At 38.7% G+C, this 1153433-nt stretch overlaps 18 protein-coding genes and 2 long non-coding RNA genes across 34 annotated transcripts; 10 read left to right on the forward strand and 10 right to left on the reverse strand.

Moving 5' to 3' along the window:
* The first annotated feature begins 51712 nt into the window (after positions 1–51712).
* Positions 51713–52692, forward strand: LOC110675606. The gene is made up of 2 exons (XM_021841033.1): positions 51713–51912; positions 51971–52692. The coding sequence occupies exons 1-2, from the start codon at positions 51854–51856 to the stop codon at positions 52683–52685; spliced, it is 774 nt and encodes a 257-aa protein (XP_021696725.1). The 5' UTR covers positions 51713–51853; the 3' UTR covers positions 52686–52692.
* A 32634-nt stretch (positions 52693–85326) lies between these two features.
* LOC5575449 (E3 ubiquitin-protein ligase TRIM9) lies at positions 85327–626203 on the reverse strand. Of its 2 annotated transcripts, XM_021844680.1 has the most exons (10): positions 624478–626203; positions 171291–171386; positions 165059–165190; positions 164867–164968; positions 149940–150099; positions 148459–148491; positions 128902–129041; positions 100648–100786; positions 98936–99169; positions 85327–86922 (listed from the first exon to the last, which is right to left on the reverse strand). In XM_021844680.1, the coding sequence occupies exons 1-10, from the start codon at positions 625270–625272 to the stop codon at positions 86633–86635; spliced, it is 2121 nt and encodes a 706-aa protein (XP_021700372.1). In that variant the 5' UTR covers positions 625273–626203; the 3' UTR covers positions 85327–86632. The 2 variants fall into 2 exon arrangements, with proteins under 2 accessions (XP_021700372.1, XP_001661965.2); XM_001661915.2 differs by lacking the exon at positions 148459–148491.
* On the reverse strand, positions 192761–194256 carry LOC110676511. Its single transcript, XR_002500468.1, has 2 exons — positions 193814–194256; positions 192761–193127 (listed from the first exon to the last, which is right to left on the reverse strand). It is a non-coding gene; the product is annotated as an uncharacterized LOC110676511 (long non-coding RNA).
* LOC5575450 (60S ribosomal protein L36) lies at positions 287086–287574 on the reverse strand. Its single transcript, XM_001661916.2, has one exon. It carries the CDS (start codon positions 287539–287541, stop codon positions 287200–287202), a length of 342 nt encoding a protein of 113 aa, XP_001661966.1. The 5' UTR covers positions 287542–287574; the 3' UTR covers positions 287086–287199.
* On the reverse strand, positions 505325–507751 carry LOC5575451 (probable cytochrome P450 9f2). Of its 2 annotated transcripts, none has more exons than XM_001661918.2 (3): positions 507571–507751; positions 506874–507142; positions 505325–506811 (listed from the first exon to the last, which is right to left on the reverse strand). In XM_001661918.2, the coding sequence occupies exons 2-3, from the start codon at positions 507083–507085 to the stop codon at positions 505428–505430; spliced, it is 1596 nt and encodes a 531-aa protein (XP_001661968.1). In that variant the 5' UTR covers positions 507086–507142; positions 507571–507751; the 3' UTR covers positions 505325–505427. The 2 variants fall into 2 exon arrangements, with proteins under 2 accessions (XP_001661968.1, XP_021700373.1); XM_021844681.1 differs by having other exon boundaries at positions 506874–507149.
* On the forward strand, positions 512575–514437 carry LOC5575453 (probable cytochrome P450 9f2). The gene is made up of 2 exons (XM_001661919.3): positions 512575–512871; positions 512933–514437. Exons 1-2 carry the CDS (start codon positions 512660–512662, stop codon positions 514314–514316), a joined length of 1596 nt encoding a protein of 531 aa, XP_001661969.1. The 5' UTR covers positions 512575–512659; the 3' UTR covers positions 514317–514437.
* A 9154-nt stretch (positions 626204–635357) lies between the features above and the next one.
* LOC5575455 (zonadhesin) lies at positions 635358–646845 on the forward strand. Its single transcript, XM_001661921.2, has 3 exons — positions 635358–635499; positions 642540–646521; positions 646588–646845. The coding sequence occupies exons 2-3, from the start codon at positions 642540–642542 to the stop codon at positions 646764–646766; spliced, it is 4161 nt and encodes a 1386-aa protein (XP_001661971.2). The 5' UTR covers positions 635358–635499; the 3' UTR covers positions 646767–646845.
* Positions 646846–675461: 28616 nt separating this feature from the next.
* LOC110676512 lies at positions 675462–695343 on the reverse strand. 4 transcript variants are annotated; one of them, XM_021844686.1, is made up of 4 exons: positions 694839–695340; positions 694440–694631; positions 676658–677917; positions 675462–675565 (listed from the first exon to the last, which is right to left on the reverse strand). In XM_021844686.1, exons 1-3 carry the CDS (start codon positions 695049–695051, stop codon positions 677909–677911), a joined length of 414 nt encoding a protein of 137 aa, XP_021700378.1. In that variant the 5' UTR covers positions 695052–695340; the 3' UTR covers positions 675462–675565; positions 676658–677908. The 4 variants fall into 4 exon arrangements, with proteins under 4 accessions (XP_021700378.1, XP_021700374.1, XP_021700377.1 ...); XM_021844682.1 differs by having other exon boundaries at positions 694839–695333; XM_021844685.1 differs by lacking the exon at positions 676658–677917 and having other exon boundaries at positions 694839–695343.
* Positions 695344–698304: 2961 nt separating this feature from the next.
* On the forward strand, positions 698305–734121 carry LOC110676513. Of its 3 annotated transcripts, none has more exons than XM_021844688.1 (3): positions 698305–702862; positions 703070–703261; positions 713414–713839. In XM_021844688.1, the coding sequence occupies exons 1-3, from the start codon at positions 702527–702529 to the stop codon at positions 713819–713821; spliced, it is 936 nt and encodes a 311-aa protein (XP_021700380.1). In that variant the 5' UTR covers positions 698305–702526; the 3' UTR covers positions 713822–713839. The 3 variants fall into 3 exon arrangements, with proteins under 3 accessions (XP_021700380.1, XP_021700381.1, XP_021700379.1); XM_021844689.1 differs by lacking the exon at positions 713414–713839 and adding an exon at positions 734018–734121 and having other exon boundaries at positions 698310–702862; XM_021844687.1 differs by lacking the exons at positions 698305–702862; positions 703070–703261; positions 713414–713839 and adding exons at positions 731641–732923; positions 734018–734121.
* LOC110676514 lies at positions 706602–707323 on the forward strand. The gene is made up of 2 exons (XR_002500469.1): positions 706602–706815; positions 706881–707323. It is a non-coding gene; the product is annotated as an uncharacterized LOC110676514 (long non-coding RNA).
* An 8993-nt stretch (positions 734122–743114) lies between the features above and the next one.
* On the forward strand, positions 743115–743890 carry LOC5570960 (barrier-to-autointegration factor). Its single transcript, XM_001659374.2, has 2 exons — positions 743115–743464; positions 743553–743890. The coding sequence occupies exons 1-2, from the start codon at positions 743339–743341 to the stop codon at positions 743697–743699; spliced, it is 273 nt and encodes a 90-aa protein (XP_001659424.1). The 5' UTR covers positions 743115–743338; the 3' UTR covers positions 743700–743890.
* Positions 743891–762072: 18182 nt separating this feature from the next.
* On the forward strand, positions 762073–907860 carry LOC5567173 (striatin-3). Of its 5 annotated transcripts, none has more exons than XM_021844694.1 (7): positions 762073–762220; positions 785381–785916; positions 895632–895833; positions 895906–896133; positions 896897–897109; positions 897198–897254; positions 906072–907860. In XM_021844694.1, the coding sequence occupies exons 2-7, from the start codon at positions 785560–785562 to the stop codon at positions 907223–907225; spliced, it is 2211 nt and encodes a 736-aa protein (XP_021700386.1). In that variant the 5' UTR covers positions 762073–762220; positions 785381–785559; the 3' UTR covers positions 907226–907860. The 5 variants fall into 5 exon arrangements, with proteins under 5 accessions (XP_021700386.1, XP_021700382.1, XP_021700383.1 ...); XM_021844690.1 differs by having other exon boundaries at positions 762074–762220; positions 897198–897311; XM_021844691.1 differs by having other exon boundaries at positions 762074–762209; positions 897198–897311.
* A 24034-nt stretch (positions 907861–931894) lies between these two features.
* LOC5566533 lies at positions 931895–951598 on the forward strand. Of its 3 annotated transcripts, none has more exons than XM_021844695.1 (9): positions 931895–932014; positions 932083–932573; positions 932642–932748; positions 932814–932877; positions 949507–949944; positions 950011–950172; positions 950232–950421; positions 950495–951065; positions 951346–951598. In XM_021844695.1, the coding sequence occupies exons 2-9, from the start codon at positions 932434–932436 to the stop codon at positions 951420–951422; spliced, it is 1749 nt and encodes a 582-aa protein (XP_021700387.1). In that variant the 5' UTR covers positions 931895–932014; positions 932083–932433; the 3' UTR covers positions 951423–951598. The 3 variants fall into 3 exon arrangements, with proteins under 3 accessions (XP_021700387.1, XP_021700388.1, XP_001650922.2); XM_021844696.1 differs by having other exon boundaries at positions 932088–932573; XM_001650872.2 differs by lacking the exon at positions 931895–932014 and having other exon boundaries at positions 932477–932573; positions 932798–932877.
* LOC5566532 (transmembrane protein 147) lies at positions 951504–959677 on the reverse strand. Its single transcript, XM_021844697.1, has 3 exons — positions 959490–959677; positions 959248–959389; positions 951504–952110 (listed from the first exon to the last, which is right to left on the reverse strand). The coding sequence occupies exons 1-3, from the start codon at positions 959564–959566 to the stop codon at positions 951640–951642; spliced, it is 690 nt and encodes a 229-aa protein (XP_021700389.1). The 5' UTR covers positions 959567–959677; the 3' UTR covers positions 951504–951639.
* A 4149-nt stretch (positions 959678–963826) lies between these two features.
* LOC110676515 (protein SCO1 homolog, mitochondrial) lies at positions 963827–967727 on the forward strand. The gene is made up of 2 exons (XM_021844698.1): positions 963827–964269; positions 967079–967727. The coding sequence occupies exons 1-2, from the start codon at positions 964032–964034 to the stop codon at positions 967633–967635; spliced, it is 795 nt and encodes a 264-aa protein (XP_021700390.1). The 5' UTR covers positions 963827–964031; the 3' UTR covers positions 967636–967727.
* Positions 967728–986738: 19011 nt separating this feature from the next.
* Positions 986739–1002901, reverse strand: LOC5578148 (syntaxin-5). The gene is made up of 3 exons (XM_021844699.1): positions 1002106–1002901; positions 998289–998569; positions 986739–987592 (listed from the first exon to the last, which is right to left on the reverse strand). The coding sequence occupies exons 1-3, from the start codon at positions 1002608–1002610 to the stop codon at positions 987116–987118; spliced, it is 1263 nt and encodes a 420-aa protein (XP_021700391.1). The 5' UTR covers positions 1002611–1002901; the 3' UTR covers positions 986739–987115.
* A 6888-nt stretch (positions 1002902–1009789) lies between these two features.
* Positions 1009790–1043504, reverse strand: LOC5578149 (cullin-1). 2 transcript variants are annotated; one of them, XM_021844700.1, is made up of 13 exons: positions 1043309–1043504; positions 1037630–1037729; positions 1037384–1037469; positions 1023449–1023543; positions 1022892–1023381; positions 1022474–1022831; positions 1022147–1022410; positions 1015693–1016040; positions 1015501–1015632; positions 1015356–1015437; positions 1015161–1015287; positions 1010598–1010817; positions 1009790–1010532 (listed from the first exon to the last, which is right to left on the reverse strand). In XM_021844700.1, the coding sequence occupies exons 2-13, from the start codon at positions 1037684–1037686 to the stop codon at positions 1010452–1010454; spliced, it is 2340 nt and encodes a 779-aa protein (XP_021700392.1). In that variant the 5' UTR covers positions 1037687–1037729; positions 1043309–1043504; the 3' UTR covers positions 1009790–1010451. The 2 variants fall into 2 exon arrangements, with proteins under 2 accessions (XP_021700392.1, XP_001663720.1); XM_001663670.2 differs by having other exon boundaries at positions 1037630–1037734; positions 1043309–1043503.
* Positions 1043505–1053389: 9885 nt separating this feature from the next.
* LOC5578150 (hepatoma-derived growth factor) lies at positions 1053390–1079696 on the forward strand. Its single transcript, XM_001663671.2, has 9 exons — positions 1053390–1053646; positions 1053714–1053769; positions 1054001–1054148; positions 1067524–1067595; positions 1067707–1068142; positions 1071864–1072001; positions 1072066–1072246; positions 1078738–1078864; positions 1078933–1079696. Exons 1-8 carry the CDS (start codon positions 1053566–1053568, stop codon positions 1078826–1078828), a joined length of 1203 nt encoding a protein of 400 aa, XP_001663721.2. The 5' UTR covers positions 1053390–1053565; the 3' UTR covers positions 1078829–1078864; positions 1078933–1079696.
* A 6409-nt stretch (positions 1079697–1086105) lies between these two features.
* Positions 1086106–1096106, reverse strand: LOC5578151 (transcription elongation factor SPT5). Its single transcript, XM_001663673.2, has 4 exons — positions 1092573–1096106; positions 1088771–1088902; positions 1088378–1088708; positions 1086106–1086630 (listed from the first exon to the last, which is right to left on the reverse strand). The coding sequence occupies exon 1, from the start codon at positions 1095955–1095957 to the stop codon at positions 1092691–1092693; it is 3267 nt and encodes a 1088-aa protein (XP_001663723.2). The 5' UTR covers positions 1095958–1096106; the 3' UTR covers positions 1086106–1086630; positions 1088378–1088708; positions 1088771–1088902; positions 1092573–1092690.
* Positions 1096107–1124550: 28444 nt separating this feature from the next.
* Positions 1124551–1136313, reverse strand: LOC5578152. The gene is made up of 5 exons (XM_001663674.2): positions 1136141–1136313; positions 1135739–1136077; positions 1134356–1134708; positions 1125080–1125365; positions 1124551–1125012 (listed from the first exon to the last, which is right to left on the reverse strand). The coding sequence occupies exons 1-5, from the start codon at positions 1136310–1136312 to the stop codon at positions 1124678–1124680; spliced, it is 1485 nt and encodes a 494-aa protein (XP_001663724.2). The 5' UTR covers position 1136313; the 3' UTR covers positions 1124551–1124677.
* Between the last annotated feature and the right edge of the window lie 17120 nt (positions 1136314–1153433).

Genomic DNA, 1153433 nt, shown 5'->3' on the forward strand with positions numbered 1-1153433 from the left:
AGCTAAACCGCTTGCACGTGGGCAATCGCATCAAATCTTGCATCAAACATTATCTTCAGGATCGCAATTTTCGAGTTAGCTACGGCGGTTCACTTTCGTCACAAAAATCTTTAGACAACGGTGTTCCGCAAGGATCGGTGCTGGCAGTTACGTTATTTCTATTGGCCATAAATCCAGTTTTCGAAGTAATTCCAGAAAATATTCAAGTTTTGGTTTATGCGGACGATATAGTGCTAGTGGCTTCTTCGAAACAACTCTCCAAAGTACGACAACATCTCTCGAACGCAGTTAAGGCGGTAAATGAATGGGCAAAAAGCGTTAAATTTAGCCTCTCTCCATCTAAATCGTGCATCTTGCATGTTTGCCAAAGAACGGGACACAGAGGATACCGATCACTACCTGACATTTGTTTGAACGGTGAAGTCATACCCGAGGTAAACTCGGCTCGATTTCTCGGAGTCTGGATGAATCGAAGAGGAAAATTTTCAATCCATGCTGCCAAGACCAAAATAGCTCTTCAAAACCATATTAACTTCATCAAAGCTATATCGCCAAAAGCCAGCAGAGAATCTTTATGGAAAATTTCTAATGCAGTTTGTATATCGAAGCTGTTGTACGGAGTAGAATTATTCGGAAATGAAATCACCACCCTTCTACAACCTGTTTTCAATCAACTGCTAAGAATCTCTTCTGGAGCTCTTCGTTCTTCTCCCACACATAGCTTGGCCGCTGAAGCGGGGGAACTTCCATTACAATTACGGGTAATTGAGTTGTTCGTCCGAAAATACTGCAAGATAACCGAAAAAAGTGGACGAACATATACGCACTATCGAAGAACTGTTGATCTCACTCTCTGCGAAGTCGTAGGTGTTGAGCTTCCGAATATTGCTAAATTGCAACGTGTTGGCCGCCGCCCTTGGAATTCATCACGCATTAAGACTGATTTGTCTATTAAGCATGCCTTCAAGAAAGGGCAGAATACCAGAATTGCCAGAGTTATAACCGAAGATCATCTCATCTCTAAATACGCCAACTACACGAAGATTTTCACTGACGGGTCAAAAAGTGGTTCCGAAGTCGGTGTTGGAGTTATCGGGCCCACCTTTTTTGTCGAAAGAAGTCTTCTATCACAGTGCAGTGTCTACACAGCAGAAGCTGCCGCTTTACTAACTGCAGCTCATCATGCTCCGAAAACTGAAACCGTGATATTGTCTGACTCTGCAAGCTGTATCACTGCTATCGAAAAAGGTGAATCAACTCACCCATTCCTACAAGAGTTTGAAAATATATCAGCGCATAAAAATATAACAGTTTGCTGGATACCAGCCCATTCTGGTATTCAAGGAAACGAGCTAGCAGACAAAGCGGCTGAACGTGGTCGGTTGTCTAGGCTCCTTTGTAGATCGATACCCGCTTCAGACGTCATCTTCTGGGTTAAACAACAACTTCGCAGAAATTTTCAGGAGCAATGGTCCAACAACAAAACAACTTTCCTGCTGTTTTGTAAACCAACAGTTAGTAAATGGATAGATAGAGAGAATCGACTGGAACAGAAAATGTTAACAAGACTCCGCATAGGCCATACCATAATAACTAAAAAACATTTGTATGATAGAATGAGCCCCCGAAAATGTGATACCTGTAACATGGATTTAACAGTTGAGCATATTCTTTTGAATTGTAGAAAGTTTGAATTGATTAGGGAAGAACTTGCCATGAGTAACAATATTGAAATAGTCTTGGGAAATTCCAAGGAAAACGAATCAACACTAATCAAGTTCATCAAAAAATGTAAACTAGTCGATAAAATTTGAAGTTCTTTTACCCCAGAAATAAAAGAGGCGAATGAACCATAAGGTTTAAAACCTCTATAATAATAAAAAAAAAATATATATATATATATATATATATATATATATATATATATATATATTATGGATCAATTTTCATATTATGGATCAAATTGTGACATATTACGGATCAGTGCGCAAAATCAAGAGATTTTTAACTCAATGTATCTGTATTCCATGATTTGGTGAAAGTTATCAATATGTCACATATTACTGCAAAAAAAAGCAGTGTTAGAGCTGGGAACAAGGGTAAAATGCCATTTTTGTTGTGATACTGCATTGTAGTAAGTGAGACACGTACTGTTTTCGCTCCACACCAAGTCTTCCACCAATTTTTGTCTGCTAAATGTAAATTGACAAACCTTTATGTTTTATTAGTTTTATCCTTACTGCTATTGTCTGAAAATGTCGAATCCAATGCTTAAAACGGCAGAAATCTACATTATTTGGAAGTGATCCATAACCGTGGTAAACAATCATATCTTAGTCCATATTATGGATCACTATTTAGAAGTGCTAATATTCGGTATTTAGAATCAACAATCGAGAAAAATGTTTTCCAAAGATGAATTCATACTAAACCGAAACGAACGAGCATGTTTTATAGTATAACATTTGAATTTTACCACCTGTGGGAGCTTATGAATGCTGATGGCACTTCTTACAGAAAACGACCATATAAGGATAGCTGTGTGGTATCAACTAAACATTTGTCAAATACACCGTTATTTAGCGGTTGAATGTTGTGCTTAACATTACAAATGGTAGAAGACAAATAGTATAATATGGGAAAAATATGTTTCAGGTCAACCGTTATGTTTTAAGCGAGTTATCCGATGTTGTACGCCAAAGTGATCCGTCACTGTGGGTGATCCGTAACTGTGTGGGCATGGTACCATCCGGATCCAAAGCGATCACTATCTGCATAGTATACTCTATACCTATACCTATAGGTAATAGTCTGGCATTTTTGCAACATGCCCTGCTTTTCGTATTCTTCCAGTTTCAGACATTTTCTTCATACTGGGTGCGCCGGTCGAGCTCGTGATTTATGCTTCGCCGTCACATACTGATTTGAACTCCTCAATCTGGCTAACTTGAGCGATTAGAATGATTATTTTGTCGACGTGGCTTGAGCAGCTGCCGTACTCGCATTCAAGCTGCACATATACTTCGAGCACAACCTTCTTTATCGATATACCTCGCACTCATCACAGCAGACAGAATTAAACATCGGGTACCTTCTGATTGATGCATGGCACTTCTACGACTTTAAACCGTCTACCAACAGCTTAATTTTTTCCACAAAAAAATATGGGGCCCAGATAGCCGTAGCGGTATACGCGCAGCTATTCAGCAAGACCAAGCTGAGGGTCATGGGTACGAATCTCACTGGTCGAGGAACTTTTCGGGTTGGAAATTTTCTCGACTTCCCAGGGCATAGAGTATAATCGTACCTGCCATACGATATACACATGCAAAAATGGTCATTGTCATAGTAAGCTCTCAATTAATAACTGTGGAAGTGCTCATAAGAACACTAAGCTGAGAAGCAGGCTTTGTCCCAGTGGGGACGTAACGCCAGGAAGAAGAAGAAGAAAAAAAATAGAGGGAGTTTTGTGTACAAGACACGACCGCATGACGTTAACTACGCCAAGTGATTTTTTGCATTTGTATTTTAGTCGATTTTCATAGTTGCAGCCTTCCTTTAGTTCAAACTCTAACATAATATCGTGACGGTCGCAACATTTTAGATTTTTAATTGACACCCAGTATATTGCCGTAAGATGTAGTTAACATCAAAAGAAGAATGAGCGAAGAAGCAGAAAATGGTCTCCCTTTATAGTGCACTAGCCAACCCAAAAGAATCGTGGAAGACAATATGAACGAGTTTGGTTGCGTAAGAAAGGGGTCGACGTTTTCCCAATTTTCGACAGTCTATCGTCAAAAATCAAAAGTTTTCTCCATTTGAGTAAAATGTTGTATAAATTTCCGACTGATTGGTGGGAAAATATTAAAAATCTACTGATAAATGGCTGAGTTATTACCATTCAAAATCTTACATAACTTCGTGACGGTCGTAACATTTTAGATTTTCAATTCTTGATGGTCAATTGACACCCAGTATATTGCCGTAAGACGTAGTAAACGTCAAAATTCAAGCTGCGCCAGCTTTTTTGTTTTTCGACATTCTTGCACAATTTTTCCTCAAACCTCTTCTATTTTCAGAATCTGTGTCAATAATGATCATTGGTCACCTGGTTTTGAAGATATTCAGATATGCAATGGGGGGCCGACATTTCCAGACTAGCTGAAGCTATCAAAATTATAACTTTATGAGTTATTTAGTTTCGATTTTTTTTGTAACACTGGTTGTTATAAATTAGATGCTAGATGTTATTAAAATAACTAAACTTTTGCACTACAGCATATCAAAATTGTAACATATATTTTGTTACAAATACCGCTTTGAATAAAAATTAATTAGGGTAAAAATTATAAAATTTTACTCATTTTTTGGGTAAATAACGGGAATCGAACCCTCAGCTTGGTCTTGCTGAAGAGCTGCGCGTTTACCACTACGGCTATCTGGCGATAAACTTACTCATTCTTGGTGAATGTTCTTCATACAATAAAACACAATTATATTATGTCATGCTATCATAACAACCTATGATATAATTTTGTTGTAATGATGAATGTAGCTAAAATTCTGTTCCAGTTATAGCATTTCAATGAACACCTGAATGGTGATGAGGCATCTACTAGTAAGGATACCATCAGAGCTAAGTAAACTGATCAAGATGATTGCAGAAAGGTTGGCCATTTACGAGCACCGGTTGATAGGTACAAGTATACAAGCATGATCATGAGCATGAGCATAGATGACCGTACAATTCGTAGTTACCAATCCGTGATTGATCAGAAGAATCGAAGTTGAACAGAGATTTAATGAATGTAGGTTGGGATTAGCTTAAGTTTTCGGAAAAGGAAAGGAATGTTAGTTAGACAACCATTTCCAAGTTTTTGATTCTTAATAGTTTATTTTTTCAAGTTTACAATATGTTTATTGCAGAATATGCAGGGTTTACAGTAGTTTTCATCCTGTACAAATGATCTTGGACCGTTTTTGGTGGTGGTGAATAGTCATTCTTCAAGAATAATTCTTCAAGAATAATTCAGATGTACCACATAAAACTTAATTTGAAATAAGAACAAATGACTTTGGCAATAGTTTTATGATACTCTCGTAATTATCTCCATGAACTCGCTCTTGAGCAAGAGTGAGAGCTCTTGGTTGAAAACATAACATAATTCTCCACCATCAATCAGCGCATTTACATTTATTGATTATATACCGTCAAACGGGGTGACTTGCAACACTTTTCAACTTCTATCAACCAAAACCATGATCTAAACATCATCTGAAAATCTAAATTCCTTTTGGAACTTTTAATGGCCGGCCCACCTACAGAACGGGATGACAGAAGATTGAATCGAATATTTTTGTCATATAAAAAGTCATCAAAATGATGATTTTTTTTAAATGTCCTTATGCGGGGTGACTTGCAACACTCAATGCTAATTTAGTTTTTGCCAACAAAATGTTGATATTTTTTATTAGTCGCACTTGTTAAGTATTGTTATTCATGTATTTAAAGCATTCGAAACAGTACAAGAGCATTTTGAATACCTTTTTGTAAGAAAATAATTGAGCTATTTTTGTGTGGGAAAAATATGTGTTAAATCATCAAGGTCCAATATCTCAACTGAACAATGTTTTTAATGAGTGTTTGTTGCTGATTGGTGAATTATTACTCTTTTGATTATAAAGTAGACCTAACACAAAAGGTTTTCACTTTAATATAACTCTAAATTGCTTAAAAATAAAGTTTTGCAAGTCACCCCGCATAGGTACATATTTATAAAAAGGATTTTTATTAAAAACTTGTTGCTACAATTTCGTAAAATAAAATTCGTCATATTATCACTTCTTAGTTATAGAAACACCATGTAGAGTATTACTTTTGTAAATTAAATCTATCTCATGTTTTAAGATCACGATCAAGTATCAGTTTTAAGACATTTTAAAGAATTATGTTTATTTATGATATTTATGATAACAGCTTTAATAGTGACTCTTACTTGACTTGTGTGTCAAAAGTATTGAAGCACCGATTTGAAATTAATTTTCTTTTGAAATATGTGTTTTATAGCAAAATTTAGTTGTAAATTACAATGTGTTGCAAGTCACCCCGCCGTTCAAGTCACCCCGTTTGACGGTAATCATAATTGTATCGTTTATAGGGGCGCCTTTAGCGTGGTTTGGCGATCTGTTCTTCACGAAATTCTTTATTGAACTTACGGTCTATAACTTTCAGATAACGTATGCGATCAGTTACAGTAGTTTTCATGCTATTGACCATGATGTAGTAGCAGAAATTTACCGTTGAATTTCCACTGATTTTCGGCACTACATGTTTCATGCAAAAATAATTTATTTCATTTCAATTATTTTATTATCTTTGGCGAAAATACAGCAGAGAGCTTGAGATGAGCAAATGGATTACAGCAGAGTTGTAACAGATTATGTTACTCTGTAAGCATGTTTTTTTTAAATGTGTTATAATTTAGTCTGGTTAGTAGTTAAAATAACAAAAAATTCAACAAAATTTCCTAAATACGAAACAATATACACACCAAAAAAATCTTAGATTTACACGTAACGTAATATTAGCCTCAATCATGCAAAGCCATTTCTCATGTATTATTCAATGATAAAACCTATAAACACATCTATTATATACAACATTGTTACCAAAATCCTTAATATTGAACGCGAAACGTCTTCTCTCGAAGAATGTTGCATGCAAAAGGGCACGGTTAACATGATTTTCACGCTGAAAATTCAATCATAAATAATGCACATCAAATGACAAGCCGTCGATCCATCCATGTGCATTATTTTTGACAGAATATTCATCGTAAAATCATGTAAACCGAGAATTCTTGTTTGCAATTTCACTTTCAAGATGCAAGAAAGCATGCAACATTGGCGAATGTTGGATGGAAGATCATGAAATGTTTCAGTTTCACTCAAGTTTGCAAGCATTATCGAATGCAATAAGACAGTTTACATTAATTATCGTTGAATGTTCAGTTGCAACTCGTTTTACATGATTATCATAAAGAATTACGTGCCATGTAAATTTGAGAATTTTTTGCTATGTATGTTTTATTTCAACAAAATCATAACTCACTATTTTTCAAACTAAGCAAAAATATAACTGAAGTATTCAAAATCATGAAGAATGAGACGTCGCATGCCTAGTTTTGGGGCCCAGATAGCCGTAGCGGTAAACGCGCAGCTATTCAGCATGACCATGCTGAGGGTCATGGGTTCGAATCCCACCGGTCGAGGATCTTTTCGTAAAGGAAATTTTCTCGACTTCCCAGGGCATAGAGTATCTTCGTACCTGCCACACGATATACACATGCAAAAATGGTCATTGGCATAGTAAGCTCTCAGTGAATAACTGTGGAAGTGCTCATAAGAACACTAAGCTGAGAAGCAGGCTCTGTCCCAGTGGGGACGTAACGCCAGAAAGAAGAAGAAGAAGAAGAATGCCTAGTTTTGGTACAAAAACTGAAATGTCCCACAATACGCACAGCAAAAAAATCTTAAATTTACATGTCACGTAAACTTTCATGATTGTCATGTGAATCGAATTATCATTTGACATTAAACGATAAATAATGTAAACTGCCTCATTGCATTCAGGAATGCTTGCAAACTTGAGTGAAACTGAAACATTTCATGATCTTGCATCCAACATTCGCCAATGTTGCATGATTTCTTGCATCTTGAAAGTGAAATTGAAAACAAGATCACTCAGTTTACATGATTCCACGTTGAATATTCTGCCAAAAATAATGCACATGGATGGATCGACGGCGTGTCATTCCATGTGCATTATTTATGATTGAATTTTCAGCGGGAAAATCATGTAAATCGAGCCGTTTTGCAAGCAACATTCTTTGAGAGAAGGCGTTTCGCGTTCAATATTAAGGAATTTGGTAACAATGTTGTATATAATAGATGTGTTTATAGGTTTTATCATTGAATAATACATGAGAGATGACTTTACATGATTGAAACTAAAATAACGTTACGTGTAAATCTAAGATTTTTTTGGTGTGCGGGTATCTCCGGTGGTCATTCCTGGGTTATTTCGGTGGTCCATGAAAACCGAAGGGGCCCAGATAGCCGTAGCGGTAAACGCGCAGCTATTCAGCAAGACCAAGCTGAGGGTCGTGGGTTCGAATCCCACCGGTCGAGGATCTTTTCGGGTTGGAAATTTTCTCGACTTCCCAGGGCATAGAGTATCTTCGTACCTGCCACACGATATACGCATGCAAAAATGGTCATTGGCACAGTAAGCTCTCAGTTAATAACTGTGGAAGTGCTCATAAGAACACTAAGCTGAGAAGCAGGCTCTGTCCCAGTGAGGACGTAATGCCAGAAAGAAGAAGAAGATGAAAACCGAAGTCATTTATCTTTAATTTAATTAGAAGAGCCACAGTTGAAGTCAATCATGAAAATTGAGCCGTCGCATGCCTAGTTTTGGTACTAAAACTTAGTGGTCCCATATTACTAGTTTCCCGGTGGCAATTCCGGTGCTCCAAAGGGACCATAATACCCGAGCAAAAGAAAATAACTACTGAATACCGGTATTCCATACCAAATAATCTCCAATACTTACAACCTGAATGAGGTATGAATGAGCCCTGCATAAGAGGTAAAATACCTCAAATAATACCTTCTGCATATTCTACAAATACCAAGCTGATAATCAGATCAGGTATTGTAATACCAAAATAATACATGATGGGTTTTCAAATAAAAGTGAAATTTTTCAATAGTAGTTCAATACCCCAGTGGTCCTCAATAGCTTTAGACTGAAATGAAGTATTTTTAATTGTTTTAAACATTTTTTTTTCAAATACCATTATAATACCAAAATGAGGTATTGATAACTGAACAATACCTAATTGTGGTATGATACCAAAATATGGTATGCATAAGATATTGCGAGTTATTCTTTCCTCCTCGGGTAACTATCCTGTCATCCTTTTGGCAAAATACATCCAAACATAAAAAATCGTAAAAAAATGGACGCAATTCATTAGGTTTTGGTCTCCAAAGGGACTTTTTCCAGATGTAGCAGGTTCCCGGTGACCACAGTGATCAAATCTGGATCTCCGGGAGGATTTCTGAAACTAGACATGTGTGTCTTTCATTTAAGCCCAACAGAGCTGAATTCGGTGAACACACTGATTTTTGCAAGCTGTTTGAATTTTGGGGTCGAAAACGACCCTAAGTCACAATTTATAACTTTTTTTTATGGAAGCTCCCCTAGGGGTCATTCGAAACTTTTGTTTCCGCATAAATAAAATTTCCCACAAAAAATAATTGTTAGAAAATTTAAAATTGCTAAGTCATTCTACTCAAAAGTTACATTGATTTAAATTTTGAAATGGGTCGAAAAAGACCCGAAGTTAAGGTTAATAAGGTTAATAATGGCTATGTAAATACACGAAAATCCACAATCGGTTGTATGACATTTCCCAGAATAGACCGTTCCCCAGAAAGATCATTCGCCAGAAAAAAAAGTAGGGTAGCTGATCCAGTGGTAGTGTGTGTTCCGATATTAGAGGTAGTGCGGTTTCAAGCGTGTTATAGGCAATTTATATTTTTCTGACATGGCCTTTGTTAAAATAATATGAATGTGTATAAAAAATCTTGGATATCAGTAAGGGTATAAAAGAAATCAATTGAAAACCTTAACTTTTTTGCTCCTTTGCACCAGTAATAGTGGGGCGTTCCTATAATAGTGAGTCTCAATGGAAAATTAATGTAAACCACTATCTTACGAACACAAGTTTGCAAACACCACTACTACTGAAACATGTTTCAGTAATGGAGGAAATGATTTTTTAGAAGATTTAATGATTTTGCCAGTCTAAGATTATTTTTCACGTGAAATAGGATAGAATAGCTTTCGAATGTCGTATTCAGATATAAAAAACGACCTTCCGTATTTTTTTGGCAATTTTTTATTTCTCAACCCGTTACTACAGTCGCCCTATTGCTTCATAATTATGATAATAAATCGTCAATCTGTTAAGTATATAAATGAAAAACCGACTTTAGTGCTACACAATTTAATTCCGAAAGAGTATAAAATACGCGCATCTGTTCAAAGGATACAAACTTTAGCGGAATTAAATAGACTGTATATTAAAAAGTCTCTGCCCAGAACTCTTCACCGTGGGTCATGACCAAATCCAATCTTTCAATCCCCGGTAGCAGATTGCCAGAACCAGTGCTCCAAAATGTCAAAGTTTTGAAAAAAAAAATAAGATGCTTAGCACCCTTCCATGTGAAATATAGCATCAGCAATTATTATCAACTTATAGTAATTAGGAAAAGGTCACCAGTAAAAACAAATTTAACGAGATTTAACAGCCCTGGTCAAAATTTACAATCAAGGCAAATACTGAAATTTGAAGTTTTCCATCAGTCTGTCGAAAAAGGTATAAAACTTCTATAAACCAAAGTTAACGCGGTTTAAATTATTTTTTGGGTATTTGGATTTAGAAAGATAGGCTATTCTTTGAAAAATATATTTCAATCTTAATTTTCTCTCATTTCAATGGTAGACTGTTCTTTTGAGTTATTTTGCATTATTCCGCAGAGATACACTATTCGGTTAAACATCTATTCGACTAAACGTTGTGCCAAACGTGACAAAATATGATAACCTTACTTTAGTTCCAACGCACATCTTAAATGTCTTGAATAGAGTTTTCATTCCCGGGAACATTTCCCGGGAATTGAGATTTCCCGTTTCCCGGGAAATGATTTTCTGTTTCCCGGGATTCCTGTATTTCCCGGGTAGCTTTATAAAAAAAGAAATAACTATCTATTTTCGAACGAAAACCATCGCACCATTTACTTATCATATAATTCTTACCAATGAACTCACTACATCACTAGTTATATTTCGATACTGATTTTTTGTTTTTTTTTTGTAATGAACAAGTTGTTTATAAAATTGATATCGTTTTTGAAGAATATTGCTCAATAAAATAAAGGAATTTTCAAGAGATCTTCTATATGAATTCAGTAGGTTTCTAAAGTTTTCATGAATGTAACAGTTACAATTTTTAATATAAAGACTCTAGTTGGATCAAGATTAAACTCCACGAGGACTTTTGCTTAATGCTATAAACTTTGTTGTTTTATACCAGTTAGCTAACAGAGAAACATGAATAAATTACTCACAATGAAGAGAAATAACCAACAAATTTACTGGTATAAAATACATATAGGGTCGATGAAGCCGCATGACTAAGAACAAATATTCGAATAAAATCGAAAAATAAAGCCAGTGGCATTGTTTCTACGTCTGAAAGCTTTTTATCACGGTTTTGTGAAAAAAAAACACGAAAAATACGAAAACAAATAATGATTGATATAAAAAAGTTCTTATTCAATTAATTATTTTGTTTAATGAAAAATAGTTTTTCTTAGTAGTGCTACTACAGGAACATTAGGTTTCCTATAGATGCAAGGGAACTTAAACTATAAGCAAAACTATATTTCGATATTTCGAGTTGTGTATCAATGGTACTTAGGTAAATGGTTCCTGAGCTTCATGTTAAAAATATTTTGCAACAATTTGTAGCAAAACGGCAGTAAAAAGCTACTAGTGCGACAATAGGGGACTGTCTACTAAGGGAATACCGACCCTACATGAAATACGAATCATTAAAAAAATAAAATTCCACCAAATTTGCTTTATTTTCACGTTTTTTAGAATTTCCCGGGATCCCGGGATTTCCCGGGAAATGGCAATTTTATTTCCCGTTTCCCGGGAAATCAAATCCCGGGAAATTTGAAAACTCTAGTCTTGAATATTGTGTGAAATTGTATTTGAAAGGTTAGAATATAATAGACTAAACAACATAGACTGACCAACCACATTATTTTATACATGTTATTACGTTGATTTCAAAGTCACATTAAATAGCGACCGTAAATAAGATTTTATGCATTGAAAAAATATGGTAAAAATCACTTACAAAAGTGATTTAATGAAACGAACATGACCAAAGCCATTGCAAGCCTATAAGTATGTGTATAGACCATAGGTTCCCAAACTTTTTAGGTGCGCGACCCACCTAGCCATCAGGCGTCTTTTTCGCGACCCACCAGGTATAAATTATTGAAAAAATGAATTCTTTATTGTAACTTGCATGGTATTTCGATACTTTGTCTATGATCAATGACAAGGCGTGAAAATCATACTCAAAATCAATTGAAACTTTCAGTGTTTGAGGAAAATTAAATATTTGAAAGTCATTAGTTTTCATTCTTCTCTTACGGAAACTCAAACTACAGCAACATTGTTCATCAGGAATTTGTTACTACCTAACGACTTTGACAGTTAAGATTAAGATAAATGTTCAAATCAAATTGTGATCATTATTTAGTATTCTCTGACCTGCATAGTTCATCACCACAAGATTTATTTTTTTAATTAATGAAGATAATGTCTGTTATGAAGTGGCTAAAGATCGAGGAAACATTCAAAACTTAGAAAATAGATAAAGAAAGATTTTTTTTTCGCGACCCACCAAACACTAGCTCACGACCCCCCCTGTGGGGGTCGCGACCCACAGTTTGGGAAACTATGGTATAGACAGTAGCGTAGCTAGTGGGGTGCGGAGGGTGCTGTCTGCACCGGGCCCCGAGTTCATAGGGGCTCCCAAATTGAGATAAGAATGTCATTCAATATTATGATATTGATTTCTAGAAAACTAACACGTAAAAAAGCAGATAAAACATCAGTTTGAGAGTAACCTTGATCGGCAATGTGTAGGGGCCCTGTTCCCGCGGATACAATCCGGTAGGGAATAATTACACGAGAGAGAGATGTGTTCGAATTCACGGTTTATTTCAGACTGACTTGGTATGTTACATGGTGTTGTATTTATAGTCCTCTACCCTATTGTACTTGCATAGAATATTCTCGATGTGCTTTATTGTATACAATAATGTGTTGTGTCTAAACTGTTATACAATTGACGGATTGAATATTCTGGAACTGTCAGACAATAGAGAGAATGAAAAGGTAAATAAACAATTGGAGTTTTCGATCTGGAAAGATCGAAAGGTAAGTTGAATTTAACTTATATCAATTTAATGATTTGATACTAATTGTTTTGTCTCTTTTAGGTATGCAACAGATGAATGGACTATATTGTACTACAGGTGAGTATAGTGTTGCCAGTATGGCGAATTTGTGGTGTGTTTGTGGCCTCAACATGAGGCATGTTCGTCCACCGGTGTGGTGCGGTATGATGCACCCCGGTGGCTTGTTGTTGGCCACAACATTCCGCCCACCAAATTGGGCACAATTTGAGTTCTTGGTCGTATTGATGACGAAGATAGTGGGGATGATATTTCTGATGGGTTTTACGTTGGCTTGCCGCTCACCCTGGTAGAAGGCGGTTGTAGATGATGAAATGATATGCCGCCCACCTTGAGCGATCGGGTTGGGCGATGATGAGAGATGAATGAAAATGAAGCTTGCATGCGAGTACACTGGTTGTTGTAGCTGTGATGTTGATCTTTGATGAATGTACGTTGATGAATTGGTTGAAAGGATTTTGATCTTTGTTTGAGCTTCGATGCGCTGCCCACCGTGACGATCGCATAGGCAGCATAATACGATGTTGAAACGATGAAGTGGGTATTCCGATGATTTCGATTAATTTTGGTTGTTCAAATGTATCCCAAAGGCATTCGACGCTGGCTGGCAGCGGCCGCTTCGGCGATATGGGGTGTTGAAGAGGATGACGCTTATCCCGAAGTAATAGTCGCTGTCTGGCAGGGACTGTTCGGCGATTTGAATTGTAGATGACGATGACGCACACTTCGAAAGCAATAATCGCTGGCTGGCAGGGATCGCTCCGGCGATGTGAGGTCGTGGAGGATGAAGTGAATCCCAAAGCAATAGTCGCTGGCTGGCAGGAACCGTTCGGCGATTCTTGTGTATTTGTGCAACGAATTGTTGCACGATGCGAAACGTGTCGGTATTGAACTCGAAGGCATTAGCGCTTGATGAGGCCGCTCCGATGTTGAAGTACACCGTACATGTAATGATATCCAACTCAAAGGCTCCACTGGCTGGCAGTGGCCGCTTCGATGATGATGAGCTTACGAAGGCAATAGTTCCGGCAACGGATTGTTGCACACTGGGAAACTGCTCCGACCAGGATTAAATATGGACGTGATGCACAGCAAATTGTTGTCGTTGACGATTACGAAGTTCTATCGCCGACATGGGTGTGTGGAGGTCCGAACATAGTTGATGTCAAGGGATGGACATGCTTGTGGTGGCGGATACTGGATTGTAGAGGGTCCATTAGAGGTCGACGTCAGTTGGAGCATCCTCACGGTGGATCAAACTAGGTCGTTGCACGTGATTTAGCACTACCCGCAATAACTGCGTAACTTCACAATGCACCACTACTACTTGCACTCGGATGCTAGTTACGAACTAGCATCCTGTCTACAGCGCCAAACTGTTCCCGCGGATACGATCCGGTAGGGAATAATTACACGAGAGAGAGATGTGTTCGAATTCACGGTTTATTTCAGACTGACTTGGTATGTTACATGGTGTTGTATTTATAGTCCTCTACCCTATTGTACTTGCATAGAATATTCTCGATGTGCTTTGTTGTATACAATAATGTGTTGTGTCTAAACTGTTATACAATTGACGGATTGAATATTCTGGAACTGTCAGACAATAGAGAGAATGAAAAGGTAAATAAACAATTGGAGTTTTCGATCTGGAAAGATCGAAAGGTAAGTTGAATTTAACTTATATCAATTTAATGATTTGATACTAATTGTTTTGTCTCTTTTAGGTATGCAACAGATGAATGGACTATATTGTACTACAGGTGAGTATAGTGTTGCCAGTATGGCGAATTTGTGGTGTGTTTGTGGCCTCAACATGAGGCATGTTCGTCCACCGGTGTGGTGCGGTATGATGCTCCCCGGTGGCTTGTTGTTGGCCACAACAGGCCCCATTATCAATGTTATAAGTTATTAGAGTAGCCTAAATACCTGTTCAAAATTCATTCTCGATAACTCGGTTTAACCTATATGTGCGGAGCTCATAAGTGGAGGTATGTTAAAGACCACATTCCTAAACTAGCAGATTTTCAAATCAATCATAGTTGAAAAATATATCTGTTACTATCTTCGGGACATAGTACATGGGACACGGTAGTAGATCTCATTTTAGGAATTTAGTCTCTATTTTAATGCAAGTCTCTTTTTTAACGGTAAATCTTTAAAGCCTGTTTGCGATTAAACGATCACTCGCGGCGATTGGCTCAGATCACGGCTTGTGATATGATCACAACGGAGCAGCTTTAGGGAGGAAAAAACGACGGCGAAACAGTATCGAAAAAACGGGACACTAAACTTGGCACTTGGGCAAATTCGGGATGACCGACCGACACGACGCGAGAAAGACAGAACACGTGCGTTCTATTTGAAATGGTTTATTCGACTGACTAACTGAGCTGTACGCTCGAGGGTTCGATCTCTATAGATATAATTCGAGTTTCCATGATCCTATTGTGAGTGCATGTGTAGTGTGTTATACAAGGTTTGTGTGTCGAAGGTGTTTGTGGTTTATAAATTTAAATGCGATCAATCAAGGCAAATTCTTTCACTTAACAAAGCCTTTTAGGCGAAATTGTCTTTAAAGTCACTTTTTTCTTTATTCTACTTGTAGTGAATCTTGCTTCGATGGGTTCCAGAAATACCTACCTTCAGAGACTATTACGAGATTTTTTTCACAGGTTCTTCAGGAATTCCTTTTCAGATTCCTTGAGGAAAAACTTTAGGAATTCTTCTTGTGATTTATACAAATATCTCTTCATGTATACTTTTGGAATCTCCTTCAGAAATGTCTCTATTGATTCCACCACCAAGTTTCTTAAAAATCTTCAGCCGTTGTTTTAAGGCATGGTTAGAGGATATACGATTTTCTTGATTATTTCGATTTCCCCAGTTGCAACTATAGAAGATCTTCCAGTTCTACAATTATTAAAGAAATTCATTTGGAGATTTTTCCAGGAAGATCTATGAGGATTCCTATACCAGTTCCTCCAGTTATCTTTTCAGGAAATATATGGATTCCTTCAAACATTTATCCACATTTTCCCTAGGAGTTGCTCCCAAATTACCTCCTGGGATTATCCGAGAATGTAGGAGCTCGTAAAGGAAGGGATACTTTCAAACTAAATCGAGTTTCATCAGATGTTACTTTGAGATTTCCTTTTGAAATATCTCTCGGATTGTTGAAAAATTTCACCAATAATTTCTTAAAAAAATCCATGATTTCGTTGGAGATATTCCTGAAAAAATGACTGGGGGAATTCCTTAAAGACGTCTTTGGGAAATTTCTTTATAATTTTTAAAATAATTCCTGAAGGAATTCTCTGGTTAAATTTGAATGATAATTTTGAAGGAAATTCTAGATAATTCCTGGAGAAAATAATAGTTGAAATATCGAAGATGTTGTTAATGAGAATCTTGATGAAAGTTTTAAGAAAATGATGGTAAAATTATTGGATATATTCCTTGAGCACTTTGAAAAATTTCAGAAAGGATCTTTGAAGGAATTCATGATCGAATCTCTGAGGTAACTTCTATGGTTACCCTTAGAAACATACTATGTTGAATTTTTGAAGGTTTTGAAGTCCGTGAAAATCACAAAATGAACTCCTGAACCTTGGGCAAATTTATAGATCTTAAAGGCATTTCTTTCATCAATAATTTCAAAATCAATCCCGATTCAAAAACACAAAATTGAGGAAATGTATAAACTGTCTTAGAATACCTAATAAAAGCTGTAATGAATCATTGCTTGCTAATATTTCCACTTCCATGTCAATTCACTGGAAGTCCTCTCGATTATTTCCAGTAAACTAATGTTTCTGAACAATAATTGAAAATAGAAGAACTGTATACTCATTAATTAACATTTTTACCATTAAACTACTACAACAACATATCAACATAAGTATATTTCAACAGTCAGTTTCAAATAAGCGTCATACATTTAGGCGGCATTCACCTTAATTTTAAGGGGCCCCTTAATCAAACTCCGCACCGGGCCCTACACCGGGTAGCTACGCCACTGTGTATAGGATTATTTTCCTGGACAGATATCAATTGATACTTATGTTTTGAAATGGATTTAATCATAAACAATAGTTTTTAACGTATTTTTTTAATTAAACGAAATTGATAACTAAATGAAACGTTACATATCTTGAGGTAGTAAAGGTTATATGGAAATTTCTGATATCAATTACAAAAAAATCCTTAATTTGTTAAAAAAATGTTTGTTGCTAAGAGATTTAAGATCAATTAGAAATTTTGTTATGATGAAAAAAATCCACTTTGATTTTTGTCTTTTAAATGTTGTATCATTTGCTGTACAAAAAAACAACAGTGCGACTGGTGAAGTATTGATTTTCTGGGGAATTGAAACTATGCAGACTACACGGGTAAAAATGCGGCACGTTTTCAATTTTTAGCGGAGAAAAATGGCAAATAAAATTCTCAAATCATGAAGCATGTATGCTGGAACCATGAATAAAATTCATGGATTTAGTCATCTGTCATTTATGATTCCTATTTTTGATACGAAAAGTGGCAATTTCGGTCATGATATCATGAAGCAGGATCTGATATCATGAACACAGGTCATGAAAACATAAGCACTTTTCATGTATTCAGATGCCTGTCATTTATGATTCCAATTTTGGTGCTGAAAAGTGGCAAGTTGAGTCATGAAATCATGAAGCAGGATCCCTGAATCATGAACTCAGTTCATGAAAACGAGACACTATACGTCAATTTAGATCCCAGTTTATAATTGCCATTGGTAAACAAATAAAACAAAGATTAAAATTTGTACTGCTTTTGTGCCGATAGTTTCGTAATAAACCGTGAAAACATTCCACAAATGTCAATCTAACGAGTGTGACATCTTTAGCAGGAACGCGAACATTCGGTGGTTAGGTTTGTACGCAAAATGTTGTTTCGAGCATCAATTGAATTGATAAATGGTCCTTGGGCTGGTGGATTTCATGGAACTCTCCTTAACAACTCTGCGGATGTGGAAAGTGGAACTGGATCATCCAGCTGCCGAAGGCCTTTTGTGACCTGCTCTTTTATAGGACGTGGAGTATGCATCACTTCCGAACAGTTAAAATCTCCGACGAGCTTGTCAAGCAAAATCTTCGCTCAAAGTGAAACATTGCCCGATTCTGCAAAGTCAGGATTAAGTAAGTACATTGATTGTGTCGTGAAACAATGTTGGAACTCACGAGAATTTCACCAAGAATGTCATCGATATAATACAAGGTTCCGAAGAATTTAAACTTTTTCAAAACAAAACTTTTTTTATAATTTCACTAGAAAAGATCACCGATCGCCACGAGACACGTTGACTAAGGTGAAGAAAGTGACAGTTAGATTTGTGTAACGCCCTGAGCATACGAATTCTTGCATAATAGTCACGATTTCATGATTTTCAGTCATGATATCATGAAACATAAAATTTTATGAAATCATGACTTTTTGTTCATGAATCCGACATCGGATTTTTTTTTCCGTGTATTTATATGATTTTTCCTCACTCTCTTTGATGACATTTCTGTTCTGAGATACCTGATCCTTTGATTTTGATCGTTCTCGACTAAATCAAATAAAGGAGTATAAACCTCTAACGGTAAAGGTTTGAGATCCCAAAATGATGCTTTTCACTCAGTTGTGCATTGTACTACATTATTATTTCATTATTGAGTAACAGAGATCATTTTGTTGGATTTCCAATTAGTAGTAACAGTAACATCGCGAAACCACTAGACTGAACCTTTGACATTGATAGTCAATCAAGCGTGCTCTCCAGTCTGTCGTCTGCTCATGCTCTGGGAACAAAACTTAATTGAAAATACCGTAAGAGCTCATTAAATTTTATAACGGTCGGACACACGTGCACGTTACTGTAATCCTCTACATTCGAGTACCTCACCGCAGCTCTTTGGTTGTCCTGTCAAGATTAGAACTTCATGGGGAAGGACGTCGTCACTTTACCGCACCCCAGTGGCTTCGGAGTACGGAAACAGTGCCAGTTGGCAACCAAAAGACATTCCCTGATGCTCCTTCTGGGACATACATTGGGCAAAGCCACAAAATGTGCTGCCTGTGGGGGAAACGAAATTTATGGAAAGAAAAAGATTATAGCTCTTACTGAATATGCGAAGAATTTGGTGCGCTCATTTGAGCTTCGTCCTGTTCTGGTTCAGAATCATTTACCACACCAACCATTTGCCTGTGGGTTAAGGGAGCAATTCTACACGATTTAGATGGGATAAGGAAAATGGAAAGTCGGTTCCAACACCAGTGGAACTTTTATTTTCCACACTAGTCCAGTTACACTCGTCGACTGTTAAATAAACCTGAAGTCCGTTATGACAAATGAATGAAGTCGGAAATTTTATCACCTGGCGTCGCCTTTCGTGGAAAAAGTTACTGTTTTTTACTCTATCGTGCAATTGTATGACCGAGAATAGTTCATTGCTGTGGTTTACGTTTTTGTTGCGTTTCGTTTGCAACTAAGTTAAAAACAGAGTTCCATACGCACCTACAAATGAAAAAGTCCCTACAAACTAGCTAATCAAATTTCTCGGTCATAAACAATTATGAATTTTTATTTTCATTCCTAGCAGGTACTGCTCGTGAGAGTAGAAAATTTTATTTCCATCGTCACTAGTGCGCTGGTATAACAGTGAAACTCAATTATAAGTTTTAATTAATATTCTGAGTTACTCTAGGTATAACACCACATACAGCTAGATGACTGTTGTGCTGATAAAACTTTCCACACCTATCGATACAATGTAATTTATCCGTTACGGTTTTCAAATCAGACAGTGGATTTCATTTTTAGTATCGCTTGAAGCTTACAGTACTACACAATTTTGTCTCAGTAGGCCAAGTCGATCTTCAAACTGAAATGCGAATGGTTTCAAATTACCTCAAATGATTTCCCGTGAAAAAAGGTTTAATATAAGAAAATCAATTATTTGCAATATCTCATCGTAATATGCTTTTTTTTTTCATCACGCCATGGGTTTGAACCAATTTTCACAAACTGGAAGTCGCCATCTTGAATTCCAAAATGGTGTCGAACTTCGATTTCCGCCATCTACTCGTTGATCCCATTTTAAAAATACCCATGTTATAAGGTAAAAAAGCCCAATTTGCGTGCACTTTGGTATGTTTTGCCACCACACTCCGTCAACATCGCTTTTTGCGCTCTCTTTGAGTTCATTTTGCGAGCCTCTATCTGCTCAATAATCTGCTCAATAATAGTAGGCTTTGGCTAGTTTGGTTAAGACTTTTGGTCTTGGTAACTTGAACATTTAAGAAAAAAACTATACTAATGCATGTTTATCGAACTATGTAAAGAAAAAAAAACATAATTTGTAGTAAACATTAAACTAATTTTAAAATATAAAATGAGGAATTCGATTCTGGTTGATCAATTACTTCCGTATGTTTCCAAAAATATTAAAGTTTGGTATCCTCTCAAACTGAATCTCAATCAAATTGCATAAATCTTGCACGACTGGTTGATAACTTGATAAGTCTGAATATTGCACCTTTCGATTCCGCCCTTATTGGTTATCTTTTGACAGATACACCGGTATTTGGTCTGCTACTTGAAATTCACACAAAATTAATTGAACATGATGGGTCAAAGAACGTTGAAAAAAAAGGAAAGTGGGTTCCTCACGTCGCTGAGAAACGACTGATTGAAGAATTAGTTCCTACTTTTTCCTATGACGGTAATCCACGCCCTTTTATACCCCCTAATCTAATCAGAGTTGTAGCAGAAGATGATGAACATGATATAATGATGTGTTGCGGATCATGATTCTTACAGAGAGCAATAAGTGAGATATATTCTCAATTCCATTCCTGCCCGGTTTTACGTTAGTTGTTCTGTATACCACATTTTGACTATCAATAATCCTAATCAACTTGCCTAGCCTATCTTAATAAGTTCAGCATCAACACCATCTTTTCGAGCTGCCTTGTTGTTCTCAAGTTGTTGGAGGATGCTACCTTAGATTCACTTAACGTAGAAGATGGCACATCGCCCTCGTCTGCCGTACTGAGATAACTGATGATGCCTCTTGCCATCTATGTGTTCAGCCTCGACGCCATTCAGATGTTCATCGCAGTACTGCTTTCACCTTTCAATCACCTCACGATCGACCGTCAAGATACCTTAATCCTTTCCCGAAACCCTACTGGTCGCGATACGAAGACTTTGCGGGATGCTTTAAGTTTGTCACTAAATGCAGTCATCATATGCTTTACAATGGTTTATGAATTTATATATACTATTGATACATTTCGGATGTTCAGAAGCCCTTTATTGTAATTAATATAATCAAGGTAGGTAATGACTTAGGATAGATATGACTGAATTTGTAAAAGGACTTATAATCAATAAATTTTCTATGCAACCTTCTAACCTACGGATTGAAAGTACAAGGTTTTGTTCACGATTTTATTTACTTTGGGCAGGTCTACCGCATATTGATAGTATAAAGAATGCACCAAAATTGATTGCACTTAGAGAGATTCTATAATTTTCCAGACTGTCAACCACCTTCCGAGTCTCGCAATCATCGCTGAAATGGGAAAGAGAAAATTCAGGCATTTCCTCCTATTTCCTTCAGTGAAATTGCATCAACCGGCGGCTGGTAGGTATCAAGCGTAAATTTTACGGTCTGATTCGATTAGCATTTTGCAAAACTTTCGCACGTTTTGCACTGGAAAACGATAGAAATAAATGAAACTAGATTCGTGTAGCGTGCTCTTAGCATGATGGAATTTTGCACTCATGCATAACTAGGTGGTAGGTACCTGCATTACCGACTCGGTTGTTTAACTTTCCGTTGGAAGTATTTGCCTTTCATCGTCACCGTAATTTCTGATAACATTGACAGAAAGACTGAATGAAAATGTATTCAATTAAGTCTGCGATAGGAAAGTAAATGCAATTCCAATGATTTATATCTACTGTCGTTGGGGGTGACATTGAATGACATCTTGAGCATGAGCATAAGCATTAGACTTATGTAAGTTTTTGCTCCCCTATGCTTATATGGTGTCAATTATGATGAAAATCATTCTCCCAAAATTTGAAGTGATTTGGAAAAAATTTGGTTGTGCACAGGCCATTTGAAGTTTCTAGGGAAATTACTATGGAAAAGACAAACCTTTTGTGTTCAGTCCTCTAACCGCTCGAAATAATAATTTATGAAAAAGTGAACAAACTCTACTCATGTCAAATCTTCCCAGCTACAACTTTGCCGAAGACTACATTTTGATAAGACGTAAGGATAATTTGTTTTTTTTTTTAATTTCTTTATTAGTATTATTCCAAACATTACATTCATTTCTTATATATAGGTGTTCAGTGTTATTAGACAACACTATCATCCTAATTTGGTAAAACAAATTTAAGATTTTATTAACATTTTGTTATCAACAAATTACATTTCATTTGCCGTAGCAATTCAGATTTTTTACAGGTGAGTTGATTTCACCTGCCTATAAGAGAAAAAAAAATAACGTTTTCAATTTACTTAACCTAACTTAACCTAAACATATAACGCATTAATCGTGGCAATAGAAGATTGTAACGATTTTTGCCTGAAATTATTGATTATTTTATTTGACATTTGTTTCAATGTTTCAACATTGGATATTCTATGTAACTCATTGGTACTATACCAGGGAGGAAGCTTCAGAATCATTTTCAAAATATTATTTTGAATTCTCTGCAGAGCTTTCTTCCTGGTATTACAAAAGCTAGTCCATATTGGTACAGCATACAACATGGCTGGCCTGAAAATTTGTTTGAATTTCAAAAGCTTGTTCTTAAGACAAAGTTTTGATTTTCTATTAATACATTTTACATATTTGTTACATTTGGCTTGAATGCCCTCAATGTGAATTTTGAAAGTTAAATTCTTATCTAGCATGAGCCTTGGAGTTTTGGAAGCATTAGGAGAAATCTTTCATTTTTGTATGAAGAAAAAATATTCATCGATTACAGATGACACGCAGACTTCGTCCTTTGGCAAAGAGGCCTGTGTCATCCGCAAACAATAATTTTTGACATCCCTGAGGTAACTCAGGTAAGTCAGATGTGAAAATATTGTATAATATTGGTCCCAAAATGCTGCCTTGAGGAACACCAGCTCTTAAAGGAAGTCTTTCAGACCTGGAGTTCTGATAATTAACCTGAAGTGTACGATTTGACAGATAACTTTGAATTATTCTAACAATGTATGTTGGAAAATTAAAGTTCTTTAATTTTACAATCAAACCTTCATGCCAAACACTGTCGAATGCTTTTTCTATGTCTAGAAGAGCAAGACCAGTAGAATAGCCTTCAGATTTGTTGGAACGGATCGAATATGTTACACGTAAAAGTTGATGAGTGGTCGAATGTCCATGGCGGAATCCGAACTGTTCATTGGCAAAAATTGAACAAAACGGTATGTTGCGATCAGGATCTTACTGGCATCATTATTGATATGCCAGTTGGCACTCCTGTTAGTTAAGACCTGAGTGTTTTAAGCGGCACAGATCACTTTGACAGAGTTGCCTTCGGATTCGTGTGTGTGTTTTTCACATCCTGGAGAATTTATCAACTCGCAGCGGTCTTGGTAGGGGAGTTCGATTAGTTCCAGGAATGTTACATCGGCTGAAGTTGACTTATAACTGTCGTGCACTTTGCTATAGAACTAATTCATGAAAGCGCTTGGTTGCTGACCTGTAGCTGATCCTAATTTCCAAATAGCATTCAATTACACCGCGTGAAAATCAAAACTCACATGTTTAGCAAATGTTTTCGTATGATTTTTCTTCTTTCTGGCGTTACGTCCTAGTCGGAACAAATCCTCATTCTCAACTTATTTTTTAACGATTGGGTAAAAATTAATGAAATTTTGGGCAATACTAGTTTAGACTGTTATGTTTATGTGTGCACAATTTTATTCCGATCTGTCAAGTAGTTTTCAAGATGCATTCGAAACAAGAAGAGCTACACCAGTAAATCTTGGGCGTGGTGATCGATAATCTTGGTCAGTCGCACAGATAGATCGGCAAAAGGCTTGGAATCCACCATTCCACCGTGTCTCGTGTTGTGAAGATGTTCCAGGAGACAAAGACCACCGAGCAGCGCGCTGGTAGCGGCCGAAACCCGAAAACGGAATACCCAGAGAAGGCGCGGAAGATAAGGCAGTATTTTAAGAATAACTCGTACCTTTCCACCCGAGACGTGGCCATAAAGGTCCAGCAGACCATGGCTGGGCTACGTGTTTTTAAGGTCAGGAAGGTGCCAAACCGGACGGACAAACAAAACACGGTGGTCAAATTGCGTGTGCGGAAGCTGTACCGTGAGTAGCTGGTCAAGCCAGGCTGTCTTGTCATGGACGACGAGACATACATCAAGGCGGACACCAAACAAATCTCCGGCCTCGAGTTTTTTGTCGGTACGTCCCGCATGGAGGTTCCGGAAAAATTCCGGAAGAGAAATATAGACAAATTCGCGAATAAGTACTTGCTGTGGAAGGCGATCTGTGAGTGCGGACGGTACAGCAAGCCGTTCATTACAACCGGCACCATAAACGGGCAAATTTTTCCGAGGGGAATGCTTGCAGAAGCGCTTGCTGGCCTTCCTCCGCTCTCACCGTTTTGACCGGATCTCTCCTCTCCCACGCTGTTCTGCCAGGATCACACTTCGTGCCATTACATACGTCCAGCTTGCTTGAAATGGATTAAATCGAAGCGAAGTTCGTTAATGTGGTCCCGAAGGAGGAAATCCCTCAAAATACATCGGAACATCGTCCGATACAAAAGTTTTGGGCGGTAATGAAGAAGAAGTTGAAGAAAAGCGGAAAAGAATCCTAAACTGATGAAGCTTTGAAGAAAAACTGGGAGGAATTATGTGAGAAAGATGGGCAAAGCCTCGCCCAAGATCTCATGAGCAGTGTTAAGAGTAATGTGCGAGCATTCAGCTTGATGGAGGATATTCAATAAATAAATTATGCCAAAACATAACTAATACATAGTTATTTATTCCCTGAAAAGAGATGTATCCGATTTACAACGAATTTTTGGTGATCATATTTGTGTGTCTCAATTTTTCGAGTCCAGTATTTACTGGTGAGATTTGTAGCTGGGGGTAGCTTGTTTTAACCCCTCTACTGGCAGCTTCATTTCTTACCGCAATAAAAATATGCAAACCTTGATAATTTTTTTTTTAAATATTTTTGCACTATTTTTTTTTTACAAGTTTTCAAAAAAAAACTATTCTAGTTTAAGCATTTATGTCGATATCTGTTATTGGTGATCTAGTTTTAAAGATATTCCGATGTTCCTTGGAGGACCAACATTCTCCATATAAAATATCTGTTCACTATCGGGCTTAATCACTGGGTCTTTAGTCGTCGGATTATCGCACTAACTTGAAACGCATAGCACTTAGACGGACTGAGCTATGAACTCTTAGTTGATTGCACATCACCTTGTTCACAATTGTATAACATGCAAACAAATTAACCCGCGGTGTGTGAGAAAGGAAACGATCGTTTCGAGTGTGTGGTTTATTGCAGACTGATTAGATACAATTAGGTATCTGGATTGCCTACTGACCGGGTGCGATGTTTTGGGGCATCGGATCGCTACGTGCAGTTGGCCTTATCTTCGATCGTGAAGCGATCGATACGGTATGGGATAGACTTATAATAGGCCATTTCCGTGAAAAATTTTTATTTGCTCATTAGCTTTCTTTTAATTTACTGGACAAACTCTCCCAAAGAACTCATATGTTTTGAAGCCTCTAACTATTGAAAAACAACGAAAAACTGGTGGCACACTAATTCACCCCACGGTCCCCTACAATTTATATCTCTCCGATCTTTTAGGGAACCCCTTTTTCCCCTATGAATTTGTCTCCACGTTGTGGTGAATTTTGATCAGCTGTTCCTCCGCGGTCTACACTTTGTTGTTCTTTGATTCGTGCATGGTGATGTCACGAAAAATATTGCTATCTCTTTTGCCCTAACTATCCTGCTCTTTGACATTCCTTGCAGGAAATGTTTACATTTTGTTATAAGGAGTTGACGTTCACTGCAGAAATCGTGTGAATTTTTTTCATTTCAAGTTTCGAAGTTATGTCGAGCAACATCTATCTCCTCCTGTTATGCCACTTACACAGTGGCTGGAATCCCTACCATCTTGCTTGTACTGGCCGACAGAATTTCTATATTAACAGGTTCTTCAACGGAGCCATAATTTTCATTGTGCCAGCATAAATGTTTTCCCGTTTTTGTTTTTATCAACACTTCCCAAATCATTTGCCATCATCAAAGTTCAACTAAATAATTTGATGATGGAAGAGAACCATCACGACAAAATCCTTCACGATCAAGATCCTTCATATCAGTCGAAGCTGCTGTGGTGTTCCAGTTGAATGGTTCTCAAGAAGAGTCCTGCTCTCTCCTGGTATTGTGACCAGTGGAAAAATGGCGACGAAAACTTTACTGCGTATCAGTATACCTTTTAAAGCTGTTTGACCCCAACTGTGAATCCGGAGGAGTTCCCGTTTCGAGGTTGCAAGAGCTCCTCAACTGGTATTTCATTTGATCCGGATTCTACCTGAGTATCTATTACCGATTAATAACAATATGCTACCGCACAGTTAAATCTTCGGCAGTTTTTTCCGCTGGTCGCGAAACCGGAAACGAGCAGAACCCTTCTCGGAATCCATTTCGAGGATAATCGCGGAGCACCACAGCAGTTTCAGGAAACGAGATGGAGGCGATGTAAATTGAGGTCTTGTAGGATTTCGTACTGGAATGCAGCTATGATGATGGCCGTTTATAGGGTAGTCCTTGTATCATTCCGATGACAACGGTTTGAGGAAATCAATATCAAACGAAAATAATTGCTAATCATTGTTTATGGGCGAGCGAGTCAGTTTTTTGCTGGTGCTGGTAGGATCAATTTTGACATTTCATCATGTCTACAAGCATTCATTGCAGGGGTGTTATTGAACGTTGTGGAAAAATCTCCACGTTGAATGCCCATAGGGTTGAAACAACTGTGCCGCACGACGATTTTCATCTGAAAATGTGGTGAATATCCATGTTTTCAAAAATTTATAAGAAAATCAGGAGCGTATATAAACAAAATCTGAAAGCGTTAATATTCATTAAAAATGATTGTCTTTCGAAGAAAAATACAAAAACTAGGGGTTAGATCTGACGGAAATGGTCTATTTACATGAGCAAGAAAAGTACAACTATAGTTTATCTGCTCGGACACTAATGAAGGAGTTAGTGGTCCTGTAGTGGTATGTAATGGATATCGTCGAGGTTTATGTGTCGAAGCAAAGCTAAATGGATTTGTGTCCTATAAGCTGATGGTCATCGGCGATCGGCGTAAACAATATCTTTGGCGGCCATTTTGTTTTACTTCAATTTAAAATAAAAAAATAACACAAAGCTAGGTGATAAGGGGCTACTCTGAAAAAATCATACAAATCGGTTGAGTATTCTAGGAGATATCTGAAAATTACGATATGATGTTTTTTGATGTTTTTAAGATCTTTATTTGGCCAACGTGGTACTCAGACACATGAATGCTCATTGCTCAAAAACTGCTGCACAATAAAGTTATCGAGGTTTGAATATTTTTATTGCGGTTAAGTATCCCATTTGCTCTGATTTTGTATTACATATCCCTAACTCGATGGTTCCTGCAGTATCGAGTTATAAAGAGTTGGCTGTAATATCAAAAGGAAATAATATTGGAAATAAATGATACAATGTTCGGTGTTGATTAGGATATACATATTTAGAACAAGCAAATCAAATGTTCGAACAGATACATTAATTCACGAGAGGGGTTTGAAGTAAGTGACAAAAAACTACTTATGAGACAAAACGTTTCGAAGTTCCACAGCTTTTTTGCACCTTTCCAAAATATAGTTGAAAAACATAGAAACTGTGAAATTCAGTATACTTAACTCAAAATCAGCCTAAATGTGACTTGCTTTTGGACCCTCATTTAAAGTTGCATGGTGTGAAACCAAAAAACTAGCCACATACTAAATGCCATGCTGTCTTCAGAAAAAGCTATCACATGCATACAGCTAGTGAGTGTAGCAATGTGGAGCTCAAAGTTAAACTACTGATTCTGCTGGAAAATGTCCCTGAGGAAAACACTTTTCTCACTTCATTCTTTCAACATTCATTTTGTCCGTGTTCATGTACTAGACATAAGCCCAAGGGTGGTTTGAATACCCAAAGGCGAGCGAGCAGTATAGTCGTTCATATAACATTCAATAGATTCTTTGTTTTGCAGCATGTGCAACATACAACCATAGAGTAATGGCTACGTGAAGCTGCCTCTGGCGAATGTTGTATCATCTTTTGAAGGCATGCTTCTTGGATCTCCCAGCCCTCTCTCCTCTGCTCCTTTTTGGCTCTGCAGGGAAGTGCGAAATGGCATCGTTTTTACATCCACAGTGCTAAGTGTTGAGTGTCTGCAACACATGTCTGAAACGGTCTCCAGGGGCACAATAATGACATGAAAAGTTTAATAAACAATGCTATACGCATGCCACACGGCAAATGGTCGGAAACGATAAGGTTGCCTCTCGTGTAATCTACTACGGGGTTTATACCATAATTACATTTGAAACAGTTTTCTTTTCACAATAAGTGATGAAAACTATTGTTGGACAATGTTATACAGAGGAAAAAATTGAAACATTAATTTAATCATTAAATGGCTATCGATTCACTGCCACATCCGCCTTAAAAACGTGAAGAGAAGGCAATTTCAACGCATTCGCGATCCTGCTTTGTAAATTATATGGCAGGATTTGCAGAAAAAAATCAAAAAACGTTTTTCATAATTAAGAAATAAAAATTTTGAAAATAAAATTTCTCAATTGGACTCTAGCTCTAAGCCATTTTGGAAATTTACTAAAATTTTGAAAAAACCTCAGAAGCCAATACCGGCATTGAAAGAGGAAAACAAATTATTACTAACTAATTGCGAAAAAGCTCAAAAACTTGCTATGAAGTTTGAAAGCGCGCACAATTTTAATTTAGGACGTACAAGCCCAATAGAAAACCAAGTTTCTCAAGACCTCGAAAATATTCTCAATCAAGAGAACGTTTTCGAAGATTCCAGCGAGACTTATTTGGAAGAAATGAGTACTATTATTTAAATATCAAAAATATGAAAGCTCCTGGCGATGATGGAATTTTCTTCATCCTCATCAAGAAACTTCCAGGAAGTAGCTTATCATTCATAGTTGATATATTTAACAAATGTTTTCAATTAGCATATTTTCCTGACAAATGGAAAAATGCTAAGGTTGTTCCAATTCTAAAACCAGACAAAAATCTTGCAGAAGCTTCTAACTATCGTCCAACCAGTTTGCTTTCCTCCATCAGTAAACTTTTTGAAAAGGTCATTTTGAACAGAATGATGGTCCACATCAACGAAAATTCAATTTTTGCCAATGAACAGTTCGGTTTCCGCCAGGGTGTTTTTTCTGCGTCTGTCAAGATTTTTTCTCGTAAAATATAGAAAAGATGGATTTTCAACAGAATTTTGAATATTTATAGTGACTACAAGTAGCCAATATGTGCATCATTCCTGTGACCCGGAGTGGTGCGGGTGTGTATATGCGAAACTAGATGTTGTAATCTGGGTCGGTACGGAACAGGAAGCAAGTGAATGCCAAGGATGGAAAGCCACTCGGCAGGATCGCAAAGTTTTTCCCGACAAACAAAACCAACAACGACGGGAACAAGTTCAATGTTGTGAAATTGTCTCACCGGTACAGTGTACTGTCAACGTTCATCAAGGGAAAATACAGGCAGGATTTGATAGCAGCGGGTTGAGCGATCCGAAGCTTGTGATTTTGATGGGAAACTACAAAATGGCAACGTCGGTAGGTATTTATGGTGTCGATGGTAAACGGATGTGATGTATCTACCCAGGAGATGCAGAGGTGATCACGGTATCTAGTAACAACGGTAGTCACACTAACATTATTTCTATCATTTTACGGTAAGATACTTTATTAACACTATATATGATATATTACTATATATTGGGTGTTGGGGAGGGGTAGCCTAAGGGAGTTAATTGAACTGTTGACTGGATGAAAGTGCGTGGGGTCGCCAGCCTTTTGTCATGAGAAAACAGCCTTAGTGTTGTCTTCCAAAGGTCTTCAAAGAAATTAACTAGCCCTGCTACAACAAACCATCAGGTAGATCATACCATCCCGGTATGATTCTGCAGCCATAGGTAATCCTTGCGCTGATGGTGGCTAAATAAACATCATCATCATGAACAGTTCGGTTTCCGCCATGGAAATTCGACCACTCATCAACTTTTACGTGTAACAAATTTGATCCGTTCCAACAAATCTGAAAGCTATTCTACTGGTCTTGCTCTTTTAGACATAGTAAAAGCATTCGACAGTGTTTGGCGTGAAGGCTCTTACTCGAACAGCATTCGAACCACCATGACATTTCTGGACAAACATTTCAAAAGGGCACATCGACATTGGTAAACATTAGCTTTGCAAGACGCTGTTGAGCCAAATTCAACTCGATCACGCTCACCAATACCACTATCAGGAAGAGCTAACACCAATCTTTCTGATAGTGGTGTTAATTTGCGTGGGCGGGCGAGAAAGGGCTCAACAGCAACCAAGGCTCAAACCCTTTTCAAATGTTTGTCCATATTTATAAGTTTTGTTTTGAATTGAGCTAGAGAGAGAGCTAAGAAGAAACTCTTGATTTGAAATTAAAAGATTCGAACGGTTTCCAGACGGAAGAAAAATAGGTTGTGAATGAGCATGATTATAATTTACCTGTTGGGTATGATCAATGAGCAAGCGATCGTTAACTGAAAAATGAGAATTGTTGGAGATGCTCCCTGGGGAATTCCGGCTATGAAAAAAGTTGCCGTTCATCTGCCTGGCACACAACGATTAGTTTGCGCGAAGGGTAATCCCAAAAGTTAGATTTATGGTTGCTCCTGCAATTTGCGCAAACACACTTTCTGGTATCTTCCTTTACAGAACAGACGTCATTAGCGTGAGAAGAACCTCCACAAATCATGCATTTAGCATCCATGCGGCAATGTCAAAACATGACCCCATTTTTGGATCCGACGGCTTTTAGTGGGGTTCTGGATATTTCCTCCAGGTTTCTGGAATTGTTCCTATGTCACACGGACATCGAACATAAGTCTTGCCTTTTCTGAAGCTTTAATATTATTTAGATCTTTTTTGTTAAAGTGAATATTCTTGAGAAAGCCCTTTCCGAACAATGCCAGATTGGGTTGTCTTTTATATAATGATTACCGTGGTGAATCAATATCCGGACAATCTGATGATATTCAATAATTAAAGGAAAAATAGAATGTTAAAATTACTATTTGAATTCACAACTTTTTGCTATGAATATAGCTGTTTTATTTTACATTCATCTATAATCTAGTTATTATTGGCAATGAGTTAAAAACAACAAAAACTAAAAAATTGTTCCAGTTGAACGTCATTCCTTCGCGGTGCAAGTGATTCTGGTGATAGCGTCGATGAACGCACACACAACGTTTAGTTGACGAGAACATATGTGAATTAAACAATTAATGTAGTGATTCAATCTGATTTATTCACGAAGTTATGGGTTAAGTGTTCAGTTACATCCCAGTGAAGAAGTATGGAGTAATTAAACATTCGAAATAGGTACAAGATCTAAGAAAAGAGGCCGTCCGGAAACGAAGCCAAGTGATTATAAACCTGGACTTCATTTACTTTTTTATTTACTTAGCACGAGAACATAATTTACAAGTGAAACTGATAGAAAACTTTCAAAATCATCAAATTATTTGGAATAGTGATATAAGTTGCTGTGCGTCATGCTATGCAGAAAAAATGAACTAATAAGTGATTGTTGCAGCTCAAACCATAGTCATAACAGTTCAGGTAACAACATAACAAATGTGGCTTACATTTAAATATTTTATTCATCACAGAACACGCATATGGTCCTTAGACGGTAAAAATTGAGTTTATTTAGAAAGTTTTGCATTTTTAATATTAATAATTGCATGTTTTGAAAGATGTCCGGATTTTGATTCAAAAGTGTCTGGATTTATAGACATGATTTATGCAAGTGTCTGGATTGAAAGACAATACAAGCTTAATTGTTTCAATTATTTTCACCATAAAATCTTCAATTTATCGGAAAACTTATCATTTTCACTTAGTTTAGGCATGAAAGTGTTCGTTTCATAATAAGACATAATAAGAATAAAACCTATTCAAAACGTATTTGAAACATTTATGTCGGTTTAAGTGTCCGGGTATTGATGCAGCACGGTACTTAGACTGGGGAAAACCCAAGTAAACCATTTATTTCATTTTTGATCTTTTCAGGTAACCAGAGTGGATCTAGATAAGAGTGGCGTCAATGTCAAAATTGGAATAGCGGCGAACTGTCATTTCCATACAAATCCGCGTTCCAATCGAGCAGGAGACCTGTCAAAACTGGAACATGACGTCACTCTTGTTTACAGGCACTCTACAGGTAACTTATACCGTGATGAATTAAAAATCTGGACGGTACCAATATCCGGACACTCTGATAATATTCATTAATTAAACGTAAAATTAAATGTTATTCTGCCTGTTTTTAACCATTTTAAGTAATTATGATACTTCTGATCATTTTACTGATAGATGTAATCTAGTTATCATTGCTAAATAATCAATAAACTGTAAAATAATTATGCCGCTCCGTCTGGACGTCATTTTTTCGCATTGTTAGTTTATTCGGTAGAGGTGTTGACAAACGCAAGTCGAATGATTTTCTTGTGATAATGTGTTTCATTCGTATTGTTAGTGAAGAGATATAAACGGAAATAGACTCAAAACGATAGTTTTACGTTTCGGGGACACTAAAGTTGTGGAATATAGTGTAAATTTGTACTAAGAGGTGTATTAAGAGGGTGTCCGGAATTATGGCCAAATTTTTTGAATCTGGACATTGCATTAGAAACCCTTGAACGGATGTAAAATTATTGGTAATAAAGGAAAACCTGTTAAACAGCTACAGAAGGCATTATGAGGAAAACAAAGTGATTTATACGGAAAACTGTGTGAATCTATGATTACTACCATAGAACCAAGAGGACGTGCATCGCAGGCAATTCAAATACAAACAATACTCATTTGTCGTCTATTTGAAGCACTGTGAGTCGGAAAAATGCTTTATATTGTATGATATATGATGTGGAATTTGAATTCAATACAATTTTCGTGAATTTTGTGCAAATAGTTAAAGTTTTAACAATTGTCCGGATTTCGATTCAATAGTGTCCGGATTTAAAGACACAACCTACTTCAGGTGTCCGGATTTAAGGACAAGACATTATTTTAACGATTTTCATGATAAAATCGTTAATTTTAAGGAAAAATTTATCACCTACATTAAAATCTGATTAGAAGTTGCTCATTTAGTAACAGAACTTTGATTGTTTACCCATGATTCTCATCAAAAATACAATTTGAACATTTATCGCTGCTTAAGTGTCCGAGTATTGAAGCATCACGGTAATCACTTGAGAGACCTTTCAAGACGACTTGAACCCTTGAAAGTGTTTTTTTTGTTTGTGAAGAGCCAAAATTGAAATTGTGGGCATCAGAAGAGACATTTGCATAGGTAGGTCTGACAAAAGTCGACACCGCATCCACAGTTATGCCCATTTCAGTAGTATGTACGAAATAAAGAGGGAGCGCTTGGCATCACTGTTGAGCAGCAGTCGTGGGCTTGTATCGTGTCCGATTATTTATTAAATTTAACGTGTTTTCGCCATAGTTTAATCACGATTTTCAGTATTTGTGTTTTCCATGAGTGTTTATTTACGGGAATAAGTTGAAAATGAAGCATACGAAGTGATAAAACCACAAAAAAAGTGATTCCAAAAGTGATTTGTTTTTCATTCCACCGTGGATATTTTTTTCTTTTCATGTTGCGTGCGTCGGGTGGTGAAGAATGTTACATACATCATTGTGGTAGTGCAGCTATACTAATTGACAGTGAACGTATGCATTACGAACACATGATGCAAAGCTGAATTTTTCCAAGCGTTTGTTCAAGTGATAGTGTGTCCCGTAAGACAAGACAGACATGTCAACACAATGCGAAGGTGTCGCCGAAACCGAAGCTAAGTATCGTTTTCTTCATTTTGCGTGGTTGTAGGTAGCTAGATTATTTTGTGGATTTCGATTTAAGGCCGTGATGCAACTGTATTTATTGCTGTTTTCGTTTGACGTGCAAGTCCAGTCTAACTGCGCTTCATTTGCGGTAACACAAAGTAACCAAAGGATATTGAGCATTTTGCACCTTATTAGACTACTGTGCAAAAAATATTTGCACAGTGAATATTTTCACACCTCACACATAACAGTTACAGTTGCTTAGAAACCAACGTTTTTCGGCTCTGTTTTGATTTTTCTTTGTGAGAATGTTTGTTATCACCAGTTTTGCAAAATCAAGGGTAATTATTAAGCTTTCGTGTTTTGTTTGAAATTTGATGTGTTGAGTGATATATGACTCCCAAAATTCATTTTGCATGCAATCGGAATGCAATCCGAACATTACCAGAAACGAAATGAGTAGTGACTACGACTTGAATCTACGGGAAACGGAACATTTCCTGGCATTTGAAACGATGATCATCCGCCCCTGACATAGGGAACAAATCTACCTTCCTTCCTTGTCAGCATACGACCAAAATTCCCACCTAGTTGGCTACCCGTTCTTCTCTAAGGTTGTTCGTACCCTTGGGAAGTAGGGATGCTGGGCAGGAGACTACACTATTTTATATTCCTGCAGCTATGCGAGGTACTGATGGTACGTCATAGCCAGCATTTACGAATAGCAATACGATGCATATTGTGGCCAAATATGAGCTCAATACCTTCATTTTAAAAGAACGCCGAAGTTAAAACGTGCTGGAAATAAACAGGTTTCGATAATATCTATCTAACTGCTTTGAGTATTTTGGAAACGTCATAGCTTTTAAAGCATACGCCTACTAATAATTTCACTAGAATCTAAAAATTCGAGCAATGGTCAATACTTAGCAACCATGATTTTTATCACCACCAACCCAGCAAAGAAAATAAAATTTTGACTTCGCCTTCCTTGTTAAAAATCTTACCGCATTTGGTGTTCCCGCATTTGATATTTGCATTTCAAACGCACACAGCAATATTACACACGTACACGGTTAACTTCGGTTACGCGTTGGATGTGTTGGTTTCTTGCGGCGCCCGGGGGTATCTTTGTCTTTTTGCGCGGTTCTGTGTAGTGGTGGATCGACACATCATCAATGTGTAGATGTACCATTGCGTAGTTGTGTGGGGGGACGGGGGAATTTTCGGGCGTCGTGGCAGGCTTGCGTATTTGATGCGTGGCCGGGGTTGACAATGTGGGTGTAAAATTTCACTCGCTTGAATGTAGAGCGATATCGTGAGAGTGTAGTAGGGTAGATGTACCAATAGTGGAGGTACTAAGCACGATTGAACTTCATTTAAATGCCCAAATTCAAGATGCGCAATTAACGTACATGTTAATGTTGTAATGGGAAGTAACGACCATTGACTTAATGAGGAAAATGATTTCATCGCAGTAATCCACGGCATGTCAGTGAAAAATAATACCTCCACTATTGATACACTGTTCCTTTAGTTGAGGTAAATTTTTAATTTGTTTTCCTGTAGTTACGGTATCCGTTGTTTTCTTATGGAATCCTCTACTATAGGAGCATTTTACCGCAACTATTGGTACAAGCAAGTAAAGTTTTAACAATTTTAGTGTTATTTAATCAGTTTTAAAGCAATTTGAACGCTTTTTTCAACTATTTCGTGTATCAACAAGCCAATACGTCGATTGGCAGTGTCGGTTCTGTGGTTTATGGAATAAAATTAGTGAAAACGACACACCGCAACTATAGGAACGCCCACAACTAAGGGAACACTTACCCTAGATGAGTTCATTTTTAGTAGGCGCGTTTTGTTTAGATTTCTACGCATTTTCGGTGCGCTATGAATTGCTTCTATGTGAACGTTTTGACAAATTATTCACTAGAGAAACGCGTAAATTTGTTGCTCTCTGCACACTTAGTGTGTGAGCGGTAAATGATTACACATTTTATCGTCAAAACGATGGGACGTAAATTGAGTAGGGTTTGATCCTTCGACATTGACGCTTGTTTCTGCGGGGGCGAGCGATGGGGGCAGGATCGAACATATCGCGCGTAGGTAGTACAGTAGTGAAAAAGTGCGCGGTCCGTTAGTAGTGTTTGATCTAATGATCGTGTCGCTTGCTCCTGCGTGGCGAGTGACGAACACTTGTTCGGCGTACAATTCGATTATTGAATTATTTCGCGAATCCGGTTAGGCGTGATTACATCATGGATCGCATCACCAAACATTGGTGAATCCCAGATCTCTACCTTATCCCACTAACCCAATATCCTTTCCATGACAACTGTGGAGATGCAGAGGTGATCTCGGTCTCTAGTAAAAACGGTTGTCGAACTAACATTCCTTCCCTTCCCCGATGACCGTAAGGACGTGGCCGGCGCCGTTATTGACTTATAAAATTTGAGCTCTCGATTTGTGCACATTGAGAATGGTAAGCTAATCCCAAGCCCCATTCAATAAATCTCTGTGCAACTTCGATTGTTCTAGTCAATCACGGAGTAGCAACTACGAATTGTACGGTCATCTATGCTTATGCTGCTATGCTTATGCTTTCAGTAGTATGTACGAAATAAAAGAAATTCCCTTCATGAAAAGATCCCGGGAGTTCGGGAGTTGCTACCGTCCACCTTCAGCATGGCTTCGCTTTACAGCCATGAACGTTACCACGAGGTTCAAAAACGCCAATGAGTGAAAATCATTTAGCATTAAAACGTAATTCCGTTGGAAACACCATTAGCGCATTATGCCTCCCTCAACTGCCACGCACTACGCGATGGGCGTAGTTCATGTCCAACGAATCGAGCATTGCTGTTGAGAGGGCCTGGCACTGCCGATGCTCTATTCCCGTTGTACATATTACCACCTGGTTGTGGGGGTGTGTGTAGTGCTTTAATTTTAATGATTTTAACTGTTAAGGATAATGTTTTACAAATGATTATGACAGCAGCCTTTATGTTAAATCTTCAACTTGAGATTATTAAAAATATTTTGAGTTATCTATAAACATATAGATACCAAATGATGATTTCATTACTCGATGTCCAGACATGGTTTTTATTAAATTAGAGTAGTAACTCGTGAGATATAGTGGCAATATGGGATAACATTCTGTCAAATGGACTGTGGCTTTATTTGCACACATCACTGCCACATTTTACAATATATTGCCAATGTTTAACAATATTACAAACAATTTCCGCTTTGGTGTTCGTGATTTACGTTCATTATACCGTAGACGCTTACAAAAAACTGATTATTTTCTGGAATTTGCATATTTTTTCTATGATCATCTGCTCTACTAACAGAAAATAGTAAACACCTTGTAGCTATTTTTGCTCGAGAATTTTTACAATTTTAAACAAATCATACAAAACCTTACAAGCATCAGCATCTGTTGAGAGATGTTGTTTTCTTCTAGAAATAAACCTAGAAGATGCCACGTGCCAACCTGCCAAACATTCAAAGCTCAGGCCAAAGCAAAATCATAATTGAACTATGCAATCATCATTAACATTCATTAACTTATTGTTCCGAATGTTTGATTGGATTCACTCGCTTCAAGATTGTAAACTGTCGCAACAAGTGAGGAATTTCTAGTGAGTTTGTTTGAACTAGATTTTGCCCCCCTCAACCAACTCAGAAAACGCCTCTATCTAAGATGAGCTACATCCCTCAAGATCATCACTCACTAAACGATTGTAAGCTATAAAAACATATTTCGCTTCCCGCTTTTTGCGTCTACAGCTCCGAATTAGATAAAAAAAAATCAAAATTGCGCCACTATTATCCACCTTTTGCTCACACTCTCGACTTCTTTCGGTGGAAAGGGCGGTCTTCCACTTTCGTTCACATCCGCTTGGCCGTTTCGTTGTTTCGTTCGGCCACTCGGTGCTACCTACATGGGTTTTTAATGTTTGTTGTGATAGTTACTACACAGATGAACTACGCGTCGAACGGTGTTAACCCTATTCACACGACTTTGCCGTGTCACTGGCTAGCCGAACGGTACCGACGCTTTAATTATTGTACGATGAACCTGAACCCCTAACATTTCGACTAGATTTTCGCTCGTGTTTTCATTTTCGGCAATGTTTTATTTTTTTTCAACATTTCTCTTTACTGCACCATTGCACAGTGAGTAAAATCGGTCCCGTAATCGGCATTATTTAGAAGCAGCTGAATTATAATCTTGAGATGATGTATTTCCTATTGGAGTTCAACAGGTGCAGGTTTCATCCAGTGCAGACATCAGGAAGTTCAAACTTGTCTTTATATGTGTGTCTTTTCAGCTGTTTTGTTTGTATATAAACTGTTTTTTTTAAACTAGTTGTAACGTTGTCTAAAAGACTGATAAATTGAAAATGTTCGTTTGTGCCACACTTGCTCCAACAAAGGTTGGCTTTTTACCATATATCCAAGTTTATAGGTCTCTACATTTCAACCAATAATTGACATATCATGTATTTAAGTTAAAAAAAATGTACCAGTAAATGAATGTTTATATCATATATTACCCTATTTTAGTTTATAGTAAGTTTTATCACCGATTTTCTTTTTTAGTTACAAAGCTACGTTTTTTCTCTATATTTGAATTTTTTATGTTTACTTCGGTGTATGTTCAATTACAGTAAAAAAATCAACTGCGAACGGAATGAATCATCAGTCCACTAAATATGTTACTCATTTTTTCAAGTTGGTGTCGTGCAGTTAAGTTCAAGATCCTAATTCTGCGGCTTCCGAAAAAGTCCAATTACGGGTTCGATTTCCCCCACTGTGATAGTTCGAAATTGGATTCGCTTTGGGTCGGGTGGAAAGGCACTGTGTGTGTTTTGGGATGTTCCATGATTATGCAAAACGAAGCTTAGGATATTATAGGGAAATGTTAAAATCGCACTTTGCGATGCGCAATCCATCTTCGCGCGTTAGACGTAGTATCAGGCGTCGGTCATAAGAACGAACTCGTCGGGCAAGTTTCCTTCCAAATTTTTGGCCATTATGTGTGGCATTTCCTTATGTTGTAGGCACACGTTGATGGAAACCAGTGATTCCCGAATCATTTCTAACCCATTGAATTTGAAGTCACCAATTGGTGAACATCGTTTGGGTTCGTCGATTGAATTTTCATAGTCAACGGAGTCAAAAATTTGATACTGAACTCTCAAAGCTTGCACGCGATCTGTATTCAAAACAATACACCTCTTCAGTGTAAGCTGCTCTATAGTATTACTGAATGCATTACTTCTATAGATTATTATGTCAAGGCGTTTTTTATTCAGTTGGTCATGTTCTGCATGCAACATTCTCTTGACAAGTAGCTTCTAAAACTGCAACAATAAGTTTGTTGCATTTTAGAAATGTTTCCGAAGAGAATTCCTGCTAAGCTTGAAGAGGTCCATTAGCAGTCGTCTTTCGGTAAAAGTTTTTGTAATAATTACAGCAGTGAAGGATGGACATCTTAACTTGCTTATAGAATGCATAGTTTAATCAAAAATCCTGAATTTTGATATTTTTATTGATTGTTTATACTTCTAAAATGATTGAGATAGACAAAATTTTGCACAAATTCAAATGCTTATAACTTTTTGAATGATGAAATTGAATGCATTTGGCAACCAGACACCGGAGTTGTTCCGGATTTTTGGAGATTATGTCCAGATCACGTATCCCAGAAAAAAAATCCATACTACAGAATGGGCTGAAAGGAATTTACTCAACTATTTTTTTTTTTTGACACAAATGATCAAACATTGTTAGATCAATAGAGGGCACAGTTACAGATATATTTGGAATGTTACAGATAACAGATTTTTTTAGGAAAGATGTAAAAACCATAATAAAACCATTAAAAACGTGTTTTCAATAAAATGTATGCTTCATGTTATTATTTTATTTTTCACAAGAACCTTTAGTTGATTTAGATTTAATTAGGTTTTATGATCATTTTTAAGAACAATCGAATATCGCTTGAAATATATTAAATGACGTATGATATTGAACGAAAATTTCAGGGCTTTATCGCGGTTCCACACTTTTGACCATATTTTGTAAAAAAATGAGTATTTTGAATGCAAGAATTCCTCATGGGCTTTAAATGGGTGCATGACGTTGGGCATAAATACGATAAGCATAATGGACATGGGCGTAAATAGCCATCAGATTTGAGGGGGGCCACGGCCCCTTATCATGAGAAATAAAAGTTTTACATTAGATTTAGGATTTAGATAACTTGACAATGCTTGTTTCGATATTATATGTGAACCGATTATAGTGGAGCACTTTCATACAAAGGTTGGTATATGAAAGCTTGAATATGGTTCAACATCGTCAACTTTGTTACCAAATGTCATTTTTATGGAAAAATAGTATATAGTGTAACGCTGCGTCGTTTTATATTGCCAAGATGACGTATTCAACCCAATCATATATATCTCGAATGAAATACAAAGATTTAAAATTCTACTTTTCATCAGGATCAATCAGGAAACAAATTTACCTTTCCAATTCGATTTGAAAAGTTTAGCAGTGTTATAAAACAAGATAAAGTTTCAAATGTATCAGTTCGATTAAGGTGGCAAATCAATGTGAAATTCTAACCTCTCGAAACCGAAAAGCCAAAACAAAACCCAAACCTTCAAACAAAAAAACGCTTGCTAGTTTGAAAATTTGGATTACTGTTGCTCAGTATTTCAGTAGCGAGCGATTCTTTTATCTTAACCTCTCGAAACCAAATTTTTAACATAGGATTGAATAATACCTTTTTTGTTCGAGTTGAAGACTTGACATCCTAAAGCTGCTAGGCTATCGTCATATTGAAGGATGAAAATTTTCTTTTCAAATGAATCTGTCGTCATCAAATTCGTACAATAACAGTTGTTTGAAGAAAGCAAGATGGAAGGTATGTTGCTAAAGGATTTAATAATATTCAATTAGAGTAAGGTAGGGAAAAGGTTCGGCCTTAGTGGTATAATCAAAATTTTCATAAATACAATAGCAGTTGAATAGAAATAAATACCACACAGTGAACCTCATTTGCTATAATTTTGCTAAACAAACTTATGTTAAAATATTTACCAATTTTTAGTTTAGTTAAAATATTTACCAATTAATAGTTTCAAAATTGATTGTCTTCGCTGGCCGAAACACAAAATATCGACACTTTTACGACAGAAATACTTTATACCAGCCATAAACTTATGTTTACCGAAAAATACACACTAAATTTTCATCAAAAATTGCCCAAAACAAGGTTATTTGTAATATACCAAAAAAACAATTTTTCGCAAAACTAAGTGGAAATGTGAAAAATGTTGGTCACTTTTTTCGCACAATCAGGCAAATTTCGCTAAACTTGAAGATAAAATGTGGGTTCCGACTTATTTGTAAATTTTGCCGCCCCACTATGGGCCAAAAATTACACTTTAGAGCATTCTTATGATAGGCCTAGAAACGCCTAGAAGGACGTTTGGCATAAAGCAGTTTCATACAAGAACAGGTAGCATTTTATAGAAACCATATAATTCTCATTATGCCAAAAGTCCATTATGTCAAACGTCCATATGCGAAACGTCTTTATGTGAAATGTCCCACCACCCCGAAAAATTCATGAGCTCATTCTTAAAAAAAAAAAAAACAATCGGTTTTTATACAGGCGATTGACATAGATGTAAGTAGAGGTCGCCTAACAAACGGCTGTTTCATTGGACTTGGTAAAATAGAAAATCTGAGCCAAGAAAAATTCAAGAATATTTTGTGATTTTACATGCAAAAAATTCTAATATAATTGTGACTTACAGAAAATCGTTTGCAGTCACTAGATTCGTTCAAACTTTAACTTCTAGGTTTGTTCTAAACAAACAAATAGTAACATGGTCTTATTACCTTACCAATATAAGAACTTCAGAAAATTGGTGTTTAAAAAAATCGTTGCGACATTACTCATTACTCGGTTCGATGTTGTTTTTTTGTACGTATCCGCCGCTATCTTACTATACATAAAGAAATTTCAATGTTAACAGTTTTGTTGTCAAATTTGAATGCAATTGCTTCGCTGTCGTTTACTTACCAGCAGTTCATATCTGTTCCCGACGTCTCAGAGACAAATTTATCGAATGGCTCATAAATTTAAATATACAGTATTTAAAATTTCGCTAAAAAAATAATACAAAATAAAATTTGCTTGCTGCATCATTGTTTACTTTTGAAAAAAACATTTTTTTTTGTAAAATTTTACCATTACTCATATAGGGAAAAGCATTAATGTTCGACCCACAAGAATTCTGTGCCAATTTTCGGATTTTCATACAAAGTATGCCAAAATCGTATGGATGGGTCGAAAATTAGTGATGGGTCGAAAATTGCTGCTCTTCCCCTACACAAACTTTTTCACAGTAACAATGATTCGTTCTAGATAATGGATCATAGCTGATATATGCTTGTTTTAAAATTTGAAGAAACTATGGTTTTCTAATTAACATAGGAGTATTGTTAATGAATCAAATCAGTTCTGCTAAATCTTAAACGTGTTTCAATCAATTTCAATATCGGGAAAGGCCAAAAAGTAAACAGTATGGCAACAATTGACGTTTTAAAACTATATTTTTCTATTGCCTGTCATCAAACGCGTTTAGTATCACAAGGGCATGTTTGATACTGAACACTAATTTCAACTATATTGTCATTTCTTTTCCATTTTTTTTCGGGGGGGCCAAGCCCATGATTCAGGGGTGCCATCCCCCCCCTGGCCCCTCCCTATTTACGCCAATGATAATGGACGTCAGGCATAATGGATGATGAGTATAATTTTCGAAATAAAAGTTAAAATCGATCATGTAAAAAGTAAGCTGACTATTTTTGATAATTGTGAAGGGCTTCTTTTTAAATGCGGGTAGCCTGTAGTAGTCCCATAGTTATAAATCCTTTAAGGTCAATATCTAGGACGAAACTTGATTAAATGATCATGCTATGCTGGAAGCATACAATGATGTAAAATGCCTTCTTTAGCCATGCTAAAAGTACATTAGTTTGTTTCCTAGTCGATCAAGTATCTTTTTGTTTTCTTCACTTCCTTGGCCATGAAGTATAATCGTGCTCGTGTATCGTATACAAATAAGAATGCAAAATGGTTACTTCGGCAAAGCAAACTTTTGGTTAGTAACTGGCGAAGTGCTGTAATGTCAAGAATAAGAACGACGATGTACATGACCTGTTGCTCCTAATTTGAGTTTGGTTGTACCAGGGTGGGTGTACGGCTGTCAACTATAAACAAAGCTCGCCTTACAATCATCTCTCGAGCGGACCGGCCCAAACAGCATCATCTCTCACGCGGGCCGACCCAAACAGCACAGGTCGAAACGCGGGCCATGCAAGGCAGCAAATGCTGATGCATTTCAACACTCAAATAGCGGGATGCCTATTAGGCAGCGTCCATTTATTACGTAACGCTAAAATTAGAAATTTTCGACCCCCTCCCCCCCCTCCGTAACGCTTTTTGTATGAAAAATTTAAAAATTTTGTATGAGCCGTAACGCTTGAGCCTACTCCCCCCCTCCCCCTAGAGCGTTACGTAATTTGTGGATGCCGCCTTAGCGTTGTGAGCCAAACGAATACACCCACAAAACATGAACGGTAGACGCATCTCGTTGCGTATACCTCCCCTGGGTTGTACACATATAGCTGGCAATTTTTTCATCAGAGTTCATCCCTTCTTTAAATTTAAGGTTGTTCTTTATAATTATACTGTCGACAAAATTATTGGACTTAGCGCTGCTAATGTTTCAATCAGATTCAGATCAGAACCAACTCAGTTATCGGGTCACCAAGTGGCTCGGTAGCTTAGTTGGTAAAGCGCGTGTTTAGCATACAAGAGTCCTGGGTTCAAATCCCAGCCGAGCACGTAGATTTTTTTCATAATTTCACCCATAATGTGTCCATCTTTACCACGCGTAATGAGTTAATTAATTTAATAACCATGCGGATTGGATTACCGAACAGCTCAATTCTTCTTCTTCTTTCTGGCAGTACGTCCCCACTGGGACAGAGCCTGCTTCTCAGCTTAGTGTTCTTATGAGCACTTCCACAGTTATTAACAGTTAGCGGTAAACGCGCATCTATTCAGCAAGACCAAGCTGAGGGTCGTGGGTTCGAATCCCAACGGTCGAGGATCTTTTCGGGTTGGAAATTTTCTCGACTTCCCAGGGCATAGAGTACCATCGTACCTGCCACACGATAGACGCATGCAAAAATGGTCATAGGCATAGTAAGCTCTCAGTTACTAACTGTGGAAGTGCTCATAAGAACACTAAGCTGAGAAGTAGGCTCTATCCCAGTGAGGACGTAACGCCAGAAAGAAGAAGAAGAAGAAAAGGCTGTTAAAAAACCTTCTTATTCAATATGCGGTTCTGGGGTTTCTTTATGTTCTAATAGTTATTGGAATTGTAGATGTAAATATTAACATCCAAAAATTCTCGTTTCGACTTGCTCTTCACTGATTATGTGGAACACTTGGGTATCAGATAAGTTGAAGGAGCTCTATGCAATAAAATCGGGAATTTTATTTTGAACCTGAATGCACGCCATGCTAAGTGCTGAATACTGTACTAAGGACTGTTCATTTTATAAAGTGTACACTTTGTTTATGATATATCTTTTTTATTTATTGATAAACTCGTAATCGTTTTTTTATGTATCGTTCAACTTTTATTCAACAATGCTATGAAAATACAAGATCTTAGAAAATGCTTTTGGTTGAAGAGCTAAATTGTTTTTCCAACAACTCCTAAGAAAAGCTGTTCGTCAAAGTTTAACATTATTTTTCGCAAAACAAAAATCCTCATTTTTATGAACAAATTGTATGTTTGTATCCTTCACTATTCTACTAAAGGTAAAGCTTTATAAAATCAATTATATTCCACCATATTCTGACATTACCTATTGTGAATTATCGATTTATGGCCAAATTTGCTGATACACCATCAAAAGTAAAAAGCGTGTTCAAAACTAGTTCAGATTACTTAAGAACTTCAAAGGAACAATGTTCCCTTCAAAGGAACAATGTTCCACTGGGATTTCACACTGTTTGTATATGTTATTAAAACCTCCGCGTATTAGTTTAAAATAGCTTTTCACAAGTTAGTGTCCACTACCAGGGGGTTCTCTGTGTGAGCTCTTTGGTGTGGGGGTCAGTGTATAAATTTTACTCTTTATGTCAACTTTTTGAAACAATGATTTCCATGGTTAAGGATGACATTACCGAAGATTCATGTCTCACATAAGTTCTACAAACGATATGAACAAGGAAAATGCGTTTCTTGCTATAAATAGCATCGCCAATAACGATTGCGTTGTCAAAACTTTCAAATGTATGCTCAATTAGGTAACATTACCGAATTACTGTTGATAATGCAGAATTCCCTAAGCCAGTTGCCTACTGTTAGGCATATTCTGTGTTTCGAGGTGTTTTTAATTTTAAAATAACTCAATAAGTAAATGACTTGTAAGCGTTTGGTCTTCATATTCGGCCTCAGGGGCCTTGATTTAAGCAAGTAACGATATTTTTAATATTACCGAACGTTCTTTACATGGGTGATCAATGTTACCCCATATCAGCTAAATCAAAAAGTCGCTCAAAACATTTTTTAAAACATGCTTGAATCTTCCGAAAAACAAAATACAGTATACAGCCACGAGCTATAGGTGGCAGTACTTGTTTCAAAAATATAAAATTGGCGACATTTCCATTTTCAATCGAAATATTTGATAAATATTCAAAAAAATGATCAATGTTACCCCGGATTACGGTAATGTCATTTGGGGCTATAAGCCATTTTATGAGACGTTTCAAATCATATGTTTTTTGTTTGTTTACCAGCTTTGAAACTTGCTGGCGTGCCCATTTATTTACGTTTCTTCTAGCGCCACATTTGGGAGGAGCTCATTCATTAATGGCGTGCAACGAGCGTTTCAATCTTCCCCAGTAAAATTAAAATCAGCAGGCAGGGAGAATTTATTTTATTTACTGGTAACATCAGACATGTAACCGCGTAAAAAATATAGCCAAGATGCAAAAATGTCATCACCAACAAAAACGTTGCCAGCGCCATTCACATATCATGCTAGTTTTTAAAACAATAACAATGAGCGGCCCGCCAGAAAACGTCAACCGACTGTCTCGTAAAATGGCTTATGGGTCGTTCGGGGTTTTGGAATTCGGGTAATGGCATTCGAGGTAATGGGGTAGGGCCAAGGAAATTATCCTTTACGAAAAGATCGTGGACCGTCGGGAATCGAACCCAGACAAATTCAGCATGGCTTTGCTTTGTAGTCGCAGACTCTAACCACTCGGATAATGAATGCCTCAAACTTCGGTGTCCGGTGGCCAAGTTAATTACTAAAACTAGACCAAATTTGCTGCGAATGCTTCTCGATGCATCCAAATTCCTCTTTTTAAATGTTGTAAGCATTTGAATTTAGGCAAAAAATTGTCTTTATTTTTAAAATTTTCGAAACAATGTTGTTCATTGTTCGTAAAGTTACATGACACAGAAAAACCAATCCAAAAGATATACGCTTTGACATAAAAGTCAGGCTTAAGACTTACTTATACAGTCAACTTTCCATAATTCGATATTGAAGGAACCAAGTTAGGGAGGTATCGAGTTATAAAATACAAAACCAGTGCAAATGCGATCCAAGTAGCTATGGTAGCCATGAAAACCAATTACTACTATGGTTCTCTTGTAATATCGAGAAACGGAATATCGAGTAATGGAGATTTGACTGTACATCATGACGTGTGATCTCTGATTATGTACAAATGGAGTAAAGAAAAACTTACCAACTAATTATTGCGACTTTTGCACCCATTTAGACTCACCCTAATTTTTTTATTATCACAGTCGAATCTCACATGAAATTTCGCAGTGGAAATGTATGCAAGGAAGGTTGGCCTACCTAGCTAAACAGATCTTCCTGTGCGCGATTGTGTGATTTGTGCGCAATAAATTGCACTGTGATAATTGTAAGTTAGGGTTTTACTAAGGAGGACGCATGCGACTCACCTGGTGACTCTTCTCAGGGGTTCCTGGCTTCCCTAATCAAGAGGACAATTTATGTTGGGAAGGGGGTCCTTCCGCCGCTCTTCTCGCCGGACAGCCTGCCGACACTCACGCTCTTGCACGACGGCCGTGCGGTTCTCGAATCTCGACCGCTCACTTATTTCTCACTGGGGGACTCCGCTCATAGTTTTCCTCCCCTTGGCTCACCGAATCTCAGACCACCCCGTGATTTTCGTGGTTCACTATGGTCGTATCAGACTCCTACCCACTGATCTTCTCCGACACGCGGTTATCCCGATCATCGACGGGAAATCTTCCTTGAGACGCTTTCACCACCCGCACACGGGTTTCTTCAAAACTGTCTCGTCAGATTCTTGCACTACTGGGATTAATCCCGGTAGTCACTTGATTTTTCGGCCCTATGGCCCACAATTTGCACACTTGGCCGGACTGACGGACCGGTCTTTGCCACGCAGACTCTTCTCACTTACGGGGGTATATGTTCGCGGAGGGACTTCTCGACTACGATCCGATCACTTCGATAGCCAGAATACAAGAGAGCGACCCATTCTCGCTTCGCTAGGCAGCACCCTTCTTGAAGATCTCCGGGTTGTCGTTGGGCGGAAACCCCGACTCGAAATCTCGATTTGTACGTTTCCCCCTTATCGTTTTTGTAATAGGAGCAGCTAGCGTTTTTGAGTTGTCGGAGTGAGGTATAGGCGTTTTGCGGCGCTCCGAAAAAGGGTTTTTTGTTATAAAATTAATATATTTAACTCCTACATTCTTGCAATACAATACAATACCAATTAACTATGGGACATTTTCCAAATGTAACATAATCGTTGAGTCTAATCGGGGGAAAATGTCGCAGTAAAATCATGCATGGAGGGATGTCAAAATTATCACAGAAATCTAAACACTCGTGCAAGACTCAATACTAGTCATGAATTTTTTGCCCTCTTGGAAGTATCCGCTACAGATCAACGAGTTGCATTTGTAGAACTGCACCAATATGACGGTTTATTTCGGAAATAACAATTGCACTTTTAATTTAGTTTTGGTCGTGCATCCAAATGTTTTCACTACAACACATTTCAAATACCAACTTCACATGGCATCATGAAAAAAAAAAAGTTTAATGCCGCATGAAGCGAAATCTAGAGGATAAACTACATTTTCAATTCCCATTTCGTTTGTATATTATTTAATCACCAACGTATTTACTAACCATTCGCGCATCTGTAACAAAAACAGCATTATAGTCACCACAAATGAGTTTTTGCAGAAGTTTTACAAGTGGTTACGAATAATAATGAATATTTGATAAATGACTTCTGCTAAGACGATGAAACACTCGCGACCGTCTTACTGCAGCCATGTTCGAAAATGAAATGACGCCATCAACAAAGTTCAAAATCATGTAAATCCACGTTTTGATATACCGTAATCCGGGGTAACATTGATCAGTGGGATAACATTGATTGGAATGAATCATCTCGTAAAAAGTTCGAATAAACATATATTGCTGAAACATTTTAAAACCACGAATGGTTCTTCTTTTTCTCATATTCATGAGATATGAAAATTAAGGTTTTTGCAAAAAATACGTTTAGTTCATGCGTAAATTTGTCATCATTTCCGAAACAATGATTTCTATCATTATGTATAAAACTAGCAAAAATTAATGTCTCACATAAATGCTGCAAACGATATGAACAAGGAAGATGCGGTTGTTACTAAAAATAGCATCGCAAAAACGATTTGTCAAAACTTTTATAAGTATGCTCAATTAGGCAACATTAACGAATTACTATTAAGAATGTAAAATTACTTTAGGGAATTGCCTACCTTTAGGCGTATTCCACGGCCCAAGCTGTTTTTAATTTTCAAATGACTTGCAGAAGTTTGGTTTTTATATTCGGCTTCATAATAGGGGTTAAAAGTGTACCAAAGACACATGACACACATGAGTTCTGCAAATGATATAAGCAAGAAAAATACTGTCTTTACTGAAAAAGGCATCGCCGAAAACGATTCCGTTGTCAACATTTTTATAAGTGCAAAATTAATCAATTATGATTTTTATTTTTGTTTAGAAAATTGACTACCCTTAGGCGTATTCTAAGATTCATGGTTTCATATTTTTCAAAATATCTCAAAAATTGAATGACTTGAAAGGGTTCCATATTCGGTCTTATTGTTTATATGGGTGATCAATGTTATCCCATATCAGCTAAACAAAAAAATACAATAAAATTTTAAGATAACAAAATACGGTATATAGTCACGAACGATGGTTACCAGTACTTGTTTTAAAAACATAAAACATGCAACATTGGCATTTCCAAATGAAGTATTTAGAATTATTAAAAACTCTGATCAATATTACCCCAGATTACGGTTTTTACGGTAGGTTATTGTTAGCTTCGGATGGTTGATGGTTCGAAAGTTGTAAAGGAAAAAAATCTGATCTTGCTATTGAGTTAATCTTTTCCAGGAAAATGATAAATCGGGGGTAACATTTACAAACATGGATTGGTAAAGTTCGATTGAACGGTTGTTATAATGCTACCAATTAAGTAGTCTTGGAAAAATTAAACGACTTCGACCACTATTCTGGTCCTCGTAGACTAATCAGATCGAATTATTTAATTAATCATCAATATCCGACAGGAACACTCACCCACAATTGAATGCATTTGGTATATGACTAAATTAATTAAATTTTGGAGAACTTCACTGAAGTTCAGACCAAACATAGAACCGTAATGCTACATTCACCGCTCACTGAATTACCTTTGAAAATCTGAACAAATTTTCGCTATAAAAGTTATCAGCATGTATTAGTATACCAAAACTGATTGTATCAAGGTGAAATTTATCTGATTTTATATTATACAAGTGGTCCCGGCAAACTTCGTCTTGCCATCAAGTAGGCTGTTGCAAAACGTCATTTAATCCCCTATACAAAATGACACCTGCGTCTTCTCCCGTTTTCCCGATTATTCCCGATTATTTCCCAAACTTTTTCCTTGCACGGACACGTCGCATCCCTTGTCGAGTGCAACAGTGAAAAACTTACCTCAATCCGTTGATCCGTTCTCAAGTTATTTCGTGGCATACAAACACCACTCCATTTTTATTTATATAGATATTATTGATAAAAAATAGTTTTATGCTAGAACATGAGTTAAACAATGATTTTACTATGACAGATCGAAAAATGCTTCTTAGCATTCATGGTTTAGTATGTTGTCGTTCTATAGTACAAAGATAACAACCAGCTAATCAAAGTAAATTAATTCCAACTAGTGCCATATAAAGGACCTCATACTTAGGATGAACGGTGAAAGCGCCTTAAACCTGTATCATTGGCATACATGTTACCCGAGCAAAGTTGAATATTAAAATGATAACAAATCTTGTTACCTGGTTATCATCATTTGATAACTGACTTTGTTATCAACTTGGCTGAATTAACAGCCAACATAACAAAAATGAGAACTAAAATTTGCTCGGCGTATAACATATTAATAGCAAATTATGTTATCATTGAGTTCAAGTTGATAACTAAATTTGCATCATCATATATTTTTGAATTTTATGGTCATACATCAAGGAAATTTTTTTAGAGATGACTGTTTTGGATTAAAATAAAGCTTCAAATAAGTTTACAAAATTTGGTATGACGAAAAGTCAACTTTATTTAATAAAAAACACTTTATAAAAACGTTATGGAAGAGATGGGTGATAACATATTTTGTTATCAACCTGTTATCAAACATGTCTGTCATGGATACTATGATAACAAATGTTGTTATCATTCGGTTATCATTGATAACAGAATATCAAAATGATAACAGCGATAATGAAAGTTGTTATCAATTTGATATCATCCAGTTATCCGACTTTGCTCGGGTATTCGGTACCATTATACATTATCCACATTTCAACTTTTTTCCAACAAAAACAAATGTTTTATTTTGCATCTAGCGCAAAAAGTTTTTTGACAGAATTAAATATGTGAAAATGCTGTTAAATTAGCGATGAATGGAGTCCTTACGGTATTCGATTGTTCTAATATCTTTTTTTTTCACCATTACTTACTGATAGCCAATCTTAGCCACTGATACACCAGATTGGGAACATCTGTCCCATTGAGCGAGTTTGTAGCATTTTTCTTTCTTTGCGCGAGGCACAACAGTTGGCGATTGGAGCTCAATCATGCGTTGATGTACTTTAGTCGGCATGAGACCGTAAACCCTAAACATCTTTTTTTGGCCGTCTTTAGATCTACTCATTAACGGAAGGGCAGCGTTCGCAGGTGGATCGTTTCAGTCTGGAATCAGAATTGATCGTGTGTGGCAGAAGCAACATGTGGCGGAGTTTGGTACTTTTGCTTGCTTTGAGCATTGCAGATTTGAGCGCGAGACGGTGATAAATTGTTAGTTATATTTTAGTAATTAGTTATTAAGGTTTGTGCTTTTTCTAGTGTCCCGGAAAATACTTTGCGTGCTCCGCCTAATATGCATTATTGGAAGAATCGGCGTGATTACTCATCGATTCCGCTAAGACGATACGTGGATCATAATAACGGTGATGAATGCAAATGTATCAACCAATTGCGCCTTTTAAGGAATCCAAAAGTGAGAGCGGTAATTAGAAGAAGTGACATTACAGCTGCAGAATCTGAAGAAATGATTGAAAACTATATCGAAGACTATTTGCTTCGATTGTACTTGAATCGAGATTTTGTCCGACCACCACCCTTCAAAAAGAGCGCCAAAGCCAAATCGCGCACAGAGAAACAAGTTCAACGACTGCCGGCTTTCCAGCATGAAAAAGCCGAATATTCCGATGAGGAAAATTTCAGGATGTCACATAACAGTCGATTCTACAGCCAAGAACCTGTCCCGGGTCAGCTTTTGTATCCACCAGTGTCTCCGAAATTCCAGCCAATGGCAAAATCGTATGTCAATCCATATGTTAGTGGTATGACGAAACCCCGGTACGTTTCGTCCATGCTGATTCCCCATTTCCTGAATCAAACTATTGCGAAACCGAACGAAACGGTGCGAAACATTCTACGATTAAACTCATCGGAAACGGAAAACCATTCTGTGGCGCCCAAACGAATTCGGTATGGTAAAAATTCGGGTTATATAAACATGCAGAGCTACAATAAAAGTGAGACTGTTTCAGTGTAGTAGTATATTTAGAAATCTAGTTACTAAAGCCAGTTGGAATAGATATATCACAGCCACAAAACATATATTTTACCGTCAATTTGATAATTTACTATTGGGTACAGCAGGAGGAGTTAATCATCAATATTATCTTCCTTTTCCTGATCAGCTTTGGTTGTCGTATCATTAGCTGTTGTTTCAATTAGCCAAGTATTAACATAACGGGCTGCCTGTTCTGGTGGTAAAAGTCAGACCCCTAACTCATGGTGTGCTACATACTTACAGTGCCTAGGAATTAATGGTTAGGGGCTCTACATAAAACCTAATCGCAAACAGAGCCTGTGGAGTACCAGGGAGCCCTCCACAGCAGTATGGCCTTCCTGCGCTAATCGCAATGGTGCAGATGACTTTGTGTTTCTTTGAGATTATCTTTGAGATCTTCAGTCTCAGTCCTGAGGCTAAAGGTGGGATTATGAATATGTTGTTATTTAATTCAAATTTTTATGTTTATGGTATCACATTATGCGTTTTACATAGTGTATTCTGTGTTTTTTTGCCGTTAGCGATTTTTAAAAGATATCGCAATGCAAACGAAAGACCATTTGGTAACAATACAATAATATTGAAACTGTTTCAGTGTAACAAAATTTGTTAAACAAGTCACTAATGCCAGTTCGAATAAGTATATCACAACTATAGAACATATACTTTGCCGTCAATTTAAAAATTTTCATATTCTGGGTAGCAAAGTACAGATAAATACCGTGTTTTCAGAAAATCTGATAACTGATGCCTAATCAAACCCATGTGAAGAAAATCCCTTTTCCGGATGAAATTGCCTATCAGATCACTCAGGTGAACAAAAAAGGCAGCAAAGCGTTCTACGATGTGTAATGTAATTTTCCCTCAGCTTTTAACTCATCTTCGGTCAAGGTAATCAGTTTTTCCATCGAGGCCCAACGGCTTATCGTTTCGTCCTCCCATTTGCGACTGTTGGTTTCTCCGTCGAGGATGAGTGAAGAAAAAACCCACTAGATCCTTTCCTTCTCTGATATAGGTTCGTCTACCCACAGTTTGCACACGGTCCGGCTTTTTGACGTTGGATAACGTCTTACGGCAACATACTGGGGTACAATTTCGAAAAACGAAAAATCGCTCGCGTCACGAAAAGTGGTTAGATTTTGACTGTTAATAACTTACTAACGCCCGCATAAATTTTCAAGATTCTTGCACCAATCGATTGCAAATCTTTCTACGAATCTACTCAAATAATGAAAACTATTGATTTTCATGACTAAACTATTGAAAAATAGGTAAATATCGAGGCATGTCTTATTTTTCATAGAAAAGCACATTTTTCTTGCTGTTATAAGGTTTTGACGTTTTGAAGTTTACATGTGCCGTAATTTCGAGTGAAATTGATCATTTTTCATGGTTTTTCGTGTCTGTTTTCAATCATGTTGAAAATGCCAAACAACTGAATACAAGTACGACGGTCAACCTCTTTGGCTCATGTGCCAAAATGTTATAACAAATGTGGTTTTAGTGCTAAAAATCATCCCTTAAATAGAAAATCGGGAAATCCCATTTCGGGGTGAAATTGATCACTTGTCAATGCGATTATTGTTATTTTTTGAAACGACTCTACATAATGAATATGAGCTCCCTGAATTCGAATATTCTTGCAAAATGCTTAATAATGCAATATGTAAAGAAATAATGAATAGTTAATTTCTATAATTGTGATAAAAACGCCTAGATGTAGGCAATTTCTTAAGGAAAAACCTGATATCCAACAGAAATTTAATTATTTCAACCGTATGAGCTAATTGGTACCAGTTTAGAAGATGAAATCGGGCTCGGGGATATATTTTAAGCATCCTTACAAACTTTACTTACAGTGACCCCACAGTTATGGATCAACTAAGGGTCATTTTTCATTTTGTACCTAGAGGACCTAGATCGTTCGTAAATCTGCGTAAGAATTTCTGTACTTGTGTGCTACTTTTCTCCGAATACTCATAGTTTTTATAACGTCATACATTTCGGGGTGGTAAATAAATTGGTGATTCGTTTTGCACCCTTCTTTATTTGATTTATGGATCGAGGATGTTGTTCGTTACCACTGAGATAATTAAGAGGACCTGGGAACCCAAAACGATGGGGTAAACAGATAAGAAGCACCCGAAACCGATCAATATAAGCTCTACAGTATGGCGTGATTCTAAGCTGTAGCCATCAAAATATCATATTATTTTTAAAACGAGTATGTTTTTAAATATCAATGATCTTGATGGAACAGCCTGGATAATAATAATCTGGATAATCTTCTTAAGACTACCAGAATCCTCTTTTTCCATTATGTTCAGGATTTTCATGCATTTCTTTTAGGATGTTAATTACAAATTTATTCCAGTATTTCTTTACAAATTCTCCCAATAAAGATGGTGCACTTGAATTTATTTGTCTTAAATTTGTGTATGAATATTTCTATGATGAAGTTTGGTTGAAATACCAATAAAGTTGATTGTATTGAAATCGCTAATTTTTAATATTCTTCTTTTTCTTCTTTTTGGCATTAACGTCCTCACTGGGACAGAGCCTGCTTCTCAGCTTTGTATTCTTATGAGCACTTCCACTGTAATTAACTGAGAGCTTTCTTTGCCAATCTTGCCATTTTTGCATTCGTATATCGTGTGGCAGGTACGATTATACTCTATGCCAAGGGAAGTCAAGGAAATTTCCATTACGAAAAGATCCTGGATCGACCGGGAATCGAACCCAGACACCTTCAGCATGGCTTTGCTTTGTAGCTGCGGACTCTGACCACTCGGCTAAGGAAGGCCCCAATTTTAAATATTACAATTGTTATTTTTTCTCTATCTAGTTTGCTGAATGGATTTGAATTTAGCGAATAATTACGGAAATCCTTAACACATTGAGGTATTTTGTTGATCATATTCACTGAAATCTGTTTCTGAACCACGAAAAATTTAAAGAAAATCCTCTAATATAGCAAAATTTCTTTTTAATATATTTTGAACTATTACTCATTGCTGTTAAATTTATCAATCTGAACTAGTTTAAGGTTTAAACAATATCAAAAGTACTACAAATCAAATTTAACCAAATTATGTAAATTAAACAGAAAATAAGTTAGTTTAATCTGTTTTCCAAATGATTTTTAAGCGCAACGGTAAATCAAACTATCATTCGTCAGATTATCCTGACATTTCAGTCAGTAATTAATATCAAAATTTAAAATTCTGGATATTAATGTTTCGTTTTACCACAACCACTGAGGAAAACAAATTAAAAACTGAAGGGGGGGGGTGTGCATGATATGCTACGTATTTTCCTAGGAGGGGTTTCAGCGTTTGTGACGAAATGCTACGAGGGGAGAGGGGGGTGTAAAAAATCAGAAAAAAAGTAAGAGGTTGTTTCCGAGATACAACCGCCAAGTTGACGTTGGATAACGTTAGCTTCATCTATTTCCTGGCTCGAGACCGGCACAAACTTATGAGAGATTTCTACTGATAAAAATCCAATCAATTTTCATATTATTTGTTGCATGTCAATTCCGTCCTATTGTGGACATTGTGTGTTAGCACAGAAAATCTGTCGTGTAAGTTTGGTTCGGATAACACTTCAACACCGATAGACCGTTATACTCGAAGAAGTTCCGCACCATGAAGAACTTTTTCTGCTTCGTAGTGGTATCCGGAGAAATGTAGAGACAAATCTGCGATTCCAGAGCTCGGCCGTCATGGTCCTGCAGGAAGCGAATGGCCTATCTGATCGGTTTGTTTAGGATTACCAACCTGTGCGCGATCCAAGCCAAGCGTGTCAGCATCATACCGAAGGACATCCAACTGACTCGTCGTATCCGTGGAGAACGCGCTTAAATTGAATTGCAGCACAATTTCCAACAAAACGGGTCATTCGATGTAAAAGAGTTACAACCAGAGACACTTCATCTATAACTATTAATTGATTTATTAATTTATTTATCAATTATATTGTTGGTTGATTAGTTTTCTAGTTAGCTGTTGCTGATTAGTTTTAGCTCTTTGTTTGACAAATTGATACTCTGATCGCTCTAGCATGCATTTGCATGTAGGTAGCGACGATGACAACGGAATTTTTCAAAGTACAGTCACCCCACAATTATGGATAGCACACAGGTATGGATCAGAGTTGGAATAAAACGGGAATATCTCATCAAATACAGGTGCAATTTAGCAGAACACATTTTACCTACGTTAACCATAAATCTGTACAGCATCGTAATCAATCATAATATGCTTAAGTATATTTTTTCCGTCCGTATGAAATAAAATGTCAACCGTATTCCCAGAAGCGTTGATTCATATCTTTGGGGCATTGAAACCCATACCACAGTTATGAATCAAAGATAAGACGATTCCGAAAGAAACGCCAAAACGTATGCTTTCACTAACACACCATTCGTTTACTTCGCAGATAAATTGCTGTTATAGTGTTTTGATCCATAATATGAGTCGATTTGATCCATAAGGGGCCGTCCACAAATGACGTAGCATTTTTTTCTGATTTTTTACACCCCCCTCTCCCCTCGTAGCATTTCGTCACAAACGCTGAAACCCCTCCTAGGAAAATACGTAGCATATCATGCACACACCCCCCCCCCTTCAGTTTTTAATTTGTTTTCCTCAGTGGTTGTGGTAAAACGAAACATTAATATCCAGAATTTTAAATTTTGATATTAATTACTGACTGAAATGTCAGGATAATCTGACGAATGATAGTTTGATTTACCGTTGCGCTTAAAAATCATTTGGAAAACAGATTAAACTAACTTATTTTCTGTTTAATTTACATAATTTGGTTAAATTTGATTTGTAGTACTTTTGATATTGTTTAAACCTTAAACTAGTTCAGATTGATAAATTTAACAGCAATGAGTAATAGTTCAAAATATATTAAAAAGAAATTTTGCTATATTAGAGGATTTTCTTTAAATTTTTCGTGGTTCAGAAACAGATTTCAGTGAATATGATCAACAAAATACCTCAATGTGTTAAGGATTTCCGTAATTATTCGCTAAATTCAAATCCATTCAGCAAACTAGATAGAGAAAAAATAACAATTGTAATATTTAAAATTGGGGCCTTCCTTAGCCGAGTGGTCAGAGTCCGCAGCTACAAAGCAAAGCCATGCTGAAGGTGTCTGGGTTCGATTCCCGGTCGATCCAGGATCTTTTCGTAATGGAAATTTCCTTGACTTCCCTTGGCATAGAGTATAATCGTACCTGCCACACGATATACGAATGCAAAAATGGCAAGATTGGCAAAGAAAGCTCTCAGTTAATTACAGTGGAAGTGCTCATAAGAATACAAAGCTGAGAAGCAGGCTCTGTCCCAGTGAGGACGTTAATGCCAAAAAGAAGAAAAAGAAGAATATTAAAAATTAGCGATTTCAATACAATCAACTTTATTGGTATTTCAACCAAACTTCATCATAGAAATATTCATACACAAATTTAAGACAAATAAATTCAAGTGCACCATCTTTATTGGGAGAATTTGTAAAGAAATACTGGAATAAATTTGTAATTAACATCCTAAAAGAAATGCATGAAAATCCTGAACATAATGGAAAAAGAGGATTCTGGTAGTCTTAAGAAGATTATCCAGATTATTATTATCCAGGCTGTTCCATCAAGATCATTGATATTTAAAAACATACTCGTTTTAAAAATAATATGATATTTTGATGGCTACAGCTTAGAATCACGCCATACTGTAGAGCTTATATTGATCGGTTTCGGGTGCTTCTTATCTGTTTACCCCATCGTTTTGGGTTCCCAGGTCCTCTTAATTATCTCAGTGGTAACGAACAACATCCTCGATCCATAAATCAAATAAAGAAGGGTGCAAAACGAATCACCAATTTATTTACCACCCCGAAATGTATGACGTTATAAAAACTATGAGTATTCGGAGAAAAGTAGCACACAAGTACAGAAATTCTTACGCAGATTTACGAACGATCTAGGTCCTCTAGGTACAAAATGAAAAATGACCCTTAGTTGATCCATAACTGTGGGGTCACTGTAAGTAAAGTTTGTAAGGATGCTTAAAATATATCCCCGAGCCCGATTTCATCTTCTAAACTGGTACCAATTAGCTCATACGGTTGAAATAATTAAATTTCTGTTGGATATCAGGTTTTTCCTTAAGAAATTGCCTACATCTAGGCGTTTTTATCACAATTATAGAAATTAACTATTCATTATTTCTTTACATATTGCATTATTAAGCATTTTGCAAGAATATTCGAATTCAGGGAGCTCATATTCATTATGTAGAGTCGTTTCAAAAAATAACAATAATCGCATTGACAAGTGATCAATTTCACCCCGAAATGGGATTTCCCGATTTTCTATTTAAGGGATGATTTTTAGCACTAAAACCACATTTGTTATAACATTTTGGCACATGAGCCAAAGAGGTTGACCGTCGTACTTGTATTCAGTTGTTTGGCATTTTCAACATGATTGAAAACAGACACGAAAAACCATGAAAAATGATCAATTTCACTCGAAATTACGGCACATGTAAACTTCAAAACGTCAAAACCTTATAACAGCAAGAAAAATGTGCTTTTCTATGAAAAATAAGACATGCCTCGATATTTACCTATTTTTCAATAGTTTAGTCATGAAAATCAATAGTTTTCATTATTTGAGTAGATTCGTAGAAAGATTTGCAATCGATTGGTGCAAGAATCTTGAAAATTTATGCGGGCGTTAGTAAGTTATTAACAGTCAAAATCTAACCACTTTTCGTGACGCGAGCGATTTTTCGTTTTTCGAAATTGTACCCCAGTATGTTGCCGTAAGACGTTATCCAACGTCAAAAATGCTACGTCATTTGTGGACGGCCCCTTATGGATCAAATCGACTCATATTATGGATCAAAACACTATAACAGCAATTTATCTGCGAAGTAAACGAATGGTGTGTTAGTGAAAGCATACGTTTTGGCGTTTCTTTCGGAATCGTCTTATCTTTGATTCATAACTGTGGTATGGGTTTCAATGCCCCAAAGATATGAATCAACGCTTCTGGGAATACGGTTGACATTTTATTTCATACGGACGGAAAAAATATACTTAAGCATATTATGATTGATTACGATGCTGTACAGATTTATGGTTAACGTAGGTAAAATGTGTTCTGCTAAATTGCACCTGTATTTGATGAGATATTCCCGTTTTATTCCAACTCTGATCCATACCTGTGTGCTATCCATAATTGTGGGGTGACTGTACTTTGAAAAATTCCGTTGTCATCGTCGCTACCTACATGCAAATGCATGCTAGAGCGATCAAAGTATCAATTTGTCAAACAAAGAGCTAAAACTAATCAGCAACAGCTAACTAGAAAACTAATCAACCAACAATATAATTGATAAATAAATTAATAAATCAATTAATAGTTATAGATGAAGTGTCTCTGGTTGTAACTCTTTTACATCGAATGACCCGTTTTGTTGGAAATTGTGCTGCAATTCAATTTAAGCGCGTTCTCCACGGATACGACGAGTCAGTTGGATGTCCTTCGGTATGATGCTGACACGCTTGGCTTGGATCGCGCACAGGTTGGTAATCCTAAACAAACCGATCAGATAGGCCATTCGCTTCCTGCAGGACCATGACGGCCGAGCTCTGGAATCGCAGATTTGTCTCTACATTTCTCCGGATACCACTACGAAGCAGAAAAAGTTCTTCATGGTGCGGAACTTCTTCGAGTATAACGGTCTATCGGTGTTGAAGTGTTATCCGAACCAAACTTACACGACAGATTTTCTGTGCTAACACACAATGTCCACAATAGGACGGAATTGACATGCAACAAATAATATGAAAATTGATTGGATTTTTATCAGTAGAAATCTCTCATAAGTTTGTGCCGGTCTCGAGCCAGGAAATAGATGAAGCTAACGTTATCCAACGTCAACTTGGCGGTTGTATCTCGGAAACAACCTCTTACTTTTTTTTGTGGATATATCTTTCGTACCTCCTTTGATTGACACATGTTCTTCGGCCTACTACACCCCTCCTAAACTTTATAAAATTTTAATTTGTTTCAGTAACATTCAATATAGAAGTGTGTAGCAGTCGATTTAATTAGTATTATAATTTTTCAAATACTCAGGCATTCGTCGTTCTCGTCTTGGTTTCTTGGCTAATCTGCTGGTATCATCCCGGCCGTCCTTTTCACGATGCTTAGGATTACTAGAAGCTTTGTTTTGATTAGGATCGAAGAGATCTTCAGTAGCAGCTGTTTCAGAGTTCTGAAAAGGGCTGCTTGAATTCGTTTAGCATGGTTAACATGTCAGTCGCTTTCTGCTTCGGTTTTGAGATCCTTAACCGTAAGCCTCGTCCCGTTTCGTCTTAAAACTATGTTAGGCTGTGGATTGAAATTAATAGTAAGTTTGTTTTTCTTCATTTGGTTCTTCAGTAGCGCAGTATCGCCGACGTCAATTTCCGAGTATTTAGCTTTCCTTGTAAAATCACCATATATCCTTTTTAATTTGGTCAAATATAAGCTCAGTAGCTTTCAAAAGATTCTGCTGACGTGAAACAAAAGTGAAAAAATAATATACATTCTTTAAATTCCAAATCCCACTAGCTTCTCAACAAAAATATTCCCAGGAGTCAATAGAGTCCTAAGGCCCCAATTTTAGTACCAAACGTTTAAGTTCAGGGCAGAAACACATATTTACTCAATATTTAAATGCATTGGTTTACGGTCAAAAAACATGTTTTCCTGATTTATGAGATTTTGTCACACCCCTTGGTTTATACTTAAATTTCGGGTGTATTTTGTTTTCCCTGTCCCTTCTGAAATGTCAGATAGGAATAACCCCAATGCTAAAAACTTGAGCCCCTGTGGCGTGTTTGTCGACTAAGTGAACGTCAAACATGATCAAAAGTATCAAGATTCAAAATTAAACCCATTTCTGGACAAACATTTTAAAAGGGCACATCGACTTTGGTAAACATTGGCATTGCAAGCTGCTGTTGAGCCCAATTCAACTCTTACACACTCACCAATATCACTATCAGGAAGACCTAACACCAATATTTCTGATAGTGGTGTGGCGAGCTAAAAAGGGCCCAACAGCAAGGTTTCTTAAAAAAAGGCTCAAGACGTTTTGGGCCCTTTTCAAATGTTTGTCCAGATTTTTTAAAATAAAGTTTAAATATGATATAGCTGGTATTTGCGCAGGAGAATTTCCCAAAATAGTAACAAGAACACGCCCTACCGTGTTATTTAATAACAAAAAAAGTTTTTATCAAAAATTTTAGGACCCAATTGAAGATTTCATCAGCTTTGGATACTCTGCTTTGAATATTTTAACAGACTTGCTAATAGGCTTCTATGCTTCTGCTATGGGGAGAATTTGTCAAAAGTTTCGCCAGGAAATCTTCGAAAGCTTTGTCAGATATCCGAGAGGAATCTTCGCAGAGATCTTTTAAAGATCACTGCGACGAAAATCGATCGAAAATTTTACTTGAAAATTTAATGAAAGATTCACAAGACTTCCGCGAATGGTTTTTGTAAAAGCTGTTAAAAACTTGCTCTGTTCACTACTTCCAATAACCAACAAAATTCTGAGAAATTATTGGAGGATCTTGCCAGGAAGCTGGATCACACTAAATTTCACTGGAACGGATCAGCGTTAAGTAATCATCTTTGGCTTGCTATGTAGGGGGACATGGGGCAAGAAGGACACCTGGGGCAAGAGTGCCACCTCTAATTTCACGTAGTTTAAATCAATTTTTTGATGTTTAACGCACGATAAGAATAAATTGAGTACTAATTAAGGGTTGTGTAAATATTACAGTTAAAAATGTTTAGTACAAAAAATAAGAAAAATGTATTTAACTCACCAACGCAAAAAAATGCGAAATATTATAAGAATGTAAGACTGGAAAATAAGGTTTGACTCCCAATAAATACAAAACATATTTGTTTTTCCGCACAGTATTGATGATTTTCAATTGTTTAATATAGCTGTGAGGATTTTTTTTTCGAAAAAGTTCTTTTGACATTAAGTTTTACATATATAAAAACAGTATGTCTTATGGGGCAAGAGGGACACCGCAATTTTCTCATATGAAATCACATGAACTTTTATTTTTCTTGTTTAATATTGCATTAAATCAATGCTTCCTACTAAATTAAATAAACATAAACTATCTTGGACATTCAAAATGGTTTCTGAAATTTTTTACTATTATTATTACAGTGAAATAAGATGAGAACTAAATTAAATTCGTAAAATTACTTTTTAACTATAAGTCAACTTTTATTCCTCAGTTTTTATCTTTACTTACTCTAGAATTTATCGTTTAGGAGGGGAAAGATTAATATACCAAATTTGTGGCATTTTGTTCTGGTGGTCTTCTTGCCCCATACGAGTGGCACTCTTGCCCCGTGCCTCGTTGAAAAACCTCATCAGAAGGGACATTTTCAAAAATCTCAAATGATCATGTAATTCTTATATTTTTGAAATCTATCGATAACATCATTTAGAACAAGAGGTGAGGTTGCCCCTACACTGGAAAATCTTCAAAAATTGTGCTAATCAACCATGATTTGAACCTATATATCTTAAGGTGTCCTTCTTGCCCCCAGCCCCCCTACGCCGATAGAGTGACATTGAAGGTAATATCCTAGTATTATCACAATTGATAAAAAAAAACAAAAAAGGTTGCGGCTTAAACATATTTGAAAGACGCAAAGTTTTCAACTGGGTAACAAGACAGCGTCCATTTATTACCAAATTCTAAAATTAGAAATTTATCACCCTCGTCCGTAACGCTTTTTGTATGAAAATTTCAATTTTTTGTATGAGCCATAACGCTTGAGCCTACTCCCCTTAGAGAGCTTCGTAATTTGTGGACGGCGCTCAATATATTAGGAACAGATTCCTCATAAAGAGAAATTACACTTATTCTCGATGGCTTCACGGACTCCCTTAGAGCTCGTTACGGCCCCCTAGGGGTCCGTGGACCACCGGTTGAGAAACCCAGTACTAGACCCTTCTGAAATGGTGTATAAGGAATTCACCGTATAACCGAATATCATTTGATGTGCAATAATCGTTTAACTCATATGACTGAAATGGTGGACCATTATCGCTCACAATTTCTTCTGGAAATCCGTATCTTGTAAAGATGGTGCGTAATCTGAATATCGTTAGAAGTCATGATTGCAATCTCCGGAAACCTTGAATGGTAGTCTACCGCAACCAAAAGATGAATGCCATTTATTACTTCCATAAAATCTATGGAATTTTTTCTCTATGGTTTGGATGGCATTTCAATACGAGTCATAGGTTCCACCAATGGATGCGAAACAAGCAAACATCCATGACATTCCTTAACAAAACCAAACTTTCTCTCTCAATCGCCGCTTTATTGCATCAATACCAAGATGTGATTCATGGGCAAATTGTAATTTTTTGACGTTGGATAACGTCTTACGGCAACATACTGGGGTACAATTTCGAAAAACGAAAAATCGCTCGCGTCACGAAAAGTGGTTAGATTTTGACTGTTAATAACTTACTAACGCCCGCATAAATTTTCAAGATTCTTGCACCAATCGATTGCAAATCTTTCTACGAATCTACTCAAATAATGAAAACTATTGATTTTCATGACTAAACTATTGAAAAATAGGTAAATATCGAGGCATGTCTTATTTTTCATAGAAAAGCACATTTTTCTTGCTGTTATAAGGTTTTGACGTTTTGAAGTTTACATGTGCCGTAATTTCGAGTGAAATTGATCATTTTTCATGGTTTTTCGTGTCTGTTTTCAATCATGTTGAAAATGCCAAACAACTGAATACAAGTACGACGGTCAACCTCTTTGGCTCATGTGCCAAAATGTTATAACAAATGTGGTTTTAGTGCTAAAAATCATCCCTTAAATAGAAAATCGGGAAATCCCATTTCGGGGTGAAATTGATCACTTGTCAATGCGATTATTGTTATTTTTTGAAACGACTCTACATAATGAATATGAGCTCCCTGAATTCGAATATTCTTGCAAAATGCTTAATAATGCAATATGTAAAGAAATAATGAATAGTTAATTTCTATAATTGTGATAAAAACGCCTAGATGTAGGCAATTTCTTAAGGAAAAACCTGATATCCAACAGAAATTTAATTATTTCAACCGTATGAGCTAATTGGTACCAGTTTAGAAGATGAAATCGGGCTCGGGGATATATTTTAAGCATCCTTACAAACTTTACTTACAGTGACCCCACAGTTATGGATCAACTAAGGGTCATTTTTCATTTTGTACCTAGAGGACCTAGATCGTTCGTAAATCTGCGTAAGAATTTCTGTACTTGTGTGCTACTTTTCTCCGAATACTCATAGTTTTTATAACGTCATACATTTCGGGGTGGTAAATAAATTGGTGATTCGTTTTGCACCCTTCTTTATTTGATTTATGGATCGAGGATGTTGTTCGTTACCACTGAGATAATTAAGAGGACCTGGGAACCCAAAACGATGGGGTAAACAGATAAGAAGCACCCGAAACCGATCAATATAAGCTCTACAGTATGGCGTGATTCTAAGCTGTAGCCATCAAAATATCATATTATTTTTAAAACGAGTATGTTTTTAAATATCAATGATCTTGATGGAACAGCCTGGATAATAATAATCTGGATAATCTTCTTAAGACTACCAGAATCCTCTTTTTCCATTATGTTCAGGATTTTCATGCATTTCTTTTAGGATGTTAATTACAAATTTATTCCAGTATTTCTTTACAAATTCTCCCAATAAAGATGGTGCACTTGAATTTATTTGTCTTAAATTTGTGTATGAATATTTCTATGATGAAGTTTGGTTGAAATACCAATAAAGTTGATTGTATTGAAATCGCTAATTTTTAATATTCTTCTTTTTCTTCTTTTTGGCATTAACGTCCTCACTGGGACAGAGCCTGCTTCTCAGCTTTGTATTCTTATGAGCACTTCCACTGTAATTAACTGAGAGCTTTCTTTGCCAATCTTGCCATTTTTGCATTCGTATATCGTGTGGCAGGTACGATTATACTCTATGCCAAGGGAAGTCAAGGAAATTTCCATTACGAAAAGATCCTGGATCGACCGGGAATCGAACCCAGACACCTTCAGCATGGCTTTGCTTTGTAGCTGCGGACTCTGACCACTCGGCTAAGGAAGGCCCCAATTTTAAATATTACAATTGTTATTTTTTCTCTATCTAGTTTGCTGAATGGATTTGAATTTAGCGAATAATTACGGAAATCCTTAACACATTGAGGTATTTTGTTGATCATATTCACTGAAATCTGTTTCTGAACCACGAAAAATTTAAAGAAAATCCTCTAATATAGCAAAATTTCTTTTTAATATATTTTGAACTATTACTCATTGCTGTTAAATTTATCAATCTGAACTAGTTTAAGGTTTAAACAATATCAAAAGTACTACAAATCAAATTTAACCAAATTATGTAAATTAAACAGAAAATAAGTTAGTTTAATCTGTTTTCCAAATGATTTTTAAGCGCAACGGTAAATCAAACTATCATTCGTCAGATTATCCTGACATTTCAGTCAGTAATTAATATCAAAATTTAAAATTCTGGATATTAATGTTTCGTTTTACCACAACCACTGAGGAAAACAAATTAAAAACTGAAGGGGGGGGGGGGGGGGGGGGGGTGTGCATGATATGCTACGTATTTTCCTAGGAGGGGTTTCAGCGTTTGTGACGAAATGCTACGAGGGGAGAGGGGGGTGTAAAAAATCAGAAAAAAAATGCTACGTCATTTGTGGACGGCCCCTTATGGATCAAATCGACTCATATTATGGATCAAAACACTATAACAGCAATTTATCTGCGAAGTAAACGAATGGTGTGTTAGTGAAAGCATACGTTTTGGCGTTTCTTTCGGAATCGTCTTATCTTTGATTCATAACTGTGGTATGGGTTTCAATGCCCCAAAGATATGAATCAACGCTTCTGGGAATACGGTTGACATTTTATTTCATACGGACGGAAAAAATATACTTAAGCATATTATGATTGATTACGATGCTGTACAGATTTATGGTTAACGTAGGTAAAATGTGTTCTGCTAAATTGCACCTGTATTTGATGAGATATTCCCGTTTTATTCCAACTCTGATCCATACCTGTGTGCTATCCATAATTGTGGGGTGACTGTACTTTGAAAAATTCCGTTGTCATCGTCGCTACCTACATGCAAATGCATGCTAGAGCGATCAGAGTATCAATTTGTCAAACAAAGAGCTAAAACTAATCAGCAACAGCTAACTAGAAAACTAATCAACCAACAATATAATTGATAAATAAATTAATAAATCAATTAATAGTTATAGATGAAGTGTCTCTGGTTGTAACTCTTTTACATCGAATGACCCGTTTTGTTGGAAATTGTGCTGCAATTCAATTTAAGCGCGTTCTCCACGGATACGACGAGTCAGTTGGATGTCCTTCGGTATGATGCTGACACGCTTGGCTTGGATCGCGCACAGGTTGGTAATCCTAAACAAACCGATCAGATAGGCCATTCGCTTCCTGCAGGACCATGACGGCCGAGCTCTGGAATCGCAGATTTGTCTCTACATTTCTCCGGATACCACTACGAAGCAGAAAAAGTTCTTCATGGTGCGGAACTTCTTCGAGTATAACGGTCTATCGGTGTTGAAGTGTTATCCGAACCAAACTTACACGACAGATTTTCTGTGCTAACACACAATGTCCACAATAGGACGGAATTGACATGCAACAAATAATATGAAAATTGATTGGATTTTTATCAGTAGAAATCTCTCATAAGTTTGTGCCGGTCTCGAGCCAGGAAATAGATGAAGCTAACGTTATCCAACGTCAACTTGGCGGTTGTATCTCGGAAACAACCTCTTACTTTTTTCTGAAAGCTTCTGGGTATGACAATTTTCTGATTCTTCAATAATATCTGCCCGTCAGTTGATAGATCATTTGCAACTAATCTGTATCTAGCTAATGTCTTCGGCCATCGTTTGTGTGGGCAGGGCTGTTAAATGTCATGAATATCACGTGACTTTGACAATTGAATATTGCTAATATCATCGTTCCCTGTGGAAAAAGTCATCGGAAAATGTTTTTCCCGGTGACCTTTTCCGAGTTTCTATCGGTTGGCAATATTTGCCGATGCGATATTTTACATGTGAGGCTGCTATAAAAATTTTATTTTTTTTGAAAATTTTGACATTTAACAGTACTGTGTGTGGGTAAGGCAACCATTTAATCAAAAGTCTAATCGACGTACACTGCGATAATCGTATTATTTCGCGATTTCGATTAGGCGTGATTATATCATTGATCGCATCACCAATTATTGTTGACTCCTAGATCTTTACCTTATCCCACTAACCCAATATCCTATCTATGACAGCTGTGAAGATGCAGAGGTATACTTGGTCTTTAGTAACAACGGTTGTCTAACAAATATTCCTTCCCTTCCCCGATGACCGTAAGGACGTGGCCGGGCCGTTATTGACTTTTAAAATTTGGGCTCTCGATTTGTGCACATTGAAGAATGGTAAGCTAATCCCAAGCCCCATTCATTAATTCCCTGTGCAACTTCGATTGTACTGATCAATCACGGAATCAATTCACTTCAGGACGCAAGATTGCATCACTGCCTAACGTCTTGAAGTGAAAAAATGCTAACAAACTCGCATCTTGTCACCTTTATTCACAGAAGAGAGGATCGATGTAGAGAAATCGATCATGCGACTTACGCCCTTATTCTAGCACACGCTTGAATTGTACGGTAATCTATGCTCATGTTCATACTCATGCTCAAAATGATACTCCTGAGTATTGGCTCCTGCCCCTTTCACAAGTATGTTGGGCGGCAGTTAAAACGATGCTTTATGACACAAAAAATCAAGGAATTTTTTAGCTCGAAAACTTAAGATTTCTTCTATATATATGTACTTTTGGCAATGTTCTACATTAAAACTACAGATATCACTACAAGATTTACTAATGTCCCGGTGCGCAATTTTTAAGCTTCATTCAATAAACAACGATGCATATGATTTAAAAAATGTATGTTTATTTTAATCAATAGTTTTAGAAGGTTTTTATTTATTGAATTTATTATTTCTAAGTTCAAATATATGTCGAAAAACCATTCTGTTATAAAGAACGTTTGAGAAAAGAAAATTTCTATATAATAACCTGTTTTTATAGCTAATTAAGCCGAGTAACATCTGTTTCGGTAGGGACGTAACACCAGGAATAAGAAGAATAAGAGTAAGCGTAATCTGTTTTAGTGGTAGCCTCGAAATTCAACATGATGAGTGCTAACAAGGTGAAAAACTCATTCTACTACTTAAAATCAAGATGGCATCAAAATCCAAGATAGCCGCCGGATATTTTCGCCTTAATTAATGCTCTTATTCTTCACTCGAATCGAAAGAAACACCGATGATTGATAACACGTTTCTTTGTTATACAAAAAATCATGTTTTCAATGATTGCACTCGTCGTATACGTCAAAATCGTAGTACATAATTTAGACAACCGTTCTTTTCATAGGGTAAATACCATTGCTGACCTAGCTTTGGAGCCTATCTTACTCAGTTTTTTCTCAGCTTTCTGATGACTTCATAATTCTTAACGAGCGGTACACTAATGGTGACAAAGAGGTGTTTCTAAGCAAATTCAAGATGGCGGCCAACTTAAAAATGGACGCCAATTTTTTTTAAATCTCATATGAAAGCTATATTATGTGTTTGTTATGCGTTCCAAGGGGAATATGAGACATACATATCACGTGAAGAAATATCTAAGGTTCATTACAGAATGGGCTTTTTCGCAAACAGTATGGCTAGCTGGCTTTAGCTTTTAGCTTTCGCATATACACCCTTTAGCTTTAGCATATACTAGCGATCAGTCCCAACTAACATTTAGTGCAAATGTAAACATTCTCTAGGCCCTCTTTATACGGCTTTATGCTGAGTAAAGACGCTGTACATACGAACGAAAGCTTCTATGCGATCCTTTTACCAACAAATCTGGCGAATCTACTCAGCTACTTTTAAGGTGTGTTGGCAGCTCTTATTCATACCGATCATTGCTCTATCTCGACAGTTATACGACAAGTAGCTGTGTAACATCTTCGGAAGGCGATTTCTCAACCATGTCGCAACTGTTGAATAATTATTATACAGCTTCGCTGTATTATCGATTAAATATTATTTTCAAGCTGTTTCACAGCTTCCGGAATTCATATCATAAGTATCTGAATTTAATGTTCCCAACGTTACCTGCCATCGCTTGGAATGGAACTCACGATCTCTGCATCCACAAGTCTCGACGCTGTTTTTGTTGCCACCACAAGGCAAAGAAAACACACCGTTTTGTTCTACATCGAAAACGGTTCACACAATATTTTATAATGATCGTAAAAGATGCCATAGCCGCGCTTACACCACTTCATCAAGCTGTAAAAGGGTGCGAAACGTCAAACGCAATGTTTACATCCAACAAGCTGAGTAGATGCGCCACAAGTTGTTGTTTTACAGCATACTGCTGTATGTTCGCTGTATAACTAACGACAAAGCGCTTCTTAAATATATATTGAGTAGCATAACAAATTATATTGTATAGAAGCAGCCGGATTGATGATGACGAATTTTATTCCACAACATTAGGTTGCTATCTTTTACGGTGTTGAATTACAGCTTAGTGAAAGCAGCAAAAGCGATAACTGACGAAATTTATACAGCTAAGATTTGTAGCTGCAAAACGTTTGCGTTAGAGCTGTATTAACGCTAATCGTTCTATTTTTTTACAGCTTTCATTTTTTGCTGCGTTCGCTGCTTCAATTCAACAGTTATACAGCACAAAGAAAATAATCTTGGCTTATAGCGCTAAAATTGTTGGTTGGGAGTGGCATAAAATTGGAATTCAAACGATGGGAGCCGATAACGGCTTAGTTTCAGCGAGAATTGCTCATTAAACGACAAGACAGAAGGAAATTTTGAGCTAGGACTTTCCTATCAAGAGACAAAACCTATCTATATAAGTTATCTTAATCAAATACAAAGGGATCGAAATGTAGTGCAACTTATTCTAAAATACTTTGTCGGCGATTCCAAATTTCTAGCATGCATATCCAAAACACTGAATGTTACGAATGCGAAATCCGCAAATCTGCCTTGTTAGGGATGCTTGAAATGTTTTTTTTCTGTACGTGCCTTATTTTTCTAGTTATCTAGGGTCATTCAGGGATTGTATGACATTTGCCAGAAAACCATTTGCCAGAAAACCATTTGCCAGAATCAATTTGCCAGAATCAATTTGCCAGAATGATTTTTGCCAGAAAACTATTCCCCAGAATGTACCATTTGCCAGAAAACCATTCCCCAGAATCATTTTTTGTAATTCGTTTTCAACCTTGATATCAATTGATCGACATATTTGTGAAGATGCATCGAAGCCAAACCTCAAATTTTCAAGAGCGCAAATCTAGAGACCCAAACAGCCATTCCAGCTGAAAATTTAATCTATTGGTCACCACCAGCGTGTGACCAATCGATTAAGTTTTCAGCTCAAACCGCTGGCTGGTTCTCGAGGTTTATGCTCTTGAAAATTTGAGGTTTGGCTTCGATGCATCTTCACCTCAAGCCTACCGAAATTTTCGATATTTGTCATTTTTGTATCTTGAATATACTCATATTATTTGCACTTATAGCATGAAACATTGTGTAGTCAACTTTCACATTATTTACATCAAGAGGATTGTGCGATATTTGCCAGAAACCCATACGCCAGAAAACTATTCGCCAGAAAACTATTCGCCAGAATGACATTGAGCTTGAGCTTGAGCTTGAGCTTGAGCTTGATTGGCCGCCCGTGGATGCACTCCAGTATTGCCAGATCAGCTGCACTTACACAAGGAACCAACCGAATGACTGCTTGGGACTAACAGGCAATCCTCAGTGTATAAGTGCTGGTGATCTTCTATTTTTAGGCAACAATGGCACCTGCCACGTCAGAATGCAGACCAATGAGGGGAAGGGGGAGGAATTGATGATGCATTGAACTGACTCCCACGTAGACCGTATATTCCACTGCATCCACGTCAGTTCATGCGGAGTATATGGATTGGGGGAAAGGCATGGCAGAGAGGTTTGCTTTTGTGGTTAGCAGACTGCCTATGTATCAGGCGTAAGAAAGGCGTGCGCGTGGAAGTAGGAAGCGTTAGGGAAACGGTTTCTTGTCCGTCTCTGGTTCTAGCGTTTGCTATGAACGAATAGTTTGAGTGTGATATATTTAGAATGGAAGATAGAAGCAAGTGAGAGATATACAACTACAAAGTACGAGGAAAGGGACGGGCCTGGGATTGAACCCATGACCTTCTGCATATGAAGCAGAAGCGGTAGCCATCAGACCACCAACCCCGTCTTATTCGCCAGAATGACATTCGCCAGAAAGTACCATATGCCAGAAAACCATTTGCCAGAAAGTACCATTCGCCAGAAAACCATTCGCCAGAATGTACCATTCCCCAGAATTTACTATCCCCTAGATTTTTTTTATTTTATTTTCAGGTAAATCAAGTTTGCAATTCTTCTTCTTTCTGGCGTTACGTCCCAACTGGGACAAAGCCTGCTTCTCAGCTTCTTATGAGCACTTCCACAGTTATTAACTGAGAGCTTTCTATGCCAATTGACCATTTTTGCATGTGTATATCGTGTGGCAGGTACGATGATACTTTATGCCCTGGGAAGTCGAGAAAATTTCCAACCCGAAAAGATCCTCGACCGGTGGGATTCGAACCCAGGACCCTCAGCTTGGTCTTGCTGAATAGCTGCGCGTTTACCGCTACGGCTATCTGGGTCCCTTTGCAATTGTAGAGCCTTAAAAAAATGTGTGAGATTATTTTGGTTAATATACTCAAAAAAGTTCAGGGTCTCTTGGACACAATCTACCGTTGACTTAGTGAGCCAGCAGTATTCTAATTGTTGGACTCGGTACATATTATGAAAATATCGATTTCTAGAGCATTCAACGATCAACATCAATATTTGAAGTTTTATAAATATGAATTGAAAAAGCAACACTTAATACTGAGGGACCGTGGAACTAGAAAGAATATACAATAGAATAACAGTTGCATTCATTAAAAGCTGCTTCACTATGAATGAAAGAAACTGCTTACTGATGTAAAGTTTAATACTTAGCATGACTGATAGCATAGTGAGTTTTTTTTAATATACGTTGTCCTTGTAAAATGGTATTATGGTTTGAAAGGCTTCACAAGAGGTTCACCCTTCTTTTCAGCATAAGCTGTTCTTCAAAGTTTTGTTGCTTCTTATGGACTAATTCATTTAATATTTACGAGATTTCAATATATGTTGCAACTATCGTTCTACAGATGTTATAGCATGAGATTATGCTATTTTATAATTATTAAATTCCATCTTTTTGTTTTTTCAGTTTCAATTATTTTTTAAAAATATTATTAAGTTTTACAGGGAATTATGGTTTGGAATATTTCACAAGTATTGCTACCTTCTTTTCATCATAAGCTGTTCTTAAAAGTTTTGTTGCTTCTTAAGGGCTAGTTCATTGGATATTTACAAGATTTCGATATACGTTGCAACTATTTGTGCCGTCAGTTCGATGAAGTAATGAATGCCTCCACTCGCAATCCAAATTTACATTTACTATAACATTTTTCAGGAGGAGGACAAATAAGACAGTTGTAAAATTAATAAGAACATCCTATATATGGAGAATGGAGAACTCTTATTTGCCAAGCACCATGTCAAGTAGCGGTAAGCAAATACTCTTTCTTGAATACTTTTTCATGTACTGAAATTTAGGTGACCATTATTACTAAAAACCTTTTGGTCTATTTTTACCCGAATTTTGTTCCCTCGAATATTGTTTCCCCGAACGCCAGACACCCGAATGAAACTTTTTCCTGCAATCCATTATCCCTAATGACCCAACATTTGTATGGATCGTGGTATTATGATAGAACCACCCACTTCTACTCCCTCTTGAACGACCACGTGATTCATGGACGGCCCCAAAATAGATGTAGTTCAAAATGGATAAGAAACAATCTTCAGAGACAGAGTGGTAAACTTGAAAGAACAATAAAGAAAACAAGAAAAATGCTGAGTTCGGAGAAACTTTAATGAACCGCTGATCAAAAAAGAAGGGTGTATTTCATATGAACCGTTCATCACCCTGAAATAATCGATAAGTTCTGATAATTATGAGTGCCAAAACATTTTCGAGGAAATAGGCCCTTTGAGAAAACGGGGTATTCAGGGAAACGACATTCGGGGTATCGATATTCGGGAGAAAGTAGCACAACCCCAATAAGCTGTCAATTGAAAAGCAAAAAATATCTGGTAGTTGTACAAGAAATTCTGTGCAATACATTATTCTGGAGAAGAACAGCTCGCGGTGACAGGAAATGAAATTTTCTTAAAACTAGGTAAAACAGCTTAAATATTGTATCAAAACCTCATAGCCAAAAATCTCGTGAGAGATGTAAAATAACAGTGTTATATTGTCTCCGCTCTGTGCACTAGCAGAAAGCTTAAAATGAGAAGAACGAGATAGTTACCGTACTATTTGTTCAATTTGGTGCTTTTGAACATGTGAAAAGTGGCACAAGTCGAATATTGTGACGGCCATCCTTGGTTTCCGAGATGTTTCATGATCAAAATCGACAAGAAAAATAATTCCGGGGAATGGTACTTTCTGGCGAATGGTACATTCCGGCAAATGGTTTTCTGGTAAATGGTACATTCTGGCGAATGATTTTCTGGCAAATGTCATTCTGGCGAATAGTTTCCTAGCGAATGGTTTTCTGGCAAATATCGCACAATCCATCAAAAGGATTGGACTACTAGCACTGCACAGCTGCAGCGCAAAATTAATTAAAATTTAGCGTCACTTCTACAGTACCGTAATTTCGGGTGAAATTGATCATTTTTCGCTGCTTTCTTGGTATGCTTTCTAAAATGTTATCAATACCACACAACTAAATGCAGTAAAACAAGTACGACGGTGAACCTCATTGGCTCATGCACCGAAATTTTCTAACAAATGTAATGTTAGTGCTAAAAATCAGCTCTAAAATTAAAAATCGGGGAATCCTGTTTCGGGGTGAAATTGATCACTTGTCAATGTGATTATTGTTAGTTTTGAAATTAATTTACATGCTTAATTTGGGCCTCCTGAATCCAAATATGTTTGCCAATTTCTTAACGAGACAATATTTATGAAAATAATCAATAATTAAATTTCAAGAAAACCGCGAAAAACGCCTAAATGTAGGCAATGTCCAAAGGATTTCCCTACTTAGCAGCAGAAAATCAAATTTTTCAACAAAACAAGCAAATTGGTAAAAGTTTTGTTAGTAAAATCTGTTTTGGAGATATATGTTTAGCATCCTCACCAACTTTTAGGTTTACACTATGTCCAAATCCCTGTTAAGAACTAGAAGTTTATGGATGTCTATCAATTTCACACCAAACTTGATTCTGGAATTTTTAATTATTTTCACGGAAAAAACATTCTGTGACATAAAAAAAACTTCACTATACACAATTAGACTTTATTTAAGAAAAATAACGTTTATTCATTATAGGTTGCAATGAATTTTTGCGCACTATTAGTGAGGAATAAAATCGCGTGACATGGTGATCAATTTCACCCTACTGATCAATTACACCCAAATTTACGGTACTTCACTCGCATCGTAAATATTGCTCCAAATAATGTTTATATCTTTGTAATATTATAACAAGTATTAAACAACGCAACTGATCGATCCGTGTTATTTAGTCTATGTTGTTAAAATCCTTCGCATAAAATTTTATTCAATTTTCACTACTTTGGTTTTATTGGTCTGAGAACAAAAAAGCTGAAACGTTTGACACGAGTTAGTTCAGTTGAATAATTTCTGAAATATGAATAGTGTATCTTTGCGGAAAAAAATTGCAAAACAACTGAAAAGAACAGCCTTTGAGTGAAAGAAGGGAAAATTATGTTTGAAATATGATCAGTTTAGCACCAATAATCATTGGAACAATAAAACTCAAATGACTACCCAATGTTCTTTCGGTCATATATTTAAATACATTATTCAGTCCTTGAAAAGAACGTTAAACTGTTTTACTCTTAATAATAATTTGAACCGCATTATTTATTGTTTTAAAGTAGTTTTACAACATTTGCGACAGGCTGCCGGAAAACTCTTCAATCTTCAGTGTTTACCCTGATTGCTAGTTTTAGCTATCTGGAACCGGAGATATTTTGAAATTCTTAGCAGGACTGCTATGTGGCCATGATTAATGGTGGAAACCAAAAAACACACGTATATTGGTTTCTCATATTCTGTCGCTTGCTCTACGAAACAAGTCGGTTATGAAGATTAATGTTTTCGGAATCACTCGAGTAATCTTCAATGAGAAATTAGATGAAGGTCATGATAAATATTCCATTATTGAATCACTTTCAATTTAGTTTTTTTTTATTTGAGGACATATATTGATTGTCCATTTCCCGAGTTTTGCATTTTTTTACATAAATCCTTTTTACATTTTTATTGACAGCAGTCCAATATTGATTTTTTTTAGCTGTAATTATTTAAAATTGAGATGACATAACTTTGTTTACATTACTTCCATTCCTTCTGTTAACTGCAGGCAGAAACACACAGTACAATTATAATGACTAGCCAATAATATAAAGAAGGGTAAATCTCCTATGAAGCATATAAGTCCTTGAATTAGTTAGCCCTAAAGAACAGCCTAATCTTCAAAGAAGGGAAAATCATTAATAGCATGTTGAAAATACAGTTGCCTATAAGGGGTTGTCCATTAACAACGTGATCAATTCTTTCGGATTTTTTACCTCCACGGCGTCTTTCGTCCATACAAAAATTCAAAAAGAATTGTTTGTATCGAGCCAGGCCCCCTTCCATCCTCCCATAAATGATCACATGGTTAATGGACGACCCCTAATAGCTTGTATAAAATTGATGACTATTTTAACATAAAAAAAGAACAGTTATTTTTCAGAAACTATGAAAACCTTGGAAATCTATTACACCTTCTTCTTCTTATCTTGTGTTACGTCCCAACTGGGACAGAGCCAAATCTCAGCTTTGTGTTCTTACGAGCACCTCCACAGTTATTAATTGAGAACTTTTATTGCCAACTGATCATTTTTACATGTGTAAAACGTATCGCCGATATGAATATGCTCTATGCCCTGGGAAATCGAGAAAATTTTCAATCCAATAAAATCTTCGCCCGGTGGAATTCGAACTCACGTCCGTCAGCTTGCTGAATAGCTGCATGTTTACCCCTACAGCTATCTATATAATAAGTTTATGATATCATTATTAGTTTAAAACATTTTATCAAACAAAAAACTTAAAAACTTTCGTCACAATTATTTTGCATATAATTATGTATCGTACGCTGAAAATCATAATGATTCGAAAGATTTTACACACCTAAATATTGCTACACAAAGCAAAGTAATGTAGATAGTAATATTTTTTTCTGGGAAATGGTCTTTCTGGGGAATGGTCCATTCTGGCAAATGGTTTTCTGGCAAATTGATTCTAGCAAACGGCTTTCTGCCAAATGGTTTTCTGACAAATGTCATACAACCCATTCAGGTTTGAGAAACCTCAAATAATAACATTTACCATAAAACATAATTTTCATGCCGCTTCAGAGTGCGCAAAAAAATTGTATTGGTATGGCTGATTTAAATATATGGTGCAACTGACAATTGATTCCGGGGCTCCTAGTGTTAACGTCAGATGAAACTAATGGCACCACCATTATTGAATATTTATTCAAAGATAGCGAACGGATCATTCATAATAAATAAGCTGTGGTAGATGATGTTTGAACATGGTTGTCTGGTGAAACTAATAAGACTGATTATCTGGTCAGAAATCAATTTATCGCTAGATGGTTCGAAATTAAATCTTCGGATGGCAAACAAAGTGTCAATCTTGTTTAGGAAGTTAAGCGGTTTAATAGACGGAGATTTAATGTCCAACTAAATGAATGTGATATTTCCTACTACTTATTGATTCAAACGACCAAATTTTGTAATCTTTTTCATTTCATTTTTTAATAATTCGATTAGACTGATGAAGTACAACCATCTCTTCGCTATTCAGCTAAGTGAGTTGCTGCTGTCTCTGATTTCGGTACACTAGTTTATATAGGGAGTCATGTTAATAAATTACCGTAGTACCTACCGATAAAGTCGATTCTTTCCGATCGTAAAGATTCTTGCGCACTATATTCTCATATTCTCAATTCAGTTAAAATTCGATAAACACTATATCAAAGCTAGTCATGGACATCGTACGTTGTAGTTTGGTTTCAGTGGCGATTCAAAATACCACACGTGGTTTTTGGGAATGTTTGGAGTTTTACACATGCTTCATAGAACCTATGTTTTCAACCTGTATGTTTTGATTTGCAAAGTGCTGGTTTTGTAGCACAGTAGTATGTCTATTAGATTTAAATCGTTTCATATGTTTCGTAATGATTTTGTGGGAACCGCACTGTTAGTTGTTTATTGCATATAATTTCCGACTATTCACTATAGGTGATGACTCTTTTGTGCTAAGCTATTTACTTGATTCTATTGCGTGGTTTATTTTTTTCATCTCGCGCTTAAAACAATAATCACTAATTGAGTGTTACAATAAGTTACGATTAATTTACAACTGTACTGCCCATAACTGCAAAACAGTAACATTCGACATTTTTGACAAAATGGAGTTAATACCATGGAGTGTCATCAAATGATAAATACTTTCGATCAACTTACTGATATCTGTGAGATTGTTCTAGAAAATTCGAAAAAAATACCAAGTTGTTTTGTCACATTGATAATTACAGTGAGAGGCAAAATAAAGTGCCCACCTTACCAGTTTTCGAATTTCTCTCATTGATTTGGTTCAAATTAAAGTTAACACACCTAAATCTTTTGTGATATTTTATTTTTGATGTTCTTTTAAAGTTGCACTTACGAAATTTTGATTAAAAAAAGAATTTTACTTAAAGAAAAAGAAAATCAATTTGTATTGAAAAAAAAGTAGTGACAAAAATAAGTGCCCACTTCCTTCTTGGCCCCAGAAAAGATGATTTAAGAAAAATAAAAAGCAATTTAATAGTTAATGTGTCCTCCTTTGGCCTTAAGGACTTGCTGGAGGCTCTTCGGCATGCTTTTCACCAGGTTTTGTAGGTGTTGTGGATCTAGTTCTTCCCAGGCGCGCTCCAAGGCTTCAAAATAATTATTTTTGTTGGTAACACCAGTTTTTTCAACCCTAGCATCGAGAATCGCCCACAAACAGGCATAACAGTCACATTGAGATTATAAATGGGCCTAGTAATGTGATAGCAATGAAATTTCAATCAGAATTATTTTCGTACAATTCACCTAGTATGCGATATGAGTTGTACAAAATATCAGCCTCAAATAGGCACTTTTAAGTTCCTGGTAATTTTTAGAAATTTTAGTTTCCTCCCATACTGCCATAAAACGCACACTTGGTATTCCATTTACTCAATGCCTACTTTTGTCGAATGTTACAAATATGCAGTTATGGGCAGTGTACAGAAACATCATGGATACTTCTATTACAAAACCGCGAATCGAATTCGATTGATAATTATGACGATGATAACGATGACCGTTGGGTGTTTGCATTTAAAATGGTGCATGTTGAGGCAGCAGCCACAGTAGACTGTAGGTTCGGGTTTTTGATAGGTTATTTGCTGAAAATTAAAGGGGCGCACTACATTTCGGAACACATTCCCAATATTGATGACATGGGCATAGCATCATCTATCCCGAATAACAAATTGACCATCAATTAAACATTCATACAGGATCGGAATTTTGATCCCATTTATGCTTGCAATAACTATCGGTAATGATGTCCGATTAATTGGTTGGAAAGCAGAAATTGTATTATTTTTGCGAAACCTTCTATAAACGAGTCCATATTAGTTATATTGACAGGCAGAAAACCTTCAATTTAGAAAATTTATTTACTGCTAATTTCATCTTTGGAAAGGATTTTTCAGTGAATTATTTATTAAATATTTTTCTATAGCGAGATGTGACCATGTAGCTTTATTGCTGTGAATTCTCTCTCATTTCATACCTTCGACGCATTTCAATGTGACATATATTTCCCATGTCATTCCATCCCAGCAATAATTTCACACATAAACCTACCGAACCACACTACTGTACGCATTGCGCGCCAATGAAGTCATACCGCACCACCCACCGAAGTAAAAATACCACCGCAGGTCATCATTCATTTATGATACAATATTTACAGTTGATTTGCCGCAATAATTTATTCATTGGAGAGTAATTTAAAAACTTCCCTATTAATTTTCGCTCATTGATTATTCGATTTCGATTTTTCGTCTGGGCCCCCCTTGGCTGGGGTTTTCTCATTTGTAAAAGTGCTTTCACACACGGGTTGGAATTGGACATGTTAACCGGAAGGTAGCATCAGCCAGCAGCAGACAGCAATGGTATTGTTGAGGGTCATGGAAACCGTTTCTGATAACTGTTGTGATGACAGGTTACGTTATTCATTCAAATACAATTCTTTGATTGATCATTTATTAAAAGGTGCATTCGAAAAAAAGAATAGATCGACAATTTCTGGACGGCCTGAACTCTCACTTATTGTTCACTAGTACATGAATCAATTGTGAAGATTATTCGAAGTCCTACTTCAAATTTTCATGAGCGCAAATCTAGGGAACAAGACAGCCGATCATTCTGAAAACTTGGACAATTAGTCACCGTTATCTGGGTCTCTATATTTGTGCTCTTGAAAATTTAAAATATGTCTGCGATTCAGGAATTTCTCCAAAGTCACTCCAGGGGTCCATATGAAAATTGTGTAAGACATAGTGCTAGAGAATTCTTCAAACATTGTGTTCAGAAACACACTGAGGAATCTTCGGAGAAAAACTGGGATATTTGAATTGTCTTTAAGCAATTTTAAATTGTTTATTCACGGATTTTTTTCTGAATAAATATCGGAAGAAATCCTTGCAAGGGAAAAGGACTTGGACGATTTTTTGCTTGAAATCATTTGGCGAGGCTCTTGAGGAATCTTTGAGAACAGTAAGAGCAGCCAATGCAGCTGAGAGCACCGTCGGGTACGTGGGAAGGAGTAGACGGAAAGATTGGTTCGACGAGGAATGTAGGCAGATTCTGGAGCAGAAGAAAGCAGAGTGGGCGGTCATGCTGTAACAAGGGACTCGACAGACCGTGGAAAGTTATAGACGGAAACGGCAACAGCAGCTTTGGGAGAAAAAACACCACCTGAAGGAGACGGAGTGCGAGGAGATGGAACAGCTGTGCCGGTCTCAAGAAACACGCAAGTTCTATCAGAAGCTCAACGCATCCCGCCACGGCTTCGTGCCGCGAGCCGAGATGTGCAGGGATAAGGATGTGAGAATTTTGACGGACGAGCGTGAGGTGATCAAAAGATGGAAGCAGCACTTCGACGAACACCTGAATGGCGCTGAGAGCACAGGCAATGAAGGACGGGACAACAGAGGAAATGACTTCGTCAGTACTGTGGGGGATGGAAACCAACTAGCCCCCACTTTGAGGGAGGATAAGGATGCCATTCATCCGCTCAAGAACAATAAAGCTGCTGGTAACGATGGTATCGGAGCTGAACTCATAAAGATGGGCCCGGAAAGGCTGGCCATTTGTCTGCACCGGTTGATAGGCACAATCTGGGAAACAGAACAGCTACCGGAGGAGTAGAAGGAAAGGGTAATATGCCTCATCTACAAGTAAGGCTACAAGTTAGATTGTGAGAACTTCCGAGCGATCACCATTCTAAATGCGGCCTGCAAAGTATTATCCCAGATCATCTTCTGTCGTCTGTCACCTGTAGTAAACGAGTTCGCGGGAAGTTTTCAAATCGGCTTCGTTAACGGCCGATCGACAACAAACCAGATCTTTACTGTACGACAAATCCTCCAAAAATGTCGTGAATACCAGGTCCCAACGCATCACCTTTTCAGCGATTTCAAGGCGGCATACGATAGTATCGACCGCGTAGAGCTATGGAAAATCATAGACGAGAACAGCTTTCCCGGGAAGCTTACGAGACTGATAAGAGCGACGATGAAAGATGTGCAAAATTGTGTGAAGGTTTCAGGCGAACACTTTAGTTTGTTTGGATCCCGCCGGGGACTACGACAAGGTGATGGAATATCGTGCCTGTTGTTTAATATTGCGCTAGAAGGTGTTATGCGAAAGCAGGGCTTAACAGCCGGGGTACTATTTTTATGAGATCCAGTCAATTTGTTTGCTTCTTGGATGATATGGACATTGTCGGCCGAACATTTGAAAAGGTGGCAGACCTGTACACCCGTAAAAGTTGGACTGGTGGTGAATGCGACCAAGACAAAGTACATGCTAGCTGGTGGAGCCGAGCGCGACAGGGCTATTACGATAGACGGGGATACGTTCGAGGTGATCGACGAGTTCGTCTACCTTGGATTATTGATGACGGTTGACAATAATGTCAGCAGTGAAATACGGAAGCGCATCATCAGTGGAAGTCGGGCCTACTATGGCCTCCACAAGAAGCTGCGGTCAAAAAAGATTTGCACCCGCACTAAATGTGTCATGTACAAAACGCTCATAAGGCCGGTAGTCGTGAAGGCCGGGCATGAAACGTGAGCGATGCTCGAGGAGGAAATGCAAGCACTTGGAGTCTTTGAACGTCCGGTGCTTAGGACGATCTTTGGCGGTGTGCAGGACTAAATAAATGAAATGAATGAAGTCTCATTTGTGGTACAATGCAGTGTACCCCTATACATTTGCAGGAAATGGTTGATCAGTGTTGCCAAAGACTTACTACGGTTGCCGGAGCCTGCTAACATTGAGCTTGAGCTTGATTGGCCACCCGTGGTTGCTACTCCAGTATCGCCAGATCAACTGCACTTACACAAGGAACCAACCAGATGACTGCTTGGGATTAACAGACACCCTCAGTGTATAAGTGATGGTAATGTTCTATTTTTAGGCAACAATGGTGCCTGCCACGTCAGAATGCTGACCAATGAGAGGAAGGGGAAAGAATTGATGATGCATTCAACTGGCTACCACGATAGACCGTATATACCACTGCATCTACGCCAGTTCATGCGGGAAGGATGAAGGTGTGGGGTAATTTCGAGGCTTGCTCTTTTGGATAGCAGACTGCCTATGTATCAGGCGTAAAGAAAGGCATGCTACAATTATGAAAGAATGGAAGCGTAGAGAAACGATTTATTTCTGTCCGTCTCGGGTTCTAGCAAATGCTACGAACTGTAAAAGATCAACTGTGACATATTAAGAATGGTAGATAGAAGCAAGTGAAAGATACAACTACAAAGTAGCAGGGACTAAAAGGTGCTAATCTGGTGCGATCAATGAGTTCCAATGATAACTATTTGGTCAACGGATTGTCGACCCTGATACCCTAGCTCAGCTTCAAATGCTCTTTTCGGTGTAGCCTCACTATCGGTGTAAAACACCAAATTACCACCTAGAATATATTACGGAAACTATCCTAATTGGCTTTGAGAGAACGCTTCTGAAATTATCTTTATCGGCGATCCTGTATCCATCTAAAACTTCGTCATACGTTCATTGACCGTAAAATTCACGAAATAAGGTCCAAAGCAGCCGATTCTGATCACTTCTAAATGATTGATTTTGCTGTCATTTCTTACTGAGTTCTCCTTATATTTCTTCGGACGGAATTGTGACCTTTTTCCTTGCAAATTCTACAGACATATCTAGTTCCGGTACTGGCAGCTTCGAAAATTTTTATTTTTCTTGTAAGTGACCATCGCCGGGCAAAATCTTCCAGTCTAAAAGTGCGCTTAGTTCGTCTTCTCATTTGGTTATGAAGGATGGCAAATGTTCGTCACGGTTTGATAGACTTCTAGTGAAATTGATGTTAGAAATATAGTGGATATTTGCTTCTTATCTACGTCCGCCGCCAGGAAGTAATTTTCCAAACGCTCTTGATACATCTCTCGCTGGTCTCTAAATGAAAATCTTGATGGGCCAAACCATTTCAAAATAATATTATAGTTGTGTATCGAACTTATTAAAAATGTGTCTGGTTCGTTTGAACGGAATGAATGTTTTTTTTAATCAACAAAGTAACTTAATCGTGGACGTTGCTTTACGGCTGCTAAAACTACTTGAATCTAACGTGCTATAGCACAATATCCATAGAAAGTAGTATTTTGGATTGATACTGAGAACATAATTCTTATGTTTACCGCAATAATAGGGAATACCGCGTTAATGAGAAATTTACCCAATGTTAAAAAATGCAAGTTTTATTCCAAAATTAATATTTGTTCTTCACTATGATCAATATAAATGATTGCCTTAGCAAGGCTCATGAATGGTTGGAGACGATACACATTCGACGAACTTGTGAGACCTACACTGAGAGGAATGAACAAAACGAAACGTATCGATATCTTGAAGCTTTTAGTGAAATACATGTGCCATGTTAATGAGAGTAACGATAGGATTGATGTTGATTAGACTGGCCCAGCTCAGTATGGGAAAAAATAAAGTTGTATGATTCCACGGGGCACCCCCCAGGATTATTTCTTGGGATTAGAGGAAGCCTTTCTGAAAAATTCAGCTCATTTGGTCGTGCCATGAGCTGGCGCATTTGAATTGAAGTTAATATGGGATTTTCAGCTCAAACATATGAGCAACAGCACATCATCTACTGTTTGGTTCAGGAAAATTGATTATCGCGTTCAATTGGACCCAGAATGTCAAAAACACTACTTGATGTAATAGCGAAGAATATTGTAGAAGATTGTACCATGATCAAAATGAATAAAGTCGGTGTTTTAACCATCTGAAGTATATCATGCAATACTGCTTGTATTTCTTCAACATAGCTTGGAGGTAGCCACTAAGCGCATCATAGCCACCTATGACGCTGGGCAAGCTGAGGCACATGTCGCATGCATATAAGTGACTGTACGGGAGGCTGATCTAAGCCTAACTTTCAACAACTGAAAGAGTAATGAACATGAGATTCAATCCAGATAGAACCTTCTGCAATTATGTTCATTAGGGTATCAACTAGTGTATTTGTCATTCTGGGCTTATTTGAACGCGAACAATTAGTATACGGAACGAAACAGTGACATAGTATCAATTTTCAATATATTTGAGACGAATATCCCATACAAACATCAAATCGAATGCGCCAGCTGGTGGAGCAACCAAATGAGTTGAAATTTTGAGAGAGCGTTTCTCTTACCCTAAGGCCCCTAAATAGGGGGTGCCCCGTTGAGTTTCACAACTTTTTTGTTTAAGGGCCAGTCTAATGTTGATGCTTTGAACTTCTTGTTAGATTTGAACAATTAAAATGTATATAGCTGTAAACGAATTTGACAAATAAAACCTAATTTTTAAAACATAAAAAAATTGTTTCAACACAACAAATTGCGAAATAAAACAATATATAGGTTTTGAATATTGGAATTCAAATTAAATTCAACACTTTGCACAGGTCCTCCATAATGGGATGGATACCCTTCTTCATATATGCCCTGATAAGTCGAGGATATTCCCAACCCCAAAGGCTCCTCAACCGGTGGGATTCGAACCCACGACTCACAAATTGATCTTGCTGAGTAGCTGCGCGTTTGCTGCTGCGACTATCTAGGCCAGCTTTCTTACACCTGATATCTAATTGATAATTAAAAGCCATTGAACCCTTTTATCTTATATCCAACTAAACACTCAAGTTGAGGATTACAGAAATGATATATACTTTTGAAATCAATCACGAACAGTTATCAGTCATTGTTTTTAAACTAATTATAATAAACCAAAATGAATTCAAATGTTTCTTCATGCCCTAGGAAAAAATGTCAATACCTTTCTACGAATAGGAAAAATCCTCATCTCAATACACAAATGCTTCAAGTCAAATGTCCCACATAAATCTGGGTCTTCGATATCGAGTTACAGCATTTCCCATTTCGACTCGTTTCTATATTTATTGCTGCAGCGCCAGAACAATTTAATTCGATCGGAAATTTCCCGGATACCGTTTTTGCTACTGCTATCTGCTGCTGCTGTTTCTACTGCGGTTACCATGCTGTGTCGTTCCACCCACTCGATCCCACATGCACTCACTATCTCTTACCGTTTTGTACAACTTAAAGCCATGTCTGTACATTATAAATAGCATAAGCATGATTATGTTTTTTCTTCTCTTTACACACGTTTCCTCTGTCTCTCGTATTAGTTTTTGGTGTCCCTGGGTCGCAAAATTATCTCTACCGTGCATCATCGCCCCCAGCATCGAGTAATAGGCCCTTGATGGCAGGGGAGGAACTTACTTTGTGTGACCCTGACTGAGCGTTTTGTCTACCAGACCACACGACAAGACTTGGTCTGCTACTATGGAGACGGGCGACGATAGAGTTGCAAAATAATTTAAATAGAATTTAAATTAAAGAAAGCTCTTCCAATGCAATGATTTGCAAGCTACCGCCTCCATACACAGTGGTTCAGATGGAATTGTTTTGACGGATTCCATGCAGTTGGAATTATCAGATCTGATTTAGCAGGAAAATGGGAAGTCAGACAAAAGACTGAGCACAGCTACGACTCGGTCCAATTTAACAGTCAATCTAAATTACTATTTTAGACCACTGTGAATCAACTTTCCACTCCGTGCTTTACTGGTAGATCATGCGCCAGCCCTGATGACCCTACTAACCCTAGTGGTAATCCATGTGCGGTGCATCGAGTCCAGTGTGAAGTGTCAGAGTGACGCCACGATTAACGCTGACGGCCGGATAGAAGACCCCATAGAGATCTCGGAACGCGACCGACCCCTGAGGCATCTCGTTGACGATGAAGTGTAACGTGTGACGCTCGAGATCCAACAGGACGCCGATGGTGCTGCCGGTGGAAATGCCTCCCTCTACCCGACGTTCATGTACGGAATTGTGCTGGAACCATGACCGCTGACGATCGATGTACATCGCGAAACCTTTATCGTCCTTGCCTGTGATTTGAAAAAAGAAAAACGACTTCAATGAGCAACGGCACGTATACAGTGACTCAATTACATATTCGTACATTTTACTGTTTAACCATTATGTTGGTAAAAAACTATCAAATGATATCTCTGTGGAACAGTGTATTGTGTCAAGCTCCCAAATACCGCTATTGAAATTATTTAGAATTACTGAATTTATTGCCGTTTTAAAGTTATCATAGCTTGTCTAGTTTTCGTGATATTAGAAATTGAAAATGCACTATTTAACGATTTCAGTAAACTTGCATGCAGGTTTGGCGGTATCACAGGATTCCAACTTTATGTATTGAAGAATACTTATCAACATCGTTTATAATACTTTCAAAGCCTCATAGAAGTAACAAAGATTAATTCGATTTAATCGAAATTTTATCGTGCAATTTAAATCAAAATGTATTCTGCTTGAAAGATTAAGTTCTATTCCGTATGTTTGATGAATTATATCACTAATAAGCTTGATTAATCAAAGTTCAAATAATATGTAAATATTAACGAAACCTGTATTTCATATAACTTTGGTGGCATACATACATTTGTGACATGCTGGTACATTTCTGAGAACACCATCAGATTCATCTGTCGCGTACACTTCAGGTTAATTATCAGAACTTCAAATCTAAAAGACTTCTTATAAGAGCTGGTGTTCCCCAAGGCAGTATTTTGGTACTAATATTATACAATATTTTCACATCTGACTTACCTGAATTATCTTAGTGATGTCAAAAATCTTTGTTTGCAGATGACACACGCCTCTCCACCAACAGACGAAGCCAGCGTGTCATCTGTAGTAGATTGCAAAAGAGTTCATGCTAGGGTTCATGCTAGATAAAAATCACGTTAGGCGCAGTCAAGCCAAATGTAACAAGTATATAAAATGTCTGTTTCCACTTATTAACAGAAAAACGATACTATGTCTTAAAAACAAGTTTTCTATTTTCAAACAAATTTTCAGGCCAGCCATGTTGTATGCTGTATCAATATGGACTAGTAGGGCGGTTCAAAATTTAAAAAGTTTGAAAATCCAATCTCCCATATCTTTCTTACCATCCTTACCATAAAAATAGTGTTCTGTGAAATTTACAGCTGTCTAGGTGGTGACTTAAAGGTGGGCCAAAGACAATGTAGGTTTGTATGGAAATTAGTATGGGGAAATTTTGAAATAATGTTCCTAACACGTTAGTACTAGACTGTAAGTTCACACTTATCATCCCATAGTGAAAACTCATTCTTCAAACGATAATAAAGAAATTTGTTGAAGAGAGTAAATCAATCCGACGGATAGGAGAAGAGACATTCTGTTGGAGAGCAGGTACATTGAACTGGGATTCATTGATTTATATCCACTTACCTTGACATCTGCTCCACATAAGACTGTGTGAACATCATCAACAGCAAGGGAATAACTTATTGACTTGTCTGAATAAGGGCTATGTGAATGGTTGCATTGAGGCTGGAGAAGTGATAACAGTACTAGGCAACTACGCTTAATTAGCTGTCAAAGTGTGTTGTGAGTTTTGTTTTTAAATAGAACGCCCGGTAATCTTTAATTACTGCTGTTTAATTATTGTCAACGAAATTATGTAGGTAACGATTACGACTTAGTACAGTTAATTAAAAATGTGACGAAGAAATCTGCGTAATCGAGTGTAGTATTAGGGCGATTCAAATTTTAAAAATGTTTGAAAATCCAATCTCCCATATGCTCTTTACCGTCTTTACTATTGAAATAGTAATCTATGAAATTTTCAGCTTTCTAAGCGGTGGTTTAAAGGTGGCCCAAAGACAATGTAGGTTTATATGGAAATTACTATGGAGAAATGTTCCAAACACATTAGTACTGTAATGTAAGTAGAAACTTATCATCCCATATTGAAAACTCATTATTTAAACCTTAATGAAGGATATTGCTGAAGAAACAAATCCCTCTTGAGCTAATTTTGTTTGGGATTTTTGTACATGTATGCAGGGCTATACATTTAACGTCCTGACATTCCAGGTACCGAGTTTCCAATCATAGTCCTTATTTCGTTGCCAGGTCGGTTGCCGAAAATATCGTTCGTTATTTCTCCTTTCTCCATTTTTCGTGGTAGGTAAGAAATTCGATATGCTACCTTACCAGGGTCGCGATACCTACATCACGATGGTGGGGCTGCCACCTTAGGTGTAGCTGACGTGATACAGCATTTCATACTCAGCCGCTGGATGCCAGAACAGACGCTGTTTGAGCCGCACCTCCTTGGTGGACAGACGCTCGAGACGCACCTCCTCACTCTAGCTGATGTCAGAAGGACAACAGTGCCCAGGCTGCACAACCAACTAAGTACGCAACCCTTAGCTGGCGGTCTTTGTCATCATTTGACCCGTGGAAGCGTGAGGTAGGAACTTGTGAGGACCAGAGCTATGTTGGACGCTCCTTCCTAGTTGTCGGCTCACCATTTCACAGCCCACTCGGCGGTAAACAAGAAAATGGCATCTGGCGGCGTCGCATGAATCATGAGTTGTACCAACTATATAAAGAAGTGGATATTATCAAGCTCATAAAACACGGCAGGCTGCGTTGGGCTGGTCATGTGGTACGAATGCCGGAAGAACGACAAGCAAAAATAATATTCAGTAGAGAACCCGGACGAGGCCGTCGGATTCGTGGTAGGCCACGCACACGTGGGCTTTTTGCAGTTGAAGAGGACTTAAGGGCACTTAACGATTGGAAGCGATTGGCTCAGAACCGAAGAATTATCCATTTGGCGTAGATTCAACGTAGCGGATTGTAGCCCATCAAGTATCAAGTAAGTATGCAGTTACTATATTACTGCTATAATCCCATATTAGGCTAAATAATAGCATACTAGCTCATGAATAGCTCTTCTGCTCTCCTTCGGATTGAATTTATCTCTTCAGCAAATATCTTTATTATGGTTTGAAGAATTAGTTTTTACAATGGGATAATAAGTTTGTACTTACATTACAGTACTAGCGTGTTTGGAACATTTCTCAAAATTTCTCCATAGTAATTTCCATGTAAACCTACAATGTCTTTGGGTCACCTTTAAATCAGCATCTAGAAAGCTGAAAATTTCACAGAACACTATTTTTATGGTAAGGATGGTAAGGAACATATGGGGGATTTTAATTTTGAACCGCCCTAGTGTAGTATTCTATCTTGTTACCCAAGGTAATCAATGCCGAATTCAAGAGTTTTTTTAATGACGAATGATAGGCCCGTGTGCTTTGAAAGCATGTCCGCTTCGGGATGTGAAAATTTGTTGTTCGATGAAAGAGTTTTCTAATAATTTATTTAGTATTTGACCCAAACGTTGGTGTGTATATTTTTGGCAACCTACAGCTGGATAATTTTTCGGCGATGGCTGTTGATTTATGTTTATTTAAGCTTTAAATAACTTTTTATCAATATCATTTAGCTTGGCTGAACAAAAGTGAAAACTGTAGATGGAAAATATTCAGCTTTGAGTATACTGCTGAATAAGAGTGTTTAATAAGCTTTTCTTCAAATTATTGTTCAGCTGTCACGGTATTCAGCCTTGTACACCATTAATCAGCCAATGTTCAGCAAATACTCTTGCTGTTCAGCGTTCATCGTTACTTGGGACGTTTGTTCAGTTGTTGATTAGCGTACCATGCACTATGGGCGACTAGGTGGCCGATAATCGAAAAATTGACTGTTTTTGATAGCTTTTTCTTGTACATCAATGCATAGTAAACACTTCAATTAAGATGTTCTTGGAATATAAGAGCAAGATCTTCCATAGTTGCATTGATACAGTATGTCAAATTTAGAGTTTTTAATAAAAATAAAAAAATTAATGCAAACACAAGGTATACTTTGAGTGAAATATACTGCATAATCGTAAGAGTTTATATAAATTTGTATACAATGTTCGAAAGCTTATGAAATGCTATTTTAGAAAAATAAAATAAAACAAAAATACTTTAGTTCCGGTGAATGTGAGGACTACACTGAAAAAAGTATAATCGATTTTTTATCGAAACTTTATACATCCTATACTTTTTGTAACACACGAAATTATTCGGGAAATAATTTTGACTTTTTACGAATGTTTATTATAACAATATTCGGCAGTGGGGTTTTTGAAAACTACAAAGCTCATATTTGGTCAGAGTATGCATCGTATTAAAGTGTTTCTTATTGCAAAGTTTCAGACAATTTAACTGAAAAAATCCCCCTTGCCAAAGTGAATTATGGAAGTGCCTATGTAGCTCTACACCCTACTACAGAAATAGTGATCATAAAAGTGAACAAACAAAGTCTTCCATATATTTCAATATGGCACATGTGTATTGTATAAGATGTAGTAGTTACAATGCTCAATTCTCAATATTTTTCAAGCTCATTTATCCATTTCATTATTATGATTTATGTTATGTTTGTTATGTTGCCTGCTTATTCAACCAAAATGAAAACAAACTAAGATATATAAATGCATGCTTAGAGTTTTCAATCCCGGGAACATTTCCCGGGAAATGAGATTTCCCGGGATTCCCGTTTCCCGGGAAATGATTTTCTATTTCCCGGGATTCCCGTTTTTCCCGGGAAGCTCTGTCTCAATGATGAATTGAGCACATATATATTTAAGTAAACTATCGCACAATTTACTTTTCACATCATACCAACAAATGTCCTCACTAGATTACTAATTATATTTTGATGTTTATTGGTGTTTTTTCCGTAATCAAATAGTTATTAATGAATGCATATATTTTTGACGATATGTTTTTCCAAGAAAGTTCATATGCAATTCCTAAATGTTGGCAAGTATGGGCCCTGGACTGGAGTCTCTGTCGACCACAAATTTCGCTCGACTTGGCTCGGTCACTCGAGTTTATCGACAGTTGTCACTCTATGTGACTGGATTACTATGGGAGCAGAGTTGCTCGCTATTACTATCAATGCTTAAAATTTGCTGATTTGTACAGGCCGACTGCGATACAATTCGGATCAATCTACATCATATCAATATCATGCTGTCTACTCCATCACAAGTGCATTGATGGCGACAGACTATGGATATCACTGATGGGTTAAGTTTAGCATTAAATTAAGCAATTAAAATTGCATTTTATCAGTATGATATTTTTGACAGTGTTGCAGATACGTTGAAACTATTTGTTGGTCACTGAAAAATAGTAATAGCATGGATAATTACCACGTGATCACTCATTCCACAGTGATTATGATCTAGAGTGCGATGTCGCATCACTGCTGTTGGGTGTCAAATCAAAGTGATATAGATAGCTCGCAAGTGATAGTGATAGTTTTAGAATGATATGATATGATTGATATTAGGCAACTCTGTATGGGAATCGACGGGTGACATCTGAAGTATGCATGCTTACTTTGATCGACAATGACTATTGACGAGTCACGTGAATTACAAAATAGACCCCTATTATTTGAATTTAAGATGATTTGTCTAGCATGACCTGATGAAGGCTTCAACTATCAAAAAACGAAGCCAACAGAATTTTTGTAGAAACATAGATAAATTACTCACAAATAAGAGAAATAATCGTGCTTATTTACTGTTCTAAAATATAGGGGTCTATTTTAAAAATCGAGCAATCTCAAGTGACTCATCTGTAGTCATTGTCGATCAAAGTAAGCATGCATATTTCAGATGTCACACTTCGACTGCCATAGTAATCCGGTCACATAGAATGACAACTGTCGAAAAACTCGAGTGACAGAGCCGTGTCGAGCGAATTTTTTGGTCGACAGTGATTTCAGTCGAGTCATTTCGATCGACTCGACTTATAAAATAGGGCCCATAATATACATACATTAAATGTAAAAAAAACAAAGAACTGCATCAAATTAGCTTAATTTACAGGTTTTAAGGATTTCCCGGGATCCCGGGAATTCCCGGGAAATGACAATTTTATTTCCCGTTTCCCGGGAAGTCAAATCCCGGGAAAATTGAAAACTCTATCAGCGTTTATCTTTTTGTTATTCAGGTAAAGAAAATAATTTCTTTATGTTATGCATTTTAGAAAGCTTTTGAACATGCTTAACATTCAGTCAATCAGATGTAACCGTAATAACTGTTTACAATATTCACACAGTATGATTCACCAAGAGGGACATACATTCCAACTAACAAGCAATCTGTTTGTAGAGGGCGGCAACATAACAAACATAGTAGTATATAATATACTAATTAAATGAATCATCGATTTTGGAAACAATCTAGAAATGAGCATTGTTAGCAACTGCATTTTCACTTTTTCTCTAGTGTATGATGGCAATTGAAATATTGTACTACCAAATATCCGTAAAAAGACGAAATTATTTCCCGAATAATTTCTTGTAAAATGCAATTTAACTCTCATGAAATTACTACAGTAGTGATTGTGTAACTAACCTGTTGTGTAATTTGTTTCAATCAGAAAAAAACTGCAGATGGTTTCTTGGTTTCATTTTTGTTTTTTTATTTGGTTATTTTTTTATTTGTGTGTAAAAGATCCCCATAATCTCCTACGTTTTATGCTTTAAATATTGTATTAGATACAGAATAAACAAATCAGTACATAATAAATTTAATTCGGAGATATCTGTTCAATTAATTCTGATTAAATCGTTTTAAGGGGAATTGGGGCAAAAATAGCCAAACAAACTATATGCTCCCACTACCTGCTATCAATGAGGCTAACGGTAATCGATCATTTAGATCAATATCGTGTACCCAAACTATTGCATATCGTTTGGAAATGTTTGGAATTTGTGATATAAGAAGGTAAATTATTCACAATATTGTGCATAGAGCATAATTAATAATTATCATACATTTCTTATAAACTTCACTACAACTTATTTCTGCAAGCTACATTAATGGTAATTTTACTATTTTAGTATTTATTTCAATAAAAAAACATGTTGAAAAAACTAAAAACAATAAATCCTCTTAAAAATATTTCATTGTTCATTTAATCCCCTACATTTCTATGTTTTTAAAAAGGTTATCTATAAAAAAATCTTGAATGAGTTAGGGATGATGGAATTCATCGGAAATATTCTTCACAATAAAACAATTTTACACAAAACAACATGAAAATCAAAAATTTTCAAGGAATCGGGGCAAAACGGGCACCATAGCTTATCCCAGAGCGGTCCCACATTCATGAAACCATCACCAACCGATTCCTGAGAAAATTTCCCTTCGAACAAGCTATAAAACTTATTTTTTATCTTTCTATTGTGAAAGTTATAAATTTTTTCCACCTTTGGGATCGGATTTCCCCAATGTGCAGTGCTTTTGAACAATTTTCAGTATTTTTGACCATTTTCATCTTATAACATCTAAGGATTATTTTAGGGGATAATTGAATGTCGCAATATGATTCATGTCATAATAACCATGTGAGTTCGAATATTTATAATGGTATTCACAGCGTTTATCGCATAAATAGCCTATATGCATCTTTAGTATCAAAACTCAATATTTCAATATAGGCCCTCTTCACAAGTTTATCTCAGAAACGTGTTTTTTGAAAACAAAACATTAAATTTGCATCATACAACTCATATATTTGACATGATTTGGTAAACATATTTTTTTCCATCAGTTTATATGATAGCTGCCCATAGTGCCATGTGTTGATTAGACATTGTCAGATAGAAGCACAAACATGATCAATATTCAGCTATTAGAAGTATGTGTTTTGCACTGGACGGTGCATTAGACTGATGCAAATTTTGAGGTTTCAGTTCCCCTATGCTTAAACGATGTCAATTATGATGAAAATCATTCTCCCAAAATTTGAATTGATTTGGAAGAAAATTGGTTGTACACACGCCATTTGCAGTTTATATGGAGATTACTATGGAAAAGACAAACCTTTTGTGTTCAGTCCTCTATCTGCTCGTCATAATAATATATGCAAAAGTGAACGAACACACTCTTCCCAAGTGAAATCTTCGCAGCTACAACTTTGCCGAAGACCACATTTTGCTGGGACCTAAGGATAATTTATTATTCTTGATTCCAAAGTCTAAACCATTCAATTACTTTCAGAGCAACACTGCTTTTTTGCTGTAGAACATAGTAGCCTGGATTACTTTGATCTATTCTACCCGCCAGGAGCACCACTGTTGCCTGCCGAGCAGTTGGTTAACGTTCAACGCTCCTTCATCGTAATCATTGTCATCATAGAAACTTCAAAAGCAGTTTTTCTGTTGAAAACTAAAAATTATTCGATGAAAGTGTGTTCACTGTGTTTCGTTTGGAGAATAGAATACAGTGAACACATTTTCTTGTAAATTTTCTCGATATTGAACGAAAAAACTGCTTTTGAAAACTCCGAAATCAATTACGGATCCTGCCCCCTTAACCCGTATAGGCCTGAGTGAAAGCAAAAATACTAAAACTCTCACCGCTCAGCGAATACATAACGGATTCAAATAATATTTTGTTAGTATACTGGCTCACATATCTTGTTTCTAAAAGTGGCCAGAGGAACTCGGGAATATTCCTGTGGTCAGAGTTATTCCAGTGGGTCACTGGGTCAAGTCGGATTAAAAAAATCCGATTTTTTTGGGACATGCCAAGTTAGCTTAATTTATTTGTAATGGCAATTATTTTAATTTGCATAAATCATCAAGATCTGTTAAACAACATCTCAAATAAAGAGTTTTTCACCGTTTAGAGAGTACCAGATGTGGCTACTCGGACTTGATGCCCGGAAGAACCGGGTATAGATTTGTTGGATATTAAACCGTTTCAATTCTCTTAAAGTAGAGATCAAACGTAGTAGTTCACTGAAATGCGTTCCCATAATCTTGGCACAGATGTTCAGATACAAATTGGCCACTTTATCGTAAATTTGAGGCACCCAGGGACCCGAAAATGATCATTTGAAGGATCAAACTAATGCAGGTCATATGGTTATCCCATTCAATCGTTTTTTAAAATGTTTACGCTGATGCGTTTTACTTAAAACTCCTTGATATAGTGGCCACATTATAGACGATTCCGGAAATTATCTGTGACATGAAATTTGCCTACTTACAGGGGCACAAAACCACGGCACCTTTTTCACCCGACCTGACCCAGTGACCCACCGGAATAACTCCGGCCACAGGAACATTTTCGAAATCCTCTGGCCACTTTTAGAAACTAGATATGTGAGCCAGTATACTGACAAAATATTATTTGAATCCGTTAAGTATTCGCTGGGCGGTGAAAGTTTTAGTATTTTTGCTTTCACTCAGGCCTACACTGGTTAAGCATGTAAAATGCAAACTCACTTTATGATTATAAATAGCAATTTATCCTGACGTCCAATCAAATTGTGGTATTCGGCAAAGTTGTAGCTGCAAGGATTTCACATTAGTAGAGATTGTTCACGTTTTCATAAAATATTATGACGGCGAGATAGAAGGCTGAACACAAAAGGCGAGCTTTTCCATAGTAATCTCCATATAAACTTCAAATGGCGTGTGCACCGTCAAATTTCTTCCGAATCACTTCAAACTTTAGGAGGATGCTATTTTCTATAATAAAAATCGTTTAAGATAGAGGAGCCAAAATTTCAAAATTTGCATCACTCTAACGGTACATTCATTATTTCTAGGATGGCGCAGATGGCAAGGCATTCCCCTGATTATTGGAAGGTGTCGTGCTCGAATCCAGTATCCAGGCGATTATATAATGATAAATGGTTGGGTTGTTATATAATGATAAATGTGTACACTGCTTTTAATAAAGTGGCTAGAAAAAATATTTTTTATTTGTTTTTAATTATGTTTGCACCAGTCGTATAAAAGCTGAACAAAATGCTTGTAAAACGTTTTTAAAGCTGAAAAATAAAGTGGCTATTCATCGACATGCTTTACAGTTTCTCCAAAATTGTGTGAATAATGCCTGAACAAAGGTTGGCCTTGGAAATTATTAAAATGTTATTGTGATATCGGAGACATATCTAGTTAGCCTTGATACGATAATGTACATGAGAGTCAGTTTGAATCAGATATGAGTTGTACTATTCCTAATCGAGTTTAATATATTCTCTTGATATTGCCGAAAATGGTTATTGTGTTTTCTGGTATTTCCGAATCATCGATTCTACAGTTATTAAACATAATGCTGAATAAAACTGCCATAATGGTGTTTGTTAAATGAGTGAATGTTAATTGGATAAGACTAGCAAAAATCATGATTGTTACAAATTAATCAGATGCATGTCGAACTTCAACCAAACCTAACAGAATAATGAAAAATAACAAAATTTCAGTAAAAAAATTCCCCATCTCCCCCAAAATAATTTCCATGTTAGGAAACTGAACTGAAGATGAAAAATATTGAAATAATGAAAAGATCGCTCCATAACATTTTCAAAATCTAATACAAATTCACACAAATTGTGCTGTTTCTTAAAATTTATTGTTTTATTTGCCACATAAAATAAATAATAATACTGCAGATTTTGCGTAAAGCTTAAGGTACTGGTGATGATTTTTCGGAAGGTTACATTTTTTAAATAACTTTAGCATTTTTGTACAGTCACCCCACAGTTATGGAGCAACTAAGGGTCATTTTTCAGAACAATATGTGATGAATAATCATGGTGACGCTGTACAAAACAAAATTACCTTCCTGGCACTGCAGAATATATTTGTTTTTGGGAATACATCTTAAAATTCCCGATTATTTACGAAAAAGTATCAATTTTGCTAGAAATTTCAAACGATGTCCACCCCACAGATGTGGATCAGTGGGAGAGGAGGATCCTTATTATGGATCAAATCGACTCATATTATGGATCAAAACACTATAACAGCAATTTATCTGCAAGGAAAACGAATGGTGTGTTAGTGAAAGCATACGTTTTGGCGTTTGTTTCGTAATCGTCTTATCGTTGATTCATAACTGTGGTATGGTTTTTATTGCCCCACAGTTATGAATCAATGCTTCTGGGAATACGGTTAACATTTTATTTCCTACGAATGGAAAAAAATATGCTTAAGCATATTATAATTGATTGCGATGCTATATAGATTTATGGTTCACGTAGGTAAAATGTGTTTTGGGTAATTTCAACTATATTTGAGAAGATATTCCAGTTTTAATGCAACTTTGATCCATATCTGTGTGCTATCCATAACTGTGGGGTGACTGTACTATCGTACAAAATTGTTACTCAATTTCAATATCACATGCCTAGATCGTATTATTTACTAAGATTAATCAAGTTCAGTAGAATAATTGATTGTAGCTTCACGTATAATATTCCTTGTATACAGTTTTAATAAATACAAACCAAAATTATTCATATTCTTAGCCGGTACTGAAAATATATTTCATTTATTTAGCAATTTGTGAAATTCTCCGTTCTGATTTAAAAAACAAGTTGGAATAATTATATAATGTCAAAAGTGAAAAAACAGTTTTCGCCCTTGAAATCAACAAATCGGAAAAAAATAAAAACACACAGCCTTTTTATTTTAGAAATAAAACACCTGTGTGTTTTTATTTTCTCGATTTGTCGGTCTTAACAGCGAAAACTGCTTTTTCACTTTTGACATATGCTCCATTTTTACTTGGGCCTGAAGAGTGGAGAATATAAGCAAGTGATAGATACAACTACAATGTACGAGGATAGGTACAGGCCTGGGATTGACCCCATGGTCTTCTGCTTAAGAAGCAGAAGTGGTAGCCATTAGACCACCGTCTAAAAATGGAATTGGATCAGTTTTAAACACAACTCCAATACTTTGTCGTTATTCCATTGATGAATGTAAATAAAAACAGTTTATGATTCCCGAACAATTGATGACACCTATGACCATTATTATTTATGAATTATTTCGAAGTAGATATATCATTTAATAGTTTTTTTTAATAGTTTTATATCATTTAATAATTAATAGGCTGGTTAGCTTGATGTTAGCTTGAACAGTGCCCTGTACGATATGAGTTTGAATCACTGTAAATTGAGGACAACTTACCCAGCATCTTATCTCGGGCTACATCAATCCGGGCGATTCCGAAGGCGGGATCCGTGTCGGCCGTGTATTTGTCGATGGTAAATTCCCAGTAGTGCACCCCGCGAGAGAAACCAACGGAACCGAGGGCCACCCGGTGCTCCCATCCGTCAGCCGAAACGGTCCGGTTATCGTTGATGAAGTTCAGTCCAGAGCAGGGTCCGCCGCTGAGGGCCGAGTCAAAGGTGAACCACGCCACTGATGATGAAAGTGAAAGGGACAGAAGAAGGAAACGATAAAATCAGCAATTTGTTACAGTTTCATGGAGACAATGCTTTGATAAAATGAGGAAAAATGCATATAAACCAATCTTGGGGAAGCTATGAGCAAAAATCACGTCAATGATAAATGTACACCAGCATAAAAAAATAATCGGTAAGGTTTGAATGTTGACCACTGCTTATTAGAATTATCGCTTGTTACAATATGCAGCCATTTAGGAGGCTCAGGATATATCACCGAATATGTATTTCCACTCAATCGTAAGTTTTATATTAACAAGGCTTTTCAATATAACGCTTAGTATTGTAAAAAACTAATACTAATAACAGTAAGACGATTGTTTTTAACGATATTTTTCCACCTTATTGCACGTAACTCGACTCCTGCGACTGATGCGAGGACAACCCTCTGCAAACTCTCCAAGACACCATAAGTTTTTAACGACCCTTCATGTCATCATTATCATCCATTAAGTCCGCAGTAGCCATGTCAACGTGAAGCCGCGCGAATAAGCACGTCACGTCTGAGTATCTCGTAAAAGAGAATCTGTGCAAAATGCATCCTTGATTTCCCTTTTTCCTCGATGAAAAATATAAAAATCGCCACGTTGCAACCCTAATATACAATATTATTGAAATACAATAGATTTTATTGTAACAATACCTTTTTTGGCAATGGGTTTGCCATAAAGCGAAACATCAATTTTACTTTACTTCCATAGTTTTGTACCATTGAACTAATCGTAAATTGCATTTTAACAATAAACAACAGGGTCGTTATGAATCTTTACAATAGAGTTTTGAGTTTAAATCAGACCAAAATTATTATAAGAAGCAAAATTCGATTACAAAAATAGAAAAAGGCAAGCTTATATATGAGCACCAGAAGTTAATTTATTGAAGTATACAATACAGTTAACTCTCCCTTACTCGATATTGAAGGGACGATTGAGTTAGGGAGCATCGAGTTACAGAACACAAGACCATCGCGTTAGCCATGAAAGCCAACTTTTACTATGGTTCTCTAGGAGATGGTACACAAATTATGTCACCCCCCCACTTTTTGTATGACTCCTCCGAAAATTTTGTAAGGCTTGTCACGCTTGGCTCGACCCCCTCCCTCCCCCCTTAGAGCGTGACGTAATATGTGCATGACCCCTAACTCGATATCGAGATACGGAATATCGAGTAAGGGAGAGTTAACTGTAATACTTTCCATGAAAATCAGGACATATCATCAAATATTAAAAATCTATCAGTAAAATCAGAATCACCTTTTTTGCAGAACCATTCAACAAAAAATATACTCTTTAGTACACCACAGCTTTTATGGTTTTTGAAAAGGCCCATGTATTAAATGAATGGGTATTTTTTATTCGGGAACGCAGAACCAAGGAGTATGAATATGGAAACGGATCCAGGAGAGGACATAATGGTGGCGACAATGAAACTCACCTTCCGCCGTCTGCAAGCCAATAAGTTCCGAGTATTCGCCCTCTCCGGTGCTGTTGAAGGCTTTGACTCTGGCGTTGTACATCGAGTTGAAGTGCAGCCCATCCACGGTGCAGATTGTCTCTTTTCCGCAGTACACTTCCTGTGGGTTTATTCGTTCATTCATTCGTTCGTTCGTTTGTTTGTTGGTTTTGGGGTTTTCGCGTCGACGAGCAGGGTTCCGGTGCAGGAAAAGCGCGTTTCCAACGGGAAGTAGAAGAGCAGAATAAAAATAGCGTGATTATTTTGTGTTTGTGTTATGGAAATGGGACGAAGACGCAGGACAAATATAAATGGGTGAATTCCATGATAAAATTTCAGCCTTGTGTAGAATACTGGAAAGAGTTCTTGGTTCCATTCCGAGGGGATGAAATTTTCCGGAAAAATGAGTTTGAGATTTGAGACTTAGGTAATAATTTATAATAGTTTAGGTGCGGAGTAGTAGATGTGAATCACCATCAATTTTTAATATTCTAATATAAAGCTTCGAGATTTTAATTGGGTTACCGATTGTTACATAAAACGCTAATTGAGCTCTTATCCAATTTCTTTTTTTTTAAGAAGCTTTGAAATACCCTAAAGGACATAGGCAACCCGAAGTGTACTAATACTCGACGCGTTAGTGGAATTGTATATTTTACAAAATACGTGGTAAAATATCAATTAAATCTCGTGATAGTGTGCACGGAAAAAACAGTTTACCTAATTTTTGAGTTGACTTTACCCAAAAATAAGTATATCGATAGGTCTGTTTTAACTGTGGAAACTTTATGCACACGAAGAAAAATGGCTCTATGACACTACCCCGAATGCCACTACCCCGAACGCCATTACCATTCCTCCGGCGGCCAATCAAGCTCAAGCTCATAAGGATCGCTATAAAATGCACAAAATTAGGATGTAGTAAAGTTTTGATTGTACGTCGGTACTTATTTCCTTTACTCATTTTTGTAGGTGTCGGACTACTAGCATTGAGATCTTCTTAAAAATTTTGTTTCGTAAACGATGGTAATGGAAGATCATCCTGAGATAGTCACTGCAAGTGTTGTTCTATGGAACCTGCTTAAAGACCAACCTGATAGACAACCGTTCCGCTATAGCAAGGAATCGTTAATACCAGAAAACCGGCGGCCTCTGATTGATTTTACAGTAGAAACTTTTGTTTGGATAACCACAAAAAATGTTGTTAATTCAAGACAATGAAGAAATGATGATGGCAGAAACGTGATGAGCAAATCCATAAGACACCTGTCTGTTTTAATACAATAAGATAAAAGAAAGGGAAAATTTCTTATTTCAATTATATCCGAATTCACTTGTTACGTGCTGTAAGCGTGGTGGGAACAAGATTTTCTCTAAATGGAGTAAACTAAGAACAAAAGTTAGGGTTTAGCAGGCCATACATTTTATTTAAAAAAAAGCTAATGTTATGTAATTTTCGTGCACTAATTTCGTTTTATTTACATTTTTTACAAGTTTGGGAGCTCACCGTTGCGGCCGTTTGATGTGATGGTCGACATGCTGGAACCTCGTACGGGGGGGGGATCTTCTTCTTCTTGCTGGATCGTCTTCTTCTTGCTTCTTCCTCTTATTCTTCTTCTTCTCCTTCTTTCACTCTTACTCCAATTTGAATTAGAACTTCCTATTCTTATTTTCCCACACTTGGCAAGGGAATCTTCACGGTTTACCGACGGTTTGGCCAATGTAACGGGGGCCACAGTTCCGAGTCCGGGGAGCGGTACCAATCGCGCGCGCACTTCACTGTGTGGTCTTTTCCAAGCGAGCTAGCACCATTTTGAGCACGACAGTTCAGTCTTTGCGAAACACCACTTTTTCTATCGGCTCGACCACAATTCTTCACTGCAGCTATTGTTCATTAAAAGTCTTTCACCACTCGCTCGCTTGATTTTTCGTACGTTGGTGATCAAAGAGATATTAACGCGGTTGAGATTAACTTCACAAACATTCGGTGCACATTCTCAACCGTTCGTGGTGATTATCTCAATTGATCCGTACTGTTTAGCTTTTTAGGTGTTTTAATTCAGTGGTGTTTTAGCTGTTTTTAATTACACCTTTTAGTCCGTAAGTTTTATTTTAGATTTAGGATTTAGTTTTAAATTTTATCCATTGACCTTCACTTACGCGAAACTACTACGGTTAGTTATAGAGGCGAACTAAACCGCGAACCGTCACTGTCTTCGCTCCTCCGGACTTTGTACAAAATAAGAGAGCGCACCCTATTTCGAGTGCGCTATTTATAGTTCATGACGATCTTCCATTTCATTGTCAAGGTCTAGACGATCATGATGACGATGACATACGTGGACACGAAGAAGGACGAACGATGACAGTTGATGGCAAAAGCTTACACTCTAAAAGGGGCTTGGTTGATATCCTATACTAAATTACACACTTACTCCGACAAAGTGGCTGCATGCTTTGCCTTAACAAAATTCAAATTTCCTGCTACTTGTTTCCGCATAATTTAATAATCAAATATATGAATGTAAATAAATATTCTGAATAAATAAATAAATAAATATATTCTTGTAAATAAACAATCTGAGTAAATAAATAATCTGTGTAAATAAATAATCTGTGTAAATAATAATGTAAATATATTATCGAAATAATGTAAATAATCTAATTAATAAATGAATGAATTAATAAATAAATAAATAAACAAATAAATAAATAGGTAAATAAATAAATAAATAAATCTAAACTACGATCGGAGTAAGGTGACAAACAAAATAAATATTTTTCTGAAAGACATCAACCAAGAGACTACTAAATACAAAATAAACGTCACTCAAACACTAATTGAAGCGGAGACAGACATTTATTTCACATTTAGACATTTAAATTTTTAAGACAGCACAAAACATATATTACATCATATTGTTGCTAAACCTCTAACTTGCTTTCTCACCAAGTATTTTATTGTGACCCGAAATGAACGGTCACAATCTTCCCGGAGTCGGGGTAAAAAAAAACAAAGTGTTTTTTTTTTCTCAACCTGGGCTGCCAACCTTCGATGCGACTACTGCTCCATTAGTTCCTGTTACAATTCGTTGAATGATTTTTCATGGAAACCAGAGGAGCTCTTTCCAACTAATTGTAAGAATCTAATGGAGTGAGCCTGTCCATCAGATGCGACTACTGCTCCACCAGTTTCCGTTACAATTCGTTGGATGATTTTTCGTAGTAACCAGAGGAGCTCTTTCCAACGAATTGTAAGAATCTAGTGGAGTGAGCCTGTCCACCTTCAGTTTCGAGCAGTTTCCAGGGAACGGTCAAAGTCGGTGGGATAGTGGATTGCCAAATTTTTCATTGCTAGGATCGTGGAGTTTGCGTATGTTAGATTGTTCATGGTGCGTCAGAATAAACTACATGTATAGGCCATCATTTCAGTTGTTGAGTTCAATTACAGGTTAGAAATTCTCCCCTCAACCGTTTTGTGGTTGATTTTAAATTATCATCTTAGAGACCAAACTTTCTGCATCGTCTCTTTCAACTACAACTGTCACAAGATTCGCCTTGGACAACAGAACACTTATTATACTACCACATTCAACCTTTCTCAATCATTCTAACTCATTCATAAACCCCCATCATTCACACTCACATTCATTCACTCCATTTTACACGAACATTCTTCTTATCAATGCTAGATCTACGAGCTAAAGTTCATTAATGGTAGGGCGCCCTATAACTAATTTCGTCATATTATCACTCTCCTAGGATAGAGTGACTATGACTATCAGTTAAAATTAATTGAATAACATCCACTCATTTCGTTATTTCAATGAACTCGCTTGCTGTTGCAAGAGAAAAATTAGAAATCCCATTGAATGGTGCTATTCTAATTTCCGTGTACCCATTCGGAACTCCGACATGGATGTGGCTGCGTGCTTTAATTTTGCACACCCCTAGTAGTTGTTTTGGTTTTTTTTTATAGAGAACTGTCAATGAACTCAACGACTACGATGACGGCACAATATAAACAAGAGACTTATGACGAGACAGTGATTCTGCTTGGTTTGCAACTATTTCGGGTAAGTATACTTTTAATCATTAGATTTTCTGCTTATATTTTTAGATTTTGACGGTGAAATCCCTTTGGACAGTACGGATTTCCTCTAATGTGCACAGATGGCATCTTATCAAAGGGATTCAAAATGTTTGTATACTCCTGGTGTAAGCGATGATTGGCGAGATGACTGTTATGCAAGTGTAGCTTTCAATGGCAATAAATAAGCTGAACATGAATGGATGTTTATTTACTATCGGAGCAACGAAAACGAACAACGGTGGGACAAAACTGTTTATCCTGGTTTAAGGTGCACAGCCGGCCAAATCCCAAGAGGTTTTCCGTTCAAGTCCTCCAAGTCATATGACGACGAGCCAATTTTCTTTTTAACGCGACAGGGAAGAAATTGTGGGCCGTATTTCGCGTTGTATTTTTCGGCAGCATTAGAAAGCTTCATGTTTTTGCGATATACGAGTTGACCCTCAACAAATGATTTTGAGAATCGGTGATGACGCAAGTTGTAGTGTTCGCGGGATGTTTGATGAGCCTTTTCAAGGTTTTGGCTAACTATTTCGTATATTCGAGTGAACATTCTCTTTCTTCGCTCCTTTTGCTCTTCGGCTGTTAAATTTTCTTCGTGACGTGCTAGTTTGTGATCCGCTCCTGATTCTGATAGCTCATGCCCATGAGTTATAAAATACGGTGTGAAACCGGTTGAGGCATGCAGGCTTGTATTGAGAAGCACTTCTATCTCAGCAGTTCGAGTGTCCCAGAGCCTTTGGTCCTCCTTTACGTACGTACGAATGGCAGCATTGATCGTACGGTTGACCCTTTCCACAGGATTGGCCTGGGAATGGTATCTAGAATTAAGCCAATGTGCTGTCTGAAACTGGTTCAGCAATTCTTTGAAATCTTTTGACGTGAAGCAACTACCGTTATCGGTGATGATCACTTCGGGTGCTGAGTTTCGGAGGAACCATTGCTCTTTAAGGATGGAACAGAGACTCGAACTGCTTATGCTTCGTACTGGTTGAAGTAAAACCCACTTGGAAAAGTAGTCAGCTACAACCAGTAGGAATTGGTTTCCTCTACGACTACGCGGAAGTGGTCCCACGTAGTCGGCAGAAATAATTTGCCATGGACGAGTGGCGATTCTCATATTGCCCATTTCAGGAACTACTGGTCGCGAGGCCGGCTTGACTTCCTTACACGTAGTACATTGCTGAACGTAGTGTCGAATTTCTCCAGCCATTTTCGGCCAGTAGTACCGCTGTCGAATTCGCGAAAGCGTCCTCTCGTAGCCAGGATGAAGGCAGGAATCATGGCATTCATGGAGAATACCGGCGATCTCCGATTTTAGAGGGACTGCTTTCCATTCAAACCGCGAATCCCCTGGGATATCAGACGCGGAAATGAATTTGAAAAGGCGATCATTTTCCACCCTGAAGTCTACGTACTCATCTGGCTGACTCAATACCTTGCTGACCATAGTGGAATACCAGGAATCTGAGGAGTCTACGGCAGCTACCACACTCCTGGATCGAGCGTCGGCGACAACATTATCTTTGCCCTTTCGATGGACCACGGTCATATCGAATTGTTGCAAATTTAATGACCATCGACTGCATCTAGATCCTACTTTCCACTTGGTCTTCAAGATATGAGTCAGCGCAGAAGAGTCAGTAACCAGGGTGAAATGGTAACCTTCTATATACCCCCGGAAGGCGTCAATGGCCAGAATTGCAGCCAGCGCTTCCTTCTCTGCAGCGTGATAGTTTTTCTGAGGCGTGGTGAGTTTGTGTGAGAAGTACGCTATCACTCGCTCTCCTTCCTCATGCTGCTGCGTCAAGATTCCCGCTACAGCGACGTCACTTGCATCGGTTTGAATTTGAAATTCCCTCGTAAAGTCAGGGCTTCCCAGTATGGGAGAAGAGATTAAAAGCTCTTTGATCCTGCAGAAGGATTCTTCTGCCGAATCATTCCAGTGGATCATCTTGGATTGGGTTTTTAGGAGATCGCTCAACGGAGCAGTCACTCCGCTAAAGTCTGCTATGAATCTCCGGTAATAGTTCACCATTCCTAGGAATCTCCGGAGTTTCGTTATTGTTGTTGGCCGCTCGTATTCTACGATTGGGCGTATTTTATCGGGATTTGTCCGCAGACCGTTTGTGCTCAACAGATATCCTAGGAATGGGACCTCAGAGACTACGAAGCGGGACTTCTCCAGATTGATGCTTAGGTTTGCTTGGCTTAGACGACGCGCAATTTCAGTGAGGAGCTGCACATGATGCTCGAACGTTTCTGTCACCACGACGATGTCGTCGAGGTATACAAAAACGTACGGTTCCAGTACACCATGACCTAAAACAGAATCCATCAGCCGAGCCAGTGTGGCAGGACTGTTTATGAGGCCGAAAGGCATCCTGGTGTACTGGAACAACCCTTTGCCCTGCACACTGAACGCTGTGTACTTCCTCGATTGTGGGTCTAGAGGGACTTGCAAGAAAGCCTCTGAAAGGTCGATTGTGGAAAGAAATTTAGCTTTCGGAAGTTGTCCTAAGATGCGTCCAGGGTGAGGCAAAGGGTAAGCATCACGCACAGTTCGCTCATTGATTTTGCGCGCGTCTAAGCACAACCTCACCTTATTTGGTTTAATTACTGGAACGCAGTTCAAAGACCAATCCGAGCTACTCCTCTCGATTATCCCTAAGTCCAACAGCCTTTGGAGTTCTATGGCAACCATTTCTTGCGTTTTGGGCGACATACAATACGGAAACTGCCGAACAGGTGGCTGATTCCTCCACTCCTCTTTCAGAACAATCTTGTGTTCGGCTAAAGGGGTTAGTGTGAGACTACCCTCTCGAGCTGGAAGAAATTTCGTTTTAACCTTCTCAATCAGCATAATCTGCTCTTCTGTTAGGACGGATTCATTTGACGATTCTTCTAGCGTGGAAACAATTGCCTCTTGCCCATTCGAAAGCATGGTAGGTTGGATATTGAACTTTCGCCAAAAATCCATACCACATAAGCAATCTATGGAGAGGTTTGCTACTACTAGAGTAGGAATTACTCGTACCTTCCCTTGAACAAAGAATGGGAGGTGAGCTTGCCCAAGAATCTTCAATTGGTCCCCGCTGGCAGAACGCAGTGAAATACTTCGTGGAGGTTTATGCAGACGCGTGGAATTCAGTTTTGAGTAGATTTTCTCACTGATTATCGTGTGATTACTCCCACTATCTAGCAGAGCGTGAATGTGAAAGCCATAAATTTTGACTGGTAAATATGGGCGATTATCATTTTGATAAGGATATGTAATATGACACACTTCAGACGAATCTGCGTATAGATTGGATGGAACGAACTCCCAAAAAGGTGGTGGAGTTCGTTCAGAACTAGAAGTAGTTGAGTTTACGCTTGTAGGTTTTGCGGACGGCGATTTTCGTTCGCATGTTTCCCGTTTTTTATACAAAAAGGGCAGAAATCAGTGGGAAAACCGCGTAATCCACACGTGCTACAGAATGTTCCACGGGGCTGTCTACACATAACAGTGTGATGCCCAAATCTACCACAGTTGTAACAGGTGTTGTTAGGGGGAGGAGTGTGGTTATTAACCACCTCTTCTAGGGTAAGCGCTGGACGAGATTGACTGCCAGATGGTCCTGCTACAGACGAATTGTACAACGGATCATTCGACGAATTCCGTGCCTGCGCATTTGAAGGCTCTGAGCGTTGATTGTTAGGAGGGACTTGTTTGTTGTTCGCATTTTGTGGGGGATTTGGTGGAGTACGGATATTTCGATTTGGATGGTATTGCGGAGACGACCCTACGCTAGCTGTTTGACTAGATTCATGAGCATCAGACTGGGCACTAGGATTTTTCTGTTTTTTCTTCGCCGTTGGTTCTTTGTTACCGATCGCTTGGACCGTTTTATCCGTTCCAAAGACCTTGTTGTAGGCGGAAAAATTTAAAGCGTCGAGTTTTTGGCCAGCCGCTACTAGTGTTTCCAAATCAGCTATCGGAAGGAAAGTCATTTGACGCTTGTAATCAAGACGCATGTTTTGTTGGAGAATTTGCATTTTCTCCAGATCTGGGATCTGGGTACTCATGGTACGAAACAACTTCTCCATCTCGAAGAAGAATTCATGAAACGACTCATACTTTTGTTGACGCCTCTGGTAGATTTTCATCTTTATCAGGGCGTCTAAATCGGGGTGCATGTACGTTCTACGGAGTTCGAAGACAAGGTGCTGCCAATTCATTAACCTGCCAGTCGAACGTTGTGACATGTACCACTTCAACGCCGATCCAGAGAACAAATGCACCGCCGACTCAAATAACTCTCTCTCCGAAACATGCTCCGCTTGAGATAATGCCTGAACATGCTCCAGGAACTCATTCAGTTTCAGACCTTGATCATCTCCGCTGTACTTTGCGATATTCCACTTGGAAACAGGCAGAGTATGGCGAGTTTGATAAGGCGCTGCATATTGATTGTAAGGGTAAGGATTTGCAAAGGATTGATAAGGCACTTGATTGGGAACAGATTGTTGGATGGGTGGTGTTGGTATGGTTGGATGTTGAGGGAACGGATCTACTACTGGTCTGCTAAAATATGGATTATTAGAAGTAACAGGGAAAGTCGTATTAAAATTAGGATTACTATGAATGTTACTGAATCGGTTTTCTAAGGAACCTGTTCCCTGGGATTGCTTGAATGGATTTTGGAATGGGAGGGGATTTTGAGGTTGGGAGTGGGACAAAGGAAAGGTATTGAAGTTATGGTTCGGATTAAAGTAATTAAGTCGGGGTGGTTCCTGTGGCGGAATAATTTCATCAGAAGTTTGAGTGCCCACATCTTTTCCTTTCCTGCGTTGCAACTCAAATTCTAAATCCATTATTCTGTTTTGCAGAGAATGAATCCAATCGAGGTCGTCCTGACTTAAAACAGTCATTCTAGGAGGCGGTGTGACATCCAACTCTACCCGTTCATGATTGACATTTGCTTGGCTTGTTCCTGGCTCATTATTTTCTGGGTTTGCAGTCAAGGATTCATTTAGGGATGACTTGTTCAGCTCTGGTCCCAAAATACCTACTATATCTACCAACACGTTTTGCAAATTGCTATGGAGATTAGGTGAATCTTTGGCCGAAGTTAAAATCACTATAATACGAGCTCCTAAATGTAGTAGACGAGCACTGTAAAGTTTCCTTTCATCCTCGCTATTTATTAAATCCCACTTAGCCTTGAATTCGGAAAGTTTTTGCAAAGATGTTTGAATTTCGTGTTTTACATCGCCTTTCAAAATACCCTTCAAACTATTTGCAGAACACTGTTTCTCGTTTTTAAGACTATCGCGTAGCCATTTTCTTTTCTGGGATAAACTCAAATTCGTATCTATCACTATCGATCGCGATTCCAGCTCCCAATCTAATTCATCGACTTCAAGAAAATCTACTCTCATGCCATAATACCATTTGATTATGAGCTCACTAGCTTGATCGAATGTTGGACGAGCTAAAGCCATTTTAGCCTTTTATCAAAATTAGAAAAGGAATTTCGCAACAAATATTTACAGAATATGTAAATAAATCTCTGATAAATAAGTAAATAAATATTGTAAATAAATCTATCTAATAAATAAATACATTAAGAGACAAAACAAGTAAATAAATCTCTTAATAATTAAATAAATATTGTAAATAAATCTATCTAATAAATAAATACATTAAGAGACAATACAAGTAAATAAAGCTCTTAAGTAAATAAATATTGTAAATAAATTTATCTAATAAATAAATACATTAAGAGACAACACAAATAAATAAATCACTTAATAAATAGATGATGAATATGCCAAATAAATATATCACAGGAAACATAAAAGAAAATAAATAAATAAAGCTATCAGTTTCCTTGAATAATTTAATTCGAAAAATTAAATCTTTCACAATTATTCACAATAAATAAGAAAAATAAGCATTTATTGCTAATTGAATACATGCAACATCGAACATTTGAAATTGACGAAGTTCCAGTTTGAGCTCGAAAATAATAAAGTGGTTCGAATTTCAGATTTGTAATTCAATTCAACATCTGAAATGAATGGCATTTATGTAGTGGGTTATCATCACTCGCAACAATCCGCAATTTGCTTTTTCCACAATTTTCACAATAATTAATAAGGGTCCACTATTTCCACTCAACGACCACGCGATTATTGAAATTAATTTAATTAATTGAAATTCTCCGGGAGACCGATTAAAAAAAGGGTTTTACTTCAGGCCGTGAAGTAAAACACTTTTTTTTTTTTTTTTTTTTTTTTTAACTTTTACGTTGGGCGCCAATTGTTACGTGCTGTAAGCGTGGTGGGAACAAGATTTTCTCTAAATGGAGTAAACTAAGAACAAAAGTTAGGGTTTAGCAGGCCATACATTTTATTTAAAAAAAAGCTAATGTTATGTAATTTTCGTGCACTAATTTCGTTTTATTTACATTTTTTACAAGTTTGGGAGCTCACCGTTGCGGCCGTTTGATGTGATGGTCGACATGCTGGAACCTCGTAGGGGGGGGGATCTTCTTCTTCTTGCTGGATCGTCTTCTTCTTGCTTCTTCCTCTTATTCTTCTTCTTCTCCTTCTTTCACTCTTACTCCAATTTGAATTAGAACTTCCTATTCTTATTTTCCCACACTTGGCAAGGGAATCTTCACGGTTTACCGACGGTTTGGCCAATGTAACGGGGGCCACAGTTCCGAGTCCGGGGAGCGGTACCAATCGCGCGCGCACTTCACTGTGTGGTCTTTTCCAAGCGAGCTAGCACCATTTTGAGCACGACAGTTCAGTCTTTGCGAAACACCACTTTTTCTATCGGCTCGACCACAATTCTTCACTGCAGCTATTGTTCATTAAAAGTCTTTCACCACTCGCTCGCTTGATTTTTCGTACGTTGGTGATCAAAGAGATATTAACGCGGTTGAGATTAACTTCACAAACATTCGGTGCACATTCTCAACCGTTCGTGGTGATTATCTCAATTGATCCGTACTGTTTAGCTTTTTAGGTGTTTTAATTCAGTGGTGTTTTAGCTGTTTTTAATTACACCTTTTAGTCCGTAAGTTTTATTTTAGATTTAGGATTTAGTTTTAAATTTTATCCATTGACCTTCACTTACGCGAAACTACTACGGTTAGTTATAGAGGCGAACTAAACCGCGAACCGTCACTGTCTTCGCTCCTCCGGACTTTGTACAAAATAAGAGAGCGCACCCTATTTCGAGTGCGCTATTTATAGTTCATGACGATCTTCCATTTCATTGTCAAGGTCTAGACGATCATGATGACGATGACATACGTGGACACGAAGAAGGACGAACGATGACAGTTGATGGCAAAAGCTTACACTCTAAAAGGGGCTTGGTTGATATCCTATACTAAATTACACACTTACTCCGACAAAGTGGCTGCATGCTTTGCCTTAACAAAATTCAAATTTCCTGCTACTTGTTTCCGCATAATTTAATAATCAAATATATGAATGTAAATAAATATTCTGAATAAATAAATAAATAAATATATTCTTGTAAATAAACAATCTGAGTAAATAAATAATCTGTGTAAATAAATAATCTGTGTAAATAATAATGTAAATATATAATCGAAATAATGTAAATAATCTAATTAATAAATGAATGAATAAATAAATAAATAAATAAACAAATAAATAAATAGGTAAATAAATAAATAAATAAATCTAAACTACGATCGGAGTAAGGTGACAAACAAAATAAATATTTTTCTGAAAGACATCAACCAAGAGACTACTAAATACAAAATAAACGTCACTCAAACACTTATTGAAGCGGAGACAGACATTTATTTCACATTTAGACATTTAAATTTTTAAGACAGCACAAAACATATATTACATCATATTGTTGCTAAACCTCTAACTTGCTTTCTCACCAAGTATTTTATTGTGACCCGAAATGAACGGTCACACACTTTAGTAAATGCGTTCAGTATATATTCCTTTAAAAAAAGCTGTTCTATATGGAAATATTAGTGACTAGCTTATCAAACGAAAACTTAAAACAACAGCATAATTAAGAAAGAAGGGCAAGTTTCTGGTGAAATGTTTGCAGCTATGACGTAAATGTTCACTGTAACAACGTGATGCGATGGCACAACCTATATTCATAAGAGAGTAAAATATTGACTTGAAAACAAAATTTAAATATGAACCCCACTAAGAAGTCCGAATACCGGTGATCACGCAGCTGTTCAGCAAGACCATATGTAGGGTTATGCATTCGAATTCCTCCGGTGACGGATCTTATGCATTGAACATTTCCTTGACGTCCCTGGGCATAGAGACTAGAGGCACATGTTCAATAATGGTAAATTGACAACGAAAGCTCTCAGTCAGGCTTATTTTATTAAAGGCCCATTCATAAATTTCGTAACGCTGAAGGAGGCAAACAATGTTGTGGGTGATTCTCCTCAAAATTTTACAGCCCATACCGTGCTGCATCAATACCCGGACGCTTAAGCTGGGACCTATGTTCAATCTCGATTTTAAATAGATTATCTCTAGAATTAAACAATGTTCTGTGTTGCAACATATAGATTCATATCTTATTTAAGTAACAATAATGAGTTTTTGATTGAAAATTAAGATTTTATCATTTAAATAGTTAAATCAATAATTCTTATCTTGTCCTTAAATCCGGACACCTGGAACAAGCCTTGTCTTGAAATCCGGACACTTGTGAATCAAAATCCGGACAGCTGTATAATTTCATGAAATATTTTCGTTAAATACGTGATAAGTGTTCCTTTATCCAATTAAACTGCACCTTGTTATGTTATTGATGTACTCATTTACTCTACGTCGCTCAAAAATATATGAAATATAAGTAAATTTGTGTTTTTATTACCTCAATTGAAGTCATAGAATTCCTGTGAACGCTTGTGTTTAGAACTGTGGTTTCACATAAATAATACAGGTTTTTAAGAGGAAAACGGAGTGAGGGGTCACATAACACTTTAACTAGATCTTCTGCAAGTTTTCTCTTCAAGATACTATCAAAATTTTCGTTCACATATGCCAATTTCAGCTATATTTTATCGCGTCCGGATTTCGAGCCACTCGTCTTCAAACCCGGACAGTCAATTTAAACACTTAAATAATAGCATTTTACCAAATTTATAAAGTTTCATGCCACTGTATTGTTAATTAATAATTCCGTTCGCACTTATGTTGAAAACACCTTTGAAAAACTTGAAATCAATCACAATTTTATCAACCCGAACTGGATGGAGCTTCCATCGACGCGTAACCGAGAAGAACTTGCACTGCGAAAAAATTGTGTCTGACTGGAGCAAATTTTCTGTTTTTGTTTTTATCAATCATTTGGCAATGATTACTAGATCACAAGTTTTAGTAAAATGATAAACAATATTAAAGGTAAAATTGATGCATAAAATTAAACATATTAACATATATTTTTTCCTTTATTTAATCAATGTTATCAGAGTGTCCGGATATTGATACCGTCCGGATTTTGATTCACCACGGTACACAATATGTCAAATTTCCATACAAGCGGGTGGGTAGGTGCCTAAATGAAAACAAAACAGACGCCATTTCCTATTCGCAAATTGTCTTGAACTCCTCTAGTAACCTTTGATAATGGGCATATCGACATACGAAGAGAAAATCGGGAACGAAAATCACATCGAGATAGGGAGATTTGGAGATAAGGAGGATATCGAGATATGAAGAGTGAAAATGTATTCAGCTTGAAGGGACCGAAGGAATCATCGACATAGGAAGAGATATCGAGATAAAGTACATCGAAATGTGGAGAGTCGACTGTATTTCGAAAGAATTGATGACATATAAAAGAAGGGAAAACATATGATGAACATTTTACCGACGAATTTTACGTGCCATTGATTACCAGTTTTCATTAGAGACGCTTTTTTGTTCGCAAAACAAGATACTGCACTGTATCTCATACTATTCGGGGTAATGGTTCATTCGGGGTAGTGGCGTTCGGGGTAATGGCGTTCGGGGTAATGGGATGGAGCCAGAAAAAATGTACATAAGACAAGATTTGCTTGAACTGTTCACAAGCTCATGACATGGTGGAAGGCGTTGCATGCCCTAATGTGCCGTTCTTCAAAAACTGCCGTGGGAATCACTTTTGTGTATCGAAAGAATGCTCAGTGTACGCAGAGGAGGAAAAAATAATCACACTTCGAATTGACCAAGGAATCACATTCGGCGAGGCTCGCAAGCAAATTAAGGAGCAAAAAACGCGGACAATATACGCAAGCTGTGTGCAACACCGAATGTCGGCTGTCGGAATTAGGAAAGGATGAAATAATACAAGCGCTCAGAGCAGAACTTCAAACGGCCAGATCTGAATTCAATCAATTGAATGAATTGTACAAAAAATCAATCCATCAATTACAAACCCACCAGCAACAGTGTGTTCTACACCAAGAAGTACAGAAGAAGCAAAAACAAACAACGTCTTAAATCAAAAAAATAAAAGTCTTCATCCAGTCAACCTGCCCAAATCACAAGTGAATCAGCTACCCAGGCAACCCACATTCCCAAGAAAGATCAACCGTAAAGGTCGCCACCGAAGGACAAAAGGAACAAAAATGCTCAAGGCAATAAACTAAACGATCAACATACAAATTGAACTTGGTCTGCTAGAATCCGGAGCCGCAGCAACAAACGGTCGAGTCAAGCGTCACCTTCAGAAGCTGACTCTACCCTCAGATGTGCGAAAACGTTTGTCGCTCAGGCCATATGCAATCCTAATTATGGACCAAGATTCATTAACGAACATCTCAGTCTATAACGATGAAAACTCTGCTACGAACATGGCCATGAACATGGACACTCAACGAGATCCCACCACTAACGATATTTGTGGTACCATGTTGACCGAGGTGTTTAATGTGACTTGCCAAAACATGCAGGAAAGTACTAACTTCAATTACCAATCGAACCCTCGCTGTCGGCTTTCCTCAACGTTCCCAGATGCATCGCGTAGTATCTTCGAGATTGATCTGCACCATAGAAGAGTCAACCCCGCCCTTTTACACGACGATGCTTCTTCATATGACAACGTAGGCAATGAAGAGGTGCAACTTCGTAATATCAGCTGTAATAACAGTGAAAACTTCCCACGCATTGGCCCATTTTCATCCGATGAAGCTACCACTTGAAACCAGAGGTGCATTATTAGTTTAGTTTAGTTTAGTTTAGTTTATTTCACACATGACTTAAGACTAATGTCTTTAACAACGTCAATTAACAACGGGTCATGTGGACCAAGGCATACCATATGGTAGCACCACAGTTTGTTTCAACTCAATAATAAAATCATCTCTTGAAACTAATCAGAGTTGTCAATTGTTAAAAATATGACTTATAATTACACTGAATAGCAACGCAAAAAGCGCATGAGGCGGAGTCTGTTTGCAACATAATTGAGATATCGAAATTGCTGATTTGTTGCAAAATACTTGAAAGAAAAAAATGAAAACAAAAAAAAAACAACAAAAACGAGAATTGAACTTCCGACATCAAGATCAGTATTCTTCTCCTCTACTTACTACTCCACCAGCTTTCTTCGAACAAATGCTTCGCCAATGCACTATAAAAGCTAACACACATTGCCTAATCAACATTTGTTGCTTACAACTTTATTGCACCCTTCGGAATACAAGTTCATTACTAACGAAATAAGGCCACGCCTGAAATAATCTAAAGCTTTCGTAAAAACTTTTGTGCAACACATGAGAAACACCATTCGAACAAGCAACTGTTGCTAGACCATGTGTTCGTTAATAGACACGGTGTGCCAGGAACCGTTATCAACCCAAAAAAAAAATATCCAAGAATTCGGCATATACCACTCGAAAGATATAGTACTGAAGCATCTTCTCCGTAAATTTGAAAATATTCTCACAAGGGAATCGAAAGTTATCGGGATTTGAAGGTTGCATGAGATATCTGATTCATCAGATATCTCATGCAGTGCGCATCGTACCTTCGTGCTGTGCGTACACGAATTCTCTCTGCTCTTGGAAGTTTTCTTAAAAACTACCTAAAGCAATAAAACAGTACTTTTCAGTGCTAAAATTAAAAACGGTACTTTTCAGTGCTACTTAAACAGTACTTTTCAGTACTATTTTTTCTACTATTGATCCCTTTACGATCCTTGTTTGGAGCCGTGCCTTCGATTTTTCGTTGGACCCGTTGGCGAAAGCTAGCGGTGGTAATCCTTCTTGGACACCGTCTAGGGAAAAAACCTCTCGAAGGTCACGTCTTTCTCGTTTATTAACTAAACATGGTATCAACAACTAACAAAAGGAAGGGTGAATCTCTGAATTCACTACTTCCTTCCAAAAAAGTGGGTTTTAAAACTGTCACTACACGTGGCAAGAATGGAAGAAAGGACGCTTCCCCGGAATGCGAAGTTTCTTCCAAGGGTGAAATGAATAATTGTATCGAAATGAGCAATCAGTTCGATGCTCTAGACAAATTTTCCGAACACCAAATCGAAGCAGCCTCTAGCCCAGGCTCTTTGATTCAAGTGAGGAAGCAAAGAGTGCCGCCTATCGTGGTCAGTTGTTCCGAATTTGGAGGATTTAGGCAGGAGATCTTGAACTCCATTAGGGGAATCAAGGTTTCCTTCCAAATCGCAAAGAAAGGAGACTGTCGCGTTTTGCCGGAAACTATTAAAGATCGTGAACTTCTTCTCAGATATCTTGAAGAGAAGAAGCACAATTTTTTTACTTATGACGACAAAACTGAACGTTTGTTCAAAGTTGTCTTGAAAGGTCTCTCAAGTGACTATAAATCACCTGAAGAGATCAAAAATGGAATAAATGATATACTTGGATTTTCCCCAGTCCAAGTAATCATTATGAAAAAGAGAACCCAATCTGGCATTGTTCGGAAAGGGCTTTCTCAAGAATATTATTTAGTTCACTTCAACAAAAAAGAACTAAATAATATTAAAGCTTTAGAAAAAGCCAAACTTATGTTCGATGTCCGTGTGACATGGGAACATTTCCAGAAACCTGGAGGAAATTACCAGAACCCCACTCAGTGCCGTCGGTGCCAAAAGTGGGGTCATGGTACAAAAAATTGTCGCATGGATGCTAAATGCATGATTTGCGGAGGTTCTTCTCACGCCAAAGACGTCTGTCCAGTGAAGGAAGATACCACCAAATTCATATGCTGTAATTGCGGGGCTAACCATAAGTCCAATTTTTGGAATTGTCCTTCACGCAAAAGGGTCATTGAGGCTCGTGCCAGGCAGATGAAAGATAATATCCGTTACGATAACGGTCGTTTCCGGAATTTGCCTGGTAGAGTATCGAACAATGCTCATTTTTCAGTTAACGATCGCTTGATCATGAATCATACCCATCAGGAAGATCATAATCATGCTCATTCACAAACTAATTTTAATCCGTCGGGTAGCCGTTCGAATCTTTCAATTTCGAATGTATCTACCCACGGTAAATCCTTTGCCGATATCGTAGCAGGAAATTCGAACTCCTCCCCTGTTCGATCCATGGGTACCCATTCTACTTGTTTCAAATCAAATGGAAAAAACCCTACCGCCACAGGTAACTCCGCATCTTCGTCTACCGGAAATTCCAATGGGAAATCACATGACATGTCTGCCTCTGATTTTAATTTTCTAACTGAACAATTGAATCTAATGATTGATGCAATGTTCAAAGCCACCACTATGACTGAAGCAGTCCAAGTAGGTGTAAAATTTACAAATCAAATTGTTATTGGATTACGCTTTTCTAATGGATCCAAATAATAATTTAAATATTTTAAATTGGAATGCTCGTTCTCTGAATGGTAAAGAGGACGAGCTGTTTAATTTTCTTACGGTTAATAACGTGCATATAGCAGTTATTACCGAAACGTATTTAAAACCTGGATCTAAACTCAAAAGAGATCCAAACTTTTTTGTTTGTCGTAATGATCGACTTGATGGGTCATGTGGGGGAGTTGCAATCATCATTCATAGGCGTATAAAACATCAACTGTTTTCATCATTTGAAACTTTAGGTGTTTCTGTTGAAACACAGTTTGGTAAATATACTTTCATAGCTGCCTATTTGCCGTATCAATGCTCTGGGCATCAAGTTAATTTGCTCCAAACTGACTTGCGAAAATTGACTCGCAATAAGTCAAAATTTTTTGTCATTGGTGACTTTAATGCCAAACATCGGTCATGGAATAATTCTCAAAGTAATTCCAACGGCAGAATTTTATTTGATGAGTGCTCTTCAGGATATTTCTCAATTCAATACCCTGATAGCCCCACATGTTTTTCCTCTTCTAGAAATCCATCTGCGATTGATTTGGTCTTAACCGACTCTAGTCATCTTTGTAGCCAACTGATTACTCATGCTGATTTTGATTCTGATCATGTCCCTGTTACATTTCAAATATCCCAAGAAGCGATTCTCAATCCTATCAGCTCCACTTTCAATTATTTACGAGCCGACTGGAATATATATAAAACGTATGTTGACTCTAATCTTGATGTTAACATTTCTTTAGTAACGAAACTTGATATTGACAATGCTCTTGAAACTTTAACAAATACCATTGTTGAAGCCCGGAGCATTTCAATTCCAAAATGTGAAGTAAAATTTGAATCCGTGATTATAGACGATGATCTTAAACTCTTGATCCGTCTTAAAAACGTGAGGAGAAGGCAATTTCAACGCACTCGCGATCCTGCAATGAAAATTGTATGGCAGGATTTGCAGAAAGAAATCAAGAAACGTTTTGCTCAATTAAGAAACAAAAATTTTGAAAATAAAATTTCGCGATTGGACCCTGGTTCTAAGCCCTTTTGGAAATTATCTGACATCTTGAAAAAACCTCAGAAGCCAATACCGGCATTGAAAGAGGAAAACAAATTATTACTAACTAATTGCGAAAAAGCTCAAAAACTTGCTATGCAGTTTGAAAGTGCGCACAATTTTAATTTAGGACTTACTAGTCCAATTGAAAATGAAGTTACTCAGGAGTTCGAAAATATTCTCAATCAAGAGAACGTTTTCGAAAATGCCTGGGAGACTGATTTGGAAGAAGTGAGAACTATTATTAAAAAATTCAAAAACATGAAAGCTCCTGGCGATGATGGAATTTTCTACATCCTCATCAAGAAACTTCCAGAAAGTAGCTTATCATTTTTAGTTGATATATTTAACAAATGTTTTCAATTAGCATATTTTCCTGACAAATGGAAAAATGCTAAGGTTGTTCCAATTTTAAAACCAGACAAAAATCCTGCAGAAGCTTCTAGCTATCGTCCAATCAGTTTGCTTTCCTCCATCAGTAAACTTTTTGAAAAGGTTATTTTGAACAGAATGATGGCCCACATCAACGAAAATTCAATTTTTGCCAATGAACAGTTCGGATTCCGCCATGGACATTCAACCACTCATCAACTTTTACGTGTAACAAATTTGATCCGTTCCAACAAATCTGAAGGCTATTCTACTGGTCTTGCTCTTCTAGACATAGAAAAAGCATTCGACAGTGTTTGGCATGAAGGTTTGATTGTAAAATTAAAAAACTTTAATTTTCCAACATACATTGTTAGAATAATTCAAAGTTATCTGTCAAATCGTACACTTCAGGTTAATTATCAAAACTCCAGATCTGAAAGACTTCCTGTAAGAGCTGGTGTTCCTCAAGGCAGCATTTTGGGACCAATTTTATACAATATTTTCACATCTGACTTACCTGAGTTACCTCAGGGATGTCAAAAATCTTTATTTGCGGATGACACAGGCCTCTCCGCCAAAGGACGAAGCCTGCGTGTCATCTGTAGTCGATTGCAAAAAAGTTTGGATATTTTTTCTTCATACTTGCAAAAATGGAAGATTTCTCCTAATGCTTCCAAAACTCAACTAATAATATTCCCACATAAACCATCCTGGGGCCCAGATAGCCGTAGCGGTAAACGCGCAGCTATTCAGCAAGACCAAGCTGAGGGTCGTGGGTTCGAATCCCACCGGTCGTGGATCTTTTCGGGTTGGAAATTTTCTCGACTTCCCAGGGCATAGAGTATCTTCGTACCTGCCACACGATATACGCATGCAAAAATGGTCATTGGCATAGTAAGCTCTCAGTTAATAACTGTGGAAGTGCTCATAAGAACACTAAGCTGAGAAGCAGGCTCTGTCCCAGTGGGGACGTAACGCCAGAAAAGAAAGAAGAAGACATAAACCAAAAGCTCTTTATTTGAAACCTTCAAGTAGACATGTTGTCACCAGGGATTGAATCCTGAGAAAATTGAGAGAATCTCTCACGTATCGCTCTCTGTAACTATCATAACATGCTGCACATTATGAGAGACTGTTTATCGTATACTGCTACAACTTTGATCAGATTGGGGGGATAGTAGTGCATGATAAAACCCCTCTAAACATGCTCCAAGCCTGGGGGACACTGTTGTTATTGGAAGTTCGTGGATTGTTTATCGTGCCAGTAAAGAAAAACACCTATCCCCAACGGTGAACAAGCGAGAAAAATGGATTTTATCATCGCTCTCTCGTTGGGGCTCTCGCTCGCTGCTTCCATTTATCAGACTTGTTACACCTTGCGATACAATGACGATCGTGGACCGCAACAGATGGGATGTTTTTCTTTGCTTGCTTTGATCGTGCTTCATTCTCAAATGAGAGCGAATTCTGCAACGCCTGGTTGTCACGATTAGAGGGGTTCCAATAAATTGGTCAGATGAAGTTAAGTATCTAGGGCTCATGCTAGATAAGAATTTAACTTTCAAAAATCACATTGAGGGCATTCAAGCCAAATGTAATAAATATGTAAAATGTCTCTATCCCCTTATTAATAGAAAATCAAAACTTTGTCTTAAGAACAAGCTTTTGATATTCAAACAAATTTTCAGGCCAGCCATGTTGTATGCTGTACCAATATGGACTAGCTGTTGTAATACCAGGAAGAAAGCTCTGCAGAGAATTCAAAATAAAATTTTGAAAATGATTCTGAGGCTTCCTCCCTGGTATAGTACCAATGAGTTACATAGAATATCCAATGTTGAAACATTGGAACAAATGTCAAATACAATCATTAATAATTTCAGGCAAAAATCGTTACAATCTTCTATTGTCACGATTAATGCGTTATATGTTTAGGTTAAGTTAGGTTAAGTATATTAAAAAAGTTTTTTTTTTATTCTCTTATAAGCAGGTGAAATCAACTCACCTGTAAAAAAAAAACTGAACTGCTACGGCAAATGAAATGAAATATGTTATTAACAAAATGTTAATTAAATCTTAAATTTGTTTTACCAAATTAGGATGATAGTGTTGTCTAATAACACAGAAAACCTAGATATAAGAAATGAATGTAATGTTTGGAATAATACTAATAAAGAAATTAAAAAAAAAAAAAAAAAAAAAGATATCTCATGCAAACTCATCATCCACTAATCATACCCGAGGTCCTAAAATTGCTATACTGTGGAATATCAATGGTCTTTACAACAATTTAACAGTACTGCAAATCCTCATTCAATGTAATTAACCGCTGATACAAGCATTGCTAGAACTTCACCACCACACACCGTCTGCATTAAATCATCTCCTAAGAGATGAATATAACTGGTTAACCTTTACGTTACCGGCCTCCGACAAGGCATTTTCAAACAGTTGCCATTTCGTCAATTCCCATTCGATTAATTTTAAACAACCGTCAGTTTACTTTAAAAAGGTTTCAGTTATTTGTCATAATGCTGAATTCGGAACCATACCGGAGATATTCCGGATTGTACTGGGGTCACGAGGGTGCCAAATTTGGGAAATGTGATTATTTTTTTATTTATTGTAGTTACAACACTGAAGTTTTTATGTAAAATATAAGATAATAATCTATTGTCATCATTTCAACATAATTCGAATAAGTGAACCGTTCCGGAACATGGTAGCTGGTTCCACCAGGGCCAGTTTGGGGACATTTCCGTTTCATGTCCAAAACATACTATGCGACGTCTCAACCTTCATGAATTCGGGAGAACATGTCAAAAAAGAAGAAAAACCCCGGTACAAACAAATGTGGCCACTCCAGATCTCCTGGCACAGGTTCCACGTGGGCCTCTTTGGGAACATTTCCGTTTTATGTCCAAATCATACCGTGCGACGTCTCAATCTTCTTCAATTCGGGAGAACATGTCAATGAATGAAAAAAAAAATATTCATAGATGTGGTCACCAAAATTAATTATTTCCTTCTATAAAAATCAGAACCATCACAAAATTACTACATGGCAAACTTATTTCTTACAGATTTTGTGTTGTCAAATTATTATTACTATTTATTATCTTTTGGTGTTGGTGCCTTCGAATAAGCTGCAAATACCGCGTTTTGTTATGTTCTTGTTTTAGTAAAAAAGTATTTCGTGATATATGCATGATTCAAATTTCTGATCGCCATGCCTAGAAAACACAGTGATACAACAGTAGCTACAATGTAGTTCTACAATGTTTTTCTTGATTGCTAGAACAAACTTCAAACGTTTCACGGTAAACTCTAGAAGCACACCATCAGTTATTTGTTGCTATGCATGTTATAAATTTAAAGTCGAATAAATGAGGCTTCATACTTGTTTGGCCTTTGCGTTTGCCTTTTTCGATGATCATCAATATAACATTTAATCATCTATGAATACTTTAAAAGGAGATTAGGAGGAAGAGGAGATCTCTCCACTGGGATATCGTATAGATTATTGTTTAAATTAGAACTCGCTCATTTTTCTTTTTTGTATAGTTTTTAGCTCGTTTTCATCTCGCTCATAAACATAGGATTTTCTTCTTATTAAAAAGTGTTGCTCAATTTTGCTGAGAATAGATGCGTCCACTACCAGGAGGCTCATCTATCAATATTTTGTTTTTGTGATATGAGCTTTTTGATGTGGCGGTGAGTGGTGGGTAATAAGAAGAAAAAGAAGAAAAGAAATCTACAGTAGTGATGCGCAGATACACACGAAACGACGGCTGAGATGGAAATTCGATGAAGCTAACTGGAACGGTTTTGAGGAAACTGTGCTATCTTGCATGGAATTAGCTAAGCAGTACAGCACAGAAGACCTGACGGACATTATAGGGGAACTGGGTGTAAAATGCGCCGTTGGGGTAAAACGCGCCACCCTTGTTTTGAACGAACGACGTGCTTTGGGACGCTGTTTTTCACCCGAGATAATGGAAAATGTATTAAAATGCTTCTCTATATATATATATTTGAGTGTTTTCTTGGCAAAAATCGTGAAAAACTCGAAAAAACCTTTTTCGCTGTTTTCGTTGTAATTTTGTGTTATTTTCAAGGCCATTTTTCAGGTCGATAAACAACAAAACTATTGAAACTATCACCGAGAATCGACTTGTGCACTCCCATAGTTCTTATTCCATGCGAAAAAAGTGTTGAATTTATCCTTGAAAAGCGTATTGAAGGACTTAAACTTTAATCAACTCATGGGGCAAAACGGCCACTCCTATTTCATAACATCAAAACAGCCGTTTGAATTCAAATTCCAGCAAACGTAATGCCAAGCTGTAGTTACGTGCCAATTTGAACCTTACAAATGCACATTTTTCGAATCAGCATGTATACTATAATCGAACAATAACATCTGATCAAACGCCCTTATGTATGCAACGTATTTGCAAGCATAATTGCGCATGCGTGCACGCGAATGACTAACGCCGAGATCAGGTGGCGCGTTTTACCCAGCAAAAAATAAAATTGCAGATAAGCAAGCATTTTTTAAAAATTGATATATTAACTCCAGAAAAAAGAAAATGGATGGCTGTTTCTACTATTTGATAGAAAACATGTTTGTCTATGAGATAATGAATAAAAAAAGGCTTATAATAATGTTCTTCATAGCTAAAAACGCTTCCTTCCTTAGGGGGCGCGTTTTACCTCCAGTTACTCTACTACTAGCAGCAAAATCAAATGTACCATGCACCGCCAAATTGCCAAAGGATTGAGAAAGAGGCAAAAATGAAGTCATGGGAAGAGTTCTTCAACGGTATAAATTCCACCCTGACGACAACCGAAATCTTGCGTGGATAAACGCCATCAGTTGGAAAAGGCGAACAAACGGATTATGTTTTTGGAACGATATGGAAGTTACTCGTGATCCAGTTAAGGTGGCAAATATCTTGGCTAAGGTACTTCGAAGAATTATCATCGAGAGCTGCCTACAGTGACTCTTTCGCTTCAAAAAATTCAGCAACTGCACTTTCAAATGTGGCCATCCCCGAGGATCCAAAAAAGTCTGCATACAATCGACTATTCTTATCTACGCATCTACGAAGCAAGTGATGGCAAATCATGTGGACCAAATGAGATAGGCTATCCCATGATTAAAAGATTACTTTGAAAATTGATCTGTTAGACGCCATCAATAAGGTTTGGAAGACAGGCACAATTCCTGAACCATGGAGCAAAAGCTTAGTAGATCCAATACCCAAGAACAGTGCAGCATCCACAGATGCTAAAAACTACAGACCAATCTTTCTCTCAAGTTGTGTCTGTAACATTGTGGAAAGAATGGTTAATCGGTGACTCACACTCACAAGCAAATCTTCATGTAGACTTCGCAGCTTTAGATTTATCTAAGGCTTATAATAGAGTGTGGACTCCAGGGGTATTACAACAACTCATTAAATGGGGTATTACTGGCAAAAATTCATCAAAGGTTTCCTCTCAAACAGAACATTCCAGGTGATTGTTGGAAATGGTAAATCGGAGGTCATGAAAAAAGAGACTGGTGTACCTCAGAGATCGGTGTTGGCAGTATCCCTTTTCTTGATAGCTATGAATACTGTTTTTGATCGGCTACCCGAAGACATATTTGTGTTTGTATATGCAGACAATGTACTCTTGGCAGCTACTTGCGCACACTCAAAAGCCTTGAGAAGAAAACTATTGGCAGGAGTACGCTTTGTTGCGAAATGGGCGGATAACGTTGGCTTTCGGATGGCACCGGATAAATGCGCTATTACCCGTTGTTGTGACCATCCACATCACCCGTGGAGATTGCCACTGACCGTTGGGAACATGGATATACCGTATAAAAAAGTCTTACGTGTGCTTGGTGTAATGATAGACAAGAAACTTACCTTCTCGGTACATTTTGCAAGCATCAAAAAGGAATCCGTAAACCGAATGCGTCTAATTCGAGCAATTAGCAGTCGACATCAATCTTCGAATGGAAGAACGATTTTGCAAATTTCAAATGCCCTCATAACAAGTCGTTTACTCTACGGAACTAAAATTACATTCCGAAGTTCTCATCAAAACTCTAGCACCTATGTACTTACAACCGCTTTGTCAGGCGCGCCTCTGGATTACTTCCAAGTTCTCCAACATTGGTTTCATGTAACGAAGCTGGTGTACTCTCGTTTGAATTTATTGTTGCAAAATCGGTGCCGGATAGAGCAATTAACTTCATTGAAAAAACTTACGGAGGCAACGAGGAGGTCTTCCTCCTGACAGAGGCAGAGAACCTTCTTCAGAAATACGCCAACGAAACACTCCCACCGCTTGCAGGACTCCATGAAGTAGGAGACAGGCGTTGGGATACAACTGCTCCCAGAATAGATTGGGAAATGAAACAGCATGTTAGAGCTAAAGACCCGCCTTGGAAAGTCTCTTCGTATTTCAACGCGATGTTAAAAAGGAAATATAAGAACCACAAACATATCCATACGGATGGTTCTCGTGATAATGGTGAAGTAGGTATAGAAGTGTACAGTCATCAAAGGTAGCAGCCAGATTGCCTAACTGCTGCTCCTAACCGGTAGTAATCTTTACGGATTCCGCTAGTGTTTTGTCAGTCCTAGATAGTGGGAAATCTAGTCACCCCTGGGTACAAGAAATCGAAGAGAGAACAATCGCAACTACAACTCTATGTTGGGTACCAGGGCACTGTGGGGTGCATGGTAACGAAGAAGCAGATCATCTTGCGGCAACAGGAAGAAGGATAAACCAAAGAATCACGACTTCCCCTGGAGTTGACATTAAAAAAAACTGAAGGAGCACCTGATTTTAAACAATACCACTCAATTCGGGATATCTTAAGCAACGATCGAGAAGAAGAAGAGTAATTGTTACTGTTTCTAAAACAAATTAGATTGTATGACAAAATTTGTTTATTTTTGCGGAGGTGAACCGACTTCGAAGTAAAACCTCTTCAATAAAGATAATAAAAATAATAAGAATATAAAGCTTCGAATGTTCCTAGATTACAACGACATAGTTTCAACTTGAAGTGTCATACTAAAACCATATACTTTTGCATTCATTTTGCTTAACTGATTAACAGAAATAATGTTTTTTCGTTTAGTATGCTGTGGGTGCCGCATCAAAGTTGTTCTTTTTTACAGTGCGCACCGTACCCTCGTGCTATTCGTACACAAACTCTTTCTGCTCTCGGAAATTTTTGAAATAACCTAAGGCAATAGAATAGTATTTTTCAGCGCTACAAAAACAGTAGGTTCTTTTCAATACTACTTTTGTCTATCTATTCAATCTTTGTTTGGAGTGTACTTTTTAATTTTAGATAGAAATGTTTGCAACCTTATACTCCTATTATATATGCTTTAATTTTTATTTTAAGTTCGATTAAATTAACTGAAAGAGTTTTTTCTCTTATAAATAGGTGAATTAAATTCACCTGTAAAAATTCTGAACTGCTAAGGCAATTGAAATGTATTTTGTATGTTGTTTACAAAATGATGATGAATATATAATATCATTTGTTGTTTAAATTATTATTTCCAAAATTTTGGAATATTCAATCTAATAATTCACAATGATGACTACTCGAACCTCGATCAACTAATAGATTAAGTTTTTAGCAAGGAATTGATGAACAATTTTATAGCAATTACAAAAACCACAAACCACGTCACCAGTCTTAGCCCTTCCCAAGTGGGGAAAAGATTTATGTGTCATGATGATTTATGCACTCGAAAATTTACGAACCAGATTGTGCGTTCGACTGCTCCATCCGCCCGTCTGGTTTGCCAGAGTATTTACTCATAAAATATGTTTCACTGTGGTAACCCACGCCCCCAGTCAAAGGCCCCGGAAAATTTGCAACTAATGCTATTCATCCTTTCTCGCTAGTCAAAATACTGTCCAGCCAGGCTTGCAACCACTTGGTTATCCGCAAAACCCCCTCCTACCTATAGACATTCTACGTAAATATTTAAACATGCTTTCCCCCATTTTCAATCCGCCTCTCAGGATAATGCATCCCGCCAACACAGAGAAATGTCCGGTCCTGCAGAACGATCTTTTTTTCTTCTTTATTTCCGGAATCTTTCAACAGCAACGGATGGGTCCTTGGTGAGTACTTGCAACGTACCTTCTGACCAAACCATCCACACTTTCCTCTGGTCTAAACAGATGCCTGACTAAGGCTATCTAAAACGGTTTCTTTGCTTTCTTTCATCCAGGTTGAGTGAGCTGAACACACAGTCCTACCTAGAGTTCAGACTAAACGGGTCCCAACGAGACCGAGGGACTGCAGAAGATGTAAAAATAACAATTATCACAACCTGCCATAAAATATGACGGAGAGGAAATTCTTTTGGTTGAGCTACTTTTCCTGGTCAGGTCTTTCGATTAGTTTCGTATGGTTTGATGCGCTGACAGGTGACCGCAATTTAAGGTGAACACAAATTGGAACCATACCTCGATTTTTTTTAGTTCATACATAAGGAATCGAATAGCTGATCACGCTGAAAATTACTAATTATTCTTTATTATCTTAATCTGCAGAAGATTGCCATGGAATTTTTCTTACAGTTATTTAAGAATTACTTTAAGTTATCTTTATTGGAATTTTTTAGCTCACTGCTTATGTTCTGATCAAGAGCCAAGCTCATGTTCTGTTCAAAATGTATCTCTGGTGCTAATGTTAAACTACTAAATTATAAAGCTCTTTTCAAATAATGGAAAGGATTATATTTTCATTGGTTCAAACTGAGCATCAACGTCCCAACCAAAAGCACTTCACAATCAACAAGTGCACCAAACTTCCGTGTGCACACAGCGGGGATGGATGTTACTTACCCTAAATTCGCCGCCACTTCCGTCGTCCAGCTCCAGAACGTATCCCTGCACAAAGGAGTGGTTCGGTGGCTGCCACGCAACAGTTACCGAGTTGTTTTCTGCGGAACAGTCCTCCGGGATGATGATCGGTGCCAGGGGAACTGGATTGGGTTGACGTCCGTTCACATACAAGCACCGGAGAGCATATCGCACAGAGCGGAGAAGGAAAAGGGAAATAATTTGAATTATTAAAATGGTTGCTTTTGGCAAAGGAATCCGAAATGAGAAAGTTTACTGTTTTCAACAGATGAAACAATGAAACAAGAATAACAAGCGAGCGCATAGCTAAATCAATATGACGTGAAACAGATGGAATATGGGAGAGCTTTCATGCATAAGACAAATAATAAAGATAGGATGTATGTTGGAATGTAGATACTCAAATCAATGAACGAATTCAATCAATGAACCAAACCTTCAATGGAACGTAATGGGTAACTAAATTGCATTATACCTTTTAAGGCCAAACCTTCTTAGCGTGCCTGAAAACGATGGCCGTACAAAGTATGCCAGCGACAGAATACCAAACCGAATGGATGGAATGCACCTTGCCTTGATTCCGAAAATCCATGTAAGCAGTCGAGAAGTAAAGCGCCTTCGGGATGATTGATCAATGGACGGTTGGATTTCATTTATCATATTGGCTCCAATGCTTGTGCCATCGTCGAGCAAGCGAACGCCACAAGAGTAGGAGGTACGTTAAGTGAGCTTTAATAGAACCACAACTATCACAGCAACAGCTTTTGGTAGGAGTTCTCAAATCATATGCTGATCATCAGGAATCAAGAAAACGTTGAGTTTTTTTTCTTTTAAATTTAACATTAGAATCAGTTTAAACATTTTTTTTATTCTCTTTATAAGTATCGTTTCGAACATTTCATTCATTTTTTATATTATATTATATAGCATTAGGAGAAATCTTCTTCTATACAAGTATGAAGAAAAACTATTGTTTTTGCAAGATGACACGCAGGCTTCGTCCTTTGGCGGAGAGGCCTGTGTCAGCGTTAGCGTTAGCGTTAGCGTAGTTTAATAATCTCATCCTGACTACTTTCAAGAACAAGGCAGGGGAGTATACCTTGTTCAAATCATAAACAAGAATACTAAAAGCATGACTATCGCTATTCCCGGCCACGCCCATCTTTACCGTAACTTGGGATAGGGCCCCTATCATAGGGGAAGGAAATGTTGATGTAGCACTTACTTAATGAGAGGCCACCGACTCAGTGACACCCTCATAAGTGCTACGGAGTTGGAGGTTGGGGAAGGTATATTGTCAGGATTCGCCTAGAAAGCTGGCGATAGAACATAAATATTTGTTGTTTAAGCGTTTTCAAATTAATCTTTTGAATGCCGGCAATCAAAAAAGAAAACAATAGCTTATTTATAGTATAAATAGTATTTCGCGAAATGCTTGTCGATTGTGCAGTAATATTTTTGCTCAATAACCAGTAAAAAGCAAAACCGATCCCTCCAGGGTCATCGGATTGTATAAAATAACGATACGCGTAAAAAAAAATCACGCCTATTGAAAAACTGTACTGTGCTCATTGAAAAACTGTACTGGGTGTATTTTTAGATAATCGAAAAATGAAAGGAACGCGTTCGAACTAAACACCCTACACTGAGAACAGCGTTGCGGTTGAAAATACTATATCAGAGGGTTAAATTAAATACACAACGCCACTTGATTTGTGCAGACTAAATTCGCATTTATTTAGAATATTTTGTGCATTCAATTTTACCATGGCACCATTTGTATAGTAAAAATTACTATATCATGGTTAAAAACTTGCAGCAGACCAGAATCGAACCGAGGATCTGGCGATTGTCAAGCGCGAACGCTAGCCGCTCGGCTATCGACGCGGTTGGATTGAGAGGGAACAAAACGCAAATAAAAAGCGTTAATGGTAGCTCAATCGTGGTTGGAATAGTAAATTTAAAAACACGTTCATGGTTCTCATTACTGCAACGCTTGTTTCAGTGTAGGATAACACAGTCGGTTTTTCTGCTCAAAATTATACGAAAAGCAGAATCGATCCCTCCAGGGTCATCGAACGGTTAAAAAGCATCCACAACCGATTGTTAGTTGCGTAACACCCGCCCGGACAGAATGCGCAATCTGAACATAATTATCAAACTCCGAAAATAACATTTTCCGTTCAAGAAACGATCAGAAGTTCCACGACGCGGACAAAAACGATCCGGAAGGCTCACAAAAGAAAATGTATCATACTGGAACAAACTCACCGGATTGATTCTCTAAATTTATGTGCTGCCTGTAACTTCCGGATGGTTCGGTGAACTTAGGGCAGCCAAAAACCAACAGTTCTGAGAACACAAATCAAACAAATCACTTTTTCATTTTTCACTTTTCACTATTCCATTTCTGAATGTAAAAACTGTTCTGCTTGGGCTTCACGAAGCACTACCCAGCAAAACGCTCCAAAACAGGAAAAAAAAATCTCCGGCGACGAAAACATGCGCGAAACCGTAAGCCAAATCTATCGGACGACGCAAAACCGAACTGTCCTGCTTGGGCTTCACGAAGCACTACCCAGCAAGACGCTCCAAAACATGAAAAAACAAAAAAAAAAAACTCCAGTTACGAAAACACGCGCGAAACCGTGAGCTAAATCTATCAGACTAGTGATCCTTTATAGAGAGATAAGCGGAAGTAAAATGGAATGATTTGGCAACAGACCAGCAGTGCTGATTTTGCTTGGCGTCGAGAATAATATTGTAACACGGACATGACTTCCTAATTGCTATAAAGTGTATTTTGTTTCGTTATAGATCTTTGAGCTTCATATCAAAACTAATAAACAGCCAAAAATATCAAAAACTAAAAATCGCATTGACAAAAATTCAAAAAAAGTAAAACATTTCATATTTTTGCTTCATGCAAAATTGCTTTCACCGAAATAATTTCAAGCGGATTACATTACTCCTCAAGAAAAGTTCAAAACAAACATAACGCATGTTCGTTTGGCTCACACTTTGACAGCTCTCGCTGCTCGATTGGCTCACACTTTGACAGAAATGTCAGCTTCCGCGAATCTCTCTTATAAAGGATCTCTATATCAGACCCATTCATCAAAATACAGTCAACTCACTCAAAACTCGATATTGAAGGGTTCATCTAGTTAGGGAGGTATCGAGCTATAGAACACAAAACCAGTGCAAAGAAACTCGAGATAGCCATGAAAGCCAATCCTTCTTTTCCAGTAATTTAGAAATTTCTTCTTCAGTAGCTTGCTCGGATTGTCTCCAGTAACTTGGAGGGTTGTTCTCCTGAAACTTGAAAGCTTCTTCTTTAGAAGGTTTTTCTCCAGAAGCTTGGAAGCATCTTTTCTAGCAGTTTGAAAGGAGTCGTGATCGTTCACCATCTCTCTACCGAAGGTTCATCCCCAGTAGTGTACAAGTATTTTCTTTAGAAACTTGAATGCTTTTTTTGAAAATTTTAAAACTGCTACTTCTTTAGCCTAGAAGCTTCTCCATCAGAAGCTACTTGGGGGCATCTTCTCCAGAAGCTTGAAGGATTCTTTTTTAGTATCTTTATAGCTTCTTCGTTAGCTAGTGGAGTAGCTTCATTGCTTCGAAGATTTTTCTTTAGTAGCTTGAAAGCTTCTTCTCCAGTATATTGGACGAAGTTTTTCTCCTGTAGCATGGAAGCTTCTTCCTCAGAAGCTTGAAAGGTTTTTTTTTCAGTAACTTTGGAAGCTTCTTCATCAGTAGCTTGGCAAGTCATTCTCCAGTAGCGGGAATGCTTTTTTTGCGGCATCTTAGAAGCTTCTTGTTCCTAAACTTTGACAGCATCTTTTCCAGATGCTCTAGAAGTTTTTTTCAGTATCTTGGAAAAACCAAGAGCTTTGAAGGTTCTAGACATGATAGTTTCTTTGATTTTAGCTAGGAAGCTTCTTCTCCAGTAACTTAGAAGTTTCTTATCCAGAAATCTGAAAGCATCTTTTTCAGCAGCTTGGAAGCATATCCTACATAATTTCTAAAGGTCTTTCTCAGGTAGTTTGGAAGCTCTTTGGCGGAGAGGCCTGTGTCATCCGCAAACGAAGATTTTCAATATCCATGAGGTAATTCAGGTAAGTCAGATATAAAAATATTGTATGATATTGGTCCCAAAATGCTGCCTTAAGGAACATCAGCTCTTACAGGAAGGCTTTCAGACCTGGAGTTCTGATAATTAGCCTGAAGTGTACGATTTGACAGATAACTTTGAATTATTCTAACAATGTATGTTGAAAAATTAACTAGGTTAAAAACTAAAGATGAAGTTTTGTAGGGCAACTCAATGGCTTTCATTTGAGGTGTTATCTAGGAACGCCGTTTCAATAAATTACGTTGTAGTGTTTGAATTTAAACAGGAAACCAATTTACTATAAGCACAGCTTTAAAGCATGTCAACTATCTTTGCCTGAAACTCAAAATTGAAAGCGATGGCATAGGGTAAAAGCACCTGTTTTGGCCAGTCTAAATGAGATTGTCAATATAAATTATATGGGAAGCCGTATTTATACGACAACTATGTCAAATGCAAGCTTTCAATCCATATTATGTATGTAAAATGTCGAAACTGAGCTGAAACCATTTTTTCGCTTTGAAAATCTTATCGGTCAATATAGGCCACCAGAACCAGCTTTGGCCAGAGATTTAACTTTGGTTCCTAAATTGGCCAATCACATTGATTTCTCACGAGAGTGGCCAAATTAGGAGTACCCTGGCTAAATAAGGTGTATGGGAGTTAAAATTATAAGAAAAATTAATTATTTGTCTTATGTTTTGAATCAATTCGGACGAGTAAATGAATGTTGCTCCATCTTGTGAATGTGATCTACTAAACACAAAATGTTTCATTTTTTTTTCTAATTTCTTTATTAGTATCATTCCAAACATTACATTCATTTCTTATATCTAGGTGTTCTGTGTTATTAGACAACACTATCATCCTAATTTGGTAAAACAAATTTAAGATTTAATTAACATTTTGTTCACAACATATTACATTTCATTTGCCGTAGCAGTTCAGTTTTTTTACAGGTGAGTTGATTTCACCAGCTTATAAGAGAAAAAAAAAGTTTTTAATACCGTAATCCGGGGTAACATTGATCAGTTTTTGGGATATTTCTCAAATTTTTCATTTAAAAATGCAAATGTCGCTGGTTTTATATTTTTAAAACAAGTACTGGCACCTACCGCTAGTGACTATATACTGTACTTTGGTTTTAAACAGATATAAGTATGTTTAAATAAAAGTTTTAAGTGATTTTTTTATTAAGCTGATATGGGGTAACATTGATCACCCTTGTAAAAAAAGGTTCGGTAATATTGAAAATGTCGTTGCTTACTTAAATCATGGCCCCTGAAGCTGAATATAAAGACCAAATTCTTACAAGTCATTTACTTTTTGAGTTATTTCAAAAATAAAATCGCGTTGAACCGTGGAATACGCCTAAAGGTAGGCAATTTTCTAAGGAAATTCTGCATTCTTAATAGTTGTTCGTTATTGTTGTTTAATTGAATAAACTTATGAAAAATTTGACTACGGAATCGTTTTCAGCGATGCCATTTTTAGTTACCATCGCATTTTCCTTGCTCATACCATTTGCAGAACTTATGTGAGACATGAATCTTCGGCAGTGTCATCCATAATGATAAAAATCATTGATTCAAAAAGTTGACAAATTCACGCATGAGCGAAAACCAATTTTCGCAAACACCTCAACATTCGTTAGCTTATGGATGTAAGAAAGAGAGGCACCGTTCATACTTTAAAAATATTTCATCAACAAATGATGATTCGAACTTTTTACGAGAAGGATCATACCGATCAATCTTACCCCGCTGATCAATGTTACCCCGGATTACGGTACCTAACCTAACTTAACCTAAACATATAACGCATTAATCGTGGCAATAGAAGATTGTAACGATTTTTGCCTGAAATTATTAATGATGGTATTTGACATTTGTTCCAATGTTTCAACATTGGATATTCTATGTAACTCATTGGTACTATACCAGGGAGGAAGCCTCAGAATCATTTTCAAAATTTTATTTTGAATTCTCGGCAGAGCTTTCTTCCTGGTATTACAACAGCTAGTCCATATTGGTACAGCATACAACATGGCTGGCCTGAAAATTTGTTTGAATATCAAAAGCTTGTTCTTAAGACAAAGTTTTGATTTTCTATTAATAAGGGGATAGAGACATTTTACATATTTATTACATTTGGCTTGAATGCCCTCAATGTGATTTTTGAAAGTTAAATTCTTATCTAGCATGAGCCCTAGATACTTAACTTCATCTGACCAATTTATTGGAACCCCTCTCATCGTGACAACATGTCTACTTGAAGGTTTCAAATAAAGAGCTTTTGGTTTATGTGGGAATATTATTAGTTGAGTTTTGGAAGCATTAGGAGAAATCTTCCATTTTTGCAAGTATGAAGAAAAAATATCCAAACTTTTTTGCAATCGACTACAGATGACACGCGGGCTTCGTCCTTTGGCGGAGAGGCCTGTGTCATCCGCAAACAAAGATTTTTGACATCCCTGAGGTAGCTCAGGTAAGTCAGATGTGAAAATATTGTATAATATTGGTCCCAAAATGCTGCCTTGAGGAACACCGGCTCTTACAGGAAGTCTTTCAGATCTGGAGTTCTGATAATTAACCTGAAGTGTACGATTTGACAGATAACTTTGAATTATTCTAACAATGTATGTTGGAAAATTAAAGTTTTTTAATTTTACAATCAAACCTTCATGCCAAACACTGTCGAATGCTTTTTCTATGTCTAGAACAAAATGTTTCATGCTGATTGGCATCGTAAAACGGTGTTTAATTCACTATGGCTGAAACTGGCGTATGGCCGAAACCGGTGCTTCTACCCTATAGTTTTTTCGACATAGAATTGGTTATGAAAGTCATGTGAATATGTTTCAGTAAAAAAATGAATTTCCCATAACACGCAAAATTTATTTTATCCAGAAAATCAAACAAAAAAACGTATTTCTTGAGCTTTTTTGTCTGTAAATCAAAATTAAAGGCAATGACATGTGGTTTTTTCGACACGAATTTACTTGCAGAGGTCAAGTGAATATTGTGGAGGAGAAAAATATTTTTTTGACTACACTCAAAATAGTTTTAACTACAAAACAACATAAACAACTGAATTCCCGAGTTTGTTCGTCTTCTTCTTCTTTCTGGCGTTACGTCCCAACTGGGACAAAGCCTGCTTCTCAGCTTAGTGTTCTTATGAGCACTTCCACAGTTATTAACTGAGAGCTTATTATGCCAATGACCATTTTTGCAAGCGTATATCGTGTGGCAGGTACGAAGATACTCTATGCCCTGGGAAGTCGAGAAAATTTTCAACCCGAAAAGATCCTCGACTGGTGGGATTCGAACCCACGACCTTCAGCTTGGTCTTGCTGAATAGCTGTGCGTTTACCGCTACGGCTATCTGGGCCCTGGTCTGTTTGTTCGTCTGTTGTCTGGTTTGTTCGTCTGTAAATATAAACTCAATGCTATGACATGTAGTTTTTTTGGCATGAATTTACTTGTAGAAGTCAAGCAGACATTTTTGAGCAGAAATTGAAATTGATGATTACACTCACATTTTTTTACCTGAAATATGAGGAAAATCCCTATATATTGGACCCGTTTGCCTGTAACTCAGAATTCAATGTGAGACATGTAGGTTTTTCGACGTTAAATTGATTGTGAAAGTCAAGCGAACATGTTCGAGTAAAAGAATAAATATCCTATTACACTCAAAATTTATTTTACCCAACAACACTAAAACGGGCTTTCCTTCGTTTTTTCGTCTGTTAATCAAAAATTAAGGCGATAACGTATAGTATTTCCGTAATGAATTTGCTTGTAGAAGTAAATTGTACATATTTGAGTAGAAAAAGAAAGTTTTGATTGCACCTAAAATTAATTTTACCTAGAAATCTACACAAAAACGTATTCCCAGAGCTAGATCGTATGTAAATCGACATTGAAGGAAATTTTGAGTGTGATCGAAAATTTCAATTTCTTCTCAAACATGTTCACGAGACTACTGAAAATTATTGCTTGCCGAAAAAAAACTACACGTCAAGGCCTTGTGTTTTTAAATACAGGCGAACAAATTCAGGACTTATTTTTTTTGTGTTGTTTTCAAAGTTAAAAACAGTTTTGAGTGAAGTCAATATTTGTCTTCTCAGACATATTCACTTGACTTCTACAAGTAAATTAATGCTGAAAAGACTACAAGTTAAAGCCTTCAATTCTTATTTATAGAAAAACAACTCAGGAAATAGCTTTTCTGTGTGGTTTTACGAGTGTAGTTAATTTTGAGTATTAACGGAAATGTTTTTTACACACAGACATGTTCAGTGGAATTACAGGCAAAAAGTAGGAATATTCATGAAATTTTAAGTAAAAGAAATTGAGGGTACAATAAATTTTGAGTGTAATCGGATATTTATTGTTTTACTCGAACATTTTCATTTGACTGTAACAATCAATTTCATGTCGAAATAATTATATGTCATCGCTTTGATTTTTTAATTACAGGATAGCGGGTCCAAAAAATAGGGTTTTTCGTAATTTTTCGGTTCTATCCCGTTAGGCCGAATATCGTTGGGCCGAAGTCCATTAGGCCGAATGCCGTTAGGCCAAAAGGATCGTTAGGCCGAAAGGGTCATTAGGCCGAAAATGACCGATAGTTCTAAAGAAAATAGAAGCCGTAAATAACTTCTGTGAAATATAACTAGAAAGAACAGCCTTTAACTACAAGAAGGAAAAAACACTGAAGAATGTGTTAGCCATTTGGAATACAGGTCGGACTCGATTATCCGGAGTATCGATTTTTTTTCACTCCGGAGAATCGAATCCTCCGGATAATTGAATCACTAAGAAAAAAATGGATATCTTCGATAAAAGAACCTAAATATTATCTTTTTTCTTTGTTTTATTTATATTATGCGGTGACATAGCCAGAAATTATTTCTAGGAACAGTAAGGGTCTATACAAGAAAAACAAAGAAAAATTGATCAGCATACACAAAAAACACTTTTTTAACCCTCTTTTCCTTAAATACGTTCAAAACTGCAAAACCATTCATATTGTATATTGCAATACCAAATTATCTCAGATTTGTGCATAAAAATTGAAATACAAGAACATCAAAAAACAAATTTCGGAAAATCGAGTCTAAAATTCCGGATAATCAAATCCCGGATAATGGAGTCCCCGGATAATCGAGTCTCCGGATAATCGAGTCCGACCTGTACTAGTAAAAGATCAAATGTTATTTTGGCCTAACGACTCTTTCGGCCTAACGGCCCTTTCAGCCTAACGGCATTCGGCCTACCGACCTGCACCCCAAAAAAATACATGTCATCGCTTTGAATTTTTAATTACAGGAAAGCGGGTCCAAAAAATATGGTTTTTCGTAATATTTCAGTTAAAAAAAATTATGAGTGTAAACAAAAATTTCAAATTCTGCTCACACATGCTCACTTTCGTTCTACAAGTAAATTCTTGCCAAAATATCCAAATGTCTTAAATTTTAATTTATATTTACAGACAATAAACTCGGGAGTTAAGTTGTCATAGCCTTCAGTTGTGATTTACAGAAAAAAATAGCTCAAGAAATTCGTTTTTTGTGTGGTTTTGTGGGTAAAATAAATTTTGCGCGTTATCGGAAATTTATTTTTTGCTTAAACATGTTCACTCGACTTCCACAATCAATTTCATGTCGAAAAAGCTATATGTCATCGCATTGAATTTTGAGTTACAGGCAAACGGGTTCAAAAATTAGGATTTTTCGTGATATTTTAAGTAAAAGAAATTTTGAGTGTGATATAAAAATGCAGTTTCTGCTCACTTGACTTCTACAAGTAGATTTATGCCAGAAAATTACATATCATAGCCTTCAGATTTGATTCACAGACAAAAACTCAGGAATTACGTTTTTTATGTGGTTTTCTGGGTAAAATAAATTTTGAGGGTTATCGGAAATTCATTTTTTTACTAAAACATGTTCACTTGACTTCCACAATCAATTCCATGTCGAAAAAACTATATGCCATCGCTTTGAATTTTGAGTTACAGGCAAACGGGTCCAAAAAATTGTTTTTTTTTTCGTAATGATTTCAATTTTTGCTCAAACTTGTTCACTACACTCAAACAAACAAATTAATGTCGAAAAAACTACATGTCATTGCTTTTAATTTTGTTTCATTGTTAAATTTGTGAAAAAATGCGTTTTTTTTTAAACTTAGGAGTGCCTTTTGCTTAACAACTTTGGTAGACGCATCTATTTCCCAATAAAATTTCTATTTCTCATAGTGTCCGGTTCTATTGCTGAAAAATGTTTAAAAATCGAAAACGACAGAGATATGGATGTTCAAAGCTGCACTTCCAACTTTTTTTTAGACCCTTAGTAGTGGCGTAAGTTGTCTTCCCCTTGGTAGAAGAAGAGCAAAGTAATGTTGGAATTATCTGAAAATTACGATAGATGTTTTTTGAAGTTTTTATAATCTTTATTTGGCCAGCGTGGTACCAGAAACCTAAATGCTCATTATTCAATGACGGCTTCACAAAATTGCTTCATTTTTTCATAGCATACTCTCAATAATGTATTGTTTCGAAGAGTGAGTATCCGAATACAATAACAAATCTGTAGCTTGAGAAATTCACGTGGGTTATGGCTACGAATCGGACCCTCAAAGAATTTTGGAATATCCGAATATAGATTACAAATGATCAATATCGTTACAGACCCTAAAACTAGAAGAGTTTTTTGAGAACTTGGTGCAAAAATATCGAGATTCAAAAAAGTTTTCGCAATTTGAATATTTTTTTGCGATATAAAATGAATCTGCTAGTAGAGGGGTTAATAAAGTGTATTCTTTTCTTTTATAAGCAGGTGAATTAGATTTATCTGCGACAAATCTTAATTGTTATGGAAAATGGAGTGTAATATGTTGTGAACAAAATGATAATAATTGCTTAATTTAGTTTTACAAATTTAATGCTACCTAACACAGATTACCGAGAAATAAGACATGAGTATAATATTGAAACGATACCATTAAAAAGATTTAATCGGGATATTAATGTTTTAAGATTACTACAAATGGAACGCATTGACAAGACAGTGAGAACCGCGGTGGGCAATTCGATTTAATTTTGCCTGCAGCAGTTCGCATAGTTGTTGGGTTCGATTACCAGTCGGTCCATTTACAAGCTGAAGGTACGATAAATGTCAGGCAATTACAAACAGCAATGTAAACGATTATCGGCTTGCGTTTCGAGGTCGAAACTGTTTGATGTTGCAACGATCCTAATTGTACCCCATTTCATGAATAATTTGGGTGAATTTTCACATTCGCAGTAAAACAAAGACTCGCTGCTGTAGGTTGCCTTGCAATATCGCAATCGTGTTGCAGAACAATTTCAAAATCCAGTCACATCAACGTGCACTTGTCGATTAGCATTCCACTCTCGCATCGTTCATCGAAGATGCAAGGAAAATCCCTCTGCCAAATCCACAGGACTATCACCAGCGCCGATGATGATGATGCTTAAGTATCGTTGAGCTGTTGCGGTTTGCAAGCTCTGTGGATCCACAGAGAATGTGTTTTTATCCATCCATGGGTTGATGTATCGCAACCGAGCGAGAGCTTTCATCCATTTCGATGGGTTGAAGGTACAGAGATGTACAAGGGTCAGAAAAAATGAGGAAAGAAATTTCGTCTGTATGAAATAGATGTGGAATAGATACACTTACGTACAATTTTAATAATGCTAGATTTTCAGAACAATTTCATTGTTTTTTTTTTAATTTCTTCATTCATATTATTTTAAACACTACATTCGTTTCTCATATCTAGGTGTTCTGCGTTAGGTGACACTTTTGTTAACAACATATCACATTTCATTTGCCATTCATTCAGCGTTTATGAGCGGAAGAATATCCATATCGGAATCCGAACTGTTTATCGGAAAAAATTTCTTGATCAAGAATGTTTTCGAAATAATTAAATAATTGATTTTCAATTTAAGTAGTGAACCCATAACATTGTACACACTTTCAAACTGAGTGGCAAGTTTTTGAGCTCTTTTACAATTTATTAGTAATAATTTGTTTTCCTTCTTCAACGCACATTTTTTTATTACAATTTCTGCTTCAATTTATATGGAATGAACATTCTTGAGCAGTCTCATATGTCAAAATAATATTCAATTACCACCTTCAAAGGTTTCCGGAGACGCCCATGTAAACTGCTGGTAAGCACCGCACAATAACCATGAATGCGCAGAATATTCGATTAAACCTAACCCTAGGCGAAGAAATTCTAGGAGAACGATGCAAGTGATGCATGAGAGTACTATGCAGTTGTGCATGATGCTACAAAACAACTCTCGGTGCAAACGAGTGCATGCACTTGACGTGTTTCCATGGATACACAACACACTCACTCCAGCCAGCCATCACTGTTGCAATTTGCAATTACCAGTTGTTGGTAGCTGGTGATGCATCAGTAAGCCTTTACACACAGGAAGAATTTCTGCAGAAGGACTTCACGGAATATGTAACAAGAGCGTATGCTCGGGGAAATTTTGCTTTTAGTAGTGATCCTTGTCATTATCTTTGTAGGACTTCTTGTTACTGTTTCTTGAGGAAATAATGATTTTCCAAATGCATTCATGCGTATGAAGCCACAGTTGACAATTAATTGATTAGCTTTTACTCTATTTATTTAGGATTGCTTTAAACTTTAATGATTTATTGTACTTCTAGCTCTAAGACCGGATTCGTCAGCAGAAGGTAATAGGTTCAATACCAGGTCCATCATTTTACTCGTACTTTGTATTTGTAATTGCTTAATCCATTCATTCATAGCACTCACTAGAATCAGAAACGAACAAACACCGTTTCTCTTACAATTCGTTGTCGCTCGCTGCAGATTCCAGATCGATAAGGTACCGTTTTGATTCATATTACGGACACTTAAGGCCTCAGGGAAGTATAGCACAGCATAGAACATACAAAATAAATCATTCTGTATGATTCCTCAGCGTTATCGAGCGCCAGAAACCCTTAACTTTCGAATCGTGGGTAAAGAATACGCTTCCACATTTTGAATAATTTTAAAATTATCAAAATATATGGCCTTTTGATGATTCTTATTCCGGACCCGTCCTCACTTTTCCCTCATATTCCGGACACTTTGATTCGATTTCCGGACATCTCATGAAAATCATTAATAGAAAAGTCAAATCATCAAATGAAATTGTTAAACCACTAAAGATACGTCTAAGGAAGTTGTGCATTATAAATTTGCATAGATATTTATCAAAATAGCTTATCAAAACGAGCCTCGAAATTGTGAACTTTCGAACGGCAAAAATTGAAACATTTCGTGTGAAATGTTTCCCATACAAAGAAGAGTGTCCGGAATTAAAAGCTGTCCGTAATATGAATCAAAACGGTACTGAGGTCGGTTCAGCAATTCAGGGTTGAAAATGGCTTCCGGTCGCTGGCGCCCCCAGATCCTGTTAACAATAAGTTTGTCACAAACATTGACATCTCGACATGTTTGAACGGTTGATCTAGTAGTCTTCTAAGGATAGTTCGTGCTGCCTGTATCCTCTTCTTAGACGAATTCTTGGAAGGTGTCGAGGTTATGTCTGGAGGAGCCTGGTGTCCAATTTAACGGAGCGCGTTGATAATTTGTGCTGTTTTACAACAGTTCTGGTAAACTAGTTACTAGTCCCTGGTCGTGGTTCTTAGTTCTCGTGTAAAGAGAGATTTTTCATAAATTTCGGTTCTTCGTTTTTCCGCGTTCTATTCTCACTATTGCTGGTCGGTTTAACAACCACGATACACTATGAGGTGCTCTCAACACTGAAAAACATGTTCCAACTTTCCTTGGCCGGAACTCCACCTTCCGGTACGCTTGAACGCCAGTAGAAACTCATTTCATTTGGCGTTGGCTGATAACTACCCTTCGTGGAAGCAATGTTTGCATTAAGATGGCGGTCTTACAGATACATGGACGTATAATCCACGAGTACTAGTTGTAGAACAATGATAGTGATGGTCATACACGGAAAAGGTCCATCCAAAATGGCCTGGTGTGCACAACAGAGATCACCATGGAGGCTTCCCGAAATAAGTCTGTTTTGAGCCTTCTGGAAAATATGTAGTTTATGTACTAATCAACGAGTACTCGATCCTGACAATAGTTGTTCAGAACTCAGCACAGGTCTGTAAACTGGCGCAGTTGTTGACGTTCCTGATGTCGACAGTTATAATGACAGCGAGCCGATTGTCGCTTCTCTTCTTCTTCGACGGATTTTCTGCACTCTTGACGACTGACTGGATCGCATATACCTTCGCGAGTCCCTTACGAACTCGAAATATTTTTTAAACTGCTATCGATTTCTTTGTTTGGCCTTTTGAGGATAATACTTTCCAGCAACTTTCTTAGAGTGTCCCACAGGCACTGGACTCTCATCTGTCCGGCAATTGACCTTCTTTCAGTAATTTAGGCAGCAGATGTCCGGAAATATCAGATCCGTAGTTATTGTAGGAAATCTACATACCGTAAAATCGGGTGTAATTGATCAGAAGGGTGAAATTGATCATCGTATCACACGATTTTATTTATTCGTAATGGAGCACAAATATCAATGTAAGCTGCAATAAATGAACGTTGTTTGTTGTAACTATTGTCGAATTGTGTGTTGTGAAGTTTTTTTTTGCGTTGTTTGTTATTATGAAAATAATGGAAAATTTCAAAATCATGCACGGTGCAGTATTGACAAACACCTATAAACTTCTATTTCTAAGCAAGGATTTGAACATGGTATAAACCTAAAAGTTTGTGAGAATGCTTGAGATATATCCCTAAACCAGATTTCATTACCAAAACTCGTACCAATTAGCTCATATGGTTGAATTAATTGAATTTCTGTTAGATATCATTGAATTCCTTAGGAAATTGCGTACATTTAGGCGTTTTCCGCGTAATTGTTTCGACATCAGTTACTTCTGTTCATACCGGTTCGGGATCCTTATGTACCGAAAACGGATCACTAGTGATATGATTCTTCGCTCCGGGGCTGCAATCTGCATGCTGTTGGAAGACGATGGTTTCTCTCCTGCTTCACTCACGAAGGTGACATCCCAACTCTTGATGATTTTCTTCGATTTCGGGTTCCACAGACGATATGGTTTTGTATCCTCGTCAAATTTAGTGAGAATACATTCGAATGCCTTTGTATCCCACTTTTTGCTCTTCAGCTTCGGAACATGTGCCATAACTCTCGAACCGAAAACACGAACGTGTGCCACTTTTCTTTCTCTACCGCTCCAAACTTTCTCTGGGGTCGCCGAGTGCCTTTTAGTCAGTGACCTATTGAGGAGACTGCTGTTGCTGTAGCTTCTGCCAAAACGCTTTCGGGAGATTCGCTTAGAAAAGCATACACCATCGTTCGACGATGGTTCTGTTGACTCGCTCCACTAGACCATTCTGCTCAGCAGCGTAGTCCGCCGTTGTTTGTTGACGGATTACCAAACGCTTCAAATGGTCCCTCGGTATCCGATTCGTAAAATCTTTACCGTTATCGATGCATATCGTCTTCAGTTTTTTCCCTGTGTGTCGCTTAGCTATGCAACGGAATGTTTCAAAAGCTTCATATACATTCTGCGCTGATTATTCTTCCTGGAAATAGACGAAGATTCGACGAGATTAGTCATCCGTGAAGGTCAAGTAGTAGCGGCTGCCACCCAGCAATTGGACCTTTTTCGGCCCGCAGATATTCGAATGGGCCAATCCATTCGACGCTCGTAAACCGCATTTGCAAAATGGTATACGTGTCTGCTTGCACGTACAACACATCTTGCACTTGTCGTTGCTCCTGGGTGGCTTTACATATTAAATGCCGGAAACCAAACCATGCTTCATCCGATGTGAGCATCCATAGTTAATGTGATCAAGTCTCTTGGGCCACTGAGCTGCAGTTGGATTCGAAGCACATGCCAGTGCTCTGGAAGACTGCACCAAGTCCAACTTGAACAGGTAACGCTTCCTACTACCAGTTGCGATTAATTTACCACTCTGATTGATTACCTGTACCCCATGCTTGTTGAACGTTTCTCGTGTGAGTGAGCTTCAACTTCATGTTTCCATTGGCAATAATCTTCATCGCACAGGGGTTTGCGGTAATACATGCTGAGCTGACTTAGATTAGGTTAGATTCAGTTTTTAACATGCTTGTTGCTAGCGTCTTGTCTTGATGCCGTCACCGGTAATCGTCGCTCCAAAGTTTTCAAGAGCCATGATCAGTGGACGATATTTTTCAGATAAATCGTCCAGCAAACCGTCCACTCGTCGGTGATCTCAAAGTCGTTGCTATGATGTTGGTACCTAACAAACGTCTTGAATTGCAGGTTGCCAAGGAGGTTGTCATGAGTATTCTCAACAGGCCGACTTTCCGGGTTATTTCGGTGTCCTCGAATGCTGATTCCAATTTCAACTACCCGTCCCATACTGACTGCTTCCCTCAAACGCACGTAGTTCATTGTATCGAGCAAACGGATGATTTTTGTTCGCGCTCTTTGGTCCTTCAATGCGTCCGCCACCGAAAGGGTCCCGTCTGCGTTCGGCATTGGCTTCACGACTTCCCACAAATCTTACAGTTTCAGGGACGTTTGCACCGCGAATTTCCACGTCGACTAGTTTTCGCGGGCGAGCAGAAGTTCGATTGACGGTAGTCTTGCTGAACCGTTGAAGGAATAGATCCGATTCTGGACCGCGTTTCCTTTGCCTCATGGGGAGTTTCCGCCGGGTTATCCATTTTGAAGGACTTGAGAACTTTTCTTGAATCTTGCATAAATAATCTTCTTCCTATCTGAACTCTCTAGAAAACCTTTTGGTACAATTTGAAGAGAGCCAGCGACCAAACAACTTAAGTTGGGAGTTGGAATAAAAATGACAATTTGATTTTCTACTACGAGTAAGCGAATTGGTCACGATGCCGATGTCAAAAAATAACATCTCTCTCGCTTTGATGTAAACATGTACACGACGATGTATGTGTCAAATGTACATCTCATACATGAATTCATGTGCTTTGGGGTTATCGAGTTAAGTTGGCTTCGGGGTCGCTCAAGGGGCTCCGCAGCCTGTAGCTTGAAGCGCCCATTTAGCGACTAGAAGCCGTGGTTTCGATCCTTACCGAAGCACGTGGTTTCAATTCCAATTTGTACATTTGACGTGTGTTTCGTCCTGTACCGTAATTCGGGGTAACATTGATCCCAATGACCCTCCTCGTCAAAACTTCAAATCTACAGTTATCGATGAAATATTTTCAATGCATGAATGATGATTCTCCTATTTCTATTCATGAGCTAATGAACATTAAGGTTTCTGTGAAAATTGAGTTGTGTTTAAGCGTATTTTTTCAATTTTTGGAAAGAATGATGTTCATGCTTATGGATGAAACGATCAAAGAATCAAGTCTCACATGAGTTCTGAAAACGATACTGCCATGAGATGACCAGCCTAGGGCTGAAAATCTCAATAATAAAGAAAAAAAAAAGATACTGCCCATAACTGCATATTTGTCACATTCGACATTTTTGACAATTTTGAGGAAACCCTCTAATACCCAACCCCGCCTTTAGACGGAGTACACTTTGGAATTTTGTGGTTATTTTTTCTAGCTCGGAAATCAAAATTATTTTATTTTTGGCTTAAACCTTGACTCATAACACGCATGTAAGAAAAGTTTTTTATGACTTTTGAAACTTTTTTGTATTTGTGAAAATTGTTTGAAAAATTGTGTTCTTATATAACCTATAAATGCCCGGGGTTAATTTAACGTGTTATATAAAAAATAATACCTTTTATATTTTTCTACGATCGACCTATCACAAAAGAAGAGCCTGGTGGTATCAAAATAATTCCAAACCTGTTTTTCCGTTAGTTACACGGAAAATAAAATACGCTCCGAAAAAAAATTGAAAATTTAATATTTTTAAAAGTACCGCAAAAATTTAAAATTTTATTATTGCCAAAAATCAACAACCAGAAAAGGCTTCAAAAAAAAAAATGAAAAAAGCTAGGGATTTTCAAAAATTAAAATTATAAAAATCAAAAACCAAAATTCACGAATAAAAAAAATAATTGCCCTGAACGTGTTTAGAACGATTTTAGATGACGAAAAATAATATTGAAATCGAAAATAAAAATTTGGGTATTAGAGGGTTAATACCGGGGAGGGTCATCAAATGACAAATACTTTCGAGCAACTTACTGAAATCTGTGAGATTGTTCTAGAAAATTCGAAAAAAATACCAAGTTGTTTAGTCACATTGGCAATTGTAACCGCATAACAGTCACATTGAGATTATGCATGAGCCTCGTAGTGTAGTAGCATAAAAATTTTTAGCAGAATTATTTTCTGACTATTCACCCAATATACGATATGAGCTGTACAAAATTTCAGCCTCAAATAAGCACTTTTGAGTTCCTTGTAATTTTGGGAAATTTAGGTTCTTCCTGTACTGCCATAAAATGCACACTTGGTGTTGCATTTACTCAATACCTACTTTTGTCGAATGATACAAGTATGCAGTTATGGGCAGTATAGCTGCGTTTAAATTTGACTACTTTGAATTATTTGAAAGATTATGTCGCAAAAACAGTTTTCACCCAGTAGATAAATTCATTTGAGCTGAAAGATTATCGTCCATCAGTTTAGTTCACAATCTGGTGGGCTGATTCGAAGAAGTATGTTACAAACCTACACTGCTGCGTCGTAGACGTTTAAAGATACAGATACTTGTAACAGGGTGGATGATCCCATTTCAATGGAGAAGCCTTTCTTCTTCGAACTTGCGTGCTCGCTCACTGATAGTGTGTGGCATGGAAACATGTCCCATACCCGAACTCACGTCAATCTTCCTACTTTCTAAAAAAACAAAGTTACACACCAGGTGTTCATTTTAACACATCCTAAGAAATCGATTTTTTTGTTGATTTATGATTAGTTTTCACGATGCACAGTATTGTGGAGCTTCTTTTTAGACACACTTTCCGAAAAAAAAAAAGAAAAATAAATCATCCTAGGAGCAGGCTTTTCAGCATGTGTTAAAATACACACCTGATGTCTTGGCCCAGAAGAGCTTGATTTTGTGCGAATCGTACTCAATTTTGTGAAACTTTGCTTAACCGTGTATGAGTGGAAATGGATGCGCTCGGTAGCCTGTGAAATCTGAAGAACGTGCTCGGAGGGTAAATGATACTTGAATAAATCATCGCTACCGAAATCGAAGGTGTATACGAAAGAAGGTATAAAATCAATGTAGAAGGAGGAGAACCAAAGGGGGTGGTAGATGAGAGGGAACAGAAACATTTGAATGCAACTGAAGTTATCCAAAACATGGAGGAGCTCATTCGTTAGCGCCCCTATCTTGTCATCGTTTCTCTCACCTGCTGGCAGTCGTTCTTCTCCTTCTTTAGCAGCTGCATGGGAAGATAATTGCAATTTTATTTATGCGCAAAATCGAATACGTTCATTTAAATCGTGAGCAATATGCATGATGTTCGCTCGCCTTTGATGGGGCGGGGGGAGGGATCAAGGAATCAATGGAGGGTGTTGACACTCTTGACTCGTTCTAGGGTAGCCCTGGATGGGAGGCCTATAGAGTGAGGACAAGTCTGGTTGGTTCAGCGTGACGCTTTTTCGCATCGTGTTGAGCATGAGAGCGCTGTCGAGTTGATTAAAATTCAAGTGCTGTTGTTGTTATAAGTACAAGTAGCTCCAGCAGCATAGATAATGTTATTGTAGAACACACACACTTCTAGCTATAGGCATTGACTAATTAATTTGCTTCGTCTCCTTTTTTCGTCGCCTTTTCGTTATTCCATCCCAGCCTCTATCATGCTTCCCATTTTTCGTCCTCTGATTGCCGCTGGGCATCGTAAGTTTAAATATAGCCTTCTTCTCAGCGAAGTTAGTCCCACTTCGAATAGAGAAGGAAGCTTTCCTTCATACTTGCTGATATATTGCAGCACGCTGGACTCACTTTAACAGCTTGGGAAATGGAAAAGCAATAAAGCAAGAACTAATACCAGGCTGCTTGAATAAAGTTCAAACAGGCTAATTTTGGGTGGACCCTCAAGCCAAAATGACAAAGTGCGGCACAGCGTGACATGATTAAACATACCCGAATGGAGATCATCATCCTGGAAAGCAGAAGCTTCTATTAAAGCTTTACAATCTTCAGCTCGAAACGTAAATTGCCTAGAGCTATTAATTTAACTTTGCACGTGTATTAGTTGCTAAGCATTAAAACATTTTCTATGAAAAAAATGCTTCAGGAAAAGCATACAAAGAAAATTACAGTTGAAGCTCATTTTTCAACTAATGCTCCAAAAATCGTATACGCAATCGCCAAATTTGATGTTAAGTGTTGCTCAAGAACTGATGCCAAGTTTAGTTTTGTTTTAATTTTTTTCATCAAGACCATGATGTCGGGTGAATCTTTAATACAAATACAAATTCAAAATTCCGAAAGCATTCATCAAAAATATAACTTGTTTTCTATTACTTCCTGAAAATTTGATCAGATATTGAAGGTATGTGTAAGATGATCTTTTCGAGAAAAAATGTGTTTGCTTATCCTCAACTATGATTAGTGCCACTCCGTCTTAACAGATAGATTTTTAACTGTACGCTAGTTATGGATATATCATTCAGATTGCAAACTCTCTTTTCTCATGCAAAAATATCCCATTCAGCTCAACATTGACGTTCATTATGAACGGAACCTGCCCCTTGTCCCGTAACTAGGTCGTACTAAACTAATGAACCTAACCAGCACAATAGTTAGTAAAGCGACCAAACCGCAACGTCACGCTCAACCAACGCTTGAGGTTTGCTCTCATTTCCAGCATCTAAAGGTACTCACGTTTCATCTGAATGAAGTTAAGATTATCGATCGCCCGGATAACCGAAGTGTCGTCCAGCGTGAGATCGATGATGGGAGAAACTCGGGGCGCGGCATTCGTCACCTCCTGATGCCACGTCATGTCGGTGTTCGCTACCCTGTTGATCAGCATCGAGCCAACCTGTGAAAGAGTGAATATTAGGATTAAGTAAACGTGAGATGGAAAAAATGGCACTGATGAAAATTTGTAATGTGGTTTACAAACTATGGGTTATCGCCATGGACGTAGCCGGGATTTATAGCAAGGGGCGGGAATGGGAATAGCCTGTTGAAACAAGCAACCCTAACAGTTTATTCACAAATTACACGCAATTGGACACCGTGGACACCGTCTTAGGAAAAAAAACCTCTTAGGAGGTCTCGTCTTCTTTCATTTATGCACTAAACATGGTTGCAACTACAAACAAAAGGAAGGGTGAATCTCTGAATTCACAACTCCCTTCCAAAAGAGTGGGATTTAAAACTGTCACTAAACGTGGAACGTGGCATGAATGGAAGAAAGGACGTTTCCCCGGAATGCGAACTTTCTTCCAAGGGTGAAGTGAGTAATAAAGATAATTGTATCGAAATGAGAAATCAGTTCGATGCTCTAGACAAATTTTCCGAACACCAAATCGAAGCAGCCTCTAGCCCAGATTCAAGTGAGGAAGCAAAGAGTGCCGCCTATCGTGGTCAGTTGTTCCGAGTATGGGGAAATTAGGCAGGAGATCTTGAACTCCATGAGGGGAATCAAGGTTTCCTTCCAAATTGCAAAGAAAGGAGACTGTCACGTTTTGCCGGAAACTCTTAAAGATCGCGAACTTCTTCTCAAACTGAACGTTTGTTCAAAGTCGTCTTGAAAGGTCTTTCAAGTGACTATAAGTCACCTGAAGAGATCAAAAATGGAATAAATGATTTACTTGGATTTTCCCCAGTCCAAGTAATCATTATGAAAAAGAGAACCCAATCTGGCATTGTTCGGAATGGGCTTTAGTTCACATTAACAAAAAAGATCTAAATAATATTAAAGCTTCAAAAAAGCTAGACTTATGTTCGATGTCTGTGTGACATGGGAGCATTTCCAAAAACCTGGAGGAAGTTACCAGAACTCCACTCAGTCCCGTCGGTGCCAAAAGTGGAGTCATGGTACAAAAAAATGCCGCATGGAAGCTAAATGCATGATTTGCGGAGATTCTTCTCACGCCAAGGACGTCTGTCCAGTGAAGGAAGATACCACCAAGTTTATATGCTCAAATTGCGGAGGCAATCATGCGTCAATTTTTTGGGCTTGCCCTTCGCGTAGGCGAGTCGCCGAGGCTCGTGCCAGGCAGATGAAAGATAATATCCGTTACGATAACGGTCGTTTCCGGAATTTACCTGGTAGAGTATCGAACAATGCTCATTTTTCAGTTAACGATCGCTTGATTAGGAATCATATCCATCAGGTAGATCATAATCATGCTCATTCACAAACTAATTTTAGTCCGTTGGGTAGCCGTTCCAATCTTTTAATTTTGAAAATCCTTTGCCGATATCGTAGCAGGTAATTTGAACTCCTTCCCTATTTATACTATGAGTACCCATTCTAATTGTTTCAAATCAAATGGAAAAAAAAAACCCTGCCGCCACAGGAAACTTCAACTCCGCCTTTTTGTCTACCGAAAATTTTACCGGGAAATCATCAGATGATGTACCCACTTCAAGTGATATGTCTGCCTCTGATTTTAATTTTCTAACTGAACAATTAAATCTAATTATTGATGCAATATTCAAAGCCACCACTATGACTGAAGCAGTCCAAGTAGGTGTAAAATTTACAAATCAAATTGTTGTTGGATTACGTTTTTCTAATGGATCCAAATAATAATAATTTAAATATTTTAAAGTGTAATGCTCGTTCCTTAAATGGTAAAGAAGTCGAACGTACATATAGCAGTTACAGTGGCGCAACCACGGGGGGATTTGGGGGTCAAACCCTCCCCCCCAGGGCCGAAAAAAAAGAATTACCAAGTATATTTTTGGAATTCATCACTACACATCCTACAAATACGGACTCACTACTTAGTTTTGTTCATATTAACATTGTGAGTTTCATTGGTTTTACAGTTACATGTTCAATTTTTTTTTTTCAATTGTTAGACAACTGTCGTGTTGAATAAATACAAAGCTAACTGCAAATTGTTACTTAAGCTTGTTATAAAGCTACAAAATAACGTTTTTTTTTGCCTTTGCTGAATAATAAACTGAGTGTTTTGTGTGAAAAGTTTGTCGAATATTCAAATAGTTTGGGAACTTTTTGAAAACTTTAGTAGTAGCGCTGTTGTATTTTGTAAAAAACAAATACAAAAACCTCGCTTTCCGTACTCAGCATTAGCGAGGTACTTCTGGCGATGGTCAACGAGAGGTTAACATAAAATGCAATATCCGAAGCATTAAAATATTTTAGCCAGCTCAGTATTAAGCCAAATTTTTCAACTATTTTTCAGAGCATATGAATTTTCTGAGAAGCCATTCTTCGGGTTTTAAAAATTGCGGAGAAAAAGCCATAGAATGTTATCGACACATTTGGCTGCCGATTTCTATCATATAAGGCATTTCATTTAATCCGAGATTGAAATCCACGTAGTAAAAGCCAAACTTGTTTTTGGCATTTAGATTAGATTCTCCCGATTGTTAACTTTTTAAAATAAGCTAATAATGCTTCAACTTGCAGTTAAGTTTTACAATTTTGGTCTGCTTCCGATAAACTGCAACAATATAGTAGCAATGATTTCTTTCTTCAAGTTTATGCATTCTCATCGTTAAAAACTTTAAAAAAACATTTAGAGAACAATACAGTTAAACGATTACACGGTGTCACGTCAAAGTATTATATTCTTGTTTAATCAGTTTGTACTATGCGTGTTAAAATAGTGAATTTTACTTACATTCTTCAAGTCGATTTTTTCTACTGAAAATACCTTCTCAAATAGCATTGCTTTGGAGTTAACAAATTTCACAACATCCCGTAACATCTATGAGAGGTCGTAGAGTTCACTGCATCTTTCTTCAGTAGGTGTTCAATCAATCATCCTTTCCCATTCCCCAGCTTTCGCAAGGACGTGGCCAGAACAACTCTCGACTATTGGACGATGCGTCAATCTTGTCAACGATTTAAAGGTTAGTCCCAAATTTTTAACTTTGGTAACGGACGGGAAGAAGGCAACCCTCACTGTACTGATGACAATATTAAAAAAAAAAACATAAAATATAGGAATAATTTCCATTGCATTTTCTTCCATCAGCCAGGGGGAAGATGAGATATTGGATTGGCAGATGAGATGAGTTTGGTTCAACTCATCCCCCCTCATTTCCCCAATCTATCTACGCTCATGTGAGTTGTCGACTGCATTCGAGAGTTTTGTGAGTTGGCACCAATTCAAAGGCTGACGATAGTCGTGTACTCAATAGACGTTTAAGAATTGCTGAATGGTACTCCACGCGTTCCATGCAAAACCGCATGTGATTTATCATCAGCCAGTCGTTCTTCAGCATGACGAATCCTCTAGGCGTGTGTGAAAAAGGTCCAACAAACGAGCCACTTAGGAGAGAAGTGTGGTGTTGATTAGCTGCAGTACCAGCACCGTGGATTGAGACTTGCCAATAAGTTGATGTGGCTCCGAAGGCGGGGAACTCAAGCTGGGTGTCGCTGTCAGGCAGGCTAACGATATCGAAGGTCGCCACTGATTGTGTTCTCATTCCAAAGCTGACCTTTCTGTCATCAGAAATGTTACCCATAATCCGGCGACATGATTTTAGCCATACAAGGAAGAGGCGTTGAAAGTGCCTATCAAAATAGATTGGCTCGGGCAACATGATATGGCGGTTGACGGCGCACTAAGGGGTATTGGGTAGAATTAACTGGTCAAGTCATTTTGAAAATTTGAATGTTTTTTTATCGATCACTACAACACAAACTTTAAAACACACACTTTGTAACATTTGACAAAAGTAGGCATGGACCGATGCACGAGTTCACTAATTTGACGTTTGAGCGGTGCCGAATTCACTCGTTGCCATGGTCACGTAAATAACACGACACCGCTCAAACGTCAGATAGTGAACTCGTGCATTGGTCCATTGAGAAAATGGAATAGGGGAAGTAGTGGTAAAATGAACACCGTGCCTTTTACCGAGAAAAAACAAATTTCGATGAATTTTTTCACACACGGGCGAATTAGAGCATAAATCTGAGTGTTAGAGTTGATACGTAGGTCAATTGAAGCGAAAATATCAATGGAAACTAAGATTTTAGAAAACCACGCTTGAAAATCAGAACTGACGTTACTTTTAGCTCGGAAGACTTGATGCTTTTCAGTGAGGTGAATATCGTTATGATATGATGTCAAATCTGATACCTTTAGAATTCTTTTTGAATGGGTTACAATCATTAATGGATGTATTTTTGGTGGGGCAATGAAAATTTTCAGAAATGTTTATTTTGCTCACGTTTTTTGCATGGTGTTCGTTTTACCACCAACCGCTGTTCATTTTACCCACATAGTGCTGGTAAAATGAACATTTTCATCGTTTTTTGATAGCGATGAAAATATGTGAAAATTTAGCTATTTTAGTCTGAATACATGGGGCTGCTGTAGATTACATCCCTATGTTTGATGTTGTGCGATAGAACTATACAAAATTCTCGTTTTTCGATCAGAAACAAGATGATTTCCTTAAGGTGTTCATTTACAAATTTTACAAATGTGCATTTTATGCCAGTTTGAGAGGAAACTATAACTTCTGAACATTTTCAAGAGCCCAAAAATTTTCATTAGAAGCTGAAATTTTGAGCAGCTCAAAGCACATATTTCTGCGAATAGCTATTTCCCTGAATTTACAATTATCTTGACATGATGATATTGATGACATTTCCCCATTATATTGGAATTCGGGGTAATGTCATTTGGAGTGATGGGTCGTTCGGGGTTTTGGAATTCGGGGTAATGGTCTTGGGGTAATGGGGTAGAATCGATTTCAGTAAGTTAATCGAAAATATTCGTCATTTCAGGACTCTCCCCGATATTAACTCGAAATGTGGGCATTACAGATAATTTGAATATTATTATTTTTATTTTTTCTACCGCTAAATAAATCCGCAGAAAGCGTCGAAAATAAAAAAAACTGGTTTTGAGGTTATGTAACCAAACTACTATAACTTTTTTTTTCATAAAAAAGCCAAACTTGTTTGGAAAGTTGCTAGAAATAAAAATTCTACAACTTTGCTAAAGACACCATCTATTGCTCTGCTAGTCATGTTAAAGTGGCATTAACAGAATGAAACAATCCTTTGAAATTATTTTGAAAAACATATTTTTTGCTCAGGTCAACCTTAAGATTTACCCTCAAAATAATTTGCTACACATATTTTGTAGAACATTCTAAACAATTCTCTAAAGACACAGTTAAAACGCCAATTTTAGACCCCTTAGATGTTTTGATCGTTTTTTCCTGCAATGAGCCCGATGTCCGGTGTTTTGTGGCTTGCATATGTTTCTCTCGAAAGGGTAAAGAGAGGCACGAGGCTTAGTGGAACGGTTTCGGCACACAATAGCATATATGCAGATAGGTATGTCACGTTAACTGACCAGTCCAAAATTCCGATGTCGGAGACAATGGAGATTTGATGGAATACATGTGTCTTTGAGTGCCTGCTGTCGATGGATTGCGAGGAGCCATGATTAAATGCGGTCGTGATCTTTTATCTCCTTTGTTGGTTCTATAGAATTGAGCAAACATGCAATTGCCATGAAGTTCACTCCCGCAAACCTATGTTTGTGAAGATATATTTAACAATTGTCATAACTTTAAGAGCACTCGTATGGCAAGTTTTGCCATCGGTGTCCCATTGAGAATAATAGTGTTGCGACCCTGACTCAGTTTCTCAACTTGTTGAAATTATTTTCAGCTAGCTCCAATCCCACTAGAATATATATTCTCCAACTATTACGATAATTTAATCCAACCACTGCGGTTCGTTTCATTTCCGTTCCCATTCCACTTTCGTTATTCCAAAGTGTAACCGGAACCACCATATGAATAAGGATATTTATTCACACACAAATCATAAAATATATTTAATGTGTTTTCGTATGGTCGCTCGATGGAACCCGAATGTATGTTCAGTAGGGTGCGACTTAATTTACAAAAGTTCAAAAAACCAAAAGTATGTGTGCTCTTCTGTATTCAAATTGCAAGAAAGCTCAAATTTTGAGCCTAAAATAATAAAATGTGGTGACTTGTGTGAGCTTCACTGAAGGTCATTTTTCAAAACTTGAAATTTCATCAAGAAAGCTCAAAGTTTGAGCCTAAAATAATAAAATGTGGTGACTTGTGTGAGCTTCACTGAAGGTCATTTTTCAAAACTTGAAATTTCATCAATTTCGAGATGATTCTTTTTATGCGATTTCAGAAGAGTATTCGAACTTTTGGTTTTGAGAGCTTTCGAAAAATGAACCGCACCCTAATGCTCATATCTATCTGCATGCGAAAAGGCAGCTCACAATAATGGAAAATATCGGAGCAAACGCACAGAGATACGGAGTGCAATGTAGAGGCAATGTTTGGTGACCCCAGCCAACCGACAGCCGGCGGCCACAATAATGGCGAACAAGGGCAGGAAAATACTAAGTGCAAAAAGACCGGAAAATTCCTTCCGATATGTGACTGGTGACCGTAAATCTTTTTGTTTTCCACTAACAGCTTTTTTCGCGCCCGGCACAATCTGGCGCAAGTCCTGGCTCGTTGTTTTCGGTCGCATCGATGAAAAAATATGGTTAGTTGCTGCTATCGCTTCATTGCTTTTATGGCTTTCAGTGATGTTGTGCGTAGAACCAACAGTATTTATAGTAGGAAAATTTAAGAAAATATTGAATTGCCACTGTTATATCGAGAAACCAAGCGCAAAGAATGGTTTGGCTTGGAAAGGTCCTACGTACAAAATATGTCGATAGTGTAGAGCTATCAGCGGTCTATAGCTTTAGAATAAAATGAATAGGTACTTATCATTGTAGTAAATTGTCAAGAAAATAGACAACTTTCATGGCTCTTATGTTATCATTATTCATTTCTTTTTGTGATCAAACTGGATAGCTGTGATTCGTCGCTCAAGAGTCCAATATTTAAATATTGATAACTAGCGGGATTTGGGGCAAGTGTGCCACCTTAAGCAAATTGTTCTCTAACTTTGTCTAAAGCTTAAAAAACCCGCCAATTCAGCCTCACGATGTTAGTTTCACATCTTTTCATAAGCACCGTGCCATTTAAAAAAAAAAATTCAAAAAGTATTAGTTTTGGAGCACCTCAAATATCATCCAAAATACCCTGATTTTCGACACTATGGGGCAAGTGTGCCACCCTTATGGGGCAAGACGGCCATCGAATGAACATTCATGTAATTCTACTTGTAATGAAATTTTCATTAGTTTCTGTTAATATTGCTAACAAAGCAGAGCCTAATTGACAATTTTAAAAATATTTTTAGGTTTACCGTCATGAGGGGATGCTTTATAACAAGGTTCATCACATGTGGAACTCTCTACTAGTCAACTCGAATGACTCAATTTGTTTTGTTTTGTCTCCATTCAATGCGATATATAAATTACTCTTTGATTATGGAGGATCTGTATAATATTACACTAAATCAGCACTAAATAAAGGTTAAATATTGATGAAAATAAGTAAAATAGTTCTTAAGACGCCTAAAACCATGTTATTATCGAATATTTGGAGAAAAAAATCATTGTGGGAGCAAAAATGTTCGCTATTCCTTTTCTACACTTCAAAAACCACTACTGGTGCCTCATTTTGGTTCATTATCATGATTTTGTTGATGATGTTTACATTTTTATGAATTTCACCCCAACCATTTTTGTTTACCAAATAGGTGGCACACTTGCCCCAAAAAGTATAGGTTTCAACCAAAATGGATTTTGTATGTAAAACTAAATATTTTTTTCGTTCAAATGCAACAATTACTTACACATTTGTAAAGCTTCACAATGTACAGTACGTTTGAAAAATTCGTTATTAATTTACCTCTCAACATGCTATTTAGAAACAACGAAATCTTATAAAAAATCACTGAAATTTTATGGTTTTCACAAAAGTCGATGTAAATACGTGAAAAATAAAGCAATTTGCGTCATATTTTGACCTTTGTATTATGGACTATAAGGGAACATATTGTTAAGCTCAAATAAAAAATATAGTTTGTAGTTTTTACAAAAATCAGGGGTGACACACTTGCCCCTATGGCACACTTGCCCCAAATTCCGCTATTTAATATTTATCCAAATTTGCAAAAAATAGCTGTAAGTTAAAAAATTCCGCCCATCATTCACAATATCAAAAAGGTAAGAATACATTCGACAATAAAAGTAAATGTTATTTGTCCTGTATGTGCTTTGATCAACACCTTCGTTTATTTTTTAGTTTTGTTTCAGCAATCAGAGGCGTGGAAAGAAGCTGTTATATAATGTGATTGTTATTGTGCGATCATTATTTTCAATTCGACTCACACAGTGTTTTTCCAAATAAATTTACGCCATCTAGCGGCCATATCGAATTTTAGTCCGCATATAATACTACTAGTTGCAATTTGCAACTGAGTAACTGAATGAACCGAAAATTTATTCAGATGGTTCACCCTCTTCTTCAAAAGGATTGTAAATGTATCTTATCGTACTATCATCGTACGCAAACTTCGGAATTTGCCTAACTACCTCATGAAATTATATTCTCCTTTGATTTTACGCTAAGTAATGTCATATGTATGCAATCTTTATTGTTATTTTTTTGTGTGTTAATTAATATTAACAAATTATACTTTACGCCTACTGTTTCGGAAAATAATAACTTAACTGTAAAAAAAAGGGGAGATGATTGAAACAGTTTCTGAAGGGAACAAAGTTTCTTGATTCATGTTTTGGGTTACCTGATAGGTTTGTCGTCGTCTGCTCTATCGACTGGACGAACTGCGTGAACATGGGAAAGATGACTAGTTTTCTTTGAATCGGGTCGGCGAGTTAGTGAAACCATAATCGATCGTGTGAAAAAAAATATCTACAGGAATAAGGCAAAACAAAATTGTGAAAAAAGTGATGAGTTGATAAGGATTGTGGTGGAGATTGGTGTGTGAAGGGTTTAATTAACTGTCATTAAAAACCACGGAAGAAATAACAGTAGCCTTCTTTATTGAAGAATGGATCACTGCCGTTTGCCGACGCGGCGAGGAAGCCAACAAGGGACATCTCGAGCGACGTGGCTGCCTATCACATCGATGTAGTTTTTTGTTCACTTCGCTACATAAGCGGTTAGAGTAAGGTTAACCAAAAGTAAGGGCAAAAGTTCGAGCTTAGTGGTATAATCAAAGTTTCCAGAAAAACAATAGCAGCTGAAACAAAATAAATACCATACAGTGAACCTACAAAATATTGGCTATAATTTTGCTGAAAAAACTTGTGTCAACATATTTACCCGTTTTTAATTATAACAGTTTCAAAATTGATTGTCTTAAGCGAACTTTTGCCTCACCGGTGGGGCAAGAGCTCGAATCTAGTGTGGGGCAAAAGTTGGCTACCTTAAGCACAAAATATTGATAATTTTATGACAGACATACTTTATACCAGCCGCAATGTTATGTTTGCCGAAAAATACACACTAAATTTTCATCAAAAAATGCCCAAAAGAGGGTTAATTGCAATATACCCAAAAATAACAAAACAAGCAGACGGCTATGCGATAAACACTCATAGCTGTTGGATATATTTGAACCCTCGTTTGGTCGGGTAGTCGTTGCACTTTTGCGCAACACGACGGAACGTCATGTCTAATGTCGCGCAACAAAACCAGTTAGCTTTATTTTTTGTAGCATGATTAGTTTTGGTTACAAGTCTTAAATTTGGCTAATTAAAGAATGAAAAAATCCAAGCCTACATGAATTTTGACGTTGCGTTTGAATTGCACGCATATTATCTGCGCGTTACCTCCACCGCTGGACGTGGATTTAAAATGAGCGCCGCTGTACCACGCATATAAATAAAAATGCAGATTAGCACACAATTTTTGAAAATTGATTTATTGACTCCAGATAAATTAAAACTGATGGGTGTTTTCACTATTTATAATAATGTATTTTGCAGCTAAAATCGCTTCCATTCGCAACAGGCGCGTTATGCCTCCGCGTTATGGTTTTGCTTCATTCTAAAACTTGAAGCGCACATTTGTTCTGGCGTTGGAAGTTTCTAGGCAAATCAAATAATCATCTTTATTTTAGAATCTCGCAACAAAAAATCCGGTCGGTGCTTGCCATTTCCATATATTGATAAGAATAACAAATTATTAATTTTATCTGATTACCAATTGGATTCATCAAATGCTCAAAAACCGACATCTCTTCTCGACATTGCGTCAAGCAGCGATTCGAAAATTGAGTGTTTGCGGATGCCCCCAAGGGGGAGTCTTGTCACCACTTTTGTGGAATCTCGTAGCAGATACGCTATTGAGGCAACTCAATAGTAGCGGTTTTCCAACATATGGATTTGCCGACGACTATCTAGCTCTGATAGTTGGTATGTGCATAAGCACCCTATTCGACCTGATGCAAAGTGCTCTTCAGGTAGTCGAGAGTTGGTGTCGCCAATATGACCTTTCGGTTAACCCGAATAAAACATCTATTGTTCTTTTTACGGAAAGACGAAACCGCGATGGAATTCGACCTTTACGTCTTTTTGGCACTGAGATTAATGTGACTGATCAAGTAAAGTATGTCGGAGTTATTTTAGATTCCAAACTTTCATGGACACCTCACATTGATTTCAGAGTCAAAAAAGCTTGCATGGCCTTCGGTCAATGCCGGCGAACCTTTGGTAAAACTTGGGGCCTCAAACCCAAATATATCAACTGGATTTACACAACAGTTGTTCGACCAATATTGGCATATGGATGTCTTGTGTGGTGGCAAAAGGGCGAAGTGAGAACAATCCAATCAAAATTGGGCCATCTCCAAAGGATGTGCTTGATGGCGATGTCTGGTGCGTTCTCTACAACTCCCACAGCAGCGCTCGAGGCCCTTTTCGACGTTGCGCCACTACACATATATCTTAAACAAGAAGCACTTTCTTGCTGTTACCGTTTATGGGTACTGGATCTACTGGAGAAAAATCCAGTGAATCGTAGATCTACACACACTTCGTTGCTTCCACTTTTGGTGAATTGGGACAAAATTGTCCTTGCTCCAAGTGATGTCACAATTGCTTGTCACTTTCCTTACAGGACATTTATCACACAATTCCCTTCACGGGAAGAGTGGACGTCTGGCTATTTGGAAAGAAGTATATCAAACAATATAGTATGTTACACTGATGGCTCCCTTCTTGAAGGTAGAGCTGGTGCAGGAGTATATTCTCGTGAGCTAAGGCTGAATCAGTTTTACTCACTTGGTAGAAACTGCACCGTTTTTCAGGCGGAAATATTTGCTCTTATGTGTGGAGTGCAATCAGCACTTCAACAGCGCGTAATGGGTAAAGTCATATACTTCTGTTCAGATAGTCAAGCTGCTATAAAAGCTCTCGCTTCGGCCAACTCAAGGTCGAAGCTTGTTATCGCATGTCGAACTCAAATTGAGGAACTGAATTCAGTCAACTCTGTAAATCTTGTATGGGTACCTGGCCATTAATCCATCGCTGGAAATGAATTGGCTGATGAGCTAGCTCGCGATGGAGCATCACATGACTTCATTGGCCCTGAGCCGGCTATTCCAATTTTCAAGTGCTGGGTGAAGCTTCAGATAAACTCTTGGGCGGCAACTCAGCACAAGCAATATTGGAATAGTTTGGAGTCATGTCGTCAAACAAAATTGTACATTACTGAGCCATCTCCAAGGGTGGCGAAGTATTTAACAAATCTGTCAAAGCAGAATTGCAGTCTCTTGGTCAGAGCGTTGACAGGCCACTGCCGACTCAACTATCACATGGCAAATATTCAGCGTGCTGACTCATTTGTGTGTGATAGTTGTAACTCCGATTATGGAACTTCGTATCACCTGATATGTAACTGTCCAGTTTTTGCGCAAATGCGATTCCAATTACTTGGTAAACACTTATTAAGTGAAACTGAATTCAGAAGCCTGAATCTTCAGGACATTCTGTTATTCTTAACCCGCTGTGGTAATGAGCTATAGGCTCTCTTTACGCTCTTGCGTTTTGCAGTGTTTTTTTAGGGCGCTGTTCGAACCCATTGTGGTATGGAGCTACATGCTCTCAATTCGCTTATGCGATTTTCCCTCTTCAAGGGACCCCACTCCTATTTCCTCCCATCTTTCCCTTCCCTTTCCTCTCCCATCGGGTAGATGATGAAATAGGCTCAAATATGGCGATGGCACAAATCTCCCAACTGGTGGGGAACGTGCCTTTGGAGCCGGCCTTCTGATACCTGATACCTGATACATTTGTTCTGGCGTTGGAAGTTTCTAGGCAAATCAAATAATCATCTTTATTTTAGAATCTCGCAACAAAAAATCCGGTCGGTGCTTGCCATTTCCATATATTGATAAGAATAACAAATTATTAATTTTATCTCTTGGCAATTTAAATCATGGACAATGTTGTGCATTAGTGTTTTTGTTAGTTCAGAAACATCTATTGACCATACTAATTTATTTCAATGATGTTCTTCAATACAGTCGGGTCTCCTATTAAACGCATTCCTGTAACATGCACTCCTATAAGACACACCAGAACGTTATAGGAGACCCAGGGCTTATAGGATTTCATCACTTTGGGGGTGTCGTTGAATATCTCGTATGCCAAAAGAGATAGCACAGTACTGTTTTCGGCTAAGTTCCAGTGCTAAGAACGATCTAACTTTAGGAGTTGAGAATCATCCTTTTAGTTGAGAACTTGGCCGGTAGGGGCACTTTTTCTGATGTGCACTATATGAACCATGAGGAATAAGAATGCAAAATTTTGTAACGTATGATATCTCTGGATCCTGATGTTTTGGAAGGTTGGTGTCTTGGGAAGAGTTGTTCAGTAGCTCAAGGGCTGACATGCGGTGGTCATTCAGATTCGGAATAACGCCACCACGCGGGCATGGAATTTTTATTTTGCGCATAGCTCAGTTGACTGACCACTTAGAAAGATGGCGTCGTCGGCAAAGTTGCTCAGTATCCCAAAGGCTAACATTATTTGAGCCAAAAGTTTCCAGATTTTATATATACGTAGAAATTGGGAGAAAAAGTTTTTCTATAGGATTGGTTTATCGTTATAAAAAAGAAGGTTTATATTTTAAAAATATTCAAACAAGAGTGTCGTGCAACTAAAGAGATTAGGCCAGTCCTAGTTATCTCATCAAGATTTTTATCGAATGGATTTCCCATTTTTTTCAATAATGACTAACATTCCAACCTTACTTCATTTCTATCCAATCTATATCTTGGAAAATGTGGCGTTCATGCAATGACGAAATAAGAATAAACATACATATTTTTTTCTTTGGCTCGTATAAATAGCAAACGATCACTCATTTGAGTAGTAAACGGACCCTCACTCATTCTCATATCAAATGATTGATCAAAAACTCTCCCAATTCGTCGAAAATACTAGCCACACTTTTATCCCATTGTAGTAAATAATGTATGTATTTTTCTCTAGGCACTTTTACTTAAACGTGCGAAGAAAATCGCCCTTGTCATTCTGAACAACTTTGGTCAGGCTACTGAGCTTTCCGCAAAACAAAAATTCTTTGCTCACTGGCGCTGCCTTGTGGCAAAATTTCGAAAATTTCGGGTCAAATAATGTTAGCCTTTGTGATACTGAGCAACATTGCCGAACATGCCATCTTTCTACAGGGTGTCCGCAAATTATCCGTACAAATTTTTAAGGTATAGCTCTCTGCAATAAAGAGGAATTAATTCAGTATCCCTGCATAGTTTAATATATTGACCTGTTATATTCTTAAGCAGTAAGTATGACACATTTCCGATTTTAAATATTTGTAAAACCAAGCTCAATGTGCTGATCGGTCTTAGAGAGAGCTATTTTTTTTAACTTTATGACGGAAGAGAAATTTCAATAGAACTCACTGGATTTGGACCGCATAATTTTATACTTTCAGCTTACCTTAAACCAATTTCTTATAGTTACTCCAAAATATGATAGGATATTTGGTACAAAGAAGAACACCATGATGCTACTGTGTACGGAATCCATCACGTCCAAGGAGCATCTATGGTCCATGAATTTGCATATTTTAAAGACCCATATTGTAAAATGCACAGCTATCCCAAAAAAAATCCAAAACTTCATAATTTGTTGAATTTCGGAAAACTTGTTGCTTGATAAATAAGAAATTTGTTATTGAAAGCGCAGCAAACTTTGTGAATACATTTTGGAACATTACACACTTCCTTATCATACTACCATTCGGTCATTAAAACAATATTTCCTATAAAAGAAATCGACGCTTAAAACAAACATTGGCTTCCAAACAATATAGGTACACTGACTTGCCTCACCATAGCTTTTATCAGTTGGTTTCGTTTGGCGGCCTGTGGCTGTCGTTTGGTGGAAGAAAAATAGCCAGTCCACTAAAAACGGTAGGTGGCAGGGCTTCAGTCACGATTGTCTCTCGCACCTACAACAATGTGTCGAGTATTTGACCGTGTACGACAAAACGATTCGACGGCCCTATCACCAATAGTGGCACATCACACTGGGCACCAAATCGAAAACGTCCATCGTCTGTTGGCGGGTTGGATGGTAGGGCCGTCACTTGACAAATGCAGCAGTCAAAACAACAATACCAGACCAGCACCAGGGCATCTGTGCTGAACAAATGTGAAGCAATCAGCGGAAATTAAATTTAAGTACCTGTAAAAATGCCGCACTATCAGTCTCTTTTAACGCTTCGATGCAGAACTGTATTAATCCTGTGGTTTGCTGCAGTTTCCCTGTACAACTCGCTTGTTGATCCTGTTCGATGTTGGGATGATGAAAAATCAAAAAGAATATGTTATTAGCCATAACAACGGCGAAAGAAACTACAGTGAAAAGGATTCTTACCTTAAGTGTTCTAATTTTGGTATCTTTGTCTTGTCGGATGGCTTCCAGTAGGACCTCCCTCCGCGCGGTTATCGACTCTATCAGCGCTTCACACTGTGCCGTTACCACTCGTTCGAATTCGATGCAGGATTCCTGTGGGGTAAAATTGAAATGATAAGTAATGATGAAAAGCTACATGTGACGTGGAACTATATTTAATTATCTTTAGGAGCTGAACAAGTGTGAAAACCTAAATTCATGCATGAAATATTGTGTAATCTGGCCTTGGAACATATTCCACGCTACGCATTCAAAGCCTTCAATGATTTTCAAACATACTTGCTACATTTCATTTATTTAATAAGCATCTAATCAGATAAAACTTAATCAACGATTTTACACCACAATACTTGGTTCGTGGCCACATCCCTTGTTCCTCAGTTCTGCCCCACTCTCGCAAAATCGTTGTGCACTTGGTCCGCCTATGAACCTAGCTCGTTCCGCTCTGCGCCTTCCTGTATCAACCGGATCTGAAGCAAACACCAACTTTGCAGAGTTGCTGTTCGGAATTCTTGTAACATGCCCTGTCCATCGTATCCTTCTAGCTTTGGACACCTTCTGGATACTAAGGTCTCCGTAGAGCTGGGCGAGTTCGTGGTTCATCCTTCGCCGTCACACACTGTTCTTCTGCACGCCTCCGTCCTTAGCACCTGGTGTTTGAAAATCCCAATAGCTTGCAAGTCCTCCTACAGCATTGTCCACGTTTCATACTCATGGAGGAAAACCGTTTTATAAGCTATAAGCGTTTTGTAAAAGGTACATGTTGTGCGGGGTTAACATTTTTTGATCACAGATTCTTCTGGAGCTCACAGTAAACCCAACATCTACTGATAATGTGCCACCGTATTCTACGACTCACGTTACTATCATAACGGTAAACTCGCAGCTATTCAGCAAGCACCTTCCTGAAGTTTGCTTCAAGTATTTCGCGAAGGGCCATAAGTCATGGAGTTGCAATGGTCCCGACAGAAGTAGGATGTGCAGAAAAATGCGGCACCGAAGACCATAGGGCAAGCGATTGTAAGCAATTCGCCAAGTGCTTAATATGTGTCGACAGAGCAGACAAAGGACACTTAACTGGCGGACCTAAATGTCCGGGCACAAGCAGACTGTCAAACAAGCCAAAACGGAAGTAACACAGTTAAATTTATAACATTGTGATGCAGCTCAGCTGCAGTTGCTTTGGCAGTCAGTCTCGGAAACCAAGACTGACGTGGTGTTACTATCGGACCCATACCGCATACCAGCCAACAACGGGTACTGGGTGGCGGATAGGTCTCAACAGCTTGTAGCTATAGGGACGACAGGACGATACCCAATCTAAGAAGTAGTCTTTATCTCAAATGACGGTTTTTCGGTAGCAAAAATCAAAGTCGTGTACTATTTCAGAGGTTACGCACCCCCTAGGTGGTCGATTAAGGAATTTTCTCACACGGTCGACTGGATGATAGCCGAACTAGCTAATCAGCCAGAAGTAATAACTTGTTACTTTAGTGCATGGGCAGTGGAGTGGGGTAGCCGCTGCACCAAAAAAGCCAACTATTGTTGGAATCCCTGGCCGCATTAAATGTAGAGCTGGCAAATGTGGGTGAGTACCTTCCACATAAATGGTGCAGAATAAAATACCGACGTGACGTTTTGAAGTCCCAACTATTTAGGTACCATGAACTGGTGCGTAGATGACGGTTATTCTCATAGCGATCATCAATCGATTTGGTATAGTATAGTACCAGGCGGGGCAGTGCGATGTAACTCGACCCAAGCGCGATGTTAGAAAATAGCGCGCTGCGATAGCGAAACATTCAATGAAGCCTTGAGGCGCGAACGGAATACTCTTGACTTAAACGGTGAATGGCTAGTTGCTGTGATATCACGAGCGTGTGATGCTTCCATGCCGAGAAAAGTCCCTCTTAGAGAGAACAGGCCACCGGTGTACTGGTGGTGCGAATCAATTGCAAATCTTCGAGCAATCTGCTAGGGCTAGGCGAAGATTGCAACGCGCACGCACAGAAGCACAAAGAACGCAGTGAAGCATTCAGAGAGGCAAAGATAGCTCTCAATAAGGAAATGAAGAATCGAAAACGGGCATGCTTTATTAGTCTATGCCAGAGTGCCAGTTCGAGTCCGTGGGGTGACGTCTATAGAATGGTAATGGCTAAGACCACGATAAAAAGAAACAAGGTATTGTATTGGAATGATTAAAACGAGTTTTATTTCAACCCAACGATTCGACACGGGGATTGTGTCTTCCTCAAGGGATCTGTAATTTGTTCAATTTAAAAAAAAAAATGGAAACAAGGGTTTATATTCCGAAAAATGACACTTGGTAGTGACGTCATTCCTATCGCAATCTCGGACGAGTACAAGAGAAAGCAAAGCCTGCTCTCTTTTACTATCCTTCTAGCCCCATGCTTGGCAATTTGAATGACGACACAAAATCGTTGTTTACACGCGGGAATAGCCTACCTTGTTGTGTATACCGTGGGCTAAGACCAAAGAAGCCATAGCGCCCCAAGAGAAGTCGCCCGAGTTGCTGCGATCGATAATCGATGTACACTTCCCGCATCATCCCACAAGCCCATGGTCCCCATCGCCGTATGCGCCAGATGAAGGAGAAAAAGTGGCGAGGATGACGAATGAAGAGCTGGCAAAAGTAGTGAAATCATTCGCGTCAAACAAGGCACCGGAACCCGATGGAATCTCGAATGTTGCCTTCAAAGCGGCAGTGAATGCGGACTAGGGCAATTCAAATTTTAAAAATGTTTGAAAATCCAATCTCCCATACGCTCCTTACCATTCTTACCATAAAAATAGTGTTCTGTGAAATTTTCAGCTTTCTAGGTGGCGATTTGAAGGTGGCCCAAAGACAATGTATGTTTATTTGGAAATTACTATGGAGAAAGTTTAAGAAATGTTCCAAACAAGCTAGTACTGTAATGTAAGTAGAAATTTATCATCCCATGCTGAAAACTCATTCTTCAAACTTTAATGGAGGAAGTTGCGAAAGAAACAAATCCCCTTTGGGCTAATTTTGTTTGCGATTTTTTTACATGTTTGCAGGGCTATAATTCCATATTTAGCTAAATAATATCAAACAAACTCATGAATATCTTTTCTGCTATCTGTCGGATTGAATTCCTCTCTTCAGCAATTTTTTTTATTATGGTCTGAAGAATGAGTTTTCACTATGGGATAATAAGTTTGTACTTACATTACAGTGTTAACGTATTTGGAACATATCTCAAAATTTATCCATAGTAATTTCCATATAAACCTATATTGTCCTTGGGCCACATTTAAATCATCACCTAAAAAGCTGAAAGTTTCACAGAACACTATTTTTATTGTAAGGACGGTAAGGAATATATGGGAGATTGGATTTTCAAACATTTTTAAATTTTGAACCGCCCTAATGCGGACATGTTCAGAACCACGATGCAACGCTGCATAGATCAAGGAATCTTCCCGGATGTATGGAAACGACAGACGTTAGTGCTACTACCAAAGGCAGGGAAATCACCAGGTGACCCGTCGGCATATAGACCTATCTTCTACTAGATACGACGGGCAAGTTGTTGCAGAGGTTGATTTTCAATCGGCTAGTAGCGTATACGGAGAGTGCGGACGGCTTGTCCAACAACCAGTTTGGATTCAGGAAAGGTAAATCTACTCTGGACGTTATGAAGTCTGTCGTTCAGACAGCTGAAATGGCAATCGAACATAAAAGGTGCGGCATCCATTACTGCGTGGTTGTCACTCTGGATGTGAAGAAGCTGGGAAGTGATAGCCCACGCACTTCACCGCATCAAGGTACCGGTGCCGTTGTGTAAGCTTCTAGAAAGCCATTTTTATGGTACAATTCTATTGTATGGCACTGAGGCGGGCAGAAAAGCGTTCGAATTACCTTCAATCCTGGGCCCTATGCTATGTAATACGAAGTACGATGGGGTACTGAGGATGCCCTTTCCGACGGGTGTTAAGATTGTTGGCTTCGCCGACGATATCTCCCTAGTGGCCTAAGGCGAATCGATGGAGAAAGCAGAATTGACAGCAGCGCACTCTATTTCCATAGTTGAGGAATGCATGAAGCCTAGGATACTAGGACTGGCCCGTCACAAGACTGAGGTGGTGGTGGTCAATAACCGCAAGTCCGAGCAACGGGTGCTTATTTCGGTAGGTGATTGCACCATAGAGTCCAAGCGATCCCTTAGGCACACCTCAAATTTTCAAGAGCACAAGACTTGAGAACCAAACAGTGTTCCGATTTGAAAATTTATCCCATTGGTCACCAACAGCAAGCAAGCAACTTGATTGGTTTTCAACGCGAACTGTTGTCAGATTCTCCAGTCTTGTTCACTTGGAAATTCAAAGTTTGGCTTCGTTTTATAATCACCTTAACGTTCGCTCGGTGAATATGCCTGTAAAAGGGCAATTACGGCTATATCGGAGCTTTCGAGGATGTCTAACAGCTCTGCTGTAATTGTAAGCTGCTGGCAAGCGTAGCACTATCCATACTAAGGCATGGAGAACCAATCTGGTTAACAGCGCATAGAATGGGCAGAAACCTAAAGCGGGTACAGGATCATGTGCTTAAGCGTAGCAAGTGCATACCGAGCGGTTTCTATAAAGGCCGTGAGCGTCATAGCCGTAATACGGCGTCAATTAATGACGCCCATCGGGCTCGTCATCAAGGAAGATGTTCAATGCTTCAACCAAATAGGTACCAGAGGAGTTCGCGACGCGTGTAAAGAGGCAACGCTCAGAGGTTAACAGCAGGAATGGGATAACTCCATTGAAGGTAGATGGACTCATCGGCTAATACCAAATTTGTCAGATTGGTATAAAAGAAACCATAGGGAAGTGAACCTTCACCTGACGCAGTTTCTGTCAGGACATGGTTGTTTTAGGCAGTACCTGCATAGGTTCGGGCACTCAGAATCTGCTGGGTGCCCAAATTGTGCTGGCGTGGAGGAAACAGCGGAGCACGTCGTGTTCGATTGTCCTCGTTTCATTGTTGTGAGAGATCGCATGCTCGCTACATGCGGAGGGGACACGTCCCCCGACAATATAATAGAGCATGTGTGTGGATGCCGAGTGCTGGAATGCAGTAACTACGGCTATTACTCACATTACGCTCGAATTGCAGCGCCTATGGCGCGCCCACCAAGAGTTGACTGCAGAGGATTAGCCCTGCCGAGGCTGGTCCCTTGTAACATTGTTTAAGTCGTCTAGGAGAAGCAGTTTACCTAGGCTAGTTCTGCTACATGTGTTGTGTTACATGCACTGGCCTCTCTTCGAAGAAATACCGTAAGGTGAAGGGAGATGAGGGTCTAAGGCCAAGAGTAATGTCGGTACACTCTGTACACCACTTGAGAAGTTCAGCGAGAATAATTGTTCATGTACATTGCATGGGCTGGTTTTAGTGGGTCGATGTTGGTGCGCTCTCTGAGTTACCTTCTCAGGCGACTGTTTGCAGATTTCCCCCTTGTCAAAAAAAAAACTTAAAGTTTATGTTCTAGTAGCGGTAACTGAAAGTTTATACTATAAACTTTATAGCGTTTATTGGATTGATGCCTGTCACAAACAGATAGGGAGACTTACGGCTTCGGCACCATTCGACTATTATCGGCAACCAAAATATCAAACACCAAATATACAGTATTTTTCTATCAAAACACATCAGTGGAAACATTCAGATGATTCATTGTTCTGCCCGCTTCCCGCTGGCGAGATTTCCGAGACTAAACAAACGATATCGCCGGAGATTTCATCAATTCAAATGAGCACGCCTCGTGACTGATTTGCCGAAGAGATTCGCCAGCAGTTGTTATGGAAAAGTTGCCGAAGAGAATGAGGCTGCCGACAATAGTTACACTGAAAAGGGATGTTCGCAGCGTTGTAAAAACGTTTCCAAGAGCGTTTTGACAAGTCTGTCGGTGTGAATCGATAGAGGATTGAGCAACGCATAAATGTTAATAGACAAACAAGGAATTTGTCTGCTGATGTCCGAGAAAATTACAAAAGAAGCACGGCGTAGGCTTAAGCTGCCGAGAATACGTAATTTCCCCTAGTTTCCAAAATCGATAATCTTTTTAATGAACAATAATATACCTCACAATGGAGTTGGAAAAGAATTTGGTTTTTGCATGGAACGGAATTCAATTTAACTGTTTCATTTAGGTTTATTACTCACCGTTACTTTATCACTCATTCCTTTCAGTCTTTGGATAAATTCTGTCGTCGATCGCGCTTTCTCTGACAGTTGTTGCAGGTTATGTGATAATTCAGTCTGAAATAAAAAGGTAAACGAAAAGAAGCATTAGTAATCAAAACATTTGATATCAATACAGTGAAATCACAGAGAAAAAATAGAACAAATTCAGGGATCAGATGGGAAGCAACACCAATTACGTAATCTAAATTATCATTACATTACTGCAACGGCTCTGATTAGACCGGTCGATTATCCCAGGAAATGTAAAAACCCCAAAATGTGGAACATCACCGGAGTCGTAAATCTATCCGCATCTTGTGAAGGCCACTTAAAACTAGACAGCCACTTGACGACTGAAGTCATAAATTTCCACCCAATCAAGCTGCGGGAACTGCGGAGGGTTGCACTTATCGTCAGCTGTGCCGGCCGCCGGTGAATACATTTACGCCAAAGTCTATGATATCCGGTAATTTAGAGTAATTGCCCGGACGGGCGATTTATCGGCGCGAAAGTGCAAATAAATTCTTTCTGACTGATTTATGGTGCAATTGATCTGCATTTTATAGCGAGCCACTGCCACGTTGCTGCTCACGACACGTTACAATGCAGTATATGTAGCTAGGCTTCCCCCAGTCGGAAGCAGATTTAGTTGGCATGAAAACCGAGAATTCGGCTCTAATCGCAGTAAGCATGGACGTTACTAGAAGGGGCAGGGATGGCCGTTGCCGCCCCTGGTCGATGGAGTATGAATTCGAAATTCACAGATTTGTTACGAAGGTTAACATTTTGTTTGAAGTTTTCTAGCGTTCATGACTAATTTTTTGGAGTTCCAACTAAAAATAAAGCTACCAAACGTTATTCCAATATAACGTCGCGAATCAGCAAAGGATCTTGCAGGGAATCGAAAACTATTATCAAATTTACCTCAGAACTCTGAATGGTGCCAAAGATCTTGCCAGCAGAGTTATAAGTTTTTTTTTAATATATCAATTCAATAAGCATGAACGATGGTCTCCATATTTATTTATTTATTTATTTATTTATTTATTTATTACAAAATACATTCATCGGATTTAGTAGCCTAGTGAACAAGGCTTAAAACTATTTTAAAATTGAAGACTAATGACAAAGATTTATGAAGCTCGCAAATACTCAAGGACTCTGTTTTTGAAAACACCGGACGACGAATTAAAATCAAATAAGTGTTGAACACGAGAAAATTCAGCAATCATTGCTGGTAGAGGAGCGTTGGATCCGTAATTAGAAAGTAGCATTGGGGCATCAACTTCACCTTTCAGTAGTTTTGCAACGAAAAGCGCTTGGTTCGCTCGCCTCCGGTTTTCCAGGGTATCCATGTTAAGGAGTCGACAACGATCAGTGTAGGGAGGCAGGTTCGCAGGATTGTTCCAAGATGTTGTTTCAGGATGAAAGTTATGCTATGAGTTTCCCAGAAATACCTCCATCAGGCATTGCAGAATTCACTCTCATTTGAGTATGAAGCACGATCAAAGCAAGCAAAGAAAAACATCCCATCGTCAATGTATCGCAAGTTGTAACAAGTCTGATAAATGGAAGCAGTGAACAAGAGTCCCAAAGAGAGAGCGATGAAGAAAAAATCCAATGAGAAAATCCATTTTCTCGCTTGCTTACTGTTGGGGGTAGGTGTTTTTCTTTACTGGCACGATAAACAATCCACGAAATTTCAATAGCAATAGTGTCCCCCAGGTTTGGAGCATGTTTAGAGGGATTTTATTATGCACTACTATCCCCCCAATTTGATCAAAGTTGTAGCAGTATAGGATAAACAGTCTCTCATAATGTGCAGCATATTATGATAGTTACAAAGAGCGATACGTGAGAGAATCTTTCAATTTTCTCAGGATTCAATCCCTGACCTCCATGAATCATTTTCAACATTTGTTTTTTCAGAAAACATTTCGAGTTTCTTGTGAGGGCCCTCAACGATTCCATCAGGAATTTTCACTGAAATTTCTTTGAGAAGTTGTGGAACATCTTTCATCTTTTTTTCCGAGAAATTTTGTTTATTTTTCTATACATTTGAAAAATATGTTTAATGATTCATTTGAAAATTAATTTAAAATTCTTGGATAATTTTGCTGCCAAAAGAAAAAGAAACTACTTCATCAATTTGCGAATAATTTAAGCAAAGATTCCTTCGAAACCTATTAAAATTTTTAAAGATTTTGTCTATCAACTATACTGCCCATAAAGGCATATCTGTCCCATATAGAATCAGTAGGCATTGAGAAAATAGCGCTTTAAGTTTAAAGTTTGCATTCTCATACAAATGATTAAAATTTTCTAGTAAATTTTTGAATGTCATATTTTTTTGGATCCCACAGAATACTCATTTTGTTAATATTGAGCAATAAAATATATGAACTTGAACATAATTCCAGTTTTATAGCTCCAAAGTTCATATAGAGACTGTTATGCCTTTATTTTTCAAAATGGGACTGCACCAACTTTATATTTTTCCACATCATTTTCAAACAAACATGAATGTTGCGATGAAAACAGATGTTGGTTTGAAAATCAATATGGGACAGTTATGCGTTTATGGGCAGTATACCAATAAACTGCCCATAAAGGCATAACTGTCCCATATGGAATTAGTAGGCATTGAGAAAATAGCGCTCAAATTTTAAAGTTTGTTTCCTCACACAAATTTTCATATTTTTTTTAGTATATTTACGTTTTGCAGTTGCTAACTGGGTTGAAAGTTCATATAGAGACTGTTATGCCTTTATTTTTCAATATGGGACTGCACCAAGCTCATATTTTTTCGAAACATTTTCAAACAAAGTATGTACATTTTTATATGCATAGTAAAGTATATATTAAACCATACATATGTATTGCGATGAAAAAAGGTGTTGGTTTAAAAATCCATATGGGACAGTTATGCTTTTATGGGCAGTAAATCCTTTAGGTAATTTTTTACACATATTGCAGAAAATTTAAGATATACGAGCTCGCACTCGTCTATGAACTATAATTGATATTTCTCACACGTGTTTCTCTTATTCCTGCAATATGACCTTTTAGTTGTTTTTGTTTTTTGCAGAAATTCCTTTCTGGAATGTTCAGAATTTCTTAATGCCAATGACTGACAGCAGATCTTGGTCACTATTTTATTGCAAGTCTTTAAAAGGTCTCTATTTAATGGAAGGTCTCCAAAGTCGCTTTTCTGCTTTCTTTTTTAAGTGATGCAAAATTTTAGAGGCTCTAAGGAAATCTTCTGAGGCTCTTACGCGATTATTCTCAAGGATGTTTCCTTTGATTCCTCGAAAATAGAAAAATTTCAAGATAAATTTATTTTGGGAATTTTCTTTCTGGAACTGTAGAATGTTCTCCATGATTTTGCTCATAAACTCCTACAGAGATTATTTAAAGAAATTTCTTTAGAATTTGCTTCAGGAAATCCAACGTGCATTCAGTAACTTCTACTAATCCCTAGAGTTTTTTGTTCACACAGGAAGCCGGATCAGTAGTGCTTCTTATTACAAAGTTTCAAACAATTATGCGGAGAAAAAAACTAACATTTCATAGTGTTTCTTAATGCAGAATTCTCTCCAGAGATTTTTCCACCGATTTATTCAGTAGTTACTTGTACACCATGATTACCAATCATGTGTAAAGCTTGCTGAGGTGAGCCCTCCTTGTAATCAGCTGTTCCGCTTACTGTGGTTGAGAAACAGTGCTCTAGCAGATCTACCAAAAATTCGCACAGTCCACCAAGATTTATTTTAGAGTTTTTTTTAAAGAAATTTGTTAAGGGTTCTTTTAGGAACCTCTACTAGAATTGTTCAAGGAGCTGCTACGCCACTTTTTATAGTTTTCCAGCCCTTTTTTGTGGATTCCTGCGTGAATTAATTTATAGGTTTTCTAAGGAAATACTGCGAAATTACTTCAGATTATTCCAGGAAAAAATGTTTAAAGAATTTTATCAATAAATCCAACCAGCAATTCCTCATAAATTTCTTCGAGGTTTTTTTTAGGAATTTCAACCAACAAATACTACCGCAATTATTCTAATAATTTCTAAACATTTTTTTTCAGAGATGTTTCTCTTGGAATTTCTTCCAAAAAGTCTAAGAACAGGGGTTGCCTATAATCCATGTCATGAAATAACATCTATCAATTCCTAAAGTTCCTGCAGAAATATCGGCGGAAAATTCTCCATGATTCCCACAGCGTTTTTTTTTTTCTATGAAACTCGTGATTACTTTATTCCTGAAAAATCCTGACAAAGTTCTTCGGAAAATAATTCAACAATTTGTTCAGATGGTATCTCTCAATTCTGATCAAGACAACGGATTTGTCGGACTATCTTGTCTTGATTTTTTATTTCGATAAAATACCCACATTGTTCTAACACTCAAATAATGCAGAGATATTCATAGGAAACAATATCCTTTTTTCAGTATCCCATACGGAATTCAACAAAGGATTCTTGTAAGAATACATTAAAACTATATTTGTACCCAGCAATTCTTCAAATTTCTCACTTGTTCTTTTGATTCCTCCAAATATTGAACGTAATAATTGTAATTTAAGTAAGAAATTTCCATACAACGTTAAACGCTTATACATTATCAAAGTAACCCCAAAACAGAAAAACGACTTGCGATTATATGAAAAATTATACATCCATTCAAAATAAATCTTTTGGCAATCTATCAACTGCAATAAATAGCTTGGATGCCAGTACTTGTTTTAAAAATATAAATTGTAATTCAAGTTTTCTTCGAAAAAATTATCATGATGAAAAATTCATTAGAGCAATCTTTCGCCGAATTTTTTGCAGGACTCCTTTAGAAATTTCGAATTTATTTCTGGAAGGATTTTGAAGAATTTCTCCTGGATATTCACTTAAGGTTGATTTTTGACCACTTTTGCCAACTACCGAATGTTTTGACTGATTCCAATCCGTCCATAACCCTTAGCTGAGTCCGTTGCCTAATCGAGAAATTGAATAGAATCATGTTTTGGAGCCACCTTTGTTCATTGTTATAGAATAAGAAATGCTTACGTTCTCCATAGTATTATGCTTCAAACAAAATACACCACTAAGCAAGCAAATAACCGCACAAAAAGGATGCAGAAAGTGAAGAAAATTGAGCAATTTTCAGTTAACCTTAATACTTCAGTCGTCGCGCTGTTGTATCTTATACAACACTGCTGAAAAAAGCTCGCTATTCGTTCACAACAACCGCGCGACGACTGGAAGGTGAATAGGGTCCTAAAGCCCTGTTCCGGTTTTTGTGCCAAACGCTTAAGTTTAGGCCAAAAACACATGTTTACTCAATTTTCTAATGTTTTCCGTTGGTTTAAGTCGAAAAAACATTTTTTTTAGATTTTGCCACACCCCTAGGCTTAAACTCAAATTTTGGGTGTATTTTGATTTCCGTGTCCCTTCCGAAATGTCAGATAGGAACAACCCCAGTGTTGAAACTAAAACCCCTGTGGTGTTTTTGTCGACTAAGCGAACGTCAAACATGATCTCAAGTGTCAAGGTTCATTTATGGACCCAATTTTTAAATTAAAGTTTAAATATTTTATAGCCGTTATTTGAGCGGGAAAAAATGCTAAAATATTGAATTAACATGCTCTTTCGGTTTTTTAAATAAAAACAAGATTTTATTAAAAATTTTAAGACCCAATTAAGCCTTACTTAACACAAATTAACTGTTATAAGGTTATCTGAGGCTAAATACGTATTATTAGAGGCTAAGGTTTTGAAGAATTTTGGGCAAAAAACAATGACGCCAATCGAGAGATCAGACAATTTCCAATCTAAACAAGGATCGAAGCTTTAGATTTTGGTTGAAATTTTATAATAATTGAGAAAATTTTGAATTCTATAATCAACTTGCATGCAAGTATAGATGCTTCAAAAATCAAGAAAAAAAATGGTGGCTAAGGTTTGAACTAACCAAATGGAGCAAATTTACACATGTGAAGTTAAATGGGACGAAGAGCAAGCCATTTCCACTTCAAAATTAGGAGTCCTTGCCGGTTTTCACAAATCATTCTCAGTAACACCAATGTAAGCTTATATTTTTTAGGAATTCTACGAATTTTTACAATCACATAAGAGTTTTAAGCATGGGTCCCAATATTTAACTTCCCATACTTTCGATGCATCAATTTGCTTTGGCAAAACCTTAGTCCCAAGCTTTTGTGGGACCCATGCTTGAAAGTCCTATAAAATTGTGAAAATTCGTATATGAGAGTATGAGCATGAGCATTGATGACAGTACAACTCGTAGTTGCTACTCCGTGAATGACCCGAATAATCTACATTGCATAAGGAACCAACAGACGGAGCTTGGGAGTAGCTTACCGTCCTCAGTGTAGCATTTCATTAATTCCAAATATTATAAAGTTGATAACAGTGCCGGCCACGTCCTTACGGTAATCAGGGAAGGAAATGAATGTTAGTGTGACATCCATTGCTACTAAAGACGGAGTATCTTCATGGTTGTCACGGGAAGGAGTTTTTTTAGAGGGAAGGATTCAGAAGCTACACAACCTGAATTCACCTTGGTAAGTGTCTCGATGCATGAATCCTCAATTGAAAAAGTAATCTATTGACATAGCTGAAGATTAAATATAAAATATGAGGACACCTAAATATAAAACAGGCATGTGTGTTAGAAAGGGATGTTTGTGATATCCATTTTCATGAGAGAATAAATACATCCCCATGATTATCACAGGAAAGGCTTCATTTAGGATTTATTAGTTACAACATATAGTTTTACTAGATAGACCTTTATAAAGTGGCTAAAGAAAACATTATCACTCTTAGTATCAAATATCCAAAAAAAATTTTCATAATTACTAAACAAAAGTATAGGTATATTTATTTGAAATTGTTATGTAAAACATGGATAAGAACGAACTAATGCAATTTTTTTAATAAAGAAAAAACTGTAAACTTCAAACCGTTGTCATAAGAAGATCTTATTTGAAATAGAAGCATGACACGAGCTCACCAATTGATAATCCATCTTTGATAGAGCAGTTGTCAATCACTTTCCATTGTTTAGTAATAAGGTAAAACAAAGCCAAAACATTCCGGAGGTGAAAACAAAGGAACCGCTTGCATGGGCTTTCGAATTATTCTCTTCATTAAAATAACCTAGAATGTTTCTAAATTTAACTCCAGAAAATAAGCCGGAATTCCATATCTTTCAAGCCGGAATTCCACAGCCGGAATTGAATATCTTTCAAGCTTTTCGTTCAGGGCATTATTAAGAATAATTGCTGTATCAGAAATAGTCCCTGGATGAGTTGCTGGATAAATTTCCGAAGAAAATTCATCAGGAATCCTTGACCGAATTGATTGAGGAATTCATGGGGAGGAATAATACCTGAATATCTCACAAAAAAAGGAATTCCTGTAAGGTTTCCTTAAGAAGACTACGGAATAAATCTTTGTGAGTGTTGAAGATCTCCTAGAGTGACAACTGGATAAATCTGGAGGAGCATTACTAGAAACATCAGTAAATAATAGTCCCAGGGAAAATTGTCAACGTAACCCTGAGTATCTGCAGATAGTTCTATTGCTTGGAGTGTCCAAGAATGTCTTAAAACAAATATTCTTTCAAGTCTGCCTTGAAAAAATGCATGAGAAATGTCAGAACTCTAGGGGGATTTCTGTAGGGATCCCTGAAAGTATTTTAGAATATATCTCTGGAGAAATTAATGCAAGAGTTTCTGTAGCATTTTCTCGAGAAATCTGTAATTTGAAAAATGTTTGCGTAAGAGTCTCTGAAGGTTTCATTAGCCTCCAAAAATGTTTCACCATGATACATTGCAAGCAGAAAAAGGAAAAAAGTGACTTTAGAGACCATTTTTATAAAAAAAGAGATTTTATAGACCTTCCATTAAAAATAGAGATTTGCATTGAAATGGTGAACAAATCCTGCTACCAACCCTGTGATTCCTATCAATTAAGACATTATAAAAAGACAATTAACACCGTCTTCATCCAAAGGCTGCACAGACTGAACGATCACTAACATTAGGCAACGGACAACACGGAACACCCAGTAGTTCAGTGATGAATTTTTCGTTTGACGAAAAGTTTCCACCGACCGGAGCGGGACGCCGCCGCTAACCTGACTCCGCTAACCGCAAGGCCACGAAGCCCACATTCCCGACAATTTCAGGTATAATTTTTTAAGAAATTCAAGAGGAAATATTTCTTATTATTAGTGAAATTAGTATGCCTTGTGCAATTCTTAGGAAATTCCTGTCGAAATCTTTGAACTACTTCATGGAATCTTTGTCAATACTTTATGGAAAATTCATATATCTAACAGAATTTTATCCTAAAAGACTCTCTAGTTTCTTGAGCAATGTTTGGAATAATTCCTGTCAAAGTTTGAAATAAAAAGTCTGCAAAATGGATCCGGAAAGTGTCCAAAATTGACATTTTGGAAAAAATGATGGAAAATGCCTTCGAGGTTCCCCTGATGTAAATCACAGCTACGCCTTAGGCAGCAATCCAGGCTTATATCGCCCTCGTGCATCGTGACTGCAACGCATTTGTGCGGAAAATGTTTCCCAAATTCGTCCGCAATTTACTAATTTAATTTAGCATTAGCGCAAAATGTAAGCCACCAAAATTAAAGCCGAGTGGGCCGAGATTATCTAAATTTAAGGGGAATTTTCGATAGCGACAGTTCGGATGTCCCTCCACTCCGCCCATTGACTGCTGGCCACGCAAGGATGGTATTTCCAATGTAGGTCAACCGGAAACGGCTATCGAGATAACGCCGGTCGCTGTCCGTCCGATAGAGAAACCACTTTCCGAATCGCTCACGCCCTCCGCAGGAAATAGCTCCTTCTGTTATCCTATTTCCTCCCCCCTCGTTGCACTTTCCGTTTAGTGAGGATGGTCTTTTAACTTTTGCAAGCGCAGGATGTCGCAAGATTGTCTTGGTCACAACTTTGTAACGATGTTGTGTCAGCCGGAATGGTCGGTCGTGCTTTGCATAATCCAAAACGTTTGGGGAATTTGAATGGCACCGCCCTGCTGGAAACGCTCTCCGGAATGCCAGTCAGGAAATTGGATGCTTGTGGAAGTTTGGAAGTGTTTACACTCCTGGTAGTCGTGACGATGTGATGGTGTACCTACTGCATAAACTGCTGTTGGTTGCAGTGGATTCCATAACTTCAATGATTCCAGAGAGGAGTGTGAATAGTGCAGTGATAAGAAATTTTTCAGTGAAGGGTCTGAGCAAGGATAAACAATATGTTATACTTTCATGAATGCATTTTTGAACATTCATAAATTTAGAGACAATATAGGATGCTACTTTCAACACATGTATTTTTATGTCGAATACTTGATACGCATTGATATCGATTTGAAAAATTGTGTAGATCTGTAACTGGATCGGTCATGACTTATGAGTCTACTTTTTAAAAGTTTCTGCTTGACTTCCTTTTCAAACCATGTACTTTTAGGTAAACTTTAAACCCATATGCTTGATATTGGATATTGGAAACTAAAATAAAAAAAAATATTTATACACTTGCTAATATATCAAATATATATTTTTTGAGGTTCATTACGTGCCGAACAAATTATTTTTTATTTCCATACAAAAAATCTTACCATGGGGGGAGGGATGGTTGAAAAACCACCAAAAATTCTTCTTCTTTCTGGCATTACGTCCCCACTGGGACAGAGCCTGCTTCTCAGCTTAGTGTTCTTATGAGCACTTCCACAGTTATTAACTGAGAGCTTACTGTGCCAATGACCATTTTTGCATGCGTATATCGTGTGGCAGGTACGAAGATACTCTATGCCCTGGGAAGTCGAGAAAATTTCCATCCCGAAAAGAACCTCGACCGGTGGGATTCGAACCCACGACCCTCAGCTTGGTCTTGCTGAATAGCTGCGCGTTTACCGCTACGGCTATCTGGGCCCCAACCACCAAAAATGTCTTACGTAATTAATGGACAGCCCCTAACGTGCATTTTTTAAACGTTTTGAAGTATGCAGGTGTACTTTCAAATGTATTGTTCAATAGGGTAGATCAACGATACTATCCCCACAAAGAAAGGGAGCAAGGATAAAATTGATTCTCAATTCCACTAAACGAAGTATGGCCTATGGGTGTTGGTGCTGTGGTAGTGTTCGACAGAATAAGTTTGAAGATGTAGAAGAATTTGGTAATCTTGGAATTCTTGTGACAGATGTGAGAGATATGTTGCGAATACGAGTAAAGCAATTTGCGGATTACATGCCAGCTTAAGTCCTGAAACTTGCAAAACGAAGTATCATCCAAGATCGATGTAAGCGAAGCTCTACAATACAATCGGAAATGATGTATGTAATGCTAGGCTGTAGACAACGAGTTATGAGAAAGGTAATGGAAATGACGTTAAATGTCATGAATGCTCCATATCTCAACATACTACAATTATAATTATGCACCGAGCCAAATCGACCCCATGCAGTTCAACTCACCGCACGCACCTCGTTATCAGTAGTGATGAAATGATGTAAATATTTATTTCTGTGATTGTCGCGAGATTTACCTCATTGATTGAACCCAACGCCACCCCTAGTTATAAGTACTCTAATGGAAGCCACGAAATCGACTGACCGCAAACCAGTGGCAGCCACCCAATCTGAATTCGTTTATGTTTGTTTTATATTTCAACGATTTCAAACCTCAACCAAACCCAAACCTTCCCAACCGCTCACCCATTCTAGTCGGAAGGCAAATTGTGGAGTGGTCTCGATTCGTTTATCTTTCAATTTAATTTTATCGACTAGGAAATTGTCAATCGGTGCATTTGGCTGCGGAAACAATGGTGACAATTAGTGAGACGGGTGGGCGATGCTGTGGGGGGAGATTTTAATTTCGATACGACGCGTTCATTTGTCACATTTTAAATTGGACCCACAAAGTTGATGGGGAGGTCGGAATTTGTTATTACATTGGGTTATCGTAGAGTGGAGTTTTTTTGGTGGAGCTCTATTTAATGAAGTTCATGTCACAGGTATTGGAAGTTGCAACATTCTGTTTCTGACTCGCAGTTTTGGAACTATTTAGCTAAGTGAAGCTTATGCGATGATATGGAATTGCTGACAGCTTCTAGTTTATTTTATTACGCAAATGAGAAGCTTGTTGTGATATGGTCATCTAAACATGATATTGACTTGATCGATATAAGAGATAAAAGATCTCAAAATGATTTCTAAACGTTACTTCTGGAATACCATATTAAGCTTTGTAAAATTCTAACCAATATCAGCTATCTTTTAATTACATCTGCAAATATCAAATTTGCTATAGTTCAGAAGTTTCAGGAATAAAATTTAGATAATATCTGCAGATCTTTAATCTCTCATGTCATAAATTTATCTCGATTTGATGGTCAGAATATTTATTCGGCTCATATAATAGGTTCGAACTGTGCTTTAAAAACGCGATCTTCTTATTCTTGGCATTAACAGAGCCTGCTTCTCAGCTTAGTGTTCAATGATCACTTCCACAGTTATTAACTGAGAGCTTTCTTTGCCAAAGATGCCATTTTTGCATTCGTATATCGTGTGGCAGGTACGATGATACTCTATGCCCAGGGAAGTCAAGGAAATTTCCATTGCGACAGGGAAATTATCGTGATTTGAATGTTTTTAGTTATTCTTGAAAAAATATCACTATGCTTCAAAATATTTCATAACAGTGCATCCCAACAAATATTTTTGCTGAATAATAGGTCAACAAGTTACTCTCAAGCATACTTCAGTTATTAGGCTGTTTTTCAGCTACAAAAGTTACTTGGGATCATTATCAATTAGTAAACTAATCAAGAAATCAGTAGATTTGAAGGACATTTGGCATAACATTTTAAAGAGACAATTTACACCGTCTTCAGCATATAGGCTGCACAGACTGAACGATTTTCTCATCAAGAATAGCTATCTTTTGAAGGATATAATTCGGGCTATGCCAAATAGCACGCTACCGATTCTCCTAAGGCTCCGTGAGGTGCCAAAAAATCTGCGTCTTTTTGTATAGAAAACTGTTTCGTACACTCCGGAAGTACTTTGATATGGCCCAAGAAAACGAAACTGTTTCGTGCCTCGTTGGTGTTGTTTTGCGTTCTCTCTGTTTATGCGCGTTTTGCAGGGATTCCTGGGGAAATCCCTGGAGAAACCTCTTGAGAAAATCTGAAATAATCTCTAGAGGAATCACCGGTGAAATTCCTGGAAAAATCCTGAAGAAGTTTTTGTGGGAGCCTTTGGAGGGATTCCCGAGAAAATCTCTGGATGAATTCCTGAAGAAATACTTGGAAGATAAAATACGTTTCTTGGCTACGCAGTCTTCATTATTTCAACGGCTTTTTATAATAAATACTACATAAACGAAAAGCATATTTCATTATAATAAATAGTCGATTTTCTATCAGCTCATCCCTGGGACAATTTCTAGAGGAAACTATTAGAGATTTATTGGAGCAATCCTTGGAGGAATTCCTGAAGAAAAAGCTGAAGAAATCTCTGCATGAATCCCTGTTTAGATTTTCCTTGAGTAATCCCTGGAGGAGTTCCTGGAAAAACTCCAGCAGGAAGGATTATCTATATAAGTTAATTACTGAAGGACTTCTGGAGGCATCTCTACAGAAATCCCCAAAGAATCATTGAATGTATCCCAGGAATAATCACTGTAGAGAAATGCATAGAAAAAACCCAGGAAAACCCCCTGAAGAGATTTCTGTTGAAATCCCAGGCAAAATCTCTGGAGGAATCTATGAAGAGATTTTCAAAAGGAATCCATGTGGGGTTTTACTGAAGGAGTTTTTGTAGACATTTTCCTAAATTAATCCATGGAGAAATTGTAATGATAATTTCTTTTCAAATTCCTGTAGAAATTCAAGGGAGAATCTTTGGACGGATTTCAAAAGTAATTCTTTAAGGAATCCCTGGATATTATTTTGGAGGCCCAGAACGAATCTTTCGAGAAATCCCTGGAGAATCACTGTAAGATTAACTGAAGAGATCGTTGAAGTAAGTTATGTAGCGATATATCTGATGGTAACTCTGGTTGCATTCCTGGATGAAACTCTTGAGGAATCCATTTGTTCGTAGAACACATGGAGAAGTTTCTAATGAAATCCCTGGAGGGATGCCTGGTTGAATTCCTAGAGCGAGCCGTGGAAGAATCCCTAAAAAACTTCGAAGTAATTCATAAATCTCGAGAGGACTATTTGGGGATATCTTTGGAAGTGTCCGTGGAGGGATCCTCGGAGTATACTCTGGAGAAAGAACAACATTAAGTATTTCTTGAAGAGATTGTCTTAATATAACTCCTGGAACAATTCCTGGAGAATGCCTTGAAGATATCTCTGTAAGAATCCTTGGAGAAGTCTCTGAAAGAATTTCTACACGGATATAAATCTGATCCCCACACCATGATTTACAAATCATGAAATTTATAAATTGGTTAGGTCATAATGTCAGGATCACAAATCATGGTTCCTGGAGTCATAATCAAGATTCCTCATAAGCGTAACATCCAGTGTTAAAACACTAAGCGGCACACTTTGCTTCATCTCATTCGTATCGATCGCTCTCATTTCAAGATGACGAAGCGGTTGAGTGGTAGAGTACGTGGCTCACAATCGAAAGATTCTTGGCTCGAATCTCATTATATGCTATTTTTAACTTTTTTTTTTATTTTGTCGATCATAAACGGATGCGCGACTCAGGATTTTTGGCATTTGAATCATGATTCCGAGCAATCAGCTACAAAAACCTCACGCGTGTGTTGCGTTACGGCAATCTGACTCATGATATCATGAGTCCAAATCATGGTGTATTTTCATAAGACGAAAACACGCTGGAATCATGATATCATGAGTCATAATCTTGTTTTTGGATTCTGATTTCTACCCGTGTACATTCTTGAATATAATGAGAACTACAAAAGACGTAAACCAATTTGTACTTAAATATTATGCAACTCAAACTGAAATATGACTCAAATGTATGTTTTCTCTAACGATCTTTTCAATTTCAATTTAATGTACAACTTTTTTATATGGCTCCATCCCATTGCCCCGAACGCCACTACCCCGAATAGTATGAGATACAGTGCAGTATCTTGTTTTGCGGGCAAAAATGCGTCTCTAATGAAAACTGGCAATTAATAGCGCGAGAAATTCGTCGGTAAAATCTTCATCATATATTTTCCCTTCTTTCATATGTCAGCTATTCTTTCGAAAGATCTTGTTGGCAACTATCGTCTTCTCATTCTTTTTGAGACAGTGCCTGTTCATCAGCTCAGTGGGCACCATTTTTGACACCTACCCACCCCCCTCGTACCATTTTTTGTATTGGCTGCAACATTTTGAGGACATCCACCCACAACATTTTTTCCCCTTCAGCGTTACGAAATTTGTGAAAGGCCTTTTTATAAAATAAGCCTTTTATTGACTGAGAGCTTTGCTTGTCAATTTACCATTCTTGTACATGTGCCTCTATGCCCAGGGACGTCAAGGAAATGTTCAATGCATAAGATCCATCACCGGAGGACATCGAACCCATAACCCTCAATATGGTCTTGCTGAACAGTTGCGTGATCACCGGTATTTGGACTTCTTGGTGGTGTTCATATTTCAATTTTGTTTTTAAACAAATATTTTCCTTTCTTATAGGTTGTGCCATAGCATTACGTTGTTACAGTGATCATTCACGTCATAGCTGCAAACATTTCACCAGAATTTTGCCCTTCTTTCTTAAATAGGTTGTTCTTTCAAGTTTTCGTTGGACAAGCTAGTCACTAATGTTTCCATATAGAACAGCTTTTTTTAAAGGGACATATCCTGAAGGCATTTACTAAAGTGAATCCTGCAATAATTCTAATCAGAAATTTTCCCTTTCTTTTATCTTCTTGTATTAAAACAGACAGGTCTCTTATAGATTTGCTCACTCGTTTTCTGTCATCTTAATATCTCCATTGCCTTGAATCAAAAATATATATATTTTTTTGTGGTTATCTCATAGAAATTCATATTAATGATTCCATAAACGATTGAAAGTTTTTACTGTAGTGGCAATCAGAGCCGCCGTTTTTCTAACACGTACAAGTGTATTAACGTTTCCTTGCTATAGCGGAACGGTTGTCTATCAGGTTGCTCTTTAAACGGTTTCCATAGAACAACGCTTGCAGAGACTATCTCAGGGTGATCTTCCATTACCATCGTTTACGAAACAAGATCTTTAAGAAGAGCCTACACCTACAAAAATGAGTAAATGAAGTGGGTACCGACGTCCAATAAAAGATTTTACTGCATCTTAATTTTCTGCATATTATAGCTACCCTTTTCATAATAAATTCACCCTTCTTTTCGAAATAGGTTGTTCTTCAGAGCATTGTAATGTGGCTGTTTGAATCTCACAAAAATTAAAGGACAAATCCATACAAAACTTAGTATGTAAAAAGTATTTACTGAAAAACTAGCTGATTTTTTATCTTCTAATATTTGAAATAAACATTGTAGAGCCAAACTCGTAAAATACTCAAAAGGTATCGTACAATTCTCTCCCCACTCTCTATTTAGAATAAGTCTCAAAATGTTATGCATTCAGGGTAATGGCATTCGGGGTAGTGTCATAATAGTTATTTAGGCAACAAATTGCAAAATGATGATTTTTTCAGCACGAGTTGTACATTTATCCAACGAGGCTCGCCGAGTTGGATAAATACAGTGAGTGCTGAAAAAATCAAGTTTTGCAACGAGTTGCCTACAACATTTTTTGCTATTTCGAAAAATGCCGTTTCAGCTGGATAAACTCTAAAAGCACAAACAAACATTTCAAGAGAACCCACATGGGCACACGTAGTAGAAGCATTAACCTAAGAATGCTAATGTCGCTACTGTTCGTGTTACCAACATCTAGTTTGCCACGCGCTGACAGCTTGAGTACCGGTCCTCAAAGTGTCAAATAAATTTTGAAATCATCCACTACAACATGGCATCGAACAAACAATGAAAAGATACCGTTAATGGTGATAATAAACTAATTCAGTTTTGAGAGAACAGCGCCATTAGCGTTCTACTACTAATAGGGGAAGTGGTGGTTAAATGAACAGGGGTGGTAAAATGAACACCGTTCCTTTTACCGAGAAAAAACAAATTTCGATGAATTTTTATCACGCACGGACGATTTAGAGCATAAATCTGAGTGTTCGAGTTGATACGGATGTCAATTGAAGTGAAAATATCAACGAAAACTAAGATTTTAGAAAACCACGTTTGAAAACTAGAACTGACGTAACTTTTAGCTCGGAAGACTTGAGGTTTTTCAGTGAGGTGAATATCGTTATGATATGATGTCAAATATGATGCCTTTAGAATTCTTTTCCAATGGCTTACAATCATTTATGAATGTATTTGCGGTGGAGCAATATTTTTTTTCATAAATATTTGTTTTACTCACGTTTTTTGCGTGGTGTTCATTTAACCACCAACCGCTGTTCATTTTACCCACATAGTGCAGGTAAAATGAACATTTGCATCGCTTTTTGATAGCGATGAAAACATGTGAAAAATTTGTTATTTTAGTCTGAATCTATGCCACTGCTATAGATTACTTCCCTATTTTTGATGTTGTGCGATAGAACTATACAAAGTCCTCGTTTTTGTATCAGAAACAAGATGATTTCCTTAAGGTGTTCATTTTACCACCCCTTCCCCTATTTCTATTGCACACGTCCATGCGTAGTATCAATTCATTATTTTTCAATCGCGTAGGCTGTGATACGGTAGTATTTACCCATGAATGTCAAAAGTTTTCACGCTCCCATCGGTATCAGGTAAGACAGCACAAACAGTAGCTGACTACAAATGTTGGACAATTCGATTCCAAATCAGAATCGCCAGCCTGTGTGGGGTCGTCCATAAATCGTGGTCATTCACGAATTTAAAATTTTAGATATGGACAAACGTCCACGAGGGGGGAGTGGGTGGCCTGGAAACCCAAAAAAACTGATCACGTGGTTAATGGACAGCCCCTAACGGAATCAGATCGCACAACGGATCTAGAATCAGATGCAATTGTGCTTATTCTGCGCGGCATGTGATGTGAGACGAGTCGAATGAGGGACAATTGTCGACTCGTTCCCATTGGATTAACATTAGCCGCTTCAAATCATCTGAGGTGAGAACGACTCGTCTCGATTCACACGCCGTGCAAATAAGCACAAATGGATAGGACACTGGATAGTGAATAAAGTACAATATATTAACGCAACCTTGAAGATCAGAATCCTTTTAACGGTAGCTAGACGGTAAGTGTACCTGATTCGTTTTTGTTTTGTTTGCCTTGAGCAATACAAAGCACACGGCATGGCAAGAAATCTATATGACGATTTATTTTCACGTCATGACGTAGAAGTAGGGTAACTGGGGGCAAAACGCGCCCCCTAAGGAAGGAAGCGTTTTTAGCTATGAAGAAAATTATTATAAGCTCTTTTTTTAATCATAATCTCTTAGACAAACATGTTTTCTATCAAATAGTCGAAACAGCCATCCATATTCTTTTTTCTTGAGTTAATAAATCAATTTTTATAAAATGCTTGCTTATCTGCATTTGTATTTTTTGCGGGGAAAACGTGCCACCTGAGCTCGGCGTTAGCCGCACGCGTGTGCGCAATCATGCTTGCAAATACGTTGCACACATAACAGCGTTTGATCAGATGTTATTGTTCAGTTATAGTATATATGCTGATTCGAAAAATGTGCATTTGTAAGGTTCAAATAAGCACGCAACTACAGCTTGGAATTTCGTTAGCTGGAATTTGAATTCAAACGGCTGTATTGGTGTTATGATTAAACCTTAAGTCCTTCAATACGCTTTTTAAGGATAAATTCAATACTCTTTTCGCATGTAATACATACTATGGGAGTGCACAAGTCGATTCTCGGTGATTGTTTCAAAAGTTTTATTGTTTATCGACCTGAAAAATGACCTAGAAAATAACACAAAATTACAACGAAAACAGCGAAAAACGTTTGAGTAGGGGGAGGTCCCCCAGTGCCGGACAGCACCCAATACCGGACAAAGTCGAAAAATTGAGAAATCATGGTACAATTAAGATGGTGTATTAGTAAAAAAGGAAGCTATTATGGAGACTAATGTTTGCGTAGAATAACACATCCTTGAAATATGCATGCCTTTTTAAAAAAAATAAAATGTTTGAAAATTTTTAAAAATTTGACGTTTTGCCTTAATTTTGAGCCTATTTAGTAATTATTTAAGATATGAAAAAATAATTTGAATCACGCAAGCATGTTCGAATCTAATCCTTATTTGATAGTATGAATGTATTTTGTACCAAAATTGAACTAAATATGGACAAATTACAATTTTGGTTGAACGCTTCCTGTCCCCCAGTTTCGGACAGCTTGATTTGTTATATGATATCTTTGTAATTATTGCACCAGTGTCTCAGAATACTTTCATTTTTCATGGATTTCGTCGATCCTGGTATCGAACATGTAATAAAATTAAGAAGAATGAACATTCAGAACAACATCGTAAAATGTGCTATTTTTGATCATATATGAAAGAGGTTTTTGATGGACATCTTGCAAACTAAGAAAAACTCAAATTGTTCTTGTAAATGTTGCAAATGCATTGAATTGGCAATTATGTACTATTCCTATAGTAAACACATTCAATGATATTCAAATTCACATTATTCGAGGCATTTCCGGATCGTGTCCGGTATTGGGTGCCACCTTTCAAGATCGATCAATTTGGTTCTGAAATACATCATCAAAATGCAATGTCAAAATTCATATTTATATTATCAAATTTGTTTTTGTACACTATAAAAATGATAATATTGATCATAAATGGGTAACACGAGCACATGTAACCAATATTTTTCGAATTATGAATTTAGTGGCTTAAGTGTCCGGTACTGGGGGATCTCCCCCTATGAATTTTTTTTAAATTTCAACAAGTTTTCACTGTGGATACTATAAGTAAGATGTATTTCATCGTATGAGCGATAAGATTTTATACAAATTAGATTTTTTTCGATTTGTTCCAGTCGAAACCCAAATGCACGGTGAATGGACCCTTTTCAATATATATGGTTCCTATTACCGTGCATTATTGTAAAAGGCATAAAACTATTCGGCAATATTAGATATATTGTTATGTTGTCATTGAACTACTTCATATTTAGTTTTTGGTGAATATGGAATGGCTTGAACAATACAGTCAAACCTCCTATAACGGTTTTAATGGAAAAATAATGATTTAGACAATTTTAATTTTTTTTTTAATTTTTGAATTTACATGAAATTTAATAAGAGTGTAGAGGAATCTCTGAAGGAATACCAGGAGAAATCGCTTTAAAAATCCTATAAGAATCTCATTAAAGATTTCATAGGAGAAATATATGAACGAATTATTGGAGACATTCCTGCTAGGATTTCTTGCCAAATCTCTAAGTAAAGGAATCTCTGTAGAAATATCCCGGCAAAAATTCCTGGAATAATTCTTAGATGATATTGGAATTGCTGAAGGATATCCTGGAGCCCTATCAGAACCGCTAGAGCGATCTCCAAATGAATTCCTGGACAAATCTCTGGAGGAGTCTCGAGATATGTTTCGAGAGGAATTTTTAAAGGAAACTCTGGAGGTTTTCCTAAAGGAATACCTGGAGCCCCATATAATTTGGTCCCAAAACTGAGATTGCGGTCAAAAGTTATAATTCGTCAGCGATAAAATGCAGTTTTACTTATACAGTATTGGACAAAACATTTACAACTCATTTACGGATCAGATTTCAATTGTTTGTGAACCGATTTGAATGAAATTTTCACAGCACTTTAGACATAACTTAATTTTTTTTTCAATCATATGTTCATTGGGTTATGGAAGAAAAGTGTACGTGCTGTTTTCTTTGAGGAAGCCATTAGGGTCCTCTGCACTTGCACGACAGATCACTGGTAGTTTGGAAAATGGGAAGGGGTTATATTACAGCATTCGTCTTGATAAAAAACGCTTAATTACAAGAATCCTAGAGATCATCGCATCATTTTCTCTGATTACACCTCTCACCAAACATAAGCCAACAACATAATGAATAAAATAAGATAAAAATCATCCTTTCAAATGTACAAAACTTGACTGGACTTGAAATGTACAATATGACGACACCTCTGACGACGAACCATTCAAAGAATTTGCATGATGCGAGTCATGCAACATCAATCCAAAACACTATTTTAGACGATTGAAAAACAAATCTTAAAGACAGGTCAAAAACTTCAATACATTCCAGTTATGCTGGCTTTCGATAAAGTTTTCTCAAACTAACTGCGAGTATGCTTGACTACTTTAGGTTGTGGATGCCGAGTGTCAATCATATGGACATTTTTATTTGTAAATTATGTACGTTAATATAACAAAGCTGTATAAATAAGTTTCTACTTCGTAGAAATAACGGTAAATATTCAAATTACTGTAATTTCAAATTTACAGAGAAGATGCTTGAATACCACATGTTTTAAATGATTAATGCAAAGCTGATGGTTACTTGGCTGGTTTACAAATGAATAATGATGCACCATTGGGGGAATATTTGTATGTATGCCTTCAAAAATAGCTCAAAACTTTCAAATCACGGTAACTTTCGGTAACCTCGTTAGAATATTTCAAAATTCACGAAAAAGATGCTTGAATATTATATGATTCGAATGGCAGGTTTCAAACTCTTGGATTTTTATTGCTTTAATAACGGTTTTGGAACACCGTGTAATCGGTATGGCAGTATTAACGGAATTTATCGTATTTAAGTAAGCCCTAGTGACCCCAAACTTTTGCTTGGCGAAAAAATTACCTTTTTGATTCATATAACTAGGCGTCATTGAAGTATAACTCATCAAAAAGCATGTAAAATAAACGATTCCGTATGATTCCTCTACGTTATCGAACCTACAAAACACTTAATTGTTCAATGGTGAGTAAAGATTTTGTTTCCGTAACATGAATAATTTTAAATAAATAGAAATGTGTGAACTTATCATGATTTTTATTACGGACGCTCCATCAATTTTGCCTTAAATTCCGGACACTTCGATCCGAATTCCGGACAGGTCAAAAAAACATAAATAGAAAGGTTAAATCATCAATTGAAATCCTCAAACTACTCGAGAGACACCTAAGGTAATTGGACATTATCAATATTCATAGATATCTATGGAAAATGCTTAATAAAACGAGCCTCGAAAGTGAGAACTTTTGAACGGCAAAAATTGAAACATTTCGAGTGAAATGTTTTCCATACAAAGTAGAGTGTCCGGAATTTGAAGCTGTCCGTGATATGAATCAAAACGGTACTCCTCAAAAACACAAAGTTAAGTGATAATTCTCCTAATGACAAATTTCACTGTATTTCGAGATTTTTCTTATTTGTTCTACTGTCAAATAGCGAATTTGTATTGTTCCTATCTGTATGATTCTCACAAACTTTGTCACGCATGCAAAAAAAAAAAATGTATTTCCCAATCTGCATGTTGCAACATTGTTCGATGAATGTATTCCGAATAAAAAATGTAATCGAATGTCACACATTCAACCTTCATTGCAGACATCACGCACTGCACGACGACGCATAAGATCCATCCGCAACAGAAATCCAATATGTGTCCGTTTGTTTGCCATTTCTGTCCGTTCTGTCGACGCTGGACGATGCAACCGATGGACGTTCAAGCGGACGGGAATAAGGAGACGCACTGGTTGGGAGCGATTTGTCAAAAAATTAAATTCAAATCAGATCCGAATGAAGTCAGACTAGTAGCTAGGCAGCCAGAAAAATGCAACTTGAAAATAACAAAAACTTTTTGTAAAAAATTAATAAGTTGAATAAAGCACAAGATAAGGTTAGGTTGAGAGTATAGTAGAGTAGAGCATATTGGAGTAGAGTAAAGTAGAGTAGGGTAGAGTACAGTAGAGTAGAGTAGAGTAGAGTAGAGTAGAGTAGAGTAGAGCAGAATAGAGTAGAGTATATTAGATTAGAGTAGAGTAGAGTAGAGTAGAGAAGATTTGATTAGAGAAGAGAGTAGAGTAGATTCGAGTAGATTAGAGTAGATTAGTGTAGAGTAGAATAGAGTAGAGTAAATTCGAGTAGAGTAGAATAAATATGTTCAACTTGTATTTCTGATGAGTTGATCTATGTTGTACCCGTTACATTTTTTCTGTATTAATATTCCATATTTGATTTGGCATGCACGTTTTTATCCTTGAACCATCAGTAGTCGCGTTCTGGCGAAATGGGTTTTTGATTGAGACTTATGCAAACTCATATCGCGTGCAATTTTGCGGCGTCGCTCACTGATGCATGGTCAATTGCGCATAAATGTTCCGGGTGCACAATCTGAATGGCACAGAACCCTACTGACTGTTCGCGACAGAGCCGTACCTCGAGATTCCACATCATGTAGGCGGGCAGATCCATATGGATGCGGCTGACTGAATGGATGGATGGACGATAATGAACTTCTTCTGCTAGCTGGGACCCTGCTATACGAATTGACACTCATGCTGGTGGTGGCCGTCGTCTTGTGGTGGCAAAAAGTTTATTCGTGACGGTTGAATGAGAAACCATAAATCATAGCCCTGCATGACGATGGGTGATTGTTGGCCTTAGATGGGTGGTGAAATGTTTGCTGTTACTTAGCCTTGACATTTGCCCGTGCCTTTGAAGCGAATCGTTGATTTATTTTGCATGGCAAATAATCACTCACTCACAGATATGAATGCGTTGAGCTAGATCTTCTAGAAGAACAGTTTGCTCAAAGCTAATCTGACTGACTGTGACAAGTTGGCGATTTGCTTTCTCCTTTTTGCACCTCGTTATTATTCTATTCTTTAGCGGAACCCATTTTTCAATTACTCGCAACGCTTTCAACCCAAACACCTCTCGTTTCTGTTTGAGCAGGCGGAAGCAATTTAATAGTTTGCAAGAAAAATATTATTTCCTGATAAAAGCAACCGAAAAGTTTGCCCATTAAAAGTTCAACGATATACAAAATGGCAACAGCGATAAGAGTCATTCCGAGAGAGCTAACGAAGGAGCACAAAAATGATTTCCTTTCTTTGAAGACTGTTTGCCTGCTCCATACACTCGGTCATAAGTTACCCGTGGCTCCCCCTCGATTCGGAAGAAATTGTGGCATATCTCGATGACTAATTTGAACAAAAGTAATTTGGTTAGCGTAGCACAATAAAAAGGAAGGACCACCATTAATTACAGCTGACCCAAATACAACTTCAACAATGGCTCGATTTCCTGTCCTGACTCCGAACGGTGAAACGAAAGCGCGCGCCTCCTACACGGTCGAAATACGGTCATCAGCTGGCGGCCACGAAATCACGAAGCAATTTCATACTCGCCGGTGATGATCGTTATTATAACGCCTGGAATCGAAATGCAGCAAGGACGGCGGTGGCGCTCGTCTCGGTACAATACGTGGATACTAGAGTGGAAATCGAATTTGCTCCACATCGCTCATTCGATTCTATTGAAGATTCTTAGTGTCCGCAGAACAGTTCAATTATTATTGCCAACGTTTTTTCATTCAAACGAAAACCAATTGATTATTACTAAAACTTCCAGTTCAAAAACGGCCTTTCGCTATATCCGATTGAATAAATTGTTTTTTTTCGATAGTAATCCCATATAAATTTTAAAATGCTTGTGCAGTCTCAATTTTTATCAAAATCAGCTGATATTTTGGAAGGACACTCACAATCACCTAGAATCGATTGAGCGTTATGGAACAAACATGATATTTTGATCCACCCTAGTGGACACGGCAAATAATTGCGATAGCGCCAGGTCTCCATTTACATTCATGGACTCGGAAAGATAGAGGGGATATCATTGTGATACAAATACTACTTCGAGTAATCATGCCAATGATTACAATCTGGGTCACTTAAGGCGTCTGCCTGACAAGCGAGACACGAGTGGAATGAGCATGATCGGTATTCGTAGGTGGGTTGTTCTGAAGTAAATAATTTCATGATTAACTGTTTTTCCCGGTTGTGCTACTTTTCCCCGAATGTCGGTTCCCCGAATGTCGTTTCCCCGAACGTCAGTTCCCCGAATGCCAGTTCCCCGATTATCCCGTTTCCCCGAATAGCCCACTTCCCCGAAAAGTTTTTGGCACTCATATTTGTCATAACTTTATACATTTCAGGAGGGTGAACGTACTGGTCATCTAATATGCACCCTTCTTTATTTGATTGGCGGTTCTTACGAGTTTTACCATCCTCGGCATTTTTGGCAACATATTTTTAGTCGAGAATGATTAAATGCCTCCTTCTTTTGTTTGCTTATCGTTCTTCCTAATTCACCATCCTGCCACTGAAAACTATTATAGCACCTATTTGAACTGCTACACTTTTCGGGGAAACGGGTCATTCGGGGAAATGGCATTCGGGGAAACGGGTCATTCGGGGAACTGGCATTCGGGGAACCGACATTCGGGGAAACGACATTCGGGGAAAAGTAGCACAATCGTTTTTCCCAGTGAAGGGTGACGTCACATAAAATTCTATGGAATATGAATAAAAGGGTCAGAAGGCCGGCTCCAGAGGCACGTTCCTGCCAATTGGAAGATTTGTGCCATCAGTTGAAAACAGAAGGTCTGACTTTTTGGCGGTTGAATTCACCTGAAGTGACAACATGTATGCCTTAGGTTTTAGAATACAATGTTATTAGTTACGTTTTGGAAGCGTTAATAAAAATCTTCTATTTTGGAAGCACGGAAAAATAATCCAACTTTTTTGCAATCTACTAGAGATGACATGCACGATTCTTGCTTTGGCGGAGAGGCCTGTGTCATCCGTAAAGAAAGATTTTTGACATTCCTGAGTGAGTCAGATGTGAACATATTGTATAACATTGATCCCAAAACTCTGCCTCAAGGAACACCAGCTCTTACAGCAAGTCTTTCACACTTGTAGTTTTGATAATTAACCTGAAGTGTACGATTTGACAACACCGCTAGCGCATGCATTATGGGCGATCAGGTGGCCAATAATCGAAAAAATGACTTGTTCTGATAGGTTTTCCTTGTACATTATTCCATTGTAAAAACTTCTAATAAGTTATACCTGGAATATCAGGGCAAGATTTTTTATATTTTAATTGATACAGTAGTATGTCAAAGTTAGAGTTTTTAAGAAAAATGAAGATTTCAGTGCTAACACAAGGTACACATTATATACAATATACTGCATAATCGTAATATTTTATACAGATCTCTATACATTGCCCGAAAGCGTATTCAAAAAGCTATCTAAGAAAAAAAAATGAAATAAAAAAATCGTACTCTAGGTCGGAGTGCGGTGAGTGCACTGATAAAAATATATTTGATTTTATATCAAAACTTTACACATCCCATACTTTTTTGTCCCAGGTTAAAATTGATTTCCAAGGGTAGATCATTTCACGAATTTTTAGATTCTAATGAAATTGTTCATGTGCTAGATACAATTTGCACACTCACAAGCATCAGCAGGCGTATGCTTTGAAAGCTATTCATGACGTTTCAAAACAATTCAAAGCAGTCAAATAGATTGCATCATAGCTTCTTCATCGTTATATTTATTTGAAAGCAACCAGTATCGGTGTTAAAAAAATCCACCGTATTGCCAGCTACATCCCATCAACAGACTTCATCTCTCGACGAATGGTCCTTGAAATCACGAACGGCAACTAATAGCCAGCAATCGTAAAGATCATTGGGAAGCTTGAGAAACTCCCCAATGAGCTTTATTGTCGTCTTTGGAATCAGATTCGTTTCCCGTGGCCAGATTCAGGAAATAATCGATTAGCGATTAAGTATTCCGACTAGCGAAAGCACTTTCAGAGGCCCGTTCACAAATTTCATAACGCTTAAGGGGGTTGGTGTGTGTCCTCAAGCTATTAAATCACATTCATTTTTAGGAGAATACCCATACAAAAAGTGTTGCAAAAGGGTTGGGTGGGTGTCAAAAATGGCATTTTCAGCGATATGAAATAAACCCTCAGCAACTTCATCTTCGTCGTTGTCTATCGATTCATCCAAGTACTCCACGTTGAGGATTGAGGAACTAACTGAATTCGTCATCTAGAGGTATAAATTCTCTGGGTACTGGAGCATTCTTCCTGCGGTGTTTCTGGCAATATTCGGTTTGCATTCTTAAACCAAGTGAATTTAGTTCACCGGTTGATAAGTCAATTATGTTACGCTTATCGTTCGCACAAAATCAAAACAAATTTGAAAAAGTTAGCATCAAAGCAGCCGTCAAACTGTAATGTAAGTGTATGTGTGCAAATGTCTTCACTGTGCAAATATTTTCTGCACAGTAGTCTAATAAGGTGCAAAACGCTCAATGCTTTGAGATGTAAACTAAAGGATCGTGAAGAATTTAGCTGCACAAATGTGTACTTTTTTAATTTAGGGCTTTTTGATTTTTTTTTCAACATTTTTAACTTTTAAAAACAGCAAAAATAAATTCAGAGAATAAATGAATATCGCTAAACCATTCATATCATCATTTCTATGTAAGTTCTAACATTTATAATGGTTTGTACAACGTTAATCGCATAAATGGCATTTATGCATCATTAGTAACAAAACTTATTATTTCGCTTTAGGCACTATTCAAAAGTCAGTCCGTGGTCATCATGTAAAGAACAAATGGACAATGCTGTATCGTGTCAGCATCGAGGAGGCAGCCCCTCTAGCACGATTTAGGTAGCGCAACCATGGTTAGGTGGCCTATCTAAGACTCTTCACCAACCAAGAAAGGCAAAAGTAGAGCAAACGGATTATTTTACGGCAACAGACCCGGCAACGATTGGAAAGTTGGATCTTGGAACGTGAGAACTTTGAATGAACCCGCGCATGTTGGGCTCCTGGCTCGTGAACTGAGGAATGTCGGCGTGAACGTGGCAGCTATCCAGGAAATACGCTGGCCGAGAACCGGAGCACGCGAATTCCGATCGGTGGACCCCATAGCCAACACTTCATTCAAGTACCACATCTACTACAGCGGTGGCGACAGAGCAGAACGTGGAGTTGGCTTCATAGTGATTGGGAAGCAGATGAAGCAAATTATTCGGTGGAAACCGATAAGCGACCGAATCTGTGTGTTGAGAATGAAGGGCAAGTTCATCAACTACAGCCTGATCAGCATATACATATACGCGAACGAACGGTAAGCACGATGGCATGAAGGATGAGTTCTATAAGAGCCTGGATAAGGCCTACGGATAGTGCCCAAAACAAGATGTCAAGATAGTCATCGGCGACGCAAATGCGCAGATCGGGACAGAAGATTTCATCTGATCCGTCATTGGAACGGAAAGCCTCCATTCCGTTACCAATGATAATGACCTGCGGCTAGTAACCTTCGCTGCTGTTACAGGAATGGCGATCAGCAGAATATCCGCACTGGCGACACTCGAGTGACGAAGCCTGTTCCCAAATAGACCACATGCTGGTTGATGGGCGACATTTCTCAGATGTCATAGATTTCAGGACCATTAGATGCCCTAATATCGGCTCGGTTCATTATCTCGTTGTAGCTAAAATTCGGGCGCGGTTATCCAGCGTGACGAGTTTCACAACAAACAGAACGCTGCGCTTCAATATACAACGATTGTCAACTGATGGGGTAACAGTAGCTGCACAGTACCGCCAGCAGCTATACGAGCAGTTGGGAAGAATCAACGTTGCTGGAGAGGTCGACAGCCTGTGGGCCCTATCCACGAAGCTGTGACATCAATGGCGCGGGAAGTGATTGGCACTGGTCAACGACTGGTTCAATGTAGAGTGCCAGAGAGTGACAGACATGAAAAATGTCGCCAGAAGCCGTATGCTTGTGGCCGGTACCCGGCAGAGAGCGGTACAGGGCAGCGAGAGCCAAAGAAAAGCGAATCCACCGCAGAAAGGAAAGTCAGCACGAAGAAAGTGTGGTAGCTGAAGCTCAAGAAAGCATGAACCGAAATGATATGCGGAGATTCTATGCAACGGTCAATGGTGCGCGGCACAATACCGTACCAGTGCCCGCCATGGAGAAGGCAATGGCTGCCAGATGGAAGGAGCACTTTCAGCAATTGTTGAACGGTGAAAATAGAAATGTAGCAAGGAACAGGATGAACATTGATGATAACGACCAAACTGTGAACCCGCCGACCATAGGAGAGGTTAAAAAGGCTATCAGCAAAGGCTAAATGAAGAACTGTAAGGCTGCTGGGAAGGACAAGACCCCGGTCGACCTTCTCAAGCACGGAAGTGAGCAGCTTTACCAATCGATCCACCGAGTACTTCTGAAGGTATGGGAGGACGAAAAATTACCCAACGGCTGGTTGGATGGCCTCGTACGTCCAATCTACAAGAAAGGCCACAGACTGGAGTGTGCCAATTACAGAGGAATTACCCTGCTGAATTCGGCGTGCAAAATTCTGTCACGCATCCTTTTTAGCAGACTGAGACCACTCGAGGAGTCCTTCGTCGGCGTTTTAGTGAGGGTCGTTCAACAACGGACCAGATGTTTAGCTTGCGAATGATCCTAAATAAATTCCGGGAGTACAACTTGCTGACTCACCATCTGATTATAGATTTCAAGACGGAGTGAAAAGAAATGAGCTGTGGCAGATAATGTTTGAACATGGATTTCCGGCGAAACTAATTAGGCTGATACGTGCTACGCTGGATGGTTCGAAATCAAGTGTTCGGATCGTAGACGAGGCGTCAACCTCGTTCGTGACGTTAGACGGTTTGAAGCAGGGAAACGCACTTTCGAATTAACTGTTCAACTTTGCACTCGAGGGTGCTATTAGGAGATCTGGCGTGCAGAGAAATGGAACTATTAGCACAAGGTCGCACATGCTCCTTGGCTTTGCGGACGATATAGACCTAATTGGAATCGTTCGCAGGTCAGTGGAAGAGGCCTTCGTGCCTCTGAAGAGGGAGACAGCGAGGATAGGCCTGACCATTAATTCTACCACAACAAAGTACATGGTTGCAGGTAGAGATAGAGTCAGGCATGGTGGTGTCCCAGACAACCAGAAGTCGCATGGAAGTTCACGTAATAACTCGTTTATTCATGCAAACTACATCAAACCCGCAAAACATTGTGGATAAAATCGTCAGATTGATGTGTTTCCTTGCATAAAACGCTATTTTTCTGAGTTCATGTGTACATTTTGTTTCGTCCCGTACACTCGTGCAAAGTAAGTCGAATCAATTCGTAGCAGCTGTCAAATCAACATTTGTTATCATAGGATAAGTCGCATAAGATCACAGGTTAGTTCAGTAGAAAATATACACTCTCGCATTGTATGCTATTATTCATCACACGCCTCCATTTTTTTACGTAGAAGGCCTTTTCATGACATTTTATAAGTGAAATTTTGCACATACAAAGCCTCCAGGTGATACGTACATTTTGGTTGTCTGGGGTAGGTGCTGAGGTAGTGTTTGATGGGGATGTGTTTCAAGTTGTTGAAGAATTTGTTCACGCTGGCTGTACGCAGTGGAAGAGGTCCTGGCGACCCAAATCGTGATCACTTTACGGATTTTTAATTTTTACAATTTAATTTCAGAAAAAAACTACTAATTGAACTTTAACACTTCACTTTCGCAAAAAAAAAACTGGAAATCACTAGTAAGGCGAGCAAATACCTTTGAACACTAAAATGTTGCTTATCTTGAAAAATCATCGCGTAGCATACTGGTCCAGAGTTTTCGATGACTAAACGTGATTTTAAATGGGTGGTGTCTTCGAAGAGTTGGAGGGTATCTCATAATCTTTATTTTGAAATAGAAATATAAATCCACCTAGCAGTGCAGTGCGAAAATATTTTTCTATTTTTGCTCAAATTGAGTAGCTGTCTTCAGTAAAGTTGCAGATAATTATAATTGCAGATTTTTCTCTTCAAACACCAACTTTGTACAAACATCACGAGTTACAGAGCATTTTGTATAAAATGCAATAAAGAGGCACCTAAAGATTAGTTCGTAATTAGTATTGGAAAACGACGGAACAAAATGAAATAATGTGTGATCGTTACTCTAAAAGAGTTTCTTTCAGATGGAAATTGTTTGATATGCCGCGTTTTGTCGCTTTCCGTGATATTTTGAGACAAAAAGTGGTCATTTTTTGACTCAAATCGTTGATAACTTTTAAAAATTAGATGAGATAGAAAGCTTCGAGAAAAATAATGGTTTTCCTATTGTTGACAACTTTCTGGAAAACACTTTTTTGCTAGAATCATTTTAAAAAAGTTATTCTAAAAAATCCGATTTAAGGATACTTTATACAAAATGTTCTGTAGCTCTTGAACAAATGTTTGTACGAAGTTGGGGTCTGAAAAGATAAAACTTCAATTATCATTATCTACAACTTTGTTGAAGACAGCTACTCGATTTGAGCAAAAATAGAAAAAAAAAATATTTTCGCAGTGCACTGCTAGGTGGATAGATCCCTTATACTGTTATTTCAAAATAAAGATTATGAGATACCCTCCAACTCTTCAGAAGACACCACCCTGAAATCACGTTACACGTCTGAAATCACGTTCTGAACCAGCGTGGAGCTTTCTCTGAAATCTTAGTTTCTGATTCCCCGAATTCTATTTTTCAAGAAAAATAGTCTTCAAGATATATAAAAAAATTTATATGTGAAATAAACAACTCGCGAAAATGCACCAACGTGTGAAAAACATCACAAATCATTTTACTAACAGAATTAGTGATTATTGATTAACTTTTTAGTATTTAATGATTGGCCTTTTGATTAATCATTATCATTAATCCCTCTACAGGCAGCTTCATTTTTTACCGCTCAAAAAATATTCAAATCGCGATAACTTTTTTGTTTCTCGATATTTTTGTAGGTACCATTTTTTCACAAGACCTCAAAAAACTCTTCTCGTTTAAGAATCCATGTCAACATTAATCGTGAGTGATCCAGTTTTGAAGACATTCCGCTGTTCCTTGGGGACCGGCATTCTTCATATTAAAATATCTTTGGCGGCCATTTTGTTTTTGGTCAATTTATCAAAAAAAAAAAATGTTTAGTATACAATGCCAGGTAATGAAAAGAAAAAAATCATACAAATCGGTTTAGTATTCTTGGAGAAATCTGAAAATTACGATATGAGGTTTTTTTTGGAGATTTCAAGGTTTTTATTTGTCCAGTGTGGTTCAAGAAACATAAATGCTCATTACTCAAAGACGGCTGCACCAAAGTGCTTCATTTTTTCACAACATACTCGGTGTTGTGGGGAAGTCGTCCAAAGTCCTGAATAGCAAACCAGTTTTTATGAATGGTTAGGATAAACAATAAGTTATAGTTCAAAAAGTATTAAGCCTAATTTAGATGAATTCACTAGTATTTTAATCAACTTTACGTTAGGATAAGAAATACAAGTGAAATTGGATTGTGTACACTAAATCTATTAGTCATTGTTTTCATCCTTATCTCATTCTCCTATGCTTCTTTAAGATAGCTACCATCAGACCTACAGTCACTGTATGGTCGAAACAATCGGCCGCTGTGGTGTCCACAGTATTCATCGCCCACAGTTGAACTGTTGCAGGGGCGTGACGTGACATCCATCCTTCTTCTTCTTTCTGGCGTAAAGTCCCAACTGGGACAAAGCCTGTTTCTCAGCTTAGTGTTCTTATGTGCACTTCCACAGTTATTAACTGAGAGCTTTCTTTGCCGATAGACCATTTTTGCATGTGTGTATCGTATGACAGGTACGATGATACTCTATGCCCTGGGAGTCGAGAAAAATTTTTTTACGAAAAGATCCTTGACCAGTGGGATTCGAACCCACGACCCTCAGCATGGTCATGCTGAAAAGCTGCGCGTTTACCGCTACGGCTATCTGGGCTACGGCTATCATTCTCCCTCCCGTGGACTTTAGTAACTTCCTGTTCATCTGGGACTTCCTTCTTAGGTTCACTGCTGGTCGTCGATGAATGCCAGATCACCGCCTCCACTCGTCCTCGAGTCCTCTGATCCTTCGATGTCCCACCTACTACCAACACCAAATCTCCATTTATATATTGAACATCATTGAACCACTTGGACCTACGCGTGATCACTGGCAAATATTATTTTACCCAGCGTGCCCAAAATCGTTGTGTAACGGCCTGTGCCAGTCTCCAGCTACTTCGCAGTATCACTGATGAATCAACAGGTTCGGTCGGTGGCAACTTATCTTCGTTTGAAGTTCCCAAGAGAAAATGGTTGGGTGTTAGGGCTTCTTCGTCTGCTGGTTCAAGTGGAATGTACGTATGTGGTCGAGTGTTTATTAAAGCCTCGGCCTGGAGTAAAATCGTCTCGAAGACTTCGTCGTCCGGTTTACGTGAGGCTTCTGCTATGGCTACCGTAACGGAACGCACGAGGCGTTCCCAAACACCTCCGATGTGTGGGGCAGACGGTGGATTGAAGCACCAGCGTGTTTTAGCAGTCGTGAACGCTGTAGCTAGATTCTTGTTGCGATTTTCCATTTCCCTTCTAAATTCCTTACTCGCACCTTGGAAACAAGTTCCATTGTCCGAGTAGAACTCAGCCAAACCCCACGGCGTGCTATGAACCGTCGCACTGCCATAATGCAGGACTCGGTGGACAGGCTGTGGACTACCTCCAAGTGAACTGCGCGAACGGTTCGACAAGTAAACCAGGCTACCCATCGTTTTACGCAGCTTCTTCCTACTTTAACCAATATTGGTCCGAAGTAATCCACACCAACAAATGTGAATGGTCGGAAGAAAGGCTGAAGTCGGGCTGCAGGTAGTGGCGCCATTGTTGGGGCACTTGGTCAGGTTTTGACGATCATTGACACACGAGCCATAATTTCAGCCCATTTATCCGCCTGCAATCATACAACATGCATGACATTTAACGTTCGTTGAAGATTGCGAACCATGAATGAAAACAAAACAGACACACACCACCCACTGTTTGGCGCCGATCACTGTGTGTCAACACTTGTAACATTCGCTGACCCACACTCATTCTGATCAAGAAACAGAGGCGAATATTTTTTATTTTCTGTGGTATGTTGGCAACCAAAGGGGTGAGAGTTGCTGCTCGTGAACGCTCTCGTGCCACGTACCAAACGAGAGAGTGAATGTTTACATTCATAGGGCTCTCCGAATGCGATGTGCCACGAACTGTTATGGTTCACGAACTGTAACACTTTCCGAATATGGTTCGATCGGCTTATTTTGATCGAAATCCAAACACTGCACTTGGTAGAGCTTGCTTTATTCGACACATCATGCAGTTCCTCGCCACCTTTGACACCAGAGAACGTAGTTTAGCAAATTTCAAAGCGTTGCCGCATTTCATTGGTGACCTTTTCTCGATTGGCATGGCAGAAACGACGGTGATACCAGTCCTTGATCAGGTAGGTTAGCTAGTTTTTGTATATCGGACTGGATTTAGCGCCACGACGATGACGTCCATCAGAGCTCCCTTGAGTTTCCAACAGAACAGCGATTTCCTCAGGATAAGTTTCGGCCTGTGCTATCTTCCAGAGGGCCACTTCAGCACAACTTAGCACGTCTCGGTTGAATACACCCATTTGTAGCGCTGAACCATTCCGCTTGCGACGTAAATTATCGATGACTCGGATACTGCTATGCGACTTCTGGTTGTCTGGGATGTGTTTGTTGAGGCCAAAATTCTTGCGATTGGTACAGAAACGACGGCCCGTTAAACCAAGGATTACCGTAGATTAAATCTGGCTACTTGGTAGCAAGGTCAGCAGTATTCATCCCGGACGGGACCCATCTCCATTCTTTTACGTCGGTTACGGTGAGAATTTCGCCGATACGGACTGCCACGAACTAATAGCGTAAGTGTAGTAACCTTCGATGGATTCTATCATCCGAACTCCGAGAACCACCGCCTTCAACTCCAATCGAAGGACAAATAGCACTTTGGGCGGTGCTACCTTAGACTTGGAGCAGATTAGCGATATTTGGACGCCATTCTCCGTTTCCAGCCGATAGTAAGCCACGCAGGCGTAAGCAAAGTCGCTAGCATCAACAAACACATGAAGCTCCAGTCGATCGAAGTTTGTAGGGAACGGATAACTGAAATAACAGCGAGGTATTCGCAAGGTGTCCAGTCGGGGGAAATAAGTAACCCATTGTCGCCATCGGACGTAGAGATGCTCGCTGATATGCTCATCCCAATTGATTCCCGAGGCCCAGATGTCTTGCATTAGCACTTTGCCGTATACTAAAAAGAATGAGACGAATCCCAAAGGATCGAAGAGACTCATGACCACTTTCAAGACTTCGCGCTTCGTTGGGATATGATCATCGTGCAAAATAGGCTGTAAGTCACCGCGCATGTCAAACGTGTATGTGAAGACATCGTCCTCTGGGATCCATTGTAGGCCCAGAACGGATTCTACTGATTCAGCACGGGTAAGAGGAAAATCTTTGGACGAGCTTTGCTCGCCCTCTCCAGTTTGCTTTAAAACTTCATTTTCGTTCAACAGAAAGTTTTGAATTTCGAAACCTCCTTTTGAGTGCACCAACTTCACATCATTCACCACCTGTATTGACTCTTCGATTGTCCTAAAGCTTTCCAGGTAGTCGTCAACATAATGGTGCTCCTTGATTGCGGCAGCTTTAGGACAATCGAAGAGGCAATACAGATGGTGAATGATGTGAAGTTGATGCACACAAAAGAAGGTTTCGAAATTGCTATTCAGGACTTTGGACGACTTCCCCACAACAATCTTAAAGATACCTCTCCAACTTGGAAGTTCACCAAAATATCTTTAAGATTGTTGTGGGGAAGTCGTCCAAAGTCCCGAAAAGCAAACCAGTTTTTATAAATGGTTAGGATAAACAATTAGTTATAGTTCAAATAGTATTGCAGGGGGTGACGTGACACTCGCAATAAAGTACCATTCCGAGGAGTGAATATACGAATACGATAAAAATTTTGTAGCCTGAGATATTTACGTGGGTTATGGCTACGCGTTGGTACCCCAAGGAGTTTTGGAATATCTGCGGATCCAGATGACCAATTATCAATATCGACACATATTCTGAAACTAGAAGAGTTTTTTGAGAGCTTGCGAAAAATATCGACAAACAAAAAAGTTAAAGCGATTTGAATATTGTTTTAGCGGTAAAATATGAACCTTCCGGTAGAGGGGTTGATAATTATGAAGGGGGCAGGATCCGTCATTGATTTCGAAGTTTTCAAAAGCAGTTGTTTCTTTCGAAATTAGGATAATTTACAGGAAAATGTGTTCACTGCATTCTATTCTCCAACCGAAACACAATGAACACATTTTCATCTTAAAAATTTAAGTTTTGTGCAGAGAAACTGTTTTTGAAATTTCGATGATGACGATGATTATGATGACGGAGCGTTGAACGTTAATTTTATGATGATTCAATAACGCTCTGATTTAAAGGAAAGAAGCTTAAATTATCTGCGGCAATATTGGCATAGGATTTTTCAAAGGTAAATCCATTCAAAGTTAAAAGGTTCAAAAGGTAGGAAAAAAAAATCCGTCATTATTAAACGTAGTTGGTGGACAGCCTGTAGTTGTAATTATAGGAATCCAAAGTAGTTGCAATATTTCAGGCGCGATAAGTTTTTTTTTTCAAAAATCAAATTTTCAAACTTTGATATATAGTGAAATATACAAATCTAAAATTTATATGGCATGATGACATTAGTGTTCCCACTTGCTTTGGCACGAGCCAAAAGAAACCGAAAACGACGAAACGATGCAAGAGCAAAGAGCACGTGTTTGAGCTGCTTCTGTGTTTACATATTATTAAATCCTCTTTCGCCTTTATGGTTAGCCTATTTCTCATCCATAAGCTCATTTTTCTTCCCTTTACATCTCTTTAAGTTGTACAAACATTGGTTTCCCGAAAAATTAATGCAATGCACCGTCGTCGTCGTCGTCATCGTTCGACAAGAAAAGAAGGACTACTCGTCGCTTGCCACCCGGTTTTCGATTCGGAGATGTTTACGCAGAGGTACACGAAATGCATGAATTAGACGAGGAGATGAACGCTTGAATGCAATTTTGTTTCCTTACATCTTTTATGAGCCTCATCGCGCATAACACAAGATAGAGTTGAGAAAAAAAAACTCAACGATTTAATGAGGGTGGTGACTAACATAGAAGAGCAGAGAACTTCACCATCACTCACGGAGTCCCGCATAAATCCTCCAATCCAGAAGTATTAAGCACTCGTCTAGCGAAGAACTTGGTCCGGAGCGTGGCCTAAACAAGAAACACATGTGGCACTCTTAATGCTGCTTGTCGCTGCCACCATCGCCGGGGGGAAAAACTGTTAAGTACCTCCTCTCTAATTGATATTATGATCCACGCGCACATTTCTATAGAGTAACGTGGGGCGAAATTTCGACCTGAGTGGAATAATGAAAAGTTCCAGAAAATCTTTAACAGTTTAAAATGAATAAATGCCACACAGAAGACATTTAGCATATTGACTACAATTTTGCTGAACAAACTTGTGTCGAAATATGTATACGCTTTCAGTTATGACGAATTCGAAATTGTCTTATGATTGTCCTACGAACTTTTGCTCCACCGATGCACAGTGGTCGCAAGCTGACCAAAAGTCAGAAAAATGAAATATGAAAAATCCTTCGCGTATATTTTCTTGATTTCTTTAGTATTGAATAACAATTCCTCATATTTTCAGATCGATCGGTCTATATTTCGATTTACCACACCATGTGACCTTTAGAGATGTCAGCTAAAAATGATAATTTTTTTTTTTCCAAATTTCTTGAATGCAGTTCTATCTAAATGGTAGTTTCTGTACTAAATCAAACCAACCACCTTTTGCCCTGGCTGATGAGTCTAGGCTTAAGCGCAATTGCTCGCTTTCAAACATATTTTTCAAACATTTATTCAAAAACTAATACACATCAAAGCCACCTTGTGATATGGCTAGTCACGCTCTTACATAAAAAATCGAAAGAGATTTCTTTTAAATTCATTCTATTCAATTGAAGTTCGACCAAACTTTACAATTCCCATGCTAAAAAGTCCAAATAGCCATAACTTTCCAATCGATTTTTTTTATATTTGGCATGAAAGTCTCTTACTTGAATAGCATATATAAAATTTATTTTGAATTCAGCTACAAACCTTTTAACTTTTGCCCCACCTTACACTACTCCGCTGCAACTTAGACTGAGTCTGTCGGGTGGGATTGCGTGTGTCATGTGTTACTCTGCTGTTAGACTTGCCCCGTTCAAAACGCTCCTTCACGTTATCTACACATTTAATGGACATTAGACGAGCTGTGCACTATGGAAGAGTGTTTGGGTGTGCAGCGAAAAAAGAAGTTAAATGTAACGTGCTTTAAAAAGGCATTAAAACGGATTATGTCGGAAAATCCTTTTTGATTCGAAACGTTCGTGTCGGAAATGTCGAGCGTGCCCAGACGCAACGGTAGATTAAGGTTCGTCGGATACGGATTTTCCTGTTTATCGGAGAATGTTGTGGGGTTGTGTCAGAGCTCAATTTTTATGTAGTTCGATGCACAGATGATCTTGCTATTCCATTGGAAATATGTACTAGTACAAAAATGGGTCAGAAACGGGCATAACACACGTTTAAGCTATGCTGCTACACATACTACTATTGGTAGTAAAACTAAAAGATATAATCAGTTACACTGCCAACTCCTAATTATCCTGGTTACCAATCTTCTTGCTATAGTCGTCTTCGTTGAAGCATAAACAATTTTAATGCCAACAATTGCTGTAACAGCCTAGCCCTTCGAGTTTGAATGAAGACTAAATTTTAAATACAAAAATATTTAAAAAAGTTACTTTTAAAGCTGGGGGACATTGTAAATGAATTACAAAAAGGTTCCATGCGCAGAATTATTCCAAATCCGATTTTGTACAGTCAGTTCACCTTCTTCGCCGCAGAACGCCAGTTTGTCTTAAACTGCTTCTCATCATCAGCAGTTTTTTGGTCTTCGGAGCTCTGGCTTGTTGGGAGGGCTCTTGTCCTTGGAAACCACCTGTACGTTGTTGGCGGCGTACCACTCCATGGCCTATTTACCGTAATGGCAAGATGCCAAATCCGGCCAAAACAGTAAGGAACAACCGTGTTTCTTCAGGAAAGACAGCAGACGTTTATTCAAACCTAGGATAGGACGTGATAGCTCGACTAAGACTGCGCCGTTGTTTTTCAGTCGATTGACATATCGACCTTGACGACCAGTACTATCAGTATGTTTTTTTCAGCAAATCTTGTGAACAAATTCAAATACCAAGGCTCATAATTTTATTGCTTCTTGCTCGTTTCATTCATTCAGTGCAATAAAGGATGCCAGCTTATTTAAAAATCAGGTTCATATTCAAAACCAGCGATATTTTTAGAAAAGAAATGGACGCAATTTCTAGTATATTTCTTTCAGTTAAGTTTTTTTTATTATTTTAGCATTGTAGGAGCAAATGCGGTAAACCTAACATGGAATATAAATGGATTTGAATCAAAAAGGTTTCATGAAAATATTTCAAACTTTTGATAAAAACTCTAATGTATGAACTAGCAAAAGTGCCCTGTTGCAAATAAACTCAACGATGTGAGAGTAGGCCTTTGCCAAAACGACCAATGAGAAGTGGTCTTTTTGGACAGGCAAATTGGTTTCATTTTTGTACCTTGACCTGACAAGTCAGTTCCGGTTGCTATGAAAATGCTGCTTTTCAAGTCAGACGTACAGATGGCTTGACAAACCAGATATGTCTTTGCGAACTTCGACAGTTCCATTTTTGCAAGTGTATATCGTATGGCAGATACGCCTACGGCTGTATGGGCCTCCCACACATAAAATTATCATACTCGAATAACATTTCCGTTACGGCCAAATTAGAAAAAAAAATTATCCTAACAATTATTATTAACTAATCCTACAAAAAAGCCTCCTGTAAAATCTCTACTAAATTCGTTTTGTAAAATCTTTTTATTAATTTCTCCAGAGATTTCACTTGGGATTTCTACAGAAATTTCTCCATGAACTCATTCAACGATAATTCCAGATATTTCTTTAGAAAAATCTCTTCAGGGAGTATTCCAGGATTCCACCAGCAAAATCTCTGAAGTGATTCTTCCTGGGATACCTACAAGGATTCTCCAGGGATTCCTCCAGAGATGCCTCCAGGAGTGATTCAGTAATTAACTTAGATGATCCTTTCTAAATGAACACTCCAGTTTCACCGGGGATTCCTCTAAAGATTACTCTATGTTTTTTTTTTTTTGAAGAGGTTCCTTCAGTGATTGTTTCAGGAACCCCTCCAAGAAATTATCCAGGGATTTCTCAAAAAACTTCTTCAGGACAAGTGCTCCTGGAAAAATCTCTAAGAAATCGCAGTGGATCCTCTGGAGAACTTCTTATTTTCTTAGATGAAATCCCTGGAGTAATTAATTCAATGTCTGCAGAAAATTACAGCAATCTCTGAAGAATGGCCTAGGAAAAGCATTACAATACTGCACGTAGTGATATTCCTTCGAGAATTCTTCAAGGAAACTCTCGCAATAGTAATTTAAAGAGTTATTTCTCATTGAATCTCTAATTGGATACTCCGGAAGAATCCTTGGAGCGATTTCTGGAGGAAATCTTGGGAATAATTCCTAGAGAATTATCGAGAGGACTACCTGAAGAAATATCTGAAACAATCTTCAAATAAATTGTCATAATGTAACCTGAAAAAAGCCTTGAAGTCATTTTTTCAAACATGCTCATAGAGATTTTCTTAGAGGAATTCTTAGAGGTGTTACCAAAAGAACTTTTGGAGGAATATCATGAGAAATTGCTCTTTGGAAGAATCTTTGAAGGAGTCCTTGAAGTAATCCTGCAATAATTCTAAAGTTTCCTAAGGAATCCTTGGAGAAATTCCAAGAGAAATCCCAGTAAATATTTTATTGCAGGTGGTGGCTTTCCAGCAGAAACTCCTGGTGAAATTTCTATAGAAATATCCCTGCAAAAATTCCTGGAATATTTTTTGAAGGAATCCCAGGAGTAATTCCTGGCGAAATTCTGAACGAATTGTTGAAGGTATTTATGGAGCCCTATCGGAACCTGTCTTGAAAATCAGGTAGCGAACAAAAGTTCTTTCTGGAGGAATCTCTGGCAAAACCTACAGGAGAAGCCCTGGAGAAATCGCTGTAGGGATTACGACAGAGATTATTTTGGAGCAATTTCTGGTAAAATCCCTGGGGGAATCTTCGGAAAAGTTCCTGGAAAAGTATCTGGAAGAGTCTCTGGAGATATTTCGAGAGGAATTTTTCAAGGAATATCTGGAAATTATCTTGCAGTCACCAGTTTTCACCATCAGCGGAGTGACTAATGAGTTAAATTTTCATCACAAACGGTTGTCTGGTTCTCTAGATTTGTGCTCTTGAAAATTCATGGTTTGGCTACGATGCATCCTAATCTTAATGGACAGTCCCCCATAGTTACACTAGTGGCTGTTTACGGACGTTCTGCAATAAATCGTTATATATTATACATAATATTATACAGTCAGTGACATAAGTTAGTAACCAAATGCTGTTTTTCCATACAAAACGCTCAAGTTTGGGGTCCTGTATCTCAACTTCTGGTAGTCCGAATTGGCTGAAATTTGGATGACGAACTACAAACAACCTGAAGTTTTTCATGTAAAATATTATTACATTGCAATCATTTTCCATAGAGTTTCAGAGGATTGTTCAAAGACAAAAGTAAGTAACCGAGAGACTTTTTTATTTAATTCGAAAACGGTAAGTTGTGGATTGTTGGTCTGTTTCACAAAGTTGTTCAATTTCAGAAGTCACACAAATTTGCAGAACACACCAACTTCCCAAGACTTACTGTTTTCGAATTAAATAAAAAAGTCTCTCGGTTACTTACTTTTGTTTTTGAACAATCCTCTGAAACTCTATGGAAAATGACTGCAATGCAATAATTCAAAACTTCAAGTTATTTGTAGTTCGTCATCCAAATTTCAGCCAATTCGGACTACCAGAAGCTGAGATACAGGACCCCAAACTTGAGCGTTTTGTATGGAAAAACAGCATTTGGTTACTAACTTATGTCACTGACTGTATGGTGGTAGGTCATTTGGCATAAAGCCGTTTCGCATAAAGTCATTTGGCATAAATTCGTTTGGCGTAATGAGTCTGAAATCAAGATTTTTTTTTTAATGACATCCATTGTATTCAAACAAAATTATTGCCAATAGTATATTATGATCAATCCAGAAATCACCCTTCTCTCAAATATTCATTCATTTTTTGATTTGCCCTATTGGAATAAATTTTAGCACTGGAGATTAGTTTTGCTTTCTAATGTCACAATCATTTTTGACATCCATAGCTTGGCAAATCTTTGAACGAAATCCACGCTTGTTGAGTACATACCTAAAATGTTTGCGACTATATGAGCTCCATCTACACTAATAAATTTTCTCCCCTTACTCTTTTACCGGCATATCAGAATCCAACTGTTTCAGTTCTATTCCTCTTCTATATTGTTGCCGAAGGTTGACATCGACGTCAATCACCCATTTTCACCTCATTAATAGAGCCGAGAGAAGACAGCACGACAAAGCTGATGCAAAAAGAGTTGTCACTTGATCAAGATAACACACCGAAAGACCTCACCGCCAGCATTTCAGCATTGGGGATCTGGATTTGTGGCGGCGGCGGCAGAGCTTGACACAATTCAACGTAGTCATTATAGGCAAAAACATGACCCCATTAGTCGCACCTCGAATCACAGCAGGCGCAGAATTGTGTGCATTGTGAGACTCCTTCTTGTGCTGTTCCCATAGTAGCGAGAGCGGACACTCCCTCCCTCTTCTATGCCGAATTTGGAAGCGCGTTGCCGTCGGCCACCTCTAGTGCACACTTAGGTCTGTTAGCGAGCTGCTTGCTACACTTAACCTTCTGTCTGTGCCAAGAACAAAGTTACGCTGTCTGTGACTAACTTGATTTTGCTGGGGTAAATGGGAATGTGAAGCTTTGTAACTTTGTTTCCATATGAGCAATCGGCATGAAATTTTGGCAGTGAACTACAAATATGCTCAATTTCATTATCACAAAATTTTAAAATTTTCACACTACCGGCGTAAAAGTTAAGCACCAGGTGAAATCTGCTCAAAATAATAGTAGTTTTAATAATTTAAATATCTGCTGTATTTTGAGTTCTAGAATTTTTCTTTACACATCGTTTCAACCATTTCCACCCAAGCTTTAAATGTATATACAATACCAATTTTTACTAAATTGATGCTGAACAAAAATTTACAAAATAAAAACTACTATTATTTTGAGCAATTTCACCTTTATAGCCGGTAGTGTGAAAATTTTCAAATTTTTTGATAATGAATTTGAGCATATTTGTAGTTCACTGTCAAAATTTCATGCCGATTGCTCATATGAAAAGAAAGTAACAGCATGCCAAAGTTGAGCATTTTGTATCTTTCACTACTATTATTCTGAACACAACTGTAAATAATAGGGTTGCATATTACACATTGATTAGTTGGATATTCCTCCACATGATAGTGCAAGCTCAAAATATATGATTTTCTGATTCCCTATATCTGTATTCAGATAATTTGGAAAATTGATGTCTTCGGTTAAGTTTCTCAATAGTTCAAAGGTTATCACCCCTAATCTTGAGTACGTTCGAATGCTTTTTCGTTCGAATACTGTTTTGCATTCTTGTTCACACCAGCAAAATCAAGTGGGTCATGGATTCGAACCAATAATATTCGATCGAAAATTGGATCCACCGTAAACAAAAATGAGGTTGCATATACTGTATATTTGCTTAGTTCAAAATTCTACATGTAGGGCCGATAGTGAGCTACATGTATTTTAAACTTGTATAAATCTAGAGCCAGAACAGCTGGAAGGCCGATGCTTTTGGTAACGTTGTTCTTTAGGTTAAGGACTATTCGTAGCTTGATTGGTTAGTTCGATATACTACCAGGATGCGCTATTCAGCATTGAAAAAATGAATCTCATAGGGTGCAGAACTACTTGGGCACTTCCATGATTCACTTTGACATGGAGGGTTTTTCTCGACCGCACTGCCTGCAATTTTGCAATAAGAAGCGCCTCACTACAACGCATATTGTGGTCAAATATAAGCTCTGTAGCTTTCAAAAAGGCCCACTGCCGAATTGAATCAAAAATGTCAAGAATAGGATCCGCCTTCCTACATCGGTTGATAAAGATCAGATAAAAAGCTGGTATTTTCGGTAAAGTTGTTCGTTAGACTATGTTCTTTACATGTCCTATACGTTTAACATTCTACCACTAGGAGGCGCTAGTGAGTATTTGAACTCATATCTCACGATGCTTAACAGCATGAAACAGTTATTCATTTGGTTTACGGTTACATACTGTACAATATCCTTTTGTCATTTTGAAGCCAGAACCCAGACAAAGGGTTAATGCCCGCCAGTCGCGTTCGACTCGACGTCAGATGCTACAGTGAGATAACTTCACTCAGCGTTAGCATAATTATGTTTTGATTTGTTTTTATTATTAAATTTTCCGATGTTATCGTTTCCCCAATGTTTTGACTACCGGTCTCGCGGTCGGTGACTGAGATATATGTTGCAGTGAGCAGAACAACAGAAGAAATAACAGTAACCAACCGTCCGACGACAAGACTGCTCGATGCACGCCGAAAACAATCCAGACCGTAAAGCAGCCGACAGACAAAGCCGGAGAAACACTATCTATACAATAAAGATGAAGAATTTACAACCGCAGTGCGAAAGATAAAGTGCTACGGTGTGAAGCATTTCACACCCAAGCCCTGAATCGGAAATGATCCTAGAGAGAACCATTTGTTTCTGTGAGGCCGACGCACTGAGCGTAGGGTTAAGCCAAGGAAAGGCGTTGTTGTCGTGTGCCTGCTGAAAGCAGATGTGCAACTTTAAGCTCAGTATATCACATAGTGAACGCATTGATAATAATGTTTTCTTCTTGTTTCTGGCGTTACACTCCAATTGGGTCAGAGTCAGCTTCGGGATGCTACACAAATTATGTCACGCTGAATTTCGACTTTTTTACCACCTTCCCCTTTGCCACGTGTTTTGTATGAGACCTTCGAAAATGTTGTAAGGCTTGTGACGCTTGGCTTGACCCTCTCCCCCCCTTGGAGCGTGACGTAATTTGTGCATGACCCCTTCTCAGTTTGTGTTCTTATGAACGGTTAACTACTGTAACGGAGATATTGCCAATTGACCGTTTTCCATGTATTTCTCCATTGTCACACGATAACAAATACGCTGCTGGTGGACAAGCCTAGCGTCGTTGCCCAGCTCGATTGGTTGCTCTTCTGTTTTCACGCTAATAAATGCCATTTTGACTAATATTTCGAAAACTTATGGCTTACAATTCCGTCACAAGCCGTAGCGACGGAAAAATTAAGGAGAATTTGAAGAAAGCTTCTGTCATTGTCTCGCGGTTCGATGACTGCAATCCAAAATTTCTATCTCTGTTCAAACATGTTCACTGAACACGTATAATTCAATTTATACTAAAAAAATCTTCTTGTCATGGCTCTAAATTTTGATTTATAGCAAGCAGGAAAAAACTAGGGGTAACGGGGTTGGTGGTACAACAGCTACCGTTTCTGCTTCATAAGTAGAAGGGCATGGGTTCAATCCCAGGCCCGTCCCTTACCTCGTACTTTGTAGTTGTATCTATCACTTCTTTCTATCTTCCACTCTTGGTCTATCACACCTTATTTATCCGTTTTTAGCAATCGCTAGAACAAGAGACGAACAAGAAGCCATTTCCCTACGCTTCTTCATTTCTTCCATCATTATAGCACACCTTTTTTATGCCTGATACATAGGCAGTCTGCTAACTAAAGCAAGCTTTTCGGCAATAAAAAATGCCTTGCCTCTAAAATATCCATACTCCCGTATGAACTAGCATAGATGCAGGGGTGTATCTGGTCTAGAGAGGATCAGTTTCAAATGCAACATTGTTCCCCTCCTCCCTTTCCCTCATTGGTTTGCATTTTGACGAGGCAGGTTCTCTAGATTACTGCAATCAAATAGAAAAGAGTGGAGCAAAAGTTCAAGTGGGGAAAGGGTTTCTTTGTAAGATTGCTAGCACAATGCAATACCAATGTTATAAATTTCATTAAAGGTCGAATGCTATTCAAGTCTTGGATTTTCACACAAAATATTATAGAAATCGATTGAGATTTGGAAAATTTGGAAATGTGTGGTGTTTTTTAAACGCGAAAATTATAATTTTCGGTCGAAATTTCATTGCATGAAAGACAAGAAAAATCAATTCTTTTTAGATTTTTTATGTAGGGTAAGTGTTTCCTTAGTTGTGATTGTTCCTGTAGTTGCGGTAGTGCCGTTTTCACTGATTTTATTGCATTAGCTACAGAACAGACACTGCCAATTGACGTTTTGGCTTGTTGATACACGGAATAGCTGAAAAGAGTAATTGCTTTAAAATTGAAGAAATAACACTAAAATTGCTAAAACTTTTCTTACTTGTACCAATAGTTGCGGTAAACTGTTCCTATACTGGAGGATTCCATAAGAAAACAACGGATACGCCAACTATAGGAACACAAATTAAAAATATACCGCAACTAAAGGAACAGTGTACCAAAAGTGGAGGTATTATTTTTCATTGACATGCCTTGGATTACTACAATGAAATCATTTTTCTCATTAAGTCAATGGTCGTTACTTCCCGTTACAACATCAACATGTGCATTAATTGCGATTCTTGAATTTAGGCGATTAAATGAAGTTCTATCGTGCTTAGTACCTCCACTATTGGTACATCTACCCTAAGGGCATTTTTTTGCCTATCATAAGGAGCTGTATTAGTTTTTGCAATAATGTTTGAGAACCGTTTTTGGCCCATAGTAGGCTAATCAGCGAACAAAATGTCGAACCATATATTATCTCGAAGAAAAAGGCAAATTGCTTAAAACTTACATATTTTCTTTAGCGAAATTTATAACTTAAAATGGATAAATATTTTGATACAAGTTTGTTCAGCAAAATTGAAGCCAATATGCTGAAGATTTCCTTTGTGATATTTATTACTTTTCAACTGTTATAGTTTCTTTAGAAATATTTATTGTTCCACTAAAGTCGAACTTTTGCCCACAAAAACCGGATGGATCAAAATGTAGTGCAACTTATACGAAAATTTCAAATCTCTAGCATGATTTGCAGAGCGTTAAATGTTTCCTTTTTTCTTCAAATACATGCATTATTTCCTAATTATCAACGGTCGTTCGTCTCTAAGAAACTAAAATTACAACATTTGCATTAGGGTAAAAGCACCGGTTTTGGCCAGGCTAAGAGAGAATGTCAATAAAAATTAAATGGGAAGCCGTATTTATACTACAAATATGTCAAATGCAAGCTTTCATTACATATTATGTGTGTAAAATATCAAAACTGAGCTATAACCATTTTTTCGCTTTGAAAATCCCGTTGGTCAATATAGGCTAACGGCACCAGTTTCGGCCAGAGATTTATCTTCGGTTCCTAAATTGGCCAATCGCATTGATTTCTCATGGGAGTGGCCAGATTAGGAGTGCCCTGGCCAAATTAGGTGTATGGGAGTTAAAATTATAAGGAAATTGAATTGTTTTTCTTATGTTTTCAATCAATTTGGACGAGTAAGCGAATGTTGCTCTATCATTTGAATGTGATCTACTGAACACAAAAGGTTTCATGCTGATTGGCTATGTAAAACGGTGTATAATCCCCTATGGCTACAACTGGCGTATGGCCAAAACCGGTACTTCTACCCTAGGAAATGATTTTTTTCCAATCGTGCGAAACTATGGAATATGGACACGATATATGTGAAAGAATTTTGAATATCGGGTGAATCATTGCTGAGATATGACTGTTTGAAATTTTAGATCCCGGGGCTCGGAGCTCTAATCAGCTTTCATATACACTGCCCATACTCGCAATACAGTCCTATTAGGAAAATAGATTCCAAGGCACTTTTCCTTTGGCTACTATTAGTGCTCTGGCTCTCATCTTTCAATTAGAATACTTCTTTTGTAATATATAACAATACGATGGCGATAGGGAAGAACAGTGAAGAGATAGTCCTGAGGCCATTTCTGAGTTTGATGTTAGCGTTACGAACGGCCAATAGGAAAATTACTGTGGGTTTACCTGCATCACGTTTATGTAGGCGTAGGATCTGAAATACAGGCAGCGGGTAAGTTTTGGTTAGCCTGATTTCGGCAAAACTGTTGGACATTTCTTTGATATCTAATCCATAATGCTGTCTTCCTATTTCTCAGCATTAGATGTCGCTAACACCAGTCGGAGGCCAGTGGAGATATGCGTATTCCCATGTTGGCCCAAAAATCCTCCCCCTCCATGTCGTTGGAAGATGAACCTACCGGAGATTGCTTTGGTAATTAGCCAAAAGACGAGAGGAATGACAGCTGTAGGTTTGATGTGGAGGAAAACTTTTTATCTTAATTTTAATTTAAACTCTTATAAGGATATTTCTACCACTTATGGCAGCAGAAGCACACTGGAAAAAACATTTGTTATACAATAAAGTAAGCCACTGTAATTTGTAGATCTTTTTTACTTATTGGGAAGTATGCACTTCAACAGAAAAGTAATCGCCTATCTCGATGCGTGGTAAATTTCTTGCAAGAAATGCTCAAGAAAAGCATTTTTCTTTGATCGCAGTACGCAGTTGAAAAGAAATGTCAATTCAAATTGGGCTCACTGTAGAAAATTTCTTGACCATTTCTTCCGCAGAAATTTTTACTTTTCTTGAGCTTAACAGCATACCTAGCTTATGTTATGAAAACTATGATGCAAGATTACAGAAAACGTAACAAGAATAGGTTTGCTTGAATTTTGTCGTAAATTACTAATAGGACTGTAATGCCGTTACTTTCAATATGGGACGCTCATGATTTTATTTTTTTTTTTCGCATTTTGTAAAATGCTCAAAATAAAGTAAAAATTCCTGCGGAAGAAATGGTTAAGACATTTTCTACAGTGAAATAATATTTCTTTTCAACGTATCATAAAGATTGCAATAGAACAGTGCTGTGAGTCTGGATCAAGGCAACTGAAGAAGTATCAAATTGACGAATATTGAGTAGAGCTAGATACGTCTGGCTCTTGTAATACAGGTTAGCGCTGCTATATTTTGTGGCTCTACAAAATATATGCCACAATTATTTGAAGTTAGTAAATTACTACTTATGTGTGGTACATGTTTAGCCACCATAAACTCTGAGAAGTATTTTTCGAAACAACAGTAATGGCTACTTCGTTCCTCGTTCGGCAGCAAGTAGCGAAATAATATGAATTAGGCAAACTTTTTTTATGGTTAAATGTCACGAAGGAAGGTTACAAAGCCAAACAGGAACGACATCCGGAAGTGGAGGGCGGGTGGTCAGGCGAAGGAGAAACAACTTCTGTTCCAACTTTCTCCAGGGACAACTTCTACTGTTTGGGTTGGTTTTGGGCTTCGAGCCTTCGAGAGCAGAAACAGAGCTATTGCCTCGGGGCCTTCATTTAATAACTCAAATATTGCATTCATTCGTGGGGTGGTATTGTGCAGAACTTTGTCTCAAGTGGAACCTGGGACTGCGGTCGTCCCGAGCAACTTGCTATGGACGACCGTTCGGATAATAAGCAAGGTTGATTTTCCGCAAATTCTAGGCCTATTGTTTTTGATCAGTTGGCGTGAATTGTTTAAGCAAATCAATCATCGGCTTTCCAAAATGTGCGATGAATTCGAACAACTTCTTCCGTTCCAAGACAGATATCGCAATTTCGGATGCAATCAATCAATATTTGAAAAAACTTCGTATATTAAAAGTGGTGCAATAAATAGAGAAAAAATAGGCCTAGTAGTGGTAAAATTAACAGGGGTTGTACCACTATGACTGAAGCAGTCCAAATTTGTGTAAAATTTACTTATATAATTGTTATTGGTTTACGTTTCTCTAATGCGTCCAAATAATTTTGTGATATTTTAGGTTAGAATGCCCATTCTTTAAATGGTAAAGAGGACAAGTTGTTTAACTTTCTAACAGCTAATAACATAATATAGCAGTTATTACTGAAAGTTATTTGAAACCTGAATCCAAACTCAAAAAAGGTCCAAACTTTTTTGTTCATCGTAATGATCGACTGGATGGAGCATGTGGGGGAGTTGAAATCATCATTCATAGGTGTATAAAATAACGTTATTCAAAACTAAAGTTTTTGAAACTTTAGGTGTTTCTGCTGAACACAGCTTGGTAAATATACTTTCATAGCTGCCTATTTGCCTTTTCAATACACTGGACAGGAAGTTAATTTGCTTCAAAATGACTTGCGCAAATTAACTCGCAATAAGTCAAAAAAAATTGTCATTGGTGACTTTAATGCCAAACATCGGTCATGGAACAATTCGCAAAGTAATTCCAAAGGCAGAATTTTATTTGATGAGTGCTCCTCAGGATATTTCTCTATGCAATACCCTGATAGCCCTACTTGTTTTTCCTCTCATAGAAACTTTGTAGCCAACTGAAGATTTCTTACGTACCAGGCAAATTATTTTAAATTTTCATACATAATGTCTTATCTGGGGGAGGGGTTCCAAAAATCGCTAAAATTGTCTAAAGTAATTAATGTACAGCACCTATCATGTAAATTTCCAATACTTTTTCTAAATCTGTGTTCTAAATTCTCGTTCTCGTTACTTCCAACCTCCCAACTAGTGTTTTAGACGAAACGCTTAGCCGTGAAACGTAAGCTAGTGTTTGGAAACACATGGTGCCTAATGAAATTATTACTCGTAGAATTGGCCCAAACTCTGTGGGATACCGACAACAGACGGACGGAGGGCAGCGGAGAAAAACTCGCCAGTGGCCTACATTTCATCGGAAATTCATCAGAGTCTATTGTTTCGTGGTGATTTGGCCCGGGACGAGGAAATTGGATTCTTGGCTTATACTACTTTTTCCCCTTCGCACTTTGTGTAAGATTTATCGACACGCCCAGGCGTAAGGTACCTAATGTTAGAGATATTTTTGGTTGTGGCACCAGGCCGCTCCCTTTCTTGCTGCAACTGGGCGCGATTTAAGTAGTTGCAGTGAGTAACACTATACCGGTTTTATTGGTCGGTTCGTTTGAAATTCCATGCATTCTGTTGCGACTTCCCCTTCTCAGTCGCTCAGTAGCGTTTATTCTAGAATGCTTTTCATGACTGAGAATTAGTTTTATTTTCAATCAATAGCTTCACTTTTCATAGTTTTTGGAAACGGGGGAAGAAGGCAAGCGTGTCTGTTTTATGCGTTTTTGATTGAAACTGCAGTTCCCATTAATTTTTTTAACGCTCTTGAAACTTAATTTATAGTTCAAGTGGTGTATTGAAGTACAATCAATATGAAGGCAAGGCCACACATTAAGATTCACAAGAAAGGAAGAATCATATTTTTATATATCGGTATCACTCATTCATTCGGAATAGAAATCGAATCAAAGTCTCTTTATAATTTTTCTTGTCTAACAAAATGAATAGAAACACATCTTGGAAAACCACCACGAGCCGGAACGTTAGAAGTAATATAATAATCCAGCTTCCATTCAATCTCAACCGGAAAAGCCAAAGGAACTTAATCTAATAGTCAAGAAATAATTTTATTAAAGTAAAAGAGATTATAGCTGTATTGAATGACTTTGAGATATACTATAAAATAAATGTACACCGGGACATTGTATCCCATGAGTGCAGTTTGAACCACTTTTCCCTACAACATTGACCTGGAATTTGTTTCAAACAAGGCAAGAACGAAAAATGTTCAGCGGAGATTAAAACAAAAGCATTTCCTAGAAATTCGTGAGAATGGTCCAAGCGCCACGAAGTGTCCAGCTCGGGCAGTGCGCGATTAATTGTTTTTGGAGCTCGACGCTTATTGCCACAGTAAAATGGCCATAACTCATTATAACTACCTTTGTTAGCACGCTCAATATAACGGGCACGAAGTCTCGCGAGTGGCGGCGTCTCAACTGTCACATCTATCAAGGCCGAAACGACATCTGACCCGGCCGGCCAAGTCCAGCAAGAAGATTGCGTTGATCTTACCTGGAAACAACGAGAAAAGAGAAGCAAAATAAAGACAGCAGTTAGTATAAATAAGTCATAACGGCTCGACATTAAATTCATTTATTCATTTCATCCAGTGTATGAATATTCAATGGCACATTTTGCGTCGGCCAGCAGTCAACGCAAACGCTCGTTGTTAGATCTCGATTGTTACAGGCAGTGGCATAGTTTTGGACATTTGTCGATTGCTGCAAATTCCCCCCGAGGGGAGTTTGAGGCTTTTCATTATTGCAACTGACATGACGTAGTCAGAAGGGGCCCCTGGTATATGAAAAAAAAAAAAAACGTTACGAAAAATCAACTGGTGTTAGAATTTTGCAAAGATTGTCTCCAGCATTAACATAATTGTGTCATTAGATTTTTTTGGAAGAGTCCTCCAAATAATCAAACTGTTGAAAAAATATCTCTCCGATGATTTTTCTAATAGTTCGCTGTGAATTCTGCCAGAAATCTGGTTTAAAACTGACAAGAATATGATTCGTAAATTATCCGAACAACAAAATATGGGAAAGATGATCTCACATTTAAAACGGACTCTATGACACTACCCCGAACGCCACTACCCCGAATGCCACTACCCCGATTATTTCAAAAATCATTGCTGGGAGTACCATTTCAGCAATATTTTTTGGGAATGTTCGTTAGTATTCTTCCAGAAATTACTCCATGAATTCCTACAGTCACCGGCAAAATAAAGTGCCTACTGGCTTGTAATCACGCAAAGTGTCAAAATTCGAAGTCGAGTCTAGTACACGACACTGAAGACGGCCTTATAGTTGAGGTCGAAATACGCGTATCTGTCAAAGGATACAAACTCTACAAAATTAAGTGATCACTTGGCGTTTACTTAACGCAGCAATATTTTACTCTTACTCGTCTGAAGTTTTTCATCAAAACAGCATCAGCTATTCAATAACTGTGGGAGACGTTTTGAAGTGAATTGGTGATTTTTTTGGTAAAACCGTTTCAGTTGTGCTGTGATATGAATGAAATTTGTCAAATCAGCCTTGTTGTACAAAATAATCTAAACACAATCATTAAAAGTATTTCTTAAGAGTTTTCCGTTGGGTTCAAATGACTTATGTGAGTGCACAGCTGTGTTTTCTTGATTTTTCTTATACTACATCTTTCGAACCCCCGAAAAAGTATAAAACAATAATGAGTATAGATGTTATTGAATTAATTACTTTATTCAAGGTTTTAGCTATCAAAATCGGACATAAAACTCAAATATCGCATAAAAACTGTTGTACTGCAAAGGACAGTAAATGCTTTCATACTTTGAGTATAGCATAAAGTTAGTTGATACATCATGAAATGTTTTTAGCCTTTGTTCCGTGGTATAAGAGATATAGATTCACCAATATTATTTTCAACGACTACTGGCCAAAATGACAGTTTAATACATTGCACATTGGTCCCAAAGCCATATCTAGGAAGACAAAAACAATTGCGCCTTAAACGTCAATTTTAGATATATGGTGTCTTCGGCAAAGTTTCTCCATATTATTCAGACATTTTTTTCAGAGATGTGAAATTAGGGTGGCCCACATGGTTTACGAGATCAGCACATAAACTTTTTTGCTGACGCATTTAGGACTACACAATGTTCTACAATGTTTTAGAACAACCGATTTGGAGCAACTTTGCCGAAGAACCCAAATTTCTATCTCTTATGGTTCGCGAGTTATTATTTTTTGTAACAAAAAAGTTAGGGTGGTACTGAAAAATCAGTTTTTTCTTGATAACTTTTCATACGATAATTTATCGCAAAAACTTTGTTCCGAGCACTTTTAGAACATTTGATTGCGCAACTTTTTGACGAAGAAACTACTGTTCCATCTCTTATGGTTACAGAGTTATAAGAAATTTTCTTCGGAAAAATGGTTGTTTTCAAATGCCGATATCTCCAAAAGGCGCAAACGGATTTTCAATCTTTTGTCGGCATTAGAAAGATTATCTTTTTCTCTGTTTATGGTGAAAAAACTGTGAGGACGTTTCTTGTTTTAAAAGATTCACAAAATTTTGAAAATAATATGTTTCTTAACCGAAAATTGTCCATAACTTGAAAAATATTCGAGATACCTCTTCGGTGCCTTCAGCAAAAATGTGCAAAATTGAAAGTTCTGAAAGTGCTTCATACAAAGCATTCATAAAAAATCAACACTTTAAGATATATTCACCATAAACCGAATTTTATATGGTAAAGAAAGCGAAAAAATATATATTTGCTGGAACAATCGAAATAACTGTATGTAAAGTCATTTAAAATTGATTTAATCGATCATAGTAAGCGGAATCTAAGGAGTTGAAAAAAGGAAAATTATTTGCTGAAGCAGTTTTCAAGTGATCAAGGCCCACCTTCTGGTTCGTTACCTTAGACAGATATTTGGGATTTATATCTGGCTCTTGTTTAAGATTCATGCATTCTTCAACAGGCGAATTCTGCCCTGACTTATTCGTTGTGGCAGATTTGTTGGATTTGATTGAATTGAATGGGATAAGTTGGATGCCCAGATAGAATAATTGCAGATACTTCTATATTTCTATGGAAGGATATCACGGGAAGTAAGGTTTTGGTAATTTGAAGGAATTCTTCAAAGTATACGTTTTGTTATCGTTTACGGATGGAAATATAATAAACGGGACAATTAGCAATTTATAACCAACCACGGCATAGATTAGCTGGACAAACAATATGTCGCGTGAAATAACAAGACTTCGTTTATGGATTAATGTTCCATGGATCACTGTTAAAACTGCTTCAGCAACTAAATTTCCCTAACTCCTTAGATTTCGCTTATTGTGATCGATCTTATTTCATTACATATATATTCAATTTTAAATGACTTTACATACGACGGAATTCATGCCAACTCGACAAAGGGATTGGCAGCACCCCTTCAGAATTCAATGAAACATTCTGGGTGTGAAGACTATGTGAAACTAAGATACTTTACATACTTTGTTTTTTCAAAATCGATCCAGACTAACATTTGGAAAGGGTCACAGTTTTTTTTTACTTTTTTTATAAACCCGTACAACTCAAAAACGGTAAGACCTACAAAAAAGTGTTGTATGGGGGACTGTCGTGAAATTTCTTGACATTTTAGAAAAAAATATTGAAAAAATAAAAACACATTTTCTACACTGAAAAAAAATTCAAAACTTTTAAGTCGATTTAAAAAAACGGCCATTTCAGATTTTAATCATCCTTAAGCAAAAAGTTTCGTAATTAAATTTACTAAAAGTCGTCCATACATTGCAAATTGGGCATATTTTATGGAAAAAAATTTTTCCATCGCAAGTTCATGTTACAACTCGTTTATTCATACTAATTACATCAAACTCACAAAACACCGTTGATAAACTCGTCAGATTGATGAGCTTCCTCGCATAAAACACTTCTTTTCTGAGTTCATTTGTACATTTTGTTTCGTCCCGTACACTCGTACAAAGTAAGTCGAATCAATCCGTAGCAACTGTCAAATCGACATTTGTTATCATAAGTTAAGTCGCATAAGATCATAGGCTAGTTCGGTTGAATATTTATACACCCGCATTGTATGTTATTATTCATCACATAATATATGCACGCATATCGCCTCCACTTTTGTACGTAGAAGGCCTTTTCGCGACATCTTATAAGTGAAATGTTGCACATACAAAGCCTCCAGGTGATTTCGTTATACGTACATTTTGGTTGTCCGGTTCACTGGCGCTCCGACGACACAAGCCGGTGGTACGTTACGTAATACTCAGAGTAGTCATCCTACTCCGAAGATTTCCCCGGTGGCGGAAGATATCCTGAATGTATGCTATCCCGGCAAATGCCAAGGTCGGTCCTGCGAAACTTTCAGTTCACAGGCGCCCCGACGACCATTTGCCTGGGCTGTTTCGCGAATTACTCAGCTAGACCCCGGTGGTGATGAGTCCACCATTTCGACTCAACGTTGGACGGCCAGGTGCCAGGGTTGGTTCTGCAATTCCGGTTGGAAGATGACTTCTAGTTTACAGCACCCCGACGACTTATTACCGATACTACGCTACGCCCGCTCTAATTGATCTAGCCTAGTTTCGAGTAAGTTGCCTGACTCCAGTCATCCATGATTCAATGATGTCTATCGATTCCACCGTCAGCATCTCTACCTTCTCCACAGTCTCGACAATTATCGCAAGAACGACGTCATCTGCGAACCCGATGATCTCAACTTCATTCGGCAGTGACAAGGTTAGTACTTCATCGTACATCATGAACCACCAAGTATGGAACCCTGTGGATCTCTCGCCGTTGTTTTCGTTGACATCCGTTCCTGGTTTGTGTTGTAAACCAATACCCGGTTTTGAAAGTAGCTTTGCAGAACTTTACACAGATATCCGAGAACCCGCATTCTGTGTAGACCTACGGCGATAGCCTCCCAATTGGCACTGTTGAACGCGTTTTGAACGTCTATTGTTATCACTGCGCAGTATCGTTTGCCTCTCCTCTTCTGCCTGGACGCTTTTTCTGCGCACGCGATGACTGCCCGAATAGCATCCACCGTCGAAATATTTTTACGGGATCCAATCTGCCTTTTCGATAATCCGTTGTCGCCTTCCGTGCAGATCGTCAGCCTGCCTGAGTTAGTTGATTCAGTTAATTTTGACGATCACGAAACCCTCGTATGAGCGTTCGACTACTTCTTACTTGGATTGTCCGTCGTCTCTGCTCTGTCTGCTACCCAATTGCCGTTATTGAGAGGAACCCGATATGGTTTTGCATAGAGACGTTCCGATACTTCCGATTTATCGGAATATCGATATTTTGTTTTCGATATTCGATATTTTGGTATCGATATTTCCTATTCAATATATCGGTGGTATCGATATTTCCTTCCGATATATCGCTAACCAATATTTGGATAACAATTGTAGAGTTTTCTCGGAAAACAATCGATTTTTAAATATTTGAAAACGGTTCACATACCAATTGTTATATGATGTATCATAAAAGAAAATATTAATGTCCATATCTATCAAAATAACGATAATATTGAGGATTCAAAAAAAAAGAGCGAATCGTAGGAAACTCAACGTCAGGTAACTAAGCAATACAAGAATTTTGCGCCCTTCAAATATATCAAATGATATTGCGATATATCGATATTTCGTTTCAACATATCGGTGGTATCGATTCTTCGATTCGATAATTGTATTGAATCAAATATCGAGACTTCGCTATTTCGAAACGTCCCTAGTTTTGCAATGATCGTAATGTCGCACTATGTCTCCATTTTCGACTGCCACAGCCACAACAGTTGTTGTGCGGCGTCGCAATGATTGAGGTTCACTTGCGTTATCTTCATCATCATGACTGCCCTGCCTTCGCCTTCTGATATTTGAAGCCTCCCGATGGCGTTACCATCCTCCGCTTTACCCAGCATGCACCTAGGTGTCTTCAGACAGTCCCTGCCGACGTGGACTTTTCACATTTTTTTGGCATAGAGTATCTTCGTACCTGCCACACGATATACGCATGCAAAAATGGTCATTGGCATAGTAAGCTCTCAGTTAATAACTGTGGAAGTGCTCATAAGAACACTAAGCTGAGAAGCAGGCTCTGTCCCAGTGGGGACGTAACGCCAGAAAAGAAGAAGAATACCCCCGTACGCTTTCCTCAGCCGTATGGATTGCGGTGCTTCTTCCCGGTCGCATTGGGACAACAGTGCACCCGTCACGTCGTCTTCTTTTGTTATCTCGTCCAGTTCCCTACATTCGATCACTGTCTCCTGGGATAAGGCTCTCACACTTTTCTCGTTGCCCAGCGACTTCGCGACGAGTTCCCGGCAGGCCAAGCTCTTGGTCGACGGATCTTGTTTGAGCTCAAAGAGCGTATCTCCTTTCTAGGTGCGTCTGGTTCTCACCACGTTTTCACCCAGCTCCTTCAGCTCTGGATCCTCCCTCACTCTAATTCTCCAAAAAATCGTAGATTTCGCATCATTGATATGAAAATTCAGAACTCTGAGCCGTATCAACCTCTTATGCTGCGTTTCTTTCGTGTACAGGACATTGTCTTTCAATCTATAGTGAACATCTGCCCAAAAGCTTTCGTTTTGCATAAAATAGTTTATAATAATCGAAAAAGAGCATGAGAGGAGAGAATCGCTCAATGTTAGATAGATCCTTTCGGAAAGTAACGCGAGAGTAGTTCTTTGTTGTGTTACATTGATAACCGAGCAGTAACAAGGCAAAGTAGATGGAAATTCAATTGCCAAACGTTAAGTAATCAATTGCCTAATATTAAGTAGATGATATTCTGTACATATACTGCATATTCTGTACATATAGTGAATGAAATGTATTGTCAACTAAACTTAAATAACAAATTGTGAGATAATGATTTGTGTCAGGAAATGTTTTAGGAAATGTGTAGAAGAATAGCTAGAAGTGTTGTACAAGGATTTTTGTTATTTCTGGAGCAACCAATAGAGGAATGAAATAAAAAAAATTTTTTATGGATTTCCAAAAAAACTAAATTCTGTGTGATTCTACATAGAAAATCTAAAGTAATTTCAGGAGGAATAAAGCTCCTAAGTTTCTTGAGAAATTTTCAAAATGCTAGATCCAAGACAAAACGTTGATGCAATCAATCTTCGAGATTTCGGATATTCTTAATAGCTTAACGATTCACGTAAAAAAGGTGCAGAGACTGTACGTAATGATAGTTTTTGCGTTAAATTCTTGAATTATTTTGTGATGTTCCTCGCAACTATACCCACCACCCCCCTCTCGGATGGCTACGCCCATGGCAACTGATATAAATTTCCATTCCTAGAGCTGGAACCATTTGTGTCCATTTTTACTACAAGTTGTACAAGTACGGATTGCTTCTTACTTCGCCATTCTTTTCAATCATGTATCATGGGTAATGGGCATCCAACCCCTCCCCCTCCCCTCATTCTACTTCAGAAGGACACAAAGCGAAAAGCGGTTCTTTCGCAGAAATATGAATCTGCATCCAATAAACTTAATTATTTATACGAAATGAATTATAATACGAAAGCTCAAAGCATCGACTCTGGCTGCGGCTTGAAGCTGACGACGTCGAAGACGGACGAAGGCTCGATTGGACGGTTTGCCGTACGATGGGGATGTCCATTAGCTTAATTAAATTTCATGTAAATACACTGTTCCGACATTTTTCGCTCCTTTTACGTTCTACTGCCTGAACAGTGTGTTGTAATATTTCAACCTCAGCAGCGCACAAAGAAGCAATAATTCACCACCACTTGGAGTTGGAGCATATGGAGTCGTTCGGGTTCACTTAGCCTTTGAGGGGGGTTGGAGGGGGTCGCTGTAACTGGAAGGCAACCAGTGAGCTTCAATAAAACGGGAATGCGACTTTGATTAATACATTAAAGCACACGAACATCTGCTGAAGCATTCTGGCAAGCACAAGAGTGGAAAAACAGCCAATTCATTACAACTCCATTAGCGACATTTATCAGCAGGTTTGGAGACTTGAGGTAACGAACTTATAAACGTTAAAGGGATATTTCATCAGTATTCACTACTGAAAGAGCTCTGGTAAAAGGCACCCACTTCGGTTCGCAATCTAATTAGCTATGATTGGAGTATTAGAAGCAACGGCCATTGCCCAAAGCTCCATAAAATACAGTGAAACTGAACCCGTAAATTTAGGAATTGACCGCTCGTTAATCAGCAAGGGTTATAAAAGCTGAAAACAAGACTCATTTGAACTGTTCGCTCACGCTTGACTCATTACTATTTCAGCAGTCAACCACGGTAATGGTTTTCGATTGAACGATGCCATTTTGACAAAATATTCATACGAGGGGACATTCCCGACCTGACCAGGCGATCAATAATTGATTGATGTCAAAAGGTGTTGCAATCCGTGCCATTTTCATGCGACTGTTTAATTGATGGCTGGATTAGCCAAATCGGTTGCCAAACTGGAACAAAGCATGGGTTTTAGGGTGGTACTTCGAGTTGTTGACATGCTGGGAATCCGTAGCATGTTAGAAAGGCGCAGTTAAGGCTGAGTAGCCCGTCATTCGTTTTGGCAACCAATATTGATTTTGTCGCTCGTAATTTCGAAGTAATAAAACGCAGTCCTTGTACCGTTAAGTCACCAGTCACCGTGCGGCCTCCATTCACCGTGCACATATACAAATTCCTACAGAATATTCATACAATTTTCACAAATTATTCTTTTGTCAGCAAATTATGATAAAACTGATGAAATGAAGTAGTTTTTGTCACAATGCATTTTGAAAAACCTAGTTTATGTAGTCAAAATCATGTGAATTCTGTTTGATAATGAAATTTTCCAACACTCTTAGTAGAAACGCCAAAAATTTACATTTTTCATTTTAGTGTTAGAGTACGAATTTTTTCCAAATTTCAACTAGTTTTTGCTGTGGATACTATAAGTAAGATGTATTGCATCGTATGAGCAATGAGATTTTTTGCAAATTAGAATTTTTTATTGTGTCTCAGTCGAAACACAAATGCACGTTGAATGGACCCTCTTCAATATATATGGTTCCTATTACCGTGCATTACTGTAAAAGGCATGAAATAATTCGGTAATACTAGATTTATTTTTATATCGTGATTAAACTACTTCATATTTGTTTTTTTTTTTGTGAATATGGAATGTCTTTGACAATACAGTCAAACCTCCTATAACGATTTTAGTGAAAAAATAATTATTTAATCATTTTTTAAACTTTTTAAGGTTTTAATTGTAAATATAGATTTGAATACTCTTAAAAATGACTGCGCACACTACTAGCTGCTTAGTTGCTCCATCAACAACGTTTTTTCAAGATACGAAATAAAATCACGACGAAAACTATACGCACGGTGAATGGTGCACTAGTGTGCACGGTAAATGGTGACATAGAACAGTACGAGGCGACCTTAGCATGACATTTTCAAACATAATTTTTGAGTAATTTTTTGTTATGCATCACTAGTTTTAGATTTTTCCCTGAATTATAATATAATTGCACGCTACGTAGTGGTATTCTAGTACGCTTCAAATTATTTGGAAAAGTTGTATAATTTTTTGAAGAACATTTTTTTCTTAAATGCACGGTGAATGGTAGCTTGACGGTAATTGACATTGATTTGAAAAAGATTCGGTACATGTGACTATATGCAGAAAGTATGCTGATACTTTTTACAAAGCAAAACCAACCGGTTTTCATTACTTTTAAATCGTGAGATTAATTAGCATCAATCAGTAATGACGCGTGCACATTTCAATAACGGCCTTTTTCACCTTAAACGATGGTTTAGGGACAAACAGTGCTGGATTTGGATCAGTCGGTGTAGACCAACGGCCAACCTCTTTAAACTAATGGATGGCATCTTAACTTCTAGTGGGAAACTCACCATAGGCGAAAAGTCACTTGATTAGAGATAAATAATAATCTTTAATTCTTTCACGGGAGCACATTGGTTTTCATTATTCACGCTACACATTGATCCAGTTTTGAAAAATCATGGCATAAATTGCGCATTCTCAATATTTCACTACTTTTATCCATTACAAGTGGTTTGAAACATGATTTAGGGATGAAGACTCTACTTTGGACATAGTCACAATTTTTGGGTTGTCATAGGGCAAAATTATAACAAAAATGCTGTTTTTCATACGTTTTTTGGCTCTCAACTTTTTCAAACAACTATCGTTTAGGTTCCACCTTTCAATTACTTCAAGCCCGCATAGCTATTCAAGATGAGTCGGTCCATCCTTATCCCTGTACAATCAGGTTTCCAATAAGACGCTGTCATCCACTTTCCTCTCACAGCAGTTTCTCAGCACTTCTGATAAGATGAAGCTGATTTTTCGTTTGTGGCTGAAACTTGATATGAACCAAAATGCTATCAAATTTTCCCTACACCGATTGTATGACAGATGGGAAATTATAGAGGGCATAAAGTGGATAGCATTGAAACCTGACTAAAACATTTCCGATAAAAAAGGCCTTCCTTAGCTGAGTGGTTAGAGTCCGCGGCTACAAAGCAAATTCATGCTGAAGATGTCTGGGTTCGATTCCCGGTCGGTCTAGGATCTATCGTAATGTAAGTGGGAATAGAGGATCATCGTACCTGCCACACGATATATGAAATGGCAACTTAGTCAATAAACTTCCAGTTAATAACTGTGGAAGTGCTCTTAGAACTGAGTTTATGAATGGTAGAGCTTAGTAGCCGGCTCTACCGTTCATAAGTGATGACGTATCGTATTGAGCACAGTTTGACAAACAACAGTCTACAAAATACCACATCTGCAGGGCTACTTGCTACAAGCGACCTGGTATCGCTTTCAAAATGGGGCGGCCCGGAAGGGGGACCCAATCGAATTGAGCTAATAATCGATTTAAATGGAGAAACTAGTGGAGGAAACGAAGACGCGATTGTATTTGCAAGGAGCGGAAAAAAGCAGATATCGCCAGTGATACTACAGACGGCAGCAGCCAGCACTAGCAGATGCAGCACACCGAATGAGTCACCGGGAAATCAGCGGGATGCAGACTTCCTAAGTCAAGTGTTCACACCAATGTCACACCTTACACATCAAAAAAATCTTAGATTTACACGTAACGTAATTTTAGCTTCAATCATGCAAAGCCATTTCTCATGTATTATTCAATGATAAAACCTACAAACACATCTATTATATCCAATATTGCTAGCAAAATCCTTAATATTGAACACGAAACGTCTTCCCTTAAAGAACGTTGCATGCAAAACAACTCGGTTTACATGATTTTCACGCTGAAAATTCAATCATAAATAATGCACATCAAATGGCGTCGATTCATCCATGTGCATTATATATGACAGAATATTCAGCGTAGAATCATGTAAACCGAGCATTCTTGTTTGCAATTTCACTTTCTAGATGCAAGAAAGCATGTAATATTGGCGAATGTTTGATAGAAGATCATGAAATGTTTCAGTTTCACTCAAGATTGCAAGCATTTTCGAATGCAATGAGACAGCTTACATTATGTATTGTTGATTATTCAGTTATATCTCGTTTTACATGATTATCATAAAAGTTTACGTGTCACTTAAATTTAAGATTTTTGCTGTGTAGGATCAAGCAGCCGGTCACAAGTCCGCCGTTACATCAGCAGAACGTGGACAGAAATAATTGCGCTTTAGAGCTTAAAACGCGGTGAACGTACTGATCGTGGTGAGAGTAACAGCCGTGTCACAGGAGACGCATAGGAATTATCCGACCACCCGCTCGGCGAAAAGAACGAAAGATACACCAGGAGAACAAAAGATCCCAAAAAGCAGAGAAGCGAGCAGAATAACGGCAGTGAATGGAAGAAGAACGCAGCACGTAAGGAGAGAAAGAGTAAAAGAAAGGAACCAAGGAGGAAAGAAAACTGACGGTCACCTCGTGAGAGGTTCAAGTGCTCTTGTCATTGAGGCAAGCGACAAGAAAATCTACGCGGTCATTCTCAGGACAGTGAGAGAGGATCCAGAGCTGAAAGAGCTGGGTGAAAATGTGGTAAGAAACAGACGCATCCAAAAAAGGAGATATGCTTTTTGAACTTAAAAAAGATCTGTGGATCAAAAGTTCGGCCTGCCGGGAGCTTCTCGCGAAGTTGCTAGTCAATTAGGCAAGTATTAGAGCCCTATTCCAAGAGGCAGTGATCGAATGCAGCAAACTGGACGATATCAAAAAAACAGAAGACGACACCTCACGTCGAGTAGAATTGTTATTGAAATGCAACCGGGAAGAAGCACCGTGGACTGCGCTGAGGAAAACGTACGGGGGTATGCAAATAGCGACGATCCGATCCCTCGGGAAACAATATCGGTGGAGATATGCTTCAGATGCATGGATTTCGGACACTAGGTAATCAACTGCACAGGCCTAGACAGGTCCAAACTCTGCAGCAAATGTAGTGAAGAAACTGTCTGAAGACGCCCTGGTGCATGCTGTGTAAAGCGGAGGATGATAACCTCCATACGACGAGCGGCTTCAAATGCCGCAAATATCAAAAGGCGAAGGCAGGTCAGCAGGGATTGAATCCTGATAAAATTGACAGTACCTCTCACTAGTTGCTCTCTGTAACAACCATGATCAGCAACACATCATGAGAGCTTGTTTATCATCTTCTGCTACATCTCTGATTGAATAGGGAATAACAGTGCAAGATAAAACCCCGTCTTAACAAGCACCAAATCTGGGGGTATATCAGATGTTCGGGGATTGTTTATGATGCCAGTAAAATAAAACATCTTCCCCTAATGGAAAATAAGTGAGAAAAATTGGGTATTATAGGAAAGAACACTAAGACAATTCCAACTCCAGGATAGCTTATTCTAAACACAGAGAAAAAAAGCTGGTCTATTCTCTGTAGACAGCTACTGACTGATAAACCAACTAGTAACTGCCACTCCTTTTATTCAATCCAGGTATCTACAATTAATACATTTCCATTAGGCACAGCATAGCATACGTCTTAACACTACCACCGACGATGCCCGTATATTCTACTTACGGGTGCGACATTACAATCCGACATTACAGTTTATCTTTCTATCTTTCAAGCACTCATTCGATGCTGTTTTTTATCAAGTTTGTTACAATTTGCGAAACATTGCCGATCATGGACCGATACAGATGGGATGTTTTTCTCGCTTGCTTTGATCGTTCTTCAAAGTCAAATGAGAACGAATTTTGCAATGCCTGCAGGTCAATAATGATGATGAAGATAACGCTGGTGAGCCTCAATCATTGTGACGCCGCACAATAACTTTTGTGGCAGTCGACAACGGTAACAAACTGCGACGTTGCAATCATTGCAAAACCACATCGGGATCCTTCAGAAAATGGCAATTGGGTAGCAGACTGAGCAGAGACGACAGATCAAAGAAGTAGTCCAAGAAGTAGTCGAACGAGAGTTTCGTGATCGTCAAAATTAACAGAATCTTCATGTATAGCTGTTACGCTCTCCCGAGGTGGACACTGGAGCAGTACAGCCAGATGTTGGATGTGCTAACCAACAAGCTGATCGGTCCCACGCCGGAGAAGACTTCAATGCTTGAGCCGTACAATTTGTTGGACGCTTTGGCAAAGCTGGATGCAAGACTGCGCAACGACGGCGTCGCTAGCACATTTCGCAAATACGGTAGGGAATCCATCATCGACGTGACCATTTGCAACCCGTCAATGATCACCAATATGAACTGGAGAGTTAGCGAAGGATACACCCACAGTGACCATCAAGCGATCCACTACTGCCATGGCCAAAGAAATTGTGCAGAGGAGGAATGGAGAACGAAAGTGGAAGACGAAGCATTTCGACAAGGATCTTCGGAGCAGTAAGCGACGCTCCAAACATGGATGCAGCGGAGCTGACAGAAGAGTGCGTGTGACACAACTATACCGAGAAAATTTGAGCCAAGGAATCAGCGGCGTCCTGCACACTGGTGGAACGACAGACTCAGCACCCTCTGTGTAGCCTGCTTAAAGCCAGAAGATGCGAGCAGATAGCTAGATTGGAAGCCAGCATGGAAAGCGTAAGATGATTTACCGGCTGGCCAGATCCGTGTTCAAACCGGGAGATAGCGAGTAAATCGAACTGCTACAAAGAGTTGTTCCGGAAAGCTGACGCAAATCTAGCCTATCGAGTAGTGATGGCGAAGATCAAGGGCCCAGTAACACCAGCTGAAATGTATCACGACAAATTGAAGGTGATAGTGGACGGTCTCCTTCCTACGCATGCTCCCACCGCATGCTCCCCCAAGAAAACATCCAACCAGGAGAGGAGAAGCAATTGATACTGCGCAATGGTAACCATGCGAGGCTATCGCCAGTTGCGGGTCCCAAAGCTACTTTCAAAGTCGGGTACTGGTCTACGACACAAACCAGGGACGGATGTCATCCAAAGTAAAGGCAGGATTTCTACAGAGATTCGCAGATGACGTCGTTCTGGCGATAACTGGCGAGACTACGGAAGAGGTAGACGGTGGATGCTGACGGTGGAATAGCTAGACATTATTGATAGTGGATGATTGGAGTTAAGCTGCAGTTGGCTTATCATAAAACGGAGGTATACAGAAAAAAATATATAATTTTCAATGTGATGTAAACTGAAGTCTACTGTAAAAATAAATTAAATTCGTGTGTTATTACAGCATCATGTAAATTTAAATGAATATTCATCCAATTTTCAACTAAAAATGGTTGAATATTACATGATCGTGTAAATTTAAAGTGAATTCTATTGAAAAATAATGGATTGGTCGTTGAAATTCAAAATATGTTCATGAAAATAAACTTAAATTTACAACATATTTTTAGCTGTGTAGTGCAGACTGGTCAGCAACTGCAAGACGGTTCAGCAGTTCGAGATCAACGTCGAAGAATACTCATTGATGCGTTCTCTGAAGCATTTTGGTGTAATGGTCGACAACAGGCTAAGCTTCTATAGCCATGTAGATTATGCCTGCGAAATGGCAGCGAAAGCAACTAACACTGTAGCTAGGATCATACCACATTGAAGGACCAATAAGCAGCACAAGGTGTCATCTGGCGACCGTATCATCGTCCATATTGAGAAACGGAGTCCCGGCTTGGGCTGCAGCGTTGAGAACCAAGCGCAACCGAGAGAAGCTGTCAGGTACGTTCCGGCTCATGGTTTTACGGGTGGAGAGCGCCTTCCACACTATAACGTAGGAATGATCCCTATATGCATCACTCTGACTGAGGACATAGCCAGCGAAGGGACACAATAAATGTGAGGAATACCATCAGATTAGATACAATAGACAAGTGGAAGCAGATGATGATGATGATGATTATTTAGCCACCATCAGCGCAAGGATTACCTATGGCTGCAGAATCATACCGGGATGGTATGATCTACTTGATGGTTTGTTGTAGCAGGGCTAGTTAATATCTTTGAAGACCTTTGGAAGACAACACTAAGGCTGTTTTCTCATGACAAAAGGCTGGCGACCCCACGCACTTTCATCCAGTCAACAGTTCGATTAACTCCCTTATGCTACCCCTCCCCAATACCCAATATATAGTAATATATCATACATAGTGTTATTAAAGTATCTTACCGTAAAATTATAGAAATAAAGAAATTAAAGATTATTTTCAATAATTGTGACAAATAAATAAAAGAGTACATACACATCTTTGTGTTTTTTTTAAACAGGAATAAGGGCACATGCCGACACTTAAAGTGACGAACCATCCATAGTTTCTCTAACGATTAAATGAATGAAACATTGCGATATAAATTTGAGTTTTCACAAGCATGAAACGAACTCGCTAAAAGTTGGTAATCCATCGTCAACTGAAGTCACAATTACGGCATCAACCCCACTCTATTCGCTTGAATTCTTGATTATTATATGAACTGGAGAACATTGTCATTGGCGCCGTTTACTTAACACTTCCGCAGTTTAAATAAGATAAAACATTATGCACTGTTCTTACATGTACCAACGTCTGCAAAACGTTTTTGCAATCTTTTCGATTCCTTCAATTATTTGATTTTACTAATCTTTGAAATAACAAAAGAAAAGACGAAAATCTGACGGGAACAACAATTTTCACTTTCGTTCACAAGCGATCGTTTCGTTCATCTTCGATCTGAGACAAGTGGAAGCAGAAGTGGATAAACTCAAAGAAAGGAAACTGGACTTAGGCTTATTCCTAACGTGCCTGTGTGGACGATCAGAAAACATGGAGAAGCTAACTTCTACCATGGATGCTCCCGAACATATCTGCACAGATTCGGACACGCAGAGTCTCCATATTGTCCGGCCTGTCCAAATATCGAGGAGACACCGAAGCGTGTTATATTCGACTGCCCTCGATTCAGCGTTATACGAAGCGAGATGATGTCAGAAACCGTAAGCGTCGTTAATCCGGTGCAGAGCATGTGCCAACGTAAAAGCGATTGGAATGCGGTGAACAGAGCGATAACGCAGATTATGTTGTCGCTGCAAAGGAGATGGCGCGAAGACCAGAGAGCTCCGGCCGCGATCGGAGTAGAATAGTTACTCCGTCGGAGTATAGACCGAGTAGAGCGGGCGTAGCGTAGTATAAGATATATGTCTTCGGAGTGCCTGCAAACCGAAAGTCATCCTCCACAATGTTGCCACATTTTTTCCGAATCTCATCTGTGTTTTCGACCGAAAAAAATCTTTTTCATCTTAGGTTAACCTTCAAAAATCTTGGTAAAAATCTGTGTTGTGCAAAAATTCAATATTATTTTTTTAGATCAAAATAAACCTTTGCAAACGGCTATATTTGCCTGCCAACAATTATTTATTTGAACTGATTCTATTAAAAGTAAGATAAAGATGCATAATTGTTTCTAAAATTTAAAAATACTTAAGTTTTTGAGAAAAAATAAAGAGAGCAATAGCATTTCTGCGTTACATCTTTCAATACTGTATCCTACACTCGTGAAATATCCTAAAATCTTTAAAATTTTATTTATCTCAAAAATCTGTGATCTGTGATCACAGGCAAGAACAGGGAAAAATCTGTGAAATTACAGATAAATCTATGTATGTGACATCACTGATCCTCCGTCTGGAATTTCAGGACCGACCGTGGCACTTGGTCGACCAACGTCAAGTTAGAGTAGGCTGAGTCTACCTCCGGGGTCTAGCTATGTAACTCGTGAAACAGCAACGCCAAATGGTCATTGGGGGTGCCTGTGAACCGGATGCATCCCTCTACCGGAATTGCAGGACCGTCCTCAGCATCTGCCCGGATAGCATCGGTTCGGGGGGTCGCCAGGGAAATCTTCGTCGGAGTAGGATAGATCCACCACCGGGAACTACTTTCAGTAGTACGTAGTAGTAGTACTGGAAGCCGTTTCTTTAATATTCCTACGTTGGAGAATTCTCCGCTGGACTAGACAAGCTCACAGGTCAACCTCGAAAGCATGGGGACAGTAAATTGTCATCAAATAGTCGCAGATTAACGAAACTTCGTTAGCTAGCACGAAGCCGAACAGTAGTCAAAAACAAAATGTGTGTTGTAAATTGAAAATCTATTTTACAGCTTTGAAGCTAGATATCCCTGCAAGGCTGTGTTTTCAACATTCCTTTACATTCTGTAACCAAAGAAGCTTAAGAATCCAATCTAGCTCTTGATATTTACATTAGATCAAGAATAAAATATTTTAAGTGGGTTTTCCTATATTTTGTTTTCACCGAGAAAAGCTCCAACTTCTGTATACCATGTCGGATAGCGAGATTGCCCAAATAAACCCCGCCAAACAGCACAATTTCAAAAGCCGAAAGCCATTAGAAGCAAAACACACCATCATCATCATTACTGCATTTCATCCGATTATCCCTTGATCCAATATTTATTATTTAATTTTCGTGCACACAAATTGGGCTTCAGTTTGAACCTGAACTCCACTGTTCCGTGCAATGTTTATGTGTACGCTGTCTGGCCTGGTGGGATGGCTTCTTATCTTCGGACGACGAAACCCCAAAACAGCAGCCAGTGCATAGACCGACATGGAACACGAATTTGCTTCCCCAGTCCTGGCCGTTGTTTACGCATGGCCTCTCTGCGATAGGGGGATGGGATCGATCCATGTCCCTGCCACACAGTGGTCACTTTTTAAGAGAAGTTGGCTAGAACTGAATTTCGAGAAGTCTGTAATTGCAGATATACCAGTACCCTTCCAGTATTCATTGAAAAAATATATTAGACCTTTTCTTCTTGTGCTTCAACGTTTTGTCATACTCTTTATTATAGGTTTGTCAGATAATGAAAGAACAGCTTCTCTATACAGAAAAAAATCGCTTCCCAACGCTCCTCGCTGAGATATTTTGCTTAAATAGTCCTTCAGGCCTAAGAAATCGATTAGAGAAGAATTCTTGTGCCTCTTGCCAAAAACCAGTGAGATATTAGGTATGGAAAGTTTTTTTGCCATGAATTTTCTAATCTGGGCCACTCTGTTCCAGTGTGTCCTTCAATGATCAATTTTTGCCGTAATGACCGGGTGGTAATGGTTGGACGAGTATAATCTTTGGCGATTTAATGGCAGGCAGACGCCTCCTCTCTATAGGACAGCTTTCATTCATAACTGTTTATGTGTCCCTGCGGAATTGGGCTGACTTTTACCATTGGGCTATGTGTTTGCAGTGATGCAAGTTGAGGAATGATGTGTTTCTAGCTGATAACGCGCTCCAACAGGTCCTTGTTGGCAACACTGAACGCATGCGGCACCGAAAAGCTTTCAAAATGATGCTAATGAAACAGCATTTATTCCCCATGGTTGCATCACTGACTTTGTCTGCTTGCTTGCGTGTTGCTTGGCTAGTGGATTCACTCGTTAAAAAACCACGTTGCTCGCTAGACCAGTATTATCAGAAAAAACAAAATCTCCATCAAAGCTCGACTTCCATAAATTATCACAATTATATTTACATGGTAGAAGATGAAACATACTGGGAGTATCACAATATCCGTAGCTTGCCTGTATCTACCATGCAGAAACATTACTGACCTACGTGGAACTGTAGAGAACTTCATCCGCCAGCTTCCAGAACCAAGAATGATAGTCGGAGACCTTAAGGCCCACCCAGTGCCGTAGCGTGCGGTTGGCCAGGTTGGCACTTGCCAAGGGCGCCAGACTTTAAGGGGCGCCAAAATGCGTGACGCGCCTGAGAATTTTTTTGGAGATACATATTTAGCAAGGGCGTTTCTGAAGTCAGAATCCAGAAAAACAATCGTAGACATAAACAAATAGCGACTAAATGTGTCGTCACATACAAAATTGTGTCATTTTTCCTATATAATTTATTAGATCCATCCGTAAACAAAGTAGATTACTATTTATGGAACGATTTAAAAAATATTTTGGAAGCATCTCAGACGTTATTGAATGATGCGCCAATAGAAAAATCCTGAAATGCGGACTTAAAAATCATTCGAGAAAAAGTTCTCCATCACAATAATAAATCAAGTTATGTACAGTGCCTACTTTAAAAATGTCTATAAAACCATCTACAAAACGAATATTCCGACATTATAAACTGATAGTAAGAATAGTAGAATTCCACAGAATGGATGAAAGGATTCTCAACTCACTTTTCATACTAATTCATTGCGCTACTTTGACAAAAATTCTTAAAAATGGTTCTTGAATGATTCAAGACCAAAAAGTTTGACAAATTCTTGATTGTTAAACGAATTGATCAAGATTTTTTTCGAATAATTTCAGCAATCGTTCCTAGTTTTTAAGATCAACAAAATATGGCTATTAAATATCATTATCGAATTTTCTTGAATATTTCTTTTGAAATATAGAAATGAATGGACAATGGCACAAACAAGACTCGATGCAATGTTCTGGGTAGTGAATTCTGTAGTTTCTTTAAATTTGTATCTGGTCATATAATAAACAATTTTATTTAAAATTCCTAAAAAAATCTTTGAATTCTTCTGTAAATATAGCTGAATATAGATATAGAATAAGGGAGGATTTAGACATAATACCTTTGAAACAGATACGTGAGATTGAGTATGCTTCTTGTATTCATGTACTTTTTTAAGAATCTCGATGAACAATATTTACAGAAATTGTTCTAGAATTTTTAAAAAACAAAATTTGAAAATTTTCCTAAATTTTACATAAACCTGCAGGTTAAAGTTTTAAACAAGGGGCGCTCAAATCGTGCATCGCCAAGGGCGCCATGAGACTACGTTACGGCTCTGGGCCCACCATTCGGCATGGGGCGGTTTCCGTTCAGACGCAAGAGGCATATTGTTGCTTGATCTTCTCGAGTATAGTGATTTCACGATTCTTAATGATGGCCTACTTTTTAAAGGGCTACTACTCAACAGTAATTGACGTTTCAGCTGTTACCCGGTAAGAGATCCGGTGTTATTAGAATGTCAACTCGGATCCATGCGGAAGCGATCATCATCCTTTGCTAATCTCAGCAGCCGCCGAGGCTCCTGCCACCACTAGACGACCCCCCGTTGGTTGTATGACCAGGCGGATTGGGCCGCCTATAACAACAACATCTACGCATCAATCAGTAATCATCAATCAAGTAGCATATCTGAGTTTTCGGCTATCCTAACCCAAGCGGCAAGCGTATCAATCCCCAAAACAAGCAACACACCTGGCCGTAAGGCTCTCCATTGGTGGTCCCCGGAGATTAGGAAAGATATCAAAACACGTAGAAAGGATCTCCAAGTCGTTAAGAGATTAGACCTCAATCATCCAAACAGGGCAGCGGCTTTGGACAGATACCGATATCAGAGCAACGAATGACGCCAAGTCATTCGGGATGCTAAACGGGCTTGTTGGGAAGAATTTCTCGACAGTATCAATGCTTCACAATCAACAACTGGGCCAAGGTCAACGCCCTTAGCGGCAAACGATCCACCATCCCGCCTACTCTTCTTATTGACGGAAACAACACAGTGGACCCAACTGTTACTGCGAACGGCCTAGGCAAATATTTTACCAGCCTGGCTGCCTTTGGTAGTTACGACCCGGAATTCGTACGACGTTCCACGGCTACCGCCGGCGACATAATAAATTTTACCGTGCCTGCGAGCAACTCGCAGCTCCACATCACCATTCTCAGCAGGTGGACCACAGCATGCCTTGAGCCGAAATAATGGCAAATTCACCGGTCCTGACGACATCGGCTACCCAATGCTAAAGAAACTGGAGGGACCAGGGAAGCTAGTTTTGCTCGAACAGATCAATGATCTTTGGCTGGGTGACCCCTACCCGCTAGATTGGCGAGAGAGTTTCGTTATTCCGATCCTTAAGCCCGTAAATCTGATACAGGAACCAGCAAGCTACCGTCCGATTGCGCTCACTTGTTGCCTCTCGAAGGTAGTAGAGCGAATGGTGAACCGCCGGCTACAGCAACACGGTCTACTCGACCACCGGCAGCACGCTTTTCGACCTGGTTATGGCACAAACACCTACTTTGCAGTTTTCGGTGAAGTGCTGAAAGAGGCAAGTGCCAGGAACCATCACACTGAGATGATCTCTCTGGATATCTCCAAGGCATTTAATCGGACTTGGACACCATTTGTCCTAGAAAAGCAAGCCAGCTGGGGCCTAACCGGCCACATACTGCACTTCTTAAAGAACTTTCTCACCAACCGGTCCTTTAGGGTGGTTATCGGTGATACCAAGTCCACCACCTTCAATGAAGAAACCGGCGTACCACAGGGATCCGTCATATCGGTAACCCTATTTCTAGTTATGATGGACGGGGTATTCGATGGTCTGCCAACCGGAGTGCAGATTTTCGTCTATGCGGACGATATAGTCATCGTAGTATCTGGACCAACAATCGTAGCTACATGCAGAAAAGCACAAGTAGCTGTCTCTCGAGTGGCAAAATGGGCTGTCTCCGTAGGCTTCACCATGTCGGCATCTAAAAGTATTCGATGCCACATATGTCCATCCGGGCATAGGGTCAGTGAGCTCCCGATCGTAATCAACAACCAAGCCATCCCTCTTCGTAAAACAGCAAAAATCCTTGGGGTTACCTTCGACCGTAGCCTATCTTTCAAGCCCCACTGTGAAGCAGTCAGATACAACTGTCTTAGCCGCCTAAGTTTAATTAAATCTCTCTCAAGACCACACCGCCGCAATAATCGAGCTATTCGGTTTCTTGTTGATGCAGCTCTAATTGATCGTCGGCTTTTCTACGGCCTGGAAACCACATTCTTGACGATGAACAGACTGAATGACACACTGTCTCCCATCTATAACCGTTACGTGCGAATAGTTTCAGGTGAACTCCCATCTACCCCGGCCGATGCAGCCTGAGCCGAAGCCAGCCTTCTGCCTTTCCGTTACTTCATTACTGCGACGCTTTGCATGAAGGCGGCTGCCTTCGCAGAGAAGACTGCTGGTAATGTTAGAATTCGCCTCCTAGAAGAGGCCGACAATCTGCTCGACAGCATAGCTGGCACGAAACTCCCCCCAGTCGCCAAGGTCCTCTGGTACGGTGAGCGTGACTGGCACCGCTCATCACTCAAATTCCAAAGTAGAATAAAAGACAACTTTAGGGCAGGAGACTCGGCAACGCGGCTGCGATAATTCGTCGCTGAGGTCTTGCGGACAGACTATGCAGCACATCAGCGGCGTTACACCGATAACTCTCTCTCTCAGTGCAAGGGATTGGAATAGGCATCGCGAACGACGAACTTGCGGTAAGCCTCAGTCTTCTCGGACAATGTTCGATTTTTTCCGCCGAAGCCGCTGCTATTTTCTTTGCTGCTTCTGAACCAACCACTCGTCCGATCATCGTAATAACCGACTCAGCCAGTTGTTACTTCGCGCTTCAATCGGAAGCGTCATCCGTGGATTCAGGGAAGCATCAGACATGCATCACCCGATGTCACCATCATGTGGTTTCCAGGGCACTGTGGAGTGGGGAGTGGACTAACTCACGAGGAGCCTACCTACGAAAAACGAAGGAATGCGTTGATACTTGGACGGACCTCAAATCAATGAAGGACCAAAAATAAATCTCCAGTTTAAGAACTGGTCATACAAGGGTCTTCCACAACCTAGGGGGCACCTTTCCACCGAGTCTGCGAGATTTGCAGTACAAACAATACTGTCGAGCACGTAATTTGCGTATGCTCGCTGTACGAATATTTGAGACAGATGCACGGAATTCCAGGAAGCATCTAAGACGCCCTTCAAGACGACCTATCCTCGATAGCATCATTGATATCCTTTATCAAAGGCGCTGGATTATATTTCAAGATTTAAGCTTTAGGCAACCGGATCTAACGCTTTAGTTACCCCACTATATGGTAGTTTGTTATGTTTGACTTCCTCGGATTCTGTTTGTTCTAAGTTTTAAACCATGTGTGATAGTCCCTTAGTTATCTCAGGAGCCTGACCACTTAGAAAGATAGCGTCTTCGGCAAAGTAGTTCAGTAGCTCAAGAGCTATCATTATTTGAGCAAAGAAATAAGATATTTTGCCACCAAACGGCGCTAGTGCGCATGAAATTTTTGTTTTCCGGATACTGCAGGATCTTGACTTTTTAGACATGCACCTTCGGCAAAGTTGTTCAGAAGCTCAAAGTACAACGCGCGACTACTCGCGTTACAAAAATTCACCCGACGACCGAAAGGTTGAAAATAACTTTTAGACCTACCTTAGCCTAGTGGTTAGAGTCCACGGCTACAAAGCAAATACACGTTGAAGGTGTCTGGGTTCGATTCCCGGTTGGTCTAGGATCTTTTAGTAATGGAAATTACCTTGACTTCCCTGGGCAGGTATTGGTATACCTGCCACGAATGCGAATGTATTTTTATATGTATTTTGATAGTCCATTTGCCCTGCACTGAGGCACAGAAATCAAGTGTCGAGCACATGTATGATGGTGATTTTTATCTTATAGTAACGGTCAGGAGAGCACCGTGAAAGCAGTTCCCTTTCCGCTTCCCCCTCCCCTTGTCAGGGAATAGTCGTCGGGTATCCTTCCGGATTCGAGTTCGAGCCGGTGCAATCCGTCAGGCAGCCTTTTTGCTCGACTAAGCCGTAATAAAACGGGCCCTATTTCCCCAGAGAGGACCTGGATTCCATTCCACTTAGTCATTGCAACATACATTCCCCAGTTATGACGAACGACTGGTCGCCAAAGGAGGGTCAATATGAAAGTAATAAAATAAAATGCAAATAGACATTAATTCCAGGCGCCAGAATAACAACCGGTGCAGTAATCTCTTCGTGGCAGTCCTCATTGCTTTCGACTCTTCAATGACACGACGAGATGGGCGATTATTGCGACACCATTCATCGAGTGGAAACGTTTTATGAAGTCATACACGGAGGAATTCTCATCTCATTATGTTCAAACTGTGTACATTAGGATCAACATTAATGATGTGATAACTTGCTAACTTATCGACTGGGTGCTCTTAAAAAGCACTTATTATCCGACAGACAAATAGGCGGGAGATCAGACAATCGTTATTTGCTAGTTAATGAAACCCTCGTCACTGGGAAATCCCACCAGAGTTGAAGGCGTCAATTTTCTAGTAGGGAATTTGTAGGTCGCGCGGTTGACTTGCTCAATGTTTGTTGAGCTGGAGTTTATTGGTTTCAAACCACTTCCGCTTACACTCACGCGGGTGGCAAAAGTTTGACTCTACCTCGCACACGGAACTTAACTTATAGCTTTGCTTCACTGACTAAGAGCAAAGTCTGGGCAAAACAAATAAAACACGCATCTTATGGAAAGTGCAGAGTAACAAGCCGCGGCATCATGAACGTAAGTGAGAGTTTCCTAAAAACAAAAGTCCTAACTTCTTCTTTGGTGTGACGTCCTTACTAGACAGAATTTGCTTCTGCGGTTAGTGTTCTGTGAGAATTTTCGCATTTATTATCTGAGAGTTGTCTTTGCTAATTGGTCATTTTGCATTCGTATATAACGCGAAAAGCACAAATATATTATTACACTGTAACTTCAATTTACGGGGTGCGTAAATTGAATCAGTACGTAAAACGAGGGAGCTCAGTTCGTAAAACAAGGTTTTGAGTTTCGGAGTGTACTGGTATGAAATTAATTTATATTATTTACATAAATTATGCTCATTTAGCATCATTAACATATTATTGATATACTGGGTTCTTAATCAGGCTAGAATGAGTACAAGTTAAGGTCTTTCAAAAACTCTTTGGAGTTATGGAATATAATTCGACATGAGAAAACGAGCATTAATTTATCATTTCTATGTAGAATAACGTCTCACAATACTGGATCCAAGAAGATTGTTATAATTTTAAGAAGAGTTTGTATTCTCAGATCTGAGTTTGGTAACTAAGTTAGTAAAACAGGTGTTCTAGTTCGTCCAAAAACTTCCGGGAATATATACCTAATATGTACTGGCTAAATACGATCCATTGATGTTTTTTGTTATGGCCTTATCTATTCATAACAGTAAAATGAGTATTGTTAAAATCTGTACCGATATCCTAGGTCATCCAAAGACTTCATTTAGGTCATCGGAATATTGTATTTGTTTGTACGGATGTTTTTGGTCCTCCAAGGACTCCATAGAATATAGGCCTTGGGATCTACGACTGTAATAAGTGATCAGAGGATAGTTTTCAAATACTCCAAAGGCCCATTAATGTGAGTAAACGGTGTTTTGTAATAATATGTGCGGTTGAGCTAGGTCCTCCAAGGAATCCATAGAATATAGGCCTTAAGATCTACAAGCGTAACCAATAATCAATAGATAGTTCCTCAATATTTCAAAGGCCCCTTACTTACCATATTAGCAAACGAAGTATTGTATTGAGTTGTGTCGATGTTTTTGGACTTCCAAGGACTCCACGATATATAGGCCTGAGTATCTACAAACGCAAGTAGTTGTATATTGATGATACTTATATATAACATAAAATCCTAACTCTTCTTATAAGGAAATGGATCAATGTACTAATCTGTACTGATGTTTTTGAGTATACTTCGCAAGTAAATGACGTCAACAAAATTTTGCCTTAACACTTCAGTCGTCGCGCTGTTGTATTTTGTACAACAGTGGTTAAAAAACTCGCTTATCGCTTACCGATGATTGGGAAGTTCAGCGCCCACCGGCTGACGAACGATATATTTTGCCTCCACCAATAACATGGCCATTCGCAGCACCTACTTTCTGCACCTGGAGATCACCTCAGATGACAGAATCGCAAATCGATCACGTTTTGATCGATGGACGGCACTTCTCCGACATAACCGACGTCAGAACCTATCGTGGCGCTAACATTGACTCCGACCTGGTGATGGTAAAATTGCGCCCAAAACTATCCGTCACCAACGAGGTACGGTACCGACGCCTACCTCGATATAATCTAGTGCGACTGAAACAACCGGATGTCGCCAATGCGTACGCGCAGCATCTTGAGGCAGCGTTGCCAGATGAGGGCTAGCTCGATGGGGCCCTTTTGAGGACTGCTGGAGGACAATCAAAGCAGCCACTAACGACGCTGCCGAAAGCATTGTCGGATATGTGGAATCGAGAAACGATTGGTTCGACAAGGAGTGCCAGGAGGTTTTGGAAGAGAAGAATGCAGTTGCAGCCCGCGCTGCAGCATGATACACGGCAAAACGTGGAACGATACAGACTGAACCGAAAACAGCAAACCCGCCTATTCCGGGACAAAAAGCGCCGCCTGGAAAAAGTGGAATGCCAAGAGGTGGAGCTGCTGTACCGTTCTCAAGAAACGCGGAAGTTCTATCAGAAGCTCAACACATCCCGCAAAGGCTTCGTGCCATGAGCTGAAATGTGCCGGGATAAGGATGGGAGCATCTTGACGGATAGACGCGAGGTGATCGAAAGGTGGAAGCAGCACTACGACGAACATCTGAATGGCGCAGAGAACACAGGCACAAAAGGTCAGGACAGCAAAGAAGATGGCTAGGTAAGCACAGCGGACAGTGGAAACAAACCAGCTCCCACGGGAAGTTAAGGATGCCATTCAACAGTTCAAGAACAACAAGGCCGCTGGCAAGGATGGTATCGGAGTCGAACTCATCAAGATGGGCCCGGACAGGTTGGCCGCTTGTCTGCATCGGCTGATAGTCAGAATCTGGAAAACGGAACAGCTACCGAAGGAGTGGAAGCACGGCGTTATATGCCCTATCTACGAAAAGGGCGATAATTACCAGGTCCCTACGCACCATCTTTTCATCGATTTCAAGGCGGCATACGACAGTATTGACCATGTAGAGCTATGGAAAATCATGGACGAGAACAGCTTTCCCGGGAAGCTCACAAGATTGATTAGAGTAACGATGGACGGTGTACAAAACTGCGTTAAGATCTCGGGCGACCACTTCAGTTCGTTCGAGTATCGGCGGGGACTACGACAGGGCGATGGACTTTCGTGCCTGTTGTTCAATATTGCGATTGAAGGTGTCATGCGGAGAGGCGGACAACAGTCGAGGCAAAATTTTCAAGAGATCCGGACAATTTGTTTGCTTCGCGGACGGCATGCATATTATTGGGAGAAAATTTGGTGGCAGCTTTGTTCACCTGCCTGAAACGCTGGTTGAACTGGTGGTGAATGCATCCAAGACAACCTACCTGATAGATGGTGGGGCCAAGCGCGACAGGGCTCGCCTAGGTAGCAGTGTTATGCTAGACGGGGATACGTTCGAGGTAGTCGACGAGTTCTTCTAACGACGGTTGACAATAACGTTAGCCGTGAAATACGGAGGCACATCATCAGTGGTAGTCGGGCCCACTTTTGCCTCCACAAGAAGCTGCGGTTAAACATTCACACCCGCACCAAATATACCATGTACAAAACGCTCATAAGGCCAGTAGTCCTCTACGGGCATGAAACGTGGACGATTTTCGAGGAGGACCTGCAAATCAGTGAAGCTTATACTCCATTTTCATGCTATTGTCGCATCGCTGTTACATTCACATGCAGGGGGTTTGAAAACATTAATTCTTTTTGCAGCCATGAATATATCACCTGATATAGATAAGAGTAGCGTGTCATTCTTTTCAGCCTACCATGAACTTATGCTGTCGTGTATTGCGGGAGTGCAAAATGAATGTAAAAACTATCACGATGCTGCTTTAATCGTAGCAAGCACTCTTCTCGCATTTGTTTCTGATCCAAGTTACCACTTTATCACAACTCACATACGCCGCCTTCAGAGATCGTTCAAATATTACGTGACGCATCAGGGGAGGGCGGGAGTCTTCCGTAGAGTTACGACCCATATAAAAATTTCAAATTTTCCATACAAAAGCTGACAAAGAAAAAAAAAATCCAATCGATGCCATCGGTGCATATTGTGAGTGGCACATTACGAAAGTACACGGTAACGACTACTACAGTAATTCAATACAACCATGATACATTTACAGCTAATCAAAAAAAAAGGCACTGTCACGCGTGACTTTTATTTTCAGCATCGCATGAATGTTTTTGTTGCATGAAGGTTGTGGTAGTCAATGCGTGATTTTCACACTCACTACAGTTTTTGACGGTACATTATTGTTCACTGCTTGGAGTCTTCGAACGTCGGGCGCTTAGACGATCTTTGGCGGTGTGCATGAAATCGGTGAGTGGCGGCGAAGGATGAACCACGAGCTCGCCCAACTCTACGGCGAACCCAGTATCCAGAAGGTGGCCAAAGCTGGAAGGATACGATGGGCAGGGCATTTTGCAAGAATGCCGGACAGCAACCCTGCAAAAATAGTGTTCGCCCCATATCCGGCAAATGAAGTGTGCATCGATTTGGTGAGCGTGGGGCAGAACCGAGGATGGAGAGGTGCAACCACAAACTGATTATTGTGGCGTGAAATTGTTGATTCAGTGTTATCTGTTTAGATGTTAACTAAGTAAATGAATGAAATGCCATTTTTTGGCAAAAGTATGTTCAGCATAATTGTATTCAATAGACTAAAAATTTTCTTCATTTCATCCGCTATAATTTATTTAGAAATGTTGATTATTCTACCAAGAAGGTCTAGTCGAAACCCTGTTTTCTAAACAACTCTACCGAATAAGCAACCTTACAAACACCACCTATGAAATAAAATTTCCATTAAATCTTGCCCCCCAGAGCAATGCAACAATATAGCAAAAAGATGGTTGGGGAATAAATAGGTAACAGCCATTGCATAATAGCGCAAATGGTGGAAATAGCAGGAAAATCCAAAAGCTTCTAGGCACTCCCGGGGAGCTCAGCTCGATTCTTCCGCCCATTGCCACACCTGTCGCGGGACTCAGATCTGAGAAAATAAAATAACAAACGGTAACGGTGATGAAAACGATGACGTTGATTGTGATGCTAATGCCTGTTAAAGTTGGAGCATTGTTTCCCGCCCAAGGTACTTTACGTTCGCGTTGTATTATTGGGGTGGAAAAGCAAACTCCCCGTTGCGAAAAAGGTCTCGAATCGATAAACCAATCCCCTGGCATTGCGTCAGAGAGACGGTGCTTTCGGCTGCCTGGCGGAATGTCACTTTTCGGCACTCGACTGATCTTGTGATGGCATATCGATTGGATGTTCAATTGGATAAATTTAGGCACCAGTGACGTGAGCCAATATAGACTTTTTGCCAAAGTGTGACACAAAACAAATTTGCTTATGGTTTTGTTCGTTGGGTTTCGAAATGTGGATCTGTGGAGCAGATTGAGTCAATAAACTGTCCAAATAATGACATCAATGGTACAAGGGATGCATGATTTGTTTGATCTATTTGACCAGGTGAAATCATTAGTGTTCTATTTTTCGTTCTGCTATTTGTGCACAATTAACATTTAGCGCTGGACAAATTTCAATCATCACCATTAGCATAACAAAAAGTGAGAAAAAATTATAATCTCTTCCACCTGTTATGAGTTTCATAGTTTAATTCGAAGTTGCTAAGTATTGAAAAAAAAAATGTTAGAAATAAATATTTCCCAAACATACAGACAAACATTAACAACGTTGTCAATTCTAGGAGTCAGAAGACTTATACACTCCCGTGCAAAAGTTTGGGTTCACCTCCTCAAAAACATACAAAAGTGTTCTGTACATATCTCTGTGATTACACGATCAATTGAAACTCTAAGAAATCTCTAAGTCGCATTCGAAAGGCAAAGAGTTATTCTTACTTCGTATGTATTTTTCCAGAAACATTTTTTGAATTTTGTATACTAAATTTTTACTTAAAATTGTTACATTTTTCAAAAACACACTGAAAAATCATATCTAATTTCCTGAGCATTGGGTCGACCAAAATTTTAAATCAAAGTGTCATTAGAATCGTAATCTTATATTCTTTGAAGAAACTCTACGAAATTTTGGCGGAAAAATCTGGAAAGTATTCAAAATCAATGAAACAGTCAGTCAGGTCATCGTGCAAAAGTTTGGGTTCACCCCTCAGTATGATGCAAATCGTGCAAAAGTTTGGGTTCACCTGAGCCGCACGCACATCATTTTTGTCAATATCTCTGCCATTATTCAACCGATTTTAATAGTTTAAAGCTTTATTGAGCGCAAATAATGGCGCGTACATGATCGGTTTGAGATTTCACAGATTTAAGTAAGTTCAGGTGAACCCAAACTTTTGCACGATACACCATACTGAGGGGTGAACCCAAACTTTTGCACGATGACTTGACTAACTGTTTCATTAATTTTGAATACTTTTAAGATTTTTCCGCAAAAATTTCATAAGTTCTCTTCAAAGAATATAAGATTACGATTCTAATGACACCTTGTTTCAAAATTTTGGTCGATCCAATGCTGAGGAAATTAGCTATGTTTTGTCAGTGTGTTTTTTGAAAAATGTCACAACTTTAATTAAAAATTTAGTATACAAAGTTCAAAGAATGTTTTTGAAAAAATACATACGAAGTAAGAATAACTCTTTGCCTTCCGAATTCGGCTTAAAGAGTTTCAATTGATCGTGTAATCACAGAGATATGGACTGAACACCTTTGCATGTTTTTTAGGGGGTGAACCCAAACTTATGCACGGGAGTGTAGATCCAAACCTAAACACAATTGATCGAATATCCAACAGTTTAATTTGTCGATATAATGTGCTTGTTCTTTTATTATCCCTTCATTATCAAAATTTGTATCCAAGATCTTATTAATCGTTTCAAAATTTCTATCAAACGACGGCGAAGGTAGAGAGTTTTGAAACTTTGATGTTGGTACACAGTACTGTAAAGGATAATAACTGTGAAAGTGCTTGTAAGAACACTAAGAAGAAAAAGCAGGTTCTGTCCTATTTGTTGGGTAATGTCAGAAGGAAGAAGAAGAATAACTCAACCAACATTTGATTTTCAATAGAATCTTGCCATTTTTGTCGTATTCTTGAAACAATCTACCCACTCTCTCACCTTCAGGCATCGGTTTAAGGCCAGTAGATTTAACTTTTGACATGAACACAATCCATTATCACCCCTGGCGAAAACTGATGCCATACCCATACCTTTACAAACGCCATCGCAACTATGTCTTTCAAGTTGACCGTATTGACTACAGGTTGAAGTGAAAAACTTTCTACAAGGCCAATAGTCACATACCTGGCTACATTGGGTTTTCTAGAAACACAAGTAGCAAGATGGAATCTGTGAGCACTCATGTGGGATGGCAATGTGTTACACTGCAGGTCGATTTGGCACCCAAGCGGAATCGTCAGGAACGTGTCGATGGAAGATAAATGATGCAAGGGCTGCAGAGGTGGACACAGAACGCCATACACTCCAGGTAAAGGGCACGTACGAACTTCTGGGCCCACTACTCAGCTCAAAGTGCAGGTATCATCGAGTTAGCTGTATCAAGGGATAATAACAGCTAATTAGAAACTACATTGTGGAAGTAATGTCTCAATACATGAGACATTATTATCTGGATCCATTCCTAACTGAAAAATGTTATTTTATGTTTGATATGTGTACCATAGTTTTAACCAATGTTTTTCAATATCGACGTTGGAAATAATTGCATTTCTACTAAAGTATCTTCAAGAACCTTCATTGAATCACGAGAACAGAATATTTTTAATTTCAAAAGCATAAAAATTAATCAAGATAAATTTCCTATTTTTTTTTGCTCTCGAGGGATAATCTCGCAAAATAAAAAAAAAAAGATATTGTAAGGTACTTACTTACTTTTGCTGGCTCTACGTCCTTCAAGACATGACATGCGCCACAATGTTACGCCAACTAACTCGGTCCATGGCTGCTAACCTCCAATTCCTCGATCGCCCCACACTTCCAAGATCCTGCTCCACTTGGTCAAACCACCTAGCTCGTTGCGCTCCCCTTCGTCTTGTACCGGCCGGATATGAGATGAACACCATTTTTGCGGGATTGTTGTCCGGCATTCTCACAACATGTCCCGCCCATCGTACCCTTCCAGCTTTGGCGACTTTCGTGATACTGGGTTCACCGTAGAGTTGCGCAAGCTCGTGGTTCATTCTTCTCCTCCATACGCCGTTCTCACATACTCCGCCGAAGATCGTCCTAAGCACACGTCGTTCAAAAACTCCTAGCGCTTGCAGGTCCTTTACGAGCATTGTCCACGTCTCATGCCCGTAGAGGACTACCGGTCTTATAAGCGTCTTGTACATGGTACGGAAGTGAAGTTTACCAGACCGCAAGGTCTTGTGGAGTCCATAGTAAGCACGACTTCCGGCAATGATACGTCTTCGGACTTCTCTGCTGCAGTTGTTATCCGATGTTATCAATGATCCGAGGTAGACAAATTCGTCCACCAGCTCGAACTCATCCCCGTCGATCGTCACGCGTCTGCCTATGCGAGCTCTATCGCGCTCGGTTACTCCAGCCAGCAGATATTTCGTCTTCGACGTATTTACCTTCAATCCAACCCGATCTGCTTCACGTTTCAGCTTGGTATACTGTACAGCAACCACCTGGAACGTTCTTCCGACAATGTCCACGTCGTCAGCGAAACAAATGAACTGGCTGGATTTATTGAAAATCGTGTCCCGCATGTTGAAGCCCGCCCGTTTCATAACACCTTCTAGCGCAATATTAAACAGGAGGCAGGAAAGACCTTCGCCTTGTCGAAGTCCTTTGCGTATTTCAAACGGGTTCGATAATGCACCCGATATCTTCACACAGCACTGTACACTATCCATCGTTGCTTTGATCAGTCTAGTCAGTTTCCCGGGAAAACCATTCTCGTCCATAATCTTCCATAGCTCTTCGCGGTCGATGGTATCTTAGGCCGCTTTGAAATCGATGAATAGGTGGTGCGTAAGGACTTGATATTCGCGACACTTTTGGAGGATCTGCCGCAACATAAGGATTTGGTCTGTCGTCGATCGCCCGTTCACAAAACCGGCTTGATAACTTCCCACAAATCTGCTTGCCAGTGGTGATAGACGGCGGAAGATGATCTGGGAAAGCACTTTATGGACTGCGTTAAGAATGGTGATCGCTCGATAGTTCTCACATTCTAACTTGTCACCCGTATTGTATATTGGGTATATTATTCCCTCCTTCCACTCCCCCGGTAGCTGTTCTGTATCCCAGATCCTGGCTATCAATCGGTGCAGACAAGTGGCCAACCTGTCCGGGCCCATTTTAATAAGTTCCGCTCCATTACCATCCTTTCCAGCTGCTTTGTTGTTCTTGAGCTGTTTGATAGCATCCTTAACTCCACCTATTGTGGGAGTTGGCACGTCTTCCTCATCCGCCGTACTGATGAAGCCATTCCTCCTGCTGTCCTGATCTTCCTCCTCTGCGCCGTTTAGGTGTTCATCGTAGTGCTGCTTCCACCTTTCAATCACCTCACGTTCAATGTTCAATGTTTATTACCATGCATTTAGTTTCTTGTAGAACTTTCGTGTTTCTTGAGAACGATACAGCTGCTCCATCTCTTCGCACTCCAACTCTTCCAGGCGGCGCTTTTTGTCCTGGAATAGATGGGTTTACTGTCTTCGCTTCTGTTTGTATCGTGCCACGTTTTGACGGGTACCTTGCTGCAGCACCATCGCCCGCGCTGCATTCTTCTCGTCCAAAACCGTCTGACACTCCTCGTCGAACCAACCGTTCCGTCGATTTGCTTCCACGAACCCAATGGCACCACCCGCAGCGTTGTTTATGGCTGCATTGAGACTACTCCAGCAGTCCTCAAGAGGGGCTTCGGTGAGCTCTCCCTCTACCGGCAACGCAACTTCAAGGCTTTGCGCGTAATCAGTTGCGACTTCGGGTAGCTTGAGTCGTTCCAGATTGTACCGTTGCGGGCGTCGGTACCGAATGTTGTTCACAACGGAGAGTCGTTGGCGCACTTTAACCACCTAGTGATGAGTGGTCCAAATCGATGTTTGCGCCGCGATAAGTTCTGACGTCGATAATGTCCGAGAAGTGTCTTCCATCAATCAAAAAGTGATCGATTTGCGATTCAGTTTGTTGGGGTGACCTCCAGGTGTACCGATACGGGAGGCTGTGCTGGAAGTAGGTACTAGGTATGGCCATGTTTTTGGAGGCGGCGAAAGCAATCAGTCTAAGGCCATTTTCGTTCGTAAGCTGGTGAGCGCTGAACTTTACTATAATCGGTCTAAATTCCTCCTCCTGGCCAACCTGAGCGTTGAAATCTCCGATAACGATTTTGACATCGTGGCTTTGGCAGCCGTCGTATTCACGTTCCAGCTGCGCGTAGAAAGCGTCCTTATCGTCATCGTCACTTGCTAGGTGAGGACTTGCACGTTGATTATGCTGATATTGAAGAAACGACCTTTGATCCTCAACATGCACATTCTGTTGTCGTTTGGCCACCACCCAATCACGCGCCTCTGCATTTCGTCCATCACGATAAAAGCTGTGCCCAACTCATGTCTGTTGCCGCAGCTCTTGTAGATGGTATAACCATCCCTATACGTATGTACCGTCGACCTTTTCCAGCAAACCTCCTGCAGCGCTACGATGTCGAATTTGTTTACCCTCAATAATTCGGAAAGAATGCGGGTACATCCCAAGAAATTTAGAGTCCGAGTTTCCAATCGTTAGACCGTTTTCGATGCCTGGGTCTATGCCGATTGTTCCGGTCCGAATTTACATTGTATGCTTCCTGTACTGATGATTTTTACGGCTGGCTTGTAAGACATGCACCAACCCCCTGTCTCGCCGGAGGATCATCGTGCACAGCACTGTTTAGAGTCTCACGCTGGCACTAGGACGATGATCAGCCTCTCCTAACATGGAGAACAGACGCTGTTTTGAGCCGCCCCTAACTTGGAGAACAGACGCTCTGATAAGCTACACCCTCAGAAGAGAGGAGCCCCCCTTCCCTGTCAGCATACGACCAAGGTCCCACCAGGGTTGGTTACCCGATCTTCCCTACGGTTACTCGTACCCCAGGCGGCACCACGGGGAGGTAGGGATAGGAGTTACTGGACAAGAGGCTAAGGACCACAAATGGGATCTATTTTATACCTTCAGGTACCTTCAGGTACGCGAAGTACCAATGGTACGCATTGTCCAGTCATTTACCACCCATATATTGTAAGGTATAACATACATATAAAAGTTATTACTGAAACTTATTCGAAATATGGATTTAAAATCAAAGGAGATCCAAACTTTTTTGTTTATCTTAATGATCGACTGGGTGAAGCATGTGGGGGAGTTGCAATCATCATTCATAGGCGTATAAAACATCAACTATTTTCGTCATTTGAATCCAAAGTTTTTAAAACTTTAGGTTGCAACTTGCAACTTCTATTGCAACTCAGCTTGGTAACTATTTTCATATGTTCTTATTTGCATTTTCAATGTACTGGGCAGCAAGGTAATTTGCTTTAAATTGACTTGTGGAAATTGAATTGAAATACGTCATTTTTTGTCATTGGTGATTTTAATACAAACCATCGCCCATGGAATAATTCGCATAGCAATTCTAACGTCAGAGTTTTATTTGATGAGTGCACTTCAGGATATTTCTCAATGCAATACCTTAGTCCTACTTGTATTTCATCTTTTAGAAACCCTTCTACGATTGATTTGGTAATAAGACTTTAGTCACCTTAGGAGCCCATGAAACGATTATCAATCCTATCAGCTACACTTTAGATTATTTACGATCTGACTGGAATACAAATAAAACAAACATCGATAGTAATAATGATTTTAACATTTATTTGCAAACAAAACTTGATATTGACAATGCTCTCGAAACTTTAACAAATTTCATTGTTAAAGCAAGGGAAAAATACCGTTACAGTTGGATTAATTCTTGGGGCATAAACATATTTCAAGAAAACCCACATGAGCATCAATGTGTAGTAACAACTCAGTGTTCCTCAATCAGGTAGGCTGTGACATGATTGTCACAAATTTTCACATTTCCGTTGCTCACTCTATTTTCAGGCTGATATTCAGGCAAGCAAATATATTTTTGCAATTCCGTTACAAATCAGCCTACTTTTTATCAAGAAAATGGGCAACATAACAGCCTACTTTTCCTACCGAAAGAAACAGTGCTGAAAAGTGCTACTTTTCAGCACTAATATCAGTATCGAAAAGTAGCACTTTTCAGTACTGTTTTGGAAGTTATCAAAATGACGTCGGATTGCATCCATACGTCATTTATTCAATTGTTTTGAATTTCTCAATGGCTTAGTCAACTAGGTTCTGATTCTTCATCCGTTTGACGAACCAAATTGGCTCGGATTCGAATCGTAGATTCGGATGTACAAGCAGAAGTTAGTTGACTGTTAGGGATTCTGAGTTGAAGTAGAGGAGGCAGTAGAATATGAAAGTTCACTACAAAAAAGACGGGAGCTTTATGGGGCGATTAGTGTTCACGTAGACAATTTGTGTGTTTATAGACAATTCAGCACCTGAATGACTTATAATTAGACTGAAATTGTATATAGGTTCTGATTCTCCGACGATCCGTATTTAGCCGGGCTTGGATAGTGCAACGGATATAGAATCGGAAGTCAGTTGACTGTGAGGTATTCTATGTTGGAGCTTGGAGCACGATCGTCTTGCGGACATAGAGGAGGCAGTAGAGTTTGTTGGTTCATTCTCAAGAAAGGCGGGAGCTTTATGTGGCGGTTCGTGTAGGAAATCCAGCACATGCAAAATAGCTTTAATATTATTAAAAAATTTCAAGCGGCATCTTACCTGATCAGCCTGAAAATAGAGTGAGCAACGGAAATGTGAAAATTTGTGATAATCATGTCACAGCCTACCTGATTGAGGAACACTGAGTTGTTACTACACATTGATGCTCATGTGGGTTTTCTTGAAATATGTTTATGCCCCAAGAATTAATCCAACTGTAACGGTATTTTTCGTAATTGCAAAAAATGTTGTATGCAACTCGTTGCAAAACTCGATTTTTTCAGCACTCGTCGTATTTATCCAACTCGGCAAGCCTCGTTGGATAAATGTACAACTCGTGCTGAAAAAATCATCATTTTGCACCTCGTTGCATAAATAACTATTTTATTCGAAAATACAAAAGGTAATGATAAATTTCCTAACATGCATTTTATGGCCCTGTTTATTTTAGTATCCCAAAGCGAGGTTGGGTATTAGAGGGTTAAATAACTGATAGAAATTTTCGTTTAATTTAATTTATCGTGATTACAAGAAATCCATCTGACTCAGTATTTTATCTCTATATATGTAGATAATTCAAACTTCCTTTTCACAAAATCAAACAATAACCAGAAACTGCACAAACTGCACTTTTCCTGAGCGATATTCGGCTTGATGATTGAAAAATATGCCATCAGGACCATGCAACCGGTCGTCGACAGCCGTGACGTAAATCATCCAACCAGTAGACGAGTTTTATTAAATCAGGCAAATTGATTCATGTAATCAGAGAAAGATTATTCGACGTAAAAGTTGATGCGTTCCGCTGGCGGCTGCTACGACGTTAGAGAGCAAAATGGCAACATGAAGGGGGAAGTTAAGAGAAGGGAGCCAAGAAACTTTTCTAGAAATCGACAGAATTGAGTCAACAGTGCTGTTCTCGAATCGACTGTCGGCGGCAGACTGGTGGCTAGGAATCGATGCAAAAGTAAAGCAAGAAACAGAAAATCAGGATTTGCATTCCATCAGCTTCCCGGAGGGTAAATTTCATTTATTACCAAGAATGAATCCTTGACGGTGCAGGATTTTCTTTACACTTCTAGATGGGTACCGGCGCTGCTTTGAGTCTATGGGTTATTGGCTGTGCTTGTTGCGCTTGCAGACGACGACGAGAGTGGATAAAAAATAACGAGCAGTGTAATGAAATAACCTGGCGACATACCGGAAACTATTTCCTGCAGTTGGTCGATTGTACTGTTTCGGTTATGCGAGAAATATTTTTCTCTGTAGCACTAGTGGAACTTCGATTAATCCATGTTGAAAGTTTAAATTTTAAGAAGGTCGATGCAGATTTTAAAAATATTACGAATATTTCTTATATCAAGGTGTTCTGTGTCAGGCAACACTATCATCCTAATTTGGTAAAACTCAAGCAAACTTTCATTCACATTTTGTTAACAAAATATTGCATTTCATTTGCAGTAGCAGTTCAGAGTTCATTCTGAGCATTCTTCCTGGTATCAGCTCATCCAGATTGGTACAGAACACAACATGGTCGGCCTGAAAATTTGTTGGAAGATCAAAAGCTTGTTCTTAAGACAAAGTTTTGATTTTCTGGTTATGAGTGAATAAATACATTTTATATATTTGTCACTTTTTGGCTTGAATGCCCTCATAATCATAAAAATCACATTATTACTTTATTATATTACTTTCTCCATTACTTTATTATAGAGACTTTCAACCCTGAACCGAGTCGTCTCTGTTTTTGAAAGTTAAATTTTTACCTAGCATGAGTTATAACTTTATCTGACTAATTAAAAAGAACTTCTCTCATCGTGAAAACATGTCTACTTGAAAATTTCAAATAAAGAGCTTCTTTTATAAGCTGAGTTTCGGTAGCATCAGGAGAAAACTATAAATGTGTGTGCAAGTGTGAAGAAAATATATCCAAACTTTTAACAGTAAAAAGTTGTAACGGTAGCCTTTTTTGTTATTTGTTTATTTACTTATGATTTTCTATTAAAAATTAGTCAATCAAATTGAAATGCATTTAAATATTTTTCAACAAAAGTGACATAGACATGATCAAAACCAAAATGACACGAACAATCCGGAAAATTGCATACAACTGCTTCAAGCGTAGATAGGTTATCCGATACGCAGCGTAGATGCGCAAGACCGAGAATCACTGTTCGTGTTTTCGTTACCGTGTTAAAGAACCCCGAAGTAGTCAGCTTTTGAATATTTAGCTTTGTAACGGAATGGCAAGAAAAGGCTATTCAATCGCGACGGAGAGTTCAATAACTGGAATCACACAAACATAATTAACGGAGACCGTCGGGTTTCTGTTTCCGGGAGCCATACCATGAGATCCTATCTGAGGAAGAACAGAAATATTCTCGTCCACTTGGTTCCAGATCGTGGTAGAAGTATTTAAAACGTGAAGTGTCCTTTAACTGTTATTGATTGTCCCCATATCCCCGTTTAGGCCTAAAATAGTAGCTAGATTGTGCGGTAAACCGTTGTGCGTGTTGAACTCGAGTTGACCAGTTCAAAGGTAAACGACATTCATTGTGTGTCCTATATGTGCTAATTGGCTTGTTTAGGGGTATCAATATTCTTACATATTCTGAATCAACGTTAAAAAATAAACTAGAATCCAAAGTTTCACAATTTTCCGTTACCTGGAACTATTTTTAAAACACATTTGAAATTAGTATGGAAATCACTTTTGAATCACCCCTCGGCAAATTTTACTTCGGGACGAACTGTCATTGTGTAAATTGAAATGTCATTGATTCGACGGATTGAAATCTTTTTTAATCATTTATAATATCAACATTGAGATATTGAAGTGCAATAAAATCGTGTTATACTTAGAAAAATGAGCTCTTTCGATCTAGCTGGAACAAACAGTGAATTTTTCTTCACTAAACAACCCAATTGTGTCCGTCTAGCCAAGCGCAAGCTTCGGCTGTTTTTATCTAAAAATAGAGCATACGTACGTCGCACAAAGCAACGAGCGAAAACGTCCCGCTGCACCACATCACGTCGCGCGTCCTTCACGTTCTGGTGCCAAAGTTCGCCGGCGTCCTGAGGCCAGAAAGGAGTTGCGAACGTCACCAACGCACTCCAGGTATAATACCATTCGCCCACCGTCATCCCGTTGGGACCAGAATCCTGTAAACGCCTCAACGCCCTCGTGAATGAGCGTGAAATCGTAGGAGCAACGTAAGCCATCAGCGTCAACCTGAGGTAGCCTACGTCATCGGCAACGCCATCATGCCGTAAGTTCGGAGAGTGAGCTTCGGCAAACCGTGAGTAAAACGCAACGTTGCATGCAAGAAGATTAGCACGGACACACAAAAAGCGCTAGAGAGTAGAGATTAGAACCGCACACGTTAGCTAGGAAGGGGGATAGTAGAAGACGAAGAAAGGTCGGCCGAAAAGTCGTTAACGAAAATGTAGGTTAGTTAAATGTTAATAAATGTCCTTTTTGAAGTACTTGTTTTCCTAAAAGCCATGTGTTAGTGATAGTTGAGAAAGTTGAAGTACGTTTCACGTTTCGTTTTGTTTTGAGTTTTCCCGTTTCTTGTTGAGGAATCCGCCTTCCAAAGCGTTATGGCGTCGAAGTGGTTGGGAGATCTCTGCCCGTGATGAGAAAAGGGTTCATTCAAATATTACGTAACGCAAAATATGTCAATTTTAGACCCACTCCCTCCCCTACGTAACAGCTTTTGTATGGACAATTTTAAATTTTTGTATGGACCGTAACACTATGTAAGACCCCCTCCCTCCCCCTGTTGCGTAACGTAATATTTGAACGATCCCAAAAGGGTCAAGTCGAGTTCTAGGATTCGGTTGTCTGTCGGGATTTCTTGGTTAGGTTTGTATGGTCTCAGTTTTTGAAATGTTAGATTCCGTCGAGGCCAGGTTGAAGCAAGAGTCTGCTCACTTGTTCCCAAACACTGTTGAGTATTTGAAAGCTGACTCTTCGGTCTAGCCGGGCATCGTAAACACGACGAGTGGTCCTCCTCGGAGGTGGCGCTCAAGCCACTCGTTTAAAATCCAGTCCGGAAGTCAGTAGCAGACCCCGAGTCGCCTTACCCAGACAACCAGAAATCGCATGAAAGTTCACGTTTTAACTCGTTTATTCGTACTAATTACATCAAACCCGCAAAACACCGTGGATAAACTCGTCGGATTGATGAGTTTCCTCGCATAAAACACTTCTTTTCTGAGTTAATTTGTACATTTTGTTTCGTCCCGTACACTCGTACAAAGTAAGTCCAATCAATCCGTAGCAGCTGTCAAATCAACATTTGTTATCATAAGTCAAGTCGCATAAGATCACAGGTTAGTTCGGTAGAATATTTATACACTCGCATGGTATGTTATTATTCATCACATAATTAATGCACGCATATCGCCTCCACATTTGTACGTATAAGGCCTTTTCGCGACATCTTATGAGTGAAATTTTGCTCATACAAGGCCTCCAGGTGATTTCGTTATATGTACATTTTGGTTGTCTGGGTAAGGCCGCTACAAAGTTTTATTATCATGAGCACAATTTGTTTTTTTTTTATGGAAAATTCAACTTGTCATCTTATAGGCTGTTGGAAAACGCTACGAAGCCATATGGTGACATACAAACACCCATCCATTTTTATTCATGTAGATTAAGCTGTTAGATCGAACTTGCCATCGACGGGTGAATGACGTCAACTGTTTGTTATTATTATTCGATCTTTATGACAAATAGGTAATGAAATGAGTAATCAATGGAAGAAATTCTATCTATAACAGAACTTGTCTTTTTTGATATTTTATGATTACATTAATATATATTTTAGTTATTCTATTTGCTATGTTGCCAGTTTATTCAACCCACCGAGATGAGCCAGCCTTGGTCTGCAAATCTCGTTAATTAAGATAATAGAAAAATATCCAACCAAAATTATAACTAACTAATTCACCAAATTCTTGTTAACAGATAACTTGTGTGTTATTTTTTTGTTATTCAACTTTGCTCGGGCAATGGCTTAAGATCGTAGTCTACGAGTTTCATTTCACATTTTGGTATATCAATGCCTCTTGCTTCAGCAATAGAATTTGTGAAAATGTGGAGTGCATTATCCATACCGTAATCCGGGGGCAAATTGATCACTATTTTACAACTTTCCGTTGTGTTATCCTTCGGAATTCAGACATTGTCGAATAAATTTCGACAAAACCAGTACTTCATTGACTGGAGAAATTGCTTGAGAATTTCAAAAATAAGTTGCAATATCTTAGTAACTCTGATGAAAAAATTGTCCAAAAGAATCATTACCCAACTAACATTTAGTGCAAATGTAAACATTCTCTAGGCCCTCTTTATACGGCTTTATGCTGAGTAAAGGAGCTGTACATACGAACGAAAGCTTCTATGCGATCCTTTTACCAACAAATCTGGCGAATCTACTCAGCTACTTTTAAACTGTGTTGGCAGCTCTTATTCATACCGATTATTGCTCTATCTCGACAGTTATACGACAAGTAGCTGTGTAACATCTTCGGAAGGCGCTTTCTCAACCATTTCGCAACTGTTGAATAATTATTATACAGCTTCGCTGTATTATCGATTAAATATTATTTTCAAGCTGTTTCACAGCTTCCGGAATTCATATCATAAGTATCTGGAGTTTAATGTTCCCAACGTTACCTGCCACCGCTTGGAATCGAACTCACGATCTCTGCATCCACAAGTCTCGACGCTGTCCTTGTTGCCACCACAGTCTATATCGAAAGGCAAAGAAAACACACCGTTTTGTTCTACATCGAAAACGGTTCACACAATATTTTATAATGATCGTAAAAGATGCCATAGCCGCGCTTACACCACTTCATCATGCTGTAAAAGGGTGCGAAACGTCAAACGCAATGTTTACATCCAACAAGCTGAGTAGATGCGCCACAAGTTGTTGTTTTACAACATATTGCTGTATGCTCGCTGTATAACTAACGACAAAGCGCTTCTTAAATATATATTGAGCAGCATAACAAATCATATTGTATAGAAGCAGCGGATTGATGATGGCGAGTTTTATTCCCCATCATTAGGTTGCTATCTTTTACGGTGTTGAGTTACAGTTTAGTGAAAGCAGCAAAAGCGATAACTGACGAAATTTATTCAGCTAAGATTTGTAGCTGCAAAACGCTTGCGTTACAGCTGTATTAACGCTAATCTTTCTATTTTTGACAGCTTTCTTTTTTTGCTGCATTCGCTGCTTCAATTCAACTGTTATACAGCACAAAGCAAATAATCTTGGCTTATAGCGCTAAAATTGTTAGTTGGGTAGTGAGGTTTAAAAAAAAATCTGGAATATGAATCACTGGTATTTGAAGACTTGAAGACATTTTTAGTGAGACTTATAGAATTTTTTGTACTATTATTTAGAGATATCCATAGTAATTCCTGAAAATCCAAAAACAAATTATGAATGAACAAATGGTGGAAAGTTTGAACTAACTATTGGAATTTACATATTATAAGTACGTAGAGGACCTTCCAGGAGGAACAATTAAAAGAATGCTATAGAATTCTCTGGCGGAATTCTTTAAGAAATTTTTAAGCGGTTTGTAAGAGACTCTTCGAGAAATTTTCTGGTGAGATCAGAAAGTCTGGGATTAATTTTCCGTGGGAATCCCAGGACAAACTTGGAGAAAGCACAGACAAGTTCAAAAGTAATTCATGAAGAATGCCCATTTTTTTTCTGTTCGGATGCGCCACTGCGACCATTATTGTGGCATTACCCGTATCCTTAATGTATAGTGCATGTCGCATTACTCCATTTCCATTGATAGATAATGAAGCATCGATTTCTGTACAGTTCTTGTTTTGATTTCTCAGAGATTGATAAAAATCGAATGGGATGAAAAGGTCCCGCTATTTACACCCTTCATAGAGACTTACATCTCAGCGAAGGCGCGCCCCTTAGCAAACATAATCGATTTAATTTCGGAGGAACCAAAACGGTACTACTGATATTTGACCATGCAACGGAACTCTAGTCCCATCTTTGTTTCGCTTTAGTCCCAGAAAAATACTAGAAAAAAGGGACTTTGTACTAGCAGCGACACTTAATGAAGCTAGAAAATATGCTTAGTAATCACATTCACGTGAGTCCTTGAATTACCAGTATTTAGGAGTTCTTGTTGAGTTAATACTCATGATTGTTATCCTGGCTTCAAGTGTAGTCTCGGGACTGGCAAACTCCGAGTCGTTAACCATCTGCTAGGTAAAATAGATGCAATTTCAGAAACTGTTGCCAGTAACAAGGACTTTGTACCGCGAATCCTCGAATTACCAGAACATATTACCCTACCCGAGTAACACATATGTTATAATTGTGTACTATCAACTTATATATGACTAGTTTTGGTTATATATCAGTTGATAATACACAATTATAACATGTGTGTTGCTGGGGTAGCCCGACAAACAAGATGAGACTAGGGTTCAAATTGGTAGATCTTACCCCGCAACGCACCACGAAAAGGTGATCTACCCGCGTTACGGGTAAAGAATGCCCATAGGAATACTCTGAGAAATCTCTTCAATGCACATAGTTCAATATCTGAAAAAATCATGGAAGAATCACAAAAGACATTCCTTGTGAGTTTTTATTTGCTAGAGTTCTTGAAGAATTTTTTGACTGGATTACAAAAAGAATAAATCTTTTCCGTAGCGAAAATAAAAATTTACAAATATAACTGATGTGCCGCGAAATGAGACTAAATAACAAATCAATACAAATCTGTTAAAACTACGAAATTTAAAACAAGTATTTGCTAGCCCCCCTCCAAAAAAAATCCAAGCTGCGCCAATGTTGATTGCTTCGTTAATTTTTTGATTTTACGTACCTTTATTTAATCATAAATATGGCAGTAACTTTTAAAAACGACAATTCGCGAGGCCTTTCATCAAAAGGACATAACGGAATATGACCAAGAACCCCATGAATAGGTAAGAGTCACTACCACAAATGTTTTCCAATGTAGTAGAATTTAAATTTAGCTAAACAAGGAACAACTTGAGCGAAAACGTCCCAATTGTTGCTTCTATGCAAATGGAATTCATAACTACAAGCAGAAGCAGAAATATCCGTACTAGCATGCATAGTCCCTCGCCAACATTAGTGTGTCCGAACGTGTCTGCCCCACTGACTAGGATGGTATATGGAATTTAACTATGAATTCGGGTGGCTTTCTGGAGCATAACACAGCGTCAGCGTCATCTGGTTCGGTACATCCAGCAGCCAGTTAGCAGCAGCTTGCTTCCCATCCTGCGAACAACTTCCGTATCCGACGAATCCGTTGTGCATGTAAAACCAGAGTGAAAATATCTGCTCTGTAGACCAGTAGAACGAATCCATATCGCGGAGGATGGCATCGAGGCGTGGTCGAAGAGATGATGATGATGATGATGTAGACACAGAAGCTGCAGCTCCCGAGCTCTATGCTGAACACGTGCAATCTGTTCATTTTCTGTTCCGTTTGTCTGTCCATTGCCTGCGATGAAGGCGGCGATCTGCGCTGATGTTCACTGTAATTTATCATTTCATTTGGAATTATTAAAATTTTCCGGTGTTTCGCTTGGACCGGGAGCATGCCTAATATTTGGAATTCATTCGCTGCTGCTGTTTCTGCTCTGCATTGTTTATACATTTCGGACGTACGCGGGTGGAATTTTTAATAAAGGTGCAGAGCGCTGTCGACTGAAGTCAAACAAACCAGTTAGACCGTCCATCCGTCGCACACAGGAGTGATTTGGGTCAATCATGAACGGAATTGGTCTTTGTTCTTCTGGACTTCCTCTTCTTATTATTGGCATTACGTCATCATTGGTGCAGAGCCTGCTTCTCAGTTTAGTTTTCTTATGAGACTTCAACAATTATTAACTGAGAGCTTTCTTTGCCAAAGTTGTCATTATTGCATTCGTTAGTCGTGTGGCGACCGGGAATTGAACCCAGACACCTTCAGCATGGCTTTACTTTGTAGCCATAGACCCCAACCACTCGGCTAAGGAAGGCCATAACACACTTTTAGCGAGATTAAAAAGCTTTATTTTCCGAATTTTTAATTATAACCACGAATTTGTATAAGTTACTCCTATTTACATCGGGCAAATTCAAGCATTCGGGCGGAAATTTCGCCGTTTGATGTTTACAAATCTCGCAGGGCACAAATTTTCACGTGTTTCCCGTAGATGCGACATCCCGAAATGAGATATGGAACACATTTAAACCCTTTCTGGCGCAGTGATTATCCCTTCCATCATCCGGAACGACGCGACGGAAAGAGTTTGTGTCATCATTTGACATGGAAGTAACGAAATAACAAGCTCATTTATCGGAAGGGGATCTGGCCATTAGCTTAATGGAGTTCAAATGGACTGCACGTTGCCAGTTTCAGTGCACTTGTTTGGAGCAGTGGGTACTAAGTGACCATGAGCTTCACTTTGTCTGAACGGCTTTTATGATCCGTTACGTTATGCTATATTATGTCATGATACCAATAATCACTCCATCACAGTAGATATGACAGCTGGAGCATTATGATATCGCAGTTTTCGTTGCAATAAATGCAATAAATTCGTTGATTATATGGTAATTATGACACACGATATAAAAAATACTAATGAGCTATTAGTAATCGAATAATTCCAGATGAAAAATCAATTGTCAACCCACTTACCATAAACAGTCGTAGCGATAAAGGTACAACTTTTCATCAATTCAAGGCCAAGATTTTTTCAAGTTGGTACTTAGCTCGATTTCTCGGGGCATAGCATATAATTTTAAATGTTCTAAGTATTCCTTGAATATTAATCTAAGATGCATGTTCTATCCCAGATGAGCCGTAGCGCCAGGAGAAGCAGAAAGCTTACCTATCCATAAAACCGATTCTCAGTCCTCTAATCTCCCCCTCCTGTTCATACGCGTCCCTCGATAATGGAGCCTACTTTGGGTAATTATATGCAAATTAGATTTAATACATAATAAACAGTTCCATGGAAATCTAATTAACCGAAACACGACGAGTTTCCATCACCGCAAGTGGGCTCCAAATGAACATCACTGAAAACACCGATAGCCAGCCACGGTGTGCCAGAAACCGTTATTAACGTAAAAAAATGTCCATGAATTTGGCACCTACCATTCGAAAGATATAGTATTCAAGCATCTTCTCCGTGATTTTTTTAACGGGGGAATCGGAAGTTATCGTGATTTTAAGGTTTTGAGCTGTTTTGGAAGGGATTTCTACATACTTCAAAATGTTCCTCAACAGTGCATCATTATTAATTTGTAAACAAGCTAAGTACCCATCAGCTTTGTATTAAGCATTCAAAACATATGCTATCAAAGCACCTTCTCTGAAAATTTGAGACAATATCTTCGAGAAAATCAGAAGTTACAGTGATTTGTATATTTACCGTTATTCCTATGAAGTTTAAATAAGAGCTTGTTTATATGGCTTTGCTATAATAAACTACATAATTTACAAATAAAAATGTTTATATGACTGACACTCGGTATTCAAAAGATATAGTAGAATCTTCGCAGTTTGTTTGATAAAACTTTATCCAAAGACAACATAACCGGAGTACTTTGAAGGTTTGGGCATGTCTTTAAGATTTGTTCTGCAATCGTCTAAAATAATCTTCGCCACACGCACTTTATCGTTGCGATACAAATTAACTTCACAGATTTGTATTGAACCTGTATTGTCTTTGTCTTTGTATTGAACTTGTATTGACTAGTCTTTCATTCAAGAAAGGCAGTGCTTCGTTACAACATAAGCAAATGAGTTAATTTTCGGCGTTTTGCTGGGCAGTGATTCGTTATGGCCCATATACGCGTATTGGTTACCCTGAATAATTTGAAAGTGATTCCTTGTTGCTCAGTCGAGGATGGATTATCAACTGGTGAGATCGTTATATGCTACTGTTCTAAATATTCTAAATACGATTGTTCAGAATTAATTTGGGCAACGAAAGGGATACGTTTATATATTTGTTCAAATAATAGTACATAGTCGATAATTATCGAAATAAACCTTATTTCATGTTTTTCAAATATTTAAATGCAACAAGTCTTATATTCGGTTCAGTTTTACATAATAACACAAGATCCTTTAATTTTTAGATACTATAAACATCGACTTTTCATTTAGATACTGATACATTACGTTTTAGATTGATGTTGCATGATTCGCATCATGCAAAACCTTTGAATGGTTCGTCATCAAAGATGTTGTCATAGTGGGTCTTCAGTCAAGTTTTGTACATATGAAAGAATTACTTTTTATTTTATTTATTGGTTTGATGACTTTATTATGCTTGGAGGAAGGTGTAACCAGTGAATATGATGCGATGATCTCTAGGACTCTTGTAGTTGAGCGTTTTTTATACCAAGACGAATCCTATAATAAAACTCCTTTCCATTTTCCAAACTCCCAATGATTTCTCGTGTAAGTATAAAGGATCCCAAGAGCTTCTTCAGAGATAGCAACACGTAATACATTTATTCCATAACTCTAATTGACCTGTGTTCGGGTGCAGCCGGTGCCAATATTGCTTAGTACAGGGAATGAGAATCACATTACTTACTCACTGAGAGTGATGCAAGAAATCCTAAGTAGCATCCGTTGGTTCATTGTGCAAGTATAGTTGCTCTTGTAATAACAAAGAAGCAGCAGAGGGCGGTCAATCACGCTCTTTAATCACATTGATTAGCATATTGACAAGAATTCGTTGGATTTAGTAATAGTAAAACATTGAACGTACAAATTAAAAATATTCCAAATTTGCTGCTCCAAAACTTCAAAGTACTCTAGTTATGTTGTCTTTTGATAAAGTTTTTTCAAATCAACTGTAAAGATGCTAGTCAAGTGTGTGTAGTCAACTATATCTTCTGAATGCCGAGTGTTAGTCCTACAGACATTTTTATTTGTAAAATATGCGCATCAAAACAAGTTCTTATTGAAACTTCATAGAAATAATGGTAAATATACAAATCACTGTAATTCTTTTTTTCTCGCAGAAATTATCTCAAATTTTCAGAGAAGATGCTTAGATATCATATGTTTTGAATGCCTGATGCAAAGCTGATGATTACTTGATTAATTTACAAATTAATAATGATGCACTGTTGGTGAAAATTTTGAAGTATGTAGAAATCCCTTCCAAAACAGATCAAAACCTTCAAATCACGATAATTTTCGATTCCCTCGTTAAAATATTTTTAAATTCACGGAGAAGATGCTCGAATACTATATCTTTCGAATGGTAGGTGCCAAATTCTTGGACATTTTTTACGTTAATAACGGTTTCTGGCACACCGTGCAGCTGTATGATAAACGGACCATGAATCTCATTTTGCTGGCGGTGGTTTGGATAGTTGCCGAGGAAAATGCGATTATTTATACAATATTAACAGCGTCATTGACGGACAGGCCATCAGTGGATGTCATCGTAATTATTGGATGATTAGGATATTTCTCAGCCTCGGAATTGTGCATTATAGATGCCAAATTGGACTAGGTGGAAATAATCCAATGCTCTCAGGGATCAATCAGAGATTTGTGCCAATGGCCATGAAAGGAAGTATATGATTTAATATGTTTAAGTACTACCGAAAAGCTAAACATTACATATAATTTGCAATTGGATTAGATGGACAAATTGATGTGAAGATTTGCGAAAAAGTTACACGTCTTCTCAGTGAGAATCGAACTCACGACTCCCCGATCTCTAGTTGGGGCGCGTTAACCACTACGCCATGAGAGGACTCATGAACGCAGAAGTTAACCTGAATTCGATTTCAGCTCAATAATCACGTGGTCCTCTTTCGCAAAGTGCACCTCTTTCGGAAGAATTAGATGCCCATCCAAACACAACGCTTTCTATATATATCCAATGCCTAGCCCGAGAGCGCATTGTTTTTTAGATATAGGAATAGCACACTACACTAGCCAGCAACTGCGCTGGCTGAGGTTTCTATTGTGTGGGCTTCCAATGGGTCGCGACGTTCTCAAACGACCGGTTACGGAACATGAGTCCGTTGCTCGATAAATACTTGTTTTAATTATGAATCGTGGTTTACGGCCAACCAGCCGAGTGGAAGTTTAACAACTACCGAAAAGCTAAACATTACATATAATTTGCAATTGGATTAGATGGACAAATTGATGTGAAGATTTGCGAAAAAGTTACACGTCTTCTCAGTGAGAATCGAACTCACGACTCCCCGATCTCTAGTTGGGGCGCGTTAACCACTACGCCATGAGAGGACTCATGAACGCAGAAGTTAACCTGAATTCGATTTCAGCTCAATAATCACGTGGTCCTCTTTCGCAAAGTGCACCTCTTTCGGAAGAATTAGATGCCCATCCAAACACAACGCTTTCTATATATATCCAATGCCTAGCCCGAGAGCGCATTGTTTTTTAGATATAGGAATAGCACACTACACTAGCCAGCAACTGCGCTGGCTGAGGTTTCTATTGTGTGGGCTTCCAATGGGTCGCGACGTTCTCAAACGACCGGTTACGGAACATGAGTCCGTAATGTTTAGCTTTTCGGTAGTTGTTAAACTTCCACTCGGCTGGTTGGCCGTAAACCACGATTCATAATTAAAACAAGTATGTTTAAGTAGTTTAACTGTTTTACTATGGGTTATTGAAATACTTACGGCATTTTACTTTTTCAACAAATCATTTGTATGTGCATTCAAACTATCTTTTATAATACGGCGAATCTAAAAATATGCGACTATCTGTGGATAGTGACAAAAAAAGAATTACATTTTACAAATCTACAACTTATAATGTTTTTTTTTAATAAAACCCAATTCAGCCATTGGCTATTTTAATCATTCCTGGAACACGTTTGAAAGTAAACATCTTCATCAAACGCATTGAACTAGTCGTTGACATAATTTGCTTGAACCTAATGCAATTGTTGGTTGTTTCAAACACACCTTGTAGATTAATTTAGAAAAGATTATTTAAGATCTCCTTTAAATTTGAAATTAAAACTGAATTTAAATGTTATTCCAATACATACACTAGAGTGGTTCAAAAAATCGTTTTTGCTCCACACCGCTCATTCGATTCTAGATCAAATTCTGAGTATCCTCTCAAAATTTGAGATCATTTAGATGAAAACTGAGACTGCACAAGCCCTTTAAAGTTTACATGGGAATTATTATGCGAAAAGCAACCAAATCATTCAATCAGTCATAGTGTTTGCCCATGTGCTCTTGGAGATTAGAGCTACGTTGATACTGTGAGATACATTCATCAGCTACAACTTTGCCGAAGACCGTTTTCAATTCGGACGCCTCAGTAATTGGTTATTGATTCATATCCAATCGCAAATTCTTCAGCAGTGCTCAGTTAACTTCTGAACAGGCAACATTGCTGCACCTAGCACGCACAAATCATGGCTACTATGTTTTACTGCATATATCCAGTGATGCCTGCAGAACAGCTCAATAATTGTAGTTAAAGTTTTACAACTCATCCAAAAATCAATAACTAATTACTGGGGTGTCCGATTTAAAAAAGGTCTTGGGCAAAGTTGTAAATGATAATTGTATCTCACAGTATCAATATAGTTCTACTCCCCAAGAGCACATGGGCAAACACTATGACCGGTTGAATGCTTGCTTTTCCCATAGTATATAAACGATACAGGGCTTGTGCAGTCTCAGTTTTCATCCAATTGAGCTCAAATTTTGGGAGGACACTCAGAATTTGATCTAGAATCGAATGAGCGGTGTGGAGCAAAAACGATTTTTGAACCACTCTAATATACACATCAATATTTTGTGAGTAACTTTCATTCAATCAATATTCACTTATCACTGACGTTTCTCTCTGCGTTATAACTAAACGATATAGTTACCTGAAATATGAATAAAAAAAAATATAGAAATCAGATTAGTAAAACATGTAAAACATATGACTGTAACAAACAAAAACGGATACAAATTTAGCGAAAAACAAATTTAATGGGCTTTAAAAATAATAAAGAACTTCAAGGCAATTGATTTCAGAATTGGTGTCATTTTATGCAAAAGTAGACAGCAAACGAACGGTTCCACCAAAAATCCAATTGCATGATTGCAAAGGTACAGGTACAAGAAATTGTAATTTGAGGCTTAAGTGTAAAAACAAGTTTTAAGTTGTAGAAGGCGTTGTGACTGCAAATAAATTATTTAACAAACATAATAACCATGCCCCAAATTTCATTTAATATATGTAAAGAGATAATGTTAATGTTAACTATATATGGCAGTGCTGTGCGTACACGAATTCTCTCTGCTCTTGAAAGTTTTTTTTAAAAACTACCTGATGCAATAAAACAGCACTTTTCAGAGCCTAAATAAAAAAAGTACTTTTCAGTATTACTAAAACAATACTTTTCAGTAATCTTTAATTGGACCCGTGCCTTCGATTTTTCGTTGGACTCGTTGGCGAAAGCTAGCGGTGGTAATCCTTCTTGAACACCGTCGTGGGAAAAAACCTCTTAGGAGGTCACGTTTTCCTTCGTTTATTCACTAAACATGGTTGCAACTACAAACAAAAGGAAGGGTGAATCTCTGAATTCACAACTTCCTTCCACAAAAGTGGGATTTAGAACTGTCACTAAACGTGGCAAGAATGGAAGAAAGAACGTTTCTCCGGAATGCGAACTTTTTTCCAAGGGTGAAATTAATAATGTTGATAATTGTATCGAAATGAGCAATCAGTTCGATGCTCTAGACAAATTTTCCGAACACCAAATCGAAGCAGCCTCTAGCCCAGGCTCTTTGATTCAAGTGAGGAAGCAAAGAGTGCCACCTATCTTGATCAGTTGTTCCGAATTTGGGGGATTTAGGCAGGAGATCTTAAACTCCATTAGGGGAATCATGGTTTCCTTCCAAATCGCAAAGATGACTGTCGCGTTTTGCCGGAAACTTTTAAAGATCGCGAACTTCTTCTCAAACATCTTGAAGAGAAGAAGCACAATTTTTTTACTTATGACGACAAAACTGAACGTTTGTTTAAAGTTGTCTTGTAAGGTCTCTCAAGTGACTATTAGTCACCTGAAGAGGTCAAAAATGGAATAAATGATTTACTTGGATTTTCCCCAGTCCAAGTGAACATTATGCAAAAGAGAATCCAATCTGGCATTGTTCGGAAAAAGCTAGACTTACGTTCGGCATTGTTCAGAAAAAGCTAGACTTACGTTCGATGTCCGTGTGACATGGGAACATTTCCAGAAACCTGGAGGAAATTACCAGAACCCCACTCAGTGCCGTCGGTGCCAAAAGTGGTACAAAAAAATGCCGCATTGAAAGATGAAAGATAATATCCGTTACGATAACGGTCGTTTCCGGAATTTGCCTGATAGAGTGTCGAACAATGCTCATTTTTCAGTTAACGATCGCTTGATTAGGAATCATACTCATCAGGAAGATTATAATCATGCTCATTCACAAACTAATTTTAATCCGAAAGGTAGCCGTTCGAATCTTTTAATTTCGAATGGATCTACCCAAGGAAATCCTTTGCCGATATCGTAGCAGGTAATTTGAACTCCTCCCCTATTCATACTATGAATACCCATTCTAATTGTTTCAAATGAAATCAAAAATACCCTGCCGCCACAGGTAACTTCTACTCCGCCTCTTCGTCTACCGAAAATTGTAACGGAAAATCATCAGATAATGTACCCACTTCAAGTGATATATCTGCCTCTGATATTAATTTTCTAACAGAACAATTGAATCTAATGATTGATGCAATGTTCAAAGCCACCACTATGACTAAAGCAGTCCAAGTTGGTGTAAAATTTAATAATCAAATTGTTATTGGATTACGTTTTTCTAATGGATCCAATAAATAATAATTTAAATATTTTAAATTGGAATGCTCGTTCTTTGAATGGTAAAGAGGACGAGCTGTTATTTTCTTACATCTAATAACGTGCATATAGCAGATATTACTGAAACATATTTGAAACCTGGATCCAAATTAAAAAAACGATCCTAACTTTTTTTTATCGTATTGATCGATTTGATGGGGCTTGTGAGGGAGTTGCAATCATAATTCATAGGCATATACAACATCAACTGTTTTCGTCATTTGAAACTAAAGTTTTTGAAACTTTAGTTGTTTCTGTTGAAATACAGCTTGGTAAATATACTTTCATAGCTGCCTATTTGTTATTTAAATGTTCTGGACAGCAAGTTAATTTGCTCCAACCTGACCTTCGAAAATTGACTCGCAATAATCGATGTTTTTGTCGAATGTCAAATTTAATGCCAAATATCAGTCATGGAATAATTCTCAAAGTAATTCCAACGGCAAAATTTTATTTGATGAGTGCTCTTCAGGATTTTTGCCAATTCAATACCCTGATAGCCCTACGCGTTTTTCCTCTTCTAGAAATCCTTCTACGATTGATTTGGTCTTAACCGACTCTAGTCATCTTTGTAGCCAAGTGATTACTCTTGCTGATTTGGATTCTGGTCATCTCCCTGTTACGTTTCAAATATCGCATGAAGCGATTCTCAATCCTAGCCAATTGGAATATATATGAAACCTATATTGACTCTAATCTTGATATTAACATTTCTTTACAAACAAAACTTGATATTGACAATGCTTTTGAAACTTTAACAAATTCCATTGTTGAAGCCAGGGTCATTGCAATTCCAAAATGTGAAGTAAAATTTGAATCCGTGATTATAGACGATGATCATAAACTCTTGAAGAGAAGGCAATTTCAACGCACTCGCAATTCTGATATGAAAATTATATGGCAGGATTTGCAGAAAGAAATCAAGAAACGTTTTGCTCAATTAAGAAACAAAAAATTTGAAAATAGAATTTCTCAATTGGACCCTGGCTCTAAGCCCTTTTGGAAATTATCTAAAATCTTGAAAAAGCCTCAGATTGGCATTGAAAGAGGAAAACAAATTATTACTAACTAATTGCGAAAAAGCCAGCAGTATGCGGCGCCGCCATCTTTTCGAATCCAACATGTTCTAAGCAACCGTTGGATACTCAAATGCATTTCAATGCGGATACTCAAATGATCTTGGCTGCTGTCAAATCCATTAGGTGGGATTGGGGTTGCCATATACGTGGAAAAAGCTCAAAAACTTGCTATGCAGTTTGAAAGCGCGCACGATTTTAATTTAGGACTTAATAGTCCAATTGGAAATCAAGTAGCTCTGGACTTTGAAAATATTCTCAATCAAGAGAACGTTTTCGAAAATGCCTGGGAGACTGATTTGAAATGAAAGCTCCTGACTATGATGAAATTTTCTACATCCTCATCAAGACACTTCCAGAAAGTAGCTTATCATTTTTAGTTGATATTTTTAACAAATGTTTTCAACTAGCATATTTTCCTGACAAACGGATAAAATTCCAAGGTTGTACCAATTTTAAAACCAGACAAAATTCTGCAGAAGCTTCTAGCTTTCATCCAATCAGTTTGCTTTCCTCCATCAGTGAACTTTTTGAAAAGGTCATTTTGAACAGAATGATGGCCCACATCAACGAAAATTCAATTTTTGCCAATGAACAGTTTGGATTCCGCCATGGACATTCGACCACTCATCAACTTTTGCGTGTAACAAATTTGATCCGTTCCAACAAATCTGAAGGATATTCTACTGGTCTTGCTCCTCTAGACAAAGAAAAAGCATTCGACAGTGTTGGGCATGAAGGTTTGATTGTAAAATTAAAAAACTTTAATTTTCCAATATACATTGTTAGAATGATTCAAAGGTATCTGTCAAATCGTACACTTCAGGTTAATTATCAGAACTCCAGGTTTGAAAGACTTCCTGTAAGAGCTGGTGTTCCCCAAGGCAGCATTTTTGGACTAATATTATACAATATTTTTACATCTGACTTACCTGAGTTACCTCAGGGATGTCAAAAATCCTTGTTTGCGGATGACACAGGCCTCTCCGCCAAAGGACGAAGTGTGAGAGCAAAATGTTAATGAAATCTCAAATTTGTTTTACCAAATTAGGATGATAGTGTTGTATAATAACACAGAATACCTAGACATACGAAATGAATGTAATGTTTGGAATAAATTTAAAAAAATGATAAATAAGTGATTCTTCTAGATTCTAGAATATAGGTCATGCAGTTTTGTTTCTTTGCATTTTCCAGCAATTCAGGTATGATTCACTTCATGTTCAAGCAGTTTAGGGCTGATTCACTTAATTTTCAAGTGATTAAGTTATGTTCAAATATTTGTTCAAGCGACTAAGGTCTGATGCTTTTAATTTTCAAATGATTTAGGTTGAATTTTCTTCATTATCGAGACTGATTCGCTTTTTCTTCAAGATTTAAAGTCTTCATATTTAAGTGGTCCAGATCAGATTCACTCCATACACAAGTGATTAAAGTCTGTTTCGCTTTATATTCTAGTAATACAGGTTTGAATTACTTCATATTTACGGGATTCTGGCCTGATAAATTTCGAGTTTAAGGGCCAATTTCTTCACCTTCGCTTAAGCCGTAAACCACGTTTACTCATATGGTTAAACTAGGTTTAATGCCTAAGCGGTGGTGAAAAAACTGCTAATAAGTTATACATTTTTGTTTCACTCAATTTTCCAGTGATTCACGTCCTTCAATCAGTTTATCTTCATTTTCTCATGATTCTGGTCTGATTCACTTCATGTTCAAATAATTTAAGACTGATCACTTCGTTTGTAGAAGATTCAGGATTGGTCTATTAAGATTTTAGTAAGTCATGTCTGGTTCACCTCATAATTAAGTGACTCAGGTCCGGCATCATATTCAAGAGTTTCGAATCTGATTCACTTCATATTTCAGTGATTCAGTCCTGATTCGCTTCATTTCCTAGTGATTCAGATCTGAAGGGGCCCCCCGAGGAATTAAAATTAATAACAAAAAACATTTTGAAACACCTTACAGTATTTTTTCTTTACACATTTGGATATATAATTCTAACATAAAGTTTACTTTCCAATTTTTAATTTTAGAGTTTTTTTTTGTTTGCCTAATCTCACAGTATGGTTTGGTCAATTATCTTGCTTCAATATAGCATAGCATAGCATAGACTGACTGTACATGTCAATGGTTGCTACTCCGTGATTGATCGGAACTGGTAAGAATTGCACTACGATCCAAATGAATAAGGGATGGGAGTTTCCGCTTACTCTCGAAGTGCAATTTTAGCAGATCTAATATTATTGATCAATAACGGCGCCGGCCAAGTCCTTACAGTCAGTTGGGATGGGGAAGGAATGTTAGGGTGTAATGATTGTTGCTTCTAGAGACCGAGAATACTTCTGCATCTCCACAATCACCACGGGGAGGGTGTTTATTAGTGAGGGAGGAAAAGATCTGGGAGTCACCATTGGTCAGTGATGCGATCCATGGATAAGGAGGGAAAATACAACTTAAACTTAAAGCTAGTTTTGCATTTTGTCTCGAGAAGTTTTCGGTAGAAGATATAAAATATACGTCAACATCCATTATGTCGAACCATTCAAAAGATGTTTTTAGTAATGGCAAAAAGAAAAAATATATATGTATATATTTTAAATAATATGAAAAAGGAACGATGCCGACACTTTTAGTGACGAACCAAACATAGTTTCTTTGAAAATTACAGAAGAGTAACGCTGTACATTATTGTCTCGAGATGATCAGTTTTTGATAGGAGTTTTAAAATATACGTCAACATCCATAATGTCGAACCATTCAAAAGATATTTTTAGTAATGTTAAAGAGAGAAAATATATGTATATTGAAATTATATAAAACAGGCATAATGCCGACACTAATAGTGACGAACCATTCAAAGTTGATTTGAACATTAAATAAAATAACGTTTTCATGAAAATATGTGTCATTATAAGCATGAAACGAGCTCACCAGTTGGTAATCCATCCTCGACTTAACACGGATATCTTTTCGCACTCACACAACGCGAACCGTAAAACTTCTCGGCGTCCCGAAAACGAACCGTCTTGTTTGGGCTCTCCGAAACACTGCCCAGCAAAACTCGCGAAACGAAAAACAACTCCCGGCGTCCCGAAAACAAAGCGTCTTGCTTGGGCTCTCCGAAACACTGCCCAGCAAAACTCGCAGAAAGAAAAACAACTCCCGGCGTCCCGAAAACAAGGCGTCTTGCTTGGGCCCTCCGAAACACTGCCCAGCAAAAATCGCGAAACGAAAAACAATCTCCTGGCGTCCCGAAAACAAACCGTCTTGCTTGGGCTCTCCGAAACACTGCCCAGCAAAAATCGCGAAACGAAAAACAACTCCCGGCGTCCCGAAAACAAAGCGTCTTGCTTGGGCCCTACGAAACACTGCCCAGCACAACTCGCAGAAAGAAAAACAACTCCCGGCGTCCCCAGTCAATTATCTTGCTTCAATATATTACAAAAATATGAATATTAAACCAAAATCTTCTAAATTCTACTCTAAATAGTTTTCAAAAATATTGGAATTAAAAATGCGCTTAACGTTTTTGCAAGATCTGAAGAAAAACGGCTAAACCTGTAAAGCACAGCTCCATTCAAAGAATTTATCTGGTTCCAATCAGAACATAAAAATTTAACATATATGCAATTCTATCAGAAACTTGAAGCGTAAAGGAAATTCTTATTTTTCTATTTTTATTCTTGTATTTCGTAGTTGATGAAGTTTTCATTGAATTCAGTAAAGGCTTAGAGTAAAATTTGAATATAATAAATAGAATATACAGTACTGCCATGAATAAAGATCGATTATCATACAAAAATGGTCAAGTTTAGGGAACTGTATAACAGCTTCTAACATGAACTACTTCTCATAAATAACTTGAAATTCGATTTAAAGAAAATTTATAAAATTATATTCAAGAGTTTGGAAGCTGAAAAAAAATATTATTTTGAGAAAAATGACAAAATTTCCAAATTGGAATATTTTTTAAATCTGAACATTTAGGAAAAGGCATGTTTTCTGTTTGCAAAATATCTAAGTATCAACATTTTGACATTTTTGTCAAAATGTGTAGAGTTTAAATACTTAGACATATTTGCATAGAATTTGATGATATATTTGAAGCTACAGTTAACTCACCCTTACTAGATATCGAGTTAGAGAAATCATAGTAAAAGTTGGTTTTCATGGCTAATTCGATGGTCCCTTAGATCGCAGTTGCACTGGTTTTGTGTTCTGTAACTCGATACCTCCCTAACTCGATGGTCCCTTCAATATCGAGTTTGGGAGAGTTGACTGTATTTCCAACATCCAGTTCAAATTTCAGGTCAATCGGTCTTGTGTACTTTATTTTTGCTAGTAGGGGAAAAGCATTTATTTTTGACCTACGAGAAATCTGTGCCAAATTTCGGACTTTCATTTAAAGTAGGCCAAAATCGTATGAATGGGCCGGAAATTGGTGCTTAATCCCTCCTGTAAATACTTTATTTAATTATTTATTTTCAGAGATTGCGGCAACCAGAGAAAAACTGGAAACTTGTTCTGAATAGAATCAAAAGGAGCTTTGGAAAAAACGGCTTTGAAGATTTTAGGGGATTTTTAACTACATACAAATTATATAGAAGCCAATTTCCTAAGAATTATTATATTTTTTCCCTTGCACGCAAAAATGACATCAAAACATAATTGGAAAGCTTAAAAACAATCGAATTTTTCAATGTATATAGCTAACAAACGGAAATGTCACTTACACTACTTTGAATTTGGGCCTCTCATATGTTTGGACCGACCATCTCGATCAACGCTCAAAATCAATGCATTAGTTTGTCAAATCCCAAAACGTGCCGAATTCTGTATAAAGGGGCCCCCTTCATGAGATCTGACCTGGGCCCCCCGAGACCCAAATCCGGCATTGACTACAGTCACCTCTCCACATCTCTCTATCGATGGGACCATCGAGATAAATCATTTAAATCTGGTCTAGTAACCTTTGATAATTTTCATATCGACATATGTATAGAAAATTGGGAACAAAAAATCAACAGGAATCATCGAGATATGGAGGATATCGAGATATGGAGAGCAAAATCGTATGCATAATAAAGGAACCGAAGCAATCATCAACATAGGGAGAGATATCGAGATGTAGAACATCGAAATGTGGAGAGTCGACTGTATTTACCTTCCGGATGTCCTTGATCCACTGAAGAACTTTGCTGAACATCACGTCTTTGCAAATCATAAGGATCTCGATGTATAGCAATGGCAATTTACCCGTTTTGAGGTGATGCTAAACTTGTTAGGGGTGATTCAATATTCAACTGAGTGTTGCAATATTTATTTTAGTGAGTCCGTATTTATGACGCGGGAAGTTGAGAAAATGTCCCTTGCTTAAAGGTCCTTGACCGATGGGATTCGGGCCCACGACTCTCAGCTTAGTCTTACTGAATAGCTGCTCGCTTACCGCTACCGCTATCTGGACATTCTTTAAATTTGAAATGTACACAAATACCTTAAATACATTCTTTTAATTAAACATATTCTGTGATAAACTTTATTTTAATAAATTATAACTTACGGTTTTCTCAGCATTGTTACTCATCTAAGCGATTAAATTACCTGAAAATAAAGAAATAAAAAAATATATTTTTAAAACAGTCAAACCTATGTAGATTATTAGAACTAATTTTAACTTTCACAAATAAATTCAATTTTAATTTTAAAACTGTTTTTAATTTGATCAAACGTTGAAGCCGTTCATTGAAAAAATGGTTCATTGATTGCAATGAGTTAAAAGACCAAACAATTTATTCAATTGTTTGTCAATTAGTAAATCGAAAGATGGTATACACTTGAATATGGTCCTTAGTCTGCATCGAACTTATAGGCTATATAGAACTAATTGAATTACAGTCGTGGGGTTATAGATGATATTTTCATCTCAAAAGTAATATCAAACAAATAATTAAAGGTAGAGATAGAAGCAATGATGGATCACAGCAAGAGCGATACTTGATGGAAACAAGTTTTAGGTATTATCATAATCATGCACGAAAATGCATCCTGTTGAAAACAGATCAGGAAGTATTTGGTGTTTGTACCAAAAAATGTTGCAAACAACACTCAGTGGGAATTTAAAAATAGGATGTCGAGGATACGCAAGAATTACGTGTTTTAGCGCACAACAATGCTAAATAAAACTAAAACGAAATTCGTCCTGTACACACTAAGTTTTTTTTCACGAGCTCGGCTGTGCGAATCTCGGTTTCCCGATTTTAACTGAGACTCAGCTAACAAATTGTCCGGTTGCTAAGCAACGAGGCACGATTTACTGATACTCGGCTTTTATTTGCTGAGATCCCAGGGAATTTGTTTGCCGACTACTCGGCTGTGCGGATCTCGGTTAAAATTAACCGAGATTCGGCATTCTGAATTAAGTGTGTATGAAACATTTATTCTTCCGTTGGCTCTCTACGGGCACGTAGCGTGGACCAGGGTTGTTAACGTTAATCAACGATTAACGCCGTTTACGTTACGATTGTAGAAAATCAACGTCAACGCCGTTGCGTTGATTTTCAAAGATGTTAGCGTCAACGTCAACGGGTTGCGTTGAATTAACGTCAACGGATAGCGCTAAGGTAGCGTTGATGGACCAATGCACGAGTTCACTCGTTAACGTTTGAGCGGTGCCGTGTAATTTATGTGACCATAGCAACGAGTGAATTCGGCACCGATCAAACGTCAAATTAGTGAACTCGTGCATCGGTTCATTGTGTGATTTCTATGGCTGCTATGTAAGTTTTTGTTGCATAGATAAACAAACCGTTTCCATGTAAAACCGTATCTAAGGAATATTTGAAAACATATTTCTTTATAGAAATCTACGTCATTATGGGTCAATGCACGAGTTCACTAATTTGACGTTTGAGCGGTGCCGAATTCACTAGTTTCCATGGTGACATAAAATAACACGGCACTGCTAAAACATCAAATAGTGAACCCGTGCATATGTCCATTATCATTCTGCATCCAGCAGTCAGCCTGTGCGATCACATTCATCCAAAATCCATCAAATCATTATTTAAAAAAGAACGTGTCTTCCTTCGTCTTCATCAAGCAATCGTTAGGTTCCAAACAATTGCAGTGAGCCGTCGTTCACCCAAGAATAATTGCAAGAATTTTGGCGACTGACAAAGTCATCAAGAGGGAAGGATCACAATGAACAAAGAGGACCCTTACTTACGGATGAAGTTGTCGCGAATCTCAAGTGTGCAACTGTCGTGTCAAATACTGTCATTGAAACCCGGAAAAAATGTGCACCAAGAGCACCCTGATAACCGAGGAGTTGCTCCAGCGGCTTTTCCAGGCACTAAATTGTTCAAACCCATGAAACCAGATAATTAGTAAGTAAGACACAAGTAAATATTGGTCCACCAACGCATCACAACTTGTTTTTCCTTCATTAGACATGACGCTGGGGGATAGTATCCACTTCCCAAAGTACGTGGTAATGGAATTCACGCCGAGTGTCGTCTATCTCCAGTTTGCCTGCTTTTTCAAACAGGATCACAATGACTATCGGAAATGGAAACCCAGCAGAAGGAACTCAAAACTAGAAACTACAATTCTCCATTGCCTTTGGCCTGGGGACTTTGACTCTTCCAAACGTAATGCACACTTAGCCATAGAACAATTATTATTTTCAATAATATATAATACTAGTGATCCCGGCAAACTTCGTCTTGCCATCAAGTAGGCTGTTGAAAAATGTCATACAATCTCCCAAACAAAATGGCACATTAGTTTCCTCCCGTTTCTAAGACTATTCCGAAGACTTACCTAAACTTTTTCTACGCACGAACACGTCGGAACGTTTGGCTAATGCAATAGTGAAAGAGTTGTGACAATCCGTTGGACCGTTCTCTACCCATTTCGTGACATACAAACACCATTCCATTTTTATTTATATAGATAGATAGATTACAATAAAGATCGTCAGATGTTGCGATAAGTGTTTCTTCAATTTTAAGTTACCCAGTTTGAAAAAAAAAACTTGCGCAAATTATGTTACGCACGTAGGAGAGATCGGGTTATGAAAAATGTAACGAGTCGTACAAAATTTGGAGAAGGCTCATATAAAGTTCCTCCCTTTAGTCGAAAATGTCTAAATTTATCGTTACAAAATACGTGTACCATCCCCAAGGTAGATTTTGATTTCTTAAATCTAGGTATCACAATATGCAATAGCTCCTTTAAACTGCGGGTAATCGATCCCACACCAAATGCAAATCTTAAAAATTAACGCGAAAAATAACGCTTTATCGTTGACGTTAAATCAACGCTACACGTTAACGTTATCGTTGATTAACTATTTTAAATAATCAACGATAGTTCCGTTAAGCGTTAACATCAACGTCAACGAATCAACGAAACGGCGTTAAACGTTGATTAACGTTAACAACCCTGGCGTGGACGTTGAAAGAGTCAGACCGGAAAGCTCTCGGTGTTTTCGAGCGTAAAGTGCTGCGGACAATACTCGGTGGGAAACTCGAAAATGGTGGGTGGCGCAGACGCATGAATCACAAGTTGTATCAAGTGTACAAAGATGCGAATATTACCAAACGTGTAAAATTCGGCAGACTTCAGTGGGCTGTTCACTTAGTGCGAATGTCGAAGAAGGAATTGCCAAAAAGGATATTCAGCAGGGAACCGTGCAGAGATCGGCGGCTTCGGGGAAGACCACGAATACGCTAGCTGTACGCAGTGGAAGAGGTCCTGGCGACCCTAAACGTTCGGGCAACTGGAGAAGTTTCGCCCAATACTGACGAAGATGGAGTTCTACAATACACTGTACAGGAATCGACTGTGATGGAGTTTATGTTTTTGGGTTTTCGGCTTCCAATCGTAAACGGATTTCCGTTCTACACCTGACGTTTCGCTCACATTTATTGTACCTTTTTCGAAGGAAACACTTCAAACAACACTTTGAAACACTCCGTTCACTCGTTTCATGTATGTCTTAAACATAATTGTATGTCGAACCATAACTATAACGAAACACATGATCATAAAGGTATCAGTTTGTGAAGGAGGTGTTAAGAAACTCACGTGTTTCGAGTTCTCTTCTTTTACGCTCGTTTTTAAATCTACCGGTTTAATTTTGGTGTACCTCCTACGATAATTCACTACCGTCACTTTCGCGCCAGATATCAATTTCATGTGTGTGTCGTTATAGCTATAATACTATTGTGTGTTATCTCTTTCTGTTGTTCTACGTGTTGTGTGTTGTATCGTTTTGGCAGTGTGTAACACACCAGCGTACGTGCCACTCAAGTTATCGGTATCTGTACGCTTTTTGACAGTGTGTGGTGTGTTCAGGATGTGGCATGACTCTAATATGGCTAAATTTTGTTTCTTGCTAGTGGAATCCATTACTTGCACCCTGTCTAGAAGAAATGGGTGGTTGTTGGTGATGCAATGATCCAGTAGTGCTGTTCTCTTCCGAAGCCTTTCCATCTCGTAGTCCGTCGCGTCCTTCCCTGCTTCTCGTAATTCTCTCACTTTGTTGATTGTCGATCGGTGGCCGGACACCCGATCTTTCTGTCGGCATGATGTCATACCTACATAGCTTGCTTCACAGTATCCGCACGGTATTTTATATATCACGTTTGATCGTTGGTTGATCTCTACCTTGTTCTTCACTCCTGGTATGATTGACTTGACAGTTTTTCGTTGTTTCGGACAGATTATGATTTCCGGATAATCGTTCTACAATACGCCCGGCAATTGCGTGACGCTACGCTGTTGCCATCAAGGTATCAAGGTAATTAGACGCCTTAGATAAAGCAGACTTTAGTGGGAAGGTCACATATTTTAAAGGGTACTTTTTCTTCACAGAAGGTTTTTGGGATGTAGTAATCCTTAAATTACAAACAGAGCGAACGGTGTAAAGTTCTCACACACAAGCCAATGCTGCAGCAGCTTACTTGTGGGCGGCCTTACGCATATGGGCCAGGATGTTGGACAGTTCCTCACGCTTCCTCTTGGCGCGGATGTGCGTTCCGAGGCGACGCTTCAGGAACTTCAGGGCGCGCTTATCCTTGGACACCTTCAGCAATTCCATACCGCGCTTCTCGTACGGGGCATGACCAACGACCTCCCGGACCAAATCGCGGAAGAACTTGGTGTGCTTGGTTTGGATTCCCTTTGTACGGGACGGGCGGATTCCCTTGACCTTGCGATCGCCGCGGTACTGCAGCTGCCTCAGCTTCGTGGTCTTGTGGCCTTTGTTAAGACCGACACAGATTTCGTATCGGGGAGCCATGTTTTCCTCCTCGGTGTAAATGACAGCCGGAATAATGTAGGAGACAAAGTTGAGATCAGGACCCAATCAAAGGCAACAAATACATAAGCTGACGTGAGGGATTGAAGAAAGGTTTCTGTGTGCTATGTTGGCTTGGGAAAACTAGAAGAGCATATCCCAAGAACTACAAACATGGAGCTCTACTGTACGCTCGGCTCTAGTAATGTGGTACATTGTAATGTCCAGCTAACTAGAATTTCTAATTGGCAATGTTTCTGCCGAGAACTGTCCAGCTTTATTACCCTTCCATTTTTTTTCAAATTAAAAAGTTCTTTTCTGTAGTTTTATTTAATATCTGTCTGGCAATGCATTACTTCACTTTATCCCAGGAGTCCCAACATCCCCACTAGTCGATAACTTTATTCACTTATCATCCTTCTCCATTACTATACTTTGTCCTCGCTCAAAGGCGTCAATAGAGCATGGACAATAAATTACATTACGCTTGCACACAATCGCTAATCGCTTAGGGAAATTGACGTTCTTGCGCTGAAAACTTACGCCATTTCTCATTGAATTTACATTAACTGTCAATGCGATCCATACCCTTACCAAGTTTCGCTCACTATAGTTTGATAATCTCCGGGGCATTAAGTTACGCGGAAGACATCTTTGGTGTATAGAAAGTGGAAGAATGATTTTTCTTTCTCCTTGCCTGACTGGGCAAACGATTAGGGCTTATCTGCCTTTAAGCTGCACGTCAAGCACTCTTGTAGTTGATTTTTTCGTCTCTACTAGGTCCGAGTCAGTGATGTCTCTAAGGAAGGGAAGTGATGGTAAAAGCTGCAAGAAATCTATATACTGCGCCTGAACTAATTACACAATTGCTTTGATTGCAAGACTAATTTCATGTTATTTTTTTCAAGTGGGAATTTATTGGTTTAAAACCCCTTTTGCTGCTTACTTATAACCTTTTCGCCTCTGTTGTGGGCCGGCTACTTGAGCTTGTTGTTATTTTTTCTCCGTCTCATGGAGCTCTTTATTGATTTAATAAACCGGAAAAAGACACCAACTTTCACAACTCCCTCCGCACATGCCCTACATTCGTATGACAAAAAAAAAACCGAACGACTGCGACGGCACGTTTCTACGTAGAAAAAGGTCGACCTTTATGTGCACCCTCAAGTTGTATGTGTGCTCCACTCGTGTGAGTGTTTGCCAAGCCCGTTCTCCACAAAAGTTTTTTTCCGTGAACCATTTCCCTTGAAATTGGAAACGTGTCGTTTGTGGGGAAAATTCCCATAAGAAAATGGTCTTATCTTCTTGTCTTCCTATTTCCCGCAGTTGTCAACAGTGTCCCGGATTGGACGGATAAACCCAGGAGGCGCCTCCAAAAGGCTGCTATGCTGGAAATGTGACACATGATCCGTTCATTGAAGAAATCGGAAACAAGTGGCTTTGGAGTGATCCACCTTGGAGGTAGGAATAGGAGGTTTCGATGTATTGTTTTCATTCTAAAGGTATTCTAGTCCCCACATTCCTGTTAAGGTGAAGATGCATCAAAGCCAAACCTCAAAATTTCAAAAGCACAAATCTAGAGGACCAGACAGCGGTTTGAGCTGAAAAATCAATCGATTAGTCAAACGTGGTGGTGACCAATCGATTAAGTTTTCAGCTTAAACCGCTGTTTAATTCTTTAGATTTGTGCTTTTGCAAATTTGAGTTTTGGCTTCGGTGCGTGAAGATGTTAAGTAACTGTTAATAAAAGAAACTCTTCTTTCTCAGTATAAGAAGTAATGCTCGGAAGATGTAGAATATGAAGGAATGTAACAGCTGAACGCGCAAATTCTACAAGAAAGTCGTCGCATCCCGAACGGTTTCGTGCATAAATTTGGATGCATCCTAACGGATGAGCGTAAGGCGATAGAAAGGTGTAAGCAGCACTAAGATGCACATCTGAATGGCGAGTCGGTTGAATGTCAAGGATGCATAGTTATATTGGTGCATCAGATGAAAGCAATGTGTCGAATAACACGTTAGATGATGCTAAGGATGCTATTAAAATCAAATAGCTTAAGAACTATAAAGCGAACAGAAAAGATAATACTGAAGCGGAACTTTTTAAGATGAATCCGAATAAGTTAACTAAGATCGGTTTGGAATCATGATTTGGGATACAGAACAGCAACAGGAGGAGTTGAAAGAAAGAGTAATATGCCCAAGTTATAAAAAAGTGACAAGCTGTGTTTTCCTACATATCTTCCACCGTCTATAGCCACAAGCAAATTTGTAGAGAATTAACAACGTAGGAAATTCTACAACGGGTCAAATCTTTCTAACTGGAGGGTAAGTGAGGAGTAAACCCATAGCGATCACCAGGCAATCCGCTATACCATTGGTCGACGGAGCTGCGCAGTAACGCCGGGAAGCACGACTATCGTACAGCAGTGGAAGACGAAGGCCTTCAACAATGACGTTTTTTTCGAAGCACTTCATGTAGACAGCGATATCCCGGATCTCGATGCGGTGGAGCTGACAAGGACGATGGTCAGTGCGTGTGACATAACAATGCCGAGAAAACGCAAGCCACCAAACAACCGGCGTCCCGTATACTGGTGGAATGAGGTACTCTGCACTCTTCATGCTGTTTGTCTTAAAGCCAGGAAACGATATCAGAGAACGAGAAACAAGGAAGTCCAAGAAGAGCGGAGAATTGTGTTCCAGCTAGCCAGAGCGGCTTTCAAACGTGAGAATAAGCTGAGCACACACTCAATCATGATTTGCTTTTTCGGTAATTTTTAATACTGGGTACGAATTGTAAATCATAAAAAATACCGAACTTTCAGCTTTTTGATTGAAAACTTCTGATGTTCAGTAATAATTTTTACTTTTTACTGAATTACGGTAGCTGTCAGACCCAATTTTGCAACATTACCGAACAGACCGAAAAGTCAGTAAAAACAATTACCGACTATTCAGTAGTTGATATTTTTTACTGACTTGTCGTCAAAATCAAATCAAAACAAACTGATGCGCATGCGGGAAAGTGTCAAATGAGAATCTCCTGCTGTTAAATCGTCCGGCGCCGGGAGACACGGCTATGGCATCCATAAACTTTTCCTGCATCTATTTTGCGCTTTCTCGTGGTAAGTAGTCGAAATTTAGTGAGAAACTCAACCATTTTAAGCAAACCAAAAAGGCTCAGGACGATTTAACTGCTTACGTTGGTAAATTCGGTTGGTTTCCATACAAGAGGTAAATTCATCTGCATCATTGAGTTTGCCTCTTGTATGCAAACCAACCAAATTATGATTTTGTCACACATTTTTCGATTACTTCCACTGAGATATGAGCATACCGTAGATGTTTATTTGCACGAAAAATGCATGTCGATGTCCATGTTCATGTCGATTGGGTTTTAATTTGTATTGATTTCTGAAAAAACAGTATCCGGAGAAGCAAAGCATGGGAAACTGGAAAGCCAGTAAAAACGCTCTACAATTTTACTGACTAAGTCAGTAATTTCCATCAATCAAAACATATTTTGGTTTACTGGGTTTTTTCGGTAAGCGTAAAAATTACCGAAAAAAACCGTAGTTCCAAAACCCAGTAAAATTTTACTGGGGTCGGTAATCTGAATTGGCTGTGCAAGTCTAGCTGATTTAATGAGCTGTGCCGAGAAGCTGATGCTAATCCATGGGGGACGCCTACCGAGTGATAATGGCGAAAATCAAGGGTCCGTCGATGCCGATCAAAACGTTTATTCCAAAAGCATGACCCTATAATGTGGCTTGCCACACCATATGGCAATGAATTGGTAGGAAATGCCAAATCTCGCCAGATCTCCAACGACGAGCATATAACAGCGGGGAAAGCGCTGAAGCTGAACAAGGCCTCGGGTCCGGACGGAATCCTTAACGTGGCACTTGAAGCAGCGGTCCTTGCGTATCCAGATATGGTTAGGAAAGTTATGTAGAAATGCCTGGATGAAGGTCAATTTCCAGAAATATTGAAAATTCAGAAACTAGCGGATCCAGGATCATCCTATATGTTTACTGGATACACTCGGTAAACTTTTGGAACGGGTATCCTCAACAGAGTGATGAAATGCACAGAAAGCGGAAACGGACTATCAGGAAGCCAGTTTTTATTCCGGGAAGGAAGGTCGGACGGTGCTGGAGAGGACCGAAAAAGCATTGAAACAAAAGAGTAGAGGGGATCGTTACTGTGCCGTGGTCACGATAGATGTGAAGAATGCGTTTAACAGCGCCAGCTGGGAGGCCATTGCCAGAACATATTGTCTTTGACTACCCGAGGTTCAACATGGTACGAAATACGACGGTGACTGCTTTTGATGAGAACTTCAGCGTCGAAGATGTGGTACACGAAATTATAAGTGATCCCGATTTTTTGGTATATGATGATCAACATGGTGGTGCAAATAATGTATGCCTTACAGCGCAACTAGAGAGCAAAACAGCGAAATGAGACGCAGAGAGCAGCACTTCACGTCGGGTCGTCAGGGTGCGGATAAACCGGAAGCCAACCTACCACCGGAATCATCGGACCGACCTCAGCACTCGACAAGTCAGTTTGTTGATGTGAGGAGACCATCGCACGGTCAGAGTAGGCTTGATCCTCCGTCGGGGGCTAGACCGAGTAGAACAACCGTAACGTAGTATCGGTTATATGTCGTCGAGGCGCCTGCTAACCGGAAGTTTCCATCCAACCGGAATTGCAACACCGATCCCGACACCACCATCGATTCGAAGTAGGCTAGATCATCCACTGGGGACTAGCTAAGTAGATCGCGCAACAGCACCTGCAAATGGTCGTTGGCACGCCTGTGAACAGGAAGTTCCCTTCTACCGGAATTGTAGGACCGACCTCGGCAACTGCCCGGCCAGATTCGGAGTAGGCTAAGTTCACCGTCGGTCGGGGACTAGCTGAGTAGATCGCGGAACACCACTGACAGATGATCGTCGGGCGTCTATGAACCGGAAGCTTCCTACCACCGGAATCGCAGGACCGACCTCGGCATTTGCCTGGATATCATTGGTTCGTAAATAAATCTTCGTCGAAGTAGGATAGATCCACCGTCGGGGTCTATTCTGAGTAGTACGAGCAAATCACTGATCTCGGCATTCAACCGTTCCGCCCGTAGAGCATGACGAGCAGAGTAATGGAGTCAAGCGCATCAACAAACACAGTAGCATCTATCGAAAAAAGTCTCACATAGCCCAGACTTGTGGCCGGCCCCAAAACCGAGAAATAAGGTTGGCAAAGAGAGTCTCGTCATCGGCAAACTGTAAGACCTAGTCGCGCAGTTCATTGCTCCGTGTGACGAGGCTTAGGTGGTGTATTGAGAAGGCAGACTGGGACGGTTTCGCCAACTCCCTGACGGTCACAAGGTGCTTACCCCCACCGAATGGTGTGCACTGATACGTGAGGCCGCACATCGCAATATCTCTATACCAGGCAGTAGAGGCAGTCGCAAGACCGTTTCTCAGAGGGAGTACCGATGTCCACGATCTCTCGAAGGCTAGTAAGAAGGACAATAACAATATAGACAATCAACCGAGTTGGAGTGGCATGAACGGATCCACCCACAGCAACACCCATGACGGTGCCGCTACGGGTCGGAGACGTTTTTCTCAGAGTTCAATCGTTTATTAGACAAGGCCTCGTCGCACGATTTGCAAGTAGATGTAGTCTCCCTCGATTTGTCCAAGGCCTACGATATGACATAGCGGCCTCCAATCTTAGATACATTCAAGAAATGGAACGTCCAGGGGCACATGTTTAACCACGTGGAAAACTTTCTACCGAACAGATCTTCAAGGTTTGGAATGCAGGCACGACTTCATCCTCGAAAACGCTAGAAAATGGCATCCTACAAGGGTCTGTCATCTCGGTGACGCTTTTTCTCATTGCGATGAAAATCGTCTTTGAAATCAAGAAGTTGTAGAATCGTTAATTGTTGGGCGGATAGCGTAAGCTTTGTGATTTCCCCGAGAAGTCTATGCTCATGCACGATTGCTTTAAGGTGAAGCGGCGTGTAACTCAAAGAATCATTAGAATCATCATTGATGTAATAGTAGTAGTGTCGCCTTTCCATGTATATTTTCAAAACAAACAAACAAAAATATAACATTTGTGTTAAGCATATTTTTATGTAAACACATGGGAAATTTAGTAGATTGACGAGTATTGGAAATCAAAATCAACTCTACAATCGTACTATCAAAAGAAAACATTACAATTTAATGAAGGGCAACGGAATTTCTCTGTTTTTAATTGGATTTATCGCATATTTTTGTTATGCATCGGTACGGTTTATGTTTGCAAGGGATGACGGTGTTGCCAGGTGATTGGTGACAGATTTTTCTAGCAATTGTTATATTCTTGTTTTCGGAACATTTGCTGCATATTATAAAAACTTATAATTTTGCAAATAGTTTTCCATCACAAGATCACTGATTTAATAAAATTTTAATGATTTTTGTGATCAATTCACATTAAGTGCTATGATTTTACAGATAGCAACTCTGACATCACTGCGCTCAACGATCGCGATGATTGTGCACACACGATAGACGCGTCCCGACGCACCCCGACGCATCGCACTGTGGAGCTTTTCAATTATTTTGGGTGGTCCAAATTGATAAACTCTTGGTATGATTTTATGCTTCGTAGAGATGGTTTTTGTAATTTGAAAGAATCGAAAAACAAACAACGTATGAATTTCAAGTTTCTATGCTTTGCCCAACCTTTCCGCACCGAAAATTAATACAACAGAAAAAAAGTTGGATATTTTAGACTATAAACACAGGCATGTCTCAGTGTGCGGTGGCGGCGTCGATTCGCAGCAAGTGAAAACCACCGCCATAATAGTTTTGAGTGTTGCGGTTGATAAAACTTTATAAATATTTGATTCCCGTTTGAAATGTGTTCCTTTAAGGAAAGTGAATGAAAGATTTTTTAGTGGAAGTGTAGTGAACGCAATATGAAATCCAAAACACAAATGTTTGCAGCAGAATTACATTGGAAAAGGTAAGCACCTTCTATTTACAAGTGTAGTTGTGTGAGGCAATGAAATGCGGCATAAAATCGGAGATTTTTTTTTTTTTGAGAATATAAATCTCATGTATATTGTCGCTAAATTGATAATGCTGTATCTGAAAGTGTTGATTAAATATTGAAATACCACCTGAAGCATTTTTCTTCGCATAAAGTATCCATTAAATCAGGTGATAAGCAGTTATATTTCATCGATGTTGCAAATACCAATACTATCATAACAATATGTTAATGATTTTGGAAGAAGCCATTTTGTGATGACGCACCAAAAGGCCTTAACCATCACCACCGGTCGAGTCCCCCCATCATTAGCATCGGCGAACAGGCAGTCAAAACAGTGCATGAGACGAAACTGCTCGGCGTGACTACCGATAACAAACTCACGTTTGTTAAGCACGCTAAGCACGTTAAGCAGTTAAGAAGTTAAGAATTCTCCAGACCCTATGTGGTCTTTCATCTGAGGCCTCCTGTTGTACTTTGACTAAGGTTGCTAGGGCATTAATTGTCCCAAGCATGCTATATGGTTCGGAACTCTGGAATAGAGGGGACTTATGGTGTGTCTAGAGGTGCCGTAAACCACTGCGGCCGGCTACCCGGCCAATGTTGCAGGCTTGTTAGCTCGCTAACGGGGTACAGGCTGTCATCTTCTCAGATTCCGCGAGCTGTCTCTCCCCTATTGAGCATGGGCGGTCTATTCCTCCCTGAGTAATAGAAGTACAACGGTTCACGAACATAACCTTTGTCTGGCTGCCATTTCATTTCTTAGTAATAGACCACCAATATCAATGAAACCTATAATAAATTATATTTGTTTGTCTGATGTAAGCTTTCTGAAGGTTTTGTAAATGTTAATAACAAGAAAAAAAAATGATAGAAACCGGACCTAAAAACCTGTGAAAAATATTCAATTTTTTCCAACTTCCTTCAGAATTCATAAATTCGTCCTTTCGATAAATTCATCCAAAGTTGCTATTTTCGCATTCGTATATCGTGTGGAAAGTGCAATCATACTCTATGCCCTGGGAAGTCAAGGAAATTTCCTTTACGAAAAGATCCTGAACTGACCGGGAATCGAACCCAGCTACCTTCAGCATGGGTTTGTAGCCGCGGACTCTAACCACTCGTCTGAGAAAGGCTTCATCTTATATAATATTTCAGATAAATGAAACGTGACCGTAGTGCCTCAAAAAGAAGCCGTTACAAGTATACTTTTGGAAGAATAAAACCCAACAAACGCACGTGGGCTTTTCGTATGGTTTCGAAATAAATAAACCTAATACTGACACATCGACGATGGAATCACGTGCCTGAAACGTATTTCACTTCACTTTTCCACCCTTTGCTGAGATGGACAAAAACTTTTACGATTCCCTTGAGGTTTCAGTGGCGTTCGGAGTAAAATATGGCCACCATCACCACACAGAGATAATCGAAAATGAATCGCTTCTCGTCGTCGCAATCTTCAACGAATGGCTTCGTTGTGTTTTGGAGCTGATGTAGAAGCAATTTTCGTGGTCCTAGAGCTCTTCCGTAGCTATCCGTTTAAACTTTCAACTTTTATCGCTTTATCATCCGTCTAAAACTATCCAAACGACAACCATTACGCCCCCAAATTACTGCATCGCATGAAACTCTGAACCACGCCAGATTGACTCTTATCAGGTATCGAGCAACAATGTATCCCGTTAAAAGGCTCACCCTCAGCCAATCAACCATATTCGGTATCGTTTTTTATTTCGAGTGGCGTCTCTATCACCGCGACCCCATCAATCATCATTACTAGGCGTAGTCTTCAATGGAATCAGACCCCCATCCAAAAATCTCTTCACGGCGTTATTAATATTTGCATAAATACCTGTTTATTCGGTGTCAATATAATATCACTCGGATTACTTAGCTTCGGGGCCAATACGACAAACAGCGGCCGAAGCCCTTCCCTACGTTAGGAGCTTTGCCATCGTCGCGGCTTGACTAAGGCATTGTTGAAAGGGGTAACTTTGATAACGCAGATAACTTTGATAGTACGGTTGACACACAAGCCTTGACGGAACAATTAACGATGAAAAACGTAACTCGCGTGTATCGAAGCCTTACAAAGTGTTTCAGAAATGTTTCGAATTTTCCGGTTCTTGTTTCAAGGTTATGGAATTACTCTTTTTTTGTTAAATTGATTTGGAGAATGAAAAACTTCAAGATAAAAAGCAGAAATAAGTATTCAGATTTTCATCTGAAAAAAGCTACCACAGTACCCCCGTTTTACGGTGCGCATAGAAGGGTGGTGGCACGGATCTTGTTTGGCTGGGAAAAGTGCGACCAAAGGCTTACATAGTATCCCTATCAAGGCACTCACTTTGCCGGAGGCGTGTTGCACCTGAGCTAGAAAGGTACACCTATATTGAATGCGATTATCTAATATTGCTGGTCGATTGTATCGGCTTATTTCATTTTCCTTTCTTCCAGGGATTATTTACAACCTGTTTGATTTTTTGGTAAACAATTGTGGGTCGAAGCCAATTGGCTTTGCAGAACGCATGAGTGATGTTTGTGGCATCGGAGTTAAATGCTATTATGTGCCATTTGTGTAAATTCTCAATGCAAAATGAAAGCAAAAATAGAAGCTTATCACTTATTCTGGAAGCATTGTGAGTATATGGAGTTAATGTAATTTGTGGAAATAAAATAGTTAATAAGCGTTGCATAAATTATGCAGTCTATGTTATTTAGACAGTCATGCAATAACATTTTATGAAATTTATACATATTTTGGAATGTAAATTATTTCGCGATATTCAAAAACCCCCTAAAACAATCTTTTAGCTATGGAATGATGAACAAAGAAAACCTATCAAAACATTTTTTTTGTTAGATTTTTGGTCACCTGAATTGTCAAAAAAAGCATTGCACAGTTACAATGCTAAGTGTGTACCTAGAAAACAATTCATTCCCAGCTACATTCGATAACTTTGATCGATTTGCCAATATCTTTGCTCTCAGGATGGCAAATTAGTATTGCTTGGGATCCGAGTAAATAATCCTTTCTCCGAATCACTTATTATGCACCGAGGAGCTTCGGCAGATGTTTTATGCACCATGATATGTCTTCGATCGACCAAACGACTGCCAGAATGTGCTTCAACATAACGCAAGAATGCTCCTGGTTATCCCAACCAAACAATCATCACTGAGAGGTATACACTACCGTGCCCAAGTTTGGGGTCACTCCCTGAAAAACATTTAAAAGTCCATATATTTGTGATCACCCGTCGGGTTGGTATTATCTTGGTCAATTCGGAAGACAATGTTTACTGAATTTTCAATTGAACTTGCCACATATAAAAATAGAACTGAAGACTAAGGCCAATATTCTCAGCATTGTATCGTTCAAAACTTAAAAACAATGTGGCATTAGAACCTTTTGAATAAGGGCAGAGTTTCAACAAGCTGTGTAATCATAGAGATTTGGACAAAACACCTTTGTATGTTTTTTAGAAAGTGACCTCAAACTTTTTCCCGGGAGTGTACGTACCTACTGCTGACTCTGACTCTTATTGCAAATTTGCCGCACGGCTGAAACTCACTTTCACACAGCATCTGGTGGCGTATTTGCTGCTGCTGCTGCCTCTGCTTTGAGTGCAATTTATGATCCGTAAACTTTCACAGAGTCATTCGATATTGCTGTCGGAATTAATATACGGAATTATGGCAGGGTCGGTCGCCTCGCCAGCATTTGCAGCAGCAGATCCCAGTCAGACATTCATTTCCGAACCATGATGATGATGATGATTGCAGTCGAGCAGTCGTTTTATGACATCGAGTAAAGCTCGTGTAGGACGATAAACGGACTTTGAGTGGCGAGCGAATACCATGAATCAGGATTAAACATACAGACCAGAGACGAAGAAATAAAGTGTAAGCACTGAGGTGACATTATATCGCAATTGACCTACTTTAGGAACTCTTTCCGTATTGGGTTGTCCATTTATACACATTAAAGAAAGCTGTGCAGTACATTAACTCACATTTCCAAAAAAATCTGGAAATCAATAAGCGTGGACAGATTTAGTAAGGTATTATGAAAAAATACGAAGTCAATGTACCCGGGCAAAGTTAGGTAACAAAAATATAACAAGTTGTGTTATCCGATAACAAGCATTTGATAACATAGTTTATTTTCATTTTGGTTGAATAAGCAAGCAACATAACAAACGTGATAACAGACAAATTATACTACAGATATCATATAAATATGTCATAGTGTTATCATTTGAAACACATTGATAACAAGTTTTGTTATCCAGCCAATTTCCCTCATTGATAACTCATTATGTTATCAATTAGCTATAAAGATCGAATAATGATAACAAACATTTGACGTCATTCACCCATCGATGGCATCCTCGATCGGACAGCGCCAATTTCGTTGATAACAAGAGTCTTAGTATTGATAACAAAAAATAACTAAATGAAATCATGCTATACATCTTGTTATCACTATGTTGTGCGGTTGTTATTCGACTTTGCTCGGGTATTCTTCCATAAGAAAATCCGAAAGATATTCCAGGTTCCTAAATCTTTTTGATTACTTACCTTATGATCAACGAGAATAAGATGATTAGATATTTGCCATTGTTAATCCACTTAATCTGCTTTACCATGAAATGTTTAGTTCATTTCACTAAGAGAAAAAAATCAGAGCACTATATTCACATAACATATAAAGTCAAATTCATACAATCGCCCTAATTCATAAAAAAAATTATGGAAATGATGCAATTTTTATTTAATTTGTCTTACACGCTATTTAGCCAGGGTATACGTAATTTCCGTTACCAATGATAATGTTGCAGCTTGCTACTTCGCACGCAAGAATATTAGTAAGTACACCTCGCAACCCCCGAGTGGCGATGCCTGCTCCCAAATAGACCACGTGCTATTTTTTTAGTTTCTTTATTAATATAATTCCAAACTAGAGGGTCTTGTTTCCCGGATTCGAAAAAATCCCGGGATTCGGGATATTATTTTCAAAAATCCCGGGATTTCCCGGGATCCCGGGACAAAAATCAAAGGCTTCCAAAACGACTATAGAACGGCCGGATCTGGTATTTAAGCTATGTTTCATTTTAAAGAGCGGGTTCATAATAACCGAATCTTTTTACAAAGGTTAAGCTGAATTATAATAGACAAAAACAATGCTGTCTTAGATTTCGTTCAATCATATTTCAGTTATCTACAGTTTAAGTCAATGGTTATTTATTCTAGTTAATTTGAAACGAAAATTAATTGTGATGTAAAATGTATAGGTATAAGTGATACCAACCAATCTCAAATTTTACCATATCTTTTAAAATCTTCTCATATAATTATGCAACTCCCTTACATTGTTATGTGATATGGAATCTTCATGCTACTAAATTATTGGAATGACAGGCATGTAAGTCCTGAAAAAGTGTGAGGTACAACGGGCAAACTAAAACTGTTATGGGAAGATAAAATGGCATCGATAAAATTTCAATATTATGAAAGAAACAAGCATTACAGCATTTGTTGCAAATGGAATGCACTGTAGAGAACCCTGCTATAGTTTATTGAAAATTACGTTACTAACATACCAGAAAAAATAACAAGTTCAAGCATAAGTGGCCGTAAACCTTAATAAAAACGCTTACTGAGTAAGCTGCAATTACTAAAATACATTATTAACAGTCACCAGGAAAGCATTCTGCTTCCCAGTGAACCACGTATCGTATAAGAATGTGCATCCAAAATCACATATTCGTACGTCAGAAATCAGAATCGCACAAGATGCCAAATTAAGCGGTATCAATGTTAACACAAGCTGTACATAAATCCCCAATACGATTCATAAACGACAATCTGTGTTGACAATAAAACATTTCGTAAATGTGCAACATAGAATCGCGTTATGTTGTATAAACTGACAGATCATATATCAATCCAGAAAGCATCGTATGAAATCTTAAAAACTTAGCAAAAATTGCCACCCAAATTCGGTATCTGCTGACGATGGGCCTCAAAGAACATCATAGCAAGTGTCGCTGTACATGAAACATGTATTAATATTGGCAAATAATCGCACAGCTGATATGTAGCCCTTGGTGGTACAGTGGTAAAGTATCCGATTCCTAATCCAAAGGTCCTGCGTTTGAGACTTGCTGGGAACTTTTTTTATTTTCATCCAAATTTTGTGGCATCGTATATCTGATCGCAGAAAGTCTGACAAAGTCGTGCCAAGTACGCATATAGCCTCCATTTTGGTAGGTATATAGGCTTTTCATGCATTCTATACGATTGAATTGATTCATATAGAATGATGTATAATAAAAGTCATACCAACCAAAATGTTGACTGGGTTGCCATTTACCATTATTTGAAAATAATAAAACAATATTTCCTTGTTTAACATGCTATTTCGGGAAATCCCGGGATTTTCGAAAATATCCCGGGATTCGGGATTTTTTAAATCCCGGGATTTCCCGGGATTTTTGTCCCGGGATTCCCGGGACAAGACCCTCTATTCCAAACATTACATTCATCAACACCTAGATAGTTCTGTGTTGTTAAAATGGGCGACATTTCTCAGGTATCAACAACTCCAGCAGTGAATGTCAACTCCATATAAACAAAATCTAAACAATTCTAACAGTGAATGTCAAAGAGCAGGACAGTTAAATGAGCGTGATGAAAGAGGGACAGAGAAGAAGAATATCTCGTGACGTCATCATGCACTCTTCTATTATCTCGTTGTAGCTGAAATTCGGGTAGGGTTATCCAGCGTCACGAGTTCCAGAGCTAACAGAACGTTGCGTTTTAATATCCAACGCTTGTCGACGATCAGTTGGGAAGAATCCACACCTCTGGAGATGTTTACAGCCTGTGGGACCCTATCCACGAAGCTGTGACAACCAGGGTCGAAAATAATCATGCTCACTATGGACCTATGCACGGGTTCACTATTTGACGTTTTAGCGGTGCCGTGTTATTTATGTGACCATGGCAACCAGTGAATTCGGCACCGCTCAAACGTCAAATTGGTGAACACGTGCATCGGTCCATGGACCAATGCAGGAGTTCACCAATTTGACGTTTGAGCGGTGTCGAAATCACTCGTTGCCATGGTCACGTAAATAACACGGCACCGCTCAAAACTCAAAAAAATAAGCTCAAGCATTGGTCCATACTCAATTCACTGACATTTATGCCACTCGTTTGTCGTTGGTGGTTTTGGTCATCAGAAGCAGAAGAGTGTCAGTTTAAAAAAAAATTAAAAAGGTTCATGGTGGTTCATGGTAATTAAAAAAATATAGTGAGCATGGAATCGATAATATAGACGCGTCTTTAGTGTGCTTCGTCCAAAAATCTACGGTCCCAAAGCGGAATGCAATAAAGTCAAGCTGGCTCGAACAAAACCCCATGTTTTCGTTCCCGATTAGTTGGTTGAGTATCAACACGTTGAAATGAAACTGACAATCTTGTGGCAAGCGCTTTGCCAATCTTTGTTGTGTTGTCAAGATGAGGTTAAAAACAAATAAAAATCTAGGAAGATTCTGCTCATCGAATGTGAATATAGGAATGAATAGATTGAGTATTTTCGTCCCTGGTGACAACAACTGCGCGGGAAATGATTGGCACTAGACAACGACGAAGGCGAAACGACTGATTCAATAAAGAGCGCCTGAGAGTAACAGACATAAAGAATGTCGCCAGAAGCCGTATGCTTGTGGCCGGTACCCGACAGAACAGAGAGCGGTACAGGGCAGCGAGAGCCTTAGAAAAGCGAGTCCACCCCTCAAGAAAAGCCAGCACGAAGAAAGTGTGGTAGCTGAAGCTCAAGATAGCATGAACTGGAATGATATGCAGAGATTTTATGCAATGGTAAATAGTGCGCCAGTGCTCGCAGTATCTAATGGTCGATAAAAGAATTTGGATAGTTTCATACGCCCAATCTACAAGAAAGGACACAGTCTGTAGTTTGCCAAATACAGAAGTAGAACTTCCCAGAAGCTCCCACGAAGGCAGCCAATATTGTTCCACCCTATATCAGGACAACGGAATTGCCGTTAGCCACCACCAGGGCTGCGCTAAACCACACGTAAGGGCGACCATGGAGGTGGCGACTTGGGTGGCCATGATGAGGTGGATTACATCATGGACGAGGATGGCTCAACGGCCATAGGTTCGGGGTCAACGATCACCAGAACGACACTTCATAAGCCTGGTGATCTTTGAAGACAACAGTCGTGCTCTATAGTAGTATAAAAAGTTCGGAGAAGTTTCATAAAAGTTCACGTAGTGAAAAACGAAACCAATTAGCAAGAAGTTTGAAAGAAAGGAACAAGGAATTGAGAGAAAAACTGAACATCCAGATAAATTTCGGTCCCCAAATAATTCCGAGCCTAGCCCAATCATACCGCGTCTTAATTCTACCATTTAGCATCCTCGATATGTCCACAGGACCTCGTGGTTTTTATTTTGAAACCCCATTGCGGTTTCCACTTCAATCGCTAGTCTAAATGCGTTGACCCCACTCACCAGTAGTGTGTCTGTAAAGACCTGCTCCTCACAGAACAATCGAGTGCGCGTAGAAACCCAGGTTTTCCAGTGATTCCACGGATATCTAAAGCCTCAAGTACATACTCGAGGGACGCACGGGACAGGCAGGAGGTACACGAGATGCTGCAGCCGAAGAAGTAGAGAGGTGAAGGAAGAATCGTCTGCCCCTGTCCAAGAGAGAAGAAGTTTGAGCTGTCGACGAAGGAACGCTGGAGAAGGCGCTGCAGTGCGCCCTGAGCAATAGAAGATAGAATAAGGTACACAAGGAAAGATCAGAAGAAAGAGGAACAGGAAGTAGGACTTCAAGGAATAAAGTGGAAGTAAAAGAGGAGACCAGGAGCCACGAGCATAGCGTCGACCCTGAGGCTTGGAGACGGGGTCTCATCCTAGGCTGGGAATAACACGGCCTGAAAGTTACAATAAAATCCTTGAGTTTAACGTGCAGACTCACCATCTGTTTATTGATTTCAAGGCGGCGTACGATTCAGCGAAAAGAAATGAGCTGTGGCAGATACTGTCCGAGCATGGTTTTCCAGTGAAACTAATAAGGCGTTTACGTGCTACGCTGTATGGTTCGAAATGAAGTATTAGGATTGCAGACGAGGTGTCAACCTCGTTTGTGACGTTGGACAGATTGAAGCAGAGAGATGCACTTTCGAATTTACTGTTCAACATTGCACTGTATGGTGCTATTAGGAGATCTGACGTGCAGAGAAATGACACTATCATCACACGGTCACACATGTTCCTTGGCTTTGCGGACGATATCGGCCTTATTGAAATCGAGCTCAGGTCAGTGGAGGATGCCTCCATGCCTCTAAAGAGGAAGACAGCGAGGATAGGCCTGACCTGGGAGGGAGGCACCGATACTATACACGAAATATAAGACAACGTTATTTTGAACTGCAAGATAACTCCAGCTTGCCAACAACAATCAAGGCAGGCTTCCAGAAAATCGGTTGTTTTCTTTTGTTGTGCACATTCGATCTTTCCTGACAAACATGAAAAAAGGGCCACAGTTTTCTATGCACTAAATATTCATTTTCATTGGAAAAAGTAGAACGATGCGTTTTTCAATGCTTTATGTTCAATCAGATTAAATGGTGCTCACGTGACATTACTTGAGTTATGTGCATGAATTGATTTTCATTCGATTTTTATCACTTTTGAAGAAATACGAAAATGTGCTTTAATCAGTTACGCGCTGTTTTCATGTTAGTCCAATGTTTGAGATCTGGGCTCACAGTGACAGTTCGTGACAGCGGAATCTCGGCTCACTATGACGTACATAAATTTTGTATTGGTTTCTCCCTCCCAGGGCCTGATCATTAATTCTACCAAAATAAAGTACATGGATGGAGGTGGAGATAGAGGCAGGTTTGGTGGTGTAGGTGCTGAGGTAGTGTTTGACGGGGATGTGTTAGAAGTTGTTGAGGAATTTTGTTTACCTTGGAACACTTGTGACATGTGACAAAGACGTTTCCCGCGAAGTGAGAAGACGTGTAGCGTCTGCAAATAGGCCCTTTTTCGGACTACGTAACCACCCAGACAACCATAAATCGCAAAAAAGTTCACGTAATATTCATGCAAATCACTCAATCCCGCGAAACACGTAAAATCGTCAGATTGATGAGTTTTTTCGCATAAAACGCTTTGTTTTTGATTTCATTTGTACATTTTGTTTAATCCCGTACACTCGTACAAAGTAAGTCGAATCAATCCGTAACAACTGTCAAATCAACATGTTTTATCACAAGTTAAGCCGCATAAGATCACAGGTTAGTTCAGTAGAAAATCTATACACTCGCACTGTATGCTATCATTCATCACAAAATATATGCACGTATATCGCCTTCAGTTTTGTACGTAGAAGGCCTTTTCGCGACATCTTATAAGTGAAATGTTGCACATACAAAGCCTCCAGGTGATTTCGTTATACGTACATTTTGGTTGTCTGGGCAGCTTAGGTTCCGCAACTTACAAGCGGAAACAAAATTCGTCCTGTTTAAAATATTGATTCTTACGGTGGCTCTCTACCGGCGTCGGATTGTTGCGTTAAGTGAAGCTTATAGTGGATTTTGGCTGCTCAATCATGGATGAAGGATCCATTGGTGAGCTTGTTTCATGCTTTTATTTCAAATCTGTAAAATTTGTATGACTTCACTTTTAATAGTTAAGTGGTTGGACGTAAATATGATTTTTCAACAAACTATAAATGGTTCGTCACTGTGAGTGTCGGTATAAACTCTTGTTTATAAATTATTTATGTTTTACATATTTTTTCAAAACACCCCTTTCCTTATACCTTTGTTTTTGTAATTGAAGAAGTACTTTGAATGGTTCAAGAATATGAGTGTAGATTTGCAAAATTTTCACTTCATTCAACAAATTTTGAATAGTTTGTCGACATAAAAATATGTAGTGGTACTTGGTAGTTGATACCAAAGTCGGCAACAATATGGTAGACAGTTTTCCAAAATTTTAAACGACTCGCCGAAGATAATTTGTATTCGTTTATTACTACGGCTTGTGCGTTAAATTTTCCCTGTTGGGATACAATAATGCGTTTGATACATTCAAAAAAAGAAAAATTGTCGGATTGTTCCATAATGAAAAGTAATCGTATATCAGTCCCTCTATAGATTTCCACACCATGTAACTCAAAAATTAATCATATGTTGGACGTCTTTATATTTTTCTCGGAAAGGTATCAGAGTGAAAGCAATTTGAGGAAGTATCATTGAAGTTCAAATATGTTTCAATCATCTGATATCTTTCCAATATGCCTCCATACGCAGTTTGTAGACTTCACAGTCCATTTTCTCAAAGTCTACTTTTTACAGATGGGACTGACCTGCGTTTCACTGTAATGGTAGCCTTAGATAACCTTTTTATGGCGATGAGAACAAAACTGCTGAAAATACACAAGTTCACCTAAATAATAATATACGGTTTATGGCTTCCATTACAGCTTCCTATCTTACGAAGAAAGTTAATCTACTCCCAAAAAGATAGGGTAATTTGTCCATTTTTGTTGTATTCCGTATTATTGCAGCATAGGAATCAAATCCTCATTTTTTTTCTATCTTTATTAACGAGATTTTTAGCCCTGGGCTAGTTCATCTCGGGACCAACGGCTTTACTTCCCTTCCGAAGGAAGTCGTCACTGAAATTTTTTGTGACTATCTCGGGGATGGGACTCGATCCCAAGTCCTCGGCGTGAGAGGCGTGTGTTCTAACCACTACACCAGGTCCGTCCCCTAAATCCTCATTATTAATTGGAAACTCCATATGGATATTAGTGATGATGATAAAAGCTTTTGATAATCCTAAGCTGAAACAGATGAATGCTTTCAAAATTAAACGATTTTGATCGTTGGAATGTTTTGAATGATGCATCAAGAATAACCTAGAATTCACCCGGTACGAATTTCATAAGAATGAATTTTGAGGTTTAGAAACAACTACATGCAGCAGGTAAAGGGAGCCGGATCCTATTCTTGACACTTTTGATTAACTTCGACAGTATGTTTTTTTTTTTTAAGATACAAGTAGTGATGTTCCGCCACAATATGCGTCATACTGAAACGCTTCTTATTGCGTAGTTTTAGACAGTTAGGCCGAGAAAAATCCCCCATGCCAAAGTGAATCATGTAAGTGTCCAATTAGGTCTACACACTATCAGTTAATGATAGATGGAATTACATGGTGCACGTCGAATTTTGAAGAAATTGTCAATATTTATGAGAACAAGCATAAACCGCAATAAAAATTGTTTTATATATATTTTAGACCCTCTGGGTCAATTTTCAACTATTTTCCCCGCTTAAATCAAAAAGAGCAACTCAATTCGCAAGTCATTTTGATAAATAGGACTTCCTTAGCCGAGTGGTAAGAGTCCGCGGCTACAAAGCAAAGCCCTGCTGAAGGTGTCTGGGTTCGATTCCCGGTCAGTCCAAGATCTTTTCGTAATGGAAATTTCCTTGACTTCCCTGGGCTTAAAGTATCATTGTACTTACCACACGATATACTAATGCGAAAATGCCAATTTTGGCAAAGAAAGCTCTCAGTTAATAACTGTGGAAGTGCTCATAGAACACTAAGCTGAGAAGTAGGCCTATCTTAGTAAGGACTAGAGTGTCCATTTCCCGACCATTTTGCTCATCTCGGGATTCGGGACAAAAATCTAAGCTTGTCCAGGGAAATTCCGGCATTTATCAAATTTTCCATAAATCTATCATTTGGGTTGAAATGTAAGTACAAATTAAACAAATCAATGAAATAATCAGATAATGTAACTTTCCAAGATAATATGTTAGTTATTGAAAATCAAATTTCAGATAAGACTTCATTATTTTGATGAAGTAACCTAAAAAAAATCAAACCTTAGCTTGACTAATTACGGGTTTGCTATGGATTTTCTTTAAATTCGCTATAATACTTATGAATTGAAGTATGGTGAAAACTTAAGTCATAATTTTAAAATGCCAAACATTTCTAAAGTCATAAAAACTTTAAAACAAAAGAATCGATAAACATCATTGAAGGTATTGTAGATTATGCTAGAGGTTATTACTGAAAATTATTGACTGAAATTTTTTGTATACTTTCAAATTTGCTATCTCAGCATAGGCTTATAAAAACGGCTAATGTTGAAAAGAAAAGCATTAAAACTTTGCAACTAGTCAAATAAAATATGTATTCCTTACAAAATCTTTTGTCTTTTTATGACATAATTACTCGTTTATTTTCTTTTTCATGATGGAGGAAAAATGTCATTGAATCATTACATAGAAATTTAGTTGTTTTCATCAATTTTTACGTTCATTTCGGGCATCCCGAGATTCCCGGGATGTCATAACTAAAATCCAGGGAAACGGGAAATCCAGAAATTCGTCAAATCCAGGGATTTTTCAAATGTATAGGAAAACTATTTTCAAATAAATGAGCTCATAAGCTAAATTTTTTCCCGTTTTCCATTGGCAAGCGATTGATGAAACTATGCAGCGAGCATATTTAACCAAAAGTTTCTTTGACTTAGTATCCAGTCAAATGAAAACGCCGGGGTCCAAAATGTATTGGGGTGTACAAAATATTAAAAAACAGTGCTTTATAATTCAGATACTTTTTCACGAATTTTGGACTGAATACTACCGTGTGAGCATTTCTATTTCACAGAGGAAGCTTCTTACTACACTTTGGCATATTCATTGACTTGGTTACGCTGAACTCTTTACTATGGGAAGTTCAGCCCGAAGCTGGTTCACCCCCGTAATTGGTTACGCTGTGTAAATAATAAATTTTCTGTGTATTTTCTCTTATTTGCAACAATATTTAAAAAAAAATGTTATAACAGTCTGTACGGCATGAGTCGATGACGGTGAATCAATAAATAAACAACAAATCATGAAAAAAATGTGTGAACATCGATACACAAGCCAGAAATTTGTTAGAAAACTATTCGCATTAGTGAAAGTTTGTGGAAAATCTATTGACAAAAGAATTGAATTGTAAGCTATACCTAAGTCTACAAATTTATTCATTATTTAGCGACTAGTGGTCTCAGATGAAAAACACAATATTCGCAATGTCTAACTACGACGGAAAAGGAGACGAAACTGACAAAACGAAAACAAATCAGCAGAATCGAATGATATAAAGTATCAATTAACATAATTTCAATGCTCGAACATTGTATGACATTGATTTTTTTGCTTTGCCGCAATAATAGGACAAAGAAAGAGCTTCAGATAGGTATGTGTTAAAAAAATGTAACTTTGAAATTTACTTCACTATACTCCAAATAAATCAACATTTTCATTGCTAAATACAACAATATTTAGGTTTTGGACTCTTAAATTGAACGGATGACCTAGTCGGGATAAAACAAATGCCAAATCTGGTAGTGGTAGGGTAACGGTCGTATTTTGGACCCCCTAAGGAAGTGATTTTACATTTTTGTCCCAATTAATTAATTGCAAAGCGTAACCAAGTCAGAGAACATACAAAAATGTAGAGAAAAACTTCCTCTACGAGCTAAAAATGCCCATACGGTCATGTAGGATCCAAAAGACGTCGAAAATAATTGAATTGTGATGCAATGTTTTTCATTATTTTAGACACACCAATGCATTTTGGACCCTCAAAGTATATATTTTGGACCCCCGGCATTTTTTTTATCGTTTGGCGACAAAGTCCACGGCACTGGTTGTATAATATGCTTGCTCATAGTCTAATCAATCGATTGACAATGGAAAAGCGAAGAAATTCTACGCTTTTAGTTCAGAAATTAGAAAAAAGTTTTTGTTTACATTTGTAAAATTTCTGACGTCTTCAATTTCTGTGTGTAACGTGTTGTAACGGTTGCATGGATGAACCGATTAAATTAAATTAATTTCAGATAAAATAAACACATTTTCCATGCACTTGATGCAAGTTGCAGAATGGTCCTATCTTTCCAAATGGCATGCGGATTGTATTGGTCTTTCGATTTAAACTGGAAAATTTGCAGGAAAATGGCCCAGGGGGTCCAAAATATATAGAGGTCCAAAATATATTGGTTACCCTAGTTGTTGGATTTTCAGCAAGAGCGCTTGATTAGAATGAGTTACCATAAATCTAAAAAGAAAGATCATAGATTGCAATGCGACAATCGAATACGCGCAATGCATTAAATCTTCGCTGCTGTTCAAAAACGAAATGAACAGCTTTTCCCTTAGGGATGGTACACAAATTATGTCACGCTAAATTCAAACTTTTTCGAACGCCTCCCCCCTCCGAAGTCCTCCGAAAATTTTGTAAGGCTTGTTACGCTTGGCTTGACCCCCCCCCCCTTGGAGCGTGACGTAATTTGTGCATGACCCCTTAGTCTTAGTCGAGATGCAAATCTGCTCAGCAATCCACTGCCCATGGTAGATTAAAGCAAGGAATGCAAATGGCAAGAGCATCGGCGTCATGACAACACTCCGTACGAGGTTACACAAATCTAATCAATAATCTCTGCAGATGAAACAATAAACAACCATCCATCAACGGCCAAAAGCATGGCTGCTGCAGTTGAACATTCACAGCTCGGTACAACAGTTGGACCTTGCCACCTTCAACCTCTCACTCTAAACTAAACTAATACATACAAACACGAACGCATCGATAAATCACCGCCGACAGAGTCATGATTGACTATAAAATTCATATCAAAATCTCATCATTAGCATCGTTGCCCGCGGTCTCTTCTACGGCATACTGGTTGGTTTACTAGTTGTCGGCAATATCAGCGAAGTGGATAGGGGAAGTGGTGGTAAAATGAACAGGGGTGATAAAATGAACACCTTGCCTTTTATCGAGAAAAAATAACAAATTTCTATAATGTTTTATCACGCACGGACGATTTAAAACATAAACATAAAGAGTGTTCGAGTTGATACGTAGGTCAATTGAAGTGAAAATATCAACGAAAACTAAGATTAAAGAAAACCACAATTTAAAATTAGAACTGACGTAACTTTCAGCTAGGAAGGTTTGAGGTTTTCCAGTGTGGTGAATATCGTTATGACATGAGGTCAAATCTGATACCTTGAGAATTCTCTTTGAATGGGTTACAATCATTAATGGATATACTTTCGGTAAGGCAATCAAAATTTTCAGAAATATTTGTTTCGCTCACGTTTTTTGCACGATGTTCATTTAACCACCAACAGCTGTTCATATAATATATGCAGGTAAAATGGACATTTACATCGCTTTTTGCTAGCGACAAAAATATGTGAAAATTTAGCTATTTTAGTCTGAATTCGTGTTGCTGTTATAGATAACTTCCCTGTTTTTGATGTTGTGGGATAGAACTACACAAATTTCTCGTTTTTCTATCAGAAACAAGATGATTTCCTTAAGGTGTTCATTTTACCACCCCTTTCCCTACACACTGTAACTCTAGACATCGTACCATATCTCCGCAGCACCAGATTGACGGTGGTTTTAGAGCAATGTATCATTTTGCTCTGATCGTTGTACAACGATGCATATGGGGGCACATACAAATATGCTTTGATAGCTTCGATAGAACATTGAGCGTTGGAGCCAAGGGTACACTGAAATCACCATTTACGTAAATTTCTTTCAAGTTCCTACTTAAATGGAATTTGAGTGCATATGAGTTTATGCGGCATTAGTGAAGTTTAAACAAATGAATGTTTTGTAAAAGCGGAACATCATTAGGCAAACTTGGAAGGCCCCAAATCAGAGGTACCATGCCCACACAGTTACGGATCACCCACAGTTACGGATCACTTTGGCGTTCAACATCGGATAACTCGCTCAAAACATAAACGTTGACGTAAAACATATTTTAACATACAACCGCTAAATAACGGTGTATTTTACAAATGTTCGCACAGCTATCATTATATGGTCGTTTTCTGTAAGAAGTTCAGAAGCTTCGCAGTTACTTATCTTCTCTAGTACCCCTTTCAATCCTTACACACAGGTGGTAAAATTCAAATGTTATAGCATTAAACAAGCTCGTTCGCTTCGATTTAGTATGAATTCATCTTTGTAAAATATTGTTCTTGATTGATGATTCTAAATACCGAATATTAGCACTTCTAACTAGTGATCCATAATATGGACCATGAAATGATTGTTAACCACGGTTATGGATCACTTCCAAAGAATGTAGATTTCTGCCATTTTGAGCATTGGATTCAGCTTTTTCAGACAATAGCACTAAGGATAAAACTAAAAAACAGCAAAGTTTGTAAATTTATTTTTTAGCAGATAAAAATGGGTGGAAAACTTGGTGTGGAGCTAAAGCAGTTCATGTCTCAGTTACTACAATGCAGTATCACAAAAAAGGGCATTTTACTCTTGTTTCCCGCTCTAACACTGTTTTTTTTTTTGCAGTAATTTGTGACACATAGTTAACTATCGCCAATTCATGCAATACAGATACATTGAGTTGAAAATCTATAATATGAAAATTGATCCATAATATGGTTTTAAGAAACCGATACAATTTTTAATTTGTATGCAATCCTATGTAAATATTACACTCAAAACAGTTTACTAACCGAAGTTCCAATTTGAAACGATTCAATTCGTGCTTTTAAATTACAATTTTATGTTTTCCATGTCGTTTTCTTGAATTTTATAGGTTGGACCGCACACTATTTGATCCATAACTGTGGAGTCATGGTATGTATCGCCATGACATCGTAAAAAATAGCTACATGATTGGATTAACTAGATTTGTGTCAAGCTATTTATGCAGCGGCTCAGTGCTAAAATTGTGGACTTATGAAAAAGAAATAGGATAGAAGTACCAATCATCGCTACAGTACCGGCAATAGTAAGAAGAGAACTAAAAGCGAATTATATAATTGTTTCACTAGAATATAACAGCAAATATTGGCAGGAGTGATAAATCTATTTGTCTCTGATGATAATGAGCCTTAATAAGAATATTCGTGCATTAAAAACATTTCGAAAAATTGCATCACGCACATGTATCCTTCTTAGCGTTTTGCTAAGGGGCACACGCACCGGAATTTATTTATTCGTCCAGTAAAACTACTTCAACCATGCAATGGTTGTTGCCTAGTAAGAACAAATGAACAAATTTAGATGATGAGCAATCAAAGTTGTATATAATTTTATATCCACTATGGCGATAATTGGTACAAAAGTGTATGAGAGCCCAGTTATGGCGATACTCTGGAGATGATTTGTTTACATTTTTTGTCCGGTGAAATAAAATAAGTAAAGCTATTTTATGGGTGATTTCCATGACGAGACGGTTCGGTAAGGAATTATCTTCCAGTTTTGTGCTCATTTGCTAGGATTCCTCATTCATACGATCGAAAACGTCCGCAAGCGGCAGCTGCTTATTTCACGGGAAAGAGAGCTGTTTCAGCAATAGGGTGGCTGATCCAGTGGTAGTATGTGTCCCAATAATAGTGGTAGTGCGATTTTAAGCGTGTTATAGTCAAATTATATTTTTATGTGTATTTTTCTAACATGGCACTTGTTAAAATAAAATGAATGTTTATAAAAAAAATCTTAGATATCAGTAAGGAAATAGTAGAAAACAATTAAAACCTTAACTTGTTTTACTCCTTTGCACCAGTAATAGTGGATCGTTCCTATAATAGTGAGTCTCAATGGGAAATCAATGTAAACCACTATTATAGGAACACAAGTTAGAGGGCGTCCACAAATTACGTAACGCTCTAGGGGGAGGGGGGAGTAGGCTCAAGCGTTACGGCTTATATAAAATTTTGAAATTTTTCATACACATAGTGTTACGGACGGGGGGAGGGGGTCGAAAATTTCCAAATTTAGCGATTTTTTATTCTTTAGCCCGTTACTATTGCCTCTATCACTGGTACAGACGCCCTACTCGATTTTTGAATGTTCACTTTTTTTTCCCCAAGTTCGCGAACCGGAAAGGTAATATGTATTCATTAATGCTGATTTTTTACCCCCACACCAAAGAGCTCTACAGAGTCCCTTGATAGTGGACACTATTCATTAGATATTAATAACGATAAAAACAAGACAGAGTAACATTGAAATACGAGTAGAGAAGTGAGTTGAAGTTCCAGTGGATAAAAATCCTTTCAAGGAGCTCCGAAGGTCATATTTCGAATATTCACAAAATTTCGACTCCTTTTTGATAATTTATCTACTCTTATCTACATTGCAAAAAAGTTACCTTATTTCAGTTTAACACAACATTTCTGAGAAATGTTTTAAGTAGTCACTTCATTACTTCTTTTTATTTAAGGTACATTAAACAGGATTACTATTAATCAAATAACGAAACTGAATTATGGGTTTGTCGCTGAAACCTTAAATTTTTTAAGACAAATTCATTAAGTACCCAATGATCCACGGATTTATATTTAAGGCTCCCACATGCTCCCTTAACACACAAGACTATCTAAGCCTGAATGTAGGACGATAATCATCATTAGCTACAAAAAAAAACTAATTTAAATTGTCTAGCAGGCTAGCAGTTTTTACTGTTAATGTTAATGAGAATGTTCGGCAGGTTTTCTTTTTTGTTATTCGTAACTTCTTTCTGGAATTGATGGCTCCATCGTCAAGAATAGTACCCAAACGCAACATTTGTCAAGGATTTTTGTAAGAATAGATTAAAAGAATAATATACTATTAAGGCTCTAGTAAAAGCAAATGTCCAAAGTGAAAGAGCAGTTTTCGCCGTTAAAATCGACAAATAAAAAAAAAACACACGGCTGTTTTATTTCCAAAATAAAAAAGCTGTGTGTTTTTATTTTTTCCGATTTGTTGATTTCAACGGCGAAAACTGCTTTTTCACTTTTGAAATTTGCTTCATTTTTACTTGCACCTTAATCTCTGGGAGGGCTTTCTTGGCCAAACCTATCAAAAATGTACGGAAGTTGATGCTATGCGTTTATGTCGTCTATTGAAGTAGACTAAGGGCGTAAGAATATAGCGTACGGCTGCTTCCCATGGACCTTAGAAATTGATAATACGTTTAAAAACATTACTTTTCTTGCTAAGAAACTTTGTTAATGAAAGCAGCTGTTTTTATACAAAGTTTTCATTTTCTTCCGGATTACCTCTGAATATATTTTCTCGATAGGTATTGCCTGTTTCATTCACAACTTTCGAACAGACTAAAAAAAATCGTCGCCAGCAAACCAATCAAAGGAGGTGCTTTGCCTTTGTGTTGGCAAGACTGGTGAAACGTCAAAGGCCAGGAAAAAAAACGAAGGAGGTGATATACCATTGTGTTGGTAAGACTGGTGAAACGTCTAATTCACAGTGGTTGCTTGGCTGGCGACGTTCAAATTACAAATCGTCACGTCCGATAGGGTGCAAAATTTACAATAATTGATTAAAAACGAAAATCGGTGGACAATTTGGTAGCCAGCTTAAAGTGCATTGAAGAAAAGCGCTCATTATCCAATTCACCAATTAACACGATTATCCAAAAAAAAATGTCTGTAAATTTGTTCACACCTGATAATTTGCAATGAATCATAATCAAATTGATTGCCTAAAATTATACAAAATTATTTAAAATTATAAGAAAATGGGAAATGTAAATATAAGAAGTTGAATACGAAAATTACGTAGCTAAAATTTTATTTTGAATTCTCTGCAGAGCTCTCTCCTGGTATTACAACAGCTAGTCCATATTGGTACAGCATGCAACAAGGCTGGCCTGATAATTTGTTTGAATATCAAAAGCTTGTTCTTAAGACAAAGTTTTGATTTTCTATTAATAAGGGGATAGAGACATTTTACATATTTGTTACATTTGGCTTGAATGCCCTCAATGTAATTTTTGAAAGTTAAATTCTTATCTAGCATGAGCCCTAGATACTTAACTACATCTGACCAATTTATTGGAACCCCTTTCATCGTGACAACATGTCTACTTGAAGGTTTCAAATGAAAAGCTTTTGGTTTATGTGGGAATATTATTAGTTGAGTTTTGGAAGCATTAGGAGAAATCTTTGTGTCTTGTGTCATCCGCAAACAAATATTTTTGACATCCCTGAGGTAACTCAGGTAAGTCAGATGTGAAAATATTCTATAATATTGGACCCTGTAAGAGCTGATGTTCTTAAAGCAGCATTTAAGGAACGCCTGCTCTTACATGAAGTCTTTCAGACTTGGAGGTCTGATGAAATGTACGATTTGACAGATAACTTTGGGTTATTCTAACAATGTATGTTAATGTTTGATGGCTGCTTGGTCGTTCATAGAAGTTAATATTCAATGTTATCTTCTTTTCCAAGCAGCCTAGATAGCCGTGTAGTGTCGGTAGTGGTTGTCTCAACTGGCTAAGAATAACACTACGGATTGCCTGATCCTGTAGTAAAAATCTACTAATCAGGTAACCCCAATCCCAAGGTGTGATGCGACCCGTGCTGATGGATGAATGGTTGAGGGGGTTTAAAATATGCTCAATCGCTAACGGAGCCTGATGAGCACCAGGGCGAACTCTCCAGTATGTAGCTCTTACTGCATTAGGGCGGGGCAATGATGCAGCGGACCGTCTTTCCCCAGCGACTCGTGGGTCCAAAAAATGAATGCAAATAATCAAACCAAAATAAAAGGTGTCGACTGCCTCCCTCAGTTCGAAAAAGGTGACGACTGCCTCTCCCAGTCGGACGAAACGGAAACAGAGAATGCTTTTGGTAAGCTTGGACTGACCGAAGATGAGCTTCTCAGTAGTTCGCATGAAAACATGGAAACCGACCTCCCTCTGACACTCCCGAACGACCCAGGACTCCATCCTTCGGTTGAACCAATGGACGACGAAGAGGATGGAATTACAGTCACAATAAACTTGACAGGATCGCAGCCATCAATCACAGGATCGAACGTCACCTCGGGTCCTATTGATGGGAAGACCGATCAACATCCAACAGATGACGCGAACAAACAAAAACCTACTGGCACCAAAAAGATCACTCGGAGCCAAAGGAAGCAGCTAAAAGCACTCCGACAAAGTGGCTTAAGCCGCCCTGAGGCCCTATCCAGAATCACGGGGGGTGAGGCTATGGTGTCAACTCCTTCGAAACGCACTCGGCAGGACCTTGACAAGTCTACAAATGCTGAAGAAGAACATAAGCAGAAACGGATGAAACAACACCTGAATCCGAGAAAGCGCGTTGGGCAACAGGAAACCAACAGCTCAACAGCCTCGACGATCAACAAACCCCCTCCAGAAGATAAAAAACAGACTAGTCTAAGCTACGGTGAAATTACCAGTCGCAGGAGAGTCGGAATAATCCCAAAAGACTTCCCCATGACCCAACTTTCAACGACTCAGCTGGACGTTCTCCAGGAGGCACTGCTGCTTCGGGTTGAACAACAAAGGAACGCGACAATGAAGCCCAAGTTCTCTAACCTTATCTACAAGTCTGGCCATATGGTTCTTATTTGTGAGGATCAGGAGACTGCGGAATGGGTAAAGGAGATAACACCTGCAGTAAATCCCCTGGAAGGCGTTGAGTTGGTTGCAATGGATGAGGATAAGATTCAACGTCCAGAACTGATTCGAGCCTTCTTCCCTCAAAGCGCACAATACACCGATGATCGTATCAAAGCTCTCATCGAGAGTCAGAACGATCTGATAACCAACAACTGGCGTGTCATGCAACGGCTCACTCCTAACAACAAGCATGTGGTGTGGGTCTTTAATGTAGATGGACCGTCCATGGAAAAACTCATTCAATCCAAGTTCATCCTCAACTACCGCTTTGGAGAAATACAGTTGAGGAAAGTAAAGAGCACAACCCCAAACTCCAATGACAATCCAACTGGACAGCCGACCCAAGAGAAATCTGAGGAGGCCTCTAGTAGCATCCCACAACCAACTCCCACCATACAGGCTAGCTTGTCTTCCTCTGATGGAAAAGATGCATATTTGACCTCACTTCCTGGCCCAAGCGGTGTCACCTCAATGGCTCCCAATAAGGGCAGTGGAAATGTCAAAAGTGTAAAATTGACCACAGGGGATAAGCCAGCAGGCCTAGGTAAGGGAAAGGACAAAAACTAAAATCTAAGACATCCCCCAAAATCAAAAGTTGATGATCCGCAACATCCAAAGAAGGACGGCAAACGTCCGGAAAATGCGGAACGCCTCAGCAATGATTAAAATCCTCCAAGTGAATCTCCATCATGCTCAGTGCGCAACAGATGTGCTTTGCAGGAGATTCACAAAAGAACACCTTTCCGTGGCACTGATTCAAGAGCCATGGGTCAATAAAACTCGAATACAAGGTATTCAACTAAACTCGTGTAGGTTGGTATATGATGACAGCCAGCTCTCTCCCAGAGCAGCTATTCTAATACGCAATGATACTAAATGTGTTCCAATTACAGAATTCATCAAAAGGGACATCGTGGCGGTCAGGATGGAGGTTTCTACTGCTAGGGGCAGTACTGAGATCATTATGGTTTCGGCGTATTTCCCTGGCGACGCAGAAGACATTCCTCCTCCAGAGATGGCTGCTCTTGTCTCTTACAGTCAAAAACACAACATCCCCTTCGTCATCGGTTGTGACGCCAATGCTCATCACCTTGTATGGGGAAGTACAAACACAAATATCAGAGGTGAGCATCTTTTGCAGTTTCTTTCCTCCAAAAATATTGACATATGCAATGTCGGTGATAAGCCTACACTTGAAAACATCTTACGACAAGAAGTCCTTGATCTGACTTTATGCAGTCAATCCATCTCGGATAAAATAAAAAACTGGCATGTTTCTAATGAAATATCTATGTCAGACCATAAACATATAGTCTTCGAGTGGGAAGGGGGTCTAATGATTCAAAAGTCGTTTAAAGATCCCAAGAAAACTGATTGGGAAACCTACTCAGCTATTCTCCGTTCTGAAGACTATATAATAGAGCCGAATATTCAGACTATTATACAGTTAGAAGCAGCTTCGGGTTCTATTAAAAACAAAATTCTAAATGCTTATCAAGAGAGCTGTCCGATCAAAACAGTTAGTTCGAACAGAGATGTTCCATGGTGGAACTTCAACCTTGATAAACTCAGAAAAACTGCTCGGAAGGAATTCAACCGAGCCAAACGCACTTCTGATTGGAGTCTATACCGAAAGGCTCTGACAGAGTATAACAAAGAAATGAGACGAGCAAAACGGAAATCATGGGTTCTCATGTGTGAAAGCATTGAGAAAACTCCCGTAGCTGCTCGACTTCATAAAACTCTTTCGAAGGATCACTCCAATGGTTTGGGAAGTCTTCAAAGGACTGACGGTTCACTCACTGTGGAACCTCGTGAAACACTGAGTGAAATGCTAAGAGTTCCAATCCCACAAATAAGTCTAAATGCTGAAGGTGCCAGACTTGACGTCTCAGTTCCACACGGGTTCCTATCAGGGGACTCAGGAGCAAAAAGGGACGCAATAAAGGTTGCCAAAGAAGCTTTTACTCTCGATAGGGTTGTTAGGGCAGTGAGATCTTTCGAGCCATTCAAATCTGCTGGCATGGATGGAATCTTCCCAGCGCTTATCCAAAAAGAGGAAGAGACACTGATTCCACACATGGTAGAGATTTTTAAGGCAAGTTTAGTTCTGGGACACATTCCAAATGATTGGCGTCAAGTTCGAGTTGTCTTTATTCCAAAAGCAGGAAAAAAGGACAAAACCAACCCTAAAGCATTCCGACCGATAAGCCTATCCTCGGTAATGCTTAAAATCATGGAGAAGGTATTATGCGAGTATATAGATTCTAAATTTATGAAAACTATGCCTCTTTCTAAATCCCAATTTGCTTATCAAAGCGGAAAATCAACGGTCTCAGCACTGCACACGCTAGTGAACAAGATCGAGAAAACCTTTAATGCAAAAGAAATCGCTCTTATAGCTTTCTTGATATTGAGGGCGCGTTTGATAACGCTTCTTATTCGTCTATAGGTTCGGCAATGTTGAGGAGAAACTTCGACCCATGCATTGCAACCTGGGTACATGCTATGCTAGCAAATCGACAGATCTCATCTGAGCTGAGTGATTCGCGCATTACTGTAATGGCTACAAGGGGATGCCCTCAACTGGGGAGTACTATCTCCCTTATTGTGGTCATTAGTGGTGGACGAACTGCTAGATAGCTTAGAAAGAAGGGGTTTTGAAGTTGTTGGATACGCAGATGACGTAGTCATTATTGTACGAGGCAAATTTGACAGCGTTATTTCATCAAGGATGCAAATTGCTCTCAATCACACACTCTCCTGGTGTCAAAAAGAGAAACTAGGAATAAACCCTTCAAAAACAACAATTGTACCGTTCACAAAAAGACGAAAGGTACAACTCCACCCTCTTTTCTTGAACCAAATACAATTAGTTTACTCAAATGAGGTCAAGTATCTTGGCATCACACTTGACGCAAAACTAAATTGGAACACCCATCTTCAAACAATCATAAATAAAGGTCTCAATTCACTCTGGGTTTGCTCAAAGACCTGTGGTAAAACATGGGGTCTAAAACCCAGTATGATCATGTGGATCTATAAAACAATCGTTCGGCCTAGAATAACCTATGCGTCCCTTGTTTGGTGGCCTAAGACAAAGGAAGCTACGGCTAGAGCTAAGCTGAACAAAATTCAACGTACTGCCTGTATTGCCATAACCGGTGCAGTTCGTAGTACCCCCTCGTTTGCCCTAGATGCTATACTCAATCTGCCCCGGCTGGATCAATTCATAAAGCTGGATGCTGAGAAAAGTGCTCTTCGGCTAAAACGATCAACAGTCCTACTGTCAGGGGACTTAACAGGTCACCTCAGTATATTAAACGAATTTTCGATAAATCCTATTGTTGAAAAATGTAGTGACTGGATGGAAAAAGTGGTAAACTATGACTCGCCATTCACGGTGGTCTTTCCTTCTCGTGAGGAATGGGAAGGAGGTGGACCCACCATTTCACCGGGATCTATTAAATTCTACACAGATGGTTCAAAAATGAATAATTTGACAGGGTCTGGAGTATACGGACCGAAAACCAAAATCTCTGTCTCTCTTGGACAGTGGCCTACAGTATTTCAAGCAGAAGTCTATGCAATCAAGGAATGTGCGCAGCTGTGTCTGAAAAGAAATTACAGACATGCCACCATCTGTATTTTCTCTGATAGTCAAGCAGCGCTTCAATCTTTGAAGGCTTTCACTTGCAACTCAAAACTTGTGTGGGAATGCATTCTTGCACTGAAATCCCTAGCTGAACGCAATCGAGTTAAACTATATTGGATCCCAGGACATACGGGTCTAGAGGGTAACGAAATTGCCGATCAGCTAGCAAGGAATGGATCAACCAATATGTTCATTGGTCCAGAGCCATTCCTTGGCATTTCAAACTCTGCACTAAACACGGAATTGAACAACTGGTTGTTCGGTCAAATTCAATCAAATTGGAATACAGTTTCCAATGCGAATCAGTCCAAAAGGTTCGTAACAATGAACACGACACAAACACAAAAACTTATAGGTCTCAACAAAAGGGATCTTAAAACATACATCGATCTAATAACTGGTCACTGCCCAAGCAGATACCACTTATACAAGATCGGTGTCGTCCAAAACACAAATTGCCGTTTCTGTGACGAGACGGACGAAACCTCACAACACCTTCTCTGCTCTTGCAGTGCACACATCCATCGTAGGTTCAAAATATTTGGCAAGCACTACTTACAGCCAGCTGATATTTGGAACGCATCCCCCAGGGAGGTGGTTAGCTTTATTAGGCTGATCACGCCAGATTGGGGGAACTACAACACTGCAACCTAGGACTTCTGCCCATCAATGGCAGATGGTTCAAAGTTCAGTCAAATGCGCAAAGTATTCCGGAGGCACATTTGCTACTGGAAAACATTGTGTACATAGAGTAAAAGGGTATATCACAATAGTCCTAAAAAATGGACGCAGTGATCCCACACCCGACAGAAGAAGAAGAACAATATATGTTGGAAAATTAAAGTTTTGTAATTTAACAATCAAACCTTTATACCAAACTCTGTCGAATGCTTTTTCTTTGTCTAAAAGAACGAGACAAATAGAATAATATTCAGATTTGTTGGAACGGATCAAATTTGTTACACGTAAAAGTTGATGAGTGGTCGAATGTCCATGGCGGAATCCAAACTGTTCATTGGCAAAAATTGAATTTTCATTGATGTGGACCATCATTCTGTTCAAAATGACCTTTTCAAAAAGTTTACTGATGGAGGAAAGCAAACTGAATGAACGATAGCTAGAGGCTTCTACAGGATTTTGTCTGGTTTTATACATGGTACAACCTTAGCATTTTTCCATTTGTCAGGAAAATATACTAATTGAAAACATTTGTTAAATACATCAACTAAGAATGATAAGCTACTTTCTGGAAGTTTCTTGATGAGGATGTAGAAAATTCCATCATCGCTTTCATATTTTTGATTTTTTTTAAAAATAGTTCTCATTTCTTCCAAATCAGTCCCCAAGGAATTTTCGAAAACGTTCTCTTGATTGAGAATATTTTCGAAGTCTGAGTAACTTGATTTTGGTTGTAGGACATTGCCCAGAAAGTCGAACCCCATAATTCCATTCCCCAGAAAGGGACATTCCTCAGAAAACCATTTCCCAGAATAGGACATTTCCCAGATTAATATTTATACACTTTTGAAAAGCGGAAAAAATATTTTGTTTAATTCAGGTGTTTTTTTTATCAAAACGCATTTATTGATTTTTTTGAATTGCCCAAAAGCTTCAAAGACCAGACACCGACTTCAATTCACCCAAAAAATATATTCTTCATAATCATTATTATGAATCTCGAGCGAATAAAATCAGAATTGAGTCTTGAAATATCATTTAAAAGGCGAATGTTTACTTCCCTTGCCGCTCTGTTCAGTCAAAATTGATGCGTTACTTTGAAAGCTGCCTGACAACCCTTCTTCAACTTTGCGTTGGATAGTTCGTTTCAGTTTTTCATTTATTTTGAATAATACTGTCGGAGTCGGAGTCTGTCGGAGTAGACTATTATTCTTCTTGAAATTCTCTGAGAACAACATTGAATTTTTGATCTCAACGCCTTTGTAGAATAAATTCAATTGATTATAGAAGCCTTCTTTGACATTCTTTGAGCATCCTTTTGGCCGACCATAAACCACTTGGTCATCTATGGAGAAAAGGGTTTGGCCGAAAATCACGGCACATACAAGTTTTAAGGCGAAGTAGGCAGTCATTGAAATTTGTACGCGTCGTTGATGATTGTTGCTAATTCATCTCACGATTTCGAATTAAAGAAAATCAGTTGGTTTTGCACTGACACAGCTGAAAAAGTATCAGCATACTTTATGCATGTTAGCGCGTACAATGATACTTTTTCAAGTCAATATAAACTATCAAGACTGAGTTTTATCACTTTGAAATGCAAGCTGTAAAGTCATCATTGATGCCAAAACGAATGACGGGCTACTTAGCCTTAAAACATTTGTATAAACAAAAGATCACTAAGGGGAAATAAGGTGGTCTTGAAAATCCAAAATAAATGACCGCGGTGTTCATGGACAAACCCGACCAGAATATTTTGAGAAAAACGCTGTTGAATAATTTTGCAACTGTTTGACATAAAGTGTTCTTATATAGGTCATACTGTGTTTTAAGTGCAAACTTGGCCCAAGCTGTGAGAAAAAATAAACATTTTATTGTTTTCATAGTTATTTTAACCAATTAGCCAATACTTTTGAAAGAGGGAAAAACCCCTTTGAGTGATTTCCTTTCGAAATCTTTCTCAAAGAGGCACAAAACCTCTTTATCTTTTCTTATAACGTTACAAAACTAAAACTAAAGGCTCATATGGTAGAACAAAAACCATTACAGAGCCATATACTGCAACATAATCTATGCTTCCTTCTTTCAAAATAAGCCTTTCTTTCTAATTTTAGAAAGTACTAGAGAAATATTCTTTCTATGCAAAAAATAAATTGATGGCATTTGTAAGTTTGCTTTTATAACATATTTTCCCTTCTTTTGAACAATGGCTATTCTTCCTAGATTTATAATGAAACACAAAAGGTTTGTTTAGGGGTACCCAGTTTTTGACATATTTTGATTCTACGGTATAAAATTAACTAGAGCTTCGTGAAGCCCAAGCAGGACAGTTCGGTTTTGCGTCGTCCGATTGATTTTGCTCACGGATTCGCGTGTGTTTTCGTTGCCGGAGATTTTTTTTCTTCCTGTTTTGGAGCGTCTTGCTGGGTAGTGCTTCGTGAAGCCCAAGCAGGACAGTTCGGTTTTGCGTCGTCCGATTGATTTTGGTGACGGATTCGCGCGTGTTTTCGTTGCCAGAGATTTTTTTTTCTTCCTGTTTTGGAGCGTCTTTCTGGGTAGGGCTTCGAGAAGCACAAGCAGGACAGTTCGGTTTTGCGTCGTCCGTTTGATTTTGCTGACGGATTCGCGTGTGTTTTCGTTGCCGGAGATGTTTTTTTTGACGTTGGATAACGTCTTACGGCAACATACTGGGGTACAATTTCGAAAAACGAAAAATCGCTCGCGTCACGAAAAGTGGTTAGATTTTGACTGTTAATAACTTACTAACGCCCGCATATATTTTCAAGATTCTTGCACCAATCGATTGGAAATCTTTCTACGAATCTACTCCAATAACGAAAACTGTTGATTTCCATGACTAAACTATTGAAAAATTGGTAAATATCGAGGCACGTCTTATTTTCAATAGCAAAGCACATTTTTCTTGCTGTTATAAGGTTTTGACGTTTAGAAGTTTACATGTACCGTAATTTCGAGTGAAAATGATCATTTAATGGTTTTTCTTGTCTGTTTTCAATAATGTTTAAAATGCCCAACAACTGAATCCAGGTTAACAAGTACGACGGACAGCCTTTTTGGCTAATGTGCCAAAATTTTCTAACATTTGTGTTTTTAGTGCTAGAAATCATCCCTTAAATAAAAAATCGGGGAATCCCATTTCGAGGTGAAATTGATCACTTGTCAGTGTGATTATTGTTATTTTTCGAAACGACTCTACACAATGAACATGAGCTCCCTGAATCCACCTAAATTCTTAATGATGCAATATTTAAAGAAATAATGAATTGTTAATTTCAAGAATTGCGATGAAAACGCCTAAATGTAGGCAATTTCCTAAGGAAATCTAACAGAAATTTAATTATTTCAACCGTATGAGTTAATTGGTAGGGGGATTGGGGGCATAATGAACACCCGGGGCGAATTGGCACCCCCTCAATCTCTGATATTATGCATACTTCATCAAAAGTTCATACACTGCATGAAATCTGTATTGAATTTGAAATGTTTGACGGTAAAAAAGTTTATGTTTTGCTTCAATTGACGTTAGAAATTTGACCTTAAGTTTTTCTCTGCTTCAAATTGACATATAAGCAAGGCGGTGGGAGAATCTAAGTTTTGAACAAAACAACGAACCCATAAAGGTTTTTTAAGCTCTTCTGATAGAGGGAGAGCCCTTTTACACATCGGAACGACTTACAGAAAAATTTAAATTTAAATATTTTGGAATCATTAAATTTCATGCAAGTGTTCATTTTGCCCCGATACCTTTTTACTAGCCTTGTTTTGGACCTAATTTTCTATCTCACTTTTCTGGCATATGATATTATTTTAATTACCATGAATGAATGTAGCACGTCGTACTAATATCAAACATGGAAACTAGCCGGGAGTAATTTGAAAATAATTTCATTGTATGGTCTTAAAGTAAGCATTTGCTTGATGTGTCCATTATGCCCCGAATTCCCCTACGAGTTTAGAAGATGAAATCGGGCTTGGGGATATACTTTAACCATCCTTACAAACTTTACTAACTTTTAATAATGCCGTTGTCGTCGTCACTACCTACATGTAAATGCATTCTAGAGCGATCAGAGCATCAACTTGTCAAACAAAGGGCTAAAACTAATCAGCAACAGTTTTGTTGATGTTTTGATGTGGTAAGAAATTGTCGATCGAATCGAAATACGCGCACAGAGAAGACTGCAGAAATGCTACCGCCGCCCGACCCGAGCAACGTGAACCTAGAACTTTGTTTGTCATTTCTCACCGTTGAAAACTAATCAACCAAAATTATAATTGATAAATAAATAAATTAATTAATCAATCGATAGTAATAGATTAAATGTCTCTGGTTGTAACTCTTTTACGTCGAATGCATTGTTGTGACCCTGAAAAGGGCCGTTTTGTTTGAAATTGTGCTGCAATTCAAATTAAGCGATTCTCCACGGATACGAGTCAGCATGATGTCCTTCGGCATGATGCTGACACGCTTGGCGTGCCTCGCGCACAGGTTGGTATCCTTAAACAAACCGATCAGTTAGGCGGGGGTGACCTATTTCGCATTAGGACATTTCGCATACGGACGTTTGGCATAATGGACGTTTCGCATAAAGCATTTTCATAAAAGAACAGGTAGCATTGCAAAGAAGGAATATATGTAATTCTGATGCCAAATGTCCATTATGCGAAACGTCCCACCTCCCAGTTAGGCCACTCGCTTCATGCAGGACCATGACGGCCGAGCTCTGGAATCGCAGATTTGCCTCTACATTTTCCCGGATACCTCGACGAAGCAGAAGAAGTTCTTCATGGTGCGGAACTTCTTCGAGTATCAAAAAGAGATCATGCCAATCATCGTGACTGGCAACTTTAACATCGATTTGAGCAAAGAGGAGAACATGGAGCTCGCGGACTTCATGGAGAAGTACCTCAACCTCAAACTGGCTTCGGAACCAACTAAAGCAATCAATCTGGATCATGGATCATGCGTGAACCTAACGTTCGACCGTAATACTTGTTTGGGAAACAAGAGTTACCGCTCATGCTTCCTCTTCTATCGACCGATTCTATCGGTGTTGAAGTGTTAACCGAAACAACCAAATAATAACACACAATGTCCATAATAGATCAGAATTGGCTTGGAACAAATAGTATGAAATTTAATTGGATTTTTATCAGTAGAAATCTTTCATAAGTTCGTGACGGTCTCAAGCCAGGAAATAGAAGAAGCTAACGTTATCCAACGTCAACTTGGCGGTTGTATCTCGAAAACAACCTCTTACTTTTTCTTCCTGTTTTGGAGCGTCTTGCTGGGTAGTGCTTCGTGAAGCCCAAGCAGGACAGTTCGGTTTTGCGTCGTCCGATTGATTTTGGTGACGGATTCGCGCGTGTTTTCGTTGCCGGAGATTTTTTTTTCTTCCTGTTTTGGAGCGTCTTTCTGGGTAGGGCTTCGAGAAGCACAAGCAGGACAGTTCGGTTTTGCGTCGTCCGTTTGATTTTGCTGACGGATTCGCGTGTGTTTTCGTTGCCGGAGATGTTTTTTTTTCTTCCTGTTTTGGAGCGTCTTGCTGGGTAGTGCTTCGTGAAGCCCAAGCAGGACAGTTCGGTTTTGCGTCGTCCGATTGATTTTGCTCACGGATTCGCGCGTGTTTTCGTTGCCGGAGATTTTTTTTCTTCCTGTTTTGGAGCGTCTTGCTGGGTAGGTATTTGAAAAGTTTTGCTGTCAGTGTCAGTTTTGTGTTCAGTCGAGAATGGATTACCAACTGGTGAGTTCGTTTCATGCTTATGATAACACATTTTTTCTTGAAAGCGTAATTTTTATGTAATATTAAAACAAACATTGTATGGTTCGTCACTATAAGTGTCGGCATTATGCTTTTTTCTTATACAATTTCAATATACATATATTTTTCTCTTTTTGACATTATTAAAAATTATCTTTTGAATTGTTCGACATTGTGAATGTTGACGTATTTTCTAAAACTTCTACCATATCGAGACAAAATGCACAGTAATACTCATTTGTAATTTTCAAACAAACTATGTGTGGTTCGTCACTACAAGTGTCGGCATTATTCCTGTTTCATATAAGTTAAAATGTATACATGTAATTTTCAGTTTTCGTCATTAATAAAAACGTCTTTTGAATTGTTCGACATTATAGATGTTGACGTATTTTTTTCCAAAAACTTCTCGAGACAAAAATACAAAACTAGCTTTAAATATAAGTCGTATATTTCCCCCTTGTCCATGGATCGCATCACCGACCAGAGGTGACTCCCAGATCTTTTCCTCCCTCACTAATAAACACCCTTCCCGTGGTGATTGTGGAGATGCAGAGGTATTCTCGGTCTCTAGAAGCAACAATCATTACACCCTAACATTCCTTCCCCATCCCAACTGACTGTAAGGACTTGGCCGGCGCCGTTATTGATCAATAATATTAGATCTGCTAAAATTGCACTTCGAGAGTAAGCGGAAATTCCCATCCCTTATTCATTTGGATCGTAGTGCAATTCTTACCAGTTCCGATCAATCACGGAGTAGCAACCATTGACATGTACAGTCAGTCTATACTATGCTATGCTATGCTATTTTGATTCTACGGTAAAAAATTAACTAGAATCTAAAGTTTAAGAACTGTCCGTGCCCTGGAACTATTTTTAAAACACGTTTGTAAAGGGCCATCCATTAATTACGTAAGGGATTATGGGGGAGGGGGATTTGATTTCTTACGCGTCCACATTATTTTAAGTTACCGTACACAAAATCTTACCGCAATACCTCCCCCCCCCCCACGGGTTGAAAACCCGCTAAAATTGTCTAACGTAATTAATGGACCGCCCCTAATTAGTATGAGAATCACTTTTGAATCATCCCTCGGAAAATTTTAATTCAGGACGAACTGTCATTATGTGCATTTAAATGTCATTGAGTCAACAGATTAAAATCTTCTTTGGTCATTTATCATATCAATATCAAAATATTGAAGGGCAATCGTGTTATACTTAGAAAAATGTGTTCTTTCGATCAAGCTACTAAAAGCTGTATACTATAGAATTTTCAATTACACCTATGAATGATGATAGACAAAAAAGTTTGGATCGTACATCATATTTAATTTAAGTACCCCCTACCAATTAGGTAAATGTAGGTTCAGTGTATTGTTCTAATGAACAAAGAGTCAAGTCACGTGAGGAAAATATGGATAGGTATCGAGCAGCAGGCTGACCAATGACAATGCCCTCACTCACTACGATAGCAGGGACATCGAAAGGCAAATGTCATTTATGAGGAAAACTTACTAATTTTTGGGGATGCTCGAAAGGAGAAAAGTTAATATAGGCTTACAAATATGTAAGGTATTTTGCTGGTTTTGTTAAGTACATTAAACATTTACCTGTCCATATTTCCAGTTAGTTTGAAATATGATTTCAAACTTATCAAATTAACCATGAACATCGCTCGCCAAACTCGTGACGACGCACATACGCACTCACAAATTACTCGTACTACTTTGACTACCCTCGCATGGCATCGTACCACAGGCTCATCATGAATGGGCAGCCTTTTCGATCATCATCCAGCTGAACGGCCAGCAGCTGAAAAGAAATATTTTACCCCATTGCCCTGATGGACCTCCTTTGTAGGAACCTATACACTGGACAAATCACGGTGACGACCCAAAGCCAGTCAGTCAGTAGTGGGCATTGCGCTCCACAGTGTACTATTTTGGGAGAAAAGGCGGACGCAATTCAGTGGATGTCCGAATGGTTTATAAAAAAAAACACAATATTTTTGTGAAAAAATCCTATTTTGTACAATGTTAACGAATGAACAAGAGAAATAATATTGCAGAAACGACTACAAAATTGGAGTCTTCGTGATTTTTTTTACTCTAGTTATGTATCTTATTTTTCATAAGCCGGTCGATCTGGGCTAAATTTAGTCCGTTCTGTCTCCCAAAACAGTACACTGTGCGCTCGTTGCGTGAAGTGAAGCGAGATGAATTTATGAAACCGATGAATATTGATTGATCAGCGATGATTTATTACGGCACCCATTGTCACGAGGCCATTATTAGTTCATCAAGCCAGTTGTAGGCACTTCTCCCAGTGACGGGCAGCAGCGCCAACAGAAACGACGACGGCCGTGATGGACTTTAGCTTACTTGAAACATGTGTTAACTTTGGCGACTCCCCCGTTGCAGTTTCCCCAACTGAGGATTGATTGATTGCAGATTAGTTGGTGCAAATACCGGGCATTGATACAAGGCGGTAGATATCGTGGACAATGTCGACAGTTTTGCGATTTTAAGTGTCGATCGATGGCGGTCCATAAATGACAGTTGGTTTAAAACTTTCAGATACCTAATAAATCAAATTCAGCATCATGAGGTGTGCATCTTGCACAAGTTATTATCGTCAATTATCGTATTGAAGGAATTCATTGCGAGAAACTACATAACATAATCTTCCTGAAGTTGTACGTTAAAATTTTCATCATCAGTAGGTGCTTTGTTTATTTTTTTGATAAATGCCAGACATGTAGAAAATTTTCATTTCAAATTTAATACAGCTTTGCTCCAGCAGTCAAAGTTTAAAATCAAACCAAATCTCCACAGCGCTTACAATCATTCCGATCAGCAAAGAGAATGAACTGTTAATTGTAATCTGATCTCACATAATCACTGCAGCATGTTTTGGGCCTCGGGATAATTGTCTGGCTCGTGTGAGCTCGTTCCAACAGAAGAAAAAAAGAATGTAATCAATAATGCCCAAATCAGATACACATCGTCCCAGCATATCGTCCCAACATCATCTCAAAGGCAACCGCCGTCAGGATCGGTCGAACGGTCCAGCGTTAGATATTGCTCGTTACGATGATGCTCCCCCGTCTTCTATGGATGGGAACTCTTCTCAGAGATGGATGCTGGAATGGAGCGATAAGACCATCTAGAAAGCAAACACATCCATTCGGGATCGGGATGATGATGAGATTGTTGCCGCGCCGTGAACTCAGGCCAAGAAGATTTGTTGTTCAAAACCATCCGTAGAAGATTGCGGGGGCAGGTATTTGCCGAAGCTCCAGTTGCCGAAATAGATGTGTGTACACAAAACACTGGTTAGTCTCATTGGCGTAGCCAGAGGAGGGAAACAGGTGAGTTAATTCAAAATAAACTGGTTTATTACAAAAACTAACATCTATTTTGATTTTTTGATTAATTTCTTGGAGATCAACTAAAAATCTTCTGTCAAAGATAAATCAAAAATTTTGTCAATAAAGGGTATTGCGAGAGACTTCCGAAAGTTATGAAATTCATCAAAATCTAGCCAGCAGAACTATTAGTTTATTTTTCATTTCCAGGAAGGATAGACGATAGATTTGTCAAGGAATATCTTAAGATGTGTCTAAGGAATCCTATTTTTTTTTTTCGAGGGGGAAATCTGCAATCAGAGTGTGGGGATGCCGCACCCTCGACGACCCACTAAACCCAGCCCATGCACTGTAAGTAACCTATTCACGATGAATTGCACAGGTGGTGTACATAATGCACACAAACATTACCCTTTTCTCCCCGAAATCACCTTACGGTATTTCTTCAGAGAGGAGCCAGTGTATATAGCACTACACATGTAGCAGAAGTAGCCTAGGTAAACTACATCTCCTAGCCGACTTAAACAATATTTCAAGAGACCAGCCTCGGCAGGGCTAATCCTCTGCAGCCAACTCTTGGTCGACGCACCATAGACTTGTGCACGAGCTCACTAGTTTGACGTTTGAGCGGTGCCGAATTCACTCGTTGCCATGGTCACGTAAATAACACGGCACCGCTCAAACGTCAAATAATGAACTCTTGCATCGGTCCATAGGCGCTGCAATTCTAGCACAATGTGAGTGACAGCCGTAGTTACCGCATTCCAGCACTCGGCATCCGCGCACATTCTCTCTGTAATATTGTCGGGGGAGGTGTCCCCTCCGCATGTAGCGAGCATGCGATCTCTCACAACAATGAAACGGGGGCAATCGAACACGACATGCTCTGCTGTTTCCTCCACACCTGCACATTTGGGGCACGTAGGAGATTCTGATTGCCCGAACCTATGCAGGTACTGCCAATAGCAACCTGACAAAAACTGAGTCTAGAGGACGTTTGCTTCTCCTTGATTTCTTTTATACCAATGTGACACATTTGGAACTAGCCTCTGGGTCCACCTACCATTAGTGAAGTTACCCCATTCTTGCTGCCAATCTCTAAGCGTTGCCTCTTTACAAGCGTTGCGGACTCCTTTGGTATCTCTTTGGCTGAAGTATTGAACATATTCCTTGATAATGATCCAGATGGGCATCATCCTGGCTAAGATGCACACGGCCTTTTTAGAAACCGTTTGGTATGCGCTTGCTCCTCTTAAGCACATGATCCTATACGGGCTTTCTAACAGCTTCCTGATCGTAGCGGTTTTGACCACATTGATACTCCATACCTCAGTATAGATAGCGCTACGCTACCTGTTTGCTGCCATTTACAACAAAGCCGTTTGACATCATCCTCGAAAGCGCCGCTATAGCCATAGATGCCCTGTTACAGGCATATTCAACGTGGCTAGTGAAGCTGAGCTTGACATCGACCCCAAGATGTCTAAGAGATCGCTTAGTCTCTATGGTTCAATCATCGACCGAAGTAAGCGCCCGTTGCTCGGACTTGCGATTGTTGACCATCACCACCTCTGTCTTGTGATGCACCAGCCCCAGTTTCCTAGACCTCATCTATTCCTCAACTATGGAGATCCATCAATTCCCCATAGACCAATTGTCGTAACTAAGACTTCGGCTGATTCCAAATTCGAGAATAGCACAACACGCGTCCTTCTATTTCCAACTCAAAACAAAGAATGACTTTTATTTCTCTTATGATCAATGACGTTATCCATAGATAGACCGGTTATACAAAATAATGAAGGTTATCAAATGAAAGGTAAGACAATTTATAACATCTCACCCCCATTTCTTTTGTATTAACAGCCATAACATTTAGGAATAGTATGTTAGTCATACACATTATTAGTCCAGGTCTTCCTTCTCTAAAAGATTTACGAATAGTATTCGTTCCGGCCTCTGATGCTTTGATTTTTACGCTCCGCTTATTACATGGACTTATGTTTGATCCATTTCCCCTAATTGCAATGCAAACAGGTGTGCGTAAGGTCTCGTCAGAATTTTTGCTTAGGGAAAAGTTAGTTGTAACGTCAATAGTAGGGTTGGTTTTGTCTAGTTCAACTTTTGCTTGAATGTCGTGTTGTTTGTGAGGTGGTGTATTGTCTTGTCTAAGTCTATGTTGACTGCGCACTGGTTCATATCCCGACGGATCTTGTTCATATCTGACTCCAGGTCTTAACTGATCAATGTGCCGTTTCCACATCCTTCCATCATCTAGCTAAAACATGTAATGAAGTTTTCCAAGACGCTCAACTCCCCACGAGAAAGATTCTGGTTGCTTGTCTTCGGAATATTTAAATCAACTTTGGATCTGATTTGACGGCCGAATACCATCATCGATGGGCTCTGTCCGGTGGATGGATGCTCATTTCTTCTGTACGTCATCAAAATCTTCAGAAGAGCTACATTGTAACCGCTCGTGTAGCGAAGCCTTAGAAGTGGTCCGAAGCAATCCAGCTCAAAGCGCTTCATAATTCAATCTGGATTAATTGAGCGCTACCTCGCGTAACGCATCCAAATTAGTCCGACTGTTATTTTAGCACGGACATAAACCAAGCCACGCGAACCGTTTGATTTTAATTTTTGAGCACAGAAATGCTACTCTCAGAATTATCTCAAATTTATTAACTGGATTAACCAATCAGGAGGCGACACACTTTGGCGCAATCCTTTCCAGAGGTCTATTGAAACCTCAAAGGCAGGCAAACGATAATTCCTAAATTGACTGATTTTCCAGAAGAACCATCATATGCAGATATGCTTGAGCGAGATCCAACTTGGTAAATTTCTCTGGGTGCAATATATTTTATAATATATTGAACAGAAATTTCGTTATATTAGAGGATTGTTTTTTTTAATTATTAGTTGTAAGGAAATAGATTTCAATGAAGATTGTCAACAAAATGTATCAATTTAAAATGAATCATCGGTAATATTATCCAAATTCAAATCCATTTAGCAAACAGTGGCCAGATACATATAATGTTACACTTGAAATATTTGGAATGTTTAGAATTTTTTGGCGATTATTATACAAATTATTCATCTCTATTAATATGTCAGATGAACATCATTATCGTTCCCATACAGAAATAGTCTTACACAACTTATTATGAAACAGTTAACCAATAGAAATTCTTCAAATTACCGAGTTATTAGGAAAATTGAATGATAGGACAATTTTGATAACACTCGAATCTATTGTCCTCATTAAAGGATATTCCATCAAGAGCATTGATATATCAAAACAATTCGATGAGTTGATTGGGTGTAGATCTTCCGCAATATTGAAGGCATAATTCACGGGATAAATAGCTTGTTTCAATGTAATACTTACCAAAAAGAGCAAATTTTATTTTCTTGAAAACATAATGCCCCATCAGAAAATATGGATAAAACTTAAACGGCTGACTTTATGTCATGTTAACAAATGGCAAAACAATGTGCTCCAAGTTGTTAAAGCATTGATTTTTAATCAATTTATTAAAATTTATTTTGTTTATTTATTAATTTATTAATTTAGACACGAATATAATATAATATTCACATACTTATTTAAAGCTTCAAAACGTCTGTTTGATTGCATTAACAAGAAAATCTAAAGTATCATAGATAGTTTTTCAATCTTGTCATATGAATGTTTTGAAGCTGAATCATAATTTTATAACACAAGTTTATTAGTCGAACAAAAAAAAAAGAAGTTTGATAGAAAATAATGGTATGCCATTTTTCAGCGCCTCTCTTTTTACCGTCTTCAAAATGCTACGTCCCCTGGCTAGGACCCCCCTCCCCTCGTCACACTTCGTCACGAATTCGTGAAGCCCCCCTCCCCCTAAAAATCTACATCATTTATGGACGACCCCCAAAGGATGTACATCCACCAGTAAACATTTGTTGATTGTGAGCTTATAATCACCGCAGAGCCGTACCTTGTTATTCGATTTAATCACAACGGGTGTTGCCCATTCACTACGGTTCACTTTAACCCAAACACCATTTTCAACCAAACTGTTGATTTCTTGCTCGACAACATCCAAAATGGCAAAAGTAAGAGAACGCGCTATGAGAAAAATCGGCTTTGCCTCCGGCTTCAAGTGTAAGGAAGCTTGGATTTTATCAATTTTACCGAAGGGGAGAGAACTTTTCTAGTGAACCTTTCATAGCACCGGGCAGAGAAGTACGCAACGTGATTCTATTGACATCTCTCATAGTGCCACCCATGACCTCCGCATTAACAACACCAAACACCCCAATTTCATTTCTACAGTAATTTCGCAGTTCTATGTTAGTCGGTAGTAACGGTAAGTCTTTCAAGTGCTTTAATCCGTAAGCATTGCGAATCACCCCCTGAGGAAGACACAATACCCGTGTCGAAACGTCGGGCAAATAAGCACCTCGTTTTACTTTAATAAAGACTGCGTTGCCGGAAAATTAAGGACAAATTATTTTCACCCTTTTCTAGCTTACAAACCTTTACAATTTAAAACTTATCATCATTTGAGCTGTCGGATTCGGACCCATTGTCACGAGCTTACTCCTTGTGTCATAAGCACCACCAGATTGCTTGTTATCATTGTTGGAGCTGAGACACACCCGCTTAAGATGACCTTTCTTGTGGCAAAGGCCACAGATTTCGTTAATGTACTCACACTTATTCGTCAAGTGAGTCTCGCTCCCGCAACGGAAACAATAACATGTACCATAACCCCACAGTTATGGATCAAATAGTGTAGAGTCCAACCTATAAAATTCAATAAAACGACATGGAAAACGAAACTCAATGCATCTGTATCGCAAGATTTGGCGAAAGTTAACTATGTGTCACATATTACTGCAAAAAATAGCAGTGTTAGAGCTGGAAACAAGGGTAAAATTCCCTGTTTTTGTGATATTGCATTGCAGTAACTGAGACATCAACTATTTGCGCTCCACACCTAGTTTTCCACCCATTTTTGTCCGCTAAAAATGAAATTTACAAACCTAACATTTGAATTTTACCACCTGTGGGAGCTTATGAATGCTGACGGCACTTCTTATAGAAAACGACCATATAATGATAGCTGTGTGGTACCAACTAAACCTTTGTCAAATACAACGTTATTTAGCGGTTTCATGTTGTGCTTAACATTTCAAATGGTAGAAGACAAATAGTATAACATGGGAAAATATGTTTTACGTCAACGTTTATGTTTGAGCGAGTTATCCGATGTTGAACGCCAAAGTGATCCGTCACTGTGGGTGATCCGCAACTGTGTGGGCATGGTATTAGTATGGTTAGTTACCTTGCTGGAAGTAGCTGTCTCCTTGGGACCGCGTCTTGGTTGGAACTTTGTTCTATCCATCAGATTGACATCATGCATCTGCCGGTTGAGTACTTCTGCTGCCTCGCCTGAAGCTTCCATAGAGGGCGCGATATGCTTCGCTTTGTCGAACGTCAACTCTTTCTCCTCGATCAAGCGAGTGCGGGTACGATCGCTCCTCAACCCGAAAACCAGCTGGTTTCGCAGTCCCTTGGATAAGTAGTCACCGAAGTTACAACATTTTGCCTCTCACTGCAATGCTGTGATATATTCGGCGATCGATACACCTTCGCGTTGCATTCGTTGGCGGAACTTCCATATTTCCATCATCTCCAAAGGTGCTGGATCGAAATACTCGTCCCGTGCTGTAACAATTTCCGCATACGTTTTCGTCTCAGGTTCGGTTGGAGATAAATGATCGCAGAGTACATTGTACGTTTTAGCTCCCATGTAGTGGAGCCTCCAATCTTTTTACCCACCGAGACCATTTGCTTTTGGTTTTGTCAAACGGCTCAAACGCAAATGTGAGTAAGATCACTGCCACTTGAGCAGCTTGGGCCGCTTCGCCTTGCATTGTTGTTTGTAGTTGGCTTAACGCACATATTCAAGTAGCAACAGCGTCCACCTTCTATACAAACGTAGTCGTACTGTTTGCAGCAGCAGCAGCAGCAATGTATGCTACGAACAGCTTCGTCACCTTGCCCATTGCGGAGCACCAACCAGGTAAGTTGCCTGTGGCCTTCGATCCTAAAGCGCAGATCTGAAGCTAATCTCGGTTTGGAAGATTGTACAGTGGAATTCGCAATTCGCTCGTCACCAAACTGTCGTGACCACGGTGTACTATATTTAAGAAAGTGATATATTCCGAAAACTGACAGCTACTTGACGACGTCATTCCTATCTACCTCGAACAAATTTGCGAAAAAAATGATCTAGTGGTCCGGAAGGTATATGGTACGATAGGAAAGACGTCACATGTTTACAATCAAACTTGATATTTACATCAGTGAAGAGCCTGCCTTGTTGATTTTTATGCCGTGGTCGTGACTAAGACTTCGACCGATTCCAAATTCGTAAATAGCTGAGACGAGACTCGCGAAGTCGGTCTTCTTTTTCTGTGATTGCTGAGTTTTTTCTTATTCCACTTTGTGTTTATACCAATTATGCGCAAGCCGTTCAAACCCTCACATGAACCTCTCAGCAAAACATGATTGAGTTTGCATCACATCGAATCATAAATAGCCGTTTGAGTGAAATTTCATGCCAGCAAATGTAGTAGACATTAGACATAATTAATCTTCTGCTTAGATTTATCAGCAGCTTTGGAAAAAACTGCTCCGCTGACTGAGGTTTTTAATAACAGTTTACTTTGAACACAATACTTTTCACTTTTTCAGCCATAAAAACGGTGGGCTGCATTTGACGTTTCGTGAGAGGGGAATCTGGGCTGCATATGACGTTGATATTTTTCCTCTTCGCGAGTCTCTCTCAGGTAAATAGTAAAACCCGAGCTCGCTGTCACTATTAACGCTTAAAATTCGCTGATTTGTACAGGCCGACTACGATACAATTCGAATCATTCTGTATTACATCAACATCATCCTGTCTACTCTATCACCAGTACATTGATGGCGATAGACTATGGATATCACTGATGGGCTAAGTTTGGCCTTAAATCAAGTAAATAAAATGACAATTTACGATATATTTGACAGTGCTGCAAATGGATTGAAACTATGTGTTGGTCACTGAAAAACATTAATAGCATGCAATATCGCATCACTGGCAGGGATGGGAAATGTACTGTAGCAAACATTAACCACCTCTACATTTACATGTTTCTACACGACCATCAAAATCAAAAGCAAATCATGACCGTTCAAAACAAAAAAATGTTTTAACATTTTTTTCAATCATTCACCTCGAGAAGGCTGCCCGAAAACGATCATAGTGGAGAGACAAAAACATTAAAGCAGTTTATGAACCGTTAGCACCACAACGCTGCTGTATTGATGCTGCTGCTGCTTTGTGTTTTGGTTGACTGGCAGAATCGATGAACTGTGGTAAATAGTGGTCACAGTTCCCAAGCCTGATCACTGACGTTGGTTGTCAAATCAAAGTGATATTGATAGCTCGTAAGTGATATTGATAGTTTAAGTATATCAGCCATCAGCTGAAATGACTGATATTGAGCTACTCTGAGTAAAACACGCGCCCTTCTATTTCCAACTCTAAACAAAGAATGACTTTTATTTCTCTTATGATCAATGGCGTTATACATAGATAGACCGGTTATACAAAATAATCAAGGTTTTCAAACGAAAGGTAAAAGACAATTTATAACACCAATAGAGTGATGTAGTCTGCGAAGCCAACAATCATAACACCCGTCGGAAGGTGCAGTTTCGTACATCGCATTCCATAACACCGAGCCCAGGATTGAACCTTGAAGAACTTGTAACCTGCCCACTGGCTTGATTGTTGCGGTGAGTATCCATTGCTCTCGTGGATTGAGCTTCTGATGGTGCTCATAGCCCGCCAATCAAAACAGAAGTTTCGGGCCATGTATATCATGTCAAATCACCACACAACAACACTAACAACAGAACAAATTCAACGGATCAATCGTTGTCAAGCGTCGATTGATCGCGCGCATGCCTCATGGATGCTCCGCTGGGCGCAAGCTGCTAAAATTTAAAACTAATCAATAGTCTTATATTCCACCGACATCAACCAACCATTCTCACACCAATATCCAGTCAAAGAACTATCTTTGCCTAAAGTACCGGTATTAGGAACCCTAACACAGGGGAGCTCATTCTCTGATAAGAGATTGAGACGCATCTCTCGAGATCACGAAGGCCGATCTGAGATGAGCACCACTCCATCATACACGCACCGATAGCAAATATAGGGGAACATGGTCCAAGACGCAAAGATGGGGTAAAATGGCCCACCTCATTAACTCATTCCTAGAACGTTTCAGTTTATATTCTTTGTCAAACGATGTTAAAATATGTTTACCCAAGAGTTGCCGCTACAACACTTGGAAATAAACTCATAAATTTTTTCCTAATTTTACGGTGAAATTCAACATTTTTCCCGTTTTTGCCTAAACATTAAGGTTTTCCGATGATTTTATTAAGGAATAAGCGTTTCCATACCACAGAGCAAAATCATGGAGAAACATGGTTGCTAACTATTAGTTCTCCATACTAAATGGCATTTTACCCCATCCATTTGATCATTTTGAACCACCCCCATTTTTCAATCAACTTTTCTACACGATTTAACCCCGTTAAAAAACTCAATTTTGGGAAATGTTTTTATGATTATAGCTAGCAAAATTACTGCTAGTAAAGTTACTGCTAGGACTTCGAATGGCGTTAAAATGTGGATCTCATTAGGAGAAAACGACACAAATCCTTAAGGTGGCATTTTGGACCATTTGACCCTAATCTATCCACACTTATGGGAAGCTATCAGTTGTCGGTTCATAGTCAATCAGACCGTGTGGTATAGTGCTATCCATTGAATTGTTTAAGTTGTGCGTAGTGTCTGACCGATAACGTAGTCTAGCAATGGCAGAGTTAGAGTCCCTGATGAGTCAGCGGGGCTAGAGATAAACCTTGAGATCGGCCTTCTCTTTTTCAACCAGCAAACCCATGGTGGTGTATTTTGCCATGGTGGGTGATGTGTCGTGGTGTGAGCATGTCAATGGCGTGCGAAGCAGCGGAGTTGCCGGCATGGTGCCGGTGGTCTTTATTCCCCAAACTATCCGGACAGACCAGAGCTTGCAGACGCCGAGTGATACACGCCCACACATCCACATCACACTCCAACAGAACCCTAGGATAAGCAAATTTAGGCTAATTCAACAATAAACGTAAGTAAAAAAACTCATTTGATCATTCCATTTTGTGAAACCAGAGCTTCTATCTTGGTTTGGGGTGGCTTGGATCAGTTAGCGTTGGTTCCGCTTTATCGAACCTGGTGCTTTCTGTGGGTCAAGTACGTGGGTCGGGGGACCAGTGCTCGCAGAAGCCATTCTAGATTATTACAAATTTGTCTCCTAGTCTCATGCGCCCTCTGCGGAGTGGTGACAAACTCTCGCGATAATTCAAATGCTTTTCTGCCCCTCCTCTGTGTCATGTAGTAGAATCCTACCACCAAAATAGCTTTCTAGAAGCCTACTCAACTGCACCGGTGCCTTGAGGCGTTGAAGTGCGTGGGCTATCGCTTCTCAACTTGCGCTGTTGAACGCATTCTTCACATCTGCCCGAAGGCAGATTGCTCCAAGATTTGCAATTGATTCCCACAGTACACCGGCGGCCTCTAGGAGGGGCTTTTCTCAGCATGAAAGCATCACAAGCTCGTGATATCACAGCAACTAGCTTTTCATCGTTTTACGGTACATATATGACACATAAAAGAGCTCCGCAATACCAAGAATCTATGTGCGTCGTGAAGTTTGAGAAGATTAAGTATAACTCAGCCTAAAATCCATGTTTCAGGATGTGTGAGAATAACACACAAGACTGTGGGCTCAGAAGACCCTATGTTGTGTTACTTTATTTAAAATATCGGTCGTTTTGCTATAGATCGTTGCAAAAATTATTATTCCTATAGTAGCCCTAATAAAAGAAATAAATTTTTATTTAAAATCATTTCATTTATTCTTCATATGAAAAATGTAAAAACTTTGGGAATGGAGTAGTGTTTGATCCTTCGGCCTTGACGCTTGCTCCTGCGGGAGCGGGTGATGAGGGCAGGATCAAACATGTCGCGTGCCGGTAGTGAAGCAGTGAAAAAAGTGATCGGTTCGTTAGTAGTGTTTGATCCTTCGACCTTGACACTTGCTCCTGCGGGGGCGGGTGATGAGGGCAGGATCAAACATGTCGAGCGTCGGTAGTGAAGCAGTGAAAAAAAGTGATCGGTTCGTTAGTAGTGTTTGATCCTTCGACCTTGACGCTTGCTCCTGCGGGAGCGGGTGATGAGGGCAGGATCAAACATGTCGCGCGTTGGTAGTGAAGCGGTGAAAAAGTGATCGGTTCGTTAGTAGTGTTTGATCCTTCGACCTTGACGCTTGCTCCTGCGGGAGCGGGTGATGAGGGCAGGATCAAACATGTCGCGCGTTGGTAGTGAAGCGGTGAAAAAAGTGATCGGTTCGTTAGTAGTGTTTGATCCTTCGACCTTGACACTTGCTCCTGCGGGGGCGGGTGATGAGGGCAGGATCAAACATGTCGAGCGTCGGTAGTGAAGCAGTGAAAAAAAGTGATCGGTTCGTTAGTAGTGTTTGATCCTTCGACCTTGACGCTTGCTCCTGCGGGGGCGGGCGATGGGGGCAGGATCAAACTTGTCGCGCGTCGTTCGCTCAGAGAAATGAAAAAGCGCCGCGGATCGCTAGTAGTGTTTGATCTATTGATCGCGTCGCTTGCTCTTGCGTGGGCGAGTGACGAACACTTGTTCGGCGTTTAATGCGATTATCGAATTATTTCGCGAATCCGGTTAGGCGTGATTATATCATGGATCGCTTCACCAAACATTGGTGACTCCCAGATCTTTACCTTATCCCACTAACCCAATATCCTCTCCATGACAACCGTGGAGATGCAGAGGTGATCTCGGTCTCTAGTAACAACGGTAGTCACACTAACATTCCTTCCCTTCCCCGATGACCGAAAGGACGTGGCCGGCGCCGTTATTGACTTTTAAATTTGAGCTCTCGATTTGTGCACATTGAAGAATGGTAAGCTAATCCCAAGCCCCATTCATTAATTCCCTGTGCAACTTCGATTGTTCTGGTCAATCACGGAGTAGCAACTACGAATTGTACGGTCATCTATGCTTATGCTATGCTTATGCTTAAAATGTAAAAACTTTGGGAATGTACGATTTTCAAGCGAAATTTATGATTAAAGGCCTCAATTCGATTGTCCCCTTTCGCCCCTCATTGAAATCCTAGGTTCCGCCCCTGCTTACTCTGCAGGGCACGATGTGGCTTACGGTATGATGTGTGGAGAATCGTGAAAATCACCGAATGATTGGACTACTAAAGGTTGTTTATAAATACGTTCCGGCCGGGGCTCATCCTGTCCACCTGATTGGCATGTGATTTGTGTGCCTGGGTATGCAGCATGGGTATGGGTAGGGAAAAGACAGATTCCGGGTCAGTGATGTTCCGGACTATTTGTCTCACTTATTTCTCAGCTAGCTAGAAGGAAGCCTTTTTTCTCGCTTTCACGCTCAAGATTGATACAGTGAAAGAAACGGCCGAGTGGGATTAAGAGCTATTGATGCGACGACGCATTATTGAGAAAAACGCCTTTTGTCATATTTGTTGACTGTACGTGTTTGAATAAGTCCTTTTTTTGATCTCCTTTTGGAACGATTGTAATCATAGACATAGTGACTCAAAGGCTTGCGATAGCATTCGACAACACTAGTTGGAACCTCTCTAGTGGATGTAGTGCAGAATTTACACTACAAGAAAGCTCATTTTTAACTCATGAAAAGATCTAAAACACTCATACTATAAATGAAATATCTTCCTGTCATGCATATTCCAAAAGATCAGAAACTCAAAATTGTAATCTATGTCCCATGAAAACTTCAATTTCAAGCTTGATTAACGGCAGCAAATCGACTATATGCCGTTACAAATGACGCGATAACGTGCTAATATGTGGTACATAAATCCCATTACGGATAAAATCAAGCGCAAGATTACACGCATTAGACAAAATTAGGTGAGAGAATTTTCCGCCAAGAAAAAAAAATGAACCAGAAGAAATCACGTTCTCACTCGACAAGACGAAGTACAGCGAGCTGCTTGTAGTATTTGTATTACATACTTTCTGCTGCCTCCTTCGTCAGTCAAAGCGATGGAAGTCGGAATCATTCCAAGGTGCGTGAGTTTTCTTGGCACCGTCATGGCAGAAAGAACGATGAAATATGTTCGTCATTAACGCTATCGGGATCATTATCAGGAATGTCGAAAGGCTATGCCACTGACGGGAATTTCTCTTGAGGTGGTGCCAGCTGAATTGATTGGCGGTTTACTTGGTCTCATGGTAATAGGGTCTTAAAGCCCTGTCCCAATTTTAGTGCCAAACGCTTAAGTTTAGGTCAAAAACACATGTTTACTCAATTTTATAATGTTTTCCGTTGGTTTAAGTCAAAAATACATTTTTTTAGATTTTGTCGCACCCCATGGCTTAAACTCAAATGTTGGGTGTATTTTGTTTTCCGTGTCCCTTTCGAAATGTCAGATAGGAACAACCCCGGTGTTAAAACTAAAACTTTTGTGGTGTTTTTGTCGACTAAGCGAACGTCAAACATGATCAAAAGTGTCAAGGTTCATTTATGGACCCAATTTTCAAATTAAAGTTTAAACATGATATAGCCGTTATTTGATCGGGAAGTTGCTAAAGTAGTTGCAGTAATATGCTCTTTCGTGTTATTAAATAAAAACAAGATTTTATTAAAAATTTTAGGACCGAATTGTAGATGTAAGATAGTAAAATTTTAGTCGAAAAAAACCAAAACTTTTATCACACATTTCGCTCATTTGCAATAGATTCAATAGGATGCAGACCGTGACATTGAAGCTGTTCTTTAAAGTTACAAACACGTACAGTTTTTGAAGGTTTTTTAATCACTATTTTCAATATTTCCAAGTAAATCTGATCATCAAGCTTATTTTATTTAATCACTTGAAACTTTTGTTTTACAACTATAATTTTCGAAGCGGTCTTTCAAAAACTTTGCACGGATTTCATTGATAACACAATCGTGTTTCACTGTTCTGAAAACAATGAATATTACTCTAATTTATTAAAGTAGTGTTTTCAGATAACAAAGAATTTTGTACGACGTTTCTGCTGATCGGTTGTGGCCTTCTTTAACTCACTAACGCCCGAATTATTTTACATTTATAGTAATCACCTGATTCTTTCTGGAGTATCACAATGTGATAAAAGAATGCAAAAAACGTCATTAAAATAGAATTCTAGAATCATGAGATTCTCACAATTCCCGCAGTAATTCTAAATAAGTCCCACATAATACCTAATAGATTCGCATAAAGTTCCCAGAGAATTCTGCATGTTAAGGCTAAGTAGCCCGTCATTCGTTTTGGTAACAATGATGACTTTCCAGCTTGCATTTAAAGTGATAAAACTCAGTCTTGATAGTTTATATTGACTTGAAAAAGTATCACTGTACGCGCTAGCATGCATAAAGTATGCTGATACTTTTTCAGCTGAGTCAGTGCATAACGAATTGATTTTCTTTGATTCTCAATCGTGAGATGAATTAGAAACAATCATCAACGACACGTACAAATTTCAATGACGGCCTAGTTCGCCTTAAGGAATAAATTTTGATCGCTATCAGACCGGTTCCAATTGGGCTCCAGAAATACCTTCAGCAATTCGTTCAGGAATTTTACCAGGAGTTCCTCCAGGGATTCCAAGGATTATTCCAGAATTTTTTGCAGGGATATTTCTACAGGGATTTCACCAAGAATTTCTGAAGGAATTTCTGCCGGAATGTCTCCGTTACTAGGATTTCTTCAGGAATTTCTTCAAGGATTCCTCAGGGAACTTTTCCATAGATCACTTCTGGGATTCCTCCTTATATTCCTCCGAAAAAATTGCAGTGGCCTAACCAGAATCACACAATAAGATTATTACATATTTTGACACAATCTGTTAAGTTGATATAATTTTGTTATTAACATGGCCTTGTTCTTTACTTGTCACATATTTTGTAACAGATTTATTACAACATTTGTTATATTTTTTACATGAGTTGGTTGTAAATAACATCTAAAATTATGAACAGTAACAATATTTGCCATGGTTTTGTTTTGTTGTGACATATCTGAAACACATTCTGTAATAATCTTGCTATAATTTTAAAAGGATTTGTAAATTTTATTAGAACTTTTGTTATTTTAACTACTAACGGTATATGTTTTATAACAACTGGTGATATAATAAAATCATATCAGAGCAACACATTCTGTTATAATCTTGTTTCTCCAGTCTGGTCAGAGAACCCTCAAAGGATTTTTCCAGAAATATCTCTACAGGGATTTATGCAGAGATGTCTTGAAGGCTTTCTCGAAATTATGACGATTTCTTCAAGGATTACTGCATATATTTCTCCAGTTATTTCTTCAGAATTCATGAATTTCTATAGGGAATACATGGATTCCTATAGAGACTCATCAATGAGTCTTCATGAATCCCTATAAGGACTCATCAAGAGTTTCCTTTAGGAATTCTCTTAAGCATGCATCCAGGAAAATCGCTACATGAGTTATTCTAAGGATTTTTCCAGGCAATCTTCCAGCGATTCCCCTTAAAATTTTTCCAAAGAATCCTTCTGGGCCTCCAAAATGCTCCTGAGATTTAATCAAAACGAATAAGAATTCATACAGAATTTCATCCCCGATTTTTTGAGAGATTCCTCTAGGAACTCTTTTCCTGAAGATTTTTTTTTTGAAAAAAAAACCCTAGATAAGTTCCTAAAAGGATTCCTGGAGCAATCCCTGGAGAAACCCTTTTAAAAAAATGCCTTCACGTAAATACTTCCAGTTGATGATTTGTCCATTGAAGGAAGAACCACACCAGAGTCTGACCAGACAACGCTCAATTCCATAGTCAAAACATGTTCCTGACAAAAAAAAATTCCGGACTGAATCGGGAATCGAACCCACAATCCTTGGTCGATGCGGATAAATGCTTTGTAGCTCTAGGGGCCCAGATAGCCGTAGCGGTAAACGCGCAGGTATTCAGCAAGACCAAGCTGAGGGTCGTGGGCTCGAATCCCACCGGTCGAGGATCTATTCGGGTTGGAAATTTTCTCGACTTCCCAGGGCATAGAGTATCTTTTTACCTGCCATACGATATACGCATGCAAAAAATGAACATTGGCACAGTAAGCTCTCAGTTAATAACTGTGGAAGTGCTCATAAGAACACTAAGCTGAGAAATAGGCTCTGACCCAGTGGGGACGTAACGCCAGAATGAAGAAGCTCTAGAAAATTGAGGAATTCCCGGTTTAATTCTTAGAAGAATTCCTGGAGAAATTCTTGCAGGAGCCTATCGAAGAATTCTTGAGGAAATCTATGGAGGAATTTCTGAAGCAAATCCCAGGAACATCAAAACTGCTTTTTGAATACGCAGTCTTTATTTTTCCAACGGCTTTTTTTTAATAAAGACTGCGTAGACGAAAAACATATTTCATTAAAATATACAGTTGATTGTCTATCAGCTCATCCCTGGAACAATTTCTAGAGGAAATCATTTAGAGATTTTTCTGAATCAATCCTTTGTGAAATTCCCGAAGAAAAAGCTGAAGAAATCTCTACAAAGATCGCTGTAGAAATTTTACTAGAGAAATCCCTGGATGAGTCTCAGAAGAAACTCCTGCAGGAATCTCTGAAGGGCTTCTGGAAAGATATCTGAAAGAATTCCTGCAGAATCCTTGGAGGTATCTCGAGAAGAATCATGGTAGAGATTTTGCTGGTGGAATTTGTAGAGAAATCCCTGAAAAAACACCTGTGGAGATTTTTCTGGAGAAATACCTGGAATAATTCTTGGAGAAATCTCTGGAAGATTCCATGAAGAGATTTTGCGATTTCCTAAGAAATTTCTGCTGGAATTCAAGGGAGAATTTCTTGAGTTCCAGAATTGGTAACTCTGTGAGAATTCCAGCAAGAAATTCTTGAGCAATTTGTGACTTGTGGAGGCTTTAGGACATTTGGTCGAATGACGTTTGGTCGAATGACATTTGGACGAAAGTACATTTGATCGAAGCGACATTTGGTGGAAATGTTTTAGTACATTTTTTTCGGAAAATACTAGTAATGGTTAACCAAAAATTCGTTTAGTTCAACAGAAAACCAAACAAACATTTTTGAATAATGGTACTTTTTATCAGAGTTCAATAACAAACCTTTTCACATGATAATTAACAACGTTGTTAGTATATGTTCTAGTGCCGAGATAAGATTAAATATTCTTGTAAAGTCTTTTTTTTTGTTTTGTTTTTTTATTGGAAGACGGAACGTTTTATTTTACTCAATTTTGTAGAAGTTCAAAGGTATTTCAAAGGTATTCGTCGCTTACTTAGTCGAATAAAAGGATCAATTTTGATGTCCAAAAGTGATGAAGCGTCCGAAATAATAATCATGAAAAGGCCACACATTTCGACTTATTTAAAAATTATTCAAGTTGCGGAAGCGTATTTTTTACCCTCCATTCGAAAGTTAAGCAGTCTTCAAAAAATCCCTTTCCAAGAGCCGCTGAGAATTAAAATCACCAGAGCAAGATTTGTTTCGCGCGCATTTTTGGTTCAAATCCAGGCATGCAATGAATCATGCCACGTGTATGGAAGGATTGAATTCCAGGATTAAATCCTAGATCAATTGTTTGATGGTAAAATAAATCGAGTCAGCATTGATATTTCTGGCAATGTTAACTGAAAATTCCTCTCTGACAGGACATTTGTGATGAAAATCTATCGTCAATTTTTACAGCCCAGTCTTCTAAGATCATCCTTCTGCTCCAAGATTTACTTTGAATTCATCTCAATTCATCTGAATTCATCTCAATTCATTCCTTACTACTGCGCCTCTCATTCCATAGGTTTAGTTCATCCCAATCCTCATTGAAAGTTGAATATTCATGTTGGAAACGAGGAATATTTTGTACCATTTTATTCGGGGAGCTTGTTGTATTCTTACATTCAATTGATCTCCTGTGATCTTATGACAGTCATTCAATCCTGAGATTGAATCCTGGCACAAATCCCGCACGCTGAGATTGAAAAAATCAGGATTCAAAACGATCCCGCTCTGAGACGAGACTCGCGAAGACGGTCTTCTTTTTCTGTGATTGCTGAGTTTTTTTCTTATTCCACTTTGTGTTTATACCAATTATGCGCAAGCCGTTCAAATCCTCACATGAACCTCTCAGCAAAAAATGATTGAGTCTGCATCACATCGAATCATAAATAGCCGTTTGAGTGAAATTTCATGCCAGCAAACTTACCAGACATTAGAAATAATTAATCTTCTGCTTAGATTTATCAGCAACATTGGAAAAAACTGCTCCGCTGACTGAGGTTTTCAATAACAATTTACTTTGAACACAATACTTTTCACTTTTTCAGCCATAAAAACGGTGGGCTGCATTTGACGTTTCGTGAGAGGGGAATCTGGGCTGCATATGACGTTGATATTTTTCCTCTTCGCGAGTCTCTCTCAGACCTCGCTCATTGAGATGAATTCAAAGCATGCTTGTTTAAATCTTGGAGCAGAAGGATGATCTCAGAAGACTGAAGTTAAGGGTTTCCGACACTCAATAACGCTGAAAATTCATACAGAATGATTTATTTTGTATGCTGTATGCTGAGTTATACTTCATAAAGGCCTTAAATGTCCGTAATATGAATCAAAATATACGCTAGTTCCTTCTGAAACAGGTTCCAGGTTTTCTTGTGCCCTTATGCCCAGAATGGACATACTCACAGGGCTCCAGGGTTACATTAGAGAGTTCCATGTCTTTAATATAAAGCAAAAAATAGAGGGGGTTAAATACAAGACACGATCGCATGACGGTAACTACGCCATATTATTTGTTGCATACTAATAGTTTCTGAGTTCGGTTCCCGATAGACGGTCCACGATTTCTTCATAATGTAAACTTTCTTGACTTTTCAGGGCATGATATCACGTATCCTATACGATATAAGTATTGTACAACTGAGAATAAAGCTCTGTTCGAGCGGGGACGTAATGCCATGAATAAGAAGGCTGTGATCGAAATTGTAAACTTTGTATTATTATTTATTAAATCAGTATGTTTTGTAAGTAATATTATGGTTTGCGCTCTTTGATCTGGCAGATATGGTATATGAACCAGATGTCTTGGCAAGGGATGTACAAGATGAGCATTATGCTGTTATTTCATCCCGACTACAGCAGTGTCCTCGGAAGCATTCTCAAATTGCCGTATAGTCAATTAGTTGTAACAAATCATATATTGTATAATGCTACGAGATGGATTAAGAGATTATAGCAAGTATGAGTTATTAGCGTTCAAAATCTAACATAATTTCGTGACGGTCGCAAAATTTTAGATTTTTAATCGGTTCAAACATTGATTTCTCAAGTGTCATTTTTGTGCCTTAATGCATAATGTGTAACTTTTTCTTAGTGCATAAAAAGGTCAAGTTAATTTCGTACTAAAACTGTTTGGTTCAACTGTGTTGTATCGCTTTTAACCATCAATTGTCAATTGAATAAATTGTTATTCAATACGCAGTAACAAAGACATTGTCCTTTCCTATCCTTGTTCCAACAATCCTTTTCCGCAATAACAGTTTATCATCACTCGCACAGAATATGATGATGATCGATCACCACGTACCAGGCGATTTTCTAGGCTTTACATTGCAATTTTCGAGAACTTTCTACACATTGTCACATTGTCGAACAGCATCCATAAAATAAATTCGCTTATGTTTTTTGTCAATAACTGATTAACCACGAGTTGTAAAAGCTGCAACAATATTGTCTCTTACGATTGTCATGACAATTTTTCTTTTGATTGTATCGCAATTCAAAAAATTGGGACACACGGTTGTGAGCGCGCTTGACTTGTTCTTTGTTTTTCGTCTGTGTTGATGATAATTTGATTCCCTGCTTCAAACTAATAATTAGAATCGACAATTCGTGGTTACGTTTCAGAAACGCGGTTAAAATCTGATTTTTATTGATTTAATTATTATTGAAAATCTTGAAAAAATGCGGAAACAATCGCAAAACAAATTCAAGACATAATTCCTGGGGTATAAGAAGAACAGGCTACCGAAATTTCTAAAGAATATGTAGGGGAACTATTAGGGTAATATTAATGTAATCTTTTGATGGATATTTGGGGAAAATCCGAAAAATACTTCCAAGAACACTTTTCAAAAATTTGTAGCGCTATTCACGGAATAATAAAAAAAATCAGCGGTACCCAAATTAAATAGTAAAGAATTTTACAAAGGATTTATTGTGATGTTTTTGGAGCAGTTATTTTGATATGTGAAAGTGAAAATTTCGAAAAATTTCCTCATAGGATTCATTAGAAATTGTATAAGGAAAAAATTGAAACAGTACAATTTTGTGGTTTACCTTATAAATTATCGAACAAGATGTCATTTTTCTTTTGGACTCATAATATGCAATTTTTATAAAATAACTCCAACAACTAATTGATCGAGATAAACTAGATAAAAAAGCTTTAAAATAGTGATTTATTAAGTAAATTTTATCGAGTATGCCGGTCCGCCACTGATACCTGGAAAGAGAAGAAATGGAATTCAATTAGTAAAGAAGCTATAGAATGTAAATAAAGAGTAGAACTAGTTTCAGATGTAAATCACAAAACTGCTTCTTCTTTCTAGTCTTATGTCTAACATGGGACAGAGTCTCCTTCTCAGCTTAGTGTTCTTAAGAGCTCCTTCACAATTCTGTACTGAGAGCTACTTGGCCAATTGACTATTTCTGCATTCATATTAGTATGGCATACACGAAGATACTCTACGCTCTCGGAAGTCAAGGAAATTTCCAATCTGAAAAGATCGTTTACCGCTACGGCTGTTTAGACCCCCCGTTAATAGGGATAATAACAATACAAGATTAGGAAAATTAGGATTGCCTAACCCAGATAAGCTAGATTTAAGAAATTAGTATAAGCTTTAGAATGATACTAATGAAAAAAATATTTAAAAAAGAGAAGTTGGATTCCAATCCAACGAAAAACTCTTATTTACCACAAGAACTCATTTACAATAACACGCGTTCATAGATGACGCGATAATTCATATGATTTGAAACTCTCCTTCAGACCATTGCCATTACCGTATCAAGCTCCATATAATTTCGATCCAACATTGCCCAGAGATGGAAGGTGACGATCCTGCTTGGACCGGAAGTTCAATCGTTCGAATCTAATGATACCCATTAGCACAACTGTTTCAGACACGTGCAATCGTTCTCAGTGCGTATGATAAATGCTGAACACTCCTACATCGTATCCGAAAAACGAACGTTTGTAAGCACTAGGAAAGCTTCTAAGCTCGTTCTAAATTTGCCTGGTGCTTTCTGCTAATCGTCACATCGGTTGGGTGGTAATGCCTCCCATTGGTATAATTCGGCAGTAATTTGCCAAGCAGCACCCGAAACGAAATGAGAACTCGCCAATCAAGTTGACACATTTCCATGCGACAAAAGTGACCCATTTGCGCAAATTGACCGAACACACCCCCGCAAAATGCTAATTCCCAAGGCCTGGAGTTTGTGCGCTTATTTGTATGTTGTTTTCGCGCTAATTACACATCTGCCAGCTACGGTTGGATTACGTTTCATTTTGACCAGAAACAAAACCTTTTTTTTTCTCTTGCGGTAATCGTGCCCCGGAGAAGGACGAAAAGATAAAAATCGCCAAATGTGGCTCGTGTCGTCTCTCCGGGAGTTACCGGAGTGGATAATTGAAAGCAGACGAGTCTCTTCTCTTTCTCCGTCTGCTGCTCGTGTTCATCGAGTTTCAATCCTGGTCCTGTGCCTGAATCGTACTTGTGCATGCAGAAGAGCTCAGATACAGAGCACTAATCGGTTGGGTTTTCTTTTCGGGTCTGCCATCAGGACAAATAAGAATGGGCTTTTACAAATGAATGCATCTGAGCGTAAACATCTGCACAAATTTATCGCCTTTTGTTTCGAAACACTCGCAGAGCGAAGTGGGTAAACTTATCTCGGGATGAGTGCCCGGTATGTTTTTGCGGTGACGTAGGTAGGACATGTTGATGGCAGCAGAAAACATTGCGACACTTACACGATTTGCTTATGGAAAAATTATTGCACATTTTGAAATCATCCGCGAAGGCTCGGTACACAACACTATCTAGCTTAATATCGAACAACAGGCATGAAAGTGAAGTCGCCCCACAATAGGGTCCTAAAATGTTCAATGAAATCTTGTTTTCATTCAATAACACGGAAGAGCATGTTACTGCAACTACTTTAGCAATTTTTCCCGCTCAAATAACGGATATATCATATTTAAACTTTAATTTAAAAATTGGATCCCTGAATGAACCTTGACACTTGAGATCATGTTTGACGTTCGCTTAGTCGACAAAAATACCACAGGGGTTTTAGTTTTAACACTGCACGGAGACGGAATTCAACTCAATTTTGGGTTGTTTCAACGCAATTCCGTAGTTGAGCCCAATAACTCAATTTTGGCTAAATTTCCAAGGTCCCCACTAGGTAGTTTGGCTTTAATTCCATTAGAAAAATATACTCAATTTTGGATTGATTTAACGCAAAATTGGGTTCTTTCGACCCAAACATAAGAAAAGTTGCATTTACCCAAATTTGGCTTATTGGGCCAAAGTACCCCCAGTGGGTAGATGCAGCTCTCTCTATTTTTGACAACATTCGTGTGGGAGAAAGAGAAAACCGAGAGATTTTGGGTTGAAACTATAATCGATATACTTAATTTTGGGTAAAGTAAACTCAAAAATTAGGTAAAAATATTTCTCCGTGTGGGGTTGTTCCTATCTGACATATCGGAAGTGACACGGAAAACAAAATACATCCAAAATTTGAGTTTAAGCCAAGGGGCTTGACAAAATCTATAAAAACATAAAAAAATGTTTTTTGTAGTTAAACAAATGAAAAACATTAAAAAATTGAGTTAACATGTGTTTTGACCTAAACTTAAGCGTTTGGCACTAATATTGGGACATGGCTTTAGGACCCTATTATAGATAACACACTTATGTGAACCAGAGTTATTAAACGGAGAGTATCTCATCAAATACACTTGCAATTGGACAGAACACATTTTATCTACGTGAATCATAAATCTATGTAGCATCGCAAGCAATTATCATATACCGTAGAACGAGGTATCTCAGGGCTGGTAGCAAGTCACTTTTTAGTGACTTGGTCACTTTTTTCGACCTGGTCACTATTTCCAACAAAAAGTCATCAATGTCACTTTTTTCAGAAAAAATGGTCACTAAAGTCACTATTTTCATGATCTGATGATAAATCAACCAGATCATCGCCAATTTCTTAAACCTTAATGCCAGTCCAGCAATGTCTTACTGGTTTTTATTAGAAATCCTTTATAAGAGAGATTCGCGGAAGCTGACATTTCTGTCAAAGTGTGAGCCAATCGAGCAGCGAGAGCTATCAAAGTGTGAGCCAAACGAACATGCGTTATGTTTGTTTTGAACTTTTCTTGAGGAGTAATGTAATCCGCTTGAAATTATTTCGGTAAAATTAATTTTGCATGAAGCAAAAAAATGAAATGTTTTACTTTTTTGAATTTTTGTCAATGCGTTTTTCAGTTTTGGATTTTTTTGGCTGTTTATTAGTTTTGATATGTAGCTCAATGATCTATAACGAAACAAAATACACTCTATAGCAATGAGGAGGTCATGCCCGTGTTACAATATTATTCTCGACGCCGAGCAAAACCAGCACTGCTGGTCTGTTGCCAAATCATTCCATTTTACTTCCGCTTATCTCTCTATATAGGATCACTAGTTTTTATTATTCTAATTCAAACATTTTTTAAGATCAATGAAGTGTCTTAAGAGGACAGGATTCTGTGCTAACTTTCTGGAAGAATTCAGGTGTATACTACACAGACATTTTTTTACAGAATATCTGGAATTTATTTGTTGGGTCTTGTGAAAAAAAGTTCTGATTTTATTTTTTTTTTTAATTTGAATGACGGCTCAATTTCTGACAGACCTGCTGAGTATATTTATATGAATTTCTGGAGAAACCAACGGAAAGACTGAAAAGATCTATAGCCTACCTTTGAAGAAAGCTCAGCAAAAGTGATTCAATATAGAAGCCTGAGACTTCTCTGAAATTTTAACTAAACATAATTTAACAAATTTGTCAGAAACTTGTTCAGGAATCAGATTCAGTTTTTCTCCAGTTAAAGATAAAGCTTCGAAGCTACCTTTGGAAAGTGAGGGTTAAATTATAAATGATTTCTTGCTGGGATGCTTTTCTCTTCTATTTTAAATTCTCGATTCTGCCAAAAATTCCACAAGATTTCGCTAAACAATCTTCCTTTATCATCGTAAATTTACTCTCGAACTCTTCCTGAAATTTCCCAAGAAACAACTTTCAAGAATTTTGGCGATTGAGTTCGCCATTAATGACAAAGAATTTTGCCATAATTTCTTTCTTCAGAGTTGATGAATTTTGAATTTCCAGGAGATTTTCTGTACTGACCTGAATCCGAGTTTAAAGTTATAGCATATGCCTAACTCTGCGGCTTAGCGTTTATGCGCCCCGTACAAGATTTACCAGAATTTTTGATAGGCACGTTCTGTCCCTTGATGATGTTTCATATCTATTGTAATTCAGTGAAGTGATTTGTATACGTTTCAAGCATTCAACTGTTGAGACATACTTCGAATTGCTTAAGCTCATTTAACATAATGTGTGAATGTGGTAATATTCTTAATTATAGAGTCCGTGTTTTCGCTTTTGAACTTAAATTTTGCACTTATATTTGTAGTTATGAAGTCATCATTTCAGAAATAACATTTATGTTTATTCTGCGCGTCGCGTGTGTTGAGACTAGTCGCTCTCACCTCGGGTGACGCGAGACAACTAATGTTAATCAAATGGAGCGAGTCAACAATTGTCACCTCATTCGGTTCGTCTCATCTCATACGCCGCGCAGAATAAGCACAACTAGAAATTCTAAAAAATAAGCAATACACGACTTTGGTCAACTATTTCTATACAAAAAACACGTATGTGTAATGAATGCTTTAACATTTTTGGCTATTCTCTAACGTCAAATCTACCTGTTCATGAATTTCAGCATTTCTATCGTTTACTGCATGCTTTATAATCTAAGTATGCAAAATTAGTCAGTGTGCCGCCGATAAACATTCCAATGACTTCGCCGCTAAAAAATCTATCACGGTTTGTTTACCAGAGCTAATGTATTTGATTTTTTTTTTTGTTTATTGTTTTGACTGAAATCAGAAATATAACATACTAACTTTTATCAAGCCAATGTTCGTCTCTTGAAAAAATAATAATCTAAAATGCGCCATCTTTTTTAACCATTTATGACAATCAATTCTCTCAATCTCGGACAGATAACTGTTAGGAAAGATTTGAAATTACTGCAGTTTCCTACATTCTACATTCGCGTACGTATTTTCATTTCTTGTCATTTTTATGACTAAAACTTGTTGTTTTCAAGTCACTTTTAGGTCACTTTTTTGATCATTTTGGTCACTAAAGTCACTATTATTTTGCTGTCTGACTGTTACCAGCCCTGGGTATCTTTGCAAAGGCGGCATCCACAAATTACGTAACGCTTTAAGAGGAGGGGGAGTGTAGGCTCAAGCGTTACAGCTCATACAAAAAATTTAAAATTGTCCATACAAAAAGCGTTACGGAGGGGGGGAGGGGGTCGAAAATTTCCAATTTTAGCGTTATGTAATAAATGGATGCTGCCTAATGCGGGTAACTTTGATAGTGCGTTACCCACCACATACCAAACCAAATATCATAATTTCTGTTAATCGATTAAGTAAAACGAATGTAAAACTAAAGAATATTAGTATGACACTTCATGTAAAAGCTGTTTTCATTCGAATTGAGAACATTTGAGGCTTTATATACGAATTTTAGAAATTGAAGCGATTTTAGCATTTTCGAAAAGCTTACAATCTGTTCTACGATCACTTTTTTGTGTAGTTTTGAATAGTTGATCACTTGTCTTTGACAGCCTAGTTATCATAGAACATGAATATGGTCTCAAATCTCTTAGCGAATATAATTTTCACAAACTGGGACCATTTTTGTAACCTAAGTCAGAAAAGCCCATAAAACGTTAAACGCCTAGAGGTATGTAATGCCCTATAAATGTAACGTAATTCATTCATTTTTATTCGATTTATACTCCATTATCAAAGTTACCTCAAAACCGAAAGCCGACTTTCGTTTGTATGAAAAATTACATATCCATTCAAGATAAATCTTTTTGCAAGCTATCAACTGCAATCGGTAGCCTGAATGCCAGTACCGTAATTCGGGGTGTAGTTGATTAGTGGGGAGAAGTTGATCATTTCCATAGCCACCTGTACAATCAGTCAAGGGAGCTATAATTCAATTTCAATTATCAACATTACTGTGTTGTTGCATTGTCTAGTACCTGTACTTCATTTTCCTTTATTTGATTTGACATAGAAAATAATTACACCATGGAAAAACAGGTTTTTAAGGAAATGTTTTATGAACTGTTGAAGGGTTCTTCTCTAAACAATCGACTATTTCTAAGACCATATGAAGACACCACTTAAATAAACTGTCGCATTCATTCCAGATATGTTTTCTTTACCCAGTTTCAAATATGAGTTGAGAATAAACAAAAATTTCTAGTGAAAATATTGCTCTCTTCGTGAACAGGATGCCAATTTCAATGGAAATTGCCTACATTTAGGCGTTTAATGTGGTTTATTCTGTAAATCACAACATTAAATTCTAAAATATATCGATTTACCAACAAGTTGTAAGATTTTTGAGTCTTGATTCAGATTCAGTGATCCCATATTTAGTGAATAGCATATCTTTTTAGTTTTGAAAACCTATCACAATAATTGATCAACTTCACCCCGGAATCTTTTTCACTTTTTGAAACTTCACTTTTTGATTTTTAAAAATTCAAAAAAAACTTCACTTTTTGATTTTTAAAAATTATTTTAGATATGTTTATTAGATTTTGTCCAAAATTCCTTTACGTAATTCTATAAACATCCAACCAGTACTGGTTTAAAAAATATCTGGATGATAAAAATGGCATCCACCGCATTTTATTGAACAAAATCGCTCAAAAGTGATCAACTTCACCCCAGTATACGGTACTTGTTTAAAAAATATAAATTGTGATTCTTCGAAATAGCATGCATTAATATTCAAGTTTTCTTCGAAAAAAAAACTATCAAAGCTACCCCGTATTACGTTACGTAACCTATTTCTTTCATCCGTAGGAAATAAATTGTCATTCATAGAAAGCAACATTGATTCAAAACTGCGGTGCATTGAAACTATAGAATCGCCCAACCATATGCTTTCACGCACACCATTCGCTTACCTCGCAAATAAATTGCTGTTAAAGGGTTCCGATCCATTATAAGAGCCGATTTAATCCACAATAAAAGATCCTCTTTTCTATGTGCTCCACAGCAGTGAGATGGACAACGTTTGAAATTTCTGAAGATGTCGACACTTTTGACGTTGGATAACGTCTTACGGCAACATACTGGGGTACAATTTCGAAAAACGAAAAATCGCTCGCGTCACGAAAAGTGGTTAGATTTTGACTGTTAATAACTTACTAACGCCCGCATAAATTTTCAAGATTCTTGCATCAATCGATTGCAAATCTTTCTACGAATCTACTCAAATAATGAAAACTATTGATTTTCATGACCAAACTATTGAAAAATAGGTAAATATCGAGGCATGTCTTATTTTTCATAGAAAAGCACATTTTTCTTGCTGTTATAAGGTTTTGACGTTTTGAAGTTTACATGTGCCGTAATTTCGAGTGAAATTGATCATTTTCATGGTTTTTCGTGTCTGTTTTCAATCATGTTGAAAATGCCAAACAACTGAATACAAGTACGACGGTCAACCTCTTTGGCTCATGTGCCAAAATGGTATAACAAATCTCGATTACTTTTTCAAATCGACGTAAGTAACTTGCATACGATTTTAAGAAAATTAATTCAGAAGAATCACAACCTGTCTTCTAAAACTGGTTTAAAATGAACCACTTTTTTAACATTTTTTCGACGTGTACATTGCTTAAATTTTGCATACAATGAGCTCGCGCTCAGAATCTGTGGAGTTCCTATTATTTCACACAAGATTTTTATGACAAAATTATAAGCCGTTTTATTCAGTTACTTGCGACGTTTTTCTACCAGTGTAAAATCGACTCAAGTAGTGTTTTGTTTTGATTCGTGGTTAAGTCACTTTGTCTCTCCATACATACGGGGCGGCGAAAGTAGTGGTTAGGTTGCGAAAGTTGAAAATCTTACTTTCGTCGTTTTGTAAATCCAGAAATTAAACGTTCTAAAAGTGAAAAATCGAATTGGTACAGAGCGAAATGGGTATAATTTCGTCTGCAAAACACGTAGGATCGATAAAGTAAGTTTGCATACTTTTTGACTTGAGTCTGTATGAATAAGTTTTCGAGAAATGTGGTTTTAGTGCTAAAAATCATCCCTTAAATAGAAAATCGGGAAATCCCATTTCGGGGTGAAATTGATCACTTGTCAATGCGATTATTGTTATTTTTTGAAACGACTCTACATAATGAATATGAGCTCCCTGAATTCGAATATTCTTGCAAAATGCTTAATAATGCAATATGTAAAGAAATAATGAATAGTTAATTTCTATAATTGTGATAAAAACGCCTAGATGTAGGCAATTTCTTAAGGAAAAACCTGATATCCAACAGAAATTTAATTATTTCAACCGTATGAGCTAATTGGTACCAGTTTAGAAGATGAAATCGGGCTCGGGGATATATTTTAAGCATCCTTACAAACTTTACTTACAGTGACCCCACAGTTATGGATCAACTAAGGGTCATTTTTCAGAACAAAATATGATTAAAACACATGGTGATACTGTACAAATTAAAATTACCTTCCTGACCATGCAGAAAATAGTTGTTTTCGAGAATACAGCTCAAAATTCTCGGTTATTTACCAAAAAGTGTCGATTTCAATAGAAATTCCAAACGATGTCCACCCCACAGATGTGGATCAGTGGGAGAGGAGGATTCTATTAGGGGTCGTCCATAAATGACGTAGCATTTTAGGGGGGAGGGGGGGCTTCTCGAATTTGTGACGATGTGTGACGAGGGGGAGGGAGGTGTTTCAACTTGTGGACGTAGCATTTTGAATAATTTCCTTAAAAAGTGTAGAAAAAATTGACAGATTTTTTTATCAAACTTCTTTGTCTGAATTTTTAAACTAAGATATAAATTCAAACATTTAAAAGATCAATATGATAAGATTCAAAAATTTTTAATTTTCCTGACAATCAAATAGATTTAAATAGTTATGTGGATTTTATATTGTATTTGTGTCCAAAATATTTTATTTATAAATAAATAATTTAAAAAGTTAAGTAAATCAATGCTTTATTGACTTGGAAAATATTGTTTTTTAATTTTTTAACGAGACTTAGAATCAACAGTTTTACATCAAATAACATTTTTTATTAGAGCTTTATTTCCTCAAAATAATATACTATGCTCATTTAGGTAAATTTTAACGTTTTTATAGTAAAACAAAATATTTAAGTGTTACAGGAGATCTCCACTCAGTCAACTCATCAATTCGTTTTTAAATATCAATGATCTTGATGGAACAGCCTGGATAATAATAATCTGGATAATCTTCTTAGGACTACCAGAATCCTCTTTTTCCATTATGTTCAGGATTTTCATGCATTTCTTTTAGGATGTTAATTACAAATTTATTCCAGTATTTCTTTACAAATTCTCCCAATAAAGATGGTGCACTTGAATTTATTTGTCTTAAATTTGTGTATGAATATTTCTATGATGAAGTTTGGTTGAAATACCAATAAAGTTGATTGTATTGAAATCGCTAATTTTTAATATTCTTCTTTTTCTTCTTTTTGGCATTAACGTCCTCACTGGGACAGAGCCTGCTTCTCAGCTTTGTATTCTTATGAGCACTTCCACTGTAATTCCACTGTAATCTTTGCCAATCTTGCCATTTTTGCATTCGTATATCGTGTGGCAGGTACGATTATACTCTATGCCAAGGGAAGTCAAGGAAATTTCCATTACGAAAAGATCCTGGACCGACCGGGAATCGAACCCAGACACCTTCAGCATGGCTTTGCTTTGTAGCTGCGGACTCTGACCACTCGGCTAAGGAAGGCCCCAATTTTAGATATAACAATTGTTATTTTTCTCTATCTAGTTTGCTGAATGGATTTGAATTTAGCGAATAATTACGGAAATCCTTAACACATTGAGGTATTTTGTTGATCATATTCACTGAAATCTGTTTCTGAACCACGAAAAATTTAAAGAAAATCCTCTAATATAGCAACATTTCTTTTTAATATATTTTGAACTATTACTCATTGCTGTTAAATTTATCAATCTGAACTTGTTTAAGGTTTAAACAATATCAAAAGTACTACAAATCAAATTTAACCAAATTATGTAAATTAAACAGAAAATAAGTTAGTTTAATCTGTTTTCCAAATGATTTTTAAGCGCAACGGTAAATCAAACTATCATTCGTCAGATTATCCTGACATTTCAGTCAGTAATTAATATCAAAATTTAAAATTCTGGATATTAATGTTTCGTTTTACCACAACCACTGAGGAAAACAAATTAAAAACTGAAGGGGGGGGGCGTGCATGATATGCTACGTATTTTCCTAGGAGGGGTTTCAGCGTTTGTGACGAAATGCTACGAGGGGGGAGGGGGTGTAAAAAATCAGAAAAAGTGAGAGGTTGTTTCCGAGATACAACCGCCAAGTTGACGTTGGATAACGTTAGCTTCTTCTATTTCCTGGCTTGAGACCGTCACGATAAAAATCCAATAAATTTTCATACTATTTGTAGCATGTTAATTCTGACCTATTATGGATATTGTGTGTTATTATTTGGTTGGTTCGGTTAACACTTCAACACCGATAGAATCGATCGATGGAAGAAAAAGCATGAGCGGTAACTCTTGCCCCCAAACAAATATTCCGGTTGAACGTTAGGTCCACGCATGATCCACTAAGATTGGTTGCTTTAGTAGGTTCCGAAGAAAGATTGAGGTTGAGGTATTTCTTCATGAAGTCCACGAACTCCATGTTCTCTCTTTACTCAAATCGATGTTAAAGTTGGCATGATTGGCATGATCTCTTTTTGATACTCAAAGAAGTTCTGCACCTTGAAGAACTTCTTCTGCTTCGTCGTGGTATCCGGGGAAAGGTAGAGGAAAATCTGCGATTCCAGAGCTCAGCCGTCATGGTCCTGCAGGGAGCGAGCGTGGCCTAACTGGTCGGTTTGTTTGAGGATGCCAACCTGTGCGCGATCCACGCCAAGCGTGTCAGCATCATGCCGAAGGACATCCAGCTGACTCGTCGTATCCGTGGAGAACGCGCTTAGATTGAATTGCAGCACAATTTCAAACAAAACGGGTCAGAAGAATGCATTCGACATAAAAGAGTTAGAATCCGAGACATTTCATCTATTACTATTAATTGATTAATTTATTTATCATTTATAATTTTGGATGATTAGTTTTCAACGGAAATAAATGGCAAACAAAGTTTTACCTAGGTTCCCGTCGCTCGGGTCGGGCGGCGGTAGCATTTGTGCAGCCTTCTCTGTGTACGTATTTCGATTCGATCGACAATTTCTTACCAAATCAAAACATCAACAAAGCTGGTGCTGATTAGTTTAGCTCTTTGTTTGACAAGTTGATACTCTGATCGCTCTAGCATGCATTTACATGTAGGTAGCGACGACGACAACGCCATTATTCAAAATAAGTAAAGTTTGTAAGGATGCTTAAAATATATCCCCGAGCCCGATTTCATCTTCTAAACTCGTACCAATTAGCTCATACGGTTGAAATAATTAAATTTCTGTTAGATATCAGGGAGTTACTAAGGAAATTGCCTATATTTAGGCGTTTTCATAGCAATTCTTGGTATTAACTATTCGTTATTTCTTTAAATATTGCACAAAGAGGCTAACCGTCGTACTTGTTTGCCTGCATTCAGTTGTTTGGCACAAGAAAAACCATGAAATAATCATTTTCACCCGAAGTTAAATACATGTCAACTTCAAAACGTCAAAACCTTATAACAGCAAGAAAATTGTGCTTTTCTATGGAATATAAGACATGCCTCGATATTTATTAATTTTTCAATAGTTTAGTCATGAAAATCAATAGTTTTTATTATTGGAGTAGATTCGTAGAAAGATTTTCAATCGATTGGTGCAAGAATCTTGAAAATCTATGAGTGCGTTAGTAAGTTATTAACAGTCAAAATCTAACCACTTTTCGTGACGCGAGCGATTTTTCGTTTTTCGAAATTGTACCCCAGTATGTTGCCGTAAGACGTTATCCAACGTCAAAACTATCAAATTACCCCGTTTTACGGTACCGTAATCCGGGTAACATTGATCATTTTTGACGTAGAAGTACGTCTCTCTTCTCTATACAGGAGTGAAATTGGAATTTCAAAACCAAGAGCGTTACGTTGGCATGAAATATTTTAAACGTTTATAACTTTTCGCTGGCTTAACGAAATTTCTTGATTAGCATCTCAATCGAAAGCCAAGACATCAAAGCTTCATGTCGTTTACTTACTGAATCCCACATACCTGTCCAAATAGTTTAATAACTGTTTTAAAAGAGAACGTTGATTTCAAGCAAATCTATAAATAGGGGTGGCTAGAGAAAATTTGACGTCATTTGCTTTTCACTCTCCGATTGGCTCGCATCTCAGCAGGCGACAGATCGGCTTGTTCTGACCGGGCGTGCTTCTCAGGCACAGACATCGATAGCGAAGGACGCCCCCGTTTGTCTTGCTTCGCTCAAATCAAACTGTCGAGCGAGCGAGAGAAGATGCCGTCCGAAGATAAAGCCATCACCGCTGCCGCCGCCAAGAAGAAGAAGAAGAGGAAGCAGTCCACAGGAGAAATTGCGGTCGAACTGTGAACACGGTCGGGCGAGTCATTCTCGCTTTGTGGTTCACCGCTTGTTTGCGTTCACCCAGCCATCGTCATCGCCGCCGCAAATTTCATCGGCCGAGGAGCTGTTGACTCGCGCTTCAAAATTTCGACTCGTGATGAAATCATCATTGGTGGTCAAGAAGCAATCCCGTTAGGAGCAAATACCAGAAGCCCCCTGAGTTTTGCTGGTCCGAGCAGTGTTATTTATCCGTAACAACATCGAAGCTGACAAAGCCATCGGTTCTTTTCAGAGCCATCAAATTTGTGGAAAAGAGTTAAAGAGAAATATTGCGACTTTATTTATAACTTCTAGTATTCCTAAATCAATTTCACGGCCTCATACAAAATTTCATTTGTCGTGAATAATTTATGACTCAACCATTTGAGATTGTACTCGCGGACGCTGCTGCAGTGCCGTCGGGGTGAGTGCACAACATTTCACAACGATTGCAAAATAGAGTGGCTTTTCCAACAGCGCCTTTTATGTTCCATATTTTATGGGAACACTTTGATTAGGAAATTATCCCATGTGACAAAATTGCGACATATTTAGAATGCTTTTGAAAAGACATTCTCATTGAACAATTGTAATAATTTTGGCACCCATGGATCAGAAATTTACCGTCATAATAAAGAAAACTATTAATTATCAATAGCTCGTATTGAATATTTAGGGAATGCCAATCATTCCAACAATTCATGTTCGACCAATTTCTCACGTATTAGTATTCTCCGCAATTTTCAAATAATTCCAAGCAAAACACATTATTGGCACATACCCATTTCCCAGATTGGTCGATCAGAAAGCGAAGAGCACAAAAGGGAGGAGCATCATCTGCTATTCCAAGGTTATAAAACATGCTGCCTTCGTTGGATTCAGTTTCATTCCATTTCCGCTTTCGAGCTGGTAAGAGCTCTTGCTTAGCGAGAAGTACCTCGCTGCTAGAAGCATGCTGAGCTGTTAATCCAGAATCTGGTTTGTGAAATCGCTCAAGATTTCAAAATTGAGCTACGTTTCCAGATTTCAACTAAATCCCTGTGATCCGCTACCCTGTTGCTGTTGTGCACCCATGAAATATTTAGCTGGTTTGTCGAATAAACTGAGAACTTATTCACATTTTTTTCTTCTTCTTGGCATTAACGTCCTCACTGGGACAGAGCCTGCTTCTTAGCTTAGTGTTCTTATGACACTTCCACAGTTATTAACTGAAAGCTTTCTTTGCCAAAGTTTCCATTTTTGCATTCGTATATCGTGTGGCAGGTACGATTATACTCTATGCCCAGGGAAGTAAAGAAAATTTCCATTACGAAAAGATCCTGGACCGACCCGGAATCGAACCCAGACACCTTCAGCATGGCTTTGCTTTGTAGCCGCGGACTCTAACCACTCGGCTAAGGAAGGCCCCAACTTATTCGCATGCATTTGCAACTTTTTCGATTTTCCATACAAAATGACCAACTTTGGAAAGTTAGATCTCAGTTATTTATGGAAATATTTTCGAATGAAACATTCACAGAACATCAGATGTAACTTGAATTTTAACATATATTTTTGAAATTTTTCCAATCACAAGTTTATAAGTAATAACGGTTTGACTAAACTGTAATTTTCGACGAAAAATTCAAAACTTTTTATCTTAAAATCTGATAGCCTTACACAAAAACTGTCTCCAACAAACTTATTCATCTCGTCAAAATCTACAACGTTTCTGAAGATTCCATGAAGCTATTCCTTCAATATGTTTAGTTATGTCAACCATAAAAAATCGTCAAAAAATTCTTTTTAGTCAAACCGTTATTGCTTTTCAACGTGTGATTGGAAAAATCACTCAAAAACATATGGTAAAATTTAAGTTATGTCTGATATTCTGTTAAAATTTCATTCAAATCAGTCCATAAATAACTGAGATATAGTTTATCAAAGTTGGTCGTTTTGCATGAAAAATCAAAAGAGTTGCAGTTTTTATTTCTCAGCGAAGAATCACACCATCAACGAAAATAGCGCGAAAGCAATAACCAATCGCGTGCGAGTAGCGAACGAAGTGACGAAACAACCAAGCGAGAGCCCCACCACTCGCCATCGGTGAACGGAGCTCGAGCAAATAAAACCACTGGTTGTTCTGTTCCCAGCTCATTCACAAATCGAACGGCATAACGAACGGATCAAGCAGCGGAGCAGCAAAGAAGAGCGCGTGAAAGCCACAGCAGTGTGCGAGTAGCGAACGGAACCAGAGAGCAAAAGCAACAACTGAAAATCATTCAGTGGACGGATTAGTAGTCAGCGCCAACCGGCGACCTGTTGGAAAGTAACGCCAGCAAAATATACACCATCTGCCTCTCCTTACCATTCATATTCTTGTACTTGATGAATTCAATGAAATGGTTTGGTTTGGCGATGGAGCAAAGAGTTATTTAGGATGATTTTACTTAACAAAGAGTTCTTGATTAATATTCCAATCAATAAGAGTTGTTTTGAAAAAGTTCACTTTTATCAGAAATTTCTGCTTTACCAAAGAGTTGTTAATGAAATTCCAGCAGCAAAGGGTCGAGTTTCTCCCCACGAATATTTCCAGCCAGGACCAGTCATGGAGGACAATCCATCCCGAGCATCACGGCCCCCGCTTCTAAAATTCTCGAGTACGGAAATTGGAAAATTAATGCATAATGCTCATCTTGTACATCCCTTGCCAAGACATCAATTTCATATAGCCTATTTCTCATATTAACGCAATAGACTAACATGTAGAAAAATTTCAGATCAATAGTTGCTTATTACAATTGGTCAGGAAACAGTTTATTGAACAGTATTTAAACTCTGTCGCAATTTTAATACATTTTCCAATATAATACTCGAGAATTTAGGAAGTGTTCCCCCATTATATGATAAATCAACGATGCTGTTAGAAATATTGCTGTTTGCGTTTGACGTGCAAATCCAGTCTAGCTGAACTTAAAATGCGGTAACACCAAGTAACCAAAGGATTCTTAGCAACCATGATGCATATCACCGCCAACCTAGCAAAGAAAATCAAATTTTGACTTCGCCTTCCTTGTTGAAAATCTTACCGCATTTGGTGTTCCCGCATTTGGTATTTGCATTTCAAATGCACACAGCAATACCATACAATGCTGAGTAGCATGATGTTATTACGGTCCGACGGCGCTGCAGTGGTAAATTCTCAAATTCATATAATTATGTGGGGTAAATTAGGCTGATACAAATATTAATTTTCTTTTATGTCACCCCCCCTTCGAAAATACGAAAATTTTGAAGGGGAGAAAAAAAAAAGATTCATTATTTTTTTGATATCAGTTAGGTTTTTTCAATTTACAAAGTAAAAAACAAGTAAAATAATGATCCAGAGGGCGATGAAAAACAGTTTAACAACTATCATTAAAAATAAAAATTCGATAAAATACCTTTTTTTTTCATTTTTATTTTTTTGTTCCTTATTTATTTTTATCCCACCCCCCCCCCTCGTACCTTCCAAGTGGTCTCGGACATAAAAGAAATTTAATATTTGTATCAGCCTTATGTGAAACAAATTATAGTATACCGCGATATTTAGATCATTATAGATAAATCAGTAAATATCATCCAATAAACCCTTTTATGAACGTATGTTGGCCCAGAAAAGGGCCGATTGAGCTTGGATGCTGTGACCACGAGTTTACCACGAGGCGAAATCTAGAAGCGCGGATCGGTCAACCTAGAAATCTTGAGCGATTTCACAGACCAGATGCTGGATTGGCAGCTTGAAGAATGACAGCTCAGCAGATTTCTAGCAGCGAGGTATTTCTCGCTGAGCAAGTTCGGAGGAGCTCTTACCAGCTCGAAAGCGGAATTAGAATGAAACTGAATCCGACGAAGGAAGCATGTTTTATAACCTCAGAATAGCAGATGATGCTCCTCCCTTTTGTGCTCTTCGCTTTCTGATCGACCAATCTGGGAAATGGGTATGTGCCAATAATGAGTTGGGCTTAGAAATTGCGCAAACCACAGAACGACAAATGGTTCTTTTCAGGACTACCAAAATGAGTCCAAAAAGAGTTAACTTCTGAAAACTTCATCCGATCAATAACAACACAAAACTAGTACACTTACAAATTCATACACATGACAAATCAAATTATTAATCATCGTAGTTCTACGTCAACCCCGCGGTAATGTAATAGACATTACCCACCCCAAATTTTTTTTAAATATTTCTTTAATATTTCGTTTGAAAATGCCAATGTTGCAAATTTTATATTTTTAAAACAAGTACTGCCACCCATAGCTTGAGACTATATACTGCATTCTGTTTATTGAAAGATTGAAGCCTGTTAAAAAAATGTTTTAAGCGATTTTTTGATTTAGCTGATATGGGGTAACATTGATCACCTATGTAAACAACGTTCGGTAATACTGAAAATGTCGTTACTTACTTGAACTTTGGCCCCTGAAGCCGAATACTTTTGACGTAGAAGTACGTCTTTCTTCTCTATACAGGAGTGAAATTGGAATTTCAAAACCAGGAGCGTTACGTTGGCATGAAATATTTTAAACGTTTATAACTTTGCACTGGCTTAACGGAATTTCTTGATTAGCACCTCAATCGAAAGCCAAGACATCAAAGCTTCATGTCGTTTACTTACTGAATCCCACATACCTGTCTAAATAGTTTAATAACTGTTTTAAAAGAGAACGTTGATTTCAAGCAAATCTATAAATAGGGGTGGCTAGAGAAAATTTGACGTCATTTGCTTTTCACTCTCCGATTGGCTCGCATCTCAGCAGGCGACAGATCGGCTTGCTCTGACCGGACGTGCTTTTCAAGCACAGACATCGATAGCGAAGGACGCCCCCGTTTGTCTTGCTTCGCTCAAATCAAACTGTCGAGCGAGCGAGAGAAGATGCCGTCCGAAGCTAAAGCCATCACCGCTGCCGCCGCCTAGAAGAAGAGGAAGCAGTCCACAGTAGAAATTGCGGTCGAACTGTGAACACGGTCGGGCGAGTCATTCTCGCTTTGTGGTTCACCGCTTGTTTGCGTTCACCCAGCCATCGTCATCGCCGCCGCAAATTTAATCGGCCGAGAAGCTGTTGACCCGCGCTTCAAAATTTCGACTCGTGATGAAATCATCATTGATGGTCAAGAAGCAATCCCGTTAGGAGCAAATACCAGAAGCCCCCTGAGTTTTGCTGGTCCGAGCAGTGTTTTTATCCGTAACAACATCGAAGCTAACAAAGCCATCGGTTCTTTTCAGAGCCATCAAATTTGTGGAAAAGAGTTAAAAGAGAAATATTTCCGACCTTATTTATAACTACTAATATTCCTAAATCAATTTCACAGCTTCATACAAAATTTCATTTGTCACGAATAATTTATGACTCAACCATTTGAGATTGTACTCGCGGACGCTGCTGCAGTGCCGTCGGGGTGAATGCTCAACATTTCACAACGATTGCAAAATAGAGTGGCTTTTCCAACAGCGCCTTTTATGTTCCATATTTTATGGGAACACTTTGATTAGGAAAATTATCCCATGTGACAAAATTGCGACATGTTTAGAATGCTTTTGAAAAGACATTCTCATTGAACAATTGTAATAATTTTGGCACTCATGGATCAGAAATTTACCGTCATAATAAAGAAAACTATTAATTATCAATAGCTCGTATTGAATATTTAGGGAATGCCAATCATTCCAACAATTCATGTTCGACCAATTTCTCACGTAATAGTATTCTCCGCAATTTTGAAGTAATTCCAAGCCCAACACATTATTGGCACATACCCATTTCCCAGATTGGTCGTTCAGAAAGCGAAGAGCACAAAAGGGAGGAGCATCATCTGCTATTCCAAGGTTATAAAACATGCTGCCTTCGTTGGATTCAGTTTCATTCCATTCCCGCTTTCGAGCTGGTAAGAGCTCCTCCGAACTTGCTTAGCGAGAAGTACCTCGCTGCTAGAAGCTTGCTGAGCTGTTAATCCAGAATCTGGTTTGTGAAATCACTCAAGATTTCAAGATTGAGCTACGTTTCCAGATTTCAACTAAATCCCTGTGATCCGCTACCCTGTTTCTGTTGTGCACCCATGAATTATTCAGCTGGTTTGTCGAATAAACTGAGAACTTATTCACATCTTCTTCTTCTTGGCATAACGTCCTCACTGGAACAGAGCCTGCTTCTCAGCTTAGTGTTCTTATGACACTTCCAAAGTTATTAACTGAGAGCTTTCTTTGCCAAAGTTTCCATTTTTGCATTCGTATATCGTGTGACAGGTACGATTATACCAAAGACAAATTAAAGACCTCCATGTCCCTTGCAGTTGCCCAAAATTTTATGGCTCATAAGGTAATCTAGAATGCCGTGAAAAGTGTACTGCGATCTGTCAAACTTGGGTACCTTTTGTACTACCGAGGGACCAAATGCAGTACTAGAAGTGGTACCCAATCTGAGCCCGAGTGTGACGGACCTGATTATACTCTATGCCAAGGGAAGTCATAAAAATTCCCATTCCGAAAAGATCCTGGACCGACCGGGAATCGAACCAAGACACCTTCAGCATGGCTTTGCTTTGTAGCCGCGGACACTAACCACTCGGCTAAGGAAGGCCCCAACTTATTCGCATGCATTTGCAACTTTTTCGATTTTCCATACAAAATGACCAACTTTGGTAAGTTAGATCTCAGTTATCATGGAAATATTTTCGAATGAAACTTTCACAGAACATCAGATGTAACTTGAATTTTAACATATATTTTTGAATAATTTTTCCAATCACAAGTTTATATGTTATAACGGTTTGACTAAACTGTAATTTTCGACGAAAAATTCAAAACTTTTTATCTTAAAATTTCATAGCCTTACACAAAAACTGTCTTCAGCAAACTTATTCATCTCGTCAAAGTCTACAACTTTGCTGAAGATACCATGAAGCTATTCCTTCAATATGTTTAGTTATGTCAATTATAAAAAATCGTCAAAAAATTCACTTTAGTCAAACCGTAACTGCTTTTCAACGTGTGATTGGAAAAATCACTCAAAAACATATGTTAAAATTTAAGTTTTGTCTGATATTCTGTGAAAATTTCATTCAAATCGGTCCATAAATAACTGAGATATAGTTTATCAAAGTCGGTCATTTTGCATGAAAAATCAATAGAGTTGCTTTTTTTTCTCAGCGAAGAATTACACCATCAACGAAAATAGCGCGAAAGCAATGACCAATCGCGTGCGAGTAGCGAACGGAGTGACGAAACAACCAAGCGAGAACCCCACCACTCGCCATCGGTGAACGGAGCTCGAGCAAATAAAACCACTGGTTGTTCTGCTCCCAGCTCATTCACAAATCGAACGGCATAATGAACGGATCAAGCAGCGGAGCAGCAAAGAAGAGCGCGTGAAAGCCACAGCAGTGTGCGAGTAGCGAACGGAACCAGAGATCAACGAAGCGAAAGCAACAACTGAAAATCATTCAGTGGACGGATTAGTAGTCAGCGCGAACCGGCGACCTGTTGGAAAGTAACGCCAGCGAAATATACACCATCTGCCTCTCCTTACCATTCATATTCTTGTACATGATGAATTCAATGAAATGGTTTGGTTTGGCGATGAAGCAAAGAGTTATTAAGGATGATTTTACTTAACAAAGAGTTGTTGATAAATATTGCAATCAATAAGAGTTGTTTTGAAAAAGTTCACTTTTATCAGAATTTTCCTCGGAAAATTTCTGCTTTACCAAAGAGTTGTTAATGAAATTCCTGCAGTAAAGGGTCGAGTTTCTCCCCACGAATATATCCAGCCAGGACCAGTCATGGAGGACAATCCATCCAGAGCATCACGGCCCCCGCTTCCAAAATTCTCGAGTACGGAAATTGGAAAATGTATTAAAATTGCGACATTAAAATCAATAAATTGTTTCTTGACCAATTGTAATGAGCAACTATTGATCTGAATTGATTTTTCTACATGTTGTCTATTGCGTTAATCTGAAAAATAGGCTATATGAAATTGATTTCTTGGCAAGGGATGTACAAGATGAGCATTATGCTGTTATTGCATCCCGACGGCACTGCAGCAGCGTTCTTGGAACATCCTCAAATTGTCGTATTGTCGATTATTCGTGATAAATCAGATATTGTATGATGCTACGAGATGAATTAAGAGATTATAGCAAGTTTTTGGTAAGCACATTAAGAAATATTACTAGCTATATTATCACGAGAAGTTCTTACTAGCTCGAAAGTGTAAATGAAATGAACCGAATCCTGTTGTTGTTACAGAGGGATTTTAATCCGAAGGTCATTCGTCCCTTAAATGAACCGAATCTGTCAAAGATAGTATGTTTTACATAATTTGAATTGCAGATGATGCTCCTCCCTTTCGTATTCTTCGCCTTCTTCTGATGGACCAATCTAGGATAAGGTACATGAAGTTGATGTCTTGGTTAGGGATTTACATATCTTGGAAAATTCACATGCGCGTTCGTATGGACAGTAAAAATATCAACATTATTTTAATAGCTTACAATAAATTAAAATCACGCATGATATTCAATAGTTTTCTTTATTATGACAGTAAATTTCTGATCCATGGGTGCCAAAATTATTACAATTGTTCAATGAGAATGTCTATTCGAATGCATTTTTAAAATGTCGCAATTTTGTTACATGTGATAATTTTGCTAATCAAAGTGTTCCCACAAAATATGGAACATCAAAGACGCTGTTGGAAATGCCACTCTATTTTACAATTGTTGTGGAATGTTGAGCACTCACCCCGACGGCACTGAAGCAGAGTCCGCGAGTACAATCTCAAATGGTTGAGTCATAAATTATTCATGACAAATGAAATTTAGTATGAAGCTGTGAAATTGATTTAGGAATATAAGAAGTCATATATAAAGTCGGAAATATTTCTCTTTTAACTCTTTTCCACCAACTTGAATGGCCCTGAAAAGGGCCGATGGCTTTGTTAGCTTTGATGCTCTTACAGATAAATAACACTGCGGGATGTTATCAGTTGATTGCCATGGTCAAACGGGGAATCCTCAACTCAAATGTATAAATTTGAGCAAGTTATTTGCTTATACGACGAACCGAAAGATTCGTGGCGTGGATGACGCACAACAATAACAGGTAGTGGATCACCGGGCTTAAGTTGAAATCTGATGATGGCGGCGATGACAATGGCTGGGTGAATGCAAACAAGCGGTGAAGCACAAAGCCAGAATGACTTGCCCGACCGTGTTCACAGTTCGACCGCAAATTTTCCTTTGGACTGCTTCCTCTTCTTCTTCTTCTTCTTGGCGGCGGCAGCGGTGATGACTTTGGCTTCGGACGGCATCTTCTCTCGCTCGCTCGACAGTTTGATTTGAGCGAAGCAAGACAAACGGGGAAGTCCTTCGCTATCGATGTCTGTGCCTGAGAAGCACGCCCGGTCAGAGCAAGACGATCTGTCGCCTGCTGAGATGCGATCCAAGCGGAGAATGGAAAGCAAATGACGTCAAATTTTCTCTAGCCACCCCTATTTATAGATTTGCTTGAAATCAACGTTCTCTTCTAAAACAGTTGTTAAACTATTTAGACAGTTATGTGGGATTCAGTAAGTAAACGACATGACCCTTTGATGTCTTGTCTTTCAATTGAGGTGCCATTCAAGGAATTTCGTTAAACCAGAAAACAGTTATAAGAGTTCAAAATATTTCATGCCAACGTAAGGCTCTTGGTTTTGAAACTCCAATTTCACTCCTGTATAGAGAATTTTTATTTTACTTTCAAACTGTGCGGCATAATCAAATGCAAACGCATTCAGTTCCCGATGGTTAGCGCCTGTGCTTTTACTGTTCATAAGTCGCAAGGTGGAACTTTCCCCGAGGTCGTGTACGACTATGACAAAAGCCAGGATCAGCAATTGGTATATGTTGGTTTGTCGCGGGTTACTTCACTGCAAGGGCTATTTTTGACAAACTCTTCCAATTTTTTTGACGTTGGATAACGTCTTACGGCAACATACTGGGGTACAATTTCGAAAAACGAAAAATCGCTCGCGTCACGAAAAGTTGTTAGATTTTGACTTTTAATAACTTACTAACGCCTGGATAGATTTTCAAGATTCTTGCACCAATCGATTGGAAATCTTTCGAATCTACTCCAACAATGAAAACTACTGATTATCATGACTAAACTATTGAAAAATTGGGAAATATCTAAGCATGTCTTATTTTTTATAGAAAAGCACATTTTTCTTGTGTATTCCTGACACAGACATCATTGCGCGATATCTTAGCCACTTTCGTCATTCAAAGGGAAACGCCCCTTTCGGTCTTCTTCTTACTTCTCTTTATTATCTCGTGTTCAGTTGAAGCCAACCAAACTCGACTTCACGCGCGCATCAGTCAATCGTTGACCAGCAACCGGAGAAGGACTCATATCGGAAAAAAATTTACACGTTCGTCGCTGCTGCTGCTGTTTATTCCCAAGCTCAAAGCTGCGGGTTCCGTGTAATCGCTCATCATGGCCCTTGGCATCCAGCTAGCCCATCGAATTCGTGGAGAATGCGTCCAGAAACCTTGATAATTACCGTCGGAGGAGTGAGCAAACCATCGAATACAAGGATGGACAAGAGAGCACAAAATTACCGACCGCATTTTAATTTAATCGTTTTCGGTGATCTTTTGGTGTGTTTCTGTCTAACAATGGAATGAAAACCCAGTTTGATCGACGGTGACTACCACCAACCGTCCTTTTCAGGACGACAATTTCATTTTAAAAGAGTTGTGAGAATTTTCCACCGTGAAGAGCGACATTACTGATGATTGAATGTGATTGATTCAGATTTTGGTCAGTCATTTGCACGCAACCATAAATGGGAAATAAATTTCCCATTGTGCGCGCGCGGGGCGATCCTCGACAGTGTGTGCATGAGTCGGATAAATTGCGAACGGCACTTGAATGAAGAATTCCTCCCGGTTTGTTTCGCATTTAGAGATGATCGCATAATGCCGTTGTCGCCATCGCTACCTAAATGATACTAGAGCGATCAGTATCAACTCGTCGAACACAGAGCTAAAACTAATAAGAAACAGCTTTGTTGTCTTTCGATTTGGTAAGACATTGTCGAACGAATGGAAATACGCACACAGAAAAGACTGCTACCGCCGCCCGACCCGAACGACGGGAACCTATGTTAAACTTTGTTTGCCATTTATCTCCGTTGAAAACTAATCATCCGAAACTATAATTGATAACTAAATAAATTATTGAATCAATTGAGGCCCTGAAAAGGGCAGTTGTTTGAAATTGTGCTTCAATGCAATTTCAGCACGTTCGCCACGGATACGACGAGTATCGAAAGGCTTCGGAACCCACTTAAGCAATCAATCTTAGTGGATCATGCGTGGACCTTCAAGCGGAATATTTATTTGTTGAGCAAAAGTTATCGCTCATGCTTCTTCTTCCATCGACCGGTTGAAGAGTTAATCGAACCAACCAAATAATAACACAAAATGTTCATAATAGGTCAACAATGGCAACAAATAGTGTGAAAATTGATTAGAAGAGCACTTATTTTCGACCTACAAGAATTCTATGCCAATTTTCGGATTTTCATACAAAGTAGGCCAAAACCGTATCGAAAATCGGTCGAAAGTTAGTGTTGAGTCGAAAATTGGTGCTGTTCTCTCAGAAATCTTTCATAAGTTCGTGACGGTCTCAAGCCAGGAAATAGAAGATGCTAATGTTATCCAACGTCACTTTGGCGGTCGTATCTCGGAAACAACCTCTTACTTTTTAAGTTCAATCACGCCAAAGGCAGCAATTCTACCAAGAGGGTTGACTTGAGGAATGAGCTGCAGCGCTTAGGCAATCATCGATTAGTGACGCTTTGAGACGAACTGCGTGAAATACTGGATCATAGCGGCCAAGCCTGCATATTGATGAGTATCAATGTACAGAGCCTAAATGCTCATGCAATGGATATTGCTACAAACCAAAGCACTGGACCGATTCTATCGATTATCACGATCGAAGCACCCGAGCTATCAAACATCTAATCTACTGGAGGAGTTTGGCGAAACCGGCCAGAAACCGATCACCCAACCAAGCAACACAAGGAAGCAACGACCAAACAAACAAATTCAATCATCTGGCATTATTCCTGAAACACCAAACACTGGTTCTCGGAACCACAGAACGACAAATGGTTCTTTTCAGGACTACCAAAATAAGTCCAAAAAGAGTTAACTTCTGAAAACTTCATCCGATCAATAACAACACAAAACTAGTACACTTACAAATTCATACACTTGACACTTCTACGTCAACCCCGCGGTAATGTAATAGACATTACCCACCCCAAATTTTTGAGTTATTTTAAAATTAAAAACACCTCGAACCAAGGAATACGCCTAAAGGTAGGCAATTTCCTAAGGGATTTTTACATTCTTAACAGTACATGTAAGCTTCAAAACGTCAAAACTTTATAACAGCAAGAAAAATGTGCTTTTTCTATGAAAAATAAGACATGCCTCGATATTTACCTATTTCTTAATAGTTTAGTCTTGAAAATCAATAGTTTTCATTATTGGAGTAGATTCGTAGAAAGATTTCCAATCGATTGGTGCAAGAATCTTGAAAATCTATGCGGGCGTTAGTAAGTTATTAACAGTCAAAATCTAACCACTTTTCGTGACGCGAGCGATTTTTTGTTTTTCGAAATTGTACCCCAGTATGTTGCCGTAAGACGTTATCCAACGTCAAAAAATGCTACGTCATTTGTGGACGGCCCCTTATGGATCAAATCGACTCATATTATGGATCAAAACACTATAACAGCAATTTATCTGCGAAGTAAACGAATGGTGTGTTAGTGAAAGCATACGTTTTGGCGTTTCTTTCGGAATCGTCCTATCTTTGATTCATAACTGTGGTATGGGTTTCAATGCCCCAAAGATATGAATCAACGCTTCTGGGAATACGGTTGACATTTTATTTCATACGGACGGAAAAAATATACTTAAGCATATTATGATTGATTACGATGCTGTACAGATTTATGGTTAACGTAGGTAAAATGTGTTCTGCTAAATTGCACCTGTATTTGATGAGATATTCCCGTTTTATTCCAACTCTGATCCATACCTGTGTGCTATCCATAATTGTGGGGTGACTGTACTTTGAAAAATTCCGTTGTCATCGTCGCTACCTACATGCAAATGCATGCTAGAGCGATCAGAGTATCAATTTGTCAAACAAAGAGCTAAAACTAATCAGCAACAGCTAACTAGAAAACTAATCAACCAACATTATAATTGATAAATAAATTAATAAATCAATTAATAGTTATAGATGAAGTGTCTCTGGTTGTAACTCTTTTACATCGAATGACCCGTTTTGTTGGAAATTGTGCTGCAATTCAATTTAAGCGCGTTCTCCACGGATACGACGAGTCAGTTGGATGTCCTTCGGTATGATGCTGACACGCTTGGCTTGGATCGCGCACAGGTTGGTAATCCTAAACAAACCGATCAGATAGGCCATTCGCTTCCTGCAGGACCATGACGGCCGAGCTCTGGAATCGCAGATTTGTCTCTACATTTCTCCGGATACCACTACGAAGCAGAAAAAGTTCTTCATGGTGCGGAACTTCTTCGAGTATAACGGTCTATCGGTGTTGAAGTGTTATCCGAACCAAACTTACACGACAGATTTTCTTTGCTAACACAGAATGTCCACAATAGGACGGAATTGACATGCAACAAATAATATGAAAATTGATTGGATTTTTATCAGTAGAAATCTCTCATAAGTTTGTGCCGGTCTCGAGCCAGGAAATAGATGAAGCTAACGTTATCCAACGTCAACTTGGCGGTTGTATCTCGGAAACAACCTCTTACTTTTTCGTAATTAACCGCGAGTTTTGAGATGTGCTCCCGTAACCAACTATATTCTGCAGTGACAGGGAAGAAATTTTTGTTGTATTCGTTTTTGAACCTAGGTTAGAACTAGCGCAACCCGTTCATAAACAAAGTTTCAGCCCCAATCCGATTCAGGTTCGACCGAACTACAATTTGCTAGACGTTGATTTTTTTACGTGTTGATCATCGACCCAGATCCTAAAAATGATAACAACATTTGTTGCGTACAGCGTCACGAAGACATGACACGTGTTTCGTTGTGTACATGTAAACTCCAAATCTTCAAAACCTTATAACAGCTATGATGAATATATTTTGTCATATATTTTGTCGTGAAAATATATGCTAGGGAGACTTACGGCTTCGGCACCATTCGACTATTATCGGCAACCAAATTTCAAACGCCAAATACACAGTATTTTTTGACGTTGGATAACGTCTTACGGCAACATACTGGGGTACAATTTCGAAAAACGAAAAATCGCTCGCGTCACGAAAAGTGGTTAGATTTTGACTGTTAATAACTTACTAACGCCCGCATAAATTTTCAAGATTCTTGCACCAATCGATTGCAAATCTTTCTACGAATCTACTCAAATAATGAAAACTATTGATTTTCATGACTAAACTATTGAAAAATAGGTAAATATCGAGGCATGTCTTATTTTTCATAGAAAAGCACATTTCTCTTGCTGTTATAAGGTTTTGACGTTTTGAAGTTTACATGTGCCGTAATTTCGAGTGAAATTGATCATTTTTCATGGTTTTTCGTGTCTGTTTTCAATCATGTTGAAAATGCCAAACAACTGAATACAAGTACGACGGTCAACCTCTTTGGCTCATGTGCCAAAATGTTATAACAAATGTGGTTTTAATGCTAAAAATCATCCTTAAATAGAAAATCGGGAAATCCCATTTCGGGGTGAAATTGATCACTTGTCAATGCGATTATTGTTATTTTTTGAAACGACTCTACATAATGAATATGAGCTCCCTGAATTCGAATATTCTTGCAAAATGCTTAATAATGCAATATGTAAAGAAATAATGAATAGTTAATTTCTATAATTGTGATAAAAACGCCTAGATGTAGGCAATTTCTTAAGGAAAATCTGATATCCAACAGAAATTTAATTATTTCAACCGTATGAGCTAATTGGTACCAGTTTAGAAGATGGAATCGGGCTCGGGGATATATTTTAAGCATCCTTACAAACTTTACTTACAGTGACCCCACAGTTATGGATCAACTAAGGGTCATTTTTCAGAACAAAATATGATTAAAACACATGGTGATACTGTACAAATTAAAATTACCTTCCTGACCATGCAGAAAATAGTTGTTTTCGAGAATACAGCTCAAAATTCTCGGTTATTTACCAAAAAGTGTCGATTTCAATAGAAATTCCAAACGATGTCCACCCCACAGATGTGGATCAGTGGGAGAGGAGGATTCTATTAGGGGTCGTCCATAAATGACGTAGCATTTTAGGGGGGGAGGGGGGGCTTCTCGAATTTGTGACGATGTGTGACGAGGGGGAGGGAGGTGTTTCAACTTGTGGACGTAGCATTTTGAATAATTTCCTTAAAAAGTGTAGAAAAAATTGACAGATTTTTTTTATCAAACTTCTTTGTCTGAATTTTTAAACTAAGATAAAAATTCAAACATTTAAAAGATCAATATGATAAGATTCAAAAATTTTTAATTTTCCTGACAATCAAATAGATTTAAATAGTTATGTGGATTTTATATTGTATTTGTGTCCAAAATATTTTATTTATAAATAAATAATTTAAAAAGTTAAGTAAATCAATGCTTTATTGACTTGGAAAATATTGTTTTTTAATTTTTTAACGAGACTTAGAATCAACAGTTTTACATCAAATAACATTTTTTATTAGAGCTTTATTTCCTCAAAATAATATACTATGCTCATTTAGGTAAATTTTAACGTTTTTATAGTAAAACAAAATATTTAAGTGTTACAGGAGATCTCCACTCAGTCAACTCATCAATTCGTTTTTAAATATCAATGATCTTGATGGAACAGCCTGGATAATAATAATCTGGATAATCTTCTTAGGACTACCAGAATCCTCTTTTTCATTATGTTCAGGATTTTCATGCATTTCTTTTAGGATGTTAATTACAAATTTATTCCAGTATTTCTTTACAAATTCTCCCAATAAAGATGGTGCACTTGAATTTATTTGTCTTAAATTTGTGTATGAATATTTCTATGATGAAGTTTGGTTGAAATACCAATAAAGTTGATTGTATTGAAATCGCTAATTTTTAATATTCTTCTTTTTCTTCTTTTTGGCATTAACGTCCTCACTGGGACAGAGCCTGCTTCTCAGCTTTGTATTCTTATGAGCACTTCCACTGTAATTAACTGAGAGCTTTCTTTGCCAATCTTGCCATTTTGCATTCGTATATCGTGTGGCAGGTACGATTATACTCTATGCCAAGGGAAGTCAAGGAAATTTCCATTACGAAAAGATCCTGGACCGACCGGGAATCGAACCCAGACACCTTCAGCATGGCTTTGCTTTGTAGCTGCGGACTCTGACCACTCGGCTAAGGAAGGCCCCAATTTTAAATATTACAATTGTTATTTTTTCTCTATCTAGTTTGCTGAATGGATTTGAATTTAGCGAATAATTACGGAAATCCTTAACACATTGAGGTATTTTGTTGATCATATTCACTGAAATCTGTTTCTGAACCACGAAAAATTTAAAGAAAATCCTCTAATATAGCAAAATTTCTTTTTAATATATTTTGAACTATTACTCATTGCTGTTAAATTTATCAATCTGAACTTGTTTAAGGTTTAAACAATATCAAAAGTACTACAAATCAAATTTAACCTTAATTTAAACAAATTATGTAAATTAAACAGAAAATAAGTTAGTTTAATCTGTTTTCCAAATGATTTTTAAGCGCAACGGTAAATCAAACTATCATTCGTCAGATTATCCTGACATTTCAGTCAGTAATTAATATCAAAATTTAAAATTCTGGATATTAATGTTTCGTTTTACCACAACCACTGAGGAAAACAAATTAAAAACTGAAGGGGGGGGTGTGCATGATATGCTACGTATTTTCCTAGGAGGGGTTTCAGCGTTTGTGACGAAATGCTACGAGGGAGGAGGGGGGGGGTGTAAAAAATCAGTAAAAAAATGCTACGTCATTTGTGGACGGCCCCTTATGGATCAAATCGACTCATATTATGGATCAAAACACTATAACAGCAATTTATCTGCGAAGTAAACGAATGGTGTGTTAGTGAAAGCATACGTTTTGGCGTTTCTTTCGGAATCGTCTTATCTTTGATTCATATCTGTGGTATGGGTTTCAATGCCCCAAAGATATGAATCAACGCTTCTGGGAATACGGTTGACATTTTATTTCATACGGACGGAAAAAATATACTTAAGCATATTATGATTGATTACGATGCTGTACAGATTTATGGTTAACGTAGGTAAAATGTGTTCTGCTAAATTGCACCTGTATTTGATGAGATATTCCCGTTTTATTCCAACTCTGATCCATACCTGTGTGCTATCCATAATTGTGGGGTGACTGTACTTTGAAAAATTCCGTTGTCATCGTCGCTACCTACATGCAAATGCATGCTAGAGCGATCAGAGTATCAATTTGTCAAACAAAGAGCTAAAACTAATCAGCAACAGCTAACTAGAAAACTAATCAACCAACATTATAATTGATAAATAAATTAATAAATCAATTAATAGTTATAGATGAAGTGTCTCTGGTTGTAACTCTTTTACATCGAATGACCCGTTTTGTTGGAAATTGTGCTGCAATTCAATTTAAGCGCGTTCTCCACGGATACGACGAGTCAGTTGGATGTCCTTCGGTATGATGCTGACACGCTTGGCTTGGATCGCGCACAGGTTGGTAATCCTAAACAAACCGATCAGATAGGCCATTCGCTTCCTGCAGGACCATGACGGCCGAGCTCTGGAATCGCAGATTTGTCTCTACATTTCTCCGGATACCACTACGAATCAGAAAAAGTTCTTCATGGTGCGGAACTTCTTCGAGTATAACGGTCTATCGGTGTTGAAGTGTTATCCGAACCAAACTTACACGACAGATTTTCTGTGCTAACACACAATGTCCACAATAGGACGGAATTGACATGCAACAAATAATATGAAAATTGATTGGATTTTTATCAGTAGAAATCTCTCATAAGTTTGTGCCGGTCTCGAGCCAGGAAATAGATGAAGCTAACGTTATCCAACGTCAACTTGGCGGTTGTATCTCGGAAACAACCTCTTACTTTTATCAAAACACATCAGTAGAAACATTCAGGTGATTCTTTGTTCTGCCCGCTTCCCGCTGGCGAGATTTCCGAGACTAAACAAACGATATCGCCGGAGATGCCATCAACTCAAATGAGCACGCCTCAAAATGCGACTGATATGGAGCTGCCGAAGAGATTCACCAGCAGTTGTTATGGGAAAGTTGCCGGGAGAGAAAGAGGCTGCCTACAATAGTCACACTGACAAGGGATGTTCGCAGCGTTGTCGAAACGTTTCCAAAAGCATTTTGACAAGTCTGTCGGTGTGAGTCGATAGAGGATAGAGCAACGCATAAATGTAAATAGACAAACACGGAATTTATCTGCTGATGTCCGAGAAAATTACAAAAGAAGCACGGCATCGGCTTAAGCTGCCGAGAATACGTAAGTTCCCCTATATATCTATGGCAATAAACTCATAAACGTTTCTTAAATTTAAATTTCAATTTTTACTCTGGGATATCCAAGACATTGCTCTAGAAAGACAATGGTGATGTTACAACAGAATAATATTGTCTCTTTTTGTACATTTTTGGAACCGATGACTGCAAGCTGGTCGTTGGTCGTCCTGCACGCTCGAAAAAAAAATCCAGAAAACGTGAACTGTCAAAAATACACCGTGAACTACCGTCGCGTTATCGTGAACGTTCTCGGAAACAAGGCAACACCTTCATCTAAACATGATCTAGTTCACGGTGTATTTTTGTTTGTCTCGTGTACATGACAGCTGTTCACGGATGTGAAGAATGGATTTTTTTTTCCGTCTGGTACTCATACATATTTCAGAACGACATTTTGTACATCTGTGCGGAATCTCAACTTATCCTCTGTTTTTAGTTTCCGAACATGAGGTAGTAAGCTTTTGAAAAAACCTATATCCTCATAATCTTCCCCAGCGCTTGATTTACTTGCTATCTTTTCAAGTAGTCTCAGTTTTTGAGTTTCAATTTCAAGCAGTTGCTGCTGAGCTCCTCGTTTCAGACGTGATAAACGTGCTCAAGACGAATTAGGAACAACTTCTGCAACTGAATCGATCTCGAAATTATCACGATTAGGAATATCGTTCTGCTCATCGGATGTGATGGTGATCTCTTTGTCGTCAAAATGATCTTCATTGTCTCGTGCTTTTCGTGGTCTCATTTGGTTTCTCGGAAACATCATTGATTTCAAATATGGCCAAGTGGTATATGTTTCAAAATTTGATGGACTTTCGTCACCAGATCAGAAGATCAGGAATCTTTTACAACTCCTTTCCAAAAAAAATCCGGTTATTTTTCATTTCATTTATTCATTTTCCATTTCTTGTTTTACATCATTTGCTGTAACAAGCATGAACATACAACTGATTATAACTGATATAATACTGCCGTTCCAACACCAATCTTTATTTCCGTGTGTTCATATTCATTTCTACTGATTACTTTTAAACATTACACGGAAACGTCTGAAGCAGTGTTGCATCATAGTTGCAATACAGTACACATTCCACGTTTTGTTTAAGTGAATATAGAGAAAAAGCACCGCTAGCGCATGACGGCTCACCATGGTAGCATGTCCGAAAGAACTTGAAACTATTGAGAACCAGAGCTACAGGTCCAAAGCCCTGATAAAGGTGGATGGTTGTGATGGCTATGACCGTGGTCATCAAGTAAAGAACAAGCGGACGATGCTGTATCGTGTCAGCTTCGAGGAGGCAGCCCCTCTAGCACGATGTAGGTAGCGCAACCCTGGTTAGGTGGCCTATCGAAAACTCTTCACCAACCAAGAAAGGCAAAAGTAGAGCAAACGGATTGATTTTACGGCAACAGACCCGGCAACGAATAAAGACGCCCGGCAATGGCGTGATGCTACGCTGTAGCCATCAAGGTATCAAGGTAGGTAGAGAAAAAGCCTTCTGAATGCAGCCAACGGGTTGCTACTCACACACACACCAACACCCCTTAAAAGTGGTGTGAAATTTCGTGGGTTTAGATATTGAATATAATATACTGCTTCGCTTTGAAAAACATACATTTTGTTGTTTCTTTCGTAATCGTCTTAACTTGGATTCGAAACTGTGGTATGGTTTTCGGACGAAAAAAAAATGTTTAAAATATTATAATTTATTGCGATGCTTTATGGAACATTGTTTACGTAGATAATGAAAGCTTACGCAACAAGTTGCAGAAGTATAATTTTTACAGCACGAGTCGCAATCACCCCTCAGTTATGGATAGCACACAGATATGGATCAGCGTTGAAATAAAACGGAAATATCCCAACAAGTTGCAATTATGAAGAACACATTTTACCTAGGTGAACAATAAATCTGTACAGCATCGCAATTAATTATAATAAGCTTAAGCATATTTTTTCCCGTCCGTAGGAAATAAAATGTCAACCGTATTCCCATAAGCGTTGATGCATAACTCTAGGGTTTTGAAAGCCATACCACAGTTATGAATCAAAGATAAGATGATTCCGAAACAAACGCCAAAACTTATGCTTTCACTAATACACCATTAGTTCACCACGCAGATAAATTTATGTTGTAGTGTTTTGATATGAGTCGATTTGATCCATAAGGATCCTCCTCTCTTACTGACCCACATCTGTGGGATGGACATCGTTTGATATTTATATCAAAATCGACACTTTTTGGTAAATAATCGCGAATTTTTGTATTCTCAAACACAACTGTATTATGCAGTGGCAGGGAGGTGATTTTGGTTTGTAAAGCGTCTCCATGTTTATTAATCATATTTTGTTCTGAAAAATAATACTTTGTTGATCCATAAATGTACATTTGGATAATTATGACGACTGTTGTAAAAATCGAGTTCTGCAATTTCGTAGTAGACCACTTGAAGAAATCATATCGGGATGCATTTATTATTACTTGGTAATTTTGGAAAATTGTGTGAACATTCATTGCGCAACTCAAAACAGTTGTGTAATGAAAAAGTGTTGCGTAATAGCCATTAGGCAACTGATTTCAGTTGCGTAATGACTATTACGACATTGCATAATTCAGTGCAGTAAAGTAGGCCGTTTCACGCTATATTGACGAGATAAGCCTATTACGATGAGAAGTTGCAAGAAATTGCTTCCTGTTTAATCGCAACTTTGTTAGATGAGTTTTTTCTCCGTTTAATCCAACTCTGATCAATATCTGTGAACAATCCTTAACTGTAGGACACTCGAAAAATTTGGGGTGGGTAATGTCTATTACATTACCGCGGGGTTGACGTAGAAGTGTCAAGTGTATGAATTTGTAAGTGTACTAGTTTTGTGTTGTTATTGATCGGATGAAGTTTTCAGAAGTTAACTCTTTTTGGACTTATTTTGGTAGTCCTGAAAAGAACCATTTGTCGTTCTGTGGTTCCGAGAACCAGTGTTTGGTGTTTCAGGAATAATGCCAGATGATTGAATTTGTTTGTTTGGTCGTTGCTTCCTTGTGTTGCTTGGTTGGGTGATCGGTTTCTGGCCGGTTTCGCCAAACTCCTCCAGTAGATTAGATGTTTGATAGCTCGGGTGCTTCGATCGTGATTAATCGATAGAATCGGTCCAGTGCTTTGGTTTGTAGCAATATCCATTGCATGAGCATTTAGGCTCTGTACATTGATACTCATCAATATGCAGGCTTGGCCGCTATGATCCAGTATTTCACGCAGTTCGTCTCAAAGCGTCACTAATCGATGATTGCCTAAGCGCTGCAGCTCATTCCTCAAGTCAACCCTCTTGGTAGAATTGCTGCCTTTGGCGTGATTGAACTTAAAAAGTAAGAGGTTGTTTCCGAGATACGACCGCCAAAGTGACGTTGGATAACATTAGCATCTTCTATTTCCTGGCTTGAGACCGTCACGAACTTATGAAAGATTTCTGAGAGAACAGCACCAATTTTCGACTCAACACTAACTTTCGACCGATTTTCGATACGGTTTTGGCCTACTTTGTATGAAAATCCGAAAATTGGCATAGAATTCTTGTAGGTCGAAAATAAGTGCTCTTCTAATCAATTTTCACACTATTTGTTGCCATTGTTGACCTATTATGAACATTTTGTGTTATTATTTGGTTGGTTCGATTAACTCTTCAACCGGTCGATGGAAGAAGAAGCATGAGCGATAACTTTTGCTCAACAAATAAATATTCCGCTTGAAGGTCCACGCATGATCCACTAAGATTGATTGCTTAAGTGGGTTCCGAAGCCTTTCGATACTCGTCGTATCCGTGGCGAACGTGCTGAAATTGCATTGAAGCACAATTTCAAACAACTGCCCTTTTCAGGGCCTCAATTGATTCAATAATTTATTTAGTTATCAATTATAGTTTCGGATGATTAGTTTTCAACGGAGATAAATGGCAAACAAAGTTTAACATAGGTTCCCGTCGTTCGGGTCGGGCGGCGGTAGCAGTCTTTTCTGTGTGCGTATTTCCATTCGTTCGACAATGTCTTACCAAATCGAAAGACAACAAAGCTGTTTCTTATTAGTTTTAGCTCTGTGTTCGACGAGTTGATACTGATCGCTCTAGTATCATTTAGGTAGCGATGGCGACAACGGCATTATGCGATCATCTCTAAATGCGAAACAAACCGGGAGGAATTCTTCATTCAAGTGCCGTTCGCAATTTATCCGACTCATGCACACACTGTCGAGGATCGCCCCGCGCGCGCACAATGGGAAATTTATTTCCCATTTATGGTTGCGTGCAAATGACTGACCAAAATCTGAATCAATCACATTCAATCATCAGTAATGTCGCTCTTCACGGTGGAAAATTCTCACAACTCTTTTAAAATGAAATTGTCGTCCTGAAAAGGACGGTTGGTGGTAGTCACCGTCGATCAAACTGGGTTTTCATTCCATTGTTAGACAGAAACACACCAAAAGATCACCGAAAACGATTAAATTAAAATGCGGTCGGTAATTTTGTGCTCTCTTGTCCATCCTTGTATTCGATGGTTTGCTCACTCCTCCGACGGTAATTATCAAGGTTTCTGGACGCATTCTCCACGAATTCGATGGGCTAGCTGGATGCCAAGGGCCATGATGAGCGATTACACGGAACCCGCAGCTTTGAGCTTGGGAATAAACAGCAGCAGCAGCGACGAACGTGTAAATTTTTTTCCGATATGAGTCCTTCTCCGGTTGCTGGTCAACGATTGACTGATGCGCGCGTGAAGTCGAGTTTGGTTGGCTTCAACTGAACACGAGATAATAAAGAGAAGTAAGAAGAAGACCGAAAGGGGCGTTTCCCTTTGAATGACGAAAGTGGCTAAGATATCGCGCAATGATGTCTGTGTCAGGAATACACAAGAAAAATGTGCTTTTCTATAAAAAATAAGACATGCTTAGATATTTCCCAATTTTTCAATAGTTTAGTCATGATAATCAGTAGTTTTCATTGTTGGAGTAGATTCGAAAGATTTCCAATCGATTGGTGCAAGAATCTTGAAAATCTATCCAGGCGTTAGTAAGTTATTAAAAGTCAAAATCTAACAACTTTTCGTGACGCGAGCGATTTTTCGTTTTTCGAAATTGTACCCCAGTATGTTGCCGTAAGACGTTATCCAACGTCAAAAAAATTGGAAGAGTTTGTCAAAAATAGCCCTTGCAGTGAAGTAACCCGCGACAAACCAACATATACCAATTGCTGATCCTGGCTTTTGTCATAGTCGTACACGACCTCGGGGAAAGTTCCACCTTGCGACTTATGAACAGTAAAAGCACAGGCGCTAACCATCGGGAACTGAATGCGTTTGCATTTGATTATGCCGCACAGTTTGAAAGTAAAATAAAAATTCTCTATACAGGAGTGAAATTGGAGTTTCAAAACCAAGAGCCTTACGTTGGCATGAAATATTTTGAACTCTTATAACTGTTTTCTGGTTTAACGAAATTCCTTGAATGGCACCTCAATTGAAAGACAAGACATCAAAGGGTCATGTCGTTTACTTACTGAATCCCACATAACTGTCTAAATAGTTTAACAACTGTTTTAGAAGAGAACGTTGATTTCAAGCAAATCTATAAATAGGGGTGGCTAGAGAAAATTTGACGTCATTTGCTTTCCATTCTCCGCTTGGATCGCATCTCAGCAGGCGACAGATCGTCTTGCTCTGACCGGGCGTGCTTCTCAGGCACAGACATCGATAGCGAAGGACTTCCCCGTTTGTCTTGCTTCGCTCAAATCAAACTGTCGAGCGAGCGAGAGAAGATGCCGTCCGAAGCCAAAGTCATCACCGCTGCCGCCGCCAAGAAGAAGAAGAAGAAGAGGAAGCAGTCCAAAGGAAAATTTGCGGTCGAACTGTGAACACGGTCGGGCAAGTCATTCTGGCTTTGTGCTTCACCGCTTGTTTGCATTCACCCAGCCATTGTCATCGCCGCCATCATCAGATTTCAACTTAAGCCCGGTGATCCACTACCTGTTATTGTTGTGCGTCATCCACGCCACGAATCTTTCGGTTCGTCGTATAAGCAAATAACTTGCTCAAATTTATACATTTGAGTTGAGGATTCCCCGTTTGACCATGGCAATCAACTGATAACATCCCGCAGTGTTATTTATCTGTAAGAGCATCAAAGCTAACAAAGCCATCGGCCCTTTTCAGGGCCATCAAGTTGGTGGAAAAGAGTTAAAAGAGAAATATTTCCGACTTTATATATGACTTCTTATATTCCTAAATCAATTTCACAGCTTCATACTAAATTTCATTTGTCATGAATAATTTATGACTCAACCATTTGAGATTGTACTCGCGGACTCTGCTTCAGTGCCGTCGGGGTGAGTGCTCAACATTCCACAACAATTGTAAAATAGAGTGGCATTTCCAACAGCGTCTTTGATGTTCCATATTTTGTGGGAACACTTTGATTAGCAAAATTATCACATGTAACAAAATTGCGACATTTTAAAATGCATTCGAATAGACATTCTCATTGAACAATTGTAATAATTTTGGCACCCATGGATCAGAAATTTACTGTCATAATAAAGAAAACTATTGAATATCATGCGTGATTTTAATTTATTGTAAGCTATTAAAATAATGTTGATATTTTTACTGTCCATACGAACGCGCATGTGAATTTTCCAAGATATGTAAATCCCTAACCAAGACATCAACTTCATGTACCTTATCCTAGATTGGTCCATCAGAAGAAGGCGAAGAATACGAAAGGGAGGAGCATCATCTGCAATTCAAATTATGTAAAACATACTATCTTTGACAGATTCGGTTCATTTAAGGGACGAATGACCTTCGGATTAAAATCCCTCTGTAACAACAACAGGATTCGGTTCATTTCATTTACACTTTCGAGCTAGTAAGAACTTCTCGTGATAATATAGCTAGTAATATTTCTTAATGTGCTTACCAAAAACTTGCTATAATCTCTTAATTCATCTCGTAGCATCATACAATATCTGATTTATCACGAATAATCGACAATACGACAATTTGAGGATGTTCCAAGAACGCTGCTGCAGTGCCGTCGGGATGCAATAACAGCATAATGCTCATCTTGTACATCCCTTGCCAAGAAATCAATTTCATATAGCCTATTTTTCAGATTAACGCAATAGACAACATGTAGAAAAATCAATTCAGATCAATAGTTGCTCATTACAATTGGTCAAGAAACAATTTATTGATTTTAATGTCGCAATTTTAATACATTTTCCAATTTCCGTACTCGAGAATTTTGGAAGCGGGGGCCGTGATGCTCTGGATGGATTGTCCTCCATGACTGGTCCTGGCTGGATATATTCGTGGGGAGAAACTCGACCCTTTACTGCAGGAATTTCATTAACAACTCTTTGGTAAAGCAGAAATTTTCCGAGGAAAATTCTGATAAAAGTGAACTTTTTCAAAACAACTCTTATTGATTGCAATATTTATCAACAACTCTTTGTTAAGTAAAATCATCCTTAATAACTCTTTGCTTCATCGCCAAACCAAACCATTTCATTGAATTCATCATGTACAAGAATATGAATGGTAAGGAGAGGCAGATGGTGTATATTTCGCTGGCGTTACTTTCCAACAGGTCGCCGGTTCGCGCTGACTACTAATCCGTCCACTGAATGATTTTCAGTTGTTGCTTTCGCTTCGTTGATCTCTGGTTCCGTTCGCTACTCGCACACTGCTGTGGCTTTCACGCGCTCTTCTTTGCTGCTCCGCTGCTTGATCCGTTCATTATGCCGTTCGATTTGTGAATGAGCTGGGAGCAGAACAACCAGTGGTTTTATTTGCTCGAGCTCCGTTCACCGATGGCGAGTGGTGGGGTTCTCGCTTGGTTGTTTCGTCACTCCGTTCGCTACTCGCACGCGATTGGTCATTGCTTTCGCGCTATTTTCGTTGATGGTGTAATTCTTCGCTGAGAAAAAAAAGCAACTCTATTGATTTTTCATGCAAAATGACCGACTTTGATAAACTATATCTCAGTTATTTATGGACCGATTTGAATGAAATTTTCACAGAATATCAGACAAAACTTAAATTTTAACATATGTTTTTGAGTGATTTTTCCAATCACACGTTGAAAAGCAGTTACGGTTTGACTAAAGTGAATTTTTTGACGATTTTTTATAATTGACATAACTAAACATATTGAAGGAATAGCTTCATGGTATCTTCAGCAAAGTTGTAGACTTTGACGAGATGAATAAGTTTGCTGAAGACAGTTTTTGTGTAAGGCTATGAAATTTTAAGATAAAAAGTTTTGAATTTTTCGTCGAAAATTACAGTTTAGTCAAACCGTTATAACATATAAACTTGTGATTGGAAAAATTATTCAAAAATATATGTTAAAATTCAAGTTACATCTGATGTTCTGTGAAAGTTTCATTCGAAAATATTTCCATGATAACTGAGATCTAACTTACCAAAGTTGGTCATTTTGTATGGAAAATCGAAAAAGTTGCAAATGCATGCGAATAAGTTGGGGCCTTCCTTAGCCGAGTGGTTAGTGTCCGCGGCTACAAAGCAAAGCCATGCTGAAGGTGTCTTGGTTCGATTCCCGGTCGGTCCAGGATCTTTTCGGAATGGGAATTTTTATGACTTCCCTTGGCATAGAGTATAATCAGGTCCGTCACACTCGGGCTCAGATTGGGTACCACTTCTAGTACTGCATTTGGTCCCTCGGTAGTACAAAAGGTACCCAAGTTTGACAGATCGCAGTACACTTTTCACGGCATTCTAGATTACCTTATGAGCCATAAAATTTTGGGCAACTGCAAGGGACATGGAGGTCTTTAATTTGTCTTTGGTATAATCGTACCTGTCACACGATATACGAATGCAAAAATGGAAACTTTGGCAAAGAAAGCTCTCAGTTAATAACTTTGGAAGTGTCATAAGAACACTAAGCTGAGAAGCAGGCTCTGTTCCAGTGAGGACGTTATGCCAAGAAGAAGAAGATGTGAATAAGTTCTCAGTTTATTCGACAAACCAGCTGAATAATTCATGGGTGCACAACAGAAACAGGGTAGCGGATCACAGGGATTTAGTTGAAATCTGGAAACGTAGCTCAATCTTGAAATCTTGAGTGATTTCACAAACCAGATTCTGGATTAACAGCTCAGCAAGCTTCTAGCAGCGAGGTACTTCTCGCTAAGCAAGTTCGGAGGAGCTCTTACCAGCTCGAAAGCGGGAATGGAATGAAACTGAATCCAACGAAGGCAGCATGTTTTATAACCTTGGAATAGCAGATGATGCTCCTCCCTTTTGTGCTCTTCGCTTTCTGAACGACCAATCTGGGAAATGGGTATGTGCCAATAATGTGTTGGGCTTGGAATTACTTCAAAATTGCGGAGAATACTATTACGTGAGAAATTGGTCGAACATGAATTGTTGGAATGATTGGCATTCCCTAAATATTCAATACGAGCTATTGATAATTAATAGTTTTCTTTATTATGACGGTAAATTTCTGATCCATGAGTGCCAAAATTATTACAATTGTTCAATGAGAATGTCTTTTCAAAAGCATTCTAAACATGTCGCAATTTTGTCACATGGGATAATTTTCCTAATCAAAGTGTTCCCATAAAATATGGAACATAAAAGGCGCTGTTGGAAAAGCCACTCTATTTTGCAATCGTTGTGAAATGTTGAGCATTCACCCCGACGGCACTGCAGCAGCGTCCGCGAGTACAATCTCAAATGGTTGAGTCATAAATTATTCGTGACAAATGAAATTTTGTATGAAGCTGTGAAATTGATTTAGGAATATTAGTAGTTATAAATAAGGTCGGAAATATTTCTCTTTTAACTCTTTTCCACAAATTTGATGGCTCTGAAAAGAACCGATGGCTTTGTTAGCTTCGATGTTGTTACGGATAAAAACACTGCTCGGACCAGCAAAACTCAGGGGGCTTCTGGTATTTGCTCCTAACGGGATTGCTTCTTGACCATCAATGATGATTTCATCACGAGTCGAAATTTTGAAGCGCGGGTCAACAGCTTCTCGGCCGATTAAATTTGCGGCGGCGATGACGATGGCTGGGTGAACGCAAACAAGCGGTGAACCACAAAGCGAGAATGACTCGCCCGACCGTGTTCACAGTTCGACCGCAATTTCTACTGTGGACTGCTTCCTCTTCTTCTAGGCGGCGGCAGCGGTGATGGCTTTAGCTTCGGACGGCATCTTCTCTCGCTCGCTCGACAGTTTGATTTGAGCGAAGCAAGACAAACGGGGGCGTCCTTCGCTATCGATGTCTGTGCTTGAAAAGCACGTCCGGTCAGAGCAAGCCGATCTGTCGCCTGCTGAGATGCGAGCCAATCGGAGAGTGAAAAGCAAATGACGTCAAAATTTTCTCTAGCCACCCCTATTTATAGATTTGCTTGAAATCAACGTTCTCTTTTAAAACAGTTATTAAACTATTTAGACAGGTATGTGGGATTCAGTAAGTAAACGACATGAAGCTTTGATGTCTTGGCTTTCGATTGAGGTGCTAATCAAGAAATTCCGTTAAGCCAGTGCAAAGTTATAAACGTTTAAAATATTTCATGCCAACGTAACGCTCCTGGTTTTGAAATTCCAATTTCACTCCTGTATAGAGAAGAAAGACGTACTTCTACGTCAAAAATCGGCATTTGTTAATACTTACTACATAGTTGCTACTCAGTCTAACTCTGTTGGAACTAGTCGATCAACGAGAATCTCTTTTAAATAGGGTCGCTGTACCAATAGCCGCATAGCTAAGAACAAATATTCGTATGAAATCGAAAAATAACGCTGGCGTCATTATTTTTACATCATCTGAAAGCTTTTTATCTTGGTTTTGTGGGAAAAATATGAAAACTACGAAAACTCATATGTTTGTATTTATTGTCGCTTGTGCCACTATAGGAATACATGTGCCTATAGTAGCACTATTTCTAATTTCTGTTCCTATAGTAGCACTAGCATCACGACGTTGGCAAAATACTAATCAAAACCGTATTTTTTACAAAGTTTTTGTATTTTTCCTTCAAAGTGTGGATCAAAAGCTTTCATTTGATGTAAAAAAAATCTTAATTCATTAATTATTTTGTATGATAAAAAATAGTTTCTCTCAGTAGTGCTACTATAGGAACAATAGGTTTACTATAGGCGCAAGAAAGCTCAAATTTTAAGCAAAACTAAATATTTCGATCATTTTTCTAACAAAATCAAGCTGTGTATCAATGGTACTTAGATGAATAGCTCCTGACCTTTATGTCAAAAAATATTTTGAAAAGATTTATAGAAAAACGGCCGTAAAAAGCCACTAGTGCAACTATAGGGGACTGTCCACTAAGGGAACACTGACCCTATTTAATTGTTTTTTTCCCACAATGCTTTCGCTTTCCTTTCAAAAACAAGGACGTTTAAATTTTCAGAGTAAATTTCCATTTCCACCCTTCCAATATGTAAAACGGAATTAACAAGATTTTATTTTTCTAAAAAGGCCAAAATGAATCCTAATTTTGACGTTAACAGCTCCGTTTGTCATGTAGTAATGAGCCTCTGTACGTGTCGTTAATTAATTTGTTCAATTGATCTTTACTGTGAGCCATGTGTTGGTGCTGTCTCACTCTTTCGCACGGGCAACTAGACAGTTAAAATCAAACGTCATATATACTAATATGTCAATATATACCGTAAAGCGGGGTAACTTTGATAGTGCGGGACTCACCACATACAAAACGAAATAAGATAATCACCCCTATTCTTATTTACGTTCGAATGCGCTTTCGATCGAAAGTCACTTCGCATTCCCGTTTACGCCAGCTAAATCAAGTGGGCCATGAATTCGTTCGAATAGGATTCGATCGAAAGTTGGATGCGACTTAAACAAGAATAGGGGTGAATATCTGTTAATCAGTTAAGCATGAAGAATGAAAAAGTATAGAATATTAGCATGACACTTCATGTCAGAGTATTATCATTTTAATCGAGAACATTTGAGACTCAATATACGATTATTGATTATTGATATACGATAGATTGATTGACGATTATGTAACTATAGCAATTTCGAAACGTATACGAACAAACTGTTCTAAAATCACTTTTTGATTTAGTTTTGAATAGTTCGTCACTTATATTTGACTGCCTAGTTATAATAGAACTTCAATATGGTCTAAAATCTCTTAGCGAGAACCATTCTTACAAACTGGAATAATTTTTGTAATCAAGTCAGAATTTTCCATATAACCATAAACGCCTAGAGATATGCAATTTCCTTAAATGTTCGTAATTCATTCAATTTTGTTTGATTTATGCTCCATTACAGAAAACCGACTTTCGAAATAAATCCTTCGGAAATCTATCAACTGCAATCGATAGCCAGTACTTGTTTTAAAAATATAAATTAAAAATTGGGGTGGGTAATGTCTGTAACATTACCGCGGAGTTGACGTAGGACTACTATGGACACAACTTCGATCAATTCTGGGTCAGACTCTAACAACAGTATGATGTTAATTACGACATGTGATTTGCTGCATTTAAATTTAAGTCAATTGTCATAATTGAAACCTTCTTTAGTTATAATTCAAAATGTAATGGTTTGTGAATTTAAGAACAGTGAGGAGCTCTCCGTACGAAGAAGTGTCACAGTCATCGATATCCTCATCGCCACCGTAAATTTCAATTTGCCGTATTGTCAATTCTTTTTCTTCTTCTTGGCATAAAGTCCTCACTGGGACAGAGCCTGAAGATATAGTATGATGTTACGAGAAGAATTAAGAGATTATAGCAAGTATGTGGTAAACACATTAGGAAATATTACACAATTAACGCTATAGCACACATTTGTTGGCCGCTTGAGATTAGAGTAACACGGACACACCAAAGATGCATTTGAACGCGTTCTGTTCATGTTCTGTTCAAAGCTTGAGCTCAAGAGAGCTGTGTTCAAGTTCAAACAATTAACGTTGTTTGATCACAGTGCACTGTTCATCACGTGGCAACCATGTTTATCATTCGTTGTTTTCTCTGCCGGGTGTTGCAAAGTTGCAAATATTCGTTAACACCCTTTCCCTGAAGATTAACTAAGAAGTGGCCTCATTTACAATGTTTAGACAATTTTTTTTATATTTTCTTCAATAAATTGTATGAAATACATGTATAACAATGCACTTTTGTCCGATGCAAATGTTGTTTGCAAAACAATCGACATTTATGGTATTATACTTGTACTATTCAAATGACGATCTGCCCTGTTACCGATTAACTTCCATTCGTTCGTTTATCTTTTTTAAATTATTACGATTCATCCACGTAGAATCATCCGACTTTTGGCAGCGTTTTTTCAAACGGCAAAAGTTGTTTATGTGCATTTAGTGTGATTGTCCAGAATTTATCCCAGCATTTGAATAGTAGCAAATAACACTCGTTTGTTGGAGTGCAGCCGTGACCCAACCAAAGTATTTGCGCTGTAGATACTCACTTGATATGGTGTATGGAACGATAAGGGGCGGTCCATTAATTACGTAAGGGTTTATGGGGGGAGGGGGGGTCTGAGATTTCTTACGCGCCATACAATTTATTTTTAATTTTCATACAAAAAATCTTACTATGGGGGGAGGGGTGGTTGAAAAACCCCGAAAAATGTCTTACGTAATAAATGGACAGCCCCTAAGGTCGAAATACGAAAATGCATGTTTTATGATTTTGCAGAACATGACGTCGTGTTCAATCTAGTGGCCGTGTGTTTGTTCAAAGAACTGAACACGAACACGAGAGCGAACAGAAGATCATTTGCGAACGCTCACAGAACATGAGCGTTCAGGATGCGTCCATTTTGACGGCGCACAGGTTGAAATCCTCCTTACCCGATGAGGTTTGCGGTGGTGGCTTCTTCGGGGTCTTCTTCATCGCGGCGGTCTTTGAAACTTGGTGGGGTTTTTCTTAGGAACTGCCTTCTTTTTCTTCTCCTCCTTCTCGGATGCCAGCCACAGCCACAGTTTCACTTCACTCTTGCCAATCTTGCCGACATCGCAGTTGTAGTTTCCGCCGATGTATTTCTCGATCACCTGCAGGAAGGAGCTGTTCCGTTCGTTTAGGGCTGCGATGGCGGCCACAACCAACTCATTCTCCTGTGGACTGCTTCCTCTTCTTCCTCTTGGCGGCGGCAGCGGTGATGGCTTTGGGTTCGGACGGCATCTTGTTTCGGACGGTCGACGGTCAGTTTGATTTGAGTGGAGCAAGACAAACGGGGAGGTCCTTCGCTATCGATGTCTGTTCCTGAGAAGCACGCCCAGTCGGAGCAATCCGATCTGTTGGCTGCTGAGATGCAGTCCAAGCGGAGAGTGAAAAGCAAATGACATCAACTTTTCTCAAGCACCCCTATTTATATATTTGCTTGAAATCAACGTTCTCTTTTCAAACAGTTATTAAACTATTTGGACAGGTATGTGGGATTCAGTAAGTTAACGACATGAACCTTTGATGCCTTGTCTTTCGATTGAGGTATTGATCAAGGAATTTCGTTAAGCAAACATTTAGAATATTTCATGCCAACGTAATGCTCTTGGTTTTGAAATTCCAATGTCACTCCTGTATAGAGAATAAAGACGTAGTCCTAAGTCAAAAAATTTGAAACAACATGCATAAATATTCAAGTTTTCTTCGAAAAAAAAACTATCAAAGTTAGCCCGTTTTACAGTACTATGGTATTCAAGAAGTATGAAATATGTTCTGATAGGCTTGTACTCGAGTATCAGTTACAGCGTTGCCTTCCAATACAGTCACAGTTTCTTTGTAGGGATCTAAATATATCTTCAACGGTGGTAAATCTTGATCTTTGGAAATGCTTTGAACAATCACAAAGGACATAATGACGAAGAAGATTGGAATCGCGTTCTGGATGATTAGCGTACCCCACGAACAGCATCTTCTTCAAAAATTGACCCTTGATTTGACTGAGCAGAAGGTCATTTCCCGTCAAAAGGTTCATGTTGTTTAACGAATCTGGAATGAATGGAGTCACAAAACTGTTTTGTAGAGTTCTTATTATTAAACTTACAGTTTTGATTGGTCGTCTCAATAGACGTTCCATTAGAATGGTCTGTTTCCGAAAGTGTATCGTTGCCGGCTCTGAAAGCATTCATTCAAAGATTAGTTATCAGAAAACAGATTGTCATGTTAAGCATACTTCAAAAATATCTCCTCCATCGTGGTCAGAGAAATACCAAAGCTTGTTATACCGCATACCGCAATCCGCCGTTCCAACTCTTCCAGCATTTTCTGGAATACTCCAATATAGTCCTCCTTCAACACGAACGACAACTCCGAACCAATATCGGTTTCGACCCGAACATCCGGAATGTAGTTTCTTAAGATCTGACAAAGCAGATCTCTGTTGCAATATGGCCCCTTAACGCAAATCAATCGTTTTCCGCTGAATGTCTTCTTGAGGAAGAACGGAGATCCAACCGTTTTCAGGACTCCATCGGCCATGATCGCGATACGATCACCCAAAACATCCTCTTCATCCATGAAGTGCGTGAACAGCAGCATTGTGCGATTCTTCTTTTCCTTCTGTAGTAAATCCCAAAGAGCTCTCCGTGCCGAAGGATCCATTCCTGACGTTGGTTCGTCGAGCAATACTACTTTTGAACCACCACAAAGAGCGATCCCCACAGCCAGCTTTCGTAATAGCAAAACCAAAAAAAAATTAAACAAAAATTTTAAGCATCAATAATTCACACCAGGAGAGAAATACGCATCGAGATACTACTACCGTCAATGTTACTAACGCAGTGGCTCAAAACGATGCTAAAAATCCAGTTGTTGAAAAAATTGCAAAATTCGTTCTCTTTTGATTTTTAAGAAGGTAAGCAAAGGAAAACATTCCACTTATAGCGTTTATCGCGCACTGTTATCCCCTGATCTAATTAGAGCTGTAGTAGAAGATGATAAACGGGTTCTCATGATGTGTTGCGGATCACGATTGTTATACGCTTAACTTTGGTTACGCATCAGATGACTTACACATCACATCATTTCCCGACTTCCGAAAATTCCTTTGTTTTTTTACGTAATTTTGCGTGCGGGTAGATCTATACATTGATAATTGCAAATCGAGAGCTTGTTGTCAAGGAAAGGATATTGGGTTAGGGGCGCCCATTAAGTACGTCATGCAAGAACTGACTATTTTCCATTCGATCATTTATCTTTTCACCTTCTGTCCTTTCGAATTTTCGTCTATTCATCTATTGTCGCTAAACTGCTAAGGTGGCAAACATATATGGAACTAGTAAGTCTGTTGTTAAATAAAACAAGACATCCTTTTTTTCGATTCTCGATACGCCGCTGAATCACTCTCTCATATAGTGTCCGACATACTATACCCCACTGGATTTTCGCCTGTCATAAAACTTGGATTGGATTATGGTTTCATTAAAGTGTTTCAACAGATTTTCGTCTCCTGTTTCCCGTGTTCTTGTTTACCCAAAATCGAACTGTTCTGAAACTGTCGTGGCAATTGTTTTGTGGTCACTCTCTGCCGGTGGGGTGGCGCAAAACAATAAATCATCCATTTCTCATCGACCACCCACCCGCACCATCGGCCTTCGAAGTCTTTCGGACAGTTTGGAAAATATGACACAGAACTGATCGAATCGATACCGGAAGAGATACCTTCTGGAACAAAGTTTCGCCTCGCCCGACCCCGAATGGCAATATCGAGAGAGGCCACAGCTGGAAGACAAAAGTTTCCGACGGCGCCAACTGGCAACGGAACGAGTGCAGCTTTTTTATCTCAATTATTCAATTGAGTTGTTTTGAAGCCTGGCCAACGAGGAAAATCTATTAGGTGCTTTGGATGGCACTTTGGACAGTTGGATGGTTGATGGCACACAAAGTTTTATCAATTGCATGGTCAACTTCATAGCGATTGGTATATTTATCGCATGCACTAGGGATATTTGAATTGCTAAACTTTGATTAGATTGAAGATCATCACTTCTAAGGAAGATTTCATACGAGAAGAATTTGTTCATTTTTCCATAGATTATTATGACGAGCATTTAGCGGACTAAACACAAAAAGTTTGCCTTTTCCATAGTAATTTCCATATAAACTTCCTTCAAATGGCGTGTGCACAACCATTTTTTTTTTAATCCTTTCAAATTTTGGGGGAATGATAACAATTCTTCGGGCTGTTTAGTGGAATACCTTTAAGTAAATGAAAAACCGAATTTAGTACTATATCATTCAATTCCACTAGAGTTTGTATCCATTGACAGATACTCGTATTTCGACCTCAACTGTAAAACCGTCTTCAGTGTCGGGGAATAGACTCAACTTATCGACACTGAATCCGGCCTTACTGAACGATCAAGCTGTTCAACGGTGTTGTGATGTCCAACTGGAGACTAAAACAATATTGATCATTGTTTTGAGTTATGACCTATGATATACTAGCTTGCCCCCTTTGTTCAACATCAAACGAGTACAAATGGATATATGGCTCTCACGAGGATTTTTTTTCTGCTCGAATGTGTACTTTTAAAACCTTGAAGGCAGCAAAAAAAACAAGAAAAAATAAAAGCTTTCAAGAAGCGGCCCACTTTCGGTAGCAATATTGTCATCCCAAAAATGGTGTGATCTCATAAAACGAGGCTGTTCGACAACGACCACTACTGCTGCGCGAGACAAGAAGCTCTCAAAGATAAATCTCTTCAGTACAATGAGTCCATTTGAAAAGGCTCACCATTCAGCCAATTGCCCGAAAGCCGCTACTGCTTTATTTATTTTCACACTGACCACAGTAGCAGCACTTCAGATTCAGAGGGGCTTCCATCTATTCGCATGTTCTCGATGAAGAATTTAATATCTTATTCCACGAACACGGAGCCCGTCGTAAACATGTTGAGAAACAGGAGCTAATTCAACATAGGATTAGCAGGGCACTGCGTCGCTTTAAATTTAGTAAGGGACGACGAGGTAATATGAGCCTCCTTAGAAAAAACTCAATTTTACCTGTGAATTTCGCCGAAAGCGTCATTCGTATGGGGTTTATGGGGAAGTCGCATAAATAAGCTCGCAATTACTAAAACAGTCATTTAATTGAGGCTAGAGTGTCCATCCCGGGACATCCCGGGATTTGAAGAATTTCGGGATTTCCCGTTTCCCGGGATGAAAATTATACCATCCCGGGAATCCCGGGATTCCCGAGGTGACGGAAAAAAATTATGAAAACCGCTAAATTAACAAGCAAAACAATGACATACTTTCTCAGAATCAAAGTTTTCGTAAAAAAAACTGAGATTCGTGATTTTTAAAACACCGTCGGCTGGTTTAAGCCGCAAAAGACATGACAACCATAGTTGCGTAAACTTTTTTCGATAAAATAAAAAACAAAAAAAAATCATGAAGGGAAGGGAATAAATGGGAAATTGTTTTCATAAAAAGGCTAAATTACCAAAAAAAAATAAAACAGGTCGGACTCGATTATCCGGAGTATCGATTTTTTTTCACTCCGGATAATCGAATCCTCCGGATAACCGAATCACTAAGAAAAAAATTGAAATCTTCGATAAAAGAACTTAAATATTATCTTTTTGTTGTTGTTTTATTAATATGAAGCGGTGGCGTAGGCAAAAATTATTTCTAGGAACAGTAGGGGTCTTTACAAGAAAACATTTTTTACCGGCATACACAAAAAACCACTTTTCCAACCCCCCTTTTTTAAATACGTTCAACACTGCAAAACCATTCATATTGTATATTGCAATATCAAATTATTTCAGATTTATGCATAAAAATTGAAAAACAAGAACATCGAAAAACGAATTCTGGATAATCAAGTCTAAAATTCCGGATAATCGAGTCCCCGGATAATCGAGTCTCCGGATAATCGAGTCCGACCTGTAAATGTTATCATTAGTCTACTCATTACGTATCTTTACAGCATTGGCCGTTTCCATAACCCTAGACTGATAAAGCTAATCTGAAAGTAATCAAAATTCCCATTTCTTAATAATTAACTATTACTATGATCCACTACAGTACCTTCAATGGTTTTAAATCTTTCTTTCTCTTAGAAAGTGATAATGATGATGTTTTTCAAATTTTCTGGATAGAATTGTATTAATATTATTATGTTAAATGTTTATTATTCTTTCATTTATAATAGAGAATTTGTTAACTTACCCAACATACCCGTACCTAATAATTCAAGGTAAGCTTTGATATATATTAAGTAAGCAGAACTTTATATGAATAAATTCGCTGTAATTAATTTATATATTTCAACTGTGTTTCTCGAATGTAAAACCATTGTAAAATGGAAATTTCCCTTCCTTTTCAACAAAAATACAAGTTTTAATGAAAATCCTAAAAATCCCGGGATCCCGGGATTTCCCGGGATAAGCATTAAATTTGTCCCGAATCCCGGGACAAGCAAAATGGCCGGGAAATGGAGTAATTAAATCAAATTAAATGAAATCGTTACAAAACAGCGGAGTATTGCGCGCCACCTAGTACTTTGTTGCTAAATCCAGCTAGTTTCCAAGCTGTGTAGTTCTATGTCTTGTTTGAGTTTGGGTTTTAATGGCATAATTTGAAATTCACCTATGGATTCTGAACAACCATTTTTGCGCAATTTACCCCACGTCATATGCTACCAACGATGCTAAAATAGTTTTTGATTTTTTTTAAATGCGAAAATTGGGAAATCTTTTCTCCGTATGAAATGATCGAATTTATCTATAAAATCTTTTATCTTGGTGATGTCGTCAAACGTGCATTTCACACCTAGTTCCCCAAAGAAAAGCTTCACAGAAACTAACGAGATGTTGCATTCGCAGAGGAGGAAAAGCATGCAAAGCAAGAAAGCAGCAAATTATTGATCTGCATGAGAGTATGTCTCTCTGGACACAGTGCCTTATTCGATTGAAGCCGGATAGAATCGTTCCCCATTCCGTTTGGAATGGTATTTTGCTGCGCCCGTCCCCCCCTCCCTGGATGGATGGATGTGCAACCGAAGGAATCCCGAAGAAATGCATTTTTAATGCCAATCGATTTCTGTGACTCGAAACTGTCTGTCGAGCTATTGCCACTGCATCTGGAAGATGAAATAAGCATGTCTAGTTTTTTTTTCTCTATTGAATTTGTTCCAATAAGGGAAGATGAGTTCTACGACCAGCGGTGATTAGGCAAACCACAGCAATTTGCTTTTTCATTTCCACCATCAGAATTGAGTCAGATTGGTTGGCATGAGCACTAGAAGAAAGAAACTGTATAACCGGCAACTGGCAAATAAGGTGCATCATGTATATATCATTGAAATGAAATTTTTATCTTAAAATCTATATAATATTTTCGATAATTTAGGGATGGTACACAAATTATGTCACGCTAAATATTAACTTTTTTAACCCTTTTCACGTTTTTGTATGAGTATTCCTAAATTTTTGTAAGGCTTGTCACACTTAGCTTGACCTTCTCTCCCCTCGGAGTGTGACGTAATTTGTCCATGACCCCTTACATGGCAGCATTTGGTTATCTGACTTCTCTGAAAATGTAATTGTAGGAATCTCTCAAAGGATTAATGTGGACCATCTGTTATGTATTTATTTTTGACGTAGGACTACGTCTTTCTTCTCTATACAGGAGTGAAATTGGAATTTCAAAACCAAGAGCGTTACGTTGGCATGAAATATTTTTAACGTTTATAACTAGCACCTCAATCGAAAGACAAGGCATCAAAGGTTCAAGTCGTTTACTTAGTAAATCCCACACACCTGTCCAAATCGTTTAATAGCTGATTTAAGAGAGAACGTTAATTTCAAGCAAATTTATAAATAGGGTAACGGTCGTATTTTGGACCCCCTAAGGAAGTGATTTTAGTTTTTTGTCCCAATTAATTGATTGCATAGCGTAACCAAGTTAAAGAACATGCCAAAATGTAGAGAAAAACTTCCCCTACGAGATAAAAATGCCCATACGATCATGGAGGATCTAGAAAATGTCGAAAATAATTGAATTGTGAAGCACAGTTTTTCATTATTTGGACACACCAATACATTTTGGACCCTCAAAGTATATATTTTGGACCCCCGGCATGTTTTTACCGTTTGGCGACAAAATCTACGACACTGGTTGTATTATATGCTTGCCCATAGTCTAACCAATCCATTGACAATGGAAAACCGAAGAAATTCTACGCTTTTAGTGCATAAATTTGAAAAACGTTTTTGTTTACATTTGAAAAATTTCTGACGGCTGCAATTTCTGTGTGTAACGTGTTGTAACGGTTGCATGGATGAACCGATTAAATTAAATTAATTTCAGATAAAACAAACACATTTTTTATGTACAAATGGTTGATGCAAGTGCGGAATAGTCCTATCTTTCCAAATGGCATGCGAATTGAGTTGGTCTTTCGATTTAAACTGGGAAATCTGCAGGAAAATGGCCCAGGGGGTCCAAAATATATAGAGGTCCAAAATATATTGGTTACCCTATGGGTGCTTGAGAAAAAAATACGTCATTTGCTGTCATTGGCCTGTAAAAAGATGCTTCTCTCGCTGTCATCGGATGGCGAGACAATGACAGAGATTTTTTTTCAAACTCTCTTTCATTTTCCCTTCGCTACGGCTTGTGACGGAATTGTGAACTTGATAATTTTTAGTTCATTGTAATGTATAATTGTTGTTCATATCGCTGGAATTATAGAAGGATATTCACTCAACTTATCAAACACATTTACTTCCCAAAATTTTCCAAAATGAGATAGTAATTTTAAAAAGCAAAACAACATTAAAATTGCTCTCGTGAAAGCCCGTTATCGCGACGTGACGAAATGAGCGCATGAAATATAGCTTCGTCTAGTGACAGTGAGGAGACTCGTTTCGTCAGTGTTGCAAGTCGGTCATGAAACTTAACAGCCCTGATCACGAAGCAGCTCACGAGTGAGTTGTGTTTGATCCTTCGACCTTGACGCTTGCTCCTGCGGGGGCCGGCGATGAGGGCAGGATCAAACATGTCGCGCATCGGTCGAGTAAAGTGAAAAAGTGCCGCGTTCGATAAGTTCTTTTTGATCTTTCGACGTTGACGCTTGCTCCTTGGCAGTGCGTCAAGAAAGCCCGAGCAGTCGTCAGTTGTTTTCCCTCTCGGGTCGCGCGCCTATTTTCTCTGTGTGTTTTTATATAGCCGAGCAAACGAGTGAAGCTGAAAGTGGATTGTTGCTGCTCAAGGATGACGGATCAATTGGTGAGCACATTTCATGCTACTATATCTAATCTATAAAATATGTATGATTGCACCTTTAATCGTTACAACGGTGAGACGTAAATATGATTTTTCAACAAACTATGAAAGGTTCGTCACTGTGAGTGTCGACATAAACTCTGATTCATAAATTATTTACGTCCATTTTTTTTTTTCTCAAAACACCTTTTTCCTTTTACTTTTATTTTTGTAATTAAAAAAAACTTTGAATGGTTCGACACTACGAGTGTAGACTTGCGAAAGGTTCACTTTATTTAACAAACTTTGATAGGTTCGTCACCTCAAGTGTCGGCATAATTTTTCTCTACATAGATATTGTTCACACCAAATGAAAATATTATATTTACATATAAGCACATTTATAGCTCACAAATAATTATTTATCATGGTCTAATCGCTTATCAAAGTGAATCCTGTGACCCAACGATCCTCCCCATTAACAAACATCCCTCCCAGTAACCTTTGTGGAGATGCAGAGGCAAACACGGTCTCCAAATAGCAAAGGTTACACACTAACATTCCTTCCCCCACCTGACTGCAAGGACGTGGCCGGCGTTGTTATTGACCATGTATAAATAGAGGCACTGAATTATGCACACTGAAGAAGATTATGGCCAATCCCAGCCGATCTTCTAGTTGATTCTTTGTGCATTTTCACTGACCTCGGTCAATCACGGAATAGCAACCATTGATATGTGTAGTCAGTCTAAGCTAAGCTGATCACGAAGCAGCTCACGAGTGTATACCAACGCATTGAAACATGACAGACTCGCGAACTGGCTAGGTGTGAGTAAGTTCGCACCCGTCTGCTCGGAAGAACATGCCAAAAGAAGTAGCAACAAGCTCGGGATCGTTTACTCACGAGTAACCGAGCAAGGTGTGATTTATTATGGTTTTGACAGACAAATTTATCGTATAACCTTCAAATCGACAGAAAACTACCAGCTTGCAATCAAAAAAAGCTTGTAAACCATAAATCTCTGAGAGGAAGCGGCTTTTTCCCCAAAACCACAATTCTGGACAAACATTTCAAAAGGGCACAGCGACATTGGTAAACATAGGCTTTGCAAGACGCTGTTGAGCCCAATTTAACTCGATCACGCTCACCAATACCATTATCAGGAAGACACCAATCTTTTTGATAGTGATGTTAGTTTGCGTGGGCGGTCTAAAAAGGGCTCAACAGCAACGTTTCTGACCTCTTAGGCCCTTTTCAAATGTTTGTCCAGAATTGACTCTGAACAGCTCCGAACACGTTCACGAATCACTTTTTGCTTCGGTTACTCGGGAGCACGACAGATGCGACTTAACCAGCGCTCTGACGCTCGGAAGCAATTGGTTTTGTTTTTGTCCCAGTTCAGCAGAAATGATTCCCACTTTTTATCACTGGCATGTGCTAGAATTAGGGCGAATTTGAGCATGACTAATTTCTCTCCATCGATCCTCTCTTCTGTGATTTAAGGTAACAAGATGCAAGTTTTTTCTGTATCAATTTTGCTAGTCAGCGAAGCAATCTTGCATGCATGAGATAGAAACATGCCAACAAACTTGTATATTGTTCAGTGAATAAAATTGTCATCAGTACTGATCGCCAACTGAAGTGTTGATGCTCAAAAAAGGGACTTATTTTCAACAAAATTTTATGGAAAATAAAATCTCAATCAGAACAATTTAATATCCGTTTCATTCAACAGTAGTTATTTCCCAGACAACCAAAATGTACGCACTCAAAAGATGTCGCGAAAAGGCCTTCTACGTACAAAAGTGGAGGCGATATGCGTGTATATTAGGGTGCCAATGGAATGTATGGGAAAAATTTTGCCATCGAATTTCAAAAAAGGTAGTGCTCAAAAGTTTTGTCTCCTCGAAAAAAGTCCCCATGCAAAATTTGAGCTCAATCGGACTTCATTAAGTGGACCCCCAAAGCGGTCAAAGTTTGGCTTTTTTGACCCATGAAAAATCTCCAAAGGGGGGGGTACATGAAATTTCCGAAATCGAAATTTTTTTTGATGCCAGATGTCTTAGAAATGCATGAAACGTCGAGATCTGGTGTTATTTGGAAAATTTTTTTTTGAAAAAATCGACCTTTTGGGACTTAGGCGGCGTCCACAAATTACGTAACGCTCTAGGGGGAGGGGGGGAGTTGGCTCAAGCGTTACAGCTCATACAAAAATTTAAAAATTTCCATCCAAAAAGCGTTACGGACGGGGGGAGGGGGTCCAAAAATTAGCAATTTTAGCGTTACGTAATAAATGGACGCTGCCTTAGTAATTTTTTGAGTTGGGGAGTGAATTGAATTTGAAATGAACGATTTGAATTCAATTGCCTAGAAATTCAAGGCAATAGTATTGAAACATATCCTATATCATTGTTGGCCACTGAAAGCATATTATATGTGATATTTCATTAGGGTGGTTCATTTACTTTCCATTAGGGTGGTCCTTTTTGTTAAAAAATAAAAAAAAAACAAAAAAAATTGAATTTTAATTGAATATTGAAGACAATAGTATTGGAACATCTCTCACATTATCGTAAGCCATTTTCTACATTTAATATGTGGTATTTTATTAGGCTGGTTCACTTATTTTCCATTACGGTGGGCCTTTCTGTCGAAAAATCATAATTTGAAGGGATATTAAAAACAATAGTATTTTATCACCACTTTCATCATCGTAGGCCATTTCCTTCATTAGATTCGTGATATTTCATTGGGAAGGCTCACTTATATTCCATTACGGTGGTCCTTTAAAAAAAATTGAGAATTTGAATGGAATAGAAAATATAAGAGTAATTAAACAACTCCTATGTCATCGTAGGCCACTGTAAACATATAATATGTGATATTTCATTGGGGCTATTGTCCTCAGTTTTGCATAAGGGTGATCATTTAATTTGTAAATTAAAAAAAATATTCTCAACAGATCTAAAAAATCAACTTTGTTTGTATAGTTTTGAATCATGATTCTTCATTGGCATGCAACTCTTCGTTAAGATATTTTCATTAAGGTTTTCTTTTGAATAGTTAAAATAAAACGTTCCAATAACAATAATCAGTGAATTCAGTGAAGCACAACTCTAACTGCCATATTCAAAATACAGATAAAAAAGGAATGACATAATTTTTGACGTATTCAAATTATGACAATAGCTTGATGGGCGACGATGAAGGGCAACAAAAGTGTTTAGTTTATATTTTCAAAAGAGATTCTCAGCCTTGGGCTCCTTCATTCCCGAACTAAAAGTACCGTTTTGATTCATATTACGGACACTTAAGGCCTCAGTGAAGTATAACCCAGCATAGACCATACAAAATAGATCATTCTGTATGATTTTTTAGCGTTATCGAGCGTCGGAAGCCCTTAACTTTCGGATGGTGGGTAAAGAATACGCTTCCGCAACTTGAATCATTTTTAATAAATCAAAACGTGTGGCCTTTTCATGATTCTTACTCCGGACGCTCCCTCACTTTTGCCTCATATTCCGGACACTTTCATTCGAATTACGGACAGCTCATGATAATCATTAATGGAACACTCAAATCATCAAAGGAAATCTTTCAACCACTTAAGAAACGTTTAAGGTAGTTGGGCATTATAAATTTGCAAAGATTTTTATGGAAAAAACTTAATAAAACGAGCCTTGAAAATGAGAACTTTTGGACGGCGAAAATTGAAACATTTCGTGTGAAATGTTTCCCATACAAAGGAGAGTGTCCGGAATTTGAAGCTGTCCGTAATATGAATCAAAACGGTACGTTGCCTTCTGCTTGCTGTATGGGGGGGGGCGAATTGTATTCGAAATATTATTTGGAATTTCTTTCGAAGCATTGGAATTTACTTTGAAATTTTCTTTGGAGCTTTCTTCGGAATTTCATTTGGGATTTCTTTTGGACCTTCGAAATTTAGTGCGGAATATTCTTAGAAATTTCCTTCACAATTTTCTTTGGAATTTCTACAGAGTTTTCTTGAGAATTTCCTTACAAATTTGCTTTGGATATTCCATAGAAAATTCCTTAGTTATTTTCATCGAAATTTACTTTGCCATTTGCTTCGGAATTTCTTCTGGAGTTTCCTTCGGAATTCTTTTTGGAGCTTCATGCTAAATTTGATTAGGAATTTCATTTGGAATTTCTTTTGAAGCTTTGAAATTATTTCGGAATTTTCTTCGGAAGTACCTCTACAATTTTCGTTTCCTCTGGAATTCCCTTCGGTATGTCCTTCGGAATTTTCTCTGGAATTTTCTCTGGAATTTCCTTCGGAATTTTCTCTGGAATTTCCTTCGGAATATCCTCTGGAATTTCCTTCTGAATTTCCTCTGGAATTTCCTTCGGAACTTCCTCTGGAATTTCATTCGGAATATTCTTTGGAATTTCCTTCCGTATTTCCCCTAGAATTTTCTTCGAAATTATCTCTTAAATTTCCTTTGGAATTTCCTCTGGAATTTCTTTCGGGATTTTCTTTGGAATTTCCTTCACAATTTTCTCTGGAATTTCCTTCAGAATTTTCTCTAGAATTTCCTTCGGAATTTCCTTTAGAATTTCCAGCGAAATTTCCTCTGTGTTGCATTCCGAATGAAAATCACGCAAAACTTTTCAAAAGGACCTTTCTAACAATGAGAGGCTTTCTAGAAAACTCTTTTGTTGTTAACTAAGTTACCTTTACATTTTTCGTCGAACATTACGCAAATATTATGTAGTAGTCCACACCATAATCTTTCGGTCTGTAGATATTAAGGTTGAAATTTTTACAATGACACCATAATTAAGGAAAGTGAACGAGACTTTTGCGAGAAAACATAGTTTCAAACTATTCGAAAAATGAGGCACCCTAATGGAAAATGAGAGAAACTCCCTAATGAAATATGTTAACAGTGTCCAAATGGAACTAGAGGCGCATGAATTCAGAGGAATTTAAAGCCTCTCAAAACAAAAATGAAGACAATGGCCTACGATTATAAAAGAGGTGTTAAAATACTAAAAGGATCAAATTCAAAATTTCTTGATTTTTTTTTTAATTTTCGGCAAACACCAATGGAAAAAAGTGAGCCACCCTAATAAAACATCACGAATGTAATGAAGGAAATGCCCTACGATGATGAAAGAGGTGATAAAATACTATTGTTTTTAATATCCCATTCAAATTATGATTTTTCGACAGAAAGGCCCACCTTAATGGAAAATAAGTGAACCACCCTAATAAAATACCACAATTTAAATGTAGAAAATGGCTTACGATAATGTGAGAGATGTTCCAATACTATTGTCTTCAATATTCAATTGAAATTCTATTTTTTATTTTTTTTTTATTTTTTAACAAAAAGGACCACCCTAATGGAAAGTAAATGAACCACCCTAATGAAATATCACATATAATATGATTTCAGTGGCCAACAATGATATAGGATATGTTTCAATACTATTGCCTTGAATTTCTAAGCAATTGAATTCAAATCGTTCATTTCAAATTCAATTCACTCCCCCAACTCAAAAAAATACTAAGTCCCAAAAGGTCGATTTTTTCAAAAAAAAAATTTTCCAAATAACACCAGATCTCGACGTTTCATGCATTTCTAAGACATCTGGCATCAAAAAAAAAATTTCGATTTCGGAAATTTCATGTACCCCCTTTGGAGATTTTTCATGGGTCCAAAAATCCAAACTTTGACCGCTTTGGGGGTCCACTTAATGAAGTCCGATTGAGCTCAAATTTTGCATGGGGACTTTTTTCGAGGAGACAAAACTTTTGAGCACTACCTTTTTTTGAAATTCGAAAAATCGATTTTCATTGGCACCCTAGTGTATATATTATGTGATGAATAATAGCATACAATGCGAGTGTATAAATATCCAACCGAACTAACCTGTGATTTTATGCGATTTATCTTATGATAACAAATTTTGATTTTAGCAAAGCTGCTACGAATTGATTCGACTTACTTTGTACGAGTGTACGGGACGAAACAAAGTGTACAAATGAACTCAGAAGAAAAGCGTTTTATGCGAGGAAACTCATCAATCTGACGATTTCATCCACCGTGTTATGCGGGTTTGATGTAATTTGAATGAATAAACGAGTTATAACGTGAACTTTGATGCGATTTCTGGTTGTCTGGGTTGCCATTCTGTTTTAGTCCTTCAATTCGTCTCAGAATTTAATGATAATCTTTATCAGAATTCTGCAAAAAATTGTGCTAAAGATAATTTTAGCGTTATCTTTAGCACAATTTTTGCAAAAAAAAGGGCTTCTAAACCCTACGTCCCAGATTCAAAAATAATCCTAGCTCAGATTGAGTGGTATCCTGACAGAGATTTTGCGTGAATTTTACCCAACACACTGTAAGAAACGTAAAAATTATGTCCAAGAATTTATCGAAAATTTTGCCAAGGATTTGGCGTGAATCCCTTTCAAGATTGCGAGAAACTAAGCCCACAATTATAAAAGAACAAGATCTTTTGTTTCAGAAAGATAATGTGAAGCATTTTTGCGATAAGATGTTAGATAGTGATAGAAATTCAGTTTTGTCTATAGTCATGAAAAAAAATGTTGTTAGTATGTTCTAACTTCAGGTTTATAGATCATGCAAAGTTTCATGCTCACTAGCGCCACCTGGTGGCAATATTTTGAATGAATTACCTTTAACAACTTTACCCAAAAATCTAAAATATCAGGATCCTGAGATATCCGAAAAAAAATTATTGCGAAAATTCACTAGCAAACTTAAATTTTGCTACTAGCGCTGCCAGGTAGCAAAATTTATTTATTAATTTTTTTTGGCTCAAACAATGATAATCACCTGAACAACTTTACCGAGGACGCCATCTTTCTAAGTACTCAGGCTCCATAGATATCTGCAAAACAAAAGTTAAAGTTTCATGCACACTAGCGCCACCTGGCGATCAAATTCAGAATTAAATGAGGATCCATCAGATAGCGTCCCACCTTCAGCACAACTTTATTAAAACCCCAAGTTTTGAAATTATCTGGATTGTGAGATACACCGACTTCAAATTGTAGTATACTTGAACTCAAAGGTTAGCACTGTTTTGGACAATCTATCAATGAAAATTTAGTATGTATTTTACTGCAAACATAAGTTTATGCCTGGTTCAAAGTATGCCTGTCGTAAAATAATCGATATTTTGTGTTTCGGCCTCCTCAAAATCTTAAGTTTTCAAAATCATTTGTTAACATTTTTTAAAGACTTCTCGTACCATAGAGTAACTATTTCCTAAAATTTTGGGTTGATCATATTTGTTTTAGATTTTTGATAGCATCGTAAGTGTGGAAAAGTCAGCAACAGTTGTATCTTAATGAAATCATAACCGATTTGAGCTCATTTTGAAACGTAGTCATAAGCCATTGATTTGATATGGTAACTACTCAATTTTTAACGTGTTGAATTGTTATTTGTAACAAAAATGTTTTTTTTTTTATAATCTTCTTTCAAAATTTTGGTTTGAACAGAGTTTAAAACTGTTCGTATTATGTTAAATGTTTCAGGAAAATGAGTCAGAATCAGCAAATAATCCAAACTTTGAAACGTAATATAGAGTAAAGTGGGGCAAGAGTTTCTTTTTAAGATTTCTAGCCCAATTCAATACAAATGTTGTAAATGTTATGGTGGTTCAAATGCTATTCAAGTAAAAGATTGTCAGTCCAAATATCACAAAAATCGGTTAAGATTTGGAATAGTTACGGCTATTTGTAGTTTTTAAACGAGGAAATTGATATTCAAGGTCAAAATTTCATTGCATGAAGAAACTAAATTAAAAGAAATCTTATTTCATTTTTTATGTAAGAGCGTTTCTAGACTTACAATAGAGATGTCTTGAAAAGTAACAATTCTTGCTTGACTACCATTTTTGGCCCACTTGCCTCACCGGTGAGGCAAAAGTTCGTTTAAGACAATTAAAATTAAAATTGTTATAATGAAAAATTGGTAAATATTTTGATACAAGTTTGTTCAGCAAAATTGTAGCCAACATGTTGATGGTACAAAAAAGAAATAAAAGAAATTGTGTGGTATTAATTCCATTCCAATTGCTATTGATTTTCTGAAAAAAAAAATGATTATAGCACTAAGGTCAAACTTTTGGCCAACCTTGCTCTTTTTTTCTTGCCCCTCTTTACCGCTAGACGTGAAAATTGCATTATCTGCATCCTGTTTCATTGCTCGTTTAAAATGACTAAAAGGAATATGAATTTGTATCTCTAGCCAAGATTTATGTTTAGATCTTTTGCATTACAATCACATTCTTAGTAATAATTAGTTTAATAGAATAATTATATATTTTTTAGATTGACTCATACCAAATCTAAACGATATCCTAAATTCATTTTTTGTGCAAACTCAAGAAAAACTGTATAAAAGTTTTTAAAAAGGCATTTTTCCTTTTCCACGTTTAAACTTGTGTCATTTTTAACTAATAATAATCACTTTATTCAAGCTGAAGAAACAGACAGCCGTTCACTAATGCAGGAGGACACTAAATAAATGATAAAATTTCTAGTACATAGTGCAGCATTTTAGATGTGTGCACTTGGAACAACGTGATATTGTTTCATCAATCAAATTCTGTCATCTAAAATTTCTAACTCAGCTGTTTAAGTGATTCTAATTTGCATCAGGTGAAAAAGAAAAAAATTCCGACACTTACCGGAGTGCCAAACAAGCTCAGTTTGTCTTTGCACTTATGCTCGAGTGCAAAATGCCTCACATCGCAACATGCAAATTCAATAAAGAGCACACAGGTTACGGCCCGAATGCAGCTACAAATGGGCCAAAAGCTCATCAATGATGCACATACCAAATGAGAAAAGTCCGACATTCGCCAGAAGAATTGCTGAAACAAACCCCGGGCCACATTCGACATTTCGCTTTTCCATCCCGGCAAACGCCCACTTCATTGTCTTATCTGTCAAGCCGAGCAGCCAGCATGACAATATGGTTCACGCAAAACCTGACCCGTTGGGAAACATTGGTTTTGTGGCACCTTTCTCAAGCTTGAGGACACATATGTAGATCAACCTATACTAATGTGCAAAAACCACTGGAACTGGAGCGGCATGTTTTCCGATCAAATGAAGGACTTTCGTAGGAAAACTTTGTTTTGTGTTCCGTCCGCCCAGATGTTTTGCGATGGTCGATACCGGGAGGATCTATGAAGCAGTGTTCCCAGAAATGTTAGAGGTCGATACCAACACAGGTTCTCCTTGATTGGAAGATAATTTTTATCATGTTATTATTGGGTTATCATGAATGTTTAGATTTATATTTACAATTACACACAAATTTCACAATATAGTCCAGAAATGTTGGGCATGAGCATAGATAACCGAACAATTCGTAGTTGCTACTCCGCTAATATTGATACCTACCGTGAATGCCGTGGAGTCAATGACGACATTTATATTCAAGTGTGGTATCGAGTTATGTGGTTTTCTTATTGCGCAAATCTGTAAGTAAAACATACAACTTTCACGTGTGGATTTTTTCAGTGTTCAGTGTATACCATGTCTTTATGGCTCTTCAGTATGCAATTCAACGGCTTTTCCAAGGAACGAATAAACTTCTGTTGACGATCAGTACCGTAAAACGGGGTAACTTTGATAGTTTTTTCGAAGAAAACTTGAATATGCTGTTCCAAAGAATTATAACTTATATTTTTAAAACAAGTACTGGCATCTTAGCTTTTGATTGTAGTTGATAGATTGCTAAAAGATTTATTTTAAATGGATTTATATTTTTTTAAATAATCGAAAGTCCGTTTACTGTTTTGGGATTACCGTAATCCGGGGTATCATTGATCAGCGGGATAACATTGATCGGAATGACTCATTTCGTAAAAAGTTCGTATCATCAATTATTGATGGAACATTTCCAAATCATGAACGATGCTTCTTTTTCTTATATTCATGAACTAATGAAAGTGAACATTTTTGCGAAAATTGCTTTTACCTTACGCGTAAATTTTGTAACTTTTCGACACTATGATGTCAATGGGTAAGGATGACACTACCGAAGATTCATGTCTCACATACGTTCTGCAAACGATATAAGCAAGGAAAATGCGGTTCTTACTAAAAATGGCATTCCGTTGTCAAAACTTTCATAAGTATGCTCAATTAGGCAACATTAACGAATTACTGGTAAAAACATAGAATTCCCTTAGGAAATTGCCTACCTTTAGGCGTATTCCGTGATTCGAGGTGTTTTTAATTTTGAAATAACTCAAAAAGTAAATGACTTGTAAGCGTTTGGCCTTCATATTCGGCTTCGGGGGACATGATTTAAGTAAGTACCGACATTTTCAATATTACCGAACGTTAATTAATGAATTAATTAATTAGTGATCAATGTTACCTTATACCAGCTAAACAAAAAAATCGCTTAAAACATTTTTTAAACATCCTTAAATTCTTTAAAAAAAAAATACAATATATAATCACGAACCATGGATGGCAGTACTTGTTTTAAAATTATAAAACTTGCAACATTTGCGTTTTCAAACGAAATATTCAAGAAATATTAAAAAAAATGATCAATGTTACCCCGGATTACGGTACTTTGATAATGGAGATTAAATCTAACTGAATTATATGAATAACCTAACATTTATAGAGCGTTGCATACCTCTAGGCGTTTAACGTTAAATGGAAATTTTTGACTTAGATTGCAGAACCTGTTCCAGTTTGAAAAAAAATTCGTCAAGAGATTTGAGACCATATTCTAGTTCTATTATAACTAGGCTGTCAAATATAAGTGACGAACTATTCAAAACTACATCAAATAGTGATTGTAGAACAGATTGTTCGTAAACGTTTCGAAATGGCTAAAGTTGCATCAATTTTTAATATTCGTATATTAAGCCTCAAATGCTCCCGCTTCAAATTGTAATAGCTCTGGCATGAAGCACGCTATGTCTAAACCAGCAGATTATGCAAATCGAATGTACCTCGGATTTTTTTACGCTAGAGTTCAGTATTTGGGTTATATTTTCATAATCGTAAGCTTTTAAATTATTCCATTGGTGAAATTTTGATTCTTTTTTTTTCACTTTTTAGCTATTTCTTTCATATAACGACTATGAAAATCAATGAAAATCATGTTTTCCTACACATTTCAGCCCATACAAAATGTATGGGAAAAATTACACCGATGGAATATTTTGAAACCTTCCGATTATGAAAATATAACCCAAATACTGAACTCTAGCGGAAAAAAATCCGAGGTAAATTCGATTTGCATAATCTGCTGGTTTAGACATAGCGAGTGAAGTGTCATACTTATGATCTTTGCTTTTGCATTCGTTTTGCCTTATTAATTTACAGATATTATCTTATTTCGTTTAGTATGTGATGGTTCCCGCACCCCGTTTTACGGTATTCCATTTTCGATCTCTTCTACAGGAATCAGTAGTAGAAAATAGTACTGAAAAGTACTAGTTTTGTAGCACTGAGAAGTACTGTTTTATTGCTTTAGGTAGTTCTAAAAACTTCCAGGAGCAGAGAGCCGCACAGCACGAAGGTACGATGCGCACTGATAATTCGTACTGCGTTTCTATACTTTTCAAGGTCTTTTGCTTAGGTGGCCCATACTGATCCTATCGACCCTACTATTCTACTGTAGGTATACCATGTCTTTATTGCTCTTCAGTATGCAATTCTACGGCTTTTCCAAGGAACAAATAAACTTCAGTTGACGATCGGTATCAAATTTTCAATTTTTTTGTTTGAGTTCAAACCAACATACTAAATCACATTTTATGAAAATAGAGCTGTGGCTGTAGCACAGTGGGGATTCGCTCGTTGGGGCTCCGCTGCATGGAATGACTCGATGGTTGGAAAAAAAATCCAACTAAAAGGTACTCGAATATTAAGACTTTGACATCTAAGGATAATATGTGCATTTCATGACGATTTGCTCTCCACATGCGTGAGTATGGAGCATTTTCACCAGCTGTCAGTTGTTCTAACTAACGGGTCGGATTCGCTAATTAGAAGGCGTCCGGTTACAACCAGTGAATCCCCGCGGCATTTCAATATATCTCGCCAATTTTCATATACTTTTTTAATTTCCTTTTTTATGTGATCTTCCCGTTTGAAATCTTAGAAATCCAGCACGTTACTTTCTCTGCAGTGCTTTTCATGCTTTTCTATCTATAAAATCCTTCAAAACAAAACACTTGCAAAACGTTTTTCTTGGTTGGGATTTTGATTAGAAAAAAAAATCCTTTTTTGCTGACCCAACTAAAAATATTTGATAATAAGAGCGCAGAAATGTTCCGACCGTTGTCTATTTTGTCGTTATCCAAAACAAACCCTCTTGCAAGCCTACTAGGAAAAAATTTCCTTGAGAAGTGTTCCCAGAATTAGAAACCTCAATAAAATTTTGCAATTGTACTTTAGGAAAAAAAAATTCCCATAAGTTTTTATTGTGTCATGTTTTCTGGACATTTTCAGGACCTACACAATATGGGCTGTAGGATTGTAGGTATCAGTGAAAATAATATTTTTAGAATTATGGGAGCAAGCATTATTTCATCCGCGATGAACAGCTTGTACTTTCCATAGTAATTTTCATACAAAATTCAAATAGCGTGTGCACGGTCAAATTGAAAGCAAATAAATTGAATTTTTCAGAATATCATTAGAACCCCAAAAGGCATCGTTTAAACATAAGAGAGCATCAATTATTAAATTTTCATCAGTCTAATGTACAACTTTGAATTGAGAATGTTAATCAAAAGCAGAGAACATCAACTCGAAACTGGCGACAAAATTGCGCCAACGCAAAATGCGAAGAGCACAAGTCTTGAGAACCAAACAGCGCTCCGCGTTTAAAAATTATCCGATTGGATACCACCAGCAAGCAATTAGTTTGATAGATTTTCAACGCTAAGGTGATTATAAAACAAAGCCAAACTTCGAATTTTCAAGTGCACAAGACGAGAGTATCTGACAACAAATCGCGTTGAAAACCAATCAACTTACTTGCTTACTGGTAGTGACCAATGGGATAGATTTTCAACGCGGAGCGCTTTTTGGTTCTCAAGTCTTGTGCTCTTGAAAATTTGAGTTGTGGCTTCGTTTTATAATCACCCTAAAGGTTGTCAGATTCTCCAGACTTGTGCACTTTAAAATTCAAACTTTGGCTTCGTTTTATAAAGATCCGCACTACCTACATGAAAATCACGTAGGACAATGATATGAAACCTTGTTAAGCACATGGTCAAATTGCCTGTAAGTTTTGTCGCCCCACAGTTCTGGACGAAGATTTCAAAAGGGCACATCGACATTGGTAAACATTGACTTTGCAAGACGCTGTTGAGTCCAATTCAACTCGATCACGCTCACCAATACCACTATCAGGAAGAACTAGCATCGAACTTTAGGATACTAGTGTTAGTTTGCGTAGGCGGGCAAAAAAGTTTCAACAGCAACGTTATTGAAAAAAGGCTCAAAACCTCTTGAGCCCTTTTCAAATGTTTGTCCAGAGTTATGTATAGCACACAGCTATGGATCAGAGTTTCAAATCTGTGCAAAGTTGCAATTAAGCTGAATACATTTTACTTTCGTAAACTATAAACCCATATGCAATCAATCGTCATATGAAGGGTTGAATCCTATAAATCAAAGATAAGACGATTCCGGAAGAAACGCCAAAACGTATGCTTTCACTAACACACCTTTGGTTTACCTTGCAGATAAACTGCTGTTGTAGTGTTCTGATCAGGTTTGGGAAAAATCTCGAAATTTACTCTACAGTAGCCAAGCAAAGCAAGTCACAGTCAGCGGAGCCAGTGAAACTCACGCCCATCGCTGCTGTAGGCAAAAAGCCCTGAAAATTGCATGAATTCTGTTGCTAAAGGCAATCCAAAATTACTGTAGAAAAATGTTCTGTGCTGGGAAGAGCCACGTGATTTTCTCGAAATTCAAGCCTACTACTATTACCATTCCCCGCACTGGTTCTGATCTGATCCATAATGTGAGTCCCACAATAGGGTTCCAAACATTTTAGAATCAATCTTGTTTTATTTAATAATAAACCAAGCGTGTTATTGACAAAATTTCCTACTCAAATAACAGCTAAAGCAAATAAATTTCAGTTTCGAAAAATGGGTCAACATTTCTTTATTGACACTTTGTACATCCTTGACGTTTACTTTGGCCACTAAACTCATGGAAAACAAAATTCACCCAAAACATGAGTTTGAATCAAATGGTGTGGACTTGAACCAACAAGTGTAAAATATTTAGGAAATGAGTAAATATGTATGTCCGGCCTACGCTTAAAATTAAATTTGCAAGAGCACAAAGTTGGAGAACCTGACAAATGTTTACACCAGGAGGGATGCCGAGTCAATTTTTCAAAAATCTGGAAGATTTTGAAAATTTGTCTGGAAAAGTCTGGATCTCCTATATCGTACATGGAGAACCTTACTTATTATTTACAAAACCTTACAAATCCCTTGCACATTTTATCAGGAACTTCCAGATTTTTGTAAAATGGGGCCTCAACAATCTGGAATATTCCAGACAAATCTGGAAGGTTGGCAACGCTGGTGGCCAGTGAATATCTGATTTCAAATTCCCTCATAATGATTAAATTCAAGTTATTTCTGAAAAATATTCACACAAGAACAAGAATTCTTTGCTAGAAATTTTCTAATTACCTATTTTAAAAGTTCTACTTGGTCACTTAAGTGACTAACATTGACTTGAATTTTTTGTCTGAAACCTTGCAATAAGAAGCAGTTCAATACGACGCACATTGAATATGAGCTCAGTAGCTTTTGAAAAACAACTGGTGAAATTAATCAAAAGTGCCAATAATAGGAACTGGTTCCCTACCTGACTGATTTAAAAAATTCATTTATTATTTTTTCATTAATTATAGCTGCTTGAAATACGTTTGGATAAAATCAGCTTATCATACTTGAGATCCTTAAACAAGTGTCAAGCAAATTATTTTTCCTGTTGCAAGGACATGGCCAAGGTATTCATAGGCCGTACACCAAAATGAAGCATTTTCCAGATAGTCATTGAAATTCCAGTATATTTCCGGGTTTCTCCCGGTGATATAAAATTTCCAGATATTTCCATGTTTTCCCGATTTCCCGGTTCGCTGGTCACCCTGTTACGCTTAAAATGTAATCGATTGGGATCGGCTTAGGGTTTTAGGAGGAAAGACGAAACTTACGCCTTCAATTGTAATTTTACATAATAATTGTGTTCTACAAAGTTGCTCCTATTAAAAAAATAACAATTTTTGATCGGTGCGAAAATTAGAGTGGCCCTCTTAGAATAAAAATAATTATAAAAACTTTTTTATTTGGAGAAATAATGGTATAGTTTGTTGTGCAAAGTAAAAGATCGCATACTTTTAAGCTGATTAATAAAATGATTCTAGCTCTTAAATTGACCGTTTTAGAGCAGTTTTTGTGTGGAGTGGCCCATCACATTTTTTTGGCTATTTTTTTATTTTAAGCTCCTCAGCAAAGTCCCCTCATATTTAAAGCTGATTGAAATGCATGTTTTGATGCCTTTAGATTCAATAAAAATTTTGTTGGTGAAAAGTTATAGACATTTTTCTATGATTGATTGATTGATTGACTCCCGACAGCCCGAGGCTGGTTCATCCCCGTATATAAAGGGGGGGGGGGTTAATTTGCAGGGATGGAGGAGGAGAGGGAAATTTTTCTATAAAAAATATTCATTTTCTCACTGGCTTATAGAATAAGGCAACATTTTTTTTTTTTTTGCATTTATTTTGTTCACTGTTCATTGAAATGTATTTCAGAATTAAGGCCGCACGGGACGTCATTATAATCATCCTATCCATTTGAAGAAGCAGATCTCAAGTACCACTCCATATATGGATGTGAAAAATTTATCACTATATTCTTTATATGTGGTGCACAATCGATTAAATTTTCAGCTTCATCGGTTCACTAAAACTCGAGATTTGCTTCGGCAAAGTTTTGATGATAATTGTTAGAGTGAAACAAAAGATAGGGAAAATAACACGGTCTCCCGTGTCCCCTTAAGTTAAAAGAGTATAGCATTAAACACTAAAGGAAAAATGGGGATTTCACCATGTATTAAATTTTTATCAACTGGTGTTGACGGACTTCTGTTAGGTAAAGATATAACTGGATCAGAGGTCAATAGAAGCCTATCGAATACATCCTCTAAATTAATTTCACGGTTGAACGTCCTGCCGTGGCTCTCCCTAAACTTCCGAATGCTTTTGTTTCGGGATTCATTAGCCTTTTCCGATTGGAAGTAACGAATGTTTAATAACCGTAAATCCGTGTACGAGTAATGTGTGCACCGTAGGCGACATATTATATCTGAAACGGTCGATGTATGCTTTCTAATTATGCTGACATTCAAAACTAGATTAATGAAAATAACTATGTGCATTCTTTGCTCACGTGTAGCTGTTTTGATTCACACGTACACTTTGTACGCATCGACGTATATTTCTGCCCTGCTGTTAACCAATTTTTCAGGATCGTCGCATTCAATTTCGTCTATGGCTGCGTTTTATTGCTTAAAAGCATTTTTTTCCGGACTGAAAAAAAATAAAATATTTTTGGGAGTGTGTTTTGGTCAAATCGTTGATTACTTTTGTGAAGCACATTTTGGAAGTTATGGAAACTTTCCCAGTTTCAATTGGTACTGACTTCTCAATCTCTGCATTTAACTTCGAAACTACTTCGTTAGTGAGCTCGTTGCTCTCCTTCGCAAAAATCATCTTCATCGGACGACATAACCAAATTGAAGAAGGATAATCATTATTCCATATGATTTGTTTGATGCTACTTATTCACGTGTACAAACGCAAAGGAACGATCGAAAACGCGAATATGTGAGAGCCATTATATTCACGAAGTGCTCCATTATCATCCTCATCGAGAAAAGCTTGTTGAGTACTATAAAGTTTTAAGAGACAAGGTTTAATAGATCAAAACACGTAGCGTAAATCATCGAATAATTTGAAATAATTCTAAGATAGTACAACTTTTGGAATTATAGTTTTATATCATGAGACATTTTATATAAGATTATTGAATATGAGGACCATTTCCATTTGTTGCGACCCAGCATCATACTTGAAAAACTCAAAAAGGCGTGTCGTGGTGTGATCGATTGAATCCTGGAGCTTAAGAAAAAATGATGCAAAAGTATCAAGAAACAAAAAAGTTATCTCGATTTGAATATTTTTTTAGCGGTAAAAAATGAAGCTGCCGGTAGGAGGGTTAATATGATTTTGTCAAGATCATCATATGATATTTGTCAAGATCATCACAAGATGAGAAGATAGTATCATGTCAATGTGCTTCTGGATTAAGGGTAATATCTTCTAACCAACAAAATATGATCTCTTGGATCAGATGAGATTGCAATGCCTAGTTGAAATTGAATATGTTGTTTGAATTAATTCTAGTACAGTTATTAAAAAGGCCAAACCTAAAAACTGTCAACCCGGCCGAATCATACGACTACCCGCTGCTGAGATCGTTACTACTTTCGACGTGATTAAAATGTTAACAAGCGAATGTCTCCGGAATCGGATGCTGAGGCACGAACCGTTGTCGGCAGCAAACATTCGCTCACATGCATGATTGGTTGTCGGTTGGACCTTCCCGGAACGAAGAGCAAATCCTCAGCACCTTCTGCAAGCCGGTGATATGCGGCTCCGTTCGATTCGTCGTAGACCCGCGCCCTCTTGAGCATAATTAATGACGCTAGAATGTCACATTCACCTTCCAGGGGGGACAGCAAGGAGGCTGAAATGCCTCCAGTTAGGTGCCCTTTGTGGCCCGAACGATCCGTTTATCAAAGCCCTTGGCACCATCATCAACGAATCGGCATGTCCTTTGGTTCTCACTAGAAGGGGGTATGCATAAGGGGAGTTCAAAAAACAGCATATTTGGAAATCTCATCTCATCTCATCTACATATGATAAAAAAAAGAGTTTTGACAAATTTTCAGTCATTTTTGTGAAACTTGAAGGATTTTCAAAGATGTTGAAAATTTGTCTGAAAAATAACATGAAAAAACTGAAATGATACTTTCTACACTAGTAAAGCTATCATATACACGTTAATTTTTCAATACATTAGAAAATATTTCATGAAAAAAGTAAGAGGTTGTTTCCGAGATACAACCGCCAAGTTGACGTTGGATAACGTTAGCTTCATCTATTTCCTGGCTCGAGACCGGCACAAACTTATGAGAGATTTCTACTGATAAAAATCCAATCAATTTTCATATTATTTGTTGCATGTCAATTCCGTCCTATTGTGGACATTCTGTGTTAGCAAAGAAAATCTGTCGTGTAAGTTTGGTTCGGATAACACTTCAACACCGATAGACCGTTATACTCGAAGAAGTTCCGCACCATGAAGAACTTTTTCTGCTTCGTAGTGGTATCCGGAGAAATGTAGAGACAAATCTGCGATTCCAGAGCTCGGCCGTCATGGTCCTGCAGGAAGCGAATGGCCTATCTGATCGGTTTGTTTAGGATTACCAACCTGTGCGCGATCCAAGCCAAGCGTGTCAGCATCATACCGAAGGACATCCAACTGACTCGTCGTATCCGTGGAGAACGCGCTTAAATTGAATTGCAGCACAATTTCCAACAAAACGGGTCATTCGATGTAAAAGAGTTACAACCAGAGACACTTCATCTATAACTATTAATTGATTTATTAATTTATTTATCAATTATAATGTTGGTTGATTAGTTTTCTAGTTAGCTGTTGCTGATTAGTTTTAGCTCTTTGTTTGACAAATTGATACTCTGATCGCTCTAGCATGCATTTGCATGTAGGTAGCGACGATGACAACGGAATTTTTCAAAGTACAGTCACCCCACAATTATGGATAGCACACAGGTATGGATCAGAGTTGGAATAAAACGGGAATATCTCATCAAATACAGGTGCAATTTAGCAGAACACATTTTACCTACGTTAACCATAAATCTGTACAGCATCGTAATCAATCATAATATGCTTAAGTATATTTTTTCCGTCCGTATGAAATAAAATGTCAACCGTATTCCCAGAAGCGTTGATTCATATCTTTGGGGCATTGAAACCCATACCACAGTTATGAATCAAAGATAGGACGATTCCGAAAGAAACGCCAAAACGTATGCTTTCACTAACACACCATTCGTTTACTTCGCAGATAAATTGCTGTTATAGTGTTTTGATCCATAATATGAGTCGATTTGATCCATAAGGGGCCGTCCACAAATGACGTAGCATTTTTTGACGTTGGATAACGTCTTACGGCAACATACTGGGGTACAATTTCGAAAAACAAAAAATCGCTCGCGTCACGAAAAGTGGTTAGATTTTGACTGTTAATAACTTACTAACGCCCGCATAGATTTTCAAGATTCTTGCACCAATCGATTGGAAATCTTTCTACGAATCTACTCCAATAATGAAAACTATTGATTTTCAAGACTAAACTATTAAGAAATAGGTAAATATCGAGGCATGTCTTATTTTTCATAGAAAAAGCACATTTTTCTTGCTGTTATAAAGTTTTGACGTTTTGAAGCTTACATGTACTGTTAAGAATGTAAAAATCCCTTAGGAAATTGCCTACCTTTAGGCGTATTCCTTGGTTCGAGGTGTTTTTAATTTTAAAATAACTCAAAAAGTATTCGGCTTCAGGGGCCAAAGTTCAAGTAAGTAACGACATTTTCAGTATTACCGAACGTTGTTTACATAGGTGATCAATGTTACCCCATATCAGCTAAATCAAAAAATCGCTTAAAACATTTTTTTAACAGGCTTCAATCTTTCAATAAACAGAATGCAGTATATAGTCTCAAGCTATGGGTGGCAGTACTTGTTTTAAAAATATAAAATTTGCAACATTGGCATTTTCAAACGAAATATTAAAGAAATATTTAAAAAAAATTTGGGGTGGGTAATGTCTATTACATTACCGCGGGGTTGACGTAGAACTACGATGATTAATAATTTGATTTGTCATGTGTATGAATTTGTAAGTGTACTAGTTTTGTGTTGTTATTGATCGGATGAAGTTTTCAGAAGTTAACTCTTTTTGGACTCATTTTGGTAGTCCTGAAAAGAACCATTTGTCGTTCTGTGGTTTGCGCAATTTCTAAGCCCAACTCATTATTGGCACATACCCATTTCCCAGATTGGTCGATCAGAAAGCGAAGAGCACAAAAGGGAGGAGCATCATCTGCTATTCTGAGGTTATAAAACATGCTTCCTTCGTCGGATTCAGTTTCATTCTAATTCCGCTTTCGAGCTGGTAAGAGCTCCTCCGAACTTGCTCAGCGAGAAATACCTCGCTGCTAGAAATCTGCTGAGCTGTCATTCTTCAAGCTGCCAATCCAGCATCTGGTCTGTGAAATCGCTCAAGATTTCTAGGTTGACCGATCCGCGCTTCTAGATTTCGCCTCGTGGTAAACTCGTGGTCACAGCATCCAAGCTCAATCGGCCCTTTTCTGGGCCAACATACGTTCATAAAAGGGTTTATTGGATGATATTTACTGATTTATCTATAATGATCTAAATATCGCGGTATACTATAATTTGTTTCACATAAGGCTGATACAAATATTAAATTTCTTTTATGTCCGAGACCACTTGGAAGGTACGAGGGGGGGGGGGGGGGGGGGGGGGGGGGGGGATAAAAATAAATAAGGAACAAAAAAATAAAAATGAAAAAAAAAGGTATTTTATCGAATTTTTATTTTTAATGATAGTTGTTAAACTGTTTTTCATCGCCCTCTGGATCATTATTTTACTTGTTTTTTACTTTGTAAATTGAAAAAACCTAACTGATATCAAAAAAATAATGAATCTTTTTTTTTTCTCCCCTTCAAAATTTTCGTATTTTCGAAGGGGGGGGTGACATAAAAGAAAATTAATATTTGTATCAGCCTAATTTACCCCACATAATTATATGAATTTGAGAATTTACCACTGCAGCGCCGTCGGACCGTAATAACATCATGCTACTCAGCATTGTATGGTATTGCTGTGTGCATTTGAAATGCAAATACCAAATGCGGGAACACCAAATGCGGTAAGATTTTCAACAAGGAAGGCGAAGTCAAAATTTGATTTTCTTTGCTAGGTTGGCGGTGATATGCATCATGGTTGCTAAGAATCCTTTGGTTACTTGGTGTTACCGCATTTTAAGTTCAGCTAGACTGGATTTGCACGTCAAACGCAAACAGCAATATTTCTAACAGCATCGTTGATTTATCATATAATGGGGGAACACTTCCTAAATTCTCGAGTATTATATTGGAAAATGTATTAAAATTGCGACAGAGTTTAAATACTGTTCAATAAACTGTTTCCTGACCAATTGTAATAAGCAACTATTGATCTGAAATTTTTCTACATGTTAGTCTATTGCGTTAATATGAGAAATAGGCTATATGAAATTGATGTCTTGGCAAGGGATGTACAAGATGAGCATTATGCATTAATTTTCCAATTTCCGTACTCGAGAATTTTAGAAGCGGGGGCCGTGATGCTCGGGATGGATTGTCCTCCATGACTGGTCCTGGCTGGAAATATTCGTGGGGAGAAACTCGACCCTTTGCTGCTGGAATTTCATTAACAACTCTTTGGTAAAGCAGAAATTTCTGATAAAAGTGAACTTTTTCAAAACAACTCTTATTGATTGGAATATTAATCAAGAACTCTTTGTTAAGTAAAATCATCCTAAATAACTCTTTGCTCCATCGCCAAACCAAACCATTTCATTGAATTCATCAAGTACAAGAATATGAATGGTAAGGAGAGGCAGATGGTGTATATTTTGCTGGCGTTACTTTCCAACAGGTCGCCGGTTGGCGCTGACTACTAATCCGTCCACTGAATGATTTTCAGTTGTTGCTTTTGCTCTCTGGTTCCGTTCGCTACTCGCACACTGCTGTGGCTTTCACGCGCTCTTCTTTGCTGCTCCGCTGCTTGATCCGTTCGTTATGCCGTTCGATTTGTGAATGAGCTGGGAACAGAACAACCAGTGGTTTTATTTGCTCGAGCTCCGTTCACCGATGGCGAGTGGTGGGGCTCTCGCTTGGTTGTTTCGTCACTTCGTTCGCTACTCGCACGCGATTGGTTATTGCTTTCGCGCTATTTTCGTTGATGGTGTGATTCTTCGCTGAGAAATAAAAACTGCAACTCTTTTGATTTTTCATGCAAAACGACCAACTTTGATAAACTATATCTCAGTTATTTATGGACTGATTTGAATGAAATTTTAACAGAATATCAGACATAACTTAAATTTTACCATATGTTTTTGAGTGATTTTTCCAATCACATGTTGAAAAGCAATAACGGTTTGACTAAAAAGAATTTTTTGACGATTTTTTATGGTTGACATAACTAAACATATTGAAGGAATAGCTTCATGGAATCTTCAGAAACGTTGTAGATTTTGACGAGATGAATAAGTTTGTTGGAGACAGTTTTTGTGTAAGGCTATCAGATTTTAAGATAAAAAGTTTTGAATTTTTCGTCGAAAATTACAGTTTAGTCAAACCGTTATTACTTATAAACTTGTGATTGGAAAAAATTTCAAAAATATATGTTAAAATTCAAGTTACATCTGATGTTCTGTGAATGTTTCATTCGAAAATATTTCCATAAATAACTGAGATCTAACTTTCCAAAGTTGGTCATTTTGTATGGAAAATCGAAAAAGTTGCAAATGCATGCGAATAAGTTGGGGCCTTCCTTAGCCGAGTGGTTAGAGTCCGCGGCTACAAAGCAAAGCCATGCTGAAGGTGTCTGGGTTCGATTCCGGGTCGGTCCAGGATCTTTTCGTAATGGAAATTTTCTTTACTTCCCTGGGCATAGAGTATAATCGTACCTGCCACACGATATACGAATGCAAAAATGGAAACTTTGGCAAAGAAAGCTTTCAGTTAATAACTGTGGAAGTGTCATAAGAACACTAAGCTAAGAAGCAGGCTCTGTCCCAGTGAGGACGTTAATGCCAAGAAGAAGAAAAAAATGTGAATAAGTTCTCAGTTTATTCGACAAACCAGCTAAATATTTCATGGGTGCACAACAGCAACAGGGTAGCGGATCACAGGGATTTAGTTGAAATCTGGAAACGTAGCTCAATTTTGAAATCTTGAGCGATTTCACAAACCAGATTCTGGATTAACAGCTCAGCATGCTTCTAGCAGCGAGGTACTTCTCGCTAAGCAAGAGCTCTTACCAGCTCGAAAGCGGAAATGGAATGAAACTGAATCCAACGAAGGCAGCATGTTTTATAACCTTGGAATAGCAGATGATGCTCCTCCCTTTTGTGCTCTTCGCTTTCTGATCGACCAATCTGGGAAATGGGTATGTGCCAATAATGTGTTTTGCTTGGAATTATTTGAAAATTGCGGAGAATACTAATACGTGAGAAATTGGTCGAACATGAATTGTTGGAATGATTGGCATTCCCTAAATATTCAATACGAGCTATTGATAATTAATAGTTTTCTTTATTATGACGGTAAATTTCTGATCCATGGGTGCCAAAATTATTACAATTGTTCAATGAGAATGTCTTTTCAAAAGCATTCTAAATATGTCGCAATTTTGTCACATGGGATAATTTTCCTAATCAAAGTGTTCCCATAAAATATGGAACATAAAAGGCGCTGTTGGAAAAGCCACTCTATTTTGCAATCGTTGTGAAATGTTGTGCACTCACCCCGACGGCACTGCAGCAGCGTCCGCGAGTACAATCTCAAATGGTTGAGTCATAAATTATTCACGACAAATGAAATTTTGTATGAGGCCGTGAAATTGATTTAGGAATACTAGAAGTTATAAATAAAGTCGCAAATATTTCTCTTTTAACTCTTTTCCACAAATTTGATGGCTCTGAAAAGAACCGATGGCTTTGTCAGCTTCGATGTTGTTACGGATAAATAACACTGCTCGGACCAGCAAAACTCAGGGGGCTTCTGGTATTTGCTCCTAACGGGATTGCTTCTTGACCACCAATGATGATTTCATCACGAGTCGAAATTTTGAAGCGCGAGTCAACAGCTCCTCGGCCGATGAAATTTGCGGCGGCGATGACGATGGCTGGGTGAACGCAAACAAGCGGTGAACCACAAAGCGAGAATGACTCGCCCGACCGTGTTCACAGTTCGACCGCAATTTCTCCTGTGGACTGCTTCCTCTTCTTCTTCTTCTTGGCGGCGGCAGCGGTGATGGCTTTATCTTCGGACGGCATCTTCTCTCGCTCGCTCGACAGTTTGATTTGAGCGAAGCAAGACAAACGGGGGCGTCCTTCGCTATCGATGTCTGTGCCTGAGAAGCACGCCCGGTCAGAACAAGCCGATCTGTCGCCTGCTGAGATGCGAGCCAATCGGAGAGTGAAAAGCAAATGACGTCAAATTTTCTCTAGCCACCCCTATTTATAGATTTGCTTGAAATCAACGTTCTCTTTTAAAACTGTTATTAAACTATTTGGACAGGTATGTGGGATTCAGTAAGTAAACGACATGAAGCTTTGATGTCTTGGCTTTCGATTGAGATGCTAATCAAGAAATTTCGTTAAGCCAGCGAAAAGTTATAAACGTTTAAAATATTTCATGCCAACGTAACGCTCTTGGTTTTGAAATTCCAATTTCACTCCTGTATAGAGAAGAGAGACGTACTTCTACGTCAAAAATGATCAATGTTACCCCGGATTACGGTACCGTAAAACGGGGTAATTTGATAGTTTTGACGTTGGATAACGTCTTACGGCAACATACTGGGGTACAATTTCGAAAAACGAAAAATCGCTCGCGTCACGAAAAGTGGTTAGATTTTGACTGTTAATAACTTACTAACGCACTCATAGATTTTCAAGATTCTTGCACCAATCGATTGAAAATCTTTCTACGAATCTACTCCAATAATAAAAACTATTGATTTTCATGACTAAACTATTGAAAAATTAATAAATATCGAGGCATGTCTTATATTCCATAGAAAAGCACAATTTTCTTGCTGTTATAAGGTTTTGACGTTTTGAAGTTGACATGTATTTAACTTCGGGTGAAAATGATTATTTCATGGTTTTTCTTGTGCCAAACAACTGAATGCAGGCAAACAAGTACGACGGTTAGCCTCTTTGTGCAATATTTAAAGAAATAACGAATAGTTAATACCAAGAATTGCTATGAAAACGCCTAAATATAGGCAATTTCCTTAGTAACTCCCTGATATCTAACAGAAATTTAATTATTTCAACCGTATGAGCTAATTGGTACGAGTTTAGAAGATGAAATCGGGCTCGGGGATATATTTTAAGCATCCTTACAAACTTTACTTATTTTGAATAATGGCGTTGTCGTCGTCGCTACCTACATGTAAATGCATGCTAGAGCGATCAGAGTATCAACTTGTCAAACAAAGAGCTAAAAACTAATCAGCACCAGCTTTGTTGATGTTTTGATTTGGTAAGAAATTGTCGATCGAATCGAAATACGTACACAGAGAAGGCTGCACAAATGCTACCGCCGCCCGACCCGAGCGACGGGAACCTAGGTAAAACTTTGTTTGCCATTTATTTCCGTTGAAAACTAATCATCCAAAATTATAAATGATAAATAAATTAATCAATTAATAGTAATAGATGAAATGTCTCGGATTCTAACTCTTTTATGTCGAATGCATTCTTCTGACCCGTTTTGTTTGAAATTGTGCTGCAATTCAATCTAAGCGCGTTCTCCACGGATACGACGAGTCAGCTGGATGTCCTTCGGCATGATGCTGACACGCTTGGCGTGGATCGCGCACAGGTTGGCATCCTCAAACAAACCGACCAGTTAGGCCACGCTCGCTCCCTGCAGGACCATGACGGCTGAGCTCTGGAATCGCAGATTTTCCTCTACCTTTCCCCGGATACCACGACGAAGCAGAAGAAGTTCTTCAAGGTGCAGAACTTCTTTGAGTATCAAAAAGAGATCATGCCAATCATGCCAACTTTAACATCGATTTGAGTAAAGAGAGAACATGGAGTTCGTGGACTTCATGAAGAAATACCTCAACCTCAATCTTTCTTCGGAACCTACTAAAGCAACCAATCTTAGTGGATCATGCGTGGACCTAACGTTCAACCGGAATATTTGTTTGGGGGGCAAGAGTTACCGCTCATGCTTTTTCTTCCATCGATCGATTCTATCGGTGTTGAAGTGTTAACCGAACCAACCAAATAATAACACACAATATCCATAATAGGTCAGAATTAACATGCTACAAATAGTATGAAAATTTATTGGATTTTTATCGTGACGGTCTCAAGCCAGGAAATAGAAGAAGCTAACGTTATCCAACGTCAACTTGGCGGTTGTATCTCGGAAACAACCTCTCACTTTTTCTGATTTTTTACACCCCCTCCCCCCTCGTAGCATTTCGTCACAAACGCTGAAACCCCTCCTAGGAAAATACGTAGCATATCATGCACGCCCCCCCCCCCCTTCAGTTTTTAATTTGTTTTCCTCAGTGGTTGTGGTAAAACGAAACATTAATATCCAGAATTTTAAATTTTGATATTAATTACTGACTGAAATGTCAGGATAATCTGACGAATGATAGTTTGATTTACCGTTGCGCTTAAAAATCATTTGGAAAACAGATTAAACTAACTTATTTTCTGTTTAATTTACATAATTTGGTTAAATTTGATTTGTAGTACTTTTGATATTGTTTAAACCTTAAACAAGTTCAGATTGATAAATTTAACAGCAATGAGTAATAGTTCAAAATATATTAAAAAGAAATGTTGCTATATTAGAGGATTTTCTTTAAATTTTTCGTGGTTCAGAAACAGATTTCAGTGAATATGATCAACAAAATACCTCAATGTGTTAAGGATTTCCGTAATTATTCGCTAAATTCAAATCCATTCAGCAAACTAGATAGAGAAAAAATAACAATTGTTATATCTAAAATTGGGGCCTTCCTTAGCCGAGTGGTCAGAGTCCGCAGCTACAAAGCAAAGCCATGCTGAAGGTGTCTGGGTTCGATTCCCGGTCGGTCCAGGATCTTTTCGTAATGGAAATTTCCTTGACTTCCCTTGGCATAGAGTATAATCGTACCTGCCACACGATATACGAATGCAAAAATGGCAAGATTGGCAAAGATTACAGTGGAATTACAGTGGAAGTGCTCATAAGAATACAAAGCTGAGAAGCAGGCTCTGTCCCAGTGAGGACGTTAATGCCAAAAAGAAGAAAAAGAAGAATATTAAAAATTAGCGATTTCAATACAATCAACTTTATTGGTATTTCAACCAAACTTCATCATAGAAATATTCATACACAAATTTAAGACAAATAAATTCAAGTGCACCATCTTTATTGGGAGAATTTGTAAAGAAATACTGGAATAAATTTGTAATTAACATCCTAAAAGAAATGCATGAAAATCCTGAACATAATGGAAAAAGAGGATTCTGGTAGTCCTAAGAAGATTATCCAGATTATTATTATCCAGGCTGTTCCATCAAGATCATTGATATTTAAAAACGAATTGATGAGTTGACTGAGTGGAGATCTCCTGTAACACTTAAATATTTTGTTTTACTATAAAAACGTTAAAATTTACCTAAATGAGCATAGTATATTATTTTGAGGAAATAAAGCTCTAATAAAAAATGTTATTTGATGTAAAACTGTTGATTCTAAGTCTCGTTAAAAAATTAAAAAACAATATTTTCCAAGTCAATAAAGCATTGATTTACTTAACTTTTTAAATTATTTATTTATAAATAAAATATTTTGGACACAAATACAATATAAAATCCACATAACTATTTAAATCTATTTGATTGTCAGGAAAATTAAAAATTTTTGAATCTTATCATATTGATCTTTTAAATGTTTGAATTTATATCTTAGTTTAAAAATTCAGACAAAGAAGTTTGATAAAAAATCTGTCAATTTTTTCTACACTTTTTAAGGAAATTATTCAAAATGCTACGTCCACAAGTTGAAACACCTCCCTCCCCCTCGTCACACATCGTCACAAATTCGAGAAGCCCCCCCTCCCCCCTAAAATGCTACGTCATTTATGGACGACCCCTAATAGAATCCTCCTCTCCCACTGATCCACATCTGTGGGGTGGACATCGTTTGGAATTTCTATTGAAATCGACACTTTTTGGTAAATAACCGAGAATTTTGAGCTGTATTCTCGAAAACAACTATTTTCTGCATGGTCAGGAAGGTAATTTTAATTTGTACAGTATCACCATGTGTTTTAATCATATTTTGTTCTGAAAAATGACCCTTAGTTGATCCATAACTGTGGGGTCACTGTAAGTAAAGTTTGTAAGGATGCTTAAAATATATCCCCGAGCCCGATTTCATCTTCTAAACTGGTACCAATTAGCTCATACGGTTGAAATAATTAAATTTCTGTTGGATATCAGGTTTTTCCTTAAGAAATTGCCTACATCTAGGCGTTTTTATCACAATTATAGAAATTAACTATTCATTATTTCTTTACATATTGCATTATTAAGCATTTTGCAAGAATATTCGAATTCAGGGAGCTCATATTCATTATGTAGAGTCGTTTCAAAAAATAACAATAATCGCATTGACAAGTGATCAATTTCACCCCGAAATGGGATTTCCCGATTTTCTATTTAAGGGATGATTTTTAGCACTAAAACCACATTTCTCGAAAACTTATTCATACAGACTCAAGTCAAAAAGTATGCAAACTTACTTTATCGATCCTACGTGTTTTGCAGACGAAATTATACCCATTTCGCTCTGTACCAATTCGATTTTTCACTTTTAGAACGTTTAATTTCTGGATTTACAAAACGACGAAAGTAAGATTTTCAACTTTCGCAACCTAACCACTACTTTCGCCGCCCCGTATGTATGGAGAGACAAAGTGACTTAACCACGAATCAAAACAAAACACTACTTGAGTCGATTTTACACTGGTAGAAAAACGTCGCAAGTAACTGAATAAAACGGCTTATAATTTTGTCATAAAAATCTTGTGTGAAATAATAGGAACTCCACAGATTCTGAACGCGAGCTCATTGTATGCAAAATTTAAGCAATGTACACGTCGAAAAAATGTTAAAAAAGTGGTTCATTTTAAACCAGTTTTAGAAGACAGGTTGTGATTCTTCTGAATTAATTTTCTTAAAATCGTATGCAAGTTACTTACGTCGATTTGAAAAAGTATTCGAGATTTGTTATAACATTTTGGCACATGAGCCAAAGAGGTTGACCGTCGTACTTGTATTCAGTTGTTTGGCATTTTCAACATGATTGAAAACAGACACGAAAAACCATGAAAAATGATCAATTTCACTCGAAATTACGGCACATGTAAACTTCAAAACGTCAAAACCTTATAACAGCAAGAAAAATGTGCTTTTCTATGAAAAATAAGACATGCCTCGATATTTACCTATTTTTCAATAGTTTGGTCATGAAAATCAATAGTTTTCATTATTTGAGTAGATTCGTAGAAAGATTTGCAATCGATTGATGCAAGAATCTTGAAAATTTATGCGGGCGTTAGTAAGTTATTAACAGTCAAAATCTAACCACTTTTCGTGACGCGAGCGATTTTTCGTTTTTCGAAATTGTACCCCAGTATGTTGCCGTAAGACGTTATCCAACGTCAAAAACCTAGCTAAAAACTATTTTTAACTTAATTTATTTGGATTTTTTTGTAGACATTCACTGAACTATACGTAAATATGAACCAAAAAATGGAATACAAATTTATGTTTTTTTCTTCTCATATCCGTTATGTTGATTTTCTCTATTGAGCAACTTTCTTCTCTATGATTTGTAGAATAAATTATGATGTTGATATGATAAGTGTGTTACATAAAAGTTCTACCGTATTTTGAACATTTTTTTTCTAAATTTCACCATAGTTGTAATATTGGCCACTTTTAAATCATCATAGAAATTGCAGAAAAATTTGACAGATCTCTGTTTTCATCATAAAGATTGCAAAAAAAAGATAAAGGACGGCAGTTTTTCAAACTTTGAACCGCTCTAATGCGCATCACATCATCGGAGAGACACAGCGCAAATAGTTCAACTTGTAATTTCACGACCCAATGCATGTTTCATAGTCCATGTGGGTTGACCTCTCAGACCAGCAACGGCTCCATTAACGAGTCATCTCATATCAACGACGGGCGCGTTTGGTCCTTGGAGCGGGCAGATATTTACGCTTAATAGAACATGAAACCGTTTTCATCAGTCGAAGGTGAGCTTTTGCGTTTGATAAAAAAGACAAATTATTGCTTCGGATGCATTTGACTGTTTTGATATGAAAAGTATTATTATTGCTTCAATGCAGTTTAAATTAACCATTTAATTGACGTTTCAAAAATAGATTATCTATATAAGTACTACCCATATCAGGAAGGGAAGTACAGGATAATTTAAAAAATTTAGAGCCTTTTAATGCTCTCAATGTGATTTTTGTTTGTTAAATTTTTATCTAGCATGAGCCCTAGATAGTTACCTTCATGTGACTAATTTATTGTAACCCCTCTTAATTTTACGATCAAACCTTCATACCAAACACTGTCAAATGCTGTTTCTATGTCTAGAAGAGCAAGACCAGTAGAATAGCCTTAAGATTTTTTGATTGAATTTTCGTTGATGTGGACCATCATTAGGGTTACCAGACGTATTCTTTCAAGAGTATAAATATAGTATTTTAACTTAGAAATGTGTGTACTATTCTTTTTTGCTAAACGGGTCAATTGTACTCTTTTGTTGATATCACTGACGGTTGCTGAACAAATCAAATAATCTTTTCAAGAAACCAAATTAACCTCTTTCTCATAAAAGAAAAGATGAACTAAAAATATTCGACAAATACTAGCTAAATTGAGTTGGTATGATTTGTTCAATAATTATTGATAATGATTAAACAAATATGTATACACCCAGTTATCTTATTAAGTATACAAAAAAAAACGGCGAACTATTGATTTAAAAAAAATGAAGTTGCTTTGGACAATTTGCACAACTTATGTTCAAGGCTTAAACTTCAAGCACTTTTTCGTCTTGGAGATTGAATGGTTCAACAATACTGCGGGAATACAACAAAAATAAACAATAAAATCAACTAAACTCAATCTTTTACAATGTTTTAACAATTCGATACTGATTTTTCATAAGGGCTTACTTGCAATGTACGATTTCTCTTCATCGTTGCTCTCTTCGCAACACTAATGGTGAATCATATCGGAATCTAAAGATGGCCGTCACAATGACCGGCTTATGCCCCTACTCACTTTTCCACTAAACTGAAAAAATGTTTGGCATACGTTTTTGATCTTCTTATTTGAAGTTTTTTACTTGAGCACAAAGGCAAATTAAAAAGTGCACTTTTGTAAGAAGATTTCTTCACAAGATTAGTGCATTTAAAGCTGTAGTGCAAGCGTAAAAGTTTGGTTGCAAACTATTTCTCCTTAAGGTGAAGATGAATCAAAGCCAAACCTCAAATTTTCAAGAGCACAAATCTGGTGAACCAAACATCCGTTTAAGCTGAAAACTTATTCGATTGGTCACCACCAGCTATTGACCAATCGATTAGGTTTTCAGCTCAAACGGGGGTTCGGTTCTCCAGATTTGTGCTCTTGACAATTTGAAGTTTGGCTCCATATTTCTTCTTCACCTTAAGCTTGAGATTATTCTCATATTCAAGGTTTAAATATTTGTTTTTCTCAGTTACTCTGTTTTCCTTTAAAAACATATATTGTTCTAAATATGAAACATATGGTCAAAAGAAAGAAATTAAGACAAAACAATAGTAAAAAGTGCGTTTTCAATATTTTGGTTGTACTCTTTAGTACTCTTTTACAGAGTTGAAAAAATGTACTCTTTCCGGTGAGATCGAATATGTTAACCCTAACCATCATTCTGTTCAAAATTACCTTTTCTAAAAGTTTACTGATGGAGGAAAGCAAACTTATTTGACGATAGCTAGAAGCTTCTGCAAGATTTTTGTCTGGTTTTAAAATTGGTACTTAGTATTTTTCCATTTGTCAGGAATATATGCTGATGGAAAACAGTTTTTAAATATATCAACTAAGAATGATAAGCTCTGGATGTTTCTTGATGATGATGTAGAAAATTCCATCATCGCTAGGAGCTTTCATGTTTTTGATTTTTTTTTAATTATAGTTCTCACTTCTTCCAAATCAGTCTACCAGCAATTTTCGAAAACGTTCTCTTGATTGAGAATGTTTTAGAAGTCCTAGGTAACTTAATTTTCAATTGGACCTAGTAAGTCCTAAATCAAAATTGTGCGCGCTTTCAAACTGCATAGCGAAAACTCCATCAATCCAGTGATCTCAGTTTGCGGCGTTCAATGATTTTCTAAATTCCTCAGCTCTCGAAGATTTTGTTACTATACCTTCCGAATCTTTGATCTTAAACCACTCCTCGTTTCTACATTCTAAACTTCTACCAAAAGTTAACATCTTCACTTGTGAACTAGATCGTGTCTTCTTTTTCGGAAACTGTTGGCTTACGCCTCTCATATACAATTTTGAATATACGTTCTTGTATTTAATGTCAAATCCTTTGACGTTTTTGACTTCTTCATTGGATAATGTCAGCTCGAAAAGATTCCCACATCTCTGTACGTCTCATATTGCAGACTTTATCTTCAGATAAATTGGCAATGTTCTGCCACTTATTTGCAGCTTAATCCGGAGTTTGAGAGTATTCTGAGGATTCATGAAACGCTCATTGAACTGGTTTGAACTGATTTTGAACTGATTTTGAACTGATTTTGAACTGATTTTGAACTGATTTTGAGATCACAGTCGTATATTCTACAACGTCCTGTATCTCTTGACTCATCGTTCTCACGGCATGTAAATTTAAGTAGATCTATCTACTACGCTTCTTTTGGTCAGATCCGTAAATAGTTCATCCCATCTTCGATCTGACGGCTATCGGTTCGTTAGCTTTTCCGATCCACGATTCTAATGGTGCAAACAAATGGTGTTCACGTGTTGAACAGTGGAAACTTTGCCTTTGATCATATCAACTGTTCGGGAATTGTTTTCTAGTCGCTTTATGTTTCCGGTCCACGTGACGGTTAGCGGTTCGGAAATACCTTTTGCCTTCCAACGCTTGGCTACTATATCATCTACCAACGTAGCGGATAACCCTTCATCCAAAAATGCCACCGTGTCATACTGCCGATCTTCGACGTGAAGCGTAGCAATCCAATTGTGTTTTCAGTAGTCTCACCGTTCTTATTCAAACAGATTTGGCAAAGCTCTTGTCTCTCGACTTGCTCCATTTGCTCCTCGATGTTCATTTGACTGAACTCAACACAGTTCCTGACAACATGATTGTTTTTCCCACAAATTCAACAATGCCGGTTGAATGTTTCGCTATGATTCCCTTCGCTTCTTCTCTGGTCAAATTCGTGCACATGTACAAATTCTCTCTTATTGTTCTCTTTTAACAGGGTACGATCGTTCACTGTCAGTGCAGATGAATCCACCACTGAACCTTAAGTTGTTGAGCAGTATGTGGACATCGCCAATCATCCAGTACAACTCCGGGGTCATGAAAAATGAGCCCACCTTTTACACTTTCCGCATTGAAACCAGTCAACATCTTCGGACATTGACTACGACAACGAGCAGAATAAGCATTGCTCATTGTTGGAAGGAGAAAGGGTCATTTCTGAGAATCCGATGTAAAACTCTTTGATTTTGCCTAGGTGTTTCAACAGTGTTAAAAACTTTAGTTTCAAATGACGAAAATAGTTGATTTTATACGCCTATGAATGATGATTGCATCTCCCTCACATGCTCCATCAAGTCAATCATTACGATAAACAAAAAAGTTAGGATCTCTTTTGAGTTTGGATCCAGGTTTCAAATACACAGTTAAAAATAATGAAGATTACACGTCATGTAAACTTCATTCGTGAGATGTAAACATGTCGTCATGTGAATTTAAGTTATAAATCATGTAATAATGTGTTATATGTCATGTAATCACACAGGATCCTGCTGGATTACATGACATATAATTGAAATTTACATGACATATCATGTAAATATCCATTATATTTCACGCTCCAATTATGTGCATTATATGTGTCAGAAATTTACACGTTTCGTTCGAACTGTGTAGGTTTCAGTAATAACTGCTATGTGTATGTAATTAACTGTTAGAATAAGAATTAATCAGCTTGTCCTCTTTACCATTCAAAGAACGAACATTCCAATTTAAAATATTTAAATTATTATTTGGATCCATTAGAAAAAAACCTAATCCAATAACAATTTGATTAGTAAATTTTACACAACTTGGTCTGCTTATGTCATAGTGATGGTTGTAAACATTGCATCAATCATTTGATTCAATTGTTTGTTAGAAAAATAAAATCAGAGGGAGATACATCACTTAAAGTGGAAACATTACCTAATGATTTTTCGTTAGAATTTTCGGGAGACGAAGAGGCGGAGTAGAAGTTTCCTGTGGCGGCAGGGTTTTTTTTTCCATTTGATTCGAAACAATTAGAACGGTTACTCGTAGTATGAAAAGGGGAGGAGTTTAAATTACCTACTACGATATTGGCATAGGATTTTCCTTGGGTAGATCCATTCGAAATTAAAAGATTCGAACGGCTACCCGAAGAAATGAAATAAGTTTGTGAATGAGCATGATTATAATATTCCTGTTGGGTATGATTCCTATTCAAGCGATCGTTAACTGAAAAATGAGCATTATTCGATACTCTACCAAGGGAGTTCCGGAAACGATCGTTATCATAACCGTTACCGTAATTACTGTTCATCTGCCTGACACGAGCCTCGACGACTCGTCTATGCGAAGGGCAAGCTCGAAAGTTAGATTTATGATGGCCCCTGCAATTCGCACATACAAACTTGGTTGTATCTTTCTTCACTGGACAGACGTCCTTAGCGTGAGAAGAACCTCCGCAAATCATGAATTTAGCATCCATGCGGCAATGTTTTGTTCCATGACCTCACTTTCGGCACCGATGGCACTGACTGGGGTTCTGGAAATGTTCCCATGTCACACGGACATCGAGTATAAGTCTTGCTTTTTTTCTAAAGCTTTCATATTATTTAGATCTTTTTTGTTAAAGTGAACTAAACAAAGAATATTAAGAGAAAGCCCTTTCCGAACAATGCCAGATTGGGTTCTGTTTTTCGTAATGATTATTTATTCCATTTTTTAGGGGGGTCTGTAGCCTTGAGGTTACGCTTTCGCTTCATAAGCAGGGTCACGGGTTCGATTCCCAGCCCCTCCACAAAAAAACCCGTCCAGCCACCATAAGACGCCTCACGGAGGACCGTGCTTTGCGCAGCACATCCATCCTCCGTCAGTATCAGATGGTGACTGAGACAAACTGACCCTCTTCGCTGGCAGCTAGCCTCACTAATAGCAGAGCTCTCTCCTACCTGCTCGGTGTGAGAGTAAAAGAGTAGGAGAGAGTGAAACTAGATGAAAATATAGATAAGTTGAAAATAGATCTGTATCGATAAAGAAGCTACAGATCAACTGAGTCCGGCACAGTAATGGCCACGAGCACGGAGTGCCTATAAAAAAAAATTATTCCATTTTTAATCTCTTCAGGTGACTTATAGTCACTTTTTCAAGACAACTTTGAACAAACGTTCTGTTTTTTAAAGACACTGACACGTTAATGCTTCCAATGGGCATTTATGCCCTTTGAAAGAAGCACCACACTAGACAACGGACTAGCATGCAACGCCCAGTGGCACAGTCGGAAAACATTCCTCACGAAAAGTTTACCGGCCTGAGGCGGGAATCGAACCCACACTCCCTAGCACGATACGGCTAAATGCCTGGTGACACTAACCGCACGGTTACGAAGCCCACAGTTTTAATCGTCATAAGTAAAAAATGTGCTTCTTCTCGTCAAGATATTTGATAAAAAGTTCGCGATCATTTAAGAGTTTTCTGCAATGCGCGACAGTTTCCTTCCTTTGCGATTTGGAAGGAAACCATGATTTTCCTAATGGAGCTCAAGATCCTCTGCCTAAATCCCCCAAATTCTGAACAACTGACCACGATAGGCGGCACTCTTTTGTAGCACTTAAAATACGGCTAAAGTCTCCTATTTCGTTTCCTGGCTCAAAAAACAGACGGCTTTAACGCCACCTCCGAAGAGGACCGTCTGTCGAGTTATGTTTGCCCGGCAAGAAACCCAACCTCAGGGCGGGTTTATTTTATAACCACTCACGAGTATCATCACTGGAAGAACTCACTAATTGGGTCCTAAAGCCCTGTCCCAATTTTAGTGCCAAACGCTTAAGTTTAGGCCAAAAACACATGTTTACTCAATTTTCTAATGTTTTCCGTTAATTTAAGCCCAAAAACATTTTTATTAGATTTTGTCAGATCCTTTGGCTTAAACTCAAATTTTGGGTGTATTTTGTTTTCCGTGTCCCTTACGAAATGTCAGATAGGAACAACCCCAGTGGTCGAACGAAAACCCCTGTGGTGGTTTTGTCGACTAAGCGAACGTCAAACATGATCAAAAGTGTCAAGGTTCATTTATGGACCAAATTTTTAAATTAAAGTTTAAACATGATATAGCCATTATGTGAGCGGGAAAAAATGCTAAAGTAATTACAGTAATATGTTTTTTCGTGTTATTTAGTAAAAACAAGATTTCATTACAAATTTTACGACCCAATTCAAGTTTTCCTGTCCGCTTCAGACACGTGAGTGGAGAGACTGATTTCCCAGGCAGTCTAACATGGCGTACAAAAAACAGAAAAAGAAACAGGTAGAACGACGCGGAACGTGGGAAATCTCGAAGACCAAAAAAACTGTTACAGGGAAAGGTTTAACATACTACAAAAATACATAATTTGGTTGAGAACAGCAAAAACATTTAGAAGCTTATTCAAATTTGATAACCTAGGTTTTTATTCATAATTGTGTGTTCATTCCCTCTTCATTCTTCTTCCTACTTTCCCTAATGTGTGTGTGCGGATTTCTAATCTAATTCGACACTTATCGATCATCTTCTTCTTGTCTTCGAGCTCGGTTAGTTGTGTGGAGTTTTAATGCATGCGCATGGTTAGTTTAGTTTGGTTTATTACTCACGGACCCTTTTGCTGCGATGAATGCCACCGGCAAATCAGAAGCGACGGTGATGAATGCGCCGGCAAAGCAGAAGTGCAAGACGAAGAATGCGACGGCAAAGAAGGATTCCGGATTTAGCGCATCGACGATGGTGGTATTACGACTACCACCCCAAATACAGCAACGAACTGCGACTTTTTGAATTTACCCCTTGATGAAGTGTCGCACGTCGGAAATCACATGCGTCGGTGACGGATGACGCAGTTGACGACGGTGGGGATCGTCGGGGGCATCACACGTGGCATGAGGTAATAGAAATGGTGGTGGCCGCTCTGTTGGAACGGTTTGTTCCCTTCCGGCTTTCCCCTCAAACCGAGACTTTTAAACGCTGAAGCTTGGGGTCGAGAGCAGCGTTTAGCGAGTTGATGCGGTGTGCCGAGCTTGGACCGTAGATCGCTAGATTTTGATCCTAAATAAAAGACGCATTCACAAAAAATTCTTCACACAACAAAAAAAAAATCACAATTACCTTTTCTTATTCACAAACGTACAGACAAACTAGCTTGACCGCACGTAACCTTTGAACTTTGGCTAACGAACTTTACTATACTACAGTCACCCCACAGTTATGGATCAGCTAAGGGTCATTTTTAAGAATAAAATTTGATTACAAATCATGATGACCTTGTACAAAACAAAATTACCCGCCTGGCAATGCCGAATATAGTCGTTTTTGAGAATACACATCAAAATTCGCGATTATTTACGGAAAAGTGTCGATTTCGATAGAAATTTCCAACGTCGTCCATCCCACAGATGTGGATCAGTGGAACAGGAAGGTCCTTATTATGGATCAAATCGACTCATATTATGGATCAGAACACTATAAAAGCAATTTATCTGTGAACTAAACGAATGGTGTGTTACTGAAAGTATACATTGCGGCGTTTCTTCCGGAATCGTCTTATCGTTGATTCATAACTGTGGTACGGGTTTGAATGCCCCACAATTATGAATCAACAATTCTATGAATACGGAAAACATTTTATTTCATACGGACGAAAAAAATATGCTAGAAGATATTATGGTTGATTGCAATGCTGTACAGAATTATGGTTCATGTAGATAAAATGTGTTCTGCGTAATTGCAACTCTATTTGATGAGATATTCTCCATTTAAGCCAGCTTTGATCCATATCTGTGTGCTATCCATAACTGTGGGGTGACTGTACAGAAAGGAACAAAAAGTAACATTATTTCTAATCTAAAAAGACTCGCAATCAATTATAATATGCTTAAGCATATTTTTTCCGTCCGTAGGAAATAAAATGTTAACCGTATTTCCAGAAACATTGATTCATAACTGTGGGGCAATAAAAACCATACCACAGTTATGAATCAACGATAAGACGATTCCGAAACAAACGCCAAAACGTATGCTTTCACTAGCACACCATTCGTTTTCCTCGTAGATAAATTGCTGTTATAGTGTTTTGATCCATAATATGAGTCGATTTGATCCATAATAAGCATTCTACTCTCCCACTGATCCACATCTGTGGAGTGGACAGCGTTTTAAATTTCTAGCAAAATTCTCGCATAATCTGAGATAACGCCCTAAAAGCCATTGGTAACCACCTGTGTAGCTCGTTGTTTCTGAGTAAATGAATGAATAAGCATCCAAACCAACACCACTGGCAGGTAGAGAATGATCCTTGCTTCACCATAGAGTTGTTAAATAACGTGTAAATCCATTCCAATACTCAGAAATAACGAGCTACACACATGGTTACCAATGGCTTTTAGGGCGAGATCATAAGTTATGCGAGAATTGATACTTTTTCGTAAATAATCAGGAATTTTAAGGTGTATTCCCAAAAACAAATATATTCTGCGGTGCCAGGAAGGTAATTTTGTTTTGTACAGCGTCACCATGATTATTAATCACATATTGTTCTGAAAAATGACCCTTAGCTGATCCATAACTGTGGGGTGACTGTACGTAAATTTACCGAAGTAATTTCACGACCTTTACAAACGACGATCCTCATCAACTACGAATGAGAACCGATTGAAGCGCTATCTCTTTCGCTACCATTCCATCTGAATGACCTGTATCGTTCCGTCTATTTTTGGACTCCAATCTATTTATACCGATCGTTTCGGGCTTGAACTTTGAACGTTAGGCTTATTCGTGTTTTGTGGTGTAGTGTGTAAGGCGACAGGGACTTTTATTTGATATAGTATTTGTAAATGGCGACTTGTATGCAAGTTTTGTATGCGGTTTTGGAAAGGTGCATTTCATTTAGAACTGTGATATTGAATATCGCATATATTTAAGTGAACTATTGAATTTGTTAATTTTGACAATGAAATAATGTATGATAAAATGAAAAAATAAATTAACACGGATAATAAATTAACATTGAAGAACATGAAAACAAAATATAATTGTATAACAATTTATGTACATCTCTATTTATATTGAACAAATCTCAAAATAATATTTACACAAAAGTGACCATGCTACACTTTGTTTCCTCACTTGAGACTGCTTTGATTTGATGTTTGAAAAATTTGTTTTAAGGTGAAGATGAATCGAAAACAAACATCAATTTTAGCTGAAAACTTAATCGATTGATCACTAGCTGGTGGTGACCAATCGATTAAGTTTTCAGCTCAAACGGGTGTTCGGTTCTCCAGATTTGTGCTCTTGAAAATATGAGGTTTAGCTTCGATTAATCTTCACCTTAAGCGTCGCTAACGGGCCCGAAAGCGCGGGTCCAAACAAGGATCAATACCTATAAAAAGTAACGGCAATGTCTCCAATGACAAAATATTTAAACTTACTGCAAGTCAGTATGAAAGCTGCTTTTTCAGCAGAAACATCCAAAGCTTCCCAAAGTGGATCGATTCAGGATTTTTGTCAACACCAACTGCCGATGCAAAAACATTTGAAGGTGGGCAGGAATTTTCAATTTGTTTCGCATATTTTAACACATTTCATTACACCAGATAAAAGCGAAATAAAAATGCTTCCGTTCGATGACGATAAGCCCAGCCACAGAGCATCCGAGCCAAGAGTGTTATTCAGTGCGAATGGGTGGACAATTTTTCCGCACACCTTCATGCCGATATTGGATTTTATTACTGAAGTCCATTCGGAAAAACAACGGCGTAGACATAACACAATCGCTATCGGTGCAAATTTTATTCATCGTTTGCATATCTGAATATTTATCGTCGGAATAATGCATTTCGCTATCTTGCCCTGCCACGTGGCAGGCACCTGTTTAGTGTGAGCATTATGGATGATGCTGGTTAATTCATCGTCTATTTTTTTCTACTCACGCTCGACAATCAGATATGCAATTTTAGACACATGTTTTTCTGAGGTGTTAACATTATCGAAATTAATCAGCTATAATAATTTGGATGATCTATTGATTAACCAGTTCAGCTTCGAAACATGTATTCATGCAATCCTCAAAAACACATTTAGGAAAAAAATCTTAAAAAGTTCTTGAAGTACACTTTTTAACACTAAAGGTGCTCGCAAACATAGGTACAAGCGTCATGATCAAAATAACTTGATGGAATTTAAGTCCATTAAAAATTTGAGACACCAATGGAAATTTCAGAGTAGACAGTTTATTTTTTGAATTAATATATAATATCCAAAATTATGTGAAAAATTTGGATAAACACTCTTGTTTGTTTAAATTTTGCTAGGGAAAACCAAAAGGTTATGGACTGTCGTGTCTATTTTTGAAATTACGCTTGCAACGGAAATTTTCGCTATTTCCCAGACCATAGAGTCTTCGTGATTACCATTCATTCAATTTATTTAGTTAACATCTAAACAGATAACATTGAATCAATAATTTCACGCCACAATAATCGGTTCGTGGTCACAACTCTCCATCCACGGTTCTGCCCCACGCTCGCCAAATCGATACGCACTTGATCCGCCCACCTAGCTCGCTACGCTCCACGCCTTCTTGTACCAACCGGATCCGAAGCGAACACCATCTTTGAAGGGTTGCTGTCCAGCATTCTTGCAACATGCCCTGCCCATCGTATCCTTCCAGTTTTGGCCACCTTCTGGATACTGGGTTCGTCGTAGAGTTGGGCGAGCTCGTGGTTCATCCTTCGCCGCCACACACCGTTTTCCTGCACGCCGCTAAAGATCGTCCTAAGCACCCGACGTTCGAAGACTCCACACGGGTAGAAATCAGAATCCAAAAACAAGATTATGGCTCATGATATCATGATTCCGGCGTGTTTTCATCTTATGAAAATACACCATGATTTGGACTCATGCTATCATGAGTCAGATTGCCGTAACGCAACACATGCTGTTGCTGGTTGCGGAATCATGATTCCAATGCCAAAAAAGCTGAGTCGCGCATCCGTTTATGATCGACACAATAAAAAAATATAAAAAAACAAAAACCGAGAATCGAACTAGGAACCTTTCGATTAAGAGTCCTGTATCATACCACACTACCACTGCATCATGTTGAAGTCTAGGTTGATCGAAACGAATGAGTTGAAGCAAAGCGCACCGCTTAGTGTTTTCACCCTGGATGTTACGCTTATGAAGAATCATGATTATGATCCACTCCAGGAACCATGATTTGTGATCCTGATATTATGACCTAACCAATTTATGAATTTCATGATTTGTAAATCATGGTGTGGGGATCAGATTTTATCCGTGCAAGTGCTTGCAGGTCCTCCTCAAGCATCGTCCACGTTCCATGCCCGTAGAGGACTACCGGCCTTATGAGCGTTTTGTACATGGTACATTTGGTGCGGACGTGAATCTTTTTTGACCGCAGCTTCTTCTGGAGGCCATAGTAGGCCCGACTTCCACCGATGATGCGCCTCCGTATTTCACGGCTAACGTTATTGTCAGCCGTCAGCAAGGATCCAAGGTAGACGTACTCGTCGACCACCTCGAACGTATTCCCGTCTATCGTAACACTGCTACCTAGGCGAACCCTGTCGCGCTCGGCCTCACCAGCTTGCATGTACTATGTCTTAGTCACATTCACCACCAGTCCAACTTAAGCTGCCTCGCGTTTCATGGGGTGTACAGGTTTTCCTCCTTTTCAAATGTTCGGTCGACAATGTCCATATCATCCGCAAAGCAAAGAAATTTACTGGATTTCGTAAAAATCGTACCCCGTCTTTTCAGCCTGGCTTTCCGCACACCTTCTAGCGCAATATTGAACAACAGGCACGAGAGTCCATCACCTTGTCGTAGTCTCCGGCGGGATCCAAACGAACTGGAATGTTTGCCTGAAACCTTCACACAACTTTGCACAACTTCCATCGTTACTCTTATCAGTCTCGTGAGCTTCCAGGGAAAGCTGTTCTCGCCCTTGATTTTCCATAGCCCTATGCGGTCGATACTATCGTATGCTGCCTTTTTTTTTTTTTTTTTTTTTTTTTTTTTTTTTTTTTTTTTTTTTTTTTTTTTCTTCTAAGCAATGGGGGGATAATCTGCTCAACAGACGCCGTGTGGGGTTAGGGACCATTTACTACATGCAAGCAGTAAACAGGACTACACCCCCGACCCACTAAACCATTTCCATTGCCGCCAAACCCTTCGTCTCTCCGGGACCACCAAGAAGGCATTGCATGCTGCCTTGAAATCGATCAAAAGGTGATGCGTTGGGACCTGGTATTCACGATATTTTTGGAGGATTTGCCGTACAGAACTGGTCCGTTGTCGATCGGCCGGAAACGAAGCCGGCTCGATAACTTCCAACGAAATCGTTTGCTACAGGTGACAGACAACGGAAGATCATTTGGGATACAGTAATTTTGTCAGCCCCATGCTGCATTTAGGGTTGACAAAATTGGGAAAAAGCTAAAATCGGGATAAAATGTTTTGACTGGATTCAAGTTTTATTTTAATTTAAGGACTTAGTTTTATGATAATGTTAATATAAACATTATTTTTTTACTTTCATTTTCTATGAACCGTAATCCAAGGTAACATTACCCAAGTAACATTTTTAGTTTTTTCATTTACTACAAGCTGTTGTTACCACCATATCCTTAAAACTCATTTTAGAACTTATTAGTCTTAAGCACCTTAATAAAACTTTGATACAACTCCGTTAAGCCCCGAAAAGGCCCACACTACAGAAGGTTGTTAAGACTATACTTCAAAACCGTTTTTAAACTTCTTAGTTCTGTATCGTATGAATACATCAACCATGGTAGTATGCTATAAAACATTCATAAGAGCTATCGTATAACTTTATTGAGCTCAACTAGCGGTATTAAATCTTTTACGGCATCCTAATACACGGAATAAAACCAATATTAAGAGCATATGATTGAACAAACATCAACCAATAAGTTGTTTATAATCCATAACCTTTTTTTAATATTGAAACCATCATGATGTCTGCCGACTCATAATAATCAATTAAAATAATATTTTTTTGCGTGGCATAAAATTTCCTTACGATCGCGTGAAATTCCTGCCAATAAAAATTTACTAGTGGAATGACATAAATTTTTTCGATTTACAGCAACGCGCCACAATTATGACATCATAATAGGCTATCTAATATTTTACTCCATTCCATTTTCAGAATGATTTCATGCTCATCTCAATCATAAATTGAAATTTTCCACGCATATTGTAATTATCAATCCGAAACGGCGACAATAAAAATGGATTCCATTAAGTTAAATCTTGCTGGTCTTGTCTGGGTTTAAGGTCAATTGGTGATTATTCCGAACAATATAATCATTCATAAACGCTTTTGATCTTAAGAACCCGTGCGCGAAATCCTTCACTGGCTTAAATATTCCTAAATAAGAATATTTTTTCAGTACTAAGAAAAATAGGTTTTTTGGGAGCCTTGACTTAAACTTAATGCACTCAGGAAAACTAGTGTTGTTAAAAAGGTAAACAAATTGGAAGATTGAATTTTGTAATGCAGTTCATTTTATTAAATTCGTTAAAACTGTTTTTATTGGAGTGAATTGTTATAATAAAGCTCATCGTTCTTGATCGGTTGTACTGATGCAGAAAACGGTAAGTGATAAGCGCCTGAAAAATGAAAGCTTTTTTCGCGTAACTCAGCTGTTGTGTGCAGCATAATTGTCCCACTAGAACGGGAAGTTCAGGCAAGCATTGGAAATATATGCTTTATGCGGTAGTCTGATAATTCTACGAGAGGAATGTTAGTCATTAATATGCTTGTGTTCTGATTAACTCATAATTCACTACATGATTATCATTACCAACATTATCGCAGACTGCATTCCAATAACATGCATCAGACAGTTTAGATTTAAGAAGGCTATAACACGACTTAGTGCAGTCTTAGAAGTTTTACCTATGCCTTGATAAGACAAGCAAGATGAGGTTTTAAGTATAAGTTTTAAAAGAGGGATTCCACGGAGGCATGCAAGTCGATTCTGATCGACCATTTCAAAAATATCTGAAACTTTGCACAGTTTTTCAGTTCCATCTAAATCGTCATTTTCCGATATCAAATCTTCAAGTTGAGTCACGACTAACTTTTCAAAAGGGTGTATGTGAAAATGGTTCAAAAATATTCAAAAAGCTGCACAGCAAAAAACGGTTCGTTCGATTGTTAGACAACTAAAGAAACAAAGTTAGACAACTAAATAAAGATTCAAAAAAAAATACACACAGTAAAAAAAAAATTTTTTTGCATTAAAAAACATCATTTTTGTCACAAAAACTCAAATATCTCAAAACCCTATCGGAATACCAACGTAATTTTTTGAGAGAAAACGGTCCATTATATTAGCTATCTACCATAAAAATTTGGTGATGGTAAGCCAATAAACAAAAAAGTTATGACATTTCAATTATTTCACAAATTTGACACTTAGTGAATTTTTTTTTTTTTATTGTTAATTTTTTTAGGACCGCAGTTTGTTGCTGAATTTTTTGTTAAGGGTACCACATGAGGTTAACAAGTTGTTTTCATGATATTTTATTTAATTATTCATAACTATTATAGCATCTATTAGAAAGTTAGACGCGATCCAGTGTTGTGATCTAAAGCGTTGATAGTGTCATATTTTTTATTGTACGTAACTGAAGAAAAATTCTCTCAATAGTGTTGAAACCTTTTGATAAAAGAAACCTATAAGAAATCTAATATTGAAGACAAAAGCTACAAAAAAAGTTTTCTATACAGGTATACGACTAGTTTACCTGCAAAAAGTTTACCTCGTAGAGAACAAGGCGGGTCTATACCCAGGTGATCTAGTATACGTAAAGCAGGTCGGTTTTCTCGGCGCTGGTTTTCTCCACAAAGTTAAAATCTGATTACACCTGGGTATAGACCCGCCTTGGTAAAGAATAGACTTTGTTAATCATATTTGGGAGAAAGCGAGTAACATCAACAACATCAAAAACATGATAGGTACATACCATGAACATACTCACGAAAAAGCTAAAAATATACTACCACTATGGTTATAAAAGATTTAATTGTAAAATTTTTCTTCAGTCAAGCAAACGACACCAAACTAGTCAGTAAAAACTTAAAAGTGATTTTGTTTATTAAAATCTAACGAGCAACATGAGTAGTCGCTTTCTCAACTGTTGCAGGCCGTTTGCAAAAAAAAAGTGTTCGAAAGAGCTACGAAATCTCACCGAAAGCACCATAGATAAACTGAAAGCGGCTGGTTATGCTCCAATGTCTACATTGAATACAAATTTACGCATTTGTACGTCCTGCCGTTTAAACGTTGACAAACGGGCAATCTGTACATCATCGGTGGATCAGGTTGCAGGAAGTTCGAAAACAACAACAACTGAGGAATTACTAGATGCACCGACAAGGAGTTACCAGAAGTACCAAGTGCAGATAGTCTTGCCACGGTACCATCTGCGACATCTGTTTCAACAAATCAATCACAAGATGAGTGCATCCAGAAGGTCAACATCGAACGCTTCAACGAAGGGATAGCTGGAATAAAAGTGACTCCGATTAAATGGACGAAGATGGGTTACGTCAATTATCCCGAGAAAAAATACCGTGAAATCAACGAAGCTGTACGAAGAAACCTCTTCAAATTAGGACCTGAGGATGTGGAAAATACAGACTACGATGAGGTAATTATGAATATGAAGGAAAGGTTCTCGAATCTATCCACGACAAGGAAAGAAAAATTATTGATTTTGTCGATGCTGCCAAGCTCGTGGTCTATTCAAGACGCCATTGATGAGTTCAAAACCAATAGAAATACAGCAAAAGAGGCAAAACAATTCAAAAATAACTGTCTTGCAACCAAAAATGCTAGGTCGAGTACTTCATTAACAGATGAGACAAAAGAAAAAATAATTCAATATTTTGAAGACGATGAAGTAAATAGAGCTATGCCTGGCCAAAAAGATTATGTATCTGTAAAAAAAGATGGAAAGCGTCAAGCAATCCAAAAACGATTAATGATGACTACTTTGAAAGAAGCGTATACACGCTTCAAGGAAATTAACGAAAATATTAAGGTAGGTTTTTCCTCATTTGCAAGCCTTCGTCCAAGGCAATGCATGCTTCTATCCAATTCAGGAACACATAATGTTTGTGTGTGCACAACACACGAAATTATTAACCTAATCTTACATAGTTTGAAAAGAATCAATTTATCAAAGGATATTAAAATGTTAACTGGTAGACTTTTGTGTGAAAATACAACATCAAATTGCTATCTACGATCTTGTTCGGATTGTCCAGATTCTTCATCATTGGAAAATACTTTATTCGCTGAGTTTGAAGAAAATTATATTGATCAGTTATCATTTGAGCAATGGGTGACCACGGATAGGTGTGACCTAGAAACTATTGTAAAACCTGTAGATGAGTTTGTGTCATTTTTTTGCTTGAAATTAGAAAGTTTAATTCCTCACGACTTTATTAAAACAGAGCAATCCCGCTTTTAAAAAAATACGAAAAATACATTACAAGATGGTGAATTTTTAGTCATTTGTGATTTTTCTGAAAACTATAGCTTTGTATTGCAAGATGAAGTGCAGTCCCATCACTGGAACGTATAACAAGCTACAATTCATCCATTCGTTATTTATTTCAATGGAAGTACGCAAATTGAACATTTTAGTTTTATTGTAATTTCCGAAGATTTAAGACACGACTCAGTATCTGTAAATTTGTTCATTGCCAAAATGATTAACTTTTTACGCGTTGATAAGGATAAAGAAATCAGAAAGATATATTTCATGTCTGATGGAGCAGCATCGCAGTACAAAAACCGTAAGAATTTTTCGAGCCTATGTCAATTTAAATCAAAGTACGGAATTGATGCAGAATGGCATTGCTTTGCTACGTCACATGGCAAAGGTCCTTGTGATGCTATTGGAGGAACCATAAAGCGCATGGCCACAAGAGCAAGTTTAGCCAAAGAACGTGAGCATCCAATTAAAACTGCAAAAGAACTATTTGATTGGGCGAATCGCAGAAAAGAAGAAGATTTAACAAAATTATCATTTTGTTTTACTACTACTGAAGAGTACGAATTAACGGCATCAGAGCTCAGCGAGCAATATAATAACGCGAAAACGATCCAAGGAACCCAAAAATTTCACTGTTTCATTCCATTGTCAGAAAATAAAATTAAAGCAAAACTATACTCGAACTGTACTGATAATGATGCAAAAGTGTTCGATATTGTAAAAAAATTGAATAACAATAAATAAATAAATAAGTGTTAATAAATTGTTTTCATGATCTCATAACGCATACCCAAATCCATAACTTTTAAAGTTTATATATAACATTTAGAAACTCATCAATCATACTCTAAAAAAATATCCTGGTAAAAAAATTTTTTTTTTTCGTGTAATCTGTTAATTCATTTTAATTTATACATATATACATAAACATATAATATTTATACATATACATAATATTTATACATATAATATACATAATACTAATGAATACATGAAAACGACTTGTTTAATTCACGCAAGGCCCTTAACAATAAAATCAGCAACAAACTGCGGTTCCCGTAATAATTTACACCGAAAAAAAATTTTTTTCTACTAAATGTGAAAATTGTGACATGTTTGAAATGTCATAACTTTTTTGTTTATTGGTTTTACCATCACCAAATTTTTATGGTAGATAGCTAATATAATGGACCGTTTTCCCTCAAAAATTACGTTGGTATTCCGATAGGGTTTTGAGATATTTGAGTTTTTGTGTCAAAAATTATGTTTTTTAATGCAAAAAAAAAATTTTTTTTACTGGGTGTATTTTTTTTTGGAATCTTTATTTAGCTGTCTAACTTTGTTTCTTTAGTTGTCTAACAATCGAACGAACCGTTTTTGCTGTGCAGCTTTTTGAATATTTTTGAACCATTTTCACATACACCCTTTTGAAAAGTTAGTCGTGACTCAACTTGAAGATTTGATATCGGAAAATGACGATTTAGATGTAACTGGAAAACTGTGCAAAGTTTCAGCTCAATAGAAAAAAATGAATTAAAAAATTTACCAAATTTGGTGCTGTTGCTTGGAATCACTCATACACATAATGACAAATACTTCTGAAAATATTCAAAAATCATTGAATTATAGATTTGAATACTATTTTCTATTACATACAGCATCATCATAGTTATATTATTTATTTATGTTGGTTTTACTACATTCAACTACAGTAAGACTCACCCTTGACGAAAAATTATCTTCGAACATCTTGCAGTTTCCTCTGTAATAGATTCTAATCCTTCAAGTATTCGCATATAAGTTGACCTTACCTGGAAGAAGAGAAAAATAAATTGTCAATGTATTTAAATCAACATTAAAACCAAACTAATAAATCGATATATTTCGAAGTTTCACATATTTGCAAAAAAAAATTAAACATTACAGTTCGTAGAAAATTCCAGCTTCCCGTATCATCATAATCGCAAAGTAACTCAATGAGTCAAGATAAACCAAACAACCCCTCAACGGGGACTATTATCACAATTCAGCACCAATCACCAAACGAGATCTCAATGGCGAAAACGCTTCAACAAAAGAGAAGAAACTGATGCCCAAGGGCACGTGCGCCAAAACGTAACTTAATCCTCCTCCGAAAGAGTGTATCGAATAGCATTCGAGTGATAGGTAGAAGAGAGACATCATCATTCAAATAAATCAAAAGGCACGGGACACACGAGCCACAACACACCAACCCGCTACGTTGCAGCTGCTTATTTGTGTCCTGCAGATTTCTTTCAATCAATGAATTTCTCGTATTTACCAGCATATAACCTTCTGGTTGCCTTTTGAAGGGGTGTCCGTCCTTTGTCGATTGCGTTTAATTGATGCGAAAAATTGATCATGAGCAAGTCATCGTAAATCTTACTTGATGACAGTCAAAATTAGAAACATGAAAACATGAAGTTTTCATGTTTTAGTTTTTAGACCTTTTCAACGGCCGTTAAGATTATTGAGTGGTTAACTCGCCAAGGACGAAAATTTACTATAACAAAGAAATAATAGTATTGATTAAGGTTAAATTATATTATTGAAAATGAAACGCTTGGATATTAAAAAGTTTGAAGCATGGTCTTAGAACTCTCCAAAATGGCCATTCAAGTTTTCAAATCCTAGATTTAGATGGCAACACTGTTTGATTGTAATGAAAAGAGCATACCCAGACAACCAGAAGTCGCACCAAATTTCACTTAATAACTCGTTTATTCGTACACATAACATCAAACTCGCTAAACACGGTGGATGAAATCGTCAGATTGATGAGTTTCCTCGCATAAAACGCTTTTTTCTGAGTACATTTGTACATTTTGTTTCGTCCCGTACACTCGTACAAAGTAAGTCGAATCAATTCGTAGCAGCTGTCAAATCAACATTTGTTATCATAAGTTTAGTCGCATAAGAACACAGGGTAGTTCGGTAGAAAATTGATACACTCGCATTATATGCTATTATTCATCACATAATATATGCACATATATCGCCTCCACTTTTGTACGTAGAAGGCCTTTTCGCGACATCTTATAAGTCAAATGTTGCACGCACAAAGCCTCCAGATGATTTCGTTATGCGTACATTTTGGTTGTCTGGGTATTCTATACTATATTTAGATTCGAGAGGTCCAGATAGCCGTAGCGATAAGTGCGAAGTTGTTCAACAAGACCAAATTGAGGATCGTGGGTTCGAATCCTACTGGTCGAGGATTTTTTCGGGTTGGAAATTTCCTTGACGTCCCAGGGCATAGAGTATCTTCGTACCTGCTAGCTACACGATATACACATGCAAAAATTGTCAATCGGCAAAGAAAGCTCTCAGTCAATGACTGAGCTTCAAGCTCTTTCCCAGTTAATACGTAACGCCAAAGATAAGAAGAAGAACCATTGCAAAATTACAGAATAAACAGAAAACGTTCTTGTAAGTCACATTTTAACAATCGTGCAAATTGACGCCAGCTACCTTCGCTTCAATTCCCAGTCCTGCTGATTGTTCTCGCCCTTTTTTGTATGGCAAGTCAAACATCATTTTTATCGACGTCATCTAGCAAATGTCTATCAGTAAATTCCATCGTGCCTTCCAGGCATTACTGTCGCACTAAAGGCCTGTTACTTTGAGGACGCATGATTCGAATGTATAACACTTCATCCTTAAGCATCCTCAGGCGTCGGACCTGGAGAGGAAATTAAACCGAATCAATAAAGAAAATTGCTTTTCTACAATTTCCTTCTGTGTCCCCTTTTCGATCCGCGCCGAGGCAATGAAAGCGAACTGACTGCGAATGCGACTTCACAGGACGATTCGAAATAACACGCTTCACTCGTAACTCTTCTCACGGTTTTTCTCGCCCTGGTAAATGGAGAAACCCATGAACCGTGGCATCCGCATTTCGAGTATCCCCCATTCCCCTTCGGTCGCTATTCCCTACATTCATGATAGCCTGAAAGGGTACCGCAAAACGGGATTTATTTGATAGTGCGAGACCAACTGGACGATTTCAAAGAGTTCGTTATTTATAGTTGAAAGTCTAGTTATAGTTGAACGTCAATACGTTCATCATATATTTTCAAATTGAGGACATTTTTGTAATCAAAGTCAGAAACATTCAATGATAAACGCCGTTTTGTCTCAAATTACTGTTATGTATTTATTTATTTGATTCTACATCAATTAACTTGATAAAACCTCGCCAACAATATTTACACCAATTCACTCGGTTCTCTCCATCCTCGACTGCAATACACGCTTTCCAGGTCCTGGTGCACCTGGTCAAACAACATAGCTCGCTGCGTTACACGCCTTCTTGTTCCGACCCGATTCGAAGCGAACATCATCTTTACAAGACTGTTGTCCGGCATTCGTGCAACATGCCCTGTCCAGCGTATTATTCCAACTTTGGCCACCTTCAGGGTTCGCCATAGAGTTGTACGAGTACGTGATTCATTCTTCGCCGTCACGCACCGTTCAGCTGCAGGCAGCGGAAGATCGTCCTTAATACTCGGCGTTCAAAAAACCCCAAGAGCTTGCAAGTCCTCTTTGAGCATAGTCCACGTCTCATACCTGTAGAGGACTAACGATCTTACGAGCGTTTTGTACATCGTGCATTTGGTGCGGGAATGAATCTTTCTTGACCGCAGTTTCTTCTGGAGCTCATAGCAGGCACGATTTCCGCTGATGATGCGCCTTCGTATTCCCGACTAACATTGTTGTTAGCCGTCAACAAGGATCCAAGATAGACGAACTCGTCCACCACCTCGAAGGTATCCCCGTCTATCGTGAACACTGCTTCCTATGCGGGCCCTGTCGCGCTCAGTTCCGCCAACCAGCATGTACTTTGTTTTCGACGCATTCACCATTAGCCCGACTCTTGTTGCTTCGCGTTTAAGGCGGGTTAACAAATCTGCCACCTTTTCAAATTTTCTCCTAATAATATCGATGTCGTCCGCGAAGCAAACAAATTGTCCGGATCTCGTGAAAATCGTGCATCGACTGTTAAGTCCGGATCTAAGTGAAATCGATGAACAAATAGTGCGTAGGAACCTGGTACTCACGGCATTTCTGGAGGATTTGCCGCACGGAAAAGATCTGGTCCGTTGTCGAGCGGCCGTCGATGAAACCTGCTTGATAACTACCCACGAACTCGTTTGCTATAGGTGATAGACGACGGAAGAGAATCTGGGATAGCACTTTGTAGGCAGCATTTAGGAATAGTGATTGCACGATAATTTTCACAATCCAGTTTGTTGCCCTTTTTGTAGATAGGGCATAAAACGCCTTGCTTCCACTCCTCCGGTAGCTGTTCCGTTTTCCAGATTCTGACTATCAGCCGATGCAGACAAGCGGCCACCTGTCCGGGCCCATCTTGATGAGTTCGGCTTCGATACCATCCTTGCCAGCGGCCGTGTTGTTCTTGAGCTGTTGAATGGCATCCTTAACTTCCCCTATCGTGGGAGCTGGTTGGTTTCCACTGTCCGCTGCGCTGACGTAGCCATCGCCTTTGCTGTCCTGACCTTCTGTGCCTGTGTTCTCTGCGCCATTCAGGTGTTCATCGTAGTACTTCTTCCACCTTTTGATCATCTCGCGTCCGTCCGTCAAAATGCTCCCATCCTTATCCCGGCACATTTCAGCTCGCGGCACGAAGCCTTTGCGGGATGTGTTGAGCTTCTGATAGAACTTCCGCCTTTCTTGAGAACGGTACAGCAACTCCATCTATTAACTTTCTTTCTCTTCCAAGCGGCGCTTTTTGTCCCGGAATAGTCGGGTTTGCTGTTTCCACTTCAGTCTGTATCGTTCCACGTTTTGTCGCGTTTTATGCTGCAGCATCGCAGCCCGCGCTACATTCTTCTCAAAAACCTCATGGCGCTCCTCGTCGAACCAATCGTTTCTTGAGCTTCATTCAACACATCCGACAATGCTTTCGGCAACGTCGTTAATGGCTGCTTTGGCTATCCTCCAGCAGTTCTCAAGAGGGGTCCCTATCGAGCTCGCCCTCAGTAGGCAACGTTGCCTCAAGATGCTGCGCTTACGCATTGACGACATCTGGTTATTTCATTCGAGCTACATTGTATGGAGGTGGACGTCGGTACCGTATATTGGGCGCAGTTTCACCATCAACAGGTAGTGGTGAGAGTCAATGTGCGCGCCACGATAGGTTCTGACGTCGGTTATGTTAGAGAAGTGCTGTCCATCGATCAAAACATGGTATATTTGCGATTCTGTCTGCTGAGATGATCTCCAGATGCACCGATACGGAAGGCTTTGCTGGAAATAGGTGCTACAAATGGTCATATTCTTGGAGGCGGCAAAATCTATCAGTCGTAGGTCGTTCTCGTTCGTCAGCCGATTGGTGCTGAACTTTCCAATCGTTAATCTGAATTCCTCCTCCTCCTATGATAATCTTGACGTCGTGGCTTGGGCAGCGGTCATACTTGCGTTCGAGCTGTACGTAAAATGCTTCCTTGTCATCATCAGTGTTTCCGGAGTGATGGCTATGCACGTTGATTATGCTGAAGTTGAAGAATTGGCCTTTAATTCTCAACTTGCACATTCTCTCGTTGATCGACCATCACTCGATCACGCGCCTCTGCATATCGCCCATCACTATAAAAACTGTTTCCAGCTCTAACCTCTGCAGCGCTTCGATGCCAAAAACGCGGACCTTCAGTACATCGGAGAGTATGCGTGTACTTCTGATGAAGTTGAGAGATTTGCAGTTCCATGTACCGAGTTTCCAATCGTCGATGTGCTCTTTGCCGATTGTTCTGGTCCATATTCTCTCGTTGACGTGCTGATGTGTTTTTACGGTTGACTTGCAGGACCTGGCCCCAACCCCCTTGATTTCCGGATGACCATTCCCCCTAAATGTTCGGAGAGCCATAGTGCACAGCTTAGCTTAAAGTCCTGCTCTGGCACTCAGACGGTGATCAGCCGTCTCTAACGTGAGGATCAAACGCTGTTGGAAGCGGCTCCTGACAAGGAGTACAGATGCTCCAGGGCTGCAAAAGCAAACCCCCCTCCCCTGTCAGCATACGACCAAAGTTCCCACCGGGGTTGGTTATCCGTTCTTCTCTAAGGTTGCTCGTACCCCGGCCAGTACCACGAGAAGCTAGGAGTTGCTGGGCAGGTGGCTAAGGACCACACCAAAGAATCTATTTGATTCCTTCAAGTACGCGAAGTACCAATGGTACGCCATGCCCAGCATTTACTTTGCCCAAAAGCAATCATATTTGAAGTTAAAAATAAGTAGATCCTTTTTCGGGGTGAAGTTGATCATGTGCTTGACCGATTTTCAATTATTTTGGACGAAATGAAAGCTTAAGATTTTGACTTCTCCAGAAAAAAAAATGTTTTTTTTTACATAAAAGAAATCAATAATTTCCGTATTTTTATGTTTTGACGGCCTCGGGACCAAAGGGGCTATTGCTGTTCTATTTTTTATTAAACGATTCTTCAACGATGTATGTGTTTTATTTTTAGAGATATATTTTTTTGAAAATAATAAATCAGTCATTTTTCTTCGGCACACACTGTAGGTCTCAGCGAAATAGATTTTTATATAAAAATATCATAACTTTTGAACAGCTCAACCGATTTCCATTTTTTTTATGAAATGGAAGCTAAAAATTTTAACTTTCAGAAAAAATATAACTCTGAAAAAAAAATTTTACATGAAAAAATATAAAAATTTCCTTAAAAACTAGAATTTTTAATATTTTTCACTTAAAAAATCGGAGTTTTATATTTTTTTCTGAAAATTTGAAATCTTAAGCTTTCATTCCATAAAATAGAATGGAAATCGGTTGAGCTGTTCAAAAGTTATGATTTTTTAAAACAAAAAATCTATTCCGCTGAGACCTACAGTGTGTGCCGATGAAAAATGACTTTCAAAAATATATATCTCAAAAAATTAAAAACATACATCTCTGAAAATTTGACAGTAAACGTAAAGTTTTCTGAACTATCAAGAAAAAAATGAGAACAGTAATAGCTCCTTTGGTCCCAAGGCCTTCAAAACACGAAAAAACGGAAATTATTGTTTTTTTTTTAATGTAAGAAACAATTTATGTGAAAGTTTATATTTTTCTTAAAAAGTCAACATCTCAAGCTTTCAAGAAAATTGAAAATCGGTCAAACGGTTCAAAAGTTAAGATATTTTTTTAAACACAAATTTTTAAAAATCGCGATTTTTCTGGTCACTCTATTTTGGAAATGGTCACGCTAATAAAAAAAATCCAAAAACACGTGTATTCTTATTTCGGATAAGGAACAAAATAGCAAATTTTCACGGAATTCGGTGACTCACTAGATCAATTTTTCATGGAATGGCTGTGAATGTTGGGTTGTTCAACATATTCGAGCTTGTCAAATTGGTAACAATCTAACATTTGAATTTGTATTTGTATTACAGTAATTACCCCCGATTTAAACACCCTTTTTGACCCGATTTTGTCAGCCTAAAATGTATATTTATTTTAATTAAACTAAACACATCTATACTGGCCATATTGGGTGCATAAAGCCAATTATGAACTTGGCCACGTCTATGCAATCATCTAAAGATTGATTTTTTTGAAATTTCTAATAATTATCCAAAAAACTTATCGATGTTACCTTGGATTACGGTATATAGAAAATGGAAGAAAAAAATAATGTTTATATTAACAAAATCATAAAACTAAGTCCCTAATTTAAATTAAAGCTTGAAACCAGTCGAAATAAAATTATCCCGATTTTAGCTTTTTCCCGATTTTGTGCAACATGGGACTGACAAAATCGGGACATTACTGTATTATTTATTTCACTTCGTCTTCAGTATTGCTGTACAGACTGTATTGGTCTTAATCTAATGTAATAATCTCATTCTAGCTTTAAACTTATTTCTACTCACATCAAAGTCAAAAACATCAACATTTAACAAATTAAAGCATCTTTCCATCAGGTGATTTTGTCCAAATAACGTACAAATTATAACGTAGAACAACAATAACGTAGAAATCAGAATCCAAAAACAAGATTATGACTCATGATATCATGATTCCAGCGTGTTTTCGTCTTATGAAAATACACCATGATTTGGACTCATGATATCATGAGTCAGATTGCCGTAACGCAACACACGCGTTAGGTTTTTGTAGCTGATTGCTCGGAATCATGATTCAAATGCCAAAAATGCTGAGCGGCGCATCCGTTTATGATCGACAAAATAAAAAAAAAGTTTAAATAGCATACATTGAGATTCGAGCCCAAAACCTTCCGATTGTAAGCCACGTACTCTACCACTCAACCGCTTCGTCATCTTATAATTAAGAGTGATCGATACGAATGAGATGAAGCAAAGTGCGCCGCTTAGTGTTTTCACACTGGATGTTACGCTTATGAGGAATCATGATTATGACTCCAGGAACCATGATTTGTGATCCTGATATTATGACCTAACCAATTTATGAATTTCATGATTAGTAAATCATGGTGTGGGGATCAGATTTTTATCCGTGTGTCTTGCGGTTCAGAACAATGAACGTGGTCGTGATCTCCGAGCCGGAACGAAAAAGTTCGCTTGTCGCAGAAGATCAGGGCAATCAATCTGATTCGTCAAGACATCGAAAGCAAACATTCTTTGGAGAAATACACGACGTGTTTGCAAAGGCTCAAGCTTGATTAGTTCACAGCGGTTCTCGTAAGGAGGCAGTCTGAGCAAATCGTTCTCCGTAACGCAAACCACATGAAACAACGTTGCACCCTTTCTATGCGAGTAATATGCGTTTCTTGATATGGTGCCCAGATTTGAACAGCATATTCGAGAAGGCTACGAACGATTACGCAGTAAACGGTCTTCAGGGCGTAAGCATCTTGAAACTCGGATGCATTACGACGAATGAAGCCCAACACAGCGAAAGCTTTCGTTGTTGTCTTTGAGATGTGTTCAGTGAAATTCAGCTTACGGTCCGTTATCACTCCCAGGTCTTTTATCGACGTTACACGTTCAAAGCTGACACCATTTGCAGTGTAGTTAAAGCTCAACTGCAACCGTGATTTAGTGAAGCTTATCACTTTGCACTTCAACGCATTCATTTTCATCCCGTTCATTACGCACCTGCGGGCTACAACGTCGATGTCTTGCTGAAGAGCACCACAATCGACCATGGAACTGATGATACGGTATAATTTCAAATCGTATGCGTACATAAGGTGCTTCGAATTCAGTCGATGACTCAAGTCGTTGATGAAGAAAATGAAAATCAAAGGACCGAGGTGGCTACCTTGCGGCACGCCAGACGGAGTAGCGAAACTAGTTGATATGGTGGATCGTAGATTAACAAAGGCGGTTCTGTCTCGTAGATATGATCGTAGGCTACTTGACCAACCAGTCGGGAAATCCTAGCCGCTCAAGTTTACGCATTGCTAACTCATGGGGAAAAATCTACGTAAACGCCATCCACTTGGCAGCGTTTTTCCATGCTAGGGTTTACAGCACTAGCGTACACCATGAGGTAAGTAGCTGTTGACCGATTTTTCACGAAGCCGTGCTGATATTGCGATATTACTGGCATAGCCGCAGCGTACATTCTACTGAGAACTAAGAGTTGTAGTGTCTTAGCTAAGCAACAGAGAATCGAGATGGGTCTATAGTTTTTCACTTCATGGATATTTTCGGCTTTGTGAATGGGCGTTATGGCAGCAACTTTCCAAGCATCCGGAAAAACAGCTTCCGACAATGACAGGTTGAACAACCGACAAACAGGTGGTCCAAGTACTTCAGCGCATCGTTGAATGAAGACCGGAGGGAGTTTATCAGGTCCAGGACCCTTGGAAGGATCGACAGAGTTGAGAGCATTTACAAATTCTGCCACAGCAAACATTGGAAACGGCAAATGTATGTCGAAAGACGGCAGGGAATTCAGCATCTCATGCGGATCCGGTGGAGTTTCAACGTTATAAACGGATTTGAGATAGTCGGCAAAAAGTTCGACAGACCCTTCGATGTCGTAACTTAATGAGCCGCCAAAAGACATTTCTGATGGGATTGCCTGCGCATTTTTTATGCTTTTGAAAAATCGCCAAAAAGAGGAAGGATCGGCCTTGACCTCATCTTGAATACAAAAAATATACACACGGAATGAAGAAGACACACATTCATTATACACAGATTCAAGACTACGGAGATAACCCCTGTTTTCTTCAGTGCGATGGCGGAAGAAGCGACGGCGAGCTTTGCTAAGAATGTTTCTTTGGTGTCGAAGATCCGAATTCCACCATGGCTGATAGTTCGACCGCTGAGGATTAGTGCTGCGAAACGGAGTGTGTCTGCTGATGATTCCGAAAACCAATGTATAGAAAGTATCGACCGCTTCGTTTATATTTGCCTCAATGAAAGTTTTCCTCCCAATTCAAAAGATGTAGATCATAAATAACGGCTTCATAGTTACATCATTGAGAATTTAAATCTTGGCCTACTGCAACGTCTGGATTCTCGCTGGCACTGAGCGTGGCTAGGCGTAGCACAAACGGTTTATGACGGCGGTCAGTTGGAAAAATTGCTGATAGCGCTTCAAGAAGTTCAACCTCACTACTGTTTACAAAAGCCAAGTCGAGCAATATGCAGTTGGAATTACGCACGTTACAAATCTGCTGTAATCCAGTAGCGACCATGTTTTCAGCAAAAGAAAGCTCTTGCTCAGTCGAGGCATTCGTCGGAATGTAGGAGTTCACGTCGTCATCGTATGGCCATAGTAAATGTCACCAACAATCACTACAGAATCGCCGAAACTTGTTTTGTTGATAATTTGCTCAACACAGTCGGAATGTGCGGCATATTTACCGGGATCGCTGTTGGGTCTCAAATAGATTCCACAAACATAGACGGATTTGTTCGAAGAGGATACTTTTACAACAACCTGTTCCAACGAGTCAGATCTGTCCAGCTGAACAGACGTGCTAGCAACAGACTTCTTGACAGCGATGAGTGTTCCCCATCCTCTTTGGGAACGACTGGTCATACTGCTTCGGTCGTATCGATAGATGTTATAGTCGGACGACAGTTCAGTGTTCCTCACATCGCTGCGAAGCCACGTTTCCGTCAGCACGATAACGTCATAGTAACAAGAAGCGGTCAGTAAGTGAAAATCGTTAGTTTTCGTACGCATTCCGCCGACGTTTTGGTAGTAAACAGTAATTGGATGTGGAACGATAGGTGCTCTCGGGAACGGCCTAACGATGGGCGATGGAGGAACGGGGGAGTTCGTCTTCAATTACAAAAATTGGACAGAATATTCTCATTGTATTCTCCTTACTTAGAATTCTGTTAGTTGCAAGAGCTCTGCGCAAACAATATTTCCCTCAAGAACGTCAAACACGAACAATCGTTTGTTGTCTATTCGTCGATCTGACAATGTATCCAGCCCAATAAGCCTGCAACGCGCTTGGAAGTCTGGTAAATTTACAGGGTCCTTCCACGGAAGTAAGGCGAATCGAATAAATTTCAGCCGAACTCGCTCTATGCAGATGATGTTCGTTGGAATGGAAATAAACATCCAAGAATACTGCGTAAACGCTTAAATGTGGGTAATTTCGGAAGGAAATTTTTAATATCTAACAAAAATTTGTTTTTTATCATCAAAATCAGATTTTCTTCTAAGCTAAGCCACAAAACCTTCAAAGTTACCCCGTTTTACGGTACCAGCAGTCGAATACGCGAACCGAATTAAACGCAAAGTTTAATCCTTTGCCTTCGGGTCACACTGGCCCACTGACTGAGCTGCTACTGACTGCTTCTCGCTCGCTACCTTCTAACCATTCACCAGCCCACTGCTGTAGAAGAGCAATATTGGGGGTCGTCGTCGTATATCTGCATTGCCGGTTCGTTTCCCTTCCACATTGTCTGGAACCTGGTTCCTGCGAATGGCAGCTTAAAAAATCCACTCCCGCAACTCTATCGTCATTCCTTGCTGTGCGCTTGAACAAGCCAGTTCAGTTTTTGGCAGTCGGTAGTTTTTTGGTTTTTTCTTCCACCGCCCGTGTGGTTTTTACCAGTGCAGTATTGTACCGTAGTGCTTTAAACCGCGCATCGTGAAGGAAGCGAACCAGATTGGCAAGGGTCAACTGGTATCGTGCCACGAGAAGATATTGTCACCATCATCCCCTGGTGATTGGATTCCCCGTTTGCATCAGCAGCAAAACGACGACACGTTTTTTCTGCCTACCTACGGTGTAGAAGACCAGCTGCGGTCATCGAACGGGAACGGATAAGTATCAATTGTATACCTACTCCACATCCTTTTGAATTGCTTTCGCATCTCCGAACAAACAAGGTTGAGTTCAAGGTTGTTTTTCGGTTCACTTCTGTCTCTCTCCCGGTGCCAGTTTTGCCCGAATAGGGGAGGCTTGTACAAAACAGCCCTAATCGGTTAAGTTTTTTTTTCTCGATATATTTTTTTTTTTTTTTGGTATTATTTTTTTTTTTTTGCCCGTATAGGGGAGGTGTGTACAAAATAGCCCACTGATAAGTTAACTTTAAGCATTTTTTGTTTTTTTTTTTTTTTGTACTTTATTATTATTATTTTTCTTTTTTTTTTTTTTTTTACTTTATTGTTTTTTTTTTTTATAATTATTTGGTTGCGGTTGATTTTTATCCCGCATGGACGAATCGGATGGAGGCGATACGCCTCCTAAAGATCTCGTTGCTCGAACGCGGTTTTATCAACCGTCTTCGGCTGGGCCTTGGGTTGTCTATTTCCGGCGCAAAAATAAGATTTTGAATGTGCTCTCGATCTCTAGAGAGCTGACGCGTAAATATCCTGGGACCGTTATTCACCAAGTGAAGCAATCCAAGCTGCGTGTAACTGCACCTAGTTACAAAGCAGCGAATGAGATTGCTCAGCATGAGGCTTTTACTGTGGAGTATTTTATCTACATACCTGCCAGAGAGGTCGAGGTGGAAGGGAAAATTATCGACGCGAGTCTGACATGCGAAGACATTAAGACTGGCAAAGGTGTTTTTGAGAACCGGTCCATTCCTGATGTGGCTATACTGGATTGTAAACAATTACAATCAGTTTCCATGGAAGGAAATAAAAAAGTGTTTTCGCCGTCAGCCTCGTTTCGTGTAACTTTTCCTGGTTCCGTTCTCCCGAAATTTGTTTGCATTGATAGTGTTTTTTACCCAGTGCGCCTTTACGTGCCGAAGGTATTCAATTGTACCAACTGCAAACAGCTTGGTCATAGTGCTAGCTTTTGCGACAACAAGCCCCGTTGTGGCAAATGCAACCAAGCTCACTTGGAAGATGATTGCACACAGGAAGCTGAAAAATGCAGCTACTGTCGTGAGGATCTTCATGATTTGCAGAAATGCCCGGCATACAAAAGGCGCATTCGAAATGAGAGTCGCTCCATTGTGAAGCGCTCCAAGAAGACGTATGCGGAAATGGTGAAAGCTTTAAATCCGCCTGCAAAAGAGTCTTCATCAGCCATCCCAGTTGGTAACTCTTTTCAAGAGTTGTCTTCCGACGAAGCGAACGACGACGAAACCGATGGGGGAGATTCTTCGGAGGTACACGCACCCGGAAAACGAAAGTCTCCATCTTCTCCGGGACTGCGCCGTAAGGTAATGAAATCTTCCCTCAAAAGTTTGCCGAATTCTAAAGGAGGTGGGGCAAATTTGAAAATCCCGAAGAAACAGGTCTTTGATGCTTCCGTTCCGTGTTGCAGCAAAGATCTGCCGCCCCCGCCTCCGCCGATTAAATATACTTCGAAAAGATGCTCTAGACAAGATAGCAAGAAAAAAGCTACTGAAGTTCCTCGCTCTTCCTCGAAAACCCCCCGGGCCAAGCGAGGACTGATAACTTTTACGGCCCTTGTGGATCGCATATGTGATGCCCTCGGAGTTTCAGACTCATTCAGAGGCATACTCGACCTTTTTCTCCCCGCAATAGAAGAGTATCTCAGGGAATTGACTATCTCGTGGCCCCTCCTTGCTTCGATCATATCTTTCGATGGATAATTCATCGAGTGAGGTACAAGATATGATCACTGTGTTACAGTGGAACTGTCATAGTCTAAAACCTAAATTAGACACATTTAAGTTTTTGCTTCACAATTCAGATTGTGATATATTTGCACTTTGTGAAACATGGCTTTCTTCTGAAGATGATCTTAACTTCTACGATTTTAACATTATACGCCAGGATCGAGATGATAATTACGGGGGTGTGCTTTTAGGGATCAAAAAGTGCCATTCATTCTACAGAATCCCCATCCCGACTCATCCAGGCATAGAAATCGTTGCTTGCCAAATAAACGTAAAGGGTAAAGATCTTTGCGTAGCTTCTGTTTATATTCCTCCAAGAGTTTCAATAAACCGCCGTCATCTTTGGAATGCAGTCTCTATGCTTTCATCTCCAGTTTTAATACTGGGTGATATGAACTCACATGGTACTGGATGGGGCGAATCTTATGACGATTATAGAGCGGCTATTTTCTATGACTTATGCGACGATTTCAACTTGAACATTTTGAACACAGGTGAAGTGACACGTATTTCATCCGACGGCAAAGAAAGCCGTCTTGACCTGTCTTTAGGATCAAGTTCACTATCATTCGATTGCATGTGGAAGGTGATCGATGACCCCCATGGTAGTGATCACTTGCCCATAATAACCACTATCAGAACTAATTGTGAAAGGTCAGAACAGTCAATTCAGGTTCCTTTTGACCTCACTAGGAATATCGATTGGCAAAAATTTGCATCAGCGGTAACTTTTGGTATCGAATCATTCAACACTCTCCCACCGTTGGATGAGTATCGATTCCTAACAGAATTGATTTATAAAAGTGCATTAGAATCCCAAAAGCAACGAGTTCCAAGTGCATCCTTCAAAAGACGACCAGCCACACCTGGTTGGGATGATGAATGCACTCAGTTGTATCGAGAAAAATCTAATGCCTTTAAAGCTTTTCGTAGATATGGTACCTCAGAACTTTATTTAGAGTACTCGAAGCTCGAAAAAAGACTGAAGAATCTTATTAAAGCGAAGAAGCGTAGCTATTGGCGACGTTTCATCGATGGCCTCTCACGAGAAACTTCAATGACGACGCTTTGGAGAGTGGCTCGCAACATGCGAAACCGCTCATCCTCAAATGAGAGTGACGAATACTCCAATCGTTGGATATTCAACTTCGCAAAAAAGGTCTGTCCAGACTCAGTTCCAGCTCATCCGCCTTTTTGGGAAACTCCAAGAGACGATGCTTTGGATAGACCATTCACTATGCTGGAATTTTCTATGGCTCTTCTTTCATCAAACAACTCCTCTCCGGGAAGCGATATGATTAAGTTCAATCTTCTTAAAAATCTCCCTGATATCGCTAAAAGACGGTTGCTTGACCTGTTCAACTCATTCATGGAACACAACATTGTTCCACCTGAATGGAGACAGGTCAAAGTAATAGCTATTCAAAAGCCTGGGAAACCAGCGTCTGATCATAATTCGTACCGCCCGATCGCTATGTTATCATGTTTAAGGAAATTGTTAGAAAAAATGATCCTATCCCGACTCGATCACTGGGTCGAATCAAACAACATGCTTTCCAGTACACAATTTGGCTTTCGCAAGGGCAAAGGAACAAACGATTGTCTAGCGTTGCTTTCATCAGATATTCAACTAGCCTTTGCGGACAAGGAGCAATTGGCTTCGGTTTTCTTGGATATTAAGGGCGCTTTTGATTCAGTTTCCATAGAAATATTGTCAGAAAGCCTGCACAATAGTGGATTACCTGGAATATTGAATAATTTCTTGTACAATCTGTTGTCAGAAAAACACATGAGCTTCACTCTCGGTCAACTGACAACTTCCAGAATTAGCTATATGGGCCTTCCCCAAGGCTCATGTCTGAGTCCCTTGCTTTATAATTTTTATGTTAAAGATATTGACAACTGTTTGGAAGAACCATGCACGCTTAGACAACTTGCAGATGATGCTGTGGTCTCTATGAAGGGTCCACGAGCGGAAATCCTGCAAAGACCATTGCAAAATTCCCTTGATAATCTATCCACTTGGGCTAGAAACTTAGGGATCGAGTTTGCTCCGCAAAAAACTCAACTGGTTGTATTTTCTAGGAAGCGGAATCCTGCCCAACTGAAGCTTAAGCTTTTGGGAACAGACATCGACCAGTCTTTGACTTCAAAATACCTTGGGGTCTGGTTTGATTCAAAAGGCACTTGGCGAACCCATATTAGGCATTTAACGGAAAAATGCCAACAAAGGATCAATTTTCTACGAACAATTACCGGAACATGGTGGGGTGCTCACCCGGAAGACCTCATAAAACTCTATAAAACAACCATTCTCTCTGTTCTAGAGTATGGCTCTTTCTGTTTTCTCTCAGCAGCAAACTGCCACCTGATTAAATTGGAACGAATTCAATATCGTTGTTTGCGTATCGCCTTAGGGTGTATGCACTCAACACATAATGCGAGCCTAGAGGTTCTGGCAGGGGTTTTACCGCTACAGAACCGATTCTGGGAGCTCTCGCTAAGAATACTGATTAAGTGTGGAGTGAGCAACACACTCGTTATCGAAAATTTCGAAGAATTGCTCAAACTGAATGCTCAGTCAAAATTCATGAGAGTTTATCTCTACTACATGTCATCTGACATTAGCCTTCCATGTTACAACCCCCCACGTGTACGCTTCACCAATGACAGTTCCTCTGTTGAATATGATCTATCCATGAAACAAGCTATTCATGGAATTCCAGATCAACTTCGATGTATTACTATCCCACGTATTTTTAACGCAAAGTACCAGAATGTCGATTCCTACAGGAGATATTTCACTGACGGGTCCCGTATAAATGGATCCACTGGCTTCGGTGTCTTCAATGAAAACTCTTCCGCCTTCCGAAAACTTCAGGAACCTTGCACGGTTTATGTTGCTGAGCTGGCAGCAATCAACTTCGCTTTGGGGATGATCTCAAACATGCCCGCAGACCACTTCTTCATCTTCTCGGATAGTCTCAGTTCTATTGAGGCTCTCCGATCGATGAAACCTGTAAAGCATGCATCTTACTTTCTTACAAAAATAAGAGAGCAGATGTGTGCACTGGTCGAAAGATCATATAAGATTACCTTTGTATGGGTCCCCTCACATTGCTTAATTTATGGCAATGAGAAGGCGGACTCTCTCGCAAAGGTGGGCGCTGAGGAAGGTGAGATTTATGATAGACGAATTTCACACGATGAATTTTTTCATTTAGTACGTCAAAATTCTCTTCACGGTTGGCAAAGCGATTGGCTAAATGACCAACTGGGACGGTGGTTACATTCCATAATTCCTAGAGTTTCCTTGCGAGCCTGGTGGAAAGGTTTGGACATAAGTCGAGATTTCATTCGCGTGATGTCAAGACTTATGGCCAACCATTACTCGCTAGATGCACATCTACATAGGATTAACCTCGCGCTGAGCAATATTTGTAGTAGGTGTGGTTCCGGTTATGATGACATCGATCACGTAGTTTGGCAGTGCCCGGATATGGACGCCTCCAGAGCGCAACTTTTGGATACCCTTGCGGCCCGAGGTAGACAACCCTATGTTCCAGTTAGAGATGTGTTGGGCACCCGCGATTTCACTTATATGGTCGCAATTTACGATTTCCTTCGCTTGTCTTGTATAAAAGTTTAATTCTCTTGTGTTCTCTTCTCCAGTTTTTTTTTCTCTGTGTTGTCCCTTTTGTGTTGGATTGAGGATCCTGGCCATCCGGCAGACGAATACCGGCAAGAAATTGGTACCAACGCCATGACACGATAATAGAGCTACCACGCTATACCTCCCGGATGAGCTGCAGAGAACCCTAAACCCAATCCTTACCATGTCCTTCCCTTTCAAAATTGTGACCATTAACCTCGAGTTGCCACGAGTACCCTGGCTCCATCCCATACTAACTTTGGTAATGAAAATGTAAATAAATTGTAAATAGTACAAAAATGAACTTCGGCTCCGTAAAGCGTTACACGCATTTGAGCCCCAAATAAACGAACTAGTAAAAAAAAAAAAAAACTCTATCGTAGTAACGACGAGAACCAAAGGCAGAAAAAGCGGCGGAAGTTGCTCGGCGCTGATGATTGCTATTATACACTCTCCCGGTTCTACGGTTCTGCTTCCGAATTGTATTACTACCATCAGTTGGACTGCGAGGAAGGACCTAACGGTGCGGCGTGAGGGTTTCGGATTTTGTTCTCCGTTTTTCTCTGCGGGCGTTGTATCTCTGCACCGGACCGCCGTCGTCATCGTCTGAAAGCTGAAATTGAATTCCTTTGTTTTTGCAATGTAATTTGCGCTTGCAGAAGCTCTGGGCTGACTTTACTAGATAACTGAACGATGAATGAAGATTTTGTATATTTAAGGGTAAAATTATAACATTTAAGTGCAAACAATATGCTCTGCAGCATGAATGTCCAATACAACTTATCAGCTTCCATCATGCGGAGTGGCATCATATATGTATTAGAAGGCCAGCCTTAGAGACACGTTCTCTATACACGGGAAAAAAATCTGTGATAAAATTACTATTTTAGCCATTATAAAAACTACCATGGAATTTCAGAGAAAACTACTGTGTTTGTAGTACATCACACCCAAATTTCAAATTCAATACAGGTTTCAAGTTGTGTATGAACTTTTGATGAAGTATGCATATTCTCAGAGATTGAGGGGGTGTCCATTTCGCCCCGGGTGTTCATTATGCCCCTAATCCCCCTACATTTGACAGACATCTTTTTCATCAATCCGGTTTCGACTACAGACACGGTAAAATCATGTGCATTTTTGATCTGCTGAAAAATGTCGGTGTGAGCGCTTAAGTTGACCCCCTAAAATGGTAGTTTCTACCGCACTTTTTTTTTGCGTGTATACCGAGCTTATTTTATCATCCAGCTGGATGTAAGAGAAAAGGAGATGGACATATGAAAAACAACACCTTCGAGAAAGGAAAGCTCCCCAAAAAGGAACACTTTTAAATGCATGAGCTTAAAGAGAGTTCACAGGTATTTACTAGGTACAACGAATTAAAAACAATAAAATTTCAGGAACAATCTGGTAAACATACTGGTGAAGTAAATTTCACTTCACAGTAGTCACCTACAGTCGAAGCTCGTTATAACGACAACTTTTATAACGACAAAAGCTCTCTATAGCGATATATTTCGGTCCCATAAAAAATATTTCAATGTTACATCTATTCTCTATAACGACTTTTCTCTATTGTGACGGTCCCTTGCCATGTCGTTATAACGCACTTCGACTGTACTATCTTTGTATAGTTTTACGGAGTTACTTTCAGTACTGAGTACTCATATACGATACGAATCTAGAAACTAGAAATGTAAACAATGCCAAAATGTTAATACCGTAATCCGGGGTAACATTGATCATTTTTTTGAATATTTTTTTAAAAATATTCTTAAATATTTCGTTTGAAAATGCAAATGTTGACAATTTTATACTTTTAAAACAAGTACTGCCACCCATAGCTTGTGACTCTATACTACATTTTGTTTTTTGAAAGATTTAAGAATGTTTAAAAAAATGTTTTGAGCGACTTTTTGATTAAGCTGATATGGGGTAACATTGATCACCGTTGTAAACAACGTTCGGGAATATTGAAAATGTCGTTATTTACTTAAATCATGGCCCCTGGAGCCGAATATGAAGGCCAAACGCTCACAAGTCATTTACTTTTTGAGTTATTTTAAAATTAAAAACACCTCGTACCACGGAATACGCCTAAATGTAGGCAATTGCCTAAGGGAGTTCTGCAGGAACAGTGCATCGAGAACGCCCGAGAAGTCGTCAGATTTTTCCCTCTCGGGTGACGCGTTCTTTTCTGCCGGGCAGTGCATCGAGAAAGTCCGAGAAGTCGTCAGTGTTTTCCCTCTCGGGTGACGCGTTCTTTTCTGCCGGGCAGTGCGTCGAGAAAGCCCGAGAAATCGTCATTATTTTTCCCTCTCGGGTGACGCGTTCTTTTCTGCCGGGCAGTGCGTCGAGAAAGTCCGAACAGTGCATCGAGAACGCCCGAGAAGTCGTCCGATTTTTCCCTCTCGGGTGACGCGTTCTTTTCTGCCGGGCAGTGCATCGAGAAAGTCCGAGAAGTCGTCAGTGTTTTCCCTCTCGGGTGACGCGTTCTTTTCTGCCGGGCAGTGCGTCGAGAAAGCCCGAGAAATCGTCATTATTTTTCCCTCTCGGGTGACGCGTTCTTTTCTGCCGGGCAGTGCGTCGAGAAAGTCCGAACAGTGCATCGAGAAAGTCCGAGAAGTCGTCAGTTTTTTTTCCTCTCCGGTGACGCGTTCTTTTCTGAGTGCTTTTATATGGCCGAGCACACGAGTGAAGATGAAAGTGGATTGTGGCTGCTCAATCAAGGATGAAGGATCAATCGGTGAGCTCGTTTCATGCTTTTTTTTCAAGTCTATAAAATATGTGTGACCGCACATTTAATCGTTACATAAATATGATTTTTCTACAAACTATGAATGGTTCGTCACTGTAAGTGTCGGCATAAACTCTAATTCATAACTTTATTGTTTTATATTTTTTATATAAAATCACTCACTCCTTTATTTTTATACATAAAAAAATGCTTTGAATGGTTTGGTCTGTGCTAGAAGTGTAGACTTGCAAAACGTTCATTTTATTCAAAAAACTTTGAATGGTTCGCCCCTGTAAGTGTCGGCATAAGAATATTATGTGATGGTCTAGCCAATCGATATTTTTTTTTTTTCAAATTGGGTAAAATATCCTGTAGGAATGTTGCTTTTAGCTATTTGTTCAACAAACTTTGAATGGTTCGTCACTTCAAGTAACGGCATTATTTTCTCATACTTGAAAATTTTTCATGTCAATCGAAAATTTTATATTTCTAAGTATGTTTATATCTCACAAATAATCGTTTATCATGGTCTAATCGCTTATCAAAGTGAATCCTGTGACCCAACGATCCTCCCCATTAACAAACATCCCTCCCAGTAACCTTTGCGGAGATGCAGAGGCAAACACGGTCTCCAAATAGCAAAGGTTACACACTAACATTCCTTCCCCCAATCCCACCTGACTGCAAGGACGTGGCCGGCGCCGTTATTGACCCTGTATAAATAGAGGCACTGAATTATGCACACTGAAGAAGATTATGGCCAATCCCAGCCGAACTTCTAGTTGATTCTTTGTGCATTTTCACTGACTTCGGTCAATCACGGAATAGCAACCATTGATATGTGTAGTCAGTCTAAGCTAAGCTAAGCTAAGCAATTGCCTAAGGGAGTTCTGCATTCTTAACAGTAATTCGTTAATGTTGCCTAATTGAGCATACTTATGAAAGTTTTGACAACGGAATCGTTTTTGGCGATGTCGTTTTCAGTGAGAACCGCATTTTTGTTATTCATATTGTTTGCAGAACTTATGTGAGACATGAATCTTCGATTGTGTAATCCTTAACCATTGAAATCATTGTTTCGAAAAGTTGACAAATTTTCGCATAAGGTAAACTCAATTTTTGCAAAAATCTTCACTTTCATTAGCTCATGAATATGAGAAAGCGAAGCACCATTCATGATTTGGAAATTTTCCACCAATAAATGATGATACGAACTTTTTACGAGATGAGTCATTCCGATCAATGTTACCCCGCTGATCAATGATACCCCGGATTACGGTACGAATCTGTAATGTAGTTAACGCGATCCCAATAAGGTTGCATACCGAATTCGTTAATTGCCATGAAAATTGGAGAAAGAAGAACACACAAACGATATTTTCGGCATCCGACCTGGCAACTAAATAAGGACTATGATTGGAAACTCGGTAATTCGAATGTCAGGACCTTAATTGAATCTGAATGAGTGAGCCCTTACGACAAAAGCTTACGTTTAGTGAACTTTGCTGCTACCAAAGGAATGGCCTCAGTAGCACTTATTTTACACGTAAGTGTATCCGTAAGCGTACCTGGAGACACCCAAATGGCGAACTTTGCTATCAAATCGACCGTGCCTAGGCGACGGCCAACACTTTTCCGATGTGATCGTGGTCAGACTCTTAGGAGTCCTAATATTGATTCAGACCACTATCTCTTTGTAAGCAAGAACATGGCCATTCGTAGCACCTATTGCATTTCAATATCCAACGACTATGAGCAGATGGTGTAGTAGTGATCTATCACACTGCGGAACACGTTTTTGTCTCCAGCACCAAAATACCGCTATTCACTTAATTAAGGGTTGCTGAATCCATTGTCGTTTTCAGAAATATCATAGCACGTCTAGTTTTTGAGATATTGACTGTTGAAAATGCAAAAAATGACTATTTCAGCCAACTTGCATGCAAGTTTGCCAGCTTGTAAGATAATATATTGGCTTAATTTGCCACAGAATTCAAACTTTATGTGTATAACAATACTTATCATCAAAGTTTGTATTACTTTCGATACAGAAAAGTTATTTTTTAATGGTTTAGAGAATTGTTGTATTTTGCCAAATAGAAGAAACGAAGAATTTGGTATGGAGACTGCAAGCATGTTGAAAAAAAAAACGGTTTAATCGAAATTTAATCGCGCAATTTCAATCAAATTATGTCTGAAATGAAAGTTCAAGTTCTATTTTGCATGTTTGGTGGATTAGATTACAAAAAAAAGTATGATAAATTATACTTTAAATTTCATGTAAACATTAATAAAACAAGTGTTTTATACAACTTTGGCGACCTGCAGCTAAAAATTGTGACGTACTGGAACATTTCTGAGAATGGCACCAGATTCAGCAACCCCAAATCTACTAGAGACACATAATTTGATCCTTGAGACACGCAAAAATGTCATTTTTGTTACGCTGTGTCATCAGAAGCTCGACGAGAGGATTAATGAATCCAACAAGAACATCAACCTCAACATCTATTCCCCAGGGTCGGCTGATCATCGTCCGAGTCCCAGAGGACGATCCTAGGCTAAACTGTGCATTATGGCCCTGCAAACGTTTAGGAGGAATGTTCATCCGGAAATTTGGGAGGTTGGTGTCAGGCCCTGCAGGCCAACAGTAAAAATACATCACCACAGGAACGTCAATGAGAGAATACGGACCAGAACAATCGGCAAAGACCACAGTGACGAATATGGACTAGCGATTGGAAACTCGGTATGTGGTACTGCAAATCTCTCAACTTCATCGGAAGTACACGCATACTATCCGATTTTAGAGGTAACCATACCATCTACCAGAGCTGCGGCAACACACGTGAGTTGGAAACAGCTTTTATAATGATGAGCGACATGTAGAGGCGCGTGATCGGGTGGTGGCCGATCAACGAAAGAATGTGCAAGTTCTGAATCAAAGGCTGATTCTTCAACTTCAGCATAATCAACGTGCATAGCCCACACTCCGGAAGCACTGATGATGACAAGGAAGCATTTTACGCGCAGCTCGAATACGAGTACGACCGCTGCCCAAGTCACGACGTCAATGTCATCATAGTAGGTTTGAACGCGTAGGTTGGCCAGGAGGAGGAGTTCAGACCATTGAACGATTGGAAAGTTCAGGGTGGGCCGGGTTCAGGGTTGACGAACGAGAACGGCCTACGACTGATAGATTTTGCCGCCTCCAAGAACATGGCCATTCGTAGCACCTATTTTCAGCAGTGCCTCCCGTATCAGTACGCGCAAATCCACCACGTTTTGATCGATGGTTGGCACTTCTCCGACATAACCTATGTCGGAACCTATGCGCCATTGATTCCAACCACTACCTGGTGATGGTAGCATCTTGAGGCAGCGTTGCCGGATTAGGGCGAGCTCGATAGGGCCCTTCTTGAAGACTGCTGGAGGACAGTCAAAGCAGCCATTAACGACGCTGCCGAAAGCATTGTCGGATATTTGGAACGGAGCTCAAGAAACGATTGGTTCGACGAAGAGTGCCAGGAGGTTTTAGAGGAGAAGAATGCACCACGGGCTGCAATGCTGCAGCATGGTACGCGACAAAACGTGGAACCGCGGACTCTAACCACTGGGCTAAGGAAGGCCGAGTATCTAGACATGGAATAAAAGAGAGGTGCAGGCTGGTAGCGGTATCAGTCAGTAGCCTGCGGTTGAAACAGAAGTCTCGTTTTTTTTTTATTATTTATGGACGAGGAGGAGAATCTCGATGAGGAGGTAAATCCTGGACAGGTGCAGCGCTGGCTGATCGGAGAGGACAAGCTTGGAAGTGCTGGAGGAACTCGAAAGTCAAGAGGAGCTTGGAGGACGGTGCGGTTGACCAAGAGGATGATGGTGCAGCTGGTCAGGAAGAGCTCAAGGCTAGGAGGAGCTCGATGTTAGAAGGAGCTTAGAGGACAGGAAGAGCTCGGTGGCAGATATACGGTTCGGAGGTTGTGTGATGAGGAGGAGTGTTGGAGAGCAGGTGCATCACACACCCTGCAATGGAGATGTCTATAAGTAAGAATTGTTGGGGTAACGCTTAGCGAGTAGGATTGTAAATATGTTGATACCCAGACATGGAATAAAAGAGAGGTGCATGCTGGTAGCGGTATTAGTCAGTAGCCTGCGATTGGAACAGAAGCCCAAATTCCGATAATATCACCAAAATACCAAAACTCTACGTTTTTCATCAGCATTCAATATTCTTTTTTTAGAAATTCTACAGCATTTATTCAATCTCAGAAACCCAATCGTAATTTTACCGAAACCTTATAGAAATTGATCCTTGATCCTTGATCAACGGATTACGAAACCACCACTCTCATCGTCTTCTTCTTCTTCTTGGCATTAACGTCCTCACTGGAACAGAGCCTGCTTCTCAGCTTAGTGTTCTTTTGAATACTTCCACAGTTATTAACTGAGAGCTTTCTTTGCCATTTTCGCATTTGTACATCGTGTGGCAGGTACGATGATACTCTATGCCCAGAGAAGTCAAAGAAATTTCTATTACGAAAAGACCCTGGACCGGCCGGGAATCGAACCCAGACACCTTCAGCATGGCTTTGCTTTGTAGCCGCGGACTCTAACCATTCGGCTAAGGAAGGCACCATCACTCTCATCGTGGTCTTGCTGAATAGCTGTGCGTTTACCACTACGACTTGTGGACCCATAACGTAGAAAAAATCAGGTATAATTGCCTTCATGAATTCAACAATTTCATTAAACACAATTAATTTAAATTCAACCCCATCAACATTCAAAAAGTTTTCTACCTTTTACCCGCAGATTTCTACATTTGTAACCATCAATAAAACATTCAACAGATTTATCCCTCAACAAGCTGAGGAATTAAACCGAACATCAATTCCATTACCATTCGTGTCCCTGCCCATAATTCCCAACTGGGGCATATGGCTGCCAGTCAGGCTTTATCGCAACTGCCACTGCCAATTCACCTAAACATTCGAAATCCCATTAATAAGCTTGATCCTTAGTTTTCAAACTCGTCCCTCCTCCGCCGATGTTCGGTTTCGTGCCGTTCGCCATTCCTCGTGAAAAGCCATCAACCTGAAATAGCTTCCGCCCCCTGCGTCCATTTAGTTCTACCCTGCCTCCGCCCTCCGAAACACAGCTCAACCGAGATTGCGAGTGGTTCGCATAAAAGGAAAATTACAATTTTGCATGATGGAAAAGGATCTCGTTTCGATGTGTGGTGGAAAGTCTTCCCGGTATGGTGGAAATGGGGAAACACAGCAGCAGGAAAGAAAAGGGCACGGTCCTTGCAGTTTGTTATTGTGGTTGCTTCCTGCCCGTTGCCGTCGCCCTTCGGTTGGGCCGGCCAGACTATGCCAATGATGATGGAAGCACTTTCCCCTGCTGCCACCGCAGCCAAGTCGAGCAAAGGCCCATCACACAGGTTGATCGTCGTCCTGTTCGGAGTTGTAGACCTGATGGGTGTTGTAAATCTCACTCCTAGCATGGTGGTTGAGTCCGTTGATGTTAATGTGGTAGAGAGACGAGAGGGAGAACAAACCGGCGCTTGTTGATAGGGTTACCATGTTGGGAGAATTTACCATTAAAGGATTATTTATGGTCCTGGCGGACACTGAAATTGAAGAAAGGTTCACTTTATTTAAGCCATTAAGGCTCAATGATCTCTTTTGAGATCAATTACTTTTATGCATACAGTTAAATTTCTAGACAAAATAGATGGATGATACATTCGGAAAAGTTGAAAAAGAGATCAAGGGCAGTGTAATGTCACGATTTGTATTTCAGATTTCTTCCACTAGGATGCGCTGTAAGCATAAAATATTTCAAGTTTTTGAGTTGTTTTGTCATCAGCTCTTGTCGGCATCACCACGCTCGTCTTATGTTATAATAAGCGTGGTTTCCAAATCAGAGATTCATGAAACATTGTAGAATGCATCCTAGAAACCAGTAAGGATTCCTGGGATTTCAAGATGGATCATGGGGTTCCAGTGTGGCTCCTGGTATTTCAGTGTGGATTCTTTTGTTCCACTTTGGATCCTGCGATTGTAGTGTGGATTTTGGGATTTCAGTGCTGACCCAGGGAATGTATTGTGGATGGCAGAATTTCAGTGTCGATCCTGGAATTCCAGTGTGGATGTTTTGATTCCAGTATGGATCATGTGGACCTTGTGACTGTAGTGTAGACTGTAGAATTTCAGTGTAGATCCTGGAATTTTTATGTGGATCGCCAAAATTCAGTGTGGAGCTTGCAATTGAAATGTGGATCCTAGAATTCTAGTGTGGATGCTGGAACTCCAGTTTGAATCCTGGTATTTCAGTATGGACCCTTTGAATGCAATGTGAATCCTGGGATTGTAGTATGGATTGTAAAATTTAAGTGGCGATCCTGATATTGTAGTGTGGATCGCAGGATTTCAATGTGGATCTTGGGATACTAATGTGGATCCCAGAACTATAGTGTGGATTTTGGTATTTCAGTGTTTATCATTCATTTCAAGTGTTAATCCTGGGATTGTAGTGTAGATAGAAGAATTTTAGAGTGGATCCTAGGACTGTGATATGAATCGTGGGGTGGCAATGTGGATCTTGGTAATCCAGTGTGTATCCTTGAATTCCAGTGGATTCTAGTGTGGATCCTGGTCTTCCAGAATGAGAATCCAGTGTGGATCCTGGGAACGTATTGTGGATCCTAGCATAGCATAGCATAGCATAGACTGACTGTACATGTCAATGGTTGCTACTCCGTGATTGATCGGAACAGGTAAGAATTGCACTACGATCCAAATGAAATTCCGCTTACTCTCGAAGTGCAATTTTAGCAGATCTAATATTATTGATCAATAACGGCGCCGGCCAAGTCCTTACAGTCAGTTGGGATAGGGAAGGAATGTTAGGGTGTAATGATTGTTGCTTCTAGAGACCGAGAATACCTCTGCATCTCCACAATCACCACAGGAAGGGTGTTTATTAGTGAGGGAGAAAAAGATCTGGGAGTCACCTCTGGTCGGTGATGCGATCCATGGACAAGGGGGAAATATACGACTTATATTTAAAGCTAGTTTTGTATTTTTGTCTCGAGAAGTTTTTGGTAGAAGATTTAAAAAATACGTCAACATGTATAATGTGGAATAATTCAAAAGACGTTTTTATTAATGGCGAAAACTGAAAATTACATGTATGTATTTTAAATTATATGAAACAGGAATAATGCCGATACTTGTAGTGCCGAACCATACATAGTTTGTTTGAAAATTACATATGAGTATTACTGTGCATTTTGTCTCAATATGGTAGCAGTTTTTAAAATACGTTAACATTCACAATGTCGAACAATTCAAAAGATATTTTTTATAATGTCAAAAAGAGAAAAATATATGTATATTGAAATTGTATAAAAAAAGCATAATGCCGACACTTGTAGTGACGAACCACACAAAGTTTGTTTTAATATAACATAAAAGTTTCGCTTTCAAGAAAAAATGTGTTATCATAAGCATGAAACGAACTCACCAGTTGGTAATCCATCCTCGACTGAACACAAAACTGACACTGACAGCAAAACTTCTTGGCGTCCCGAAAACAAACCGTCTTGCTTGGGCCTTCCCAAATACCTACCCAGCAAGACGCTCCAAAACAGGGAAAAAAAGTTCTCCGGCGACGAAAACACGCGCGAAACCGTGAGCAACATCTATCCGACGACGCAAAACCGAACCGTCCTGCTTGGGCTTCACGAAGCACTACCCAGCAAGACGCTCCAAAACAGGAAAAAAAATTATCCTGCGACGAAAACACGCGCGAAACCGTGAGCAAAATCTATCCGACGAGCCAAACCGATCCACCCTGCTTGGGCTTCACGAAGCACTCCCTGAGAATGCATTGTGGATCCTGGGATTTAAGTGTGGATCGTGAGATTCCTGCCTGGATTTTGATATTTTAGTATGGATCCTTTGATAACAGTGTCAATCTTGGGATTAAAGCGTGGTTATTGAAATTTCAATATGGATTCTGGGATTCTAGTGTAAACCTTGGCTTTCAGTGTAGAGCATGGATTTTCAGTATAGATCCTGGAATTCTTGTATGGTTCCAGGGATTGTAGCGTGGACCGTAGTATTTTGATGTGAATTCTTAGATTGTAATGAGAAGTGCCAGTATGCCAGTGTGGGTTATTGGATTCTAGTGTGAATCCTCGTGTTCCAATGTAAAACCCAATAATCCAATTTAGATCCTGGGATTTCAATGTGGAACCTGGGATGTTGGAATTCCGGTATAGCTACTTGAATTCCAGTGACTGATATTCGAGTGTGGATCCTAGGATTCCAGTATACATCCTGAGAATCTATTATGATTTAGGGACTGATGTATGGGCAGATGTATGAATTTCAGTGTAGATGCTGGGATTTCAGTTAGGACATTGGAGTTCCAGTGTGGATCCTGGTATTCCAATATGGATCCTAAGATTGTAGTGGGGTAGTGAAATTCCAGTATGGATCCTGATATTCCATTGTGGATTCTGAGATTCACGCGTTTGTTCTGTGAATCCAGTGTGCATCTTCGTATTCCAATGTGAATACTGGTGTCCTATTGTGAATCCTGGGATTCACAGATCTTGGGAGTCCAGTGTTGATTCTGTGATTTCAGTGTGGATACTGGGATCCAGTGTGGATCATAGGTAATCTGTGTGGATTCCAGTGTTCTAGTATGGAATTTAAGTTTGTAGCGTAGATCATGGGATTTCGGTGTTGGTTCTGGAATATTGAGATTCTAGTGTGGATCCTGAGATTCCAGTGTGGATCTTGGTATTCCAGTAGTATGGATCCAGTGTGGGTCCTGGGATTGAAGTAAGGATACAGAGATTCCAGTAAGGATGATGGAATTTTTATTGCGGATTCCCGTGTGGATTCCGGTATTTCAGTGCGGATTCTAGATACTGGGATTACAATTTGGCTTTTAGTGTTTCAGTCTGGATCCTACGGTTTTACTGTTGATCCTAGAATTCAAGTGTGGATTGTGTTATATCAGTGTGGATCCTAGGCTTCTAATGTAGATGGTGTAATTTCTGTGTGGTTTATTTTATATCAGTGAAAATATCGTTCGTAAGACTGCAGTGTGGATCTTGGGATCTCAGTGTGGAACCTGAGATTTCAACGAGAATCTTTTGATTCCAATGTAAAACCTAATATTCCAATGCAGATCTTGAGATTCCAGTTTGGACCTTTGGAAACCAGTGTAGATCTTGCGATTTCAGTGTGGATCCTAGGATTTGAACATGGACCATTGATTTCCAACGTGAATTCTGGGATTCCAGTGTGGTTTTTGAGATTCAGTTTGGAATTCAGTATTTTAGTGTGGATTCTGGGTTTCCAGTATGGATATTGGGATTCCAGTGTGAACCGTGGGATTCCAGTATTATTCCTGGGATTCCAGTGTGGTTCCTAGGTATTCCAGTGTGGCTTCAGGTATTTCAGTGTGGATCTTGGGACTCTAGTGTGGATCCTGGAATTTCAGAATGGATCTAGTATGGATGCTGGAAATACAGTGCGACTGCTGGGACTGCAACGTGGATCCTAGTGTTTCTGTCTGTATGTATTGTGTTACCTCATAGTAGATACTAGGCTTCTAATGAGGATATTGGGATTACAGTATGGATCTTGGAATTCCTTTGTGAATCTTGCGATACCAGTGTGGATTCTGGGATTGGAATATGGATCCTTGGTTTTCAAGGAGAATTATGGGATTCCAGAGTGGGTACTGAGAATCCAGTATGGGTTATGCATTTCCGATGTGGATCCTGTTATTTAGGTATGGATATTGGAATACCAATTGCGATTATTAGTTTCTTTGGATTCTGTGGATCCTGAAAGGGGCCTTCTTTAGCCGAGTGGTTAGAGTCCGCGGCTACAAAGCAAAGCCATACTGAAGGTATTTGGTTCGATTCCCTGTCGGTCCAGGATCTTTTTATAATGGAAATTTCCTTGACTTCCTTGGGCATATAGAGTATCATCGTACCTGCCACACGATATACGAATGCGAAAATGGCAACTTTGGCAAAGAAAGCTCTCAGCTAATAACTGGGATTCCAGTGTAGATGCTGGTATTCCAGTGATGATTCTGGCATTCAAATAAGAATGGTTGAAATGGAATCCTAGGGTAGGATGGAGCTTATTTCCCAAAATATTTCGTAGTCATAATTTACAAAGGGGAAAATAATCATCGATCCCAAAATATCATTCTGTGAAAAATTGAAATTTTTTGCTTACGGTTTAGAGGTGGCGCAAAGGGCGTAAGTGCAATTTTCCCATTCTAGTGATTTTATTTTTAAATTTCGCTAGCTTTTGGACAAAAAATCACTTCAAAATTGCGATATCTCTACCCCCTTTGATGATATTTGACGAAACATCTTCTACGAATGCGGATTTCGGCCCTTGCATTAGTTACTTTGACTGACTACTATGAACAGGAGTAACTATGCTTAGTTGAGTTGAAAAAGAACAAAGAAGAAAGATAAGAAGAAGATGAACATTAGATAAAGTAGGAGGGTGTAACTGCTGGTATTATATTAAGATGAATCGCGGAACCATGAAAATATCTTTGTTTGATTTACGAGATGTGATTATACGCAAGTTAAACTCAAATTTAATATTATAGAATGTCCGTTTGAAATGCCTTCAGCAATTTTACTTGTAGTAGTATTGACAGAAATATCCTTTGTAGTTCTGGAACAAATTAAACCCTGGTAAATTTATGGAAAAATTATGACTTCTGTCATTTTTTATGAAGGCACAAATTTTGATATATTTTTTGTTTAAAAGACCACTAAAAATGCATACATATTTTCTGATTTCTAGCAATGACACTTCCTCTGAGAATCTGAGAATAACCGCAGAAATTTCAAAAATAAGGTACAGTGGGGGAAGTGTATCAGTGAGGTAAGTGGATCATTTGTCAATATAAAGCCAAAATACTTGGATATGTTGAATGTTTTCGCACCATTGCTTCGTTTTAGGTTATATTCTTACGCCCACACTGATACTATTGCAAAACTGGTACTACACGTACACTAACACAAGCAAACTTGTTAGCTGCAAAAAGTAATTAATTTGAAAATTGTTTTCCATCAATCAAAAATCCATTGTATCTCTGTCTAAAATCAAATTCTATTATTTTTTTCGACACATGGTGAGCATTTCAGTTCTAATTGAATGCATCACAATGAAAAATATGTCATTTTTATGAATAAATATAAATATATTTGACATGGTACACTTACCCCTACTTTTTAGTGGGGTGGGGTAAGTGGATCAAGAATAATTATCATTTATTGGCAGACTGCTTAGGAGAATTTTAATAAACTTTAATACCCGCAAATGTTGTTTTCCTTTATTTTGTTTCATTCCCAGCTTGAATTTGTTAAATTGACCATAGAAAATTTGAATTAATCCACCTAAAAGTTATTTTTCCTGGTATAAAAAAAATATAAAAAGAATAATAATTTCAAAATTCACACGAAACTTTTCGTGGTTTATCTTAGCTGAGTTGTAAAAGAGCAAAATATACTAATTTTCCAATCGAAAGCATAGTCTCGTACTTGATTTGACCATATAAATTGTTCTAGACAGATGATACACATATATTCATAAATAAAACAGAAGGATTTCAGTTTGTTATTCAAAAGTAAATGTAACTAATATTTTTAAACCAAGAGTGCTTTTCGAAAATATCGTTAGGAATAATCCTACAATACTTCTGTATAACTTATGCGTACAAATGGTTGAATTTTCTCCAAATTTTTCTAGTTACAATGTTTTTTTTTTGTTCTTATTAGTATGAACTAATATATACATACTTTTTATTATATTTTGATTAAATAAAGATACTTTTTAATTTTAAAGAAATGAAATGTAACATTACTAGCACTAATAACAAGTGCGAGGGTAATATCATTCTTAATAAACATAATCATACTACATTTGTTTCGAGAACAGATTTTTTTTAATGGTGATCCACTTACCCCACCATGGTGCGGCAAGTGGATCATTTGGCGCAAATTTTTAAGTCTCTCATTCTCAATACATAACAATCAGAAACATCGAAATAAATGACGATTTGAAGTATAATAGTCCCTTATTTGTTATCCACAGAAAAAAGTTTGAGTTAAACTATTCACGTTAGCTATACATAACAATGAAGTTAACTATTGATTTTTCTGTATCCACTTACCCCACGGTACCTTATAAGGTAGTGCTATTCCAGCGGAAAAGCGTTCGGGCTTCCTTAATTTTACTTCTGCTGCAACACGTTTAACATAACTTAGGCGTTAGAGAAAGTGCATTAGACGTCCAATACATCGTTCAACATCTGTATTTCTATTCGATGTATATAAAAAACAGTATAAAGAAAATATCAGAAGTCACAAATAGTGCACAAGCCACTGTATGCAAGATAAAGCACATTAGGTTGAAAGCCTCTCATATAAAGCCAAAATTAATTCTTCACAGTTGTGCAACAATTTTATATAGGCTTCATGCAGAATTTCTCATAGGATTTATAAAGTTATACAATAAATTTAATAAATACTACGTGATGTAGAATTTCCAGCATATTTTGCAACGGTCTCTTCAGATGAATTATTATAAACATGAGGGAAACAAACATCCAAGCGATCATAGATCTGAAGCAGTAGGGGAAAAGCAGTAATTTTCGACCTAAAAGAAATCTGTTTCAATTTTCAGATTTCCATACAAAGTAGGCCTAAATTATATGATTTGGTCGAAAATTAATACCAGGTCAAAAATTTGCATGAAATCTATATAGGGAAAGTGTACCAGTTATGGCCATAGTGGTTCCCTATTTGGCCATTTGCACAATTTGGACAACTTTTACATTTTTAATTTTCTTGAATGTGTTAACATGAAGATTTATCCTTTATTTTACTGCTAAAACATAAAAGATTTTTCAAAATGTGAAGGCTTTCTAGATATCACGTATGGCGAAATAGGGAACCACTATGGCCACAACTGGTACACCTACCCTATAAAGTATAAATACAGTCGACTCTCCACATCTCGATTTTCTACATCTCGATATCTCTCCCTATGTCGATGATTGCTTCGGTCCCTTCATTCTGCATGCGTTTTCTCTCTCCAAAATCTCGATATCTTCCTTATTTCGATATCTCCATATCTCGATGTGTTCCTGTTGATTTTTTGTTCTAATATTCTCTCCATATGTCGATATAAACATTATCAAAGGTTACTAGACCAGATTTAAGTAATTCAAAACAATTTAGAAACTCGAAATGAAGTTTTTTTTTGTTTATCATTTTTCTAGTAACGGAGTGATTTTCAATCTAGTGTTCATTAAATTAATGTTCTTTGTCTCGAATTCTCCCTATCTCGATGGCCCCTTCGATATCGAGATGTGGAGAGGCGACTGTAATATGAACATGCATGAATCTATATCAGGAGAATAATGATAAAAGTTCTCATGCAGGTGTTGATGAAATTTCAGCCATTACTAGGAGAAAAGACCTAATGTTAGACCCACAAAAATGCTGTGTCTATTTCCGGATATCCATAAAAAGTAATCTAAAATCGCATGAATGGGTTGAAAACTTGTGATGGGTTGAAAAATGATAATATTAAATAGAAATTAATATATTCATCGTTTTCTACTGCAACTTTTTTCCATTTCGTAAAATCGAGATTTTTTCCAAGACTCAAGATTTTTTTCAACTGAGTAGACATTCAATATAATACTAGTTACACCCTCCCCCCTGTTGAACCCACCCAGCTCAAATTGTTCGGTGTTCTTCCTTCTTTCTCTCATTCTTCTTTACTCTTTGTTCCATTCTACTACCATAGGAGTTAGTAGGCTCATAGTAGTTAGTCAGAGTAACAAATAGAAATATTAGTAGTAGAACGCTAGTAGCGCTGTTGTAACAAAACTGATTTTAATTATTCTTACCTTTAATTATGGTGTTTCATTGTTTGTTCAATGCCTTGTCGTTGTTTATGTTTTTACAATTAATTTGACACTTTGATGCCCGGTACTCAGGCTGTCAGTTCGTGGCAAACTAGATGTTGGTAACACGAACAGCAGCGACATTAGCATTCTTAGGTTAATGTTTCTACTGAGTGACATATCAAAGGGCCAAAAATCGCATGCATAAACCACATTTGGTCAAATAGTGGAGATATCGCAATTTTGAGGTGATTATTTGCCCTTAAGGGTCATAAAATTATCAAAACGACCTGAAAAGCATAAGAAACTGGAAATGGACTTAGCGGCTGATGTAGTTATTTTGAAGTATGGTTCATGTTAGGAGTACAGTACTGACTTGATTTTGTCAGCCCATATTTGCGTAGATCCTTTTCCTGACGCCGTTTCATAATGTAATTTTCTGCAAATATTTTTTATTCTGTTCAAGTTACTGTGAATGTGCATAACATAGGGAGCCGGATCCTTTTTTTGACAATTTTGATTCACTTCGGTATTGATTTTTTTTTTAAGATACAGTCGACTTTCCACATCTCGATGTTCTACATCTCGATATCTCTCCCTCTGTCGATGGTTTGTTCGGTCCCTTCACCCTGCATACATTTTCACTCTCCATATCTCGATATCCTCCTTATCTCGATCTCTCCCTATCTCGATGTGGTTTTCATTCCCGATTTTCTCTCCGTATGTCGATATGCCCATTATCAAAGGTTACTTGACTAGATTTTGGGGATTCAAAACAATTTGCAAAGACGAAATGACGTCTGTTTGTTTTTAATTTACCTGGTAACGGAGTGATTTTCAATCTAGTATTCATTAAACATTTATTCTATGTCTCGATCTCACCCTATCTCAATGATACCGAGCTGTGGAGAGGCGACTGTACTTCTGTGTGCAAAGTTCCAGAAAATTAGTCCCAGAAAAACCCCCCATGTCAAAGTGAATAATTAAAGTGCACAAGTAACTCTGCACCCTAGGGAGCTGAAAACGGTTTGAAGAGAGGGCTGACAATATCGGGTATAGAAAAGCTCTTTTGAAGACAATCAAGCAGTGTTGTCATTAATTTGGTACCATACATGGCAATTCTGGAGAGTCCTAAACCATATTTCAAATTTGAAGATACTACGCCATAAATTTTCATTCCTGACAGCTGCAGGTCACCCTATCATCGCCACCTATTTACGACTAAACACTAATACAATGGGCACGAGTGGAAGGGAAAAATCTGTTCGTTTCCTTAAAAAAAAACTTTCCCTTCCTTTCAGTTCTGCAACACAGCGGATAGCTATCCCTCAGCCCTTCCATAGCCAACCTATTCCTATTCCTACGGGGCAGGGCGAAATTTTTATTGCCCGGATAAAGTTGCAGTTGTATGTCGTGTCGTATCCGAACGGACAGAACGAGCCTGATGATGTTAGAGGTATGTTGTGCTGTGCAGTGTTTTGTAATGGGGTCAATGATCCTTTTCTCTCCGTCAATGTTGCGGCGGTGTTTTATGTGCTCGTCACATGTTGTACTCCCGAGGCTTTCTGCCGCCTGATATGACGATGATGATGATGGGACTGAAGAAAGCGCAAAAGCGGCTAGTCATGCTTATTTCCTCTGTGGGTAAAATGTGCTTCTTAGAGAGAGAGTCCCCCCAAGGGGGATGGCTTTCGGTCATTAAGATTGAGATCTTTGTTGGACGTGTTTTCTTGATCAGTTAACGTGCTCTGCTCGGAGGCTGGGCAAAATGGCCATCGGAAAGCAGTGCCGCCGGAACATTGGAGCAGACGGACATCTTCCAGAATTTGCTTAACAGACACAATGCCCATTTTCCTGCAGAGCCGAAGCTAAATTGGTTAAATCTGATTTCCTTGTTCGGTCAGCGGAAAATCTGTTTTGGTTTCTTTTGTCGTGTCATTGTGTTTCGTCTGCTGTTCTGTCTTCCCTTACAATGAGAGCATTAACAATCTCAGGAAGAATGATTCGAATAAATCTGATTGCTGAAGCTAATTTCCTTGAATTCAATCTAGGGGAAACTTATAACCTCAAATATGTGTCTATTTGCTTGTTTTATGTTAGAGTAAGGTGGGGCAAAAGTTCGACCTTAGTGGTATAATCAAAGTTTCCAGGAAAATAATAGCAGATGAAACAAAACAAATACCATACAGCGAACCTTCAACATATTGGCTATAACTTTGCTGAACAAACTTGTGTCAAAATATTTACCCATTTTTTGTTATAACAGTTTCAAAATTGATTGTCTTAAACGAACTTTTGCCCCACCGGTGGGGCAAAAGTTCGAATCTAGTGTGGGGCAAAAGTTCGTTGGCTAAAACACAAAATATCAATACTTTTATGCCAGGCATACTTTATACCAACCGTAAACTTATGTTTGCCGAAAAATACACACTAAATTTTCATCAAAAAATGCCCAAAACAGGGTTAATTGTAATACACCCAAAAAATAGCAGTTTTTCGCAAAACTAAATGAAAATGTAACATTTTTGTGACAGTTTTCGCACGATCAGGCAAATTTCGCTAAATTTGAAGATAATATGTAGATTTCAGGAAATTTGAAAAATTTTCCGTGGTTTTATACATGGGTCGAACTTTTGCCCCGCAGATTCGAACTTTTGCCCCGCTATGGGCCAAAAATTGATTCCAACTATTTATGGAAAAACTAATACACGTCAAAGCATCCTTATGATAGGCCTAGAAACGCCCTTACATAAAATATTGAAAAATATTTTATCTTTATTTGGTTCCATGCATCGAAAGTTTGACCAAATATTACAATATTTACGTCGAAAAACAACAAACAGCCATAACTTTTCCAAATCTCAATCGATTTTTATGGTATTTGGAGTGAAAGTCTCTTACTTGAATAGCATTCGAACCACCATGACATTTCTAAGTTTTGATTTGATTTGAGCTAGATATCTTAAAAAGAAACTCTTGCCCCACTCGAACTTTTGCCCCACTTTACTCTATATGCGTTACATAGCGACAATAAGCCAGCTAGGTGTGAATTAACTAACATGTTTTGAAATATATCGGGTTTCGAGCAATGCGATATTGTTGCATAAATTTGGGAAAATTCGCCGAACCAATTCGAAAATTTAAGGCTAAGTAGCCCGTCATTCGTTTTGGCAACAATGATGACTTTTCACCTTGCATTTCAAAGTGATAAAACTCAGTCTTGATAGTTTAAATTGACTTGAAAAAGTATCACTGTACGCGCTAACATACATGAAGTATGCTGATACTTTTTCAGCTGTGTCAGTGCAAAACCAACTGATCTTTTTTGATCCAAAATCGTGAGATGAATTAGCAACAATCATCAACGACGCGCACAAATCTCAATGACGGCCTACTTCGCCTTAAGGGAAAACTTTTTTCAGGTATCATGCATCAGAAGCGCGGTACCAGTGACACATTCCCCGTCAATTGGGAGATTTGTGCATTTGAGCCTATTTTATCATCTACCCGATGGGAAGGAGAAGGGAAAGATGGGAGAGAAATGGAGATGAGATCCCTTGAAGAGGAAAAATCGCATAAGGGGTCATGCACAAACTACGTCATGCTTTAATGGGGGAACAAGCCACGCGTGACATGTCTTACAAAATTTTTGGAGGACTCATACAAAACACTTGACAAAGAGAAAGGTTGAAAAAAGTTGAAATTTAGCGTGCAATGCTCCATTGCGAGCAAACTCATCAGCCAATTAATTTCCAACGATCGAAGAATGGCCAAGTTTATAAAGCTGACTAAACTCAGTTCCTCACTTTGACATGGGATAACTAGCCTCAAGCTTGAGTTCGCCGAAGCAAGAGCTTCTATTGCTGCCTGATTATCTGAACAGAAGTATATTACTGAATCAATTATGTGCTGTTGAAGTGCTAATTGCACTTCACACATAAGAGCAAGTATTTCCGACTGAAAAACGGTGCAGTATCTACCAAGAGACTGAAACAGATTCAGCCTTAGCTCACAAGAATAAACACACCGATACCAGCTCTACCTTCAAAAAGGGAATAATCAATTTTTTTACAAGAAGGAATTTTGAAATCAGACCCCTGAGATGGTAACTCAGGGAGTGTGAGGAATGAAGATGCCGTACCTCTGACGACCCACCAAAACAAGCCCATGCACTGTACATGAGCAATTCTCGCAGAATTGCTCAAGTGATGTACATAATGCACAGACATTACCCTTGGCATCAGACCCTTGTCTGCCTGGAATCACCTTACGGTATTGCTTCGGGCAGGGCCAGTGCATACAGCACAACACATGTAGCAGAAGTAGCCTAGGCAAATTGCTTTTCCTAGCCGACTTAAACAATGTTACCAGGGACCAACCTCGGCAGGGCTAATCCTCTACAGCCAACTCTTGGTCGGCGCGCCACAGGCGCTGCAATTGTAACATAATGTGAGTGACAGCCGTAGTTACTGCATTTCAGCACTCGGCATCATTAGACACAAGCATGCGACCTCTCACAACAATGAAACGGGAGCAATCGAACACGAAATGCTCCGCTGTTTCCTCCACACCAGCAAAATTGGGGCACGCAGGTACTGTCTATAGCAACCATGTCCTGACAGAAACTGCGTCAGGTGGAAGTTCACTTCCCCATGGTTTCGTTCATACCAATCTGACACATTTGGTATTAGCCGATAGGTCCACCTACCCTTAGTGGAGTTATCCCATTCTAGCTGCCTACTTCTGAGCGCTGCATCTTTACACGTGTCGCGGACTCCTCCAGTACCTCTTTGATTGAAGCATTAAACATCTTCCTTAATGATGAGCCCGATGGGCGTCATCCCGGCTATGATGCACACGGCCTCTTTAGATACCGTTCGGTATGCGCTTGCTACTCTTAAGCACATTATCCTGTACGTGCTTTCCAACCACACTAGGTTTCTGCTCGTTCTAAGCGCTTTTGATCAGATTGCTCCTTCATACCTTAGTATGGATAGCGCCACGCTTGCCAGCCAATTACAGTAGAGCTGATAGTCATCATTCTCGAAAGCGCCGCTATAACCGTAGAAGTTTTTTACAGGCTAACTAAGCTGAGCTTGACATCGGTCATTACCCCAAGCTGCCTTAGGGATCGCTTATACTCTATGGTTCAATCACCTGCTCGGACTTGCGGTTGTTGATCACCACCACCTCAGTCTTATGACAGGTCAGTCCTAGTTTTCTAGACCTCATCCATTCCTCAACTATGAAGATAGAGTGCGCTGCTGCCAACTCTACTTCCATCATCTATTCAGTGATCGATTCGGTGATTTTATTGGCGAAACCAACAATCTTAACAGATTCTACCCCATTACCCCGAATGCCATGAACCCGAACGCCATTACCCCGCATTCCAAAGCCCCGAACGAACCATCACCCCGAATGACATTACCCCGAATTCCAATATCGTGGGGAAATGTCATCAATATGATCATGTCAAGATAATTGTAAATTCGGGGAAATAGCGTTCGGGGTGATGGAATTCGGGGTAATGGTACATTCGGGGTAATGGATTTCGGGGTGATGGCAATCGGGGAAATGGCATTCGGGGTAATGGGGTAGAATCATCTTAACACCCTATCGGAGGCAGCAACCTCCGTACGTCATCGAACATCGTATTCCACAATATTGGGTCCAGGGTTGAACCTTGAGGTACTCCCACAGTAATTTGAACGCTTTTCTGCCCCTTTGTGTCATATAGAAGAATCCTACCATCAACATAGTTTTTAAGACGCTTACAAAAGTGCACCAGCACCGTGAAACGGTAAAGAGCGTGAGCAATCGCTTCCCAGCTTGCGCTGTTGAACGCATTCTTAACATCCAGAGTGACGACCGCGCAGTAACGGATGCCGCTCCTTTTATGCTCGACTGCCACCTCAGCTGTCTGAACAACCAACCGGATAGCGTTCAGAGTAGATTTACCTTTCCTGAGTCCAAACTGGTTGTTGGACAGGCCGTCCGCACCTTCCGTAGAGTAAAGTGGGGTAAAAGTTCGAGTGGGTCAAGAGTTTCTTTTTAAGATTTCTAGCTCAAATCAAATCAAAACTTAGAAATGTCATGGTGGTTCCAATGCTATTCAAGTAAGAGACTTTCACTCCAAATATCTTAAAAATCGATTAAGATTTGGAAAAGTTATGACTATTTGTTGTTTTTCGACGTAAATATTGTAATATTTGGTCAAACTTTGGATGCATGGAACCAAATGAAGATAAAATATTTTTCAATATTTTATGTAAGGGCGTTTCTAGGCCTATCATAAGGATGCTTTGACGTGTATTAGTTTTTCCATAAATAGTTGGAATCAATTTTTGGCCCATAGCGGGGCAAAAGTTCGAATTTGCGGGGCAAAAGTTCGACCCATGGATAAACCCACAGAAAATTTTTCAAATTTCCTCAAATGTACATATTATCTTCAAATTTAGCGAAATTTGCCTGATCGTGCGAAAAATGTCACAAAAATTTTACATTTTCATTTAGTTTTGCGAAAAACTGCTATTTTTTGGGTGTATTACAATTAACCCTGTTTTGAGCATTTTTTGATGAAAATTTAGTGTGTATTTTTCGGCAAACATAAGTTTACGGCTGGTATGCCTGGCATAAAAGTATTGATATTTAGTGTTTTAGCCAACGAACTTTTGCCCCACACTAGATTCGAACTTTTGCCCCACCGGTGGGGCAAAAGTTCGTTTAAGACAATCAATTTTGAAACTGTTATAACAAAAAATGGGTAAATATTTTGACACAAGTTTGTTCAGCAAAGTTATAGCCAATATGTTGAAGGTTCGCTGTATGGTATTTGTATTGTTTCAACTGGTATTATTTTCCTGGAAACTTTGATTATACCACTAAGGTCGAACTTTTGCCCCACCTTACTCTATACGGTACTAGCCTGTTGAGGATCAACCTCTCCAATAACTTGCTCGTCGTATCTAGTAGACAGATAAGTCTATACACCGACGGGTCACCTGGTAGTTTTTCCGCCTTTGGGAGTAGCACCAATTTCTGTCGCTTTCATACATCTGGGAAGATTCCTTGATCTATGCAGCGTTGCATCGTGATTCTGAACATGTCTGGATTCACATTCACTGCCGCTTTTAAGGCAACATTCGGGATACCATCGGGTCCCGGTGCCTTGTTTGACGCGAATTCTGCTAGCTCTTCGTTCGTTACCCTCGCCACTTCTTCTCCTTCATCGGCCGCATACGGCGCTGGGGGCCATAGGCTTGTGGGATGATGCGAGAACATCAATTATCGATCGCAGCAACTTGGGTGACTTCTCTTGGGGCGCTATGGCACCTTTGGTCTTAGCCATTACCACTCTGTAGGCGTCACCCCACAGACTCGAGTTGGCACTCTGGCATAGACTATCAAAGCATGCCCGTTTTCGACTCTTGATTTGCTTTTTGAGAGCTAACTTTGCCTCTCTGAATGCTGCACCGCGTTCTTCTATTTGTGCCTCGGTGCGTGCGCGCTGCATTTTTAGTCTAGCTCGAAGGCAGATTGCTCGAAGATTTGCAATTGATTCGCACCACCAGTACACCGGCAGCCTATTCTCTCTAGGAGGAGCCTTTCTCGGCATGATTCTCGGCATCACAAGCTCGTGATATCACAGCAACTATCTCTTCGCCGTTTAGGTGCAGAGTGTTCAGTTCGCGCCTCAGGGCTTCAACCAATACATCACATCGCGCTGCCCTCCGACCGCCTGGTATTATACTACAGCGAATCGATTGATGATCGCTATGAGTATAACCGTCATCAACGCGTCAGTTCATGGTACCTAAAAGGTTGGGGCTACAAAACGTCAAGTCGATAATCGATTCTGCACCATTTCTGCATGAGATACTGACTGTACCCACATTTGCCAGTTCTACATTTAATGCGGCCAGGGATTCCAACATGGCCGTATAAAGCAACTGGAAGGATTAGTGTCTGCAGGCTACGCGACTAAAGCTGGTTACGGAGCCCATCAAAGGCTCTATTCATACCTGCAAAACGCCTTTTCATCATTATCGCACACATCACTAATGTACCAAGATAGATAAATTCTTCCACTACTTCAAATTTGTCACCACCCAGTGCTGGTGCTGACGGTAAGTACAATCCTTGCAATATCCCTTTTAAAAGGCACGAATGCCTCTTCTACGGCTCGACGATCAATTCCGATTATATCTATATCGTCCGGAAAACCCAGGAACATATGCGACCGGGTGACGATGGTGCCGCTTCTTTGCACGCCTGCTCTCCTAATAGCTCCTTCGAGAGCAATGTGGAACAAAAGATTCGAAAGCGCATCTCCTTGCTTCAATCCATCTGAGGTTACGAACAAGGTCGAAATCTCATCCGCAACCCGCACACTTGATTTTGACCCATCTAACGTTGCACGAATCTATCTAATTAGTTTCGTCGGAAAACCGTGTTCTATCATTATCTGCCTTAACTCATTTCTCTTTGCTGAATCTTTGCGAACCTGCAAGTTGTATTTCCACAACATTTCAAGGATTTGCCGCAAGGTTGGTCCGTCGTTGATCGGCCCTTACGAAAATCAGCTTGGTATTTACCAACGAAGGACTCCTTCAGCGGTCTCAATCTGTTGAACAGAACACGCGACATTATTTTTTACGCCGAATTGAAGAGCGTTATTCCTTGGTAATTGGCGCATTCCAGTCTGTGTCCCTTCTTATACAGAGGACAGATGAGACCCTCCAGCCAGCTAGAAGGTAATTCTTCTTTCTCCAATATCCTTAACAGAGTACGATGCAGTATTTCGTACAGCTGCTCACAACAGTGCCGGAAAAGTTCGGCCGGGAGCTCGTCTTTTCCAGAAGTTTTACAGCTCTTCAACTCCTTGATTGCTCTTCTAACCTCAACTAGCGTTGAAGGCTCCACAGCTTGTCCCTTGTGGCTGATGGTTAATCTGTTCTCAGATTCGCTCGTGTTCTCTCCGTTCAACAAATGCTCAAAGTGCTCCTCTCATTTGGCATCCACCAAGATTAAGCCTGTCAGCAAGTTTCCTTCACGGTCATTGCACATGACGGAAGATGACGCTGTTTTTCTCCGTATGCCATTGACAGTTGACAGTTCCATGTTGTTTTGCACCTCAGTAATGATATCTTCTTAATACTGTTCTTTTCTTTCTGTCGTGAATTCTTTTCTCGGCTGCTATCGCTTCCTTGTACCGCTCTCTATTCTGCTGAGTACCAGACTATAACAGCCGGCTTTTGACAACATTCTTCTCATGCACCACATTCTGGCACTCCTAATCAAACCAACCATTTCTGGGTCGTCTCTGAGCAGTAATCCGTGGCTAGATTCCCACAAATTGTCTAGGTTATCGCCTACGCTGGTTCCCCTTATCCGCTCATCAAGCTTCCGGCGGTACTCGTATGCTACACCTTCTGTTGATAAACGCTGGATATTGGAACACAACGGTCGCTGTGCTCTTGTGTTCGCCATCATAGACAACCGTGCACGAATTTCACTGACAATGAGATAGTGATCAGAGTCAATGTTTGGACCTCTGAAGGTTTTTACATCGATGACATCCGAGAAAGGTCAGCCGTCCACCAAAACATGGTTTATTTGGTTGCAGAGCTCGCCATTTGGGTGCACCCAGGTGTGCTTTCGGATGTCTTTGCGTGCAAAGTAGATGCTGATGCTGGCCATCCCTCTTGCTGTAGCAAAAGTTATTAGTTTTAGGCCGTTATCGTTGGTGAACCATTTCATAGCCCTGATTGTTTGATGTACCTCTTTACAAATATTCAGGCGTCCACTTTTCCCGTAAAGAGAAATGTGTTGAAAATTTCCTATTATTAAAGTATCAAATAATTGTGTGATCACTTGAAGCAAGGACAATTTTGTCCCAATTCATCAAAAGTGGAACCAACAAAGTTTGTGTAGATCTATGAATAATCTAAGATTTCTCAGTAAATCCAGTACCCATAAACGGAAAAGTGAGAAAGTACTTCTTGTTAATACTCCAAATACCGTAGTAAGAAAATAAGTGAAACCTAAATGCTCAAGCAGCTAGTTCTCAGCGACCTGTGAACCGATTTTTGATTTTCTTCCAATGATCTTTGACGCAGAGAGTAGCGTGAATCAGGAAGGTTTTTATCGTACGGCATACACAAAATATCTTAACCAACGTTACCATGCTGTATGTATTCGATTGCTAAAACTAACATTATCTTAAGGTAAATGTTACAATTTAATATCAATTACAGTTAACTCTCCCTTACTCGATATTGAAGGGACCATCGAGTTAGGGAGGTATCGAGATACAGAACACATATTTTTCAAATTTAAAACTTTTCATTATTTTGACAAAATACATTCAGAATAGTTATTTTCACTTGAAAAACAATACAATTTTACCACATTTACTTTTGTGACACCTTTTTACCGATTAGCAAAAATTAAAAATTTTACCACCCAGAAATTGACAGTAAACTCTAATTTTACTATCAGTTTAATCATTATAATCAAATTCATGAAATTTATTAACGTTTGGAGGACATTCGGAACTTTTCATGAAAATATCGAGTTAGAGAGGTAAACTTACTTGGGAAACTGAAACAGGTAGCATCGAGTTAGGGAACATCGAGTTAGAGAGGTACCGACTTACAGAGGTATCAAAGCATGCTAGATTGAAGGGACCGCGGATTCCATCGAGTTAGGGGAAATATCGAGATACAGAATATCGAATAATAATTTAGATTCTGTTGTGTCCTACGGCGTCTGAGTCTAGAAATGCATTGCTTACGTTTAAAATTTATAGTGAAAATGAATCGAAGCCAAACCTCAAATTTTAAAAGAGCACAAATCTGGCGAACCAAACATCCGTTTAAGCTGAAAACTTAATCGATTGGTCAGTAGATGAAGGTGACCAATCGATGAAGTTTTCAGCTTGAACAGATGTTTGGTTCTCCAGATTTGTGCTCTTTAAAATTTGAGGTTTGGCTTCGATTCATCTTCACCTTAAAAGAAATTGCTTGTTGGGTTCAGTTTGTGTTTGAAACATCCATTTATATCTTTATTTGATGATGATCGATATTGTACCCTATAAGCTATAAGCACTCCAGCTCACATAAACACACCAAATGACCTGTTATAAATATCGGATTTGCTCGCAATAACCATCAGTAATTACCAGCTTTATGACCATTACCTTCCATTATCCCTGTCGCCGGGACTATACCTGTACCACCAGCAGCAGAAGCAGTAACTAGACTAGATTGACTATACATCAACGGGTTTCAATTTACTGCGGAATCGCCTAACGACACTTTTATGAACATTCCATTTCATCCCCTTTAATGCTTCGTGAGTCGTTCCGTTCGGTGTCATTTATGTTTCTAAGCGCCGCGTAGCGTCAGCTCCTGGGTGGGTGGTCGACTCTCGCAATATGGTAGGTGGTTAAACGAAACGCACACGCAGCCACGATTGAGTAGGGGAGACTTGATCCTACAATATTTTCTCGGAATCTCAAACAGTTCTGATCTAACTAATTTTGTGCAATACTTCGTCTATACGAAAGACAATGTCAGAGCTGGAAATGTATCATACGATATGAAAAATAATGCATTGAGAGCAGTTTCAGGATACACTCAAATTGAATTCAACAAAAATCTTTTGAACGGCTTAAAAATATTAAAAATTGCTTATATTTTAACAACCGGTCTCAAATTTTCAGAACTTGGAGAATAAAATAAGTAAAGTCAAACAATAAGCTTATCATTACCTTTTTTTTTAGACGTGTTTCTGATCTCTCAACTGATATACAGATATTTTATTTGTGGTCTAATAAATTTCTAGTTGGAATCATCCATGCAGTGTACATAGTAAAAAAATCTAAATAGTACACCAAACATTATACCATTTTTACGATCCCATAAGGCTTGCCATTGGACAAACTTTTAAATACTTTTACGTGATGTATAAACATTTTGTAATGAATGATTTTGCGAAACATGTTTACTTTAGAGCCTGTGCAGAACTCTCGTCTTATGATTTCCCTGCAGTGTTCATGCACATTTAAAAAGGGAAATCAATTCTCCCCAGTCTCCCCTATTGACTTGCCACTGCACGTGGGGATAGACGGAGGCCTCGAAACAAATGGAAGAAAGTGGTCCGATGTACAGAAAAAATAAACAAATAAATTACTCAACTACATATCTCCCCCCTTTCTAGTTCGCTCTTTACCACAGAATGGTCACATTCCGTGCGTGAAAGGATCTGGCGTAGGACTATTCAAAGTTTTCCACCTACTGTTTGACGTGGTTGGTCCTCCTACATCGTTCCTGCACAGTGGAAGGATGATAGCAGAGCCGACAAAAATACCTAATTGGTAGAGTAAAAAAACTGGAATTTGTCAAACGTGAAAGCGCATTGAATGTTGCTTTCAACCACATAAACAAGGACCGCCGTTGCCCCTCCCCAACCATGGTTGATAAAAAAAATAACAAAAATTTACTACAATTATTGATATATTGTTTGAATTTTTCACAGTTTAATTCTTGGAGGCTGATTTAAAATCGGACTTCTGACAAAGAGCTTTCCAGAAATCAATCAACTCCTTATTTTTGGAATTACGTCCTCACCGGGACAGAGCCTGCTTCTCAGCTTAGTGTTCTTATGAGCACTTCCACAGTTATTAACTGAAAGCTTTCTTTGCCAAAGTTGCCATTTTTGCATTCGTATATCGTGTGGTAGGTACGATTATACTTTATGCCCAGGTAAATCAAGGAAATTTCCATAACGAAAAGATCATGGACCGACCGGGAATTGAACCCAGACACCTTCAGCATGGCTTTGCTTTGTAGCCGCCGACTCTAACCACTCGGCTAAGGAAGGCCCCAAACACAAATCAATCAAAAAGATTTCAAATCAAATTTTTAATTAAAAAAACATTCCCAGGTCGTTGGAGAATTTTGCAAATCAAATCAAACTTGTGATTGTATTTCTTGAGTACAGCATTTATATTTATGAATAAATTGCGACCTAATTTTCGGATTTCACCAAAATCTTATTTTTAGACAAAGATCTCACCGGAAATCATTTGGAGGTTGAATGAATGAATGAATTTTCTTTATTAGAGAGACTTTCAGCCCTTGGCTGGTTCGTCTCTTACAATTTGGAGGTTCTATCAACATTTCACAATATATTTTAATTCCATTGGCAGGAATTCAAGAGGCTTTGGCCAAATAATTGCCAAGTTATCACAAAATAAACTCGTCCAGAAATGCTTGGAATAACAAGGTCAATAATAATTTGATTAGAGATTGCTTCACATATACCCCATGAATTCCGCCTTCTCTAGAGTTTTTTCTTACGATTCTTCAAGAAATTCATTCAATGATCACTCACTCTCTAGAGTTTTTTTCTTACGATTCTTCAAGAAATTCATTCAATGATCACTCAAGGGGTTTCCAGAAACTTTGTGTATTTTGGAAACCTAAGAGAAATTTGGATATCCTAAGGCATTTTTTGAATGCATTGTTGAAATCCTAACAAAACTTTCTTCAAACCACACACCATTTATGAATTGTTTCAATAGTTCTAATAAAGAACTTACTAAGAAGTTGATAGAGATTTCTCCAAGTATACATCCGGAATTCCTTAGAATTATATTGTTTTAGGAATAACTTTGAGCTTTCTTTTTTTATGCCTTGTAAGAGTGGTCTAGTATGTTTGTTTAGTTAGATATTCCTTTGGGAATCGCTCGTGATAACTCTTTTTAGATTTATGAATAACTCCATTTGCTCCTCCAAGGATCCACGTAAAAATCCCTTTTCATGATGATCCTTTTTTTTCATTTTTTTTATTAGTATCATTCCAAACATTACATTCATTTCTTATATCTAGGTGTTCTGTGTTATTAGACAACACCATCATCCTAATTTGGTAAAACATATTTAAGATTATATTAACATTTTGTTAACAACATATTACATTTCATTTGCTGTAGCAGTTCAGATTTTTTACAGGTGAGTTGACTTCACCTGTTTATAAAAGAAAAAAAATAACGTTTTCAATTTACTAAACCTAACTTAACCTAAACAAATAACGCATTAATCGTGGCAATAGAAGATTGTAACGATTTTTGCCTGAAATTATTGATTATTTTATTTGACATTTGTCCAATGTTTCAACATTGGATATACTATGTAACTCATTGGTACTATGCCAGGGAGGAAGCTTCAGAATCATTTTCAAAATTTTATTTTGAATTCTCTGCAGAGCTTTCTTCCTGGTATTACAACAGCTAGTCCATATTGGTACAGCTATTGTATGCTGGCTGGCCTGAAAATTTGTTTGAATATCAAAAGCTTGTTCTTAAGACAAAGTTTTGATTTTCTAATCATAAGGGAATAGAGACATTTTACATATTTATTACATTTGGCTTGAATGCCCTCAATGTGATTTTTGAAAGTTAAATTTTTATCTAGCATGAGCCCTAGATACCGTTTTGATTCATATTACGGACAGCTTCTTATTCCGAACACTCTACTTTGTATAGGAAACATCCCAACTAACATTTAGTGCAAATGTAAACATTCTCTAGGCCTTCTTTATACGGCTTTATGCTGAGTAAAGGCGCTGTACATACAAACGAATGCTTCTATGCGATCCTTTTACCAACAAATCTGGCGAATCTACTCAGCTACTTTTAAGCTGTGTTGGCAGCTCTTATTCATATCGATCATTGCTCTATCTCGACAGTTATACGACAAGTAGCTGTATAACATCTTCGGAAGGCGCATTCTCAACCATTTTGCAACTGTTGAATAATTATTATACAGCTTCGCTGTATTATCGATTAAATATTATTTTCAAGCTGTTTCACAGCTTCCGGAATTCATATCATAAGTATCTGAATTTAATGGTCGCAACGTTACCTGCCACCGCTTGGAATCGAACTCACGATCTCTGCATCCACAAGTCTCGACGCTGTCATTGTTGCCACCACAGTCTATATCGAAAGGCAAAGAAAACACACCGTTTTGTTCTACATCGAAAACGGTTCACACAATATTTTATAATGATCTTAAAAGATGCCATAGCCACGCTTACACCACTTCATCAGGCTGTAAAAGGGTGTGAAACGTCAAACGCAATGTTTACATCCAACAAGCTGAGTAGATGCGCCACAAGTTGTTGTTTTACAGCATACTGCTGTATGCTCGCTGTATAACTAACGACAAAGCGCTTCTTAAATATATATTGAGCAGCATAACAAATCATATTGTATAGAAGCAGCCGGATTGATGATTGCGAGTTTTATTCCACATCATTAGGTTGCTATCCTTTAAGGTGTTGAGTTACAGCTTAGTGAAAGCTGCAAAAGCGACAACTGATGAAATTTATTCAGATTTGTAGCTGCAAAACGTTTGCGTTACAGCTGTATTAACGCTTATCGTTCTATTTTTGACAGCTTTCATATTTTGCTGCGTTCGCTGCTTCAATTCAACTGTTATACAGCACAAAGCAAATAATCTTAGCTTATAGCGCTAAAATTGTTAGTTGGGATTTCACACGAAACGTTTCAATTTTTGCCGTTCAAAAGTTCACTTTTTCGAGGCTCGTTTCAATAAGCTATTTCCTGTAGTTCCGTTTGATCTTTCGACCTTGACGCTTGCTTTTGCCGGAGCGAGCGACGAGGGCAGGATCAAACATGTCGCGCGTCGGTCTAGTAAGTGAAAAAGTGGCGTGATCGGGGAGTTCGGTTGGAGTAAGTTAAAAAGTGCCGCGATCGGTTCGTTCTTTTTGATCTTTCGACGACCTTGACGCTTGCTCTTGGGAAGTGCGTCAAGAAAGCCCGAGCTGTCGTCCGTGTTTTTTACGGGTCGCGCGCCTATTTTTTTTTCTGAGTGCTAGCCGAGCAAACGAGTGAAGCTGAAAGTGGATTGTGGCTGCTCAGTCAAGGATAACGGATCAATTGGTGAGCTCGTTTCATGCTACTATTTCTAATCTATAAAATATGTATGACTGCACATTTAATCGTTACAATGGTGGGATGTAAATATGATGTTTCAACAAACTATGGATGGTTCGTCACTGTGAGTGTCGACACAAACTCTGATTCATGATTTATTTATGATTAACATTTTTTTTTCAGAACACCCCTTATATACCTTTATTTTTGTAATTAAAAAAACTTTGAATGGTTCGACACTACAAGTGTATACTTGCGAAAGGTTCACTTTATTCAACAAACTTTGGATGGTTCGCCACTGTAAGTGTCGGCATAAGAATAAGAGTGTTCTATGATGTCCCAACCAATTGAGTCTTTTGTTTCTTTTCAAATGAGTAAAATATAATAACACATGTTTTCGTACTGACAGCTGTAGGAATGTTACATTTAGGTATTTGTTCAACAAACTTTGAATGGTTCGTCACCTCAAGTGTCGGCATAATATTGCTCTACATAGAAATTATATGAACAATTATATTTACGTATAAGCATGTATATATCTCACAAATCATTGTTTATCATGGTCTAATCGCTTATCAAAGTGAATCCTTTGACCCAACGATCCTCCCCATTAACAAACATCCCTCCCAGTAACCTTTGTGGAGATGCAGAGGCAAACACGGTCTCCAAATAGCAAAGATTACACACTAACATTCCTTCCCTCAATCCCACCTGACTGCAAGGACGTGGCCGGCGCCGTTATTGACCTTGTATAAATAGAGGCACTGAATTATGCACACTGAAGAAGATTATGGCCAATCCCAGCTGAACTTCTAGTTGATTCTTTGTGCATTTTCACTGACTTCGGTCAATCACGGAATAGCAACCATTGATATGTGTAGTCAGTCTAAGCTAAGCTAAGCTAAGCTCGTTTCAATAAGCTATTTCCATAAATATCTATGCAAAATTATAATGCCCAACTGCCATAGACGTCTCTTTAGTGGTATAGCGATTTCAATTGATGATTTGACCTTTCTTACCATGATTCTCATGAGCTGTCCGGAATTCGAATCAATGTGTCCGGAATATGAGGCAAAAGTGAGGAAGCGTCCGAAATAAGAATCATCAAAAGGCCTTACATTTCGATTTATTTTAAATTATTCAAATAGCGGAAGCGTATTCTTTACCCACCATTCGAAAGTTAAATGTTTCCGGTGCACGATAACGTTGAGGAATCTTACAGAATTATTTATTATGTAGGGGGAGATCCCCCAGTGCCGGACAGCACCCAATACCGGACAAAGTCGAAACATTGAGAAATCATGGTCCAGTCAAGATGGTGTATTAGTAGAAAAGAAAGCTCTTATGTAGACTAATGTTTGCGTAGAATAACACATCCTTGAAATATGCATGCCTTTTTAAAAAAGTATAAAAGTTTGAGAATCTTAAAAAAATTGACGTATTTTCTTAATTTTGAGCCTATTTAGTAATTACTTTGAATATGAAAAAATACTTTGGATCCCGCAAGCATGATCGAACACAATCCTAATTTGATAGTATGAATGTATTTTGTAGCATAATTGAAGTAAATATGGACAAATTACAATTTTGGTTAAGTACCTCCTGTCCCTCAGTTTCGGACAGCTTGATTTTTTATATGAAATCTTTGTAATTATTGCACCAGTGTCTCAGAATACTTTCATTTTTCATGGGTTCCGTTGATCATGGTATCAAACATGCAATAAAATTAAGAAGAATGAACATTCAGAACAACATCGTAAAATGTGCTATTTTTCATCATATATGAAAGAGGTTTTTGATAGGCATCTTGCAAACTAAGAAAAACTCACATTATTCTTGTAAATGTTGCAAATGCATTGAATTGCTAATTATAAACTATTCCTATAGTGTACACATTCAATGATGTTCAAATTTACAGAATTCGAGGCATTTCCAGATCGTGTCCGGTATTGGGTTCCACCTTTCAAGATCGATCAATTTGGTACTAAAATACATCATCAAAACGCAATGTCAAAATTCATTTATCTATTTTCAAATTTATTTTTGTACACTACAAAAATGATAATATTCATCATAAATGAGTAACACGGGCCCATAAAATCAATATTTTTCGAATTATGAATTTAGTGGCTTAAGTGTCCGGTACTGGGGGATCTCCCCCTATGCTCTATGCTGTGTTATACTTCCCTGAGGCCTTAAGTGTCCGTAATATGAATCAAAACGGTACTTAACTTCTGACCAATTTATTGGAACCCCTCTCATCGTGACAACATGTCTACTTGAAGGTTTCAAATAAAGAGCTTTTTGTTTATGTGGGAATATTATTAGTTGCGTTTTGGTAGCATTATGAGAAATCTTCCATTTCTGCAAGTATGAAGAAAAAATATCCAAACTTTTTTGCAATCGACTACAGATGACACGCAGGCTTCGTCCTTTGGCGGAGAAGCCTGTGTCATCCGCAAACAAGGATTTTTGACATCCCTGAGATAACTCAGGTAAATCAGATTAGAACTCGTTCTTAATTGATTCCAAAGCACGATCAAAGCAAGCGAAGAAAAACATCTCATCTGTATTGGTCCATGATCGACAATGAATCGCAAGTTGTAACAAATTTGATAAATAGCAGCTGTGAAAGAGGGCCCTAAAGAGTGAGCGCTAATTTACGATTGGGAGTAGGTGTTTTACTTTACAAGCAAGATCTATGATACCAAACATCCCCTTCGGTTTGAAGTTTGTTTAGGTGTATTTTATCATCAACTATAATCCTCCCGATATAACCAGAGCTGTAGCAGTAGACGATAAAAAGACTCTCATGATGTGCAGCGGATCATGATTGTTACAGAGAGTCATTAGTGAGAGATATTCTTAATTTTTTTCAAAATTCAACCCCTGGTAAGGATAAAAGCAGACTTGGTGGTGCAGGTATTGAGCTGTCTTGTGGTTATTTCCTTCAATTAAATTATACAATAACTATTATAGAGAAGGTTGATAAAGTTATATAATAGTTCAATTTGGCTGAAAGTTGTATGTTGTAACTTTTTTTTTCCAAAGTATTTTTTATGATTACAAATTTTCCTTATCTGGCCTTTAGATCAATCCAAACTTCGCCTTCAGCGGCCACAACGGTGAATCCTTTGCGTAGCTTCAGTGGAATTTGAGTTTTCCTGTTGGCTTCGAATGAAAAATGCAACAGCAGATAATACACGATGGCTTTGATTTCCATCAGAGCAAAACGCGATCCGATACAGTTTCTCGGTCCAATTCCGAACGGCAAATACGTCATCGGATTGATGGCTGCCTTGTTTTCGTCGTTGAATCGTTCCGGGTCGAATCTCTCCGGATTCGGATAGTACTTGGGATCCATGTGGATTCCTTGTACTGGAATCCAAACGGCAGTCCCTTTGTCGATGGTGAACTTCAGGCCTTGTCCGTCATCCAAATCATAGTCGTGAATGCAAACGCGATCCATAAATGGTCCCGCAGGACGCATCCGCATACTTTCCGAAACGACCATATCCATGTATTTCATCTTCTGGAGGGTGTCGTAATTCAGATGCTTTCCTTGGAGATACTCGTGGGTACTCGCTACTTCCTCGTACAATCGATGTTGCACGTCTTTGTTCATTACAAGATCGTGAATTAGAAAAGTTAGAGCGGTGGACACCGTTTCAAATCCAGCCAAAAAGAATACGAAGGCTTGGGCGATCATTTCGTTGTCGGTCATATTGAACGTAACGTTGGTCTTCCCAATGCTAGATTCTTTGACTGTAGCGAATCCTTCTTCGACTTCCTTCTCTTCTTGATGCTTCAACGTACCTTTTCGAGCTTGAATGAGAAGCTGAATCATGTCGTGTCGAATGATATCCTTGGTCTGGCGTTGTTTCACGGCGTCCTTTATGAGAGCACTGAAGTATCGAACTTGATCCCGATCGATGACATCGATTCCCAGTTTACCCATCAGCGTAGGGCAGAACTTAAACATAACAAACCGTATAGCGACACTCAATCGCTGAAAACGCCTCATTTTTATGCCGTTGTTGTAGAAATCGTTATCTCTGTCTCTTAACGAGTCCATTCGGATGCCGAAAGCACAGCTTGCGATCACATCAAAACCGAAACGTGTTAACAAATCGGTGAGCTCCACTTCATGCGTTTCATTCGACTGAGTCTTGTAGAACTGTGCAACACTGTCGCTACACTCGATGACCAGTTCAAACATCTTCCGCATTTTGCTACCGGTGAAGGCAGGACTTAGAGTTGCTCGCATTTGGCGCCACTTTTTTCCGGTCAAGGCAAATAAAGTTTTGCCGAAAATAGAGTAAGGATTATCGTTTTCACTGTTGCCGAACATGGGCAGATGATCGATGAAATGGTCAAAGTCCTTGACGGTAATCTTCTTGATCAGCTCCGGATCCCGTACGACGAAGATTGGTGTCAATGCATCAAAAAATCCAAAAACTCTGAAATTCGTAATAAACTTTCATTGATTAATCTTGCAAAAATAAGTTATCCTCAAACTTACTTCACATTTGGGTACTTTTGATAGATGTGACTGATGAACCCATTCATCGAGAATGATTTGAAAACGAGCGGGGCTATGCCTCCGAAGAACGGTTTAACTGCCATCGAGGGTATTGGTTTCTCGTGAAAATAGTCATTGTTACGGGTTATCCACTTGTAGAGCAGTATCCCAATTGAAATGACCGCAATCCAAAGTTCAAGGTTGATTTCCATATTGTGATGTTAACTTTTTTCGTTCTAGCGATATCGATGGTTCAACTGAGACTGATTCTGTTTTCTAAATCAAAAGTGAGTCGTAGATAATTGAATAAATTATTCGATCGTAAATTATTATCAATAAAGGTGGGTCTGATAAGAGAATATATTTCGCAAGCTTTTCTCAACGTTCTCTACAGAAGAGAATGATATCAATTTCATTCGTTTAGCAAGACTTTATGCAAAAGAACAATAAGAGGTCGTAGGAGTGATCAATTTCTATCGAGACTACTAAAAACAGGCGGAATCATTGTTGCTTTGGAGCTATCTAACATTTTGCATCGAATTCAAAACAGATATATCTATAAAACGTTTCTCAATCTTTCATCTGATTCATTCACTCAAGTAACAATGATAAGATAGCGCAGCATCATGGACACAATTGGAGATTTGCATTTCTCCCAAAATATCTCCGCTTATAAAACCTCCAATCATTTTCTTACATTCCAGTATATCTCCGTCAACATAACTTTAGGCACCACGCAGATTCCGCTTCCAGCTCACATATGGTGCTAAAGAAATTAACGGAAATCAATAATTTTCGCTTGCGACAACCGCACTTCGCAAATCTGCAGTTGTTGCCGTTTTGGTTGGAATCAACTCACTGACGCCAGTATATCGGCACTGCTGCTGTGAACTAGGGACCAACACGAAAAGCAATTTAAACTGGATGAATATGGAGGGGAGGCTGGGGTGAAATGGACTATTTGGGGTGATAGTAAACTTTCATGAAATAAATTATCCCAAAGCTTGATGAATCACACAAGATGTCTTGGATGGATCTTGTGATAGAATGATCATTCAATGCTTCATGACTGTGTATGAAACAATAGATGGTTAGATTGTAACGTAAATTGTAAGAAAATGTGAAATTGCATGACATTATATACCGTAAAGCTGTGCAACTTCATAAATGTCATCTTTCAGTTTAACGCTACGACTCATACGAAAATTTAAATGTGGCCATTCTGGGTTACTTCTCAGATTAACAAAACGTATTGAATTGGATTATCTAATCAGTGTTTTGCCTCGCTTCTCTCATGAAGATGAGCTAAAACGAACAGGTGCAATACTAGCGCAAAATAGATAATAGTGGTCATTGTTGCTCACACAGATCTACGATCTTCTGAAATTCTATCAAACAGTGTCAACGAGGGTCTGACAAACTTTCGTCAAATTTTCGTTTGATGGATTTGTGAAATGTTAGATATCACAGGCAAGGTCCAGAAAAAATATAGAAATGTAATGAATAAACAAGAAAATCGAAGGTTCACTGCATATTTAAACTCAATTTTCTTGACTATAGTTTACTATAGGTGCAAAGGGGTTTTAATTTTAGGATTTCGATCATTTTTTGGACAAAATCGAGCTGTGTAGCAATGATACTTAGATAAATAGCTCGTCTTTCATGTCAAAAAAGCAAATGTCATAGCACAATGGCCGTAAAAAGCCACTAAGTAGTGCGACTGTAGGAGACTGTCTACTAAGGGAACACCGACCCTACTGGTCTAATAATCATTGGCATGAAAATAGTTGGTAATTTTAAAGCTAATCTCGACTTCTTATCATCGTTGGCACTTCTTCGAAGCTTCGCTATGTTAATATTGTTCTGCTTGCACCTGTTACTGATTTCATCAGAAATTTACCCTTCTTTCATTAGAAGGCTGTTCTTTGAAGGTATATACATCAATAAACACAAAAATAATAAAAATCTACTCTTACTCTAGTACTACTGAACTTCGTGGACGTGCGGTTAGCGGCGTCAGTCGTTCAGGCGTATTGCGCCACGAAGCGTGGGTTCGATTCCCGCTCCAGTCGGTGGAAGCTTTTTGTCAAACGAAAAATTCATCACTGGGCTACTGGGTGTTCCGTGTTGTCCGTTGCCTAATAATGTTCGTGATTGTTCAGTCTGTGCAGCCTTTGGCTGAAGACGGTTTAAATTGTCTTTTTTTTAATAAGATTTATTTTCAAATAGCCAATCAACCAGTGTTACAATTTCTATCTAGATCTTTGTCCAGCAATGGCGATCGCCAACGATTCAAAACAAATCGATGACTATCGAAAATCACTGTTTGGTTGACCGAAAGGCAATTTTTTCTTTTTAAGGTGAAAATAAATCGAAGCCAAACTTCAAATTTTCAAGAGCACGGATCTGAAGAACCAAACATCAGTTTAAACTGAAAACTTAATCGATTGGTCACTAGCTGGTGGTGACCAATCGATAAGGTTTTCAGCTCAAATGGATGTTTGATTCTCCAGATCCGTGCTCTTGAAAATTTTATCTTTGGCTTCGATTCATCTTCACCTTAATTAGTGATTATTAGCAATTTGAGTATCAATTACTAGCATGCTCACTATATTTGAAATTTCCTACTAGATGACCCATCTAGGAATGTTTCAGCTGAACTGAAGTTCGGCAAAAAAATTTCTATCCCAGACATAAAACAAGATATTTATCTAGATATATGGAAAACTGATATTGATTGTCAGAAAACCAATAAAGAAGTATGTTGTATTTTAAAAGTATCTAGAAAGAAGACTCGAGGCATAATTATACATAGTGCAATATATAATAGATTCTAAGGATCAATTCACTCACTGTAGCTACTGCTCCTAAGTATAATGAATAAAATCAAGTTTACACTAGTTGACATATGGCATGAGGACGATTGGCCGAATTAAACATCTTTGCGTAATAATGCGAATATTATCAACTAAGTGTCACTAAATTTTGGAACATTATAAATATAAAGAACAGCCTAAAATTCTAAGAAGGCAAAACTAAGCCGAATATTTATTCGGCTAAATGACCAGTAGTTAAATATCTCTAAGCCAAAGATACCGCTTCCAATGAAACTGCCTATCATGTGCTCGCTTTTTTCATCAGGCTATCACAAAAAACTAAGTTTATTTGAGTGACTGCACGTTACACATTATTTTGAACATCGGTTCCTTTGGACACATGGATTTTATAACAAATCAATCAATTTTTAGCTATTCTTACATCAGCTACCATTTTAAATACTTTTTGGCAACAGGATCTTGAATAATTTTCAGTATGTCAATTACACTGCGATTTTGTTCGGGGAAATGGTACATTCGGGAAAATAATTTTCGGGGAAACATTACATTCGGGAAAACATCATTCGAGAAAATTGCATTCGGGGAAATGATTTTCGGGAAATGTCGGACAATCCAACAAACAACATGCGGAAATCGCTTAATTATTAATGTATTTTTGAAGCATGAGAAATATATCCCATATTTCATGGTCCTACTATGAACATTATTCAAGAACGTCTATAAAAGTTTTGTTTTTACATTCTTGAGATCATAATTGATCAATGAAAAGGTAAGAGAGTGAAAAACAAGAAAATTCATTCTACGGTTTTTTACCTGTGGGCGGTACCACTGTCTGTAGTCGTACCTTATTCATGGACAAACGATACATCTCGTAGAAGTCTGGAGTCACTAAATACTACAGGAAATAATTCAGTTATTTCCAACAAACATATCATGAAGTAGTTCCCTTGTGTTTAAATTGTAGTTTTAAGTGTATTAGCGTATTTTAAGTTAATTTAGTGATACTTGAACATAATTGAATTCGCTAGATAAGTAGATGTACACAGTTTGTATTAACTTTTCAGCTATGTATGCAATAAAGAAAAAAAAATATGATCGGAATATACTAGTACCTTTCCATAGGAATCTTCAGACACATTTTTTTATGATTTTTTGGAAAAACTTCAAAATATTTTCGAAGGAATTTGATAAGTATTTTTTAGAAGAATTCTTAGTGGCATTACTACAAAAATACATAAAGAAATTGTTGGAGATTCCTTAAAATCATTAACATTCCTGGAAAAATATCGAGAATAACGTTTAGACAAATTTGGATATTTATCCATTTGTATAGCTGGAAGAAAGGATAAAACAACTCCCAAAGCCTTTAGAGCTATTAGCCTTTCCTTTGTTTTCCTTTCCTTCATCAAGTCAACAAGTTTTATAGAAATGCCTCTTTACAAATGTCAATTTGCGTATCAATCAGGTAAATCTACGATTACCGCATAGCAGTTGCTTGTAAATAAATTCGGGAGATAACCTTCAATACCTCTATGAGTTCAGCCATGGAAGCAATGGGTTTGGATAAAAGTATGAAAAGGTGATGGTTATGGTTAAAAAATCGAACAATTTTTGCTGATCTGGGAGGTGCACAACTTGTATCTATAAGGACTATTGAGGAATGCCCTCAAAGAGAAGTGTTATCGCCCTTACTGCGTTGAATGTTAAATGTACTCTCAAATGGTGTAGTAGTGAGCGTTAATTGTAAACCGTTCAAAAACTGTTATCGTGCCTTTTACCAAAAGGAAAAAGGTAAAGTTCATACTGCTTTAAATTCAATTCTCGGAAGAAGTTAAACACCTTGGAGTTACTTTGGATAAGAAATTTAACTGGAACTCTCATCTGAATGAGGGTACTAATGGCCTCCGCAATAAAGCCTTAGGAAAAACCTGAGGACTGTGGCCTAATATGGTAAACTGGCTTTATTCAGCAATAACATAGCGTAACGAAAATTACATTTTGATGGGCGACAATACCGGAGCAGGAGTTATAGCATGGTAATTGCTATGGGGCACAGTTCCACTGTATGACAGTTAGTTGAGACACAAAGTCAAATTTGTATTGGCCTAATAAAGTTCTTTCAACTGGAGCAAAGACCACAAAATACAAATCTAAATCAAGGCTTTGAAGCGAAAATAGTTGTGTAATGAACCAATGAATCGAAGCCAAACTTCAAATTTTCAAGAGCACGGATCTGGCGAACCAAACTTCGGTTAGAGCTAAAAACTCAATCGATTGGTCACTAGCTGGTGGTGACCAATCGATTAGGTTTTCAGCTCAAACGGATGTTTGGTTCTCCAGATCCGTGCTTTTGAAAATTTGAACTTTGGCTTCGATTCATCTTCACCTTAAACCTAAAAATTAAAATTAAATTCTAATAAAAAAAATTCAAAAATGGTGAAAAAACGCTGGCTACGAAACTTTTTTACGAATCTAGCGCATTATAGCGAGACATAATCAATATAAATCCTTAAATTTTGCTTTGTCATGTGTATATACATCTAACTTATCATTGTTGATGGATTTAAAAAAGACACAACAACAAACGCAAAGGGTAAAGTTGCCACATATTTCATTTGTGCCTATTCTCGATTGGCAATTCAGCACGAAAGTTATATATGTCATGACTCACGACAGTTCTAAAATGAGGTTTTATTTTATGCTTTGGCGCCAAAACAGGAACCGAATTCCCATCTAAACATCTTTAATTGGCAATGCCTACCTAAAGCTGCAAACCCCAACCGATGCGCATTTCACTGATTCCCCGCCGCGGCTTCCCCTTGGCGCAAAAACCAATTTAGTCAATTGGCACTGCGCTCTTGAAATTGAACGTAATCACGGTCGGCTATCAGTCGTAGGTGAACCGTTGATAACGCAACTACCCTTTGATGAAACAAGAAGCAAACAAAAATGGAAGTCAACCTTGGGGCGGTGATAGTTATACTTTCCACTGTCATACTGATCTACAAGTGGATTACCCGTAACAATGACTACTTCCATGAAAAACCGATACCCTCTATGGCAGTTAAACCTCTGTTTGGAAGTACGGGTCCTCTGATTTTGAAACAGTTCTCTCTGCATGGATTCATCAATCACATTTACCAAAAGTATCCCAATGCCAAGTAAGTTGAATACATGAGAACCGTTTGTGCTAATCACTAACGATCGATTGAAACCTTTCAGAGTCCTTGGGATATTCGACGCCCTGACGCCGATCTTCGTCGTACGGGATCCGGAGCTGATCAAGAAGATTGCCGTCAAGGACTTTGACCATTTCATCGACCACCGGCCAATGTTCGGCAACAGTGAAAACGACAATCCGTACTCCATTTTTGGCAAAACTTTGTTTGCCTTGGAAGGACAAAAGTGGCGGGATATGAGAGCTACTTTGAGCCCAGCCTTTACCGGCAGCAAAATGCGGAAGATGTTTGAACTGGTCATCGAGTGTAGCGATAGTGTAGCGCAATATTACGTAAAGCAGTCGAAGAAAGTAGTTGAAGTGGAACTGACTGATATGTGCACCCGTTTTGGTTCCGATGTGATTGCAACTTGTGCTTTCGGTATCAAAATGGATTCTTTGAGAGAACGTGACAATGAATTTTATGATAATGGTAAGAAGATGATGCGATTCGAGCGGTTGAGTGTAGCATTACGGATGTTTGCGTTCAAGTTTTTCCCAACGCTGATGGGACAAATGGGGATCGATATTATCGATCGAGAGCAAGCGAAATACTTTAGCGCTTTAATTATGGATGCCGTTAGACAGCGTCAAACCAAGGGTATAACTCGTCCAGATATGATTCAGCTTCTCATTCAAGCTCGAAAAGGTACGTTGAAGCATCAAGAAGAGAAGGAAGTCGAAGAAGGATTCGCATCAGTCAAAGAATCTAGCATTGGGAAGACAAACGTTTCCTTCAACATGACTGACAACGAAATGATTGCTCAAGCTTTCGTATTCTTCCTGGCTGGATTTGAAACGGTATCCACTACCTTAACTTTCCTAATTTATGATCTTGTCGTGAACAAAGATGTCCAACAACGCTTGTACGAAGAAATAGTCGCCACGAACGATTCTCTTCAAGGCAAACTTTTGAACTACGACACCCTTCAGAAGATGAAGTATTTGGATATGGTACTATCGGAAAGTATGCGAATTCGTCCGGCAGCAGCCACATTGGATCGACTGTGCGTTCGCGATTACGAGGTGGACGATGGACAAGGTCTGAAGTTCACAATCAATAAGGGAACGGCGGTTTGGATCCCAACCCAGGGAATCCACATGGATCCCATGTACTATCCGAATCCGGAGAGATTCGACCCGGAACGATTCAACGACGAGAACAAGGCAACCATCGACCCGATGACCTATTTGCCGTTCGGAGTTGGACCGAGAAACTGTATCGGATCGCGGTTCGCATTGATGGAAATCAAAGCCATTGTGTATTACCTGCTGTTGCATTTCTCCTTCGAAGCCAATAGGAAAACTCCTATTCCACTGGAGCTGCGCAAAGGTTTCACTATCGTGGCCGCTGAAGGTGAAGTTTGGATTGATATGAAGGCTAGATAGTATTTCAAGGGAACGGAAAAGATTCTATGTTAAGTTCAGTTGTCGTTAATATTAGTTTGAGAAGCTGCATAAAATCTATTAATTAACAAGAATGCAATAAAATACTCGAAACGATTTCAAATTTTTTCTACTTTCTATTGTTGATTACATCTTGAGCCTGCAGAACACGGAGTCAAATCTTTACCAGTTATTATACTGAAAGATAACACTACGGAACACGTTTTTGTCTCAAGCACCAAAATACCGCTTAACACTCAATTACGGGTTCTGAATTTTGAGATATTGGCTGTTGAAAATGCAAAATATGACTATTTTAGCCAACTTGCATGCAAGTTTGCCAGCTTATAAGGCAATTTATTTGCTTAATTTGTCACACAATTCAAACTTTATGCAGCCATTCCATGAAAAACCGATCTAGTGGGTCTCCGAATTCCGTACAAAATTGTTGTTTTGTTCCTTATCCCAAATAAGGATACACGTATTTTTGGATTTTTTGATTAGGGTGACCATTTCCGATTTTGCAAAATTTTTATTTTTAAAAATATTATAACTTTTGAACCGTTTGACCGATTTTCAATCTTTTTGGACGAAATGAAGGTTAGAGATTTTGACTTTTCAGGAAAAATATAAAATTTCACAAAAGTGTGTTTTTTACATAAAAAAACTCAATTTTTTCCGTTTTTTTGTGTTTTGAAGGCCTTGGGACCAAAGGGGCTATTGCTGTTCTCATTTTTTCTTGAAAGTTCAGAAAATTTTACGTCTACTGTCAAATTTTCAGCGATGTATGTTTTTTAGTTTTTGAGACATATTTTTTTTGAAAATAAAAAATCAGTCATTTTTCATCGGCACACACTGTAGATCTCAGCGGTTCAGCATAAACGAATGTCTAGTTCTACATTGTTTACTATTTTAATTGATCCAAACTTACCAATAATGTAGCAAAATAGTGCCAATGCTTATCGTCATAAATTACCTGTAATGGAAAAAATCATTGAATTAGAATATAATACTGAATAGCCTAAATATTGATCAAAATAATAATGCAAGTTTTATAAACATATTCATAGGCGCCAAATTTAGGGGACCGAAGCACTGTTGGCTCTATCAATAATTTGTAGAGGGGCTTCTTAGAATGAGCGTTGCGTTGAAAATTGTTCACGCTTGAGTTGTATCTAGCTTACGCAATTTAACAGGTTTTTTTTACGCAGACCCATGGGCGTGGCCAGAGGGGGGCAGGGAAGGACAGGGGAAGTCCTTTTCAAAAACAGACTGTCAAAGATCTTTCCAGAAATCATTTACAGAATTTGGCTTCACCTTGTCTAGAGTGTCCATCTCGGGACATTCCGAGAAAATAAATCCCGGGATTTGACAAATTTCGGGATTTCCCGTTTCCCGGGATTTTAGTTCTAACATCCCGGGAATCCCAGGATTCCCGAAATGTACATAGAATTTGATGAAAACTATTAAATTTAAAGGAAAAACAATGCAATTTTTCATTCCTATCAAGCCTTATTTGATAAATCAGAAAGGCATCATCAAAAAAAGAATAAACGATTAATTATTTTCATGAAAAGATCATTCTACCAAGTAAGAAACACATATTTTTATTTGTCTAGTTGGAAAGTTTTAATGCTTTTCTTTTCAACTTTAGCGTTTTTATAAGCCTATGCTGCCCATAACTGCATAACAGTCACATTCGACATTTTTGACAATTTCGAGTTAATACCGGGGAGAGTCATCAAATGATATATACTTTCGATCAACTTACCAAAATCTGTGAGATTGTTCTAGAAAATTCGAAAAAAATGCCAAGTTGTTTTGTCACATTGGTAATTGTAACCGCATAACAGTCACATTGAGATTATACATGAGCCTCCTAATGTAGTAACAATGTAATTTCTATCAGAATTATTGTTTGACTATTCACCCAATATACGATATGAGTTGTACAAAATTTCAGCCTCAAATAAGCACTTTTGAGTTCTTGGTAATTTTTAGAAATTTTAGTTTCTTCCCATACTGCCATGAAATGCACACTTTGTATTCCTTTTACTGCCTACTTTTGTCGAATGTTACAAATATGCAGTTATGGGCAGTATGCTGAGATAGCAAATTTGAAAGTATACCTAAACTTCAGTCAATAATTTTCAGAAATTAACTTTTAGCATGATCTACAATACCTTCAATGATCTGTAATCGTTTTTTTTTTTTGTTCTAAAGTTTTTATGACTTTTCAAATGTCTGAAGCAAATTGCTTTAAAATTATGACCTAAGTTTTTAGCATACTTCCATTCATAAATGTTATAGCGGATGTGGAAAAACGCATATCAAACCTGTAAAAAGTCAAGCTTAGTTCTGACTTTTGTAAGGTTATTTCATCAGAATAAGAAAGTCTTATCAGGAATGTGATTTGATATAATTAACATATTATCGTGGAAAATAGCATTATCTGTTTATTTAATTGAAAAGGAAAAAACATTGGACAGTTAAAACTTCCATTTCCATCCAAAATGCTAGTTTTATTGAAAGTTTGATAAATAGTATTTTAACAAAATACTGAATCCCGGGACGAGCAAAATGGCCGGGACATGGACACTTTAGCATTGCCCCTTCCAAACCGATGGAAAAATAATTGAGCTTATGTTTGAATTTCTCAGAAGTTGCCTTCAGCATTCAAATTAAAAAAAAATCATTCTGATTGACTTCTTGGATAATTTTTCAACTTTACCAAACAATTAGACTTCTGCTCAAAATCTAATCTGATGGTCATTTTACGATCCTATCAACAGCCTGCAGCCTTATTTGAAATGTTACTGTCAAAAGTTTTTAAGGAATTCAAACAAACAAAAAACTACCAAGTTATCTTAAAACAAATTCTTCCAGGAATTAAGAGAATAAAATTGGATAAGAAAAAGCTCCACATATTCCTAAAGAATTCCGCTTCAGATTTTTCTAGATGTTTTTCTTTCTATTTGATTTCGATTTCATAAACAATCACTCCAAAGTATATTCCAGGAATCGTTTCTCGAAACACCTCGAATTTCTTCAATGAGTCTTCAGCAGTAACTCAAGGTCGTTGTTTGGGAATGTATCTTCGAAATGCTACCAGAATTTTCTTCAAAACACAAGGCTTCATGAATTGTTTCAATAGCTCTAACAAAGGCTTACAGGGAAGTTTATAGGGATTTCTCCAATAATTCGCCTAAGAAATTCACCTGCATATTTTTCAAGAAATTTTTCATGCATTTCCTCTCGAACTCGGTCAGAAAATAATCCCGGAATTCCGCTTTAGGAATGATACATTTTTAGGAATCTCTTTAGTATTTTTTATTCTATTCCTTAGTAATTGCTTGAGATTTATTAATAGCTTCATGATCTCCTTCAAGGATTCCTCAGAAAGTTCCATCTTTCCAATTCTTTCCATATTCATGTTCTTAAAAAAATCAACCTCAGACTCAAAAATTTGTTCTGGAATATCTCTTAGAGCTACTTCAAAGATTCTTCCAGAAATTTCCAATTCAAAATAATTTATATTAAATAGTTTGGACACAATCGTACAACTTTCTTCGAAAAAAACCTTATGAGCTTTAAGAAGTTTGCAGAGTACCTCCCACAATTGTAATAAGTGTAGGAATTTCTACTGTATATATATTTATGAGCATCGAAAAAAAAAAAAGATCCAATAACGACTCCTGCTGAAAGTTCTCTAGCCAATTCAAATTTCGTCATATATTTCTACAATATTTCCAGCAGTTCTCTTAAAAGTTCTTCGATAATTACTAATGATTTTAGCAATCTATTGATAATCTATTCGGAAAAATAATTTAAGAATTGATTAAACCTTGAATAAATCCTGTAGTGTCCCTAGAAAAAAAAATAATTATTTTTATTTTTCAAAGGATTTCTCCAAATATTCCAGGAATCATTTCACAGATGCATCAAAAATTGTTTCAGAGATTTCAGGAATTTTCGTATGCCTCCCCTAGGGTGTACTATAATTTTTCGATAAATGCCTTTCAGAACACCAAAACTTCTTCTCAGAGATCGTAAGATTTTTTCAGAATATTGCTTTTTGGCTTCAACAAATTTCTGCAAGAGATGTTTTTAGAAAAAATTATAGCTTTAGAAAAAATTATAACTGCTTTTCCATGATCTTTAGAAACTTAGTGTCTTCTAGAGAATGATTCATTTTGACTGTTTACACAATTTTGTAGAACATTGTTGCTACCGGAAACTTCGCATTTTCAAAATATGCGAGAAAAACTAGTTTTAGGGGGTCGTTCATAAAATACTCCCGTATTTTGTAAATGCGGTTGAATACACACTAGGTGTCTTTGGCAAAGTTGTTTGTATTTGAATTATCTACAACTTTGCCGAAGACGTCATATTTAAAGATCGTCATTTTAAAAAAAAAATAGTTTCGCAGCGCCGCCCGTGGTAAAGTTGCGAACTAACATTCACCGTCAATATATGCGCTATATTTTTAGAACATTTTCGTCCGAAGACACCATTCCGAAAAAATCACGTTTAGAGGTGCTACAGAATTAAGTTCACGATTTCGGCCGATCGAAATACTGTGCAGCGGTTTTTATATCGTGCTCCGCGGAGCCTTTGCAGGTGCTCCGCGCCTGTTTGGAAAATTTGTACCAATGTCTTGCAGTATCTCAACATTTTGCTTTAAAATACTATTTTATTTTTACCAGACCATGTCATACATAAAATTTTCAAGAGCAGAAACAACCGACAGCGCTTATTTTATAGATTAGTAACTCGTTAGTTGCGATCAATGGATCGAATTTTCATTTAAGATAATAAGTTGTTTTAACATCTTCACCTTATTATGCTTTCGACGTTCTGGTGAATGATAAAACACAGTTATTACGAGACATATACATGGTGTAAAATCTATCAACTATGTACCTCGGATATTTTTACTAAAACTTTAAAAATATTCCGTCGGGGAACATTTTCCCACACACTTTTTGTGGGACAGTTTTAGATGAAAAATTGGGGTTTCTTGAATTGGTTGGATGGATGGAAGACAACTCTTAAAGTTAAAGAAATCCAATTTTCCCCGATAGAATACTTACATACTTTTAGGATGTGAAAATTTTGTCGAGATACTTATCTTCGTCGAAAAAAATAAGTTTTTATGCCGTGATACAAAATTAATAATATTTCACGAGGTTCTTCAAAATTGTGAATATTTCCGAGCGTGCTGAGCTTTTCTAAGCCATGAAGCTTGAAATATTTGACGAAAGAGCTAATATATTTTCATTTCATTTTCATTTTTCATTTAGTCACAGTTTAAGTCCAAAATGAAAAAGCTTGCTCAATTAAATAAAACAAATCGTATTAGAAGTTCAAAATAAAATTCAAATTAGGGTATACATGAATCTAATTCAAAGCTCATTTTTTTTCGAGCACAACTTTGTAGTACTGAACATCCGTTTGTGTTGAAAACTCGATGGGTTAGTCAGCAACAGCAAGTTACCAATCAATCATTTTTTCAGCTTAAACAAATTTGTGTCCTTGAAATTTTCTGTTCCAGATTCGATTCATCTTTCGCTTAATGAAATATTAGCCAATATAAATATTACTTAACGATTTTCGTAGGAATTTAGGGTCGATTGAAGCGTGTAAAAAAAGTTTGAATTTCAAACGATTGACGAACAGGTGCTCCGTGCAACAATTTTATTTCAAAAAGTGCTCTGCGAGCCGAAAAGGCTGAAAACCCCTAGTCTGGAGTATTTATGGAAGGGATGCCATAAGAAACTCCTCGATGAATTTTCGGAGCATACTTGGGAACATTTATTTAGAAATCTGTATTTGAAATTCTGGGGGAATTCTTTCAAATTATCTCTTGGGAAATTTCAAGAAAAGCTTTTGAGGTATTTATTCTTACTATTTTTTAGAAGTTTCTGAAGAAATAATCATGTGGTAAATATATGTAGGAATATCTTAGACATCTCTGAAAGAAACTATGATAAATTTGTTGTATTTATGTGTTTCATTAGGAATCTCTAGAGCTATTCCTCAGGGAAGAACTCGGTGAAAGATTTTTTTTATAGAATTCATGAAACATGTTTTGCAGAGCCCCAGCAAAATTTCCAAGAGTAATGATTTGGGAAATATGTTGGGTATATCCCAAGAAAATTGTTAGAAGAAATTTAAAAGAGTTCCTAGGAAAATATTGGAACGATATTCACGCGAAACTTTTCGAAAGGACCTATCTAACAATGGAAGCCTCTCTTTGTTTACTCTCTATTTAACCAGTAATCGAGCTGCTTTACCCTCTTCTGTTGCGTTATTTTATGAAACGTTAGCCAAGGACATTGTTTTTCGATCTATAGTAAAAAATACCCAAAAGCTTATTAAAAAGTTATTAACTGAGAGCCTTATTGACCAGTCGACCATTTTTGCATGTGTACATCGTGTGGCAGGTACGAATATACTATATGCCCTAAGAAAGTCGAGAAAATTTCCAATCCGAAAAAAAACTCGACCGGTGGGATTCGAATCCACGACCCTCAACTTGGCCTTGCTGAATAGCTGAGCGTTAACCGCTACGGCTATCTGGGCCTCCAACAAATTCGATTTTTTTTCATTAATGTAAATTACTCTAAATGTATACTGCCCATAACTGCATATTTGTCACATTCGACATTTTTGACAATTTCGAGTTATTACCGGGGAGTGTCATCAAATGATAAATACTTTCGTTCAACTTACTGAAATCTGTGGGAATGTTCTAGAAAATTTGAAAAAAATACCAAGTTGTTTAGTCACATTGTTAATATAACCGCATAACAGTCACATTGAGATTACTCCTGAGCATCGTAATGTAGTAGCAATAAAATTTCTATCAGAATTATTTTCCGCCTATTCACCCAGTATGCGATATGAGTTGTACAAAAATTCAGCCACATATAAGAACTTTTGAGTTCTTGGTGATTTTTAAAAATTTTAGATTCCTCCCATTCTGCCATGAAATGTACACTTGGTATTCCATTTACTCAATGCCTACTTTTGTCGAATGTTACAGATATGCAGTTATGCGCAGTATAATGCTGGTAAAGCTCCAAAATAATTTACCACGAAAAACGAATTGAAATATATTTCAAATATCCTGTCCCTTCAGTCGTACTACCTACTCTATCTAGTACAATAAATTCCCCAAAGCTGAGCAGTATCCAATCTTACTAACACGCGAACGACTAGACTGGATTTGGCACGAGCAACATTCCTTACATACATCGCATATGGATTCGAATAACTCCTCCCGCAGGACAGATATCAATTCCCCGAAGAAATCACCCCCCGATGACAATTACCCCACCTTCGAAGCGAGCCGAAATTATTCCAACCATCCAACGTGTAGGTATCTTCGCGGTATCTACTCCATCCCGTCAGCGAGCGCCAGTCCCAGATCCAATCGACGACGACAGCGAGAAATGCAAAAGATGAAAAATCCATACCTAACCGCCTAGCAACCCGAATAAAAATTTACAATATATGTAATAATTGAACTTATTCAAACATCATGCAACCTATGTTGTACAATAGGGTCTATATGGTCGGCGTTAAGTCAGAGTGGACCAAGTGACATTTTTCATATTTTGAGAAAAATGGGCTTCAAGTCTAACGCTTTGTAATTTTATAACTCAGTTAAATTTTGGTTCAATATTTCTACACATCTTTGTGTTACTTTCAAACAATATAATGTGAAGTGATAATCATGAAAAATCATAATCCAAACCTTTGATAGAACGATTTTTTGATGGACTATGTGTACTTGGGCCACTCTGACTGAACAAAAAACCACCGTTCAGTGAGTTGGTTCACTCTGACTGAACAATTTCTAGAAAAATAACAATCATTTAATGCTTGCATGATCAAACTGGTTGCTAAGATAAACATATTATCAAGACACTAGTGTCGTAATTCTTCAATAATCCATATCATCAATGCTGAAAGTGGCTTTACGATAACATGAAAATTAAAGTTTTGCTGGGTCAGGGCATTGAAGACCAGGAATTATCAAATGTGCGTTCAGTCAGAGTGGACCAAGTGAAAATCTTGAGTACCGACCAAAATATACTGGTCCAATAAGCGGGTTCTAAGACATTCCATACATATACCATAGAACTACCATAAACTTCTATAGAACTCTGAAATCGACTCAAAAATGCAATAGACAATCAATTTATTGTTTTTTTTTTCACCACCTGGTCCACTCTGTCTGTACAGAAATTGTTGCAATTTCTGACCACCAAACATGGTAAATTGTCAAAATCAAAATCAAATGCATCAAATTAAGTAATATTTATGAATTTCCCTTGAAAGATGAGTAGAAGAATCACTCGATGTTGAAAAATCTGGCAAAACTCTTGAAATGTTTTTCATACCTTCGCATTCCTCAGCGCACTAATCTTTTTAGCTGTTATGTTAATAAGCACTTGGTGCACTCTGACTGCATACTTTTATCGATTTTTATTGATCATCCAAAGTAAATTTATTACAAGAACTTTCTGAACATATTATAATAAGGATTCATTCACATATTTCAGTACGCCTAAAATTAATTTTTAATATCCAACAACACTTTGAAATGTTTTTATGATTATTCTACTATATTTATGATGCGTAACAGCTTCCCAACCTGTGAATTATAATTACAGATAACAAATTTTGTTCGATTCTTGTTAAAAACTTTCTGATTTAGTGGAGAAAATCAAGCTTCCGAATTCTCAGTCACTCTCACGATAATGGATTTCTCCATCACCACAATTTTCAGCGAAAAGCTGCCTTGCGAAATTATCCGTCTACAAAACAAAGCGAAAATAGATAATGGCACAACTCCACAGCTGTGAGAATTTTATTTTATCATTCTCCTCTCCATGGAGAACTTTTCATGTGTCCATCGCCACAAGCAGCAGTTGCTTTTATGCATCAAATTAACTGCTGCTTTCGTCAAGTTGATGTGGTAGCATGGATAGCGTGCACGCATCGCGGCTGTTTTTAGCAATGTTGTCGGTTCGAATCCCGTCGGCAGCACCAGTTTTTGTTTATCCACATAGTGATAATTCTCGGGAGAAGTTGGTGAGCGAAAATATGATGGGGTGGAAAAGAAATTATCCCCGGAGTGGAATAACTTTCGGTTATCCTCCATCGTAACTCTAGGGAAAATAAGTGTGAGCGAAAAAAGATATTCACGTGAGGAAGCGAAAAAGCATTCTCCTTACGTGCGAAAAATCATAGATTTCGCATCATTGATACGATAATTCAGAACCCTGGAGAAAATTATAAGCCGATTAAAACCAAACTAGTTTTAATAACAAAAGCTGTTTTAAATTTATTTTGATTAAGCACATAATAACAAAAAAATGTTATACATAACCTGAAATAAACTGGATGTTTTATTTCATGTTTAACCCGTATCCGACCGGGTTATGAAAAAAATCAAAAAATTCTCGTAAAGCTATTTTCTATCCGATTTGCAAATTTCTTTCAGATTTTTTCAGTAAAAATTGTTTAACAAATCCAGTGAGTTTTGCATATTTTTTTCCGAAAATATATGAAATGTCTTGATTTTCTCGAGTGATCAGATGGTATCCCTACTCGGTTGCATTTTTTTCGGATGTTCCAGATTGTCCGATAGATAACCCAGTAACTAATCAAGGTCACATGGTGCACTTGAAGCCGATACTGGTTTATGTGCGTGAGAACAATCAGTTTATAAAAAAATGAGTTTGATAATATTATTTATCTGAATAATTAGTCCACTTTTTCAAATGATGAGCCACCAAGTGCCAATAGCAAGTCTTGAAGTGTTCGCAATAGTGGTTTCGTCCTAGACTAAAGAAAACTAGCGAAATTTAAAATAAAACGCGACTTTCCATGACGATTTCGTGATAAAGCCACTTTTAGCGATGTTCCAGATTGCGTTGAGTCACGTAAATTGTCTATTTTACCGGATGTTCTAAATCTTCCGATGAGCTCTCAAGTTCCTATAGCAGATCATACAATGTTGGCAATATTGGTTACGTCCTGGGATAAAGAAAAACAAGTGAAATTTGAGGAAGCGTGACTTTACAGGACGTCTTTTATGTTTACACCAGTTATACGAATGTTCCGGATCGTCCGCTCAGTAGCAAACTAAGGCCACATGGTAGATGCTGTTTTTAGTGCGCAAAATTAACAAGCTTTGAATAAATTGCAATTTTTTAGAATGAGTTACGCGAATCGTCTACTTTTCCGGATCTTCCGGTAAGCCCCAATTAGCCATAGCTGATTATAAAGCGTTCGAAATATTAGTTTCGTCCTTGAATGTAGAAATTTAGTGAAATAAAAAACAACGAGATTTTCCAAGACATCTTCCATAATAAAGCCAGTTTTACGGATGTTCCGGATCGTCCGGGGACCACTTAGTAGCCAACTAGAGTCACATGGTGGCCTAAATACTGATACTGTTTATGGTACGGGAAAACAATGAATTTAAAATAAAAAATGCGATGTTGTAGGGTAAGTCACGCGAATTGTCCACTTTTCCGGATATTCCGGATCTTCCTGTGAGCTCCCAATGCCCATATAGGGTCTTATGCACTCAAAGCCCTGGGTTTCCCAACCATGTGTCTTGTAGTAGACCTAACTGTATTAGGCTTATATGTACCATTTAATCAGTGTTGCCAGCGTAAAAAAATATTGTGTTTCGCTTTCCCAATTGCAATGTATAACGGTTTTATTATTACACTTGACACGTGCCTTGCTTTGCGCGCCATAGTTTTCTGCTACACCGTGCTCTCTGCGGTCTCAGCATAGACAGACGAATTTGCACCGCCCACTTGCACACAGGAAGTAGAGTGCCTGTAAACAAAAGTAACGTCTTGTTCCAGTTTTGACAGGTATCCTGCTCGATTGGAACGCAGATTTGTATGGAAATGACAGTTCACCGCTGTTCTAATTTTGACATTGACGCCACTCTCAGTTATATTCACTCTGACAAGAAGATTTAAAATAGAGAAAAAGTGCCCACTTGAATGCTTCTTTCTTTTGGTTCGGGTAGGGGAAATCTGCCAAGTGTATCGTGAGTTTCTGGGAAGAATGTACGAGGAATGTGAGAGAGAAAAACAATAAAGAAAAGACGCATGTCGCGCAACAGAGAGTAAACCGCTCTTTTTCTGTTCGCTCAGCTCAGTTCGCTCTTCTTTTGCAAGTCGCTGAGCAACTCAAAATATCCGGTTCACTAAAATGAGTGATTCGGATCGGATCCATTCACTGAAATGAGCCGTTTTGCCAATCTCTAGTCTCCATATGAGCTTTCAACTAAAATAACAACTACAAAACGTGAATTGTGTTTAAATTTATATTTTTTGCAATAATAGATGCAAAATAAGTTAACTGTGTGGTATTCCCTATGAAACAGTTATGTTTTTATGGGCAGTATAACGGTCGTAAAAAAAGGTTAAAGTGTACCGTCGATGGGGGTGACAATGGGTCTGGGGGGTGAGATTGGGTCAAAACGGAAAAATATGATTTATGAAATATTTCAGCTAGTAACGGTGATATTACTAAAATTAATAATTCATATGTTAGGGAACATATTATTACACATAATTCATCCCAATATACATTTTTAGAAATAGTAGTTTTTGTTTACTATATCAATAAACTTGTATGTTGAAATTAGATAAAATTTACAACATTAAATTTCTCCTGTGCAAAGTATCACGCATGTACTTTAACCTCTACCGTTATATTAGTAGAAGGTTTTAAGTCTTTTCATTACATTTCACACGCATTTTCCGGAATCTATTTGATTTTTCAACAAAAATTTTATTTTTTTCGGTACGGTGTCTAAAACATCAAAAATGGGGGTGAGATTGGGTCAAGCAAGAACGACAGTAATTGAAATTGCAAGTCTACTTTTTTGACATTTTACGGTGCCGGTAGTTCTCTTTTTCATTAAGATGTGTTTATTCTTTCTAAATACAGCATCTCTGAAACATCAAACTAGTCTACTTGAGGATTCCGTACATTGAATAACAATGCAACGCATTTTGACAACTTCTCAATCCAGCAACTGTGTTTCGTGCGCAGCAACATCGTAGAATTTTATCAAATGGATTGTTTTTTTTTTTAATTAGTTATTTATCAGTGTTTTCATATTATAGAAACATCTCCTGGAAGTACAAATGAGTTGGAACACTGAAATATCGTGATTATGACGTCAACATCTGCCTGAAATGTAATGATCGTTGAAAGTCGCTCCGAAATTTAACTATTTGCGAAGAATTAAAAAAATCACTGTTTTAGTACACCTTTGGGGAAACTGAATAGGCTTCATGGCAATGGGTATGAGACTTTGAAGACAATTCGGGGGAAAAAATAGTTTAAAAGTTTATGTAAACTTGACGATTAATGTTGTGTTTACATATTTTTTCTCATAGCTCTTCAATTTTTTGGGATAATCGTTCTTTTAAATGGGTTTATCATACTTGTAAACCATCTTAGGTATCTTTACATCTTATTTGCATCGTATTTCTTCAGCTGTGAATGGTTTTGTAACCATATTATCGAAAACAAGTTATTTCAATTACAGTGACCCAATGTCACCCCCTCTATGGGGTGAGATTGGGTCATTTTTCATTCACTTGTGGTGCCGCTGTGAATAAATATGTTTCTTTAATGTTTTGAACAGTTGTTAATGTACCATCAAACTACATGCACACCAAATTTGAAGTTTATTGGAGTTAAATTGCGATAGTTATTCAATAAATAATTCGTACACATCCCCTTTTGACCCATTGTCACCCCCAACGACGGTACTTAACATTTTGCTGGTGCTAAACCACCGTGTAAACTTTTGATGGTTGAAATATTTTGTAAGCTTAGGAAAGTGTAATTTGAAAAATCATACAACATTACAAACATATATTTTAATCCAATTGATTTTTTTTATTAATTAACCTGTTTTTTTTATATGATGATAAATTTCACCCCAGCGTGTAATTTTCAATTTATAATATTCAAGTTAACTATGTGAAAGATTTAGTAAAAGTAAAAAAAATACATATACTGATAGATACCAACGAAGTATTGATATTTTTTCCGAAATATAATTGATGGTATATTAAATCCCAAGGATAATGTAATAAAAACTTGAAAAATAGTGATCAATTTGCCCCCGGTCCACGGTACCATGAATACTAATGTGTTGGTCTGAATTTAGTATGGATTTTTTTCCCGAAATTCTGTTGTAAAGATCCATAACGATCCCCGTGTCATTGTGAAAATGTCATTTACAATTAATTCAATGGCACAAAACATTGTAATAGAAGGTAAGTTAATTGTAAGAGTAACATTTCGTTCTGTTGTATTTTTATAATATTTTTCATCAGGCTACATCGAATGGAACATCTGCGGCGAGGACTAGGTATGTGAAAAGCACCTCTTCCAATTCGGAATGCCCGCGGACAGGATCGACAGATAGAATTACACCTCTAGCAGCTCTGCTGCTCGTACGATCAAGCTCCGGCACTATATAAGCTCCGAGATAGCTGATGTTCATATTTTTATTGCAAACGGCAGTTAGGTACTTCTTTCCTCTGGTCCTTATCTGGCGCTTCGTTTAGATAGATGCAGCAGCAGTTGTAGGAAGGTATGTGATGAAAACGTAACGAAGGCAAAAGGGATGACAGAGCAGCAAGGGGAATCGAGATATGAATGAATATATTTACGAGGACTCTTTGGTAGGTATCTCGAATGGAACTCAGTTTATGAAAACGATGAGAAATGCCATTTATTTATGTTCTACAAAGTACGGTGCGCGAAACGTGCGACGTGGTAATAAAAATGTTTAAGAATGTCGCTGAAAACAAAAAAGATGTTTATTATGCTATTTACATTCTTTACTACACATAGATATGTCACATATGAAGAAGTTTTGAAGCTATTTTTAACTAGATACAGAGCCGGATCCTAGTTTAGTACTTTTGATTCACTGCGGCAGTGGTTTTTTTTAAAAGCTACTGAGCTTATATTTGGCGATAATATGCGTCGCAAGTGCTTCTTCAAAGTTTCAGACAATTCGGCCGAGAAAAACCCTCCCTGCTAAAGTTAATCATATGCAAGTGCCCAAGTAGCTCTGCACCTACTATGTTTATATTCTTTTACACGAGTTTCGGAATCAACACGGCTTTTGCAAAATATCTAGGTAACACTGCTCATGAATTAGATTTTTCGTTGGACCCGTACTGCCCATAACTGCATAACAGTCACATTCGACATTTTTGACAATTTGGAGTTAATACCGGGGAGAGCCATCAAATGACAAATACTTTCGATCAACTTACTGAAATCTGTGAGATTGTTCTAGAAAATTCGAAAAAAAATACCAAGTTGTTTTGTCACATTGGCAATTATAACCGCATAACAGTCACATTGAGATTATACATGCGCTTAGTAATGTAGTAGCAATTAAATTTCCATCAGAAATATTTTTTGGCTATTCACCTAATATGCAATATTAGCTGTACAAAATTTCAGCCTCAAATAAGCATTTTTGAGTTCTTAGGAATTTTTATGAATTTTAGTTTCTTCCCATACTGCGACAAAACGCACACTTGTTGCTCCATTTACTCAATGCCTACTTTTGTCGAATGTTACAAATATGCAGTTATGGGCAGCGTATTCCTTCGTGGATCTTTAATGGTCGCTTTTGTGATTATGATTGATATCAAGAACAACTTTCTTCTGAATAAGTAGGATTTAAAACTAGGTATTGAAAGTAAAAAAGGTATTTCTCCAAAATGATCCCATTCTTTCAAGGGTGAAATGGATAATGTTGATGATTGCATCGAGTTGAACAATCAGTTCGATGCTTTGGTCAATTTTCCGAGCAATAAATTGAATCAGCCTCTAGCCCAGGCTACTCGATTCAAGTGAGGAAGTAAAGGCTGCCGCCAATCGTGGTCAGTATTTCCGAATTTGGTAAATTTAGGAGAGAGATCTTGAACTTCATAAGGGGAATCAATTTCTTCGAATCGCAACTAAAGGAGATAGCGAAGTAGGGTAGGTGTACCGGTTATGGACATAATGGTTCTCTATTTTGCCATACGTGATAATTTGGTTATCTTCAGATTTTCAATCATTTTGTGTTTTTAAGTACTTTTACATAAAATATATCTTGATGTTAAAACATTCAAATAGATTCAAAATGGTTAAGTATTCGAAAAAACACAAATGGCCAAATAGGGAACTACTATAGCCATAACTGGTACATTTTCCCTATCTCTCAAACATTTTGAAAAGAAGAGGCACTCTTGATGATTTGATGTAATGATTATTAGTGTAAGGTTCTAAGCCGCAACTATGGTTGAAGCAATACAAGTTGGTGTGAAATTTACAAACGAAATTGAAATTAGATTACGTTTTATTAATGGATCCAAATACATTTTGAACACCTTAAATTAGAAAGTTCTTCTTCTTCTTGGCATTACGTCCACGCTGGGATAGAGCCTGCTTCTCGGCTTAGTGTTAAAAGAGCACTTCCAAAGTTATTAACTGAAAACGATCTTTGCCAAAGTTGCCATTTTCGCATTCGTATATAGTATGGCAGGTAATCTCCATTACGAAAAGATCATGGACCGACCGGGATTCAAATCCAGACAGCTTCAGCATGGCTTTGCTTTGTAGCCGCTGACTCTAACCACTCGGCTAAGGGAGGCCCCTTATATTAGAATGCTCGTTCTTGAATACCATTCATAATCCAAACCAAGGAACAATTCCAACCAAGATTAACCACTTTAAGGTGCATCTAAACCAAACTTGGAATATTCAATAGCATAAAATTATCTCAAAATCCACCATTTCAACCATCGTTCCAGTGTTGATGCAAAACATTTCACATTCGCCCTCCAATTCGCCGTATCTGGATTCACCGATATTGTCGTCGCATCGTCTACCGAGGGATGTGCGGTGGATAAATATTCGGAGGGTGAAAAATTGCGCTCTGTAACGAAAGCCATATCCTTCTTGTGGCGTTGTTGGGTTGGCAATTTAGTTGGGCTTTCTCCGTGGTAAAATCCACTACCTACTGTCGGCTGAATGGTGCAGTAAAGGTACCCTCTGCACGTGTCGAGCCCTGGGTTACCTAATAGAGGGATGCAAACAGAAGAACGAAAGAGCAAACCCCGTGCGAGGACGACGCACAGTGGGACGAGTGATTAGAATCGTGAACCTTTCTCGTTGACGTGTTAAAATGTGTTTTCATCTGTGTGATGTCTTCAGATGAAATTTTTCAAACAATATAGCTCAACGTTTGATCACAACATTTAAAAAAAGATCATGTGACACATTCCAGCGTAACGCAACACCACGAGGAATAGACTTTTACTATTATATGAGGCCTGTTCTCGTATTGCTTTGTGACCATGTGATTAAAAAAGTTGGGTTATTATGCATATTAAATGTACTTGATGTTGCGACATTCATTTGGAAACTTAACAATGTTAATATGGTGAATAAAAGCAGTTGCATTTAGTAACGCGACACCATTGCTGAAATGTACTTTTTTAATCATCACTCTATAGGGTAACGATCGTATTTTGGACCCCCTAAGGAAGTGATTTTAGCTGTTTACCCCAATCAATTAATTGCAAAGCGTAACCAAGTCAAAGAACATGCCAAAATGTAGAGAAAAACTTCATCTACGAGATAAAAATGCCCTTACGGTCATGTAGGATCCAAAAAACGTCGAAAATAATTAAATTTTGAAGCACGGTTTTTCATTATTTTGGACACACCAATACATTTTGGACCCCCAAAGTATATATTTTGGACCCTCGGCATTTTTTTATCGTTTGGCGACAACGTCCACAACACTTTTTGTATAATATGCTTGCCTAATCATTCGATTGACAATGGAAAACCGAAGAAATTCTACGCTTTTGGTTCAGAAATTTGAAAAAAGTTTTTGTTTACATTTGAAAAATTTCTGACGGCTTCAATTTCTGTGTGTAACGTGTTGTAACGGTTGCATGAAAGTACCAATCAAATTAAATTAATTTCAGATAAAATAAACACATTTTCTATGTACAAACGGTTGATGCAAGTGCGGAATAGTCCTATCTTTCCAAATGGCATGCAAATTGAGTTGGCCTCTCGATTTAAACTGGGAAATTTGCAGGAAAATGGTCCAGGGGGTTCAAAATATATAGGGGTCCAAAATATATTGGTTACCCTAATTGCTCATATCTGCTCTGACATACGTTTTACAATCTGGGTTTGTTCTAGGCAATCTCCCCTCCTTTTTCACTCCCCACCTTGTTCCTGAGAGCAATCTGGATGAGATTATCAAAGTGAAACATGAATGTCGCTAGTATCCAATCTAAGAAGTATACCATTGATTTCATTTTATGAGCGCCCGTTACGTTTATCTGCCAACAGGGTTCTGAAAATAGTGTCGCGTTACGCAAAAAGCATTTTTTATTGACAAAATCGGTAATATTGTTTTCAGGTTTTGGAAAAAATGTATATTTAGTTTTGGTAGTTCTTCGTGAAGCCCAAGCAGGACGGTTCGATTTTGCGTCGTAAGATAGGTTTTGCTCACGGTTTCGCACGTGTTTTCGTCGCCGAAGAATTTTTTTTTTTCTGTTTCGGAGCGTCTTGCTGGGTAGGTATTTGGGAAGGCACAAGCAAGACTGTTTGTTTTCGGGACGCCAAGAAGTTTTGCTGTCAGTGTGAGTTTTGTGTTCAGTCGAGGATGGATTACCAACTGGTGAGTTCGTTTCATGCTTGTGATAACACATTTTTTCTTGAAAGCGTAACTTTTAAGTAATGTTAAACCAAACTTTGTATAGTTCGTCACAATAAGTGTCGGCATTATGTTTTTTTCTTATACAATTTCAATATACATATATTTTTCTTTTTTTGACATTAGGCCGGAACAAATTTGAAATTTTACTTTTGTCAACCACCTCTTCAAATTTTTCAAAAAGTCAGAGGGGGGAAATGAATAAAATGTTTTATTTTCAGTGTTGCTTTTCATTCTTTTTCATGTTTATCGCTAGTTTTTAATCTGTTTGTTAATGCTAACAGGTTTGGGATTTTTCTTGAACGTTTTTCTTTTAAATAATGTTCACGCCATTTTTACTGTAACAGTATAGCCATAGACTTAAAGAGTGATGGTGTAGCCTTGCAGAATAGAATATTTTAGTGATTTCCATAAATTATAATTTATATAAACCTTCAAAGAACATCTTCTCAAATTTATAATTCTTTTGTTCTCTTGACTTTTACTGCGAGCTACTGTGTCGGTGTTGGTGTTGTCTTGCTCTCGCTTACGGGAGATTTGAAAACAATACTCGCAGTACAAGTCAAACATTTTATAGCGCACACAGCCTAATGCAGCAATTGCTTCTTGAAATTAATTTGAATACTTATTTTCCTAGTGGATTCTTCTTCTTCTGGTTGTATAAATATTGAAAGCGCAATCAAGCTGCGTATCAAATGTTATTCTATTGGTGATCTAACGCAACGATAAAATGCCTAGATGGCGCACTTCTAGAATAGGGAATAGTGCATCTTAATCAAAATTTCTATCACCACAATCATTGACCTGACAAAATTTTTGCAATTGAAGGCACAGGAAATCGTAAATATTCGTTTCAAATTGAAAAACTTTTGCAACCTAACCTCACTTTTGATCGCCAATACATTGTCTTCATTGTGATGTGTAAACGATATGAATTTAGTTTTTGATAAAGAATTAAATGTAATTCGATCAATGTTATAAAAACTAAAAAAAACAATGTGATAATTGTTCAAAACATTTTGATTGGCGGATATGCACTGAAAAACCATGGTTTGGCAACATATGAGAAAAAAATGATGAATTTACCTGAATTTCCATTTTTATTATTTATTGTACCACCCCCCCCCCCTCGACACATTTTGATGGAAAGTGACAAAAGAAGATTTTAAGATTTGTTCCGGCCTAATTTGTTTGAAAACACTGAACCCGCACATAACAATTTCATCAAATACCTTAGTTAACGTATAAGACAGTCATATGATAAACTATAAACTATTATACAGGACTTTTATAAAAATGTTGTTAAATTTCTCAGTTTCTCACTAATGAATTATATCTACTTTATATAACTTTTCAGGTATGTTTTTTATTAGATTTTCAATGCAATGTCTTTCATGCATGGCTTTGTAAATATTTGAGAGTTTGAAATTTTGATATCTTGGCGTAGATGTGCGTGGAATGTGTCATTTCCACCGTCTTCAGCCAAAGGTTTCACAGACTGAACGATCACGAACATTAAGCAACGGTAAAATCGAACTCGCGATCTTGCTCAATAACTTGCGATTTGACAGTGCGAAGAATTTTAATTAAGGACTCACACGTTCAATTGAAAATCAAATTACTCATTCTCAAACAAGAGAACGTTTTCGACAATTCTTGGGGGACTAATTTGGAAGAACTATTATATTTAAAAAATCGAAAATATGAAAGCCTCTGACGATGATAGAATTCTTTCACATACTCATCAGAAACTTGCAGAGAGTAGCTTATAATTCTTGGTTGATATATTTAACAAATGTTATCAGTTCACCTATTTTCTTGACAAATGGAAAAATGCCAAGGTAGTTCCAATTTTAAAACCGGGCAAAAATCCTGCCGAAGCTTCCAGCTATCGTCCAATCAACTTGCTTGCCTCCATCAATAACACTTTTTGAAAAGGTCATTTTGAACAGTATGATGGTCCCCATCAACAAAAATTCAAATGGACATGCGACCATTCATCAACTTTTACGTGTAACAAATATGGCTCGTTACAACATATCTGATGGCTATTCTACTAGACTTGCTCTTCCAGACATAGAAAAAGCACTCGACAGTGTTTGACATTAAGGCTTGATTGTAAAATTTAAAAAGCTTTAATTTTCCAACATACGTTATTAGAATAATCGAAAGTTGTCTGTCAAATCGTACACTTCAGGTTAATTATCAGACTTCCTGTAAGAGCTTGTGTTCCTCAATGCAGATACCATACCGATAACAAGCTATTGCAAAAAGTTTTTAATTTAGAGCATTCGTCCCACAGTGCGACGCCTGGATCGTGAAGGAATATCCTACTGCTGCCGTTGGACTTATAATGGGGTGCACTCTGGCGCTAGGCGCTTTCCGTGTCTTACTTTCATTCACGTGCTGCTGCTCCTAACATCGACAAATGGGAATGTCGAACGAGGCAAGATGTATTTGTCAACATATGTTCGTTTTATTATTGGGAATTTCATGTTTGCATGCACAAGTGCTTCATGAATTATGATTCGCTTGGTGGTGCGAATGTTTCCCGGTCTTTTTTTCGTGACTAGCCATATAGAAACATATAGTAACAATCGATGAATGAGAGACATTTTGGACCACTGATCGGTTGTTGATCGAAATCTGAGAGGAATTTTAAATAGTTTATGTCAAGATCATCCACAGCACATCGTTTGGCTCGCTCAAATAGCCATAAAAACACCACATCCTTCAAAAGAAATTTTAACGAATATATAACAATAAAGCTTTTATTCTGCACTCAACTCGAAGAAAACATCATCGATTGAAAACTTGTTTCTTTGTAGTACAAAAAATGATGTTTGCATTGATTGCACTCGCCATATACATCAAAATCGTAGAAAATGATTTTGAAAACCGTTGATTTCATAGGGTGAATACCATTGCTCACCTAGTTTTGTAGCCTATGTTACTCAGTCTTTTCTCAGCTTTCTGATGGTGAATTGAGAATTCAAAACTTTCGCGGTGAACGTGGAGAAAAAACGGGTTTTCTAACAAAATTCAAGGTGGCATGGCGGCCAAATTCAAAATGATCGCCAACATTTTTTGAGCTTCAAATGGAAGCTACATCCTTCCTCTATACGATGCCACTAAGATTGCTTAGGGGCCCAGATAGCCGTAGCGGTAAACGCTCAGCTATTCAGCATGACCATGCTGAGGGTCGTGGGTTCGAATCCCGCTGGTCGAGGATCTTTTCGTAAAGGAAATTTTCTCGATTCCCAGGGCATAGAGTATCTTCGTACCTGCCACACGATATACACATGCAAAAATGGTCAATCGGCAAAGAAAGCTCTCAGTTAATAACTGTGGAAGTGCTCATAAGAACACTAATCTGAGCTTTGTCCTAGTTGGGACGTAACTCCAGAAAGAAGAAGAAGATTGCTTTGTGTTCCAAGGGAAACATGAGACATATTACGTGAAGAAATACCAAAGATTTATCAAAAAATGGACTTTTTTCGCAAACTGATTAGCTAGCTGTCATACGAGGGGTCCACCAGTTTGAGAAAACCGAAAGGACCACCTATTAGTTTTAGCATACACTAGCGATCAGTGACATAAAATTGGAATTCCAACAATGCATGTCTGTTTTCATCAAGTGTTGCTCTGCTATCAACGTTTAGATTTCATAGTCTATTCTAGAATACTTATTATTTTAGTTAATTCTGTGCACGGAAATACGAACTTTTGCGAAGTGCCCAGTCGTTAAGATTTATGACAGAAGTACCTATGTCCCAGAAAAATCTCAAAAATATAGTTTGCAAAACAATTCCATTTCGCCAAAAAAGTGGATCCATCTTACGTGCAGGAATCACAAAAAGTGATTGTGCGATCATGTATGAATGTCAAACAAAACAAATCGAATTTTGGTTCGTTTACCTGTTCAAATTGGCATGAATGATGGAGTGGAGTAGCGGCCGGGTTTGCAACCTAGTCACATTAGAGCGAGACCACGGGCAGACAGGAACGTCGCGGTCGGTTTTCGGTGCTTCGAATCGTCTGGCAGACCTTCCTTTATTAGCTCACTATTTTTTAATTTTGTATGGTTCACAAGAGCAGACAATGTGGGTAAAAAAGCTTAACCCACCGTCGGTCGCCCTAGTGTACTGAGTACACGCACTTTGCGAAAAGCCGAAAAACACGTTGAAAATCTCTTCAAATTGATCCGGGTTTTGGTCCTATTCCAAGATCTACTCTTCTCCTTGCTTGTACAGAAGAAATTTTTCGAAAAAATCAACGAAAAGTATTCGAAAACATCGTGTTTTTAACCTAAGTTTTTACGCGTGTACTCAGTACACCAGTGCGACCGCTCGTGTAACTTTTTTTTTACCGGGCCCGTCACACGAGTGGTCGCATCGTGTACTGAGTACACGCGGAGCTATTTTGCTTGTCAATCTAAAGCTAGGCAAGATAGAGTATTGATGTCTTCGGCAAATTTCTTCAGTTCAACGGTACCAATTGGTCAGTGGACAAATGAAACTTTGGAAACATCCTCAACTTCCAGTGGCCATCGGATTGTCCCCCGGGGGAACCGATGAAGGGGACATTTTGCAATGCAACTTCTCGAACACAAATATCTCAGGATCTAGATTGTTTAGCACGATGGTGTCTTCGGCAAAGTTGTTCAGTAGGTCAAGGACTAACATGTGATAGGCCGCTTGTTTCGGAATTCTGCCACCAGTTGGCGCTAGTGAGTATGTAATTTTTCAAACACAGATATCTCAGGATCCCGACTACCTAGAAAGATTCGGTCTTCGACAAAGTTGTTTAGTAGGTCATGCACTAACACATTATAGGCCATCTAACTAGAAATTCTGCTATCAGATGGCGCTAGTGAGTATACAATATTTCAATCACGAATATCTCAGGATCCCGATTTTTTAGAAAGATGGTGTTTTCGGCAAAGTTGTTCAGTAGTTCAAGGACTAATATGTGATGATTTATTTAATTCGGAATTCTTTCACCAGATGGCGCTAGTGAGCATGACATTTTTCGAACACATATATCTCAGGATCCCGATTATCTAGAAAGTTGACGTCTTCAACAAAAGTGTTTTTTTTTGTTTATTAAAGACACTTTACACTCAAAGAGTGCATTCGTGTCGTAAATTGTATTTGTTCATTACACATATCAACAGCGTCTTACAAATTAAGTACATCTTTTTTTCGATCGTGTATATTGCACCTTCCACTAAGAATCGGGTTTCTGGTCGCCTTGATTACACGATCTCTTGGCAGTGTTAAGTAGGTGATAAATCATGTGATAGGCCACCTAACTTGAAATTATACTACCAGATGGCGCTAGTGAGCATGCTGTATTTTGATCGCGGCAATCTCAGGATAGCGATATTATAGCATGATGGTGTCTTTAGCAAAGCTGTTTAGTAGATCAAGGACTAAACATGTGCTATGCCGTTTGATTAGAAATTCTTACACAACACGGTTTATGTATTTTTTCAAAAGCATATATTTCAGCATCCTGATAAGGGAAATAAAAGATTAGAAAGATGATGTCTTTGATGAAGTGGGGGACGGACCTGGTGTACTGGTTAGAACACACGCCTCTCACGCCAAGGACCTGGGATCGAATCCCATCCCCGAGATAGTCACTAAAAATTTTAGTGACGACTTCCTTCGGAAAGGAAGTAAAGCCGTTGGTCCCGAGATGAACTAGCCCAGGGTTAAAAATCTCGTTAATAAAGATAGAAAAAAAAACTTTGATGAATTTGTTAATCACGGGCCAACGTGTGAGGGGTAAAATATACTTGAAATTCTTCCACATCAGGCTACACTAGAGGTCCTGATTAGAGTTTCCAATTTTCCCGGGATTTGACTTCCCGGGAATCGGGAAATAAAATTACCATTTTCCGGGAATTCCCGGGATCCCGGGAAACTCTCAAAAACGTGAAAATAAACCAAATTTGATGGGATTTTTGTTAGACTTCAAAACAAGAAAGTTTATAACATCAAGCAAAAGTCCATGAGAAGCTTGCTCTTGACAGATCGTATGAAGTTCAAATAATATTTACCAACATTGAATCAATCCTTTCATGCACTAGGTTAGAAAAACAACAAGAATCTTACGTTGAAAATTGTGACTGTTATATCCATGAAATCTCTATAAGCCTGCTCACTTCATGGAAAAGATCCCTTGAAAAATCCTATATTTTGTATAGCATATAATCTTTTTTTCAGAAACATATAGTCAAAAACTATTCTATCAACCAGTGCTGTAAAATGCTAAAATTTTGAAAAAAAAAAATCAAATATTTATAGCATAATTCCATACGGAATATAGCTTCAGCAAATATTGCCAACCGAAAGTAGTTTAGAAATGGTCACCGGAAAAAACATTTCTCGATTTATTTTCTCACGGGGAAGGGAGATATTCGGAATAATCAATTGTTAAAGTCACGTGATATTCATGATATTTAACAGCACTGTTATCAACAACTATTTGTTTACAGAAAAAAAATAACAAAAAATCTCGCATAATTTGTGATCTCGCCCTGAAAGCCAGTGTGTAGCTCCTTGTTTGTAAGCAAATGAATGGACCAGGATGAAAAGTACTTATCACCACTGGGAGATGGATGAGGATCTTCTATTCATCGTAGCATTATTGAGTAACAACGATCCACTCGTTTTCACGGTAACAACAAGCTTCACACTTGTTTACCAATGGCTTTTAGGGCGGGATCACAAGTTATTCGGAAAATCAACATTGAAATATAACACTAATCTAGTGAGTGAGAAGTAAATTGTGCGATGGTTTTAATTAAAAATAGATTGTCAATCCTTATTTTTAAATAGATATACCCGGTAAATACGGAAATCCCGGGAAATACGGGAATCCCGGGAAACAGAAAATCATTTCCCGGGAAACGGGAATCCCGGGAAATCTCATTTCCCGGGAAATGTTCCCGGGATTGGAAACTCTAGTCCTGATTCAATTTTTTCTAATACAGAATCTCGAGTTCCCGATTATTTTAAAACTTGACGTCTTCATCAAAGTTATTAAGTAAGCAAAGTGCTGACATGTTATGGGCAATTATATTTGGAATTATGTAATTCGGTGCCAGTGAGCATTTTATTTTTTGAACAGCTTATGATGCTGACATTTGGGCTATCAGTGCACGTTTTGTCAAATGTTTAAATATTTCGCTACCAATGAATTGGGTCCTAAAGCCCTGTCCCTATTTTAGTGCCAAACGCTTAAGTTTAGGCCAAAAACACATGTTTACTCAATTTTCTAATGTTTTCCGTTGGTTCAAGCCCAAAAAACATTTTTTTAGATTTTGTCATATCTTTTGGCTTAAACTCAAACTTTGGGTATATTTTGTTTTCCGTGTCCCTTACGAAATGTCAGATAGTAACAACCCCAGTGGTCGAACTAAAACCCCTATGGTGTTTTTGTCGACTAAGCGAACTTCAAACATGATCAAAAGTGTCAAGGTTCATTTATGGACTAAATTTTTAAATTAAAGTTTGAACATGATATAGCCATTATTTGAGCAGGAAAAATTGCTAAAGTAGTTACAGTAACATACTTTTTCGTGTTATTAAATAAAAACAAGATTTCATTAAAAATTTTAGGACCCAATTAATAGGCAAGCACAACATAAAACGAGAGATATAAGGTTCATTCTCGAATTCTAGATTAAAATTGAACTTATTTATTTTAAATTTATAAGCGGTTTCTTCACCACCGCTTAGGCTTTAAACCTGGTTTAATTGTATGGGTAAACGTGGTTTACGGCTTAAGTGAAGGTGAAGAAATTGGCCCTTAGCCCATTAAACGAACTTCTGATGAATACATTGAATATGTTTGCGTGAAAAGACGAACAGAAGTTCTCACATAAAACGCACTATATCTACGCAGTTTACAGGTAGAATCATCTCGTAAATTCTCATGATACGGTGAACCGGATAAATGGAGATCCGTACACACTTACATTATGTCTCCGACCTCAGCAAAACATTTCGCCAAGAACCCAAGAGCTGAGAATTCGGTAATTTTTAAAATCGAACCTCAGAACATATTCTACCGAGATATCGGCAAACTGAATTTTTCACAACATAAGTACTGTTCGGTTTTGGTAACATTCGTTTTCGACCCCAATGCAAAGGGTTTCCTAAATATGTTATGATATAGCATTAATTATGAACAATGTATATAACAAAATCAATGTTATAGGATGATTTACTATTTCAGTATCTAAATAATTTGACTACAAAAATGAGTCACAAAAAGATCGTTTAATTTCGGCATGCTTCGTTTATAGCAACATAAATAATATTGAATTTTGCTGCACTGGTAGATTGTGAAACCTCCATGAGTCAATTTTTCGCTACTCGATATCGACTCATGGAATCATATTAAAATTCAAATTTCATGTTCACTGTTATTATCCCCAACAACAGCTTTCCAAGGTACTGTACATAACGCGATATTACAATGAGTCGCTGATCTCTTCAATTATCAGAGCAATCATGGAGCGTTGACTATAATGATAAACCCAGGATATATGATTATACTAGAGATGCACTGAGAGCATTTTGAATTTATTTATAAACAACACAGACAGTGACTATAGATCGTTGCACGTCTGACGTAACCTTGAAACTCCATATAGAAAAATGTCAACAATTCCAGCAGTGGATGACAGAGATGGAGAATTTTTTGTGACCTCACATGCACATTCGAGGTGATTCGAAAAATGTTGTAGTGTGCGTGTCGTTCCGTGAGTCGCCATAATAGACCGAGCTAACCGGAGACGTCACTTTCATATCGCTTTGCACTAACACACACCCATCTTCATTTTTGTGTAACAGCTTTCTGCCGCCAATTGGACAGGCCTTCTCATGAGACAGGTCTGTGTTTCCATTCGTTTCTATCGGTGGACCGGTGCACAATGGTCCGAGGGCGACCAAAACCTCAAAAATCAAAGTTGTTTTATCCGAACAGTAATATTTTTCCCGACTTTCTCAACACTTCTGTTGTTCAAATCCAAAGTTTGAAGCAGATTCATTGAAATTTGAATTTTTTACAGCTCTTTGAGTGGACCGTGGACATGATTTTTCAAGAAAATTAATATTTACGGTCCATTTTTCACAAGCTATTTATGAATTTAAAGAGAGCTTAAGCCGCAATGGTATCTTTAGAGAAGTTGTTTGTATATACATAAAGCACACCTGAGTCGAATAAAAATTTTCATTATATACATACAAAGTGAATTAAAGTTAAAATTGTTCAAAACACATATTATTTTTCTATAAAAGTACCCTAAGACATTAGTAGCCCGCGAATGCCCGCGATGAGAATAAGTTCATTCGAAAGCTAAAAACAAGAGCTTTTAAGTAGGGTACAAATTATTTTGCGAAAACTTGCGATAGACCGCTTTCAACGCGTTTGAAGGTGTACGGAGTGCAATTCTAATTAAATAAAAATAATCCTGTAATACGCTAGTACGTGCATTGCAATCGCAGTAGCCATGAATTGCATCCCGTCCCGAGAAGAAACGAAAAACTCGCTCCAATCTTCTTCTTCTGCTTTTTATTTCTGGCGTTACGTCCCAACTAGGACAAAGCCTGCTTCTAAGAAGGCAGGTGTTCTTATGACCACTTCCGCAGTTATTAACTAAGGACTTTCTTTGCCGATTGACCATTTTTGCATGTGTATATTCTCTGGCAGGTACGATGATACTTTATGCTCTGGCAAGTCGAGAAAAATTACTTTACCAAAAGATTCTCGACTGGTGGGATTCGAACCCACGATTCTCAGGTTAGTCTAGCTGAATAGCTGCGCGTTTACCGCTAGGACTCTCTGGGCCCCTATGTACGCAATATTTTGGTGTTATACCTTAATTAAATATTGTCTATACCTTTATTTGATATTATTAGGATATTGAACTTCCTTGAATTTAAATTTGAGCTGTCACTAAATAAAATAACACAAGTTATATCGGCTTATTAAGATGGTCGAACGAAACTATTTCCTTCGAAATGCAGCCTCCAGATAAAATGAAACAAATTGGAAAAATCATTCCCTACGTGGACTTGCTTTAGCTATTAAAACAAGTATGATAACAGACTGAAGCTAAAGACATGACATGCTGAAATTGATTGAATGGATAATACTTGCATAAAGGCAGGGTTAGATCTGAGATATTTATGGACAAATGTGCATGTAATTCTCACATTTTTTTTCAGACGTCACATGAATTTCAACATTAATTTTTGAGTGGTTTTTCCAATCACAAGTTCATCGTAGTGTTTTTTTACAAATTTGCAAAAAAATGGCGCAATTAATAAATAAGGTGGTCATTATGACGAGATGAACATATTTACTTATGATGGTTTTTGTGTAGAGCTTCCATATCTTTGGATGAATAGTTAATATTTTTTGTCAAAAAATGCGCTTTAGTCTAGTTGTTTTCACTATTGCAGTTGTGCATGGAAAAATTACTCAGAAATATATGTTGTGGGGCCCAGATAGCCGTAGCGGTAAACGCGCAGCTATTCAGCAAGACCAAGCTGAGGGTCGTGGGTTCGAATCCCAACGGTCGAGGATCTTTTCGGGTTGGAAATTTTCTCGACTTCCCAGGGCATAGAGTATCTTCGTACCTGCCACACGATATACACATGCAAAAATGGTCGATTGGCACAGAAAGCTCTCAGTTAATAACTGTGGAAGTGCTCATAAGAACACTAAGCTGAGAAGCAGGCTCTGTCCCAGTTGGGACATAACGCCAGAAAGAAGAAGAAGATATGTTGAAATTCAAGTAATGCCTGGCATGCTGTGAAAATTTCATTTCAATCTGTCAATAAATAACTGCGAAGCAGCTTGCCTAAGTTGACCATTTTGTATGGAAGATTGGGAAGGTGAAAATGTATTGTCCAAACCTGAATATTCTAATTATCAGTCCAAAACAAGAAAAAATCGAAAATAAAAGTCCATAATAGTTCAATATTGCATAAAATATGTCAAATGTATGATTTCAGCTAATTTGAAGAGAGATTGAGGTTTTGTCCGACATTTGTTCTAGATCGAACCACTGTGCGGTGCATTCAAGGGACTGTCATTTCCATTCAAGACTTCAAAGACCTTCCGAATCAGTTAATTTGAAACATCTCGTGAAAAGGCCTATTGCTCGATTGGAACAACGTTTCACGCATCTCTATATAAACAAATTCTGTGGATAACCCTTCTTTCTGGATAATCTAGAACTTCAAGTAGTATAGTAAAATACCTTAAGATGAATGAAAGATGACAGATACGCGTATTTTGATCTCAATTGTAAGACCGTCTTCAGTGTCGTGTACTCGGAAAGCAATTCTATTGAAAAAACGATGTCAAAAATGAATATGAGAACGAATTTTATTGAAAAAAAATTATACTGGTGGAGCTGATATAGAAATGAAAATAAATATAATTTCTTACCAAACACAGTTCAGCCAAGATTTCTTAGGGTTTTTTGTAATAGGAGCCAGGAAGCTGTTTGTTTCGAGAAAAATCCAACACAGTTCGTGAAGAGAACAGAAGACGCCAGATTTCTAAATACAGTCACACCTCCATGAATCGATGTTTCATAGCTCGATATCGACTCATGAAACCATACTTGAAACAAAAACAAAAATCATGGTTACTATGATGCTCCCTTCAATCAGCTTTCCAAAGAATATCTGTTCCATGAGTCGATGATCCCTTAAATATCGACTGGAAGTTTGACTGTAGTTAAGATTCTGAAGTATTTACTTATGGAATGTTCATGCTGTATAGCGCCGTTTGGTGGGATGATTTCGAAACAAACGGATTATTACAACATACCTTAGCCTTGAATAGAATAAACCTGATAGGAACTCGCGTAGAGGAAAAATATCAACGTCATATGCAGCCCAGATTTTTGCCCTACGGCACCTGAGCCTTCCAAATAAACGAGTTAAGTAAAAAAAATGTGCAGCCCAGATTCCGCTGTCACGAAACGTCAAATGCAGCCAGTCGTTTTCATGGCTGAAAAAGCGAAAAGTATTCAAAATAAACTATTATGAAAAACCTCAGTCAGCGGAGCAGTTTTTCCAAAGATGCTGATAAATCACAAGACTGATTTATTTATAATGTCTGCTAAGTTTGCTGGCATGAAATTTCACTAAAAATCCCGTTTATGCTTTCGGTGTGATGCAAACGCAATAGTTTATGGCTGAGATGGTCATGTGAGAGCTTGAACGGCTTGCACAAGATTGATGTAAACACTAAGTGGAATAAGAAAAAAAAAACTCAGCAATCGCAGAAAAAGAAGACCGTCTCCGTGAGTCTCGTCTCAGGAATGAACAACTGAAGATATCATTTTCATGATTATGTAATCACGATCTTAGACATTTGGGTTGTAAATATAGCGTACTCAGTAGCACCATCTAAGAATTCCGAACCAAATGTGGCCCACCACAAGTTTGTACTTGATTTACTGAACCATTTAGCTGAAAACTTCATCTTTCGATGTAATCGGGATCTTTGGATATTTGCAATCATAAATCTGCATGCTCACTAGCGCCACCTGTTGGATGAATTTTAAAACTTGAGGTCCTTCGCATTTAGGCTTTCATCTAATGAACAACTTTGCCGAAGATGTAATATTTCTTAGTAATGAGGATATCTCAGGACATTTATTTAGGAATCAGGATCCAAAGATATCTGCGTTTGAAAAATTCCATGATCACTAGCACCGTTTTGTGGAAGAATTCCTACAGTATGGCCAGTATAAAAAAAAGCGAAAATCGTCATATCATGTTTTATGGTAGTTTTTACATAGAAAATGTGAATGAAACATAAATATTATTCATTACTTGTATTGTTTAATCTATTTAGACTCAGTTTTTCGCTTTGGACATGATTTTTATTTGTTACTTTCACCTTACCAGAGAGGAATTGGAAGCATACCTTCAAATTTTATCATGCGGACGTCGAGTTCAATATCTGAGCAATGAAAGCTTCTAAAACACCAACGATGGCGACGGATTCTTCACAGGCCTTGTCTCCAGCATACGCCCATATCAAATGATAGAATTGATTCATACCTGGGTAATTGGAGACTTAAACATATTTTCGAAAAAACGGCTCATTTTGGAGAGCTTTGATTGAACCTTCATATAAGTGTGATAAGCGGCTCCGTTTTGCTCAAAACCTATGAGTTAGTATTGATATAAGTTGTCTCTAACCGAAGGAACAAATTTCATCCTCAAAAATCTTTTATAGGCCTCCGTATTTATTTTTTATTCAACACTTGGAGCAGGTGGAAAGTTTATTACAAGAGTATGTGACAATCAGACGCTGTTTCTAGCTTTGGGCGGACAAAACCTTCGAACTTATTTGCTTTCTTACATTATTTAGGACAGTTAGAAAAATATGACAAAAATTGTCCTGGATAGCGAAGTTGTGTCAGAATATACTACAATAATCAGAAATTACATTCACTATCAAAAACAATGAAAATTACGCTTGTAAATGCTATATTCACGTTCGAACAACTTTCGCATTTTTTATGGGCCATACTGTAATCAAACGGCACATCATATGTTTAGTCCTTGATCTACTAAACAGCTTTGCCGAAGACACCATCTTGCTATAATATCGCTATCCTGAGATAGCCGCGATCAATATACTGCATGCTCACTTGCGCCATCTGGTAGTAGAATTTCTAGTTGGGTGGCCTATCACATGCTAGACCTTGACCTACTCAACACTTTTGTCGAAGACGTCAACATAACGGTACGAAGATAATCGGGATCCTGTGGTATCTTTGTTCGAAAAATGTCATGCTCACTTGTGCCATCTGGTGAAAGATTTCCGATTTTAATAGATCATCACATATTAGTCCTTGAACTACTGAACAACTTTGCCGAAAACACCATCTTTCTAAAAAATCGGGATCCTGAGATATTCGTGATTGAAATATTGTATACTCACTAGCGCCATCTGATAGCAGAATTTCAAGTTAGATGGCCTATAATGTGTTAGTGCATGACCTACTAAACAACTTTGTCGAAGACCGCATCTTTCTAGGTAGTCAGGATCCTGAGATATCTGTGTTTGAAAAATTACATGCTCACTAGCGCCAACTGGTGGCAGAATTCCGAAACAAGCGGCCTATCACATGTTAGTCCTTGACCTACTGAACAACTTTGCCGAAGACACCATCGTGCTAAACAATCTAGATCCTGAGATATTTGTGTTCGAGAAGTTGCATTGCATAATGTCCCCTTCATCGGTTCCCCCGGGGGACAATCCGATGGCCACTGGAAGTTGAGGATGTTTCCAAAGTTTCATTTGTCCACTGACCAATTGGTACCGTTGAACTGAAGAAATTTGCCGAAGACATCAATACTCTATCTTGCCTAGCTTTAGATTGACAAGATAAATAGCTCCGCGTGTACTCAGTACACGATGCGACCGATGGTGTAACTTTTTTTTGAGCGACTGACGGAAGGTTAACGATCTACGAAAAAGCGCGAATCATATTTTTCTGCTTTGGCTTTCTTCGTCGGTTTCGGTCGATGTTGTACGCTTGGGGGAAAGAATGTAAGAGCTTTCTTTCTTTTTTTTTTATTTTCAACGTGATGTGGTGGTGTTGAAGGAAAATATGAGCGACACTGCATTCGCCCGAGTGGCAAGATGACGTATACGTCGACCATCTGAAATAAAGTACGTTTTATGTACATATTTCTGTTGGTCGTAAAAGCGTTTTTGTGCGGTAACAATATTTTGCAATCGTTGGCGCCATCGGCGAGAAATGTTGTTTTTGATCGAGCGAAAAGCATTCGAAGAAGTGAAGGACATCCGTCTGAAGATACAGATTTTTACATTGACCCGTCATATCGCGTTACGCTGTTTGTGGCCTTTTGTGACAAAACAGAAATAATTCATATTTAACAAACAGCATCAGAGTCTAATAATTTATTATATATTTGTTATAAAAGCTGTTATTTGTAAGTTATTTGCTTTACCATTATTCTTTTATCATTTAAAAAAACGTTTTTGACTTTTCGTGGTTCAAATAACTAATTTTATTGTTTAGTTTAGAGCAAATTATGGCTTAAAACAGATAAATGCAACATTAACATAGTAAAAACCACCAACTTTACAGTGGAATTTTCAATAATATTTTTCATTTTTTTAAATAGAATTATTTAGAACTTTGCATTTATTTCTTATATCTGGGTGTTCTGTGTTAGATACTATAATCACATACAAGCAGACGCAACAGCTGGAACAATTATCAATTTAAAACATAGTCACGTGAACATTTACGCCCAATGCTAAAACTACTTTATTTGGCCAATCGTGAACTAGGTGGCGGTAGTGCGCAAACGTCAAACACGAACAAAGGCGATGCGAGCGCCACGAGTGACCCGGTTGACGCTATTTTGCTGTGCGATAAAAATATTTAGAGTGTTACGTCTGTTTGTCTGTGCTATAATCCTTGTTACGATGCACAGTGGGACGGATAGGGGTTTTAGGAGGAAAGATGGAACTCACTCCTTCAATTGTGATTTAACGTTAAAGTGATGTTCTACAAAGTTGTTCCTATTTTGAAAACAATTTTTTTGATCGGAACCGAAATTGGGGTGGGCCCTTGTGAAAAAAGATAATCACCAGAACTTTTTTATTTCAAGGAATATCGGTATAGTTTGTTCTACAAATTTGAAGATCAGAAAATTTTAAACTGAGTCGACTAAAAAAGTTTTTTTTTCTATCTCTTAAATTGACCATTTTAGAGCATTTATAATTCAATCATGTAGGATGGCCCATCAAAAATAGGAATTCGTGTTTTATTTTTATTTTTTTGTTTCTCGGCAAAGTTCTATATTCTTTAGAGCCTTAAAGTTTAGAGCTAATTAAAACACATATTTTGAACCTGTAGATTGATACAAGGATCTTTTCGTAATAGAAATTTTCTTGTCTTTTTCGACATAGAGTATCATCTTACTTGCCACACGATGTACGAATGCAAAATGATAACTTTGGCAAATAAAGCTCTCAATGTAGAAGCACTCTCCAGAACAATAACCTGAGAAGCCTGCTCTGTCCCAGTGGTGATGTTTGTATACTTGGAACAAATAAAAATAATTTTGTTAGCATGACGATAGTGTCTGTTGGCTTAAAATATGAACAAAAATAGACGGAGGATCTTTTTGTCAATGACATGACAGGATCTTTAAAAAAATCGTTAGCCAAAAAAATTGAAAACATGTCCCAAATTTACTTCATGGTTAGATTTTTTGGCATGGCTATCTCAAACTATAACCTTAATTAATTAAAACATCTATTCGTGATCAAATAATGGATATTCTTTAATGTAGGCTGAGAAATCAGCATCATACCCCTATCCGTCCCACTGTGCGATGGTTCAACCGCAATAAATGCACCGTGTCTCAAAGCAGATATTAACACATATAATTTTATGATAAGCTTGAACTGAAAATCTGTTCATTATTTTATATTCTACTAGTGGTCCCGGCAAACTTCGTCTTGCCATCAAGTAGGCTGTTGAAAAATGCCATGAATCATCCCATACAAACTGACATATCAGTTCACACCCGTTTAATTGAATTTCCCAGAAACTTTCCCAAACCTTTTCTTCATACGAACACGTCGGAACCCATGAAGAAGACAGCAGTGAAAGAATTGTAAAAATCGGTTTTCCCATTCTCAAGCCATTTCGTGACATACAAACAACATTCCATTTTTATTTATATAGAAGATTAGGGTGCATATTAGAGTGGTTCAAAAAATCGTTTTTGCTCCACACCGCTCATTCGATTCTAAATCAAATTCTGAGTGTCCTCCCAAAATTTGAGCTCACTCAGATGAAAACTGAGACTGCACAAGCCCTTTAGAGTTTATATGGGAATTACTATGGGAAAAGCAAGCAATTCATTCAATCGGTCATAGTGTTTGCCCATGTGCCCTTGGGGATTAGTGCTACGTTGATACTGGGAGATACATTCATCAGCTACAACTTTGTCGAAGACCGTTTTCAAATCGGACGTATCAGTAATTAGGGTTTTGTTCTTCTTCGTCGTAAGCGCTACTATTCGTCGTATCAAACTTTAAATGTTCCACTACGGCGGATATTCAAACTTACCTGCAACATAGATTCATTATCCAAGTGTAATTTTGTGAAAGCTGTTATGGTTTGTACACTTGTACACCAAAAATGCAATAAAACTACTGTATTTCGGTAAATAACTTCAGTTCAATCATCCACTTTGCACTTTTTCACCGAAATCGCATGGACGAACACGATTTGAGAGAAATACTTAGCGATCGACTGAGCCACACCACTTTCCAACACAAGTTTCTTCCCGCCCCCGTGGGTGACTTACTTTGCCGGGCACTTATTTTCACTATGGAAAACCTTCGTACTTCTTCACTGAAGGATTTCATTCCAATCACATGCCCTAAAACTTCAATAAAACACCAAATTTTACGAAATTTCCTCAACCGCCGCGTATATTTGAGAATGTAAACAAAGTTTAATCCGTCGTACTGAGAAAAAAAAGCTTGTGCGCATCTGAGAGAGACTCGCGAAGAGGAAAAATATCAACGTCATATGCAGCCCAGATTCCCCTCTCACGAAACGTCAAATGCAGCCCACCGTTTTCATGGCTGAAAAAGTGAAAAGTATTGTGTTCAAAGTAAACTGTTATTAAAAACCTCAGTCAGCGGAGCAGTTTTTTCCAAAGTTGCTGATAAATCTAAGCAGAAGATTAATTATTTCGAATGTCTGCTACGTTTGCTGGCATGAAATTTCACTCAAACGGCTATTTATGATTCGATGAGATGCAAACTCAATCATTTTTTGCTGAGAGGTTCATGTGAGGATTTGAACAGCATGCACATAATTGGTATAAACACAAAGTGGAATAAGAAAAAAACTCAGCAATCACAGAAAAAGAAGACCGTCTTCGCGAGTCTCGTCTCAGGTGCGCATCAATGTGTGCGCGACGCTCGATGTAAAAATACGGTTTCTTTGATTAAGTTATTTTCGCTGTACTGTGAGCAAATGCCATAATTGTACGGTCAAAAGGAATTGTGTTCATATGTTTGGGCTGAATTTTGATAACGAACAATGAATTTAAAAGGAAATTAGTATATTCCATCATGCTGAAGGAATGGAGGGAGATGCCAGTAGATCTATATATTCTAGTAAAACATTTTATTATAGCGTTGATATGTTGTGTTTTAACCATTCAATACACACAGTGAGCCGTAAGTTGTGAGACGAATCTGGAAACTGATTGCGACGGAGTTGAAAACGATACGACGGACTGAGAATACGGTAAGATGCATTTTCTTTGCATTATTTCCAAAAAGAGATCAAGATTTATCAAAATGTTATTGTACAATGCTAAAGCGAAAGAATTGTTTGGCATCGGTTTGTGTCAGCATCATTCACTGCAATACTGAGAAAATTGCAGTTCTCACTGATCAATGCTTAATACGATGGATACTAGCACATCACCCTAGATATTGATTTATATCCAGTCACAAATTCTTCAACAGTACTCATTTAACTTCTGAACAGGCAACATTGCTGCATCTGGCGCGAAATATAGCACGCACAAATCATGGCTACTATGTTTTACTGCATATATCCAGTGATGCCTGCAGAACAGCCCAATTATTTTAGCCAAAGTTTCACAACTCATACAAAAATCAATAACTAATTACTGGGGCGTCCGATTTAAAAACGGTCGTCGGCAAAGTTGTAGCTGATGAATGTATCTCACAGTATCAACGTAGCACTAATTCCCAAGAGCACATGGGCAAACACTATAACCGATTGAATGAATTGCTTCCTTTTCCCATAGTAACTTCCATATAAACTTTAAAGGGCTTGTGCAGTCTCAGTTTTTCATCCTATTGAGCCCAAATTTTGGGAGGACACCCAGAATTTGATCTAGAATCGAATGAGCGGTGTGGAGCAAAAACGATTTTTTGAACCACTCTAGTGCATATCTACTTGGGCACTTCCAAGATTTACTTTGGCATGGGAGGGTTTTCTTGGCCAAACTTTTTGAAACTTTGCAAAAAGATGCACTTCAATACAACGCATATTAATGCCAAATATGAGCTCAGTAGCTTTCAAAAAACCCCAAGAATAGGATCCGGCTCCTACATAACATCCTTTCGTTTACATCAGTGCTTCTATACGACTTCTGACCAGATTCAAACCTTTCTAATTTAAATGTATTTTATCAAATAACAAACTTCGCAACTTTGGCTCTATCTTTATGGAAACTTCACTTCTTTATAAAGATCCATAAAAACAGCATTGGCGCTTAACCTGAAACTCGTTTGTGAAATAGCACTTTTTAATTATATTCTTAAGAGAATTCGAAACTTTAGAATTTTAAAACCTTAGCATTTTTCTCCTGATAAGCATTAAGAGCGGGGTTAGTCCATAAGTGAGTCGCCTATGCACCTAGGGAAGGGCAAGAAGGATTCAAATCATGCCTGATTAGCACAAATTTTGCACTTTATTCCAGTGTAGGGCCAAGCTCACCTCATGTTCTAAATTTTTATTCTTCTTCTTGGCATTACGTCCCCACTGGGACAGAGCCTGCTTCTCAGCTTAGTGTTCTTATGAGCACTTCCACAGTTATTCCACGGTTCCACAGTTTTTAACGTGTGGCAGGTACCCAGGGAAGTCAAGGAAATTTTCATTACGAAAAGATCCTGGACTGACTGGGATTCGAACCCAGACACCATGGCTTTGCTTTTTAGCCGCGGGCTCCACTCGGCTAAGGAAGGCCCATTCTGAATTATGTCATCTATAATTTTCAAAAATATAAGAAATACATGTTCATTTGAGATTTATGATTTTTTGTTTTTTGATTAGGAGGAAATATTGATTTGCAATATTGATCAAGAACAATAAAACTTTACTTGATTTTATATGAGAAAATTGTGGTGTCTCTCCTGCCGCATAAGACATACTGTTTTTATGTATGCAAAACTCAATGTCAAAACAACTTTTTCGAAAAACAAACTCTCAACAATCTTAATACTGTGCGGAAATATCATTATGTTTTGGATTTATTTTGAGTCAAACCTTATTTTCCAGTCTTACATTCTTACAATACATTTGCATTAAAATAGAGACCAACACGGTGTGCCAGAAACCGTTATTAACGCAAAAAAATGTCCAAGAATTTGGCACCTACCATTCGAAAGATATACTATTCAAGCATCTTCTCCGTGAATTTGAAAATATTTTAACGAGGGAATCGAAAGTTATCGTGATTTGAAGGTTTTGAGCTAATTTGGAAGGTATTTTTACATTCTTCACAATTTTCTCCATCAGTGCATCATTATTAATTTGGAAACTAGCCAAGTAATCATCAGCTTTCCATTAAGCATTTAAAACATATGATATCTAAGCATCTTCTCTGAAAATCTGAGATAATTTCTTCGAGAAAATCAGAAGTTACAGTGATTTGTATATTTAACATTATTTCTTTGAAGTTTAAATAAGAGCTTATTTTTATGGCTTTGCTATATTAAAGTACATAATTCACAAATAAAAATGTTTATAGGACTGACACTCGGTATTCAAGAGTTATGGTAGTCAAGCATCTTCGCAATTAGTTTGATGGAATTTTATCAAAAGAAAACATAACTTGAGTACTTAAAAGTTTCGGGAGGAATGCCGAGAGTCAGTCCTATAAACAATATATTTGGTAAATTATGTAAAAACAACAATTACAATTATTGGAACAACAAAATTTAATATTTGTAGTCAGCAAAAATATTGTCCTTTTTAAAAATATATTTCAATTATATTATTTTTTGAAACAAAATGTCAGTTTTATCTGCGTGTGGCTAGTTTACATATTAATAATGATGCACTGGTGGGGAAAATTGTGAAGTAAGTAAAAATTCCTTCCAAAATAGCTCAAAACCATCAAATTACGATAACTTTCGATTCCCTCGTTAACATATTTTCAAATTCAGGGAGAAGATGCTTGAATACTATATCTTTCGAATGGTAGGTGCCAAACCCTCGGACATTTTTTTTTTTGCGTTCATAACGGTTTCTGGCACACCGTGACCAACTCTCTGTAAAGAGAACCGCTACCTGCACTAAAAATGTTAAAATGAATGATTTGACATTTTAAATTGAAAATCGTTTGGATTCCAGATAATATTTTTCCCGAAATCAGTTTTCCAATTAATCAAATTTTGAGTAATTTTGAAAAGCGTGCGTGAAAATATGTAAATTCATTACTGATCAAATATTATTCATAAAATTCAATCATGTCTAGGAAAGTCGATAAAATTTTCTACCTGAATATGCGGTGCTGTTGTAAACGAATATAATATCAACTAGTTTGCTACGATGGGTAATATAATATTTGAGTTTTACAAAGATTGTTTTCAGCATGCGTCACTTTTTAGGTAATTCTTAGAGATCTACTTAAAATTAGACCTCTGGCAAAGATCTTTCCAGAAAAAACATCCAGAAAATTTGGCGTTGTTTCGCCCCTTCCTAGCCGATGGAAAAAATGCCACAAAAAAGATATTTATATTTGAACTTCAGAATTGTCCTCAGTATTACTTTTTTTTAAATATTCACGTTCTGATCAGTTTCTTGGAGGCAATTAGGCTTCTGTCCAAGATCTCACCACGAATCATTCGAAGATTTTATCAACAGTCCGCAATATATCTTGAGAGTAAACTTTCAAAAATCTATTATAGAACTCAAAAGATTTATACCAAAAATCTTCCAAGTTATCTTTTAGCGAACTCATACAAAATTTTTCGAAGAATATGTCAAAGGATTTGACACACGATAGCTCCACATATTCCCCCATAATGATTCCAGGGTTTTTTTTCAGAAATCGTTCCTCGTAGTACCTCGAATTTCTCCACCGAGTCGTCATCAATTCTTCAAGGTATTTATTTGAGAATGCATATATGTAATCAAACCAGAACTTTATTCATAGCTCAAGGAATAACTTCATGATTTATTTCAAGAATACTGACAAACAACTCACAGAGAAGTTTAAAGAGATTCCTCCAATTATTCGTCTAAGTATTCACCTACGGGAATTTTTGTGCATATTAGACACTTTTTCATGGGGGGATCGTAGCAAGCTGCGACGATGAACGGATGTGTTTTTCAAATTCGGTGCGTTTTCACTTCGCGAAGTAATAGATTAGGCTGACGAAGAGAAAATTAGCGAAAACAGTAGTTTACGGAACAAGTTGCGGCAAGCTTCGTATGATAAATTTACAACTCGTGCTGTAAAAATCGAGTTCTGCAACGAGTTACGTACAATATTTTTTTGCAATTTCGTTGAAGACCACTTGAGAGTATCAGAAATTATATCGGAATGCATTCACCATTAGTTATTTTACAATTTCTGAAAAAAAATGTGTTATGATTCATTACGCAACTCAAAACAGTTGCGTAATAAGAAAGCGTTGCGTAATTAATAATTACAGCACTGGTTTCTGTTGCGTAATGACTTTTCCCGCAATGCATACTTCAGTGCAGGAAAGTAAGCCGTTTCATGACAGATTGGCGTGATGAAAAACAGCCTATTACGATGAGAAAATGCAAAAAATCTGTTTTCGAATGGTTTAGTGGTTTGATTCTGTTTGATTAAAAAAATCCTATTTGCGAAAAGACGCGATCATGATAGTGAATAAAAACGAAGGTATTGAGAAGAATAGAGGGCAGACTTTCAATAGCATTTAGTTGGTAGGCATAGATTTTTGCTGTCTAAGAATATTTTTTTTTTCTCAAGTGGAAAGGTGAACAGTGACAAAATGATCGAAAAAATTTAAATACATTTGGAATGAAAAAATCTTCTAATGAGTAACAGAGTTACGAAGCATAGTGGCAGTGAACACCCCCACGATGAGTGAAGGCAGCAAAGAGACAGCGTTAAAAAAACGACCCATTGCTTAGATGGTTCGGAAGATTTGTTATGTTCTGATTCGAATTAGAAAAAAAAAAACAAATAAAGAAAAATCTGAAATAGGTGAAACAGAAACCAGCAAGGAAATATCAAAATGGCGGTGAGATCTCTCGAATTATACTACAATTAAACCTCCATGAGTCGATGTTCCATGACTTGAAATCGACTCATGGAACCATACTAAAAACGAAATTTCATGGTTCCTATGATGGTCCCTCAAAACAGCTTTCCAAAGGATCTCTGTTCCATGTCTCGATATTTCCACGAGTCGATGGTCCCTTCAATATCGCCTCATGGAGGTTTGACTGTACCGTGCACCCCCGCTAATTTTGACGGTACCTCATGCAAACCATCGGGGTTCATATTTAATTTGAACACCTAGTCACCCTACAAACGTGTTTCTGGTTACCTCTTTCACTGTTTTGTTTTGATTCTGCGTTCCGTTCCACAGCGTTTCATTTCATTTTTAATCTGAACGATGTGCAAATTAGTGGGGTACAGATTAAAATGTGTTTAGATTGTATGTGGTCAAACCAACGGGGGTACCCGGTATACCTTTTTTCCAATAATATGCGACACATATCACGGAACAAATGCTACGCACACACATTTCACATGTATTGTTTAAGGTATTGATATTTATTTTTTTTATGACGACGTTGACATTTTAGCTCTTGATCGATTTTGCTTGAAAATACTGAGAAAAGTTTTTTTTCCGATAACAATGTTTGATTTTCGCGTTTTTGTGTTGTAGTTTTTTTTTATGTGCGATTACTCTTGATCGGTTTTGTTTGAAAAAAAGCTCTTTTTGATTCGTGCAAAGCAGTAACAAATTTTATTTTTTTTATTCGCATTCACGCGTCTTTTTTTTCTCGTTCCGATGACCCTGGCACTGCTGTTTAAATTTAAAAAAAAAACTTGAACTACAATTGCACTTTTTGCAGCTTTTCAGGCGAACCCTATGACCTTTTACCCCTCCCAACCTCCACCTCCGTAGAACTTACGAGGGTGTCGCTGAGTTGGTGGCCTCTCATTAAGTAAGTGCTTCATTAACATTTCCTTCCCCTATCCCAAGTTACGGTAAAGATGGGCATGGCCGGGAATAGCGATATTCATGCCTTTGGTATTCTTGTTCAAGATTGGATCAAAGTTTGTTCCCCAGCCTTGTTCCTGAAAGTAGTCTGAACGAGTTTGTCAAACTACGCTAACGTTATATTATTAGACATTTGTTCATGCTCGAACTCGGTACTAAACCTAGATTTGCACGTTAGAAATTATATATTTGTAGGTATCACATTATTAGTTTCTATTTCTTTTGTTCCTTGTAGAATTCGTCTAGCTTTAATTTGTTTATACATCTTTAGTAATTATTCGTTCAAACTTTGTTCCTGACAACTCTCTTAATATTTATGAATAACCTCATAAACTTCTCAAAAGATCACTCTAAAAGTCCTTTTTCCTGAAATTTTCTCTACAAATTCTTGATGTAATCCAATTCTAGATAAATTAAACAATTTGTTCAGGGTTACCTCTGAGAACTCCTCGTGTTCAAACCGAAACACTCAAACATGAACCTAAACCCAAACATGTTCAAGGAGAACATCGGTTCGAACACCGGTTCATTTATTCCTCGGTAACAACCACCGTTCAAATTTTGATACGAATCCTCGCTCGGATTCTTCCGAGGTTGAGAACGATCGCACAAAACAGTTGAAATCCACGATTATCAATCTGTACTTATCGTCTCTTGCTGTATGATTTAGTAAAATCCTTCATTTTTTTATAAAGTTAGCGCTAAATGCAGATCAACTAAGATTAATATTTTAAGTAGGTTTTAGGTTAAGTAGGTTAGGAAAATTAGGTCCAAACCAAGGCTAGTAAAAAGGTATCGGGGCAAAATGAACACTTGCATGAAATTTAATGATTCCAAAATATTTAATGTCTGTCACTCGTTCTGATGTGTAAAAGGGCTCTCCCTCTATCATAGGAACTAAGAATAACCTTTCTGGGTTCGTTATTTTGCTCAAAAATTAGACTCTCCCACCGCCTTGCTTATATGCCAATTTAAAGCGGAGAAAAACTTAAAGTCAAATTTCAAAGGAGAATTGAAGCAAAATATAAACTTATTTACCGTCAATCATTTCAAATGCAATACAGATTTCATGCAGTGTATCAACTTTTGAAGAAGTATGCATATTCCCAGAGATTGAGGGGGTGTCCATTTCGCCCCGGGTTTTCATTATGCCCCTAATCCCCCTACATATTAATCTTAGTTGATCTGCTTAAGTGAAGCATGTATTCAAGCCTCAAGGGTCTTGCGATTGTTACCAAGAAATTCCATATATGATCGTACAAAATTTATCCGCTTCGATTTCAACAGTTTTCGGTCTGTCTGCATTTTGTCAATATTTTGAACAAAGTTTGAACCGATGTTTGAACCGAACTACACATGTACAGGGCACAGCCTGGTACACTGGTTTAGAGATGAAGCGTGTTTGCTGTTTGATACAAGTTGCAAGGTTTAAACCAAAGTTGAACATCGGTTTTGTTCTTGAAAGATTACATAGAGTAACAAAAACAAACTTTTTGAGCGTCTCTAGAACCAAATTATGTCTCCCTAGTAAACTTGGGGTTGCTGAATCTTATGTCGTTCTCAGAAGCATTCCTACGTGTCACAATTTTGAGCAACAGGTCGTCAAAGTTGTATAAAACACTTGTTTTATTGATGTTGAAAATGCAAAAAAAAACGACCTGCTAACAATTTTTGAACACCCTAACTTGTGTCATCAATGCGTATGAATTTCATCTTCAGTAATACACCCTCCTATATAACACTTATGAAGGCCCTGTTCCTGCCCGGTACAATTATATATGATGAACTACAAAAAAGGAGCTATCTAATTAGAGAGCGAAGAGAAAACAATGAAAACAAACGATTTCATCAGTAAACAGAAGAAAACAACACACAGAACGGGGAAGTTTCTCTTTACGGTAAAGGAGTTATCGCCATCGCAGTTGAAGAATAAAGGTTCATAGGCATCATCGGGCGCGCACTTCTGCCCTCTACTACACATAACTACTTGAGCTGCAAACACAATGCGCACCAGAGGTGATGAGAGCCGGGCAACAAAAACCGGAATTCGGAATGATTGAGTTTTTGCTTCGCTTGTTTTTGTATACCTTATTCAATTCTTTTCGTCGAATCGATAGGAACCCTTTCCCTGCTCAGTACCGCTCCGTCAGGGCCTGGTTATAGTCGTTTGATCACTGCGGAGAAATGATGGCGGCCAAAATTCAATTAGTTACAACATTGACCCCTCTACCGATAGCATTACTTGTTTAACACGAGATTTTTTTTTAAATTGCTTAACTTTTTTTGTTTTTTCGATATTCTACCCCAATATTTACCATATATCGAAAAAAAAACTTACCAAAAAAAACTTCAAACCCATGAAGATTGTGTCGTCACATGCTCAATTTTGGCGCAGTGGTACCATAATACGGCTTTCCCGGTGCCCATGCCGGTGCTTCAAAAGGACCAGAATAACACTGAGGAACACGATTTTGTCTCAAGCACCAAAATACCGCTATTTACTTAATTAAGGGTTGCTGAATTCATTGCCATTTACAGAAATATGATAGCACGTCTATTATTAGAGATATTGACTGTTGAAAATGCTAAATTTGACTATTTCAGCCAACTTGCATGCAAGTTTTCCAGCTTGTATGGCAATTTATTTGCTTAATTTGCCTCAGAACTCAAACTTCATGTGTATAACAATACTTATCATCAATGTTCATAATACTTCCGATGCTCAAAACTTTTTTTTTTTGGTTTAGAAAAGTATTGTATTTTGCCATACAAGAGAAACGAAGAATTTCGTATGGAAACTGCAAGTATGTTGAAACAATCGATTTAACCTCAATTTAATCGTAAAATTTCGATCAAATTATATCTGAAATGAAAGCTTAAGTCCTATTTTGCATGCTTGGTGGATTAGATCATATTATTTTTTGATAAATCATTATTTAAATTTTATGTAAACATCAATGAAACCAATGTTTTGTACAACTTTGGCGACTTGTAGCTAAAAATTGTGACGTGCTGGAACATTTCTGAGAACGGCATTAGATTCAGCAACCCCAAATCTACTAGAGACACATAATTTGATTCTTGAGACACGCAAAAATGCCATTTTTGTTACGCTGTGTAATCATCCATGCATCTTTTTGAAAAAAAAAAACATCCAAACATAAACTATCATGAAGTTTTGAACGCCAATAGTTTGATTTTGAGGCATAAATCAGGGTAATTTCAACTATTTGTTCTGATTGGTCCAGGAACCGATTGCGCATGGACTATATTGGACCGAAATGTTCAGGGGATGTGCTTTGTTAACCTGTTCCTTATTGCAGAGAATTTTTGTGCCAAAAATTCATCATCCGAATAGTACCGAGGTGAATTTCTGACAGGCCTTACAAAATATACAGGCCCCATACAAAATGCGTAACGAGGGGGGATGGGAAAGTGGTCGAAAATGTCCCAATCTATAATAATTTGTGTACTATCCCTTATGTATCTCAATAATAAACAAACATTTCATTATAACTATGTATCCATGAATTCTTCCATATTTTGGCCTATCCCTCTCCCTCGTGGATCCCACTGTGGCTTTATTGGCTCTTGATGTGCATTCCGATATTGCTTGTTTGACTGAGCGGGCAAGGAGGCGATGGTTGCGTCGTTTCCTTCTACGGGAGTTTCTCCCGGTTGCAACCGCGCCACCAGCAAATATATGGTCATGGGAACGAGAATCGGTCAATTAAGAACAGAAATCCCGCGGTGAAGGTACACAAACTTCCATAAAAGTTGCGCAAAACTCCCAACCGAAAACGAACGGCTAGCTGGATGGATGGATGGATGGTGGGTGGAATCGAGAAACCATACTCGGGTGCGGCATACGATTGAGGTGGCGGTCAGAATCAATAAGCCTTCTCCCCAAGGGAAGACGGGGTAATATGCGCCCCCGAAAGAAAAACTGTAACTGTGAATTTGGTTCAAAACGTTATTCCAATTAGGTATATAGATAAGTCTTAATTATAAGCTCGCAATAATTGATAAAAACAGACATTGGATTGAAGCAATCTTTTTAACTTTAAAAGAAATGTAACCATAGTGAACGATTTTCAAAACTTCGTGGTATAATGCGTTAACCAACAGTTTCAAACGGAATATTGTGCTATTTTCAATTCTTAAGTATGCAGCAGATACAATACTATTTTATGTCATTAGAGGCTCAGGAATCCATCAATCTATCATCAGCAATAATCAGATATGCCAAACCAGTTTTTTCTTTCAAAATCCTTATGAAAATATATCATTGCATTACAGATACCGAGTGTAATGCAATGATAGATTTTCATCAACATTGCTACTATTTCGAGGTTTTGAAAATTTGTAAAACGATGATGGTTATTTTTCTCTTAAGTTTAGACTTTTGCGACAAAATTTAAAACTCAACGATGGTGTCTGAGCAACTATTGAGTATTTTACTTCACATCATTTACTCCTGCTGTCCATCACGCCAATATGTTATAAAACGTTTGAGTTGCGTAATGAATTATTACACAACAATTTTTCAGAAATTGTAAAATACTGGTGAATGCATTCCGATATGATTTCTGATACCCTCAAGTGGTCTTCTGCGAAATTGCAAAAAATGTTGTACGCAACTCGCTGCAGAACTCGATATTTACAGTACTCGTCAAAATTATTTAACTCGGCAAGCCTCGTTGGATAAATGTACGACTCGTGCTGCAAAAATCATCATTCTGCAACTTGTTGCGTAAACTACTATTTCGTGGAGATATTGCGTTGACGCGTTTTACTCCCACGGCGCATTTTACACCTAGTTCCCGTACTACGATTCGATTGGCCAGACGTGTCCAAGGCAGAAGCTCTAGCCGCCTCCCATTTCATCCAGGGAGAGCATCCTCCCGAGGGAAAGATACAATGGCACATTTGAATTCATATAGCAATTATTAATTTGTTTGTTCCTGGCAAATGGATTTTGTGTGTTTTGCACGTCTGTAAAAATCACCCATTTCAAACTGCGACCAAATGCGTCAGAGGTTGACTAACTTGATTTGTAGGGTGAAGCGGGGCATGGTTATTCGATTATTGACTCTTTCCATTTAACTCTTTTTTTCTGTCTTTATTAACGAGATTTTTAACCCTGGGCTAGTTCATCTCGGGACCAACGGCTTTACTTCCCTTCCGAAGGAAGTTGTCACTGAAATTTTTAGTGACTATCTCGGGGATGGGATTCGATCCCAGGTCCTCGGTGTGAGAGGCGTGTGTTCTAACCACTACACCAGGTCCGTCCCCTTTATTTAACTCTTGTATTTCTCTTGTATTTTCTCTAGTAAAAGATTGGGTTGACCCGTAACCTTTTCAAGTTTCGTTTGTCTTATCGCATCATGGGCACGTGAGAAGGTAATCATCAATTTTGAATTCCTTCACTGATCAGCCTAGTGTAGTGTCGATTAGGGTTTCCAGTAACGATCACTGCTGAGTACCGGTTTTATGGTAGAGGGTGATCCACCAGGGCCGGAAACTTAAGCCACTAAATTTATGATTCAATAATTATTGGTTTTATGTGATCCTGTTACCCATGTATGATAAATATTATCATTTTTGTAGCGTACAAAAATAAATTTAAAAGTATGAATATAAATTTTGACATTACACTTTAATGATCACCAATGATGAAATTGGCCAATCATAAAAGGTAGCTCCCAATACTGGACATAATCTGGAAAAGATTCGATTTCAGTAAATTAGTACATCATCAAATGTTTTTACTCCAGGAATAGGAATAGCCAATGTAATCTGTATGACAACATCTACAAGAAAAATTTGAGTTTTACGTAGTTTGCAAGAAGTCCTTCAAAAATCTCTTTCATATAAATAAAAGGGGGTCTGCTGAAGGTGTCTGGGTTCGATTCCCGGTCGGTCCAGGATCTTTTGGTAATGGAAATTTTCTTGACTTCTCTGGGCATAGAGTATCAATTTCACTTGAACTTTTTTATTTTTTTATTTATTTATTTACAGCCCACCTAGCTCGCTGTGCTCCACGCCTTCTTGTACCAACCGGATCCGAAGCGAACACCATCTTTGCAGGGTTGCATTCCGGCATTCTTGCAACATGCCCTGCCCATCGTATCATTCCGGCTTTGGCCACGTTCTGGATACTCGGTTCGCCGTAGAGTTGGGCGAGCTCATTCTTCACCGCCACACACCGTTTTCCTGCACACCGCCAAAGATAGTCCTAAGCACCCGACGTTCGAAGACTCAAAGTGCTTGCAAGTCCTCCTCGAGCATCTTCCACGTTTCATGCCCGTAAAGGACTACCGGCGTTATGAGCGTTTTGTACATGGTACATTTGGTGCGGGTGTGAATCTTTCTTAACCGCAGCTTCTTGTGGAGGCCACTAATGATGCGCCTCCGATTATACGGCCGACTTCCACTGATGATGCGCCTCCGTATTTCACGACTAACGTTATTGTCAACCGTCAGCAAGGATCCAAGGTAGATGAACTCGTCGACCACCTCGAACGTATGTACTTTGTCTTGGACGCATTCACCACCAGTCCAACTTTTGCTGACTCGCGTTTCAAGCGGGTGTACAGGTCTGCCACCTTTTCAAATGTTCGGACGACAATGTCCATATCATCCGCGAAGCAATCAAATTGACTGGATCTCGTAAAAATCGTACCAGCCGGGGTACGATTTTTACGAGATCCAGTCAATTTAAGCCCGGCTCTCCGCATAACACCTTCTAGCGCAATATTGAACAACATTCACACTTCCTGCAAGGTTACAATGCCGAATCCGCAATCCTTCAGCATATCGACGAGTATGCGTGTGCTCCCGATGAAGTTGAGAGATTTACAGTTCCACGTACCGAGCTTCCAACCGCTAGTCCTTTTACGTCACTGTGGTCTACGCCGATTGTCCCGGTTCGTATTCTCTCATTGATTATTCGTTGCATGATTTGTTTATGGCTGGCTAGCAGGGCCTGACACCAAGGATGCCAAGCCAATTTTTCAAAAATCTGGAAGATTTTGAAAATTTGTCTGGAAATGTCTGGATCTCCAATATCGTATATGGAGAACCTTACAAATTACTTACAAAAACTTACAAATTCATAACAATTTTTTTCTGGATCTCGCAGATTTTTGTAAAATGGAGCCTCGAAAATCTGGAATATTCCAGACAAATCTGGTAGGTTGGCAACGCTGCCTGACACCAACCCCCTAGATTTCCAGTGGACCATTCCCCCTAAATGTTTGGAGGGTAAAAGTGCACAGTTCTGCTTAGCGTCCTTCTCTGGCACTCGGACGCTGTTGTGAGGCGCTTCTACACGGGTAGAAATCAGAATCCAAAAACAAGATTTATTATTTATTTATTATTTATTTATTACACACGTAGCATAAGATTTACATCTTTTGAACGCTACAACGTTTTTTTTTTTTTGCATGAAGTGCGTCACAGAAATATTCAAACTACTTTCTACCATTTTTCTTTTCTATAACGATTATTTTACTAACAACTAACTATTTGAAATGAACCTTGCATTGCTTCTTAAATTTAAACATTGAATTTAACTCCTTAATGACATTAGGCAGAGAATTCCATATAATGACACCTCTTACGAAAAAAGAACCTGCGTACAAAGTTGTGAGATGTGCAGGAATTAAAAAGTTTCTTATTCTATTACTACGAAACGGTTGTAACTTAGAGTATAGGTAAGAGGGCTGTTTCGTTATAATTATTTTATATAATAAAAGACATATACGTGTTTTAAAGAAACTAAAAAAAGAGTTACCTAACAATGTATGTTGCAGGTGTGTAACATGATCTTGGCGCTTGAGATTATAAACAAAACGAACACATGAATTTAATGCAACTTTCAATCGTTCTTGAGTGTTAAAGGACACATTGAAAAAGAGAAAATCACATGAAAAAGTAAATAGTTTTCAGCCTTACGTTTGTGCTTAATAGACTAGCTTTAGTATAAAGAGATCGCAATGAACCGTAAATTTTACCACACTGACCTAACACATAACTATCCCATTTGAAGTTATTCCCTACAGTAAAACCTAAGCTGGTTGCACGATTTACAAATCCAATAGTTTCGTTACCTATTTTAATTTCTGGATATTCGACCTGAATGTAGCGAGAAATAAATAAAGCATTAGTTTTCTTCGCATTAAGTTTAAGCAAATTTCTCTCCGACCACGCTCGGATACATTCCAAATCCTCATTGATTTTGTTTGCGACCATATTTAGATCGGATTTGTTACAGTTCAAATAAAGCTGGACGTCGTCCGCAAACAAATGAACTTGACAGTGTTTGATAATCGGGGGAAGATCATTAATATATAAGCTGAATAAAATGGGACCTAGGACAGAACCTTGTGGCACACCTGATGAAACATCTAGAAAAGATGACAACATATCATTTGAAAAAACAGCTTGCTTACGATTTTTTAAATAAGACGAAATCAAATCAACAGCATTCTTATAAAAATTAAAATTGTGTTGGAGCTTTTTACAGAGTAAAGAATGCGATATAGTGTCAAATGCTTTTGAAAAATCTAACAATATCATTATTACACTATTTCCCCTATCTAGAACAAGTCCAATGTCATCACAAATTTTTATCATGACAGTTTTTACACTATGGCCAGGCCTATAACCAGACTGACATTTTGAAAGCAAATGATTCTCATGAATATAAGCGCATATTTGTTTTTTGAGAATGCGTTCAAATGCCTTGGATAACGCGCTTAGAATGCTAATAGGGCGGAGATTGTCCAGCGAGCTACAGTTGCTCTTTTTCTTAATTGGAATTATTTTTGACAACTTCCATGCCCTCGGAAAAACTGATTTGGTGATGATACAATTATATAAATACGTGATTGGATGCAGCAACAGCGGTAGAACGAATTTGATAAATTTAATCGGTATGTCATCCAGTCCAACAGCATTTGAATTAATATCGAAGATAGCATTGATAACATCATACTCTTGTATATTACTAAATCGAAAGCCATTTGAAACGAATGATTCAGATTGAACAGTATCACTAGACGACGTTGAGAAATGTTTGTGGAACGACCAGTTGATTTCATCTGCGGTAAAATTATTCTCCACATTCAAAGAGCGTGTCGTAAATCCTAGCTCTTTCAGTTTATTCCACAGTTGCTTCGAAGGCAAGTCTGTATTCAATTGACAATTAAAGAAATCACGTTTTGCTTTTGTTACTAAAGTATTCGTAACATTTCTCAGTCGCTTGAAGTTTTGAAAATCGTTATAACTTTTTGTAATTTTCCATTTTTTGTATGCACGATCACGATCTACCATAGATTTCTGGATTTGTGCATTAAACCATGGATTACTTCTGCCTTTTGGATTTTTTAATTTTCGTAGGGGTATACAGCATTCATAAAGAGTTTTTACATTAAGATTGAACAAACTAATAAGAGTATCAGGATTGTCAGCGTCATAAAAACTTACCCAGTCAAGTTGATTAAACTGTTCAATGACTCGATTCGGATTAACATTCTTATAGTCACGATAGTAAACATCTTGTTCTGATTGAACTGTCGTTAAATCAAGGGACACAAACATCAGATCATGGTGAGAAATATTTGGAACGCTGACTTGACCGAACTTTAGAATACTGTTGTTATTATTGGTCATAACTAAATCTAACTGGGAACAGCCTTGTGAATAAAAAAAGGTCGGCTCAATTCCAACGTTCATCAAACCAAGAACATCCAGTGTCTCTAACAAACGTTCAGACTTTGTATTCTTTTTTAAAAGATTAGTGTTGAAATCTCCTGATACTAAGATTTCATCGTAATTTGAACCATATTCAGATATTTTTTCAAACAAAACATCCGAACAATCCAATTCAGGATTATTGTAGAACAGACCTATTAAAATCTTCCTATTTTGAATATGAGCTTCAATGAACATGAATTCAATTGTATGGCCATTGATCGTCACATAAGAAGTGTCTAGAGTTCTAAATTTGAAGCACTTTTTAATGTAGATCAGCAAACCGCCTCCTGTTCTACCAATCCGATCACTTCTTATTGAGTTATAGCCAGCAATTTCAACTAAGCTAGTATCGATTCTACTGTTCAACCAAGTCTCACACACACATGCAACATCCACATTAGACACATTCATTATCTGTCGCAATTCATCAAATTTGATCATATTTCTAGCACACAAGCTCTGAACATTGAGACACATAACAGATAACTTTTCAGCCACAAATGCAGATCTCAAGACTATACCAGGTACACAAATGTTCGTAGAGGTGTTCAAATCGGTTTGTTCAGCCATTATCCATGAATGAAATATCTAAGCAGCAATGCAAGGTATCAAAACTAAAACTCAAAAACATTAATCAAACATAGCTACAGTGACGCAAATAAGAACTCAAAAAGTACACACAATATTCAAAATATTTTTTCAGCAATAACATTCTTCTTGAACAAATACATTTTTAGAATCATTTTGATAATCATCCCTAAATTCGGATAGCATTCTTCAGCACAGCAGTCAACAGCAACAGCAGCATCCTCGCAACAGCATCCCAACAGCATACAGGTCCAGATAACTTTTAGGAGAGGAAACATAGGATAATTTTGGGAATGGATTGGAAGGACAGAGAGCGTTCATTAGGAGAGGGTGCAAACTATCGAATGACTTTTAGGAGAGGAATCATGGGATTGTTATAGGATGGATTGGAAGGAGAGTGAGTGTAGCGAAGGAAAGGTTATAGTTGTTGAAGTACTTGTACCAGATGACTCTCCGACGAAATCAGGATAGCATTTGCTCCGGCAGATCTCTTGACGAATATTTCCCCGTTTTTCGAGAAGACAGAATGCAGCTTTCCTTCTTTTTTCACCAAGAGTGCCTTAGCCTTGATTGCTCTCGCAAGAGGTGTAAGATTTTCATTGATGAAAATCCTGTCGTTGCTCTTAAATCCAATTTGGTCCAGCGCGAGTGATCTTGCCTTCAGATACTTGTGGTAAAAATCGCTTCGTTGGTTGGTGATTGCGAACTGGAGCAGAATTTTGTAGCTCTTCCCAACATCCATCACTTGTTTTGAGAGACGACGTATATCAACGAGTGGTACAGAGGTATACCCGAGTTGTTTGCACCATGTTTCAAAATAGTTCGTGAGAATCTCATCCTTGATGTACGGCACACCACTCACAATCAAGTCGTTCGTATACTGAGAACGACTTAGGGCTGACGTAGTGGATTGGATAGCATCACTGTTTGTAGCCACCGACTTGCTGAGATCATTTATGGATTTATCTAATTGAGAGCGCATAATATCCAGTTCGGTCTTGATCTCAGTTTTTACGCTCACCATTCCTTCGTTGATCCTCTTCACCAGTTCCTCCTTCGTAGTGTCGAGTTTGGACGAAATCCACTGGGCAAGCTGAGAGACAGACATATCCTCACTACTGGTTGCAGCCTCATCTTGCTTGGCTCGCCGAGTGCTCAGATCTCGTTTGGTACTCATTATCGATGAATTACACCGTAAACGATAACGATAAAGCCGCTAAGTCAACCGATCCAAACTTTTGATGACACCAATCAACACAGCAATTTTTTTTACTTTCAGTTTTTAAGCTTGTCAACTGATATTGGCACAAGATATCACTTCTGCATTTTAAACGATAGTTTTGAAGTAAATATGCACTGCACTGGGGATTTAATTTACGGTATTATTGCACTTTTTGAGCATTTCTTTGCGTCAGCACTTCCCGAGGAGGAACAAATAACACTCCAATAACTTATGCATACCATTTTTTGGTATCATACCAAAATTAGGTATTGTTCAGTTGTCAATACCTCAATTTGGTATTATAATGGTATTGAAAAAAATCTTCAAAACAATTAAAAATACTTCATTGAGGTATTAAACAGCTATTGAGGTCTGCTGGAGGTATTGAACTACAATTGAAAAATTTCATTTTTATATGAAAATCCATCAAGTATTATTGAGGTATTACAATACCTGATCTAGTTATCAGTTTGATGTTCGTAGAATATGCTTGAGATATTATTTGAGGTATTTTACCTCTTATGCAGGGCTAATTCATACCTCATTCAGGTATGTAGTATTGGAAATTATCTGGTATGGAATACCTCAATTTGGTATTCAGTAGTTATTTTCTTCTGCTCGGGTTAGCTTCTATGACTACTCCATATACCAGTGTTGCCAGAATGACCAGTGCTGGGAATGATAATAGTAGTAGGCTTGAATTTTTGCGAAAATCACGTGGCTCTCCAGTACAGTAGTTCAAAAAACGTGAATCTCATCAAGTAGCCTATGTTGGGTGCACGAATTTTCTAAATCATGAGTGTCATTGAAGGCTCCAAATGCGGGAAATGCAGCGGGAAATAGAACATTTTTCTAGAGTAATTCTGGGTTGCCCTTAGCAACGGGTGTTTTGCTATTTTCAAGGCTTTTTGCCTACAGCAGCGATGAGCGTGAGTTTCACTGGCTTCGCTGACTGTGATTGGCTTTGCTTGGCTACTGTAGAGTGAATTTCAAGATTTTTCCCAACCCTGATTATGACTCATGATATCATAATTCTACTGTGTTTTCATCTTATGAAAATACACCATGATTTGGACTTATGATATAATGAGTCAGATTGCCGTAACGCAACACACGCGTTAGGTTTTTGTTGCTGATTGCTCGGAATCATGATTCAAATGCCAAAAATGCTGAGTTGCGCATCCGTTCATGATCGACAAAATAAAAAAAATGGCACACACTGAGATTCGATCCCTACCACTCAACCACTTCGTAATCTTGAATAAAGAGTGATCGATACGAATTAGCTGAGCAAAGTGTTTTTATGGATGTTACGCTTACGAAGAATCATGATTATGACTTCAGGAAATATGATTGTGATCCTGATATAATGACCTAACAAATTTATGAATTTCATGATTTGTAAATCATGATTTGGGGATCAGATTTTTATCCGTGTAACATGGAGTACAGACTCTCCATGTTTGCAGAAGCAAAAACAAAATATTCGACAGTCAATTTGAATTGCACAAGTAAAATCTCACCAGTACGAAAATGATGAAATGTTCCTAAAAGTATTTGAATAAATTAAAGAGCATAAAGATAGTGCTCTGTGTCTACAGCTGACTGTGGTTTGCATTATTTGCCATAAAATCGATAAAGCTTTCGGCAAAATAAGCGAATATTACATTTATTATACATTTCTCTTTACATTCCATGAAACCACGTGACTCAAACCGTGCATCAAGTTCTGTGATTCGTATAATTTTTGTGAATAAATAAATAAATTATCCTGCCTTACGGCTGTTCCAATCTGACGATTGAGTTGATGATGATTCTTCGCTCTCCCTGTCGATCAACGACGCGTCAAGTACGTATCAAGAAGGTACCACCAAGCAGTTAAATTTGAAATGGAGTCTCCAATGGAGTCTGAATCTGGATGGAGGAGTCAACCGTCGTTGTAGTCGCATCGACCGGTCGATTCTCCGCTGGTGGAGTGAGGAAAACCTTTCGGTAAGACGGCGGCCAACGACGTCGGGACGAAAACGTGGAAGGAATATGTATGTATACAAATATTTTCGGAATCGACCATATTCATACGGCGTACCGTGAAATTTCGGCTTCATACAGGGAGGACCCGCAGGCACTACCGTTTTCTTTGGATTATCGATTTTTAAAAGCATTGGAGCCCTGGCACATGGAATTGGTCTGGTAGAAACGCACGGATGACGGCCGCCACCGCCGACGATTTCATGCCACTTTACACACACACCCGCCGAACAGAGGAGTAATTTGGGTCATTCATGGCAAAAATTATTTTCTGCCTTTGATTATCTTCCTTAGGCGGCATCCACAAATTACGTAACGCTCTAGGGGGAGAAGCTCAAGCGTTACGGCTCATACAAAAATTTAAAAATTTTCATACAAATGCGTTACGGAGGGGGAAGTGTGTCAAAAATAAAATTTCCAATTTTAGCGTTACGTAATAAATGGACGCCGCCTTAGTCATAGTATTGACTATAAATATTATAGCTGCGATAAAAATATTATTAAAATACAATAGGTTTTATTGGGGCCTTCCTTGGCTTAGTGGAAAAGTTCGCGACTATAAAGTAAAGCCTTAGACTAACTACACATATAAATAGTTGCGTTGCTATTCCGTGATTGACCGGAGTCGGTGAAGATGTACAAAGAATCAATTAGAAGTTCAGCTGGAATTGGTCATAATATTCTTTAGTGTGCATAATTCACTGCCTCTATTCATGCAGGGTCAATAACGGTGTCGGCCACGTCCTTGCAGTCAGGTGGGATAGATCTTCTATCTGCTATCTTCTATCTTCTATCTTCTATCTTCTATCTTCTATCTTCTATCTTCTATCTTCTATCTTCTATCTTCTATCTTCTATCTTCTATCTTCTATCTTCTATCTTCTATCTTCTATCTTCTATCTTCTATCTTCTATCTTCTATCTTCTATCTTCTATCTTCTATCTTCTATCTTCTATCTTCTATCTTCTATCTTCTATCTTCTATCTTCTATCTTCTATCTTCTATCTTCTATCTTCTATCTTCTATCTTCTATCTTCTATCTTCTATCTTCTATCTTCTATCTTCTATCTTCTATCTTCTATCTTCTATTCTATCTTCTATCTTCTATCTTCTATCTTCTATCTTCTATCTTCTATCTTCTATCTTCTATCTTCTATCTTCTATCTTCTATCTTCTATCTTCTATCTCTATCTTCTATCTTCTATCTTCTATCTTCTATCTTCTATCTTCTATCTTCTATCTTCTATCTTCTATCTTCTATCTTCTATCTTCTATCTTCTATCTTCTATCTTCTATCTTCTATCTTCTATCTTCTATCTTCTATCTTCTATCTTCTATCTTCTATCTTCTATCTTCTATCTTCTATCTTCTATCTTCTATCTTCTATCTTCTATCTTATCTTCTATCTTCTATCTTCTATCTTCTATCTTCTATCTTCTATCTTCTATCTTCTATCTTCTATCTTCTATCTTCTATCTTCTATCTTCTATCTTCTATCTTCTATCTTCTATCTTCTATCTTCTATCTTCTATCTTCTATCTTCTATCTTCTATCTTCTATCTTCTATCTTCTATCTTCTATCTTCTATCTTCTATCTTCTATCTTCTATCTTCTATCTTCTATCTTCTATCTTCTATCTTCTATCTTCTATCTTCTATCTTCTATCTTCTATCTTCTATCTTCTATCTTCTATCTTCTATCTTCTATCTTCTATCTTCTATCTTCTATCTTCTATCTTCTATCTTCTATCTTCTATCTTCTATCTTCTATCTTCTATCTTCTATCTTCTATCTTCTATCTTCTATCTTCTATCTTCTATCTTCTATCTTCTATCTTCTATCTTCTATCTTCTATCTTCTATCTTCTATTCTATCTTCTATCTTCTATCTTCTATCTTCTATCTTCTATCTTCTATCTTCTATCTTCTATCTTCTATCTTCTATCTTCTATCTTCTATCTTCTATCTTCTATCTTCTATCTTCTATCTTCTATCTTCTATCTTCTATCTTCTATCTTCTATCTTCTATCTTCTATCTTCTATCTTCTATCTTCTATCTTCTATCTTCTATCTTCTATCTTCTATCTTCTATCTTCTATCTTCTATCTTCTATCTTCTATCTTCTATCTTCTATCTTCTATCTTCTATCTTCTATCTTCTATCTTCTATCTTCTATCTTCTATCTTCTATCTTCTATCTTCTATCTTCTATCTTCTATCTTCTATCTTCTATCTTCTATCTTCTATTTCTTCTATCTTCTATCTTCTATCTTCTACCATCTATGTGAGCTTCGTGGCCATGTGGTGAATGTTACCAAGCATTTAGCCGCATCGTGTCAAGGAGTGTGAGTTCGATTCCCGCTTCAGTCCAGAAAACTTTTTGAACTATTGAGTTTCGCCGCCATTTTGAATTTTGTCAGAAAACCATGTTTTCACCATTAGCGCAGCGCTCGTTTTTTATTCTGAAATCACCATTAGAAAGCTGAAAAAACCTGAGTAAGATAGGCTACAAAAACTAGATGATTTTACCCTATGAAATGAACGATTTTCTAAATCATGTTCTACGATTTTGACATATATGATGAGTGTAATCAATGAAAACATCATTTTTTGTACAACAAAGAAACAATTTTTCAATCGTTGGTGTTTTCTTCGAGTCAAGTGAAAAATAAGAGTATAAATTTAAGTAAAACAATTGGCGGCCATCTTGGATTTTGACGCCATCTAGATTTTAGGTAGTAGAATGAGTTTTTCACCTTGTTAGAACTTTTTGTATTTTAAGGCTATCGTATAGCTTACGTTTCGTGTTCTTCTTTTTCCTAGCTTTACGTCCTTACTGGAACAGAGCTAACTTCTTAGTTTGATTCGTTATAAAAACATAGGAATTTATTATAATGCATATTTGATACCTGAATGCATCGAGTTCAGGAATAGCATTCATGCTTTGGTCTAAAGCCGTTGACAACTAATTGAACAGCTGAGATGAGATAAGAATTGAAGGATCTGATTGTTTTTTCAACTATGAGCGTACGAAAGGTGAAAAATTCTTTCAACTGTTTAAAACCAAGATGGCGTCGAATTCCAAGATGGCCGTCATATTTTTAACCTCAAAATGATAGTCCTGAGCATTGGCATCAGGGCCGCACTTACGGGGGGGGGGTCGAGGGGGCCATGGCCCCCTGGCCCTTACATTTTTGGGGCCCCCACAAATCTTAACAAACATATTTATAATCAATCTTTTACGAATAATTTGAATTAATGAAATAGTAAATACTTTTTGGAATCGCATTGTTTGATTTTAAAAAGATTCATTTATTTTCATTTATTTAATAGATCCGGAATCATGGGCGAAAACTCAAATAAAATTACTAAAACAAATTATTAGAAAATTCAAAATGAGATTTTGTTGACTTTAGGAGAAACAAAAGATTAAGCAAGATTCAAAAACTATTTGGATGAACAAGAGTGCTATCCTATTGCTTATATCCTATCAATTTTCCAACGTAACTTTTCCAACTGTAACGAAGTTCAAGCCTGTTCGAATGCAATTTGTATATTTGCCGATGAAGTAATAGGACATAATTATTTAAATTTTTATTTTAATAATAACTCAATCGACCACACTGCAGGGCTGGTAGTGTTTAAGTGCCTTGAGAATAGGAATTTTAGAGACTTCTAGCTTGAAAATATGGATCAAAAAAAGACGAGACCTAAAATAGACAAAACATGGATCAAACAGAAAAAAACGTAACCTAAAAGGAACCAGAAGAGAAGAGTTTGATTCTTCATCATAGAATCATTCCAGACATTTATCTCTTTTTGTAATTCCTCGTGACATTACGGCAGTATGTATTTCTTCATGATTTTGTCCAGAAATTTCGTGATAATTAAGTCTCCAAGATTCAAAGATTATTCCGAAGATTTCTCCCGAAATTCATTAAGTGATTACTTGCCATGAAGTTCTTCCAAGGAATACGTCCGATAATTTTGTTTCAGATATCTCAATAATGTAACCTGGATTTTACCAAGGATGATCATTGAAATTGCCTCAGAGAGATCAGAAATTTGAACTAGGTTTAAGGCCTAAGCGGGGGTGAAGAAATCGGCCGTGAATGCTATTATATGAAACTAAAGGAATCAATGAAAACATAATTTTTTGTACAACAAAGAATCAAGTTTTAAATCGTTGTGTTTTCTTCGACTCGAGTGAAGAAGAGTTATAAATTTAGATGAAAAATGTTGGCGGCCATCTTGGATTTTGACGCCATCTTGATTTAAGGTACATAAAATTGGAATTCTAACGATGGGTGCCGATGACGGCCTGGTTTTAGCGAGAATTGCTCATTTACAACAACATAATTTTGCTGCTTATATCAATTCCAGAACACTTATGAGGAATTGGCATTGTTTAAAAAGTATAAAGTGATCGATAATATAAATTTTTCAAATATGAAATTATAGCCACGAATTCGTTCTAGTTACTCCTCTGCGCGCCGCTGAAATGCTTCCGTCTGGGGGTTTTGTTTGGACGTGTCTCGTGCTGTATTTATATTTATGCACACATTTCTGTTCCTTTCTATACCTACCGCTCGTTTTTTCGGTTTCCCAGTTCAAAAAGCCACCGCTTCTCTAGTTGGAGTGTTGATTCTTTCATTTATTTTGAATTTTAGATTTATGACGGAGTCATATAAATTGTGGTGCAACTTGGTTTACATTCATGTTTGTTTCCTCTTCAAGGTGGTTGTCATAAATCATACCAAGTAAGCAGCATTCAAATTCAACTCTGAGGAAATGTCGATTTTTCGCTCTTGCACGGGAGATGTTTGCATTTATTTTCCGGCTCTTTGATGCATTTAACGGTTCGCCACATCAAAAGAACGTCAGAGAGGTAGATAGAGCTTACGTTTGGTGCTTCTTCTGATTTAGTCATATTTGATTCTATCAGTAGTCAAGCAGTAGCAAGACAATCAATATTAAACAAATTATTTGTACTTCTCTTAGCAAAATCCCTTCGAAGTTTGAAATAAATAAAAAATATGTATAATTCCAGTATTAAAGTAAGGGTCATTTAAGGTGAAACAGGTTGGAATCTAACTTCTAAGATTGCATTAAAACTTAAAAGGCACTAATCTCGCGAAGGAACCATCCAACAACAGTGAACTTTTTATTTTGGCTTTGTGCACTAACAGAAAGCTTAAAATGAGAAGATCAGGACTTTTTGCACACTATTTCTTCAGTTCAGTGCCTTTAAAATCGTGAGTAGAGCCATTTTTGGATGCCGAGACGATTCACCTTAATATTTTGGTGGAATGAAATTCAAATCCGTGATATTAGATGGCGATCTTAAACTCTTCCCAAGTAAACAACAAGCATTTTAACTAGCATCCATCCAGCATTATATGCGTCTACACGACAAAGGATTAAGGTGATTATAGAACAAAGCCAAACTTCGAATTTTCAAGTGCACAAGACTGGAGAATCTGACAACAGTTCGCGTTGAAAATCAATCAAACTACTTGTTTGCTGGTGGTGACCAATGGGATAAATTTTCAACGCGGAGCGCTGTTTAGTTCTCAAGTCTTGTGCTCTTGAAAATTTGAGGTGTGGCTTCGTTCTATAATCACCTTAAATGCTCGTCAAACGTATATACGCCTTTAGTGCTTCCTCATAGCAGGGTTTGGCGAAATAAAGGACTGCTTCAATGCTGCACCTTCAGGAACACTGCATTCAGTTGTCAAAAAACAGTAACGCCTCGGTGCTGAGCAAAAAAATAACAAAAATATTTGCACATCCTTCTCTGCTCTCCTTTCCCTTTCTTTGTATACTTTTCTCTTGTGTTGTATTTTTTTGTTCCTTAATTTAATATTACGAATTGAAATGACGACCTGATGATTAATATAATTGGAGATGGTGACGCTACAGGTTAGGCTACAGGTGGTTTGGCACCGAGCGGTGATTTTAGATCCTACTTAAGAAACCATTTGTTCGGATAAGTTCAGTGTTGCTGCGTGTCATCTACGAACACAACATTGATTTCCACGAGGGACAACGTATTATGAGCCTTATGGTAAACTATCATTAAGTGCTAATACTAGCGCGCACTGATGAATGTTGTAATAAAAACCCAATCGAAGGAATCGAATCATTCATCCTCTCGATGGTACATCCATTTGCTGCATACCCAGGTAACCAATAAGCCGTATATTGGGCCAAAATGTTGATTTACGGCTGATATAATGCCAATAAGCCGTTAAATAGCACTATATTAGCCGTATATGGGGAATTGGGACCGATATACGGCTTATGGTTACCTGGGTACTTTTTGCCTTTCAAAACTAGAACACTACTGCAAAATCTAAATAACGATGATTCAGCTAGCTTCGTACGGCTGCGATCATGTTTATTTTTAAAGTCCTCCACACGATAGCAATATTTCCAGTAGCTGTCAAATCAGCTCACACATAATGGTTGCAGTACCACTTAAGACGGCATGTTCTATCAAATTAGTATCACATTGCCCATACTTGTCTTTCGTGGCACTCATACAGCAATAAGACAGCATTTCAAATGCCAGAGTCCGAAAACAGATCGTGCGTAAAAATGCTTGTTACCGACATAGAGATTAAAAACAGCAGCGCTACTGCTATTGCAATGCAGCTTAGCAATCGAACTGCTTTGAAAGAGCAGCAAGCAGCTTAAATTCTGATAGCAGTCTACTTTGCGGCTTATTCAAATGCTTTTTGGTTACCTGGGTTGATCCGTCTTAAAAACGTGAATAGAAGACAACTTCAACGTATTCGTAAAAATCGTATGACAAGATCTACAAAAATAAATCACATAACTAAGAAACAAAGATTTCGAAAATAAAATCTCTCAGTTGGAGCTACACATGTAACATTGATAGCTAAATAACAGTTTATTCAGTTGAAGTAAAACATAAATTTAGCTGAATAAGCTATAACTCAGCTAGAAATCTTACTTGAGCTGACTCGAAGCTTTTTTTGGAAAGCATCTAAATTTATGGAAAAGCCTCAAAATCTGAGAATGGAAAAAGCCAAGGTTGTACCAATTTTAAAACCGGACAACAATCCTGCAGGAATCTATGACAAAAGGTCGAAGGACAAAAGGTCGAATGACAAAAGGTCGAATGACAGAAGGTCGAATGGACAAAAGGTCGAAGGGACAAAAGGTCGAATGGACAAAAGGTCGAATGGACAAAAGGTCGAATGGACAAAAGGTCGAATGACAAAAAAGGTCGAATGGACAAAAGGTCGAATGACAAAAAAGGTCGAATGGATAACAATTAAGGAAGAACAAAAGGCTATACTCTTTAGATAAAAAAGCAAGTTATCACAAGCACTACAGCTTAAATAGACGCGAAGAAAACGCGCATATTTTCAGAAGGACCTTTCTAAAGGAGGTTCAATTTCAGCTGGTCAACGATCTTTTCGGGGTGAAATTTTGTTAGACTTTTCAGATCGTAGTGGATCCAGAGTTACTGTGTACGTACTGTAGCCTTATGTGCATATGTGCAAGAGCCACATTCCTTTCATGCTCACCCGTGCACTGTACATTTTGAGACCTATGTTGGTGTTCCTCACTTTTTTAGGGTAATTTCTCAATGCGTCTCCGCTTCGTCACATGCGTTGTTCAAAAACAGCACGTGCTAGCACAATAATAGATGTGAACACAAAATTTTAAAACGAGAATCGAAATTGAAGCTTCCGGATCGCGCGTCTTCGACCGTAACATGTAGACCGTCTAGACACCTGCATAATAAGGTAAAAATAGCTATAGAGACTCTTCGTTACTGAGCAGTTGTTTTACGACTTGGATACCGATGGCGAGGGTAGCACCGAGCAACGCATGTGTTGAATCTCCCCTAGCGTGCGCTTTCAGAATATTTGTGAACCTAGCGCAGCACACTACGATTCTGATGCGTTGAAAGGCGGTTTGGTTGGAGACTCGTTAGTTCATTTATGTTTTCCTGGTAATTATGTAACTGGGATGCCAAGTGCTGGAATGCAGTAACTGCAGCTGTCATTCAGATTATACTTGAATTTTCTTCTAACGGTTCGGGTTGCAGATCATCTCCTAATAAAAAGCATGATGCACAAATTCAAAAATGATCAAATTATCAGAAAATGCTAGTGTAACTGAGAAGCAAACTCTACCCTAGTTGGGACCTAATTCCAAAAAGGATGATTATTTTTCCCTGCTGCAAATTTAAATGCTAATTTAAATCAGTCAAGAACAACAGTCAGATAAAACCCTAATGCAAAACTTCAAAAGAGGGAAAATCCTTTGTTAGAAATTAAATTGAAATGCTCATAAACACTGTAAAGCATGAAGAACAGCCGATATTTATAAGAAGGCAACATATCAATTGAAAAAAAAAAATACGGGCAAGATGTAAAAGTGAAATCTATAAAGAACAGTCAATGTATAAAAGAAGGAATAATCGTCGATACAAGTGTCTACAACAGCATAAAATCACTATAATGTATAACTCCAAAAGAACAGAAAATGTTTTAAGAAGGACAAATCTCAATTGAAAATGTATCAAATAAAAAGCTAATAATAATTACTTTATGCTTTGGAGTATCAAAATAATAACAACCGACATTCAGAAAATGAATCTTTTGTTTGGAAAACAATAGCATTAATACAAATTATTGCTTCAAACGATAGTTCTGAAGAACAGCTATCATTTAAAAGAAGGAAAAACTTCAGATGGGAGGGGAGGAATTTGTGATTAAAATGTTAGGAACTGTGTGTACGATAATCCTTTCAACGGTACCTTTTGGACCTTTCGTCCATTCGACCTTTTGTCCATTCGACCTTTTGTCCATTCGACCTTTTTTTCCATTCGACCTTTTGTCCATTCGACCTTTTGTCCATTCGACCTTTTGTCCCTTCGACCTTTTGTCCATTCGACCTTTTGTCCTTCGACCTTTTGTCATTCGACCTTCTGTACTTCGACCTTTTGTCCTACAACCATCCTGCAGAAGCTTCCAGCTATCGTCCAACCCGCTTGCTCTCCTTCATCAGTTAACTTTTTGAAAAAGTCATTTTGAATAGAATGATGGTCCACATCAACGAAAATTCAATTTGTATCAATGAACAATTCGGATTTCGCCATGGACATTCGACCACTCACCAACTTTTACGTGCAACAAATTTGATACGTTCCAACAAATTTGAAGGTTTTTCTACTGGTCTTGCTCTTCTAGACATAGAAAAAGCATTCGACAGTGTTTGGCATGAAGGATTGATTGTAAACTTTAAAAACTATAATTTTCCCCAATGTACGTATTGTTAGAATAATCCAAATCTGTGAATAATCCAAATCTGTTAAATAGTACACCTTAGGTTAATTACCAGAACTCAAAGTCTGAAAAACTTCCTGTAACAGCTGGTGTTCCTCAAGGCAGCATTTTGGGAAATATTGGTCAATACAATATTTTCACATCTGACTTACTTGAGTTACCCCAGGGATCTTTGTTTGTTGGTGATGAAGGACGAAATTGTTGCGCTGTGTTATCAACAACTATAAATTTGTAGTTTCGTCGTGACAAAGTTACATAATGTTGGAACGTGAATATAACAACTGAATAACTTTACTCTAAGATCCTGTGGGCACTAAGCCGTAATGCCCGTTTACTCACCAATCGTGGACTCTGGAGAAGTACCAACTTTCACCCATTTCTGTAATAAAGATGTCATAATTGTGGTCACGTGACAGCGCAGGATTGGAAAATAATGGCTGATGGGTGACTAATTCTGTAGCGCTTTGAAAGTGAGCATAACCATTGCGTGTTTTCCTTGAATGACTCCGTTTAGGCGGGAATGACCACATCCCAAATCCTCCCATGCCAACGAAGTAAAGTGTCTGTAAATATTCTGGTTCGAAACCACGCCTCGTCAGCAACCACTTCAAAAGGTATCGCGAGAATGCGTCCAACAAACAGACGACCCTAATAAAAAATATTATTGTGATGCAATAGATTTTATTGTAACAATATCATACTGTCCAACAGGTTAATGGTAAAATGAAACAAAATGTTTTGCGTTGGGTTATGTCCAAAAAACATTTTTCCGTTTTTTTAGATTCAACCATACCCCTGGTTTAAACTAAAATATTGAGTCTATTTTGTTTTCCGTGTCCCCTCCGAAATGACAGATAGGAACAACCTCAGTGTAAAAAAATAAAACCTCTGTGGCGTTTTTGTCGAATAAGTGAACGTCAAACAAGATCAGAACTTTCAATGTTCAAATTTAGAACTATTTTTATAATTAAAGTTTAAATAAATATTACATGGCTATTATTTGAGCTGCGGAATCAGCCAAAGTAGTAGCAAGAACACGATATATCGTAATCTATCTATCTATCTTCTATATAAATAAAAATAGAGAGGTGTTTGTATGTCACGAAGTGATTTGAGAACGGGTCATAGGATTGACGCAAGTTTATCACCGTTACACTCCACAAGGGATGCGACGTGTTCGTGCGAGGAAAACGTTCGGGGAAATCTCCGGAAGAACTGGGAAAACGGAAGAAGACTAAGGTTCATTTTGTATGGGGGAATTCTTGACGTTTTCCAACAGCCTACTTGATGGCAAGACGAAGTTTGCCGGGACCACTAGTATTTAATAAAAACAGGATCATCAGGAAAAATTTTAGGATGTATTTTTAGGAAATTTGAGGAAAAAATTTAAGGAAATCGTAATTTACTTACTTTACAATAGAATTTGGATACTTTTCAACGCATTTTTTGCCCAAAGCAATGAAATTTATTATTTTCTAGGTAGCCCGTCATTCGTTTTGGCAACAATGATGACTTTTCAGCTTTCATTTCAAAGTGATAAAACTCAGTCTTGATAGTTTATATCGACTTGAAAACTGTATCACTGTACGCGCTAACATGCATAAAGTATGCTGATACTTTTTCAGCTATGTCGATGCAAAACCAACTGATTTTCTTTGATTCAAAATCGTGAGATGAATTAGCAACAATCATCAACGACGCGTACAAATTTCAATGACGGCCTACTTCGCCTTAATAAATTCTAATTCTCTATTCGGGAAGCGCCTGAGCTAGGAAGGATCACCCCAAAGCGAAGAACCATCGTTGTCGTGGTCGTGGAGCACTGGAAAAGTTGAGGGTGAAATGTGTTGTGTCGAATTAAAAATTTATGTCCAGCGAAAGCGCACTCTAGAGGTGACATGTGTGTGCGGTTTCGGGCGATTACAACGGTAATAGAAGCCATTCATATTTAATGGACAAGATCGGAAATTTTCAAAGTTCGTTGGGTTTTGCAACTAGATGTTGAACAAAACTAAATTGTTCGTTACATTATCTGCTGCTACTTTTGCAGCAATTTGTGCAACAAAAGTCATTTATAAATTACATCACGCCGAATTCCTTCTTTGGACAATTTTCTGTGGGCAATAAAGGGAAATCGTAGACATATATTTCATCCTCACGCTATTTTCTTTAACAGCAGGTCCACAAGCTACCCAAAAATCCATTTCATTCAAGATTTACATAATGTTGTTCTAGTCATAATTTCCCCTTTTACCGGTTACCGGGTGGAAAAATGCCAAATGCAAAAAACTGAAACCTTAAACCAGAAAGAAGAAGCTCGCTCGAGGGATGGAAATTTCCCCTTCGTGGAAAGTGGAAAAGAGGCCTAAAAAGAGGGGACCTGGCCAAATCAGCGAAATAATTGGAAGCGAAGCGAAAACACCGGGTTGAAAATAAAAGGGCGATATGTTGTGCCAGTGGCTTAGAGTTGAAATTGAGATTGTACCTTCTGATGACGGACCTGTCTAGGAGTTTTTGAAATCCAATGTGTTTTCTACGCATAATCCCGAATTTCGAACACTGCAGTGCAGTGCACTGACAGTATGCGTATCAGGTATCAGAAGGCCGGCTCCAAAGGCACGTTCCCCACCAGTTGGGAGATTTGTGCCATCGCCATATTTGAGCCTATTTCATCATCTACCCGATGGGAGAGGAAAGGGAAGGGAAAGATGGGAGGAAATAGGAGTGGGGTCCCTTGAAGAGGGAAGATCGCATAAGCGAAATGAGAGCATGTAGCTCCATACCACAATGGGTTCGAACAGCGCCCTAAAAAGGGCACTGCAAAACGCATGAGCGTAAAGAGAGCCTATAGCTCATTACCACAGCGGGTTAAGAATAACAGGATGTCCTGAAGATTCAGGCTTCTGTATTCAGTTTCACTTAATAAGTGTTTACCAAGTAATTGGAGTCGCATTTGCGCAAAAACTGGACAGTTACATATCAGGTGATACGAAGTTCCATAATCGGAGTCACAACTATCACACACAAATGAGTCAGCACGCTGAATATTTGCCATGTGATAGTTGAGTCGGCAGTGGCCTGTCAACGCTCTGACCAAGAGACTGCAATTCTGCTTTGACAGATTTGTTAAATACTTCGCCACCTTTGGAGATGGCTCAGTAATATACAATTTTGTTTGACGACACGACTCCAAACTATTCCAATATTGCTTGTGCTGAGTTGCCGCCCAAGAGTTTATCCGAAGCTTCACCCAGCACTTCGAAATTGGAATAGCCGGCTCAGGGCCAATGAAGTCATGCGATGCTCCATCGCGAGCTAGCTCATCAGCCAATTCATTTCCAGCGATGGAAGAATGGCCAGGTACCCATACAAGGTTTACAGAGTTGACTGAATTCAGTTCCTCAATTTGAGTTCGACATGCGATAACAAGCTTCGACCTTGAGTTGGCCGAAGCGAGAGCTTTTATAGCAGCCTGACTATCTGAACAGAAGTATATGACTTTACCCATTACGCGCTGTTGAAGTGCTGATTGCACTCCACACATAAGAGCAAATATTTCCGCCTGAAAAACGGTGCAGTTTCTACCAAGTGAGTAAAACTGATTCAGCCTTAGCTCACGAGAATATACTCCTGCACCAGCTCTACCTTCAAGAAGGGAGCCATCAGTGTAACATACTATATTGTTTGATATACTTCTTTCCAAATAGTCAGACGTCCACTCTTCCCGTGAAGGGAATTGTGTGGTAAATGTCCTGTAAGGAAAGTTACAAGCAATTGTGAGATCACTTGGAGCAAGGACAATTTTGTCCCAATTCACCAAAAGTGGAAACAACGAAGTGTGTGTAGATCTACGATTCACTGGATTTTTCTCCAGTAGATCCAGTACCCATAAACGGTAAGAGCAAGAAAGTGCTTCTTGTTTAAGATATATGTGTAGTGGCGCAACGTCGAAAAGGGCCTCGAGCGCTGCTGTGGGAGTTGTAGAGAACGCACCAGACATCGCCATCAAGCACATCCTTTGGAGATGGCCCAATTTTGATTGGATTGTTCTCACTTCGCCCTTTTGCCACCACACAAGATATCCATATGCCAATATTGGTCGAACAACTGTTGTGTAAATCCATTTGATATATTTGGGTTTGAGGCCCCAAGTTTTACCAAAGGTTCGCCGGCATTGACCGAAGGCCATACAAGCTTTTTTGACTCTGAAATCAATGTGAGCTGTCCATAAAAGTTTGGAATCTAGAATGACTCCGACATACATTACTTGATCAGTCACATTAATCTCAGTGCCAAAAAGACGTAAAGGTCGAATTCCATCGCGGTTTCGTCTTTCCGTAAAAAGAACAATAGATGTTTTATTCGGGTTAACCGAAAGGCCATATTGGCGACACCAACTCTCGACTACCTGAAGAGCACTTTGCATCAGGTCGAATAGGGTGCTTATGCACATACCAACTATCAGAGCTAGATAGTCATCGGCAAATCCATAAGTTGGAAAACCGCAATTATTGAGTTGCCTCAATAGCGTATCTGCTACGAGATTCCACAAAAGTGGTGACAAGACTCCCCCTTGGGGGCATCCGCAAACACTCAATTTTCGAATCGCTGCTTGACGCAATGTCGAGAAGAGATGTCGGTTTTTGAGCATTTGATGAATCCAATTGGTAATCATTGTAGGTAGCCCATGGTTTCGTGCGGCTTCCAATATGGCATCGAAAGACACGTTATCAAAGGCACCCTCAATATCCAAGAAAACACCCAAGCACGATTGCTTCTGAGCGAATGCTTTCTCGATATCGTATACAACTTTGTGTAAAAGAGTCACAGTGGACTTTCCAGATTGGTAAGCATGTTGATTCACATGAAGAGGCATGTTTGCCAAATAAACATCACGGATGTGATGATCGATAATGCGTTCCAGACATTTCAGAAGAAAAGAGGTCAGACTGATTGGTCTAAAACTCTTCGCTTCCTCATACGACGCACGTCCTCCTTTTGGGATAAACTTTACAGTAATATCACGCCAGGATTTGGGAATGTACCCGGTAGCAAAACTGCTTACAAGTAGCTTTTTCAAAACATGTTTGATAGACTCAAATCCCTTTTGGAGCAGAACAGGATAAATCCCATCCGCTCCTGGAGATTTGAAAGAAGCAAAACTATTAAGTGCCCATTGAATCGATTCAGTAGTTACGATACTGCGAGCCGAGGCCAGAGACTCGTAACTACATGAAAAGACATTTGGTTCATCCGTAGATGCTATGTCCACACATCCGGGGAAGTGTGTATTGAATAAACATTCTAAAACTTCTTCATCGGAAGAAGTAAAGTCACCATTAGGTAAGCGAATTTCGTTCACTTGGAAATCCTTAGATTTTGCAAGAATTTTGTTCAACCGACTGACTTCACTCAAACTGGAAACATTTGTACAAAGGTTTTTCCAGCCGGATCGTTCAGCAGAACGAAGAGCCTTCTTGTAAGCCTTGCGAGCTGACTTGAACGACTCTGATCCAGCTGAACGGCGTCTGTTCCAACTCCTTCTACATTGTTTCCTGAGTCTAGTCAGATCGGAATTCCACCATGGGGTCCCTCTTGTAGTCTTTACAGACCGCAGAGGACATGCTTCTTCAAAAGCTTCCATAATGTAGGATGTTGTAGTATCAACTGCATCATCCAGATCACTTGGATTTTCAATGGACGGAGAATATCCATGAAATTTGGTCGCAACCAATTCAATGTAGAGTTCCCAGTTTGTTGACCGGGGATTCCTAAAACGCAAAGTCTGCGCAGTTACATTTGAATGTTCAAAGAAGATGTAGCGATGATCAGATAATGATTCCTCATCTGATACATGCCAATTCGTCAACTCGTGACTGATTCTATTCGAGTAGAGCGTTATGTCTAACACTTCTTCTCTATTAGAAACCATGAAGGTTGGGCGATTGCCTATGTTAAGTAATCCAAGGTCTGTACTACTTAAGTATTCCATCAGACTGGAGCCTCTCAAATTGATATCCGAGCTGCCCCAGATGATGTGATGAGCATTGGCATCACTGCCCACAATCAGCGGAAGGCCTTTTGTTACGCAGTGTACGACAACTCGTTTGAAGTCATCCGTTGGGGATGGTTCATCATGTGGTAAATATACCGAACAATAGACGTATTTCCTGTTGAGGTCACCAACAGAAACATCGATTGTGACAGCACATACATCTCTGGTAGTTAACTCAGAAATGAGTGTAGCAACGATTGCTTTATTAACGAGCACGCATGCGCGGGGCATGGAGCGCGAGTTTGCCATTTCAAGCTTGCTAAAAGTAGCAAAAACTGGGTCCACAAGGTTACCTAGATAGAAGTTCCCTCTACGAAAGTAGGGTTCTTGAACTAGCGCCACTTGGGCTGCACCATTTTGCATGAGTCTGCAAAGATTGATCGTTGCTGTTCTTTTATGCTGAAGATTGATCTGAGCTAACCTAACCGTAGCCACTACCCAAACTAGGCAGGATTAAGCTTTTTGCAATCTCAGCACGAAAAAGACCAGCAACGAAAAAACCAGATCGGTATCTATTTAAAGTCGCCAAAGGCGAAAGAGCACAGAATACACTGTGTAAAACGCATAATGCGAATCCATATAGGTGATAATTTAAATTAAATGTCAACATATTCATAATCCCACCCTTATTAAGCCTCAGGATAGAGACTGAAGAAGGGCAGCCGATTATCTCGGAGAAACACAAGGTCACCTGCACCATTGCTCCGGGTAGCACAGGAAGGACTCAATACTGTGGAGGGCGCCCTGGTACCCCACAGGCTCCGTTTGCGGTTAGGTTTTATTTAGACCCCCCTAACCATTCATTCTTAGGCACGGTACGCATCACACCATAAATTAGGGGTCACCTGTGAGGTGGACTTTTACCACCGGAACAGGCAATCCGTAGTGTTAATTCTTAGCCAGTTGAAACAACCGCTACCGACACTACGCGGCTATCTAGGCTGCTCGGGAAAAGGAGGTTAATATTGATGATTAACTCCTGACGTGCCCAAGCAGCCATCAAACACTGACTGGCCAAATCAGCGAAATAATTGGAAGCGAAGCGAAAACACCGGGTTGAAAATAAAAGGGCGATATGTTGTGCCAGTGGCTTAGAGTTGAAATTGAGATTGTACCTTCTGATGACGGACCTGTCTAGGAGTTTTTGAAATCCAATGTGTTTTCTACGCATAATCCCGAATTTCGAACACTGCAGTGCAGTGCACTGACAGTATGCGTAAACATGATAACTATCCTACAATGTTGTTCGAAGTGCCAAATAGCTTTTAAAATTCTTTAAAAGTATAATTTCAAACATTACATTGATTTCATATATCTAGGTGTTCTGTGTTAGACAACACTATCATTCTTATTTGGTAAAACAAAATTAAGCATTTATGACCATTTTGTTAACAACATATTACATTTCATTTGCCGTAGTAGTTCATTTTCATAGCTGAGATGATTTCACCTGCTTATTAGCGTGTTTGAATCGCAGACGAGATGTATACATCTATTTATAAATCTCGTTTGTGGCGTTAGCAAGGATGGAAATCTAGTGATCATGATAAAACAAATGATGCATCGGGGTTGTTCTTTATCATACGATCATAGCAACAACGATAAACCCTTAGGGTACATGTACCAATAGTGGAGGTACTAAGCACGAAGGAACATCATTTATCCGCCTAAATTCAAAAAGCGCAATTAATGTACATGTTTATATTGAAACGGGAAGTAACGATTATTGACATAATGAGAAAAATGATTTTATCGCAGTAACCTACGGCATGTCAGTGAAAAATAATACATCCACTATTGATACACTGTTTCTTTAGTTGCGGTATATTTTTAATTTGTGTTCCTATAGTTGCGGTATCCGTGGTTTTCTTATGGGATCCTCAATTATAGGAACACTTTACCGCAACTATTGGTACAAGCAAGTAAAAGTTTTGCAATTTTAATGAGATTTTATCAGTTTTAAAGCAGTTTGAACGCTCTTTTCAACTATTCCGCCAATACGTCGTGTATCAACAAGCCAATTTCAATGTCGGTTCTGTGGCTAATGTAATAAAATCAGTGAAAACGGCACTACCGCAACTATAGGAACACCCACAACTAAGGGAACACTTACCCTAGTCGTCAAGCCATCACAACAAACTTCGCTCCGCGAAAAATGAATCGCTCGGCATGTGTGCTAACGATCAATTGTTCGCAAACCGAATTCATACATTTTGGAAGATTTTCACGCTTTCACTCTGCGATATGACTTCTAGCATATCATTTTTGATCCTAAGTAAAGTCAATCGTGCTTGGAATGTGAGAAAGTTTATCCGTGAATTTTAAATTGATTCGCATTAATCGCAACTTGTTACAATATCCGACAAACTCTTTGTCCTACGACAAACAGTTTATCGGATGCTCGATATATGTATGATTAGCGCGCGTGGTGAGGTGTTGAAATCATGTTGCTGCAAGAGCGATGGCCCTCTTGGACCGTTCAAATACCGTGTTGTGTGTCGTTAGAGCTGATTTTTTTCCATCCTTGGGCGTTAGACTTGATAGTGCTAACTATGGGGCTATGCACTGTTTTCGTTTTGTATAGGCTCTTGATGTTTACTTGCCTTGTTGAATACTAATTTCACGGAAAAGCGAAAGAGAGAACATGATTTTTGTACAGAGCCAATGTCATATACACACTCCAAAAAAATGCGATTTTACGTCTTTTGGATGCACATAAAAGAAACGAACCAAATGACGTGAATTTGTGTCTTATTTTAAATACGATAGTGTCTGATTCAGCAAATGTCAATCATAGCTGCATCGTTTTCATGACCTTCATCATGTAAAATTACATTTTTCTTTCAATACATCTTTCAGAACCAATTTTTACGTCATTTCATCACTTACATCATGTGTCATATAGTCATAATGTGAATTACGTCCGGAGTGATTTTCATTATTTTTAAGAGTGTAGAACGTGTCCGGTTCATAGTTTATGTTTCCTTGTATTAGTCACGTATTAGCTTGCATTAGTGACGTCATCTTCGGCAAATTCGTAAACTTCCGTCTCGCCGAAGTTGGCATTGCACACTTACCCTCTATAATTGGCTTGTTTAGGGGTATCAATTTTCTTACATATTCTGAATCTACGTTAAAAATTAAACTAGAATCCAAAGTCTCACAATTTTCCGTTACCTGGAACTATTTTTAAAACACATTTGAAATTAGTATGGAAATCACTTTTGAATCACCCCTCGGCAAATTTTACTTCGGGACGAACTGTCATTGTGTAAATTGAAATGTCATTGATTCGACGGATTGAAATATTTTTTAAACATTTATAATATCAACATTGAGATATTGAAGTGCAATAATATCGTGTTATACTTAGAAAGATGAGCTCTTTCGATCAAGCTGGAACAAACAGTGAATTTTTTTTCACTAAACAACCCAATTGATGAGGATGCGCTGTATGACACTTTAGTAAAAACAGTCAAAACATAAATTTAACCATTTTTCCGCACAAAAAAAAACTTGTTAAAAATTATTCTTGACCACTGGCCAGTGGAATTTTAGTATAGCGCTCGCAATAAGGTATACTTTCCCTTGCGCACTACTCAGACCAAGATTTATTGAAGATACCTTGACTCAGACGTTTTGATCAATATAAATTTCAATCTCAAAAACTTCCACATTTATGATAAACAGTATATTAATTTCAGGTTAAGTTTCTGAGAATTGTTTTCTGATGATTAAAAATAATGGAAATTACTGTGGACGTAATTCATAGTCACATAGGCACATAGTGTAAATGATAAAACGACACAAAAATGTGTTCTTGAAGATGTATTGAACAATAAATGCAAATTTACACGTAAAAGGACACGAAAACGATGTCACTATGGTCGGCATTTCCCGAATCAGACGGTATGGTATTTAAAATGTGACATAAATTCACGTCATTCGGCTCGCTTCTTTTATGTGCATTCAAAAGACGTAAAATCACATGATTTTTTCGGAGTGTGTAGGCAAAAAACGTTATGTGGGGGTGGTTCAAAAGTTTATGGCAATCTCGCGTAAAAAACTGGATACATGAAATAGATGTTTATGCATTTATATTATCAAAACGTACAAAAACCCAAATTGAATGTTGACAAAGTGTTTTCAAAAAGTCATCACTAAAATAATGTTTTAAGAAATATTTTAACGAAATTCAAGGTAATCCGTTTCATATGTGTATCTACACTTTTCGATTTTGACTAAGAGAAATAAGTCTAACTTTTTAGCACTTTACACATTTTTTTCTAAATTTGATTGTTCTCTATATCTGAAAGTAGGGCGTCAATGCTAGTATTGGACCCCTTAGTAGCTGAAATTCATTCTCGACGCCTTTTCGCAATGATATCTCAGGCGGATATACATTTTGTAGAGTATAATAACAAGTTAAATGTTTGTTTTTAATTATGAATCGTGGTTTTTACGGCTAACCAGCCGAGTGGAAGTTTAACAACTACCAAAAAGATAAACATTACATATACTTTGCAATTGGATTAAATGGACAAATTGATGTGAAGTTTTGCGAAAAAGTTACACGTCTTCTCAGTGGGAATAATATGTCGTAGTAAGAAGACATGTAACTTTTTCGCAAAACTTCACATCAATTTGTCCATTTAATCCAATTGCAAAGTATATGTAATGTTTAGCTTTTCGGTAGATGTTAAAGTTCAATGACTTTACTTTACAGTACACCCATGAAACATACAAAATCATACGATTTTCCCAGAGAAATATACATTTGGAAAACTGTTGTCCGAATGCCTATTATGGACCCTCCCGGGTGCTCCTCCTGCGCTATTTGTGCTTTTGCGCCTCAAACCAAATGTTTTGCCTGAAACTGTTGACTAACAATGCGATCGAAGTTCCCCCGGTGGATTTTCATAGGAATAAGGTTGCTTTGAGTGTTAATTTAATGTTTTTCTGTGAGGGGTCCATAATACGCAAAGGGTCCATAACCGGCATCGACTCCCTAGATTTAATGATAAATCTCCCATTTTAAATCACATATTGAAATAAGTTTTTTCTTCGATTCTAAAATGGTTTTAGCCAAAAATCCCCTCGTGGCCCACTTTTTTTTGCGACAATGAAACTAATGTTTTGACTAGTGGTAGGCAAAAAAATAGCTTCCACCATTTGCTGCTTCATGAGTTGTCCAGTTCACTTTCTTTTCTTGACCGAATTGTCTGAAATTATGCAATCGGAAGCACTTCAATACGACGCACATTGTGACCAAATATGAGCTGAGTAGCTTTCAAAAAACCCCACTGCCCATGTGAATCAAAAGTGACAAGAATAGGATCTGGGGACAAAGCAAAGCCATGCTGAAGGTGTCTGGGTTCGATTCCCGGTCGGTCCAGGGTCTTTTCGTAATGGAAATTTCCTTGACTTCCCTGGGCATAGAGTATCATCGTACCTGCCACACGATATACGAATGCGAAAATGGCAACTTCGGCAAAGAAAGCTCTCAGTTAAAAACTGTGGAAATGCTCATAAGAACACTAAGCTGAGAAGCAGGCTATGTCCCAGTGAGGACGTTAATGCCAAGAAGAAGAGAAGAAGAATAGAATCCGGCTCCCTAAATGTTGAAAATTTACTTAATTATTGCTAAGCTTTGAAAACTTGACGACAAAACATTTATGACAAGTTTTTTGTGCGAAAAAATGATTAAAATTGTTTTTTGGCTGTTTTCACTAAAATGTCATAGAGCGTCATCCACGTTAATGATAGAGGGTAAGTGTCTTCAGAAGAAATGTAAAAAATGCCTCAATAATCAAGAAGAAAGTTTTTTTGCTAGGATGCTCCTGTCAAAAGATAACATTGATCTAGATCAGTATTAACTTATCTAGATCAAATCCTTAGGAGTGGTTTTGGCCGTCGAAAACATCGGTTTGCCCCAGTGTGCGGTACTATTATCACACGGTCGCAATGCTCATTAGTTTTGCGGACGATTTCGATCCCAAATCGATCTCAAGTCAGGGGAAAAGGCCTTTGTACCTCTGAAGAGGGAGACAGTGAGGATAGGTCCATTCATTGATTCTACTTGATTCTACCAAAACCGAAGTATATGGTTGCAGGTAGATACAGAAGTAGTCCTACTAGTGTTGGTGCGACACTTCGGCACTACCCCGAATGCCGTTAGAATGGGTTATTACCCCGAAAGCATAATATTATAAGTTTGGTAAGGATTAAAAGTTGGATGGACACCATAATATTTGTATGATTCTCACGGAATGGGCGTTTAATTGCTTTAAAATGCATCTCCTTAATATTTTATGCAAAATTTCACTTAATTAGATGTTGACGCAACTAGGGTTATCATGTCTATTACGGCTTAAACCAGCCGACAGCGTTTTAAAAAAAAAAACCGTAGATATAAAAATCAGTTTGGACTAATTGAGATGAACAATTGTGAAAAATAACAGAATCGTTCTAATGGGCTTCGTTCCCACGACTCCCAATACGCTAGACTAGGCGCGTTAACCCCGGCTAGGGCCCGGATAGCCGTAGCGGTAAACGCGCAGCTATTCAGAAAGACCAAGCTGAGGGTCGTGGGTTCGAATCCCACCGGTCGAGGATCTTTTCAGGGTTGGAAATTCTCTCGACTTCCCAGGGCATGGAGTATCATCGCACCTGCCACACGATATACGCATGCAAAAATGGCCATTGGCATAGTAAGCTCTCAGTTCATAACTGTGGAAGTGCTCATAAGAACACTAAGCTGAGAAGCAGCAGGCTCTGTCCCAGTTGGGACGTAACGCCAGAAAGAAGAAGAAGAAGGCGCGTTAACCAACTACGCCACAGAATGAGTAACGATTCAGGCAGCATCGTCGGCATTGCAGTTTTATCCTGACAAAAACATGTTAGCCATACAACAAACAAATACAATCAAGTTATCAATTAAACAATTAAGCTCTCTTTGAATAACTAAGCATAAGCATTGATGACCGTTCAATTCGTAGTTGCTACTTCGTGATTGACCAGAACAATCGAAGTTGCACAGAGATTTAATGAATGGTGCTTGGGATTAGCTTACCATTTTCAATGTGCACAAATCGAGAGCTCAAAATTTAAAAATTAATAACGGCGCCGGCCACGTCCTTACGGTCATCGGGGAAGGGAAGGAATGTTAGTGTGACTACTGTTGTTACTAGAAATCACCTCTGCATCTCCACGGTTGTCATGGAAAGGATATTGGGTTAGTGGGATAAGGTAGAGATCTGGGAGTCACCAATGTTTGGTGATGCGTTCCATGATATAATCACGCCCAACCGGCTACGCGATATTAATCGATACTCGCATGTACGCCAAAACAAGTGTTCATCACTCGCCTCTGCAAGAGCAAGCGAAGCGATCAATAGATTAAACATTACTAACACTCACATATTCTGCCCTCGTCGCTCGCCTCCGCAGGAGCAAGCATCAAGGTCGAATGATCAAACACAACTCTGTACACTTTCGAGAACTCCAAACATTAAAAAGTCAATAACGGTGCCGGCCACGTCCTTACGGTCATCGGGGAAGCGATGGAATATTAGTGTGACATCCATTGTTACAAGAGACCGATATCACCTCTGCATCTCCATGGTTGTCATGGGAAAGGGTTTTGTTAGTAAGGAGAGATCATAGCTGCATGATCCGGATCCACCTGGCTCACCAAACCTGATCTCGATTGCACTCAGAACGCGTGCAAACTAAAACGAGAAAAAAAAACTTCGGCAACTCGACGACGCAGAACGCGAATTTCCTGGTGAAGATGAAACGAAGCCAAAACTCAAACCCTCCTGAGCACAAATCTACCAGACCAGTACCAGACAGTGGTTCAAGTTGAAAAACTGATCGATTGGTCACCACCAGCGAGTGACCATCCGATCAAGCTCTCAGCCCGAGCCGCTGTCCGGCTCCAGACTTGTGCGCCTGAAAATTTGAGGCTTGACGCATCTTCACCTTTTGCTTGGGCTTTAACGAAGCAGAACGTTTGCAGAATAAACCGTTTTATTTCCACTATAGACACTTTTTTTCAAAAACTGCGATCCAGTAATTAAGCTCTCTTTAAATAACTGTGGCAATACTCGTGACACACGCAGGCTTTGTCTCCGAAGGGACGTAAACTCATAAATAAGTATAAGTTTATTTTTTTAATTTAAGGCTAAGGATTGATTGTCTTTGGAGATAACTGGTATGCTGTTTAAAAAGAGACTTGTCTGTTACAGCAGAATTCAAAAGAACAGACCTTTTTTTTTAAAAAAAGGAAAATTTTGTGATACCGTGGTGAATCAAAATCCGGACGGTACCAATAGCCGGACACTCTGATAATATTAATAAATTTCAGTTTAATTTGAATGTTATATGTTTAGATTTTTTCATATTTTTACTGTTGACATTGAAGAATATTGTACCACCATTTTAGATCTAGTTAACACTGCCAAATCTATATAAATAAAAATGGAACGATGTTTGTATGTCACGAAATGGCTCAAGAACGGGCCAACGGATTTTCATGAATCCTTCACAGTTGAATTCGTTAAGGGTTCCGACGTGTTCGTGTGTATAAAAAGCAAAGGATATTTAACGGGAAAGTTGAAAAAACAGGAGTGAACAGAACTTCCATTTTGCACGGGGCGTTTCATGGCGTTTTTCAACAGCCTACTTGATGGCAAGACGAAGTTTGCCGGGACTGCTAGTTATTAATAAAAATAATAACAAGTTGATTGTTACTGAGGGACGTCATTTTATCGTGGCCCGCGTAAATTCAAGTTTAACGATCTTTGACGACACAAACCATGACGCGAAAAACTCTTGATTAAAGAAAAAGTGTGTGAATCATATTTTTGTGGAGTGTTTTGATCGCAATTGACTACATAAAAATACTCGCAATGTTCAGTAGCACCACTATTGTAAATTATGTTGCAAATGTGCATATAACGCTGTGAAAAGAGACTGTCCGGGATTATGATTCAGTGATTTTGAATCCGGACATCATATAAATATCCACTTTTCATTAGTTTAAATTACTTTTTTTAAAGAAAACGTGAAAGAAGACTTGAAAAATAAATATAAAATGCGTTGTGAGCTACCATTAGATGGTGTTATGTAAGATAAATTGTGCATTTCTTTGGTTTTTAAGATTCAAGCCACTCGTAAATGAATTCGAATTACATGCGCTTCAGTTCAGGTAAATAAATTAACATGTTAATTACGTTTTGTTCTTTGTGGTTTTAAACGAAAAATATATACGTCGATATATTGAATAATGCTAGTTGAAAGAGTTTTCTTAGAAAGTTGAACAAATATTTCATATTATTACACAGGTGTCCGGATTTCGATCCAAAAGTGTCCGGATTTAAAAACGCCATTTGTATCAGGTGTCCGGATTTAAAGACAAGACATGCTCCAGTGTTTCATGGATTTACTTGTAAAAATATTAATTTTAACCAAAAATGTCATCACTCCCATGAAGATCTAAAGTGTAGAAATATGTTGAATATTAATACTACCAGAATATCCTAACAAAACATTGCTAAATCTAAGTTTGAGCATTCCTGTCGTCTTAGGCGTCCGGGTATTGATGCATCACGGTAGTTATCATAGCATCAATGCAGGCCAACATCAGCAAAATAACCAATAACCATTTTATCAACAAGTAACTTAGATAGCATTCTGCCTTCTAAAAAAAATAAAAGTTCCTTACAAAAGTATAAGCTGCTTGTTTTTCAGCGACAACTCAAAAGAAAATAGCCTATTTGAAAATGAAGGGTAAATATCTGATGAAATGCTTGCAGCTATGACGTCCATCATTATTAATACAACACAACGTGAATCTAGGATCTGCACGAGAGAAAAATCTCCGATTAAAAAAACAGACAGATAATAATCATCAATAGTATAGCTCGAAAGAACAGCAAACTTATGGAAGAAGGAATATTCTCGAAAGGTATACATACCAGCCGTCATCAGTCCCATGTTATTGTATCGATGACATTTTTGGCAGAACAAATAACTGCAACTTCACCGTATGAAGGAACAATCATTCGGGGTTATGGTTTTCCGTGGCGTGCGGAGTAGTGGGGTGGAGCCATTGGTGCTGAGATGAAGTTTTATTGGGATGTGTTAAAGGTTGTTGATGAATTTGTTTATCTTGTAGAACACGAAACACAAGACTAATACCATCTATGAACATATTAAATCTTCGTAAGAGTTTGAACAGCGGTGCAACAAGATCATGACGAGTCCGAAGTTTTTGGTTAAACATTTCTCTTTATCTGTAGACGGGGTTGCTTCTGCTTCATAAGCAGAAGATCATGAGTTCAACCTCAGGCCCGTCACTGTCCTCGTACTTTTTAGTTGTATCTTTCACTTGCTTCTATCTTCCACTCCTAATCTATCATAGTTCATAGCATTTGCTAGAACCAGAGACGCACAAAACAATAGTTTCCCCACTCTTCCATCATAATAGCACGCCTTTCTTTACGCCTGATACATAGGCAGTCTGCTAACCAAACAGTTAGCCTCTCTGCCATAGAAGTACCACCCCTACATATTCCCGCATAAACTGGCGTAGATACAGGGGAATATTCGGTATATTGTGGGCCAGTTTCAAATGCAACATCAATTCCTCCCGCTTTCCCATATTGCTCACATGATATACAAATGCAAATATAGTCAAAAGGTAATGATTTTCTCATACATCATCAAGCTGAGAAACATACTATGGCCTATTTTGGACGTAACGACAGGAAAAGAAGAGGAAGATTGATGCTTATATGAAGGTTAATTTATGTTAATTAAATTCTTGTTTGGAAGAATGTGGAAAGGATATAAAATGAAACCTATTACCGGTGTAAGTATCCATCAAATGAAATGTACAAGTAGCTTTACAGCTGGTATAAAATACACAATGTGTCAATGTAACGACACATAGTGCACTGATAACTGTTGGATCGGCACTACTTCTAATTTACTTGGAAACCTTATACAAGGTTCATATGCTAATAAACCAATCATGATCATGTTCTACCACTTTCCATTGGAAACCCTTTCCACAGCAGAGCTTAACCCGCCATTCCGGGGCCGCACAGTGCTTCGTCCCTTGGACAAAAGTCAAAAAATCAACTTTCATATTCGACCGAATCAAGTAGGCCATGATGTTAACATATGTTTTGAGCGTGTAGTACAGATATTAGAAAGTTCGTGCAGTTTTCAAAACAAACGTAAACACCACGTGTTGATAAGTTGTTTCATCGTTCTATATTATTCATTGTTTTCGTGTCAATCCAGTCCCTCTACAATTCGCTTCATTCCCATCCTTATTATATTTTCAAAATGAAAATCGTTATGGACCGTATTGAAACATGTAAGTAGGTGTCATTCCATTCAATTTTCTGTGATATTTTTTAACAATTGTTGAAAAAGATGCTTCTGAGCTACATGCTTTTTGGATACAGAAGAAAATTAAAACACTTATCTTCTTTTTGCCCATACAAAAAAGTACCTCAAAGTACCTTTCTGAAATTCACTTAGAAATAAATTTGGAGTATTTTTTAAATTCTGAAAGTGATTCCAGCTGCATATGTTTGCCAATTGTATATCATCTTATGATTTTTAGGATATGCTGCCACAACCATCAATAAAGATTGTTTCGAGCAGTAGTTTTCTGCCGCTCCACCCAATCGGAAAAATCATGTTCTGCAAATTTTATTGTTGCAAAATAAACCAAAAGTGGGCTAAATGTGGATAATCATACAAAATTTTCGTGAAGCAAAACTTCGACTGGTTAGCAAAACCAGTTCAGCTCCCGCGCAATTAGCAAACTGACGATGCAGATATTTCCAGCTCGGCTGCAAAGGCTGGCATGGGGCCTCATAAACCGTTCAATGAATGTTCTAGAAAAACTACAGCACATGCATTAGCTTTGAACATTGATTTAGATCTGTCGGAACGAAAGTACAATTTGCTTCGAACCGCTTTGAACGAATTACATCCGAACTTGCTTCCTAGCCTTTATGCGCTAAAGCAGTTGAAACAAAAAATAATTCCGAAACCGATTTCTGCATCAGAAACAGCTGCTACAGTCGATCTACAACAGCTCATGAATTGTACTGAATCCATTATCATGGAGGATATCTCGTTGGAAGCTTCTACTGCTGTAAAACTGGTTTGCAAGTGGGGCTTCAATGGAAGTTCAGGACACAGCATGTACAAACAAAACTTTTCTGAAGCAAGAAAATCGGATGAAAGTTTGCTGACCGGAACCATTGTGATGTTCCGTTGAAAATGATCGAAATAAAAGAAAATAAAACCCTCTGGTCAAACGACATTTCAATTTTCTTTTGTAGCAATAATTCAGTTCTCGGATGATTAATAGCTCGTAAATGAATTATGTTGCTAATAAAAAGAAACTTTATTCAACCTTTTTTATTGGATTTCATTTTATTCATTGGAATAATCCCTACTTCAATATTTTCACAAAAAGTTGGTTTTTGAGACACTTTTATAGTTACGCATGTCACATTCATCGTTCATGCAAACGACTCAAGTACTTTTTCATGCATTTTTATGTTGAACATTTCTTCCAAGCGAGCACTGTTTTATGGTGTCAAATGTAAAATTTGACGTATAAGCCACTCATGTCATTACTGATGTAATATGTGTCATTTATGCCAATAATGAGTTTTCTTTGTATATAACGAGATCCTCCTCAACATCGTAGGGCAAAACCGCATAAAACATCCCGTTATGACTTTTGTCCCCAAGTGCCATACGTTCGAAGCACTGTGGGCCGCCTCCTGACCCCATTGAGTGTTTGATATGTAACAAGATTCTGACAGGCCACAACTTCATATTAGGCCCAGCGATGCCATTTATGCGATGCGCCAAGTGAAGGAAGTCCAACGCGCAATGGTCTCAATAAACACCCGAGAGAACAACAAAAGAGGAGAAAGGCACATAAACACAGAAGTTGCTTGAAACAAGAACGAATTACACGGCGCGAGGAAGATTCAGCTTGGAAACCGGTTGTTTGGATGAAAAATCGCCCACCGCCGCTACCGCGCGAACCGGTTCCTACCGTTGTTGGATTACTACTATAGGGTGAGTATACCAGTATTCGCCATACTAGAGGAAACTCTCTATTCGAATTCCTACCTCTACTTACAATCAATGTCGTTTTATTCATTGGTCATCTGTTTTCGAAAATTCTCCGATATTTATTGTCCACTAATAAAAAAAAATAAATGTGGGCTGAAAAATGTCACCTATTATAGAGTTTTCTTCCAATAAAAATCATGTGAATCGGTTGAGTTGTCTCTAAAAAATCTGAAAATTACGAAATTATATTTCTGAACTAAAAGCGTAGAATTTCTTCGCTTGTCCTTTGTCAATCGATTGATTAGACTAAGGGCAAGCATATTATACAACCAGAGTCGTGGACTTTGTCGCCAAACGATAAAAAATGCCGGATGTCCAAAATATATACTTTGAGGGTCCAAAATAATGAAAAACAGTGCTTCACAATTCAATTATTTTCGACGTTTTTTGGATCCTACACGACCTATGGGCATTTTTATCTCGTAGATGAAGTTTTTCTCTACATTTTGACATGTTCTTTGACTTGGTTGCGCTGTGCAATAAATTAATTGGGACAAAAAATAAAATCACTTCCTTAGGGAGTCCAAAATACGACCGTTACCCTAAGCGTTTATTCTCTTCAGGTACGTGACTAGGAAATGAGCCTTTTCACTTATTTATTTATTTATTTATTTTTTTAACTAAAAATTTTGAAAGAGGGAAAAGCCCCTTTGAGTGATTTCCTTATGAAATTCTTCTCAAAAAGGCACAAAACCTCTTTGTCTTTTCAAAATTATATTACAAAATGATAATAATAATAACATATAAATTTAAACGCTCAGGCGGCATTTATCCATTGCAGAGCCAAAAATCTTGAAAAAGGGCAATGACTCGAAAACAACTTGATGCCATCCTTAAATGAGTTTATTGAAAATTTTTCCATCAAATCTGAAAAGAGGAAAAAGAACGAAGCAGAATCATACGAAATACAAAGCATCAGGGGGGCCCAGATAGCCGTAGCGGTAAACGCGCAGCTATTCAGCAAGACCAAGCTGAGGGTCGTGGGTTCGAATCACACCGGTCGAGGATCTTTTCGGGTTGGAAATTTTCTCGACTTCCCAGGGCATAGAGTATCTTCGTACCTGCCACACGATATACACATGAAAAATGGTCATTGGCATAGTAAGCTCTCAGTTAATAACTGCGGAAGTGCTCATAAGAACACTAAGCTGAGAAGCAGGCTCTGTCCCAGTGGGGACGTAACGCCAGAAAGAAGAAGAAGAACAAAGCATCATTTAAAAATCTATAAAGTATTTTCAACGAGGGTAAGAATTTACTTCCCAGAATATCACGAACAGATTGAGGGAGCAAAAAGCCTTTTCACTTATTGAATGGCCTAGATAAGCAACCGCCTAGTTGGTTGCTAGGTTGCTATGTAGCTCGGTTGCTCCAACATCTGAGTTGCTATGATCAAACAAAAATCGAATGATTTTGTATGTTTTAGAGTCGTGCTATCAAATAAAGACATGGAACTTGATGTTAAACTGCACGAAACGTATACCCGTCTGAGATATCATTCGGAAATGTGTCGAGAATGAATTTCAGCTACTAAGGGGTCCCTTACTAGCATTTAAGATCTACATCATTTTATTTCACAAAAAATATAATTTATGTTGAATTCAATATCCAATCATGCGAACAGGTCCGTCACACTCGGGCTCAGATTGGGTACCACTTCTAGTACTGCATTTGGTCCCTCGGTAGTACAAAAGGTACCCAAGTTTGACAGATCGCAGTACACTTTTCACGGCATTTTAGATTACCTTATGAGCCATAAAATTTTGGGCAACTGCAAGAGACATGGAGGTCTTTAATTTGTCTTAGATGCGAATCAATCGATGTCTATTGAACAATTTAATTTTATATAAAATGTTATAGATTGTTAATGACGTTTTTCATGTTTGTTTTCTGTTAGCTGTTGTTAGCTGTTAGCTGTTGTTAGCTGATTCTTTTACTATAAATTCTGCATAAAATCTAATCCACGTTCTCTATTAATATTTTCTAATCAAGTTCCAACTACAATGATGTCAAACTGCAATTTGGTTGTGGATTTACATGTGTTTTCATACCAATTATCAAAGTTATCCCAAAATCGAAAATCGTCTTTTGATTGAATGAAAATATATAAATGTATTCAGAACTAGTGGTCCCGGCAAACTTCGTATTGCCATCAAGTAGGCTGCTGAAAAACGTCATGGACGTCCCATACAAAACAGGCAGTTCCTCTCGCTCCCGTTTTTTCTAACTTTCCTGTGAATATATTGAGTTTTTTATACATACAAACACGTCGGAACACTTCAGGATCATATCTATATAATAAATTTCAAAATCCAATAGCCCGTTCTCAAGTCATTTCGTGACATACAAACACCACTCCATTTTTATTTATATAGATGAATGGTTATGTGCAGTGAATAAATTGTCACCCAACACGCAGCAACAAAGACATTGTCATCTCCCATTCTTGTTGCAACAAATTTTATTCCGCAACATCACTTTATCACCACTTGAACAGAATATGACAAAGATCGATCACCACATGCGCAGCAATTTTCTGGTGTTCGCATTGCAATTTTCGAAAACTTTCTCTGTGCTGGTAAACATTGGCACAATATCGAACAGCATGCATAAAATAAATTTGGTTTTGTGTTCAAAATAACTGATTAATCGCGAGTTGAACAGGTTGCAATAATGTTGTGCCCTGTGATTGTCATGACAATTTTGTTTCTGATTGTATCCCAATCCGCAACAGTATGGACAAACTGGTTGTGAGCGACTTGCTTTGTAGTTTGTTTTTCGTCTCATTTGATGACAATTTTATTCACTGGTTATGTGATCTTTCGACTGTATTCGATAACTAAGATATCAGTACTTGTTTTAAAAACATCAAATGAACAACAATATGCAGAAATAATCAGATTTTCTTTAAAATAAAACTATCTAAGTTATTTTGTTTTACGTCACGTCGAGTACCGGTGCATCCACCCTAGTAGCTATATGGAAGACGAACGCCTCTTCTGGAGCGGTGCACCGCCAAGACGGCGGTGATGCATCATGGGTGAGAAAAACAAAAATGCATTTAGCGCATCCGCAAATTTCCCCTCGAACCAGGAAGAGGGGACTGCATGCAGGAGTTGCTGGTATGAGGTGTGACGACGATGACGACAACGTGACGGTCAAATCTCAACTGTTCAAGGCGTCCGAATGGTTGCAATGGGCGCCCCTGTCAGGTTCCCTGACAGCTGTTTCATATCAATGCATTGCATCGACAGAAAGCGCGCACAGACCCACTGTACGAGTGCAAGTGCAATTGCAATTTTGCAATACCTGTCCATCAAACAGGCGGCTTATTATTTAGAGCTGGTAAGCAGTGGTGTATGTGGAGTAGATCAAAGATTAAATATGTTATATGTTACATTACAGCAACGTTATATGTACTATACAGAGAGGAGCGAGGAATGGATAAAACAAACAGATTATGTCCTGCACCAAAAAAACCTTTTCTAAGATATTTTTAAGCCATAGGATAGTTTATCTAAGAACCAATGGCTTTGCATCCCTTACGATTAGGGTTACCTTATTTGCTCTTACTCGAAAGCGTAATTTTTTATACTATGTAAAAACTACAGAAAAACACACCTAGCCTGACTTGGAAATTAAAAATGCGTTTATAGGGTGTCCCAGAAAGTATGGGCACGACTTTACCATACTGCCATTTCATGACTAATGCAGATAAAAATCTGATTTTCAGACATTTTATCCTCTTACTTATCAAGAGTAGAATTTGAATTTTGAGCGTTTTTTTTTTTTCGTTACCTGTTAGTTGATGGTACATTTCTTGAAGCTCTTCTTATCAGTTTTGCACTAATCGCGTTATTTCCGAGCGACTTTGTTGTACGAAATTCGGGCTGGGTCATAAAGTACGTACAAAAAATATCTAAAAAATTGTATCTATCATTGTCGATACGATAAATGATCAGACTATCACTTATTATATTGGCAATTATAAACTTATGTAAATGAAATGTGAATAGAAACTAAATTTCAGCCGTGGCCGATTTTTGAAAGGGTCAAAACCAAGTCCGTGTATATCCAATAAAACATTTAAAAACCTGAAATTTGTGTTGCCTATCCAAAAGTATAGATATTTAACAGAAGTAAATTTGAAATGAAATAATCTTATTTATATTGAAAATACCTGAAAATGTATGATTTCGTGATGTTATCCTATGTGCAGAGAAAAACTTGCGATTTTTTAGATTTTTACCATTTTGTCAAATGTTTTCTAGCAAAGTTAAATAAAATTTTAAACAAAAATTCTTGTGGAACGTCTTAGATACAATGTACTTGAACTCACCACATCTAAGATATTTGGAAAAAATATGCATTACTAGTTATGTTCCAACAAAACACAAAAGTAGGGTCTGTGCTGGCTAGATAAGAATAGATTTTTTTAAACAAAAAAATCCAATGTACAAGTTCATTTTTGTTCAAACAAAATTTTTACAGACTGCATTTAAAATACCCCAAGCTTTGGAAATGTGATTCGGACGTTTCCTCTCCTTTTTGGCGTTACGTCCCAATTGAGACAGAACCGGTTGAGGATCACTGTTGTGTACCATCTCCCCCCTCGAACAACATCCCTGGATCCAGCTCAGATTTACTGCGATCTGTTGCTTCAGCAAAACAATGAGCTAGCTGCGAGCCAAGATATCGGGTGGATCAGAGGCAGCGGAGCAATAGGTATGGGAAGGGGTTAAGGTTGATAAACAACTATCGACAACTACCTACGGCGTTGAGAGAAGTTGGCGGGCTAGGAGACATCGGGAGAACGCTTGCATCTGAATCTGCCGTGGAACATATGTTGCGAAGAGATAGATGAAAGTTAGGTGAGCGTTCTCTGCTCTTGCATTGGATCCGATCTTCGGTATCCTGTAGATAGTTGTAGCCAGACCAGTTAGATACGATACCTCCAACCGATCACGAGCGCGTTTGTAGAGGCCTTCACGCGGCCGCTCTTTTCGTCATTTTGTGTCTAGTGTTTAAGAGTTTCATGTTAGTTAATAAGTGAATAAATGTAGTCCGTTTAGTTTTCGTGTTTTTTGGTAAATACAGTGTTTTAATGTACCGCGAGTGTGTCGTTCTATTGCCACGGAAGAATAGTGCCCAAAACCCAAAACTACCCCGGTAAGGATCTGGACGCTCAATCACTGGAAGGTCTCAATCGGATCCCCTTATTCCACTCACAATCAATCCGTTCGAGTGTTGAGGAGCCCAAACGAAATCGAAGGAGGTAAATTCCCCGGTTCCCCAACATTTTGGTCCTTCGAACCGGATTCGGTTGGACCACGGAAGGACCCTGGAACTAGCAACTAGACGCTAGTAGGCATACAGCGCTTGGTTTGGCGCCATCATCGAAGGACGGGCACAAAGGATATTCACCATCAATTGTCACCCCGCCATCACACTCGCGGACAATTAAATTTGGCACTGTTGGACTACACAATTGGAGATTGTTAGTTTTCGCGCTTCATTCCAACTGGCTGGATTTTGGTTCTGGAATTCATCGACATTGAGCAAGGTGCATTTGGATAATCCAATATCTCAATCCGGAATAAGCTTCAGCTTCGCCGAACAACTGAACCAGTGATGTGGTTCTTTTCCCAGGTAAATAGTTCAGTATATGTTCTGCCGAAGTGAAGACTATGTGATTCTAATCACTGTATTTCGAAATGCGTTTTCCCCATGTTCACCTGCTTGAAGCAAACCCCGCCGGTGGCAAACCTGCCCAGTGATTCCCAAGTGTTGAAGTATCGTTCTTACGTTGCAACCCGTTGGACTGGACCCTGCAGTGGACGACTGACGATTTATGCCAGCTGTATAATTGGATGAATGCTGATCAAAACTGGTACCTGTACCCTGCCATGTACGATTACGAGTAACAACGAGTGATAGAAGAGGTCGCGTCATCAGTTAACTGTCCAGGTGAGTCACATAGAAAGTATATGTCACCGAAGCAGGACAGCAGTGAATTACACGCTTTAATAAATTTGAATCCTCTTCGACTATCACTTGCAACGACCCCACGAGTGCACTTTGTGCAATATTTGCAATTTTGGATCTGTTGTTTTTTGGATTGCTTTCGATTTTGGGCTTTTGCGCGACTGCTGGTTTCTCAGGTGAGTCACCACAGTATATGCCCAGCCGAAGCATTCATTTGGTTATTACACCCCAATTTTCTCCTCTTTTGGATACACACCTAATCATTGACTGACATTGGCGTCGAGCGTTGAGTATTACCGAGTAACGATTTTGGATTGCTGGGAATTTCGTAATTTGGGTACCGATATTAGCTTGCGAAGGTAATTACTATAGTATATGGCCAGCCGTGGCCTGGCCTATTGGATACTACATCTCCACTTCTCCTCTTCCGTACAACATCTCTGTGGTTCCTGAGCTGTGCTGAACAATTGGAATTTACGTGTTCCTGCTTCCCCGCGATAGACAACTGGAAGTCACGTGATCCTGTTTTACTGTGTTTGATGGAAGACGCATTTCACTGTGTAAGGTAAATATACACAGTATATGCCCGCCGAAGCTTGGAATCACGTGGATCACTACACCCTCCTTATTTATTCCTGTTTGAGTGGAACCGAACATCATGGCGCCCCGGAAGACTGCATCGCTGAAGATTCTGGTGGTCAAGCTGCAAGAGATCCAGATCGACTTGGACGATATTTGGAAGTTTGTTCAAGACGACGACGAAAACACCACCGCCACAGATGTCAACATGCGTTTGGTCAGATTGGACGAGCTATGGGAAAGGTACGGTGAGACGTTAATCGAACTGAAGTGCCATGACGACTACGACGCTGACGATGAGACGTACAATAAGGAGCGTCTAGTCTACAGCAACCTCTACTACCGGACGAAATCATCCCTCACGGACAAGGCGAAGGAACTCCAGGGTACACCGGAGCTGGATCAATCAGTGCGAGCCAACGATTCAACCCTGCACGGTGTTCTCGATCATGTGCGCCTGCCACAAATCAAACTGCAAACATTCAACGGTGACATCGATGAGTGGATTAGTTTCCGGGATTTATTCACATCGCTGATCCACTGGAGAACTGATCTGCCAGACGTGGAAAAATTCCATTATTTAAAGGGGTGTCTACAGGGGGAGCCAAAGGCACTAATCGATCCTTTGAAGATAACACAAGCTAACTATCAAATCGCGTGGGATACCCTTATCAAACGCTATAATAACAGTAAGCAGCTAAAGAAAAGGCAGGTTCAGGCATTGTTCAATCTTCCTTCGCTTTCCAAGGAGTCGGTTTCCGATTTGCACATTCTCGTTGAAGGGTTCGAAAGAGTGGTGCAAACCTTAGATCAAGTCGTTCAGCCAACGGAGTACAAGGACCTACTTCTCGTGAATCTGCTCACCAATCGCTTGGATCCCGTAACCCGTAGAGGATGGGAAGAGTTTTCGGCTTCAAACGATCAGGATACTTTGAAGGACCTGACGGAATTTCTGCAACGAAGGATTCGAGTGCTCGAGTCGCTTCCAACAAGGACTGCTGAGTTCAGGGGTACTCAGCCGACGCACCCGCAGTCCCAGAAACAGAAACAATCGTTGGTGAAAGCCAGCTACAACACGACGCAATTACCATCAGGAAAGCGGTGCGTGGTATGCAAGGAGGACCACTTCCTCTTTCAATGCGCAGCGTTTCAACGAATGTCGGTGCTTGACAGGGATGCACTGCTGAAAACCCACTCCCTATGCAGGAACTGCTTCAAGATGGGTCATCTCTCCAAGGAATGCCAGTCCAAATTCAACTGTCGGAACTGTAAGGGTCGCCACCATACTATGGTGTGTTTTAGGTCGGAGAAGGATAGTTCTGCAAAGGTCGCAGCGGTTGCTAGGGGCAACCATCCTTCAAATCCAAAGGAACCTTCCGAAGTCAACGATGCTTCTGGATCGGGTTCATCTCAGGTGGTCACTATGGCAGCCACCGACATATCGGTTTCCGGTGCGGCACAACAGTATTATTCCCAAGTTTTGTTGGCAACTGCAGTTATTGTCGTGGAAGATGACGAAGGTGGACAGTTTCTGGCTCGAGCTCTTCTGGATTCGGGTTCGGAGAGCAACTTTATCACTGAGCGGCTTAGTCAACGAATGAAAACTCATCGAGCAAGGGTAGACATCTCGGTGCGTGGAATTGGTCAAGCAGGGACCAAGGTCAAGCAAAAAATCCAAGCGGTGGTGCGCTCGCGAGTTTCTCCATTCTCGCAGGCGATGAGCTTCCTCGTTCTTCGCGACGTTACGGTGAATCTTCCAACTGCTACTATCAACACGGATGGTTGGTCGATTCCTCCAGGAGTCAAACTGGCTGATCCCGCTTTCTTTGAGTCCAGAAGAGTGGACATGGTGCTCGGTATCGAGTCGTTCTTCGACTTTTTCGAAACAGGTCGAAGGATAACGCTTGGCAATCAACTGCCAACGCTCAACGAATCGGTTTTCGGATGGGTGGTGAGTGGAGGCTTATGCAACACAAGTCAGGATCTTCGCATCACCTGCAACGCTTCAGCAACAGAGAATCTGGAGTCTCTAGTTGCTCGGTTTTGGTCCAGTGAAGAAGTTGGTCTGGTCAAGGTACTCTCACCAGAGGAAAAACGGTGTGAGGACCTATTCCAAAATACAGTCCAAAGGAATTCCGATGGTAGGTACATCGTCACATTACCGAAGAAAGAAGGCGCTGTCACACAGCTCGGAGAATCTAAGGAGATTGCTATCCGACGCCTTCAAGGTACCGAGCGCAGATTGAGCAGGAATTCGAATCTGCATAAAAGCTATCACGACTTCATGGAGGAGTATGAATCGATGGGACACATGGAGAAGATGGATATGGCTTTCTTGGCTTCAGAACGGCGGTGTTTTCTACCTCATCACCCTGTGTTCAAGGAGGACAGCACTACCACGAAGGTCAGGGTGGTGTTCGACGCTTCGTGCGCGACGTCATCCGGCGTGTCGCTCAACGATGTGTTACTGGTTGGGCCGGTAATACAGGAGGATCTCAGGGCAATCATCTTGCGAAGTCGCACCAAGCAGATCATGCTTGTCTCGGATGTCGAGAAGATGTTCCGACAAATATGGGTGCATCCGGACGACAGACCTCTCCAGTGCATCTTGTGGCGCTCCAATCCTCAGGACGAGGTTAGCGTGTTCGAGTTGAAGACCGTGACGTACGGAACCAAGCCGGCACCGTATTTGGCCACAAGAACGCTCAAGCAGTTGGCGATGGACGAAGAGGCAACGTTTCCCCTCGGTTCAAGAGCGGCGAGTGAAGACACATATATGGATGATGTCATCACTGGGGCAGATTCAGTGGAACAGGCTTGCGAACTTCGTAAGCAACTGAGCGAAATGGCGGAAAGAGGTGGATTCAGGCTCAGGAAGTGGGCGTCCAATTATCCCAAGGCCTTGGAAGGACTTCCTGAGGACAACCTAGCGATCCGAGAGGTAGACGGAATCAATTTGGATCCGGACCCGTCCGTGAAGACCCTCGGACTTACCTGGATGCCGAGGAGTGATCAACTAAAATTCAAGTTCGACATTCCTTCGGTGAAATCAGCCCAACAATTCTCCAAAAGGGAAGTTCTTTCCATCATTGCAACGCTTTTCGACCCTTTAGGCCTTCTCGGAGCAGCAATAACAACTGCAAAGATCGTGATGCAGCTTTTATGGAAATTCCGAGACGTCAACGATCGTGCGCTGGACTGGGACCAGCCAATACCTTCGACGGTGGGTGAGATTTGGAGGAAATACCTTGCACAGCTTCATCTACTGAACGAAGTAAGGATTGATCGTTGCGTTGTCATTTCGGGTGCAGTTTCCACGGAAATTCATTGCTTCTCGGATGCTTCTGAGAAAGCGTTTGGCTGCTGCATTTATATAAGGAGCGTAGATGCATCAGGGAGGATTAAGGTGCAGCTACTTTCATCCAAATCACGTGTAGCGCCCCTGAAATGCCAAACAATTCCACGTTTGGAGCTTTGCGGTGCTGTATTATCAGCGCAACTTTTCGAAAAGGTTCGAGATTCTCTGACAACTCCTTCGCAGCCGTACTTCTGGACGGATTCCACCTGTGTTCTGCGATGGGTTCAAGCTACACCGACTACGTGGACCACGTATGTGGCTAACCGAGTGTCAAAAATACACACGATCTCCAATCCGGAGCAATGGAGACACGTTCCTGGCATAGAAAACCCTGCCGACCTGATTTCCAGAGGAATCATGCCGGAAGATATCATCGGAAACGATTTCTGGTGGCGTGGACCGCGTTGGTTAGGAGCAGATCCGCAGCAATGGCCGAAACCACCGGAGTCATTAAGAGTGGATGAAGCAGAGGAGGAGAAGCGACGTACAGCTGTCGTTTGTACCGGTTCCCTAAATGCAGAATTCAGTGATTGGTATTTGGGACGATCATCGTCGTACACCGAACTCGTCCGTCGAACAGCGTACTGCTTACGGTTTCTTGAACTGTTGCGTACTCCGAAAGAACAGCGAAGTCCACCGAAATTCCTGACTTCAAAGGAGTTAGGAAAGGCGGAGGTCACCGTTGTACGACTGGTTCAGAAGGAATGCTTTGTGGACGAATGGAAAGCGCTACAAAAGGGAGATGGAGTTTCAAGGAAGTCACCATTGCGGTGGTTTAATCCATACATTTCCGAGGATCATGTCATACGTATTGGAGGGAGACTGCGCCATTCGAAAGAGGTCGAGGAGACGAAACATCCATTGGTTCTGCCCGCTGGTCATCAGCTCACCAAGATGATTCTGCGCTACTATCATGAAAGGTTGCTACATGCCGGGCCTCAACTGTTATTGGCAACCGTTCGACTACGATTCTGGCCATTGGGAGGAAGAAGCGTAGCGCGAAACATAGTGCACCAATGTATAAAATGCTTCCGGTCCAAACCGTCGCCTATCGAGCAGTTTATGGGTGAACTACCGGCAGCTCGTGTCACCGTGTCTCGACCCTTTTCTCAGACCGGTGTTGATTTTTGCGGTCCGTTTTATGTACGACCAGCACCCCGTCGCCCAGCTGTTAAGATGTATGTTGCTGTGTTCATCTGCCTTTGCACTAAGGCGGTCCATCTGGAGCTTGTATCCGACCTCACAACCGAACGATTTATACAAGCTCTGCGTCGATTTGCATCCAGGAGGGGCAAGCCCAAGGACATGTACTCCGACAACGGTACTAACTTCGTAGGGGCATGCAACAAGCTGCGAGACTTGAACGATTTGTTAAAAAGTCCTGCGCATAAAGAGAAGATAGCTTATCATTGCTTGGAAGAAGGGACCCAATGGCACTTTAATCCGCCAAGTGCCCCACACTTTGGAGGTTTATGGGAGGCGGCAGTGCGGTCAGCTAAGGGGCATCTGCTGAAGGTTGTAGGAGAAACACTAATCTCCCCAGAGGATATGACGACACTTCTGGCTCAAGTAGAAGGTTGCCTTAATTCCCGACCACTGACACCCATGTCCGATGATCCCAATGACCTGGATCCGTTAACTCCGTCACATTTTTTGATTGGGTCGAATTTACAGGCACTTCCAGATCCAGATTTGGACAATTTTCCAATGAATCGTTTAGATCGCTACCAGTTAGTTCAAAAAATCCTCCAAGATTTTTGGAAAAGATGGAGACGTGAATACTTGTGCCAGCTTCAAGGTAGAAATAAACGCTGGAAGCCACCGATTCGAATCGACATTGGAAAACTTGTCGTAATCCGAGAGGACAACCTACCTCCGATGAAATGGAAAATGGGTCGTATAACAGGTATCCATCCTGGAGCAGACGGAATAGTGAGAGTGGTAACATTAAAAACCGCATCTGGGACCTTGAAACGTGCTGTAGAGAAACTGTGTTTGTTACCAGCAGAATCAACGCCTAGCCAACAGAACCAATGAAATCACCAAATCCTTTCCTTTCCTTCCCTGTCGAAGAGGATTTTTATTTCGTTTCAGAAATTTAGAAATTTCAGGGTGGGTGAGGATGTTGTGTACCATCTCCCCCCTCGAACAACATCCCTGGATCCAGCTCAGATTTACTGCGATCTGTTGCTTCAGCAAAACAATGAGCTAGCTGCGAGCCAAGATATCGGGTGGATCAGAGGCAGCGGAGCAATAGGTATGGGAAGGGGTTAAGGTTGATAAACAACTATCGACAACTACCTACGGCGTTGAGAGAAGTTGGCGGGCTAGGAGACATCGGGAGAACGCTTGCATCTGAATCTGCCGTGGAACATATGTTGCGAAGAGATAGATGAAAGTTAGGTGAGCGTTCTCTGCTCTTGCATTGGATCCGATCTTCGGTATCCTGTAGATAGTTGTAGCCAGACCAGTTAGATACGATACCTCCAACCGATCACGAGCGCGTTTGTAGAGGCCTTCACGCGGCCGCTCTTTTCGTCATTTTGTGTCTAGTGTTTAAGAGTTTCATGTTAGTTAATAAGTGAATAAATGTAGTCCGTTTAGTTTTCGTGTTTTTTGGTAAATACAGTGTTTTAATGTACCGCGAGTGTGTCGTTCTATTGCCACGGAAGAATAGTGCCCAAAACCCAAAACTACCCCGGTAAGGATCTGGACGCTCAATCACTGGAAGGTCTCAATCGGATCCCCTTATTCCACTCACAATCAATCCGTTCGAGTGTTGAGGAGCCCAAACGAAATCGAAGGAGGTAAATTCCCCGGTTCCCCAACAATCACTTTGTTATGAAAATCATAGATACATTGAAAGATCCCAGTAATAACTGTGAATTTTCTCATAAGAACAGGTTCTGTTGAGGAGCAGGTTCTAGAATAACTTTGTCCACAATACTCCGGAGCTATGCCTTCCCATCACTTATAAAACTACAACTAATAGTGAAGCAACCTTCAAAATTTCATTAAAAATATGCAGTAATGCTCAAATACGAGCAATTTGAATTTTGTATGTCATCCCCGTAGCCTACGGGTTAATGCATTTGTTTTAGTTTTCTTGTTTTGACATTTTTGGTCGTTGGTTGCATGCAAGACCAAAAGAAATATTTCCAAAAAAAAATGGAAGAATTTACAAATTAAAGCTTTTTTGCCTATATGTACAATGGATACAATTAGGGTCGGTGTTCCCTTAGTGGACGGTCCCCTATAGTCGCACTAGTGGCGTTTTACGGCCGTTTCACTGGTAATCATAGCAAAATAATTTTTGACATGAAGATCAGTAGCTATTTGTCTAAGTACCATTGACACACAGCCCGATTTTGTTCAAAAAATGATCGAAATAAATAGTTTTTCTTAAAATTTTAGCTCCCTTGCACCTATAGTTAACCTATTGTTCCTATAGTAGCACTACTAAGAGAAACTATTTTGTTATTAAACAAAATAGTTGATAAATTAGGATTTTTTTTACATCAATCGAACGCTTTTGATCCACACTTCAAAGGAAAAAATAAAAGTTTTGTAAAAATACGGTTTTGATTTGTGTTTTGCCTATTCCGTGAGGCTAGTGCTACTATAGGAACAGAAATTAGGAATAGTGCTACTATAGGCACATGTGTTCCTATAGTGGCACAAGCGATAATAAATACAAAAACATGAGTTTTCTTATGTTTCATAATTTTTCCATAAAGCCAAGATAAAAAGCTTTCAGATGATCTAAAAATAATTCCGCAGGCTTAGTTTTCGATTTTATACGAATATTTGTTCTTAGCTATGCGGCTATTGGTACATCGACCCTATCAGTTAAACAATCACAGCAAATATTCCTACATTTCAATCAAGGTAAGTTGGGGAGACACTATTCTTAACTTTTCATTATAGATTTCATAAATTTTTACCATAATTAATTCGTTAGCTCTGTAATATGTTTGCTTAAGGTGAAGGTGAACCGAAGCCAAAGTTCAAATTTTCAAAAGCACGGATCTGGAGAACCAAACATCTGTTTGAGCTGAAAACCTAATCGATTGGTCACCACCAGATAGCGACCAATCGATTAAGTTTTCAGCTCAAACGGATGTTTGGTTCTCCAGATCCGTGCTCTTGAAAATTTGAAATTCGGCTTCGACTCATCTTCACCCTAATATACTGAACATTGACTCTAAGGGAATCGATTCATTTAGCCAATATTTTCAAGAACATTTCATTGAACAGTTCAATTATTGGACAAGTGCTTGAACAGAAGTTGTTGCAAGCAGTGCAAAATCACTTGATTGTTTATCAATAGTTATACATTTAGGTATAACTAATAAAACAAAAGTTTAGAAAAAAGAATATCACACCAATGTTTAAGGTAGAAAAGAGTACATGTACTCTCAAAAGAGTACCCTACTTCCGAAGGAAGTCGTCTAGATTTTTTGTGAGTGTGTACTAGGAAACATTTAGAATTGTTGGTGGAATTAATAGAGCAATCCATCAAGACATACCTGGAGCAATCTCTGGGTGATTGCTTACGCAATAATAAAAATACATGGCTAAATCATTCCTGAAACAATTGCACAAAATCATGGCTGGATTATTCTAGAAGCTAACGATGTAAAAAGTACTGGCTGAACTGTCGTAAAATTTTCTGAAATTTTGATCGTACATTTAATAGTTGATATACCGTTTCTAGTCAAATATTTTAAAAAATATATGCTATACTCAAAATTTCATTACAAGAAGATGAATGCGTCAAATATCTTGAAAGCGTGCATCACATTAACTTGTCCAGAATTCTGTAAAGTTTAGGTATACCAGAAATTAATATAGAGATTTTACGAGAAATTTCCAGGGGTTTCTACAAAAAGTCTTACGATATTTTCATCATTATCTCACTAAGAATTGTTAAAAAAAAACTAGCAATGTTTTTTCAAGGATCATGCAAAGAATTATGGGCGAATCCCGTTAAAATCTTAGCAGTAATCCGTATAAATATTTAAAAAAAAACATAAACGTTTTTAGTAACATCCGCTAATTGCGGGTAATTCTCGCGTAACATTTCAAAAGCATCATTGAAAGGCTTTCTTTGTTTACTTTCTCTTCAATCAATATATTAGCCAACTACCGAAAAAATATTGGCAAAACAGATCTTCTTTTGCGTTTTTCTTTGTATGAAACACTAGCTAAAAACATTGGCTTTCGAACTTTGGCGAAAAACTTCCCAAAAGCTTTAGTATTGTATTTTTGTAATCAAAAGAGATCGAGGCATGGGCGTAGCCAGGATTTCCGTCAGAGAGGGGCTAGCAACCTTAAAAGTTCCAGAAACTACTCCCGAATTTCTACAAGCATCCTTAAAATATTTTTTCGATGTATTCCTCTAAGACATCCGTAAAAACTTCCCCCAGAAAGCGTCTGTAGATTCCTGTAGAGATTTTTTCAGGAGTTGGTTTCTGCTTCAACTCCGGTTTATGTATTGCATCAAAAGTATAATTTTAAAACTCAAGGCATAAATTCATGAATTTTAAACTAACATTTGCTGTGAAGATTCTTCCGTAAACTACTCCAAAGATTTCTCAAGTATTTTTTCTTGGATTCTTCTCTTTGCTAGATAGCTGGAATATTCATGGCGTTTTTTTTCTAACAGTTCCACTAATGATACATACAATCATTTCCTCTTGAATTACACTCAGAATTCCTCTATGGATTGTTTCAGCAATGTTCATTTCAGGAATCAATTCATAACTGGTCGGGGTTCTGCTAAACCGCACCAAGTGCCAAAAACTTTATTTCGAGATATTTCACTTTAAAGTCTAATCGCGTACTAGTTTATCGCAGACGAATAATTTTATTTTTTTATCGCTCACATGCAATTAACAGTGTCCAATAAGTAAACCGAAGCTAAACATACAAGTAAATCATCATAAATTGTCGATGTAATTGGATTTTATTAAAGAATATGAAGTACTCAGTTCACTCTGACTGAACAAAAATTTAAAAATATGGATCTTGGTTCGGTATGGTTGGATGTGTTTCATAGTTTTCAACAACGAAAGTAAAATTGTAGACAAATGATGTTTATCATCACCATGCATGTTGGAATCCATGTCACAAGTGTTTATGTACTATGATTGGGAAGGATTCGTATGTATTGAATCAAGGTCCTCACGTGTTCATACATAAATTCTATAGATTAAAGAAAATCATGAATTTGATCTGCCAAAGCGCACCAAGTTGCTCCCATTTTGTGCAATTTTGTTGATCAAGTTCACAGTTCAATTTTCAGTTCAAAGTGTCCACCAGGAATGACCATCATTTCAGCTGTACCTGCTGATGGTTTACTGCAATATAAAAATAATCACATAATCTAAAAGTTGTTTGATTTCCATTACCATCGGATAGAACAACAGAAAAAAGTTTCATCGGAATTCGAACTTGTGCCTTCTGAGTGGTAATCGAGTCAGCTACCACTAGGTCATCTTCACTTCTTGAATGAACGGTGTATTGGAAGGAGCAACGATCAAGATGCTCTTACCAACAAGGCTGTGCTGTCAACTGTGACGCACATCAGGCAACACGCGAAAGCATCACCTACTGTGATGGCGAAAAGCTTGTTAAGCGCATCCAGCGCGCCATTCATCCCCACTCTCATTCATAAAGTGAAAGCGCCATTGAAGTGTGAACATCGTTTAGAATTCATTCTCGTGTTTATTTCCGTTTAATAAAGTTAATTCGTGTTTCTACAGTATTTCTCGTGTACTAGTTTCCGTTATTGAAAGACATTTCCAATAGGTTATGGTCCCGGCAGTATACTGAAAACTGTAGAACGGTATTTCCGGTAAAGTTGTGCTTCAATTTCGAAGATATTTTTTGGTTCGGTTGAGGCGTCGCGTGTGTGTGTGTGCAACAACATGGCGGACGTGAAGGTATCGTTCGAAAAGTTGAATGACAATAATTTCGCGGTGTGGAAGTTCAAGATGGAACTTTTCCTGGTGAAAGAAGAGCTATTCGCGGTTGTGGTGGAAGACAAGCCTGACGAGCCGTCGGCCGACTGGATCCTGAAGGATGGAAAAGCTCGTGCCATGATCGGTTTGGCTGTGGAAGACACGCAACTGGTCCACATCATCAGGAAGACGACTGCGAAGGAGATGTGGGACTCATTGAAGAAAATTCATGAGGAGTCGTCTCTTTCTTCGACTTTGCACGTGTTGCGGAAGTTGTGCTCGGTGCGGTTAGCAGAAGAAGACAACCTGCTGGAGCATCTGAATGGCATGACGGCATTGCACAACAAGCTGGAAGTGATGGGAGAGGGATTAAAGGACAGAGTGTTCATGGCGTTAATTCTTTCGAGCCTCCCGATGTCGTATGGTAGCCTCATCAATGTGATTGAGAGCCGACCGGAGGCGGAAGTGACTGTGGACTTTGTGAAAAGCAAATTGCGCGAAGAGTGGCGTCGTCGACAAGCGTGTGGGGGTGGTGTGGAGAGCAGTGAAAAGGCTCTGAAGACGATGAGTGGCAAAAGCAAATTCGAAAAGAAGAAAAGTGTTGTGTGCCATCATTGCCACCAATCCGGACACTTCCGGCGAGACTGTCCGAAATTGAAAGAAAAATCGGACAAAGTGAAGAAAGATGCTGGGAAAGTGAACATGGTCGCGGAAGTTTCGAGCGGTGTGATGGAAATGTGTCTGGTAGCAGCGAGTCCGTGTGCCCCCGGAAAGTGGTATTTGGATTCCGGAGCGACGTCGCATATGACGAGTGACGTGAAGCTGCTGAGTGATCTGGATCGCAGTAAAAGCGTGGAAATATGCTTGGCCGATGGTACCCGCATCAAGTCCGGTGGTTCCGGAACCGGAAAAGTGGCATCGTTAACGGGAAGTGGAATCCAGATGAACGTTACGCTCAACGATGTGTACCACGTGCCGTCCCTCGCTGGTAATCTGCTGTCCGTAGGTAAGATTTGTGATCTTGGATACAGCGTTGTATTCGAGAAATCCGGCTGTCGAGTCCTACGTGACAAGGAAGTGATGCTGGTAGGCGAGCGAAGCGGGGGGTTATATCGTTTGAAGCAGTTCCCTGAGCAAGCACTGGCAACGACTGAGAACCATCCAGAATCGTGTGAGCATCTGTGGCATCGTCGGCTGGGTCATCGCGATCCGGAAGCAATAGCAAAAATAGTGCGACACGGTTTGGGTTTCGGTCTGAAATTACAGAAATGTAATGTAAATTGCGTGTGTGGAGTTTGTTTGAAAGGGAAGATGAGTCGGAATTCGTTTCCGAAGCGATCCGAAAGTAATTCGTCAGCGGTTGGCGATTTAGTGCATTCGGACGTTGGTGGACCGATGGAAGTTGCCACACCCAGCGGCAATCGGTTCTATGTGACTCTAGTGGACGATTTCAGTGGTTACACGGTGGTATACCTGCTGAAGGCGAAGTCGGAAGTTGAACAAAAAGTGCGCGAGTATTGTAGTTTGGTGAAGAACCATTTCGGCCGGTATCCTCGAATCATTCGTACGGATGGAGGAGGAGAATATTCGAGCACGGCGTTCAAGCGTTTCTTGGCTGAAAGTGGTATCGTCTTGCAAAAAACGGCACCGTATTCTCCGCAACAAAACGGTAAAGCGGAGAGGAAGAATCGGTACGAAGTTGAAATGGTTCGGTGTTTGCTTCTTGAGTCCGGTTTGAGCAAAAAGTATTGGGGTGAAGCGTTGAACACGGCGAACTATTTGCAAAATCGTCTTCCGTCGTCGGGTAAGGAAAAGACACCGTATGAGCTGTGGCACGGTAAGAAACCGTCGTATGTCCATATTCGTATTTTCGGTTCGGAGGCGTACGTTCATGTGCCGAAGGAGAAACGGAGAAAATTAGATTCGAAGGCAGTGAAGTTGGTCTTCGTCGGGTACGCGGAAGGAAGGAAAGCATATCGTTTCCTGAACCCTGAGAACGATACGATTTTGATAAGCCGCGATGCGAAGTTCGTTGAAGTGCGTGAAGAAGAGGTGCCCAGCGGGCGTCAGGAAGAGTTTCCTGGGGAAGAAAACGAAGCATCAGTGATTCCTGAAAAGAAGAAAGAAGAAGTCGTTATATCGTTGGGGAAGAAGATTGAAGAAATCGATCCAGTACCTGAAGCAGAAGAAGGTAGCGATGAAGAAGAAGATGAAGACCTGGAAGAGTTGGACATGTCGAACTATTCAGTGTCATCAAATGCAAGTTCGTTCCATGGTTTTCCGATGGAAGAAATCGCAAGAAGGTCTCGAAGGTCAACAAAAGGTGTACCTCCACGGCGGCTCATTGAGGAAATTTTCGTGGCAGGCACTCTTCCCCCAGAGGAGGAGATTGAGCCGAGAACGCTACAGGAGGCTTTGAGCTGTGAAAAGAGTGCTGAGTGGAGAAAAGCAATGGTTGAAGAGCTGCGATCTCACGAGGAGAACGGAACGTGGGAGCTGGTAGACCCGCCTGCTGGGCGAAAACCAGTAGGCTGCAAGTGGGTGTACAAAATCAAGCGAAACGCTGCTGGGGAAGCTGTGAAGTACAAGGCACGTCTGGTCGCCCAAGGATTCAATCAGAAGTATGGGCAAGACTATGATGAAGTGTTCGCGCCGGTTGTAAAGCAAACAACTTTGCGTACACTTCTGGCCATCGCTTCGAAACGGAACCTGGTACTGAAGCATTTCGATGTGAAGACCGCATATTTGTACGGGAAGCTGGAAGAGGAGCTCTATATGCGGCAACCAAGTGGCTTCGTGGTTGAAGGCAAGGAGCAGCAGGTGTGTAAGCTGGTGAAAAGCATTTACGGGTTGAAACAATCTGCTCGTTGTTGGAATCATCGTCTTCACGCCTTCCTCCAAAGTTTGAAGTTCAAACAGAGCCGAGCTGATCCGTGTTTTTACACGAAAGTGGTCAACGGAAAGCGATTGTATTTGCTTGTCTACGTCGACGATATTTTGCTGGGCTGCGAAAGCGAGGAGGAGATCGAAAAGATCTATGCTGCCCTGAGCAAGGAGTTCGAGATGGCCAACCTGGGAGATGCCAACTATTTCCTGGGAATGGAAATCCGGAAAGAAGGTGGTAAGTACGGTATTTCGCTGGAGAACTACATAGACCGCGTTGCTGGGAGATTTGGTTTGGTCGATGCCAAGTGCGCGAAAACCCCGATGGAAGATGGATTCGTCAAGACCAGGGAGGAGAGTCCACCACTGAAATTGAATGGCCAGTACAGGAGTCTAGTGGGAGCGTTGCTGTATATCGCCGTCTGTGCGAGGCCCGATATTGCTGCTAGTGTGTCGATTTTGGGACGATGCGTATGTGCACCGACTGAAGCCGATTGGGTGGCAGCCAAACGTGTGGTGCGCTACCTGAAAGGGACGAAGAATTGGCAGTTAAGATACGGAGACTCTGATGGTAAGCTTGTTGGATACTCGGACGCGGACTGGGCGGGCGATTTGAAGTCTCGCAAGTCTACAAGTGGTATCGTATTTATGTATGCCGGAGGAGCGATTTCGTGGACAAGCCGTCTGCAAGATTTCGTCGCACTCTCGTCGATGGAATCGGAATACGTGGCGTTGAGCGAGGCGAGCCAAGAGGCTGTTTGGCTTCTGCATTTGTTTGAGGATTTCGGTGAGCCAACGTTCAAACCGGTGACACTCTGGGAAGATAACCAGAGCTGCATCAAGTTGGTCAGTTCGGAACGGACAACGAAGCGATCGAGGCACATCGAGACTCGTCAGTGCTTCGTGAAGGAGCTGTGTGAAGCAAGAGTTTTGGAGCTGCTTTACTGTTCCACAGAGGAGATGGTTGCGGATATACTCACCAAGGCACTTGGGCAGGTGAAGCTTCGGAAGTTCGCTAGTATGCTCGGTTTGGCCGGTGGTGATCGTTGAGGAGGAGTATTGGAAGGAGCAACGATCAAGATGCTCTTACCAACAAGGCTGTGCTGTCAACTGTGACGCACATCAGGCAACACGCGAAAGCATCACCTACTGTGATGGCGAAAAGCTTGTTAAGCGCATCCAGCGCGCCATTCATCCCCACTCTCATTCATAAAGTGAAAGCGCCATTGAAGTGTGAACATCGTTTAGAATTCATTCTCGTGTTTATTTCCGTTTAATAAAGTTAATTCGTGTTTCTACAGTATTTCTCGTGTACTAGTTTCCGTTATTGAAAGACATTTCCAATACGGTGACAAACTTGAAACAAGTAATGTGCACTCTGTCTGACGGGGTTTGATGGCGATAATGCAATTTTCTGAACAGCTAAAGCGCACCAAGTCCACCTCAGTTGTTCACACAGTACCAGATTAAATTGATTCGTTATTTTATTACGGCTCCTGTATTGTTTGATTAACATATTATATAACAAACAAATGAAACTATTTATTGCATTTTAATGTCTTCACTTCATGTCCAAATGTAATTTTCAGATGAACAGTACTTAGTGCGGTGTGGCTGGATAAAATGTCAATGAAAATAGATCAACGCCGCTGAAACAATATTTAATTTAAATTAGTCAATTGCTGCCCAATTTCACTGGCCTCTGCTTCTATGATTTGTTTGGTATGGAAAAATTATAAAAAAATTAATTGAATTTAAAAAAATAGAAAAATCTAGCTTTATATCTGAAAAATGAATTCCCTCTGATGACGTGCGTTGGTTTATGATCTAAGCTCTGGCTGAACAAAAGTACAGTTTTATGTGTCGTTCCAAAGAAAAATTGTTATATAAGATTATAAGGGACTGTTCAAATTACTCGGTATGTTTTATGGTAGAAAGGTAATGATTATGTGAGTCCTCTGGTATAAAAAACTCAATTTGGGAAAAAATGGCAGTTGGTACGGTTTTCAGCAGAACTCCGACCAATTATTTCAAGAATTTCTTCTATATTTCATCTATTTTTCTTAGGATGTTTCTGGGGCTCTGCCATACATATTCTACATGCAGATTCAATCTCTTTGGAGGTATTTGTACCGAGATTCCTCATAGAATGCATTCAAGGATTTCTACAAAAGTTCTTTCAGAGATATCTCCAAACATTTTTTCTGGTACACTATTCTTTCAAAATTGACACTAACAACTACTACAACAATCAAGAATTACTCTAAGATCACCAACATTCCTACAGAGGTTCATAGAAGAGCTTCCCTGTGATTTGCTATGTAAGACAAGCGAGGGTTCCTTATTATAGTTGTACAATATAAAAGAACGTAACTACTGAAGAGATTTTATTGTTAATAACAAGAGTCATGTACATTAATTCAGAAGGTTTTGCTTCATGTTAAATTGTTTTATTTTTATTTTTATTGCGATCAAAAATTCTGGGGGAGGCCTGGATGATTCTGGAGGGGGCCAGGCCCCCCAGGCCAGGAACAAAAAAATAAAAATGAAAAAAAAAGTTATTTTTTCGAATTTTTGTTTTTTACGATAGTTGTTAAACTTTTTCCAATCGTCATCCAGATCACTATTTTACCTGGTTTTTACTTTAAAAATTAAAAAACCCTAACTGATTTACAAAAAAAAAAATGATAAATCTTTTTTTTTCCTTCAAAATTTTCGGATTTTAATTAATTGGATAATTCACGCAAACTAATAGACTAACTAACTATTTTTTACAAAATTGCGGGTATGATTTTCACGCTTAGTCTATATTCTTATAGAATTTTGGACTGAGGTTTAACGGAGTATTTAGCATGATTCAGTACATCCAGAAATAAACTGGATTACCACGGGATACGGGACAATTTTCACTAACAGTATGGCCCTGGCCCATAAAAGATGTTATAACTTTAAAGAATAGATTGAACATTTCATGATTAACAATGATTGAGCGAAACGATCACTGATACAGTTCAAACTTGTTTTGGACGAGAATACTAATAATATTATTTGATAAAATATATTTTAAAATTATTTTAATTGTAAAATCATACTTATTTGAGCAAAAAATACTTAAGCAAAAAACGAAAGAACGTCAACTTAAGTGCAACTTATTGTCGAAAATGTAATGAAAAATGTATGTCATTCCCGATTCTCTCTATCAAACTTCAGCTCCCTTCAGACTTGACAGATGCCATTTGAAGTTTCATTGACTTTAATTTAACAGATGGAACAAACTTTTTGAGAAAAAATATCTGCTAGCATTTATTGATATCCTATTGAATACTTTGCATTTCATCTTGCCCCACCCGTTTAAACTTGCCCCGTAGAACCTTATTCAAAACATTTAAATGAATATAATGAAAAAACTTATTGAAGTGTTTTAGGAAGGATAACCATACAAATGATTCCAAAAGATACTTATACAAAGAAGTATAAGGTTTACACATTGAACTCGTTTTATGGCTTGGCTCTGGCGCCATATAACTGGACGAAGCTATGTAGTTGCCCAAAGATTAACTACGCAATGGAGCTGAGTAATTCCAGACGGACATAATCTGGTAAATCAGAGTAAAGAATCATCATTTGTACATAAGAAATCCATTTCAAGACTTTTTGCGCCATTTGTATGGAGAGGAATCACTGTGCAGTGTTACCAATATAGTAGATCTGAAGATCGAAAAATTATTGTGTATAAAAGGATTCAATAAACCGGACTAAGCTCTGTTCTTGGTGTAAATTCAACGTGTCAGAATCCCATTTATTCTAGCTACTCCATATCACGGTTATTCTGATGAAGATAGTCAGCTGTAAGTCTCCCCCCCCCCCATGGAAAGACATTATAGCGATATTTATTAGAACAGCAAATTAAACCGCAGTTCTTATGGGAAAGGCTGCCGACAATAGTAACACTGACGTGATCATTTCAAAACGTTTTACAAACGTTTAAAATTCTGTCGGTATGCGTCGATCCTATAAGCACAGTCCACAATCACAGTCCGCGACCGACGAACGCCTTGGATTACTGCGGAAATCGAGCGACAGATTTCACTTAAGGACATGGCTTTTGCTCTCTATAGTAGGAATCCAAATCGAGTCAGAGGAGACGCCCAATGGCGTGACTACGTGCAAAAAAGAGATAGAACAAAAACACTAATCTTCAAGGCCAAAAAGCGTTACGCTGAGCGTAATTTTGATTGCTCTCTACCAGCTAAAAAGTTATGGTGTAACTTGCGCCGTGAAGGGATACATAACAATGCTAAAAACGTTTCACCCGAGGATCCTGTAGATGCAGAAGCCCTAAATCGATTCTTCTCTGAAGGTCATCTATCTCTCGCAAATCAAAATGTAACGCAACCCTTGAACGGCGTCAGAAACCATTTTCTCCCAAATGAACCAGTTGAGAATCCTAGACCAAATGCTTTCGCTTTTCGACCCACGAACGTGCGCGAGGTCGCTAACACCATATTTGAAATTCAGACGAGTGCAGTTGGCAGCGATGGTGTACCAGTGACATTTATTAAGCTGTTGAGCCCCACTATACTCCCTGTATTAGTCAACATCTTCAACGCTATCATCGAAACCAAATGTTTTCCCTCCATCTGGAAAAAGGCAGTAGTTACCCCTATTCCCAAGAAGACATGCCCCGCTACTCCACAAGACTTTCGTCCAATTAGTGTGTTACCGTCAATTTCAAAGATGCTGGAAAAAATCCTGCTTCTGCAAATTTCTGAATACCTGAAGGAAGCAGAACCTCCATTTGTCGCTGCCAACCAATCTGGATACAGAAGAGGTTACAGTACCAGTACAGCGCTGTCTAAGGTAACTCATGATATTTATGCGAACCTAGATAACGGGCGATGTACCCTGATGGTGCTAGTAGATTTTTCTCTAGCATTTAACTGTGTAAAACACAAGAAGCTTGAAGACAAACTACGACGCGAATTCAATTTTTCGCCTTCTGCGATCAATTTAATATCGTCCTATCTCAGTGGAAGAAGCCAGGTTGTCCGTGTAGGAGACGACTATTCAACAGAGCTACCAGTGGTAGACGGAACGCCTCAAGGTTCGTGCCTAAGTGCGATGCTGTTCAGTCTATATATCAATAGCATAGCAGACGTAATTGAATGTGAATATCACCTATACGCCGACGACCTGCAGCTGTATGCCTCTGGACGGATTGAGGAAGTAGACGTACTAGTGGACAAAATTAACAGGGATCTAGCATCAATCGAACGCTGGTCGATTTCCAATGGACTGTTTCCCAATCCGAGAAAAACGCAGGCCATCATCTTTTCACGCAACGGCACCATCGCCCCGAACAACAGCATCTCCTTCTGTTCGCAACCCATCCAGCTTTCCAGTAGCGTGAAAAATCTCGGCCTGAGATTGGACAGCAACCTCCGTTGGACTGAACAAGTCAACGATGTTAGTAGGAACGTCTATAATACACTTCGCACGTTTAGACGTTTTTCGAGCATTTTGTCTACCGAAACCCGCAGAAAGCTGGTTGTAGCAGTAATTGGACCTCTCTTCATGTACTGCGATACGGTATACTACCCTGGCCTCTCTGTTGGTCAAAAGCAACAATTAAACCGAGCGTTTATATCAGCAGTCAGATTTGTGTTCAATCTGAAAAGACGCGACACGACTGCTACTTTCCGGAATTCCGTATTTGGACGAGACCTCGAAGCGAACTATCACCACCGGACCTGTTGTCTCTTGAGAAAAGGGTACCATAGTGAACTACCCAGTTACCTCCTACAACATCTGCGAAGAGGACGAATGGACAGGACACTTTCCTTCGTTGTGCCAGCCCATACAACAGCTTCCGGGAAAAGTATACTGATATACGGGGCACAATGCTGGAATCGATTGGCAGTAGCAACCAGAAGATTCCCTACGATGACATCCTTTAAAGCTGCTCTGGACGCTGAGGATACTCGACAGTGACCAAGTTACTTGTTAGAAATTAAGATGTGATTCTTTGATTAGCTGTCCGCTGTTAATTTTTCTTATTTGCATCTCCACTTCCTTGACTTGAATAATGGTTGTTACTAATAAGTTTACCTGATGTTAACAATAAAATTACAATTACAATCATAAGCAGCGCATAAATGTAAAGAGACATACACGTAGTTTATTTGCTTGTATCCGAGAAATTTACAAGAGAACCACGATATTACGATATTATTGTAAAAACTTATGCAGAATCCAACCTATTTTTCTTTACAATAGGAACCAAAAACAAAAATGACTCACCTTTTGAGCTTTGCACATCGCCATGATCGATTGCAAGTCGTGGGACTGATGACGGTTGTCGGCCATGCACTGACTACAGATCGGCAGCTTGCAGCCCATGCAGTACATGGCAAGTGGCTCGTTATGCTCGCCGCAGATCGACTCTCGAAGCTGAGAGGCGCCACGCGGCTTGGTAAGTGTGTGCTTAGCCAATGGGCCACGTGCCGGATGACAAAGTTCACGACATCCATCGCAGTAACGAATTTCACACTGCTCGCAAACGACCGATGCCACTTTCGGTGGTTCAGTTTCACACATCTGACATCTCAAGGCTTCACGTTCGCAGAAGCGATCCACAATAGATTCCATCGCCCGATACAGTGGCAAATTTCTGGCGCCAAGTTCGTCAAAGAATACGATCTTACGGCAAATGGGGCAAGCGAGCGAGAATACCGATCCTGAACCCGATGGTGGGAACAACAGCCCTTGAAGATTCGGAGTGCCGGCGTACGAGCCTGGACGTGAAGTGCAGCAAATTACCCCAGAGTCTGCTTCACTCAAAATGCTAACTTTGTCGGCCTGATCCTGATCTGAAGAAACGCTCTCGGTAGCACTTGAACTGCCAGTGCTAACTGATGAAGCTGACGACTGCGACGAGTGCTGTTGATGCAAATGAGCGGCCGGAGCGTGGTGGACTTGATTTGCTGTTGTCTGGATGTCCAAGGCACACGCTAAGCAAAGCGCATGATAGCACGGCAACAGCACCGGACTAGAGAACAGTTGCTTACAAACAGGACAACGTAGTTCCTCCTCCATGCTAGAATCCTTTTGAACAATCTCTCGCGCAAATTTTAATAAATTCACACATTCAACTATTTTTTGGTCACTAAACCATTTAACAACTTTTTCCGTTTCACTTTATCCTCGGATCCAATTTATATGCAAATTATCTCACACTTTAAACAACTTGGCCTTCTTCCTTTCTTCCTTTCGCATACGCCAGGTTTTTCTCCTCGGAATTATTTAATCTCTACACCATACAACAGGAAACACCCTCATACGACCAAGCAAGGAAGCATTTTCATCTGTCGCTTAATTTTCCCAGCGCTGAAAATTTTATCGATTTCCTCTTCACGTAGCTTCCACGATTCCACCTTCCACCAGCCAATCCCGACGACAAGAACACTCTGCTCTGCTTCACGCCGTCGTTGCTCTTCGCTCGGTTCAACACTTCTTATTTATTATTTATCGCTCTGAGCCTCTTCCACTGTGTGTTTTCAATAACCGAACCACATTAATCACCATTCAAACTGATTTCTGTTGCTTAATCAATTTATTATCACTGCCCCATTCACTGAGCGGCATTCCACATTCATCAATTATAATCGATTTGTAATGCATCCAATTAATCCGATCTTCATTCATTCATAACTTCACTGCTATCAGTTGGCCTTCCTGGCATATCCCTCTGATTCACCAAGATTCAAGATGTTATCTCCACAAGGTATCTCACGATCCACTGCTAAAATTCTCGGCTCAAAAGGATTCATTCACCTCAAACCAACGTGAAGCACAAAAACATCCCAAACTATCCACTTTCCAGCACAACCTCAAAGGACTTTTTTCCCTAATTCAGGAGTTTACCACCCTCCAGTCACCATATAGAAGGATTATAACCGACAAGAGCCGCAGGGCCAGAACCGTCAACCACTCGCGACCAAAGCTCTCACGATACTGACTCGGAAAAAGGTCTCCTCATCAGGCCTTGCATGCAGACTGCAGTGATGGACGATGAACACCATGCCGCGAAGGGTGTGTAGTTCTCACTCTTGGGCCGCGAGAGAAAAGGCTGCACATTCTCAAGTGCGACGAAAAAGACTATGACGTAAACAACATTTATTCAACCTGGCAGCATCGCCTAATTGAGATTGATTAAAACCGAGATGTAATTAAAAACGAAAACTATAATATTCATTGGAATCTTGAATGAAACCCTGATTCATTTGTCACCATGAGGCTAATTAGAAGCTTAAATCTTAGTTAGCCCCCGACCAGAAAAGAGAATATCGATCTTCCAAAACTCCTTTCCGAGGAATGCCTTCATAAGCCAAACACATAAATGAAAGGTGTAAACATTAAACATGCCGGCCGTCATCGTCGTCGTTGCTTGTGAAAATCGAAACAAGGTAGAAGAGGTTGCTCTCGCAACATTCCACGTTACTCGCGCAGCAAACATCCTCTCACAATGTTCATTCCATTCTCAGAGCAAAGGCCCACGACTCTCTGGGTTCTTGCACCACATGCAGCATGCTCAAGCGCATCATAAATCCATTGATCTGTTGATGCTGTTCTGTTGCTACAGTGGCCGTCTGCCGATGTTGCCAAGGAGGCGCACGGGGGGAAGAATCGTAAGCGCGAGCTTTGATAGGGGAATGATCAGGATTAATTTACTATCGAACGTTGACGCAAAAATTGGCGCCAAAATGGTTTGAATCTGACGAATTGAATTCATGAACAATTTGTTCGTTTACTAATCAGTAAGTGTTGTTATACAATAGTGCAATTTTATGTCGTTCATTTCATGAAATATACAGCTACTTTTTCATCTTCTAACTGTTTTCATTCCTTGAATATCCCTTGATTCGCAGGTCTTGCTCTACTTGGTCGACACATCTTTGCAGTTTGTTGGAGAACTGGTATCATTCGTTCTTTCCTGTTATTCAGATACCTTCTAGATAAATAATACTGAATCAACAATTGTTGCGAACATTATAAGCAACGCGTAATATTTTTACTCGGGTACCGCAGGCACCCGAGGCCGAATTTGTCGTCGCAGCCACCACGGTGTACTAAATTAAGAAGGTGATATATTCCGAAAACTGACAGCTACTTGACGACGTAATTCCTATCCACCTCGAACAAATTTTCGAAAAAATTGATCTAGTGGTCCGGATGGTATATGGTACGATAGGAGTTACGTCACATGTTTACAACCAAACTTGATGTTTACACCAGTGAAGAGCCTGCCTTGTTAATTTTTTATGCCGTGGCAGCCACGTGAACAGGTTGCCGTGGCAACGGCGCACCCGCGATCGTAGCAAGCGGGAAAATTCAAATAAAATCTGCAGAAGTGAAAAAAAAAAAACGTCCGAGAAGAAGGAAGCATTTTGCGATTTGCAAAGCTTTGTAAAATAGTTATTAAAATTAGTCAGTTTGAATGAGTTTTTAGTTCTATATCCGCCAACTTTCGAAATAATTTGGTGGATTAGTTAAATATTCGAATCGGATTGAGTGGTTTGTTCCGTGGAAGTGTTTCGCTTGAGTCACGTGTTTGAAGTGCTTCATATAGTGAAACCCTGGGAGGCACCGATACTACACACGAAATATGACACAACACTTTTCCAAATTGCAATATAACTCCCGCTTACCAACGACAATCAAGGCCGGCTTGGAGAAAATTGCTAGTTTTCTTTTATTGTGTACCTTCGATCTTTCTGGACAAACTTGGAAAAAGGGCCATTGTTTTATGTGCATTCAATTTTAATGATGATTGGAAAACAGTCAAAAGATACGTGTTTCATTACTTTATATTCGATCAAATTAAAAGGCACTATCGTGGCATTGCTTTTGGGTGTTACAGGAATTGATTTTCAACCGACTGTTGTCAACTTTGTTGGAATGCAAAAATTAGTTTTGATCAATTACGCGCTTTTATCAAGTTTTTCCATTCTTCAAGATCTGGGCTCACAGTGACAGTACGTGACAGCAGAATCTCGGCTCACTATGACGTACATAAATTTTGTATCGGTTTCTCCCTTCCAGGTGAAACCTGGCTGGAGCCAAAACTGGTGCTCCTCTCCCCCAAAAAGAAGTTACTTCAGTCCGTCTTCAGGTGAGCCAACTGTCGGTCGATTCCGAACGAGCCACGCTGTAACAACAATGTCACGCCATAATATTCGCTTCGAGGCTGAATCCCTCCAAATCCTCGGTTCTGCCTCACGCTGGTCAAATCGTTGTGTACTTGATCCTCTAACTTGCAATACTTCCATCTAACTCGCCGTACTCTCAAGAATCTTCTTGCACTAACATTATCATGGCCTACCCATCGTAGCCTTCCAGCTTTGGCCACCTTCTAGATACTGGGTTTGCCGTAGAGTTGGGTGAGCTCGGGATAGACTTACGAAAACTTCAAGAGCTTGTAGGTTCTCCCTGTAGGGGAATACCGGTCTTATGAGTGTTTGATGCATTATGCATTTAGTGTTGGGGCGCCTGGTTGACTCAAGGGAAATGGTCAGATATTGGTCTTTCAACAAAGAAAGATAAGTACTCCTGTCGAAGTACCGACATCCTGATGACGTTTCTCTTCTATTGGTAGAATGCTTGAACGTTGGACCAGCATGGTCCAGATGGACCGACATGCAGGGTTACTTGATGATAAGCTTGAGTAATGAAATCCGTGATTAGGTTTTCACGTAGCATGAACGAGTGCTCGTTCGCTTCAACTCGATGGATTTCATCAGCATGCGCTTCATAGTTTCGTAGAGAGCCTCGGAACTTCAGCCATTCTTGTTGCAGGTTATCTTTAAGATGGGCATCCCATGGTATTTCAGCCAGCAAAGTATTCTGAATTTGGTCTTTGGCGATGGTAATCACTGGAGATGGTAGGCCAATTGGGTCGAAATGCTTGCAGATCTCAGGCAGGACGTTTTGCTTGTATTCGTCGCGCAAATTCACTACCGGTTGACGATCAGCTTCCGGGATACGTCACAGGGTTTCAGGAGGATTGGTTAGGGAGCTTGGCGGTTTCCAGCATTTCCAGTGCTTGGGTCTGACATTTGATAGCTTGAGCTACGGTGTTGGCTTGAAAACGTTCAGATCGATGGGTTGGTCATCATCGGGTTTCTCTTCCACTTCCCAGAATTGGTTCATGGTCTCAGAGAGCGTGGCGGTAGTAGCTATGCAGCACTTTTCTTCGATTTGGTGTTCTTTAACGTCTCCAGCTACTATCCAACCAATGTGCGTTTCTTGAAGGTCAGATATATCTGGTCACAGTTGGATTCTCCCCGATTTGAGAAGGTGTAGAACATGGGATACACCAAGCAGCATGTCGATTTGGCCAGACGTGTTGATTTCGGGGTCGGCTAGGAAGAAGTCAGCTGGTAATGATCAATTCGATGTATCCAGCCGGAAGGTGGGAATAACTTCTGTCACCTTGGTTATTACTAGGCACTCGACCAAGGTCGCGAAGTCCGAGTACCTGGATTCCACAGCAATCGAGATCTTCTCGCGGGCGCACGTCTTGGCTGCACCAATTCCGCTAACTGGCACAAGTGTTGGTAATCGCTGGACGGAAAGCTTATCTGCAATAGCTTTCGAAATAAAGCTTACCTGGGAACCAGAATCTAGCAGCACACGGCATGATACTTTCCGGTTGCAAAGGTCGCTCAAAATCACGACAGCCGTCATGAGCATTGCTGTTCGCCGAGGAGGTTGATTGTTGTAAACGGTAGTGTTTGCTGACGGCCGTTCAAAAGCTTACTTCCACGAAATTTTTCTTTCCTTCCACGGTGGGGGCTCGGTTTCTACTGGTACTTGCCTCGTGTCTTCATGCAGGAGAGTGTGGTGCTTACGTTGGCACTTCGAGCATGTCTTCTTGGATGAGCACTGGGTAGATCGATGTCCGGAGCGGAGACTATTGAAACATAAATTAAACTCCTTCGCCCTTTCCATCCTTTGCCTTGGTAATCATTTGTTGAATGTGGGGCACTCGAAATGACGATGCTAATACCCAAGGAACACACATGTTATAATTGATGCAGATTAACTCTTATAAGACAATATTTAGTCATATATCAGTTGATATGACTTAATTATAACATGTGTGTTACTCGGGTAGCCGCACAGTGCACAGATTTTTGATTTTCGATTTTCTCGTTTGACGGCTTGCTACTTGCTTCCTTGACGGGACCCGATTGCTACCGATTCTGGTACCGCTCCAAAACTTGACACTCACCTTGCAGAAACTTGATCGTTTGCTTGAAATCTGGCCGTGTTCTTGCGTTCTTTCCCACAACTGGAGAGTTTGATCATCAAGCCGTGCGGTGATGTTTTTCGGCGACAGAAGCCCCGTCATGGGGTCCACATTGATGCCTTGATTTCGAGACCTGCAACGTGTCGGTTGACCGTTTTCATCAACTCGAACAGGTCCTGGTGGTTTCGTTTCGTAATTAGTGTCAGCTCCGGCAGTCTAGTCTGGTGTGTGTCGACAATCACACGGTGGTTTTCGAATTGTTCTTTCAGCTGCTTCCAGGTTTGCTGCATGTTGTTTTCCTAGAACATTTTTACAGTGATCCATCCGAAAGCGTCAGCAACGAGGGTTTTGTCTAGATGATGGAGTTTCAAAGCGTCGGAATAATTGCTGCGCATGACAATGTCCTCGAACATCGTCCGAAATTTTGGCCAATTTTCAACGTTGCCATCGAAGCTCGGGATGGGGGCACGCAACGGTTGTCTGCAGAATCATTTGGGGTCTACTGGTTCCATGCATCAGGGTAGCATTATTTCCACACACGGACAGACGCTCGATTCTATCTAGCAACTGTGCAACACGTCGAAGGCCATTTGGATGTCGTTCTGTTCTTCCAATTTTGACGATGGTGTCACCGCCCGGATTTCACGGTTAGCTTCGACGTACTCTTGATAGTACAGCTCGAGCTTTTTCGCGTACACTTTTAGTAGCGACGAATTCACCTTCTAGGGATCATCTTCCGCTTCTTCTAGGGTGTGGTTGATGAGCGTGATCTTCCGCTAGATTTGGCCACGTTGGTGCACGAGATTTTTCATCACATCCACTCCCTCTGCCTCACGTTCTGCCTTCTTGTGCTTCCTTTTGGATTTCGCGGTAGATTCGGGGGTGTGATCCAAACCCATTTTCACTAGCACTCACTAGTCGGTCTTCAACACGAGGTTTTTAGCACTTTTTCAATTGCGCAATTCGATGCGCTCGAACCCGATGACGGGGACGACGATGGATGACTCGTCCACAGGCGTGTCGCCTCGCAGGAACCGCTTCCAACTGATCGCCTTGTTGACCAGAAAGGGGGGGGGAGAAGAAATCCAGCTCTTGCCGATCACTTCGTTGGCCAACAGAGAGCTTCCATAAAACCGGGGACTGTAGGCCGGTTTCTCCAAGGGATGGTATCCGGTTTGGAACGGACCAAATGTTGGGGCGCCTGGTTGCCTCAAGGTAAATGGTCAGATGTTGGTCTTTCAACAAGAAAGATAACGGGTATTTTCACTAACAACTTTTATTTACATACTTGACCCTTTGCCAGGTCGATCGAAACTGTATGCCGCAGCGTATTTTTTTTTGCATTAAATTCTTGTTTATTTACTTCTTTGTTTTACATTGAAATTTGTTTACATTCTAAGAGATTGATCCGAAGGGTCCTTCAGCTTTGTTAACTGTAGATTTGTTTTTGCTCTGATTGTATTTGTTGGTTTAACCCTAGTGTTATGCTCGGCCTTATCGGCTCTGGTAGTTTAAAAAATAAAATTTGATAACCTAACTACTATTTACAAAACTTCTAATAGTACGGGAACGAGGTCCCGGATGACCTGCTGGCCAGATTGGTGGCAACGAGCCCTGGATCTATCGATCGAGTCACCAAAGCGCTCCTCTAGTGTTTTTATCTTATCTCGGCCAGATGGTGGACCTCGGTTGTCCTCATTCTCGGAGGACTGCTGAGGATCTGGGTCATCTGGAGCCTCAGATGGTGTGTTTTGGCGCAACTCTCCCAGATTGCTACGCCATATTCAATGACTGAAAGAATGACCTGTTTGTAAACAGCAAGCTAGTTTTTCAAAGACAGAGTTGACTTCCGGTTGATCAGTGGGTATAGTGCTTTGAGCAAGATGTTGCTTCTGGTGACCGTTTTGTCAGATCTGCTGTCTGAAGACAAGCTTGCTGTCTAACGTTAAACCAAGGTAGTCGGCTACATCAAGCCATTCCACCGTTGATCCACCGAGGGCGATTTTACAATCCTCAGCCGGAAAAAGTCTGGAAGATTTAGAATAGGGGAAGAGAATGACCTGGGTCTTCGCCGCGTTGATACAGATCTTCCAGCTGATCAAATAATCTGACAAGACATTCAGGCCTCTCTGGAGTCGAGATGTTAACGCTCTCGTGTATCTGCCGCTGTAGACGACTGGTGTCGTCAGCGAACAGTGATAGAGAGCCGCCTTCAGGGAGGCATGTCCGAGGTGAACAGGTTGTATAGTAGGGGACCTAAAATACTGCCCTGTGGAACACCTGTGGGTATATTGAGTGGGTCTGAGTTGACTCCATTGAGGGAAACCCTGAACGTCTTGTCAAACAGATAATTTTTGATGATTTTCACCAAATAGGTAGGAGGATTGTATCGGTGCAGCTTGTACATCAGGCCGCCATGTCAGACGTTGTCGAATGCTTTTTCAACATCGAGCAACGCCATGGCAGAGGATTTGACGAGGGACTTGTTCCGCCTGAGAATGTTGGTTACTCGAGTCAGTTGGTGCACGGTAGAACGACCGCGTCGAAAGTCAAACTGTTCTCGAGTAAAATGTTGTTTTGATCAGCTGCCGAAAGCAGCCGTCTGTTGATCGCTTTTTCAAAAAGCTTCGATAACCCTGTGAGAAGGCTGAGGAGTCGATAGCTTTTGGGGGAGGAAGGAACCTTCCCAAGTTTCCTGATGGGGATGGTTTTTGCTGACTTCCACGACGAGGGGAAGTAGCTAAGTCGGAGGCACTGATTGAAAATGTTGATAGAACTGGAGACTCGTCAGCTGTGATCTGCAACTTCTGGGAGATCGGTGTAGATTAGCTGCGTATTCGGAGACAGCAGCTTAGTGTGGGCTAGGAATGTCTAGCTGTGAGTAATCTAGTGTGAGCTGACAAAATGCCGACCTATCTCAGCAGCCTTCTCCGCAAGGGTTATCAAACGATCCTTAGAATCGGTGTTGTCTAATAGGATCAACGGTGGAATTGGTCTGGGTTTGGTTTAAATAATTTTGGTCATCTTCCAGAATGGCTTAGCACAATCTGGGAGAGAGCGGATCTTTTTGGAAAAGTCTTCGTTCCTAAGGTCCACCATTAACTTCGCTTTTTAACGTAGGCAGACCAGTGCGTTGGTAGTGCCTGCTTTTGGTGTTCCGTAAACGAATGAGATCTTTGGTAACTGATTTGGAAGAAGTGAGAGCTATTATTAAAAAATTCAAAAAGATGAAAGCTCCTGGCGATGATGGAATTTTTTACATCCTCATAAAAAAAACTTTCAGAAAGAAGCTTATCATTTCTAGTTGATATATTGACCAAATGTTTGAAGTTGGCATATTTTCCTGTCAAAGTTTATACCAATTCTATATTCTATGCTATCGTCTAATGTACTTTCTACCGTCAGTGAACTTTTTGAAAAGGTAATTTTGAACAGAATGATGATTCACATCAACGAAACTTCAATTTTTTCCTATGAACAGTTCGGATTCCGCCATGGACATTCGACCACCCATCAACTTTTACGTGTAACAAATTTGATTCGTTTTAACAAATCTGAAGGCTATTCTACTGGTCTTGCTCTTCTAGACAGAGAAAAAGCATTCGGCAGTGCTTGGAATGAAGGTTTTATTGTAAAATTAAAGAACTTTAATTTTCCAACATACATTGTTAGAATAATTCAAAGTTATTTGTCAAATCGTACACTTCAGGTTAATTATTAGAACTCCTGGTCTGAAAGACTTCCTGTAAGAGCTAGTGTTCCCCGAGGCAGCATTTTGGGACCAATATTATACAATATTTTCACATCTGACTTACCTGAGTTACCTCAGCGATGTCAAAAATCTTTGTTTGCGGATGACACAGGCCTCTCCGACAAAGGACGAAGTCTGCGTGTCATCTGTATAGTCGATTGGAAAAAAGTTTGGATATTTTTTCTTCATACTTGCAAAAATGGAAGATTTCTCCTAATGCTTCCAAAACTCAACTAATAATATTCCCACATAAACCAAAAGCTTTTTATTTGAAACCTCCAAATAGACATGTCGTCACGATGAGAGGGGTTCCAAAAATTGGTCAGATGAAGTTAAGTATCTAGGGCTCATGCTGGATAAGAATTTATCTTTCAAAACTCACATTGAGGGCATTCAAGCCAAATGTAACAAATATGTAAAATGTCTCTATCCCCTTATTAATAGAAAATCAAAACTTTGTCTTAAGAACAAGCTTTTGATATTCAAACAAATTTTCAGGCCAGCCATGTTGTATGCTGTACCAATATGGACTAGCTGTTGTAAAACCAGGATGAAAACTCTGAAGAGAATTCAAAATAAAATTTTGAAAATGATTCTGAAGCTTCCTCCCTGGTGTAGTACCAATGAGTTAAATAGAACATCCAATGTTAAAACATTGGAACAAATATCAAAGCGGCGTTAAATATAATGATGGGATTCACTACGCAATGTTGTGTTCATTCTAATCAAGAATTGTATTATTCAATTTCGCGTAATCAATAACACTGCAAGTTTGTTGCGTATTGACACTATCAGTAAACGCATTCAAGTTCGTTTCGCATGCGTAATTTTGATAATCTCTCTATCATTCATAAATTGACTATGTATTTTTACCTAGAGTATATATACATTGCAGAATTCATTTGAAATATTGCTGTAACGATAATTAGAATTTTAATTTTACGCGAAAGCAATACCTTCTGTTCGATTCCTAACATAACCATTAGGCTATTAAACTACCAGGATGCATTGTATGCTTATCAAGGAATAAATCAACATCCTTGTAACGGAAGATGATCTTTTTGAAAATATTAATACAGTGTTTCGCTTGCAGTCCAGTTAGTTTCCAATGAAAATCCATCGAAGTCGGTTCTAGTGATAGAAAGTGAAAAGCTACTAAGTAGCTTAGAAAGATAGCTGTTTTGTTTGTTTGTTTGTTTATTACCGACACTTTACACCTCAGGGTGCATTCGTGTCAATAGAAAGATAGCTGAAACGGAAGGTACGCAGTGGATGGATCCGAATTGTGAACATAATAAACGAAATAGGATTATATCGTTCTCGTTCTAAAATATCTCAGTGAAGAATTATATATGCGTCATCATACAGTGAAATTATTTAGTTTGTCGTAACAAAGTATTCAAACGAAAAATATGTGTGCTTTGCCTGTAATAGAAGAAAAATGCGTCACATAATCTTTCTACGTGTTTGTGAGAGAAAAGTGTTGAAAAAAGACCACGATAATGAACAAAATAGATACAATGATCTATCGATATACTTTACATTCAAAAATCCATACAACTTATTTTTTGATCATTGTTGAAGTGTTTCTTAGACTCTCCAAAGAAACTTTTATGAAACATGCATCTTAAAATGTCCAAGGGATTTATTGGCACCAGAATTGCAGAAGTTTTTTCTCTCGTTGAAAAACTTCTCTAAACTGGATTTTTTTTTCACGCTATAACACAACATTAGACACAAATAGTCAGTTCCTGTCGTTTTTTTTTTGTTCGAAAATTAAAGCTATGAAGCTGCATAAACGCAGCCAGAGGGAAGAGCCGTGTCAAACCACTTTGGCCGATCACTGTTGGATACGATGATGGATCATACACTGTATTTAATTTTGAAAGGTTTTTCCCAATATTCATTTTTATATAATGATTGTGTGAAGAGGATCGTGTACCAACTACTCAGGTATCTGACAAAATTCTTACATGAAATGTACCAAAAGTTTTATCAACAATACGCAAGTATTCTCTTAAAACTCTTAAACTTAAGACATCTGCAACGAAAATTATTAGTAAAAATACTAGTTAGGGTTTATTCACAAATTTCATAACGCCAAAAATGGCCATTTTCAACACCCACCCACCCCCTCATAACGCATTTTGTAGGAATATTTTACGAAATTTGTATGACCTATAACACCTTGAAGACACCCACCCAACCTCTTCAGCGTTATGAAATATGTGAATGGGCCCTTATTCCAATATAAGCCCACATATTCTCCCAGAAATTTATTTACACTTAAAAAAATGTTCCAAAAAATTCAAGTAAAAATTACTACCGTAACGTTATTATCAGCGGTCAGCAAGGATCCAAGGTAGACGAACTCGTGACCACCTTGAACGTATCCCTGTCGCGCTCGGCTCCACCTACTAGCATGTACTTTGTCTTGGACGCATTCACCACCGACTTCTGCTGCCTAGCGTTTCAGGCGTAGAGCTTTTCAAATGTTCGGCCGACAATTTCCATATCATTCGCGAAGCCAACAAATTGACTGGATATCGTGAAAATCGTAACTGGCACGAAAGTCCATCCCCTTGCGAAGTCCTCAGCTGGATGCAAACGAACTAGAATGTTCGCCTGAAACCTTTACACAACTTTGTACACCTTCCATCGTTGTTTTCATTAGTCTTGTAGGCTTCTCGGGAAAGCTGTTCTCGTTCATGATTCTCTATAGGAGTTGGCGTTCTAACCAACAGAGTACTGGCACCGTGGGGGTTAACTTTCGTGATTATAACCATCGCCAAATAAAATGCAAAAATTGGTTGTTGTACACTCAAAAACACGCCATTGTTACGTGGAAACATACGTGGTTTTTTTCCACCTCATTTTTCACGTAGCTCATACGGGAATCGTAGGTGACAAAAAATTAAGCAATGAACAAATGAACTTGTACCATTCCATCGGAGATACTCGTAACAGCTAGGGGGGATGGGGGCAAGAAGGACACCTTAAGATATATAGGTTCAAATCGTGGTTGATTAGCACATTTTTTGAAAATTATTCCAGTGTAGGGGCAAGCTCACCTCTTGTTCTAAATGATGTTATCGATAGATTTCAACACATGATGATTTGAGGTTTTTGAAAATGTCCTTTCTTATGAGGTTTTTAAACGAGGCACGCGACAAAAGTGCCACTCGTATGGGGCAAGAAGACCACCTGAGCAAAATGCCACAAATTTTGTATATTATTATTTCCCCGCCTAAACGATAAATTGTAGAGTAAGTAAAGATAAAAACTGAGGGATAAAAGTTGACTTATAGTTAAAAAGTACTTTATGAAATTAATTTAGTTTTCATCTTATTTGACTGTAACAATAATAGTCAAAATTTTCAGAAACCATTTTGAATGTCCAAGATGGTTTATTATGATTTTATTAAGTAGGAAACATTGATTAAATGCAATATTAAACAAGAAAATAAAAAATCATTTGATTTTATATGAGAAAATTGCGGTGTCCCTTTTGCCCCATAAGACATACTGTTATTATATATGTAAAATTTAATGTCAAAAGCACTTTTTCGAAAAAAAATCCTCACGACTATATTAAACAATTGAAAATCATCAATACTGTGCGGAAAAATCAATTTGTTTTGTATTTATTGGGAGTCAAACCTTGTTTTCCAGTCTTACATTCTTATAATATTTCGCATATTTTGCGTTGGTGAGTTAAAGACATTTTTCTATTTTTTTGTACTAAACATTTTTTACTATAATATTTACACAACCCTCAATTAGTACTCAATTTATACTTATCCTGCGTTGAACATCAAAAAATTGATTCGAACTACGTGAAATTAGAGGTGGCACTTTTGCCCCATGTCCCCCTACGTGATTTTTTCATTTATTTTACCAAGTAGTTGGATGGAACCTAAGATATGCTCCCGGTAAACTGTACAAAAATGTTGTAGACGCAATGCTGCTTTCACATTGTTATTTTTGATTGGCTTTATTTTTCAATAAAGCGAATCAAACATAAATTCTTACTTTTATTTATTGAACCATAAGGTATTTCAAACAATGCCGGAGTATCGGAAAATCTGGTAACAAGATAGTCTGGTTTTGCTGTGTGTTTTCGGCTCGATATTCTCGGAAATCCATCGACACATAGTTACAGCCAACGTTTCTGTTTCAGAGAAAGAATATCGGAACCAAGGATAGTTATATTTGAAAGCATTACAAAATAAAAGTTTACTTACTTAAATTTAAAACACGGGATAACCATATTTGACAAGCACTAGCTTTTCCAGTACCACGTACCAATCTGACCCACATTACTAGCTATGATGTGATCTATTGAAGTAAAATTCAAATCAATTGAAGTCTTACTACAACAAATTAAAATATACCTTTCAATCAATCAAATTAATGGGTCCACCAAAAATCCACCAAATCTTTGTTTATTTTCACTTGACGCCATATTTACACAAAATGAATCGAAGAATGAACACGTTCGGAATGAATTAAAGCATGTACGTAGATTTCACATAAGGCCGATAGGTTGGCGCAGTGAAAGTTATCAAAGCAACATATCACTTTTATTTATGAACCGGTAACTGTTTTCTGTTTCTGTTCGGGATGAACCATTGCGACCAGTTTTCTTTGATCTTTTGTGGTATACCCGTGTCCTTTGTTTAGTGCATGTAGTTCTACTCCATTACTCCATACTATTGAGAAATAATAAAATAGCCGTTTTTTATACAAATAGCATTCTTTACCATTTTTAGACGGGGTTGGTGGTCTGATGGCTACCGCTTCTGCTTCATATGCAGAAGGTCATGGGTTCAATCCCAGGCCCGTCCCTTTCCTCGTACTTTGTAGTTGTATATCTCTCACTTGCTTCAATCTTCCATTCTAAATATATCACACTCAAACTATTCGTTCATAGCAAACGCTAGAACCAGAGACGGACAAGAAACCGTTTCCCTAACGCTTCCTACTTCCACGCGCACGCCTTTCTTACGCCTGATACATAGGCAGTCTGCTAACCACAAAAGCAAACCTCTCTGCCATGCCTTTCCCCCAATCCATACACTCCCGCATGAACTGGCGTGGATGCAGTGGAATATACGGTCTACGTGGGAGCCAGTTCAATGCATCATCAATTCCTCCCCCTTCCCCTCATTGGTCTGCATTCTGACGTGACAGGTGCCATTGTTGCCTAAAAATAGAAGATCACCAGCACTTATACACTGAGGATGCCTGTTAGTCCCTGGGAGGGAGAAACCAATACAAAATTTCTGTACGTCATAGTGAGCCGAGATTCTGCTGTCACGAACTGTCACTGTGAGCCCAGATCTCAAACATTGGACTAACATGAAAAAAGCGCGTAACTGATTAAAACACATTTTCGTATTTCTTCAAAGGTGATAAAAATCGAATGTAAATCAATTCATGCACATAACGCAAGCAATGTCACGTGAGCACCATTTAATCTGATTGAACATAAAGCATTGAAAAACGCATCTTTCTACTTTTTCCAATGAAAATGAATATTTAGTGCATAGAAAACGGTGGCCCTATTTTCATGTTTGTCAGGAAAGATCGAAGTTGCACAACAAAAGGAAACTACCGATTTTCTCGAAGCCTGCCTTGTTTGTTGTTGGCAAGCTGGAGTTATCTTGCAGTTCAAAATAACGTTGTCTTATATTTCGTGTGTAGTATCGGTGCCTCCCTCCCAGGTTAGTCCCAAGCAGTCATTCGGTTGGTTCCTTGTGTAAGTGCAGCTGATCTGGCGATACTGGAGTGCATCCACGGGCGGCCAATCAAGCTCAAGCTCAAGCTCAAGCTCAAATAGCATTCTTTACCATTTTGCATAGAGCCTCTTTAGAAAAAGATACCGCTATTTATACATTTTGGAGAAAACAGTTTGTCACCATTAAACTCTCAAAAGCGCGCCCCTTAATCAGGTTCGGCCACTAAGCTGGTTGAATGATACTGATTTTGACCATGCATCGGTACTCTAGCGTATCAAATTATTGCTTCTACTTATAAGGTTCGAAGTCGTTTTTTGAAACTGTGAATAGGTTTCATCGCATGAGACATTTAGATTCCTTGAAACAAAAAGCTCATTTTAAAAGTTAAGAGGTCTGCTACTCCACTGATTCGGAATCGTTTCCCTCCTAGATATCGAAAGATAAACTCTTGAACTTGGAAAGAAATTGTCTCATGCGTTGAAACCAACCTCAGATGCTGATTGAGCCATTTTTCCACTTCGACCTCCTCATCATCTAGGACAAATAGGTGGGTCTTAGTGGCTTGTTACACTCTTATACTCTTCCGACCGTAACTTATAAGTATTCACAAGAACAGATACAGCAAGAGTACAATTTGGTAGATCTTACCCCGTAACGCACCTCGGAAAGGTGATCTACCCGCGTTACGGGTTGAAATTGGTTTAGCTTTAGGATTTTCTGTCCACTCATCTAACTAATTTGTAGTTTTTGTCCTGTCTTTTACTCACCGTTTGATGGCTGTTGGTTTACCTGTCATCCAGTTCAAGTCATTAGTATGTGTGATCCAAGATCGCCGGATGAACGTAAGCGCTGACAATGAAGGTTTGCCAACAATAGCTCTACGCATACTATCGTATGCCGCCTTGAAATCGATTAAAAGGCGATGCATTGGAATCTGGTATTCACGTCATTTATGGAGGATTATCCTTATAGTAAAGATCTGGTCCGTTGTCTATCGGCCGTCAACGAAGCCTGCTTGGTACATTCCCACGAACTCGTTTACTACAGGTGACAGACAACGGAAGATAATCTGGGATAACACTTTGTAGGCCGCATCGCTCGGAAGCTCTCACAATCTAACTTATCGCCTTTCTTGTAGATGGGACATATTCCGCTCCTCCGGTAGCTGTTCTGTTTCCTAGATAGTGCCGATGCAGACAGATGGCAAGCCTGTCCGAGCCTATCTTTATGAATTTAGCTCCGATATTATACTTACCAGCAGATTCCTTGTTCTAGACCTGATAAATGGCATCCTTAACCTCCCTCAACGTGGGAGTTGGTTGTTTTCCATCGTCCGCAGTACTGACGGATGCATTTCTTCAGTTATCTCGTTCATCATTGCCTGTGCTCTCAGCGCCATTCAGCTGTTCGTCAAATTGCTACTTCCACCTTTCGATCACCTCTCGTTCATCCGTAAAGTTGATCCCATCGATATCCCTGCACATCTCGGCGCGGAACGAAGCCATAGAGGGATGCGTTGAGCTTGTGATAGAACTTCCGTGTTTCTTGAGACCGGCACAGCTATTCCACCTCCTCGCACTGTCTTCTTCGGGCAACTTTTTTTTTCTCCCGAAAGAGACGGTTGTGCTGTTGCCATGCCCAGCCATTTACCGTGCATACATAAAGGGGCATTTTATTCCTTCATTACACTGAAGATTCTTAAAAATATTTTGTGGTATAATTCCAGATATTATTCCTTTAATTCAAAAGATTCCTCTAAGAATTTCACCAAACGTTGGGAGTAATTGAAAAAACACCGCAAGAAAATCATCAAGTAATTTTGTCAAGCGTAATTACTTATATTTATCCACCTTCTTCTTTTCCTAGGAAATCCGAAAGAAAATTCTTCACACTATTTATTCTAGAGCTCAACAAATATTTATGCAGTAATATATCAAGGATCTGTTTTAAGATTTTAATATTCTTACAATATCACTATTTTTACAGAAAAAAATATTTCACATATGTTTTAATCAATAAAGTAGAGTTCTCTTTGCATATCATCAGAATTCTATCAGAGTTTTGCGTAAAAAAGAACCGCGACGGATTTCTACAGAGGCTCATTTAAAATATGTTATTTCCTAGTGAATTCTGAAGTATATTTTTTTTAAGAACTTATTTCGTGATTCGTATTTGGTATTTTTTTAAAATTACTTATGAAATGGAAAAGGAATGTTGCCACCACCTGCATATGTTCATGCACCATAGTTTTACTAAAGGTTATCATAGTCTATAAAATGCAATTTTTTATTTGTTTTCAAATATGCGAGGAATTAGAGTCTTAATTGCTCTGAATTACGGCACTTTATAAAGTATACGGTATCTCCAAGGATTTCTGTCAGAAACTATTTTATATTTTAAAGATTTTTTGGATATTTCTTAAAATAATCCTCCAAGATTTCCGTCAAGTAAACTCTTTTACGTGTTCGAACTTCTTGAGTTAAAAACTATAACTTGAGCATGGGTCGTATTCCTAAAACTATGATATAATCAAATTGGTTCCCCTTTTTCATATTTCCAGATGAATCCTTTCCATCTTACCGGATTACTGACCTTACTGATTCTTCATTTATGCATCCGCGAAACGCTATCGGCAAGGACCAACAAACAACTAAAAGACCATCAGCTCACCAAACCATTCAAAATCAGAGCCCGGCGATACTGCACTGGGGCCGACTGCATCAAGACCTGCCCTTTAGATTATGAGTTGGACAGCGAGAAGCAGGTCTGTCGCTATCAACGATCGGTATGTCCTCCCAACTACGTCCAACGCCACGGAAGCTGTGTACTGTCAGAGATTCAGTGCCCTCCGGGAAGCGTTCGTCAGGGCAATCGATGTGTAGTAAAGACCATGGAATGCCCTAGTGGGTACATTATGGAGGGAAACAACTGCATCAACTCCCGATACTGCCCGGAGGATTACCACTGGGAAAATGGGTTCTGCTATCGTCAACAACGGCAACAAATGTGCCCCAATGGATACGACAATCGTAATGGAATATGCGTTCAGATTTGTGTCAACTGCGACGCGGCATGCTCGGAATGCGACGAGGAAACCGTTCCTTTGAAATGTCCTGCCGGGTACAATATGCAGAGAGGGAAATGTTTGAAAATAATCCAAGGAAGGGCGGACATTGTGCTGCGGAACGTAACTTACCGAGTCCCGGTGGAATGCGAAAATGATGGAATCTACAACAATGGTTTATGTATGTTAAGAAAGTTTGAAAGTCCTCGGTGCGAAAGTGGAAGTTTTTACTCAGGGACATGCGTTGAGGTGGCCAGGTGTGCAAAAGGTGTGTTTAGTAGTGACTGTGAATGTCGTTCAGAAAGCAGTACTCCTGGCGTGTGCCGACAAGGGCAATCTAGTGCAGCAGGGTGTGTAGTTGCAAAGAGCCAGTGTCGTAAACCGGCTCAGCTTCTGGGTTCGTTATGCGTAGGAAGATTAGACTCACATCGAGCATTTTGCCTATCGGGTTCACCTTATGACCAAATATATTGTACATCAAATGCTCCACGATGTCCTTCGGGATTTGTTCTGGAGGGTTCGTTCTGCGTGAGAAACATGTCGTATCCGGTGGACTGTGGACGATACCAGTGGTATGATGGATGGTGCAGCAGTATCGCCACATGTGAATCGGGTTATAAGCTTCAACAGAATGGAGATTGTGTGCGCGAAATGCGGATGCAAAAAGAGGTTTGTCCATCTGGAACAACCTTTGATGGAGAACATTGTATTAGCAATGCGCCACTCTGTGAACCAGATCACGAATATGACGAGCGCTTCGGCATTTGTGTAAAATGTACGGAGCAAGCAGCTGTTTGTGATGGAGCTGCAGGGTACCAACTAAGTAATGGAACTTGTGTTCGATACACTCCATTGTGCTCATCTGGATACATTTGGAAGGATAACCATTGCGTGAGTAAATCGTTGAGCTACGTGCAATGTGAGTCTGGATACGTCGTTGATAACTATTGCGTTCACAGTCATCTTAATTGTCCAGACAACCAGGAACTTTTAGATGGTGTCTGTGTTCATCAGGAAGTACCAAGCTGTCCAGAAGGATCTGTCTATCAGAATGGACTTTGCGTAACGAGTAAGCAGTGTCCTGATGGCTACATTGTTGGGCAACACAGTTGCATAGAGGAAACTAAGACTTCGTTAAACAATTCTCTCAAACCTGAATGTCGATATGGTTTCCACTACGAGAAGGGGAACTGCATCAAGACGATTCACGTAGATGTGGTCACAGAATCACGTCCTTTGCAATGTGCTATTGGGTATTCATTGAGAAATGGAAAATGTGTTAAAGAATACCGTGGATTACTAGTTTGTCCACCGAAAACCATACACATGAACCATGAAAACAAATGCTTCTGTAAGGTTGATCTCGTTTGCCCCAATGGTTACGAAAGGATGGGGGACGAATGTATGTTTAGGTCGGCCAGCTATTACTCTCCGTATCTCAATTTCCTGAATCCTTGTTACGGTATTCAATGCAGTTTACAGTACTGCTTATCACAATGTTTCACTCCCCCTTGTCCAGTGCAGCCATGTTCATATGGAGTCCAGCACGTGGCTTCCATGTACAGCGGAAGCAATAATCAGAATTCCGACATTTGTGGGATTGGAGAGAACTGCATAACCCATGAATCATTGGAAACGATTGTCGGCCTAACCTGTCCGCCGGGTTACCAAAAGGAGAATAATACTTGCATAGCGTACTATAATAGAATCTGTCAAAGTGGTTATAAGCTGACTGACGGCGTTTGTCTGAAAATTGAAGAATCAAACATCGTGTGTCCTTTGGGATTCACGCTATCCAATGGAACATGCACTCGTCTGCGCTGTGACGTCGGTTACACACAAGATGGAACTGTATGTAAAAAAGTAGAGTATCATACTCCATTACCCTGTCCGAAGAACTACATCTACATTGATGGAATATGTTTGCACAGAAGTGATTGCCTCGGTGGATCAGTTGAAGGTGATCATTGCGTCAGGCGAAGACACGAAAACTTCCGATGTCCAACAAAGTTTACTCAACTAAACGACTCTTGTGTTCAGATGGCAACGTGCTCCAGCAAAGACATGTTCTTTACAGAAAACGCTTGCCGAAGCTCAGAGCAAATACAACTTAGATGTCCACCGGAAACAAAACGAGTCAAAAACATGTGTGTCTACGACAAAGGTACAATGTTCGAAAAGATTACTTTGCTTCCATCGCAATGCAACGGCAGGGTGATTGAACAAAGTCAGCTATGTGCATACATCGAAACACCATCATGTGGTAAAGGATATGTATTGAAGAATGGACGATGCATAACGTGTTCATCCAAAACACCTCATTGCCCAGCAGACATGATCATCATCAACCGTAAATGTATCAAATATCACAAACCATGCAGGGATGGTTTGTATCTTGACAAGGATGGACAATGCGTGGCGGTAAATATACGTTCTGCGACGTGTTCACAGGGAAAATTGGCTTTCAACAGATGCATACATGGATTTCCCTCGTGTAAATCAGGCTACACTTTAGAAGGAAACAGATGTGTTTATAAGGAAGCGATTCTAGCGAAGTGTAATGAAGGAATCCTACTCGGAGGCACTTGTATCAGTCTGCGGTCTTGTAACGGCTCCAACTTTGTAATGTCCAACGGGTGGTGTATTCGTGACGAATACTTTGAACCAACCTGTAATAGCAGAACTGCACGGAAACATGATAAATGTATTGGCGGGTTCCCCAAGTGTCCTGAAAACCACTATCAAATCAATGGGCAATGCTACTCGCATCAAGTGCACCCAGCAGAATGTTCAAACAATGTTCAGTGCCTTGAAAATTTCTGTCCTGTCACGTATCCCAGTTGTAGTGCTTCATTTAACTTCGATGGATCTGTCTGTAGTAAAATAGTATCTCAAGCTCCCAACTGTCCTGTCGGAACGACCCCGGTCAGCAATGATCGTGACTACTGCCAGTATTCTACGGAGCAAGCTGACTTCTATTGCCCTGATGAATACAATTATAAAAATGGTATTTGCCAAAAGCGACAATACATCGAAGCTAGTTGTCCTACTGGATTCCGTAGGAAAATGGACTCATGCGTCCGCAGAACATGTAGCAGTGCTGCTCTGACCATCTACTGTGGAACACAGGGTACATCTCCACCTTTGCTAGGAACTCCGCAACATGTTCCACATTTCCCTGCGCCACGACCTTTCAACACAACCACTTCTACAGTATCAGTAGATGAAGTCTGCTGTTTGATCTACTCACCAAGAATTTGTCGGTTTGACGAAGGAACTGACGAGTGGGACTGTTTCCACACGGAAAATCGACGATGTGGTAGTTTCTGTACACATCAAGGCCAGCGACTCTACCTTCGTTCCTCAGAGTCTTATTATTTCAACAATGTGTTAATGCTAGTACCTCCAGAACATGTCACAGACACGAGGTTCGAAGACATGGACGAGAACGATGACTACGTAGATGACACAACGCCTAGTATGCATAATTCTGTAGACTTGAATGCAAACTCTATATCTATTATTTCCTCTTCTCATTTATCAGGTTGTGATGGATGTACGGATCGTAGCTACGATTGCGACAACTACTGCTATACTTACGATTGTCAAAAGGCCGGAAATCATTGTGAATTCCGAGATCAGCGAGAGTTTTGCTCAGCCAATCCTGGACCCGGATGCACTGCTAAAGACGGTTGCTACAGTCAGGACTTCTGTACTCAATAGAATCCCGGTAGTGTTTTTAGATTATTTAGGCAAAACATATGTCACATAAGTATATACAATAAAATACTTCAACAAAGAATATGTTACCCGATTCTTTCCATTTATTGCGAAGAACTACTTGGACACTTCCATGATTCACTTTGGCATGGAGTGTTATTCCCAGCCGAATTTTCATAAACTTTTCAATAAGAAGCTCTTCAATACGACGCATATGGTGACTAAATTTGAGCTCAGTAGTTCAGTAGCACCCCTGCCGAAGTAAATCAAAACTACCTTTTAAATTATGATTTATCGTTTACGGCTAACCATTATTGGTATTTTTGATTCAACAGCTATTGAAAAACTAAACATTACATATACAGTGGGATTCCGTTTTTGGCAACAAAGTTGAAATTTTCAGTTGCCAAAAACGGAACCGTGCCAAAATCGGAACCCATATTTAAAATTTTATTTTTCAACTATTGGTTTTGAAAACATGATAAGAGTGTTATTACATCATCCTTGTGGAACCATATCACATCGAGACTTCAGAACGGTTCACTTCGGAGCAGTGTTCCGGAGGGTTGTACTAAGTATGCTATTAATCTATAACCCCATAATGTGTTTTTTTTTGGCAAACGTTCTACATACTTTTTACGCCTCATCGTTTTCAATGATTTTTTAGAAGCTTCATAACACTATTTGTATGAGTGAGCTATGTGACATCAATAATTGCATTAGTGTCCTTTATTCAAGAACAGGACATTTTCTGAAAGCTTTGTAAGAATACGAAAAAAATTGTATAACTGCATTCTTACAAAGACATATTTGCAAAATAAAAGCGCTGGGTATTGCAAAATATCATTAGTTTTTTGTAATTAACATCAAAAATCAGTTTAACTTCAAAACTAAAGCTAAATTTGACATTCGATAAGTTTCGAATTGCTCCTCTAATTTATGTTCCTGATAAAGTTAAGAAATTGACTCAGTCAAATCTTTTGCTGAGATATTTCGCTGAAAGTTATGCTAGAAATTCTTCTGCGATTTCTTTAAATAGTTTTCCCAAAAATGTTATATCAATTTTTTTTAAGTCTGAAATTGCGTCAAATATTCTTATATATATTTTTCCTAGACATTTTGCTTCAAATTCCCGGATTATTCAAAAATTGATAAAAAATGATTTTGAAATTTTGAGTTGCCTTTGAACCTTCAGAGGAAATTTGTTCACAAACCGCAGGAAAACTTTTGCTTCTGAAATTAGCACAGCGGTAAAGTAATCTACAGTCGACTCTCCACAACTCGATATTCTATAACTCGATATACTCTATAACTCGATGGATTTTATGGTCCCTTCAAATTCCCATACATCATGCTCTCCATAAGTCGATATTTCTATAACTCGATGCCTCCATTAGTCGATGTCACGTGTGAGGTAAATTTCCCTCCATAACTCGATATCTAGGGGCCCAGATAGCCGTAGCGGTAAACGCGCAGCTATTCAGCAAGACCAAGCTGTGAGGGTCGTGGGTTCGAATCCCACCGGACGAGGATCTTTTCGGGTTGGAAATTTTCTCGACTTCCCAGGGCATAAAGTATCATCGTACCTGCCACACGATATACACATGCAAAAAAATGGTCAATTGGCATAGAAAGCTCTCAGTTAATAACTGTGGAAGTGCTCATAAGAACACTAAGCTGAGAAGCAGGCTTGGGACGTAACGCCAGAAAGAAGAAGAAGAACTCGATATCTACCCAAAAATCCTTTTAATACAGGTGAGCAATGACCACTTCTGGTTTGGAAGTGAATAAATGCTTTAACCAGTTAAGTACGAGTTGAAAAACATGAAAATAAAAATTTTTATTTTCAGTAAAAACACGTGATTTTTCGACCATTTCGAAAAATAATTCAAATATAAATTTTCAAAATGCTATCATCAAAATAATATTGCTTTCTTACAAAAGTGAATATAAAAGTATTGGAACTACAGAAATTTGATACTTTTATTTTTTGGATTTTTTGTGTCGGTATATTCTATAACTCAGCCCTTGGCTGGTTCATCTCCGCACATGATCTTGGCTCTTGGTCAGAACATAAGCAGAGAGCTAAAAACATCCAATAAAGATACCTAACTTAAAATAATTCTTAAATAACTGTAAGAAAAATTCTAGGGCAGATTAAGATAATGAAGATTAATTAGTAATTTTCAGCGTGATATAAGTCGATGGTCCCTTGTATATCGAGTTATGGAGAGTCGACTGTATTGACAAACATGTAGCAAAATAACTGGGAAGATTGTGAATGATTTATTAGGATATTCATAATGAAATATATTGAAGTTCCTTAGGGTAACACGGGAGACCGTGTTATTTTCCCTCTAACAATTTATATCAAAACTCTAACAATTTATATCAGAACTTTGCAGAAGCAAATCTCGAGTTTTAGTGAACCGATGAAGCTGAAAGTTTTATGGGTTGTGCGCTACATATATAGAATTACATGATAATTTTTTCACATCGATATATGGAGTGGTTCTTGAGATTTGCCTTTTCAAATGAATAGGGTGATTATAATTACGTCCCGAGTGGCCTTAAAACACTTCTTTAGAAATAATTTTACCAATAATTGTCAGAATCCATATTCTTGGTTTGAGTTTTTGTGCGTTACGAAGGTGGAATTTCTATAGGCTTTCTCGCAGTATTCTAGTAAACCAGAAGTCAAAGAGGGATAAGGATAATTTCTAAAGACGATTCTGAACTTTTTGAGAAATATGTTTTATTCGTAAATTCATTGGAGAGGTTTAAAGTATCCTGTAATTTACCTCTAGGTAAAATTGAATAAATTATTTTTCACTGCACCATTGGAATTATTATTGTTCTACCTGCTAAAAAAATTTATTGTTTCTCCTTCCTTCGCATGACGCTATGAAGCAATTCAAATACTCAAATCTTTCCATACCTCAAAAAGCAACATTTTAAAGAATCTAAAAAAAGGTAAATTATGAGAGTTTTCCAAAATTGCTGAATTCTTATACGTATGGTTTCTGATTTCCGTAAATTCATCGGGAATTCCTCAACAAAATTTAAATTAAATACAATAATATCTTACTTTACGAATTTCACCACAATACATGATTGGAATTTCTAAATGTAGGAAAAAATAAGTTCAATATGTTCACCATAGTATCATGAAACTTCAGAGTCCATACAAAATATTATCTATGCTTTTAGATACAATTTTTTTCAGTAAAAATTCCATCCATTCAACACCAATCATTTTCTACTTATTATAAAATACGAAGAAAAAAGAACAACAATTTTTGTAGTAAATCTTATAAGGATCACTTAAGCTTTTTTGTGAGGTACATTGTCACCAAGTTTCGACAGGAATTTAGTAAATTATTCCGTATTATATTTAAGTTGCATTTATTCAAAAAATTAGCAAACCAATTTAAATTTGTTTAATCCTTTTTACTTGCATGTATTTCTCTAGAAATCTAATATGGAGTGATTGATAGAGGTTTTTTTAAAGCAATCTCTAGAAATATTGATATATAGTAGTATAAAAAGTGGTATTTGAGCTAAAAAAATGGAGAGTGGACAAATTTTAGATGTTATTTATGGAAGTATCCTAAGATTACCACTCGGAAAAAAATGGAGTAATTTCTAGAACTTGAAAGAATACTTGATAGATATTCTAGAGCGTGTTGGAGCCACCCTAGATTTAAGAGCGTTAATATCTCCCAATTTGCAATATTCTCTTGTACTAAAACCAGTGATAACAGTATCCATCTCATTCGTTCCAATTAGCCTATATTACCAGTTATCACTCTTCCTTATCACTAGCCTTCAGCTAGTGAGAGAAATACGATCCCGATCTACATTCGGATAGGCCTTTTTCCTGAACTGAATTCCCATATAAACCTATATGCAAAGCAGTATCGAGTTAGTCGAAAATAAATCTCAAACCATACGCATCGCTGTATTCCATATTCCGTTCGTGGCAATAAATTCCGTTTCGCAGTAGTCCGTCCAAGTTACGTGCGCCGTGTCGAATTAGTGCTGTGAAAGAAGCAAACCCTAGCTATTCGGTCTTCCCAATTCCGCCGCGGTTACATTTCTGGTCCTGGTCGAGCCGGATCAACCGTTTAGTGACCCGAAAAAACGGTAATCGATTCGGACATTTCGATTCGCGGTATGTCGGTTGTCGAATAGTGAACATTCGCGACACGTCACGAGACGTTGCAAGTGACTTTCTGCAAGTGAAATTGCGAACATTATCTGCCCCAGAGCGGGTTAATTAAAGTGCGCGAAAGATCGATCGTTAATTAACATCGATCTCGTTAGTGTCGTTGGAGTATTGGCTGGCCTGTGGTGCTGCATGTGCTGGATCCAGCATCTAGCGTGGTCCCCATTGTGCGAGGAAGGTACGCTGGCTTGGCTTGGTTCCGCATTGTTCTACAGCGGACAATAGGACGTCGGTCAAAGGCACCAGATCGCCACGTTTTTGTGAGTAGACACCTTGTTAGTTTAACAAATTTTGTTGCGAGGAAACTGATAGTGGCTTCGTTTGCTTTCATCCCGTGTGAGCTAGTTGGTTGGTGGCTAGGTGCTCTGGCATTCAAATTGGTCGGTGGTTTTGTTTTGCACGTAGGTGAGGAGTTGAGTGATTGATTTCGGTCGTCGAGGCGTGGAAAATGTCGCCGAGTTTGAGGACACTTTCCCGCCAAGAGCGGTTTTATCTGGACACCATGACCAATATGAAGCACTTTGTAGAAAATTTCAATGCTGAGCGCGATAGAGGACAGCTCGAGGGATGGAAGCAACGAGCGGAGTCTTTGTATAACGATTTTCAGGCCAATCGTTTGAAGATTGAGCTGTATGGGGATGAGTCCGGTCGGCTTGAGACAGATGAAGAAGGTATGAGAGTTACGGAAGAAGCCAATCGTCTCATTCGACAGCGGTTCGAAAACGATTTTGTGCGGGTCCACAGTTTCCTTACCACTGAAATTCGCAAATTAACCACACCCACGCAAGCGGTCGTCCCTACTACTTCTAGAGACAGCGTAAATGTACAAGATAGCCCTTACTCACGAATAAAGCTCCCAGAAGTTAAACTCCCGACATTCTCTGGTTGTGTTTCGGAATGGATATCGTTTCGTGACACCTTCAAATCTCTCATAGACTCAAATCCCCAGCTATCGCCTATCGATAAATTGTCGTATCTTGTTGCTTCACTTTCCAAGGATGCCAAGAAAGTTATTGAGTCCGTCGAGCACACTGCTGCAAATTATTCCGTCGCATGGACCTTGTTGGAAAGGCGATTCGACAACAAGAAATTAGTTGTGAAAACCTACATCGACCACCTGTTCGCAATCGAGCCTATGAAGAGAGAGTGCTATGAGTCTCTTATGCACCTGGTGGATGATTTCGAGCGAAACCTGTGCATGATTGACAAGATGGGCATTCAAACTAACGGATGGAGTGTATTGTTGGCACACATGGTGTGTAGCCGACTGGATCCGTCCACACTAAAGCAGTGGGAAACCCACCATAAATCAACAGAGGTTCCCAAATACGAAGATATAATCCAGTTTCTTCGTACTCATCTAACGGTGCTCCAATCGCTGACACCGTCGAAGTCTCGTTCGTTCGAACCCGCTAAAGCTGAATTGTTTCGGCCACAGAAACCCAAAATTAATACAGTCCACACTATCACTACCACCAGTTCGTCGTCCGCTGCTTGCCCGTTTTGCTCGAAACCGCCACACTCTCCCTTTAAATGTGAGGTGTTCCAAAAGTTGTCAGTCTCCCAACGTTTCGAGCAAGTGAAGAAGAAAAACCTCTGCATCAATTGTTTCTCCTCCTCCCACCTACTTAGAAATTGCTCCTCAAGTGCCTGCAGAGTATGTAGCCAGAAGCACCACACCATGCTTCACCAACAATCGCAAGATCGCTCACCCACCCCGAAACCACCCACTTCTGCTGTCAGTTCGCAATCGTCGCCGTCTTCTCAAGGCAATCAACCAAGCCCATCAAATCAGTCCGCACACGCTCGACCTCCGTCGACAGCAGAACCCCAATCGCCATCAGCCAATGCCTCTACCCTCGTATCTACCACTCTCGTCGGAAGTTCCCGTAATGTTCCTGCCACTGTGTTGCTGCAAACTGCGGTCATCAAGATCTTCGACAACCATGGACAGCCGCAGTTCGCACGAGCTCTTTTAGATCCTGCTTCTCAACTGAGCCTGGTTACGGAAAATCTCGTTCAAAAACTACAGTTACATCGCTTCTCCGATCGCCAAGAAATCGGAGGTGTGGGTAATTCTATCGTCGTTTCGTACCATGCTGTTTTCGTCCGAATGGGTTCTCGCTGCTCGGATTTCGTCGCTGATGCACGTTGTAACGTCCTGAAGAAGATTACTAGGGAGTTACCAGTCAGATGCATCGATACTTCGCCATGGAACATTCCGTCAAATCTCACCCTAGCTGACCCTCAGTTCCATGAACCTGGACCTATTGATATCCTGATCGGCATGGAAATTTACTACGACCTGTTGCTTGAAGGTTTCATCAAATTGGGGCCTGAGAAACCGATCCTACAGAACACCGTCTTTGGCTGGGTTGCTTCCGGGAAGGTCGGATCTAATCAAGTTCCTGAGTGTGCACCTAAGCTAGCTCATGTCACTAGTGCAGAATCTCTCAATGAACAACTGTCCCGTTTTTGGGAGATAGAATCCTGCTGGACCAGCAGTACTCATTCGGTTGAGGAAACCCTGTGTGAAGAACACTTCGCTACCAACGTCTTTCGAGATCAATCGGGTCGCTTCGTGGTTACTCTTCCCAAACGTCCGTCGATCCTTAATAAATTAGGGAGCTCGAAGGATATTGCAAGTCATAGATTTCTTGCTCTTGAGCGTCGTCTGCAAGCCAATCCAAAATTGATGAACGCCTACTCAGCTTTCATCGACGAGTACCACCAGCTTAACCACATGCAAGAAGTATGCGACGAGGATGCTTCAGCCAGCTGTACTTCGTATTACTTGCCGCATCACGGTGTCGAGAAGGCAGATAGTACCACCACGAAATTGCGGGTAGTGTTTGACGCATCCTGCTCAACTGATAGCGGTATCTCACTGAATCACGCGCTTATGGTTGGTCCAGTCATCCAAGACGACCTGTTGGCAATCATCTTGCGTTTTCGTATGCATCGGTTCGTCATCATTGCGGACATTGAAAAAATGTTCCGCCAGATTCGAGTTCATCCAATGGATTACCCCTTACAACGGATTTTCTGGCGCGATTCTCCTTCCCAACCTTTACGCACCTTCGAACTCACAACAGTGACTTACGGCACAGCCCCTGCCCCATATTTGGCAACCAAGTGCCTTCAACAGTTGTCCAAGGACGGTTCAGACGAATTTCCTCTCGCTTCGGTGATCCTAGCAAAGGATTTCTACATGGACGACATGTTGACCGGCGTCGACGATGAAGACGAAGGTGAAGAAGCCTGTCAGCAGCTTCTACAGCTGCTGAAATCTGCTGGAATGAGCTTGCGAAAATGGACGTCGAATTCGCCAGCTATACTCTCCAAGATCCCCCTGGAACTTCGCGATGAACGAACCAGCCTTTCGCTAGATTCTTCTTCTGCTCCAATCAAGACATTAGGACTACAATGGCAGCCATCAGATGACGTATTTCGCTACTCCGCTCCCAAATGGTCTCAGGATGGACCAATTTCCCGTCGAATTGTTCTGTCCGACACCGCTCGACTGTACGACCCTCTTGGACTGATCGGTCCAGTTGTAGTGCTTGCGAAGCTATTCGTTCAAACTCTCTGGCGCACCTCCAAGAACTGGGACGACCCACTAAATGAATCTGAGCAGCAGCATTGGTTGGAGTTCCGTAGCAGTTTAGAGGAATTAGCAACAATCAGCATTCCAAGATGGGCGGCACCTGCTTCCGTGCTCGTATCGATTGAAGTTCATGGGTTCTGCGACGCCTCCGAAAAGGCATACGGAGCCTGTCTATATTTAAGAACCGTTTCGACCGACGGAACGATCGCCGTTCGCCTACTAGCTGCCAAGTCTAAGGTAGCGCCACTGGGTGACTCGAAAAAGCAGAAGCGTATCTGCTTGCCAAGATTGGAGCTCTCTTCGGCACTCTTGTTGAGCCATCTCTACCACAAGGTTCAAGAAAGTACAGCGTTGAACGTCAAGGCCATCTTTTGGACAGATTCAATGATCACTCTCCACTGGCTGCGGTCGACACCATCGCGGTGGAAAACTTTCATTGCGAATCGTGTGTCAGAAGTGCAGCATCTCACCGCCAGCGGTATTTGGGCGCATGTTCCTGGCATCGAAAATCCTGCGGATATTATCTCCCGCGGCATGTATCCAGGCCAGCTGCAGGAAACTCAATCCTGGTGGATCGGTCCGCAATGGCTTAGTCAACCGTCTCGATTTTGGCCACCTCTAACGCCCCAGCTGCCCAGTGATTTTCCAAACGAACAACTAGAAGAACGAGCTGTTTCGCTACCGGTGCAGGTGCACCCTCCAAGCGAAATCTTCTCAATTCGATCATCATTTCCAGCACTCGTGCGTATCGTTGCACTTCTACGTCGCTTCGTCCATAACACCAACCCAATCAACCGTTTAAATCGACTCAATGGTTTCCTGCGGACTTCGGAACTTGCTGAAGCTACCGCTCATCTAGTTCGCCTAGCGCAACAAGAAGCTTTCGCTAAGGATATCAAAGCTATAGGTAAACAGGGCCAAGTTGATTCTAATTCGGATCTTCGCACGCTTGCTCCAATTCTCGTCGAAGGGATTCTTCGAATAAGAGGCCGACTCAGAAATGCGAACATCTCCGAAGACAGAAAGCATCCTATCATCCTGCCAGCACGACATCCTCTAACTAGATCGATTGTCTCCTATTACCACCTCAAGAATCTACACGCCGGACCTCAGCTGCTTGCGGCATGCGTCCGAGAGAAGTTTTGGCCGCTTCGACTCCGGGATTTGGCACGAAGTGTTGTGCACTCTTGCGTAAGTTGTTTTCGCTGCCGTCCTCGTAACCTCGAGCAGATCATGGGAGATTTGCCTCCAGAGAGAGTTATTCCGACGTTACCTTTCCTTAACACCGGAGTAGATCTCTGTGGACCGTTCATGTACCGCAGAACGAGAAAGGCTCCTCCCATAAAGGGCTTCGTAGCTATCTTCGTGTGCCTTGTAACCAAGGCTATTCATGTAGAACTTGTCTACGACCTATCTACTGCGGCGTTCATGGCAGCATTGCATCGGTTTATTGCTCGAAGAGGAAAGCCGAACCTAATAGAGTGTGACAATGCCACAAACTTCAAAGGAACAGCGCGTGAGTTGAAGGAACTGGCCAAGCAGTTTCGCTCTCAGCAACATCAAGGGGAAATTGTCAATCACTGTGCCGATGAAGGCATCACCTTCAAATTCATTCCGCCTCGCAGCCCAAATTTTGGCGGGTTGTGGGAGGCGGCCGTCAAGTCCTTTAAGCTACATTTTCGTCGAACCGTTGGGAACTCCGTCCTCTCTCAGGATGAGTTCGTCACTCTACTGACCCGCATTGAAGCCTGCCTAAACTCTCGGCCGTTGACTCCACTTTCGACCGATCCCAACGACTTGGAGGTTTTAACCCCAGGTCACTTCCTCGTTCACCGTCCGTTGACTTGCTTCCCTGAACCCGATCTCACGGATGTACCACGAAACCGACTGGATCGCTACCAAACGAATCAAGAACTTCTCCGGCGTATCTGGAAACGGTGGACCACAGACTACCTCTCTGGTCTTCACCCGCGCACCAGGTGGACTCGCATTCGGGACAACATTGTCATAGGAACGATGGTACTCCTGAAAGAAGATGACCTGCCACCTCTGAAGTGGAAGTACGGAAGGATCACCAACATTTTCCGTGGAGACGATGGCAACATCCGGGTAGTAGACGTCCGGACAGCAGATGGAGAGTATCGGCGCGGAATCGCAAAGATTTGCGTGCTTCCCATCCGTCAACCCACAACCGAACCGGTCGCCCCGGCTGATAACACCCTAGATGACTCTTCCATCGTAGTACAATAGTACTGCGCAACGATCGGAGGCCCCAGGGCCTCCGAACCCTGTAAGTATGTTTTTATAATGAAATTTCAAAAAACTAATGGAATGTTTGTACTCCGGCATGTCCTGCGCATCGATGGCTGCTCCGATGGTCTCCCATTGAGTACGCCCAACCCGATGACATCGAGATGAACCATAAGATCAACCCAATCGAACCCCGAGTGTATCACAACAAGAGGACTCCCGATGACGTCACAACCACCCACAAGATATCGTCCGTAGTAGCACCATCACCGATCAATAGCGCAGTCGAAAGGTAGTCTGATTACTACCGAGGTCGCTGACCTACGTTGTTTAGAAGAGGAACCAAAACAGACCGGCGAGTCTTCCGAAGTGTGACGAAATAGTCGACAACGATTGGCAACCAATTCTCATCTCTCAGCATCATTGGTATTAGTCTGTTTGAAAGGATCGACCTTTCAACAGGGGCCGGCATGTTGGAGCCACCCTAGATTTAAGAGCGTTAATATCTCCCAATTTGCAATATTCTCTTGTACTAAAACCAGTGATAACAGTATCCATCTCATTCGTTCCAATTAGCCTATATTACCAGTTATCACTCTTCCTTATCACTAGCCTTCAGCTAGTGAGAGAAATACGATCCCGATCTACATTCGGATAGGCCTTTTTCCTGAACTGAATTCCCATATAAACCTATATGCAAAGCAGTATCGAGTTAGTCGAAAATAAATCTCAAACCATACGCATCGCTGTATTCCATATTCCGTTCGTGGCAATAAATTCCGTTTCGCAGTAGTCCGTCCAAGTTACGTGCGCCGTGTCGAATTAGTGCTGTGAAAGAAGCAAACCCTAGCTATTCGGTCTTCCCAATTCCGCCGCGGTTACAGAGCGGTTTAAAGAAAAAAAAGAGCAAACCCTAGTTATACGTCTTCCTATTCCGCTTAGACGAGTTACAAGATATAGGCTGTAATTATTATTCTTTATTTTCAGTAACTCTTGCCCCCCAAACAAATATTCCGGTTAAACGTTAGGTCCACGCATGATCCACTAAGATTGGTTGCTTTAGTAGGTTCCGAGGAAAGATTGAGGTTGAGGTATTTCTTCATGAAGTCCACGAACTCCATGTTCTCTCTTTACTCAAATCGATGTTAAAGTTGGCATGATTGGCATGATCTCTTTTTGATACTCAAAGAAGTTCTGCACCTTGAAGAACTTCTTCTGCTTCGTCGTGGTATCCGGGGAAAGGTAGAGGAAAATTTGCGATTCCAGAGCTCAGCCGTCATGGTTCTGCAGGGAGCGAGCGTGGCCTAACTGGTCGGTTTGTTTGAGGATGCCAACCTGTGCGCGATCCACGCCAAGCGTGTCAGCATCATGCCGAAGGACATCCAGCTGACTCGTCGTATCCGTGGAGAACGCGCTTAGATTGAATTGCAGCACAATTTCAAACAAAACGGGTCAGAAGAATGCATTCGACATAAAAGAGTTACAATCCGAGACATTTCATCTATTACTATTAATTGATTAATTTATTTATCATTTATAATTTTGGATGATTAGTTTTCAACGGAAATAAATGGCAAACAAAGTTTTACCTAGGTTCCCGTCACTCGGGTCGGGCGGCGGTAGCATTTGTGCAGCCTTCTCTGTGTACGTATTTCGATTCGATCGACAATTTCTTACCAAATCAAAACATCAACAAAGCTGGTGCTGATTAGGTTTAGCTCTTTGTTTGACAAGTTGATACTCTGATCGCTCTAGCATGCATTTACATGTAGGTAGCGACGACGACAACGCCATTATTCAAAATAAGTAAAGTTTGTAAGGATGCTTAAAATATATCCCCGAGCCCGATTTCATCTTCTAAACTCGTACCAATTAGCTCATACGGTTGAGATAATTAAATTTCTGTTAGATATCAGGGAGTTACTAAGGAAATTGCCTACATTTAGGCGTTTTCATAGCAATTCTTGAAATTAACTATTGTAACTATTATTTCTTTAAATATTGCACAAAGAGGCTAACCGTCGTACTTGTTTGCCTGCATTCAGTTGTTTGGCACAAGAAAAACCATGAAATAATCATTTTCACCCAAAGTTAAATACATGTCAACTTCAAAACGTCAAAACCTTATAACAGCAAGAAAATTGTGCTTTTCTATGGAATATAAGACATGCCTCGATATTTATTAATTTTTCAATAGTTTAGTCATGAAAATCAATAGTTTTTATTATTGGAGTAGATTCGTAGAAAGATTTTCAATCGATTGGTGCAAGAATCTTGAAAATCTATGAGTGCGTTAGTAAGTTATTAACAGTCAAAATCTAACCACTTTTCGTGACGCGAGCGATTTTTCGTTTTTCGAAATTGTACCCCAGTATGTTGCCGTAAGACGTTATCCAACGTCAAAAATCAGGCTCTATCCCAGTGAGGACGTCATGCCAAGAAGAAGAAAAAGAAGAAGTGGAGCACGTGGTTTCTTTTCGTAGTTTCAATTTCATTTTACATATTTGACACGTGTGTCGGCGTGTACATGTAAACTTCAAAACGTCAAAACCTTATAACAGCAAGAAAAATTGTGCTTTTCTATGCAAAATAAGACATACCTCGATATTTCCTAATTTTTCAATAGTTTAGTCATGAAAAGCAATAGGTTTCATTATTGGAGTAGATTCGTAGAAACATTTCCAATCGATTGGTGCAAGAATCTTGAAAATCTATCCGGGCGTTAGTAAGTTATTAACAGTCAAAATCTAACCACTTTTCGTGACGCGAGCGATTTTTCGTTTTTCGAAATTGTACCCCAGTATGTTGCCGTAAGACGTTATCCAACGTCAAAAATCTTATTTTCCATAGATTGAAAGAACCTTGGAAGAATCTCTGGTAAATGATTCGGGAAAATATTAGGGGAACAATAATAAAATTCTCTTAGAAATCCCTGAACAAACTACGCAGGAAATCTTAATGTATTTTCGTGGAAGGGTTTTTGAAAAAACTGCGAACGTATTCCGCTAGAAACATTATAGGAATTCTAGAATTCTTTAAACATTTCTCAGTAAGGAATTTCAGAAAACAAATCGATTGAGTTTTGAAAGAATGCGAGATGTTGCTCTTTGATTTTAGAGAAGTCTAAAAATAATTATCTGAGAAAAAATGCAGAATTTTTTTGAGAAATCATGAATAACATTTTTCCAATTAAATTCATTTCAAATGTTCAAGTAATTCTTGTTGAGTATTACGAGGAATCCTAAGAGTAACACCTGGAAAAATCAATTATTTTGCAGGATGTCGGATAATTTTTTGTGTCGGTATATTCTATAACTTGATAATTCTATAAGTCGATGGTCCCTTGTATATCGAGTTATGGAGAGTCGACTGTATTGACAAACATGTAGCAAAATAACTGGGAAGATTGTGAAGCATTTATTAGGATATTCATAATGAAATATATTGAAGTTCCTTAGGGTAACACGGGAGACCGTGTTATTTTCCCTTTAACAATTTATATCAAAACTCTAACAATTTATATCAAAACTTTGCAGAAGCAAATCTCGAATTTTAGTGAATTTTAGTGATGAAGCTGAAAGTTTTATGGGTTGTGCGCTACATATATAGAATAACATGATAATTTTTTCACATCGATATATGGAGTGGTTCTTGAGATTTGCCTTTTCAAATGAATAGGGTGATTATAATGACGTCCCAAGTGGCTTCTTTAGAAATAATTGTACCAATGATTGTCAGAATCCATATTCTTGGTTTGAATTTTTCAGTTCCGCTAGAAACATTATAGGAATGCTAGAATTCTTTAAACATTTCTCAGTTAGGAATTTTTGAAAAAAAAAATCGATTGAGTTTTGAAAGAATGCGAGATGTTGCTCTTTGATTATAGAGAAGTCTAAAAATAATTATCTGAGAAAAAATGCAGAACTTCTTTGAGAAATCATGAATAAAATTTTTCCAATTGAATTCCTTTTAATTGCTCAAGTAATTCTTGTTGAGTATTACGAGGAATCCTTAGCTTAGAGTAACACCTGGAAGAATAAATTATTTTGCAGGAAATCTGGATAATTTTTGCTGCAATTTTTCAAACAATTCTGTTGATAAACCTTAGGAAGAATTTAAACAGCTAAGTTAGAAAAACTGTCGGCGAACTCTCTGAAGAATTCGTGGAATGAATCTTTGCTTGATAATCTTGAAAATATGTTTGGTGAGACTCCTAATTTTTTTTTTTTTTTTTTTTTTTGAGAAATCCTCAGAAACCCCTGAAAATCCTAAACAATTATTAATGAACAACTGGAGGATACTTTGAACTAACAATTGGAATTTGAATGTTATAAGTGCGTAGAGGACCTTCCTGGAGAAATGATTAAAAGAATTTCTAATGCGTTCTCTGGCGGAATTCTTCAAGAGATTTTTGAAGCGATTCGATTGAAATTTCTCGACAACTTTTCTGGTATCAGGTATCAGGTATCAGAAGGCCGGCTCCAAAGGCACGTTCCCCACCAGTTGGGAGATTTGTGCCATCGCCATATTTGAGCCTATTTCATCATCTACCCGATGGGAGAGGAAAGGGAAGGGAAAGATGGGAGGAAATAGGAGTGGGGTCCCTTGAAGAGGGAAGATCGCATAAGCGAAATGAGAGCATGTAGCTCCATACCACAATGGGTTCGAACAGCGCCCTAAAAAGGGCACTGCAAAACGCATGAGCGTAAAGAGAGCCTATAGCTCATTACCACAGCGGGTTAAGAATAACAGGATGTCCTGAAGATTCAGGCTTCTATATTCAGTTTCACTTAATAAGTGTTTACCAAGTAATTGGAATCGCATTTGCGCAAAAACTGGACAGTTACATATCAGGTGATACGAAGTTCCATAATCGGAGTCACAACTATCACACACAAATGAGTCAGCACGCTGAATATTTGCCATGTGATAGTTGAGTCGGCAGTGGCCTGTCAACGCTCTGACCAAGAGACTGCAATTCTGCTTTGACAGATTTGTTAAATACTTCGCCACCTTTGGAGATGGCTCAGTAATATACAATTTTGTTTGACGACACGACTCCAAACTATTCCAATATTGCTTGTGCTGAGTTGCCACCCAAGAGTTTATCTGAAGCTTCACCCAGCACTTCGAAATTGGAATAGCCGGCTCAGGGCCAATGAAGTCATGCGATGCTCCATCGCGAGCTAGCTCATCAGCCAATTCATTTCCAGCGATGGAAGAATGGCCAGGTACCCATACAAGGTTTACAGAGTTGACTGAATTCAGTTCCTCAATTTGAGTTCGACATGCGATAACAAGCTTCGACCTTGAGTTGGCCGAAGCGAGAGCTTTAATAGCAGCCTGACTATCTGAACAGAAGTATATGACTTTACCCATTACGCGCTGTTGAAGTGCTGATTGCACTCCACACATAAGAGCAAATATTTCCGCCTGAAAAACGGTGCAGTTTCTACCAAGTGAGTAAAACTGATTCAGCCTTAGCTCACGAGAATATACTCCTGCACCAGCTCTACCTTCAAGAAGGGAGCCATCAGTGTAACATACTATATTGTTTGATATACTTCTTTCCAAATAGCCAGACGTCCACTCTTCCCGTGAAGGGAATTGTGTGGTAAATATCCTGTAAGGAAAGTTACAAGCAATTGTGAGATCACTTGGAGCAAGGACAATTTTGTCCCAATTCACCAAAAGTGGAAACAACGAAGTGTGTGTAGATCTACGATTCACTGGATTTTTCTCCAGTAGATCCAGTACCCATAAACGGTAAGAGCAAGAAAGTGCTTCTTGTTTAAGATATATGTGTAGTGGCGCAACGTCGAAAAGGGCCTCGAGCGCTGCTGTGGGAGTTGTAGAGAACGCACCAGACATCGCCATCAAGCACATCCTTTGGAGATGGCCCAATTTTGATTGGATTGTTCTCACTTCGCCCTTTTGCCACCACACAAGACATCCATATGCCAATATTGGTCGAACAACTGTTGTGTAAATCCATTTGATATATTTGGGTTTGAGGCCCCAAGTTTTACCAAAGGTTCGCCGGCATTGACCGAAGGCCATACAAGCTTTTTTTGACACTGAAATCAATGTGAGCTGTCCATAAAAGTTTGGAATCTAGAATGACTCCGACATACTTTACTTGATCAGTCACATTAATCTCAGTGCCAAAAAGACGTAAAGGTCGTGTTCGCGCTGGGGCGAACGGTTGGCGGCGGTGGACTCTTTTTTACAAAGTTTGCTTTCACTGCTGCTGCTGCTTCGATGTGCACTCGCGCGCGGATGGGACTTGAATAATCAGGGCATGGCAGCGACCGCTCTTTTATACATGTCACCGATCGCTGCTCGTCGCTGATTGGTGGGGAGTTTTCGTTGGCTTGTTTGGCAGGACGCTCAACATGTTCGGACGTGTTTTCGGCGGGAGACGGAACATCCTCCCCCCGGTTGAGGAATCTCAACAGTCCGAAGTTGGTGGGTCTCGATGAGGATCGTTATCTACGATGGGCAGAACGGACACCTTGTTTATCGGTCGTCGATAGGTGGCTCCATTAGCGAAGACATCTACTGCTCGTACCAGGCCGTCCTCTCCAGGGTACACGGCTGTGATTCGTCCCAACTTCCAGTTGAGTGGTGGCTGATTCCTGTCTTGAAGGAGTACGATCATATCCACACGGATATTCGGCATCTCTCGCTGGTTTTTCTTCCGAGGCTGCAGGGTGTTCAAATAATCCCGGCTCCAGGCACGCCAGAATTGCTCACGCAGAAGCTGGAGGTGTTGCCATCGTGTCAAACGGGATGCCTTCACGTTTTCCAGGGATGGTTCAGCCGGGGCGATAAGCGGACGTCCAATTAAGTAGTGTGCCGGAGTTATGACCAGCGGGTCCGCCGAGTCGTTGGAAATAGTGAACAGAGGCCGGGAGTTCAAGACAGCCTCGATTTCGGCCAGGAGCGTACACATTTCCTCGAACGTCAAGCTCGTATTCCCAGCGACACGTTTCAGGTGGGTCTTCGCCGACTTCACGGCCGCCTCCCATAATCCACCGAATTCAGGAGCGTCCGGCGGGATGAAATGCCACTCGATCTCGTGGTTGTGGCAGAAGGATTCGATGATCTTCACGGTTTGTTGGTCGTGGAATTGTTGGTGCAGTTGTTTCAATTCGTGATCAGCACCACGAAAGTTTGTTGCGTTGTCCGTATGAATTTCATGGACCACGGCGGGCAATGAAACGTCGAATGGACGCCAGGAAGGCATCGGTGCTTAAATCGGAGACGCCCTCCAAGTGGACGGCCTTGGTTGCCATGCACACATACACGGCCACGTAGGACTTTACCAGAGTCGGACGACGAGTTCCTTGCTTGGTCCAGAAAGGCCCGGCGTAGTCCACGCCGGTGACGGCGAAGGGCGGTGACGGCACGACTCTCGATGCTGGCAGGTTTCCCATCAATTGGTTAGGGGTCGTCGGATTGGTTTGGAAGCATCTAACGCACCGACGTGTGATCAACCAGATGGTCGATCGTGGGTTTAGTAGCCAATACCGTTGCCTCAAAGCGTTCATCAGGCCCGTTTGCCCAACGTGGAGGAGCTCGACGTGCATTTGATGGATCAGAAGCCGTACCACCGGATCCTTATCCGGTAGGATGATAGGATGACGGCTTTCGAATGGTAGATGTGAGCGATCCAACCGACCACCCACTCGAAGCAGTCCTTCGTGGAAGATGGGTCGTAGATTTCCAAGCCTCTTGCAGGACTCGTTTGCCATAACTCGCTTAATTTCATCGGCGAAATGTGCCTGCTGCACAACGTGTAGGATGGCCTCCGTTGAGCGACGCAGCTCACGGACGGTCAGAAGGGGTCTTCGCTCACGTTCGGTTGGGATCCTTTTCCGGCAATTGGCAGCGAAACGCATTACGTATCCCATAACGCGTTGAAGTTTGCGGAAGCTGCTGTACATGGGGAGAAATGATGCAAGGTCCATACTCACGTCTGGCGCTGCCACCAGCGCTTTTAGTTCCGGCAGCTCCTCATCTGGGATGTCTTCAGGGGGATTTACGATTTACTCGATTCTCTGGAGGAATTCCGGTCCATTCCACCAAAGGCTGTTATTCTTCAGGGACTCGGCTAGTTGACCACGCGATACGACGTCGGCTGGGTTCTGCTGGGACCGGACATATTCCCAGCGGTACTCACCGGTGTGTTCTAGGATGACAGCGATCCGATTCCTTACGAATATTTGTAGTTGGTGGAGAGGTTTCCTAATCCAGGCTAGGACCACCGTACTGTCACACCACAGCACAATGTCCCGGAACGACATATCCAGGGCTGGTAACACTTTTTGCACCAACCGGGTCAACAGGAGGGCGGCGCACAATTCCTTTCGAGGGATGGAGATTTCTTTGAGGGGGGCCAACTTCGACTTGCTGGTGAGTAGACGTAGCTTCGCTGAGCCATCGGCAAAGATGCTTCGCAAGTAGATGCAGGCTCCGTACGCCTTGTTTGAGGCATCAGAGAAGCCGTGCAGCTCATGGGCCACTGCGTTATCGAATGTGACACGTCGTGGTATTTTAATTTCATGGAGATGTGTCAAGGAATCTTGGAGTTCCTGCCACTGCTGTGCTGTATCATCGTCCACTGGGTCGTCCCACTCGGTTTTGAGCTGCCACAGTTTTTGCGCCAGGAGCTTTGCCAAAACGATGACCGGTGAAACCAGTCCCAAGGGGTCGAAAAACTTGGCAATCTCCGAATACATCGTCCTTTTCGTGGGCTGTTGCGGATGAGACGTCGATGGATTCGGTCGGTATGCTATAAGCATCAAGTCTGCAGATGGATCCCAGTGTAAACCAAGAACCTTGATAGCTTCGTTCACTCCATGTTCCTCTAACACGGTCTTCTTTTCTTGTTCTTCCACAGGAATATGCTCCAGGAATTCTTGGGAATTGGAGCACCACTTGTGTATGGGAAACCCTCCGCGTCCAAGGAGTTGCTTAAGTTGTTGTTGAGCCTCGATGGCGTCCTCCAACGAGTCTGCGCCGGAGAGTACATCGTCCATGTACGTATCCTCTTTCACGATACGAGCGGCGATGGGAAAGTCCTCGCCGTCTTCTTCGACGAGTTGCACCAAACACCTGGTAGCTTGGTACGGTGCTGACGCCGTACCGTAAGTCACGGTACAAAGTTCCAGAACTCGCATGGGCATCGCCGGATGTTCCCTCCAAAAGATTCGTAGGAATCGGCGATCGCATGGGGCTTGAAGTACTTGCCGGTACATTTTTGCGATGTCTCCGGTGAAGGCAACCTTGAACTTCCGGAAGCGTAACGCGATGTGGTGTAGGTCGTTCTGCACCACCGGACCAACTTGTAGTACATCGTTCAGGGAGAGATCTGATGGCGACGACTTAGCACTTGCGTCGAACACAACTCGACATTTCGTGCTCGAGCTGGACGGCCGTAGCACTGCGTGATGCGGCAAATAATACGCTTGCTGGTTCGGAGGATCGTCGGCTTCGCTGGTCTCGTGGCAGTGTCCAAGAGCTTCGTACTCCCGGAGGAACTCCACATACTGCGCCTGCAGTTCCGGGTTGCGGGACAGTCGCTTCTTCAGCATCAGAAACCTCTTTAGTGCTAGAGCACGGCAGTCGTCAAGCCGGGTGGAGTTTTCCTTGAAGGGCAGCTTAACGATGAATCTTCCGGTTTCGTCACGCTGATATGTGGACAGAAAGTGTGCTTCACAGGTAGCTTCTTCGGTGGATAGCTTGGAAACTTCCGGCACCTCCTCTATTTGCCAGAATTGCTGCATTTCTTCCTCGATGTCTCTCACGGATGCGAGCGAATAGTGGAGCGACACGTTCGACACAAGCGGGTCGTCGATGACACCAGCCACGATCCACCCCAGGTGAGTGTCTCGTAGCTGTGGAAGGCCTTCATCTAGGTTTAGCTTACCTGGTTTCAACAAGTCGAAAAATAGCTCCCCACCGATTAGCAAATCCACTTTATCAGGCGTATGGAACTTGGGATCAGCGAGGGCCATTCCTTCCGGGAACTTCCAGTTGGAGATGTCGATCTTGGATGCTGGAATCGAACCGGTCACTCTTGGGGTAACCAGACACTCGAGGTTCGCTTGGAAGCTGGATACACGGGAACGGATCTTGATCGTCACCTTGTCACGGGCCAGGGACCGTAGGGCGTTGATGCCAACGATTGGAACGTTGGCTGGGTTCTTTTTGAGGCCAAGGCGGTTGGCCATCTCCTCCGTGACGAAGTTGACTTGGGATCCGCTGTCCAACAGGACCCGGCACGGGTGTGGCTGGCCCTTCCTGTCGTAGGCTTGCACCACTGCGGTTAGCAACAGTACCGTCTTGGTGGATTGGACCAAGTTCGATGAACATGTTGTGGACACAGGCGGGTCCACGGGGCTCGGTTGACTCGGCACGGCTGGAACTACTGGCGGATCTGCCACCGTCTCTGCTGGGAGCGAAACGTTGGATGTAGTCGTTCGATTTGGGGCCCCATCGTCATGGAGCAACGTGTGGTGTCGGTATTGACATTTGCGGCACGTCTTGTCGGAAGGACAGTCCTTGGATCGGTGCCCTTTCCGCAGGCAATTGAAGCAGACTCCAGCAGCTCGGATCTTCTCGTTCCTCTGGGCAGGAGTGAGACTGGACAAGGCCGAACACTGGAAGTTGAGATGAGAACCACCACAAATTTCACACGCTTTCGTTGGTTGGGATGGAGTGGTCGATGCTGCATGGCTCTTTTGCGGATGAACCTTGGATGGCGGATGGATCAGCTTCTGCTTGGCGCTGGATTTCGTTGTCTCAAATGCCGTTTCACAATTCTCGAGGATTTGGCACCTGGACTTCAGGAAGGCGATGGTTGGATCGTATTTTGGAAGCTCGCCTCTCTTCTGGGTCCCTTCCCAGGCCTTGCGGGTGGATTTATCGAGCGCCGAAACCACCAGGTAGACAATCATGTGCTCCGAGATGCCAGTGATTTGTTGTCCGAGAAACTTCAGGCCCTCGACGTGGTGGGTGACGGTGGATAAGTGGGCCCTCAACTCCTTGTGGGATTCCGATGCCATCTCTCGTAGTGAAAACAAGCCACGGATGTGGGTTTCTACGAGAACGCGCTTGTTCTCATAGCGATCCTCCAACACGGACCAGGCTTGCTTGTAGTCACCTTCGCTCAGGATCTTCGCATCCAACAAGCCAGCTGCCTCTCCGATGAGCGCTTTATCGAGGTGATACAGTTTTATGGCGTCTGTATCCCCAGAATGGGCCATCAGATCCTGAAAGATGGCTTTGAATTTTGGCCACCCGGAGTAGCTGCCATCGAACGTCGGGATCGGCACACTGAGTGGCTGCTGTTGGATGACTACCTTCGGCGTAATGCTTTGGCCAGGCGGGGGCGCTGTGTTCCTCTTTGCCTGTAACAGCAACTCCTCCAGTTCTTCCGAAACGGCGTAGTGGAGATCCTCGAAGCTAGCGTATTCGTTCTCCTGCTCCTCGATACCTTCGTCTGGCACCAGTGATAGCACTTTGCTGTGGAAGCCACTATACTCGGCGTATATGGCGGACAGGCTCTTGGAGAAGACGTTCAGTTGGGCCAATCCGAAGGACTCATTGTCGATGAGAGTTCGCTGAATCCGAACCATTTTCTTCTTGGCTTGGTTACGCTGACGATACAGCCCTTGCAGCTCCTTGGCAGTGGCGGCATCCATTGCGACTTCCCACTCAGGAAATCCGTGGAAAGGTGGAGAATTTTCGGGAGGCAGCGTTCTGGAAGGAAATCCGTGCTGCTCGCTTGCAGCGTCCTTTGGTGGGTCGCCTTTCGGTGGCGAATGCTCCAATGGCATTTTTACGTCACTTTTTCCACTACTTGTTTAAACTCGAGCGCGGTACTTCAATTTGAGTTTGTATGCGAACGCGGCACTTATTTTTCTTTCACACTCACTCGAATCACAATCGTAGCAGCGGAAGCAGTGTTTTGTTTGGGCACAGCACTTTTTTAGCGTAGCGCGTCGTTTTCCTCTTCGGCGGGAATGGCTTCTGCCGCTCGGCTGAACGGCACTGGGGAAACTTTCTCGGCGAAAGTCTCTTTGGATGGCCACCGTGATCCGGTTCGAAGGACCAAAAAGATGTTCGCGCTGGGGCGAACGGTTGGCGGCGGTGGACTCTTTTTTACAAAGTTTGCTTTCACTGCTGCTGCTGCTTCGATGTGCACTCGCGCGCGGATGGGACTTGAATAATCAGGGCATGGCAGCGACCGCTCTTTTATACATGTCACCGATCGCTGCTCGTCGCTGATTGGTGGGGAGTTTTCGTTGGCTTGTTTGGCAGGACGCTCAACATGTTCGGACGTGTTTTCGGCGGGAGACGGAACAGGTCGAATTCCATCGCGGTTTCGTCTTTCCGTAAAAAGAACAATAGATGTTTTATTCGGGTTAACCGAAAGGCCATATTGGCGACACCAACTCTCGACTACCTGAAGAGCACTTTGCATCAGGTCGAATAGGGTGCTTATGCACATACCAACTATCAGAGCTAGATAGTCGTCGGCAAATCCATAAGTTGGAAAACCGCAATTATTGAGTTGCCTCAATAGCGTATCTGCTACGAGATTCCACAAAAGTGGTGACAAGACTCCCCCTTGGGGGCATCCGCAAACACTCAATTTTCGAATCGCTGCTTGACGCAATGTCGAGAAGAGATGTCGGTTTTTGAGCATTTGATGAATCCAATTGGTAATCATTGTAGGTAGCCCATGGTTTCGTGCGGCTTCCAATATGGCATCGAAAGACACGTTATCAAAGGCACCCTCAATATCCAAGAAAACACCCAAGCACGATTGCTTCTGAGCGAATGCTTTCTCGATATCGTATACAACTTTGTGTAAAAGAGTCACAGTGGACTTTCCAGATTGGTAAGCATGTTGATTCACATGAAGAGGCATGTTTGCCAAATAAACATCACGGATGTGATGGTCGATAATGCGTTCCAGACATTTCAGAAGAAAAAAAGTCAGACTGATTGGTCTAAAACTCTTCGCTTCCTCATACGACGCACGTCCTCCTTTTGGGATAAACTTAACAGTAATATCACGCCAGGATTTGGGAATGTACCCGGTAGCAAAACTGCTTACAAGTAGCTTTTTCAAAACATGTTTGATAGACTCAAATCCCTTTTGGAGCAGAACAGGATAAATCCCATCCGCTCCTGGAGATTTGAAAGGAGCAAAACTATTAAGTGCCCATTGAATCGATTCAGTAGTTACGATACTGCGAGCCGAGGCCAGAGACTCGTAACTACATGAAAAGACATTTGGTTCATCCGTAGATGCTATGTCCACACATCCGGGGAAGTGTGTATTGAATAAACATTCTAAAACTTCTTCATCGGAAGAAGTAAAGTCACCATTAGGTAAGCGAATTTCGTTCACTTGGAAATCCTTAGATTTTGCAAGAATTTTGTTCAACCGACTGACTTCACTCAAACTGGAAACATTTGTACAAAGGTTTTTCCAGCCGGATCGTTCAGCAGAACGAAGAGCCTTCTTGTAAGCCTTGCGAGCTGACTTGAACGACTCTGATTCAGCTGAACGGCGTCTATTCCAACTCCTTCTACATTGTTTCCTGAGTCTAGTCAGATCGGAATTCCACCATGGGGTCCCTCTTGTAGTCTTTACAGACCGCAGAGGACATGCTTCTTCAAAAGCTTCCATAATGTAGGATGTTGTAGTATCAACGGCATCATCCAGATCACTTGGATTTTCAATGGACGGAGAATATCCATGAAATTTGGTCGCAACCAATTCAATATGGTAAAAGGTTTTTGCACCCACAAAAAATCAAAAACGCACCATAAAAAAATGAAAATGCTCCATAAAATGTTTGGCATTGCACCAATAAAGTTTTAAATTTTCTCCATAAGAAAGTATGATTGCTCCATAAGATTTTGTAAATGTTCCGGTAAAACCTGGAATTTTCTAGCTTTTTAATACAAAATGTACCGATAAAATTTTAAGAAAATCACCATAGAATAATGAGATTGCTCCATAAGTAATGAATATATCACCCATATTTTAATAATCAACGATCCATGAAATAATCTATATCGCTCCATAATAAAAGGAAATAACACCATAAACATAATCGTTTTGCACCATAGATAATAATTTGTTTGCACCATAATAATTTAAAAAATCTCCATAAATTTATCAAATTCTGTTCCATAAAAATAAGTTTAATTATTTTTCTACCGTCTGCGTGGTTCCGCACAGTGGTCTAATTTTGTATCCACAATACTGCCGTGAATCGCAAGTCACTCCCATCTGTAAAAAATAGGCATTGAGAAAATAGGCTCCAAAGTTTACAAAGTCGTTTTCAATTCAAAATTTCAAAAAATTCCAAAAAAATTGGTAAATGCTTCAATTTCTATGAAACTTTCACAAATTGCTTTCACACCAACTCCTCATCGTGGAAAATGTAAAACTAATCCAAACATTGTCTATTTTTGGGTTACACGGTGAAGAAACCTGAAGTGTGACTGTTTTGCGATTACTTTTCGTTATGGGACAATTTGACTTTGTGGTTTTTCGCAATTTTTCTGAACAAATTATGTTTTCCTGTTAGGGTAGTTTAAAGTTCATAGCATGATAGGTCGAAAACTGATATTAACTAAAAATTCAGTTGGGACTGACTTACGATTCACGGCAGAATAGTGGTGACAAAAGTTTGGTAACGTTTGTCGTATACGAATGGTCTAGTGGCATGGCAACAAATACCACCTGGTTGATGGGGAGCTTATCAAACATAGGCACCTCGATTATGTTCGTAATGAGAGGGGCATTCTTTAAACAAACTATGGATAAGGCAATTCTTCGCCCAAAACCATCAATCGAGTGGCTTGACCAGCTGAGTTCTAGGAAGCTCCCAACTATGGCCATGAATTCTTCGTGTATACTTACATTTTTGCAGTCATTTCCATCCAACAGTGTTTTCAATAGTTTTGTGAATATCAAGTGAAGATGTTTTTCACCGTACTTCTTTATATGAGTTAAGCGACGAAAATGTTTCAGACGGTGATCCCTTGTTATACCTGGGACATGTGATACGGATATCATGGAACTTGTTGCCAAGAAAATTCTTTCACGGGTATTTTGGTTGAAGACAGTAATCAATACTAAACTCGTTTCAAGGTGGTGCCGATAACACATGTGCGCCATAAGCGATATGAGAAACCACAGTGATTCCAACACCGTTTTGCGGCACAAATGTAAGACTAGGTTGGCCCATCTTTGTATGAAAGAGAAATAAAGGTGGCGTATTTCACGGGACACCCCTTAGGATTTTGGCTTAGAATAACATCCCCAGAAAATATCAACTCATTTGGTTATTCTGTAAGCTGGCACATTTTATCTGCAGTTTGTACATATGGGGTTTTTATTTCAATCATATAGAACATAGGGGCCATTCATAAACTACGTAGACTTTTAGGGGGGAGGGGGGGTCTGACCAAAGTCTACGCTACATACAAATTTTCAAAATTTTGTATGGACTAAAGTCTACGAGGGGGGAGGGGGGGGTCTGAGATGGCCAAAATTTGGTCTACGTGGTTTATGAAAGGCCCCATAGCACACCATTCACAGTTTTGCTGTATAAATACGTTGAAACACTAGTTGAAACCATAACGAATAAAGTTATAAAAGGTTTAATCATGATTAAAATTGATACAATTGATATAACACGCTCATTTTTGGCACGGTTCGATTTTGGCAACAAACCGTTCGATTTTGGCAACACAATATTTTATAAATTTTTGGAAATATAGATTACAGATATTTTGATACTATTTTGATTGGTCTTGAAATATTAAAGTCGATTTGAGATGAAATTTTCATGTTTTAGCTACAGGTTGAATTTAGCGTTGTTTATATCCAATTGTTAGCGCGGGATTTTCAATATTTAGCAAGATTTTGAGCCGTATACTGCCCTTCTAAGCATATCTGTCCCATGTTGTTTTTCAAAATCTTCAGATATTGTGCAATAACTTAAATTATAAAAACCAATCATTTTTCAAAATGTGCATATCGTTTTTAAGGGCAGTTGGGCAATTCTACTAGATAAAAAAATTATTGCATTTTTTAAAATTGACCTCGTGAGCGAATAACAAACGACGCGCAACAAAAACGACATGGGACAGATAAGCTTAGAAGGGCAGTATAATAATTAGCAAATTAACCGACAATACTTAAGTTTTAAATTGGCTTTTTTAAAATAATAAAATTCAGGGGCCAATTTTGTATCTCGAGTCGACCAAAACGACTCGACTGGAGTCACTGTCGACCGGAAAAATCATTCGACACGACTCTGTCACTCGAGTTTTTCGACAGTTGTCACTTAAAGTAACTGGATTACTATGGGAGTCGATCGATGACTTATGAAATATGCAGCCTACTTTGCTCGTCTTGTCTGCTGTCACTGTCACACAAATTTGCTCGAGTTATAAAATAGACCCATCAGATTGAAAAAAAAAAAAAGAAAAAAGTTCAATTTTGGCACGGTTCGATTTTGGCAACATGAAAATTTTTGACCTGTTGCCAAAATCGAACGGGCACTGTATAAGAATTACAACAGAACAAAAGAGAGGGGAATAGAAATTGAAACTAACGAGATTTATTTCGAAATCTGAGCGTTTGTGTGAATAGTTCGCGAGGGTAACAGACCACTACCATCAAAATAACACTGAATTTTCTTTTCTCTGATTCGATTATACTGCCCATAGTCGTATAACTGTCCCATTTGCATAGGAAATATAGCAGATATGTGACGGACATGAGATTATGGGCAGTATAGGTTTCAAATTTATTGTGTGGATCATTTGTAGCGTCAAGAGTCAAGACCCGTTTGGCACGCTGAAATATTTGACACATGCTGTTGCGACTTTTCTAAAATTTATAACAGCAGGGTTTCTAGTTGCCTTTAGACGGCTAGGGAAAACGTTTAAAAACTAAAACTGTCAGTCGAGTATCGGCTCGCTTCACGGTCTTCAGTCTTCCGCTTTTTCCCAATAGATTTTCCTGCAATGCGCTGGGTAAGTATTAGATTTTTAAAAACATCAATTAGCGACCTCTGGCGACTTTTTTTCATTGCAAAAGTAGTTTTCCCATAGTAAATCCCATGTAAACTTTGATCGCCCGGCGCACGCTATGTCCAAAACAAGATATTATGGAAAATGAATGTACCTAAGATTTTATTCCGTACGATCATAGATTTTGACCCCTAGTTTCAAAATATGTGCGCCTTAAAATGTTCCATCTTGGAAAATTTGAGTTTTTTACGATTTACGCCGTTTTCCCATACAAAATGTATGGGAAAATTTTCTAAGATGAAATATTTTAAATTACACACATTCTGAAACTATAGATCAAAAGTAATGATTCTGATGAATAATATTTTAGGTAGGGGGTATCGTGTCAATTCGTCTTACGAAAGTTTTTATTCGTCCTACCTCCAAATACGACGATCCAATAATCAAATTTCAATTCTGTCAGAGTAGTTCAGACATTATGAGCCACAATGTCGCGACTGCTCTGGCAGAATTGAATTTCTATGACTGGATCGTCGTATTTGGCGGTAGGACGAATAAAAACATTTCTAAGACGAATTGACACGTAACCCTACATTCATTTTGCATAATAACTTGCTTTGGACATAGCGTGCGGCGCTAAATTATAGTTCCACCGATCGAGCTGAAATTATTCACAGTTGTTATGGAACCCAAATGGCACCCGAAAAGTGGTCTGGAGCTGTCTGGAGCGAGAATCTGAATTTTGTCCCACACTAATGGGCACAGATGGGCACTAAACTTGGGCCATACGTGCAAAGGTGCCCTTGGTGTCTTCGAATCAGCTGCTGGAAAACTTACTTACCACCGTACACACTGTAGAAATCTATCGTCTATGGTGGGCCGGGCACGGCACCAGAATTTCTGATCCTCGATCACGATCCAACCGGTATAAGATGAGGTGCGCAGGAGCAGAATGAATCGATCAAGTGGAGGAAGACCACGGAGGAAGCTTCTACGACCATTACAGACAACCCGAACCATAGGGGCCAATTTTGTATTGTGTCGCCGGTTGAGCGACGTAAAACTAGTCCAGCGAAAATCGAATTTTCTTCTCTCTCATAGCAATTTGTGTTGTCGGAGGTGACTGGTGTCGCATAATGATGCACCATCCAGCGCATTACTTCCGGCACCCTGAATTGCTATGAGAGAGGAGAAAAATCGATTTTCGCTGGACGGATTTTCCAGTTTTCAACTGCAAGGGGAATAACTCGAGTCGACCAAAACGACTCGACTGGAGTCACTGTCGACCGGAAAAATCACTCGACACGGCTCTGTCACTCGAGTTTTTCGACAGTTGTCACTTAAAGTGACTGGGTTACTATGGGAGTTGATCGATGACTTATGAAATATGCAGCCTACTTTGCTCGTCTTGTCTGCTGTCACTGTCACACAAATTTGCTCGAGTTATAAAATAGACCCCATAGTCTGACATAAGTAAGTAAGTCGGTTGCGTCCGCTCTTGGTAAATCTTTTATGCGAATAAAAACACGTCAGATCAATTGTTAACATTTTTTTGTTTTATTCATTTGTTAGATGATTATTCAGTGTTTTGAATTTTAAAATTATGTACCCTACCCAAACGATGACATATATGGCAAACTGTAAATGGAGAAAAAAAAATCGTTAGAATCACGTGACGATAATCGTTAACCCCCCCAACCCACGAAACTTATACATGAGCATTCAGTGAAAATATTTGATTATTTAGCTGCTGTCCAATAATTCAGCCCTGCCTCAAATCTTACGGAGTTAAGGTGAAGATAAAACGAAGCCACAACTCGAAATTTCAAGACCACAAATCTGAAGAACCAGACCTCCGTTCAAGCTGAAAATTTGATCGATTAGTCACTACCTAGTGCTGATCAATCGATCAAATTTTCAGCATGAACGGACGTCTGGTTCTTCAGATTTGTGGTCTTAAAATATCGAGTTGTGGCTTCGTTTTATCTTCACCTTAATGGACCCCATGTTACAACAAGTGTGTTAAACAAACTTAACACTCAATAAGAAACACTTTCCTCAAGGCCCAAGTCAGTTTGGACTACACGTCAAAACTGAAAAAGCAGTTTTCTCATTATTAATCAACAAATCGAAGAAAATAAGACCACACAGCAGTTTTATTTCTGAAATAGAGCAGCTGTGTGTTCTAATTTTATTCGATTTGTCGATATGAATAATGAGAAAACTGCTTTTTTCTGTTTTGACATTTCGTTCAAAATGACTTGGGCCATAAGAGTGACGTTTGTTTGACGGCGAACAAAACAAACTTTTCCTAGGAACTGTACAGCATAAAAAAAGGTTTGCGCCCTACGTATTCACGGCAGATTTTATCTTTTCATCATGGAAGTTGTTCTTAAACCGATTAAGATTCTAGTAAGAATCGAGCAAATGTGAAAACTGAAAGAGCAGTTTTCTCCAAAATGGTCAACAAATCTGGAAAAATAAGAACGTCCGTTTTTTATAAGTGTCAAGAGCAAGAATCGGACGTTCTTATTTTTCCAAATTTATTGACCATTTTAGAGAAAACTGCTTTTTCAGTTTTCACATTCGCTTGATTCTTACTAGAGCCTTAAGACTGGATTTTGAATCTTTAAAAAAATAGAAATGGTTCCAATTTTAAATGAAAGAAGAGGTTATCAAAAAGTCTGTTCTGCAATTTAGATCCTTGGACAAGTCTTAGAAACGGTTTACCTTTGGGTTGTTAATCGATAATCAGCGCCTTCGACGATAATTTCGGCCGTCCTGCCGATTTCTTCTGTCCGACAGCGGTAGTGTCCGCCTCTGCGCTTAGTGCGTATAGTCCTCGTCGCACAGCGACCGCTAGCACGTGGCAACAGTTGTTGTTTTTTAAGAATGAATAGCAAGTGCAGCTCCAGGATCGCCAATTTACGTTGCTGACGTCGACGCGATAAACACTTCCAAAATCCTCCGCAAACCTTTCGAACGTACTGTAGATCGGGTTGTCAAATAGGGTCATATCGTTGATCGCTACCTCAGTTTTGTTTTTCCCGGGCAAGAAAACATACTGCTTCTGTTCCAGCGGTGCTTGGACCGATCGCATTTTTTTTTTCTCTTTGATCCAGTCGAATGTTTTCCGCTGGTTTTCTAATGTAGTTACACTCCGTTCCAGGACAATGTTACGTTGTGGGTCTCCGTACTCATAAATGATATTTAAAATGAGCACTTTGAAGGATGCAAGTGGCTCTTTGTACCGGTTCAGAAAGTTGTACTTAATGGACTTATTCAGCGCTTCCAAAGCGTTATTTGTAGCTGGCACTGCTGGCATGGCTGCCTCGTACCATAGGCAAAAGTTAGGATCTTGAACATACTTCTTCATGAAGTTCATGAAGTTCGGAAAACGCTTATATTTTACCAAAAATAGCTTTGCCCCAGCAATGAAGTGCTGTTCCGTCGGAGCTACCTGAAGTATACCGATGTTACGTTTTATTTCATTGTGGAGTTCTACCGGAACTTCGTGGTACTTTTTCAAGTGTTTGTCTAGGTTCTGCGTAAAGTGGAAATAACAGTTTAAGAGTTTTGGCTCATCGAAAACGGCACGAGCAGCGTTCTTTAGCGCGAGCTCTCCGTCGCTTAAAAATGCGGTAACAACTACTCTGAACCCCAATTTCGAGCTTGCTTGCAGAATACTCTGAAACGCAAACTGGTAGTCAGTGTGTTCTTGATTGGCTATGATGCCGAACGCGACCGGATGTGCATGGCGCATGTTGTCAATCACAGCCACAACAAGCAAAGGATATCCTTCGACGGTGACCTTGAATGTGCAATCGGCTGCTACAACGCTCAAATTCGTCATCAGCGACAACAGACGCTTGGACGAAAATATGATTCTGAACGACTTGTTTTCGTGATCGATGTCTTTACCGATCACGAACCCCTCACGTTCGTCAAGCGGAACAGCAGATTTGGACGTTGCCCAGTTTTCTAGTTCTCCTGTAATTTTCAACGTAAAATGAAACACAAATTAAAAATATATCAATTGCTAAAATAGCGCAAAGTAGATACTTTCGATTCAACAGATAGAGCTTAAGGTGAAGACGAAACGAAGCCACAACAAAAAACTTCAAGACCACAAATCTGAAGAACCAGACATCCGTTCCAGCTAAAAATTTGATTGATTGGGCAGCACCAGGTATTGACCAATCGATCAAATTTTCAGCATGACCGGATGTTTGGTTCTTTAGATTTGTTATCTTGAAATTTAGTATTGTGGCTTCGATTTATCTTCACCTTAAAATTATATGATGGGTGAAAAAAAAATAAAAAAAAACTATGTGGGTAAGTAATTTTGCAATCAAATGTTTGGCATGGGTAATAACATTGCTTCTTCGCCATAGGGTTACGTGTCAATTCGTCTTACGAAAGTTTTTATTCGTCCTACCTCCAAATACGACAATCCAGTAATCAAATTTCAGTTCTGTCAAAGCAGTTGAGACATTGTGACTTATAATGTCTGAACTGCTTTGACAGAATTTAAATTTGATTACTGGATCGTCGTATTTGGAGGTAGAACGAATAAAAACATTTGTAAGACGAATTGACACGATACCTTACTACCTATTCTTACACAAAACATCTGTATGTGAAACATCCTGCAAGAATTGGGCAATCTCTTATACAATACGCTATTGTTCTTCGAACACGAAATGATAAAAGTACAATTATTGACAGTACATTTGATAGAAAACATAACCCCTCGCCTTATTTTTATGATTATTTAAGATAGTTATGTAGAAATAGAATTATTTATATTAAAATTACAGTACAGTCTGCTTCTGCCACGGTTCAGAATGTTGCAGATTTGAGAAATAAATGCATAGACATAGAAAACATATGACATACCCAATGACAAAACGCCATTTCCAAACAGCTTCTGTTTTGTGGACTTCACTGCATAGTCCAATTGGTTCCTTGAGACCGCACCATTCTGCATTCGGACGTGCTTCTTAACATCCTTAGATGGTATTCCACACTTCAATAATCCTTCGACCAATTCCGACTGTTGTTGATTGAGCTTTGTTCGGGCCAAGTTCTCAGGTGGGGCTGTCTCGCATGTGTGCTGTCCTCTCAGGCTGATGGTAGCAGGATCTTCGGAATTTGGGATGAAAACCAGTAGTTTTCTTCCGCATTGCGGCTTTGCACGAAACTTGATTCGACGACAGTTAAAATACCGCATCGTTCCCTTGTCGGAATAGTTCGAGGATTTGGCCCGGAATCCAAATTCGATCTTCAGTACGGTGGACTGCACCTCAGCCGTCGGTACGGTACCATGGACCGCCCATCCATCTACCGAATTGTCTTCAACACTGGGTGCATCTTGATTGGTCTGTAGGAAAAAAAATTGCACTTATATTATAAATTGTATTCAAAACTGGACTTCTTATAAGTGCGAAACCGTAAATAAAGGTGCGCGATCACATCGGATCGATCTGGCCTCTTCTCCGCCTTATTCCTCATCTCACGAGGAATAAGTGCGGCGAAGACACCAGCTCGATCCGATGCAAACGCGCGCTTCTATTTGCAATCCCGCACTTCTAGTCGCACTTGTTATGTACGAAATGCGGTATAATATAGGAGCATCATTCACATACGGATTTTTGACAATTTATTCCAATTTGACCGGCGACAGAGAAATATGAAAACAAAGAACTATTAAGCCATTTACGAAATGACAACACTGTTGATATTGCTGTTGCTTTCGCGCGATATGCTAACGCAACTGCTTCCCGTCAAAACTTCATACATAAAATGACTGACCAGCTGTTCTTTGTCTGGCATCAGTCTTATTGTCACTGAATTTTTTTGTACGAAGGGTTAGCTAAAACGGTTCAGACTGGCAATTTTTGGTAGCTCGTAGGTAAACAAATATTCAAAATTTCACTAGTTGTCAATAATTTTACAAAAAAGCACTCCCCGGCTCAGCGATGATTGCCTGTGGATGAAGCCAAATTTGAGTTGAGTGCATATCTACACATTCGGAGCAATATACTTTCACATTTAGTGAAAACAACTCAACACAAAATATTTGTTAGCAGTATGCGACGAAAGAATTTAAATGAGGGGCCCAAAAGCAGAAGGCTATAACTGAAATTTTGATCGGTTTTGAGTTGAGTACGCTTTCCAACGGTACTTCAAGGCAATTTTTCCGTCAATCGGATAAAAAATAAATAATTCGTAGAAAGTTGACTTATTTTTTAATTCCCATACATTTTGTATGGAGTGGAAAATCGTTTAAAAACTTTGAAGCTGTTTTTATCTCAAAAGGAGGTTTTTGTCACTCACACCCTTTTGCTTCTAACCCCCTCAAATGTGGGTAGATTCGTAGCTCCGGGTAAATTGATTCAAACAAACCAAGTTAAACACGATTTATAAAATACCTACTAACAAAAGAAAATCGATTTGACTAATTACTGACAAATTAAAAAAAAAAATTTTCTGATATTTTTGGTTATACAAGTCAACGTCAGATAAATTCTGTCCGGCCGAACCTAAAATTTGTCTGACATTGGCTTCCCGAATAAAAATTACAGTCGAAAAACCAAACAATCCATTGTAACAGCACCATTTGAAACCATACATTTACCATAGAAATCATTGTAAAAATCCCCGATAGAAAAAAAAAAAAATTCAACGAACCGTTTTCAACCATTCAACGAATGGTAAATGAAGTTTTTACAGTAGATTGAATAGGTTGGTAAGTATCGTAACAATACAAAAAATGCCTTTTTCCATATAACTTTTTTTTACAAAACGGTACATTGAATGGTATATGTAATGTTGCTTTTACAGGTATCATGGTTCAGAACTTCAGAAATACCATAGATTGTATGGTGTTTGTATGGTATTCAACCATTCAATGCAATGGAAATGTATGGTTTTGTATTGTAATTTGATTTATGTTTCTACTTTTAAATCAATGGTAACAGAATGGTTCTCCATTGTAACGGGTTGAGCAATTCCATAGAATGAATGGTATTTACCATTCAATGTTAAGTAAATGAATGGTTTTCAACTGTATTTGTGTGGTATTCAACCATTCAATGTAACGAAAATGTATGGTTTTGTATTGTAATTTGATTTCCGTTTCTACTATTGAATTAATGGTACAAGAATGGTTCTACATTGGAACTGTATTGTTTTACGGTACATAAACCATACATTACTACGTGCCAATTGAATCTCATTCATTTTTCAACAATGATTTTGATTGACGAATGGGAAAACTGACACAAAATAGAACTATCTTTGTGCGTTTGAAGGCTTTTTAGTTTGAATATATCTTCAAGTATAAGGTTCACTCAAAGAACTTAAGGGTTACGTCCAATTGCATTTATGATTGAATCTTAGGCTCTCATGCCCCACCAGCCAGATAACTGGTTTTAGCAAACTATAGTTATTTGTGGCAACACTCTAAGCGGCATGTTGGAACTTTGCCGAGCACGCAAGTGTTATTAGACCACTAACATAGTTGCATTTAGTGGGTGACGAGGTACCGAAGTAACATTACAGCGTGCTCAATCATTTTTTGCGTCAAAGACAACCCATTAGTCTATAGAGCGAGTATATTCGAAGACCTTTTGATTCATCCATATGACAAAGATAGTTCTATTTCCCTGATAAGTTACCGTACAAGCACCATATTTTAGACAGCGCCATATTCTGAACAGTGTGTTCCATATTCTAAACATTTCAAGATTTTAAGTGCAAAATAGGGAACTGAAAGTTCGAAAGAAGTTTCATTCAAACATTTAGGTGCTAATAGGTACGGCTAAGGTAGTTTTACAATAAATTTTATACGTTAAGTTTACTTGTTGTCCATAATAAGGGACCTACGTGTGTCCATAATTAGGATCACTGAGTTAAATGGTGTCCATAATTAGGAACATGGGTGCGGAAGACAAAAATGCGGTTTTTAATTTATTTAGTTATTATTTTGCGTCCTATTTTATTTTGTACGTTTACTTGGATACTTGATAAATGCAGCGGTAAAACAAATCAGTATCCTTGAAATTGAAAACTTTGTTTATTTAGGTAATTTAAAATATATTTTCTTAACCGTTCAGGATATGGTGCTTGCACGGTACATTAAGCGAGTTTGATGCAATTGAAAACATTGAATAGTTCTCGCGTTGAGTATCATAAGGACGTAACTGCAGTGAACGATTTCTCTTCGTCGATTTTCTCTTTTGCTAATAACTTGACCAGATGGCTAATATTCGGCTTATCAAATACCATGGTGGCCAAATATTCGGTCCCATCTCTACACCCAACCATGTTTCTGCAAGCATGTAAAATAAAAGGTTGAAACCACACGCTTCCTGTTAGTGGGGTTGATTTACTTGAGTAGTCTGAAAGGAGCCCTGTTCCTGGACCTATAGGACCATAAGACACCCCTAATTACTAAGTTGACCAGCGCGGACTGAAATTGTCAAACATCGGCACCTATGGTGCTGCAAGAAATAGTCGGATACTTTGGCGTCATTCGAAAAAAGGAACATAAATTACCAGAAGAAAAAAAAAGCATGCAATTTATAGCTTCATAAGATATCCCTAATTATTTTGACGTAACTTGGCCACATTGGGAAACTTACCTGATCCAGAAATCCGCTTGCTGTTTCCAATCCATTCGTCGGCAGAATGGTCCCGGCCATGCTCGACCCATGTGTTTTGGGATACGCTTCAGTCTTGATCTTCTCAGGATATTGGTGATGCTTTTTTTTATTAGATTGCTGCGCTTCTGGTGAATCATGTCGGTTGCTTCCCTGATTCGCCGGTTGCTGACCAACGGGTGGCGTTTCTGGCTTCGCTCCAGCTTTGTCGATCTGAGATGATGCTGTTTCCAATCCACTCATCGGCAGAATGGTCATGTCCATGCCCGAACCTTGCGTTTTGGGATACGCTTCAGTCTTGATCTTCTCAGGATGTTGGCGATGCTTCTTTTTGTTGGATTGCTGAGCTTTTGCTGAATCATGTCGGCTGCTTTCCTGACTCGCCGGTTGCTGACCCACGAGTGGCGTTTCGGGCTTCGCTCCAGCCTTGACGTTCTGAGATGATCGATAACGTTCCTCGGTTTTGGATTGTGCAGGCGACTTCGCTTGCGTACTGTGCTCAAACGAAGTTTTGTTGAGTGTTATCTTCGAACGTGCCTCCGACGGAAGTACAGCGATGGCTACCTTCATCTGTCAATTCAAACACAAAATTAAATCGTTAACAAATTACATTTCGTTAACATTTACAAGGGCTGTCACAGAAAGGCCGATTTTAAATTCGCGTATTCCGTTTGCTCGCTAATTCTTGAATACGCCATAAAAAAATGCATGGACTGTTCAACAATAGGCGACATTCTGAGCCGTTCAATAATAGGCGGATGTCCCTACCGTGAGAGCACCATATTTGACGCGGGTCAAAACTTGACGCATTTCTGAGTTAATTCTATTATAAATCAATAACTTTGAAGGATCCCAATCGTAAAAAGTTTATTGTTGGCAACTAATCAGCAAAAATAAAATTTTGTATGAAAATAAGGTGCGTCAAATTAGGCACCCAATATTCCAATTAACCGCTGCACAAAACATGGGATGTAGAATGAATCTATCAAAGCTTTATATTTCGGCAAAATCGGCCAACTTTTTAATTTTTTACTCATGTTTAAATTTTAAATTTCCTTCACCGCGTCAAATATGGTGCGTGCACGGTACTTGATACTATCGTGAAGTTTTCACATTTTGGTCTGAAATAGCCAAACATCGGATAAATTTAGGCGTCATAAAAAAATATATAAATACAAAAATACACAAATTGACAAAAATGGCATGCAATTTATAGCTTTATAGGATGTTTCTATGTAGTTTGACGTGGCTAGGCCACGGTAGGTAACTTGCCTCATGCGGAAACCCGCCTGCTGTTTCCAATCGCCTCGTCGACTGAATGGTTCCGTCTGTGTCTGAACCTTGCATTTTGGGATACGCTTCAGTCTTGATCTTCTGGTGATGTTGCTTTTCATTGGATTGCTGCGCTTCTGGTGAATCATGTCGATTGCTTCCCTGATTCGCCGGTTGCTGACCAACGAGTGGTGTTTCCGGCTTCGCTCCAGCTTTGTCGATCTGAGATGATGCTGTTTCCAATCCACTCGTCGGCAGAATGGTCCCGTCCATGTCCGAACCTTGCGTTTTGGGATACGCTTCAGTCTTGATTTTCTCAGCATGTTGGCGATGCTTCTTTTTGTTGGATTGCTGCGCTTCTGGTGAATCATGACGGTTGCTTTCCTGACTCGCAGGTTGCTGACCCACGAGTGGCGTTTCTGAATCCGCTCCAGGCTTGGCATTCTGAGATGATCGATAACGTTCCTCGGTTTTGGATAGTGCAGGCGACTGCACTTGCGCATTGTGCTCAAACGAGGTTTTGTTGGATGGTTTCTTCGAACGTGCCTTCAACGGAAGTTCAGCGAAGGCTACCTTCATCTGTCAATTCAAACACAAAATTAAATCGTTATCAATTTGATTACATTACAGAACATTACAATCTTTTACAGAAAGGTTGATTTCAAATTCGCTTCGTCAAGTTTTTACTATTTTTGGTCTGAAATAGCCAAATATCGGCACGTATGGTGCTGCAAGAAATAGTCGGATAAATTAAGGTTCCATCCAAAAAATCGTGCGATTTATAGCTTCATAAGGTCTTTTAAATTAGTTTGATCTGGACAGGCCACGTTGGGTTGGGGCTCTCCTGAGTCTAGTGGTTAGAGTTAGAGGGTTCAATTCCCGGTCGGTCCAGGATCTTTTCGTAATGGAAATTTTCTGGACTTCCCTGGGCAAAAGTATCATTGTACCTGCCACACGATAATACGAATGCGAAAATGGCAAAATTGGACAAAGAAAGCTCTCAGTTAATAACTGTGGAAGTGCTCATAAGAACACTAAGCTGAGAAGCAGGCTCTGTCCCAGTGGGGACGTAATGTCAAGAAGAAGAAGAAGAAGAAGGCCACATTGGGTCACTTACCTCAGTCGGAAACCCGCCTACTGTTTCCAATCGCCTCGTCGGCAGAATGGTTCCGTCCATGTCTGAACCTTGCATTTTGGGATACGCCTTAGTCTTGATCTTCTCAGGATGTTGGCGAAACTTCTTTTCGTTGGATTGCTGAGCTTTTGCTGAATTATGTTGGCTGCTTTCCTGACTCGCCGGTTTCTGACCCACGAGTGGCGTTTCGGGCTTCGCTCCAGCCTTGACGTTCTGAGATGATCGATAACGTTCCTCGGTTTTGGATTGTGCAGGCGACTTCGCTTGCGTATTGTGCTCAACCGCAGTTTTGTTGGGTGGTTTCTTCGAACGTGCCTCCAACGGAAGTTCAGCGAAAGCTACCTTCATCTGTTAATTCAAAAACAAAATCGAATCGTTATTTTAAATTCGAAAACATTTACAATTGCTATTGCAGAAAGGTTGATTTCAAAAATGAACGGGCAAAAATGTATGGGAAGTGGTCTCACCGGTGAACACTAATGAGCCATATCTGAAGGTTTCGTCGAGATAAGAAAAAGTTTGTATGAGGTGAAAATTATCGGCCCCGGGAGAAAAAAGTTATGCTTGATGAAAGGGGCTGCTAAACCGCCATGTTTTGTAGCTCACATTGAAACTGCAAAACATAGAACCCCATGTGGGGATGTCTAGTAGAACTCCATCTATGTTGGCTACGAAAATGTGTGCTGGTTGAGATAGGAATGCCATACCGTTGGTTTGCACCTCGCTGACGTTGACAACGTCAGCGCGGTCCTGGTGATGATGTGGGCTTCCATTAAAGCGATGTATGGACTTCTGCACGAATTTATGCTGTCCTGCTCACTCTCACAGAAAGTTTGAAAACACAGACCGTACCAAAAGTCAAATTTTCGGTGAGTCAGAGCAGACCAGCATGAATTCGTGCACAAGTCCATGGACCTGTGCACTGCACGAAAATAATGACGTTTGAGCGGTGCCGAGTTGTTTAGTTGCCATGGTCACATAAATAATACGGCACGGCTCAAACGTCAAATATTTTCGTACAGTTCACCCATGGACCTGTGCACTGGGTGAACTGTACGAAAATATTTGACGTTTGCGCCGAGCCGTATTATTAATGTGACCATGGTAACTCGTAAACTCGGCACCGCTGAAACGTCATTATTTTCGTGCAGTGCACAGGTCCATACCTGCATGATGTATTTTTTCCTAAGCGATCCTCCTCATAATGTTGAATGTTTCTTAACATGTTCTGTGGAAGTAGAAAAACTGAATCTAACAAAATGTAGAGCTGTGAATATGTCTGACGATCTTAAATGTTTTAAAATAATGTTCCGTGTAACTAACGGGAACACAGTTTTGAAGGAAATTCAATACCACCCAACGCTTCTTCTGTGATAGATTGATTATGAAAAAATAAAAGTTGATACATTTTTCACTTTACTAGATCCAGGCCGTTGTTGGTTAGGTAAGTAGAGTAAGGTGGGGCAAGAGTACGAATTTCAGAGAGCAATCAATATTTCTCGAACACTAACACAGTTGAAAATAAATGAATACCGCACGATGGACCTGTGATCTATTGGCTACAATTTCGCCAAACAAAGTTATGCCAGCTTGTGTACCCATTTTTAGTTATTACAGTTTTAAAATTCGATGTCTTATTCGTACTTTTACCCCAATGGGTGGGTAAGAGTACGAATGCTATGGGGCAAAAGAACGAATACGATGTTTGCTGTTTGAAACACAAAACATTGATGTTTTTGTAACTGGAATAGTTCATACCAGCTATGAAGTGATGCATGAAAAGAAATACACACCAAATTTCGAATACAAATTTATCCAAAATTAGTTTAATCATGGGCTTCACTGTACTATAGCCAAATTAGGCCGATTTTCAAAAAATTGAGCTAAACATGTAATTTGGTGAATTTTTTCGCATGCTCAAGTTTATTTCTATAATTTAAGGATAGCATGTGCGTTTTTAACAATTTGAAAGTTTTTCTCCAAGTTTATGCATGGGTCGTACTTTTACCCCGTAAATTCGTACTTTTACCCCACTATGGGCCAAAATTTGTTTGCAAATGTTTATGAAAAAACTAATGCACCTCAAAGCTTCTTTATAATAGGCCTAACTACGCCCTGAAATAAGAAATCAAAAAAGCTTTTATTTTTATTGCGTTTCATGCCATGAAATTTGAGTCAAATATTACAATTTTTCGTCGAAAACCAACAAATAGCCATAACTTTTCCAAATATCAACCGATTTTTATAATTTTTGGAATGAAAGTGTCTTACTTAAATAGCATTCGAACCATCATGGCATTTATAATATTTATTTTGAATTGAGTGAGAAATCTCAAAATGATACTCTTACCCCACTCGTCTTTTTACCCCACCTTACTCTATTCAATTTTTCAACAATTTTTCGAGAATACAAAAATGTTTAAGTAGCCGTTAAAAATTATCCTGAGATGCTTGTAATGAGCCTATCTAATGGCCAAAATTAAAATCATTTTGATTTCGGACCTACGAAAAAATGCACAAAATCTCAAATTGTACCCCGTCTAAAGGCGGGGTTGGGTATTAGAGGGTTAACCCGTAAATTACCAGGACGATCTAGTTTTACTAAAAACGCTATAACTTAGTGGTTTCCCAACATTTTAAAGTACAATTTTCTTTATAATCAATGGGATTAGTTGTGCAAAAGAGTGCATAGTGTAACCCCCCTTCGTACCCTCCCCTTTTTTTTACGTGGCTTTTTTATTCTCAAATCATGAAGTTGTTTGTTTTTTTTTTTCACAACTTTGCCAACCATAAACTATTTTAACTGAGCACACATAAACAGTATATCACTATCCTTCATGATCCATTCGAGTTTTGATCTAGGAGTTTTCTGAAGGCCTCCAGTGTACCTGTGAGTTTGAACCTCCATATCTGCATAGTCAACCAACATTTTATTGCAAGGAAAGGTTACAAAATAGATTTCAAGCTGTCCACAGAACCTCAAAAATAACTAGAGTCCCAACAGCACTCTAGAATAGAGTTTGGTTATTCTAGGCTATCCAAACCAGTCTTGCGAACCATCACCATCATGGTCACATATTCTGTGACATGCACCAATCGTTCTTTCCCTTTTCGCTATCCCGAATGTCAGTAACACAAGAAAAGAGCCAATGCATAACGTATCACCAATCGCTCTCGTTCGGCGACCACCATCAGTGACGTGATATGCATGCATATGACAATCGTGATGGTCACTTTTCGCTTTTTTTTGGGATCGAGTTAAGGTTTTGCCCGACAATGCAAACGTATTAGTGCAAACACGCTATGACGTCACATGTCTCGATCGTTCCATATGCTTCATGTATAACGCATACAACGATGCGCATTGTACATTGTGCACCGTTTTCAGGAATTTATCTGCTTTATCGCATCCCACATCATTCGTACGAGAGAATTTCACTCTCTCTGACTCTTTCGGAGAAGTCTGAGATGACGTTCGGCAACACCATCGCTGGCTATGGGTGGTGTGTGCAATCATCAGAAAGTCGTGTGGTGGGGGCAAAGTGATGTTCGCTGATTCCTATCACGCTAGGCGTTGATACGAAAAACTTGCTTCAGTGATCGTCTCGTGATGGTCATGACTTTTCGCAAGACAGATCCAAGTTAAGGGGACACGGGAGACCGTGTTATTTTCCCTATCTTTCGTCTCACTCTAACAATAATCATCAAAACTTTGTGGAAGCAAATCTCGAGTTTTAGTGAACCGATGAAGCTGAAAATTTATCGGGTTGTGCACTACATATATAGAATCATAGTGATACATTTTCGCATCGATATATGGAGTGGTTCTTGGGATTTGCTTCTTGAAATGGATAGGGTGATTATGATGACGTCCCGTGCGGCCTTAAATAGTCTGGAGTTGTACGCTTCAAGATCTACATTATCTACCGTAACTTCTATTTACTCTTCTCATGTGGTTTATATCCGTTGATACCCATAGTAACTCCAAATAATGTGGAAAGGCTTCTACTGTATTAGTTAAAGGCCTCTAATACATTTCGAAGTTGGTTTCTCGAATTTCGAATAATTAACTTCATTTTATTGCGTTATTACTTTGAAAATATATTGTTCGGTACTCAGTAAATCTCAAAACAGAACTAAAAATGTGTTCGTTAATGTTTTGAATACCTAGGTCACTCAAAGTACTCTGGAGTTCAGGTCTACAACATCTATAAGCTATACCTTAATGTCTACGCCAATAACCCATGTGATTTATGATCGCATATATCCATAATGGCTCCAGAATGAAGGAGATGCGAGCTCGTATTATTATTGAACAATGTATGCCATTCAAATTACTAGGGAAATAAGGTTTTCATGAACTACAAACTCTACCACAGTTTCTAATTACCATAAGCATGTGATTTACATTCGTTGCTACTCAGAGCGTGGAAGAATATTACGAGAAGCTTTTCGCTGTGGTAGCCAAACATTTTATGATGTTATTGGGACCTTAGATACATTTTAAAGCTTGTTTCTCGTATTACATATACTCAGTCATATTTCAATTGCTACATTTTCTTTCTGAATATATTTCCGTATTTTCTCAGCTTCAAAACATAACTAGATAGATTTGTGTTTATGATAATATACAATATAAACAATATAAAACTGGGTCTATCCGACTACTCTGACGTTGAGGTATTTATGATCTATAGCCTTCGCTATTATTCACATAGTTTTTAAACATGTAATTTGTGTTCGTTGATCTCATTAGAGCCATATAATATAAAAGTTCACGTTGTATGTATCAAAAGTAAGAACCAAATGAATGACAACATAATGCCATGTGAATAAGTTTGGCTTAGTATTTTCGTGCTTGGAACTGTGGTGAATATATTAAATATCGTTTTAATAATTTGCAATGTTTGGCTACCGCAGCAAATTGCTTCTCGTAATACTCTTAGACGCTCTGGATAGCAACGAATATAAATCACATGCTTAGGGTAATTTGAAACTTGGGTAGAGCTTGTAGTTCATGAAGACCTTATTTCCATAGTAATTTGAATGGCATACATTGTTCAATAATAGTACCAGCACGTATTTACCTCATTTTGGAGCCATTATGGATATATGCGATCATAAATCGCATGAGTTATGGGCGTAGACATTAACCCTTTCTTTCCCACAAGGTTTTTCGTTGTTTAAAAATGGAAAATTTAACACCTGAAGAATTCACCAGAACAAAAGATGTAAGGCATTACTCCAAAATAAGGATAGAAATGAAAAAACTAATTTTTTTGATGGATCACCAGTGATTCACTGGGAAGATGACAACAACAAAAATTATAAGGAGATAAAACATTATTTCAAAGATGTGTTGATTTTTGTCCTAAATTATTCAATTCTCTTCATTTTTTAATCCTTCCAATTCTTTCGGAACGGTTTGTGCGGCGGCATTGCAATTTTTCCAATACAGTCGAAAATTTTACATCATCTGCGTTTAATCCAAGAAAATTCACTTTAGCTCTTCTGTGATCCATAAATATTTATTGTTTTACTAATAATTACATTTCACTTGAGCGAAATGTAAAACGAGAACAATTTTGGAGATGAAAAATAAATTGATAATTGTTTTATTTTCAGAAAGATAGGTTAGAATAGGATAGAATGAAAAGTTGTTTTGTTCCCAATGGATCACTGGTGATCCACTTTATTTTACGCAAAATCGATAATTTTATGTAAACAATATTAACAAAACTTTTTGAAATTTCTGAAAAATAACTCTATTGAGCATGTTTATATTTTTTTTTACTGAAAATAGTGTTTATTTTTCCAATTATAATAAATTGAAAACACAACGTGTTTAAATTTGTAAAAATACCGACTTTGTTCCGGCTTCCAAGCTCCTACCGTGACCGCGCTTTAGTCTGCGCGGTTCCCAAGTCTGCGCACTTTCAGAGAAAAATGAACAAAATCAAATATGCAACTACAAAATTTGATGGAAATTTATTTTTTTTTAAATTTTGCTATAATAGTTATTAACAAGTCTGTGAAGAAAATTCCGTGAAACTTTTGATAACTATTTTATCGTGAAATAAAATTATTTTGAAAATGTTGGTAATAGTCGGAAATGACTGTCTGTTAGCAAAGTTGTTAAGGATACGCTTCATCAACTAAAGCATGTTAGGCTAAATAAAAACGAAATATTTCAAATTTTTAGTACGTATGCACTAGCTCTGAAGTGGAGCAAATAGAATTGATGGAGTACATTTCATTTTATCTTCATATTCTTATTCTTCTGTAGTGCGCAGACTTAGGAACCGTTTTTGGATAGTGATCCTTATTCCGTGTAGAGGTCGAAGCTCTCAATTTTCGACATGTTTTGAGTTTTAAAACAACTTTAAAGTACCATTATTTTGTGAATAGCTTAATAATGTATATATTCAGTAAGGGCCCGTTCATAAATTACATCACACTATAAAGGGGAGGTAGTAAAACGTGGCAATCCATATACACAATTTTCCGAGAACCAAAATGAAACATTTGTAAGCAATCTTTGTTGTTGTTTTTTTTTATTACTCCTTATAAATACTATGCAGAGTTTTTACTTCTTTGCCTGTTAGTGAAAAAATATGCATGAAAGATAAAAAAAAAATGTTAAAGGTTAATGAAAGACACCTTAGTTCACGGAAGGTGGTTAAACTGTTTTCATAAGTTCGTCTCGATTTCAGAAAATAAAGCTTATTAGAACAGGACATTACTGTTTGGAATATCTGGACAGTCAATTATTGCAATAATTATAAAACTATGGACTGTATTATGAATATAATTCACTTTGCTAATTTTATAAACCTCTGAGTGGGAAGTTAAAGACTTGCTGAGTTCCAATGTGACCGTAAGTCCACCAACAGGATAAAATAGCAAAGTAATATAAGTTCAAGGGGCGCATCATGCCTTTAGTGGAATACAACATCTATTCTACGGCATTGTCGTATGCGCAGAATTAGGAACACTAGCGCGCAGATTAAAGCTGGAAACACAATGTGAACGGCATTACGGAACGGCAACAAAACGGAAACACTGGTTTGGTTTACAGTTTACATGTCAGGCCAATGTTGAATCTGATTTAGACGACATTGATCGAAATACTGACAGGCCACTCAAACCGGTGTTTCCGTTTTGTTGCCGTTCCGTAATGCCGTTCACATTGTGTTTCCAGCTTAAGGAACATTGCAAAAGTAGGTGCGCAGACTTAGGAACACAGACACCCTTCAGGATTCTAATTGTTTCGCATACAAAATAAATATGTATAAAAACTTTTAAATTTTTCCCTTATTAATAAGGCTAGTAAGTATGTGCTCTCAAAATTTCAGACCAATATGTTCAGTTTTTAATTTATTACAGCTGTTTAAATTTCAAAAATCCTTAAGTGCGCAGACTTAGGGGCCTTCACGGTATTAAAAAAAATGTTGCGAATTTATTCTATCACAATGACTACGTCGCCGCCGCCGCCGCCGAACAGGGTACTCGGCGTGACGCCGGCGTCGCCGCCGCCGCTGCCTATCATGACAGCATACGCCGCCGCCGGTAAAAAGTACTTCGGCGCACACCTCTACAGCATAGTACAGTGATCTAGTTTAATTTTAATATGATTTGCTTTCATCCAAAAACGATCAGCAACAGATATCTCGCGCAACAATTCAAAAGGGCCAATAGTCATAGTTTCGCTCGCTGTAGGCCTTCTGTGACGCCACCCACGCAAATCAACACCAGCAAAAGATAGAGCAAAGCTCAGTCTATCTGATGAAAGTGTTGATTTGTGTGGGTGGCGTCACGGAAAGCCTACACTCAGAATTAGAAATAAACTCCATTGGTTTAAATTTCTATTCTCCTCTCTTTTCTTCTGCAGTAATTTTTAGGCATTGGGATAATTTCTCCTGGATGAGTCTAAGCTGGACTCATCCAGGAGAAATGATTCCCGTGCCTAAAAATTACTGCAGAAGAAAAGAGAGGGGAATAGAAATTTAAACCAACGGGGTTTATTTCGAATTCTGAGTGTACGTGTTCTGAGCGAAACGTGTTGACCTTAAAAATGACTATTGGCCCTTTAGTATTGTTGCGCGAGAATATGAAACATAAAGGCTGTTCAATGAGCTGCTTGAAGTTGCTCGAAGTTCAGTCCATCCTGCTCGTGCCCATTTGTTGACAAAAAAGTGCGAGAGGGATAGACTGAACTTCGAGCAACTTCAAGCAGCTCATTGAACAGCCCTATAAAAAAAAAAAAACAAAACTCGCGGTCGTTGGAGACCCAAAAAACAGCTGTAAACATGGGGCTCTCATATCTGACACAAATCAGGCAAAGATAGCCACAAGACATGTGCAGAGCCTATGAAGCGTCGTGAGATGCCTAAAATTTGGTCTACGTGGTTTATGAACGGCCCCTTATGAAAAGCAAACGTTCCTATTTTTCCTGACTTGTTGATCGTTTTGGAGAAAACTGCCTGTTCAACTTTGATATTTGATCGATTCTTACATATAGGCATTACATTTTCCAAACGTAGAAAAAAATAATAAAAAATACGAATAAACTAATAAAATACTTCACTTTATCATATCACTAGAAAAATAATAATAATAAAAAGATGGACTACTCCGTTGGTGTTGCAAGATTTTCCACACAAATTAAAAATGTTAGACCATTTTGATGATTGTTCAATCACCCTTGAGTGAGTTTTTTTTTTGTATAAATAAAAATTGAAAATAACTTGCATGGCGCGTACAAGTTTCCAAATCCATGTACACTGCTCACGCTATTCTGGGTCACTCAGTCACTACCCAAGTAAACATACTGCTGAAGCTGCAACGCGTGCAGGTATACGGTGAAAATAATGCTAGCATTGCTGTATAGACACAATTAAAGTTGATTTAAAGTGGAAAAGGGCCCCACTAGAACCGCATTGAAGTTATAATCTGTAACATCAATGCGGCTCTTGTGGGGCCCTTTTCCACTTTAAGTCAACTTTTATTGTATCTATACAGTAATGCTTGCATTATTTTCACCATATTCCGTTTTGTCTCAAATTCCGAACATGACTCATATTCCGAACAGTGACAATTTCAAAGGTTAGAATTATCATTTCAAACCTTTTTTCATATGCACGACTTGAAATGTAATAGAATTTATCATTCTGTAAAGAAATTAGGGTGATTTACTTAAAAAATCACTATAAAAAGTCGAGTGTTCGGAATTTGAGACAAAACGGTACCTGCACGCGTTGCAGCTTCAGCAGCATGGTTACTTAGGTATTATTAATCACTCCATTTTACACGTAATTCAAATGGAAATGACCCATAATAGTGGGTGACCTATTATAGGTCACCCACTATTATGGGTCACTATAATAGTGACATATAGCGTATTTTTACGTGAGTGTAATGTTAAAATTCTACTACTTACGTTTGTCCGCTTTTTATGTTCACAAGCGGAAATTTGCGGTTGCTGCTTGTGGACCGCAGAGTGTCCGGAATGTTCCAATTGCTCGAGAACCGCAGATGGTGTGATTGACATCCGCCGCGTTTGGACACGTTGACCCTGCTGCTGACGGACCGCAGAGCGTTCGATCGACAACTGCCGCGTTTGGACGCGATTCTATGAAAGAAATAATCATTAGTACATTAGCAGTACAGTTAGACACCAAATTTCATGATAATTTGAGTCTCTTTGTTAGAAGGGGCTGGTTATGCAAATATTTTCTGAAACTCGCCTATAGGACACGAAACCCGTCCTCATCACATCAATAAAAAATAGCCTAATCCTGACAATGTGCTGAATGAAAATTTTCCGAAAACTACTTACTGCTTGAGTTTGGATGTTTTGTCCTGGGTGTTCCTGTGACTGCAGCTTGCCCACCGATGACCGTCCGGGATGTTCCTGCTGCTCTCGGATTGTGCATAATGCGGTCGACATTCTCCGCGTTTGGACGCGCTGTCCGAGGTGGTCCTGCTGCTCTCGAAGACGATGTCCGAGATTTTCCTGCCGCTCTCGGGCCGCACCGGACGCTATCGACATTCGCCGCGTTTGGACGCGATTTTTCTCCTGCTCTCGGACAGCCAAGTTGGCTTGTTTATGAATTCAGCACCAACCCAGGTTCAAAAAGAAAAACGGCATAATATTGACTTTTTTGCACCTAATTCGACGCACAGGCAGAAAAGATTGTCCCACCACAAAATGTTCACACCAGTTTCACCGTACATTGGGTGAGGTCTTAGGGCTCATTCACAAATTACATAACGCTGAAGGGGGTGGGTGGGTGTCCGGACGATGTTACGGCTCATACAAATTCTGAAAAATTTCCATATAAAAAGCGTTACAAGAGGGTGGGTGGGTGTCCAAAATGGCCAATTTTAGCGTTACGTAATTTGTGAATGAACCCTTAGCTATAGCTTAGACGTAAAAGGGAATGTTTTTGGGTGGAATGATGTGTCGCGGTTCGCTCGTTGGGCCTTATAATACTTGGGCCGCTTTTTAGTTGGGCCTCCGCTAATCGAGCAATATCTCAACTAAAAAGTAACTGGATGTCAAAACAAGACGTCAATTTTCATTTTACACTCACACCAACATACAGCATCGCGACGCTCTCACAATCACAACATAAGATTCGATTATCCTACAGCATTTTACGACGACTGTTAGATGGCCCAACGAGCGAATCAGATTCGTTGGTTGGGCGGTAGTTGTGGCTCAACCAGCGAATCGCGACTGATGCAAGAACAAAAACTCCATGTGAACTGAAGTGTGAGCATTTGTTTTGACCCATCGAACAATTTGCAGGCATGTCGCGAAATCATTGCAAGGCACAATATTGCGGCGCTTAAATATATTGTGCCTTGCAAGACAAAACCGCGAAACGCGTTTATCTTGAAATGTCCATAGATAATCGCAGTGATAATATTCGCGCTTATCTTTTATTAGAGTCCTGCGGTGGTCGTACGCCCGCAGTCGTTACCTCGCTGCGAACTGACACCCGCAGAGTAAAGTGAATGAGAAAACTTTCCCGCCAAAACCAAAATCACGTGTTTTTTAGCAAAATGACAGAAGTTTGTCTATACTAATACCAAAGATAAATGGTAAGATCAAGCAGATGGTGAAAAAAACTTTTTATTTTGGGGTCTTTTCATTTAAAACAAAACGGGGTCTTTTCATCCGCAAACCCCTAGTTTTGATATCAGCATATTTTGCTTTGGCAGACCCCTCGGTGTGCTGTCAAAACATCACGTGTTTCACATTGTTTATTTACATTCGGATGTAGTTAACGAACCTGCGGGGCGGCGTTTGTGGTGGCTGATAGTTATGGTCCATATTCTCGGAATCCAGATGGAATCCGGAACAAGACAGAGAAAACCTGCGTCACGACGGTGACCAAAATAACATGTACCGATTGTATTTGCTGAGAATGGTAATGTACGTGGCGCAGAAGCGGTTTCTTATTGACGACCAAAAAGCATGAACGACGGATGTTGTGGGCATGGTCCGGTTATGATGTGGATGGTTAAGCGGGTGTTCTAAGCTGACTAAGGGGAAAATTTCCTCTAATTCCTAACCGATTGCACTGACAAGCATCGAGTTTACAGTTTTTATTAGAATTTAGGATATGTTACGAAAATGATTGTCACTAAGTGAAATTTTGTAGGGGCCCGGGGCCATTGCTCCTCATAAATCAGGCTCTGAGCATATGCACAAAGTCCACAGCTGCGTTAATCTTGTCTGACCGTAGCGCACCAGCAGTTGCTGACCGGAACACGAGGTCACCTCGTTCAGCACCGGTTCATCCTCCGCTCCCTGCTCTTCGTTCTCTTTTCTTTTTCGACAACTTCCTTACTGCTCAGATTTCTCAGTCTGTTGAAATTGTCCGCATTGAAGCGACACTTGCGTCACACGCCGTCCTACTCGATGTCCATATTCACCAGGCCGACATCCTGTGAAGCGCAACTCCAGGTTTGCTTGAACTTATTGGACGGATCATAACCCTTGTCGCTGCGGAACAAATCCAAATCCAGAACCATATTGATGGGTAGAGGAAACGCCCAAACACTGAATCACTAAACGCAAACTTTGCGAAAGGCTGATGAAATTGATGTTCCTTTCTGGATTGATGCACTCCGAAGTCTTCGGAAAAAGGTTGTGATTCTGTCCATTCTAAACGTGGCGAAGAAAAACGAAAAGCATGCTGAACCAATCGTCATCCAGCTGCGATGGAAACTCCGGAGCTCCGTGCTCGTCATCATTTTCGTGAGGAAGTAAACAAACTGCTCGGCGGGCGGCGGCGAAAAAAAAATCGAAATGTCAGTTTGACAACGGACGTCAATGTCAAACGTATGGTCGATCATAAAAGACGATACAAACGAAAAGCCCCCATATTCCGATCACAAATTACGTCACGGTCACCAAACAAATTGCTAGTAGGTAATCGTTATCGTTGCTAATACATGCCTACACTACACACTATTTTTATTTTGCTGGAAATCAGCAAAATTTTGCTGGATTTTCATCTGCTGTAGATACAGCAATCCATCCATGCAAAAATAAATGTGCTGAACTTTCGGCAATGCGTACACTGTAAACTCGGCATTACCCTTTAATGTGCAAAAAGTACCCATTTTTTGCTGATACATGAAGCTGTCAAAATAACGGGTATTTGTCAGCTTTCGATAATGGGTGAATAATGCCCATTTCTTTATTCCGAATGTTTACCCAATAATGGGTGAAAATTTTGTTGTGAAAGTTATTTACTATCGTGAAGTTCGCGGATCGGGCTTCGCTTGGTCTGATCTGTTTTTAGATCTGGAAACTCAAGGTTAAACCAATTATTAATCGTAAGAGGTAATAAAATTTATTTTAATATTTTTAATACTTGAAAATACCATTCCTTCAATATTATGACTTATTATTTGTTTTCAGGATTCAAGAAAATCATATGAGGCTCGATGTGAGGTCATCAGCACTGTAAAACAACGGCACCGGCAAAATTAAAGATTTTATTGATTATTTGGTGGGTTAAATAAAGTGTTTTTCAAAATGAAACTTAGATTCTTTTTTCATTCCTATAATTAATCACTTAAAAATAGCATTTGCGTATACATACAGCGCAAAACATAAAAAACGAGTGAATTTTACCCATTTCCTGCACAAATCCAGTTGCGATAATGGGTAAAATTCACTCGTTGATTTGACGTACAAGCCGTTTACCCATTAAAGAGTACTCGCCCTGTACTCTTTTTATGAGTTAAACTAGTTTATTATCAAAGTGGGTACTTTTTACTCCTTAAAGGGTACTTTGATCTTTCAGTGTATGGCTTCGCTATGACAGCCCATTTTGCTGGTTATATATAACAGCAAATTTTTCGGTGCTCGGTTTTGGCTGCGTACTTTTGATATTTTTTTATCCTTTGATCATACACACTATTTTTATTTTGCTGGATTTTCATCTGCTGTAGATACAGCAATCAGATACAGATACAGCTGGTCTTCCAGCAAGTTTTTCGGTGCTCGATTTTGGCTGCGTACTTTTGATATTTTTTATCCTTTGATCATAATCTAAAAACCTGAAAACATAAAAATCTTTCCACCAGCCAGCATTTGATGTGCTGAAGCTTGGAATGGCCATTGCAAACCATTCACATTTGGTTTTTATCCGCAAAACCGGTTGTCTAGCTCAAAACTTCTGAAAACAGCAGCAGGAGGAAAACACGCACTGGTTGATGCCGGAAAAAATACAAGTGTGTGACAAGTGATTTTGCTGATTATTCGGTAATTTCCACAGATGCCGAATTTCCAGCAAACATAGTAATCATTGCTGAATTCCCACCAAAAATATATATTGCTGATACCGCTCCAGCATTTCATTTTGCTGGAACGGAAAACCAAAATTTGGTGTGTAATCTGAAAACCTGAAAACACAAAAATCTTTCCACCAGCCAGCATTCAATGTGCTGAAGCTTGGAAAGGCCATTGCAAACGATTCACATTGAGCTTTTATCCACAAAACCGGTTTTCTAGTATAAAACTTCTCAAAATCCTTGAAACCAGCAGCAGGAGGACAACACGCACTGGATGATGCCGGAAAAATTTGAATGATTTTGCTGATCATTCGGTAATTTCCACAGATGCCGAATTTCCAGCAAACATAGTGATCATCGCTGAATTCCCAGCAAAATAAATATTGCTGATACCGCTCCAGCAATTCATTTTGCTGGAACGGAAAACCAAAATTTGGTGTGTAATAGAGGTACGTTTGACATTGACGTCCGTTGTCAAACTGACATTTCGATTTTTTTTTTCGCCGCCGCCCCCCGAGCAGTTTGTTTACTTCCTCACGAAAATGATGACGAGCACGGAGCACCGGAGTTTCCATCGCAGCTGGATGACGATTGGTTCAGCATGCTTTTCGTTTTTCTTCGCCACGTTTAGAATGGACAGAATCACAACCTTTTTCCGAAGACTTCGGAGTGCATCAATCCAGAAAGGAACATCAATTTCATCAGCCTTTCGCAAAGTTTGCGTTTAGTGATTCAGTGTTTGGGCGTTTCCTCTACCCATCAATATGGTTCTGGATTTGGATTTGTTCCGCAGCGACAAGGGTTATGATCCGTCCAATAAGTTCAAGCAAACCTGGAGTTGCGCTTCACAGGATGTCGGCCTGGTGAATATGGACATCGAGTAGGACGGCGTGTGACGCAAGTGTCGCTTCAATGCGGACAATTTCAACAGACTGAGAAATCTGAGCAGTAAGGAAGTTGTCGAAAAAGAAAAGAGAACGAAGAGCAGGGAGCGGAGGATGAACCGGTGCTGAACGAGGTGACCTCGTGTTCCGGTCAGCAACTGCTGGTGCGCTACGGTCAGACAAGATTAACGCAGCTGTGGACTTTGTGCATATGCTCAGAGCCTGATTTATGAGGAGCAATGGCCCCGGGCCCCTACAAAATTTCACTTAGTGACAATCATTTTCGTAACATATCCTAAATTCTAATAAAAACTGAAAACTCGATGCTTGTCAGTGCAATCGGTTAGGAATTAGAGGAAATTTTCCCCTTAGTCAGCTTAGAACACCCGCTTAACCATCCACATCATAACCGGACCATGCCCACAACATCCGTCGTTCATGCTTTTTGGTCGTCAATAAGAAACCGCTTCTGCGCCACGTACATTACCATTCTCAGCAAATACAATCGGTACATGTTATTTTGGTCACCGTCGTGACGCAGGTTTTCTCTGTCTTGTTCCGGATTCCATCTGGATTCCGAGAATATGGACCATAACTATCAGCCACCACAAACGCCGCCCCGCAGGTTCGTTAACTACATCCGAATGTAAATAAACTATGTGAAACACGTGATGTTTTGACAGCACACCGAGGGGTCTGCCAAAGCAAAATATGCTGATATCAAAACTAGGGGTTTGCGGATGAAAAGACCCCGTTTTGTTTTAAATGAAAAGACCCCAAAATAAAAAGTTTTTTTCACCATCTGCTTGATCTTACCATTTATCTTTGGTATTAGTATAGACAAACTTCTGTCATTTTGCTAAAAAACACGTGATTTTGGTTTTGGCGGGAAAGTTTTCTCATTCACTTTACTCTGCGGGTGTCAGTTCGCAGCGAGGTAACGACTGCGGGCGTACGACCACCGCAGGACTCTAATAAAAGATAAGCGCGAATATTATCACTGCGATTATCTATGGACATTTCAAGATAAACGCGTTTCGCGGTTTTGTCTTGCAAGGCACAATATATTTAAGCGCCGCAATATTGTGCCTTGCAATGATTTCGCGACATGCCTGCAAATTGTTCGATGGGTCAAAACAAATGCTCACACTTCAGTTCACATGGAGTTTTTGTTCTTGCATCAGTCGCGATTCGCTGGTTGAGCCACAACTACCGCCCAACCAACGAATCTGATTCGCTCGTTGGGCCATCTAACAGTCGTCGTAAAATGCTGTAGGATAATCGAATCTTATGTTGTGATTGTGAGAGCGTCGCGATGCTGTATGTTGGTGTGAGTGTAAAATGAAAATTGACGTCTTGTTTTGACATCCAGTTACTTTTTAGTTGAGATATTGCTCGATTAGCGGAGGCCCAACTAAAAAGCGGCCCAAGTATTATAAGGCCCAACGAGCGAACCGCGACACATCATTCCACCCAAAAACATTCCCTTTTACGTCTAAGCTATAGCTAAGGATTCATTCACAAATTACGTAACGCTAAAATTGGCCATTTTGGACACCCACCCACCCTCTTGTAACGCTTTTTATATGGAAATTTTTCAGAATTTGTATGAGCCGTAACATCGTCCGGACACCCACCCACCCCCTTCAGCGTTATGTAATTTGTGAATGAGCCCTAAGACCTCACCCAATGTACGGTGAAACTGGTGTGAACATTTTGTGGTGGGACAATCTTTTCTGCCTGTGCGTCGAATTAGGTGCAAAAAAGTCAATATTATGCCGTTTTTCTTTTTGAACCTGGGTTGGTGCTGAATTCATAAACAAGCCAACGTCAGACAAATGTCTGTTCGGTCGAACCTGAAATTTGTCCGACATTGAATTGTTTATGCATTCAGCACCAACCCAGTTCCACCCCAAGTTATGGGCGATATCCACTTCGTAGTACTGTGCAAAAGGATAGGGCAAGTAGAGCCAAGAAATGATCAAGGAATGATTTCGCTGTCAAAATTACTTGAGCTGCATCCAGTTGGAAAGTAGAACAATTATCGTAACGTTTCGTGACGCTTACCGGGCAAATCAAATGGAGCTATCACTTTTCCGTACGGAAAAATATTCCGCTCGATTATTCCGCAAGTAAAATTGACATCTCGCTCATACTGAACCATCTGTCAAAATTACTTTGGTAATTTTGTGAGAAATTTACTTGAGTGTTCTACTTGGGATCAGGATACCAGACTTAAAAAAAAACGACATTACGAACAAGCGCAAATGATGATTCATTCGTTTGGAGGAGGAGGTTTTCGTTCAGTGCATAACGCTCGTTCGTTTTTTTTCTATTTTACCGCAATATTCTATGTTTTCATTTTGTGTGTTGCTTTCATTTGGCTTGACAAAATATGTGTAAGTAATAATTTTCATGCATTTTTCGATCTTTGTGTGTTGGCGCCATTTGCATTTTCTCTATTTCCGGTAGCATCGTAAGTAGAGTGCGCGTGTGAGAAAAGATATATTTTCCGTTTTCGATAATAAAACATGAGACCCGATCAATATTCATTAGAAAGGATGAGGGCAGCTAAAAAGCTGTTCCTCAGGAAGAAAAATAGATCAGAACCGGTTAGCGGTGACCAAGCGGTTTCAGGTCGAGAGGATAGCCAGAGGGAACTTCCCGAACAACAGCAAACAGCGGTAAGCATCTTTCAGGTTAGGTTTCTCTGTTGGTGCAATAAAAAATGGGATCCGATTTAGCACTAACAACTCACTTCTTTCGATTTCTGTTTGCTTTTGCTTAATAGAATTTCGCTTGGAATCGCGTTGTTACGCGGAGGATGTCAGCCACAACCTTTACGGTCCGAAATGAACATCCCGCACATCGCGTTCAAACGCGACGGATTTCGACGACAAACTTGGCTGTCCGAGAGCAGGAGAAAAATCGCGTCCAAACGCGGCGAATGTCGATAGCGTCCGGTGCGGCCCGAGAGCGGCAGGAAAATCTCGGACATCGTCTTCGAGAGCAGCAGGACCACCTCGGACAGCGCGTCCAAACGCGGAGAATGTCGACCGCATTATGCACAATCCGAGAGCAGCAGGAACATCCCGGACGGTCATCGGTGGGCAAGCTGCAGTCACAGGAACACCCAGGACAAAACATCCAAACTCAAGCAGTAAGTAGTTTTCGGAAAATTTTCATTCAGCACATTGTCAGGATTAGGCTATTTTTTATTGATGTGACGAGGACGGGTTTCGTGTCCTATAGGCGAGTTTCAGAAAATATTTGCATAACCAGCCCCTTCTAACAAAGAGACTCAAATTATCATGAAATTTGGTGTCTAACTGTACTGCTAATGTACTAATGATTATTTCTTTCATAGAATCGCGTCCAAACGCGGCAGTTGTCGATCGCACGCTCTGCGGTCCGTCAGCAGCAGGGTCAACGTGTCCAAACGCGGCGGATGTCAATCACACCATCTGCGGTTCTCGAGCAATTGGAACATTCCGGACACTCTGCGGTCCACAAGCAGCAACCGCAAATTTCCGCTTGTGAACATAAAAAGCGGACAAACGTAAGTAGTAGAATTTTAACATTACACTCACGTAAAAATACGCTATATGTCACTATTATAGTGACCCATAATAGTGGGTGACCTATAATAGGTCACCCACTATTATGGGTCATTTCCATTTGAATTACGTGTAAAATGGAGTGATTAATAATACCTAAGTAACCATGCTGCTGAAGCTGCAACGCGTGCAGGTACCGTTTTGTCTCAAATTCCGAACACTCGACTTTTTATAGTGATTTTTTAAGTAAATCACCCTAATTTCTTTACAGAATGATAAATTCTATTACATTTCAAGTCGTGCATATGAAAAAAAGGTTTGAAATGATAATTCTAACCTTTGAAATTGTCACTGTTCGGAATATGAGTCATGTTCGGAATTTGAGACAAAACGGAATATGGTGAAAATAATGCAAGCATTACTGTATAGATACAATAAAAGTTGACTTAAAGTGGAAAAGGGCCCCACAAGAGCCGCATTGATGTTACAGATTATAACTTCAATGCGGTTCTAGTGGGGCCCTTTTCCACTTTAAATCAACTTTAATTGTGTCTATACAGCAATGCTAGCATTATTTTCACCGTATACCTGCACGCGTTGCAGCTTCAGCAGTATGTTTACTTGGGTAGGGACTGAGTGACCCAGAATAGCGTGAGCAGTGTACATGGATTTGGAAACTTGTACGCGCCATGCAAGTTATTTTCAATTTTTATTTATACAAAAAAAAACTCACTCAAGGGTGATTGAACAATCATCAAAATGGTCTAACATTTTTAATTTGTGTGGAAAATCTTGCAACACCAACGGAGTAGTCCATCTTTTTATTATTATTATTTTTCTAGTGATATGATAAAGTGAAGTATTTTATTAGTTTATTCGTATTTTTTATTATTTTTTTCTACGTTTGGAAAATGTAATGCCTATATGTAAGAATCGATCAAATATCAAAGTTGAACAGGCAGTTTTCTCCAAAACGATCAACAAGTCAGGAAAAATAGGAACGTTTGCTTTTCATAAGGGGCCGTTCATAAACCACGTAGACCAAATTTTAGGCATCTCACGACGCTTCATAGGCTCTGCACATGTCTTGTGGCTATCTTTGCCTGATTTGTGTCAGATATGAGAGCCCCATGTTTACAGCTGTTTTTTGGGTCTCCAACGACCGCGAGTTTTGTTTTTTTTTTTTATAGGGCTGTTCAATGAGCTGCTTGAAGTTGCTCGAAGTTCAGTCTATCCCTCTCGCACTTTTTTGTCAACAAATGGGCACGAGCAGGATGGACTGAACTTCGAGCAACTTCAAGCAGCTCATTGAACAGCCTTTATGTTTCATATTCTCGCGCAACAATACTAAAGGGCCAATAGTAATTTTTAAGGTCAACACGTTTCGCTCAGAACACGTACACTCAGAATTCGAAATAAACCCCATTGGTTTAAATTTCTATTCCCCTCTCTTTTCTTCTGCAGTAATTTTTAGGCACGGGAATCATTTCTCCTGGATGAGTCCAGCTTAGACTCATCCAGGAGAAATTATCCCAATGCCTAAAAATTACTGCAGAAGAAAAGAGAGGAGAATAGAAATTTAAACCAATGGAGTTTATTTCTAATTCTGAGTGTAGGCTTTCCGTGACGCCACCCACACAAATCAACACTTTCATCAGATAGACTGAGCTTTGCTCTATCTTTTGCTGGTGTTGATTTGCGTGGGTGGCGTCACAGAAGGCCTACAGCGAGCGAAACTATGACTATTGGCCCTTTTGAATTGTTGCGCGAGATATCTGTTGCTGATCGTTTTTGGATGAAAGCAAATCATATTAAAATTAAACTAGATCACTGTACTATGCTGTAGAGGTGTGCGCCGAAGTACTTTTTACCGGCGGCGGCGTATGCTGTCATGATAGGCAGCGGCGGCGGCGACGCCGGCGTCACGCCGAGTACCCTGTTCGGCGGCGGCGGCGGCGACGTAGTCATTGTGATAGAATAAATTCGCAACATTTTTTTTAATACCGTGAAGGCCCCTAAGTCTGCGCACTTAAGGATTTTTGAAATTTAAACAGCTGTAATAAATTAAAAACTGAACATATTGGTCTGAAATTTTGAGAGCACATACTTACTAGCCTTATTAATAAGGGAAAAATTTAAAAGTTTTTATACATATTTATTTTGTATGCGAAACAATTAGAATCCTGAAGGGTGTCTGTGTTCCTAAGTCTGCGCACCTACTTTTGCAATGTTCCTTAAGCTGGAAACACAATGTGAACGGCATTACGGAACGGCAACAAAACGGAAACACCGGTTTGAGTGGCCTGTCAGTATTTCGATCAATGTCGTCTAAATCAGATTCAACATTGGCCTGACATGTAAACTGTAAACCAAACCAGTGTTTCCGTTTTGTTGCCGTTCCGTAATGCCGTTCACATTGTGTTTCCAGCTTTAATCTGCGCGCTAGTGTTCCTAATTCTGCGCATACGACAATGCCGTAGAATAGATGTTGTATTCCACTAAAGGCATGATGCGCCCCTTGAACTTATATTACTTTGCTATTTTATCCTGTTGGTGGACTTACGGTCACATTGGAACTCAGCAAGTCTTTAACTTCCCACTCAGAGGTTTATAAAATTAGCAAAGTGAATTATATTCATAATACAGTCCATAGTTTTATAATTATTGCAATAACTGACTGTCCAGATATTCCAAACAGTAATGTCCTGTTCTAATAAGCTTTATTTTCTGAAATCGAGACGAACTTATGAAAACAGTTTAACCACCTTCCGTGAACTAAGGTGTCTTTCATTAACTTTTAACATTTTTTTTTTATCTTTCATGCATATTTTTTCACTAACAGGCAAAGAAGTAAAAACTCTGCATAGTATTTATAAGGAGTAATAAAAAAAACAACAACAAAGATTGCTTACAAATGTTTCATTTTGGTTCTCGGAAAATTGTGTATATGGATTGCCACGTTTTACTACCACCCCTTTATAGTGTGATGTAATTTATGAACGGGCCCTTACTGAATATATACATTATTAAGCTATTCACAAAATAATGGTACTTTAAAGTTGTTTTAAAACTCAAAACATGTCGAAAATTGAGAGCTTCGACCTCTACACGGAATAAGGATCACTATCCAAAAACGGTTCCTAAGTCTGCGCACTACAGAAGAATAAGAATATGAAGATAAAATGAAATGTACTCCATCAATTCTATTTACTCCACTTCAGAGCTAGTGCATACGTACTAAAAATTTGAAATATTTCGTTTTTATTTAGCCTAACATGCTTTAGTTGATGAAGCGTATCCTTAACAACTTTGCTAACAGACAGTCATTTCCGACCAAGGGGCAAGACAGTGTTCAAAGCAGAGTAAATTTGGAGCAGCTCAGAGTAACTCTGAGCAACTCTGAGGAATTTGCGAATCAAAATTCCCACCCTTAAATCATCTTGATTTTGACAAAATGGTATACAACAAAAACAATAATAAACCAAACTCAGTCTGCCGAATATAAACAGCGTAAAATAATAAAGATGAAAAGTTGTGAAGTGATTTCACATTCAAAGTGAGTAAATCCACATTTTTATGTTTTTGAATTTCTTTAATTTATTATAGTTCAATTTTTCCTAGGAAATATTCCTGAGCTGCACACAGCAATGGATCCAGCGTGGAAACCATGCCTTTTGCAACAATCAAACGGTTATCCTGCTGCTTCTACGCATACGCTATGACAAGTCTGGAGATTGAACCAAATCGGAATCAAGGGCCAAGTAAGTGGCCGAAGCAGATGAATTTGAAAAAGAAAGAAAAAAGCTGCTGAAAAGAAAACGCCGACTCCCAACTACGAATATGTTTGCCCGAGAAAGACACGAGACCCATCGACCTGAAGGAAAAAACTGCAAATGAGGTGAACTTCCAGTGCCGGGAGAAAAATTCCGGATGGTGCAGTTTACAATTCGCGTAAGAAGCAGGATCTATTTCCTTTCGGGGATTTTACTCAGTTTCGATGACGAGTCTATATTTGAATATTTTGTATTTACATCTATAAAATAAAATATGAATCGAGAACAGTTTGTATGTTTTTTTATTATCGTTATGGAGCTTATAATGGAGCAGATTCGAACTGAAAGATCATTCATTATTACGTCGTGTCATAGGTTTTATTAACACGCACTTTAGACTACACCACAGGCAAAACTCTTCTCGGGCAGTCGTTTTGTTCGACACAGCATACGCATTGTCCTGCCGGAAAAATTCTGGCGGTTCGGCTACATCCACTGTGCGCAATCAATTCATATATAATTGCAACATAAATCTCAGCATATGTGTAACGCCCAAAAAAATGGTACACAATAGATCAACTTAATCGTCGATCGAAAGTAAACATACACAACCATAGTCAATTTGAAGAGTGACAGCTGTCGGAAGAATTTAATTTGGTATGATTATGTCTGAGGCAAACTGAAGCATGCTGAGCAATCCTGAGTAACTCTCGTGTTTTCTGAGCAATGCCCGTTTAGAACTTCCCACCATCTTTTACCTTGGGATCACCCAGAAAAATCTGTAACCTGAGTGAATTTGATGAATTATGAGTAACTCTGGTGCAAATATTCACTCATGTTGAATCTGTCTTGCCCCTTGTTTCCGACTATTACCAACATTTTCAAAATAATTTTATTTCACGATAAAATAGTTATCAAAAGTTTCACGGAATTTTCTTCACAGACTTGTTAATAACTATTATAGCAAAATTTAAAAAAAAATAAATTTCCATCAAATGTTGTAGTTGCATATTTGATTTTGTTCATTTTTCTCTGAAAGTGCGCAGACTTGGGAACCGCGCAGACTAAAGCGCGGTCACGGTAGGAGCTTGGAAGCCGGAACAAAGTCGGTATTTTTACAAATTTAAACACGTTGTGTTTTCAATTTATTATAATTGGAAAAATAAACACTATTTTCAGTAAAAAAAATATAAACATGCTCAATAGAGTTATTTTTCAGAAATTTCAAAAAGTTTTGTTAATATTGTTTACATAAAATTATCGATTTTGCGTAAAATAAAGTGGATCACCAGTGATCCATTGGGAACAAAACAACTTTTCATTCTATCCTATTCTAACCTATCTTTCTGAAAATAAAACAATTATCAATTTATTTTTCATCTCCAAAATTGTTCTCGTTTTACATTTCGCTCAAGTGAAATGTAATTATTAGTAAAACAATAAATATTTATGGATCACAGAAGAGCTAAAGTGAATTTTCTTGGATTAAACGCAGATGATGTAAAATTTTCGACTGCATTGGAAAAATTGCAATGCCGCCGCACAAACCGTTCCGAAAGAATTGGAAGGATTAAAAAATGAAGAGAATTGAATAATTTAGGACAAAAATCAACACATCTTTGAAATAATGTTTTATCTCCTTATAATTTTTGTTGTTGTCATCTTCCCAGTGAATCACTGGTGATCCATCAAAAAAATTAGTTTTTTCATTTCTATCCTTATTTTGGAGTAATGCCTTACATCTTTTGTTCTGGTGAATTCTTCAGGTGTTAAATTTTCCATTTTTAAACAACGAAAAACCTTGTGGGAAAGAAAGGGTTAATGTCTACGCCCATAACTCATGCGATTTATGATCGCATATATCCATAATGGCTCCAAAATGAGGTAAATACGTGCTGGTACTATTATTGAACAATGTATGCCATTCAAATTACTATGGAAATAAGGTCTTCATGAACTACAAGCTCTACCCAAGTTTCAAATTACCCTAAGCATGTGATTTATATTCGTTGCTATCCAGAGCGTCTAAGAGTATTACGAGAAGCAATTTGCTGCGGTAGCCAAACATTGCAAATTATTAAAACGATATTTAATATATTCACCACAGTTCCAAGCACGAAAATACTAAGCCAAACTTATTCACATGGCATTATGTTGTCATTCATTTGGTTCTTACTTTTGATACATACAACGTGAACTTTTATATTATATGGCTCTAATGAGATCAACGAACACAAATTACATGTTTAAAAACTATGTGAATAATAGCGAAGGCTATAGATCATAAATACCTCAACGTCAGAGTAGTCGGATAGACCCAGTTTTATATTGTTTATATTGTATATTATCATAAACACAAATCTATCTAGTTATGTTTTGAAGCTGAGAAAATACGGAAATATATTCAGAAAGAAAATGTAGCAATTGAAATATGACTGAGTATATGTAATACGAGAAACAAGCTTTAAAATGTATCTAAGGTCCCAATAACATCATAAAATGTTTGGCTACCACAGCGAAAAGCTTCTCGTAATATTCTTCCACGCTCTGAGTAGCAACGAATGTAAATCACATGCTTATGGTAATTAGAAACTGTGGTAGAGTTTGTAGTTCATGAAAACCTTATTTCCCTAGTAATTTGAATGGCATACATTGTTCAATAATAATACGAGCTCGCATCTCCTTCATTCTGGAGCCATTATGGATATATGCGATCATAAATCACATGGGTTATTGGCGTAGACATTAAGGTATAGCTTATAGATGTTGTAGACCTGAACTCCAGAGTACTTTGAGTGACCTAGGTATTCAAAACATTAACGAACACATTTTTAGTTCTGTTTTGAGATTTACTGAGTACCGAACAATATATTTTCAAAGTAATAACGCAATAAAATGAAGTTAATTATTCGAAATTCGAGAAACCAACTTCGAAATGTATTAGAGGCCTTTAACTAATACAGTAGAAGCCTTTCCACATTATTTGGAGTTACTATGGGTATCAACGGATATAAACCACATGAGAAGAGTAAATAGAAGTTACGGTAGATAATGTAGATCTTGAAGCGTACAACTCCAGACTATTTAACTTGGATCTGTCTTGCGAAAAGTCATGACCATCACGAGACGATCACTGAAGCAAGTTTTTCGTATCAACGCCTAGCGTGATAGGAATCAGCGAACATCACTTTGCCCCCACCACACGACTTTCTGATGATTGCACACACCACCCATAGCCAGCGATGGTGTTGCCGAACGTCATCTCAGACTTCTCCGAAAGAGTCAGAGAGAGTGAAATTCTCTCGTACGAATGATGTGGGATGCGATAAAGCAGATAAATTCCTGAAAACGGTGCACAATGTACAATGCGCATCGTTGTATGCGTTATACATGAAGCATATGGAACGATCGAGACATGTGACGTCATAGCGTGTTTGCACTAATACGTTTGCATTGTCGGGCAAAACCTTAACTCGATCCCAAAAAAAAGCGAAAAGTGACCATCACGATTGTCATATGCATGCATATCACGTCACTGATGGTGGTCGCCGAACGAGAGCGATTGGTGATACGTTATGCATTGGCTCTTTTCTTGTGTTACTGACATTCGGGATAGCGAAAAGGGAAAGAACGATTGGTGCATGTCACAGAATATGTGACCATGATGGTGATGGTTCGCAAGACTGGTTTGGATAGCCTAGAATAACCAAACTCTATTCTAGAGTGCTGTTGGGACTCTAGTTATTTTTGAGGTTCTGTGGACAGCTTGAAATCTATTTTGTAACCTTTCCTTGCAATAAAATGTTGGTTGACTATGCAGATATGGAGGTTCAAACTCACAGGTACACTGGAGGCCTTCAGAAAACTCCTAGATCAAAACTCGAATGGATCATGAAGGATAGTGATATACTGTTTATGTGTGCTCAGTTAAAATAGTTTATGGTTGGCAAAGTTGTGAAAAAAAAAACAAACAACTTCATGATTTGAGAATAAAAAAGCCACGTAAAAAAAGGGGAGGGTACGAAGGGGGGTTACACTATGCACTCTTTTGCACAACTAATCCCATTGATTATAAAGAAAATTGTACTTTAAAATGTTGGGAAACCACTAAGTTATAGCGTTTTTAGTAAAACTAGATCGTCCTGGTAATTTACGGGTTAACCCTCTAATACCCAACCCCGCCTTTAGACGGGGTACAATTTGAGATTTTGTGCATTTTTTCGTAGGTCCGAAATCAAAATGATTTTAATTTTGGCCATTAGATAGGCTCATTACAAGCATCTCAGGATAATTTTTAACGGCTACTTAAACATTTTTGTATTCTCGAAAAATTGTTGAAAAATTGAATAGAGTAAGGTGGGGTAAAAAGACGAGTGGGGTAAGAGTATCATTTTGAGATTTCTCACTCAATTCAAAATAAATATTATAAATGCCATGATGGTTCGAATGCTATTTAAGTAAGACACTTTCATTCCAAAAATTATAAAAATCGGTTGATATTTGGAAAAGTTATGGCTATTTGTTGGTTTTCGACGAAAAATTGTAATATTTGACTCAAATTTCATGGCATGAAACGCAATAAAAATAAAAGCTTTTTTGATTTCTTATTTCAGGGCGTAGTTAGGCCTATTATAAAGAAGCTTTGAGGTGCATTAGTTTTTTCATAAACATTTGCAAACAAATTTTGGCCCATAGTGGGGTAAAAGTACGAATTTACGGGGTAAAAGTACGACCCATGCATAAACTTGGAGAAAAACTTTCAAATTGTTAAAAACGCACATGCTATCCTTAAATTATAGAAATAAACTTGAGCATGCGAAAAAATTCACCAAAATTACATGTTTAGCTCAATTTTTTGAAAATCGGCCTAATTTGGCTATAGTACAGTGAAGCCCATGATTAAACTAATTTTGGATAAATTTGTATTCGAAATTTGGTGTGTATTTCTTTTCATGCATCACTTTATAGCTGGTATGAACTATTCCAGTTACAAAAACATCAATGTTTTGTGTTTCAAACAGCAAACATCGTATTCGTTCTTTTGCCCCATAGCATTCGTACTCTTACCCACCCATTGGGGTAAAAGTACGAATAAGACATCGAATTTTAAAACTGTAATAACTAAAAATGGGTACACAAGCTGGCATAACTTTGTTTGGCGAAATTGTAGCCAATAGATCACAGGTCCATCGTGCGGTATTCATTTATTTTCAACTGTGTTAGTGTTCGAGAAATATTGATTGCTCTCTGAAATTCGTACTCTTGCCCCACCTTACTCTACTTACCTAACCAACAACGGCCTGGATCTAGTAAAGTGAAAAATGTATCAACTTTTATTTTTTCATAATCAATCTATCACAGAAGAAGCGTTGGGTGGTATTGAATTTCCTTCAAAACTGTGTTCCCGTTAGTTACACGGAACATTATTTTAAAACATTTAAGATCGTCAGACATATTCACAGCTCTACATTTTGTTAGATTCAGTTTTTCTACTTCCACAGAACATGTTAAGAAACATTCAACATTATGAGGAGGATCGCTTAGGAAAAAATACATCATGCAGGTATGGACCTGTGCACTGCACGAAAATAATGACGTTTCAGCGGTGCCGAGTTTACGAGTTACCATGGTCACATTAATAATACGGCTCGGCGCAAACGTCAAATATTTTCGTACAGTTCACCCAGTGCACAGGTCCATGGGTGAACTGTACGAAAATATTTGACGTTTGAGCCGTGCCGTATTATTTATGTGACCATGGCAACTAAACAACTCGGCACCGCTCAAACGTCATTATTTTCGTGCAGTGCACAGGTCCATGGACTTGTGCACGAATTCATGCTGGTCTGCTCTGACTCACCGAAAATTTGACTTTTGGTACGGTCTGTGTTTTCAAACTTTCTGTGAGAGTGAGCAGGACAGCATAAATTCGTGCAGAAGTCCATACATCGCTTTAATGGAAGCCCACATCATCACCAGGACCGCGCTGACGTTGTCAACGTCAGCGAGGTGCAAACCAACGGTATGGCATTCCTATCTCAACCAGCACACATTTTCGTAGCCAACATAGATGGAGTTCTACTAGACATCCCCACATGGGGTTCTATGTTTTGCAGTTTCAATGTGAGCTACAAAACATGGCGGTTTAGCAGCCCCTTTCATCAAGCATAATTTTTTTCTCCCGGGGCCGATAATTTTCACCTCATACAAACTTTTTCTTATCTCGACGAAACCTTCAGATATGGCTCATTAGTGTTCACCGGTGAGACCACTTCCCATACATTTTTGCCCGTTCATTTTTGAAATCAACCTTTCTGCAATAGCAATTGTAAATGTTTTCGAATTTAAAATAACGATTCGATTTTGTTTTTGAATTAACAGATGAAGGTAGCTTTCGCTGAACTTCCGTTGGAGGCACGTTCGAAGAAACCACCCAACAAAACTGCGGTTGAGCACAATACGCAAGCGAAGTCGCCTGCACAATCCAAAACCGAGGAACGTTATCGATCATCTCAGAACGTCAAGGCTGGAGCGAAGCCCGAAACGCCACTCGTGGGTCAGAAACCGGCGAGTCAGGAAAGCAGCCAACATAATTCAGCAAAAGCTCAGCAATCCAACGAAAAGAAGTTTCGCCAACATCCTGAGAAGATCAAGACTAAGGCGTATCCCAAAATGCAAGGTTCAGACATGGACGGAACCATTCTGCCGACGAGGCGATTGGAAACAGTAGGCGGGTTTCCGACTGAGGTAAGTGACCCAATGTGGCCTTCTTCTTCTTCTTCTTCTTGACATTACGTCCCCACTGGGACAGAGCCTGCTTCTCAGCTTAGTGTTCTTATGAGCACTTCCACAGTTATTAACTGAGAGCTTTCTTTGTCCAATTTTGCCATTTTCGCATTCGTATTATCGTGTGGCAGGTACAATGATACTTTTGCCCAGGGAAGTCCAGAAAATTTCCATTACGAAAAGATCCTGGACCGACCGGGAATTGAACCCTCTAACTCTAACCACTAGACTCAGGAGAGCCCCAACCCAACGTGGCCTGTCCAGGTCAAACTAATTTAAAAGACCTTATGAAGCTATAAATCGCACGATTTTTTGGATGGAACCTTAATTTATCCGACTATTTCTTGCAGCACCATACGTGCCGATATTTGGCTATTTCAGACCAAAAATAGTAAAAACTTGACGAAGCGAATTTGAAATCAACCTTTCTGTAAAAGATTGTAATGTTCTGTAATGTAATCAAATTGATAACGATTTAATTTTGTGTTTGAATTGACAGATGAAGGTAGCCTTCGCTGAACTTCCGTTGAAGGCACGTTCGAAGAAACCATCCAACAAAACCTCGTTTGAGCACAATGCGCAAGTGCAGTCGCCTGCACTATCCAAAACCGAGGAACGTTATCGATCATCTCAGAATGCCAAGCCTGGAGCGGATTCAGAAACGCCACTCGTGGGTCAGCAACCTGCGAGTCAGGAAAGCAACCGTCATGATTCACCAGAAGCGCAGCAATCCAACAAAAAGAAGCATCGCCAACATGCTGAGAAAATCAAGACTGAAGCGTATCCCAAAACGCAAGGTTCGGACATGGACGGGACCATTCTGCCGACGAGTGGATTGGAAACAGCATCATCTCAGATCGACAAAGCTGGAGCGAAGCCGGAAACACCACTCGTTGGTCAGCAACCGGCGAATCAGGGAAGCAATCGACATGATTCACCAGAAGCGCAGCAATCCAATGAAAAGCAACATCACCAGAAGATCAAGACTGAAGCGTATCCCAAAATGCAAGGTTCAGACACAGACGGAACCATTCAGTCGACGAGGCGATTGGAAACAGCAGGCGGGTTTCCGCATGAGGCAAGTTACCTAACGTGGCCTAGCCACGTCAAACTACATAGAAACATCCTATAAAGCTATAAATTGCATGCCATTTTTGTCAATTTGTGTATTTTTGTATTTATATATTTTTTTATGACGCCTAAATTTATCCGATGTTTGGCTATTTCAGACCAAAATGTGAAAACTTCACGATAGTATCAAGTACCGTGCACGCACCATATTTGACGCGGTGAAGGAAATTTAAAATTTAAACATGAGTAAAAAATTAAAAAGTTGGCCGATTTTGCCGAAATATAAAGCTTTGATAGATTCATTCTACATCCCATGTTTTGTGCAGCGGTTAATTGGAATATTGGGTGCCTAATTTGACGCACCTTATTTTCATACAAAATTTTATTTTTGCTGATTAGTTGCCAACAATAAACTTTTTACGATTGGGATCCTTCAAAGTTATTGATTTATAATAGAATTAACTCAGAAATGCGTCAAGTTTTGACCCGCGTCAAATATGGTGCTCTCACGGTAGGGACATCCGCCTATTATTGAACGGCTCAGAATGTCGCCTATTGTTGAACAGTCCATGCATTTTTTTATGGCGTATTCAAGAATTAGCGAGCAAACGGAATACGCGAATTTAAAATCGGCCTTTCTGTGACAGCCCTTGTAAATGTTAACGAAATGTAATTTGTTAACGATTTAATTTTGTGTTTGAATTGACAGATGAAGGTAGCCATCGCTGTACTTCCGTCGGAGGCACGTTCGAAGATAACACTCAACAAAACTTCGTTTGAGCACAGTACGCAAGCGAAGTCGCCTGCACAATCCAAAACCGAGGAACGTTATCGATCATCTCAGAACGTCAAGGCTGGAGCGAAGCCCGAAACGCCACTCGTGGGTCAGCAACCGGCGAGTCAGGAAAGCAGCCGACATGATTCAGCAAAAGCTCAGCAATCCAACAAAAAGAAGCATCGCCAACATCCTGAGAAGATCAAGACTGAAGCGTATCCCAAAACGCAAGGTTCGGGCATGGACATGACCATTCTGCCGATGAGTGGATTGGAAACAGCATCATCTCAGATCGACAAAGCTGGAGCGAAGCCAGAAACGCCACCCGTTGGTCAGCAACCGGCGAATCAGGGAAGCAACCGACATGATTCACCAGAAGCGCAGCAATCTAATAAAAAAAAGCATCACCAATATCCTGAGAAGATCAAGACTGAAGCGTATCCCAAAACACATGGGTCGAGCATGGCCGGGACCATTCTGCCGACGAATGGATTGGAAACAGCAAGCGGATTTCTGGATCAGGTAAGTTTCCCAATGTGGCCAAGTTACGTCAAAATAATTAGGGATATCTTATGAAGCTATAAATTGCATGCTTTTTTTTTCTTCTGGTAATTTATGTTCCTTTTTTCGAATGACGCCAAAGTATCCGACTATTTCTTGCAGCACCATAGGTGCCGATGTTTGACAATTTCAGTCCGCGCTGGTCAACTTAGTAATTAGGGGTGTCTTATGGTCCTATAGGTCCAGGAACAGGGCTCCTTTCAGACTACTCAAGTAAATCAACCCCACTAACAGGAAGCGTGTGGTTTCAACCTTTTATTTTACATGCTTGCAGAAACATGGTTGGGTGTAGAGATGGGACCGAATATTTGGCCACCATGGTATTTGATAAGCCGAATATTAGCCATCTGGTCAAGTTATTAGCAAAAGAGAAAATCGACGAAGAGAAATCGTTCACTGCAGTTACGTCCTTATGATACTCAACGCGAGAACTATTCAATGTTTTCAATTGCATCAAACTCGCTTAATGTACCGTGCAAGCACCATATCCTGAACGGTTAAGAAAATATATTTTAAATTACCTAAATAAACAAAGTTTTCAATTTCAAGGATACTGATTTGTTTTACCGCTGCATTTATCAAGTATCCAAGTAAACGTACAAAATAAAATAGGACGCAAAATAATAACTAAATAAATTAAAAACCGCATTTTTGTCTTCCGCACCCATGTTCCTAATTATGGACACCATTTAACTCAGTGATCCTAATTATGGACCCACGTAGGTCCCTTATTATGGACAACAAGTAAACTTAACGTATAAAATTTATTGAAAAACTACCTTAGCCGTACCTATTAGCACCTAAATGTTTGAATGAAACTTCTTTCGAACTTTCAGTTCCCTATTTTGCACTTAAAATCTTGAAATGTTTAGAATATGGAACACACTGTTCAGAATATGGCGCTGTCTAAAATATGGTGCTTGTACGGTAACTTATCAGGGAAATAGAACTATCTTTGTCATATGGATGAATCAAAAGGTCTTCGAATATACTCGCTCTATAGACTAATGGGTTGTCTTTGACGCAAAAAATGATTGAGCACGCTGTAATGTTACTTCGGTACCTCGTCACCCACTAAATGCAACTATGTTAGTGGTCTAATAACACTTGCGTGCTCGGCAAAGTTCCAACATGCCGCTTAGAGTGTTGCCACAAATAACTATAGTTTGCTAAAACCAGTTATCTGGCTGGTGGGGCATGAGAGCCTAAGATTCAATCATAAATGCAATTGGACGTAACCCTTAAGTTCTTTGAGTGAACCTTATACTTGAAGATATATTCAAACTAAAAAGCCTTCAAACGCACAAAGATAGTTCTATTTTGTGTCAGTTTTCCCATTCGTCAATCAAAATCATTGTTGAAAAATGAATGAGATTCAATTGGCACGTAGTAATGTATGGTTTATGTACCGTAAAACAATACAGTTCCAATGTAGAACCATTCTTGTACCATTAATTCAATAGTAGAAACGGAAATCAAATTACAATACAAAACCATACATTTTCGTTACATTGAATGGTTGAATACCACACAAATACAGTTGAAAACCATTCATTTACTTAACATTGAATGGTAAATACCATTCATTCTATGGAATTGCTCAACCCGTTACAATGGAGAACCATTCTGTTACCATTGATTTAAAAGTAGAAACATAAATCAAATTACAATACAAAACCATACATTTCCATTGCATTGAATGGTTGAATACCATACAAACACCATACAATCTATGGTATTTCTGAAGTTCTGAACCATGATACCTGTAAAAGCAACATTACATATACCATTCAATGTACCGTTTTGTAAAAAAAAGTTATATGGAAAAAGGCATTTTTTGTATTGTTACGATACTTACCAACCTATTCAATCTACTGTAAAAACTTCATTTACCATTCGTTGAATGGTTGAAAACGGTTCGTTGAATGTTTTTTTTTTTCTATCGGGGATTTTTACAATGATTTCTATGGTAAATGTATGGTTTCAAATGGTGCTGTTACAATGGATTGTTTGGTTTTTCGACTGTAATTTTTATTCGGGAAGCCAATGTCAGACAAATTTTAGGTTCGGCCGGACAGAATTTATCTGACGTTGACTTGTATAACCAAAAATATCAGAAATTTTTTTTTTTTAATTTGTCAGTAATTAGTCAAATCGATTTTCTTTTGTTAGTAGGTATTTTATAAATCGTGTTTAACTTGGTTTGTTTGAATCAATTTACCCGGAGCTACGAATCTACCCACATTTGAGGGGGTTAGAAGCAAAAGGGTGTGAGTGACAAAAACCTCCTTTTGAGATAAAAACAGCTTCAAAGTTTTTAAACGATTTTCCACTCCATACAAAATGTATGGGAATTAAAAAATAAGTCAACTTTCTACGAATTATTTATTTTTTATCCGATTGACGGAAAAATTGCCTTGAAGTACCGTTGGAAAGCGTACTCAACTCAAAACCGATCAAAATTTCAGTTATAGCCTTCTGCTTTTGGGCCCCTCATTTAAATTCTTTCGTCGCATACTGCTAACAAATATTTTGTGTTGAGTTGTTTTCACTAAATGTGAAAGTATATTGCTCCGAATGTGTAGATATGCACTCAACTCAAATTTGGCTTCATCCACAGGCAATCATCGCTGAGCCGGGGAGTGCTTTTTTTGTAAAATTATTGACAACTAGTGAAATTTTGAATATTTGTTTACCTACGAGCTACCAAAAATTGCCAGTCTGAACCGTTTTAGCTAACCCTTCGTACAAAAAAATTCAGTGACAATAAGACTGATGCCAGACAAAGAACAGCTGGTCAGTCATTTTATGTATGAAGTTTTGACGGGAAGCAGTTGCGTTAGCATATCGCGCGAAAGCAACAGCAATACCAACAGTGTTGTCATTTCGTAAATGGCTTAATAGTTCTTTGTTTTCATATTTCTCTGTCGCCGGTCAAATTGGAATAAATTGTCAAAAATCCGTATGTGAATGATGCTCCTATATTATACCGCATTTCGTACATAACAAGTGCGACTAGAAGTGCGGGATTGCAAATAGAAGCGCGCGTTTGCATCGGATCGAGCTGGTGTCTTCGCCGCACTTATTCCTCGTGAGATGAGGAATAAGGCGGAGAAGAGGCCAGATCGATCCGATGTGATCGCGCACCTTTATTTACGGTTTCGCACTTATAAGAAGTCCAGTTTTGAATACAATTTATAATATAAGTGCAATTTTTTTTCCTACAGACCAATCAAGATGCACCCAGTGTTGAAGACAATTCGGTAGATGGATGGGCGGTCCATGGTACCGTACCGACGGCTGAGGTGCAGTCCACCGTACTGAAGATCGAATTTGGATTCCGGGCCAAATCCTCGAACTATTCCGACAAGGGAACGATGCGGTATTTTAACTGTCGTCGAATCAAGTTTCGTGCAAAGCCGCAATGCGGAAGAAAACTACTGGTTTTCATCCCAAATTCCGAGGATCCTGCTACCATCAGCCTGAGAGGACAGCACACATGCGAGACAGCCCCACCTGAGAACTTGGCCCGAACAAAGCTCAATCAACAACAGTCGGAATTGGTCGAAGGATTATTGAAGTGTGGAATACCATCTAAGGATGTTAAGAAGCACGTCCGAATGCAGAATGGTGCGGTCTCAAGGAACCAATTGGACTATGCAGTGAAGTCCACAAAACAGAAGCTGTTTGGAAATGGCGTTTTGTCATTGGGTATGTCATATGTTTTCTATGTCTATGCATTTATTTCTCAAATCTGCAACATTCTGAACCGTGGCAGAAGCAGACTGTACTGTAATTTTAATATAAATAATTCTATTTCTACATAACTATCTTAAATAATCATAAAAATAAGGCGAGGGGTTATGTTTTCTATCAAATGTACTGTCAATAATTGTACTTTTATCATTTCGTGTTCGAAGAACAATAGCGTATTGTATAAGAGATTGCCCAATTCTTGCAGGATGTTTCACATACAGATGTTTTGTGTAAGAATAGGTAGTAAGGTATCGTGTCAATTCGTCTTACAAATGTTTTTATTCGTTCTACCTCCAAATACGACGATCCAGTAATCAAATTTAAATTCTGTCAAAGCAGTTCAGACATTATAAGTCACAATGTCTCAACTGCTTTGACAGAACTGAAATTTGATTACTGGATTGTCGTATTTGGAGGTAGGACGAATAAAAACTTTCGTAAGACGAATTGACACGTAACCCTATGGCGAAGAAGCAATGTTATTACCCATGCCAAACATTTGATTGCAAAATTACTTACCCACATAGTTTTTTTTTTATTTTTTTTCACCCATCATATAATTTTAAGGTGAAGATAAATCGAAGCCACAATACTAAATTTCAAGATAACAAATCTAAAGAACCAAACATCCGGTCATGCTGAAAATTTGATCGATTGGTCAATACCTGGTGCTGCCCAATCAATCAAATTTTTAGCTGGAACGGATGTCTGGTTCTTCAGATTTGTGGTCTTGAAGTTTTTTGTTGTGGCTTCGTTTCGTCTTCACCTTAAGCTCTATCTGTTGAATCGAAAGTATCTACTTTGCGCTATTTTAGCAATTGATATATTTTTAATTTGTGTTTCATTTTACGTTGAAAATTACAGGAGAACTATGTAACGTTCTACTCTGCTCCTCAAGTAACGGCTTTAGCGCCACCTTCGACTTCCGAAGGACCGTCACTCTGTCTAAGCCCGGTATGAGACCACCCTTCTCAGGGCAGGTCGCAAATAGTTCAATGCAGAAGCAAAAACTCTCCAAAATGGCACACACGAAAGGACAAATGAACGGAAATTTAACTACAAACCAACTGAAAACCGGAAACTAAACCAAAAAGAAAAGAAAAAGTCAACCAGAACTGAGCGGCAGAAAAAGTCTTAACTTAAGAAACCAACAAATCTAGATATTTACAAAAAATAAACGTAAAAGAATGGTAGAGTCGTTTTCAATCCGAACTCGAAATAAATATTATGAAACAAAGTCAATTTAAACGAATTTATTTAAAAAAAAATGAATTTAGAGAGTTATTTGCATAGGACCTATTCAAAACGTATGCAAGCTCTCAATTTATTGTGAACATTCAAATAAAACCTAGTAACTTGTCTGGTGACGTCACGCATTTAACTCATTTAGCTTATTCTATATATACAATTTGCGGATACAATCAATCTGTTCAAAAGCTAGTGTGGATCTGACCTTAACTGCATCGGCGTGGTGCTCCAACGGCGATGGCTTGATCGTCCCTCGACGGCAGGAGAGCTTCGTCGGATTCTAATTGGAGCGTGTGCTATACGGTAGACTCGCGCGTGGGCACGATCTTCAGGGTAGAGGCGTCCCTGGCGGTTGGTGGAGTTAGAGCGGGTTGATGTTGCTCTACGCCTCACGCTTTGGCGAAACGAGTCGAAATACTGCTCGATTTTGGATCAACGACTCGGGCACACACTTTGGGCACAAGCTCACGTCCGGGCTTATCGAACCGGTGGAAAGCTAACTGATTTTCCACCCACAATGGCCCACTAGTCGAAACAGTCTTCGATCACACGCAGGAAGGGACTTCGCACGGGAACACGTGGTACTGGGGTCAATCCAGGAAATCTTGCACTAGCCTGGACAAGCTGCCCACGTTGGATGGGCTTGACGCTGCCTATTCAACGTGATAAATTCTCACTAACATGAATCTCATAATAATTCTTCACTAAAGGCTTACCTGACTAATCACAATAAATTATTCACTTTATTCAATTTACCGGTCAAACTATTTAAACTCTGAAAATTCAAAATACTGAACCACTCGATTAAATAACTTATTCGAATAATTATGGAAAACTCGCGAACTTACTTCGAGTTCGAATTCAAAGCTCACAAATTAACGATAAGTTCACTTTCGAACAAAGACTTTCACTTTTAAAGAAAAGCTTACTACTTCGGAAAATGATCCGTTCACTTTAACTGACTCCACCAGAATAAAATGGAAAGCGCACAATAAACTTGTTCGAGCCTTAAAGCTACGACGTAATTTCCACCTAATCGTGTACAGTCTTTTTTGTACGATCTTTTTTATTGGTCAGCTCTGGAGGACTCAAAATAATCTAAAAACTTTCCACTGAATCGCTTTTCCCGATTGGTGGGTTTTCGAATTTCAAAGGACCAGGTACAAGTTAATTTGCGGAAAATTCCATAACTTATCGATTGTTTCCTAAGCGTCCAGTTCATTCGCCTTTGGTTATGCACCTTGCGCAACACTTACTTAAGCTTTACTCTTTTGGGCACAAAAGCTACTCTTGAAGCTTGCTGATCTTTTGGTTACGAACAAAAAGGAATATTATTAGACTGGCACAAAACATTTAAGTGTTACATATTCGCCTACACTAATAATAATAAAAATTTTGAAATTAATTTCAAAATTTTTATTAATTTCACAGATTAAACATCAAACTCTAATTTAATTCAAACTACATCGAAGAACATACAAGAATTCAGAACTAGTAAACTAAACAAATACAAACAAATGATTGGTCCTGCTATGCCATATTGAACTCTCACATGCTTTACAAACAACCGTACTCATTCAACCAACTTATCTTAACCGAAATGACCTCAGAGACGTCTGAGAAAACTAATACCTAAAACCGAATTTACCTCAGAAATGTCTGAGCATCTTCAACTAACGAATTACTGACTAAAACCGAATTACCCTCAGAAATGTCTGAGCATATTTTCTTCCGAATAACCAACGTACTTCAGAACAATGGTCTGAAAATATACATGATTACTTAATAACTTATCATACGCGAAATCACTCATTAATTAATTAACCGCAATCATTCATTTCAAAATGTCATAGCAAAAACACGAATCACGAACGCATAAACATCTCGACAAACGCTTCACACATATCCCGAACTTTCAGTACCGGGTTCTAACACGAAAGCTTTTTGACGATCTGTCAAAAACGAAACACGAAATCGATCAACACAAAAAACGAACGCGAGCTGTGCTGATGGGATAGAGGTAAACTAATTCTACCTAATTTCTTCAAAATTAATGATTTTAACTGCGATTCGACGACGGAAACTACTGTGAAACGATTTTATGCTAACTATAAAGTGAATTGTGGATGAAATCTATGGTTAAAGATTGGAAATATTGAACAGATTTTGTGATTCCGGGCTATTGCAATTTGTAAACAAAGTGAAATTATTCGATTTGGGTCAAGGTCAACGAAGTGCATCATTGACCTATATAAGTTGCAAGCAATGCAACACAGCTCAACACGAATATAAACGGAACGAGATAAACAAAATTCTAATTGGATTTCTATTCTAGGTTTGTTTGACTTAGTCTACTGCCTAAAAGTGGTCTACGATGTGAGGAAACCTTTAGGATGACTTCTCGAACATCGGCAATATGTATTTTTCACCTCAAAGAGTGTTTCATTGCAAACTTTTGGTTTATGTGCCTATTAGGATGCACCGTCATAGCTTGTTGTTTTAAAGTTGCTTATCAGTTCGTCAACGATCGAGGGAACACTAGGACGTCTCAGATCGGACTGCATCGTTGCACCACAGATGTGTATTTTAGATTTGAAGTAGTATATGCATTACGCGGCCGTAATGCAGTCATAGCTTGTGTTTTTGGACAGAATATTTTTAGTCGACAATGTGAGGAAACAGAACTAGCTGACATCTCGAACATTGGACGTAGTTTAGGAACCTCATTGAGTATTTTCAGTAATAGTTTCGTTGTTTATGTACCTTCTCGCGAAGGACCGACATAGCTTTACGTATTACGCTCGTTTCAAGAATGAACCATGATAGCTCCCTGCTATTCGTTGGCCATCCAGACGTTCTAAAACGTAGGTGTTCGTACCAACGACTTCTTTCACGCGAACTTTCTCGAATTTGTTAGCAAACTTGCCTACAAAATTTCGTGACTTGTCTGAGAGATACATGGTCTTCTTGTACACCACGTCTCCTTTCTCGAACTGGTGTTTCCGATTAGCTCTCAAATTATATGGATGGCTGTACTTCTGATACGCCTTAAGCAAGTTTTCTTTAACTTTGCTGTATAGAAGTTCCATGTCTTTGTTGACTTCTTGGGGACTTTTAGGTGGTTCGCTTTCTCGCAAGGCTTCGTACTCATTACCAGAACTTATCATATTTCGCCCAAAATTGAGGAAGTAGGGGCTGAAACCCGTACTTTCGTGAACATTAGTCCGTATAGCTTTCGCGATTTGGTGTACATCCTTATCCCAATCGCGGTGATCTTTTTCTCTGTTCAACGAGCATCTTACGGCTGTCACGATGACTCTATTGACACGCTCAGCCGGATTAGGGCTGGGGTGGTAGACGGACAGGGGCCAATGGGTCACGGAGAATCTTTGCAACATTTTCTGGAACAGCTCAGATTTGAAAACTGTTGCATTATCTGTAATGCAAATTGATGGCGCGCCGAATACATTGAAAATCATATTCTCAACGAAATTGCAAGTGGACGTAGCTGTCGCAGAACGCAAGCATTGTACCATGACGAATTTTGAGAAAAAGTCGCTAACCACAAGCAACCAAACATTACCTCTCTTGGACCTTGGATATGGGCCTAAGAAGTCCATTGATATTAGTTCCCAAGGGCGAGAGCAATGCTTGGGCTTTCCGCAGATTGGTTGAACGTTAATGTTGGGTGTTTTTGACTCACGACATATCTCGCATTGGCTGCAAAACCGCTTAACGTCTGAAGCTAAGCGTGGCCAATAATGCCTTTCGCGAATTTTGGAAAGTGTCTTGACGAACCCTAGGTGGGCTTCGCTGTGAATTCTTCTGATGATTTCTCTCCTTTCAACAACTGGAACAACGTATTTCCAGCGGAAGGATGGATCTTCAGATACAGTTGACCCAATTATATACTTATAGACCTTTCCGTCTGATATACGAAAATCGGGATAACGTTCGGGTACGGTTTGAACCATCTTAATTAGTTGGGTGATGTACGGGTCCGAACTAGATGTCACATCAATAGTGTTAACTGCACGAGAGAGTGCATCGGCAGGTACGTTGTCGCTCCCTTTCTTATACTGCAAGAGCATGTCGTATTTTGAGAGTTTTAACGCCCATCGAGCAATTCTTGGAGACTTACTCTCGATGGACATAGTCTTTAGGAACGTTAGACTCATCGCGTCAGTTTGGATGATGAATTGCGACCCTTCAATGAAATGTTTAAAGTTTTCAATGCTCAAGAGAACTGCCAGGCATTCACGCTCTGTGGCACTATAGCGTCGCTGAGTACTCGAAAGTTTTTTGGAGTAGTACGCAATAGGTTTGCGTACTCCGTCATGAACTTGAGCTAGCACTGCGCCGACAGCCAAGTCAGAGCTGTCAGTCTCAATTATGAATGGCAATGAAAAATCTGCATTTGCCAATATGGGAGCAGATACTAAGGCCGTTTTGAGTTTTTGGAGAGCAGCGTCTGCCTCTTCAGTCCACTGAAACTTTTTCATTCCCTTCCTCAGCAGATTCGTAATAGGGGTTGTAATCTCCGAATAGTTTGGCAAGAATTTCTGATAAAATCCCGCAAGTCCTAATAACCGGCGAATATCTTTAACCGTTTTCGGAGCTGGGTAATCGAGAACCGGTTGAATTTTGCTTACATCCATAGAAAGACCTTCTTCCGACAATACGTAGCCTAGATATTTGATCTTCTTTTGGCAGAACTTGCTTTTTTGGAGGTTTATCGTTAATCCTGCTCTATGTAGTCTCTCTGCCACGATCTGAATAAGCCTTATATGCTCGTCGATACTGTTGGACACGATAATAATATCGTCCAAATAAACGTATACATATGGCTCTAAATCATGACCTAATACACGCGTCATCAATCGGGCCATGGTTGCTGGAGCGTTTGTCAACCCGAATGGCATGACAGTATATCGGTATAAACCTTTGTTCGTACGGAACGCAGTCTTGTCCTTCGCTGAAGTCTCGAGCGGCACTTGGTAGTATGACTCCGACAAGTCAATCACCGAAAAGTATTTTGATTTGGGAATTCTCTGGAGAATTCCCATCATGTTCGGGAATGGAAAGTCATCTTTCTTGGTACATTGATTCAGCCTGCGGGAGTCCAGGCATATACGCCATTTACCGTTTGCCTTTTTTATGGGTAAAAGCGGATTGAGGAAATCAACTGGACCATGGCACTCCTCAATAACTCCTAACTTTTCCATTCGTTCCACTTCGGCATCGATGACACTTTCGACATTAGGTGACCAGCGATAATATGCAATACGTTTGGGTTTGGCATCTGGTAACAGATCAATACGGTGCTGTATCAACTGCGTCCTACCCAAGCTGCCTTCATGAGTTTCTGGTAACTGCTTGATCGCTTCAAACAAGGCTTTTCTTTCCATGTCCGAAAGGAGATGTTCTGTACTTAGGTCATCTAAGGTTTCAAAGGTCTTCTGTGGTAATTCTACGGTTGGCATCTCCAAACTCTCATCGATGTTTTCCGTAGGATCTGACAAATTATTATCCGAACTAGGCACGATCTGGAAGCAAACTTCTTTACTGCGATCTCCAAAGTAGTCATCTGCAAATGGCATGGTGTTTGAACTACTTGTTTCATCTTGACCTCCTGCTACTGTTGCTGGAGATGGAGGAAGAAGTCGAAATCCAAATTTATTCAAGAAGTCCACGCCCAATATCAAGCATTTTGAAACTTCTGGAACAATAACTGTCTGAATCACATGAGTTTTGTCCTGATATGTGAAAGGTGCATTGACGAAGCCTAGACATCGGTATGCTGTACCGTCAGCTGTCGAGATTTTAACAGCTATCGGATGAATTTTCAAACCTAATTTGTTAACTAAGTCAACCGAACTAATTATCGTTAGGCTTGCGCCAGTATCTGCAAGGCCTTCGATTTCTTCTGAGAGTATCTTGACTTTCAAGTGTGGACAACGATGAAACTTTGTGTTGATTTGATGAACATTATTGAAGATGTTATAGAAGGGTTTGGGAACCTCTGGATCGTTGCGTTGAGGGCATGGATTCCCAGAATTGCCCACGCCTACTCGTTTTTTGGCAATTCCTCTTTTTGGCCTAACTCGTGTTTGTTTGGACACCTATAGGCCGTAGTATCGGCTAATCCACAGATGTGACAGAAGATAGTCTTTCTTCTATCGCATTCTCGCCACATGTGACCAACGCCTTGACAATTCCAACACATCGTTTGCTTAGTTTTATCCTTGTTATCTCCGGGGGTTTGCTTGGTCACTGGAAACCGTTTATTGAGTCTCGCCTTAAGAGCGTTCAATTCTTCCGTCTCCTCAAGTTCACGTTGTTCATCTTCGTAATTCTCGTCACAATCTAGTTGATTGATTGCTGGCCTCGAATGTGCTGCAGTTGAGTACAAATTCGACTCGAGAGCGTCAAATTTGAAGCATAATTGCGCCAGATGCTCAATCGAGTGAATTGGTTCTAACGCAAGTCGACGTTTGTACGATTGCTTCATATTTTCCACAATGACTTCAAACTTCTCAGCTTCAGTCATCTTTTTCATCATTCTTTGGGCTAGCATTTCCATCTCCGTAAGATAGGCGCTGAATAACTCCGTAGGTCTTTGTTTTCTTGCACGCATTTCTTCGCGAATTATGCGATCCCGGTTGGGATTGTCATACCGCATCTTAAGATAAGATTCTAAAATTTCCCACGACGTAAACTTTTCCTCATACGTTGTGTACCATACGTACGCGCCATCTTTGAAAAGTAGGTGGGCGTGCATTCGTAACTCTGGTTTTGTAATATCATACGATCTACACAAAATGTCTATTTGTCGCAGAAAATCCGTGACAGGGACCGAATTGGTATCGCCAGTGAACTTCGGCCACTTCTCTATTATGCTGCACTGCTGATGCGGCAAACGCCTGGGGTAAACGCTTGTAGACGACCTGCCAGAATTCATCTGGTTCATCGGAGCAAACGTGACGTTTCCTGCACCAGAGTTAGCTGCGGATCGGAAATCATTTCTTGGTCTATTAGTTGAATGCATCGTATTCCAACCACTTGGATTTGGCACAGGGGTACTACGTTGTTCCAAAGTAGGACCAGATAACTGCAACGGTGGCGAAGGATCAGGGAATCTGAATGTCTGATTCACACTGGTATTCCGATTGTCACGTAGAGCTTGAGTCCGAGGATGGAAATTCATTTCGGCCAGATTGTTCGAAAGTGCATCAACGGCTGGGTCCAACCGAACCGTTGAGAACCTCTGGCGAACCAACTGATCGAAGCATCTCTGGACGTACGTTGAAATCTCGGATATATGGACATACTCATTATTCTGCAAATTTATATTTTCAGGTACGGCATTGGATACCGGACTAGACCGGATAGGGTTCGGAACTGGCGTCGAACAACCAGACCTTGAACGATCGATAGTCGCCGACATTCCCCGCAATGGAATTGTCGGACGGAACACGTTTGGTTCAGTTACCGCTCCAGTCTGCACTCCGTGGTCATTCGGTGCATGGTCAAAGGTAGGACCATCTCCATGTGCTATTGAGGAAGGATTACCACACTGCTCTAGGGAGGCATCCGATGGATTTGCTTGATGCGGAACCGCTCCGGTGGTCTGTGTTCGATCCTGGTTCCGAAAATTCAAAAGATTTTCAACAAGTGCTGGTATCACACCCGTCGTATCATCCGATCGTTCCATGTTTCCTCCAACCGCTTCTTCTGCCTCATTCCAGGTCATCAACCAGGGAGACTCTCGATTACGCTGTGTAATCTCATGTTCAACAGCGGTATTTTCGGAAATGGATTGAGGTCCAATGATCACACTGAACGGTGCACCTGCGGTATTTTCGTCTGACCGAGGTACCCGAACTGTGGATTCAGCAATTGGTACTGAACGCACTGTATCGTCAAAGTTAAGGCCATAATAATGCATGGTTATCCTTGCAATCAGATCGAGCAAGTACTGCACATCTTCTTGCTGACGACGAGTACGAGGCTGGTAGCGTCGAATCCTTTGGTGGTAGTGCACCAAGCGAGAAAGGCATGAAGGATCAGATCCACGAAACAGAATGTCCGCAATCTCCTTCAACTTCCTTGGTACGGTGCAGAGGTCATCAACCATCATGTGCTCCGTTACTCGCACTAATCGTTCCGATTGTGGATCACGAAGTAACGCACGGAGATCTCGTCTACGTTCTTCGAGCGATCCTCGCGTAGAATAGTCACGTAACAAAAGTTCATAATTAAGTTCACTTTCGTCCAAGTAACAAGCGTTTATTTTATACCACTCCATTGTCAAACAAACCAAAATTCAATTCAAATGAAGAAAAACTTAAATTAAAGATTTTTTTTAACAAGTTCAAACCAATTCACTGAAAATTTTACACTAAACCGATAATACTTATAACCGAAACTAATAACCGAAAACCAAAACTAATAACCGACCGAACTTAATCACTAATTACCGAAATTATCAATCAAAATTAAACCTAGCCGCGCAGGTACTGAAGAAACTAAATGAAATTGACAGAATAGGTTGAAAAGTAACTGAATATACTATGTAAGAGTTCAATTAAGCAATGAATTCAATTTAATATGTACAAAGCCAGTCAAAGAAAAATAATTAATTTAATTTGAAATGTGAAACTATTGCTTTTCGAAGGCCCCACGTTGGGCGCCAAAATGTAACGTTCTACTCTGCTCCTCAAGTAACGGCTTTAGCGCCACCTTCGACTTCCGAAGGACCGTCACTCTGTCTAAGCCCGGTATGAGACCACCCTTCTCAGGGCAGGTCGCAAATAGTTCAATGCAGAAGCAAAAACTCTCCAAAATGGCACACACGAAAGGACAAATGAACGGAAATTTAACTACAAACCAACTGAAAACCGGAAACTAAACCAAAAAGAAAAGAAAAAGTCAACCAGAACTGAGCGGCAGAAAAAGTCTTAACTTAAGAAACCAACAAATCTAGATATTTACAAAAAATAAACGTAAAAGAATGGTAGAGTCGTTTTCAATCCGAACTCGAAATAAATATTATGAAACAAAGTCAATTTAAACGAATTTATTTAAAAAAAATGAATTTAGAGAGTTATTTGCATAGGACCTATTCAAAACGTATGCAAGCTCTCAATTTATTGTGAACATTCAAATAAAACCTAGTAACTTGTCTGGTGACGTCACGCATTTAACTCATTTAGCTTATTCTATATATACAATTTGCGGATACAATCAATCTGTTCAAAAGCTAGTGTGGATCTGACCTTAACTGCATCGGCGTGGTGCTCCAACGGCGATGGCTTGATCGTCCCTCGACGGCAGGAGAGCTTCGTCGGATTCTAATTGGAGCGTGTGCTATACGGTAGACTCGCGCGTGGGCACGATCTTCAGGGTAGAGGCGTCCCTGGCGGTTGGTGGAGTTAGAGCGGGTTGATGTTGCTCTACGCCTCACGCTTTGGCGAAACGAGTCGAAATACTGCTCGATTTTGGATCAACGACTCGGGCACACACTTTGGGCACAAGCTCACGTCCGGGCTTATCGAACCGGTGGAAAGCTAACTGATTTTCCACCCACAATGGCCCACTAGTCGAAACAGTCTTCGATCACACGCAGGAAGGGACTTCGCACGGGAACACGTGGTACTGGGGTCAATCCAGGAAATCTTGCACTAGCCTGGACAAGCTGCCCACGTTGGATGGGCTTGACGCTGCCTATTCAACGTGATAAATTCTCACTAACATGAATCTCATAATAATTCTTCACTAAAGGCTTACCTGACTAATCACAATAAATTATTCACTTTATTCAATTTACCGGTCAAACTATTTAAACTCTGAAAATTCAAAATACTGAACCACTCGATTAAATAACTTATTCGAATAATTATGGAAAACTCGCGAACTTACTTCGAGTTCGAATTCAAAGCTCACAAATTAACGATAAGTTCACTTTCGAACAAAGACTTTCACTTTTAAAGAAAAGCTTACTACTTCGGAAAATGATCCGTTCACTTTAACTGACTCCACCAGAATAAAATGGAAAGCGCACAATAAACTTGTTCGAGCCTTAAAGCTACGACGTAATTTCCACCTAATCGTGTACAGTCTTTTTTGTACGATCTTTTTTATTGGTCAGCTCTGGAGGACTCAAAATAATCTAAAAACTTTCCACTGAATCGCTTTTCCCGATTGGTGGGTTTTCGAATTTCAAAGGACCAGGTACAAGTTAATTTGCGGAAAATTCCATAACTTATCGATTGTTTCCTAAGCGTCCAGTTCATTCGCCTTTGGTTATGCACCTTGCGCAACACTTACTTAAGCTTTACTCTTTTGGGCACAAAAGCTACTCTTGAAGCTTGCTGATCTTTTGGTTACGAACAAAAAGGAATATTATTAGACTGGCACAAAACATTTAAGTGTTACAACTAGAAAACTGGGCAACGTCCAAATCTGCTGTTCCGCTTGACGAACGTGAGGGGTTCGTGATCGGTAAAGACATCGATCACGAAAACAAGTCGTTCAGAATCATATTTTCGTCCAAGCGTCTGTTGTCGCTGATGACGAATTTGAGCGTTGTAGCAGCCGATTGCACATTCAAGGTCACCGTCGAAGGATATCCTTTGCTTGTTGTGGCTGTGATTGACAACATGCGCCATGCACATCCGGTCGCGTTCGGCATCATAGCCAATCAAGAACACACTGACTACCAGTTTGCGTTTCAGAGTATTCTGCAAGCAAGCTCGAAATTGGGGTTCAGAGTAGTTGTTACCGCATTTTTAAGCGACGGAGAGCTCGCGCTAAAGAACGCTGCTCGTGCCGTTTTCGATGAGCCAAAACTCTTAAACTGTTATTTCCACTTTACGCAGAACCTAGACAAACACTTGAAAAAGTACCACGAAGTTCCGGTAGAACTCCACAATGAAATAAAACGTAACATCGGTATACTTCAGGTAGCTCCGACGGAACAGCACTTCATTGCTGGGGCAAAGCTATTTTTGGTAAAATATAAGCGTTTTCCGAACTTCATGAACTTCATGAAGAAGTATGTTCAAGATCCTAACTTTTGCCTATGGTACGAGGCAGCCATGCCAGCAGTGCCAGCTACAAATAACGCTTTGGAAGCGCTGAATAAGTCCATTAAGTACAACTTTCTGAACCGGTACAAAGAGCCACTTGCATCCTTCAAAGTGCTCATTTTAAATATCATTTATGAGTACGGAGACCCACAACGTAACATTGTCCTGGAACGGAGTGTAACTACATTAGAAAACCAGCGGAAAACATTCGACTGGATCAAAGAGAAAAAAAAAATGCGATCGGTCCAAGCACCGCTGGAACAGAAGCAGTATGTTTTCTTGCCCGGGAAAAACAAAACTGAGGTAGCGATCAACGATATGACCCTATTTGACAACCCGATCTACAGTACGTTCGAAAGGTTTGCGGAGGATTTTGGAAGTGTTTATCGCGTCGACGTCAGCAACGTAAATTGGCGATCCTGGAGCTGCACTTGCTATTCATTCTTAAAAAACAACAACTGTTGCCACGTGCTAGCGGTCGCTGTGCGACGAGGACTATACGCACTAAGCGCAGAGGCGGACACTACCGCTGTCGGACAGAAGAAATCGGCAGGACGGCCGAAATTATCGTCGAAGGCGCTGATTATCGATTAACAACCCAAAGGTAAACCGTTTCTAAGACTTGTCCAAGGATCTAAATTGCAGAACAGACTTTTTGATAACCTCTTCTTTCATTTAAAATTGGAACCATTTCTATTTTTTTTAAAGATTCAAAATCCAGTCTTAAGGCTCTAGTAAGAATCAAGCGAATGTGAAAACTGAAAAAGCAGTTTTCTCTAAAATGGTCAATAAATTTGGAAAAATAAGAACGTCCGATTCTTGCTCTTGACACTTATAAAAAACGGACGTTCTTATTTTTCCAGATTTGTTGACCATTTTGGAGAAAACTGCTCTTTCAGTTTTCACATTTGCTCGATTCTTACTAGAATCTTAATCGGTTTAAGAACAACTTCCATGATGAAAAGATAAAATCTGCCGTGAATACGTAGGGCGCAAACCTTTTTTTATGCTGTACAGTTCCTAGGAAAAGTTTGTTTTGTTCGCCGTCAAACAAACGTCACTCTTATGGCCCAAGTCATTTTGAACGAAATGTCAAAACAGAAAAAAGCAGTTTTCTCATTATTCATATCGACAAATCGAATAAAATTAGAACACACAGCTGCTCTATTTCAGAAATAAAACTGCTGTGTGGTCTTATTTTCTTCGATTTGTTGATTAATAATGAGAAAACTGCTTTTTCAGTTTTGACGTGTAGTCCAAACTGACTTGGGCCTTGAGGAAAGTGTTTCTTATTGAGTGTTAAGTTTGTTTAACACACTTGTTGTAACATGGGGTCCATTAAGGTGAAGATAAAACGAAGCCACAACTCGATATTTTAAGACCACAAATCTGAAGAACCAGACGTCCGTTCATGCTGAAAATTTGATCGATTGATCAGCACTAGGTAGTGACTAATCGATCAAATTTTCAGCTTGAACGGAGGTCTGGTTCTTCAGATTTGTGGTCTTGAAATTTCGAGTTGTGGCTTCGTTTTATCTTCACCTTAACTCCGTAAGATTTGAGGCAGGGCTGAATTATTGGACAGCAGCTAAATAATCAAATATTTTCACTGAATGCTCATGTATAAGTTTCGTGGGTTGGGGGGGTTAACGATTATCGTCACGTGATTCTAACGATTTTTTTTTTCTCCATTTACAGTTTGCCATATATGTCATCGTTTGGGTAGGGTACATAATTTTAAAATTCAAAACACTGAATAATCATCTAACAAATGAATAAAACAAAAAAATGTTAACAATTGATCTGACGTGTTTTTATTCGCATAAAAGATTTACCAAGAGCGGACGCAACCGACTTACTTACTTATGTCAGACTATGGGGTCTATTTTATAACTCGAGCAAATTTGTGTGACAGTGACAGCAGACAAGACGAGCAAAGTAGGCTGCATATTTCATAAGTCATCGATCAACTCCCATAGTAACCCAGTCACTTTAAGTGACAACTGTCGAAAAACTCGAGTGACAGAGCCGTGTCGAGTGATTTTTCCGGTCGACAGTGACTCCAGTCGAGTCGTTTTGGTCGACTCGAGTTATTCCCCTTGCAGTTGAAAACTGGAAAATCCGTCCAGCGAAAATCGATTTTTCTCCTCTCTCATAGCAATTCAGGGTGCCGGAAGTAATGCGCTGGATGGTGCATCATTATGCGACACCAGTCACCTCCGACAACACAAATTGCTATGAGAGAGAAGAAAATTCGATTTTCGCTGGACTAGTTTTACGTCGCTCAACCGGCGACACAATACAAAATTGGCCCCTATGGTTCGGGTTGTCTGTAATGGTCGTAGAAGCTTCCTCCGTGGTCTTCCTCCACTTGATCGATTCATTCTGCTCCTGCGCACCTCATCTTATACCGGTTGGATCGTGATCGAGGATCAGAAATTCTGGTGCCGTGCCCGGCCCACCATAGACGATAGATTTCTACAGTGTGTACGGTGGTAAGTAAGTTTTCCAGCAGCTGATTCGAAGACACCAAGGGCACCTTTGCACGTATGGCCCAAGTTTAGTGCCCATCTGTGCCCATTAGTGTGGGACAAAATTCAGATTCTCGCTCCAGACAGCTCCAGACCACTTTTCGGGTGCCATTTGGGTTCCATAACAACTGTGAATAATTTCAGCTCGATCGGTGGAACTATAATTTAGCGCCGCACGCTATGTCCAAAGCAAGTTATTATGCAAAATGAATGTAGGGTTACGTGTCAATTCGTCTTAGAAATGTTTTTATTCGTCCTACCGCCAAATACGACGATCCAGTCATAGAAATTCAATTCTGCCAGAGCAGTCGCGACATTGTGGCTCATAATGTCTGAACTACTCTGACAGAATTGAAATTTGATTATTGGATCGTCGTATTTGGAGGTAGGACGAATAAAAACTTTCGTAAGACGAATTGACACGATACCCCCTACCTAAAATATTATTCATCAGAATCATTACTTTTGATCTATAGTTTCAGAATGTGTGTAATTTAAAATATTTCATCTTAGAAAATTTTCCCATACATTTTGTATGGGAAAACGGCGTAAAACGTAAAAAACTCAAATTTTCCAAGATGGAACATTTTAAGGCGCACATATTTTGAAACTAGGGGTCAAAATCTATGATCGTACGGAATAAAATCTTAGGTACATTCATTTTCCATAATATCTTGTTTTGGACATAGCGTGCGCCGGGCGATCAAAGTTTACATGGGATTTACTATGGGAAAACTACTTTTGCAATGAAAAAAAGTCGCCAGAGGTCGCTAATTGATGTTTTTAAAAATCTAATACTTACCCAGCGCATTGCAGGAAAATCTATTGGGAAAAAGCGGAAGACTGAAGACCGTGAAGCGAGCCGATACTCGACTGACAGTTTTAGTTTTTAAACGTTTTCCCTAGCCGTCTAAAGGCAACTAGAAACCCTGCTGTTATAAATTTTAGAAAAGTCGCAACAGCATGTGTCAAATATTTCAGCGTGCCAAACGGGTCTTGACTCTTGACGCTACAAATGATCCACACAATAAATTTGAAACCTATACTGCCCATAATCTCATGTCCGTCACATATCTGCTATATTTCCTATGCAAATGGGACAGTTATACGACTATGGGCAGTATAATCGAATCAGAGAAAAGAAAATTCAGTGTTATTTTGATGGTAGTGGTCTGTTACCCTCGCGAACTATTCACACAAACGCTCAGATTTCGAAATAAATCTCGTTAGTTTCAATTTCTATTCCCCTCTCTTTTGTTCTGTTGTAATTCTTATACAGTGCCCGTTCGATTTTGGCAACAGGTCAAAAATTTTCATGTTGCCAAAATCGAACCGTGCCAAAATTGAACTTTTTTCTTTTTTTTTTTTCAATCTGATGGGTCTATTTTATAACTCGAGCAAATTTGTGTGACAGTGACAGCAGACAAGACGAGCAAAGTAGGCTGCATATTTCATAAGTCATCGATCGACTCCCATAGTAATCCAGTTACTTTAAGTGACAACTGTCGAAAAACTCGAGTGACAGAGTCGTGTCGAATGATTTTTCCGGTCGACAGTGACTCCAGTCGAGTCGTTTTGGTCGACTCGAGATACAAAATTGGCCCCTGAATTTTATTATTTTAAAAAAGCCAATTTAAAACTTAAGTATTGTCGGTTAATTTGCTAATTATTATACTGCCCTTCTAAGCTTATCTGTCCCATGTCGTTTTTGTTGCGCGTCGTTTGTTATTCGCTCACGAGGTCAATTTTAAAAAATGCAATAATTTTTTTATCTAGTAGAATTGCCCAACTGCCCTTAAAAACGATATGCACATTTTGAAAAATGATTGGTTTTTATAATTTAAGTTATTGCACAATATCTGAACATTTTGAAAAACAACATGGGACAGATATGCTTAGAAGGGCAGTATACGGCTCAAAATCTTGCTAAATATTGAAAATCCCGCGCTAACAATTGGATATAAACAACGCTAAATTCAACCTGTAGCTAAAACATGAAAATTTCATCTCAAATCGACTTTAATATTTCAAGACCAATCAAAATAGTATCAAAATATCTGTAATCTATATTTCCAAAAATTTATAAAATATTGTGTTGCCAAAATCGAACGGTTTGTTGCCAAAATCGAACCGTGCCAAAAATGAGCGTGTTATATCAATTGTATCAATTTTAATCATGATTAAACCTTTTATAACTTTATTCGTTATGGTTTCAACTAGTGTTTCAACGTATTTATACAGCAAAACTGTGAATGGTGTGCTATGGGGCCTTTCATAAACCACGTAGACCAAATTTGGCCATCTCAGACCCCCCCCTCCCCCCTCGTAGACTTTAGTCCATACAAAATTTTGAAAATTTGTATGTAGCGTAGACTTTGGTCAGACCCCCCCTCCCCCCTAAAAGTCTACGTAGTTTATGAATGGCCCCTATGTTCTATATGATTGAAATAAAAACCCCATATGTACAAACTGCAGATAAAATGTGCCAGCTTACAGAATAACCAAATGAGTTGATATTTTCTGGGGATGTTATTCTAAGCCAAAATCCTAAGGGGTGTCCCGTGAAATACGCCACCTTTATTTCTCTTTCATACAAAGATGGGCCAACCTAGTCTTACATTTGTGCCGCAAAACGGTGTTGGAATCACTGTGGTTTCTCATATCGCTTATGGCGCACATGTGTTATCGGCACCACCTTGAAACGAGTTTAGTATTGATTACTGTCTTCAACCAAAATACCCGTGAAAGAATTTTCTTGGCAACAAGTTCCATGATATCCGTATCACATGTCCCAGGTATAACAAGGGATCACCGTCTGAAACATTTTCGTCGCTTAACTCATATAAAGAAGTACGGTGAAAAACATCTTCACTTGATATTCACAAAACTATTGAAAACACTGTTGGATGGAAATGACTGCAAAAATGTAAGTATACACGAAGAATTCATGGCCATAGTTGGGAGCTTCCTAGAACTCAGCTGGTCAAGCCACTCGATTGATGGTTTTGGGCGAAGAATTGCCTTATCCATAGTTTGTTTAAAGAATGCCCCTCTCATTACGAACATAATCGAGGTGCCTATGTTTGATAAGCTCCCCATCAACCAGGTGGTATTTGTTGCCATGCCACTAGACCATTCGTATACGACAAACGTTACCAAACTTTTGTCACCACTATTCTGCCGTGAATCGTAAGTCAGTCCCAACTGAATTTTTAGTTAATATCAGTTTTCGACCTATCATGCTATGAACTTTAAACTACCCTAACAGGAAAACATAATTTGTTCAGAAAAATTGCGAAAAACCACAAAGTCAAATTGTCCCATAACGAAAAGTAATCGCAAAACAGTCACACTTCAGGTTTCTTCACCGTGTAACCCAAAAATAGACAATGTTTGGATTAGTTTTACATTTTCCACGATGAGGAGTTGGTGTGAAAGCAATTTGTGAAAGTTTCATAGAAATTGAAGCATTTACCAATTTTTTTGGAATTTTTTGAAATTTTGAATTGAAAACGACTTTGTAAACTTTGGAGCCTATTTTCTCAATGCCTATTTTTTACAGATGGGAGTGACTTGCGATTCACGGCAGTATTGTGGATACAAAATTAGACCACTGTGCGGAACCACGCAGACGGTAGAAAAATAATTAAACTTATTTTTATGGAACAGAATTTGATAAATTTATGGAGATTTTTTAAATTATTATGGTGCAAACAAATTATTATCTATGGTGCAAAACGATTATGTTTATGGTGTTATTTCCTTTTATTATGGAGCGATATAGATTATTTCATGGATCGTTGATTATTAAAATATGGGTGATATATTCATTACTTATGGAGCAATCTCATTATTCTATGGTGATTTTCTTAAAATTTTATCGGTACATTTTGTATTAAAAAGCTAGAAAATTCCAGGTTTTACCGGAACATTTACAAAATCTTATGGAGCAATCATACTTTCTTATGGAGAAAATTTAAAACTTTATTGGTGCAATGCCAAACATTTTATGGAGCATTTTCATTTTTTTATGGTGCGTTTTTGATTTTTTGTGGGTGCAAAAACCTTTTACCCGATACAATGGCCCCGACTTTTCGCCAATTACCACTTTCTTACCGGATGCGTCACAAATATCGCAACCATCCTTCTTGAATTTCACCGAAAACTCTTTCGCCGTCAATTTGTCCACTGACACGAGTCCACTCTTTAACGACGGAACATACAAGACGTTGGTAAGCTTCACCTCAACTCTGTTTCCATTTCCGTCCAAACCGTACACAACACCTTCGCCACAACCAGCGGCGGTAACCACTTTTACGTTCGCTAACACTACACTCGGGCCTTTTCTTTCTTTCAGCGATTTGAAAAAGCTTCCTGTCGCTCGTCATGTGCCAACTCGCTCCACTGTCAATGTACCAGCACTTTTGCTGATCCATTCCAGCCATAAAACACACACTTCTGGCACCACAATTTTCGTCCTTTACTTGCTTCACGTTTTGCCTCACACGCACTCTGTCGTCCGGTTTCTTCTTCTCTTCGCACTCTCGTTCTAGCTCCTGCTTCGCTAGCAAAAATGATCGACAGTTGCGACGCAAATGACCGGGTTTATCACAAAAGTAGCATTTCCTCACTGGCGCTCTATTGCCGAGTCCACCCGCACTTTGCACTTCATTTTGCACTACCACACTTTTCATAGCTTTCGTTACACTCATTTCGCCGGAACGCTCCCTCCGACGCTCAAACTCATCGATCAGCTTCGACTTCACAAGCTGCATCGTGATGTCCACATCGGCACGACTCTCCAACGCCGTGACCAAACCACCATACGAATCAGGCAAGCTACGCAAGATCATCGCAATCCGCAGCGACTCCTCTAGCTGTTGGCCTGTATTCGTCAAACGGTCGAACAAATCGTCCAACACCACCAGATGACTCTCAAGGTCACCTTCTTCTGCGAGATTTAACGAGCACAGTTTCTTCAGCAAAGATACACGTGACGTTACCGTGTTCTTCTCGTGATAAGCTTTCAAACCATCCCAGAAAGCTTTCGCACTGTCCGCTTCTTTGACCAAACCGAACTGATTGTCGTCTATGCACAGTCCGATAGTGGCACGAGCTTTCCTATCGTCTTTCGTCCACTGATCGGTCACTACAGCCGGCCTCGCATCACCGACAACATACCATAGCTCCTCCCTGGTCAGGAGCATCTCCATCCGGAACTTCCATATTTGCCAGTTTTGGTTATTCAACCTGGCAAACGCAAACTTGTTCACATCCGCCATTTTGTCCACGCAAAATCACCACCGCGGAGAAAAACAACTCACACACACTCACACACGGCGTGATCACTTTCGCTATCTCGGAACCTTTTTCCAACGCAATCCGGAACCTTCCCTTCGGCACTGCTGGGCCCATAACCTGTTGGGCAGAGGTGGACACACCACAACGCAGAACAGGGTCACCGAAGCGGAACGCGGAACCAGGATTTCGGTAGGAAAGAAAACAACTAATAACTCAACTACTGTACGCAAGAGAACTCTAATAAACACACGTCTGTACGGATTGAACATCACATTACGGATGAATGGCAAACTTTCCATTCTCCCTTTCTTCCTTGCTATTTGGCGCGCTCGCCGCCTGCCTTACTGGCGCATGCGTCGCAGCCTCACTCATACAGCTACATACATCCAGTGCTGCCGCTTTGCATACGAGGCACAATCATTGCACACTCCAACATTTATTATCAATTTTTGATATTGTTAAATCAGCTAATAATTTTTATATTCTGCAAATAAAGATAAAATAATATGTTTATCTGTCCACAGTTCGAGAAGTCTCCTCTTAGCGCTTACGACAGTCAGAATTTATTGCTCAGAAATCACATAGGTACTAACAAGTAAAAGGTACCAGAGTCATAAGCAACATCACTTGAGATGGTCTTATCCACTGGTGTACTAAACTGACTCGGTCGAAGAATTTTGACACTAGAGCGGGTCCATATCACGTGGGGAAGCATACGGAAGCGTGCCCCGCTCAAGTGTCACAATTCTCAGACCGAGTGGATTTAGTACACCGCTGGATTAGACCATAGGTAGACATGACAATAATGTGCCAAAAAGTTGAAGCACAAAAGGCATCCTGCAAGCCTCCAAGCCAGGGGACTGACATGGCTGTCATCCTGCATACATTTCGGCTCTTCCTCACATCGTTTTGGTACTTCGCGTTTTGGTACCCACTTTCTGGTCGGTTTGTCCTAACCTTGCTCCTGATTTTCGAGTATACGGCTCATACGCTGCTAGTGCTAGATTCTGGCAATTAAACATATCGCATTGAATCGTCGTATTTAGGGACGCTTTTCATTTGTTCATAATTTTGTTTAATGTTTTACGCATCAGCGAGGTATTATTGATGTCTCCTACTCATAAAAACATATGTTTTGTCCTTCTCAAAACAATCAAAACAAGAACACTGGATGCCATGTTGAATTGATGTTGGGTAGGTAAATATAAGCTCATGCCACCCCCCTGCTCCAAGCAAGTAATCAGTGATTTGATTACGACTCTTGCTTGATTATGGATCATAAACATTAAACAAAACTTCGCATTCTGATTGCACTCTCGATTCAAATTACCCGAAAATGATTAAACACATGGAGATGTTGACTACACGCAAACAAATTTTGTTGTATAATCTACCGAATCCATAGTAGAATTAAGAACAGCACCAACGATTTTCAACCGACTACAAAATTCTGTTAAGTTTACTATAATCTGGTAAAAATCACTGACCAGTGTAGTAAATGTGACTATGTCCATAGTAGCCTCGACTACAAAGCATTGTATTTCAAGCCGTGACACCCACCGTACAACGCAGTATGGTAAAAAGTACAATGCCAAACTTGTCAAATCTAGAATATTTCTAGTCATAAATACTACAACTCTGGTTAAATAAACAGAATATATTTTCTTGTTGACTATGTTATGGTAGAGTTAACAGATTAATGTAGTCGGTTGAAAATCGTTGGTGCAGTTCTTAATTTTACCATGGATTCAGTAGTTTCTACAATAAAATTCATTTCAGTGTACGCTAAAAGTCGTACCGTACCATGGGCCTGGCAGCACGTCTCTAGATATACACTTATTTTTGCAATGTACACGGTAAAAAATGAAAATACTAATTAGGGTATTCTTTATTACATTCATGACATTTTATATTTATAATCATTGCAAATCATAATAGTTTATACTTCGCAATGCATATCTAAAATATATGTTTCTAATTGAATTCGTTGGTGCCAGTGTTACTCTTGGAACTTAGTGATTTTACTTCACTGTTAGCGACAAGTTCAACGGCAGCTCCCAGAAAATCAAATAAGTGTTTGATGGGTTTCGGGATTAGAAATATAGATCTACGGCTATGTCAAAGGTGAGTTAATCTGATTCATTCGATTCATTTTATTATTTTATTGAATACCCCATGTATCAAACTGTTTCATCTTTTACTAACAGCTCGGCAGGAGCAGGAAATGGAGCTGACCGGGAGATTCCAGAGAGAAAATGAAATTTAACATGTCGATCGAGCAGAATGTTGGGCCAAGTGTTCAGAGAAGCGGATCATTCCCGGTACGTTGCAGAACTTTGTTCCGAGCCATCTAAATCAAGGCACACGCAGGAAATCAGGATCGAAATGGTATTCATCGTGAAATTATCCAGTGCCGGCTTCGGTGCAGGGTAACGACGGCAGTAGCTCCAACCCGAGTAAAGCGAAAGGAAAACGAAACCACGCATGGCGAGCATCGCACCAATTAATGATTATATTAACAGGATATGTTAATGTGTGAAATAAAGAAACAAGTTTCTTCTTGTTTGTTTTTGTTTAGATTTCATTTTGTTTTTTTTTATTTGAGAGTGAAAATATGGTTTTATGCTTTATTTAATTTAAAAGGCTTTTAAGCACCAAGCAGATAATTGCACAATATGCATTAGATTTGATAAACGCCGTTTATACTAGCAATGTATAATGACAATAAATGCCTTACAAGGGGTGAATAGATCGAATAGGGTTTTAGTATGACAATTAAGCTATTTAGAATGCTTTTATTTCTGCGTGTACCCAAATTTGAGTTTAAAGAACTCATATTTTGGGTAGTCTGATTTTTCCGTGTATATGAAACTAAACACGCGAGAATTAACCACACGCATTTCTGGCACCACTGGATTTTACCTTCCGACCGTTTGTAGAGCTGTGTAGAGTTGCTGATGAAAGCGCGCACACACAAAAACACATTCAAAACACAACTGTCATTCGTGAAAATCAAACTCCGGGAAAACATCCGTGAAAGCCGACTGAGTCTTCGTGAAAAAACAGGAAAAGCTTGCTCAGCAAAATTTGTGTTCCCATCGAGTACGGGACTTAAAGGAGGAATCTTTGTGAAATTGTTCAGTGACGATAAGTGTTCACGTAGGATTATAATAAACAGCCAGTTAAAATGTCGAGCACATCCCAGAAGCATAGAAATTTCGTCGCGGAACCGATGGGAGACAAACCGGTAACGGATCTTGCCGGTGTGGGAGATGTCCTCGGGAAGCGATTAGACGCTGCCGGATTCGACAAGGTAAAATTTGGGTTCTTTTGCGAAATTGATTCCCAAACGATTGGAGTTCGTCACATAACCTTGAACCCTACTTCTGGCCCTCTTTTAGGCTTACACCGTGCTTGGCCAGTATTTGCTGCTGAAGAAGGACGCCGAACTGTTCAAGGACTGGATGAAGGACACCTGCGGGGCCAATTCCAAGCAAGCGGCCGACTGCTACCAGTGTCTAAACGATTGGTGCGAGGAGTTCTTGTAGATCCTTCCGGAATTTAGTTTTGTCCCCTCCGTTTTATGTGTTTCCAGAGTGTCCCAATTTTAATTTCCAGAATAATTCTCTCTTTATGTTATAATTTGACCCAGATAATGATAAGCGTATGACCATATATTAATCTACTGATACGTGTCCAAATATTTGTTACAATATAAATAATGACTAATAGCATAAAATCGTTTACATGGAGATAATTCCTTTGAAGATTCCCTTCCAGCTTCAAACTGAGATTTGTCTATTGGCCGGTACGCTGATCTTAAGTACTGTGCAAAAGGATAGGACAAGAAACGGTCAAGGAATGATTCCGCTACCGAAATTACTTGAGCTGTACGCTGCTGAGAAGTAGAGTTGATTTCATAACGTCGGTAACGCCTGCTGTACAAATCAAATGGAGCTGTCACTTTTCCGTACGGAAAAATGTCCCGCTTAATTATTCCGCAAGTAAAAGTGACACTTCGCTCATACTGGATCAGCTGTCAAAATTACTTTGGTAAAAAAGAGAAATTTTACTTGAGCGCTTTACGTTTCAGGTGCATACTACGCATATAAAATCAAAAAAGTGATTTGAAATGGAAATTGAATTTAATTCCGTTTACAACGAAGTCACTTAAATTCAATTGATCGTGAAAGATAAAACGAAATTTTATCGAAACAATATTTACAATAATAATTTAAATAAATTAATCGAACGGTGCGACATGAAGGAGTTGGATGATAACGCATCTACTCGCGTTAGTGAAATGTATTTCATTTTCGCCCGGGTTCGTGTCACGAATAAAGGATAACGCTAGTAATCCTTTATAAAGCCAAGTACGGTCCTGAAACGTAAAGCACTCAAGTAAAATTTCTCCTTTTTACCAAAGTAATTTTGACAGCTGATCCAGTATGAGCGAAATGTCACTTTTACTTGCGGATGGCCGGTACGCTGATCATAAGTACTGTGCAAAATGATAGGACAAGAAACGGTCAAGGAATGATTCCGCTACCGAAATTACTTTAGCTGTACGCAGCTGAGAAGTAGAGCTGATTTCATAACGTCGGTAACGCCTGCCATACAAATCAAAGGGAGCTGTCACTTTTCCGAACGGAAAAATGTGGCGCTCAATTATTCCGCAAGTAAAAGTGACATTTCGCTCAAACTGAATCAGCTGTCAAAATTACTTTGGTAAAAAGGAGAAATTTTACTTGAGTGATTTACGTTTCAGGTCCGTACTTGGCTGGAATAATTGAGCGGCACATTTTTCCGTTCGGAAAAGTGACAGCTCCATTTGATTCGTACGGCAGGCGTTACAGACGTTATGAAATCAGCTCTACTTCTCAGCAGCGTACAGCTCAAGTAATTTCGGTAGCGGAATCATTCCTTGACCGTTTCTTGTCCTATCCTTTTGCACAGTACTTATGATCAGCGTACCGGCCATAAGGATCCTATAATCCTATAAAGGATCACTAGATAACGCCAACGCACCGGCCGTCACACGCCAAGAAGGTTTTACTCAAGGTATCTAGAAGGGAGGTAGTCCAATGTGTCAGATTTCCCATGAGGCAATCCATGAGACAGCTGCGATCAGCAGTTTTTTTTTTGTTTACCATGTGCTTTTGACGTTTTGCGATCGGAGTGACTTTCGATTACAAAGGAAAATGTTAAGCTCCGATAACACTCGCATGATTTGTTTACTCTTTCATTTCGGTTGCATTCACACTTTTAGCTGTCAGTCCTATCACGAAAAGTCCTCATGGATAGCATTATTCCGCCATTTTGATATGCCAAGTGACAGCTGGCGAGTTTGTTTTGTTTGTTTGAATATCAGGTGCATGGCGTGACAAAGTAGGTATAGAATGTTTCTTTTACACCCATTGACACCCATATCCAGCTTTTTACGCTAGCCTGCTATAAACTTTGAATCACCCCTTTTTGACGTTGGTTGCGTACACTCCAATAGTTTTATGGTTTAATCAAAGCAAACTTTGCTTAGTTAAATTTTTGCTATGTTGATGCAAAGGAACGTCAAAAAATGGATCCTTGATTGAGGTAACAAAAAAATCATTCCTGATTTTCTGTATTTAATACAGATTACTAAAATTTTTGCATTTTAGGTGAATAGTAAGCAGGCACCAAAGAGACTGATTCCTGTTAATTCGATAATGATCTATTTTAAGAGCGGAACTATGTGAATGAGTATAAGGAACTGTACGAATATTTTGAAGCCAAACAAACAGCTTCGGGAATTGAATACTAATGATTTTGTTAGAGTTTTTTCTGCAAGACTGACCATAGATGACCTTTGAATGAATTTATGGAGTTCAGGGGATATTCTCGCTTGAAGAACAGCCCAAATCTTGACCTGAATGCCATTCCGTGAATGCTTTCTGATCATCTTTTTACACGAAGAAGTACAACTGGGTACAGTTTTTACCATACCTTCTGCGTCATGTTTTCGGGATCCAATAAAAATACTGTCCTACATAAATGACTTATGATTGAGGCAAATTAATTATCCGGCAATGGTTAAAGCAATGTAACAACATGTTTGAACGACACAGAACTTGACGACATTCGAAAACCTCAGATTAACACTTGAAGACGTTTGACATTTTTTATGAAAATTCTAATTTACACTCTTTCTCCGTAAATATTTTGAAAGGTTATCAAACACATAATGGCCAGTGTGAGTCAGAGTATTTGAACTAATACCTATGTACAAAATGCTATCTTCAAAATTATTCAGCTCTAATTATGTGGTCAAAAACGCTTTCCTCGTGTCGATTCCTAAAATGAAAAGTATGAAGATTTGTAAAAATAGATAAATATTGCACTAAAAAATAAACACGGCGGCAGAACAAATCCAGTGAAAATTTTTGACAATTCAATCAACAATTGAAAAGCATGGCCTACAAAGACTTAACTATAAAATCGATAGGCAAGAAATGCCAAAGTCAAATCACCCACCGCAGTTTTATAGCTAGCGTAAAAAGCTGGATATGTGTGGTATACGCGGCAAAGTATCTTTACTGTATAGGTAATGCACTTATAGTAGAATGACTATAAACTTACGAGTTAAAGTTACAAGAATACAACCGTCACCGTCAGACGGGAACACCGTGGCACATCCTCTCTTTCATCGGTGGACCGTCGTTGGTTGGCGGCTTTCACCCATTGGTTGATGTGCGGCACCCGCACACACACTTACATGCATTACAACCAACTTTTCAAGTGCATAATCTACTTTTCTTCGACTCAAACACCGGAATACTATCGCAAACTATGGGAAACTCGGCTCACCTAAAATTGTGCCGACTGTGCCGAAGTGAGCGAACGTATCGATATTTGTCTGGTTGCACTGCAATAACTGGCAACTCTGTTCGTTCTATGGCAAATTGTTATTGTTTATTTTCAATATCACCGATCGAATTCGATTGAACAGCATCAAATCTAAAATTTTTGAATGACGGAGGCCGCTATTAAGATTTATGAGCATAATTATGGTAAGTTATAAGTAAAATTAGCCTTTAATAAATACTAAATTCATATAATTTTGCAGTCCAGCGGCAAAGAAATCAAACGGATAATGATCGTAGTATTGGATGCCCACCGTGACGCTAAGGATCCGATGGATGATAGCGGAGTTTTCTAAACAGTTTCCGAAGTGTAGTGGATGACCGTGATGGTGAAAATGCGAACTTCGAGGGGCGTTTGTTGTGCTACTGGTAGTGTTGTTAGGATCAGATAATGGTAAGTCTCTTTCGGCTTATCCTCCAGGAGAGAAACTGGAATGATTCAAATTCCCCATCCATACTTGCAGTGCATTCTCAACGACTCAAGGCCAACATGTTACTTTGTACACCCCGATCAGCGGCGATTGAACGGAACGCACGTAATCGGGTCCAGTTTCAAGCTGGGCGAATCCGTGGGTGTTCTGCAATTTATTCGTTTGGAGGTGGACATTGATTTTGTAGTGCGAAAGAATCCTGCTTCTCATTACGCTCCAGCTCTGGCGCCGCTCCTGTCTGTTATGATTGATAAAACTTAATTCTACCCAGGTAACCAATAAGCACTATCATAGGCGGCATATGAGCCGCTCAACAGGTTTTCAGTGCCAACAGGCTTCATATAACATTTTCAAGTGCTTTTAGGTACTGTCACCTTCGAGCACTGAAATAAGCCGTATATGCGTATATAACGCCATACCGCAGTGCTTGTAAGCCCTGTGCCCACAAGCCGCATACAATGGCTGTCAATGCTGTTGAAAGGCTGGTATACGTGACGTTTATGTCAATGGGATCAAATATGGCTTCACCCAAAACAAATCCCGTGATGATTGTTTTCAATCAGAATTACAAAATAAATGCTGATACAAATTGAGTAGCAGGATAATCGTTGCTATGGATGATTATCGAAAAATACTTGCGTATGTTCGTGATCTTCTGATTCCTGATGGTCTCCGAAACGAAGGGGGCGGGAAGGCGAAACAATACGAAACTCAAGCTGTATTGGTCCCGGAGGCCATCTGGATTCCAGGAATTGTGATCTACTTTACGACGCCTGGAAATATTAATGCAAGGGTTCATTCACACTCACCCACCCCCTCGTAACGCTTTTTGCATGAACATTATACCAATTTTGTATGAGTCGTAACAACACGAGGACACCCACCCACCCCTACAGCGTTGTGAATAAGCCCCAAGCAATTATTCTTGATATTTTTACGGTCTTTTCGATGTTTTTATTCTCCCAAACATTCCCCATACTTCATTTTAAAATCCTTTTGGACTCCCTTCGCAATGAAGTACAAATTATTTCAAATTAAAGCCTGGTATTTCCAGCCTCCAATAATTCTCTGCCTTATGAACGATGCTGAGCAAAGTAACTCAGAAAAGCATAGATGGGGCAGATGGAAAAGGGGACCGAATCATCTAATAGGAGCCTGGAAAACATCAGTTCGAGTCTAAGATACTAAACAAAAAAAAAATAACTTGGAACCGGTCAAAGAAAGAGAGAAAAGTACAGGAGATAAACAATCTTTTTTTTTCTCTTTTCTTCAACCAACCTGCTATAAAATTTTGACGTCTCTCGCTTCAGATACTCGGTACGAGTAGGCAGTATATAAGCCAAATAATTCGCCAAAAGTGACTTTTTAACAGCCTTTAATTACGATATAGTTCCTATTGGCTCTGATAGTCATGTCTTTTATTCGACTATAGAACCGACTTGGTGCCAAACTTTACGGCTTATTGGTTACTTGGGCTATTTTGGATTGTAAGAAAAGACTGGTAGTAGTTAATGGTGCAAAATTAACGGTATTAGGACAAATTAGTTCAGGTTAGTTTAAACGGCCGTACTAGCTCAGAAAAATTAATTATTTTAAAAAGCTATGTAGATTTCGTTCCACTACTGGGAAGAGATTGGTTGAACAAATTTTATCCTGACTGGAAAAATAATTTTGTAGCTGCAGAAACAGTAAAAAACTTGAATGCTGAGAGCGAGTCAAATGATACAGTTAGTATGATAAAGCAAAAGTATTCGAAGGTTTTTACTAAAGATTTTTCCGAACCCATTGCAGGTTATGAGGCAGATTTAGTTTTCAAACCAGAACAACCAATATTCAAAAAAGCATACCAGGTGCCTTACAAGATAAAAGACAAGTTCATAGAACATTTGGATATGCTAGAAAATCAAGGTGCACGGTAGTTTGCGAATACCCTTTAATGGGTAAAAATTCACCCATTTCCGCTAGAAGTGCCTCTCCACATTTAATGAGTAAACACTGTTTACTCTTTAAAGAGTAAAAGCGGTTTCTGTCAATGAATGGGTATTTTTTTACCCGTTTTGTAAATCTCGTTCGCGGCAAAAAAAGGGTAAAAATTTACCCATTTTTCGAATGATTTTTATCGATAATTATAACCTCAAAACAAATCATAACTCTGGAATGAAAGATACGAATGAAAAATGTACATAGTCAGGCATTTATTGTTTCATTGACTTATATTCACTATAAAGCTACATTATGTTCATTTTTATATTTTTCCTACAACAAATCGCTCCTCTATTTTGACTGTCGTTGGCACTAAAGATGTCTGTGGCAGGAACAAGACAACCTGGAAATTCCAAATATTTCGGGATTATTATCAGTTCATGTGAATAATGGTATTGCCAACTTACCGTTTCTTTGTACTTGTACTTTTCCATCGGGTTATAAATAGGGTCCTAAAGCCCTGTCCCAATTTTAGTGCCAAACGTTTAAGTTTAGGCCAATAACACATGTTTACTCAATTTTCTAAGAGCATCTTTAACGGGGGCGACTATTCCGGTGAGTAAAATGATCACCCACAGAGCTGTCATTTTAGTTTGGTCACTCATTCTCACACCGGTCGCTACTATATTTAGAAACTCGTTTCCGTACCGGTCGTTGCCTTTTGGGTCAACATATTGGGTTGTGAAAATAATGGTGATTATTTCAGGTTGGCAATTTTTTTGGAACTCTACTGGAATATCTATTACATTGAGGTGCGGGATTCCGACTGGAATCCTTGGGATTCCGACTGGAATCCTTGGGATTCCGACTGGAATCCTTGGGATTCCGACCGGAATCCTTGGGATTCCGACCGGAATCCTTGGGATTCCGACCGGAATCCTTGGGATTCCGACCGGAATCCTTGGGATTCCGACCGGAATCCTTGGGATTCCGACCGGAATCCTTGGGATTCCGACCGGAATCCTTGGGATTCCGACCGGAATCCTTGGGATTCCGACCGGAATCCTTGGGATTCCGACCGGAATCCTTGGGATTCCGACCGGAATCCTTGGGATTCCGACCGGACTCCTTGGGATTCCGACCGGAATTCTTGGGATTCCGACGTGAATCCGTGGGATTTTTTGAATCCTTTTCTTGGAATTCCAGTCAGAGTTCCGGGGATTCCAACCGGAATTCTTGGGATTCCGACGTGAATCCTTGGGATTTTTTGAATCCTTCTCTTGGAATTCCAGTCAGAGTCCCAAGGATTCCGGTTGGAATCCCAAGGATTTCGGTTGGAATCCCAAGGATTCCAGTCGGAATTCCGAGGATTCCAGTCGGAATCCCGCACCACAATGTAATAGATATTCCAGTAGAGTTCCAAAAAAATTGCCAACCTGAAATTCCGGTTGGAATCCCAAGGATTCCGGTTGGAATCCCAAGGATTCCGGTTGGAATCCCAAGGATTCCGGTTGGAATCCCAAGGATTCCGGTTGGAATCCCAAGGATTCCGGTTGGAATCCTCAGGATTCCGGTTGGAATCCTCAGGATTCCGGTTGGAATCCCAAGAATTCCAGTCAGAATCCCAAGGATTCCGGTCGGAATCCCAAGAAGTCCGGTCGGAATCCCAAGGATTCCGGTCGGAATCCCAAGAATTCTGGTCGGAATTCCGAGGGTTTCAGTCGGAATTCCGAGGGTTCCAGTCGGAATCCCGAGGATTCCAGTCGGAATCCCGAGGATTCCAGTCGGAATCCCGAGGATTCCAGTCGGAATCCCGAGGATTCCAGTCGGAATCCCGAGGATTCCAGTCGGAATCCCGAGGATTCCAGTCGGAATCCCGAGGATTCCAGTCGGAATCCCGAGGATTCCAGTCGGAATCCTGAGGATTCCAGTCGGAATCCTGAGGATTCCAGTCGGAATCCTGAGGATTCCAGTCGGAATCCTGAGGATTCCAGTCGGAATCCGAGGATTCCAGTCGGAATCCCGAGGATTCCAGTCGGAATCCCGAGGATTCCAGTCGGAATCCCGAGGATTCCAGTTGCATTCTGGTTGGAATCCTAAAGATTCCAGGTGGAATACCAAGAATTCTGGTTGGAATCCCAAGAATTCCGGTTGGAATCTCAAGGATTCCAGTTGGAATCTCAAGGTTTCCGGTTGGAATCCCAAAGATTCGAGGTGAAATCCTGAAAGATAAATTCTTGCGATGCATCGAATAATTCAAAAACTTCTCCCGGATTTCCAATAATCACATCAGATTCCTATTATTCTTAAAAAACCTTGAAATTTTACCAGAATTCCCAAAATTTCATAATTTCCACTTTATGCGCATCAAATTTTCAAAATTCCCACCAGAATCTCAGAACTCTCACTGTATGCTTAAATTAAAATCGAATAGCAGCGCTACTATCGCGCAACTAAATTTGCTCACCCGATGCTTCCCGAAAGCAGCGCTGTCTTTTTGCTACCCCGGTTAGCAGCGCCCGGTACGGATCAGCGTAATGATGCTGCGCAATGTAATTTAGTTTAGTCGCGCACCGTTAAAGTTGCTCTAATGTTTTCCGTTGGTTTGAGTCCAAAAAACATTTTTTTAGATTTTGTCACACTCCTTGGCTGAAACTCAAATTTTGGGTGTATTTTGTTTTCCGTGTCCCTTCCGAAATGTCAGATAGGAACAACCCCAGTGGTAAAACTAAAACCCCTGTGGTGTTTTTGTCGACTAAGCGAACGTCAAACATGATCTTAAGTGTCAAGGTTCATTTATGGACCCAATTTTTAAATTAAAGTTTAAACATGATATAGCCGTTATTCGAGCGGGAAATATTGCTAAAGTTGTTGCAGTAAAATGCTCTTTCGTGTTATTGAATAAAAACAAGATTTCATAAAAAATTTTAGGACCCAATTGAACAAAAAAGGCGTTGAACCTATAGAAATATTTTTTATTAATCTTAAGACTTGAGAACTGCGCACAGCTGCACTCGATGATTACGAAATGATTGCCAACTATATTTTCACCCATAAATGGGTTTTAAAATACCCATTTTTAAACTTCAATTCCTTTACTAAAATGGGTATTTATTTACCCATTTTACATTTTTCAATTTACCCGCTTTTTGACAGAGCTTCATTCTTTATTAAAACGGGTACTTTTTTACCCTTATAGGGTATTCACAAACCACCGTGTGTTATCACTCAAATACGAGCAAGTGAGTGGGCGTCACCTGTGATAGCAATACCGTAATTTCGGGTGAAATTGATCATTTTTCACGGTTTTTCTAGTCTGTTTTCTATAATGTTAACAATGCCAAACAACTAAATGCAGGAAAACAAGTACGAAGGTGAGCCTCATCGACTTATGTACCGAAATGTTCTAACAATTTTCATGTTAGTGTTAACAAATACCTCTAAAATAAAAAACCAGAGGATCTCATTTCGGGGTGAAATTGATCACTTATCAATGCCATTATTGTTAGTTTCCAAAACAACTCTATATGATAAATTTGAGCTCCCTGAATCCGAATATGCTTGTAAAATTCTTAACAATGCAATATTTATATAAATAACGAATAGTTAAATTTCAAGAATTACGCGGAAAACGCCTAAAAGTATGCAATTTCCTAAGGAATTCAATGGTATCTAACAGAAATTCAATTATTTCAACCATATGAGCTAATTGGTACGAGTTTTGGTGATGAAATCTGGTTTGGGGATATATTTAAAGCATCCTCACAAACTTTCAGGTTTATACCATGTTCAAATCCTTGCTTATAAATAGAAGTTCATAGCTGTTTGTCAATACTGCACCGTGCATGATTTTGAAATTTTACATTATTTTCATAGTAATAAACATTCTTTAAGGCCAAAAACTTCACAATACACAATTCGACAATAGTTACGACAAGCAACGTTCATTTACTGCAGCTTACATTGATATTTGTGCTCCATTACGAATAAATAAAATCGTGTGATACGGTGATCAATTTCACCCTTCTGATCAATTACACCCGATTTTACGGTACCTAAGAAGGATGGAGAGATAAGAATGATTTCGGTGGGCAACCATATTACGACAGCACATAAGAATCAATTAAGGACGATACATGCTCCCAAACAACGATCGAAGGTATATGTGACCTTGAGAGAAGTAACCCAGAAACGCAATCGAGATTCGTTTGAAGATGAGGACGAATTCATGGGTTTTCCTAGCATACCGTTGGCCACGGATGGTGCTATACACCAGTAAAAAGCTGATGCAAGCAAGGAGTCCGATTATCACTCGATCTAAAGCAGCCTTGCCTACATACACACTTAAACGGTTTCGCCGAGAGCCCAACAGCTGATATCTCGGTAATAATTTGACGATTCTCGGTAAAACTTTTACAGAATCTCGGTAACATTCGCCGAGATCTCGGCAAAAAATTCGTATTGCCGAAATCTCGGTGAAATAAGTACCGAGATTCGGCGTTGAAAATTACCGAATTCTCAGCTGTTGGGTTCTCGGCGAAAAGTTTTACTGAGGTCGGTGAAATAATTTAAGTGTGTACAATAGTTCTAATTCTGAAAGTTGAAATAGTTAAAGAAAAGAAAATTTTTAGAATTAAGCATTGTTATGCTATCGGAAGAAGATAATGTGTAGTTTGTAAGTTAATATCGAAATCATTTCAAATTTATGAATTACTGCAATAATGTTGCTATCTGAAAGTTTTATAGAGATTCTCCAATTCAAGAATGAATTGTCTTTATCAAAAGAGAATTGTTATGATTGATAGAACTTAATTCTATGTTCGAATCATTCGATTTCAGAAATGAAATATAATTCAGTGTATTTTATAGTCACCACATTTAAGCTTCTCTCATCTGTTAATAAAATTATGAGATCATTCGATATTGAGCCGTCCTGTGAGTCGGAGTCAAACAATTCAAAGTGTTTCCTTAATTACTATTTGAAAGTGTCTTCACAGTGAAAGTTTATAATTAAATAATCTATTAAGTTATTGCACTGTCCACGCGGGAGAATATATTCCAACTGCGCAGCCAAGGTGGTCTTCACATTTCCGCTGTGGTTCTGATCAACAATGCCAAGGAGTTGGGGCAGTTTAGCCAGGAATCGTGCTGCCAGAACCAATTTAGCAGACTTTCCGGAGAGGGAGAAGATACGTGCGATGTGGCCAAGGGTGATCAATTTACCTTCCCGCTTCAGTCTCGAAGAGTTGATGTCAACTAGAGTGCCTGTAAACAAGAGTGACGTCATGTTCCAGTTTCGACAAGTCTCCTGCTCAATTGGAACGCGGATTTGTATGGAAATGACAGTTCGCCGCTGTTCCAATTTTGACATTGACGCCACTCTTATCTAGATCCACTCTGATGTCAACGATCTATCTTTAACCTTTTTGATGTTTGCCTTTTACGGCCGTGTACTGGATTCCATGCGAGTACCACTTGACCATTTCGATCAGGTATATTCCCAGCATTCCTTGGCAGAGATTTTGAAACTTGTTCCTCTTCCAGGTCCTCTTCAGTAGTTGGTCACAATCAAATCCGACAAGATGTTGGGTAGGACCACTTTGAAATTTGTAGCTCCGTTTGGAATCTCGGTGATCACGATGTTTCGGTTCCCGTCGTGGATACGTTTGTGCGGGTTACCACGAGGAGCGACTATGTATACCTGCATAGCAGAGACGCATTCATTAGATTGGCCATCGTCGGATGGTGGCACAGAAAGGTCTCCTGCACCGTACTCTTCATTTTGTACCTGCTACTGAAAAGGAATCGCTAAAGAAATTTCTCGCCGATTCCTTGCAGAAATTTACTACAGCGTCTCCCATTTGAACTGACAGTTCTTTTCAACTGCGTACTGCGATCAGAAAAAAGCGCATTCTTGATCGATTCCTTGCAGAAATTTCCTATGCATCAAGATAGGCCGAGAAATTACTTGTCAGCAGCGAATCAGGCTTTATCAAACAAGTTCGGGATAACAACAATCTGGTTGTGCCGCACGACCATTTGCTGTGGTTAGTAAAAACAAAGTTTCAGCTGTCAAATCCAATCAGCGGAAAGAAAAATAAACTGTCGATTAGAAGGATGCCCAGATGTGCTTAACTATGCCGAATACTGTGCCGGGCACAGTGTGCCGAGTTTCCCACCCCCTGATTTGATCTAAGTGTAACGTCTGTTTGTCTGTGCTTTACCTGTGAATATCTTATCAGGCTTTTCCTCGAAGTCAACGCCCATGACGTACAATCCATCAACTCTCTTCCCCGTAAGGACCAGCCTCCCATACTCGTCGAAAATTTCTACCCTTCCATCTCTGAATACGACCGACTTCCCAGAGGACTCAATCCGAGAGACAGACAGGATATTGTAATTCAGGTCCGGAACATAAAGAGTATTATACAGTGTGATATAATAACCTTTATAAAACAAATAAATAAATTTAAAAAAAATCGTCTTCACATTCACATTACCCATTCTCTCTGAACGCAGGAACTCACCAGGCTTGGCAGTCTCGACCGTTGCCGACGCATCCCACAAAGCATTGAACATGGCGATGTCGCGGAACATGTGCCTCGATGCCCCGGAGTCCAGCAAGGTTGCTCCGTCAAACAGCGATGGTACCGGCAACTTCGTCAAGTCCATTTTCATGATCTTGCAATCACGCACGAAATCCTTCGGTAGATCTACCAGAGGCACCCGCACCCTGAAGGCACCGTTGTCTCGAGTGACCATTGCCACGTCTCGACGCCGTCCACCCGAGTGGACTGTGACTTCGATTTCTTGCTTACGACGAGCGAAACGGCAGTACTTCTTCTTGTGGCCACGCTTGCCACACTCGAAACACGTTACATTCCGGTAGAATGGTTTCTGCTTAAGTGCCGGCGGCCTCTGGTCACTGTCCTGTGGTAATTGCTGGCGTCTTGAATGCTGCGGGGCGAACATAGCCACTTGTGAAGGGCCCGCTGCACTTCTCTTGCCTTTCGCCTCCTCCGCGTCCAAGAAAACTCGTTGGACCTGCTCTATAGACATCATCTCAAGGTCGTCTTTACGTAGAACGGAAAGAGCACCAATTACATCCTGAAATTCATCGGGAATTGCAACGAGCAAGGTATTCAATCTTTCGGAAGGTGATAATACTTCCCCCATGCCTTCAAGTTTCCGGATAATTTGTTGATGGGCAGCAAAAAGTTGCTTCAAAGTATTGAATTTTTGTGACTTCAGCGAAAACAATTTCGCCCGAAGTCCAATCATGGCCATTGGACCGTGCTTTTGATAAATTTCATCCAATCGCTCCATAATTTCCTTGGCATAGTTACATTGCATAACATGCCCCATCGGCTCATCATCCAAAGCGAGCCAAAGTTCATTTATAGCTGCACCCAACTAACATTCACTCATTTAACAAACACCATTATGGCAGTTTTAGCCAGCATCATGTTTTATAACATTTTAATAATTTCCATGGCCAACCTTTGTTAAAGCATTGTTCACACAAATTTGGAGAAACTGTCTAAAGCATGTCGTTGAATACCAACTTTATTTTTCAGCTTTAAAAACGTTTTACAAGCATTTAGTTCAGCTTTTATACGGCTGGTCTAAAAATAATCATAGACTAATAAAAACAAAAAAATATTTTTCTAGGCACTTTATAAATGTAGTGTGCATTATTATTATGATAGTATAACAATCTTATTTAAAAATCGCCTGTATACTGGATTCGAACTCGAGACCTTCCAATCGTCAGCGGTATGCCTTGCCATCTGCGTCACCCTAGAATTGATGATTATACCGTCCAGTGCAAAATATAAACTTCTCATAGCTGAATATTGACCATGTTCGAGCTTCTATTCGACAACGTCTAATCAACACATGGTACGCTAATCTACAACTGAACAAGCATATTATTCAGCTGCTGTTTAGTGCTGATCCAAGCTGAGTTCAGTCGGCTATTTTTAGCGCACAGTGAGAAAATTTATGTCGATGTTGGTCAAAATAATGTTTATTTACACAAAGTAAAAACAGTCTGAAATGATTAATCTAATTTCATAATAAGTTTTAGTTTGTTCAAAGTTCCAGGAACAAAATTTTGATATTGTCTTCAGATATTTTATCTCTTATGTCAATCAAGTCAATATCACGCTTTGTTTGTCAGTACTTTGCTCCTACTCGGAATACTTAGCTTAAATGTTTATTTTTGTTTTTCACAATAATTCTGCATTTCTGGAGACTGAACATGTTTATTTTCTGAACAGCTATTTCAAAAGTTTTGAGATAACATAATTTATGAGCTTTGAAATGCATTCGGAACTCAACACGAATTTCGGATATTTTGTCCATTTTATGAAATAGTGTGTTCGCTTTTACAAGGCTTATTTATTGCTGAACAATGTGTTTGTTAAACGTCATTTTGGCCTCTATTGGATCAACTGTTCTTATAATATACTGAAGCTGAATTAGGATTTTATAAGATACTTATTCAGTTCTTATTCATGCTTATGTTAAACATGTGGGAATAGCTGAAGTGCGACGCAAGTAAAACGTTAGTTCGTCTTCTGAATATCCTTTTATACATATACATTTGTTTAGTGGAATATTGGCTTGTTAATTGGGGGAAACATGTCTTGTTCAGCTCATTTGTAGAACAATCTTGACTAGTCGAATGAGAATCTTTGGAAACGTTTAATAAGTGGCGATTCAACTTTTGTTCATTGTAATGCATAACGTTGAACATTGATCTAAGTTTGTGTTAAAAAAGCACCTTTTCAGCTCTTTATAGAGCAAATTTGTTATTCAGCTGCCATTACCATTATTGAACAATAATTAAACATGCATGCTTGTTTGTGGCTCTGAATTGTACAGCTGTATATAGTTGCATCAATATCACTTTATATGCTACTATAAAATATGGCATATAAAGCCATACTGCATTACATGTCTCATTAATGCAGTATTAAAGTGGAAAAGGGCGCTATTAAAATGTAAATACGGCTACAATTCCTAGCTCTATGTTGGCAATTGCTAAAGTATAGTTACGGTCTGTACCGTATAAAAGTTTTAGCCAAAGTGTATTTAATGCTCAAAGGAAACCATTATTTTAAGACCCAAAATATTTAGAAACTCAAAAATATTATTGTACTCTTTTGTTCATTGGATGTCAGGTCAGCGGTGCTTATTTGTCTGTCTATTTTTTTTTGTGTGATCAGTGGGATTCGAACCCAAATTAAGTGAGATGTTTTCGATGACTCGCCGCGCCTATCCTCCGGACCATGAATGCTGCATGTCTTGGCCGGGAAAATTGTACAACTTCAAGCAGCACCCTTTCGCTGCCGGTGGCAAATATTGTCGATTTCACTCGTCGGATACGTCGAATCATGATAATGTTTTTAGTGCACTTATTCCTTGTGGTTCAAGGAACAAGTGCACCAAATACCAATGATCCATTATTCTGCACTCTACAAATTTCGTGATAGTTCAATTGGGGGTGAAGTGCGCAATTAGTTTGGTGAACACGACTGTTGCACTTCCCAGTTAACCGCGGCTGTCGCTCTTTTGCTGTTGAGATTTTGTTTTGTTTTCATTATGTGTGGCTAAAACGGTTGCGCATCTTCACGCTTTATGTATTATGGATCCGGTTGAAATAAGGACAAACATTTTTTTCAAATGTATTTTTTCTCAATCTCCAAGCGTCGCGACTAATATTTGAATAGTGCGCTGTGTTCATAAACATCGCAAGAATGCAGCGCCTCACTTAAAAGCTGATTTCAAAATCGTGCGAGTTGAGGCGCGTCGCGAGTCTCACTGGAGCGATCCGGTTTGGTGGCGGTGCGACAATATCGTTTTAGCATCTTGCCACATTGAATCTGCGATAGGCGTGTGGTGTACGCACGGGCCTAACAATCGTAAGGTTTTTGGTTCAATTCCAGGTTGATGCAACTTTTTTTTGTTTTCAAATTCTGGTTTCTCATAAGACAAATCTACGAATTTCAACCAGATTTCTTGTGGCGAATTCTCATAAGGGATATTTAAGTATTTCTATAATCTATTTGCCTGAGTGAATGAAGGATCGACGATAAATACTGCATTGAAGTCTTGCCGTTTTTGTTGCGATGAAGCATTGAGAAAGATGATGCAATGAAGCATTGAGCGGTGACCGTATATCACCCATTGATGCACATTTCATTGCTACAATAAAGCAATGCTACATTGCATTCATAAAATGGAATTAAAGCATTATTGGGTCCTAAAATTTGTAATGAAATCTTGTTTTTATTTAATAACACGAAAAAGCATGTTACTGTAATTACTTTAGCAATTTTTCCCGCTCAAATAATGGCTATATCATGTTTAAACTTTAATTTAAAAATTTGGTCCATAAATGAACCTTGACACTTTTGATCATGTTTGACGTTCGCTTAGTCGACAAAAACACCACAGGGATTTTAGTTCGACCACTGGGGTTGTTCCTATGGTCTAATCCACCGGTGTACTAAATTTACTCGGTCTGAGAATTGTGACACTTGAGCGGGGCACGCTCCCGTATGATCCCCACGTGATCTGGACCCGCTCTAGTGTCAAAATTCTTCGACCGAGTCAGTTTAGTACACCAGTGGATAAGACCATCTGACATTTCGTAAGGGACACGGAAAACAAAATACACCCAAAATTTGAGTTTAAGCCAAAGGATGTGACAAATTCTAATAAATTTTTTTTTGGGCTTGAACCAACGGAAAACATTAGAAAATTGAGTAAACATGTGTTTTTGGCCTACACTTAAGCGTTTGGCACTAAAATTGGGACAGGGCTTTAGGACCCAATTGCACGCATATTGCAGAATAAAAGCAATGATGCATTGCACTCGTTGAATTAAAGTTAAAATACGGTTATTTATTAATGCTTGTGGTTACTTGGGTTAGTTGGGCATCCTCTGCTTTCAGACGTGCTTGCAGCTTATCTTTCCTTTCAGTCTCTTCATCGACTGAAGCACGCGCAACCGGCTCAAAATAAACCTCTTCCTCGTGCGTTTGTTCGAGGGTATGCAACAAACCTTCATATTTGAAGTGTTGCTCTATTCGCTTCTTCCAAAATGGGAACGACTTTTCGTCCCCCTTAAACACTGGAACAACCACCCGTTTGAGACGGTTCTCCATGTTTGAAACACAGACAAACAGACGTAACACTTAGAACAAATGTCGATCAAAATCATAGTCACGAGAACATGTACGCCCAATGCTAAAATCGGTGTGTTTGGCCGATAGGCCAACAGATGGCGGTAGTGTGCAAACGTCAAACACGAACAAAAACGATGCGAGCGCTGCGGGTGGTGGATCGGCCACCTACCATATTTTTGATCCGACCGTTAAAAAGGTTGTCGATGGCCAATGATGAGAGTGTGACGTCTGTTTGTCTGTGTTTGAAACCTAAATGAAAATTTAGCAGGAAGGAAACAAATCAATAAAAGGGCCGTGAAGTCTTTTCAGTTGTCTTTGATTGAAGTGTGCCCCACAGAAAATGGTCTCCGTCTGAGCACAACTCCTCTCAAACTGTCCCTAAGTTTGCCCTCGGAAAAGAAGGTCTCCGACTGAACAAACCAAGGGGGTCCTACCACTTTCCTACTGTTACTTACTTACCAATACCTTTTCCGTGTCCTCTAGGACCTTCCAGGTGACTCTGCTCGGACTTCACGGTTCGGACGTTGCTGAAGGAAATAAACTTCGAATAAATGGCTTTCCACCTTCTTTATTCAAGTTCACAAGCCGGGTTGCCGACCGAAAACTAGTCGAACTGAACTGGTCAAGTGACCGAACTACCCTACTCTGCTACATTCTACTCATGCGATGTCTAACCAAACTGCTGACACTGTTGCCGTTTTTGTTCTTGATATTTCATATGGTTTTATTTACATCCATCTGTCATCTCTTTTGGAGGGCCGGCTACCGGCTAATGATAAATTATTGTCGCACCGCCACCAAACCGGATCGCGCCAGCGAGACTCGCGACGCGCCTCAACTCGCCGTATTTTGAAATCAGTTTTTTAGTGTGGCGCTGCATTCTTACGATTTTTATGAACACAGCGCACTATTCACATATTATGCGTAGTATGCACCTGAAACGTAAAGCGCTCAAGTAAAATTTTTCTTTTTTACCAAAGTAATTTTGACAGCTGATCCAATATGAGCGAAGTGTCACTTTTACTTGCGGAATAATTGAGCGGCATATTTTTCCGTACGGAAAAGTGACAGCTCCATTTGATTTGTACAGCAGGCGTTACCGACGTTTTGAAATCAGCTCTACTTCTCAGCAGCGTACAGCTCAAGTAATTTCGGTAGCGGAATCATTCCTTGACCGTTTCTTGTCCTATCCTTTTGCACAGTACTTATGATAAGCGTACCGGCCATTACCTGCGACGCACGGGGCCCGAGAAAACAATAATTATAAATAAATGTTGGTCTTGATTTCTACCGGATACATATTTCAACAAGTTTACCCATTTTCGATCAACTGGATTGATTAAATTGGGTAACCGTAACTCAACGACGGAGTGGAAAATGCTTAACGTGTGTGTGTCAATGTCAATCGGCCATCTTTGCTCGCGATTTCGCCCGGATTCAGCAGTTCTCGCGCAATCGCGACAACCCCAATCGTCCACACCAACAAAAATCGAAAAAAGAGGTTTCAGCAGAAGAAAGACGAGAATTTCACACTGCGCTGGGCGAGACAAACGATTCTGTCGTCCGCGGGTTCGAGTGAAAAATCAGCTGCAGCGTTGCATTTTCGGGTAATTAAAAGGTGCGCATTCGGTTTGGTAATCGGTGTGGATTAACGGTGAATAGTTAAAACGGTGCCCGACGGTTCGGAAATGGTGGATTTTTCATGTTGAAGTTTTTTTTTCTGTGGGCTGACTGCTTGAATGAAGAACGAACAGAAGAAGGTGTCCCATCTCCCATTCGACGGCTGGCCAGAAGAAGCAGCAGGCTGTGTGAAACGTAACCGTACACGAAACGCGATGTGCATGTAGTGGTGAGGGTCCATGGTGCACAACGGGCGCAGCTGTGTATTTGGTGGACATAGAAGAAAATACGATTATGGGGGAAATTGTGAGGGAGTGTTTTAAGACGTGTTATCGACATTTTTTTTCCATATTCAAGTTCTAAATCTATGATGAGCTAAGATTTACAGTGATTCAAATTCAATTTCGTACAGTGCATTGATTTCACACCAAGTTGGTAAAGAACTCAAGACCAACAATTCAAAAGGCCTCAAGTCCAAAATGTAAACAAATCGGTTTTCTGCTGATTTCAGTGTATAAGAGCCTATTCTTACTAAAACATACAATAGTCATTTAAAAATATGCATAAAAGTTGAAAAAATAACATTTTTCTAAAAGGCCCCATCTCATTTTCCGCTAACCAGGTTATTCATCGCAAATGCGGCCTTTTCTCAAAAAGGCCTCATTTCTATATCTGACGGAAACCGAGTTGAGGCCTGTTAAACATCAAAATTGCAATGTAGATTGCGAAAAAACGTTCCAAATTCACTAAGTAGATGCAGGTTACACTACGGAGCGACTGCTCCTTGTATTATTTTATACAGTGGTTGTCTAAACGGCGAACATTATCGGGTTCCTGTAGACTGATGTATTTTGTATCATACTACCTAATAATACCTGTGTCAGCCTGTCTGTACTTCACAAATTATCAACAAAAACACGATTTGGTTTCAATTGCATGAAAAATAACGTTCAATTGCAATATTATTTCAATTGAACCAACATTTCCATACATTTTCTCGACGACAAACTCGCGTAGCACAATTATGTATGTTCATGGATGACGAAGGGTTCAATCAATCACATATTTAATCGACCGCACGAATCTTCTCTTGCTGTAGGGATCTCCATGTACTTTACTTCACCACTTAACACTCTTCTACACTTCAAATTTCTTATTTCATCATCAATTTTGAATGATTTTCAAAAGGCCACATCAGAAGATGATGAAAAAACAAGCCACAACTAGAAGGCCTCAACACATTTTAGAGTAAACAAAGGCGTCAACTCACAGGCCTCATCAGCGTCGGCCGGCGTCTATGGCCACAAATGAAAAGGGCTGCACAGCTTTTGGTGAAATAAAAGCCTCATTTCCTTTGACTCGTTTTTTTAGCAGGAATTTTTGCTAAAATGATAGTAATGAATATTCATAGCTATAAATCAGTTTATCCATCGACTTTCGGGACGATAAAATAACATACAATGCTTAAATTCATAATTTAAATTTGATTTATTGTTTGACAAAACAAGATTGCATTTTTCTCATTGTTTACTTTTTGGAGATGAGGCCTTTTGAATTGTTAGTCTTGAACTATCAAATAATATATGGAATTCAAAATACTTAATCAACAATGATGGTCGTAGATGTTATCTATTTATTCGACAATCATAAATTGTTTCCTTTTGCTTTTGCATTAGGAAAATGTAAAAGTATTACATTTGTTATTCAATTCATCTTCTTCTTCTTTCTGGCATTACGTCCCCACTGGGACAAAGCCTGCTTCTCAGCTTAGTGTTCTTATGAGCACTTCCACAGTTATTAACTGAGAGCTTACTATGCCAATGATCATTTTTGCATGCGTATATCGTGTGGCAGGTACGAAGATACTCTATGCCCTGGGAAGTCGAGAAAATTTCCAACCCGAAAAGATCCTCGACTGGTGGGATTCGAACCCACGACCCTCAGCTTGGTCTTGCTGAATAGCTGCGCGTTTACCGCTACGGCTATCTGGGCCCCATTCAATTCATATTTGTACAATTATCAAAATTCAAGAAAACAAAACTTAAATATGAATTTTATGCTGTATATGATTGCTTCAATTCATTATAACGTTGTTGAAATGCACAAGTACATTTGAATAATTTTATTGAATTAGGCTGATACAAATATTAATTTTCTTTTATGTCTTAAAAATGCGGCTGATTTGGAGCAGCCAAACAGATTTGTCTGCAGTTCTTATGGGAAAGTTGCAGAAGAAAACGAGGCTGCCAGCAGTAGTAACACTGACATGTGATGTTCGAAGCGTTGTAACGTTTCCAAAAAGGCTTTCAACAAGCCTGTCGGTGTGAATCGATAGAGGATTGAGCAGCGCATAAATGTAAACAGACAGGCACATAATTTGTGTGCGTATGCCAAAGAAAGCAAAGCCATACTGAAGGTGCCTGGGTTCGATTCCCGGTCGGTCCCGGATCCTTTCCTAATGGAAATTTCCTTGACTTCCCAAGGCATAGAATACCATCGCACTTGCCATAATGGTAACTTTGGCAGAGAAAGCTCTCAGTTAATAACTGTGGAAGTGCTCATTGAACACTAAGCTGAGATTTTTGGTTACGTCGCTTTTTTTTTTTTTTTTTTTTGTCGGTAGCGATAGGGGTAGTACTGGCACTCTTAATCTGCCCTAAGCTCCTTCCCAGCATTTGCTTTCATAAGCCTCTATTGCGTTCATCACACAGACGTTCCTAAGCAATGTTGCTCAAATGGTCACTGTGTACCCTAGCAGCAATCAGCCCTAACCGTAGTTTTGCAGTCTAGTAGTGCAGACTACTATCAAACTATGATAAGGCCTGAAATGCTACTAGAGTGGTTAAAGTGAAGAACGAAATAGTTTTATTAAAAAGTCCTCATTCCCCATTTCATTTCATTTCATCACTCATTATCGTCACTTTTGTTTTCGACACTATCACGTATGTCACCGATTATCACTCATCAACTTTCGTAATACACTTCAGATATACTTTCCATTATATTACTTTTCACATCACACCATTTTCATATAAATTCATTGTTTTTACCATTTACAATCCGTTAGCATTACTAAGTAATTAAAAGATATTAAATTAAATGTTTCATTATTTTTGTTGCTGTAGAGTCATTACTATTCAAATTACAATTTAGCACTATCAAGAAAGTTACAGTAAAACAAAATCACTTCGATCCATTCTTCTGTACTCGCTGTCATTATTAACACTTTTATCATGCATGTTTGAAGAACTAGGCAATAATGTTTATATTCAGAGAAATGATTGCAAAATGTATTATGGCATTTATTAAATTAGTAGAGTTCAAATCATTATACATAATCATTATTTGTTAAAAATGAACAAAACTATCAGAATCACTTCCAATTTCATTTTCAAACTTTCATCACCATAGATTTTATTATAAAATCACTACGCGCAGTTCCACCAAACACCCATTCTTGTGTTGCATTATAAAACGATTGATCACACGTTAGCTTCGAAACTTAACAACCATTACTGATTAGTACAAAGGATGCTACAGCTCGTGTTAAACGAACTGAACCATCAACAACCAGCACTGGTTTATAAGTAACTAATGAGCCCTGGCGGTCCCTCCGTTTGAAGAGGACCTGATAATATGCCGAAACATATTAACAGGTCCTCCGCCTGAATGCAGCCGTTTCATGATAAATCATGAACCGTTAGAGGTGTGCCAAAGTATTGGGAAGGTGATATGTTTCACAGACGGGTATTATTATGGTGCACCTTCTACTTTGGCACCGTCAAACCCTGTGATCGTGGCCAGGGCGATTTTTGGTTACGTCGCTTTGTATTAATATGAGGGAGCGGTGAAAGTAATAGCTAGGTCTCGTAAGTTTAAAATCTGACTTAAGTAATTTTATAAACCCGGAAATTAAAATTTTTAAAGTGAACCGAGTACGTTCAGAGTGAAGTATGAAGAATTTTGTCTGCGGAATACAATTAATTGATAATGTAAGCTCGTTAACTATTCGGAGTAAGGGCTGTTCGAATAAGTTTTTGAGATTTGATGAATTCCTGATAAAAAAGAAAGATTTTTGATAAATTATTAGTAGACAGAAACCTAATAAATATCTTGCAATACATAATGTAATGTTCGTTATATTATTTGACATGAATCCAAAAGGGGTGGTCGAAGTATTTTACCAACAATTTCAGCAGGAATTATATAAAACTCTTCCCATGAATATTTTAAGAACCTTGTTATTTAATCATACATCGCAGATCTTTTTGAGAATTCAGAAGGATCTCATAAGAAATTCGCTGATTATATGTGTGAAAATTATCAAATATCTAAACAATATATCGTAGGGAACTTCATAACTTGTGGGCTTCGTGGTCTTATGCAGTGTTGATAGACTCTCACTCAAAATATCAATCAATACGCTCTCCCGTGAGAGCAAACTCATTAGAGATCTGCTTCGCAAATCTCACGCTTGAGATTTTGATGCAAAATCAACTCAATCAACTCAAACTGTAAAAAATGATTCAGTCGCAAAACCCAGCAAAATCTCGTGAAACCCGAATGTTGTTGTTTACGTTCGAAAGGATTAACATAATTTTACCAGACTAACAAGAAATTTTTGCCGTGTGTGAGTAAACTGTGGAAATACGAGACAATGAGTTAAAAAGGTGAGCCAACTCATCCATGATTTTTTGACTGCTGAGTTGCATGATTGACAACTCACGCATGAAAAATCTCAAGCGTGAGTTGTGAGAAATTGAGTTTTTCACAACACTGGTCTTATGGTTAAAACGTCAGTCATCTAGGCGTATCGTGCCACGAAGTGTGGGTTCGATTCCCGCTCCAGTCGGTGGAAACTTTTCGTCAAACGAAAAATTTATCACTGGGCTACTGGGTTTTTCATGTTGTCCGTTGCCTAATGTTATTATAGTTCAGTCTGTGCAGCCTATGTGCTGAAGACGGCGTAAATTGTCTTTTCTTTTTTTTATAAAGACTATGATTAAGAAAATAACTAATATCAAATAAGGCTTAAGTATATCTAGGAATCGCCAGACAGCTATTCTGCATGAATTTTCAAAAGATATCTAAAGAAATAATCATTAAAATCTCCTACGTTATAAGCTAGCAAACTTGCAAGTAACCTATGGACCGATGCACGAGTTCACTATCTGACGTTTGAGCGGTGCCGTGTTATTTACGCGACCATGGCAACGAGTGAATTCGGCACCGCTCAAACGTCAAATTAGTGAACTTGTGCATCGGTCCATAGTGTATTGACAAGATATGGCTGGAATTGCCAAGCAAGTCTGAGTGTTGAATATTCGAATGTTGATAGGTGTACAAGTATTGAATTCGCTTAAAAATTTAATCTTTTCCATTTTTCCTAATGTTAAAGTAAATGAAACCAGTGTTTATGATTGACTAACAATAGGTGACACCTATCTTATTGTTGATAAAGTATTTTGAATTTGATATATCATTTTTTGATAGTTTTTTATTACCTTGATGTGAAAACAGTGCTATCTACGAACATGAAGTTCAGTCATTGCATTGTATTGAAGTAAAGTTAGTGAAATTAAATGAAGCCGATACCAATTTTGACCCATAATGATACCATTTCCTACAACTGTGCATTTGGGTGCTCGACGTTTTCTAGTGTGCGAGAGTGTTCTGGTGTTCGCGTTGGGCTTTCGGTGTGCGTGAGGGAGTAAATTTCTCTGTGCCAAAAGTGCCTATCGTCGTCCGTCCCGCAAGTAAAAGCCAAAAGAGTCCGCTCACTCCGAGAAGACTTCCGCGAGAAAGTTTTTTTTTCCTCCTGTGACCGTGCAATTTCTGACAAAAGTGTGGAAACGAGAAGAAAAACGGCACACCAGACACGGTTCGATCGAGGGAAAAAAGTGTCCAAAAACGGGGGTGCTGCTGGCTATTACTAATATTGGAAATCCATTGTATAACATCTGGAGGAATCAGGCCAGGAATCGACGTCTCGGGGACGGAACGGAATCCAGTGCTCGGAATACGGTGGCAGTGACAGTGAGCCACAGAAGACAGGTTCGATTTGAGGCGACTGCTCCGTCCCGCGTCTGGTCCCCCCTTTATGCCTCCGCTATTTCGGGTGTCGTGTCATTTCCCTGGGGGCGCCTAGAGCTAAGTGAATCTGTGGAGGACAGTTAGTGCAGTTTCATAAAGCAAAAACGAAGGGAAACAACGATGTGGATAGGACATTTTTCCTTCTCTTCCTATAATACACTACTACTGATTCGATGTTGCATTGTTGCTAGGGTTGGACCAAGTATACTACCGAACTAATCCCGTAACCGTATCGATTGTGTCACTCTTTTTTTCCCTTTTTACACATACCTACCTACTTATACCTACGATCGACATGGAACGGGAATTTTCTTTAAAATAGAGCTCTGGGAAGTGGAAGCCTTGTGCTGGAATGTGGAAGTAGATTTGGCCTCAACTAGTAAGTTTTTGGGGAACTTATTGACTTTCAAAGTGCTAATTAGATGCTAGACAATTATACTCCCGGTTGTATAGCTTAAGATGTGCCGTGGAATTAGAAATTCATCAATGATTGGACCCTAACATGCTCAAAACTGTTATGAAGTTTATAATATTAAACTTTGCTCTACATATAAGACCGTAAATTGTGTGCCTAAGAAGGGCTGGTAACAGGTCTTTTTCTCATAGACTTGGTCTCTATTTTTGAGAAGCCTTTATTTTTAATCTATGGTCTCTAAAGTCTCTTCCTAACTAAAATGGTCTCTAAAACCAGTTCCTTCTCCTTGCAGAAAAATTTAGATTGTGAGATGAATTAGCCACAATCATCAATGATGCGTAGAAATTTCAATGACGACCTATTTCGCCTTAAGTATCCCTAAAAAACTTATTCCACAATTTTTAGGGAAACATCTGGAGATTAGTGATTAGTATTAGTGGCATTATTGAAGATACATTTGCATTAGTTCAAAGAGGAATAATGTAAGTTTTCCAGGAATTGTTCATGAAGTAGTATCTCCTGGTATTAAAAAAAAAATATGTGTAGAGAACATTTTTGAGAAGCTTGTGAAGGGAATCTTAGAAATATCGAATGAATACATGAAAAAAATACATTCAATAATTCTAAAATGGAAATCACTCTTGAATTGTTTGAAGTGATTCTTAGAGAAAATTCTTTGGCAATTCCTGAAATTTTACCTGGTAAAATAGCTGGTCAAATGTCTGAAAGACAGCGGAAAGTGTCAAAATTTTCGTTTGTCTTAAATTTTTGAAATCATATATGAGGTAGTTCAATATCTAACTTCCGCGCTTAAAGATCTCAACTGAGATGGGATGACCAAAGATTTTCTGGGCATCTACTATGATTTTACCATTTTTTGCTTTAAAAGAAAACTCAAATGCTCAATTCGATCATACTAGTTTCAAAAAACGCTATAGAAAATGATCTAACAGGTGTTTTGGGCATAGTAAAAGCTTTTGCTCGGTGCATACGACCTATAATCTTCAATGTACATAATGTAAACAGAATCAGATATGTATTTGCTTGTACATACCGTTAATATTACAGTTCAAACAAAGACGAAAAAATACCCCTATGTGCCTTGTAGTTGTTTAACATTTTATAGCATTGGAAGTAATAGATCAAAATGTATAATGCCGTGAAAAGTGTACAGCGATATGTCAAACTTGGATACTTTTTGTAGGGCCAAAAGATCAAATGTAGTACTAGAAGTGGTACCTGAGTATTCTGAGCCCGACCACTATGTCGTCTTTATTTCGTCTTTGGTTCAAATTAACCAATTCAGTGGTCTGGATTTTTTTAGGGGAAACGATTGGAAGGTTAGGAAAAAATTCCTCAGGGATTTGTATTAGCGGTATTTTTCGGATTTTTCAGGGAATCCTCCAATAATGTCCTTGACGTTTTCTTCAAAAAAAAAATGCCAGATAAATTCCTTGACAACTTCTTTGAGAAATTTCTCAAAGGATCTCTGCTGGATTTTTCAAAGAAGTCGAAGAAGGAATCTCTGGAGTAATTTCTATACGTTTTGTTGAAGAAATGCTGGAGGCTGGAAAAATCTCGGAAACACTAAACGACAATTCTGACGGAAATCCTAAGGAATAAATGGAGGCATATCTGTCGAAATTACTGCTAAATCTTGGACGAAATCCTATCGAAATATATTAGAGAATCACTGGATGAACTATTTTTTTCTAGAGAAATTTGTGAAAGAATCTTTGGAGTAAATCCTAAATAAATTCATGGTGGAGCTCCTGAAGTAATCTCTTAAGTTGATAATATGATATGTAGCAAGGTATCCACCGGTAACAATGGTCTTGACTATTTGTATTCAATCATACTCCTGTCTGGAGGGCCAAAAACGAAAGGCGGACCCGTAAGCATAGACTCTTACGCGAAACCCGCAATGGAAGAGGATTTTCTTCCAGAACTAAGTTCACACAAACAGTCGTGCAATCAAGCCCTTGTTTGCCAGAAAAGTACAATAGATGAGAAGAAGAGCCCGCCTGTTTTCCACGAAATGTTAGCAATAAAAAGTTGACAATTTCATTTTTCCTATCCATCTGGCATCAATCGGGTGCCCTGGTGATCCAACCCAACCCAAAACGCATAGAATATAAGAAATAGAAGATAGATTTGGTGAATTATTTAAGCTAATACCAGAATTAGTTCTTAAGTAATTCCTGAAAAAATGTACTTCTACTTTTTGGAACCTGCTTCTTAGCTTTGTGTTCAATGAGCATTTCCACAGTTATTAAGGGCCGGCACAATGGCCGACTTGTGCCCTACTCACGTTTGCAAAGGCACTAAACTGGAGAAATAGTTGGCAATCGTTTCTGATCTTATTTTAAGCTTTCTGCTAGTGCGCAAATGCAAAATAAAAAGTGCACTGTGGTTGGATGTTTTCTTCGCAAGATTTGTGCCTTTGAAGTTTAAGTGCAATCTTAGAAGTTGATTACAAACTGTTTCACCTTAACTGAGAACTTTCTTTGTCAAAGTTGCCATTTTCGCATTCGTATATCGTGTGGCAAGTACGATGATACAGTATTCCCAGGAAAGTCAAGGAAACTTCCATTACGAAAAGATCCTGCAAGATCTAATCTGTAATCTTAGATTAAATTCCAGTGAAATCGATAGAAGAGTTACTGGATCAATTCCTGGAGGACTTTGGACTTTCTTGGCTTTTCTACAAGAACTATCGATGGAAATCCTACAGTAACTTCCGGTGGACCCCTTAGAGGAACTTCCGTTAAAAAAAAACATAAAGACACTTTTATAAAAATTCAACAGAAACTTCCGAAAGATTTTTAAGAGGAGCTTTCGGAAGAATTCTATAGGAACCTATCAAAAAATTGGGAGGAGCTTCCAGGAGAAATTCTTGAGAAACTTTCGGATGAATTTCTAGAGTACTTGCAGAAAGAACTCCTAGACGAATTTTAAACAAAGTTTCTGGATAAAGTCTACATGAACTTCCGGAAGATCACCTAGCTAGAGGAACTTTCGGGTAAACTATTAGTGGAACTTTCGGAGAAATTCGAGGAATTCCTGCAATAACTTCCGGAGGAATTCCTACTGAAACATTCGGAAGAACTTCTGGATGAACTCCTACAGGAACTTCCGAAGGATCTCCTACAGGAGCTTCCGAGGGAACTACTGGAGGAACTCCTAGAGGAGCTTTCCAAAAACTCCTGCCTTTAGGTATCTTCACGTAAATGATAAAGGAATCCTGCATAAATTCTGATGATTCTGAAAATGTTCTAATCTGCAACCTTAGATTAAATTCTAGCGAAATCGATAGACAAGTTACTGGATCTATTCCTGGAGGACTTTCTTGAGTAGTTTGTGAAAGAATCTTTATGGGAATTCCGGAGGACATTTCTGATGTAATCTTTGGAGTAATTTCCAGGGTTATCATTTAAAAAGAAAATCCAGGTTAAATTTTTGAAAATATTCGTCTTGAACGAAATTTTATGGAATAAATCATTAGATAAGTACATAGAGTACAAACAGCACAAATCTCAGGAATAATGCTTGTAATTGTTTAAAAAAACTAGAAAAACTTTTGTTGAAATATTTTTTTTTTTTTTCAAAAATCCTCAAGAAATCTCTTATCCTGTCATTCTTGGCCTATTCTTGGTTCCAGCTTGGTCTCTTTTTTCAGGTATGAGATCTATAAAGTTTTTAGACACTCAATTGTAACCAGCCCTGTATGTGGAAAAAGGATCTAATGTATAGGTAAAAATGATGTTGTCATGCCTTTACTTGGTATTGCAATTAAAAAACCTTCGTCAGCTAAATGCACAACGAATAGCAGATCTGGAAAGTCTCATTTTTTTCACAGTAGAGACGCGACATTTCACAATTTCTTCCGAATTCCTCGAGTGAAAGATTTGCACTGGAATACTCAGTGATCACTCCAGAAATTCCTTCACAAATTCTCAAAGTAATTTGCTCCAAGAAATCCTTGAGCACTCCATTCCTACAACCTTAATTCAGTAATTTCCACATAAATTACTCATAAAATTTTACAAGCTTGTATTCCACGATTTCCTCCAGGGATTTGTCCACTCGTTCTTCAACCGATTTATGCAGTTGTTATTCTACAGGAGTTTTTCCAGGAAAATCCACAAATGAAGATGAAATTTTGAAGAAATGTGTTTAGGGGTTTATTTTTTCAGCTAACCCGTCAAGATTTCCCACGCAAATTTACCTATTTATAAAAATTCTTATTATTAAATTATTATTTATTCTTAAATGATTTCATCTAAAATTTCAAATATAGTATTTCCTTTAGAGAACTGTTTTGACGTAGAAGTACGTCTTTCTTCTCTATACAGGAGTGAAATTGGAATTTCAAAACCAGGAGCGTTACGTTGGCATGAAATATTTTAAACGTTTATAACTTTGCACTGGCTTAACGGAATTTCTTGATTAGCACCTCAATCGAAAGCCAAGACATCAAAGCTTCATGTCGTTTACTTACTGAATCCCACATACCTGTCTAAATAGTTTAATAACTGTTTTAAAAGAGAACGTTGAATTCAAGCAAATCTATAAATAGGGGTGGCTAGAGAAAATTTGACGTCATTTGCTTTTCACTCTCCGATTGGCTCGCATCTCAGCAGGCGACAGATCGGCTTGCTCTGACCGCTCTGCTTTTCTAGCACAGACATCGATAGCGAAGGACGCCCCCGTTTGTCTTGCTTCGCTCAAATCAAACTGTCGAGCGAGCGAGAGAAGATGCCGTCCGAAGCTAAAGCCATCACCGCTGTCGCCGCCTAGAAGAAGAAGAGGAAGCAGTCCACAGGAGAAATTGCGGTCGAACTGTGAACACGGTCGGGCGAGTCATTCTCGCTTTGTGGTTCACCGCTTGTTTGCGTTCACCCAGCCATCGTCATCGCCGCCGCAAATTTAATCGGCCGAGAAGCTGTTGACCCGCGCTTCAAAATTTCGACTCGTGATGAAATCATCATTGGTGGTCAAGAAGCAATCCCGTTAGGAGCAAATACCAGAAGCCCCCTGAGTTTTGCTGGTCCGAGCAGTGTTTTTATCCGTAACAACATCGAAGCTAACAAAGCCATCGGTTCTTTTCAGAGCCATCAAATTTGTGGAAAAGAGTTAAAAGAGAAATATTTCCGATTTTATTTATAACTTCTAATATTCCTAAATCAATTTCACAGCTTCATACAAAATTTCATTTGTCACGAATAATTTATGACTCAACCATTTGAGATTGTACTCGCGGACGCTGCTGCAGTGCCGTCGGGGTGAGTGCTCAACATTTCACAACGATTGCAAAATAGAGTGGCTTTTCCAACAGCGCCTTTTATGTTCCATATTTTATGGGAACACTTTGATTAGGAAAATTATCCCATGTGACAAAATTGCGACATATTTAGAATGCTTTTGAAAAGACATTGTCATTGAACAATTTTTATAATTTTGGCACCCATGGATCAGAAATTTACCGTCATAATAAAGAAAACTATTAATTATCAATAGCTCGTATTGAATATTTAGGGAAATGCCAATCATTCCAACAATTCATGTTCGACCAATTTCTCACGTAATAGTATTCTCCGCAATTTTCAAGTAATTCCAAGCCCAACACATTATTGGCACATACCCATTTCCCAGATTGGTCGTTTAGAAAGCGAAGAGCACAAAAGGGAGGAGCATCATCTGCTATTCCAAGGTTATAAAACATGCTGCCTTCGTTGGATTCAGTTTCATTCCATTTCCGCTTTCGAGCTGGTAAGAGCTCCTCCGAACTTGCTTAGCGAGAAGTACCTCGCTGCTAGAAGCTTGCTGAGCTGTTAATCCAGAATCTGGTTTGTGAAATCACTCAAGATTTCAAGATTGAGCTACGTTTCCAGATTTCAACTAAATCCCTGTGATCCGCTACCCTGTTTCTGTTGTGCACCCATGAATTAATCAGCTGGTTTGTCGAATAAACTGAGAAATTATTCACATCTTCTTCTTCTTGGCATAACGTCCTCACTGGAACAGAGCCTGCTTCTCAGCTTAGTGTTCTTATGACACTTCCACAGTTATTAACTGAGAGCTTTCTTTGCCAAAGTTTCCATTTTTGCATTCGTATATCGTGTGACAGGTACGATTATACTCTATGCCAAGGGAAGTCATAAAAATTTCCATTCCGAAAAGATCCTGGACCGACCGGGAATCGAACCAAGACACCTTCAGCATGGCTTTGCTTTGTAGCCGCGGACACTAACCACTCGGCTAAGGAAGGCCCCAACTTATTCGCATGCATTTGCAACTTTTTCGACTTTCCATACAAAATGACCAACTTTGGTAAGTTAGATCTCAGTTATCATGGAAATATTTTCGAATGAAACTTTCACAGAACATCAGATGTAACTTGAATTTTAACATATATTTTTTGAATAATTTTTCCAATCACAAGTTTATAAGTAATAACGGTTTGACTAAACTGTAATTTTCGACGAAAAATTCAAAACTTTTGACGTAGAAGTACGTCTTTCTTCTCTATACAGGAGTGAAATTGGAATTTCAAAACCAGGAGCGTTACGTTGGCATGAAATATTTTAAACGTTTATAACTTTGCACTGGCTTAACGGAATTTCTTGATTAGCACCTCAATCGAAAGCCAAGACATCAAAGCTTCATGTCGTTTACTTACTGAATCCCACATACCTGTCTAAATAGTTTAATAACTGTTTTAAAAGAGAACGTTGAATTCAAGCAAATCTATAAATAGGGGTGGCTAGAGAAAATTTGACGTCATTTGCTTTTCACTCTCCGATTGGCTCGCATCTCAGCAGGCGACAGATCGGCTTGCTCTGACCGCTCTGCTTTTCTAGCACAGACATCGATAGCGAAGGACGCCCCCGTTTGTCTTGCTTCGCTCAAATCAAACTGTCGAGCGAGCGAGAGAAGATGCCGTCCGAAGCTAAAGCCGTCACCGCTGTCGCCGCCTAGAAGAAGAAGAGGAAGCAGTCCACAGGAGAAATTGCGGTCGAACTGTGAACACGGTCGGGCGAGTCATTCTCGCTTTGTGGTTCACCGCTTGTTTGCGTTCACCCAGCCATCGTCATCGCCGCCGCAAATTTAATCGGCCGAGAAGCTGTTGACCCGCGCTTCAAAATTTCGACTCGTGATGAAATCATCATTGGTGGTCAAGAAGCAATCCCGTTAGGAGCAAATACCAGAAGCCCCCTGAGTTTTGCTGGTCCGAGCAGTGTTTTTATCCGTAACAACATCGAAGCTAACAAAGCCATCGGTTCTTTTCAGAGCCATCAAATTTGTGGAAAAGAGTTAAAAGAGAAATATTTCCGATTTTATTTATAACTTCTAATATTCCTAAATCAATTTCACAGCTTCATACAAAATTTCATTTGTCACGAATAATTTATGACTCAACCATTTGAGATTGTACTCGCGGACGCTGCTGCAGTGCCGTCGGGGTGAGTGCTCAACATTTCACAACGATTGCAAAATAGAGTGGCTTTTCCAACAGCGCCTTTTATGTTCCATATTTTATGGGAACACTTTGATTAGGAAAATTATCCCATGTGACAAAATTGCGACATATTTAGAATGCTTTTGAAAAGACATTGTCATTGAACAATTTTTATAATTTTGGCACCCATGGATCAGAAATTTACCGTCATAATAAAGAAAACTATTAATTATCAATAGCTCGTATTGAATATTTAGGGAAATGCCAATCATTCCAACAATTCATGTTCGACCAATTTCTCACGTAATAGTATTCTCCGCAATTTTCAAGTAATTCCAAGCCCAACACATTATTGGCACATACCCATTTCCCAGATTGGTCGTTTAGAAAGCGAAGAGCACAAAAGGGAGGAGCATCATCTGCTATTCCAAGGTTATAAAACATGCTGCCTTCGTTGGATTCAGTTTCATTCCATTTCCGCTTTCGAGCTGGTAAGAGCTCCTCCGAACTTGCTTAGCGAGAAGTACCTCGCTGCTAGAAGCTTGCTGAGCTGTTAATCCAGAATCTGGTTTGTGAAATCACTCAAGATTTCAAGATTGAGCTACGTTTCCAGATTTCAACTAAATCCCTGTGATCCGCTACCCTGTTTCTGTTGTGCACCCATGAATTAATCAGCTGGTTTGTCGAATAAACTGAGAAATTATTCACATCTTCTTCTTCTTGGCATAACGTCCTCACTGGAACAGAGCCTGCTTCTCAGCTTAGTGTTCTTATGACACTTCCACAGTTATTAACTGAGAGCTTTCTTTGCCAAAGTTTCCATTTTTGCATTCGTATATCGTGTGACAGGTACGATTATACTCTATGCCAAGGGAAGTCATAAAAATTTCCATTCCGAAAAGATCCTGGACCGACCGGGAATCGAACCAAGACACCTTCAGCATGGCTTTGCTTTGTAGCCGCGGACACTAACCACTCGGCTAAGGAAGGCCCCAACTTATTCGCATGCATTTGCAACTTTTTCGACTTTCCATACAAAATGACCAACTTTGGTAAGTTAGATCTCAGTTATCATGGAAATATTTTCGAATGAAACTTTCACAGAACATCAGATGTAACTTGAATTTTAACATATATTTTTGAATAATTTTTCCAATCACAAGTTTATAAGTAATAACGGTTTGACTAAACTGTAATTTTCGACGAAAAATTCAAAACTTTTTATCTTAAAATTTCATAGCCTTACACAAAAACTGTCTTCAGCAAACTTATTCATCTCGTCAAAGTCTACAACTTTGCTGAAGATACCATCATAACAAATCGTCAAAAAATTCACTTTAGTCAAACCGTAACTGCTTTTCAACGTGTGATTGGAAAAATCACTCAAAAACATATGTTAAAATTTAAGTTATGTCTGATATTCTGTGAAAATTTCATTCAAATCGGTCCATAAATAACTGAGATATAGTTTATCAAAGTCGGTCATTTTGCATGAAAAATCAATAGAGTTGCCTTTTTTTTTCTCAGCGAAGAATTACACCATCAACGAAAATAGCGCGAAAGCAATGACCAATCGCGTGCGAGTAGCGAACGGAGTGACGAAACAATCAAGCGAGAACCCCAACACTCGCCATCGGTGAACGGAGCTCGAGCAAATAAAACCACTGGTTGTTCTGCTCCCAGCTCATTCACAAATCGAACGGCATAATGAACGGATCAAGCAGCGGAGCAGCAAAGAAGAGCGCGTGAAAGCCACAGCAGTGTGCGAGTAGCGAACGGAACCAGAGAGCAACGAAGCGAAAGCAACAACTGAAAAACATTCAGTGGACGGATTAGTAGTCAGCGCCAACCGGCGACCTGTTGGAAACTAACGCCAGCGATATATACACCATCTGCCTCTCCTTACCATTCATATTTTTGTACTTGATGAATTCAATGAAATGGTTTGGTTTGGCGATGGAGCAAAGAGTTATTTAGGATGATTTTACTTGACAGAGTTGTTGATAAATATTCCAATCAAAAAGAGTTGTTTTGAAAAAGTTCACTTTTATCAGAATTTTCCTCGGAAAATTTCTGCTTTACCAAAGAGTTGTTAATGAAATTCCTGCAGTAAAGGGTCGAGTTTCTCCCCACGAATATATCCAGCCAGGACCAGTCATGGAGGACAATCCATCCAGAGCATCACGGCCCCCGCTTCCAAAATTCTCGAGTACGGAAATTGGAAAATGTATTAAAATTGCGACATTAAAATCAATAAATTGTTTCTTGACCAATTGTAATGAGCAACTATTGATCTGAATTGATTTTTCTACATGTTGTCTATTGCGTTAATCTGAAAAATAGGCTATATGAAATTGATTTCTTGGCAAGGGATGTACAAGATGAGCATTATGCTGTTATTGCATCCCGACGGCACTGCAGCAGCGTTCTTGGAACATCCTCAAATTGTCGTATTGTCGATTATTCGTGATAAATCAGATATTGTATGATGCTACGAGATGAATTAAGAGATTATAGCAAGTTTTGACGTAGAAGTACGTCTCTCTTCTCTATACAGGAGTGAAATTGGAATTTCAAAACCAAGAGCGTTACGTTGGCATGAAATATTTTAAACGTTTATAACTTTTCGCTGGCTTAACGAAATTTCTTGATTAGCATCTCAATCGAAAGCCAAGACATCAAAGCTTCATGGCGTTTACTTACTGAATAACACATACCTGTCCAAATAGTTTAATAACTGTTTTAAAAGAAAACGTTGATTTCAAGCAAATCTATAAATAGGGGTGGCTAGAGAAAATTTGACGTCATTTACTTTTCACTCTCCGATTGGCTCGCATCTCAGCAGGCGACAGATCGGCTTGTTCTGACCGGGCGTGTTTCTCAGGCACAGACATCGATAGCGAAGGACGCCCCCGTTTGTCTTGCTTCGCTCAAATCAAACTGTTGAGCGAGCGAGAGAAGATGCCGTCCGAAGCTAAAGCCATCACCGCTGCCGCCGCCTAGAAGAAGAAGAGGAAGCAGTCCACAGGAGAAATTGCGGTCGAACTGTGAACACGGTCGGGCAAGTCATTCTCGCTTTGTGGTTCACCGCTTGTTTGCGTTCACCCAGCCATCGTCATCGCCGCCGCAAATTTCATCGGCCGAGGAGCTGTTGACCCGCGCTTCAAAATTTCGACTCGTGATGAAATCATCATTGGTGGTCAAGAAGCAATCCCGTTAGGAGCAAATACCAGAAGCCCCCTGAGTTTTGCTGGTCCGAGCAGTGTTATTTATCCGTAACAACATCGAAGCTAACAAAGCCATCGGTTCTTTTCAGAGCCATCAAATTTGTGGAAAAGAGTTAAAAGAGAAATATTTCCGACTTTATTTATAACTTCTAGTATTCCTAAATCAATTTCACGGCCTCATACAAAATTTCATTTGTCGTGAATAATGTATGACTCAACCATTTGAGATTGTACTCGCGGACGCTGCTGCAGTGCTCAACATTTCACAACGATTGCAAAGTAGAGTGGCATTTCCAACAGCGCCTTTTATGTTCCATATTTTGTGGGAACACTTTGATTAGGAAAATTATCCCATTGCGACATATTAAGAATTCTTTTGAAAAGACATTCTCATTGAACAATTGTAATAATTTTGGCACCCATGGATCAGAAATTTACCGGCATAATAAAGAAAACTATTAATTATCAATAGCTCGTATTGAATATTTAGGGAATGCCAATCATTCCTACAATTCATGTTTGACCAATTTCTCACGTATTAGTATTCTCCGCAATTTTCAAGTAATTCCAAGCCCAACACATTATTGGCACATACCCATTTCCCAGATTGGTCGATCAGAAAGCGAAGAGCACAAAAAGGGAGGAGCATCATCTGCTATTCCAAGGTTATAAAACATGCTGCCTTCGTTGGATTCAGTTTCATTTCATTTCCGCTTTCGAGCTGGTAAGAGCTCCTCCGAACTTGCTTAGCAAGAAGTACCTCGCTGCTAGAAGCCTGCTGAGCTGTTAATCCAGAATCTGGTTTGTGAAATCGCTCAAGATTTCAAGATTGAGCTACGTTTCCAGATTTCAACTAAATCCCTGTGTACGCTACTCTGTTGCTGTTGTGTACCCATGAAATATTAAGCTTGTTTGTCGAATAAACAGAGAACTTATTCACATCTTCTTATTCTTCTTCTTCTTGGCATTAACGTCCTCACTGGGACAGAGCCTGCTTCTCAGCTTAGTTTTCTTATGACACTTCCACAGTTATTAACTGAGAGCTTTCTTTGCCAAAGTTTCCATTTTTGCATTCGTATATCGTGTGGCAGGTACGATTATACTCTATGCCCAGGGAAGTCAAGAAAATTTCCATTACGAAAAGATCCTGGACCGACCGGGAATCGAACCCAGACACCTTCAGCATGGCTTTGCTTTGTAGCCGCGGACTCTAACCACTCGGCTAAGGAAGGCCCCAACTTATTCGCATGCATTTGCAACTTTTTCGATTTTCCATACAAAATGACCAACTTTGGTAAGTTAGATCTTAGATCCATATTCATGGAAATATTTTCGAATGAAACTTTCACAGAACATCAGATTTAACTTGAATTTTAACATATATTTTTGATAATTTTTCCAATCACAAGTTTATAAGTAATAACGGTTTGACTAAACTGTAATTTTCGACGAAAAATTCCAAACTTTTTATCTTAAATTCTGATAGCCTTACACAAAAACTGTCTTCAGCAAACTTATTCATCTCGTCAAAATCTACAACTTTTCTGAAGATACCATGAAGCTATTCCTTCAATATGTTTAGTTATGTCAATCATAAAAAATCGTCAAAAAATTCACTTTAGTCAAACCGTTACTGCTTTTCAACGTGTGATTGGAAAAATCACTCAAAAACATATGTTAAAATTTAAGTTGTGTCTGATATTCTGTTAAAATTTCATTGAAATCAGTCCATAAATAACTGAGATATAGTTTATCAAAGTTGGTCATTTTGCATGAAAAATCAAAAGAGTTGCAGTTTTTATTTCTCAGCGAAGAATCACACCATCAACGAAAATAGCGCGAAAGCAATAACCAATCGCGTGCGAGTAGCGAACGGAGTGACGAAACAACCAAGCGAGAGCCCCACCACTCGCCATCGGTGAACGGAGCTCGAGCAAATAAAACCACTGGTTGTTCTGCTCCCAGCTCATTCACAAATCTAACGGCATAACGAACGGATCAAGCAGCGGAGCAGCAAAGAAGAGCGCGTGAAAGCCACAGCAGTGTGCGAGTAGCGAACGGAACCAGAGAGCGAAAGCAACAACTGAAAATCATTCAGTGAACGGATTAGTAGTCAGCGCCAACCGGCGACCTGTTGGAAAGTAACGCCAGCAAAATATACACCATCTGCCTCTCCTTACCATTCATATTCTTGTACTTGATGAATTCAATGAAATGGTTTGGTTTGGCGATGGAGCAAAGAGTTATTAAGGATGATTTTACTTAACAAAGAGTTGTTGATAAATATTCCAATCAAAAAGAGTTGTTTTGAAAAAGTTCACTTTTATCAGAAATTTCTGCTTTACCAAAGAGTTGTTAATGAAATTCCTGCAGCAAAGGGTCGAGTTTCTCCCCACGAATATTTCCAGCCAGGACCAGTCATGGAGGACAATCCATCCCGAGCATCACGGCCCCCGCTTCCAAAATTCTCGAGTACGGAAATTGGAAAATTAATACATAATGCTCATCTTGTATATCCCTTGCCAAGACATCAATTTCATATAGCCTATTTCTCAGATTAACGCAATAGACTAACATGTAGAAAAATTTCAGATCAATAGTTGCTTATTACAATTCATCCCCTTGATGCTACAACTAGATAACTTGAAATTTGAAATTTTTGACTTCAATATGTCAAAACATTTTTCTTAATTAGATCTGCAAAATATCCACAGGTCTTAAGCGTGTGATTCAAAATACACAAGTTAAAGATTATTTTTAAATCATAATCACTGCGATTAACCATCACCTTGTTAAACGGTCATACTTTCAAAGTTGCACATCTCAAAATTTTGATTTTCGAGTTATCTAGTTGTAGCATTAAGGGGACGAATTGGTCAGGAAACAGTTTATTGAACAGTATTTAAAATCTGTCGCAATTTTAATACATTTTCCAATTTAATACTCGAGAATTTAGGAAGTGTTCCCCCATTATATGATAAATCAACGATGCTGTTAGAAATACCATACAATGCTGAGTAGCATGATGTTATTACGGTCCGACGGCGCTGCAGTGGTAAATTCTCAAATTCATGTAATTATGTGGGGTAAATTATGTGAACCAAATTGTAGTATACTGCGATATTTAGATCATTATAGATAAATCAGTAAATATCATCCAATTAACCCTTTTATGAACGTATGTTGGCCCTGAAAAGGGCCGATTGAGCTTGGATGCTGTGACCACGAGTTTACCACGAGGCGAAATCTAGAAGCGCGGATCGGTCAACCTAGAAATCTTGAGCGATTTCACAGACCAGATGCTGGATTGGCAGCTTGAAGAATAACAGCTCAGCAGATTTCTAGCAGCGAGGTACTTCTCGCTGAGCAAGTTCGGAGGAGCTCTTACCAGCTCGAAAGCGGAATTAGAATGAAACTGAATCCGACGAAGGAAGCATGTTTTATAACCTCAGAATAGCAGATGATGCTCCTCCCTTTTGTGCTCTTCGCTTTCTGATCGACCAATCTGGGAAATGGGTATGTGCCAATAATGTGTTGGGCTTAGAATTACTTGAAAATTGCGGAGAATGCTAATGCGTGAGAAATTGGTCGAACATGAATTGCTGGAAGGGTTGAGATTAACTAAATATTCAATACGAGATATTGATAATCAATAGTTTTCTTTATTATGCCGGTAAATTTCTGATCCATGGGTGCCAAAATTATTACAATTGTTCAATGAGAATGTCTTTTCAAAAGCATTGTTAATATGTCGCAATTTTGTTACATGTGATAATTTTGCTAATCAAAGTGTTCCCACAATATATGAAACATCAAAGACGCTGTTGGAAATGCCACTCTATTTTACAATTGTTGTGGAATGTTGAGCACTCACCCCGATGGCACTGCGATTACAGTCTCAAAATGTTGAGTCATAAATTATTCATGACAAATGAAATTTTGTATGAAACTGTGAAATTGATTTAGGAATATAAGAAGTCATATATAAAGTCGGAAATATTTCTCTTTTAACTCTTTTCCACAAATTTGATGGCTCTGAAAAGAACCGATGGCTTTGTTAGCTTCGATGTTGTTACGGATAAATAACACTGCTCGGACCAGCAAAACTCAGGGGGCTTCTGGTATTTGCTCCTAACGGGATTGCTTCTTGACCACCAATGATGATTTCATCACGAGTCGAAATTTTGAAGCGCGGGTCAAATTTGCGGCGGCGATGACGATGGCTAGGTGAACGCAAACAAGCGGTGAACCACAAAGCGAGAATGACTTGCCCTACCGTGTTCACAGTTCGACCGCAATTTTTCCTGTGGACTGCTTCCTCTTCTTCTTGGCGGCGGCAGCGGTGATGACTTTGGCTTCGGACGGCATCTTCTCTCGCTCGCTCGACAGTCTGATTTGAGCGAAGCAAGACAGGTAGCAAGGAGGTCCTTCGCTATCGATGTCTGTGCCTGAGAAGCACGCCCGGTCAGAGCAAGACGATCTGTTGCCTGCTGAGATGCGATCCAAGCGGAGAATGGAAAGCAAATGATGTCAAATTTTCGCTAGCCACCCCTATTTATAAATTTGCTTGAAATCAACGTTCTCTTTTAAAACAGTTATTAAACTATTTGGACAGGAATGTGGGATTCAGTAAGTAAACGACATGTACGACTATGACAAAAGCCAGGATCAGCAATTGGTATATGTCGGTTTGTCGCGGGTTACTTCACTGCAAGGACTATTTTTGACAAACTCTACCAATTCTTCCCAGTTCCATCACGCCAAAGGCAGCAATTCCAAGGGTTGACTTGAGGAATGAGCTGCAGCGCTTAGGCAATCATCGATTAGTGACGCTTTGAGACGTGAAATACTGGATCATAGTGCCCTAGCCTGCATATGGATGAGTATCAATGTACAGAGCCTAAATGCTCAAGCAATGGATATTGCTACAGACCAAAGCACTGGACCTATTCAATCGATTATCACGATCGAAGCACCCGAGCTATCAAACATCTAATCTACTGGAGGAGTTTGGCGAACTACAGCTGGAGCCAGAAACCGATCACCCAACCAAGCAACACAAAGAAGCAACGACCAAACAAACAAATTCAATCATCTGGCATTATTCCTGGAACACCAAACACTGGTTCTCGAAACCACCGAACAACAAATGGTTCTTTTCAGGACTACCAAAATGAGTCCAAAAAGAGTTAACTTCTGAAAACTTCATCCGATCAATAACAACACAAAACTAGTACACTTACAAATTCATACACATGACAAATCAAATTATTAATCATCGTAGTTCTACGTCAACCCCGCGGTAATGTAATAGACATTACCCACCCCAATTTTTTTTTTTTTGGAATTTCTCCAAAAATATAGAACAATCTCAACCTAATCTTCCCTGGGAAAAACTCTTAATAATTTATCAATGTTTCAAGAACTTCCTTAGAAAATTTTCTTAATGAATTTTCAGGAAAAATCCTGAAGGGATCTTATGTAAATACAGAGAAATGCCTTGTTAAAATCGGAAACAAAATTTTGATCCGTTTTAAAAAAAATGTTTTACACGAAAATCATGAAAAAAAAATCAAGGAAAACTTACGGATAAATTCTTGGAAACTCCTTAAGAATATTTTGAAAAAAAATCTTTAGCGGAATTTGTTGTAGAATCTCTGGATTCAACATCTCTGGATTATCTTTAAAAAAAAGTACAAGCTGAATTTTTGAAGAAATTTAAAATTCTGTAAAAAAAAATCACTAAATAAACTCATGAAAAAATAAGAATATCTATAGGAAACTTGAGGCAACCACTGAAACAAATTTCTGATGAAATGCTTGGAGAAAATCATGAAAAATATCTACCCCGGTTACAATGCACAATCAATCAGTTTGAGTTTATTCAACCAGTATCAATTAAAATCAAATCGTGAAATAGAACCCTGCCCTGATCTAATTTTTATCCGTCCTCTTATTTAGTGCTAAAGTGAACCCATCGGTACCTCTTTAGAAGAAGAATTCAAATCGTGAAGGAAAGCATACAAATCTAGAGAAAAACAGGATATTCGCGCGAACGTTTGTATTCGCGTGTTTGTGTGTGACCAACCGAAAGTCACTCATCCATTTTGTGCCGGTTTGTGGTCAATGGTGGACATGTCATGAGAATTAACAGAATCGACGAAAGAATGGATGAAAATTCGGCACTGAACCACCAGAATGGTGGCAGTGGTCAACTGGTCGGAATGGGCGTCGGTGGAGCCGGATCGGGAGTGCAAGCGGGTGGAAGTGCCGGAGGCCTCGGCGGAATGGTCAACAACAACAACTCCATGGGAGGAATGAACAACAACAAGCCGGGTGGTATGGGCGGAACCGGAGGCAACGGCCAGGACGATCAGAACAACAAGGCCTCGCCGACACAGTACTCGATTCCGGGCATTCTACACTTTATCCAGCACGAGTGGGCTCGTTTCGAGCTGGAGCGGTCCCAGTGGGACGTTGATCGCGCCGAACTACAGGTGAGTGTTGTTTTTAGTTAATCTTTGAAATATGGTCAGTATTCGAGTCTAGAAGTCCAGAATCTAGCAGCCTTGCTATCTGAACATAAATAAACATACCGTCGTTGGGGGTGAGAATTGGTCAAAAAAGGATATGTACGATTATTATTTATTGAATAACTTAGGCAATTTAACTCCAATAAACTTCAAATTTGGTGTGAGAGGGGGTGACATTGGGTCACTGTAATTGAAATAACTTGTTTTTGAGAATATGATTGCAAAACTATTCTCAGCTGAAAAATCCCTTTCCTTGGTTATGCGACCTTGCCGCGATGGGAGGGCATAATCCATTAGCCCATATGATGGAAACCAAAGGCGTGGTAGTAGTGGTGGTATCACATTTTGGCATTTTTTGCTTAAAGCCGCGTCATAATTCATATGGCATAGACGCAATAATATCTCGGACCAACGGACATTCTGCGTCATTGATAGAATTGATGTCCATTTCAAATAATTAATCTACTCAAAGTGGACATTAATACTATTGGTGACGTTCAGTTTGCCTTTTGCTAACCAGAATGATCCGTAGCCACTCTTACTATTAGCTAGCTAGATACATCGTTATCATATACGACGTAGGGAATACTTAGGAACTCTTAGGAAAATGACTAGTAGATTCACTGAGTAGAAAAAAGTGGCGACAATCTTATTTTAATATGGTTTTTACATTGCCATAATAAGAAATACCTCTTTTGTAACAGCGGTATAAATAATCTAATTCCAGCTTCATTTTCGCAAAATTTACAAGTAGAAAGTAGGCGTTGTAAAGCATTGCATTTGCCACCGAAAAGTGAATCTTGTAGGAGACTGTAATAGAAGCCTAAGGTAATTTTACTCTTCAATATTCACTATGAAAATGACTATGGAAAGTAAGACGCTGAGATCGATCATTAGGGTACACTTGCTAGTTTCGAAAAATTGTTGAACAGACAAGGAAAGCGACTTTTTGACGTAGAAGTACGTCTTTCTTCTCTATACAGGAGTGAAATTGGAATTTCAAAACCAAGAGCGTTACGCTGGCATGAAATATTTTAAACGTTTATAACTTCTCGCTGGCTTAACGAAATTTCTTGATTAGCACCTCAATCGAAAGATAAGACATCAAAGCTTCATGTCGTTTACTTACTGAATCCCACATACCTGTACAAATAGTTTAATAACTGTTTTAAAATAAAACGTTGATTTCAAACAAATCTATAAATAGGGGTGGCTAGAGAAAATTTGACGTCATTTGCTTTTCACTCTCCGATTGGCTCGCATCACAGCAGGCGACAGATCGGCTTGCTCTGACCGGGCGTGCTTCTCAGGCACAGACATCGATAGCGAAGGACGCCCCCGTTTATCTTGCTTCGCTCAAATCAAACTGTCGAGCGAGCGAGAGAAGATGCCGTCCGAAGCTAAAGCCATCACCGCTGCCGCCGCCTAGAAAAAGAAGAGGAAGCAGTCCACAGGTGAATTTGCGGTCGAACTGTGAACACGGTCGGGCGAGTCAATCTCGCTTTGTGGTTCACCGCTTGTTTGCGTTCACCCAGCCATCGTCATCGCCGCCGCAAATTTCATCGGCCGATGAGTTGTTGACCCGCGCTTCAAAATTTCGACTCGTGATGAAATCATCATTGGTGGTCAAGAAGCAAGCCCGTTAGGAGCAAATACCAGAAGCCCCCTGAGTTTTGCTGGTCCGAGCAGTGTTATTTATCCGTAACAACATCGAAGCTAACAAAACCATCGGTTCTTATCAGAGCCATCAAATTTGTGGAAAAGAGTTAAAAGAGAAATATTTCCGACTTTATTTATAACTTCTAATATTCCTAAATCAATTTCACGGCTTCATACAAAATTTCATGTGTCATGAATAATTTATGACTCAACCATTTTAGATTGTACTCGTGGACGCTGCTGCAGTGCCGTCGGGGTGAGTGCTCAACATTTCACAACAATTGTAAAATAGAGTGGCATTTCCAACAGCGCCTTTTATGTTCCATATTTTATGGGAACACTTTGATTAGGAAAATTATCCCATGTAACAAAATTGCGACACGTTTAGAATGCTTTTGATAAGACATTTTCATTGAACAATTGTAATAATTTTGGCACCCATGGATCCGAAATTAACCGTCATAATAAAGAAAACTATTGATTATCAATAGCTCGTATTGAATATTTAGGGAATGCCAATCATTCCAACAATTCATGTTCGACCAATTTCTCACGTATTTGTATTCTCCACAATTTTCAAGTAATTCCAAGCCCAACACATTATTGGCACATACCCATTTCCCAGATTGGGCGATCAGAGAGCGAAGAGCACAAAAGGGAGGAGCATCATCTGCTATTCCAAGGTTATAAAACATGCTGCCTTCGTTGGATTCAGTTTCATTCCATTTCCGCTTTCGAGCTGGTAAGAGCTCTTGCTTAGCGAGAAGTACCTCGCTGCTAGAAGCCTGCTGAGCTGTTAATCCAGAATCTGGTTTGTGAAATCGCTCAAGATTTCAAAATTGAGCTACGTTTCCAGATTTCAACTAAATCCCTGTGATCCGCTACCCTCTTGCTGTTGTGCACCCATGAAATATTTAGCTGGTTTGTCGAATAAACTGAGAACTTAATCACATCTTCTTATTCTTCTTCTTCTTGTTCTTCTTCTTCTTCTTCTTGGCATTAACGTCCTCACTGGGACAGAGCCTGCTTCTCAGCTTAGTGTTCTTATGACACTTCCACAGTTATTAACTGAGAGGTTTCTTTGCCAAAGTTTCCATTTTTGCATTCGTATATCGTGTGGCAGGTACGATTATACTCTATGCTCAGGGAAGTCAAGAATATTTCCATTACGAGAAGATCCTGAACCGACCGGGAATCCAACCCAGACACCTTCAGCATGGCTTTGCTTTGTAGCCGCGGACTCTAACCCCTCGGCTAAGGAAGGCCCCAACTTATTCACATGCATTTGAAACTTTTTCAATTTTCCATACAAAATGACCAACTTTGGTAAGTTAGATCTCAGTTATTTATGAAAATATTTTCGAATGAAACTTTCACAGAACATCAGATGTAACTTGAGTTTTAACATATATTTTTGAAAATTTTTCCAATCACAAGTTTATAAGTAATAACGGTTTGACTAAACTGTAATTTTCGACGAAAAATTCAAAACTTTTTATCTTAAAATCTGATAGCCTTACACAAAAACTGTCTTCAGAAAACTTATTCATCTCGTCAAAATCTACAACTTTGCTGAAGATACCATGAAGCTATTCCTTCAATATGATTAGTTATGTCAATTATAAAATTCACTTTAGTCAAACCGTTACTGCTTTTCAACGTGTGATTGGAAAAATCACTCAATAATATATGTTAAAATTTAAGTTATGTCTGATATTCTGTGAAAATTTCATTCAAATCGGTCCATAAATAACTTAGATATAGTTTATCAAAGTTGGTCATTTTGCATGAAAAATCAAAAGAGTTGCAGTTTTTTTTTCTCAGCGAAGAATCACACCATCAACGAAAATAGCGCGAAAGCAATAACCAATCGCGTGCGAGTAACGAACGGAGTGACGAAACAACCAAGCGAGAACCCCACCACTCGCCATCGGTGAACGGAGCTCGAGCAAATAAAACCACTGGTTGTTCTGCTCCCAGCTCATTCACAAATCGAACGGCATAACGAACGGATCAAGCAGCGGAGCAGCAAAGAAGAGCGCGTGAAAGCCACAGCAGTGTGCGAGTAGCGAACGGAACCAGAGAGCAACGAAGCGAAAGCAACAACTGAAAAACATTCAGTGGACGGATTAGTAGTCAGCGCCAACCGGCGACCTATTGGAAAGTAACGTCAGCGAAATATACACCATCTGCCTCTCCTTACCATTCATATTCCTGTACTTGATGAATTCAATGAAATGGTTTAGTTTGGCGATGGAGCAAAGAGTTATTAAGGATGATTTTACTTAACAAAGAGTTGTTGATAAATATTCCAATCAATAAGAGTTGTTTTGAAAAAGTTCACTTTTAGCAGAATTTTCCTCGGAAAATTTCTGCTTTACCAAAGAGTTGTTAATGAAATTCCTGCAGCAAAGGGTCGAGTTTCTCCCCACGAATATTTCCAGCCAGGACCAGTCATGGCCCCCGCTTCCAAAATTCTCGAGTACGGAAATTGGAAAATGTATTAAAATTGCGACAGATTTTAAATACTGTTCAATAAACTGTTTCTTGACCAATTGTAATGAGTAACTATTGATCTGAATTGATTTTTCTACATGTTGTCTATTGCGTTAACCTGAGAAATAGAGTATATGAAATTGATGTCTTGGAAAGGGATGTATAAGATGAGCATTATGCTGTTATTGCATCCCAACGGCACTGCAGCAGCGTTCTCGGACCATCCTCAAATTGTCGTATTGTCGATTATTCGTGATAAATCAGATATTGTATGATGCTACCAGATGAATTAAGAGATTATAGCAAGTATGTGGTAAGCACATTAAGAAATATTACTAGCTATACTGTGTTTATCACGAGAAGTTCTTACTAGCTCGAAAGTGTAAATGAAATGAACCGAATCCTGTTGTTGTTACAGAGGGATTTTAATCCGAAGGTCATTCGTCCCTTAAATGAACCGAATCTGTCGAAGATAGTATGTTTAACATAATTGAATTACAGACGATGCTCCTCCCTTTCGTATTCATCGCCTTCTTCTGATTGACCAATCTATGATAAGGTACATGAAGTTGATGTCTTGGTTAGGGATTTACATATCTTGGAAAATTCACTTGCGTGTTCGTATGGACAGTAAAAATATCAACATTATTTTAATAGCTTACAATAAATTAAAATCACGCATGTTTTGCTTTCGTGCAAATTTTAAATATTTCTGATCAATGTTCAATGTGTTTCGATTTATATACTATGACATTTGCAATAGACTAACATGTAGAAAAATTTCAGATCAATAGTTGCTCATTACAATTGGTCAGGAAACAGTTTATTGAACAGTATTTAAAATCTGTCGCAATTTTAATACTTTTTCCAATTTCCATACTCGAGAATTTAGGAAGTGTTCCCCCATTATATGATAAATCAACGATGCTGTTAGAAATACCATACAATACTGAGTAGTATGATGTTATTACGGTCCGACGGCGCTGCAGTGGTTAATTCTCAAATTCATGTAATTATGTGGGGTAAATTATTTGAACCAAATTGTAGTATACCGCGATATTTAGATCATTATAGATAAATCAGTAAATATCATCCAATAAACCCTTTTATGAACGTATGTTGGCCCTGAAAAGGGCCGATTGAGCTTGGATGCTGTGACCACGAGTTTACCACGAGTCGAAATCTAGAAGCGTGGATCGGTCAACCAAGAAATCTTGAGCGATTTCACAAACCAGATGCTGGATTGGCAGCTTGAAGATTAACAGCTCAGCAGATTTCTAGCAGCGTGGTACTTCTCGCTAAGCAAGTTCGGAGGAGCTCTTACCAGCTTGAAAGCGGAATTGGAATGAAACTGAATCCGACGAAGGAAGCATGTTTTATAACCTCAGAATAGCAGATGATGCTCCTCCCTTTTGTGCTCTTCGCTTTCTGATCGACCAATCTGGGAAATGGGTATGTGCCAATAATGTGTTGGGCTTAGAATTACTTGAAAATTGCGGAGAATGCTAATGCGTGAGAAATTGGTCGAACATGAATTGCTGGAATGGTTGACATTAACTAAATATTCAATGCGAGCTATTGATAATCAATAGTTTTCTTTATAATGAAGGCAAATTTCTGATCCATGGGTGCCAACATTATTACAATTGTTCAATGAGAATGTCTTTTCAAAACATTCTTAATATGTCGCAATTTTGTTACATGTGATAATTTTGCTAATCAAAGTGTTCCCATAAAATATGGAACATCAAAGACGCTGTTGGAAATGCCACTCTATTTTACAATTGTTGTGCACTCACCCCGACGGCACTGCAGCAGCGTCCGCGATTACAGTCTCAAAATGTTTAGTCATAAATTATTCATGACAAATGAAATTTTGTATGAAGCTGTGAAATTGATTTAGGAATATAAGAAGTCATATATAAAGTCGGAAATATTTCTCTTTTAACCCTTTTCCACTAATTTGATGGCCCTGAAAAGGGCCGATGGCTTTGTTAGCTTTGATGCTTTTACAGATAAATAACACTGCGGGATGTTATCAGTTGATTGCCATGGTCAAACGGGGAATCCTCAACTCAAATGTATAAATTTGAGCAAGTTATTTGCTTATACGACGAACCGAAAGTTTCGTGGCGTGGATGGCGCACAACAGTAACAGGTAGTGGATCACCGGGCTTAAGTCGAAATCTGATGATGGCGGCGATGACGATGGCTGGGTGAACGCAAACAAGCGGTGAAGCACAAAGCGAGAATGACTTGCCCGACCGTGTTCACAGTTCGACCACAAATTTTCCTGTGGACTGCTTCCCCTTCTTCTTCTTCTTGGCGGCGGCAGCGGTGATGGCTTTAGCTTCGGACGGCATCTTCTCTCGCTCGCTCGACAGTTTGATTTGAGCGAAGTAAGACAAACGGGGAGGTCCTTCGCTATCGATGTCTGTGCCCGAGAAGCACGCCCGGTCAGAGCCAGACGATCTATTGCCTGCAGAGATGCGATCCAAGCGAAGAATGGAAAGCAAATGACATCAAATTTTCTCTAGCACCCCTAATTATAAATTTGCTTGAAATCAACGTTCTCTTTTAAAACAGTAATTAAACTAATGGACAGGTATGTGGGATTCAGTAAGTAAACGACATGACCCTTTGATGTATTGCCTCTCAATTGAGGTGCCATTCAAGGAATTTCGTTATACCAGCAAACAGTTATAAGAATTCAAAATATTTCATGCCAACGTAAGGCTCTTGGTTTTGAAATTCCAATTTCACTCCTGTATAGAGAATTTTTATTTTACTTTCAAACTGTGCGGCATAATCAAATGCAAACGCATTCAGTTCCCGATGGTTAGTGCCTGTGCTTTTACTGTTCATAAGTCGCAAGGTGGAATTTTCCCCGAGGTCGTGTACGACTATGACAAAAGCCAGGATCAGCAAAACCAACGTCGCGGGTTACTTCATTGCAAGGACTATTTTTGACAAACTCTACTTTTTTCAAGTTCCATCACGCCAAAGGCAGCAATTCTCCCAAGAGAGTTAACTTAAGGAATGAGCTGCAGCGCTTAGGCAATCATCGATTAGTGACGCTTTGAGACGAACTGCGTGAAATACTGGATCATAGCGGCCAAGCCTGCATATTGATGAGTATCAATGTACAGAGCCTAAATGCTCATGCAATGGATATTGCTACAGACCAAAGCACTGGACCGATTCTATCGATTCTAACGATCGAAGCACCCGAGCTATCAAACATCTAATCTACTGGAGGAGTTTGGCAAACTACAGCTGGAGCCAGAAACCGATCACCCAACCAAGCAACACAAGGAAGCAACGACCAAACAAACAAATTCAATCATCTGGCATTATTCCTGGAACACCAAACACTGGTTCTCGGAACCACATAACGACAAATGGTTCTTTTCAGGACTACCAAAATGGGTCCAAAAAGAGTTAACTTCTGAAAACTTCATCCGATCAATAACAACACAAAACTAGTACACTTACAAATTCATACACATGACAAATAAAATTATTAATCATCGTAGTTCTACGTCAACCCCGCGGTAATGTAATAGACATTACACACCCCAAATTTTTCTTTAAGGATATATGAACGTAATGACCAATAAATACTTTTCACAACAAAAATGAAATTAACTAGAACTGCTACTAAACAGCCTAATTTTGTTAAGACTTGACGACACTTGACATTTAAGACTCTAATCTTACGTAAAAGACAGTAGTAATCAGAATAGCACTTGAATGACAAATTATTCAAAACCATTTCGTCTAGACTTCTACCATATTGAAAAAATGCGTAAAATTGCAAACCGAAGATTATCGAGCACGTTTTCTAACAATTTCGACTCATTCTGGATGGAATTCATCAGGTACAGTCCAGCATCTATTCGTCCTGATAATTTGTTTGACTTTCCTGAGAGTAAAACATTACTGATATACAGACTCGGATTGTATAGATATGATCTCTAAAAAGCGTATTTGAAATTTTTTGAAGTAATCCCTGTAAGCATACCTAGATAAGTTCATTTAAAAAAATCTTGGGAAATTTCCGGGAGAATCAATAAGCCGGATGAATCTGTAATACCTGGAAGAATTAATAATTTATTTCTTGGAGAAGTCTTGAACAAAAATATCGAAAATCCTAAGAAAGACTGAAGAAATCGAAAATCTTAAGAAAGACTGAAATATACACTAGATGAACTTATGGAGAGGTTCTTAGAAATCAACAAGAACTTGATCGACACATTGCTGGAATATCTGAATAAATTTTTGAAAGAATCTCTTGATAAATATCCGGAGTAATTTATGAAGCTATGCTTAGAGTAATTACTAGTTGAATGTCTGTAGCCCTAAAAAAATCTTGGGACAACCCATGAAAAAAACAGTGGCACTGAATTCCTGGAGAAATTCATTAGGGCCTTTTTGAAGAATTTCTTGAAGTAATTTTTGAAGGTATCTTCAATGTAATTTTGATTTTTGTTTATATTGAACAAAAATCTTAATAAGTCCAGGGTGGCCACCGAACCGGGAAAAACTGGAAAAGCGGGAAAAAGACGGAAATTTTAATCCATCGGGAAAAAACCGGGAATTTGAGATGGTCACCGGGAGAATCATTTTGAACGAATATCTGATAGCTCTAAATCTACAAACCACCAAAAATAAGCGGTAGAAAGTTGAAATGATTGATAATATTGCCATTAAGCATCTGTAATCTTGGACAAATAATATTTAGAAATTAATGATTTAATTTCTTGTAGTAATAGTCTACTTTGCTACCGTCGTCGGGGGGTGAAAATTGAACCTCTCGTAATTTGACTTGAAACATTCTTACCAGTAGTATGGGAATACGTTCATTGATAATAAATTCACAAATGTTGAAAAAATATTCTTAATTCGTCTATTTTTCACTGATCTATAAAAGTATGAAAATTAGAAAATGATATTGGCCCGAAAATCCTCCGAGAAAGTTAAGAAAACGGAAAATGCAAATTTGACATAATCTACGGATTTTTTTCAAAGCCGCTACGGCTTACTGGGCAATACAACATTTGCCGGAACAGCTAATTGTTGATAAATATGGGCTTAGAAGCATTTAGCTTTAGTCCCTGTTGAAGTGAATCTTTGCACAATTGTGGGGGTTAGAAGCAAATATGTATAAGTGACAGAAACCTAGTTTTGAGAAACCCGCTTTTTTTAAATACCGTATATAAACCTGAAATAGAATTTTGTAGCATATTCAATCAAAAATTTGACCAAAAGGTCACTTATTTGCGTTTGGACCTCTCAATTGAAAACCGGGAAAATTTTGAAAATTATACCGGGAAAACCGGGAACAAAGCGGGAATTTCAAAATGATTACTTGGAGCAATCTCCTCATTCATCAATTACACACATAATGTGATGGTCCAGAATAGCCAGGTTTTGTGTAACTTGATTTCAGAGAGTAATGCACATCGACACCGGAAATTTGGCTATTATCGAAATAGTTCTCCATTCTGTCTTCTGCATAAATGAACGATTGAAATCATAATGCATATAATGTAGAAACCATTCCAAAATACGCTTCGAGTGTGACCTTGCATTATTCATATGCACACTCTAAACCCAGAAGAGCCACAACAGTTCTCTCGAGAAAACCAAACCTTTGCTACTGATCTACCTTCGAGTTCGTTTTGGCTCAAATCACCTCCATTCCATTCCACTGCCACAATTTGGATGAAGTGTGGTGGACTGATATTTTTTTCGCAGAAATTTTTCTCTTCTGTACAAGCATGAATGAAAGCACACATAAAAATCGTACAAAACTGGTTACGTTTCGGTTCATGTACGGTCGATAACAACTGCCACTGTCAGTCAGTATTGGCCAAGGGATGGGGAGAGGGGGCGGGCGGTAACGATGATGTGAGATTCAGCTGGATTTGAGGCAGCCAAAGAGAGATAAAAGTGAGAAAAAGAGCGAAGGATTGTAAAATGTGTAGAGATAACTAAACGTATCGTAAAACAGTATCTTCACACTTTGGTCGGCTGCCGCACTGAGTGGTGAATGAGGAGTGTAAGGGGAGATTGGTGGGTGTGATGCTCTCCGCCCGGCCAGCTGCCATTAAAATACGCTGACGCACTGAACCGATGCCGACCACGACGCATAGTGGTTCCATTCGTTCTTCTAAGTGGTCATAGATCATCGCATACCATGTTTGATGAAAAATGCAAGGCAGGTTGCAGGTATCTTTTTAGAGACATTAATTTTAACCCCTCTACCGGCAGCTTCATTTTCAAATTCAAATCGTGATATCATTTTTGTTTCTCGGTATTTTTGCATCATTTTTTCACAAGTTCTCAAAAAAACTTCTAGTTTTAGAATCTGTGTCAACTTAGATCATTGGTCATCTGGATCTAGAGATATTCCAAAATTCTTTGGGGGACCGACGAGTAACCATAACCCACGTATATATCTCAGACAACAGAATGTTTATCGTATTCGGATATTCATTGTTCGGAATAATACATTAATGAGAGTATGTTGTGAAAAAAATTGAGCTATTTGGTGCAGTCTTTTTTGAGTACTGAACATTTATATTGCTGAAACCACGCTGACCTAATAAAGGCCATTTTCAGATATATCTAAATGAAACAATTTGTATATTTTTACAGAGTTGCTTATTATCACATGGCATTGTATAGCCCACATTTTATTTTTTTCGATATGTTGACGTAAAACAAAATGCCCGCCTCTAAAAGATTTCTATTTTTATCTAAAATGGTATCTAAAGTCACTTTTTCCTCCTCGCTTGTCCTGCTGACAAATTCTAGAGGTTCAAAAGAAAACTTCAGATATTATTATGCGACTGTTTCACAGATTCTTCAGGAATTTCTTCTTAGATTCCTCAAGGAAATACTTCAGGAGTTCCTCCAGTGATTTTTGCAAATATTTATTCTGGTATACTTTTAGAGACTCCCTCTGTGATCACTTCAGAAATTGCTCTTGTGTCCTAGAAATCCTTCCAGCGGTGTTTTAGTTGAAGCTTAGAGAAATTTCTTTCCAATTTGCTTCAGAAAATTTTTGAACACTTCTATAATTTTCACAAAAAATACTGTGAAAATATCCTAGAAAGTACTTTATGGTTTCCTTCTGATATTTTTTGACTAATTCTTGCACTTATTTCACCGGGATCGCAGCAAGCCATGCGTGCGAGCGGCTGCGTTTTGAATTTTGCGTCGCGTTTATTTCGTCCCACGTTCTTTTTTTTTTAATTCGGCTGGTGAAAAATTTGATTCGGCGGATTTTTGCGCTATGCCACGGGCAAATGTGGATGATGTGAAATTATGTTGTTAAAGTGATTTTTTTTTTGTTTTTTTTTTTTTTTTTTTTTTTTGTTTTCCCTGGGCTTGGGATTATATTTTCCAGGGAGCGATGAATTTTGATAATTGATCGCTGTTGTTAGTAGTTTTGATTAGATGTTGGGTAAATTTCAAAGCAATGGCAACCTTTTTATTACAAAATTTAGATTTTATCTTCTGACCTAAAGATTCTGGTTAAACTACTGTACTATGCAGTTGGGCTGCACTACGCTATCACTCATCAAAATTACTTTCACTTCGGGAAAATATAATTTCAAACTGGCGAGAAGATTACAGACTGAGGGTGGGTTAGGAGCACAATCAGACCCTTGAATGTGCAATGTGGGGTAGTAATTGGGAATGCCATTGACGGTTTGTAATCTTCTACGAGGTTTTCGAAAACCAACAGGGCGCGTGCACCGGGTTGCGGATAGGAGCAAAGGGAGATCAATAGCATCTACCTAAAATAATAGAGCAAAAAGCCGTTCCATGATTAGGTAATGTTAAGCGATCTTCTATGGTGTTCTAGTACTATAAAATTCTTCACTCACTGGGAATTCTGGCCTTGATAATATCAATAGTGATAAAAACATAAAATAATACCTAATACTTAATAAGTACAATGTAGCTTTAATGTAGTAATAAATGAAATAAAATCAATTTTCTATACTTGACAAGGTTTTGAAGACAATCAATGAGTGAAAGAACTACCTATTAGAAAAGCCACATCAGCTAAGTCTATACATATACAAATGTTGGTCATAGGGTCATGGCGAGCATTCGATATGTATGTCTATGACTGATTCTGATCTAATAGGGGCACTAGAAGACCACGCGGACAATTTCGAAACAAATTATTTTTATACATCGGTCTTACGTTCCGAAAGGCTCAGCTATGCTGCAAAGTAATTTTATAAGTTATTCATTACTGCTGTTTAATTGTTTATAATTCTAACAAAACTACATAATTAACTCATTACTAATCACTGTTCCTATATTCTCTTTTTCTCTCCTTCTTATCTGTTGCATGATTATGATCATCACTAATATAATGCATGAGCATGCACAATAAGAATAATTTCAGGATTGAAAGCAGTACATGGATACCTGGATAGAATAGCTTCGAAAAGGGCGCTCAAAATATAATATTTCTGATCAGGGAAGTATTATTATCAAGGGTATGTAAAATTTTTCCATTATTAACACTTAGATCACACAAACAAATGAACTAATAATATCAATTATTTTTAAAATATTTTTATGTAAATCAGCATCGTCAATCAGTGTAAAAACAGATAAAGTTTGTAAAGTTATCACCATCGATTAAATTGCGCTCTGTATAGTAATGTTCATTCAGTATCAAAATCTCCTAAAGCGTCGCATTGTGCCATCAGCAGCCCTTAGCATCACTCTCATATTGTTGTTATTTTGTTGTTTATGAAATTTCTAGAAAGCGATCAGCATATTCTTTCTTACTTGTACAATGGCCGATCTATTTGGAATTTTAATAAGTCAAATCAAACTTCAAAACTCAAATTAAATTGCTTTCAGCACATTTACATTTTGCAGCATTAATCGCATTACTGTGTCAAGTCTTCTCCATTCCCTATACCCTACCCCAACCCTTCTTATCCTTTCCGATGGTGTTCAAGTGGTCCGCATAGACTATTACGGCCATTACCTATCCCTTACCCCGGCTTTGGACTGACTTGCGCTCTCATTGCCCCACCAAACGCTGCAAAATGAAAATGAAAAATGAAAAGTGATTTTTTTTTTGTTTTCATTTGAAAGATCTGAAGATTTGATCTGCATGTACTGAACTTTTAAATAATTTCACTAATGGTTCGGCCACTGCTACGCCAGCCGAATAGTTTTTATTTTGTTTTGTGATAAACTAAGATGAGAAAGTATGAATTCATTTTGAGCGACTCTCTTTTTTATCTTCTGTGTGTGTTGATTCAAAAACTGAATGTGATTCGTGGATGCTCGGTTCAAAATGGATTATGAACTACAGTTTTTTGTCGGTTTTTCGTGCGGTGCGTGCAACGCTAATTTACGGCTCACGTTATTCTTCATTGTTAGAGAAGCGACGGAGTTTAGAAAAAGGAATTTGGTGAGTTTGTTCTGATCAGCAGCTCATGATCACAATGCGTAAATATTAACCATTTGTCGGCCAGAACGTCTACCGAACGTATCCTATGGCACTAACCTTTCCATCAACATTCCTCAACATCCCGTAACACCTATGAAAGTTTGTAGAGTTCTCCAGGTGGTGTTCAATCAATCATCCTTTCCCATTCCCCAGCTTTCGCAAGGACGTGGCCAGGACAGCTCACGAATATTGGAGGATGCGTCAATCTTGTCTAAGAGTTAAAAGTTAGTCCCAAATCTCTGACTTTGGTAACGGACGGGAAGGAGGCAACCCTCATGCAATGGTCAAGGACTGTACCACCTACGAATTTGTGGGAAATGCTTAGTGCTAATGCTAATTCTTGCACTTATTTCCCCAGTTGTTACTATACTAGTTCTTCCAAAGATTCATACAGGAGTTCTCCACAAATAATCATTCCAGAGTTTTTGAAGAAATTCGTTTGGGGTTTTATTCCAGGAAGATCTACAAGAATTCCTACTTCAATATTTCCAGTTAGCTTCCAGGAATTTTCATATGGATTTCCTCAAGAATTCATCCACATTGACTCTCAGTATTTTCCGCAAAAAAAAAAACCTAAAGGGGTATTCAAAGAAATATATTTATTACTCGTTCTTAAATAATTCGACCTGGGATTCCTCATGAAGCTCCTCCAACATTTCTTTATGAATATCTTACATTTTATCCAAGGATTACTCCTTTAGTTCTTCCAAGCATTTTCTCCAGTAATATATCAAGTAAAACCTTCATGAATACTTTAGAGAATCCTTTCAAGTTTCACACTAGCCACACACTATGTCTAAACCAGCAGACTATAAAGATCGAATGTCCCTCGGATTTTTTCCCGCTAGATGTCAGTATTTGTTCTATAATTTTATAATCGAGAGGTTTCAAACTATTTTATCGGTGAAATTATTTCCATGCATTTTGTATGGGCTGAGATTGTAGGAAATGTGATTTTATTTGATTTTCATAGGCTATATATGGAAAAATAGCTAAAAAGTGGAAACAATCAAAAGATTCCAATCCAGGAGTTCTTCCTGAGATCCTAGTTAAAGTTTATTGAGAATTACTTTAGAACAAGCTTAATCAGAAGTTATTTGAGGATTTATTATAAGATACCTCCCAGATTTAATCATAAATCATGACGCTTTCCTGAAGACATTCCTGGAAAAAATCTTTGAAGATTTCTTCAGGAAATTTCTCAAAGAATTTTTGATATAACTCTTAAAGATTAAATATTAAGACAAATCTCTGAAGTGATTCCTAAAGGTATTAGGGTGCCGGTGCCATTAGTGGACTACCTAAGCTATAAAAAAAATCAACAAAATAACGAAAAGCTTTAACAAAGATTTTTTGGCGACAACAGAAAGATTTCAACCTCTACTATATGGGAAAAATATAAAAAGAGTGATAAAACTAATTTTTAAACATAAAATCGCTTGAGCCACTATTGGTACACGTGTTCCAGTAGTTGCGTTAGTGCTCCAGTAGTAGACGTTCGAAAATGAGACAAGGAATTTTGAACAAAATGATAAATTTTTACATAGCTTTACATGGGGCTTTTATTCATTTTTATACATCCTTTTTAAAAACTGCTTCCATCCGTTGATCCACTACTGAAACACGACGGCAACTACTGGTGCAAGGGATCAAATTTTTGCATAAACCTAATTATTTATATGACTTTTTGATAAAATTAAAAGCTGAAATTTGGCAAATCGACTAAACTAGAGATGATCTATCCACCAAAAATAGCACATGTCGTTTTTATCGAAAAATGTTCGTTTTATTCCATAGTCCAATCTACTGGTACATTACAACCATTGGTACCGGCAGTCTATTAGAGATATTTTTGGTTGAAATCTTTAAAAAAAACCTGAAAATTTATAAATTTCTTAAAGAATATTTAGAGAAAATCCCGATGAAATTTCTGGGTAACTTCTACGGTTATCCTTAGGAAAATTTCAGATTGAATTCTTGGAGATATCTAAAACGAAACTCGCAGAAAGATACATATCTCAGAAAACTCATAATAATCGCAAAATCCAGAAGAAATTTTTGAACTATTATCTGAAGCAAGCATTGGACAAATACCTGACTAGATTGGAGAAGTAGATTGGAGTACCTTGTACCTTTTAATTCCGTTCATAATGCTTATCTCTGACATATACGCGTATTTAGACTACCACTTACAGTCTTCTTCAGTGTCAGTTACTCGTACCCACTTTTTAGATTTTTAGTTTCTCAAATACCTGAGTTAATCTCTGGAGAAAATAAAGTAAACGAACATACAGTAGTCCTTGTAATGTCATGAGAAATTCCCAAGAATATATCATATGATGTTTCTAGAGCAATTTTTTTTTTAAGACGAGGTTGGTGGTCTGATGGCTACCGCTTCTGCTTCATATGCAGAAGGTCATGGGTTCAATCCCAGGCCCGTCCCTTTCCTCGTACTTTGTAGTTGTATATCTCTCACTTGCTTTTATCTTCCATTCTAAATATATCACACTCAAACTATTCGTTCATAGCAAACGCTAGAACCAGAGACGGACAAGAAACCGTTTCCCTAACGCTTCCTACTTCCACGCGCACGCCTTTCTTACTCCTGATACATAGGCAGTCTGCTAACCACAAAAGCAAACCTCTCTGCCATGCCTTCCCCCAATCCATACACTCCCGCATGAACTGGCGTGGATGCAGTGGAATATACGGTCTACGTGGGAGCCAGTTCAATGCATCACCAATTTCTCCCCCTTCCCCTCATTGGTCTGCATTCTGACGTGGCAGGTGCCATTGTTGCCTAAAAATAGAAGATCACCAGCACTTATACACTGAGGATGCCTGTTAGTCCCAAGCAGTCATCCGGTTGGTTCCTTGTGTAAGTGCAGCTGATCTGGCGATACTGGAGTGCATCCACGGGCGGCCAATCAAGCTCAAGCTCAAGCTCATGATGTTTCTAGAGCAATTTCTAGTAAGCTTCTCTAAGCAAATATGTTTGTCCTCTTATTTCTTTTAGTTTCATTTTGGTTCCCATTGGGAGTTATTTGGTTGTTGGGAGCTGTTATCTGTGGTTGAATTGAATCTTCTTGACAGTAGTGTTCAAGTTGCACAGAATTTATTGTCTCATTAGGAAAACTATTTTTACACTTTTATGGATACTAAAGTTCCTATTTTCAAGACACATAATTGGCATCAACCCTGAAAATGCCATCAAAAATTGCCAAAATAATTATGTTTTAGTTGTAAAAAAAACACTCTAGAAGTTATTTTTATTGCAGAGTCAACCGGGAAAAAGACAAAAAAATATCCATCGGTCAAACCCGGGAATTACATGTAGTCACACTTGTGGACAAGTTCTCGAAGATTAAAATTAAACGAGGATTACGTCCATTTTTTTATTCGTAGCCTTCAGTGTTCTTTGTCTTTCTGTAACTGAACTTGTAAGTTTAGAATGAAATAGGATAAGAAATAAGTATATTTTTCATGAAACATTTTTTTTTTTATTTGAAGCTAAATGTGTGAAAAAGAGATTCAAAGTTTTCAATCAAAAGATTCTAATCATATATCAATGTTCATGAATTCCTAGAGCATTTTAATGATAATACTGCAATCAATCCTAGGGTTTATTGTGAAAAACACAAAGAAAATTTTTATAAATATTTCGTATTTTGATTACGTATTTACTTCTTCTGTCAGGTATTTTGACTACGTATGTATTGAACATTAGACTGAAGCAAATTTTTAAGTTTTGGCTCCCCTGTACTTAAACAATGTCAATTGTATACTATAGTAAATATCATCCTCTCAAAGTTTGAAGTGATTTGAAAACAAATTTACTGTGCACAAGCTATATGGGAAAGTTCTCCAAGTGGAATGTTTTCAGCTACAAGTTTGCCGAAGATGTCGCTAAACCAAAAAAAGGATGCCAAAACATCAACATTCGCATCAGTCTATCGAACATACCTAAAGAAGGGCTCGTGTGCCTTTTTTCGGAAACGTTGGTGTTGAGCCCATTTCAGCTCACCAACGCAAACTAACACCACTATCAGGAAGGTAAGTGTTAGCTCTTATTGCTGTTACCCGAGCAGAAGAAAATAACTACTGAATACCAAATTGAGGTATTCCATACCAGATAATTTCCAATACTACATACCTGAACGAGGTATGAATTAGCCCTGCATAAGAGGTAAAATACCTCAAATAATATCTCAAGCATATTCTACGAACACCAAACTGATAACTAGATCAGGTATTGTAATACCTCAATAATACTTGATGGATTTTCATATAAAAATGAAATTTTTTAATTGTAGTTCAATACCTCCAGCAGACCTCAATAGCTGTTTAATACCTCAATGAAGTATTTTTAATTGTTTTAAAGATTTTTTTCAAAACCATTATAATACCGAATTGAGGTATTGACAACTGAACAACACCTAATTTTGGTATGATACCAAAAAATGGGGGTTATTGGGGAGTTATTTGTTCCTCGTCGGGTAGTGGTATTGGTGAGCGCCATCGAGTTGAATTAGGCTCAACAGCGTCTTGCAAAGCCTTTGTTTACCAATGTCGATCGATGTGCCCTTTTCTAATGTTTGTCCAGATATTGAACAATGATCCTCGAGAATCATCATTTTTTTACTTTTTTTCAATTTGTCGATTATTTTGAACAAAACTGCTTTTTCAGTTTTGACATTTGCTTTTATTTTTATCTTCAAAAGTTTATTTTGAATCCTCTGTAGTTTTCTTCCTGGGATTACAACAGTTAGTCCATATTGGTACAACATACAACATGGCAGGCCTAAAAATTTGTTTGAAGATCAAAAGCTTATTCTTAAGACAAAATTTTGATTTTCTGCTAATGAGTGGATGAAAATAGTTTATATGTTGGTAACATATGGCTTGAATGCCCTCAATGTGATTTTTGAAGGTTAAATATTTATCGAGCATGAGTCCTAGATGCTTAACTTTATCTGAGCAATTTATTGGAACTGCTCTCATCGCAACAATATGTCTACTTGAAGGTTTAAAACAAAGAGCTTTGAGTTTATGTGGGAATATTATAAATTGAGTTTTGGAAGCCTGTTAGACGAAATCTTCCAGCTAATTCAGGTAAGTCAGGTTATATTTATTTTTGACATAATGGCAGTACCACTGTGCGACGTTGGCGGCTGGCGAACGAGCAATCGCGTCTGCCTTCAGTACACCGAGTGGAATCACTTCACGAAGTCAGCGAGCGAGATAGAGACAGAAAACAAGCGAAAATAACGCAAAGGCAAAACTACAATAGCAAAAGCAGCAGAAGCAGATGAGGAGGCAAACAGCAGCAACACTAAACGGTACACCGGCCAGGCTAGGTTTGACAAGTCATTGACTCGGAAATTATCTGGCGCTGCTCCGGTAGATGACTTCGATGCTGATGCTGCTGCTGCTTGTACTAGTTTTGCAGTAATGCGCGTGAAACGACCTTGAACCGGGAACGTAATAATCAGACATTTATTTTCGGCATGGATCTCGACGATTGTCCTATTGAAATCTAGCAAATGTAGGGCGTTGGCTGTGTTTTGCATATCTCGCATAACTTGAGATCTCGCCCTAAAAGCCATTGGTGATCGAGTGTGTAGCTCATTGTTTCTAAGCAAATAAATGGACCTGGATGAAAACTATCACCACTGGGAGATAGAGGAGAATCTTCTCTTCATCGTATCATTATTGAATAACGTGTAAATCCATTCGTTTGCTCAGTAACTATTATTGCTATTATGCAGAAGCTGAAGTATCATTTCCAGTGTTATGAAATGAGCTTTGTTGGAACTTGTTGGCTGGAATTTTTGTACACTACACAGTTCGAACAAATCGTGTAATTTTCCAGCGATTCGAATGTAACAAAAGGACTCCAGCATATGTAACGGAAATTTATGTGTGATATGAAAATTACATGAACTGAAATTTGAAAACGTAAATTTACTCGTTCGGTGCAAAAATAAAGTGTAATTTTAAAATTGAATGTAATTTATTAATTACCCCACATACTGCTGATAAGGAGGTTCCGATTGACTAATCCATCAGTGAAACGAATTCATTCAGTGCAAGAATTTTAAAACTAGAGTGGGACTGGAGCACTCTGGAAACCTTGAAGAAGCATGCCCCACTCAAAGGTTTAAATTCTTGGACCGAGTGTCCATTAGGGCGATTCAAAATTTACAAATGTTTGAAAATACAATCTACAATAATAATAGAGTTCTATGAAATTTTCAACGGGGGTGATTTAATGGTAGCCCAAATATGATGTAAACCTACATCACCTACAATGGAAATCACTATGAAGAAATTTTGAGAAATGTTTCAAACACTGTAATGTGAGTACAAACGTAGCACCCTATAGTGAAAATTAATTCTCCAAAACTTAATGAAGAATGTTTCTGAAGAAGCAAATCCGTTTTCATAGCAAACAAACTCATGATTATCTTTTCTCCTATCCGTCGGATTAAATTGTTTTTTTTTCAGAAAATTGCTTAATAATGGTTTGAAGAATGAGTTTTCACCTACATCGTCTTTGGGACACCTTTAAATCACCACCAAAAAAGCTGAAAATTTCACACAAAACTATTTTTACGGTAAGGATGGTAAGAAAGATATTCGAGATTTGATTTGCAAACATTTGAAAATGGTTAACCGCCTTGTTCGTATGTATTGTATCATTCTATCTCTTTACTTAAATAAGAAAAACGCTCAAAGTCATCTTAAATGTATTTATTTTCTCTTTAATATTTAAGTTTTGATTGTTGTCCTTGAGTCTGACTTGCAGAGGCCTTTCAGGGAGTGCGCATTCGTTTCATAGTTCGCAAGCTGGAATCGAACCGGAAGGGGCGGTTTCAAATTCGGAAAGCATGGCGATGACTTTTTGAACCGTTCGCTGCTGCTGACCGATTCTAATTGCGTTCGATTTTGATCCTTTGGCTGGGAATATTTTCAGCAAGTATTCTTGCACCAGCTCCAGAAACTTCGCGACGCTTCTCAAGTACATGAAACTATGTACGTACTGTACACTCATAAGGTCTTGAAGAGCACAGATGATATTATCTGTGCCTTCCGACAGCCTTGTGTTCTCTGCATATACATAGTATATTCCAGCGTCGTGTCCAATATCTGAAAGTTGAAAAATACAGTGTCATCAATAAAATTTCAAATATATTTTAAATGTTTACAAAGTTATGTTTTGATTTCGTTGGTGATGCAGAAACAAACCATATAATGCTGAGAATTATCCTTCTCGTTGTGCTTTTCATATAGATAATAAGGAGTGTATTGGACAGCAGTCGCAAACATTTAAAACAATTGCAGATATATTGAGTTGAGCCCACAAGCAATTCAATGATTAGAAATACCTTACGATGTATTTTAATGTGATGTAGAGGTGATATTGTTTCAATAAAATGGTATTTTATATGATAACTTTCCAAATAACTAACAGATGGCAAAAAATGAAATTATAAAAATATGTGCCAAATTTTTCTAGAAAATGTTTATGCTTATGCTGATATATTCTTTTGCACAATCCCCATGCCATAATCAAATAAATACATTTTAAAAATCATTGACAGGTATTTGAGAACAAATTGAAAAACAAAAAAAAAATTGATTGGATAAGTTTTTATACATAATTATGAAGTTCGTAGAAAGAGTAGTATCCATGTCATAAGAGATTTATTTAACAAAGCTTCAAAAACTGATAATAAAAATTAACTCTTTGAAACAGACCTTATTTAGATAAATGAGTTTTTTTGACTAATCAGTAAATTGTTGGTATCCTTGTATAAGAAGTAAACATATTTGGCGATAGAATATCCTTTTCTTATTTTTTCGTTTGATATAAATTATTCAGAAGACACTTTTATTAGGCCATTTTGTGCAAGATACTGTTTTAATTCATGATAAATCTTATTGTATTTATATTGAGACTGCATATGTTCAAGTTTATTCATTGCTTGATGACGCAATGAGGATTTGGTTGAAAAAAGTTCGAAAAAGATCAACTGTGCTCGAGATATTTTTTTTTAAATGTTTGCGACTGCTTTCCCATACATTCCTTACAAAAGCTAAACATTGCATAATATCTTACACGCTAGCAGCGTTACATGGATTGTAGATAATAAATAGCGTAGAAGCAACGGTTTTGACCATATCGCCAGTTGTAGACATAGTGAATTATATACCGTTTTACAAAGAAAATGTAAAACATTTCGCATGAAACATTTCGTGTTCAGTAGACCTTTTTCACATGATAGAGCTACATTTATCTACTCGTCAGAATTGATCCTAAAGTTAGAGAAATTTTTTTTAACAATTTCAACTCTCGTAATCAAATCTAGCCTGGGTGTTTCTAATGTTTCTCTCATGAGAAATCAATGTGATTGGTCAATTTAAGAACCGCAATTATTAATCTGACTCTGATGGCCAATATAAAGATTTTTCTTAGGCGGGCCACAATTGGTGCTTCTACCCTACCAAAACATATGTAACGTTGGAGAGAAGTCACCATCAAAATCATAGCCACGAAAACATTTTCATCTAAGGACTCACCATACCGGTTCAATTTCAGCTCAAGTTTTCAAGAACACTTATCTAAAAATACCAACAGTTCTCTGAGCTGAAAATTTGATCGATTGATCCTTATCAGCATGTGATCAATGTTTATAATGTATTTTTAATGATTACTTCCAAATAATGGTGTAAAGTACTCTTTAGTAGTAATTGATAATATTGAGAAAAGGGAATAACTGACACATCCCTAACGTTTAATATAATGTTTCACCAAGCAGATACCTGGTAACATTACGGTGCAAAAATCAATTACAAGCTGACGCAATTGCCGAATTATAAATTTAGGTGTAATCGATTCAATCAGTAAAGTCTTTCGCATGTGTATCTATAATGAATTCACAAATAAGAAAAATGACCTTGCGTTGTTCAATTTGATTCCCTTGTGTTCTCTAACTTGCTATACAAAAAATTCCTCAAGATTCCAAGATGCTACCCTTTGAATTTGACATCCACACTGTATCTTGTTCCCATTTGTACATAAATGTGTATTGCATTAGGTGATAATGTTTTCGTAACTGCCCCTACTATCGTATATGAAAGAAAAATGAAAAAATATTACCGATGTGAATTAGAACCGGTCCGGCAGAATCTTCGCGAATTTCATCAATACGTGTGCCAATCTGTAAAAATAAAGAGCTTGAGTTTGTAGACAGTACGACATAACTCTTTCTTACCTCTTTCTTCAAAACAAGGCTGCTCAACGATTCTCCTACCGCGCTTGCTAGGAAGCTGAATACTTCGTAATCCGAAGCAGCTGCGTTGATATTGTTGTTTTTTTGATTTGCTGCAAACTGAATTATTTTTGCTTTCTTTGAGCAAAAATATGTACGCAAAGAAGAGATGTCAATTCCGGTAGCCTTCATGAAATGATAATTCAAAAGCGTTCGACGTCGCAACACTGGGAATTCCGAGAGAATTCGACTCAGTTCCTTTTTCTGATCGAATCGGGATCTAACGTATCCTTGGGATTCATTCAAGAATTCATCACTTAATAAGGATGGCTCATCTCTTCGGAGTCTCGATAGAATTTCTTTTGGGCATTCATTACTCGTTGTCTTCCAATAAGCTTGAACAGTTCCCGCTCTTCGGTATTTTGGTTTTTGTAGTAATATCGGTGCCTCGGTCTTTGATGAGTCAAGTCGATTGAGATAGGTGTTCCTGTTGATCATTTTATATTTAATAGTCATGTGACTCATTCCGTTGGTAAAACCATCATCATCAAGAATCTCCAGGCATGGGTATTTTAGTACCATTTGCCTCGCGACGGTTTCCATAATAGCTGCGCTTATTTCGGTATCAATACTACGGAGTTGATCGACGACATTATTCACAAGGGAGCAAATTTCAGTTTTTTTGAGGCGATCCGATCGTGAAACTGCTGAATCCGGATTTTGAAGTCGGTGTTGCTGGAGATTCACAATACGTTTGAGTAAAGCGTCACTGATTTTGTTCCAGTTTACCTCGAACGATTTAAATTTCATCGTGCTTGTTGCATGCTTTTTATCAGATGTTTTATATCCTGGCTTCGATGCTCGTTTAACTGATACATTCGGTGATCCATTTTCATCTTGAACATTCTCGACTGTTTGAGCTGAAGTGGTCGTCTGAAGATCGTCTATCGACTGTGTCAATGTCAACACGGTCAACGTTGAATTCGGCTCGATTGATTCCTCAACACCATGCAGATCGGAATCAACTTCATTTAACGGCAATGTTTCCATATCCGTGATGAGCTGTGTGGCGATGGGATCAGCTGTGATCATGTCTTTGTTTGAATCAGAAACAACAGTCAAGACATTTGGAAGCAGCTCAACCTGATGTAAAAAATTACAATCGGTTATCCCTGTTTCGTCGACGATAGTAGGCATCGGAGCAGTCATAGCATTTACCTCAAACGCTTGTGAAGGTCCTGAAAATACATAAAACAAAATTTGATATCCACATGGAGTAAACAAATACTCTAACATTATTCTCCGACAATGTTCAAGCATCCATAATGGAAACGCGTTTTTAGTATAGGGGAAGACGGGGCAGTATGTACGGGGTAAAATGTGCCACTTTTCATTTGAGCTTAAAAAACAGATTTTGATCTCGATAACCTTAGGACTTCATAAAGTATGCTTCAATTAGCCGCCACCGTGAAAACCACGCGAAAATCTGATTTTGTACTTCATACATCGATAAAAATCTGAAACGTTGATGCTACAGAAGATTTCGTTCGTTGCACTATCTTTAAGTGGGCTACGTTTAAATTGGGCTCCCGTTAGTTGGGCTCTAGCCTACCTAAAACGAAGCCAAACGTCATTTTCTGACATAAGACGCAATTTATCAATGTTGGTAGCTCTGTTTCCCTTTTGTTCAGCTCGAAACTCAGCCCGATTAGTGAAAGTCTTTCACTAAGTGGGCTACAGGTATAGTGCAACGAACAAAAGTTGACTGTACTACCAAAATCTTATAAGATTTTGGATGTAAAAATAAGCTTTGTTTATTGTTTTCAACTTTTTCACAGCAGTTCGTTTTTCCATTATTTATAGGCATTATGTGCACGAAATTGTATAGATTCTAAAAAAACACATAATTTATATGAAACATCTAGGAACAGGGCAATAGCAAATCTATCTTATCACAAAAATAGATAATCAGAAATAGTATGTCATTTTTGCAGATTATTGCAATATTATTGTCGCACGTGGTTTCAATTAAATCTAGAATTTCAACTGGTTAAACTTATTTGCACGACAATGCTTGAAAACTCAAGCTCTTAGAACCATGATTTATTGGACTGTCAGCAAAACATACTTTTTCATGATTCAAATCAGACTTCAACCCAGTTTTGGTATTAAACTCTGTCATACATATTGGGCGGTATAAATAAAATGTAGTAAAGTTGAGTTTACTACATTATCGGTAGTAAACGCTATATGTGGAACACGAGTTGAACATGTTTGTGCCATTTCTCTTTCTACACCTTTCGAACATACTACAAACAAGCATTTACTACAAAGCTACTGGTAGTTAGCTTCAGATGTTGCTACTCATGAAAGCTCAAAATTCTACCGCAGTGACGTCACTATTTGCGCTGCATAAGAACAGCGGGAAAACAAAAGAGAGAACTAGTGGCACGCATCAATCAACCCAGTCGAAATGACAGTTAGTTGTAAAGTTCACAGTAGAATGAAAGAGAGGCAGATAGAAAATAGTCATTAATGCATAAACTTTAATAATTCTATGATACTTTTTATTTGATGTACATGTATTAATTTAGTTCAACGCTTTTTATTCATACCGCCCATTGTCTTCTTCAAAATTAAGCCTTGCAAATGGTTTTCCAAGTAAAATAATAAGATTTAGTATGGTGGCTCATATTGCCCCGTAGGGAGGACCATTGCGCCCCGTATAGTGTAGAGTCACAAACAAAATAGTGTTTTTCAAAAATGTTCCCAACAAAATTATACGTAAACTTTTTACCAAAATACAACTGTGGTATGAAAGGAGATACTTCAAACTACAAATTAAGCTTATGGATCGATTAAATTGTATTGTGTTTCCATGCTTTTCAAGAACTTTTGCTTAGGTGGACCATACTGCCCCTATCGACCCTAGAAATAGTTGATTGATTATAAATGAATGTATTTTGAGACACTGGTGCAAAACTTACAGAGATATCATGCAACAAATCAAGCTGTCCGATACTAGCGGTGCTAGACTGAAATTGTAGTTTGACCATATTAGTTTAAACATGGTACAAAATATATTCTTGCTTTTAAGTTATGATGGTTTTCCAACTCAAAATATTTTTTCATATTTAAAATCATTATTAAATATGTTCAAATTTTAAAGCAATCATACATTTCAGGGTATGAAAGTCCAACTCAATTGACTGTTTAACGATAAACTTGCGACGATCGACCCGCCACCATATTTTATACAACGGAGGGTATTAGAACTAACTTGGAGGTGATGATTTGGAGGTTATTTGGCAAGTTGGAGGTTAAAATCACCTCCAAACACTAGCGATTTTGCGGTGGGATGTTGACGTTTGATCACGAATAATATAATCCGTAATAAACTTTAGAGGTTCGCATTTTAAAAACTGCGGTGCTAGTGAGTCATGAATGAAATTTTGACAGGAGGCGGTGTTGTAACGAATGAAAATAACAGCAACATCATCGGTGTTGTCGTTTTGTAAAATGGACTATTCAGGAACAAAATAGTGTAAAGCAGTACTTTCCGAACTGTGTGCTGCGGCTCTCATGTGCGCTGTAACACTTCTTCAAGTGCGCCGCAACTTGAATTATAACTTACTTGGAAATTAGCTCATAATTTAGGTAAACTAACAAAATCTCTGATTGTCATTGAATTGTTATCTGTGCTGTCAAATAATTATAATTTTCTCATTTGAACACTCATTATCAAGAATGTTTGAGCTTAAAAACACGTTCCTGGTTAAGAAAATGTGCCATATTGCCTGAAGGTGCGCCGTGCCATACCCACAAAATAGCTAAGGGCGCCACGATTATAAAAAGTTCGGGAACCTCTGGTGTAAACCGACCGGAAAATGAATTCCATAACGCAGAGTACATGAGCAATGTGGGGAGCAGCAACAACAAACGATTGCTGAGTGAGGCCTCTAGTGCCTCTAGTTATCTGATTAGTTAGGACTCAGGTTATTATAGACACAGTCGCTGGTAGTGTAAAGTAAGAGTTTACATGACTTGTAAGGACACACTTTGCATATATATTACAAACCTTATTTTTCCATCTTTTTACATATGCTCTCACAATCCATTTTGTAAAAACCACTTGACCTAGACATCATTTGTTTGGCACTCGCTATTAATACGTTGTTATCACGAAAATTGATAAACAACATTGATTTCAATTAGAAATAAAAAATATTTTTGAAAGCTCTGAAAATAATCCTTTTTGCGGATTACGAATGACAACATTGCTAAAACTGATTTTACATATTCTGTCAAAATTTCATTCAGAATGATCAACAGCTAATTTACACGGAGTCACAAATCAACCTAATTTTGACTTATTTTTACTCAATTTATTCTGCGCTACCGTGCACGGAAAACTTCAGGGTCTTAATAGAGGTCTCGAAGCAAAGGGTATTAAACACGCAGCGAACTGAACTATTGAATTACATACTTTTTGCCTTATGAAAGGTGGAACGATTATTGCAATACGAATGCTTTATGTATCGTTTTAGCATCACTCCTCATCAAGGCGTCTATAGGCGCGTGGTGTACGCTCGGGCCTATCGATCGCAAGGTTCTTGGTTCGATTCCAGGTTGCCGCGTAAACGTTTTTTGTTTTCAAATTCTGGTTTCATAAGACAATTTTATGAATTTCAACCCGATTTCTTGTGGCGAATTTTCATAAGGGGTTCCTATGTTTATCGATAGTTGGAGGTGATGATTTCGCATTTTGGAGGTTGAAATCATCTCCAAACACTAGCGATTTTGCGGTGGGATGTTGACGTTTGATCACGAATAGGTAGTTTTCGTTTGACAACAACCCAGTGCAAAAAAAAACTACCCAGCGTTAACTGTCGAAGTCTTTGTAGTGGGTTAAATCGAAATAACCCGAATTGGGTCCTTAAATGTTTAATGAAATCTTGTTTTTATTTAATGACACAAAAGAGCATGTAACTGCAACTATTTTAGCATTTTTTCCCGCTCAAATAACGGCTACATCACATTTAAAATTTAATTTAAAAATTGGGTGCTTAAATGAACCTTGACACTTTTGATCATGTTTGACGTTCGCTTAATCGACAAAAACACCACAGGGCTTATAGTTTTAACACTAAGGTTGTACCTATCTGACACTTCGGAAGGGACACGGAAAGCAAAATACACCCAAAATTTGAGTTTAAGCCAAGGGGTGTGACAAAATCTAAAAAAATGTTTCTTGGACTTAAACAAAAGAAAATTTGAGTTTGAAGAACTTTTTTTTGGGTTGTCTTATTTCTCCGTGAAGGTATGATATCGACGAATCATCATGGTGTATGTGAGAAGCACAAGGCAAAAAGGTTTATTTCTCGCATACTCTGAGATAACGCCCTAAAAGCCATTGGTAGCCACGTGTGTAGCTCGTTGTTTCTGAGCAAAAGAAAGAATAAGCAGCAAAACCAACATCACGGGCAGGTAGATAACGATCCTTTCTTCCCCATAGCGTTGTTAAATAGCATAACAATCAATTCAAATGCTCAGAAACAACGAGCTACACACATGGTTACCAATGGCTTTTAGGGCGAGATCAGAAGTTATCCGAGATTTGGTAATTTTAACACACTTATGGTGGTAAGCTCCATCGAAGTTAATACGCCAATCGCGTATTATCCTCGATTTTACTATAGTAAAATCGAGGATAATACGCGATTGGCGTACTAACTTCGATCGAGCTTACCACCATTAAATTGCATAGTGACTAGAAACCAGGGTTGTTAACGTTAATCAACGATAAACGCCGCTAACGTTGATTTTACTCTGGATCAACGCAACGCCGTTGCGTTAATTTTCATGGTTGTTAGCGTCAACGTTAACGAGTTTGCGTTGAATCAACGTCAACGATCAGCGCTAACCAAAGCGCTGATCTAATGTTCCGTACAGGTTTCTAGAGAATGTTTCGAAGTATCAATAAACAACGCGTTTCTATGCTGATATCCCGTATCCAAGGAAATTTGATTAAAAAAATTTAAGTTCACTGTGCAGAGCAATGATTTGGCTCCCAACAGTCAGCCTCTTAAACGTCAGAGCCCACTAAGAGGAAGTCAGTTAACATTCCTTAAAAACTGCAATAAGATCACGCATATTTCTCTTCCAAGGACATGTCATGTTTAAGAGTTACTTATTTTTAAATAGGTACATCGCGTGACAAAAGTTATTAATTTTTTTAGATATCAAAATCTTTGTTAACGTTAAAAATAACGAAGTCGTTGACGTTAAATCAACGCTGTACGTTAATGTTATCGTTAAATCGATTTTCGAACGAATCAACGCAAGCTTCGTTAACCGTTACTGGTCAAAACGGCGTTAATCGTTGATTAACGTTAACAACCCTGCTAGAAACAGTGTTCTATTTTCATTTTATATACGTAGTATGCACCTAAAACATAGAGCGCTCAAGTAAAATTTTTCTTTTTTACCAAAGTAATTTTGACAGCCGATCCATTACGAGCGAAGTGTCACTTTTACTTGCGGAATAATTGAGCGGCACATTTTTCCGTGCGGAAAAGTGAAAGCTCCATTTGATTTGTACGGCAGGCGTTATCGACGTTATGAAATCAGCTCCACTTCTCAGCTTCTCAACAGCGTACAGCCTAGTATCCACATCCTAAGTAGAGCGGTCAAGTACAATTTGTTGCTAATTACCAAAGTAATTTTGACAGCTGATCCAGAATGAGCAAAGTGTCACTTTTACTTGCGGAATAATTGAGCGGCACATTTTTCCGTACGGAGAGTTCTGTTTGATCTTTCGACCTTGACACTTGCTTTTCCCGGGGCAAGCGACGAGGGCAGGATCAAACATGTCGCGCGTCGGTCTCGTAAGTGAAAAAGTGGCGTGATCGGTGAGTTCGGTTGGAGTAACTGAAAAAGTGCCGCGATCGGTTAGTTCTGTTTGATCCTTCGACCTTGACGCTTGCTCCTGGGCAGTGCGTCAAGAAAGCCCAAACAGTTTTTTTTATTCTTTTTGGGTCGCGCGCTTATTTTTTTTTCCTGAGTGCTTTTTTATAGCCGAGCAAACGAGTGAAGCCGAAAGTGGATTGTGGCTGCTCAGTCAAGGATAACGGATCAATTGGTGAGCTCGTTTCATGCTACTATTTCTAATCTATAAAATATGTATGACTGCACATTCAATCGTTACAATGGTGGGATGTAAATATGATTTTTCAACAAACTATGGATGGTTCGTCACTGTGAGTGTCGATACAAACTCTGATTCATGATTTATTTATGTTTAACATTTTTTTTTTCAGAACACCTCTTATATACCTTTATTTTTGTAATTAAAAAAACTTTGAATGGTTCGACACTACAAGTGTAGACTTGCGAAAGGTTCACTTTATTCAACAAACTTTGGATGGTTCGCCACTGTAAGTGTCGGCATAAGAATAAGAGTGTTCTATGATGTCCCAACCAATCGAGTTTTTTGTTTCTTTTCAAATGAGTAAAATATAATAACACATGCTTTCGTCCTGACAGCTGTAGGAATGTTATATTTAGGTATTTGTTCAACAAACTTTGAGTGGTTCGTCACCTCAAGTGTCGGCATAATTTTCCTCTACATAGAAATTGTTCATATCAAATGAAAATATTATATTTACGTATAAGCATGTATATATCTCACAAATCATTGTTTATCATGGTCTAATCGCTTATCAAAGTGAATCCTTTGACCCAACGATCCTCCCCATTAACAAACATCCCTCCCAGTAACCTTTGTGGAGATGCAGAGGCAAACACGGTCTCCAAAAAGCAAAGGTTACACACTAACATTCCTTCCCCCAATCCCACCTGACTGCAAGGACGTGGCCGGCGCCGTTATTGACCCTGTATAAATAGAGGCACTGAATTATGCACACAGAAGAAGATTATGGCCAATCCCAGCCGAACTTCTAGTTGATTCTTTGTGCATTTTCACTGACTTCGGTCAATCACGGAATAGCAACCATTGATATGTGTAGTCAGTCTAAGCTAAGCTAAGCTAAGGCACATTTTTCCGTACGGAATAGTGACAGCTCCATTTGATTTGTACGGCAGGCGTTACCAATGTTACGAAATCAGCTCTACTTGTCAACTGGATACAGCTCAAGTAATTTGAACAGCTGAAGTATTTCTTGACCATTACTTGTCCTATCCTTTTGCACAGTACTTACGAAGTGGATACCAACCATACAGCTCAAGTAATTTCGGTAGAGAAATCATTCCTTGACCGTTTCTAGTCCTATCCTTTTGTACAGTACTTATGATCAGCGTACCGGCCAATAGTACACTCAAGCAAATGGACTATCGATAAACATAGAAACCCCTAATGAAAATTCGCCACAAGGAATCGGGTTGAAATTCATAAATTTGCCTTATGAAACCGAAACTTGAAAACAAAAATAGTTTTCGCGGCAACCTGGAATCGAATCAAGGACCTTGCGATCGATAGGCTCGTGCGTACACCCCGCGCCTATCGACACCTTGGTGTGGAATGATGCTAGAACGATACGACAAAATGTATGAATTTCGATAGTCCAGTTCACTGCGTGTAGGTACAGAAATAGAAAAAATGCGGAATATTTTACACGGTATCCTTCCAAGTGTTAGATACGCCGTTTTGAAAAATTATGCTTGATTAGAAAAGAGCTACCGTCCTAAATTTTGGGTTTATTTTGTTTTCCGTGTTTTCCCAACGTCAGTCAGATCAAAAGTGTTCAATTTTTGTTTATAAACATACCAATTGTATCAAAAAGGTCAAAAATCCTGCTGAGATGAGAGTGCAAAATTAATTCGATTTTTTCCTGACATTGTTTCCGAACTTAGGGATATAATTCAGTTTGGTAAACAAGATTTTATAGTGAGTAATGATTTATCTTAAGTAAGTATCAGCTCAAACTTTTCTGCCTTCAGGTCGAGCATAGAACCCAGCATGTCATCCCATGACTCTTACTAGCCGGATCAAAAACCGAAAATCGACCAAAATACTGGATAATGGACTACGTATTTGAGTGGGATTTAATGCATATGTGCATGATGATGATAAGTACACTCGAGCTCTACGAAAATTATGGTTATTCAATTAGTCTGGAATTGTACAAAACTGTCAATTACTGTACTCAAAAGCGTATTGAAATCGAGGCACTAGAAAATGTTTATGCTTATGCTGATATATTCTTTTGCACAATCCCCATGCCATAATCAAATAAATACATTTTAAAAATCATTGACAGGTATTTGAGAACAAATTGAAAAACAAAAAAAAAATTGATTGGATAAGTTTTTATACATAATTATGAAGTTCGTAGAAAGAGTAGTATCCATGTCATAAGAGATTTATTTAACAAAGCTTCAAAAACTGATAATAAAAATTAACTCTTTGAAACAGACCTTATTTAGATAAATGAGTTTTTTTGACTAATCAGTAAATTGTTGGTATCCTTGTATAAGAAGTAAACATATTTGGCGATAGAATATCCTTTTCTTATTTTTTCGTTTGATATAAATTATTCAGAAGACACTTTTATTAGGCCATTTTGTGCAAGATACTGTTTTAATTCATGATAAATCTTATTGTATTTATATTGAGACTGCATATGTTCAAGTTTATTCATTGCTTGATGACGCAATGAGGATTTGGTTGAAAAAAGTTCGAAAAAGATCAACTGTGCTCGAGATATTTTTTTTTAAATGTTTGCGACTGCTTTCCCATACATTCCTTACAAAAGCTAAACATTGCATAATATCTTACACGCTAGCAGCGTTACATGGATTGTAGATAATAAATAGCGTAGAAGCAACGGTTTTGACCATATCGCCAGTTGTAGACATAGTGAATTATATACCGTTTTACAAAGAAAATGTAAAACATTTCGCATGAAACATTTCGTGTTCAGTAGACCTTTTTCACATGATAGAGCTACATTTATCTACTCGTCAGAATTGATCCTAAAGTTAGAGAAATTTTTTTTAACAATTTCAACTCTCGTAATCAAATCTAGCCTGGGTGTTTCTAATGTTTCTCTCATGAGAAATCAATGTGATTGGTCAATTTAAGAACCGCAATTATTAATCTGACTCTGATGGCCAATATAAAGATTTTTCTTAGGCGGGCCACAATTGGTGCTTCTACCCTACCAAAACATATGTAACGTTGGAGAGAAGTCACCATCAAAATCATAGCCACGAAAACATTTTCATCTAAGGACTCACCATACCGGTTCAATTTCAGCTCAAGTTTTCAAGAACACTTATCTAAAAATACCAACAGTTCTCTGAGCTGAAAATTTGATCGATTGATCCTTATCAGCATGTGATCAATGTTTATAATGTATTTTTAATGATTACTTCCAAATAATGGTGTAAAGTACTCTTTAGTAGTAATTGATAATATTGAGAAAAGGGAATAACTGACACATCCCTAACGTTTAATATAATGTTTCACCAAGCAGATACCTGGTAACATTACGGTGCAAAAATCAATTACAAGCTGACGCAATTGCCGAATTATAAATTTAGGTGTAATCGATTCAATCAGTAAAGTCTTTCGCATGTGTATCTATAATGAATTCACAAATAAGAAAAATGACCTTGCGTTGTTCAATTTGATTCCCTTGTGTTCTCTAACTTGCTATACAAAAAATTCCTCAAGATTCCAAGATGCTACCCTTTGAATTTGACATCCACACTGTATCTTGTTCCCATTTGTACATAAATGTGTATTGCATTAGGTGATAATGTTTTCGTAACTGCCCCTACTATCGTATATGAAAGAAAAATGAAAAAATATTACCGATGTGAATTAGAACCGGTCCGGCAGAATCTTCGCGAATTTCATCAATACGTGTGCCAATCTGTAAAAATAAAGAGCTTGAGTTTGTAGACAGTACGACATAACTCTTTCTTACCTCTTTCTTCAAAACAAGGCTGCTCAACGATTCTCCTACCGCGCTTGCTAGGAAGCTGAATACTTCGTAATCCGAAGCAGCTGCGTTGATATTGTTGTTTTTTTTGATTTGCTGCAAACTGAATTATTTTTGCTTTCTTTGAGCAAAAATATGTACGCAAAGAAGAGATGTCAATTCCGGTAGCCTTCATGAAATGATAATTCAAAAGCGTTCGACGTCGCAACACTGGGAATTCCGAGAGAATTCGACTCAGTTCCTTTTTCTGATCGAATCGGGATCTAACGTATCCTTGGGATTCATTCAAGAATTCATCACTTAATAAGGATGGCTCATCTCTTCGGAGTCTCGATAGAATTTCTTTTGGGCATTCATTACTCGTTGTCTTCCAATAAGCTTGAACAGTTCCCGCTCTTCGGTATTTTGGTTTTTGTAGTAATATCGGTGCCTCGGTCTTTGATGAGTCAAGTCGATTGAGATAGGTGTTCCTGTTGATCATTTTATATTTAATAGTCATGTGACTCATTCCGTTGGTAAAACCATCATCATCAAGAATCTCCAGGCATGGGTATTTTAGTACCATTTGCCTCGCGACGGTTTCCATAATAGCTGCGCTTATTTCGGTATCAATACTACGGAGTTGATCGACGACATTATTCACAAGGGAGCAAATTTCAGTTTTTTTGAGGCGATCCGATCGTGAAACTGCTGAATCCGGATTTTGAAGTCGGTGTTGCTGGAGATTCACAATACGTTTGAGTAAAGCGTCACTGATTTTGTTCCAGTTTACCTCGAACGATTTAAATTTCATCGTGCTTGTTGCATGCTTTTTATCAGATGTTTTATATCCTGGCTTCGATGCTCGTTTAACTGATACATTCGGTGATCCATTTTCATCTTGAACATTCTCGACTGTTTGAGCTGAAGTGGTCGTCTGAAGATCGTCTATCGACTGTGTCAATGTCAACACGGTCAACGTTGAATTCGGCTCGATTGATTCCTCAACACCATGCAGATCGGAATCAACTTCATTTAACGGCAATGTTTCCATATCCGTGATGAGCTGTGTGGCGATGGGATCAGCTGTGATCATGTCTTTGTTTGAATCAGAAACAACAGTCAAGACATTTGGAAGCAGCTCAACCTGATGTAAAAAATTACAATCGGTTATCCCTGTTTCGTCGACGATAGTAGGCATCGGAGCAGTCATAGCATTTACCTCAAACGCTTGTGAAGGTCCTGAAAATACATAAAACAAAATTTGATATCCACATGGAGTAAACAAATACTCTAACATTATTCTCCGACAATGTTCAAGCATCCATAATGGAAACGCGTTTTTAGTATAGGGGAAGACGGGGCAGTATGTACGGGGTAAAATGTGCCACTTTTCATTTGAGCTTAAAAAACAGATTTTGATCTCGATAACCTTAGGACTTCATAAAGTATGCTTCAATTAGCCGCCACCGTGAAAACCACGCGAAAATCTGATTTTGTACTTCATACATCGATAAAAATCTGAAACGTTGATGCTACAGAAGATTTCGTTCGTTGCACTATCTTTAAGTGGGCTACGTTTAAATTGGGCTCCCGTTAGTTGGGCTCTAGCCTACCTAAAACGAAGCCAAACGTCATTTTCTGACATAAGACGCAATTTATCAATGTTGGTAGCTCTGTTTCCCTTTTGTTCAGCTCGAAACTCAGCCCGATTAGTGAAAGTCTTTCACTAAGTGGGCTACAGGTATAGTGCAACGAACAAAAGTTGACTGTACTACCAAAATCTTATAAGATTTTGGATGTAAAAATAAGCTTTGTTTATTGTTTTCAACTTTTTCACAGCAGTTCGTTTTTCCATTATTTATAGGCATTATGTGCACGAAATTGTATAGATTCTAAAAAAACACATAATTTATATGAAACATCTAGGAACAGGGCAATAGCAAATCTATCTTATCACAAAAATAGATAATCAGAAATAGTATGTCATTTTTGCAGATTATTGCAATATTATTGTCGCACGTGGTTTCAATTAAATCTAGAATTTCAACTGGTTAAACTTATTTGCACGACAATGCTTGAAAACTCAAGCTCTTAGAACCATGATTTATTGGACTGTCAGCAAAACATACTTTTTCATGATTCAAATCAGACTTCAACCCAGTTTTGGTATTAAACTCTGTCATACATATTGGGCGGTATAAATAAAATGTAGTAAAGTTGAGTTTACTACATTATCGGTAGTAAACGCTATATGTGGAACACGAGTTGAACATGTTTGTGCCATTTCTCTTTCTACACCTTTCGAACATACTACAAACAAGCATTTACTACAAAGCTACTGGTAGTTAGCTTCAGATGTTGCTACTCATGAAAGCTCAAAATTCTACCGCAGTGACGTCACTATTTGCGCTGCATAAGAACAGCGGGAAAACAAAAGAGAGAACTAGTGGCACGCATCAATCAACCCAGTCGAAATGACAGTTAGTTGTAAAGTTCACAGTAGAATGAAAGAGAGGCAGATAGAAAATAGTCATTAATGCATAAACTTTAATAATTCTATGATACTTTTTATTTGATGTACATGTATTAATTTAGTTCAACGCTTTTTATTCATACCGCCCATTGTCTTCTTCAAAATTAAGCCTTGCAAATGGTTTTCCAAGTAAAATAATAAGATTTAGTATGGTGGCTCATATTGCCCCGTAGGGAGGACCATTGCGCCCCGTATAGTGTAGAGTCACAAACAAAATAGTGTTTTTCAAAAATGTTCCCAACAAAATTATACGTAAACTTTTTACCAAAATACAACTGTGGTATGAAAGGAGATACTTCAAACTACAAATTAAGCTTATGGATCGATTAAATTGTATTGTGTTTCCATGCTTTTCAAGAACTTTTGCTTAGGTGGACCATACTGCCCCTATCGACCCTAGAAATAGTTGATTGATTATAAATGAATGTATTTTGAGACACTGGTGCAAAACTTACAGAGATATCATGCAACAAATCAAGCTGTCCGATACTAGCGGTGCTAGACTGAAATTGTAGTTTGACCATATTAGTTTAAACATGGTACAAAATATATTCTTGCTTTTAAGTTATGATGGTTTTCCAACTCAAAATATTTTTTCATATTTAAAATCATTATTAAATATGTTCAAATTTTAAAGCAATCATACATTTCAGGGTATGAAAGTCCAACTCAATTGACTGTTTAACGATAAACTTGCGACGATCGACCCGCCACCATATTTTATACAACGGAGGGTATTAGAACTAACTTGGAGGTGATGATTTGGAGGTTATTTGGCAAGTTGGAGGTTAAAATCACCTCCAAACACTAGCGATTTTGCGGTGGGATGTTGACGTTTGATCACGAATAATATAATCCGTAATAAACTTTAGAGGTTCGCATTTTAAAAACTGCGGTGCTAGTGAGTCATGAATGAAATTTTGACAGGAGGCGGTGTTGTAACGAATGAAAATAACAGCAACATCATCGGTGTTGTCGTTTTGTAAAATGGACTATTCAGGAACAAAATAGTGTAAAGCAGTACTTTCCGAACTGTGTGCTGCGGCTCTCATGTGCGCTGTAACACTTCTTCAAGTGCGCCGCAACTTGAATTATAACTTACTTGGAAATTAGCTCATAATTTAGGTAAACTAACAAAATCTCTGATTGTCATTGAATTGTTATCTGTGCTGTCAAATAATTATAATTTTCTCATTTGAACACTCATTATCAAGAATGTTTGAGCTTAAAAACACGTTCCTGGTTAAGAAAATGTGCCATATTGCCTGAAGGTGCGCCGTGCCATACCCACAAAATAGCTAAGGGCGCCACGATTATAAAAAGTTCGGGAACCTCTGGTGTAAACCGACCGGAAAATGAATTCCATAACGCAGAGTACATGAGCAATGTGGGGAGCAGCAACAACAAACGATTGCTGAGTGAGGCCTCTAGTGCCTCTAGTTATCTGATTAGTTAGGACTCAGGTTATTATAGACACAGTCGCTGGTAGTGTAAAGTAAGAGTTTACATGACTTGTAAGGACACACTTTGCATATATATTACAAACCTTATTTTTCCATCTTTTTACATATGCTCTCACAATCCATTTTGTAAAAACCACTTGACCTAGACATCATTTGTTTGGCACTCGCTATTAATACGTTGTTATCACGAAAATTGATAAACAACATTGATTTCAATTAGAAATAAAAAATATTTTTGAAAGCTCTGAAAATAATCCTTTTTGCGGATTACGAATGACAACATTGCTAAAACTGATTTTACATATTCTGTCAAAATTTCATTCAGAATGATCAACAGCTAATTTACACGGAGTCACAAATCAACCTAATTTTGACTTATTTTTACTCAATTTATTCTGCGCTACCGTGCACGGAAAACTTCAGGGTCTTAATAGAGGTCTCGAAGCAAAGGGTATTAAACACGCAGCGAACTGAACTATTGAATTACATACTTTTTGCCTTATGAAAGGTGGAACGATTATTGCAATACGAATGCTTTATGTATCGTTTTAGCATCACTCCTCATCAAGGCGTCTATAGGCGCGTGGTGTACGCTCGGGCCTATCGATCGCAAGGTTCTTGGTTCGATTCCAGGTTGCCGCGTAAACGTTTTTTGTTTTCAAATTCTGGTTTCATAAGACAATTTTATGAATTTCAACCCGATTTCTTGTGGCGAATTTTCATAAGGGGTTCCTATGTTTATCGATAGTTGGAGGTGATGATTTCGCATTTTGGAGGTTGAAATCATCTCCAAACACTAGCGATTTTGCGGTGGGATGTTGACGTTTGATCACGAATAGGTAGTTTTCGTTTGACAACAACCCAGTGCAAAAAAAAACTACCCAGCGTTAACTGTCGAAGTCTTTGTAGTGGGTTAAATCGAAATAACCCGAATTGGGTCCTTAAATGTTTAATGAAATCTTGTTTTTATTTAATGACACAAAAGAGCATGTAACTGCAACTATTTTAGCATTTTTTCCCGCTCAAATAACGGCTACATCACATTTTAAAATTTAATTTAAAAATTGGGTGCTTAAATGAACCTTGACACTTTTGATCATGTTTGACGTTCGCTTAATCGACAAAAACACCACAGGGCTTATAGTTTTAACACTAAGGTTGTACCTATCTGACACTTCGGAAGGGACACGGAAAGCAAAATACACCCAAAATTTGAGTTTAAGCCAAGGGGTGTGACAAAATCTAAAAAAATGTTTCTTGGACTTAAACAAAAGAAAATTTGAGTTTGAAGAACTTTTTTTTGGGTTGTCTTATTTCTCCGTGAAGGTATGATATCGACGAATCATCATGGTGTATGTGAGAAGCACAAGGCAAAAAGGTTTATTTCTCGCATACTCTGAGATAACGCCCTAAAAGCCATTGGTAGCCACGTGTGTAGCTCGTTGTTTCTGAGCAAAAGAAAGAATAAGCAGCAAAACCAACATCACGGGCAGGTAGATAACGATCCTTTCTTCCCCATAGCGTTGTTAAATAGCATAACAATCAATTCAAATGCTCAGAAACAACGAGCTACACACATGGTTACCAATGGCTTTTAGGGCGAGATCAGAAGTTATCCGAGATTTGGTAATTTTAACACACTTATGGTGGTAAGCTCCATCGAAGTTAATACGCCAATCGCGTATTATCCTCGATTTTACTATAGTAAAATCGAGGATAATACGCGATTGGCGTACTAACTTCGATCGAGCTTACCACCATTAAATTGCATAGTGACTAGAAACCAGGGTTGTTAACGTTAATCAACGATAAACGCCGCTAACGTTGATTTTACTCTGGATCAACGCAACGCCGTTGCGTTAATTTTCATGGTTGTTAGCGTCAACGTTAACGAGTTTGCGTTGAATCAACGTCAACGATCAGCGCTAACCAAAGCGCTGATCTAATGTTCCGTACAGGTTTCTAGAGAATGTTTCGAAGTATCAATAAACAACGCGTTTCTATGCTGATATCCCGTATCCAAGGAAATTTGATTAAAAAAATTTAAGTTCACTGTGCAGAGCAATGATTTGGCTCCCAACAGTCAGCCTCTTAAACGTCAGAGCCCACTAAGAGGAAGTCAGTTAACATTCCTTAAAAACTGCAATAAGATCACGCATATTTCTCTTCCAAGGACATGTCATGTTTAAGAGTTACTTATTTTTAAATAGGTACATCGCGTGACAAAAGTTATTAATTTTTTTAGATATCAAAATCTTTGTTAACGTTAAAAATAACGAAGTCGTTGACGTTAAATCAACGCTGTACGTTAATGTTATCGTTAAATCGATTTTCGAACGAATCAACGCAAGCTTCGTTAACCGTTACTGGTCAAAACGGCGTTAATCGTTGATTAACGTTAACAACCCTGCTAGAAACAGTGTTCTATTTTCATTTTATATACGTAGTATGCACCTAAAACATAGAGCGCTCAAGTAAAATTTTTCTTTTTTACCAAAGTAATTTTGACAGCCGATCCATTACGAGCGAAGTGTCACTTTTACTTGCGGAATAATTGAGCGGCACATTTTTCCGTGCGGAAAAGTGAAAGCTCCATTTGATTTGTACGGCAGGCGTTATCGACGTTATGAAATCAGCTCCACTTCTCAGCTTCTCAACAGCGTACAGCCTAGTATCCACATCCTAAGTAGAGCGGTCAAGTACAATTTGTTGCTAATTACCAAAGTAATTTTGACAGCTGATCCAGAATGAGCAAAGTGTCACTTTTACTTGCGGAATAATTGAGCGGCACATTTTTCCGTACGGAGAGTTCTGTTTGATCTTTCGACCTTGACACTTGCTTTTCCCGGGGCAAGCGACGAGGGCAGGATCAAACATGTCGCGCGTCGGTCTCGTAAGTGAAAAAGTGGCGTGATCGGTGAGTTCGGTTGGAGTAACTGAAAAAGTGCCGCGATCGGTTAGTTCTGTTTGATCCTTCGACCTTGACGCTTGCTCCTGGGCAGTGCGTCAAGAAAGCCCAAACAGTTTTTTTTATTCTTTTTGGGTCGCGCGCTTATTTTTTTTTCCTGAGTGCTTTTTTATAGCCGAGCAAACGAGTGAAGCCGAAAGTGGATTGTGGCTGCTCAGTCAAGGATAACGGATCAATTGGTGAGCTCGTTTCATGCTACTATTTCTAATCTATAAAATATGTATGACTGCACATTCAATCGTTACAATGGTGGGATGTAAATATGATTTTTCAACAAACTATGGATGGTTCGTCACTGTGAGTGTCGATACAAACTCTGATTCATGATTTATTTATGTTTAACATTTTTTTTTTTCAGAACACCTCTTATATACCTTTATTTTTGTAATTAAAAAAACTTTGAATGGTTCGACACTACAAGTGTAGACTTGCGAAAGGTTCACTTTATTCAACAAACTTTGGATGGTTCGCCACTGTAAGTGTCGGCATAAGAATAAGAGTGTTCTATGATGTCCCAACCAATCGAGTTTTTTGTTTCTTTTCAAATGAGTAAAATATAATAACACATGCTTTCGTCCTGACAGCTGTAGGAATGTTATATTTAGGTATTTGTTCAACAAACTTTGAGTGGTTCGTCACCTCAAGTGTCGGCATAATTTTCCTCTACATAGAAATTGTTCATATCAAATGAAAATATTATATTTACGTATAAGCATGTATATATCTCACAAATCATTGTTTATCATGGTCTAATCGCTTATCAAAGTGAATCCTTTGACCCAACGATCCTCCCCATTAACAAACATCCCTCCCAGTAACCTTTGTGGAGATGCAGAGGCAAACACGGTCTCCAAAAAGCAAAGGTTACACACTAACATTCCTTCCCCCAATCCCACCTGACTGCAAGGACGTGGCCGGCGCCGTTATTGACCCTGTATAAATAGAGGCACTGAATTATGCACACAGAAGAAGATTATGGCCAATCCCAGCCGAACTTCTAGTTGATTCTTTGTGCATTTTCACTGACTTCGGTCAATCACGGAATAGCAACCATTGATATGTGTAGTCAGTCTAAGCTAAGCTAAGCTAAGGCACATTTTTCCGTACGGAATAGTGACAGCTCCATTTGATTTGTACGGCAGGCGTTACCAATGTTACGAAATCAGCTCTACTTGTCAACTGGATACAGCTCAAGTAATTTGAACAGCTGAAGTATTTCTTGACCATTACTTGTCCTATCCTTTTGCACAGTACTTACGAAGTGGATACCAACCATACAGCTCAAGTAATTTCGGTAGAGAAATCATTCCTTGACCGTTTCTAGTCCTATCCTTTTGTACAGTACTTATGATCAGCGTACCGGCCAATAGTACACTCAAGCAAATGGACTATCGATAAACATAGAAACCCCTAATGAAAATTCGCCACAAGGAATCGGGTTGAAATTCATAAATTTGCCTTATGAAACCGAAACTTGAAAACAAAAATAGTTTTCGCGGCAACCTGGAATCGAATCAAGGACCTTGCGATCGATAGGCTCGTGCGTACACCCCGCGCCTATCGACACCTTGGTGTGGAATGATGCTAGAACGATACGACAAAATGTATGAATTTCGATAGTCCAGTTCACTGCGTGTAGGTACAGAAATAGAAAAAATGCGGAATATTTTACACGGTATCCTTCCAAGTGTTAGATACGCCGTTTTGAAAAATTATGCTTGATTAGAAAAGAGCTACCGTCCTAAATTTTGGGTTTATTTTGTTTTCCGTGTTTTCCCAACGTCAGTCAGATCAAAAGTGTTCAATTTTTGTTTATAAACATACCAATTGTATCAAAAAGGTCAAAAATCCTGCTGAGATGAGAGTGCAAAATTAATTCGATTTTTTCCTGACATTGTTTCCGAACTTAGGGATATAATTCAGTTTGGTAAACAAGATTTTATAGTGAGTAATGATTTATCTTAAGTAAGTATCAGCTCAAACTTTTCTGCCTTCAGGTCGAGCATAGAACCCAGCATGTCATCCCATGACTCTTACTAGCCGGATCAAAAACCGAAAATCGACCAAAATACTGGATAATGGACTACGTATTTGAGTGGGATTTAATGCATATGTGCATGATGATGATAAGTACACTCGAGCTCTACGAAAATTATGGTTATTCAATTAGTCTGGAATTGTACAAAACTGTCAATTACTGTACTCAAAAGCGTATTGAAATCGAGGCACAATACTAAATGCATGCCAGCTAAATATTCTGCTTACTACCACACAATCCCCGACGAAGATGCTAACACTAAGCCTTACAAGATTCATAGTCACAAAACAGGAGCATATTTGTAGCTATGCTTCTATGTTATTCTAGGGTAGACGTACCAGCTTTCATCACCCGTTTCCTTAAAACGTATATTTTATGTCAACTGAAGTATTTTTGAATTCTGCCATAACGTTTAATGAAACTTTCAATTCCTGTTCACCAGGAAAAACTAGGAATCGGTCAGAAATCTCGTTTTTGTATTAGAAACGAGGGTGGCGAATACTGACTGAATATCTTACACTCATAATCGCCATGTTTTAAATTTCGGTTCCTGAATCTGCATTAGTAAATTTTAAGGTTTTTATTATGTTGCAACATAATTTCGAAAGATCTATTGAAACTTGAACGATTTAAGCCTATTCGTGTCGCATGGCTACTATGGCTCTGGTACTACGGCCAATACCGGTACACATACCTTATGATCAGATTGAAATATGAGTAACATTTTATTCAAAGGATATCCTGAAAGAAGAGACGAACCAGCCAAGGGCTGAAAGTCTCTCTAATAAAGAAAATTCATTCATTTATTCAAAGTATCACCACGATCACACGTCCAATTCAATATCATGTTATTGCCTTGATGTCGTTTTTCATAGTGATTCTTAGTAAGTTTTACATATTTTAGGCTGATCATATTTTTATGTTAGAATATTAAATCATTCTTCAAGTTCAGTCCACATTTTTAGGCTTACTTCCTGCTAAATGGTACGATGTACATCACATCAAAGAAATCTAGATTAGTGCAACAGCTGGTAATACGGCTCATATCATGAGTACCAGATGTTTTTAAATCATTCGTTCGTATCGATATGCTATCGACTTGTTTTAATTCGTGTAGCTTAGTCTTAGTCAAATGATATGATTCGAGTTTCGTTTTCAATGCGTCGGATCTTAATGGAAATTACATTGCAGCATTGTTTAAAATTTCTAAAGGAAACATTTCGATACTTACCTTGTTCGTTTACGAGATGCATTATGTTGTTTGGTGTCCAGTTTTCATCGGGAGTGAGCAACATTAACAAGTTGTTAGAAAAAGCCTGTAGTATAAAGTCGTTTGATATTTGGCATCCATCGTTCTCCAGTACGATTTGTGTGATTCGTTTCTTGAACAAATTTGATCCTGTGAATGAAAACAGTTATTTTTGAACTAAAAGCGAAAAATATTCAAATTTATTTTACCTTGCTCGAGTATGCTGGTAATTTTTCCAAAAGCGGGAATTATGTGTCGGAAACGTCGTGTTGCGTCGCATATTTTAAAAACTGAGATCTTATCCATTATGGCGTATTTGGCAATTTATTGCACCAACGGAATTGAATGCTTTACAAACAAATAGGTTTTGTTATTATCTCTAAGAGAATCTATTGGAGCCCGATCTACGAAGTCATCAATGTTCTTGTGGACCAGATTGCCTTCACTGTCTTGAATTTCCATTAATCCTTTTTCGTGGACATTGCAAACTGGTACTTCATTTCCCAAAAAAGTGATTTGCCGAGTTTCTTTATCGTAAATGATCAGTTTGATTTTCATCACATAAAAATATGCCCCATAATCGTCGTACTTCAGGAATAAGAACTGGTCGCTTGAATAACTGTAGCCCATATAAGTGCCTTTTTCTGCGTATATATTTGAAGTACAATGTAGATTCATGTCCCGCAACATGTCATATGTACACTTAGGCAGATCTGCGATGTTTTCAATGAAGCTTTCCAGCATGAAATCATTTGAAAACCGACTGTTGCGTGTATTTAGCAGTCCTTGATAGTACTGGTGGTGCTCACTACAGAATTTCGTGACATTTTTGAAATTGAGAGTACTACGGAGACATCGTTTAAAGAAACAATGCTTTCGTTCGCAAAATAGTGTGCAGTACGTCATCAGAGGACCCATCCATAACATGAATTGAGGGTAATGAAGGCAAAAATGATGTTTGGGGCGTAATGGAGCAGAAAATTGAGATTGTCTCATTTCGATGTATTCTGCCAAATCTGAAGCCAATATTCTTATCTGTGTTTCAGAAACAACTGGAGATGTTACTGTATCAACAATTTTTTTGATAAGGAGCAGCATAATTATTAACGGATCATTGAAATCAACTTGCTTATGAGTGAAAATAAATGGAATGATTTGTATCAGGTGCCATATGTCGCATGCTTTTGCCTTGATGTTGCCTGTTTTCCGAGTGAAGTTGAAGTTGATCAACGTATTTATTCGCAATTGTTTAAATAGGCTGTTCACTCGTCCTTGGAGATAGTTAACGGAAAAAATCCGTTTACTTATCATTCGTTTGAATATTAGAAACATGTCATGATTGGCCCATCCTTCAAAAATATCATGTGCTATACAAGGAGCAGCACCATAGTCAAACATATTGAAATGCTGGAGTTCGTTCAAAATTGATCTGTTTTTAACACCTCGAAAAGGGATTGAATCAGGATCTTCATTTATTATCTGCAGATCGTTCTCGTTTGAAACTGGAGTTCGTTTTTCAGCAACTTTCAAAGGATCCTCAGCAAAAGTAGCATGATCGATATAGCAAGTACGACAGAAATGAGAACTTCTAGAAAAATTTTCTGTCAAGCCTGCAATTTGATGTGCGCCTAAATTATCGTTCATTGTCGTATATATTGAACCAAAAATTTGCTCGTTCTTCCCTCCAACATTAACCGTAATTCCGTCCTCTTCTAGTATTTTTAGATCCTCCACAAGTCGTCTAAATACTCTGTCCATACCAAAGTAGGCGAAATCCTTATTTTTACATAGTAGAACCAAAAATACATTATCGGTTAAACTTCTCAAGTGAGGATCCAAATTTCCTATTACAACATAAACGCAGAGAAGTTTGTGGCGTGATGTTGCGTTTCCAATTGCGTTAACTACTACCTCTGCTGCGTCTTGATATAGAAAGATATTAAGAGTTTTCTCACTAAAAAAATTGCTTGTCTTGAATTTTAAACCATCAGTATAATCATAGAGCAGCCCTGGCATAGTATTGCGTTTTTCACCAAACAAAGCATTAAACACATTTTCATCACTCAACAAGTTTTTGAAGGTTTCAAGAATTGGCACGTAATGATAGAAACAATCAGAATGGCTGTTGTCCTTTTGTAGTGGCACTTTTTCCGGGGGATGAATGAAAAGTTTTGACTATAAAACTTTTTTCGCATGTGAGCTGAGCGGAAACTTCCATTGGGTCCAAACATATTAAGCAAAAAATTGTCACAAACTGTATCCATGAGCTGCATCTTAGATAAAGCTGTCAATTGAAGCTTATCGATAATGTCTTCAAACTTATGTTTGGTGAATTTATTTTGAACATTGGCAACTTCACTTAAGGCATCGACGATTTCTTGAATGGCGGTTTCCGTTATGTGATACTTCGATAAAAGTTTCAAAAAGAGGGACGAGAAAATTTTTTCCACGGCGTATGGAGCGTAGTTGAAATGTTCGTTCTCATGATCGGCTGTTTTAGGTGCTTCTTCAATCGGAGCGGAATACTCCAAGAAGTCTTCATCGGGTTCCAAATCAGTACACGCAGGAGTGAACGAATTTTTCTGCATTCGCAGATAGTCAAATTTATGCACGTATAGGTTATGTAGCCGCAGGCTATTGGGTGTCGCGAACGGCTTATTCCGTGGGCATCGATACGGGCAGTAAACCGGCTGGCCATCGAGTATGTGTTTCTGGGCATGTTTGAACACTTTTTTGATATCCGTGTCCGCAAAATTACACGATGCGAGAGTGCAATCTCGCAGAGGACCGTGGTTTTCCGGGCAATGGCACTGCCTGAGATGCCTCCGGAACGATTTGTACGTTCTGAAAACTACTTCACAGTTTTCAGCTGGGCACTTGAAATAACGCGAAATTTTGTGTATGCGGATATGCTGCATGAATTCCGTAATGTTTTCACTATAAATTCCGCAAGTACACTCAATTTGTTTAGCCATATTTAATACTTTTCAAACCTCTCGAAAAAAAAAACGCACTAGCCAACAATGGCCGCCGAGACTTATGAGACAAACTTCTCTGCGTTTGAGCGTCAATAAGAATAGTATTGGAATCGTGTAAAATTCAATCATCTATGACTGAAAATTCCAGTTGGAAGCTATAAATTTCAACTTCGTTCATTTGAAAATTATGTTTACATGGAAAATTAATTCAAATTGGTTTTCATTTTAATCTTTTGATCATTAAATTATTTTTTCAATCAGATTTGATTTAAAATTCCATTAAATATAGCATTCCGTCAACTTTTTTTCAGTTATGGTATAAATTCCATTCAAGTTAATTTTAATATATTTTTACTGTGTAGTTAATGTTTAATCAGATTGGGCTTTAATAGCTCAGATAAACGTACTACAATCATTGGAATTAGCAACATATTTCCATTATTTGCTATCATATTGGAACTTATCTATGGGATAAAGGAAATAAAATACTATTGGAGGAGCCGTTGACTTATCCTTACAAGACCAAAATATTATCTAGTCCAGTCTGTCTGAACACTTACTAACCTACTATTTTCGAAATCAACAACTGAAAGAAATTTCATATTACTTCCTTAAGAAAAGTCTCGTGAAACATATTGATGATTTGATGTACGATTGATACCTATGTAATTTTCAAAGTAGGGAAAGTTTGGGATTTAGAAAAATGTAATGTACATGTTTTTTAGGTGTTTCTCAGCACATTAACCTATGAGTAGTCCTGTACCTCTCTATGCTCTATATGAACAGCTGTAATATATCTAATACCTATTACCTTTTTCGCTCAAAATTAAAACATTTTTCTTGAGAAACCATCCACTACATTTTCTATTTGGAAAGCCGTGAAATAATTTTCATGAAGATTTGTTCAAATTTGGAGATAAAAACTGGTTTTTAATTGATGGATCTTAATTGAAAGTGATGGGAAAGTTTAATATTTTTCTAGGGTCAGGCATTGCAGAATTCGTTCTCTATTGATTACGAAGTACGATCAAAGCAATCGAAGAAAAATATCGCATCTGCATTGGTCTCTGATTGGCAATGTATCACAAGTTGTAACAAGCATATATTAAGTCTGCGGCTGCTACAAAAAAGAGAGTGATGATAAAACCTATTTGTCTCACTTATTTATCATTGCGAGTAGTTTTTTTTTTACATTACTGGCATGATAAACAATTCCCGAACACCCAATAGTGCCCTCCCGGTTTGGAACTTGTTTAGATTGATTTTATCATGCATTGTTATCACCCTGTATAATCAGCAATGTCAGGTGGGTCCATAATAGGCAACGTCGACAGCGGCGTGTATAATATGGGAATCAAATGGAGAGTCCATAATAGGAAACGTCAAATTTGTAAATATTTCTATTACGGACACAGGCGGGGTCCATAATTTGAATAAGAACAACAGTTTTTCAAATGTATATAAATCGTGTGTGTTTTTAATGAAAACAATGAAGTAAAAACATGGAACTTGTTGACAGGCTTCACAAAACGGTTATATAATATGTATAGCTACTTAAGGGTTCATTACTAACAATGAAACTCTAGATCATCAACAAAAACGCATTATTAGTCAACGTCTCGCGTCGTGTGATACCAATTAGGCTTATAAAGATATCCATAAATTAACGCCTTTGTCTTTATTATAAGCTATCCGACCAGTCTGAAAGATTCATTTCGTGAATGATGAGGAACACAACACAAACGAAAGTAAGTGCCTGGGCTAAATTACAACTAACTATTTTAAGTCTTTCGCTTTATAAATATCATCATTTATAGTTTGTTGCATAATACAAGGAAGAAAAACAGTTCTAAAATCTGACCCAACGGCCTCGGGTTAGGTGGAACATTTCCCTCTGTTTTTCATTTTCCACACCCACGTAATCTACACAGTGGCCAACCGGACGGACGCCGCTTCCTAAATGAAACTCTGTTATTTTTAACCACCTTCAGCTTGAGCCGTTCATGTCAGGAGCACCGAAAAAAAAAGAACGAAGGCAGAGTGCAAACGAGCGCATATCTTACGAGGCAGAGGCGAAACTTTTGCCACTCATCTAAAATTGTATGGGTATCTGATCGTTCTCACTCTCGAATACCGACAGAAGGTATAGAAAAGGCACTGATCTTCTCAATGGGTGTTTGGCGTTAGCGTACCGTAGGGGAATTTGGAGTAAAATGCGCAATCGGAGTAGAACGAGCCACCAAAATAAATGCAAGATAAAAGATTTTTTTTGTCAAATTCTATCATATCTTTTTAAACTTTTTCAAACGCCCTAAGTAACAATGAGAGATTCTTGTTTCTCTCGCTCTCTTTTGATTATCTTTTGTTTCAAACAAAAAGCACATCGGAAAATGTAAATGCAGCTTAGATATTGGTGAAAAAGAAAGAAAGGTGAAAGTGTTAGGTCGTTTAGAAAAGTTCAACGAGATATCATATGTTCTCTCTATGAACTTTACGAACATTACCGTCTGTCATAGAAAAATCTTTCCTAATTTTCACATAAGAATAGAAATGTGAAAATGTGAAAAATGTGTGCTAGGATAAGGGCGTATGTCACTTGGTCAATTTCTCTTCATCGGTCTTCTTTTCTATGAATAAAGTTGTCAAAATGCAAGTTTACCGGCAATATTGCATAACTGCCAAGCATTTTGAATTGTAGAGAAGGCTAATAAACTTGATTCTTATCAGCTTTATTTACAGAAGAGAAAATTGATGAAAAGAAATCGATCATGTTACATTCGTTTTTATTCTAGCACACGCTTGACTTCATGGTTGCTCAGAAATAGGTGGAATTCAAACTAAGCAGCAAAAATTATTTTTAGTACTTGCGAGATTATTCAGGGGACTTCCCTGTAAACCCAAATAGAATATCGTTTTTGACGAAATTCACAGTTACAATTGAGTTTTTCCTCAGAGAGCGCATATTACCCCGTCTTCCCTTACACCTTTCATGACAAAACCAAATTTCAATATCATGGTCATGACGTTGCGTTGTCGTCGTCGTCTTCGTGTTCGGTTTGGGAGAACAAGCCTTTTCGGTGCGATGGAACAAAGAAATGGCACAACCCAATGACGAAACGCATATGGGAGGTATTACATGACACTTGTTAGTAGTTATTTTTAATATGATGGGGACACACTTCCATCTAGGAGACCCGTACGTCAATCATCGTGTAATGTCACGCAGGTGCACTATTTAATCGATTTTGTTCGTGCATCTGTACTGTCTTGAAATGTGAACTGTATGAACAAATGTGTGGGCGAACAGTTGGTTAGATTTTCTAACCTTCTGGGTGCACCTGTGTATGGGCAATTACAATAAGGTAGTGCATTAAAATGGAATTTTAACTATATCTACGCCCAGTTATATGTTCAGGCTCGATATGATTAAGGTTTCCTGGTTGGCAGTGGCGACTCGTAACCTCACTTTTTACCTATTCTACGACTCTAAAAATGACTGTTTCGGCAAATTTAGATTATAAATCAAAAAGTTAATGATTGAAATCATCCTTTTTAACAAATCTCTACCCATTAAATGCAAATTTGTTGCTGAAATTCAAGAATTTCTATCCGTGGATCAGGTAGATTTGAGGTTAGGGGGGGTTCATGTATTTAAACAAATAAATGTTCGGTGCAAGGGTGGTGAAATTTTAAGCAAAACCGATTATTTCGGTCATTTTTAGGATATAATTGAGCTCTGTATCATGAGTACTTAGATCTTTTAACAATTATTAAGGAGATTCTACTAGAATTTGTCAATAATTCTCCCAGTAATTTTCATTCCTTTAAGAATTTCTCCACAGCTGCACCCAAGAACTGATCCACGATTTCCTTCAGGAGTAATTCCAAGAAATCTATTATAAATTATTCCAGGTATTTATCAATAAATTCGTAGAGGAATTTCTCATGAACTTTCTACAGGAATTTCTTCAGCATTGCATCCAAGGGTTACACCTGTAGTTCATGCCTTCCAGGATTGTTCAAGTAATATCCAAGTAAAATTCTCCATGAGTGCTTCAATAATTCATTTACAGTTTAACAACAGAAAATTCTATAGAAATTATTCATTTAACTTCTCTGAGAGTTTTCAGGAATGTCTTCATAATAATTATACCAATATTCCCGAATAATCTATGAAGACTTTTTGTCAAAGATCCAGCCGTTCCTTCGGAGATCCTTGCAGTAGCCCTCTCCTACAAGATTTTATTAGGTATATCCAGTGGCGATTCGTAACCTCACTTTCTACCTGTTCTAAGACTCTAAAAATGACTATTTCGGCAAATTTAAAAAGTTCAAAATCAAAGAGTTTATTATTGAAATCGTCCTTTCTAACAAATCTCTACTCATTACATGCAAATTTGTTGCTGAAATTCAAGAATTTCTATTCGTGGAACAGGTAGGTTTGAGGTTAGGGAATCGCCACTGGGTATATCCCTAGCAGTTCCAACAGATAGCTTCGTAATGGCCAAGCAAGTGAGTTCGGTTTCTCGCGTCTTTGTGTGATTCAGCCTACCTGTGTAAATTATGGTAGTGATGATGAAGCTGAAAGTGGTATGTAGCTGTTCAATCCAAAGTGGATTGGTGAGCTCGTTTCATGCTTTATTTCTTTAGATTGAGATATTACACTCAGTAGGGGCCTTCCTTAATCGAGTGGTTAGAGTCCGCGGCTAAAAAGCAAAGCCATGCTGAAAGTGTCTGGGTTCGATTCTCGGTCGCACCAAGTTTTTTTTTATTGTAATGGAAATTTCTTTGACTTCCATGGGCATAGAGTATCATCGTACCTTCCATACGATATACGAAAGCGCAAATGGCAACTTTGGCAAAGAAAGCTGAGAATATGCTTTGCCTAGTAAGGACGTAATGCCAAGAAGAAGAAGAAGACAACACTCAGATTTATTGATGGTAATGGAACGTTGATAAACGTTTTCATCTGAAAATCCGGAAAAATACATGAGCACAGTTTTAAACTGAACCGCGTTTACCGTTACGGGTATCTGGGTCCAGTATGAACATACACTTTCCACCGCTTAATTTTCTTGGTATAATTACTAAAATAAATCTTTAATGTTTTAGCACTAAAAGTGTTAACGTTTTATAGATTCATATTTTCTTCAGATTGATAAATGAAATTGCATGAATTGTATCACTTACTCTCCCGGATACAATCATGTCTGAAAAAACAATCTCGAGAATTAAGGTAATTCTCGATAATAATAAACCTTCGAGCTGTTTAGTGGAATACCTATATGTAATAACTTTTTTACTTATAGGGTAATTCGCCAATTTTGAACTGTCAAAATGCTCGTAAATTAAGTTGAACTCGCTGTATGGAATACACGGACTGTTCAACAACAGGCAAGGTTTTGAGCCATTCAACATTGGGCGAATTGCCCTATCTAAACTATTCCTGGGTTGATGTTTTGATTACTTCTTTTGCATATTTCCTGGAGAATCTGTTGAAGAATTTCTCAAAGAAGCTTCATAAAAGTCGCTGGAGAAATTTCTGAACATATCATTTGAGTTACTAGTTGAATTCTTTAGAAGTTTCTAAGTTGAAATCTAGAGAAATTCATCAAAGAATCACTAATTGCATTTCGGGAGGGTTGAGGAGTTTTTTGAGGAATCTTAGGAGGAATCACGAAATGAATCTCTGAAGAACTCTCTGTATGAATTTCTGAGATGATTTCTAAATCGTTGAAGTATGTAATACCTAAAAGAAACTTTAAGCAAATAACTTAACTCTTTATTTAAGGCTTTTGCGTCATTAGGTATTACGGAGCTGAAGAAAATATCTAAATTACATTGTGGTGAATTTTGGAGAAAATCGTGAGTAATGCTGGGTGATGATTGGCGGAATCCTTGAGCTGCTGAACAATTTTGCCGAAAACGCCGTCTTCCAAGTGGTCAGGATCTTGAGATATCCGCAAAACAAAAGTTTCATGCTCACTAGCGCCGCCTGGTGGCTCATTCTCGAATCTTTTGGCTTAAATAACGATAACCATTGACTTCGCCGAAGACTCCATCTCTTCAAGTGGCCAGAATCCTGAATTATCCGTAAAACAAAAATTTCATGCTCACTAGCATCACCTGGTGATTCAATCTCGAATCTCTTGGCTTGAATAACGATAGCCATTGAGCTACTGAGCAACTTCGCCGAAGTCGCCATCTTTCAAAGTGGTCAGGATCCTGAGATATCTGCAAAACAAAAGTTTTATGCGCACTAGATCTGCCTGGTGGCAGAATTTCGTAGCTCAATGACTACTGTATGTCAGCTATTGAACAACTCTTCCCAAGACACCAACCTTTCAAATCATCAGGATCTAGAGATATCATGTGTTCCAAAAGTTACATTCTCATTCCTCAAGGTTTACATAGTGTAAGTTCGAAAAAACTACCAGCCAAGTTCTCAACTAAAAGGATAATCCTTAACTCCTAAAGGTTGATCATAAGGAGTACTAAAACTTCGCCGAAGACAGTACTGAGCTATTATCTATAGTGCATACGAGAAATCCAACAACAAAAGATTGAGCTATGTTTAAATAAACGTTTTAAGTGATTTTTTGATTTAGCTAATATGAGATAACATTGATCACCCATGTGAAAAACGATCGGTAATATTGAAAATGTCGTTGCTTACTTGAACCATGGCCCCTGAAGCCGAATATGAAGACCAAACTCTTACAAATCTGAATACGTCTAAAGGTAGGCAATTTCCTATGAAAATCTGCTTTCTTAATTGTAGCTCATTAATGTTCCATAATTGAATAAACTTATGAAAGATTTGACAACAGAATCATTTTCAGCGATGCCATTTTTAGTAACAACCGCATTTTCCTTGCTCATACCATTTGCAGAGCACATGTGAGACGTGAACCTTCGGTAGTGCCATCCATAATGATAAAAATCATTGATTCAAAAAGTTGACAAATTTATTCATGAACGAAAAGCAATTTTCGCAAAAACCTCAATTTTCATTAGCTTATGCAACTAAGAAAGAGAGGCACAATTCATACTTTGAAAATTTCCTATCAATAAATAATGATTCGAACTTTTTACGAGAAAGGTCGTTCCGATCAATGTTACCCCGCTGACCAATGTTACCCCAGATTACGGTACCTAAACTTAGCTCAATCTTCGACGTAAATAACGTGCGGAAGATTGATATAATGAGTTTTATCGATTTCACTTGAGCAGTGTTGCCATCTACGACAAAATTTTGAACCCTTTATGAAAAACTGGACTACAGTTGAAGAGTATGCCTATTTTGTTAAGCATTATATTTTTTTATTCCGCTCAAGTTTTATGATTTTGATTTTTTTAAATTATTATCAAACAGTGTTGCCAGCCACAAAAACATTTGTGCTTCGGCCGACTTTATGGCATGCAACACTTCCTTCAGCTTTGGTGAACTTTCGATAGCATTATCTTTAAAATTTATTGGTAATATAACACGCTATATAATTGGCTCTTTTGATAACAATAGAGAAGTGTAACAGTTGCTATCTATTACACAGCATAACAGAAATGACATTTTTACGTGTCTCAAGTTGGATCAAGTTGTGTGTCTAGATTTAGGGTCGCTGTATCTGATGATGTTTTCAGAAATGTTCCAGCACGTCACAATTTTTAGCTACAGGTCACCCAAGTTGTGTAAAACACTGGTTTCATCGATGTTTACATGACACTTAAAGTATGATCAAACTTTTTAGAGATCTAATCCACCAAGTATACAAAATAGAACTTAAACTTTCAAATAAGATATAATTTTGTAGAAATTGCGCGATAAATTTTAGGACGGTGTTGGTGGTCTAATGGCTACCGCTTCTGCTTCATAAGCAGAAGGTCATGGGTTCAATCCCAGGCCCGTCCCTTTCTCGTACTTTTTAGTTGTATATTTCACTTGCTTCTATCTACCACCTATCACAGTTCATAGCATTTGCTAGAACCCGAGACGGTCAGAAATAAACCGTTTCCCTACGCTTCCATTCTTTCATCATTATAGCATGCCTATCCTTACGCCTGATACATAGCAGTCTGCTAACCAAACCAGCAAGCCTCTCTGCCATAAAAATTTCCTCACCCCTTCACTCTTCCCGCATGAACTGGCGTAGATGCAGTGGTATATACGGTCTACCGTGGGAGCCAGTTGAATGCATCATCAACTCCTTCCCCTTCCCCTCATTGGTCTGCATTCTGACGTGGCAGGCACCATTGTTGTCTAAAAATAGAAGATCACCAGCATCTATACACTGAGGGTTCCTGTTAATCCCAAGCAATCATCTGGTTGGTTCCTTGTGTAAGTGCAGCTGATCTGACGATACTGGAGTAGCAACCACGGGCGGCTAATCAAGCTCAAGCTCAATTTTGTAGAAATTGCGCGATAACTTTTAGATTATATCGATTTTTTTAATATGCTTACATTTTCCGTACAACATTTTTTGTTTCTTCAGCAAACTTAGTTTCTCAGCAACCTTTAATTAAGTAAATAGCGGTTTTTGAGACAAAAACGTGTTTCGCAGTGATATCAGAAAACTTCAATGGCCATGTTGAAATGTTCTTAATCCATGCCACAACTTTGCCGAATATCTCGGATCAGTTTATCCAAATCTATACGTTTTGTTTTACGGCTATAGCGGTCATGCGACTCAAAGCTAAAGGGAGTCTATAGAAGCAAATGATGGAAACGAATAGGTGCATAGGCGTCGCAAGGGAGCGACAAGATTGAAATTTTTTTAATTAGGTGGTGAAAATTGAGCAAGCCATTTTAAAGTCAGTTGGGTTGGGCTGTATAATCAGTTAACAAGTGAAATGATTTGACACATCGTTTCCTAGAAAGTTTTAACTCCAACTTCGTAGTCGCTACTCCGTGATCAATTTGGACAGTGATATTGCACAGAGAACTACTCAGATGGAGCTTGAGGTTTGGTTTTTACCATCTTCAATGTACAATATTAAGGTGGATTACTTCTAGATTGATAACGGTGCCGGCCACGTTCTTATGTCCATCGAGGTGGAAGGAATGTTAATTAGATAGCCGTTATTACTAGCAAACCGTAGAATGTCCTGCATTTCCCACAGCTACCTTGGAAGTAGGAGTGTATTTTTAGTGGCGGATTACACTGGATCCTTACGACCATAAGGATATCACTGTGGTAAGCAATTAAGTCGATAAGGTACCCCGGGGCAAGTGGGACATAAAAAAACGATAGTTCAAACAAATTGTTCAGAATAATTTTCAAATGTCAATATTTTGCAAATCCAACAACACGGTTACATTTTGGCAACATATTTGCTGATTTGTGCATGAATTTGGTCGAATAATTTCGAAATTGTGAAAACCTTAGAAGGAAGATGTGCAATGAGTTATTAGACGCAGTTGCCTCGCTAAATGGGACAAGTGGGACACATCCAGTTTCGTGCGTAAAATCACATCAGTAAGTCAACCGCTGCAATAATAGGATTGATATATCATAGATATTTTATCTTGAGAACATATTTGATGTACATAAGGGATCAACCATAAAATACATAACGTTTTAGGAAGAAACCTTACATTCAATAATATGTCACATCGCATATAGTTTTAACTGAAAATTTCTCACAAAATGTGTATAGAGGTATAAAACATGTTCAAAACATATCATTTATAAGTTATCAATTGAAATGCAACAAGTAAACTTTCAATTTCAATTGACGAATATTTGAATATGTTCTGTTGTTATTCTTATGCTTGGCGGAAAGCATGGCAGAAAACCACTTAATGGGATGGAATTGAATTCCGCAACTACTGGATTTAAAAGCAATAGCAAATAAAGCTCAATAAAAATAAAAAAGTAATCGTTCTCATGATATATTTTAAATTTTATTTCTATTTTCGCTCAATTTTAAATTTTTATTTCAAAAATAAAAATAAAACAAATATATTCAGAACTAGTGGTCCCAGCAAACTTCGTCTTGCCTTCAAGTAGGCTGCTGAAAAACGTCATGGACGTCCCATACAAAACAGGCAGTTCCGTTCGCTCCCGTTTTTTCTATCTATCCAGTGAACATCTTGAGTTTTTTATACACACAAACACGTCGGAACACTTCAGGATCATATCTATATGATAAATTTCACAATCCGATAGCCCGTTCTCAAGTCATTTCGTGACATACAAACACCACTCCATTTTTATTTATATAGATAATTTGTCATTTTTTCTCCCTTTTCAGCAATTATGTAATATACGATTTTTTTTGATGAAAATCATTCGTTATGTTTTAATGCTACTTTCTAAGGAAATGTTTGAAACGTATAGGAAAAGTAGGTGGGCTTCGTAGCCGTGCGGTTAGCGGCGTCAATCGTTTAGGCGTATTGTGTTACGGAGTGTGGGTTCGATTCCCGCCCCAGACGGAGAAAACTTTTCGTCAAACGAAAAATTCTTCACTGGTCCACTGGTCGTTCCGTGTGTCCGTTGTCTAATGTTAGTTATGTTCAGTCTGTGCAGCCCATGGCTGAAGACGGTGTCGGTGTAAATTGTCTTTTAATTCTGGTGCTTGTTTTGATATGTCCCACTTACCCCGGGTATTAAGATATTTTGGGGTAAGTTAGACCATAGAAATTTTCATATGAATTTAAAAAAAAAAATACCTGTTTATCGTAAGCAGCTTGCAATAATATATACAAGTTGTAACTTACCGATGGTAATTCGATTTATAACACAATTATTTTTTGCGAGCCAATGCAGAACGTGAAACATGTCACAAATGGATGGGCTGGGCTGAGAATATTGCTGAGCTGACAACTGTTACAAGGAGCACATGGTAATAAGAATAATAATATTTTTTGTACTAAATACGTTCCTTATTATTGAGTAGTGTCTGGTCTTTCGATTCCATAGCATGCTCTTGCAGGGCGAGCGATGGAATCAAGACCAAATGTTTTCGGTCCGCGTGGCGCGAGTGCGAAAAGAGATTCGCGTTTGTAGTGTGTGGTCTTCCGATTCCATGGCATGGAGTTGTGTTTGATCTTCCGACCTTGACGCTTGCTCTTGCGGGGGCCGGCAATGAGGGCAGGATCAAACATGTCGCGCGTCGATCGAGTAAAGTGAAAAAGTGCCGCTTTCGATTAGTTCTTTTTGATCTTCCGACGTTGACGCTCGTTCCTGGGCAGTGCGTCAAGAAAGCCCGAGCAGTCGTCAGTTGTTTTCCCTCACGGGTTGCACGCCTATTTTCTCTGAGTGCTTTTATATAGCCTATTAAACGAGTGAAGTTCAAAGAGGATTGTTGCTGCTCAAGGATGACGGATCAATTGGTGAGCTCGTTTTATGCTACTGTTTCTAATCTATAAAATATGTATGATTGCACCCTTAATCGTTACAACGGTGAGACGTAAATATGATTTTTCAAAAAATATGAATGGTTCGTCACTGTGAGTGTCGACATAAACTATGATTCATAAATTATTTATGTCTAAATTTTTTTTTTATTCAAAACACTTTCTTCTTTTTACCTTTATTTTTGTAATTAAAAAAAAAAACTTTGAATGGTTCGACACTTCAAGTGTAGACTTCCAAAAGGTTCACTTTATTCAACAAACTTTGAAACGTTCGTCACATCAAGTGTCGGCATATTTTTTCTCTACATAGATGTTGTTCATATCAAATGAAAATATTATATTTACATATAAGCATGTTTATATCTCACAAATAATTATTTATCATGGTCTAATCGCTTATCAAAGTGAATCCTGTGACCCAACGATCCTTCCCATTAACAAACATCCCTCCCAGTAACCTTTGTGGAGATGCAGAGGCAAACACGGTCTCCAAATAGCAAAGATTACACACTAACATTCCTTCCCTCAATCCCACCTGACTGCAAGGACGTGGCCGGCGCCGTTATTGACCCTGTATAAATAGAGGCACTGAATTATGCACACTGAAGAAGATTATGGCCAATCCCAGCCGAACTTCTAGTTGATTCTTTGTGCATTTTCACTGACTTCGGTCAATCACGGAATAGCAACCATTGATATGTGTAGTCAGTCTAAGCTAAGCTAAGCTAAGCTAAGTAATGCTGGGTGATGATTGGCGGAATGTGACGTGGAATCCTCAACGAAATTCTTAAAATTACCTATAGATTTTTGGCCATAATCTCTGAGGCATCCTTGTTGAAGATCGCAGCAAGCCGTGCGCGCGGGCGGCTGCGTTTTGAATTTTCTGTCACGTTCACTTCGGTTTCGCGATATTTTCAATAAAATCGGTCGATAATGCCATGGCACTTGTATATGCTCTAGAAAGTTTTGTAAAGCGATAAGTGTTTTTTTTTCACAAAGATTAAGACGAAGTGTCGCGAAAGGTTGTGTTTTACACTTTTTTTTTGCATTTCAAATGATAAATTTTTACTTGGTGGAAACATGTTTTTCTAAGTGATAAATGTGTTTTTTTTCGGAAGATGATTTGCTTGCGTTTTGCTCGAAAGAGCTATTCGATGGCTCCAGCAATTGAATTCGTTTCACGCGACTTGTTTTTTTTTATCTTTTGTGGTTCGCGGATGATCGGTTCGTTATAGGTTACGAACTGCAGTCTTTATGTCTGAGGTGCGTGCATTTTGATGGACAATGCCAAGTTACGGCATTGTTCATTATTTTGCAGCGACGGATTGCAGAGGAGTTTCGAAAAAGGAATTTGGTGAGTTTGTTCTGATCAGCAGCGCATGATTACAATGCGTAAATATTAACCATTTGTCGGCCAGAACGTCTACCAATCGTAACCTATGGCACTATAGTGGGTATACCCTTTCCATCAACATTCCACAATATCCCGTAACATCTATGAGAGGTCGTAGAGTTCTCTGCATCTTTCTTAAGTAGGTGTTCAATCAATCATCCTTTCCCATCCCCAAGCTTTCGCAAGGACGTGGCCAGGACAGCTCTCGATTATTGGAGGATGCGTCAATCTTGTCTAAGAGTTAGAGGTTAGTTCCAAATTTCTGACTTTGATATCGGACGGGAAGGAGGCAACCCTCATACAATGGTCTAGGACTGTACCACCTACGAATTTGTGCGAAATGCTTAATGCTAAAGCTAATATTCTCTGTGGCATCCTTGTTATTTTAACCCAGCCACTAACAGCTATGCATCAACTTTATCAAGCACTCTAAAAATTTCAAATAGTATCGAACTCTGATTCACATGACGATTCACATCAAAACAATCTATGTTTGAATAGAGCTTATCAATCAAACATACGTCATTAGAAATTAGTCTTCATCGTTCAAGATATCGATATCTTAAATACCGTAAGTGTTCGATGTAAAACGTCTCTGCGCAAGTATGCGAGTGCGAGACTAGGTAATGCTATTTAAAAACCCTGACCATGTGCACGCTTCGGATCTTCTCGACCAAACGGTGAAAACGCAATGAAGCTGCACACGCCAACAACACCCGCCTGGGTCCCATAGCGTACCGAGTCTAGTCCAATCCCAGACCCCCAGTCAAGTGCACCGATACTACTATTAAATATGTGATGCATTATTGTGTGTACGTATTCATTAGAGTGGCTCTTCTTGTAGGAAAAAAAAAAACATAAATCTCGATTACTTTTTCAAATCGACGTAAGTAACTTTTATACGGTTTGAGAAAATTAATTAGGAAAAATCACAATCCATCTTCTAAAACTGTTTTAAAATGAATCATTTTTTTAACATTTTTTGCCATGTACTTCGCTCAAATTTTGCATACACTCAGCTCACGTTCAAAAACTAGGTAGTTTCTATTATTTCCCACAAAAATAATTATGAGAAAATGATAAGCCGTTTCATTCAGTTACTTTCGACGTTTTTCTACCAGTGTAAAATCGGCTCAAGTAGTATTTTGTTTTGATTCGTGGTTAAGTCACTTTGTCTCTCCATACAGCGGGGCGGCGAAAGTAGTGGTTAGGTTGCGAAAGTTGAAAATGTTACTTTCGTCGTTTTGTAAATCCGGAAATCAAACGTTCTAAAAGTGAAAAGTTGAGTTGGTACAGAGCGGTTCGTGTAGAGTTCCGCCTGCTTAACATAAAAAGTAAGTTTGTATACTTTTTTGACTTGAGTCTGTATGAATAAGTTTTCGAGAAATCTTAAATCACATTCTTAAATTTGTTTGTTTGGACATTTAAGTTAATTTTAAAATTAAAGCTGAATCTGTCAACTCTGAGGAGCGCTAAATCAGCTTGAAGTTTATATGAAGAAAATCGACCAAATATAATAGGAAAACAGTTCCAATTGCATTTTTGACCATAGATGGCACTGTAGTCGATGAGTCCATGTCCCATATATTTGATCGATTTTCTCCACAAAAACTTCAAGCTAATTTAGTCCCTCTAATATTCCGATCATTCAGAAAAGTATATTTGTCCTTAATTTTTTACTATGGTTTGTGGGAGTCCAAATGAACAAATTTAGGGGGGTCTGACTTAAGATTTTTATTGATCGATCATTATGGGCCACCCTAGAATGCATGCACTCTCTTACACAGCTGATTCTGATAGTGGATGCTTTCACTTATGCAGACACTATTCGTGAGCCTTTCGTCCGCTTGTTAGGTGGAATTTATTATGTAAATTAATGCGCTCCGGTACACACAGTGGCCGCGTCGTCAGCCCCAGCCCAATAGTTCTGCGGAGCTAAGCACATCAGTCAACGAAGGAAGGAAAAAATATATGTTCGCACGCCATACGGACAGCGGTCCGTCATCATGGAACTGTTGTTGAACATGAATTAATTAGCACGATGCATAATAGTTCCTTGAAAAAAAACACAACAACATAAATAAAACAATGTGTCCCCACGGTTTGATTAATTAAAACCAGAGAGAGATTTGTATTTGTCTACATCGCAAACTTGCCACTCAATCGAGTCAACCGCCCTCGACGGTCGTTAGACTAATTGGATGGATTTGTGCATAGTCTTTCTGATTCTATGTGCTAAGGCGCGCATGCTATATCAATTCAATCTGCTCCTTTATCTACTTCGAGAACGCAAAAAATATTAGGTATTTTTGTGTTACGAGTAGGAAAAGTGAAAAGGAACACTTATTTCAGGGCTGCGAGGAGCTCACTTTTTAGAGACATGGTCACTATTTCTATAGAAGTCTCAGAAAAGTCTTTGAAGCTCTCTCAAGTCTCTACCAAAATGGTCTCAAATGTGCTTTTTTTCTTTAACCTGCTTCCAGTGAAACCTAGTGTAAATGTTTAGGAGCTTCAGAGAAATCTTTAGAGGCTATTATGCAGTTATTCCACAAGATCTCCTGAAATTTCTTCTATCGTAGAAATGCTCTAATTCCTCCAGAAATTTCTCCTTCTCCTTCTCCTTCTCCTTCAGGGATCCCTTCAGAAATTCATGTAGAGATATTTCACCATATCTGCCCGAGATTCTTCCAGCGATTTTTAAGGGATGCTTAGAGTAATTTCTTTAGAATTTCGTTCTATTCCTTAAGCAATCAATCGCTACTACCATCAATAATTTCCACATAGATTATATTGCAAATTTTCCTAGAGATTATCCCAGGATATTCCTCAGGTATTTTCCCTCTAAATCTTCCATCCATTATCTCCATTTCTATGAAGATATCCGTGGAAGTAAACCTGGACAAATTTTTCATTGGGAAATTTTTCGAAGCATTCTGGTTAAATTTCTGAAGCTATTTTACGATGAACCTTTGTAGTATTTCCTGAAGTTATCCTTAAAAATCATGATAGAAATATCTAATTCCTAAACTACAATTTAGTACGTAGTCTCAACCTCTGAAGATATTTCTAGGAAAACTTACAGGTTGAATTCTTAAAGATGTTCTGAACGGAAATCTATGAGAAGGTTCTTGCGAAATTAATGAAAGAATCATTGGACAAATTCCTAGTTTGCTTAGGCCTTTCTTAAACAAAATCCTGAAATGATCTGTAGGAAAATTCCTGATAGAACATCTGAGGCAATTTTTGTGGTCATACAGGGTGTCGACTACTTGGAAAAACCTGGAAAGTGAGGGAATGTCAGGGGATTCAATTTTTGACCTGGAAAGTCAGGGAATTTCACGAGAGGTCAGGGAAAAATATTCAATACTATAACATCAAACAAGTTGATTGAGAAAACGCTTTTATGCATATGAAGGTAAGCTGTACTTTACTATCTACACTTATTCTTAGAATCCTAAATTTTTTGAATTGAAAAGCATCAACAGTGCTCTCTGAACAATTTCTTCAACGTTGGTGTAGTTTGCTTTATTAATATTTAGTTCTAAAGTTTCCTAGATCAAATCATTGTTTTCTCTTCACAATCTTGAGGAAAAATTGGAACCCACTTCATCAAATCATGACAACTTTTACAAGTTTGCCCAAAATATCCAAGTCAAACTGATAAAACGAAATATAGAGAACAACCAATGAAGATTCTCCTAAATACGAGAAGATGGAAACCGTATCTCAAAATTTCAAGAGCACAAATCTGCAAGACAGGATATTTCCTGAATTGTTTATCATGTCGTTTCTGGTAACAATAAAGATAATACCGCAAAGTGCTCTAATATTGATATTTGTCCATTTTGCTAGGGCAATTCGCCTAATGTTGAACGGCTAAAAACCTCGCCTATTGTTGAACAGCCCGTGTATTCCTTATGGCGTGTTCAACAATTAGCAAGTATTTTGACCGTTAAACAATTGGCAAATTACCCTATCTATTTTAAATTTGATTTTTCAATTTCAATTTTCAGGGATTTTATGAAAATATCGTGAATTCCAAGCGTGACTTCAGGATTTTGTTCAGAAGCTTACTTACTTATTTCTTCTTCTTCTTCTTCTTGGCATTAACGTCTTCACTGGGACAGAGCCTGTTTCTCAGCTTAGTGTTCTTATAAACACTTCCACAGTTATTAACTAAGAGCTTTCTTTGCCAAAGTTGCCATTTTCGCATTCGTATAACTTGTGGCAGGTACGATGATACTCTGTGCCCAGGGAAGTCAAGGAAATTTCCATTACGAAATGACCCTAGACCGACCGGGAATCGAACCCAGACACCTTCAGCATGGCTTTGCTTTGTAGCCGCAGACTCTAACCACTCGGCTAAGGAAGGTCTCTACTTACTTACAGATATGTCTAGCTTATTTTTTGTTCTAAGAATATACAGGAAATTCTCCAAAAAATATGGAGATCATTATCTAAGATATATTTGTGGATCTATAAAATCCATGGAAGCAGAAAATTCAGGAATTTAATTTGAAACAATATGTGTTATGTCCGTTCTCGTGTCGCGTTCTGTGAGTGTACATGAAGTTCTTACGTTAGCACAAATCCCCGAAAAAAGTACTTGGAAGATACTCATTGAATAATCATTCTTAGTGGAGTTAAATCGAGGATAATTGGAGGCCCTAAAAATTAAAACGAACATCTGAAAAATTATTATTAGCGCGTTATTTAATTCCAGAATTCATTCCGTTTAAAATATTTAGATAAATTTCTCGGGGAGAACGGTTACTTGAATTAAAAAAAAAAAAAACACATCGGAACTCTAAAAATTATCCAAAATGAAAAGAGTCTTGGTGAAGAATTTTAAGAAAAAATGAATACATTTTGGAAAAAAAAACTATGTGATCCCTAAACATTTTTTTTGTAAGTATTTCTGTAATATCCTATGAATTCCAAATTAATTTGTAGGAAAAAAATCATGAATCAAATTAATTCTTCAATATTTTTAGAGATTCATGTAGGCGAATTCAGGTGAACAATTTCTTCAAAGAGAAGAAATTTTCTTCCATTATTCACCAGCCAGAAAATTGTCTTTTCTTCAAAGAAAATACGCGCCGGAATTCACCTACTGGAGGTGTAATTATAAAATTCGTAAACTATTTCAAAATCTGTGGACAAGTTTTTGGAGGAACAACGTAAGAGTTCTTAAAACATAATTCTTTGTGATATTAATTAAAGTCTTATATTTTATACATTTGAGGAGGTTCTAGGAGAAATATTAGAGGACTTCCTGGAGAAAGAAGTATTGGAAAAATACATTTAATAATTCAAATTGAAATTTCTGAGATTTTTTTGTTGAATTCCTTGATGCATTTTTCAAAGAAAATTCTTTGACAATGGCTGTAATTCTACCTGAAAAAGGAGTAGCCAAATTTCAGGATGAAAGTCCTTCCAATAAAAAAAAGCATAGTAATGATCTTAATAGAGTGACGTGTAAAAAAATTGTATAATCAGGTTGCGGAAATTGTCCTTCATGCCTGAAACTTGTGAAATTATATCTGAGGTAATTTAATATCCGAGTACATCGTTTTCTACAATTTGAAAAGTAACTTTTGCGCTTGAAGATTTCAATATTATCAGTTTCACTAAGCTTCTACTCAGCTTTTACCGCTTTATCAATACGAATTATCAAGTTTGAAAAATACATACCCAAGTTCTCAGTTTTATCAAATCAACTTGAAGAAAATTATCATAAAACTATTGCTCAGTTTATTCATACGACCTAAAACATAAACTCTACCAAACAAACAAATCAACATGGTCTGGAATTTTTCTGGAAAACGACTGGAAGGTCAGGGAAAGTCAGGGAATTTTATTTTCAAAATTGGGTCGACACCCTGTCATACTTAGAAAAAAATATGGTTGAATTCTTGAGGTATCTGACACAAAATTCATCCCTAATTGGTTATCTTTTGAAAGATAGGCGTATTTCTACTATCACTTGCAATCATCTTCAATGACAGTTAATCGCATCCATATGTTACATGTGGATGCGAGTAACTGAAACTGTACGCTCAAACGAAGTTAGCAGTAGTCGAATTATGTGTAAGCAATAAGCAAATTGCTTCTCTTTATTGAGATTCCGCTCTGAAGGTTAGAATACGTAAAAGAGACAAAATTCTTAAAAAAAATCCTTGGGAAGTTCGTAAAAAATCATGAAAATGTCTTCGAAGTTACAACTGAATTTCTTGCAGAAAGTCATGACAGTCAGAAAGTAACACGAGCGGTAATGCATATCCTCCATCAGTAAACTTTTTGAAAAGGTCATTTTGAACAGAATGATGGCCCACATCAACGAAAATTCAATTTTTGCCAATGAACAGTTCGGATCCCGCCATGAACATTCGACCACTCATCAACTTTTACGTGTAACAAATTTGATCCGTTCCAACAAATCTGAAAGCTATTCTACTGGTCTTGCTCTTTTAGACATAGAAAAAACATTCGACAGTGTTTGGCATAAAGGTTTGATTGTAAAATTAAAAAACTTTAATTTTCCAACATACATTGTTAGAATAATTCAAAGTTATCTGTCAAATCGTACACTTCAGGTTAATTATCAGAACTCCAGATCTGAAAGACTTCCTGTAAGAGCTGGTGTTCCCCAAGGCAGCATTTTGGGACCAATATTATACAATATTTTCACATCTGACTTACCTGAGTTACCTCAGGGATTTCAAAAATCCTTGTTTGCGGATGATACAGGCCTCTCCACCAAAGGACGAAGTCTGCGTGTCATCTGTAGTCGATTGCAAAAAAGTTTGGATATTTTTTCTCCATACTTGCAAAAATGGAAGATTTCTCCTAATGCTTCCAAAACTCAACTAATAATATTCCCACAAAAATCAAAAGCTCTTTATTTGCAACATTCAAGTAGACATGTTGTCAGAGGGGTTCCAATAAATTGGTCAGATGAAGTTAAGTATCTAGGGCTCAGGTTGGTGAACGGTTGTGTTTAAAATTTATTGTCACGTTTTTTTCGTCTCCGGGAATGATCGGCTGGTGGAATCATAAATCGGCTGGTGTGAAATTAGGAAAAAGGCTGATTCGAGTAAAGCTGAGCTTTATTTTCTTATAATAAGTGCATTTTATCGTGTTTCAGATTAAACGTAGTGACGTGGTGTTTTAACTTTTGTACGCGGTGAGAATTGTTCCCTGCTTTATGATGCATTATATTTCAAAATATTTCAATTCACAATCGATTCTTTTTTTACACGTGCAAACAAGTTTTCCGCTTGAAACAACATGCAGAGAGAGTAACATATTTTCTCGACAAAAAGTACAAATATAAGGCATTGCAATTTTTAAAACTTTGCAAGGCCTATGAAAGCAGTGTAAAAAAAAAATCGAGTTGAATTCCAACATGTAGAGATTGGTAAGTTTCTTGCAATTTGTTGTACAACGGGAAAGGAACGGAATAAGTTTTTATCTCTTTTCAGAGAGTGAGCAAAGGCGCTTAAGCCAAGGCTCTAGAGCCAGAACATGAGGAAGAAATGCCTGTGTCCCATCCCAGGAGATCTAAAGCTTACAACGATGGAGTGTGCATTAACTTTTTTAGCTACGCCACTCCCAACGATTACCTATAACCCAAAATCGAAACAGTTGTTACGGTTGTCCCGTTTCTTCCTTCTTTAAATTGAAACTATTTCGCCTATCATGTTATTCATTCGTGAACAACCCGATCATCGTGATTTTTTCCAATTATCTTCAACCCCAAAGTCTGCACAGTAGGCCTGGCCATTTTAATATTTGCATCATATTGTTGATATTCTGCCAATACTAATGCTGACAAGATAATACCTAGGTATTTCCAGGATGCTTTTCAATATTGGCTGTGCAAGCACTTAGAATAGAACAGAATAGGGCTCATGCTAGATAAGAATTAAACTTTCAAAAATCACATTGAGGGCATTCAAGCCAAATGTAAAAAAATATGTAAAATGTCTCTATCCCCTTATTAAAAGAAAATCAAAACTTTGATTTAACAAGCTTTTGATATTCAAACAAATTTTCAGGCCAGCCATGTTTTATGCTGTACCAATATGGACTAGCTGTTGTAAGACCAGGAAAAAAGCTCTGCAAAGAATTCAAAATAAAATTTTGAAAATTATTCTGAAGCTTTCCCCCTGGTATAGTACCAATGAGTTACATAGAATATCCAATGTTGAAACATTGGAACAAATGTCAAATAAAATAATTAATAATTTTAGGAAAAAATCGTTACAATCTTCTATGCTGCACCTATATGGATTAGCTGTTGTAATACCAGGAAAAAAGCTCTGCAAAGAATTCAAAATAAAATTTTGAAAATGATTCTGAAGCTTTCCCCCTGGTATAGTACCAATGAGTTACATAAAATATCCAATGTTGAAACATTGGAACAAATGTCAAATAAAATCATTAATAATTTTAGGAAAAAATCGTTACAATCTTCTATTGCCACGATTAATGCGTTATATATTTAGGTTAAGTTAGGTTAAGTAAATTGAAAACGTTTTTTTTTTTCTCTTATAAGCAGGTGAAAACAACTCACCTGTAAAAAATCTGAACTGCTACGGCAAATGAAATGTAATATGTTGTTAACAAAATGTTAATAAAATCTTAAATTTGTTTTACCACATTAAAATGATAGTGTTGTCTAACACAGAACACCTAGATGTAAGAAATGAATGTAATGTTTGGAATAATACTTATAAAGAAATAAAAAAATAAAAAAGCGGTGATGCATATCTCCATACTACGAAAAATTCTCACGACGCTTTCGACGCTTATGTTGTGGTTCCTGTTAGGACTATTTTAGGTTCCTATTTGGTCTCTTTTTCAGACAAAAGGTTCCTTTATGTTGCAACTTATGTTCCTTTTTATAATACACACAGTCGCTACCAGCCCCGTTATTTACATTTTTCCAAGGAAAATTCCGATAACGATGTTCTCTTAGCCTATTTTTATATGTTTAAGAAAATATAGGGGGAGATCCCCCAGTACCGGACACTTAAGCCACTAAATTTATAATTCGAAAAATATTGATTTTATGGGCTCGTGTTACCCATTTATGATAAATATTATCATTTTTATAGTGTACAAAAATAAATTTGAAAATATGAAATGAATTTTGACAATGCATTTTGATGATGTATTTTAGTACCAAATTGATCGATCTTGAAAGGTGGCACCCAATACCGGTCACGATCTGGAAATGCCTCGATTTCTGTAAATTTGAACTCCATTGAATGTGTACACTATAGGAATCGTTTATAATTACCAATTCAATGCATTTGCAACATTTACAAGAATAATTTGCGTTTTTCTTAATTTGCAAGATGCCTATCAAATATTTCTTCCATATATGATGAAAAATAGCACATTTTACGATGTTGTTCTGAATGTTCAGTCTTCTTAATTTTATTGCATGTTTGATACCATGATCGACGGAACCCATGAAAAATGAAGGTATTTTGAGACACTGACGCAATAATCACAAAGATATCATATAACAAATCAAGCTGTCCGAAACTGAGGGACTGGAGGTGCGTAACGAAAATTGTAATTTGTCCATATTTAGTTCAATTATTGTAAAAAATACATTCATACTATCAAATTAGGATTATGTTCGATCATGCTTGCGTGATCCAAAGAATTTTTTTTTTTTCATATTCAAAATAATTACTAAATAGGCTCAAAATTAAGAGAATACGTCAATTTTTTAAAGAAGATCAAACTTGTCCACTTTTTAAAAAAACATGCATATTTCAAGGATGTGTTATTCAACGCAAACATCAGTCTACATAATAGCTTTCTTTTCTACTGATACACCATCTTGATTGGACCGTGATTTCTCAATATTTCGACTTTGTCCGGTATTGGGTGCTGTCCAGCACTGGGGGATCTCCCCCTACGAACTTTAAATATTTGTTGAATATATTGACCAAGAACAATAAGCTTACTTTTGAATGTTTCTTGGTGAATATGTAAAACCTTAATTAAACTGCATAGCAAGATTTTAGCTTTTTCGCTATTTACTACATATGTTTTCTTCTCTTATGCTTATGCTAAATGCTAAAATCTGTCCGTTCAAATGTTAGATAATTTCCAAAAAAGTCTTAGCCTCCAAAAACTAAAAAGAATAATTGCGGGTCAATTTCCGCAATTTAGGCAAATATAATACACTGAAGTTTTTACGCGGTTTTTGCGGTCCCAAATAATTGACGCATTATATATGAATTCACGGGGGTCTTCCTGAGTCGAGTAGTTAGAGTCCTCGGCTACAAAGCAAAGCCATGCTGAAGGTGGCTGGGTTCGAATTCCGGTCGGTCCAGGATTTTTTCGTAATGGAATGGCTCTGTCCTGTCCTCACTAGTTAATGCCAAGAAGAAGAAGATATATGAACTCACCTTCTGTTTAAGTTTAAGGAGTATCAATTCCACAGTTCTTCATTACAATGGTAGCAGAAATTTTAGAAGTCACATAAATTGAATCTCTATGAAAGGAATACAGTGATTGTACAGTTGAAAAAACTAAAACAGTCTCCCGGGCCACCGTTCCAAAGTGAAGATTTATGAATAACATCCTATCCATATGTGCATCGGACTACCTTGATTATGACATAATCCATTCGCATCCATCACTCCCGGCCTGCCGAGGTGTTTCCGGATGTCATCTTCACATTTGGGCGTTGCTGGTGCTGAACTTGAATCATTTGCCTAATGACGACGACGGGTTCACCGTCATGTGATTTGCTTTGCTCGTACACTTTACATGAGCAGAAAACTAAACCCATCACGACGTAGAACTGCTCCCTCTTGAGACTTAACTGTAAGTGAGTATTAACCATGCAAAGACGTTGATTTTCAAGTCATTACTCATTTTATTCATACAGTCAGTGACGAATGTTAATAATCGAATGCTGTTTTCCATACAAAATGCCCAAGTTAGGGAATTTGTATCTCAGCTTCTGGTAGTCCGAATTTTCTGAAATTTAAATGATGAACTAAAATATAACCTGAAGTGTTGTCTGTAGTAAATTCATTCATTTTCCAAATAGTTTCAAATCTGTCAGATTAAAAAAACTGCCAGGCTACTAGAAGCTCAAATTTTTGCAATTTGTATGAAAAAACACAGCATTTGGTTACTAAATTTTGTCACTGACTGTATATCTCTGCCTACACATACGAAGGGTCCTGCTGAGCGTGCCAACAACAATCGACCGTCATCTTTTACCCAGGAAACCACCATTCATCTTAGCCGACACATTTCTTTTCCCGTTTGGTGTCCCTGTGCTATTCATTTTTAAGATGTCTTCCGAGGAAACGCATGTTATTGATATAACGTCAGTTGCTATGCTGAAAACTGTATCATATGCAGCAGTTACTGGGTCGCCAGTTAGTCCAATGAGCCAAGATTTGGATCAGAAATGGTGGATTTGAAATTCTTTTTGTTCGAAGATCATTTTTTAGTACAATTCTTTTATTAGTTTTGGGCACTTTGCTTAGGAAGTGATCTCGAGTCACGTAGTATTCAAATGCATGCATTATCAGAATAAACCATTGGGACTAAAACTTAAATTGCGTAGATCACAATTTTATCATCATAGACCATCCCTCCTCTTACGTAAGTTTCTATCCACACAATATTTTGGATTTTTTTTAACCTTGGATTTTGAGAATAAAATTGTGTTTCATTCAGAAATTGTACAATAAATACTGCTCTTTTGTATTGTGAATTTATCAATACAACGGTTCTCCGACATTACCCGGAAAACCATTACCCGGAATGCAATTTGCCGGAAGACCATTACCCGGAAAACCATTTACCGGAATGAACCATTTACCGGAATACCATTACCCGGAAGGACCATCTACCGGAAAATTATGCCTCGACATTGTCGACTTTTTTCATTAACGTCCTTTAAGGGGGTAGGATCCGTCATTGATTTCTGAATTTTTATAAGCAGTTTTTTCGTTCGAAATCAAGAAAAACTTATAGGCAAATGTATGCTATTCTCCGACCGAAACACAGTGAACACATTTTCATCGAATAATTTTCAGTTTTGAACAGAAAAACTGCTTTTGAAGTTTCGATGATGACGATGATTACGATGACGGAGCGTTGATCTTTAAACCGTTTTACGGTCATTCAGGTCAGTATGTTGACTTAACAATATTTGAAATGATCGCCAAAGACAGGGGAGGTTCTTCCTTCAAAATGCATATGCATCGAAGAGGAGTCTAAGATATGTTCATACTTAATCATGTAAATATGTACCATCTTCAAATATTTGCTTTTCATAGATGATTCACCCTTCTTTCAAAAATAAGCTGTTCTTTCAAATTAACTCTGTCTTGGCTGAACTGGCTAAATATGGCTACAACTATGGAACTTTACTTTTAACATTTGACCTCTGTCTGGTCCTGAAAAGCGAAAGTTGAAAATCTTACTTTCGTCGTTTTGTAAATTCGGAAAGTAAACGTTTTAAAAGTGAAAAATCGAGTTGGTTTAGAGCAAAATGTGTAGAATTTCGTCTGTGAAACACGTAGAATCGATAAAGTAAGTTTGTATACTTTTTTAACTTGAGCCTGTTTGAATAAGTTTTCGAGAATTGACAAATAGGACAAATTGTTTGTTGCTCCATCATAAAATTCAGAAACCAGATGATGTCTATATGCGTAGGTGTTAGTAAATGATACTTGAGACACTTTTGATCGAGTTGTTTTCGCTTGATGCTTCATGAAGAAACTTGTCCCTGGCAAAACGACAAAAAATAATCGAAAATAAACCAGCAATTATTTGTTTGCATTGAATATATATCCGCTGCAAATATAGGTAGTAGGTAGAACGTATCAACCTGTAGAGGAATCCCACACTTTTGCACATCAGGAAAGTATGAAAGAAAGTCGTGCCCAACGGTAATTCAGAGTTATACAATAACTGTTGCCGAACCATATGTAAGCGCGTTTCAACTAATTGATGTGTCTTAAATAGACTTAAAAGTTAAATGGACAACCTTTTAATCGGTACGCAAGCACTAGTTGAACAGCTTAGTGCGAAAGCAAAAAAAAGCTAGCTCAAGAATATTGTGTGGTATAAGCCTATCTAATGCAAAATACCGTTGTTCCACCAACCAACAATCATACCAACAAGTTGCAATCGTGTACCAGCCCTGAACGATCCACCGTCCAACTGAGTTGTCGCGACGCGTTCCATTTTCTTGGCTGCTAAATCGCTTGGCTTGTGGTTATGACACTATTCAAGGAGAAATGTCGCTGAACTTTTCTTAACGACCTGTCTAACATTGAGAGCCTTGCTTTGTTTATTTTCTCTTTCATCAACAGCATTCATGCTTCCAATGCAATCTATAGTGAAATTCTTCCCAAAAGCTTCAGTATTGCACTGTCATAATTGCACTCCCATTATTACTTAGGTCGTATATAAAAGCTCAGCGAGAAATCCCTGTACACGACGAGCTAGATGGACAAACAATAAAGTGGCCTTCTGTGGAGAATTAATCCAACCCTTGTTCATACATTATTGTTCTCACGCAAAGTTTAAAATGATATCATTTTGAAAAAAAAAAGTTTATTGGTCATCAAAGTGTCTACGATAACTTTACTGTTCTCTCGCCGAGAGAAAAATAAAACTTGCCCTACAACAGTTACGTATGAGTGATTCACAAAAAACTGCACAATCATATGTCTAAGCCCAACCAATACCGACATGCGTCTGTGCTGTAAGCATTGCGTTGTGTAAAGCACCAACCAACAGTCTTCGTTGAGCATTTCCATTTGGGAGGAAAAGAAATGCGAAAAGATAATTACATTTGGTTCTACTATAATCGATAAACGGTAATCCATACACGTAATAATGGATGCGAGACTTCTGCATACTATAAGGTTGTACACTGATGTCAGGGTTGGTAGCAGATCTCTTTATTGAGACTTGATCACTTTTTTTATTCAAGTCTGTAAAAAGTGTCTAAGCCACTATTTGCATCTTTCTCCTTGCAATTAATCTTAGTGCTTAATTCTAGAGGCTCCGGCGAAACCGTCGAAACCTTTCTGAAGTTCCTCTATAGATTTCTTCCAAACTCTTCTTGGAATTCGTCCAGAAATTCCTCCAGAGGTCTAATAAGAAATAATTAAAGGAATTTATTTAAAAATTCAAGGAATTTAGAAATAATTTCCACAGAAAGTACTTTGAAATGTTTCCCAGATTTTTAGACTATTTTAGAATTTCCTTCAGAGGTTTTTCTACTGATTCTTCCACCGATTTCTCCAGTAATTACTCTAGCAGATCTTCCAAAGATTTGTACAATTTTCACAAGAAAATCCTTAAAGGTTCATTCTAGAGTTTTTGAAGAATTTCGCTAAGAGATTTTTCCAAGCAACCCTTTCCTTTATATGGATTTCTCCTCGAATTCATCAACGGTTTGTCTCAGGAATTGCTACAACATTCCTACGGGGATTATTCCAAGATTATTCTATGACACTACCCTGCAAGGCTGGTAGCGAGTCACTTTTTAGTGACTTGGTCACTTTTTTTAAGCCGGTCACTTCAAAGTCTCTTTTTTGAAGCCATTTCAACTTAAGTCACTTTTTTCGTCAAAAAGTCACTTTTTTCAACTATTTTGAGCTAAATTTTCGAGAGAAAATTATGAATCGACCTTTTCTCAATTTAGGTTAAGTTTTAAGTTAGGTCATCACCAGAACAACTTCATGTCAGTATCAAAATATTTTTACATGATTTTCTTGTGAAAAAAGTTAATACTTAATAGAGTTCCACGTAATTTGTAACAGTATAATAGTAAGTTATTATTAGTATGATGTAAGTTCATTGTTGTAAAACTAAAGGTTTAAATGTTTAGTATTTCTTTTGAATATCTCGTGCATTCTCATTTAGTAGGAATGTTTATATCTGGTGGTGGATAATTAGATGTTTATCTTCGAACTATTATCGGCAACCAAATTTCAAACGCCAAATACACAGTATTTTTCTATCAAAACACACCAATGAAAACATTCAGATGATTCTTCGTTCTGTCAGCTACCCGCTGACGAGATGGTCTGGGAGTGTTTTTCATGGAGTGGAGTAGGAAGCCTCGTGAAAATCGACGGAATAATGACGGCAGATTCCTACATAAACATCTTGCGGGGAAATCTAGAGATTTCGCTGATCCAGACGGGCCTTGAAAAGAAATTTATATTTGTCTAGCACAACGACCCGAAGCATACTGCCAAGAAGACCAAGTCTTTCTTCCGATCTTGTCGGATTAAACCGCTGGAATGGCTTCCACAAAGCCCAGACCTCAACCCCATCGAGAATTTGTGGGCGATTCTCGATGCGAGGGTTGATAAAACTGGTGTTACCAACAAAAATAATTATTTTGAAGCCTTGGAGCGCGCCTGGGAAGACCTAGAACCACAACACCTACAAAACCTGGTGAAAAACATGCCGAAACGCCTCCAGCAAGTCCTTAAGGCCAAAGGAGGACACATTAACTATTAAATTGCTCTTTATTTTTCTTAAATCATCTTTTCTGGGGCCAAGAGGGAAGTGGGCACTTTATTTTGTCACTATTTTTTTTTTTTTCAATACAAATTGATTTTCTTTTTCTTTGAGTAAAATTCTTTTTTTTATCAATATTTCGTAAGTGCAACTTTAAAAGAATATCAAAAATAAAATATCAAAAAAGATTTAAGTGTGTTAACTTTAATTTGAACCAAATCAACGACAGAAATTAGAAAACTGGTAAGGTGGGCACTTTATTTTGCCTCTCAGTGTACACCGTGAACTAGATCATGTTTATGTGAACGCGTTGCCTAGTTCATGGTGTATTTTTGACGTTTTCCTGAACTTTTTTTTTTGAGCGTGTAGACAAAATCTTAAATTCTTATCGACTTGAAGTCATGGAAAAGCTTTGAGACCTATACAATTTGCAATGAATTCAATTTTAGGATTTTTAGCATAATTTTTAGGATGTCATTCCAAGTAAAATCCAAGTAAAAGTAAAACTCCAAATTTGGTACTAAACTAGACCTACTACCTGCAGTAGATCATATTGGATATTCCCTTCTTCATTGTAAAACAGTGTAATAAAACTGAAATGAAACTGATTACGTTTTGACTTTCAAGTCACTTTTAGTCACTTTTTCGAGTATTGAAAGTCACTATTTGGTCACTTATTTCTCAAATCTGGTCACTAAAATAACTTTTTTGGGCATCACTTTTTGCTACCAGCCCTGACCCTGAAATCCATTACCCCGAATGAGTCATTTATCTCTGGAGTTAAACCTACAAAACAGGTTAGATTAACGTTCAACGCTCCGTCATCGTAATCATCGTCATCATCGAAATTTCAAAAGCAGTTTTTTTGTTCAGTACTAAAAATAATTCGATGAAAATGTGTTCACTGTGTTCCGCTTGGAGAATAGAATACAGTAAACACATTTTTCTGTAAATTTTCTTGATTTTGAACGAAAAAACTGCTTTTGAAATTTTCGAAATCAATGACGGATCCTGCCCCCTTAGGATATCTTGAATGAAATTCATAAAGAATTTCCGGCGCGGTCTTTTTTTTTTGTGTGAGGTCTCTATAGTTCCTATTATTATTCCAACTTAGTTGCTACTAGCCCTGTATAGGTTGTACACCGATGTAGAAATACCTCGACCCAAAATCCCAAAATACCTCGACCCAAAATGACGTTGCGAACAGACGAAACTAAACCTTTTGTTGCCGTTTGTAGCGTTCCACTTTGCCCGGCAAGGTCGGCCAAGGCTATTGGGCGGGAAACTGAATGGCTGTAGCAGGACGTAGTGTAGAGGATTCGATCCGACTACACAAAAGCCCCTATAATTGGCGGATGATTCGAGCGGGTTTTCAATAAAACAACGAAGGTGAGAGAAAAATGAATGCATCCATAATTTGTATCTATTTGTTAGCTCCTCTGCCGTAGTGACGGAGGTCTTCACTCGTGCACTGCATTATTGCTTGTTGGTTGGATAGCTCATCGGCAGAAATCAGCTGCAACAACCTGGGTATATTTATGTATTCATTTGTTATCTCCTCTGGTGGAGCGATGTGAACTGACTGTTTCACACATTAACACTATTTTCCCCGATCTTCGTTCGCTAATGAAGTTGGGGGTGTCTTGTTTGGGAGATTAGATTACAATCATGCCGCTTTTAGCGTGAAACTTATGCGTACTAAATGCATCTAATGTGTTTCCTTGGTGGACGTGTGGAGTATAGAATTTACAGCTCGGGGAAATCATTAATGGGATATCTTATACTCTGAAAATGTAGCTTGTAGCATATAAGTGGGCTTCGTGGCCATGCGGTTAGAGTCGTCAGGCAATGATCGCATCGTTTCATGGGGTGTGGGTTCGATTCCCGCGTCAGCCATAGAAATTTTTCGTAAGGAATGTTTCTCGGCTGTGCCACTGGAGCATGCTTGTCCGTTGTCTAGTGTTAAGTTACAGTCTGTGCAGCTAAATGGCTGAAGACGGTGTCCGTGTCTTTATATCTGTAAACTTTACGACAATATCGTAAAAAATAACTTAATTTTCAGATTGGACAAACTTCTAGTGAAATGTTTCTTATTCTCGGTTGCTTGATTTGTCTCAAACATGAATAATGATGAACATGAAATGTTCGAAATATGAAACTAGTACTACGACGAACAACTGAATTTGTAATAAGCACAAAGTCGAGAAAATATTTAACGCGAAAAAAAAATTGCTAACCGGGATTTCAACTTCCTGATAACTTTTGGGAGCAATTCCTGGACTTACTTCTTTTCCTGAGGTGTCTTTAGAAGTATCTTGAACAAATCTTCACACACATTTCGAGGAATTCATAGAAAAAAAAATACTGGATGATTTCTTAGAGAAAATTTGGTAAAATCGATGCAAGATTTGTTGAATGATAGAGAACTGATGACTAACTTGGATCTCTGAAGAAGTTCTTGGATAAATTTCTGACGGTTTTCTTGGAAATTGATCTGATTCCATGGGCACAGACTGAACGAAAATATTTAATTAAAAAAAGAGTTTTAGGAAACCACTGAAAAAAATCACTGGATGAATTCCTAAAGAAATCTTAGGAGCAAACTCCCTAATTAATTTCTGATGAAAATGCTACAGGAAATCATGAATACTAATCATGAATGAGTAATAATTGCCTAAATGTTAAAAGGAGTCTCATAACGGAGTGCCTTTTGAAAAATGTATTTTTGCATTGCCTGAAGAATCTTCAGAAAACCGGATTTTGTCATTTACGAAGCAAAAGATTGAAAGTTGGATCAAAAGTTCTGGTGGAGCTCTGGTGGTTTCAGTTGTAAATCAGGAGAGTGCATGACGACATTATGTGGACGATACTCATCTTTGAAGTAATACTGTTGGGTGCCCCTGAAAAATTTAGGCTTGCTATTTGACGTCATTAGGAGAAGCAAATCTGGTGAGTTTGTTCCAGTTGTATGTAACACGAAACCCATTAAAAGTTAACCCGTACACGACTAAATGTTTGAAAAGAAATGGACCGCAAGGAAAATTTCTTCTCTAAAGTATGGATAGAATCTTTCCCCTATCAGTTTGTACTTCAGTCCATTCCTGGTCAAATGCCTGATCCTGTGTCCAAGCATTCGGCTCAATCATTGTTAATTATCATACTTTTCATACTTTTAGCCTTATTATTAAAGTATAGATTTCGATTAATATTTCCGTACACGTATATGTTCTTTTATTCGTGTTTCGAAATTAATAAAAAATAACCTTTGAATAGTTCGATATTAAAATTGTCGACACACGGATAGATAACTTCTTTAAACTTTAAACTAATCATATCACTTACCAACGTGCATCCTGATCATGTAGCTTTTGAACCCTCCCACTAACAAAACTCCTTCCTGTGAAAACCATGGAGATGCAGATGCACTCCTTCCCTTCCCGATGACCGTAAGGACGTAGCTGGCGCCGTTATTGACATTACAAAGTTCGGAGTCCTCGGAATTGTACATTGAAGATGGTATGCTACTCCCAAGCTACTTCTGTTGGTTTCCTGTACAATTTTGATTATTCCGGTCAATCAGGAGTAGCAACTACGAATTGTACGGCCATCAATGCTTATGCTTACGCTTATCAGAAGAATCTTCAGAAAACCTGTTGAAGTATCTCATGTTTCCCATTTGCTCTTTTAATTTTGTTTAAGTACTGGTTCTTGTTTAGTCTTATTTTAGATAAGTGGTCTGTAAAGTTCAAATTGAGGGGGTTAGAAGCAAAGAAGTGTAATTGATAAAATTTAGTATCGAGAGAAACGATATTGAAGTTTAACAGCATTTTTTCACTATACATATACGCATTGTTCTTCTGCTTCTTTTTTCTGGCGTTACGTCCCAACTGTGCCAAAGCCTGCTTCTCAGCTTAGTGTACTTATGAGCACTTTCACAGTGATTAGAGTTATTTGCCAATTGACCACGATGCACAAAGATTCCCTGTGAAGTTTAAAACATTGTCTTTATTAAAAGATCCTCGACCGGCAGGAATCGAACCCACGATCCACAGCTTGGCCTTGCTGAATAACTGCGCGTTTACTGCTACGGCTATCTTCGACCCTATACAAATTGTGTTGGAACCAAAATCAAGCCAATTTGCTGCTAATCCACCCGTCGCACCCAAAAAATAACCTAACCTAATAATGAGTAGACTGAGCGACGTAATCAAGACCAATCGTGTTCGGGTCACTTTGTGCAAGTGTGAAAAAAGTTTCGTATTTAATCGAGGATGGATTGCCAACTGGTGAGCTCGTCTCATGATTATGATAACACTATGTTACGTGTATGTAATTCTCAAACAAACTATGGATGTTCGTCACTCCGACAAAACCCTTATTCCTGCCTCATATATTTTTTTATATGCACATACCTTTCTACTAAATTAGTCATTACTAAAAAACCTTCGACTAGTTGGACACTATGAATGTTGACGTACTTTTTCAATCTTCCACCATTATGGTTTCATCGCGAGATAAAAAATCCAAACTAGTTTTAAGTAAGAGTCGTATTTTCCTTCTTAGCGCATCACCGACCAAAGGTGACTCCCAGATCGTTTTCCTCCCTCACTAATCAACAACGTTCCCGTGGTGATTGTGAAGATGCAGAGGTATTCTCGGTCTCTCTCGGTAAAAACACATATTTATTGATTTTACCTGTATGTTTTACCTATTTTCCCTTAGGTGCACCACTAATGGTACATTTGCTCTACATATATGACTCTTACTCATCTGAAATTTTCGCTTATTGCATATCCATCTCGCTACCATCAGACAATCTATTTTCAGAATACGATTTCGGTTTTACGATCTGATTTCTCGTTTGTGACCTCAAGCCAAATGCTAAACCAAATATCAAAACATCTCGATTTCGTTTTCGGCCTCGACCTGTGTCGACCTCCTTCGCATTTTTTTTGTCGCATGTATCAATACATCTCCCACGTTTACCAACCAACTGATGGTCTTCTCTTTCCCTCCTTCACCAGGGAAAGCAGCATACTGTACCATTAGATTCCACCACATTTCGATGCAATTCAGCGCCGAGTAAGTGTGTTAACGCGAGCGGAAAAATAATATGACGTTAAAAACTTGGTAAAAACTCCCGCGCCAATGCCGTCCACCATGGATAATTGCCGATGTTTTCTTCTGTTTTGCAACTTTTGCTTCAGCGCAGAGACCCGCTCTAAACGAAAAGTTCATTACTACCTAATGGTTAATAGTCATGTGCATAGGTTCCCTAAATAAGTGGGTGCGCGATCCACCTTGCCAACAAGCGTAATATTCGCGTGCCACTAGAATAGATGATAATAAGAAATGGTTTCTTTTTATTATATTAAGAAAGCTCGCAATTGGGTTCTAAAATGTTTAACGAATTCCTGTTCTTATTTAATAATACGAAAGAGCAAGTTCTTGCAACTACCTTAGCAATTTTTCCAACTCAAATAACGGTTATAACATGTTTAAACTTTAATTTGAAAAATGGTTCCAATTATGAACCTTGGCACTTTTGATCATGTTTAACGTTCACGTTGACGACAAAAACAGGGCTTATAGTTTTAACACTGGTGTTGTTCCTATCTGACATTTCGGAAGGGACACAGAAAACAAAATATACCTAAAATTTTAGTTTAAACCAAGGGATGTGACAAAATCTCAAAAATCGTAAACAAATGTTTTTTTAAGTAAAACGAAAATCATTTAAAAGTTAAGTAAACATGTGTTTTTGACCTAAACTTAAGCGTTTGGTACTAAAATTGGGACAGGGCTTTAGGATCCTATTCTATGGAAAATTGTATATATTGTTAATATTGCAAAGCAGTAAGTTTGTAAGACCAATCGAAAACATGGCAAACAAAACATTAAATATGATATGATTTCTCTCCCTGCCCTCCTTGGGGAATGGGGGTGTTCGCGGTCCACAGTTTGGGAAACTATAGCCAAGTGAATAATGCCCGACCCGGCTGAATTGGTTTGGTTATTACGTGTGCACAGCACGCAAGAAATGCGACGATCAGCTGCGAGCTGCCACACGAATAATCAACCAGACCACCTGCAATCACACATCTAAACTCGAAAACTATATGCGAAACAAAAACAAAAGTAAACAATCGAAAGGATCGCGTCGCCTCAGTCGTCGTTGCGTACGATCATTTGATAGACTGAATCGATCAAAACAGGAGATAATGATGACGATGATCGCTAAAGTATCTCTTGAAACCTAAATAGTAGGAAAGGTGTGCGCAATTATTTATTTTTTATTTTTGACTTTTCATGCCCACTGGAACAGAACTTGTTTTTCAGCTTGATGTTCTAAGAACACTTTCAAAATTGGAAATTTCTTTGCCAAAGTTGTATTTCGTATATGGGATTAGCAGTCATGTTTGTGTATTACCTCAGTCTGAAAAATGTAACTTGGATCATAAAGAAAAAAAAATGAAATCTCACTTATTCTTCTTCTTCTTCTTGGCATTACGTCATCACTGAGATAGAGCTTGCTTCTCAGCTTAGTGTTCAATCAGCACTTCCACAATTATTAACTGAGAGCTTTCTTTGCCAGAGTTAACATTTTCGTATTCGTATCTCGTGTGACAGGTACGATGATACTCTATGTCCAGGGAAGTCAAAGAAATTTCCATTACGAAAAGATCCTGGACCGACCGGGAATCGAACTCAGACACCTTCAGCACGGCTTTGTTTTGTAGCCGCGGACTCTAACCACTCGGAAGGCCCTGAAATCTTACTGTTATACTTAAATAACAATGATAGCTATGTAAATTTTCTACATTTTGCTAAAACATTTATTTGTTTTCTTTTCTATTTCAGGTAATACAACTTTCACAGTGAATCAATTCCAATATCAGGGTAGAGTAAGTCCATCCAATCATGCTTTAGCAGCCTTTAAACGCGAGAAGAAATACTTTCCAGGACGTTTTGCGAGGGCCCAGATAGCCGTAGCGGTAAACGCGCAGCTATTCAGCAAGACCAAGCTGAGGGTCGTTGGTTCGAATCCCACCGGTCGAGGATCTTTTCGGGTTGGAAATTTTCTCGACTACCCAGGGCCTAGAGTATCTTCGTACCTGCCACACGATATACACATGCAAAAAAATGGTCATTGGCATAGTACGCTCTCAGTTAATAACTGTGGAAGTGCTTATAAGAACACTAAGCTGAGAAGCAGGCTCTGCCCCAGTGGGGACGTAACGCCATAAAGAAGAAGAAGACGTTTTGCGAGCGTATCCTATGGTCTTGTCCCATATCTCTGCCTATAGTAACGGTAACGAAAACGAGGCAACCTTCATATAGCTGTGTAGGGATTCCTACGAATTTGTACGAATTCGTCAATGCTAATAATAGGTTCAAGCCTTATCCTGGTAGGATAACATCGTTCCCAGAAAAGCGGTAAAAACCGGAAATTCCAAATTTCCAAATGACCGGGAAAAATATTTCATGTGGAGAATACCGGTTAGTTTCAATTTCAACAAAACATAAAAAGTTTGAGTGGAGGCCTGCCCGATAACTCGAACTTCGCATCCTGACTATCTGTTGGTGAGATGCTAGAGAGATAGTTATCAGTTTCTAGTATTTTTATCAGAATTCTTTTCAATTGGTTTTCAGATCTACAGTATTTTTTTCTTCCAATTTATACAGATTTCTTATGTAATGCTTTGTAGATTTCTAGAAAGATATTAAGCAAATTCGAATAATATCTTATGAAACATAGTGGAAAGCATTGAACAATTTCTAAAAGAGTTCTTAAAGATTTCCGTCTAACAGCTGTCTTTTAAGATTTATAGAATGAGATTTTCGCAGAAATCATTACGGAAATCTAAGCGATAATTGACGAGTTACTTGAATGTTCGTTAGAAAATTACTTATAAGGTTGGATTGTTAATAATAATTATAGTAAATTGTAAAAAAAAGATTCTTGATTTTTTTTTTTTTTTTTTTTGAAAAACTCCCTAACTCCTGGAGATGTTTTGTGGGGTTTAAGGTGAAGATGAATCGAAGCCAAAGTTCAAATTTTCAAGAGCACGGATCTGGAGAACCAAACACCCGTTAGAGCTGAAAATCTAATCGATTGGTCGCCACCAGCTAGTGACCAATCGATTAAGTTTTCAGCTTAAATGAATGTTTGGTTCTCCAGATCCGTGCTCTTGAAAATTTGAACTTTGGCTTCGATTCATCTTCACCTTAAACGCCACAAAACATCTCCAGGAGTTAGGGAGTTTTTCAGAGGTCCTCGCAACAGTTGATCAGGATTTTTTACAGAGTTTTCATCAGAGATGGATTTGTTTTAGCTATATTTTCTAGATTTTTTTTCAGGGATTTCACTTATAACACTTAGAAAATGTATTTGATGATATCTTTGACTGATCGCTCTCTGTAACAATCATGATCCGCAACTAAGGTTGAGCAAATTTGTTCAGAACATCGATGCTACTGAATCGATTCACATTTAAACTGTGGAATCGATTTACCTAACGATTTAATTGAATCCTTTGGATAAATTCAAATCGGACGCAAATTGAAATTTTTGAAGTTTGTAATGAAACCAAATGCATTTGCATTCTATTTCTAAATCTCTCAATGAAATCAGTTTTGAAAACCAATCGAACAGATTTACTACTTCAAAGCTAGTTCAAAATTGGGTTTACTTTTCTCGATCTTATTAAGAAATATTTAACGATTTCAACAAAATTAATCGAATCAAAAAATTGAATGAAGAGAATCCGCAACACATCATGAGAGACTGTTACAGCTCTGATTATATCGGGGGGATGACAGTGCATGATAAAATCCGTCTAAACAAGCTTCAAATCGGGGGGCTCTATTGCCATAGGATGTTCGGCTATTGTTTATCATACTAGTAAAGTGAAACGCCTACCCTCGATAATAAATAAACGAGACTAATGGATTTCAATATCGCTCTGTCCTTGGGACTCTCCTTCGCTGCTCTTATTTATCAAGCTTGTTATAACTTGCGAATCATTGCCGGTCATGAACCGATACATATGCGATGCTTGCTTTAGTCGTGCTTCGAAATCTGACTAACAATTCTGGAGGTATTCCTTCGAAATCAATGGAGGCAACTCTGGAAAAATGATTGCTTGAGTTCTTGAAAATTTCCTTATCTTAGATGGAAGCTTAGACGAATTTCTTAGACGAAAATCGATAAAAGAATCACTGGACTAGCTCCAGGATTTTTTTTAGACATTTATGCAAGAATCTCTGGAGGAATTCCAGAAAATATTCATGGTGGAGCCTCTGGAGTAACTTCTAGAGTTATCTTCAAAAAATCTTAAAGAAATCTATAATTTAGAACGAAGGGAGAGAATATTAGACTGTTATATTGTAACTTATAATGGCATTTATAGCGAGGTTTGTGTAAAATATGTTTTGTCATAACGTTTTCAATAATTTAACGGAAATTTCCCGAGATGAAATAGAAACATTTTGAATTTGAAAAAGTCTTCAATCTGTGGCTCTAGAACGGGAAGGAGACAATTCTCATATGACGGTCTTGGGCCAATACTAATGCTTATTTGCCGTTCTTCTCATTTATTCCTGGTATTACGTTCAAATTGCGACCGCTTAGTATGACGGGGTTGGTGGTCTGATGGCTAACGCTTCTGCTTCATAAGCAGAAGGTCATGGGTTCAATCCCAGGCCCGTCCCTTTCCTCGTACTTTGTAGTTGTTATATCTCTCACTTGCTTCTATCTTCCATTCTAAATATAACACATTCAAACTATTCGTTCATAGCAAACGCTAGAACCGGAGACGGACAAGAAACCGTTTCCCTAACGCTTCCATTCTTCCATGCGCATGCCTTTCCTTACGCCTGATTCATAGACAGTCTGCTAACCACAAAAGCAAACCTCTCTGCCATGCCTTTCCCCCAATCCATACACTCCCGCATGAACTGGCATACCATGCCCACACAATTACGGATCACCCACAGTGGCGGATCACTTGGGCGTTCAACATCGGATAACTCGCTCAAAACATAAACGTTGACGTAAAACATATTTTTTTCTTATGTTATACTATTTGTCTTCTACCATTTGTAATGTTAAGCACACATTCAACCGCTAAATAACTGGTAATTTGACAAATGTTTAGTTGGTACCACGCAGCTATCATTATATGGTCGTTTTCTGTAAGAAGTGCCGTCAGCATTCAAAAGCTCCCACAGGTGGTAAAATTCAAATGTTATAGCATAAAACATGATCGTTCGCTTCGATTTAGTATGAATTCATCTTTGGAAAACATTTTTCTTGATTGTTGATTCTAAATACCGAATATTAGCACTTCTAACTAGTGATCCATAATATGGACCAGGAAATTATTGTTTACCACGGTTATGGATCACTTCCAAAGAATGTAGATTTCTGCCGTTTTAAGCATTAGATTGGACATTTTCAGACAATAGCAGTAAGGATAAAACTAATAAAACATCAAGGTTTGTAAATTTCATTTTTTTGCAGACAAAAATGGGTGGAAAACTTGGTGTGGATCAAAAACAGTTCATGTCTCAGTTACCGCAATACAGTATCCCAAAAAAAGGGCATTTTACCCATTGTTTCCAGCTCTAACACTGCTATTTTTTGCAGTAATATGTGACACATTGTTAACTTTCGCTAAAACATGCAATACAGATGCATTGAGATGAAAATCTCTAGATTTTGAGCACTGATCCATAATATGACACAATTTGATCCATAATATGCTTTTTAGAAACCGAAACATTTTTTTTATTTTTTATGCAATCCTATGTAAATATTACACTCAAAACAATTTACTAACCGAAGTTTCAATGTGAAACGATTCGATTCCTGCTATTAAATAACAATTTTATGTTTTCCATGTCGTTCTATTGACTTTTATAGGTTGTATTTGATCCATAACTGTGGGGTCATGGTAGATGCAGTCGGACTTCACGGTCTACAGTGGACTATAGTATAAGTGCACAACATTTCCTCCCCTCTCCCCACATTGGTCTGCATTCTGACGTGGCTGGCACCATTGTCGCCTAAAAATAGAAGATCACCAGCACTCATACACTGAGGATGCCTGTTAGTCCCAAGCAGTCATTCGGTTGGTTCCTTGTGTAAGTGCAGCTGATCTGGCGATACAGGAGTTGCATCCACGGGCGGCCATTCAAGCTCAAGCTCAAGCTCAAATTAGGACCGCTTAGTGTTCTTTACGTCCAAATTGGGACAGAGCCTGCTTATCAGCTTAGTGTTCTATAACTGTCGTACGTGTCACACAAGTTTTTAAAAGATAGTGCGCTTGGTAAAACCCAAGCAAACGGAAACGTTTTTTTTTTTGGCTCTAATAGGCTGTTTTTCATCTCGCCATGTTGGCCTACTTTCCTGCACTGAATTATGCAATATCGTAATAGTAGTTTACGGACCAAGCTGTAGAATGATGATTTTTACAGCACGAGTCGTAAATTTTCGATAATTACGACGAGTGCTGTAAAAATCGAGTTCTGCAACGAGTTACGTACAACATTTTTTGCAATTACGTAGACCACTTGAGGGTATCAGAAATTATATCGGAATGCATTCACCATTATTTTACCATTCCTGAACAATTGTTGTGTTATGATTTATTACACAACTCAAAACAGTTACGTAATGAGAAAGCGTTGCGTAATGAATCATTACACCACTGGTTTCAGTTTGGTAATGACTATTCCCGCACTGCATACTTCAGTGCAGGAAAGTAGGCCGTTTCATGACAGATTGACATGATGAAAAACTGCTTATTACGATGAGAAATCTGCAAAAAGTCATTACTATTACGCAACGGCTTCTCATTAACTATTTTGAGTAGCGTAATGAATCATAATAAAACCATTTTCAGAAGTTTCAAAATAAAGGTGAATGCATCCCGATATGATTTGTGGACAACCTCAAGAAATTTCAAAAAAAAAAAAAATATGTTGCGCGCAACTCGTAGCAGAACATGATTTTTACAGCACTCGTCCTAATTATGTACGACTCGTGCTGTAAAAATCATCATTCTACAACTTGTTGCGTAAACTACAATTTGATTTTCGCATTTTGTCAGCAGTGCGCTTTTTTTTGCTAGGTAGAGTAAACAGTGCTTTGCGAAGGCCCAAGTGTAATACAGTACCCGTTCTATTTTGGCAACACGGAAATGGATATACAAAAAAATAGATCAATGGTCTGTCACCAACCCTGTTAATCATAATCTCAATTTTTTGTGGGCCTTTTTAAGGCTTACCATGATAAAAATAAGTACATTTAAGGCTAAGTAGCCCGTCATTCGTTTTTGCAACAATGATGACTTTTCAGCTTGCAATTTCAAAGTGATAAAACTCAGTCTTGATAGTTTATATTGACTTGAAAAAAGTATCACTGTACGCGGTAACATGCATAAAGTATGCTGATACTTTTTCAGCTGTGTCAAAACCAACTGATTTTCTTTGATTCGAAATCGTGAGATGAATTAGCAACAACCATCAACAACGCGTACTAATTTCAATGACGGCCTACTTCGCCTTAATTCGTAGTTGTTATTACAGTGATGAAAGTTTTATTAAAATCAACCGTTTGATTTTGGCACGCTTCCATTCTTCCATCATTATAGCACGCTTTTCTTTACGCATGATACATAGGCAGTCTGCTAACCAAACAGTGCCATAGAAGTACCAGCCCTACACCGTCCCGCATAAACTGGCGTAGATGTAGGGGTATATCCGGTCTACTGTGAGTGCCAGTTTAATGCATCACCAAATCATACCACACCACCCGCCCATTCCCCTAATTGGTCTGCATTCTGACGTGGTAAGCTCCATTGTTGTAGAAGTTTATCAGCACTTCTACACTGAGGGTGTCTGTTAATCCCAAGCAGTAGCGTCGGGCGATTTTGAATCGATGTTCCGAAAATCGATTTTTGCTTTTTGATTAATCTATTTTTTGAATCGATGTTTGGGGCAAAATCGGGTGAATCGATTCTTTGATTCGGTTCATTTTGTTAAAATCGTTAAATATTTCTGAATGATTTTGAAGAAAAGAAGCCATATTTTTAACTAATCTGAAGTAGTAAAACTGTTCGATTGATTTTCGAAACTGATTTAATTGAAAGATGTTGAAATCGAATGCAAATACATTTGGTCTTATTTCAAGCTTAATAAATGTCAATTTTCATCCGATTCGAAAACATTGATTCAAAGGATTCGATTAAATCGGTGAATCGATTTGGCAGTTCAAATGTAAATCGATTCAGTAACATCGATGTTCTGGACAAATTTGCCCAACACTGCCAAGCAGTCATCTGGTTGTGGTAATAAAATATGCAAATTCTGGTACCTTTGCGAAGAAGATTTTTATTAAACTGGATAAACATTTTAAAGGCAATTACCCAATTATTCAACACTGCATTTGCAGTAAATAATGTCACTGCAAACGCGACTGGTTTATATATACGAAGCCTGTGTTTGAAGCACCACCTCAGCTTTAATTGCACACGCAAGAAAGCCGCCGGATTGAAGAAGTGGAGTTATATTATTATTCAAAACTTTTTTTTTTCCTCCTTTGCGTCTCACTCTCGCGTTCACTATTTTTTTTTCGCCCGGCAGCATTTTCTTAGAGCAGCTTTGTTTTTAGTCGAGCTTTGTTAGCGTTTTGCTCTACTAGTGTATGACATTTCGCGCGGCGGATCTCCAGTTGAAGTTGTTTTAACAAGTTTTTTTTTCTTGCATTTCGCTCGAAAAGTGCAAAGTCCGTGTTTCAAGAAGGATGATATTTTACTTCTCTGTGCTGTCGTCATTGGTTTCATCTCCTCCCACTGCATGATGATCCCACTAGACATGAGTTTGGCATCTGATGCGATAAAACGACCTTTCATCGAATCCAGATCGCATTTTTTTCTGAAGATGATGATAGATTTAGCTCTCTTGTGAATTCGGGGGAAGCCTACGACGGTTGTGACGCATGTGATTTAATTATAGTGATAAACAACATGGTTAAACCCGGGTCGTCTCTATAGCTCGTGCTTATCCTTCACTGTGGAAAAGGAAGGTTTCATTCCACCAACAACAATGAGTGTTTTTAGGTGAAGAAGCTCTAAGTGCAGACTGCAGACAGGCCGCCCTAGGACACAATATACCGGACGAGTAAACACTCACAGCAGGAGAAAATGGGTGTGTATATCGTCGTCTTCGTTGACCAACAGAAAGAAGCATTATTGTTTGGAAAGTGTGTGCTCTAGGAGGGTTTTGATACCGTTTTTCCATTCACCATCTCCGATTTACCAAGGTTTCCTTTAGCCTTGTGTCTATATTGCAATGATGGTGCCACCGAAATGTGCTTTAATGTGATTTTATTGCCAATAATGGACGAAAATGAGTCGCAAGAAATAATTAGATCGTTTCAAGATTTCGACGACGTCTTATTATGTGCAAAGTAAGTGATAGAAGGATAATATCTGATATATCAAGCGTTAAGGAGAATCAGATCAAATTTACAATGAATAATTTTCCGTTTTGAACAGAAAAAGTGCTTTTGAAGTATCATCGAAACGATGATTACAATGACAGATTTTTGAACTTTAACTACTTTTCCTGATCAGCCTTGATAGCTGTGTAGTTTCAATTAGATAAGAGTAATACAACAAATAGCTTTTTTCAGTGTTAATGGCCGATCTCCCAGGTGACTTAAGTGATCAGGGTGTCCATCCATACGGGAAAAGCGGGTAAAACCCGGGAATTGCAAGTGGCCGTGACAAATACGGGAAATACCCGGGAATTTGAACAACACACCGGGAAAATATTATTTCAAACATAGGAATTTGTTTCAATTTTAAGCACTATGGACGAAACTAGAAAACTTGCTGTTAATTCGTTTTTAGTTATTTGTTTTATTAAAAACCTGTTAAAAACCCGTTGGTTTCCTAGGAAATTTGATCGATTTTTCTAACAATTCTTACCTGTGAATTACTTGTGAATGAACATCAAAATTCGTAGAATGGTTCTTAAGGCATCCTGGCAATTTTGTTAATTGTTAAATTTCCATTTAGATTCATAGCAAATTTTTAATGTGATCTTTGCTGAAATTTAAACAGAAATCGAGGAAATAATTGGCCAGTTTCTTGAAAGTTCTTTGGTAGATCACTAAATGGGTAATTCGTAGGTTTTTAGTGGATTCTAGAAAAGATCTTATGCTAATTTTTTAATTCGTAGTCGATTCCTATCGGTTGGCCAAACGCTGAAACGAAAACAATGTCAAATTTTGGGCAAATTCCGATTAATGGTTTCTGAAGTTACCAATGATACTGATTCTTGATTAAGCCTGTCTGTATTACTAGTTTGAATAGTCCTTAATCTATGAAAGATTTGTTATGAAGCCCCTAACAAAATTTTGTACGGATTTCTGCACATTTACAGTGAATTCTTCCAATCATTTTCAACAGATTGGCTTGTTAAGCAATGGTGCTGAAGATATTCTTGGGCAGATTTTTGTTTTGTTCTTGATAAAAAGATCTCTCCTTGGATCCAACATGAGTTTCACCAGAAGAATTTCTTCAGAAGCCAGCCATGGGCCATGTCTAACATATAATTCCTAAGGCTTTCTTGGAAGGTAACGGATTGGCTATTGAACTTTACCTTTTTTTTTTTTTTTTGAAATGTATTGTAAATTTAAAAAACGCTGAGCAAAAATGTGTGCAAATAATTCCATGATATTTTTTAGGAATTTTAAATCTACAAATAGCTTGTAAATTTTGGTCCAAAACTCTTTCGAACTTCAAACCGTTTTGAACTCAATTTATTTTATGAATTTAATTAAAAACAATTTAAAAATAGGTTGAATCAAGTAATTCAAAGACCGTTTCGCATAAAAAAACGAAAATATCAAATCTCAGGATCATTTTGTCATCCGTTTTTAATTGTTTGGGCATCCGGGAATTGCAAAAATGGTTTTGAATGGACATTCTGAGTGATTCATGGTATGATGCTGCTTTATGCATACCGTGTCTAGGAATAAATTATTGGGGAGGTTCTTCTGAAAATTTAACCGCAAACATGCTACTCGGATCAATGGAGTAGGTGATCTTGTGTTTCTCCGACATAATTGGCAGCCCTTCTGCAATATCAAGCCTGAGACTAATTAAAGATGGGTTAATGTACATGTATACTAATTTTAATTATCCCCATTACAGTGTATTATGTGCTTTCCTCATTTCGCGTCTCTCAATAGATCAGGGATTTTAGCTGCTGCATTTTTACGTGCTGAGATGCAAAAAGCTTAATCCTACCTATTTTTATTTTGTATTTTATTTTTTTTATTTGTTTACACCAACAGGCAATTAGTCCCAATGATGTGTGGTTACTTAAATTTACGACAAAATAGGTCAAGATATATAAAAACGATTCTACCCCATTATCCCGAATCCCATTTCCCTGAATGTCATCTCCCCGAATTCCACTACCCCGAATGTACCATTACCCCGAATTCAATCACCCCGAATGCTGTTTCCCCGAATTTACAATTATGTTGACATGATGACTTTGATGACATTTCCTAATGATATTGGAATTCGGGGTAATGTCATTCGGGGTTATGGGTCATTCGGGGTTTTGGATTTCGGGGTAATGGCATTCGGGTTAGTGGCATTCGGGGTAATGGCATTCGGGGTTATGGGGTAGAATCATAAAAACAAATACACAATAAAAATCAAACAATTCAAGCATGATTTTTCAAATCGGCGTATCTAACACTCGGATGGTTTCGAGAAAAATGCGATGCAAAATATTGTAAAGCATTTTAAATCCTGTTTAAAATGTTTTGCATTTTTTCTATTGCGATGTCTACTATAAGTTGAAAAAAAGAACACTGTTTCTAACCACTATTAAACAAATCCGATTTGTTTTGAATTTAATTGAAAAACAGGTAAAATTAGAGAATAAACCATTTTGCTTTGTGCTGCTCACATACACCATGGATGATTCGTCGATACCATACCTTGATTGATACATACACCTTGCTTGATGCGTCGGTTTGACAGTTCGTTTTGCACATCCGTCACGTCATATACACCAGTATTGTGTTGAAGTTGCACATACACCGGTTTGCAAATTCCCATAAAACTTATTAAACTTAGTCAATTCGTCAGTTTCAACTTTCAACGACAACGAATATTAGTTTCCGAATGTTTCCAATTTCAACTCGACTAAGAGGAGCACCGGACGGAGCCGTAAATATCAAAAGCAGGAGGAGAACAGTTCTTGTGCGAAATTTGGTGAGAAATATTGTCTTAAACCGAATACTGATGATGTTCCACATCAGTTTGCCGACCCGTCAGCTCGCTCAACTGTGGAAATCCAATTCTCTCGATTTCCAACATGTTTAGTGATTTGGAAACAGTATGACGTATCTGGTGTTCGAAATTTTATGTTTTGATTCTACATATAGGTCGCTTTACTATGAGCATATGTACGGTATATGTGCTAGCATGAAAAATGTTGACAGTTGAGTCGCTTTGCAAACGAAGGGTGTATGTAGCCAAATTAAAAACACTGATAAGCGGTTTCTTCACCACCGCTTAGGCCTTAAACCTGGTTTAATCGTATGGGTAAGCGTGGCTTACGGCTTAAGCGAAGGTGAAGAAATCGGCCCTGAGTAAAGTGCACATAGGGCATAATTTTAATTTATTTCTAAAAATCAAAAAATGGATGTAGGAATACTTTTATAGACACAATAGGTAGATTATGCGTTTGTCAAGCCCATGCAAAGCAAATCTCGATTTGTTTATTTTTGCAGATACGTCGGATTGAAAAGTTTGGCTTGAATTCTTCGAGTAAGTATTTCGGCAAAATTACGGCGGACTGTATGTCTTGGAAGATGAAAGTCGAACGCTGGTGCTACTCTTTTGAATACGCGTTGCAGTCCATTTATAACTACATTTTGTCCAAAATTGGTTCGTCGTAGAGGTGGTCGTAACATAGAATTAGCTCGCAAATTCCGGTGGCGAGCACTTATATCTACCTGTTCAAGAATAGCGGGGCAGTCGATTCTCCCTTGCAACAGGTCAGCAACTATCATCGCTCTGTTTATGTCCCGGCGTGACTGTAACGTTTCAAGATGGATCAATTGGCATCTATTATGATAGCTTGGTAATCGGTGTGGATCGCGCCAAGGAAGTCGGCGGAGTGCGAAACGAATAAAACGGCGTTGAACCGATTCAATCCTTTCAACGCCGTTCTGATAGTGTGGGTGCCAAACCGTCGAACAATATTCCAAAGTCGCACGTACAAGCGAACAGTAGAGGCAGTATACGTCGGTGAATTCCTTAACAATACGGAAGATAAATCCTAAAGTCCTGGAAGCTTTCGCGATGACGTAGGACATATGGTGCTTGAACGTTAGTTGGACATCCCGAATGACACCCAAATCCTTCACATGATCAACTCGTTGAAGTATTTTTCCGAATAACTGGTAGTTGAAATAGACAGGCTCTTTTCTCCGTGAGAACGATATAACGTTACACTTTTCAGGATTCACCACCATGCGGTTCAAACTACACCATCCTGCAAAAGCATCCAGATCGTTCTGTAGAGTTATAGCATCACAGATGGAACGGACACGGAGATACATTTTTAAATCGTCTGCATAGCTTAATCGTGGCCCTTTAATTACGTAGTTTACATCGTTCAAGTATAATAAAAAGATCACAGGACCCAAGTGACTTCCTTGAGGTATTTTAGAAGTAACCGTGAATGTTTCTGAAAAATGTCCTTCCAGTCCGACCGTCAGCTGTCTCTCTGTAAGGTAGGACTTTAACCAACGTAGCATTAGTCCGGAAATTCCGAGCCTTTCCAGTTTTGCGATCGTTATCAAATGGTTGATCTTGTCAAATGCAGCAGTCAGATCCGTATAAATAACATCTGTTTGAACACGTTCAGTGAAGCTATCGGAAATGTGGGATGTAAGACTCAAGAGATTGGTGGTAGTAGATCTCCCATGAATGAAACCATGTTGCTCATTACTTATGAACTGCTTACAGTGAGCTATTAGCGGTTCCATTACTACTAACTCAAAGAGTTTTGAAATAGCACAAAGTGACGAGATCCCACGATAATTACTAACATCCTTGCGGTCGCCTTTTTTTGAACTGGAAAAATGATAGCATTCTTCCAAACCGATGGGAACGTTCCACTCGTTAGGGACAAAGCAAACACATGACGGATAGGTAAGAGCAACTGCTCGATATATGATACCTAGTTTGGATAGTGGTAACGTTTATCATATCTCAGATCAGGTTTCAGCGTAAAATAACCAACACAAATAATCTTTTAGACTAATGCAAAATGGTACAATTCAAGTTGCACTGCGCTAGCTCAAGAACCTTACTTTCGTAAGAGAAACTTCTATCTAGATAACATCGAGGTTCCAGTTATTGTTACTTTCAGCTAACATGAAATAACAAAATTGCGGTCGTGCATCGATCAGATTATGCCTCTTGTTACACATATTTCTTATCTAAGCACCATCCATTGTAAAACCTTACTTTTCATGCACAGCATAAGTGCGGTGATTTTGGTTAACCTTCCTTTTCCAGCTGTTGCATAATTGGTCAGCTCCAGAACTATCTCATTCATGCCATTAATTGATAAGCGAGGTTTTTCTATAGTAGATTGAAACGCTGTTTTTTAATCTGCTGAAATTCCTCCTTTAGTTCTATTAAACATTCCCTAACTACCTCTGCTAGACATCATCATCTGCTTTATTTTTCCATAATGTTGTACTAAAATTAACACTAACGCTTGATTTGTTTTCTGGAACTTTGTAAATAAATACAATAAACAGTTTTCATAGAATGCTCAGTGGACTTTCTGGCAGAATTATGGAGAATATAGATGTTCGAGGTAAGATTACTGGCAGAAATATTAGCAGAATTTTGTAGAGTAATTACTTGAGCATTAGATGAAAAATTATTGTATAAATGTTCCCCAGACATGTTGGTGGAAATTTCGGTAAAATGTTGTGATAGGGGTCCTGTCAGAATATAATTTATTCAATTGCACCAGGGATTCTTACAAGTCAATTTGCTCTAGCAAGGTTGTCGAGACGTGCAGCAAAAATATACCCAGAGATTTTACCACAAAATCTGTCAGAACTTAGTTTAATGTATCTTACGAATTATCTGTTATAAATTATTAGCAGTGTCCCTGAAGAATTTCCAGCTAAATACATCACAAAATTCGTAAATAGCTCTTAACGTGCTCCTAACGTTCCTAAGAACCATTAGCAATTGCACCAGTATAATGTACACGCTTGAAATTTCATTAAAAAAGGTCAACAGGAATGTTCGGAAGATGGTACAAATCAATTACTCCCAAATATTTCGCTAATAATTTCGTGAAAAACTTCCTGGAACTATACTAAGGCTAAGTAATAGTAGTATACTTAATATACAAATATTCTCACTAACGTTAAGAATTTCTTTCGTATTTTTTTATTACCGAACGGAAAACTAAATAAGAACTTCTGAGATACACTCTGACATATTTTCAGGAACTCTTTTTTTTTTTTGCTAAACCCTGACAATATTCACATGAAAATTAATGCCAGTAATTGTCAAAGACACATCAGTAGGAGTTTCGCCAATAATTCTTCCTTATTCCACCGCCGATGATGCTTTTTGAAATTTCATGAATAATCTTGAAATATTTCGACAGTCATTTTGGAAAATTAGGACTTTTTAAATACAGTAGTAATGTTCAAAAATAAGGTACTCAAGAAATTTTCATTACGACAGAAATTGCTTGAGCAATTGTACTCTATGAAAATTCTTTGAAGGCTTTGAAATATCCCTGAAGGGAAATGCCTGGCTAATACCTTAAAGGATTTCATGGAATGATATTCATACAAATACCCGGAAATATGTATACATCGCCTAGAATTATTACTCTAGTGGTGGTAAGCTCCATCGAAGGTAATACGTGATCGGCGTATTAACTTCGATGGAGCTTATCACCATAGGAGTTTTTCAAGCAATCTGTGGAGTTTCTTGAACAAACAATGGGATTATGAATTACTAAATAATTTACCTAAAGCATAATTTCTAAAATTTTCTTCAGCTATTACCCACAACTTTAAAAGCTTTTAAGAATAATTCCTTGAAAAATTCTTGGATAAATGCCGGGTGAAGCTAATAGAAATAGAACAATGCTAGGACGAAATTCCACAGAAAACTAAAAGAATTTAGGGATAAATATTTGGAAGAACAGCTAAAAGCTTTGGTTAAGTAGTAGTTTTGCTTATCTTGTGACAGCACAGAAATATACTGCTTCGCGACTAAAAATGGATGAACCAACGCGCGAAGTTCGATTTTTGACCAACTTCGCCGCCTCGAAAATCACTTCGCTATAGTGCGCATCTATGTCCTCCGCCGTGTGTATTATGCGCACTATTGAGAATCGAGTTGCGACGCGGTGAAGTTGGTCAAAAATCAAACTTCGCACGTTGGTTAACCCATTTTCTAACGCGAAGCAGTACATTAGAATTTGGGGAATTGGTTCCACTTACTAGTGATTCTTAAATAATTTCTTATTTTTGCAAGGTTAAATAAGGTGTTAACATTCAATTTGTTTTCCATATATAAGCTAAAACTTATATAAAAAATATAAAATATTGATCAAACAGTCATTTATAACATTACTGGCTGAAGCTTTTTTATACATAGTTTTGGAATGCAATGGAGTAATTTCGAATGGAAGACGGGGTTGGTGGTCAAATGGCTACCACTTCTGCTTCATAAGCAGAAGATCATGGATCCGATCCAGCGTTTGGCAAATTTGTCCAGAACATCGATGTTACTGAATCGATTCACATTTGAACTGCCGAATCGATTCACCGATTTAATCGAATCCTTTGAATCGATGTTTTCGAATCGATTCGAATCGGATAAAAATTGACATTTATGAAGCTTGAAATAAGACAAAATCTCGAAAACTTATTCAAACAGACTCAATAATATTTTTTTGTGGGAAATAATAGGTAAGGTCGGTGTTCCCTTAGTGGTCAGTCCCCTATAGTCGCACTAGTGGCTTTTTACGGCCGTTTTGCTATAAATCTTTTCAAAATATTTTTTTACATGAAGGTCAGGAGCTATTAATATAAGTACCATTTATACACAGCTTGATTTTTTTCAAAAAATGATCGAAATAATTAGTTTTGCTTAAAATTTGAGCTTCCTTGCGCCTATAGTTAACCTATTGTTCCTATAGTAGCACTACTGAGAGAAACTTTTTTTTATTATACAAAATAATTGATGAAATAAGAACTTTTTTTACATAAATCGAAAGCTTTTGATCCACACTGTGTAGGAAAAATATAAAAGTTTTGTAAAAATACGATTTTGATAAGTATTTTTTCAACGCCGTGATGCTAGTGCTACTATAGGAACAGGAATTAGAAATAGTGCTACTATAGGCACATGTATTCCTATAGTGGCACATGCGATAATAAATACAAAAATTTGAGTTTTCGTAGTTTTCATATTTTTCCCACAAAACCAAGATAAAAAGCTTTCAGATGATGTAAAAATAATAGCGTTATTTTTCGATTTTCTATGATTTTTTGTTCTTAGCTATGCGGCTATTGGTAAATCGACCCTACTCCCTAGTTTTTGAACGCGAGCTCATTGTATGCAAAAATTAAGCAATGTACAGGGCGAAAAAATGTTCAAAAGGTGATTCATTTTAAACGGTTTTAGAAAACAGGTTTGGATTCTTCTGAATTGATTTTCTCAGAACAGTATCGAAGTTACTTACGTTGATTTGAAAAAGTAATCGAGAAATGCTTTTGCATTAGATTTCCACATTTTTCAATTAAATCAGTTTCGAAAATCAATCGAAAAGTTTTACTACTTCAAGATTAGTACAAAATATGGGACGGGGTTGGTGGTCTGATGGCTACCGCTTCTGCTCCATAAGCAGAAGGTCATGGGTTCAATCCCAGATCCGTCCCTTTCCTCGTACTTTGTAGTTGTATATCTCTCACTTGCTTCTGTCTTCCATTCTAAATCTATCACACTCAAACTATTCGTTCATAGCAAACGCTAGAACCAGAGACGGACAAGAAACGCTTCCATTCTTCCACGCGCATGCCTTCCCACTATGGCTTATCCGGTGGCCAATAATCTAAAAAGTGATTTTTAAATCTTTTGATTGAAGCTAAAGTGGAAACTTACGACTCAACTTTCACGGGCGGATACTGGGGTTAAAGACCGAAGTTTAGGGGGGTTTTCCTTTGCTGCTAAAACGTCTGCACTGAGTTGTGTTTCCGAGTGGACTGCTTGTCCGTATATTTTTCTTTTGGCTCGAACCCTTCGGTTCGCTTGCGCGCGTAGGGGAACGCGCGGTAAATGAACTGTCATTCGACATCATTAATCAAGGTGTATCAATTTCAAGGTATACAACAATTCTTCTCCCTTAGAGAGCTTATGCTATATAATCAGAACTGATGAATAATCAAAAATAAAAAACTTATACAATAAATTTGTTTCAAATTCACATGAAATCTTTTTAACTGTAATTATGAATAACCATCCGAAACTAGTAATAAAAATCTTCCGAACGATTTGCTTTCCTCACTCGTTTAGACCGTCTGAGATCGAGTTCACCTGGTGTTCCGACCCTGCTGTCTGAATTCAGTCTCTTTCGCTTTCTAACTCCATTGGGAGCCTCGGGTAGCCTCACTTCCTCGTTAGAATTCGGTGGGCCTTCGCTCCTTGCTATATCCATATTCCCCTTCGGGTTTTCGCTACCACCGCTTCTCGTAATCACCACATTCGGCCTTTGCCTGGTTACCTCATCTCCACAGATCCTAATTTGCTTCCGGTGCGCCATTGCGCTGACGCTTCCAATGGATATCTGTAAAATATTATGAGAGTACCATTTAATAAATGTGGCCTTTACCCAACGGGCATGATGGTGGGGATTATTATTCTTATACCACACTTCATCCCCAGCCATCAGATGGTCAATAGCATCATAAGAACGATCAGGAATTTTCCCGCTCTGATTTTCTGAAACCGTTTCATCATCTGGTTGTGGTATATCTAGTTGCTTTTTGTAGTGTTTCTTTGGATTCACTAAGTCTAATACAGTCTTTGGTTTATACGAAAATATTCGTTCAGACGGAAAATGTCCGTCTTTCGTCGAATTATAATTTCTAAAATTAAATAGGAAATAATTTATCTGGTTTTCCAGATCCAACTCCTTCATATCAGGATCCATTAGGAATCTCTTAAGAACCTCTTTAACCGTTCTAACGAGCCTTTCGGCTTGTCCATTACTTGATGGGTTGTATGGTGGGCTTTTGAACACTCTAATACCTTGCTTTTCTAGGAAGTTTACAAAACTGTAGGAGTTGAAAGGAGGACCATTGTCCGACACTATTACATCTGGCAATCCAAATCTTGCAAAATATGCAACCAATTTCTTCAAAACCTTGTTGCTATCTGTACCATTTTTCATCCATTCTATTTCCAACCATTTGGAAAAGCTATCAACCATTAGTAAAAACGTGTGATGCTCAAAAAAGAAGAAATCTATATGAATTCTACTGAAAGGTCTTGTCGTTGGTGTCCATTTGGATTGCTCTGTTTGCTCATGGGATGTTGCCATACTGTTACATGCATCACATTCTGCTACATATTTATCAATATCGGCATTTATTCCAAACCAATAAACCATTCGCCGTGCTAGTTGTTTCATTTTGATGACTCCAGCATGATTTGCATGTAAAAGTGACAAAATTTGCTTTTGATAAATCTGAGGTATAATGACCCTTTCCATGTAGAGAAGACAATCGTCAATCAATTCAAGCTCAAAACAATTAGAATAGACATCTGCGAAAGGTTTATCAACTCTATCAGGCCAGCCATTCTGCATGTAACTCATAACCTGCTGTAAAAAATCGTCATCTTTAGTTGCAGTAGCTATCATTTTTGAATCGATTGGTATTTCTTTGCTAAAGTTTATGCTTTTTATTACCTCTGTGTCTAACTCTCTAGGAACATCCTGTGGCAAAGGGAATCTCGAACAGAAATCCGCATTTCCCAATTTATGTGAAGGCCTGTATATTATATCGAAATCGTATATAGATAGATCAAGTATTAACCGTTGTAGTCTCGTCACATAAATCGAATTTTTCCCTTCTTTTCCGAAAATTCCTACTAAGGGCTTATGGTCTGTGTAAACAGTAAAGTGTTGCCCATATAAATATTTGTGAAACTTTTTAATTGTACACACTAAGGCTAGTGCCTCCAAATGTAAGATAGGGTACTTTTTTTGCGCTGAATTTAGAGAAAATGACGTAAAGCTTATAGGTTTTTCAACTTCGTCTACCACATGTGCTATTAAACCCCCTAACCCGTAGCTTGAGGCATCTGAAATAACTACTATCTGTTTTTTTGGGTCATAAAACTCTAGAAAATTGGCTTGTATTAGCAGATTTTTGCTTTCCACAAAGGCCTTCTGACAATTGTCATCCCACACGTATCGAACATTACTCTTAAGTAAATTGTATAGAAAATATAACTTAGCGGACAGGTTTGGAATAAATTTATGGTAATAATTTATCAGTCCAAGAAACGACTTCAATTCCGATTCATTTTTCGGCGCCTTTGCTTTCTCTATGGTCAATATCTTGTCCGGGCAGGGCTTGAGTCCTTTTCCACTTATAACATGCCCCAAATGTGTGAGCTCTTTTACAAAAAATTTGCACTTTTCTAAATTGACTTTAATATTAGCATTAGCTAAACGCTCCAACACAGCTAGTAGTTTGGTCTTACATTCATCAACGGTCTTTCCGGCAATTAAAACGTCATCTAAGTAGCAAGAAACGTTCTCAATTCCCTCCAAAACTTTATCCATAACTTGTTGGAAAATAGATGCACTTGAAGATGCTCCCTGTGGTAAACGGTTATATTTATAGAGGCCTTTCATGGTATTGATGACTACATACTTTTTGGACCTTTCCGTCAATTCCAACTGTGTATATGCTCCTTCCAGATCCAGAGCACAGAAAATGTTACAACCAGATAAATTTGCAAAAATATCTTGTGCTGATGGCAGAGGATATGAATTTGGGACAATGGATTTGTTAATAGACACTTTACAATCAATTACTAATCTAATCTCGTCATTTTTCTTCATTACAATTATTATTGGTGAGGCCCATTCGCTCGTATCAATAGGTGTGATAACCTTTTCTTTCTCCAATTTATCCAAATAACTACCAACTTTGTCCCTTAATCTATAAGGAACGTCATAAGCTTTCTTGAAAATTGGAGTTTCGTCCTTTATAACCAATTCCGCCTTGAATCCGTTAATAGGGCGTGAAAAATTCTTAGTAAAAACATTGCAATACTTCATTTGAATGTCATCAAGAGCAATTTTGTCACCATCATCATTTAAGTTGTTTATTTTCAATGAATTTGTAAAATATTGTCTCCAATTCTGATAAAAAACGTCCAGCCATGTTCTGCCTAATAAAGGATAAAAATCATTTTCACAATCGAGAACCAATAATTGCATTAAAGCCTCTTTACCATTATATTTAACAAAGACCGTTGCCTCTCCCTCAATTTTCAATTTTGCTCCGTTTACAACAATTAGTTGTTCACTATAATTACGCAAAGGATTGTTAAACTTCGACAAATATCGCTTTTTACTAATCACCGAAACTGATGCACCACAATCAACCTCCATTTCTAATTCTTTACCTTCAATATTGACATGTACCAGACAAGGATTACTTATTTTGTTTATAGACGTAACTAACATGCAGTGTAATTCACCTGAATCGCTTCCGATTTCTTCGTCCTCTGAATCCTGCGTCCGCATGCGCTCCAATAGTTCCGTGATATGTCTATCTGCTGATGGACCCGGTTTGTATGATTCCACCAGATTAACTGCATCCCTGTTCAGGTTTTTAAGCTTGAAACACTTCTTTTTTATATGTCCTTTTACTCCGCAGTAGTTGCAAATCATTTGCGAGTAATCTGGCCGTTGCCATTGCCGTTGTCCAAAAACTTGATCATCTTGACGGGAGCTGCCCGCTCTAGAGCCATAGGCCATGCGTCCACCACGGAATGTATGCTGTGTTCTCTCATATGGCCTAAAACCTAAACGGCTCTTAACTGGACCTCTACTATTTCCCGCCATATCGTTACTTCCTGAAGTTTGATTCTGTCTAGCTAAATCGTAAAGCTTGGATAATCTTCTCATGGCCGTTCCCTCTTGGTCTCTTGAACCACCTTCCACCATTGCCACTAAATTTGGAAAATCTCTGTTATTTGGTTCGGCAGTTCCGGCATTTGCCCGAGCTACCTCCCATGTCGCAATAATTTTCTCTGCGTTTGACAACGACAACTTTTCCTCACTCAACAGCCTTTGCCTGAGATTTTTATCTTTAATACCTGCAATAATGCGATCTAGTATAGCAACTTCCTTAAAATTTGCAAAACCGCAAAACTCGGCTTGCAATTTGAGGCTTAGCACAAAATCTTCCGTTGATTCGTCTGGATTCTGCACCCTTGTGCTGAATTTATATCGCTGTACTAGATCAGGGTCTGTCTTATCTAGGCGGCTTTTGAGTTTGGACACAATGTCATCCAACTCAGCATCTTCAAAGTTACCCGCCGGATACAAAAGCTTAATTTCCGCAAAAATCACCGGCCCACTCATGGTTATAAAATATGCCATTTTGTCCTCATCTTTAATCTTGTTTACACGGAAGAAATATTTCATCCGTGTGAACCAATCGTTAAACGATGTTCCTTTACGGTATGGTTCCAGGGAAAAAGCCATACTTGTGGAAGCCATTACTAAAAAAATCACTTATTAAAAAATTATAACAGTCGTAGAATTAATTGAATCAAAATCAAGGTAAATATCCCACAATTCACAAGGCAAAAATCGTGTTGTGTAGTCACATAAAGTTTCAACAAATCAATAGTTATGGAATGAGAACGAAAGAAAAAAAATACAGTAAGATTTCTAATTGTGAACCAAATAAGGGTTGTAACTCCACTTTAAGTAAAACTCCTGAGATTACTCACGTTTAGGTCGATACTTCCAATGCCACTCCTTGTGACTGCGAATGAATGGTAGGATCCAGTTCCTCGCACAGGGAGTGTCCGATTTCCTTCGGGAACGAACGTCAACGAAACCGTATCAATCCAGCTGTTTCCAAGCACCTTTGCGCTATATAGGAGATATTGGATAGCTAAAATATGTATCGCACCTTTGTTGCGCTAAATTTCAACCTGCTTAAACTAAAGAAAAGAAAATAGCCACTCTTAATACAATGTATGAGAAAACAATTAAAAGGAATAATAATCCGTTTTGTTTTTTTTTTTTCAATGGAACAAAAGATTGATTTTTGGACCACCCTATTCATTAACTGGGTATAGAAATGAAAAGGCCTTTTCGCCTTTGTGAGCGTCCAACTGACGCCACCCGATAAGATGGCCGAAACACTAAGAAAACGTTTTCTTTATATATTTCACTTTCGTAGCGTCAGTTTATACTCACAAATCCCAAACTCCGATTCTCACGGCAGCAATTTCGCCTCTACAATTCTGTAGCGATAACTCCACTGAAGAGATGGGAATTTTCCGCTGCTTTGTCCTGCCTGCGACCCGTTCAGGTTGATGGTGCTGAACGCCGGCGCACTTTTTCTGCTCACTCGCGAGAAAAAACACCACTTTGCCTCGTCGTCACTTTTAAATCTTTTGATTGAAGCTAAAGTGGAAACTTACGACTCAACTTTCACGGGCGGATACTGGGGTTAAAGACCGAAGTTTAGGGGGGTTTTCCTTTGCTGCTAAAACGTCTGCACTGAGTTGTGTTTCCGAGTGGACTGCTTGTCCGTATATTTTTCTTTTGGCTCGAACCCTTCGGTTCGCTTGCGCGCGTAGGGGAACGCGCGGTAAATGAACTGTCATTCGACATCATTAATCAAGGTGTATCAATTTCAAGGTATACAACAGTGATGTGCCTCAAATTTCAATTCGTGTTCGCCATTTCATTGTAAACATGTCTGCTAAGAAATCCCCAAAATATTAGGGCATGATTTGCATTGCACACTCAGATATGAGGTGCCAAAGTTGAGCCTATGGAGAAAAACTTGTTTTTATTAACAAAAACTATGGTTCACTCAAATGAATATAACTTTTTTTCTATAATATTTACGCAAAATGTTTTTACACTATTTGAAAGCTTACAAAAAAGGCTTCCTAGAAACAATAAACTTCAAAATGGTGGTTTTTATGATGTTTTTTTAAAAAGCGGTTAAAAAAATTGAATAAGCTCATAGATAACACATCAAGTACTTTTTTGTCCTAAGTTGTCCCAGGCTTAAATTCCCTCCCCTTGGTTATGCGACCTTGCCGCGATGGGAGGGCATAATCCATTAGCCCATATGATGGAAACCAAAGGCGTAACCTGTAGTGGTGGTATCACATTTTGGTATTTTTTGCTTAAAGCCGCGTCATAATTCATATGGCATAGACGCAATAATATCTCGGATGTGATCCAACGGACATTCTGCGTCATTGATAGAATTGATGCCCATTTCAAATAATTAATCTATTCGAAGTGGACATTAATACTATTGGTGACGTTCAGTTTGCCTTTTGCTAACCAGAATGATCCGTAGCCACTCTTACTATTAGCTAGCTAGATACATCGTTATCATATACGACGTAGGGAATACTTAGGAACTCTTAGGAAAATGACTAGTAGATTCACTGAGTAGAAATAAGTGGCGACAATCTTATTTCAATATGGTTTTTACATTGCCATAATAAGAAATACCTCTTTTGTAACAGCGGTATAAATAATCTAATTCCAGCTTCATTTTCGCAAAATTTACAAGTAGAAAGTAGGCGTTGTGAAGCATTGCATTTGCCACCGAAAAGTGAATCTTGTAGGAGACTGTAATAGAAGCCTAAGGTAACTTTAAAAAAAGTAAGACGCTGAGATCGATCATTAGGGTACACTTGCTAGTTTCGAAAAATTGTTGAACAGACAAGGAAAGCGACTTTTTTCTTTAAGGATATATGAACGTAATGATTAATAAATACTTTTAACAACAAAAATGAAATTAACTAGAACTACTACTAAACAGCCTAATTTTGTTAAGACTTGACGACACTTGACATTTAAGACTCTAATCTTACGTAAAAGACAATTGGGTTAATTCTACGAGTGGTGTGAGGTGACAATCGTCGGTGTCGTATGGCGAGGTGACGGTTCTCGACTCGAGTGAAGTGACTGGCCGTGCAAATCAAATAGAGAGTCACTTCACTCGAGTCGAGAATTGTCGCCTCGCTATGCGACACCGACGATTGTCACCTCACGCCACTCGTAGAATAAACCCAAATAGTAACCAGAATAGCACTTGTATGACAAATTATTCAAAACCATTTCGACTAGACAGTATTAGTAATGCACTACTATTTCAAACAAATTCTAATGGAGCTGCTGATTTTCATAATGCTTCCTTTTCTCAGAAGCAAGGGAATATGGGTACTTTTCAAAAACTACCACGTCACAATACTAATAAAAAACAGTGTTCATGTGGGCGCCATTGCCTAGTCCGTCTGAGTATTGGTCCTGGTAGAGGGGAAACTTGGCAAAAGCCAGACCGAGGGTTCAGCCTTGACAAGTTAAGCTGTCAGGCAGCTCCAACTAAATACCATAAAAAAAAAAGTTGTCCCAGGCTTAAATTCAGTTCTAAGGGTACTTTGAGATGTAAACTAAAGAATCGTGAAGAATTTAGCTGCACAAATTTGCACTTTTTTAATATAAGGCTTTTTGAATTGTTCCAATATTTTTAACCATTTTCTATTGGAAACAGCTAAAAACTAATTCAGAAAATAACTAAATTTCGCTAAATCATGCAAATCATCATTTCTATGGAAAAAATATGTTTTGGCCGCCAGTCTGTATGGAAACCGCCCATAGTGCTTCCCTTACGTCTGATTCATAGACAGTCTGCTAACCACAAAAGCAAACCTCTCTGCCATGCCTTTCCCCCAATCCATACACTCCCGCATGAACTGGCGTAGATGCAGTCGGACTCCACGGTCTACAGTGGGCTAGTATAAGTGCAACATCATTTCCTTCCCCTTTCCCAAATTGGTCTGCATTCTGACGTGGCAGGCGCCATTATAGCCTAAAAATAGAAGATATCACCAGCACTTATACACTGAGGGTGTCTTTTTGTCCCAAGCAGTCATTCGGTTGGTTACTTGTGTAAGTGCAGCTGATCTGGCGATACTGGAGTAGCATCCACGGGCGGCCAATCAAGCTCAAGCTCAAGATTAGTACAAAATATGGATTCCTTTCTTCAAACTCATTCAGAAATATTTAACGATTTCAACAAAATGAACCGGATCAAAGAATCGAATGAAGAGAATCAATTCAACCGATTTTGGGTGCTCCAAACATCGATTCAAAAAAACGATTAATCGAAAAGCGAACATCGATTTTTGGAACATCTATTCAAAATCGTCCAACGTTAATCCAATCCCAGGCCCGTCCCTTTCCTCGTACTTTGTAGTTGTATCTTTCACTTGCTTCTGTCTTTCACTCTTAATATATAACAGTTGATCTATCACAGTTCATAGCATTTGCTAGAACCCGAGACGGATAAAAAACCGTTTCCCTACGCTTCCATTCTTTCATTACGCCTGATGCATAGGCAGTCTGCTAACCAAAGAGCAAGCCTCTCTGCCATAAAAATTACCGCCCCTCAACATCCTTTCCGCATGAACTGGCGTAGATGCAGTGGTATATACGGTCTACCGTGGGAGCCAGTTTAATGCATCATCAATTCCTCCCTCTTCCTTTCATTGGTCTGCATTCTGACATGGCAGGCACCATTATCGCCTAAAAATAGAAGCACACTGAGGGTGTATGTTAGTCTCAAGCAATCATCTGGTTGGTTCCTTGTGCAGGGGCGATTCCCTAATCTCAAATCTACCTGTTCTACGTTACTAGAAATTGATATTTTGGCGAATTTACTATCTAATTCAAAATACAAATGATTGAAATCGACTATTTAGGCCATTCCCTACTAAGTAGCTACGCATTTGTTGTGAAAATTCAAAAGTTTCTATACGTAGAACAGGTAGATTTGAGGTTAGGGAATCGCCACTGTCCTTGTGTAAGTGCAGCTGATATGGCGATACTGGAGTAGCAACCACGGGCGGCCAATCAAGCTCAAGCAATGGAGTAATATCGAAGAAAATCATTATCTTTAGAATTTCCTAAAGCAATCTATAGGAACCTTTTGGAAGATTTTCAGAATAAAATCCTTTAAGACTCTCTAGAAAAAAACTCTTGAAAAATATCGAAAAGAATTCCTAATTCCTAGAGGAATATCATACCTCGAGTTTTTTGGATAATTCACACAGAACTGGTTAGAAAATTTCTTAAAGATGTGGTGGACAAAAGTCAGGGGAATTGGTAGAGGAACTTTGTAAAATATTCTAACGAAACGCTGGAGAAATCGCATATATATTTTTGTAGAAATTGCGAACGATACCCTGTAAAAGTAAATGGTGGATGTATGACAAATATTGTGCAGCTACTATGATTCGTAAAAATATGGGGAGACGCAAGGAAGATGTTTTTTATAAATAAATGAAAAATGTTCATTTTAAGCCATTCCTGACGGAATTTCTAGAAAGATTTCAAGATAAGGGTGCCGACTACCTGGCAAAAACTGGAAAATCAGGGAATTCAATTGTTGATCTGGCAAGTCAGGGAAATGCAGGGAATTTCACTAAAGGTCATTGTATTAGGAGCTTTCTTTTCTTTTTTTTATTTATTTATTTTTCTGATAATATACTCAGGAAATCCTTCAGAAATTTTAAAGATTCTGTTAAAGATGCCTCATGAAATTTATTTTGCTAATCCTACAAAATCCATTAGAAAGCAGAAGTTCTAGAAATTTGGCTTGAAGAATCTCCTCGATAATGCATTAGAATTTTTTTAAGAGTTCTTGAAGATATTTATAAAAGATCTCGAAGGAGTTCCTTCCTGCATTGCTTTATTTAATAATTAGATTTTCAGTCCTAGGCTGGTTCATCTCATAGAAGAAAACTCATTATTAGCGTATTATTCAATTCTTGAATTCATTCGTTTAAGAATCTGTATATGAATTCCGCAGGGAAGAAAACCTACCCAAAATGCATATCAGAAACTTGAAATTATAATTAAAATAAATTATCTGTAACGAATCACCGTGAAGAATTTTTGTTAGTACCGTCGTGCGGAGTGACATTAGGCCTTGTGACATTAGACTTTGTGCGAGAGGGGGAGAGAGGAATACATCATTGAAACATTTCTGGTAAATTCGTGAAATTCTTGTAGGAGTTATCTGAAGATTTTTTTTTGTGAATTTCTGGAAGTATCCTTGGACAAAATCCTGGTTGATTTCTTAGAGATAACGAAAACGAAAATATTGGAGGATTTTTGAAAGGATCACTAGGATCACTCCAGAAAACACTAAGAAATTTTTGGAGTAATATCTGAAGAAAACTTCGAGCAATTACCTGCAATTAAAATTGTAAACGTTGTTGTAAAACATATTTTAAGGGGTTTGTAAGCTGCCCTGTTGGACAGCACGCGCCCTTTCGTAAGTTTTAACATTTTTATCCTACGACTGCAGCAGTCTTTTATAAAACTTTCCCGTCTTCCACAAAGTTTCACAAAATGACATTGTAACTTTTTCATTCTCGACCGGTTAGATTCGAACTTAGCATATTCTTGCTGAATAGCTAAGAGTTAATTGCTACGACTATTTTTCCCCGAATAACATTGAAACAAAGCTTAACATTTTTTGCAAAACCCAGACTTACCCGAGTTATTGAGAACTTACTTTCATCACTAACAGCTAAATCTGACTCCTCTCTATCTGCTAGTCCAGTAAGCTTACAAGAAACCAAGGAAAACACGTGTTTGCATGCAAAACTTTTCGATTCACAAAGGTTCCGCGCTTTGTACATGTTTATCAGAACAAATATTTGAACTAAACGCTTTTAAAGCATTATTTTACGTATAATTCCTTCGTCTTTTGGGTTGTCGTTGGGTTGAAGTAATATGTTAATACATTCTTTTGAAAAATAAACATTCGTTTGTATGTAATATACTAACTGTTTTTTTATCCTATTTCTTTCCAGGCAAAAATTGCAGTACTATTAGGTGAACGAAAAGGTCAGGAATCTCTGAAATCTGACCTCATTAGGCGTATTAAAATGTTGGAATATGCTCTAAAACAAGAAAGGGCGAAATTCCATCGGTTAAAGTATGGTGTAGATCCTCCTATGAATGATATTAAACCCCCTTCGGACGATCCCGGTATAGGCACAGAAGTGGCTCCAGGTGAGTTGTGGAAATACCCGCAATATCCAAAGAGACAATCACTAGCAATGTCATTCTTGCTCTCGTTTCCAGATCCCGAAGTCCCCTACAGTTCCGTGTCCAACATAACATGGAGGCAAGGCCGGCAGCTGTTGCGTCAGTATCTCCAAGAAATCGGTTACACTGAAACAATCATTGACATCCGCTCGAATCGGGTTCGCTCGTTACTGGGGCTGAACAACAACAGCGAACAGGAGGAGAATGTAAACCCAAACATCAACGGTGGTAGCGAAACCAATAAACGTGCTAGCGAGTCACAAGGTAACAACAATAATGCTACTTTTCGAATTTTCGACTGCTTAGTACACAAATTCACATAATAATAAGAGCTGTAGCAGGGCTGGTACCAAGTCTTTTAGAGAGAATTGGTAATATAGTAATATAGTAATTAAAGTCTCGAAAAAGTCTTTGTTTTCAATGGATGCATTCTAGAAGCATTCCAACCCCCCGTAATGAACCTATGCATGCTATAAAACGTTTGACTTTTACTGTGCGCTCAGTTTTCAAGTTTCCCGTGAGAGAGAACGAGACAGCACCAACACACGGCGCACAGTAAAAGTCAAAAGAACAAAAGAATTTATGGCTCGTACAGAGGCTCATTGTTACTCTAGGATATTTTGCAAAGATTCCTACCGGAGCTCTTTCAAGAAAATCAGTAGAAGAGTTATTCCAGAGTTTCTGTTCTATCATTCGCTCATGTATGGTCTTCTTTTTCAAGTATGAGGTCTTTCTACTCATGAGTCTCTATCCGCCTTATTGTAGACTTGGCTTATGTTAATATATACAGAATTGATGCATAGCTAGAATACGGACATATTATCGATTTCTGATTAGGAATTTCTCTTCTAGTGTATATTTTTATAAATAGGGGGAATGAGCATTGTCATACAACCCTACGACAATAATCATTTTTTTTATTTGGCTCTCAAATGATTTCATTTCTAATCTTGTTACATAGATTAGAAATGAAATCATTTGAGAGCCAAATAAACTCTTACTGACAACCTATCCTCTTCATGGCCAGGTCGTCGGACACCGGCGAAAAAGTCCCAACCCTCATCGATGACCGAAGCAATGATCCTGGACTCGGAAGCTGCCGTCATAGCGAACTTCGAATTCCTGACGCAAGCCGACACAGAGATGTCCGATGACGATGACATGTCCGACGAGATCGGCGAAAATGAGGAAACGGATATGAAGACGACAAAGCGAAAAGCCAAAGCTACTCTGAACGATGGTAAGTACTGCGGTATCAATAGTATGCCCTCAACTAAAGGCACCTTATTTACCTATTCCTAAATGTTCTCTTTCACGCCTTTCTCCAGACGATGTTGACGCCGAAGCGGATGAAGTTATCAATGAGTTGAATCTGCTAACAGAAGGTGAGGACAGCAATTTGACAGAGAACAGAAAAGCCGACGGAGGGGATTTATTTGTTGGTGAGTAGCTAGCAGCTTAGTTTTTTTTTTTTGCGCGAGAATTCTCGTTTTCTGCATTGGATTTGTTTTGTTGCGTTCCCCTCCGTCCGATCGTCATTATCGTCAATCTGCGGGCGAATTTATTCGCACTCGCGCAACTATTTCTCACATGTAGTTTATTGTATTGTTTCGTATGATTTATTTATGTCTATTTAAATTGGATGTAATTACCACTATATTGGCACTATTTCTATTGGATTAGGGTTAATTTTTTGCGTTATTAGACTTGTGGTGAATTTCAATAACGCAAAACATTACCATTTTTGACTCGTAACGCACTTTGTATAAATATTTTCCAAATTTTGTGAGACTTATAACAACTTAAGGACACCCAGCCTACAGCTTTATGAAATTTGTGAATGGTCCTTATTTTATTTATCACAATTGCGACATGACCAGCAGAAAAAGTTTAAACAACTACCATAAAACGAAGACGTTACATATTTGATGATAAGCCCGATGGGCTTATGATGGGCTTTTGATGCACACGGTTCCTTTAGAAACCGTTAGTTATGCTACTGCTACTTTTAAGCACATAACCCTATACGTGCTTTCCAACCGCTTTAGGTTTCTTCTCTTTCTAAGCGCTTTTGACCAGATTGGTCCTCCATACCTTAGTATGGAAAACGCCACGCCTGCCATGAGCTTGCGTTTGCTGGCAATTACAGCAGAGCTATTAAACATCATCCTCGAAAGCGCCGCTATAGCCGTAGAAGCCCATAGTGGTTTTCACGCCCAATGGTATGGGTGCCCTAGTGTAGATGTAGTTGTGAACCTTAGAGGAAAACAATATGCACTCTGTCTCGAAAAACACCCAGAATCCGGGTGTAAATTTTTCAAATTGGGTAATATTTCCATATGCATTTTGATGAGTCTGGAAAGCGTGTGCAAGTTTCTTTGAGGAAAACAAAAACAAACTGTGTATGACGAGCGTGTGCTAGTCTACGTGTGTTCATATGTCACTAAGCTCTATAGCGTACACGGGAAAAAATTCTGTGGTAAAAATAACTATTTTAGCTGACTACGCCCATTCTTAAAACTACCATGGAAATTCAGACCAAGTTACTATGTTTTCGGTACACCCCACCGCATTACTGGTATATTTGACAGAAATAATTTACAACAATCTGATTCCAACTACAGACATGGTAAAATCAAGCGCATTTCTGGTCTGCTGAAAATTGCCGGTGCGAGCGCTTAAGTTAACCCCCTAAAATGGTAGTTTTTACCGCACAATTTTTTTGCGTGTAGAGGCATATAAAACGTGGCTAGTGAAGCTGAGCTTGTAATCTATCATCAACCCAAGATGTATGAAGGATTGCTTGGAATCTATCGTGCCGTCCGCACCTTCCGTATACGGTACTAGCCTGTTGAGGATCAATCTCTCCAACAACTTGCTCGTCGTATCTAGTAGACAGATAGGTCTATACGCCGATGGGTCACCTGGTGGTTTCCCCGCTTTTGGTAGTAGCACCAATTTCTGCCGCTTCCAAACATCCGGGAAGATTCCTTGATCTTGATGCAGCGTTGCATAGTGGTTCTGAACATGTCCGGATACGCCTTCACTGCCGCTTTTAAGGCAACATTCGGGATACCATCGGGTCCCCGTGCCTTGTTTGACGCAAAAGATCCCACGACTTCTGCCAGCTCTTCGTTCGTCACTCTCGCCACTTTTTCTCCTTCATCTGCCGCATACGGCGCTGGACTCTGGAGGCCATGGGCTTTTGGGATGGTGCGGGAAGAGTACATCGATTATCGATCGCAGCAACTCTCTTGGGGCGCTATGGCACCTTTGGTTTTAACCATTACCACTCTGTAGGCGTCACCTCACGGACTCGAATTGGCACTCTGGCATATACTATCAAAGCATGCCCGTTTTCGACTGTTAATTTCTTTTTTGAGAGCCAACTTTGTCTCTGAATCAGCATTCACTGCGTTTTTCTCTTTGTGCTTCTGTGCGTGCGCGTGGCATTCTTCGTCTAGCCGAAGCCAGATTGCTCGAAGATTTGCAATTGATTCGCACCACCAGTGCACCAGCGGCCTGTTCTCTCTAGGAGGGGCTTTTCTCGGCATGGAAGCATCACACGCTCGTGATATCACAGCAACTAGCTCTTCATCGTTTCCTTTCGCGCCTCAAGGCTTCGGTGAATACTTCGCCGTCGAAGCACGCTGTTTTCCAACCTCGCGCTTAGGTCGAGTTACATTGCACTGCCCTCCGCCCGCCTAGTATTATACTATAGGGAATCGATTGATGACTGCTATGAGTATAACCGTCATCAACGTGCCAGTTCATTTTACCTAAAACTTTAGGACTACAAAACGTCGATTCTGCACCATTTCTGCTGAAGGTACTCACTGTATCACATTTGCCATCTCTACATTTAATGCGGCCAGGAATTCCAACAATAGTTGGCTTCTTTGGTTGGTGCAGCGGCTACCCCACTCCACTGCCCGTGCATTAAAGTCACCAGCTATCACCACTGGCTGCCGATTAGCTAGTTCGGCTATCATCCTGTCGATCATGTGCGAACATTTCTCAATCGACCACCTTGGTGGCGCGTAACAGCTATAATAGAACACGCCGTTGATTTTTGCTGTCTTAAAACCGTCATTTGAGATAGAGACCACTTCTTGGATTGGGTATCGTCCTGTCGTCCCTATAGCTGCTAGCAGTTGAGACGAGACCTACCCAGACAACCAGAAATCGCATAAAAGTTCACGTAATAACTCGTTTATTCATACAAATTACATCTAACCCGAAAAACACGGTGGATAAAATCGTCAGATTGATGAGTTTCCTCGTATTAAAAGCTTATTTTCTGCGTTCATATGTACATTTGGTTTCGTCACGTATTCTCGTACAAAGCAAGTCGAATCAATCCGTAGCAGCTGTCAAATCAACATTTGTTATCATACGTTAAGCCACATAAGATAACAGGTTAGTTCGGTTGAAAATTTATACACTCGCATTGTATGCTATTATTCATCACACAATATATGCACGTATATCGCCTCCACTTTTGTACGTAGAAGGCCTTTACGCGACACCTTATAAGCAGGGTTCTGAATTATCGTATCAATGATGCGAAATCTATGATTTTTCGCACGTAAGGAGAATGCTTTTTCGCTTCCTCACGTGAATATCTTTTTTCGCCCACACTTATTTTCCCTAGAGTTACGATGGAGGATAACCGAAAATCATTCCACTCCGGGGATAATTTCTTTTCCACCCCATCATATTTTCGCTCACCAACTTCTCCCGAGAATGATCACTATGTGACTAAACAAAAACTGGTGCCGCCGACGGGATTCGAACCGACAACATTGCTAAAAACAGCCGCGATGCGTGCACGCTATCCATGCTACCACATCAACTTGACGAAAGCAGCAGTTAATTTGATGCATAAACGCAACTGCTGCTTGTGGCGATGGACACATGAAAAGTTGTCCATGGAGAGGAGAATGATAAAATAAAATTCTCACAGCTGTGGAGTTGTGCCATTATCTATTTTCGCTTTGTTTTGTAGACGGATAATTTCGCAAGGCAGCTTTTCGCTGAAAATTGTGGTGATGGAGAAATCCATTATCGTGAGAGTGAGTGAGAATTCGGAAGCTTGCTTATAAGTGAAATTTTGCACATACAAAGCCTCCAGGTGATATCGTTATACCTACATTTTGGTTGTTTGGGTATCCGCCACCCAGTTCCCGTTGTTGGCTGGTATTTTCTAAACATATTACTTCTGGCGGGACCACTGCAATTCCACGTCTTACGGCGCTCCCCGAAACACTTGAAGCAAACTTCAGGAGGCTGGTGTATGCTCAGCCGGATGGTCTTACTGGCTACATCGATGTCACACTGCTCTCAGCTGCGCCGGTGATTTTGTCCAGATTTTACACAGAGTCGAGAAGCTTGACCTCGGGGCTATATCACATTTGTAATTGCTTGGCATCAAATGCGAATGTTGTTTGAAGCACAACTGCATTGATGACATTTGCTAGATGTTTGCTTCAATCATCTGACAAAGCAAAGCTAGGGAATAAGCACTAATTTTCGACCTACAAGAATTCTGTGCCAATTTTCGGATTTTCATTCAAAGTAGGCCAAAATCCGTATGAATGGGTCGAAAACTAGTGCTAGGTCGAAAATTGGTGTTTTTGCCCTACTATGTTCAATTTTGTAATATGTCAGCAATTGCGCCATTTGTCAGCAGCTCGAAATGCCGGGGAATGAGGAATGCCGTATTTCCGACGATTTTTTACAAATTATTTGTAATTCGGATATGAAAATGATGTACTACAATAATATAATGTTCAGAAAAGGCAAAGGAGTGATACTACGGTTGAATTTTTATGACACGGCATGAGGTTAAAAATCTCGTAGAACAAAAACTGTAGAGAAATGTATGTTTTACAGGTACTTTAATGATCAGAAATCTATTTGATGATGTCAAAACCATCTCTAATCGGCATAAAGTGTTCTCAAAAGATGTAAATTACTAATAATACGTTCAAATGATGGTATTTATTTTGATTTTCGTTTTTCCAAATTCTCGTTTGAATTTTTTGAAGATAAAAAAATAGCCAACAAACACAAATTTGAGTTGAGGCACCTCCCAATCTTCTCCAAATTGGATGAAAATTTTTCTGGTAGTTTGTTTTAGTATAGAAATTAGGACTAGGGAGTGACTAGTTGAATCCCAGAAATTCCGATTTTTGTGAAAAGGTCTATTCCATATGATCAGTTTGGTTTCCGCAAAGGCCATTCTACAAGTTACCAGATTGTCCGGAAGAAAATTCAGGTGAAACAAAATCTCCTACTGAAGATGATGCTCAATCTACACCCGTCTCATCCCACCGATGAAGTTCATCAACTCGCCAAAATTGAGCTGGTAGACGATTGGTTCCTGAGATTGATGCCAACATTTCGCCTTAGTTGCTTCGCCTCTGCCAATCCCCTAATACAAGAATTGACCATCTAGAACTGTTAAGCTTCTATTTAATTATTAAGCTTTTTCTCTCTCTGTCCATTTCCTTCAGGTTTTTTTTCTGTATATTTTTCCTTATTCGTCAATTTTTGTTGCTTGGCCTAATCAGTGCTGGTAACATTCGACTCCTTGCGCGACGTTTGTTTCGTTGCCATGGTCAGCAGTCACAGCACGAGCTCTAGAATGAACGTCGACAAACACAAAAAAGTGTCAATTGAATGTCGTCTGACACGATGACATTTGCATAAATCATAAGTTTTGCATACACTGAGGAAAAAAATATTTCGATTTCCATACGAAACGATTATGAAATTTTACCAAAAGAAAATATTGTAAATTTCATACAATGGCGCTATGAACGAATTAGCTTGTGGTATGGTATGAGTTTTTCAGTACAGTAGTATAGATTCCATAAAAGTGTCGTATGAAATCTAAAGATGTTTGTTATGAACATCAAAGTGTACTTATATGAGGCTCAGTATGTTCAAGTATGATCTTTATATGACTATATATGTAATTTATTTCATATTATTATATATTTTGCAATATTTTAATTATAACAAGAGGTGTTCTCGTAGTTTTCTTAAATTTATACAACCAAATTTTAAAAAGGAAACAACCCATTATCAGAAAGTATACATTTTATCATTGTTTAATAACAAATAAATAGTTTTGAAATTGTCATCCAATCGAATTTTGCCGTTGTAAAAACTGGAAAAAGCTCGGTGCATTGAATTTGAATATTATTCTTTTACTATTTACCTCTAAACATAGCCATCGTTTTCACCAGAACTTTACAACTCGCGAGCTTCATTTGTTCAAACGCCATTTTGTTTCGTTTTGATGCTCGGTTCATAAGAAAAACGTATGATATTTTTCAAACAAGGCTTGCTTTGGATTTCATAAGCACATCGTATGAAATGTTATAGGACTGCGTATGAATCTTGAATCTAATTCGTATGTTCTTCATAAGCGAGTTATGTAAATCATACGCGTCGTATGAAATGTTTTTCAGTTAATAAAATACTGTTTCATACGAAATGTATTATGAATAACATACACTGAGCCAACTATCCTTGCCATAGTTATATGAGAGACATATACTTTTGCACTATTGGAAAATCCTATGAATCTTATCATAGGGTGGAAATGAAAGTCTTGAACTATATGCAATGCATATGTAACTTGCACTTCAGTCAAACATGGCATTATTATTTGAAATGCATGTTCTGTTTACAAGTGGGGTGCGCATATCTTCTTCATATGCCTGTAAAATAAAAATCAATGGACATAAGTAACTTGTGTTATATGCGATCTAGATGCATTTCATTATTATTTTCCATGGTGATATTATTATTAAAATAAAATGCGGAAACAAATAAACGTTTCATTAAAACTTTTTATTTTCATTTAGGTTTAAAATTTTTTGCTCTACCGGAAATAGGTGATCATCTTAAGTTGTTGGATTTTTCGGGATGGTCTGCTAAAAAAGAAGATGATTCTGCTGAAACAGAAAAAAACAGCTTGAATCACTTAATTATGATACGATACCTCATACTTACGCAGAAAATGTGGTTTAATCGTCCTTCCAATAATTTTCCAATGAAGTCAAACCATATAGAAAGACTTCAGTGTGCTAGGCCACTGAAACATATATTAAAAATATAATCATTCTATACTAGTTTTGGCAATATATGATTACTCACCACTTAAAGGATAAGATTAACTCTGAAGAGTAAAAATTTTGGGTTCAGCAACGCAACTTTGCTTCCATTTCTCACTCACTCTACTAAATAACAACAGCCGAAATGACTTATTCAATATGACACGCATACATATAAAAGACACACAAACAAGCCGGTTCGTGAAATGTCCCTCCCCTTGGTTATGCGACCTTGCCGCGATGGGAGGGCATAATCCATTAGCCCATATGATGGAAACCAAAGGCGTAACCTGTAGTGGTGGTATCACATTTTGGCACTTTTTGCTTAAAGCCGCGTCATAATTCATATGGCATAGACGCAATAATATCTCGGATGTGATCCAACGGACATTCTGCGTCATTGATAGAATTGATGCCCATTTCAAATAATTAATCAATTCGAAGTGGACATTAATACTATTGGTGACGTTCAGTTTGCCTTTTGCTAACCAGAATGATCCGTAGCCACTCTTACTATTAGCTAGCTAGATACATCGTTATCATATACGACGTAGGGAATACTTAGGAACTCTTAGGAAAATGACTAGTAGATTCACTGAGTAGAAATAAGTGGCGACAATCTTATTTTAATATGGTTTTTACATTGCCATAATAAGAAATACCTCTTTTGTAACAGCGGTATAAATAATCTAATTCCAACTTCATTTTCGCAAAATTTACAAGTAGAAAGTAGGCGTTGTGAAGCATTGAATTTGCCACCGAAAAGTGAATCATGTAGGAGACTGTAATAGAAGCCTAAGGTAACTTTACTTTTCAATATTCACTATAAAATGACTGTGGAAAGTAAGACGCTGAGATCGATCATTAGGGTACACTTGCTAAAATTGTTGAACAGACAAGGAAAGAGACTTTTTTCTTCAAGGATATATGAACGTAATGACCAAAAAATACTTTTAACAACAACAAATTAAATTAACTAGAACTGTTACTAAACAGCCTAATTTTGTTAAAACTTGACGACAATTGACATTTAAGACTCTAATCTAACGTAAAAGACAGGAGTAATCAGAATAGCACTTGAATGACAAATTATTCAAAACCATTTCGACTAAACAGTATTAGTAATGCCACTACTACACTACTATTTCAAACAAATTCTGATGGAGCTGCTGATTTTCACAATGCTTCCTTTTCTCAGAAGCAAGGGAATATGGGTACTTTTCAAAAACTATCACGTCACAATACTAATAAAAAACAGTGTTCATGTGGGCGCCATTGCCTAGTCCGTCTGAGTATTGGTCCTGGTAGAGGGGAAACTTGGCAAAAGCCAGACCGAGGGTTCAGCCTTGACAAGTTAAGCTGTCAGGCAGCTCCAACTGAATACCATACAAAAAAAAAAAAAAAAAAAAAAAAAAACAAACAAGCCGGTTCGTGAAATGTATATGCGAAGCTAGTATCGCTCATATTATGGGCATATCACTTAAGCGTGAGCTTACGCCTTTCATATTTATATGCGCGCTGTTGATTTCGAACTGGAATATGAATAACAAGTATCGGAATGCATTTGAGATATATGAGCCAAACGAGGAGTTTGACTTATATGAAATTTCTGATAAAATATCTTCCCAGATATATTTCAGTGTAACATCAGTTTCCTCAGTGTAGAATTCAGACATCGGATCATAAACAACATGAATAGTTTAATTTTGTCTGTTGTGTCGAATGTGACACACATACAGTGAAAGCAGAACAGAAACAAACAAAATCGTAATGTTTACTAGCTAAGCTATCGCGGCCAGTGACATTCAATTGACATTTTTTTTTCGACATTCGTTTGATCGCTCTTGTTGTGCATGTTTAAGGGAAGCGCTGCCGAATATCAGCGAAAACGTGTCGACTACCGTGATTGCTTACAACTCTGGATTTAATTGTTAATGTTTTAACATGTTCAATATCACTGCTGTAAGGTAATCCACATCTCATTAACAGCCCTTACCATCAAATTGTATAAGTTAAGGATAAATATGAAATAAGAATAATAATAATCAAAACCAACAATTTTCCCATTCACAGGCTACAACAAACCCGCCATACCACGTCACCCCACGATACCGGGAATCACCAGTGATGAGGAGGTTGACTCCTCCCTAGGGCTCGGTGAGCTAGCGCAACTAACAGTCAATAATGAGGCCGAATCGACGTACGAGGTGTCCAACACGAAGGAACCATATCGCAAGACCTGGAACGCCAAATACACGCTGCGATCGCACTTTGACGGCGTACGGGCACTAGCGTTCCACCCACAGGAGTCCGTTCTGATAACAGCCTCTGAAGACCACACGCTGAAGCTGTGGAACTTGCAGAAAACCGTGCCAGCTAAAAAGTCAGCTAGTCTTGATGTGGAGCCTCTCTACACGTTCCGTTCGCATAACGGACCGGTGCTGTGCTTAGCAATGTCCGCCAACGGTGAACAATGCTACTCGGGTGGTCTAGACGGAGCGATCAACTGTTGGAATCTACCGAACTACAACATTGATCCGTACGATAGCTATGACCCAGAGGTAATGAGATGTACGCTGGACGGACACACAAACGCCGTTTGGGGTCTAGCAGTGAATCACACGAAAAACAGTCTCGTGTCGTGTTCCGCCGATGGTACCGTCAAGTTGTGGACACCTTCCGGTAAGATTCCACAGCTGAACAATACATTCACGTCGGAAACGGAAGGCATCCCGACGTCGGTAGATTTCGTCCGTGATCAAACCGACAGAATAGTGGTTGCCTACAGTAGTACGCATTGTTTAATCTACGATACGGAAACCGGCAGACAGGTAGTGAAACTAGAAGCCAGTCAGGAGATGACCGGCAACGTAGGGAAACACATTAACAAAGTGATCAGCCATCCGACGCTACCGATCACGATCACGGCGCACGAGGATCGACACATTCGGTTCTGGGATAACACCACCGGATCGTTAATTCACTCGATGGTTGCCCATCTGGATGCGGTCACCAGTTTGGCCATCGATGCGCACGGATTGTATCTGCTGTCCGGTTCGCACGATTGCTCCATTCGATTATGGCACATGGACAACAAAACGTGCGTGCAGGAAATTACGGCGCATCGCAAAAAGTTCGACGAAAGTATATTGGACGTTGCATTTCATCCTTCGAAGCCGTATATTGCTAGTGCAGGTGCTGATGCAATAGCTAAAGTGTTCGTTTAATGTAAGTCACGCTGAAACTTTTTTAAGAAAATGTACAGAGTCAACAGGCGTTGCGTGGGGGGTTACTAGCAGGTGTTGATCTGGTCGATCAGATAGTAATATGAAATATCACCACACGCAAAAGGTTCCACTGGTCGAGAATGAACATCGGCCATACTCTCAATTCCCAAAGTCCCCAAGATGGTTACTGCAGAACGTCACAGGTCACGCAGTTGACCTCGGCCTGTGGAACTGTGACACGCAGAAGCATGGTTACGCTTGCCGGCTTCTCAAACGCTTGCTAGTTACGCCCATGTCGAAAGATGGTCCGGATTAAAACAAAACATAAAATAAAGGCATGTTCTTTATAACAAGGTAGTATACACAAATCCGAGAACAGTGGGAAAGAGAATAATGCAAGTGATGGCGATACGCTAGATGCAACAGGCAAAAGTAGTTGTTTTTAATTATCACGAACATTCTAGTTACAAAAAATATTAAAAGCTGACGATTGAAAGCAGAAGTAATAACAGACTTAGTAATATGCATGATAATTTTTACAGAGAAAACAAGAAACTCACATAAATACACAACATAACACAAACTCACTCAAACGAATAACATACATTCTTACACTCACACGAACGACATCTACCGGTATCAATACCGAATCAAGGCAACCCCAAATCGGGAATGATCCAGAGCTGCGCGATTATGGCAGAAACCGAACGCTAGCGGTGCGATACACGCGACTCACGGGACCTTAACAAAAGGCGGAATCAAGAAAGGCAGAAGCTCAAAACGCAGACTGCCTTAGACGTGTAACAATAGACGGAAAATAACATAAGGCGAAGTCAGTAAAAAACATATTAACATTATTTCCTCAAGGTTCCAAACGATTATTAGACTGAGCTGTTTGCGGATCCTATCAATGCAGCATTTTCAAAATCTCCAAGCGGACGTGGTCTCCCTTTCGAACAGCGTAAAATCCTGCATACAGTTTCATAATGTTTTTTTTTTTCAGTCTATATGTACTGCCGCTGCCGTTCTACTCATATTTGTCCCGCGGTCCATAAGGTTTATATTAGAACATGAGACAAGTAGGCGTAGAAGGGCAGTGTAGGTATTATATTAGCCTATTAATACATAGGAGTACCTTTCCATAAGAGGTTAATGTTGGATGAAATTGTTTTTATTTCTATCAGCCCTAGGTGTGCTCTAAATGATGAATCTAGCCAGCTTTATTGCTTCTTCTTCTTGGCATTACGTCCTCATTGGAGCAGAGTCTGCTTTTCAGCTTAGTGTTCAATAAGCACTTCCATACTTATTTGCCAAAGTTGACATTTTTTCATTCATATATCGCGTCATTCTACATCACTAGTCCGAAAGCAACATTAGCCTGAATACCACTTGCCCGAATGATGGACATATCCTTCGAAAAAAAAATTATATATATATATATATATATATATATCGTCAGTGATTTTTCCTTCTTTTAATCATCGGCTATTCTTTCTGGACTTATCACCTTGAACAAAATTATTCCTTCTTAGAACCATATGCTGTTTTCGCCTTACATTGCTACTACGATAGTGGAATTCAAGCTGCTCATATTGTTATAGAATGTTATAGAATCAATAAAAATGAAGTTATGGATTGGGATTTTTTTAGTTATATGGCAAACATTGCCTAATTAATATCTAAAAGCTATTAACAGAATCACATAAGGCTAATTAAAATAAGGCAAACTTTTTGAACCAGCAGAGCAAACCGGCCTGTGATTCCGCCTTTCGTAATTCTGCCTTCCGTGATTCCGCCTTTTGTGCGTAGTCGCCTTTTGTTAGTTCTGCCTTTCGAAATTCCGCGTTTTGTGATTCTGCCTAACGTAGGACACCCAATCAAGGCAACCCCAAATCGGGAATGATCCAGAGCTGCGCGATTATGGCAGAAACCGAAAGCTAGAGGTGCGATACACGCGAACTCACAAAATCATGGTTGGATCGAGTTTGGTCGCAAATGAAAATAAATGCTCGAAAGAAATAGAAAAGCTTGTGTGAGCTTGGTCCTTTTTTAATGCGTGTCACATAATACTTTTTCAACGCTGAGCAATCAACATTCAAAAAGCGCTATAATATGCTGTAGTTTGCATATTACCCCCAGAGGGGAATGAACGCGTGCCACCCACAGGGGGGAATTGTACTGTTCTAAGCAGGTGTCGAAAGTTTTTAACTTTTGTTTAATCCTGGAAACTTGATTCGATCAACTTCTTAGCTTTTTGTTAGAGCTACTGTAATCAACATTCAAAAAGCGCATTTCTTTCAACCAAGTAGTGTTTTATTTTATATATTACCCTCAGAGGGGAATAAACGTTTGTTACCGTCAGGGGGAATTCCATTATTCTAGCAGGTGTCGAAACTGTTTGACGTTTTCTGATGTTCGGATTCGGAGTTTGAAGGGTTCTGGTCAAATTCCTAACTTTCTGTCTGATGAAATTCTCAAAAAAAAAACTTACATTGTTCGTTTTCTTGAAAAGTGTTAGTGTCTGTTCTATGAGTAGATTTCTACCGAATATCAAAAAGAGAAGCATGACCTTTATGTTCTCCACAGTATTATATACGCAGCTCTATATGCGTACAATACAGGGCTGGTAGCAGGTCTCTTTTTAGTCGCTATTTTAGTGCAGTTTCATAAAAGTAAAAATGGCCTCTTAAATTCTGGTGCGAAATTCTAGAGCACCCAGAGGGTTTTACGCGAGCTTTCCGCAGGTTCATCCGTAATTTCATCTCATATTGTTCGAGTTAATGCTTCAGATTTCAGAAATTCTTCGAGTGATTTCTCCAGAGATACTTGAAGGGACTCCTCTAGAGGTTCCACCACCAATTCTAACAAAAGTTATTCCAGTCAGTTTTCAAGTGATGTTTAAGGGAATCTCTCCAGAATTTGCTCCAGAAAATCCTTGAACACTTCAAATCTACTACTCAACTCTATTCCTCATAAAAGTTTCCCAGAGGCTTTCCCCAGGATTGGCTCAAGATATGTTTACACTACTTTTTTAACCGTTTTCTTCAGTTTTTACTCTAGAAGATGTTTCAAAGATTCATATAGGAGTGCTACCAAGAAAATCCTCAATGTTATTTCAAAGTTTTTAAAGAAGTTCTTTTAGTCTTTTTAACAGGAAGAATTGATCCAGGAGTTCATACACCGCTTTTTCCTTCCTTCGAGAATTCATCCACAGATGTTTATATGATTTTTTTTATGAACAATCTATTGGCTTTCGCGGGAAATCGTTATTTAAAGAATTGGAGTGTTATATTGATGGGCATATTGAGTAATATTTCTAGAAAAATCTTCGTGGATTGTTCTAAAGTTATTTGGGTTAATTCTACGAGTGGCGTGAGGTGACAATTGTCGGTGTCGTATAGCGAGATGACAATTCTCGACTCGAATGAAGTGACTCGCCGTGTAAATCAAATGGAGAGTCACTTCACTCGAGTCGATAATTGTCACCTCGCTATACGACACCGACAATTGTTACTTCACGCCACTCGTAGAATAAACCCTAATGAGTTGTTATTTTTCGTCTTGCAGGAGTTCATCTGAAATTTGTACTCCTGGATTTTTTCAGGAATTTCTTCAGTTCCCTGGACACATTCTTAAAAAAAATCTTGTTTAAAAGAAAATTTAAAAATTTTCTTGAGAAATAAAAAAAAAAAGGATTTTTAAAAGATTTCTAATTCTGGAGGAAATCCTATGAAATACCTGAAGACATATTTTGAGAGATTGCTGGCTGATTTCTTGAAGATGTCCCAAACGAAAATCTTGGATGAAATTCTATGGAAATCAATGAAAGAATTCTTGGAGGACTTTCACGAGCAAATTCTAAACAAATTTTTGAAGGAATTCTAGATGGAATATGTGGAGTAACTTCTGGGGTTATCTTTTGAAAAATTCCTGATTAAATTCTTGAAGGTATCTTGAAAAAAATTCTCGAAGGAATTTCTTACTGATTTGGGGCTAATCATTTGTGTCTATGATTATTTGGAAAAAAAGATATTCCAAACCTTCTTTACTTTGTATCAAGAATTGAATTCTGATACGCTCTCTGTAACAATCATGATCCGCAGCACATCATGAGAGTCTGTGTAATGTCTACTGCTATAGCTCTGATTGTATCGGGTGGATAACAGTGCTTGATAAAACCAATCTAAACACCCCCCTATGACAAATGAGCGAGAAAATAGGTTTCATCATCGCTCCCTCTCTCTTTGGGGCCCTCTCTCGCGGCTGCTTGTTACAACTTGCGAATTGCCGATGCTTCGAAATCAGTTGAAAACAAATTCTGCAATGCCTGCTTCTGATCGATTGCAACATTCCGTTGTACTATTTTGAGCATTTATCTTCGTTTCCTGCCGATTGTCCAACCCTAATCCACTAATAAAAACAATTCCTTTAATCGAATTTTATAGATAAATGAAAAGATTACAGAAAAAATTAGAACGCCAACTACAAGACAGAACAAAACCGAAACCGTAGGAAAAGCTTGTCCCGTTTTTAATGCTTCCAAAATCGACCTTGTTTAACTGCATACGTTGCAAATCTCTTCCCTTTATCTTTCTCTGTCCGATTTGATTACACAGAGCAATCCTTATCAAATATACACATTCTACGACTGGCGTGAGGTGAGAATTGTCGATGTCGTATAGCGAGGTGACAATTGTCGACTCGAGTGAAGTGACTCTCCATTTGATTTACATGGCGAGTCACTTCACTCGAGTCGACAATTGTCACCTCGCTATAAGACACCGACAATTGTCACCTCACGCCACTCGTAGAATAAACCCAAAAGAAGAATCTTCACTCCCAAACCAGGAACGCATGACCCGTGGTGGAATCTTATTTTTTCCATTTCCTCTTGTTCTTGCTGCATCCAATAATCAGTATGTGTTTGTTCATTTGAATAGATTGTTTACGTTTCTCTTGATAAACAAAGTAAAAAAAACGGGAAAACTATAATAAGCAGAAATAGTGTTGAAACAAGAAAAAAAAAACAAAATATAGAGGACTCATTCATGGATTTCAACGTGAGTTTTAGATCTTAGTGTAGAAAGTGATAAGAAAAAGATATAAAAATGCAAATTAATTGAGAAGAAATATGTATAACAGTGTAGAGATTTCTACATAAAAAAGGAATCATAAACAAAAAGAAACGCGAGACCGAATGAATGTAAACTGGCGAAAGCGGACAAAACACTGAAGTCATCGCGTAAGAAAACGGAAAGCCAGGAACACTCTGTGTCTGAAAGCAAGAAGAAACTCTTGTCGAAACATTGTAGGAAACAAAAAAAAAAACAGATGAATTCGTAATGGTGGCCCCGCATCCAATGAAGGCCGATCACAGCGGACAGATCCGAAGAAGTATAAAGAAAATCAAGTGAAAACAAAGTAAAAATGTATTTATTTTACTCATATAATCGTAATACGTTGTTAATTAATGATTTGATTTATTATAAATAAAGTGTAGATTAATTATGGTTTCCTTCTTTTAGTTCAATTTCACTTCCTTTGTTCCCGACAGTAATAACTCGAAGATTATTTTTACTTTAGTTAGCAGAGTACCAACGCGGGTCGTTGTCACTCTTTTCACTGAAAACATGTTATTTTCCGCCTTTTTTCGAATTACTATTTTTTCTTTGGTGATGAGTTTAACGAACCTTATGAAATTCAAACCAGTGCAGCTGCATTCCAGTTCTATTAGAACAAAGCACACATTATTATCCCCAAAATCGTCGTAGAATTGGTATAGAAAGCCATTAGAAGAAGTCAACCGACGACGAGAGTAACGTTGTTTCATCATATTACCTGATAGCAATACACGTGCGCAAATTTACAAATACATACCACAATAAAACACTAAAACTACAGGCGAACACGAAGCGAAACTGTTCCATCCTTTCTATCCAATTCTGAAACGGTCGTGAAATTAATTTTGCAAGTCTAGATAGGTTATCAATGAGGCGAGTAACTTTGTTGCCTGACAAGCATCACATTCTTCTTTTCTTGAAAATGCAGTTTCCAAAACTTTTAATACCTGAGTAACTAACGACTAGGTTCTCTCCGTACAATTTCTGTTATTATTCCCCAAAATCCTAAGAAGAGGTCTGTAGTCTGATTGCTATCGCTTCTGCTTTTCAACGGAAGGGTATGGGTTCAATCACAGGCCCGTCCCTTTCTCATCTTTTTAATTCTCTTTATCCACTCACTATCATCGTTCATGATGACATTCGTCCTAATGATCTATAATCATCAGTATCAACAATCTGTGGGTTGGTTTCCACGCTGTTAAATGTCATGAATATCACGTGACATTGACAATTGAATAATACAGTCAACTCTCCCTTACTCGATATTGAAGGGACTATCGAACGAACTTTCACTATGATTCGAAAAGACGGCGGCGACGCAGACTGGTGGTATATAGTGCCAATATGAAACTAATGAATGACTTATAAGCCCTGGTTTAGCATTATAACGCTGATTCGGAGCGTCTGCCTCCTCTGTCAATTAACTATTATTGCATTTGTTACATTATTATTGAAGCGTTACACTACATAGAAAGTCCATCACTATTTTTCTTACAAATCCCTGAAAATCTTCACAGACTACTCCAGAAATGCATCCAAAATGCCTATTTGAATATGGATTATTAAAGTAATACCTACAAGAAATCCCACAGAAATGTATAACTTAACACTCTCAACAGCCAGACTGAATTATAGATAATGTCTAGATCCTTTAGCAGGTCTCGTCACAATTTTAATGCAAGTCTTTGAACGAATTTCCCTGGGATGAGGATTATATTTTCCAGGGAGCGATCATTCTAGCTATTTGAACGCCTTTGTTAGTAGTTTTGATTAGAAGTTGGATGAATTTCAAAGCAATGGCAACCTTTTCATTATAAAATTATCTTCTGACCTAAAGCTTCTGGTAAAACTAATGCACTTCGGGAAAATATAAAAATACAAACTGAGGGTAGGTTATGAGTATAGTCAGACCCTTGAATTTGTAATGTGGGTTAGTATATTGGAATTCCATTGACGGTTTGTAATCTTCTACGAGGTTTTTCGATGACATCATTTTCATAAGACGAAAAAACCTTTCGTGTCGTCGATGTGCGTTTGGTTTCGACCGTTTGTCGCGTCTCGATTGCCCACTAGTGCAAGATGGTGGCTTGTTCGATCAGCGAGTTGTGGTGATTGGGAGAAACGAAAGCCTTTCGCGTCGTCGGTGTGAAACCAAACTCGTTGGTTTTTCGCGTCTCGTTTGCCCACCAGAGGAAGATGGTGGCTTAGTCAGTGATATGTGGCGATTAAAAAACCGAAAACCATTCGCATCGTCGGTATGCGTCTGGTTTCGTTCGTTTTACGCATTTCAGTTGAACATCAAAGGAAAATTGATTTGGAAAGCGGAATTTGGTGAGTTTGTTCCAATCTGTACACAATACCTGAATGTTACCGATAGATGTGCCAGAACGTCTACCAAACGTATCCTTTGGCCAATCCTATCCTATTAACATTCCACAATATCCCGTAACACATATGAGAGGTCGTTGAGTTTTCTGCATCTTTCTTAAGTAGGTGTTCAATTAACTATTCCTTCCCATCCCTCAGCATTCGCAAGGACGTGGTCAGGACAGCTCTCAACTGTTGGGGGATGCGTCTATCTTGTCTAAGAGTCAAGGGTCAAGGTCTTTGCCTTTGGTAACGGACGGGAAGGAGGCAACCCTCATACAACAATCTAGGTTTGTACCACCTACGAATTTGTGCGAATTGCTTAATGCTAAATGATTTTCATAAGACATCGTATGATATATGTGATGATATGAGTTATCATCTAATGTAGCAAGTTATCCACTGTATGACTCATTATGTTCAATCATACTCCTGTCTGAAGGTCAAAAAACGAATGGCGGATCCGTAAGCAGAGACACTTACGCGAAGCCCTTGCTTGTCAGAAGGACCCAATAGATGGGTAGAAGAATCCGCCCTTTCTCCACGAAATGTTGGCGATAGAAATTCGCCAGTTTCACTCTTTCTACCCATCTCGCTTCAATCGGGTGCCCACGCTATGTCTAAACCAGCAGATTATTAACATTGTATGTACCTCTGATTTTTTTCCGCTAGAATTCAGTATTTGGGTTATATTTTCATAATCGGAAGATTTTAAAATATTCCATCTTTGAAACTTTAATTTTTACCCCTTTTTGGCTATTTTTTCATATACTGCCCAGAAAAATTTCATTTTCCTACGTATTTCAGCCCATACAAAATGTATGGAAAAAAATCACCGATAGAATATTATCGATTATAAAATAATATACTAGGGGCAACGTGGCGTAGTTGGCTACACGTTCGCTTTATAAGCGGATGGTCATGGGTTTGATTCCCAGCCCTCTCAACAACAAAATTCGTCAGTCCGCTCAAGAACAACACGAGCCCATCCGTCCAACATCGCGTCCGTCTGAAAGCGGACTGACATCTGACCCTTCTCTGTGCGAATGCTCAACTGCACTCGGATTAACACGGCAATCGACAAAAACGGCTATGAACAAATGAACCTCTCTTGGACTGAGTAAGAGAGCGCAAAGAGACATCGTAGCATCAGATCTAAAAATAGATTTGGTAATAAAATAGTGTGATCGATCCTCGCTCAAGTGATGCCCAATGGCGAAATGAGCTTCCAATAGTAAAAATTGAGAATAAACAAAATAATAGACTAAATACCGACCTCCAGCGGGAAAAAAATCCGAGGTACATTTGATCTTCATAATCTGTAGGTTTAGACAAAACGTGTGCCCTGATAGTCGTTCCTAACCTATTTTTTTTTCATTAAGGTGAAGATGAATCGAAGCCAAAGTTCAAATTTTCAAGAGCACGGATCTGGAGAACCAAACATCCGTTTGAGCTGAAAACCTAATCGATTGGTCACCACCAGCTAGTGACCAATCGATTAGGTTTTCAGCTCAATCGGATGTTTGGTTCACCAGATCCGTGCTCTTGAAAATTTGAACTTTGGCTTCGATTCATCTTCACCTTAAAGTGGTTTTTCGCCCCAGGCGAGTTCACCACTAAACCTAAAATGCGTTTCATATAAAAGTACAATTAATAAAATGATTAATTTAATTATGAATAAAATAAATATGTGGTATACAGTGGAAAGATCTCACCAACTCATCAAATTGAAATCTGCTGTCCATATTGTCAATAGCTAGACAAAATATTCTAGTCAAGTCGTTGCATTTCCTCCCAAATTAAAGGTCATTTCTAATTAATGTTTCCATATGAGGCGTAGTTGTACAATCGATGATCCAACTTCACTATCTCCCAACAGTTGATACTCAAATCTCACAAGACGTCGTATGACATATGTTTACTCTGCTCAAAATAAAAAAGTAGAAACCTGAATGTCATCGATGTTTCGGAAATCTAACAGGTTTGGAGTCAATAAAAAAACACTAAGGTTTTTTTTTTCTACGCGGTACCGTAATCTCCGGGGTAACATTGATCGGAATGTCCCTCCTAGTAAGAAGTTCGAATCATCATTCATCGATGATATTTTTTCAATGCATAAATGTTGTTTCTCTTTCATATATTCATGAGCTAATAAAATTTAAGCTTTTGGTAAAAATTAAGTTTCGTCCATACGTAAATGTTTCAACTTTTTGAAACAGTGTTTTCCGTGATTATGGATGACATTACCTAACATTTATGCCTCACGTGTGTTCTGCAAATGATGTGAACAAGGAAAATGTTGATTTTACTAACAAAGGCATCTCCAGAACCGATTCAACCAATTGTGGTCAAAATTATCGTAAGTATTTTCAATTCAGCAAAATTGACGAATTATTATGAAGAATTCAGATTTTCCTTACGGAATTGCTTACCTGTAGGCGTATACCGCGGTTCAAGATGTTATTATTTTCTGAATAACTTAAAAAGTTAAAGACTTGTAAGACTTCGGCCTTCATATTCGGCTTTAGGGGCCATGATTTTAGTAAGTAACGACATTTTCAATAATACCGATCATTGTTTACTTGAATGATCAAGTATAACCCCCTATAAGCATAGTCAAAAAATCTCACAACATTTTCTTAAACATGCTCAAATCTTTCAGAAAACGAAACGAGCAGGCATTGCAGGATTCACTCTCATTTGATTTTGAAGCACGATCAAAGCAAGCGAAGAAAAATATCCCAGTTGTTATCGCAAGTTGTTACAAGCCTGATAAACAGGAACAGTAAACGAGAGCCCCAAAGAGAGAGCGAAGATAAAATTCATTTTTCTCGCTTGTTTACCGGGGGTAGGCGTTTTATTTTACTGACGTGATAAACAATCCCTGAACCATAGAGAAACTTTAAAGTAGATGGAGTACCGTGTACCTTTTAATTCCGCTCCTAAAAGGTACACGGTACTCCATCTACTTTAAAGTTTCTCTATTTGAGATTCTGCTCAGAGGATTCGAACATTCATTAAAGAATCCCTGAACCTCCTATAGCAATTATAAATAAATAAATCTTATAACAATAGTGTCCCCCAGGATTGGGGCTTGTTCAGATGGGTTTTATCATGCACTGCTATCCCCCCGATCTGATCAATGTTGTAGCAGTATACGATAAACATAGTCTCTCAAAATGTGCTGCATATTATGATAGTTACAGAGAGCAATACGTGAGAGATTCTCTCAATTTTCTCAGGATTCAATTCCTGGTCACGAGCGATGAATGCCAGTACTTGTTTTAAAAATGTAAAACTTGTAAGATTTGCATTTTCAAATGAAATTTTTAATAAATATAAAAAAAAACTGATCAATGTTACCCCGGATTACGGTAACGCGTTAATTCAAAAAACGACGAAAAAAACTTTTATTCATGCGTTTTTTTACGTCGTGTTTTGAATTAACGCTTTTTTACGCTTGTTACGCTTGACCGACGTAAAAAAAAACCTTAGTGTATTCATTCTGAGCGATAAGGAGTCATAATTAGATCGAATGATATTCATTAGAGCTCTCTAATGAAGTATTTCATAAGAAACGTCGTATGAAAATCTTAAGCGATATATCCTTTGTGTACAGTAATTTAACGAAAAAATCCTGCAGATGTCCTTAGCTTAGAGTAATCACTGCATAAATTATGGAAAGAATCCTTCAAAAATATCAGGGAGTATTCTGGTAAATATAATATGAAATAAGGTCCGGAGTGATTTACGAAAGGAATCAATATCGAGTACTGATGAATATTTGGCGCAATTTCATAAGGAATAACTCCTAGAAAATATGTCAAGGAAAATGTGCAAACCAACCCTAGAAAGACGACCATTTATCTGAGTAATCCTTAACAACTTACTTGGTTACTGGAAGAAGTCCTGTGGAAACCCCTAGGATCATATCTGAACACAAACTTTCCAAATATCCATGGAAACGTTCCCGAAGTAATCTCTGGTGTAATTCAGAAAAGAATACTGGAAAAATCCCAGAAATAATTGCTAGTGTGTACTGAAAGAATTCCAATAAAAATGCCGGGAAGAATCGCTAAAATCTTAAAAATTTGCTGAGAATCTATACCTGTTCCAAACTGATCCATTCGTCATCATCTACAATTTTGGCTTTCAATCCACGGTGGACAGCAATTAGAACAGCACCTCCAGTCGATATCCTGCTGTTATACGGATTTTTCTATCGCACCAAAAAACCTCATAATCGGATTCGAAAACTTGGTTGGATAGTGTTCGATCGTCGAGCCAGGTCTCGACCATCACAATCACGTCTTATCTGCCGTTTCCATATGGATATACCTCTGGTTATCTTGCTCCTCTACCTCCACGCCATCCAAGTGTTCGTCGTGGCACTACTTACACCTTTCAATCGCCTCACCATCATCAAACCAATAATGTCTTTCCACGAATCCAATGGCTTCCCCAGCTGCGCTGATGACGGCTGCTTAAACGCTACTTCAGCAGTCTTTAAGAGGGGCTTCCATTAGCTCTACCTCGTTCGGCAATGCTACAACTGGTAGCGAGGTCAAGCTGTCTTTGGGGTCGTTCCAGATTAAACAGTGACGGATACCCTGGGAAATGCTGAGGCCGATTCGATGGGGGACCACGAGGAAGCAGAATCTGAATGATGAGGCAAAACTTCGACGATAGGATGGAGTCTGGACGAGGAACCAAAGGTCGGTCCTCGTTCAAGGCATTGTATGCCACTGGTAGCTACGCCAGGTCTGGAATGAACTCGGCAATCATAAGTAGCTTGGTACAGCTGACCAGGAGATATTTTGCGGTGTAGAGGTTGTGTTGTAAAGGTAGCTATGAACGCATTAGATTATAAATGTACACCTAGAATTGAATAGAAGAGACCAGCAAATTGAAGCGATATCAGTCAGTAGCAAGCGGTGCGCGAACGGAAGTCCCCCTGTGTGTTCTATTTTCAACAGTGTCAACAGTTGAGTCGATAGCCCAAGGTCAAAATAGTCAAGAAAGAGTCGGAAGTAAAGTCGAAGCTACAACCAAAGAAGGATGGAAATGGTGAAGATATAGTGTTAATCCGCGTTGACGCTACTTGCCACATACGATCACCGAATGCGTTCGAAAAACCAGGCTATCCCAGTGAGCGTACGGTTCACTGAAAGATCAAGTCCGACACCATACTCGAGGAGTTCACGGTACAAACAGGAGCTCCGCGAGAGATTGCAGCCACCTTCTGGCGCGGTCAGAAGGGACGATACCAGTGTTCGGTGAATGAGGAGCGCAGAACGTGTTGTAGTGCACCAAGCCCCAAAGAACGGTTGTTGAGTATTGTAGAAGTGGGTGGAAAGCGACATTCAGTGTTCAGGACGGATGCAAGCAAAGCTATGAGATAAGAAAGTAGAGCTTCAAGGAAGTGGAAATAAAGGGTACATTAAGGCAGAAATAGATAAAGTGCCCCAGCAACACACCTGTTGTAATTGTGTATTATCAACTGATATATGACCAAAACTAGTCATATAGAAGTTGATAATACACAATTATAACATGTGTGTTACTCGGGTGAGCCGATCTATGAGCGATTCCTTTTCGCGGAATGTCACGAGCGTATAGCACCGCTTTTGAGATGGGACTGGGAGCAACACAGTCTATAAGTTACAACTCCTGCAGTCCTATTCCCCCACAACGAATGCCTAAAAATGAAAATATCAATCATGTTATAATATATCACGCGACCTATCTGCATCTTGAATAAGGCTCAGATCAGGCTCTTTCCAAGGGAGTAAGAGATGGTATTTACCATGACCCCACAGTTATGGATCAAATAGTGTGGAGTCTAACCTATAAAATTCAATAAAACGACATGGGAAACGTAAAATTGTAATTTAAAAGCATTGGATCATTGTTCATATTATGGATCAAATTGGTGCATATTACGGATCAGTACGCAAAATCAAGAGGTTTTCAACTCAATGCATCTGTATTGCATGATTTGGCGAAAGTTAACAATGTGTCACATATTACTGCAGAAAATAGCAGTGTTAGAGCTGGAAACAAGGGTAAAATGCCATTTTTTTGTGATACTGCATTGTAGTAACTGAGACATGAACTGGTTTCGTTCCACACCAAGTTTTCCACCCATTTTTGTCTGCTAAAAAATGAAATTTACAAACCTTGATGTTTTATTAGTTTTATCCTTAGTGCTATTGTCTTATAATGTCGAATCCAATGCTTAAAATGGCAAAAATCTACATTTTTTGGAAGTCATCCATAACCGTGTTAAACAATCATTTCCTGATCCATATTATGGATCACTAGTCAGAAGTGCTAATATTCGCTATTTAGAATCAACAATCAAGAAAAATGTTTTCCAAAGATGAATTCATAGTAAATCGAAGCGAACGAGCATGTTTTGTTTTATGTTATAACATTTGAATTTTACCACCTGTGGGAGCTTATGAATGCTGACGGCACTTCTTACAGGAAACGAGCATATAATGATAGCTGTGTGGTACCAACTAAACATTTGTCAAAAACACCGTTATTTAGCGGTTAAATGTTGTGCTTAACATTACAAATGGTAGAAGATAAATAGTATGACATGGGAAAAATATGTTTTACGTCAACGTTTATGTTTTGAGCGAGTTATCCGATGTTGAATGCCAAACCCAAGTAACCACAAGCATTATAACATTGCACGTACCGGGTACCCCCGTTGGTTTGACCACATTTAATCTGAACACTTTTTAATCTGTACCCCGCTAATTTGCACATCGTTCAGATTAAAAACGGTTCAAACGTCATTCAGCTCATGGAACGGAGTAAAGTGAAATGGAACGCTGTTAAACGGAACGCAGAATCAAAACAAAACAGCCAAAAGGGTAACCAGAAGTACGATATTCTGTTGATCGTAGGGTGACTAGAAGTTCAAATTAAAAATGAACCCTGATGGTTTGCATGAGGTACCGTTCAAATTAGCGGGTGTGTACGGTATTCTACTACATATCAACAACATTAATGCAACATTGCTTTTATTCAACCAATTTCAAGAGCTGTCAAGCAATAAAGCATTAACCATACATTACAAATGTATCAATGCACTAACATCACTTTATAAATTGTACTAGTGCATTAATATTACTTTATAAGTTGCTTCATTGCTTCATCTTCCTTCTTGCATTAATTTAACTGTAAAAGTGCCCTTTTCCACTTTTAAACTACTTTAATGGTAGGCTTACGGCAATGCAGCTGCATTATATATGCAATGATATAATGCTCCATGGTTACTTGGGAAGTGATCCGTAACTGATGTGGCTGATCCGTGACTATGTGGACATGGTAATTGGTCGAAGAATTGATGTACTTGGGTTGATAATACAGTCAACTCGATATTGAAGGAATCAATCATCAATCAAATATCGAATTATAGGGAGTTGACTACTGCAAATAAGGGAACACAAAGATATTGTAGATTTTTTTTATTAGGGTGACCATTTCCAAAACACACGATTTTGCAATTTTTTTTATTTTTTGAGCCGCTTAAAGGCCGGTTTGACAAGAAAAAGAATCGCCTATCTCGATGCGTGGAAAATTTCTCCCAAGAAATGGTCAAGAACATCACTTTTTTCTGATCGCAGTACGCAGTTGAGAAGAAATGTCACTTCAAAGGAGGCTCTCTGTAGGAAATTTCTAGACCCTTTCAGTCAAGGAATTTTTTTACTTTTCTTGAGCGAAACAGCATACTTAGCTTAACCGATTTTTGATTTTCTTGAACGGCATGAAAGCTAAAGAATTTGACTTTTCAAGAAAAATATAAAATTTCACAAAAATTGTCAATCATCAATAATTTCCGTTTTTTCGTGTTTTGAAGGCCTCGGGACCAAAGGGGCTATTGCTGTTCTCATTGTTTTTTTTTTAAAGCTCAGTAATGTTACGTTTACTGTCAAATTTTCAGCGATGTATGTTTTTTTTTTTTTGAGATATATATATATATAGGGTAGGTGTACCAGTTATGGCCATAGTGGTTCCCTATTTCGCCATGCGTGATAATTTGAATGTCTCAACATTTTTAAAAGTTGTTTTGTGTTTTAGCAGTAAGATTAACGATATATCTTGATGTTAAAACATTCAAAAAGATTAAAAATGTGAAAGTTATCCAAATTTCGCATATGGCCAAATAGGGAACCACTATGTCCATAACTGGTACACTTTCCCTATTTTTTTTTTTTTTTGAAAATAAAAAATCAGTCATTTTTTATAGGCACACACTGTAGGTCTCAGCGGAATAGATTTTTTATTGTAAAAAAATCATAACTTTTGAACAACTCAACCGATTTGGCTGAATATATAGACAAATTTCGGTTTTCAAAATTTTCTAGTTGGTAACTATCTTATCTAGACTTGCAAAATGTCATTCACCAATCAAAATTCAGTTCTTAAACTCGAACGAACTAACAAAACAATTCAAACCTGAATATTTTCCAACGGAAAATGTATGCTTGCAAGAATTCCGAGAGGTCGCCGATGCACATAATTTGCCTTCTCACAGTCCAAATCATACATTAGGCAACGTGTTATCTAGACAAAATAAAGGAAATTCATAAAAGATAGTAAAATATTCACGGTAGCTTTAAGAACAACGTATTCTTGTAAAAAAAAAGTTAGGATATATGATGCAATTGAAAATTAAATGAAACACACACAGTATAAACCAATCCTCAGCCGACTCTTATTCCGTACTCAACTCGTGCAAATACCGTCATAAACTATTTCATCGGCTTCTGGGTATAACAAAGCGCTCATGCCTCGTTCATCAAAACCTCTCGCCAGTTCTTTCCGGCTACATTCGACAGACAAACGACACCTACTATGGAGCCATCCCTTACAAAAGGGGAAAGTTATGATAATAATAGGTAATAATTTTCATATGAATAAAATTCACCATAAGTAATATTGTATATTTTGTGAACATATGATACTAAATCAAGAATTTACTGAAAACCAAGCAGAAAAAGAAGTCAGTTAAGCTAGTTTTTAAAACCGATGAACCATTTTCGCCCTAAAACATGATAAACCAAGGGATAAGGGTAAATGTTGATTAGCGTGATAACAAATTATTACCAAAAACATAAGAATGACTAGGATTCACCATCTAACAATGCTCGATGTCGTTAGAGAAAAAAATCTCTTAAGCCAGCAAGGACCATTGCAATATTCACAAGCTGAAAGTTACAACACAATAGGTATAACCATCGGTGTAAACAAAAAACACATAAAACGATCAAAAAGCACAAAAGAAACACCTACAAATGCATAACTTTTCGATAACCATCCCAAGAAGAACACAAACACTATAGGTAAAACATCATTTAGCAAAAAGAAACAATGCATCGTATAGACTATCCTAATAGTTAAGCAAATAATTAACAAAAAGTAATAATGCAAAAACCACTTCGATTGGCTCCGGTCAACAGTTGTTACGCAAAAACGGAAAGTATTCCACGAGAAAATGTGAAAAACGAAATCACTGCACTCGCTGAGTTTACTCAGTGGAGCGCTTGCAAGGAATTTCACCCACACAAACAACAACAACAAAATCCGAGACGACATCAGTTATTGTGGTTATCTGTAATATATTGTATGAAAAACACTATTTGAGTAAACAAACCGTATATTATTTAAAAAAGAAAAACAAAATAAAAAATAAACCGAAAAAAAGTAAAACTAATTAAACAATAATGAAAATTAGATCGCCTATAACCTAAAAATATTGAAAGTATCGAGTACCACAGAAGAAGAAGAAGGTATAATGACAAAAAAGGACTCTACGTAACAACACAAATGGAAAATAACAACAACAAAGAAAAGAACAACAAAAAGCGAAATCTGAGCAGAACAAGAAATAAATTTATTGAAGTTTAAATAAATGGACTAAAATCAGTGCCCAGCTTTTTTTTTTCAGAGAAAGAACCATCCATGTTATTAGCTATGATCAAAACTAACAAATAGTGACTCACTAAAAGGGTATGATTCAGCCCGTTTTCATTGAAACTGAATGCATAATCCACTTGGTCGCAGTGAAAAACAAATGATTAAAACAATGAATTTCTTATACAAACCTTAAGGTTAGGCATCACAGAATTCAGAGATGGCCGTCACAAAGATTGACTTGGGCTGCCCCTACTTATGTTTTGGAGCGCACTAAACTGAAAAAGTAGTAGGCTAACGTTTCTGATAGGATAGTGTAAGAAGCTAATTCAAAAGGTGTGCTATGAACTCCTGAATATCTTAAGGTGCAACAGTTTGGAATCCGAATACACTAATTGCGCGATGGAAGCATGGATGCTCGCGCAATTAGTGTATTCGGATTCCGAACTGTTTCACCTTAAGATATTCAGTAGTTCATATTTTCCAATATAGCAGGGTGTCTACCACCTGAAAAACCTGGAATTATCAGGGAATTTTATTCAACCTGGAAAAAACCTGGATTTCTCACAGATTTTCAATCACAATCAGGGAATTTAATTTGAGGCGATAGAATGTGTAGAATGTGTTCAATACAAAGAATTTTTGCGTCAAAGCAATTCAGAGCAACCATCATTTGCAAGAAAATTCTCTTCAATCGAAAAATCGGTTGCGCCGCTATCAAAACGCTGAGTGAAGATCCTTTCGAGTATGAAAATTCACTGACTTACCAAAACAAGATTGACGTTTTTAATATCTCTATATTTAAACAGTAAAGCATTAACGTATCCAGGGCTAGTAGCAGGTTTATATTTAGAAGATTGGTATTTTTATGCAAGTTTCTAAAAAGTCTATATTTGATGATAGCTCTCAAGTCTCTATTTGAACCAAAATGGTTTCCAAAGTTTTTTTTTCCTCATCTTGCTTGCAGATAATTGTGATGCAAAATTACTTCTCCTTACAGGGTTTTCTTCGGAAAGTCTTCAAGAAATTTCTCTACCAATTATTTCAGTAATTTTTCAAAGATGCTTTAGGAATTTTTCCAGAATGCTTCAGAAAATCCTTGAGCACTTCAACGTTACTACTTGAAATTTTTTCCAAAGACTATCCTGGGATCGAGATATTATTTTTCACTAACTTTTCAACGGAATTCTTCATTATTTATCTTTATTTATTACCGGATTCTCCAGTCATCACTCTAAGAGATCTACCAACGATTTTCACAGAACCAACAATTTCACGCCACAATACTCGGTTTGTGGCCGCATCTTTCCATCCTCGGTTCTGCCCCACGCTCGCCAAATCGACAAGCACTTGATCCGCCCACCTAGCTCGCTGCGCTCCACGCCTTCTTGTACCAACCGGATCCGACACGAACACCATCTTTGCAGGGTTGCTGTCCGGCATTCTTGCAACATGCCCTGCCTATCGTATCCTTCCAGCTTTGGCCACCTTCTGGATACTGGGTTTGCCGTACAGTTGGACGAGCTCGTGGTTCATCCTTCGCCGCCACACACCGTTTTCCTGCACACCGCCAGAGATCGTCCTTAGCACCAGACGTTCGAAGACTCCAAGTGCTTGCAAGTCCTCCTCGAACATCGTCCACGTTTCATGCTCGTAGAGGACCACCGGCCTTAAGAGCGTTTTGTACATGGTACATTTGGTGTGGGTGTGAATCTTTTTTGACCGCTTTTTCTTGTGAAGGCCATAGTAGACCCGATTTCCACTGATGATGCGCCATCACATTTCACGGCTAACGTTATTGTCAGCCGTCAGCAAGGATCCAAGGTAGACAAACTCGTCGACCACCTCAAACGTATCCCCGTCTATCGTAACATTGCTACCTAGGCGAGCCCTGTCGCGCTCGGCCCCACCAGCTAGCATGTACTTTGTCTTGAACGCATTCACCACCAGTCCAACTTTTGCTGCCGCGTTTCAGGCGGGTCTACAGGTCTGCCACCTTTTCAAATATTCGGCAGACAATGTTCATCCGCGAAACAAAGACCATCACCTTGTCGGGATTCAAACGAACTGGAATATTCACCTGAAACCTTCACACAATTTTGCATCGTCGCTCTTATCAGTAATCAGTCTCGTGGGCTTCCCGGGAAAGCTGTTCTCGTCCATGATTTTCCATAGCTCTACGCGGTCGATACTATCGTATGCCGCCTTGAAATCGTTAAAAAGGTGATGCGTTGGGGCCTGATATTCACGACATTTTTGGAGGATTTGCCGTACAGTAAAGATCTGGTCCGTTGTCGATCGGCCGTCAACGGATAACTTCCCACGAATTCGCCGGAGTGATGTTTTGATTTTGTGAAATGAGCATGCTGATAAAAGTAGCTACAGCTGCTCAATCAAGGATGGATGAAGATCAATTTAATGAGCTCGTTTCATGCTTTTATTTTAAATGAACAACATATTATGAAACGTATTTTTACCATGACAACGGTGGGTATATTGCATAAATGAATTGATTTAACAAAATATGAACCATTAGTCACTGTAAGTGTCCACATCGACTTTTGTACATTAACATTCAAAACCCCTTATCTTTCCCTTTACCTGATTTTTATCATTTTAAAAAATAACCTTTGAATGGTTCGACGCTAAAAGTATCGACTATGTTGTTGTTAGATTACTGAAAGGTGATTTTTTGAACTGAGGTTGCATGAATCGCATCACTTACCAAGGTGAATCCTGATCAGCAGCTATTATCCCTCCCCACTAACAAAACTCCGTCCCGTAACAACCATGGAGATGCAGAGGTGATCTCGATCTCTAATAACAATGGATGTCACACTAACACTCCTTCCCTTCCCCGATAACCATAAGGACGTGGCCGGCGCCGTTATTGGGTTTTTAATGTTTGGAGTTCTCAAAAGTGTGCATTGAAGATGGAGAGCTACTCCCAAGCTACATCTCTTGATTCCTTGTGCAACTTCGAGTATTCTGGTCAACCACGGAATAGCAACTACGGATTGTACGATCAATGCTTATGGTTATGCTTATGCTTATTTTCTCGGCTTTCTCGAAAATTTCATGCACATTGCCTTGGAGAAATACATGGAAAACAACTAGAAGAATGCTTTTTTTAACTGCCTTAGAAATCTTTTATAATTATTGGATAACTTCCCAAAGAAATTTTAGGAGCAATCTCTGGAGTATCCTTAGAGAAATTTCTGGTTAAAATCTTAAAGAAATTCTGAAGGACACCTGATATAATCCGACGAACGAAACTCGAACGAAAATCTCTTTAATAAAGTTATCTACTCATTCATTTAACCTGAACAAATTATTTGTCGTAATGTCACGAGAACAGGGTGTCTACTTCCTGGAAAAATCTAGAAAACCTGGAATTCTCAGGGAATTTCGGCTATACTTAAATAAAATTTTTGGAAGCAGTAGTATGGTAGATTATGTCGTTTTTGTGACCCAAAATCTTTTTAATCAAAAAATGTTCGGCTGCACCACTATCGAAGCCTATTACTGCCTATTATATAATAATTATAAACTTTGTAGAAAGAGAGCAAAAACTACAAAAGGTACAAAAAAAAAAACAATTTTAAGTTCATCTCGGGACCAACGGCTTTACTTCCCTTCCGAAGAAAGTCGTCACTATAACTTGTATGTCATAAGTGACTATCTCGGGGATGGGATTCGATCCCAGGTCCTCGGCGTGTGTTCTAACCACTACACCAGGTCCGTCCTCGCAATTTTTAGAGTTGGTCACTATTTTAATGCATGTCTCTATTAATAAATTTAATTAATTGATTAATCTGCTTTCAGTGAATTAATCATATTTTTCTCAGATCTCGAGATATGCTTCAGCAATTCTAGTAATTTCTCCAGTGATTTTATCTGGACTACTTCCAGGAATGCTGAATAAAAGCAGTGAATAAATAAATGAAGTGAAAAGTAATTCTGCAATCCTTGATTTTATATGTTGCTGAAGCCAAGTGGTTAGAGTCCGCGGCTTCAAATCAAAGCCATGCTGAAGGTGTCTGGGTTCAATTCCCGGTCGGTCCAGTATCTTTTCCTAATAGAAATTTACTTGACTTCCCTGGGCATAAACTATCATCGTACCTGTCATGCGATAATGGCAACTTTGGTAAAGAAAGCTCTCAGTAAATAACTGTGGATAAGATAAGATCCTTGAACACTAAACTGAGAAGCAGACTCTGTCTCAGTGAGGACGCAATGCCAAGAAGAAGAAGGAACTTTACTGAACGTCATACAGTGAAACCTCAATGAATCGGTGTTCCATTACTCGATACCGACTCATGGAACCATACTTAAAACAAAATTTCAAGGTTACTATGATAGTCCCCTCAAACAGCTTTCCAAAGCATTTCTATTCCATGACTCGATGGTCCCTTCAGGTATCGTCCTATGGAGGTTTGGCCGTATTTTATAATTTAAAATTCACCTTCAACTCGCTTATGCCATCTCTTAATCTCAATATTTGTGGATCAAAGTTTGTTTTATTTTGAGAATGTTTGAATAATAATTCGCATCCTACTGTACAAGTTCTACAACACCTTCATTTTCGTAAACATACACACTTAGATAATCTCCTAGAAATTTATCTGCTTGAAAAAAAAAAGATCCCGTCTATAGTGATTCACTATCGGTTATTATCTCATCACACTAGAGTGTCCAATTCCCGACCATTTTGCTTGTCCCGGGATTCGGGATAAAATATGTTGCTTTTCCCGGGAAATCCCGGGATCCCGGGATTTTTCTAATAAATTAAAAAAAAAATGTAATATTGTATTTTGAAACCTGCTTTATTGAGAAATAGATAGTAATGAAATAAAAATGATATGTATGAACCGGTTTAAGCCTTATTCTGAATCAATTCTCTGGAAGAATGACTTCAAAAAACAAATATTGTTTACATTCTCATCGGAAAGTAGGGTGCGCTTCTTGGAGCAAATGTTAGAAGAGTCCGAGAAAACGCGTTCGCTATCCGTCGACGTAGGCTTAATTGATTTAAGCGCATCAAAGATCATATCGAGGTTTCGACTTAATTTTCCATGAAGCTCAAACAAAGAAAGTTCCTTTGTTATCACTTTTGAAAAATCAATCAATGATGAATCAGTCTGTACTGGATTCGAAAACTCTTTGATAGCCGATTCCAGCTCTTCACGTATACTGGACGGTTCAGGTTCAACATGATCCACGGTTAATCCTCCGTTGTCCTTATGAAAATCCTGAATTAATCTTACTCCTTGCTCCTTAATAAACTTGATCGTCTGAGACTTGGATGAGTTCTCAAACTCTGGAACTGATGTCAAAGGTAGACCTTGCAAAAACTTCAAAGCAGTTATGAGTTCCTTATGGCGCCGCTCATTTATCCGTTTTGTGATTGAGTTGTAGAGATCGCTGCCGACTTTGGTGTTGGTCTTCTTCAGTTTTGCATACATGAAATTCAAACTTCCCTCCGCAGACAGCAAAGTAGCATCTCGTCTACCCAAAGCCTCCGATGCAAGTCTAACTGGCTGAAGAGCTTCATGAAGACTTTTGGCCACTTCGAGATCGGTGTTCAAAACCAAATCAGGAAGACCAATTTCTTCTAGTGCCTCTCTTAGACAATCAAAAGTTTGTATGAAGCGTTCAAGCATCACTTCAGTTGAATTCCATCGGGTTTTTACATCAGGAAGCAATTGTAATGTCTTTTGAAACTTCTTGATTATTTTTTCCTGTAAAATTGCGTTTTTGACAGGGGACTTTCGAAAAATTTTCACTGATTTCCGGATACGTTTCAAAACTTCTCCGAATTGTGATGCGTACAAATCTGTAATAGAAATTTATTATTTAATAAACTTGTTTAATCAAAGTGATTTATTTATACAAACTCGACTGAAAATCACCATCTTGACTTTCTATATCTGAATCATCGTCATCTGATTCATCAGCATTTGCTGTAACTGATGGTTGGTCCTTATACATGACATCGCAAACTCCCAAGTGAATCGCGTGATTGTAACATTGTTGGTGGAAGTAATCAGAAATTCTTCCAAATTTTACCATTACTCGAGCTCCATCTGTCGTTGAAGCGACAATGTTTTTATCGTGAACGCCGAACTGCTGCACCATGTTCCTCACAATTTCCAAAGCTTTTTCAGCAGGAAGCGACCCTTGAATTTTGCCAAGTCCGAGGTTATAGAACGATCCGTCTCCAAAATGAACGTTCACATTTATGTAGCGCTTGTTGCTCTGACTAGTCCACTCATCCAGGGTGAGACTAAGGAGTTTGCCTCTTCGAATTTTATCCTGAATTTCGGTCTCAGTTCGTAACTTTGCATCTTTATAGAAATCAGTCACCAATTTCATGACCGATGTTCGTGAAGTTGGTAGTGAAAATCCACGCGCTGTTATGGACTGTCTAATAAAATCACTTCTCGTTATTGCATTGATCGAAAACCCATCTTTTGCAGCAAGACGTGCCACAATCTCCGATAACGATTGGCGTTTCACGAATTTAAGCATTGATGCTTGTTTCATAGGAACAGGTGAAACCGTGCAAGAATCCTTGGCTACCGAACGACTTTTGCTCGTAGACGGTTTCAGATCTAGTTCGTGTTTATTTTTCATATGTCGTAGCAGCCCGCTGGTTGAGGAGCCCTTGCATAAAAGAATTTGCTCGCATTTATAGCATCGCGCTTTGTCCTTATCTGCGGGTAGCTTTTCAAAGTATTTCCAAATTTCAGCCATATTCTTAAAAGAAAAGCCATATTTTATATATTCGTTTGTAATTGAATCTTATTACTTACTTCGAGAAAATAATAAATCAAAATATTAAAACAATAAAAAATACCAACTTCAATAGTACACAAACCTCAAAAAGTGACAATTGACGTTGCACATAGGTGCCCATGTGGCAAATTTTCGAAATCCACTGGATTCACATATACAAGTGAAACAATGCTTGTCCATACATGATGCAAGATAACTAGTTAGTATGGTAGGTATGTACTGAGTTCATGTTGCATTGTATTGTATGCACGAATGGATCTTTTCGTTTAAATACTTCGATACCCAATCCGACCAATACAGCAAGTGTTTTTTAGTTGGATATTTATGTTTGTCCCGGGATTCCCGGGATTTCCGGGATTGATAAAAAAATTTCCCGGGATACGGGAAATCCCGAATTTTTACAAATCCCGGGATTTTTTGTCCCGGGATGTCCCGGGATGGACACTCTACATCACACGTATCCATCACATCAGATCATCTCCAATCCGAAAATCATACGCGTTACCGATGTATTAGATTGAAAAGGTTAAATTGTGTCAATTTATTGTTCTCGCTAACACTTGTGCAATTTGTAAGTTCAATAGCTAAGCTACTCAACACAATTGAATTTAATGTATTATAAAAACTTTCCTTCCTAAGTCCAGCCAGTATGTACGTTGTTAATGAATTATCAGTACTCGTGAATGTAGTCCAGATCATCCTGATAACAGAAAGAGAGAAGAGCAAGGTTTATCCGATTCATCACTGATACCTTCTCACGCACTCACTTGACTGTATCATCTCATCGATCGCAACAGCATGCTGTGCTTTGATATCTCGCGTTGCTACGCACGCAGACACGCTTGACGCAAACAAATCAGTAGGCCGGACGACGTGGCCACAGTTTGAAAACAATTGATTCGACAGTTCGGAAGTGATTTGTTCCCAAAGTTTTTTAAGTGTTCACCTGATCAGTATATTTTGCCATTTGTTCAATTCCGGGAAAGAAAAATGTATGTGGACCTTGAGCTCTTTTCGGTGCGGAAAAACGGCCGGCTCGCGGCGATGTGGCTGGCCGCAACTAACAAAACTCTGTTTCGTCGGTACTTCAAACGTGGGCAGTGTGAGAAAATCGACATCGACGACATGTGGTAAGTGGGAAAGTTTATATTTTTTCCGAGGATTCGATAAGAAATTTGGTCCATTTCTTGCCACCCAGTAAATCCATCATCGAATGCGTGAACTCCAACAAACCGTTGATCATGGTGGCAAAGCTTGCGTATGGCGCTGTTTACATCTATCAGCAGCAGGTTCAGTTTCTCTACGGTAAGATGGAGCAGTCATAAGAATGTGAGTCTTTACAAAAATAACGTAGAATTATGTCCAAACAGATAAAGTCAGTACGGCGGCGTGCCTTCAAACAGCTGCTCTCCAGGAGTTCCGAAAACAATGCAGGTAGGCATGAATTTCCAAATAGGGGGCCTGGGGTAATCTGCAATGTCAGGACACAACGCATCTTCTTAATTTCACTGGTATAAACAATTTTTGGGTGAGAAATACAACGCAGATTGATGAAAGATGAAACGTTGTAAACGGTTCATATTTTGAGAATTTTACACATTTTGAATAACTAAACATTGAGATAGAACAATAAACACGAAAAGCACGGCTCTGATGTTACTTTTCCGATCATGTCGATTGTCGTTTTGAAAGTGAGAAATTGAAATCTTTTACCGCCCTTGGTCATAATTTCCGCTGAGATGGTTTTCTCAAAATAACACGATAATTCCAATACACTTACGATACCGTAAGGACAATTTTCACAGCTCATTTAACAGTATTTCAAAACGTTTAACTCAGCCAATTTTTCGATACTTTACATTACTTTTTGTGTGAGATGCACTGCCATGAATCACAAGTCAGTTCCATCTGTATTTTCGTCAAAATTGAGTTGATATCAGGTTTCATTATATCTTCCCATGATCTAAAAGCTGCACTAACGGGACAACTATTTTTTTTCCGAAAAACTAAAAAAAAACAAGTCGGATTGTCCCATAATGAAAAGTAATCGCAAGTCAGTCCCACTACAGGTTTGTGGACTGCGCTGCCGCGGTATACCGTGAATCTCAAGTCAGTCCCATCTGTAAAAAGTAGGCATTGAGAAAATGGGCTGTGAAGTTTCCAAACTCGTTTTCCATACGAATATTCAAAAAATTCCAGAGGATTGGAACATGTTCAAATCTGTATGAAACTTTCACAATCTGGTTATCACTACGATATACCGTTTTGACTCATATTCCGAACACTTAAGGCCAGCAGTGACTTCAAATGCATCTGATTGGTATAAATTAGTTGATATTTGTGTAAATTTCAATTTCTTCGCAAAGCCAAACTGTTAACTGGTGGGTGTACCGATAATAATGTTAATTTTATCAGTTTTAGTATTTTTTACATGAAAGTATGGAACAACATTTTGATTCAAATGCCGAACACTGTGTTGATTCTGTCTCATATTCCGAACACCTTGATTCAAATTCCGAACAGCATGAATAAATCGTATTCAAATAAATAATTTCGCAAATAAATTTATCTGAGCTGATTCTAATGGTCTCAAACTACACAGAAAAAAATATTGAATTTTCAATGTGATGTAAACTGAAGTCAACTGTAAAAATAAATCAAATTCGTGTAGTTTTACAGCATCATGTAAACTTTAATGAATATAAATTCAATTTTCAACCAAAACTGGCTGAATATTACATGATCGTGTAAATTTAAATTGAATTCGACTGAAAAATAATGGATTGGTCGTTGAAATTTAGGTTTATTTTGATGCTCCAAATATGTGCATCAAAATAAACTTAAATTTACAACATTTTTTTAGCTGTGTAGAGAATCATCACTACTCTCGTGGTATAAATTATGTTGGAGACGTGAAAATTGAATTGCAATTGACTGCCATTTCCTTGTTATTTGGTGACATATTTCAGCGAAACATTTCAACCAAATCGCCATACAAAAATCGAGTGTTCGGAATATGAGTTTGTTCGGAATTTGAGACAAAACGGTATATCCGGGAAAAATATAAAGTTGATCGAAACACGGTTCGTTTTTGTGTTACACGGTGCGAAAATCTGTAGTGGAACTGATATGCGGTTACTTTTCATTATGGGATAATTTGACTTGCTGTTTTTTCCTAATTTTTCCGAACCAATTATATTATCTCATTAGTGCAGCTGAAAGAGCATTGAAAGATGTGTTGAAAACTGAACTCAACTCAATTTTGACGAAAATGCAGATGGGACTGACTTGCGATTCATGGCAGTGCGTAACACAAAAATGAACCATGTTTTGGTCATCTTTATATTTTTCTCGTAGGGATGTACTGCCGTGAGTCGCAAGTCAGTCCATCTGCATTTTTGTCAAAATTGAGTTGAGTTCAGTTTTCAACATATCTTTTAATGCCCTTTCAGCTGCATTAATGATACAAAAATGGGAAAAAATAGCAAGTCAATTTGTCCCATAATGAAAAGTAATCGCATATAAGTGCCACTAGAGAATTCCACACCGTGTGACACAAAAATGAATCGTTTTCTGATCACCTTTATATTTTTTCCGCATAGATATCATAGTGAAAGTTTCATCAAGATTGGAACATGTTCAAATCTTCTGGAATTTTTTAAATATTCGTATGGAAAACGAGTTTGTAAACTTCAAAGTCGATTATCTTCAAAGCTTTAAAACCCTGTGAATGATGTGTGATGAAAACATCACTAAACAACCCAATTGTGAAAGTTTCATTAAAATTCAAACATGTTTCAATCTTCTGATTTTTTTTAAATGTTCGTATGGAAAACGAGTTTTTAAACTTCTCCGTCCATTTCCTCAATGCCTACTTTTTACAGATGGGACTGACTTGCAATTCACGGCAGTGTCATCTGTTCTATCCTACAGTTCCCTACACGAGAAAAAAAATTTTTTTTTTGCATTAAAAAACATAATTTTTGACACAAAAACTCAAATATCTCAAAACCCTATCGAAATACCAACGTAATTTTTTGAGGGAAAACGGTCCATTATATTAGCTATCTACCATAAAAATTTGGTGATGGTAAACCAATTAACAAAAAAGTTATGACATTTCAAACATGTCACAATTTTCACATTTAGTAGAATTTTTTTTTTTTTCGGTGTAAATCAGGGATTGAATCCTGAGAAAATTGAGAGAATCTCTCACGTATCGCTCTCTGTAACTATCATAACATGCTGCACATTATGAGAGACTGTTTATCGTATACTGCTACAAGTTTGATCAGATTGGGGGGATAGTAGTGCATGATAAAACCCCTCTAAACATGCTCCAAGCCTGGGGGACACTGTTGTTATTGTAAGTTCGTGGATTGTTTATCGTGCCAGTAAAGAAAAACACATATCCCCAACGGTAAACAAGCGAGAAAAACGGATTTTATCATCGCTCTCTCGTTGGGGCTCTCGCTCGCTGCTTCAATTTATCAGACTTGTTACACCTTGCGATACAATGACGATCGTGGACCGCAACAGATGGGATGTTTTTCTTTGCTTGCTTTGATCGTGCTTCATTCTCAAATGAGAGCGAATTCTGCAACGCCTGGTGTAAATTATTACGGGAACCGCAGTTTGTTGCTGATTTTATTGTTAAGGGCCTTGCGTGAATTAAACAAGTCGTTTTCATGTATTCATTAGTATTATGTATATTATATGTATAAATATTATGTATATGTATAAATATTATATGTATATGTATATATGTATAAATTAAAATGAATTAACAGATTACACGAAAATATTTTTTTTTTACCAGGATTTTTTTTTAGAGTATGATCGATGAGTTTCTAAATGTTATATATAAAACTTTAAAAGTTTTGGATTTGGGTATGCGTTATGAGATCATGAAAACATTTTATTAATACTTATTTATTTATTTATTGTTATTCATTTTTTTACAATATCGAACACTTTTGCATCATTATCAGTACAGTTCGAGTATAGTTTTGCTTTAATTTTATTTTCTGACAATGGAATGAAACAGTGAAATTTTTGGGTTCCTTGGATCGTTTTCGCGTTATTATATTGCTCGCTGAGCTCTGATGCCGTTAATTCGTACTCTTCAGTAGTAGTAAAACAAAATGATAATTTTGTTAAATCTTCTTCTTTTCTGCGATTCGCCCAATCAAATAGTTCTTTTGCAGTTTTAATTGGATGCTCACGTTCTTTGGCTAAACTTGCTCTTGTGGCCATGCGCTTTATAGTTCCTCCAATAGCATCACAAGGACCTTTGCCATGTGACGTAGCAAAGAAATGCCATTCTGCATCAATTCAGTACTTTGATTTAAATTGACATAGGCTCGAAAAATTCTTACGGTTTTTGTACTGCGATGCTGCTCCATCAGACATGAAATATATCTTTCTGATTTCTTTATCCTTATCAACGCGTAAAAAGTTAATCATTTTGGCAATGAACAAATTTACAGATACTGAGTCGTGTCTTAAATCTTCGGAAATTACAATAAAACTAAAATGTTCAATTTGCGTACTTCCATTGAAAATAAATAACGAATGGATGAATTGTAGCTTGTTGTACGTTCCAGTGATGGGACTGCACTTCATCTTGCAATACAAAGCTATAGTTATCAGAAAAAATCACAAATGACTAAAAATTCACCATCTTGTAATGTATTTTTCGTATTTTTTAAAAAGCGGGATTGCTCTGTTTTAATAAAGTCGTGAGGAATTAAACTTTCTAATTTCAAGCAAAAAAATGGCACAAACTCATCTACAGGTTTTACAATAGTTTCTAGGTCACACCTATCCGTGGTCACCCATTGCTCAAATGATAACTGATCAATATAATTTTCTTCAAACTCAGCGAATAAAGTATTTTCCAATGATGAAGAATCTGGACAATCCGAACAAGATCGTAGATAGCAATTTGATGTTGTATTTTCACACAGACTACCAGTTAACATTTTAATATCCTTTGATAAATTGATTCTTTTCAAACTATGTAAGATTAGGTTAATATTTTCGTGTGTTGTGCACACACAAACATTATGTGTTCCTGAATTGGATAGAAGCTTGCATTGCCTTGGACGAAGGCTTGCAAATGAGGAAAAACCTACCTTAATATTTTCGTTAATTTCCTTGAAGCGTGTATACGCTTCTTTCAAAGTAGTCATCATTAATCGTTTTTGGATTGCTTGACGCTTTCCATCTTTTTTTTACAGATACATAATCTTTTTGGCCAGGCATAACTCTACTTACTTCATCGTCTTCAAAATATTGAATTATTTTTTCTTTTGTCTCATCTGTTAATGAAGTACTCGACCTAGCATTTTTTGGTTGCAAGACAGTTATTTTTGAATTGTTTTGCCTCTTTTGCTGTATTTCTATTGGTTTTGAACTCATCAATGGCGTCTTGAATAGACCACGAGCTTGGCAGCATCGACAAAATCAATAATTTTTCTTTCCTTGTCGTGGCTAGATTCGAGAACCTTTCCTTCATATTCATAATTACCTCATCGTAGTCTGTATTTTCCACATCCTCAGGTCCTAATTTGAAGAGCTTTCTTCGTACAGCTTCGTTGATTTCACGGTATTTTTTCTCGGGATAATTGACGTAACCCATCTTCGTCCATTTAATCGGAGTCACTTTTATTCCAGCTATCCCTTCGTTGAAGCGTTCGAAGTTGACCTTCTGGATGCACTCATCTTCTGATTGATTTGTTGAAACAGATGTCGCTGACGGTACCGTGGCAAGACTATCTGCACTTGGTACTTCTGGTAACTCCTCAGTTGTTGTCGGTGCATCTAGTAATTCCTCAGTTGTTGTTGTTTTCGAACTTCCTGCAACCTGATCCACCGATGATGTACAGATTGCCCATATTGGTAGTATATTTTTAGCTTTTTCGTGAGTATGTTCATGGTATGTACCTATCATGTTTTTGATGTTGTTGAAGTTACTCGCTTTCTCCCAAATATGATTAACAAAGTCTATTCTCTACCAAGGCGGGTCTATACCCAGGTGTAATCAGATTTTAACTTTGTGGAGAAAACCAGCGCCGAGAAAACCGACCTGCTTTACGTATACTAGATCACCTGGGTATAGACCCGCCTTGTTCTTAACGAGGTAAACTTTTTGCAGGTAAACTAGTCGTATACCTGTATCGAAAACTTTTTTTGTAGCTTTTGTCTTCAATATTAGATTTCTTATAGGTTTCTTTTATCAAAAGGTTTCAACACTATTGAGAGAATTTTTCTTCAGTTACGTACAATAAAAAATATGACACTATCAAGACTTTAGATCACAACACTGGATCGCGTCTAACTTTCTAATAGATGCTATAATAGTTATGAATAATTAAATAAAATATCATGAAAACAACTTGTTAACCTCATGTGGTACCCTTAACAAAAAATTCAGCAACAAACTGCGGTCCTAAAAAAATTAACAATGAAAAAAAAAATTCACTAAGTGTCAAATTTGTAAAATATTTGAAATGTCATAACTTTTTTGTTTATTGGCTTACCATCACCAAATTTTTATGGTAGATAGCTAATATAATGGACCGTTTTCCCTCAAAAAAATACGTTGGTATTCCGATAGGGTTTTGAGATATTTGAGTTTTTGTGACAAAAATGATGTTTTTTAATGTAATTTTTTTACTGTGTATTTTTTTTTTGGAATCTTTATTTAGTTGTCTAACTTTGTTTCTTTAGTTGTCTGACAATCGAACGAACCGTTTTTGCTGTGCAGCTTTTTAATATTTTTGAACCATTTTCACATACACCCTTTTGAAAAGTTAGTCGTGACTCAACTTAAAGATTTGATATCGGAAAATGACGATTTAGAACTGAAAAACTGTGCAAAGTTTCAGATATTTTTGAAATGGTCGATCAGAATCGACTTGCATGCCTCCGTGGAATCCCTCTACTTTCAGGAACAAGGCAGGGGAGTATACCTTGTTCAAATCTGTTGTTCGAAATTATCGTGGAATTGCTATTATTTCATCCATTCCAAAACTATTTGAATCAATTATGAATAAAAATGTTTGACTAAACATAGAATAACGAATACACAACATGGTTTCTTTAAAGGTTGTTCTACTACAGTCATCTCTCCCTTACTCGATATTGAAGGGACCATCGAGTTATTGAGTTACAGAACACAAAAGCAGTTCAACTGCGTTCCAAGGGACCAACGAGTTAGCCATGAATACCAACTTTTACTATGGTTCTCTAACTCGATATCGAGATACGGAATATCGAGTAAAGGAGAGTTAACTGTACAACAAACCTTTTGGATTTTGTAAATTACTCTTTGAATGCAATGGATAGAGATAACCACATCGAAGCACTTTACACCGATTTTAGTAAGTTGTTGATTTTCAAGCTCAATAAAATGGGAATTGCGATGAGACTCTTCAACTGTATTGAATCGTATTTAACAGAACGCCAACAAATAGTTAGATTTGAGGGAAAAATGTTTAAACCTATTCACGTTACATCAGGAGTTCCTCAAGGTTCGCATTTAGGTCTATTGTTATTCATATTATTTCTTAACGATATTTCATATGTGCTTAAACATCTTAAAATTCTGATTTATGCCGACGATTTGAAACTTTATATGGAAATCAATAGCAACAAAGATAGCGACATTTATCTGAATGAAATAAGTATATTTGATAAATGGTGTAGCAAAAACTTACTTCAATTAAACGTCAAAAAATGTAATTTAATCACATATAGCAGAAAACGGAATACACCACAGATTACTGTCTCTTTATGAAATCAAATTGTTCAAAAGTGCGATAATATTAGAGATTTAGGTGTCATCTTCTTCTTCTTGGCATTAACGTCCTCACTGGGACAGAGACTGCTTCTTAGCTTAGTGCTCTTATGAGCACTTCCACAGTTATTAACTGAGAGCTTTCTTTGCCGAAATTGCCATTTTTGCATTCGTTATATCGTGGCAGGTACGATGATACTCTATGCCCAGGGAAGTCAAGGAAATTTCCATTGCGAAAAGATCCTGGACCGACCGGGAATTGAACCCAGACACCTTCAGCATTGCTTTGTTTTGTAGCCGCGGACTCTAACCACTCGGCTAAGGAAGGCCTCAGGTGGGTGTCATATTAGATTCTAAACTTACCTTTACTGATCAATATAATACGATTATCCATAAAGCTACCAATATGTTGACTATTTATTAAGCGTTTTAGCTACAATTTTCGGGATCCATATACGATTAAAACCTTGTACACTGCTTATGTAAGATCAGTTCTAGAACATTGTAGTATTGTGTGGTCTCCACATATAAAAACACATGGTGATGGAATCGAATCAGTACAGAAGCAATTTCTTTTATATGCCTTACGCAAATTAGGCTGGACAACGTACCCCCTGCCAGCATACGAGGCTCGATGCATGCTTATCGATATTCAAACTTTCAATGAGCGTTGCGATGCGTTGATTTCATTTGTCAATGATATTGTATCGCAGCATATTGATTCCACTAATCTTTTATCATGTTTGAATTTCTACACGCCCGCTAAACAGTTAAGAATTTGGAATTTGTTTGCATCAAATAATCATCGAACTAACTATGCAAAATTCGGCCCAATGAATCGAATGATGTCTCTTTATAATCAGCATTGCACAGAAATTGATCTGACCATGTCGCAAACAAAGCTTAGACAATATTTCAATTCATTAAGATATAATACGACATAGAATTAAGCAAACATGAAGTCTACTATTGATTGACGAAAAAAAATTTAAATTTAAATGACAGAAAAATTATAGTTCTACGCAATTTTTTTTTGTGTAGGATTTTTTGTCTGAAATATATAAATTGATAGTGAATAGTATGACAATGATACACTGAAATGAATGTTATTGTAGAAACTAAGGACTCATTTTATAAAGCGGACACCTTGTGCATCCTGTAGCTTTTGAATTTATCAATGAAATTTCAATCGGTTTTCTGTACATCGTTCGACAAGTATTGAAATTAAAAAATAATTAAATTTCACATGAATATGGAACAACAATTAGAACGGTCGATTTTTGAAGGTTATCTAAATCAATGATTGTTAGAAATTAGCCGGGAAATTCGACAATTTATATTTTTTACATTCAAAAAAGGCTTGTTTTTCGAGGTTCTTCGTAAGTCTGATGGAAGAAAATCAAGTTATTTTTGGAGCAATAATATTACAGATATAATAAAATAATTTTCCCCTATATTTTTTATAGTTTTTTTTAAGTTTGAATAGAACTGATATGAGTAAATTTTTTTGGTTTAAAGTACGTCCTGACGGTAGTGCTTATATAGTACTAATATGAAAAATAACTTACGCCTTCATAGAGTTTAAATCGATTTTATTTTCCACATATTATTTTCATAATATGTTATTCTTAGATTACCAATCGATAAATATGCGTACCGTAAAACGGGGTAACTTTGATAGTTTTATCAAAGAAAACATGAATATTTGTGCTTGCTGTTTCAAAGAATTATAATTTATATTTTTAAAACAAGTACTGGCATCCTAGCTATCGATTGCAGTTGATAGATTGCCAAAAGATTTATTTTGAATGGATATATATTTTTTCCTATAATCGAAAGTCGGTTTTCTGTTTTGGGGTAACTTTGATAATCGAACAAAATTGAATGAATTACGGAACTTTTATAGGGCATTGCATACCTCTAGGCGCGCCTAGGCGTTTAACGCTATATGAAAATGTTTGACTTAGATTACAAAAATGATCCCAGTTTGTGAAAATGCTTTTCACTAAAAGATTTGAGACCATATTCAAGTTTTATGATAGCTAGACTATCAAAGATAAGTGACCAACTATTCAAAACTTCACCAAATAGTGATCGTAGAACAGATTGTTTGTAAGTGTTTCGAAAATGCTAAAATTATATCAACTTTTAATATTCGTATATAAAGCCTCAAATGTTCTCGATTTAAATGAATATAGCTCTTACATGAAGTATCATACTAATATTCTTTAGTGTTGCATTCGTTTTGCTTAACCGATTAACAGAAATTATGATAATTCGTATAGTATGTAATGGGTACCCCCGTTTTACGGTACATGATTTTGAAAGTATGAGACTTTTGAGTAAACTCACGATTTAGCTCTCGTTTATTTGTATAAGTATAGTTTCTTTAGTAATCTAAACTAGTTTTGAACACGCTTTTTACTTTTCTCTTTTGCTGGGAGTGAAAAGAAGGTATATCAGCAAATTTGGCCAAAGCAAGCTCGCTCACAACCATTTGTCCCAACTGTTGCGGATAAGGATACAATCAAAAGCAAAATTGTCATGACAATCACAGAGCGCAACATTGTTGCAACCTTTTCAACTTACGATCAATCTGTTATTTTAAACACAAACCCAAATTTGTTCTATGGATGCTATTAGATAATGTGTCAATGTTTACCAACACGGAGGCAGTTCTCGAAAATTGCAAAGAGATGGTGGTCGATCATTGTCATATTCTGTTCAATTAGTGATAAACTGATGTTGCAGAATAAAATTGTTGCAACAAGAATACGAGGTGACAATGTCTTTGTTGCTGTGTGTTGAGTGATAATTGATTCACTGGTTTTGCGAAAAATGTTGTTAAACTTTGAAAAACAGCTTTTCCTAGGAGTTTTTGGAAAAAAAAACTATTTGGCTCTTCAACCAAAAGCATTTTCTCAGATATTATATTTTTATAGCATTGTAGAATAATAGTTGAACGATGTATAGAAAACTGATTACGATTTTATCAATAAATAAAAAAGGTATAGCATAAATAAAGTGTCCACTTTATAAAATGAAGAGTCCTTAGGTACTGAATCCATGGTAAAATTAATAACTGCACCAACGATTTTCAATCGACTGCAGTTCCTAATTCTATCATGGATTCGGTAGATTATATACTGCTTCGCATTGAATACTGGGTTAGCCAACGTGCGAAGTTTGATTTTTGACCAACTTCGCCGCGTCGCAACTAGTTTCTCAATAGTGCACATAATGCACATGGCGGAGGGCATAGATGCGTACTATAGCGAAGCGACTCGCGACACGGCGAAGTTGGTCAAACAGTATACAACAAAATTTAGTTGCGTGTACTGGTGAACCTCGCTTGTGCAATGGGGTCATTTTCGGCCAATTTAAACTCTAAAGGAGCTGCTTCTTAGCTTAATAATACTATGAGAGCTTTTACAGTTATTTACAAAGATCTTTGCCGATTGAACATTTTTTCATGTACATATCGTGTGGCAGGTACAATGCTCTGGGTAGTCGATAAAATTCCCAACTCGAAAAGATCCTGGACCGCTGGAATTTGAACCTATGTCCCTCAGTTTGATCTTGCTGAAAAGCTACGTGTTTACCATTACGGCTATCTTGGACTCACAAACATAACAATATTATATCCGAATACCTATAAGGGTTTCCATTGAGCAAAATGATTCTTCATTGTTGACGAATAATAACTTTTAACCGCAAACGCAATTTTGAGACCAGTTAGAATATAGCTCCGGGAATGTAATCAAGAAATCTTCCCGAAGTGTCTTTAAAGTTTTCACTAGCCATTCCTTTAGACACTCTTCCAGCCAGAAATTCCTTCGAAGACTCCTCTGGGGATTGAATCAGAAATTTCTCTAAGATAATCGCTACCATAATCCCTACAGGGATTTATCTATGAATTCCATTAGGAATTTCGCCGTCATAGATTCCTCCGATAATTCCTCTAGAAATTCCTCCAGTGAGAACTTGAGACCGTTACTAGATTTTTTAGACCGGTTTCGACAGGACTCCAGGAATACCTTCAGCAATTCTGTAAGTTGATCCTCTGGAGATTCCTCCACAGATTATTCTAGGGATTCCTGCAGGAAAATCTCTACAAGGATTCATCAAGAGATTTTGCAAGGAGACCCTCCAGTACTATCTTTACTGGGAATAATAAAAATGTGTTCAGTCAAATAAAACATAGAATAACGAATACACAACACGGTTTCTATAAAGGTCGTTCTACTACAACAAACCTTTTGGAATTTGTAAATTACACTTTGAATGCAATGGATAGAGGTAACCACGTCGAAGCACTTTACACCGATTTTAGTAAGGCATTTGACAGACTAGACATTCCTATGTTGATTTTCAAGCTCAATAAAATGGGAATTGCGATGAGACTCCTCAACTGGATTGAATCTTATTTAACAGATCATCAACAAATAGTTAGATTTGAGGGAAAAATGTCTAAACCTGTTCACGTTACATCAGGAGTTCCCCAAGGTTCGCATTTAGGTCCATTGTTATTTATATTATTTGTTAACGATATTTCATATGTGCTTAAACATCTTAAAATTCTGATTTATGCCGACGATATGAAACTTTATATGGAAATCAATAGCAACAAAGATAGCGACATTTATCTCAATGAAATAAGTATATTTGATAAATGGTGTAGCAAAAGCTTACTTCAATTAAACGTCAAAAAATGTAATTTAATCACATAAGGTACCGTGGGGTAAGTGGATACAGAAAAATCAACAGTCAACTTCATTGTTATGTACAGCTAACGTTAATAATGTAATTCAAACTTTTTCCTGTGCATGACAAATGAGGGACTATTATACTTCAAATCGTCAATTATTTTGATTTTTCTGATTGTTATCTATTGAGCATGAGGGACTTGAAAATTTGCGCCAAATGATCCACTTGCCCCACCATGGTGGGGTAAGTGGATCACCTATAAAAAAACTCTATTATCAAAACAAATGTGATGTTATCATGTATAGTATGAATAATATTACTGTCATTCTTGTTATAAGTGCTATGTTATATATTTTGATAGCTTTAAAATAAAAAAAAAATATTTATTTTATCAAAATATTATGAAAAATATTTGTACATTAGTTTACACTTATTAGAACAAAAACAAACACTGTAACTCGAATTTTTTGGAGAAAATTCGTCTATTTTATACACCTGAGTTATACAAAAGAATTGATGATTATTCCTAACAATGTTTTCGAAAGACACTCGTAGTTTAAAAATATTAATTACATTTACTTTTGTTTAACATACTGAAATCTTTTTATTCTATTTATGGAAAAATTTATATCATCTGTCTAGAACAATCGATATGGTGAAAAAACGTACGATAATATGCTTTCAGGTGGAGAATTTGTATATTTTGCTCTTTTGCATTTCAGCTTAGAAAAACCAAGAAAAATTTTGTTTGAATTTTTCAATTTTCATTTTTTTTGTACTAGAAAGACTGTACAACACTTTTAGGTGGATTAATTGAAATTTCCTCAGGTCAATTTGGCAAATTCAAGCTAGGAATGAAAAATGTAAAAGGAAAACAAAACTTGATGACACTATAGCTTATTCAATTCCGCATAAGTAGTCTGCCAATATATGATAACAATAGTTGATCCACTTACCCCATCCCATTAAAAAGTGCGGGTAAGTGTACCATGACCAATATATCTGTAGGTATATATTTACAAAAAATAATTTTTTATTCATTGTGATTCATATTGTACATCCCATCATAATCGCTCAGAATTCAATCCTACCGGAATACACTCATAAGATAGCGAAAACAATGCGCAAGTTCGATATGAAATCACTAAACTCATACAGATTGTACTATTTACAATTAGAACTGAAATGTTCACCATGTGTAGAAAAAACTAATAGTATTCGATTTTAGGCAGAGATACAATGGATTTTTTATCGACAGAAAACAACTTTAAAATGAATTGATTTTTGCAGTCGACAAGTTTGCTTGTGTTAGTGCACGTGTACTATCAGTTTTGCAGTAGTATCAGTGTGTATGTGAGAATATAACCTAAAATGAAGCAAAGGTGTGAAAACATTCGGAATATTAAAGTATTTATTCTTATTACGGACGAATGATCCACTTACCCCACTGCTACACTTCCCCCACGGTACCTTATAGCAGAAAACGGAATACACCACAGATTACTGTCTCTTTAGGAAATCAAATTGTTCAAAAGTGCGATAAGATTAGAGATTTAGGTGTCATATTAGATTCTAAACTTACCTTTACTGATCATTATAATACGATTATCCATAAAGCAACCAATATGTTGAGCTTTATTAAGCGTTTTAGCTACAATTTTCGGGATCCATATACGATTAAAACCTTGTACATTGCTTATGTAAGATCAGTTCTAGAATATTGTAGTATTGTGTGGTCTCCGCATATAAAAATACATGGTGATAGAATCGAATCAGTACAGAAGCAATTTCTTTTATATGCCTTACGCAAATTAGGCTGGACAACGTTTCCACTGCCATCATACGAGGCTCGATGCATGCTTATCGATATTCAAACCTTAAATGAGCGTCGCGAAATAGCCATGATTTCATTTATCAATGATATTGTATCGCAGCGTATTGATTCCACCAATCTTTTATCATGTTTGAATTTCTACACGCCCGCTAGACAGTTTAGAAATCGGAATTTGTTTGCATCCAATAATCATCGAACTAACTAGGGAAAGTGTACCAGTTATGGCCATAGTGGTTCCCTATTTGGCCATATGCAAAATATGGATAACTTTTACATTTTTAATCTTTCTGAATGTTTTAACATCAAGATTTATCCTTTATCTTACTGCTAAAACACAAAAGATTTTTCAAAATGTGAAGGCATTCAAGATATCCCGTATGGCGAAATAGGGAACCACTATGGCCATAACTGGTACACCTACCCTATGCAAAATTCGGCCCAATGTATCGAATGATGTCTCTTTATAATCAGCATTGCACAGAAATTGATCTGACCATGTCGCGAACAAAGCTAAGACAATATTTTAATTCCTTAAGATATAATACAACATAGAATTAAGCAAATGTGTAGTCTACTATTGATTGACGAAATAAATAAATAAATTCCTCAAGGAATTTCCGAGGATTTCTACGGGAAATATTCAAGCTTCAGAGATTCCTTCAAATATTTCTTCAAACGTTTTCTCCTGATATTCTTATTGAGCTTCCTCCAGAAACTCCTCCAAGGATTCCATCAGAAAAATTATTATTTATCCAGGAATCCCTCCAGGGATGAATTACTCCTGCTATTTTTCAGTGGTTTCTGCAGAAATTCCTCCAAGCATACTTGCAGAAATTTCACCAGGTAGACCTCTCGGGATTCCTCCAGAAAGTATTCCGGAGATTTATTCAGGGATTCCATCAGGATTCTACAAGATTTTCAAGAACTCTCCTAGAGATTTCTCCAAGAAAGTCGCTACATGCAATATTCCAAAGATTTTTTCAAGTAATCCTCCAAGAATTCCTAGAGATTTTTTTTGTAGAAATAACAAATTGGCCTTCCAAAATTCCTGTACAAATTCCTCTAGAGATTCCCTCATGAAATCCTCCAAGGATTTAATCAGAAATTACCCTAAGAGTGCCTCCAGGGATTCCTCCAAGAATTTTTACAAGAATTGCTCGAGGAGCTTTTTTTTTGTCTGTTGCTCAGGCTTAGACCATGGGTTGGTCCATCTTGCCGAGGAGCTCTTTTATTGATGAAGTTTTTGAAATTACCCTGAATAAATTCCTTGAGGAATCACTGGAGATATTTTTTAGCCATCCCTTGAGGAACCTCTAGAAAAATTTCATTAAGTAATCCTAAGAGTAATTTCTGGGAGATTCCCTAGTGAAATCCTTGTCTAATCCCTGAAAGATTCATTGGAAAATTCTTCGAAAAAAATCTTGCAGGAGACTTTGGATGAATAAAAGAGGAAATCGCTGGAGGAATTTCTGATGAAATGTCTTATGCTTATGTTAGTGAGATTTTTCTGCAGTGTTTCCTGGAGACATTCCTGAAGAAATTTCTGGGTAAACCTTTTCGGGAGTCCCTGGAGAGGTTTTCCTGGAAGAAACCCTAGGATTCTTGAATCCCTGAATGAATCAATGAAAGGTAACCTGGATTACCTGGAAAATTCCTCTGAATAATTAACTTAGCGATTTTCCAGAAGAAATTCCTTAGGGAATTCCTAGAAAAATTCCTAAAAAATCGTGAAGTAATTTCCCTGGAGAATTTGCTGATGGAATCTATTCCGTGTAAGGAAGAAGTCATGCGATGCGTGAACAATTCCTTTCATGATTCCTTTTCTTACCATATATCCAGTGATGCCTGCAGAGCAGCTCAACTATTAATGCCAAAGATTTTCAACTCATACAAATATTAATCACCCAAAATGCTAAAGTCATTGTTGGGTTACAGTAATGCTATAAAACATTCAAGATGTCGGAAAAGTGTATCATTACTTGACAGGCGTCCTTATGCGAAACGTCTTTATTCGAAATGGATCACCCCCGAATCGAACAAACATGACTGAACTGAAGAAAATGGAATTGATAAAAATAGAATGATCATCGTTTATATGTTATTGGTTATCGGGACTCCTTAACAAATGTTATATAAGTATTATAAGTTTTAAATATAGCTGTCAGTTTTTCAATTAGTTATTTAAAAAATATTATTATAGGGGGAAATCATTAATTTTTGACCTACAAGAATTTTGTGCTAATTTTCGGATTTCCATACAAAGTAGGCCAAAATCGTATGGATGGGTCGAAAATTGGTACTTTCTCCCTATAAATTATTTCCACTTGGGGAGTCGTTTTCAAAAACTTTTTCCATACTGTTTCCTGGAGTTTTTCCAAAAAAAAAAACAATTTCAGGATACCGCATATAGTTGGTGGAAGTCAACCTAATTTATTTTAAATTTAGTTCATATGATTCAAACAACCTCAACTACACTGCCCACACTGTTATGGGTCACCTTGTCACGATTATTAGTCACTCTATTTTACATATAATTCAAATGGAAATGACCCATAATAGTGAGTGACCAATGATAATGTAATCACTGTACCTGTACAATTTTCGTTACCCACCGGCCCCACGGTACCTTACTTTATTTCGAGTATGATGCAATTATGAGCGCTTTGAAGTTGATTCCCTAACGTTTTTGTTTTCTACAAAATTAAATCCTCAACTTCAGCAGCAAAAATGCAAGTACTAAAAAGGGAAAGCGCGCCTCGTCGTTTGACGAGCGCTACGAGGAATGCCTGGAGGGTCCAGCTGTGGCCACTGAAGAAATCATAGCGCAATTGCTCAAATGTGATCAAAGTACCAAAGTCGTCCGTACCGATGATATCACTATGCGGGAATCGACCGCTGGAAGGCTTTCAATCATTGAATCGACACTTCGCGACCAGGGCGACGGATTTGGAGAGATGAAACTTCAAGAGTTTAGCGAGTTTCTCGGATCGCCTTCAAAGGAATTATCCGCACTGAACGATACCCACAATGATTCGGGTATCGAGCAGGACACCACCAATGCGAACGGATTTGCAGATCTCCCGTTAGTTACTGACCAAACTATGCGTGAAGTGACGATCGACGAATCCCCAGTAGCATGTACTTCAATAGCCATGATGTAAGCGAAACAATTAAGTTACAATCCGGCATATACCAATTATAATATCTTCATTACTTTTTTTAGGGATGTGCCCATTGCAAGCGTCAGTACCGCACATATGCAGGATGTTGATATGTCAATACTGATCAAGTCAGAAGTCCCAGATCCAGAACATACCGAGAAGACGTTGGAGATTTCAAGAATTTCTGATGATACACCGGAGGCACTCGTGACAACGCCTGAGAGGTAGGACGCATTTCCACCTGTTCTTATCACCTAACAAACATGTTTATACTATCCACCAGATTAGACATGCAACAAGTCCCACCGTTGTCTATTGCTACTGAAGAGGAATCCAAGATCGTAGTGACAGTGCCCTTGACCAGCGCCAAGAAATCTAAGCCTCGACGTACAATCATCGATCAGAAAACTAAACTGGATTTCGAAAGAATGAAGCGTGCTATTGAAACCAGTTCAACTACCCAACGGTGCAAGGTAATATATCTTCTCCTCGATTACCAATTTTAAATTAGGACATTTAACAAAATTTTCTGTTATGTATCTTTAGAACCCCCGTTACGACATCGTTTCATTGGAGCAGGTGAGACATCCCTTCGATCACGCAGTGACAATTCTGCAACATCCCGTCCGAAGCATGCGATCCTCGGTCTTACCCGGTTTATTCATTCGTAACACCCGGAAGCGAACCATGGATGTCGACGATTCGCTGCTACAAGAATGGAATGGTCATTTGGAATTAAGGAAGAGAAAGAGAACCACAAAAGAACCAATTGTAACGGAAGTGGTTTCTTCGCCGCCACTAGTGGACAAATCGCCGTCGAAAAGTCCTGTGAATGAGGACGTCTCCCTGAACAGCGCCAACATCAGCCAGCAAGAGCAAACGATCGAAATCATTCCACTGCCAGTGCAGGAGGATCTTCTGGTCAACCCAGGAACTATCGAAATTCAACCGTTGAATAGTCCCGCCATTGGATCGGTGTCAGAAATCGATGAAACGAGTCTAATGATTTTGCTCACGAACCTTCGGAACAAAGGTCAAGGACCAATTTCTATGAAATCGCTGGAAAGTGGATTTTGCAGTAAACTAGATGCCGCCACATGCTTCTCAACCATTTTGGGTAAGAATTTACTTGTTACAGAGGCTGGTAGAGACCAAATAGGAACCAGAATAAGACACAAATATCAGAGGCAAATTACTTCGAGGAATTGAAAAAGTGACATTAGAGAACATTTTGGCTGAAATGAGACATCTTAAGAGATCTTTCATTGAAAATATATGATGACTTAATGATTACATTAAAATATAGACTAAGTAACAGAAGAGAGACCTGCTACCAGCTCCGCAAATCTCACTAATCGAATTGGCTACACCTAAAAATAACCTTTATACATTTCCAGTTCTCATCGCCAAACGAAAGTTAAGAGTCATCAAAAACGGATCGAATGAAATTGCCGACATACTTCCGCATTTCTAATCAATGACGGCCATATAGGATTGTCATCCTCCAACATTACTAAATTATTCTGTATTCTAAGATTAACTGAACTCACGAGAGATTATTTATTAATATTTATTAGGATTTGGTCTAAACTGTTCACAATGCAGCGCAATTGTGTGTAAAATAAATTATGAGAACAGATAAATGTAAAACCCTTCCCTTTTTTGTTAATTCACTCGTGTGATGACGACCTCTACAAACCAATGGACTGAGCCAGTCCGGAGTAGATGTGCAACGTTACGAACCCGATACACCCGGTGACAAGTGCCTTCAGTCCCAAGCTGAACCACGATCCGGCGGACAACGCTTGGAGGGTTCCCTCGAGCCAAACGCCGCGGAAGGAAATCGCCACCAGCAGCACAATCACCAGCGGGACAAACTTCTTCTCGAGATCGTGACGGGAGAACAGCCACAGCAGGGTGGCCGTGGCCAGATGCTGCACCAACAGGATATTCGACTCCAAACAGCGCTGGATGTAAATCCACGAGAATTCCGCTCCTCGGGCTCCGACCCAAAGCATCAGACCACGTGACAGTATCACTTCGGCGGTTGCCCATCCAAGCCCGGCAGTGATCAGCTTGCTGTGGCCCTTTCCGGGGATTTTGGACAGTACGAATGCCAGACCCAATAGGTCTACCAAGTCGACACTGCACCGGAGGAATTCCTGTGAAGAAATATGGAAATAAAGATTTCTAGCTCACAAAGGTACAGTTAATTTCATATTCGTACAGGGCACTGTTTTCATCTCGGTAATAGTAATTTACGCAATAAGTTGCAGTACATGAGTTGTACATAATGGCAACTTTGGCAAAGAAAGCTCTCAGTTAATAACTGTGGAAGTGCTCATAAGAACAATATGCTGAGAAGCAAGCTTTGTCCCAGTGAAGACGTGATGCCAATAAGAAGAAGGAATAAGTTGTACATGTATCCAACGAGACTTACCGAGTGGGATAATTACGACTAGTGCTATAAAAATCGAGTTCTGCAACAAATTGCGTAGGGGTAATCGGGGCAATATGGGCCGCCTAAGGAAAACGTCATGAAATGCATAGAAAAACAGCAAAAATTATGGTTTAAATGCAAGTGAGTTGTACTATAAAATGTTATCTTCCATGTTACGTCGATAATTAATGTTAACATCAACTTGCAAATTATGTCAGGAACTTTTTAAGAAACCATGTTTTTCTACGTGGTCACCAACCATATGGGGCATTATGAGCCACCCTACGGGGCAGTATGAGCCACCTCATTCAATCGAATGATTTTTATTTAAAACAGTATAGAGAAGAGTTAGTGGTGAAGAGTACATTATTGGAAAGGAAATTGTATTAGCTTTGCTTGAAATAATTGATTCAAGCGGCTTATTTTTTAAAGATGCATAATACATAGTAAACAGACCATGTTATACTAGTACTAAATTGCGATACTTGGTTCAACGTATTTTCTAACAAAGTGTTCCACTTGTAATGGTGCATAAAGATGGCTATGCAGTAAAAAAAATAATCTAGTATATTTAGGCAATGCATTTTTATGTTCAAAACATAGTTTGTTTTGCTTAAATCTAGGTGGCTCATTTTGCCCCGCCCCTTCATCTTGAAAATTATATATTGTTTTTCAATAATTTTGTTTACGAACAAATCTAATTTCGCTCACGAACTGTTCATTATGATTAGAAGTTTCAAAGGATTGGTAAAATTTACCAGAATTATCAATATAATTGTCTTATAGGCTTAATTAAAAACTGCCAAAATTATAAGCTTTTCATGACGAAGGACAAATTTGTACATTTTTGTAAATATCTTGAGTGTTCAAACGAATATTCTTACGGTTTTTATTGTGGTGGCTATTTGAGGCATTCTTTAGCAGAACATAATGACACTAGACATTAAAACACTGTTTTTGAGGGCAAAACTGGGGTGGCTCATATTGCCACGTATGTCCATATTGCCCCCATTGCCCCTATACATTTTTTTTTTGCAATTTGGTAGAAGTTCGGTTGAAGGAATCAGAAATAACATTAGGTTGCATTAGTCATTATTTTACAATTTCCGAAAATTGTTGTGTTATAATCCATTCCGCAATCCTAAAAATTTACGTATAAAAAAAAGCGGCATAATGATCATTACGCAACTGATTTCAGTTATGTTATTGCTGTTACCAAACTGCATATTTCAGTGCAAAATTGGCCTGATGGGAAACAGCCTATTACGATGAGAAATTGCAAAAAAAAAACTATCAAATGGTTAGTGAGGTATTCACTAGTTATTCAATATACTTTATTAAGAAGACCTTCGTAGGGTCCTATAACACTTCTCCGAATACCATTACCCCGAAAACCATCTCCCCGAAAACCAGTACCCCGAAAACCATTACCCCGAATACAAAGTTATCCGAATGACACATTACCCCGAAAACCATTACCCCGAATGGTAAATTACCCCGAAAACCAGTTCCCCTAATACGACACTTCCCCGAAAATCAGTTATGCACTTCAAGAAATTCTTCAAGGAAGCTCGCGAATTTGAGCCTGAAAGTTGTCGGCTTAGTAACTACTACTATTCCTATTAGTGATTTTTTATTCTTTCAATCATCGGCTGTTCTTTCGAGGTTGTATAATGGCAGTGTAAAAATTTTAATCAATGATTTTCTCTTCATTGAGTTATAGGTTGTTCCTTCGAGTTGTACCGTTTGAGTTGAAGTTTGAGCGATAGCGGTAAAAAAATCGACTGACAAAATTGTCTGGAGCGAAATTCAAAGTTTACAGTGACTTCAAAAAATAAATGAAAATAAGCCCCTGCATTACTTGTCTGTATTACATCTTGTCAGTATTACAATTTCCAACAAGAGATTTGTCCTTCTTTTAGTTATCGGCTATTCTTTCGGAAGTTGCACTAGCAAAGTGATTGTTGGCATCATAATTATTGACGCTTTCAACAGTGATTTTTTCTTCTTTTATCATAGGCTGTTCTTTAGCGATGTACTTTTGAAATAGTGGTCAGTTTAATATCAGTTAACATTTTCATCTGACATTTTTCAAACCATAGTCTAATGACATTTTAGAATATGTTGAACTCGCATTGCCTCCAGAAATATAAAAATATAATTATGCATTACCAAATAATATAACGCTTTTGAAAGAGGGCGGGAAAGGTCTCTAATATTAACATGTCAGCATTATCATCAGTTCGGAAAATGATTTATTGCTGTGAACACAATCATTCTCACAAAATCAAGTATACGCCTGTGAGTAAAATTTGGGTTCTCACTTGGCTCATGAAGAATAGCTGTTGATTAAAAGAATAATAAATCTTTGATAACATGAAGAACATGATGTTTCGTCCAGGGTTGACCAGGCCCTACGTTGTGATTAACTTTTGGTCCCGAAGGGGCAGACGAATGAACGATTTGAACTATTACGATAATTTATTGCCATCGCCGAGAGGCAGTGCTCCTGCTCGGTGGGGAAACTGTACGGAACGAAAACAACTTACAACTAATATCACAGAGGGAAACGATGTCACTTATATATGTCAGAGGTAGCAAAAGTGCACATCGCATGTAGCATTGTTACAGTGTTAATGCGCCGACAGGCTAGCACCACGCAGCCCAATGCAAGAGCATGAAAGGAATTGGGCTGCTTGCTGCTAGCTGGGGCAAACGAGATAAATTGAATGCACACTACGCTGCTGCAGTTTACGAGTGCGCCTACCATACCATAGAAGCGAATGGGAGATAACGTTGCGGTGAGACCGAACACATGAATTCAAATGAAAACCAAAATTCTATGAAATAGGTATATGGGATTCATTTGTCGGATCTTCAATTTTTCGTGCCAAGAAAATTCGGAGTTTATGGTCCATTCGGGGAAATGGTATTCGGGGTAACGGACTATTCGGGGTAATGGTTTTCGGGGTATTAGTTTTCGGGGAAATGCTATAGGATCCCTTCATAGGTCAGGTGTCATCTACTATTCGACAATCATAAACTGTGTCCATTCACTTTCATCTTTGGAATCCAGGACCAATACTCAGACGGACTATGGTGTCCACTTTAACATTGTTTTTTTTTTAAATAGTATCGTGACGTGGTAATTTTGAAAAATATCTATATTGCCTTTCTTCTGAGACAAGGAAGCATTGTGAAAATCAGCAACTCCATTAGAATATGTTTGAAATAATAGTACATATAATGTATCATAACTCTAGTCGGAAGAATTTTGGATAATTTGGCAATTAAATAGACCTTTTATTGTGATTACTCCTGTCGTAAGTTTAGAATCTTAAATGTTCGTTATTCGCCGTGTATATCGTAGTAAACTGATTATTTTGAATCTTTCACAAAAATGCGTAAACTACGAACGAAAGATTTCAAATTATGAAGATAAGACAGCCCACCAATCCAACATTCCTTTGGTCGTTGTAGCAACTGTCATCAAACACATTATAAATAAACGAAAAGTTGCCAGAAATCTCATTTCATGGATTTCAAGTTTGTGAAATAACTAGGCACGACGAATAACGAAAAGCGATCATAAGGATTGTTCACAGATTCGAAGGCACGCTGAAGAAATCGGCTGGAGAGTGGATTTTTATGCAACACCATAGACAGTGGTAGTTACTCGAAACGAGAAGCTTGGAATCCTCATCCGCCTTATTTTCTTACAGGCAAGATGCACTACTAGTCGTTCCAGATATTGATGGTCCTATTCAACTATGATGTTGTCACAACGAGTAAAGAAAGATACCAGTGACAGAATGTCGAATTTAACGTCTAAATTCCTGTACATATGTATGCCAATATATATTATAAATTATTGTTTACATTGAACGCAATACACCTCATGTCCAATTTAATGCGTTCGAATTTTGTTTAGTCAGTAACCTTCTGTTTAGTCGGGTAACCTTCGCATTTGGTTATTTGACTATTTCAAACCGGGTAACTAGATTGTTGCATTGAACCAGAATAGAAATATTTTATTTGAAATGTTTCATCAGCAATTTCTTATTTTACGCAACTTTAAGTGAATACTCCTATTGTTTTTTTTAGTGGTATCGTGACGTGATAATTTTGAAAATATCCATATTGCCTTGCTTCTGAGAAAAGGAAGCATTGTGAAAATCAGCAACTCCATTAGAATATGTTTGAAATAATAGTACATAGAGAACGAAATCAATTCTTGGCACTTTTGATTCACTTCGGCAGTGGGTTTTTTTTGTAAGCTACAGAGATCATTTCTGGCCACAATATGCGTCGTATTAAAGCGCTTCTTATTGCAAAGTTTCAGGCAATTCGGCCGAAATAAACCCCCCATGCCAAAGTAGATCATGGAAGTTCCCAAGGGAATCCTCATTTAGTCGTAATTTAGCGCAGTTAAGGAATAGAACATTTCTAATGGTTAATTCAAAATTAGTGTTGCAATTAGATTATGGGAAAAATATGAACTAGACTATATCCATAATTTACAATTGTGATTTTTTTTTAAATAGTTCACTCGTTGAAATTGCCTAATTCCGCGCATTTTCTAAACGCTTTTCCATATTCCGCGCACTCGCGAAGCAATCAAATTAACATTAATTTTAATGTTAATTAGGAGGCATCCATTCATTACGTAACGCTGAAATTAAACATTTTCAACCCTCCGCCCCCTCCATAATACTTTTTGTATGAAAAAAAAGTAAAGTTTTGAATGAGCCGTAACGCTTTAGTCTACGTTTTTTATAAATTTTTGACTATCAAATGAAATAAAGATAACATTTGTTTAGTATTTTCATTACCGTGGCATTGGTACGTGTGTTCTTCGTATAGGGGAAAGTGGGGCAGTTTGGCCACCTTAAGGAAAAGTCGATACAAGTGCAGAACATATTATGGAATTTTTGGATCTTTGAATAATTTCCAACAAATTTTAGATCAATACACTAGATCCGCACGATTTCCGTTGTATTACAAAGTTCACGAATTTTCAAGGTTTACCATTTTTCGTATCGATTTTTATCAATTGGGTGACATGAGCACCATATTTTAAGTTGTGAAATTATCTCATACAATCTATTTGAAAAAATAATTATTTTATTCACTAAACTTGAAAGTTATTAAAATTTAGAAACATTCTGTACAAAAAAAAAATAAAAAAAAACATTGTGGCTGTCAAACATCAACATTCTAAAATGATAAAATTTGTACGAGCCATTCGGGGCAATATGTGCAGTTTTTTCTAATATAATTTATTCCTTTTTCCTTGAGTTCAAAATACTCACTATTAACATGCATATTGCTTCATTTCCATGTCAGCTTTGGGGTTGCACGTTATTTCAGGAGAAATTCCAAAAATTTATGCAGTTTTCAAGGGGTGCTCATTCCACCTCATTTGCGAAACTGCCCCGACTACCCCTATATTTGTATTCTCCACTGTTCATACAATACAAGGTCCAGTTCGCATTATTGCTTGGAATCGATATGTTTTAAACAATTCAATTAATGATAGCCTCTAATGCCACGGGTAACTGAAACTTAAATGTCTTAAGCAAACCAGAAACCTCAGAAGAACCATAAGGGTTATCCATAAATTACGCCACACAAAATATGGCTATTTTCAATCCCTCTCCCAAATATCACATACTTTTTGTATTGAGGCTTCGTAAATTATGTATGGATCGTCACGTTTCCGAGAGCGTGTCGTAATTTATAGAAAACCCCTATTTGTTGTTATCTCAATAAGTCTTAATAAGGATTGTATAATATAAATAAGAATCGCAATCAAGTGAGCATTGGCTGTAAGTGGGCTTTCCAGATATTCCGCTTGTACGTGAAACGTATTTATGCATGAAGATACTTTCTCAGAGAAATAATCATATGTTAAGACGAACTTAGCATGTTTTACTTGTTTGTTGGCAGTGGGCATTATAAAAAAGACGTGTACTAATTCCGCGCAATACTTTTTGAGATAAAACTCAATTATTATGCTAATATTTAATAAGATTTAAACTTATCTGTAGCAAGTAGTTCCATAGAAAATTGGATAAAAAAAAATCAACCTTTTCAATAAAGAAATCGCGTTTGTTTGTGTCCTACAGTCTTAGCACGGACGCTAAGGAAATTAGAAAAATTGTGTCAACTTAGACGGGCCTCCACTAATTATTTTTTTGCGCCGAGAAAAAATGCCTTATTTGCTTTTATTTGTGATTCAAACTTATGCTAAATCATAGTAGCATCAAATGGCATTAAAAGTTGCTGCAATATTAATGTGTATTCCCATATATAAATACTTTTGTATGAAATGCGCGGAATTAGGCAATCCGCTAAATTAGGGCACTTTAAGGTAGTAAGTGTAATGCAATGATATATTTCATTGAACACCGCATAAAAAAATTGTGAAACGATAGAAATACAATTTTTGATACCGTGAAGGCCCCTAACTCTGCGCACTTTTACCAAAATCCACCAAAATCTGGTAAAATACTTAAATTTTTGTTTACAATTTTTTTTTCATATATTGCTACAATAGTAATAAAAAAAAACGCGAAGAACTTTCTTGACAAATTTACGTTTATTACTTTAATAAAAAAAAATCAATAGCTTTAAAAATATTGAAAAACTTCCAAATTGACTGCCCGTTAGCAAAAATGCTAAGGGAGTACCTCATCACTTAAGTCATTTGAAGCAAATTAAAGATAATATATTTCAGACAAAAATGTCACTTACACCCCCTTTGCGTTTGGGCCCCTCAATTTTTATACCAACGTGATGTGAAAACAGTGCCCTGTACGGATTATGAGTTTGAGTCACTGTAGGCAATAATTCATACCGCAATCAAGTTGAACTGTCCTTCTCCGGTAAAACTGTCCGTATCGGGGAAGAAGGTCGCCAGAACCAGCATCTTGCAAAGCTGTGTGAAAATGTAGATACCACCAGCCTGAATGCACTTCCAGAACGCCCCATATTCCGATCTGTGGTAAATTAGACAAAAACAGGTAATTCAATTAAGTCAAGAGGCACTTGCTCTGAAATTTGACATCGATTTCAGCACACCAAATTAACAGCACTTACAATCCGGAATACTTGTAGGTCATGTAGTACGGTACGTAAACCAGGGCGACACAGTTTCCGAAATGATAAAGGGTCATTTTGGAGCGGTTTTCTTACAAATAAATCGGAAATTTATCAAACTTTTTTCACGCACGGCCGAATCGAAAGTGTGTGCGGCTGAATGACAACACGGAGTCACGGGCTGGTGATGACATTTTTCATCCCCTGAGACTGAAAATGCTACCGAACGTATGCAGCCATATGCATCTACACTGTAAACTCGTCATTACTCTTTAATGTGTGAAATCTACCCATTATTTTCTGGTGTATTAAACGTCAAAATAACGGGTAATTTATTTTTTCACATAATGGGTATTTTGTGCCCTTTTATTTGTTCCAGTCATGTACTCTTTAATGGGTAAAAAATTCCTTGCAATTTATAATATAGCTAAATTCTCCATCAGAACAATGTTTAGTATATACACATGTGTTTATTATTAATAGTAAGAAAAATCATCAGCAATGAGTATAAATCTAAGGTAGGTTTATTAAGTAATTTTTCTGTAATGTTCTGATTTGACAAACAATCAATTTTACAGGATGCTTTAACTGCCGACTAAATACCTTGCATGATGCTTTGTCCCACCAATAATAGAAGCCCCATTTTCCAGGCCAGCTAATCCTCGAGCAAATTAACGTTTAATTAATGATTCGCCAGCATCGGAACATTGTTGATATAGTATTTTTAATAAAATCTTTTTATGTATACAAGAGTCTAATGTCGATTATTCTATGAAAATAAATATCAAAATTAAATTTAATTTCCATATTTGAAAAAGAGTAAATTTTACTCTGTTTCCCAATTTATTTGTTTGACATAGTGGGTAAAATTTACTCGTTGATCTGACGTACAAGCCGTTTACTCTTTAATGAGTAAAGGCCCTTTACTCTTTTTATGAGTTAAACTAGTTTTTCTCAAAGAGGGTACTTTTTTACCCTTTAAAGAGTACTTTGGTCTTACAGTGTAGCCTTTGGATCGATCGTACATTTTACCGAATGCAAAAGTCGCCGAAATAACTATATGCACGGAGAAATATTTTTACCTAATTTTTGAGTTTACTTTACCCAAAATTAAGTATATCGATTATAGTTTCAACCCAAAATCTCTCGGTTTTCTCTTTCTCCCACACGAATGTTGTCAAAAATAGAGAGAGCTGCATCTACCCAATGGGGGTACTTTGGCCCAATAAGCCAAATTTGGGTAAATGCAACTTTTCTTATGTTTGGTTCGAAAGAACTCAATTTTGCGTTAAATCAACCCAAAATTGAGTATATTTTTCTAATGGAATTAAAGCCAAACTACCTAGTGGGGACCTTGGAAATTAAGCCAAAATTGAGTTATTGGGCTCAACTACGGAATTGCGTTGAAACAACCCAAAATTGAGTTTAATTCCGTCTCCGTGTGGGCTCTTTCATTTATGTCATAATGCTGAAATTGGCCTTTTTGGACACCCACCCATCCCCTTGTAACGCTTTTTGTATGAATATTATTCAGTTTTTGTATGGGCCGTAACACCGTTTGTATACCCACCCATCCCCTCCAGCGATATGAAATTTGTGAATGGGGGCCCTATTAGTGCATTTATTGAAAAGTACACGCGGCATTCCCCGCAGAGGAAATAACCGTGGTTGGTTAACATTGTAGTGTTTCATCAAACGCGGTTGTTCCTTTCCTAGATCATTCGCTTTATGAAATTTCAAATACACGTTTTTAGAAACATTATAACAGCTGTACGGAGAATTATATCCAGTGGAGCGATCAATAAATCGAGCATGTTCATGTAAATAACACTAGTGCGTGGGCGGGCTAAAAAGGGCTCAACAGCAACGTTTCTGAAAAAAGGCTCAAGACCTCTTGGGCCCTTTTCAAATGTTTGTCCAGAGTTGTGATTAATATGCTATCATTTTGTAACAAAGATATCTATCTACACCAAATTAAAATGTATTCCTCAAAAATCTTCTTAAGAACAATACTCGACAGTTTTTGTTTTTGTTTACAGTATCGCTCTTTATAATACGGTAAAATTAACAAAGGTACGTAGAAGTCACATAATAATGAACGCACTATATACGGTTCGAGTAGACCACAATTTGAGATCGATATTTCTCAAAATTCAGATAATTTTGAAACATGAAATCTTCAGTAAAGTTGTTCTGGAGGTGGAGCGCTATCTGATGGTAATTCATTGAATTCAGAATTTGACCGCTAGGTGGCACTAGTGGGCATGGAGCTTTTACTTTTGTTCTGCAGATATTTCAGGATCCTGACCATTCAGAAGGATGGCATCTTCAGCAAAGTTGTTCAGTAAGTTAAGGACTATCATTGTTCGAGCTAGTTGATTCACATTTTTTCCACCAGGTGGCGCTAGTCGGCATGGAACTCTTTCTTTGCGGATACTTCAGGATCTTGGCCTTTTAGAAAGATGACATCTTCGACTAAGTTGATGCGTAGCTCAAGGGCTATCATTGTTTTAGCTAATCTCGAACTTCAAGAATTAAACAAAGAAAGCATTTGAGCTACTGAACATTTTTGCCGAAGATGTAATCTTTCTAAGTGGTCAAGATCCTGAGATCTGCGAAACAAATGTTTCATGCTCACTATCTTCACCTGGTGGCAAAATTAAGAATCAACGAACTCTATTAATGATAGCCCTTGAGCGATTGAACAACTTTGACGAAGTCGCCATCTTTTTAAGTAGTCAGGCTCCTGGGATATTCGCAAAACCAAGGGTGTTGTACAAAGTGCAACGCGCGACTGCTCGTGTCACAAAAATTTGCGCGACAACCGAAAGCACTTTTTTATCACCATTTCGCACTTCTAACCTAATCTTTTTATTTACGATTTCGCACTTATATGGAGTCTAGTTTCCAATGCAATTTATAAAGGCTTATTCACAAATTTCATAACACTGAAGCGGGTGGGTTAGTGTCGTAAGGATGTTACATATCATACAAAATTCGAAAACCATTCGTATAAGGGCTCATTCACGAATTTCATGACGCTAAAGAGAGTGGGAGAGTGTCCTCATGGTGTAACAGCTCACACAAAAATAGTCGTCTGTTGTCTCTTGTTTCATAGAGGTATGCAAAGAAATTGACCTTTACTTGTTTTGAATCAGCTTTTTCTTTGGGTCGACAGTGACTCAACTCGAGTCATTTTGACCAACTCGACATATAAAGGGCTTATTCACAAATTTCATAACGCTGAAGGGGGTGGGTGTCCTTGTGATGTTACGGCTCATACAAAATTTGTAAAACATTCATACAAAAAGTGTTACGAGGGGGTGGGTGGGTGTTGAAAATTGCCATTTTTAGCGTTATGAATAAACGCTAAATGACAGATGAAATGAAGCGGCGCTTAAGGCCCAAACGTAATGAAAGCGGATCGGCAACGGAATGCGGAACCGGTTCGCCAGCATGAATAGCACCATCTCGACCGAGCTGACAACGAATGAAATTGAACCAACACTGAGTAGACACGCTTGTTGTAGTTCATGCTGGCGAACCGGTTCCGTTTTCCGTTGCCGTTCCGCTATCATTGCGTTTGGGCCTTTACATAAAGCTAACATTACCTTTAGTAAAAACTCACCCTGAATGGACCAATGCACGAGTTCACCCCTTGACCTTCGAGCGGTGCCGTGTTATTTACGTGACCATGGCAACGAGTGAATTCGGCACCGCTCAAACGTCAAATTAGTGAACTCGTGCATCGGTCCATAATGAAAGGGCTCATTCATTGATTTCATAACGCTGAAAATGACCATTTTTGATACCCAACCACCCCTTCGTAACGCTTTTTGTATGAATATTCTACAAATTTTGTATGAGCCGTAACATCATGAGGACACCCTCTCACCCCTTTCAGCGTTATGAAATTTGTGAATGAGCCCAAACTGCACGAACATTCAATTGTTCAATAAGGGCCTGTTCACAAATTTCAAAACGCCAAAAATGGTCATTTTCGACACCCACCCACCCCCTTGTAACGCTTTTTATATAAATATTTTCACGAATTTTGTATGAGCTGTAACTTTTTAAAGACACCCACCCACCCCATTCAGCGTTATGAAATTTGTGAACAGGCCCTAAGCACATCAAGCCTCAAATATTTGTCTCTTAATTTCTAATTCATTTTCCGCGGTATCGGCTGGACGAGCTTAAACGAGAAAACGGATTTCATTCGAAATTAATTTCAGTGTACCCGTCTTGCTGAGGGTAGTCCTACGTCAAAAGATCCAACATCCAAACAAGAACGCAGCCAAAAGTATTATTTTTCTGTCATTCGTTTCCCCTTATTTTTTGCTGTCATATTCTTGAACAAATTTTCCGAATGCAGTGATTCGGCCGGCAGCTACATTAAAAAATGTGAATTTTCTTCAGAAAAAGGAATATTAATCACGGAAAACGTTAGTTGTTAACTACAGTTCTATAATTGTTACTTACCAAAGTATTGCTACACCAGAAAGTGCATTAACTAGTACAAAAAAAACGTATAGCAGTAAAATGTCGAAACTCTTAGCTCGTGTTGTTTCGCAACAGAACAAAATTTTTCTTCACCCAAAGAGCTCCTCGCGAAGCTGGCTGAATGCGCCCACATTCCAGCGGGGAGCGGCCACGGGACGGACCAGCGATCCGATGAAAGGCAAAGGCCCCATAACGTGGAAAAGCTTTGCCCTGATTGCCACTGCGGGTCTTGGCAGTTTGGGCTTCATGTGGTACGTGAAGGATGAGAAAGAACAGGGTAAGTAGGATGATCGATTACAGGGCTGGTACCTAGCATCTTTTAACAGACTTTGTCAATATGTACATAAAACAAACGTAAGAAGTCGATATTCTAATTTTAATTTTTTTGCTAGTGCCAGGGTAGGGTAGAAGCACCGGTTTTGGCCATACGCCAGTTGTAGCCATAGTGGATTATACACCGTTTTACATAGCCAATCAGCATGAAACCTTTTGTGTGCAGTAGGTCACATTCATATGATAGAGCTACATTCATTTACTTGTCCAAATTGATTCAAAACATAAGTAAAACAATTAATTTTCCTTATAATTTTAACTCCCATACACCTAATTTGGGCACTCCTAATTTGGCCACTCTCATGAGAAATCAATGCAATTGGCCAATTTAGGAACCAAAATTAAATCTCTGGCCTATATTGACCAACGGGATTTTCAAAGCGAAAAAATGGTTTTGGCTCAGTTTTGATATTTTACACATATAGTATGGATTGAAAGCTTGCATTTGACATATTTGTTGTATAAATACGGCTTCCCATTCAGTTTTTATTGACATTTTCTCTTAGGCTGGCCAAAACCGGTGCTTTTACCCTAGCGACTAAGTTTCCTAAAAAAATAAGCTGGAATTCCTCCAAATTTTTTTCTAAACAATTGCTTCAAGAATTTTCATAAGGAACTTCTCCAAGAATTTTGTTTTAGATACCTCACGAATACAATTTGGCTTTCTCCAAAGAATCAGAAAATATGTAAGATATTCCATCAGGAATTTCCTAAAAGATTCTTTTGGATATTTTCCAAGAAAGTCCTCATGGATTTTATTCAGTGATTCTTCCTTAGATTTTCCTAGAACATCTCCTAGAAGACTCCAGTTTAGAACATCTTCGAAAATTTATCCAGAAACTTCTTCAAAGATGTCTCCAACGTTGTGCTTCTGGATTACTTCAATATTTCAAGAAGCAATTTCTCTAAAGATATCTCCTGGAGTTACCCTAATCCCACAGACAAACAGACGTAACACTTAGAACAATTCTCGATCAAAATCATAGTCTCTAGGACATGTACCACAATGCTAAAATCGGTTTGTTTGGCCGACAGGCCAACAGATGGCGGTAGTGTGCAAACGTCAAACGCAAACAAAAACGATGCGAGCGCTGCAGGTGGCGGATTGGCCACCCACCATATTTTTGAATCGACCGTTAAAAAGGTGGTCGATGTACAATGATGAGAGTGTGACGTCTTTTTGTCTGTGCTAATCCCATTATACTTGAAGAAAAAAAGTTAAGGAGTTTCTGAGAGAAATATTAGAAAAGTTCCTGAAGAAGTGTTGAAGGACTTCTTGGAAAAAGACGATTAAGAATTCAAAAAAGAATTTCAGAGAAATCTCTGTTGAATTCCTTAAAGCGATTCTCTAAGAAAGTTCTTTGGTAAAGGCTGGAGTTTTAGCTAGAAAAATAAATAGTCAATAAAGTGATAGTGTTCCATTTTATAAACAAAAAATGGTATAATCAAAAAGCGGAATTGACACCTGTCGTTTATGCCAGAAATTGTGAAATTATGTCTGAGGGTCAGTATCCGAGTACATCCTTTTTTACATTTGTTTTAATGTAAATTTTGCGCTTGAAGGTTTCTAATGAGTATTCTTATTTATACGAATTATCAAGTTAGAAAAGTTAGCTCAGTTTTATCATATCATTTTGAATAAACGCTCAAGAAAGTTATCTGACAGATGTATTTAAGGTGAAACAGTTTGGAATCAATTTCTAAGATTGCACTGAAACTTCAAAGGCACAAATCTCGCGAAGAAAGCATCCAACAACAGTGAACTTTTTATTTTAGCTTTGTGCACTAGCAGAAAGCTTAAAATAAGAAGATCAGAAACGTTTGCCATCTATTTCGTCAGTTTAGTGCCTTTGAAAACGTGAGTAGGTGCACAAGTCAGCCATTGTGACGGCCATCTTTGGATTCCGAGATGTTTCACCTTAAAATTAGGGACTGAAATGCCTGAAAAAAGAGGCCAAACAGGAAATACGAAAACTACCCGAGCAAAGTCCAACATCAAAATGGAAGCATGTGGAAAACACATCTTGTTTTCAGCATCAAGTTGACATCAGAATATGATATTAATGTATCATTAATAAAACCAATATCATATTTTGTTTTGGTTTACTTCACTTAAGGTGAAACATCTCGGAATCCAAAGATGGCCGTCACAATGGCTGACTTGTGCACCTACTCACGTTTTCAAAGGCACTAAACTGACGAAATAGATGGCAAACGTTTCTGATCTTCTTATTTTAAGCTTTCTGCTAGTGCACAAAGCTAAAATAAAAAGTTCACTGTTGTTGGATGCTTTCTTCGCGAGATTTGTGCCTTTGAAGTTTCAGTGCAATCTTAGAAATTGATTCCAAACTGTTTCACCTTAACCCTCTCTTTCCCATGGTAGCTCCAGAGCTCCACTAGTTTTCGACGAACTGGAGACAACCCGAATTAGATGAATACTTAGTAATAGTTACTAGAATATGTTCATATACTCATCACATTAATCCTAAAGTAAACTAACTGTTTCAATATTAAAACTATTGATAAACAATCAATTTACTATTGAAAAACAACCAAAAACTTTTTTACCGAATTCGAAAAATTAAGACCATTTGCAACATTGTTTGTTCAAGTACTTTTGATAAAAACGCTTTTTTCGTAGAGAAATAGTCGATCAAAGTCGTGGGAAAGAGAGGGTTAAGACACTTACTTACGCTACCAGCCCAGAAATTCGGAACATTTCCGCAATTAATTAGAATTGTGTATCATTACAGCCCTGCTGAAGGAACGTAAACGTCAGCTGGGCAAAGCTGCTATTGGTGGTTCCTGGGAGTTGGTGGATTCTGATGGGAACGTTCGGAAGTCGTCCGATTTCATTGGCCAGTGGCTGCTGATATATTTCGGATTCACGCACTGTCCCGACATTTGTCCGGATGAGCTGGAAAAGATGGCAGCCGTAGTGGATGGATTGGCCAAGATGGAGGAAGCCGAACCGATTCAGCCTCTGTTCATCACGGTTGACCCACATCGGGACTCGAAGGAAGTCGTTGGCAAGTACGTAAAAGAGTTCCATCCGAAATTGCTGGGTTTGACCGGGACCGTGGAGCAGGTGGCCAAGGTATGCAAAGCTTTTCGAGTGTATTTCAGCGCTGGTCCGAAGGATCAGGACGAAGACTACATTGTGGATCACACGATCATCATGTATCTTGTGGATCCCAATGGACAGTTTGTGGATTACTATGGTCAGAATCGTGATAAGGAACAGGTTAAGAATTCAATAGTCATCAACATGGCAAAGTTCAAACAGATGAACAAAAAATCTTGGTTCTAAGTATGTAAGTTGTAAGTCTTTTCATACTGTACATAGCTAGACTGTATCAGTTTCTGCCGATTTGTAGATAAACGGTTCTGTTAGACACCGTACACTTTCAGAATTTCATTGATGCCGAAATATTCCTTTGACAGTAGACCAAGGTTGGGAAAAATCTTGAGATTATCTCTACAGTAGCCAAGTCACAGCAAATTACAGTCAGCGAAGTCAGTGAAACTCACGCCTATAGCTGCTGTAGGCAAAAAAGCCTCGAAAATAGCAAAATTACTGTAGAAAAATGTTGTATTTCCCGCATTTTAAGGCTAAGTAGCCTGTTATTCGTTTTGGCAACAATGATGACTTTTCAGCTTGCATTTCAAAGCGATAAATCTCGGTCTTGATAGTTTATATTGACTTGAAAAAGTATCACTGTATTTTCTTTGATTCGAATTCGTGAGATGAATGAGCAACAATCGTCAACGACGCGTACAAATTCCAATGACGGCCTACTTCGCCTTTAGCCTTCAATTATACTAATAATTTAGAAAATGTATGCACCCAAAAAAGGCTACTTGATGAGATTCACGTTTTTGAACTAGTGTACTGGGAAGAGTCACGTGAGTTTCTTGAAATTCAAGTCTACTACTATTTCCAATCCTAGCACTGCAGTCGATTCTCCATATCTCGATATCGAAGGGACCATCGAGATAGGGAGAGATCGAGACCAAGGATGGAAAAAATTGCCTCTAGCGACTAACAACATAGTATTTGAATCGCTCTTGCAGAAGTAGGATTCGAACAGCTGATCACGCGCGCATAGTAAGGATGTGTGGAGCATCCGATGCATTGTTTGTCGCGAGACAAACAGTTTGTCGGATGTTGTAACAAGTCGCGATTAATATGAATCAGAACTCAGTGAACGAAAATGTATCGTCAAGAACTGTAGTGAGTGTGACATTCAAGCATTGACTACCACTACCTTCATGCAACAAAAACATTCATGCGATACTGATAATAAAAGTCACGCGCGACTGTGACTTTTTTTTTGTTCAGCTTTAAATGTATCATGCTTGTATTGAATAACTGTAGTTGTCGTTACCCTGTATTTTCATAATGTGCCACTCACAATGTGCACCGATGGCACCGATTCTTTTTTCCTTGTGGATGAATCAAATATTACGTAACGAAAAATTTGCCAATTTTTACTACCCTCCCTCCCCCACGTAGCAGCTTTTGTATTGAAAATGTTAAATTTTTACGGCCCATAACAATACGGAAGACTCCCATCATCCCCTGATGCGTCACGTAATATTTTAACGATCCCTAATGGCGGCGTATGCGAGTTCAGAGCTGCGATCAAGTCGCAACTTGGATCAGAAACAAACGCGAGAAGAGTGCTTGCTACGATTAAAGCTGCGTCGTGATCATTGGCGTAAATAAGGGGGGGCCTGGTCCCCCCGAAAAAATTGGAAAATAAATGACAATATAGTTAAAAACTCGCGTCATCTTGTCCTTATGGTACTGAACGTGATAAATGCATGTTAAATATAAATTTTATGATAATCATTGTTTAATGAGGAATTGCAATATGTTGTTTTAAAACGACTTCTTGTGACCTCTATGTTCTTGACGTTGAAATTCAATGAAGAACGTATTTAGAATTGTCAGAACTGGTTTGAACTATTTGTAGTCGTGTAGATAATTAGGGGGCGTCCATAAATGACGTAGCATATTTCCACTGATTTTTACACCCCCCTCCCCCCCCCCCCTCATAGCATTTAGTCACAAATGCTGATACCCCCCCTTGGAAAATACGTAGCATATCAAGCACCCCCCCCCCCCTATTTGTTTACTTGTTTTTCTCAGCTAAAACAAAACATTAAAATCCTGAAATTCAAAACAAAGTTTTATAGTAATTTATATTAAATACTGACTGAAACGTCAGGATAATCTGACGAATGATAGTTTGATATATCGTAGCGCTCAAACATTTATTTGGAAAAAAGCTTACACTAACTTACTTCCTGTTTAAGTTACATAATTGTGGTTCCCAGTTCTTTTTTGATTTGAAAAAAATTAGGTTACATTTCATTAGTAGTACTTTCGCTTTTGTTAAAACTTAAAACAAGTTTACAGCTTAAAATTGTATAAAAATGGCTCGGGTTTATTAAACTAACAACTATGAGTAAGGGTTCAAAATATTTTATATTGTATTTAACATAAATGTTGTTTTATAGAGGAAGTTATAAAATATTCGTGGTTAAGAAATCGATTTCAGTGAATATGGTCAACAAAATAGCTTAATTTGGAATGCATCTACAGTCATTATTCTCTAAATTCAAATCCATTTAGCAAACAGTGGCCAGATAGGGAAAAATAACAATCAGCGATTTTCAATTTCAATATTTCAACTAAATTTCATCATCGCCACCAATACTGAAATATTCTTATACAACTCGCAATGAAACAATGAAATAATAAAAATGTTTTTTCGCTGAATTACCGATTGATTTGTCTAAGTTAATAACAAATTAGGGGAAACCCTCGAATTTGTTGTCCTCATTATTATACAAGCTATTCCATCAAGAGCATTGATATATCAAAACAAATCGTTGGCTGAGTGGAGCACTGAATAAATATCTTGTTTTACTACAATAACGTTAATATTTGTCTAAATGAGCATATTATATTCTTTTGAGGAAATAAAGCTCCAACAGAAAATATGAATTAAACTAAAATGGTTGATTATTTGTCTAGTTAACTAAAATAGTTGGGGCCCTAATACAGTACAATAATCACATAACTGTTTAAAGCTTCATTAAAATCTGTTTGATTGTCAGGAAAATTTATAAATTTGTTAGAAAATTTTTAATCTTATCATATTACCGTGGACGTACCATATTTGACGCGGTTAAGAAAATTCTAAATTCAAACACTTGTCAAATCGTCTAAATCTATCCGATTTTGTTGAAATTTGAATCTATGCTAGCTCAACTATTATAGAATTAGGGAAAAATCAGTAAAAAAATATTAAACGATTTTTTCTTCATGTTTGATTGACTTTTTGTGGAACACATTAGGTTCCTTAATTGACGCATCAATTCTTCAATGTGCCTAATTTGACGCATTATGTTCCTTATTTGACGCACTTACAAATAATTGCTAAAGTTTAAAATATACAACAGTTTCAGTATTCAATAGTTCAATTAATTGAAAAAAAGCGTTTTAGAGAGGACATAAAAGTTAGAACCTTTGGAAAAAGTTTTGAATGACGTCATCCGGTAGTCACTTTAGCTATGTGTTTAGTTAGTGTAGAAAGTAAAACCGGCGATTGAGTTCAATCCATAGTTGAGCATTATTGTTTAGTTTAATGTATCTTCGTCGTGATATTAAACAAGGGAAAGATTTGAAAACTATGTTGCGCTGGAACGGGGAAGGTAGTTGCTAAAATAAGGACAAATTGGTCAAAAACTAGAACGAAAACAATCGGTTCCAAAAATGGCCGTTTGATAATCTTCGTTACTTATAACACGTGAACTACGCCTACTTGTCCCATGTTCTATGTCACCCTTATGGACCGCGGGACAAATATGCGTAGAACCAACGGCAGTATGGGCCTCGAAATAGATCGAGAACCATATATGGGTCATACATTAAGTACGTCATGTTATTAGGGGGAAGGAGGTGTTCTGCAAGATGTGACGAATCATACAAGTTTTTTGAAGGCTCCATATAAAAAGTGTGAAGTAGGGCGAATGGGTGGGGTTTTTGTAGAAAATGGTATGTTTTTGTGACACGTATCTCATGGACACACCCCCTATTGTATAAATTATACGAAACAAATCATTGTAGCTACACCTCACCTCCTGACGCATTTATTGAAGCTTCCTTGAAACATTAGGGGACGTCCATAAACCGCGATAAATTGTACAATTTTCAACCCCTCTCAACCTTGGCCACATTTATTTTATGAAAAGTGCGAATATTTTGTATGAATCGTTGCGTTTCCTTGAACCTCCTCCTCTTCCTAAAAACGTGACGTAATCTATGGATGACCCTTTACATCCGATTACATAAAGCCTCGGATTGTTCTGCGGACGGATTTTTTGAATGCAAGCACCATAAATATTTATTTTCCTATTTTCGATTCAACAAAACATGCTGAACAAAATAGCAAATAATTAGGAACATTGTGTGCCTAATTTGACGCACAAGATTTTCATACAACAATATGTCTTAAAGCTTAAAAGTAGAAAACTTTCGACGTCAATTCATGAATAAAATAATATTACTGACTGTTGTTGATTATATTGCAGTCAAACAGCACAATAATTTCACGAAAATTGATCAACAATAGTTAGCACATTCACTAAGGAATGAAAAAATTGACGCACTTGTCGGATGCATTTTCAAATAAATTTTATTTTTTAACTATTATCAATCAAATATAAACTTTTTTCGATTGGAATCCTTCAATAACATGTAAATAAAGATTAAGCAATACATTTTTGAGTGCTAGTCTGATCTAGAATTAATTTATGATAACATTAATTAGAAAATGCGTCAAGTTTGGACCCGCGTCAAATATGGTACGTTTACGGTATTCTGTGTTTTAATGCAAGTTGGAAAAAGTCTTGAAGACTAATTATAAAGGATTTTCTGAAAGTCACACTTATATTAGAAAATGTATGCATGTAGAATCACAAAATATTTTAACATTTTTCTTCATTCAGATCCTTCATTTTACCAAGCTCAATGAAACAGCCATTAATTAGGCATCCTTCACTTACATCTATGCTAGCCTCTTGATTAAAAACTGTTTTTTCAAGAATAAGCTAATGTATTTTTCAGTTAATATGTTTTCTCAGTCGTACACTTATATAGTTTAGGACCGACCGGATCTTCTTCTTCTTACTGGCGTTACGTCCCCACTGGGACAGAGCCTGCTTCTCAGCTTAGTGTTCTTATGAGCACTTCCACAGTTATTAACTGAGAGCTTACTATGCCAATGACCATTTTTGCATGCGTATATCGTGTGGCAAGTACGATGATACTTTATGCCCTGGGAAGTCGAGAAGCTTTCCAACCCGAAAAGATCCTCGACCGGTGGGATTCGAACCCACGACCCTCAGCTTGGTCTTGCTGAATAGCTGCGCGCTTACCGCTACGGCTATCTGGGCCCCTAGGACCGACCGGATGTTTTTTCCGATTTTTAGTGGCCCAAAAGTGAGCAATCCATCAAAATTCACATTATTGGAGTCCATGTACATAATACCGTCCATCTTGTTCATTTCAAACAGTTGTTGCCGCATAAATTTGACGTCGACAGCATTATATGAAAAAAACAAACAAATCAATTCTTCAATTAGATAAAAGGGCTTAAATCTAACCAAAAAATATATTATTCAATCTAATGTTAAATTTTGGGAAATTCTAAAATCTTATTAGTTACCTTTTAAGAGGTTTAGAGAAAGTTTAATCACTCGTCACTAAAACATATATAATCCCTATTTTCAAACGTGCAATAGTTTTTGGCTTGAAGGTGTCGGAATTTGTTTTGGCTTTTCGGCCTCAAGAAATTAGAATTTTCATATTGATCTTGCACCTTAATTCAATCATTCCAATATTCAAAACTTTATCTTATTTTTTAATTCTGATAAAATTCTTGTTCAGTACGTATAATTTTGTTTCCTGCTTTTAGTCTCCTTTTAAATCTTTGTATTTCATTCGGAATCTCTGTGGTTGTGTTAAAAAACGTAATCTAGACATTATACCGAAACATTATAATTTTACCTATGTTTACTTACGTTCACGCTAGTGTTTAGAACTCCCGCCTCTCACACCGAGGTCTTTGGATCGAATCCCATCCCCGAGATAGTCAGTTACGACTTAATAAAGCTATAGTTACGACTTCCTTCGGGAGGGAAAAAAGCCATTCGTCCTGATATGAACTAGCCCAGGGCTAAACATGTCGTTAATAAAGACAGAAATGAAAAAAATAAAATTGACATAGGTTATCAAATAAAGTTGATCAATCGATTTGGGACATTTTTCAGGTTTCGTATAAATACCTCTGTATAAAAATGCGCTACTTCAATCGATTCACAGATACCTATCATCGAAACAAGCATTGTAAAGTTATGTAAATCCTATATGACTTCTGCCTCTAATGAGAAGGGGTCGTGGCCCCCCTCTAGTCTGACGGCTATTTACGCCCATGGTCGTGATTGTTTTTTACATATATGTTGCACTCCCGTCATGCTCGACAGCATAACGTTCATGGTAGGCTGAAAAGAATGGCACGCTACTCTTATCCATGTCAGGTGATACATTCATGGCTGCAGTAAGAATGTATCAGTAGCAACCCAAATGTCACAAATGAATGTTTTGAAACCTCATGCATGTGAATGTAACAGCGATGCGGCAATAGCATAAAAAATGTACTTTACGCTTCACTAGTTCACGGCATAATTTATTTTCTTTCTGATCTAAAATAACATACTAGAAGACAGATCGCGGAATAAAAGCGTAAAAATCCTGAATCTATGACATTTCGTCGAATGGACATTTGGCCGAAAAGGTTTAGTTGCAACAGAAAGCATATAATATTTGGTCGAACCGAAAGGATAGTGCTCAAATCTAAACAGCATGGAAACGTTTAGTCTGTCCATAAAATAAAAATAAATAATAAATTGAAAATGTATCAGCCATTTTACCAACAATCTATATGCGATTAGCAAAATTTTGTTATTCGATTTCATGGACGCTTTCGCAACATATTGATCAATCTCTTGCGTTTTAGACGTTTTATGCTGCTTTTTCGTTCAGGCATGTTTTGCAATTCGAAATAAGCTGATCTTAAATAGATACAAGCCAACCTTTGTCGCCTCTGTCAACTCGTTTTCCCTTACCGATACATAGGATAAGTACAATTTTCATTTTTAATAATTAAATTCTACTGCAAACTTTATTATTCACCCGAGGTCATCAACACTGTCAGCAAAGTCATATATTTGCTTAAGGAATGTTAAAATGCTGGAAGTCAAAATAAGCCAATTGGCCATAAGTAGACTTAGCGACACCTAACATTTACTTCGCCATGAAGGTTTTCCGTAAAGCATTTTTTTGGTGCCGTTAAGATTTCAATTTCGCATTCAAAAATCTTACCCACTTCCGCAAGCTGCAAGACCCACAATTCAAAGAAAGATCTCGAGCACTCTCTCCGAATGCTTCCATCAGATGAAGATCAGCAGTTCATTATGCAGAATTATGACATTTCAAAAGAATAATAAACAATAAAAACATTATGTTCACATCGTTAAATAAAATAGCTTGTTAGGCAGCTTTTCAAAGAATGATGATATTTTCAAAGAATAATAAATTCACTTGAACTAAATATTTCAGTCAATGTAAAAAAAAAAAACAACTACTTTTAAAATGTTCAGTATTCATCGAAATCCTAGATTTTGGTATAACTTCAAATTACAAATAAAAAGATGTATGGAATTAAAAACCCAGAGTACATAAAATGTCCCACTTTTTATTCAACAACACTTAATGATTCAGATTATTCAAAACAAACTTAGAACAATAATAATTTTACCACATGATCTTCTCTTCTTCTTCTCCTCTGGGTGGCCGAGACTGCTGTACTGTCAGTCTATACTAGTGATCCTTTATAGAGAGATAAGCGGAAGTAAAATGGAATAATTTGGCAACAGACCAGCAGTGCTGATTTTGCTCGGCGTCGAGAATAATATTGTAACACGGACATGACTTCCTCATTGCTAAAAAGTGTATTTTGTTTCGTTATAGATCTTTGAGCTATATATCCAAACTAATAAACAGCCGAAAAAATCAACAACTAAAAATCGCATTGACAAAAATTTAAAAAAGAAAAATATTTCATTTTTTTGCTTCATGCAGAATTACTTTTACCGAAATAATTTCAAGCGGATTACATTACTCTTCAAGAAAACTTCAAAACAAACATAACGTATGTTCGTTTGGCTCACACTTTGACAGCTATCGCTGCTCGATTGGCTCACACTTTGACAGAAATGTCAGTTTCCGCGAATCTCTCTTATAAAGGATTACTAGTCTATACCACATGATCTTTCGATAAACCATTTCAAAATATTATTATTATTTATCTTTATTAGAGTGATTTTCAGTCAGAGACTGGTTCATCTCTGTGTATGAGTAGAGGGCATTTATTAACCCCCCTGGGCAGTAATACGGGTATATATAGAGTTAATGATATCAGCGTGTTTCCCTTTCGTGGTCCAGATACAGTTGCCAGGTCGTTTTTCTAGTTTATATTGTAGATATCGCCGTTTATCCAATTCGTAGTCCGGGTTCGATGCGTTGTCTTGGTCCAGAATGGTTTGGATGGTCATATACTGCGGTAAAGGTCGATGTCTTTCAAATATTTCATCAAACGTTTGATGTTTTCGATGTCGTTATTGAGTGCACAGCGTATACTATTTGATATACCATGTGCAGTGCGTGCTGCCTGATGTTGAGGGCAGTTGATGATAAAATGTTCAACGGAGTATGTCACGGTGCAGACAGGACAAATCTTGCGAAAGACCCCTGTAGTGTCCATGTTGTGGGACGCTTTGGTGTGTCCAGTTCGTAGTCTTGATAAAATTCTTTGCTCGCGGTGGATGACGGGGTCGTCCCACCGCATAGTGTCGTTTTTTATTTTCCTCAGAAACAGATCTCGTGCGTTAAGCCAGTCATTCGTCCATGCGTTATTTAGAGTTATGGTAACCCAATGTTTAAGATCCTGTCCTGGTACTTCATTTGTGAAATATGCTGCGTTTCTACCAGAAGCTGCCAAGCGGTCGGCCTCTTCGTTGCCGCGGATTCCACTGTGACCGGGGATCCAAGTGAACACGGTGTCGGGGTGCGATTGTAGCTGGATGGCTTGTATCCATGGGTGGCGTGATACATCGGAGGCTAAAGCTGAAACAACGCTGGCGGAGTCAGTTAAGACAAGTATTGGCTTCGACGACGGAGTGGTAGAAGCGACTAACACTGCTGCAGCCTCTGCAGAGAAGACTGAGCAGAAATTTGGCAGCCGGTGAGAGCGGTTGATGTCTGGACCGGTAACACCCATTCCAACCTGGTTCAGAGCCTTGGAGCCATCAGTGTATCGGTGTGTATAATTTTGGTACTTGGTGCAAAGTAGCTCTGCTACGGATCTTGTAAGAGCAGAAGGATTGTCACCCGCCCGGAATTTGCTTTTGATTGATGTTTCAAGTTTCATGCGCGGTGAGTTCCAACTCCGAACTCCATTCCAGTGAGACTCAGCCACCGGGGGGAGTACTTCGTTGGTGAATTTTAGTAGGAGTCGGTTCGCCTCGTCGAGGAGAAAGACTCTATCACTGCTGGATGCGGTCGTTTCTACGAAGCTAATTGCCCTTTTGCAGATCGCTTCGGTGACGATATACTCGAAAGGCAGCTTGCCGCTTTCTGCACAGGCGGCTTTGGTGGGTGTTGATGGTAGTAGTCCGGAAGTAACTCGTATCGACTGATGATAAACAGGAGCGAGCGTTGAGACCATTAGGTGGGTTGCTAAACAGGTAAGTTCGATGCCGTATAGTAGTGTGCTATTAATTATTGCACTAGCTACACGTAGGCGGACGTCTCGATTACTGGTTTGATGTCGTTTTGATAAAGTTCTTAGAAGGTTCAGACGCGTTTGGCAGTTGCGCTTGATCTCTTTGAAATGTTCCTGAAACGTTAAGTGGCGGTCCAGATGAACACCGAGTATTCGAGTACGTTTCTTCAATGGGATTGGTTTTCCGTTGGTCAGGACTGCGGAACGGATGGGACGATGACGAAGAGGACAGAGATGCGTTATGGAGCTTTTTTCAGCTGACAACTCGAATCCAACTTGTTTCGTCCATTTGGAGACTGCGTTTACTGATGCTTGAAGTTTTCGTCGAAGAGCTTTTTCCGTGGACCCCACTACCACTAGCATTATGTCGTCGGCGTATACAAAGATGTAGATCTCTTTTGGAAGGCTGTTGAATACTCCGTTCATAGCTATTAGGAAAATGGTAACAGCAATGACTGAACCTTGCGGTATACCAGTTTCCTCATTGAAATATTCAGAACGATGATTACCGACGCAAACTTGGAATGTTCTATTCTGGAGAAAATTTCTGAGGAAGTGAAGAATGTGACCAGATAGGCCCCATCTAGTCAGCTGATCGATGACTCCTGGTGTCCAGGCCCTATTGTAGGCTTTTGCTAAGTCTAATGTTGCCACTTCTACGTGAAGCTCGTTAGTTTTTGCGTCGTTTAACACTTGACCTAGCGTTGCAAAATATGTGCTTGTTCCGTGCCCGGAGCGAAATGCATGCTGTCGGTGATCGAGGAGGTCGTTGGACTCGAGGAAGTGAATTAAACGACGGTTGACCATTTTCTCCATCACTTTACTTACGCAACAAGTCAACGATATTGGACGGAAATCTGAAGGAGCTGAGCTTACAGAACCGTGTTTTGGGATAGGGATGACCAAACTGTGCTTCCATTCATTGGGTAGCGTGTTGCTACACCATTCTTTGTTCAGCAACCGAAGAAGGGCAGCTTTACCAGCGGGGGTTAGACGCTTCAGTATCGGGTACCCTATCTCGTCGTTTCCTGCTGATTTCCCTTTGCATCTAGATAGGGCCTGTTCCAATTCGATGGGACGAAAAGGCTCATTGATGGGATGGGGTGGAGTTTCCTCTCGGATGACCATTTCTTCTAACGTGTTCGATCCGTTTCTTCGCTTGAAGGCGACGTCATAATTTTCAAAAGCCGAAAGGGAGGCAAAGTATTTTCCCAGGACCTGGCAGATGACGTTTGGGTCTCTAGTAGTTATACCGTTGTAGTGGATAGCCATACCCCGAGCTTTTCGCTTCCCACTGAGGGCATTCACTCTTCCCCAGAGTTCAGACGATGATTGGTTGGAGTTGATGCCGTCCAGAAAGTTTTCCCAGCTTCGACTTTTGGCATCGCGTATAATTTGTCGGCATTCGTTTCGCTGAGATCTATAGTGCTCGTTGGCAGCTGCTTTTTCAGGATGTCCCTCGGGAAGGCGTTTCATGGCTCGTAAAGCTTTCCTCCTCGCTTTGACTGCCCTTTTCGTTTCCGGTGACCACCATGGCAGAGCCTTGCGGCCGGGCTTGGAACTGGTTTTTGGTATCGATGCTGTAGCTGCTTGATGGATGATACTTAAAAACTTGGGGAGGTTGCTTTGTTCGGATGATTTCAGTGATTCGTCAATCTTTGCTTGAAAAGATGACCACCCAGGTAACAATTTGAAGCTGCTCAAACGCTTTTATAGCTAATTCAATTCAGCCTTTGTTTGAACAAAAGCTGTTCATAGCCTGCATTCACTGTTGTTCAGCTGTTAAACATCTAATTCTGGCGATTTTATTCAGCCTTAAGCTTAATTGAAGCTATATAGAAGGCTGAATAAAGGTCTAGCAAGCGCTTATTCAGGCCTCTTTCAATAACCATAATTCTATTTTTAGAACAGATGGCAACCTTCGAAAGCTTAACGATCGCTTATTCATCCATTATGCAACAATTAACCAAAAAATAAAAAATAAAAAGTATTTACAGGTTTATAGATTTGGGTTTTATCAACGCAACTAACAATTTCAAACACATAGTGTAGAAAATTTCTGGAATTTAAAGATGAAGATTAGTAAATATGTGCCATTGAGATTTGAACTAGGATTCGCTGATTTATAACCACTTACCTTGACATCTGCTCCACATGAGACTGTGTGAATATCATCAACAGCAAGGGACTAACATATTATTTTGTCTGAATAAGGGCTATTTTAAAGGCTGCATTGAGGCTGAAGAAGTGATAACAACGCTATGCAAAAACACTTGAGTTAGCTGTCAAAGTGTGTTGTGATTTTTGTTTCAAAATAGAATCCTCGGTAATTTTTAATTTCTGCTATTCAATTGTTGTCAACGCAAGTTGGTAATGATTTCGATTTCGTACAGTTGATTAAAAATGTTACAAAGAAATCTGCGTCATCGAGTGTTCTATCTTGTTGTTACACAAGGTCATCGATGCCGGATTCAGGATTTTTTTTCCACAAATGGGGCCTATCATGCGCGTTTACAGCATGTCTGCTTCGGGATGTGAAAATTTTGTTGTTCGATGAAACAGTTTTATAATAATTAATTTAGTATTCGACCCAATGTAGGTATATATTTCGGTATGTATATTTTTATTAACTTACAGGTGAACAATTTTTCGACAATGCTGTTGATTTGATTAAAGCTTTAAATAACCTTCAATCAATTTCATTCAGGTTGGCTGAACAAAAGTTAAAACTGTAGATGAAAAATAGTTTGTTCAACTCAATATTCAGCTTTGAGTATACTGCTGAATAAGAGTGTTTAATAAGCTTTTCTTCAAATTATTGTTCAGCTGTCACGGTGTTCAGCCTTGTACACCATTGATCAACCAATATTCAGCAAATACTCTTGCTGTTCAGCCTTCATTGTTACTTGGGCAATCAGCATCATCGTAGATCCAACGGGGGCGTCTTGATGTTTCTGGTGGTTGCTCGTGAAGATGAATGAAGATTGGGTGATGATCGCTTCCTAGAGGGTCGCAGCTGGCACTCCAGAGTAATCGATTAACGATGCAGGAACTTGCCAAGGAAATATCAACTGATGATGTGCGTTCCCCTCTGGTGAAGGTGTTAGATCCGTCATTAAGCAGAACTAGGTCTAGTGTTTCTGCCACCTCTATCATGGTGATACCGCGGGCATCTGATTTGGGACTTCCCCATATCGTATGGTGGCCATTAACGTCTCCAAGTAACAGTTTAGGGCCCTGTATGGGTTCCAGGGCTCGGAGAAGGCGATTTTTTAGATCTGTTATCTTCTTGCATGGAAGATAGACGCTGATAATTGAAACGGGAAAAGGATATTCAATCCTGAGTGCAATTATTGGCAGATCGGTGTCCAGTTGTATCGTAGAGAAGGCTAGCGGTTTAAGGACTGCGATCGCAGTCGAGTGGTAGATATTTTGGTTGCTTTTGTAGATCCAAGTGTATCGCCCTCCTAAAGTTCGATTCATCCGGTCGACACTAGTGCGATGGACCTCTTGAATAGCTAGGACGACTGGTGGATTCTTTTGAATTATGCATTCGAGATCGTTTAGGTTATTGTGAAAACCGTTCATGTTCCACTGTAGCACAAAGGTGGAGCGTTTCCCCCAATCTACAGCTACAGTGTTGGTTGGAGCTCTACAATGGGGAGTGTTAGTAGAACTGCTTGCTATAGGCACCGCGGCTGGTCCGTGTTGGAGAAGCTGCATTCTGTCGTATTCAGTAGAGTTGGAAAAATTAGCTTGTTGTTGGGTGTTCTGCTTCGTAGCCTGAATGTAATTTTTTGCTTGTATCCTCGTCGAGCGTCTCGGCGCGAACGTGTTAACTCCCTCGGTGTCCTCAGGGGTACGAGCATTTCTGCTCTTGTGCGTCCCTCTTCCCGGGTCCGAGGGATGCCGAGGGTTGACCGCCAGTTCCGGTGGTGGTGTAGCTTCCGCACTGACGGGGCCTCGACTGTCCCAAGGAGAGAACGGGGTATTTACAGGTAAGGTGCTGGTCGGTCGTTGAAAGTTGTTTTCGTTGTTGGTGAATGATGTGCGATGTCCAGTAATTTCCTCTTCTACGGTGGGTTGGCTGCTATGAAAGGTTCTTGTGGCCATTGATGCTTCGTAGTTTGAGCCATTATCCGTTGAAGCCTAGTGAGTAGCGAGGAGTACTGGATGATATGCTTCGGTTACTCTGACATACTTTCGCCCCCCCTGAGTGTGGAGGCGTTTGCATTGGAGATCTTGTTTTGGGGTCGCCCTGTTGAATCGTCAGAGTCGGTCACACAATGGTCTCTCTTGGGGGTTCTTTCAACGGGGATTTGGTTAACTGAGGTGTGATCTGTGTCGCTTTCGTACATAGGTGTCGATTGCCATGCTTTTCCGATTTGATTCTTGTCTCTATTTTTTGTTTTTGCAGAGCGGGTGTCCTGATTGTTGCTTTGAGAACTTGCTTGAGTTTGACGAGTGGTCGGGTGTGCTGAATGTGGGAAGAGACTTTGAAAGGTGTGTACCTCTTTTTCCTTCTGTCTGAGTTCGTCTTCGAGGATAGCGACTTTAGCTACGAGATCTTCAATTGTGCCGTGTCTGCGCACAATTTCCATTCGAGAACCGCTTTGCAAGGCCGCTTCTAGCGCTTGAATTCGGTCGTCCTTTTTCCTCATCTCATTGGTTAGTTGATCAACTTTTTGCAAGAGCTCGGTAGCAATACGATTGTTTTCTGTTGTTCTATTTGAGCCGCTGTCGTTGAGAGCAGATTCAAGGGATTCAATTCTTTTGTCTTTCCTCTCCATTTCCTGTTAGAGATGGTCCACCTTTGAGGAAAGATTGGCTATTTCCTGATCTTTACTAGCCACTGCAATACTAGAAAACGTTTTCTGATTATTGGCTTGCTCAAACAAACGTTTTGCCGCAGGATAGGAAATTCCTCGATTGACGCGAATCTTTTGGATTTCGTTTTCCTTGGCATAAATCGGACATTTTCGACTGGATAGGGAATGTGAATGTCTATCGCATCGCTTGCAGTAAATCTCCGCTTGACAAGAGTTGTCTTTGTCGATTGCATGATCCTTAGAACAAGTGCCGCAGGTTGAGTGTGACTGCTGACATCTCTTACTAGTGTGCCCAAAACACCAGCAATTGTAACACTGCATGGGGGCTGGGTAGTAGAGGCGTGTCTTGCATCGGATGTAGCCGAAGTCGATGTGGGAAGGGATTGTGGTCCCGGCGATCGTCAGAATGAGTGTAGGTGTATTGACGTTTTCGTTGCCTATGCGTTTGGTAATGCGACGGATGCTTTTTACCCCCTGGTCAATAAGCTCGTTCTCCAGAATATCGTCAGGGAGGTCCATTACCGCTCTGCAGTTTACGACACATCGACAGGTGTTGAGAGTTGGGTGTTCGGTGATTTCTACTCCAGTCCCATCAGTAAGCACAGTCAAGTTTTTTAGTTTGTTGATTTGGTTTGTGCTGCGGATCTTCAGGACGTATGAGACACCGTCCTTGCCTTCGGGAAAAGCACCGTCGATTCTCATGCCCACGCATTTTTCCACTGATTTTCGCAGTACGAAGGGGTTTTGCGGCAATAGTCCTCGGATAGCTTTCATTCGAAGCACTTGGATAGGGCCTTTTGTTCCATCCTTGTCCAAATACCCTGGTAACAACGCCCCGGCAAATTCGCCATCAAACAGATTTGACGAACGTCCTCCTCCGGGGTCTCCGATAGGTGGGAAGGGATCCGGTTCCCACTCCATTGTGGGCACAACGGATTGGTTTATTTGGGGAGAACTATGTGTGGTTGTTGTATTGTTCTCACGAGGTTAGGTAAATATTTGTTCTTTTTTGGCTCTTCCTATATTACGATTTCACCAATAGCTTTCACACTCGCGCTGGATACAATTGCGAAAAACCGATTGTCCAAAGCCGCCGGGTGAACTGGACGCACTCTGCCGTACTCGACCACAGTACTGGGAGTGTGACAAACGATCGAAATATTCCGGTAGCTTGAAAAAGGAAAAACGTAAACAAACGCGCGCGGAGCAAAAACAATAGCCTTCCGATTGCTACGAGAGCGAGCTGTCGACTGTGATTTTTTCAAAATAACCTGTCAACCAAATTTCCGTTCAACTAAACGTCATTCGATCAAAATGAGTGTTCCAAAGCAATTCGACCAAGTGTACCTTCGACCAAATGTCATTCGACCTAACGTCATTCAACCAAATGTCCTATAGCCGAAAATCCTGCAAAAGTTAGGACTTTGGTTTGCGATCAATTGATCGTTAGCACACATGCCGAGCGATTCATTTTTCGTAGAGCGGAGTTTGTTGTTAGGACTTGACGACTAATCGTTTATCGTTGTTGCTATGCTAGCATCATAAAGAATCATCGACACATAGAACACATTTTTAAGGCTAAGTAGCCCGTCATGCGTTTCGGCAGTCATTTTGACAGTGCAGCTCGCAATTTCAAAGTGATAAAACTCAGTCCTAATAATTCATAATGATCCGGAAAAGCATCACTATATGCGCTGACATGCTCAAAGTATGCTGATGCTTTCTCAGAAGCGTCAGTGCAATATAAATAGATATTCTTCAATTCAAAATTATAACATGATTTAGAAACAATCATCGCCTTCGCCTTCAAAATGTCGAGATAAAGCACAACGTGATATGGAGAATAGGGCAATTTAAAATTTAAAAATGTTCGAAAATCCAATTTCCCATTTTTTTTTCTTACCATCCTTATCATAAAAATAGTGTTCTGTAAAAGTTCAGCTTTTTCGGTGATGTTTTAAAGGTGGCCTAAAAGTAATGTAGGTATATATGGAAATTACTATGGAGAAATTTTGAAAAATGTCCTAAGCACGTTACTACTAGTACAAACTTATCAACCCATACTAAAAATTCATTCTTCAAACCTTAATGAAGGATGTTGCTGAAGAAACAAATCCTTTTTGAGTTAATTTTGTTAGGGATTTTTGTAGTTTTTCGCAGGACTTTACTGCCGTGAATCGCAGGTCAGTCCCATCTGTAAAAAGTAGGCATTGATAAAATGGGCTATGAAGTTTCCAAACACGTTTGCCATAAGAACATTCAAAAAATTACAGAGCATTGGAACATTTCAAATCGTTATGAAACTTTCACAATTTGCTTTTCACTTCACGGTTCATTTTTGTTACACGGTGCGGAAATCTGTAGTGGAACTGATATGCGGTTATTTTTCATATTAGGACAATTTGACTTGCTGTTTTTTCCAACTTTTTCCGAATAAATCCTATTGTCTATTTAGGGCACGGTAAAAAGAACCACGGTATTATACTCCGAAAATTAACATTTGGCAGTAACGTCATTCCTATCCCAAACTCGAACGAGTGCAAAAGAGAGAAAGGCTTGCTCTCTTTTACTATCCTGTAAGCCACATGCTTGGCGATAGGAATGACGACGCATATTTTGATTGAAAACCGTTGTTTACTCGTGGGAGTAGCCTACCTTGTTGAGTATACCGTGTATTTAGGGAGTAGAAGCATTAACCTAAGAATGCTAATGTCGCTGCTGTTCGTGTTACCAACATCTAGTTTGCCACGAACTGACAGCCTGAGTACCGGGCATCAAAGTGTCAAATTAATTATAAAAACATAAACAACGACAAGGCATTGAACAAACAATGAAAAACCATAATTAAAGGTAAGATTAATTATAATTAGTTTTGTGACAACAGCGCTACTAGGGTTCTACTACTTATATTTCTATTATTTAGGGCAGCTGAACGACCTTTGGAAGATATGTATGTTGAAAACTGAACTCAACTCAATCCAAACGAAAATGCAGCTGCGACTGACTTGCGATTCACGGCAGCATAATTAGGCTGTGAACCGTTTCATCAGTTCGTTTAACTATTAGTTAAAATTTGACATTTCGATAATATTTTCCCCTCAGATGGTTAAATTGAACATCGCGGTCGACCCATTTGAGCTTTGACAGTCGAGTAGTTATTTCAGAACAAAGTTGACAGATGGTTAGTTATTCCCAAATTTACGGGAGTAGATAATAACTTTCGAACTGTCAAGTTTAACCATACTTCAGGGTTATTTCTAATCGGAGGGGAAATAACTATCGAGCTGTCAAATTTTAACTAAAAGTTAAGTAGATGAAAAAAACGAATTTAGTACTATACCATTTAATTCCACTAGAGTTTGTATCCTTTGACAGATACGCGTATTTCGACCTCAACTGTAAGGCCGTCTTCAGTGTCGTGTACTAGACTCGAGCAGTCGATTCTAGTACACGACACTGAAGACGGCCTTACAGTTGAGGTCGAAATACGCGTATCTGTCAAAGGATACAAACTCTAGTGGAATTAAATGGTATAGTACTAAATTCGGTTTTTTCATCTACTTATAGGTATTCTACTAAACAGCTCGAAGATTTATTAACTAAAAGTTAAACGAACTGGTGAAATGGTTCACAGCCTTAATAGTTGAAACAAAGCCTAATTATTTATTTTATTTTACATTTTTCTACAAAACTTTATTATATACACGGACACATTTCATCGCCGCAATCGCAACACAACGTTATTTGTTTTAATCATCAATAGTTAAAATTTGATCAAAGCTCCAAGATTGTATTTTTATTAAAAGAAAACAACAATAAGCTGCAAAAAAAGGCGGATGGATGTGTTATTCTACGCAAATATTGCTCTCTATAATACCTTCTTTTTCTTCTACACGCTGTGAAGTACACTATCGAAATTCATACATTTTACCTTAGGAAAAGTGGAACGATTATTGCAATACGAACACTTTATGTATCGTTTGAGCATCACCTCACATCAAATTTTCAAATTTTGGTTTCATAAGGCAAAGCTATGAATTTCAACCCTATTTATTGTGGAGAATTTTCATAAGTGGTTCCTATGTATTTCGATAGTCCATTTGCCTGAGTGTAATACACCATCCTGGTTGGACCATGCTTTTCCCATTTTCGATGATGTCCGGTATTGAGGGATCTCCCCCTATACGAATGCGAAAATGACGACTTTAGCAAAGAAATGCTCATAGGCCACTAAGTTGTGAAGCAGGCTTTGCCCCAATGAGAACGCAATGTAAAAAAAGAATACTTTCTTAAAATACTAAAGAGAATTGTAAAGACCGATGAGAATTACTATAGTTATACGTTGAAGTTTTTGTACTCTCCAGGGTTGATCGAAACAGAAATTCAATGCACACTCAAAAACAATGTCGCGAACCATTTGATTAAATTTATATTTTACTCACTTTGGCTCGTGCTTATAGCGTCAGTGCAAGCAACAGAGGTAATAGAGCAATGCAATCAGACATGTCAAATTTAAGTATTTTATCACGTAATAGAAGTAGACAGCGGGCAGTTAAATGTGGGCGTGGGATAGTGTAGGCTTTAGCATAAAGAGAATAAGATCCCTGTCCATGATTCATTGCTTATCGCATCCTCCATCCGAACGAGAAAATAACGACTAATAAGCGTTCTGGATAAAATATAAATTTATTCGATTGCATTTTACTGTTCACATTATCATGCAATATACAACAGTTTTCTTTCAATGTCAATACGCAGTACGCAATTCGATCACAATTATTTCAGCAGCTACATTCCGATTTTTGACGTTTTAATATTTTCTCCGATATTTACAATGGGGACTCTTATTCCAGAAACAACATTAGATCCGTTTTTAAATTATAACAATATTAAGGTTATACAAGCTTCCTATTACTGTTTTTTGCTGTTAGGTTAAACCTCAAGGAAAATTGTTGATCCATTAAACATAAAAGAATACGATTAGATATACAAAGATAAATTATATTCAGGCCCCGCAATTCGTAATATCTTCTGCCCGCCCAACTTATGCTAGGAAGATAACGAAAAATATAAAGAATAATATTAAAATGCCGAAAATCTTTATCATCAGCCAGCGATTCTTTGTCACCGATTGGAAGTATTTCAAAATCTCCCCGTGGGCCGCCTCTACGTTCAGTTCCACATCCTGCAGATTGGTGTCAATTCGTTCTACCATTTCTTCCTGTTCCTTGACCATGTGGGCTAGCTGTTGGAAAATACCTCCCAGTTCGACAATCGTACTTTCAATGTTCTGCATCGTCTCTGCCCGCTCCTGGACGTAACTGTCGGATTCGTCGTACAGGACCATCTGTTGCTGTTGCTGCTGGAGAAGCGGCACTCGCTCCGAAGAGGGCCCTCCGGAAGCATTCATATCGATACTGATCTGATCCTGCTGCTGCTGCTCTTGGAGCAGCAGACTACCTTGGGTTGATCCTCGCATTGCCGACGGCGGTAAGCTGTTGGAAATGGGTCCTTGACTGAACTGCAATGTGAAGTAACAATGGGTGAGTTATCGATTCAGCATTTATGCTATCTGTCCAAAATATGGATTCGCTTCTCCGAGTCTTGCAACACTCGTTTTGATTATTGTAAAACGGTTCTATGGAATTCTCTATATACATGAGACAGTTACGCGAATAGGGGCAGTGAGGGTAGTGACTTTAGTGGTTAAGATTATTAAAACAGTGACCAAATATTAACTTGAAAGTGACCTCAAAACTACCCAGATATTCCTGCAAACATCAGGACTGGTAGCAGGTCTCCTTTTTGAGACTTGGTCACTATTTTTATGCATGTCTTTAACAATTCTATATTTTTAATCTTCGGACTGTCGCGCTGTTGTATTTTGTACAACATTTTTTATTTATATGCATTTGCATCTTTTTGCAACGAAGATATCTATCGACACACCAAACCGGAATACAAGAATCTTCTTGAGAACAATTGGGTTTATTCTACGAGGGACGTGAGGTGAGAATTTGGTTGTTCAGCGATGAAAATGTTACAGTTTTTCGTAGCTTGATCGAAAGAGCACATTTTTCTAAGTATAACCAAATTTTATTGCGCTCCAATATCATAATTTTGACATTATAATTGATTAATAAAGATTTCAATCTGTAGACTCAATGACGTTTCAATTTACAAAATGACAGCTCGTCCCGTAGTAAAATTTGCCGTTTGGTGATTCAAAAGCGATTTCCATATACTGCTTCGCGACTAAAAATGGGTGAACAACGTGCAAAGTTCGACTTTTAACCAACTTCGCTGCGTCGCGAGTCACTTCGCTATAGTCCGCATCTATGCCCTCCGCCGTGTGCATTATGCGCACTATTGAGAATCGAGCTGCGACGCGGCGAAGTTGGTCAAAAATCGAACTTCGCACGTCGGTTCACCCATTTTTAGTCGCGAAGAAGTATACTAACTTCAAACTTGTTCTAGAAATGGAAGCACGGAAAAAACTGTGAAACTTTGGTGGCTAACTCAATTTTAAACGTAGAATCAGAATATGTAAAAAAGTGGATACCCTAACAAGCCAATTGTCGGTCTCGTATAGCGAAGTGACAATTCTCGACTCGAGTGAAGTGGCTCTCCACTTGATTTGCACGGCGAATCACTTCACTCGAGTCGAGAATTGTCACCTCGCTAAGCGAGACCGACAATTCTCACCTCACGTAGATTTAGGGCTTGAACATGTACGTTCACAACGATTGTCTTGGTGACCTTCTCTGATTCCCGGTGATATGAAGCTAAAGTAAGTTATTGGAGCAGCTTTGTAGATCGGCTCAAACTGCAAACAATTTTATTTGATTATAATTCATTATAAATACATCAACTTACAAGATTTAGTTTGCTTCCTGCGACTTTCCGATCCCAATTTTACTGTAGTTCTCGCATTCGTATTACAACGAAACGAAACTTTAGCTTATAATTTTTAGTACCGTCGGACGGGGCTACTTTTGATTCCAGGGGCTACTTTGGACACTCACCTTTTGTATTTATTAGCAGCGTAAACATTAATCTGAGCAATTCTGTGTCTTCAGCACTTTTATTAATCAATATATGCTCTACCACTAGGCATGATTTTTTCTTGGAACAACATCAACAATAACAGGATAAACAATAAAACATTTCAAAAAAGCCCGAATAAATAATCACAAGGTATAAAACATTGGCTATACTAACATTGTTTGAATTTTACCCATGTCTTGGAAACTTATTGGGAGCATCACAAAACTATCGAATCGTCATGTTTCATGAAAATCTTGGGATTTGTTTTGCTTAAAATTATTGTTTTATTGAAATAATTGATCAAAGGTCTTATTTTTGCGACTTTTATTTTGTTATAATGTTTTGGTTTGTGTATTTTACAACTTAAAAATAAAATAAAATAAATGCTTGTAAAAGTGAATAGACATGAAACACATATATTTCAATACGTACCAATGCTAAATTCACAACATAATCTCTAAAAAACTATTTTTTGTCATATTTTACATGAATTTGTAGTACAGAACAGTTGCATCCTTCAAATGCCTAAATTAAACTACTCTTAAGCCAGTTCTAAACTGCTAACACTCACCTTACTTACTTCTCTATGATCTTGCTAAACTTTACTTCATAGATTGAGTTTTTAATGAAAGTTACTTACTGGTATTAAACTAGTTACCGGTATTAATGTGATTCTTCAACATATCGTTCATATAACAGTAAGAATAGAAAAAAAAGAGTTTTTGTACATAACTCATTTATCATCGCAGTACCTAGTAGTTACGTCGTTCGTTTATGTCAACTTGAAAATCGAGCATTCGTAACTGATAGTTAAATTTAAGAGGAAGATGAAAATTTAAGTTTCATACTGCAAACTGAGAATAGTGAATGGCATGTTTCGTTGAAATTTGTTATATATGTGTAATTGATTCTAGCTTTGCAATTTTCTACATTAAGTTTATCAATGAAAAACGTTCCATAACATCACAGTGGACGACAATTTATTGAATCAGTTTGAATGTTATAAGGAAAAATCATTTCATTAGCAAATTGTGAAAATGTCCAAAGTAGCCCCTTTTTTGTCTTGAAGGACACACTTTTTTCGCTATTCAAGCATTTTTGTTATTTCTTGATGGATTTGCCTCATATTTTGCACATTTGTTACGTACATATACAACTTAAATATAGGCAAAAATTATCAACATGTATCCATAATTCTAAGAGTTACAAATCCTCAAAGTTAAAGAATGTGGAAATAATGTCAAAAGAAGCCCCGTTTGACGGTATGTAGTTTGATATTCACTGTCAGTGAATCAAATCAGTTGATAAACAAACAACAAAGCAAGCTTACTCACAACCGTTTGTCCCAACTTTTGCGCTTAGGGATACAATCAAAAGCAAAATTGCCATGACAATCACAAGGCGCAATATTGTTGCAACCTTTTCAACTCGCGATTCATCAGTTATTATGAACACAAAACCAAATTTCGTTTATGGATGCTGTTCAATAATGTGTCAATGTTTACCCAACACGGAGAAAGCTCTACAATTAAAATGCGAAGCCCAGAAAATCGCTGTGCACGTGGTAATCGTCATATTCTGTTCAAGTGGTGATAAACCGATGTTGCGAAATAAAATTATTGCAACAATAATAAGAGATGACGATGTATTTGTTGCTAGTTAGGTGACAATTGATTCACTGTTCACTGCTAATAATACTTATAATTAGGCTCACTATTTGTGACTATTTGGAATTCAATTTATAGGTTTCTCTCAATACACTGTTGAATTTGTTTTGTACTGTTGCTACTTCAATCACCTATTTGACAGGGGATTCCGCAAATTTTACTACCTACTGTTCATTTCTCCTTCGCTATAGCAACCTAATGATTTAACACCCAGTTTTTCCTTGTGAATGAAAATTTCCTTTTTTTCCGCTTTTTCCGTTTGGTGACCACCGTGGATAGGTTTTATAGAAATTTCAGATTCCCCGTGGGAAAGCTTCAGGTATTTTTCTAGTAGTTTCTGCAGAAATTTCTTCTGGAATACTTACAATGATCCCTTGAGAATATCGTCTTAAAATTTCTCTTTTAATTCTCCCAGTGATTTTTTAAGGAGAGATTACTGTGGAAATGCGATTTCCCCGAATGACCCGTTTCCCCGAGAAGTGATGCATTTAAAAAATGTTGCAAAAATAGTCTTTAGGAACAGGATGCTGAAATATTTGGAACGATAAGCAATCAAAAGAAGGAGATATTGGTCATTCTTGACTAAACACATAGTGCAAAAACGCAGAGGTCGCTGAAACTCGAAAGAATTGCCAAATAAATATACAAGATTGCATATCAGATGATTGGTTCGCTAACCAGCTCGAAACATATAAAATTATGATAATTATGAGTGCCTCAAACTTCTCGGAGAATTTAGGGAAACGGTGTATTTGGGAAGCCGGCATTCGGGGCAAATCCAAATGCTCCCTGAAACTATATCAGGATTTCCTTTAGATATTTTTCCTCTAATCCCTTCATCGATTTCTTCAGTTGTTATCCTGGAACTTCCAGGCTGGAAGATCGTCCTACGAATCCTTGAGGAGTTCCTATGAGAAAATTTACAATGGTTTTTGAAGAAATCTATTTAGCTATTGTTCTTAAACCTTACGCCGCAATTCTTTCAGGTATCATTTTACGCATATGAATTCATTTACGATTACTCCCAGATATCACTCCAAACAATATTCCAGCGATTATTCATGGAAACCTATTAAAAAATCTTCCAAAAATCCTCAATAAATACTACATGGGCTTTCTCATGCAGTTTCTCTAGTAATTCATCCAAGAATTGTTCCTGTTGTTCTACCCGAGAAATTTCCTTAGTGAAATCTCCATGGATGGATTCATCAAAAGTTCATTAGGCGGCATCCATTTATTACGTAACGCTGAAATTGGAAATTTTCGACCCCCTCCCCCCCCCTCCGTAACGCTTTTTGTATGGGAATTTTAAAATTTTTGTATGAGTCGTAACGCTTGAGCCTACCCCATCCCCCCCCCTTCGAGCGTTACGTAATTTGTGGATGCCGCCTTAAATGTTCCACATCAGTTGTTACTATAGTCATTATTCTAGTAATGCCTTTGATCATTTCACAACTTTCTTCAAAGTTTCAGAAAATCTTGCAGAATATCCAGAGTTTTGGTTGATTTTATTTTTTAAATCTCTTTGCAGTGCATTGGGAAATCCTCTAAGATTTCCATGGAAAACAAATTACTCGATGAATATTTAGAAAAATTGCAGGTGTATTCCTTGGATGAAATGCTAGGGAAATCGCTGGAATTGTTCTTAACAGATTTCCTTAAAAAACCCCAGGAGGAATTTTTAGAGCAATTCTTGGGAGAAATCGTGTCTGGTGAAAATGCCTACAAGAAAAAGACCGACTTTGTAGTGTTACAAGTGGGCACGGTAAATGGCTGGGGACGGTGTACCATTGGTATCTCGCGTACCTACAGAAATAAAATAGACCCCATCGTATGGTCCTTAGCCTCTTGCCCAGCAACTCCTATCCCTACCTCCTTGTGGTACTGGCCGGGGTACAAGTAACCTTAGGGAAGATCGTGTAACCAACCCCGGTGGGAGCTTTGGTCGTATGCTGACAGGGAAGGGGGGTTTGCTTCAGCAAACCTGGAGCGTCCATATTAGGAGCGGCTCACAACAGCGTCTGTCCTCCATGTCAGGGGCAGCTGATCATCGTCCGAGTGCCAGAGAAGGACTCTAAGCTAAACTGCGCACAATGGCTAAACTCCGAACATTTAGGGGGTTGGTGTCAGGCCCTGCTAGCCAACCGTAAAAATACACCAGCACAGGAACGTCAACGAGAGAATACGGACCGGAACAATCGGCAAAGACCACAGCGACGAAAATGGACTAGCGATTGGAAACTCGGTACGTGGAACTGCAAATCTCTCAACTTCATCGGAAGCACACGCATACTCTCCGATGTACTGAAGATCCGCGGTTTCGACATCGTAGCGCTGCAGGAGGTATGCTGGACAGGTTCGATAATGCGAACGTTTAGAGAAAATCATACCATCTACCAGAGCTGCGGCAACACACGTGAGCTGGGAACAGCTTCTATAGTGATGGGTAGGGTCAATGGAAATTCGCGATTCCGTGGAAGCCGCGAAATCCGCGAAATTTGGCCATTGCCGCGAAATTTAGAGAATACCGCGAAATGCCGCGATATTAATTAAATTTGGAGAATTTATATGACAATTACTGTACATTTAAAATTTTACTTATGACAATGGTTAATACATGTTTTAGTCGAGGTTCCATAACAAATATTACAATCGTTTGGTTTCAAGTTGGACGTTTTTCTGACTTGATTATTTTGTTTAAAAATCAATATTGATAATAGAATATTAAACATATCTTCACAATTTGTATATTTTCTTGTGAAATTCAAACATACAGTCGACAACTCGATACTTTATAAATCGATGGATTTTTCGATCCGTTCAAATTTCCATAAACCGTGCTCTCTTTGGGTTGATATTTCTGTAACTCGATATGTCCACAAGTCGATGTAACGTGCGAAGTAAATTTCACTCCATAACTCGATATCTATTTAAAAGAAATCTTGTGGAACATGGTTTAAAACTTTTTCGGAGGTGAATTTGAGGGTGAACAAGTTACAAGTTGTAATGGAAGTTGAAGAACATGGAAATAATATTCATTGTCAATAACAATAACATGATTTTTAGAGCTCTGTTAGAGAAGCTTTCAATTTTTTTTAAATACTAGCAACAAAATAAAATTGTTTACTTAAGCAAGAAATCATAACAGTATTCAAGTACAGAAATTTGTTCTTCAGATTTGAGAATTTTGTGTATCGGAATATCCTATAAATCGATATTTCTATAAATCGATGGTCCTCGATGGTATCGAGTCGACTGTATGAAGAAGATTTTTACTGTAAACATGCATTCTTATATAAAATATGGTCAAAACAATGGTACCGCGACAAAGCCGCGAAATTTGGGTTTTATCGCATTGGTCACCCGCGAAATTTTAAGAATTTTGCCGCGAATTTCCATTGTACCTAGTGATGGGTGATATGCAAAGGCGCGTGATCAACGGAATAATGTGCAAGTTAAGGCTCAAAGGCCGGTTCTTCAACTTCAGCACCATAAACGTGCATAGCCCTCACTCCGGAAGCACTGATGATGGCAAAGACGCATTTTACGCGCAGCTCGAACGCAAGTACGACCGCTGCCCAAGCGACGACGTCAAGATCATCATAGGAGATTTGAACGCTCAGGTTAGCCAGGAGGAGGAGTTCAGACCGACCATTGGAAAGTTCAGCATCCACCGGCTGACGAACGAGAACGGCCTAGGACTGATAGATTTTGCCGCCTCCAAGAACATGGCCATTCGCAGCTCCTACTTCCAGCACAGCCTCCCGTATCGATACACCTGGAGATCACCACTGCAGACGGACTCACAAATCGACCATGTTTTGATCGATGGACGGCACTTCTCCGATATTACCGACGTCAGAACCTATCGTGGCGCTAACATTGACTCTGATCACTTGGGTTTATTCTACGACTGGCGTGAGGTGACAATTGTCGGTGTCGTATAGCGAGGTGACAATTCTCGACTCGAGTGAAGTGACTCGCCGTGCAAATCAAATGGATAGTCACTTCACTCGAGTCGAGAATTGTCACCTCGCTATACGACACCAACAATTGTCACCTCTCGCCACTCGTAGAATAAGCCCAACTATCTAGTGACGGTGAAACTGAGCCCAAAACTATCCGTCATCAACAATGTACGGTATCGACGCCCGCCTCGGTATAACCTAGCGCGATTGGCCCAACCGAACGTCGCTGCCGCATACGCGCATCATCTCGAGGTAGCGTTGCCGGAAGAGGGCGAGCTTGACGAAGCCCCTCTTGAGGACTGCTGGAGCAACATAAAAGCAGCCATCAACAACGCAGCCGAGAGCATCGTCGGGTACGTGGAAAGGAGGACATGTAACGATTGGTTCGACGAAGAATGCAGGCAGGTTTTGGAGAAGGATGCAGCGCGGGCTGCAATGCTGCAGCAAGGAACGCGACAAAACTTGGAGCGATATAAAAGAAAACGAAAGCAGCAAACCCGCCTATTCCATGACAAAAAGCGCCGCCTGGAAGAAGCGGAATGTGAAGAAATGGAACAGCTGCATCGTTCACAAGAAACGCGAAAGTTCTAAGAGAAGCTTAACGAATCTCGAAAAGGCTTCGTGCCGCGAGCCGAAATGTGTAGGGATAAGGACGGAAGCATCTTGACGGACGGACATGAGGTGATTGAAAGGTGGAAGCAGCACTACGATGAACACCTAAATGGCACGGAGAACACAGGCGCAGAGGGTCACGACAGCGGAGGAAGTGAATACATCAGCACGGCGGATGAAGGAAACCAACCTCCCCTAACATTGAGGGAAGTTAAGGATGCCATCAACCAGCTCAAGAATAACAAGGCCGCTGGTAAGGATAGTATTAGAGCTGGACGCATCAAATGGGCCCGGAAAGCTTGGCCGCCTGTCTCCACCGGCTGATTGTCAGCATCTGGGAAATGGAACAGCAGCCGGAGGAGTGGAAGCAAGGGGTCATATGTCCCATCTACAACAAGGGCGACAAACTGGAATGTGAAAACTCTCGTGCGATCACTATCCTGAATGCCGCCTACAAAGTGCTATCCCAGATTATCTTCCGTCGTCTATCACCAATAGCAAATGAGTTTGTGGGAAGTTATCAAGCTGGTTTCATCAACGGTCGCTCGACGACGGACCAAATCTTCACTGTACGGCAAATCCTTAAGAAATGCCGTGAATACCAAGTCCCAACGCATCACCTGTTCATCGATTTTAAAGCGGCTTATGATATAGCATCGACCGCGAAGAGCTATGGAAAATCATGGACAGCTTTCCCAGGAAGCTCACAAGACTAATAAGAGCAACGATGCAGAATAGCGTGAAGATTTCGGGCGAACATTCCAGTTCGTTTGAATCCCGCCTGGGACTTCGACAGGGTTACGCTATGTCTAAACCAACAGATTATACAAATTGAAAGCACCTCGGATTTTTTTTCGCTAGACTTTAGTAATTAGGTTATATATTCATAATCGGAAGGTTTTTAAATATTCCATCGGTAAAATTTTGATTTTTCACACTTTTTAGCTATTTACAGCCTATGAAAACCAATGAAAATCACGTCTTCCTACACATTTCAGCCCATACAAAATGTATGGAAAAAATTTCACCGATAGAATATTTCGAAACCTTCTGATTATGAAATTATAGACCAAATAATGTCTAGCAGGAAAAAAAATTCGAGGTACATTCGATTTGTATAATCTGCTGGTTTAGACATAGCGTGAGGGTGATGGGCTTTCGTGCCTGCTGTTCAACATCGCGCCAGAAGGTGTCATGCGGAGAGCCGGGTTCAATAACCGAGGTACGATTTTCACAAGATCCAGCCAAATTGTTTGCTTCGCGGATGATATGGATATTGTCAGCAGAACATTTGGAACGGTGGCAGACCTGTCACCCGCCTGAAACGTGAAGCGACAAAAGTTGGACTGGTGGTGAATGCGTCAAAAACAAAGTACATGCTGATAGGCGGAACCGAGCGCGACAGAACCCGCGTAGGAAGCAGTGTTACGATAGACGGGGATACTTTTGAGGTGGTTGATGAGTTCGTCTACCTTGGATCCTTGTTAACGACTGATAACAACGTTAGTCGTGAAATACGGAGACGCATCATCAGTGGAAGTCGCGCCTACTATGGGCTCTAAAGAAGCTGTGGTCGAGAAAGATTCACCCCGCACCAAATGTATCATGTACAAAACGCTTATAAGACCGGTGGTCTTCTATGGACATGAAGCATGCTGGAAGAGGACTTGCAAGCACTTGGAGTGTTCGAACGAAGGGTGCTTAGGACGATCTTTGGCGGTGTGCAGGAAAACGGTGTGTGGCAGCGAAGGATGAACCACGAGCTCGCTAGGCTTTACGGCGAACCCAGTATCCGGAAGGTTGCGAAAGCCGGAAGGGTTCGCTGGGCAGGGCATGTTGCAAAACTACCGCACAACAATCCCACAAAGATGGCGTTCGCGTCGAATCCGGTTGGTACAAGAAGGCGGGGAGCACAGCGAGCGAGGTGGCTTGATCAGGTGAAACAAGATCTGGAGAACGTGGGCCAAGATCGAAGTTGGAGAGACACAGCCATGGACCGAGTAAATTGGCGTAACATCGTTAACGAGGTTTTATCAAATTAATTGATGTAACACCAACTAAATAATAACACGTCTTTCTCGGTGAGAATCAAATTCACCACTCCCAATGTTAAAAAGCCCAGTAAAGCTGGTTATCGTAAAATTGATAAATAGAATTGCAATTGCAAATCTGAAAAAATAGAATTTTAACAAGTTCTTTGAACTTCTTTCTCTAAGAAGGTTCTGGAAAAACTCTCCTAAGGTGGAATTTCCGAAAGAGCTCTTCTAACAAGAGTTTCTGAAAAATTTGCATTTGTCAAATTTTGGAGGAGTTTCTGGAGAATACATGGAGGTATTTATGGAATGATTTCTCGAGAGATCTTTGAATTCTAAAAAAAACATGAAGCATATTGGATCGCGTGAGTCTTTTGTGATGTGAGTTTAGAGAGCATTTTGCTTAAAATGGAGACCCATCATTAAAGGTAGGCACTTTTAACGTTCAACGCTCCGTCATCGTAATCGTCGTCATCATTGAAACTTCAAAAGCAGTTTTCCTGTTCAAAACTAAAAATTATTCTATGAAAATGTGTTCATTGTGTTGCGGTTGGAGTATAGAATACAGTGAACACTTTTTCCTGTAAATATTATTTATTTTGAACAAATAAACTGCTTTCGGAAATTCTGAAATCAATGATGGATCCTGCCCCTTAAAAGGCTTGCATTTAAATAGTGACCAAGTATTTGAAAATAGCACTGCAAACGACCATGTCACTTAAAAGCCTACCATGTAGCTATCAGCCTACCACAAGTAACTTATGCATACAGGTGATTCTAACAATTATTGTTGGGATTTTCTAATCTAAACGGAAATTGCAAAACTTGGGTAAACGATTCCATACTTTCGACGGGCATTTTAGTGCCACATAAAATAAATTTGCACTTACTTGATCTCGTCGGTTCTTTTGCTGTTTGAGATTCTCGGTTCGAACCTCCAGGACCTGCTTGAAGTCTGAGCTCATGTTGGCCAGCTTGGCTTGCAGTGCCACCACCATGTTTGAGGAATGTGAAAGCAGATGCTTCCCGGTCGTCGATCTGCGCTGGGATTTGGACACTTCTTGAAGTCGGGCAATTTGCTGATTCAACGAGTTCAGATCACCTTTGATGATGTACGTTAGCTCTTGAATCTCCGCCGGTCGATCGTCGAAGAGCGTTTTCCGTTTCGCCACTAGAACGGAAAATAGACAAAGGGTAAAAACAGGATTTTTACAGGAGACACTGTGCTAGATTTCGACCCATGGGTCGAATTTAAACTGTGAACGAATTCATTAAAACATTTCTAAAATACTGGCATGTTTTAAAAACTAAAACACATGAAATGACCTAGATGTTGTTTATTATTTTGTGCTAAAATACACGGATATACGCTCGTAAACATGTTTTATTTCGCATTTGTTTCTGGTGTGTTTCAGTTTTGGACCCCTTATCAAAAGTTGATATTGTCTTATACAATACAAGTTTTGCGTAAATTTATCGTTTACAAAAAAATGGTATGTAATTGAGAAATATTAGCCAAGCTTTGCTTCCTCCATGAACAAAGGGGTCACTCAAAAATGACGTCCATCGGTTGGGGGAGGGGGTGGGTCTACGAAAGTGTGACAGTACGTGTATAAGGTATTGGAAAAAGCGTGACAGAGAGGGGAGGGGAGTCTAAAAATCACGGAAAACGATGGACGTCATATTTGAATCGTCCCATATAATAACTCAATATATAGGAAGCCGGATCCTATTCTTGGCACATTTGATTCACTTCGACAGTGGGGTTTTTTGAAAGCTACAGAGCTCATATTTGGCCACAATGTGCATTGTATTGATGTGCTTCTAATTGCAAAGTTCTATCCCATTCGGCCGAGAAAAACCCCCCATGCCAAGGTGGATTCACTGGAAGTGCCCAAGTGGTTCTGCACCCTAGTAGCACTATGAAATGTATAGACAAATTGGAGCTGAAACCGAATTCCAGATAGTTGTCGCAAAGGTCCTAAAATAGAAACCATATTGTGAAAAGACTGCTGCAATGCATAGAGTAAGGGGCGGACCATTAAGTACGTAAGACCATTTTGGCGGTTTATAGAACACCATTTTTTGTATGAAAATTAAAAATAGTTTGTATGACGCGTTAGAAATCTCAAAACTCCTCTTCCCCCAATAACCCCTTACGTAATTAATGGACTACCCCTAAGGTAGAGCAAAAGTTCGGTTTTGATTGGTACAATCAAAATTTCCAGAAAAAAGATAGCAGTTTAAAAAAATAAGTACTACTACACAGTGATCCTTAAACACACATTTGCTGAACAAACTTTTGTCAAAATATTTACCCATTTTTTGTAATACAGGTATGTTCCGTTTTTATCACGTTCCGATTTTGTCATGCTCCGGTTTTGTCACGTTCCGATTTCGTCAACAAATTATTCCGTTTTTATCAACACACAAAAATTGATTTTTTTTTATTTCCAAAATGTTTAGAATGTAAACTATATACTTATGTTGAAGCAATTTGAATGATTTTCAGAGTTGAATTTTCAATATTATGTTAATGTTGAGCACCTACGATACATGGTAGGTGTAGGTGTCAAATCATATACGATTCAATAAGGATTGACTAATTCTTATACACTATTCAATTGGAGTTTTCATACTTAGCATGGTCTGTTGGACAAGATTAACCCATCCCTCAACAATCGAGAGTTGCTCTGACCACGTCCTAGTAACAACTGGAATTTGTGATTAGTTGAAAACGTACCTAAGAGAGTTGCAGAGAACTCTTCTTTCTCTGATTTTTCTTTTATATAAAAAATTGATAGACATTGGGACTGTCCTTTAATTACATAAGACAATTTTGGCGGTTTTCGACCCCCAATGAATTTTGAATGAAAACAAAAAATAATAATTTGTATGGTAGGATATCTTGAACCCCCTCCTCCCCTATAATCCCTTACGTGATTAATGGATGATCTCATATATGTTCATTTCTTTTTTATAAGGGATACACTTGGAAATGAACTCAAGAATGTTTGAGCAACGACAAGATAAACGATCGAGTTTATTGTATTTTTGATAAGACTGTCGATCCCGTCATATTTTGGACATTATCTTCTATCTCTTAAACTTGATCGCATTGCACTAATTAAAGCAACAGTCATTGTCTAGATCCTGTTCAAGGGGTAGTGGAAGGGGTCCAGCATAACTAAGCAATCTATAGAACATTGTGGAATTTTCCAAACATCGAGGAAGAGGGTAAAGGGCTGAAATGGCTGACAATATGAGAAACTGTTGATACTGGACGTACCCACGTCACGTTCGTTATCATCCCAAATATACTGGGATCTTGATCTTTGAGCAAACATGAACCCCTTCCCCACATGGAGACAAACAGGTTAATTAGGAGTCTTCTATCAACAGCCATACGCTTATTCATGAAAGGTTCTCTTACCAAAAAAAATCTATTTTGGTGATGCTTGTTCTAGAGTTTATACATCTTTGTGTTTTTGATGTACTTCTTTCTACATAAATTAAAAATGGAATGGTGTTTATATGTCACGAAATGGCTCAAGAGTGGGCTAATAGACTTACATGATCATTTCACTGTCGCATTGGTCAAGTTTTCCGACGTGTTTGAGTGAAGGAAACGATTTGGAAAATTCTCTGGAATAACTGGAAAAACAACTGAAAACTAATCTATCGTTTTGAATCCCATTTTTCAGCAGCCTACTTGATGGAAAAACGAAGTTTGACGTGACCACTAGTATTGAATATTATTTTCACTTAACAAAAAAACTAGAACTTTAGGTTAGTTTATTGCCAGTCTCTTCGTGTTCTAACGTATAGCTGAAAGGCGATTGTGACGCTGTTCTAGATTGACGATTAGTGCATCTCTGACGAAGTTGGTAGTAATAACTTCAGAATAAAGATCCCCACAACCATTTTACTGATAACATTTTGGCAATTCAAAATCGTAAATATTAATTTCGCCAGCCGGGTGGGGTCGAAAATGCAATAATAAATTAACTTTGCAAAAAAGCTCTCAGTTGATAACTGCGGAAGTGTTTATAAGAACACTAAGCTGAGAAGAAGTCTTTTTCTCAGTTGGGATATAATTCCAAAAAGAAGAAAAAGCAGAAGGGAAGTGGAAAAAGAAGTTGTTTTTGTATAATATTTCTTGGAAAAAAAACAAAGATCAACTTCCTTGTAGTCATTTTTACAAATATGACGCACGTTATGATACAAAGGACATTTATGTGATTATCGTTTTAGTATTCCTATATTACATTTATTGAAATTCTAACCAAGAAAACTAAAACTTTTAATGATTTATTACAAAATTATATTGATTGATAGGAGTCTGCAAGTCAACTATCATTACGAACCTATAGGAATAAACAATCTGAATGCTCCGCACAGCTCCTAAACATTAATAATTTGCATTTATATGATGCAAATGTGTATTATCCTGACAATACTGCAATTTTATTTTAAAATTTGTAAAATGTTTTGTCCAAAAAAATTATTCCGTTTTTGTCACGGTTCCGTTTTTATCAACTGAAAATTGCCGATCGTGTTGATAAAAACGGAACATACCTGTAACAGTTTCAAAATTGAATTTAGAGTACCAACCATGTACGTTTAGTTTTCACAACTTTTAAGGGCTTTTCATCTATGTATCAGTTTTTTATGGGTCGAAACAGAGCGCTTTTACCCTATACTTACGCAGTGTCAGCTTTTCCAGCTTGGCGTAGGTGCTAGCTATGTTCTTCCCTATGTGTTTCGCAATCATCGTAAACTCGGAGTAGCTCTGCAGCTGTTTGGCTTTGCGGGGATCTCGCACATTGACCGCCCTCTGGATGTTCCTGCCCTGGAGCGATCGAATCGCGTTGGCAAATTCCGTACTGCGGTCCCGTGAGGCCATAATGAATTCCGGTTCGTTCTCCTTGTCGTCGTCTTCCTCGAAATACAGCGAGCCTCTGTCCACAGATGGCTGGATTTGATGGTTGTTCTGCTGGTTAAAACCACTAGAATTGATCACACTGGAAAGGAACTTCTGCGGTATCGAAGGTAACCAGCTGCTTCCACTTGGCGGCGGATATTTCGGTTTTTCCACGTAATCTTCCCTTTGATGCTCGTGATTGTTGATTTGTCCTCCTCCGTCGGAAACTACTGAAAATGGCTCACTTGCGTCCTCTGGGCCGAAACGACGTCTTGCTCTTGATTGCATCTCATAATCATCACTCCCCAATCAAAACATTCAAAGCTCCAGGCTTTCACAAAGGTTTCTGCGCGGAGAAAACCTTCCCGTTTTGGAGCACAATTCAAGTGTTTCTGCAGAATTTATTGCTCCCCGATAGTGTGCGAGTAAACGTCCATCAATCACAGTTTATTTTACCTACAGAAAATCAATTTAAAACCAAGAAAAATAACAGAAATTGTAATTTTCAATCCTTTTTCCAGGGAAAATGACGTGGAATTAAAAAATACATTTTTTTTTACAGAAACAGAATAACAAATGACAGGTGACAGTTACAGAGGAATAAAAATCAACCCGAATTTACCGCTTGCATAACTCGTCGAATGGATATGGCCTCCCGCGTCAAATTACGCAGCCAATGACACTCAAACATCGGTACACGGAGAAAAATCGCCTTAGTTTGAAACAACCAACAAGTTTTATTGAATTTCAACCTAACAATTTGGTTGTTTTGAGGTTGAGTTTTGTTGTCTTTAACTTATGGTCTTATTTTGAAGTAACCTTGTTTTATAGGTTATTTCAGCCTTGCATTATTATGTCATTTTAACGGAGTGCTTCGTGAAGCCCAAGCAGGGCAGTTCGGTTTTGCGTCGTCCGATAGAATTAGCTCACAATTTCGCGCATGTTTTCGTCGCCGGAGATTTTTTTTTTTTTTTTTTTCCTGTTTTGGAGCGTCTTGCTGGGTAGTGCTTCGTGAAGCCCAAGCAGGACAGTTTTTACATTCAGAAATGGAATAGTGAAAAGTGAAAAAGTGATTTGTTTGATTTGTGTCCTCAGTACTGTTGGTTTTTGGCTGCCCTAAGTTCACCGAACCATCCGGCAGTGACAGGCAGCACATAAATTTAGAGAATCAATCCGGTGAGTTTGTTCCAGTATGATACTTTTCCCTTCCGGATCGTTTTTGTCCGCGTCGTGGAACTTCTGATCGTTTCTTGAACGGAAAATGTTATTTTCGGAGTTTGATAATTATGTTCAGATTGCGCATTCTGTCCGGGCGGGTGTTACGCAACTAACAATCGGATGTGGATGCTTTTTAACCGTTCGATGACCCTGGAGGGATCGATTCTGCTTTTCGTATAATTTTGAGCAGAAAAACCGACTGTGTTATCCTAGGGTGTTTAGTTCGAACGCGCTTCCTTTCGTTTTTCGATTATCTGAAAATACAGTACCACCCAGTACAGTTTTTCAATGGGCACAGTTTTGCAATAGGCGTGATTTTTTTTTTTACGCGTATCGTTGTTTTATACAATCCGATGACCCTGGAGGGATCGGTTTTGCTTTTTACTGGTTATTGAGCAAAAATATTACTGCACAATCGACAAGCATTTCGCGAAATACTATTTATACTATAAATAAGCTATCGTTTTCTCTTTTGATTGCCGGCATTCAAAAGATTAATTTGAAAACGCTTAAACAACAAATATTTATGGTCTATCGCCAGCTTTCTAGGCGAATCCTGACAATATACCTTCCCCAACCTCCAACTCCGTAGCACTTATGAGGGTGTCGCTGAGTCGGTGGCCTCTCATTAAGTAAGTGCTACATCAACATTTCCTTCCCCTATCCCAAGTTACGGTAAAGATGGGCGTGGCCGGGAATAGCGATATTCATGCTTTTAGTATTCTTGTTTATGATTTGAACAAGGTATACTCCCCTGCCTTGTTCTTGAAAGTAGTCAGGATGAGATTATTAAAAAGAAACATGAATGTTGCTAGTATCCAATCTACGAAGTATACCGTAACTACGCTAACGCTAACGCTAACGCTAACGCTAACGCTAACGCATTATTATGTCATTTTAACGTATAGGTTAGTTTATTTCAACCAAAATCGGCTTAGGTTTGAACTAGTAATCCTTTATCAGAGAGATTCGCGGAAGCTGACATTTCTGTCAAAGTGTGAGCCAATCGAGCAGCGAGAGCTGTCAAAGTGTGAGCCAAACGAACATGCGTTATGTTTGTTTTGAACTTTTCTTCAGGAGTAATGCTATCCGCTTGAAAATATTTCGGTAAAAGTAATTTTGCATGAAGCAAAAAATGAAATATGTTTTTTTTAATTTTTGTCAATGCGATTTTTAGTTGTTGATTTTTTCGGCTGTTTACAGCCGGGATTCGCTGGTTGGAACACGACTGCCTTCCATCTAACGAAGGGCTTATTCACAAATTTCATAACGCTGATGGGGGTGGGTGGGTGTCGTATTGATGTTACGGCTCATACAAAATTTGTAGAATGTTCATACAAAAAGCGTTACGAGGGGGTGGGTGGGTGTCAAAAATGGCCATTTTCGGCGTTATGAAATATGTGAATGAACCCGAATCCGACCCGTTAGTTGGAACGACTGACAGCTGGTGAAAATGCTCCAGACTAACGCATCTGGAGCGCAAATCGTCACGAAACGCACATATACATACACATTTGTTATATATATGGAGACTTCAATGCGCCGATAGTCAGACGTCAAAGTCAGTTTGACATTTTCTCTTGACATTCGAGTGCTTTTTAGTTGGCATTTTTTCCAACCAGCGAACATCCAACCATCGAGTCATTCCATGTAGCGGACCCCCAACGAGCGAATCCCCACTGTATTAGTTTGGATATGTAGCTCAAAGGTCTATAACAAAACAACATACACTTTTTAGCAATGAGGAAGTCATGTCCGTGTTATAATATTATTCTCGGCGCCGAGCAAAATCAGCACTGCTGGTCTGTTGCCAAATCATTCCATTTTACTTCCGCTTATCTCTCTATAAAGGATCACTAGTTAGTATGGGTCCGGCTATCGACGTGGTCGTATCTCGTCATATCGACCCCTTTTTACATCTCAATTTGTCCAAATTGACTTTTGTGCCTACGACCTTCAGGTATTTTCAAAACACCGTCGGCTGGTTAAGCCGTAATAGACATGACAACCCTAGTAAAGCTTGAGCTTGATTGGCCACCCGTGGATGCTACTCCAGTATCGCCAGATCAGCTGCACTTACACAAGGAATTAACCGAATGACTGCTTGGGACTAACAGGCATCCTCAGTGTATAAGTGCTGGTGATCTTCTGTTTTTAGCGACAATGGTGCCTGTCACGTCAGAATGCAGACCAATGTGAGGAAGGGGGAGGAATTGATGATGCATTATACTGGCTCCCACGTATAGACCGTATATACCACTGCATCTAAGCCAGTTCATGCGGGTGTGTATGGATTGGGGGAAAGGCATGGCAGAGAGGTTTGCTTTTGTGGTTAGCAGACCCCAAGTAACATTAGTAGCTGAGTAACAGCTTAGTCAGCTAAAATGAGTATACTTTAGCTGAATAAACTGTTATACAGCAGAAAATGTTTCTTGGGACTGCCTATGTATCAGGCGTAAGGAAAGGCATGCGCGGGGAAGAATGGAAGCGTTAGGGAAAAGGTTTCTTGTCCCTCTCTGGTTCTAGCGTTTGCTATGAACGAATAGTTTGAGTGTGATAGATTTAGAATGGAAGATAGAAGCAAGAGAGAGATATACAGCTACAAAGTACGAGGAAAGGGACGGGCCTGGGATTGAACCCATGACTTTCTGCTTATGAAGCAGAAGCGGTAGCCATCAGACCACCAACCCCGTCTACCGTAATAGACATGACAACCCTAGTTGAGTAAAATTGAGTAAAATTGAGCGGCTACTCTCTATCGCAGAAAACATCTACATGTAATTTTAGTTAGGCGCCGTCCATAAATTACGTAACGCTCTAGGGGGAGGGGGGAGTTGGCTCAAGCTCAAGTCGGCTCATACAAAAATTTAAATTTTGTTTTTGATTTTACTTCCGCTTTTATCTCTTATATAAAGGATCACTATCCTATAAAACAGGTCCGGCTCTTAGCACAACTACCACTTCAAAACTGAAGTTATCAAAAATACAAATTTGATGTTCGACTGCATCTCTAAATACCCCACATCCAATGAGAATATATACTAAGGTGTGGAAGAAGAAGCAATGGATGTGTATTAGTAAAGAGAAAAAACGTAAACAAAAATAGCTACGTCACTAATTTACACGGCTTCTTATGGGAGCTCGCTCGCTTGTAGTGGTGAAACATTTTGCACCGTACACGGATGTCACGCACACTAAATGTCTTTTCCTCACTTCTCTATATATTCTCATTGCCCCACATCGACTCAAAGTGTAAAATTGTCTTCAGTAATAAGTCATTTTACGAGACGTTCGAGTGACGTTTTCTGGCGGGCCGCTCATTGTTGTTGTTCAAAAAACTAGAATAATATCTGAATGGCGCTGGCAACATTTTTTTACCTGTAGATGAAAAATATCTTCCCTGCCTGCCGATTTCAATTTTACATGCGAAAATTTAAAACTTTGTTGAATTGCCACCAGCGCCATTGTTGAATAAGCTCCTTCCAAATGTAGCGTTAGAAGAAACGTAAATAAATCGGCCCGCCAGAAACTTTCAAAGCTGGCAAACAAACCGAAACCATATGATTCGAGACGTCTTATAAAATGGCTTATACCATAGCGCCGAAATTGGAAATTTTGACCACCCCCCCCCTCCGTAACGCTTGTTGTATGAATAATTTATTTTTTGTATGAGCCGTATCGCTTGAGCCTATTCCATTCTCCCCCTAGATCGTTACACGCTGCACATGTCCATAATACCGAGTCAGTAGAAGCGTCCAAAGCACAAATTTCGCAGTGCTAGCTTACACAACTGCATCGGTACCTTGAGGCGGTGAAGTACGTGAGCTATCGTTTCCCAGCTTGCGCTGTTGAACGCATTCTTCACATGATCCAGAGTGACAACCGCGCAGTAACGGATGCCGCTCCTTTTATGCTCGATTGTCCCCTGAACGACCGACTGGATAGCGTCCAGAGTAGATTTACCTCTCATGAATCCAAACTGGTTGTTGGACAGACCGTCCGCACTCTCCGTATACGGTACTAGCCTGTTGACGTTGAGGATCAACCTCCTCAATAACTTGCCCGTCGTATCTAGTAGACCTATACGCCGACGGGTCACCTGGTGGTTTCACCGTTATTGGTAGTAGCACCAATTTCTGTCGCTTCCATACATCCGGGAAGATTCCTTGATCTATGTAGCGTTGCATCGTGATTCTGGACATGTCCGGATCCGCATTCACTGCCGCTTTTAAGGCAACATTACCATCGGGTCTCGGTGCCTTTGACGCGAATGATCTCACTTCTGCCAGTTCTTCATTCGTCATCCTCGCCAGTGGGCTTGTGGGATGATGCGGGAAGAGTACATCGATTATTGATCGCAGCAACTCGGGCAAACTTGAAGCCGATGGCACGCCGACCAAGAGTTGGCTGGAAAGGATTAGCCCTGCCAAGGCTGGTCCATTGTAACGTTGTTTATGTCTAGGAGAAGCAGTTTGCCTAGGCTACTTCTGCTACATGTGTTGTGCTATACGCACTGGCTCCTCCCCGAAGAAGTTCCGGGGAAATAAGGGTCTGAAGCCAAGGGTAATGTCGATGCACTGTACACCACTTGAGCAGCTCAAGTACAGTGCATGGGCTGGTTTTAGTGGCTCGTCGTTGGTGCGGCATCCCCACACTGCCTGAGTTACCTTCTCAGTCGTCTGCAGATTTTCCATTCGTAAAAAAAAAAAATTACCGCTCTGTAGGCGTCACCCCACGGACTCGAATTGGCACTCTGGCATAGACTATCAAAGCATGCCCGTTTTAGACTCTTGATTTCCTTTTTGAGAGCTATCTTTGCCTATCTGAATGATGCGTTTTTCTATTTATGCTTCTGTGCGTGCGCGTTGCATTCCCGAGGGTAGATCGCTCGAAGATTTACAATTGATTCGCACCACCAGTACACCGGAGGCCTATTCTCTCTGGGAGGGGCTTTTCTCGGCATGGAAGCATCCCACGCCCGTGGTATCACAGAAAGCTTTTCACCGTTTAAGTCCAGAGTGTTCCGTTCGCGCCCAAGGCTTCAGTGAATACTTCGCCGTCGAAGCGCACTGTTTTCCAACCTCGGGCATGGGTCGAGTTACATCGCACTGCCCTCCGCCCGCCTGGTATTTATAGCGAATCGATTTATGATCGCTATGAGTATACCCGGGGCCTTCCTTAGCCGAGTGGTTAGAGTCCGCGGCTACAAAGCAAAGCCATGCTGAAGGTGTCTGGGTTCGATTCCCGATCGGCCCACGATCTTTTCGTAATGGAAATTTCCTTGACTTTCTTGGGCATAGAGTATCATCGTACCTGCCACATGATATACGAATGCTAAAATGGCAATTTAGGCAAAGAAAGCTCTCAGTTAATAACTGTGGAAGTGTTCTTAGAACACTACGCTGAGTAGCCGGCTCTGTCCCAGTAGGGACGTTAATGCCAAAAAGAGAGAGATGGGTATACCGTCATCAACGCGCCAGTTCATGGTACCTAAAAGGTTAGGGCTATACAACGTCGTGGTTCTCTAGACTAGGGCTCTTGATAGGTCTCTTCATTTGATTTACACGGCAAGTCACTTCACTCGAGTCGAAAATTGCCACCTCGCTATACGAGACCGACAATTCTCATCTCACGCCACTCGTAAAATAAACCCAACAACTTTTTTTTCCCGAGGCAAATACATTTTTGGGTTAATTCTACGAGTGGCGTGAGGTGACAATTGTCGGTGTCGTATAGCGAGGTGACAATTCTCGACTCGAGTGAAGTGACTCCCCGTGTAAATCAAATGGAGAGTCACTCCACTCGAGTCGAGAATTGTCACCTCGCTATACGACACCGACAATTGTCACCTCACGCCACTTGTAGAATTAACCGGTTGAACTTTTTTTCTGCTTTTATCCTTTCGACCTTTTTTTCCTTGTATATAAAGACATTGGTAATCCAAATTCGAGTAAAGGTATCTGTTCCCGGGTACCCTTACTCAGAGTTACTATATATTATTATATAGTTATTTATTTGAAACAATTGGAAGATCATTTCTCAACTTTAAAACAAAATGACTGTAATTTTACGAAGGTTAAAATTTCGTACAAAAGGATTGTGATATTGCAAACCGTAGAAACCAGATATCGCTTATTTACATATGATGGAATTCTATTTCATAAACATCTCTATTAGCAGTTTCACATTTCTTGGCTGGACTTAATGGTTGTTAGTTGTTTGATAATAATTTTCAGTAATTTCATGTCAGGTATTTTTCTGAGTTCTGAACAGATTTTTCCAGTCGGTTTTATGACGATCATATGGTCGAAATGAACAGCTAAGCAGCGACTCGAATTCATCCAAGCTGTTTTATGTACAACTCAAGCACGGAAATCTACGTCTAATAACTCTAAAATGGATGGTTACAAGTGTTTGCGCTACGTCTCGTGATAATTCCAATGACGTTTTTGAAACATTGCAACACTTGTATCTTTTCATTTGTCAATAGAATAAAAGTAAAAAAAAAACTTCAAAAAGGCATAACAAAATTTTGCTAGATTCTCTTTTGTTTTAAGATCTGAATTTTTCCTGCTAATTGTGAATCTATACAATTTGATTCTATGTAGGAACAAAACATCCTTTTGAATGAGAGAGAATAACCCGTGCACTAAATACGTTTAATAATGTAAAAAAATCTAAGCCGCAAAACGCAAACACTATTTCCGATCGTTGAATTGGTATAGTTTCAAGAAATTGTATGAACATGTATTCATAGTGTTCCCTGATGTTTTTTGCTTTACATCCACAGAACAGCAATGAAATTTTCACATTTGTTGTGAGTGTATTTTAACAGATTAATTCTTTTCTACATTCGGTACTATACTTTATGAAGTTATTTAGATAGCTACAAAGAGTATTCTGGAAACTGATCAAGCCAGATAGCTGTATGTGTCTTTCTGTCCTTCTTGACGTTCGAGATATTCCTTCTCTATCAGAATATCGATGCATTTCTGTGTGAAGAGAAGTAGCAATGAGCAATAGTGTACGGAAACGTAATCAGCTGGCAGTTACTTACCTTGATCACCTGGACCTTGGGCTTGAAACGTGTCGACAGTTGATTCAGAACTTCTCCGACAAGGTGGGTGTGGTTCAGAGCCTTGCGCATTTTCATGATTCTCACGATCGCTGCCTGTATCAGAATCTTGCGATCCTCTTCGATGTGTTTGTGAGTCGCCTCCTGCTCTACCTTCAGTTCTGTCTTAAGGGGGAAGTTGATGTTGATGCGAAGTTTTTTGCTGAAAAATAATGATGAATTGTATTAATAGCGTACAAAAAATAAACTCCACTGAGTATCAACAAGCTTTTAGCGGAAATTATTCGATATCAACGAATGTGCAACAATCAATTCTTAGGATAATTGTTTATAGCATTCATCTACTCAAGTCAAGAGTGTAGGAAGTTGAAGAGGACGTCAATGCAGCAGTTGACCCGGCAGAATGTAAAAAAAACGAAAACGGCAACGGCAGGCCCGTCTTTTTTGGAAGAAAAAAAAACATCGCCTGGAGGAAGTGGAGTTCGAGGAGATGAAACAGCTGTGAAACGCGAAAGTTCTACCAGAAGCATCCCTCAATGGCTCCGTGCCACGAGCCGATATTGTGCAGTGATAAGGAAGGGAGCTTATTGATGAAAAACGTGAGGCGATTGAAAGATGGAAGACGCATTTCGATGCACACCTGAATGGTGCTGAGAGTCTATTTCAGTACTGAGGACGATGGAAACCAGCCAGCCCTTATTTTGAGGGAGATTACAGCTCAAGAACAATAATGAAGCAAGCAAGTAATTTGTCTACACCGAGTGAATACAATATGAGAAACAGAACAGCCATAGGAGGAACGTCCTGTCTACACGAAAGGCGACGGATTGGATTGTGAGAACTTTCGAGCCATTCTAAATGCAGCCTACAAACTGTTATCCCATATCAACACCCATCGTCTGTCACCTGTAGTAAACGCTTCATTGATGGCCGATTGACAAGAGACCAAAACTTCACGGCAAATCCTTCAAAAATTCTGCTAATCAATTTCAAGGCGGCATCCCGGGTAGAGGTGAATAACAAAATAATGGTAGAATAAGAACAAATTTTGCAATCATATCTAGTTTAACCATTATTATGTTATTAATATATGACATAAATATCTCATCAATAGCAAAACATACAATCATAGCCAAATTTGTCATTGGTATGTTATACTTGAAAGTCATGTAATAACTAATCAATAACAAAATATACTATCATGGTAAAATTTGTTATTTGTGCAAAACTACAAAACAACATTAAATATCTAAAGAATAACAAACATCGCCATAACAGTAAATTATGTTATTATTTTGATATTTGAAAACTTTATTTAAATAATTCATGAGAACAAACCAACATCATATTTTGCCATAATAGCTTATTTTACTATTCGTTTGATATTCATTGAAGATTCAAAAAGCAAAAGTTTTTGGCAGGAAAGCAAAAATTTTATTTTTCACTCATGCTAAATTAAGATATTGAAGTCAAAGAACTAAAATCACCATTATTTTGATCTACTTTTGAATAGCTTATTAAGTTATTATTTTGTTATAAATATCTAAATAATATCATATTTTGTTATTCACGGTTGCCTATATTTTTGCTATTATTTTGTTATTACAATGGCAAAATATGTTATGATTTAGTTTTTATGCCATACAAACTTAGTTATTATTTTTGTTATTTTATCTCTTATTTCAAACAAACAAAGAACAAATTTTGCTTTTCAAACATTCTATTTTAATAGTAAATTATGTTATTCTTTTGCTATTCTCCTCTACCTGGGATACGCCAGGCAGCAAAAGCTGGACTCTGGTAGTGAATGCGCAAAATGCTAAGTACGTACACGCTACTTGGCGAAGCCGAGGATGACAGGGTTCGCCTAGACAGGGGTGGTCGATGAGTTTGCCTACTCCCAAGGGGTTGCGCATCTATGGCACATCTTTCCAAAATGGGTTGCTATAAAAATCACAGTGAACTGAAATTCCCGTCTCAGCAAAAATTGAGTTTCCCGAGTTGTTTACCATCTATCAAATTGAAAAAAAAAACTCACATTGGTTTCGCCTTCAGAAGGACCTCCTAACAATATTTAATATATGTATTGATTTTACATTTTTGCAATTTTTCATCGTAATAGGCTGTTTTTCATCACGCCAATCTGTCATGAAACGGCTTACTTTCATACACTGAAGTATGAAGTGCGGGAATAGTCATTATTCCCGTAGTAGTTTACGGAACAAGTTGCAAAATGATGATTTTTACAGAACGAGTCGTAAAAATCGAGTTCTGTAACGAGCTACGTACAACATTTTTTGCAATTTCTTAGAAGACTACTTGAGGCTATCAGAAATTATATCGGAATGCATTCACCATCATTTTACAATTTCTGAAAAATAAGTGGTGAACTCGCCAAGGGCGAAAAGCCACTCTAATATAGATAAATAATAATAATAATTTCTGAAAAAATGTTATGTAATGATTCATTACGCAACTCAATAACAGTTGCGTAATGAGAAAGCTTCAACCATTGGGTGTTACGTGTGTCCTTTATCTCGTTTTACTAATGTTCAACATGTACACTGCCCATAATCGCATAACAGTCCCATGTCGATTTTTGACCGATTTTCCTTTTTTGCATAAATCAACTCAACATCGTCAGAAGATCGATAAAAACTGCCAAAAAAGTAGCCTATGTTCTTAACTTGTACAAAAACAAACCCCATTTGTGTTGTCCCATGTTGAAAATATTCGCATAACAGTCACATCAAAGTCCGTATAGTGATCGGGCTCAGAATGGGTACCACTTCTAGTACTACATTCGGACTCTCGATGCTACTAGTCATTCACTGATGTGTAGCGAAGTAAAGGGAAATCAATTATACAGTGAAACCTCCATGAGTCGATGTTCTATGTCCTAATATCGACTCATGGAACCATACTTAAACAAAATTTTATGGTAACTATTATGATTCGTTAAAACAGCTTCCCAAAGCATTTCTGTTCCATGAATCGATGTTTCCATGAGTCTATGATTCCTTCAGAAATCGACTCATGGAGGTTTGACTGTATTTAAAACACACTTGCTTACGACATTAGAAATGTCATGTATTCACGTTGTTTCGAAAATATTTTTAAATTAGTGGATATCACACATAATTATGTATTTTCAATTACGATGCATAACAAATTTTCGCTTATACAAATATTAATCTTCTTTTATGTCCGTAGGTAATCATTTGGGTGGTAAGGAAGGAATAAAAACAAATGAGCAACAAAAAATAAAATAAAATAAAGTTAAATCTACATTTTTTATTTAAATTTTGTAATGATTCTTTGCTGGTGCTCAGGAATATCGAACTAAGAATTATTTTTGCGTTTTTCGATAACTGGTAAAATTGACTTAAGGAGTACTTGCTTGTAAGTGTGCAAAATAGAAACTTTTCAATGCGAAAGCAAGATTTCCATATAAAACAATCAGCAACCACATCGTCTTCGTCGTCTACTTATTGGGAAAATACAGAAAGCTTTTTCTCGGCACATCCCACGAGCCACTGTATTTTAGATCTGCGGTCAAGGCTTACAGAAGCTGCCTGAAAAAATTGTTTCGTCATTCTGGATCTCCCATATAACAGATTAGCTAGGTTGTTCTGGAACATCTCGAATCATTTCCATCGGATTCCATTTCCGCATTATCCAAAAGATGATCATCTGGGTCTCTCATGACTGTATGCGCATTCCACATCATAACGTGTGTTTTGAGAAATCATTCAATACACGATGTTTTTTTTTTATCTGGTGATTCATCCATGGACATACAGTCAGTATACTATCCGTAACTCGCTATTCCGTATCTCGATATCGAGTTATATAATGTGTAGTAAATGTGGGTTTTCATGGATACCTCGATGGTCCCTTTAACCATTTCCCTAACTCGATAGTCGCCTTAATATCGAGTTACGGAGAGTTGACTGTACTATAATAACTAAATTTTTACGACCAAAGAACATAAATAGCAAATGAAACAACAAGTGCGTTAATAACAATAAGTGTTTTAGTAGCTGTCGAACGAGCCGATGAACATGATGGGACTGGTATGCAATTACATTGGTATATTATATTGTATATAATCGCATAACAGTCTCGCTACGATTTTTGTGCATTTTAAGGCAAATTTTCAACTTGAATTCAAAAGAAATTTATTAGGTTTGTTCGTGTACTCAACAAACAGTGATATGTAGCAATTTAACACATTTTAGGCCAAATAAAGACTCAAAATGGAGCGAAATTGTTTCCACATTTCAATCGTCTTTTTCTCAGTTTGTCGTTTTCCAACATGGGACTGTTGTGCAAAGAGGGGCAGTACAACGTTTGACTAAAGACGGTGTGAAATTACTGTACTGTTGAAATATGCCAAATGATTGTAACGTCAATTCACATTCAAGTGTGCCAACTGTTCGCATTCCAACTAATGCACACTCATACTCTGTCTCTTCGATTTGCAAAAGTTGTTTCACTTTTTTCAAGTATGGAACAATTATGATTTACAAGTTCTTTACTTACTTTTTGAATCCCTGATTCAGTTCCACAGAAGAGGCAGGCTGGAGATTGGCTTCATCGTCGTATGATTGAAGTAGTTTCGTCTTAAGCAGAATCTGCAATACCTGGATCAGATTTTCATGATTGATGCCTGGAAGAAAACGAATACAATAAGTAACCAAATCAAACACCAAATAATGCTATGTCAATTTGACCCACCGGTATTCTCACTCAACTGTTGAATAGTCCACGATTCTTGTTCGTTGAACTGTAGTAAGACGGCCATCTGGAACGTACTGGCCTGTAACAAATAATCGAGTTAAATCACTGACCATTGACGTCTGTTTCAAACAGAATTTCATACCTGAAGAGTGTACCGCATTCGGAAGTAGTTTGTGATCAGCTCACCGCGACACATGTTGTACAACCAGTTGAGCTTTCGTCCGGAATGTTGCTTGGCGTAAAAGCTGTTAAATCGATGTACAGATTGCTCCAGCTGTAATTCACAAACCCTGTTTTTCAATGTATTCTTTTGAATACTGTTATCTATACTCACCTCAAATGGAAGTGAAAACGTGAAACTCTGATTGAATGGCCAGGAGCCACTGGAAAGCACCAGTATGCTAAAATCGATTTCATTGCCCGTTTGTTGCCTGGTTGCCTCACGCAGTCCCTTGACGTACGTTTTGTATTGTTCGTTGAGATCCTTCGAAACTCCAATGTCTTGGAACATCCGCTGCAGCTTGCTGGTGTACTCGAACCCGCAGGCCTGCTTCAGTTTGGAAATCATCGACGCTTCGGCATCGTCGCTGGCGGACATGTGATGACAGAGGCGCTTGGCCAGCATCTTACTGTAGAACTTCTGGAACACGTCCTTGTCTTCGATGTATTTGAAGACAACCATCTGAAATTCAGAGAAGAAATCGTTGTAACGTGGACCAAAAAGGAATTAAAAACAACAGGGAACAAAAAAGAGATCCAAGAATTCATGGGGATTCACAATTTTATAAAGATTTTTCAATGAATCAAAGCTGACTTTTCTCAGAGAACACTTTTGAGAATTCATTTGGGGATTCTTCGTGGCATTCTAGGATTTTTAATGGTTTCAGATCAGGATCCAGATATTCAGAAACTATTCCCGAAAATCTTTTAAATTTTCTAGTTCTTAGTTCTCCAGAATTGTATCCAACACTTCCGTAGAATGGATTATATTCTGGAGGACTCGGGCAGAATTTATGAAGAAATATGTATAGCAACAATTGGAGATATCACTGTATCATTTCCATGTGGAAACTCTCAATGCATTTTTTGGAGAATCCTTTGATCGCGTCGCTTACTTCTGTGGGGGCCGACGAGGAACACCAGTTCGTCGTACAATGCGTTTATCGAGTAATATCTCAAAATCCGTTTAGGTGTGATTACAACATGGATCGCATCACCAAACATTGGTGACTCCCAGATCCGTACCTTATCCCACTACCCAAAAGCCTCTCCATGACAACTGTGGAGATGCAGAGGAATATTCGGTCTCTAGTAACAATGGTTGTCTAATTAACATTCATTTCCTTTCCCAATGACCATAATTACGGAGTAGCAACTACGAATTGGACGGTCATCTACGCTCACGCTCAGTACTTTGGAAGATCTTCTTCTTCTTGGCATTAACGTCTCCACTGGGACAGAGCCGGCTACTCAGCTTAGTGTTTTTATGAGCACTTCCACAGTTATTAACTGAGAGCTTTCTTTGCCAAAGTTGCCATTTTTGCATTCGTATATCGTGTGACAGGTACGATTATACTTTATGCCCAGGAAAGTCAAGGAAATTTCCATTACGAAAAGATCCTGGCCCGACTGGGAATCGAACCCAGACACCTTCAGCATGGCTTTGCTTTGTAGCCGTGGGCTCTAACCACTCGACTAAGGAAGACCCCACTTTGGAAGATCTCCTGACGTAATTCCCATTGGAATCGACGGAAAACTTTCTGGAATGTTTCCTGGCAGTTTAATAATTAATAAAGGAATTTCTGAAAGCATCCGTGGTAGACTTTGAATTTTGGTAGAAATTCTCGTGGTATGATTACTGAAACTCAACGAAGAATCCTTCCTAAGATTTAATGGAGGTTTCCTTGGAGGAATTCCCATAGGTATCAAATGGGGAAATTTGTTGAAAAATAATAGAAGAATTTATAGAGAAAACCGTGGGACTCCAGTATACCCACATTCATTCGCAGTAATGAATTTGAAAATTACAAGAGGTATCAGCGATGAAATGCTGAATGATTTCTTGGAGGAAATTGCTGAATTTCACTGAGTATTCTCTAGAATCTACGTCAAAATGATTTATAACCACGTTTCTCAACATGAACATGATCATATGAAAAGCACGCTGAAACGAACACCTAATAGCGAGCCGTTTTTTTTTCGCAGTAACCAAGGTTGAGAAACAGTGATTTATAAGAACTCTTCAATTGTTGCAGAAATTCAGTTTGTAGCGGAACTTATTAAAATGGGCCCGGACAGATTAGCTACTTGTCTGCACCGATTGATAGCCATGATTTGGGATACAGAACAGCTACCGGGAAGAGGAGGGAGAGAAGGGAGTAATATACCCAATGTACAGAAAGGGTGACAAGTTAGAATGTGAGAACTAAAGCGCTTTCCCAGATCATCTTCCGCGTCTAATGCCGCTAACAAGCAGATTTGTGGGAAGTGATCAAGCTGGTTTCGTAGACGGGTGATCGACAATAGACCAAATCTTTAAGTTGCGGCAGATCCTCCAAAAGCGTAAGATCACCTTCTAGACTATTATTTTAGCGAGTTTATGGTGTGTTTCTCCCGCTCTATGTATTTCGGGCATACGGTAAGCGCGTGAAGAGCCTGGTCACAAGTTGCACATTTTGGTTCTGTCTTGCAGAAACCGTTAGCGTGTTGATCACCGCATTTACTACAGCGAGGTTTATTGCTGCAGTAAAGTGCCGGACTCCACAAGACCTTGCGGTCTGGTAAACTTCACCTCCGTACTAAGTGTACCATGTACAAGACGCTGATAAGACCGGTAGTGCTCTACGGGCATGAGACGTGGACAATGTTCGAAGAGGACCTGTCAGCGCTAGGAGTATTTGAACCACGTGTGCTTAGGAAGATCTTTGGCGGAGTACCTAGGTAAGAACGCCGTATGGAGGAAAAGAATGAACCACGAGCTTGCGCAACTCTACGGTGAACCCTGTATCCAGATAGCTGGAAGTGTTCGATGAGCGGGGCACGTTGTGAGAATGCCGGACAAAAATCCCGTCAAAATAGTGTTCACCTCAAATCCGACCGGTGCAAGACGAAGAGAAGCACAACGAGCTAGGTGGTTTTACCAAGTAGAGCAGGATCTTGAAAGTGTGGGGCGATCAAGAAACTGGAGACTAGCAGCCATGGACCGAGTTTGCAGACGCCAAATTGTGGCTTAGGTCATGTTTGAAGGACGTAGCGCCATCAAAAGTAAAGTAAGTTACATTATTATCCACGGATTTCTTTGTGAATTCTTACAAATTTCGTAGGAATTTCTACATGGTCTTTTAGAGGTTTCCTTGCTTAGGGCTGGTAGCGACTGAGTGTCTTAAAAATAGCAACTTTGGAGACATTCCCAAAAAAAGAACAAACAGGAACTAAACAGACTAATCAAAAAACATACAGAAACTAAAAAAGCAAAGAGAAACCAAACATCAGGATAACTCATAAGGACTTATCAGAGACCATACATATACATTCCTCAACACACTTAAATTATTTTACAGGAATCCGTAAATTGCACCGTAATCTCAACAGCTGGAAAGTTTGGTGAAATCAATTAACGGAGTACGGTAAATTTTAACTGTTTTCGGTAAAATTTCACCGGAATCCGTTGATTTTCGACTGAATTACGATGTTTTATTTACCGAACTGTTCAGTTGTTGAGATTACGGTAAAATTTACGGATTACGGTAATATAATTTAAGTGGATATTTATAGGATTTTATTAGGATTTTTTCATAAATTGTTTACAAACATTACTGCTCGTAATAATGAATGTATTTTGATGATTTTCTCTCAAAGTTTCTGCAAATTAATTAATTTATTTATTTATGTTTACATCAACAGACTATGTATAGTCCCAATGATATTGAAAATAGAAACAAAAATACATGGTATGTAACAAAACAAACGTGACAAAACATTGAATACAAAAAAAGTCAAGATCGTAAAACATTTCAAACTTAAAATATGTCTTCAGTTCCTCCGGCCAGCGAAAAAACGAGAAAATTTACGGCGAAGCATATTTCGTGTCATAAATCTAAGATCGACGCCACTCGATTAAAAACACGTTGCAGACCATGAACAGCATTGCTCAATCCATATTTGGTGCGACAAAATGGAAGCCTTATAATCGAACTATTCCGAAGTGGACGAGGTTGCACGTTGAGATGCATTTGTTGCAGGATAGCTTTGCAATCGATTGTTCCGTTTAGAGTATCGACAACGGTTAAAGCTTTACAAACGTCTATTCAAATCCGCAAAGGTTGCAAGTCGATCAGTTGGCAGCGGCTCTCGTAACTCGGAATGCGTAAAGCGTCTCTCCAAGGTAGCCTGCGAAGTGCAAAACGAAGAAATCTTCGTTGAACTGATTCGATTCGCTCGCATCCGTTGTTGTAGTTCGGACTCCAGACCGCAGACCCATATTCCAATGTTGCTCGAACGAGGGAACAGTATAACACTTTCAGGCAATATATATCGGTAAAGTTTTTTGCAGTTCTAGAGACGAAGCCAAGCGTTATTGATGTTTAATCGACATTATAAGCGACAATATAAGATGGGAGAATATCAGTTGCGAATCCAACAGAATACCCAAGTCCTTAGCGCATTGCACCCGTTCGATGGGCGTATCAAAAATGCTATACTCGAAGGTTATCGGATGTTTCTTCCGTGAAAAAGTGATTACGGAGCACTTTGCTGGATTGACGACTAGTCGGTTGAGATCACACCATCCAGCGAAGACGTTTATCTGATCCTAAAGAAAAAGGCAATCGGCAATTGAGCAAATTCGCAGAAAATTTTTTAGGTCGTCTGCGAACGTCAGTCGACGCTCTTCCACAACAAAGTGCATATCGTTAAAATACAAAAGGAAAATCAACGGACCCAGATGACTGCCTTGCGGTATGCCTGATGACGCGTAATAGCAGGGTGATCGACATTCTCCTAAAGCTACCACTAATTGACGATCAGTGAGGTAAGAGCGGAACCATTTCAAAGGGTACCTCCCACTCCAAGACTATCGAGCTTAGCGATGGCAATATCGCGGTTTAGCTTATCGAATGCCGCAGATAGATCGGTGTAAATCACGTCCGTCGAACAGCTTAGCTACAGCATTCAACGATGTAATCCCACGATAGTTGTTAACATCGCGCTTGTTTCCTTTCTTATACACGGGAAACATTTCGTCTGTTTTCCAGCAAGTCGGAAATGTACCGCTGGTTAGCGAGAATTGAAATACCTTGAGAAGCGGTTCCAACAAGCTGCCGATCATTCTTTTCACAAAAGCAGCTGGAGCACTGTCTGGTCCCAGCTTGAACGAAGTTTTGAGCTGTGATTCCGCTTTCGAGATGGTTTCTTGAGTAACGTGGATACTGCTAAGCGTTTGATTAGCCAAAGGCACATGGTTGGCCGCGGTATTGATGAAATCGACGGAAAGCTGTTCGTTTACGAACACACTTGCAAATTTGTTTGAAAACAGATTGCAGATGTCCTCTAGATTAGACCCAGTAGTGCCGTTGAATGTCATGGAAGATGGCAAACCAACTTCCTTCCGCTGTTCGTTCACGTTATTCCAGAAAGATTTGGGATGCAATTTTAGTCGGCGTTGTATTTCGCTCTGATGACGATGAAAACAGAAACGACTCAATTCAGGTGTTTGTCCAAAATTTCGTTTGGATATTACTCCAAAGATTTCTTCAGAAGATGATTTAGTGATTTTTTCTGACTTCCTGAGAAATGTCATTCAAGATATCTTCGAGAATTTAGCCTGAAATGTTTCTAAGGATAACTGTAGAAATTGCTCCAAATATTCCATCAGGAATTGCTTCAAAGATTCTTCCAGAGATTTCTAAAGAAAATCCTAGGTTTTCCAGGAATTCATCCAGCGATTGTTCTATGGATATTCCTAGGAATTCTTCCAAAATTTTCGTTCAGGAGATCTTCAGGAATTCAAACAGGTATTTCTTATGATTTCCTACAACATGGTCGGTCAGGACTTCTCTAGGATTTCTGAAGCTTCCTGAGGAATCCCTGGTCAAATTTATTGAGGAATATATGGAAGAGCCCTTAATTTATTTGCAGGGAAAAATTGTGGATAATTTAAACGAAAATGATTAGAATAAATTTCCGAGAATCTTGATAAAGCAATCTCTAGGTGAATTTCTGGAGGAACCCCTACAATTATTCCGGAAAATATCTCTGAAGAAATCACCATAAGAATTTCTGCAGCTGTTTTCGATAAATCGAAGAAGAAATTCCTAAATACCTGCGGAATAGTCTCGTAAAAGTCTTTTTAGGTTTCACAGTAGCCTGTAGAATTCTGCACCATGATTTACTGCATGCCAAAAAAGGAAAAAGTGACTTTAGAGACCTTACGTTGACAATAAAGATTTTTAGAGGCTTGCATTAAATCCTGAAGGAATCGTTCGAAATGCTCTATTAAAAAATTAAACCTTGTAGATCTTTTTTGAGACTCGGATAAAAGTCTCGAGATATGATCTATCCATTCTGCAGCCTTATCTGGGTCAGTTGAAATTTGTGAAAGATATCAGTTTCTGTTTTTTGTCTATCAACTATGAAAAGACAATTTTATCAAGAAATTGAAAAAAGCGATATTAGAAACTTTTTGAAGACATGCATTAAAATAGAAACCAAGTCTCTAAAAAGAGACTTGCTATCACTCCTGCGCATGTACTGATCAGAGAAAAGGTTTTTTTTTTAAACTTCCCACTCACCACTTGATTCAGGGTGTCCTCCAGCTCGGCTTCCTCTGGGTTTTTGCTGGACTTTTTCAGCAGTAAATCACAGTACTTGGCCAACAGTTCCGGACTCTTGCTTGCGCTCTTACTGGCCTCCGTAACAGCGTTTGTGTTGATGAATTTACCGCATGCTTTGTCCAGGGCAGCCACAAATCCACTGTCATTGTTGAATGCGGTAAGTACCAGTGCATTGTACTTCTTGTGAACCTCCAGGATGGTTTGGACGTAGATTTTGGGATCCTATTGAGAGGAAAAACAGTTTAGCAACATTTGATCTGTGATTAAGAATATTTCAAAACTTACGTTCAACGCAGCTTCACCACACTTGGCAATTGCGGCCAGGCCTTGGTTGTGGATGTGGGTTTCCAGAATTGCCTTCAATTCCACCAGGCCCTCTGTTATACGAGCCACCAACGAATACATGCGGCGCAGATCGGAATTCTTGTCAGAATCAAGCAAGTTTTGGAACTCAGTGCGGAACTGTTCCAAATGTTTCTGGATCAGCACTCGCTCGCACGTCTTGGCCAATCGGTCCTGAGTGCTTTCGTGCAAGTACACCTGCACACGCTTCTGTTCCTCATTCAGTCGTAGCTCCACGCGCTTCATGTATTCGGTTACGGGATTCTCCCGCAGGAATTCCGCACTTTCGCGAGTGTAGAACCTGATGAAACAACAAATTAGCGAAACAAAATCTACAACATTTGCCATCTGGAAATCTTACATTTCGGTATCCTCCAGGAAGATATTTTCGAAACTTTCCTTGTAAACGGAAAGGTTCTGTCCCTTCGCGTTCGGATCTTCTTCGTTCAGTCCCAACTCGACGTAGCAGTTAATCACACCGGACACCAAACGTGAGTTGATGGTTTCCCCATTACGCTCCCGCTCGATCAGCTTCAGGACCGCGTTGGTCACCTGTTTGTTCAGCTGTTTGAACAGGTTTCCGCGCCACGTCACCAATGCTAGCTGATAGATTTCGTACACATCCTTGCGACCTTCTTCGCACTCACGTTTCACCCAGTGCCGGTTGAGATAGGCGCAAACGCCATTCAACACTTTGCTCGAAAACTGGTACTCTTCCCATCGCTTCGTGTAGAAGCTCAAGACTTCCTCGTCCATAAGGTCGATGCCATTTTCCTGCAGTTTGATCAGATAGCATTCGAGAAACTCCTTCAATCGCTTGTACAACTCCTGACCGACGAGCTGAGCGCCGCCTGCAATTTAATCAAAATTACGTTTTAGGTGATCATATTGTTTGCGCAATCGTTTTCAATTTCTTACCAGAAGGAATTGCCGTTCCTTTCTTGGAGACCTTGGATGAAGACTGCCGGTTAGCCGGTTGTTGATGAACGCTAGTGCAGTAATTGTATACATGGCTATTTTTGTTTCATATAAAAGGAAAAAGAAAGACATGATAAAATTAGACACTAACGCATTATTTAATATCCTCTTCAAATTGTTTGGATAATAGCCAATCAATTCGCATCAGCGTTTGCCGTTTACAAAACTGTCGGTTCACATGCTGTGAGAATATCCTTTTCAGACGTTTTAAAGATTAAAGTAGAATCATTGAAATACTACGTGGCAAACTATTACTACACTCAGGGAAATAAACTTAAGCCTGAGTGAAAGCAAGAGAACTAAATCTATCGCCGTTGCGCGAATACTTAAGACCAAATAAAAATCATCACTTTACAAATTTACAGAACCAGTTTTTTTGCTCAATATTGAAACCAAAAAAATGTATCATCGCATTGCACTTGCTATCTCTAATGCAATGACAGATTTTCATGCGGATTCGTAAAAAATTGAACGAAAAAACTTATTTTTCATTTTTGATGATTGCTGATGGTTGAATGATGGATACTTGAGCCTTAGAGGATTATATTTTTTTTTTTCAATAGGGGGAAGTCCTCTATGGCCGGACAGTTTGAATTTCCAAAAAAAAAAAACGAATAATGATATTAAGATTTTAGTATTCCAGGATTATACCAAAACACATTTTTGCAGTGTTTACAAATTATGACGTTTTCATGTCCAAACGTAAGCGAACAGTAGCTGTTAAAAATTTCACTCCAATAAAATCTACCAAAAAAATGTGAAACGATCAAATTTCAAACAAGTGTAGCCACAAATGTTTCTTATAATTTAACCTGAATTGTCTCCGTACGTTGACTTCAGGAAGTTTTGCATCCATCACAATGCAAAATTTATTAGAAAATGTATAATTTTAAAGAAAAGCAATCTTTTTTTTGTAAACCGTTACAAATCCTCTATGACCGGACAGTGAAAATTTTAACCTAATAACTGGGATAATTCGCTTTTTTAATAAATGTAGGGTACAAAAAACAAACAGCAACAAAAATAAACCATAAACAACAACACTTTGGGTCCTAAGAGACCTTATAAAGTGCTGTAAACATGATCAGGGTGGCCACCAAATATCCATTTTGAAATTCCCGCTTTTTTCCCGGTATAATTCTCAAAATTTTCCCGGTTTTTAACGGGGGTACCCCAAACGTAAAAAAATGACATTTTATTCAGTTTTTAAGTTGAATATACTAAAAATTCCTACTGTTTTCAAGTTTTTCAACTAGATGTTAAGGAAGACGATATTTCCGTCCAATGAAAAAAAATTGCATGGAATGAAAATAAGCTCAAAACACTTATCAAGGGTGTGCTAGAATTCTAGTTTTGAGCTTATTTTCATTCCATGCAAATTTTATGGGAGCCAAAAAACAAGCCTTCTACGAATTATATTATTTTTTTTTATTAGACGGAAAAATCACCTTCCAAGATGCAAGTTTGTTAGCATTTTTTCACTTCTAACCGCTTGGCAGCGATGCAATCTTGCGTCCTGAAGTGAAAAAAATGCTTACAAACTTGTCACCTTTATTCACAGAAGAGAGGATCGATGAAGAGAAATCGTTCATGCGACTTAAGGCCCAAACGCAATGATAGCGGAACGGCAACGGAATGCGGAACCGGTTCGCCAGCATGAATCACAACATCTCGACTGAGCTGACAACGAATGAAATTGGATCAACACTGAGTCGACAAGCTGATCATAGTTCATGCTGGCGAACCGGTTCCGCATTCCGTTGCCGTTCCGCTATCATTGCGTTTGGGCCTTTACGCCCTTATTCTAGTACACGCTTGTTATAAGTCGGTTTTCTCAGAACTCGGTTTTTGTTACTTGTTGCTTTTTAACCTCTTTGCTTCTCAATTGTGCTAATAGGACGGTTTCTATTATTTTGTTTCACTTTGATAAGGTTTGTTTTAAAAGCCCATATTTGTCAATAATATGTGCATTTTTCTACCCGAATCGAAAGTATTTCAATGCCTAATCTTTCCATTTCTCTTTCTTTCATAAAATTGAAGTGATCGCTAAAGGTTCTAGGGATGGATGAAACAAAGCCGCACACATGTTGAAGTGTTCGCCGTAACAATCCCTCGAATCGAAAAATTTGTGAATTGAAAAGTATTTTTAAAGTATAATACCTACTTATCATATGTGGCCAACTGGTTGTTATACAGATAAATCGGAGACTAAATTCTTTTGAGCATAACCTACTCTTAAAACGAGGGTACTGTTGCTAGACCTCCGAAAGAATCCTTTCCAAACATTGAAGGATATATCTCACTTTACTTTTTCAATTCGAGTTCTTCACTTTTGCTTTAGCCATAAACCACGTTTACCCATATGGTTGAACTAGGTTTAATACCTAAGCGGTGATGAAGAAACCGCTTCTTAGTTGATTAGATAACTAATAGCACATTAAAAGCTCTTATGAATTAAGGATTGCATACAAGAATATCCCAATTTATTGATTAATTATTCAGTAAATGAAGAAAACTTTGAATCCAATATTTTAGAGTTCTTAAACCTTCTGCAAGAAGTTTTGGAACTCTGATTAAAAACTACGAGTCAGATAATTTATAGAAAAAGCCCTGGAGAGAAAACCAATCATAAAATATTTTTGAAATATTGCTAGCCAATGAGGAAATATATATATATATATATATATATATATATATATATATATATATATATATATATATATATATATATATATATATATATATATATATATATATATATATATATATATAAATAAAAATGGAATGGTGTTTGTATGTCACGAAATGGCTTAGGAACGGGTGTACGGATATGAATGATTGTTTCTCAGTTTTGTTCGTCAAGGGTTCTGACGTGTTTGTGTGTATAAAAATCCCAGGATATTCACCGAGAAGTTGAAAAAAAACGAGTGCGAACGAAACTGTCATTTTATATGGGACGATCAAAAGCATTTTTCAACAGCCTACTTGATGGCAATACGAAGTTTGCCGGGACCACTAGTTCAAAATAAATATAGCGTTACAAAGACAATTTATTAATGTACAGTCATCTCTCCTTAACTCGATAATGAAGGGACCATCGGTTAGGGAGATATCGTGTTACAGAATACTAAAACAGTGCTAATGTGCGATTCAAGGGACCATCGAGATAGCCATGAATACCAAATTTTACTATGGTTCTCTAACAATACATTGAAATACGGAGGTCGAGTAAGGGAGAGTTGACTGAGTTGACTGAAGTGTGCTCTTAGCTTCAACATTCGAGCTTATAAAGAAATTGTGAAGAAATATAAACTCGTTGAATTCCCAAAGACATTTTCATCTGAATACGAGCAACCGCTAATGCAACATAGACTGATATGGCGCTGATCAAGAAGGAGTTTATGGAACTGGCTCATGATCTCGTTAATATGCTTCATACGCTGTACATCATGCAAATATTGAGCCCACAATGCATGTGCTGACATACGAAGCACCCTTTGGCCTTTCTGTGGGTTTGGTGTGAACTTTGTAAAAATCATAGTGTCCGAGCATAGAGGACACATTTCAGTGAACACCATTTTTGGTACATAATGTAATCCACCATGAAAATGAATTGTTAAGGTTTATTTTTGTTCTCATGTGAGCTTTTACTTAAAATAATTTGAATTTTTTATACTGTACAAAAATTAATGGTAAAACTAATGTAGATTTTGAAATATTACCAAAAAACAAAAAGTGTCCGGGCATAGAGGACTTCCCCCATATACTTGTACACATATATAGTTCCTTAAAGTGGCCAGAGAAACTCGGGGATTCCCGCTTCAGTCCGGAAAACTTTTCGTTAGGAATGTATTTCGACTGGGGGCCCAGATAGCCGTAGCGGTAAACGCGCAGCTATTCAGTATGACCATGCTGAGGGTCGTGGGTTAGAATCCGTCGAGGATCTTTTCGTAAAGGAAATTTTCTCGATTCCCAGGGCATAGAGAATCTTCGTACCTGCCACAAGATATAATAATAGGCTGACCATACGTACCGTATTTAACGGGACAGTACCGTTTTTATCCCCTCGACGGACTGTCCCGTCGTTTTATGATAAATGCTCGAATTGTCCCGTATTTTAGGAAATGGAGTATTGGCACATAATTTTCAACACCAGTAAAAAAATAAAAATCAAAACATAACAAACAGTTTTTAGAAATATTTCAGAGTTTATCGTCTTACTCATCTATTTTCCAAGCAATTATTAGTTTCTCAAACAGAGTTAAACTTGATCCGTACATGCTTCTGCTTAACTTTTTGCGTTTCTTTACTCATAATTATGCCAAATTTTGGTGGATTTCCAAAATATGGACCTTCATAAGATAATTATTCATATAATACCAAAAATGAAAAAGAACAACTATGTGCTTACTTCTGCTACGCAATTGATTGGATTAACTGTTTTAAAAGTGGATATTTCAATAAAGTAATGCAATATTAGAAAAATTTACAATTGAATTTGAAAAATTGAAAAGTGTAACGATTTTTTAGGAAATTCTTAAAAAACGCTGCCTTTCGGAAATCAAAGAATGAGCTTCAAGGTTTGTAAGTGATTTTTATTGAATCATACAGTCATGTAACTTGGGATTGCATAATCTGGTTATGTTACTTTCCTTCGAATGGCATTTTCCCGAATGTCGTTCTCCCAACGCCAGTTCTCAGAACGCTAGCTCCCCGAAAACACCGTTTCCCCGAATAGCCCAGTTCTCCGAAAAGTTCTAACACTCATAATTGTCATAACCTTTTGCATTTTAAGGTGGTGAACAATATGTATTTAGTCGAGAATGATCAAATATCTCCTTCTTTGGTAGCTTATCAAATTTCTAATTCAACACTATCTCACTACCCCAGCAGAAACAAAGTTTTGACCATTAAATCGAGATATTGATTTGATTGAGATAAGAGATAAAAGATCTGAAAATAATATCAAAATTTTATTCCTGGAATTTCTGAGCCTTAGCTAAATTTGATGTTGGAAGATCTAAAGAATAGCTCGCTGATATTGGTGAGATCTTATAAAAGCTAAATATGATATGCTAATAGTATTCCAGGAGTAAATTTTAGATATTATTTTCGGATCTTTTATCTCTTATATCTTTCAAGTTAATATCACTTTTGTATGTCCATATCAAAATTTGCTATTATTTAGCTTTTTTCGCCTGCTCGGGTAAAGACTATTATTGCACTTTTTTGAGCTGCATTGCTTTACAAGTGAACGGGTCATTCGGGGAAATGGCTTCCGAGAAACGGGCCATTCGGGGAACTGGAATTCGGGAAAAGAAGCACAATCGCATAATCTATGTCTTTTAAAATTGTCCCGTTTTTGTATTTTATTTGTCCCGTTTTTATCTGGTTGGCTTATGGTCAGCCTATATAATAACTGTGGAAGTGCTCATAAGAACACTAATCTGAGAAGCAGGCTTTGTCCCAGTGGGGACGTAATGCCAGAAAGAAGAAGAAGAAGTATTTCAAGTGGGACACTGGGCGTTGCATGCTAGTCCGTTGTCTAGTGTGGTGCTTCCTTCAGAGGGCAAATCGTCCACTGGAAGCATTAACGTGTCGGTGTCTTTTTTTAAGTTCGGTGATTTAGTGGATTAGGTCGATAAAAAAATATTTCCTGAGACATGTCAAGTTATCTTTAGATACAAATCTGCCACTTAAAAAAATAAGGTGTCCCGGGTAACTCTAAAATGATTATTTGTAGGATCAATCAAATGCAGAAACAAGGTTATTCAACTCAAACGTTTCTTAAAAGGTTCACAGTACACCCGATTCTGTTTTTGCACGGGGGATGCGTACCGTGCAAACAAAGTTTTCAGTTCAAAATTTCAAAAACCGTGCAAAAAAAAGTAACATCATTTCTCGACGTTTCATGCAAAAATAAGGTTTTGGCGTAAACAAATGTATGAAAAGTTTTTTTTTGCACGGCCGTGTAAAAAATATCCGTGCAAAAACAGAACCGGGTGTACAGCGTTTTTCTTAAATTTGGTTGATATAATGTCCACTTTGTGGTGCCCTACATTATTAAGATAACTTAATTGATATGTCACGCTAGAAAATATGTGTAAACCTTGTTATTCTAATGTAAACACCTTGACACAGAGGTTAGCATCAACACTAAAATGATTAGTTTTTGATCAGTGTATAGATATGGTAGCGTGGAGAGTTTGTGACGGATCCGTGTGGTGAGTGAACGACTACAACTGATTGTCCGGAAATTCCGGAATCACAGTGTTCGACAGAATACGCGTGAACCGTGGTCAGGAGTATCACACACATAATAACTGATTTCGGAAACTATCTGCGACTATTCGGTTTAGTGCCAGAACGACTATATCGACGTCATTATCGTGGCGTTAACATTGGGTGGTATGAATAAAAAGCAATTTACCACAGACAAACAGACGTCACACTCTTATCATTGTTCATCGACCACATTTTTAACTATCAAATCAAATATATTGTAGGTGATCAATCCACCACCCGCAACGCTCGTAACGTTTTTGTTCCAAGGGTGGAGGGCGGGTGTAAAATGGGAGTAAAATTGAAAAGCCGCCAACCTAAGTCCAGAACCAGTTTTAAGGTCTCACGCGGAATAGTAAAAAATATTATTCTCAAGATTACAGGTAATAAATGCGCTTGAAAGATATTGTTTGCTAGCAATTATTTGCTACGTGCTACTACAGAGCGCTGTTGGAAATTTAATCAGAAAATTCTGCCGAATTCCCAAAATGGATGAACGCTCTGATGTAATTGCCAGCAAACGTAAGCTCGTGACAAGATATGGAGGACCAATCTGGTCAAAAGTTCTTAGAACGGGCTGAAACCTAAAGCGGTTGGAAAGCGAATAGGATCATGTGCTCAAGAGTAGCAATCGCATACCGAACGGTTTCTAAATAGGCCGAGTGCACCATAGCCGGAATAATGCTTCAACCAAAGAGATGCCCTGTTACATTGTTTAAAGCGGCTAAAGAAAGTAGTTTGCCTTTTTTTTTTTTTTTTTTTTTTTTTTTTTTTTTTTTTTTTTTTTTTTTTTTTTTTTTTTTTCCTCTAAGCAATGGGGGGATAATCTGCTCAACAGACGCCGTGTGGGGTTAGGGACCATTTACTACATGCAAGCAGTAAACAGGACTACACCCCCGATCCACTAAATCATTTCCATTGCCGCCAAACCCTTCGTCTCTCCGGGACCACCAAGAAGGCATTGCTTCGGATACTGCGATACCCGATACTGCGGGCTTCGCAATTTGACCTACTGAAGGCTCAGGCCCTATCAGCTAGCACCAGCTGGGATTGCTGACGAAGGGGCCTCCACCTGCCCCGAACAACCAGAGGCTCGTACTAACCCAGTAGGCCGGCGCTACGACAGCAGCGCTACCAGGATGTTCTCCCCGCGGCCACTTAATCGCTGTAAGGGTCGATTTCGACCGTAGGGCACCGGTATGACCTACGTAGCCGACTGCGAACCCTTGGACCACCTGTTGTTTAGCGTCTGCACTAGCCACTCCTCGAGTCCACTCGCCACCTCCTTTGCAGTTCCGAGACGATGTGGGTGATAGCCGATGAAACGGCATTCCAGCCAAACTCGTCTTCACACATCCTCTGGACCAAATTGTCCGGAGTCGTGTCCCGACCGCATGTGGCTAACATGCGGTCACGCATTGTGCGGAAACGCGGGCACACGAAAAAAACGTGTTCCGCCGTTTCCTCTAAACCTGCACAAACTGGACATTCGGGAGAACCCGCATGACCGAAACGGTGTAGATACTGTCTAAAGCAACCATGGCCCGAAAGGACCTGTGTCAGGTGGAATGTTAGTTCCCCATGGCGCCTATTGACCCAGATATCTAACCTCGGAATCAACCTGTGAGTCCACACTCCCTTGGTGGAACTGTCCCACGCACGCTGCCATTTGACCATGGAGGCCAGTCTGGCAGTCCTGCGTATGCCTCTTGTGCCGCGCATTTCGAAGCACTCTATGTCTTCCATGATAAGGATACCAATAGGCACCATACCGGTGATGACGCAGAGTGCATCGTGTGACACGGTACGGTACGCGCTCGCAACCCTCAGGCACATTAGCCTATAAGTACTCTCTAGCTTGCTACGGTAGCTCTTGGTACTTAAGGCCGTGCCCCAAGCCGGGCCACCATACCTCAGTATGGACGAGGCGACACTGGCCAGAAGCTTTCGCTTGCTGGCGTACACCGCAGAGCTATTGGACATCATCCGGGACAGTGCCACAATAGCTGTGGAGGCTCTCTTGCAGGCATAATCGACGTGGCTACCGAAGGTAAGCTTATCGTCGATCATCACCCCCAAGTGTTTGACGGAGCGCTTCGAAGTGATCGTGCAGTCGCCTACACTGATCACCGCTTGCTGCACCGACTTTCGGTTGTTGACAACAACCGCCTCAGTTTTGTGGTGAGCCAATTCCAGTTTCCTGGAGCTCATCCACTCCTCCACAATTGCGATCGAGTGGGCTGCAGTCAATTCCACTTCTTCGATCGATTCACCGTAGACCTCCAGCGTAATATCGTCGGCAAAGCCAACGATGACCACACCCGCCGGGAATTTTAATCTCAACACCTCGTCGTACATGACATTCCATAACACCGGGCCCAGGATGGAACCTTGCGGGACTCCTGAGGTTATGTGAAAGCACTTCCGACCCACCTCTGTGTCATAGACTAATACCCGATTCTGGAAGTAACTTCCGAGAATCTTGTACAGGTACTCGGGTATCCCCAGACGCAGGAGCGCATCGGCAATAGCCGCCCAACTGGCACTATTAAATGCGTTCCTTACATCCAGAGTCACTACTGCGCAGTAGCGAATCCCCCTCCTCTTACGCTGGAGTGCTAACTATAGCGTCTACGGTGGACTTCCCTTTCCGGAAGCCGAACTGGTTGCTTGAGAGACCATTTACACTCTCAGTGTACCTCAACAGTCTGTTGAGGATGATCTTCTCGAGCACCTTCCCCGCCGTGTCAATCAAGCATATTGGTCTATACGCCGACGGGTCACCAGGTGGTTTCCCCGCCTTTGGCAATAGTACCAGGCTCTGCCTCTTTCACGCATCTGGAAATACTCCCTCGTCCAGGCATATCTGCATAGCAGATCTGAACATACCGGGAGCCTCCAAGATTGCGACTTTGAGGGCCAGGTTTGGAACTCCGTCCGGACCTGGTGCCTTCCCCATGCTTAGGGATTTTGCAATCCCTACAAGTTCCTCATCGGTTACTCTATCCTCATCGCCAGCCCCAATCCCCGGCTGTCCTACAAAAGTAGTTTGCCTAATCGGCTACATGTGTTAAGAGCCAGTTCGCGAGAACCGCAACCAAGGGAAGTTGTATTGATGTTCTCCGATCAGGCTGAAATTTTTAGGGATTGTTCTTCTATATAAAAGATGATGTTTTGCAAAATATTAGATTTTTATATTAGGGGGAAGTGGGACAAAATGACCCCCAATGATTTCATGTCACTAAACATGCAAAATCACAAAAACTGATATAACTATAGTAAAAGTGCACGGATTATGTTGAAATTTGGCATGAATACTCTACGTTATATGAACTTTGAGGTTGGCATGGTATATGGATTTTGAAAGTACTTCAAATCGAGAAAAATGAGTTTTTCGTAAAAAATTTAGTGATTTTCAAATCGATTTTTTTCTTACCAACCGAACTAGGTCAAAAAACTAAATATGACGTTTTGTAGGGTAACTCATGAGCTTTCATTTGAGGTGTAATCTAGATATGCCGTTTTAAAAATTTTCGAAAAATTTTTTTTAAACTGTGTAGTGTTTGAACTTGAGCCATTTTGCGAGTACCGCAACCGCCTTGTCTAGAGAGGTTGTATTAATGTTCTCCGATCGAGCTGAAATTTACAGGAAATGTTTTCCTATATAAAAGAAGATATTTCGCAAAATTACAGATTTTTATATTAGGGAGAAGTGGTACAAAATAACCACTAATGATTTAATATATAAAAAAATACAAAATTAATTAAACTGCTATAATAGCGATAGTAGGGGCCCAGATAGCCGTAGCGGTAAACGCGCAGCTATTCAGCAAGACCAAGCTGAGGGTCGTGGGTTCGAATCCCACCGGTCGAGGATCTTTTCGGGTTGGAAATTCTCTCGACATCCCAGGGCATAGAGTATCTTCGTACCTGCCACATGATATACATAGAGTAAGGTGGGGCAAAAGATCGACCTTAGTGGTATAATCAAAGTTTCCAAGAAAATAATAGCAGTTGAAACAAAACAAATACCATACAGCGAACCTTCAAGATATTGGCTATAATTTTGCTGAACAAACTTTTGTCAAAATATCTACCCATTTTTAGTTATAACAGTTTCAAAATTGATTGTCTTAAGCGAACTTTTGCCCCACCGGTGGGGTAAAAGTTCGAATCTAGTGTGGGGCAAAAGTTCGTTGACACAAAATATCAATACTTTTATGTCAGTCATACTTTATACCAGCCGTAAACTTATGTTTGCAGAATAATACACACTAAATTTTCATCAAAAATGTGCCCAAAATAGGGTTAATTGTAATACACCCAAAATATAGCAGTTTTCGCAAAACTAAGTGGAAATGTAAAATTTTTGTGACATTTTTCGCACGATCAGGCAAATTTTGCTAAATTTGAAGATAATATATAGATTTCAGGCAATTTGAAAAATTTTCCGTGAGTTTATACATGGGTCGAACTTTTGCCTCGCAGATTCGAACTTTTGCCCCGCTATGGGCCACATTTTTTTCCAACCATTTATGCAAAAACTAATACACGTAAAAGCATCCTTATGATAGGCCTAGAAACGCCCTTACATAAAATATTGAAAAATATGTTATCTTCATTTGGTTCCATGCATCGAAAGTTTGACCAAAAATTACAATATTCACGTCGAAAAACAACAAATAGCCATAACTTTTCCAAATCTCAATCAATTTTTATAATATTTGGAGTGTAAATCTCTTACTTGAATAACATTCGAACCACCATGACATTTATGAGATTTGTTTTGAATTGAACTAGAAATCTTAAAAAGAAACTCTTACCCCACTCGAACTTTTGCCCCACTTTACTCTATGCAAAATGGTCAATCGGCATAGAAAGCTCTCAGTTAATAACTGTGGAAGTGCTCATGAGAACACTAAGCTGAGAAGCAGGTTTTGTCCCAGTCGGGACGTAACGCCAGAAAGAAGAAGAAGAATAGCGGTAGTAAAAATGCACGAATTTGTATGAAATTTGGCATGTTTACTTTACGTTATATGAATGATCATTTTGGATGAAAAAATGTTTCAAATCGAGGAAAAACCTGTTTGTAAAACTAGTTTTTTTTTTCAAATCGACTTATTTTTGGTCAACCGAAATAGGTTGAAGTTTTGTAGGACAACTCAAGGGCTTTCATTCGCGGTGTACCGTGGTAAATCAAAATTCAGACGGTACCAATATCCGGACACTCTGATAATATTTACCAATAAAATGCTAAATTGACAACATTTATACAACTATATTGAATGAAAAAATGGCTGTTTTTGTAGTTATTACGACGTATTGGCCTTTCGGAGGTCTGTTCAACAAACTCATCAATGTCCCCGATGAGATCAGCTCAAAGGTATAAATTTATTGGTTAGAGATAATCGTATAGCATATTTTTATTACTTACATTTGGTCTCTTACTAGGCAAACAAATTCAAATTTTTAAATTCAATATAGGGTAATTCAGGTCGCTATCTGTAATTATTCAGTTTTAATAAGCATATAGTAATAATATATAAATTATAATTCACTTAATAAACGATTTTGCATTCACATCGATCAATCAACAATGAGTAGGTATTTTTTTTTCAATTCTCATTCCCCCACTTGACATTTCCCCCATGCGTTTGAGGGGCGCTTAGATGGAGGCAATCGTCGCAGTAGTAGTGATTGTAACATAATAATACACAAAGTTCCTGAGTTTCCCTACAAAACTTCATATTTATTTGTTTAAACTAATTCGGTTGACAAAATATAAGTCGATTTGAAAAAAAAACTAATTAAAAAAAAAATAAAACAGATTTTTTTATCAATTTGAAACATTTTTCTAATCCAAATACCATGTTCATTTTGAAGTTCATATAACGTTAATTAAACATGCCAAATTTCATGCAAATTCTTTTATTTTTACTATCGCTATTATAGCACTTTAATTGATTTTGAATGTTTTTATATATTAAATCATTAGTGGTTATTTTGTACCACTTCTCCCTAATATAAAAATCTGAAATTTTGCAGAATATATTCTTTTATATAGGAAAACAACTCCTGTAAATTTCAGCTCGATCAGGGAACATCAATACAACCTCTCTAGACAAGGCGGTTGCGGTACTCGCAAAATGGCTCAAGTTCAAACACTACCCCGAAAAAAATTTTTTTTCGAAAATTTTTGAAACGGCATATCTGGAATGCACCTCAAATGAAAGGCCATGAGTTACCCTACAAAACGTCACATTTAGTTTTTTGACCTAGTTCGGTTGGTAAGAAAAAAATCGATTTGAAAATCACTAAATTTTTTATGAAAAACTCATTTTTCTCGATTTGAAGTGCTTTCAAAATCCATATACCATGCCAATCTCAAAGTTCATATAACGTAGAGTATTCATGCCAAATTTCAACAAAATCCGTGCACTTTTACTATAGTTATATCAGTTTTTGTGATTTTGCATGTTTAGTGACATGAAATCATTGGGGGTCATTTTGTCCCACTTCCCCCTAATATAAAATCTAAAATTTTGCAAAACATCATCTTTTATATAGTAGAATAATCCCTGAAAATTTCAGCCTGATCGGAGAACATCAATACAAGAAGGGGTTGCGGCTCTCGCGAACTGGCTCTTAAGTGCTTCATGCACTGGCCCCTCCCCGAAGAAATACAGTAATGTGGTTCCGGGGATATAAGAGTCTTAGGCCAAGGGTAATGGCTGTGCATTCTGTACACCACATGAGCAACTCATTAAAACATTCATAATGCGTCGTGCGAGTTGCCAGGCTGTCGTGCACACTTTGATGAAATTTTCCCACGGTGCTCAAAAATGAAACAAACCGGTATTCTTATGTTTGAAGTACGTATTTTTCCCGGTTTGTTCTACAATTTCTTGGCCATTTAGGATCCTGTTTTTTTCTGGACGTCATTTTTGAATGACCCATAAACGATGTGTTGCGTCGAAGAATGGGCATAAAGCATCATTTTTTACAAGGGGGATAACTGCAATCATACCCCTGGGAAGATCCTTCAGGGAGTGCAGGGGTTGATTCTACGCTTGTCAACAAGCCAACTAGTCGATAATCTATGAGTACGATTATCGAAATTTCAATTATTAAATATTTTACAGTTTTCGGTAACACTGAAGATTCACAGATTAGCCGTTAAAAAAAATACATATTCGATATGGTTCACCGGAACTCAGTAATTTCAATGATGTCAATCTGACAAAAAGGTGTATTTTACCGAACCATCGGTATTTTATGGAATAATCTATCAGTTCCAGTAATTTGATTATACCGAATACTGATAAAGCTGATCGGTGTTGAAATTATAATTGACGATTGTGAAATTATAATTATTCTAAGATTATTTACTGGTATATATGTAGGTACATTTAGTTTTACAAATTCAAGTTCAAAAATAATAAAACGTTCACTCTGAAATTGACTATGTAGGTATCACTTTGAAGTAGAATTTATTTTAGTTCATAACACTAGAGACAGGTCATGTTTACGGATGCGTCTTGAACAGGAAATTCCTGAATCATACAAAAAAAAACAATAGAGTTTTTCACTTACGTGTAAAGCTGCATATAACGGGCGGGGCTCAGGCTTTGCTCTTGTTTATACACCTGTTTTATGCCTCCCTCCAGGTCGGCCCATATCTGCAAAAACAAAAAAAAACGAAACAGAACGGTCCCATTAGATGGGTAATATATAACGCAAAGCCAAAGGGTAAAACATAATTACGAAACCTTTTCGCTCGATTTCGATTACGAAAACACAAAAGACTCATCACAATTTGCTTTATTAGCATTGGCTTACCTCTTCCAGGTTAATATTCCGTAGCCCCGTCGCTCCATGAGAGTTTAATCTAGACATTGGAAATCCAGATGAGCTGCTTCCTGAAGTTTTCTTAGATTTCCTGTTCTGAAAAATAAAGGTCCACAAACCACAAGGAAAAAAACGGGTTAGCAGCTATAGAGAATAATGGTGAGCGTCGACACTGGTTTGGGGCCGTCCATAATTTACGTAAGGAGTTTGGCACTTTTGACACGCAATAGATATTTTCATTTTTTTACTTAAAGTTCACAACAAAAGGATGAAAGTTGAAAGATTATCAAAAAATGTCTTACGTTATCAATGGACGGACCTTTCTCTCATTTCTTTCCATTCACTCTTTTACTCTTCTCAGTGCCCGTTCGTGGATGTTGCAAGCAGTGTTGCCACATTTCTATCTGTACCGAAGGCACAAAAATCTTTTTTATCTGTACCAGAGATTCTAAAAATCTGTACCCAAAATCTGTACCACACCCAGCATAAAATTTGCAAAGAAACCCTCAAAATCCTAAATAATTTGGAAATGTAGCATAGTTTATATTGAAATAATGTCACCCATTATATAATTATTTTTATGTTCTATGGAAACAGTATATCTCAACAATAGTTTTGTGAAAATATGTTCCGAATTTCACGCATCTCTTCAATTTTGTGTTTCGAAAATCGCCAATTCCAAAAATCTGTACCAATCTGTACTTTTTAGTGAAAATATGTAATCTGTACCGTACAGAATCTGTACCAAAAACTATCAGAAAATCTGTACCTTTCCAGATAAATCTGTACTTGTGGCAACACTGGTTGCAAGGCAAAAACGTCAAAAAAACAATCTCAATCTCGGCACTCACGCGACGCTCACTGCACCTTAATGGGCGGTAACCCTTTCGTGCCGTGCCTTCATCAGAAGACTCGATTCATGGAAATTTATTTTTGTTTAGACGTTTAGAACAAGATTTGAATAAGAATCGATTTTTGCGTGTTGATGATTCTGGCTTTCAACTGGAGTCACGATACATCAAAATGAGTTTCGTTATTGCGCAAAAGCCAATATTTTTCGCCCGGATATATTGAGCATTTTGCACCTTATTAGACTACTGTACAAAAAATTTTTGCACAGTGAATATTTTCACACCTCACACATACTCCTGCGTAACAGTTTGATAGCTGCTTCGATACCAACATTTTTCGTATTTGTTTTGATTTTCTTTGTGCGAACGATTATCATTATATAAATAAGTCATTAATTTTTGCAAAAACTGGTGCAGTAATTCAGATTTCCATCAAAATATAAGTGACTTGTCCGCAACTTATCCCTGGTAAGTGCTTTGTTTGAAATTCTTTGTGTTTTGAGTGATCAAACGAGATTTCTGACTATCACAACTCATTTCGGAATGTTATCCCAACATTGTCAGGAGTGCCACCACGCTACTGGTTGATTGTGAGCAATGACTACGACCAGAATCTGGCAACGGGGAAACGGAACTGATTCTAAGTACGCGGACGATGATCAGCTGCCCCTGTATGGCGAACAGACGTGTTGTGAGCTGATTTTGACATGAATTACAGACGTTCTAGGTTTGCAGAAGCTAACCTCCCTTCCCAGTCAGCATACGAGTAAAGTTTCACCGGGGTTGGTTACCCGAGCTTCCCTAAGGTTACTCATACCCCGGCCAATGCCTTGAGGAGGTAAGGATATGATATGATTTAGGCAGAATGCTAAGGACTACACAAAGGGGTCTATTCTATCCTGCAGGAACGCGAGGTATCAATGGTATGCCATGCCCTACATGTGCAAATCTCAATACGGTGCGTATTGTGGCCAAATATGAGCTCAAAACGGTCTTAGAAAAGCTTGTCGAAGTTAAATCGTGCGCGGAAATATACAAGTTTTGAGAAAATCAATCTTACTGTTTTGAATAATTTTGAGACGTCAAAGCTTTTATAGCCCATGCCTACTAAGTGAGTGTGTAGATTGTATCTAGCAAATGAACAGTTTCGCTAGAATCTAAATATTCATGAAATTAACAATATTCTATCAATATTAACAACTTTTAAATGAAGTCATCTAACATTATTTTCATTTGATAAAATAATTCTTTATATTGAAAACACAAAACCTCGTGAGCGGTTATTGGATCACTAGGTATTTCTGTGTGTTCCAATGACCGCTCATGCAAAAAATCAAACAAAATTTTAAAGAAATGTCGATTTTACTATACGGCCTTCTTTATCGCAGTAGTAGATATGATTTGACCATAAAAATATCAGGATAAATAACAAAATTTGGAATAGTGCATTTTGAGTAAGTTCGTCATGAAATCTGTTTATCGTGAGCAGAAATAGGAACACTTAGATGCAGTAACAAATGCAATTTAATTTTTTTATGGAAGTTTTTCAAATTCTTTTTATGTTGCCGCTGATTGCCTATACTTGGAGCAACATTGTCTTTTATTTTATCAGTAGCGATAGGGGTAGTACCGTAAACCGGGTAACATTGATCATTTTTTTGGAATATTACTTAAATATTTCGTTTGAAAATGCAAATGTTCCAAATTTTATATTTTTTAAAACAAGTACTGCCAGCCATAGCTCGTGACATCATACTGCATTTTTGTTTTTTGAAAGATTTAAGCATGTTTAAAAAAATGTTTTAAGTGATTTTTTGATTTAGTCGATGTTACCCCATACATTGATCACCTATGTGAACAATATTCGGTAATATTGAAAATGTCGTTACTTACTGAAATCATGGCTCCCGAAGCCGAATATGAAGGTCAGACGCTTACAAGTCATTTACTTTTTGAGTTATTTTAAAATAAAAACACCCCAACCCAAGTAAAACGCCTAAAAGTAGGCAATTTCCTAAGGGAATTCTATATACTTTACAGTAATTCGTTAATGTTGTCTAATTGAGCATACTTATGATAGTTTTGACAACGGAATCGTTTTCGGCGATGCCATTTTTAGTAAGAACCGCATTTTCCTTGCTCATATCGTTTGCAGAACTTATGTGAGACATGAATCTTCGGTAGTGTCATCCTTACCCATTGAAACCATTGTTTCGAAAATTTGACAAATTTACGCATAAGGTAAACGCAATTTCCGCAAAAATCTTCACTTTCATTAGCTCATGAACACAAGAAAAAGAAGCACCATTCATGATTTGGAAATATTCCATCAATAAAAGATGATACGAAAGTTTTACGAGATGCGTCATTCCGATCAATGGTACCCCGCTGATCAATGATACCCCGGATTACGGTACTAAGACTTTTAATCTACCCTAAGCTCCTTCCTTACATTTGCCTTGGGGGGACGCCATTTGGCAAAAATTCATTTGGCATAAAGCCGTTTGGCATAAAATAATTTGGCATAATAGTCATTTGGCATAATGGACGTTTGGCATAATCATTGAAAACTGAGTTGCTGTGTTTTTGGCATTACCATTGCTAACATTCTCATATGTGATTTTCCCTTCTTTTGATTATAGACTGTTCTTTCTCATTACGTTGTTAAACTAGTGGTTTGCATTGTAACTACTAACATTTTCATTGACAATTTTGCCTTCTTTCCCACGTTGGCATTATAACTACTAATATTTTCATCAACGATTTTCCCTTTTTTTGATCGCCAGATCTTCTTTTATGTAGCACTATTTAAATTTCTAATTTCTTTTCTTTTATGCCAAACGTCCATTATGCCAAATGACCATTTCGCGAAATGACCATTATGCCAAACGACTTTATGCCAAACGGGGTAACCCCATTTGCCTTTATAAGCCTCTGTTACGTTCATCACTTAGACGTTCCTAAGCAATGTTGCTCAAATGGTCACTGTGTGTCCTAGCAGCAATCAGCCCTTGCCGTAGTTTTGAAGTCTAGTATTCCAAACTACTATAAAACAATGATAAGACCTGAAATGCTACTAAAGTGGTTGAAGTGAAGAACGAAATAGTTTTAATAAAAGTCTCATTCCCCATTTCATTTAATCAGTTACTGTCACATAATTTCCACACTTTTGTTTTTGACACTATCACTTATACCACCGATTATAACTCATTAACTTCCGTAATACACATCATATATGTATACTTTCCATTTTATCACTTAACTATCACAACGACAATTTTTATCACAATAACGTCACAATACTTTCATAATTCATTTGTATTACCATTTCCCATTAGTTATCATTAATAAATAATTAAAAGATAATCGAACTACGATTAAGAAAGTTACAGAAAAAATAAAATCACTTCGATCAATTCTACTGCACTTGCTGTCACTTTCATCACGAATTTAGAGAAATGATTGCAGAATGTATTTTTACCATCAATAAACTAGTAGGTTTCAGATTATCATTATTATATACGTGCTACATATATGGTGATTATGCTGAGAGTAAAATGAAAATTGCCAATCCATTTCAGGGTGATTAAATTTATATATTTCGAAGACTGCTCAAACAGTTTGGAACTGTTTATTTAATACTAAGCCTAAAATTATACTAAAACAATCAATTCTGATCGACAACAAGAAAATAAATAAATAAAGTGTCACTTGAATAAATGTTTTAAAATGTTACTATTTGTATACGTTAAGACTACTATTTTGATTGTACTTTGACAAAATAAAAATATTTATTCTGTATCTCCCCAACTCGGTGTTTCCATCTACATTAAGTTAGGAAGAGTTGGCTGTAAATAGTAATTTTGAAATGTTGGAGCTTTCAAAGTGTATATTACTTACTGGTTTAACCACCTCAACCTAATTATGAAATGTACACCCAGAATCCAGATTTTTAAAACTGTTATTATTTCGAAAATTTCATGTGATACACTTTCCGACAGGGACTGAGATATCTTTTTACTGAACATATTTGTACATGTGCAGTATTGGAATGTATGTGTATTGAGTGGTATTTAATTTTTTATTTTTTCATACAAAACGATCGACCTTTTTATGCTAAATCTCAGTTATTTATGGACCGATTAGAATGAAATTTTCACATCAGACATAACTTCAAATTTAACAAATATTTTTGAGTAATTTTGGGAATCCAAATGTTTACAAAATTAAAATTCTTGTCAAAAAAATTAATGATTTATATTATATAAGAAAGGTCTACAGAAAACTGTCTTCAGCAAACTTTTTTTTTAATCTCGTCTAAATCTACAACTTTGTCAGACATTTTTGTTGAAAATCATAACTCAAACCATTACTGATCGAAAACAATGCTCAAATGGCATTCAAATCGGTCCATAAATAACTGAGATCTGGCTTATCAAGGTTAATAATTTTGTATGGTAAATCGAAAATTTTGTAAAGGTATAAAAAATACCGTACACTGTAGATGAGCTGATGTAGCTAATAATTATTTGACAATTGAATTTTATTTGACAATAAAACGCACTGATTCAATTTGTACGGAACGAAACACAGCTGCTTTCAAGTTTTTGTATGGATACTGAAGGATACAGATTTTATACCAACTCATCTGGCAGCTCTGCCTGGGAGAGCGAAAAACGTCTCTCATAAAACTTTATGACGATGCGAAGGCGAGCGGCCAAGTGCCAGAGAGAAAAAGAGAGGGCACTTCTTTTGTTTCATTGTGGGATTCCTCTTCCTGGCTGAAGAAAACCCAAGATAAAAATTGCTAAAAACTTACCTTTACAATGCCTTGCACTCAACAGATTCATGCACCAACGCAAGATGGATATTTCAATAGCAAGGAAAACACAACAAACGATAGCAAAAACACTGTTTTACGGTATAAAAAGAGGAAAATCTTTCCCGAATTTGTTCTCCTTGCACTGTTTAGTGAAGGATAGTACACAGAGCAAAATTTTCTTTTAAGAAAAGTCTTCCGTCCTTTGGCTCGGTACGCCAAAATGAGATAGCGATGTTCATTATGCGATGAAATTAGTATTGCCATATGCGCAGTTTTGTTCGATGATTGTGCTTCATGGGCACAAAGGGTTTTTGGATAATTCCTCGCCTAACTTATGATGGCGGCCTGAAAGCCATTGGTATTAGCGCATATGCCCAAAGGTTTCATTCATTTATTTCATAACGCTGAAATTATCCATTTTGGGCACCCACCCATCCCCTTGTAACGCTTTTTGTATGAATGTTATTTAATTTTGTATGGGCCGTAACATCGCTAGAACACCCACCCACCCCTTCTAGCGTTATGAAATTTGTGAATGGGCCCAAAAAGCACACGCGGCGTTCCTTCCAGCCCACTGCTAAGTAGCCATGTTTTAGTAGTGAGCATCAAACCAGGTCCGTCCCACTCGGGCTCAAAAGAAATAATCTACAATGACGTGACGCTGCTTCTTCCACCGGGAAGAAAACCTTCTACTGCGGGCCGTGTTTACAAAAAATTAACGATTTCGTTGTGCATTCATCCACTTCATGTTCATCCGGTGAACATTCGTTGTCCGAATGTCATTTAATGTAAACATTGCCCGCATTTAGAGCAGAAAAGAAAAAGAAAGTTGAGGACTAAAGAAGATCGTGGATAAGTCCATTGGGTACCACTTCTAGTATTGCGCAGTTCCCACCTTGGACCCCGCACTTCAGAAGTGCGGGCGGGTTCATAAGTGCGGAAACGTCAAACCCTTTGTTTCCGCCGTTGGCGGGCAAGAAAAGGCAGTGAATCGGTTTCGCGCCAACGAAAATTGTTTACGTTTTATCAAAAGCATGTGCTCTCAGCAGGGTTGCTAGTTTGTTTGTTTTATTTGTTTCACGAAAACTTGCTTGTAAAACATTTGTAAAAGTATGTCAGCCATTTGAAATACACACTTCTCGCATACTCTGAGATAACGCCCTAAAAGCCATTGGTAACCATGTGTGTAGCTCGTTGTTTCTGAGCAAGTGAAGGAATAAACATCCAAACCAACATCATTGGTAGGTAGATAATGATCCTTTCTTCACCATAGAATTGTTAAACAACGTGTAAATCCTTTCAAATGCTCAGAAACAATGAGCTACATACATGGTTACCAATGGCTTTTAGGGCGAGATCATAAGTTATGCGAGACTTAATCGTAGGATTTCATTTCGGTAAACCTAAATGACGAATTCGGTCGGTAAAACATATTTTTACTGAAATCTCGTTCAATTTTGACAGATGAACGATATTGACAGATGCAAATTGACGAAAATCGGTAGTTTACCTAAATTACTGAGACTCGGTAATCTATTTTGCCACAACAATCAGCAAACAAATAATTTTACTGAATTTCGGCAAAGCGCATCTGTCAAAACGAGAGCTGCAGAAACCAACATGTGCTCGACATATTTTGAGATGTTCTTCGAAAGAGCGCGCGGAAAGCGCCAATATGTAAGTATTCAGCGAATTTATTGTATTATGATGAATAACTGTGCTGTGCTCTTCAGGAAGATCTGAACATTGTTTTGGACTGGTGCGGAAGGAATGGAATGCAAGTGAACATCTCGAAATGCAAGGTGATATCCTACAGTCGTCAGCGCTCTCCATTCTTCTTCCCGTACAGACTCGACAGTGAACAATTGGAACGTGTTGACAAAATTCGGGATCTTGGCGTCGTTATTGATTCTAAAGTTAGGTTTAACGAGCATATCTCTACCGTCACAGCCAAATCGTATGCACTATTGGGTTTCATTCGGCGCAACACAGCTGCCTTCGACGACGTGTATGCTTTAAAAACTCTTTTTTGCTCCTTAGTGCGTAGCACTTTGGAATATGCTGTCCAAGTCTGGGCACTGTATCATAACGAACAGTGCCATCGAATAGAGAGCGTCCAGAAATCGTTTCTTAAATACGCGTTACGTCGTCTACCGTGGTCCAATCCCATCGAATTGCCGGCCTATGAAGACCGTTGCCAACTAATTGACATAGAAACGCTAGCGAACCGTAGGAAAAAATTGCGCAGATTATTCGTGTTTGACCTGATTATGAATCGTATTGACTGAAATTATTTGTTAGGTAATATTTGTTTTTATGCTCCTGTACGCCCTCTTTGTAATCGTTCTATTTTGTGGATTCCTACTAGACGCACTCAATATGCTTTTTTTTGACCCTTTTGACGATAGTTGTAGATTATTTAATGATGTTTCCGATAAATTTGACCTGAATATCTCTAAAAATGTTTTTGCTAGTAGGATAAGGAATCTAGATTAAGTCAAAATCTGTGCAACCATAAGTGTTGAAGATGTAGAACCAAATAAATAAAATAAATAAAATAAAAGTCAGCAATCGTCAAATCTATTCTTATTACATTTTTAGGGATATTCCTTGGAACTTCAACTCCCCACCATATGCACACTTAAACGGTTTCGCCGAGAACCCAACAGCTGATATCTCGGTAAAAGTTTTACCGAGATCTCGGTAAAACTTTTACCGAGATCTCGGTAAACATTTACCGAATCTCGGTAACGTTCGCCGAGATCTCGGCAAAAAATTCGGATTGCCGAGATCTCGGTAAAATAAGTGCCGAAATTCGGTGTTAAAAATTACCGAATTCTCAGCTGTTCGGTTCTCGGCGAAAAATTTTACTGAGGTCGGTGAAATAATTTAAGTGTGTGAGTGCAGCGAAAATGGTCGAGCTGCCTTTACATTTTGATGAAAAAGCAAAAACATTTTCTCAAATTGAAAAATAAGTTAGATATTTACAGTGATAGTAGCTCAAACAATAATACATTAATATCAATAAATTTGTTTCATTATTAAAATTTATTTTCACCGTTTTCTTCTTATTATTCTTCCAATCAAGAAAACAATCATTTGCCGAATTTCAGCAATGGTGTGCTGAGATTTTCGGCAATGGATTACCGATATCTTCGTTAAAATTTGACAGCTGGGAAGATTTAACATTTTGCAGCGCGATCGGCACTTTGAACTTTTACCGATATATTTGCCGAAATCTCAGCTGTTGGGTTCTCGGCAAAAAATTTTGCCGGCCTCGTAGAAACGAATTAAGTGTGTAGGCTTGTTCGATTATAATTAATTGTGGCAATGATGCAGTCAAGTGCAAATCTGCATTTGGATAGATAAACCAGTGTAATTTGTCGCGTTAATGTACATTTGAAGAACTTTGGGTATGAATTCATTTGTATGGAAACATATTTGGAACCACTGCTTAGTGACCTTCGAAGTGCGATACACAACTTTGCCAATAATCCATTTCTCGCATAACTTCTGATCTCGCCCTAAAAGCCATTGGTAACCATGTGTGTAGCTCGTTGTTCCTGAGCATTTGAATGGAATTTCATGCTATTTAACAACGCTATGGGGAAGAAAGGATCATTATCTACCTGCCCGTGAATTTGGTTTGGATGCTTATTCTTTCTTTTGCTCAGAAACAACAAGCTACACACGTGGCTACCAATGGCTTTTAGGGCGTTATCTCAGAGTATGCGAGGTTTATCAAAGCAAAGCACAATACTGCATTTGGTCACATACTTATGATAACTATACATACACTGAAAAAAAATCTACACGTCAAGGTCGTGTGTTTTACTTATAGATTTGCGCAATGAGGAAAACCACATGATTTGAGTGTGGTAGCCATATGGATTTCATCATTGATTTCACGGTATAATAACATGTGTATCAACATTAGGTTGTCATGTGAAACAAACATGAATTTCCAAATATTAAATCATGAAAACCAACTGATTTGCTTATTGAATTCGAAATGTAGTAGCTTTAGATAGTCATGTGTGATAGAACATAAATGTCATGGGACTGAAAGAAGAAATTTGGTAGAAGAATTTTTGATCCCCAAAATATGGATCCGAGGCACCTCTGCTTGTCGCAAGCTCTCTTGATTTTTTTCAAACCCGTGAGCCAGCAACAAGCGGGGCGCAGCAAATCCATAATTTGGGAATCCAGGGATAAGCATATTCCATTTTCTTTTCGAAACTGAAAGCCAGGAAAATCTGTTAGTGGTATCCGATTTTCTACTAAACTATACATTATAATCAATGTTTTCTTATAGAAAGATAGAAATCTCGTATATCGGTCAACTTCACCAATAAAAGAAAAATCGAATTCACAAATTTTCATCTAACACTTTTAGCTTCAAAATTTGCTTCTTTTCTTTGGAAGCATGATGATGACTGTCGTTCGACATGAAGTCCAACCGTAATTCAGTTCACTATGCATCCCATGGGTTGATCACAAACAATTTAGAAGCTTTGAACATGGAAATCGATAGCATAGCTCATGGATTCCATCATAACAATCTCATTGCGCATATCAATGAATCAACCAACTTGAACATGATGATTATGACACAAGATAACCATAAGCAAAACACACTGAATCCGTGTTGGAGTGATGATCTATACGTCCATAGGTTGACACATACGAATCTGAAGAGAAAGCTTCGGGAACTTATGTGGAAAAAATATGGAATCCCTGTTGTCGGTTGATGAATCAATCCATGAAGCGAAACAAAGGAATTTAATGTGTAACACACACGAAGTTTGCAAGAAAATCATAGCAAATCGATATGGACGTTCATGAATCGATCCATAATTTTAAACACACAGATCGAGCGTGTGGATTTTTATCAGTGTATACCTTACGCAAAATAAACTATTGCCACTTATTGAATAGACCATTTCCGTGAACATTTTTTTATTGGCTTATATGCTTTTTGTCAATTTACTGAACAAATTTTCCAAAGGAACCCATATGTTTTGAAGCCTTTAACTATTGAAAAAAGAAGAAAAACTGGCGGCACGTTACTTCACCCCTCGGTCCCCTACAATTTATTTCACCTCGAGAAAACTCACACCCCTTTTTCCCCTATTATTCTGCCACCACGTTGTGGTGAGTTTTTGATCAGCTGACTGTTGTTTATGACAGATAAATTTTGTTTTCATTTGTGTCCACATTTCCACGATCGTATTTGTAAATAGATCTCTTCCTACGGTTGCGAATCCGAAAGATTTTCCTGCGGTGGCGGTTCCAGAGAAAATGCAAAATCGACATATTAGGTAATCAAAAAAGTAGCAAACCTTATCAATGCAATTAAATAGCGCTTTAATGCTAATCAATTTACTTTTTCAGAGCGCTCAGGCAGCAGTTGAGAGGAAAATTACGAATATCCTTCGACAGCCAGCAACGGTTGAATCAGGCTGGCGCTGGAAGATAATTCTGGAATAATTTGGCGTATCTTCGAAATTGTCTATGTTCTCAAACAAAACAGTCTCGACCATGTAACCGGCATTAATCTTCACAAACAGATTTGCTTTCGGTAAATCTCGCATAACTTCTGATCTCGCCCTAAAAGCCATTGGTAACCATGTGTGTAGCTCGTTGTATCTGAGCATTTGAATGGATTTTCATGTTATTTAACAATGCTATGAGGAAAAAAGAATCATTAATCTACCTTCCCGTGATGTTGGTTTGGATGCTTATTCTTTCATTTACTCAGAAACAACGAGCTACACACGTGGCTACCAATGGCTTTTAGGGCGTTATCTCAGAGTATGCGCTTCCGAGGACCAGAAGACCTTCGAGATCATGGATGGCCATAAGCTGCGTCACTTTTAAGAGAAGCGGATGGGCGTCGCAATAACCACTAACCATCTCGAAGATGAGTGGAAGGGCTACGGATTGCAGGATAAAATGAAAAGTAAGGTTTTCCCATGAAACAGAGTGTACATTTGCTGTTGAAGAAAAACAAGACAAGTGTGACAAGTTGACAAGTGTGGAAATCAATAAACTGCATCAGCACCCGCTATAAGAGGCCAAAGATGGATAAACAGGGCTGGTAAGGGCTTGTTCATATATTTCATAACGCTTAAATTAACCATTTTGGATACCCACCCACCCCATCGTGACACTTTTTGTATTGATACTCTACAATTTTTGTATGAGCCGTAACAACGTGAGGACACCCACCCACCCCCTAAAGCGTTATGAAATTTGTGAATGGGCCCTAACAGGTCTCTTTATAGACTACTTTGCTTTAATAGAAGGGCTCTAATTTGCTTTTCCTTGCAGCGAATTTTGATTCGAAATATCTAACCAGGATTTTTACAGGAATTATTTTGAAAACTTCCCAAAATTTTATTTCAGATTTTCTTTTAGATTTTTTTTTACCAGTTCCAGTTTTTCACTGATTTTTCATGTAGTTACTCTAGTCGATCTTCCAAAGATTCCTACAGGAGTTCTTAAAGGAAAATCTAAAAGAATTTGTTTCAGAGTTTTCGAAGAAAACTTTACCATGTGTCCATATTGTCCCATATGGATTCGGCAGTGGGGTTTTTCGAAAGCTACTGAGCTCATATTTGGCTACAATACAATTATTGCAAAGTTTCAACCAATTCTACCTGGAAAAGGCCAAACCCCCCCCCATGCCAAAGTGAATCATGGAAGTGCCCAAGTAGCTCTGCACCCTAACAGTCTTTATGATCTTTGACTCAAATAGCAATTGTAAAACGTGAATTCTGTTCAAGTTTATATTTTTTGCTAATCAATAGAAGCAAAATTAGTCATCTGTGCGATTGCTTCAACTGAATATTACATGCAGAAAAGTACCAAAAAATTTTGAACATTTGTGTGAGAAGAAAATCTTCAAACTTTGAGCGCTATTTTCTCAATACCTACTTTTTCTATATGGGACAGTTATGCTTTTATGAGCAGTGTACTACATATAGAGAATTATAGTGATACGTTATACGATATATGTATGTAGTGGTACTTGAGATTTGTTTTTTCTTAAATGGAAAGGGTGATTGAAATGACTTACTGAGCGACCTTTAAAAAAGTAAGAGAGCTTCATGAAGATAAAGCAGTAATACCGTATTTAGTAACTATACTGCCGTGAATCGCAAGTCAGTCCCATCTGTAAAAAGTAGGCATTGAGAGAAAGGGCTGTGAAGTTTTCAAACCCATTTTCCATACGAATATTTTAAAAAAATCCAGAGTATTGGAGAATGTTCCAATCTTAATGAAACTTTCAAAACTTGATTTTCCCTATGATATCTCTCCGAGAAAAATATAAAGATGATCAAAACAAGTTACATTTTTGTGTTCCACGGTACGGAAGTCTGTAGTGGGACTGATATGCGGTTATTTTTCGTTATGAGACAATTTGACTTGCAGTTTTTTTCTAATATTTCCGAACAAATCATATTGTTTCATTAGTGCAGCTGGAAGAGCATTGGAAAAGATGTTGAAAACTGAACTCAACTCAATTTCGACGAAAATGCAGATGGGACTGACTTGCGGTTCACGGCAGTATAGTGGCATTAAATAATATAGTAACAAATTCGGATTTCGTTCATTTAAAAAAATGCGTTTGAAAATTAATATAGACTTTGTCAAGATATCATCTGAGTATTTCATTGAAAGATTGTCAAATGAAAGTAAATAGAAAATGTTTCCATTACTCTAAATGTAATGCAGAGCTCTTCATTAGTTTTTAAGGGGTCAGGATCCGTCATTGATTTCGAAATTTTCAAAAGCATTTTTTTTTTGTTCAAAACCAACAAAGTTTACAGAAAAATACGTTTACTGTATTCTATTCTTCAACCTGTGCTTCAACCGTATCACAGTGAACACATTTTCATCGAAAAAATTTTTAGATATGAATCCAAAAACTGCTTTTGAAGTTTCGATGATTACGATGACGGAGCGTTCAACGTTAACATGCCCATTAAATCTTACTTTCACTTAAGGTACCGTGGGGCAAGTGGATAATGGATTTCGCATAGTTGGGATTTTTCAAATCCTAAAGACTTTAAATTAAAACAAATGAGGTCGTGTATATTTTTTAGCTTGACTCCCACCAAATATAAGCAGTATGCTGAAATTTATTTTTATGTAAAAGTACAAAATTTTAAATTTTTTTATTGCAATCACGCATGAGTTTAGAACGTTAATTCACATATTCAGTTAAATAAACCAATTATTTTCACTTACCCCATTTACCCACTTGCCCGCGGTACCTTATATGAAAAGCTTTTTTTTACACTAATCTAAACGTTGTTATGGTGATGGGAAGTGAAATAATACGCATGTGATTCGGTGAGATTGTGTTTAAAAAAATCTAACTGGCAGTAACTTTTCTTAAAAACCTGATAGAATTACAGTGTTGTTTCTTAAATAGTTAAATGTCTTGGACATTTTGTATATAACAATATTCTGGTTATGAAAAAAGTTATCCTTTCTTCATAATATGAATCTTAAGGCCGGTTTGCTACTGACAAGAAAAGGAATCGCCTATCTCGATGCGTGGAAAATTTCTCCCAAGAAATGGTCAAGAAAATCACTTTTTTCTGATCGCAGTACGCAGTTGAGAAGAAATGTCACTTCAAAGGGGGCTCTCTGTAGGAAATTTCTTGACCCTTTCAATCAAGGAATTTCTTTACTTTTCTTGAGCGAAACAGCATACTTAGCTTTAAATTGAATATCACGAAGTAAATTTATGTATCTAGATAAAGGTATTCTAGCTGCTAAGCTTATTCGTATGTCTAGTTTAAAAAAAAAAAATCAAATGCGTCATGCATTTTGACGCTCTCTAAGAGCTAGCGCCCTTGGCGAGGTTTAACCTGGACAACCACATGCTACGGCACTGACTATTGGGTTTGTTTTAGTGATACTCTCTGGATTTTTAGAGCTTTTCCCAATAGTATCTTAAAAATATCATTGGCGATCCCCATGAAAAAATCCCGAATAAATTCTTTCAAAACTTTTTTGAAAAAAAAAAACACTCAAAGAATTGATGCTGCACTTTCCGAAGAAATCATAGGAGGAATCTGTGGAGTAATTTCCTTAGACATTAGATAAATTCATGGTTGAAGTCATGGAATCCTACTATGGGCAGTTTATAGACTGGCGGTCAAAAATGTTTTTACCATCTCATGTTATATTTATGAGTTTTGTTATGCAAATTTGATGGTTTGTCAAAAAAAAACTGCATTCCAAGATATGCGATTAGCGTTATTTCATCATAATTCGTTCAACGTGTTACTCACTTTTGAGCAGTTCCACTTTGTTCCGAAGTGAGTAGAAATCTACTCACTTTTGAGTAGATCTGAACGAGCGTGTGGACCAGGCTATCGACATGATGGAGACACCATCTTCTATGGTGACAGAGGGCTCGATTGGCTTGTCAGATAGATCGGGCCCGGGACATCCTGTCTACTGCAAATCGCTGCAGTTGATATAGGGCATGTCCATTGCCTGGTGTGGACATTCCGACGCGAGAAATAGTGAACCAGGCCCATGGCACGGGACGACTTTTAGCGTAGTCAACATCTCCATGTGTTTATTCATTTTCGGGTAATTTGAATCGAGAGTGCAATCAGAATGCGAAGTTTGGTTTAATGTTTATGATCCATAATCGAGCAAGTGTCACAATCAAATCACTGATTGCTTGCTTGGAGGCTTGCAGGATGCCTTTTAATGGTTGCTCTCCTTCCAAAATCTTCGAGATGTTGAATGTGCTTCAACTTTTTGGCACATTATTAGCTGATTTATCAATATCGAAAATTGATAACCAAGCCATAACAAACAATTAAACAAAACAATGGTCTTTATTTTCACAGTTCTTACAACTGACAGTGGGCGATATTCACTTATCGCCCGAGACATCCTGGCTACGAAGAACACTGTGTATCGATATATGGTTGTCATGGGCCTGTAGTGAACCAATGCAGCATAAATGCATCCGTCACGAGAACAAAGTTTTTTTCGTAACGCCTCTTGCGTGATGCGCGTTTGTAAATCAGTGTTAGTGCGCCGTTACGAATCTTCACACGCAGTTCGCAGTTCAGAAGCAGACAACCGACGACGAGGCAGAAAAAGCGCATCGCTCCCTCATCGAAGCTTGAAAATCCAATCCCGCTTTTTTACGGTACATTAGAACAGTTTTTGAACCAAACAGGAATATCCAGAGGTAGCCCTCTTCGAATAACCATGGTAGCGTCGAAGAAATCGTACAGCGTTGGCGATTTGGTGTTCGCCAAAGTAAAAGGTTATCCGCCTTGGCCAGCAAAGGTAAGCCCAAAATGGAAAAGTTTGTGACGGGGACATTTGTCACTGATACTCGAAAATCCACTTTTAGATCCTGAAATTCGAGAAAAAGAAGTACAATGTATACTTTTACGGAACGGGAGAAACGTAAGTATTAACTTGGATGTCAAAAATTGTAAAATTTGGACGAATTTGAGCAAAAGAAAGACGTCGCCAGCTTTGGTTTTGTTCTGGGAGGAATGCTGCCGGGAGAATAAAAAAAAGAAAGAAAAATCTAAGATGGATTCCTTCGGCAAAAATCTCCGTTCCGAAAACCAAAATCGGGCGGCTTGACACCATGCTTTTTCTAATGTGTTAATTTTTCGGTTTTGTTTGTAGGGCAAATGTCAAAATGGAAGACGTTTTTGGCTACAGCGAGACCAAGGATAAATATGCCACTGAAAAGATAATGAAGCGAAAGGGATTCAAGGAAGCTATCGTACAAATTGAGTCGGCCCTGTCCGGGGAAGATCCCAGTCCGCTTTTGGTGAGTACTTTTCAAATGGAATGGATTCATAGGGACCAAATTGCAAATTTATTGTTTACGATATCCTATCAGTGCTAGGGCAATTGTACAGTTGCTCCAATGAGCTCTAATATATCACTTGCTGTCCCCTACAGTTATGGATATGGACACATATATAGATCACAGTTGGATTAAACGGAGAATGTCCCATCACATAGAGTTGGAATCACGCAAAACACGTTTTACCTACGTGAACCACAAATCTATACAGCATCGTAATCGATTCTCGCGTTCAGTATCATAAGAGCGTAACTGCAGTGATCGATTCCTCTTCTCGATTTTCTCTTTAGCTAATTTAACTTGGTGAGGAGACTGTATTCGACCGCTATTTTTATATCAGTATAATGTACTTATAGTTCTTCGTCATGCTGCATCCTAAAATGTTACAAACATCGACTAAATTGGGTGTAGTAAACAAAAAAGAAATCGATCACTGCACACGGTGTCTTTTTCATGTAACTTTATAACAAAAAAATCGGCAGGTCTGAAATTTCGACCAATGGAAGACAAGGCCCTCATCTTTCATTTGCTGTCAAAATGAAAATAATCCATCGGGGGGTGTAGTGCATTTTTTTTTTATTTGGTTGTTTGTAATAGGTATCATTTTAAATGCACCGTAAATTAATAAATGTTGGTGAGGTGAACTGTTGAAATGGATTTAGATGAAAATGTTGCAAAAATCTAGTGTCAATATCTTGTAGATTATATTCTAGACAGTTCTGGACCTAAAAATTTACAGGCCGAGGCCGAAAATTAAATTTTTGAGTTGCCTCTCCTTTGTTTTCATCCATTGCTGAAATTTTCATTACTTTTACAACTAAGTATGTCAAACAACCTCTTTTCAATTTTGGTTTGTATCTCAAGTGCCATTTTATGAGTCGTTTCGAATCATATGTTTTTTGTTTGTCTACCAGCTTTGAAACTAGCTGGCGGGCCCATTTATTTCTTCTAGCGACACATTTGAGAGGAGCTCATTCATGACAGGCAGGGAAGAATTTATTTTATTTACTGGTAACATCAGACATGTAACCGCGTAGAAAAATAGCCAGAAAGAGACGAAAATGTCATCACCTTGTTACCAGCGCCATTCACATATCTCGCATAACTTATGATCTCGCCCTAAGGCCGCACGGGACGTCATTATAATCATCCTATCCATTTGAAGAAGCAGATCTCAAGTACCACTCCATATATGGACGTGAAAAATTTATCACTATATTCTATATATGTGGTACACAATCGATTAAATTTTCAGCTTCATCGGTTCACTAAAACTCGAGATTTGCTTCGGCAAAGTTTTGATGATAATTGTTAGAGTGAGACAAAAGATAGGGAAAAAAACACGGTCTCCCGTGTCCCCCTAAAAGCCATTGGTAACCATATTTGGAAGAAGATTTTTGACCTTTTATCCCCTCTTTATTCCTCTTTGATATTTTGCCTTTCGACCTTATGTCATATACGCAATATAACATTTCATAAATCCAATATTCCAACCCAATTGCAATAGCAGTGCAATGTTGACACTATTGTCCATGTGTTTGTTGTGAGAATCGACAGAACATTGCTTCGGGAAAAACCGGGAATTTGAGCTGGTCACCGGGAAAACCATTTTGAACGAAGATCTTCAAGCTCTAAATTTACAAACCACCAAATATAAGCATTAACCATCTGTATTGTTGGAAAAATAAAATTTAAACATTATTTATTCAATTTCTCGTAGAAATACTCTACTTTGCTTCACTAAAGTTCTTAGAAATGTTTCAAATGTATTGGTAATGTTTCGAAATCGTTTGTTTTTTTCTCTCACTTGATTTTTTTACTAATTTATGACTCAAAGCTTTGAAACTTAAAAACTTCTGGCAGAATTCAACCTTGAATATATTGGATTCATAACTTTCTTTAGTTACTTTAGTTTAGTGGGGCTTTGTTTCATCCTCATCTTAAACTTTATTTGCTTTAGTGAACTTTTCTTTTTTATGAAGAAAAAAATCGAAAGATTATAGATTCAAACATTTGAAATAGTATAATAGGATGCACAATAGGGGCATATCTATATAAATGAAAATGGAATGGTATTCGTATGTCACGAGTTGGCTTCAGAACGGGACGACTGATTTGAACATTTTTTTCACTTTTGTTGTCCTCAAGAGCTCCGAAGTGTTTGAGTGGATTAATATTTTTGAAAATCGTCCAAGAAAGTTGAGAAAACGGGAAATGTAAATTTGACATAATATTCGGTATTATTTTCAACGCCTCTACCCAGTAGGCCGGGCAATACAACGTTTGCCGGGACTGCTACTTGTTGAAGCGAATCAAAAGTGCCAAGAGTAGAAACCATCCTATTGGCACAATTGAGGGGATTAGAAGCAAATAACTGTAAGTGACAGAAACCCAGTTTTTTTACTTATCTCGTTAATTTGGCATGCTCGGGCGCCGTAGGGCATAACAGAGCCGAAATCTTTTTTTTACATTATTTACATTTTAAAATTTGTATTCATTTTAAAAACTATGTTAGTTTGGTGAGGTTTTAAGATTAGGAAATACATTTGTACAACAGGAAAGGAAAGGAGTTTTCGGGATTTCTTATGCTACTTAGACTACTAAGCTGATGAAGCTTGAAGGGACAGGATGTCCAGATCTGTAACGAATCTAAACAGAAACGGTTTGTGGGAGACACGACAAAAAGAGGGCAATTTGAAGGGGAAAAGAAAGACGGGGAACGAACGACAATCAAACTCGGATATTGATACGCTTCACAAACAGATAGATAACATTCATATATTCTAAATCAAGGCCCGCCAACACTTCCCTGGCAGGCTTCTGCTGTTTTCCTCGGATCCGGAGAGTTTCAGTCAGCTCAGATCTGATGTTCGATATTCTGGTAAGCCACAGAGATTGCTTTCTGAGAGCCCAATACGGTGGATATGCGCGTTTAACGAATAGTGATTGGACATAAGCCGACACATAACACGAATGAAATCGCGGCTCATGCCCAACCCCTTAAACCATGGTTGTTTCGACACCTGTGGAAATATGGAATGCAGTCATCTACTCATTTCTCCGTCTCTCCATTTCTGTTGCCAGCTGATCAAGGTCTCCCGACGAGCCAAGGCAAACATTCATCGAAGGCGATTTGACGCTCGTAAACGTAAACGTGACGTAGCGCCTACCTTAGCCAGATAGTCCGCGCTCTCATTGCCCGGTATGGAGCAATGGGAAGGGACCCAAGCTAGGGTAATTGTGTAAGAGCGATTTTACAAAGCACTCAAGGCCCGGCGTATTAAATTCAGGAAGTACGTTGCGTGCTTCACCGGCTTCATTGACCGAACCGAACCGAAACCTAGTTTTGATTTTAAAGTTTTGTCAGCAATTTCATACTAATTGTATGGGAACCAAAAAAACTAATCCGAATATTATGTTTCTTATTGGACGAAAAAATCACCTAAAAATACAGTTGAAAAGCTTGAAGTAGAATTTTTTAGTATAATCAGTTAAAAACCGACCAATGGGCCATCCTTTTGCGTATGGGCCTCTCAACTAAAAACCGGGAAAATTTGAAAAATCGTACCAGGAAACCGGGAAAAAAGCGAGAATTTCAAAATGGATATTTGGTGGCCACCCTGGATTTTGCTATCTTAACAACGAAATGATACGAAGCTTTATCAAAAATATCAGGTGAATCATAAAAGTCTTCGATTAGGGGGAGATCCCCCAGTGCCGGACAGCACCCAATACCGGACAAATCCGAAACATTGAGAAATCATGGTCCAATCAAGATGGTGTATTAGTAGAAAAGAAAGCTATTATGTAGACTAATGATTGCGTAGAATAACACATCCTTAAAATATGCATGCCTTTGTATAAAAGTAGAAAAGTTTGAAATTCTTTAAAAAATTGACGTATCCACTTAATTTTGAGCCTATTTAGTAAATATTTTGAATATGAAAAAATACTTTGGATCCCGCAAGCATGATTGAACATAATCCTATTTTGATAGTATGAATGTATTTTGTACCTTAATTGAACTAAATATGAACAAATTACAATTTTGCTTAAGCACCTCCTGTCCCTCAGTTTCGGACAGCTTGATTTGTTATATGATATCTTTGTAATTATTGCATCAGTGTCTCAGAATACTTTCATTTTTCATGGGTTCCGTCGATCATGGTATCAAATATGCAATAAAATTAAGAATAATGAACATTCAGAACAACATCGTAAAATGTGCTATTTTTCATCATATATGAAAGAGGTTTTTGATAGGCATCTTGCAAACTAAGAAAAACTCAAATTATTCTTGTAAATGTATCAAATGCATTGAATTGGTAATTATAAACTATTCCTGTAGTGTACACATTCGATGATGTTCAAATTTACGGGATTCGAGGCATTTCCAGATCTTGTCCGGTATTGGGTGCCACCTTTCGAGATCGATCAATTTGGTACTAAAACTCATCATCAAAATGCAATATCAAAATTCATATTTATATTTTCAAATTTATTTTTGTACACTATAAAAATGATAATATTTATCATAAATGGGTAACACGAGCCCATTAAATCAATATTTTTTGAATTATGAATTTAGTGGCTTAAGTGTCCGGTACTGGGGGATCTCCCCCTACACCAAAAAGGAGTCAAAAACGGTGAACTTTAGTGCATACAGACTTGTTTTCAAATTCAATCCAGCAGATCTCAAGTACTGTGTTTCGTATAGCAATGTTATGTTCAAAACTTATTAAAGCGCCAACTCGAACGACTTTTGATGCTAATCTTCTATCTACGTTCGAGTTGACGCTATAATTGAATTAGAAGAGTCACAGGGATTCAAAATCATGAAGTTTGAGTTGGAAGGGATGTGCACCGGTAATTGGTTCCTTATTACAGAGAAATGTTATGCCAAAATATTCATCAACCGAATAGTATCGATGTGAATTACATATACAAAACTGCGATGGAAACTTACTTTTCGGATGTTCCGGGTTTCCGGAACCGGGTATGAATAACTAAATGATTTGAGCATCTCAATTTATAGTCCACGTGAATATCTGGTCAATAATATGAGGGCGGTTCAGATTACTGATTGTTAAGTTACGAAACTACAGGTTGTCAAAGTAAGGGTGTCTAAAGAGACTTTTTTCAGATGTAGCAGGTTCCCGGTGGCCACAGTGACCAAACCTGGATCTCCGGAAGGGTTTCTGAAACTAGACATGTGTGCCTTACATTTAAGCCCAACAGAACTGAATTCGATCAACACACTGATTTTTTCGAGCTGTTTGAATTATCGGGTCGAAAACGATCCTAAGTCACAATTTGTAACTTTTTTATGGAAGCTCCCCAAGGGGCCATTCAAAACTTTTGTTTCCGCAAAAATAAATGTTCCCACAATAAAATACCTAATTGTCAGAAAACGTCAAATTGCAAGGTTATTTAAATCAAAAGTTATAATGATTTGAATTTTGAAATGTGTCGAAAACTATTCATGTTCCTTGCTAAGGTTAAGTTATATCCCGAACTCCGTAAAAAAATTGAAAAAAAAAAAAAAATATTGCTCTAGACCCCCTGACCGATTATTTTCGTTTTGGTTGCAAATGAAAGGGGACAATCATGGCTTTCTTGTGTCCAAATTTCAGACATGCCGAATTTTTAGTTTTGAAATTGCTCTATGAAACACACCGTGTGCAGACACGCATGTACACTCAAAATAATCAAAACGTCATTGTTACGTGAAAACATACGTGGTTTTTTTCCATCCCACTTTTCACGTAGCTTCTACGGGAATCATAGATGACGAAGAATGAACCAATGAACTAATGAATGCGTATCATTCTATCGGAGAACCGCGTAATAGCTACGTGATTTGTTCGTAAATTTTACTAAGTAGTTGCATGGAGCCTAAGGTATGTTTCCAGTAAATTTGACTAAAATTTTGTATAGGTGCTTCCTTTGCATTGTTATTTTTAAATCAAATTATTTTTCACTAAAAACACTTGTTAAAAAAACCATAACATTTATTGAACCATCGTTTTGGCACACAATAAGTATTACACATTGGCCGTAACAATGCCGACACATCTGATATCAAGGTTAGTCTCGAACTGGATGCCTGATCCTCGAATCCTTCGTCAGATAGTTCCAGATTACTTTTCTGTTTCAAGAAAAGGATATCACAAACAGAGTTATAACTAATTAGAAGCATAACCAAATAAGAATAGTTTACTCACGCTTGAACTTCACCAACGGGATAGCCACCAGTTCTTCCAGAACTATATAGCAATGTGATTTGCATTTCTAACAATAATGCAGCCCGAAATGGCCCGATGATCTGTCGAAAAGTAGAGTTCAGTTCAATGTAAGTCTCACTGCAACATTAATAAAAAAAGTTACCGTAATCCGGGGTAACATTGATCAGCGGGGTAACATTGATCGGGATGACTCATCTTGTTAAACGTTCAAATAAATATTTATTGATGAAGCATTTTCGAACCATGAATGGTGCCTCTCTTTTGTATATTCATAAGCTAATGATAATTAAGGTTTTTGCTAAAATTGCGTTCAGTTCATGCGCAAATTTGTCAACTTTTTGAAACAATGATTTCTATCATTTTCACTGACACTACCGAAAATTCATGTCTCACATGAGTTCTACAGACGATGCGATCAAGGAAAATGCGGGTGTTACTAAAAATGGCATCGCCGAAAACGATTCCGTTGTTAAATCTTTCATAAGTTTATTCATTTAGGCAACATTAACTAAATACTATTACGAATGTAGAATTTCCTGAGGAAATTGCCTACTTTTAGGCGTATTACGCGGTTCAAAGTGTTTTTCATTTTGAAATAACTCAAAAAGTAAATGACTTGTAAGAGTTTGGTCTTCATATTCGGCTTCAGGGGCCCTGATTTTAGTAAGTAACGACATTTCCAATATTAGCGAACGTTGTTTACTTGGGTGATCAATGTTACCCCATATCAGCTGAATCAAAAAATCACTTAAAACATTTATTTAAACATGTTTAAATCTTTCGAAAAACAAAATAAAGTACATAGCTAGGAGCGGTGGGTGCCAGTACTTGTTTTAAAAATATGAAACTTGTAACATTTGTATTGTGAAATGAAAAATTTAAGAAAAACTAAAAAAAATGATCAATGTTACCCCGGATTACGGTACCTTAGAATTTAATCAAATTGATGGCAAGTCTCCCAAATATTTACCTTTATTTCCAACTGACGCCATCTTTACGATTCATTGCAAAACAAAATGAATCGAGGAATGAACACGATCGGAATGAACTCAATCATGTACGTAAATTCCACGTAGAATCGATGGGTTCATCGCAGTGAAAACCACCAGAAGTCCGGTAGCTGTTACGTTAGTCAGGTGGAGTCAGGGAATGGTTCATTATTATGGATCTACGTGATTTTTCACGTAGTAATGACGTATGGATTTTTTTGAGTGTATCTAAACGCGAGATTCCTAGAAGCGTTGATTCATAACCGCGGGGCACAGAATACCATACCTAAGTTATGAATCAACGATAAGACGATACCGAAAGAAACGTCAAAACGTTTGTTTTTCACATACTCAATTTTAGTTAAACTGCTGTTAGTGCTCTGATTCATGATAAGAGTCGGTTTGATCCATAATAAGGATCCACATCTGTGGAATAGTAGGGGTGATCAGGGCAATATGGGCCGCCTAAGGAAAACGTCATGGAATACATAGAAAAACAGCAAAAAATATGGTTTAAATGCAAGTGACTTGTACTATAAAATGTTGTCTTCCATGTTACGTCGATAATTAATGTTTACATCAACTTGCAAATTATTCCAGAAACTTTTTGGACAACCATGTTTTTCTACGTGGTCACCAACCATGGGGCATTATGAGCCACCCTACGGGGCAGTATGTGCCACCTCATTCAATCGAATGATTTTTATTTAAAACAGTATAGAGAAGAGTTTGTGATGAAGCGTGCATGATTGGAAAGGAAATTTTATTAACTTTGCTTGAAATTATTGATTCTAGCGGCTTATTTTTTAAAGATACGTAATACATAATAAACAGACCATGTTATACTAGTACTAAATTGCGTTACTTGGTTCCACGTATTTTCTAGCAAAGTGTTCCACTTGTAATGGTGCATAAAGATGACAATGCAGTTAAAAAAATAATCTGGTATATTTTAAGCAATGCATTTTTATGTTCAAAACATCGTTTGTTTTACTTAAATCTAGGTGGCTCATTTTGCCCCGCCCTTTCATATTGAAAATAATATATTGTTTTTCAATAATTTTGTTTACGAACAAATTTAATTTCGCTCACGTACTGTTCATTATGATCAGAAGTTTCAATGGATTGGTAAAATTTACCAGAATTTTAAATATAATTGTCTTATAGGCTCAATTAAAAACTGCCAAAATTATAAGCTTTTCATGACATAGGACAAATTTGTACATTTTTGTAAATATCTTAAGTGTTCAAACGAATATTCTTACGTTTTTTATTGTGGTGGCTATTTGAGGCATCCTTTAACAGATCATAATGACACTGGACATTAAAACACTGTTTTTGAGGTCAAAACCGGGGTGGCTCATATTGCCCCCATTGCCCCTATACAACGTTTGAAATTTCAATCGAAATCCATAGGTTTTTTTTTGTAAATAACCTCGAATTTTGAGGTGTATTCTCAAAAACAACTATAGTCTGCAGTTGCAGGGAGGTAATTCTGTTTTGCACAGAGTCACCATGATTTCTAAGCATATTTTGTTCTGAAAAATGACCACACTTGATGTCTGTGGGATGACCGAACTATTCTTTTGGTGGTGCACCTAAGGGGAAACAGCTAAAAGATACTAATACAATTATGAAATACCGTCAAACGGGGCTTCTTTTGACATTATTTTCACATTCTTCAACTTTGAGGATTTGTAGCTCTAAGAATTATGGATAAATTTCGATAATTCTTGCATCTATCTAAGTTGTATATGTACGTAACAAATGTGCAAAATATGAAGCAAATCCATCAAGAAATGAAAAAAAAAATGGTTGAATAACGAAAAATATATGTCCTTCAAAACAAAAATGGGACTACTTTGGACACTTTTAGAAAGCAAAACAATTTGATAACAAAATGATAATTTTGATTAATTTTGGACTAATTCTATAGATGATCATCTATTATGATATTGTTGAACGTTTTTTGTTGATACACATAATTGAGAAAATTGTATAGCGCGAAAAAATATACGTATCTGTATAACACTTTTCCGCGAAACATGCTATTCATAGTTTTTAATTTCCAGTATAAAATTTCAAGTTTACTTAATTTAAAATGAAATTTTCAGCTATGAATGCTTGATTGTTTAAGTTGATACAAACGAATGATGCAACTACCAAGTATTGCGACGATTAACAAGGTTTGATTAATAATGATTAATATTCGTTCTGATTCTTAATGTTATATGAATGATATGTAGAAAGATCTTTTTAATTCGTGTAACTGAAAGTAATTTTTGTTTAAAGTGCAATGCATGAAGTACAAGAATAGTGTTTCGTAAGATCCTAAACAATTTAAATTTCACTTTTGTTAGAAGTATTTTGATTCCTTATAGTTTTGAGATAACTTAAGGGTAGTTTATTTTTAGCAGATGAAGGATCTATTTACTTTGTACTACGGATTCATGTAAAAAACGAGCGGGAAATATTGTTTAAGGAATATGTTGTGAGTTTACTATTTATACGTATCAAAATATATTTATGTTTTATGACTATTAACTTTTCTGGATCCCTGGTTTATTTTTTTTTGTTTAAAAAAAACCACACTTTAAAATAAAATAAAAGTCAAAAAATTGTGACCTTTGATCAATTATTGTTGCAAAACAACAATTTTTAACATGAAATTATCACAAATTTCTATAAAACATGATGATTCGATAGTTTTGTGACGCTCCCAACAATTTTCCACGATATGTGAAAAATTCGAACAATGTTTACATAGCAAATGTTTTGTGCCTTGTTAATATGTGTTCGGAATTTTTCAATACATTTTTTTTTGTTTATCCTGTCATTGTTGATGTTGTTCCAAAAAGTGTGCATGTCTGGTTGTAGAGCAAATATTGGTTAATAAAAGTGCTGAAGACACAACATAGCTCAGATTAATATTTATGCTGCAAATGAACCAAAAACGTGAGTGTCCAAAGTAGCCCCCGGAATCAAAAGTGCCCCGTCTGACGGTATGTTATTTTAACGTGTTAGTCGATATATTTCAAATCGTCCTATCATTCAAATGTATGAAAATCACGGTTCATTTAAAATTTCCCTGCAAAAAATACTTGTACCAATACAGGTCGAACTCGATTATCCGGAGTATCGACTTTTTTCACTCCGGATAATCGTATCACTAAAAAAAAAATTAAATCTGCGATAAAAGAACTTTAATGTAATCTTTTTTCATTGTTTTATTTATATTATGCAGTGGCAAAACCAGAAATTATTTCTAGGAATATTGGGGGTTTAGAGAAGATAACAAGTTTTTTGTCCATCATACACAAAAATCCCCTCATTCAAACCCCCTTTTCTTACCTACGTCCAGAACAGTTAAACCATTCGTATTGTATATTGCAATACTAAATTAATCAAATTTATGCATAAAAACTGAAAAACAAGAATATCAAAAAACATACTCCGGATAATCGAGTCTAAAATGCCGGATAATCGTGCTCTAAAAAGGGCACTGCAAAACGCATGAGCGTAAATAGAGCCTACAGCTCTACCACAGCGGGTTAAGAATAACAAAATGAACTTCTTCATCAGAAGAAGTAAAGTCACCATTAGGCATTAGGAAAGCGAATTTCGTTTACATGGAAATCGTTAGATTTTGCAAAGATTTTGTTCAGCCGACTGACTTTACTCAAACTGGAACAGAGGTTTTTCAGCAGAACGAAGAGCCTTCTTGTAAGTCTTGCGAGCCAACTTGAACGACTCTGATCCAGCTGAACGGCGTATGTTCCGACTCCTTCTACATTGGTTCCTGAGTCTAGTCAGATCTGAATTCCACCATAGGGTCCAATTGTAGTCTTCACAGACCGCAGAAGACTATGCTTCTTCAAAAGCTTCCATAATGTACCGTGCCAGTACCTTATTATAGACAGCGCCATATTCTGAACGGTTCGTTCCTTTTGTTGAACATTCATTGTTTTTACATCCAAAATATTAAACTGTCAGTTCTAAACATGATTCATTGTAACATTTCAAAACTAAAATACATGGTGAAGTTGTTTTTTCAACAAAATATTATACGTAAAGTTCGTTTGCTGTCCATAATAAGGAACAATGTGTGTTCATAATTAGGACCATTGATGTATATGGCGTCCATAATTAGGAACATGCATGCGTCAGACTAACATATGATTTTTTAAATAATTGATAATTGTTGGACGTTTTATTTCAATCTATACGTTAATTTAGATATTAGACAAATGCAACGGCAAGACAAACCAATATCCCAGCTGTTGAAATCCTTAATAATTTAAGTTATTCAAATTAGATTTTCTTAACCGTTCAGAATATGGTGCTTGCACGGTAGGATGTTATACTATCAACGGCATCATCCAAATCACTCGGAGTTTCATGGATATTCTCCATGAAATTTGGTTCCTAAAACTCAAAGTCTGCTACATTTGAATGTTCAAAGAAGATGTAGCGGTGATCAGACAATGATTCCTCATTTGATACATGCCAATCCGTTAACTCGCGGCTGATTCTGTTCGAGCAGAGCGTTATGTCACTTCAGTCAGACACTTCTTCTCTAGTAGATACCATGAAGGTTGGGCGATCGCCCATGTTATGTAATCCATGATCTGTACTACTTAAGTATTCCATCAGACTGGAGCCTCAAATTGATATCTGAGCTGCCCAAGATGATGTGATGAACATTGATATCACTGCCCACAAGGCTTTTTTACGCAATGTACGACAACTCGTTTGAAATCATCCGTTGGGGATGTTTCATCATGTGGTAAATATACCGAACAATAGAAGTATTTCCTATTGAGGTCACCAACAGAAACATCGATTATGCCAGCACATACATCTAGTAGTTAACTTAGAAATGAGTGTAGTAACGATTGCGTTATTAACGAGCACGCTTGCGCGGGGCATGGAGGCCGTGTAAAAAAAATCCGTGCAAAAACAGAATCGGGTGTATGCTGATACTTTTTCAGGTGTGTCAGTGCAAAACCAACTGATTTTCTTTGATTCGAAATCATGAGATGAATCAGCAACGACGCGTACAAATTTCAATGACGGCCTACTTCGCCTTAAAAACCAGTTTTTTTTTGTTCATATTTAAAGAAATTCTCATGAAAATCTATCAAAGATAGCAAGTGGAATGCAATGATAGATTTTCTTGAACATTGCTTCGATTTTGAGCAAAAAAAAAAACTGGTTTTGGAAAAAGATGATAATTATTTTCCTTTTAAATTACATGTGAACCTCGCGAACGAGCATCCAGAGGCGCTATCGGTCGATCGCTTTCACATTCACTAATGAATTCGTTGATGAATGATGCAAACCTATATGGATTCAATGGACCGATGCACGAGTTCATTAATTTGACGTTTGAGCGGTGCCGAATTCACTCGTTGCCATGATCACGTAAATAACAAGGCACCGCTCAAACGTCAAATAGTGAACTCGTACATCGGTCCATGGACCAATGCATGAGTTCACTAATTTGACGTTTTAGCGGTGCCGTGTTATTTATGTAACCATGGAAACCAGTGAATTCGGCACCGCTCAAACGTCAAATTAATGAACTCATGCATTGGTCCATTGTCTAGTAATGTGCGTCTCAGGCAAATTTTAAACTAAAATCCACAGACAAACAGACATAACACTTAGAATAAATCTCGGTCAAAATCATTGTCATGAGGACATGCACGCCCAATGCTAAAATCGTGGTGTTATGCCGACGGATCAACAGATGTAAACATCAAACACGAGCAAAAACGATGCGAGCGCTGCGGGTGGTGGATTGGCCACCTACCATATTTTTGAATCGACCGTTTGAAAGGTGGTCGATGGACAATGATGAGAGTATGATGTCTGTTTGTCTGTGTAAAATCTATCAAGTCCAATGGTGTTTTGTGTGATTCACTAAAAGTGATGTTTTATAATGTTCCTATAGATTTGTATTTAAAGTTACGTCTGTTAGTTTTTGGTTGGTATGAATTCCCGTATCAGCCAAAAATAATACAATCAAACCTACGCGACCGTTACTGCTCTGATTACCTCCAGAAATACTTATGCCATGTATTTTTTTCTTCTTTTTAGCTGGCACAGGAAGCTTCCACATCCGCCGAGCAAGATAATTCCAAGGTTGAAGAATCGATGAATACGACCGAGGCAAGTAAGAGAAATGTGCCGTATTGCCAATAATCGACAAAATAGTTTACGTCATAATTTATTGGAGTGAATATAAATTCTAAGCAAATTTGGTTCTATTATCTATTCTAGGCTAGTTTCAATGCATCCAGAATATCCGCAAACTCGACCGTAGTTGATACGAGCACAAAAACGGAAAAGGACGATACCATCAACGGGGACGAGTCGACAAGTAAATCGGTCAAAGAAGAGGTCGTCAAAAAGCAGATCAAGAAGGAAAGCATAGCCAGCAGTACTGCCCCTTCCACGCCAGCTGAAACTAAGAAAACTCCCGCAGTGTCGTCCAGCACTAGTGTTGCAATTAAGGAGGAAAAGCCGGCCGCCAGTCCTGTTAAGGAACAAACCGAGGTCGTAAGCCGAAGTGGACGCAAGATCAAGCCCAAACGTTTCCTCGACGGCGAGGAAGAAGAACCAGCGGTAGCTTCCCCACCGGCCAAGAAAAGGGCTCTTGCACCCAAGGAGAAGGTGGCGTCACCAGCAGTAACGCCCAAGAAGGCCAATCCTTTCGGTAAATGCGGGTTTTGTTTTGTCACTACTGGGCTGATACCTAGCAGGTCTCTTTTTAAATACTTTGGTCTCTATTTTAACGCATAAAGCCATTATTTTAACCAAGGTAATGATGTCTTCAGAGCCGATATTTTAACCAACTAATGATTTCTTCAGAGATTTTGTTTATAATACTTTCAGGCGATCCTACAGGGATCTCTCCAGTAATTCTTGTAGAGTTTCTTCTACCAATTCCCCAGAAATTCTTCATTTCAGCGATTTCTCAAAGATGCTGAAATCAATACTTCAGAATTTGCTCCAAACAAACATCACCCCACCCATCCCACTAGAATACCTACTGGCTAAGTTGTTTTCACTCAACCGGCAGCAACTTTCAGTACTGTGTACTGTGCTTGAGTACACTTGCGTTAGTGAAGTTTTGAGTTAACACACTATGGTTCGGTTTTTGGGTTATTTTGCTCTACGTTGACAACAATAGAAGAGCGAATGAAAGAGAAAAATAACTCAAAAGTGAGTTTAAAATACTCAAATGTTGGTTTCTAGTTTCTCCGTGTAGAGAAATTCTTAGTTGAAATCTTAAAGCAATCTCGAAGAACAATTTTGTGGGCAATACTGAGAAATTCCTGGAGGCATCTCTGGAGATGTTTCTAATTGAATTTTCGAATATGTTCGTAACTGAAGTCTTGGAGAATGTCATGGAAAACGATGTAAGACTCATCGAATAAAATCCAGGAAGACTTAGCACTTTCTTGAAAAATACCTAAAAAACTCTTTGGGACTACTTGTTTAATTGATTATTATCGTGGTTTACGGCTAACCAGCCGAGAGCAATTTAATTAAACAGGTATTTATCGAGCAACGGACTCATGTTCCGTAACCGGTCGTTTGAGAACGTCGCGACCCATTGGAAGCCCGCACTATAGAAATCTCAGCCAGCACGTTGTTGGTGAGTAGTGTGTGGTATTTCAGTATCGTTTTGATTCATATTACGGACATTTAAGGCCTCAGTGAAGTATTACAGCATATAAAACAAATCATTCTGTATGATTCCTTCGCGTTGAAGAGCCTTCAACACACTTAACTTTTGTATGGTGAGTGAAGATTGTAATTCTGCAACAAGAATAATTTAAAATAAATAGAAATGTGTGTTCTTTTCGTTTTCATGATTCTTATTTCGGACGCTTCCTTACTTTGCTTCATACTCCGGACACTTTGATTCGATTTCCGGACAGCTCAAGAATATCATAAATAGAAAAGCCAAATCATCAATTGAAATCGTCAAACCACTTAAGAGAGTCTAAGGTACACTGATAGGCTAAATAAAGTGCCCACCTCACCAGTTTTCAAATTTCTCTCATTGATTTGGTTCAAATTAAAGTTAACACACTTAAATCTTGTTTGATATTTTATTTTTGATACGTTCTTTTAAAGTTGCACTTACGAAATGTTGATAAAAAAAAGAATTTTACTCAAAGAAAAAGAAAATCAATTTGTATTGAAAAAAAAAATAGTGACAAAATAAAGTGCCCACTTCTTTCTTGACCCCAGAAAAGATGATTTAAGAAACATAAAAAGCAATTTAATAGTTCATGTGTCCTCCTTTGGCCTTAAGGACTTGCTGGAGGCGCTTCGGCATGCTTTTCACCAGGTTTTGTAGGTGTTGTGGTTCTAGTTCTTTCCAGGCGCGCTCAAAGGCTTCAAATAATTATTTTTGTTGGTAACACCAGTTTTGTCAACCCTGGCATCGAGAATCGCCCACAAATTCTCGATGAGGTTGAGGTCTGGGCTTTGTGGAGGCCATTCCAGCGGTTTAATCCGACAAGATCGGAAGAAAGACTTGGTCTTCTTGGCAGTATGCTTCGGGTCGTTGTTCTAGAGAAATATGAATTTCTCTTCAAGGCCCGTCTGGATCAGCGAAACCTCCAGATTTTCCCGCAAGATGTTGATGTTGGAATCTGCCGTCATTATTCCGTCGATTTTCACGAGGCTTCCTACTCCACTCCATGAAAAACACCCACATTTTTGTATTTTTTTTTCGGTATTTGGAGGAATGCCTGATGGAGAGTAGTGCTTCGTGAAGCCCAAGCAGGACAGTTCGGTTTTGCGTCGTCCGATAGATTTTGCTCACGGTTTCGCGCGTGTTTTCGTCGCTGGAGATTTTTTGTTTTCCTGTTTTGGAGCGTCTTGCTGGGTAGTGCTTCGTGAAGCCCAAGCAGGACAGTTCGGTTTTGCGTCGTCCGATAGATATGGCTCACGGTTTCGCGCGTGTTTTCGTCGCTGGAGATTTTTTTCCTATTTTGGAGCGTCTTGCTGGGTAGTGCTTCGTGAAGCCCAAGCAGGACGGTTCGGTTTTGCGTCGTCGGATAGATTTTGCTCACGGTTTCGCGCGTGTTTTTCGTCTCCGAAGAATTTTTTTTTCTGTTTTGGAGCGTCTTGCTGGGTAGGTATTTGGGAAGGCACAAGCAAGACGGTTTGTTGTCGGGACGCCAAGAAGTTTTGCTGTCAGTGTCAGTTTTGTGTTCAGTCGAGGATGGATTACCAACTGGTGAGTTCGTTTCATGCTTGTGATAACATATATTTCTTGAAAGTGTAACTTTTAAGTAATATTAAAACAAACTTTGTATGGTTCGTCACTATAAGTGTCGGCATTATGCTTTTTTCTTATACAATTTCTATATACATATATTTTTCTCTTTTTGACATTATTAAAAAATATCTTTTGAATTGTTCGACATTGTGAATGTTGACGTATTTTTTAAAACTTCTACCATATCGAGACAAAATGCACAGTAATACTCATATGTAATTTTCAAACAAACTATGTATAGTTCGTCACTACAAGTGTCGGCATTATTCCTGTTTCATATTATTTAAAATATATACATGTAATTTTCAGTTTTCGTCTTTAATAAAAACATCTTTTGAATTGTTCGACATTATAGATGTTGACGTATTTTTTAAAGCTTCTACCAAAAACTTCTCGAGACAAAAATACAAAACTAGCTTTAAATATAAGTCGTATATTTCCCCCTTGTCCATGGATCGCATCATCGACCAGAGGTGACTCCCAGATCTTTGCCTCCCTCACTAATAAACACCCTTCCCATGGTGATTGTGGAGATGAAGAGGTATTCTCGGTCTCTAGAAGCAACCATCATTACACCCTAACATTCCTTCCCCATCCCAACTGACTGTAAGGACTTGGCCGGCGCCGTTATTGATCAATAATATTAGAGCTGCTAAAATTGCACTTCGAGAGTAAGCGGGAACTCCCATCCCTTATTCATTTCGATCGTAGGGCAATTCTTACCAGTTCCGATCAATCACGGAGTAGCAACCATTCACATGTACAGTCAGTCTATGCTATGCTATGCTATGCTATTTGGAGGAATGCCTGATGGAATCTGTGAAGTAGTTTCTGTAGTTATCCTTGGTGACATCTGTGTTGTATACTTGAGGAATCCAAAGCAAAATTCTTGGAGAAATTCCTTAGGAAACGAATCACAATACAAACTCCTAAAGAAATCTTCGGAGTAATATCTGATTCTTTGGGCAAATGCCTGAATAAATTTCTGATAAAATTTCCATAGAAAATCATAATAAAATGCATACAGTAATACGAGCAGTAATGTCACGAAAAAAGTTCCTGCTTTCAAGCCACTTAGTCGCTACCAGACCTGCAACTAAATATTCAAGAATATCGTATATTTCTCTTTACACAGATAAAATCGAAAGCGAACGCGTATACTTTTTGAAATTGGAACGTGAACTTCGGGAGTTGAATTGGGAGATAAAGTCTTGCGTGGGGCTAGCCTGTGCCGATCCGGAGAAGTGCGTAGACCTGATGGAACAGTATCAAAGTAATGGATGAAATTGAAATCTTATCGCTTTGCTTTTCTAACGTTTATTCTTTTTTTTTTCTAGAGCTGAAAGTGACCCCAACAATGTTGAAAAAGAATCCGAACTGTGTGGAAACGATGAAGCGGTTACGGAAATATGTTGGCAATACCAAGGCATGGAACATGACGGATGAAGAGCGATTAAGTTTGACTTCTACGCCCAGCAGATTCGAACCAAGGCCGAGCAGATATACAACCAATTCAAGGTAAACTATGGAGAGGGTAGGGCTGGTAGCAGATCAGATGTATGACTTGATCATCATTTCAGAGGCATCTCGTCTGCCTGTTCAACCTGTTCATAGACCAGATAGACCATTAGAATCAAAATTGTACAAAAATATTCAAAAAAAAAAAAAAAATTCAACAAGCAAATTTAACACAGGATCTTAAAATAGCATGACATTTTCAATACAGTGCGGATTATATGCACAAGGCATCATACATTTATTACATAACGCTAAAATTTACATTTTTTGATTCTACCCAAACTACAAACTTTTGAGAAAATGTTTTCATAATAACAAAAACAATTTTAAGACGTCAGAAAGTGTTTTTTTTATTCCGGGATGAAATTTATTTCATGCAAAAAATAATTAAAGTAATAACATGGCGTAATGTCAAAAGAAATATTCAAGTTTTTTTTAAATAGTCTGAGCAATGACTGGTCGGATTAGCTGAGGAATCCTTATTAACCCTCTCCTTCCCATGGTAGCACTAGGTAATCCACCGATTTTCGACGAACACCGGCTAAACCGAATTGGTACGCTTGGTTCAATAATGATTGCAATAAATTTAAGCGCTCATTTGTCTCATGAAACATCGAAATAAGTGCCCTAAGCGTCAAACAATCTAAGTTTGATGTGATTTTGAATAATTTAGCATATTTGCCGCAATGTTTGTTCAAGCACTTTTTCAAGAAACGCCATTTTGGCAGTTAAATTGTCTAACAAAACTGTGGTAAAAAAAGGGTTAAACCTGGGAGGGAGAAACCAATACAAAATTTCTGTACGTCATAGTGAGCCGAGATTCCGCTGTCACGAACTGTCACTGTGAGCCCAGATCTCAAACATTGGACTAACATGGAAATAGCGCGTAACTGATTAAAACACATTTTCGTATTTCTTCAAAAGTGATAAAAATCGAATAAAAATCAATTCATGCACATAATGCAAGTAATGTCACGTGAGCACCATTTAATCTGATTGAACATAAAGCATTGAAAAACGCATTGTTCTACTTTTTCCAATGAAAATGAATATTTAGTGCATAGAAAACTGGGGCCCTTTTTTCATGTTTGTCAGGAAAGATCGAAGGTGCACAACAAAAGGAAACTACCGATTTTCTCGAAGCCTGCCTTGATTGTTGTTGGCATACTGGAGTTATCTTGCAGTTCAAAATAACGTTGTCTTATATTTCGTGTGTAGTATCGGTGCCTCCCTCCCAGGGTTAAACTATTATGGTTCGCTAATTGTTGAACACTACCCAAATGAAAAATAAAAAACTGAAGTTCGTATACACAAAAGTCAATTTGAACAAATTGAGATGCAAAATTGTGAAAAATAATGGAATCGTTCTGGTGGGCTTAGATCACACGACTCCCAATACGCTAGACTGGGCGCGTTAACCAACTACGCCACAGAACAGGTAACGATTCTGCAACGCAATCGGCCAACCTGAAACCAAAGTCCGTCACGTCCCCATATTCTCCTTCACAACCCTACATCTCCTTCAGCCCTCTTAGATGCCTACTACACATACACTGAGAACAGCGTTGCGGTTGAAAATACTATATCAGAGGGTTAAATTAAATACACAACGCCACTTGATTTGTGCAGACTAAATTCGCATTTATTTAGAATATTTTGTGCATTCAATTTTACCATGGCACCATTTGTATAGTAAAAATTACTATGTCATGGTTAAAAACTTGCAGCAGACCAGAATCGAACCGAGGATCTGGCGATTGTCAAGCGCGAACGCTAGCCGCTCGGTTATCGACGCGGTTGGATTGAGAGGGAACAAAACGCAAATAAAAAGCGTTCATTACAGCTCAATCGTGGTTGGAATAGTAATTTAAAAACACGTTCATGGTTCTCATTACTGCAACGCTTGTTTCAGTGTAGATACACTACTCATAAGCCAACGTTGGCTCAATGGGATGGTTAATATGGGCCCGGCTTTCGTCGTGGTCGTATCTCGTCAAATCGACCCCTTTTGCGATAGAGAGATCGCCGCTCGATCTTGCGCAACTATGTCATGTCTATTACGGCTAAAAAAACCGAAGTTGATGTAGGGTTGTGAAGGAGAATATGGGGTCGTGACGAACTTTGGTTTTAGGTTGGCCGATTGCGCTGCAGAATCGTTACCTGTTCTGTGGCGTAATTGATTAACGCGCCCATTCTAGCGTATTGGGAGTCGTGAGATCGGAGCCCATTATTTTTCACAATGTTACATCTCAATTTGTCCAAATTGACTTTTGTGTTTACGAATTTTAGTTTTTTTTTTACAAAACACCGTCGGCTGATTTAAGCCGTAATAGACATGACAACCCTAGTTGCGTACTACCCAAATATTGAAAGGTCTGTAAAAATCCAATCATACTAGCAATATAAACAATTCTCAATAAGCATCAACAATTGGTTTACGTGGTTTTACAAGTTTTCTTGAAGATTGAGCGAAATCAGTTTGATTGACACAGAAATTACCTAATATAGATGTGATTAAAATAATTTTCAACACAAGGGCATGAAAACTTCCATTCATCTAAAATAATCTCAAGGTAGCACTGCTTTCAAATTAGCTTTGCCGTGCATAAGATCGCAAATATCAATTTCTCCACAAGTTCACATTATCAGACAAGCATTTCTGACCTGTCTTCCCAAAGATCTTAACTCCTATATTCCATTTGTCAAACAATGGCATAACGAGCCTTCATCAGCATGATCGCCAGATTGTTTGTTTTGCATCAATTAACTTTATATTATATTCATCCGAACATTTAGGGGGAATGGTCCTCCGGAAATCTAGGGGGTTGGTGTCAGGGCCTGCAAGCCAACCGTAAAAACGCATCAGCACAGGAACGTCAATGAGAGAATACGGACCAGAACAATCGGCAAAGACCACAGCGATGGAAACGGACTAGCGATTGGAAACTCGGTACGTGGAACTGCAAATCTCTCAACTTCATCGGAAGTACTCGCATACTCTCCGATGTACTGAAGACTCGCGGTTTCGGCATCGTAGCGCTGCAGGAGGTGTGCTGGACAGGAGCATTGGTGCGAACGTTTAGAGGTAATCATACCATTTACCAGAGCTGCGGCAACACACACGAGCTGGGAACAGCTTTTATAGTGATGGGTGATATGCAAAGGCGCGTGATCGGGTGGTGGCCGATCAACGAAAAAATGTGCAAGTTGAGGCTCAAAAGCCGGTTCTTCAACTTCAGCATCATCAACGTGCATAGCCCACACTCCGGAAGCACTGATGATGACAAGGACGCATTTTACGCGCAGCTCGAATGCGAGTACGACCGCTGCCCAAGCCACGACGTCAAGATCATCATAGGAGATTTGAACGCTCAGGTTGGCCAGGAGGAGGAGTTCAGACCGACGATTGGAAAATTCAGCGCCCACCGGCTGACGAACGAGAACGGCCTACGACTGATAGATTTTGCCGCCTCCAAGAACATGGCCATTCGTAGCACCTATTTCCAGCAAGCCTCCCGTATCGGCACACCTGGAGATCACCTCAGCAGACAGAATCGCAAATCGATCACGTTTTGATCGATGGACAGCACTTCTCCGACATAACCCGACGTCAGAACCTATCGTGGCGCTAACATTGACTCGGACCACAACCTGGTGATGGTAAAACTGCGCCCAAAACTATCTGTCATCAATGATGTGCGGTATCGACGCCCGCCCCGGTACAATCTTGAGCGGCTGAAACAACCGGATGTCGCCCATTCGTACGCTCAGCATCTTGAGGCAGCGTTGCCGGATGAGGGCGAGCTCGATAGGGCCCCTCTTGACGATTGCTGGAGGACAGTCTAAGCAGCCATTAATGACGCTGCCGAAAGCATTGTCTGAAATGTGGAACGGAGCTCATGAAACGATTGGTTCGACGCATATTCCGGGACAAAAAGCGCCGCCAGGAAGAGGTGGAATGCCAAGAGATGGAGTTGCCGTTCTCAAGAAACGCGGAAGTTCTATCAGAAGCTCAACACATCCAGCAAAGGCTTCGTGCCTGGATAAGAATGGGAGCATCTTGACGGGCGGACGCGAGGTGATCGAAAGGTGGAAGCAGCACTACAATTAACATCTGAATGGCGCAGAGAACACAGGCACTAAAGGTCAGGACAGCGAAGGTGATGGCTACGTCAGCACAGCGGACAGTGGAAATCAACTAGCTCCAACGATGGGGGAAGTTAAGGATGTCATTCAACAGCTTAAGAACAACAAGGCCGCTGGCAATGATGGTATCGAAGCCGAATTCAACAAGATGGGCCCGGACAAATTGGCTGCTTTTCTGCATCAGATGATAATCAGAATCTGGGAAACGGAACAGTTACCGGAGGAGTAGAAGCAAGGCGCTAAATGCCCTATCTACAAAAAGGGTGACAAACTGGAGTGTGAAAATTATCGTGCAATCACTATCCTAAACGCCGCCTACTAAGTGATATCCCAGATTCTCTTCCGTCGTCTATCACCTATAGCAAACGAGTTCGTGGGAAGTTATCAAGCAAATTTCATTGACGGCCGCTCGACAACGGACCAGATCTTTTCCATGCGGTAAATCCTCCATAAATGCCGTGAGTACCAGGTCCCTACGCACCATCTGTTCATCGATTTCAAGACGGCATACGACAGTATAGACCGTGTTAAGCTATGGAAGATCATGGACGAGAACAGCTTTCCCGGGAAGCTCACAAGATTGATTAGAGCAACGATGAACGGTGTGCATCAGATCTCGGGCGAACACTTCAGTTTGGTCGAGTCTCGTCGGGACTACGACAAGCCGATGAACTTTCGTGCCTGTTGTTCAATATTGCGCTTGAAAGTGTCATGCGGAGAGCCGGGTTTAACATTTGAGGCACGATTTTCACGAGGTCCGGACAATTTGTTTGCTTCGCGGACGACATGGATAATATTGGGAGAAAATTGAAAATTAGAAACGGTGGCAGATTTGCTCACCCGCCTGAAACGCGAAGCAACAAGAGTCGGGCTAATGGTGAATACGTCGAAAACCAAGTACATGCTGGTAGGCGGAACTGAGTGCGAAAGGGCCCGCCTAGGAAGCAGTGTCACGATAGACGGGGATATCTTCAAGGTGGTGGACGAGTTCGTCTCGGATCCTTACTGACGGCTGACATCAATGTTAGTCGGGAAATACGAAAACGCATCATCAGTAGAAGTCGTGTCTACTATGGGCTCCAGATGAAACTGTGATCAAGAAAGATTCACCCCCGCACCAAATGCACGATGTACAAAACGCTCATAAGATCGGTAGTCATCTACGGGCATGAGACGTGGACTATGCTCGAGGAGGACTTGCAAGTTCTTGGGGTTTTCGAACGCCGACTGCTAAGGACGATCTTCGGCGGCGTGCAGGGAAGACGGCGAAGGATAAACCACGAGCTCGCTCAACTCTACGGCGAACCCAGTATCCTGAAGATAGCTAAAGCTGGAAGGATACGCTGGGCAAGGCATGTTGCAAGAATGTCGGACAACAGCCCTGTTAAGATGGTGTTCGCTACAAATCCGGTCGGAACAAGAAGGCGTGGGTAGCGGCGAGTTAGGTGGATTGACCAGGTGCACCAGGGGCCCAGATAGCCGTAGCGGTAAACGCGCAGCTATTCAGCAAGACCAAGCTGCGGGTCGTCGGTTCGAATCCCGCTGGTCGAGGATCTTTTTGTAAAGGAAATTTTCAAAATTCCCAGGCCATAGAGTATCATCGTACCTGCCACACGATATACATATGCAAAAATGGTCAATTGGCAAAGAAAGCTTCCATCTAATTACTGTGGAAGTGCTCATAAGAACATTAATCTGAAAAGCAGGCTTTGTCCCAGTTGGGACGTAACGCTAGAAAGAAGAAGAAGACCAGGACCCGGAGAGCGTGGGTCACAGTCGAGGATGGAGAGAAGCGGCCATGAATCGAGTGAATTGGCAAAATATTTTTGCGAGGTTTTATCAAGTTAATTGATGTAAAATCAAATAAATAATATCCATATCAAACACAGCAACCCTGAAATAGTATTGTTTATTGTCTTCATTTTGCATTGCAAATTTATTAGCAAAATTTTCTTTAAAAAATGTCAACATTAGGTTTAGCTAGGTTAGGGATGTGTTCAACTAGGTGTAAGACCATCTCTTGAAATATATAATTTTTTTACGGAAAATGAACAACAAAGCAAATACGACAAACCTGCTGTAAACCAATAGACCTAAAATGCTAAATGAGTTTTTTTGTCAATTATTTGAGTATTCTCCTGAAAATCGTAAAATGGTAAACGTAAAATCTTTCGTCCTTACTGTTCAACATTTGGCGATTTACCCCAAACATCTCTTTGGATCCTCTTTATTCTCTTCTCGGTCTCTTTTTTCAGACATGAGGTCTTGTAAAGTTAATTAGCTGCTACCAGCCCTAGAGACAATTTGCCGTTTGCACGTTCACTATAATATATAACATTTTTTAGACCATGTTCCCGGTGTCTGAGGGAGCCACTTCATTCTGGGAGATTTTCTGCGAGGAATTCAGCAAGTTTGAGCAATCCACAAAGCACCTGAGCCAGGAAGAGATTTTCTTGCTTGTGGATGAAGCAGGTAAGATACAGTCATATAACTGCTTTCAAATCAACGTATATCTCATTTTTCATGTTTTTATACCGCAGATATAAAGAGTAACCCCGAAGCGTCTGGCGAAAAGAACGGTACCGTGGTCAAAGACGAAGAAGTTAAGAATGAATCTGAAGAACAGAGCAAAGAGGAGACCAAATCGGAAACGGGTAGCAACGAAGCCGTCGCGACATAATGCAGAAGTAGGAAATAAGCAACGCTGGTAAGATTTTCCATAGAATCGCTCGAAAGGAAAGCGATGCCCAATTTTAGTTTGAAAATTTTGAAGATCATTTAATAGGACACACTTTGATGCGACATATTCATTATTCTGAAACATTCGTCCCAAAACGTTTGGTGCGTGCGCTGGAATATGTTATAGATCATCTCAAAATTTACAAGATTGTAATATACGACATGTGGTTTTAATTTTACATTGCAATTATATTTTTGGGAAAATAAATTTGACCAATTACAACTCAAATTTGGAGGTTCATTATCCATCGCACAGTATAACACAGTTTGTTGGGACGGATTGAAAGCAGCCACTTCAGATGATTATAGAAATGATGCCGGAAATATATTAATAATTTATCTTTTTATGTGTAAGCTTAAAAAGTCGAGATAGAAAACAATACAACCCGCAATGTTGTACTGAAACTAGGAACGCAAATGAATGATTCTTTTATCTTAAATTGTCGACTGTTAAAGCAACTGATATCAAAGTATCGTTTAACAGGCATCGTTGATAGAAATTATCGACGTCTATGATTTTGTAAATTATAATTACATTTGAACACAGATAGTTATTAGTTTCAGATCAAATCGTTTTACTTGTTTGGAAAGAAACCCTTGTCTAAATGTTAATAGTTCAGTAGATGTTGATAATATGGATTTGCTTGTGGACGAAATGGAGACCACTCGACGCGGACTCTAACCCCTCGTCTAAGGAAGGCCCCAATTGTGATCATGTGCTGCTGATTAGAACAAACTCATCTAATTCCCCTTTCGAAGCTCCCCTGCAATCCGCCACTCATTTACAGTGAACTACTTAACATAATTTAGCACTGCTAATTAAAATGTTCGCACAGCGCGAAATATCGGCAAAAAACTGCAGTTGATAATCCATCCCCAACTGAGTATCTACAAACATTTTTGCATTCCATTTTTTATCAACACGTTTTTTTACTTGTTTTTAATTATGAATCGTGGTTTACGGCTAACCAGCCGAGTGGAAGTTTAACAACTACCGAAAAGCTAAACATTATATATAATATGCAATTGGATTAGATGGACAAATTGATGTGAAGATTTGCGAAAAAGTTACACGTCTTCTCAGTGAGAATCGAACTCACGACTCCCCGATCTCTAGTTGGGGTGAGTTACCACTATGCCATGAGAGGACTCATGAACGCAAAAGTTAACCAGAATTCGATTTCAGCTCAATAATCACGAGGTCCTTTTTCGCAAAGTGCACCTCTTTCGGAAGAATTAGATGCCCATCCAAACACAACGCTTTCTATATATATAATGCCTAGCCCTAGAGCGCATTGTTTTTTAGGTATAGGAATAGCACACTACACTAGCCAGCAACTGCGCTGGCTGAGGTATCTATTGTGTGGGCTTCCAAAGGGTCGCGACGTTCTCAAACGACCGGTTACGGAACATAACGTTTTTTTTTATTAGGGGAAGTGTACCAGTTTTGGCCACCCTAAGGAAAAAAAATCGTTTATACATAAATCAAAAGACCTTTGGTTACTGTCAATACATTAAACGAAAGCTTTCAATCCATGCTCAGCAAGGAAAATATGAAAACTAATCAGAAACTTTATGTTTGTATTAAAAACTAGTGGTCCCGGCAAACACGTCGGAACCCGTGACAAACAAAACGGAGAAAGGACCATTCAGATCCGCTGATTCGTTCGTAAATCATTTCGTGACATACAAACACCAATCCATTTTTATTTATATAGATGGGGGTTCCTGATTTCGCCACCTGCGTTGATTTCTTATGGAGGGTGGCGAATCAGGAACACCATGGCGAAAAATAGGTGCAAAGGAGCAAACATTTTAAGGAAAATGATTTTTTTCTATTATTTTCAGAGAAAATTTTGCGGTTTCCAAAAATGTTTCCATATCATCTTAAAGCAATTTAACGAACACTAAACAATTGGCAACCGTATATGTCGTAAAATGGTAAATAATCCGGGGTGGCGAATAACTGGTACATGGCGAATACCGATACACCTTCCCTATAAGAAAAACCCGTTGAAGTGAACTCCTTTCGAGTTTCTTCTTCAATAGGCATACAATCTATCTACTTTTTATTATTTTTTTCGAACATTTTTACAAGCTTTTAACATTTTTCAGTTAGTTGTACTCTTTTAAGGGATTTGCTACGAACCTCATAAATCAATTGCATACATTAATACATTATGAACAAATTTTTGGATTTCAATATTCAAAGATTATTTTAGATATTGGTGACAAATGAATTTGGAAGCGATGACGGTGGCGATGAATGGCGACGGTCAGTGCGGGCGGATGATTTGCGTTAGGTGGCGGTGGGTTGGTGGCAGGCAGTAGGCGGTAATTGGTTGCGGACGGTGGGTGGCAGTAATCTTGGTGGCGAAAGAGGAAAGCAGAAAAAAGGACGACGGACGAGTGGCAAATACGATCAAATTAAATAACTAGAAAAATTCTGCTTGATCGACGTTCTCAGCAAACGTTTGAAACACCTCATTAGTGTTTGTATAAATGGGCGGCAAGGGATTGTAAAGTTTACAGGCAATATATGTAAACTTTTTCTTCCCCATTTCGGTTCTAGGTCTGAGCAGGAACAGATTACCTGCTTGTCTGGATGAGCAGTTGTTATTCATCCACCTCAACGGTATGTTGTGATGAGTTACGGATGAGGGTGGCACAATTTGTTTCATAAATACGATAAGCTGCATCTCATACAACGCTCTCACGGGCAATATGGAGTTATTGACATCGTTGTAAAGTGAGACAGTCGGGAACAAGTACGGTTTTTTAACACGGTTTTAAACATCTATTTTGCAATACTTGTAATTCTTTCAGTCGAGATTTAGCCGCAGCACCCCAGATAGAATCGAGATATTGCAGTCTTGAATGAATTAGTGTGAAATATAGCTTCACCAACCAAGAACTTGGGACGAACGACGATATTTTCCTTATCAATCCACACAAGGAGCTTATTTTTCCTTTCAATCAGTTAATGTGTGGTGACCAGCTCATGGTTGAATCAATGAGAGTCCTAAAAAAGGATATTCAAAAACTTCTTCTATTATGTGACCATGTACCTCGATGATACCTAGATGCGCTCGAGGAAGAAGTCTTCGTCGAGGAGAATGCAACAACATGTACTTCGCCTTGCTCAAATTTAGCGACAGCAAATTTTTGTTGAAATAGTATTCCAGCAACATTATGTCATGTTTGTTTTGATTTTGAACATCCTCAACATTCTCTCCTTGATAAAAAAAAAACAGACGTGTCATCGGCGACGGCCAGCAAGTTAAAGATGGCCTCCTTCGCCAAGTGATAACACCTTACTCTGGCACCTTACTTATCGCCAAGTGATAACACCTTACTCTGGCTACAGAGTAAAATGCACACACCTTGATTGATGCTCTTCTCCAAAGAAAATGATGGGTATAGTTACCAGAATAATTGTGACGAACTTTAATTATGCTTTCCACGGTTCTTAAACTTGGGTTCGACAGGATAACGATGTTGACGCTAAAATAGCACTCCCAGAACACTTTGGGTATATTTGTTCTAATAATTTCCTCCAAGTTACTCGCCGTGTGAATATCAAATGGAGAGTCACTTCATTCGAGTCGAGTCGAGCTATAAGAAACCGACAATTATCACCTCATAGAATAGAATAAGCCCAAATAGTTAGTAATGCTTTAACCAAGCCGTTGTCAATGGTGAAGCTGGAGACCTGTCTTAGCTTAGCTTAGCTTAGACTGACTACACATATCAATGGTTACTATTCCGTGATTGACCGAAGTCAGTGAAAATGCACAAAGAATCAACTAGAAAGTTCGGCTGGGATTGGCCATAATCTTCTTCAGTGTGCATAATTCAGTGCCTCTATTTATACAAGGTCAATAACGGCGCCGGCCACGTCCTTGCAGTCAGGTGGGATTGAGCGAAGGAATGCTAGTGTGTAACCTTTGCTATTTGGAGACCGTGTTTGCCTCTGCATCTCCACAAAGGTTACTGGGAGGGATGTTTGTTAATGGGGAGGATCGTTAGGTCAAAGGATTCACTTTGATAAGTGATTAGACCATGATAAATAGTTATTTGTCAAATTTAAATATGCTTTTATGAAAATATAATATTTTCATTTGATATTAACAATTTCTATGTAGAGGAAAATTATGCCGACACTTAAGGTGACGAACCATACAAAGTTTGTTGAACAAATACCTAAATGTAACATTCCTACAGCTGTCAGGACGAAAGCATGTGTTATTATATTTTACTTATTTGAAAAGAAACAAAAACTCGATTGTCTGGAACATCATAGCACACTCTTATTCTTATGCCGACACTCACAGTGGCGAACCATCCAAAGTTTGTTGAATAAAGTGAACCTTTCGCAAGTCTACACTTGTAGTGTCGAACCATTCAAAGTTTTTTTTTAATTACAAAAATAAAGATAAAAAGAAATGAGTGTTTTGAAAACAAAAAAATGTTAAACATAAATACTTCATGAATTAGAATTTATGTCGACACTCACAGTGACGAACCATTCATAGTTTGTTGAAAAATCATATTTACGTCCTACCGTTGTATCGGTTAAATGTGCATTCATACATATTTTATAGATTAGAAATAGTAGCATGAAACGAGCTCACCAATTGATCCGTCATCCTTGACTGAGCAGCAACAATCCACTTTCAGCTTAACTCGTTTGCTCGGCTATATAAAAGCACTCAGAGAAAATTGGCGCACGACTCGAGTGGGAAAACAGCTGACGACTGCTCGGGCTTTCTTGACGCACTGCCAAGGTCGAAGATCAAACAGAACTAACCGATCGCGGAACTTTTTCACTTCACTCGACCGACGCGCGACATGTTTGATCCTGCCCTCGTCACCCGCTCCCACAGGAGCAAGCGTCAAGGTCAAAATATCAAACAGAACTCGCAAAACCGAACTGTCCTGCTTGGGCTTCACAAAGCACTACCCAGCAAGGCGCTCCAACACAGGGGAAAAAAATTCTCCGGCAACGAAAATACGCGCGAATCCGTCAGCAAAATCAATCAGACGACGCAAAACCGAACTGTCCTGCTTGGGCTTCACAAAGCACTCTCAATGGTGAAGCTGGAGACCTGTCGAAGAAAAACGGGACTTCCATCGCTGCAGCTTGAGGATGAGTGAAGGAGTAGATGAAGCTCAAGATTGAAGCGTGAAGTGATCGAAAGGTGGAAGAAGAAATACAATGAACACCGGAATGGTGTGGAGTCAGGACATAGCTATATCGGTATATCGGCAGTAGCCAGAAATTTGCTAAGGCTGGAAGGGTAATAATAGGAGGGACATGTTGTAAGAATGCCGAAGAACAATCCCGCAAAATAGTATTTGTATCGAGCGCCGCGAGCCAGGTGGATTTGCCAAGTGGAGCAAGACTTAGTAAGCGTGAGGATTTCAAGAAACTGAGACAATCGAGTTAATTGGAGGAACATTGTAAAGAAGTGCGGTCCTGAGGGAAGTTGGACCAGCTAAAGTAAAGTGAGTGTAAGTAAGTGTATGCCCCCCATACAATTGGTAGTTTTGCAAGGAATGAGCTTGAGCTTGAGCTTGATTGGCCGCCCGTGGTTGTTACTCCAGTATCGCCAGATCAGCTGCACTTACACAAGGAACCAACCAGATGACTGCTTGGGATTAACAGACACCCTCAGTGTATGAGTGCTGGTGATCTTCTATTTTTAGGCAACAATGGTGCCTGCCACGTCAAAATGCCGACCAATGAAGGGAAAGGGAAGGAGTTGATGATGCATCAAACTGGATCCCACGGAAGACCGTATATACCACTGCGTCTACGCCAGTTCATGCGGTACGGGTGAAGAGGGATAAGGTAATCTTTTTTATGACAGAGAGGCTTGCTGGTATGGTGAGCAGTCTGCCTATGTATCAGGCGCAATGAAAGGCGTCTTAGAATGATGGAAGAATGGAAGCGTAGGGAAACGGTTTATTTCTGTCCGTCTCGGGTTCTAGCAAATGTTATGAACTGTGATATAGTAAGAGTGGTAGATAGAAGCAAGTGAAAGATACAAATACAAAGTACCGTAATCCGGGGTATCATTGATCAGCGGGGTAACATTGATCGCAATGACTCATCTCATAACAATATCGTATTATCATTTATTGATGGAACATTTCCAAATCATGAATGGTGTTCCTCTTTCTCATATTCATAAGCTAATGAAAGTGAAGATTTTTGAAAAAATTGCGTTTACCTTATGCGTAAATTTATCAACTTTTCGAAACAATGTTTTCAATGGTTAAGGATGACACGACCGAAGATTAATGTCTCACATAAGTTCTGCAAACGATATGAAAAAGGGAAATGCGGTTCCCACTAAAAATGGCATCGCCAAAAACGATTCTGTTGTCAAAACTGTGATAAGTATGCTCAATTAGGTAACATTAACGAATTACTGTTAAGAATGTAGAATTCCCATATTCAATTGCCAACATTTAGGCGTATTCTGTGGTTCGAGGAGTTTTTTATTTTAAAATAACTCAAAAAGTAAATTACTTGTAAGCGTTTGGCCTTCATATTCGGCTTCAGGAGCCATGATTTAAGTAAGTAACGACATTTTCAACATTACCGAACGTTGTTTACATGGATGATCAATGTTACCCCATATCATCTAAATCAAATAGTCACTCAAAAATTTTTTTAAACATGCTTGAATCTTTCTAAAAACAAAATACAGTATATAGTCACGAGCTATGGGTGGCAGTACTTGTTTTAAAAATATAAAATTGGCAACATTTGCATTTCCAAACGAAATATTTAAGAAATAGTCAAAAAAATGATCAATGTTACCCCGGATTACGGTACGAGGAAACGGACGGGCCTGGGATTGAACCCATGACCTTCTGCTTATGAAGCAGAAGCGGTAGACCACCAACCCCATCACTGGTAGTTTTGCAAGGAATGTGATATGGAATAAATTGTTCAATCAGAGTGGATTTAAACTTTATAGTCTTTATAAAATGTTCGCTGTTGGATCAAATGAATGTCATATTATAAGTTAGTCTTCGTATCACTAGCAGATGAACTATACGCTACGGGTGATGATGCTTTAGCACCATCCTAAATAGTAAAATAACCTACAGATCTGCTGTGACCGGTTCGGATTGAACCGAAATGGATAAGAGGATAGGAGTCCAAACTTAAACCGGTCAAGGAAATCATTCAACTCTCACACATTACACCCTACGAGCTGTCGCTCGTTTCGTTTTTCTCGTTGGTCTCTGCTGTGCTGTCGCTTTCGCCACCTGCCGGTTTGGTGTTGATTCCCAACCCGAGCCAGTTGGAGATCATGGCGATGCCCTCGTCGGTCGATTCGCTCACCGCCGCCAAAATGTCCGCCGTTGACAGGTTATCCAGGAGGGAAAGCGGTGAAGTAACATTCGCAGCCGGGGCAATCGGTTTCGCTGGTTCGTCGTCTTCCTTCTTCTCGTCGGCAGTGAGGGGTGTGCTCTCGGCGCTAGAAATACGCGAAAATGTTACATTTTTCCCTCAGTAGCATTATGACTAGGGTGTCCCAGAACAAAAGTAAATGTTCTAAAAGTCATGGTGGCCAACCCTAGAATAAAATATATGCTAATTTATAGCATTTGTGTAAAACAACTCAACTTTTAGGGCTGTTTATTCTTTTTAGAGACTTATTCACTATTTTGATGCAAGTCTCTAAAAAGTCTAAAATTTTGATTAAAAGTCTGAAGTTTTTTTTTATACAAAACAGTTTTAAGTCACTATTTTTTTATCGTTTCAGTAAAACCTGGTTGAAATTCTGGAGGCTCCAGAGAGACCTTCACAGTCTCTTGCGCGATCATTCTTCAGACATTCTTCTTAGATTCCTCGAGGAAAAGCTTCAGGAATTCTACTGGTTTCTCCACAGTAAATTCTGGCAGGAATTCAGACATAAATTCTACCAAAGATGATTCGAGGGATATCTCCAGAATTTAGTTTAAGAAATTCAACGCAACAACGTACAATAATTTACACAGGGGTTATTCTGCAAATTTACTCAGATACTGTTCCACAGTAGTGAATCTAGCAGATCTTCCCAAGATTTTTACGGTAGTTCTCCCCAGAAAATTCTCAAAGATTTAGTCCAGAGTTCTTGAAGAAAGTAATTAAGTTTTTTTTTTTCTAGAGGACCGTACAACAATTTCTCAATGAGTTCCTACATTTTCCAATTATTCTTTCAGTAATTTTTATATTGATACCTTCATGCAGGGATTATTCCAGGAAATCTTTTGAGAATATTTCCAGGAATCAATGGATTCAACCCCATTAAGTTTCGTCAAGATTTTTTTCTATGTATCCTCCAACATTTCATTCACGAATTACTCCTGCAGTTCTTCCAAAACTTTGTCGAGTTTTCTACAGTAAAATCTTTATGGATTCTTCAGAATTCCATTGAAGGTTTCACACCAGCAATTATTACGATCGTCCCAACACAAATTCCTTCCGAGATTCCGTTCGGAATTCCTTCCGAAAACTCTACAGGATATTATCCAGGAATTTGATTGTTTTTTTTTTTTCAATAATTATCTTAGCCATTTTTTTCTTGAAAAAAAATCATGCCTTACTCAGTAATTGCTCTGAGAAGTTTCTTGGAAAAAAAATCAAAGAAGGAATCTCTGGAGAAATTCCTGAAGACAATTTCTAGCCAAGATCGTATAGAATTTCTGAATGACAACTTTGGAAAAATCCATAAGAAATCAGTGGAATCACCTATGGAGGAACATTCTTGAAGATATTCTAAACGCCTATTTTTCCGACCATTTTCATAGCGATCCCTTTAAGGGGACACGGGAGACCGTGTTATTTTCCCTATCTTTCGTCTCACTCTAACAATAATCATCAAAACTTTGTGGAAGCAAATCTCGAGTTTTAGTGAACCGATGAAGCTGAAAATTTATCGGGTTGTGCACTACATATATAGAATCAAAGTGATACATTTTCGCATCGATATATGGAGTGGTTCTTGGGATTTGCTTTTTGAAATGGATAGGGTGATTATGATGACGTCCCGTGCGGCCTTAAGAATGGATTCTTAAAGAAATTGCTTGATGAATTCCTCCTGGAAATTTTCCTAGTTCTTGTTCTGCAGCACTTTATTTTTTTTGAATCTTGAAAAATTTTCACCAGCGTAAAACTTTACCATGACATTTTGAACATTGATGTTTTTTCTCGAACACCCTAATGATAACCGTTACACCTACCTTTCTACTGGCTGTTGTTCTTGGATTTCGTCCTCCGATGATTTGATAAGCTCCACACCTTTAGGTCCCATCCGGAAGCACCCGAGGGGCAGTTCGATTTGGACCTCTCCCAGCAGCATAGGTTCCAGCTGAAGGCAACCCCGCATACCGTCGTCAGTGGGAAGCAGCTCCTTAAAGCGGGCGCACATTTGAGCCAGACGGGCAAACATGCTCAGGCAGGTGGGTGCCGGATCGGGACCTTTGACTCGCTGGCTATGCAGGACACTATCGCCGTAGGAAACGTTGAGAGCAATGCCTTCCTCCGCCGAAAGATACTTCAGTCGGACGCAACCTACGAGAGAAGGGAATGTCTTCAAGTCTTGCTTTTAGAGAATAAGTGACAAAGAACCAAACCTGGACCACCAAGATCGATGTAGGTCATGTTGAAATCTATACAGCAAATACAAGAAGGACCATTGCAGAGACAATTACTAGGGCCGATTTCCTCCTCTTTTGCTTCGGCGTCGGTGGTGAGTGAGAGATAATCTGGAAAAGAGTGATAGAAAGTAAAAATTATATTAGTTTGAAATTTCGGACAAAAAGATTTAATCTATTTGTTGCAATATAAAAAAAACCATCCCTCCCTAAAATGCGAAGGGAGTTAAAAGATATTTTGGAATTATATATACAAGTTTCAGCTCTGTCTATCTAAACTTAGACTAATTTTTCCATAAAACGGCAAAGTTCAATACAAAAATAGTCAACCTTTTAAGAATGCCTCCGCAATTATGCGACATAGCCCATGGCAGGAATCTGGAGAAATTATTGATCTGACGAAACTCATGTTGAATCCAAGGAAAGATCTTTTCAATAAAAACGATACATACATGTTATTGATCTCCTATGAAACTGACAAACTTTCGCCATAAATCCAAGATTACATCTTCCAAGCAATATATCAAAGATTTGATCAAAAACGTATTAAAAATCTGACCAAAAGAACCTAAAGTATCTCGCTGTTTATTTACCCATTTATGAATAAACTCACAAGAAATTTGTTGGAAATGATTGAAATAATACGCTGTAAATTGCAAAAATTTATACAAAATCTCGTCATGGGTCTCAAAGACTAGTCAAAGTGTCAGACTTCCGAAGATGTTTTAAGTTTGTCACACTCTGCCTGACCTCCACCACCCCTTGGAGCGTAGCATGATTTGTGTGTGACTCCTATGATGTATCTAGAGTGCTGGGAATGGTAATAGTAGTAGGCTTGAATTTCGCGAAAATCACGTGGCTCTCCCAGTACAGTAGTTCAAAAACGTGAATCTCATCAAGTAGCCTATGTTGGGTACATGAATTTCTCTAAACCATTAGTGTCATTGAAGGCTCTAAATCCGGGAAATGCAGCGGGAAATAGAACATTTTTCTACAGTAATTTTGGGTTGCCCTTAGCAACGGGTGTTTTGCTATTTTCAAGGTTTTTTGCCTACAGCAGCGATGGGCGTGAGTTTCACTGGCTCCGCTGACTGTGATTGGCTTTGTTTGGCTACTGTAGAGTGAATTTCAGATTTTTTCCCAACCCTGATCTAGACTGAGAACAACAAGGTTGTGTGCCCGATACCGAATCGAATGATCATTACAAGACTAAGAGGTAATTATATTTCAATACTAGGAGGGGGAAGGGGGGCTTCTATATCCGTCCTTTCTAGCACCAATACATATAATATCTTAAGCTAAGCATTGTAGAGATAATTTTTCACATTTCACATACATCACAGCAAGCGTAAATCGCTTCCGCACTGTTATATGCATGCAAATTACACCAGCGCGATAAGAAATGGTCTACAAAATCGCACATAACTTTTGATCAAAAAAACATACACCTCTGATTTTTTCATATTTAGTGTAAAACTAGCTCAGCCTTCTAGTGATGCAAAAACTTTTAGAATCGGTGGTTGCGAACACCATGAAAATTCAATATTTCTGATAAAATCCAATATGGCCGACAAACATTTTTGTTTTTTTTCCAAATGAAGCTCCTATGTTTTCTCTATCCAAACCCATGTTATTGTGAAGGGTTTGTTGAAGAAATTTTCGAGTTATGGCAGTTTGAGTGTGGCAAGAATTGGCAAAAATCGAGGGATCCTCAATAACTGTTTTGATTATAACTATCGAGGGGTCCATCAATTTGACCAACCGAATGCAGTTCCTTTAGTTACTCGACAAGAGCTTTCGAATGAGCATAAATTTAAACATTTTTAAAGACCAAGTGTAAATTAGTGGGCCGGTCTCAGCGAGAATTGCTCACACACATGAATCAGTCTCGAATTACTTAAACATGAAGTAAATCAAACCTGAATTCCTTAAATATGAAGCAAATTAGACCCGAATAACTAAAATATAAATTAAATCAAACTTTAAACACTTGAATATAAAATAAATCAGACCTGAATCGCTTGTAAATGAATGAATCAGATCTGAAAATGGAAATGAAATGGAGTAAATCAGTAATGATGCCCTCAAATATAAAGTAAATCAACCCTGAATTTCTAGAAAATGCAGTCAATCGTTCCTGAAACACTTGAATATAAAGTGAATCAGGCATGATTAACTTGAAAATGAAGTGCATCAGCCCTAAATTGCTTGAAGTGGATGGAGGTATGAATAACTTGAACATAAAGTGAATCAAGCTTGAAACACTTGACAATGAAGTGAAACAGACATGAATCACTTGAAAACAATTGAACATTAAGTGAATCGAACCTGAAACAGTTGAATATGAAGTGAATCAGGTATGCAGCGAATTTAATCACTTGGAGATAGACCATTTGAGTATCAAGTGAAGCAATCCTGAATCACTTGAAAATGAAGTGAATCAAACCTGAAACACATAAATATAAAAAGGATCAGACAAATCAACATTAATCACTTGAATATAAAGACAATTAATCTTGAATCACTTGGATATGAAGAACTTCTGACTAGAATAATTTGAATATGATTTGACAGTGAATTTGGCACTGCTCAAACGTCAAATTAATGAACTCGTGCATTGGTCCATGCACGAGTTCACTAATGTGACGTTTGAGAGGTGCCGAATTCACTCGTTGCCATGGTTACGTAAATAACACGGCACCGCTCAAACGTCAACGAGTGAACCTGTGCATAGGTCCATGAACCTATGCACGGGTTCACTATTTGACGTTTTAGTAGTGCCGTGTTATTTATGTCACCATGGAAACTAGTGAATTCGGCACCGTTCAAACGTCAAATTAGTAAACTCGTGCATCGGTCAATAGACCAATGCACACGTTCACTAGTTGACGTTTGAGCGGTGCCGTGTTATTTATGTGACCATGGTAACGAGTGAATTCGGCACCGCTCAAACGCCAGTTTAGTGAACTCGTGCATTGATCCATGGATCAATGGACCGATGCATGAATTCACTAATCTGACGTTTGAGCGGTGCCAAATTCACTCGTTGCCATGGTCACGTAACACGGCACCGCTCAAATGTCAAATTAGTGAACTCGTGCATTGGTCCATATTTTGATGTTTGAGAGGTGCCGTATTCACTCGTTGCCATGGTCACATAAATAACACGGCTCCGCTCAATCGTCAAATAGTGAACTCGTGCATTGGTCCATTGGTCCATACCTCTTCATCCGATATTAATCGATATATTGGTAATATATTGGTAGTCAATTGTCCAGAAATAGAGGACACCTTAAAATTTATGCATATTTGTGCAAAAAGTGAGAGTTTCAAAATTAGCTTGAGCTTTCTAAATTAAAGTTTAAAAGTTGAACAAGTAACTTTTTTGCTCGCTCTAATTTAAAACTTTTTTCAAGTAACAAACCTAACGCCATAATTAACTGGAATAACCATGGTTCGAAACGAGGTTGATTTTGAATTGCGGATGAAAGAATATCAGATTAACCCGCAGTTCTTATGGAACGGTTGCCTGCCGAAGAAAATGAGACTGCGGACAATAGTCGCACTCACATGATAAGTTCGAAGCTAAACGTTGTAAAAACATTTTAAAATTGATTTAGATGAAACATGAAATGAGAATAGACAAACAAGAATTTGTTTTCATATGTCCGAGATAATTCCAAGTCGGAAAAAAATTTTCTAAAATTCCCCAACTTTGCATGTTTTTTATAGGTAGTTAGCACCCTATTTAAATTTGAATACCAGACTGAATATTGCTCACCTTATTTTTAAATGCTAGTCAATCAATACAACGAACGACATTCATTTGCTCCAACAGCGTACGGTCACACCAATATTCAAATAAGCTGAAGCTACGACAAAACTGCGTACTCCATCGTCTAATCCATCGTCACCTTGCAGAGATAGCTCAACGGCATGATCTTCTTCTTGCCATTGAACGACACCATCGCTTCCTTGCTGCCGGACATCGACAGGAAGTCTCCAATCGAGTCGCGATCTTCCCCAAAGATCACCTTGAACCGATCGCCGGGTCCGGGAACGGCCGGTTCCAGATTGTTGCTCAGCACCGTAACGACGCGATCTTCAGCAGGGAGGAACACTGAACAGGCGCCGCTGTTGACCGTTTTGATGAATCCGCTCTGGCCTTCCAGATGGGAGTCGTCGTGATTGCGGATCTTGACCTCAATGTCCGTGGTACACCAATCGCTGTACTGCGAGTCCAAGCTGGCTCCGGGGGTTTGCGGGTTGTAGGGAGATTGGGGGGCTCCGGGGGTAGCCGGGGAATAGCCACTCGGGGATGGGGTTCCCATGTAGCCGACCTGGTACGGGGAAGGACTCGGGCTGGGACTTGGCTGGTATGGGCTGTAGTTCTCGGCGTTGAACATGTTCCCGGGGGTGTTCGGTGCGAAAGGTGTGTTGATCTGATAGCCCGGAGTGCTGGGATTGTAGCCGGGGCTGGGGGATGGTTCTTCCATGTTGAAGTCGAAGTCGTTGGAGCGGGCCGGGGTGTTTGTGACTGCTGGATCCCAGGCACCATGGCGAGGAGTCATGCTTCCATCGTGGGACGGAGTCATCGAACCGTACGGAGTACGATTACCAACATCGTAGGAGGGAGTTTGCGAGCCATGAAGTGGGGTCTTAGATCCGGAGTAGACCGGGGTTTGAGAACCGTAGCTGCTTCCCGGTGTGCGACTTGGAGTGCGGATGTAGCTCGAGACGGAGCCTTCCTTCGGGGTTGCTCCAACGACGGTAATGTGATTCCGATCCACCGAGATCGTCTGACAGGAGGAATGCAACTCGACACGGGCTGTGCTCTCTGTGGCGTCCTTAACGATACCAACGGCCCCTTTGTAGGGCCCTCCTGTGATCTTGATGGTTTTGCCAAGAATTTCCCGATCCCGGTTGACACGGGCGCCTCCACGACCGCCCCGACCACCACCTCGTCCACCTCCACGGCCTCCGGAAGGATGCATTGGCGAGTGGATACGAGGAGACATGAATCCGAACTGCCCCATTGGCATCAGGACGTTTCCTTGGGATTTGTTGCCACCGGCCAGCTGAAGATGCCTGGTTTTGCAGACAAAGATTCCTCCGTTCTCCGTGTACATTCTCGAGTACAAGAAGGCAAGATTGCGGTAGAGATGCTTGATTTCGCCATCCCGTCCAGCGTGAGGCCCTTCCATGACCTTAACGATGTCCTTCCTGCGGATTTGATTCTGATCCGCATCCAGTGCGATGGTATTCCGATTCTCCCTGCGCTTCTGCAGAGCCGTTGGCTTACACTCCAGCACTTTCCCATGCATTCCAAGAACGTGGAAATTCTCACGTTCCAGTCGAACAATAACGCCCACGGTTTGTGGATCTAGCTGAACCAAATCACCCCACTGGTACTGGCCAAGCGAATCGACGCCGGTGGCCATATCAGAACAAAGTTGCAAATCCCTCGGCAGCACTTCCAGCTCGTGCATGGTCAAATCCGACACGAGGACAATGCGCTGCGGTTCCACCCGTACGATCAAACCCGTCTCGCCTTCGTATCTTCCCGCGAGGACCTTGGCGTGGTCTCCGGTTTTGAAGTATTTCCGCAACTCCGAGGCTTTGAAGATGAGAGGATCTTTCAGATCTTCGTGCTTGGGCATGACGGTAATGAGGGCCCCATCAATGGCTATAATTTTGGCCTGGAGGTTCTCCAGATCACCCACGCAAACTTCAACGTTGTCTCCCATGGAGAAGGTGTGCGTTCCGACGGGGTCTTCCTTGCCCGAAACGGCCAGTTCGATGTTGATTTCCTCGGGCTGTTCTTCAAATCGTTCCAGCTCGGCTAGAGTGGGCTTGACGCCTTCGGCCAGAATAGCCGACATGGTGAAGTTCTTGTACAGGAACCCTTTGCGGGAGTATCGGTTGCCTTCGAAGATCAGGAAGTCACCATCGGACGTGACCTCACCGCCAATGGCTCGGATTGCTTCCGGGTCGAATGGTTTTGCCGGGGGACGACGCTTCTTCTTGCGCTTGTTTTCATCGTTCTCGGACTGGGTTGTCCGGAGAGCTCCCCGCAATCGTGTGTAGTCAATGCGGGGAAGCAACTTCAAATGGACCTGGTTCTGGGCCAGATCGACGTAATCCACCTGGGCGATGTCGTCCTTGTAGATGCCTCGCTTCAATCGAACCCATTGCTTCGGCTTGAGACCGGTTTGTTCCTTGACGACTTTGAGGATGTCGGTCATTTCTTTGATGGGGACCATGTCCTGCTTCCAGATACCCATCCTCAGGTTTCCCACATTGGTGATGGCCGCTTTGACGTGAGTTTGCTTGTATGATTCAATGTAGACGTATCCTTTGACCCCTTCCGGAGCAACGACGGATTTAATCATCAGCGGTTCATCCGTGTTGGCATAGGTCAAAAACTTTCTCATCAAAAGCAGCACCGTGGCCTTCTCTTCCCCGATGCGACATTTGACCATCCACAAATTCGGATCCTTAATTCCGGGCAGCAAAGTTTGCTGAGTGATTTCATCGGACATTTCCTCTCCTCCATCTCCAAAGTGCCTCCGGGCAATCGATTCATCTGCATACTTCTTCCTCAGATACTCCTCGATTTCGTCCTCCTTCTGGTTGTCCCACAGATTCGTCCCACGTCGTCTGTTTTCGATTTCCCGTGCCGTCTGGCCAAATTCCTCCACCTCATTTCCCACGATTCCAATCTCTTGCGCTCCTTCTTCCCATTCCTCATCTTCGTCCACCTCGTCATCCACTTCGGCCTCATCGATAATAAATCCACCAAACCGTTCCTTCTTTTTCTTTTTCCTTCCCCCGCGTCGGTCATCGTCATCCTCGTCATCTTCGTACTCCTCCGAGTCCAAATCCTCCCCTTCTGGTTCCTGTTCATCTTCCGCCTCCTCTTCGTCCGATCCACCGGAAATCTTACGCTTCTTCTTCACCCGCACCTGTTCCACATCCGAACCGGACCTGGATCCAGACGCCGAGCGTGACCGCGAACGGGACCCCGATCGGGATCGGGAACGCGACCTCGAAACGGAACGGGACGCCGAGCGGGACATCGATCTGCTCCTATTGGATCCCCCGCTTTTCCGGGATCGATTCGACACCACGCTGTCATTGTCCGAGCCGCTTCCACTGTCCGACATTTCGCGCACCGAATCACCACAGTTTCCCTATGGCCAATATTTTTCAATCGGAATTTTTTCTCACTTTTGCACTGCGAACGAAAACCAGAAAAACCACACCGCCGCCACGAATGAAGAGAAAACTGTAACTGCGACGACGACAGCGAAGGCGAATGACGTTTCGGAAAATGGAGAAAGGGAAAGGAGAAAAAGAGACACACTCGCGGGTAGACTGGCGGCGCAGTGGGAAGCAACTGGCAAGTTCTCTTTTTCGACCTGAATGACTAATCCCCCTTTTTATACACTCGAAGAAAAGCTCTCTTTATTATAGTTTGAAGAATGAGTTTTCACTGTAAACTCGGCATTACCCTTTAAAGCTAAGTATGCTGTTCCGCTCAAGAAAAGTAAAAATTTCTGCCCAAGAAGTGGTCAAGAAATTTTCCACAGTTAGCTCCATTTGAATTGACATTTCTGTTCAACAGCGTACTGCGATCAAAGAAAAATGCTTTTCTTGAGCATTTCACGGCATAAAAATTAACAAGGCAGGCTCTTTACTGATGTAAATATAAAGTTTGATTGTAAACATGTGCATTGGCGTAAATAGGGAGGGGCCAGGGGGGGCCCCCCGAACCATGGCCTTGGCCCCCCGAAAAAAAAAATTGAGAAGAAATGACAATACAGTTAAAACTAGTTTTTAGTATCAAACACTTATGTAATAATAAGTAATAATTATGATACTAAATGCATTTTGAATGTGAATTTATGGATGATCATTTTTTGACAGGCAATAACAATATGTAATTTTAAAACGTCACATACTGCCATACTGTTTCCTTTTTGTCTTGTTTGTTTTAGAACTATAAGAACTGGCTTGATCCATTTGTAGTGATATAGTTAATTAGAAAACCAAAGTCTTTTCATATTTAAACAAGCTGCGATATTTTGTGATCAATTATCTAGAACGAATCGTTGTTACTGGAAAATGTTTGTGTATGAGAGTTATGGTAAAGTTCTACAAAAAAAATCTCGAAAATAAACAATTGTGCAGTAAGCGTAGCAGTTCGTACGTAGACGACAGTGAAGCAGTTGCATTCAAATGTAAACATTGAAATTCCTTTACATATAGTAAGATAGTGGCGGATTCGTACAAAAAACCACATCGTAAATGTTGCAACAATTTTCAATGCTATGTTGACACCAATTTTATGAAGTTTTTTGATTGGAAATATAATAAGACCATGTTACCATTTGTTTTTGTAGAATAAACGTAAACCTTATTCATACTGAAGATTGTTTTAATACACGATTTTAATTCTTCTATAAGTGTTTATAATATTTACCTTTTTTTTATTTATTTTTATTATTTTTTCTTGCGCCAATTTTTTTTTGGCGTCTTACGTAGTTTATATGGACATTACATCAATTCTTTTTGTTTGTCTTTGTTAACGAGATTTTTAACCCTGGGCTAATTCATTTCGAGAAGAACAGCTTCACTTCGCTTCCAAATGAAGTCGCCACTATAACTTTTTAAGTCATAAGTGACTATCTCCAGAATGGGAACCACATCAATTCGTTTCAGAGATGTTATTTTCGTTATAAATATATAAGCATTCATATAAAATTTCTGTAATTAGAAGACGTTGCGTTATTTGTAAGAAATATAGATAAAACTTGTTTCTAGATTAATGATAAGAAATCGAATGTTTAGGATTCGATTTAGGATCTAGCTCAAATCAAATGAAAGCTTATAAATGCTATAGTGTTCAAGTAAAAGACTTTCACTACAAATATCATAAGAGTCAATTAAGATTTGGAAAAATAATGGCTATTTGTTGTTTTTTAACGTAAACATTATATTTTTTTATCAAACTTTCATTGCATGAAAATAAATAAGGATAAAATCTTCTTCGATTTTTTATGTAAGGGCGTTTTTATGCATCATAAGGATGATTTGAGGTGTATTAGTAACTACATAATTGCTGGGAATCAATTTTTGGCCCATAGTGTGGCAAAAGTTCGACCCATATAATCTAGCAGAGAAATTTACTAATTTCCCCTAATTCCCCTAATCTTCAAGTTCAGCGAAATTTGCCTGATCGTGCGAAAAAAGTCACCAACATTTCACATTTTCACTTAGTTTTGCAAAAAAACTGCTTGTTTGGGCTTTTGGCAGTTTTTTGATGAAAAATTAGAGTGTATGTATCTGTAAACATAAGATTATATAAAGTATGTCTATCGTAAAAGTGTCGAGCCCCACCGATGGGGCAAAAGTTTGTTTAAGACAATCAGCGAAATTGTAGCAAATACGTTGAAGGTTCACTGTATGGTATTTATTTTCAACTGCTATTGTTTTTATAAAAAAAAATGATTATACCACTAAGATCGAAGTTTTGCTCTGCCTTACTATGATTGGATATTAATAAATCCATGAGCAAAATACCTTCCATCCTTTTTCTTCAAATAACTGTTATCGGACGAATTTTCTGACAACAGCTTTATTTGAATACAAAAAAAACTTCAATCCTTCAATATGATGGTAGCCAAGCAACTTTAGGATTTAAAGTTTTTAACTCTAACAAAAAAAGGTATTATTCAATCCTATAAAACAAAAACATAGATTTTTAAATAAATTTTTACTATTTTTCCATAAAAGTGACATTTGGTATCTAAGAAAGTTGATCAGTCGGTTTTGGACGATTTTTAGGTTTTGATCTACCTCTGTATGAAAGTACGCGACTATAATCGGTTCACAAATATTATCGAAACAAGCATTGTTAAGTTATCTAAATCCTTTACGACTTTTATCTCTCATGAGAAGGGGCCGTGGCCCCCCTCAAGTCTGATGGCTATTTACGCCCATGAACATGTGACGTCACTCCTATCGTACCATATACCTTCCGGACCACTAGATCATTTTTTTTTCGAAAATTTGTTCGAGGTGAATAGGAATGACGTCGTCAAGTAGCTGTCAGTTTTCGGAATATATCACCTTCTTAATATAGTACACCGTGGAGCATTTCTTGCAAGAAATTTCCCACGCATCGAGATAGGCGATTACTTGTCTGTTCAAGTGCATACTTCGCTTAAGGAATAAAAAATGCCCATTTTTCGCTGTTGTATGCAGCTGTCATAATTATGGGTATTTCAAAATTTCCAATAGTGGGTATTGTGTGCCCATTTACGTATTCCGTTCATTTACTCTTTAATATGTGCAAAATTTCTTGACGACAATCGCAACCATCGATCGGACCAGTTTTGAGATACTTCAAAGGGCTTGTTCATAAATTTCATAACGCTGTAGGCGGTGGGTGGGTGTCCTCGAAATGTTACAGCTCAAACAAAATTCGTAGAATATTCAAGCGTTACGAGGGTATCACAAATGGCCATTTTCGGTGTTATGAAATTTGTGAATAAACCCAAAGTGTTTTGCTCTTATCTCAATCGAAGTACAGTCGCCTCTCCACATTTCGATATCGAAGGGACCATCGAGATAGGGATTGATAGAGACAAAGAACAAAGTTTTATTGAATACTAGAAGAAGAAGAAAACACTCCCCCGCCAGAAAAACACTCCGTTGCCAAGAAAATAATAAACAATCAGACGTCATTGCGCGTTTCTAATTTGTTTTGAACACAAAAAATTTGGTCTAGTAACCTTTGGTGTTGGGCATGTCGACAAACAGAGAGAAAATTGGGAACAAAAAATCAACAGACACACATCGAGATACGGAAATATCGAAATAAGGAGGATTTCGAGATGTGGACTCCACATAGTGGAAAAAGAAATTGTATGCAGAATGAAGGGACATAAGAAATCATCGACATAAGGAGAGATATCGAGATATAGAACATCGAGATGTGGAGTGTCAATCGTAGTTGAAAAATGTGTGACAAAATCATTATTATTTCGTTGGTTTCGTCACCATCATTGAGTTTGCCTCTTGTATGGAAACCAACAAAATTTACCAGTGTTAAAATCATGCTGAACCGATTTGGTTGTTTGAAACGGTTTTTTTTTGAGTCGAGAATAGTACACTAGAGTGCCTGTAAACAAGAGTGACGTCTTGTTCCAGCAGTTCGCCGCTGTTCCAATTTTGACATTGACGCCACTCTTATTTAATTCCACTCTGTAGTACACGACATTGAAGACGGCCTTACAGTTGAGGTCGAAATACGCGTATCTATCAAAGGATACAAACTCTAATGGAATTAAATGGTATAGTACTAAATTCGGTTTTTCATTTACTTACAGGTATTCCACTAAACAGCTCGAAGATATATTATCAGTATTTTTCATTATATTCATTTATTTTCTTGCACATAAGCCATTACAATATTAAAATTAAATCAAATTATGTTCCGTTTTCATACAATTAATAAGGTTTAATGCACACATTCAAAACATATAACAAATTCATAAATTAGGTAAGTTTATCATATAACAAAAACAACTTGGGTTTTTTAATCTTCAAATGTATTTTACTTTTTAGTTGTTAAAAATTATTTTGATTGAGATTTAAATTTTGTCGATTTTTGTAACTTTTATCATCCTAATAAATAGTATTATTCGCACAGTTAAAAACAGGAATTTTCGACACGCAAAAAACGGATTTTCTCCAAACCCATGCGTCGAAGCTACGTCGGGCTGGTGCGTTGTGTAGCACACCAGATTTGCTGTTCAGCGCACTATGCCCGACGTTAAGTTCAACGCATACATTTAGAGATTTTCGCGTGTCGATGATTCCGGCTTTCAACTGGAGACACCAGCGAGTGACCAATCGATTAAGTTTTCACCTTAAAAGGATGTTTGGTTCTCCAGATCCGTGCTCAAGAAAATTTAAGGTTTGGCTTCGATTCATCTTCACCTTAACGTCCCCACTGGGACAGAGCCGGCTACTCAGCGTAGTGTTCTAATGATCACTTCCACAGTTATTAACTGAGAGCTTTCTTTGCCAAAGCTGCAATTTTCGCATTCGTATATCGTGTGGCAGGTACGATTATACTCTAAGCCCAGGGAAGTCAAGGAAATTTCCATTACGAAAAGATCCTGGACCGAACCCAGACACCTTCAGCATGGCTTTGCTTTGTAGCCGCGGACTCTAACCACTCGGCTAAGGAAGACCCAAGGGAGGATACTATTTACCATAATTAAAATCGTTCAAGCATAGGGGAGCAAACATTTCAAAATTTGCATCACTCTTATGAACACTGGTAAAGAAATTCATTATATAATTTTAGCAAATTTCCGGTACATGAGGAACTTACTGGCAAATATTCATTGAAGATTCTGAAGTAGAGATGCTAAACGAATTACATCTCGTAACAAAGCTGTGGAATAAATCGAGGGAAATTTTTTGGTTTAGACAAAATTATGGCGAAAATATGTTCAAAAACAAACGAAAAATAGAAACTCAAACAATAGACATTAATAGAGACAAAACAAATTAAATGAATGTCGTGCATAAAGAATTAGAATATGATTCCGTGCGTGCTTTATTTTTCAATCGAACATTTCAATAAATGAATTAATGAAAAAAATCACGTTTTATCTAATCTGCGACCCTGAAAATGTCTTATTTTGCAAATTTAGATTTAATGTGAACAGTAAACTATGGATATCGTATATTTGTTGCTGAAATTCATGAACAGTTGGATTTGACGTTAGAGAATAACCACTGAGAACACTATTGATTAATTTTTATCGTCCAACAGAACAGTGCAGCATTAATAATAGAAACATGTTTTTTAACAGTGAAAACAGTGTCAAGGGTTGATCAATGGAAACATGTATTATTTATTTGTTGGAATTTCTAATGTAATGTCTGAAATGATTTTCAGCAAAATAAGTACCAGCATTTGAAGTCCTGGACGAGTTTCTGACCAACTTTTTAAACTTTTTTTGTTTATTATTCTTAGCCGTCTCTGGCTTATCTTATCGGAGAGCCTATCCTTCAATAGCCGTAAATTACTCAGATCGGATATTGGTCCTGCTTCTCATTAAAATTAAATAAAGTATATCGGAAAAAAAAATCTTAACGCACAATGGTCGGGCTCCACATAAAGAAGCAGCCAAAACTACGAAAAACTATTTTGAGATTTTCATGTTTTTTATCATTTTAAAATTTACTTCATGTATTACATTATTATGATCCTTGATTTAAATTGAATTAAAATTTAAATTTCTTTGCTTATACTGACGTGAAATTGACTAAAGAAAAAAATATTAAAAATGTTATTTTAAAATTAAGCATAAAATTCTCATTTAAGGAATGCGATATTTTCCCAACGCACTATCTGAAAGCTTATGGTTCAACCTTTTTATCGATGGAAAATACACAAGGTTGAAGTTTCAGTACTATTCAATATTACTCTTTAGTAATTTTGATAATTTTGAAAATGAAAAACAACTCTTGTAGCGTCATCTCGCCGCCATTTCGAATATTGCACATCAAAAAGCATCTTTAGATCTTACAAAAAACGTTTAAATTGTTTGCATAAATTAGCTGATTTTCAAGTTAGAGCTATTTGAATAATTCAATATTTTAAATATATTTTGACGATATTTCCATACAAGGTTTATTTAAAACTCTTCATACACATTTTGATCAAACTCAGTCAAATAAAAAAAAACATTTGTGTTTTCAGCCAAGTTTGATTGAATTTCTAATACATAAAAAGATAAAACAAAAACGATCTAAAAAGTTAAGTAATATGTGAATAATCCCTTCTGAAACAATAAAAACGGCAAATAACACATTCATATTACAAATTTCATCGATTAAGATGATAAACTAGTTTTGGACACACTATTTTTTTTGCGGCCATTGAGCAGTGTTGCTTTTTAAGTTTTTCCACAATGTTCTTCAAAACTATTCCCAAGAAATTTTAAAAATTTGTCTACGGAATATTCATTTGAATTCTTCCAGAAAGTTAGTCGAAAGGGCGGGGATGAACCAGCCTCGGGATGAATTTTCCCATAATAAAGAGGCAACAATAATATAGTTAGTTGGGGCCTTCCTTAGCCGAGTGGTTAGAGTCCGCGGCTACAAAGCAAAGCCATGCTGAAAGTGTCTGGGTTCGAATCCCGGTCGGTCCAGGATCTTTTCGTAATGGAAATTTCCTTGACTTCACTGGGCATAGAGTATCATCGTACCTGCCACACGATGTACGAATGCGAAAATGGCAACTTAGGCATAGAAAGCTCTCAGTTAATAACTGTGGAAGTGCTCATAAGAACACTACGCTGAGAAGCAGGCTCTGTCCCAGTGAGGACGTAATACCAAGGAGAAGGGAGTCCCTATTTTTAGAATCTTGACTTTTTTATTTCAAAATCACACTATTCTTGTCTTTATAATAACAAATATCAACTGTGTTAGAATAGCTAACCCGACCTTAAATTTCATTATCATCAGATCATGAAAAAAGTGACTTTTGTGACCATTTTTCTGAAAAAAAGTGACTTTAGTGACATTTTGTTGGAAATAGTGACTTTTTAGTGACCAGGTCGAAAAAAGTGACTAAGTCACTAAAAAGTGACTTACTACCAGCCCTGTAATAAACAAAAATCATGGTCTCTAATACGAGGTAAAACCAAAGACAAATTAAAGACCTCCATGTCCCTTGCAGTTGCCCAAAATTTTATGGCTCATAAGGTAATCTAGAATGCCGTGAAAAGTGTACTGCGATCTGTCATACTTGGGTACCTTTTGTACTACCGAGGGACTAAATGCAGTACTAGAAGTGGTACCCAATCTGAGCCCGAGTGTGACGGACCTGGTAAAACTCTTGTATTATTCTAGTACATTTTTTCTAGATCACAAGAAACCTTTTAAGACGCTTCGATGTAAGCAAGAAATTCTACATTTTATATAGTAATTCTGTTATTTTGCTAGATAAAAAATGAACATAAAAATGTATATGACCGTCTCTAGCGGTGCTTTTGTATTAAAAACATGTACTTCCTGGTTTATATCGTTCACTGAATTAATGTGAGGGTAATGTGATCAGGCTCAAGGACATTCACCCACCCCCTTCAGCCTTATGAAATTTGTGAATGGGCCCTAAGAGAGATAAGCGGAAGTAAAATGGGATGATTTGGCAACATACCAGCAGTGCTGATTTTGCTCGGCGTCGAGAATAATATTGTAACACGGACATGACTTCCTCATTGCTAAAAAGTGTGTTTTGTTACGTTATAGCTATTTGAACTACATTTCCAGATTAATAAACAACAGAAAAAAACGAACAACTAAAAATCGCATTGACAAAAATTTGAAAAAAAGGAAAATATTTCATATTTTTTGCTTTATGCAAAACAATCTTTACCGAAATAATTTCAAGCAAATTACATTACTCCTTAAGAAAAGTTCAAAACAAACATAACGCATGTTCGTTTGGCTCATGCATTTTGACAGTTCTCAGTGCTCGATTGGCTCACACTTGGACAGAAATGTCAGCTTCCGCGAATCGCTATTATAAAGGATTACTAGTGTCCATTACATTTTCGAAAAAAATAGAAGCTGCTAAACTTCAAACCTTACTTAAGGCTAAGTAGCCCGTCATTCGTTTTGGCAACAATGATGCCTTTTCAGCTTGCATTTCAAAGGGATAAAACTCAGTGTTCGGGAGTGAACTGCCCACCCTGCTACGTCTAGATGTTACGGCCATATGAGTGACCGGTTCACACACAATCAGCGGCTCATATCATGCCATGGATACCCCCCTCCCTTTCGCTAAGGGATTGTGACTACTAGACAACCCATTCGTGTTGGAGTAATGGCACACTGGCTAAGTTATCGAAGGCCTGCATCGCTGCATCATCTCTTGTTGGCCACAAGAACGCAACAAATAGCACATAGCACAAAGTCACATTTATTAATTTAACGTTAACCAAATATATTTACAGTACAAGTTATTATTATAGATTACATATTCGGTTTTAAAAACGTTACATGCCTAGTGCGACCGGTAGCTTAACTGCGACTGCCTGAAGTCTACAAATGGAGTATATTTCAACTGAAATCCTAGTAAACATGCCTTGCTCTTTCTCGCTCATATTTTGAAATAGAGAGTTTACAATATGTACCTATTATTGTGTGTGAACCAGTTACTCATAAGCAGGCTATCGACATGATGGAGACACTATCTTCTATGGTGACAGGGGGCTCGATTGGCTTGTCAGATAGAGCGGGCCCGGGACATCCTGTCTACTGCAAATCGCTGCAGTTGATATAGGTCATGTCCATTGCCTGCTCATAAGTCACTCAGTATTGATAGTTTATAATAATGACTTGAAAAAGTATCACTGTACGCGCTAACATGCATAAAGTATGCTGATACTTGTTGAGCTGTGTCAGTGCAAAACCAACTGATTTTCTATGATTCGAAATCGTTAGATGAATTAGCAACAATCATTAACGACGCGTATAAATTTCAATGACGGCCTACTTTGCCTTAAGATTAAAAGGTTAAATTTAAGAATTTAAATTTAAAGGTAAATATGTGTTGAATACCGAAGAATCCTGTTATTTTTTACCTAATTTGATATCAATTATAGCATGTAAAGGCTACAGCAAAACTGTCCAGAGTCACAAAATTTGGGAGCAACACTGGATATCTCGCTGGACTTTCTATTCGAAATGCCTAGATTGAATATAATAAATATCTCCTTCTTTAAAGTTCATTTACAATTTTCGAATTGGAAAATAGTTTACTTCAGAAGTCTATTGAAAGGCTTCGTAAAAGCAACGGGAAAATTCACGTAGCTCTTACGTGTGGCGCCGATGGAACAAGCGGAGTTCAATAGTTCTTGCGTTCATTCTGTGCTACCAACAATTCACGTAGGTGCTACGTGAGAAATGCGATGGAAAAAATCACGTATATTTTCACGTAACAATGACGTTTGGATTATTTTGAGTGTACCATTTCAACAAGTGATTTTTACGCTTTAAGCTATTTTCTCAATATTCTTCTATTAATCACATATTTAGAAAAGGTGTTAAAGTTGTAACATTATTTTTGATTTCTGAAAAACATTTTGTGTCCTGAATTAGAGGCTGTTCACAAGGGCGGTTCAAAATTTGAAAATGTTTGAAAATCCTATGTCCCTACTAGGGCAAACGATCCCTTAGTGGAGGTAGCTCCAATAGTGGAGGTAGTGTGTTTTGACATGTTTCGCACTAATTTATGGCTATGTGATATTTTTCTATGATGTACGATGCAAAAATGATACAAGTTATCGAAAAATATTCATGAAATTTAACCGTAAAACTTTTTAAACCAATTATTTTGCTTAATTTTTTTGCTCCTTTGCACCTATAGTGGTGAATCAGTACCCATAGTGGAGGGTCCCATAAGAAATCAATGGATTGCGCCACTAAAGGAACCATTCTTACAACATACCTCCACTAAAGGAACAGTGTTCCTATTATTGGTGCAAGGCTTTTTGCAGGGAAATTTCAAATGAATCGTGATTTTTATATATTTGAATGATAGAAGGATTTAAGATCTATCGAATGATACGTTAAAATCATATATTTCATGATTTTAACACCATGTTTTAACAGTTTTCCCTTAGGTGCACCACTAATGGTACATTTGCCCTACTTCTACAAGAAAATTTTTCAAAATTTCTTCTCAGTAATTTTCATATAAACCTATGTCGTCTTTGGGCCACCTTTTGATCACCACCTATAGAAAGCTGAAAACTTCACAGAACACTATTTTTATGATAATGATAGTAAGAAAGATATCGGAAATTGGATTTTAAAACATATTTAAATTTTGAATACCCTACTGTACACCCATACGGAACGCTTCTTTAATTTGTTGTAATCTGATCTATCAACCTTTAATTTACCATCTGTTTATATTCTTCTTCTTTCTGGTATTATGGCCCAAATGTCCATGAGCCTGCTTCTCAGTTTACTGTTTTTATGAACACTTCCACAGTTTTGACGTTAACTACGTCTTACGGCAATATACTGGGTGTCAATTGAAAATCTAAAATGTTGCGACCGTCACGAAGTTATGTAAGATTTTGAATAACTCAGCCATTTATCGATAGATTTTCAATATTTTCCCACCAATCGGTCGGAAATTTACACAACAATTTACTTAAATGGAGAAAACTATTGATTATTATAACGTTCAAGCTGTTTTCCATGCTTCTTTTGGGTTCCGCTTCGCACTATAAAAGCAGACCGATTTCTGATTCTTCGCTCATACTTATTTTTGCCGCCGGACTGTGAACACTACAACAGCATAAACGCCACGTGCTTAATGGAGTATAGTCAGAGATAAATTTAGGCGAAATTTTGGTCATTAGTATCATGTGTGTCGATGTCGAGTCATACAGTCCATAAATTACGTAGCATTTTAAAAGGGTGGCGAGTCTACGATCGATGTTGTGACAAACCATGTATTAGGTATAAGAAAATAGGCTACGATGGGGGAGAGGACTTCAAAAATCTGCCAAAAAAGCTACGATGTTTATGGACGTTCCCTCAATTAAATTGTCTGCTTATCAGCTTATTATTCAAACAGCACTTTCACAGTTATTAAGAAGAAGATGAATTGAAGCCAAATCTCAAATTTTCAAGAGCCCAAATCTGGAAAACCAAACACCCATTTAAGCTGATAACTTAATTGACCAATCGATTGAGCTGGTGGTCCCCAATCGATTGAGATTTCAGCCCAAATGAGTGTTCGGTTTTCCAGATTTGTGCTCTTAAAAATTTTAAGTTTGGCTTTGATTCAACTTCACCTTCGCAGAGATATTTCTCAGTCTATGTTGTAATTTTGCAGTTGAACAAAGACATCATTATAATACATATGCCATTCTTAGTGACAACCACATTTACCTTGCTTTATGTGAGACATGACTCTTCGGTAGTGTCATATTTAACCGTTGAAATCGTTGTTTCGAAAAGTTGACAAATTTACTCATGAGTATAAGAAGGAGAAGCGCAATTCATGCTTTAGAAATGTCCATCAATAAATAATGATACGAACGTTTACGTTTTAGTCATTCCAATCAATGTTACGCCGCTGATCAATGATACCCCGGATTACGGTACCAATATTTGGAAGAATATATCGCGTCTCCAGTTGAAAGCCGGAATCATCGACACACGAAAACTGATTTTTCTCTAAATCTATACGTTGAACCTAACGTCGGGCATAGTGCGCTGAATAGCGGATCTGTTGTGCTACACAGCGCACCTTGCCCGACGTAGCTCCGACGCATGGGTTTGGAGAAAATCCGTTTTTCGGGTGTCGAAAACTCCGGTTTTCAACTGTGCGAATAATACATAGCCTGGAACGTAGCTAACCCGGCTGGCCACACTGGGTAAGCTAGTTTATAAATAATAATACAATACCTAATACAGTTTACAATTTTGATCACAGCCTTTTTTTCATGGCGTAACGTCCTCGCTGGGACAGAGCTTTATTCTCAACGTTGCCATACTTTTAAAGTTTGGGATACGTATGGTTTTCAGGGCATCATGCCCTGAAAAGTCAAGAAAATTTACATTATCAAGAAGTCATGGATCTTCTGGAAATCGAACACAGAAACATGCAATGAATAATTTGGCGTAGTTAACGTCACGCGGTCGTGTCTTGTACACAACCAATAGAAATAATAAACCATAGAAGAAGAATGTCGCTGGCGTCGCCGTCGGAACATCTTTTGCTGGCGGAGATAGGCGGGGCTGTAAATGTCAACGCGAAAACGTATGCAGTTTGACAGTTATGTACCCGACATGTTTCTGAGCGAGAACAATGGGAACAGCAGCGACATTCGTCCTCTATAGTTTTCTATCTCTATTACACAACCCCCTCTTTTTTTATCTGAGAGATTTGCCATTTGATCATTTTTGCACATTTTGCAATAAACCATTTGGAAAATTTAACATAAACATACACGGAGACGGAATTCAACTCAATTTTGGGTTGTTTCAACGCAATTCCGTAGTTGAGCCCAATAACTCAATTTTGGCTAAATTTCCAAGGTCCCCACTAGGTAGTTTGGCTTTAATTCCATAAGAAAAATATACTCAATTTTGGGTTGATTTAACGCAAAATTGAGTTCTTTCGACCCAAACATAAGAAAAGTTGCATTTACCCAAATTTGGCTTATTGGGCCAAAGTACCCCCATTGGGTAGATGCAGCTCTCTCTATTTTTGACAACATTCGTGTGGGAGAAAGAGAAAACCGAGAGATTTTGGGTTGAAACTATAATCGATATACTTAATTTTGGGTAAAGTAAACTCAAAAATTAAGTAAAAATATTTCTCCGTGTATACTTAAGGACACTGAGAAAAATCTACATGTCAAGGTCGTGTGTTTTACTTATAGATTTGCGCAATAAGAAAACCACATGACTCGAGTGTGGTAGCCATATGAATTTCGTCATTGCATTCATGGCATTCACGGCATTGACATTAGATTGTCGTGTGAATCAAAATATGAATGTTTAAAATTTGAATAATGAAAACTGACTGCTTTACTTATTGAATATGGGTAGTGGCTTAAGATAGCCATGTGTAACAGAACATGAATATCGTGACATTGAAAGAAGAAATTTGGTTGCAGAACCCTTTCTCCCCAAAATATGGATTCGAGGCACCTTTGCTTGTTGCCAGCCTACTTGAATATTTTTTCACTAACAAGTGAACCAGCGACAGGCGGGGCGCCGCAAATTTTGGATTGAGAAGCCCGGAAACTAGGAAAATTATTAAGGTACCGTGGGGCAAGTGGGTAATGGATTTCACATAGTTGGGATTCATCAAATTCTAGAGACCTTAAATTAAAACAAATGAGGTCGTATATATTTTTTAGCTTGACTCCCTCCAAATATAAGCAGTATGCTGAAATTAATGTTTATATAAAATTGAAGAAAAAAGTACAGAAAAAGTTTTTGAAAAACGTCTCCTCACTCCCATAAGTGGGGCAAGTGAAAAGTTTATCGTTTTGAACAATAAATTCAAAAATTAACAGAATATACGATTTCTATTACCTTTAACATTTGTTAAGGAACGCCTTAACAAAAACATAAGTAACACGTAAACAAAGAAAAGTTTATTCTCGTTGCTTGAATTTTATTCTGTTCAGTTATGCTTGTTGGAATGATTCGACAACATTATAACTGCAACATTTCCAATGTTAGTTCTTACATCATGAAACAGCAATTGCATTTCTGCTCTGTAGAATTTACACCGCTCGTTATTTTTTAAGAAAATCGAGTAATAACTCTTCGGGAGAAATCAAACGAAATCCTTCAATTAAGTATTTAGAAACTTTTTTATGTGGATACACCTATGCCCCATTTTTTATGTTTTGAACTAGCTTTACACAGACATTCCACGAGATTTCCGTACCTTCTTTTATATTGGAACTTTTCAATCAACGTCTTCCTTTTAATCGACTGTCTGATGTAAAAATATTAATATCGTAATATTTGGCATTTTTTTTAGAGGAGTTCCATGATTTGGCCATGATAATAGCTTTTAACGCTTTGAGTATAGTGTTTCTTGAATTATCAGCACGTTCTGTTGTTCTATGATAACTGCGAACCTTGAATACTTATAGCTACCTAAAGAGAAAACACAAATTCAATCCTTAATGAAAAACTTTTCACTTGTCCGACGTGAGTAAAAAATTGACGGTGTTTCAATGAAGTCATTTTTAGCTGAAAATATTAAAATAAGATTGCACGCCGCCAACTTGTTACGGAGTGATAGTTGACAGGTTAACAATTTTTTGCTCTACTATGCAATAATGGCTGAAAAATCTCAGAAATCTCTTGCCTAACGTAATGTTCTCAATGTCCTCAACGGTTTACGCATGAGTTTAAAACATTGTTTCACATATTCGGTTAAATATTCCAATTATTTTCACTTACCCCATTTACCCACATGCCCCGCGGTACCTTAGTGGAAACCGATTTTTCTATTCAATGATGAAAGTAATGCATTGGGGCCTTCCTTAGCCGAGTGGTTAGAGTCCGCGGCTACAAAGCAAAGCCATGCTGGAGGTGTCTGGGTTCGATGCCCGGTCGGTCCAGGTTCTTTTCGTAATGGAAATTTCCTTGACTTCCCTGGGCACAGAGTATAATCGTACCTGCCACACGATATACGAATACGAAAATGGCAACTTTGGCAAAGAAAGCTCTCAGTTAATAACTGTGGAAGTGCTCATAAGAACACGAAGCTGAGAAGCAGGCTCTGTCCCAGTGAGGACGTTAATGCCAAGAAGAAGACGAAGTAATGCATTGTTTGTTCTAGAAAATTGCATTGTACTCCTCTTATTTCAGACAGCATGCACTAATAAAAAAAAAAATCGAATCCGCAAATTTTCATCTAACATTTTCAGCTTCAGAAATTTGAGTTTATTCTACCAGTGGCGAGAGGTGAGAGTTGTCGGTCACGTATAGCGAGGTGACAATTCTCGACTCGAGTGAAGTGACACTGCATTTGATTTATATTCCAGTCCAGTCGACAATATTGTCACTTCGCTATACGAGACCGACAATTCTCACCTCACGCTACTAATAGAATAAGCCCAATTGCTTCTTCTCTTTGGAAGCATGATGATGACTGTCGTTCCACCCGAGGTCCAACCGCAATTCACTATGGGTTGATCACAGACAATTTAAAATGTTGAACATGGGGATCGAAAGTGAAGTTCATCGATTCCATCATAACACACTAATTGTGCAAACCAATTAATCAACCAACTTGAACATCATGTTCATATCACAAGATATCAATAAGTAAAACACACTGAAAAAGTGTTCGATGATGATCTATGCACCAATAGGTTGACGTATACGGATCTGAAAGGGAAAGAACTCTGTCTCTCTGGTAGCTCACTGTAGAAAATTTCCTGACCATTTCTTTTAAATTTTTACTTTTCTTGAGCTGAACAGCATACCTAGCTTTAATAGATAGCATCGAGAAGAAATAGTAAGAGTTTCGAAGTATGTTCTATCGATATGGGGCCGAAATGCCAATAAGAAGAATAACTCTATCGATACGACGAACAAATTGAGTAACAGAGTAAAAGATAATTTACCTTTTTACTCCAAATTTACTAATGAATATCTGAATACTAAAATTAAAAAAAAAACATGTACACTCTATTGAATTGGATATTAATAATACACTAACGAAACGTTTACATTCTTTATTACAGAATTATACATAAAAATCGCTATGACTCCAAATTTGCTAAACAAATTCTTACTATTTTTACTAAATACAAAAGAATACCCTATTTAAAAAAAACACAAACAAATTGTTGTTTCACAAAAAAATTATGTACACAAAGACACCAAACAGTTTTCTCACTAGAAATTATTCCACACAAAAAGTGAAAGGAAGCAGCATTAACTCGTATTAAAATTCATAAGTAAACAGTCAATGTACGCAAATCGTAAGCAATCAGGGATTTCACGGTCCGTTGTCGAGAAAAGAAAGTATAAAAGCACGACACAAATCACCCACTCATTGCATCCAACCTATGAACCGGAACCCCTGAGCTTTGTACTTACCTAGAATACTGGCAGACAGAGCCATCGAGCAGAAGTAGGTCAGCAATACAGCAAAAACTAGTTTCTTCATTTTGAGCGAAATGGTGCAATCACAGTTTGGGGCTTCCCTTTTCTAAACCTATAATCACTCAAATACGACCTCTAACCCTTTGGAGGTATAAGTCGTTTCGATCGCGGGGAGATGTTCTATCAACGAACGACTCGGAAAGATAAACCGTTTCGCGCACCGTCTGAAACAGGACTGATTTCGGTCGATCGAATGGGAATGACTCAACGGTGCCAGGTGAAATTTTAATCGCCGTGTTTATACGGTCGAAAGAGAAATGAGAGCCTTTCGAACGAACTCCTTTATCTTGCGTTGGAGCCGCGCCACCAAAGAGAAAGAGCTGCACAGCATGCCGCCGCCGCAATCAATAACTTTACTTATAGACGTATTCGTATAGTAGGCCGCGCGCGCGATTCACCCGCCGGCCGCCTTCTATGATGAACAACTTCCACCGTCCATCAACATCAACCATCGGAGCATCCAGGCAGGCGTTGCACGATCGGCATGCTGCTTGCAGTAGGGGCGCGCAGCTTCGCGATGCTTGAACTTGGCCCGTGTCTTCTAGGCAGGCTGTGATTTTACGGCCCGGTCCGGCTAAGGCGCACCAATCGTTCAAGTTCAAGGGAGATTGATTGGAAGAAAACAACTGAGAAGATGAGGCGCCGCGCCGGACCACGCTGCTGCTGACCTACGTTTTCCACTCCAGTTCGCTTTTCTTCCAGCGGGTCAAAATGTGCACAATCGTTGCAACTGAATGGCGATAAAATAATAACGTGAAGTTTTGCTGAATTAATTTTAATCTAGTTTCGTGATCCCAAAAAGGGAAAGCCTACCAGTGAACACATAAATAATGTACTGTTGCGAACCCACTTTAATCATTTAACCGACACCAGCAAAACAATTTGACGAGACCCGAACAACTGAGAATTCGATTATTTTCAATGCATCGGTACTAATTTTACCAAAATGTCAGCAAACCATTTTTTTACCGAGATCTCGGCGAACGTTACCGAGATTCGGTGAACATTTACCGAAGTCTCATCAATTGAATTCTAGACAATCCTTTCACCGAGATTGATTTAAAAATTTTAATCTACAAATATAAACATATAAAAAAAACATTTTTCAAAGAATTGTGAATTGTTTTTGTGATGACACTTTTAATAATATATTTTTCGATTAATTTTATGTTCAGAATAGACTTATCCAAGTAACCATGTTGCAATTTATGCACATAAACGTATCGTATTAGTGTATTTTCAAAATTAAGCTAAGTATGCTGTTTCGCTCAAGAAAAGTAGAGAATATCCTTGATTGAATCGGTCAAGATATTTCCTACAGAGAGCCTCATATGAAATGACATTTCTTCTCAGGTGCGTACTGCGATCAGAAAATGTGATTTTCTGGACCATTTCTGGGAAGAAATTTTCCACGCATCGAGATAGGCGATTCCTTTTCTTGTTAGTAGCAAACTAGCCTTTAGGCTAAAGTGACCAGACGTCCCGGATTATCCGGGACAGAACCATTTTTAACTTGACTGTACAGTGTCAATACTTTTTATATCAATTAACTTAGTATATAGTACATGTCTTAGATTGAATATGAATGTAAATTGCACATCAAATATAGGCAGCGCTTAATTGGGGATTTTTTCCGGGACACTTCTGGTCACATTACTTTAGGCAAATTATTAGTGTTCTTCTCGATTTTTTTCTTTTTGCTTTCCATCAGCTACGCTTGCTACGAGTGGGTTGGAGTTGGAGATGAGAGATTTCTACACGAGGACAAGGCACTAACCTTTACGTACCTACTGGCACATGACGACTGTAACAAAGCGAAGCACACACAAGTCTCTTCAATCCGGATTCAAATGATGTAATGATAATTAAAATAAGACTACTTAACACGCACCATTCGAATCACGTTAATTGCTCTGATGCGTAAGATCCTTGACCTAGGTCACTACCGCCAGAATCTCGCCACTATCTGGGTCAACTTGATATTATGGTTTCTTCCCTTCTGCTTTCTTTCCTCGCTATGCCGTATATAGCAAGCCACCATGGGGCCAACGTGTGATGTAGCTTGGCAACGGGTCGAGAACTAAACATGACGCCTGCTGTGAGGATCAAAAAAGGAAAGTTCCAGAAAGTCTTTGAAAAAAAAAACAATATCTTGGGATACTGATCATAAGAGACGATGCACAGTAGCGGCAAGTGACGTTGCGTCAATTTACGCAGCGTCCATACCGTGGTGCTGTAGAAAATACGATGTCATTGCGTACTGTAAACGATGCTGTGCAGTAGCATTGCGTTTGCGGTGCGTGGGCGTACGCATCAGGTCCGTCACACTCGGGCTCAGATTGGGTACCACTTCTAGTACTGCATTTCGTCCCTCGGTAGTACAAAAGGTACCCAAGCTTGACAGATCGCAGTACACTTTTCACGGCATTCTAGATTACCTTATGAGTCATAAAATTTTGGGCAACTGCAAGGGACATGGATTTGTCTTTGTACGCATCGTATACAAGTGTGCATTAGTGTGGGACAAAATTTAGATTCTCGCTCCAGTCCACTTTTTGGATTGCATTTAGGACCCATAACAACCGTGCAAAATTTCAGCTCGATCGGAGAAACTATATTTTAGCGCCAGCCGTTCAAAGTTTGTATGGGATTTACTATGGGAAAACTTACTTTTGCAAAGAAAAATCGCCAGAGGTCACCCATTGACCTCTATAAAAATTCTGAACACATACCTCGATAGGTATTTGTACGATGAAGAATATTGCCGAAGACCGCGAAACAATCCGACACTTGTGAAAAAAGTTATTCAATGAAAACCTATTGGCAAGGCGACGTTGATTAACACGTAAAGGAATAACAATAATAATAAAATCAGACAAAATTTCCGAATAGTCTATGCTGAATAACTTTTTTCGCAAGCATCGGATTGCTTTGCGGTCTTCGGCAATGTTGTTCATTGTAGAAATACCTATCGAAATCTGTGTTCAGAATTTTAATAGAGGTCAATGGGCGACCTCTGGCGATTTTTCTTTGCAAAAGTAAGTTTTCCCATAGTAAATCCCATACAAACTTTGAACGGCTGGCGCTAAAATATAGTTTCTCCGATCGAGCTGAAATTTTGCACAGTTGTTTTGGGTCCTAAATGCAATCCAAAAAGTGGACTGGAGCGAAAATCTAAATTTTTCATATAACCGTGTGATGCACACTAGATCAATCAATCTATCGCACTTGTCGCAACGCAGCGTGGCCCGTGTGCATCGTCTATAACGGTCCCATATGGAACAAACAATCATTGAAATTATGTCGGTCAGGGTTCAATTAGAATCTCTGATTTTCTCTTCAATCTATTGTTTTCAACTATGTTTTATGGCCTTATTAACCGGTCGGATGCCGAGGTCGGTCCGAAGAATCCGATGAAAGCGTGTTTTTTTGGATCACCGGTGTTCCGAGAATAAAGTATAAAGAATAAAGTCGGTGCTACTCGGCATAGTTCCCATAGCCTACTTCGGTGGAGAGCTCCCCTACTAGGAAATATCTCTCGTCCCGCACATCATCCGAAGCTTGTCCATCCGAGAATCTATAACAAAAGGTCACTTGGCTCTGTTGCTGAATTTTTCGGATTCCAGCATCTTCAGTGCATTTTGGTTATCCTCGAAACTGGAAGAGTTTCTCTGCTGCTCAAGGATGGAAATCTAGTGGTCATGACAAAATAAATGATGCATCGCGGTTGTTCTTTATCATGCGAGCAACAACGATAAACCATTAGTCGTCAAGTTCTAACAACAAACTCCGCTCCGCGAAAAATGAATCGCTCGGCATGTGTGCTAACGATCAATTGTTCGCAAACCAAAGTCATAACTTTTGGAGGATTTTTTAACTTTTATTCCACGATCTGCCTGCCAGTATGCCATTTCTGATCCGAAAGTCAATCGGGCATGGTTTGAGCGAAAAATCATGCCGTGAACGCGTTCTGATTCATGTTAATCGCAACATGTTACAACATCCGACAAACGGTTTGTCCCGTGACAAACAGTGCATCGGATGCTCCATATATCCTTACTATGCGCGCGTAGTGAGCTGTTCAAATCATGCTTCTTCAAGAGCGACGGCCCTCTTAGATCATTCAAATACTATGTTGTTAGTCGCTAGAGGTGATTTCCTTGCTACTGTTCGTTGAAATAGTTGAGAAGACGCTTCAACCAGATCAGCCTGAAACCATATGCTGCACCCTGAGCTACTACGCCTGCTATTCCAGAGGTGTAATTCTGACACGTGTCTTTACCGGAAGAAAGAAGGCAATACTGATTGCTACATACTTGTGTACGTCGACGACCTGCTAGCTGCAATGAACGTATTGGGATTAGAAACTTCGGGAAGGAAACGGGATGAATCCACTACCGTGTAATGAACAGTAAGGTTAAAAACGTATTGATGGTTTGAGTTACTTGTAAGGAATGGAAAACTTAAAAAGACCACAACTACTGGTTGCTACGCTACCTCAGGTTACCTCAGCTACCGTTATGTCGAGTGTTGCTTCGTTAACAACCCCTCTCAATCGATCAATTGAGTGTAGCTGAACAATTCCACATTCAATACATCTTGCACGTGCATCAGCATGTTCTTCTCTATCATGTACTGGTTTCAGTTTTCCACCAATCATCTGCCGATTCTGAGCTGTCTTCCGTTTTTCCTCAGTCGTTTCTCGTTGGGGCCTTCCTTAGCCGAGTGGTTCTTGCTCGAATGATAAATGTTCTACCACACCCCGGCTATCTTCGTTCTTCAGCGTATTATCTGGAACCATGTTCAATGCAGATTCAACTTCACTCAAAAGACTATCCATCCAGTTGGAGTATTCCAGCTCTGGTCGAAAATCTCCACCCTGAATGTTACAGATATTTGCGAAGACTTCACTCTTCAGTTTCTCCAGATCAAGCTACAGTACGTACAGACCACCAGACCACCTGTCAGTCGTCCGGTTGCAAGAATTACACCGTTTTTCTTAAACAGCACAGTTCCAGAAAAAAAACGACGTCCACTCCAGCCTTTGCTAGTTTTCTAACTGACATCAGGTTTTCACGAAGCTCCGGGAAAAAACAACACTTACTTCATATTGAACTTGATGCCCTTGTTGCTTTTCGCATTTACTTCTCCAACGGCTCTCGCATTCATAGACTGATCTTTCTTGGTTACGTTGATCTCAACCGGACTTCTTAGCTTCTGTAGCAACGATTTTTCACAGGTTAAATGTTCACTACATCCCGAATCGTTCTTCTGAGATCTTCTTTACGTTTGCCACAAAATTTACGGATTTCGGCTCATAATTCTCATTTTTATATTCAACCAGGGTTGGGAAAAAATCTGAAATTCATTCTACAGTAGCCAAACAAAGCCAATCGCAGTCAGCGAAGCCAGTGAAACTCACGCCTATCGCTGCTGTAGGCAAAGAGCCTTGAAAATCGCAAAACACCCGTTGCTAAGGGCAACCCAAAATTACTGTAGAAAAATGTTCTATTTCCCGCCAGTGAACCAAAATGTACCGTCAAAAACTGCAGTGAGTGTGACAATCACACATAGACTACCATGACTTTCATGCAACAAAAACATTCATGTGATACTGAAAATAAAAGTCATGCGCGACTGTGACTATTTTTAGGTCAGCAATAAATGTATCATGGTTGTAATGAATTACTGTAGTAGACGTTAATCTGTATTATCATAATGTGCCACATACAATGTGCATCGATTGAAATATGTTTTTCTTTTCATTCTTGTATCAACCAGCCGCACCAGCTTGAGGGCTGTCAATAACTCACGGGTTATTTTTCTGTTTTTCCTTCGTCGGTCGGTTTTTAGTCTGTACAAAAAAAATGTGCCGATCGTGCTCTTTGGTCAAACAAACTACCCCCGCCCTTCTCCCCCAATGAATGACCACGTTGTTTATGGACAGCACCTTGTGCGAGAACGGCTCGAAGAAGAAACCTACGAATAAATAGGGTAGAACCGAACCTAAGAAAACCCTGGTGCTCCGTTTGTGCCACTTTTTTGTTGCATCCAATGAACGCCCTCTCCTCCAATGGCCAATGCACGAGTTCAGTCAGTGTTCATTATTTGACGTTTAAGCGGTGCCATGTTATTTACGTTACCATGGTAGCTAGTGAATACGGCACCGCTCAAATGTCAAATTAGTGAACTCGTGCAAAGGTCCATGGACCAATGCACGAGTTCACTAATTTGACGTTTGAGCGGTGCCGAATTCACTCGTTGCCATGGTCACGTAAAAAACACGGGACCGCTATTTGACATTAATAGTGTACTCGTGCATCGGTCCATTGTGCAGCAGTGAAAACGCAGCTGTGATGAAGTGGCGATTTGGATCAGAAGCAAACGAATGAAAAGTTGTCGCTACGATCGCATCTGCGTCGTGATTGTTTTTTACATTCATTTCGCATTCCCGTCATCCACTACAGCATAACGTTCATGGGAGGCTGAAAAGAATGGCACGCTACTCTTATCCATGTTAGGTAATACATTCATGGCTGCAGTAAGAATGTATCAATAGCAACCTGAATGTCACAAATGAATGTTTTGAAACCTCTTGCATGTGAATGTAACAGCAATGCGACAATAGCATCAAAAATGTATTATACGCTTCACTGTTTCCCGCTGCATTTCCTGCATTTAGAGCCTTCAATGACACTAACGATTTAGAAAATTCATTCACCCAACATAGGTTACTTGATGAGATTCACGTTTTTGAACTACTGTACTGGGAAAGCCACGTGATTTTCGCGAAATTCAAGCCTACTACTATTACCATTCCCAGCACTGTATTCAACGATCCAATCACAATCCTTTTTCATGTGCCCTCGCTCTCCACATTTGTGATATCTCCTCAAAAACTTCTGTGACTTATTGCTTCCTGAAAACGCTGCAAACTTATGATCCATATGATCATGATCGATCAGATCTCTTCGACTCCTCCGCGAGTAATCTCTGCTTCACCAAATCCAAGGTCAGGTCGGCTTCTCCCACGTTTTCCAGCGCGGAATTCCATACGCAAGGTCCTTATTGCTGGTGCCCATAACCTATTGGGATTTGAAACTTCGGGACGGGAACGGGATGAATCAAATACCAGGTGATGAACAGGAAGCTTTATTAACCCGTATAGGCCTGAGTGAAAGCAATAATTCTAAAACCCTCACCGCTCAGCGAATTCTTAATGGATTCAAATGATGTTTTGTCAGTATACTGGCACACATATCTAGTTTCTAGAAGTGGACAGAGGAACGCGGAAATATTATTGTGGCCGTAATTATTCCGGTGGATTACTGGGTCAGGTCGGGTGAGAAGGGTACTGTGCGTTTGTGCCCCTGAATGTAGACAAATTTCAAGAAAAATGCGTCAGTGTAAACCTTTTGAGAAACGATTGAATTGGATAACTATGAGTTTTGCATTTGATTAATCCTACTAATGATCATTTTCGAGTACCGGGTTACCTCAAACTTATGATAAAGTGGCCAATTTGTATCTGAACATCTGTTCCAAGCTTATAGGAACGCATTTTAGTGCGCAATTATGTTTGATTTCTACTTTTCGAGAGTTGAAATGGTTTAGTATCCAACAAATCTAAAACCGGTTCTTCCGAGCATTACGACCGAATGGCCACATCAGGTATATTTTAAACGGTGCAAAACTCTTCATTTATAATGTTGAATATTAGATCTTAATGATTTATGCAAATTAAAATGACTGTCATTGCAAATAAATAAAGGTAACTTGGCATGTCCCAAAAAATAGCCTTCTTTTACTCGACTTGACCCAGTGACCCACCGGAATAACTTCGGCCACAGGAATATTTCCGAGCTCCTCTGGCCACTTCCAGAAACTAGATATGTGGGCCAGTGAACTGACAAAAAATCATTTGAATCCGTTAAGAATTCGCTGAGCGGTGAATGTTTTAGTATTTTTGCTTTCACTCAGGCCTATACGGGTTAAAAACGTATTGTTGTTACTTGAAAGGAATGAAACACTTAAAAAGACCACAACTGCTGGTTGCTTCGCTCTGGTTACCTCAGCTACCGTTATGTCGAGTGTTGCTTTGTTAACAGAACGTCATCGAGAGAACAGCCAAGGGACTTCAGGAACTTTTCAACATTTCGCCAATGGGAGACGTACACTGGAACCTTGGGATCGAAGTGGAGCATGACGAGAATGACAATTTCGTCCTTAACTAGAAGCGATACATCGATGAAATTTCTACAACGAATTGACCAGAGTCAAGTCGTCCAAAGTATCTATTGATAATTGAACCCTTATCGCAAGATGTATGAGAGATACTTTGGACAACGAAAACTATCAGGAACTAATCGATCAGTTGATGTATGTGTCGGTCAACACAAGACCGCTCATATCAGCGGCAGTCTTCATCCTCAGTCTAAAAACGAGCCATCCAACGCAAGACGACTGAAACGAACTCAACCGAGTGGTCCGCTACTTGATTGGCACCAAAGACTACAAGCTAAGACTAAATAACAATGTGAAATCGGAAGATCTAGTTGGATTCTCAGATCCGGATTGGACAAGGACGAATGCAGGGGAGATCGGAAATCCATGACCTCCAGCTCCGCCATGATGTTCAACGGCGGAACCTTCAGCTGAGCATGCTGGAAACAAACCTGTGCTCATTGTCCATCGCGGAGGATAAGTTCGTGGCGCTCTTGGAAGTCACACAGCCTGCTTCAGTCCGTATAATCTTTACTTGTTTGTTTGTCGAACCACAGGTGTGAAGACTTGATCCCGTACTGCTGGCTGTACCCCTGTGCAACCAGTCTCGCCTTGAATCGCGTAACTCCGGCATCGGCTACTGGCTTGATCTTGGAGACCCATTTCAATCCGACTGACTTTCGTCCAGATTATAGGTTCACCAGGTCCCACGTCTCGTTATCTTCAATTGACTGCAAGTCTTCCTGGATGGCGGAACACCACTTGTCGATCTCCTGCTGCCTTCGAGAATAGCAGCCTGGACATCTTGCCTTCATAATAATACGTTCCACACATCGTGTGTTCGCCGCAATCTTGTATAGTGATTCCACTGAATAGTATTTTAAGCATAACCTTCTTGATTCCATCAAAGCTCCGGTGTCCCAACCAGCGGCACCACCGCATTGCTTCGAATGACTGTCGGTGGTTAGCATTGTCTTTTCCGATCGTTTCTTGAGATGATACCGGTTGCCTCATCGTTCTCCAAGAATGTGCGTTTCTCCATTCTTGAGGATCCTTGAGGAATTCCTTCACCGTTGACGCCTTGAAAAATGCCTACGCCAATGCCGTTGACCCTTATTCGCTTTCCGTCCGCTATCTCAATACCCTCCTGTCATGTTGTGTCCAGAGTCTATAATGGCTATTTTCACCTTCTGCTTCGGTTTCTTTTGATCAGCAACCTTGCTGTCTTTCGCAAGCTTCTTGCGAACGGTAGTGTCGCTCCTTGTTGCAGTAGTGGCACGTTACTTTCGGTCTTGTAGATGACGGTCTCGTAGATTCGCCACTGGTTCGCAATACTTCCTCTGTCCCTTGACGTCTCTACTCGTCCACTGCCATGACCATATTGACATCTCCAGAAATGTTGATTTTTCCCAACTACTCGTCTAGCTGCTGGTGGTACTGTGCACCTACCCAATCCGTCGACAAGCGTTGGATATTGAAGCGCATTGAACTGTTATTTCTGGACCTCGCAGTGACGCTAGATAACCGTACCCGAACTTTAGCTACAACGAGATACTGATCCGAATCGATGTTAGGACCTTGACCTTGTCGCCCATAGACCATACCTTACCTTACCAGTCAGGCTAAGGCCTGGGTGGCCTCCGCTGTACGTAGGAGACGTCTCCATTCGACTCGGTCCATGGCTGCCCGTCGCCAGCCACGCATTCTGCGAAGGGTCCGCAGATCGTCCTCAACTTGATCGACCCATCTTGCTCGCTGCGCACCACGTCGTATTGTGCCGGTCGCATTGTTTTCGAGAACCATTTTCACCGGATTGTTATCCGACATTCTGATGACATGCCCGGCCCATCGCAGCTTCCCAATTTTTGGGAGGTGGGCGATGGTTGGTTCTCCCAGCCGCTGGTGCAATTCATGGTTCATTCGCCTTCTCCACGATCCGTTTTCCATCTGCACTCCACCGTAGATGGTCCGCAACACTTTCCGTTCGAAAACACCAAGGGCGCGTTGTTCCTCTGCACGTAGGGTCTATGTTTCGTGCTCATAGAGAAGTACTGGTCTAACCAGCGTCTTGTAGATGGTTAACTTCGTACGATGGCGAACTTTGCTCGATCAAAGCGTTCTGCGGAGTCCAAAGTAGGCACGATCTCCAACAACGATGCGTCTCTGGATTTCTCTGCTGGTGTCGTTGGCGGTGGTCACCAGTGAGCCCCAAGTACACGAATTCTTCGACAACCACGATTTCATCACCGTCAATATGAACTCGAGGTGGGGGGCTTGCCTTGTCTTCTCTTGAGCCCCTCGCTATCATGTACTTTGTCGTCGACACATTGATGTTCAGTCCCATTTCGCCTAGCTACGGCCCTTAGTCGGATGTACGTATCCGCCATCGTCTCTCAAAGTTGCGTGCAACAGTATCAATGTCGTAGGCGAAACCAAGTAACTGAACGGACTTTCTGAAGATCGTGCCACTCGTGTCTATCCCCGCTCTTCTTATCACACCCTCTAACGCAATGTTGAACAGTAAATATGAAAGGCCATCATCTTGCCGTAATCCTCTGCGAGATTCGAAGGGACACGAGAGTGTCCCTGATCTAAAATACACTCAAATAAAGGTTTAAAAAAAAAAAAAAAAAAAAAAGTTTGTCCGGGAAACCGTATTCGTGCACAATGCATAATCATAGCTGATGGGGCCCAGATAGCCGTAGCGGTAAACGCGCAGCTATTCAGCATGACCATGCTGAGGGTCGTGGGTTCAAATCCCGCTAGTCGAGGATCTTTTCGTAAAAGAAATTTTCTCGATTTCCCAGGGCATAGAGTATCTTCGTACCTGCCACACGATATACACATGCAATAATGGTCAATCGGCAAAGAAAGCTCTCAGTTAATAACTGTGGAAGTGCTCATAAGAACACTAATCTGAGAAGCAGGCTTTGTACAAGTTGGGACGTAACGCCAGAAAGAAGAAGAAGCATAATCATAGCTGTTCTCGATCATCATAGGCCGATTAAAAATCGATGAATAAATGATGTGTGGGTACATTGTATTCGCGGCATTTCTGCAACAACTGGCGGATGGCGAATATTTGGTCCGTTGTTGCTCGTTCGCCCATAAATTCTGCCTGATATAGCCCAACGAGTTCTCTAGCAATAGGGTCCTAAAATGTTTAATGAAATCTTGTTTTAATTTGATAACACAAAAGAGCATGTTACTGCAACTACTTTAGCATTTTTTCCCGCTCAAATAACGTATATATCATATTTAAACTTTAATTTAAAAATTGGATTAATAAATGAACCTTGACACTTGAGATCATGTTTGACGTTCGCGTAGTCGACAAAATTACCACAGGGGTTCAACTTTTTAACACCGGGGTTGTTCCTTTCTGACATTTCGGAAGGGACACTGAAAACAAAATACACCTAAAATTTGAGTTTAAACCAAGGGGTGTGACAAAATTAAAACAAAACTTAAAAAATGTTTTTTGGACTTAAACCATCGGAAAACATTAGAAAATTGAGTAAACATATGTTTTTGACCTAAACTTAAGCGTTTGGCACTAAATTTGGGATAGGGCTTTAGGACCCTATTGGTGATAGACGGAACAGCTCTTTCATCGCCTTAAGAGTAGAGACTAAAATCAGACCTACTACCAGTAATATAAAAAGAAAGAGGAAGGCAGACGCCAAACACAAATGATTCAGACCGATTGTTCGATTGGATTTTTCTCTTTACCATTTGCCCAGACTATGCCAGGTATAAAAACATATGTGTGTTCAAAATACAGGTAGCTGAATTATTAAACAAAAGCTTAAAGGTAAGTAACATGAAAATGCATTTTCAGTTCACATCATTCATAGGAAATGCTTAAATAAATACGCATAACAAACAACTCGACGATCATCCCTTTAGGAAACGCAGATCCAGTATTTCACCGCCCTCCAGCTCAAGATCAACCGGCGTGGAATCCAATGCGACTGGGTCTCCATCAAACGACAGCTTTATATCCCCCGGTTGGCACTTCAGCTCTTCGGCGCATTTGATAATCAAAATCATCATTTTATTATCCTTTCGGATTTTCACCTCCAAGGGTTTCTTCCAACGGTCCGACTGAACTTTAAGAGCTATCTCGTTGGCATCCTTGGGTCTTTGGGCTTTGGACGTTAGTCCTGTGGCATTGGACTTTTTCTTCTTGGCAAACACCTCGGCCAGTTCTCCTCGCACCACTCGACCAGCTAAAATTATGAAACAAGAAAATGTGAGTAATTGTATGATCATTGTTAAGTTTTTTTTTTGGCATACCTATAAATTGTGATATTCGATACCCGATCGAATCCGGCGTATCGTCCGGTTCAATGATGCGTTCATCCAAATCCAGAACTACATGACTAGGATCGGCACCCGCCCTCTCGGCCAGCACGGCTATCAAATCTCCGAACTTTTGAAACTTCCGGTGACTGAAGCGTTCGATTTTGCCCTCCCACTTGATCTTCAGCGAAACCTCATAGTTTTCCGAGTCAAACGAAAGATTCGCACTTCTGTTGCTAGCGGCAGGCGCGACATCATCCTCATCGGAGTCCAAATTGATCTGAAATCAGATGATATTGAGATCATTGCTCGTTTCAATGTTCTATCTGAACCAGGAGAACGACCACATACACAGGGTTTCCACTTCCAAGAAAAACTTGGAAAGTCAGGAAAAATCAGGGAATTTCACTTCAGGTCAAGGAAAACCATTACCAATACAAAAATCTTATACTTTTCATTTCATTTATTTAGTTAACATCTAAACAGATAACACTGAATCAGCAATTTCACGCCACAATACTCGGTTCGTGGCCACATCTTTCCATCCTCGGTTCTGCCCCACGCTTGCAAATCGATACGCACTTGATCCGCCCACCTAGCACGTTGCGCTCCACGCCTTCTTGTACCAACCTCCGGTTTTTCGACGCAAACACCATCTTTGCAGGGTTGCTGTCCGGCATTCTTGCAACATGCCCTGCCCATCGTATCCTTCCAGCTTTGGTAACCTTCTGGATACTGGGTTCGCCGTAGAGTTGGGCGAGCTCGTGGTTCATCCTTCGCCGCCACACACCGTTTTCCTACACACCGCCAAAGATCGTCCTAAACACCCGACGTTCGAAGACTCCAAGTGCTTGCAGGTCCTCCTCGAGCATCGTCCACGTTTCATGCCCGTAGGCGTAGAGGACTACCGGACTAGCCTTATGAGAGTTTTGTACATGGTAGATTTGTTGTGGGCGTGAATCTTTTTTGACCGCAGCTTCTTCTGGAGGCCATAGTAGGCCCGACTTCCACTGATGATGCGCCTCCGTATTTCACGGCAAACGTTATTGTCAGCCGTCAGCAAGGATCAAAGGTAGACGCACTCGTCGACCACCTCGAATGTATCCCCGTCTATCGTAATACAGCTCCCTAGGCGAGCCCTGTCGCGCTCGGCCCCACCAGCTAGCATGTACTTTGTCTTGGTCACCCCCCACCAATCCAACCTTTGCTGCCTCGCGTTTCAGGCGGGTGTACAGGTCTGCCACCTTATCAAATGTTCGGCCGACAATGTCGATATCATCCGCGAAGCAAACAAATTGACTGGATCTCGTAGAAATCGTACCCCGGCTGTTAAGCCCGGCTCTCCGCATAACACCTTCTAGCGCAATATTGAACAACAGGCACGAGAGTCCATCACCTTGTCGTAGTCCCCGGCGGGATCCAAACTAGTTCGCCTGAAACCTTCACATAGTTTTGCACACCTTCCATCGTCGTTCTTATCAGTCTAGTGAGCTTCCCGGGAAACCTGTTCTCGTCCATAATTTTCCATAGCTCTAAGCAGTCGATACTATCGTATGCCGCCATGAGATCGATGAAAAGGTGATGCGTTGAGAGCCTGGTATTCGCAACATGTTTGAAAGATTTGCCGTACATTAAAGATCTGGTCCGTTGTCGATCAGCCATCAACAAAGCCGGCTTGACAACTTCTTACGAACTCGTTTACTACAGGTGACAAACGACGAAAGATGATCTGGGATAATACCTTGTAGTCCGCATTTAGAATGGCGATCGCTCGAAAGTTCTCACAATCTAACTTGTCGCCTTTCTTGTAGACGGGACATATTACCCCTTCCTTCCACTCCTCCGGTAGCTGTTCTGTTTCTCAGAATATACCTATCAGCCGGTGCAGACAAATGACCAGCCTCTCCGGGCCCATCTTAATGAGTTCAGCTTCGATACCATTCTTACCAGCAGCTTTATTGTTCTCTCAGCTGCATTGGTGATGGCTGCTTTCACCGTTCTCCAGCAGTCCTCAAAAGGGGCTTCATCCAGCTCACCCTCTTCCGGTAATGCAGCTTCGAAGTGCTGCGCGTACGCAGTTGCGACATCCAATTGCTTAGGCCGCTCTAGGTCATACCGAAGAGGGCGTCGGTACCGTACGTTGTTGATGACGGAAAGTTTTGGGCGCAGTTTAACCATCACCAGATAGTGGTCAGAGTCGATGTTAGCGCTACGAAAGGTCCTGACGTCGATAATGTCGGAGAAGTGCCGTCCATCAATCAGAACGCGGTCGATTTGTGGTTCTGTCTGCTGTGGTGATCTCCAGGTGTATCGGTATGGAAGGCTGTGCTGGAAGTAGGTGTTACGAATGGCCATATTCTTGGAGCCGGCGAAATAGATTAGTCGTAGGCCGTTTTCGTTCGTCAGCCGGTGGGCGCTGAACTTTCCAATAGTCGGTCTGAACTCCTCCTCCTGGCCAACCTGAGCGTTTAGATCTCCTATAATGATTTTGACGTCGTGGTTTGGGCAGCAGTCGTACTCGCGTTCCAGCTGCACGTAAAAAGCGTCTTTTTCATCATCAGTGCTTCCTGAGTGATGGCTGTGCACGTTTATTATGTTGAAGTTGAAGAACCGGTCTTTAAGCCTCCACTTGCACATTCTCTCATTGATCGGCCACCACCCGACCACGCGTCTCTGCATATCACCCATCATTATAAAAGCTGTTCCAAGCTCGTGTGTCTTGGCGCAGCTCTGGTAGATGGTATGGTTACCTCTAAACGTTCGCGCCATTGATCCCTTCTTCACTTCCTGCAATGCCACGATGCCGAATCCTCGGTCCTTCAGCACGTCGGCGAGTATGCGTGTGCTCGATAAAGTTGAGAGAATTACAGTTCCACGTTCCGAGCCTCCAATCGCTAATCCCTTTACGTCGCTGTGGTCGTCGCCGATTGTCCCGGTTCGTATTGTCTCGTTGATTATTCGTTGCTTGATTTTTTTACGGCTGGCTTGCAGGGCCTGATACCAACCCCCTAGATTTCCCGAGGACCATTCCCCCTAAATGTTCGGAGGGCCATAGTGCGCAGTTTAGCTTAGAGTCCTTCTCCGGCACTCGGACGATGATCAGCCGCCCCTGACATGGGGAACAGACGCTGTTGTGAGCCACTCCTAACATGGAGTACAGACGCTCCAGGTTTGCAGAAGCAAAAGCAAACCGCCCCTTTCCTGTCAGCATACGACCAAAATTTCCACCGGGGTTGGTTCCTAAACCTAAACGGATTGTTTCAATCATGTAAAAATAGTATGTTTTAGTTGAGCTGAAAATTTGTTTTCCGTTGCCTGCAAAGTTATCCTAAGAAGGCTAATTTAGCGATGGAATTGTTGGCGTTAAGCAAACGGTACGAGAGGGATAATTTCCGCGATTATAACCTCCGCAAGTCAAACACGAGAACTGGGAGTAATTCAGCGGAGGATTATTATTCTCCTATTAAAAAATGGTTTAAAGTACATGTGTTTAGTTTGGGCGTTACGCACAGATTCAGAATTGTACAAATTTTTCATACATCATTGTCTGTACATATGTATATAGTGAATAGTTGAGGACTTACGTTTAGTCCCTTACGTAGCTTCGTTTGCCGTTGGTCGAATTCTAATAATATCAACGTTTTTACACGGTTTTCATTTATTGATAGAATGAATACAATTCCTGAAATCAAAGATATGTCGAAGCATTATTCTAGTACCAAATAAGCATTATAGAAGAAAATTCCTATTTGATAACCTGATTTTATAACTAATTAAGCTGAGAAGCAAATTCTGTTCCAGTGAGAAAGTAACGCCAAGGAAAAAAAAGAATAAAAACAAGTGTATCTAGTTTTCAGCGGTTGCTTCAAAATTCAACATGTTGAGTGCTTAGAAGGTGAAAAAATCATTTTTTTAATGTTTTATCGAAATTTATAATAGTAAGCCAAGTGGTTTATCTCGGGACTAACAGCTTTATTTCCCTTTCGTAGGAAGTCGTCATCTACAACCATTTAATATAGAGACTTTTGAGACACTTGCATTCACGGTGTACTATATTAAGAAGGTGATTTATTCCGAAAACTGACAGCTACTTGACGACGTCATTCCCTAGGACAGGACGTGACAGCTCAACTAAGACTGCCCCGTTGTTTTTCAGTCTACTGAAATTCAAATATCAAGGCTCATAATTTGATACTTTTTTGCACGCTTTATTCATTCAGATTTTTTCAGAAGCTTATTTTCAAAACAGGCAATATTTTTAGAGATTTTTTTTATATATTCAGTTGAAGCTGTCTGACAGCTTAACTTGTCAAGGCTGAACCCTCGGTCTGGCTTTTGCCAAGTTTCCGCTCTACCAGGACCAATACTCAGACGGACTAGGCTATGGCGCTCACATGAATACTGTTTTTTTATTAGTATTGTGACGTGGTAGTTTTTTAAAAATACCCATATTCCCTTGCTTCTGAGAAAAGGAAGCATTGTGAAAATCAGCAGCTCCATCAAAATTTTTTGAAATAGTAGTGTAGTAGTGTCATTACTAGTCGAAATGGTTTTGAATAATTAGTCATTGCTATATATAAGTGCTATTTTGATTACTCCTGTCTTTTACGTAAGATTAGAATCTTAAATGTCAATTGTCGTCAAGTCTTAACAAAATTGGCTGTTTAGTAGTAGGGGAACCTACGTATTCTCGGCAGTCTAAGCCGATGCCGCGCTTCTTTTGTAATTTAATCGGACATCAGCAGACAAATTCCGTGTTTGCCTGTTTATATTTATGCGTTGCTCAATCCTTTATCGATTCACACCGATAGACTTGTCAAAATGCTTTAGGAAACATTTTTACATCGCTGCGAACATCCCTTGGCAGTGTGACTTGTCGGCAGTTTCATTCTATTCGGCAACTTTCCCATAAGAACTGCTGGTGAATCTCTTCGGCAGCTCCAAATCAATCGCATTTAGAGGCGTGTTCATTTGAATTGATGACATATTTGGTAGTATTGTTTGTTCAGACTCGAAAATCTCGTCAGCTGGAAGCGGGCAGAACAAAGAATCATCTGAATGTTTTTATTGACTTGTTTTAATAGAAAAATACCGTTTTGATTCATATTACGGACACTTAAGGCCTCAGTGAAGTATAACTCACCAAAAAGCATGTCAAATAAATCACTCCGTATGATTCCTCCGCGTTATCGAACCTTTAAACCCCTTAACTTTCGAATGGTGAGTGAAGATTTCGATTCCGAAACATGATTAATTTTAAACAAATAGAAATGTGTGGACTTTTCATGATTCTTATTCCGGACGCTGCCTTACTTTTGCTTCATATTCCGGACACTTCGATTCAAATTCCGGACAGGTCAAACAAATCATGAAAAGAAAAGTCAAATCATCAAATGAAATCGTCAAACCACTAGAGAGACGCATAAGGTAGTTGGGCATTATAAATTTTCACAGATATTTATGGAAAATGCTTATTAAAACGAGCCTTGAAAGTGAGAACTTTTGACCGGCAAGAATTGAAACATTTCGTGTGAAATGTTTCCCATACAAAGTAGAATGTCCGGAATTTGAAGTTGTCCGTAATATGAATCAAAACGGTACTGTGTGTTTGGCGTTTGAAAGTTGGTTGCCGATAATAGTCGAATGGTGCCGAAGCCGTAAGTCTCCCTAGTTCTAGTTAATTTCGTTTTATGTTGTTAAAAGTATTTATTGGTCATTACGTTCATATATCCTTGAAAAAAGTCACTTTCCTTGTCTGTTCAACAATTTCTCGAAACTAGCAAGTGTACCCTAATGATCGATCTCAGCGTCTTACTTTCAATACCGTAAAACGGGGTGAATAGAAAAAAGTGGGGCGAATAGAAACAAAACGACCTTCAGTTAGAAAAGCGACTATTATGTAATATTAAACTTTGAAAACCTACTGGAATATTTTTTCTCCATTAGTTCAATAACAACAGAGTATCCCTAGACTATTTTCAAATTAAAAATCTTGCTACATTTCTCATTAAAAAATTGAGAAGAAAATATTGAAATCGCAATCATTTTTGATAGCTTGAACATCCGCCATTTTGGCTGATTTCAAAAATGATCGAAAATTGAACTTAGTTTTAAAATTTTTATTTTTTTTCTTCACTAAGTAAATACATGTTGATATTTCTTCAAGATGCACTTAAAATGTGTTTATTTTTCCATTAAAATGAAAAAAGTATTGATATTTACTGAACAGTGTTTCTATTCGCCTCATTGCGGGGTGAATAGAAACATACAACATTTTCATAAATCTTTGTACGATATAATTTTTAATTTTTAACAGCAATAGGGTCCTAAAATGTTTAATGATATCTTGTTTTAATTTAATAAGACGAAAGAGCATGTTCTTACAATCAGAATCACTTAAGCAATTTTTCCTGTTCAAATAACGGTTATATCATATTTAAAATTAAATTCAAAAACTATGTTCAAATTTGAACCTTGACACTTTAGATCATGTTTTACATTCACTGAGTCGGCAAAAACGCCACAGGGGCTCATCTTTTTAACATTGGGGTTGTTCGTATTTGACATTTCGGAAGGGACACGGAAAACAAAATACACCCAAAATTTGAGTTTAAACAAAGGGGTGTGACAAAATTTCAAAAATCAGAAAAAAATGTTTTTTGATCGTAAACCAACGAACAGCATTCAAAAATTGTGTAAACATGTGTTTCTGGCCTAAACTTAACCGTTTGGTACTAAAATTAGGACAGGGCTTTAGGACCCTATTGGGGTCTTAGCAAAGGAAGACGCGACCCATATTTAAGGCTAATAAAATTGGTTTTTATCCACGCGGTTTACGTTGTACACATTCAAACATGTCGGAAAGTGTTTCTATTCGCCCCATTTTACGGTAGTCATTATTATAGTGAATAGTTAGGGATAAAGTTGCCTTAGGCTTCTATTACAGTCTCCTACAAGATTCACTTTTCGGTGGCAAATGCAATGCTTCACAACGCCTACTTTCCACTTGTAAATTTTGCGAAAATGAAGCTGGAATTAGATTATATATACCGCTGTTACAAATGAGGTACCCTGGGCTTGGAATTATATTTTCCAGGGAGCGATGAATTTTGATATTTGATCGCTGTTTTTAGTAGTTTTCTGATGTTGGGTGAATTTCAAAGCAATGGCAATCTCTTTATTACAAAATTTAGATTTTATCTTCTGACCTAAAGATTCTGGTTAAACTACTGTACTATGCAGTTGGGCTGCACTACGCTATCACTCATCAAAATTACTTTCACTTCGGGAAAATATAATTTCAAACTGGCGAGAAGATTACAGACTGAGGGTGGGTTAGGAGCACAATCAGACCCTTGAATGTGCAATGTGGGTTACTAAATTGGGAATGCCATTGACGGTTTGTAATCTTCTACGAGGTTTTCGAAAACCAACAGGGCGCGTGCACCGGGTTGCGGATAGGAGCAAAGGGAGATCAATAGCATCTACCTAAAATAATAAAGCAAAAAGCCGTTCCATGATTAGGTAATGTTTAGCGATCTTCTATGGTGTTCTAGTACTATAAAATTCTTCACTCACTGGAAATTCTGGCCTTGATAATATCAATAGTGATAAAAGCATAAAATAATACCTAATATTTAATAAGTACAATGTAGTAATAAATGAAATAAAATCAATTTTCTATACTTGACTAAGGTTTTGAAGAGAATCAATGAGTGAAAGAACTACCTATTAGAAAAGCCACATCAGCTAAGGCTATACATATACAAATGTTGGTCATAGGGTCATGGCGAGCATTCGGTATGTATGTCAATGACTGATTCTTATTTAATAGGGGCACTAGAAGACCACGCGGACAATTTCGAAACAAATTATTTTTATACATCGGTCTTACGATCCGAAAGGCTCAGCTATGCTGCAAAGTTTTTGTAAGCTATTCATTACTGCTGTTCAATTGTTTATAATTCTAACAAAACTACATAATTAACTCATTACTAATCACTGTTCCTATATTCTCTTTTTCTCTCCTTCTTATCTGTTGCATGATTATAAGCATCACTAATATAATGCATGAGCATGCACAATAAGAATAATTTCAGGATTGAAAGCAGTACATGGATACCTGGATAGAATAGCTTCGAAAAGGATGCTCAAAATATGTAGAATATTTCTGGTCAGGGAAGTATTATCAACAAGGGTATGTACAATTTTTCCATAATTAACTAATAGATTACACAAACAAATGAACTAATAATATCAAATATTTTTATATAAATCAGCATCGTCAATCAGTGCAAAAACAGATAAAGTTTGTAAAGCTGTCACCATCGATTGAATTGCGCTCTTTATAGTAATGTTCAATCAGTATCAAAATCTCCTAAAGCGTCGCATCGTGCCATCAGCAGCCCTTAGCATCACTCTCATATTGTTATTACTTTGTTGTTTATTAAATTTCTATAAAGCGATCAGCTCATTCTTTCTTACTTGTACAATTGTTTGGAATTTTCATAAATCAAACCAAACTTCAAAACTCAAATTAAATTGCTCTCAGCACATTTACATTTTGCAGCATTAATCGCATTACTGTGTCAAGTCTTCTCCAATTCCCTATACCCTACCCCAACTCTTCTTATCCTTTCCGATGGTGTTCAAGTGGTCCGCATAGACTATTACGGCCATTACCTATCCCTTCCCCCGGCTTTGGACTGACTTGCGCTCTCATTGCCCCACCAAACGCTGCAAAATGAAAATGAAAATATATCGCTGTTACAAATGAGGTATTTCTTATTATGGCAATGTAAAAACCACATTAAAATTAGATTGTCGCCACTTATTTCTACTCAGTGAATCTACTAGTCATTTCCCTAAGAGTTCCTAAGTATTCCATAGTAAGAGTGGCTACGGATCATTCAGGTTAGCAAAAGGCAAACTGAACGACACCAATAGTATTAATGTCCACTTCGAATAGATTAATTATTTGAAATGGGCATCAATGCTATCAACGACGCAGAACGTCCGTTGGATCACCACGAGATCACCACGGATCACGAGATATTATTGCGCCTATGCCATATAAATAATGACGCGGCTTTAAGCAAAAAATGCCAAAATGTGATACCACCACTACAGGTTACGCCTTTGGTTTCCTCATATGGGCTAATGGATTATTAACCAACGGGGGTACCCGGTACTAGCCCTGCGCATGTCTCCCGATGGTTTTCAATTAACGAATGTGTGGTCACCCTGTATTTTATCCTAAATCAGACTTACCGTTCCCGGGAGAATCAATGCCGGACTGTCCACTAGGTTGATCACCTCGAGTTGCTGTTGCCGTCTTGCTCGACGTGTTGACCGCCCATCGCCAATACTGCCGTTGGACGTGGAACGGGAAGCAACCGATCGAGCGGCCATCAGGTTCCAATTTATACAAATATTATAGAGAGTCTCCTTCAACGATTCGAAATCTTGCATAAACGTTGCACTCCTACCACGAGGAGAATTTTTCCGTTTGAGCATTGTCTGGAAGCGTCTTTTCAAACCGGCAAAATAACGCTTGTCCTGTCCAGTACAAGCAGGATTGTTGAAGATTAAGTCATATTGTCTCTGAACTTCTTTCAGTTGTTCTGAAATCGAAAAGTGGATTAGTTCGTATTATAGTGACTCAAATTCATATTCGTACAGAGCACTTTTTCCACATCAAGTTGATTAAATACAATCAAATAATACATTCCAATTTTTCCATTTACTCTCACCTTTGGAATGATGGAAAAGTATTGAATGTGTGGTCAAAATTGACCAAATTTCATATTCCTACACCTTAGTGGCGCCTCGTCCAACACACTAAGCTTATTTTACCGGAATCCTGTGAATTTCACCGTAATCCCAACAGCTGAACAGCTCGGTGAAATAAACCACAGTAAATCCGTCGAAATTTTACAGATTCCGTTGATTGTTTACCGAATACTGTGATTACCGTATTTTACCGTACTCCGTTAACTACTATTACCGAACTGTTCAGCTGTTGAGATTTTACAGGAATCCGTAAACTAATTAAAGTGTGTAAGTGGTTTATGATTTATTTATTTGTGAGTCGAGTTTTTATCAAAAATATTCTAAAAATTTAGTTTTAAGCTGGATGTCTTTTTGGTTTGCCTAAATTTTACATTGATAATAAACTTATTATCTCAATTTGCAAAATACATAAAAAAAAGAAATTCCTTGAAGTTTACGCATATAAAGGACATTTTCACTGTGAACATAATTTTCATGTAAATAATAAAGACTATGGGGAAATGACAAACCCGCAAATTCCTCACGCAACGCCTCTGCTGAAACTAAAGTATAAGAACCTTGCTTGGTGGATTAGATTACAACAAAGTTTAATAAATAATACTTTAATGTAAACATTAATCAAACCAGTGTTGCGACCTGTAACTATAAATTGTGACGTGCAGGAACATTTCTGAGAACGGCACCACCAAATCTACTAGACACATAATTTGAATCTTGAGACACGCAAAATATGTCATTTTCGTTACGCTGTGTATTTGATATAAGTATTTAAGTTGCTATCATTTGATAGTTTTTTTTAGCAACTTTGATGTAAAAACTGCTCTGTGCGAATATGAATTCGAGTCACTGTTTAAAACTTACCATCCAAATCATCACCGGACAAGTCGACCGAACGCACCTCGGAAGGTTGGCTTTTTAACGACGAGTGTGAGCTCGATGGGCCGAGAAGTGACGTTGTAGAACCACTGGATAGCCCCTCATCATCGGTCGATTCGGCTTCTGTTGCAGCAGCGGTTAACCGTTGACTTCTTCGGCGGGGAACTGGGGCCGGTTCTGGTTTTGCCGTCGTTACCTGTGTGCCTTTGGCGGCACGTTTCTGTTTTATCGGCGGAGGAATCTCGTCCGGATCGGGCACCTGGTCGTCCAGATTCCTACATTCGGCTTCCAGTTCATCTTCCGCGAAGTCAACATCGTCGTCCGCTAAAAACATTTTTTTTTTTTTCATAAATCAATGGGCCGATAATTTATTTAAGTATTACTTACCATTCAGGTAACTGTTTAAATTATCGAAAATGTCATATTGATCAGACATTATCGAAGTTCTTGGCAGTTTCTTTACAATTAAATTTAAAATAATTTGAATGACTTCCAACGGTAAAGAATGACTCCTAAACAAAACCAAGCAAAAAGCAACAAACAACAAGACCGCAAACATCTTTTTTGACACTTCGCAACAAACACGAAAAGGGTGTTAGCTTGCACGGTCGAAAAAGAGAATACAATACACTGAAAAAAATCCACACGCTTGATCCGTGTGTAATTATAAATCGATTGATGAACGTCTATGTGACGATTTGTGTGATTTTCTTACAAACTTCGTGTGTATTACACATTCAATTCTTTAGTTTTGCTTCATGGACTGACTCATCAACCGACAACATGAATTCCATAGTTTTCCACATAAGTTCCTGAAGCTTTCCATTTCAAATTCGTTTGCGTCAACTTATGGGTGCATAGATCATCACCCACACGGATTCAGTTCAACGCTCCGTCATCGTCATCATCAAAACTTCAAAAGCAGTTTTTCTGTTAATAACTAAAAATAAACTAAAAAAAAAAATTCCGATGAAAATGTGTTCGCTGTTTCGGTTGGAGAATAGAATACAGTGAACACATTTTCCTGTAAATTTTCTTGATTATGAACGAAAAAACTGCTTCTGAAAATTCCGAAATCAATGACGGATCCTGCCCCCTTAACTTATGGTTATCTAGTGTCATGATCATCATATTCAAGTTGGTCGATTTGAAATCGATGAGCTTGCTGTCGATTTCCGTGTTCCAAATATCTAAATTGTTAGTGATCAACCCATAGCTAACTAAATTGCGGATGGACCTCGTGTCGAACGACAGTCATCACCATGTTCCAAAGAGAAGAAGCAAATTCTGAAGCTGAAAGTGTAACAGGAAAATTTGTAGATTCGTTTTTCTTTCTATTAGTGAAGATGTCCGAGTGAATATGAGAAGTTCATTCTAATTTTCTATAAATAAAATGCATCACTTCCAGCGTTAGATATAATTAGATATATGATTAAATAATTAGATAATTAGATAAAAATCGGATTCCACTAACAGATTTTCTTAGCTTTCAGCTTCGAATAGATCAATAAAATAACCAAAACGGCCGCTATGAAAAGCATAGATAGCGCCACCGTAGCCTTGTGTGTTTGACAGAACAGCAATGCTGTCACAATGTTAAATCCCATATACAGTGGCGCCTTTGTTTTGATGCGGTGAGCACTGACAAAAACTACCTTCAATGATCCATTGAATGAAATCAAGCGTGTTCTAGAATAATGGCGTAAGTCGCATGATCGATTTCTCTTCATCGATCCTCTCTTCTGTAAATAAAGGTGACAAGATGCAAGTTTGTCTGCATTTTTTCACTCCAGACTGCTTGGCAGCAAAGCAATCTTGCTAGTGGTACGGAAGGTATATGGTACGATAGGAGTGACGACACATGTTTACAATCAAACTTGATATTTGCATCAGTAAAGAGCCTGCCTTGTTAATTTTTATGCCGTGGTACGGACTAACAATCAACATACAATAATAAACATACATAGTTCTCAGCAAAAATGCATCGTCGATCTCTTTTTCTGACAAACACACTCATAGTCACTCATCAAACAGTTGTCATTGCATGGACCAGGGGGTTGACTACACTCTCATTTTGTATTTCCTACCAAAGCGGCTGCCAGTACACTAATTCAACACTCCTCCTTAGTGCAGCCCCCCCAAATCTACTGTCTCGCCTTTACTCCTCCTACGTAGAACTCGAATTAAAAACCTTTGCTCCTAGTGCTTCAAGTAGTACAAACCCTCACTTTTCTCACCTACTACGAGCACCCTGTTACCATCCATGATCCGACAATTCATTGGACCAAAAACTACATTGTATCCTTCCTCCATTATCTGACTAACCGACAGCACATTTCTAGATAATTCATGCACATAAAGAAGCTCCTTCAGTTTGACAACAACTTGCTCACCATCTAATCTAACACCAGTAATTTTTCCCTGCTCGCTACCTTTTGTTCAAAATCCATTTTCCAGGAGTCACATCACTTTTAGTAGTCACCGTGAAGCATACTCTCCACGATCATCACCATTGCTTTCCGGTTCCGGTTGCTGCACAGTTGTTGATTTAGCTTGACGTACATTTCGCATGCTTGCTTTCGTCTCTACCAACAAAACAGGACAACTTCGCTGGAAATGGCCTTCACGTCCACAGTAGTAGCACGCCCGAACAAAACTTCTTCGATTCCCAAATTGCACTGTGGACTTCATCACCTTTTCATGGACATTCTCTTGCTCACAGTTTTCGCTTCTCCTTCTCCACTCATCCAACAGCTTCCCCTTCACGTAGTCCAGTTTCAGAGCGCTGTACGACACAGGCAGACTGGACAACAAAATCGCCACAACAAGGTGCTCCACCAGTTTTCCACCAGTTGATCGGGCATGTTTCCATCTTCTTACAAACACATCGAACAAAGTTTCCTTAGTGCGTGGATCTTGTTTGATAATGATCCTCGCTCGTAGTAGCTTTTGAGCTTGTCCCACAATATCTTTGCACTACCCAGACAACCAGAAATCGCATAAAAAGTTTACGTTATAACTCGTTTATTCATACTATTTACATCGAACCCGCAAAACACCCTGGATGAAATCGTCAGTTTGATAAGTTTCCTCGCATAAAACGATGTTTCTATGAGTTCATTTGTACATTTTGTTTCCTTCCGCACACTTGTACAAAATAAGTCGAATCAATCCGTAGCAGCTGTCAAATCAACATTTGTTATCATAAGTAGCGTCGCATAAGATCACAGGTTAGTTCGGTAGAATATTTCTACACTCGCATTGTATGTTATTATTCATCACATAATATATGCACGTATATCGCCTCCACTTTTGTACGTAGAAGGCCTTTTCGCGACATCTAATAAGTGAAATTGTGCACATACAAGGCCTCCAGGTGATTTCTTTATACGTACATATTGGTTGTCTGGGTAGCAGCTTCTATGATGTGGATCAGCTGGCTGTCGTCCAGCGCTAATCCAATCACAGATCGAGCCTTTTCATCTTTCCTTGTGCACGCTGACGTCACATCTGGCGGCTTCGGCTTAAGGTCCTTCACTACTGTCCACAAATCTTCCTTCATTAACAGCAACTCCATTCTGAATCTCCATGTTGACCAGTTGACTTCATTCAACCGATCGAACGTAATCGTCGCTTCACAACTGGTACAATTTATCACAAAAACTACTTGGCCCACTGTGCTGTATCTCTCTCTATGAACTAATCTACGATGACGTCACGCCGCAACTTCCAGCGGGAAGATAATCTTTACTGCGGGCCGTGTTTGCAAAAAATGAACAATATCGCTGCACATTCATCCACTCAATGTTCATCCGATGAACATTCATTCACTGGATGTTGGTCCGGATGTCATTTTATGTAAACATGGCCCGCATTTACAGCGGAAAAGAAAAAGAAAGTCGACAATAAAAGAAGACCGTGGATAAGTCCATACTGTTTCCAAAATAAAAACACGTACAGTACAATACAGTCTCACATGATAGTCTACACAAGAGCAAAACAAAATGAACACCAGCGGTAGAACATTTCAATACTTGAATCGGCGCAACTGACAACCACTCCTCCTCGATCTAACTCTTTTGCCATCACAACTCTGTCCGTACTATTCAATTTCGGTTTTGTATGGCCTACATTGCTGTCAACGTACTCCACAGACTCAACACTTTGTCCTAAATCTGCTAACCATTCAAACGAAGCATTTAGACACGCCGGAGAAACAATCATTCTTCGAAACGTTCACCAAACGCAGTTTTTTTTTTTTTTTTTAATTTTTAAGGCCACTACTGTGCCGGAATCAGTTTTATCTGTATCTTCCTTACCGATACAGTTCTATTTTTAGCTAATCTATATTTACATCTGCATATCTGCATTCACTCTCTTCTGCTCTTTTGCTCTCACACCGAGTAGGTAGGAGAGTGCTCTGCTGTTGGTCCAATCGATTTCCATAAGCCGTACTCCATTGCGTTTTGCCGTGTTCCTGAGTCGTTTGAGGCTAGCTGCCTGCGAAGGGGGTCAGATTGTCTCAGTCACCACCTGATACTGACGGAGGATGGATGTGTTCCCCTAAGCACGGTCCTCCGTGCGGCGTCTTCTGGTGGCTGGACGGGTTTTTTGGAGGGGCTGGGAATTGAATCCATGACCTTCCGCTTATGAAGCGAAAGCGTAACCTCAAGGCTACGGACCCCCCTACTCCAAACGCAGTTAACACAATGCCTTTTTCGATAGACGCATTTTAGTCACTTTCTTCGTGAAAACTGGGCCATAACCTGTTAGAATCCCAGCGCAATGGACAAGACAACATAACACGCGAATTCTTATTCCGGGATTTGCGAACAAAAAAAGTAGAAAAAACACGTACTACGTTTCTTAACGACGTCTATTCAACTACGGTATAGTACGGACTAAACAATCAACATACATAGTTCTCAGCAAAAATGCATCGTCGATCTCTTTTTCTGACATATACATTCAATGAGAATATATACCAAGTTGTGGAAGAAGAAGCAATGGCTATGTATTATTTTCCAGCTAGCGAATCCGACTCGTTAGTTGGAACGACAGACAGCCGGTGAAAATGCTCCAGACTCCCGCATTTGTTTAGCAAATCGTCAAACGCACATTTTTTTTTCCTTCTAAGCAATGGGGGGATAATCTGCTCAACAGGTCCGGGAGTGTGGGATTGGGGACCATTTACTACAGCGGGCCCCAACGAGCGAATCCTCACTGTAGTAAGGAGAAAAAACGTAAACCAAAATAATTACGTCACTAATTTACACGGCTTCTTAGGGGCCGTCCATAAATGACGTAACCTTTTTTTTACTGAAATTCATATATTTAATAATTATTGTGACTGAAATGTCAGGATAATCTGACGAATAATAGTTTGATTTACGAGGCGCTTAGAAGTCATTTTTTCTATCTTTATTACGATATTTTTTTTTATTTTTTTTATAGGCAGTCCGTGCTCGTGGCCACTACTGTGCCGGACTCAGTTGATCTGTAGCTTCTTTATCGATACAGATCTATTTTCAACTTATCTATATTTACATCTAGTTTCACTCTCTCCTACTCTTTTACTCTCACACCGAGCAGGTAGGAGAGAGCTCTGCTACTTACTTACTTACTTACTTATTTGGCTTTACATCAATTATCTTGATAAAGCCTCGCCAACAATAATTCGCCAATTCACTCGGTTCATGGCCGCTTCTCTCCATCCTCGACTGTGACCCACACTCTCCAGGTCCTGGTGCACCTGGTCTATCCACCTAGCTCGCTGCGCCCCACGCCTTCTTGTTCCGACCGGATTCGTAGCGAACACCATCTTTACAGGGTTGTTGTCCGGCATTCTTGCAACATGCCCTGCCCAGCGTATCCTTCCAGCTTTAGCTACCTTCACGATACTGGGTTCGCCGTAGAGTTGAGCGAGCTCGTGGTTCATCCTTCGCCGCCACACGCCGTTCTCCTGTACGCCGCCGAAGATCGTCCTTAGCACTCGGCGTTCGAAAACCCCAAGAGCTTGCAAGTCCTCCTCGAGCATAGTCCACGCCTCATGCCCGTAGAGGACTACCGGTCTTATGAGCGTTTTGTACATCGTACATTTGGTGCGGGGGTGAATTTGTCTTGACCGCAGTTTCTTCTGGAGCCCATAGTAGGCAAGACTTCCGCTGATGATGCGCCTTCGTATTTCCCGACTAACATTGTTGTCAGCCGTCAACAAGGATCCGAGGTAGACGAACTCGTCCACCACCTCGAAGGTATCTCCGTCTATCGTAACACTGCTTCCAAGGCGGGTCCTGTCGTGCTCAGTTCCGCCAACCAGCATGTACTTTGTTTTCGACGCATTCACCATTAGCCCGACTCTTGTTGCTTCACGTTTTAGGCGGGTGAACAAATCTGCCACCGTTTCAAATTTTCTCCCAATAATATCCATGTCGTCCGCGAAGCAAACAAATTGTCCGGATCTCGCGAAAATCGTGCCTCGACTGTTAAGTCCGGCTCTCCGCATAACACCTTCAAGCGCAATATTGAACAACAGGCACGAAAGTCCATTGCCTTGTCGTAGTCCCCGCCGAGACTCGAACGAACTGGAGTGTTCGCCCGAGATCTTCACGCAGTTTTGCACACCGTCCATCGTTGCTCTGATCAATCTTGTGAGCTTCCCGGGAAAGCTGTTCTCGTCCATGATTTTCCATAGCTCTACGCGGTCGATACTATCGTATGCCGCCTTGAAATCGATGAACAAATGGTGCGTAGGGACTCACGGCATTTCTGGAGGATTTGCCGCACGGAAAAGATCTGGTCCGTTGTCGAGCGGCCGTCGATGAAACCTGCTTGATAACTTCCCACGAACTCGTTTGCTATAGGTGATAGACGACGGAAGAGAATCTGGGATAGCACTTTGTAGGTGGCGTTTAGGATGGTGATTGCACGATAATTTTCACACTCCAGTTTGTCGCCCTTTTTGTAGATAGGGCATATAACGCCTTGCTTCCACTCCTCCGGTAGCTGTTCCGTTTCCCAGATTCTGACTATCAGCCGATGCAGACAAGCGACCAACCTGTCCGGGCCCATCTTGATGAGTTCGGCTCCGATACCATCCTTGCCAGCGGCCTTGTTGTTCTTGAGCTGTTGAATGGCATCCTTATCTTCCCCCATCGTGGGAGCTGGTTGGTTTCCGCTGTCCGCTGTGCTGACGTAGCCATCGCCTTCGTTGTCCTGACCTTCTGTGCCTGTGTTCTCTGCGCCATTCAGGTGTTCATCGTAGTGCTGCTTCCACCAAGAGCTCTGCTATTACACGCTAAGCCTGCTCAACGCAGCGCATGTGTAAAAACTACACAGAATGAGGCAACCAATGCAGGACTCTCTGGCTGAGTGAAAATTCTGTGTAAGTCGCACTCATGCTGTGTGTAGCCGATGTGTTGGCCTTCGGCTGTGCGGGGATCGATGGAAATGGAACTGTCAATCTCTCCCGCGCGGCAGCAAACAGTTGGTCGTTGGTAAGATGGGGAGTTTTCTGTGATTTTTTCAGGCGAAAAGCCGGAAGATGGTCGCAAATGTGGAAGTTTTTCCCCATTTGCTTCCGCTTCGGCTATTCGAATGAAAAAATCTCTGAAAACTTGAAAATTTGAATGTTTTTTTTAATGTTTTCAGAAGCAAAACAAAAATGGAAGCGAATTCCGCATTCCAAGCGTTCCTCCTCTGTGCGCATTTTACTCATTCGGTTTGTTTACCACCGTTTGCTCAAAACTTTGTACAGCCCCCTTTGCACAGAATCTGTGCTGCATGAAGAGAGGCTGATTTTGTGTACTCGGCACTCATTTCTGAGCGTGACAAGTTTAGCGTGTAGTGAGGCTACCTGCCTGCGAAGAGGGTCAGTTTGTCTCAGTCACCATCTGATACTGACGGAGGATGGATGTGCTCCCTAAAGCACGGCCCTCCGTGAGGCGTCTTCTGGTAGCTGGACGGGTTTTTTGTGGAGGGGCTGGGAATCTAACCCATGACCTTCCGCTTATGAAGCGAAAGCGTAACCTCAAGGCTACAGACCCCCCTATTATTACGATATATAAGATAACCTTTTCATCATGAGTGACTAGTTATGACTATCTCGGTAATGGGATTCGATCCCAGGTTCTCGGCGTGAGAGGGATGAGTTTTAACCACTTCATCAGGCACTCCCCAGCCAATAGTCATTTGGAAAATAGTTTTCAACAGACTTATTTCCTGTTTAAGTAACTTAATTTTGCTTTCCAGTTGTATATAGGTTAAATTTAATTTGTAGTACTTTTGCTGTTGATAGCATGAAAACATAAAACAAGTTTACAGCTAAAAAGGTAGAAACAATGTGAAAATCTAGTAGTTCAGATAATTGATTTCAATAACACTCGAATTTGATGTCCTCATTATTCTCCAGGCTATTCCACCAAGAACGATATATCAGCACAAATCGATGAGAGGCTCGGGCGGAGAAGAGACGTTGAACACATTACTCACTGAATATGTATCGTGTTTTACTGTGATAATTTGAATATTTATCTAAATACGCATATTTCATTCTTATGAAGAAATAAATCTCCAACAGAAAATAAGTATAACACTGAAACGGTTTTTTCTATGTTTTGAAAACAAATGAAAAACAATGTTTTTCATGTCGATAAAGCATTGTTTTATAGTTAACTTTAAATTGTTTGTTCATTTATGTTCATATATAATGATGCATTAATAACATTAATAAACACGAATATAATATCATATTCACATTTGTTTTCAAAGCTGAATTTTAGTCATTTAATTGCATATATGACGGAAATTTAAAATTTCATTAAAAAAAATTGTAATATTAGTATATAATTTTTTTTTGAAGATAAAGCATCATATAAGACCCCGTTTAAAAACTCAAACAAAAATGTGATGAAAAACTGTTTATCAATGATTTTTTTTTTCAGCACTACCGTCAAGCCACCATTCACCGTGCGTTTAAAAAATATCTGCACTTCAAAAAATTGTATAATTTTTCCAAATCATTCAAAGCAAACTAGAATACCACTACGAAGCGTGAAATTATACCATAACTCAAGGAAAAATCTAAAAATAGTGATGTATGACAGATAATTACTCAAAAACTACGTTTACAAATTTCATGATAAGGTCGCCTCGTACCGTTCTATGTCACCATTTACCGTACACGTTGGTGCACCATTTACCGTGCGTATAGATTTCGACATGATTTAATTTCGTATATTAAAAAAAACGTTGTTGGTGGAGCAATTATGTTGCTAGTAGTGTGCGCATTCATTTTAAAGGGTATTCCTTATTTTATAATAAAAACCAAGAGTGTTCAAAAATCCCATTATTAAACAGAATTCACATTATTTTGACTACATAAACTAGGTTTTTCAAAATGCTTTGTGACGAGAACAACTTCATTTCATCAGTGTTATCTCATTTTGCTGACAAAAGAATAGTTTGTGAAAATTGTACATATGAATATTTTGTTGGAATTTGTATAAGGTACCGCGGGGCAAGTGGGAACGAAAAAAACGATAGTTCAAACAAATTGTTCAATAAAATTTTCAAAAGTCAATATTTTTCAAATCCAACAACACATTCACGTTTTAGCAACATATTTGCTGGTGTGTGCATGAAACTAATCGAATAATTTCTAAATTGTGAAAACCTTGGAAGAAAGTTTTAGAATGAGCCAATGGACGCAGTTACCTCGCTAAGCGGGGCAAGTGGGACACATCCAGTTTCATGCGTCAATCCACATCAGTAAGTCAACCATTACAATGATAGGATTGATAAGTCATAGATTTTTAGTTTTACGTACATATTTAATGTACATTAGGGATCAATCATAAAATACGTTACGTTTTAGGAAGAAACCCTTTATTTAATAGTATGTCACCTCACATTTAATATTAACTGAAAATTCCTCTATAAAAGCGTAATCAGGAATTAAACATGTTCAAAATATATCATTTATAAGTTTTTAATTAAAATGTAGCACATAAAAAATTTATAATTGACGAAATTATAAATATGTTTTGTTATTATTTATATGCATGGCAGAAAACCACCTTATGGGATGGAATTGTTTTCCATCACTACTTAATTTGGTAGAAATAATAAATAAAGTTAAAATAACATAGAAAAGTAATCGTTCTCATGATGCATTTCAAATTTCAACTGTGTGTTTGTTCAATTTTGAAGTCGCATTTCAAACATAAAAAAAATAATTAAAAGATCAAGAATAATAACACTTTTCTTCTCCCTTTTATGCAATAACGTAATTTGAGGTTGATCTTTTTTTGATAAAAATCATTTGTTTGAATGTTTTAGTTCTACTCTCTAGCAAAATGTATGAAACGTGTACGAAAAGTTTTGATTCTGGTTTTTGTTTTGATAGGTCCCACTTACCCCAGGTACAAATATATTTTGGGGTAAGATAGACCATCGAACATTTCATATGAAATGAAAACAAAATACTGGTTTATCGTTAGCAGCTTGTTATAATACTAAAAATTATAGCTTACTGATGGAAACTCGATTTAAAACACATTTATTTTTTGCGAGTCAATGCGAGACGTGAAACGTGTCACAATTTGTCATGCAAGTTGAAAATGGCGCTGAACTGACAACTGTTACATGAACCACATGGTAATAAAAATAACAATATATTTAGTACTAAATACATTCCTTGTCATTGTATCTTCAACTTTCTTGAAGAATACCCCCATGAAAAACTTTTCCTAGTTGAGCTATGACGAAACGCCCCACTTACCCCGAATTCTCACTTGCCCCGGGGTACCTTATGTGCACGGTGAATGGAGGCCGCACGGTGACTGGTGACTTGACGGTACTATTTTTACCGACATGATTCAAAATGCTACGTCCACTAGTTGGGACCCCACCCTCCCCCTCGTCACACATTGTCACAAATTCGTGAAGACCCCCCTCCCCCCTAAAATGCTACGTCATTTATGGACGACCTATAGAGCGCTGCATATGACGAGCCTAACCTCACTTATTTGACAGCTGCTGGTCCTGTTGTTTACGTTTCGGACTTAGTCGTTTTTTCCATCATTTTTTCATCTTCGCATTTCTATCACCAATGGTAGGAAGATAGAATAATACGATCCGTGGGTATCTGCAGTGGATTTGACCTCTCCTCGCAGCAAATTTTCACGAAATTAAGAATGATTCGAAAAAAGTACTAAGTCCAAACTGTAAACAACAGGACCAGTACCTGTCAAAATTGATGCGTGACGTCACAGTGCAGTGGAGTATTATGTCAGCTCGCTCGCTTGTAGTTGTAAAACATTTTGCACCGTACACGGATGTCACGCACACTAAATGTCCTCTCCACAGCTCGGTATATATTCTCATTGATACACACTCATAGTCCATTTTACGAAACAGCAACACTGATGATATTGCTGTTATTTACACACGTTACGACACCGCCTCCTGTCATTCATAAAATATTGTGCTCTGCAAGAAAATGTCGATATACCGTCGCAGTGATAATGAAAATCACCAAATGTTTAAGATTTAGCAAATTTCAAACATTTGCGTCCTTGAAGAACGAATAAATCCAAGCCGACTTGAATTTTGACGTTGCGTTTAAATTGCGCGCATATCTTCTGCGCGTTACCGCTGCTGGATGTGGATTTAAAATGAGCGCCGCAATAAGCGATCAGCTGTTCAAAAACGTCTCGTAAAATGGACTATAGTCACTCATCAAACAGTTGTCATTGCATCGACCAGGGGGTTGACTACACTCACATTTTGTGTTTCCTACCAAGGGGCTATCACTACACTAATTCAACAAATTTGCTGTATTGTCAATTCTTCTACTTCTTCTTGGCATAACGTCTTCACTGGGAAAGAGCCTGCTTCTCAGCTTAGTGTTCTATGAGCTCTTCTACAGTTATTAACTGAGAACTTTCTTTGCCAAAGTTGTCATTTTCGCATTCATACATCGTGTGGCAGGTACGATGAGACTTTATGCCCCGGGAAATCAAGGAAATTCCAATTACGAATAAATCCAGGACCTACCGGGAGTTGAACTCAGCCACCTTCAGCATGGCTTTGTTTTGTAGCCGCGGACTCTAACCACTCAGCTAAGGAAGGCCGCAATTGGCAATTGGCAATTATTCATAACAAATCAGATATTGTACGAGAAGAAATAAGAGATTATAGCAAGTATATGGTATACACATTAGGAAACGTTACACAATTAACTCTTTAGTATACATTTTTTGAAAAGGGCCGATTGAACAGTGAGATTCGAGTACCACGGACACACATTTTGACGGCACACATGTTGGAATCCTTCTCGTCCGATGAGGTTTACGGTGGCGATGACGATGTGCGAAAGTGAAAATAGAATGTAACCGAACTCAACGAAGGAGGTATACTTTATACCCTTAGAATAGCAGATGATGCTCCTTCTTTTCGTATTTTTCGCTTTCTGATCTGGGAAATAGAGACTATATGAAATTGATGTCTTGGCAAGGGATGTACAAGATGAGCATTATGCTGTTATTGCATCCCGACGGCACTGCAGCAGCGTCCTCGGAAACATCCTCAAATTGCTGTATTGTCGATTATTCGTAATAAATCAGATATTAAACATTAGGAAATATTACTATGGATGCTGTGTTTATCACGAGAAGCTCTTACTAGCTTGAAAGTGTAAATGAAATGAACCAAATCCTGTTTTTTTTTTGGGTGGGACTTTAACCCGAAGGTCATTCGTCCCTTAACTGAACCGAATCTGTCGAAAGTTGCTAGTATGTTTTACATGATTTGAATTGCAGACGATGCTCCTCCCTTTCGTATTCTTCGCCTTCTTCTGATCGACCAATCTGGGACATAAGGTATATGAAGTTGATGTCTGATGATGGTTATAGGAATTTACATATCTTTGGAAATTCATGGACGCGTTCGGATGGACAATAAAACAATATTTTAATAGTTTACAATAAATGAAAAAACTCAAATGTTTTGCCTTCGAGCAAATTTTAAATATTTCTGATCAATGTGCGTAAAAGTTATGGAAATCGGGACTCGAAACCCAATACAAGCGTTAATAAGAATGCTCTGCTTTATATAATATGACATTTGCAATGGATATTGAAACTAACATGTAGAAAAATTTCAAATCAATGGATGCTAATTACAACTGGTCAAGAAACAGTTTAGTGAACAGTATTTAAATTCTGTTGCAATTTTAATACATTTCCCAATTTCCGTACACTTAGGAAGTGTTCCCCCATTATATGATAAATCAACGATGCTGTTAGAAATGCCATACAGTGCTGAATACTATGATGTTATTACCACAGACAAACATACGTAACACTTGGAACAAATCTCGATCAAAATCATAGTCACGTGGACATGTGTAAACGTCAAACACGAACAAAAACGATGCGAGCGCTGCGGGTGGCGGATTGGCCATATTTTTGATTTGATCGCTTAAAAGAAGGTCGATGGACAATGATGAGAGTGTGACGTCTGTTTGTCTGTGTTATTACAGTTCGACGGCGCAACCGGGCGTCCACGAGTAAATTCTCAAATTTCATGAGATTATGTGGGATAAATTATGTGAACTAAATCAAGTTTTGTACATCATGATAGATAAATTAGGAAATATTATTCAATAAACCCTTTTAACAACGTTTGTTGGCCCTGAAAAGGATCGATTGAGCTTGTATGCTGTCACAGATAAATAGCACTACGGGATGTTATCAGTTGATTACCATGGTTAAACAGGGAAACCCCAACGAAAGTGTATGTGAATAAGTTCTCTGTTTATATGACAAACCAGCTGAATATTTCATGGGTGCACAACAGCAACAGGGTAGCAGATCACAGGGATTTAGTTGAAATCTGGAAACGTAGCTCAATCGTGAAATCTTGAGCGATTTCACAAGCCAGACGCTTGATAAGCAGCTCCTCGGATCAGCCACTCAGGGGGCTCTGGTATTGGTGCCTAGCGGACATGTTTCTTGACTGCACTACCTATGCTGAGTTTATCACGAGTCGAAATCTGGAAGCGCAGGTCGGTCAACCTAGAAATCTTGAGCGATTTCACAAACCAGATGCTGGATTGGCAGCTTGAATGTAAACAGCTCAGCAGATTTCTAGCAGCGAGATACTTCTCGCTAAGCTAGTTCGGAGGAGCTCTTACCAGCTCGAAAGCGGAAATGAAATGAAACTGGATCCGACGAAGGAAGCATGTTTAATAACCTTAAAAAAGCAGATGATGCTCCTCCCTTTTGTGCTCTTCGCTCTCTGATCGACCAATCTGGGAAATGGGTATGTGCCAATAATGTGTTGGGCTTAGAATTACTTTTTTTTTCTAAGCAATGGGGGGATAATCTGCTCAACAGACGCCGTGTGGGGTTAGGCACCATTTACTACATGCAAGCAGTAAACAGGACTACACCCCCGACCCACTAAACCATTTCCATTGCCGCCAAACCCTTCGTCTCTCCGGGACCACCAAGAAGGCATTGCTTCGGAGAGGGGCTATTGCACATCGCATCCTCCAGGTTAGCTGCGTAGCCATGCAGCAACGAACATCGATGACACGCTTAGGGGGGTCCACCAAGGTAGCATGCTGGCGCTTTGACCTACTGAAGGCTCAGGCCCTATCAGCTAGCACCAGCTGGGATTGCTGACGAAGGGGCCTCCACCTGCCCCGAACAACCAGAGGCTCGTACTAACCCAGTAGGCCGGCGCTACGACAGCAGCGCTACCAGGATGTTCTCCCCGCGGCCACTTAATCGCTGTAAGGGTCGATTTCGACCGTAGGGCACCGGTATGACCTACGTAGCCGACTGCGAACCCTTGGACCACCTGTTGTTTAGCGTCTGCACTAGCCACTCCTCGAGTCCACTCGCCACCTCCTTTGCAGTTCCGAGACGATGTGGGTGATAGCCGATGAAACGGCATTCCAGCCAAACTCGTCTTCACACATCCTCTGGACCAAATTGTCCGGAGTCGTGTCCCGACCGCATGTGGCTAACATGCGGTCACGCATTGTGCGGAAACGCGGGCACACGAACAAAACGTGTTCCGCCGTTTCCTCTAAACCTGCACAAACTGGACATTCGGGAGAACCCGCATGACCGAAACGGTGTAGATACTGTCTAAAGCAACCATGGCCCGAAAGGACCTGTGTCAGGTGGAATGTTAGTTCCCCATGGCGCCTATTGACCCAGATATCTAACCTCGGAATCAACCTGTGAGTCCACACTCCCTTGGTGGAACTGTCCCACGCACGCTGCCATTTGACCATGGAGGCCAGTCTGGCAGTCCTGCGTATGCCTCTTGTGCCGCGCATTTCGAAGCACTCTATGTCTTCCATAATAAGGATACCAATAGGCACCATACCGGTGATGACGCAGAGTGCATCGTGTGACACGGTACGGTATGCGCTCGCAACCCTCAGGCACATTAGCCTATAAGTACTCTCTAGCTTGCTACGGTAGCTCTTGGTACTTAAGGCCGTGCCCCAAGCCGGGCCACCATACCTCAGTATGGACGAGGCGACACTGGCCAGAAGCTTTCGCTTGCTGGCGTACACCGCAGAGCTATTGGACATCATCCGGGACAGTGCCACAATAGCTGTGGAGGCTCTCTTGCAGGCATAATCGACGTGGCTACCGAAGGTAAGCTTATCGTCGATCATCACCCCCAAGTGTTTGACGGAGCGCTTCGAAGTGATCGTGCAGTTGCCTACACTGATCACCGCTTGCTGCACCGACTTTCGGTTGTTGACAACAACCGCCTCAGTTTTGTGGTGAGCCAATTCCAGTTTCCTGGAGCTCATCCACTCCTCCACAATTGCGATCGAGTGGGCTGCAGTCAATTCCACTTCTTCGATCGATTCACCGTAGACCTCCAGCGTAATATCGTCGGCAAAGCCAACGATGACCACACCCGCCGGGAATTTTAATCTCAACACCTCGTCGTACATGACATTCCATAACACCGGGCCCAGGATGGAACCTTGCGGGACTCCTGAGGTTATGTGAAAGCACTTCCGACCCACCTCTGTGTCATAGACTAATACCCGATTCTGGAAGTAACTTCCGAGAATCTTGTACAGGTACTCGGGTATCCCCAGACGCAGGAGCGCATCGGCAATAGCCGCCCAACTGGCACTATTAAATGCGTTCCTTACATCCAGAGTCACTACTGCGCAGTAGCGAATACCCCTCCTCTTACGCTGGAGTGCTATCTCAGCGGTTTTCTTAACCGTCAGAATAGCGTCGACGGTGGACTTCCCTTTCCGGAAGCCGAACTGGTTGCTTGAGAGACCATTTACACACTCAGTGTACCTCAACAGTCTGTTGAGGATGATCTTCTCGAGCACCTTCCCCGCCGTGTCAATCAAGCATATTGGTCTATACGCCGACGGGTCACCAGGTGGTTTCCCCGCCTTTGGCAATAGTACCAGGCTCTGCCTCTTCCACGCATCTGCAAATACTCCCTCGTCCAGGCATATCTGCATAGCAGATCTGAACATACCGGGAGCCTCCAAGATTGCGACTTTGAGGGCCAGGTTTGGAACTCCGTCCGGACCTGGTGCCTTCCCCATGCTTAGGGATTTTGCAATCCCTACAAATTCCTCATCGGTTACTCTATCCTCATCGCCAGCCCCAATCCCCGGCTGTCCTACAAAAGGAGGCCATGGGCTAGGGTTGTGGCGCGGAAAGAGCCCCTCGATGATCCCCTCCAGCATCTGTGGAGATTGCTCCGTAGGAGCAATTGCACCTCTTGTCTTCGCCATAACGATCCTGTAGGCATCACCCCACGGGTTCGCGTTGGCACTCTGACAGAGTCTCTCAAAGCAGGCCTTTTTGCTTGCCCTTATCTCGGACTTCAGCGCGACTTTGGCAGCGGTGAACACCGCCCGTCGTTCTTCACGCTCCTGCTCGGTACGTGCTCGCTGCATCCGCCTCCTGGCCCGTAGGCAGGCACGGCGCAGATTCGCAATTGCTTGAGTCCACCAGTACGTCGGTGGTCTCCCATTTCTAGGGTGGACTTTCCTAGGCATGGTCGCATCGCACGCACGCGAAAGCACCGCTACCAGTTCGTCCCCGCCGAGTAGGTTACGCTCACGACGGAGCGCCTCCCTAAGTACTTCGTCATTGAAGTACGATGTCTTCCACCTACGAGGGCTTGGCCGTGACCTAGCCGCTTCCTCTACGCGCTGCCTGCTGTTGTTGTAGTCGATACTGTAGCGAACCGCCAGGTGGTCGCTGTGAGTGTAGGCATTGTCTACCCTCCAGTTCGAACTACTCGTTAGGCCAGGACTACAAAAAGTAACGTCGATAATCGACTCCGCTCCGTTTCGGCTGAAGGTACTTTTGGTACCAACATTAGCCAGATCGACATCTAGCACGGCCAGTGCCTCTAGCAGGATTTGACCTCGCTGGTTCGTGATACGGCTTCCCCATTCCACGGCCCAGGCATTGAAGTCACCCGCTATTACTACTGGCCTTCGCCCTGTCAACACGGTCGTCATGCAGTCCAGCATCTGCGTGAACCGCTCGGTCGACCAACTCGGAGGCGCATAGCAGCTACAAAAGAGGACCCCGTTCACCTTGGCGATCACGAAGCCCTCGTAGGTAGCAGACACCAACTCCTGGACGGGGTATTT

This window comes from Aedes aegypti, chromosome 2 (genome assembly GCF_002204515.2).
Source record: "Aedes aegypti strain LVP_AGWG chromosome 2, AaegL5.0 Primary Assembly, whole genome shotgun sequence".
NCBI lineage: Eukaryota > Metazoa > Arthropoda > Insecta > Diptera > Culicidae > Aedes > Aedes aegypti.

Excerpts from the sequence above, each read along its gene's own strand:
- LOC5578151 (XM_001663673.2), bottom strand. The coding sequence starts at position 1,095,957 with ATGTCGGACAGTGGAAGCGGCTCGGACAATGACAGCGTGGTGTCGAAT.
- LOC5575451 (XM_001661918.2), bottom strand. The coding sequence starts at position 507,085 with ATGGAAATCAACCTTGAACTTTGGATTGCGGTCATTTCAATTGGGATA. Across the intron at positions 506,812-506,873 it reads CAAAAGTACCCAAATGTGAA|AGTTTTTGGATTTTTTGATG; the intron begins GTAAGTTTGAGG and ends TACGAATTTCAG.
- LOC5566533 (XM_021844695.1), top strand. The coding sequence starts at position 932,434 with ATGTATGTGGACCTTGAGCTCTTTTCGGTGCGGAAAAACGGCCGGCTC. Across the intron at positions 932,749-932,813 it reads GCAGGTTCAGTTTCTCTACG|ATAAAGTCAGTACGGCGGCG; the intron begins GTAAGATGGAGC and ends ATGTCCAAACAG. Across the intron at positions 949,945-950,010 it reads TGTACTTCAATAGCCATGAT|GGATGTGCCCATTGCAAGCG; the intron begins GTAAGCGAAACA and ends TACTTTTTTTAG.
- LOC5578150 (XM_001663671.2), top strand. The coding sequence starts at position 1,053,566 with ATGGTAGCGTCGAAGAAATCGTACAGCGTTGGCGATTTGGTGTTCGCC. Across the intron at positions 1,053,647-1,053,713 it reads ATCCGCCTTGGCCAGCAAAG|ATCCTGAAATTCGAGAAAAA; the intron begins GTAAGCCCAAAA and ends ATCCACTTTTAG. Across the intron at positions 1,054,149-1,067,523 it reads AAGATCCCAGTCCGCTTTTG|CTGGCACAGGAAGCTTCCAC; the intron begins GTGAGTACTTTT and ends TCTTCTTTTTAG.
- LOC5566532 (XM_021844697.1), bottom strand. The coding sequence starts at position 959,566 with ATGACCCTTTATCATTTCGGAAACTGTGTCGCCCTGGTTTACGTACCG. Across the intron at positions 959,390-959,489 it reads ACCTACAAGTATTCCGGATT|ATCGGAATATGGGGCGTTCT; the intron begins GTAAGTGCTGTT and ends AATTTACCACAG. Across the intron at positions 952,111-959,247 it reads GACAGTTCAACTTGATTGCG|GAATTCCTCCGGTGCAGTGT; the intron begins GTATGAATTATT and ends ATTTCTTCACAG.
- LOC5578149 (XM_021844700.1), bottom strand. The coding sequence starts at position 1,037,686 with ATGTCTAGATTAAACTCTCATGGAGCGACGGGGCTACGGAATATTAAC. Across the intron at positions 1,016,041-1,022,146 it reads AGGACACCCTGAATCAAGTG|ATGGTTGTCTTCAAATACAT; the intron begins GTGAGTGGGAAG and ends TCTGAATTTCAG. Across the intron at positions 1,015,633-1,015,692 it reads CGTTTTCACTTCCATTTGAG|CTGGAGCAATCTGTACATCG; the intron begins GTGAGTATAGAT and ends TGTGAATTACAG.
- LOC110675606 (XM_021841033.1), top strand. The coding sequence starts at position 51,854 with ATGTGGCGGAGTTTGGTACTTTTGCTTGCTTTGAGCATTGCAGATTTG. Across the intron at positions 51,913-51,970 it reads GCAGATTTGAGCGCGAGACG|TGTCCCGGAAAATACTTTGC; the intron begins GTGATAAATTGT and ends TGCTTTTTCTAG.
- LOC5575450 (XM_001661916.2), bottom strand. The coding sequence starts at position 287,541 with ATGGCTCCCCGATACGAAATCTGTGTCGGTCTTAACAAAGGCCACAAG.
- LOC110676512 (XM_021844682.1), bottom strand. The coding sequence starts at position 677,780 with ATGACGAATTTGAGCGTTGTAGCAGCCGATTGCACATTCAAGGTCACC.
- LOC5578152 (XM_001663674.2), bottom strand. The coding sequence starts at position 1,136,312 with ATGTTTGCGGTCTTGTTGTTTGTTGCTTTTTGCTTGGTTTTGTTTAGG. Across the intron at positions 1,134,709-1,135,738 it reads GTCCGGTGATGATTTGGATG|AACAACTGAAAGAAGTTCAG; the intron begins GTAAGTTTTAAA and ends TTTCGATTTCAG. Across the intron at positions 1,125,366-1,134,355 it reads CATTGATTCTCCCGGGAACG|ATCAATTTGGACTCCGATGA; the intron begins GTAAGTCTGATT and ends ATCTGATTTCAG.
- LOC5567173 (XM_021844690.1), top strand. The coding sequence starts at position 785,560 with ATGAGAATTAACAGAATCGACGAAAGAATGGATGAAAATTCGGCACTG. Across the intron at positions 785,917-895,631 it reads TTGATCGCGCCGAACTACAG|GCAAAAATTGCAGTACTATT; the intron begins GTGAGTGTTGTT and ends ATTTCTTTCCAG. Across the intron at positions 896,134-896,896 it reads ACGTGCTAGCGAGTCACAAG|GTCGTCGGACACCGGCGAAA; the intron begins GTAACAACAATA and ends CTTCATGGCCAG.
- LOC110676515 (XM_021844698.1), top strand. The coding sequence starts at position 964,032 with ATGTCGAAACTCTTAGCTCGTGTTGTTTCGCAACAGAACAAAATTTTT. Across the intron at positions 964,270-967,078 it reads GAAGGATGAGAAAGAACAGG|CCCTGCTGAAGGAACGTAAA; the intron begins GTAAGTAGGATG and ends GTATCATTACAG.
- LOC110676513 (XM_021844687.1), top strand. The coding sequence starts at position 731,801 with ATGACGAATTTGAGCGTTGTAGCAGCCGATTGCACATTCAAGGTCACC.
- LOC5575449 (XM_021844680.1), bottom strand. The coding sequence starts at position 625,272 with ATGGAGGAGGAACTACGTTGTCCTGTTTGTAAGCAACTGTTCTCTAGT. Across the intron at positions 171,387-624,477 it reads CGATGTGCAAAGCTCAAAAG|ACTGAATTATCACATAACCT; the intron begins GTGAGTCATTTT and ends TTTTTATTTCAG. Across the intron at positions 129,042-148,458 it reads AGAAGAACGACTGCCAGCAG|TTCCCCTGGCACCGATCATC; the intron begins GTGAGAGAAACG and ends AACCCAATCCAG.
- LOC5575455 (XM_001661921.2), top strand. The coding sequence starts at position 642,540 with ATGAATCCTTTCCATCTTACCGGATTACTGACCTTACTGATTCTTCAT. Across the intron at positions 646,522-646,587 it reads CGTAGATGACACAACGCCTA|GTTGTGATGGATGTACGGAT; the intron begins GTATGCATAATT and ends CTCATTTATCAG.
- LOC5578148 (XM_021844699.1), bottom strand. The coding sequence starts at position 1,002,610 with ATGCAATCAAGAGCAAGACGTCGTTTCGGCCCAGAGGACGCAAGTGAG. Across the intron at positions 998,570-1,002,105 it reads GCTGGAAAAGCTGACACTGC|TGGCGAAACGGAAAACGCTC; the intron begins GTAAGTATAGGG and ends TTTCCGTTCTAG. Across the intron at positions 987,593-998,288 it reads AAAAGAACCGACGAGATCAA|TTCAGTCAAGGACCCATTTC; the intron begins GTAAGTGCAAAT and ends TTCACATTGCAG.
- LOC5570960 (XM_001659374.2), top strand. The coding sequence starts at position 743,339 with ATGTCGAGCACATCCCAGAAGCATAGAAATTTCGTCGCGGAACCGATG. Across the intron at positions 743,465-743,552 it reads ACGCTGCCGGATTCGACAAG|GCTTACACCGTGCTTGGCCA; the intron begins GTAAAATTTGGG and ends GCCCTCTTTTAG.
- LOC5575453 (XM_001661919.3), top strand. The coding sequence starts at position 512,660 with ATGGAAGTCAACCTTGGGGCGGTGATAGTTATACTTTCCACTGTCATA. Across the intron at positions 512,872-512,932 it reads CAAAAGTATCCCAATGCCAA|AGTCCTTGGGATATTCGACG; the intron begins GTAAGTTGAATA and ends GAAACCTTTCAG.